This window comes from Melopsittacus undulatus, chromosome 1, assembly GCF_012275295.1.
Source record: "Melopsittacus undulatus isolate bMelUnd1 chromosome 1, bMelUnd1.mat.Z, whole genome shotgun sequence".
NCBI classification, from domain to species: domain Eukaryota; kingdom Metazoa; phylum Chordata; class Aves; order Psittaciformes; family Psittaculidae; genus Melopsittacus; species Melopsittacus undulatus.
Genome location: NC_047527.1, coordinates 4479870 through 5467759, shown reverse-complemented (window position 1 = coordinate 5467759; position 987890 = coordinate 4479870). Strand labels below are relative to the sequence as shown.

General features: G+C 41.5%; 7 protein-coding genes across 7 annotated transcripts; 3 read left to right on the top strand and 4 right to left on the bottom strand.

Annotated features, from left to right (window-relative positions):
• Positions 1–21146: 21146 nt before the first annotated feature.
• Positions 21147–521885, bottom strand: TRAPPC9 (trafficking protein particle complex subunit 9). The gene is made up of 23 exons (XM_013128134.3): positions 521860–521885; positions 519592–520192; positions 510332–510477; positions 508738–508866; positions 504992–505018; positions 503515–503636; positions 500231–500356; positions 497174–497390; positions 494135–494278; positions 479405–479531; positions 472773–472915; positions 468424–468509; positions 463450–463576; positions 461145–461277; positions 454971–455134; positions 444443–444595; positions 432731–432855; positions 364404–364546; positions 350491–350601; positions 298619–298772; positions 287786–287876; positions 32041–32264; positions 21147–24168 (listed from the first exon to the last, which is right to left on the bottom strand). The coding sequence occupies exons 2-23, from the start codon at positions 520173–520175 to the stop codon at positions 24001–24003; spliced, it is 3444 nt and encodes a 1147-aa protein (XP_012983588.3). The 5' UTR covers positions 520176–520192; positions 521860–521885; the 3' UTR covers positions 21147–24000.
• A 6091-nt stretch (positions 521886–527976) lies between these two features.
• On the top strand, positions 527977–530840 carry CHRAC1 (chromatin accessibility complex subunit 1). Its single transcript, XM_005145494.3, has 3 exons — positions 527977–528462; positions 529043–529169; positions 530349–530840. Exons 1-3 carry the CDS (start codon positions 528328–528330, stop codon positions 530489–530491), a joined length of 405 nt encoding a protein of 134 aa, XP_005145551.1. The 5' UTR covers positions 527977–528327; the 3' UTR covers positions 530492–530840.
• A 20329-nt stretch (positions 530841–551169) lies between these two features.
• On the bottom strand, positions 551170–604727 carry AGO2 (argonaute RISC catalytic component 2). The gene is made up of 19 exons (XM_034062641.1): positions 604690–604727; positions 582102–582297; positions 578165–578285; positions 572979–573160; positions 571575–571711; positions 571309–571443; positions 568098–568185; positions 566557–566704; positions 566114–566233; positions 565642–565764; positions 563547–563680; positions 562043–562227; positions 559389–559548; positions 557235–557325; positions 556299–556493; positions 554712–554846; positions 553232–553333; positions 552208–552407; positions 551170–551868 (listed from the first exon to the last, which is right to left on the bottom strand). Exons 1-19 carry the CDS (start codon positions 604718–604720, stop codon positions 551760–551762), a joined length of 2592 nt encoding a protein of 863 aa, XP_033918532.1. The 5' UTR covers positions 604721–604727; the 3' UTR covers positions 551170–551759.
• Positions 604728–616512: 11785 nt separating this feature from the next.
• RPLP1 (ribosomal protein lateral stalk subunit P1) lies at positions 616513–618392 on the top strand. Its single transcript, XM_005145491.3, has 4 exons — positions 616513–616680; positions 616767–616841; positions 617094–617214; positions 618270–618392. The coding sequence occupies exons 1-4, from the start codon at positions 616609–616611 to the stop codon at positions 618347–618349; spliced, it is 348 nt and encodes a 115-aa protein (XP_005145548.1). The 5' UTR covers positions 616513–616608; the 3' UTR covers positions 618350–618392.
• Positions 618393–619614: 1222 nt separating this feature from the next.
• On the bottom strand, positions 619615–762757 carry PTK2 (protein tyrosine kinase 2). The gene is made up of 31 exons (XM_034068054.1): positions 762568–762757; positions 736309–736535; positions 725859–726025; positions 718842–718929; positions 702386–702465; positions 700593–700655; positions 695478–695532; positions 692188–692328; positions 691400–691477; positions 690311–690418; positions 688973–689090; positions 681532–681562; positions 679066–679118; positions 664601–664657; positions 662076–662173; positions 660479–660563; positions 656829–656929; positions 655149–655264; positions 652936–653036; positions 651894–651983; positions 650388–650592; positions 643929–644040; positions 640505–640591; positions 639176–639313; positions 638232–638363; positions 629719–629781; positions 627269–627308; positions 626551–626657; positions 622176–622331; positions 621684–621764; positions 619615–620846 (listed from the first exon to the last, which is right to left on the bottom strand). The coding sequence occupies exons 1-31, from the start codon at positions 762668–762670 to the stop codon at positions 620634–620636; spliced, it is 3294 nt and encodes a 1097-aa protein (XP_033923945.1). The 5' UTR covers positions 762671–762757; the 3' UTR covers positions 619615–620633.
• Positions 762758–899025: 136268 nt separating this feature from the next.
• Positions 899026–937542, top strand: DENND3 (DENN domain containing 3). Its single transcript, XM_005145500.3, has 23 exons — positions 899026–899109; positions 906201–906474; positions 907195–907310; positions 907789–907928; positions 910195–910306; positions 912005–912124; positions 912745–912963; positions 914534–914655; positions 915711–915866; positions 918912–919008; positions 922391–922494; positions 923272–923453; positions 924656–925177; positions 926732–926994; positions 927376–927546; positions 928353–928482; positions 928912–929019; positions 930171–930310; positions 931736–931896; positions 933656–933789; positions 934625–934740; positions 934857–934994; positions 936104–937542. Exons 1-23 carry the CDS (start codon positions 899026–899028, stop codon positions 936302–936304), a joined length of 3810 nt encoding a protein of 1269 aa, XP_005145557.2. The 3' UTR covers positions 936305–937542.
• A 7886-nt stretch (positions 937543–945428) lies between these two features.
• On the bottom strand, positions 945429–980314 carry SLC45A4 (solute carrier family 45 member 4). Its single transcript, XM_005145488.3, has 7 exons — positions 980071–980314; positions 953401–953589; positions 950640–950819; positions 949477–950552; positions 949284–949383; positions 948120–948331; positions 945429–947008 (listed from the first exon to the last, which is right to left on the bottom strand). The coding sequence occupies exons 1-7, from the start codon at positions 980312–980314 to the stop codon at positions 946646–946648; spliced, it is 2364 nt and encodes a 787-aa protein (XP_005145545.2). The 3' UTR covers positions 945429–946645.
• Between the last annotated feature and the right edge of the window lie 7576 nt (positions 980315–987890).

Here is a 987890-nt window from a genome sequence, read left to right as displayed (position 1 = left end):
AAAAGAACAATTTGAGCATGCTGGCGAATGTCACCATCACCCCAGCTTTTCCCACAACATCCACTTCAGTCTAATACACCATTGCTGTAGGGTGGCTTTGTCCCAGTGTCATGGTTTAAGACAAAACCAAACCAAAGTAACTCTCTCTTAATTGTTATAGAATCATAGAATCATAGAATAGTTAGGATTGGAAAGGACCTAAAGATCATCCAGTTCCAAGCCCCCTGCTGTGAGCAGGAACACCTCACACTAAGCTATGTCACCCAAGGCTCTGTCCAAGATGGCCTTGAACATTGCCAGGGATGGAGCATTCACAGCTTCCTTGGGCAACCCATTCCAGTGCCTCACCACCCTTACAGTAAAGAACGTCCTCCTTATATCCAATCTAAACTTCCCCTGTTTAAGTTTTGACCCATTACCCTTTGTCCTATCACTACAGTCCCTAATGAATAGTCCCTCACCAGCATCCCTGTAAGCCCCTTTCAGATACTGGGAGCTGCTCTGAGGTCTCCAAACAGCCTTCTCTTCTCCAGCCTGAACAACTCCAACTTTCTCAGCCTGTCTCCATATGGGAGGTGCTCCAGTCCCCCGACCATCCTCGTGGCTTCCTCTGGACTTGTTCCAACAGTTCCATGTCCTTCTTATGTTAAGGACACCAGAACTGCACACAGTACTGCACGTGGGGGTTCATAACTACTCTATGATTCTATGAGAGAAGAATAGAGGGGCAGGATCACCTTTCCTATCATCCTACCCAGAGCAGAGGGGCAGCACCACCTATTATTGTACTTAGGTTGACCTACTCAGACACTCAAGACAATCCATTGTTTTTCTAGCATCTTTTCTCTTCGAAATGAAATCCTGTTTTGACCTGCTGCAGTGTATGGTATTGTCACACAGATGAGGTTCTTGGTGGTACCAGCAGCACTAGCACTGGAAGATGAATTCAGGTGGAGGCTAACACTTGTGAACAACTATCTGCAGTGAAGGATATACCTTCAAACCTTCTCATGCATCTAATCTCAAAGGTATTTATCCTTTACAGCAAGCCTGTTGGTGATGGAAGGAGCCAGTACATCCAGCATCCCCACACACATGGGCTCTTAGTCCAATCAATGTGCCAGTATTGGTGGGTGAGCCAGTAACACCCCTTTGCAAGACAGAAGAAGGATGAGGCTAATACTACCACCCCCCTCTGTGCAGAGGTTTCACATGTCCTTCATTCACAAGAAATGTGTTTCTCAGCCCCAGCTACAATGGTTGACTCCTGATCTCAGCCTGTACACATGACTCATGCTTTCAGCTCTAGAGGCTTTTAATTCAATCTCAGATATGCTTACCACCAGCCATCATCACCAATATATGTGAAATGGCTATATTAATCTAGTTACAACATACAAAGGTAGAACAGAATCATTTCTCAGTAATGAATCATAGTCATGGACATTTGAACATGGGGATTGGAAAGGAAATTTAAGTCGGGTTTCTTGTATGGCTCATTTTCCAACCCAGTGTAGACTCAGACAGGAGAAAGATTGCTTTTTGTTCATTAATAACAAGGGCAGATCAAGCACCCTTTCACATCAACCATAACCTGACTTGGGCCACACAACGCCATTCAGGATTGATGTTGGAAGTTCCCCAGATGCTGCTCTGCAGTGCCTACGGCATCGGTGTGTCTTTTGTCACACACATAAAGCACGTGCTACTAACTTCAGAAGTTTTTAGGCACAAATCTAAGGACTTTGGTGAACTAAAGGCTTGTTATAAAATAGTCAACTTTGAGAAGAAAGTTCATATCCTAAATTAAATACCATGGGGCCAACCTGACCATCACACAGATGGCTTTTCAGGAGCCCTGGTGCAGGAGGAATATGGACATACCCAAGCAGCTAGTTACCTTCATAAAAACGTAACAATTTATTGCTTTTTCTAGACCTCTGAATAATGAGCAACACAGTAATCTTATTAAAAAAGACTTGAAGGGCATGACCAGCTGCCTTCAGTGTCAAGCATGACAGCCTTTGGAAGTGCTTAGTCACACTTTAAGTCCCATTATTATTTTCCAAGCCTGTATTTAAGTCAGACAGAAATGTGGCTTTTCATCACCCAGTTGTATATGCCAGCATGTTTAACCATAACCATCCCACAACAACAGAAGGGCAGGTATTTCCTCTTCTTTCTTTAATGCAAAAGACACAGGCTGACAAAACTGTCTCAAGACTTAACAATATTGTTGCTTTCACAACATCTATTCCCAGTGCCAGCTTTTGCACTGATGTCCCTCTGATAGATTAGGTGAACTATCCTAAAAAGATTGCCTTTACTCCCCCAAGATCTCTCTGCTTTATTAGTCCCTACAGCTCCAGAGTCCTGTGGTAGTTAGTAAACACAAGGTGAAGTCAGAATAGAAAAGGGAGAAAAAGACTCTTGAACATGCCACAGAAGGATGACAATTCCTTTTGTAGATAGTGTCACTCAGTCCTAGCCAGGGGCTATTCTTTTGATATTACAAAGCTGAATGAAGCCAACAGATCTGGGAAATTATGGTCCAAGAAAGGGAGAGGAAGATATTAGAGGGTAAAGGTGGGGTAAGTATGAGAAGTGCTCATATTATATTCATAACAGGCAAAACTTTGGTGTCATTGTATATTTAGAGTGTGTACTGGGTAAATCCTCTCTGCTCTGAAGGTTTTTGTTGCTTTAGTAACTAAAGGGAGGGAGAGGGATAAAAAAGAAGGGGGAACAGAGGGAAAAGGAGGAAAGAGATAATTGATATGAAAATGCAGAAGGGGAAAAGTATACCGAAAAAACTACAGAGCTACTGAAGTTTAGGGATATATATATATAATATCTTTCAAATTAGTGTTTTCACAGCTGCAGACTACAGAGTTCATTGCTTGCAGGATGGAACCTAGTGATGTGATGAAAAAGAGGTAAATCTGAAATCTCTTCCACACAGCCCTAGACAGACTGACAACCCTAGAAATCAATGTCCATTATTAACTTGCTGATTTCATGCGCAGCAAGGCAGAGCATGAACTCTTCTGGCTCTCTTCAAATTTGGCTTAATTGGATCACCTACAGGATGAGAGGATAATTTAACATGCAGGTCCAGTCACATCTTCATTGCACCCCTGAGCCTAGAACAAAGGCTCTGGTAGGAGGATGTGGACATCTAAACAGTGAGATGCTCTATCTGTCCTTGTCTTGAAACCCTCTGATCACACAGGAGAGGGCAACCAACCCAGTCACTATTGATTGGAACTGTCTATAAGAATGTGGCTTAAAAGTGAAGTGCCTGTGTTAGAGACCCTTTTCAAAAGGAATCCTAACAAGACATCAAAGGGAAAGAATCACGTGGGCCAGATTTCTGCCTCCAAACAATTATTCTTAGGGATTTAATCTAACCCTACTGAAAGCAATGGGAATTTTCCATAATTTCAGTTGGCACAGCATCAAATTGATGTGGTGGAATCAGAGACCACAGGTGATGCATTCCTTCCCATGGTCACCAATTAGAAATATCGCCTTTACACAGACACATTCTGCAGCAAAATCTCTTCATGAAATTTCCCTCTAGAAAATTAGCAATGGGCTTGATTTTCTTAACAAACTGGGCTTTAAGAAGATTTTAAGCCATTGTATGAAAACCCACAGTATTGAGTTCATTAAAGGAACTAGAAGAGCTATGAAGAGTTTAAACCATAATTTGGAGGGGATAACACTATTAATGGTTTATAAATCTGTTCCTCAAAGGAAGAAAGCAGCAGCTCATTCACCTCAGTAATGAGAAGGCCAAGGTTACTTATACCCTTTAACTGCAACACCACTCACCCCAGCCATGGTTTTAGTCTCTGGTTCCCAAACAGAACTGCTAGCAGAAGCCTCCAGCCTGAGACCCCCAGCTTTGTCTAAGTGGCCTCTGAGCATCACTCAGTCCCTGCAGACCCCTTTGGTCCCATCTCCAGCAGCTCCCTGTTGGAATCTATTGAGCACAGTGATGGAGTAATGAGGCAGGAGTTGTCCGCATTACTGACGACTTCGTTATCTCACACAATACCAGGAGTGAAAAAAATGGCTGCTGGGTTTTTCAATAGCCTGGCAGAAGCCTTGTTGATAGGGACTCTTTATTTGGGTGTGCTGCAAATTACAGCCATCTCCTCTGTTCAACTCCATTTTTCAGCCTCTTGCAATTCTGCTGGAAATGGTTTTGAAACAGCTTCTCTGGCTTTAGGAAAAAAGGAATAATGAAAAAAAGCACAAATTTGTCAGTGTTGAACATGCCTTTCTCTCTCTTCAGCAGCAGTAAATGAGACTCTCGGGTTTCTTATCTCTCACTCCCCTGAGTTAATATTTAGGAGTCGGCACTAGCAAGACCATCTCTGCCTCTCAGTTACAGCTTTGGATTTATTCAACTGATCCCAGCGCACTTCTGGATCCCTGACAGCAGCTCACTTATATCTCATCAGCACCCTGAGACATGGGGTAATCTCAAAGAGATGAGTAGCTGAAATCCTGCTTCTATCATGTTTCCACTAAGCCAAAGTCAGCCCAGCAGCAGCATGTCCTATTCCCTGCAGTGCTTTCCCCAGGTCCCACACTGGGCCACGCAATGCCCCAGAAGGCTTTTGATCTCACCTAAGAGGCAATAATTGCTTAAAATCCCCTTCTGTAGCTGAGCCTGTGCTGGGCTCCTTCCCTGCTGCAAGAGCTTTTTGTGCCACAGTTGGCAGCTTTTTCCCCTGTTATTTTTTGGAAGGAGGAGGAGAAAAAACCCAACCAAAAAAAACCCCAACCCAAAAGACTAGAGACCATAGCTATGAAGTGCTGGCTTCTCTAGTACAAAATCAGTCTCAGCTGAAGCCTATATGAAGTCTGTCAGGGACCAGAGACTCCGCTGGTTTGAATTCAAGCTCTTCCTTTGACTTAAGTGGACTTAGGCCACATTACACTAAATGCAGCTCTGGTTTGGGGTATTTAAGTCATTTGTCATCTAGATGCTGCTGTTTCCTGAGAAGAGGTTTTTCTTGCAAGATATCTCTTACTTTGTGCTTCAGGGAGAAATAACCTTTACTCTCTATTGTTTTAATGGCATCTAAAGCTGCTGTAGCACCTCCTACCATAAATAGAAAGAGCTGGACTCTCTCACACACCTTAAGAGCTTCAAGCAGGTAGATAAAGCACTTCAAGCAGTGCATTATTGTGGCAGCCTGGTCATTTGGCAAGGGCAGGGATCTGGGCAGAAGGGATGGACAAACTCAAATGTGGCACCTGTGCTGTAGGTTTAACTGCTGTGAAGAACAGAGCTGCTTTAGACCTGGCAGAGAGAAGATAAGAAGCCCTGCATCACCCATCTCAGTCAATGGTGCAGCATGAGATAGGCTGATTGAGAAGATGTGAATCAGGAGAAGCAGTCTGAGAACAGAATGCCTATGAAATGCCTACCTAGAAATGTAAGTGCTATGCAAAGGATCCACTATTGCACATAGTGTGAGAAGAGGATGGATTTCTGTGCAGCTCCTGTGAAAAAAGTGGAAAAGGATGAAATGCATGGTGGTGGGATGGCTAGGAAAGGCAGGAGAAGACTGGGAGAGCAGTATTTTGAGGATTTCCTGGAGGCAAGGAGTATGTGGCACATAAGGAAAGCTACTTGGAGCGAGACACTGCATTGCAAAGATTCTTAGCTGATGCTGTGTATCTGCCACAGCAGGGAGAATCATTTGAAAGGTGTCAAGCAGTGGAGGTAGGAATGGGATCCTAGGTGAGGGCAAGTGAACAGTGGTGAGAAGAGATTCAGCATGGAAAGCACAGACAAGAAAATCTCAGCCGATGCTTAGGAAGCAGAGGAACCACTTCCAGGAGAAATACACTGTAGAAAACAACAAAATAGCTGCCTCCAAATCAAACAGCTTTTGGAGAGACTGTGAATGACAGGGCTCAACAAAAGGTTGATTTTTGTATAAGTTCACCTCATTTCAAGTTCTCAAGGCTTAACTACCAGCTGCTTTCAAGGCCTTGTCAAACCCTATCAGGCTGAACACAACATGTTTGAATGTCACCTCAGCCCATGCAAAGCCAAAAAGTGCCAAAGACCATTTAATGTCTGTGGACCTCTGAATATGAACCATTGTTTTAGCTTGACACAGTCTCTCTAACTTTTCAAACTAGTTGCCACACAGCAGATGGAAGTTGAGAACTTTCTGCATATCTTTATTGTTCCTTCCTGAGTTGCTTCCTCAGACAGGGACAGACACCTTGTGGGTGAAGTGTCCCAGTAACTTCAGGCATCATGGCCTGGATCCCAGCTCTGCTCTTAACAGGGTTAAACTCAAGCCATTATTAGGCAAACTGAATCCAACCCGCACATGTTGCCAGTCAAACTGAATTTGCTTTCACTCAGTTAATTAGGATAAGCTTCCATTCTCACATCAGCTCTTTTGCATTCATATGCAAGCATGATCTCCTTTTCTGCTTCCTGCAATTGCCAGCATAAGGCTTTTCTGTGGCCTATTTAGACCCAGCTCCTGGTTCTGACAAGACTCCTTTTGGACTTTGATGTCTAACACCTGATGGAGGGGGTATTTCAGTTGTCATATCTCAGCTCTTCAAAAGAAAAGGAAAAGCCACACCCAAAACAAACAAACAAAGCCCACAGATAGTTGTGGAAGACGGAGGCATCTTCCTGTTCTCACTATATCCCAAACAGATAGCTTTGACTCTCTTGTAGGCCAGCACAGATTAGCTCAGAAAATTGGAAACAAGCAGTGGGCTAGAGAATATCATATCCATCCCATGACTTGGTGCTGTGCTTGCTGGCTAATCAAGAGAGTGATTTGTCTGCACTTGTACCCCCATGTCAGTAGCAGGGATAGTCACACATACCTGTCTTTCAATGTTCTTCGTTATATGCTAATGCAAAGATCCACATAACCATTATTTACCCAAAGGTTCCTGTTTCCTGGATCCTAAAGCCAAGCCTGAAGAGTGGCTGTTCAAAGAGGGAAGCCCAACTCAGACTGAACACCTTTCTCTTTCAAGTTTTAAACATCATGTCAGCTCTTCACCTTTTCTCCCCTATATGCTCTTTTAGAACTGAAACACAATAATACTCCTTTTAGCTGTGTAAAGGAATGCAGAATTAGGCCATATTCCCTCATCTGCCATCATCAACTTAGCCCACTTCTTTTAAGATAGATGCAAACATGCAGAAGCCTAAAGTGCTGTAAAAGCTGAACCTTAATCAGAGATATTTGGTTATAACAAGGTGCTGAGAACAGCCTTACCTAGTGGCAACCTTTGTCTTTCAACTCCTCTTCCACATGTTTTCCTTTGAATCTGCTAAGTCTGTACAGCTTCTTAATCAAATCACCAAAAATGTGTTGAACAAAATAATCAGCTTGTGATTACATTTTAAGGGATAAATAGCACATGACCAGCATTAATCACTCAGTGCACCCTGGGTGGGTGGCTGGTTCTCAATAAAACCTAGACAGTGCTAGATTTTTCCTTGCACATAGTAGCCTTCAACCAAATCAAATGGATTTTTTTCCTTACACCTAATTGGTTGACACTGCAGATCTCTCAATAGGACTGACAGTGCTACTAATAACAACATTTTAAAGTTATTACCCTCACTACGGTCCTATAGGGTTTTATTAGAGCTACTGCAATTCCCCCAGACACTGACAATAAAAGCACACTTTTCAAATCATCTTAGAGGCGTATCATTGCTGTTGCTGTACTTACTGGTTTGCTTAAGTACCCAAATATATTGAGAAGAAGAAAGAGATTGTTTTAGCAGTTCCATTTCCCATGGAACATTGTATTAACCATGCTCTAGCATACCTCTAAGACTAATGGATTTAAATCTGGGGAAACAAAAGCAGGAAAGGTTGGGGGGTGGGTTATTGCAAACTAGTTGGTGATCAATCCTGACTGAAGACATGACTTTTCAGTTCACATACTACAGAAAATCCCAGCCCCCACTGCATTTGGTTGTGTTATGCTCACCACTTGTCCCATTATGCAATGTAGTTTTAAGAGGTGCACCCTGCAGATTGTGACTGCTTTACTAATACTCTCATCAAGCCAAAGTGTTCAGTTATTGCAGCACAGTGGGTGGAGGGGGAGGGGTTAATCTTTAAAAATAGATCTTCAAGTCTTTTCTTAGATTGCAAAAAATTCAAAAAAAAAAGAAAAGAAAAGAAATCCAAGCTACCACACACTCCCCCGTTTGTCTGAAAGTGATTTGTTGGCAAGAATAGAAGTTTGGTTTCCAAGGTACAGTGAAGGAGCATAGAAACGGCCTGAGGTATGGGATAAATATTCCCTATTTCTCAGTTACACAAAGTGCTGTAGCAAAGGGGAGATGCAGAGGGGGGTACCAGGATGAAGCTGCTTGCCAAAATCATCTGAGAGCATGTGTATGTAGTGACTTGTGTTTGAAAGTGGAGTAGAGGTGTGACTCACCCTGCCGAGACACGCGTGCCAGCCACTCTGCAGCATATGGGCAACATGCTGCAAGGCTCAGAAACCCTTTACAGCTTGCTCAGACAAAACTCCATGTGCCAGCTGACCCTTGCATGGGAACAGGTTTCCTCCAGGTGTCACAGGGGGATCCAGTGGCACTTGGGTTGCTTGTGAACCTTCAGTGGACCCAAAGCCTGAAGGAATGTCTTGTAGCACTGGGTTTTCTGCTGCAAATATCAGCATGTAGAGAGCTGCACCCTGCAGGGCTCTCTTATACGATGTTGTTTCTTATTCCATGCAGAAATGCAGCCAAAGCTGCTCAATGTACCAAGGAACAGCCCTCAGCAGCGAATGGTGCTACATGCACTTGGACTAGGGGAGGGATGGTGAAAAGTTGGGTAAATGAAACTCAGAGCTTTGGGGTGGGCCCTATAGAGCCCCTTGCAAGAGAAGGTGGATTTAATTCTGCTTTGCAGAGATCAAACCTGGTGTCACTGAGGTTCCTGCTGAGCCTGGGGTAAAACATTAGAGGTTAAGAGAGAAGGGTCTGCATGAGCAGCCATTTCCCATACTTAGATGCTTTGCAGGGGTCACAGCCCATAATGGGTTGAGTTTCACAAAGACAAGAAACTTCTCAGAGCTGTTTTCCATTGAGGTCCCCATTGTCCTTCTGAACCTGCAGACCAGAGGCTCATGAATGACAATCCACTTCAGGTGGTTCAGAGATGGGCTAACCAGAGAAGACCTAAGCCAGATGCTTCCCTGTTGGACTGGGGCATGCATCCCAGCTGCAGACAGCATCTTCATTGACTAATAGGAGCTTAGCTGTCAGCATCCTAGGGTGACATCTACTCATTCAGATGTCTCAGTCTGTAACTGAATACACCCAAATGTCTGTAGAGTGGATGTCCTCATCTGAGTCAGCCGTTCTACACAAGGACTCATCCAATCAAATGCAGAATGAGGTAATCCCAGAATTATATAATAGTTTAGATTGAAAGGGACCTTAAAGCTCATCATGGGCAGGGACACCTTCCGCTAGAGCCGCTTGCTCCAAGCCCCTGTGTCCAACCTGGCCTTGAACACTATCAGGGATGGGGCAGCCACAGCTTCTCTGGGCACCCTGTGCCAGCACCTCAGCACCCTCACAGGGAAGAACTTCTTCCTAATACCTAAATTAGACCTATCCCTTGAGCATGGACACTTCTCAAGGTTACTCCTTGATGTTGAGACACCCTTACCCAGCATTTAATATCTAGAATGAGGTAAGTGATGTTTTACATTGGGTCTAAAATGATATTGTACACTAGCAACATTTATCTATATCCAGCCATTGCCTAATTATTAGAAGTGTGATAAGTAGTACAGTGTTTGACCATTGTTTGAATCTGTCTAAATCACTGTCTAATCACGGTCTAAATTATCATTTAAGGCATTGTTAAATCATTGTCAGATCATTGTTTAATCACTGTTTAACTAGCATTCAATTATTTCTTAATCACCATTTGATTTTCATTTAATCATCTATTAATTACCTTCTGATCACCATTTGATCATTAATAAAACCCTTTTAGTTCTCCCCATTAGGATGACTTCTCTTCATAATTCAGCTGTGACAGAAGTCTCAGCTGCAAGGTGAGGGGACACGTTAAGCAAAGCATCTATGACACATTTAGCCCTAAGCCCCCCCCCCGACTGTCCCCAAAGGTCACCATGCTGCTACACCACACTCCCCATTCAGCAGAGTCCTTCACTGAAGCTGGGCTGGGAATGTATGTGATTCACAACACAGATAGCATCTAACAGCTGAGTTATTTTCCTTTAATAAACCTTTCCTGAACCAAACTATTTTTCCTTTCTGTGTCCCCACCTCTCATCCTGCTTCCGCAAATAAAGGCATTTCCTATTGCAGCCATGGGAATACTCCATTACTGCACCAAAACAGCCTTTCAGCATTTGTCCTCTAAATGCCCCAGTCTGCATGAAGGTTTTCGTACAGCCCAATTGCTCACAGTAAACTAGGAGCAGAGCTCAGCAAGATGCTGAAATGTCATCCAACAGTTGGGTCAGCTTTTCTCCTTGTTCAGGGTAACCTCTGCAGGGTGGAGAGTGGGGAATGGAGGAGTAATATTGTGTTGAAGCAATGGTCTGTCTCCCCCTTGCCCCTCCCCCCCCCACCTCAGAAATGACATTTCAAAAACTACGGGCTTTTCTTTGAAATCCCTTATTTCTGTAACTTGTTTATTGATTTGTGCAGATCATGTATTGAGTAGGCCAAATAGTTTATTAGCATTCATGAGAGTTGTATCACATCCTGATTCTATAATTTAGAGTTTTGTCACAGAACTATACTAGCTTTATTTATTAAACCATCTATTTTCTTCTTTCTTTCCCTGGTAGGTATGAACATGGGTTACTCTTCTTGCTGCAAACCTGGACTGTGCTCACTGTCTCACCCGGAGCATGGGGTAAAGCTGCACCTCTGGTGATGGATAGGTGATATCACTTGTATTTTGCTCACTGCAAACAGAACCACAGAATCATTAGGGTTGGAAGGGACTGCTGGAGATGATGCAGTCCAACCCTCCTGCCAAGGCAGGGCCACCCACAGCAGGTTACACAGGGACATGGTAATGTTTGAATGTCTCTAGAGAGGGAGATTTGCAACCCCCCTGGGCAGCCTGTTCCAGTGCTCTGCCACCCTCAGAGTAAAGAAGTTCTTCCTTATGTTGAGGTGAAACTAGTTGTGCTTTAGTTTATGGCCATTGCTCCTTGTCCTATCACTGAGCACCACTGAAAAGAGTCTGGCATTATCCTCCTGGCACAAGCCTTTGAGATACTGATCTGCATTGATGAGATCCCCTCTCAAGTCTGCTTTTCTCTAGACTCAACAGGCCCAGCTCCCCCAGTCTCTCCTCATAAGGGAGATGCTCAAGATCCTCTGAGCATCCTTGTGGTCTCCATTGGACCCCCTCCAGTAGCTCCTTGTCTTTCTTGTACTGAGGTCCTACCCAAGCTCCATTTGTATGCAGGCAGCACTGGTCCCTGCTGTAAAGAGATAAGGGGGGGTAATAAGGTGACACTGGCTGTGCCTACCTGACCCTTCAAAGAGCAAGACCTGTGTGGATGGATTACTCAGATGGATTTCAGACTGTGCTGTACAGCTCTTGCACTTCAGCAGGAACTTTTTTTATATTGGATCAGACTTTTTCTTGCCTGTAAAAGATTGCTGCAAACACTGAGCTTTTAAATTAAAGGGAGTTAATGAAAGTGTACCTGTGATGACTATTACCGGATCCCTTGTACATTCAACAGTCACATTAAGATGATTTCTTATTATCTCTAAATCCATTTCAGAGGCATGTTCTTGCTGTTACAACCCTCCTGTGTACCATTGCAGGTGCAGGTTTGCTGCCCAGCAGATAAAGAAAAGGCCAACTATGGTGTTACAGCCCTGACTTGGTCTTCTACACTTTTTATTCCAAAACAGATGAGCTGGGGCTTACCAGGAACCCTGCTCAACAATTCCCTCAGATAAAGTGTTTTTGTATATCCACATCCCCTGGGCATTCTTAATGCAAATGGAGACTTCACCTAAACCGAGAGGAGATCTTTCTTTTGTTATAAGAATAGCAATGCAGCTTTCAGCTGAGAGCGTGCCGCCTTGTATGAAACAGTATCAAATGAGACAAAAATGGAATAGTGTGTTGGTGTAGCCAAGGCTGTTGCAACCACTTCAATCCCTGGAGTCGATTAGGCAGAGTTTACTAGCAAGGCACACTACCCAAAAATATATTTGGTGCATTGTCAGTCACAGGTAGCCCATGAAATATGCATTTTCATACAGCAGTCACTTCATCTCGATTGAACCAGGCATTCATCCCTGAGCATTTCTCTCGGATACAGATGAGGGATTTTCTCGCTGTTTTGGTCTCGGTTTATTTATCTCACACATCCAGTTACCAACTAAAACGTGGGTCACAAGCCACAGGTCAGACCTGCTTTTCCCAGCTTCTCTTTGTCAGAGTGACAAACGAGCAGCTGCTAATTGTTCCTACCAGTGAGGAGACATTGAGGAGGCACAGAAAACCCTCTCCACTTCTCACTGCCATCATCTGCTATGGTGGTCAATGCCCCAGTCCTGTTTCAGAAGCATTTGGATAATGGCCTTAATAACATGCTCTAACTTCTGGTAAGCCATGAAGGGGTCAGGCAGTCAGACTAGGTGTTCAGTGTGGTCCCTTCCAATGGAAACAGTCTATTCTGTTCTGTTCAATAAAAATTATTCTATTCTATTATAGTCTATTCTACTTAATTCTAATATATTCTGCTCTGATTCTGCTCTGTTCTATTTGAAATATATTCTAAATATATACTGTTCTAAATCTATTATCCTCTGTTCTGTCTGTTCTGTTCTATATTGCTTTTGTTGAACCCACAAGCACAAGGTGCACAAGGTTCACATGGTAAGGGAAAGTGTATGGCTGGGCAGTGTGTTGCCTTGCTCGAGTCTTTGAGGTTGGTACACACCATGGCTGTTACAGCAGAATTGAACTGACTGTAGCTCCTGTTCCTCTTTTATAATGCGAATTATAGCAACATCAAGATGGAGGCTTGAAAACGGTTACGAGTTACCTTTATATCTTTAGGTGAAAGTAAAAACTAGAGCTGCTGAAGTGTTTCCTCCTGGGAAAGACGGGAGTGAAAATAAGCTTTGGGTCAAGCTAAGCAAGGCCATATCTACACATCTGATCTACACATAGAATCATAGAATTATAGAATAGTTAGGGTTGGAAAGAACCTTAAGCTCATCTAGTTCCAACCCCCCTGCCATGCTCAAGGACACCTCACACTAAACCATATCACTCAAGGCTTCATCCAACCTGGCCTTGAACACTGCCAGGGATGGAGCATTCGCAACCTCCCTGGGCAACCCATTCCAGTACCTCATCACCCTCACAGTAAAGAATTTCTTCCTTAGATCAAATCTAAGCATCTGCTGTTTAACTTTCAACCCGTTACCCCTTGTCCTATCACTACAGTCCGTAATGAATAGTCCCTCCTCAGCATCCCTGTAGGCCCCCTTCAAATACTGGAAGGCTGCTATGAGGTCTCCATGCAGCTTTCTCTTCTCCAGGCTGAACAGCCCCAGCTTTCTCAGCCTGTCTCCATACAGGAGGTGCTCCAGTCCCTTCATCATCCTCGTGGCCTCCTCTGGACTTGTTCCAACAGTTCCATGTCCTTTTTATGTTGAGGACACCAGAACTGAGCACAATACTCCAAGTGAGGTCTCATGAGAGCAGAGTAGAGGGGCAGGGTCACCTCCTTTGACCTGCTGGTCACGCTCCTCTTGATGCAGCCCAGGATACGGTTGCTTTCTGGGCTGTGAGTGCACACTGCTGGCTCATGTTCATTTTCTCATTGACTAACACCCCCAAGTCCTTCTCTGCAGGGCTGCTCTGAATTTCCTTTTTGGCCAACCTGTAGCTGTGCCTGGGATTGCTCCGACCCAGGTGTAGGACCTTGCACTTGTCATGGTTAAACTTCATGAGGTTGTCATCAGCCCACCTCACAAGCGTGTCAAGGTCCATGCTCTTCTCCTAGGAGGACAGTGTTACTCATATCTGGCACTCTTGGGTTCTGCAGGGTGATCTGAAGAACACTGTCCTCTGGCAGTCTAAACCTGCCCCCAGATCCCACCCACTTGTACACCAGCAATATCTGGGATGTCCCAAATAATATCAGAGAGACTGAAATCACCACCACTACTTTGGCTGAGCACCATGCTGCCATGGAGCTGGGGAGGGGGGGCAGGGGCCCTGTGCCAATCTGCAGTGCTGGGAGCTTATGTACCCTTAAGTGTTTGAAAGAGGAGCCAGGAACTGCATCACCAGGGACAAGTAGGAGACATGGTATTTAGTGAAGCTTAACTTCCTGCTGCACATCAGCACTTTGCAGTCAGTATTTTGCATGTAGCCTTGGGACTGCATGTAAATATGTTGTCACTAAGCAATAAAACAAGACTTTTGCAGGAGATGGTAAGGTGATACTAAATCTCCTTTCCTCCTCTCCAATACACCAAGGTGACCAGAACCACAGTCTTACCTGTATGATGGAGTCAGTAGGAGGACAGAGAGGACCACAGTACTATGGGCTAGTCCAAACCAGATATGCCAGGTGTGAAGAGAGAGCCCAGCCAAGCCATGGTCTTATTCTTCTCCCAGTACCTCACCTTGAAATAAGGCAGGCAGCAGAGCAGGCCAGGAGGTGGACAAGACTTGAGTAGTTAAGGATGCACTTGAAAACAGAGAGAACTTCATCTGTGGCACAGATACCAGGAGTCTCTCTGACCCAGAGGGTTAGGTCAAACAGACAAAACAGTATGGTCTAAGCTGCATAGAAGTGACACAAAGAAGACTGAGGGATTAGAAGTTAAATACATCTGATGTCAGAAAAAAATACTGAAATTGAAAATCTGAAGAGGCAGAGGGGAAAAGAGGTTTAGAGCTGAGCCTTAGAGCAGAGCAGTAAGGGAAGCTGATGCAGGAGCTTTCCAGTTGTCAGTGCAGACATCTGCCTGGTCTGTGATGTGCCCAGTATCATTGCTGTTTGCATTGCCACCAAAAGAACCAGCCAGTGTCTCCAGTGGGATGAGCACACTAAACCCACCTAATGGTGATGGGTGGCACATTTCCATTAGCATCCTGATGTGTGCAAGCAGATGTATCATCACCTCCCAGCTGCCAAAACACTGCTGCCTTATCTACAGTGCAGCAAAGGGGTCCAGGGAGAAGAGAGAGGGAAAATATGACCGTGCTCATCTGGGAACAGCTCAAAGCACCTCTCAGACAAGGATCTCATCAGAGCAGGTTTGCACAAAGCTCAGATAAAGCTGCAGCAGGTTTCCCTCTTCCCCTGGATATTTAACATTGGTGGTCCCCAGGAGACTCTATTTCCCCATCATGTGGCTCCTTGCTGACACACCGCGTGATGCCCTGCTCGCCCAGAAGGTCACTGTGCAGCTGGCTGATGGTGTGCAGAGCAAAGAGGAAAAGTACTGGGAATGAGCTGCAGTCCTCTTAGCTGTAGCACAGCAGCACTGAAGAGCCCGTGTACAAACCTGGCCCCATGCAACCGCATTCTGGACGGGTTTTGTTGAGCCTACCTTCAAAGAAATGATGCTCCTGTGCTCATGCTGCTTGTGTGCAGAGGTGTCCCCCTGCATACTTTGAAACTGTTAAACTCATCAGCTAACTTCATCCGTGTTTGATGGGACAGGGTAGGGGGATTTGTCTCACCCAAATGCACTGGTCTGGTAAGTGGCTGTCACCATCTCAACTAGTCACCTTGGCCTCTCTTTATAGCCACTTTATAGGCAACAAAAAAAGGCATTTCAGGTTGGAAACATGACTGTTCTGTTGCAGGGTGGATGATTCTTCACAGAGCCCCTTTCTCCTTGGGAAGTACAGATGACTGCCCTGTATATCACATCATATGGCTCCTGTGTGATACGTAGTGGTTTTAAATAAAGAAGCTTGTGTTAATAACATCACAGATCCCTCCTGTTGTTTCTCCCAGCAGACATTGTGCGACCCTAATATGGACTGACCACAAGATTTAGAGGCCTTAATTTTATATTGAAATCAACAGCAGCAACAAAAGGGCAATCTGGTGGGTTTACCCAATATTTTTACTGAAAATATTATCCCAAAGCATTAGCACATACTTTCTTATTTTTCTGTGCTAAATTTAAATATATATTACCCAAGGGCTTTGTTCTGACACCACATAGAAGTGGCTAATATCAATATACAATTCAAATACTACAGACGTGGGCCACGAATTCAAATACTACAGACCTGGGCCAGGCCCCTGCAATGCCCTCCTCAAGTGACTCTTAAAGACACAGCTCTGACCAGGACGTCAGCCAAGTGTGGAAAGACAGAAGCATCTTGTATCTCTTTCACTAGTAAATCTTGTGATGCTCAGCTCTCCAAAGGAGTGGGAACTGGGATGGGGTGAGCTTTACATCTTTACACCTTCTTCCAGGTTTCTGTTTAGATTGCAGATGCCATGGTAGGGAAGCAGAAACCTCTTACCTGGTCTGCTTTCTGCTGAGGTGGCATATCCTCTTCCAGGTAAGCAAATACCCACAGAGGGCTGAAGGGTTTATATTAATGAGTTAAATTATCCTGTTCATTTCATGGTTCTCCTGCTCTGCTCTTTACTCACTTTACGCTCATGTTACCTTTGCTCTTGTGCTTCCTCCAGGGATCTGGAGACAGCCAGGCTGGCAAGGTGACATCCTCCTGGGGTGACACCCTTCTGCATCCCTGGAGCCCATATCCACAACAGACATGAAACAGATTTGCAGGCAGAGGGGAGCACATCCAAACCTTTTTAATTCTCAGGAGCCTGTAGCCTCTCAAGCCAGAGGTGAGGGAAAGTACAATCATTATTAAACTGTATTGAGAGAGGTATCTTAATTCTTTCCTTTTTAGGAATAAAAGAGAAGATGAAAGGGGAAAGGTTCCCTGTTCCACACTTTTTAAGGCCACAGTTCATATTTAAGGTTCCATTTATGAAGAACACATAAATGTTTAATACATGTTTAAGTGATTGATGAATCAATTATTGTATATTGCTATTGAACTGTTGGTCTCTATAGCTTTGACTTAACCATCTGTAATACCTGCAGCTACCACATGTAGAGCCATCGATAATGCTGGAACACAAAGTATTCATGTGCGTAACGTGCCTAGTATATCTAACATTCATGACTGTTTTATAAATAGTTTATAAATGAAATCTTAATATGCAGTGTAACCTATTTTTAATGCTGTGGCAGTTACATAACCCATCATTTGGCCTTGATTCATCTCAGTTCACTTGAGGCACCTTGCAGAGGTGTCTCTGCTTGCAGCCCTGTATCATTTGTCTCTGCATTTTAACCCTCCCTTTTTCCCACTGCTTATTTGCCCCTGTGCTGTGTAAATGTGTCCACGAGGGCTTCAAGAATCTGTGCAATGACTGAGCTGAACATCAATAACCCCCTCACGCATGTGTACACACACTAAAGGAAAACACTTCCCTGCCTTTTCTTTCCTCTTTTCAACCCAAACCCATTGCATGAGTTCAGTCTGGTGTGGCCACACAAAGAGGTAAATCAGACAAAGGAATAGGGAGGGAATGGGATCTCTGCTCTGGATCCGAGCTGTAGGGAAAGGAGGTGCCTAGTAGGGAGATGCCTAAACTAGACCATGGGCAGACTTTGGAGAGCAGAAGGGCTCTGTTTCTGACACAGATTAGTGTTGACATCCTCATAGCTATTAACAAGATACTCATTGTTAAACTATTTCAATAGTTGGCCTGATTTCTTTCTGGCAGCATCCGCACTTATTTTCTTCAGACTGAATATATGCTGAAAAGGAGCTGAAATCGCCCTTCTTCAGTCATGGTATCAGACTACACTGGGCCAAAATGAATTCTTCTCTTCAGAGAATCCAGTGCTCCTTCGTCACCAAAAGTGGTGCTGTTTTCTCATTGTTAACATATGTCTTCCCTTATGCCAAAGTAACTCCTGAGCAGTTCCTGGAGATGTGAAGATGGGGAGGCTACAAGGATGCTGAGGCAGCCTGTGCTGGTACCAGCCCTTTGAAGAGAAGCACTTCGAAAAGCAACTGCAGGCAGGAGGTGGTTGAGCACTGCCTCACTTTGGAGTATAGTGTCCTTTCCCAAGCAAGACTACGCATGTGATTTATGCCTTCAAGTTTCATTGCTATAGTTTGTAAAGACATACACTGAGCCTGGAAGGACCTTTTGCACTCCAGACTTGTGTATATTTATCCCTCACATACTAAAATGACGGTGCTGGATTTTGGTGAGATGTCTTCTTGTACCAGGGGTCCTGGGAGCCAGTGGTGATGGTCCATGCAATGTAATGGGGCAGGGGCCTCGATCTCAGATTTGTGGGTTCTGCTGCAGATTGTGCATCTGGACACAGGTTTACAAGTTCCTCAAGCACATGTGTGACTGAATTAGCAGTAATCAGTGGACCTAGTGATGTGCTTAGCATTAAGCACATGCTTAGATATCTTGCCAGATCAGGAACACAGGGAGAATAAGTAATCAATATATGTTAAATGATGCCATCTACCTACACAAATGCTATTGGTGTTACGGAATTGGTGCATCATGAATGTAGTAGCCTAAGAGTCACTGTCCTGGGTTCAACAGTAGCAGTCATTTTTCTCCTTCTTAGTAACTGGTGCAGTGCTGTGGTTTTGACTTTCAGCCTGGGAACAGCGCTGATAACACCGATGTTTTTAGTTGTTGCTCAGTAATGTTTACTCTGACCAAGGACTTTGTGAGTCTCATGCTCTGCCAGGGAGGAAGGGAAGCTGGGACGAAGCAGAGACAGGACACCTGACCCAAACTAACCAAAGAGGTATTCCATACCTCAGCATGTCATGCCCACTATATAAACTGGGGGCAGTTACCCGGAAGGGTTAGATCATTGCTCGGGTTGGGCTGGGTATTGGTCGGGCGGTGCTGAGTGGCTGTATTCTCTTCCCTTGTTATTTCCCTTATCATTATTATTATTGGTGGTAGCAGAAGTGATTTGTGTTATACCTTAGTTACTGGACTGCTCTTATTTCAACCCATGGGAGTTACATGCTTCCAATTCTCCTCCCCATCCCTCTGGGACTAGGGGCAGGAAGGGGGGTAGCATGCGAGTGGCTGCATGGTTCTGGGTTGCTGGCTGTACTTAAACCATGACAGTCACTAAAACAAGCAACAACAGATAGTAATAAAGTCAACAAGGTCCCATTCAACTGAAATATCACAAGATGCTTTTAAAAGAGGAATGAGAAACAAGTTTAACAACTTCAGGTTTGAAGCATTTTTTTTCCCCAGTAGATGACCAAAGTGTTCGTTAGGAGGGCTCAGATGCTGAGATGAAGAGGAAGGAGAGAGAAAAAGAAAGGCATAGGTTGATGCTTTCTATTGGGACCAACCAAACAAAAGCAGAAATGCAGCAAGTGGAAGTGCTGATGGGAAGGATGAGATGAGAAAGAGATGAAAAAACAAGAGCTAAAAAGATGCTGGAAAACCCAAGGATGCTGATGTAAGCCCCAGCATGATCTGCAAAAGCAAACAAACATGTAGCATTGAACACTGGGCATGAAATCTGTGTGTTTTCTGTATTAAGAAAAGAGCATTTGCGTTTAAAACCTCTGTAAAGCATGTACCTGCAGGAAAGGCTTCAAATGCAACCTGTGTCCAAAGAGCTCAGCTGCAAGCCCAGAACTCTAGAAGGCATGCTTAACATTCCATGTTGCTGGCAGACACTTCTAGTGTGCACAGTGAAAGTGGGATGGATGGATAGTCCCATTTCAGTGAGAGACAAACTGCCCACACCCAGGAAGTGAGACAGAGGATCCAAGGAAGGAAAGCTTAAAATCTTCTAGACTGGGAACCCAAATAGAGAAGCCTCAGGAGTTTTTGACAGAAGGAGCTCAAACAAGTCTGGACATCAGATGGTGCACAGAAAACAAGTGCTTTCTGTCAGTCTTCCCAGATATACCACCTCCATAAGTGGTCCTTCTTTCAGCCTTTGAGCTGTTTTTGTAGAGGATGGAGGGATAATAAAATTTACAGAATCAAAGAATACTTTTGGTTGGAAAGAACTATTAAAGGTTATCTAGTCCAACACCCCAGCAATAGGCAGGGACATCTTACAGAATCATAGAATAGTTATGGTTGGAAAGAACCTTAAGCTCATCTAGTTCCAACCCCCCTGCCATGCTCAAGGACACCTCACACTAAACCATATCACTCAAGGCTTCATCCAACCTGGCCTTGAACACTGCCAGGGATGGAGCATTCGCAACCTCCCTGGGCAACCCATTCCAGTACCTCACCACCCTCACAGTAAAAAATTTCGCCCTTAGATCAAATCTAAGCATCTGCTGTTTAACTTTCAACCCGTTACCCCTTGTCCTATCACTACAGTCCCTAACGAATAGTCCCTCACCAGCATCCCTGTAGGACCCCTTCAAATACTGGAAGGCTGCTATGAGGTCTCCACATAGCCTTCTCCAGGCTGAACAGCCCCAACTTTCTCAGCCTGTCTTCATACAGGAGGTGCTCCAGTCCCCTGATCATCCCCGTGGCCTCTTCTGGACTTGTTCCAACAGTTCCATGTCCTTTTTATGTTGAGGGCACCAGAACTGCACACAATACTCCAAGTGGGGTCACACAAGAGCAGAGTAGAGGGGCAGGATCACCTCCTTCGACCTGCTGGTCCTCAGAGCCCCATCCAGCCTGGCCTTGAATGTTTCCAGGGATGGGGCATCCACCACCTCTCTGAGCAACCTGTGCCAGTGTTTCACCACCCTCCTTATCAATATTAGGCTACTGAAGCATAAGTAACCTTTCACGTGAGCGCATCTCTCTCCCCTCACCTGACAGTTAATGGACACTGACACAGGGGTCACACATCCTTTATGCGCTTTGACTTCATCTAGGAAGAGAAAGTGTGAGTAAGGCTGAAATTTCATTTCCAGTGTCAAATACATCCTTTCAGAGACAGAATGTAGCATCAAGAGATATGTTATTATTCCTAGTAAAACTACAGAACACTATCAAGAATTACAGACAGGAGGCAGGCAGAAGTGTAAATAACACAGAATGGTATTTATTCAGACATTTCAATTTACACAACTTACGCTTCTCCAATGCATATATTGGACCAACATCTGCTCTCAGCAATAGTGATTTAAATTAGGAATGATTTAATTCAACCAAGTTAGATCGTATCAGATTTACATCTGTGTAACAATGCACGGTTTGGCTCATCGTGTTCAAAATAATAGCTGGGAAGTTTGGAGAGATAAAAGCAAGTTTTCAGTTCCAGGAAAGGAGAGCAGATCAAAAGAAGTATCATCCCTTTTTCAGGCACTGCAAGGACCAATCCTGACAGCAACCCCAGTGACATGGTATTCTCACTTCAAGTACCTTCCCCTCACTCTTCTCCAAATTACGCTGACACTTAAAATATTCCCCTTCTGGAAAAGTCACAAATGATCCCCAGAAGAAAGAATCTCTTGTGTTTCATCTCTCTCACCAAGACAAGTGGAAGTGCGAGAAAACTGGGAAAGATATCATAAATGCCAAAAGCAACTAAGCATCAAAGTTGACAAGGGACAGAGTGGCCTACTAGATAATGAACAGATAGACCATTAAGGGTCAGCTCACATATAAAAACTTGTATTTATGAGCACATATGGCAGATTTATGCACAGGAAATAGGCAGCTTACTTTTGTTACAATGAAACCTGATCCCATTCCAACAGCTTCAGCAGGCTGTGTATCAGGATGCCTTATAAGTAAACAGCAAAGGAGTGTTGCATCCCAGTATAAGCTTCACAGAACAGTATCTTCTCAGAGAAACTAACCTAAGGAAATGATCCCTTAGACGGGTAAGCAGAAGCATCCTGACTGCAACAGCATCTGCTTTGCAATGTGTTTGTTTCAAATGCAAGTGGTCCTTACAAAGCTTTAGCTGTATTCCTAGCATCTGCAGATTACCTGCTGGGAATACTGAATAAAACCCAATCTGGATTTTGCTGTAACAGTGTTGTGTAACACAGTACAGACACACATGTCAAAAGCAAGCTCCTATAGAGATTAACTGGTTTAATTCCTGCTCTCCTGTGATCTTACCTGTCAGTGTGTACCCCGTATCTAGTGACAGAGAATTTAGCCTTACGGCATAACCTGCTCAGCCAAGCTCCACCAATGCTAAAATCATGCCTAACTTGGCTGATTGGACTTCTTTCCATGGATGTCTCTATCCAGAGCCACTGTTCAAGTCTAAGGAACAGTTTTCTTACTGGACATTGCGTGCTGGCACCTGACAGAGCAGTACATCATTGCAAGTAAATCTTCAGCTGGCCTCAGTTTTCCATCAGTTTAAGACAGAAGACTTTCACTCTGGCATTCAAAGCTGTGTACAGAGCCACAGCTCAAGAGCAAACACTGGTAACGTTGCCAAAATACAGGTTTTTAGAGATAATACCCTGCATACAGTGGAAATACAGCTATCATGCTGTAGCTGTAGTTCCCTCAAATCAGAAATACATTTCTGATGAATACATCACAGTCATTTGCAAACATGCAATGAATTGTGTTCTGAGCACTGTCATTCCTACAGAAAACACTAGACACGTATGGGCATGGTGCAGAGAGCCAGAATGCACTAGTTGAGCTAATGCACCACATGAGCAGGATGGACCAGGTCAGGCATGAAGTGGCGTGCCTACATGTGGATGAAGCCTAAACAAACAGAAAGTCTACAAAGAGGTTGTGCATGTAGATTCAGCACCTACAGAGCTACTTGGAGTGCCCCTGTCACATCTACCACCAATTTTAAGGGCTGCAAGCTCTCAGTTTAAGAAAAGATTGAGACAGTTCAGAAACATATGGTCCAACAAATAATATATTAATCATACAGCTAAGACATCTCCTTGCTTTACATGGGGTAAAGGCGGGTCTCTATACAAAAACACAACCACATAACCAACCAGTCTCAAGCCCAGTCTATTAGCATGAAAAATCTGATCAGAAAAGTTATGACAACTCACACAAAGTTATATTAATGACCAGCTGATTAATTCTGGTGGCTCTTTGTCTTCAGTCATTTCAAGTGGCTGTATTAAACAGAACTGTGAAAGCCCAAATTCACAGGCAAGCACTGGGCAACCCAAAACTTGGCTCATTTCCTTTCTGAAGGACATAACTCTTCAACTCTTTAGCTGTGCATTGCCTTTCTTCCCTTGTTCACAGATCTACCAGACTAAAGGGAGTGACTTTACCAGGAGCAAGTGGCACTGAGCTCAGGGGAGGAACTGAATAGCTGGAGACACATTTGCTATTCTTATTTTCAGTAGCACAGGAAGAAGCATCACCACTGCTATTTCTGACCAAAGATACCAAATACTCAGCAAACAAGTGAACAAGAACAAGCCTGTGAACAAACCTAAGAGAGACCTGCACCTCAAGGGTACATGTCACAGGTCCAGTGTAAGCCAGAGTAAGTTCATACAGATACACAGTTCTTGTTGAAAAATGCTAAACTGGGATTATTCAATTTGGAATTGGGACCTTCAAACACATGGTTAAACTCAGCCCTCTTAAATTCAGCCTTCGAGACTCTTTCAAACCCACAGATATCAATAGAGTTTGTGGAAGTAAAATGCATATATTAGCAGTTTCAAAGGCTTTTTTGAAGCAGAGAAAAACTCTAGCATAGCTATAATCTGTCTCTCTGTCTCTCTCTGAAATTAGCTAAAGCAGCTGCCCAAATGACTATCAGCCAATTCAGAAAGTGTTCAGCTGTTCCTCCAAAGGAGGGACTGTGGCCTGGGGTTGGACAGAAACAAGCTGGGGTCAAGCAGAGGATGTGCCAAGCATTTCTGTGCGCTGTGGTTAATCAAACAGCACACAGCGTATTTACAGCTTAGTTTAGACCACAGGCTCCGTAGCACGGATGTGGACGCTAGGAAGGCAGAACCAGGAGAGAGGCAGCTCTCTGCTGCAGTTGTCTTCATGGAATTTGATGTTCAGGTAGAAATCGCCTGTGTAGAGAAAGAGAAGTGCTCCGAAGTACACAGAGTCTTCAGTCGGCTTCACCTGGAAAAGAGAATGTGAAACTCAGTATAATTAAACCAACAATAATTTCATTTTGCAATTCAGTAGCTCCTTCAGATGATTTCAAAGCACTGGAGATTCACATCTCAATATTGCCTTCACATGCAGAGGAATAGAGATCTTGTCCCTTTTCTTGCAGTGCTAAAACTGGAGCACTGAAAAATAAATCCTGCCTTATTCTCTTGTACAGAAAAGCTGTGGCACAGCTCAAACCACACCTAAATCATATCTCTGAACTCATGTCAAACATATGGTTAAACACCATTTAACAACTTAGTAATAACTAAATTCATGCCCACTTATTATTCAGACACAATCTGCCTGCAGACTCTGAACAGGAATCTTTAATATACACCATCACTGAAATAATTAAGTTTAGCAAGAAAAAACCCACAGAAAGTAGCCACCCTGATTTAACTTGTCCAAATTAAATACAGAGTTCACACTGTTCCTACATTTATGTATCTCTCTTCATCACAAAACCACTTACGATCCATATCTTTACAACAAATAATGTATCTCAGTCCATCGTTTCAGCAAGACACTTAAGTCATTCCCAACTTTCACACTCCCACGACTGTTCAGCATGTGATAATGTCTGAATTAATATCTGCTTCCACAAGATGTTAAAGCCAGTTTCTGGGTGCCTAGAATTGGGTCAAAGTTGTTGCAGACGCAAAATATGGAATCAGCACAAAGTCATTCAACTGAATGGAATTTATTCACATCAATTGGGAAAGGTAACTTCATCCCAGCAGAAAAGAACCAATAAAGGGCTCCTGATGCTCCTCAGTAATGGTCTTCCCTCAGCCAAGCCATCTTACCAGTTTCTTTCTGCTCTATGGACCCTGAAACCATCAACTCAAGATAAACTCATGGGATCATCCCTACTCTCATGGGTAGGCCTGTGTCTATATATATTATTTTTTACTCATCGGTAATGAGACTTTCTTTGATCGTCTGCAAAAGCTTCAGTGCTCATCATCTTACAGAGTCCAGTGTTGTTTCCAAATGATAGCATGACGTACCACTGCTCAGCTAAGCCAAAACCCAAACCCAACCACAGCAGAAACTCTGGTGTTGGATGCTGAAGCACAGAGCTCTCTACATGTGCTGGACCTGACTGGACTCAGGGGGAGAAAAGAAAGAGACATCACTGGGAATTGAAGGGACACTGCCACCAGGAACAGTCAAGGGATAAAGCTAAGGCTCTGAGACAGGTTATAAGGATTCTTGCACACCACAAAAAAACTGGTCATATGGAAAACTGGGATATCAACAATAGGGTATTAACTGGGAAAGTGTCTACGGATACCCCTTGCTGAAGGACGTCTTGCCATTGCATAGGAAGATCAGAACAAGGATGATGACTAGACCATCATCCTTCTTCTATGGATGAACAACTAGAGAAGGGGGAGATGAACCACTAGAAAAAGTTTCCAGGGGCACCTCAGAAATATGCCTGAGAGTTGAAAGTTGCCTTTCACTACTTCCAGTGAGGAACGTTATCTGTAGCTTTCAGTTATGAGGGAAATGAGCTGTTTGTTTCCATTTTATCCTATTCTAGATGTTTTTTGACCTTTATTGCTGGGTCCTTTATCCAGCAGACATGCACCATGTATAGACCTCTGGGCCATTAGGCTTCTTTGTTGAACCTCCCTAAATTGCTTCTCCGGCACAGGGGCCTGTCATAAGCAACACAACATCATCAGAGCTGGCAGAGCCCAGGCTCCCTTTGGCTATGATGCTGAGCAATTTTGCTGACCTACAGCAAACTCATATGGGCATCCTATAATTCATGTGAATGATCAAAGGAGCCACAGCTGTTCTCCTGACCCTGTCCTTGCATCTCCCCTCCTCGTTGGGTACAAGTTCTTGCCCTCTGGCACTGCGTCTGGACATGCAGAACAACATCAAGCTGTCTCCCCTCTTGTTTCCCTCCCCTCCTGCCTTATTTCTGCCTCACTGGAACTAATGTGGACTTGCATCAGGGGCAGACACTAATGCCAGCAATGGGTGGAGGCAAACAACAAATGGAGCCTCCTCAGGACCTGTACCTGTTTCCAGCTCCCAGCCTATTTTTCCTAATCTAGCTGCACCATGAGGAAGGATCTGTAACAGCATTCATCAGAGCCCTTGACAAGCAGGAAGGTGGCTTCAGGCATCGATGCAACCTTTTCACTCATTTGAAGTTCTGCCTATGTGGTTGCTCATTCTTCCTGCTCTTATAGCACAAGTCTCTGCCCCAGGCATAGAATCATAGAATCACAAAATCATAGAATGGTTTGGTTTGGAAAGAACATCCAGTTCCAAGCCCCTGCCATGGGCAGGGACACCTTACACTAGACCATGTTGCCGAAGGCTCTGCCAGGGATGGAGCATTTATTGCTTCTTTGGGCATCCTGTTCCAGTGCCTCACCACCCCCACAGTAAAGAACTTCTTCCTTATATCTAACCTGAACTTCCCCTGTTTAAGTTTAAACCCATTACTTCTTGTCAATGAGAAGAGCCAATGAGGCAGGTGGTGGTATGTGTCCTGTTCTGCCTGCACCCCATCTCTCTGTGTGCAGTATGCGCATACCAGGCAACAATGTTCATGGTTTGGGGACTATCCAATCTGTATGGCCATTTGTACATCACTACTCTAATCAATACCCGTGGTTTGGGAAGAAACAGAGAAGCAAAAGTAGCCTGAAACCTCTACACTGTTGGGATGCAAGTGGCTCTGCAGAAGTTACAAGAAGTTTCTTCCAAAATAGTAACTATGAAAAGTAAGACTGCCTCTCTAGTGGGGCTGCTTACGAACATTCCCAGAAGACCATAGGTACATCAGCAGCAGGCAGGTCAGCAGAGGGCTAGATCCAACCCAGATGGTGTACCAGGCACAGCACTGATTTTGAAGTTAATCCACCTACATTTAGCTGTCTCTCTGTACATCAGGTATCCAAGCTCCTATTACAGTAAGAAGACATCTAGTCAATGGAGCCACTGGAGCAAATACAGAATAGTCTACCTAGCCAGACTAGAGTTAGGATACAGTTGCCTAAATACAGGCATCTCATCACATTTGGATGATCTAAGACATTGAGACATGTGCCCAGCACTGGCAAGATTTAAATGATGATTTACAGGATTTCTGGCAGGAGGTGGAGGCCAGATGGGATAACCACAGCACCTAAAGGATGGTAGAGACCTACTTTTAGGCAACTGAATCTCACTCATAGTGTCTATGTAAGTGTAAATCAGGTTCTACTAGCTGCAGACTACATCCTCATTGACTAATGGGAGCTTAGCTGGCCAGCATCCCATGGTGACACCTACTCATTCAGCTGTCTCACTCTGGAACTGAATCCACCCAAATGTCTGTAGAGTGGATGTCCACATCTGAGTCAGCCGTTCTACACAAGGATTCATCTGATCAAATGTAGAATGAGGTAATCCCAGAGTTATATAATGGTTTCGGTTAGAAGGGACCTTAAAGCTCATCCAGTTCCAGCCCCCTGCCATGGGCAGGGACACCTTCCACTAGAGCACCTTGCTCCAAGCCCCTGTGTCCAATCTCACCTTGAACACTGTCAGGGATGGGGCAGCCACAGCTTCTCTGGGCACCCTGTGCCAGCGCCTCAGCACCCTCACAAGGAAGAACTTCTGCCAAAGAGCTCATCTCAGTCTGCCCTCTGGCAGGTTAAAGACATTCCCCTTGTCCTGTCCCTACAGGCCCTTGTAAAAAGCTCCTCTCCAGCTTTCCTGTAGGCTCCCTTTAGGTTCCGGGAGCTGCTCTAAGGTCTCCCCAGAGCCTTCTGTTCTCCAGGCTGACCCAGCCCAGCTCTCTCAGCCTGGCTCCAGAGCAGAGCTGCTCCAGCCCTCGCAGCATCTCTGTGGCTTCCTCTGGACTCGCTCCATCAGCCCTGATGACTTGCTCTCCACTCCCTGTGAAGGGAGCTCAGGTGACTTTTTTTGATGTGTACACAAGTTACATGTTTCTACCACTGATTGCAATGCATGATCCATCTACCCAACAAGAAACCTGAAGATCACACACTCGTGCCTGATTCAACCAAATTTGTATTATCAACCAATCCAGCAGCACACAGCTCTTACAGTGTCACTGCCTAGATATGTGCCTATATGTTGTGCTGATCTGGGATGATGTTGTATACATGCTTGCTGAGTTGAACCAGAGCTGAAACAGCTTTACGAAAATTCTACCAAACCATGGAAAGCAAAGACGGGAAACTTCTACCTCAGAAAAGAATGACTGAAGAATCGAGAAAGTGATGCCCACATCACCCCTCTGTTCCACTGAGATAGAAGAAAAATTCTGTTTCTACCTCTAATCCTTCCCTGCTACCATGTGGGACTGCGATTGCATGCTAATTATTCCTTATTTTTCCTGCTGTAGTATTCGGGGAGCTCAGTTGGAGATTAGGGCTAGTGCCAGCTACTGTTCGCTGCCCCAAAGAGTTTACAGTGTGAGGAAGACGGTGCCAAGAAAACTAGCTTGTTCCAGATGGGCCACAGAGGACTTGCCAGAAGGGAGCAAATGTTCATTATAGTTCCTGAGATCATGCAAAATGACCATCTACTAATGATTTTCTCCTCATCTCCCACTGCCAATCACTTGAGCTAGTGCATGATAACACATGAAGTTAAGAAAGCTGCTTGAGAATGGTAATGGCAAAAGCAGGAGCAACAAGGAAGGATGAAGGACGAAGACAGTAATCTCCACAGAAGATACAGTTTTTGGTTTTAATTTGGAAAGAATGAAATCTGATAAACTAATTAGTAAAAAAAAAAACAACAAACCACCATTGGTAACAACTAAGAATTTTTTATAATATGGCTAAAGCCAAACTTCAGGCTGTGAATATAAAGATATAAACCAATGCAATGCATTTTAATGGATGTGGGGAGCACCAGGTTATCTTATGTTTCAAAACCCCACTCAGAACAAAGATATCTGCTATCTAAATGATAACTGATGAAGCCTCTTTTTCTGTTAAATACAGGCATAGAAAAGTAAGGTTAACCAAATTAGAAGCTGTGCTTCAAAATAAAGATTCTACTTAATTTAAAATGCATGGAAATATCTCAATATCCTTTAAATCTTTCAGTAAAAAGAATCTGCTTTTTGAAGTAGTATATCCCAGCAGAGACCTTGTGACGCAAACCCAGGCTGCTGCATTGAATTGAAGTAAGGGCACAAAAAGGTGAATAACCACTCACTACGTTACTTCCAAGATAAATCATCTAACCTGGACTTCAAGCTGCAAGAAAGAGAAATATGAAATTGTATGACTTTTACCCTTTAAACAATTTATATTCATGCTGTGAAGCAGCATGTGAGTGCTGAAAATGCCTGTGTATATCCCCTGCCTCCCAGGTAGCAGCAGAAACCAATCTGAAACTTTTTAGTCTAGAAATAAAAATAACTGTGATTTGCTGAGCATGAGGCTTAAGATTAGGAAACTAACATTAGGAAGGCAGAGCATGTTTGGGTTCTGTTTTTTTCCCCAGAGAAATCACATTCAGCTGAGCACCAATAATGAAGTTTCTGCAGCAGAATAACTACAGACCAAATTTTCAAGATGTGAGAAGTATCATTGTCCTGCTGTAATACCTGATTGCTCCTACTTGGTTCTTGACCACCCACTACTGACACGCCAAACCATATGCTAGCTCTCCATCCTTCCTCACCCCCAGCTCAGCAGAGCAATAAATCATGTCGCCACCTCCTTGCCAGTGTCAGTGTAAAGTCAGCCCAATTAGCTTAAACTGCTGACAAACGTAGCTTGTGCTAAACTAGCCAACTTTGCAAGAAGACAAATGCTCAAACTGTCTCTCTTGATGGGTGCTGGGAGGAAGGGAGCATCTTTCCTGCAGAGAGGCAGAAACAAGCAGCTGGGAAAAAGCAGCATCCCAATTCACCTCTATTTAACAAGTGAAATAATTGTGGCACCACGAGGTCAGTTTATAAGAATAATGGGCACATGTTTAATAGCACTGAGTTACATCAGCAGGGAATCTGGCTCAGTGTCTCAGCTTTCACATAGATAAGAGGAACTCTGAATCTCTTTCATGTCACCCAAACATAAGATTCTTCGGTTTCTTAACCAGTATCTGTCTGAGTTTCTGCCACACTCAGACCACAAACACAACTGTTGGTATGTTCATTCTTCCCTGAAGCATCAAATGCACAAACTAGTGCTTTCTTGTTGCCTCCAAACCAGGTGTGGCTTTCTGAACTCTTTTTTCCATTACTGAATTAGTTATTAAGGAGAATGAAAAGCCCTCTGACAGCATTAGATACACTGTCCAAAGAATTTTCTTCCATGAGCAGCGCTCTATGCCTTAAAGAAATATGACTAAGCATTTTCTCCACGATCCTCTATAGCACAAGTAACCAATCCTATGTACCCCAAAATGTAACATTTCTCGCCCAAGAGCCGACATTGTCTTCATTTCACCTTTTTGGATGAAAAGGAGAACAAACAGCAGAAAACAAGTCTATTTTTAACTTATTTGGGACTTTGTTTACAGGAGAAATACTCAACAATGGAGCAAAAGCAGGGTCTATAAGGTAGGAGAAGGCTGCCTGGGCAGACACAAGAGATATGACCTCTTGACTTCTTGCTCAGTAGGAGTCTCAATCAGAAGGTAAGAATAGATCAGGCTGACACCTCCTTCTCCCCTCATTAGCCTGGAGAGTCAGGCCCTTTGGCATCCAAACACTGCCAGGGTGATTGAAAAGCCCACATTGTCAGAGTCAAAGAAAGCCATTTCTTGATTATTTCTGTAGACATATTTAAAGTATTCAGCTAAGAATACAGCTGGCCCCCATTAAAACTCAAGTTGATAGTGAATTCCATGATCATTAGATTTTTGAAATGTTTTCTTCCCATGATGTGTAACTAAAGAATATGCATGGCAACTATCACTGTGGTTAACCTTTAATTCTTCTTTACTGAGGTTCACTTATATATTCAGTTTTGACAGGCACATTTTATTAGCAATCTGAGGAGCTGACCTAAGCAAAGGTCCTAAGCACTACCCCAAACACCCTCTTCTTCATGTTTATTTTATAAGTTACCAGAAACACTGTTTATTCCTCTCTGCAGTGCTGTCTGCATGTTCTTCATTCCTTTTTTTATCTTTTGTAGCAGTTTTTTTGGGAAGGATGTGGGAGAAAGTAGTTTGGTATCTTCAGTTTCTTGCCTTAGGAGCAAAAAGCTGCCAGACTTGAATTGTCCAAAGAAGAAATTAAGAGAAAAAAAATCAAAATCTCAATTGTTCTACACAGAGGACTTATTTTTTCTCTCATTTTAAGCATGTTTTCTATTTTTCTTTATAGTTTTACAACAGAATTCTAAGCAACAAGAAAATGAACCAGCTCCTCATATTGGTCATTAACGTTTGCATTTTCTTTCTGCAGTCTGTTGCAATTCTTCAGGACCTGACTAAAACTGATTTGCTGAGTTCCTTGCCTCAGCCTGGGGAGTATTTCTTAGGACTAGAGAGGAAAAGTTACTTAAAATCTATTCCTGCAGTTGCACTTGGTGGCTCAAGGGACTGGCAATATGGTACTAAACATTTTAACTAGGTTATCCACTCACATTTATTCAGATCTGGAGTGACCAAAGGTTACTGGCTCTGATAGTTTACATGATAGGAAATCATTCATAAACCATCTCAGGAAGATGAATCTATATCCCCAAACTTAGCAGCATCTTTAGCAATAGTTGGCATAATCATGGCGCTTTCTAATACTTAATCTGCTTTAAAACAGCTGAATAATGAAGCCCTTGACAAACACACATCATCCAGAATCATGATACACATGATAGAAAGACTTACAGAATCAATGTAGAAGGTGTTGGATCCCACAAAGGTGATAGCGTCTTGCAGCTCATAGTTGTGTACGCCATTCTGGTAATCTTGGTAGGGCATCATGGTGAGAGCAAAGGGCCCCACACTGCGTTTGCTCCAGTTGGTCAGCTTCACCTGCAGTGGGACAGGGTCTCCCACTTTGCAGTTCACCACTATATCACAGTCACAAAGCTGGCCATCAACAAGGATATCTGCAAATCAAGAAAACAATCCCTCAAAATGTTGGCTTCTTGGTTTAGAAAACAAATTAATCTTGATAGGAAACTGAATAAGACAAAGCAACCTCAATGAAACCAAGAATGATTAGATTAACCTAATAACCAGTACATAATGGTTAACATTAGGAAAGGAAACCCAACGCTGCAGTGCTGTGCAGGGCTGTGTTGCAGGGCAACTACTTCCTAAAACCAGTTAAGTCTGATACATGTCCACAGCTGTTAAAATTGCTAATGAAAAGTCCCAATTCCAATCTATACACAGGCACCAGAAGATACTTTTTTAGCCTCTTCACTTGAAAGCCAAAGCCACAGACAACTTCTCACCCTTCTCCTTCAGATCAACAGCACCAAATGAAGGGAAATACAAACAGGAACCATGAATACAAATGGTAGCTAGATAGATCCATGTTCACATGTAACAGGCAGAGTAAATCCTCCTGTATGGAGGTGACCTTTTGGAGCAGGACACTGACAGAATCTGCAATGTAATACATATATTAAAGCCCAGCTTATAATGAAGCAAGGGATTTAAAAATTACACAGCAGTATCATAATCATAGAATAGTTAGGATTGGAAAGGACCTCAAGATCATCTAGTTCCAACACCTCTGCCATGGGCAGGGACAACACACACTAAACCATATCACTCAAGGCTTCATCCAACCTGGTCTTGAACACTGCCAGGGATGGAGCATTCACTACCTCCCTGGGCAACCCATTCCAGTACCCCACCACCCTAACAGTAAAGAATTTCTTCCTTATATCCAGTCTAAACCCTACTGTTTGAGTTTCAACCCATTACCCCTTGTCCTATCACTACAGTCCCTAATGAATAGTCCCTCCTCAGCATCCCTGTAGGCCCCCTTCAGATACTGGAAGGCTGCTCTGAGGTCTCCATGCAGCCTTCTCTTCTCCAGGCTGAACAGCTCCAACTTTCTCAGCCTGTCTTCATATGGGAGGCGCTCCAGTCCCCTGATCATCCTTGTGGCCCTCCTCTGGACTTGTTCTAACAGTTCCATGTCCTTTCCATGTTGAGGACACCAGAACTGCACACAGTATCATGAGCTTGTTCACTCCTTGCACTTTAATTCAGTGTGGGATTTCTATTTTTAACTTTCTACTTTTCCTTCCCTTACTGGGATAGCAGAAAATATAAAGCCTCTAAATTGGTTACTGCTGGGACAATGACAGCCAGAGTAATGTTGTCGACTAACCTTCCCCATTTGCTTACACAGAACCAAAATGTTTCATTACCACCACACTATGAAATAGCCAGTCCAATTCCCCACTCTGAAAGGGCTCCCAGTTGTGCAGTACTGCTGCATTTTTCACGTGAGGTTATCTCCGATGCACTATTAATACAGGAACATTTCCATTTCACTATGGTTCATGTTCAGAGATAAGAGAAAGCCCTTGGCACATGTAAGAAAGCATCCTCAGTGTGAATACCTATCCCCACAATCTCATATGCCCATGAGGCATTTTGATCACTACAGTTCCTCCTCAGTTGCTTGCCTTATGACATACAGAATATTACTCTCTGCCAACAGCATCAGATTTACATTAGTAATATCCCCTCTTCAAGAACAGACCCTAATTTTTTATGCTTCAGGAGCTTTTGCAGAAAAGAATACAAAAACCAAAAAAAACAAGCAACATTTTACACCAAAGTGGGTTTTTTTACTTCTTTTTCTCTGTTGCCTTAGACAAAAAACTTACAAAATTATGCATGTTCTTCTGATGCCCTTTAGCCTGGCAAACAGTGCAACAACTGGAAAAAAACCCTGTAAAGTTAGTGCCAAAGACAAAACAAGCTCAGAAAGGGACATGTATTCCTGAGATCAGGTTGGCAAAGCTCAGCTATCCAGATGAAAATCCCTCCTTGACCAAAGATGTCCAAGTGCAGACCCAAGTCCCAGACACAAGAGGCAGAGCAAGCACAAAGCAACCCTGCACTGCTCAAGCTGCAGCTATCCAAAACCTGTGCCAGTGTCCCAGTTGGAACAACCCTTGTGCCACAGCCTTTTCTTTCCAAACGAGATGCCCAGTTTTTTACAAGAGCACTGGTGAGGCCACATCTGGAGCACTGTGCCCAGTTCTGGGCTCTTTGGTACAAGACAGACATGGACATAATGGAGAGAGTCTGGTGAAGGGCCATGATGATGATGAAGGGCCTGGAGCATCTCCCCTCTGAGGAAAGGCTGAGAGAGGTGGGACTCTTCAGACCTGAGAAGGCTCAATGGGAGACATCATCAGTGTATATAAACACCTAAAGGGAGGGTGCAAGGAGGACAGAGCCAGGCTCTTTTTGGTGGTGTACAGTGACAGGGCCAGAGGCAATGGACGCAAACTGAAACACAGGAGCTTCCTTTTGAACATCAGGAAATATATTTTCGCTGCGAGGGTGACCGAGCACTGGCACAAGTTGCCCAGGAAGGTCATGGTGTCTCCATCCTTGAAGATATGCAAAAGCCATCTGGACACAGTCTTTGGCAAATGGCTCTAGGTGGCCCAGTTTGTGCAGGGGGCTGGACCAGATGAACTCTAGAGGTGGCTGCCAATCTCAACCGTTCTGTGATTCTGTGAAAGAAGTTAGAATCCCCACTGCATTATAGGAAAGGGCTAGATAAACTGCTTGGCACTGCACACGTTGCAATAGCACACTAATTTGTTATGGGCTCTCCTGCCTAAGATGATCCAGTTGCTTCTTGCAGGACTGCCCTAAGACCATGGAGGTAAAGTAGTGGTTATAATGGTATTGCACTACGTGGGAAAACACAACAATGCATGTGTGTATAATCACAGACTCATAGAACAGTTCAGGTTGCAAACGACCTCAACATCATCTAGTTCCAATATCCCACCACAGAAGTGAAGTCCAGTTGCTTGTATTAATTCATTACTTTATATCAGTTTATGTTTTTATCCTTCTCCCTGCAAGGTAAGTGCTTTCATTAAAAAAATCCCAAGCATATCCCCAGATCAGCAGGAACTTTCAAAAATACTCAGTACGTCAAATGGACAAATCTTCATTTTCAAGCTGCTCATCAACTTGCCTTTTAGCTCTAAATTCAACGCTCTGCTGTAGGAATTGTAAATGAACCCTTTGCCCTCTGTCTCCACCTTTTTATCTAGTAATAGGTCAGAGCATTGCTGCCTAATATCTTCATGTGAAAATAGAAAATCCAAACAAAAGGGAAGCAATTAAGTCTGGCTCAACCAGATTAATTTTCTTTCTTATTCCCCCCCCAAAAAAAATCAATTAATTTAAGATAGATTTAAGAGTGTGTGTGTGCGCACGTGCTCGTGTACATATTGAGAGACTATTTCCTTCCCTCCCAGCACACCCTTCCCTCCTGCAGTACTGAAGCCAAGGATGTCAATGAGATATCAGATGAGAAAACACACATGGCTGGCGTGCAAAATACTATGGAAGGGAGTGTTTAAAAACAGTCCCCTTTCATCAGAGAGAACAGCTTGGTTTGACAGGCAGCTTTACTCCCTTCCTGACACAGAAAACATCTCATGGACCATACGGATTTGCTTTAATATTTTCATTCATGAACAGAGGAAAAGCCATGTGTACGGGGTCCCGTTTCTGCAGATTCAGCTCACTCACACAGATGGCGTATAAAAACTGAGACTGCTCACACCACTGCTGTGAGAGTGAATCATTATTGGATTCGGTATACAGGAGCTCTGAATCAGAAGATACAGTCGCTAGCACAGAAGATAGTGGTGGCCGTACCTCTGTCCTTCAAAGATTCAGATGCAAGAGAAAGAGAAGGACCAAGTATACTGCAAGCAGCATATATAAACTACATTAAAAATGTGGAAGTGTAAACTCTGGCTGTCAGGGCAAAAAAAAAAAAAGAATAAAGACCGGTCAACCTCCTTCTAATTAAAAGTTAAATCCTTGTAAGTACTTTAATAATCTAACAGAAGGCTGCTTTTTTATACCCCGCTCCTTTCCTCCTCATTTACATACACATCCACTATGTTGGCATCCTCGGTGCCAACATTACCCTGCAATGCTTGATAGCCATGAAAAAAGAAAGACACAGTTTGTGCCATGCACCCATGAACAGGCATCAGACCACTATACGATGTTTTCTAAGTGTTTATTGTACCAAGGCAAAAAATGTTGTCTAACACATTTGGAAGGCAGACAATGAAGATTATACAAGCCACTAAGAAAGGTGATTGGAAAGCCTTGGTTTTTCACTGATGGCTAAGCCTTTGAGGATCTCTATGAATTAATCTTTTGTCTGGAAAAACTAGTTCATGGCCCAGCTGATAAGTGATGCTTACTGACATCACAGGAAGTCTGGGAGACCATGAGCATAATACTTCAGAATTCTTTTAGCATCTTTCTTTTCAAGAAAAGGGAATAAATGTTAATAACAAGAAGACAACTACTGCTGCACAAGAAAACCCTCATTTACCATCACCTGTCAGGTGCGCTTCTGTCTACATCATCCAAAGAAGAACCTTGGAAATGAATACCAAATATTATCAGCATTTTGTGCTATTTATTCTGCTCATATTAACACATAGTAAGTTGTTCTTGTGACTTTGTCAAGTTTACCTGTGAGTGCTCCCAACTCATGGGCCCACTTGTATGTCAACAGTCCTGAGCCATGGCTAATTCCATTTCCACACCCAACTCCCTGTTTGCCACCATGAAAGTTTAAATTTGGAAAGCTGCATACAAATACATTTTTAATCTCAATGGAAATGCATATTCCAGCAATGTTTACTCACTCAAGTTTGGGTTGATTTGCAAAAACAGGCTGCAGAGGAAGGCAGGCATGGTGTTTGTGCTCATATCTGCAGTGTGGGATGGAGAAATTTCCATTGGATATTTGCTTTTAAATGGGATGTTGAATTCCTAGCTGATACAGATGCACTGGCCCCTGCCATTCAGTGCAGCTGGGAACCCAGCTCAAGACTTCAAGCAAACAGCTCAGAGAGGCATGGCTTTGCACAAACAAGTAGGTCAATAAAACTCAAGGCAAGAGATGTGCAAATGAGTAAACACTTCTCACATGAAAGGCAAAAGAGATCTTCGAGCCCAGAAATGTAAGCCTTGCCCAGATGTACTCTGTACTGTGATAAATTTTAGTCAATCAACCATTTTTTATGCTGTTAGAACTGTTCCTAAATACAAGTTTTACTCATCTGTGAAACTGGGGGAGCTGTGATTTGAGCAGGGGAGAGGAGCAGCAACAATGCTGATGTTTCTAGATAATGTTCATCAGGTACTTCAATGGAGGAAAGCCAAAGACCAAGAGCCCAAGGCAGAGATGCTGCAGTGAAAATCTCAACAGAATGATTCACTTTTCCTGTGTTCACCAAATCTAAAGTGCTGATTAAAATGTCTGCCCAGGCCAGCTTTACTTCTAATTGCCCTAAAAGAGCAAGGAAAAGGCCATGCTGTCTGGAACAAAGCTGGTTTTTATGTTTTTTTTTTCCTCCTGGCCTCTTCTGCAAGAATGTTTGCTCAGGATTTTGCGAGGGACTTAAAAAGCAAAGAGGATTTTATGTATTTATTTTTTGAATGATTCATTTAGAAATAGCCTGAACATTTCTGTCTGTTTCTGATCTTACATATTTAGCAGATGGGAGAGAGATCAGAATGGAGAAAAAAGCCCTGTAGTACAGGGAAATGCTCGATGTACAGAGCAAGCTGATCCAGCCTGTCTCCAAATGAGAGTTCCCCATCCCTCTGACCATGCTGCCTGTCAGGTCAGCAAGAGTTCAGTTGACTGCTTAGAGGAGCTGGCATGTAATGTGACATTCTATTGAGACAAAAGATTCCTTGATTTTTCCTATGTACCTACCTCTATCATTTTATGAACTTAAACATTGCTTCTGCTTCCCCTCTTCCCACTTGTTCTCCCTCACACAGACCAGCTCCCTTTCATTTTCCAAACTGTCCATGCTAACTATCTACATACAGAGATACAGCTTTGGTTACATTTGTCCATTACAAGTTCTTGCAATATTTTCAAAGCTGAATACATCCATTCAAAAGATATTTCTAGGAATATAAAAACTGGGTTCCCTGTCACTCTCATCATGAAAATGCTGAACGGTTATTTTATAACACAAGAGCCTGAAAGCAATTTGCATAAAACATTCTGTATGTGGTTTCAATACACTCCTCACACCAGACCTGAGCATCTTAACTCATAAAAACATCCTCATGTTCATTCATTGTTCTACTGACACGACACAGCCAAATCCACCCCCTGCATAATTTTACTTCAGTCAATAGTAACAGAGGTATACAGATGCTTGTACTATAACGGGCTCAACTTACATGAATATCTCACCTTGTCAACCACTGCTAGTCTTGTCCTAGAAAGTGCCCTTATACTCAGAGCCTGCTGATCCAAAACCCCTACAGACCTGAAGAGTTCAGCTCCTCTTTGGGTCAAGGCCCTTGGACAGGGATGAATAAAATATACAGGAAAAGATATGAACAAACTAGTACAGCTTCCTGCAAGTACCAGTAACCCAGAGACCTTCAGCTAACATAGGGGCACGAACCTGAAAACAGGAAAGCTGGCAGAGGATGGGAGAGCTGAACATGAATATATGCTAGTGAAAGAGGCAATTGCTTTCACAGGACCTCTGAGCTGCCTGACTCCTGGAAGACTTCCCATCCCCAAACATTTTACAATTGAAAAGCAATTAAAAAGAAAAAAAAACACATTTAAAATATAGTTCTAGCAACAATAAGCAATTAGTCTTTGATAATTGTCTGTGTCTTCCTGTTTAATCACTCTTCTGCAGTGGCCAGTATGCTGATGATAGATCCTGACTGGTCCAATTCCAGTTTTTGCCAAATGGCTTTGAGTTTGTTTCTGTTCTTAACTCTGTGATGACAACAGACTGAGGATGCTGCAGCACCCCTGAAAGACTCGCTTGCAAAAGGACTTTTCAACCTTGTTCATTTGTACCGAGGAAGCTTTCTTCCAAATCAGTACAATGTTTATATCCAATTTTAATCTCCAAATCTATCCTTGGCAGACAAGTGATGAGCGTTCAATTTCAGTGCTACTTGATCTCGGCTGTAAACATTTAGATGTAGTACAATCTTCTTCAATCAATTCTAAATACCTGGGTCACGCTAGCTCAAAAGAGAAGCATGAACATGACTAGTGCTTTGGGGTTTGATTGCCTCCAACTTCTATTTGGGATCTTAAAACAACAAACCTGAATCCACATTAACCACAGGTTTAGTTAAGAGATGAGTAGTTCAGTTTAACCCCTCTGGTTTGGATGGGAGCTATTTTCTTTTGTATGTGTCTTTTACAACAGGCATCTCTTCTTTCCTGTGAAATTGCTGGCACATGGATGGCACCTGCCTCTCTCATTTCTCCTCTGCCAGTCAAGATAATCTGTCATTTGGTAATGTGCCCAATTTGCTATCAAAGTGAAAATCACTTCAGAGTTTGTGCTGCTTGTGTCCAGCCCTTATTGAAATGCTCAAAGGCAGACCTCTAAAACTTTAAAATTCCCAAAGCTCTATGTTTCCTTTTGACTTATCTTTATCTTGAAATACTCCATGACATAGCCCCAGCTTGCTTAAATAGCCTCATTTCCAAATGTGGGCTAACCCCTTTTTATCTATTCATCACAAGCAGGTTTGCAGAAGACTTCTTTTTATTATCTGCTACACAGGCAGGCTGGCACACAATGGATGCCTGTGTTTTGAAATTTCACAGGATTTGCGTGTTATTTTAAGCTATTGAAAACTTTCTGTCTATAGCTTCTCTTGGCAGGGCTACTTTCAAGAGCATTCTTACTCCACCCTGTTAAAAAAAAAAGAAAGGAAAAAAAGGGGGAAAAAAGGCCCTACATTACATTTAAACAAAACTATGCTTTAGTGGTGGTCTTGACAGTGTTGGGTTAACAGGTGGATTTGATGATCTTCAATCAACTTTTCCAATCTAGTTGATTCTATGATTCTAATCCATACTAGGATATATCATAGAATACTGTTGGTTTTTATATTCTGGCAGCTTTGTGCAAAAGCAGTGCAGGTCATGAATAATGTGGCTTAACATAGAGCTTACTGAAAGAAAAATCACCTTATTCCTCAGTGGTTCCTTGACACGATTTTCTCCTTCTTTCTGCCATTCTGCAGTGATCGATGTGAGACAAGCCTGCCCCTCACAGAGGACATTTTTAAAGGTCTCATACAAACTTTGTGAGACTTTCTGACTTGTGAAAGTTAATGGTAAAAAGAGTCTGTAGCCCTTATGTGCTGGTTTGGGAGTCTGATCACAAAGCAGGTTTAGTCTAGACACTAAATAAGATTGAAGACCTCCAGGGAGTGTTACTTGCTCTAGAAATCAGTGATAAGGATGGTGATTGTGGTACATTCCCTATGGAGATACTAGTGAGCTAGCACAGGGTCACGAAAGAAGTAATGCCCACTAAATGGCAGAGATACCAAACCAGGCTCCTGTACTCAATTCTGTGCATGCAAAGTCAGACATGTGTATTTGACCACTCAACCTACTTACCTAAACTCTCACTGAATATGTGAATATGGAAGTGGAAACTATTTTTCTGAGTTTTTTACTGTTTCAAGTGGAAACAGTATGCTCTGCATTATCCATTCAACAGACACAGTGCAACTCTGGACTCTTACATAGGTAAAGAATCATATTTAACACGTAGCTGGTTTTTAAGTTGCTAATTAAATTAATTCTATGTGTAGTATAACTGTCATATTTGAGACCTGCATGATGAAATATGTGATGTCGAAAGAAGGAGAAATAAAAACACAGATGAGAAGAGAGATGAGACAGCACGTATCTCCATTTTCAGATGTATATAGATGCAGGATGTTTTAAGAAAGTAAAAAAAAAAAAGATACTGATTATTAAAAAAAAAAATGATGGGTACATGACCCATCTTCCATGCTTGTCTTAAAAAGGAACAGTGAAATATGGCATGAGATGTCCAGGCTATAAGAATTTTTGTGTCCTTGTAGAGCAGCCAAAGCCTGGTGCAAGGTAATATATAACCCCCTATTAACAGGCAGGTAGATGATTTACCGCATCTCAGTAACTGTGTAAATATGAGCGCTAGGACACTGAACCTCATAAGCCTCATTTAGGCCAACCATGACTGAAATGCAATGAGCTGAGCTAAATGAGAGATATTAAACAACTCCAGGTACAAATGCTGTATTGCAGCACTTTGTGTACAGGGAAGGTGTGACGTGTGGTTACTAGACTACACGTGCCTAAGGTCTACAGACCAGAGTTGCTCAAAAGCTGAGTTGCACATTAAAATGAACATATTCTTAATGAAGTTTCTTTGAATTTCAGTCACAGCTTATTTCAGTTGAATTTGCTTAACTTAGCAGTGGATTGATTTTTTTTTACTAGAAAAAATGATAAATAAATAGGAAAAATGTTTTACTGTTTTTCCTATATATGGTTAGTCCATTCTGACACTTTTTCATTAAGACATGAGACAGTAATCCAGACAGATGTGACTTGGAAACTATCAAGCCCTACTATGGTGCTATGACATCTTTATTCTGATTGCATCCTTCTTCTACATCATGATCTGTCTCAAAATCCAATCTGAATCCACAAAAGAACTGCAGTACTAGATACATGTAGATGAGGTTTTTGGTCATCCTCTGTGGCACAAATCCGTACTCTTGCTGGTTAGACAGGACATGAACAAACAAATAACAATCAAACTTACTGAAAACAAAAAATCTTGAAGCCTGGAGTGATCAAACCAAACAACTTTTGGCCTGTCTCTGAGTTCTTTCTGTTAATAATTTACTGCTTTCTAAAACTGAACATGCTCAAAACCCAGCTTCTAAATTTTTCATTAAGTCCTTTCCGTATGTGTCTTAATTTCAGAAATAAAATCAGACTTTTCCTGCCAATCTTCACTTTCTTTTTGACTTGATTTCCTCTCATGACTCACATCTCCTGCCTGTGATTAAATCCTGATGCCACTTTCTACAAAACTTCTCCAGATTTGACCTTTTCACTCTGCCTACATTGCCAAGCCCTTGTCTAAGACCTGACAGGATTATAAACTTTAACAATTAAAATCTCTTCACCTCTGTTTTTGACACCTCCAAACTAGTTCCCTTCTATTTTACTGAAGACCTTGCTGCAAAGATTGTCCTGAAGGTCTAGAACCTGGTTAGGTACACATGGCACCTTACATAGACATCATTCCCAGCTTGTCTACTTTCTAACTATAGCAGTAGAGCTCAGACCAGGCTAAATCCACACATAATGTCCCAACTTTTCCTGTGCAAGCTGAAACCTGTTACTGAGGTCACACAGTAAAACTCAAAGAAACCAGCTCTCTGATTGCTCCAGAGGTGGCAAGTTGTGTTCACTGCTACCTATGGTCTACAAATTGAGTGCAAAACTACTTCTCTCCTATTACTCTATTACACTATTTTCCCTATTTCTCTTTCCTGTTAGACTTTTTCTTTATTCCATATAACAAAAATATACACTTTTATAGCATATATATATGCTATATATATATGCATATGTGTATATATATAACAGACTCAACACTTTTAGGGACAATAGTACTGACATTCCTAAAAGCTTAGCAGAACAATTTGTATGGCACTTAGAAATATGCAGACCTATTTTCCTGCGATGCCCAGCAAACACTGCTAAAAATTAGAAACAATAAAATAAATAACTTTAAATAAATTAAAAATATCTCAATCTGTGCATCTCAAGTCTCAGGCTATCTGGTGAGGCAAGAAGTGAGAACATTACCATTTTTCAAAATGGAGACAAAGACATTTTAGGAAGGAGTTAACCTGTCCTGTGAAGAGCAGTCAGGAGGCTTCACTGAGAGGAAATGAATGCATAAGATACCCAACAGAATTGAGAGGGAAAGGTGACTTTCAGAAGATAGAGAAAGAACAGAGTTTTAGAACCACGGGATAGTTTGGAGAGGACCTTAAAAATCATCCAGTTCAGCACCCTGCCATGGGCAGGGATACCTTCCACTAGACCAGCTGCTCATCTTGATTATAAGCTTTCAAAATCCCCGTGCTGGCTCACTGAGGTTCCAAATCCTTACAGGAATAAATCTTACACTAAACTTAAGGTAAAACCTGAGGATTTATAGGACATGAAGGAAGGGAGAGAGAGGATAAAAGGAAACCCAACTGTTAGCAAAAGTAAATTGAAATAAAATTGCTGTTTAATTATTTGATAGAAGAAATAAAGTAAGAGCACAGAAACCCTTTCTTCCCCATCACTGCATTCTGAAGAAACTGAGACCTCACATACCCGCACAGTGAAGTGTAGAGGATGAAAATTTTGTGTTTAACCAAAACTACACATTAAATACTTGGGGAAGGGGTAAAGAAAAAAAAAAAGAAAAGAGACAATAAGTTCAGCAAGAGAGAATAAAACATTCAGTCCTTTCCATACCCAAGGCTGTGAACCATGCCTTAGGCTTCACCTGTCAAGTGCTGCAAAGCATTCCTGCAAACCCTCTCCTTTAATTGGCCATCCGGGTGGCAAAACCTTTCCTGGCTCATACCCCGCAGGCCCTGCTCCAGCCCGTGGAACTGATGAAAAAATGAGCCATGAGCAGGTGTCAAATTCAGTCCTTTTATCTCTGGCTTTGAGAAGACAGATACTATTATGTGCAAATCAGTGTAGTGCAGTGGCTGATTAGGTCTCTCTTCTAAGAACTGTTTTCACAGGGCTCTGTGTGCAGACCGAGGCCAGAGCTATCAGCACAGCTTCAGGACCAGTAATGTGTCTGCTCTACCTTTAGACACCCACAGAGACATAAGCAGAGAAATTATTAACTGCTCACCTCCATAGCAGGCACACCAACACCATGCAGTCTGACCAGCTTCCACTGGTGAAATCTTTCAATGGCTTATGTATTTTGAGGTTATGTGTGTATTAGGCCAGGTTGGACAGATCCTTGGGTGATCTAGTGTGATGCATCCCTGCCCATGGCAGGGGATTGGAACTTGATGATCTTAAAGTCCTTTCCAACCATAACTATTCCATGATTCTATGTTTGATGTGCATTGGTGGAATATCTAAGGAATGAAGAGAGGTTGTAAAGCACAGGAAGTTGACAATGTCGACAATATTGAAGTGAAAAGTCTTCACAACTCAATGTATGGGGAAAGACTTGATGGCTTCTTCAGTAGTACCTCTGAAGTCATGTATCATTTTGTGGATTTATATGTGACGTGATACTGACAGCAGCTTGCTTCCTCCTACAAAACATCCTGTCAAACCCCATCATCCCTGTACCTGCAGGGACCTGTTTTTTAACTTTATAAAAATCCATGGATTTACATTATCTACTGATCTGGCAAAAGGTATTTAATGGAATTTTTATTTGGTGGTGCAGGAAAATAGAGTTGTTTTCATTTTTAAAACATAAAAAAAGGGGGGAAAGGAGAAAACCAGCTTTTGCTATTTTGAATTGGTCCAAGAAATGAAGCTTCCCATTTTACATGAAAAGGCAACTTTTCTTGCAGTCTTACTACAAAACTGAGAATGCATGTCAAGAGGTCTTGCTTGCCACCCCAGTCCCAGAAGCTCTGCTGCCAAAGCAATAGTGCTGGGAGGGCAGTATTAAAACTTGAAATGTAGATGCCATCTACATCAATATTTCTATTTGGGTGAGTATAGTCTCCAAACTGTAGATATGAGATATGCCCCTTCATGGTAACTTACCACCTTTGCATCAAAACCAAGAGAGGTTTTATATGTATCCTCATTATTTAAAACAGGAGAGGATAACTTTCTCCTGATAATTTCTAAACTCTTAAAAGAAGTGAAAGCTTTCAGTGCAAGGAGATCTTTTTTTTTGCCTGAATTTTTCAGGTCTCTGTCAAGCATTTGGGCTATGCTTTTCCTTAAGTATTTTTGACGTAAGAGACTGAATAAAAGCTTGAGTTGGTTGGAAAGTACATAAAGCAAACAGTGACATATAATGGAAACTGTTCCCAAGAGCATTTGCGATTTCGGCAAGTACAGGGCATAGGGAGTTAACCACTCTATTATGTGGTTTGTATTTTCCAGTATTAATTTGTGAAAAGGTCTTTTATGCACTTGCAATCCAAACAAAAGAACAAATCAAAAGAACTAAGCACACAAACCATGCTGGGCAATACAGCATCACAGCCAAATGCTGCCAGTAATCTACATTCACATTGTATTACATGAACTGACCCAGAATTAACTATGGCTGCCCTCTCCTGGAAAATTTTCTGAAACAAATGAAGTTCCCTCTCATCCATTTTCATTAATGGCATTAGCATGCTTAGTGGCAAGAGCACAGCAGAATATGACAACTGGATAAACAGCTATGAGGAAGCAGTAGCAGGCAACAATATAACTGAATTACTTTTCCACAAAGATCCTGAGTAGATCACAGAATCATAGAGTGCTTTGGGTTGGAAAGGACCTTAAGATCATCCAGTTCCAACCCCCTGCCATGGGCAGGGATGCCTCCCACTAAACCATCTCACCCAAGGCTCTGTCCAGACTGGCCTTGAACACTGCCAGGGATGGATCATTTATCATTTCTTTGGGCAACCCATTCCAGTGCCTCACCACCCTCACAGTAAAGAACTTCCTTATATCTAACCTAAACTTCCCGTGTTTCAGTGTGAGCTCATCACCCCTTGGCCTATTGCTCCAGTCCCTAATGAAGAGTCCCTCTCCAGCATCCTTATATCCCCCTTCAGGCACTGAAAGCTTCTCTGAGGTCTCCACGCAGCTTCGCTTCCCTGAACAGCCCCAACTTTCTCAGTCTGTTTTATACCCTTGTAAACCAGGGTATAAACAGAGCTCAGTCAGAGGATACAGCCTGTGCCATTACTGGCTTAGTGTTTCAGAGTGGAAGTAAAACAGCAGGAGGGGAGCAGGAAATAAAAAGCCTGCAGTTACTGCCTACGAGATAGTCACATTCAGAGACTTCACTACAAGCTTTAGGAAACTTCAGTTGGGAATCTTAGTTCCCTTGTGGTTCACTGATCGAACACCTGCAGCATGAGCCCATGTGCTCCAGAGAGGGGCCTCGGTACTTGCACCACACTCAGCAGACCATAACGCAAGAGCCTGCTGGTATATGTGCACATCCAGAGAACTCCTACTTCACTTTTCAGACGAAGATGCCATTCACAGGGGATCCAAGAACATAGGAGGATTGGGCAAGGAGGAGGTAGCCTCTTGCATTACACGCATGGGGAGAAGCAGGTGGACCCTGACCTGACATAGGTGACTGGAAGAAGATATGCTTTCAAGGAAGGCAAAAACTACATCCAGTCTTCATAGATGTTACTATGAGACAACAAAATGTCCTCACCCATAGTCTCAGATGTTATTGCTGGAATACATCATCAGTACAGGTGGCTTCAGCCTCCTTTCCATAGCTATATAATCACCTATTAGTACACCATTCATGGATGCTTTCTTTGAACCTGTTTCTTGCTTGAGTCAACTCAATAAGAATCTCTTAATTTTTTTTCCTTAGAAATGAGAGCATCAAATGGTAATTTGGGAAGATCACTGGCCAAATCCAAGCTATTTCTTCTTCCATAAAGGTATCACTGAGTCATATCTAGCAATAAGAGCCCAGTTACATGCTAATATTGTAGAAACACGATGAGATTTCCTGAGATTTAGATACAAAATTGATCAAAAGAGTATGATCAAAGCAAATGGAACAAAAATCAGAGGTGAAAAATTACTCACCTGCATGAGAGGTTTGACTTTGAGATGGTTCTAAAAATACCATCAGTATTAAACAGCTATCACAGTAGGAGAACGTGTTAAGCAAAGCATCGCATCCAAAACTACAAAAAGCATTCAAAATCTTTAGTTATGTTTGAGCATTTTAGAAGTTCAGTAGTAAATACCTACAGATATACAACTTTGCTATCTTTTCGTTACTTGTTTTCCTCTCTCATCACATTGTTCCTGATCATTTCTTAACATGTCTTGCATTTGCCTCTGACAGCAACTAGTGTACCAGGCACTGTATGAAAACATGCAAAGTCTGTGTCCTTAAATAATCACTTTGTCACGTAATGACCAGTGAAATCTCCATGTATGCCAAGAGCCCTTTCAGATGCCACATTTGATTTGCCTCAGAGAAAAGTAGCTGTAATAGAAAGCAGATGCTCCAGAAGGGGCTTGCCAGCTGTTGAAGTGAAATGCAGATGTTGTGTACACTAAACTCCAAACCATGAACCTTTCAGTATAAAGCGAACAAACACTCCTTATCTTAAAAACACTGAGACAAGAGTTTTGTTACCAAAAAGTGCAATAAGGTAAAACTACTTTTAGGTTTCTTACACAAGTACAGAAGCAACAAACCCACAGAACACTGAAAAACTTATAAAAAGTACTGGAGAATTGCCTTTGACAGGAAAGATCAATTCCAGTAGTCTTTAATGATCTGACTCATTCAAAACCCAACCATAGCATCCACCCTCTCTTTTTACCCATTTAATTTGTGTCTCAGCTCCATTTTTACATTCTGAAGCATGGCAGCCTCAAGTAAAAAATGCTTTGTAAGAGCAAAGGTCCATTTCCTCTGACAGTCTTGAGATCTAATGTAGATGAGTATCACTCTCTTCTCTCTAAAAACTATACAAAAACCTAAAAATGTTCTTAATTAACTGAAAATCAGGCAAGCTCGATCTTCTCTTATTTATTTGTCTAAGAGAAGAAACCAGTAACACCACAGTGTGCCAACGCCAGTTATTAACAACAATCTGAAAATCGCCTTCTTGAAGGGGAACACTAGCCAGAACTGAGTATTCTCTCACATCAAAGATCAACTACCAGTGAAGATCAGTGGGAGATCTATTGATGCTTATAAAGCTTTGTTTTTTAACATCTCAATGTCATTCAGCAGAATGGACTGCTGTCTTTACCATACCCAAACACCTCATTAAATGAGTTAATCAAGTATATCCTGCTAATGAGAAAACATGATTCACAAAGTTCAGAGAAGTGGGAATAAGGAAAAAAAAATAAGAGCAACCAACCTAGGAACATCCTGTGGTTCATGAAATATAAGCTGTAGTTCAGTTAGAAAAGATGAGCTGCAGTTATGTCTTCTATGAGCAGAGAGCAACGAACCTGGTAAAAACAGAGATCCACAGGGATAATTTCTGTCCTCCCTACAGTTTGATAGTCTAAAAAGGAAGGGTCTTGCAGCTTTATAGAATGGTAAGGGTTGGAAAAGACCTCAAGATCATCTAGTTCCAACTGCCCTGCTACGAGCAGGGACACCTTCCACTCAGCTATGACACATAAGATACTGCAATTAATATACATACCTGTAGACCCTGTATGGCTTTGGCATTTGGACATCCTGCATTTATTTGAATTTGGTATTAGGATCTTGCTGAACTTATATGTGAAATTATCCATGCATATATCCACAAGGTTTATACAGAAATACATAGAATGCATGTAATCACTCCAGTTACCAGGTTCATCATTAACATAATTAATTATTATTTTCTGGTAGCTATCTAAACATACAGCTACATCATACACTTTTTACCATGTCAGCTTCTTTTGCCCATTGACCCATACATTTAAGAGTCACTGTAGCATTTCAAATCTTAGGCATTTTCATATATCTCTTGACCATCCATATCTAACAGCTCACTAAGCATAGAATTTTCTTCCAAATTATGCCTGTCGAGAAGGATTCCATCCTGTACCAGTAACAGCATTTCTATGCCTAAGAGTATGAGGTCTAGATGTATCTGGAATATTTCTGCTTGACAGTGAGATGGAAGAAAGGCAGTGTTTGATCAGTCAGTCTTTCCTTTACAAAGGAAGAAGTATTTCATGCACATATTTTCTCACGCAGTGTGAATCCATGGGATCACAATAACCTCAACAAGAAATATAAATATTTGAAAGAAATCATGGCAAAATCACTTTGGAAAATCCAGCTGAGATCAGCACGACTTAATTTTCTGGCAGTCTGCTGATGTATTTACACCAATCTTTGTTCTGTGATCTGGTTTGCCTGTTAACAACACTGAGCAACAATTTACCTTACCCAAACTTAGCATCCTATCAAAGCAGTTCTTAATACTTGAACCCTCTCTGAGAATCTGCACTGTCTGGGGCAGGGAACTGTAATGTTCTCTTGGATCATCTGCAAGCATGGCTTTTTATGGCTTGGCTGTAGTGTGAACTGCCATCAAAGGCAGCAAACACCATTTCCTTGACTGCCCACTCGCTGCACCCAGGGTAGAATGGAAATATGACATAGACTGTATTGAGGGCCCTGGGAAACAACCTGCTAATCTCTGGCTCTGAGAGCTGAGCCATTTCTGCTAGGCACTCATAAGAATAGCCTTTCTGTTGAGATTTCCAAGGGAGAGCAATACAGCTGTTAATTAATAAAATAGAATAAGTTTTTCTCTGCAGGTTGTTTATACTAATAAGCAGAGCTGGTATTATGATTACTGCTTTTCAAGTTACCACAGTGCCTTCTGAAAGAGACCTGTAACAATGGCGATACCAACGATTAAATGAGTCCTAATGCTTCAGAAATGGTTATTATTCAAAAAGTTAGGAGGACAACAATTCCCTCCTTCTCCAAAGACTAAAAATTTGTTTGTTTGGTTGGTTTCTCTTCTATTTCTCTCCATCTTCACATCACTGTCATAGGTCTGTTAAATTGGCAGGACCCAAACAGATGCCACAGAGATGGCTCCCTACTTAGAGCTGGTATCACATACCTAACACCAAAAAACAGTAATCACTGCACATCAGGCAGTTAATGGGCTCAAAGAAAGCCTCAAAAGAGTTTAATCAAAGTGGCAAAGTAACCTAGCTTTATTTCATGGGCTATCATTCTGGGCATATTACACTTTCTTTGGATCATGTCAACAAACGCCTATTCTCCACTGCACCACTGCAAAAAAAAAAAAAAAACCAACAACAACAACAACAAAAAAAAACCTGTGGTTGCTTTCTGATGGTTCTTAGAGCTGTGCCCCCATCTCCATCCATGACCAAAACCTTGTTCTTCCTCACACTCTGCCCTGCCACTGAGGTTGGTCTCAAATGCTCTTTCCCCTCCAGCCTTCTCCTAAAATGTGACGGACTCTCTACATGAGACTATTAGGTAGCCATGTGACCTTCCTTCCCACAGCATACCACTTCTGGGGACACTACTAAACGATAATAGTTTGGGAAGTGACCAGAAGAAATGGCCACTATTTCTTTTTCTGGCTATTGCATACACTTTCTTAGAAGAATAATTCCAGACCTTGTCTCCCTAGGCTTGTAGACTGAGCGTATTTCTCACCTCTTGTAGCACCTCAGCTTCACTGGGGCAGTGGAGATCTCTGCCATATGCACATGGTTTAGTGGTGGACTTGGCAGTCTTAGGGTAAAGGTTGGACTTGATGATCTTAAGGGTCTTTTCCGACCTAGTTGATTCTGTGATTCTATGTAGTGTTGACAGTCACAGGGGCTAGATCCCACCACATCTAGGTGCTACCACACCTCACTTTCATCATCAGAACACTAGCTCCCACAGAGAATCAAACTCAGCACTTCAGAAAGGCACATTTCTCAAATTAGCTATTAAAATTGACTTTTACCATAGTATTGATGCCATCCTAGCCATTCAAGGAAGAGATCTCTTATTCTGCATTTTTTGTCTCAAAAAATTCTATGAGCAATGAAAACACATAGTTTTATTAATTCATTGGGTAGCAAGGCAGGGAACAGTCCCATCATTCCTCTCCCCAGCAGTCAGCAATGGAGGAAAATCAGAGCTCTGGTGGTTTCTTGGCTCCATCAGGAAATGGTACAGATATCTCTTGCAGTACAGCTTACTCAGGTAATCCTATATACAAATACAGCATACTTTTTTCTCCATGAATTCTGTCCAGTCCTGCTGAAGGGGCTGGATAGAGCAAAAGAGGAGAAATAGCCAAAACTGAGACTGAAAAGAGAGCTAATCTCCAATAATACGTGTCTGACTGTTCCACATATAGTAATTCTTCTAATATATTCAGTGTCATTGCAACTTCAAATTCATGAGACTTTCACCATATTCTGTAGGAAACACCTTCACAGTTCAATGGATCTTACTGACAAGGCTACTTAAGTGTCAGTCTAAATGCTCCCATCCGCATCTTACCCCGTTACTCTTAGCTGTAGCCCATATTCTAGCCTCAAAATAATTCTCCTCCCACATGGTGTTGATATCCTTCTAACATTTCAAGGCCCCACTGCCCTCTGGCACAGGAAGACACTAGAAAAATATACTAGACTAAATTAAAATGGCCAGAAAAAACAATGAATGCCAGATAATGTAAAAATAAATACAATTAAAGCAGTTTAAAATGGTGAAGGCCTACTAGATTGCTGAATGCATCCCTGAATGCAGGATGTCTTAAATTAATCTGATATTAAAAGTGATCTAAGCCAAAAAGGTCAAGAAGAATCTTGCGGATCTTTAAACCAGAATTCCTTGACCTTTATACTCTGTATCTCAAAATGCTAATACAGCAGCACCTGAAGGTGTGTTAATTTATTTCTCAAAAATTGAATTAATTTCCCTTTTTTTTTTTTAATAGAATGATGTGCTTTGTCTTACAGCAAATGTCTAGATCTTGGACAGGACTCAAATAAAGTTACCTGTCAAGCCTGTGCCTTCTTCAAACCGAGTGCAAAGAGAAATATAGCTGTGCCTGTCTGCAGTCAGGTAGAACTGCTGCATCCAACCTCATTTGAGCTGCAATTTCAACAAACACACATGGGAATGAAGTACTGGAAGAATATTTGACTGTGTCTGTTTACCAACAGTGTTGATGCCAAGCAGCTTTGCCTGGCAAAAGAAGGATGAAATTTGATTTTTAATAATACCACGGCTCTGATAGGAACTGTGTTACAAGAAATACCGTTTCAGGGTATCAGAAGAAAGATGATCCAAATGATGCAGCAATACATCAAAATATCAGTTTTGTGAAAGTTATTTTAAAGGGAACATAAATACATAATCCCAAAGTCAGACCATGTAGCATGACTGTGATCACCAGCAGCCCCACTTCAGTTAGGGGTATTTTTAAGTATTCTTTGTGGTTATACCTGAATTAGCTCAAAATACACGTAATTTCCTTTTATCAACAGAGGACTCTCAAGGAAGAAGAGCATAATTTTTCCTAAACTTTTTAAACTAATAAACCACAGTTGATCTCCAAAATATTTAATAAGCTTCATTTAATATTTAATAGCCTTGGGCGACATGGTTTAGTGGGAGGTGTCCCTGCCCATGGCAGGAGGGTTGGAATGAGGTGATCTTAAGGGCCTTTCCAAACCTAACTCTTCTATGATTCTATGATTCAGTCTGCAAAAGTCTGTATTTACTACTAAACACGCGTCTTAAGGACTGAAGAGCTGCTTTAAAAATATCAGATGCCTCAGTCTAGAATGAACTCTGTTTCTTTGAATGAGCTTGATTCACGAACCCAGACTTAAGAAAGCATTTTCTTGGACTGAAACTCTTCATTGATGGGTCAATTAAAAATAGATTCAAGAGCAAATAATGTTCCTTAGCAACTTAAACAGAGCAGGAAAAACCACACTCACTGCTAACCACTAGGAGAAAACCAAAGTGACACATCTCTTTGCTAAATTACCTTGCTAAATTACCAGTGTCTTCAGGCCTTTTATATGAGAGACATTTGCTGACATGTAAATGACTTTAGTGAGGATGCTCACATTCTGCTCACAAAGCACAAAGGAAGCAAGGCTGAGTTCAGGTCTTCCCATTTGCCTTGTTCCTAGAAAATCTGAGGTACGATGGGCTTCTAGTGTGGAGTTGGACCTTCTGTCTTCCCTTTTGTATAAGCAGTACATGAAAAGATATTTCAGTTTAATTGCTAAATATTCAAGACGTGTAATGCAATGACTTCGCCTGTCTGGAAAGATTAGAGGACATCACACATCTAACTCATAATACTGTCTTGACAATCTACTGAATGTATCATGTTTTGCTTTGTGCTTCTTCAGCACCTGGTTTAAGATGGTCATTGCTTTGGCATTTTGGTTTTAAGACATGACGAACAGCAAGCACATAACAATACTCTGCTTTCTTAAAGAAAAACTAATGTCTACTGCAACAATTATGACAGCTTTTATTTGGAGACTGCAATGAAAGACATCTGATGGATTCTGAATAAAGAAAAAATCCCTTTATTCATGAGGATAAAAGCCTGTAGTGCTCAGAATATCTTTTAAAGAAAGAAAAGTTCTTTTTCTCAAGATACACCTGTCAGGCTGTAGCTGGAACCATATGCCCTGAACATGAGTTCAGATGCTCACCAATCTTTGCAAAGTCAAAGGGATCAATTCAGATTTTCTGTATTTTAATGCATGGCCAATTATTTTTTAAACCATCCCTTAAAACAGGCCTGACTAGCTCAATTCTGATATCAATTCCAAGTCTTTTGATTCTGATTTTGCAAACAGCATCGCTACAGAATTGATCACTAAGTCATTGTAATCTTCATGTCAAGTTGAGACCTTAAAAGTCTCAAACATGTGTATGACCTTACACACTTTGTGGAGAATCTAATTTGACAAAACAAGATAGGAATGGCAAAGAGACAATAAAACACTGGGAAAAATCCAGCCACAAATCTCTTTTATGACAATGTATTTTAGAATCTTGCAAATACTTAGCTTCCCTTCTGCTGGATAGCCAGGTTGAATCAGGTTTTGTATTTTTTCAAATTATTTATGTGATTTCTACCTGGAAAAAGGAGAAAGATTAAGCCCTGCTTATATGCAGCAGCTCTGCCATCCTGTATATCACAGTGGTGTCTGTCTGTGAGAAGTAGTGTGTTTCTTGTTCTTAATCTTTCTTAAGAGAGAAAGCTGACTGAATCCCATTGCCAACAGACGAAAGCGGAACTGTGCTGCTGATACGTGTCTCTTATTCATGTAGTGTGCAACAGCTTTCCTCCATTATTATCCTGTATACACAGCATCAGCAGGCTGAAATGTTGGTGAACAGAATGAATTCACTAAGTCCTGGAAATTACAACAATGCTTTCCATTTCCTGCTGGATATAGAAAAGGTTACTTTGCTTTGGTGTCCTTCAGTAGCATTTCCTATCATTAAATGTTAGACCACAAAGACTGACAGGAGAGATGCTGACAGTTCATGTCTTTCTCCTATCTTTTTGCCTGTTTTCCAGGGGATGGTTGCCTTTTCATCCTTCTCCTTAGCAAAATAACTAGCTGTCTGTGGCTCAAGCTTCAGAATAATTTTTAGATGTTACATGAAGGGACTTACACTAAGTACCTCATCAAATGAAGGGTTTAGTAACAAGTATGAACAGGGTATCTATCACTCTAGACTTAGAAGGCCAGCCTTTGGTTTTTTTTAATCATCATTCCAGAAAAGTATAATCTGGTGTAATTAATATTATTATTATTAAACATGGCTATTGACATAAAACTATATTATCTTCTTTTCCTGACTAACCCATGGCTTTCTTTTCTCCAGTGTTTTACCTCCCAACACATACATACCCCCACACACTTCACGGTCCTGTTTTAAGTGATGCTTTTATTTTTAACCATTTCTTTTAGGGATTAAATTAATTTTTAGCCCTGTAGAATTGACAGCTCAAGAAGTGTCACAAGTCAAGCTGCACAGGGTCTGAGTGTCATGCAATGGGGAGAGCTCAAGGAGACATTGTGCAGCAGAAAGGTGGCCATTTTCCTAAAAATGCCTGAGCACAGTGTTGCTGCCTGTTTGACATGGAAGTCAAGAATACAAAAAGCTGATCAGATGCAATTGTTCTCAAGAATCTACAATGAAAAGAAAAATTTTAAAGGGAAACATGGAGTTGAGGGGTGGTAGATAACCTTTGGCCTACCTCAACTTAGAGACGGATAAAAGAAGCTTCACTCTCCCTCCTAATCTGCTTTGTAATGATGCTTGCACAGTCCAGAGAACTATTTAATCCTGCTCCAGCAGACAGTGTGCTGAAATGGCATAGGAAACCCACAGCAGTAGCCAAAGGGAGGATCAGATCCCCATTACCCCCAGGTGCTCTGTCGGTTTATCTCTCGATAAGCATCCCATTCTTATCCATGAAGCAAAAAAGGTGGAAGGGAGGTGTTCTGAACACAAACAGCAGGGCAAAAAGAATATTCCCCCACCACCATAAAGTTAGGTAAAGGACAACTTTCCCATTTCTCCCATCACTTTTGACATGCGCCATGAACGTTAATCCTGTCAGTGGAACATCCTCACTCTCAGGGCTCTCAAATGCTGACCACCCTGTTGTCCATTTTGACTAACAAAAATCAAATCAAGCAGCACACCGAATGTACCCAGCAATTCTATGTTGCTCACAAATTCCTCCAAATTAACACCTCATCTACAGCACAATGACCTATATATTTCACAGCCCTCTAGCAGCAAAATAAGGCACTATTTAGAACATTTTGTAAGGCTATTTCACATCAAAATAACAGTACATTCGCAAACGGGTTTTAAATCCCTGGATAAATTTTATACATCTGCCCCAGAAATTCATCTAAGTCTTCCATTTCCTTTAGCTGATCCACAGCTATAGAGAATATAATAAGCTCCAATTTGCCCTTTGTAACAGAAGACCACAATGAGACACAACCTAGCAGATTTGTAGCCGTGGCATATTTAAAGAGGGGCGGGGGGAAATCCCATTACTTCACTTCCCCAGTTAAGCTTTTTTCCCCTTTCTCTTTAAATACTATAATTCCCAAGCCCCTGGTGTGCTTCAAGAGTTGCAGAGAGAAACTTGGGTTGCTCAAGCACAGGCTGTACAACTCAATTACCAAGATCTGAAGGAAACTTGTGTCCTCAGACAGCATCTCTGAGGTTTCGCCATGAACGCTGCCTGATCTAATCAGGAAACACTCAGCATCTTCGTGGCAATTACTAAGGAAAATAATTATGACATGACCACTGTCTTCTTTCAGATGGAAAACCAGCAGAAAATGACAGGAAATGGAAGTTGGCTGGGAGTTAATCAAACAGCCTTTGGCAAGAGAGAAGAGAAATGCCGATTCCATGAGAAGCTACAATTTTCTCAACTGGAAAATGAGGAAAAGGTAACACATTGCAAGCTAACGACCAACAGGGAAAAAGAGTCCATTCAGTCATAAATGAGCCACAGACACCATAATAATGCGCAGCTCATGCTTGCAGACAGCTACCTCTCACAGTTTATTACAGGAAAAGAGCCTTTAACAAGGCCATGGTATGGTTTGTAGCTGCCCTATTGCCACACATTTGCCCTCAAGAGTGAGGTGACAATGCATTAACCATGTAATGAATGATATTCTTTCAGCACCGAAACTAATCTGAATCATTGAAAAGTTCCCATAGGAGTTTGTCTGGCGGCTACAATAGGGAATGGGAAAGAGAAACTCTAATTGCAGCCCCAACCTTAATCATTGATTCGCTGCAGGAATTTAATCATGCAACTTAACCGCTCTGCCTCAGTTTACTGATGTGTGTCATATTAACAAGTAGTTCTGGAGTAATCAAAATATGGCAGACACTATAAAAGAATAAAGGTGATCAGTAGAGAATCATAGGAATCATAGAATAGTTAGAGTTGGAAAGGACCTTAAGATCATCCAGTTCCAACCCCCTGCCATGGGCAAGGATACCTTGCACTAAATCATGTCACCAAGATTCCGTCCAACCTGGCCTTGAACACCAACAGGGATGAAGGATTCACAGCTTCCTTGGGTAACCCATTCCAGTGCCTCACCACCCTCAGAGTAAAGAACTTCTTCCGTATATCCAACAAGAACTTCCCCTGATGGGTTCAAACTTAAGTTTGAAAACTTTAGCTTAACCCATCACCCCTTGTCCTATCACTACAGTCCCTGACGAAGAGTCCCTCTCCAGCATTCTTGTAGGCCCCCTATGGCACCAACGCAACACAGAGATGTGAGTCTTAATTAATGTTTATAAAGTGCCTGAAGAACCTGGGAGAACTGGCACTGAGGGAATACAAAAGTATAATTCACATTTATTTTGCAAGGAGGTATTATTACCCATGCAGATTTATATGGAGGGTTTCAGCACAAAGGAAGTTAAAGTTTCTGACACTTTCTCTGAAGCGCGGGTTCAGTATCAGAGCAGTGTATCAAATGTAAGGGATTTAATAACCTGCATTTAAGATCAACTATGAAATCACACCCAAATCTTGTCTATCTTCAAGAAATGTATAAGCAAAATACTGTCTGCAAAATGGTGTTTTAAATGTTATTTTTCTAGCGTGGATGTTAGCACACAATCTGAGTACTTTCAGAGCATTTATTTACTGTAGCAGCCGTAATTTCCCCTCTATTTTGATTATCTTGACATTTTCTAATCGTAAGAGTTATAAATTTTAAAATTATATGGAAGGCTTGATAGGCTGCAGGTTAACTTCCCAAGTGAAGTAACTTTCTTTATTAGATATTAAATTACTTTTCTACAAAAGGAGAATTTTATTTTGGTCAATTTTTGCTTTTTTAATTCTTCCGCAGATTTCATCTGATAATACAGTTGTCTGAGTGACAGCAAAGATTTTTGTTTTCAATAATCCTGGATAAATATTGACTAAAGATGCCAGTTCTGTCTTTCACCACTGAGATGAACTAGTTCGGGTGGAATTACAGCAGGGTTTTTTTTTAGTATAGCATCTAGTATGACTTAAAAGTTTCTAAGCTGAGTTTAGAATTTTCACAGATCTTCTTCCTGAGCAGCTCTAGCATTTGCAGACATCATAACTAAGGTCTGAAATTTGGCTGGGGAGCTACAGTTGCCTGCATGTTAAACATGATATTCAGCTCAACCCAAATTCCTGTAAATTAGAAATAATTATAAAGAATATATTCTGTACTCATAGTCAAGACTTTTTATCCAAATAACCTCCATGTTCCCTGTCTTGAGTAATAACATTTCCAGCACCACAAGATATGGAAGGTTTCCCTCCTAAGTTCCATGTGAAGCCTATTATAGCTATGAGTGCCCAAGGTCTCAACAGCCTGGTTCCTCAGGACTCCCACAGCTACACCTAAAGCCACATGAGAAACTTCGAATTACGTGACTTAAACACTCAGGAATGGTATGGTTATGGAAAACCATGGACAACTTCTCATGTCACTTAATTTGTGGGGGATAAAAGCCAAGAGGGGTTTTCAATAACTTTGATAGAGAGATTTTCTGTCTCAGACCTTTGGTCAGATCAGCGTACGTATGACCAAACCCTTCTCTCTTAGGAGATATACTTTATACTAACAATCAAAAGTCAGAAGGAGCTATGTCATTCCTAACTCACTGTCTAGCAGCATTACAGTCCATAAACAAGATAAGTGATATGTTTTTCAGTGCAGCTTTCCCTAATTCAGAAGCTTCAACATGCAAGTTCTGATGGACTTCTGACTATTGTATCCTTTCTAAGCTGCAGAAACACTCTCTGCTGGAGTAACTCAAGGAATGAGCTCAGCAGATATGTCCAAATCAAGACAAGAAGAACAACTGACACTAGCACTTCTGAGTTTTACACTGACATGTGGACAAACTCTCTCCAGCTATTATATCTCATCTAATAGCTGTGAACAAACTTAAGAGGCAACCTTACAGCTTCTTTGCTTTCTGACATATTTATGGCACAAATGAAAGCAATTAATTGGCACGACCAGCCTACATTATGTCCTGACCTTCATTCTCTTTCAGAAACTAGTTGACTAATAATAATGGTTTCATTATGAATTTTAAGTTTTAACTTTTGAAGACAGATTTGGAGAGCATCAATCCTTGCTTTCTTACAGGCATCCTTTGAAATAATTTACTTATTTTTCTCATAATTATTTCATTGCTTAATACATAGACATAAAGGAGAAAAAAGAAAACAGAACTGCATGGACTGGCAAAGTGGGCATAGGACTTCTCTGTTTTGACAGATATAAATTAAAGATGAAAACATATCTCAAAGCAGAAGGATTTGTAGCTTTTCAAATTATAAATGAGTTTTGTCTTTGAATCCCCTAACATCATAGGGAGGAATGTGACCACTATTAGCTCTAATACCATGACATGACTTCGTATTTGAAGCTCATTTTCTCTCACAAGGGTGTGCTTGTGCACACTGAAGTCTTATTCTCTCTCTTAAAATGGCATGATAACCAGGATTGAGATCTTCAACCATTATTCAGAAGTCAATGCTTAGCAAATCTGTACCGAATACCAGCTGATAAGCAAAGTTTAACACACTGATTTCAATGCTGAGAATCACGGAGGCCCTTTCAGCAAAAAGATCTGAAATATTATTCCTTAGCCATCTTTCTTAAGAGGTCCCAGGTTTAGTCAGGCCGACCAATAACCCCTCCAGAAAGTAAACACACTGAGAAGAGTATTACTTCTACACATCGATGTATCTCTCCGAGGATCTTCTCAAAAAAAGAGGTCACATTGCAAAGTTTTCCTTGTTTGTGGAATTCATTCTTCATGCATATATTTACAGTGACCAAGCACTTTGTTTAGAAACACACAGAGTTTCTCTCAAAATATACCATTTCAGAAAGCAAACAGCAAGGCAGAGAGGAAAACAGATTGTCAATGCTGTCGCTGCAGCAGAGCTGCTCTGAATACCCTAAAATATTTAACCCATAGATAAAAGCTCTAATGGCAACATCATTATCCAAGACCTTCAGAGAGACTAACATGTGATGACCACACAGTTATACACACAAGGAGCTCAAAGTTAGATTGTTTTTGAAGTAATCAGATCACAACACTCTGGACTGTAACACAAATAGGGTGCCTTGAGGAAATAAAAGACGACTATTTTCAGTATTTTTTTTGGCAGATGCTATAGCATCCTAGTAACAGAACCATACCCTTAAACTAACTGCAAAGCTCATGGTGCTGAGGCCTCTCAAAGCCACTGCAACTGCACACACTTTATGGCATAGCGGAAATAACCCCCTCATTTTAAATTCTGAAAGAAGGGGAAGGTGGCTTAGAAATACATCAATTTATGCAGTCAGTTCTATTCTTGGCAACTAAAAAAGCTCTATACAGTGAAAAGAGGATGGTGGGTAATACAAGAAATATCCTCTTACACAAGTGAACAAACAGCAACATAAAGCATAAAAATGTGCACTGGGCACCGACTCTAGTTTATTTTGATTCCTAGGTCTTAATATTACGGCCATTATGCTTCATACTGAGTCTGGATATATGTGCATGTGTCCTCTCCTAAATTTTTAGAGAAGCTTTCAAGTCATTTTGCTGTGTAATAACAGCAAGGATACACACTTTTCATAGCCTGGTTCTCAGTTAGACTGAAAAAGCTTTGCAAAAGAAGGAAGCATCATTAGCCCTTCTTACTAATAACAGGCACAGAGAGGTGAAACAATTTGCTTAAAATTACACCATACACCAGATATATAGGTGGAAATAGGACCCCCAAACTCCTCAGCCCTTTCCACTGGGATTCAGTCTCTAGCAACAAATTCATTTCCAACACATATAAGACATAGCTGTTTCCAAATTTCACAAAAGCAAAACAACAAGTTTACCTGCAGTTGAGCAAAACAATTCAATTCAGTTTTCTGCAGAACAATGTCACCTTTTGAGGTTTGTTTTCATTTAATTCACAGTTTATTCCCTTTCAGCAGAGCACCCAACAGACTCATCATTTCTTTGAAGTTTCCTTCTTTTTCCACCACTGGCATTAGCTATATAGGCAATTCTTCTTTCCCCTTCAATAGGGAAGAAGAACACCTGTTTGGCATAGGTTTATGATATTATTTGTTCTGTCTCCCTAAATAACTGAAGTTCCATACTTTACCTATTTTTATAGCCAATTTTGAAAGCAACAAAATAATAAATATTAGTGGATTTTCTAGGAATCAACAAAGTGGAGACAAAGCAGACTTCAGAAGTGAGGCTGACAAGAAGAAAAAGAGAAGAAATCTTCACATCAAGGAGAAGAGAAGGAACAGAGAGGGGGCAAGAGTGGAGACCCTGAAATTTTCTTGCAAATGAAGGCCAAAGAGGCAGGAACTAGAGGGAAAGAGGAAGTGTACGTCTGTCAGTGACAAAATAGTGGAAGAACAGAAAATAAGCAAGCAAAAAAGGAGACCTTGCTGGTCTTTGCATCAACACTGGCTACATCTTGCAACTGGAGAAACAAGAGGAGGAAGGCTGTAAGGATGAGTGACTATTTACACATCAGCACCTTGCACTACATGCAAGAACAGGGAACAGACCGGGCACATTGTTCAGTGAATGGCTACAGCTCTTCTGTGAACTGTCAGGATGCAAATGGCACCCACCAGAACTGCAATACACAATGTCACATCACGTCATCACTAGTGATCCCCTGCCCCAGAGGCAGTAGAGGGGAATGAACACAGCACAAAAGAACCGATCCTATTTATCTGTAAGGCAGCTCTGACACAATTTACAACTACTTTTTTTGTATTAGATCTGCTCTGGTCAAGTCTTCGCCATCTAATCTACTACTCAACATGCTTCTGACTACAGGTAAGTTGGGTTAATTTCTGAATCTAATGATCCAGATAAGTCTTCAGTCCAAAACATGCATTTCTGAACCAAGTTTAGTATATGACACTGACTTTCCCTTTGTTACCATTTCTGATTAAACCAAACATCTTTTCCTATGTTTCTTGAATGTACTCTAAACCATTCCTCTATGTGCTTAACTACCTGTCCCAAACTATGCAGAATCACATACAATGTATGAATTACTGGAATGGAGCACTCAGCAACTTACCTATATCAAATATAATTTGATATTGAAATATATTAGTTATTCATTTTATGCTGCTCTTTTCAAAAGAGATGTTTAAGATTTCTGCAAAGTATCACTTTAAGAGTAACACCAGCTATTCTCTGACTATAAGCCTGCGAAATCTTTTCTTTTGTCCAGTCTGAGCTGAAAGCAAGACATTTGACATTCAGCATCTTCCTCCACATTCCCTTTTTGTTTTCCTTCCTCCACCCACAAGGACATCACAACACATCACTCCTACCCAACTGTACTAAAATCCTGTGGCCTTGTTTTTGGAAGATTTCCAATTTTTTCAGGAGGAAGACTGCAGTGAACCACTAATTGCAGTTAGAAAGAGTAGATAGCTCCAACAGCTGTTATTTATTCATTTGACATTCTTAAACATACACCTGGAATACCTACAGAGTTTCAACAAAGCTTCAGTGAAGCCTAAACCTGTACTTAGATTTTTATCCCTGTAATTTGTAGGTCAGCCTTGTGGTTTATTTTATTGCCAATAATTAAGCAATTCAAGGTAGATTATTTCACTCACAAAAAGCAAATATGCTTCGGGAAAGCTGTGCTGCAAATCATTCCCGCTTTTTGTCTCCACATAAACTCCATGCACATCACCAGAAATCAGGTACCTTGTTCCTCACTGATGTAAAGGAAAAGAAGGACTGTGGCTTCCCACAGAGCTGCAGGATCACTGATGCTGGTAGGTACCTCTGAGGATCACCTAGTTCAACCTCAGCTCAAAGCAGGGTCAGCTAGAGCATGCTGCCCAGTACCATGTCCAGCAAGATGTGAATAGCTGCAAGGATGGAGAGGCCACAAACTCTCTGGGAAGTCAGTGCCAGTTTTCACACACCCACATTGTGAAAAGCTGTGCATTTTGGGGGTTTTATTAATGGCATTTCCTAAATTTCAATTTCTGCCCATATCCTCTTGCCCTTCCACTGGATACCACAAAGAAGTCTGGTTCTGTCTCTGTATCCTCCCATCAGATATTTATACACATGGATAAAATCCCCTGAGCCTTGTCTCCTCTGGGATGACTTCTTCCCAGTCTGAAGAAAGAGTCATCTCCTTCTTTCTGATCTGGTGGTCTCTGGTGAACACCCACCACAGCATCACCTCCATTGGTCTGCTCTCTGAGTATGACCTAGCAGCTCCCAGCTGCCTCACTGTGTGGTCCCAAGGCAAAGTTCCCTCACATAATGTGCAAAACCTGCTGCAGTTCCTCACTGCCCTCCCCTGTCATTCCTGTGATGGTTTTGGCCCACTTGATCAAGAAGATCACCTTGCTTTGTAGGCACCTTTGACCCCCAAAGAAGATCCTATAGTCATAAAAGCCCAACCTTTGCTGTTGACACCAAATATGCAAACAGTTGCAGACCTACAGGGTCTGTCCACTCCTTCTCTAGCCCTGCCCCATAAATGAGAAAGCCACCTGGGCCACATGTCCTCAGCCATGACCTCTGAAAACTTATAGCCATAACGCATATGCTCCGGGTGCTGAGGGAGAAGGGGGCTCCGCACCACAGAGCTCTGGCCTGTGCTGCAAACTCACCCGTGTCTCTCTTCTGCCTCAGAGGTAGCAGAGGAGCATTTGGAGAAGAAGCCCCCAGCGCTGCTGGGACAGGGACTCTCCAAACACCCACCACCTGTGATGTCTGACATGTCCGCAAGGAGGTGGAGGACCCCCGGTACGATGGAGCCAAGTGAGAGCAAAGTCCCCCCTCCTACAGCATGGCAGAGGGACTCCAGAGGCTGTTGGCGTGGACTGGGAACGTTGGCAGGGGGAGGCAGGAGCTCCAAAGACACCCTGGGGGAGGGCTGCTCCTCTGCTTGGCAAGCAGGACCAGGGCTGGGCAGTGCGCACCCTCTGGGACACACATGCCTACAGTGCCCTTTCCTCTCCAAGGCTCCAGCATTGCTCAGCAGACAGCTAGGCAGGGACAGAGCAGCCCTTGGGGGCAATCCGTCAGGGACGCATCCCTGACCCCACAGAGCTGCTCATTTTCAGTGGCATTTGCTCTCTCCCCTCCAGCATGCACGCTGTGTCGCCGCACAGAGGCAGACATGGATATCTGTGGAAGAAAGGAGAATTATCTAGGGATCTATATCCATTACTTTTGCCTGGTGAGTTCCTCTGGGGCTGCTTTCATCTTTGCAACGCACCTGTCCTGCCACATGCCCCTCATCTGCTCCTTGTCTCTGCTCTTCTGCAGAGTTTCGCCAGTGACATTCAGCCACAAGGGACCGAAGAGGAAGACGAGATGGAATTTATTTTTTTCGGATATTCATCGTACAGTCGCGGAGGCAGACCAGATGGTGAGGATCTGAGATGATCAGGGTGATTTGTGCCAGGAGAGGCTTGCGGGAGCTTAGTGCAGATGCCAAGAACAGAATCCCAGCATTTCCATCCAGCTCTGGGACAGAAGTCTTGCTCCCAGCAGCTCCACAGAGGCTCCAGCACAGGAGCCTGCTCTGTGGCCTGTGATCCAGCTGCGGCTACATCCTGCACCCTGCCCCGAGGTGTGGGTCTGGCCGTGGAGACCGTGAGGCTGCCGCTGATGGTGGCTGCTCTGCGCTTTCCAGGTCTGCTTTCTGTGTGGCGAAAGGGGGGCCAGCCTCACCTGCCAGGGGATAGGCTGCGACCGCAGGTTCCATCTCCCCTGTGCCATGGAGGGTGGATGCGTCACCTGTTACCTCCTGCCATACGGGTACCCCCTCTACCCTTCTCCCCATCACCAGGGAAGGACTCAGCGCTTCCCATCTCACCCATCCCTTCCTTCTTCCCATAGTTCCTTCTGCTGGGAGCACCGCCCACAGCAACAAGAGCTGGAGGCTCCAGAGGACACCAAATGCCTCATCTGCATGGACCCAGTTGAAGGCAGAGCGACCTACGGGACCATGGTGTGCCTGGTGTGCAAACATGCCTGGTTCCACAGGGCCTGCATTCAGGTAGGAGCTGTTCTGTTGCTCCGGGCACAGCAAGCTCTCAGCAGCACCAGAGCCTCACTCACACTCTTTGTTTCTCCTGCAGGGACAGGCTATGCATGCTGGCAAGTTTTGCTTCCGGTGCCCTCTGTGTAAAAATAGGAAACTCTTCCTAACAGAAATGCTCCTCATGGGGATCCGAATCCCTGCAAAGTTGGTGTCCTCCCAGCCAGCACTGTGCCATGCCTGGACCTGCCCCAGCACTTGTGGCCCTCCGCTCAGCCCCAAGTCTAGGCTTTAGCTCCATGCAGGAGTTGGAAACAGGGTGTCGGGGGAAGAGCGGGGAGGCCCTGCATATGCCTTATGCTGTGGCAGCAGGGGCTCATCAATTTTCCTTTCTCCATCAGACGAGCGTCATGGGAAGACAACAATGCATATGCAGACCTGTACCAGAGGCATGGGAGCTGCAATGCCAGGGAATGCCTTTGTCCAGAAGGAGGCAGAGCCAGACGGGTAAGTTGCCACAGACGCACCCTGGGGCTCGGCAGGGGATCTCTGTCTCAGCAAGGGCTCCAAGCAGAAGGGCTGAGAACAAGAGCTCTGCTGGACAATCCTGTGCTGTGGGCACTTTATCCTTAGAGACACGAACCCATTTCTTTCCCTAGGCCCTGGGAGCTGTTCCTGTGCCACTCCTGTGCTGCTGTGGGCACTCACAGACGCTGCTCCAACCTGGAGTACAGCCATGAGGCCACATGGGAATGTGACAGCTGTGCTGGCCTAGTCACCTGTAAGTGTCAAAGCACCCAGCTGCTCCTGGGCTGGGGCCAGGGGCCAGGCAAGGCCTGGCAGTAGGTGCCTGGTGTGGGCTTGGCAGAGCCTGAATGCTCCAGGAGGGCTGGGGCACCGCTCTGGCCTACCCTGCCCTAGGCCTGGGAGCCAAGCCCTTAATGTTCCTGCCTTCCCTTGTAGCCTCCAGTGCCAGGTCAGAGCTTCCTGCTCACACCACTGCCAGCCCAGCAGCATTGGAGCAGTCTCTTGGATCTCTGGAGCTGGAGTTTAGCAGCCCCAGCCCCAGCAGCCAGGCACCATCGGGGCAGACACCTGGAGGTGCAGCAGAGGAGACCAGCAGCCCCAGCACTTCCAGCACAGCAGCATCGGGGCAGGCTCTCGAGCCCCAAGCACAGGATTCCAGCAGCCCCAGCAGCAGCACACAGATGCCATCAGCACCATGGCACGGTTGCCCGGTCTGTGAGGGCAGCAGCCGCTTCAGCCACCCTGGACCTGACCGACGGCGACACCAAACCCGGCGCACCCATCAGACCCAGACACCCTACACGTGGCCTGGAAGACTGCAAGACAGAAGCCGACCGCCAGCCACACGCGCTGCGAGCAATACCCACAGCCAGGTGGTGCCAAGGCTGTCACAATGCTCCACACCACGTGACACCCGCAGGCGCAGCACCACCAGGAAGCAACCATCGGCGGCATCCCATGGCTCTGCACCACTGCAAAGGAGCAGGAGCAACAGAGCTGGTGGCCCCATGTGGGTGCGAGACTGCTACCACCTGCAGCGTCGAGCCTAAGCTCCCTATTCACGGCCCCGAAGACACTCCCAGAGCAGCCGCACAGCAGCAGCTCGAGCTGGGAGGAGCCCCCGCAGACAGGCTGTGCCCAGGCTGTCCCAGGGCTCTCCAGCACGAGCGAGCCACAGCTGCAGCACCACAAGACAGCAGCCATCACCATCACCCTTTGGCTCCAGAGCATGACAAAGATGCAGTGCCTGAAGATCAGCTGGGCCCGTGTGGGTGTGAGACCGCTCCCGCTCGCAACGCCGGGCCCAAACTCCCAACAAGCGGCGCAAAAGATGCCCTTAGAGCAGCCACACGCCAGCACCATGGGCAAAGAGGAGCACACGCAGACAGGCTGTATTGCGGCTATCCCAGCGCTCCCCAGCACGTGCTAGCAGCTGCTGCAGCAGTAACAGTCAGGAGTCATCAGGGAGCAGCAGCTCCAGAACTGACAGTCAGGAGGCTTTATAGCCATGCCACAGTTCCCTCGCACCAGACACTGCACTGCAACAATCCGGCCATGCCACGGCTCCCTGGCGTGCTCCCAGTTGAACTGTCACACCCAAACTGCCTACACGCAGCCCAGAAGACAGCAGGAGAGAAGCCAACCACCAGCACCACGTGGTGAAAGGAGCACCCACAGCCAGGCAGTGAAAGGCTGTCCCAGTGCTCATCCAATACCTGAGACCAGGAGCCCCAGAACCAGCCGCCATCGGCCACTGGCAGCATCCTCTGACTCCGCAGCACTGGAAAGTGGCAGCAGCTCCATCCCCACTAGGCCCGCATGGGCGCGAGACAACTCCCACTTTCAACATCGGGCCTGAACTCCCAAAACACGGCCTGGACATCTCAGTGGGACCGTGTTTCATCTCTGAGTAACCACTGTGATCCCCCTCTACTGGCACAATAAAGGTGGCCCTTCTTCTCTGGACTGGGAGATTCCAGGCTTCTTGGTTGCCTTTCTCCTCCTTTCTCAAGGGGTAGCATCAGGGACTGGGCCCAAAGCATTGTCATTTCCCTAGAGGTCAGGAGCTCCTCCTGCAGACCGACCTCCTGCACCCACCCACCCAGCTGGCCTGGCCCTCACAGCTCACTCCCCAGAACCATGCACCCCAGTGCCAGTGACTTCTGACATGCTGCAGCTCTGTTTCCCTCTGGATAAGGCTATAAGCAATATCCTATCCTCATCACCTAGGTTAGTGAGCATGGTGGCAGCGGAGCAAAGCTGATGTTCACAACTGTTCAAAGTACTAATTAGGTTAAATGCTGCTGTTCTTCTTGTGTAAATTTAACTATCACAACATCAAATCTCTTCACTGAACAGGTCTGTGGAGTTTCCTAATCCCAAAGAACTCTCCCTGCTGTTATGCCCAGCTTTCAGCTACATGAGAATGGCGTTTTGCCTCTCTCCCTCCTTGCCTCCTGCCATCCCTCCCTCTCCCATGCCCCCACAAATTGCTTTGTTATGAATCCTTGTTTGTAGACAAGCCTAACTACACAGATCTGGTTAGATTTTCTCAACAGGCTGCTGAGACGCTTGGCTGAGGAACAGTAGTAAATATTGCACAGTATGTTCCGTAACTCTTCTAAATTTCCTGAACTTTGTCAGCACTTCCATTTATTTAAAAAGAAAACAAAACACCCTTTCTGAAGGTGCTGAAAGTCCTGCTTTACATGAACTGATCCTGTTTATGTACTCTGGACGGCAACAGTACTGACTTGCTTTTACAGCCCAGGCAGAGTGACTGCTGTTGTGGTGTCATACAGAAAGTCTTAGGCTCCAGGACAAAAGCTGCAAAGCACAGGGACTGTTGGCACTTTTTGTGGAGTGACTGACACTGCCAGCGAGGGAGGGACAAGGAGGGGACTGGAATTCTCAACACTGAAAGATGAGGCCAAGTTTTCCCCTCTTATGCTTACATGGCTCTTTTTGAGGCACTGAGTTTATATGAGGATTACAACAGCATGTAGTGACAGGACAAGGGGAATGTCTTTAGGCTGAAAGAGGGTAGATTTAGATTAGACATTAGGCAGAAGTTCTTCCCTCTGAGCATGGTGAGGCACTGGCACAGGATGCCCAGAGAAGTTGTGGCTGCCCCATCCCTGGCAGTGTTCAAGGACAGGTTGGACGGGGCTTGAAGCAACTTGCTCTAGTGGAAGGTGTCCCTGCCCATGGCAGTGGGTTGGAGCTGGCTGAGCTTTAAGCTCCCTTCCAACCCAAACTCTTCTGCAATTCTATGGATGCAGGTGTGTAGATGGTGTCTCAAGAGCTATTAATTCCAAGGTACAAGCTTCTATTTGGTGCATTACTGCTGCAGATGTGCAATGTTTGCTCTCTTTTAGTTTTCCCTCCCATATTTAGTCCCCACACCAGCCTGACACCTCCATCCTTGCATCCCATCCTCTTTTTATTTCACCTTCACTCATATTAGTGCAGTGGCTGCCTCATCTCTAGGAGTCCTCAGGCTTCCCAGATTGTACCAGAATATTTCCTATGGATGCTACAAACTGCATGACTGCTGCTCCTGCCCATGTGGCACTGGGGCTGTGGAGGTTTCTGTACTATAGCCTTGCACTGTAAAGTTTTAAGACATTTTAAGCAGGAGTGGGGGAAAAGATGAAAAAAACCCCAGAACTTCATTTTTATATGTGGCATGTGTTCTGGGAATGCCTTCCCTTGCTCTGGGCTGGGGGTGACCCCAGTGGGTTGCTGCTGCCCCTCGCTTTCCTCCACAGGCACTGGAAAGGGGCAGGAAAACCACCCAGGAGACTTTTTGCTGGCAGTGTGCTCACGGTTTATTTGAAATAAATCGTGATTTCTAACTCCAGAGGTGTCCTGGCTCAGGATGGGATGGGAGGACTTCTGCAGTAGAGGTCACATCTGGCTGACCACTACTTCTCCTTTTAAATGGGAATAAGACCTTCACTTAAAAAAAGGTGAAAAAAAAGTGCACAAAAGTGGCTTTGATGACTGGTTCCTTCCACAATTTCAAAATAGTTTTTAAGTTTTCCTCCTAGTGGATTTGAGAGCCAGAGACCATCTAGAAACAGAGGAGCATCACATTAAAAATGAACAGCATAAAATGTTTTTAATAAGAACAGGATTGTCAAAAGACCAATCTTTGCAGAATTACTAATGTCTTGAAATAAAACTAATTTGTTCATTTCACAGAAGACCCTATAATTGCAGTTTTGAAAGGGTAGGCAATTTAAGGACATTCTCTTCTCATAACACATCCACAAGACAATCTACCACAAATACCTGTGGCTACTACACTTCAGGCCGTGGCTACTTTACGGAAGCATATGAAAAGGTAGAGTTGGATTTAGCTTGGGAACCCACATGCTCAAACTTTCATAGATTCTATTAAATAACAACCATGGTCTTTTAACCATATTCTCAAAGAAGAATTCTCTGTTTCTTGGGCTACAGGAGCCTTCTCTGAGGGTTAACCTACCTGCAGCTGCTTTGACAACTTCTCTCCAGAGTCAACCCATATGGTAAAAATTACTGTTTTCAGTTCTTAGGTTGCAATGAGGTAAAGTTACTAAATCCTTGCCCATTGCTGGCCCAAACTGTGTAAATTGACACTTAATGTGAAATATTGCAAGTTTCTAGATTTCTTTTCCATTATCCAGTTTTCTTGATGCCTTGATTTTTCTGTGCAGTAACTGCTGTGACAAATCTTAATGAAATAATAAAATGGAAATAGAGTAATGCAGAAATAGCAAAACAATAAGAAGTTTTCAATTCTGAAGTTATTTAAAACCCAGGTCTGGAAAGCAAACTCAACTCGCAAACATTAAGGGAGCACTGTGGTAGATCAACAATGTATTACATGAACCTTGCGAATGAGGTACTCGCTTAAAGCTGCACTAGAGAGCATCTGAAATTCTCATGAAACATAATGCTGGCAGAGAGATGACTGATTTCTGTTCTTTAATCCTGATATAAGCTAAGATACTTCATCATTTGTTTGGAAAGAAAGCAGTTGTAGTTGTTCTTGTAGTAATAGTTGTTACTCTTCAAGAAGAAAGTAGAGATCAGTGCATTGCAGTGCTGTATTTATACATTTTTGTATGAAGTGCAGAAATATCTAATTCTCATCCCTCTCTCTTCCCATTTATAAAAAAGTAATTCTGAGGATACTAGTTGCTTACAGCTCTTTTCTTGTTGACTAGCTCAACAACAGATTGTTCTGCGAAGAGGAGGCTGAGGGGCCTCAAATTCTGGGCTAACACTACCCCAATGTGAGCTGTAAAAATGACGGTAAAGTTGTAAAGACAAATGCTTCCCAATCATGGGCAAATTGCCCCAGGATGGAAGTTCAGCTTGGATGTCAAGAAAAGATTCTTCATTCGCAGAAGAGTGCTCATCTGGGGCAGCTGTCAAATCTCCAGCCTTAGCAATAGTTGAGACTCAGCCCAGGCAAAGCTGAGTCTAATATAGTTTGGTGCTTTGAGTAGAGACAGGACTAGAGACCTCCAGTAGTGACTTCCAAAGGACATCTTTACCTTGATGTGGGCTTCGTGGTGCCTGCAAAAGGTTTTGCCCAGACTGCAGTCTGCTTGTTAGTGCCTATGAAGTCTTTCTCCTCTCCCTTAATTTCATGGATCTGCAGGAATTTCATTGTCACTGAGCTCTCTACCTCTTTACCAAATTGCATGCAAAATCAGTGAACAAATTCAGAAGACCCTGGGGAAGACAGAGGGAAGAAAGAGATGGAAAGACAAAAAATGCAAGCACATTTACTCTTTCTTTCTTTCCAGAGAGGAAAGATCACACACTTTCATTTTTGTTTTGCTCCCACAAAGTTATGCTACAGGGCAGATTGCCACAGGCTAGTCCATGTGTGAATTCTTGTCCTTTTCAGTATGTCCTTAACACAGCGATATGAAGGCACAAAATTGCGATTCATCTTGCTCTCCAGTACACTCCTTTTCCTGAGGCCCATGGTGCCAACTCTGCCAGACATAAGCCTAGATGAAGCAGACAACTGTTCTGACCTGGTACTGTAATTCCTTCCTTCTGTCCCCCCTGTAACATTTATGTCCATGACCTGATTTGCAAATCCAGCTGATGATATAGGGCAGGACAGAGAAGATGGAACAGCATGTTATGACCTCCGAGTGGTATTTCTCTTCACGTATTGACTGAGTTGAGAAAGTGAGTTACAGTGTCATGTTCTCCATGATACTAAAGCAGAAATGAAAGCTAGCATAGGAAAATGCCGAGTGAAAAATGTGTTTGTGCATTGCAAATAGCAGCATCGTCAGCCAGTGAGTTCAGTGGGAAACATCTAGCTGCCCATGTTGGGAAGTTGTTGAAGACAGAATCTGGAAGTCTTACTTAATACTGCACATATTCAATTGGTCTTTTCTACACTTAAGGATGAACACAATGTGCACCCACACAGTGCACGAACTGATGTCTGAAATACCAGTCATTACATCCACTGGGTTGACAAAAGATATTTTGGCATTTGCTTGGAAGATATTAGCTGTCCACTTTACACTCCCAGGCAGGGATGCTGGCCCAGTCAGGAAGGAAAAGAAGACACACAGGACTCCAGTGAGACTTTTGAGCTCTGACCCCACAAATCATTAAACGTATTTTACTTGCCACCATCTTTCACCAAACTCCCAAAACCTTCCATGTAAAATGAATACCAAAAGTCCTTAGGGTTTCTTGACAGCAACCTCTGTCTTGATAACAACCCCAAATGAGAAAGAGCTTTTTTGATCTTTCTTTGTTTCACTGTCTGACAAGGTTGGCTTTTTTTTTCTGCCTGGAAAGTGAGAGCAGCGTTGTAAATGCCATTCATTCATTTCCCCTTTTGAAAAAAGTTCAGCACTATTTCTTAACAGTGGTCAAGGCTTGGGTACACACCATTTGCCTGCAGGCTCATTCCAGAACCATCTCTGTGGTCACAATTCCTTGCTCTCAGCTGAATGAAACCTTCTGATCTACCTTATTCCTTCCATTTACAGTGGTGGAAATCAGAAGAAACATAGGATAGTTAGGGTTGGAAAGACTCTTAAGCTCATCCAGTTCCAACCCCCTGTCATGGGCAGGGACACCTTCCTCTAGACCATGTCATCCAGGGCTCTGTCCAGCCTGGTCTTGAACACTGCCAGGGATGGAGCATTTACCACTTCTTTGGGCAACCTGTGCCAGTGCCACACCACCCTCACAGTAAAGAACTTCTTTCTTATATCTAACTTAACTTCCCCTGTTGAAGTTTGACCCCATTACCCCTTGTCCTGTCACTACAATAGAATCGTAGAGTAGTTGGGGTTGGAAGAAGTCTCATTACGTTACAACGTTTAAAACCAGGCACATATTCTGTGCCTATCTGAAGCAATCTGAGACAGAGAGATTGACAGCATTCACTTTCATGACCTCAGGGACCTCACTCCAGAGGGGAAAAAAAAATCTGATGAGGTTTCCCATAGGTTTTGCCTAAGCTCAGATATAGCCACCCAACATCCAGCTGAGTTCCACCCTAAACATTGCTTAATTCTTGGGCAGAGCAATCATGTCATCCCTGACATATAACAACAGTACTTTGCTCATACTCTTTAAAGTCAGAGTATTAGTCAGCCAAAACCCACTGAGCCATTAGAAAAGCCACCCACTAACTTCCAAATTTTATTTTATTTTTCCTAAATCAAGAAGCTAAAATCATCTTTGTCAGAGATATGCAGAGAATTGTGTAATACAGCTTTTCTTCTATAATTTTCCTAGCTTTTCCTACATTTTTGAGATGAGGCATCCTCATTTTCTCCCTTTTCTTTATTGTTTGCCTCCTCTCTTATTTGCACATCTTCACCCATTAAATTCATTAGGCATTATTGTATGCAATTCTAAGCACAACATACCAGACACAGAAGGTGAAAAAAACCCAAACAAGGAAGAGTAAGTCTAATAGATCCACATGGGACAACTAAAATCTGTCTGTAATTATTATTAACACTAAAATTTTATAGCATGAAAATGAGTTAAGAACAAAATACAGCTACAAAAAGGCAAAACAATACAAAAGAACCTCAATAACAAGCAAACATATTAAAAAGAGCAACAGTGAACACGTGATTCCTGATAAATTGGTTGGCTGGCATTACCACATCAGCTAAACACAATCCTTCTTGCAATTACATGGACTTTTTGCTGCAGTGCTGCCCTGTTCTGCACTTCTGTTTTAAGGTTCCCCACTGAATTCCTATAATTTTCCCACTGTCCATGACTTCATACCCTCGCCCAAAAATATGCAGGGGCACTGGAGAAATCACCAATAGTTTCTGTATTCTCCTTTTATTTTTTTTTTCCTTTAAATTTTACCTTAAATCAGATTTTCACATTCCTCTGTAGTTATTAAATTAGGCAACAAGAGCCAAGCAGTATGCACACTTCCATGCTTTTGGGTCCCCAGCTGTTTCACCACCTTTCTTGAGTTAAACACTGCAAGAACTTACTTCCATTCCTAAATTCAGAGCTGTATACAGATTAATCTGCTCCCAGTAGCTAATTCAGGTATCATGACTGCTCTTCTCCACTGACAGTGCAGACAGCCTGGTCTGGCAGCGCTGGATTGTAGGTGGCCTGAATCACTGATCACTTTCTCAAATTCAGATGCTAAAGATAGTCTTCTGGAGAAAAACAGTCTGAATACGGCCTCGTGTCTCTGCCAATTCTTCTCTTGTGATTTGTGTTTGCCCAGCTCTGAACCTCTCAAAATCTCATCAAGGATGTTGCAAGAAACACACAGCACTTCAGTGTCTCTTTCCTGGAGTGTGTACCATAACCGTGTGTCTGCTTCATGATTTCTATCCCTCCTTAGTAGTATCTCCCTTAGTTTGCATTACAGAATCCCTATTTGGAACTCATTTGAAGATCCTGTTTATATTCTGTTTAATACCACAGAACCACATCATGCTTTAGGATGGAAGGGACTTCAAAGATCATCTAGTTCCAATCCCCATGCCATGGGCAATACAATGTAATACTGCTTAGGACAGGGCTGGTGTTGCACTAAGTATTACTGACCATATAACTCAAGTGCCCTCCAACATGGCAAATGCACTCTCTCATTCAGACCTAAAACCTTTTTTTTTGCCTTTCAGCATCACTTTAAACTTTCCTGTTTGAGTTGAGCTCACTAATAATTTATTTGCTTCCTATTTACCAGGCTTCACTGCAGTCACATATAGTCAGCTGACTACGTATTTGGTCTGAAATACAAATATCTGAAAATTTTAGCCCTTGATAACTGCCTGCCTCTATTCTAAGAAGTAATCATCATTTATAAAAAGCCCCCTTTGAATGAGCAGTCACAACACTGATAAGAATCTGCAGGACTGAACCTTATAAATGTATTTTTGTGTAGGTTATTTAGAGAGAAAAAAAACCAAGCAGATGATCAGATTTAGACATCTGTTTTAAAAGCAACTCTGCAAATTGTCTTGAGACCAAAATAGATTATTAGCAGGAAATAGAGTTTTCTTAATATTGAATCTGATCCTGCCCTACTGAAAATCAAGGTGATTTTGTCCCAGAATTTCATGGGAGAGGGACTTAACACATTTACGCTCCCCAAAACCTGGCAGCATATACAAAAGCAGAGCTATAGCAACTGTCAAGGAAAGAGCTCAATTTGGATAAATCTTAAATTTCAGTGTAAAAGCATTCACACTGGAGGAAGAAACAGAAACATGGGAAGATGACACAGCTGTCAGATACGTGTGGCACTGCTGCATGCACCAACAGAAACATCCAGCTTTCTGCATGATCCATGAAGTATAAAAACTAAGGGATACCAAAGAAAAGGCAAGATATTTAGGTCCACAAGAGTGTGGTTCCATACAGAAATGTTCACACAGAAAGAGCTGGTGCTTCCCCTAGTGTTACTATTTTCATTTTAATGTCTTCAAACAAAAATACCAATACTTTTGCCAATGTCAATTAAAGCTCAGAAGGCTTCTGGGACACACATCCTTACTACACTCATTCTTACAGACTACAATGACACAGAGTTTGACTCATTAAAGGCCAGAAAATGAGTCACCAAAGAAAAAGAACCCAAAAGCCCCAATCATCCCCCGTCTGTGATAACCACTGAATAACCTCTCTCTCCTCCGTCATTAGTCAGCCTTGGGAATAAAGTCACTTATCTGAAACATAAAACTATTCCATACTTGATGTTTGCCTTTTTTTGTATGTTTGTTTTTCACTGTGATTGCCTCCTAACATTTCCCAGACTCGCACACAGACTGATGCACTTAATTTTGACAGACACAAAATCCCTCTTAAATCTGCTGCAGTGTTTATACTGGGATGTATAAAAATGACTTTGTGAAACAGTCTCAAAATAGAAAAAGAGATTAAAAATACTTCGCACATGAAGACTTCTCTAGGCAATGAGAGAAAGAAAAGAGTATCACAAACCTTACTCACTTTCTCCTGGTCGCCTAAAGGGGCCCCTACAGCAGAACTACTATCTTTAATCCTACGTTCCCTTTTCAGCATGTATTTTATTTTCTTCTCTCTGCTAACAATACCTTAATAGCTCCTGAGTTCACCTCCTAAAAAGATATTCTAGGGTAAGACTTCTCTGTATTAGATTTGCAAAGGTTTAGAAACAGCTTGGGCTCTTTCTGTGCTAACAAACACTTAGTGGTAAATGCCTTCTCAAAGAGAGTACTGCAGCAGTGATTTGGTCAGTGTATGAGCCAGTTTACTTAACAAGCATGAACCCCCCTGGCCTGCCAGTATACCACAAAATAGAATAATTTTCCTAAATGGTTTCATTAAAGGGACATTGTGAGGCTGAATAGGAGATGTTGAGTGCAAATGGACAGAGTGAATTTTTAGTCCTGCCAAACCAGTCTGTGGCATCAGGCACAAAGGTTTCACTGGAAAAAAAAATGCTTCTGTCACTTGATTTGGAGATGAACACATCTGAAATGATTCTGAAAGATTTGCTGCCACAGCCACTGTGGCTATACAGCGTTCCTCAGCCACGATCAAGCCAATTTATCAGAATAACTTAGGATGAGTTATTCTCTGTCAATGCCAAGACTTACAATCACTGTGGAAAATCATAATCATCCATTGCTTCAAGCAATTCCAGTTGAACTGCCTCCCCAACTTCTTCATCCCATACAAAGCCATGATAGGCATATCAAGAAGGAAGAGCAAGCTGGAAAGAGTAACCACAGACTCTCCTTGAAGGGTTATCACATCGAGCGACTTGAAAGGCAACAGTAAATTCTGCATTTTAACAAAAAACAGGAAGGGCCAGGAGAGCATAATTTGAGACAACTGTCACTATTTTTAATGTACAACGATGCTGCGGCACAGACTGAGCCTCCCATCCTTTGGGAGTTTTTAACTTTCTTTGGAAGATGAGAGAATAGGGTCTTCTGAGAGAACTACATAGCAATTTGACATGGGCCATGTGCACTAGGATTTTTCTTGCCTCCTTTGCTGCCTGAAGTGCCCATTTGAATTTCTGAAAGATTGAAACATATATCCCTTATGTCTTCAGATTGGTGATAGTGTAGTTGAGTGACACTTAGTGGCCTGCGACAAAAAGAGTTGATGACCTGTCCTTCATTTCTAATGCATCTATATGCACATTTTGACACAGAAGAGTTCTTCAGTAAGGTACAATATGCTTCTTCCTCAGACCTGCCCCATTAAATAAGTGCTATTACAATGTCTTCCACATATAAGGCATGATGCAGTACTAATATAATCATTCACATCAATACAATTCATTTCCTCAAACTGCAGCCATGTAAGAATAAGATTCTCTCTAACTTCATGGAGATAAATAACCTTCTAAATGTGTCTCTGTTCCACCTGACTTGGACAGTTCTTATAGGATAGGAAGAATTACTCTGGGACTACTAATCTGAGTCTACTGACAGTAAACAGAGCCTGGCCTTTCAGGCAATTCTAATTAAGGGAGATAAGTATCACCTATAGTACAGAAGAGATAATTATGCACAAACTCCTACAGGCACAACATTACTGTAATTCAGTGGGATACCTTTTTATTGTTATCAGTATTTTGAAGGCACATTTCTGATGCCAAATCCATTTTCAGATAACATGGGCATAAAAGCAGTTGAGAAGCATGTAGGTGTTAAAAGGGTAGGTGGGGTTTCTGCAATTCATCTTGTTTCCACTGTAAAGATAAATATCAATGCATGGCAATACTACTGGAAGTTGTTTATCTTGCTGCTGACTTATGGCTTATTGGTCATTAAGAGAAATTGATGACACAGAGTAAGAGTTCCATACACATAGTAACCAACGCAAAAAATATACTGAGGACAAACACATAAAAACTTTAAATGGCCTAAGGAAGAACAGTTCAGCAAATAGAATCATAGAACAGAGTTGGAAAGGACCTTAAGATCATCTAGTTCCAACCCCCCTGCCATGGGTAGGGACACCTCATACTAAACCATGTCACCCAAGGCTCTGTCCAGCCAGGACTTGAACGCCGCCACAGATGGAGCGTTCACAACCTCCCTGGGCAACCCATTCCAGTGCCTCACCACCCTAACAGTAAAGAACTTCTTCCTTATATCCAATCTAAACTTCCCCTGTTTAAGTTTTAACCCATCACCCCTTGTCCTATCACTACAGTCCTTAATGAAGAGTCCCTCCCCAGCATCCTTATAGGCCCCCTTCAGATACTGGAAGGCTGCTATGAGGTCTTCACGCAGCCTTCTCTTCTCCAGACTGAACAGCCCCAACTTTCTCAGCCTGTCTTCATAGATGTTATGAACAAACTCCATTTAAAAAAAAAGGATAAAAGAAAGAAAAGTGCAATATAGAAAGGAAAAAAAAAAGGCTCCCTTATTTCCTTGAACTCTTCAACACCTTCCAGCTTTCTCTACATTATAGATCCAACATGCATCTCTGTCAAGGCAGACTACGTGGCTGCACTGTAAGCTACTGTCCTCCAAGCTGGAACCTGAAACAAAACTGAGAGACCACTAAATCATGCTACAAAAAGGAATCTCAAAAAACACAGAGTGGGCTTTTTTTTTTCCTTCCTCTTTTGATTTCTTAGTGCCTTTTTGATTTCCTTGGCCTTATGTGATGCTTCTTGCAATAGCATTTGGCAGATCAAAAAGCCTCATCCACAAAGACGATTAATCCTCATCTTCCTTAGTGCAACTTGTACTAACTAATTGAATTTTAAACAATTTTCTTAATGAAACAGGATTAAGATTAGAAAGTGACTGAACTTTCAAGAAGTTCACACACAATGAACTTTCCCGCTATTAAGAGTTTCAGGATATGACCTTAAGTATCTATTGATGGACTCTGATCATTCTACACATGGATTGAACCTTCCAATTACTGTGGTAGGGTTTGCTTTTCTGTAGGCTTGACTCTGGACTTGCAATAGTAATATATTTGTGCAACTTCTTTACATCTGTGTAGTTAATGAATTAACAGAGCTGAACCAGGCCAGTCATTCATTCTGTCTGCCTATTTAAAGACCAAATTTGGTAACAGTGTGCTCTTACCAATGGGATGAGTGTTCTGAAGTGGATATACTATGGAGGAAAAAACCCAAATGAGCTGAGAAATGACTACAGCATAGTCAGGGATGGAAGAGGGACCAATTGTTGGAAAGAATTTGAACTGAGCTAGGCAGGAAGCTTTAGTTACACACAGAGCATGTTAAGAAGGTATAGAAAAAAATAATACCTTGTGAAAACAGAAACAAATTGGCATATCCTACACAACATTTCACTGCTGTTCTTAAAACATAATGATCAATACTAAAAATACATCAGAAAAAAGGGCACTCCTGGTACCCAAAAGTTTCTTCCTTTCTCACTTCCATAGAAAATTCCTCAGTGGAGTCTCTTTGCTGTGATGATAATCACATCTATAGAGGATTTAGATCTCCAGGGTTTTCGAGACAACAATCTTAACCAAGACTCAGCTTCTTTCTGCCATGCAGATCATTGCCACTATGGCAAAACCCCAAATTTGCCTGTGGGCAAATATTCAAAACTTTCTGCTGTGACATTTTTTTTCTGTATCTCAAATGAGTTGTTGAGAAGCTGCTTGTCAGAGTAGACAGTACCATAAAATCATAGAATCACAGAACAGTTAGACTTGGAAAGGATCTTAAGATCATCCGTTCCAGCCCCCTGCCATGAGCAGGGATGCCTCACACTAAACCATGCTGCCCAAGGCTCTGTCCAACCTGGCCTTAATCTCAGAGCTGTGCTCCCAGATTTTAGACGCAATTATTCCAGTCTGCACTCTGGAAGTGAGAAGAGAGTTGGACAGAAAATCTCTGTAAAAACAAACTCAAAAGGAGTCTGAGGCAATTTCTCACATTAATTTCCAGGCGCCAAGGGGTCTCTGTACCATGTTATATGCAAATGTAGTGTGAATTGCCCTTTATAATTCAAATGAGTTAGTTTGTCTCCTATACCAATACCTGCCAATGTTTTAGCATAAAAAAAAAGATATTAGGGCTTCTGGTGACCTCAACATAAGAAGGATGTGGAGCTATCGGAGCAAGTCCAGAAGAGGCCATGAGGATGACCAGGGGCTGGAGCACCACCCATATGAAGATAGGCTGAGAACACTGGGGCTGTTCAGCCTGGAGAAGAGAAGGCTGCATGGAGATCTCAGAGCAGCCTTCCAGTGTCTGAAGGGTGCTACAAGGATGCTGGGACTGTAGTGACAGGACAAGGGGTATGGGTTAAAACTTAAACAGGGGAAGTTCAGATTGAATATAAGGAAGAAGTTCTTTACTGTTAGGGTTGTGAGGCACAGGAATGGGTTGCCCAAAGAAGTGGTGAATGCTCTATCCCTGGCAGTGTTCAAGGCCAAGTTGAACAAAGCCTTGGGCAAAATGGTCTAGTGTGAGGCATCTCTACCCATGGCAGGAGGTTGGAACTGGATGATCTTAAGCTCCTTTCTGACCCAAACCATTCTGTGATTCTATGCTTCTAGGATTCTTTTCTTTTTCAGATGGCATCTGGTTAGCTATTGTGAAAATACTACAGCAGTTGCTCACACTCATTTTACATTTAGTCAAAATTAGCCTTTAGATTTCCAAATAATCTACATTTCTCCCATCTATCATTTTCTTCTTTGATACTCTTTCTAAGCTGATGGAAATTTCAAATAGAATGCTGTTAACCTCCAAAAAATCAAGTATTGGGAAAGTATATTAAGCAGAACACAGAAACTAAATAGATTTTAGAAGAGTTGTAAAAGGCAAGAAGCAAACTGGATTAAAAGATAGTTGGAAGAAAAAAATAAGACTGAGTTGTAAAAATGAAATCTGATTTAGGTCCAGCACTTGCTGAAAAAGAGTGCAGGATCTAGACCTTGTTGCATGACAAAAAGTAAAGACAATGCATAACATTAAAATAATAGTTTCCATTTCAATTTGTGTGGGTATAAGTAAATTTAAAACACGTTATGCCTTCATAGTGCACTTTGCCCATACAAATCTCTTTTAAAAGAAGACAAAGTGATCCAGAACACAATTCGCCTTCTGCAACACCGAGTCACTGAGCCAGGTGTAAAGCTTGAGGGCTCTGGATTCTCAGGTCTATGTTTAGGCCCCAGAATTAAATGACATCATCTCTTTTTTTTCATGTTCTTAAATCCAACTTTAAAAATACCTGCTACCTCAGGGTGCTCTGTTTCATATTGTCACAGATAGAAAAATTTTGTAGGTTATCTGCTTTTAACTCCTTGCTCTGAAGTCAAAGGCTGGCTGAGGCAGGACTGCAAAATAGCACAGAACCAGAAAATAACTACTGATAATCAGAAAGTTTCCTGATTCCAGCTGGGACAGAAGAACAGCAATGACAGCCTTTTCCATGGCACTTCACTATCTAACTTTCCATTTGTGGTCTGGATCTGTATGTGACACACCTGATTTAAAGATAATTGAAAATCTGTATTCAAAGAGAGAGTACTGAAAATCTGGTACCTTTTGCCAAAAATATTTCAGAATATTTCAAAGAGGTGAAACTCAGAACGTGTAGCCAATATTTTCATTGGCAATTTAACTTTGGGGAGGGCAGGAGGTATAAAAAATAAAGGAAAACTGATTTAAACTAGAAGGTGCTAGTGTTAGTTTGGAGCACATGAAATAAAATTCAAAGGGATTTTGATAACTCATCCCCCAAATCAGTAAAATGCAATTTACTGAAGAAGACGATAGAATACTAATCTTCAGCAAGAGAAAGCAAATTTAAATAGTTAGTGACTAAAAAAACCCAAACTAAACCAAAAACCCTGCCATAGGGACCAGTAGGTCTCTGTTAGCAGATTGGCCAACCAGGCACAAGAGGCTTGTATATCCAAATACCCACACATCCCTCTCAGCTGTACTGACATATGCAGGGCAGTCCACAAGGGCATCGCTCCATTACACGCAGCATTGCTGGCATTATAACACAAACATCAGGTTTGGGTTTGGCCAACACATTGAGATTCAGCACTGGTCAGATGATGGTAATAAGATAGGTCAAAGGCTTTCACCTTGCCAAGGGAAAATATGGAGGGAGTGTGCTTACTTACACTAGAAAACAGAAAAAGGCTGTGAGTGGGAAGGGTAACCAGCAAAAAGGTAACACAGAAAGGCTCTGAAACAGGATGGGATTGAAGACCTTACCGGGGCTCAAACATTCAATGTGAATCTTGTGTTTATTACATCTTGAATGTCTGTTTCAGGTAGACTGTATTTAAATCAAAGTTCCCAGAGAGTTGCAAATTCCCATTTCTCATATCAATTTTTAATGCCCTTCCATTATTAAACCAAATTTTATTCTAAGGAGCTTTGCCTCTAAAACTAATCAAAAGATTTTTGTCATATTCCAGATGAAGCAAACACAGAATTCCAGGAGCCTAACACAGAAACCAGACTTCTAAAAATAGACTGTACAGAGCCTGATTTGCTGCAGTTTGTGTGGGTAGGTCACATATTACATCTCTCTTGGCTGATCAGCATCGGTCAGGTGTTGCTTGAAAGGCAGCCCAAGAGGGAAGGCAAATAGATTGATTCAGCAGAGAGCTCAGAAACATGCATGGGTATGATGAGAAATACCAGAAACTCCACAAAATAGTGATATCTCTATACATCTGAAAACAGTTGGAGGTTGCTTTTATTTCCCTGTTTACCACTCTGCATCCAAATGCTAAAAATAGAGCTTGATAGTTATGAACAGGTGGGAGTCAGATCTCCATCCAAAACAAAAATAAACCCTAAAACATCTCTTTTGGTCTTCTCAATTTGGGCAAATTAATTCCTGTCAACAGCACAGATATTTTGCATGAGCAAAAATAACAGGAGGTACAGCTGGGAACATAGAAACTAATGGCCTGTGCCCAAGGTCTCCACTCTGTGCTAGAGGCAAAGCTCAGCAGAAGACCATAGAAGGGGCTTTCTGGTTCTGGAGAACCAGCACAGAGGCATAAATAATCAGCACAGCAGCACACAGATGCTTTGGCACAAGTCAGTGAAGGGATAATGATGTAGGAGAGGCAACAGCAGGGCACAAAAGGTGTTTGCAGATACAGAGCAGTTGTTTGCCTGTGCCTCCTGATTGTTTGTGGACTTACACAGAGCTGCTGCACATATTTGAGAGACTCATGCTATGGATTTTGTTGAAAACAGGTTTAAATATGCCATCCCAACCCCCTTTTGCAATGCCTGTTTCCGTATGTGACAAAGAGCGCAGAAATAACTAAACGAAGAGCACAATACCTTTAGTGAGATCATCTCTCTCCCTGAGAGATGAATTTGGTCCAAAAATCAATCTTCTCATTAATTATTTGTATTAACAGAAATGGTGACACATCAAAGAATTTACTTGGGTTTCTTACGTGTCACCCTCAGGGGACAGCCTTCAGCACAGTACCCAACAGAACACTGTGAAGCTTTTAAAGTCAGAGGCTGCTTTTGGGGGCCTTCCTCCAAGGCTACAGGGATGCAGCAGCTCCAAGCACCTGACATGCAATCACTGTGCTTCACTTGCTGCTCCCACATCCTTTTCCATCAACCATGCACTCAAAAAGGACAGTCATCCTCCAGTGCGCTACTTCAGAAATAGAGGGAAAAAAGAACATTCATAACCTTCACACAGAAAGTTTTTTCCAGAAATGTTCTTTTGTGAGACTGTGAATAAAAAGGAGAGGAAAAATGTCCATGGATGTTACTTTAATCTTACATAAGGAACACATAACACCCTCTGTCTGTCTTCATTTTGGCTAGACGAGACTATCTTTCCTCAATGTATGAGACAGTATAGGAGTTAGATCACATGCCTGGATCAGCTCCAGCTTCAATCCAAAGTTGTTCTTGACACAAAACCAGACAAAACCTGGCAGTGTTATCTCCCAAACTTGGGTTCAGTCCCAAGCAAAATTCTAAATGAAACACAGGGTCCCAAATCCGCATGGAGCAAACCAAAGAAAATGCTGGCACCAATGCCAGTGAAACAAGCAGCCAAGTTTTGCTGATATCCACATAGCACTTCTCTTTCAGCTACCCACAAAGACCTAATACTGCCTTGTGTGGGCTTTTTGCCCTCTAATAGTGCCTAAAACCAGTGACAGAGACGTCAAGGAAAGGAAAACTGATGTTAATTCTCATGGCACATGTGTCCATCAGCCACCGCACACAGAAGTTAGAGCAAACCCACACTGGGCAGTGGTGAAAATCACAAGAATGAGAAGCAAAAGGAAGATTTGAAGCATAACTAAATAGTTGATCACATCAAAAGAAACAGATGAATTTTAGCTTGTGAGGATGGGAATGAGCACTTCTCGCATTGTCTCTACTTAGGACATAGGATTGGGGCTTAATCTTTACTGAACATTTCCTGCATGATTAGGCTAAAATCACTTAAATCACGACACCTTTGCTCACATCAAGTAGGATTGTTTATGCACAGGGCAGCTATGCAGAGGCTGAAACAATGCTCTGAATGAATAAGGATGCCAGAATTGCCTCTTGATTCTCTCCATGATTCAGCCTTCGCTCCTCCCAGAAACATAAGGCACGATTGGTTCCCACCAAAGTCAAGACATCATCTTGCATGTGTAAGTGCCGTGAAATCACTGCATGGATGATGTGATATGGACACTAAATAATCCTTTGACAAGCTTTTTCCTCAAATACACATGCATTTACATTAGTCTAAACTAAATGGTGACCAGAGGATGAAGTCAGACCTCTGTGGACAAGCAGTCAGGCGGAGGATGCTGTCAGTGCACTGGTTTACAGACTGGGAGGAAATTTTTCATTCCCTGGAAGTGGTCAGAGAATCAATAACTCATTTTTCATGTTGTGGTTATTATGCCCAGTGCTCCACGGGTATTGTGTTATATAAAGCCTCTAAAGCAATGGCTTAGATGCCTCACTCCTGTTTGCTCTGTCAGTGGCAATAATTGCAAAGATCCCCAGGGCTTTGGAGTGTTCAGATCTGAATGGGAAATACAATAATGGACCCAGTAAAAGTAAAATAATAGCCAAAGAGAGCACCAAATAAATATGAAAACAACAGTATCATGACACCCTTCCAGTTCCATAAGAGTGATTACCCCAGTGGCAACCAGGATCCTCGAAAAAGCATGATTTGGTTCTTATTAAAAGTAACTTCCACCATCCACAGGAATTGCTCCTGAGCACTGCAGCAACATCACAACACTGCACAAACCACTGAGGCTTTGCTTGTAGGTAGCCCGTGAGCAGCAGGTTTGGAAAAGCTGATGAGGACTTGGGACACGACTCTTCCCTTCCAGGGACAGGAAAACCTCATCTCTATATCACAGTTTTCAACTGCTGTAAACGTATGAGCTCTAAATGGACATAGGATGGGTATAGATCTGAGGGCTGAGGGGAGAAAATAGGCTGGGATAATTTGATGACACACTCAAACTTAAACACATTTCTGTCTACCTGAAGTAAAGCTTGCACTTCACTCAGAGTCCACCTGACAAATACAGCATTAGCATACACATTCAAAATAATAGTAATACTAATGAGGAATACAGAGCTATAGTGAAAAGCACATCTGAAGGATGGTGTCTACAACAACAAATATTGTCTGGTGATATACACCAACCTATGGATCCTTCAGACCACAGTACGTAATAGAAAATTCATTCTTTTGGTTTGCAAAAAGCCAGAGCCTCAGAACCGATGGCTAAGAGAAGCAAACAACAACAGCAGAGCTGAAAGCACGCAGACAAATACGCCCTGCAATGGGTTTGTATTTCAGGTAAGTTAAACAGGATGTTGAATGAAAAATGGCTTTTTGGTGGCAAAGTCCTCAAGACAGGTTGTGAATCACAGAATCATAATAGCATCATAGAACAGTTCAGGTTGGAAGGGACCTTTAAAGGTCATCTAATCCAACCCTTCTGCAATAAGCAGGGACATCTCCAACTAGACCAAATGGTTCAATGGAACCTTGAATGCTTCCAGGGTTGGAGCATCTACCACCTCTCTGAGCAACCTGTAAAAGAATTCATTACACAAGCTTGTGTCAAGGGCTGATTCCCAATAGGTCACAGCAAGGAAGCTGCTCTGCTACATACAAAACCTTGACTCAGAATCAGGTCATCTATGATTTAGGACCAAGTGGCTCATGGTTATGTGCTATGCAACAGTGGAGATGTGGTGATGCATCTGCCTACCCCTTTGGTTGAACCATCAGTGGTGCTCTGCATAGGGCTTGCCTCCTGCAGGGCATGTAGCAGGCTATCACAACCCCAGTGAGGTACAGCCAGCACTGTAGTATTGCTACATGAAGATGAGATTCTGACTTAGAGTTTCAGCCAAAAGCCCACAGATGGTAGCCTCATGCCAGGGGCTCCTCAATCAAGCACACACTGGGGGTCTGAACCTGCAGTTCCTCTTTTACTGAGCAGGATTGCTATTGCAAACACACATCATCAGAAGGGTAAAATCTGTCTCATGACAGTTTAATCCCATCTCACATTCACTAGTAGCAGGTGAACAACCCTGTGCTTGGTGAACTGTGCTTCACGGTGATGGGAAGAGACAACACTGAAGGATCAAAAAACAACATTGCTGTGAACACTTGGATGCCACAAGGCAGTTATCCTCATAGTAACTTTTTTGGACACCTCCTGCTTAAAACCCCAAAAGCAAGACGTGAAGCCCTATTTTATGGTCTGCATACAGACATAACGTATTCCCCTTTACCTTCCATTTCTAATGTCTATAAAAGCTCCTCTGAGAGCTTGTGCACTAAATGTAAGTTATTTGCTACACCTTAAATTAGCAACTCTAAAATTCCCAAATCTCTTATCTCTACAAAACATACATATTCCTATATACTGTGATATATATCCATAGGTGTAAAGAAAACATGACCTGACAAACCTTTGCAGCCTAAATGAAATTTGCCTGGTTGTGTTTGCAGGAACGTAGACAACTGTTTCACCCAATCCCTTCTGGAGGAGGAATGAAAAAACACTGATGACTGAACAGCAGACAAAGAATGAGAAAACTGGTTGAACTCTCAAGTTCATTTTCTCCTGACTATGCAATCGAAAGATCTACCAATAAAACTGAAAGATAAAAATTGATACGATAAAGCAGCACAACAGATTCTAATTCAATTAACCTGTAGAACTCCCTGCCAACAGTTTCAAATCAGGTCAGATTTTCATGTGAATTAGTACAGTATTCACCATATCACTCATTAAATTTGAAATGTCAGAGTAGTTTATAGCATCAGAGAGTAAACTGATGGTTGTCTTTGGTCAAAATAACTGCAGCAATGTTCTACCAATATTAAACAGTAATTCCCTTATACATGTTTTTCCTCCGCTACAAATATTGCTGGAGCAACACCAATTTGATCCTGAAAAGATGGCCTGCTTTATACACAGTGACTTAAAAAGGGGTATGTATATATATAGAAGAATCTAAGAGGAAAGGTTTGCAGGCTCAGGAGTGGCCAGATCTACCCCCAGCCTGTGCTGAAGTAGCAATGTATGCTCAACCAGGTTGTGCTGCTGCACTGTACATGGCAAGCAGTGAAGGGGGCTGAAATGCCAAATTTCATTAAGATTCTCCAGAAGCTGCTGTAAAAGGAATTAGCATGAGAAGCAAAACACAAAGCTATCAGGAGAACGCTCCACAAGTGAATAGAAATTGAAGAAAAATGAGCTCCTTGTGAAATATTGCAATCACTTCTTTAAGCAATAAAGAGACAGTTTGTTAAATAATAGACTAGAACAACTCCAATAAAATAAAAACTGTCAAAGTACCCTTTTTAAAGTTGCTACATAATCTTCCAATTTTGCTTTCATTAGTAAACAGTAACAGATGATCAGATTTTATCATCATCTTGTCTGGACAATGTCTTACCAGCATTTGAATACACTAGAAAATGAAAGAATACCGGAAGAAGAAAATTTAATATAATTACCACTTTCTGAAAATAGCTTGTGCACAACATTCACTTTATATAGCTCAGATAAAGTGAGAAAGAAATCAAGGATGGAGAGACTGTTTCCTATTTAAGACCAGATCCAAACAGCTTGTCCTAATCATCCCTTTGGCACCCACTTCCCTTCCCTGTGTGTTGAATCAAATGAGCAAAAATAAACGTGCCAAAAAGCTGACACATTATTGCCTGACCAGGAGCCTTAATTAGCCCAAGGATGATCTGCATTCACCAGCTACAAACCTTGAGCTAAGATGATGCCTTTCCCACAAGCGCCTTTTCCTGCACAGAGAGAATGAAAGGACGGAAACAGATTTGCACTAAATTGTGTCCACTGCCACACAGGCTTAAATTTGGTTCCCCCACTCTCTCCAGCCAAAAGGTTGGCCCCTGTGTCTTCATGGTCAAGAAATTCATCCTTCTCACCCCTTCCAAAGTGGCCCCAATGCAATATACAGCAGAAGCCATTCCCTTGCACTACGCTCTCCCATACATACACAGAGAATACATTTTCCTGCCAGCAGTAAGATTAAGAATTGCTGAGTTTCCTGAAAAAAGCTATGCTCACTGTCCCATGTCCTGCACCATTGCTCCTTCAATCATCTTGGCTCCCACCCACCCTCTTGTGAACCCCTCAGCGACACAAAACTCCATCTTTGGCCTATAGAGATCTTCACCTGTGCCAACTTGTAGGAACATAATTACTTTTTGAGAATTCTGTCCTATTTCAAACACTGTTGAAATCAACCACTGTGTTGAAAAATTACTGGGGACAGGCACAAAGACAGCATTGCAAATACTAATTTCCTTAGGAAATAAAGCTAAACCCCAGCTTCCTGCCTATATTGCTAGGCAGAAGCCCCTCTTCCTTAACCCCATGTGTCTCTAGCTCTATCTACAGCAATACTAACTTACACTAATGTAGTTATACTAGCATCCTAATTTGTGGCTGCCCCATCCCTGGCAGTGCTCAAGGCCAGGCTGGATGGGGCTTGGAGAAAGCTGCTCTGGTGGAAGGTGTCCCTGCCTGTGGCAGGGGGCTGGAACTGGATGAGCTTTAAGGTCCCTTCTCTGGGTCACCATCTCTGCACAGGGAACTTTCATTTATTCAGTATTGGAAAGGTTCTCCACTCTAGCGAAGGCACAATGAAATCCAGTAGCAGAGGTTAAGCCTTGAGAAATTAGAATAGGAAATGAAAAATTAATCATCGGGGTGGTTGAATTTTGAAGGGTGTGGAAAATTTGAAGCAAAATCTGGTATCCTTCTGAAAATCCTGCAGTCCATCAACCAGAATTTACTGGCCACAGCAGTTCTCCTTCAGACCTTTCAGTCACCAGATCTGTGAAAAGAGAGAGTGAGGAGCAGCAGGATGCCTTAAAGGAGAATACTGCTCTGGTGAATGAATCTGCAAAGATAGTTCACATGCAGTATTTTCTTATGTTTCTTGAAAATAGGATATGGCCAATGGCAGACCCTCCTGTGCCTCAGCACATGATGCCAGTGATACTATTGAGCACATAGTGCCACAGCAGAACCCTGAAAACCTGCATTAGGTTTAGAGCCATGCCACTGGCATGCGGGCCAAATGGTGGCTCACTCTATGCTTTGGTTTCACTACTCATCATGTGGTGAAGGATGACCCTGATGTCTTCTGTTCAGTACTTCAATATCAATTTTGCTGACAAATATTCTTATAAAGTGATGCTACTGTTAACCCATGAAACATTTTCATCGGTTAATTGTAAATCTTCAGTACAAAAGGTAACGCTCTGTCACCTTTAAAATAACAGGCTCACACTGTAACAGGTATCTGCTTTAGAAATGAAACACCTTACTCGAGTGAAAGCAAATCCCTTTAAAATGAGAACAAAAAGCTTTTTTCTTTTTTTTGACTGCCAATTTGTTTCAATGCTTTCTTTTATTATTTCTCTGCTGAAATCCAGAATTAAAAAATTTCTAAATTATGTATCTCCAGTTTTATCAATGGGCGCTTTAGATTTCTTTTTGAAAGGTTGCTTACTTGCCACCCCCTGTTCCAAAGAGGATATAAAAGACTCCTGCTACATTGATAATCTACATGTCAATTGTTAAGAACAAATTTCAGGGAAGATTAGATGGCACATAACTTACTGGGAACCACTCTGCAGGATTGCAGGCAAGGTTAAAGTAATGTCCTTTCAACAAGACAAATAGCATATCCATTCACTACGAGTCAATCCTGTCATGTTACTTCATTTTAATCAGCCCTTTGATGATATAATATTCATGTGGAAATTGGGCTAAAAATACCCCCTGCCAAGGTGACTGGAGACATAAAATTGAAAACTTTATTTTGCATGTTTTAAGATCAGGTTTTGTCCAGAAATAATAGAGCATATTAATTGAGCTTCATGTGGGGAAAAGAGAATGAAAACAAGCGGAGGGAAGAAGGAGACTGGCCAGGAGCTATCGCCTCTCCATCAAGACTAACCAGGCCAGGCTAAAGCTAATGTGATCTTCCTGCACTCCTCAGAAGCAGAGCGCTGTCATTTAGCAACTTCAGCTGCATTAAAACAATAAAAATTAAACAGTAAAATGTTGGATATTAGAGCAACCACAAAAATACAGGCAGCCAAGTCAGTTCTTGAACTGGGTCTCAGGTAGGGAGGTGGACAAATGTGTCACACACACATTTGCCCAAGAGAAGACAATACTGCCTGTGGGCATGGGTAAGGGCAGAAGGATTTTCTCTACCTGTAACCCCATCCACACAGCAAAAGTCAGCTGTCTAGGGAGATGCCATTAGGAAGGACAAAAAGTAATCTTGGTCTCTGAAAAAGATCTTTATTGACTTTGTGTATTGAAGCCATACACAGCCATGGGATTATGTGGTCTCAGAGCTATTCCCCAACAGGTCTTGTTGTCGGCTTCCTTGGTTTACAAATCAAAACAGGGTATTCCATGTTGTTCAGCCTACAACCACAGAAAGATCAGCTGCCAACCTTCCCCCACCAGCAGACCATCCTCATCCCTGCACTAAGGAGTTTAGAGATACAACTGAGCTGGCAACCGTGCTGCTGATACGGGAAGTGGAGCAGGCACACAGCTTGATCTTTCGCTCCCATATTGGCTGTGCTGTGCTGCCAGTAATAAAAATTTGTATCTGTCAGGTTATTAAATTGATCTAAGTTAAAAGAATCACAGGGGACTGGGGCTGTGATAAGGACAGAGCAGTTCTCCAGACTGCAGCTGCATGCTGGAGGACATCCCCCTTCTTTTTCCCCAAATCCTTCAAACTAAATGCACATCACCTTTTGACAATCAAACTCATCTAAGGCTCAGCACGCTCATCTTCCACAGGCATATGGATACATCAGTATTATGCAGACCAGGGCCAGTATTGGCAGTTCCATATCGGTGGTTATGTGAAGTTTTAAGCCACTTTTCAAAAGGGCATTTTGTCAAGAATAACTGCAGCAGTACTTTGGACTTTTTGCAGCTGAACTAAAATAGATGAGGGGCAATAGCCAGCCTATTAGAACAAAACTGAACATCACACTGCATACAAAAAAAATACAAGAATGATCTTTTTCTGCTTTTCTATGCAATAATTCTAGTCTACTAAATTACCATAAAAGCCAGCAAAGAACATTCTCATTCAGAAAAAACAATCCTGAAAGAATTTAATTTTCTCATTTCCAGGGGAAAAGAGCCCCTACTCACACTAGCCATTTTCATTTTACATGGGTGAAAAGAAACTATCTGACCATAGCCAGAGTGCTGTTAATGAGCTTGAACTTTTCACAAATGTTACAAGCGATGCTTCAAGGGGTCTGTACAGGAGCTGATATCATTTCCCAACTTCACCTGGCTGATAAGATGCAATGCCCATGGCAGGAGGGTTGGAACTAGATTATCTCAAGGCCCTTTCCAACCCTAACTATTCTATGATTCTATGTGAAATTTTCAAGTTCAAAAACTGGGGACGGAGATGTGTCAGGATGCCGGAGGACTTTGCCATTCAGAGGGACATCCAAAAGTTGAAAGAATGGACTGCCAGAAACTGCACAAGCAAAGTCCTGCATTCGGGAAGGAACAACCTCAGACAGATACCCAGGCAGCACCGGCAGCTAAATGCATGCTGGATTGCCCCTTCCAACCAAACATTTTGCCTGATGCTCCATATCTAGGTTTGAACTCATGCACAAGGCAGGCAAATGGGTCAGGTTTCCATCATGATTTTTCAAGGAGAAAGAGATAGGCATATAACTTATAATTGGCATGACTTATCCACATCTTTCAGAACTCCAGAAGTGGAAGGATAGGAGGAAACAAAAAAACATTAAAGAAGAGCTTTAAAGAAGTTCATTAAAGAAGAGATGAGGTGGCCTCCCTGTTTCTTCTGGATTTAAGAGAAAGAGCATCATCAGTTCCTCTGAAGGAGACCTCAGTATGACTAAAAGCAGCTGGTTCGTTGTGACTCAGTTCCCAGTTTTCCCTCTGGGGGAACTGAGAAATAAAATATTGAGGTCAATAGCAAGCACATAGAGAATTACAGACCCACTCTTCATGACAGCAACTGCATTTCTATTTCACTGTCATGCTTAGATCACTTCGAAAACTAGCACCTCTGCTATGCATCCCGCTACACACCATAAGCTCACTGTGCAGCAGGATCACTTTAGTAGCCAAATGATGTTAGAATAACACTCCTACTTTTCAAGTTGAAAAAACAGAGATCGAAGAACTGAGGAGTTTCAAGGTAAGGGTGACAGATTCCAGATCTCATGGTTAGCAATGGAAGGCTTTATGAAGAACAGCACATAGACACAAACCTGAGAACAATTACAAAGCAGTATGGTAGTTTTATTTAGTTAGCTCAGGTAATCATTTCACTACAGGCTAGGCTGGGGAGCAACACCTCTAACTGTGCTGCAAGTGAGACTTCTTCTATTGTACTTTTAAATGGAAGTAATTAGGCATCTCCATGCTTTGCTAAGTCAACGACCTTTAGACAAAAAGAAATATTTGCTCTAAAAGCAATAAAGCATGAAAAAGTTTTTGTGATAGTATTTTATTTCCAGTATTTTGCCTCAATAATACTCATGTCATAATGACCTCAATAAAGGCTTAACAGAGAATTTACATACAGTAAAACCATAAAGCTTCCCTGAACTTAGACTATCTACAGTTAGATTAATTCCTTTAAAATACTCAAAAGAAAAGCAAAATTGTGGAAATAGTCACTGATAATGTATGGAGAGGAACTGCAATATGGAAATCAGAAGAGGAAAGGTAGCTCTTCAAGTGAATTAAAAGTTTGTCATTTATTTGCAGTATTTTTCTTACTTGGATGACAACCTTGTCTCTAAACTGGACAGACAAGGATTTAATGGATGGACCACTCAGTGAATAAAGAATTGTCTGGATGGTCACATTCAGAGTTGTGGTCAAGGGCTCAGTGTCTAAGTGGAGAACAATGATGGGCAGCAACACGGTCTAGTGTGAGGCATCCCTGCTCATGGCAGGGGTTTGTAACTAGATGATCCTAAGGTCCTTTCTAACCCTAACTATTCCATGATTCTATATGTGGCATTCCTCAGGTGCTGGAATCAGGACCAGCACTGTTCAACATCTTTGTTGGCAACATGGACGCTGGGGTTGAGTACACTCTCAGCAAGTTTGCTGATGACACTAAGCTGCATGGTGACATCAACATGGTGTAAGGAAGGGATGCCATCCAGAGGGACCTTGACAGGCTTGAAAGATAGGCTTGTGCAAACCTCATGAAGTTCAGCAAGGCCAATTGCAAGGTCCTGCACCTGTGTCAGAGCATCCCAACCACAAATATGGGCTATGTAGAGACTGGAAAGAAGGAGGAGAAGGACTTGGGGATGAGTGGTTGACAAGAAGCTCAACATGAGCTGGCAGTGTGTGCTCATGGCTCAGAAAGCCAGCACTATCCTGGCTGCATCAAAAGGAGCATGACAGCAGGTTGAAGGAGGTAACTCTCTGCTCTCATGAGAGACCCCACCTGGAGTATTGTGTTCAGCTCTGGAGTCCTCAACATAAGAAGGAGGACACGAACCTTTGGAGTGACTCCACAGGAGGCTATGAAGATGCTCCTAGAGCTGGAGCAGCTCTGCTCTGGAGCCAGGCTGAGAGCTGGGCTGGTTCAGCCTGAAAAAGATAAGGTTCCTTAAGGGGAGATCTTACAGCAGCTTTCCAATACCTACAAGAAATCTGAAGAAGGACTTTTACAAGGACATGTGGTGATAGGACAAGGGGTTATGGGTTTAATCTGGAAGTGGGTAGATTTAGATTAGGTATTAGGCAGTTCTTTACTGTGAGGGTGCTGAGGCGCTGGCACAGGGTGCCCACAGAGGAGCTGTGACTGCCCCATCCCTGGCAGTGTTCAAGGCTAGGTTGGACACAGGGGCTTGCAGCAACCTGCTCTAGTGGAAAGTGTCCCTGCCCGTGGCAGGGGGCTGGAACTGGATGAGCTTTAAGGTGTCTTCCGACCCAAAAATTCTCCAATTCTATGATCATGGAACATGTTTCATTTTTATGAAAAATATGTCATAAAAAGAAAGAGACAAAACTAAATGTCTTTCTTTTGATCCAAATTAACAACTGGAATTTTCACACACTATATGATGCTATAAAACACCACATACACAGGTCTTCCATACAGGGATCTCTAGTCAAAAGCTCCTAAAAAGCCAGTCTGAAAACAATAACAAGGAAACAAACACAACTTCTTTGTAATGAAAGAGCACCTGAAGAGCACCCAAAGGAATGTTATTTCTATATTGGCAGCAGAAAACTGAAAGAAATATAAAAGTAAAAAAACAAAATGAAAGTTTTTCTTTTTTTTTATTGCATGCACGCAATCCATCATAACTCCTCTACTAATTTTAACTGGTGAGTCAGAGAAGTGTCATTGCGCTATTGACTAATCCATTTGGACCATCAAAACAGCCTTAGTTCCATTATTCACTTATTTTGTTAAGTGATTAATTAGTTCGGTTATTGCATTTCTCTCCCCTTCTCACCCTTATGTTCTTAAAGGTGTCCAGGCACTCTAAATTTTCAGTCAAACAAGAGAAATTCTTTGGTTTTTCATCTGTGGAAAGACATTTCCTATAACTCATCTCCTTGACAGTAATGTCAAAGTGAGCTGGAAATTTAGGAAGAAAAGTAACATGAACATTTTCAATGACCTGCTCTAAAACTTTGAGAGTAAAATTAGACATACAGTTCTGAACAACTGATGCTGTAGCACCAATAATGTCTTTAAATTGCTTGTGTGACCTGAAACAATTAAAACAGGGCAAAGCTGTCAGTGCAATTCCTCCTCCTGTGCACTACTTCCTTTACTGTACTCATATGCAAAGAAGCATGATGATTTTAATTTGAATTAAAGGATTAACAACACCATGGAACAAGAACTGGTTACTAAGAAAGAAGGACTTGTGAAGGCAAATCAGCCACCATCCATCTTAAAACTCTAGCCAACCCCAGCAAATCATGCAGTCCTTGTTGTCACTTCTTTATTAGAAGGACTCATCCTCTTGCTAACATGATCAGACAGGGAAGTTCATATCAAAGCTATAAAAAGTAATGACATTTTAAGAAAACTGAGGCCTATTAATTTTTCCACAAGCTAAAATAGGCCTTTGAAGCACAACCCAAAATTAGATGCACTCGGCACAACTTTCATCTGTAGCACTCTGGGTCCCTACAATTTATACAGAATAGTACGAAAAAGTATCCTAAAATTTTAAAAGTAGGGCAGTTGTTATCTGTGCAGGGGGGAAAGTGGCAATGCTGGGTTCAAAAAAGGAGGGGAAAAGAAGAAAACCTTCTTAGTCCTGAAAGTTTAGACAGCAAATTCTTCTCTATTTCCTGCACAATTATCTCTTCAAAGGCCATCTTCTTGCTCTTTGGGTGACCTTTCTGCTGTTACATTTCAGTGCCTGCCCTGAAGGATATCTTTTTAATATCTTGTTAAACAGGAAGGGAAACATGCAATGAGCAAAACACCCCAAAATGGAGGCACTTCTGCTTCAGTAAATACTTTGAGGATATAAAAAGTGCAAAAAAGGGTCTCTTTCTTCCAAAGGCCAAAGACATTTATAGAGTACCTTTTATCAGTGCATCAGGAAACTGCTTTAATACAGCAAAAGAAAACAAGAGATGTTTCATTGATTGCTGCACATGTTTTCAAAGAGAACATCTTTATTAATACAACTAATACCACTATTTTAAACTAAACAAATAGTGGCCAATCCCTTAAAGTCTTTGAACACAGACTGACATTTAATTAGGGATTCCAGAATGTGGTAGGAAAGACTCCCCAATCAAGTATTAAATTAGATGACCAGTTAGTATCGCTATGAAATAATACGCTGATCCCATCCACCTGTAATGAACAGAAAAACAACTCTTCCAATAACATATAGACGATGTTCTTTCTTATCCTCATTTTTGCTGCAGTGAGAATTTGGATATGATGCTTCTCATCTAATAATGGTTCCTGCGGTTCTTCCCCTTCTGTGGGACACAGCAAACTTGAAAGTCTCTTTTGTCTAAAAATTTTGTGCTGTATTTCCTGCAGGAGCCATCATATTAATTGTATTCAGTTAGGCTGCGTTTCTTGGGTATCTTTTCATTTGAAGAAGATGAGGGCTAAGATTAACAGGCAAGCAGAACACTGCTTACTATTTTAAAGGCTTTTTTAATGAGAAAAAAGTCAGGTTTTGACATTGGAACAGTGCTGTAGTGAGAAAGTTTATTTTAAAACTATATAATCAGGAAAAACAACAATGCAAGGTCTTTAACACACAAGATTTCTAACGCCCCACTTTCATCTTTTCTGATCTGTTCACTAGCAGCAAGCACCTTGTGTAGTCCCTTCTGCTCAGGTGTGCTTGACAGGAAGACCGTCAGGTTAAAAATGGTTTTTAAATATAACTTTAAAAATAATTCTTCATTCCCATAGATCACTGGGACAGCCAGGGAAGAGAAGCAGAAAAGGGAAGGGGAAGAATTTACCACCCTGCATATAACTGATACTTAGAAATAGCAGGATGGTAAATCTCTCCAATTTCTCCACTCATGTGGTTCTGCAGCATGACAGCATCATGAGATTCTTGTGAAGCAAACCAGTGTTATGAACCCCTAGACCTCTGCAGCTCCCCCAGCACAGCTTACCCGGCAACATGGCTCCTCTAATTCAAGACACTCAGCAATGTGCTGCACCAGGCATTCCTAGATAGTATGCTGATCCAAACCTCTATTCCTTTTGAAATTGTCAAAGAGATGGCTGAGGTGAGGCAATACTGATAGAAAAAACTCATCTTCCTCTTTGTCATGCTGCTGCACACTTGATGACCATTCACTGAAGAACTTTCACTAGAAATTTTACCGGCAATCCTTTTGGCTTGAAATGACATTTCTTGCCCTCTTTTTAGATATGTCTATCAAGTAAAGCTTTATATTCCATGCAATGCCTTCATTCACTTGGACATTATCAGTTTAAGCTTTAGCTCTCAACCTTTTGACCAGACTGTAAAATAAACTTGTAAAAGATTATTTCAGTATCCTCTAAATCAGTGCTAGAATAAGAGCTGGGCAAACGCGGCTTCTGACAAGAACTGCTCATGACAGCTTGTCAGGTAATCCCTGAAAAAGTTACTTACCAACTTATGAAATTAATATGATTGTATTTATTAGTTATTGCTCTAGAATTTGTGAATGTAGCTGAGAATAGTTCACTGAAGGACATTAAAATCCAAAATACATGATCCTATTGAGCAACATGCCCATCCTGCATAACATCTTAAGGTTAACTTTGTCACTGAACCTATACATCCTTTTCAAAATAAAACTATCGTATATCTTTAAGTCATAGCTGCCTTCACCTGTATGATTTAATGCACAATATTCAATAGTTTGAACTTAGGCTACAGAGTTTAGGGTTTTCAGATGCATGGTCACTGAGGCAGTGGTAAGCAAAAGCAAGGTTTTCAGTACTTGGGAGAATATACTACTGGCACTAAGAGACATTTGCTTGCATTAAGAAATGAACTAAAGTAAATTAAATGGCTTATAAAGAGTCGCACAGTTTAGATTTCTAACAAAGCATAAGGCGCAGGTTTGCTCTCTGTGACAGAAATGCTGTTCTACCAGAGTTTGCTGCTGTATCATATTTTGACGGGAATGTCACCCTGCACCCACAATAGGAACTGTGTAACCTGCAGGCCCAGTGCTTTGGATGTACATCTTGCTTACGTCCTGGCTGATGGACATAGGTGCTCTGCTCCAGAGTCCTGGTCTCCCAAAACCTAAACCACCATCCTGTTGGGAGTGCCTTAGTGCACTCCAACTCCCTCTCCTTCTGCTCCCTCTCTCTGCAAACTGACTGCTGAGAAACACAGAATACAAATATTTGACAATCATGAGATTCTACTTCTTTATTGGTCAGGAAGCACTTTAAAAGGTGACATCTTAAGCTTCTATTTAAAGGTTAAATACAGATATTGTTGGAACAGAGTTGGGCATTTGGAGGGTTAATAATGACAATATGCTGACTTCAATCCTTAAATGGCCAACTTAAAATCACTACTAAGCAATTCTAAGACACAGTATCAAAATGCTGAGATGTTTCCATGCAGCTCTATGTGAATCATCACAGAAACTATTCTTACATGCTAAGATGTGAAGATGAAATGACTCAAGAAAGGGATCATAGTGATTTCTTGGCTATCTGGATTGAAGGTCCTGTCTATGCCCTGTGCTGACAAGTGTCCTTTACCTGCACCCTTCTCATCGTCCTGGATTTGTTTAAAAAGAAAGCAATGATGATGATGGTGAAAAAGGGATTTCTGTTGTACTTGGCTTCCAAGGTAGAAAAGAACCACAAGGAAAGTGCACTTCACTTATAACACTGCAGGACTATCAGAAACCATTCACAGTGTGTGCTGCTTGTACATCTCCCCAGCCCATATCTTTAAAGCCCAATCTGGACAGTTTATTTTATCTCCATTTTTAGTGCTGTATAAAACCCTGTAAAAATCAGTCCCTAGAATGGGGACCCTGAGGAAGCAACAAAACCACCTGTGGACAAAAAGACTTATTGTTTAGACTACAGAGAAAGGACAGAAATGGAAAACCATAAAAGTGATCTATGAGATTAAGTCTCTAAAAACAACGTATTCCTACAGGAAATCAAGCTTTCTTCACACACAGTACTTCAATACGTGCAATACCGTCCTGAAAAATGAAATTGGCTAAGCTACTGAGCGACCACAAATGATTTTCTGGGGGGTCCAGCTGCACAACATTCCTGTTCATCATACAGATGTTGGAAGCACAAGCAGAGCCTACTGAATTTTTCAAAGCACCAGCTTTACCCTGGTAATCATTCCCATTAAATACACGAGTACCACACAAATACACCTCACAAGGTCATGAGTCCTGAATAGTGAATACTGAGTTTCTACAAAGCTCTCACCAACATGAGCAACTTGATCTAGTTCAGAGATGTCCCTGGTCATTGCAGGAGTGGACTAGATGATCTCTGAAGGTCCCTTCCAACCCAAACTATTCTACGATTCTGTGATGTTAAGGACCATTCCTCTCCCCAAAGGACCAGTCTTCTACCACAGACAAGAGACCTGACAATTAGGACATAGCCAAAGAAACAAAAATTCTTACTTGTTTTTATTATTTATGACCCTCAGCTTAACTTTGCTATATTATGGGAAATGCAACACACTGGAGGCACTAACTGTACATGCAAAATAAGCTGCCATGATGCCCTGTAAAAATTTTGCCTTCCTTACACCAAAACAGTACACATTATTAAGAAAATAATTATAATTTTAGGAAGGAGTATGTCATTTTACTTGGGGATAGCCCAAAACTCAATTAAATTAATGGAGTTATGTGCAGAAAGCCAGAATGCACAGGAGTTTGCAGAGACTAGTTCAGAGAAGAAGGAGGACGATTGCTTCAGTCTTCATCAATACACTATATTTTAGTTAATGTCTTTCTCTTCAGGTAGGCACAGGCATGGCATTTTCTTTCTTCTGACCTGATTAAATTTTGCTGCTACCATTTTTCCATTACTTTCCTCTCAGACATACTCTTAAAACCAACCAATATGGTCACATTGTAGTAAAACTAGACCAACACCAAAGAAGTCCATATTTATGCTATATAGTCCACACAATCCAAACTTACCCTTCCAGTGACAGTACCGAAACATCACACAGAAATAGGAGTTTGTTGGGAGGACAGGATGTCACAGGAGGATTTTAATTAGCCCACTGGAAGAGCCATTCTTAAGAGATTACAGAAAAGTTGAAAGGTGATAGATATGAGACACTGGAGACAGAATATATCAACTTTTTATGATATTCATTCATATTTCAGTTCCTGCTCGCATCAAAAAGAAACAGTCTTGCAAACCTTTACTATGACAGCTGTCCCCATTCACAGCAGTAGTTTCAGAGATGTCTCACACAAATACTCATGTTAGGCCATGAACACACAGAAATACGGACTGATTATGCTCATCTTCGTCATTTCCCCTCTTCTCTATTGTCAAGAACTGGAGTCTTTTTTTTGGTGATTAGATGATGGGTTCATTACATCTTCTCTGTTACAGAACTGTACAGTAATAGTACACCAGAAAAATGTGTTCAAATGGGGCATCCTGATTAAGACTTAAAGCATTGTGCTATAACCCACTAATTATTGCTAGCTTAGATCTTTTGACTATACAAAGCCAACTTTATACAATGAGGCACAAGGTTACCAAAATCATCTACAAATGGTAGATGTTTGTTAGATATATACTCTTCCACTGTGTATTTTGACTAAGTCAGGACAGGGATAGGAGGGCATTCAAAGTGAGAAACAAGTATTTACATAACTGATTCCATTTAGAAGGAAAGATATTCACAGAGCACTGCACAGAAGTTAGCTCATCCCCTGGCTGAATGGATAGACGACTTCAGTTTCCTGACCTGTGTATATAATTGCCTTTATTTGCCACTATAAAAAATTTTATTAAGATTCCATTTAAACTTCCATTAAAATTCAAGCAATCATGACATCAAACACCACACTCTGAATTTATACAGATGCCTAAAGGAACAGATAAAGGCAAAAAAGCCTTATCTCCTCCAGTGTTAGACAACAACAGTCTGTCAGAGTCAGTGCACAAGTTTATCTCATAAAAAGTTCATCCCCTTGAAAAGGGCAGTCTACTATGTGAAAGGACCAGAGGGAGAGAAACAACTCAATGTAGGAGGACACAGTAATTGACTGGGAACTTCTAATGAGGGAAACAAGCAGGATTCTTCTTGTTCCCTCCACTGACTGACAGCTTACAGAAATAGCATCAGAAATCACTGGTGCAACAGGGATTTACAGCATGAGGAAACCTTCCAGGTCAGACAAAATCCCTGCAGAAGTGTAGAATAGACAGCAAAGTCTATCAGGGTTCCATACATACACACACATATTACCGTATCTCCTCCTTCAAAACTTCTTATCTTTTATAGGACCATGAAAAAAAGAAAACTGTAGGTTTTCTGGAAAGACAAGAATTTATTTTCTCCTCCAAGGAGAATTTATGTAGTTTCCCTATGATATATTATAGATTATATTAGATCACACAGTTCTCCCTGTCCCTCCACAAGCCATCATCCCAAATCTATCTGCCCTTTATGGCTACTGTTTCTTGAACGTCATGATGAAGACAGAAGTTTAACATAAGGTGTTGCAGAGGAAATAGAGTGGTATCAGGGAAAAAAGGCTGTCTCTTTTTTCAGCCTCTCAGAACACTGTTATAGTAGAGTTAAAGACAGCAAGGTCAATGGCTTCAGCTGTACAGAGAAATTACTATGTATTTGCAAATTGAAATAGACTTCTGATTAGTAAGGAAAGGAAGACAAGGCTAAAAATGCTGCCCTACTGCCAGCTTCTGAGGGATGGTAATGAAGAGCTGGTCTCTGAGCATGCTGAGACACACAACACCTTGTACAAAGTCCATCATTTGGAAACATGCACCCATCAAACCTCCAGCACTGTGGAGCAGATCATACTGTTTCTCTCAAAGCTGCCTTTGACATGCAGCATCCCATAAGCAGAAAAGAGCTGATAACATCATCAGTTCTCTACAACTTCCAGACTTCCAGCACAAGAACAATTCTTCTGGGACTTTTAACTATTGTCTCAGCATTTTCCATTATAGAAGCTTGTGGCCAATTGCCCAAGTAATATCCACAGAGAACAACCAGCAGCTCCCAGGAGATGGAGAGATTGGAGGACTTAAGAAGATAAGGAGAGTAAGTCATGGCCATATGTCTGGAACTTGGACCCAAACATGGAATGAAAGACTTAGGAGGAGCCTGCTCCTGGGAAGGATCAACCACAACATACAAGTATCATATTATTAACTTGTGCCTAAACTGAAAGTAAGGAGCATATGAAAATGGGAAGAAACAGAGTGCTGAAGCTCCCTGAGAAACATGTCAACACCATCTTACTCTGCTGAAGGCATGAAAGCCTGAGACACAGTACAGCTCTCCAAGTGCCCTTTTTATCATTCCTGTAAGTCTTTCAAAGTATAGACTACCTGGATGGTGACAGAAGGAGAGAGGCGGCATAAGGAATGCCAAATGAGCTCCTGGATGGATAGAATTGCTATGCAAACCCAAATCCTGCTGCTCCTTTGCTGTCAGGAGGCCCAAAGTGAGAGGAGAACTCCTTTAGCTTGGACATCTAGTCAGACAGAAGATATTACAGAGCCAGATCGATGTACCTACACAGCAGTATCACCATGCAGCCAGATCTGGGCCTTTTTCTCCATTCCAGTTGACTGTGATGTGAGAAGCCCAGAGGTGAAAGCAAACAACAGACTGGATAAAACTCTGAAGCCAGCTTGGCCATGGAGAGAAAATGCATCCTGGCAGAAAAAAAACCTGAAGAACCAATGGCTTGCCCTACCGCCCTGGAAGCGACAGCATGCGAAAGTGGAGATCATAAAAGCAAATAAGAACTGAAAGGTCACTCCCTACATCTTGTTTCCTCAGCTGGATACCTTTCCACAGAGTACCTGAAGCTTATTTGGTCTTACTGCTGAAAGCTTCTACCTCTTCAACAGCCTGTTCACACACTGGCAAGCAGGCAGCGACCGAGCTGCAGGTGCAGACTCCTCCCGTTACGGATTATTAGGTTTCCTCCTGTTTGTTTTCCATCTCAGCACTTTGTAATGGTACCAATTACGGCCTAAATTTACAACGGGCACATTTCTGTAAAAGGAATTTTACTCGGCACTTCTCACTTCTGATGTGATTATTTTTGTTTTTCCTTACAGTGTCCTAAAGTGTTTCACAGAATTCAAAATTACAGCCAGCTCCAAGACAGGAATGAAATATTGAAACCTATTCTAAGCAGCATAGCATCAACCACCAATTACTGTAAAGAACTATTGAATATGTCAAGGCTAATTGTGGTAGCCCATCCAGCACCTCCAAGTAAATAATTAAGAGCTGAATTTAGGAGCATGAGGTAATCAAATTATCTGCTCCTTATGAAACGTTAAAAAAATATATATTGGTTTTATTTCAAAGAGGGGAGCCTTTGCATAAAGAGCATGCAATTTCTGAGTATGCATGTATGTGCATGTGATAGGAGAGGGAAAAGCTGGAGAAAAGAGTAATTCATCTACTTTCAGACCTAATTTATAGGGATTTAGACAGAGAGCTTATACAAGTTTTCAACCTTCCCCCTCCCCTTGGGAAAACAGAAATTAGGGACCTAAGAGAAAAGTGGAAAAGCAAGTCTGAATTCGTGTTACTATGCTGATATGCATTTAGTTGTACCGAGGAAATTTTAAACCAGTCCCTGTGTGGTTTTATGCTGCGAATACTTAAGTGTGAATTTAATTCTCACAGCATCTGCTTTCTCTGTAGAGCAACACACAGGGTCTACTCTCACTTCCGAACTGGCTTATGATTTTGGAGCAACGGGCCAATTGGTGAGTCCAACAACTCAGATCTGATATATATATATACATATACTTTATAAAGTACAGAAAATACAGCTCTGCAGATCCTGTGAGGTGTGCGAGTAAGTAATGAGAGCTGTGAGAATGGCTGTTGAAATGCTGAGCTTCGTGATTTCACTCACAACAGCTCTACAAGTCAAGCTTCCATTTTACCATCTTTGCTAGTACTGGTAAACTTCTGTTTCTCCCAGATATCAGCTACAGGTATCAGAAAGACTCATCCTCTCTCTTCCCTCTGGCGGTGAGTTATGGTCAGGCTCTAGACACATTTTTCAGCATATTGGAGGGATTGTTCCAAGTTTCTATGTAAGTTATTCCAGTTGTCATTACAGACATATACTCTGATTTGTATCAGGATTCTAACAAGAGGCAAACATAACACAGAGCCTGCATCACTCTTTGATAACATCCTCATTCTCCCACTTCCATGTATTGGAGTCAAAAGTCTGTTTAAGTGCTTCTTCAGCGCTTCTGGATACTGCAAATCCTGAGCGTGTCCCAGAAAGCACTGAGTTAACCAGTTGCTTTCTCAATCCAATCTGATTGAGAAGAGATATAATTCTTCCCAACTGCACTATTTTGAGACACGAAATTCTCAGAATCATGAATCACATCATAATTCAATTAATAAATTCCATTAGAAGCAGCTGGGAAAAGAAGTTAATTCTGAGTAACTTTTATGATTATCTGAAAAGATACCTGAACTACTTTTAACATTCATTCCTTTCACTCCTTCCTTTCCTTTTTTCTTTCCCCCTCCCTGCCCCTGAATTGTCACTACCAGATTAGGAATAAAAGCAAAAACCTGCTTTTCTCCAAATCTTTTCCCTAATTTCCTTATATCATTTCTTGGGAAAGCGCATTCAGCATTATACTCTGAACACTTTTAAGAGACCAGCACCCAGCAATTACCCATTATGGCCTGATGATCCCATTTTAATCAGATGTTGTTGTTGTTGTTGTTGTAGTATAATACAGAACTGAAATAATCTGTTTTTCACCGTAAGACTCTTTTTAGAGCTAGAAAATACTCTGCAGGTTGGTTTCTTTCAAATTATCACCAGCATCATGTTAAAAAGCACACCCGTGCCCAAACCCTTTTATGAAACATTGTTGGCTTAACAGAGCAAGCCTATGGAACAGGTTACTCATTCAGGAGGTGTTTTTGTGCCAGTGCATGACACAGGTAAGAAGAGACAAGATTTGCTTTTATTTATTTTCTAACCAGAAGTTTGTACCTATCTTCTCCACACAAGTCAGTATTTGCAGAGCTGCTCTTACCAGGTTAAAGTGAACCCCTGATATTTTATATGGATAGGAATGTATTTTAAATATGCAAAATAATATCTACAGCAACAAATATATCAGGGGGTTAAGTTCACCTGGAGTTATGGATTTACACTGAAGACTTCCTAATCTGCCTCCCTAAAAGAGGAGAATCAAAAGAGTTTTTTGTAAGTATTAGTTACAACAATCCTTTACATTAAAAAATTTGTCAGAAAGGTCATGTCAAAAAGATCATAAATGAATCAGTGTTATTTGGCTAATGCTGTTTAAGTATCTAAGATTGCAAGCTGGACTTAATTGCGACATTACTGTTACTGAGCTGTGGTGACTGTCAACCTGTCTGGGAGAAGAAGTATAGAAAAGACCAAACGTCACAGTTTTAAAAAGAAAGAAAATACTGCACAGAAATAATATTACAGCCCTTTTGTTTTTTGGCAAGCCCAGAGATGATAATAAATAACGAGGACAGAGGAAGTGCTAAGGAAAACACAGGCCACTCAGAGAGCTGGGTTAATTCAAAAAGCATTATTGTGATACAAACACATACAAATGAATACATCCGAACTTCTTCAAGTTACAAAGGTTATTCTTAGAGAGTGGAAGACATGCCATGAAAATCAGTAGTTTTTAAACTGTCATAGAAGGGTTATGATACAGATCCATAAACATGAGGGACATGGAGCAGGTGAGAAGGGAATGACAGTTCACAGTCTCCCATCAGAAGCGGCAGAGGAAGTCAAACAGAAGTAGCAGATGGCACATTGAAAACAATTAAAGGACATGCCTTGCCACACAAACCGCAGTTAAACTGTAGAGTCTCTTGCTAACGTAAGTTATCAACATAAAAGGTTTCCTTGGGTTCAAAAAAAGTGGGTGGACAAAAGAACTGGAACAGTAACTTTTGCTTCTAATGCTATCCTCCATTAAAAAATATGGTGAAATGCATCAATAGACAACAAGCAGAAAGAAATAATTTACGTTTGTATCTGCCATTGGGAAGATTAACCCCATAACCACAATGCTGTGCTGGTGTCCCATTTGGAGAGGGAATGCAGAACAATAGGGAGGCAAAAAAGAGAAAAAAACAACCAAAAATAACTGAGGGTTGGAGAAAGTATTTTTTTCAGTGACAGAATTAAAAAAATTAATCTGTTTATCTTAACCAAAACATTGAAATAATTACTTATTAGTGTGTAAGTAACCCTAAAAAGAGCAATGAAGAGCGATAAAGGACTCTTTGACTTAGTGGAGAAACACATTTTGAAAAGTACTGGCTAGAAGCTGAAGCAGGAAGAATTCAGATTAAGCAGGAAACTAGGGCATTAATCCTATCCTGTCCTCTTCATACAAAGACCAGTGGCTTTCCACAATTAAACACATGTTGTTGAGCACAATGTATTAGCAAGGAGTGGAAGATATGCTCCCAGAACAGGCAGGGGAGAGCAGACTGAACAGTGTCTTTTCATTGAAGATGCTTATAAATCCAGTGGAGTCATTTTGCAGTGGTTAGTGGGAGAGAAAGACAGCAGTGAGCTGGGGCTTACTATGGAATAAAAGAGAGAAAGTCTGTTGTTAAAATTGGGAATATCATCTGACAAAAAGGAGCACCTAGCAGATATGAAGGGTGATGCTGGACAGCCTGGGTGGGAGGATCAAGAGTGATGGATGTAAAGGGTAAATGCAAATAACTCCAACTAAAGCAACCACTGACAAGACCCAAGCAGTGAATGACAGCAGCTTTAGCTGGGGTGGCTTGTGTAAGTCAGGGAACATGGCAAACAACCCCCTCGCCTGGGATAGACATTCAGTCCCTTGTGGTTTTCAGTATGTCCCTACTTCTTAGTCACCTTCTGAAGATAAACAGCAGGGGAGGACAGGAGTCTGGGGTACACATCCTCATAATGTCCATGAAAGGCAGAGAAGACAAAGAATTAAGACTAAAATAAGAGCCAAAAACAGCTTTTCTAGATACCATAGATATAAAATAGTTGGTTTGGAAAAGCAGGAAACCTTTGGCAGGGGTTTAATTTTATTGGGTCAAAATAGCCATTAACAAAGAGTTGTCTACAGAAAATGAGATTATTTCCCAAAGATTTTCCTTAAATGTAACACTTGATAAAGAGACATCAGATCTATATTGGCTTGTTTTGAAAGTAAAAGAGAGGAGGAATCCAACCAGAGGTCCGCAGGAACCAGGAGATTTTCCATCTTCTTGGACTTGGAGCTTTTCATAAATCTGATTCACTGCTCACTCCCTCACATATTTAATCATTTGGCAGACTAGTTTCCCCAGAAGGCGATTTCAATTCAACAACGGCTGTACAGCAGAGACAAAAGCTGGTAAACAGGGAATGATGGATGTTCGCTAATGTAAGCCAGTGTGAGAATGGAATGGCAAACACCTCATCAACAAATAGAAGAGCATAAGAATACTCATTACCAAGAACGAAGATGATATTGAAAAACAAATGGGAATTAAAGAAAGCCAAGGAGAGCAGTCTGAAGACAGAGGTGATATAGAAGCAGGGATGGGTATGTCTGAGCTTGTGCTACCACACAGATGCTGTCCTTCAGAAGCCAAAAGAGGCATGTTCATCTCTGTAGCATGCAAGAGGCAGAAGTCGAAAACAGTCTGCAGCCCTTGTGAGCAGAGCATGGGCCTGAAGGCATTGCTGCTGCCTCTGCTAAATGAAACTTAAATTACATCCTCTTATTCTGCTACTGTGTTGTGTTTCCTATATTGGTTTATGTCATTTTAAATACACCCAATAGGTCTCCCAGCAGACCTGTCTTTGGACCAAGAGATTTCTTTTGTTTTTCTTTTCCAAATATAATCATATCGCATGGAGTTATAGTTCCATATGTAACTTTGAAGAGTTTTGAACTGGATAAGATGCAAGGCTTTTTTTTTTTTTTTCTTCACACCAGGAGAGAGGACCATTAGGCTTTCTGAAGCTTTTTTGTGTGAACTGGAGACTGTCAGATCCACATCCCAGTCTACTTGGCTACGCATTCCTCTACTCCGTACTTCATCACTTTGCCCATGAGAATGATACAGTGTCTAAAGCTGGTCTTTACCAGAGCAAGTCCAAAAGAGGGTCATGACAATTATCAGAGGGCTGGAGCACCTCTCCTATGAAGAAAGGCTGAAAAAGCTGGGCTTGTTTGGAAAAGAAGGCTCCCAGGAGACCTTAGAGCAGCTTCCAGTGCCTAAGATAGGGCTACAAGAAATCTGGAGAGGGACTTTTTACAAGGGCACACGGAGACAGGACAAGGAATATTTGCTTTAAACTAGAAAGGCATTAAACTAACTCCACAATCCCACAGCCACTGCAGCCAAGGCTGACCCTGACTTCCATATCCCTGACCAGTTCTTGTTTAAAGTATCAGGTCCACGCAGATCATGTTCACCCACTGGCTCCATTAACCTGTATCTACAAGCTCACCAATGTACTCCAGAAGCCTCTTGAATTGATTGCACCCTGCTCTATTGCCCCTTCACTAGCTTTTAGGGTGGTTAAGGTCCCCCACAAGTGCCAATGCCTGTCCATGTGAGGCTTCTTCCACTCATCTGAGGAAGGTCTCACCTCCTTCTCCCTGCACATTCTGTCTGTTGTGGGGCGTTCAGCACAGCACTGCCTGCATTGCTCTGCCCCCTGAACCTAACCCATCAGCTCCCAGCTGGCTTATCGTCAGCTTATGTTGACATCCTTCTGTCTAAACATTTTGCAAAAACACAAGTGCACAACACTTGCACTTAGGGGTTTGTTTAATGTTTGGTATTAAAACAAGAGAGTGACAAAGTGCTCTGGTTTATGTCCCCTATTCAGCTACACTCTGCTGCTTCATAACCATGCTTGCAGGGACCACACTCAACCTATGACAGCTTCCAATAGCAAATACAAACAAAAACAGACAAGAATTAAGAAAATATGCATTAAGAAAATACTATGAAAATCCTTAGCAAGGAGCCACAGCTGGAAATGTTTGTTGTCCATTGGTATTTTGGAGTTTCTCTGATGCTACTAAAGTTCCTTTCTTTCTCTCCGGGCCATTCACTGTGAAATCAGCACATTTTAGATCTGCATTTCTGTAGCCAAAAGCCTGCTCATGAGCTTCTTTATTTTCCATTGCTTTAGGAAATTGTGCAAATAAAGTGTTGATTTAACAGTTTGCATGAAAACATTGCAGTGACTAAGATCCATTACACTCTATTTCAAGTCCAGACACCTAGAGAATTAGCTAGATGTGCACAATTTACCTCCTACATAAATGAAGATTATAGCTAACTCCACTGAAATCAGTGGTGTTAAGTCAGTGCTAGCTAAGATAAACTGAAGTAAGTCTAAAGCATTCATTTTTAAAAGTAGGAAATATATAGAATAGAAGCAAACAGACTACAGGCTTTCTGCTACTGAGCACTAACAACCACCTACATGAAGAAAATTGGAGTAGGTGTGTGCTGGTTATTATTGATATAATTAAGATCTAGTTTAAAAAATACATTTATAAATATATGAAAAGGTACAAAGTAAAAATATGTATCAGCAAGATATGTTATTTTAATTATATAATTGAAAGTTAAGGTTATACACCTGACATTTTCCCTATAGATAAATCTTACAGGACACAGAAGTTGAACGTTACACAAGTTAATGCTGCCTTTAAAGCTATAATTTCAGTATTTAATATCTCAAAAGTTGCAAAGTATCAGAGGTTCATTGGAAACAAGAGGCTGCTGGACCTTACTTACCTTTTCTGAGGTTTTTTGACCTAAACAAGACAAACTGAACAAAACAAGCCATTTCTTTCTCAGATATCAGCACACATGAAAAAGGCTAAGATGAGAGCTGAAAGTCTTGCACTGACAAGACAGCAGAGCTGGTAGGATGTAATGGAAAGGTCTGAAGGAGGGAAAGGTGGGGATCAGTGGAAGTTAAGGGATGAGCTCAGGGAGCAGTGGAGAGCCAGCACTGAATTGGAGATGGTAAAATATGACAAGAGTGGTCTGTGACAAGTGCCAATTAAAAGAGATTAAAAACTGCTGGAAAAAGAATCAGGCATTCATTTAGGAAGCCTGACTGTGAAGCAAACATATTCCAAGCCTAGGAATGGAACTATGTCTGTGGGTAATAGAATACACTGTAAATCTTATTAAGGAGGAAGTCTAAAGAGGCTTTTCTCTCGTTTCGTACCTAAGAGTCTGAAAATCATTGCATTATTAGATTAGCTTTCAGAAAGGTAGTGATTCAATATCCCAGTCTTATCCATGGGGAAAAAAATGTTGGAAAAGAAGATTAATAAAACCCACCACTGCCAAGGCCTACAGTTGGAGAAAAAAAAATGGTTTAGCCTAGAATTGGGCTAACAAATGCTAGCCCAGGGAACTCAGGCATTGAGTTCAATGGGGATTATGAAGCTTAAGAAAAAGCAGTACTAGTCAGCCATAGCTCAGGTTTTTCCATCACTGAGACAAGAAGTAGTTGCAACTGCTGGCTGCAATTGTTCATACTCACCATACGCTTTCTGTCTGCCCTTAATCAGAGTCAAGGAGTAAGTGTTCATACCTAAAATCAGTTCTCACTCCTTAGTCCAAGTGGGACTGAGCAGCTGCATGAAAAGAAATGAATCAAGAAGGAAGTTCACATGTTCAAGATTTAGTGACATCGCTGTAATGAAGGACTGGGGAGACCCACACTTCATTCCCTGCTCTGCCACAGTACTCTTGCACAACTTGAGGCATGCAATGAATTCTCTCCCCTTGCTTCTCAGCTGCACAGCAGAGAGAGATAAATGCCCCTCCCTAATTTAGGAGAGAGCCATCAGCCAAAAAATTGGGGGTGCTCAGACATAACCACATCCTCTAAAGTCAAATCTTAAAATTCAAGATTCAGGAAAGGACTTGTTTTCAAAACAATACTTAAACACAAGCTGAATTTACAGGTTTATTTAAACCACTATGGAATAATCAACATTGACTTCAATTCACTTCAATAACAGCACACTCTCATACACCATCCTAATCACAGACAGAATCATAAAATCACAGAAAGGCTTGGGTTAGACCTTAGAACATCCAGTTCCAACACCCTGCCATGGGCAGGGGTGCCTCACACTAGACTATGTCACCAAAGGCTCTGTCCAACCTGGTCTTGAATAATGCCAGGGGTGGAGCATTCACATCTTGAAGCACATTCATCAATTCCTGAAGATGCTGTCAAAAGAAGTATTAGCTGAAAGGGGGCCAGGAACTGAACTTCCAAGCTAGTCTGATTTCGTTAGCACAGCAGAAACAGGAACTACCAGAGGGTGAATATAACTTCTGATTTCATACAATTTTGGTACCAAACTTCACATTGTTTGCTAAACTATAAATCAATTTACCACCTAAGTGCAATGCAAGCTAGCTAAGTATTTCATACTTACAGCAGACCAAGCATAGTCTCAACTACTGTGTGACTCACTCAGATGTGACAGAAAAAAAAAAGATCATAAAGTTAGATTAAGTTTTCTAAACCATCAACATATCATAACCAATTGGGGGGTTCAGTGCTTGAAGGATACCCTCAGCAACCAGGCACCAAAATGGAAGGATGCTTGGATGTTTTTTCTTTGCTCTTCACTGCTTAAATTTAATCTCATATGCTACATGCCAGCTGTGAAGATATTAGAGAGCTTCATGTCCATCACTTTTTAATCGTATTCCTGTTGGACTTCTCTTGTAGTAAGACAAAAATCAATTGAATTTATCTTTGCAGTATTCTGGAGGTATTTTTAGCTATTTCTTGTATCTATCTGCAAACATCCACTGCCAGGTTGCTTGTCTGATAGTCTCAATATCTTCACAGTTGTTATATTATTTTCAGTGTTATGCTTTGCTTTTGGTTAGCAATGCTGTTTTCTGAAGCTCTCTATAGTACACCAACAAAATGGGGAAAAACACATGGACTTACAACGATAAGCTTGCAATGAAGCCTTAACCAAATTGTTAGGCTGCTTGAATATGAAGGGTTCACAGCTTATCATAGCATAAGCTCTGCCCAATAGGCAGGTAGTAACTACTTGCAGAGACATAAAATTTTACACTGCATGTACAGTACGATATTCTTAAGTGATGCAAAAATGCCAGTTTCAAGTGCAGGATGTCTGCAACAGTTTCCATGAGGTTTTCTCTTGAGGACATCAGTACAAGCCACTGATAAAAGTTAAACAGCACCTCTGTATTCCCATTTATGCTGTTACATCATTGGTACTTGCTAAACAATCTCCTGTAGTGTTAAGATATGGAACAATGTTGTATTCAAAACAACCTTCTTTATCTACATACAAGATAGGAAAGAAAGGCAAAAATGTAGTTTCCTTCTGGTAATAACACCCTTTCTAAGAAAAAATAATATATTCTTAGTTGAGAAGTAGGAACTAGTTTTTGTTGTCTACAGTCCTTCAAGTTCCTCTTATTTCTCATTACCTAGTCTTTGATGATATACTTACTATGATTGATACAATTTAATAGGTTTTCTGGCAGCTCTGGCGAATTACCAACACACATGCACAGTTGCTCTATACCATTAATGTCACAGATACTCCATTACAATTATTATTATATTTTAAGAAAGGCATGATAAGCTGTTGGACAAAGTATCCATACACTGCCTAACTTCATGTTGTAGAAAACATTGAGGGTTTTTCCCCAAGTACTTTCTATATCCTGTAAGAGGCTGATTTCCCCCTGCTGTCATTCCCACTGTTTCCATGACTAATAAAAGGTCTAAATCACCTGAATAGTCTTCAACCATCAGTGTCCCCACAAAAGAGAGTTTGTGAAGATCCATCCCAGCTCTATTCCTAAAACCACAGGGTTTTGAAGATTTTTTTTCCAGAGGCACTAATGCCAGTTATGAAACGGGTTTCAATGTGCTATCTTAGGATAAGTGGGAAAGCTTCTGGTACCCCCTAAAAAGTATATCTGTGAATTAAGAATGGTAATGTTCTGGTAACAGCAGTTTGAGAACATTTTCCCACACAAATCTCCAAAATTACTAGTCTTCCTTCTGCTGTCATTTCTGTCTTTGTAGTGCCTATGTTGCATTATTTATTATGTTTATCTTCCTTGTAGACATAGACAGAGACCATAACTATTTAAGGAATGAAGGGAGGAGTCATTTTCCTTGAAGATCAATCATAAGGTAGAGGAAAACTTGGAGGAAGAAAGAAAAAAGTGCCACGTTTGTACATTCATTTAGAAAAACAAAAATAAAACAACAGCAAAAAGCCATGACTTCTTCATTCATAATACATGTTTGGGTTTTTTTCTCTAACACTGTTACAGCATCTCTTACCATGCCAGCTAAGCACACAAAGAGAAACATCACTAAGCATGTTGTCTGTATAAGAGCAGGTGTACCCCATGAACAGAAGAAATTATTTTAATTCACTGCCCAATTTCACACATTTGCCTGATCACACTGAACTACTGGTTTCCCTATCAACTTCTGCAACTTAAGAAGTTCATATACAAAATGCTGCCTTGCACAGAGGCAATGGCTGTTAACAACGTTGTGTCCCTTTCTGTCCCCAGTGGTTCTTGGTTTTGTACTTTTTGTTTCAAAAGCATACCTTAACACCTAACCCGAAACTCATCAGAAATGTAAATCAACATATTCTTCTGAAATTCACTGAAAGCCACAAAATTCTTCATTCAAAGTTGGAGAAAAATACCCTAGCACTGATTGCAAGTAACTCCACAGAGTGGTCAATTGGCCCATTGGCGCATCCAAGGCAGAACCACATCATACCAAGAATATATTTCTTTCATAACTTTATTTCCATGACTACCAAGTCTGCTCCAAGCTGCTCCAACTGATTAGCTAGCACTCATTTTCACTTTCTTAATAATAAGTTGACAGCATGCTGCAGATAAATTGATTCACACAACTACACAATTGATTAATTCCAACTGGAAGGAGACCACTGTTGCCATGCAAGTCAGCAGGAGTCTTGATTTTGCTTGCTTTCCTCCTTTCTTTTTCACAAGCTCAGGCAGAAAGGAAGTATGATGGTTTTGTCAAGATAACTTTGGAAGGCATGAAAACAATCAGCAGATGCACAAAGTGCTTTCACAGAATGAATAACTAGACCAACCTCGTGTGTATACACAGGGAAGTGAAGAGATTTAAGATCTAAGCTTCAAGATCTCAAGGACCGTATCTGTAGCATGGCCATTCCAGGGAAAAGGACACTTGTCACAAGGTCTCAGCAATGTCAGAAGAGTGGAAAGAAAGCAGGATGACTAACAAGCATGTCCAAACCTCCCTTCTGTCTTACCCCATACATGTATGCACACAATTAGTTTCAGGTAAGGAAGCCCAAGAGCCTTTGTCAGCTTTACAGCAATGTGGGTTTCAACATAAATTCTATGTCTGAGGAAGTGAAAGAAAAGTAAGGAAACCTTAAACAAAATGTTGGGGCCTATGAAAAACTTGCACGTCCATCAAGAGTCAAAGTCACAGAAGAAGCCTTAATTTTTACATTTCCTAACCCCTTGAAGATTTGACTTTGCAATTCAGTCTTTCCCAACTTAACATTCTTCCAGTGTCATTTTCAGATATGATAGAGCTGCAAGTTGACTCCAGCAACAAACTGGCTTTTGAGTGTCTGACCACCAAAACATTTTAACAACGCATCAAAGGAAAGCTGACCAAGAATCTGATTGATGCGATTTACAGTGACAGAAATCATGGCCTCACCTTGAAAGTGTCTTGAATGTAAGAAACTGAAATTTTCCTTCCATCTGCAGAAACTGCTGTAGTCACATTATAGCTGAGGATACTGTGCCCCACTTTGGAGAATAAAGGCTTCTTAGCTGTGCTTAAGTAAAATGCAGCACTCGACTGCTGTGGTATTTTTAATGACTAAGAAAAACTACCAGAGGGAGCTCCCAAGTAGTAATGCAATTTAGTAGACTAATATTCACTTGTACTTTTGAAAGAAAGCCATTAAATTATGTCAAAATAAAATATGTTGAAGAAATATTTGTAATGTACGTACACAAATTGACACAAACACATTTAACCAAGACTGACAACAGAATTCAGGTTTTAATTTCATACAAAATCTACTGTAGGTGCTTGATGTGTCTGTACAAAGCCTTTTGGTGGTGGGAACAGAATCCAAAATGTGTAATGGCCACAGGGCCAAAACATTCATCAGTATTTTGTGACAGTCACTCTCAAAGGTGTGATGTTTCTAATGCAGGACTCCTTATTTCCTAATACTTCATTCACCTCTCAGATTTACAGTGGTGTAAATTTTTCTTAACTGCTTTCTAATTAAATCAGGATGTTATTTTTTTCTACATTTGCTCTGATTTAAATATTTGGTTAAATAGTTTTTAATTAAGCCAGCATGTTATTCATATGAGAAGTCTGATATTTCATTACTGATGCAAAGCAGAAAGCTCTTTTGCTTTCCTAAAGAACAGTCTCAGATCACAAGATTTTCAAAATTACAACCTAAAATCTGAAAGTCTGAGATTTATTCCCTCCCTGCTGACCTTAATGAATAAAAAATTAAGAATTAACTTTAAAATTTGGTGGCTGGGATGAAGAAACCTTCATTCTTCCAAATGCTGTCTCTAAAGATTACTTTTTCATAGCAAAGCTGTAAGATTTCTGAAACTGTGATGTATAAATTTTCCAGCAATCAAGCTGCACTGAAAATAGCAATGAAAATTGACATTTGACAACGATATCAACATTACATTATTTAGTGCTGACATTAAACAAGTAATACATTTTGCAGTCACTGCAAAGCCTTATATTGCATCTATCCAACACTTTTCAGGTTCCCTATGCAGTCAAAATGCTAATCAAGTTAAATAGTTACTGGGCACATCCTGATATAATGTTTGATTTGATTTCAGGACCTGCAAACTCCACATCCAGTTCTAGAACTGAAGTTCAAAGTACTAAATGATGTCAAAGGAGAGGAGAGCAGAGCAGAGGCCATGAGAACCCAACTGTTATAAAAATGAAAGTGTACAGTTCTGGTATCCTCAACATAAGAAGGACATGGAGCTGTTGGAACAAGTCCAGAGTAGGCCACGAGGATGATCAGGGGACTGGAGCACCTCCCATATGAAGACAGGCTGAGAAAGTTGGGATTGCTCAGCCTGGAGAAGAGAAGGCTGCGTGGAGACCTCAGAGAGGCTTCCAGTGTCTGAAGGGGGCCTATAAGGATGTTGGGGATGGACTCTTCATCAGGGACTGCCGTGATAGGGCAAAGGGTGATGGGTTCAAACCAAAACAGGTGAAGTTCAGGTTAGATATAAGGAAGAAGTTCTCTACTGTGAGGGTGGTTAGGCACTGGAATGGGTTGCTCAAAGAAATGGTGAATGCTCCATCACTGACAGTATTCAAGGCTGGGTTAGACAGAGCCTGGGGCTACATGGTCTAGTGCAAGGCATTCCTGAGGTTAGAATGCCAAAGGCAGGGGGGTTAGAACTGGATGATCTTAAGGTCCTTTCAAACCCAAAGTGTCCTATGATTCTGTGATTCTACAATTTGGACCCAAGTTAAACAAAAATCCCAGGGAAGGATTGCTCCCTGGGACACCTTATAATAGCAGATAAACACAAATAGGCCTACACTGGTGAAAGTACAAAAGTCAAGTTCAAATTACTAAACCATTTGCCCCAGGCTATTCAAAAGTCCCACAACATCTGGATGTCCATCCAGAGTCCTTCATCAAAAGTCAAACTCCGCATGGGAGACTCCTCATTAGGCTGTCACACATGGTCTGGAAGATCAATGAAGTAACAAATTTATTTTCTGATTCTCATCCAGATCATCACACATCCAAGAGGACAACTCTCCCTATGAAAGGACTGATATCTTGGTTTGTATTTCTTGCAGCTGATCTGCACTGATCATCTTACTTTCTCTTCACTAGGAAAAAGGCAGCAATTAAAGGAGAATGCAAAGAACTTATAAGACTGGTTCCATCAATTTTTCTATTCCTTTCACCTAGATGAAGACTTTATCCAGGACCCAATTCCTAAATATTATAGTCTAGATAAGCTTGAAATTTTGAATGGACTATGCAGGGTCATACTGTCCTCTTAATAATTATGGAATAAAATGCATCAAATGCAAGAACAAATAAAAAAAAAAACCCTCTTTTTTATCACATCCACTCTCATCTTTCACAGATATAAATAAAGTGGAGATGGGCATTTTCTCCAACAGAAGTAAAGAATACAGGATCTATCTTTTTCTATTTTATCTATTTCATCTGACAAATCAGTGGCTCTTCTTTTTAATGGTACAGTCACATGGCATTCTTCATTTTCCTGGTATTTTCAAAACGCATTAGCTCAGCAGTATCTGTAGTTCACAGTAGCAATTAGCATCCTGGGGAGCCACAGCCACAAATAACAAATTCATAAACAAAGTAGAATTAATCAAGTGTAAAATTAAAATAAGGAGGAGCTTGCATAATCTTCAAATGACAGGGCAGCGAAGAGAAGCCCTTGCTCTAGGCAAGGATTAGGCTGTCAAAACTATGGTCAAATATTTAACCACACTTCTTTTTCCTCAATGGCTTATGAAAGGAATGGAAGTTAATGATATAATTAAATAATAACGGTATTATGGCCTGCCTAACAATTAAATTGGAACCATAATCACCTCATGAAATTTCAAGATGTCCTTACAAGTTTTGCACTGCAGTAAGTGAAGGTATGAGACGCTATTAACCATAAATGCACAGGCAGACAAAATAGCAGACAACAGTGTACAGTTTCTGTGAATGAAATCACTAAGAACAACTGTTCCTAAATGTAAAGATATGGTAGGAAGGTCTTCTGTCATTACACCACTAGATTATTAAATTAACAGCAAGAAAAAGATTGGCCCATCTATTATTTTATACACACAAAATAGAAGAGGGAGATGTGAGGGAACACAGCAGAGCTGCAATCTTATCCCCTGCTTACTGAAACCTGCACTTAATTAAATGAAACACCAGGATAACTTTAGTTTAACCAGGCTTTTCTCAAGATAGTGCCCCAGTGTCACACCTCATTAGCACGTGCTGGGTATCAGGCTACAGCAACTGAGCCTAGTCCTACAAGGACTTTCTGAACTGCAGTGGGGGAAGAGGATGAAGAGTAGAAGACAAGGAGGTCACTTGTCTCATTTACCTTTTCCTACAGCTCACAGCAGAAATCAGAAATATATTTCTGAAATGTCAGTCATGCTGTTATGCTAAGTGACAACACACTTCATAGTCTGCTATGATTACATAGTAAACCGGGCCAAAACCATTGGCTATCCCTCTACCTGGCTCCACACCACAATCTCGGACTGGAAGGCAACCATAGTGCATTTCCACTGATTCCTCTATTCCAACTATTCATATTATCATGACTATAATTTCATTTGCTATAGCTTTATTTATTGTTCAGTCTATGACAATCAGGAAGGAGACGTCCTTAGGGAGGCTATTTTTAACAGAGCTCAGCATGAAACACAGCAGAACCAGGCCTACAATACCTCTGACCAATGGATTGGCTTCCCCAGGAACATCAAGCTGAGAAATGTTTTATTATCAGGAGGACAACTTGTAGGATTTGGGGATTTTTTGGTGAAGCATACTTTATTTAACAGTACTTTAATGAGCAAGATCTGTAAGGAGAAAGTCACTTGGAAGAAGAGTCCATGAAGTGTACTGGGAGGTTTGCTGTGATGAGTCTAATTTACCTAGGAAGTGCTGAAATACTGACATAGAGAGAAACCTTTAAAAAAAAAAAAAAAACGACCAAAAAAGAACAAAGACAGATCAGAGACAGAATCATCTAAGCTTGTCAAAAAGGCAGGTAACACTGTCTGTCTTGGAAACACTTCTACTCAAGTAGAGCTTGCAAACTTACAGGGAGAAGTGAAAAGTTACTTACCTCCTTACACAGTGGCAAGATGAGGCTTTTATTGAAGTGCTACGATTTGCTTTGCATTCGTATTTAAAAGTTTCCCTTTAGTAAACCCTACTGAAAGGAAGAGAAGGGCTCTGAAGCATTATTTTCCTTACATTTGTGAGAAAAAAACCTTTGTACTTAAGGCTGGTCAAGACCCGCAACATTTCAGGATGGCAAAGCCCTCTTAGATGACCAATCTTATACATGAAAGCACCGCAAACAAGACCACAATAGCAGATTTAATAGGTGCAGTCTTAAAAGAGAAAAATCAAAGCATTTGTACATCCTTATTTTTTTTTCACCCATGAACACTAGAACATTCACTAATTGGACTTCATAACACTTCTTCTGGCTAGGTAACAATTATCACTACCATTTTGCAGGTTGCTAACTGAGGAGATTTGCCCAATTAGAAGTGAAAGGATCAGTATTAGGTCACACCATGACTCAAAAGGACAGATGCCACTGCAAACTGAAGTGCCTCAATCCACTGGATGACAAGACAAGCTACAATTAGTTATGCATTTACTCTGATCAAAGAGAGACATTCCTAATGGACTGCCCTGCTACGGGTCAGTGTGCCACTATCTTTCCTCTTTGTATCAGCAAAATTGCAGTGAAAAGAAAGAATTTTCTACTAAGCAAGTCCTAAACACAACAGTGCAGAAGCTATTTTTTTGCAGCTAATGCTCAATGTTTCATGCTGCCTCTCTATTCTTAAGGCAAAGGGTCCATATTTCATCAACTGCATCAACTGAGAAGTGGATCTACATGCAAAATGAAGAGATCTCATGCCTTAACATATAGGAAAGCGGATGAGTCACTTCAAATTATAATCAATGGTAACAATAAACCTGCAGCTAAGTCTTGAAAACTAGATATCTCGAAAGCACTTCCATAAATTTCCAGAAGGGGCATGTTTACCACTTAAACTAATTTAAAGCAAAGGATCAATATTACAAGAGTTTCTGCTTTTGACAGGGGAGATTTGAAAACTTTCCAGTTGCTTCTGCATTCCAGCTGAACCTATTTAAATTCTCTCTGTTCCCACTGTCCTTCAGCCACCTACAGTAATTAAATAAAGAAGCTTTAATTTATCTATATATTTGCATTATTTTATCAGTTGTGCAATTTTATGCAAGGTATGCATCTCAATAAGGGTATTTAAAGGATATTTATGAGCTAAAACAGAATTGATGGAGAGTTATAAATCTGTGTCAGTCATAAGGAGGTATTTTAATTTCCCAAAGCCTTCTACTGACCAGGCCTAGCTTGCCAGAAAAACTCAGTACTGGGCTTCAGTTCTTGGCTACAAAAACACCTCATCTTCCATTTCTCTCAGTCTCCAGCCTTCATTTGAAATCTCTGCAAAGTTTTCAGAAAGCAAAGTTGAGCTGATGATCAAACCAAAACCCTGCAAGACTCTGGAGTATCCCGTCATTGGCAACAGCATAAAATACCCCATACATTGTTAAAATAACAACCTTTCATCACAGACTATTCCACTCAGAGAATGTGCTTTGCATGCCATTTGGGACATGACCCAGGAAGGCAGCTGGACCATCCTGGCTGTGGCAGGGAGCTCACCAGTACAAAGCACGAATTTATGCTTTCAGCTCAAGCGTTTGTGCTTCAGTCCATCATCTGGCAAAGACTGTGGCAGTCTTATAAACAAGGAGACAGATTATTAGTTAACTTGAAATACTGTAGTGATGGAAATGACACACATGGAAACATATTTTTTCTCTTTTGGCTACGTCTTCTGATTTCTCTTCCTCCCCACTACCATGTGTGTTTTTCTATTTATTCTATTCCATATGTTTCTATATAATAGAGAAAGTACAAATAAACTAAGAAGTACAAAAATGAGAAGAGACATCTCTCTATAATTATAAATCTTGCTGTGCAGTGCTTTCTTTCTGGTAAGCATTTGGGAAAGCAGATTTTATGAACAGGTTCCATTAACAATAATGGGACAAGTTTCAAAAGTAATACAAGCTGCTGTACTTCAGAAGTGCAAAGGCTTCAATTACAGGCTTCAGGCAGTTTTTTCTTTGCTCTGCAATAACTAAACCCACTAATCTAAAGAGTGAAATCTGCAGCCTTCTTCCAGCCTGCTTCGTGGTGTAAGATAGTGGTCTTTGCCTACTTCCACAGTGACAAATGCCTACACCGTAAATCTATGAGCAGGCACGCTGATGACATAGCATTGCAGGGAAATAATATCCCGCACCACTTCTGAAGCAGTGTCAATTTTTTGGTCTCTAGCACTGCTGGCTCATTACCTCTGTATGGTGCTTGCTAAAGTGCTCCAAGTAGACAAAACTACTCAAGACAAGTTAACCAATGTCAAAAAGCACATTTCATTTGGCATAAGAAACACAGCAGGGGAGCATGCAAGCTATCAGCACATCCAGCTTTGTCATTTCCACAGTATGAAACAAGGGATTGACATTAAAAGGTTTAGCTTGCTTCTTTAAGGCAATTATTTTTGACACCAGGAATGTCTCACAAAGTCATAGGTAGACACCTACATGCATGGGATTTCCTCAAGCCAAAGGAAAAGATACCCCAGCGGTGTTCACAACCCTTGGATGCCCCAAGGATGCTGCAAGCAGCTCCTCAGTGTATCACTTATAAAAAGTGTATGTTAGCAACCCCAAATTATAATGTCATGGGTTTTATTTAAAACATGAGGTCTGTAGAACTTGTCTCCAAAACACCATCTGAGAAGAGAAAGGAATTAATAGTTTTTAGCTAATAGTATTAAAGAAACCATTCTAATCCTGATTTGCAGTACAAGAAGATTAACAAGATGTGCTTTTATCTGTAACTGAACATCTCTGATTTCCACTGGACTTGCTCCATTAGAGATCTAAGCAAGAGGAGTTAAAGGCTGCACCCAGATGACTGCCTGATGAACCCTCATCATCCCTGGGGCTTGGTAACATCCCTATGTATGAATTTCACATCAAACTGCTATCAATATTGTAGATTTTCCTATAATTTGGAGAGGAGGGTTTTGACGCAGAAGTCACGGACAACGCGGAGACGATCAATGTGATCAAGTGATTACCAAAGTTTATTCAGATACAGTGCTCCTTTTATACCCTTACACCCTTAGGTTTCTTATGTAACAGCCTTGGATACTGAGCTCTAATTGGTTAGTCTAGAGGTTACTACCGTTTACAAAGCTAATGTTTATAACTTGTTATAATTGCAATTAAATACCTTACTCTAAAAATACAGTGGGAAACTACCACCTTGGCAGAGATCATTCTCTGCACGTTTTCAGTGGAAAATTACAGAGGCCTAACAAGACAATTGACCTTGCTTATGCCTGTCAAAAATCTTCTTACTTTACAGTAATAAGGCTCAGGGTATCGGGATCGCTCACTACGTGGCCTTGGCTCTTTAAGAATTCCCACAGGGGGGGCAAGGTCCTTGTTATTTAACATCTACTTACATGAAGGAATGGGAGAGAGAACAAGAAGTCAGTTTGTGCTGGGCAAAAACAAGCCAACCTACTGCAAATAAAGCACATCAAAGCTGCCTCCCTGTCAGACAGCCATGACAACTACAGCAAGTTACTTTTACCTCAGACTTGCTCAAAAATCTGAGACTGGATTTCTCTTTCCCTGCCTGCTTTAGACTTGACAATACAGAAAAGCAAGCACTGATTAAAGACATCTTTATTGTATTCAGCTGTGCACTTTAGAAGCTCCCTCTGTGCCCGGTCTACTCTTATCAAGAGTTACTGATGGACTTCTAAGAAAACTCTCCATTTTCTTGGCACACCAAAGTGCAGAGGTATGAGAGCTCTTTCTCCACCTCTGCAGGGTGTCAACATATGTTGTCTGTGACCTCCTCAGTGTCACAACCACTTCCCAACCTTGCCCTTGAAACCCATTGTACCAAGCTCCCTTCTCCCTTCAAGGTATCCAAAATGGGAACTCTGGTCTACACCCCTTTATTCCACATCATCCCACCTCTTTTATACAGTGTGCACTGATTTTGTGCAAAACATTTACCTACATCCATTCAGACTCATCTTGTCCAGTATTTTTTCCCCCTCTATCCAATTAGCCAGATGATCATTTTCATGTGAGAATTTGCAACCAGGCCCTACTTCAAATAAACAGGGTTACACAAAACATGTAGTTGTGATAACTTAGCTAGATAGATTTCTAGCTATATGCATGCAAATCTACTGAATTTTGTAGTAGGTGGTATACGATACCGCTGCTTTACCAGCATACATCTCCAATGCTCTTTTTTATATATTTATATTTATATATTTATATATTTATATATTTATTTTATATATATTATTTTATATATTTATTCTATATATATTTATTTTATATATTTATATATATATTTATATATTTTATTCTTTAAAGAATTTAACATATGAAATTGGAAGGTGCTGATTAGTTTTTTACTCTTAGAACCTTTACAAGAACCTCAAACATACTCTGATGAACTGAACAAAAGAGGTAGAAGTGTGCCAGCAACAAGCACCACTGTAGCGCTCTCTTAGTAGGCACAGAGAAGTTTTCAGCTAAGAACTGAAGATGAAGTAGATGCTCCTTTTGAAAAGAAAAGGCTTTGCTTTAAGTCTGCTCAGTAAATTTCAGATATGCTATGATTAAAAATTAAAATCAGCTTTCAGTTGCTTGGGCTCTATATTTCAAGTGTTTTTAAATGCAGTGGTCTGCTTTACATAAAAATTCAAAATATTTGCTTAAGGATGTTTCTGTACGATTGCCAAGTCTTCCTTTAAACTAATGTCTCCTCCTTTCCCTTCCACTATTGGATTTATCATTACTACACTGATTTATTTTTAAAGGCTGCACTTCTTCAGAAGAGCTAAATAGAAAGAAACAGAAAGGTGGAGCCATGGCAGGTAACACGGATTTGGCAAACAATTTTCTTCTCCATCTGTACCTGCCAAAACTCAAAATACACTCCCTCTTTATGACTTCATGTGCTGCTGGGGATTTACATATGAAGTAATAATTCATTCACTTGTATTTTATCAAGCACGAGGAATGGCACATTGGCGTGGATGCTTCTTTTTGGTAGCAATCACCAGGCATCTCGGCTGTCCAAATATGCTTTTTCCTCCTTCTGTGAAGACAGAGAATCCTCCTTTCTGGCCCCTTTTCTACAGAGCAAAGCAATACAAATCAAGATGAATCCTGTAACTTCCAAGCATTTTGTCAATTCTGAGCATCCTGCCAGTGACTAAAACCAAACGTTTTCCTATGAGAAGTATCAGCTGCTGCACTGAGCTAAGTACCTGCCCCAGTTCTTTTCCAGAAAAATATTGTTGCATTTATTGCTATGACATTTAACAAACCAAATTCCTGTACCAAGCCTTCCTCTGTGGTCCCCTATGGTACTACTTTGATACAGGTAAGACAGGCTGAACAGTCTCAACAGAAATAACAGGCTGGGTTGTTTCTACAAACTATTGTCTTCCAGATCATGTTGTGGGCTACAGAACTCATGGTGCCATTGTTCGATATGAAGCGATCACTAAACTGCTAAAGTTTTACCCTAAAGCCTTTTTTCTTTCAAATGCAGTCACATTTTAAATAATAGAGTTAAAAAACCCCTATATGCTTTCTCTTTAGACATCGGCAAACTTTCTTTAAAGAAACTGCCAAAGATAAATCAACAAGAAACTACTGTAGGACCATAAACAAATTCTGCTTAACCCTTTTAAGAGCTGAATTATCCCTTAAAGACTATAAAAATATTCAAGCTATGAATGCTGGCACACTATATAATCAAGGATATAACCTGAGCTGCAAGACCTATTTGCCTGTGCTTATTTAATAATAAGAAAAATAATATTTTTGCCTAGCATTCTGTTCACAGACAGATGAACAACTTTTATTCCAGGTTGAAAAAACATGTATTAGTCTTCAGGTAGAAATTCGGATGGAAAAACAACTCCTCAGGAGGAAAATGAAGACAGGTTTAATGCTGAAGTCAATAAATTAGAATGAAAACATTCATGCAACCCTAAACGTGAAGATTTCTGTAATCAGCGTGGATGTATTTAGGTAAAATCTAATTTTCCAAGGAAATCATAAATGCCTCATTTTCATGAGAAAATGAATACCAGAGATAATACAGAGATTATATCAGGGACAGAACGCAATATCTTTGGATATAAATAACATGAGGAAGTGCAAATGCAATTTCATCAAGTATTACCTCCCTAGACTACAGACAAGACCTCACCTCCTTCTTAATATATGTCGAGCATCTTTCTGGTACATTTAGAGGGTCCCCATTACAGCAGAATGCAAAACTGTCCAGTCTGCCATGTTTTATAACATGTTCCTCACTCGCAAGGTGATAATGCATTTCCTCTGGCCGAGCTTGAATAGTGCTATGAATTGCTTTGCAAAATAGTACAGTGTGCTGGCAGGTTATAAAGTGCTTTACAGCACAGCTTTGTATCCACAGTTTATAGCTCAGTTCACCTCTGTGGCTATGAGGCTGAATGCTTTAGTGCTTGGCTAGGAAGAACCATGACTACCTGCAGCTTCTCTTAATGTGGTTTATTTCTCCTAGGAGAGGACCAGAAAAAAAGCTTTGCAGCAACTGGAGCACCATTGTCAAATGCTGTTTGGCCCAAAGTTTACACAAATCACAGGAGAAATCTAAGCATTTTCATGTTTTACAAATATTAAAATGCACAGTCATTAACTGAGTACAAATACGTATATTTTATCCACCATTAATAGGGACACTTTACATTATTTCATGCAAAATATTGATGTTTCCTCACTCTCCCCTTTCAGACAAAAGCAATAGCCCGGTAAAAACACTCTCTGCTTTTTCAGAACCTCTATGATTACCTTTGAAATTGTAGCTATAACCTGAAGTAAGGATGTGGAAGAACAGGAAAGGTTTAAGTACTGTTTCAGGTCTTGGCAAACATATCTTGGAAATAATGGATCAGCCTCCAAACCACCAACTGAGGGAGTGATAGAAATCCCATTGCTAGATGTCAAGAGTGCATTAAAAATAAACCCTAAGAAAGAAGTCAGCTTTTCATGGAGGGCCTGGAATAGGCCAGGTTTTGTTTCAGAGACTCACCATTTCAGACTTGAAATACATCTCTGCAAGGTCCCACTCACAGTAGCACATTATACAGAGCACTCTGTACATGCAGGTACATGACCACCAGAAGCACTAGGGCACTTATCCAGGAAAGGAAATCCATATTTAATCCCATGTGCCACTAAGTATTTCTTTAACACACAGGCAAGTCTTGCTTTCACCTCCACAGCATTTTACAAGCCAAACTTTCTTTTTATTGTTCTTTTGAAGAACATGCAAATTGGACGAACAATTTTGGTCTTCTTTGGAATTTTTCCTCTTGAAAAATCAGTTTTTCACATGAGACCACCCCAACCTTAGTGTTTGGTATGCCTGGCTCCTCCACTACATTTAGAAATGGAGATAAGATAGAATACTGAGATTAATATTGAAAAGAGATCAATTTTGTCATCACAGAGTGATCAGCCAATACAGCATTCAGAAGACATAAAGATATTAGAACTGGTTTATCTTTTAATTTTGGCCCTTGCAAGTACTTAACTGGAGACAAAGACGCTTAGTCATGCTGGTTTGCAGCAGTAATTCCTACCTGTTTCCAACCACAAATTCACTTCTCGGTGCAATAAAATCACTTTTCATTTACACTGCCATGCTCTTTCTCCAGTTCTGAGAACAACTGGTTTAACAAGGATAAACAGCATAGCCCATCACACAACTCGTCTCTGGGACTGAGCTACCCTGCAGGTTCCTAGCAGGCATAGGAAGATTCCTTTAAGTTTGACCTCTCTTCTGTGGAGGAGAAAATTCTGTAAACTGATGGAAAGGGCAGAAAACATACATGCGTGAGGGAGGGCTGCACAAATAGTCACTGGTACCTGGTTTCTCTTTCTGTATAGCTTTTTAATGAATTCTTCCTTCCCCACAACTTCTCACTTGCCTTTAAATATACTCCAATATTACCAGGACTGTATCCCCTGCCTAAAAATTAAGGCCTGAATTATTTGCAGGGCAATGTTAGAGTAATCAAAAAAAGAGCAGTGTACACCACCCTCTGCCTTTCCTGCAGCCATTTCACAGCTGTCTGCTTTCAAAAGAACTTCCAAATACAAATTTTGCACACATGAAAACACCCCATGTTGATACCAATTGGCTGATTAGTATTTTAGATGTAGTAAAATAAAAAGACAACTTCATGTATGCATTTTAAAGTCATTTCTCAAGGTATGAGGAAAACCAGTGGCTGAGTTAGACCGTATAAACTTTCATTTCTCCACCAAATGAACAGATTTTACTGAATTTACTAAAAAAGACATGGAAGATATGCACATTTTCATCTTCAGGGCAACAGATGAGACTCTGGGAAGGTTATGAAGCCATTTTGACTCTTGCAAGCATTTCCAGAAATGCCTGCTCTCAGCTATGTTCCTCTTTACTCAGAAGACCTGTGAGAGCCTGGCCCTGGAAAAGGGACAGTGAGTGGCAAGGATCACCTGAGCTCCTATTTTTTTTTCCATCTACTGTCAAACAAGTCTGCTAATAAGAAGACAGAACAAACCAGGAGACAACCACCAATTTTATGCCTAAGTATTACTTTTGACTTTTGTACTAGCGAACAATACAATAATGGGGTGTCTTTATTTATGGAAGGGAGACTGTGCTCAGTTCAGCACTACAGTAAACTGAGAGTCACTGAAGTGATAAATCAGGAAGGCTTGGTAGAAACTAAAATTAAAAGTAAGCCTCACTAAATCTTAAAAATGGGATGGCTACATAAATAACTTGATATATAGTTTCTATTGTTGTTTATGGGTAATAGAGTTATCTATTTTCTCTAACTATGAAGTGTTTTCTGTATTACAGCACAACTGCCATCATAAAACACTTGTGAAAATTAAAAGCCAAATTCTCTTCTACACTGAATATTAATTACTATATGAACATGTCTTGCCACACAGCTTTCAAAACATCCTCTCTCCCAGGATATTTAATTTCATGCAGAAAGCAATTTTTTATCAACCTACACAAATTAGTGAATGTAGAGGACACGGTGCATTTAACTGCCTGTCTGAACTCCATGAAAGCACTTCCCACTGTGAGTTACTGGATTTGAAATGAAAAATTAAGTTTTATATTTATAAACGGAAGTTGGTTAAAGGATAGATAAGAAATGGTAATAGTAGATGGCAGTGGGATGCTTAATAAAAGCTAGAGCTATGACACAAAAGCTGGACTTGGATTTGGCTAAAATGAAGTTGTTTCATAAAGTTATTGGATTAAGTAATGCCAATACTGTCAGGATGGAAAAGGTTAAAATGCAGGAATATAGAGTGATCAAAATTAAGAGTCAGAGCAAGAATTACATGTGAGGGAGGAAAACGATATTCAGAGAAAAACCTTGAAAGCAGCAACACCAGAGTCCCCAGAGAAAAGACAGACAGTAATTCAGACAGTCTTAAAACTGGCCAAGACAGCAAGGTCAACAGATTACTTACAGAATACATATATTAGATCAGTCCAGACACACGTTACTTATTCGTGTTGGGCGCAGTGGACTTCACATCAAAACTAGTTCTGACTGTTCAACACGACTCAGGGCTGGAAAGGTTCAACATGAGTTTTGAAAACAGTCAACATTAATTATTCAAAAGCTGAAGTGCCTGAATTAGTATGAAAGATACTGCAGTGAGTGCAGCTTGGCCAAATAATAATTAAATGACTACTGGAGAAAAAAAATAAAAAATAAAAAAGAACACAAAAAAGACTGCACTGAGCAATTGCTTCATTTGAGGAAGGGGGGCAGGAACCAGCAGAAGTGCCTCTAGCTACTGTCTCTTCTGCTGAACATTGCTATATTGGTAACAGAGTGAACTAAAAACTCTGCTACTTATTTTCTTCTTCTAAGCCATAGCCCGAGAAACATTTATAAACAGCACTAAGTCTTTGCTTCTGCACATCCAAGTTAAGGTTTGTGCAAAAATGCTTCCAGGATCTTAACTGTGATTTCTCCATCTTTGCTGAAACTATACAAGGGTTATACAAAGCTACCCATGAAAAACAACCTGAAAGCTCATACCTTATTTTCCCAGCAAAAACAACTGGAATGATGCTTCATGCTATAAATTAGCCCAGTTGCTGGTTCCTTTCACTTGAGTCAAATACTCAAACCTCTGTTACATTATTCTCATAGCCTTCCCACTTTGAACTGACATCAGACAGTCCACATAAAACATTTTGAACAAAATCATACTGGTCAAAACCTGTAATCAAGTAAAAGGAAGAAGTTAGCAGATTTCTAATGCTATCTGTAAAGCCCGTCTTATTCTTGATAATATGCTTATAAGTAATTAAAATATATGAACAGCAATAATAGCAAAATACTTTCCTTATTAGGCTCAAATTCAGCTTTCTATGTATATTATCACTATGATGACCCTCTATTTATTTTGCCTGTGGTAGTACTTTATAGTAGTTACATAAAGAAGTCTATTTTAGGAAGCTTATATCCTTAATCTTTTTTTATATACATGGAAATCATTTGCAACTGACAGATCCATTACACTTGCACATGATATCCTTCATCTGCAAATAAATTACTCTATATAAACAACTTAAAAGAATCATTTTTGTTTCCTTTAGAAAAGGGCATCCCTGCTTCTCTCAGCACATATAAACTGAATCCATACTGTGAAAATCAAAGAGGGTATTGATTCCTGATGCAAGCATGTAGAATTCATCATACAGTAAGGTTTTTATTTGGATTATTTGTTTTTTAATCAACTTCCACATAAACACATCTATTTATGTCCTGGCTGCAAACGAGGCATTTCTAAGGCAGGTAGAGTTTTTGTGAGTTGTCCAGAAAGCGGAGAACTTGAACAAGATGAAGGAGGCTTTTTTTTCTGCTGACCTCATGGAGCAAGCACACAGTCAAGCACTTTGAAGCAGAAGACTTAGTTCAAAGTACCACTGTGAATAAATTTCTACATACTCTTCCCTAAATGTCTTCAGTAAATGTCATAAATAGCTTGAGTTCATTACATGCTTCACCTGACTGTAGTTACAATGGTAGTTACCAGCCTATAAGGAAAATCTATGGGATCAAAGCAAAGATGCTGTCTTCTATGCAAATTGACCAGTATACCTCCAAAGGAAGAAAGAGGACAAGAGCACTGGGGAAAGCAGTGCTTAATAGTCCTGCCAGGATGAATTTAACAGAGGCAGCGTCTCATGAACAAACTTCCACCAGTTTCTGTGTGCCAAAGGATGCTGGGGAGGGACTCTTCATTAGGACTCTTCATTAGTGATAGGCCAGGAGGTGATGGGTTCAAACCGAAACAGGGGAAGTTTAGACTGGATATAAGGAAGAAGCTCTTTACTGTGAGGGTGGTCAGGCACTGGAATGGGTTGCTCAGGGAAGCTGTGAATGTTCCACCCCTGGCAGTGTTCAAGGCCAGGTTGGACAGAGCCTTGGGTGACATGGTTTAGTGTGAGGTGTCCCTGCCCATGGCAGGGGGGTTGGAACTAGATGATCTTAAGGTCCTTTCCAACACTAACTATTCTGTGATTCTATGAAATTGGAAAAATAGGGTGAATAAAAATGAGAAGGGGAAGGAAAAATTATTCCAAAGTGAGAAAAAGAAATACAGTTCTCAAAGGGAACTATGCATGGCATTAGCCAGCTTTACATTCTTTTGATTCTCCTCCCCATCCCACCTTGGATGGGGGAAGAGGGGAGTGAGTGAGCATCTGCATGATACTTAGTTACCAGCTGGGTTTAAACCATAACAAGGGCCTATATACTTCTTTGGGTTTGGATTGCCATGAGCTTTGACTCCTGAATGAGACAACTCTTACTGGTTTCTCAGTGTCTCAAAGGGAAATCTTGGGATTGCTATCTTATTTTTATTCATGCCACACAAAAGACATCCCCTGATTTAAGTCAGAATGTGTGACTTCATCCAATATAAGCTCTAAACCCAGGAGATAGGGAAAATATAGTTCTGCTCCCCACTGGGGTACACTGTCTCTGCTGTAGTGTGACTAAATCTACTCTACTGGCAGACTGGATTTAATAATGTTCTCCTTCCCAAGAATGTTATAAACCTGCATTAACATCCTCAGGCAAAAGTCTCCACACAAATGAAAAGGAATATTGTTTCTATTTTAGAGATGTGATAAAACCCCTAGCCAACCACCTACGTAGTGTTTCCACTCATCCTGGTTGCTGAAGAAAACAACATTCAGATCACCTCTAAGTTTGGAATAAAGTAGTATGAAAAGTTAAACACTTGAGCAAATTCATGATTGCAATTACCTTAGTTAAAAGTACAATTGTGTTTTATCACCTGATTCTTACTGGAAAACTGTTATCTTCCCGGAATGGGTACACATGACCACACAGAAGGTTCGAGGTGTATAGCAAATATTATGGATTATATAGATTTTGGAGAAGAGATCCTTTCATATACCAAATACCAGCTCACTGAGAGAAAATGCATAACCAGTAGCATGGAAAACAAACACCAGAAAAAGAAATGTAGAAAATCCCTGCAGTGCTCACTGCACAAGCACCAGGAGTCAAATCAGCAGACCCAAACAGCACTTCCCCAAATCCTTTACATTCATCTTCCTGTTTTGCATCTCTTTGTTCAACAACCAGAAAAACAGACCCCTGAGCTAATTCAAAAACTTCAGGCAAAGGTCTGGTTTTATTGCAAATGTGGAACATGAAACAATAGCTCATTGCTGATGCCTAAATACCACAAACATGAGCAAATTTACAATAGGCTAAGCACTGGTATCTACAACAGCAGTAGTCAGGTACGTTACCAGCCCTTGCTGTACAAGTTTCTGACTTATAATTTTACTAATAGGCTTAATTCTTACCTATTTCACTTCTATTTCCAAAGCACAAGTGTAAAACAATACCAAATGCAGTGTAAGAACACAGTAATTCCCAGTCACCTTATTATATCATTGGCAAGGTTGTGGTAAAATATGCTGGAAAGGTAGCTTTGCAATATTATATATTACCATGTGGTAGAAGGCCACCTTATGTAGAAAGGGAAGATTCATTGAGATGATATCTTCATACCTCTTGTTACTGACTACCTGCTCAAAGAAGAAATAGATTCACAGAATCACAGAATCCCAAGGGCTGGAAGGGACCTCAAAAGATCATCTAGTCCAACCCCCCTGCAAGAGCAGGGTAACCTAGAGTACATCACACAGGAACTTGTCCAGGCGGGCCTTGAATATCTCCAACGTAGGAGACTCCACAACACCCCTGGGCAACCTGTTCCAGTGCTCTGTCACTCTTACAGTAAAGAAGTTCTTCCTGATGTTAACGTGGAACCTCCTATGCTCCAGTTTACACCCATTGCCCCTTGTCCTACCACTGGATATCACTGAAAAAAGCCTAGCTCCATCATCCTGACACACACCCTTTAAATATTTGTAAACACTGATGAGGTCACCCCTCAGTCTCCTCCAAGCTAAAGAGACCCAGCTCCCTCAGCCTCTCCTCATAAGGGAGGTGTTTCACTCCCTTAATCATCTCTGTGGCTCTGCACTGGACTCTTTCAAGCAATTCCCTGTCCTTGTTGAACTGAGGGGCCCAGAACTGGATGCAATATTCCAGATGCGGCCTCACCAAGGCAGAGTAGAGGGGGAGGAGAACCTCTCTTGCCCTGCTAACCACACCCTTTCTAATGCATCCTAGGATGCCATTTGCCTTCTTGGCCACAAGGGCACATTGCTGGCTCATGGTCATCCTCCTGTCCACCAGGACCCTCAGCTCCCTTTCCCCTTCACTACTTTCCAGCAGGTTAACCCCCAACCTGTACTGGTACATGGGGTTGTTCTTCCCCAGATGCAAGACTCTACACTTGCCCTTGTTGAATTTCATCAAGTTTCTCCCTGCCCAACTCTCCAGCCTGTTCAGGTCTCGCTGAATGGCAACACAGCCTTCTGGTGTGTCAGCCACACCTCCCAATTTAGTGTCATCAGCGAACTTGCTGAGGGTACACTCAGTTCCCTCATCCAGGTCATTGATGAAAATATTAAGCAGCACTGGTCCCAGCACCGACCCCTGAGGGACTCCACTAGTCACAGACCTCCAGCTAGATTCTGTGCCACTGACCACAACTCTCTGCCTTCTTCCTTTCAACCAGTTCTTGATCCACCTCACTACCTGATTGTCAAGCCCGCACTTTCTTAGCTTATCTATGACAATGCTGTGGGAGACAGTATCAAATGCCTTACTGAAATCAAGAAAAAACACATCTACCGCTCTACCATCATCCTTCCACCTAGTCACGTCCTCATAGAAGGCTATAAGGCTGGTCAAACATGACTTCCCCTTCATAAAACCATGTTGGCTGTTCTTAATAACCCCCTCTTCCTTGATATGCCTAGAGATGGAGTCAAGGATAAGTTGTTCCATCACCTTTCCAGGGACAGAGGTAAGGCTGACCGGTCTATAATTACACGGGTCCTCCTTCTTGCCTTTCTTATAGACTCGTGTGACATTTGCCATCTTCCAATCCTCAGGCACCTCTCCCGTTTCCCACGATTTACCAAAGGTTATGGAGAGTGGCCCAGCAATGACCTCTGCCAGCTCCCTCAGCACCCGTGGGTGCATTCCGTCCAGACCCATTGATTTATAGATGTCCAGACTGCATAGCTGATCTCTAACCCAATCCTCATCTACCAAAGCAAACTCCTCCTTTGTCCTGACTCCTTCTGGGGCTACAGGAATCTGGGGCCCCTGGAGAGAGTCTGCAGGAGTAAAGACAAGAGGCAAAGAAAGCATTCAGCACTTCTGCCTTCTTTGTATCCTCTGCCTCCAGGGCACCCACCTCGTTCAACAGTGGGCCTATATTGCCTCTTGTGTTCATTTTATTTGCTATGTATTTGAAGAAGCCCTTTCTATTGTCCTTAATCCGACTAGCAAGATTAATTTCCAAGGAGGCCTTAGCTGTCCTAATTGCCTCCCTACATCCTCTAACAACTGTCCTATATTCCTCCCAAGTGCCCAGCCCCTCTTTCCGTAATACATAGATTCTCCTTTTCCACTTGAGTTTGCCCAGCAGCTCCTTGTTTAACCACGCTGGTCTCCTAGATCCCTTACTTGATTTCCTACCCTTTGGGATGCTCTGATCCTGAGCTAGGAAGAAGTGGTCCTTGAATGCTGACCAACTATCATGAGCCCCTTTACCGCCTAGTACCCTTTCCCATGGGACTTCCCTTAGCAGTTGACTGAACAGGTCAAAATTGTCCCTTCGGAAATCCAGAACTGTGGCCTTGCTAGGTATTCTATTCCTCCCACACAGGATCCTAAACTCCGCCATCTCATGGTCACTGCAGCCAAGGCTGCCATTGACCATCACCACTTCAACCAAACCTCAAAAACTTCAACCAGAATCATAGAATAGTTAGGATTGGAAAGGACCTTAAGATCATCTAGTTCCAACCCCCCTGCCATGGGCAGGGACACCTCACACTAAACCATGTCACCCAAGGCTTCATCCAATCTGGCCTTGAACACTGCCAGGATGGAACATTCACAGCTTCCCTGGGCAACCCATTCTAGTACCTCACCACCCTAACACCACCCTTCCTTATATCCAATCTAAACCTCCTCTGCTTAAGTTTCAACCTGTTACCCCTTGTCCTGTCACTACAGTCTCTAATGAATAGTCCCTCACCAGCATCCCTGTAGGCCCCCTTCAGATACTGGAAGGCTGCTATGAGGTCTCCACGCAGCCTTCTCTTCTCCAGGCTGAACAGCCCCAACAGCCCTTTTATCCACCAAGTGGTCCACCTATCAAACTGATGCCTCTCCAGTTTAGAGACAAGGATGTCGTGGCACATACATGCTTAGCAAATAAATCCTTATCTCCTGCATTTCCCTTCGAGATCCAAACCTGATGCCTGGGCTTCCTGGGTTGATGCTGGAACTCTCTCATGGCTATGGTTTTACTGGGCTCTGTGAGACACTGAGCAGTGTCTCTGGACTGAATCCTGACTCGCTGTCCTGCATCCTGGCTCAGCACTCCTGTGTGTCTCACTGTCAGGGTGGCCGGTGAAGCCATCTCCATCACTGCATCCTTTGGCCTTTGGAGTGTACCTGCTCTCAGTGCTCCTCAAGAGGCATCTGAAATTCTTACAGATCTTCCTGAAATACTGCTCCTGAGAACAAGGCAAACACGGGGAAGGCCTATCAGGATCATGATGCAACACAGTGCTTATTGCCTTGCTACACAACTAAGGGCTGACAGATGTAGTCTGTTCCTTCAAAGTGAGATTGAAAACCTCAGGAGCTAACATTAAAACCTATCTGTACCTGTTCTTGGAACAAAGACTTATCATCTTGAATTTCTGCCCTTACTAAGAACAGCATGATTGCTAACATGAAAAGAATGGTAGGAATGAAAAGGTCCACAGTGCTAGTGATCCTCTGATTTGAGAGAGGTAAATAACACCATTTCTCAAAACAAAGACATTTACAGCGATAGAAAACTGAGATCATACAAATTAAAAAGGCTTTTATCATAACAGACAATCTTCTCACTTGTTTAACTCTTCAGACAAATTTAGAAGCCAAGTAAGTTCTTCTGTTAAGACCTGTTTTTTTCTTCTGGCATTATGATCTACCTTAGCCCAACCAGCTTTCCAGGAAAAAAAAACAACAACACAACATACAATGGGGACATAATTTCCATAAGAACCAAATGGGCAGAAACATTAAACCACTAAGCTTTTTTAAAGGTGCACGAACATGAGCACATATTATCAACCTATCAGTATGCCAATAATATAAATCCACTGAGTAGATCTCTTTATTTTACACATGGTACCTGGTAACAAAGATGGAGATCCTACTGTAAACTTAAATTCCAATATGTATTTTGAGTTGCAAATTGCATCTGGACAGTTCTATTTCTGCTTCTAACACAAGTGTTTAGCCTTTTACTTTAACCCCAAGTGGCAGGAGATATCTCTTGCCCAGACAAACACAAGCATAGTTACAGAACATGGAAAATTCAGACATTAGGAACTTGAGATAACATTAAATCCATAAACTTCTTTTAAAACTAGATTCTTTATTCAAAGGATAATTCATAAATGCCTTGAAGAGTAATGAATGCTACGCACATGGAATTAACAGTACAACTCTTCTCGCTTACTTGTGGCAATTTCATGGTGAACAGAGATTAATGTCTGTCTACACTAAAGAGGGGATTTTTCTAAGATTTAAAGTAATAGATAGCTTTAAGTGGGTTAATATTTATGTTAGACTGAAGTAGCAAATCTAAATACATAGAGAAATGTAACCCAAGCTTTGGAGAAAACTGCAATTAAAAAATGAATTAAAATCAAATTAATCTTTGCCCTGTCCCAGTGTAATGCTAAAATTGCTATTATGAAATCTGTAACAGGAAAAAATAATAATAAATTACACATGCAGCTGAACAAAAGCAGTGAAAGCTAAAGAAGCAATGCGGCAACTCAACAATGAAAGTTCTCCGCTTGAGGTCAAAGCTTATTATTTGCACTAGAGTTATTTGGACTCATCTGCATATCTGAAGACAACTGTTCTACAGCACACTTGCAAAGTTTTGAATGAAGTAGACTGACATTTGGGAAAAGATATTTCCATAAACAAATGTTGACACATGACAGATGGATACAAGGGCTATTTAAGGACTACTGTACGTATTCATGTTATTCATACAACATTTCTCTTTAGAAGCTTCCTAGCAACAGAATTTCTAAGTAAATCCATAAGAAGCCACATGGTCTCTGAAGGACTCAGTGCCCTCCCTCCAGAAAAGCATTTGTGGGTGGAATTCAAGATCATTCAAGAAAAGCATTAAACAAATGCTTCTCCTGACTAGCAGGGAAAGCACATGAGGGATCTAAAGTAGTTCAGTTGAAATTTGTTTTAATCTGTTTTCCAGACAGGATTGTTTCAATTGTGCAATATTTTGTTTTACTAAAGCTGAACCTTGAAAACATTGTAAGAGGACAAAACCACGCCTGCTGAAAGTGTGCTTCCTGAGAGGTTTTGCAGGGAAAATTCAAGATCTTTGGGCATAAACCAGGTAACCATCCTTCACTGGCCACAGGCATTAGTAATGCTGAAGACTACAAGCCTTTTTATTAGTGGTGAGGCACTGGAACAGGCTGCCCAAAGAAGTGGTGAATGCTCCATCCCTGGCAGTGTTCAAGGCCAGATTGGACCGAGCCTTGGGCAACATGGTCTAGGTGTGATGTGTCCCTGCCCATGGCAGGGGGTTGGAAGTAGATGATCTCAAGGTCCTTTCGAACCCAAACTATTCTCTGATTCTATGAATACTCTTTGCTGGCCTCTGTTTCAGCTTTTTAATTTCCTGCGCCCATCAGCGATTCTGGAGACGTTATCTGTGATCAGTGGCTTAGACATCATGAGGTTCAAGACCCAAGATCTAAATGGAGCCACCCTGGCTACAGGATGAGAGAGAATGCCCAGAGAGTTGAATTTGGAGACCTGAACTGAAAATAATCAAATCACACAAGGTCTTTAATGCATTAGACGATGCATTCTCCCAGATGACCAATACATACATTTTTCTGCAATTTAAAAAGGAAGATCCTGTAGAAAAATCACTGGGAGATGACAGTAACTTCCTATATTTGCCAAAGGAATAGTAAAAAATAAGAAGCCAAAACATTCTGCTACAATCTGGTATTTCTGGGACCTTCTTCTAGATACTGTAATTGCACTGCAGATGGTCCTACTAAGCTTTCACCCCAATTCCTTCTCACATCTTTAACACCCTGCAGCAGACACACCACTTGAAGCCATGAATTCAACACAGTAAAAAGATTTTGAGGGTATCCAGGACGTTGAAAACGTGTTAGGAAAAAAGAGAGGATTATTGCTAAATGTGTTTATATTGGTAGCAATGAATATACTTGGTTGTTGCCTTGTTTTTTTGTGTCGGTTTTCCTCTTTTGATCCTTGAAGCCAACTAGGTTTTTATGGCTCTTCAACATACACAGCTCAAGTAAGTGGATTCTGGGTGTGAAACACACCTAAGTTAAAACCATGTTCTGCCACTGAATCACTAACAGAGTGATAAGCTATTTCTGAGAGATCAAAGCATGAATTTTCAAGCCATTGAGTGTGAATTTATTAGCAATTATTCTTAATTCACAGATATATCATGAGGATCACTTAATGGCTTAACCGTCCATCGCATATGTGAAACTGCTTAAGAGCCATATACTACTATTACAACAGTGTATACTTAAAAATCTTGAAGACACAGAGATGTTCCTCATCTCCCCACATGCGTTTCGGTCACCAAACCTTCTAAGACACATGCATTCACAGTCCTCTAGCAACATTCTTCAATTTTGAACTGGCCCCATGCAACCCTCCATTTCACAAAGGCATTATTTTATAATGCTCAAATGCATTAATTTTGACTGTCCAGTCTGGACTGAAAATTTGCTATTTGCCAAACAGCAATCTGCCTGGAGACCAAAATCTTCGAATAGCTAATTCATGCTGTATTTGTTCGCACTTCTACCATGGACATCCTTTCTACAGAGCTGTGACAATGCTTCATTCCAATGCCGGTTCCAAAGGCCTCCGCATGTTCCTGTTACATTAATACATATAGCAGGAACCCACGGGCTTTTAGTTTATCTCAGAAGATCCAGGGATCAAAAAGCTTTACTTTTTCTTCTAATCAAAACTAACACATAGAAAATAATTATGCTAAGATCTACAATACACTCATAAAATCTAGGAAAAAAAAAGATTTCTGCTAGGTAGACTGTAGTCTTTTCAGGCACTGTCAGCAAAAAGTCGAAATACATATCACTGGAGGCAGAGTGGATGCAGATGGATGTGGCAGAGCAGCACAGCTTTCCCTTGGATCAATCATTTACCTAAGTTCTTGCTATTACCTCAAATACCCAATTAATTTACTTAGAGCCAGCTCAGTTTTTATGCTCTAGTTTTGATAATTCATGTACTCTTTTGGATATATTACTGGGCATGTTTTCATGATTGGTGTTTTTTTTTTCTTTTGCCATGGATTTGGCTGTCTTCCTTTATTGCCATGGGGGTTTTTGTCATATATTCATTATGATATGGGTCATAATTTTTAAGGAGAGAATCTATTACTCTGTAGTTCGATGAGATATTTCTTAACCCCCGACACAAGCTTTCATATTTAAAAGAGGCAAAAAGCCTCACAAAATTCTGGAATAAATTATTGGATTTATGCCACTTTATGCTTTTTAATCACAATGCCAGTGATGGATGCATTCATCTCCTGAATGCTGACTGAGCTCATGACAAAGTGCTATTTCATCTTAGACTTCTAACATCATAGCATTTATAAAGTTAAAGACATCTATCCATCTCTGGTCAGCCACAGTAGCAGACACCCCAAGCTATGTCAAGTAAGTCTCCCTGCAGTAATGTTTGGCTTTTACTTGTTTCTATTATATAAAAACAACTTTTAGTGAAGAGGTATTTGGCTACTTCACCACTGGGAAAGGAAAGCAATAAGGAATGGTGCATTCTTGACTGCTGCATACCATCAGGGATCAGATTAATAAGAACAATGAATTAAATGGAATAAAGAAATGAAAATCCACCTGCTGTTGGGAAGATCAAGCCTCATGGCCTTGAATCACCCAAAAGAAACTGTATGAATTTGTCTTCAGAATTAACATCAACGGCTGTGGGAAAAAGATATAAAATCAAAGTCTGTACCTATCTCTGACTTTACCATGGTGTTTACCTTGTAAAGCGTCTGAGGAAAAGAGCTGTGAATTCTTTTCATAGAATCATAGAATAGTTAGGGTTGGAAAGGACCTTAAGATATCTAGTGCCAACCCCCCTGCCATGGACAGGGACACCTCACACTAAACCATATCACCCAAGGCTTTTGCAGAAGAGTGGGGAATACAGCAGGCTCAAATGTCCAAAATGTCCCCAAGGAGAACTCCAAAGACATGAAATCAAACTGCACATAGTTTAAGTTTTGAGTGCTTAAAGGAGGATGATGTTGATTTAATGTACTACTAATAACAGCCACAATTTTCTGGATGGTTAAATTCAGCTTACTGGCAAATATGTCTGAAGAACTATTCAAATGCACTCACCTATGTTAATCAAAAGACTCTGAAGCAAAACGTCAATCCCTGATTTAATTCTGATGATGAAGAAATTAAGGTCCAGTTCAATGGCCTGGAAAGATATTACTGACAATCTCCTACCAGTGGGTAACTTGTCTCCTTAGTACAGAGCTCAGTAAAGTGCTTCTATCTCACAGCTTTTAAATCTCTTTCTTATTGGAAATATCAGAAATGGAAACTTGCCTTTTTTTTTGTGCTCCAGACTGAGACCAGGCCTTTTATTTTTCCTCCCTCTGAGAGAAAAATCCTAATTATTCCTGACATCAAACATAAAATTGCATCTTCTTACTGCACTCCTTATTAGCTTCCTTCAAGCTGAACTTAGAGTTTACAGCTTGGCTGTGAAAGATGTAACTGGAATAATTTCTTCTTAAGGTGACAATTAGAAAAGAAAAAAAAAAGGAATTAAAGAAGACCATGCAGACTTTTAATTTACTATCATGACAATTATATTATCCCAGAGATATTAATTTGAAGAAAGGGTCCTTGCAGTGGGACATTAAAATAAGTATATTTTCTATGTCCTGGGTATCTTTTATCAGTTCTTAGTTGCAACTATAGTAATTCATTAATTATATTGTAAGAACCCCCAGTGTCATCAAGCAATTGCTGCTTATCTCCCCTCAGTAAACCCCAAATCAGGGACAGGGACAGATAATTTTTAGGAAGATTTTGAATCTGTCCTTCCTAACCAGCATTACTTTTATAAACAGATTAATTTTCCTAGGTGGGCATTTGAGATACTTATGAGTTCTGTGTCAAACAGATGGAGATGTGAAGTGTGAGCTGGTGCATACAAATGATGTGAATGCTACTCAGAGCCAATGTCAGTGCAAAAAAGTAAATCAGAGAAGTCCCAAGGCAAATTCTAATCCTCCCTACTTCATAAAATGAACAACAGTGGCATGTTCCAGATTTCCTTCACAAGGAAAGTTGCAGTAATGGTTAAAACTCATAATTCCATCCATTTACACAACAGGTTACATTTTTATTTGCATTTTTGGCTAGCATGAGTAACACTTTCCTTAAGCAGCTGTTCATGGTTCTCATCCGTTTTGGCCTGGGAAGCAAACCTGTCATAGTATCTGCCAGTAGCTTTAATGTCCATTTCTAGTGGGATCAGAATGGACTTAATGACACCAATGATACAAATCCCTGCCTCCTTCAAACAAACCAAGGGCATGAATTCTCCTTCTGCCTTTTACCATTCCACTTTGCAAAGTATTTTAGATACAGTCTGTATGCTGGACTCTATAAAAAATAAGCGCTGTTATTAGAACTAAAGATGTAGAATTTCTTATTCAGTTTGTTTTAAATATCCAGGAATTCTGAAGCTGGCATAAAAGTCCCACGGTTTAAATAAGAACATACTTATTTCAGTTTTACTTCAGTTAACTACTGCAGTTGACCTGTGCCAGAAATCAGAAGTAAAGAGACAGAAGAGGCCGCTGCCTTGACCAAAGAAGGCATTTTAAACTTCTCCTGAACAAGCAGAAATATTTCTTTGGGCCAGATAAGTACTATAAATGCATTATAGATAAGTACTATAAATGCAGTATAGAGAAGTGGGTTGTACATAATGTAATAGCCTTTTCAGTTCAAGAAGTTGAGGTTTGTATCTACATAGGACAGAAGCAAAATTAATTTGATGGCCTCAGCATAGACCTATTGGACCTAATTAACATTCCAAACTTCTTTTAGAAACAGTACTTGAATAATTTCTTAAATGAGAACCAAATCACAGTAACACTGTAAAGCCTGAGGTGACAAAGCTCAAAGCGAACAGTCATTTTTAGTAATGGACATCCATTTAGAAATGGACATTAACACTGTAAAGCCTGAGGTGACAAAGCTCAAAGCGAACAGTTTTCTATAGTCAAGAGAACAGGAATGCACGTTAATGACAATGAAGGGTTTGTAGAGAAAAGTAATAGACGACCTCTTCTTGCAAACTTTATCTCATTTATATCCTTACAGACTACCATGGCTACAATAAGGTTACTGTGAACAGTTTTTTTTCATGTGAGTAAATGAAGCCAAATAATGGAGATTTCTAATCAAACCTGGCTATAGAATTTAGGAGTCAAGAACTCATCATAGTTGTTGCCTTTGAAAGCTTGTAAAATATTACTGAATTTAGCATAACTGAAGTCCTATTTTGCAAACAATCTGTAGAGTTGGCAGTTCTTACAGCTGCCTATTAACAGAAACTCATCAAAAGGTGAAAAGACTCAGGCCACCCGTTATGTACTGCTGTTGTCCTGTTTGCTCCAACTTTTCACCTCCTACTTCCAGAAAATAATGAAGCTTTTGTTTCATCTTAGGTGTTTTGAAGGATACTGTGGATGAAGATGTTTTACCAGCATTAAGCAATGCATGACCAGAAACTAAGTGCCATAAGCATCATCCAACAGCAAGCTCCAAAGCAGATCTAAAACTATCGGTACAACTACAATTCCTTCCACTGCCATGAGAAAACCGGTAGTAAAGTGGCTACAGAAAACACCAGTGCTCTAAGGAGCAGTGCTGGAGATCCCTGTCCCTCAGGTGTCATTTCTTTGGCTCTTTCTCAGAATGTCAGCTTTTCATCTCAAGATTTGGTTGCCTAATGTCCTCATCTTCAATGCTCAGGCACTGAAACTGGACATTTTAGCAGCTCAACTCTCTCACCTGCTACATTGCAATGTGATTTTTTCTAGAAAGATGTGGTTCTCTGTTACAATAACAGGTGAAAAAAAAGGACCACTAACATGCCACAGCACACACTGTCTGCAAAGCAAGACTAGGTCAGCATACAGCTAAATCACCTAAAACAGAGTTGAAGCATCAAATAATCTGATTCACCAACATTCAGTTGAGTTATTTACAGATAAAAGCATCACCTTGTCACAGAGGGCACGAGATTGGTCAACTGAGTGAAATCTTACAAAAGGCATTTCCTTTTCTCTATTTCAATTTGTTATCTGCAAATTGGTGTTAATGCCACCTGGCTTTTTATGGAGCCCTCTGAATGGTAAAGATAAAAAAAAAAAACCCGACAAACTATAACTATAAACCATGCTACTACTCTCAGCGTGCGCTAGAAAATTTTAATCAAAGTAAAATATTAAATTGTGGAGGCAATTTCCCTTGTTTTAGGCTAAGGGAAATTATGGTCAGGGTATAAGTGAGACATACATAATGAAAATGAACTTTCTGAGGGAAAACAGACAAATCTAAACAAATCCCATGTTAATTATAATTCTCCCCACAGTTTTAAAAGAGGACATCTGAGAAATTTCACTTGTGTAACTTTGATGCCAAGCAATCCATCTGCTATGCAATAAACAGCTCAAAAGTGATAACTTAGCAGAGCCCGAGTGAATCAGCATGGTCATCCTGACTTACACTTAAGCCTTAAGTAGCCACTTGGCACACACATAGGCCAAGTTGTACTTGTATTTTGTGTGTATATATATATATGTGTGTGTGCGTTATAGAGAGAGTAATTCTACAATAGAATTGCCTTGTATCAGCAGAAATGGAGATTTCTCCATTCTTCATGCCTCTCTATTCTGTACAAGGATAGTATGAACTCCAACAGAAAGACAACAACAATCTTTGCTGTTGCAAAATAAACAGCAGGGAGCTTTCTAGTTTTTCACATTCAACAGCAACAAATTTATTTTAGTCCAGCAGACCAAAGACACACTTCTGCTAAAGTGACACTCACCCAGTGAAATACCAAAACCATTTTCAACACTGTTGAATCCTATTTTAAGTTCCATTGCATTGAACTGCATTATTTGGGAAAACAGTCTACAAAAACCATGATAACAAGGTGGTCTCTAGGGCATCAAGTGGACCTCTCTACTGAGCAGTGTGGGAACGTATGTGAAGGCAGCATAAGAATTCACTGCGTTAACAGAGGCTTGCTGTGATAAAGACATCTGAGCTACTTGAAAGTCCCAGCAAGTCTTTGAGAAAACAAGTAAATAGCTCTTTTTATTGGAATAATTGATGTTGCTATAGAGAATACAGTTATAAATTCGATCATCATTCTCTCAGAAAAACCAAAATAATCTCTCTAAAGAACAGTGTGAAAACAAGTACAATAATTTACCAGACAGATTTAATGCAGTCATAAGTGCAGAGCAAATTTACCCTGTAAATTAAGAACCACCATATATAAATCTATACATTTAAAGGGAAGCACAATGTTACCTTTGCTCAAAGGCAGTTCCAAATATCAGGCAAAAACAGAGTTCAGATGTCAATGCTTCAAACATTGACTTTTGACAGTTTGTATTTACGTAGGAGAAAATCATCCCAAAGAACTGAGGTTCCAATTGGACCTCCAACTGAGAATCTGGAGGTCAAAACAACTCACTCAGCTATGCATAGAGAAACAGAAGGGATTCAGGGTATATTTTTCCTACCCAATATAATTTCCAGCAGATTTTCACAAAACTGTCTTGTTATCTATCCTTTTGAGCACATATGGTAGTTAGATTCCAAGGACAGGAGTTGGGTAAGAACCCTGATACACACTTCTTCCCCTTGTCTGCTTGAGTTCTGGCTTGGGAATTGCTTGCTACTCTCTCAGTGGTGGACTAAGCTCACAACTTAGACAAAGGCAGGTTGCTCAAGGCAATCTCACACTACTTTTTCCTCCTGATAGCACTTCAGTTCAAAACAATTAAGAGTCTCTAAGCTGCAAGTCAGATGTGAACCCTTCATTATCCACACAAAACCACATCAACTGGTGCTTTCAGCTGGTTCTTTAAAATGTCTTCTGTCAAGATGGGAAAATGTAACAATCTCCCTACCAAAATGTCTTAGAAAACTGAAATTTCACTTGTCTTTCTATCCTCTGTCAAAAGCAATCTATTGTTTCAGTATATGGATAGAGAGTGCTATTGTCAATGCTCTCTATTACAACCAAAATGGCATGTACTTTAATCACGGGAGGAATCTCAAAGGCTCAAAACGCTGGACAGGTTTGGTAAGCAATATTGATGCTGTGATATCTATCTTCATTCTTTCATGGATTCCTTCCTAAGGCCTGTAACCTCCAGTTGCTGACCCAGATCCACTACATTCTAGTGTTTTAGAGTGGAAGGAATTCTGCTTGCTCCTTCCTCCCACTTGCTGTAACAGGAGTAGCCAACAGTCCCGAGTTTAAACAACACATGTTAAGGATATTATGCTTTTTTAAAGCATCATAAGGATAGGATGCTTTCGCAGAAGCTATTCATACAGATCAGTAAGGCAATTTCATGGTAGCTTGTGGAAATCACTGTGCTGAACTGCACAGAAGACTCATTGAGTCCAACACTATCTATGCACCAAATACTTCAGAAATAAAAGAGCTTCATCTACTGGTAATGGGAGAGAACAATAAATGAGCAACACACCTTTTTAATTCTTTTGTCTTGATGTCAAGAAATCTGGCATTTAAGAAAACCTGAATTTTCTAACAGAAGGATAGGTGGACCACTCGGTGGATAAAGAACCGGCTGGATGGGCGCACACAAAGAGTCATGCTCAATGGTTTAAAGTCCGGCTGGAGACCAGTAACGAGTGGTGTCCCTCAGGTATCGGTGTTGGGACCAGTCTTGTTTAACATCTTTGTCGCTGGCATGGACACTGGACAGCAAGTTTGCTGATGACACCAAGCTGTGTGGTTCAGTTGATACGCTAGAGGGAAGGAATGCCATTCAGAGGGACCTTGACAAACTTGTGAGGTGGGCTGATGACAAACTCATGAAGTTTAACCATGACAAGTGCAAGGGCCTACACCTGGGTCGGAGCAATCCCAGGCACAGATACAGGTTGGGAAAAAGGAAATTGAATGCAGCCCTACAGAGAAGGACTTGGGGTGTTGATCAATAAGAAAATGAACATGAGCCAGCAGTGTGCGCTTACAGCCCAGAAAGCCAACCGTATCCTGGGCTGCATCAAAAGGAGCGTGACCAGCAGGTCAAAGGAGGTGATCCTGCCCCTCTACTCTGCTCTTGTGAGACCTCACTTGGAGTTTTGTGTGCAGTTCTGGTGTCCTCAACATAAAATTGACATGGAACTGCTGGAACAAGTCCAGAGGAGGGCCACAAGAATGATCAGGGGACTGGAGCACCTCCCATATGAAGAGAGGCTGAGAAAGTTTGGGCTGTTCAGCCTGGAGAAGAGAAGGCTGCATGGAGACCTCAGGGCAGCTTCCAGTATCTGAAGGGGGCCTGCGGTGTAGTCCTGCAACAGCTACTATACTCAAACTCAGTTTCAGTTATTTTCTGTAAGTTATAATTACCACCAGTGCTTTAATTACTGCATTTGCAGATGACCTGTACAAAAACCACTGAAAAAAGTCATTAAAGCTCATGAAAAATTCAATTCCAGTGACTCCTCTGGACTGGCTTCTAAATTCAGCTTTTAGAGTCCTGGAAGAAAACACTTTTGACAGTTTACATCATTAAATAATTGAATGTCATATAAATGTCCTCTTTTAGTCACCATTCATTTAATTGTCTCTACTGTTGAAATAATGTAATATAACCATGTTGATCAGTAAGATTTAGGACACAGAATCCCAGATCTAAGAATACAAAAAACACAGTTATTTTTCCTCCAGCAAGTTCAATTACACTTCTGTGTGTATCTTCTAATATACATGAGTATTAGGTCTTACTGTTGGGTTCACCATTCTACTTGGACTATAAGGCAAATAAATGTATTACAGAGAAAAACTGGATTTCCAAGAGGGTAAAAACTGCTGAAACTAATTAGGGATTCAGAAAGATAAGCAGTTCAAAACTACATGGAATTTTTATCTCTTTTCTCTACATCTTCGCAGAGTGATTATTTTCCTTTCTTCAGTAACTCTGGAAGCCAGTCACTACTTGCCATCTTTTGTCTCTGGAGTGTAGTTGGGTTTCTTGTTTAACACTCCATGGTAGCAAGTCGATCATGGTTAGCCTAGATGTGGGATTTGAAGGTAGAAATACTGCTATAACTTTTCTTTTTTTAAATGTAAAGTTAGTAAAAGTCAATATTGGAGTTTGTAACACAGCAGTATACAAGATATTTTTAGAATGGACAACATGATATACAGGAAACACAGCATTTTAAATACCACTGATTAGTAAAAAATAATAAATATGTATTTTATTATCACTCAAAGGTCAGTAATTATTTTCACATTTAGTATGATTTTAAATAGCAGTATTAAATCCGTATACCAAAACATTTTAAACTACATTTTATAATGTAGTTTAACTTGCAAATATAGATATATTTATATGTGTGTGGCACCGATACAGGTTTCTGTTTGCAAAACAGAGGTCCCATATGTGAATCACAAGTCTTGTTTCTCAAGGCTGTAAAGTCACTTTTATTCACATTGAAAAATATCATGTACACCAATATCTATCAAGAAGAATAAAGTTTGTTATATTCAAAAGGGATATTTCTGCTTCTGATTGTTTGTCCTCTTGTACCACCAGAAAACCATGACTTAATGTCCCATTATTTAATTTTAAATATTTAATATTCCAAATGTATTAAACCCAGTATCTGGATTGTTTTCAGCAACTAATGCAAAGTAAATACAGCGTAGCAACAAAGTTTTAAAGAAAGTAGGATCAGGGTAGCTTAGAATAAATAACTGAATGATTGAAATCTTATAAAGTTCTTCCAATACTGTAATAAATCCAATGAGATGTAAAAAAAAAATGGAAAGAAATGGGGAAAAAATGAAGGAATCCTACATCCTTTCTTTGATCACTGCAAATCTGGATAAGAGAAGATCTCAACTGAGAAAGAAAATAAAACAAAATGAATAAATCAAAGGTCTTAACATACAATAGGCACAGTTCTTACCATCGGTAAAAAGTGGATTTTTTAACGTCCTCTGGAAAACTTAGCCTACTGTATTAAGCTTGCACTGGGAAAAAAAATGTGAACTGTACAATGCTTATTTTCAAAGAAATGCAATGGGACGAATCGTGTACCTGATAATGGAGCAAAAAAGCTTGTCACTCTGAAAGATGATTACCCATGTATGTTGGCTACAATCATTTCATACCAATAGTATTACTTAGCAATGAAAAGGAGAACAGGAACACACATTTCATTGTCTCTAAATTGGAGAGACATCAGTTTGATAGGTGGACCACTCAGTGGATAAAGAACTTGCTGGATGGCCGCACTCAGAGAGCTGTGCTCAACGGCTCAATGTCCGGCTGGAGACCAGTAATGAGTAGCGTCCCTCAGGGATCAGTGTTGGGACCAGTCTTGTTTAACATCTTTGTTGCTGGCATGGACAGTGGGATTGAGTGCGCCCTCAGCAAGTTTGCCGATGACACCAAGCTGTGTGGTTCAGTTGATACGCTGGAGGGAAGGAATGTCATTCAGAGGGACCTTGACACACTTGTGAGGTGGGCTGATGCCAACCTCATGAAGTTTAACTGTGCCAAGAGTAAGGTCCTACACCTGGGTTGGAGCAATCCCAGGCACAGCTACAGGTTGGGCAGAGAAGAGATTCAGAGCAGCCCTGGGGAAAAGGACATGGGGGTGTTGGTCGATGAGAAAATGAACATGAGCCAGCAGTGTGCACTTGCAGCTCAGAAAGCCAACCGTATCCTGGGCTGCATCAAAAGGAGCGTGACCAGCAGGTCAAAGGAGGTGATCCTGCCCCTCTACTCTGCTCTCGTGAGACCTCACTTGGAGTTTTGTGTGCAGTTCTGGTGTCCTCAACATAAAAAGGACATGGAACTGTTGGAACAAGTCCAGAGGAGGCCACGAGGATGATCAGGAGACTGGAGCACCTCCCATATGAAGACAGGCTGAGAAAGTTTGGACTGTTCAGCCTGGAGAAGAGAAGGCTACATGGAGACCTCAGGGCAGCTTCCAGTATCTGAACGGGGCCTACAAGGATGCTGGGGAGGGACTGTTCATTAGGGACTATAGTGACAGGACAAGGGGTAAAGGGTTAAAACAGGGGAAGCTTAGATTGGATATAAGGAAGAAATTCTTTACTGTTAGGGTGGTGAGGCACTGGCATGGGATGCCCAGGGAGGTAGTGAATGCTCCATCCCTGGTGGTGTTCAAGGCCAGGTTGGACAGAGCCTTGGGTGATATGGTTTAGAGTGAGGTGTCCCTGCCTGTGGCAGGCAGGTTGGAACTGGATGATGTTAAGGTCCTTTCCAACTCTAACTGTTCTATGATTCTATGATTTCATGCCTCTAACTGAACTTCATCTTCTTATGATGTAGGCAGTGACTGCTCCTGTCCTAGCCTACTACATATAAAAGAATCAGGGCATTCGGAATATTAGCAAACCATTTAAGTTCAGAGAGCATCACACCCCTGAGGAGACCTGACACCAGATCATCCACAGGTCACACTGTCACTTCTATAGGTTGCACCATCTCTAACATCTCCACCCACATTAGCCATAACTTAAGAGAGAAAACAGCTTTTCTCAGAACTTGCAGAGTGACCTCTACAACACACACCACCAGACTCCTCCAACTCATCTGTGTTCACACTGGAATGACTTCTGGGAAAACGTCAATCAGGTGCTGAGCAATGGTAAATCCAACACTCTTCACATGAGTGCTCCTGTGCTTAGTGAGTTGATATTCAGAAAAGCTATCAGATTCAAGTCTAAACATACCTAGCTTCAGTCTCCAGCTGCTGGCTTTTTCTTTGCCATCACCACTTTTTCCTTCCATCAGCAGTTTCCTATTCCTCAAAGCAAATGCATAGATTGTAATCAACATGTCATAACCTTGTATTCTTAAATATACTGAGCTCCTCCCAATCAATGTAATACGTATTTCTAGTCATCTGGGCATTCCTGAATTTCATTCAGTTTTTCAGAACTACAGCTCTTTATAACAACAGGATTGGTGTAGCCAAGATGATCTAAAGATGCAAGTACATTGAAGTCTATCCATATGTTGGGAACCTGTGTAGTTTTAACATCTAAAAATCTTTAGTATAAAAGTATCACTTTACAAAAAAAACCCATGAAAATAACTCACAACTGATAATGTGCAAAGGGAATATATAAAATACATCTCTATATTTGGATTACCATATTCAGATTTCATCAAGATTTCCATATTGTTTTTACATAAGTTAACGGGAAAATGACTGTCATCGTTTAAACCAAGTTCACACGGCTCGTTCACTCACTCTCCCCTCTTGCTCCCCCAACTACTGGAGAGTTAGGAAGGAGAATCCAAAGAATGTAGCCCCCATGGGTTGAGATAAGCACAGTTTAATAGCTAAGGCATAACACAAATCACTACTGCTACTACTACTACAAATAATAATGATAAAGCCAATGACAAGTGAAGAGAATACAACACCTCACCAGCCACCGACCCATAAGTCACCCCACCCTGCCCGACCAAGCACTGACTGATACCTCCTCCATCCCCCCAGAGCTCCAGCCCTTCTCGGTCTCTCCCGGTTACCTCCTGGGTATGACGTGCTATGGTATGGAATACCTCTTTGGCTAGCCTGGGTCAGGTGTCCTGTCTCTCCTTCCTCCCGGCCTCCCTCCTTCCCCTGCAGAGCATGAGGCTCAGTCCTTGGAGAAACCAAACATTTGAGCAGTAACTCAAAACATACTTACTATCAGCAACGGTTCTCAGCCCGAAAGTCAAAACACAGCACTGCACCAGCTACCAAGAATGAGAAAAATGACTGCTACTGCTCAAACCAGGACAATGACTGAATTTAATGTGTGCATTATGTGTGCTGTCTCTGAACAACGAAATTTTGCTCGTCAATATTTTCCCACAGGCTTATTTGTAAGGAACATAGGCCAGCTCAGAGAAGAGAAATCACAGAATCACAGTGGCTGAGGTCAGAGGAGACCATGGAAAGATCTTACAGTCTTTTTCAGTGCTAAACATTCTATGATTCCATAATTCTATGACCTCTAAGATTATTGAGAGTGGCCTAGCAATGATGGTCACCACCTCTCTCAGTACTCATGGGTGCTGCATCCCAACAGGGCCAAGGACTTTTGGATGTCAAGTTTGTCTAAGTGCCCTCTAACCCAAGCCTCCTCAACCAAGGGAAAGGCTTTCTTTTTCAGGACCTTCGTCACTGGTCTCTTAGGTCACGGATTCTTGAGGGCTGGCCTTTTCCACTGAAGACGGTATTCAATATCTCTGACTTCTTTGTGTCTTCTGTCTTGAGGATCAGCAGGTGGCCCACAGTTTCTCTAGTTTTCCTCTTAACATTGATGTATTTGAAGAAGCCCTTCTTGTGTCTTTGATATCCTTAGCCAGATACAATTCCAAATGGGCCTTGGCTCTCATTGCATTTCTGCATACTCTGATAACATCCCTATATTCATGCCAAGTGGCCTGTCTCTGCTTCCACCTCCTGTATATCTCCTGATTATGTTTGTGTTTTGATAGCAGTTCCTTTTTCATCCATGCAAGTCTCCTGCCAGCTTTGCTCAATCTCTCACTCATGATGATGCACCATTCTTGAGCCTGGAGGAAGTGATCCTTGAATACAAATGAGCTCTCTTGGACCTCTCTTTCCTCTGGGGCTCATTCCCTCAGGATTCTTCCAAGAAGAACCTTGAAGAGGCCAAAGTTAGCTCTTCTGAAATCCAGCGCTGTGATCTTACTTACTGCTCTGCTTTGTCCTTGCATGATACTGAACTCCATGACTTTATGGTCACTGGAGTCCAGGCTGTCCTGGATTCAAACCAGGACATCCTTCTTTATTAGCATAAGGTTCAGCAACATATCTTTATGTATTTGCTTGTACGATTTCATTTTAGATTTGCTGCTGCCATCTAAACAATTAGAAGAACTAGAATAAAATGTAGCTAATTGTAAAACATAATAATCTTTGAGAGGCATAAAGGAGCATTAATTCTTCTAAGTGCTCAAATAAACATAAATGTGTTTCTCAGATACTCCCTAAGTAGGCAAGTAAAAGAGAAAACTGGAATATTAAAATGAAAGAGGAGAGTATCACAAATCAGGCAAACAAAATGTAAAAGTTTCATCAGGGAATCATTAACAACCTTCAAGTCATAAAATGTATTAGTGTTGTTCTTATTTTTGTGATTAATACCACCTTGGATGTTACTAGTGCTCAATACTGCTTCTACATTAAATGTATCAAGCTTGACTGATGTATTTTATCTTCCCTGATGTAACTGAAAATAGAGACAGTAACTTGTTGGTTCAAGTATGAATTCTTGAAGTTTATGCACAGAGGAAAGGTGCAATGACATGGAGCATATCATGAAGGATGGGCATCGACAACTTCAGACATGCAAATTGGAAATAGACACTGGGGTAAATCTCTATTCCAAATGAAAAAGTCTTCCTCAGCACGCAATCATTTAAGAAAGAAATAAAAACATCCACAGTTTAGCATAACTAATCTATTAATTCTTATTCTGGACTGACAAGGGATAGCTAATTAAAAGGTACACATCAAACACATCTGACATACGTGTGAACCTTACCATATGGGTGTAGACAGCCAACAAAACCTGCATCTCTCTTTGATGTGAAATTCTTTTGAATCTTAGAACATTCCTGACATCAAGGTATTTGTCCTGTCTTTATGGAAGTTTCAAGCGATGAATTTATTTTGTGACATGTCTACAACAGTAGAGTAGGAACCAACAGGAATCTTTTAAGTTTACATTTACCAGGAGTAATGCAAATCAAGCAACTCTAATTATCAGTGTTATAAAAGCACCTCTAAGTTCACTGATATCACAAAAATGCTTCAGATAATCAACAACCCAAGCAAAAATTATTCTGTTTTATAGAGTTAGTAATGCAGTTGCTTCCAGATTTGAAAATGAGCATTTGGGTGCAGTGAAATGAAAGGCAACTGGAAATCAATTAGCTGAACTGAAAAAGGAAATGGTTTCAGCCCCAGATCTGCAATCTGCACCAAGATTTGCATTCTTATTTTATCTTATGCTTTGAAATGGGCTTCAGATGAGGAAGAACTGCAAACACTGCCTGGCTTGGTGGAGTTAGAGTATTTTGATATTTATCAACAATGACAATGGCAGCAACAAAAGAACCACTGATGTCTTGATTATTTCAATTCCTAAGTTTATAGCTGTTTAGACAGATTTTTTTGTCTGTTTAGAGATATTAAATTCAGACTGGCAGTCTTCCCCCAACATTGCTCCTCCACGCTGTAAGTTCTGTTCAGACTGAAGAGGTTAATTCACTAACGGAATTTACCACATCTAACGGAGCCAGTGTGACAACAATCTACAAAGCCTTCCTCTCCTTCTTGACTCCCTGGAATGGGTGTTAGGAAAGGGGATGTTTTGAGATGAGGATGGAAGTGGCTATTTCCCGCAGGTCACGCCTTACATGCTGTAAAATACATGTATTTTTCAAAGTTGCAGAGGTCTGTTAATATGAAAGCAGCAATATGTCCTGCTTGCTCTCACTTAGCAAACAATCTTTACTGAAGGAGCCTGCTATCACATACTGAAAAAGTATTTAGGACAATCAGAAAGAAAACTCATTCAGTAGCTTAGAAGTGTGCTGCTCAGTAGCGTCTCCTCCAATTAGAGTAATTAGAAGCTCTCATATTCATACCTCTATAGATAAAGTACATGTGAGGGGATTCTGACCATGTCTTGTGAAATACTCCATGTTCCCACGGGTAAAGGTGGGGGTAGAAAATCCTGTATTCTGTGTCATTCTTATTTAGAGACATAGCAGCAATGTCCCATTATGGAATATGTGGATATAATTGGGACCTTTTAGACATCCCCCTGTATGAGATATTTATGCTCAGTGCTGGACCCAACTGAGCCCCTCAGCCAAGCGGGAGGTGCTGGGGGGAAAACAGGTTCCAGGCAGGGCCAAAGGCAGCGCAGGCAGAGGAGGAGGAAGCCAAGGAGGGAGCAGCAGCAGTGGGACCCCGAGGGAGGGCGGGGGAGGAGGAGGGCAGGAGGTGCTGCAGGCCTGGAGCAGGGATCCCCTCAGCCCTGCAAAGACCCCAAGGGAGCAGAGACCCCCCCCTGCAGCCCAGGGAGGGCCCCACACAGCAGCAGGGGGAGATTTCCTGCAGACACGCAGAGCCCTGGAGGGAGTGGGGGGTCTCTGAAGGATGCAAGGGGATGCACTAGATATTAGCTGGCTACTAGAGAAGTTTAGGTCTGTGTGCATATCCACACATGCATATAGATTTTCAGTCTCAGTCTACTGAATGCACATGACATTCTTCAAAGACTATCGTGTGGCCGTGGCCAGACAGAAGTATTCCATATGGTGTTGCTACTGTGCCTATAAAAAGGCTTTAATGAATTCTGACTTCATACCATTACATTAGCAGTATAGAAATGTAATGCGTGCCACATTTCTTTGCTCTCAACCTCTCCCGCAGTCTGTCCTTTGTGTCTTCTCCTCTCTCTTTCTGCACTGGATGACTGTACTCACCTCTAGCAGGCATGTGAGAACATCCATCACCCATCTGTTTGATCTGAAATCAAGATTTTCTCCAAGCTGTAGCTTATGCTGCCCATTAGCTCTTGGAAGAGTTATGTTACTTTATGCTCTTTAAAGCACTTCCCCAGTGTGATGCCCACAAAGGTTTCACAGGGGTAATGCTGTTGACATGCTAGAGATCACTGCCTATCATGGTGAACCACAGCATCTCCTTGTTTTCTTGAATCCTCCCCAGTTCATTCAGTTATTTTCTTCCATCTTTTACACAGATGGTTATTTCTGGACACAGTCGCCTGTTTTCTCCCATTGCTTGCAATGAATGCACCAGTTAGTCAGCAGAATTAAAGAGATGTATACGTTCTATGCTAGTAAAAATAGTAATAATAAACTATTACAAGTTTGAGAAAATAAATAAGCAATTTTGCAATTTTCCGTGCATATTTTCTAATTTCCTTTCTGACATTTGTACTCCTTCAAAAATCAGATACTGTATTTCAATTTTCTCCTTATTTTTCTTCTCTCTTTTAAAGGAAAAAATAACAATTTCCTAATACTAAAGCGATAATTATTTCAATGTGGTAGAGAGAGACACAGGGAAATACAGTCTATCTTCAAGCTATACAGCTTGAGATTCCAATGGGATTTTCACTGTCAAATTTAGGTCTATGCCTAGTGGCTGAGTTTTCAAAATCCTCACCAGGATTCAGGACAGAAAAAGCAATGCTATTTTAGGATGCTGGAAGGAGGCCATTAGTCACCATGAGCACTTTAGAACTGGTATATATTGCAGGGGCTGCTGACCATATGAACTTTTAAGGGAGAGCAATTTTAAGCCCACTAAAACTCAGACACATGCCAACTTCTGAGGAGGAAAAAAAACATCTTAGGACTTAATGAAAAAACAATATTACAACCCACGTCTCCTTGCAAGTGTAAAGTTAGATTAGACAAGTTCTTCTACGAGAGTGGTAAGACAATGGAACAGGATGCACAAAGAAGCTGTGGCTATCCCATCCCTGACAGTGTTCAAGGCCAGGTTAGAAACATGGGCTTGCAGTAACCTGCTCTAGTGGAATGTGACCCTGCCCGTGGCAGGGTTTGGAACCAGATGAACTTCAAGGAGTTTCCAACTGAAACAAGCCTATGATGATGATGATGGCAATAAGCACCACCACCACTGTTGCAAGAAGGACTACTGCATACTAAGTCGTAACTGAAGAGTTTTCCCAACAGGAAACACTTTCAGTTTCCTTTTGCTCTTAATTACATTCCTTTGCATGACATAAAAATGCATGACATGCAGTGCAGGAAAGCAAAGTTGCAACAATGGAAAGTAGGTATTACAGAGGAACCAAAAGCAAAATTGTTACTGAATTTATAGAAATTTAATATCATCTATTACAGCTTCCTTTTGTAGTGCTCTAGAAAAAGCCCTACAGACCCATCGACTCAGGAGACCTCATTTGTTTTGTAAATTACCTCTCTTTCTCTGAGTGGCATCTAATTTCTGGGACACAGTTTACTCAGCTAACAACGACACCTCCAAAGAGCAAACTTCATGGGAATAAACAAAAGCAAACAAACACCAACAGTTTAGCAGCCAGTTTCATTTACTTTCACATTTTCAGCAAACAACTAACTGTTTTAATATTCCCTGGGTGAACTACAGTAGTTGTACTGTCACATTTCAAGACACACTCGTAATCTTTTCCTCCACTCAATTTTCTGTATTAAATAACCCATCTGCTTTGGGTCTGATCATATAAAACTAACCTGCATCCTTCAAATATCCATTAGGTGCAACATGGTGCAGTTTGAACAGTAAATTTATGAAAGCAATGCTATTCCTACTCACAAAATTGTGGATCAAGAACTTATTCACATTTAAGTATCTGGCAGTCTAACTGCATGTACCTTAATTCCTGCCCACAGATACATTAGGTAATTTTACAGTGTTGAATGGTTTGGGTTGGAAGGGACCTTTAGATCATCCGGTTCCAACTGTCTGCCTCAGGCACAGACACCCTCCACTAGACCAGGCTGCTCCAAGCCACATCCAACCTGGCCTTGAACACCGCCAGGAATGGAACAATCCTTGGGAAGACTCTTCCAGTGCCTCACCACTCTCACAGTAAAGAAGCTAAGTCCATTGTGAAATTTTATCTGTGACAATAACCCTTCTCCAAATTAGTTTAATTGACAAAGCAACTATTTAAATAAATTTCTCCAAATGATATTGCCTTTTTTGCATTACCAATCTCATCTCATTTATAGCTTACATCACAGTGCTTCCATATTTCCTTCAAAATTTAAATACTTATATATTAGTACTGCTCTGGTCTGGCATATGTGCCAGTGACTGTTAGTGGGATGTAAAGCAACATTTGGATTGGTAGTTAGCACAAACCCTCCTTGACTTCTTAGTAACTATAAAGATTTCATCATTATGTCATACTATAGCACACTGTATGTTTGGAGCTGTTCCAAGGTTGTATTCCATAATTCAAACTGCTAGGAAAAAACTTAGTTCCTTAATACAGGAAATAATTAAGGCAGAATTCAGCTGAGCAAATGTAGCTCTTTTTCACCAGTTTTACATGTCCCTGTGCTCCCTTTAAGGTCAATGGTAGACACAAGTATTCTCTGATCCTGACCCAGACAACTATATAAGCCAAGCAACTCAAACCCCACAACTGCTTCTTACTATTCTTTCAGGACAAAGGTAGCCTAATACAACAGGATTAGATACAGACATCTGCATCAAGTAACACGAATCTTGTCCTTGCCATTAGAATGCATCCTCCTTCACACAATATTAGCCTAGATAATTAAAAAAAAAATATCAGTTTTCTTTGTTGCTTAGACAAACAAATGAGAAGTCTCTCATATGAATGCAAGGTTATTATTTACTTTCTTCTTAACTACTCAAATCAAAATGCTGTTTTGAATGCAGCAAATTTGTTGATTTGTTTCTTCATTTCTACAGTCTATAGCAGTGATATGCTTTTTATCCCATCACCCTTCTTTGAGCCTCTTTGATGCCAAACGCTGGATTGGTTTTGAGGGGCTTTAAGGTTTTTGTTATTAAGTAGAAAGAGACAGGGAAAAAGCAGCCTGCCACAATAACAGTACAATATGATGTTAACCTGCCTTGCAAGCTTCAGACAGGTCAGGAAGCAAGGAATTATATGCAAAGACTTTATTCTTTCATGCCTTTCCTGTAGCCATGCAGAACAGTGGAAAAATATGCAGCAGAAACATACGTAAGTTCTGCAAAGATGATGTAAGATTTCAGGTGCCTATATATCAAGTGAAGAGAAGGGCTTTTGCTGCTATTTGTAACACAAAGACACCAACCACCAATCCATCAGTTTGGCTAAAATAAACTGAGCAGGGCAACTAGTTCAGATTTATTAATGTTTCCTTTGAGGGTTTGTCCCTGATCCACAGGCATTACAACCAACAGGTAACGTTATATCTTCTTCTTCTCTGACCTCTTCTACTTCCCAGGGTATATAATTGCATTAATTTCTCCTACTGAAATTCTAGTCCTTTGTGTTTGGCCATGAATCTCCCCACCAGGGAGTCTGGAAATTAAGTTTATGGTCTTCCCTTTCCAAGAGGTCACAAATGAATCTCCTGGAAGATGCTGGAGATTCAACTACCTAAAGGAGCTCTAACAGCCTCAAACACTAAATCAATATAAAAAGTTGAGCAGGCAGGTATGAGCCATGGCAAGTCTCACACATGGTTGAACTCATTTCCCCCCAGATCAGTATAGCCTCATCCATAGCGTCATTGCAAGCAGTTCCTAGTTACTCCACTCTCTAGACTGACACTGTGTATGGCAAGTTACAGATGGCCAGCCATGCCTAGGAGAATTGCTGGTAAAATCTTCACATATATAGATACTATCTTACATATTGTCCTTCTCATTTTCTTTTGAAGGAAATGGAAGGGAAGGACAGAAGAGGTGATTCCTCAGCAGGAGTCAGGAATTATTTGCCTCTTTTATCAGCCAAAAAGCTAAAATAACCCATTGTAACACAGGGCTAACAGGCTCATAATGGACATAGTGACTGATGTCTTTGATTTTCTGGCTTTCCTTCCTGAAATATCTGCTGGTAAAAACAATTTTCTGAGAGAGCTCAGCAAAAAGATGGTCATCCCCCCAAGTAAATGCAATTGCAGATATAATTCAAAAGTGGAAAAACACATTATGGAGCCAAATAACTATCCAGAAATAATTATTTTACAGTTACAAATATAGCTAGGAATGTCCCTCTAAATTAGAAAAACTAGTAGCCAAGAGTACTATGAGAAATAATGGAAGCTCAATAAACCCAACATCAAACTGTAGAATCAAAATAACTTGCTCCAATACAGTTCCTAAAGAAGCTGATATACCTTTTTAGGGACCTATGAACCTAAGCGTGATGTAGAAGGCTATGAACAAAGTAACTTGCTGCAGTTAACAGCATTAATAATAGATAATACAACATAATAAATACTTCAGTATACTATAATAAATAAAGGACAAATCCAAGAGGGTGGGAAACCCTTAGACAGACTGCATATTATCCCTGCTTGGTTCAGAGCAATGTGAGGAACGATCATATTGTGGTCACTTCCACAGGTAAATTTCTTGCATGGCAAAATACAATGCAGTCTGCAATGTGAATGCCAGTTCCAAGATCTTGTGGGAGCAGGAGAAAAGACTAGAATCTTTACCTCTATGTTAAATATTTCTTATTTTTCTTCCCCCTCCATCCTAATGCTGTTTTTACGCAGCTATTTGCATTTATTAAACTATAACTGATTTCACATAGCTCAAAAGGAAAATAAACATCTGAATTCCTTGTACTACTGAAAGTGAAAACCAATATGACAACAAAATTGCTACTATGATAAAAAAATATACCCAAGCAAGGCAGAATATCAATCCTGGTGTTTCTGGCTAACTATCAATCTTATGAATAGACAGAATGAAGTTTGTTATAGATTTATAAATAATACACTAGCACAATCCAATTAGAAGAAAAGTTTATTTTCCCAGGAACAAGAAAGTATCACCAGGGATTCACACAAGGAAGAGTCCCAGTGCTCTCATATATTTACTCCTAATGGGAATAAAGAGGAAGAATCTCCCCATTGCACAAGGTCTTTTAATGATAGATAAAGCAGTGGGCATAAGCTGTGTTGGGAGAGCATTTCTGCCACTACAGGTGCTGCACAAATCTGCTCTACAAATGCCTTCCTATGTGCTCCCAATTGCCATCCCTGCTAAAAAACAGCAGGATGTCAAGGCAAAGGATGCCAAGTAAAAACTCACTCTGAAATATCTGCAGATACAGGAAGGACAAGTGGAGTAAATGTTAACTTTTCCCCCATCTATTTCCACAAATAAAAAGTATTAATGGATAAAGAGGAGTCAAGAATAAAAAGTGCTTGGGCATCCATGACTCCATGATACATTTACTGCATTTGCAGCCAGCGACACTTAGGTGTCTTAACTTTGTCTAATGATGACCTGCAAATGGTCACAACCAGCTGACAAGAAAAGCAGAGAGAAAGCCAGGAAAAATCTTTTCCTCCCCAGATAAAAGTGCTTCCAGAATCACTTCCATCAGTTAACATCACTGATTTTACTTGCTGATGTTCACAGCTCATCTACGAGCACACTAGCACAGTTGCAGGCAAGAAACAAGCACTGTTCTTCATTCCCAGAGGCAGCTATGCAGTATGTACAGTACTTCCAGGGCAATTATGTTACATGATGCTCTAAAATAAATTCAGTTATTAAACAACACCATATGTCATTCCCTCCAGCTGAAAACACAGCATACGGCTACTCTGCTGAAAAATCAAAACCTACCGAAGTAAACAGGATTAGATATCACTAAAAAGCTTCCTTCTTTGCTGCAGTACAGGGTGATAGTGTAATTGTAAGTTGTTAAAGTAAGTTGTTAAGGGGTTAAAGTTAACCTCCCCTTTGAGCACTTGTCCAGTATCTCTCTCTCCCACCAGCAAAGTGTGCGTGTGTATCAAGTTCTCACCTCCACATTTCTTCCCTTGCCTACAAGTGCACTCATTCATGAGCTAGTAGCAACTGCATTATAGCTAATGTGAAGATTCAACACCACCGTTGCTGCATGGTCTCCAGTGCACCAGCCAGACCTCACAGACAGGAGGGCACATCACACACCAGCAATGAGTGAGTTCTTTTCCTTCCAACATCCCTCTCCTTTTCCCAAGTCTGGGAACACCATTCCCAACCCTATGCTCAAGCAGCCTTGCAATACCGCCATCCACTCTGCTGCTCACTTTGCCCTCAGTGCAGCATCTGGATGCTCAGCAGGACACATCACTTCCCTGCTTTGCAATTTACTAAATATCAAACACTCTCCCTACCAGTCCAGCTAAATCATTCATCCTTGCCCTGCTCATCATCTCCTGCCTCAATTACCGTAACTCCTTCCTATCTGTCATCCAATTCCCATGTTTTCTTCCTTCCAGCCTGTTCAAATCACAGCTGCTTAAAATTATCCTCCTACTCTGATACTCTAGAAGCATCTTTCCTCCCAAGATACATAAGCTTTTATCTATGGAGTCGTCCTCTTCTACCCCAAATGTCACATCTAACAACAGCACGTGGATGTTCTCAGCTCTTGACCCTTGAATTATATATTGGATTTCATTTCTTATTGTGGCCCTTTGTTCTTCTTTCAGCCTCCAAACCCACAGCCTTTATTTTTTCTTTGTTTTAGCTTTTATTCCTCCTCTGTTATCCCCCCTCCATCTTCCACAGATAAAACTGCAGAGTGTCTCTTATTGCTAGGTATTCCATTGTAAGACTTTTCATTATAGGAAAAGCTCAAGAATTTCCAGACAAATTGGTTTTTATCAAAAAAGTAGAAACAACATCTTAGAATCTTAAACTCAGTGCTTGGTAACAAGAACAATTTTTTTTTTTTTAAACTCTTCCTATTTTTCTCTTTTGTAGAAATCATTACCTGGATAACTTTTACTACTTCCTTTGGGGCTTATAAGGATACATATTTTGATATTGAGGAACCGCGGTAAAATGACTTGGCAATTGAAAAGCAAGTTCAGATAGTTTTAAATCTGTAAGACATCTTCTTTGGTAGTGCCCTTTTACAATTGTCTGTTAGTTCCATCCAAACATTTCTTAATTTCTGAATTCACCTTTATGCTAAACTTGCAAATATTATAAGAAGAAAAATAAAATCTAAGAGACCAGGAACCTGCAGCGCCACTCCTTGGTGCTGGAGTTTCAAGGGCAAGATTTCCAAATCTCCCAAAACCACCAATCTCTGTTCACCCCCTACACCTTTACTCCTCTGGTTATGAAAAAGATACTCTACGGGAAGGAGCTATTACAAGTGCTATTTTCCAAAAGAAATTCCCAGGGAGGATCACAGCTCTGGATACCACATGGAATTTGCCAAATAAAATATGGCTTTCCAAGTGGGAAACAGAATATGCGGAAGGCAAGAGACATGAAACAGCCTCTGTGAGGAGAGAGGTCCCCAGTGAGCTGGGATCAGAAATGGTACCTCCAAAACTGAATCGAGGAGTCAGGAGGAATTGAAAGTACAGTCTCTAAGCTAGAGATAAATACATTTTTAAAGCTAAGACTAAGACAAGACCAGTAAAATAAAGATCACTGTTGTAAAATTAAAAGAAAAAGAAAAAAATTAAATAAGTGCCCTACAGAGAACACGAAGGATAAGAAAAGCATGAAATAATAACATACAGTTGTAAGGCTTCCAGAGGAGAGATCCTATTAAATATTGAAGCAGGCCCATTATTCCCTTCTGGCTACTAAGAAAAACACTGTAGATACAAGATCACCCACCAATTTAGGGTAAAAAAGACTAGAAATAAAAAACAAGTGATATTCATAAAGATTCAGCACAGCTTTATTTGGTGACCCTTAAAAATTATGAACGAGTTTTTCAGCACTAAGAGAAAAAGATAAAGAAGAAACAATAAAACCCAGAAACGGGTATCAGTGGCTGTAACGAAATGCGTCCTTAACTGATAAACCTTCCCATCCTAAAACCCAAGGACTGACTGCTATCTGACAAAAATCTCATTAGCCCTGGAACAAAACCACAATCAGATCTAAAACTTTTTAAAGAAAAAAGTGTGAGAGAAACCACATTTCTTTAACAGCAGAAGACAATGTAGAGAAAATGATAGGATGCTAAGCTTAAGAAAGGGACAATGAGGCCAGTTAATTCAATTAGAACAGCAAGAAACATCTGACATCTAGTTCAGAATAAACAGTAAAAGTTTTTGGACATGTTCTACATTTCCTTTACACGAAAGACAACCAAACATCCTAGGGTTTGACACCAGCTTCAGTAAGAAAAAGAAGATGGGAGAATGAGGCTGGATAATCTAATTATATGTCAGTTTATATGTGAATTTTACATGCTTTAAAAGAGCTTTAAATCTTTATCAGTAGATTTATTTTATGAAATTTGTCAAAGTAAAAAAATTTCCTTCTCCAACAGCTAAAAAAGGACAGTTGTACTTAGAAACTGGAATAATGGCTTGTTATATTAACCTGTTGATAAAAATGCTGATGCAGAGACGTTTACCAAAACGTCAACAGATAGAATAAAAGCTCTATTAATTGGATTTATGCACTTAGAAATGGATTTTTGCTAGACACACACACAAAAAAGTAGGTAATTGTAGGAGGTCCTTTAAGCTGCTATAAACCATGCATAAAAATTTACTCACTGTAATATATGCACTGAAAAGTACAATTGTTTTCAAAGACTAATTAGATAAATCAATCAAAGAAAGTTCAGCGTGATCTATGAAACACAGAGGTGTGGCTACAAACTCTGTCTCAAAAAGTGCCTGAGATATCATCTTCCAAAACTAGAAGAGCACACATTTGGGAAAGTGTTATTTTAGATTTGACATTTTATTCCCTAAAATATACTCCCTACTGGCCACAGTCAGAAATAAAAGATACTGTGTTAGGGTAGGAGCTCTGGCTTCACCTAAACCAAATCTTGTACGGTTACTTTTTCTAGACTCCAAAAAGCTGAAGAGCAAAGATATACTTAAATGTTCTATGAGAACATTTGTTTATTAAGTCATTAACTTATTGTCGTGGTTTAAGCTGGCAACCCAGAACCACACAGCCCCTCACTCACTACCCCCCTTCCTGCCCCTGCTCCTGGAGAGATGGGAGTGAAAATACAAAGAATGTAACTCCCACAGGTTGAGATAAGAACAGTCCAATAACTAAGGTATAACACAAAAACACTGCTGCTGCCACCAATAATGATAATAATGATAAGGGAAATAACAAAGGAAGAGAACACAACTGCTCATCACCCACTGACCGATACCCAGCCCAACCCCAGCAGTGATCTAACCCTTCCAGCTAACTGCCCCCAGTTTACATAATGGGCATGACGTGCTGTGGTATGGAATACCTCTTTGGCTCGTTTGGGTCAGGTGTCCTGTCGCTGCTTCCTCCTGCCTTCCCCTCCTCCCTGGCAGATCATGAGACTCACAAAGTCATTGGTCAGACCAAACATTACTAAGCAGCTACTAAAAACATCGGTGTTATCAGCGCTATTCCCAGGCTGAAAGTCAAAACCACAGCACTGCACCAGCTACTAAGAAGGAGAAAAATGACTGCTACTGCTGAACCCAGGACAACCTATGGGAACCTATTTCTGATTTGTACAAAGGCCTTAGACATTCTGGATGGAAACAAAGGAGGGCAAGTGTGAGACTTTCTTAGATGTGACATCCCACTGGCTCTGACATCAGGAATACACTGAGGTCAGCAGGAAAATGTAACAAATAGCATGATATCCATAAGGACCAGACAGAGAACAAAAGTGGCAGAAGGGCATCTCAACTCTGAATTTTTCTGGTCACTGACAGGAAAATGAAGGAAAACCCCCTTTCTTTTCAACATGCCTTCATATCCTTGCCTAATATGAGAAGTTATTATCTTCTCCTATTCCCTAATAACTGCTGTAGGGGAGGTATGACCTGATTTCTTGTGGGCCAAACCTTCCCAGGGAAGTACATGAAATCTTAGTAAGAAAAATATACAATAACCCAAATTGGATAAAACCTTTTCTTTTGCAGTGTCTCCCATGGACAAATGAAAAATTAATATGGAAGAGATCTCTATGGACTCCCTTTTGAAGGACTGAAGTGCACAGACCAACAGTTGTTCTTGTTTGCGCTAGACTAGGTACTTTCTAGAAGTAAAAGGGATGATCTACTTCCCTTACTGAAAACTTTTTCTGCTATACATTATAAGAAATCCTCAGAGCTAAGAGTGTATCTCATTGGCAACTGTCACAGTAGCCAACTTTCTGGACTATCTGTTGCAAAGACAGAAATGCAGCCCAACTCTGTGTTTAAAGGCACTTCGGAAAAGATCCAAACATGCTCGAAATTTAAATACATTTCCTAACAACACAAAAAGTATCATCAGTAAAACAATGCATAAAAGCTATCATTTGTCATCCCACACAAATGTTCGTCTCTTACCAATTACCTTGCAATCTCCCCTCTTCAGCCTATAAATGTCTACACTGGAAAACAGGCAAGTTTTCTATTTCTCCCCCAAAATGCAGTAAATTACATTAAACATTATCTACGGATTAAGAACTCTGTATTTTGCCTTATTTTTTCACCCACTGAAATCTTAGCATGAGATGATGGCTTCCAGTAATAGCTGGGCCTCTCAACCATAACAATAAATAATTTCTTTGAGGTAGGCAAATTTCCTGGAAGAGGTAATCACTTTGGTTCGACCCACTACTGTAAGCTAAGACAAGCATCTAAAGCTCTTCCTCAGATCCTTACGTAAACCAGAAGAACAGTAATAATGGCCCCAAGTTTGTCCTCATATTGAAAGACAGTGAGGAAGCAGCTTCTACCGAGGTTCCAGAAGGTGATATATATTCTGTAAGAATGTCCACCATCTGGACTGGCAAGGGCTTAATGAAGCTAATGATGTGCTCCTATATAGGCTGTAAGTCAATGTTTTAGTAAACTAGTGGTCTTCATACAATAGTTACGGTTAGAAAGGACTTTACGATCACCTAGTTCCAACCCCCCTGCCATGGGCAGGGACAACACACACTAAACCATATCACCCAAGGCTTCATCCAACCTGGTCTTGAACACTGTCAGGGATAGAGCATTCACTACCTCCCTGGGCAACCCATTCCAGTACCTCACCAACTTCACACAAAAGTATTTCATCCTTATATCCAATCTAAACCTCTGCTGTTTAAGTTTCAACCCATTACCCCTTGTCCTATCACTACAGTCCCTAATGAATAGTCACTCCCCAGCATCCCTGTAGGCCCCGTTCAGATACTGGAAGGCTGCTATGAGGTCTCCACGCAGCCTTCTCTTCTCCAGGCTGGACAGTTCCAACTTTCTCAACCTGTCTTCATATGGGAGGTGCTCCAGTCTCCTGATCATCCTTGTGGCCCTCCTCTGGACTTGTTCCAGAAGTTCCATGTCCTTTTTATGTTGAGGACACCAGAACTGCACACAAAACTCCAAGTGAGGTCTCATGAGAGCAGAGTAGAGGGGCAGGATCACCTCCTTTGACCTGCTGGTCACGCTTCTTTTGATGCAGCCCAGGATACGGTTGCCTTTCTGGGCTGCAAGCGCACACTGCCGGCTCATGTTCATTTTCTCGTCGACCAACACCCCCTGGTTCTTTTCCACAGGGCTGCTCTGAATCTCTTCTCTGCCCAACCCGTAGCTGTGTCTGGGATTGCTCCGACCCAGATGTAGGACCTTGCACTTGGCATGGTTAAACTTCATGAGGTTGGCATCAGCCCACCTCATAAGCATGTCAAGGTCCCTCTGAATGGCATTCCTTCCCTCCAGCGTATCAACTGAACCACACAGCTTGGTGTCATCGGCAAACTTGCTGAGGGCACACTCAATCCCACTGTCCATGCCAGCAACAAAGATGTTAAACAAGACTGGTCCCAAAACCGATCCCTGAGGGACACCACTCATTACTGGTCTCCAGCTAGACATTCAGACATCCAGCCAGTTCTTCATTCACTGAGTGGTCCACTCCTCAAATTGATGCCTCTCCAATTTAGAGACAAGAATATAATGTGGGACAGTGTTGAACACTTTGCACAAGTCCAGAGAGATGACATCAACTGCACCACCTCTGTCCATCATTTCCCTGTAATCTGCAGGTTAGCCTTGTGGTTTATTTTATTGCCAATAATTAAGCAATTCAAGGTAGATTATTTCACTCACAAAAAGCAAATATGCTTCGGGAAAGCTGCGCTGCAAATCATTCCTGCTTTTTGTCTCCACATAAACTCCATGCACATCACCAGAAATCAGGTACCTTGTTCCTCACTGATGTAAAGGAAAAGAAGGACTGTGGCTTCCCACAGAGTTGCAGGATCACTGATGCTGGTAGGTACCTCTGAGGATCACCTAGTCCAACCTCAGCTCAAAGCAGGGTCAGCTAGAGCATGCTGCCCAGTACCATGTCCAGCAAGATGTGAATAGCTGCAAGGATGGAGAGGCCACAAACTCTTTGGGAAGTCAGTGCCAGTTTTCACACACCCACATTGTGAAAAGCTGTGCATTTTGGGGGTTTTATTAATGGCATTTCCTAAATTTCAATTTCTGCCCATATCCTCTTGCCCTTCTACTGGATACCACAAAGAAGTCTGGTTCTGTCTCTGTATCCTCCCATCAGATATTTATACACATGGATAAAATCCCGTGAGCCTTGTCTCCTCTGGGATGACTTCTTCCCAGTCTGAAGAAAGAGTCATCTCCTTCTTTCTGATCTGGTGGTCTCTGGTGAACACCCACCACAGCATCACCTCCATTGGTCTGCTCTCTGAGTATGACCTAGCAGCTCCCAGCTGCCTCACTGTGTGGTCCCAAGGCAAAGTTCCCTCACATAATGTGCAAAACCTGCTGCGGTTCCTCACTGCCCTCCCTTGTCATTCCGGTGATGGTTTTGGCCCACTTGATCAGGAAGATCACCTTGCTTTGTGGCAGCAGCTCCATCCCCACTAGGCCCGCGTGGGCGTGAGACAACTCCCACTTGCAACATCGGGCCCAAACTCTCAAAACACGGCTTGGACATCTCAGTGGGACCAACCGTGTTTCATCTCTGAGAGACCACTGCGATCCCCCTCTACCGGCACAATAAAGGTGGCCCTTCTTCTCTGGACTGGGAGATTCCAGGCTCCTTGGTTGCCTTCCTCCTCCTCTGCCTTTCTCAAGGGGCAGCATCAGTGGTGGACTTGGCAGTCCTCTGGTAAAGGTTGGAATTGATGATCTTAAAGATCTAGTTGACTCTACTGATTCTACTTGATTCTGTGATTCTGTGTAGTGTTGACAGTCACAGGTGCTCAGATTCCACCACATCTAGATGCTACCACACCTCACTTTCATCATCAGAACACTAGTTCCCATGGAGAATCAAACTCAGCACTTCAGAAAGGCACATTTCTCAAATTAGCTATTAAAATTGACTTTTACCATAGTATTGATGCCATCCTAGCCATTCAAGGAAGAGATCCCTTATTCTGCAATTTTTGTCTCAAAAATTTTAAGAGCAATGAAAACACATAGTTTTATTGATTCATTAGGTAGCAAGACAGGGAACAGTCACACCATTCCCCAGCAGTTAGCAATGGAGAAAAATCAGAGCTCTGGTGGTTTCTTGGCTCCATCAGGAAATGGTACAGGTATCTCTTGCAGTATATCTTACTCAGGTAATCCTATATACAAATACAGCATACTTTTTTCTCTATGAATTCTGTCCAGTCCCACTGAAGAGGTTGGATAGAGCAAAAGAGGGGAAACAGACACAATTTAGATTGAAAAGAGAGGTAATCTCCAATTATAAGTAAGTCTGATTGCTCCACGTATAGTAATTCTTCTAATATGTGTCATTGCAACTTCAAATTCATGAGACTGACACCATATTCTGTAGGAAACACCTTCACAGTTCAATGGATCTTACTGACAAGGCTACTTAAGTGTCAGTCTAAATGCTCCCATCCTCATCCCATCCCGTTACTCTTAGTTATAGCCCATATTCTAGCCTCAAAATAATTCTGCTCCCACATGGTGTTGATATCCTTCTAAAATTTCAAGGCCCCACTACACTCTGGCACAGGAAGACATTAGAAAAATATACTAGACTAAATTAAAATTGTCAGAAAAGCCAACATATGGCAGATAATATAAAAACATAGAATCTTATAATCACAGAATCATAGAATAATTAGGATTGGAAAGGACCTTAAGATCATCCAGTTCCAACCCCCCTGCCATGGGCAGGGACACCTCACGCTAAACCATATCATCCAAGGCTTTGTCCAACCCGGCCTTGAACACTGCCAGGGATAGAGCATTCACAACCTCCCTGGGCAACCCATTCCAGTACCTCACCACCCTCACAGTAAAGTATTTCTTCCTTATATCCAATCTAAACCTCTGCTGTTTAAGTTTCAGCCCGCTACCCCTTGTCCTATCACTACAGTCCCTAATGGGCAGTTCTTCACCAGCATCATTCAGTACCTCTGCTGTGACAGCCACAATGTTGAACTTTATTGCACAGCCTATGGCAAAGCACAGCTCTCTGCTAATGCATCCAAGCAGTAATCTTGACCACATAAAAAAATACGTCCCCTCAAAAGAAACATTTTGACAAGCACCATTTTCACAGCACAAATATGGATGATTTTAAGGGTTACCTCTAGGCATTAGATGAGTCAGCTAACAGAGGAATTTTCTCTGGGAACTTAATTATGTTCTATGGCCTCTATATCACATATCACAGCCAATCTCTTCATGACCATGCACTTTAAGACTCTGGATGATGGTAAATACCCTGAAGAGAGCACGTGCATCTATACTTACATATAAAAATTTGCCTAAAGAGCTAATGATGATGAAAAAATAAACTGGCTGTTAATAAAGACAATGAAAAGAAGGCTAATTTTGTATGTAAATTTATGATTGGAAAGAGAACAAGGGGGAGGGGTTTTCTAAGTTTTCTAGTCATTACTGTTTATTTGGAATGACACAAAAAGCTTGTTTTCTACACCTGGATATTCAGGAAAGCAATTCAAGAAGCCACCAGCAGGGACTTCCTAATTCAAATGAGAATTTCTCAACCTGTAGAATAAAAAAGTCTGTATCAGATCTGCCCCTTGCCTTCTCCCAGTCTTACAGCTCCACTAATAATTCCACACTGTCAGACATTAACTTACTGTCACAGATGAATCAAGGTCTAAATGAACCTCATAATCTGGGTTTCCCCACGAATTCATATGCAATGATAAGGTCCCTTCCAACCTAAACCATTCTGTGATTCTATGATTCCATGATGGTGATAAACAGGCATTATTAGCTGGCTCTCTTTGATGACATGGCTTCCAGGAATAAGAAACTGGGATACACAAGTGGGAAAACTGATATAAAAGGAATAGCAACGATGAGACATCATTAAACAAGCTGTGACCTTCAAGACATGACACTGACACAAATGTCACTCCTAAAAACTGATGGTCATTTATGAGCAAAATATAGTACTCCATTTTTGGAAAAGGCACCTCTCAGTAGTATTTTACATTTACAATAGTTTGCAGCACATTCTAGAAGGACACACCAACCACCCAAGAAGTGAGGGCAGTTTTGGAAAGCTCAACTTGCTTGTCAGATTTGATAGTAAGGAGTTGAATCCCAGCATAAATACTCTCATCAGATGAGTTTCAAGAGTTTCTCTCTCTGACAGGTACAGCAATGCCTTACTTTCACACCAAATCCATAAAATCGTGTGAGTCTTGCAGTGCTCCTAGCTTATTTTGATCTAATTCAAAGGATCCAACAGAAAAGACTGCAGAGATTAAATGATACTAGTAATTTCAAACAATGTGTGAGATCTGGCAGTTGTTTAAGAATCTAAGCTAAATACCGATGACTGACACAAGAAATACAAGGAGACATCTTTCAAAGACTGGAATTTCAGAACATATTAAAATCAAAACCCTTTTTCTCCTACTTGTAAGTTGAAGACCTGGAGGTGACCTTTCAGAACAACATGCCGTACTTACAAAGAAGTAACACTTTGTATTTTTATATGAGGCTAAAACATATCTAAGACTGTAAACCTATTAAGTTCAAAGAAAACATATGGCTGTTTAAAACTGTTACTAGCCTAATTCGACTTCATCATTAGCCTAACTCAGAGGTTAACACATTTCATATTTCAAATTACCCAGTCATGTCTGCTACAGGCATGCTGAACAAGTAACATACAAATCATAGAGCCTGACAGGATTTAATAGATAAAGCTGCTAAATTGACCTATAAATATAACATATTACAATGAATCAGCTGGTGTTGCCACTTTCTTGGAAAGAGTGGAAGAAATTAGGATAGTTGCTGAACATCTTCTTTCTAGTTTTTTTACATGACCATGGGATGAATATGAAAAACTTAAACCCAGGGAACCAATCCCACATTCAGTTTTTTACATTTGAGTTATACTTCAATAACATGCTGAAATGTAGAGCAAGATTCCAACACCTTGCCATCTTCTAATCATCCCTCATCGGTTTGAAGCATCAGTTCACCTCTTTGACAAGTATACTTGTGATTATTTTAAAATCGCTTTTTTGAAACCCAGCACTTCTGCAAACCCAATTTACTTTGAATCTCATTCCCTCTTTGCTGGGGGAGGTAGAATTTAATATTTATGATCTCTACTCCTGGAAGGGAGTATTTGCAGTTCTTCTGATACATGTTACTGGGTTAATCATCTTTTCTTTCTCCAAATGCAAGTATCTTTTGTTCCTACTAGGTAATGAAGGAGAGTTACTCATCTCCATAATTAATCTTGAATTTTAATTAAACCTATTAACCGAACATGTCAAATGTTTGTCACTTTCACAGCAGCATAACAATTACACTTAATAATAAATGTTACTTATTCGCATATTGCCCTGGGTTACATTGCAGCCACACTATCTATAACAAGATACTTATGCTATTTTATTCTATATTAGTATTACTTATTATGTTATAATAAATGTATTTTATTCACTTCTCTGTACCACCAGCAGCACAAGGATAAATTTTGTTGTAGAACCTGCTGGTGTGCTCTGTGCAGTACACTATGAAATAAATGCGCTCACAATGACATATGCATGCTTTTCCTTATCTTCCTTAACTTTGCATAATAAACTCAGAATGCATCTCTTATTCTGCAACCAGACTAGTCAAATGAACTACTCACATGAATAAACATAAGGATATAAGAAAGTGTTTGAAAGATCGGAGACCAAATTAGCAGTGTACAGATATCCTTCCCCATGCTATTTGAATACCTAATAAAAGTACATGATATGAAGGACACTGGTGATGAGAAACAGACTCTGCTCTGAGATATATTCCTAGTAAAAACAGCCTTATGGCTTTCCATGTGAGGAATCCATAATGCCATACTTAATGCATCGGTTCTGCTTTCCCCTAAAAGCTAGTGCTTCATGATCAATCCAGGATCTAAAAGTCAACCTGCATTATCATAATCTCATACAGAATCTCCAATAGTGAAGATTGCACAAACCCAATTCTGAATCAGTTAAACCACACAGCCTTACAGTTCTTAATGCTGTCAAGTGATTTGCAGAAAAGACATGCAAAATATCACCAAATACCACCACTTTGGAGGGAAAAAATCCATTATTCAGATACAACAATGCAGCAAGAAAATTGCCCGAGTCAGAGGACTGATCCAAGACTGAAGAAAATGCCAGATGTCACTAGCCATGCCCACACATCCAAATACAGGTGAACTTCTACAGCTCTGCCTTTGCTAAAAAAACACCCATATCATGTTCATGAATTTTCACTTAAATAAATGCTCTATTCCCTTACACCAATATTTTCTTGGGAAGACAGCAAGAATACCAGCAGCATTCATAACACAAGATGAGGGATGCAATACAGGTAACTGCATCAAAAGGAACAAAAGTGCACATTTCCCAACAATCCCAGCACATTCCTTTCAGTCAGGTTATAACCCCTCAAGATTATAAACTGTGGAGACAGTGTTCTCACAGGAGAATGAGTATTTGGTACATGAGCTCTGAATAACTCTGAAAGATACCACAAGGCCGTGAGAGGCCCGAGGAAGCTTAAGGAAGCAAGATAAGAAGAAGCTGGAATTCACTGAGTGATGAGAACTGTGGACTGTTGGCAAGCGTTCGAGGTCAAGTTCTCACAGCTGTGCTTAACCAATTATAGTTAGTCACTCAGGGTCTTCAATGCAAATATCCGATCATGATATGCCAAATTGCTGTAGGTGTGTGTAAGCAACAGTATATAAGGAGTTAATGCTTTGCAATAAATAGCTTTTTGTCTGCTCATATTGATCTCTGACTGAGTCCATTCCGCGGCAATAAACACTTTAAAGGGAATGAGAATAGATTTAGATAAGATACAAAGAGTAAGTTCTTTACCATGAGGGTGGTGAGGAGCTGGCACAAGTTGCACAGAGAAGCTGTGCCACATCCCCGGCAGCATTCAAGGCCAGGTTGGATGCAGGGGCTTGGAACAACCTGCTCTAGTGGAAGGTGTCCCTGCCCATGGCAGTGGGATTGGAACTGGATGAGCTTTAAGGTCCCTTCCCACCCAACCTATTCTATGATTCCATGATGGTGATAATCAGGTATTAGCTGGCTCTCATGGCCTGGCTTCCAGGGTCCCGAGCAATAGGGAAAAACACTTTGCCACACAAGTCATCAGACGTAACTATGTGAAAAGAAGAGCTATGAGCAAGCTTTGAAGAGTGGCATAAAGTTCATTTCAAGGTGACTGGATGAAATTAGGTATTTACTTTTTCTTCTTATATCTGATAAGGTAACTCTAGCTAACTGAAATAGCAGCTCTATCTCTACACTACTATGTAGGCATCTCAATGTCACTTTAGTTTTCATTATCATTACTCTGTAGGGAAGGAGAACAAAAATATATTAACACTGTGATATTTGGCTATTAGAAATTTGTGGTTTCACTTGTGTTCTGATGAATTTTGTAGAATGTAAACATGGAAGCTCTAACAGCTCAATAGGAGAGAAAAATGGAGTACTCCCCCCCAGGTCTGAGATAAATTAAAAATAAACGGCTTACACAGTGGGCTTTAGACGTGTAAGTATAAAGCACTCTGGTTTACCCTGTGAAAAAGTGACATAAACATCAAACAGGTCTCTCCACTCAGGAATCCAGGTAAAGAAAAATTACAGGAACCAGCTCTTTTATGTCTTTTATATTTTTGTCAGTCAGCATCTTCCTAGCCTTATGAAATGCTAAAATCCAGAAACACCAACCAACCTCAGAGACCCCACCATAATTCACAATCTAAATGGATATATTCTTATACAATTACACAGATGTGGATTTGCTCTGTATTACAATAAATATTTCAGAAGCACTTTGACACTGATCAGCTTGCAAGTTAGTAATCAAGGAGAAGCAAGTATAACAACCAAATCTATAAAGAAGCATTTTTTACAACCAGATAAGTGCCAGAGCAAAGCATGATGATGACAAAGTCATGGCAATGAGAACAATCATACAACAGTATATACAAACAGTTCATATAGAAAGAAAAGTAATACAAAATTCATCTAGACCCCTTCTTCTATCAATTACCAATCGCTAAAGCCGAGTGGCCATATAGAAGCACTTCAATTTGCATGCTTCAGAATTTCTGCGATTGATAGAATTACAATCATATGCGTAACTAGCCCCTGGAAAGCTCCTGAAATAGAAGAAATTTGGGAAAAAAAAAATGCAAACAATATGCATTATATCTAAATGAGACAAAAGAAAAACAGAAGGACTGGCAAGTGTTTAACACTAAAACCAGATTAACATGTCTGTGGATAGAAATAGCAAGCTTAGGGCAAGAAGGGAATTAACCCTAGGCTGGCATAAGTAAGATTTCCTCTACATTTCCAATGCACTGTGAACTCTGATTCAGGCTCCTAGTAGTGGAAACGACAGAGCACAGACCTGCACTACTTCTGGCAGGACACAGTGAAGGAACCCCAATGGGAGACACTGCTGGAGACCAAGGGAGGTGTGAAGGAGATGAGGAAACAAGACATCTGCCAGATGCTTGGGTATACTTTCTCACTTACTCCAAGTGATAGTTACACATTCTCAGTTGAGTGCAGACACACATTACACATCTATTTGCATGGGACACAAAATATACAACTCAAACTTACATCCTTACACAAATACTTTGCCTCTTTTTTTCTTCTGCTTTGCTTCTCTTTTTTTCCAACATTTCCCAAACTTCCCTTTCAAGGTTGTGTGAGCTTGTCAGGAGACTCCTCAAATCCTTTTTGCTCAGTTATTTATTCCAGCTGATAGTGATCTTCTGTGACCACACCAGCACATGTATTATTTCACAGAATCACAGAATGGTTTGGGTTGGAAGGGACCTTATGGATCATCCAGTTCCAACCCCTTGCCACAGGCAGGGACACCTTCCACTAGGTTGCTCCAAGCCCCATCCAACCCAGCCTTGAACACTGCCAGGGATGAGGGAGCCACAGCCTCTCTGGGCACCCTGTGCCTCTGTCTCAATACCTTCACAGTAAAGAATTTCTTCCTAATGTCTTATCTAAATCTCCCCTCTTCCAGCTTAAAGCCATTCCCCTTTGCCTTATCCCTATATGCCCTTGTAAAAAGCCCCTCTACAGTTTTTTCTGGTCTCTTTAAGCACTGGGAGAAGCTCTAAGGTCTCCCCAGAGCCTTCTCTTCTCCAGGCTGAAAATCCCCAGCTCTCTCAGCCTGTCTCCATAGGATCGATGTTCCAGCCCTCTGAGGCCTCCTCTGAACTTGCTCCAAAAGGCCCACATCCTTCTTTTGCTGGGGGCCCCAGAGTTGAATGCAGTACTCCACATGGGGTCTACTGACCTACCCTGACTAGATACAAAACCTCTCTCCAGTCTTAATGACATACAAAAGCCTGTTCTTCATAATCATGTGGAAAAGTTTCTACTGACTATTGATGTCTTATGGACAATCTTAACACTTCCATAGTAGGAACAACCCAGGAGAGTGTTTGAGACACTCCATTTGGCTGTCAATCAACCCTGTCAGGCATAAGAATTGGACTAGGTACAGCAGGAGCTGCTGGGCAAAGTGCCCCTTTCACATCACTTAAGCTACAACCTGGCAAATACAACCTTGGAGCACAAACTTGTGCTGAACAAAATCAAGCACCCTCAAAAAAGGCTAAAAACAAGGTTACACTTTTGTTACAGCTGTCGCAACACCAACAGGACTACATATAAAGTGTTAATAGTTGTAACTTCTTGCAGTTTATAGTTGCAATTGGCCATTTAGTAACACAGAACAAGGACTGTTTTCATCATTTGTCTTCAATAATTATGTAAGAAATAAAAAAAAACAGAGACAGAAGAGGAAAAACACAGTAAAAATAGCATTTAATCTCAAAGCAACTGCAGATCAGTGAATGTAAAGCCATTTGTCTAAATGATTTTTATATAAGTGGAGGACAACAGTTTAAACTTGAAAATAGTTCAGAGCAACTTCCCAGGACTTGTTCTATGTGTCCAAATCTACACTGACTGGAAATCCGTCACGACATTTTGTGGCTACAGAACTGATTAAGGAAGTTCAGACCATTCTGAACACATGTTTGGAGAGAAAGTAGATAAAAAGATAAAATCTACACATGCAGCCAAAAAGGAAAGAATGATTTTCTGATCACTGTGCACAGAAAGCTATTTACTGAAATACACACAATTATATTAAATTGATTCATAGTTTCCCTAGAAAAATAAAGTATACAAACTAGAAAGCTTAGATGACTGGAGCCAATCACACAAGATATAAATTAAGAGTTACTTCAAATAATTAAGTCTACTTCAAGGGGCAGACATTTCCCCACATGCCCAGGCAAGCCAGAGTGTGGAGAAACACATTTGTTTCTGATACACCGATCCAAAGGACATAGAGATAATGCGACACATCATCCAGCCTTATAAAAATACTTCCCTGTATCACTTCACTTCTTTTTCTCCTCCTCTTCGATATTCATTTGGGATAAAGCAAACACTTTTAGGCTAAAAGAAGTTTGTTTCATTTTCCTCCTACTGAAGATATTGAGTAAGGATGCTGGAACGATGATTCACTTCAAGAGGAGCAGATGGATGTTTTTGGTCTGATTATCTGATGTTGCACCACATACCAATGCTGATGAACTATTACTACTTAGCATATGAAAAGATAAAGTCCAGAAGCACAGTTCATTCATTACTTTGCTAGTCCACATGTACTTAAATAAATAGCTTAAGAATGCTGCATCCTAGAGGTGATGGATATGAAAAAATAATCATCGATTTACAAGCCTAATTATGCTTACATTCTGTAAATGAGATGAGGGGTAGAATTAAGGAAACATTTTCCCTTCATGTACAAAGACATGCAGAAAGAATACAACACCCGATTGAAGATGCCTCAGACAGATCTAGCATGGGGAAACAACAGGTAATATATACTAGCAACACATATACATACATATATCCATTTCTATTTATCAAGAATGGTAGTGATAGAACAAGGGGTAATGGGTTCAAACTTAAACACGGGAGATTTAGATTTTGTATAAGGAAGAAATTCTTCCCTGTGAGGGTGCTGAGGCACAGGCATAGGGTGCCCAGAGAAGCTGTGGCAGTCCTATCCCCGGCAGCGCTCAAGGCCAGCTTGGATGGGGCTTGGAGCAACCTGCTCTAGTGGAATGTGTCCCTGCTTGTGGCAGGGGGTTGGAACTGGATGAGCTTTAAGATCCCTTCCAACCCAAACCATTCCACAATTATACGACTCTATATGTACCAAAAATTGCCCTAAAATCTTCTTCTCCTCTCCCTTTATCTGCCACAATGGAATTATTCTGTTCTATCAGAACATCTAACTGGTATGATAATATGTCCCCAAAATCCACAGAAAAACACATGTAGGTTATGCTGCTGAGCATGTACAGTGCACAACAAAGATGTGCAAACATGTGGGGCTGCTTCACTGGCCATGTCAGTCTGAATTTATGCAGCATGCACATGCATTCCACTAGTTGATATGAAACAGTATAAACATGGTGTGTGTACCTGCACATTCATGGGCATCTCCTTCAGGTAAGAAAGGCAGAGATGAGAGAGATGTGTGAAGTTATTATAAAATAATAATTCAAAAAAAGCCTTTAGAGGAGAATATTATCAGGTGAGCTATATTCCTCAAGAAGTTCTTAACCCTGAAGGATTAAATGTGTAACATATGCATTTATTTGGGAGGCAGAAAGGAGAAGAAAAAGTAGTAGAGCAATCAATATACATTTTGCCATAGCTGTAAATTGATTTACGGCCTCACTTTCAATTCAACCCATTCCACTCAGAGAAGCCTATGTTTATTTTGAGTTTCTGCTGGCACGGGGGACAGAAACAGCCATACAGAGTTATCATGATCTTTAAAAGAACACAAAGGAAAAGCCACATCAAGGAAATGTTACCTCTGTAAACGGAGTATTGTGATTAGTCACAACTAACATAATAAATCTGTGCCTTGTGGGTCAGAAGCCTGAAATGACACAGCTTCCACAGAGTTCCTCAAAAATACAGGATCAGCCCTGGGTGACCATCTGCTCCCCACTTCTTTTGTGACACTTACATCAATGACATTTTGAATACATCATTTCTTCCATAGCAAGAGGTGGGAAAGACGAGCATCTTCTGAAGATGACTAGCACTGACTTTCCAGGGAAAGGTTTTCTCATATTCTAGTAATGACAGGTATATAAAGTGTAGGCACAGAGGTATTCACATCATATATAAGGAAATAAAGAGAACCATCTAGAACAAGATTAAAAGAATAGGTAAGACAGACAGCAGAGTCTATTTTTAACGTTACAAAAATAACCACCTATGAGGAAACAAAACAATAGCACTTTGGGAGATCTGTTCAGTGTGCTCCTGAGCTTTAGGGATGCCCAGCAACATGGAACAAGGATTTAAAAGCCATTTTGGTCCCAGTTTCACATACTTGACACAATATAAATTGTCCATTGACAACATAACTGTTGTCATACACTGCCATACTTTCCTTACCATAAATTAGCATTTGCTTTATAGTTTTTAATTGATAACGCTAAAAAAGTTCCAGGACTACATCTGCCTTATTCAGGCTGGGTTTGCAATGCAAAGAGATACAGCAGTTTGATTAGGAAACCATACCAAAGGAAGAGATGTAATCACTAAGCACACAGCAGTTACTTCTTCGCATGGAACATCATTACAGATGTTACCCCACTGAGAGTGCAGTTTAACACATATATTTTACTACTTGTAGAGCCTGCAGAGTCTAAAGAAGGGGCAAAATAAATGAGAAAAAGAAAGATATCTTTCCGCCCTAACTGCCAAATTCTGAACTTCTCTTTCTGTTCCTTGGAGACAAGCAGCAGTATTTCTGGTTTTGCAGAAGCCGCTCAGAAATGTGTGAAATATAAGACATGACTGGACAACATCCATGCAGCTCCATGCTGTATTTTAGTCTGCTGCTTTTTCTGCACAGAACAGAAGAGCCTTTGCAGAGCTTAAGGGCAGGTGATCAATGCCAGGCAAAGTACAAACCTCTCCCATCCCATGACACAAGCCGAACAAATAATTAGCAGAACTACTGCCCCACACCGAGTGCCTCGTGAAGCTTTCTCCTTCTCTTCCAGATGGATTAAATTTTAAAGATAATTTGCTTTTCTTTTCCAGCAGGGAAAGAGTGGGGACAGACTTCCAAAAATAGGCTAGCCTGTCACAACTGCTAACTGTCACACAGTGCTGAGATTGGAGCTGATCCCTTGGGGAGGCGGCTGAGAACAGAGGGGAGTAAGGAAGTAAAGAGAAAAGAGTCATTTATCTTTCCATAGCCCAGCCAGAAAGAAAAGGAATAGGCAACCTGCAATCAAGCACAAATAATACATAAGCCCAAAATCAGTCATTCCGAGTAAAAATACATGAACATATCAGTTTACCAGCAGTTATTATCACAAGTGCTATATTCTACAGCACCAAGAATGAAGCCCAAATGTACTCCCTGTCCAAGGTCTTACCAGGACAAATACAAGATTACTGCCTATTTAAACAAATTGAGCCAACGAATTAAAGCAAAATGTTCTCTTTAAATTCAATTTTCATACGCTGTCATAAAAAGGCTCCTCTCTGTAGCCTCTGCAGTAAGAAGACACACTGAAGTCACAACCTGACTAGAAAGTATGTTTAGCCTGTTGTGAGATGAGATATTCAGATTACATAAATTTAAAGCTTATTTAGGGAAAAAAAAATTAAATAAACACATTTACACACAAGCAAAATTTGCCCAGCACTAAATATTTAAAGTTATAAGAGAAGGTAGGGAAAAAACCTACAACTGCATCATTATTAAATGGATGAAAACATAATCTCATTCAACAGTGATCTTAGGTCGGTTCATTCATTTTACTAAAGAGGTCTGAAGCGGAATATTTGAAAACAGAAATCTTATTAAGAAAGTCTTCATCATCCTCGCTGGCATTTTTCCTTCCCGCTGCAAGAAGGAAATGTATTTTGTCTGTATAATCTCTGCCAATAATGGACTGATCTTTTTTTTCCATTGCCTGCCTTAGTCACATGTTGTTGTGGAACATTAAATATTCACTTTGCTAAGCTGCAGCACCAGGTGCTTTCTGATGCATCTGTGTAAGGTGTTCATGAGCCAATCTCAGCATCAGGGCAAAGAAAAGGAGAAAAAACACCATAAAAGTGGATATCATCACTAATTCATGAATTTAATTTCCCTTCTTAGGTCCAAAATGCAGCCCACTTGTCCACAGACAACAATAGGTTTTTGTTGTGTAGTCATGAATCATGGATTTAATAACACTGAGATACTGACCAGCAAAGGTTATTTGATTTCTTTTTTGAATGGTGACCGTACCTAGAAAACCCACTAATGACACAGATGTGATTTTAGGTGCTGGGTACAAACAGTACCAGCGTGGGCTCTGCCTCACAGTCATCTCCTCCGCTTTCTTCAGTGTCCTTACTTCTTTATTTATAATTCTGCATAACACTATGATGAAACAAACATGGTAGCTAAATCTTATTATTATAATATTTCTTGAAGCCAACATATAGCGTTGCTTTGCTCAAGACCTGAACGTGCAGTACAAACACTATTTATTATCACCTTCCATGTGTAAATACTCCGGTGCTGCTCCAGCATTGCATATCAAGCAGAGGCAGCTATCCCATCCAGATTCCAGGAAGGGCGAAGAGAGCAACCGCTTCAGTTCCTCTTTCTCAAAAACTGAGTCAAAGCACATTCTTCTGCTAAAAGTCTATGATAAACCATTAAAATTAGGCTGGTTTTATAGGGAACAGTGATGGTGTCCTCAACATAAAAAGGACATGGTACTGTTAGAACAAGTCTAGAGGAGGGCCACGAGGATGATCAGGGGACTGGAGCACCTCCCATATGAAGACAGGCTGAGAAAGTTGGGGCTGTTCAGCCTGGAGAAGAGAAGGCTGCATGGAGACCTCAGAGCAGCCTTCCAGTATCTGAAGGGGGCCTACAGGGATGCTGGGGTGCGACTATTCATTAGGGACTGTAGTGATAGGACAAGGGGTAATGGGTTGAAACTTAAACAGCAGAGGTTTAGGCTGGATATAAGGAAGAAATTCTTTACTGTTAGGGTGGTGAGGTACTGGAATGGGTTGCCCAGGGAGGTAGTGAATGCTTCATCTCTGGCAGTGTTCAAGACCAGGTTGGGTGAAGCCCTGGGTGATACGGTTTAGTGTGAGGTGTCCCTGCTCATGGCAGGGGGGTTGGAACTAGATGATCTTGAGGTCCTTTCCAATCCTAACTATTCTATGATTCTATTCTATGAGTAAGGACTGTGTCAGTGTATACCAGCATTATCATTACCACAGGAACTGTAGTGGTAAGACATTGTTCATTAGAGACTGTAGTGGTAGGACAAGAGGTAACAGGTTCAAACTTAAACAGAGGAAGTTTAGATTGGATATAAGGAAGAAGTTCTTTACTGTTAGGATGGTGAGGCACTGGAATGGGTTGCCCAGGGAAGTTGTGAATGCACCATCCCTGGGGGTGTTCAAGGCCTGGCTGGACGCAGCCTTGGGTGACATGGTTTAGTGTGAGGTGTCCCTGCCCATGGCAGGGGGGTTGGAACTGGATGATCTTAAGGTCCTTTCCAATCCTAACTATTCTATGATTCTGTAGGTAACTGAGGGCTCTAACACAGCTTTTTCCTCCCCTCCAACCTTAAATTATTGAAATCATAGAATGGTCTAGGTTGGAAAGGGCCTTAAAGCTCATCCAGTTCGAACCCCTCCCATAGGCAGTGACACCTTCCACTACAGCACACTGTTCCAAGCCCCTGTGTCCAACCTGCCCTTGAACACTGCCAGGGATGGGGCAGCCACAGTTCTTTTGGGCACCCTGCGCCAGCGCCTCAGCACCCTCACAGGGAAGAATTTCTTCCTAATGTTTAATATAAATCTACTCCCTGTCAGTTTAAAGCCATCCCCCCTTTGTCCTGTCCCTACAGGCCCTTGTAAAAAATCCCTCTCCAAGGGACTTTTAAAGCAGAATCACCAATGGCAATTTTTTGTTAATAACAGATATATAATAATTCCAGTAAACCACTCCTGAACTGAGAGTCTGCAAAGCAGCACATGAGAAATACAGCACCCCTTTTAAACAAGCTCTTGCCTGGAGCCCTTTACACTCACATAGTAAGTGCTTACGAGAGCTTTTATGAGAGCTACTGTTGGGCTCATCTGTATCATAACAGATACAGAGATTACTGTCGCTGAGAGTTCACTAATAACAGAGAGGGCAACTTGCTATAAGCCAAAAGACTGCGGAAAAAGAAGTCACACAGATCACAAAACAGCTGAGTTACGAACAATGTAAAAGTTTCCTCTGTGAATAGCAAAATAAATTCATCTCTGAAGGGAAAATGGAGTCCTAAGGCAATTATTTTGTTATCTAAAAGTGGCTTTGAAAGTCAGACATTTTCCCTCAAAGCCCAGGCAAAAGCAGTGTTTAGATGGCTGTGTGTAGGTATGCTGTAACAATATTCAGATACTAACTCTTCTCTAATACAAGTAGCTTGGGGAGAACCAACACATTTTGTGTATATCACTAGCTCTCTGATGGTCTCCTAATGAAAAATTAAACCTAACTTTAAATAATTCTGATTTAATGTTAAGAATACCCATTAAACATTGGTGTGGTAATAAAAACGGGGGGGGGGGAAGCCAAACATCATTAGTAGAAGACCATATCTTTAAAGCAACTGATTAAGCACAAAATGGGCATTTGGAAACAATTACTGCAATTTCTTCCCTGATTTGAATCAACTTAAAGGTACTTTTTTCAGGCAGATGGCAAAGAATAAATATTGAATGTACAACACGGCCACTTCTTCTCCTGAAACATCTTGGCAGCCTCAAAAACTGGCATATCCTGTAACCTCAGCTCAAAGACCTATCCTCACGGAGAATGTCCATTTCATATAGTCATCCTAATGAAAGAGACAGAGCCAACAAACTTACTTCTTGGCACTGGCAGGGAACAAGCTCTCAATTCCACATTTCTGGGTGGAAGGGCAGGATGGGAAAGATGACTCTAGGTTACAGAAGGTGGGAACACACAAAAAGCTCTCTTCTAGTTATTTTCTTGGGTCAAATCTAAAGGGTTGCCAAACTGCTTGGATACCAACATGCATTTACCAAAGCAAATTATCGATTCAGTGCCCTCACTGGAACACACTGCTGGCTAATACTATTTGCCAGCTATTTGTTCCTGTTACTGAGATATCAGTGCATGCATCACAAAGGCTTTTGAGTGTGTGACAAAGAGTTTTGGCTACTGAAAAAACTTCTGGACAATTTACAAAACTAGAAGGTTATTTCAAGACAAAACTGCCATGAAACACTGTTACTTAAATAATGAATGGCTATGCTTTCTTGCTTGATTTCTTTCTCCTAAAATAATTTTTCTTGCTTTCTGTCAGTTGACAATAAATACATCTTAACATTTGCATTTCGAGCAAGACGAGAAATCCAGTTGCTGCAAAAAGACTGGAAAATGTACTGTGAACTCTGCAAACCTACCAATGCCATCCAAGCAATGGCAATGTAGACGTACATTAGCAGTTTGTCAGAAGTTGCGGAGGAACCCCAATTTGCTTAGAGGATTTGGAAATTGCTCTTCTCTTCCATTTCAAAACCCTGTTCATAGAATCATAGTTTGGGTTGGAAAGGACCTTAAGATCATCCAGTTCCAACCCTTGCCATGGGCAGGGACACCACACACTAAGCCAGCCTTGCCCCAGCCTGCACCATCCATTCAAACAGATCACACATTGGAGCAGCTGGTTCTGCTCACTCCCCATAATCAACAGCAAGAAACACAAATTGGCCTTTGAACAATTCATGACAAAAATGGCCCAAATGAGGCCCAATTTTCTTGTTGTTCATTTGGGTTCTTTTCAGGGGTGGTGGTGGTGGGTTTATCACCAGCAGTCACTGTGGAAATCACAGTCAAGTATTCAAACCAAAAATGCTCATCCAGGCATCAAGTTAAGTCTAACTCCCATTATTATTCAGTGTTAATACAAAAATTAAAAACTGGCCCAACTGCTGCTAGAGTTTATGTTTGCAAACACTTAATACCTATCTGTGACTTAAGCAAAATGGAGGCATGGCAAGAAATTCTATTTCAGTTGCTTATACCATTACAGGGAATGGGCAAATTCTCAGCAATAGATATGAGCCCTGTTAGTAAGAATACCAAACTAATGTTTGGGCAAAAGAAAAAAATATAATTAAAAAAAGACAGGTTTCATACAAATATTTGGTACGAGATGCCTATGAGCCAACTAGTCAAGCATTTTGTCTGATAATTTGTCTGAGATTGCTGCCTCATGGACTCAAAGCATGTAATTTCGAAAACATATCACTCCATTTCTTTGTGCACTGTGGGCATTTGTCAGAGCGGTCCCAGGTTGAAAGGCTGCAGCTGTGGCATGCTCTGCTTCCTTCCCAAATGGAAAGGAGCACAGAGCAAGTCTCCTCAATGATAAAATCTACCCCAAAGGCAGCTTCATCACCCCAAGGTCTTACCAAGCTAACAACAAAACACAATAGCCCTGCTCAGGAATACTCTTGTAGTTTTACAATCTAAGACAACAGATGATGTTAAATGTAGTTGCTCCACTGATTTGCTACCACAACATCAGAGATCACTATATATAACTTACAGTGTATGTAGGCATTTAAATAACGGTGTGTGATAAATAATAAATGCAAAGCATAGGATAAGAAAATAGACTGGGAAAGTTGACACATGAATTATACAACTACAAATACACATACACGTGTGTATACATATATATACAAAGAGACAGTATAGGTCTTCACACATGTTTCTTCTGTTGACTCTCAGCTTAGATACAGTCTTGTTTGGGTGGGATGCTTTTAATACTGTATCATTTTGCCTTTGCTTCTAAGACAATATCATTGTGCAAAGAGAGGAAATATTCAAAGGGTTTAATTACTTTTTTATTCTCTTTTTCTCTGAGCATTCAGCAATCCCTCAGTGAATTATTTTCACTGTATTCAAATGAGCAAAATAAATCCACTACAGACTAACTCCTAAGATCCTTCCACCCACAAATTAATCCTAACTGATGTCCATTTCCAAGCACAAAAGAATATTAAAACAGCAAAACCACAGACTTTAAGGTTATGATGAAATGAACAGAGAAGTAACCTTCAAAACTATTTTAACGCATGGGCAATATTAGAACCGTAGAATGCCACAAGGTACAGAGACACTCATTGAAAAATACTTCATTATGAACTTCTAGGGAAAACAAAATTGAGGAAATACAGATGTAAGAAAACAAAAATTTATATATATATACACTCATATATATATTTATATATTAGTTGGCACAATACTTTTATTGTGTTTCAATATATATATAAGGATTGGTGAATTTATACAGCAAAGGGTGAATGAGAGGACCCCCGAAAATCCTCTTCTTTCTAATTGATATTATTCCATGGAAAGGAAGCAAGTACATTACAGAATGAAGTGAGGGTGGTAAATCCCTGTGGTGAAAACATCTTCCTAGGCCCTTGAATAACTTACAGCAGTTGATGCAACGGTCACCCCAGGAAAAAAATCTGCCATACTCAAAAATTCTACGAATTCAGAAGCTTTAATCATTTTACACATTAAGTTCATTTATCTGCATTAATGCAACCTTTCAGAATTAAAAAAAAAAGATTTTAGAGTATCATATCAAATGGATTATTTTAATGGTCTTTCAAACATGGTGCCAGGCAGAGACTTGACATACATGGCTTTGAGGGAAGAAAATGAAGTTAGAGGCAGCTATTTATTTCTCTTCTGTATTCCACTTTATTCTAGAATACAACATTAAATCTAAGGGATTATAAATGCAAAGCTAATGCTTATTTTCAGGTCTGTAATAGAAGTGTCAGAAAAAGGCGATGCTACTAAACTGCACACCTTCTGCAGCCTCATACAGTTGTTCTTTGCATTCATGTCTGTGACGATGAGTTAATTCAGAATGGCTTTGGGTACATTTTTTTCTCAAAACCTAAAACACCAAGACAAACTGGTAAGATTCAAAACAATCCTCCCTGAGCTGTGATCCTACATCAATGCACAAAAATAACATCACCAAACAACAGTTATTAAAGAAAACAGGAAGAAAGCAGTCCTGTCATTAAAACTTGGGAGGACCAAAGCTATCACCACAGATAGGTTCAGTGCCCAGGAGATGATAAAGGTGTACATAAGAGCTCATACAACTCTGAGTGTAGCTAACACCTCAAATTTCCCCAAACCAAGCAGTACACAAACCAAACCTAGGTAATAAAACCCTGCCTTCAGGCACAAAATGTGGTGTATCTTTGTGTATGTTCATATTTATACATGCACTTACCATAAATTCTAGGCTAAAAATCTTACTTGGCAGAGAGGTTTCATTGCTAATGTTGCTGTGTTAAAATACTCACCTCTGCTATATTATAATATTTACAAGGATTATTATTAAGGTTGACTACTTGGTAAAGCAAACTTGGTACATTCAGCGAGGAGTTTATAAAGATCTTTAACCAAGTGATAGAAATTTATTCCTTGGTTTATTCTCTCACATACACTGCATACCTGAGTACATGAATGCCTTCAAATTCAGCAACAGAAAGACCCAAATTATGCACTACACTCCCCTGAGAAGCCACAGCATCTTTTTGTTTTCTGGTTCATAAAAACCCTGGTCCCACTGGCTTCAGAAGGGCAGTTCAGGCACAAACATTAAACATACCCTTCAGTACTTTGTGAGAATAGAGGCAGTGACCAAGACATTGCAGCATCGTAGCTCTTCCAGAGGCATTTTATTTTTCCTTATTTTGTTACCTTGAGAGTCAATCAGTGAATGCAGTGATTTTCCTCTCAGGATCTGGACTTATTTTTAAAACACGTTTAATGGGACTTAATGTAGTACCAGCTCTTACACTTGACAGAAAATAAAACTTCAACTGAACATGATCTACTTTAAAAAACGCATAAGGGTAACTAGAGCAAAAACAAAGCAGTTCTGCTCTACAATGTCATCTCAGGTCTGCTCTGAGAAAACATTAGCAAAGATATATTTAGTAAAAATTAAGGTGCCACTATTTGTCTGATTTATTCAAAACCTCATAGGAACTGAAAAAGAAAGACTTTTACGTTCATCCCTGCTTTTGTGCTTCCTGAAATGTTAGCAACCATGACTACCAGACGTCAGTAGGCTCTCATTTTCATCACCAAGACATATGAAAATGTAATATACTCCCATTAAACTTGCTCTTAGCAATTTTTCCTTCCTCCAAAGGAAGCTCCACATACTTTGGTATCAGCGGTAACAACAGAAAGGTGCTGCTGCATATCCTACCCATTTTACCTAAGAACTAGTGAAATCATCACTTAACGCACAGGGTAGAATAAAATCAGGAGTTTCAGTGGTAAAAAACTGGGCAGCATCAGTCTTACCTTAAGCCACTTATCTTAAGTAAAATTTGAGCCAACACAATCTATGATAAAAAAGATGAACCCCCTTTTCCTCAGTGCCCAATTTGCTCAGAGATTAATAAACAAACAAATGTAACCCCAGTGAGATTTAAAGGGTGGTTGTAAATCCTGGGAGTGAACCCTGATCACCCTCAAACACATTTCCCATATCAGGCTGTGTTTCTGGCATAACAGGCTGTCTCTCTCCTCTCCTCCCTTCTTCCAGAATAAGTGTCTGCAGCAGTTTAATTATCAAGTTACAAACAAACATAGCTTGGTGCATACATTCAATTACAGATAATGAGCTCTAGACAAAAGCTATTGAACTATAACTGATACTCTAAGAGCCGGTACACAACAAGCAATGATTAAATGATACAGACTATGGAGAAAACAAGACATTTTTTATTCTTCCTTTGAGAAGCATGCAAAACAAGGAGATTTTCTGGGGAAAATCTGACAAAGAGGTAATTGTCAATACCTGTTTTTTTCTTTAGTCTCATCCATTTTTCATAATGTTGCAGTGCAAGTTCAAGTAGTACTCTTAATTCTTCACTCAGTGTTGAATAACATGTTTGCAATTAAAAGCTTACAATTTTTGCTGAAAGTTTAAGCTTATATACCATAAGGTTGTACGATAATACACTACAAACTTGCAAATAAAAGCTAAGTCAAAGTGAAGCCTAAAGGCACAGTTTGGTAACCGGTAATTTGAAAAGTGATAAACCAAATGACTTCCAAATATTAGAAAGTCAGGAAATTCAGACTTACAGTTTACATTAAAGGAAATGAAAACATCTAAAGTACAGACAAGGGAGAAATGAAGTCAGTGGAAACTCTGACGTCTGTCCAATGCGTTGGGCACAGTCAGACATTGCACAGATTAATCTTCTCCAGCTTCAAGACAATTTACAAATTGCACATGTAGTGCTTTGAGCACATTATGGCTATGAAAATGGTTTGCTCTCTAAAGTTTGTGTCATAAAGAAGTGGTTTTTACATCACCTTTTTTCCTTATAAACTGAGCTTCCATTTGCAATGGCATAAGGATTCATGGGTTCTTTGTGCAAGCCTTATCAGAAATAGTTTCTTTATCTCCTCAAAAACCACCGTCGCAATGTTTTATCCAAAAGGTTTCCTGTAATCCTTCATCCTGGATTTAGTTTATTTAGATTCTAAATATAAAACAACCTGGAAATGTTAACAATTGCTTCTTTTTAGTACCTGCCCAGTGTCTGCAAGTTTATAATAATTTTTCATTTTGGTCACATCGGTTCAGACTGTGCTCTCCTGATAGCACAAAATTAAAATCTCAAGTTCTGCCTCCCACTTCCAGCACAGCAAAACCAGGAGCTCAGACAAGCAGAATGATTACAGATCACAGAGGGCTTTTGCAAGAGGTATTTCACTTTGTTACCTATTGCTAGAGGAAAATTGATTTCTCTAACCACAACCTGTGGGTAGCTTTCAAAAGACCAGTGCAATGACCTACAAGCATTCCAGTCAGCCCGTGGCTGGCCAGGGGGAGCACGTAGCACTGAACAATGGACAGAATTCAGCCTTCAAAGTATGTGTCTTCCGAATCAACAGGATGCTGATGACTTCCTAGAGTTAAAAGTGTGAAGTTTTCCGCCCTTTTAGGGTAAGTGCGAAAATGTGCAGTCCACCAACAGCCAAGGAAAGTTGAATGAATACAAACATAATTTGCTAGTAATCCTGGTGTATGTTACCCTGACAAAACCCAGCTGCTTTCTCATAAGTACAACCCAAATGGCAGACAGTCCCATACTGCTACTTGAAAATAACTGCTTCAATAACCAGTCCTCAGTACATCCATATACAACTGTGCTGCATCTCCTCTTGGAGACATCCCACTCTGCTTTCAAGGGGGTCAAGGCCAGACGTGACTTTCATTCCCATCCTGACTACTACAAGTGATTACTAAAGTTATACCTGGGAGTGGTTACAGCAGCAAGCCTGTCAAGAGTTCAAAAATCATCTGGACGGTGCTTTAAGTTATATGGTTTAGATTTAGGTAGTCCTGCTAGGAGAAGAGAGTTGGGCTTGAAGATCCTAATGGGTCCCTTCCAACTTGAGATATTCTCTGACATGACTTGAGATATTCTATGATTATTCTTGAGATATTTTCTGACATGGTTTAGTGGTGGACTTGGCAGTCTTGGGGTAAAAGTCGGATTTGATGATCTTAAAGGTCTTTTCCAACCTAGTTGATTCTATGATTCCATATAGCCCTTCTGTTATGGAAGACTAAAACTGGCAACTGACTGCCACTATCCAGGCCTTACTACACAGATGAGCAAATATTTCTCGGAAGATGCAGTCTGGATGGTTACTTACAGTGAGAAAAACAGGGCTAGAGAGCAAAATCAGGTCAAGAGAAAGTAGTTTTGTGTGAAAAGAAGTTAACTTTGCCTTATGCTAATGTACTAGCCATTGGTTACTGCATGGTGAGAAAAAAAAACAAAACCGGAGAGAATGTATTAAGAAGAAAATAAATCTCATATTTTAAATTATTTTTTAAAATGAGTGATAGACTACTTAAACTCCTTTTCCAATTTCATAGAATGGGCAGGGACACCTTCCACTAGAGCAGGTTGCTCCAAGTCCCTGTGTCCAGCCTGGCCTTGAACACTGCCAGGGATGGGGCAGCCACAGCTTCTCTGGGCACCCTGTGCCAGTGTCTTACCACCCCCATAGTGAAGAATTTCTTCTTTATTTCTCATCTAAATCTCCCCTCTGGCAGGTTAAAGCCATTCCCCTTGTCCTGTCACTACAGACCCTTGTCCAGAGCCCCTCTCCAAGTTTTCTGGAGCCCCTTTAGGCACTGGAGCTGCTCTAAGGTCTCACCTTAAGGAGCCTACTCTTCCCCAGGCTGCCCCAGCCCAGCTCTCTCAGCCTGGCTCCAGAGTGGAGCTGCTCCAGCCCTTGCAGCATCTCTGTGGCCTCCTCTGGACTCACTCCAACTGCTCCATATCCCTCTTGTGCTGCTGCTCCAGAGCTGCAGTGGGGGTCTTATGAGATCAGAGCAGAGGGGGAGAATCCCCTCCCTCGACCTGCTGCTCACATTTCATGTGATGCAGCCCAGGACACAGGTGGTTTCTGGGCTGTGAGTGCACACTGAAGCTGGGTCATGTATAACTTCTCATCGCCCAACACCTTCAAGAAGTCCTTCCCAGAGCTGCTCCATGCAGTGTCTGCCCAGCCTCTATTTGTGCTTGGGATTGCTGTGACCCAGGTGCAGGACCTTACACTTGGCTTTGTTAAACTTCAAGAGGTTCTCATGGGCCTGCCTCTCAAGTCTTTCAAGGTGTCTCTGGATGGCCTTTAATATGACTATCATTTGCAAAGATGAGCTTTAAATTTATTTTCTCAGTTCTTTTGTAACATAAGACCTGACTTGTTTCTTCAAATGATTGTGTTCTCTCTCTGCTATATCAGTTCCTTGCTAGTGCTCCAGTCTTGGCAGCAGAGACATTTAATGTTTATTACTTTGTGCCTGGTAGATACTGTATGGCCTTCCAAAAGCTGAAATGCTCAAATTCAAATAACACAGCTGGCCTCATACAGGCTGTCATTAAACTCAGCAATCAGTGGTTAGCAGTTGGAGAACAAATAATCCAACAACTCTTTAAAAGGATCAGAGTTTGGTATTTGGAAGGATGGAGATCAAGATATAGGAACTTCTGGGGAGGCTTTTAACACCCTGCTAGAAAAGTGAAATCTTAACTGATCTACTGTTGGCACCAACCTCTCTCTGAATAGAAGAATGGTGCCAGTGACCACCATAAGTCTACCAAAATGTCTACAGCTCTATGGAAGCTTTAATTGTATGAACATACAAATGTAAAACCCACCTAATATCCACAGCAAATATGTCTTCCAACAAAAGACTGCTCTAAACAGACAAACAGGCAACATGGAAGGTCAGGAAGACAGCGTGGTTGATAAATCTGCAGAGAAGATAAACCAGACGGTCTACTTTGGCTTTGTTACCTATACCAAAAATAGTTTTTCTCCTACATTCATGCTTAAATCTTATCTGAAAGTTTGATTTAAATTCATCCCTGTGGTCAGCCACACTTACACATGCTTTACACATAGAGTTAATTGTGATGTCTCCATCTCCATATAGTATATTTCTGAAAATTATTTTCTACTTATGCCTCTCCTGTTGGGATACTCTAAAGGAAAAAAGAAAGAAAAAACAAGCAAAAAACAACCACAAAGACACTACTCCTGTTAATGTGCAAGCACACAAAATAAAAATCACTATCTAATAGTGTCACTGCTCCATTAGAATTGGCATGTTCTTTTAAGTAAACTGCTATTATGACATGATTCTAAGGACATTTGTGCCTTTAAAAATCTCTGTTCCCAACAAGGTTGCAGAGCTTTTTCCTTCCTCAATTTTTTCATGTAACCTAAATAAGACAGAAAAGCAATATATCTGCTCAATGAAATTACAGGGTAAATTCCATTAACTCCCCCAAAAGCAAGACACGGACGAGCACAGGAAAGCTCTGAAGTATTAATGCATTTCCTGGGGCAGGCAGCGATGGGCAGAGATTGCAAAGATACTTGTTAAAATTATTTTTCTTGAGCTAAAATCTCCTCGTCACCAATGAATCAAATCACAGGAATGCTGAAATCTCTTCCCCTAGTCCCACTGTTTCCAATTCATTCTATTTATAAACTGCATTTATTTGTGCATTGCTTTTGATGTATGGAAGAGGAAGAAGTGGAAATTGAAGAAGCCAGAGATGCTGGAAACTATGGCAAACCCAGGTGGCATTTATTCCGCTATGAAGAATATGTGATGACAAACAGAGAAAATGAGCATCAAAGAACCCTATCTCTGTCAAGAACTGTATTTCCAGCTCCTGGTAATTGTTATATTTTCAGAATGCAATTTTAGAAAGAATTTGGGATCATGATTGTAAAGAGTGGGAGAAAAATCACATGCAGTGTATTTTAGACTTAATGCCTAGCAATAAGAGTACTATTTAACTAAAAAACAACCTATTAAATTACATCATCTGCTACTGGAACAAGACAATGTCTGATGCAAACACTATGAGGATGAAGCAAACTTATAAATGAGCTTTAAAACCTCTGGAGGTCTATGGAACCAATAGCAAAACAGAAATACGAAGCTGAGGGACAAGGCACCCAAAATGAAGTGAGGTGCAAGCAAATAAGGCTTGGTATAGGGTTTGCATGGAGTCACAGTCTGACTGACTGAGGTTTAGGAAAGGGAAAGAATCTTTTTACTCTCAATTTAAGCAAAATAGTTCTGATGAGGAACCTATGTGAACTTAAATGTGAGCCAAAGAGTACAAACAGTGTCAGCGGGGTCAATTAATAGCATTTATGAGCAGCTGAAGGATCCTACCATGAATCTCTGAACAATCTGAATTCTCTCATGTGTTTTGCATCCTACATCCAGTGCCTGGGCAATACACTGAAATCAGCTCATTGCAATGACTCAACATGGAATAAATATAACTGAGATACATTTCTATATCTGGTATCTGAGAAGGGTCAAGATCTTTGGCACTTCACTGTAGCATAGTCACAGCCCTTTGGAATGAGGAATGAAAGCTCTGTAACAGCCCCTGGGTAAAGTAACACAGTGGCGACTTTTAACAAAAACAAAGGCCAGAAGCAAAACGCATATGTGAAACAAACTAATGTTACTATCCTTGAACTGAATTTGGGGGACATTAGCACTGCTGTATGGAAGAAGTGTGCCCTGTACCACTCATGCTCATGAAGAGAGGAATTCAATCTGCCCAACTACTGCATCCACAGCTTCTGTCAGTAATAAAAAATGTCGAATTCTTAAATAAGGAAACTTAAATACATTTTCTGTCTTTTCCGTAAGAGTTACATGAATCAAAAAGAGGTAGAAGCAAATAAAACATAATAAAACCATACCTACAGCATATTAACTGATTTCAAGTGATTATTTGAGTATCCACATTTAATTCTAAAGAAGTCCAAACACTTGAAAAAACAAGACATGGGCCTGTTGTCTGATGTAGCACTAAAAGGCAACTATAGCTGGATCCACAAAGAGAAACTGATGTTACAGTATTCCCTCTTATCATTTAATTTCAGTCTAGCTGAAGTCACACACATGATCTGGGAAGTGTGAAGGACACTAGTGGATGAGTTGCTGCCACATGGACTCCACAGCTTCACAGGAGACATCAAGCTCAGATGGGAGGAAATGTTGAGGTGACAGGCACATCTTACATGTGGCCCCTCACTGAGAGTGAAATCATTCTGAACCGCAGGGAAACAGCTTTATTTCCCTGAAAGCCACAATCCTGATTTGTCTCCGAGTGAAAACCAAGTGCCAGCCTTCCTAAAGAGACAGTCACTGTGTGAATAACCAGTGCTATTATGCTTCCTCAAATTGCTTGAATACTCCCAAAATGTGGGAGTCTGCTTCCCTCTCCCACTGCCCCCAGCATGAAAACTCTATGTCAGGAACCCTCCACATCTCCTGTTGCATCTGGCTTGGGATCAATTACTCAAGAGAAAAGGGGAAGATAGTGAAGATGGTTGTGATGCACCGTATTACCTTCCAGATGAGTTCTTCAGAGCCAGGCAGGTTGAAGAATCTCTACATTGTAGGTCATGGTAACAATTTTGCCTGCAGATACATATGGCCTGTCTTCCAAAAATCATGCAGCTAGCATGGTTAACCACTTCCTATGATAAATCATTCCAAATCTCATTCAACAATTTTGTCCAATCTTCCTTTTATCATTTCTGCAATAATAGGAAATTCGCTGCATATTTCACTAGTAGCTTGGCCACAAAAATATCCACTTAAATAATCAGCAGTGAGATCTCTCCATTGGTGTGTATGCATTATTCATTACTACATAATCTCAACAGCTTGCTTAACATGCCAGGGGCTTCTCTAACTTCCCACAAAAAGGCTGACAGAGAACTTTTTTCCCATTTTTAAGCACACACAAATTAGGTTTAGTCCATATGCTAAAGCCTTCCTGCTTCCTCTTCCCCTAGCCCTTAAGCATATCAAATCATGGGAAAATCCATCAGATAAAAGCTCAACTAAGTGATTTCTCAGTTTATCACTGGGCCACAGTTTCAGACTATTGTTAGAAATGGATAAATCCAATGTGTTTGAACTTGTCTCTTTCTATGTGAATAAAAGACAAAGCAACTACAATGCAATTTTGACTTGCTCTCTGCATAGGAATTAAAAATCTATCATACACCACAGTAAACCCCCTCATTTTGTTTTAAGGGGCAGAAATAGAAAATGGACAAAATCCTTGTACAAGTATTTAGAACATGAGTACCATGACAGAGGAAGGGGAAGGAGAGAGAAACAGATGAGAAGTTTCAGGCTGTTATTTGGAGCCATCAACTAGGCACAGCCATCTTTTTCAAGGACATGTCTTTGGGTGAAAATGCATCAGTATTAGCCACACTAGATCCCACTCACCAGATGCCTTTTCTTTGCTGAACTTTGGAGCTCTCCAATGTAGCTTCAACAACAGTAATGAGAGCTGATGATCCCACAACAGCTGATTTCTATTTCCTACCCATTACTGCAACTGTTTCTTCTGAAGATGAACCCATCACATCAGCTACACTAAACCAACCAACCAGCCAACCAGAGTATCTTCCCTGAAGCTCTTTAGTAACTAATTTCTGCTATTGCCAGTGAAACCAGGCTTGGAAAACAAGGCTCTTTTTGAGAATGAAAGACAGCCATTTTTTCCCTCCTTTTCTTATTTTCATAGAATCATAGAATCAGCTGGGTTAGAAAAGACTTTTAAGATCAAGTCTGACCTTCAGATCATCAAATCCAGCCTTTAATATATCTTTGTCTTCCCCATCTAGAAGCATGGGAGTGATTGTCTTCAGCTCAACACCCTTGCAATGCCATGCTATTTTCCCTGGGAAAACATGCTTTCTCCTTAGCTACTAAGGGATAAAGGACTCTGGGGCACCCAGGAAAAAAATCTTTTCTTTCTCATCCCTTTTCAACACTGTTCTGTAGCTCAAAGGCCAAAACAATATTTCCGAGTAAGTTTGCACATGTTGACAATTTATCATATCCCAGTGTGGCTGAGCTGTACACAAGCATATGAAGAATGACACTGCACTTCCAGACTGCATTTAATGATCTATTACACCAGTCAATACACAAATCACAATCACATATTAAAATTATATCAAAACAATACATGGAATTGATTCAACAGCATCTGAACAGCTGATCATCAAGGTACCAGTTGTGTGTATCCCATGAGAAGCATGAAGTATCTTCTCAAAGGTGTAGGTCTGCATTCTACAGGCAGGTGGCTTTACAGGTGTTTTTCTTACCAATTTGTTTTACAGTTCAAAACAGCTATTTGTGATTATCTATCAATAATGCAGGATGCTTTGGAAATAACAGTTATTCTTTCCATTCCACTATAAAAAGTGACAAGAACAATTCTTCACAATTTTATGCTAAACTGAGTTATGGAAAAATTCTACTAACCTAAAGCATATTGCACTGCAGCTAACTAAATCACTGACTCTAGCAAAGAAGCCCTTCAATGACAGCTCAAAGTCGTATGGCCAAACAGGCAAGGAAAATTAAACACCTCTAAAATCCAAAGCCTGGATTTATGGTCCTTCAATTAACAGCTGACCACATTCTTAAAAGGGTGCAAAGAAAGGATTCTGATCTGCTGTTAAAAGTAGTTCTATTTTTAAAAGATTTCTTGCTGATTATATTTATGTCCTCCAGTATTAGATATTCAGGTTGGAATACCTTTTTACCACAAATGACAGTACAGGTCATACCCCAAAGAAACATGTTGTGAAGATCACATCAGTAGCAAAAATAATTGGGTCTGTAACACACCTTGAGAACTGCCAAAAAAATGTATGATTTTTATGGTGAAATTCAATCTTTTTAAGCCTGACTTCTGATGTCGTACAGCACTGCCCCATATGTCCAACCAAATGCCATTTTTAAACCCTGAGGATATATTTAGCACAACATACATCATCCTACAGTCGTCATTTCATTGAACAAAGCAAAACCACAGGATCATGTCAAATGATGCATCCTCAGCTTGTGTCAAAAGCGTAGCAGGGAAAGGACTGCAGTACCAATGAAGTTTAAATGTAGTCAAATAAGCTAAAGAAATAGGCAAAAGAGATCAATGAATTTGAATTCTGAAGTCAAGAATAAAGAACGGAAACATAAAATATGCTGACATACGAACTATATCTGTTCCTGACTAATCTCTGCATCCCTGCCATTCACATAAGTCACCATCTGATCTTTCAAGTTTCTGCATGCATGATGAGCACTTGGCTACAGCCTGGGCTGGTGCAGCCAAATCTTTGCAATTCCACCTGGGCAGGACAGAATGCAAGTTATCACTTCCAACTGGCACAATTTCCTATGCCCAGAGTGACCCTGCATGACAACTATATGCCCCATTACACCAGCCAAGAAATTAATGTACATCACCAGCCCAGTACAGCTTATTGCCATCTCAGTAGAAGCCTGAATTCAGTTACCGAAATTCAAAACAACTCAATAGGGTTTTGGAGTTTGTTTTTTTAAGGGCAACATTTAGCAAGGAATAAAATTTAACTGTTTTGGCTAAAACTGCAGGTATCTGTTGTTATTCTGTACTCGATGTCCATCACAACCAACCATTTGTTCATCTCACCTTCCTGCTAATGAACTACCTTTCTGAGCCTGTGCTCTTTGATGCATGGTCAATCATCTCATACAGGTTTGTAAAGGATGCAGTCTCCTTTTGCCAGTGATCTTGAGTACGCAATCCTTCTTCCAGCACAAAGGAGCACCAGAAAGCAAAGCCAACTAATTCATCCTGAACTGAAGGATAGTACCAAGTAGAACAGCTCTTGGTAGAACAGCTCTTGGCATGTACCCACATTATCACTGAAACTACACTGTTGTGGGTTTTACCCAACTGTTAAAGTAGGCTGTAGAATAGGAGGTTTACTAAGTTTTTAAGTAGAGTATAGAAGGCACTAAAAGACACACTTCAGGGAGCTACTTCACTATCTGATACTGCTGATCAAGCTGTAGGGGACAATTTTGTCCAGCACTTACCCGCAACAATAACTGGTCTTTATGTTGAACAATATAAGAAAAAATATAACCTAGTAAAACAACAACAGTGCAGTGAACTGGTTTTTAAAGTGAGAGTTTGAGTAGAAAGTACATTATAGCCAGAGGCTTGCTCACTCTGCTTGTGGGCAGGGTGAGGTGGTCCTTGGTGCACTCAAGGTGTCCACATCAGATGGTCTGTATTTCTTCCCACACTGATTTGTTAAGAGCTTGCTCTGAGACATCAAATAACTTGCTAAATCAATGCCAAAAATACCAGAGCAAACAGAACTGCTGAAGCCTGGTTCTCCACGGACATGTGTGCTCTGCTTTTGCACTCCTCTCCATGGTAAAGTCACTATGCAAAAGTGATTAAGTGCTGGGGTTCATTTTGACCTGTAAATTAGCTGCTGCCAAACACCACACAAATCCAGCCTCTTCCCAAGTCTGATAACATTTGTGGTCTCCAGGGTTTTGTAAAACTGGGAGATCTTTAAACTCCATTTGAGGAGTACTCCTCTCTTTTAAATTTAGTTTAGGTTGCCCAATAGGTTAGAAATGTAGTAGGGGGGTGAGAGAGATAAGCACAGGCACAGAAAGCCTCATTCTGCAGGAATCAGTCTAAAAATACAATTAAATGCATCAACTAGCAACTGAGTTCATAGCAAAGATATGCAAAAATGGGATTTTGCTCTCAGGTAACTGCCTAAGGACTTAACAATAAATGAAATCCCTTCTCCCATAAATCATCTTAATTAGAAAATACATGTCCCTATGAAAATATACCTGGAAAGAAAATTGTTGATTTTGGTTTATTCCTTGAATATCCCAATTAGTACATTTCTACTAAATAAGCAAGGCTTTTCTGTATTGATTTTAAGGATTACTGTTACCATTATCTTGATGCACAGTTCAAGTTCTTCCAATCTAACTTTATCAGGGAGATATTAAAAAAAATAAATCCATATGTAAAATTTTTTGAATTTTTACTGTATTAATAAGGGAAAATGGCTCTGTCATTTCTCTCCATGACAGGCATTTTATTTCCCTTGTGCGTTTTCAGAATACATATGCTGTGGCCTTTGTTTTCTTCTAGAGCTAATTAAAGCTTTAGTTTCATCTACAAAAAAAAAAAGGCAAAGAAGAGGCTATTTTCATAGAATTATCTATTTAAAACTTATCACATCCAAATCAAGCACTTTCCAACACAGCAAGAAGGACATTGTGCATACAAGCTCATTTTTGGAGTATGAATTCACTTCCAAAAGCTTCACAAAAGCTTTCCTTGTATTTTGCTATTATTACTACACCAGGTAGCAAAGGTTACTCTACATAGACTGTGCTGTGTCAATCTGGGACACCACTTCAGCTTTTAGTTAGGGGTTTTAGGCATATCAAGGTGCTTCAGATGATTCAAGGACCTTAGAAATTTCATGGGACAAAAACATTTCTGCAGTGAAATCCCCCCTGTTGGCTTTCCAAGCTGGTGGTTTCTCTTTACAGATTCTAGGCCTGCACTGATTTTTATAAAGATTTTGTAACTTCTCCAACTCTGCCATAGTTTGCTCAAAGTTCATGAATCTGGAAACTTTTGACACATACGGGAAATAACTGCTAAGGGGCAGGTTACCCATTGCCATTCTATTGGGCTCCCTCCTGCTGTACTTGAACAAAACCTCAATTCCTTCTTAGCAGCACTTGTTCTGCAGCATTTGCTGGGCAGCAGTGCTGCTGCGGTCTCCAGAGCTCCCATGCCTGCATATTTCCTGCCTATTTGAAATGCTGCTGATACACCCAAAGGGACTTTGAACTCTGCTCTTCTTGTAAGCAAGAGAAGTAAAACCCGAACTACCAGAACAACTTCATACACATATAGAAAAAAAAGCCAGAGTGTGGGGATATAGTTCAGGCTCTCATCCATGGAGGGAGAAGGCTGAGCATTGCTACAAGTGCCCACGTACTAGCGCACCTGAGGTTTAGATGAAAGACTCTCATCTCAATTCATCACCTCTCAACACCTTGACAATCTCTTTCCCAAGGTATCAAGGGAAGAAGAAGAAATGAAGACTTCAGGGGTGAAACCTCTGAATTTTAATCTGAAGAAGATCCATTGATTAAACAGAAGATGGCATCAAGGTCAAGAGCAGAAAATCCCTAATAGAAGGCAAGTGGGAATGGCAGCATTGTCTATTTAGAGATAGGCAATATCTGGTGGTACCAGGTGTACCACCAGAAAGACAGCCACTGATAGCAGCACTTGCTGCATATACTAATTATTTCTGCTACCAAACAATGTAAGACTGAAAAGTGAACTACCCAATCTAGGCACAGGAATTGTTATCTGGTTTTGACTGCCAGTTCTTTCAGATAACAAGGACTGAAAATTTCATGACACAAGAACAATATCCAGGGAGGCAGACTGATGCCCATGGCTTCAGATACAGAATATAATCATAGCAGGAAGGGCTGAAAGGCAGAGCTTGCTTGACAGCCTAAGGCACAATTTTTTTTTCCTGTAGCACAACTGCTCAGACTTGCTACCCAGAATGCCCAGATCTGCTACTCAGAAAAGGTTTTCTATAGTGTGGCTTGACTACTCTGAATCTAATGTTTTCTGTTGGCACATTATAAAACTGAATACTAAGAATACAAGAGCATCACAAGATAGGAGTGCAAGTACTGTATGTACTGTTTACCTTGCCTATATGCATTGACTATGTGTGTCACATAGCATCAAGATGACATACAGGTTTCCACCTTGTTCTGGGAAGTGTTAAATGCTTAAAGCATGGTCAACCCTTCTGTCCCAGCCACAGCAAACTGAGATTTCCCATTTAATGGACTTTCTCCTCCTCTTATTAGTTCTTTGTGATCCCTTCACTTGAAGAAAACTCCAAGTCATTAATGTTATCCTTTAACATTTATCTCCTGTTTGGAGGAACACCAGGATGCACACAGCATCCTACAAACAGATGACACCACTGCTTTGAGAGTCATGTGAAGTGAAACACCTCACCTTTGTTTAAGTAATACTCCCCTTATCTAATCACAGTAATTCAGAGCTATGCATGCCACAGTAGCATGAAACGTATCGGACCATTAATCCCTATTTTTAACTATGACAATCCAGTTAGGGTTTTTGTTTTCTGTACTGCATAACCACCTTGATTCCAAGAAAAGTTATCGTAGATGTAGATTTTCTCAGGTTAGCTTCTCCACAGTGCAAATAAATCACTTAGATGAGCAGCCAGGCTTCGCAAGAACATAACACTGTACCTACACATACCATTCTTCTTGCTTTGTTTTACATGTATCTACTAATTCTATCTAAAATAAGATTTTGCTGACTTCCAGGTCTTGTTTCCAATAGATAATATTCAGTTTGTCCTCGTGGCCCCGCAGATAAGTACTCTTCTTTACCATCATCTCAGGCTATTGATAAAGCCATTAATGCCAAAATTCTCATATTTTATGAGGGCTTTTACTGGAAAAGGTTCTGAAGCACTTTATAAACACTTCAAACTGACTGCAGAAACCATAAAACAAATTCTGCCTTTCCCTTCATACTTACAAAGTTCTGACTCTAAAAGAATCAGCTCATAAGCCATGGTGACATGCTTGATCTCAAGGCTTGCATGCAACATGCAGAGGACAGCTAGATGTCCATGCAGGAAAGATACCATCATTTTCTCTTGGGAGTCCCCTTGGGTGCACAGGGGATTTAAAGCAAAGCTTCTTCACTTCTTCAATTGTTGCTATAAAATGGTGATTGTAGAAGAAGAAGAGGTTATTGGATGAACTTTTAAGAGAAAGTCCCATTCCTCTGGACACTGAAGGAGCTTTTAACTAATTTGGTTGGGGTTCCTGGCTCTAATGTTCATAAAATCCCAAGTCTTCCAACAAAAATCAAAGGAAAATAAAAAGGCTTTGGTGTTATGTTTAAGCATCCAGATAAATTGCCTGATATTCTGACATCTGGAACATCCACCAAGCTCAAAATACTGTTTGGCACTGTATCAGTCATAATTTCTATATGAATCTAGGAAAAGAACTCTTGCCTGACCAAGGGTTTGTGATGTAGTCCTGCTGTGCAAGTCTCATCTTCCCTTAGCTTCCACAAGATAACATGCTCATTGGTAGAAATGCATAGGAGGGGATACACATTTACCAGACTCATTTCATGGTTCTGCAGACGGCACTCACTGATGATCGTTGTTAAGAAGTATCAGCAAGCTGTAGTCTGTCCTTAATTTTTGGCACTGACATGAAGTTTCCATTTGGTAATGCATCTGCCAGTGCCAGAAGGTGTTTGAGAGGTGGGAGAGAGGGTAATTTCCCTCTTCCAGCATATGCTGCAATTACTTAGTGATTTCAATATAGATTCCAATGTAGGGCTGCGTGCAGTCTCTAGCTATGGTTAACGGAGCCTTCTGCTTTATGGTGTGCTGTATTTCTGTGTGTACTGCAGTGGCTCCTTCAAAATACAGCCAAGTTCCCTGGAGGAACATTGTTGGTAGGTACAAGTTGTGTTCAGGTATGCAGAGTTATGCAAAATATGCATTTTGTGTCATTCACGGCACCTACGAATTTGTTAGATTTACAACATACTATAGACACTTCTTTCTACCATTTAAGTATTCTATAGGCCAACTACTAGGGAATGCATAACATTTATAGATCAGAAAAAAATAGCTTAACTTCTAAAAATCTTTAGTCCAAGTCTGCTTTAGATGTTTTTGCTTCACTTTATTTCTAAAGAGACAAAAATAAATTTTTTTTTTCCTGGAAATACTGGCAGAAACTTCATCTTCCTTCCTTTTGAACTGAAAACTGTAGATAAATAGCCTAAGAACAAATGAAAAAAAAAACAAGAAAAGAAATAATTCAACCCATGATCCTGGCTTCTGCTGACACCAAACTTCTAAGAATATGCATTTCCTATTCACAGTCCTGTTAATTCCAGCAGCACACTTATGTTCATTAACTTCCTTTTAACACTAGTGTAGCTTATGTCCCTGCAGCCAGAAAAGAAAGGTGTAAATGCATCAGAAAACAGAGCAGGGACTACGGAAGTTTGTTAGTTTAACAATGAAGCTCCAGGAGCAATAGCAAACAAATACAACACAAAATCCTCCTGCACTGCAGTGTAACAATCAATTTGGTTGCCTAGAAAACATCTAAAGCTCTTGGAAGGGAAGAAAAAAGTAAGACAGAAACTCAACAATATCAGGAGATAGAAATTCTAAGCAAAAACTCCCTACAGCAAATAGTTGGCAAAAACAAAAAAAAGGAAAAAAAAAAAAGAAAGTTTCCAGTGAACAGACCACATCTTCAACTAAAATAATCAGCATTCCTGTCCTTACTGCAGCAACACTGACTCCTTTTGCATGAGTTTTTATGCAGGAAATTATCAAAGGAAATACCAAAGTTAGGTTTTTTTTCAAGAACTGTATCAATGAGAAGACTTTCTGATAAAAACTGGACAGCCACAGGAATTTGGAATGCTCCAATGGTACTTTACTTCAGAAGCAATCAACTTAATCTCACCTCCAATGTATTAACCGCATGGTAAAACTACGATTAAGACAACAATAAATGAGAACATACACATGTGAGAGAAAGAGAGAGGAGTTGACAGGCATACAGAAATCAAGTCATGAAGAGTGAACATATCACCTCTGATACAAGAACCTGTGTCCTTGTTTCCCTAATATAAGCATCTGCAAAGATGTATTTCACTCTAAATGTTAGAAGTTTAAAATAAATAGCTTTCCCAAAAAAGAAATCTTTATTAAAGACAGATGCTCTGCAGATGCATCACTGCCTGTTCATTTTTCTCCCTTCTAATTAAAAGACCATTCTAGCTTCTGGTTTAATTTTTTCATGTCCAAGTGCAGTATATTCCAGAGGGTTGCAATGGCATGACTTTGCACATGCATTCAAACAGGATATCACATCTGCGTAACGGTAACTTCGCATCGGATTCCAATTTACTCTGTAATGTATTACACGGCAGAGATTCATTCAGCTGATTTCCATAATGAAAATAGTAGCTGAAAAAAAGTACTCGTCTACTAAATTGAAATGTGACATCCGTATCAAGGTAAACATTCGAGCCCTCTGAATACTTTATTGGCAGCCACACTATTTTAGCTTCAAAATAAATTTCCCCAATAGCAGCTTTTATTTCATTTCAAATCCATCAGCTCTTCCAGCTTCTAATTCCCAGAGCTGCCTCTTCGAGTTTTTAATCTTATCTTCGCAGTGTGAAAGTGCTGCAGACCAGCACTTTTAAACACAATAACGCAACAGTTTTTGAAAGCTATATAAATCGTGTGAAAGATTGTCCTATTAATTCCCTTTCTCATTACCAATTTTTCTCTTTTATTTACAGGGCTTGGGGACGTTAAAATTCAGTTACTATGGGGGAAGGAAGAACTTCAGTTTCTCTGGGACCTCCCCTCTAGCTCTTGACATTTTCAGAATCCTGTTGAACAATAACATTTGGGTCAGCCCAGACACAGAAATTATGCTAAGCCTAAACCAGATCAATTCGAGTTTGTAGCCCTCAGATAATGACTTTGTGCTCAGGGCACTTTATAGATACACTAGCAGAAAAAAGATCTCTATCTTCAGAGTATCAGACTGGTAGTACTAAGAAAACCCTGGCTGGAAAACAGGATGGTAAACAGATTAAAGAGCACCAGAGGGTAAAAACACAACTGGTTGTTTTATTCGGCTTACAAAGAGCAATATCTCTTTGGCAGGTAGGAAAGAAATTATTCTGTGAGCTGTAAATAGACAGCTTTCCTGGTTTAGATGCAAACTTCTACAAGAAAGAGAGATAGAGGAACTGAATGCCAATATTTATTAAGATGCCATTGTTGAATTCAGCTAATTAACTGAGTGCAAACCTGATGTTTCATGGTACTTCTGATTTTTAAAAATGAATTCTCAGAGGAGGAAAACGATTAAGATGAAGCCACATACCATTACTGAGCCACTGCTGAACTGCTTTATCTTCCACTCTGAGTTAGAAGGACTGATCTAAGCTATTTGGAAGTTATGAACATTAAAGGTAACTAAGAAACTTGGCTCTAAGGCAGCAAGTTCTTCTGCACCATTCTGATCTGGGCCATGAAACTCCTCCAACCATCTGGATAAGCATTTCCCTAGACCAGCCTCCTGTTCCCTCTAGTGGTGCAGTGGCAGCTGGAAACCCTCTTGCATGTCTCCAAGCCCCCTAAAAAGATATGTCACACATAAAAGCCCCGTGCTTGCCTACTCAGCATACAAATACGATTTTGCTAGATTATATGATCTTACAAACACTAACATCTTCAAGGGTGGTCAACACCAGCATGAAGTAGGATGCCCACCCAATCTCTTGGATTGCTACTTGTGTCCCCATGTCAAGCAACTCCCTGATTTCAGACACCTCTGACATTCAGTGTCTTTGTGACTACCTAGACACTTATGAAATTTCACAGGCTCAAAAGTTTCCTGCTTGCAACCCATCCAAAAATAAACCTTCAAAGATACGAGTACCCTTGGGCTGTGCTCAATTCCTCCTTTGTCACACATTCTGGTTTGCTGAGAGAATTAATTGACTTTGCAGAGCATGAAGAAACCAAAATGGCAATATGTACCTCAATTAGACTCTATTTTTAAAATCATTTTTAAACTTCAGAAATTATGAGACTTTCAGGACTTTAACAAATTTTCTTGATTCACTTCCATCAAACAAAGTTAGGGACTCATTATATTGTACATGTTGCAGTTTAACAATGTTAAAATATAACATCAGATATAAGCAGATCTAAAAAGCCCTGTAATTTGCATCTGGCAGTCATCACTCTGGTAACACTGTAAGAGGCTTTCTTAATTCCACTAGTGTTTAAATCCATGAGTAAAACACATCATAAGTTGTCTTTTATTGCTGTCAAGAATAACGATACAGAGTCTGTGATTTAGCCTTTTGAAACATATTGGGAACCTCTGAGTATCTGATAAAAAATATTTGCTTTCACTAAACAGTTGATTGAGACTCTCCCACTTTTATGTTAGAAAGACACAGCACATGCAGTAACAACCTTAAAGCCACTAGCTCTTTATAAGCAAACTTCCATCAGTTCTTGGTAATTAGACATTTTTAGCATGGCAATGATAGAGAGTGAATGCTCCAACTCAAAAAGAAAATGCCACTTTTCTGACAGAAAACTGGCCATGCTGTGCCAGTGCCTAAAGGGAATATAAATGGACTGAGGAGGAAACACATGCTGCATCACTGATAAAATAATCTGGCATCACAAAAGGACCTGTACCTATAGCTTCACCAAAAGATCAATACAAGTACAAATAGCGGCCTCTTTAGAAATCATTGCTTTCACTCCAATATGTGGTGACAAACTCTGTGACAGCATTTACTTCATACCACCAGCTTCATTAAATAAATCAGACTATTTCATCCACCCACAAAGCCAACTCCAGAAGTCTATGGAAAATATTGATTTTTCTTGACCATGTTGAGGTCAAAGATGCAATGCAATAAAATAGCTTAAGAAAACTGTTCCCTTTCCAGCTTGTAATTAGAGACTTGAAACTGTGTTCATAGGTCTTGGTTTGGGATCTGTTGTCAATTCACTTTGACCTTAGGCAAGCAAATTTCAACACTGAGGAACTTGCTTCTTGCTGTAAAACAAGCACAGTTAATTTATATCATAAAGCTGGTTGTTCAGCTTTGAGATTTTTTGCTTTTTTAAGTTTTAATGACTGAATAAAATCCATTTCAGTTTGAGTTTGTTAGATAAAATGCATCCACAAGTAAAATCATTATATGAGAAAGATTACACATCTGAGGATCTACACTAGGAGTTGAGTCTCCCTCTGTGTCATAGACCCACAGAATCATGAAATGGTTTGAATTGAAGGGACCTTAAAGCTCATCCAGTTCCAACCCCTGCCATGGGCAGGGACACCTTCCACTAGACCAGGTTGCTCCAAGCCCCCTGTTTAAGTTTGCTCCCAATCCTGTTCACAAAGCTCACCTGTACAGACACCAATCCAGAAGAACTGGGTGGAGGGAGCTGCAGACTCCTGTTCATGGCTATTCACTTTGGTACTGGTAGCCTCCTCTCAGCCCCGTATTATCTCTTTATCACTCTGTTTTATAGTTTACATATTAGTAGTTATCTTACTTTAACTAAAAATATAAACAAGTGTTTAGATGTAAACATATCTAAGACCATTAAACGCTTAGCAACCTTTTGTACTGTCATCTGTTACTCATATGCAAGCTTCCAGAGAGATGGGGTTATGCTCTCAGCAAGTCTTAAGCCACTATTTGAAGCAACATTTAAAACTCCTTCAGCCTTTAGAAAATCTCTTGGGTTGCTAAATTCCAACATGACCAGGCTTAGGAGTGCTTTATTTTCCTGTTCTCTCATTTATCCCCAGATACTTTTCTGTAACCTCAGCATGTGTTTTCTGAAGAAAGGGTCGAAATAAAGACTTTCAACTGCTCCTTCTCCAATCTTCTGCAGATCCTGAAACATAACTTCACCACTTTCAAATTAGATGTTAAATCTGTACGGTTTACTACACATCCTGCTTCCACTCTTAATTAACAGCTCAAAATGAAGACATTCATGTTTTGCAACTCTGCTGGAACACAATTATAAAACACAAAAGCTGTAGAAAAGCCAAAGGTACTGAGATACTTTCTATTACACACTGCCAGATGGGGTGTTACTAAAACACAATACCAAAATAAGAAGGAAAGCAACCAGGATTTCCTGTTGCTGATGTCAGCACATCGATGAATAACATATCTACTGGGTAACTGAACCTTAGGAGATGTTTTGGTGACCAATCTAAGGACATCTATTTGAATGAAATTAAAAAAAGAAAAGGAAAATGAGTCAAAGCAAAGGAACAGCTCTTAAAACCTTGTACTTTATTCCTATCGTACATAGCAACTACAAAAGGCAGGCTGAATATTTATCATTGAACTGGAACAACAGCTGCTTTCTTGTGTCTCTTCCACTTAAAATCATGGTTCAAGAATTGGCTCAAGGATGGAAGAAGTCGTATGAGACAACCTAATATCTTGAGAAGAAATGAATCAATTTGATCATTCTGATGGACAATGGAAAAACCAACAACTTTCCGGCTGGTATTTCTGCCAAATATTTTTTCTCTGCATTAACACAAAAGCCACATCCCTTTCTGCATGCAGCAGACATGTTGTTAACATCTGCATGTTTTTCAAATCACCTGAAGAAGCTGGAAAAGACAGTTATTTCCTAATAAGATGGTATTCTCTCAGGAATGCTGTAATGAGAATTTTCATAATCATGTGACAATATTCAAAAGTAATAATTCTTTTTCATTCTGTAAAAAAGGTACCGTGAGTACTCTTGATTTATATCTTCACATTTCAGTAATTCAATCAGATACATGTCTTGTTTTTTCTTGAATAAAGAATAAATAAAAGTATGGGAAGTTAAAAAAAATCCCATTTTGATTTCAGCATCCAGAAAGTTATTAAATAAATTTATCATTGCAGACTCCATTTAGCAGTGATTATTTCTAATCCCAAAAGAGCAGGAACTGACTTACACATCACAAGGGGAGTTGAAAGCCAAACAGCAGCTGAGTTTTCTTGAGCTGCAGCTCACCAAGATGCAGACATAAAATTCTGCACAATTTGATGGCTCCATTGTGTACAATATGTCCATCTAAGGAAAAGCCTAAATAAGGTATCATTCAGAAAGGATATTTGTGTTGAAATCAATGAAAATAACTTTTTCATAATGGTTTATATGCAAGGAAGGAATCCAAGGGAAGGCCTGTCTGTGGTACTACTAATTGGTCAGTTTTGACTGCATAATAATTTACTCAAAAATATGTTCTCCCTGTATTTTGGGGGCTTGAATTTTCAGTTTCCTGCTATAGTAAACTACAGCATTACCTCATGTGCTGCTTTTAGACCTTTCTGCATCTTTGCTCTCCAAGGTTACAAGAAATAAATCTCAACTTTCCCACTATCATCTATGAAGAAGCTGTCCTTCAGGCAAAGGCACTGCACACACTGATGTTCAGCCTCCCACCAGATGCCTTCCTTCTCCACTCCCAGTTGTGCTTTTCTACCAGAAGAAATAAGGAATTTGTGGCACAAAACATTTATCTAAACAAGAACTATTTGGCAAACCTTTCTCTACAGATTCTTAACAGTGAATTGAACTGTACTTGATACTTTATTAGAAGCAAACTTTTGTAACAAAATACAAGGCACAGTTCAGACTGGCCATTAACTAACCATCACTTTCTGCATTTTCATTTATAAACTTTATAGCATCAGAACTTGGGTGCTGTAGACATGCAGAAGAAGAATGAAAATGTGAGGGGGGTAAGACCCTGGCACAGGTTGCCCAGAGAGGCTGCAGTGGACCCACCCCTGGAAGTGTTCAAGGCCAAGCTGGACAGGGGTTGGAGCAACCTGGTCTAGTGGAAGGTGTTCCTACCCGTTACAAGGGTCTCTTCCAACCAAAACCATTCTATGATTCTATGAAAAGCACGAAAATGACTTCTAAAAAGTCAACATGTGGCAGTCATATTCTTACTTTGAAAATTTTCCATTATTTTATTATATCCAGGCCTTTTATAAATCCTGTTACAGTAATCACACATGTCAAAGAGAGATGTGCTTTTCAGGCCGTTTATGACTGGAAAACATTGTCTATTATAACACTGTCTGTTATATATTACTGTATAAAAGAATTCAGGATTTTGTCTGTTGAGATGTCTTGTTTGCCACTTGCCTCCTTATTGTGAATCACAGAACAAATGGAAACTGAGAAAGTTATTTCACAGTCCTGTGTCAGTAGAATGTAGAAGCAGGTAGGAAGACACAATTGCCCTGATGCTCTCACCATTCCCTGCTCCCACAGATCCTCCTGATTTCAACTGTACCTTCCCAGAGCCCCTCACTTCCTAAACTTAAACACTAAGAGACTGCTCAAGGCAACAGACCGAAAGCTATTCAGTTGGAGGTTGAGGAACAGAACTTCGACTGGATTTTAAATCACTGCAGTGGAGCACCAGCTCTATATTTAACAATGAACATTTCTCGGTCAAAGATTCAATATCTGAAATGCTCTTTTATCCATGTGTTTACCCAGATAATCTTGGTATGTGCTTGCCACATATAAACAAGGCCAGATTAAAGGTCCACATTTGGATTAATTCAAGCAAGGTGCCCCCAGAATAATGTTTTGAGCTAAAAGATCAGAATTAATTAGCCTAAATTTATTTTAAAATGTGAGGAGAACAAGATCATGTTTCTGATCCTCCCAAACTCATTTCAGTCCCTTCACATGTGCGTCAACTTGTTAGTTGGCACTCACTGACTTTGGGACATGGTATTACATTCAAGGTTTTGCTAAGGACTAAGTCAATGATTCAGATCAAATACAACACCTGGGAGCCCATGACATTGCTGAAGTGAGAAGGCTGCCTCAGACAGTGGAAAAAGCTGTTGCTACCATGCACAGATTCTGATTTGTCAGTTAACAGGACAATAATTAGATGGCCAAATATTACCATCAAGGGGAAATGAAACTTTAGCAAAATGCTTTGAATAGTAGAAGTATTTAAGAAGCAAATCTATTGCTGAATTTATCTTTTTCCTTTCCCCATTAAAAGCATCCTCACTCAGCCCTTCTGTCCTACATAATTTCCCAACTTTTTCCCCAATTCCTTGACAGGCATATTTCTTGGCAAAATCTGTTATTTATAGGAAAGATCCATGAGGATAGAAGTCTGGGATGCATCAATGAGATATAGCACAGGGAGAGATAGACCCCGCTTGTGCTGCCAGCACTTTCTGCAGCTTAGACAGTTACTGCCAAAAAGCAGAAGGAGCAAAACCCAACTGCTGCTCATTGTGGCATTCAGTTTTACTACATGCTTTATTTCATCTTTTTCAGCAACACAAGCAAAGTTCTCAGAAACACTACTTAGGCATTGCTACAGTTATCCAGCAACACTCCATGTCCTTCTGGAGCCCCTCAGTTATAAATAAACCTATGAAAACTGGGGAGCTCAGAGTTAGGATTGATGCTGCCTCAAAGGACCAACTTTGCTATGGTTTCTGCGGCTCCCACTTGACAATGCAAAAGACAAAGGGAAGCAGATTTCTCCATTTCTTGAAGCTCAAGTCAGGACCAAGTGTAACCTTAGAACCTTTTTAATCAAATACAATATTATATCTCAAATACTGTGTTCAGTTCTGGGCCCCTCACTACAAGAGAGACACTGAGGTGCTGGAGTGGGTTGAGAGAAGGACAATGGAGTTAGTGGAGGGTCTGGAGCACAAGTGTGATGGCGAATAGCTGAGGGACCTGGTGGCAGGGGTTGGGGGTGGGTTAGTCTGGAGAAGAGAAGGCTCAGAGGACACCTTATCTCTCTTGATAATTACGTGAAAGGAAGATGGAGCCAGGAGGCAGCTGGTCGCTTCTTCCACATAACAAGTAATAGGACAAGAGGAAACGGCCTCATGCTGCACCAGGGGAGGCTTAGACTGGATATTAGGAACAATTTCTTCACTGAAAGGGAAGTGGTGGAATCACTGTCCCTAGAAGTGTTCAAAAACCCTTAGAGGCACAGTTTAGTGGTGGATTTGGCAGTTCTGAGCTAAAGGTTAGACTTGATGATCTTAAAGTTCTTTTCCAACCTAGCTGATTCTATGTTTCTATGACCTCAGATGGAAATGACCTGGAAGACACCTATTCTGAGTTCTCGTATTATACAGATGAACATGCTTTTCTGCAGACTGCTCAAACCACAAGTCTACCAAAATATTACAATTAAGAGGTAGCTTCAGAATATTTGGTTTATTTCACAGGCTTGAAACCCAACTACCTCCTCTACCATACAAATGAGCAGCTAAGCTTTCACAGCAATGAAAAGGCAAGTGTTTATTTTGGTAATTAATGCTTTACACAAGATCTGAACAAAATAAACCCTCTAAGACCAAGCTTAATGTTTCAATATATGTGGTTTGGGAGATGGTTAACTTTAGCTGATGTGAAAGCTCATGTGAGGAAGGGTAATGGTGATGCTATTAGGTACAGACGTCTCCCTAATTTCTGGAAAGCTTTACGACACCACTGGGCTACTTTAAATCAAACTCAAAGAAAAAGTTGAGTCATTTTTCTGAAAGTATTGAGGCACATACACTGAAAAATAATTTGCTGTTCAGCTTTCTACATAAATTAAATTATAACAGCTGAATAATTTCTACCTGATACATTAAAACACTCTATTGTCTTCCAAGGGAGTATTGTAAAATGACTGAGTATTATTAAATGTCTCATCACCTGCTTTTTTCCTTTTCAAAAGCAAGCTGCCGGTAATGCTTTGTTCCTATGTCAGAAAGTTCTATGTGTTGTTTTATAATTAAGCAAAATTTAATACTGGGTACTTAAAATATTAAGTTGTTGAACACTGAGCTTCTCCCAGAATCTTACTTTCACATAAATTGAAAATCTAAATAAATTCTATATTGAAGACAAAGCAACAAAGCAAGCCAATTTTCCTAACTTGCAGTTATGTTTCCAAAGTTTTGCTAAAACAATGACAAGCTAATGCTGTTCTATTATAAATACTGCATCCTCCCTTACAACTTTCAAACGTTAGCAAGTACATGTAATCATTAAAAACCAGACTACTGAAGCTGAGGTACAACACAAACCCATGACAAATCAATGGTTGCTGGTGTTCTGCCTCCATCCTTTTTGTCAACCGTAACTACTCTGTCACACAGAGTAATGTGCATAATCCTGCCGAAACAGGGAGGTTTCTTTTACATATTTCCTATGTTCATAACCTCTTGCTACTAGTAGAAAGTAAACACCTAAAAAAAGAGTCCATTGAGGATTCAACACCTTTGTGTACATGTGAAGCCAATGTTTCAGATGTTCTTATTTGACATACTGTCTCCCAACTCTGTTCATGAAACCAACAGCAAGATGCTATCATTATGAAAGATTTTTAAACAACTGAGTGATGACATTTTTGTATGGGAATCTTCTATATTTAAGAAAGAAAACTAAAGAAAATTAATACTAAATTTTAATTTGAATACATTATTATGAAAGCTAATTTAAATTTGAGAGTCAGCTACTAAACATATAAAAAACTTTAGAAGAAGCTTTAGTTTAAAAATATTATAAGAAATAACCATGTAATCCTCTGAACAACACTGGAATAATGTTCTCTCAGCAGTAAATAAAACAGGAACTCTGAAATGTATGGGCTTCTGCTTGCACAGCTTGAGTTAGACACAGAAATCAAGGTGTGGCCTGAATTTCACTGAATCAGTGGATTTATATACTGACATAAAAATGCAATGAGACAGAGCTGAATGGGAACTATACTCCTGCAGGCTCAGCAATTTCACCTTCTCTAGTAATTCCTATAGACCACTGAGCTGTTGCTGTATTTTTTCTCAATATTAAGAAATACTGTCAATAGGCATATATGCATATATTTCTGGATGATGAAAATTTTAATTTATCCAACCTATATCACTTACATTTTTCATTCTGATTGTACCTCTTTTCAAACTAATTTTTTATAATGGCATATCTCCAATGTGAATACTGTTAGGGTTTGGGTCCATCGAGTTATCTAACTTTAATGCTTAATTTTAATTGTATTACTAGCCTCCCTGAAATGCAATACTTAGATATACTTAATGCTGATCATAGTTATTAACAGTTTTTGTATAAGGCACTGTCTGGAAATATTAAGAGTAAAGCTTCTTTCTTCAGAGATACATATAGGACTAAGAAATGATCCATATTTTGCAGCACACTCATTAAGTCCCAGACTAATTAAAGTAGCATCAGAGGACTAGCAACAGCCTCATTTTTTGTTTTTCATTATTATTCACTACATGTTCAGGGAATCCAATTGTTTCAGACTCTTTATGAATTAGATTCAATATATTGTAAAACAGCTCAGAAAAAACCTCTAGTTAATCTGCCTAAGGTAAACAAAGAAAAGCAAACTACTTTAAATTCTTCACCTCCACACTTGCAGTAGGTTGTGCATATTGCCTAGTGTCTTTTCATGGCAAGTTTTCATGATAATCAGTTCCAAAGAAATTGAAGATAAAAAGATTAGCAGACTTCTGCATCCACTCCCTGGAAATATTAACAACTTCTGTGTGTACTCCAATGTTTTCCATTGGAGGAGCAAATCCCATACATTCGGGCATGGAGACCACTGTTAAAGGTGGCTCTTCACAGACCAGCTGGTCTTGGTAAGCCTTCTTACCAAAGTGCCTAAGCCAGAATACTTGGGGGTAAGATTCAGCTCAAGATTAAGGCAACTAAATTTAGTCTCCTTCATGTTGCTGTGTACACGTGCAGTTTATGTTTGCAGTCAATGCTAGTGAATGGTGATTGCACTGCTACAGTCAATGGTATGCAGGAGGAGGAAAAGCTGGGCAGCCAGAACAGTATTGCTTCTAAGATCCAAGGAATTGCTCTACCAGCTCCAGCCTTTTACTGTCTGATAAGGTTTAGCAGACACATACTTATGCTAAACAGTCTTTTTAAGATCTTACATATCATGCCTACTGTTAACTTTTAAATACATAACAGAATATATAACCGTAATCATACCATGTATTTGAAAATTTTAGTTGATAACACAGTTTTTATACATTTTCATCTGCTCCAAAAGTACTACATTTCTGGCAACCACTCTCACTATTAATCTGTAGATTGATGAACACAGAATCACAGAACAGTTAAGGGTTGGTGTCGTGGTTTAAAACCAAGTCCGCAGAGCTCGTTCACTCACTCCCCCCTCTTGCTCCCCCAACTCCCGGAGAGTTAGGAAGGAGAATCCAAAGAATGTAGCCCCCATGGGTTGAGATAAGAACAGTTTTAATAACTAAGGTATAACACAAATAACCACTGCTACTACTACTACAAATAATAATGATAAAGCCAATAACAAATGAAGAGAATACAACACCTCACCAGCCATCGACCCATAACTCACCCCACCCTGCCCGACCGAGCACCGACCGATACCTCCTCCATCCCCCCAGAGCTCCAGCCCATCTGGGTCTCTCCCAGTTACATCCTGGGTATGACATGCTATGGTATGGAATACCTCTTTGGCTAGCCTGGGTCAGGTGTCCTGTCTCTCCTTCCTCCCGGCCTCCCTCCTTCCCCTGCAGAGCATGAGGCTCAGTCCTTGGACAAACCAAACATCTGAGCAGTAACTCAAAACATACTTGCTATCAGCAACGGTTCTCAGTCCAAAAGTCAAAACACAGCACTGCACCAGCTACCAAGAATGAGAAAAATGACTGCTACTGCTCAAACCAGGACAGCTGGAAAGGACCTTAAGATCATCTAGTTCCAACCCCCAACACCAGACAATAAATTAGGTTAGCATCCAACATATGCATGAGCAAGTCCAACCTATTTGAATTCTGACCCGGTTATTCTCTTGCTATTACATGTAACACTCAACTTAGCAACCTCTTTCAAAGACATAAATGTACCCTCCCATGTTTCACATTGCTTGCTTGATAAAGGCATTTCGTTACTCACACTTCCACTTGTATAGAAGCCACAATTAAATACCTTCAAAGGCAGCTGACACCTTGTGGAAAACTTAAAAACCAAACCATTCCATTTTGAAGGAGTTTTCATAATATTGGGTATGTTTTCTGATGGCTTATTTGTGATATATAACACCAAATACTTTTTAAGGCAACACCTCTTTCAAAGGCCTTGTCCCCAAAGAGAACAGCAGTTTCTACAGCAACCAGTTGTGAAATCTTAGGTCCAGGATTAGCACATAAATAAAGCAAAGTGTGAAGAGAAAGGTTCTTTTCTACTAAAATTCTTCTGTAGTGAAAAGCCAGAGAAAAACAGCTTCAACAACTAAGTCTAGTGGAAGAGCTTTACATAAATATGAAGTTTTGGGAACTTTATCAGCTACACCAACTTACCACAAAGGTCTTCAGTAGTTGTATTGCATCTGAAACATCCTCACCCTGTATTCCATAAAAATGCATAATTCACAAAGTCTTTTCTTGTATCACCCTTACCTTATGTATTACCATTCCTCGGTACTTTAATTCTTCCTGATTCTGCCCTTTTCATTTTGGCATAATTAGAGCAGAGTTGAATCTCTCTTGAGGTTCCAGTGTATGAGCAGTGTGTCACATAGACATTTGGAGGAAGAGATATAAGGAGCATCACTGGGGTTATAGAGATGCCTTCACTGAAGGGATGGATACATGTAAACCCAAAAATTCCATGTGTGCCTGGATGGAAAATTGAGCATCCAGATACAGACAGCATTGAATAGGAAGGGTGCTAGAGCATTTGCAAGGCAGTCATAGGGTTATACTTTCAAGCAGAGATTAAGCAGCTAATTAATTGATTAATCAAAACAATTAACTAGATGTCAAATCACCACAGCAACAATTTAAACAGTCAATTAATTCATATATTCAAAAGAACAGTAAATAATTAATAAGGAATTAAAGAGTTTGTTAATTATGTGGCAGTAGATTAGTGATGTAGAAAACTAAGTGAGAAGCAATTATATAATTATGCAGAGAATCAAATGAGCCACAAAATATTTATGCAAATAATCCATACAAACGGGCAGTTTAAAAGCAGATGGGTGGCAAAAAATGCTGAGATACGCAAAAAAATGTTTAATAAGGATCAATTATACTGGCAGCTGTAGTTAGCTAAGCTATTAAGAAAGCCATTTGAATCAAGAATGAAAGTCAGGTCAGAAATCAATCGAGTGAAGAGAATTAGGTTTTCAAATAGATTCTAAAATAAAGACTCATCCAGACATTGGCAGTTATTGACAGTTCCAAGGGGCAGGTCTGACTTAGAAACACAGGTCAGTGAAATTGAAACAGACTCTGAAAATACACCTTTGCTGCAGCATTTGACTATGCTAACCTTGCCATCCACCTTGCCACCTCTCTTTGCTTACAGCCTGCATTGTATTTAGTTTAGATTATAAATCAAATAGGATTCAATATGTCTACAAGTTGCCATACATACAGTTGAAACACTGTTAATTCCCAGCTAAAATCACCTGGGAAAACTCTTTTCTAGAGATGGTTCAGATTTCCATATACAACAGAAATGCTTTCCATTCTTCAGGCTCTGCTGAGTTCATTGCCCATTACTGTGCTGCAGTGTAGGAAGGACAGTCTCAACTTGTAATAATTAGTATTGAAACTAATATTCTTTAAACAAACTGCTAAGATTTCAGTCATACCAGCAGTAAATCCCTCACTTCATAAGTAAGGGCTGTTGTATTTTTGTCCCCAGGGAAGATTCATATTGCACCATTCCCTTGGAAATTCATGCATTCACCTCACTACTGCTTCAAATTATGGAGACCTGGGTCCAAGGTCAGGATCCAGTCAGGATTTAAGCTCAAGATCATCAGTCTCCATGGAGGAAAAAAGTCAAGTGAAAAATGTGAGTGCCCATGCACCCCATGGAAGGGTTTCCAAACATTCTCCAAACTCCCTTTCCTGCTTTCCTAGGCAGAAAGGAAATTCAGTTTAAGTAGATGAATTGCTTCTCTTTTTACCCTTTTCAATCAGCAAGATACACGCTCTCCTAATGGAAAAAAAGAACTGTTGTATTTCTGCATAATTATGGAATTTCTCTGACAATTTTTGTTCATAACTTTTAAATAATCTTTTCCCGAAAAAACAGTTAACCTTTTCCCCTGGCACACACACACACAGAGCTTCAGACACCATAACAGCCTGACCTGAGGTCTGAACCATTCCTCTGAAATGAAACACTTCAACAGTTGAGCGAAATTTGGGATAGAAGCGCTATTTATTAAAGAAACATTTCATTGTCAGAAACAACTCAGAGCTTTGAGAATCTCTACAGACCAAAAATGAAACAAATAAACAGTGACAATAAACCACCATATTAACCTCTTTTCATTTAAAAACTAACCTCCCAGTATTATTTCAAGGAAAGTCTCAACAGAAACAAACAATTACCATAGCTGAAAAGGCCATTGTGCTCCCTTAACAGCTGTAATGAAAACCACTGTTGGAAACCACAGCTTTATCACTCAGCTATTCTCTGTACCTTAAACTCCTCAGCATGGCTTGCTGCTTAGCACAGGCTTCCAACTCAGGATAAAACCACAAGAACAAGGCTCTAAGATGCAGGAACAAATTCTTTAGCATTAGAAGGGACCTGCACTTCAGAGCAAATCTTTATTCCCCCCCAGTGAAGAGCAACCTTCCTTTCCATAATAGCTTCCTAGGCCACACAATGACTATTGAGCAAGTCCTTTTTAGTAGATGGATCCACATTTTATCCTGAAGTGAAAACCACCTAAATTCATGTATTTATTGTGAAAGATATCAGAAACGGATAGGCGTTCTTGTGCCATCTTGATGGCACTTGGAGCTCCAGGAAGGATGTTTTGTGGAACTTAATTTGTCAAAACACCCACCTGATAGGTTACTTACATTACAGTGAAAAGCAAAAAAAATTTTATTTCACTGGGATAAATATGCACACCTACTGTTTAATGATATCGTAAGAATACAGTGTGCAGACTCATCTAGCTGCTATATAAAGGCAGTTAGCACTAGAATTGGAAACTATACTCTTATGAACATCCTCTCTCTCGGGACTTCTCTCCAGGCACTGAGATGGCCCCTGGCTCTTCACGATGCCAAGTCATAAATAAGAAAGAAAATAAAACCAGTAAATGATACTTAAAATAGAATCAGAGACAGAGTAGAATAAAATGCTTGCCAAGTGAGAAAAAAGAAATCAATATTATTTAACACATTTCTAGATTGCCAACCACCACAGCACACAGGAGCTTACAACAATAAAAATAAAACTGCAATACAATACCAACAGTGAGCAGCAACAAAATCGATCAAAAGATAAGTGAAATGCATGAAGCTACGTTTTTAGGTAAGAAAGTTCTCCTGTCCTCTCAGAGCAGACTGCAAAAACCAAGAGTGGGCTTTTGCTACAAGTCTCAATGGTCACAGCAAAAACTAAGGAAAGCAAGCTTAGAGCCAAGGTTTCATACCCATTGCTAATACTGAGGAGAAGAAATGTTATTAACTTGAAGAAAAAAGAATTAAAGGCACAGTATTTCAAAGTGATTTAAAGGTAACAAGAGATCTGTTACATACAAATACTCCATAGTATTATTTTTCAAAGGCCTCTCTGAATTCCTCATTAGCAGCTAGAAATATACACAAGAGTCAGGGGCAGTCATGGGAAGGTAAACCTAAAGCAAACGTAATGAAAAGGCCTGTTGCCATCAAAGATCTTATATATCACCTTGCACTGCCTAAGGATTTACTTGGAAAAATGAGCATTTTCCACATTTACAACTGAAAGAAGTTTGCTACATGAATTTTGAGTGAAGATTTTTTTTTTTGCAAGTCTTCATTAATTAGTAAATGGGAAATAAGGCAAAAAATTCCTGGATGCCTTTCCATACAGTACACTTTATCTCACTGGGAAATCAATTTCGTTTTCAGAGTAAATATAGCTTTTCACACATACACTTAGTATCCCCAACAAAAAATGTATGTCTACATTGGTGTGACTCTTAGCAGCTCTGAGCATGTGAGAAAAAGGGGCAGGCAATCTTAACCTTCTGATTTAAATGAGGGCTGACCAGGTTTCCCCAGGTACCTCTGTTAGGAAATGATGTTCACACAAATTCTAAGGACTTCTGGTATTTTTCCAGCTGGTTCAGAAGCAAGTCTGAGCTACTGACTCGATGTGGCTGTCCAGGCATTCAGTGTGTGTGCACACCAACTACATGGGCAGCAATTCCAAAGCACCTGCCAAGCACATACAAATAGCATTCAAATGTGTGTGTTGATATTCCGATGAGTCCAGAGCACATGTGTGTCAGCAAGCAAATGCTTCATAATGTGCAGTCACTCCTCTCCAAAAAAATCCTGGATAGGAATATGTAGACGTGTGCTATATATGATATATATATTCCAGCTGCTTCCTCTCTTCTGTGTTGCCAGAGACTCTGCTGCTCTCCTGCCTCTGGCAGTTACAGTAGTGAGAGAAAATGCAGGACAAACAGATCTACCAAAGGGCATAGATCCATATGGTGCAAAGAAATACAGGAGTGCATCAGCATCACCACAAAACAACAAAACAAAGAATTGCAGAAGACCGATATCTCCAGAGAGGGTAAGGAGACACAGGAGGAAGGTTTGCAGCCAGGGAAATCTGCAAGTGAAGGCTCAGACACCAGATAATTGAAACCCAGGCAAACGGGTCACTAATCCTGTTTTACCTAGTCATAGCATTGTTTTAATCAAATTTAAGCTGCTCAGCTCAGTAACTGTTTCACTGGATAAAATGTAATGCTTTCAGCCCTTAAGCTAAATGAATCTGTGAAAAATAATGAATTTTAATATTGGACCTGGCAGCGTGACACCACTCATGGCAACATCGTCTTCTCGAAACCAAAACTTGACTTTGTAATGTACAGAAGCAGAACACCCAACACCCCAGAACTCCAACCAGCCTCAAGACTTTCCCAGTTCGGAAGTCTTTATTAATCCAAAAGAACATAGAATCATAGAATGGTTTGGGTTTGAAAGGACCTTAAGATCATCCAGTTCCAACCCTCCACAGGCAGGGACACCTCACAATAGACGATTTTACCCAAAGCTCTGTCCAACCTGGCTTTGAACACTGCCAGGGATGGAGCATTCACCACTTCTCTGGGCAACCCATTCCAGTGTCTCATCACCCCTACAACGAAGAGCTTCTTCCTTATATTCAACTTGAACTTCCCCTGTTTCAGTTTGAACCCATTACCCCTTGTCCTATCACTACAGTCCCTGACAACGAGTCCCTCCCCAGCATATGAGCCATATATTTCCATTGCTTTACTAATCCCTTTTATTGATATTTGCATGAAACCTGACTATTATCTGACTCCATCTGTTCCTGCTGCTCATTTATAATGTGAACTCTTAATTCTGTCTTGTTAGAACTGGTTCACATAGAGGTAATTATGTCAGCAAAAACAAAGGATCATGATTTCTAATGGAGAATGGGAAGCAGAAGCTACTAGATTTGCTATTAGTGTCATTTCTAATAATACTTAAATAGAATTGCTTGTACATACAGACCTTTTCAGGATGTATCGACTGCATTATAAAGTCAAGTAAATGTTATGTTAAACTAAAAAGCAGACCTTTTAAAGAAAGAGTAAAAATATTATCTGTTCTAGCCTTTCTTGAATGCAACCAGAGCAGTAAGTAATGATTGCATGTGTTTAGAAGACTCCATGCTAGTTTCACTACTTATGTATTCACTTCACAAGAGTCACAGAGACATTAGGCAACTCCTCAGCCACGTACTTAAGACACAAATACAGTAACCAGAGCTCTTCACAGATATTATCTCTGCAGATCTACAATAGAGTCCCTCACTGATGTTATTTATAAACTGACAAACAGGCACAAACAAAAGGTCCCATTCCTCTGGTGGGGATCAGAGGACACATCCATGAGGTAACATAAATGGAGCACAAGATTTGGATTTCCCCGAACTTTAATGATGAATAGCATTTGAGAAAGGAAACCTGAAAGCTCTGAATACCTAAACCCAGACTATGTCACTTTAAGATGGTTAAAATAGCACCGGCTGGAGAAACCACAGTATCAGTTGTCCAGGTTTCATGCACTTCTACTTATCCAGATTCTGTCTCAACAGAATTTCCTCTCTCTGGAAGCTGAGATGATCATATTATAACTCTGTTAAATAAACTATTACATAAACTGCAGTTTGTTTTTCACTGGAAAAATAAAATGGTATTTGTGAGACATTCACTACTTCATGGGTAACTTGCACATATGTCTAATGTGAAATTCACTTCAGTTTGCAAAGATTAATGCTTTGATTTTTCCTTTTTTGCTTAGTAACAGCACACAGGGCAATACAAGCTGGGGAAGTCGGCATTTTTTCTTTGAGCAAAATTCTACCCAGAAGGATCCAAATCCTTAACTGGAGAAAATCAGCATAATTCCTCGAACATTAAATGCCCAAGAAACACAGAGAGTCTCACATTCCTGCGAAGTTCTGAAAAAAAAAAACACCACCTTTTTTTATTATATTAGCCTGCAGAAAGTTAAATTTGATTCGGGAAATCAATATTGCTTGGAAATCATGATACATAATACCAAAGTCGCTCTTTCCTAGAAAACTGAGAATGGAATGAATGAATGAGGCATAACCGCAATGCAGTGCTTCTTCCAACAGCAAGACCTGCAAACTTCCCTACCAGTTCTCTAAATAGCAGCTGTGATTTCTTTTTCTAATTACAGTTCACTCTCTCGCCCCTCCTCCAACCCCAAACTAATTTTAACATAGCTTCTTGTTAATTAACTATGTTAACTGGTAACGCTTCTTGGTAAATTTAGCAGGTTTCTGGCTCCGATATCTATGTCTAAATGCAGAGTCATCCTGATAAAATTCATGAAAAATCCCTCCCTCCACACTTTACATCTCCTAGTTCAAAAATCTATCTTATTCTCCTACCTACAGTCTGGCTGTGAAGTCTCAGAGAATTCTGAGAAAACCACTACTGAAGACACTGTAAGCCAGAAATTAAATAAGCGCATCCTATGCTACAAAACTGTTTCTCAGGATGCTTTCTCTTGAGGGTCTTTGGATATGTCATAGTTACTAATTTCTGAATTTATTAGAAAAGAAAAAGTAACATGCAAGTGAAAACTAATTTCATCCAGCCCTGCAAATATATTAAGTGCTGAATCTTCTCTGGGGTTTGGAATTTAATACATTAAGGATTACAAGTCATCTGTAATGGCACGAAGCTCTGCTACATGCAGCTGCATTTAGCCACAACCATTACTGAGTCAATGAAAGCCATTGGGATTTAACTTCATTGAAAACTGTTGCTTATTTATTTAGGAACTCAAATATCAGTTTATAAAGGCACTAAGCTAACTGCAGATTTCAAAACTGTGGTTTTAGTTATTTCAAATTTTTTTTTAAAACACTTAGAATCATAGAATGGTTTGGGTTGGAAAGAACCTTAAGCTCATCTAGCTCAAAACCCTTTCCAACACCTTCCACTCGAGCAGGATGCTCCAAGCCCTGCCCAACCTGGCCTTGAACAATGCCAGAGGTGAAGAAGCATTTACCACTTCTCTGGGCAACCTATTCCAGTGCCTGATCACCCTCACAGTAAAGAACTTCTTCCTTATGTCTAAGCTAAATCTCCTCTGTTTAAGTTTGGTCCCATCATTCATTATCCTAATACAACAGTCCCTGATGAAGAGTCCCAACTATGTCATGACTGTTGTTTTTACCAGAACTTTAGAGAAAGGAATCTTGCATCACCACCCCTTTGATTAGCCAGCATCTCATATTCCAAGAGCCCAACATCTTGCACTGAGAAAGCACTATGGACCAAACAACTGCATAATTATACTGCCTCATTGCTGTTCTTGGTACAAGATTACTTCCAGTGTGTTCTGCAAAGAGATGTGTTGACTGTAGCTCTGCAACAAGACTGGTGAGAAAAAAAGGGGACTTAAAAGCATTTCAAAGTCATTCTAAAAGAAATTCAGCAGCCACATAATACTGCACTGGGTCCTGGGAAGCAAGAGCTGCCAACTTAGCTAACAGTAACTGAGTAAACAGCAGAGGGAAACTGCAGGAAAATAGAGCAGGAAGAAAAGTGCCAACTGCATCTGTAATAGGAATTACATCCACAGCAACACATCTGCCTGATCTGCGGCATAATAAGAAGTTCACAAGTGTTGGTCTATAGAGTAATGAATAACTCTAAAAGCTATAAATTTTTCAATCATTCATTACAAGTGACAACTGTTACCATGCCAGAAAGGTGTCATCTCTAATTTGTCTCTGCACCTAATAAGACGCTTATGTCTTGATTTTAATGTATGCCTAGAAAATAAACCATGTTTTCACTCTCTTCCAATTTAATCTTTAAAAAGAGTTTTCCTGATTTTGCGTACCTTCAAAATTTTCCTTAGTGAAGTTTAAAAGTACCATTGAAGCATCTGCTCCTCAAAACCAGGATGGACTTTTCTTTCAAAAGCTCTTCAGAGCCGAGAGCTCACAATTTCCAGAAGCGAAAGGACTAAACTAGCATCAGTACAAGAAGCAACTGGCAAATACAACCCACCCTGACTCAAGATTGCATTCTACAAAATGTTCTCAGCTCATCAGTCCAAAAAGCCTGCCAAGCTTATTCAACCTGTGAAGATCCTGACCTAAAGCACTGGGAAGAGTAGCCAAATACATCAGCAGACATAACTTAAGTGTTAGTGAAAGTAACAAGTATACAGAAGAAGCTAACAGAATGCATCCTCAACACAAACACAAATAGCAGTTGTGATTGGCCAGAACTGTGTCATGATGGCACCTGACTCCTACCAGACTTCCCAAACAATTTCAGTGTATAATCATTAAATATTCCATGACATTTCACATTACATAAAAGCTCTCCAACTTTAGGTGTGACATTATATAAACTTAATAAGCTTCAAAATTTCCACACTGGAGTTCCTCTGTGCCAAAATGCAAAGAAATGTACCAGTCTTCAAAATTAAGGTAGGTTTCTCTAAGGAGCAGTTATACAAAACAACTTTTTCCATAAACAGTATTTCACACCTTCAGTTTTTGTTATTTTTGCTTTTAGCTGCTGCTAAGAAGACATAAATTCAACCCTGAACACTAATAAGCAAGGCCTCCAGGGGCTCCGCTTAAATCCTCCTAGCAGGAAAAGCAGGTAATGAAAGAAAAGCCAGAGTGCACATCAAAACTCCACCTATTCAGTGAGATTCCTTGAATTTAACTACATACAGTTAAGTATGTGGCATATACTACTATATCTTAGTTTGCAAATAACACGCTGAGTTAATACTATCCTGTGCCTGATTTATTTGCAGGAATACCACAACAACTTGTATTCAGGGATTTTGTATTGTGACTAGGAAGGGTAACAGCAGCAGCAAAGGCAGGACCATTTTTAAAGGGTAGTTATAGGAAAGATGGAGAATCCCTTTTTACATGGAGTAATATGGAAAAGACATGAGGTGATGGGCACAAATTACTTCTGGGGAGATTCTGGCTGGATACAAGAGGAAAATTATCACAATGAGAGTAATCGACCATGGGAATAATCTCCCCAGGGACGAAGTGGATTCCCCAGTGTTGGACACTTTAAAGATGTGGCTGGATAAGGTGCTGGGACATGCAGTCTAAGTCATGCATTTGCTAAGAAATGTTGGACCAGATGATCCTTGAGGTCCCTTCCAACCTGGTGTTCTATGATTCCATGATTCTATGACCAGCAAAGCCTCTGACTCCAGCTCTGCAGCACATCTGAGTGCTAATGCATTGGACAGCCTATATGGTAACTGGATCTTCTTTGCCTGTCGTTATCCAGCAACACTTGATAGAAATAAATGCAATTAAACCTACAAGACTACAAACACCTCTGTGTGATCGGGTCTACTTGGTGACAGAGAAATGTTCTTCACAATTAGTTTTTAATTTCTTGTCATGGGTTCAGCCGTGGCAGTCATTTTTCTCCTTCTTGTAGCTGGTGCAGTGCTGTGTTTTGACTTCTGGGCTGGGAATAGTTGCTTGGTGGTGAGCATGTTTTGAGGGTGTTTTTGTTCAAGGCCTTTGTTTTTGTTCAAGTGCCTTTTGTTCAAGGCACGTGTTCTGCCGGGGAGGAGGGGAGTCCGGGATGAAGGAGAGACAGGACACCTGACCCAGGCTAGCCAATGAAGTATTCCATACCATAGCACATGATGCCCAGGATGCATACTGGGAGAGAGAGAGCTGGAGGGGTAGAGCTCTAGAGGAAAATGGAGGAAGGAGCACGCGGTGCTCGGCCGGGCAGGGTGGAGTGAGTTATGGGTCGGTGGCTGGTGGGATGTTGTATTCTTTTTGCTTGTTATTGGCTGTATCATTATTATTGTGTTATGCCTTAGCTATTAAACTGTTCTTATCTCAATCCGTGGGGGCTACATTCTTTGGATTTTCCTTCCTAACTCTCCGGGAGTTGGGGGACTTGGTTTAAACCACGACATTTCTGCAGAAATACTAGGAGGTGTTTAATTTAAAATGTACGTGGGCAGCTTAACTACTACAATGACACAGCAGTCACACTTACAAAGCAGCAGTGCTCAAGGCACAGCACACTGCCTCCCTGCCTGCCATGGTTTCTGTAGGAACTTTCCTCAAATTGACAGAATCCTGCTTTCTCTTAACCAATAAAACCCCCCAAAGCCAACATCAGCAATCTAAATATGTTGATGCATCTAGCAAACAGTTCACATGATGATCATTAAAACCCACTCTGGAATACTACCAAAAAACAGTTCAATATAAACATTTGATATGTTATGTTTTCTAGAGTTTTATTCTACCACAGAAGCATACACTACCACACAACTTAGGGAAATACAGCAAAGAACATTAAATACAGCAACACTGATCAGACAAACTTTTGGCCTGCCAAAAAAGGATCATAAAACTGAAATATGTCAACCTTACTTCATTCTGACGGCCAGACTACAGCCATAGAGCAAACCCACAAAGGGAAATTGCATTTATGTGCATCTAAATATGGGGAATATCAGGTGATCAATAGTTATTTGCTTGCTAGTTTTCTGTCTAATGATTGATAACACCGTAATGTCTGCAGCAAAAAATCACTGCACAGCTTCATAAACTTCCCTAAAAAAAATATGGCATTTTGAATTTATAGAATCACAGAATAGTTAGGGTTGGAAAGGACCTTAAGATCATATAGTTCCAACACCCCTGCCATGGGTATTTATCAACAATACCTCAAGGCTGATGGCAACTCATCCTTAAATCCCCATTTAATCCATAATAGGGGGCTGTATAGGCCATGGCCATGCAAACATCTCACAATCTACAGATGCAACAAGCCTCTATCCTAACCAAGACGAACCACAGAGGAAGTGAATGGAGGTTCAACAACATCTTCCTTCCAACATCTACTTCCCTGCTCAATCTTGGTTGTAACATGACAGTGCTGAGAGCAATGGGCAGATCAAAGAGAAGACCATTGAATTCTTTACATAGAGATCACTGAAAAGCTTCTAAAAGAGAAAGATGTTTAGATATCACAGGAAAAAAATCTGTAAGTATGCTAAAAATATAGCTCACTTACCAGGTTTCCACAGCAGGGAAACACACAGGGGAACTGCAGTTGAAAAGATTTACACATGATCTAGAAAATTATCAACCAGCATGGGGATGAATTTTGCTGATAAAATGGTTCAGAATAATCAAAATAAAAAGCTTGCTGTGAAAAATTGTAGAGTTGGATAAACCACCTAAGTGTTGGGGTGATAAAATGGCAGCTGAGCTGCAAAGGAAGGCAGATAGAGGCTACAGGGTTGGTTTGTGTAAGAAGCTGCTAGAAGCTTTCCTCATTTCCAATGGTGCCAATGCCAATCGAACCCACCACTGGTCAACACCAAGCCCATCAACAGAAGTGGTAGCACATCCAGCATAAAGTATTTAAGAAGAGGGAAAAAATGTTGTGCATCAGCAGGCAGAAGTGAGAAGTGAGACCCTGTGAAAGAAAAAGTCCTGCAGACCCCAAGGTCAGTGAGGAAGGAGGGCAGGAGGTACTCCAGGTGCTAGAGCAGTGATTCCCCTGCAGCCCGTGATGCAAATCATGCTGAGGCAGGCTGTGCCCCTGCAGCCCAGTTAACACTGAGGTTAATCCACCAGTTTCTTTGCAGAAGCTGGGAATGTAAATCCCAGACATGTATATACTTTACAGGAAGGATCACCTTGTATTGTCCCTGCTCCTTACACTCCCTTCTGAGCCATCAGCCACTGGCTGGGATTAGAAGACAATGGAGCCATTAGAAGACAATTCATGGGGCAGAAAAATCTCTGTCCTCTGCCTGAATGGATGCTCCCACAGATTATCTGGGCAGGTGAACAAACGCCTCCTGAAGGGACCAACCACTCAGAAGGTGAACTAGAGCTTCCCAAAGAGAATGCAATTTAACTGGAAAATTTAAAGGACACATTACACAACCCCACATCCTCTTTCTCCCTCCTTTTGTCTTTAAAGGAGAATGTGACTTGATCTTCTAAACAGTTACCGCACAATTCCTCCTAGTTTAAGTACTCAAGCGCTATGTGATTCTTTTACTTTCCTATTCAATTTACTGAACTTCAGATAGCACAGATATATCTTCCTGCTCCTGGAGAACCTCAGATTGTCACTACTTCTTTCCCAACAGAATATTTACGGGCAGAAATATAGTTTATGATACCAAATTGTCCAGTGCTTACAATATTTTTCTGTGCGAAGGGGATCATTTTTTCCATGGAAAATTAGAGGAGAAATATAACAAATAGCAGGCGCTGGATAAATAGTCTCCTTTCCCAATTTAAAATCTACCACATTTTACACTGAAGTGATTTTAACTGAAAGGAAAATTTAAGTGGTCATTCATCACTGGGAAGAAATGCTGTTACTCGCCTCCAAGTCTAATAGTTGAAGTCTGTAAGAGACCATCACTACTTCCAATGAGTCAAAAATACTTTTTTAAGGTATTGATATAAAATTCAGGTGCTTTCTACTTCCATTGTGACAACTTCCAAGAACATTTTAAACTTGTGAGACATATTTAATAACACGGCATCATTAAGCTTCATTAACTTCTGTTGACACTTTCTCTTTTCCCCTCTTTTCCTTTAATAATATTTTTATTACAGAGGCTGATTTCTGAAGTATCATTCTTCAAATCTTAGAGTACTGCTAATGCCTAATAGGTCAGCAAACACTTTTCTAAGGATGATTTTGGGTTCTATTTCTAGTATTGCTGTTGAGCTTAGGCACTTCAACGATTTGTAGGTAACTTGTAGGCACCTACTTCAGAATTACGACAATTAAAAGACAGTTACATGGAGACTCCTCAAATCCCAGTTTTTTGCCTTTTCTGTAAATAAATAAAACAGGCAGTGTGGGTATTCCTCTAATAGATGCCTTTAAGGTTAATAAATGCCTTTAACTTGCACCATTATAACTTGTCTGTAGTTTTGTTGTCATCGTAATGGAAATATGTCTTCTGAGAGGATCTGAATATCCCAAGGAAAGCAGGCATTGGCCTGGCTAGAGGACAAATAAGGACAAAAGCAGATTGAAAAAGGCAAGAAGCTGGATACAACAATGCTGACTGACACTGCCAAAAAGCTGGAAATAAAGGGACTATGAAGATATCGAAATATATGTACATATAGTACATATAGTCTGTACTGTACATATAGTGTACATATAGTGTACATATAGTAAATATAGTCTGTTTTAGACTATAAGACAAAGTTTTTACAGCCAAAGAAATATAAATTATAAGCTGATAAAATGAAGAGTAGGAACCCTCAGAGGCACATCCAAAGCCTCTTATCAGATGATTCAAGTTGACATCATCTTTGAAAGTCTAAGTTCACTATGAAAGAATTCCAGCAAGTGTTTGAAAGAGTAAAATTTTAAATATTTTTATCTAGCAACACAGAAATCTTGTTTTTATTCATAAAAATCATACTATCATTGAACACATCCAATATCAGCTTATTTATATATGGTAAGATAAGGTCAAGCAATTTATAATGTGGAAAAAGTCCCTTTTGAAGTAAATGTTATGCATTAATACAACAATTCTGAGTATAGTCTCCAACATTAACAGATACTCATTTCAACACTGTTCATCATATAATTACAGAGTTCATTTTGCCAGCAGTCTGTCTTTAATAAAAGAACTTCAACCAAGATAAAAACTTCTCTACAACCACTAATATGGACTAGAGAAAGAGGCACTCAGATATACCAGAAAATGTCTGTCAGACTTAAAATTACCTAAAAGTCTATAATAAAATTAAGATTTTGTATTACTAAAAGATTTTAAACCACATGCCTTTAAGTTTTATGCATTCATTTGATAGCAGAAGGTTAAATGTAGTTCCAAATTCTGATGGTTTTATACTCCCCAAAATGCAAAACAGCCAGCTATGGAGAGACTGCTCTGAAGGATCAATATCCAACATCTATGTCCTAACAAAAAAGGAGAAGGACTCATATATGTGATTATCATAAGTGATGAGCTAAAAAAAATAAAAAATAAAAAAAATAGGCTGCCAAATTACCTCTAGCTGCAGTTTTTTCAAACTGCTTATCTGAGTTAGCATAAGGACCAAGTCAGTCAGTTAGGAGGATGAAGAAAAGCCCTGTTGGAACAAGTCCAGAGGATGCCATGATGATGCTGAGAGGCCTGAAGCACCTCTGCTATGAAAGCAGGCTGAGGGATAAGGGCTTGTTCAGCCTGAAGAAGAGAAGGATCCAGGGAGACCTTACAGCAACTTCTAGTGCCCAAAGGTGGAAAGCTGGAGAGGGACCTTTTACACAGGCATGTAGGCATATGACTACTTGGCTTTAATCTGACAGAGGGGAGTATTAGACATTAGGAAAGAAAATTTTTCTGTGCGGGCACTGAAGCACTGGCACAGGGTGCCCAGAGAAGCTGTGGCTGCCACATCCCTGGCAGTGTTCAAGCCCAGGCTGAACAGAGCTTGGAGCTATCTGCTCTAGCAGAAGGCGTCCCTGCCCATGGCAGGGAGTTGGAATCCCCTTTAATGTCCCTTCCAACTCAAATCATTCTGTGATCCTGTTATTCTATAAAAAGATAGATGGATTGATTGATTCATTGGTTGATTGGAGTTTATGCTGTTCAAATAAGAAATGTTCATAAGTAATGTCCATGCCACTTGGAAAATGTTGAAGTTCAAATTCTCCATTTCAAAGCAGCTGTAAAGAGGCATATTTCAGAAGTCAAATCTTATCTCCAGAGAGACTGTACACAGAGATGTTTTAAACATTCATGCAGAGAGCAGAGCTTTCCACAGCAATCAAATTCTGCCTATTAATGAAGAAATCCTCAAAATCCCAAACATTATCTGAAAAGCAACTATAGTTTTCAGAAGAATCAGGCTACTGCCTGTAGTCATGTTAGTCAATATTTATGTATGACTTCTGAATTTCATAAACAACAATGTCAGAGACATATGTTGAATTATATATAGTTCAGTGACAGTATAGTTGAATTATACTGTCAGTATAGTTCAGAGCAATTCCAACATTATAAGAATAAACAAGTTTTACATGTTTTCTGTATAGTACTTTTCAACAGTGTAACACTAATTATTTCAGTGTCAATTAAGAAAATATACTGATGATATCTTATTCACTAAATCCAGGAACCATCATTGAACACATGAACTGATGGTTAAGCCATCTTAACGTAAGACATTAAAGGTGAAATCCTTGCTGTTACCAGTCCCATAATCAAATTCTTACCAACTGAAGTAAAGCCAGGATTTCATCTGAGAAGATCAAACCACACCATATGATGGATGACATGCTCCAGCACATGGAAACATCCAACACTTGAGGAAGTACTTAAGAAATATACTGTTGAACATTCAAAAAGATTTAAGTTATTTCAGGAATATAATTCCTGGGGCTTGTTCACATGAGGGATGGTGAACTGAAAGCTCAGCAGAGTGTCAGTTGCTGCATTTTTCCAAAGATAATTAAAAATGGAGCAGCAGGGTGAAGGTCTCCTTCACCACAGCTACAGCTGAGTGTCTCCCAGGAGTACAAATACACAGTAATTAAAAGGGCTTAATCAGCTCCCAGGGCCCACCTCACCATTTCATTTTCTTAAATTGCCAATAAAGATGCCAATTACAGCTAAATATAACAGAACAAGATATGCTCTTCTGAAGTACAAAGAAAGATCACAGTTGACTTCAAACTGGTCATCAAATAGCTAATAAACTGTAAAGGGCTTTCACTGCTTTGATTTTTAATACAAGAGTAAACTGCATAAAAAAGCTTGCAGGACAATTCTTCCACCACTCAGCCAACTCTGCAAAGTTTGGAAATGTGATAAGTATATTATTTATTCAAAAAAGTGAAAGATAATCTTATAAGTTACGTGTAGTGATTTTCTTAATTCTCCCTAGAATATCGATGGTGGAATTGCTAATCAGTACCATCCTAAATGAAATTGTGAAAATTGAGATGAGATGACAACCACAGCATTTCACTTTGTCTTCTCCAATCAGCCTGCTCTGTTCTGAAAAATAAACCCCATGTCTTACCTGCTCTACTTAATGCCAAAAGTAATCTGTCTTTACATACGGGGCAATTAAATATTGAAAATAAAAGGTACTGACACTATTAGAGCTTCATCCCCCTGGCGAAGTAGCTGTACAAGTAATGTGCAGAGCCTGCAATTTTGCTTTTACAGAAGGAAGTTGTATACCCCTTAAGGCTGCCACAGCACAGCTGCTAATTTTGAACACCTCTCTTACAACTGGATCAGTAAACTCCAAGTGGGGATGAATAAATAATGTAGGTGGTGGATTTTATAAGGCAAGTGGAACAAAAATAGAAGGATCTTTTTATAGTAAGAAAAGCCTGGGGGAGATCTAACCACCCCTTTTCCCTGCTGAAAAAATGCTATTTGCTTTTTAATTAAAGCCTTTTCGGTTTCTTTTTGCAGACCAATTTTCTCTGAGCAACAGCACGTCTGTGGAGATGAAAAATGCACAGAGTAATGAATTTTAGATTTGGAAGAAGTCAGCTCTAGAAATAAAAAAGGCTTCCACACATAGCCAAGATTTGAAGGTGAAATGATTTAATGGCTGGCTCGACTCATTATAATTATCATTATTCATATTCTTGGTGCCACCCAGAGGCTCTGTATTAGGCACCGTACTAATAATATACTATCAACAATAAATCTGTTTGCAAAACTATGCAAGGATTTAAGACACCAGGCAGGCTTTAAGCAAGAGGAAGAACAGATGCATGGCAAGAAGATGAGAAATGAAGACTCAGTAGACAATTACCAACACATTGACCAACATGGCTTTGCTTGTTTAAAGAGGAAAGTAAACTCTTTAAGGGAAAATAATCTGGCATAAGTCACTGTCCCAGGGAGCAAGGGAGAGAAAACACCAAGAGTGGCACATCCCTCCAATATTGCAGCAAGGCACCCAAAATAGTATGGGATGAACTGACCTCTTACTCTCATGTTTGGTACTTTAACATTTAAGCAGATATGGTAGAAAAAGCACAAAAAGAAGGAAATACAGTATATACCAATAAGTTGAGGAGAGGTGGGAAGTTCAAGGATAACTAATTAGGAGCAAGTATCAAAGAATACCCAAGGAGGGCACGATGAAAGGTACCTGGAGCAAGTAACCCTTCTTATCCAAGAAAATACACTCTTTACGTAACTCTCTAAATTAATGATTAAAAATACTTAACTTTCCAATTAGAGATACCCAAACAAGATACGAGCATGACAGTAGTAGCATGGGGCATAGCTGAGAAATGTGTATAGAGGAGGAGGAAGTGTCAAGTTACTGTTAGCATGAAGTGGGTTTTGCGATGTCTCAAATTTTCTAGGTCATATCCTTCACTATGTCAATCAGAGAGCTCATGTAATCTTCTCACCAAAATTTAGCTGCAATACAACCAATGTGCAACTCAGTTTTGTTAAACTGACAGAAATCTGACCCTAATTGCAACAGAAAAAGCCAGTAACTGGCTCTGATGCTGTGGTTATGCCCCTGGGAACCACACAAGGCTTACTTATGCTTAGTAGCTACACTTGGAGTCTCTTCAAAGGATATTCACATCTGTGATGTAAATGACAGAATTACGCATTATAACTGTTGTGGTAATCAGATCCAACTTAAGGAAGCAACAGTTACATGAAAATAATTCAAATTATTACACCAAAAAGCATGCTGTTTCACAAGCACCTTGGGACTCCGTTGCAGGACAATAAAGCACAACAGTCTGTACTTGCCATGAGAACCTAAACTCAACAGTAGTTCTATTAATCTGTCTCTTCTGCTTCATTTCCTTGAATTTATTTCTGCTCATCATTCACAAGGTGTTTTCAGTCAGTATTTGTGCAATCAGAAGCTACCAAGTATCAAAATCTTTAAGAGAACATTTAACCAGACCATCCTCTATGCTTATCAAAGACACACAACGATTTACTCTCCGTGGCATAGCATTACATGTTAAATAAAACATAAGTGCAGTCAGTAATTCCTCATCAGCCCTGTAAGTATACAACGTCGATTACTTCATCCTTGTAAATTAAAGGCTGGAACCAGCATACCAAATAACTAAAAGCCTAACAACAGACAGGCTGTTTTCATTACACTTCATATCAATAATGGTTGTTAAAATGAAAAGAACTGAATTCAAGCTTCATTTGCTTCCTACAACCCATTAGTAAACGTGTAAGTTTCTGTTTTGATAGGCAAGGGAAGCCTTTATAGTCTCATAAATGTAAAAATAAAAGATCAAATTTATTCACCCATCAACAATGGAGGCTACAGCTTGACAAGTTTATATGCGTGAGTACACACCCACCAATTAAAATGGTGTGGATGGATGATCACATAAATTCCTGGTGTACCATGCATGGCAACCTTGTGAGAATGTCATGAAAATTAGAAGATCTTGATCCTGAAGAAGACATCTGCTCCATCTCCTTTTCCCACAAGATCTTGTTCCACCTAATCATTTGTGAGACGTTTCTATCTAGTTGGATCTCAAAGGTTTCCATAGTAAAGCCACCATGGCCCCCCAAGAAAATCTCTTCCATAACTTTGCTATAAATTCTAAATCTCTTTTCCTGCAACTTTATTCCAACATTTGTTTTAGCCAGAATCCCAGCAGGCAGCTAAACCCCATACAACCGCTCATTCACTCCTCAGTTGGAACAGAGAAGAATTGGAAGGGTGAAAGTGAGGAAACTTGTTGGTTGAGACAAAGAGTATAATAGGCAAAGCAAAAGCCATGTGTAACCAAAGCAAAATCCATGTGTAACCAGAGCAAAATAAGGAATTAATTCATTACTTCCCATCAGCAGGCAGGTATTCAGCCTTCTCAGTTGGGGTCAGCTCTTCTGGCTGTGTCCCCTCCCAGCTCCTTGCTCACCCCCAGCCTGCTTCCTGTCACCAGCAGAGATAAAGATGTCATTGTCCTACTCAGAGGTTGTCAGGCCATACCTTGAATACTGTCTTCAAATCTGGTTCCTGCCATACAAAAAAGATGTGGACAGGATGGAGAGGGGCCAGAGAAGGGCCACAGAGATGACCCAAGGACTAAGCAGATGTGTCAGGAAAGGTTGAGAGAGCTGGGTTTGTTCAAGCTTGAGAAAACAAGGGTCATGTCATCCCTATGTTCCAGTATTTAAAGTTGGACACTTTTAGGATTTGACTGGACATGGTGCTGGGCCATTCAGTCTAGGTCATACTTTGCCATGGTTGGAGCACATGTTCCTTGAGGTCCCTTCCAACCTGGTATTCTATGATTGTATGATTCAGTGTGAGAGCCAGATAAGGTCTTGACTCTGTCTAAGCACTGCTCAGTGTTAACTAGAACACCTGTTTTCAGCACAAATCTAAAGCATAGCTCCGTGGTAGCTATTATGAAGAAAATTAACTTTCCCCCAGCCAAAATCAGTTATGTATCAGCTGTTATGTACCTCCTGATCTTCTGCTGAGTTAAATTACCCAAATTCTCTCATTCCTCCCTCAGATCATGCTGTGTAGATGTCTAATCGTAACCATGACTATACTCTGAATTCGCTATAATTAGTTTGTACCCTACTGGAAAGGCACACCTGAGAATCCAAAGTGCTTCCACCTAAACTTAGTAGATTGTCCTTGTTCCTATAAGAATTCTTCTATTTTTGAGTCCAGTTCTTCAAGTACTTTTGAACTTTAATTCTGTATTCTGACACACCTGCACTCTCTCCCAGCTTTCCTGCATTCGCAAACTTAACAAGAATTATTTCTAGTGCACCTAGGTTGCTAATGGTAATATTAATCAGAAAGTCTTTGCTGAGCTCCATTCAGCGTATCCATCCAGTCTCAGAACAAACCTCTCAAACTGCTGTGCTCTACAGGTAGTTTTCCAACTAGTTTTTCATTCACTATATACGAGAGTAATCTAAACCACGTTTCCTCACCTTAAAGTTTAATAAGAACAAATGCAAAACTTTACTAAACCTCCAAAATACATCATACTTCTGTCTCTATAAGGCTTACCACTTCCCCTGAAAAACTGGAAGATCTCCTTCTGACTGCTTCTTGCTCATTGATCTTTATTCCCTCATTTGAAGGCATTAATGCCTTTGATTATTCTTTTTTAATTCAAAAGAGTAAAAAAGGTTTTACTCTGTATAATAGTTCCGATTGATGAAGGTGGATATACTAACATATCAGAACCCGTATTACTACCAGATTGATGAGTAGCACACATACAAAATTCACTAGAAGTGCCAAACAACAATTCCACCCCTAAAAGGCAGCTGTTTGCTTGAAATAGCATAAAAATGATACACGTTATAGTCTTACAATCCAATCATGGGAAATAGGTCGTGGACCACATTAAAGTACAAGTGTAGTGCTCATTCTCAGTGGGCTTTTTGTTTATGTCTCCTTTTGTACAGTACATTTTGGCCCTGCCATACAAGACTATTTTAAAGACAGGAAAAAAAATGGCTTTGTAGGAACATTGATATTTTTGTGAGTCAATGTTTCTTGTCTGCCAATGTCTGTAGATCAAACCTGCTGAGTGTACAATTAACAGCCTACTTTTCCAATTATGTACCCTCGCAAAATCTCAAGTTGATATAGCTGTCATAAAGAACGAACATACACCACACCTAAACACCAGACTATAGAAAAAGATACAGATTTGTAACTTCTAAACAAACTACAATAAAATACAGCTACCTTCTCTGGAAGAAAACATGCACCAGGGCAGCTACTAAGTATTCTTGAGATACTATTTCTTTTTAATGTCATATCTTAACCAGATCCTTAGTAAAAAGTACCAACTGTCGTTTAGCTGCTTGGTATGAAACAGAAAATCGAAGAGAATGAGAAGCAGGAGTATAGCAAACGGGTAGTCATATCCTAGTTCAAAAACTGGGATTTCCCAGGTGAGTCCAGCTCTACATTCACTGTAGAGAAAAACTGTCATGAGAATATTAAGGAGAAATGAGGAATGTTGCAGAATTATCTAAGAATTTCAAACTTCCTTCTTCCTGCTTGTACACACATCATCCCTATGAGTAGAGCTTTATGAAAGCGCAGGGATTTTAGAAAGCGCAGACTCCCTCCTGAGACAGAAATTCAGAAGAAAGTGAAGAAAAGGAAAAACATTTTTTCCTGCTTTTGTAAAACACAATTTCACACATTTAAGAACTGAGCAATAAGGAATTCTTATGGTTTCATGCCAAAGGAAAGGAAACATTAGCTTTTTGTTAGTGAATACTAAGCAAGATGCTAAGAAAGTGTATTATCAAGGCAAGAGGTTTTGATGGAAGGTTGTTCAGCATCATGCTTCCCACTGCACAGGCAGGTCAGAGGAAGTCTATGAAGAGCAGTGAGCATTGGTCCCCAGTTGTATTTCTCTACACTTATTCCAGAATGCTCAAGAACATAGCAGAAGTTCTTAACATCTTCACCTTTCAACAGTGAAAAATAACAAATATTGAAGTAAAATGTCAAGAAGATCAGTATATTTCCCTGTAGTAATAAGAAAATGCCAAATACTGTACTTGGAATTTCAGAGGTTAAAACTTCAGCAGGGAAATGACATTTCTGAAAGAAAAAAAAATCAGAAGTCAACCAGAACAGCCCATCTTAAGACATCTTTCTTTCTGCTCCTAATTCTTTCCTTTGCCCAAACAAAAATTGCAGCAAAATAGGAGTAACAGCAGTGTAACATACTGCAAGACCATTAAAACCCTAACAACAATCCTTCCTTGGATTAGCAAGAAATACAAAGAATGTTATCACTTGATACTTGCTTCAAATGACCCGTGATAGTGATTTGCTTCTCTTACATGATGGCGATATCTCATCACGATGGGTGGGAAACAAGATATTACTGATAACCAGTTGTATTATTCATTAAATGTTTTGTGATGAAAGAAAGCAGGCCCAAAGAAAATAAATGATATCCCATCTGTTTAAAAGCATACGGTTATTATCCTACTGTAACAAATCTTGTTCAGATCCAAAAAATTGCACCATTCAGTACTTCTCCCTGTGCTATAAAAATTAGTTCTAGGGGAAAAACAACTGACACAAAGTAATTTTATAGCAGTGTGACATTTATAAAAAATTAATGCTTCTGCTAATTGATTGGCTGGGGGAAAATATGGAGACAATCCAGCTAAGTTTGAGTTTGATGACAATGTAAGCAGAGAAGGCAAAAATCCCTGTGTATCTGGCTCAGATTTGCTCCTGTGTATCAGGTTTCATAATAAAACAAAATTAATTCAATAACACATTCTGCAAATTAAATTTTCCTTTTCTAGTAATTTTTTAAAATACCTTTTTATTATTTCACCCTGGTGTGACACAACAAGTAGAAGTCTTAAAAGTATAATGTCCTGAACAGTTTCTTGAAAAATGAATGCTACAGAGCAAAGGAACTCCACCAGTTCTCACACAAAGTTAAAGGCAAGAAGAAAGCAGCCATCTTCCAGCTACTAAATCCAACACATAGCTGTTAGAAAGACAAGATTTGATTTAAAGTATCTCTTTCCATTCCTGCCTACCATTTAAAAATATCAATCAGTATCTCTGCATCTCCAAAATGCTACCTCCTATACTTGGGCAAATCTGGTTGACATGTTTCCCTCCCAGAAAAAAAGGAGCCATCTTAACAGAAAAAGTTAAAACTATCTCTTAGATCAATCTTCCTTTTTCTTGAATCTATTTCTCTCTTTCAATTTAAGCTCACCAAATTCAGTAGCAGACCATGTTTCCTATCTTGTCATGGCCCTAGTGGTTGTAATATGACAAAAATGTACATAATGAAAATGTGGGGTTAGACTCTACACTAGACAGAAGAGGCATAATATTTAGGGAGAAATTTAGCAAGGCTGCAGGAGGCTATAGGCAGGGAAAAACATATCCCCTTGTCTCTTTTGCTCTCCTTGCCTTTTCTTCATGCCTGATTAAGAAGAAAGCATGAAGCAATCTTCCTACCAGAATCGTTGATCTGAGTGAATCATAAGTCATGAACTTGGGAGGCAAAAAGTGGCCAAAGAAGCTGGTTTATGTGTGTGTCTACAGAATTCCAATAAAATATATACTGTAGTTTTGGCATGTTAAGTGTACTTTAATAATAAAATACTTTAAATTCCATACATTAAATAAAACTTTTAATTTGGCTCACACATCTATGTCTAACGATAAGAGGTTTGCTTCTCACAGTACCCAAAATACCCAAAGGATACCCAGTATCCCCTTAGTGCTGAGATCAACAGTCTTACTACATCTACAGCTTCACCCAACTACACAATTTGGTTTCCCCATGATGTTACAGTATAGACCAGGGCACACATCTCAGCATCATTTGTGCAGAGCACCTTGGCATACTTAGATAAAGCAAAGACGACACTACATGAATGTAAATAAAAGTTCTTAATGGGCTTTTTGTTTTGTTTTCTAAAGTGTCTGAAACCAAAATGGGAGATATTGGAGTTGGTTCAGATCTGAAACTGCCTGAAAGTCCAGCTTATAGGTCTTTTAAAACAATCAATATGTCATCATCATAAATAATAATTTTCTAAACCTATGTTGAAGCTTCTACTTTATAACCAACAGGAAAATTAGAGACAAGATGTGGGACTTTCAGCCAGCCGTCTGCTCCTGTGATGAAATTAGCACTAACTAGATACCTTCTGTTAGTTATCAATGATACATCTTGCATATTCATTTGAGGATTCTTTTTAAAGTATTTATTATCAATGTATTTTACTGCAATCATATCCCTCTCTAATTTTTTTAAAGATCTAATTTGCATTTCACTTGTCTTTTCATCATGACAAAATCCCATTTATTTAGACCCATTTTGCCATAAACTATGATAAATAGTTCAAAATAAATTCACTTAGCTAAGGTATTTTACTAAATGAATGCAATCTGGACATTTTTTAGAGCAATATTAAAGATGTTACAACTGTGCATTAAAGCATCTACAATAAGTAGGCAAATTTCCCTGAAAGCAGAGCTTCAGTGTGAGGTTGTGTTTGCCAATATTCTGCTTGAAGCTGGGAAAGAAACTTTACACAACTTTCTATTGATAATTTCTCTTCCACGATGATTGATGGTGACCTTTATGCCAGTGTATGAGATACCACTTGCAGACCAGAGATCTCTTCCCTCAATATCCTTAACAGTAGGTTAGCAGTATTTTCATATGCACTAAACTCAAAGTATCCATCTGCAGCATCCAGTTTTATTTCACATTTCTAGCTACAAACTGTTATTCCACTTTATGACATATTCTCAATTCAATATTTTCTGTTTTCCCTTTTCCTTTCCCCCCAAGGGGAATTCATGATGCTAATGAACACTTGCAAAATAAAAGACACAGATTAAGTGTTCTCTCATCCTACCAGTGAATGACAGCTTCAAGTCACTGGTTCAACATCATACAAATCACCAAGGGATTACTCCAACTGAGACTACGTGCGTATGTTACAAGTTATAAGACTTTGTACAATACAAATAATAGATCATCAAATTTGAACATAAGAGAACGTCATCTTTAACCTTTGTTGCGTCCACATAAGCCAGTTGACCCAAGATAACTGATGACTTGCAAATCTGTAGAGCAGACAAGCATACTCCTTATTTTAAGAGCTGAGATTACCAAATGACTTGAAAACATTCCAGAACTATGTGTTTCCCCAGAAAAATTGTATTGCCAGGGGCAGTACCCACCAGCATTGTTAGACTGTGAAAGACTGACACCTGAAACTCACCATAATAAAAAATATCCTTACAGGTTGACATTAAGCTCTCTTCTTCCAGGTCTCATTAAATTGATTTTTAAATACAAAAGTAAATCTAGATTTCTCTAAGCCATCTCACCCTTTCCCACAAATGCCACCATTTACAACAGGTCTGCATGGCTGGAGCACTGGAATAAAATTCCTCTGAGCCTTTATTGTGTATTTGGGGTTTATTAGAAGTGTTAAGAACCAGAATGCTTCACAATAAAAGTATGATTTCTTTATCTTGTCCCTTCCTGACAATTCAGGATACAAAGAACATACAGTATTTTGCAATAACCCCCTTTTCTGAGCTATGCAAACTTCCCAACACATATGCAGATTCAATGTTTTTCCCTTTTACTGATATGCCATACTGATAAATGGATATGGTATTTTTTTCCTTTCAATTACTATTTTTACAACATTGTATTTGACATATGCTTCAAAGGCAGGAGCACTCACAGCCACCCTTTTCCATCTTACCTTATCACATAGCCCTGAACTGAAGGAGTTGACATGTAGCCTAGGAAAGACTGAATTAATGCATGCAAGAACCACCTGCTTTGTGTCTCCAGATCTTTCTAGTTAATCAGAGCCCCCGGCAATGTTGCTCAACTTCAAATCTATTCCCTTTGCTACCAAAATCCTCAGTAAAATACATTGGTGGTCTGAAGCCAGCGAATAAAACTATTTTCATTATTAATGTGTATCTCATCCATTTCAATTGGCATCAACATTAGAAAACTTTTTCTTTCTTTTTTATACCTTTTTCCCCTTGCAAGAACATGTGTTTTCCAGGAGTGCAAACACTGACAAATGTAAGGTACAAATAATAAAAAATAGATGAATGCATAATATAATGAAACACTCACAGGGACAAGTAGAAAAATATATTTATAAATTATTTACATTTGATGAGCAAGAATATTTCATTATTTGCTTTGGGAACCAGGACAAGCACTTTACTTGGTGCCTCTTAAAACCAGCACGCATGAAACAGAATGATACTGAACCAGCTCCTGCACTCGTACTCCATTTCTTAATTTCTAGGACCATTGTTTTTACTTGCTTTTACTCTAGGTAATATCATCTTAAGTTTCTAAACCAAAATTCTGGAAACTAAGATTTCCCTTAATTTCTTGGAATTCAGATGCGCAGAAGTCTCAGTTTAGGTTTCTTATACGGCAATCCCGCAGGAAAAGTTTGCTCAGTCATCTCCCTAACTCATAATGACATTAGAATGAGTCATAGGATCATAGAATAGTTAGGGTTGGAAAGGACCTTAAGATCATCTAGTTCCAACGCCCTGCCATGGGCAGGGACACCTCACACTAAACCATATCACCCAAGGCTTTGTCCAACCTGGCCTTGAACACTCTCAGGGATGGAGCATTCACAACCTCCCTGGGCAACCCACTCCAGTACCTCACCACCCTAACAGTAAAGAATTTCTTCCTTATATCCAATCTAAACCTCCCCTGTTTAAGTTTTAACCAGTGCTATTTTAAATCTGGAAAGAATCATAGATACTTTTTTAAATGGCAGGGGGTTGGAACTGGATGACCTTAAAGTCCTTTCCAACCCAAATCATTCTATGATTCTGTTTGAAGCCCCCTATTTTTCACACTGCCTATCAGAGAAGGGCCAGACTTTGTGCCAAGCTTTCTGAGCAAGGTATAAGAGTAAACTGCAGGTGTAGAGGTATAATCAGCACTCAAGTGATCAATCTCACAGCTGAGAAACGCCCTGATGAGAAACAATTGGTTGAAGATGAACCCATTAAAGATACCACTAGACAGACCAAATTTCAAAGCACACATTCATGACACAGCTTCACACAGTGGCTATTAACCTTCAATTTTGAAGAAAAACTGCTGAGATAACCATCCTGTTTGTCCACGCTGTCAAGCAGCCACACAGAATACACATAAGCTGTTTAAAATACTGTCAGTTTTATACAGGTTTGCAGCATGTTAAGATCTTTTTCTGAGTACAGAATCACTACAGGTTTGCAGCATGTTAAGATCTTTTTCTGAGTACAGAATCACTAATAATCAGCCAGAAAAGGATGATTACTTGACACCAAAATAAAACTATCTCTGTGGACCTTTGCATGTTGCACTGCACAGCACTACAAGCAGCAACAACTAATGACTACGAAAAAAACTAAGCATTATGCACCAAACATTCTGATCAAGAAAAACTGACTTCAGCCACTACCAAAGAGATCTTTGAAAGAAGTTTAAAAATAACTTAGAAACAATTGATGGAAGGTTGCGTAGAAAAACTTACCATGATACTTAAACCAGTATTGATCTGACTCCATTTTTTTTCTCTTAAGTAAGCTTTGTACATGGGAATGGACTGAACACTGACCCTAAGGCTATAATAGAAGAATCTTTCCCCCCCCCCCCCCAAAAGCATCTTCAGTGTAAATTCCTTGTCTCGGATGAAATATTACGATAGCAAATTGTAAACCTGCAAGAATAAGTCATTTTTATAAAAATCCAATTTGGTGAAAGAGCTGGTAGGGAAAGCAAGAATGAATACAATTGCAAATGCAGACATAAAGTGAGACAGAACAGAGCCCTCAATTTCTGGTGGAATTGCCACAAATACTACATTTTCCTACAATATGAACTAGAAATTTACTTTAAATTGAGTTCACTCAGAACAACCAGATGAGAAAGAAAATCAAAATATCTCCCTTTCATATCCCCTGAGTGGCAGCAGACTCAGTCCACTCCCATCCAAGCTACAAGGGACAGCTGAGTTAATGCTCCCTCTCTCAGCAGTCTCTGCTTCAAAAAGGCGCCATCTGCCTGTCCCCCCTTTGCAGGATGAAAGTCTCCAACTTGAACCCCTTCCTCATTCAGAGAGGAGCAAACTTTCTCTGCCCCTTAAAGGACTCCTCATTTCTGCCCAGTGCCCAGGTAAATTTCATTAACCAATACTGAACAAATAATTTCTTATTAGAGCTACCTCACAGAGCTGCTTTAAGATCTCCTGAACCCATAGCAAAACCAGCTACCCTCAACCAGCTCTCTGCTACTGGTTAATTCACTGCAGTACTGGCCTCTGCTAACAGTTGTCCTGAAGTTTGGTTTTGAATCTGCAAACTGCACTTTGAAATCTTAGATTTGGGCAACACCAGTTTCTATCTGTGGAATGCACAAACAAGCTTGTGATACGAATGCAATACAATAGTGCATTTTATTGCAATGCATTTTTGCATTTAGAAATATGTTATAAAGACTCAATGAGTTCTTCGCATTTCCTTAATCTATGTTAAAATCTGCAACTAATACACTTCATCTCTCACACTTCACTCCCAAGCACCATGAGCACATGGCACTGCAGTGTTCATGCAAATGTCACATGAGTGTCTGAACACTGGACTTGGCTGCAGATACAGGTGATCTAAGGAGGAAGCACTAATCATACGGTCACTCAATAAGGTTCTGAGTGAGAATACGGTATTTCCAAACAATTTTATCTGAGGCCAAGATGTGGTAAGAAGTTGGTTTAACATCAGGATGTTCTGACTGTGAAACAGCTGCATTTATCTTAACTTAAAAATTGCAGGGGAAAAAACGAATGTTAAACTGATGTAACCTCTTGCCAGTGAACAATTTATACAATAGATGATTTTGTTGTTCCCAGTTTCCTATACTTAGGCAGGTATCTATAGTTTCCTATACTTAGGCTTAGATTTCAGCTCTGGTCTAAAGCACCAGTTTGAATTTCATTTGATAAATTTATCAAATTTGGTGAGTTTGATGACAAAAACTAAAGCAGAAAACATGCTGACGGAGGTGAGGGTGAACTAAAAGCTAAGGTCTGGACATAGTTACCTGCTGTTTTGCTCCCATAGGCAGTACAAAGTATTGTACAGCAGTACCACTTCATGCCCTTTTCACCCATATATCCCCTATAACCAAGAAGTCATGTATGGTTTCTAACCTATTTTAGGAAGAACTGTTTCTTGAAATTATGCATATTTCTACTGTTGGTTTCTGTCAACTCGCTTCCTGTAAGAGGAAGAATAGGCAAAAAAATGTAGACACAGAAATCGTTTTTACTGTGGACACAGAAAGCAACAGTGCACAGAAAATAAGCTCTCCTCATGTCATGAAAGTTTGGTACAGACAGAAACAGTAAAACGAACAGTTTAAAGCAAAGCTTTTGTGACAGTTTTGCTGCAGAGTTACAGACTGTATACAGCCACCAGAAAAGCTCAAGATAACTCAAGTCATAGTGCAGCTCAGTGTGCACCATGATAAGATGTCTGAATGAGCATCCCTAAGAAAGAAGAATGCGCTCAAGCATGAGACTGTCTCTGGTTTGAATTCTGATTTTATTACAGGTCTCCTTCAGAATCTGTCCCTACAGATCTGTTTCATTTACACACAGGATAGAAAGAACAACGCTGTCAAATAGTGATTTATAAATTGGGGAAGCAGTGAGAGACTTCCTAAAGGTCAATTTTTCTGCAAGAAATATAAGGGCAGAAACAATTTTTTTCCAATAAAACAAGAGAAGGGCTGGTTTTGCAGGATAAGGCACAGAATGAGTTGCTGGCAGCTGGCAGGTAAGGATGTCATTGCTCAGCTGCTGATTTCTTGGAACAGAATTTGGGAAGTTTCTGACAAAACTGTCTCTTACAAACACCAGCAGAACCCATAAAGGACTCAAGGTCTGGATTTCAATTAAATTAATTGGATTTAAATTAAATCCTTAGTTTATTTAGGGCTATCAAATCACTGTGCAACCTAACAATATTCTGATAATAATAGACTGATGTTATGCTACTATTAAATAGTTCTTATCACAAATAATGCTGCATAGTTAAGACTTCTACGTCCAAGTGCATTCACTTTTGCTGAGAAGACTTCCACTGCATTTCTCCCAGAGAAAAAAGTCAGGTTTATTTCTTAACAGACAGTCAGAAGTCAAAAGTGCTACACAAGGTCTAGAGCTAAAAAAACAGAACCTGTGAATTTATGAAGGTGAAAACAAAATTATAAGAATTTGGCAACTTACTCAAAGCAGGGTGGTAGCAGAGCTACTTACTGCCTGGAGCACTTACATTAGCTTACAAACATAATTACTTACTAACGTAAGTGCTCCAGGTCTCTGAAAGGTACATACTAATGTGAACAATCCACGGAGTTCAATATGAATACTTCTAGGTGTAAAATTACTCAATGCCCAAGTATTTAGAGAATTAAAGTTTAACAGATAAGACAGTCCATTAAGAAGCATTCTGTAATTACGCCTTTAATAAACTTTCCACACTACGACTTTCACTTGTATCTACCATGTATGCTTTAGTGTCGAAGGAACTGAAATCTGGTAAAATACAGCTAACCTATCTTGGGGTATGTTTCAAAGGGAAATAGCCTTGTTTCTCTTGCTTTCTTAGGCAGAACAGGAACTACAGAGAATTAGAGGGCAAAGGCTGTACCTTTGCTTTACCTTGTTGTAAAAGTTAAAAGGTTTTACAACCTTTACCTTGTTGTAAAATTAAGGGAACTTTGACTCAGTATGCGTATCACCCTCTGTTACCACTGTTTCACAAAAAATTGTTTTGCTTGAGAATCACTTTGCTGAATTTAGTTTTACATTTCTTACTTTCCTGTACCCACACAACAAACCACAACAAATACCACTGCCTACTCACTCAGCCAGAATTAGTGGAAAGTACATACTGAGAGTTAGTCTTTTCTAAAAGAAGGCTCAACGATACTAAACTGGAATGTATAAGCAAAGGCAGTAGAATAAAAAAAAGTTTAGAAAATAATCAAAATAGTAAGTCATAACCGCATTAGGTCTTCAAAGAGAAGCTCTGCCTTAAAAAAAGTCTGGACAAAAAACATTATGAAAGAAGTAAATCTCATCATTTAAAACAATTTTGGAAATGGGTTATACACTACTTAAACTCCTTTTCCAATACTATAGAATTATCAAATAGTTTGGGTTGGAAGGGACCTTAAAGATCCTCCAGCTCCAACCCCTGCCATGGGCAGGGACACCTCCCACTAGAGCAGGTTGCTCCAAGGTCCAACCCGGCCTTGAACACTGCCAGGGATGGGGCAGCCACAGCTTCTCTGGGCACCCTGTGCCAGCGCCTCAGCACCCTCACAGGGAAGAGCTTCTGCCTAAGAGCTCATCTCAGTTTCCCTTCGGGCAGGTTCAAGCCATTCCCCTTGGCCTGTCCCTACAGGCCCTTGTCCCAAGCCCCTCTCCAGGTTTCCTGTAGCCCTTTTAGGCACTGGAGCTGTTCTAAGGTCTCCCCTTAAGGAGCCTTCTGTTCTCCAGGCTGAACCAGGCCAGCTCTCTCAGCCTGGCTCCAGAGCAGAGCTGCTCCAGCCCTCGCAGCATCTCCATGGCCTCCTCTGGACTCATTTCAACAGTTCCATGTTCTTCTTGTGCTGGGGAACCCAGAGCTAAACAGAGCGCTCTAGGCAGGATCTCATGAGATTAGAGTAGAGGGGTAGGATCACCTCCTTCGACCTGCTGATCACACTTCTTTTGGTGCAGCCCAGGATACAGATGGCCTTCTAGGCTGCAAGTGCCAAAATTTCACATTCCAATGGATATTTTCAGTTTCTTTTGTATATGCAACATCAGGTATTTTAACTTTTGTAAAAAAAAAATCAAATTATTTTCTTATTTTATTTGAACAAAACCATGCACATTTCTTTTAAAGAGAACAATTGCAAAAATAGTGAAAGCTATTACTACTGGGGAAAAAGGTCTTCGAGAAAAAGATCTCCCTTGGATTAAATGCTTGTTAATCAATTTGATTTGTGTTTTAAAAAACACTTGCTAGCCATCACGCACAGATGAACTGCCAAATTGGAATAAAAGGTCAGTTAAATCCAAATGGATTTTTGCAATTAACACCAAAGAAAATTAATCATTCCAATGCATATCATCTTCAACACTGCTCCAAGATGTGGAGAGAGTCGTATTAAATCTCCACATTCTTCTCTTACTGATGTTTTTTACTCAGGAAACTGCAATGCACAATTCAATGTGGCCCATGAGGGAAAAAGTGTCGACACATGAATATAAGTTTTCCATAATCACATCTGCTGGCAAATACCATGGCATCTAAAATTAAGAGTAACCTGACATTTCTGAACTGAAATCAGATCACTGCTTGTTTTCCAGATGACTGGACTTGCCACACTGCTTTCCCTATCTGCTGTATGCTGAGCTCATGTACTGAAGTGCATCACTAAATTCCTGAGCAGGTGAGATGCGCTATGTAGGGTATTCTGCAAGCATTGCAGGAAGTTAAAATCAATTTGAAAGGTTACAGTCAGGAAAGCATGCATGTCTCAATAGGCTCAAACTTCTTTTTAAGGTTCTGTGCATCACAGAATAAAACTGAAAGCAAAGTTTGTAGCTAAAGCCACGCTCTGAATATCTTAAAACTTATGATTTGAAATTGGTAGGTGTTCTTATGGCAGGATTTTAGTTAGGTTGATAAGTACAGTTAAAACACCTTCTTATATGTCTAAAAGGTCTTGAACATTCCACTGCCAAGTGATCAAATGTCTGGACAAACATTATCAGCTTCTGAAGATTTTTACATTTCTCTTGCAATAAGCAATTACTCTGTTCTCCTTGGGTTAAAAGAAATCTCTTAGAAATCTGTATCATAACTCTTGTATTTCCAAGTTCACATACATCTGTGGTGGGTCATACTTTAGCTCAAAAGTTGAAGCTTTTAGAACTGAATTTGGAGATTAAGGCTACACCAGGACTAGTTGGTGCTTCTAAGAGCCTTTGTCATTGAAGAGAATGGCAGAAATTTTCACCTCAGGGTAATCTGGAAAATGGAATTAAAGACCTACAAAATAATTTTAAGGACACAGGTCAGCATAAATGCCAGTATTATGAATGGCCAAGTAAATAGGTTGGAGAGGAGATGAGGAAAGAGTGGGTATTTAATTATGGATTGTAATGAAACATTAAAATTCTTTCTGACGTGAAGAGTGATCCTGTTTGTTCACTGTGACTGATGAATGCCACTGATTTTGGTTCTGTTTCACTTTGCTCAAGGGCTTTGAGAAAATTCAGCAACAAAGCTCACAGCAATAATGTCATTATGGCCCTTTCCTATTTCTGAGTTGGAAAAACAGTAGGGTGTATAATAAAACTCAGCAAAGAAAGAGGTAAGAAGGGTACTGCAGTTGACCTAGATATGATCATTCAAGAAACAGGTTCTCAAAAAAAATTGTATTAACAAGCTTTTGCACCACATGTGTTACTTAGACAAACTTATTTTATTTAAGACATGATTATAATCTCTAATTATTATGCAATTCATGTATTCAGCAGGAGAATTTATAAGCTAATTTGATGACTATTTGTGTTTCTACTTAGAGAATCACATTAGTTTGCTCACCCATAGCTTCACAATTAGGGAAGAAAGCCTTTATTTCATGGTGAACCTGTTCAAGGTTTTCAAGAAAAGAAAGTAAAATTATCCTAACTCTTCTTTTTTAAAATATTAAACTAAATCAAACAGAAATCCCTTTAACAATTTGTTGCCAGTTTAGAACTCAACTTCCATATTTCTGCCCTCTTTTCTGCACTGCTTTCCCATTCATCCTTTGTCACATATCTCCAGGATGCTTAAGAATATGCGAAATAACCACATATAGAAGGCAATTCTAAGCAAGTCCTGGCACTGGCCAAGGTCTCAGTAATACAAGGACCTTTTTCTTTGTGGTGTTTCTAACTTCCTATTGGGTTTTGAGCAATTTTTTTCATTCTCAATACTACATACATCAGATTTTGACAGAGGATAGGATTTATGAACTACTCTTTATGAACTGTTTGTAGAACTCAGTAGAAAGCTCAAGTAAGCAATACATAAGTTTTAATCAAACACATAATGAATTTCATACATTTGCAAAGCAGCTACTTAGAGCATATTTTCATCCCTTAAGGGTTTGCTTATCACAGAGTAACCAAAATATTCATGATACTTAATTACTTTCTTAAAAAATAAAAATAAAATCTTTCTTTGAAATTTTCATTCATTTCAATATTTCTTTAGGGCTTTCTTACATTTTCTGATACTCCAGATTGTTCCATTTAGTGAAAAGCCAACACCATCATGCTGTAGGTTGTAGGAAAGAGGGAAACCAGTTATAAGCTATTAAAGTATTAAAGCCATTAAACTATTACTAGGCTATATTCTCTATATTCCTTCTGGATGCTCACATTGACTTTATGTTGGAGCATTTACACTAAAACACACAAGATCTGAGATAAGAGAGTTAGTGCCTCCTCAAACACAACTCAGAACCTTTACTGTCCAGCCAAGTCTCCAAAGGTACTGAGAACTTGAGGCTGTGGGCCCCACCAGAGACCTTGGGGTGCTTTACAAGCTCAACACCAGCAAGTTGTAACTACAATGAATCCCTTTTTTCCTGTTTTAATATATAGCTTTAATATAAGTAAATTAGAACTTTAATTTTGTATGCATGAAATGGTAAATAACAATACATCAATTGTTATTATGAAGAATAAGTTGCCCCTAATCTGTGTAATAGAACCACTCTCTTGCTAATCCATCAAGCACTTTGCCAAGGACACTGCAGGGACACTAAAGGCACAGGTTTCGCTATGGTAGTATTTCTAGTCAGCATGTATGCACTTGTTGGTATAAGAATATAGTTTGTTGTGATGAACAGCATTCGTTTTCAGAAAGAAAATATGACTGCACAGCAAAGTTCTTTTCGATTGATCAATTTTTATAACACCCTTAGTGTATGAAAGCTCTAAGGTTTGCAGCGATCCAGAGCTGCTATCTAAACTTCAGTTCTTGACAGGCACATCAAGAATGGAGAATTTGACTGCAACATGACACAGGTCAGAGCAGAAGCAACAGAATGATATGGTCCATTGAAACTACACATTGTCGATCAGGTTGTCGGATTATTTTTTATATCTTTTTTATTAGCCAACATTAAATTCTTTCAGAAATTCATTGAGATCATGTTTTTTCTCTTTGAACTCTGGGAATCATCTTCAAGCAATAAAATCACATCACCTGCCAGAAAGGAATAAAAAAAGTACACTTTCACACTGCTCATGGCATTGCAATATTTATGAACCAGCAGGTTTTAGTTTGAAAGCTGCAGCATTCAGCTTTTTCATGGAGCATGATGAGTTTTCCATAAATTGCAGCCATGTCTCTCCTAGAGGGATATGAATAAAGTCTATTTATGGAATATTTAGCAAGTGGATGCAGGGCGAAAATATCACTTGTGTCTTCAAAGACTAAATTAGCAAGTTTCTGTATTCTGGATTCCAGAATCTTGTCGATAAGCTTTTTTTATCCTTCAAATTTTGCATTTTTCGCACAATCACACACTAATCATGTAAAGGAAACTGACCTGCAGGCAGCCTCAGTGAATTTTTTGTACATGCACATAACCACACATGCAACTGGAACACTATAAATAGAAACACATAAAAGTGTGTCTAGAAATAGAAACAGCAACAAAAAAAAAACATTTTAGAGAAAAATTAAACAACTGAGACAAAACTTATGAGCATCCTCAAGTGAGTACCAAGATGATTTTGGGTAAAGTAACAAAAAGCACTAAATCTTGGAAATACTCAATTGAATTCTTTTTCCCTTGGTCACTTTGATTTATCTGGCTGGAACAGAAATCTGTGCAGCTATGTGGCAACCACAGGTAATACTAATAGCAGTAATAATTGTTCATGCAGAACTCATTACATGGTAAAATCCTATTATTCCAGTGAAATCAGATATCTAGCCATCTCATGCTTTGCTTTTACTTGACATACACTGAAGAAGTATGATCCTGGACAAAAATAATTTTTGCAGAAAAACATAAAAGAACATACAAGATTGGGAGCCAAACGCCCTTTTCCTGCAAGTTCATGCACTTGAACCTAGCTAACAGCTAAGAGGCTGAGTGTACATTGGTTCAGCATATAGTTAGCAATGTGTTTAAGGCAGTGATCCAAATACTGTTAATGCTGAAACAAGTGAACTACTGTCTTCAATAGAAAATGGCAATTTTAGAAGTTGCCTGTTTTGACAGGTCTGAGGCTGTTAAAATTCCATGTACGTTTCTCTCCTGAAATGATACTTGAAATCTTCAGTTGATAGAATGTTCTAGCATAGGTTCTATTATTAAGCCATGCAAAGAGAAACTGGTAATTGTTACCAGTTTTATTTTGGGCATCAGTACAGAAAAGTAGCTGAAAGAAGTTCTCTCAGTCTTTTCAGACTCAGGTCATACAGATAAAATATAAACCTCTTCCCAAAGAAAATGTGTGGGTTTCCAATACCACGGAAGGTCAACCACTCTCACAAAATTAAGTTCTTGGAAGTTCTGATGTTCTTTGGTGAAAAAAAAACAACCCACTAAATAATAATAGCATAATGAAGTTAGCTTGGCAACAAGCTTCTAGAAAAGAACTGACTCTCTAAAGAAAATGTTAGAGAAAAATCATTAAAATCTCTGAGATGGAGATGCTGATAGGGAACATTGTCAGGGTGCCCAGGAAAAAGGTGAATTCAAATACATAAAAGGCTATTATATTTTGGCAAAGTTCAGATAAAAAATTAGGAATCCTGGGACTTAGTACTGGAAAGATTGAGCATAGCAAAATAGCTTATTTAATAGTTTATTTAATAACTGCAAATAATTCTAGATCTTTCAACCCACAGGATCAGATTTATGGTTGAAGTAAGAACTGAGCAGAAAGCAGCTTTCTTGCAATGTCTTTAAGGCAAACTGTTCTGGTTCTAGAATTTCCACAAGAGAAACAGCTAAGACATATTGGTCTCTGTGTCCAGTAAAGCCAGACACAAGCCCCATCAAAGAAATACAAAACATGCTCCAAATCTGATTCCACAAAGGCCATGCACACACAGAGTGGGAGGCAGGCAAATAGCATCACATATCTGTAGTTGCCTGCACATCCTTACGTGTCTGTTGCAATTCTGTACATCATCAGTCCAAGACAAGATCTTATGAGAGAGAGCAGAGCTAGGCAGCCCACCGCTAGCTCCCTTCCGTTGCATTGCATGATTTATTTATGTATATTAATAAACTCTATTTGGAACAGAACACATCCTGAAATTCAGAGACAAGAAGCAAAATACAAACATGTAACTGTAAATACAACTTCTCTCACTGTGCTCAAGTAAATCTGGATTATTTTCACATAAATATGCTGATCAGCAGGATAAGCACTGAATTCAGATGCATGCTGATCTGGGTTTGGGTTTGTTGAGGTTTTTCACAAGAAAAACTCATGCTACCACATTTCAAACAAAGACGATGCCATAGACTTTAAACCTGATTAAACAAAATGGTGAGAAGCTAAACCACTAGTCAAAATTTTTAATACATATACTTTTATGAGAAAAGATCACGTTCTCTAGCAATGAGGTCTCCTGCTTTACTCTTGCACCTTGTTAACATCTAAACTAAGGCAGCAGATTGAGGACTCCCATTCTAATAAAGCTATTTAACTTTCACAGCTTGTTTTCCCGTTCTTTTTCATAACCCTATATAATTTATACCACCTTAAATTCTAAATACAAATAGTGTAATTACTGAAGAAAAATCACAGTGCATGTAAGAGGCCTTTGAAGGTAATTATTAGCAAGTTAACTAGAAGACAGTGCTGGGATGGATTCCAGCAGTCAAACCTGCCTCTGAACTCATGGGTTGACCTTGGGAAGTCAAAAAAGTGATGATGCCCCTCACACCAGGCCTGACTTGGCATTTCTTTTTATATTAAGATTGGTCCTGCTCTGAGGGGGGCCCAAACCAGATGATGGCACAGGTCCAGTCCAGCTACACTGTACTGATTCTATACTGCACTGGTTAGTTCTATTCAAGTTTAAAACTTTCATACCTCACAACCATCCTTTCAACCAAAGCAAACAAAACCAACTTATCCAGAGTATGATAATAAATTTACGATAAAAGTGCAGGATGAAATCAGGTGTTCTGAGAGCTTTTGCCAGAAATATATTTCTTCCTTCAAACTCCACCTTACTTCAGCACCTCCACCTGTAATCTAAATGTTGTATTCTGAAACTCCGGGTTTGTGGTATTTAAGTGCATTTGCAAAGCACTTCAAAAGTGAAATGTAATTACTATAAGTGATTTCATAATTTAAAAATATCTAGTAAAATCTTAATACATGGCATTTTTCATTTGTATTTTTTTTCTGTAAATATTTCTTCTAAAATATGCAGCAATAGTCCTAAATGAAAGATGTTACAGTGCAGTCTCTGTACAACATACAGAAGAAACTAGGAACAGTACAAATAATGAAAAAAGTGATTCCATCTGTTCACTGAAAACAAACTTCCTACGCAAATAACAACTATACAGACCTCCACACCCTCCAGATCATTAAGTGGATATCAAATTTGACTCAAATCTTGTATTTCCAGCCATGTGAGACAAAGAAAAAACATCTGCCTTTACTTCAGCTGCCAGCCTAACAGTATGTTTTAAGATAAATCACCCTCTATGAATAATTAAAACCACTTTCTCAGATAGATTTGTGATTATTAAGTCATTATTTGTTTATTTTCTCTGATGAGTACTCTGTTTTGCCTACTTGTGTTTAGTCATACCACTCTGGAGGAAAATGAAACTTCATCAGATAATTTGCAAATTCTGGGTACAATTGAGCAGTCAATTCCTAAGAGTCTTGCATTTTAAGACACCTAGCTGAATAGGTATAAAGATGTAATGATATCCTGTGATGGGATTTAATACACTCAGACCCAGCCTTGCATTATAAAGTACTCCAGCAGTGAAAGGTCTTAAGGTTGGTACACTGAAGCCCGAAGAATGCCATTGGTCATAAGACACAAGTTTTAATGAGGATCACATACAGAAGGTTCGGAATAGGGATGAAGGAGATTCCTCTTCCTTAGCAAACTATTTCCTCTCTCTTTTTGGGAACAGAGTATCTGAGCCTGCCATTCTCAAAGCAACCAAGGCAATCTTCCAACCAGCCATTCAAATCACTGCCGCTATAGAAAACTATCTGCCTTTCTCACTGGGTTTGTCATCTGTTGGACTGGTGTTTTAAATCTGTGCAGGGATGTCTCACAACAGGCAAAGCTGGAACAAACCAGGTAGTACAAGTGTGCAAAGTAATTGAGGAAATATTCTGGAGGAAGACTCAGCAGTGAGGGGAGAAAACTGTTTTCAGAGAGATAAACTCCTTAAGCTGACTTTTCTGGCAGCTATACAAACACTAGAGCCAAAACCCAGTACCTGACCAGGAAGCAGAATGCACATATACTTCCTCATAGCAGCCCTCATCTTTGGTCAATTAAAAGTCTTCCTTAAACTACACCTGAGGAAGGAGAAGGAAAGCACAGAGTTACAGGATGTGGAGGACACTAGGAATTTAGCATCCCACCTAAAGTTCCTTTGAGTCTTGATACTGAACTGGACTTGGAATAAATTTAGCATGGGATTGCTGATAGTCCGTCTATCTGTAATAAAGAAATTAAACCTCTTCCCAGAGGTGATTTCTTGCAATTCCAGGATCAGTAACATCTTTGGACAGAAATATTGCTGTCATGCTGAGATGGATATTTCAAAGTCTTCATGTGCAGAGGGACATAAGCCTAATGCCACCTCATTGCCAAGCCAGTGGCAGCTAAAGGGAATAACAAAAACAGATTTGCTAAACAGCCAAATTACAAGTGAAAGGACTACTGTGACACACTGATGTGTAAATAAAGACACTGGAATCAATTCCATGTAGAAAAATATTTGCTTTGCTTATTAATCAGGAATATTGCCAGAAGCAAAATATAGTTCCATAGTTTTAGTTTAATTTCAAAACTGGTGTGAAAGTCACACGTTATTAAACCCTGAATAGGCTACATTGTTCTGACCGATCATTTTCTAAGCCTTATTTACCATTATTCATTCCTACTGCATTGTAAGCCACTTTCATGAGTCATTCACTAGTTAAACCAGGAGACTACGAGACTGAGCTTCCCACTATATTACTGTCTTATTCCATAGCCTGAGGCAAAGTAATGATCTTTTTTTCAGTCTGTCTATATGTAATATGCACATTATGCTTCTCACAGGGATACGATTCCCTCACTGATGAGAAAAAAAAAACATTTCAGTGTTCTCAGGAAAATAGCATCATAAATTCACAAGAGGTAAGGACCAGTGCGAAAACAACTGTCTTCACATACTAGTGCACTTGGATGCTTTCAACGTTACAACAAACTTTTTACCTGGAGATACACCATTCTGCAGTATCCAGCTCTCCAAGGCTTTATGGTTCAAAAATAAATACATAAAATCAGCTTCTCAAGTCAGCTTCCAGCATCATTAACATAATGTTGGCCAAGAAAGGAAAGCCAGAAGTTCACCCTGCCCTCAGAGAAAGATACCCATTTGACTGTTTAAGTACTTCTGGAGCCAGAAGGGATGAGATCTTCATTCCATGAACCCTGAGAGAGAACAGGAACTGCAAGACTTGACTTCTGACAGCTCAGGAGGACAACACAAGCCAAGAAAAATGAAGGAGATGACAGAGGTCGTATTAGCGTGAGCTGAGTTGGAAAGCTGACATGGGAAAAGGAGATCAGAGAAGGAACCAGATGAAATGTTGAAGATAGGGTTTGCTTCTGCAGTAAAACAAACTTGCTCATTTACGTTATTAAAATGACACTGGAGCCTCGGACAGCGATGCAGTTGCAGAGACCAATAATGATGTTTCTTCAGATATATACAGTATGAAAGAAGAGCTCTAGCAGTTCTGCAAGAGAATCTTGCAATACCTTCTGGGAACTAGTTAGAAACTCAAGGTATCAAAGAGGCTATTTGCTTACATACTCATGCTTCTAGCTCATATGTCATTATGTTCTTAGATACAATACATGATGTCCCACATTAGACATCTTCACAGGCTTTGGCTCCTTCACATCATACCATGAATTTAAAAATCAGTTTGTATTATTCACTACACATTTCCTAGACTCAAAGTTATTGAGTGAAAAGGCAAAATTATTTTGTCGTCTTCAATTTTTACCTCATAGGAATAGATTGATTGTTTTAGAAGTCACATGCACTGACTGAGGTGGTCCCTTCAGAATTGGCTAAGAATCTTTTGGAAGGAATGTTTCTGGCCTACCATAATATAAATTGGCAGAAACATAGTTTTCCCTGATGAAGTCTTGGCTTATTTATCTATGTTTATGTTGAATATAGCACAGAAAAACTGTGTGAATTAACAAAGCAAATACATGTTTCTATGTAGTTACTTAGACCTCTGTAGGGAACAAGCCTGTAGGTGTATTTATGCAGCAAACAAATTATATACGTGGGCAGACAATAGCAACAGTGCCTTTTATCACACCTTATCTGTATTTCTGGCTTGTCAACCACACACAAGTCAGAATCTTGAACAAAGAAGATTTTACACTGAGACCTACTCATTTAATTGACAACAAGAACAACAAAGTTTATTTCCAGAAATGTTTTACCCTTAAGGGTATCCCAATTTAGCTTTTGTTAACATAAATTACACTGGATTCCAAATGCTGAAATGCTATATAGAAAGAGACACAGACAAGGCTACTTGTAGCTCTTAGCTCACAGACTCATAGAACAGTTCAGGTTGGAAAGGACCGTTAAGATCATCAAGTCCAATCTTTAATTCCTTACAAATCTTGAATGGCACCCCATCACAAGTACGAAACTGCAGCAAAAATGTGTCTAAGATTCTTTCAGAGATTCATGAGAACTTTAAACAGACAGTGAAACAAATCAGTGGTTACACTTACCATTTACTAGCAGCAAGTCACTAGTTACACATAAAATACATCCACTTAACAAAGACGACTGGAATCACAAGCCATCATAGGCATTACAGAGATATTATCAGCATTGACAAGACTCCCAAAATGAGGTAAACCTAGTACTTAATTTTCATTTGAACTGGATCTACAGCATAGGATCTGTTTATACAATAAAGTCACAGATTAGCTCAAGCAGATAAACTGAAATGTCCAGATACTGCTCTGTACCAGACAGAAAAGTGCAGCTGAAATGAATAGATTCTCCTACGTACGTACAGTTTTACACACCTCTCATAGCGACTCAATCTTTCTCTAATAACAACCCTTGATATTTCAGTTGTTGTGAGGAGATTTAAACAGAGCTTCCAAAACAAAACCTTCAGATGTGTCAGGAATCGTTAATCCTTTTATATAGTAACCAGGAGCCAAATACATTTTGGGAAGACAGACTGCAAATAAAAGGACTTGCAGGGCCATCACACATGCTTGGGGCATTGCTACAAAATGCACTATAGGTATATGAGGGCAGAACTAGGTCACAGTTCCAGATTTCATAAAATTGGTCAGGTTTCAAATTAGAGGCAATCACACAATAAACCTCCAACCCTGACAAGTAAAGAGATAAAAATTCCTCTTGGTTAACAAACAAATCAAGAGAAGAATACACAAGTCTTAGATACAGCATAAAGGAGAACAAACCCTCTCTAACAAAAAAAAAAACCTTTTCAGAGATCAGCAATTACAGGCAAGTATTTTTGTCTTCACTACAGATACAGCTTTGACATTTCCACTCTCACAGAAACTGTGTATTTAAAGTATGAAACCAGTACAAGGCTGCTGCACATTCACAGAATCTATGTTAATAAAGGGTGTCACATCTACTATGTAATTATTTTTAACCTATTTCTGTTATTTCTGTCTAAGGACACCATGGAAGAGATCCAGGGGAGAATTTCATGAAAACAATGTGTTTCAGTCACTGACTTGCACTGAATTTTAGAAGTTGAATGTCAGTAGATACCAAAATTTACCAGCCTTCAACTTCATGCCAAGACACCACCAAGCAGGAGCATTAGCCTATCAGACTCCAAATAAGTTGCCTTTGGGTTTAGCAACCAAAGCCACCAATGGTAAAAAAGAAAAAAAGAAAAAAACCTTTGTCTTTCCCAAGAATGTCTGGTTAATAAAGCAACTTAGGTAGCATGTGAACAGCTCACTGTAAAAAAAGCAGCTACACAATGTCGTAGTGACTGCAAAATTGCAACCACCATTAAAGTAATTAAAGCTGGTCTAAGCCCAAATAAGAATTAGTCTAAGAAAGTAAGTGAGAACGCAGCACAGACAACCTACATGGGATTTCACAGGATTAGCAAGTATTAAAAGCATCAAGATTAACTAGGGAAGCTGAGAAAAACTAGGGAAGTTGAGAAAAATCCAAATTTACATCTGGATTTCCACAACACTCTAGTAGCTAGAACAGCAAAATTATATCTGTTTTCATACAAAATAAGCAACAATCAATTTAAAAACTGTTTATCAATCTGGAACCTAGAACTTCCTTTTTTCTCCCACAAACACCATAACTACTTCTACAGGCTATGAAAAAATAACTTATTAATTTGAAGTGAAAGCCATAGAATCACAGAATAGTTAGGGTTGGAAAGGACTTTAAGATCACCCAGTTCCAAACCCACTGCCAAGGGCAGGGACAGCTCACACTAAACCATGTCTCCCAAGGCTGTGTTCAACCTGGCCTTGAACACCGCAAGGGACGGAGCATTCACAGCTTCCTTGGGCAACCCATTCCAGTGATTATGGATTTTATGTATTTTTATCATATTCTCTGCTGATTCCTTCTGTTCTAGCGGTTATAGAAAGAAAAACATATCCTGATTTTTTTGAGAGAAATCTATGTGCTACCATCATAATTGCAGGAATTTCCAGTTCTCCCAGCATCTTAAATTCATCACGTATGTTTATAAAGTATGTCTTTCATTAAGAAAACATCATACATACACATCATGAAGCCAAGCAGTCAGAATACATTTCTCCACTCCATATGCTATGTGAGTATCTCACATATAAGCAACAACCTCCCAAGACAGTGATAAGGCCCAGGTACTGTTCTATGTCCAGTCATGTGTATTTGATGATAACAAAGCAATAAAACAAAAAAAATTATCCTGGCATCACAGGACCTGAAGTTCTGAGGAGCTGATATCAATGTAGCCTTAAAGGGTTAAAGCAAGGATGGACCAAGCCCATTGAATGGAATCAGGAGAGCTTTTGACAGCCCCTTCTTAGGTCATTCTCTTCCAGATGACAACTGCCTGTTCATGCAGGTTTCCTCCTATATAACAGAGTATGTCTCCACATATCATCCCTGTTCCTCATAGCCTTCCTCAGACTTGATTTTGTGTTTCATATATTGGGAAGCTAAATGAAGAGCTCATCACCTCAGCTGGAAGGAGGAGAAACTCCTATTCCTCCTATTCTGCCCACCCATGGCTCCTCATAGCATTAACCAAGCTGCTCCTTTGCCTCAGCACTCAGCACCCTGTTACAGGTATTGTGTGTACATATATATACAGGCATTCTGATCAACCTCCTAACCTGACCACCCCCCAAAGTAAAAACAAACACAAGAGAAACTACTCTTGTAGTAGAACTGACAGAGCCAGAAACATACGGACTTCTTTCATGCAAGACTGACAGATGAGAGATAATGGGACTAAGTAATATGTTTGGGGTTTTATAGGAACAAGGCATTAATGTCTTTCCTTAAAGCCATACCCTCCCTTTCCCTGTCATTCCCCTCAGCCAATGCCAATTTACCTAAATCTCACTCAATTACAAAATAAAATAATTGTAGAATCTCTTCAGTTTCTCCAGTTCTTTTCTGACAATCTTTCAATTTTAGGTTTAGTTATGTATGAGATCCTAAGGACAGGAGCTGCCTATTAATGCGTGTTAATTCCATGTTGCTGCCTGGCAGGATTTTAGAAGACAGAGCAACTAAGTTATATTCACATGGCCCTAGTCAAACACTGCCTATAGAAAAAACTTGGAAAAGTCAGTGTTAAAAACTGGTTTTGGTATGCAGAAAGAGTAAAATTAGAATAATTTCCTGAAGTGAAGGAACCTTTTTCCAAAGGTATTGTGATAATGGACTCCATGTGTCAAAAAAGAAGAACAACCTCCAGCAGCAAGACCTTGAAGAAATTCTTAGAGGAGAAGTACAGTTAATTTCCCTTTAGCCTGAGAAGAAAGTGTAGCTAACAGTGTATTATTTTACTCATACTTTTTCTATGATACATAATGTTTGGTAAGTAAAATGGGTTACATAGCAGCTTATTATTATTAAAACATGATGACAGTGCCTCTGTCTCCCCAAGCAGCACGAAACTCCAGACTCATATCCTCTGAAAAATCTTTTCATTTTTATAAGCCACCTGTCAACAGGCCATTCCTTCTCTGTCTTTCCTTTGATCATAGAGCTCTAATTTTCTCAATGTGGCAATTAATCTTTTTTCCCCAGTTTTTTGTATAAAGATATTAGAAAACCCTCTGAAGCTTTCACATTGTACACTCAGCTAATATATGCAGCCTTGTACTCCTATAATTATCTCTTTTTACCCCTTCCTTTCTCCCTTCTCCCTTTCACATATCATCTATCATATCCTGTTTTAAAAAGACCACATGATCTTTTTGTGCTTGCTGAGTACCTATCCAGTGTGCTACAAGCTGTCTTATAGCAGATATAATCACCACCACCCACAATTCTGTTCCTCAAATTATCAATAGAAATCTCCATGCTCTTTTTTCTTCCTTGGCAAACTACACGTTGATATTATGTCTCCCGTTCATGCAGTACGCTGCTAAGAAAATGAATGGTGTAGATGTCAGGCAGAACAGCGTGTACTTAAAATTCTTTGCTATTTCAGCAGATTGCCTTTTGCTTGCATTGGGTCTTATCCTCTTTAATATTAAAAAAAAAATAAAAATCTTTCCTGGAATGACTCTTTTGATGAATAGGGATTGAGATAGTCTTTGGGAAAATAAAATCATTCACTTAAGGAGAAGTAGAACATTTAATTTGATTGGATACATCATCCTACCCCAAGTATTCATTTAATGCACAAAATCCTTTTGATGCTTTATACCTTTAGTGTCACAATAAAGAATCTTCTTATTACTGAAGAATGATAAGAGAGTAAACAGCAGCTGTGTGATAGCACTGATGTAGCAGAACATATACCCGCGAGTATTCTTGACCTTTCAGCCTCGGTTTTCAATGCTGCAGCTAAAAATATCTTTTCTCCACTGACAAACATTACAGCTACATGCTGCAGAATAGCAATGAGGAGCTTTATGCTCTAATGGCTTTCCTATAAATAGAATCTTTTCAATGCTAAAAGCTCTTCATTAAAAGGATTAGTGACTACAGCAGACAACAAGAAGAACCGATACCAAACCCCAGGCTTTGTAGCACAAGCCGATTTTAAATTTACTAGATTCAAGATTTCCAAAGTAACTGTGTAATTTGGAGAGTAAAACAGAATGAAAAAGAACTCCTTCCTCCCCCATGCAAGGTTTTGGAGAGCTGTCTTTGATGTAAAATTAATAGTTTGAAGAATCGGCTCCCTCATATTCTCATTTTCTCCAGTTCAATGCCAAATTGACTGTATAATGCAATGTCAAGATGAAGTACAAAGTCACAACAAAACTGATGTCAGTACTTGAGCATAATAAATGATCAGTTATCTGCAAGAGCAGAAAAATCATCTTTCCTGCCCAGGTTAAGATAGAGAAGCAAATTCTCACAAGGCTGGGCTATGGCTCTGCCATGCTCAGCTCTACTGCTCAATGCCTCAAGTAGGAGGGTGACAAAGTCAGGGACGACAAGGAGACAAGAAGAATGGGAATCCTACTTACCATTTCAGGATAAACACTTAATAAAGCCAGTGTCAGGAGGTTACTTTGGCAAATATAACATTAGATTTGATGTCTCACAAATACTGTGCCATGGGAAAAAAACTGGAGAGAAGATGTAAATTAAAGCAGAAATAAGGCACATTTTTAAAGTGATGAGTTATCCTGATAGTGAAGGATGGACTAGGAATTCAGAAACTTTGAGGAAGAAGATAAATATTACCTGCTGCACATGAGATAAATTGATCATCTACAAATAACAGAAATAATAAGCTCGTTGACTGCCCTGTTAACAAAAAGCATTCAAAGCTTTTTGAACTTCACCGATAAAAATTGCAGTGGATGTGCAGTGAATAAATGAAATGCAACACCCTCCAAGACTAATCGTATTTGGAGACACACAGTAACCCACAGCCACTGTGAAAATAAACTACTTCTTTCTCAGATGCAGTTTAGCTGCTCCCATTCTAGCCTAGACTACCAAACCGTAATTCAATGAATGCCTACAACTAGCAGTGCTTACAATTAGCCTTATAAATGGCCTACTACATATTCTAAGTACTAGTCATCCCTGGGCACATACAAGCAAGACTTCAGCCTCTAACAGAGGGTATTTCTTGCAGCACCTTGGTACCCGTGTGGAAATATTATTTCAAAATGCCCCAAAACATGCTACTAAAACAAAAATGTGATCAGAGAATATAAACAGAAAGACTGGAGGGTATAGGATCATAGAATCCTAGCACACCAGGTTGGAAGGGACCTCAAGGATCACCTACTCCAACCCTTCTTTGCTAAAACACAGTCTAGACAAGATAGTCCTGCATCCTGTTCAGTATATGAAGCCTCTAGACCACTGAGGTTATTAAAGAAAGGAACATCTGTCTATGGATGCATTCTATGTTTTTAATTGACAAAGCAGAGCACCCTCTGACTGCCTGTCAATGAATTACACTCATGGTCCTCTGACTTTTTTGACCTGTGCTTCTGCTATTGTGTTTTTGCTTCAGCATTTTAAAACTTGCAGAAGGCATAGTTTTGATTAGTTGGAGCTAATGGCTCATTTAACTATAGTATGGGTTTTCCTCTTTTATATTTGTTTATTGTTAAGAGAGCAGAAATTTTATCAAACCAACTCAATTTAGATTACCAAAATAACCAAGGATGGCTTTTTCCCCTCTGACATTTTAATAAATGGAAAATTTTGATTCCCTGCAAAATTTGCTAATATGCAGAACTACCTTTTTTTTTTTCATTTTAAATTAGAGGATTTGCTACTAACATGCCATATGCTGTGTGATATGTTTAACAGAATGTTACACTTCTAATTGCATACCAATCAAGGGCTCATATTTTCCAACAATTAGCAGGGTAAAGTATAAATTTTCTAGTGTTGTCGGTGCTTTCAGGCATGCAACAGAGCCTACAATATTTTAATCCACACATCTTTAAAATCACAAACATGATTTGGCTTCGGGAAGAGACACACAGGAGACTAAAAAGGAGAGGATGGAAAGAGAGGAGAATGAAAGATGCACTTCTACTAACAGCACCATCCTCTCAACTTCCCAGGATTTCCCATAAAAGCTGTAAGATACTGAACCCCAGAAATGGGATAGAGATCTCAGGTGGGATTTTATAAGGTGGGCTGGGGTTTGGGTTTTGTGGGGTCATGGTGGTAATCGATGTATATCTATTTCTAATGCCTCGACCTTCCATAGTGAGGTTTCTCTGCTAACAGGAGCTGAAAGGAAGAAGTATGCAGCTATTTCTGACATCCTTAGGATCTTACAGAAGGAGCTCATATGAACATCTGAAAATCACCCAGTTTCATGGGCAAGCCTATGAAAATTAATATTCGATATTCTTGCCAATTATAGCAGTTTGAATGACAGATGGAAATGGAAAAATCACGAACAGCTCTATAAGTAGATCTTGATAACTTCCACTTTGTTACGCAGTAGAAGGTATCCAATCCTGATCTTCTCCATACAACTTTAGAAAGTTTCAAAGACATTTTATGCTGACATTAGCTTACTTTTTATTTGTATCTATTAACTTACTTGCTGATATTCAAATTTCACTAACAAGTGATGAGTCTTCCTATCACATCATTTATTATTTATGATTGAGCAGGAGTGAGCTACTTAATGAAGAGCAAGATGACTCAGATTCATTTTAATCCCTGTTTTGAAATAGAAAGAATCCCAGATGACTTTTCACCCAGACTGTATTGCACAGGAATAAAATTTTACTGAGCAAAATATTTCCTTGTGTTTACTTCAGTGTTTGCAAACTTTAATAAATTCACTTTGCTGTCAGAATATGAATTAATGACAATTAAAGACTGTCTAATCACTGCTTATAAAGACAGTTTTAATTTGCTATTAATTGCTAGATACCGTGTGCTCAAATTTAATTTATAGTGAAATGCTCAAGGCAATTCCACTTTAGCTCTGAAAATAGTTGAACCTGCACTTCCATCTCCTGCTTCTTCTGTGTTATCTCAGAGCTCAGAAAAGCCCTTTATATAGCATCCTCTCTAGATCTTAGCATGTCAGGAAAAGCACAGGAGTCAACACTACAGTATTTCAGTTTAAAGTTTCTTCCCAGAGGCAGTTCAAAGACTTTATTACTTCAAGTTTCTGTATAAACAGCACTATTCAGCAGTACTACCCAATGGTATCCAAAAGACTGGCATACTGGGATTACGCATATTGTTAGCTTGAACTTTAATGAAAAACAAAAATAACTGATCAAGGGTCACATTTGGAATCAGTGCAACTGAGAAACATTCGCTATCCCATACGGAATACAATGAGTTTCTAATTAGAAGAGCAAACTATAGTGTGAGTTAACTAAGTCACAGACAATCTGCTTCAAAAATCCAAAAAGCAACACTTTAGCCAGTATCTACAGACAAAAAAAAAGTGAATAAAATGTAGTTCCCGGGCTGAATCAAATCTCTGGATTTCTGTAATGCTTTGGTCCTTTCATCATTAAATTTAGACCTCTAACAACTTTCTGCTGAGTTCATACCACTGAACTCATGACTGAAGGTTTGCTGATTATTATGGCACGCTCTATGACAAACGAACAGCTCCACAGACTGAAACTCCAAATGAAAGATAGAGGTAAATGCCATCTGTGGTGTTTTACATAAATTAGGTATTAGGACTGGATTACTACCAAGTTGCCAGCACTGATGCAATACAAACAATACTTTAAAAGGGAACAAGAAGGATTAAGAATGATGCTATACAGTATGTCAGAGCTGTTCTTAATCTCAAACAATGCATTGCCTAAGAAACAATTTATTACAAGAACAGAAAGAAATCCATGAAGGTTAGCTCTGCATGACGATCAAGTAGTCAGATTTTTTCACTTTCTCAAAATAACAGACAAATTTCATTGTCTGCCACTGCATCTTTTGAAGAACAGCTTCCAGATTATCATCACCAACCTCTATTACAAGCTGCCTCTCCTATCAGGCATGCATCACTACATGTCACAGTCCTCGTTTCCTCTGCTCGTTTTCACTTGACTGAATTATGTACAGCTTTCTGAGCAGACCTCCTGTACCAGAACTATGTACTGTGACAGCCAGAAAGCCAAAACAATTTCTCACAAGCAAACAATCTTATATCGTCTCACTTTCATTCTTTGTTTCCTGTGATTCTAGACTATTTTTTACCTTTGTGCAGTATCTCCTGCTTTTGCAGAGATTTCTGAATATTACTGGCTCCCAGGAAAACTGTGAACTGCACAAAAACCTCCCAAAAAGACAGTAAGTGAGAGAGAATATGCACATCCTCAAGAAGCATTTTGTGATGGGTCCGCTGTGCTCAGCAGCCATGTACCACACAGCTATTCACTTACTTATCCTCCATAACTGGACAGGGGGAAGAAGATGGGATGAGAAAGCTCATGGGCAGAGGTAAAGATAGGGAGATCATTTACCAGGTACTGTCACAATCAAACAGACTCAACTGGAAGAAAATGAAATGTATTGCCAATTAAAATAGATGTAGATGTTAAAAACCTAAACCAGAAGCTAAAACACCCTGTCCCTTTCCCAAGCCCGTGGTCCCCACTTCTCTCCCAACCCCTCTCCTCGAGACACAGAGGTGTGCATGGGGTTGCGCTCAGCCCAGCACAGCCCTTCTTGCCCGCTGCTCCCTCCTCACCCGTTCCCCCGCTCCAGCAGGTGCCCTTCACAGCCTGCACCCTTCAGGGACTCCCCACTCCCACCGGGGTTCTGCAGGGCCACAGCTCCTTCAGGAAATCCCCCCCTGCTGTTGTGTGGGGCCCTCCCTGGGCTGCAGGGGGGGTCTCTGCTCAACATATTGACATGGACATCCCATATGCTTTGATCCCCAAGTTTTTGTGTTTGCATGTGGTGAAAACTGTTATTATTGTGTAATGAAAACTAACCTAAACTGGGAATTTTAGGGTTTCCTAAAAACTGTTGAATTTCCAGCTAGGAACACCAAAGGATACTATGAGAAACACGTTGACTCTACCACATTCATAGTACAATACAAGTCACCTGGATGGACAAATGTCACTTTGTCAGTCAGAATATAAGCCTAGATAATAGGAAAAAAAGCTGTTATATATCTGACCATTTAGTGATTGAGCTGCAGGCATCAATCCAGTTCTCACTAGACAGCTACCCAGGTGCAGGGTTTACAGCCACAAATGGATGTTTTTCTCAGCATCACGGCAAATGACAGCAGGAAGTAGCCTTTTCTTCAGAAAATATCTTCTATAGCAACATCCACACGGCCAGGGGAATGTCACAGGCCTGACTAATATGACAACATTCCAGCTGCTCAGAGAAATTACTCCCAAAGTCATGTGGAGCATCCTTCTTACTGTTTGTTAAGAAAGACTTTAAGCAATGAAAGAAACCTAACAACACAGGAATTATCAGTCATGGTGTTGAGTACCTGAAGTTTGAAATTTAATCAAAATTTACTTAAAGTTTTAATGGTTTAATTATTTTGTATTTACTCAGAGCGATTACTTTATTTTCAACCCTAAACACTCAAGATCTTCCTAGAGATAAATGACAGATACAGCAGCAACTTGCTAAACAGTATGTGGTGGCCAGACACCAACCAAATTCATATTGGTCTTAATACGTTAACATTGATATGAGCCAGAAAGTTTCATAAGCTGTATTTATTCCATCATTGCCTGCTTCAAACTAGTGCCTGTGAGAAAGACAATGTTGGTTTCAATGAATCAACAAAATTATAGTGAATATTTAGCATTTCACTAAATAGTTGATTCATAAAGGACTTGAAAGACTTGAAAATGAACACACAGATTTATTTTATTCAGGTAGAGACCATTAAGGATCCATGTCAGAAGTAATGCTATGGAAGATCTAAGCATGTCATGCAGATCAAAGAAAACAGAAAACACTTTACAACAGACACAGACAAAAGCTACTGAGATAATTGTGGGGTGGATAATAAAATAGCCTTATGCTATCAAGAACACTTTGAGAGGTAGTCCTGACTGTGGTGCACAAAAGAAAGAGCAAGAGTAAAAAAACGGCAAACATCAGAGACTGAGAGAAGCTATTTAAACTAAAGAACAACATTGACATGAGAACAAAAGGGCTGGAAATGAGTCACAAATAAATTTAATCTTGAAATTCCTATCTGCAGCAAGCTTCTCGGATGGAGCTCTGGAAGTTTACAAAAGGCTTTCCAAAGAAAATTACATTGAGACACCTCCTGCAGTCTACTTCTGAATTAAATAACATAAAGATGGGTATTTCATGTTATGAGATTAATTTGAACCAATATGTAGACAATACAAACCACTAACAATTAAGTACCCATAAACAGAAATAACTTCCTTCAAATGCAGCCTTTTAACACAAAAAGTTCATAAGTAGCAAAAAGTGAGCACATTGCTGATTAATACCTTCATTAGGAACAGATGTTCAAAAACTCACTGGTCGCTCCAGCAAGTTATACAAAATTATATTTGTTAGGAAAACAGAAGTCATTTTACCTCTTTAACAGGCAAAGTTCAGGATGTTCACTCCAACCAACAACTGCTCACTGAGCTTATTTTCACCCAGATCTCAAACCTTAGATTGTTTCTCACTCATTTTTAACTTTCTTTGCCTCATTATCACAATTTGGCTATTTTGTTAGTGAGAGAAACCTGCAAGTGCTCTTTCTAGAATTGAAGCATATATGAGAAAAAGTTTGATAGCAAATCAAGAGGCAATGCAGTTACTGGGAGTTAAAGGCCATGAAGAAGTCCACTAGGCAAGGCGGTGTGGACACCCCTTCCCACGGAGTCAAGTCCCATTTTGGGGGTTTACACATAGGCCCAATTTCCTGAGCAGAATGAAGGCAATACAAATATATCTCATTACAAACAAGGGCTCTGACTCCAAGCAGCCTACCTTATAGGTGAAAAGTCATATTTTACTCAGTCTACTGGTGTGAGCTATGAGTAAGACAAAGCCCAGATCTGAGCTGCTGATCCCTCAACTCAGCAGTGCTGTAGCTGGAGTCTGGAACTTGTGTGTAGCGTAAAACCAACTCTGAGACTTCATTTTCTACTAAAACCAATTTACTAAATGCTCCTACAGCTGGGAGCCCTGTTGGAAGACTCCCAAACAGAATCATTCAGGGCTGGAGGCACCCATTTCTGCTCTGAAATCTCTGATTTACGATCTCCAAAAATTTTAGTAGCTGGGTTTTTTCTCCTGCTCGAACAACCCAATACCACCATTCACTCAGATAACTGACACTTGACCATTCATCAAAGTACAGAAATGTAATTATCCCTTAACACTTCTTTTAGTTATTGAGGATTGCTACTGCTGCCCTTTTTTGCTTTCCTGAAGTTTTCACATGAGGCAACCAATTATTTCTCTCTGTGTAATTCCAGACTGCTGGGATGTTTTACACTTTCTATATACTACTAATTTTTTTAATTAAAATTCTTCCTTATTTCATCTCTTGTGTTTGACCTCAGTATAAAAGTTCTGTAACAGCTGTCCATATCTGATATCATTAAGGCATAACTCTATATGCTATACAAAATGTAATGAGTAACAGAAGACAACTTGAGCATCTTTTGATAAAAGCCCTTTTGCACAAAGCCATCCTACAAATCCCATGTGTTCTGATACTCTTTTATATCTTATGATGAAAACCAAAATGTCTTCCTTCTATAACTTTTTCTAGTGTACCCATAGGTAATCAGAAGTGATAGTAAAGAATTTCTGCTTAACAAGGAAAATGATGCTAAAATAAAAAGTCTAAGTTCACTACTGAGTGTACAGGATCGATAAACACACGCAATTGCAGCTTAGAAACAATTTTCTGTGTGACTGGCTTCCTTTGTAATCAAATCATGCTTCAAATCACTCAAATGAAATTAACTTCCTGCTGGCCTAAAACTGTACAACCTTCCTTTTAAAAACATAGTTTATGATTGCTTAATACAGAGGTCTGAGGTACAAAATAAAAACACAAGTAAAATCAAGTTCTGACGTTGTTTTCCCGAAGGGACAATGGGGAGAAGAAAAAGCCTAAGAAAAATCACTGAATGGAAAGAAAAAAATCATGCTAAAAATTAGATTATTAGCTGACAATTTTGAGAGAGAGAGACTAAAAAGGAAAAAATAACACGAAAGACGGTACTTCAGTCCAAGCTTATGTTTCTTCATGCAAACCTTTTTGTTCTGGTCTGTGCTTGTATTGTTGAGGTTTTGATCATTGGAAGCTATAAATTTTAGTATTACATGGCTTACTGAGGTGGATTTATGTCATTAATTCACTTTTGCTTCCTGGATAAAATAAAGGATTACTTCAGAATGAACACTGAAAATTAAACCATCATCCCTCCCCTCAAAATGTCTTTGCTAGATAACTTCATAGAATTATAGAATAGTTAGGATTGGAAAGGACCTCAAGATCATCTAGTTCCAACTCCCCTGCCATGGGCAGGGACACCTCACACTAAACCATATCACCCAAGGCTTCACCCAACCTGGTCTTGAACACTGCCAGGGATGGAGCATTCACTACCTCCCTGGCCAGCCCATTCCAGTACCTCACTACCCTAACAGGAAAGAATTTCTTCCTTATATCCAGTCTAAACCTCTACTGTTTAACTTTCAACCTGTTACCCCTTGTCCTATCACTACAGTCCCTAATGAATAGTCCCTCCCCAGCATCCCTGTAGGCCCCCTTCACATACTGGAAGGCTGCTATGAGGTTTCAATGCAGCCTTCTCTTCTCCAGGCTGAACAGCTCCAACTTTCTCAGCCTGTCTTCATATGGGAGGTGCTCCAGTCCCCTGATCATCCTCGTGGCCCTCTCCTGGACTTGTTCTAACAGTTCTTCTGTTCTAACGCTCTTCTCACTGTCCTGAGGACCTCGAATTCGACCATCTCGTGATCACTGCATCCAAGACTTCCCTGGAGAGTCACATTTCCAATGAGCCCTTCCCTGTTGGTGAGCACGAGGTCAAGCAGGGCACCTCTCGTCAGCTCCTCTATTGCTTGCAGAAGGAAGTTGTCTTCCACACAATCGAGAAACCTCCTGGATTGCTTGTGCCAGGCCGTACTGTTGCCCCAACAGATGTCAGGGTGGTTGAAGGCCCTCATGAGAACAAGGGCCTGTGAGCGTGAGGCTTTTCCTATTTGTCTGTAGAGTTCTTCATCCACAGGTTCCTTCTACTGATGATAGGTCACATTGACCTTAACTGACAAGTCAAAACACAGGGTGTAGTGGGAGAACACATTCCAAGAACACTTGGAAGATCTTGCTTTTAGTAAAATACACAATTGAATGGAAAAGTTTCCATTTAACTTGATTAACTACCACCTTTAAATTACCACAGAATACATTTGCACTCCTACAGAGAAGATGTAAAGGCACAGTCAAATGACACCCTTTATTAGTGAAAAACAGTATGATCCAAAGTACAACATAGTCAGTGAAAAGACTGCTTTCATTTACAACATTCATGGCATTCATTTCCAAGCAAATGCATGATTTTTCCAAGTGAAACAAAACAAAAGCTGAAAAATGTCAGAAGCCAGATAAGAAAGGCTCGGTGCATACATTCTGGAATAATGCCTCTCTTCTCACTTACTGCCCGCAACCAATTACACATTGACCCTGTCCTACATAGGCTATTCAGAATATTCCTCCACTACAATTAGCATATTTTCCATTTCTCATTCTCTACACACTTAAGTATACAATTCGTTTAATTGCTGGGCAATTAAAATCCTGCCTGATCAAAGCATCCTTCTTTCCTCTCTTGTTAATACATACATTTCCTGATCTTTATTCCTCCTTTCTTTTTTTTTTAATTGTCCACAAGCTGCATCATATTTTTCAAAATTTTTATTCGAATGCTATCTTCAGTGTCCATCAAAGGAACAGAAATCTATTTCTCTGCAGATTCAGAGATATTTTTCACCAACTGCCTTACAAGACAGCCTTTTTGTCTTTTCAATCTTCTTCCTTACAATTATCTCCACAGCTCTTTCTGAACATGTTACCCATTTTCATAATAATTTGGATGTTCAGTTAATCTATTATTCAATTTACTTCTAACAATACCTACAAAATTAAGTACCTTGTGCAACAATTTATCATCATTAGGGTGATCTTCAATCTCCTGCTAAGACCCAACTGAAATGTCACAAGCAACATCCCTATAAAGCAGAAAACTATGCATAGCTTTTTTCCTTTTTTTATCATTATTTAAAAAAAAAACAATGGGTTTGTAAATAAGTTATTAAAAACAAGGTCACTTACTCAACATAACAAAATGCATTAGGCACATGTTCCTGAATCAAGGTTGAAAGAGTAAATTTTTCTGCTACCAGCGTCCTGTTTTTCTCCTTTCTGTATCGGGTTAGACACCATTATTTGGTACCTTCCTCTCCATCAGTATTTTTGATGTAATTTTGTGTTGAAAACTTTAATAGTCTTTAAAAAAATATCACAGAATCATAGAATAGTTAGGATTGGAAAGGACCTCAAGATCACCTAGTTCCAACCCCCCTGCCATGGGCAGGGATAACTCACACTAAAACAATCACTCAAGGCTTCACCCAACCTGGTCTTGAACACTGCCAGGGATGGAGCATTCACTACCTCCCTGGGCAACCCATTCCAGTACCTCACCACCCTCACACCAAAGAATTTCTTCCTTAGATCCGATCTAAGCCTCTGCTGTTTGAGTTTCAACCCGTTACCCCTTGTCCTATCACTATACTCCCTAAAGAAGAGTCCCTCCCCAGCATCCCTGTAGGCCCTCTTCAGATACTGGAAGGCTGCTATGAGGTCTCCACGCAGCTTTCTCTTCTCCAGGCTGAACAGCCCCAACTTTCTCAGGCTGTCTTTATATGGGAGGTGCTCCAGTCCCCTGATCATCCTCGTGGCCCTCCTCTGGACTTCTTCTAACAGTACCATGTCCTTTCTATGCTGAGGACACCAGAAATGCACACAGTACTCCAAGTGAGGTCTCACGAGAGCAGAGTAGAGGGGCAGGATCACCTCCTTCGACCTGCTGGTCACGCTCCTCTTGATGCAGCACAGGATACGGTTGCTTTCTGGGCTGTCAGTGCACACTGCTGGCTCATATTCATTTTCTCATTGACTAACACACCCAAGTCCTTCTGCGCAGAACTACCATGAATTTCCTTTTTGCCCAACCTGTAGCTGTGCCTGGGATTGCTCCCACCCAGGTGTAGGACCTTTCACTTGGCATGGTTAAACTTCATGAAGTGGGCATCAGCCCACCTCACAAGCGTGTCAAGGTTCCTCTGAATGGCATTCCTTCCCTCTAGTGTATCAACAGAACCACACAGCTTGGTGTCATCGGCAAACTTGCAGAGGGTGCACTCAATCCCACTGTCCATGTCAGCGACAAAGATGTTAAAGAAGAGCGGTCCCAACACCAATCCCTGAGGGACACCAGTCCTTACTGATCTCCAGTTGGACATTGAACCATTGACCACAACTCTTTGAGTGCGACCATCCAGCCAGTTCTTTATCCACAGAGTGGGCCACCTATCAAATTGATGACACTCCAATTTAGAGACAAGGATGTCATGTGGGACAGTGTCAAACGCTTTGCACAAGTCCAGGTAGATGACATCAACTGCTCCACCCCTCTCCATCACTTTTGTAGCCCTGTCATAGAAGGCCACCAAATTGGTCAGGCAGGATTTTCCCCTAGTAAAGCCATGCTGGCTGTCACCAAGCACCTTGCTCTTTTTCATGTGCCCTAGCATGCCTTTCAAGAGAATCTGCTCCCAGATTTTGCCAGGCACAGAGGTGAGACTGACTGGTCTGTAATTCCTTGGGTCATCCATTTTCCCCTTCTTGAAAATGGGGGTTATATTTCCCTTTTTCCAGTCATCAGGAACTTCACGTGACTGCCATGATTTTTCAAATATGATGGCCATTGGCTTTGCAACTTCATTCGCCAACTCCTTCAGGACCCGCGGATGGATTATATCAGGTCCCATGGACTTGTGTACGTTCAGGTTCTTAAGATGGTCTCGAACCAGATCCTCTCCTACAGTGGACCCCAGGTCTAGATTTTAACCGTCCCTCTGTCCGCCTTCCAAGACTAGGGTGCTGTGGTCAGAGCCTTTGCCAGTGAAGACCGAGGCAAAGAAGCCATTCAGAACCTCAGCCTTCTTCAAGTCATGTGTAGCCAGTTCTCCGGGAAGCTTCTGGAGAGGGCCTACATTGTCCCGAGTCTGTTTCTTAGCCGTTATGTACCCATAAAATCCCTTCCTGTTATCTTTAACATCCCTACCCAAGTTTAGCTCTAACTGGGCCTTAGCTTTCCTAACTTGGTCCCTAACTACCCGGACAACATCCCTGCGTTCATCCCAGGCCACCTGTCCTTGCTTCCACCTTTTATAAGCCTCTTTTTTCCTGTGAATTTTTCTCAGCAGCTCCTTATCCATCCAGGGGGCACTCCTGGCCTTCCTGCTGCACTTCCTTCTAATCGGGATGCAACACTCCTGAGCTTGTAGCCGGTGATCCTTGAATATTAACCAAGAGTCTTGGGCCCCCTTGCCCTCTAGGGCTATATCCCATGGAACCTTGCTAAGCAGGTTCCTGAAGAGCCCAAAGTCTGCTCTCTTGAAGTCCAGGGCAGTGAGCTTGCTGCACGCTCTTCTCACTGTCCTGAGGACCTCGAATTCGACCATCTCGTGATCACTGCATCCAAGACTTCCCTGGAGAGTCACATTTCCAACGAGCCCTTCCCTGTTGGTGAGCACGAGGTCAAGCAGGGCACCTCTCATCAGCTCCTTTATTGCTTGCAGAAGGAAGTTGTCTTCTACACAATCGAGAAACCTCCTGGATTGCTCACCTGTCCACAGACAGAGTTCCATACTCTCCAGCCTATCCCTAACATAAAGGGCAACTCCCCCTCCCCTTTTACCAGGCCTGTCTTTTCTAAAAAGCCTGTAACCTTCCATTCCAGCACTCCAGTCAAAGGAGCCATCCCACCATGTTTCTGTGATGCCTATTATATCATAGCCCCGTAGATCTGCCCACATCTCTAATTCCTCTTGTTTGTTCCCCATACTATGGACATTTGTATAGAGGCACCTGATCCGAGCTCCAAATGAAGCCGGCTCATTGGCTGGAGCAGCTAGAATATCACTACATTGCTCCGAGTATTTATTATAGGTGCTGGCAACTGACTGGATCTGTTGGGATGGAGTGATGCCCCCCTCCTCCACCACATCTAGTTTAAAGCATCCTTGACAAATTTGGCAAGCCTCCCAGCAAAGCCACTCTTCCCTTTCTTTATCAGAGCAGTTCCACCAGCCCCCAGTAGGCCTGGCCTACAAATGTGGGCCCCATGTTCAAGACACCCAAACCCTTGACTATGACTCCACTTTTTTAACCTTTTATTAACCTGTCCAATCCTCCTTGCCTTTGGAAGCTCCTCCCCTTTGTCTTGGAGAATTGTCGAAAAGACTATCTGAGCTCCAGAATCCGTGACCACCTCTCCCAGAGCTCTATCTATTATAGCTACATCTATATATCTAGACTATTTATTAACAGACAGTTTCTATTTAGTATGTTCTTATGCCAAAAGTTGCCATACTTCAGGAAATTTTTCCCCCTTCTTGAGACCGAGTCCTCTTATGGATTTCTGGAGATCATGCAACTCTTGATTTTGCTAAATTAAGGAAATGTACCTCAGAGATACTGTGACTTAACACAAGCAAGACTGTAGATGTTTATGTATTAAGCACAGAAATTACATATTTACTCAGCTTTTGAGAATTCAAGGTCAGGTTAGGCGGGGCTTTGTGCAACCTAACCTAATGTCCTAGATGTCCCTGCCCATGGCAGGGGTTTGGACTAGATGATTTCTGAAACTGTCTTCCACCCCAAATCATTTTGTGACTTTATCTAGTATACTACTTGATCTCTTTTTGGAGAGATGGTGGTGCTCATCTTTGAGGCATCACCATATTTCATCAGTTTATTTTTCCTTCTCATATTTGCTTTTCCTTTTTTTTTACTTTTTAAGCAAAAATCAGTAATTATTTCCATTCATGAAACTGGTACTAGACCAATACTTAGACAGTTCCATTCGTATTTATCACTCTGTTCTCACTGCTTTATTAGATATGCAGGACCTGCAGCTTCAACTACCAGTTCTTTCAGAAACCTGCTAAGTAACCACTGGCACACTACCCAACCTGTCTCAAGCTCTCTGCCTTCTCAGAAGAGGTTTTGTTAATTTATTTTCACTTTAGCATGCTTTCTGTATTCTTAGCATCTTTTCTTTGAAACCACTACTGGTCTGGTTATATCTAAAACCTTTTCTCCACAAGATTTTTTTTTTCCTTTCAGTTTAGAGTAACCAAGGCTTTTGTAGGAATTAGAAACAACAGCTGATTCAAAATATATCACACAATAGCATGTTTTGACATACAAGAACATTATTCATGTGCCAGATGCCCTAGTTTTATCAAGTTAGTCCATTTTTTCAATGTACTACCCCAGTCACTTAACACTTCCCAGTAAGTAAAGCATGTTGCTTGTTTGACATTGCCAAAATATCCTCCAAAACAGCCTGCACACAAGCTGTTGAGATATTAAAGTGTTCCCACCTCTCTTGCATCTTAAAAATCAAAATGAAAAACCTTAAGATATTTCTCAGTGGACAGGAAAGATTGGTTACCTAGTAAAATCCATTTACCACCACACTGCTCCTTGATTTCAGTCTTCCCATGAATCAGACTGTGGCTCTCTACCTTATGAACAGCTTACTCTTCAGATTTTCTGGCTAATATCTTTGGTTTCATCTTTCTAATGATGATAATAGCCAGACTACTGTAACTCTAAAATAGCAATTAAAGAATATTTAATTTTCATGAATGAACATAATAACATTCAACATTTTTCTGCAGGGAAGACCTTCATACACCCTGCTGATCTCTCCACATTTCCAAGTTTCTCTCTATATAATCCACATGGTCCTTGGATGGCCTATGAGGGATTTCTTTATGAAAAGAGAAAGTAAAACTATTTCCTTACACTTCCCTATTAAAACTACTCTTTGACCAAACAGCCAAGACAGCCTTGGAATTTAAAATCTGGGGCAAGAGCAACACTCCAGGACTGTCCCAGACTAAAGCAAAACTGTTACTAGTGATCATGTCTGCAGATGTCTGGCTTTTTTTAACTAGGTCCTTGAGGAGAAACAAGCTGTCAGGGTGTCAAGGCAGCATCCAAAACACAGGTTTAGAGATGTATCATTTCCTCATCTGCTTACCCACAGGTACTTTAAAATATTTTCCTCTGTGTTCAGGATGTGGTGATTTGACACTGCTGCAATCCCTAACAGTTAATCACATAAACTGTGGAGGGAAAAATTAATTATGGTCTAAGGTCAGACTGGAAAATGCAAAATAAAATGGGTGAGTAGTTTCAGTAATTTTAAGATCCATGAAAAATACAAGCTATGAAAAATTGATTCTGATTTGATGCTAAAACATACGATGGATTATTGTCAGTTGCTGAGGTGAGCAGCTTGAGAGAGGACGCCTGCAACACCGGAGCAGAGCAGGGAGAGATCAGCGTCCAGAAGACTCACCTCAGAGCGACAAGAGCCACCAAGGAGGGAGCCTCAGGTCCTCGACAGGACTTGCCCAGGAGCCGGCTGCTCAGTTCACGCGAGGAGGTGACCAAGGGTGGAGCCAGGAGGAGCGGCACCAACTGTGAGTGGTTAAAAACCTTCTCAGGGAGCACGGCGAACAGAGCAGGCAAACAGAGCAGGCAAACAGAGCGGGACGAGGCAGTTTGAGTGGGCAAATAGCAAGTCGAGGCAGAACGGGCAAACAGAGAGGGTTGAGGCAGTTTGCGCGGCAGTTCATGAGGGCAGGCGAGTGGGATGGTGAGCACTCGCTGTATGAGAAGGGCCTGGTCTGGGAGCTCTGTCCTGGCTGCCCCGATGGTGGCCAGCGTAAGCACCCAGACAGAGCTGGTAAGAGGGGAGGCTGCAGTGCAGAGCTCGGAGTGTGGAGAGTGCCTGCACTGGTCTTGTGAGGGAAAGGTGCAGAATGGGCAGGGCTGCGCTCGCTGCTCCCTGATGGAGGTCCTCCTCTAGCAGGTGGCTGAGCTGCAGGATGCTATCAATAAGCTGAAAGGTGTCAGGGAAGCTGAGAGGAAGCAGGACTGCTTGCTCCAGGCTAAAACAGTGCGGGGGCCTCAAGCTTACCCTCTAACTCATGGAGGAAAGAAGGAGGCTGTTGACCAGGGAAGCTGGGAATTAGTAACAAAAAAAAAATACAAAAGGAGGAAGAGAGCAATTAAAAGCAAGGGGCTTTCTCCTAAATCTACTGTACTCACCCAGAACCGCTTTGCTGTCCTGCAGAGGGCTGATGAGGAAATGCACTTGCACCAGAAACAGCCGGCTGGTGCACTGGTACAGAAGATCTCTACTGGTGCCGCCAGGAAAAAGTGGTGGATCGTAGTAGTAGGGGACTCTGCATTGAAAGGGACAGAAGCGCTCATCTGTCGGCCTGACCCGGTCACATTGCCTACCTGGGGCACGGATCAGGGATGTTGCAGAGAGGCTGCCTGCTACAGTAAGTCCCACGGACTATTACCCACTTCTAGTGATATATGTGGGTGCTAGGGACATAGATAGTAGTAGCCTGAAGAGTATAAAGAAGGTCTACAGAGGCCTGGGAGAGGTGGTTAGGGGCTCTGGAGCTCAGATAGTCTTTTCGACAATTCTCCAAGACACAGGGGAGGACCTTCCAAAGGCAAGGAGGATTGGACAGGTTAATAAATGGTTAAAAAAGTGGAGTCATAGTCAAGGGTTTGGGTGTCTTCAACATGGGGCCCACATTTGTAGGCCAGGCCTACTGGGGGCTGGAGAAGCTGCACTGATAAAGAAAGGGAAGAGTTGCTTTGCTGGGAGGCTTGCCAAATTTGTCAAGGATGCTTTAAACTAGTTGTGTTGGGGGAGGGAGGCATCACTCCATCCCAACAGATCCAGTCATTTGCCAGCACCTATAATAAATACTCGGAGCAATGTAGTGATATTCTAGCCGCTCCAGCCAATGAGCTGGCTTCATTTGGAGCTCGGATCAGGTGCCTCTATACAAATGTCCATAGCATGGGGAAGAAACAAGAGGAATTAGAGATGTGGGCAGATCTACGGGGCTATGATATAATAGGCATCACAGAAACATGGTGGGATGGCTCCTTTGACTGGAGTGCTGGAGTGGAAGGTTACAGGCTTTTTAGAAAAGACAGGCCTAGTAAAAGGGGAGGGGGAGTTGCCCTTTATGTTAGGGATAGGCTGGAGAGTATGGAACTCTGTCTGGGGACAGGTGATCAGTTAACAGAAAGTTTGTGGGTCAGGGTTAAGGGGAAAACAGTGATGGGACACATTACTGTGGGGATCTGTTACAGACCGCCTGATCAAGAGGAACCTGTGGATGAAGAACTCTACAGACAAATAGGAAAAGCCTCACGCTCACAGGCCCTTGTTCTCATGAATGACTTCAACCATCCCGACACCTGTTGGAGTGACAGTACGGCCTGGCACAAGCAATCCAGGAGGTTTCTCGATTGTGTAGAAGACAACTTCCTTCTGCAAGCAATAAAGGAGCTGACGAGAGGTGCCTTGCTTGACCTCGTGCTCACCAACAGGGAAGGGCTCGTTGGAAATGTGACTCTCCAGGGATGTCTTGGATGCAGTGATCACGAGATGGTCGTATTCGAGGTCCTCAGGACAGTGAGAAGAGCATGCAGCAAGCTCACTGCCCTGGACTTCAAGAGAGCAGACTTTGGGCTCTTCAGGAACCTGCTTAGCAAGGTTCCATGGGATATAGCCCTGGAGGGCAAGGGGGCCCAAGACTCTTGGTTAATATTCAAGGATCACCGGCTACAAGCTCAGGAGTGTTGCATCCCAACTAGAAGGAAGTGCAGCAGGAAGGCCAGGAGACCTCCTTGGATGGATAAGGAGCTGCTGAGAAAAATTCACAAGAAAAAAGAGGCTTATAAAAGGTGGAAGCAAGGACAGGTGGCCTGGGATGAACACAGGGATGTTGTCCGGGTAGTTAGGGACCAAGTTAGGAAAGCTAAGGCCCAGTTAGAGCTAAACTTGGGTAGGGATGTTAAAGATAACAGGAAGGGATTTTATGGGTACATAACGGCTAAAAAACAGACTCGGGACAACGTAGGCCCTCTCCAGAAGCTTTCCGGAGAACTGGCTACACATGACTTGGAGAAGGCTGAGGTTCTGAATGGCTTCTTTGCCTCGGTCTTCACTGGCAAAGGCTCTGACCACAGCACCCTAGTTTTGGAAGGCGGACGCAGGGACAGTTAAAATCTAGACCTTGGGTCCACTGTAGGAGAGGCTCTGGTTCGAGACCATCTTAAGAACGTGAATGTACACAATTCCATGGGACCTGATGAAATCCATCCGCGGGTCCTGAAGGAGCTGGCAAATGAAGTTGCAAAGCCACTGGCCATCATATCTGAAAAATCATGGCAGTCACGTGAAGTTCCTGATGACTGGCAAAAGGGAAATATAACCCCCATTTTCAAGAAGGGGAAAATGGATGACCCGAGGAATTACAGACCAGTCAGTCTCACCTCTGTGCCTGGCAAAATCTGGGAGCAGGTTCTCTTGGAAGGCATGCTAGGGCACATGAAAAAGAGCAAGGTGCTTGGTGACAGCCAGCATGGCTTTACTAGGGGAAAATCCTGCCTGACCAATTTGGTGGCCTTCTATGACAGGGGTACAAAACTGATGGACGGGGTGGAGCAGTTGATGTCATCTACCTGGACTTGTGCAAAGTGTTCAGCACTGTCCTACATGACATCCTTGTCTCTAAATTGGAGTGTCATCAATTTGACAGGTGGACCACTCGGTGGATAAAGAACTGGCTGGATGGCCGCACGCAAAGAGTTGTGGTCAATGGTTCAATGTCCAACTGGAGATCAGTAACGGGTGGTGTCCCTCAGGGATCGGTGTTGGGATCTACTTTAACATCTTTGTCGCTGACATGCACAATGGAATTGAGTGCGCCCTCAGCAAGTTTGCCGATGACACGAAGCTGTGTGGTTCAGTTGATACGCTGGAGGGAAGGAATGCCATTCAGAGGGACCTTGACACACTTGTGAGGTGGGCTGATGCCAGCTTCATGAAGTTTAACCATGCCAAGTGCAAGGTCCTACACCTGAGTAGGAGAAATCCCAGGCACAGCTACAGGTTGGGCAGAGAAGAGATTCAGTGCAGCCCTGGGGAGAAGGACTTGGGGGTGTTGGTCGATGAGAAAATGAACATGTGCTGGCTTCAGTGTGCGCTTGCAGCCCAGAAAGCCAACTGTATCCTGGGCTGCATCAAAAGGAGCGTGATCAGCAGGTCAAAGGAGGTGATCCTGCCCCTCTACTCTGCTCTTATGAGACCTCACTTGGAGTACTGTGTGCAGTTCTGGTGTCCTCAACATAAAAAGGACATGGAACTGTTAGAACAAGTCCAGGAAAGGGCCACGAGGATGATCAGGGGACTGGAGCACCTCCCATATGAAGACAGGCTGAGAAAGTTGGAACTGTCCAGCCTGGAGAAGAGAAGGCTGTGTGGAGACCTCATAGCAGCCTTCCAGTATGTGAAGGGGGCCTACAGGGATGCTGGTGAGGTACTATTCATTAGGGACTGTAGTGATAGGACAAGGGGTAATGGGTTGAAACTCAAACAGCAGAGGTTTAGATTGGATCTGAGGAAGAAATTCTTTCCTGTTAGGGTGGTGAGGTACTGGAATGGGTTGCCCAGGGAGGTAGTGAATGATCTATCCCTGACAGTGTCCAAGACCAGGTTGGACGAAGCCTTGAGTGATATGGTTTAGTGTGAGGTGTCCCTACCCATGGCACGGGGGTTGAAACCGGATGATCTTAAGATCCTTTCCAACCCTAACTATTCTATGATTTTATGATTAAGATTATTCAAATTAATGCTTCCATAGGTTCTGTGGTGAACCTTATCCAGACAGAATTTCAAAAGAAGCTGTCTTGAACCACATGCACATAAAACCCTTCGAAATTCCTCTTCTATTGATTCCAATTACCTTTGAGGGACAATTTAAAACCACCTTTCAAATACAAGTTCTGAGTTTTTCCTAAGTACAATATGCCTACATGATGCAGGCAGACACACAATACAGTGTGAACCCTTATAATCCAGACAGCATGCAGCAGCAGTTTTCCCTTTAATCACATACTAGGAAAAGAAATGGACTGCATAGTGAAAAGGTATCCATCGTTAATTTAAACATTACAAACTGTCTTGAAATTCGTCTTTTTTATAAAGGAAGAAGAGGAGAATGAAAGAAATGAGTGAATGAAATAGAAGAATGAAGCCTAAAACCTTTTGGGGGACTTTTCCCATGGCGAAGCTTGACAAATACATGATTCTTAGAATATTACAGCAAATGCCACCCTTAGAGTTTATGTATAATCATTGATTTTCAGTTATTCAAATAGTTTCTATAAAGAAAGAAAAGCATTTTCCTGTTATATTAAAACATTTAGCACTTTTAGGTGGCTATAGTTCTGAATTTGTGTGTCAAATTTCTCTAATATATCATCACTCATATATATGACAATCGTTAAGAAAAGCTGTTTGTACTTTGTGGCTGCACACAGTGAAAGAAGTTAAACATGCAGTGTTGGGAACCTCTTGCTCAAGAGGTGCTTCTTATTTGAATGTAAGAACATCCTGAGTCCAGCCTACTCCAGGTTAAATCAACAGCTCATTCAAACTCGGTATATTTCAAGTTCAATAGCCTCATTTTGTGCACAGAATTTACACCTACGATAGCTTTGCTATGAAATGCAGAAGAGTACCATCAAACTGTTAAGTGTTCAGCCTCAGAATTCTGCTTGCTTGCAAAACCTAGCAACATAAATCAAATAGCAACTGAGAAAATACTACACTGCCAGCAACTACAAATACTTCCATCTGATCGTTTTCAAATCTAACCACGGAACTTGCATGACAGATGCCTTTGAAGAATCTTGGTTCTCCTCACTAAACTTTGCAGGCAATGTTTTCTTCATTTGATGATATTAATATATTCATCTTAAAACCGCATTTATTCCTACACTTGGTTTGTTGTCCAGCAGTAAAAAGAAAATATGTCATAACTTGTAAAGAACATTGAACTTGGTGATGTTGAGCAAGATTATGTTTTTCAACTATGTGTGATTTACTAATGGACATTATAGACAACTTCATTTTACAGAGATGTCCTAAATCTTAAAATCACTTGTAACAACGTATTAAGAACTCTCCCCCTAGACTTTGACATATTTTCTTTTTTATGATTCCTCATGTTTTAAATACTTTCCCCTTCCCCAGTCATTTAATTATATGAAATCACAACCAACAGTGTTCACTAAGAGCCAGTTTTTTCCCTCTGACAACTTTCAGAGCTGACTTGTTACCCTCAGACCAAAACTTCAATGCCACTTTTAATTCTACTCTTTGCCTTGCATTTCATGAATAAAAAACAGGATTGTCAAATTCACATGAAAAACTATTTCAATATGCTTTCATAATTTTAGAAATGCAATATTAAATATAATATGAATTAAATATGCCATATTTAAAAGGAATTTTGAAGTCCAGCTTTTATAAATTTGAAGAAGAGCCAGTAATTTTTTTTAATCGAAACCCTGTTAAATATTCATGTGTTTCACTGTGAGCACTTATAATACAGTAAACCTTTCAATGTAACCATCAGTATAGCAAAAATCCTGAATAATCATAGAATCAATTTTATTGCATAAAACTACGGCAAAATTTTCATCCAATATATGCAAGGATTATATTACTGTGATGGCTAGTAGTAAAGGGTTCACATTAAGATGCAAGCTACTCTTAACATACAGAAAAAACAAAACTCAAAGCAAAGCAAGGCTGTGACTACAAACAGTGTGATGACTAAGAGAAAAAAAATATCTAGCTGACACTACAATATTATGGCATTTTTGAAGTACATTCTTATCAGTGACATGAAAATACTGGATGAGGCAGGATGCAAAAATAAAATCTGTAGACTATTGCCTTATCAATTATAATTTGTTTGTAAGTTTACAGATCTCTTTTAGTAGAAATATTAACAGTCAAAGAACTTTTAAGATAGCTTGCATATGTTTATGTCATTATTGGTACTTGGGATAGATCACTACCACTGAAAGAGCTTATTCTTACAAGACAGTTCAGGTCAATCACATCAAAATATCAAGAAAAAAAGCCATAGAAAAAATAGGACTCAGATGATTAGAAACACATAACACTTTTCCATGCCATAAGAACTGAATAGGAAATATATACTAGCACCAAAAGACAATTTAAACTACAAAAAGGTAGTATGTCACATTGTCTAAATACATGTGTACACAAACAAGACACTCTTGATTAGCCAGACGTTCCAACAACTCCTTATTACTCCCACGTACCAAACTGAAAAAAACAACCTTTTAATTCCTCCTCCATCCCACACATTAATAAAACCAAAATTAGTCTGTATTGCCATGGTACCACTTTCTGGAGGGACTGCAGTAGCTCTTCACATGATGAGTGCAGATAGGGCTACCTGGCTACAACACTGTGAAAACAACTTCCAAAGATTTAGCTGCTGAATATTTGAAATTGTGGCTCATTAAAAGAAACTAAAATTTCTCCAATTTTTTTTTCTGTTTTCAAATTGAATAAGGCATTTCATCAAAATGTCCTCTTCAATAATCGCTGTAGTCCTACATCTTCTACACTAACATATTTTTTGGGTTATACAAAACAGACACTATATTAACAGCATTTTCAGATAGAGAAAATATTAGACATAAAAAATACAGAAAATTTTGTCAAAACCAGTGTTTTCTGCCACCAGAACATTCCAAAAAAGAAAATATACATAAGTTGTTGAAAACCAAGTATTTGATATCCCATAGGATCGCACTTTCTCTTTATTTAATACAGAAAATTAACATTTAAGACACAATCAGCCAAGAGATTGTGCTTCAAAAGATTCCAAAGTTACAAGGCAGAGAATATCGCAGTGTTGGTAGTGTGAACACTACTTTAGTGGTGTTTATTTAATACAGAAAATTAACATTTAAGACACAATCAGCCAAGAGATTGTGCTTCAAAAGATTCTGAAGTTATGAGGCAGAGAATATCGCAGTGCTGGTAGTGTGAACACTAAAGTAACCAGAATCCTTTAACTGAATTAAGCAACAGCCTGAGAAATTACCAACTCCATGAATAATCAGATTTTATTGTGAATCAGCTCTACGTACACGTTTTTCAACTAGCACATCAGAGTACCTATGAATATTGTCATCTAGACAAGAATACTGCATACAATCTTATGATTCTAAAAGCCTCTTTTACTAAGAAAATAGTGGAATTTGGTATGAAAAAGAAAATTAAAATAAAGAAGAAACCCAAAGAAACTGAAGAAGAACAAAACTACAGTTTTCATCCTTAATGCTATCTACCACGCAGAAGTGCCAAGGGAAGACTTTCAAACACAGAGCCCAGGTTACAAACCTGTTGAAAGTCAACACTACTCTGCAGAACACAAATAACTCTCAAGTGACCTGTCTGAGCTCAAAAACACACATTTGACACAAACCGCTTGTTTCACTGATGAAGACCGGGGCAATTGCAGCCAAGGCCAGTCATACAAGCAAATGCTACCAAATCCTTGAATCCTCTGAGGAACAGAGGCCAAATAAGCACAATTTCAGAGGCAGTTTCACATGTTTACAACAAGCAACTTCAAACCATTACGAGTTTTATCTTCTCACCTATAAACACAGTGCTTATAAATTTTAACATATGAGTTGAGGATGGTCCATTTTGTTGAAGAAACCTCAAGCATTTAAAAGTACACAAATACAAGAGTTTGGGGTCATTTTAGTTTTACCAGCTAATGAAGACAACAGTGATTGTTCCTTAAAATTGGCCTTCCCCTCAGTCATCAAATTAATTAAAATATGAGTATAAATTGATGAACTGGGGACTTTTTTCTGAAACTTGTAACTGACATAGAAGTGTTAGAGATAAAACATCCCATGTTCTAAAGGCTCTGAATAGCCTTGATAAGAACCTCAAGAGAAGTCACATTGTTGCAACTCTTCAAAATCAAATTTATTCAATATTTCATTATTGGAACATCATTCTAAATGTGAAACTGTTCTTCTCCACTACATAGCTTATCAACCTTTTCTGTACCTTAAAATTTGCAAATGCAAATGGATCATAGTAAGAAATACACCAAAACATATATTATAATTCCATATGAAAATATTTTAAAGAAATTACTTCAAGAACGCACACTGTCAGGGAAAGAAAAGATGTAAGTAGCGGCCATCTCTCATACAGCACAAGGACCGCAAATCACAGGAAGAAGTGTGTAGTCAGGTTTCAGATTTACTCTCACTGAACAGTGATGCTTATAATAAAATAGATATCAATTTTAGGTTTATCTTCAGCTAAGTAACATATCCCAAGGAAATTACAATTCCCAGCAAAATCTCCTGTATCGTAGATTGTCATTAAATGAAAGCATTATTATTCTCATCATGCAAAAATTACAAGCCAGCATCTCCTCTAAAAAGATTATCAATAGATTTTGACACTACTCACCCCACTGGAGAGGAGCCAACTGTAGATTCTCCAGGACCACTTGATTAAGGACGCCTTCCACACTTGCTTCCCCTTCACGCTTCAAGGAAGGGTAAATTGGAATTAAGGAAAACTTTGTTTCAGAGAGAAAAAGAGCATGTAATACACACAACTTTTATTATTGCATATCAAAACTGCAAGCTAGCAATTTCGCAAAGGTTTATATTACAGATTTGGTTTATTAACCCACGAACTGACTAACAATAAGAATTAGAAAAACTGGCATCTTCAGAATATAAAATTTAATTCAACTGAGCACCATTAAATATGAAAATGCAAAAGTAAAATGTACTTGAACCACAATAAAACACAAGGGGATAAAAGTCTGGAAGCTGTAAAAATGCAGAACCTGTCACGCAGTGCAAGATCAGAGTTCAAAATGACATAGTAAGAGCAATCTCAAAATGAAAGGATAAAATTTAATAGGGCAATAGGAAAAAAGAACAGTTGGGGCAAGGATAACTTTGAATATTGGCTCAGTGCCAGTTTTGTGGAGGTACAGGGACATTAGACAATGCAGCAACAATGTCGATATTGAGGGCAAACGTCACACCAGAATCACACATGCACATAACATGCAAGCTTCCCTTTCTACTCACTCCTCTATGAGGTCAGAAACCAGATCAGACTGAAATGAGGGAAGAATTAGGAATTTGTTCTTACTCTAAGGACAGTGAAGCACTGAAATAAACAGTTGGGAAAAGAAGAATCTGTTTCTGAAGGACTTCAAAACAGGTTACACAAGTGTTAAAAGAAAAGTATAGGCAATGTCCAATGGAACACGAAATTAGTATTATCCATTTAAACAAATAAATAATAATTTCATGTGATGCACCAATGAAGATAGCATGTATTTGTAACAGGATTCCTAATTCCCGTACTTAAGAGAGGCACTGAATGCAAAACGGCTTTGAAGCACATGCAAATGCCAGCAGCATCTTCTATTTGGCCAAAGTTGCATTCAGTGGCTTGGCACAATTTTGTACCACAAGAAGCCCTTCTCTCAGCCAGGCTGAGAGGAAGGAGTGGAGGTGGAGCAAGCACAGCTCCTCCATGGACACATATACAGCATGCGAGCTTCGGTGTGCTTACACTAGAACATCCCTGGCAAAATCTTTGTTGTCTTTATGGCTCGACTCATGCTTTCCTAGAACAGGAGCATCACACAGGAACAAAGCTCAAGGGAAAGGCAGGATCCTATCTGAGACTTGAAAGCACTCCTTTCCCAACATCACAGTCTTCAAATGAAACAACTGTAAGTGAAGTGGTGCCCCGACCTAAGGTCCTAACAAGCTTGATCAAGGTATCAACCAACAACTCCAAAAGGACTGGAACTGTGTTCCTCAAAAACACATTTAAAAAAATAGAAGAATATCTATCATAAACAGCTCCTAAATGTGATTTTTTTTTCTGCACAACTGTGGAAAGAGAGGCACATCATCTGACTGACAAAGTATGTTCCCGTCTGTGTCATTTAAAAGAAAATTAACAAGTACTGCAGATAACTAATTCCTATCACAGGATATAATTTTACAGGCTCTTCATGAGATGTAAAAGAAAAACCCTGAGATCTAACAATTAATGATTGAGATTCAAGAGCTCAAGGAGAAGACAGAAGAGGAAAATCGATATATTGCAGAGCATTCTCACAAGGTTTTTAAGATTCTCATTATGCACTGAAAAATGTCTTAACTAGCTTTTTTTCCCTTTTTTTCCCTTAAATGGACTACAAATGAAGAATTCACAAACCCTATATAGTCTGAAAGCTGTAAACACCATTAAATAAAAGCACTGGAAAACCAAAGGCAGCAGAATGCCACTTCCAAAACGCACTGCTGCGGAAAAATACGACCCAGGACACCAGCACAACAGAATAATTTCCATAAACCAAACTATAGAACAGAGAATACATAATTTGGATTACTCCATAGAAAGAAAAGATAAATAATCCTGTTATCACATCCTCAATGTAAGGAATAGGAGTGAGAGAAAACACTAATAAAAAGGCAGTATTTAAAAGACATTTTAAAACAGAGTGGCTGCCATTAACTGTAATGTTAAACTAACTTAACTTGCTCACATTGGTGCCTGGAATATTGCAAATTTTTACTGCTTAAAGCTCCATGGAAAACTTAATGTCTCAGATACCACTATAAGATGACTATAAAGTAGGTGATTCTCCATCCTTTATGGTTGGTAAATGCTATCAAAGTAGATCCATGTATTCTAGAGGGATCTAGACAGACTGGATTGATGGGCTGAGGCCAACTGGATGAGGTTCAACAAGGCTCAGTGCTGGGACCTACATCTGGGTCACAACAACCCCATGCAATGCTACAGGATTGGGAAAGAGTGGCTGGAAAGCTCTCAGAAGAAAAGGACCTGGGGGTGTTGATCAACAGCCACTTGAACATAAGCCAGCTTGTACCTGGGTGACCAGTAAGGCCTGTATCAGCAATAAGTGTGGTCAGCAGGAGTAGAGAAGTGATTGTCCCCCTGCATGGATGAGGCTGCACCTCGAGTCCTGTGTTTGGTTTTGGGTCCCTCACTCCAGGAAAGACATTGAGATGCTGGAGCATGTCCACAGAAGCACTGTCCACTGGCAATGAAGCCAGTAAATGGTAAAGCACAAGTCTCATCAGGAACAGCTGAGAAAAATGGGTTGGTTTAGCCTGGAGAAAAGAATGTGGCTCCGGGGGACCTTATTGCTCTCTACAACTACTTGAAAGGAGGTTGTAGTGAGGTGGGGATTGGTCTCTTCTCCCAAATAATAAGCAATAGGGCAAGAGGAAATGGCCTCAAGCTGAGTCAGGGGAGGTTTAGATTGGATATTAGGAACAATTTCTTCCCTGAAAAGGTTGTCAAGCATTGGAACAGGCTGCCCAATGAATTGGTGGAGTCACCATCCCTGGAGGTATTTAAAAGACTTGTAGTGTGGTGGTTTAGTGGAGGATTTGGCAGTGCTAGGTTAACATCGGGACTTGATTAGTTGAAAGGTATTTTCCAACATGAATAATTATATAATTCTATAATTCACAAGGAAAACACGTTTTACATTTCAAATTCAATACAGCTACCAATGATTTCTGAAACCAACTGCTTCTTGGAGTAAGTGCAAAAAGTATCCAAAGCTATACCTCAACTAATAAAAAATGACATATCTACAATCCTTATATTCTCTGTCCAGTCTGACTTCCCCAGTTCAGGACACTGAAATATGGGATAAAATTCCCTGGAGGTTTACCAAGATGATTAGAGAGCTGGAGCATGTAACACATTAAACCTGAGAGAACAGGGTTGATTTGGTCTTAAGAAGAGAAGTAAGGCTATAGAGCCAGATTTCCCTTGGAGGAGCGAAGTAATACAAAGAGGGGCAACAGACGCAAGTTGCAGGACAGGGTGTTAATAACAGACCTGAGAAGGCTCCTTCCAACCTAAATTATTCTGCGATCAGTGCAACCTTGCTCTCTTCATATTAGTCACCAGGAAGACCTGGCAGTCCTAGCGGCATTCAGTGCAGTATTCAGGCTGCCCCATAGCTATGGCAAAAGAGGCTTAGACATAAGGTAAATGCCCAACTTGCATCAAGTGATTCAGAAAAGGTGCTTTAAAAATATCTCCCAAAACACAGGTTTTTAATGAGTATCAAAAGTTTTGCCCACAGAGTTCACTAAGCATCTAATTCAGCTGACACTCTGCTGCCAAAGAGTCTCAAAGCAAAAAATCAATTAAGCTGACATTGAAACTAGTCTAGTTGGTATGGCCTAACCATTCCTAATAAATAGCATGGAATTTTGTATCATTGTTCTTTGTCACCCAACTATATATGAGGCAATTATATAAAATTGCTCATTATAGCGCAAACACAAACTGAACATTGTAGCAAACTCATCACCTTGGAGAGGAAAAGCAACTGAAATGTGTATTAATAAAATTTTAGAGGAAGAAGAGAAAAGCTTAACTCAAGAGTTTGCCTATTTCCTAAGACAAGCCTTTAGAAGTTAATGAAAGCAAAACAGTTGGAACAGGGATTGCCAGTATATCCTTTCATTCTTACCTCAAAGTCGAACCTGATAAAGACAAAAGTGTAAGATCCAGAATTTAAGATTTGTTGAAAAAATGCACAGACAAATGGAAGTTTAGACTGACAAAGTTAAATGTGACCTTGTAGAATTTATCTACTTAATGAAACCTCCAAATATTTCGCTATCATCTCACTGGGTTTATAAACCCTCTCTTCCATCAGAGTGAGACTGTTAAATTGTTAACCCAGGCCTCATTTCCAACAGTCAAATCTTTGTTATTAACAACACGTGAATCAGCCAGGACTGAAACAGTTGACTTCCAGTTTCCAGTGGAACTGTTCACGTTTGGCAGCTCAAGACATTTTCATCTGCACAATGAAATAAGTTTCAATGGGGACCTCAGAGCCAAAGAACACACAACTAACAAGTGTTGTTTAAAAAAACCTTAAAATCAAACCCTAATTTTTCATTTAGGCATCTTTATTTAACATTTCCTTAGCAACAGATTGTATATGATATAAAATGTTTCATAGTGAAAACCTGAATGACAGTCGAATGAACTTGTTACTTCCCCAAGGAAAACTTTGCTCTTTTATACTAATTCTGATTGTCTAGCATGTATCTGGGTACCCACGATAATAACATAGCATGTTTTCTAAAACCTACTGCTTAAAAAGACAATCCATTTTTAAAAATGCTTTATATCTTAAAGTTAGCCATGTTTTTTCTCTCTGCAACATTACACATCTTGCATTGCTCTAAAGCGATTTATTTGCAATAACATATTTCCCAGTTCCTCTGCAAATAAATAGAGGTGAAAGCATATACATACCATAAGCAAATTAGCAACTGTTCATAAAGAGAAATTATACTAATGAAAAAGAAATTTAAATGATTTATGGCCACAATTTACTTATATAGCAGTAGCCTTAGTCATATTTTAAGCTTTCTGCTTCATTATTACTGTGGTGCTTTACTACTTAAACTAATTACATACAGTTATTGAAGTTCTTAAATAATAGTTACTTTTGCAAATGATTGTTGATGCTAAGCCAAACTCAGCATGGAAATGTAAAGCTCCATCCAACTAAAGTATTTCTAAGGAAACCTTTACAGATGTACAAAAGTTTCATAACATGCCATATTTTCATAACTTATGATTCATAATTATGATGAAGTCATCAAAAAGCTGAACAGACAAACAGAAAAGTAAATTTTCATAAGTTGTCACTGGTTTGCTGTCAAGCCTAGATAGCATGGAATCACAGAATAGTTAGGGTTGGAAAGGATCTTAAGATCATCCAGTTCCAACCCCCCTGTCATGGGCAGAGACACCACGCACTAAACCATGTCACCCAAGACTCCGTCTAACCAGGCCTTGAACACCTCCAGGGATGGAAGATTTGCAGCTTCCTCGGGCAACCCATTCCAGTGCTTCACCACCTTCACAGTAAAGAACTTATCAAATGAAATGACTCAAGGTTCTGTCTGATACATATTAATTTCAACATTCCCACTGGCTACTTAAATGGTGAACTAGAAAAACATTCATAAAATGTATGTATTTGGAAAGGATGTCAGCATTCACCAACCTAATAAATGAATGGAACGTATGAAAATCACTTGGATGAAATTCAATGAAGAAAAGTTCCAAGTATCACCTGGAAGGAATCAACAAGTCTATAAATGGAAGTTGGGAATAATTATTCAGTTATACTGGGCCACATAAAACAATATATCACTCAGACATAGGAAACTTGCCAAAGAAGTCAAGAACAGTACTCAGAGTAACCACTGTACCTGAAACATGGAAAGTAAAGCTTTTGTTCTATGAGAAATCTCACCTGAAGCATTGCTTACAGCTTTGGATCCCACACAGTGAGAAAAATATAGCTATACTGCAGAACATCAGCAATATGACTGAAAGCAAATGGGCTTTGAAAAAATGTTGGCAATTAGGTTTAAATATAGAAAAGAGGAAACAGAAGAAAGGCACACAATACAATTTCAGAACTGTAAGAAAACTTTGCAAATAGGACAGGCATCAGCTAAATCACAGAAATTAATGTTGAAGTAAGAAAAAATTGCTTAACTATTAGAAAAGTTAAGACTGAAACATGATTTTTAAGGTGGTGCTGGAAGTCTCATGTTTTCAAGGCTGTTAGGGCCAGGTTTAGGATATTTTCAAGAAAATTACTCCAAAATGTTATAGTCTCATTTCACTGAAATAGCAATTCTTTCACAGTACATTAGAAAAATTCTCTGGCTGCAAACAAACCTGGGGACAGCAGGAGACAGGAGGAGGAAAAGGAGTTTGGTTTTCAACAGTCATTCTCTGCCCCAGCCTTCTGCATGGCTGCACAAATCACAGAATAACTGATATTGAAATGCCAGAGTCACTGCCCAAACCTGTGCTCAAAGCACAGAAATACCGAAATTGCACCAAGTTGTTCAAGGTCTTGTCCAGAATGTTTCAATATCTTCAAAGACATCGATTTTACAGAACTTTTGGATAACTTGATCCACCGTTTGACGAATCCTTGTTGTAAAAAGGATTTCTCCTACTGCTTAACCAGAATTTACCTGGCTGCAATTTATTACAGTTAAGTTGTGATATACTTTGCTTGAAGAGCCAGATGTACTTTGTTGACTGCTACAACTCTTAGATTTTGAGAAGGTTGCTCCTGGAAGCCCTAAGCCCAAAAGCTTATGCAATCCTGCCTACCAGTTCCCCAAAGCCTCCTCTCCTACAGTCTAGAGTCATTATCCTTCTACTTGTCCTCCTAACTTCTCTCAGGATATTGAACTCCACCATCTCAGGGCAACTGTAATCAAGGCTGCTGTCAAACCACACCCCTCCAACTCGATCTTCATTATTTTCAAGTAGCAGATCCTGTACAGCACATGCCAATCAAGCCATCCAGCAGCTGCACACATAAAGTGTCCTTTAAGTACTCCAAAAATCTAATCCACAATTGGAAGACTTCTTCCAGTTGTTGAAGGAATAGCTCATCCTTCAAGTACTCCAGAAATCAAACCTGCAATTGGAAGACTTCTTCCAGGAATACTTCATCCTTCAAGCTTCAATTCTTGATTGGGTAGTCTGTAACAAATGCACACTGTATCTCTCTGCTGGACTCCTCTGTCCTTGATTCAAAAGCTTTTTCCCTCATTTCCTAACAATTCCCTATGCACTTCAGCCATCCTTTATGCAGAACACAACAATCCTTCCTCATCAGCTCTGCACAACCTTCCTAAATAAACCATACCCACTTGTCAGTGCACCATGTTCATGCAAACTACTACTTTCTGAAACCCTCCTGAGACCAGAGTGTGAAACTCCACACTGACCTCTAATTCCTCCTCCACATGCTTTTGCAAGCCCTTTTGTAAGCATCTGACATGGGCTTGATGAAACCCATCACTTTCCCCTGACTATGCTTCCCCCTTCTTGCACTGTTCTACAGGCTTTGGGGTCCATCCTGCAAGGCACCAAGTTTAAAGATAGACTCACTAGACTTAGCAAGTCTGCTGGCAAAGATGTTCTTAACTCACTTCATCAGCACAGTGACAAGAGACACCCAGAGCTAGAACACAGGGAAAGACTGCTCATTAGGCAGCAGCAAGATTTATGACAAACTAAAATAGATATGAAACTGAAACATAAATAATATCTTGATGCTGTTCCTATCCAAACCTTCCTATATTTCCTGTGAAGAACTCCTTCCACCATCTAAACATCAAGAAATCTTTGCCTGTGCTTCTAAAACTGAGGACCACCTGCATTGTAACCAAATTCTCTGGAATAATCCTGAATATATTTGAATTTCTGAAGTCAAAATGTAGATGGCAGAAATTGATGGAATACTTTGAAGAGTAATAATCTAACACAGAACTTGTAAAGACCACAAAGAGAAGTTTAACCTGCCCTTCATCTTCCACATGGGGAACATGACATTTCGTAAGATTTTGAAGAATTCAGGTACAGGAGTAAAATTTCAGTATACTCAGCAAGACACACAGCACTCTAGAAACTTCAAAGAACACTTTGTACAGATGCCTGATCAGTGAGTCAGAATGATTAGAAAGTCCCTGATGAAAATATAAATTTTGTTTAAAAATATTTAGAAAATATGAAAAGAAGCATAATTTGAAAATATTAGCCACCTGAATACTACTTGTGCTCCATCTGTTCAAATCCTGTGTTAAAACAAACTCCAGTTGTTGCACTGATACCAGATGCCATCTAACAGATGCTAAAAAGCAAGACAGCATGGTCTTAATTTTAATGATCTCAATACAAGTATAATATCAAAGATACACTAAATTACATTACTACACAATGTTTCTTAATTGGAATGGCATGGCAGTAAGCTTTTTCATAAGAAGACCTATTTTCCTAATTATTTTAATTCTATCAAAAATGTACAAAAATTAAATGAAGTAATACGCTACGTTGTCTTTACCTTCTGCCTTCAGCCCTCCAAAAGTATATGAAAATCGATCAAGTTTTACCATACTTCCACAAATGAAGCACTGAAAAATTTTCTCACTTCAAACTCTGAATATTTGAATGGATAAAACATGGAAAAATGAACAATTTCCATACTGGAAAATACTTCTGGTGCTCCTAAAGATATACAAATACAACCTGAAATCCTCATCCTTGTGAGCTATTCATGGCCCTCACAGGAGCTCCATATAACTAACTTTTTATTGCAGTCAATGTAATCCACAGACATAAAATTTTAAGCCTTCTTTATGTGATGGTTTCATAGGGTATCAATAAATACAGTTAAGAATTTAAGTAATTACAAGCTAAATAGTATAGTCCCCTCCCATGTAAACAATATAAGATTATTTACAACAACATTATCTCAGCTGTGCTCTCTAAAATATACCTTCCTCTTCTCATGCACACACTTAGCAGAGAAAGTATTTCAAAGACAGTAGACACCAAAGAGATCTCATTGGCTTACCATTCAAAAGGCTTTTTTTCAAAAATGCCTTCCCTAGGAAGAAATATAAGTCACTATATCCCTTTGTATTTCCGCAAATACTTCTTATCTTCTCACTGCATTTAGGCTGGCTTCTGAAGGAAAACAAGGCTTATACAGTTATCCATCCCTTTCTCCATGTTATCCGTCTGTCAGTATGTCGGAAATAAACCCTCTTGGTCAGTGTCAAATTATTCTGATTAGAGGACAGATGTCTCAGAAATGAAGTTTCTCAAACTCAGCAGACCTGAGAAGGAGAATTCTTGGGTTTACTAGCTCTCATCTAAATGTTGCTGTAATAAACAAAAGAATGAGAAAACCTGATTCTAATCAGAACATGTAATCTGAAAAACAACTTACCTCTTTCTTGAACAGTTTTTAAACACGTTATTTCCTTGCATTAGAACAGTTTTAGTTCTAAGAACAGAGAGAACATTCATGACAAATCTTAAAAACACAGAAACTAATTCTTCCACTGAATTTAACACACAGAATTCATGACTTGTCCTGTTGTCTTGCTGAGGTACTGACTTAAATGTCAACCACGATAGTTTTGGTATCAAAACTGGGTTTAAACACAGAACATGGAATGGATGTAAACAGTGTTGCTCAGCAACAGAAATGAATGTATTTTCACATTCTGAAAAAAATATTACGATAACGTGTTCAATTCCAAGTGTAGGAATTCAAGCATGGCAGCAAAGAGTATCCTTCCATAATACAGGAATTTTCTGAGTGATTTCTGGTTAAATATTGACATATTCTGAATAAACAGAACTCTCTGCAATGTTGCTTAGGGAGCCTGGACAGAACAAGGCACTGGGAATCTCATTTATGTCTTGTGTCTTGCCTTTGACAACCCCTGAGCAGCTAATTTAATAATTAGTAATGAAAAATCGTATCAGATCACGAGATAAAAGTACAATTAAAAGAACAAAAAGATAAAGCATTATTTGATTGTCACTCTTCTCCCATTTCCTGCCACCCACTATCACATGAATTTGAGGATGATCTGAGTGAAAATAAAAATCTCATGGAACATACTGAGTATCAACACATGGCTTGGGGCTGTTGGCTGAACGGAACATTTTGCTGATGAAAACTATGAAAAAGTGAATTTTTGACAAGCCAAGCAGAAGATTTTTTTATGGAAATCATTAAATTTACTGCAACATCATTGGTTTATTTTAACTCAAAACCAAATGTAGTTTCTCATTAATAATATTAAGGCAATATTTTACTGCATTTAGAATTATTATAGGGATTTTATGTTTAGAATGATTAAGTCATCATGCAAGCCCTTTCTAAACCTTAAAACTAGATCTGTAAAGAGGACTCAGAAATAAATTATTCTAATATATTCTGATTTGCTCAAATTTAATTAATTATATGAAAACTGTTCGAATCCAGCTTCATGTATTTCTTCAAGATTCAGTTACTCAGTGTGGGGGATAATAGACAAAATTGACCCTATAAAATTACTACTTATCAATCCTAACTGTACTTCCTCAGTTGCCTAAAAGTTGGGAAAAACACACAGGGTTTATGGCAGGCTCAATGACTCAAGAAAAGCCATTATAGTAAGATCCAAGCATTAGCCAAATAATATACAGCACAATTAACCTTAAAGAGTCTATAATTATGACAAGCTTCATAGTTCTAATTACATTTCTTTTCAGTAACACTGCTATAAAGTGAGCTGAATTACAAAATATAATGTGTCATAGGGCACTATTTATGTATTTTTAAAGCAAGTATTTATGAAAGGATATAATTTTCCAGCAAATATCCAGCTTGCTGTTAATCTCCAATCCTTTTGCTTGTTGCCTTTCTTCTTCCAGCTGCTTTGCATTCGCAAACTGAGTCCCATCGGCAGGGGTTTCTGGGAAGCTCTCAAAATTGAACTTATCGACTTGGATAGCCATACTGTAGCAAAAGGAAAAGAAAGAGGGAAAAAAATGGGATTGTTACTATAACAATTTTACAGATATTACTCCTGCAGAAAATGCAGACCACTGTGAAACCAAGCATTATAATAGATTAGTCTCAGTGGCATCTAGTCTTTGTACTAACGATACATAACCCAGATGATTTATGCTACTGAAAATAGAAGTCTAACCCTATTGAAGACAGTTTGAATTTTCATAAATCATCAATCAACATCTTAATGCTTTTGTGAGTGGTACACAAGTCATCTGTTCTGCAGTTGCAACTAGTTTCTGTTTTTTGTTGTTCTGCCAAGGTTCACTTGCCATCACTCTTGGTATGTAAAAGCTCCTTGTGTGCTTAAGACTTAAGATAAAAGTGCTTCTTGAAGTGAACAGTAACACACTTGGAAAACCATGTATACTTCATTAGTTTTACAAGTCAAATTCCTAAATTTTCCTCTAAAAAATTCCATATAAAACCCAGGAAGGAAAGACAAAATCACCACAGTACTAGGGCCTAAATGTGGCCCCTGTCTTCTTCTGTAAGAAGATACTTCCATCTTGCTTAATACATCTTCATGAATTACAGACAATATTAATTTCAATATCATACTATAATTCATTGGTAGTAAATGGTTAAATCATTGCTTTATTAAATGTACGGTAAGGCATAAAAGCAAATTAAATTAAATATATTAGGCTGTAATGCATACTAAATATTTATATGTTAAATTAGAATCACTAATCTAATATAAAAGGGAATTTAGACCAGCTCACATCACATGAAATCTGGTTACAGCAGATCTAATACACTGTGCTGCCAAACCAGCTTTAATTTCCTGAATCGTCTAAAATAGAAAAATAATTAGGGAAGAATTAAAATATATTGTTCTTGAGATGACTTTGCACTTAAGGAAAACAGAAGATCAAGCAACAGTTTTGGAAACCATTCACAATGAAATGCAACTACAGCCTAACAAGGGGTACGGGAAAGGCATTTCATGAAAACACAGGATTACTCCTGTTCCTTTACCTATTTCTACATATAAAGAGACAAACATGTTCTACAAATGCTGCAACGGGAATACACTAGGAACAAAAGTCAACAAGAAAGAACTCTGAAATCCCCCCAGACCAGAAGAGATTTTCTATAATTAGTATTCATTTCAGAGAATTTTGACCCTAAAAGAAACTGGGAGAAAGTACAAGGCAATTAAAATAACAAGGAATATTCTAGAGCTTATGAAGTTTACTGTGGAAAGCTGAATTCAAACAGGCCCATCATGTTTCACCCTGAGCAAAAACTGACATCTAAAGAGAAGCTGTTAATTTTTCAAGACTACCTTCATCATTAAAAAGTACAAATATATCACTGAGACAACAGTGGCACAATTACTATTTCTATAAACTCCTTCTCCTGCAGTCCACATCTTTGCTGATCTTCACATTTAAAAGATCAAGAAAGGCAGAGGAAGGAATCTGTTCCTCTCTAAGTGGGTGTTTCTGGTCTGGCTATTTTTCTACAGTGAGAGATCATTAAGAGTTCTTCATTTGCATGCAAAGACCACCAAGCGCTGGGCATATAAAAAAGCTAATACTGAACTAACAGAAGTGTATCACAGAAATGGCCAGGATCAAGCCAGAAAGAATGCAATGAAAAACACCCAGATAAAATCTGCAGAGTGGGTTTTTAAAAATCAGGCCTGAAACCACAACTAACAACATCAAGTCTTACTGGCACTGAAGTATGATTTGATTCTGAAAATGCAGGTTGACTTTCCTGGATTTTGCCTGGGCAATGCATGTGGAAGACAGAGACAACTGGAACATTCCAAAATCATTTTTGCCTTTGTTTCCAAACTTCCTTCATTACTCTTTGGTACACGAGCAGATGCAAACCCAGTACTTTATTTTAATTATCTACACAATACTGATTAAATTCTCACATAAGTACTCACAGCCAGTTACCTGCAGTCATATTCTGACAACAAATTATATCGGTTTCTGAACAGTCAAAAATACCTAGAATCCATCTCCCAGTGGACCTGGAAAATAGCTCTCACCTCATTATGGAGCCACTCTTTTCTAAGTGAATGATATATTAGAAAAGCGTTCCTGCCTAACAATATTTAATATGTAACTGAGGGCGTTCCGAACACATTCCTGTTAATGGATCATTACTGGCAACATGGTGATATTTTTTCTGGAAATTAAAAATGCATGTAAGCACTTTTTTTCCCCAACAGTCCATAATAAACCCACATCAGCTTCAGAAATACAGCCTAGATTACTCTTTACATCGCCTCATTGTACAACTCTATTTGAAGCAATTTTTATTAAGCTCTAAGGAATGGAAAACTTTAGTAAATAGGGCTCCTACTACTCAGAACCTCTACTATTTTTCAAGTTCTTTTAACCATGTTTTTAGTTGTACCGTGTATACCGTATTTAGCACAGTGACACCATGTGTCACATGAGAAGATACAAAACCACCCCCAACAACACACTTGGCAGCTAGAAAGTGAAGAGGTCTGAGTAAAAGAGAACTGTGGAGAGAAAAATATCACACAAAACAGTATTATGAATACAAATGTAGTCAGAATGTAAGAAAGCAACAGAGATAAAGCGAAGTTTTTTGATACTGTAGTTACACTCAAAGTAAAGCATGACAAAAATTAAATCCTAGCTCTTTTTCTTAGAAGTATATGCCTTTCATCATCAGTATTCTTCTTCCACTTGTGCTAAAAATATCCATATTGAGTTTTGTCTCTGCATTTTTTATCAATAACATTGCTTCAGTGTTTATTCCACAGCCTATGGAATGTGTAGTAAATTGGAAAGCTTTACACAAAAATCAAACAAAAAAATAAATACCATAACCTAAATCAGTCATTCACACTTAGAAATGTACCCCTACACAAGCACAGCTTCTTCGCTGCAATTTTCATGTGATGATTTCTCCCAAAAGATGCATTTCACCACAGAGGTATTAACAAATGAACAAACAATTCCCAAAGCCAGTTGACTGAAGCAGAAAACAGATAAGCTGGACCTTGGGTTACAATCACCAACTAGAAAACCACATATTTCAATCACACCACCTTTACCCTAAAAGAAGCAGAAAGCAGTGAAGACCTCTTGAACATTTCCCAACTTTCTCACTATACTATGCCTCAAAATCATTAAACTGAAATGCATTTTAGCTGTAGAAGTCTTCCTCCACTTCTGCCTACAGTTACTTTACAACTTGCTTCTTGTCAAGAGTTTTCTGCGCTTCTTTTCTCTCCAAATTTGTCCTTGTTTGTTGTGATACACAAGAATCTATAGGATCTATACAGAAAGAAGAAAAAAAAAGACAAATCTGACTGAAAAAGGCATTCGCTTTATTACACCCCTGGGATAATGAATGGCTCATGTTGACCAACGGTACCTGTATGAATAGCACTTGCTCTTCAAAGCAATTGCGTATCAGGGCAAATAGGAAGGATTTTAAAACTCAAGTTCAAACATATACTGCTGTAGGAAAAGGGATGAGAAATTCAGTTTAACCTTCTTTGCCTCATGGGTAGCTATCCAAATTTCCTACAGGAAGAGTTTTCAATAAATCATGAGGTATTTGTATAAGAACTCTGCATCATGTAAAAACATTAAATAGCCAATCCTGCAAACGCGAATCACGTTTTGATTCTCTCTTGCTAACCTTGCTTGTGCAGGAAAAGGGATAAAGGAACAACAGCTTTCATGAATAATGAAACAACCACATTTTGAAACTACTGGGTTTTGTCATGAAACGAGTCCAAGCCATTGTGACAGCTACTCAGACAGTCAAGCATCATTACAGGGATGCAAATTATTCAAATACAAATTAAGTGAATGAAGAGGAAAAGGTCAGCTCATTGCCAATGCTGATGATATGCCTGTGCGGTATCATTTCACGTCTCCTGTCAGGATGACTTAGAGGCAAAAAAAAAAGACAAACCTTGCAATGGTCCAGCAGACATTTCAGTGACAGTTATCTGAAGTCCTATTAAAGTAACAGTACAGAATTGTTAAAGACACTGGACAGTTCATTTCACCACTTCTCATAAAATGAGTTTCAACTTTACTGGAAATCTTACTCCGTCCTGACAATGAAATGCACAACAGAAAGGGCTTTCTATCGAGAAAAATCACTTCCTGTAACTGGCATCATGACAATTCCTAAGCCAGTGACTTGCACATCCCTCTTTGCTAAAGAAAAGCTATTAAAACTAAGCAACACAAACAGCTTCACAGAAGTGGCAAGTAGCACATATAACTAATAGGGGGAAAATTCAGTAAAGGACTACTGCTTGTAGGGCTACAAACTCCCGCCCTTGCTCACAGCAAGACAGCAGGCAGGTCCCAGGCATACACTATTCCCAGGGATGCATCTTAGCTCTGTAGATGTCCTCATCTCTTGTAAGAAAATGTATCTATAAAGCAAAATGAAATATGTGACACTTTCCAAACAAAACAGAGTTAAAAGCAGGCATGGTGTTAAAAGAAAAGTAGCAATCTGGTCAACATAGCTAAATTTCATCTTTCATTAAGTAAATAAAAAAAATGCTGCTTAGGTTGGACGAATAAAATCTAGAGATGGTCTTTATTCAATTATCTTTAGAAAGAAACAATATAAGAGGAACCCAAAAACTCTTCCTCATGGTTAACTACCTATTTAAATACTATCATCCAGAGATGAGTTTGCAACCTGTTTTCATAATGAAGCTGAAAGGAGGAAGTTGCAGACTTTATTCAATACGATGCTTACTGCTCATCCTCCTTTCTTATATAAAGCAGACAGTAGAGACACTGAAGAGCCAGACCACATTACTGCTTGTGCAAAATGCTTATGTATACGAATAGTCCTCGTAGACTCAATGACTTGAAATTTCAGGAAAAGATGGAAGTGAGGATGACACTATTCTCACTTTCATCAGGAAAAATAAATGCATAAAGACAAGTCTACTTTAAGAAAATTCCACTGAGCAATCTCATCAGTAAGGGTTTTACAACATGAAATTTCAAGTACATATAACTCCACCCTAAATACAAGTTCAGGGGCTGATATAAAAAATGGGAGTGACAAACCTGTATCCTGGGCTGCATCAAAAGGAGCGTGACTAGAAGGTAGAAGGAGGTGATCCTGCCTCTCTACTCTGCTCTCGTGAGACCTCACTTGGAGTACTGTGTGCAGTTATGGTGTCCTCAACATAAAAAGGACATGGAACTTTTGGAAGAAGTCCAGAGGAGGCCATGAGGATGATCAGGGACTGGAGCACCTCCTGTATGAAGACAGGCTGAGAAAATTGGGGCTGTTCAGCCTGGAGAAGAGAAGGCTGCGTGGAGATCTCGTAGCAGCTTTCCAGTATCTGAAGGGGGCCTATAAGAATGCTGGGGAGGGACTCTTCTTTAGGGAGTGTAGTGATAGGACAAGGGGTAACGGGTGAGAACTTGAACAGGGGAAGTTTAGACTGGATCTAAGGAAGAAATTCTTTACTGTAAGGGTGGTGAGGCACTGGAATGGGTTGCCCAGGAAAGTTGTGAATGCTCCATCCCTGGCAGTGTTCAAGGCCAGGTTGAATAGAGCCTTGGGTGACATGGTTTAGTGTGAGGTGTCCCTGCCCATGGCAGGGGAGTTGGAACTAGATGACCTTAAGGTCTTTTCCAACCCTAACTATTCTGTGATTCTATGATTTATAGGCAAAGAGGGACCTCTAGAATCAAATCTCTTCTGAGATGAATACATATGTATCCCTAGATGAAAATCAGAATGTCAAGTAATTCAAATTAACATACAACTTGTTTTTACTTCTAATTATTTCACTGCTTTAGAACCGCAATCTGTATTTCATTCACTACTATAAACTACAGCTGTAAAAATAAGTAGCTCGAGTGACCTGCAAGTAATGATCTCTCCTCCTGGCCTAAAACTGACTTCATAAAGAAAAACAATTGCTTCAATATCAGACCTATGCAGAGCAAAAGATAATTTTTTCCATTAATCTTGGAACAGTCAATTAAATTAAAAAAATTTGCATTTAGAACTTAATTATTTATTTAAAGTAATTGAAGAGGAGATAAAATTCAAACTATAATGTGAAGTCTGCAAAATTCAGCAGCTTACACTTATCTGATCCACAACATTTCAGATGACAAAAAATTAACTAGGAAAGAATAGTTCTACTCTATATAATGTAATATTTGAAAATTGAACAGTGTTAAGAGATAGTTAGCTACATAAATCTTCTGTTTAAATAAGGTTGTACTATGCATACTGAGAATCTAGCTCTTTATCTCCTAACTCCAAACCTGAAACCCATAAACTAAAAATGAAGAGGCACCAACTCTTCAACTTCCACCTTTTTTTACTTGCCAATTTCAGTAATTTTGAATTCTATGGCAATCACTATGCAGCAAAACAGAAATAAGAAATGTAAAGTAACAGAGGTAATAGCCTGCTCTATAGATGCAGCAATTTCTATAGGGGCACAAGAGACTATCAATAGTCATTTATATCTTTAGGAAATCTAGAAAAGAGTAAGCACAATAATACTTGAAGATTGAGTTGAATATCCTCCCTTTATCACAGCTAAACTATGCAAGGATTAGCAATCCTCTCATTATCCAAAATAATACCATACTGAACCTCCTACCTCTCAGTAGAATATTAATAATCGGAGATATGAATTTCAAAAGATACATATTCATATTAACTTGCTCATTTGTATAATTCAATATTGCCTTCATGTGGCAGAAAGTTAAAAAGAAAAAATAAGTAAACTAAAAATATTTAGTATCAGGTACAACAAATAAGACCAAAAGAACCCATTTTACAGTCATGCCTAGCTAACATTCCAGCTTTCTCCACCTTCTCAGGAAAAAATTAAGAAGACTGCCCTTTGATCATCTTCATGGCCTCCTCTGGACTCTCCCCAACAGGTCTACATTGTTCTGTTGTTGTGGCCTCTAGAGCTGGATGCAGTTCTCCAGGTGGGGTCTCACCAGAGCAGAGTAGAGGTGGAGAATCACCTCCCTCAACCTGCAGCCTTTCTGGCTGCAAGCACACATTGATGGGTCAAACCAAGCTTCTCATCAACTACCTCTTCACAGAAAAGGCTTAAAAATCCCCAGTCCATCATGCAATCGAAGACAATGCTCCTCTTTTCAAGGAAGATGGCTACAACATGTGCCACACACCTGAAAGCTTATCTTCAGAGAAGACACTGAGGTCCTAGTCAAAAAAAACACATGCTCAGAACACCAGAACAGCCTATACGGGTGAAAAATCATGACATGAAGCAGTCCATCTCACTGACTATATAAGAGGAAATTAAGTGATGCAGAGCTTTACATGTAACTTCTTCATAAAAGAAGTTTTTCATAAAGAAAGTGATTCAAATATGGTTTGGTAAAATTATAATATACACGTCTCTTAGTGTGCAAGTGTAGATGTTTCACCATGGACTGTCACTTTGAGATACAACTAGACTTTACATTCATACTGAATTATTAATTCACAATCTACTTGCTTGTCTTCTATTTTTATATACAAAGATAACATCTGCCCATTCCCCAGAGCACGGCAGTAGAAGTTCGCCTTGAGATAATTCAATGTGATAACCAAATTCTTTCCCAAGTAACTGTTTTCTCAAACAATTTCCCTTCCTAGATCCATAACCCATACACTTCTATCACAAATCACCGTCACATTTTCCAGATTTCTTAACAACAGTTGTTTAGAGCAATCCTTGGTTAGTTCCTTAAAGAGTCTTGCACTCCAGTTAGACCAAGGACTTGAAAATATTTATTTTGCCATAGACTCATTGATTCTTTTGGTATATACAGTTATATAGGCTTCACTAAAGATTCTTGGGTCCCAGAAGCAAGTTTTGGGAACAATGCCATACTTAAAACTAGCCTGCCAAAGAGCAAAGTTGGGGGACAGTCAGGACATGGAATCATAGAATAGTTAGGACTGGAAAGGACCTCAAGATCATCCAGTTCCAACCCCCCTGCCATGGGCAGGGACACCTCACACTAAACCATGTCACCCAAGGCTCTGTCTAACCTGGCCTTGAAAATTGCCAGGGATGGAGCATTCACTACCTCCCTGGGCAACCCATTCCAGTACCTCACCACCCTCACACCAGAGAATTTCTTCCTTAGATCCAATCTAAACCTCTGCTGTTTAAGTTTCAACCCGTTACCCCTTGTCCTATCACTACAGTCCCTAATGAATAGTCCCTCCCCAGCACCCCTGTAGGCCCCCTTCAGATACTGGAAGGCTGCTCTGAGGTCTCCACGCAGCCTTCTCTTCTCCAGGCTGAACAGCCCCAACTCTCTCAGCTTATCATCATACAGGAGGTGCTCCAGTCCCCTGATCAGTGTAAGAAAGCAAAGCACCAGTACAGCAGTGAATACCTCCCACTATCGCAACATGGTCTGAGTTTTGACCTGCAGAGCTTATTTTGTGACTGGCATTAGGAATAATATTCACAAACATGAGCCGGGGCACAAGAAGCTTTAATCATGCTCCCAAAATCTTCAGTCCCGATGAGCAAGCTTCACCGGAGGAGGCGTACAGGTCCCATAGCAGTCAACTGCTCAACATTATTAATAGAAATGATACACACCTCACCACACACAAACAAAATCATCACCTAAACAGTATTTTTTCTCTAAAAATATAAGTTTATTTAATGCTTCCTCTACCAATAACACATAAACACGTATTTAGAAGCATACTCAGAAACAATCTTCCAAAACCAAACTCTCCCACTGTGGAGCGCAGCAGCCTGAAAGACCACACTGGTCTTAGCAATTCTCAAGAGCAGTTAGAGCCTTCATAAATGTCAATGTGACAGCCTCAAAGCACTTTCCCTCCGCACCTTTGCATAGGAAATAATGGTTAATAAGACAAGGCATTGCTTTTATTGTTAATTATACTCAGCCTTTGGCAGCCCTGGATCCAACTTCAGCAATATGCAGGGCTAGGATTGTCTTGTTTTTTATCTCATCATGTTTATATTGATTTACCTGTACAGACTCTGCCCCACATACTGCTGCGCTGCATCTGATTTGCCTTATTAGTACATTAGAAAATAATCATAGACCTAAAATACTTTGTTATTTTAGCCAAAACATCCCATTTGGAAGTCACCATTTCTCATTAAATGACTCCCCTGCCAGTTGCTCTGTTATTCAGCAAGCTATGAGCTTGAGCTCCCATGGGAAAGGGCAGTGAAACTGAATAGCAACCGGCCTTAGAGCTGAACACTAGATCTAGAAATGCAGCATTTATTTAATTATTCACATGGAAAAATACTCATTTTGGAGCAGTTCCCTGCCATATTAACCTATCTCAGCTAACTAGGGTGGTATGGACTACACACTATATACGAACGATCGATTGCACGGCCCTGCTTGCATGCCTGCCTAATGTTCGGGTAGCATCTTCAAAGAACTAAAGCAAATTAAAAACCCCTCTTAAAATCAAACTAGATCATAAGGCTCTTGATTCCTATGATTCAAAAACAGTTTGAACACAGCAGCTGGAATTTTAGAAAGGAAAACTTCACCTGTGAGCAAAGTCGTGCTTGGGAAGCTTTCACAGAATGGGCATCTAGCATAAACGAACTCCCAAGTAAAACCAGGATTTTTTGATGCCACTAATAAAACATTTCTCTTCATTTTGGGTCCCCAAAAAGGACATGCAGAGAGCAGCACCCCACAGCTCTCAGCAGAGATGGAACAGCTTGTATTCAGAGTGGTCCAGAAAGTTATGTTAAGAGTGGGTGAAAACTAGTGAGCTGCCAGCTGAGGTCCCTTGTCCACCTCCGGAGTCTTAGAAAATGAGTCTGCTCAGGGATACAGTGAACACGTATCAGGAGGCTCACCATCTTTCCCATAAAAATGACTGCAATGGCTGAGCAGCCTGGTCTAGTGGAAGGTGTCCCTGCCCGTAGCAGGGGGGTTGAAACAGGATGAGCTTTACAGCTCCTGCCAACCCAAAGCATTCTGCCTAATTCTGTGATTTTCATATACACAAATTTCTTCTATGAGAACACATTTATTAACTACATTGGAGGAAGTGGAGGGAATGGGTATTATAAATACTTCAGCTTATGAGCAGTCAACTAATGATGTCTGAGATGACACTTTGATGGACTTCCAGAGCTCTCTTTCTTCTCACAGTCAGCACAAAGCCTCCAGATGAGGAACAATTTAAATCAAAACACACAAAATTTGAACTTTTAATTAAAAGATGACACTGAAGGTATCATGTAAAGTCTGCTACTAATGCTTTGCAAAATTGTCATTAGAGAAGCAGTATTCTTAAAATACAGAGTACTCAAACAGGATTAAGGAATTATATAATTTTTCATTTAAGTATTTCACTCATGGCTAGTTTAAATAATGCTTTAAAAATACCTGGCTGTCCTGGGTTCAGCAGTAGCACTCATTTTACTCAGTCTTAGTAGACTAAAAATATATCAAAAAAACTTATTTTAAAAACATATTTATTTCTATATATATTTATAAATTTTATATATATAATAGCATGTACTATTTATTTTAAATAAATAATTTATTTTACTATAATTTTATTTATTTATTAGTAGACTATAGATATATAGAATATATTTAAAATACATTTTTTAGATTAATCTGCTCAGTGCTTCTGAAACTGAGGAATAATTTTTTCAAGTAATAAAGCCTGACATTATTTGAAGATTCGGTAATGTTTAAAACATGTAAATGTTGAAGGTGGGTTTTTTTTCTGCATTTCTCTTTAACCTAAGAACTTACTAATTCTTTTCATTCATCTGTTCACTGTAGCAATAGGACCAGTGGTAACTGGTTAAAACTTAAACAGGGGAAGTTTAGATTGGATATAGGAGGAAGTTCTTTACTGTTAGGGTGGTGAGGCACTGGAATGGGTTGCCCAAAGAAGCTGAGAATGTTCCATCCCTGGCAGTGTTCAAGGCCAGGCTGAATAGAGTCTTGGGTGACATGGTTTAGTGTGAGGTGCTCCTGCCCATGGCTGGGGAGTTGGAACTGGATGATCTTAAGGTCCATTCCAACCCTAACTATTCTAAGATTCTATCTAAACCTTAATTTTATGGACTAAGAAAGAATTCTAGCAAAAATTCATGGAATCTCTGCTTCTTTGTAGTATTTCTTTGTAGATAAAAGCTCCACAGATGATGGTATCTAATTTTCTGGAAGGCAATTTTTCCCTTTAAAAAATGCAAACTGCAAGGTAAAATCCATAGCTACTAAAACAGAAAACAATGATCTGAGATCTTTTTCATGAAATTACATATACTTTCCACTCACTGACTAGATATTTCTGACTATAATAAAAACATATGTTATTTTATTATAGCCATATCTAGATTTAGGCATCCACATCAAACTGAATCCAGTTTAGGAATCAATCTTATTGCCTATTTTTAAAAGGGGGAGAAATCAATATATTTTCACTTCCAGCTTATGAGACAGTTGAAATTGACTTATACTGAGATCATCAGTATTTTCTTCTTTAAAACCATCCCATCCCATCTGGTTCCCAGTTCCTGCAAAGAAGCCAAAGTCTCCAAATGCAATGAGGGACAACATTCAGCCACAAACAGTGTTAGGCTAATTTGACAGTTTACAATAAAAATCAAATCTTTCCCATCTAAAGAACAAATTCACATGGCAAATCCCTGTCAGATTATCCCAAAATGACAGGCTACTACCACCAGATAAATTTTACCACAGAACTGTGTAGTAGCTTTCTAAACTTTCCCATCCACAACTAAGAAACTGCTGTGCTCCTGATGTGCTGATTTGCTGAGTTATTCAACTAGACAGGTATAAATAGATTATAGGGTTGATATTAAAACTAGAAGCAGAGATAATTAGAATTGGGTTTATATATCCTAAATTAAGCAAATAATACTCTAAATATACTAAGCAAAGATTACACAATCTGCTTTGTTCTGAAACTAAGCATTTTATACAAAAGACTTCCTTTTATATTGCTTACTATTCTCCATTTCTCTTCATCCACACAACTAAAAGAAGAGACACCACCAAGCAGTAAATCGAGAAATAAAGCTGCAGAGATTTTTTTGCTCCCATTTATTCCCATTGAGCTTCCCTCAGGGATACACAAATTGGAAATTGCTAAATTATCATCTAATAGGCAGAAACATCGTAGGCGAGACCAATTAAGTAAAAGGCAGAAAGTTGTATTACACATGTAATTAAATAGACATCTTTGACTAGACTACATTAGAATCATTTCCCAAAAAGGACAAACCTTGACTTTAATCAGCACATGACACACTGTATGACATGTCACTAAAATAGTACATTAAGAGCTTTCATATTACTAGAAAGAACAGTTTTCTTAATTGTAAATCAAGTTACTTCCAGGTGGTAGGGCTAAATAGCAGCACTCTTCCTAAATATATAAGACTCTAATGATGCAAAATTGAGGACAAAGGAATAAAATAGTAGTTTTCTCTCTTTTTTAGCTGTAATATCCTTTAAATAGGTTCCTACACACATTTCTGTCAGTTGGACTGTTCTCTTAAGGAAATCCAGAGGCTACCACGGAATGCAGGAAACTACTAAATCAAATCACTACATTAACTGCAAACTGTATGTGAGTGACAATATGTAGTGATAATTTTGGGTTATAATCCTGAATATCATCAAAAAGAATACTGCAATGGGGAAAAAAACTGCAGTGAAACAATTCTAATTGACAGGCTTTTGGGGATCTTAATTTCTAGCCATTGAGGCTAACTATTGCTCGCTGCAAGCACCAGCTCAGCAGTGCCCAGAGCCCTGTTCTCATGCCACTGCACAGGTGCTTTGGTCCAGCCCTTGGCAGCTAGTTCAGCACATGGAATGCAAGGATGAAAGCATACTCTCATACTCCAAAACGTAGATACAAGGGACTTTCCTAGGCTACAGAAGCTAGGGGAACAGGAGAAGCAACACTTAGCTGTCCCCATGTGCTTTTCTACACTTTCCTGAATATTGTCAAAACCAGGTAAAAATGAAGTAATTTTCACACCATTTTGAGAAAAATGCAATATGATTTAGTCAAACCAATAATTTTCCATTCATATCAGATATGGATAAGCAGCTCTATGCACAAATTGCATTTGGAACTAAATTAATTCTGCACTTGTTCAGCTAACACGGAGACAAACCTGGGACAGCCTGTATATTCTAAGCCAAATTGGTATTCTCCTCCAAATAATTCCCAGTAGCTTATTTTCTCTCTTTTTATTGTCGTATTTCTTTTAGATAATACCAAATCAACAGCAAATCTGTGACCTCCTGTTTCGAGAAAGTTCCTATCCTACTGCAATACATGCTAAGCACGTTTAGAAATCCTGGTTACATCATTATCATCATTTCATTATTGGAAGTCATGGTTTATTGTTTATTTCACACTCAGTTCCTGTGCACACGGGATCAAAAATAAGTGAGTCGGTGTAGTTGACAGAAGCACAGAGAATAGCAAGAGAACATGTGAAAGACAAAAAACAGGGTTTGTTTTGGTGAGTGTGTTTTCAGGAGAAATAGTGCAGACAAAACCAACTACCTAATGTCACTGTGTGCTTGAACATATCATTGTACAGGAGTCCAGTCTGCAGAGCCTCTCAGGTAAAGCCAGATAAATGACAAAGAACTCTCCTTCAAAATTACAAATGCCTGTCTCTTTCCAGAAAAGGAAACATAACAGCAAAATACAGGAGAAGTTACAAGAAAGAAGCTGACTTGAACCCACTTAGAACAGCCTGGGAAGCAAACAATAAGTACTGACATAAGAATGCTCCTCATCTAGATTAAAATACCATGATTAAAGTCTGGGTATATGTACTTACTGCTTGTTGTTACCATTTTATCAGCACTCACTAATCACTCCATAACTTACTTTCATGAAATTCTCTTACTTCATATTAAAGGTCATGACTGAATATTTTTAATTAAGTCCCATCCCACTCAAGTCCTTGTGCATTCAGAGGGAAAGTGAGAGCTGAAATAATCAGAATAAACTGAAATACTTATTTTGATAAACTGAAATAAGTGATGCCCATCTTAAATATGCTTTCCACCAATATATCAAGCGAAAAAAAGGAATATTGGTAGGATGTCTCTACTGTGCCTGATGCTGTCGGGCATGGCAGTGTTGCTGTAGGATGAGATGGGATAAAGGCTTCTCATGAGTAATGTAAAATATGTTAAGAACCAGTTTAGAGCACTATTTACAGAACACAGCACTGAATATTATTTAAGATTATGGTTATTTTAAAAAACACCTCATTGACTTAACACAAACTTCACTTTCTATGTCTACTTTAGTACTTAACAAGTCTAAATTGAAATGAAAAACAAGACCTCAGCTCACGACTTCAAGCACGATGCATACACTTTCCTATCTTTAAATGCATGTTCCTGAATTTCTGAACTTTCACCTTTCATTCTGCATGTATATTTTGCTTTTCCATCCAGTGAACAATGAATAGTATAGAATAAATAGAGTGCAATGACTATGAACAAACCTAAACTGAATTTAGCAGGGAAAATGCAACTAAATTGTTACATTCGTGTCGGGATTCAAAACAGTAAGATCTGATCAAGTAGCTAAAAAGATAACACATAACAATAATGGTTACCAAATACATAAGCAAGTGCATGGAATTAATAATGATTCTTTTACTTCCATTTCCTCCAAAGTTCAGGAGATTTAATAATGGAGTTTCTTTTCCAAGGGCAGAAACTTCGATTCCTTCATGAGTCTTATTGTCATGAGCCTTTCCAGGAAAATAAATTACAGTTTCTTGTGACAGAGTTAGCAGATGTAGCTTTACTGATCTCAGGGTACAAAAATACTTTGTTTTGATGTACCCTGTTCATTTCAGTGAACACATCATCTACTCTCAGTTCTATTAATAATTAAAATGATTTTTCAGAACACAAAAGTCTTCTCAAAAATACAGATAAATCTGTAGACAAAACTTCAGCCTTACTCATAAATTGCTTAAACTAAGTTAAGTTACTATCTGATGGTTTAATGGGTCAGCGACTCCAAATCAAATTTCTTTTGGTTATCATTTTAATTCCTCCCTTCCAGTCATCTAATCCCCACACTCAGATTATTAATGTTTACGATCTTCTTTCCATTCATCACTATCAATACCCAACTTTTACAAAGTCTCTGCTATGCCAAGAAGAGAAGAAAGTGCAAAGGCAGGTCAGAATTTGGCCAGGCAGCTAGAATTCAGTTATTATTCCTGTAGCTTAAACATGGGCCAGGCTATAATGAAATCCTTCATAATGTTTTTCCACTCCTGTAGCTAGAAAGACTTTGGTATTTATAAACATGGAAAAGGAAGGTCGTTCATCAAACATTGGAAGTTCTTTTAAGATGTCCTGGTCCATTTGGGTGTTTATGTTTTGGTTACATTCACATAAGGTACTTTCCCCTTAGCCTTATCACCTCATGTAACACCTCATTCAAGCCTTGACCAATCCACATGCTGTTGGAAAATGACCCAGAAAAGGTTAGTGTGCTTCCCTCATAGCCTTCAACTTCTCTCAATGTCCAAACTAAATTCAATATAAAAAATTAGACTGATAAAAGGAAAAAGTCAACTGACTTTTTCTACTACAGGTCTTACAGGGTTTGCAATCAGCTCAATGTTAAATTACTCTCTGGCCTTTCTACCACAATTAAGAGACAAGTCACATCTTTTCCTCCTGCCAACAGAAGTATGTCTAGGTGATCTGATGTATATTTGTTGTAGCTCTGTGAGCAGCTCAGTTAAGTGCAGAGATGCTCCCCACGCAGTGCACTTCTGATCTGAGCGTTGGGCCAATTTTATAACTCAAAAGACCAAGAAGCTGTTGGAAACTTACTCATTAAAATACAAATATAATTACTATAGCACCTCCTTCCTAAGGTATTTTCAGCAGGGGCTGGAACTGAAGAAAACCACCCATCATTGGTTACAGCCAGTAAATCAGGAACACAAATCAAGGAACTAGAAACGCATCTGATCTGTGCCAATACAGAACTCGCAGCAGAGTCAAATCTTTAGATGGTATCAAACACAAATGAAACTCTGGGATATTTCAGTGCTTAAGATTAAGTCAAGGAGATTATCTTGGAAGTGAGAAATTACTCAAGACAAATCAAAAGGTTTTGTGCTTCATTTTACACTAGTTTCTTGACTACACACCTTACAGTCCTATTAACACCTACCAGGACCTGCAACATGATCACTGCTGATATAAAAGGAGCCCAAAGCTCCAGTGCTCTTAAATGCATCAGAGATTTTGTGTCCTAACCAGGGAAAAACCGTAACAGGGTAAAAGCTGAAGATGAAAGGCTCCTCTTTGCAGATGCTGGCCATGTCTCATCATCAGAGGAAAATCATGGCTCAAATTAGTTTGAGTGAGATGGCCGCACAGTCATCTCTAGGAATCCTTGTACCTGTTTGAAGTAATGATGTAAAATAACTCCACTTAACTTGCCATGTACATAGCTATTGATGAAGAGACCTCCATGAACAGCCTAAGAGGTACAGAGAATTCAAACTACATGTCCTTGTACCAACAGTGGTCTTGACATATGAGAAACTGATTCTGTTTACAGTAGAACATGCAAAATACGAAACGCACACAACCCAGAAGATGGGAAGAAACAAGCTAGTTTTCCTGATGAAGTCAGAGAAGTGTGTTTCAACCACAGTTACCATACTTGAACCACAAAAACTGTTCACCATTTTCTGAAATTCAGAATAAGTCTCTGTCCTTTTTTTCTCTTTGTTAAGGGAAAAGAGCTGCTGTAAAGCTCCATTCTTATCAAATGAGAGGAAACCTGGTGGGGAAGACATTTAGTACTGTTTCTAAGCAGGATTTCATGAGGAATGTTCCTGAAACAAAGAAAAGCCCATGGACAAATTAAGAGGGATCTAACAGATTTACTTCAAGAACTGCAGTCTACAAAGGCGTTCAAACACCCATTAAACTCAAGGAAGGAAACAAAGAGGATGGTCCCTTGGAGGTCTGGGATGCCATGAGGATGACCATCACTGGTGAATCAACAACTGCAGTCAGAGCAGGTAAGGGAGATTGACAATGCCTGTGTAAAGCTACAGATCATTGCTAGAGCCCGATTAGGGGGTCAGAAGACAAATGGCAGCTTTTTTAAAGTTACCGCAAGCTCCAGAGGCACACATTGTGCACAACGAACTAACTGCATCTCTCTCTTCTCCAGCACTCCCACAATACAATTTCTTGTTGGCAGAGTACTTTGCCTCTTATGATACTGAGAAAATAGTATATAAGCTGCAGGATGTGCCTATTGCATCAACTTGTGACACGGTAACAACACAGGTTTGCCTTAGTTCAGCACATCAACAGTAACAATAGGTATGTTGTAAATAATATGTTATGGATGGGAATTTTTCCAGGTATCTCAAGGACACAGATAAATGATATATTTTTATTAAGGTAATTGCATTACCATGGAAAAGTTTCCAAAATGTTCCTGGGAAGTCCTGGAAGTTTTAATGCTGTGGAAGCTTCCGGGAAAGACTGAGATTTCCCTGGAACTGTGGGGCTCACTGAAGAGCTCTGTGACCTGACACAGGGCTGCAGCAAGGTGTTGAAGACAGAAACCCACAATCATAAACACCCACCAGAGCAGATGAAGACTACTTTTCTCCTTCAGTTGCACCTGATAGAGGCTGCTTGACTGAGGTCTACTCCACACCACACTGTAAATACCCATACAGCAATAAGGCAATAGAGAAGGTAATTCTGCAATTCACAAGAGAGCACTAACCAGTGACCTTCCTGAAGACTGACTATTCTGAAACTTTTTGTCTTTTTCATTTGAAAAGAGGAAAACAGGAATGGAAAATCTATGTGCTTTGGCATCAAACATCAAAAGTTAAGATTGAGAGGTAGAAACAGACTGAAACAAGTGAGACCCTCAAAGCCCAAAAGCTTTGAAGTTGACATCCAAAAGTGCAAACTATCTATATATATTTTTGTCTAAGCATTCAGAACACAAGCAAGGCAATATTCTAAAGGGGACAGCGAGGAAACTACAAGAACACAGCTGCAATGCCATGCTAAGAATGACACAGGTAGATGAAGCCTCCTTTGGGAGATACCCACATATTTTAAGGGTATTCAGTAAAGTACTTGATGGCAAGCAGTTGGATTTGCACACATCCATGTCAGAAAGTGTGCATGGGGCAATCACTCAAAGGAAAAAGAAAACCATCCCACAACTATTTATTTTAATAACAGAAAAAGTGCATCAAAAGCAAACTTCACAAAGAGAACAGATGTGCTTGCTATAAAGCATTATTTCCACAGCCAGTTTTCATTAACAGAAAAATACCTGGATATCCCAGACTTTGATAAAATAATGTATGCAGAAGCAGCAAGCTATTTTATGAGATTCCAAGACAAGCTCCTCTCAATTCCATCAGGGGAAAAAAGAAAAATCAGACAGACAAAGTGCAACTCACTGCATGGTGAAACTGCCCCTTTTCCAGTACCCCACACATCAGTCTTTCTCTGGTCTAAGTTTTACTCATGAATGCAGTGATTAATATGAGGCTAGGGTATCTCTCAGTTTTCCCCCTAGTTTAAATTGCTGATTGATACACTCAAACCTTAATTCTATTTTAGGTATAACTGGGGCTTTGGTTTTATCCTCGAGTTGCATTATTTTTCAAAAATATCCAGATTGTCAGAAATGAATAACCATTAAAACACGAAAGGATAGCAAAAAGATGATACACAGTGCAAACGATACCTTGTATTTTTAAGGGGAAAATGCACACAAACAGAGCAAAGCAGCCAGAAACCATTTCCCAGCAAACACAGTTGTATTGAACCATTAAGCCAGTGCAGGGCTTAAAAGGATAAATCTCAGCTTTTAAGTGTAAAATAGAATTCAATTTTAACTACTGAGCCATGACCACTGCCTCTTTAACAATGTTATAAAAAGCTTCTTGGCTTTTCAAATTTAAAAGAGTCAGTGTCACATAAATACACTCACAAATGGTCTAAAAATAACTTTAAGCTGCCTATCCACAAGGTCAGAAGCAGCAGACACAAAGAGCTGAAGCTCTATGGAGAGCTTCCAATGAGGAAAATACCGTTGACAAAAGTGAAGGTGTTGCCACTGGTTCACAGCTATTTCTACATGGTTCTTCAGTGTCAATTATGCTGAGTTATACTCAAGCTAAAATGGCTTGAGATGTAGGAGTAATCTCGAATATGCAGATCTCATCAGTGAAACATTTTCCTGGTGTTCACAGCACACTTATTTGAACTTATTAACTGAAATTAAACTTTGGTACATGTCCTTTCCACTACTTACTAGTGATGTACTAAAGGAGAATAAAGGTAAACGTATTTGAGATGCATTAAGGCAGAAACCACTAATTTTTAACAATCCAGTGTAGTCCAGCATACCTTGTTACTATGAACGCAGAGAACATACACAGCGTTGATCACACTACATGAGAAACCTTGTCTATGTGTATCTTCTAATGTATTTTTCTCCATCTCCTGATGGAAACTAAATCAGCCATTACTTTAACATACTTCATGCTTCTTTGAGTTAAAAAATATAGAGGAACTTCTTTCTTTTTTTGGCTGTGGCAGGACTATGCTTGGTAGAATATTGTGATAGGGAGCTCGTCTCTATAGATCTTGAAAAGCAAGCTAACAAGACCATTTAAAAGTGAAGCAGGGACTTCAATGATTCTGCAAGTTAGAATCATAGAATCATAGAATAGTCAGGGTTGGAAAGGACTTTAAGATCATCTAGTTCCAACCCCCCTGCCATGGGCAGGGTGAGTTTATCTAGCTTGCAAAAGATGAAGGACTACATCAATCCTCCTGGGATTAAACCTCTGATTTAAGGTGTTTAAATATTTCAAACATGGTGTTTCAGGCATTCTCCCTTCCCTTCCAGCTATACTTTTCTTCTTACTATGCTTTTTTTAAACTTTAATGTTTTCTCCAGAGGTAGGCACAGAGAGCACTTGATTACCAAAGTAAGAAGTCATGGGCTGAAACAAAGCCATAAGAAATACTGCAGCCTGTCAAACGTGATAAGTGCCTCTGATTATCCTTGACTGCATTCCCTGGGCTCAGCATTTCATTAAATAGCAATGCTCTCTTTTAAAAATAGGTTTACCACCATCGTGTCCTGAAGTTCTTTCATGTTTCCAGCTAAAGATCTGTACAGAAATGCTCCTTTCCTCAGTAATTATATTTGATTCTCAGTTTCAATGTTACTGATAAGATTTGTCAAGTTTGGGTAATATGACCTCAAACAAGTCATGAACATTAAAAGAGCTTTTTCTGCCTAAGAATCTCTCTTCAACTGGATGAATTAGTAACTTCCAGGGAGAAATCACAAACCGCCTTAAGAATTATGTATTAAATTAAATGAGGTGAATTTGGCTGTTATATCCTTGAAGAAGGACAGTACAGTCAAACACTGGTGCATGTCAAAATAAATTAGGGGGTTTGCTGTATATTAACAAAGTTCTTCTAGTTCTATCTATTTCAGGATAGAAAGTGTCTGCAGCACCACTTAATAATCATAGAATCATAGAATAGTTAGGGTTGGAAAGGGCCTCAAGATCATCTAGTTCCAACCCCCTGCCATGCCCAGGGACACCTCACACTAAACCATTATCACCCAAGGCTTCATTCAAGCTGGTCTTGAACACTGCCAGGGATGGAGCATTCACAACCTCCCTGGGCAACCCATTCCAGTACCTCACCACCCTCACACCAAAGAATTTCTTCCTTAGATCCAATCTAAACCTCTGCTGTTTAAGTTTCAACCCGTTACCCCTTGTCCTATCACTACAGTACATAATGAACAGTCCCTCGCCAGCATCCCTGTAGGCCCCCTTCAGATACTGGAAGGCTGCTATGAGGTCTCCACGCAGCCTTCTCTTCTCCAGGCTCAACAGCCCAAACTTTCTCAGCCTGTCTTCATATGGGAGGTGCTCCAGTCTCCTGATCATCCTCGTGGCCTCCTCTGGACTTGTTCCAACAGTTCCATGTCCTTTTTATGTTGAGGACACCAGAACTGCACACAGTACTCCAAGTGGGGTCTCACAAGAGCAGAGTAAAGGGACAGGATCACCTCCTTCGACCTGCTGGTCACGTTCCTCTTGATGCAGCCCAGAATACGGTTGCCTTTCTGGGCTGCAAGCTCACACTGAAGCCAGCTCATGTTCATTTTCTCATCAACCAACACCTCCAAGTCCTTCTCCCCAGGGCTGCTCTGAATCTCTTTTCTGCCCAACCTGTAGCTGTGCCTGGGATTGCTCCAACCCAGGTGTAGGACCTTGCACTTGGCATGGTTAAACTTCATGAGGTTGGCATCAGCCCATCTCACAAGCGTGTCAAGGTCCCTCTGGATGCCATTCCTTCCCTCCAGCGTATCAACCGAACCACACAGCTTGGTGTCATCAGCAAACTTGCTGAGGGCGCACTCAATTCCATTATGCATGTCACCAACAAAGATTTTAAACAAGACCGGTCCCAACATCAATCCCTGAGGGACACCACTCGTTACTGGTCTCCAGCCGGACAGTGAACAGTTGACAACAACTCTGTGTGCAGCCATCCAGCCAGTTCTTTATCCACCGAGTGATCCACCTATCAAATAATGCCTGATCAAAACCTGTACTGATTATGATAGTGTGTCAAGTAAAATTACTGACCATGTATTAAAACCAAGAAATACATATATTTACGTGGGTGGAAATCTTAACAAAATATTGACAAAACCCAATATATTTTCAAATATTTTTTTTCTTGCTCTAACAGATAGAAAGGGCTTTGCTCTGTAGAATACTTATGCAATTGGGGATGACATTACAAAAAAGATAAAAAGATTTTACTGTTAAGTGAAGCTCAAGAAAACAACTCTTTCCACGAGATGTCAAATTTCCATTTCCTTTCATTGGTAGAGGACTCACCAGACATCAGATGAGGTTAATTCACCACTACCAGAAGTCAGGACAGAGAGAAAAATTAAAACACAATAATATCTCTGAGAAGAAAATATAAGCTACAGCATCCCACAGATAAGCTTTAGAGTACTCCCCAACTAGAGGTTAATTACATATGGGGAAATCATATTCAGAATTATCTAGTGCTTCCTGCAAGAGAACCTGTGGTAAATTGGAAACTCTAATTCAAATATTGATTACTTTTGTAATGGTTTAATATTGTACTCATGATCAGGAAACACACAGTCATGTTCTAATGAAAGACTTTTAAAATTACATACCTGTGTCCTACCCTGGTAGATCAAAATTATAAGGTATATATTGAAGACTAAGAACTATAACTGAAGAAGATGGAGAGAAGAAAGGAATGAAGTTTGAGCTGAAATCCCAACTCAACAACTGACTGAATTTTCATTGAAAATAAAGCTAAGACAACAAATAAAAGTAAACTAAACAGCAAAAATATGCAGTGTTTTGTATCCCCTTTTTAAAGTAAATACAGCAGCATTTTGAAATAAAGACCACTGCATCCTGTATCAATGGAAAAAAAAATACTTAAGCTATAGGCTGAATTTAAACCCTCAGGGAAAAAATAGAGAAGGTATGCTCATTATTCTTCTCCTTAGTCTCATTAAAACCTATTGCTGGAAAGATTCTCCAGGGTCACAAAGTGCAGCTTCCAGCTGCAACAAGCAATGTTATCATGTAATGCAAAGTCTTGTCCCAGAAGAGCGATAACCCCAGCACCAGTAGAGGCTGGGGTTGACTGGCTGGAAAGCAGCTTTGCTGAAAAGGCCCTGGGGTCCTGGTGGGCAAGATGCACATGTATCAGTGATGTGTTCTTCTAGCAAAGGTGGCCAACGGCATCCTGAGCTGCATTAAGTAGAGCACTGCAGCAGCTTGAGAGAGGGGATTGTTCCTCCCTCCTCAGCACCGGTGATATACATCAGATGTTCAACACTGAGCTCCACAATACAAGTGAGACACTGACATACTGGAGCAAGTCCAGCACAGGGTGATGAAGATGATTAAGGGATGAGAATATCTGTCATATGAGGAAAGACTGAGCAAGCTGGGACTGTTCAACCCAGAGAGGAGAACACTCAGAACAATCTTCTCCATGTGAATAAATACTTGTTGGGGGCAAGGAGTAAAGAGGATGGATCCAAGCTCTTCTCAGTGGTGCTCAATGACAGGACAAGAGGCAGTGGGACAAACCAAAATAGTGGCAATTCCATCTAGACATAGTAGACGGTGGTCAAATGCTGAAACAGGTTGTTCAGAGAGTGTGTGCAATCCCTATGTGGTCTGTGATTGTGTATGTGATTCTGTAACCTTACTCATCAACAATTCTGTCTTCAAACAATTCAGGAAGACTGGAAGGGCAAAAAAACAGTCTGAAGGTTATTCCAGATGTCTATCCTCAAACAGTTCCAGACTTCAGTTTATGTTTACTAATTAGAAAGCAATGGAGAAAAAAATCTTCCATTGATAATAAATAAAACATTCCCAAACATTAAAGGGGCTGAAAAACACAGAACAAAACGTTTAGGGGATTGGTCTACAGGAATAAATATTCATGCCATTTGCAAAAGGAGAGCATTTCTGTTTACCAGGTGAAGTTGTGCAGAGCTGGGTTTGCATTCAAGCATTTGAAAGATTGCTTGAATAAGGCATAGTTAGCCCAGAAAACATAGAATCATATCATAGAATCATAGAATAGTTAGGGTTGGAAAGGACCTAAGATCAACTAGTTCCAACTCCCTGCCGTGGACAGGGACACCTCACACCAAACCATATCACCCAAGGCTTCATCCAACCTGGCCTTGAACACTTCCACAGAAACCTGTGGGATCATCTCCTGCTCATTATCTCTGCCCTCACAAAACCCAAAAGTTTTCTACATTCATTTCATACTGTTGTTTCAATTAATTTCACAAAAATGAATTCTCTGTAAGGAAATCTCCAACCTTGGGTTAATCCCAACATCTACACAAAATATTACTGGAAGGGAGAGGGGGAAAAAAAGGAAAGTCTTTTGTTGCAGAAATATGTTCAAGACGGGGAGCAGCTTAAGGTGAAGGGGTAAGAGAAAAGCAGGGGTTAAACTGGGGAATAACTGAGAGAAGGGGAGCAAGACACAAAAGGGAAGCCCTAAGCAATTTTATAATGCTGAGTTTTATACAGAATTGATACAAGACAGATGTAATGCGTAGATCAGCATCTGAGAACAATGTGGTTGGTACATCATCTGGTGAACACATCTGGTGAACTTAGCACTTCAGCACCCAGGTAACACGAAATAAATACACAACATGAAGACAAGGGAACCCATACATACATACTGCTCCGAACCACCAAGCAGCTTTCAAAGTGAGCTCTGAACTTAAATCTAATGAGAGTTTTATCAGTAAAGCCCCATCATCACAATGATTGTGAAACTGCATTTTACTATGACTTTTAATTTCTACAGTTTTTAAGGTTACTCAGCAACATCCTCTATCAATAAAGCATGTTATTTGTAAAAAATTAATTAATAGGGACCAGGGTTCTTATGGGAATCTCCTGAAGAGTAAAGTTCTATCACATGAGGAGACGGCTGCTGGTTCAAAGAGTCGTAAGTAAAACTAACCATAATACACCAAGATAGCTCAGACGAAACATGCATCATTAAACTTCAGATAGATGAAGAATTTGCTGTAACAGTAAAAGTTCTATTCTCTTTTAATTTGACAAGGTCATAGAAGTTGGAGCATCTAAGCTCAGTACTATTCTGGCAGCATCCTGGATCACTGACTTAGGATGCAGCATAGTCCTTCCCAAACGAGTTCAGGAGTGACTTTCTTCTGCATTCAGAAAAAAAGAAAAAACCTCTTTGACTATTCTCTCAGACTGTTGAATATCATGTAACGGATCAATATGCAGTGCTTATAAAACAGTTACATGACCTTGAAATAGGATGTTCAGTATGTGGTATCAACTCATCCTCTCCACCACCAAAATGGTAAAGCTTTTTATTCTCATGTTCTCTTTCTGAGCACGTATCTGATTCTAGTATCACAAACACATTGACAGCAATCACTTCAGTATCAGACACTACTTAAAGAACATCAAATCTGTATTTTCCCTCTACTATGGTTTCATAGGGATTTTTGGTGAAATTCAAGATCTCAAGCTTTATTCCTCAAAATGCTCTATGTTACAGCAGCAACTATGTGCAACATTTTTATTTTGTAAATGAAGTGAATTTCAGGATGATGTTAGACAGTTGTCCATACTTCTCTTTAAGAACTGAAGCATTTCTCATTTTCAACACTTGTTTCCATTAAATTTATTTTCTTTTGCATAACTGTCCACAATTTGAAACATTTCAAAGACTAGACATAAAAGCAGATTTTTCTTTAGTGCTCCCTTTTCTTTATTGCTCATCTCAGCCCTTAAGCCAGATTTTGAAACATGCATGTTAATCGATTCTTCAACTCCTACATCCAAGCATATCAATGCCCTACTGCTCCTTCAACAGCAGCAGCTCTTGTTGGCTGCCTTCATTAACGCTCTCCTGACCAACCAGGAGGACACTTAAGAGACTTCATAACAAGACACTTGAAAGAGTTTATATTGGTTTGAAAAGGCTTGAAGAGTATAAATAATGTTATAGTAGTCAATGTGTCCACTCTGTATAATGGCTACCAAGTCCTTGACAAGTCTTACTATTACTTTTATCTAGAAATCACTGCATCATGTAATAACAAGTGTTCTCCCATGTAAAAGGCTAAAATAACAAAGGGAGCAAATTAACAAAACAATTAAAACAATTTTCTGAAGTTATGCCAGTATGTTCAAAACAAGTTATTTTAAATCAATTACCTCTGATGAGTGCAAGCGGAAAAGAGAACTAATGGCAAGGTCTGCACCTCAAACATTAAAGCACAGTAATTCAGCTAATTTGGGTATTTCTTTTTATTTACTTTCTGTAACTTTTCTGCACTTTCATTTCACTAGCTAGCAAAAAGGTAGAAAACTGTAATACAACTCTCCATCATTATCAGGCCTTATCTGACTTATGACCATTTAATTTCTTATGGATTCTTTTTTTTAATCATATGCAAAATGAAACTGATTCTTTGCCCGCTGAAGACAAATACTCAAATTTGCTGAGCAGCATAATAAAGACTATGTCTTATAGACAGTGCTCTCTGTAGAGCCAAACCTTTCCTCTACCTTGACAGATGCAATTCAAAATGGGGCATGGTGTGAAATCAAAATATTGAAACTGTCAAATATAATCGCTCTTCTGGCACACCATGCAAAATTGAACCTTTATTTTATAGACAAGAAGGATGTTTTATTGCTTTAGCAGACCAACATCTCAAAGATGACTCAGTATTACCCCAAGGAACAGAAGAGTCTCTAAGGCAGCAGACAAACACGAACCACACAGACAAAGCCTAGTCTTCTGCCGTATGTCAGAAGGGAGTCTTGCAGCTGAATGAGGGTAAATGTTGGTTGAGAACTGGAGAGTTTATAAGCCTAATTCTCCTCTTGTTTTCCTCCTTATTAACACGCACAAAGAAGCAAGGTTGTTGTGTTTTTAAGCACACACTAAGAATAACTCTTTGTCCTGAGTTCAGCAGTAGCAGTCTTTTTTTCTTCTTCTTGGTAGCTGGCGCAGCGCTGTGTTTTTGACTTTCGGGTTGGGAACGTTGTGATAGCATGTATGTTTTGAGTTACTGCTCAAATGTTTTGGTTTGTCCAAGGACTTTGTGAGACTCATGCTCTGCCATGGAAGGAGGGGAAACCGGAAGGAAGCAGAGATAGGTCACCCAATCCAAGCTGGCCAAGTAGGTATTCCATGCCACAGCACGTCATGCTCGGGGAGGTAACTGCGAGTTGGCCGGAAGGGGCTGGAGCTAGGTCTTCTGGGTTGGGCTCATTTTGGCAGATGGTATCATATTCTCTCTCCTTGCTTATTTCCTCTATCATTGCTTTTATTAGTGGTAGCAGTAGTGATTTGTGTTATACCTTAGTTACTGGACTGTTTCTATCTCAACCCATGGGAGTTACGTTCCTTCGGTTCTCTTCCCCATCCCTCCGGAAGCAGGGGAGGGAGTGGGGGGGGGGGGGGGGGGGGGGGGGGGGGGGGTAGGGATGCGTGGTGCTGCGGGAGACTGAGGTGGGGTTTTAAACCACGCAAGCTGTGAAGATTGGTTTAAACCACAACATTCTTCTTTCCTGAATCCTTCTCTGATGTTTCTTTGCTATTTCAGCAACACTAACCTCCCTGTCGCCCAGGAATGTAGGTTCCTACATTCTCATTTCTTTCACTTATTTTTCTTTCTACATTTCCATTTTATTAGATTGCTTCCTTATAATGCAAGTTTCCAATCTAAGAAATCCCAGCTCCTCATCCTTGCCGTCTCTGAATGCAATCTCTGTGCCTGAATCTGAAATGACTGTGTTATCCAAACTTTCAAATTCATTTCTTTATATCAGTTTTTGATGCTCTCTACTTAATCCCTGATCCTTCCATTTCACAATCTTGACAAGGATTACAAACATCTCATCAAGACCAAAACTGAACAGCTGCATCATTATCATACATACCATTTGTGCTGTTTGACACAGCTGACTCTTGCTGCACTTTACTGCAATGGACAGAACAACACTTTATACCTACTAGAAAATGTCTAATTTGTGGCACCTTGCTTTTTTTCTGCTGTGTTTTATGTCTTGCTTCAGTGGTCTCCAGTTTCAGTTTTCACTTCTGGTCCAAACACCCAACCTAGCCAAAGCTCTGCCCTTGCTCTTGTCACACCACAGCAGTTTTTGGCATTACTCTCCTGGTCTCCTGCCTTCAGCCTCACTTCTGTCCATGGACACACCTTATGCCTAAGCTTGTAGACCGCCTAGGTTCTCTGACCTTCTAAGCTTCAGGCAAAGTCAGTCCCAAACACATTTTTTTGATCAAACACTTGCTTAATTACAACATTTTCCTATGAGAAAAATTGTGTTTACACCAACATTAATCCACAGGCCAGACACAACACCCCAAAGATCACATTGTCTGCTCTAAAAATAGGACATGATTCATTTGCTGACCAAAGGAGTTTTGTACCCTCTTTGCTTATCTGGATGGTATAAAACCAGTTTAATAACAACAGAGACCCCAGTGTTCCTTGCAAGAGAACTCTGGCTGCACATATTACTGCTTTGTTGATCTTCTGAATGTTGGTACTGTTTTTTACGGTGGTTTCTGAAAAGTGCAGTATTGTTTCCCCTAGGTTATAAAATTTATTTTTTATCAACATATTCTGCACATTATTCAAGATGTTTGACAAGAATTGGTTTTGCTTTCAACACTAAGAGAACAAGATTGGGTTCACAAGATACTCAGACATCTCTGAACTGAAACAAGGCAAAACATCTTAAAAACAAATGAAGTGTGTGTGTAACAGTAAACCACAGAATCACACAATAGTTTGGTTTGGGAAGGACCTTAAGATCATCCAGTTCCAACCCTCGGCCATGGGCAGGGAAGCCTCACACTAGACCATGTTACCCAAGCCTCTGTCTAACCTGGCCTTGAACACTGCCACAAATGGAGGATTTACCACTTCTTTAGGCAACCTGTGCCAGTGCCTCACCATCCTTACAGTAAAGAACTTCTTCCTTATATCTAACCTGAACTTCCCCTGTTGCAGTTTAAATCCATTAGCACTTCATCATGTGTATTTTATGCATTTATTATACACAACATATAACCAGAATCTGCATTCTGCTGTAGACAAAGCATCAGTGTCCCACCTCTACTACTGTAACCTGACACTAACGATTGTAAGTAAATTCAATAATATAGTGATATACTATATAATAATATATATAATAATATATAATAATAAGCAGTTTTAATTACATACTAGTAACATTGATGTAATTACTCAGGTATTAATAACAATCAGTTGCAAAACCACTACATACTAGTTTAATGAATTGAACTGTATAAATGTGTGACTGATTCTGTGATTCACCTACTCAGAGACCGTCAAAGAAGGAGATAGGCCATGCATGACTGAAATGCGCTGAGGTTGTCAGGAAGCCACATCTAGAAAACAGCGATTATCAGGATACTGTATCTTGGCAGATGTTGAAAAGCAGTGATGCCTCCTGCTGGAAAGCAGCTAACCAACCATTATATATTGATCGTGCAAAATTGGGAAAAGCCTGTTGTAGCTGCCCATTGACTCAGAGAACAGACATGGAGTCATTTTTAGACTGTATGTAGGATGGCAATAAAGCAAATTAGCCACATGGATGCCTCTGCTTCAGAAACAGTCAATGCAGAACTGATCACTCCGGTACTCTGTAATGCTGTACCTGTAGGTATTATCTCACCCACACTAACAGAAAATACCTCTGTAATGCTTGTGCTACCTCTAGAATCCTCCCAGTAAGACAGCTGTAATCTGGATGCAAAAAAAATATATTCTAGTAAATACAGTAATTTTGGAAACCTGTTAACTTCTTTTAGATCAACGTACTTTATTCTTGATCTGCATCTTTCGGTTCTGATGCACAGACAGACATAAGCTATTTGTAATTTACTTTCAGTAAGACAAAGAAAAATATTTTACCTGAAAAGAGGGTAAAAAACAACTTAAACAAAACCCAAGTTTTAACAATACCAAGGCAGCAAAGATAGCTCTTAGAATATAAAAAGAGCTAAAACCCTAATAATCTTTAGTCTTAAGAGATTAGACATCAATCACAAGCACAGCCATCATTTGAAAATTACAAACCTATTCACACTTAATAAATTAGCCTTTTAGTTATGAACCTCTAATTAGCTTCTAATTGCCATATACCACTAAAAGAAAACTGTGAACTGAATAATTAACTTCTGATTTTCTAATATACTTCCAACATTCCTAAAATATATGCTAGGAAAGTAAAGGGATACACAAGATGGAAAAATTGAAAAGCCTCCAACGTGAAAAATACAACCATGGAAAAAAAAGCCAAAATATACATATATACGTATATAATCTACAAGAAAGTGAGGCACCAATTTCTGACACAGGTCAGATTTGAACAGGCAATTGCAGAAAATACACAGACAAAAATGGAGATGCGAACAGAGATTTTGAGATCTGATCATGAAAATTTCCCATGAGATACTTAAAACCAGTAATTTGCTAATGCAAATAAACCCCATGAAAGAGATACAGAAAATGACACCATGAAAGCAAGTGAAGAATATTCAGCTTTTCTGGATCGAGGCAAAGAAAGACTGGGTAGATTTCCACATGTCCAGTGAGCATCATCAATAAAGCCATCTTTAAAAACAATAATGAACAGTTGAAAGAAACTGGATATAACACTGGAACCCTCTAATCTTTGAAAGGAAGGAAAAAAATAAGAAATCCATCAAACAAAACAAATTCTAAAAAAAAAAAAAAAAAAAGAAAGAGATTTGAAAAATAAAGGGCAAAAAGCCATCAGGATGGACCCCAGAAGGACAAATTTTTATTGGGCACCATAGTTTCTGGATCACTCTCAGTTAAGAGAGGACTTTTAGCATCCTACACAACTCACTCATCAGGTGCTCTGTGCAGAACCTTCCTACTCCTTTCATTGTTCAGGACTGAGTCCTAGCAGAAGTAGAGATAAGTGCCTGGACTTCCAGAACTGCTTTTCAAAGACATGGGAGCAGAAGGCACACAGCAGCCTAAAAGAATCATGTCCTAGAAAACTCAGTCAGTCCTTAACAGAAAGAGTACACTTGATACTAGGATTCTCTTCTTTGTCCAGTCATTATATTCCTTAAAGACAATATAGCAAGTTATCTCGTGGAGATAAAAACTCAGATTTTTTTATAACAAAAGTAAAACAGAAGCACAGAAAGTATTTGGTGAAAATCCTTCCCTCTGAGAACACTACTTTTAGTCAAAGAAGTTATTTCATAAGCAGAAAGAATAACAAAGTCTGTTTCATAAGGATTTGTGTTATTTGACTCTTCTTTATCCTCTAACCTCACATTTGATTTCTGCATGTTCTCTGCCAAACAACCAAAAAGCTCCAGGTGTCAAATCAAATATACATTCACTAACTTCTGTCTTTCTCAGAATAGCAGCAGTGATTTTTCTCTTTCCTCTCTACCCCACAATGATTTTGCCAAAACTTTTAGCAATTAAATCTATCTTTGAGACCTCCAGTCTTCAATTTTCTGGTGAATTCAAAACATAGCAGCAACAGAACAGAAAAAGCAATCACATCAAATTTCTTAGATTAGATTCAGAAAGGGAGCTTGGCAAGGTTGGGCAGAGCTCTAATCCTTACCATAACCGCTAGCTTCCAGGTTGATAATGAAAGCAAAATCACAATATTTAAATCACATGCATGTGGCTTCACAGCACATTCAGTTACTTACCTTTGAAAGGATTTAAGCAATTTTTTTACAAAATAATCAGATTTAACCAGAGCTAAGCCTTGAGCCTTAGTTTCTATCAGTTTGTAAAACAGAAAATACCTGGGAGGTACTCAGAATCAAGAATGGTCTTCTCATGACTTTGGTCCCTTGGACAGCTGTGCTCCACTCTCCATCGAGGGAGCTCTCTGTCTGGTGGTCTGGTATTTTTACCAGGTCTGGCACCCAGTAGTAATAGCTGTCAAACCAATTCTTCTAGATCAAAGATGCACTCAGGAATCTTAAAGTATCTACAGTACATCTTAGTATCATACAGAAATAATGTGTTTACAAAGACAAAATGCATGGCACACAGTATATTATAAGGACCTAGTTACATTTTTTACTAAAGGACAGTCATCTTTACTTCAATCCTGGGAAAGTGATAGAAAAAAAAACCAACCAGGATTCCATCAAATAAATCCATCAAAGAAACCATTTCCAAAAACATCTAGAATGAGAAGATGATCAGGAGTAGTTTGCACGGATTTATGAAGGGGAAACCATGCTTTAACCTCACAATGAGGTGACTAGCTCAGTGGGGGAAAGCAACATACGTTGTTCCTACCTCAAATTTAGTAAAGCCTTTGCCACTGTTTCCCGTAACATCGTTATAGACAAACTGACAAAGAACAAGACAGATAAGCAGACAGTGAGGTGGACAGAAACTAGCTGAATTACTGAGCCAACAGGGTTGTGATCACAATACAAGGTTCAACTGGAAGTCAATCACTAGCACTGTATTCCACAGGTTAGTACTGTGTCCAGTGCTGTTTAGCATCTTCACTGATGACCTGGTTATGGAGCAGAACGCATCCTTAGCAAGTTCATAGATAATGTGAAACTGAAGGGAGTTTCTGATAAACCTGAGGGTCATACTGCCATTCAGAGGGACCTTGACAGCGTGAAGAAATGGACCAAGTAGAATCTCGCAGAATCATAGAATAGTTAGGGTTGGAAAGGACCTTAAGATCACCAAGTTCCAACCCCCCTGCACAACAGGAAATGTAAAGTCCTGCAGCTGGGAAGGAATAACCACAGGCATCACTATATAGTGGAGACCAAACAGCTGAAACGGAGAGAAGGACCTTGTTTTCCTAGGGGACTACGAGCTGACCACAAGGCAGTAATGTGTCCATACTGCAAAAAAAAAAAAGTCAACAGCATCCTGGACTGTATTAGGCAGTGTTGCCCACAGACCAGTGGAGGTGATCCTTCCCATCCTCTCAACTGCTGAGACATGTCTGGAGTGCTGGGTCTGGTGCTGGGCTACCCACTGAATGATATGAACTTAGTGGAATGAGTCCAGCATGGAGCCACTGAGATTAAGGAACTGGAGCATCTTCTATATGAGGAAAGGCTGAGAGAGTTGGGACCCATTCAGGCTGCAGAAAGGAAGGCTCAGGATGGATCTCATCAATGTGTGTAAATATGTGATATAAAATGAAGCAAGCCAGACTCTTCTCAATAGGGCCCAGTAACAAAACAAGACGCACTGGACACAATAAAACACATGAAACTCTATCCGAATGTGAGACCAGAAAGAAACTACCATGAGGATGGTAGAACAGTGAAAGAGGTTATCCAGAGAATCCACAAAATCTTCATCCACAGAGACATTCAAAAGCTGCCTAGACATGATCCTGGGTACCTGAGCTAGGTGACCCCGCATGAGTACAGGGTGGGACTACCTGACCTCAAGAGGTCCCTTCCAACCTAAATGATTCTATGAAAGATTCTATGAAAACATATTTCATTAATATCTTTGATGGAGCATTCACTTTAAAACCAAAATGGTCTTAAATAAATTCCATTTAAACCATAGCTGTTGTTAACAACACAAAGAAAAAACTCTGAATGGCTCAAGCTGTCAAGAGCTTACGATTTACATTTTAATGCATGAATCCAAAATTTTATGTCAGTTTAAACAAATTAAATTTTGTTGCAAATTTTATTAGATCATTACCCTCCATGAGCTTTGACAAACCTCTTACAGTGAGTCATTCATAAACTGGATTCACGTGGCAAGAAAACACAGAAATGTGTTAACTGCATGAGTACTCCATTCAGTTGGTAAGTCTGCTTAGTCATCTGGAATTATCTAGATGCAGAATTCAATACAGACTGCAAAGCAGATTCTGAAAGAACACACTCCATGATTATTATATTCCAACTTAAATTCTTTCAAAACCAGGTATATGACTAACTTCAACTGAAACTCATTGTTACCTTAGACTTTTCTGAACAGGCTGTATTGATGGGCTGAGTCCAATTGCATTATGTTCAACAAGGCTCAGTGCCAGGTCCTGCACTTGGGTCACAACAACCTCATGCAATGCTACAGGCGTGGGGAAGAGTGGCTGGAAAGCTGCTCAGTGGAAAAGGACATGAGGGTGCTGGTCTACAGCTGCCTGCATATAAATTAGCTTGTATCCAGGTAGCCAAGAGCATCCTGGCATCAGCAATGTTGTGCCCAGCAAGACACCAGGGCAGTGATTGTACCCCTGTATTGGGCACTGGTGAGGCTGCACCTTGAGTCCTGCATTCAGTGGGCCCCTCACTACAAGAGAGACATTGAGGTGCTGGAGCAGGGCCAGAGAAGGGCAATGGAGTTGGTGAAGGGCTTGGAAAATAATTCTCATGAGGAGCAGCTGAAGGAACTGTTTAGCCTGAAAGAAAGGAGGCTCAGAGAGGACCTTATCACTCTCTACAACTGCCTGAAAGGAGATTGAGGCAAGATGGGCACCAGGGGAGGTTTAGATTGGATATTAGGAAAAAACTTTTCCCCAGAAGGGTTGTTCAGCACTGGACCAGGCTGCCCAGGGCAGTCGTGGAGCCACCATCCCTGGAGGGATTTAAAAGACGTGTAGACATGGCAGTTAGGGACATGGCTTAGTGGTGGACTTTGCAGTTCAAGGTTAATGGTTGGACTCGATCTTAAAAGTCTTTTCCAACCTAAAGAATTCTATGATTCTATGAATGTCATGCCCTTAGCACAGAAGAGTGTTTTATGAAGAATAAAACATGGAGCTCATAATTCAGTAAAATGTATTATATTCTATCATAGTATAAAATATAATTTTTATAGTTTCTTCAACAACAATAAAATTGCGATGATGTCTTAAGATACATTTGATTTGTCTAAGTGAAAGATCTGTGAACACATTTTCTGCTGCAACTTAAGCTGATATTTTCTTCTTTTAGCATAACTTTTTTTACCTTCTTTCACCATAACTTTTTTACCTTCTTTCACCATAACTTCTTTTACCATAACATTCCTTAATCTTTGTCATTTCTGCAGCAGCAAGTATAAAACCTAAGTACTGATCAGAACCACTTTGTGTCAGGGAGAACACACACAGAGGAAAAAGACATCCCATTGTCAGTGGATTTATAAACAAAAAGACATAAAATTGCTGAAAACAAAAATTATAGTTAATGGTCAACACAACAGAAAAGTCAACACAAGAAAAACTCTTTAGTAGGTGTTCAGCCAGAACATCTTTTATGCAGCAAATGAGCATAAATTGCTATGTAAAACTTAAGTGCTTTAAAAGCTTGAAAAATTACAATGGCACATGAATGTTGTCTTAGAATCACAGAATCAGAATAGTTAGGATTGGAAAGGACCTTCAGATCATCCAGTTCCAAACCCCTGCCATGGGCAGGGACACCTCACACTAAACCGTGTCACCTAAGGCTCTGTCCAGCCTGGCCTTGAACACTGCCAGGGATGGAGCATTCACAGCTTCTTTTGGGCAACCCGTTCCAATGCCTCATCACCCTCACAGTAAAGAACTTCTTCCTTATATCCAATCTAAACTTCCCCTGTTTAACTTTTAACCCATTACCCCTTGTCCTATCACTACAGTTCCTAACAAAAAGTCCATCCCCAGCATCCCTATAGTCCCCCTTCAGATACTGGAAGGCTGCTCTGAGGTCTCCACGCAGCCTTCTCTTCTCCAGGCTGAACAGCACCACTCTCTCAGCCTAAAGACTTCGTAAGTCTTCTTCAATCCATACTGAAGTATAGATTTCCAACAGAGCTCTGGTATTTCCAGGACTGACCACGGGAAGAAACAATTTGTCTGGACCAATGCACTGAATTCTCTACATGACTGTAAATCATCACTTCTATTTCAGACCACTATTGCCAGTGTATTTAAAGTTAAAACTTCTGGCAATTTTCAAACTACTCTTTACACATCCCAGGTCTTAGGATCACTGCACATATATCCTATGGCCACATACAGGTACATGGTACATGCTCAGCTGCTGCCAGAGCAGTGAATTCAGCACTCAATAGCAAAGGCTATACCAAACCCAAAAAGGCAGACTGTGTTTCTGCTCCTGGCACTTTCCTGTGAGTGACAGCTAGAAAATCACTTACCATTTTGTCTCTGAGGCCCCAAATCACAACCTACACCTCTGTTGAAAGTACTTAAGCATACAGATGAAAAAACACGTGATGGACTTAGCTATGCCAGTTCGCTACCTCTTACATGAAATGAGTGAAGTTCCCCAATAACGGGCAAGTATCAGGTCTGAATTCTGTCCTGAGCAGACACACCAAATGAAAAATACAGGAAAACCTAGAAAGCTTGACTGTGTTAGGAATTGTAGCATCAAATACAGAAGGAAAGAGAATGAGATTTCTACAGAAGAACGTTGAACTGGCTTCACAGTGACAAAATACCAATTTTGCATCTTATAAAGCTCTGCTATTTTAAATTATATGAAAGGCAGACTTACTGTAAACAAGATATAAGTCCTGTCCACCTATTTAGGATAAAGCTGTCCCCATCTTATCCTTCAAGCTGAAGGAGGAGAATTAAAAATGCTGGAAGCCCATTACAATCTTCTGGAGCTGTCCATTTTGGTTTCGTATTGAAAAAGTGGCTTCTGGTCAAAGTTTTGCACCAGAAAAAATAATGCTGAATGAAACATACATCTGCATAGCCCTTGAGGAGATGTACAATTCCCAAATCTCCTTCACCCTGCCAAAGAAAATTTCCATGTGGATCTTTCTATCTTTGCAGCAAACTTCCATCCCCAGACATGAATCACAATCCTTGTAAATTCCTTCTTACAAGGAGTGAAAATGAAATTGTTCTAAGTTCTAGTGAATGTATTATTGGGCTTCAAACCAACTGAATCCCTCAGCCTTAATGCTTCAGAAGAAGCCAACTGTGAAAAAAACACTTCTGACATCTTTAAGTTTGCTGTTCCCTAAACATCTACATCAGGACTGAAGATACTAAACTGAGGAAGTTCAGTGTTTAAAGGTTGTGAAGCGTTAAGAGGTTTTTCTCATGTATCTCAATAGAAAGGTCAAATGAATGCTGGCTGCGCCTCTGGGTGAACTCTGCCATGCAGAAACTGGCTGAGTGCAAAACAGTGGCTTGAATGTGCATCAGTATCTTCCACCTTACTAAAAGTTGAAAATCCTCTGCCGCTTTTCTTCCTCTAATCGTATGGTTTGATTTACTCCTACCGTGTTGTGCTCTTCATCACTGCATTTTGTAACAATTACACTTCTTGCTATTCATCAAAACTGAACTATTCCCTCCACACTATGAGAAGTTACAGTGCTTGACAGCCCCCCCCCCCCATTCTACTTGTAACTTTCTCTGCTGCTCTGTACCCCAAGAAATTAACTCTCTGGGAGTGCTCATCAAGTTACGGCTTTGCTGTCTCAGTCCTGAGCCTGAAAAACATAACTGAAGTCAATCAAGCAATTGAATTTGAGACTTCTTGGGCACTAGAACTGTTGTAGCAATAGTCCCCTAAAACACCTACAGGAAATTAAACAATGATATCATCAGGCTATGAATAACTTTTTAATTTAACCTGCTGGACCAGCAGAAGCCACGTGAGCGTATTTGTACCAATACAGCACCTGTCCCAGGTGCTAATATAGCACCAGGCTAACTCTCTTTATTGTGCAATCTTCTATTTATTAGAGACTTGCTTTAAATTAGCTTTTCAGGTCTTCAGGATATGGCTTATTTCCTTGTATCTCTGCTGGTAGCAATACCTTGTAATAAACACATGACTAATGCTTGGGAATAAACAATACTAGGAGCCTGAATGAACCAAACAGTGTATCAAGAGCATTTATACTATTTCATATTAAAAAATTTGAAGGACAAATCAGGTAATTTAGTTACCGCTGAAAGTTATGGTTTAGACTTTTTTGACCAAGCACTGAAGAAGAAAACAGATTTTAGCTGCCGATTTGTCCTGCTCTGTAAAGCATTTTTTCACCCACTACCATTCTGCCAATTCATTCTATTAGGATCTGTAACTTAAATAGAGGAGAAGATGTAATAAAAATAGCAGCAGCAAAAAAAAAAGTGCCAATTAGTAGGAATTGCCACAATAACCTTTGTCAGGATAAATTTAAGGTATAAAACTCAGAGATAGTTCCTATGGCAACCACAGGCACTTGCGAGGTACCATTAATGAGAAATGCAGTATCTGTCACCTAAGAAAGTTGATGCAACAGCAGCCTGACAGTCTATTTAAAGACCCTGTTTTCTTCCTTGCCCCCTTTTTCAAAGAGCAGCGGGTAAGTGAACTGCTACATAAGTAGCTTTAATACATGTATTTTTCTAATTCTATATTCTCTTTCCACTTCCTCAGTCACTGAACTGTTAAGACCTCAGTGTAAGCTTTATTTAAATGGAGCAGGTTAGATTTACAGATGTTACCCATGGTTTGCCTACTCTTTGCAAAACAAATATAGCTCACAACTCAAGCCAAAACTCCAAGTAGTAAATGATTAAATGTTTCACCAAAGGGCACAAATATGTACAGCCACAGGACTTGGAGTAAAATAACAGCTTTACTGTATTGTGAAACAAGACATTCTGAAACTAAAACAGGTATTCGTAAAAAAATAAAGTGTAGAAATTCTCTTATTTGCCAATACAATGTGCAACTCTTTAAAACATGTAATTGTCAGCTGGAAATTATATAAGATAATTACTACTTTTTCCAAAGACCACAAGCAAGTATTCAGTGTTGATACCTTTAAGAAACAAGGTTTCTCCTTTTTCTACACAAAGTCCATTTCCATTTCTAGCATTTACAAAGAAAAAGCCAATTTCAAACCTGCCCCATCACTGGATAGTGATAGGATTTTGAGCAACATGGTCTAGTGGAAGGTGTCCCTGCCCATGGAAGGGGGACTGGAACTGGATGAGCTTTAAAAAGATCCCTTCCAACTCAAACCTTTCCATGGTTCTAGGATTTCAAAGTACACATGTGGATCCATGTCAATGGATTTTTCCACATTCTAAAAACCTGGTCCGGGTGAAAGTGTTAATTCAACTATGCCAGAACCACAGGGATACACCTGGTTTATACACAGTGTCAGTCACTGTTCCTACCCTCACTATTAATGCAGATACTGTTCACTAAAACTTTCTCTGCATACCACTTGAAGCTCCTTTCTTATCAAGTCTGGTTTTCTTCTTACAGAACTAAATCTTCATGTAGTAGAAGGACCCTACTAGAAGGGTCTTCTTTATGAGCTCAGAAATTATTATCAGTAAATTATTACTAAACTCTATTTTGTTACCTTTTTTAGTCCCAAGGAGGCAGCTTCTCCCCTTTTAAATACTGCAAATTAAATACTAAAATACTTGTCTAAATAATTCATCTCCTAAAACCAAATCACTTGAGAACACGCTGCAAAAACCAGATCAATGGTAGCTTGTTATTTTCAAATCAGTTAAATGTGGTCTTGGCAGCTCAGAAGCCAAGCTTCTGCACTGGTATTAGCAGGTGTTAGATTACCTTGAAGCTGAGCAAGCTCTTCCAACTCCCTGAGAGATGTACAACTCATTAGCACCCTTTGGATATAAAAGATAGGACTGAGAACAAAGATTCCTTGATGAGTTAAACCTGGAAGGAAACTCTGGTGATCAGTGTGTATAATTGACATTTTAGGCCCTCATTTGTCAAAAAGGAAGATTTGGCTGAGATACATCCACGGCTGGGATTTTACCACACACGTTTCACAGCAACTATTAACAGAATTAATGTTCTGCCATGGGTTTTGTGGAGCTGACACATATTTCAGTTTGAACTGACAAAAAAAATAAAGGCAACAAATAAACCCTTCAAGAAAAATACAGATGACCTAGTAAAGTGTTATAGCAGGAGTAATTTAGAGAGAAAAATTTCCTCATGCAAGCAATGACTCAGTAGGTCCTTTCCAAAACAAGCTTAGTTTCTGGAGGCTTATACGGCAAAGAAGAAACATCATTCTAACTCTATTTAAGGCATGCAGCTACACTAAACCACTGGCCAAGCTTTCTTCTGTTATACTGAATTTATCCAGTTTCAATACAAACCTGAATTTATCCAGATTATAACTTTTAATTTTGTCATGGAACTTACAATGCTTTCAGCTGACTTTAAAAATAGTAAAGCAGATTGCTGTTGATGCTTGTCCACTGTCTTCCCCTCTTAGTCAAAGGTCAGACCTACAACTAGCTGACTGACATCCACACAGTTGATGGGAAAGCAGACCATGAAAGGAGGAGGAAAATAAACAACCAGGGAATAGAGAAACAAGAGTATTAAAAGAATCTGAAAGAGCACCTGCCACTGTGAGGAAGACCACTATTCCAACCCCATATTATCTAGTACAAACAGGCTCCAACCCATTACTAGCTCCTTTCCTTAAAGCTGTGCTTCAGCAGTGCAAATCCTGCATCAGCTGCACGTGTGGAAATACCCCAGAAACCTTCAGGTCATTCAGAAGTCAAGAAGAGATCTGCAGACAGTAGCAGAACTTTCACCAAGAAGTAAATAATTTAGTTTGTGAAGATAAGAATCAATAAACCAGTTTCCATTTAACCACATTTCCAATAGTTAATCAGACAGCAAAACTTTAATCTCATAATTGAAAGCAGGAAAAAAGATAGTACCAATCATCTTGGGCTATTAAACATGAAGAAGTTTTATAATTCATTCTTCCATTTATATGTGCTTGTTTTTATTATCTTCCCCTCATGTGTAACAGTATCTACAGTCACCTCTCATATTAGGTTCCCTTTTGCAAGTGTTTTCTTCTTACCACTTCCTTTCAAATTAAATATTTTTCATGTATCACCTTCTCATTTGGTGAGGTTGTACCAAAGAGGAAACATCCTACCCCATGCTGATCACACCTGCTCAAGAAGATGGTGCTTTTCTAGTCAACTTCTATTGAGACATATGCAGCGTTTTCACAGACTTATTAAAACCTGTATCCAATTCCTAAGAGATAAAACACAGCTCTGAGCTCATTCACTATTTAAAGTTCAGATTCTTTTTTCACCCTGTTCATCACTGTGCTTTTATTAAGGCTGAAGTTCACCTGCCAATTCATCAGCTTGCCCTTCTGCAATCCCTCACAGTCAGATCCCTCTTTATGGTCCAGAGTTTACTATCAATTTACTGGGACCTTCCCAGCCCTCTGCTCACTCCTTCTCCCACCCAGTTTCCAAGAAGGCTGAGCAGCTCCTGACTTAGTCCAAACCCTAGAAGGGCTCCAGTGACAATGTGATCTCTACAAGTGGTTATTCGCTCACATCACTTCACCCACATCACCTTCCTCCTACCCAATTAATAACTTCCCCTTCATATCCCACAACAGCTTGGATTCTCGATCAGCCTTTGGTGGGAAGCTCTGTCACGTGTCAATAATTATATTACCCTGAAGCTTGCCAGCTCCTTAACAGAACTTCACTGGATTTATAAGATACATCTTTCCCTGCATAAAACCATGATCAATCTTTTCCAATTCAGCCCATTTAAACAATGCAGATGTACATAAAAAATACTGAAAAAAAGCTGTAATTAACCTTCTCTATTACAAGTTACTCTATTTCCTGAGGGTTCCCACTTACGATTCAGAATAATAAATCTGGAATGTTTCCATAATCTCAGGATCTTTCATAGCCTGAAATCACTGTATAAGACAAGGAGTAACTTTAAAAGTGTACATGGAAATATATATAGAACTTTCATATATTAAAAGTATATATGAAAGTTTTAAACACTATGCAGAAATCAAAGTACTACCGGATTCGGATTTAGAGTTCCTCTCCCTCAAGCAACAATACTTCTGAAAGGCAGAAAATGAAACAGCTCCACAGATCTTGGTTGAGAACTGTCTATTATTCTTTAAAAACCCAGAATTAGAGCAGAATTCTTCATTTTCATTACAGATGTCAACCGTAAGATAACAAAATAGAAGCAGTATGCATTTTCAATAACTGAATATCTTTCTTCAAATGCTGCATTGTGAACTACAAGCATACCAAGATAACATGGGTAAAGCTCTCCCTGGGGAAGATCCAGCCTTCAAGAGAGTGGGCTGGAATGAAGGGATAAAGTGAAGGAAGAGGGAAGATTATAGACTTAACATCACCCCACTCCCTGACCAGATTATGCGCTTCTATAGGGCTAATCATACCTTGCATTCAAACTTAGCAGAACTTAGCAGTTTGGGGTGTTTTTTTTTAATGTAGAATATATAAATCCTTGCATTACTCCAAAGAAGGCATCAATGTTTTGCCTACAATCCCAGTTAGTACGGTAGCATCAGCAGAACAAAGAGAAACAAAGACTCCAGCTTCTAGGGACACCTTTGTAACTGTAAAATGAAAATGTCATAAAAAGACAGGTTTCTATACTAGAGCCTTTCCACAACATCTTTCAGTGATCTTTTCAGATCACTGTTGGTTTAGCTTTTGTTTCCAGTTAATGAAGGAAGAAGTAAATGGATGTCAAGATGAAGAATAAATTCAAGCTGCTGAAGCGCTGATTTCAAATGACTGTTCTCCTTGAAGGAAAGACTCATAAACCAGCTATTTTAATTACACTTTTGATCATCTAAGATAAATTAATAGGAATTGGGTATTTTCATTTCCAACTTCAGAAAAACTATGCTGTGCCATCATGATCTTTTACAGAACATCAGTGAGCAGGCAGGAAGCCAAATCAGTGCAACACCAGAGTGCAACTTTAATAAATTCTTTGGACATTAAAGCAGACATAACTGGCAGCCACTCGAGACAATCTCCTTTCATCCCATTAATGCAGTCAGCATGTCACCACAGCCACAAAACAGCAAGTGCTTCTAAATACAGATAGTGCTACAGGCTAAATGAATCTATTTATCTAAGGATATTGATCAAACTGGGTGTGACCCAAAGCTTTACCTACACCCAAATGATCACTCTTTTAGTGGCAGCATGAACAAAAATGTCCTGAAAAGTGTTAGGTGGCTTTTTCCCTGAAAATAAAGATGATGGTTAATTAGGAAATGGACTAAAACTATTCAGTTATCTTCACTATTTGAACCTACAACCTCTAAAGGTTGTGCTCATCCAGATATCCTTCACTTCTTATTTCCAATCTCCAATACAACATTAGATCAATTCACCAGGAAAATCAGTTCCACATCATTTTTTGGTCTGTTACAAGGCACCAGGTTTTACGTGTGAGTAAAAAGAAAGAGTAACACATCTAACTGGGCCTGACAGAGAATTGTGCAAACACAGTCTTCTCCCAGTAACCCACTACTCAAAGTAATTTATGAATCTGAAGGCCATGAGCCTTACCATAAACTGGCACTATGCCATCTGTAACAGCAGAAAAATACAGGAAGAAAGGCTAAGGGAAGGAATTTGTGCTCTGGAAAAAGAGACAGAATAGGACAAACGCCGCAAAGACAGAAAGTTGTAGAGGACAAAAGAAAGTAATGGATGAACCAATTCATATGGGCATGTGCCCATAACACTGTTGGCTTTGGGAAGAATGAGCCATGCCAACTCTATTAATAGAGCTGCAGATAAGAGCTGGCACCTCTTTTTCTGTTGCGGTTGTCTATCATTTGACTTTATGTTCCCAGGTTTCTAACTTGGAAACTTTCTAACTTTACTAAAAGAGGAGAGACAGCAACAGCCTGTGTCAGGGGTGCAGACCACAGAGGCCAGGACGAAACAGATATTTTGACTGACTTTCCATCTCACACAAATACTGAAAAACACCAGTAGAAAAAAACAATGTTGGTTAATACTATTTACCTGTCTCCTTGAACATTCAGAAAATCCACTAAAAAGAATAGATGAACCCCAAATTTCCATTGAATCATTTATTCCTGTGAATACCAGTATTTCTTATTTAATGAGGAGGCTAATGTCCAGTGAAAAGCTGATAACGTTCAGCTTCTTTCTTCACTATTTTTTCATCTTCCACCTATGTTGAAACGTGGATTTTCTATAAACCACAATATGAATCTACTGGCTTGAATAGGTGTGAATTGAGGGCAAGCACAAGCCACTTCAACTATGACTACGTTCAGGAAGCAGTATTTTTTCCTCTTTAGCTTGTGATTTCATTGTTCTCTAACAAAAGAAAATAATACAAATATTCTTACATTCTTATTTTTTCTTCCACAAATATTGTACAAAAATGAACCCTCAATAAAAGAGCATTGTATTCAGCCAGTGTTTATTGGGTCTGCACTTCATCAAATGCTCCAATATGCCGAGCACCCAAAACTTTCAGTTGTCTCCCAAGTACTGAAAAAATGAAGGAAGAAAAAAGTTTTGTTTCTTCTTTTAAAAAAGGAAGGAAAAACAAAACCCCCAAACCTTATTTTTGTTAATAATTGCTAAATCTGAATTCTGAAACCAATTATTTTAACTTTTTCAAAGACAAAGATTTTCAACCCTCCACTTCCTACAACCTGTGATCTACTTCTGATTCAAGGGGAAAACAAAGATGATTTTGGAATCTGAGTGATTTATAGATCATCTAAAACCAGGACAGCAAAATTATGCTGAATCTGTATGATATTTTGTATACCCACCAACCTATTTAGCCATGTTTATGCCATACCCCATTAAACTTTAAATAAATTCTGCCAGAGACAAACTTGACCTGCATTCACAAACCTCCTGTTTTCCTAACTGCATACACAAAATACTTGAAATAGCACAAATTGGGTCTCCTGAAGTCAAATCCATGTTCAAAGAGGTCAGAAAAATTGCCATGCAGGCTAAATGCAGCAAGTTAGTCACCCCTGATTTAGGAAAACGGTCAATTCACTCAGACCTACTTTTGAAGAAGTGGGAAGAGAAGAATCATCTTATGAGAAGTCATAATACCAAAACAGGTGCCTTCCCAACGTAGCATCCTCCAACTGATATAATCAATACACTGAGCTGGGGAAGGAGAGTGGAGAAACAACTAATAAGACAAACCTGAGAAGCCTACCCAAGGGGAAGGCTCCGTATCACCAACTAGAAAAGGGATGTTTATCTGTGTTTCAAATATGTATGGTTTTGACAAAACCAGAAATGCTAAATTCAAATGCAAATCATAGGAAAGACATTCTCTTGCACATTCAGTCTTCCCAGGGAAGTGGTGGATTCCCCAACACTGGACATTTTTAAGATTTGGCTGCACTGGGTGCTGGACCACCTAGTCTAAGTCATGCTTTCCCAAAATAGGCTGGACCACATGATCCTTTAGGTCCCTTCCAACCTGGGATTCCATGATTCGATGATTGCCTATGGAAATATACCATAAGTATGTATTGAGAAAAAACGAATGATATTGTCTAGGGTAATGGTTGGGCTTGATGATCTTAACAGTCTTTTCCAACCTAGTTGATTCTATTATTCTACAACTCCATTGCACTGGGGAGGAAATGGAAGGAGGAACAGGCATCTATTCATGTATTTGTTGCTGTGAAAGCTACAAGGGTATTTGTTTTCTCATCATCAATTACAGCAACAGAACACTGGAAAAGGTCTTGCTGTCGAAAAGTGCAGCAACTGCAGGCAGGTCTTTGCCAAATTTCATTGAGGACACCTTGGAAGCAATCAGCTTCTTTGCTCTGATTTCTCTGTAAGGGAGACTGCTGAACACTCTGATGATGCCTGAGGCTTGGAAACCTCTTCATTTCTATCTGTATTCATAGACAGCTGAAACCTCAATTTTTCTTGGTGTCCTCACCTCCCTTAGCCATTAAAGAGAGTCCTTGTATCCACCCAACTTTACAGAATACTTTAATAATCCCTTTCAAATTTTAATGTGCTTATCAAACTGAATTCAACATCCATGTTATTTTCATCAATTATGTGTGTCTTCTACCACTTGATCTCCTCTTATAGCAGTGTGCGCAGAATGGACTTTCATAATTCTTACTTCTTATTCTCTTTGCCTATCCTGTTTTGGGTTTCTGCAGTACACCCACACTGAAGACTTCCAACCACAAGCAATCACATTCCTTTACACTTCACCAAAGAATCAGAATCAAAGAAGAGCTAAGTTTGGAAGTGACCTCAAAAGAGCATCCGGACTAAATTCTCACTGCAAGCATGACCCTTTTCTTCAAAGAAATTTCTTGAGTGGTCTAACTATAAAGCAGTCCCAAACTGACATTTCTCTTCATTATTCCTTCTATTGATTTTTATCTTTATTTTACATTGTTTATTACTTTGCCAGTGCAGATTTCTTGCATATTCCTTCTGTAACTTCCCCAATATTTTCGTAGTGCTTTGTAATGTATATGAACATTAGAACTGGACCATACTGTGGATCTGACCAGTGCTAGATAAATCACCTTTCCCTACCCAAACATATCCTTTCCAATTTCTTTGCTAAAAATAACTAATTATTCAGTCAAAATTATGTAGTATATATTTAAAAACTGATTTGGTTATTAGTAAAAAATGGCAAGCCTTAAAAAAATTAGATGTGTATTTAAAAAATTAGGACAAAACAAAGACAATTACCCTGAAAACAGCAGGTGATTTTCATGTTTTAGTTAATACAACTTTTAGTACTACTTGTTTGACTTGAAGGTATCTCAGAAGCTTTCAGCTTGCCATGGATTTAACATGAAGACCCAGAGAAATTGCTGTGAAATTTTATTTTCTCTCAATGACAGCACATAAAGCCTTAGTCAGAGCAGCTTTGTCTTTAAAGCATAAACTGTAACAGCAGTGTAAGGAAAAAATCATTAATCTCTCATACAGACAACATAACATGCCTTGTCATAAACAAACACACAAATTAGGCACTGACTTGGCAGCTATGAGAAATCACAATCGTGATTTACTTACATAGGGACAATAAATTTATTAAGGGAACTTCGGTTTAAAAAGGGGCAGTGTTTATAATTGTCATACCCTTTGGAAGAGGACTTCTTGCAAAATGTTTTCAATATGTATAGGCAGTGTTAACTAATACCGCAGATACTGCAGTACACCAGGTCTGTACCAGTGATGCACCTGCCTGGAACTTTGGGGCTACTTATTATTCTCAAGGAAACACAGCTCTCAGAATATTTTAGATGGTATTCCAGCATCTAGTGGAGAAGCTCTTTTTGTCATGGGGAAGATGTCTGAATCATTAAGAAATACTTTACAATCCTCATGACTGACACTGCTTGACCCTGTTCTTACCCAGGTCCTGTTTGCTCTTGATTTCTTAACTCCTCACTCCAGCCTCAAGCTTTAATCCCTCTGATTCTCACACCAAGGTCAAAAGAGTCTGAAAACTTTAAACTGTAACAGTTTTACATCTACGGCCACCAACTCTGGAGTCTCATCGACAAGGAAGACATTCACAACTCAGTTGTGTGGTACCACAAGGATAGATGAGAGGATTGATCTACTCAGACCATCACCATGATAAATCTTCCAGTGATGATGATGTTTGCCACTCATGAACGCCAGACACACCGTGCACAGAATGGAAATGTAAAGGCAGTGCAGGGTATGTTTTACAAAATAAGATATCCTGGGGCACATAATGAGATAATATCTATTACCATAAATTATGAAGTGATTTACGCATAAATGAGGGTTGTCATGAAAATAAATTTTAATGATTTGATAATCAAGTAAGAAACACAATAATTACCATATCTAAGATTTTCAATAAATTAAAATCACTGCTAGTGGCAACACTTTTTTGTTAACATCCCTTTCAGAACAACATGTTGAATGCCACATCACTGTGATAAGTTTAGTTTCTCTGCTGATTTCATTCAAAACATTCCTACGTTCACAGCAAAGAAACTTCAACAGCATGTAATATGACTGCTTCAAGAAACAGCTTTGGAGGCAAGTGACCTCACTAATCTAGAAAAATATCTGAAGGCTGAACTTTCTCATGACGTGTATCACCGAACCTTATCACCACAGAATCTTGGAATGGTTTGGGTTGGAAAGGACCTTAAAACTCATCTAGTTCCAAACCCCTGCAATGGGACACCTTCCCTCAGACCAGGTTGCTCCAAGCTCCTGTGTCCAGCCTGGCCTTGAACTGCCAGGGATGGGGCAGCCACAGCTCTCTGGGCACCCTGCACCAGTGCCTCCGCACCCTCACAGTACTTGCTTCCCTCATCATCATGTGAATTATATTCACCTGCACAGATTAACAACACTTGTTGACATCACAGTGTGGTATATCAAACGTATTTGTAACTAACTGAAGGCATTACCAACATCTCGGCATCACTCACAGCAGACGCAATTCAGCAGAGTAACTTCTCTGACAACCTTTTGTCAGGACAACAGCTGTCCAATGTATTTTCTCGTGTAAATCAAAGCTTAAAAAAAAAGACTACTGCAGATGTAAAGCAGCAAAAACTAACTTGATTTTTAGCCTAGCTTTGTAATGAACTTTCTTGCACCACTCTTTTATTCAACATTCAACCTCACAGGAGAGGGAGAGCAAATTGCCTTTCTTCTCTCCTCCAAATGAGTCTTAGTTCTCTCTTCTCCACCCAATCTTCTGAAAAGAGCTCAAAGCAAAATGTATCACTACTTCTCCCACAAAGGAACATTTCAAAGCATATGGAAAACAAAAAGGGCAGTATGAAGATCAATTCATAGTTAATTAACATCTTAGGATACAGGGAAAAAATGAAAGGCTGATCCTTTCCATTTGTATGTCTGCAGAACATAGAACAATAAAAGACAGAAAAATTAATGAACAAAATGATTTCTAAACCCAAATTATCATTTCTTACCCTAAAACAACAGGGAGCCAAGCATGTGTTCCTGTATTCTAAAAATAGAGGAAAAATAGCATTGCTTCTGAGAACAGTTATAATGCACCCATGAAACATTCCCAATCAATAGCTTTAAAATTACAGTAAATTGTAAGCTAAAGGTTTTCTGAGAGCTAAAATTATAATCTTCACTAGTCAGTGGAATAATCTGACTGTACAAAAAGAGGCATATATTTTCCAGTTAGCATTTTAACAACCTAGAGAATGTCACTTTTCCTTAATTGTATAATGCCATTTTTTCATACTGCATGCAGTTTTACTGTAGCAGCTATTATTATCCTATCTTTCAATTAACTGAAGCAAACTGAAGTCCTTCATGTAAAAAAAGGGTGTGCAGTGTTCTACACATTTGATCCATTTTACATAAATACAAATAAACTGGAGAAAAGGAGGGGCCTGGAACATACCAAATAAGACTGATACTAGGGACTGCCCTGCACAGACTCAGCAAGATTTGACAATGCCAGTACTGATCTGCTGATGATCCTAGACTTTTCTTGGCATTTCTCATTCCATGTCCTCCTCTTTTCCAGCACCATGGCCAATTGTATACCTTCGTTATAAATCAAGTATGCTATGGAGAATGCTTTAATAAGTGTAGCATCCAGAGCCTTCCATCACTATCTTACATAAAAGCAATGGAAGAATCCCCTGCAAATTCCCTTTCACCAGGCACAAGAGAGCAAAACTCGTATTCTACAGTGACGGCTCCATAATATAGAAAAGAGAAGCAACATATCAGAGATTTCCAAGTTACTTCACTTTCTAAACATACAAAGTAGGAAGCAAAGAGGCAAGCATAAGCAGGATGCAGAATTATCCCTCTTCGTAGGTCTGTAGGCAGAGAATATGAAAACACATCTAGTCTGCAGCAATAAACACAGAAATGAAGAAAACAATTTCCTGCTATCTACACTTTGTCAGGACAGGAGATTTCAAAATGATGGTGATGAATGGAAGGAGTGTAAATTACAAAAGGAAGCCAGCGCGACCAAAGCTGGCAAAAAAAGTGGAATGAGAAAAACATTAAGAACAAGGATGGAATCCAGAAGGTACAGGGAAGGGGGAAAAAGCCTGAACTTCAGAGTCTTTCTTTAAATATTAATCAGATATTAAGAAAAATCGATCCCCAAGGGAAAAAATATGATAAAAGGAGAATCTATGAGTAGGCCTTGTGGACAAGCACTGTGTATTTGGACTGAAAACAAAAGCAAGCTGCTGAGAATGACTGTACTATGTTAAAAAGGAAAAGTCTGGAACCATTGCTCAAAAAAGGGGAAGATTTCTGATTTTTAATTTCTTTTTTCTTTTGGTAAAATAATCCAAAGCCCTTCGCTAGAAGAGGAAAGCTCATTTTTAAGGCCCAGTGTAAGTTCCCGCTATGTTTCTGTAGCAGATCCATCAGAATCAAAACTCAATTTCTGATCAAAATCAGAATAAAAACTCTAGTATACACAGAAGCTATATATACACCACTACAATTAAAAACACTCATTTAAGAAGTACGTAACAAAAGTGTTTAGAACTGATAAGAAATCCCATGCAATTTCTAACCAAGAGTCAAACAATGAAACAATTTGCACTAAGAATAAAAATCACTAACTTTAAAAGGTTTAAATGATTGCAACAAATACACAATCAGCCTTGATAAATGACTGTTTCAAAAAACTTATTGAAAGGGTTTATATCCATTGCAATATAATGATTTAAGGATATTAAAACTGAAATTCTTAAAACCACAGGAAAATAAAAGTAATTCAATCCAGGAGACGCAAAGTAATCTTATAACCTTACTGTAGCGTTACTTCTATTCGTTACACATTGTCCAAAAAACTCAGAGTGAAAAATTTCAGAGTTTATCAACTACAAAAAATGATGTGAAATACCAAGAGGCATAAAACCAAAAGTGCAAACCAATTTTAACTGCAAAACAGGTAAGAGCATGAACATTCGGGTGAGTATATAGACTGCTTTATAAAAAAAAAAAAAAAGAGAGAAAAAGGCAATTCTTTCTAACTAAAAGGAACAAGCACTGTATGTTACTCATATTTTTGTTCATTCCTTGATAAAGGAAAATTGAGAATATTCAGCTTTGCTTTGAGTCAATGTATTTGTCGTGGTTGTGCTTTTCGAGTGACTAAAGCAAAAAGCTTTCCAAATGCGCTGCTATCATTGCCTATTCTGTATTTCTTTTTGACAAGTGCATTCCCTGCAATTGATAGGTGTTTACTTTGAATTTACTATTCAGACTAAGATTTGAAGACTTAAAAGTATTTCCCGTTAAATAAGCTCATCAATTTCATCATTTAACTGCAGCAGAACTCTCCCAAAGAAGTGAACTGTGCAGAGATAGCCGATGAGCAAATGGAAATGTTTCCTTTGTCACAGTTTCACCTTTTTAAGATCAAAATGGTGTTATCGAGATGTAATGGTCATTGAAGGAGATAACCCAAGCAACCTAGGGTACAGCCAGCAGCAGGAGACCTAAGTAGATATATCGTGCAAATAATGGTTATACTTAGCTACAAAATGACCTTTACCATCACCATAGCACATTTATAAAAACCAATAGAGAAAACAGCCTACTTAATGTAAAATATTTTTTCCACTGAAATTGTGATTGCTTTTTCAATTCTGTTTTTCTTTCCTGCGATTTTCTTTCTACAAAAAGTAATGAAACAGCTGGGGAACCACATACTGACTATTTAATACTGGGAAAGGATAATAAACCAGTGAGAGCAGGTTTTAACTACATCCAGAGCACATGAAAAATATATTAAAACATTCTATAAAGACAAGTTGTGCAGTATACCTCAGAACAAACTATTCTATATTTTGTTATTCTCAGTTCTACTGGATTCATAGTCAGAATAAATTCATTTGAAATACTGCTGGAATTCATTGATGCACCCTTAGAGAAAGTAAAAATCTTTGTAATATTCTTTGACAAGTGTACAATGTTTAAAAAACAGGTCCCAAACATCATCAATTATGGATAAATAAACAATCATGTTAAAACAAGGACTGTTTTAATATGGAAAGCACTTACCGCTGACACTCCCCAGCATGCAGAATTAAATCTTCGTTATTCCTAGCACTGATAGTCAACTCATGTTCTGTAGAATTGAAGACATCTAGAAGTAGATGGCATTGCCGAGTGCTGTTCAGATGGGGGGAAAGAAGAATAGCACAATTTCAGTAACACAACACAAAATTATTATACATATATCAGAATTAGTATTTATACATAAATAAAAATATGCATCACACAATCATAGAATGGTTTGGGTTGGAAGGGTTAGGGTAAGAACACCTCCCACTAGACCACGTATACAGAATCATAGAATTGTAAAATAGTTGGAGTTGGAAAGGACCTCAAGATCAAGTTCCAACCCCCCCTTTAATGGACAAGGCCACCTCACACTAAACCATGTCACCCAAGGCTCTGTCCAACATGGCCTTGAACACTTCCAGGAATGGAGCATTCACAGCTTCCCTGGGCAACCCATTCCAGTGCCTCACCACCCTTACAGTAAAGAACTTCTTCCTTATATCCAGTCTAAACTTACCCTGTTTAAGTTTGTACCCGTTACCCCTTGTCCTATCACTACAGTCCCTAACGAAGAGTCCCTCCCCAGCATCCTTATAGGCCCCCTTCAGATACTGGAAGCTACCCTGAGGTCTCCACACAGCCTTCTCTTCTCCAGCCTAAACAGCCCCAACTTTCTCAGCCTATCTTCATACGGGAGGTGCTCCAGTCCCTCATGGCCTCCTCTGGACTTGTTCCAACAGTTCCATGTCCTTTTTATGTTTAGGAAATCAGAACTCAATGTGAGGTCTCACGAGAGCAGAGTAGAGGGGCAGGATCACCTCCTTTGACATATGCAGAAACATCCATACATTCACACACATATTTTATATGCTTCTCCAATTAAAAGTATTTTACTCTTTCACTGAATAAAATAGCATTTTTAGTAAATAATAATTCTAGTGAAAAATAATATCTTTTCTAATAACTGGATATTATTTTTACTAATACTAGACAGAAGTGTATAGCCTAAAGAGAAGTTCTATGACAATTACAACCTCCCCAATATTAAGTCCCATAGCATCTGAATTCTCATTCATTTCTATCAAAAAGCTACAGATTTTTTCAGTTCTCTGAGCATTCACATGAAAGAGATTTATTATTTCAAATGATCTTGACAATATCTTTTTAAGAATAAATTTACAAGCAAAAATTTAAACCCTTGCCCTGTGTCAGGGAGAAATTCTATTTACTACAATTGCTGGTTTCTCTACAGACCAAAACAAGCTGCCAGTTCGAGTACTTTTCCATTATAGCAACTATTCTGAGACAACTCTGTCTCTTCTGTATGAAAGAGGCAAACACAGGCACCTCTCACAGTGTTTATTTTGCAGCTACTATTCTTCACATACAAATTTCCTTAGAAACATTCCAAATTAATAAAACAACCACATTTCTGATCACCTTAGGAAATAACAAACTGATAAAGCCACAGAGAAAAAACCTTGTGGTACATTTTTATTCTTATTTCTAAACCTCTCTTTATGGAAGTATGCACAAATAACAACGGAACCAGAAAGTGAAATGTTAAATACAATCACAGAGCTGCAATAAAATCATAGAATAGTTTGTGTTGGAAGGGATCCTTGAAAAGTCACCTAGTCCAAATCCCCTGCAATGAATAAGGGCATATTCAACCAGATCAGGTTGACCAGAACCACATCCAGACTGGACTTGAATGTCACCAGATTGCTTCATCAGTCTACTCTGAAATTCAAAACTCCCTAAGAAGCTACTTAAGTGTTCAAGGTTGGATGGAGTTTTGACTGAGGAATCTGGTCTAGTGGAAGATGTCCCTGTGAATGGCGGAATGGTTGGAACTAAATGATCTTTAAAGATCCCTTCCAACACAAGCCAGTCTATGATTCTACGGCTAACAACAAATATTCCAGCCTTAAGCATCACTACAAATTAGCTTTAGCTATAAATGTCTCTGACGTTTAAATGCACATATAACAAAATTATGTGACATTGTGAATTATAGTATAAAATAATACAGCCATTGTACAATGATTATGGATCATCTCATCCCATATAATTGCTATCAGAATCAGTAAGTAGAGAAAAGTATCTTGTAGTTGGTGTCAGAAGCAGAACTCACAAGCAGCATTAATTTGAGAGAGTTCATTGGGAACCAGAAGTTTCCATAAAGGGAAGAAAGAGGAGTATGTTGGTAAGCTGAGTCATCAGAGCCATCCTTCCAAAAATATGCATATTCAAACTAAGTAAGCTACAGTTTTGTGCCTGAGGCAACCAAGTATATTTATCCTCTTGCATAATAATTTACAATCAAACACCAGCCATTCCTAAGACAATTACACTGAAGAGGAGCAAGAGTTTAAGAACTGCTCTCCTATTTTAGAAACAGGTTCTCTGGTTCATAATACAACTCTTTTCCAAAAAAAACCTCAAGAGACATCCTTTTCAGAGCATATACAGGAGGACCTATGCTACCAGCTTGCATACCCTTGAGACTGGAACACTCATAGGACAAGTATGGGAGTTTAAGGTTCAGGTCACAACAGTGATAGCAATGACACATGCAGTCAGGCACTAAACAACAAGCAAGCACTCCTTGGAAGCAGTGGCACGTCTCTTGGCAAAAGTAAGAAGCAGAAGTGGGGATGGAGGCTTTTTTATATACATTTCAGGATTTTCATTCTCTTTGAGTAAAACCCCAAAGAATACTGAATAGAGAGAAAGCAGCATGAGGGTAGCTGAGTACCTGAAGCACGTGTCAAAACTCAAAAATTTAGAAAATATAGGGAGTCATAGCTAGTATTAGAAACTCCCATCCTCAACAGTTCACATGAAAGAAGCAACCGGAAGAGCAGTATCTGAGTCTGTAGCTATCCTGTTACCAGTAAGGAATGAAAAAGAAAGGGAGAAAAAAAAACCTCTGGCTTCTATCTCATCACTGGGGGAGTGGGATAAAGCCTGTAAAAGAAATTCTGCTCCCCCAATAGATACAAATTTATGAGAGAATCACAGAATGGATTGGGTTGGATCTTAAAGCTCATCCAGTTCTAATCCCCTGCCTTAGGTAGGGACACATTCCACTAGACCAGGTTGCTCCAAGCCCCTTTGTCCAGCCTGGCCTTGAACACTGCCAGGGATGGGGCAGCCACAGATTCTCTGAGCAACCTGTGCCAGTGCCTCAGAACCCTCACAGGGAAGAATTTCTTCCTTATATCTAATCTAAATCTATCCTCTCTCAGTTCATAATCTGCAAGAGCAGCTTCTGCTACGACTATGTTTACAAAATTCCATATGGAAGGAATTCCTTATTTATGCCATAGCAAAATCCAAAAATTGCCTAAAATAACACTCGAGCCTTGTGCAGTATCTTCTGGCAGCAGAATCAAAGTTTTGTCAATAAAACAATTCATGCCATAAATATAGAGGACCTATAAAAGCAGCAGCTCCTTAGGACTAAACACCATTGCTAATACTAAAAAGTCCCAAGTATGAACTCCTGGACTATGCAGTGAGAATTATTAATCAGAATGACATTTATTTCATCCTCTTCAAGCACTACACAAAATAGACACGTTTGGAAAATCATTCTTTCCTTTTCAAAGTTTAGTTCATTCTCCAGGAAAATCTCTAAGTAAAAAAATAAAAATCGAAGTCTGAGAATTATTACAGGACCTTGAAAATTTAGAAGAGTAAGATATAAAATGGTTGAAGGTAACATAAAGAGTGTAGAAAAAGATAGTATTGGACATTCAGAGTAAGTACAAGATAGTATCAAAGACACAATTAGAGCAATGAAAACCAAAGACAATTAAAGGTTACAAGAATCTTTGAATTAAAACTGCAGTTGAATTAAAATTCCCAATACTGGAAGCCGCAGCCAAGTTAGGAAACCAAGACAAAGCAGAAGCTCTGGAAAAATTAGAGGAAACACTACAATAAAGTTAAAAAGGAAACAAGAAACCCTCAAGTTCTAGAAGAGGAATGTGCTGAAGATCTGAAAAGCAGCATGATTTTTTTTGTGGGTTTTTTTAACATAGAATCATAGAATGATTAAATGGTTAGGGTTGGAAAGGACCTTAGAAATGCTAAAATCAATTGGACTGTGTATGCTGAGTTACAAGCTGTGTGAAAGTGAATATTCAAGGAAAAGAAAGAATGAGCAAGAAAGCCAGATTAACGATTTATATAAATTTTCACTACAGCTGAACTTACAGAAGGTGAGATAGTAATTAAAGAACCTATCTCAAAGTGGCAGTAAATGGGATTTGAGAGGCAAATTTATACTCACACACGTGATAAAGGAAATCCAGCATGATTTTGCTGAATTTCTATATATAAGTCCAGTCAGCAATGTGTTACTTACTTAAACTAAGCTTTTTACCATAGACAAACATCTCTTTTCTTTTAAGGATTTGAAGGTAATTAAGTACATATCAGACCATTAAACCTGTCCTCCATAATACATAATTAATTAAAACAAAGTGTAAGCTTATAAAAAACTTAACACATTCAAAATAATAAATGTATCTAAAGATGATTAATTTATAGCCCATAATGGCTTACTGACATTTTTGTCTGAAAAATACAGTGGGACAGTGGGATTGAGTGCACCCTCAGCAAGTCTGCTGATGACACCAAGCTGTGTGGTTCAGGATAGGCTGAGAAAGTCATGCCTGTTCAGCCTAGAGAAGAGAAGCTACATGGAGACCTCAGAGACTATCTAAAGGGAGACTATAGGGATGCTGGGGATGGACTCTTTATTAGAAACTGTACTGACAGGACAAGGGGTAATGGGTTCAAACTTAAACAGGTGAAGTTTAGATTGGATATAAAGAAAAAGTTCTTTACTGTGAGGGTGGTGAGGCACTAGAATGGGTTGCCCAGGGAAGTTGTGAATGCTCCATCCCTGGCAGTGTTCAAGGCCAGGTTGAACAGAGCCCTGAGTGACATGGTTTAGTGTGAGGTGTCCCTGCTCATGGCAGGGTGTTGGAACTGGATGATCCTAAGGTCCTTTCCAACTCAAACCATTCTATGATACTATGATTCTAAGTACCAGTCATAAGCCACAGATTCCTGGAACTGGGAAAGACTTTCCCACATTTATAAAATTTCTTCCTTTTCCAGCCTTTCTACAACCATGTAATGGTTTATACTAAATATTTAGTGGGCTAGGGAGAAAGGTAAAGGGTGAATTACTGGGAAAAAAATCCATTTTGAGAGGATTTTGAGTTCTCTAAGACTACTTAAGTAGATGTTACCATCCATCTCAGAGAAGGTGGCAAACTCAATGTTTCACACACTGTGCAGGGTAATCAGTGGCTTCCCAGTCTTTTTAGAGGTTGTGGATCATTTTGCTATTACTAAGCAACTGTTTAAAGTAAAGTTTGGGTCAAACACATCTAAAAGAAGTCAGTTTGTATTTGGTGTTTTGGTTTTGTGGCTGTTATTTTTTCTCCAAAGTATCTATTGAGATAGCATGGTATCATCACACATTTAGACACACAAAATTAAGCCATCATTTAGTTTAATTCCATACACTTAGGACTTAAAAGCATTTAAGAGAACAGTATCAATTACTACAAGGTTTCCCATTTCTGCAAAACCCAAATAACCCACTCTGCTGATTCTTCTGGACTATACAGAAAAATACTATTGCACCACAAAGGGCTCAATTCCCATATATCCACATTCCTGCTCCTCATCCTACACCCACCCAAACTTTGCTGCCTATCCAGCAACCACAGAGGATAGCACAATGCTTTTGGCTGGCCCTGAGCTCAACCCTGCCAACTGGCACAGAGAATAGAGCAGGTAATTGCTGAGCTCCTGCTTCTGCCTTTCCTCACTGAGACATAAATTAGGGTATCTCTTCTCTGTCCAGTTACCAGTCTGCAGGAATAGATTTAACTTTTCCCTAAATCTGTCTGAAATTAGTCAAAATGTACCATAGGGGGAGGGAGAAACAGAGTGATCATGTAAATTTCATTTCCCTAGGAAATACAATATAAAATTAACCAGAAAAATACAGCAGACACAACTAAGACAATATCTGTCTTGTCCGAATGGCATGATATACAAATGATTGCATTATGTTAAAGTCCAAATTAAATGAAGATGCAGTGGTCTGTGTATAGACACTAGGATAAAGAATAAAAGTTCTTCAAAGGCTTTTACACTTCTTTACATCTGTCATTTTGACTGCTAATGGGAAGGAAATAAGCCTGGGTCAAACAAAGAGTTTCAGAGCCTAAATGGAAGAACATAAAAAACACAGTGTGCAAACATGTTCCATTTCCTCAATCTTCCTTATTTGTTCATGATGCTTTCAAAAAATCTAGCATAAATTCCATATGTAAGATATTCTTTTACAAATAACAAAAGCATCTTTGCACCAAGCAAAAACTAAAATGACACAGAAACTTTCTCAGTTGATTGATTTACAATGTGAAGGTCTCAATAACATGCAAATTTAAGTCAATGCTCATTTCAAACAATAAAAAAATAAGAATCCCTATCTTTTTTACTGAAAATTCTGTTAATTCAACAGCATCTTGAAGATTTTTTGTATAAATTAATTTCTGTTCTCCTCCACTGCAGAATTCTGGATATAGAACAACCAAGTTAGTGACAGGATGAATCATACTGTAGCTTGAAAAATCTTACAATGTCAGAATTCCAGAAATAGTCAAAAAATTTGGGCTAAGGGAACTTAAGGCAAAAGACAATTACACTGTGATACAGAAATTTCTGTCAGAGCTATTGCAACTACTGTTTCTATACACTCTGATATGGCAGCAGGTATTCTTCAGTAACATTTAACACAGTATTAAAGACCAGATGCAGCTGCAACACTGTAATGACAACTCACTTCAGTGAATAACCTTATTGCAGTTCTCTTTCTAGTAGTTTTAAACTCAGTTTAAATAAGAAACACTCAGGGGAGTTTCGAAAGTTATCTGCATCCTGATTCAGCTCAGTTTCCCCATCCACTGAAATCATGGAGTTTTCACATCCATGCTTTTCCTTTGCTTCTTTTCTGTTCTCCTGTAACAGGTATCCCTACTCCAAGTGAGACATCAGAAAGTGAAGATGCACTGGCCATGGTGTGCTAGGTTACAACCCTAGTCTCCAAAATTCACTGACAAACACAAAGAGCAACATAGCAAAATGACAAACTAAAGCATTTTTGTTGGTGCTATTGTTATTTTCAATAGGTTTTCTTTAATTCCATTTATTTTTTATTAAATCCTCTGAAAATGAAGGTTTGAGAGTAGCTGTGGCTGATTAAATCAGATTATCCATCTTACTGTTAAAAGGTCTATTCACATATTCCAAGAACTGTCCTCGTCTGACTTCTCCCAGTTGTAAACCTTTTCAATTATGCCAAATGTTCCCAGCACATCTATAAATATTTGCAGATTTATGTTCTCACGCCTTATGTGCCAAACCATACATATTTAACATTTTGATCTCAAAAATCAATTTTCTTAATCTTTAAAGCTGCTTTTTTGCTGCTCTTCCATGAACCCTCTTCAACCTTATACCATTAGCTGAGTTTAAGGTTAGCAAGATGATTTAACTATTGGATGTAACCTCCCAGTGTGTCATGGGTTCCAGCTCGGTAGAGTCTATATTGAGCTCAATGGTGTGCGTATCAATAAAGAATATATACTAGAAAGAGAACATTAAAAAATTGTTATTAAATCCATTGTTTAACAGATTTCTCTAATAGTTTATCAGTCTCATTGACCAAAATGAGAGCTTTATTTGCAGTCGACTTTCCCTAGTTTCCATTCTGTTTTTTATTACTATTTTTCATTAACAAAACAGTGATTTTAATACTAATTATTTTCTCCATCCGTTCATTTTACACAGATCTTATGTCTGCTTTCCTCCAAACTAAACAGATTGCTCTTCAAGCACCCAAACAAGAGTTTCTCTCCACCATTCAAAGCTCTATGACATCTGAACACTGAAATCCTGAGAGCTAGCCAGCTGCCTGTCAGCAGGTTGATTCTCACTCTGCATGTAGCAAATGTGACAATTTAATTTATAAATTCAGCTACATAAAAACAAGAAACTGCTTCAGCAAATGCTACAGAACTTTTTTATTTTATAGCAAAAAATGCCTATTCAAGCACAGGCAAAGAAACACTCTTTCTCTTGTATTATTTATAATTATCAGGTTTTCTTCCCTGATCCTGACCGCTGAAAAAGCTTTGCTGCAATTTATTATAGTGAAAATGGGGGCAACCCTGGAAACTGGAATGGAAATTCTGACAATTATGCCTGATTTAATTAAGACCCGAAGTTCTCTGCACCAATATGAGGATCTCCTGAGAACCCTCAACATAGTCAAACTGTTCTTTTGCAGTCTCCATGTACTCTTCTGAAACCAAGTTGGAAAAAACTGGCTTAAATACTTTAGCTTTAAATAAAAAACAATAAAAAGTCTTAGACTAAGGAAGCACGTTGCAGGCTTTATTACAAACTGACACATTCAACACCAGACAATTAAATGATTTACGTAAATGGTACAAAGGAATATTAACCTGAACTCACAGAAATGACATTTTGAATTTAACGGTGGCAGACCTGCTGCAGCTCATTTTGTCTGTTTTCTGACTCAATTACAAGAACAGACTCTAATCCTCTGCACTTGCCAACAGAGATGCGCAGCTGATGCCTCATCAGCTGTGCAGTGGTTTTAAGACAGGAAGAAAACTTCTCTGTCTCATAAAATGTACCTCACTCACCACCTAGAATTTGTACAATTTACAGTTAAGAATCCTCTTAAACATCTGGCTTCTGAACTTTGTCCAAGTGAAGGCAGCTTCCCTGTGTTATTGTGGATTGACTCCATCTACAAATTCAGACACTTTCACCATCTTTGTAATAAGGAAGACCTTGATTTTCTGACCTTTGTAGATGAACACTTTAACTCTTATTTAAGACACTTTTGAACTGATGGCATAATGGCAAAGGACACAAGGAGACCGACTGGTACTTCACAGCGTGCAGAGCGCTCCCTCACTTGGGAATTCTTACCAAACATGGGGAGAGAAGCAGTATTTTTTCTGGCTTTTTTTCAAGTTTTCTGCTCTCTGATAAAGGCAATAATGAAGGATGTTCAGTGCCCACAAAATTGGCAGATAATGCCTTAGAAATACTTTAATGTGTGAGTGGTGAGGCACTGGAATAGGTTGCCCAAGGAAGTGGTGAATGCCCTACCCTGCCAGTGCTCAAGATCAGGCTGGACAGGGCCTTGAGCAACCTGGACTATTGGAACGTGTCCCTACCCATGGCAGGGGGTTGGAACTGGATGACCTTAAGATCCTTTCCAACCCAAACCATGTTGTGATTCTATGATTCACCCAGTTACAGAAGACAAGGAATATAATTTTACTCCATAGTTATATCTGCATCTTATGGTAAATAAATGGTTAAGCAAGTAGATCCTTGAAGCCCTTTAAAACTTCGGTGAGTTGTGGGGCAAATTGGGAAAACTTTACAACATTAACTCATTATCGCTTATACCGTATTTCAGGATTGCTTCAAACTTGTGCATTGTTGATTATGCATCATGGGACAATCCTCTCCCTGGAAGCATAAATAAGCAGAATTCAAGGATTACAGGGAACATGGTGAGAGGCTAGCAATTCCCCAGCACAAAGCTGTTCTGCCACTCTTTTCAGATGTAGTGAGCTGAGTGAACATAGGTTGACAGATCCAGAGAAAAACCTGGCAGGAAATTATGGCTGTTTACTGACAGAACACCAACTCTTTCAATAGAAGAGCTGATAACTGAATCAGAATTAGGCAATGGATTAGGCCCTGCAGCATGTTTAAGGGCTGCATCAAGCTAACCATGGATGACTCTAGAGACTAGCCCGATTAAACAGGACAACCACATCCTAAGATATACAGAAGATGCACTTAATGAAAACTCTCCCTATAAAGCAGAAATCTGTGAATGGAGGAAAGACATAACAAGTCCAGAGGAGGGTCACGAGGATAATCAGGAGACTGGAGCACCTCCCATATGAAGACAGGCTGAGAAAGTTGGGGCTGTTCAGGCTGGAGAAGAAAAGGCTGCGTGGAGACCTCAGAGCAGCCTTCCAGGATCTGAAGGGGGCCTACAGGGATGCTGAGGAGGGACTATTCATTAGGGACTGTAGTGATAGGACAAGGGGTAACGGGTTGAACCTTAAACAGCAGAGGTTTAGATCGGATCTAAGGAAGAAATTCTTTGGTGTGAGGGTGGTGAGGTACTGGAATGGGTTGACTAGGGAGGTAGTGAATGCTCCATCCCTGGCAGTGTTCAAGGCCAGGTTGGATGAAGCCTTGGGTGATATGGTTTAGTGTGAGGTGTTCCTGCCCATGGCAGGGGGGTTGGAACTAGATGATCTTGAGGTCCTTTCCAATCCTAACTATTCTATGATTGTATAAGTTTGGTTGGATATTTAGAAACACAAAAAACAAACCAAAATCCCCAGTTGTTTGAGATGGGGGGGGAGTTATTTCAGTAAAGTTTTTCCTGGATTTCACAGTAAAAGCCTAAGAGAAAAATCAGTGTTCAAAGTTTTTTATTTTGCTTTGACTTTTTAAGCCCAGCAGCTGTTAAGTTTTTGTTTTCTACTTTTGCTGAGGTACAATGTAAAATAAAGACTGCGAAACAATAAAAGAGGGAAAAATTGAATCCAGAGAATGAAAGCAAACAGATCTTTCATTCTGAAATAACAGCTGAGAAAGGCGAATTACAAGATACAGTTTCCTACCATGACTAAACCAATACAGCTCAGACAGAATTTAAACAACGAAATCTCAGCTGTAAATCAAAAGAAAATCAGATTCAAGATTTTAACAGGCCAGGTAAAAATACAAAATCTGACTTATAATTTGTTGTCACTGAGTCTCAGGTATGGGCAGAAAAGCAAACTTTGTTTCATTTCATGATAAATAGTTACACATAGCAGATTGGAAGACAAGATATTCCACCTATTTTTCATTCTAAAACATAATATTGAATGACACATGAATGATTCTAATGGAGAATCAACACAGGGAAGCACAAGAGTAAAGGAATGGTGCTCCTGATCCCTAAAGCTCAAAATATGGAACAAAACAGCAATAGATAATAAGCACTTAAAATCTAAATACATTCATGACGTAGTAGACAATATATACCAAATATAACAACAAAAAACCCAAACCTGCCTTTTGACGGGGCTTCAATGAAAGATTTCTGAAAGAAATTCCAATATCACACTATTTTCCCCCAACTCAGCAAAGCTTTAGGCACCCTAATTAAAAGCAGTCACATCTTTAACTACATCTCCAATCAGCAAATTACTTAAAAAAAGTTTCCACTGACTTAAATGCTGATCAGTATGATGAACAGGCAAAGTATGAAGCGAATGCATATGATATGAGCTGAAGCACTTGGCTGAATTGGAACCACTATATATAGCTTCTGCTGCTACCAGACTTGTGAAAGTGTACACAGCTGAACAACACAGAAACCCTACCTTTGAATTATAGCACCTCAATCTATTTTTAAACATTTCAGGATTAAATAGTTTCCTCACATAGTGAATTCCTGGGAACAGATTGACAAGGCAGGGGTAGGATAATGCTCTCTCACACAAAACACAGCTGGGTAAAACTAGCACACAAAAAAACCCAAGCTTCACACCCAGTCTAGTCTGTGACTACAGGAAAGGAATTGCAGTGAACCAAAGAGAAGTCCATTTAAAAGCAGATAGAACACAAAGAACTTTTTTGATGCTGAAAGGAAAGGACTATGCACACAAATAACAAATGCATCTCAGTAGTTTAACTTGCACAATGAAACTTCTTGAAAGCTATTTAGAGGCAATGCTGTGGTGCTTCCAGGTCAATAAAGGGAGATCGCTTATTAAACCTTGAAAGGCCTGAAAATGTGCCACTGCAGAGATGAAACTCTGAAGGTTCCTGGGATTTTGCATACAGCTGCTCCGGATACTGTGCTCTGACTTTGCAAGTAGCATTAGATTTACTTTACTAGAGCAGTTCCTAAAAGAATAAAATGATGCCTATAATGCCGCACTTTCAAGCAGCAAAATGCATGACAAATTTGCTTATCAATAAAGCCACACAGTTTTAGGTCTCTTTTATAAGAGCTGGACACAATCTGCTCCTAAAAGCAAAATATTATTTGTCTCATTTTTAATCATTTTGTACAAAAACTACTTTGGTGTTTCATTATCTTTGCCTAACCTAAAATTCCATTATTATATGCAAAGGTCATTATTTACTGTATTAGCTACTGTGAAAAACAGATACACAGCCTCTTGGCAATACTTTTTATGTAATTACAAATTAAAGTCCCCTGTCAGTCTTCTCCTCTGCTTCAGCAAGACCAAGAGTTTCTTTAAACTTGCACATTAGTATAAGGTACATTTCATCACTCTTCTTGCTCTAGACTTTCACCAACTTGTCCACTTTTTATCATGTTTCTCAAAGATCAAGCCCCAGAATTTTCTTGAGGCTTTACTACTTTTATTCACAGGAAGAAAAGAAACACTTCATGTTTTACAAGCTGTGCTGCTGTCCATCCACCCTCTGACATTTCTGCGGGGGTATGCAACTCGGGACTCGTTTCTTTCCTTTATAAATGAAATATGTTCCCAATATCTCCTAGATGTGTATTTCCTTCCTGCCTAGTCTGTCATGAAAAAGATCCTAGGATCAGAAGAAATGCTTTGGACCAATTCAGTTGACTCTCAATTATTTTTAGTAGTAGTATCACATAATTGCAGTGAAATTATTCCAGAATTTAAACCAAAAGATGCTTGCTCCCACTATACATATTGTCTTTCTTTTCAATAATCCTGCTACTTGATAGCTGGGTGGCACTGGCACTAATTTCATTCTTCATCTAAAAGAGTATTTCCTCTTCCTCAGTATTTATAACTCAGAACTTTTGCACTGTAACAAAGCCCATTCTCAATCTTCTTTCTTCCCAACAATCCCAAGCCAGTCTATTCATGCTTTGAATGACAGCTATTGAAAGGCCACCTCTGGAACTGCCAGAGTTTGAATACATCCCACATATTTAAAGATTGTGGAGCATTTAACTACTAACATAAGTGAATTTACATTAGCAAAAAAATTGTTAAGGATCAGTAAAATCACTAACTTACAGAATTCATTTCTGCAAAAGCTGCTTTGCTTAAGCAGTATATAAAGCAATAGAAAATTAATAAAAACATACAAAATAGAAACTGTGCATTAAGCAGCAAATAAAGACAATTTTATAAAAAAAACCCAACACAACATTAGAACTGATTGCACTCTGTGGCTGATGAATTTCAGGCAATCAGATTTTCATGATTATGGCATTTGACCATCGACACATGTTATCGTGATTTTTGAAACTCAGTAGAATATGTGTAACCACCCTGTGGCTTACAAAAGAAACCAGGCATCACAGGAGAGAATGCTTACAATCTATTCCTCACACTCAGAGATGATCATTTACACATGAACTTTGGTTAAGACTGTTAGACAAAACACAAGCCAATGTAATGCGCAACACACTGTAACAGCCAAAAGATACAGAAAGCAATCATGAAATTTGACAATAAACAGGAGCTATCCTGTCCCTGGTAAAATAAACCATCATGAAAAAATGTGTGAACTTCAGAACCTGTCCAATACAGATGGATTGCTTTAATCAGACTCTGTAGTTAAAGGAGGCCAAAATCCTAAATGAGGAGTTTTTAAAGTTTGTTCACATAATTCTTTACCTCTATGTTGCTGTTGATATTGAAAATCTCCAACATGACCTTGAAGTTACAGCCAATATAACAGAGACAAGGAGTCAAATATACAACAGGCAAAACAAGGCTTACCTTGTTGCTGGAAGGGTACTAACACGTGTAAAGAAAACAGAGGGTTCCACTTCCACATGAAGGCCTAGTGCAAGGGTCCGGTAATATCCTTCAACATGTCCTGGTCCACCAGAGTACTTAAAATTCAAAATAGCTTCCAGTGTCTAGAGAAATAAAAGTAAATTACTTATCAGCCATGTTTCACTACTGTGCATTTCGCAAGTTCAATTAAATTAAACCATAGAAGTGATTTACCAACAAAGTTTCCAGGCCCTCAAGAATTTGCTTTCCTAATCCATCCAGTCTATTATCTCCAGAAAAAAAGGCAATCTAACAAATTAGGTAAGCATCTTAGGTAAACAGTTGCTTTTTTTCCTAATCCTTTCAAAAACTAAAGAGTACAGAACAAAGCCAGCTGGATGTCCCTTTACATAATTCCTCTCCATACCACATTTAACATAGAAAAAACAAAGAGCTTATTTTTGCTTACCAGAGATTAGGGTTTATTAAATGAGATGCTCTTTCATATTCTTGAAAAATAACCACTAATCCATTACCTTCATAATCAAATGGAAAACCTTTAAAGTTTTTGAGTGTGGACACATAAAGATTATGCAGAACTTTTAGCATCTGGTGTCTCAACAAGTCACTGTAAACATATGCTCATCTTCGATGCTCATTTCATAGAACATGATTTGTTAGCAAATATTGAAAATGAGGATGATTAGTATTACACTCTCATTACCCTCAGTAGTACCAAGCCTTTACTTCTGTGATGAAATTTTGGGCTTTGTGTCTTCTTCCTTAACAAACAGCACGTGGAAAGCATCCCAGCATACAAATCCCCAGGTTATCATCAGTGTTCAAGCTCAGAACAAACCTTTGATTCAACCAGACTCTACACTACCTCTTCTTTCATTATGTTCCTGAAACAGAATCTGCTAGAAGCAAGGCAAGAATTTGTGAAGTGTCACTGGATTTTATTTATTCAGCCTTTATTCTGCTACCCAAGCAGCTGCTATTGCCACATCTCAGAGCATGGACAGATGGCAGCACTGGCACAGGGTGACCAGAGAAGCTGTTGCTGCCCCAGTACCTGGCAGTGTTCAAGGCCAGGTTGGATGGGGTGGAAGGTGTCCCTGCCCATGGCAGGGGGTTGGAATTAGACGGCCTGTAAGTTCCCTTCCAACCCAAACCCTTCTACAATTCTATGACTCTATGGATTACTGACAGCCCTCTACCCTAACACAAACTTTGCTATACTATGCTGAAGTCTAGAAGGAGAGCTGTTTCTAATAAAGATTTAGAAACAATGCCAAACTCCTTTTTAAGGAACTACCTAAGGATTTTCTACCTTACAACAAAACCCATTTCTGTTTCATACCACCCTGTTTCTTAGCCCTGCTGAAGGAAGAGAAACAGGGATACAATCATTTTCTTAAAACAACCATAATCCAATGATTTAAAGCATACCAAAATCAAGAGCTGGACATTTTACTGCATGTGCACACTTAAAAGTTTTGCCTATATCCCATTTGCTTTTAAGTAAAGTGGGCTAACTCAAATTCCTAACTTTCTTTCATTAAAATTCAAGAGAGTGACCTTACAATAGAAATAAAAACTTCCCTGGGCAGTCTGGACATATCATCTACTCAGTTTATGTCAATTCCTAATTCATAGTTAATGAACTGAAATTTATGTCATGTCAGGAGAGCTAATCAATATTAAATACAATAATAAAAAAATGCAAACCCATTCAAAACACACTTCATTCTAATGAAGCAGCTGGACCATTTAATAAAACTGAGACCCAGACTATGAGTGCAGGGATCTAGCACTGCTCACATCATGTTGTGAAAATGGACTTCAATTTCAATCAGGAAATCGTGAAAACTCCAGCTATAGAATCACAGAATGGTTTCAGTTGGAAGGACCTTAACATCATCCAGTCCCAAAACCCCACCATGTGAAGGGACACCTCACACTAAACCATGTCACCCAAGACTCTGTTCAACCTGGCCTTGAACACTGCAAGGGATGGAGCATTCAAAACTTCCTTGGGCAACCTGCTTGTTCTGTATTACTGCTGTAATAGACAGAGTATCCTGCTTGGGAAAGCTACTGTGGTATGGATTCATGATTTGTTCTACACAAGACCACGGCACAAAGCCGCTTTATTAAGCCCCGTCCCATATAAATACAGGTAAACACGTAATAAATGTTAGTTTAAGAGGTCACAGAGCATTAGCATTCCAGATACAAAAGCCTTCATAACGTCCTATACCAAACGAAAAGCCTCCAGAAAGAGAGACTGAAAAATACAACCATTATGTGCCACTGAGGAGCAGGACAGTTTAAGGGCATCATCATAATCTTGATCCCTGTCAAAGTGAGGAATCTGTCAAAGAAAACCTGCTGATGACCCTACACGTGTCCCATAGAAAAAAAGAACAGGATAAATAAAAACCTAATGGCCTTCTAGTAATCTAGACAACAGGAGGACATTTCTTCTCACCCAAAATGTAAGATTTAACTGGGAATATTTAATACAGAGGACAAGAGAGTTTTAATATCTCTGAGAACCACAGAACATCCCAACCTATATTCTTTCTCTGACCATGTTAATTTGCAAGGTTCGTAGAAACACACACACAGGCACAAAGAAAAAACATCAGGCAGGCTTGTCATGGTTTAAGCCCAGCCATAAATCACGCAGTCATTCTCTTACTCCCCTCCTTTCTTTCCCCCACTCCCGGAGGGATGGGGAGAAGAATCAAAAGAATGTAACTCCCACAGGTTGAGATAAGAGCAGTCCAGTAACTGGTGCTACCACCAATAATAATAATGATAAGGGAAATAACAAGGGAAGAGAATACAACCGACCGATACCTAGCCCAACCCAGCAGTGAACTAGCCCTTCTGGATATCTCCCAGCTTACATCCTAGGCATGACATGCTGTGGCATGGAATACCTCTTTGGCTAGTTTGGGTCAGGTGTCCTGTCTCTGCTTCCTCCCAGCTTCTTCTCCTTCCTTGCAGAGCATGAGTCTCACAAAGTCCTTGGTCAGAGTAAACATTTGAGCAGTAACTAAAAACATTGGTGTTATCAGCGCTGTTCCCAGGCTGAAACTCAAAACCACAGCACTGCACCAGCTTACTAGGAAGGAGAAAAATGACTGCTACTGCTGAACCCAGGACAAGGCTTTGTATCAGGACTGTAAATGTACGTGGAGCTGGGGGGGGAGCAGGAGACGTCAAGAGATCAGAGAAAGTTCTATTGTTTTGGATTAGTATCATATGAACAAAATGTTAACAAATAATAATCCATCTCCTTTAAACCCCTCTCTGCACATGCACCTTGGATTCCACATACAGTATGAAAGATTCATTTTCTATGTCTAGGATAGAAACAAAATCCTACTTTCATAAACTTACAAAGCTCCAATTTAAAACGATTTACCACTCACTTCTGCAGCACCTGCACAGAAGAATGGTCCAACTGCTACAGTCCCCAATATAATTAATGCTGTATACATACTCCAGTGGCCTTGTCAAACCTACTCTCATAACAGACTGACCTGCAGATTCTACTCATCTTTAGAAATACCAATAGATATTACTAGATTTCCCCAAAGTGTGTTAATAAACAGAAACAACAGGGTGTCACCACGAACAGAACTTTGCCTGTGGATGATCCATACAAAAGATAAGGAAGGATGGAGTATACTGGTCTCTTGGGACAGGAAAAGAAGGCCTCTCCAGGCAGCCAGGAAAAGAAGCTGAACATATCTAGAATTCAGAATGCTTTTTGATAAGGCAGATGGGAGTCTCGTTTTTAAGCAGAATTGCATTCTGGTAACTCAGTAGTAAAAATAAGGATAAATTGTTTAACCTTATCTGATTGTTCAACGTTTTATGATGTCTTTGGCTTGATACGTTTTTTACAACTTCATTGGTTCTTCCTTCTGTTAGTGAAGAAAGAGTTTCTGGCTTAAGTTCCAGATGACAAGACACTTGACCAATGGCACCATATGTTAGTATTACTATACTGGCTACCTTCCAGTATCTAAAGGGGCCTACACGTAATCTGGAGAGGGACTTTTTACAAGGGCCTGTAGGGACAGGACAAGGGGAATGGCTTTAACTTGCCAGAGGGGAGATTGAGATGAGCTCTTAGGCAGAAGCTCTTCCCTGTGAGGGTGCTGAGGCGCTGGCACAGGGTGCCCAGAGAAGCTGTGGCTGCCCCATCCCTGGCAGTGTTCAAGGTCAGGTTGGACACAGGGGCTTGGAGCAACCTGCTCTAGTGGAAGGTGTCCCTGCCCATGGCACGGGGGTTACAACTGGATGAACTTTAAGGTCGCTTCCAACACAAATCAGTCTGGGATCCTATGACAAGAAATATTTTACAGATAAACCATTAAAAAACTGCCATTTTGGTTTCTCTCATGCATTTTGACCTCAGTCATATTTTCTGTGTAGATGAGGTACCAGTTTAAAAAACAAACAAACAATTATTCTCTCCAGCCTGTTCATGGAAATCTTTCCCATATACACTTCCATGCTGGAATTCAAAGCAAAATTAGAAAATAATTTAAGTAACACTAATGCATCTAAATTTTTTATTTTGTAAATACCAAGGTAGACAAAGTCCAGGTCATAAGCTCCTGGGTTTAACTGGTCCCTTGTCTATTTTGCTTAGTCAATGTATTTATTTATTCTTTGTTTTTTTCTTCCTGAACAATTTTACTAGCAGTAGCTCTGATTTTATCCCTGTGCATATCTTCTACGGGAAGAACCAGAAGATTCTGGTTTATAACATTTCTACTCATGGTACCACACCACTGCATATGCGTTTTGTGTTTCAGATACCAAAGCAAGATCTTATCCTCAAATATTTTTCCAAACTGGAACATTAATTTTTGAGACATTTATTATCAGTATTGTCCATAATTAAATTAACAAACCATACTTTGTAAGAAAAGCTCACAAGCTGCATTTTCAGTCTTTTCTAAATTCCTTTAGTATAGTAAAAATGACACTGAGTAGATCTCAACATTTAGTACACGATGAAATGCCAGTACTTAGCTACAGGCAGTTTGCTCCTGAGACTCTGCAGATCCTGACTGCAATAACTGTAAAGAAATACCAGAATGTACCATTGCAAGCTCCCCATTAAGATGCAACCTTTAAAGAAAGAAAAAAAAAAGACCTTGAAGACCTAAACTAAAAATATATAAATTCAGAATATGATCTTCCCATTTTAGTTCCTGAACTGCTTATAGAAAACAATTCTTACTAATGAGCATCATATATCATGGAAATAAGACTTGAAATTTGAAAGAAGAATTTATTCTCGGTGTGGAATCATCAAATATGCCCTCCTTTAGAAAAACAGAAGTAAAAATTATTTGCCCATGAGCAAACACATTTTCTTCCCAAATTTCATCATGCTCCTGATCTGCTGCTCATGCAAATTAACATAAGCAGGACATGCTACATCCATTCATGAGTGTTTAGCCATTCTTTCTGACTTTTAGGCCCTTTTCCCATTGGATGCCTTGTGTTTTCTGGTTTCTTTAGGTGTATTTTTTTCCTTAAACAGAATATAAAACCCAATTTTGATAGACTGTCTCTCCCTCTCTCCCTCTTTCCTCTCCTTCTCTGACCATTTCACTCCCATATTCAACTCTGATGGGCAATAATGGATATTCATCAGTAATAAAGAGAAATAAAAATGTATTGTTTCATCAGTTCCATCTTGCAAACGACACAAGAGAATCTCTACAAAATTAATTTCTCTGTTTCTTCTATTGGGTGCCATACTTAAATTCTTTTAAGAGCTTTGAGGATTAGGTGAGTAAATCACAGATCAGGAATTTCAGCCGCCTGGCTGTAACAAATTATCTGGCAGTAACAACAAGAAAGTGAGTTTCTCACATCAACCACACTCTTTACAACAGCAGCAGGTAACCCTGGCAATAAATGTTAGTAGAAATAGCAAAGAGATAGCCAGCCAAAAAGCATGCTTGGAGTGTCAATGTTGCTGGCACAGACAGTGTCCCACAGCTGCAGTGATGCAGAGCTAGTGGCATCACCAAGCCTCTGCGCTTCCATAGCTTTCTCGCTGCTGCTGGAACATGAGGCTGGAAAGGGTCCAGAGAAGGGCCACAAAGATGATCTAAGGACTGGGAAGCCACATGAGAAAAGGCTGAGAGCTGGGCTTGTTCAGCCTAGAGAAAAGAAGGCTCAGGGGAGACCCTCTCACCGTGCTCCAGTATTTAAAGTGTGGCTACAAAGTGGATGGAGATTCCCTTTTTTACAAGGAGTCACATAGAAAAGGCTTGGGGTAATGGACATAAATTATTCCCGTGGAGATTCTGATTGGACACAAGAGGAAAATTTTTCCCAATGGGAACAATGAGCCATTGGAATAATCTCCCCAGGGAAGTGGTGGACTCCCCAGTGTTGGACACTTAAGATTTGGCAGGACAGGGTGCTGGAATATCTAGTCTAGGTCATGTTCTGCCTAGAAAGTTTGGACCTGATGATCCTTAAGTCCCTTCCAACCTGGAATCCTGTGATTCCTCAGGGCTGTTGCACATTCACAGCCCCACGTGGCCTCCATGATGCTTCAGGCTGCAGACCATGGCTCCAAAGCATGCATTCATTCAAGCCCTCTTCTGCTCCTCACTGCCTCAGGCCAGTCCTACATGCTCATCTCCATTCACACTGAGAAGATGCAGAAGAAGATACCATGCAAACTTCCAAAAAAAGGTCTACTCCTTGTTCTTTCTCACTGAAGAACATTAGTCTTTTCACTTACTGCTAATCTGATTTTCTGATGCACAAAACATACTTTAGGTTTTATGTATTTTTAGAAGTGACACAACTCTTTCTTATTTAGCTCAAAAATATATCCTGTACTTTTAAGCAGACATTAAACAGCCAAGAAAGGACAGGAAGTACCCACTGATTTCTCTGAATGCAGATCATAAAGCGAATCTAAATCAACTGGAATACTTAATCAATCAAGGCAAAATTCCTGTTTTTCCCCAAATAGTAAAAGAGGACTCTCCCAGTAGATATCATTCCTTAAAGCACCAAATAGTATAGTAAGTGATGGCAAGAGCCCTGATACATGCATTATAAAATGGATATGCATATGTAATCAGGTTGTAGCGCATATGTAATCATCCTCTAGGACTGAACTGCAGCAAGCATTCTCCATACTAATTTTTCTCCTCTGTATTCTATTAAAAGGATACGTGGCGACCACAAAAGCTATGACAAAATTCTTAATAACTGATTAAGCAATGAAATAAATTGTGCCACTGCAGTGAGTCAGACCTTTCTATGTACAAATACAAACAAAGCCTATATTGCTATTCCTGTTAAACTGCTTTGTTAGTCTAAAACAAAATTACATCTAATTTTTAGCATGTGTGTTAATCAGATGAATTTACAGTCTATCAAACAAGGTGCCTGCTGTGCTCTAACAGTTTTGCTCAAGCACACCTTCTGCACACACTGACTTTCTGTAGCAATTCTTGCAGTACACCAATGTTGATCTAGCTCATCCATCCACATTAATGTCTCGTTAAGTCCCTGAACAATGAAACTGCTGCATCCCTTTGTAAAAATAGCACAATGGCAATGACAAGTAGCTGAAGCTAAATATAGCTCCTGCAGGCATATGCCGGGGATTAAACAGCACATTTTACCCCTCCCCAGTCCTAAATCAGTAAGCTTCAACTAGGAATCTCTAGTGAATACACACAGGAGCTCAATAAATCCCCCTTAAGCTTGCCAGGCATATTCTGAATCTGTGCTAGCTAAAAATAGCCATGTTTATAATGAGAGCAGGGATGTGAGCAGAATAATATAAAGTTTACAGGCAAGCTGCTATAGTCGTTCTGCATTAACAAATAGGGTGAATCAAAGGTCATTCTAGCACGCACACAGACAGACTGACAGATAAAATACAATATGCAGTAATTTTTTACTAAAGAGTATTCATCTCACATTAAACTGCATTTTTTCACTGGCTACTGTAGCCACACATTCTTAAGTTATTCTGAGCGTTTAGCTAGACCACAAGCTGTTACTTCCAAAAGGCAGGGAAAGGATAGGAATACACAGCATTACTCCTCTGGACAGAATTCTCTTCTAGAGTTCAATTCCCCTCTGAAAATATTCAGGAAATATAATACTATATTAATCACAGAATTCTACTTTCATTACTTAAAGGCAAATTGCATCCAAGTCTCCAGGGCAGTACTATTGCATCAGAACATTCATGTTCTTAACTGCCTCAAAGGTTTTATCTCCATCAACCTAGCACTACTGACCACAGCTACCACAGAATCCCATTCTTGGCTGAGATACAGATGAGAGGTTTAGTTTAGACTCAAGTAACTTTTATGTGGATGAATCCCATTGAGAGTTTTGTGTCTACTGCAGAAACTAAACTGCAGAACCTCTTTGAGAAACATGTGCTAGGAAATTAGGCAGCCCTGCTTGCTGTTCCTGGGGGACTTGAAGGAACGGGAGAGAAAGTCATCACATGTGTTCCTCAGTAAACCTCTCTTATTCTGAAATCATGCCCTGATTCTGAAGCACAAAAGGAGAGTAAATGCAAGGGTAGATACTGAAGAACAAATCACACACACACATAAACACCCTTCAAATGTGAAATTTCTCTGTGTGGAGACCAGCAGCTCAGCCTGGTTCCCCCAGCAATGGCAATGTAAGATGGTGGTTGCCGTAACGAAGCATCACTGAATGTATTTCTTCACTGAAAGCTGCTCCTTACACCCTGCAGGCAGAGTTCTCAAAAGTAAAGGCACAAGATGCTGGCAGCTACGTTCTTACTAAAAGAACACACCTGTGAGAAGTGAATAAAACCAACTCTAGGCCATAACAGTGCAAAGAACATGCTATGTGTCAAGCATAAATGCCCTACATGTCATGAAATTATAAAGGAAATAACAACACAGTATAGAATCAGTCACAATCCTAAGAAAAGGGTTGTGAAAACAGACTCAGCAAGCCAGTATATATTTTGAGTTTAGCAAAGGAGTATTTTAGAAAGCTGTATGACAATGTTTGCAAGTGTGAGTGACAGTTTTCTTCTCCAACCCTCCCACCCAGGAGGGGAATCAAAGCAACACCACCAAGCCTTAACAGGTTCATATGCAACACCCTGAAGTTTCTGGGTAACACAAAGAAGTTCTTCAGTTTTTCTTTCTTCATGCCAAACACTTCCACACTGTTTCACACTTCCTCAACCCTAACCCATCCATCCCGTTTCTTCTGCCATGTCCTTTGTGAGAAACAGGGATTGCACACAAAGTGGGGCAAACATAGAAGAAACTTTCTGGTTGGCTCCTTATTCCTTTACTTTCTTTTATTCTAATAATCTATTTACCTTTTGCATTGCTACTACAAAGTAATTTCATAGACTTCTAAAATTAAACCTCATAGAACGTCATATACCTCCAAGATCTCTACCCTGAATGACAACAGTTAATTAGGAGCCCATCACTGTATTTTGATACACTTTTCTTCGCTGCATGACTTAACAACTCATATGTGGATCAATGCCGATCTTCGTTTCCCATTTTAACAACTCACCTCTACCACATTATAAGCCTGCAGTCCTTCAACATGGTTTCCATGTATGCTACCCTCAATAAACTTTGACACAATCCTATTCACCCTAATAACCAGATCCTTTATGAGCAAGCACAAACACAACACAGATCTAGATGAATTAGGCTAGAGACCACCTTTCACTGAGCAAATGGGCCATTTATCCTACCTTAAACCAGCTCTTGACTCATGATGGGACTTCCACTTTCATTTCACAGCATATTTGTATCTCTCAAAAAGCCTTTTATGACAGTCTTTTTGGAAGTGTTTTAGGAATCAGGTAAGCAGTGTCAATGATTTTCCCTTTGTTCATGAGCTCAGCATATGCTTTAAAGAATTCTGACAGATTTACTTACCACAAGTGCCCTTCCTTAAAAAACCCTTTCAACAGTGTATCCCAACTTACGTACCTGATTATTACTAACTCTGCTGTTACACTTCTGGTTTTACTGTATTTACTACTAATAAAAGTAACTGTATTAGTTACTCTGCTGTCCCAATAGCAATATAAAACTTCCCTTTTCAAAATTCCAAAGTTTCAAACCACAAGGGAATAAAAAGATTATATCCCAGACAAAGAGTGAAGAGTCCAAAACACCTCCTATGGATGTATGGCCTGACACTGGTGCAAGGCCATTACCATTACACACATAGACAAAATAAGTCTTCTATTTTACAAGACAAATCTACCCCATACAAAGGGCACATAGAAAGTACAAATGCTTTCCTGAAGATCTCAAACCCATTCATTGTTCTTCTGAAGAAACCAGCTCCATTCACTATTTGCATACTTTTTATTCATAATATTGCTGTACTCTAAATGAAAATGATACATCCTCAAAAGGTAAAGCAAATCTTCCTCTGCAGTAACTAAAATACCTTAAAAAAAGTCAGGAAAGAGCTTTTCTGTATTCTTGTGTTAAACAATCCTCATATTTTTCAGGAATTCCTGTGATTGGGGGGGGACAAGCCCAATTAAGTAATTGTACAAAAGTAGGAGTAAGTGAAGAATGAGATTTTAAAACAGGAATGCTTGAACAACTTAATCAATGGATCTGTTTATTCAGCACAGCCATTAACATATAAATATGAAAGACTGAGTACTTCAGATTTATCAGCTGCTACTTGGGTTGGAAATAGAGGCTCTAGTAGCACAATCATTTTCAAAATCAGTAAAGTTATTGAGCTAAATTTATCACTGATTTAATGAGGTTTATATGGAATTAATATTGTAAATTCTTACTCCTTTTTATGATGATAAAAACTAATAGAAGGAAAAAACAGTTAAATTAGTTTTCAGGGACTAACACTTCAGAAATTAAATTTGTCCTCTAGTTTAGCTAGAAATCAGGTCCTACCTAGAGCTACAGAACAGCAACTTTCTAATGTATCTTCTTTCTTTCACTGGGTATGCTACACAAAAGCTAATATGCCAAGCAGCCAAGCATCCACTTACATTATTAAAACATACATGTCTCGTAATAAGCCCTGTGTATGTGATTTCCTCAAATGTTTTTCCTCTATATAGGAAATTTGGATGTATCTCTTCAGTAAACACAAGAAGATAATTGCAGATACAAATCACAAGTAGAGATGACACTAAAACTCATTTCCTTACTTCACTGATCCCATTTTGCCTTAATTTAGCCAGGTAAATACAATCTATGCCAGCAGGCTCCAGCAACACTGCCTGTTCCATGTCCCACCTGCACTAAAGACTCCTGAAGGCTGAAAATACACTTCGAATTCTGTGATGTTCCAACAAAAACAGACAAACTTTTCAAAGGCAAAGGTCTTAAAACAGGTGAAAGGCATCACAAAATGTGTTCTCAGAAACATAGGTTTATAAAGGGCCAGACAGTGACAATTCGAACAGCACATGTCACACTAGTCTGCAGTACGCATTCATCATTGATTCCTGAGCATGATCTTGCAATTCCGGAAAAGCCTGGACCACTACTGGTATTGAGTTGAAACTACTCACACATCTGTATTCTTCATGTAGATCAATTATGTTCTAAAAGTAACAGGAGATCCTTAAAAATAACCTTAAAAAGGAGGCTTAATGTATGTTGTCACTTTTGTTTTTTCCTGTCTCAAACAAAAGAGATTCTCAGAAGTCAACTGGAGGTCATTACCGTGAGGTCCAGTAACACACCATTAACAAGAGAATTAATCAGCAGGTTCAGAGATCTTTTCCTGAAGGAAACATGACAAACTCCAGAATCTCTGTTGTAAAACCACCTAAAACCACCATATGCTAATACATCAAAACTCTCCACTTTCAAAAAGAAGGAGGAGAAAATTTTCTCTGTGAACAGGAAACAGTCCCTGATTCTTTCCTTTTCTTTCTGAGATACTCAAGAACATTAAACATACTCCCCCCTCTTCCAACAACTGCTTATACACAAAAAATACAGCAAAAACTCTTTGTCATGTGATTACTCTCCAGAGATCCCCACTGGTGAACTGACCTATGCAAATTCTTAAATTTAAAAGTATTTTGCAAAATAAGTACATGCACATTATATATACAAATATCTACACATTCAAGAATCATCTGGACAATGCTCTGAGCAATATGATTTAATTTTAGGTAATCCTGCAAGAAGCAGGGAGTTGGACTCAAGGATCCATAGAAGTCCCTTCCATCTTGAGATATTCTGTGGTGTGGCACTGGAATGGGCTGCCCAAAGAAGTTATGAATGCTCCATCCCTGGCAGTGATCATAGGCAGGTTGGATAGAGTGTAGGGTGACATGGTTTAGTGTGAGGTGTCCCTGCCCATGGCAGGGGGCTTGGAACTGGATGATCTTAAGGTTCTTCCTAACCCTAAATATTCTATGATTCCACGTAATACTATAGATGGATGGATGGACGAATGGATGGATAGATGGATGGATGGATGGATGGATAGATGGATGGATGGACAGATGGATAGATAGGTGGATAGGCAGACAGATAGACAGATAGATAGATAGATAGACAAAGATAGGTAGGTAGGTAGGTAGATAGATAGACAGACAGACAGACAGTACTGGTACCTAGTGTTTAAATCACTATTTTGATTTTATCAGGGATGCTAACTTGATTCCCTATCTAAGTGGTTAACACACATTTAAAAGGATTACAAATGCTTATTTTAAAAACACACTGAGTCAGCTCACTCAACTTCATAAATATGCAGCAGGAAACTCCCAAACAGTGACTCATAACTTTAGAGGTTTAAAACAGACACATAATCATGAATTCTCCAACTGTTACTCATAGTCGATTAAATCCTAAGCCAAAACCATCCTGCTTCTGTGAATTCTACTTGACCATCCATTAAGTTCCACAGAAATAAAAGCATTAGGGAAAAAACAACCAAAAAGGTAACTGGGAAGAGTGCTAATCCCTCACAGCTTACGTGAAAAAAAACCTATTTCACATAAACATACACTGAGCAATAATTCTTTCCTTTACAACTGATGTGTAGGTGGATTTTGTCTTCACCTTCTTTAAGAATGAACAATTCAGGAAAATAAAGAAACAAAACCAAACATTGACAACATTTTTCACCTAAAGAAAAATGAGAACATGCAACAATCCTGGCACATTCTTGATTAGACAATGTACTGATACCCTGTTCTTATGGAACTTATAATACTTACAATATGTTTAATGGGTTACTGCTAAATACCATCATGATGCTCCTATTTTGTCTTGCAATTAAGAAGACGTGTTTAGTGAGTTACAGCTAAATATCATCATGCTCTATTTTGTCTTGAAATAAAGTATATTTTTAAATTTCAACATTATTAAAAATGTATGTCATTACTTTAAATGTAGTGATTTCTGTACAGCCAACAGGAAGAATGCCTCATTTTTGCAAATCTTAGTAAAATACTGCAGAGTTTTGTAGACATTTTAGTAATCATTTCGCCAAAAGGCAAGCTAATGTACACACAATGGGAAAACCATAAACAAGCAGATTAATCTAATCACAGAAAAACAAGAATCAAAACATCTATCCATTCCATTTTTCATTTCAATGACAAATCTACTGCATGAGATGCAATGAAACCCATAGGAATTAATTTTAAGGAAAAGGGTTAGTCAACTATCTGTAAGTCTGAAAATGTACCAACTATAAGCAACAGCTTATCATATTATTATGCCTAAAAAAGGATATTCTAGCAATCACTAAGGACTATTTTGAGCAGTTCAGTGAAAGCAAATTAACTCTACAGGGCTCAAAGAATGTGATATATGTAGAATCGTAGTGTCAGCCAGGTTGGAAAAGACCTTTAAGTTCATCAAGTCCAACCTTTACCCCAGCACTGCAAAGTCTGTCTCTAAACCATGTCACTAAGGTCCCCATTTACACAGTTTCTGAACACTTCCAGGGACAGTGATTCCACCACTGCCCTGGGAAGCCTGTTCCTGAATAGAGCCCTGAAATTCTACATACCCACTTCACACAGCAGGTCAGGACACTGCACTTGCATGCAACAGGCCAAATACTTCCCAGTTACTGCAGCAATAACTGGGATAATTCCTGGCTAAAATTCAGGAATAATTTCTGGTATGATCCCATTCAATTACACAAGAGTCTTGACAACAGTCAAGAGTCAGAAGAAGTTCAGTATCCTATTGGAAAAATGCATGGAACACAAAGTTTTGAGACAAAATAGGGATGAAAAAAAAATCAAAATAATAATGATTGTCTGGTTATTTTGATTTTATTTTTTTTAATTCAAACTGATTTAATTTGAATGATGGTGCTTTGCGTCAATGAAAACCAAATCAAGTTTATTCTCTTTAGTTTGTTGAGGGGGTTTGATTTTTGTTTTGTTTGAAAATAGAAGTGATGATGTGACAATTAGATTTGGTTATTTCAAGTATCATAATACATCATTTTAGCCATTCAGAAGTCCTCATTTGCTTGCTCCAGTTTTTAAAGCTAAATGATTAAATTCAGGTAAGGACTTGATGATACCTTATGTGCTAAAAAATGTGCTCCCTTCCTATTCACACATTCATTGCTTTTCTTCCTTACCAAGAAGAATTATGAACACTGAGTATTACATAGCCGTGTTCTGCTACACAGGCTTTCACCTAATATAGTCTGGAGCTATAACATTTAAAAGTCAAGAACTGTTTACCAGTAAATTTGTACTATCATCTCTTTAAAATAAGTAAATAATAGACAAAGCTTGCCTTCAAAGTCAAGCAACACTGAATAGTTGACTATATTTACTGCACTTAGATGACAAGTGTCACACCCTGCTTTAAAAAAATACTAAGATTATAAAGAATCAAGTTGTTCTTGTCCATCTCTACCATTTTAATTTTATCACACCAAATGGTAAACAATCTGTTTAGCAAATTATGATCTATTTTTATCAGATAACATGAAGGGAGCTTTTTCCTACTGAAATAAAGACATCTAAGAACTCAGATAAAATATGTAAGCTTTGAAGCTTTAATATATGGAATGCGTAAATTACACCCAAAGATGCTGCTTAACAGTTGATTTGTAATTGTTTGCCTAATGCAACCTATCTGGATTCAACCTGTATCAGAGAAAAAATGGAGCTCTACAGATTTAAAAAAACAAATTAACTCTTCCAAAGCAGACAAGTAAACCAAGTGAGTTCTGAAAAATGTGAGTTATTAGAGTTATATGTAATAACTCTAAATATTGGTTCTAAAAGTGTGCAAAGGTAATTGCAGTAGGCATCAAATGTTAAAAAGAAAATAGCCAGGTTTAAAATACCACAGGATAAAATCAAACACAAAATCATGATGGGACCTCAAGTCAGTCAAAACTTCTCTCTCTCAAAAGCCTCTTTCCCTCACCTTAGAAGTTACAATCTTCACAGAACAGATACCATTTAAAGAAGAAAACCAAAATAAGAGAGAAGATCATTTTAAAAGCTTTCTAAATAGGTGTTCCCTGCCTACTGCACAGTTTCTATCAGTGCACCTTGGTGACTTTGTGGGAACTCTGCACAATCCATTCTTGGGCTTTATTGGGTGTGTTTTCAGGATTTGGTTTGTCTGGATGAGGAAGATCCTTTTGTGGTCAATCCCCTACTTGTTCTAACTTACTAAGGTTTTGTTCACATTGTGGAGTGGTCTTGAAGCATGCAAACTTGGTTATTTCACAGAGAACCTGAAGGACTGCATTAGAATGTATTGCCAGGAGGTCAAGGGAGGTGATCTTTCACCTCTACTGCTCAGACCCAATAGGAGTGCTTGGGTCCCCAGTAGAGATACAGGCATACTGGAGTAAGTCTAGCCCAGGTTCATGAAGATGACTGACAAATTTGAGCATCCATCATACAAAGAAAGAGAGAGAGCTTGGAGTGCTCTTCCTGGGGAATGGAAGGCTCAGGGAGATGTTGTCAATGAATACCCAGTGGGAGGGACCAAAGAAGATAGAGCCAGGCTCTTCTCAGTGCCTTGAAGATGATGAAGGATGAGGGGCAACCACTAGATGAATGGAAGGATGAGAGGCAATAGGTACAAATGAAATACAGAAAATTCCCTTTAATCACAAGGAAGGGCTTTATTATTATTAGCATAATCAAGTGTTGTAACAGGTTGGCCAAAGTGCCTGTGAAGTGTCCACCCATTTTGAGATACTCAAAATCTGACTGGATATAGCCTTGAATAACTTGCTCTAGCTGACCATAGTTTCATCAGGTGTGTTGGACTATATTAGAGATTCATTCTCTCCAGAGCACTCCAGAGATTCCTTCCAACAGAAATGATTCTGCAATAGTAAACTGGAAGAGGTACTCCATCCAGTACTAGGCGTTCAAGTCCATAGCATCAGATTAGAGACAGTCTAAATTAATATTCCCCTCTATTAGCATAGACATCCTAACCTTAGAAGCAACTGTTATTTAAAAAAAAAAAACATATTTTTTGGCCACATCACTTACTAATGACAATTTATTCTGTCACCAGAGAGAGCTGACGATCCAATTCTTCCTATTCCCATGAGTCTCCCTGGCTGCTGAGGTCTCGGCTTCCTGATGACAGAGCTCCCATCCTTCCAGCCATCCCATTTTCCCCCTTTCTTACCCCTCACTTGCATAATTCCTTCTCTCTCAAGCCTTTCAACCTTCTTCCCCAGGAGGAAAAACATTCAGAAGGTTGAGAACAACTCAAAACACCGCTATCAGGACACAGCAAGCAGGGACCTTCTACCTTTCTTCTCCACTACCCAGCTAAACCCTTGCAAAACAACACATTTGTCCTTGAAATACATTTGTGATGGGCTGTACAACACCACTGAATGACTGTGCATTTTTAAGTATTAAAATCAACATGTGCTAACACTTCACCACTTTAAGAAAGTGCTGTGGACAACAGTTTGCACCGTTCTAAATATATGCTCAATTAAAAAAAATAAAACATCATGTCCTCAGGCACTGAAATGTAGCATTTGTGATTTATGGTCTCCATGTCCATCACAGCCTTGGCTTCTCTGCTCTATTTCAACCTGCTTCATTAGAGCACCTGTTTAAGTAGAAAAACTCACAAGCCTTTGTCAGCATACAGCAGTCTGCAGGTCAGGCCTCAGCCATCTGTTTCAATGACCACAAACTTCTAATGATTTCAGGAAAAAATACAAGGAAAAGACTATTTTCAAGTTTATTTCATAATTAACTTTCTTTGCTCTACTTTCATTCTTTCCAATTAAATAAGGTAAAGGAAGAAATCCAAGGACAAGAGAAGAAAGTGCTCATGCAAGATCCATCGCTGGCAGTGTTCAAGGCCAGGCTGGACAGAGCCTTGGGTGACATGGTTTAGTGTGAGGTGTCCCTGCCCATGGCAGGGGGGTTGGAACTGGATGATCTTAACGCCCTTTCCAACCCTAACTGTTCTATGATTCTAAGATTATAAAAAAGCATAGAGCCAGACAGTATTTCAGTGTGTTTTTTTTTCATTTTAGTATTTCAAATTCCAAAGACAGAAAAACAAGAAGGAAAAATAAGGCAACTCTCAGAAATATAAATAAAAATGGGGCTGCTTTCGACAGATATAAATGCCACCTTTTACATTTACAGGTCTGCCACTTGTCTCAGACTTTGTCACAGGACACTTCCAATTTTGACAAGGGTACACAATTCCTGTTGTGCCCTACCAAACAAGCTTGCAAGATACTACAAAATTTTACAGAGAAGTATCTTTCTATTGTGGTGTGGGTACAACAACTTTAGGAATGATGTCAAGGAAAACTGTTGTTCTACAGAGCAAATATATGGCAAGTTATACACTTCTCACCCTCTGCCCACATCACTCAAAGGTTTTATGCCTTGGTCTCCCTTCCTCCTGCTTCACATAAATTCAATTATTTTACTTTTACCTACACTAGTTTAAAAAGATAAAGGATCATAGAATCAAATAGGCTGGAAAAGACCTTTAAGATCATTAAGTCCAACCATTACCCCAGGACTGCCAAGTCCACAACTAAACCTTATCAGTAAGGACCTCATCTAAACAGTTGTTGAATGCTTCCAGGAATAGTGATTCTACCTATCACTGCCCTGGGCAGCCTGTTCTGATGCCTTACAACCCTCTCTGTGAATAAACTTTTCCTAATATCCAATCTAAACCTCTCCTGGCACAGCCTGAGGCCATTTCCTCTTCTCCTATAGCTTGTTAATTGGGAGAAGAAACTGACTCCACCTCACTACAATCTCCTTTCAGGTTGTGAAAAAGGCTGATACAATATACAGCTTAAGCTTAGTAATTGGGGAAAGAATAATTAGGGGTTTTAGCCATTTTCCATATAATGAAAGGTTATAATACAACCTTAAACAACTAAATGTGCTAGAAGTGCCTGCAGGTTTGCATTGATTTTCTCAAAATCATCACACCATGTTATATGGACTGTCACATTTTGAACCGCTGCTCTGAAATGTTTTATGCAAGAATCAATACATGAGCACAGAAATATAAACCAAAAAGAAATCCTGGTTTGCACTAAGGGTTCTAATACAAAACCATGCCTTAAAAAATCAACAAGCAGTTCAATAATGTAAAAAAACAGATGTTTCTTACTTCAGATCTTTTGTATTAGAAGATCCAGCTCCCAGCTGTCTCTCAGTATTTGCTAGGATGCATCTTAGAATCCTTGAATGGTTTGGGCTGAAAGCAATAATCTAGATCGTCTTAAAGCTCATCCAGTTCCAACCCCCTGCCATGGGCAGGGACACCTTCCACTAGAGCAGGTTGCTCCAAGCCTGTGTCCAACCTGGCCTTGAACACCACCAGGGATGGGATATTCTCTTCAAAAATAATTCAGACAGCGTGTTTTTAATACTCATTTACTGTTCTTTCTCCCAGTAAAACTAGATCACTATGCACCACATTCCATCCATTCTGTAGGTGGATACCTGCTCCCCTAAATCTAGTGAGATTCACTACATAATCTAAAAGCAGAGTCTTCTATCATAACTAAGATAAAATTTAACTGATGGCACAGTCTGCAGAAAGACAATTATTCTATGTATTATTATTATGCAGTTACTGTAAATTGTATTACATAAGAATTATAATCTTTTACAGTTCATACTGGCCATTAGAGTGGCCACACAGAGTACTCAAAACAGGATGCCTAGAGACCAAAGAAAGAAAACAAAATACTTCCCAACCCACTCTCACAGTCACAAATAGAATCATGTAATGGTTTGGGTTGGAAAGGAACTTAAGATCATCCAGTTCCAAACCACCTCCCATGAGCAACAACACACATTACTCTAGACCATGTCACCCAAGGCTCTGTCCAAACTGGCCTTCAACACTACCAGCGATGGAGCATTCACCACTTCTCTGGGCAACCTGTTCCAGTGCCTCAGCACCCTCACAGTAAAGAATTTGTTCCTTATATCTAACCTGAACTTCCCATTTCAGTTTTAACCCATTACCCCTTTTCCTACCACTACATTGAGATTGCTTAAAACAAAGGTGACTTCTAAGTATTTAGTAATCCCCACCCAGCATCTCAGATCCTTTTCAATGTTTCTCTGAATCCAGAAAAAACTTTCACTATGTCCTTCCTTCAAGTGTTTCTTCACATGTTCAAAGAACATATGGACTGTGAAGCACTGACTTCAAACAAAATAAACAAAAAAAGCCTTGTCCCCAGTATAATGGACACACTCATGTGTCCACTCATTCCATATTACAAATTCTATTGAAGTGTCCAATAGAGACATCAGGCTTAGCAGCATGCAGTGCCCCAGATCTGGAATTCTCAGAAAGTATTGGCATCATGTTTGACATCTATCAATCAATCAATCCTCAAGCTCAAACATGGCTGAAAGCAGGAGGTGCAAAACTACAGTTGACAACCATTACAATACTTCACAGTTCAGAGGTGCTCTTGCTGACAGGAATATTAGTTTTCTTCAGTCATACCACATTATTTTCCATATAAATTTGGGTCCTAAGAAAAATGTTTTCAGGGCACTTTTGAAAGATCCTGTTTTTAATGTGTTCTTTTGCCTTACTCTTTGGACATGCCTATTTCTCTTAACCTCTTCTCAAATCACTCTTCATAGGCAAAAGGCTTTTCCTATGGAAATACCTCTGTGCTTCTGACAGGGTGCCCTCTAGAAGTTTCCATGCTACCTATCAAGATTTAGCTATCAGCTACTGCTTCCTTTCTTTTAAGCAGCTCTTCTTGGGTTTATGGATATTTGCTTTAAGTAGCTTTAAGAAGCTGTGTGCTACTTGTTGTTATCCAAACATTCCAAAATCACTATTACAAGGTAGAACTTCAGCCTCTCATTTTGAACCAGGCCCTACATGTTCCCTGGGAAAATCATAGAATCACAGAATCATAGAATAGTTAGGGCTGGAAAGAACCTTAAGACAATCTAGTTCCAACCCCTAATATCCGAAACTGACTTTCTCTCATTGGCAAAAAACAAACATGTCTACAAATTTAGCCTGATTCGTGTCCCAGTGCAGCCCTGATCCATATTACAAGAGAATGATTGGAGTAATCTCCTACCACTGTATCAAAAACTCACAACCTCTCTAATTTCTCCTAAGGTCCTACAATCAGGACCATCATGCCGTCTAGGCTGTAGACAGCACTTGGAATTCTGTGGTTTCTTAGGCAAAAAAAATCAGTGTTATTCAATGATGCGGTTAGTTTTTCATCTGATTTACGTAAAATTTTCCCTCAATCACTGTGCTACCATAAAAACCTACTGGGCATTCACCAAAATGCTCACCATTGTAATGCAGAGTAAATAATATAATCATGGAATGGTTTGGTTTGGAAGAGACTTTAAAGCTCATCCAGTTCCAACCCCCTGCCACAGGCAGGGACACCTTCCACTGGAGCAGCTTGCTCCAAGCCCCTGTGTCCAACCTGGCCTTGAACACTGCCAGGGATGGGGCAGCCACAGCTTCTCTGGTGATTCGGAGAAAACTCCAGGAACAAACTTGCCAACAAAGTTTTCAAGCTGACAAGCAGGTATTCTTTCTTACGGCGCCGGGAGACACGGGGGATTACAGCTCCTGACGTGTGCCTCTCTCTTGCTCCACAAGCCATCCTTATATAGTCCCTGGGCATACATACGTCTTCATAAGGCTACATAGGATTACATCACTTTCCAGAAAGCTCCCCGCATGCGTACAGAATTGTGGTGGTGGTCTCTGAGGGTCGTTTACTTCTTCCAACAATCTTCATCACTTCTGGCAGCCTTTGAAGCACGTGCAGTAGATGCTTATAACCAGTTTAACTGGTTCCTTAGCACCAGTGACATAATAACCCTCCTATCCTCCTACTTATCAGTTAGTCTAACTGTAGCCTATCCTGGACACCTGCTATTCCCAGATACTCCTTATCCCTGTGTCCCTTTTTTCTAGACTGTTTTTCTTAAGACTACATCAACTGTAACGATTTATCTTGTGCCAGTATGTTCTCTAGCTGTACTCTATATTTTTTTCTATGTATTATGCACCTCAGTAATTTTCCACTGCTACTGTTACAAAGCCATCGAACTTAACATTGCTTAAAACTAATTCTAAAGGTTTATATATTCCATTTTGTGATTTTGTGTTCCCCTTGTTTCACTGGGCACCCTGTGCCAGTGCCTCACCACCCTCATAGGGAAGAATTTCATGCTAATATCTAAAGTAAATCTGTATTTAGAAACTTTAAGGTTTTTTAACAAAATCTGTGAAGGGATGTTCTGTGATTTATAGTTAATGCTAAAGAGAATGGTCTGGTACAGTATGGAACAGGACTTCAAAGCTCAAATACCTGCAGACCTGTCTGTAAGACTTCCTTCTCCCACCACATAGTGCATGTTCCTCACTTCTGGAATACCCATCCTGCACTCACCTGCACACGTGGAATTACCTATGTGATTTATTACCTATGTGAGAGGTAAAAAACTCAGATTTAACCTACTACATTTTAAGTCCTTATTAATGGAACCCACCAATCTGCCCGAAGTTTTTAAGTGCTATTATATGAGTCAAAACATAAGAGATGTGACAGACAATCCATGCATGCAAAGTTCTGGGTTGCCGATATATTTATTGATGTGTAATGTTTTCTTCTACTTCAGTCATACTAAGAAGCTGATGTCACATGTTTCAATGTATAGGAAAACTACTCACCAAAATTCAGCTTTGTACTGCTGTAGATACACAGCACCACACGGAGGAGAGCTCAGGAAACAGGAGAAAGGACTGTAGTTTGATTTTGCATGCGATTCCTAACAATCATATCCTTGAAAGATAAAACCCCCTTCTTGTAAAAAGCCCAATAATGAAAGCATGAACTGCAAATGTTCATCCTTTAAATTTTCCAAATATATTAACAGCAAATTGCTCATTAAATTCACTGACACCCAAAGTAAAATAGCAGTTCCTTTGAATGATCGTGATGGATGGTGTAATAACTGTTTTACGTAGCATTATTTTCATGTTTTAATTGCACCCATATTCATTACAGCTACTGGATATTTTTTACTGGAAGGATCTGTTTTTTTCACCATTACTGTATGTTCAACCTGAGAGCATATGGAATTTTATCAGGAAGACCTGACAAGAAAACAGTCAAGAATGGGGGAAAAAGGAGCACCCCATTTTGGGGTGGAAGTTACCTCCTCCTGACTGAAGGTTTTCCACATTATTTTCCGATATGAACTGGGTGTCAGTGAGCAGATGCTGGCTGTGGGGTTGCAGGGCAGCCTCTCTTCCCTCACTGCTTTACAACAAGGATTATCCCACTCTTTGGCAATGCCCAGCCTGAGTTTTGGCTGTTACCTCTCCCAGTTACCATCTTTTTTGCCAATCATGAGCTTCGACATCAAATTCTTTCCCCACCTTATTGTGGAGGGGGAGCAGCTGCAAAGCACCCAAGAAGCCAGCCAAGGTCATTCCACAACACTGGAATTTTCTATAAAAGCATAATTATCTTAAACTTTCCTTCTTATTAGACCCCAAACAAATAATTTGCTTTTCTCTTACAATCATCATAGAAAAAGCTGAATTCAGACAGTCAATAGCATTCTAATGTGAACTCCCTTCTTCCCTAAGTTGTTCATTTTTATTAATTCATTCACTGGCATGATTTTCATTCTCAAATCTAGTTGTACTTGTCAATAATGAAGTGTATACTGGAAATAAACAGAAAAACAAGCACAGAAGACCTGACTGATGATCATTAATAGGAACTCAAAAAGGTTAATAAATGAAATATAGCATGTAGAATCTTAACTTTTCACTAAAACTAGATATTCTTGTGCTTGTAAAGACCATAACAAACTAAACCTTTTTGGGTCTTTGATACTACTGCTCATTCCAGTTATTACACACACATGTGTAATAGAAAAAAATGAAGCATTCAGCACTTCACAGGTGTCAAAATGACTGATTAGAATTAACAATATTCCTTTCAATATTTATTTATATCATCTTTCCTAACATCTCACCATTGGATCCTCTTTTTTCTGTCCTTTTCAGATGATTTGTTCTCCTGTCCCAGCCCATGTGTCATGACTGAGAACTGCTGACTTGTCTGAATGCAAGCAGCTTGTCAGAAATATCATCAAATCCGAGTTAAATATAGGTGGTGGAACCATAATAAATGTGCCACTTACATTGTACTCACCCTTACCAGTTCCAAGAACTAAAGAAACCACTCACATTCACTATTTTTATTAAGAATGAAGGCTTTGCAGATTGCAAGTAGTGGAAGTCTGAGGGAAGTAGAAAACAAACTGTAAAGGGGGACACATTACAGAAAGATTTTAGGCTTGCATTTGAGTTGTGGAAAAAATTAATACATAGTTTAAAATCTTACAATACAGTCTAAAAAATGGAAATCCTTCATCTTTCAGAATGTGTACTCTTCCTTTAGGATTAGGCGCTGACTTTATAAACTAGTATAGTATTTACAGCCCAGAAAGCCAACTGTGCCGTGGGCTGCATCCAGGAGGTTGAGGGAGAGGATTCTCCCCCTCTACTCTGCTCTGGTGGGACCCCACCTGAAGCACTGCATTCAGTTGTGGGGCCCTCAACATAAGGAAGTTGATGTATTGGAGCAAGTACAGAGAAGGAAACAAAGATGCTAACTAAAGGCTGGAGCACCTCTGTTATGGAGACAGGCGAAAGCAGGTGGGTTCAGCCTGGAAAAGGCTCCAAGGAGACTTTAGAGCAGCTTCCAGTGCCTAAAGGGGCAACAAAGAAAACTGGAGAGGGGCTTTTCACGAGGGCGTAGAGGGACAAGACAAGGGGGAATGGTTTTACAGTGAAAGAAGGTAGATTTAGATCAGATGTAAGTAAAATGTTCTTCCCTATGAGGGTGCTGAGGCGCTGGCACCGGATGCCTGGAGAAGCTGTGGCTGCCCCATCCCTGGCAGTGTTCAAGGCCAGGCTGAACGAGGCTTCTAGTGGAAGGTGTCCCTGCCAGTGGCAGGCGGTTGGAACTGGATGAGCTTTAAGGTCCTTTCCAACCCAAACCATTCCATGATTAAATACGTTGCTGAAAGCATTATCCTCCTGATGAGACACAAGACTGCAACTCTGGCCTCCATTCTTTAAACCTGTTTTTCCAAACAGAAGTGTTAACCTTCCTGTTCTGGCCAATTTTAATTTGGATAATTATATTCCAACTAACTACTCCTGTAATTTCAAATGTCTACGGGTCATCAAAAAAAATTACACTACCCCTTAGTTCTCAGACCAGAATATAAGGAACTAGTTCATTGAGATAAAGAGCAGCAGATTGGCAGACAGTTTTAAATGTCAACTAAGCAGTTTTGTGTGGGATATAAAATGCAGTGGAGAGCTAAGGCAACATTTGTGAAAATCATGCTGATATATATGGGATCTTTGGTAACATTTCTATGTACAGGCTTGTGGACTGCATTCATTAACCCATGAAACCTGAGTTTTAGTTTAGACAGTGACTCCTTTTACAGCCTAAACAAAAGCTATCCTCCTGTTAAGCGCAGTTGCCCTCTGCACATTGGCCAAAGAGAGCCCTATTATACGTGCATAATATTTGTTTTCACAGAGGAGAATAAGGATAATTCTTTAATGTTCCTTAAAATACTAGGAATAACTCAAGCACAGGAGAAATACTACACCAGAGGGGAACAAGTAAACAGGATAAGTAGTAAAAAAATGAATAACTTTAATGACTAATCAGGTGCAAGAATGAAAAAACCTAAAGCATCCTTGAAAATGGGTGAAGTCAAAGCAACATACTGCTTTACTTATAAGGTAAAATCAAATAATACAACAGATTTGTTCAACTTGTTAGAAGAGTTAAGACTATAATATCAAAGGTAAAATGCACATACTAGAAAAGCTTGAGAAGGGACAAAACAAAGTGATATTTTCATATCACTGACTTTCATGTGAAGGAATTGCTAAGTTCAAATCAACTGCAAACACTAAGACATTGAAATAGAACAAGGATGTTTTCATTGTTTCAAAAATAGGGCAAGCCAAGGATTTTGGAGTAAGGAAAGACAATGACAAGACAAAAAGCAAACGAACAAAAATGCCTTTTTGAAATATAACAGAAAAATTTAGCCCGTACGCTACAGTTCTGAAGATATCAGCCATTTGATTTACTACATCTGAAAAAGAAATCTAGGAAGTAACCAGAAAAATACGATGATATTTTCTTAGTGAAGTTGTTCACTTGAGATCACTTTTGAACAGCCACTGGCAATAAAAGTATCCTACCAAAACAGCCTAGCACTCATCTGAAAAATACATGTAACCAGTGAAACAGTGCTATACCACTTGACATCCAACTACACCCATTATTCAAACCATAATCATTTTGCTGAAAAAGCTTCTAAGGCCTCTCAAAGAAGTGTTTATCCTTAGCCCAGAGTATATATATAGATGTATTGTACATTTTGAAACACTAAAAGTGTATCATGTTAATGTAATAATCCAAAATATTTGTTTCCTTTAGTAGGGAAAAGATCATCACTGTTTTTTTGACTAATATTCTATTCTTGATGGACCTCAGACTTATACTCTACCGCTTCCATTTGATATCACATACATAAAAGACATCCTCTCAAGGACTCATGAAAATTGCTCTACTCTTTAACTCTGCTAAGCTCACTCTTCCTCAAACATGACATTTACCTTTCCCCTTACCTATATTTTCCATATGTAATACCTTACCCTGTCAAACATTTCAGTGCTATGTAAATAAAGGAACAAACAACAGATTTTAATCCTGGCATACAAAAGTGACTTGCAAAAACAAGCTAAAGAGAAACCCTAAAACCAAATTCTGAATATATTTGTTAGCTCCTTCTTAACACTTCTAACATGTTATATTAAACATCTGCAGCAAGACAGCAAAACAGATTGCTCTGCAGTGTGATATCTCCTCATCTAGGCATTTTACACTTTTATCGTAGCCATTTTGAAGAGTCATGTTAATGCTTTATTTGTTGTGAATGCAATTCATTCATCTGAGACTTATAAAACACACCTATGCACCACTTAGGAAAGATAGTGCTTTCTTTAACTCCTCACAGGAGTTCTTCCCCAATACAGCATGTTTACAACAAAGCACAATGATAGTGTTTGAGGTGCTCACCTTGATAACAAAAGGTATGACCTCAGAATCAAATACTCCAGACTCACAGAACTGCACACTCTGAAACAGATTTGTGTTTGTCGGTGAGCTTTGATAATAGCGCAAGTGAACTCAAGAACCACATTTTCTTCTGTCTATATGCACTTTCATGAAGACTTTCTGACTGATTCCCCTAGTCCCACATGGCTACAAAATTAAAAATCCATGCAATTAAAATTATACCTGGAATATTATTAATGTAATAATCAGTTAATAAGGGCTAACAGGTGAACAAGCTACTAAAAAAAATCTCATTCCATCGCTCATCTCATGCGATCTTCTCATGCCATCATGCTATTTAAGAAGTACTTGTCTTCCAAGCAACAGTTTGGTTAGCTTTTCCACAGCCAATCTGCACTTTAGACCTGGTGCTTGCTTAACCTTTCACATTTACAGAAAATCTACAGTCTTGGAGTAAATGGAGTTCCAAACCTAATTAGGTTTGCTGAATTGTGACATGGTACATTACATTGCAGAAATCACAACCAAAAGCAACATTGGCCAGGCCAAACCCGAGCAATACTGTGCAACCTTGCACTGAAAGCAGTAAGTTAACATGCAGTCTCAAAAAACCAAAACAACCCAGCAGAAAAGAAAGAAGGTTCAATGAATTGGCCAGAATATTAGTTTTGATGCATTATACCTGTCTCCTCTAGACAGATATTGTACTACTATGGATGTCAAAGTCAATGTGCATCTTAAAGGATTAAGAAACATAATGCAATATTGAGTCAAAAACAGGATCTGGAAACAGGGGTTTTATGCCTTTGTTAAGCAAGCTCATAGCCAATAAGAATTGCTTCCAAAAACTGTAATGACTGTAATATAATTTAGCATCTGTTAAACTTCCAGTTAGTCCTCTCCAAATAAAACCCCCTAACACAACCTGTCAAAGGGACAACAGAACTGAACAAAAAATCAAGTAAAAGGCCTTAAGACAATTCACAGAAAGGAAATTTCTTGGCCCAGAGACAAAGACCACATTAAAGAAATGGACAGCCGTGAGCTAAGACCAAAGGAAAGAACAATAAATAAATGAAAGAACTCAAGCTCCAGTGAAAAATCATATTCAGACAGCCAAAGCAAACAGGCTTTTTGCAGATGTTCAACTGAATGCTCCCTCCCAAGTCAACGGAATCTCAAGAGAGCCTCAATCTGTTATATGTGCAAGTAATTTAAACACTTTTTACTTCTTTATGGTAATAATTATATACCCCATTATTTCAGCAGCCAGGAGAAAAAAAAATCTCACTAGTTATGTCAATTGTGAGCACAATATTACTCCTAAGCCCACTAAGCCCAACTAGATATGTTCTTAGAAACGAAGAAGCTACCACCATTTTCCATCTGAAAACCTAATGAAGGTTACATTAATATTACTGCTTACATCATGCAAATGTAGCTATACTGGAAAAAGTTATCTGTTTTTCTAGGTTGTCTTGTGTAATTATGTACAAGAACATCAGGAACTGACAAGCAAACCAGATGACCACTGAAGTCTGGCACAAGAACCTCAAACAACCCTAAAGACTTTACAGGACACCATATGCCTTCATAGAAACTCAGACTAAGTTAGAAACATTTAACAACATGCAAAAGGACTAACACCTACACTAAAATATATATCTTAGCCTCAAAACTCTGCAGAAACACTAATCTCATTGGCTACACCTGGAGAAGTTTGATTATTGTTGAAAGTTATACTAAATGAAAGATGAATTAATCTTTCCTTCCTACAAGAAAACAACGAAAAGGCAAAACCACGAAAAAATTAAAGACTTTGTTCACATATTATCAAATGCATCGAGAGATTTCAAGCTTAAGAATGTTTTATTCTACATTCCATCCTCAATAAAAGAAAAATCTGCTGCTGATATAAAATGTTTGTGACTTACTAATTATTTACTTATAAAGGCACTTCTTGGTGCAGTGTGTTTGGGTTATAATGTCTTCTAAAATGCTTATAACTTTAATAGTAATTATGAAACAATGTTTTCATTTGTCATAAACCATTTAATGTATTCTGTCCAAGGTGATAGCTTAATAGATAACCGCTGAGGCAAACCGAATAACCAGCTCTATGTACAGCACTCTGCTACTTCAAATTTGAAAAGAATCTTTCTTTAAATTAAAAGTTGTCTCTATCAATAGGCCAACTTGCATCAGATTTAACAGAACTAGAGCTCAGTGCATTCAATCTCTCACAGGTAGTAAAAACAAATTTTATAAGCATATATACCATGTATACATAAAATAAACCCTGCATCTTCACACACTTTCAGTGTACACTGCTAACTTGCCTTGCTCAGAGTACCAGCAGTTGATGCATATAGGCAATCAATATATTCATGTCAGCCACCTTTATCTCTGCAAGGAACCACTGTATGTAATTATCAAAAGCACTCAACATTTCAGTAAACATTACCTAGGATCTTCAGAAAGAAATGAAGGAAAACACAAGTGGTAGAAGGTATTGTCCAATTCCATATCCCTGATCTGTTGTGAAGCTTTACAAACTGTAATTGATTAACGCAATTAAAACTGATCATGGAATTTTATTAAACAACACTGAGTGAAATGGAATTTATGAATAACTAATCCATATAGTAAAAGCTAAACTATTTATTTAAAGAACTCTATGTTGAACTGAGGTTGCAAATACAGTTACTGGCCTTCTCAGTTCAAGCATACATACTGCGTTTCTTGTCAAGCACTGTGTATTGCCAGCATTACATACTACCCTGGCAGGTGATGAACAAAGTCTATCGTATTTTTTAATGCTGAGTATTCCATCTGTTTCCTATCTCTTGGAGCTTGGTGAAGCAACTTTAAAAAATGTAAGAGGAGAAGAAAATGGATTTTTTTTCCTAAGCTCCAATCAAGTATCACATTTTGTTTTCTCAATTCTTTTATTGCTTTGTGACCCTAGTGCCATAAGCTACTTACAGTCTATAAAAGCCTAAACATAACAAATGCATGCCATTCTGAATAAAGCCTTAAAATAAACTACAACTACCTAGTATCCACCTAAGTAAAAGTGTTGTAAACTCTGTATCAGAGCTAATTGCCCACACTATCTCAAACTGTATGCTAATAGTGCTCACTAACCTTTTTCCTTACTCTGACTACTGCTCAGAAGCCTTGCTAAAAGAAATATCATAATTGTAGAAATTTTAAGGAGAATTCTACTGTTAAACTCAGTTTCTCACAGTTTCACAAATTAGTTGATTATACCTGACAGTTGAGAGCAGAAAAAGCACACAATTCCATGGTGTTATCCAATTTATAACAGAAGTCATTCTGACATTAAAAATTTGCCAAATCAGTCATGCACAGCCAGAACACCAGAAGAGAACTGAAGTTTCTTAATGTGTCAAAGTAGCCTGGGTCTGCTTCTTACATGGACCACATCTTTCAGTTATAGCATTGTTTTGCAGAATTCAGTTTTGTCTTCCATCTGAAACAGCTTGGTGATTGTAACGGAAACACTCCAGGAAATTAATCTAGCTCTGCTCAACCAGATGTAGCAGATCTTCAACTTGAATTGAATTTTCCCTGAAATGACTGTGTTAGATGTCTCTCCCAAAGCCAACAAATGAACAAGTGATTCAGTTTTGAATTAAAACTGTATTTCCTATTTAGCGTCCTTTCTCCTAATCTACAAGATTAAAAGAGGTCTTAAAGAAAAGATCAAACAACAGCTTTTTAAGTAATTTAAAGTCTGATGTGGAAGGTGTCCTTGCCCACGGCAGAGGGTTGGAACCAGATGGTCTTTAGGGTCCCTTCCAACCCAAACCATTCTACGATTGTGTGATGAGCAGAGGATGGTTTTTCACTGAAGACAGGAAAACCATAAAAAAGAAGAGCTAGCACAAGAAAAAGAAAAGAAGAAAAGCTTTCTATAGCTTTCTGCAATAGCAAAGACTAAAGATAATTAAATACAGATTGTGGAATTTCCATGCTTCTTCCAGAATGGCCTAGGTATCGCTTCTTGGTAACTGGACCTTAGAGGCAGCAAGATAGAGACTGGGTGTTCGCTTAAAGTCCCTTCCAGCTCTACTTCCTGTGATTTATTCAGCATCTCTTGTACAAACACAGACAGGAAAATTTATTAACTGCAGCTGGAATAACTGTTTAAGAAGTCAGTAATGAAAGTGAGTACAAGCCCAATGAAATCCTACTTTCTCTTCAGGCAGAATATGAAGGTTTTTTAAAAGGTTCTGATAAAAAACCTTATCGTACAGCCGTATTATTAACCGAAGCTATTTTATTTTAATGGCACACACATAAAAGAACATCACATTTCACTTTTTGTTAAGCAGGAATTTTAAAATAATTTAGGTTTTACTGACTTTCAGATATCAGCTGCAAAAAGAACGTCAATGTGTTCAGCGGCTACAGAACAGATAACCTTGCCTCTTAACAAGGAAGAAGACAGTCAGAGGAAAGTATAATGAGAAACATTTGTAGGAATGAGTAATCTCCAGTTTGTAAGGAAATCTGCAAGTTTTTCAAATTCTAACCTTTGAAAATATTACTATGCTGAACATTTGTAAGATCAAGGCAACATCAAGTAGTGGGAAGCATCTCATGAATCTAAAACTTAAATAGAAAAACCCAATGTTACTCGTAATGTTAACTATCAATTCTATAACTTTCAGTCAGTGAATGACTGATGCAACCACTATAGCAAACATGCACATTTTTCTCAACAAATATAATAAAATTACTACTATTTTAACCTTTAGAGGGTAATGAATTATCACTCTGAATAGTCTGAAAATACAAATGCTCATCTGGAGCTGAGACACTGTCTTTTCTTACCTGTTATTCTTTTATTACCAGAATCTATACACTGGAAAAATAATGACCAAATTTTCAAGATGACACAATATAATAATGCTTACAGAGATGTAACTGGTATTTTTCTCATCATTCCTACACAGAAAGTTCCCAGGTATGAGACAAAAGATGTTACTCTGCAAAAGACACCAAAGCTTTTCAAACATAGCCCTGTTCTCTTACACATTCTGAGCCTAGAAAACCGCTTTTCACTATTTCCTGCACCAGTTAAGGTCAGCTCTGATCCTGCTTTGAAGTCAGTCTCCATGGTGCGTTCATCTGTGCTTTCAGCTATTTTGTGAATCACAAAGTAATTAACCTTTATTCGATGCTTCCATCATTCACTGACAAGCATGGCATTTCTCCCTCAAGCCCTTCTTGAAGAAAAAAAAGTTCTAGTATTATAACAGTTACCAACATCATATGCAAACAAATGCTGCTAAAAGGTAGAGCAATAAACACAGATGTAAGAGTAGAGCAAAAAGTAATTTTACTAACTCCCTGTGATCCCCTTATTTGTAATTAGGTCCTAAAAAAACCCTTCTGTACAGATAACTGAGCATAAAATCACTGTAGGGCTTTTTTGGTCTCTTCATTAGGGATTGTAGCAACAGAACAAGGGGGAAGGGCTTAAACTTAAACAATGTAAGTTCAGGATAAATATAAGGAACAAGTTCTTTACTGTGAGGGTGGTGAGGCACTGGAACGGGCTGCCCAAATAAGTGGTGAATGCTCCATCCCTGGCAGTGTTCAAGGCAAGGCTGGACAGAGCCTTGGAGGACATGGTTTAGTGTGAGGTGTCCCTGCCCATGGCAGGGGGTTGAACTGGCTGATCTTAGGGCCCTTTCCAACCCTATTCTATGATTCTAAGTTTTTTACATTTTAAGAACATTCCTCTCTTCACTTTTTTCACTGCCTAAGCAGAGGAGAGTCACGTTTCCAATTTCTAATCTCAAGTTTCAAGCCAGCTTCCAATCAAAAAGGGTTTGAGCATTTCCAGTACATACCATTCTAAATGTTACTAAATGGCATTTCTCTGGTTATTAATATTCATAGACATAAATAGGAAGAAAGATTGTCAATACAAATGTATTGTAATTCTCCGGCAAACCTCTCAGTGCCTATCTACCACTCAGTATTTTTTTCTTTTTCTATGTATTAGACTACATAAAACTTCATTTATATACAATGAGTATTTAGAATTACCTTCAAAGTGGAAAGCCTGTAAATTTCAGAATAAGGAAAGAATACCAAATAGGAGCCACAGAAACAAACCAAGGCCCGGAACACCTCTCCTGTGAGGAAAGGCTGAGAGAGTTGGGCTTGAAAAGCCTGGAGAAGATTCTAAGGAGACCTTAGAGTAGCTTCCAGAGCCTAAGGGGGGCCTACAATAAATCTGGAGAGACTTTCTACAAGGGCATGTAACAACTGGACAAGAGACAGTAGTTTTTACTGAAATAGAACCATTTAAGTTGGAAAAGAACCTTAAAATCATCAAGTCCCACTGTTAACTGAGCACTGCCAAGTCCATCTCTAAACCATGTCCCTCAGCACCACATCTACATGCCTTTTAAATACCTCCAGCGGTGGTGTCTCAACCAATTCCCCGGACAGCCTGTCCAAATGCTTGACAACCCTTTCAGGGAAGAAATGTTTATGAAATGATCTTTCAAGGTCTCTTCCAACACAAACCATTCTCTGATTCCAAATTGCCACAGTTGTATTCATATTAGAGACCTTCATGAACTCACATACTAAACTGGCAAATTCTTTGTATAAACTATCTGCAAAGTAGGAGTAAAGTACAAAACAAAACAATGCCCAATGTGCTTTTCTTCCTTTTTAAAGGAAGGAGATTCTCAGCAAATGATAAAAGAATTTATGGATCCATAAATTACAGGGTAATGGGAAGGAACCTTAAAAGAAAACAGCATTAGTGGACAAATGGATGGAAGTGATACATCCGAAGTGCTCGAATGTTTTTTAAGGTCAGAAACAACATCTGCCAAATCCATTTTCCAAGGAAATCACTGTCAACATGAGTAAGGATCTATGTGCAAATTTTCCAAAAGCTTCCTAAAAAGCATTTAAGGAACCAAGGTACATGGGGTAAGAGAAGAGGTTTTCGTCACAGAAAACTGGCTCAACAGACAGTAAACAGCACAGAGGTGCAAACAGAGAGTTCTGAAACAGTGCAGGGAAATACTGCCATCGGAGTCAAGATGGTGCTGGCTCATTGCATGCTGTGGAATATAATAACACAATGAGAAAACAAAGCTGATGATAAGTGGTGAAATTTACTAATAATATGTTAATATAATGATATGCTAAGTTTATAAATACAATCACTGATTATAAATTACAGCTTGATCATTGTGGACAGCTAGTAGTTATCAAGTCCCAAAAAGAGAGGTTTAATAGACTGAGGCTCTTCAGATAGAGACTAATGCAAAGCAATATGAATACAATCTATCAAATAATAAACTCTCTGCAGAGAATCAATACAGAATGATTAAGCTACCACAGGGTGGAGGTGGGGGAAAAGAGAGGCTAATTGATATCTTTATTTCTTAAAATCATAGAATACTTAGGGTTGGAAAGGACCTTACCATCATCCAGTTCCTATCCCCTGCCACAGCCAGGGACACCTCACACTAGACCAGGTCACCCAAGGCTCTGTCCAGCCTGGCCTTGAACACTGCCAGTGATGGAGCATTCACAACTTCCCTGGGCAACCCATTCCAGTGCCTCAGCACCCTCACAGTAAAGAACTTCTTCCTTATATCTACCCTGATATCCTTATATCTAACCTGAATGTCTGCCTTATTTGGCAGACAACAAATTCTACATAAAAAATAAAACAGCAAGAGAACGTTATGGTGGGCATATTAACACAGTCTGACTGACCAAGAAGTGGAGAAAGCCTTATTTAAAGCAAACAGACTTTTCCCAATTGCAGCCCTCCTTTTAATGAAGGGCAACGTTCAGCAAACACTAGGAAGGAATAACATGACAGGACACAAGAAATCCAAGGGATTCCTGAGTGTGAAATGAGCTATTTTCGTCCCAGATGACAGACATGCTTACTTTCTCTAACCTTTTGAAAACTTTTGTCTGCTTGAAAAAGTAATGTTGCTGTATGGCAAGTAAATTGCTTTTACCTTGGTAAAACAAATACTTTTTGCACTGATCTGCTTACACAGCACTTTTGAACAGATAGAGTATTCTTGGCTGCTCTTTTATCAAGAAAAAAAGATAGATGTCCTTACGTTAAGGCTATAAAAATTGGTTCTTTGTGCTTATGACTCAGAGCTTTCTGAAGAAGCTTAGTCCTTTTTCTCATAATGGAGCATTCAGCTTTCATCAGCAGTGCTACCACTAATGATCCTAAAACTGACAGTCTAAGAAACATGATGAGTCCTTACAAGGAGTCTAGTAGCAATTATCTTCTCTTAAATATCAATAGAGCAGATAGATGCTGAGCTGGCCACAAATTTTCAGACAAACGAGAACTTGCTAATGATGGATTCTTGAAACTATGGGAATGAGACAGTGGGATAACCAATCACTTGCAGGTTTTCTCTTGCAATATAGCAGTGCCAAGTTCTGCTAGAATAAAAAGTAGCAGGGAATTCAAGGCTTCTGGAAGAGAGGATGTCAAAATCGAAATGTCACTGTCAGAGGATGGACAGAAAGAGGTTTTGAGAAAGCCATTAAGTTAACTTGGAACCTCAGAGAAATCTGATCTAATAGTCCATCAATCTACTTTAGCAGACCTGAACAAAGAGAAAGGCCTTCATGACATTAGGCACAGCCCATTTCTGCAAGGTGAGAATTATGTTCCTCCTTACACTGCTCCAAAGTCTGGGTAGTAGAGGTCTTAACTTGCCCCACAGCATTGAGGAATTAGAGGACTTGATCCCCTGGAAGAAGAGTGATGTTGGAGATATAAAGCCAGGGTCATGATAAATACAATTACTAGCCAATGAGTCTTTGGATTATAGAATAACAATACGTTCTTTAAAAATTTCTCTAAAGATACTTTGAAAAAGACACAAAAAGGAAAGAAAGAAATTAAGAACAGGTGGCAAATAAGACTATTGGAACTATACTTTTCACAAAGGGAAGATTTCCAAATTCATGTATGTTATTCATATTTGCCACTAGATATCAACACCAGTTATAGTTAGAATCAAAACCAAATCCAACTGTTGTTATTCTTATGTCAAACTACACAGTACTACAAACCCCTCCTACTATAACCAAAAATAACAGAGAAAAGGTCAAGGCAACTTCAGCCCATCACAGGATACATCTTTCATCCGAAGGACACCTACTCTATTTCTTTCATACTTGATGGAAACATGAAATAGAAGCTGAGCAGGCAAACTACAACTGCTTAGCACTTCATGGCTGTCCATGTCACACAAGGTAAATGCTCCATCCCTGGCAGTGTTCAAGGCCAGGCTGGACAAAGCCTTGGGTGACATGGTTTAGTGTGAGGTGTCCCTGCCCATGGCAGGGGGGTTGGAACTGGATGATCTTAAGGGCCTTTCCAACCCAAACCATTCTATGATTCTCTTCAACCCCTCTGTGCAGCTGTATTGCTCCTTTTCAGCTTCCCAAAGCACTCTCCAGTTTCCATTCAGTGCTAAAATACAGTGATCGTTTCTCAGTGTTGTATTTTTGGAGGGTATGGGACATCTCTCTAAAAAAACAAGACCAGGCAACTATCAACTCTGAACTGGAAAGAATTTCCTTCGAAGTTAATATTGTGTCCAGTATTCTACTTGCCATATACCAGTTTTTAAACAGATCACAAAAGCATCACCACAGAAACCAGACAAGGAATATTTTGCAAATTAAGCTTCTACTTTCTCTACATCCATATAAAACAAATTTAATTGAGAGCTGCATAGAAATGCACGGTTTCTATGCACACATGGGTGGAATTCTTGATGTGCAGCTTCAGTAAATGGAATTGGATACTGCTTTATGAATGTAATGTTTTCAAAGACTAAACAATATTTTAGGCTTACAGATATTTTTAGATAACTTTATCTCTCTTTTCAATTTGCATGCAAATGCAGGGGCTGTCCCAGGTATTTGCTTGAGACTTGTAAGCATTTAACTGTGTAAGTGCTACAAAAAAATACATCTAACAGACCATCTCAGTATAATGTGGGTATGAACACTGCTATCTGCCACACATATTTGTTGTTAAGTGAGCTATGAAAAGTATTATTTCTTAAAAGGAAATAAACTAATATGGCAAGTAAAAGATGAATGACAGCAACTCAATCTACAAAGAAGTCTGTCTATTCTCAGTCAAGAGAACAGGAAACCAAGATACACAGATGCAAAGGAAGTTGGGTTTAGAACTCCAAATAGAAATAAAAACCATTCTGGAAAGCAGTGCTCATTCATAAGGCAGAATGCTGAACAGAACAAAGTAGATTTTGTATCATAGATACACTCTTGGTAACGGGAATTCAATAGACCTGAAGACAAAGCCACAAAAATGACATCTGACATCATCAGCTAAAGCCAGTAAAAGTAGAAAATGACATTTTAAATGAACATTAGAAAATATCATTGGATGCCTCTTCTTTCTTTATATCAAAAAGCAAAAGCAATGATCTAAGCCAAGTACCATGTGTCCTGACAACTAAATGCAGCTACACCTTCTTGAAGAAACAAATCATTACCTTCCCATCTTTTCCCCTTTGTCAACCAGTGTCATCTGCTTTAGTAAGGAGGACTTTGAGCCAACAAGCTCTTAGCCAAAACCCAATTTCAGTCACACACTAATCATCTAAAAAACCTGACCATCTGTGTTTTATGAAAGGGAGATGTAAAAATGAATATTAGCAGCATATTGATGAAACTGCAAACCAATCTGTCACAACCTCCTTTGCAGCCTCACATAAAAGGCAAGGTTGGCAGGAATCTAAAAACAATTCCATGGGAAAACTTCTGGAAGAGAAGAAACAACCGGTTAAACAACTCTGTTGTTTGGGAAAGAATAGAAGGGGAGTGATTAAAGCATGGTTCTGCCAAGCACTAAGATAACATGGAGACCTGGCAACCATCTCTTATGGCCAGTGAAACTGCGTGCTGCTCTCATGCTTGAGACAATTCTAGCTGGATACATGCATCACGTGTAGTCACAATTGGTCACATCACAATTCCAAGAATAAATTAGAAAGACAAATTGCAGAATCATTCATGTTTCTGGAAGAAATTTAAGCAAACCTATGAAAAGAGTTTGCATTTGGATGCATTCATTCCTCATCACATTCACAATTAGAAGACACTGACTACTTGCCTACACTGATTACAACTAAAGTTACGGTCAAGACTGCTAAGTGAAAGTAGTAACTGCTCTAACATCTACATGAAAACATGAGCCAGTACATTATCCTTTTTTTTAAACTGTTCAAGAAATTCCTTAGATTTGACAAAACCCGCTTAATAGACCAGTAAAAGTATGAAAAACTTTGAAAATACAAAATTTCCTCTGAGCAGCCAAAGCAACAAACTTGGCTTTTGCATTTTAGTTACACCAGTAAGATGCTTTCTGATATCACTGGGTGACTTGTGGACATTTCTTTTTCTTGTAACAAAATGCTTTGGCTGCATGAAACCCTGCTGCTCCTTTTCTTAATACAGAACTTATCTCACTAGAGCAAACCAGGTGTCCCTGTAGCTCTCCATCCTACAATGGACAGCAGTATCTGTTTAAGGAGGAATATGACAAACAAGGCAACAAAATGATCATCACTCTCCTTTATTCTCAGTATCCAGCAACAGAATTATTTAGCACAGATCTAACCTAAAACAACAGTGCTTTTCTGATCTGTACCTAATGAATGTAAAGGCAAAGAAAAATTAACTGCTGCTGGCCATGACTCACAGAAGCCCTTTCCCCAACTCCATAGAAGCAACAAGGTAAAACTAGGCTAGGTGATCTCTTTCCTAGCATGGTGGATGATAGCACATCATCCCAAGACCTGCATCAGCATTATTCAGAGCCTTCTACTGATGCTTATGGCTCTACATTCCAATTTCCTGCACACCTAATAGCAAAACCAGATCAAAAATAGACATAAAAACTCCAAAGACCTGGCCCAATCCCTTCTATGCAGGTTTACACTCTCTTTTCTACTCTTTTTCCTAGTCTCTGCTGCAGCACTGTGCAGCCACTAGAAATACAGCTTATTCAAACATGGGACCTAATGTCCTCACTCCACTCACACCTATTTAAAGCCTCCTCAGTGCTTCAACAAAGGAAGTAAAGCAGCTGAGTGCCAGACTCTGCCTTGTCACTTAGCAAATATTTAGCCAAGAATCAGAGACTAAAAAAGCTTCAGGACTTTGGATCACTTGGGGTTTAGGTCCAAATGAAGAAGTATCTGTGGCTTCCACATAAAACCCGGCCTCAGGATAGACTCAGGTGCTTGCTGTGATGCCAGGCACTCAACTAAAGCCACTGCTGGGGGCTTCGAATGGAAAAGCAGCTCATGAGCCCATGCTTAGAGCACAACACAAGAATGTAAATGCACGTGAAATGTTTTGTATTAAATTTCACCTTTGAGGAGAATCTCCAATTTAGTAAAATTCTGAATTTCTTAGAAGGCACAATACCCATCTTACCAGCATAATGACTTCTTACAGCACTGACAGCATGTCTACACACACTTAGATTGTCTATACAATGGCAATCACACATGAAAGGAACGACAGTAAAGCTGAACTGCCTACATTAAAAATAAATGCCAGTAAAATGCAGTTAAATCCCCCCATGCAGCTTCTTTCACACCAACATCAGAATAAGCAATACTAAAGAAATTCTATTTTCTTAAACAAGTAAATACACCAATTTTAATTATTTCATGTGCTTTTTTGCATACATTATTTCTTTTAATATCGCGTCTAGCTTCGTTCTCCCTTGCAGTGTACAAACGTGTTGGCATATTAAAACGTTACTAAGTGTGTACAGATGTATAGCTTCTATTTGAGCAGCTCGGGGAATGGTAACCATGGCACTGCTTCCAAGAATAGAATTATCATCTGTAACAGCACTCACGCTGTGGCAGTTGACAGAATGGTTATAAATATATCTATTAGCAGCCTGAGCTGAATCTTTAAACGGCACTACAGGGACAGCAGCTGGCTAAAAATAGCTTGACAATATTGCATTTGAACACTTGTCCTCACAAACACTTTGTCACATACACAGAGCGAATTTCAATTTCTTTCTGCACGAGGCTGGAAATGAACATCTGTGGCACACAGGAGACAGACAGAGTGACATTTGTTGACCTCCCTCCTCCCTGTAACACTACAAATAAAAGCACAACAGTAAAAAAAACCTTGCAAAGGCTGCTATAAAACATGAAGTAATGCCTAGAATTTGAAGTACGTGAAGCAAGGGCAGCATCAAAAATCATTTTATGAAGGGAGGGGGAAGAACACGTGGCAATCAACAGCACACAAATCATCTGAGCTGCTGGAGCTCGGCTTCTTTCTAACATACATCCATAGAACTGAAACCAAGGACATGATGGTTACACTGTTTTTACTAACTAGTGTATGAGCTACTGTTCGATATGAATAAAGGAAAACAGCCTGAAAACAGATTTCTAAATTCAGTCATTCCCAATAAAACTTATAAATATCACTTGCTGCTTTTAGTGTTTTCATCTTAAGTCAAAATCTTTGCGATCACAGTTGATGAAAAGCAAACAAGTTTCTTTTCTTATTCAGGGAAATGTTTCTATTTCGTTAGTAAATAAAAATACAGCCTGCTGATTTTTAATAAGCAATTGTACACTGGAAACTGTGGCCATTAAAAAACTGAGGATATGAATAATGAAGATCTTTACAAAGAAAGACATGCTTGCAGAGTAAATAATGTCATATGTTACCGAATATTTTAGTTGAGAAGAACTCAGATCTGAAGGTTATCTACTGCAACCCTCTGCTCAAAGCAGGGCTAAGCTACAGTGGGTGGTTTTAGGGGTTTGTTGAGTCAAATTCTGAACGCATCTGTTAAGATGGAGATTCTGCAACATCTCTGAGCAACCATTTGGTGTTTGAGTGTCCTCCTTGTGAACAAGAATCTGCCCAATATCTGACTGCAATGTCTTATGTTCCAGCTTGTGCTTATTGTTTATTACTTGTGTGGTACCCAGGGACAGGAGTAGTGGTGATGGGCACAAACTTAATGGACAGGACCAGAGGCAATAAGCACAGCCTGAAACACAGAAGCTTTGCTCTGAATATCTGGAACACTTTTTTTACTGTGAGGTTGACTGAGCACTGATACAGGTTGCACAGTGAGGCTATAGAGTCTCCCTCCCTAAAGATGTTCAAAACTCATCTAGACATGAAACTGGTCAACTGACTTTAGGTGGCCCTGCTTGAGCAGGAACTTGAACAAGATGGCCTCCTGGTGTGCTTTCCAATCTCTGCCATTCTGTGATTATTAGTTTTTCACTGTACACCCTTAATACAAGCCTGGCTCCATTCTCTCTACACTCTCCCATCATATAATGCTCTTTGACATCACCGCCTAAGACTGCAGAAGCCCAACTCTCTCAACTTTCTGCATACACCATGGAATCCCATGCCCTACCCAGCATTGCAGTCCTCCACAGGATTCATTCCAGCATGTCCATGTATATTGCATACAGAGGAACCCAAAAGTGTGCACGGAACTCCAGATGTGGTTTCACAAGAATCTCTTCCCTAAGCCTATTGACTGATAGCCTATCAGTCTTTTGCTGACACATCCAAGTATATCAGTCTTTTGCTGATACATCCAAGAATGGAGTAGGCCTTCATGGAAAAAGGCCAACACATAGAATCACAGCACAGTTAGGGTTGGAAAGGACCTTAAGATCATCTAGTTCTACCCTCCCTTGCCATGGGTAGGGACACCTCACACTACACCATTGCTGACTCCTGTTGTATCTGTCCTCTACCCAGCCGTTTTCTGTAAAGCTACTCTCTAGCCAGTCAGCATCCAGCCTATACTGCTGCCATGAGTCATATAGTGTAAGCCAGGTCTTTAATTTTATTTTAGAAGTGTATAGGTGTGTAGCAAGTTTTTGTAATAGGGTTTAAAAACGGTATTACCTGCATTAAAACTAAGACATTAAACAAAGTTTAAAGTGCACTGAATTTCTGTTTTTCCATCAGTGAAGGCAAGATCTTTGATGTATACTTCCAAATGCAAGTGAAAACCACAGACTGAGAAAGAAAAAGTATTGCTCATTTAAGCTCCTTGGGTATTAAGCTCTTGGGATAATTAGAATTGCTGTTTTCATAAAGTAAATGGATCAACTTGATCATGACAGTGAATTTAGGCTGCAAGGCAAAACGAATTAACACTTCTACTCAGATTTGTCCATTATCAACTACACATGGGCTCTTCGAAGTTTAAACACTTTCAATCTTTTTCCTAGATCTATCACGCAGGAATTAGAACACAGAGAGTACACTACAGCTCTGAACTCCTGAAAATTCAGATAGTGACAGTACTACCCCATTTCTCTCTAAGATTTTTGCATCTCTGCCAAGTGATATTACTACCACTAAGATTTTTTACTTGACCAGTCAAAATGTGATGCTAAGGACTAAAGGAAAGTTATGTCAGATCTAGTTATGTATTTTTTCAAACAGAAAAATTCACGACAAAATAAGCCTTCTGAGCAGGAACCTGAAAGATTTCTTCTAAAACATCTTTTAATTAACTGATTTTTACAAATAAAACAAAAATTAGGTAAACCCTCTGTGCAAAATGTCTACTACACAACTGCTTCCAGTTAAACTCATGTCACAGATTTAAACCAAATACTCTATTATATGCCTCTGTTTCAATATAAATCTTTGGTCAAGTAGCATTTGACTCTTATCCAACTGTGCTCCTCAAATAATTTGTTGCATAACCATGCCAAGCGCAAGGTCCTACACCTGGGTCGGAGCAATCCCAGTCACAGCTACAGGTTGGGCAAAAAGGAAATTCAGAGCAGCCCTGCGGAGAAGGACTTGGGGGTGTTGGTCAATGTGAAAATGAACATGAGCCAGCAGTGTGCGCTTACAGCCCAGAAAGCCAACCATATCCTGGGCTGCATCAAAAGAAGAGTGACCAGCAGGTCAAAGGAGGTGATCCTGCCCCTTTACTCTGCTCTTGTGAGACCTCACTTGGAGTATTGTGTGCAGTTCTGGTGTCCTCAACATAAAAAGGACATGGAACTGTTAGAACAAGTCCAGAGGAGGACACGAAGATGATCAGGGGACTGGAGCATTTCCCGTATGAAGACAGGCTGAGAAAGTCGGGTCTGCTCAGCCTGGAGGAGAGAAGGCTGTGTGGAGACCTCATAGCAGCTTCCAGTATTTGAAGGGGGCCTACAGGGATGCTGGGGAGGGACTATTCATTAGGGACTGTAGTGATAGCACAAGGGGTAGTGGGTTGAAACGTAAACAGCAGAGGTTTAGATTGGATCTAAGGAAGAAATTCTTTACTGTGAGGATGGTGAGGCACTGGAATGGGTTGCCCAGGGAGGTGGTGAATGCTCCATCCCTGGCAGTGTTCAAGGCCAGGTTGGATGAAGCCTTGGGTGACATGGTTTATAGTGTGTGTTGTCCCTGGCCATGGCAGGGGGGTTGGAACTATATGATCTTAAGGTCCTTTCCAACCCTAACTATTCTATGACTCTATGTATTCCCTTAGAAGTAGAATATCAAAAGTTGCCTGAGTTCATTATAATTTAATCAGATGGTCTAAAATTAATCGCTAGCAAGTTTCAGTTGGAAGGCTCAATTTACATATATGTTTTGCTTGGATAAATGAGCAATTCCTGAGCACTAGCTACTGAAGCTAAGAAAAGGTACAGTTAAAGTTCAACACAGGGAAAAAAGGGGGGAAAAAACCCAAAACACTGTTTGATGTAACAACTTCAGAGAAAACTACCATTTATTCCAAGATCTATCTGCCTCTATTTATGGTTGCCTTGTTGAAATTTCAGTCACAGTGCCATCTGGTGACTTTTTATACTCTTACACATTTTGAATGGATGCTATGTTTTAGGCTCATCCAACTGCCTCATGTCATCCATTCCCCTGCCTTAAACTCCTCTCCTTGTCTTCAGTTTTATCTGAAGGTGAGGACAATAACAATTCTCTATGAACCAGAATGGTTCAAGATTTCCCATTTGCACATTCTTCCTTCAAACTCCAAAGTGCACTAGGAACATGGTGGACTTTAACCACTATGCCACCTGAATATTGCTATAAAATGTTAAAGTTCCTATTGATGGAAATGAACTGTATGATCTCAAGAATGAGAGAAATGAAAGGGTATGCTTTCTGTTCGCTTGTCCCTGGATTTTGACCTCTAAAAGCCAGCTCTGCAAGGGCAAACATTGCTGAACTTTATTTTTCAAGTTCTGTTGCTAAAATTACCGTAGCTTTCATTTAAAAAGTAGTGGCAGAGAAACAAACTCACTGAAGATAAATCAGAATATCAAGAATAAAATTCATCAATCAGCTTACTCTGTTCACATCTGAAAATTTCAAATAGTCTTCCCAGGCTCATTGTATATATTCTCTCTTTTAACAATTCACAGAAGCGAAGAGACAAGTTCTGACACTTTGATGAAGACAGTAGCATGGGAGAAAGATTCCTCAAATTGATGTTGACCTTTAGTTTCTCTCTTTCCCTAAAGTCACAACAAATATTCCCATCATTACTCACCCTTCACCCCTTCCCACAACAAAATAAGTGACAAGACTATAATATATTGCATATCTATAAAAAAGGACCATCAGGGGAAATACTGTATTTTATTTGGCAATGTTCGCCCTTAATACAGACATACCATAGGAATAATATCTGCCTGGAAGTTAGGACAGAGCAAACAATTAAGCCAGAAAGTGTTACATTAAATGGACAGCTACTGCACAAAAATTACAAGTAGACTTCTGTCTCTCCTTCCTTCTTGACTAAATAAGTAATACTACACTGAAGTTTTCCAATAGGAGTAATCACATCTCAACTTCAGATGAAACAAACTGTGTAAACCTGATGAACTGGGGGGTTGGAACTAGATGATCTTAAGGTCCTTTCCAACCCTAACTATTCTATGATTCTACGATTCTATAATTGATATCATTGCTGCCTATGGTCATTAACACAACCTCAATTTCCAGTCCAGTATCTCTTCTGTTATTAAATATATTATCAAAGAACCACATGTGTAAAGCATCAAGTATTACCTCATATGATACCATTTTCCTTCAAAGTAGTAACAAAATGCTTCAACTATTCCTTAAGAAAAACAACTGAGATGCTCAAAGAGAACAACTATTGCCTGTTTCCCTGTGGAAGACATTTTTACATTGCTCTTCAGGTAAGACATTTCAGCAGGGATGCTATTCACAGTACAAAATGGGAAAGGCTATTGCCAAAACCCAAAATCCACTGCTTCTGGTAGCTTCACTGGAAGAAACTGCTCTGATTTCACACTCAGAAAATAGATTTATTCATAGAATCACAGAATGGTTTGGGTTGGAACTCTATTTTCCAGAAAGCAGTTAATACCCGGAGATAGCAGTTTTGTTTTTCAATGTTAATATAAACTATTCCTGACAACAATAAGCATACACAATTATGTGATAAATTGGGCAGAAGAAAAACCCCAGTCTTTCTGAAGGAACAGTAATTCAATTCACCTATTTTTTCAAAACTTAGCATTCTATCGTGCCATCAAATCTCTTTGTATTTACCTGAATGAATATTCATTACATAAGTGACTGGAACCCATGTTTACCTCCCTCATGTACTGATCATCTAAATCAAACTTTGTCCCACCTAACTGGGCTGTCCTGTAACACCGTATTGCCCTATCTAGTAACAGGCCACTTTGAGAGATGGCTGCAGCACAGAGGAATATAGGCATGGCATGACAAGAGACAGGATACACGCTTCACACTGGAAATCCCTAAGGCTATAAATAACTCACAATCAGATGAAGAAATGTAGACACAGAGCTGGACAAAAACACAAAGAGAACAAATAACAGCTAACAGATGTAAAAGGTACCATATATAGTGATTTTGGATGTAACATGGAGCTGCAGACCAATGGAGAAAAAGCAAGGTGTAAAAACACATTAGCAAACATACTGAAAGTATCCCAAGTGTATCCTAGAGAAGAAACCATATATGTCATATTCTTCCCAGTGAAGGACACCAGTAGCTGACAGTTCACCAGCACTCAGGTCAACCTTGCACCCAGAGGAGCAGTGGGATTGTCAGCACAGTTTCTACCCATTCTCCTAGCGTGAAGTCAGTGTGCAACAACCCAAACTGCATTATTATTCTTTCTATAATGGTATGTGGACTAAAAATGATTATTAGCATATAAAGAGCACAGATCCAGGTTCTTTCCAATCATGCCCACCACCAGACCAGAGACAATGGGCACAAAATGAAACACAGGAGATTCAAACTGAGTATCAGGAAACACCTTGCTGTGAGGGTGACCAAGCACTGGCTCAGGTAGCACAGAGAGGTTGTAGAGTCTTTATCCTTGGAGATACTCAGAAGTCATCTGGACATGGCCCTGAGCAACTGGCTTGAGGTGGCCCTGCCTGAGCAAGGAGCTGGACCAGATGAACTCCAGAGGTCCTTGCCAACCTCAATCATTCTGTGAGTCTGATGCTCTGAATGATGCCTTATAAATAACTATCTACGTAAATAAACAGGTATCATTGGTATGTTCTCTTGTACTTCCTGAATTGTCTGTGTTCTGCCTTGTCTGAGACAGCACTGTATTTTAGGCAGATACTATTCTTGCTTGACCTGTGCAGCTCCTAGTCAGTGAACATGACTCAGTAATGCAAATACTGATGTTCCTTAATGAATTAAAACCTGAAAATTAAAATAATTTCATATTTTTATTTATGTTTTCCACTCTGACAGTGATGATTATGATGTAGAATACAGCCAGCATCATACAGCCTCCAGACTTTTTCATGTACTGGTGAAAAATGCTGCAGGAATGCTGCAGATCTCTTCAGAGAAATGCATAAAAAAGATAGCAAAAGTACAAGAACATACTGCTTGAATCTGAAAAATGTCTTTCCATTTTTTTCCTCTTCAGCACTTTGACCTTGAAGTTCTTGGGTGAAATACGGCATGGAGCAACCCACACTAAAACGGAAAAGCGGTCTCCTAAGAGATTACACTGCCCCGACTTGGGCTGAGTTCTTCCATTCCCAAACAATTGTGTTAAGCCAATGGATCTTCTAGTGCCCCCAGCAATATTTATGCAAAGAAAGAAGAGTTAACAGCAGATACCAGCCAAGCCAATCCCTAAAGTGCACTTCTATAATAACAGAAAAATCTATTCAAAATCCCTCGACTGCTTGATTTGAGCTGAACCACTCCAAGCAATTACCCTTATTACCAGCCTATTTGTGTGCCAAAGCACACAAAAAAAAATCTCTCTTGAAAAGAGAAATTTACCACAAAGCTTCATTCAAACGGCCACATCCCAACCACTACATATTCTGTAAGCTTCCAGAATTAAACCATTCAGCACAAAAATGCAGGGTAAAAAGTCAGCGTTTAACAGTGTAAGGATTTCTACAGCTTCTCAGGACTTCTCGGCAGAAAGTAAGAAGAATCTTTCTACAACTGTATATAACTATATGTATAGAACTTCATGTATTAGATTCCTCAGTAGAAACAAACTAGTTCCCAAAATCATCTTAAACAAATAATGGTGGTTGGTTTTTCATTCCACCTTCAAGTTAAGTAAGAATATAGGAACACGGGTGAGCTAGTTGGGCAGACAATCGAAACAGACTTCCGAAAGTAAACACATTCCAATGCTTGACTTCAGCTTTCACCTAAATAAGCATCTTCAAAAGTAGCACATTTTCAAGCATGTGTTAAACAGAAACAGTAGCAGCCATTTTTCCATTTTAAATGAACAAATTTGTAAACTTGTTTAGAAAGAAGTAAATTAAGAACTGACAAAAATGACAGCTGAAAGTAGAACAGACACTGGGTTTTTTACTAAATATAAATCAAGTAAGACTGAAATATCTTCAGTTTCATTTATAAAAGCAAGTTATTTTTCTCTTCTTTTGTACCTGCCTACTCACATGCAATCTTAAGGGCAATAATCAGCTTAAACTGTTTTTCATAATGCTGAATTGATTTTATCCTGCAATTTCCAAGCTTGCGTGGCTCGGAACCTTGGCTATTGATTAAGAACACTAAAAGCATCGATGCATATATTTAATGCAAGTAGAATAAATTTTCAGGGAATATACCATACAATTATATGACAAAAATAAAAGGATGCAGCAAGAGAACATGAAGCAACAACCTCAGATCACAAACCAGGTAGCCTTCACTAATACCCATAAAAAAATCAGCAGATCCAAATATCTCTGCTTCATACCTTAACATTGTACTTACTCAAATATATCTACTACTTGTTCCTAAAGCCTTGATTACTTTCTTCCACTGCAAACTGTATTGTTGCATTTTTAGGCAATCAGTATTATAAACATCTGAATCACTAAGGGAAAGTGTAAGCCAATGTAGACTATTCAGGCTTACAGGTGTTCCCTGGGTACTAAATAAATTGAGGTATTTTTCTTCTGTAATGGAATCTAAGGAAAATAATCTTTCTGAAAACTTTTCCATATTATATAGTCCAACTACTCCTAAATTGGTTTGGTATATTATTTTCTTCAGGGGCTTTTTGTATGCTCTGTAGAAGTCCTAAGAAATGTAGGAACTCATAGGAATCTCAGTCCTTTCTATTGCAATTATTTAACATCTTATGCATCAATTACTTCCAATAGAAGTGTAAATTTCTCTGCTAAAGAAGATGTCTCTTCTCTATTATTTCTGAATTTTCCCCACTATTTCACCTCCCATACATATGCATATGCCATTTGACTTAAATTAATTATTCTTGTATGGAATATATGAAAAATAAACTTTCAACAGACTATGAGCTCATCATCCAGATGAAACATTTGTATGTTGTCCTGGGTTAAGCAGCAGCAGTACATTTTTCTCCTTCCTAGTAGCTGGTGCAGTGCTGTGGTTTTGACTTTCAGCCTGGGAACAGTGCTGATAACACCAATGTTTTTAGTTACTGCTCAAATGTTTACACTGACCAAGGACTTTGTGAGTCTCATGCTCTGCAAAGGAGGAGAGGAATCCGGGAGGAAGCAGAGACAGGACACCTGGCCCAAACTAACCAAAGAGGTATTCCATACCACAGTGCATCATGCCCAGTATAGAAATTGGGTACAGTTACCCGGAAGGGTGAGATCACTGCTCAGGTCAGGCCGGGTATCAGTCAGAGGGTGGTCAACGGTTGTATTCTCTTCCCTTGTTATTTCCCTTATCATTATTATTATTGGTGGTAGCAGCAGTGGTTTGTGTTTTACCTTAGTTACTGGACTGTTCTTATCTCAACCCATGGGAGTTGCATACTTTCAATTCTCCTCCCCATCTCTCCAGGAGCAGGGCAGGAAGTAGGGGGGAGTGAGCAAGAGGCTGCATGGTTCTGCGTTGCTGGCTGGGCTTAAACCATGACATACATATTTAGGACAGAAGCTTGCCATTCACAATTCAATCCAGCTTGTGATATTAAATTAATATTAGGGATTCATGTTAAGATCACACCTAAATTCCTTCCTTCCAATATTAAATTCATATCACAAATTCCTGCTGAAATTTTACATACATTTCTTAAATAAAAACTTCAGTTACAATTCCATCTTTTCCATTCCAAGCGGGCATTTTTCTGGAGTCACCTCTCCAAAATCTGTCACAAGATAGTGGTAGGACAAGTAACCTCCACATTTCAAAGCACAGTGAATTGCAGTATTCTTTAACGTATCTTTTCTTTTAAATAGCATGAACTCTCCATTGTGGCTACTGTGAAGCCCAAAAGGTGAGTTACTTTATGCATGCCTTCTCTGCGTATCATTAGGGGTTTTAGTAACTTGGCCTCAGCTTTATCTTAAACCATATATTGCTGGAAAACAGAAAGCTATTAAAAATGCATCTATTATCTTTATGGGGAAATTTAATTTTGGTGACATATTAAGAGGCTTGACTTTCAACCAGATTTCTTTAAAGGAAGATTCAGATTCCAGCTAAAAAAACAAAAAGGAGGAAAAAAAAAGGCACCAGAAGTAGCTGGGATGCTGTGAGAATTTAAGCTGAATTTTATCCAAATAGTATGCACGTTTTGGTAGGACATAAGGACTAAAGCATTTAACACTTGCCAAGCCTGCCACAACATTGAAATAGCGTCTTGAATTCATTTCAGAACAGGTGCATCGCTACATTTTCAAGAATAAGCACTGACACACACATCAATTCTAAGAAGATTGCTTTCAAAAGGCCAGTGACATAAATAGACACTTCTCTATGGGTGTATAGACACTGCTGACATTTTTAACATGACACTGTTATCACAACACTGCTACGGAACTAGGTATGTTTCCAAGGCATAACTTCTTCTAAGTTCCTAAGTGAAAAAGTAAAGAAAAAGCGAAAACCTGCCCAGGAGCATGCAAACAAAACTATGCAATTAGGGGGGTGAAATGTTGACAATTCCCTTGTGGTTATTTGCAGTTAAATCATTTTGTTTATAGCACACATTAAAACCTCTAGCTGCAGAAGAAAAATCTTAGTTCCTTCCATGAGGTCATACATTACTTTTCACTCTGTGCCCTGAATATTTATTAAAGATGCAGGGTAGCAATTTGCCATAGATTATATCATCATAAAGCCACAGAAAGAGCTCAAGAAGTGGCAGTGTCAGACAATTAAGGGAATTCCTGAAAGAGAAAAACACCCAGTAGCAATCACGGTTATTTTCAGGAACTTGGGCATTAGCATGAGCTTTAGAGGAAAAAAGCAAGTAATGACCAAATTTCAGTGTTTTTCCTGTTCATTTTCTTTGTAGCTGCAGTAATTGACACTACAATTAACTGTTACCGAGTTAATGTAGCTAAAGCAGGAAGCACACAGTAAAAAAGTACCTGAATTGAATAGAGTGAGTAGATGACGATTATCTTCCTAACCAGTTACTTCAAGGGGAAAGGAGGACCCTTGCCTCATCATATAAAAAGCATTATTCAAATTATGAACTGTGTATGCAGTGATGTCAAATATGGAGCAAACCTTAAGCTATGACCAAATTTATATGACAACGATCAAAAAACCCTTTCTTATTTGTGCTTTGTTAATTTTGATCCCTGGTTTTCATGCCAAAAAAAAAAAGGAGAAAGTATTATAGAAATGCTTCAACTGAAAGGGGGGAGATTTATCAATTTAATAGATTTATAAAAAAAATAGAGAGATTTTATAGATTTATAGAAAAATTATAGATTCTTTTAAGCTGAAAGAGGGGAGATTCAGATTAGATATTAGGAAGAAATTCTCCACTGTGAGGGTGCTGAGGTGCTGGCACAGGGTGCCCAGGGAAGCTGTCGTTGCCCCATCTCTGGCAGTGTTCAAGGCCAGGTTGGACACAGGGGCTTGGAGCAACCTGCTCTAGTGGAAGGTGTCCCTGCCCATGGCAGGGGGTTGGAACTGGATGAGATTTAAGGTCCCTTCCAACCAAAACCAAGCTGGGATTCTATGAAATATATATTATAAAAAAATGTTATTCCTTAAGGATGCACAGATACCTCTCACCTCTTCAACTTAAAATTCCCTTAACAGTAGACTTACTCAATCCCATATTCCTTTCACCTCAGAATTCCCCAGTTACGCCTCATCTCCCAGGACCTCAGTGTTTCTCATGCCCTATACTAACAATCCACATTTGATACTCCCCACAACTACTGTCAGCCACTCCAGATATGATCCTATTCCCCAAGTATAAATCCTGCAGAGAAATTTGCAGAGTAACTCTAAAGCTGTAGTGCCTATATTCCATTTAATTGCTTTCAAATCAAACAGAGCCCTGAACAAAACCCACAGACAAAACTGCAAGGAACTGCATTTCCAGTTATATAGAGGAGGATATGGAAATCTCTTTTCAAGTCTGTTTCTATTCGCCAAGATTTTCCCAATTCATAAACAACAATAAAATGCAAACCAGCAATCCAGTCACACAGACAGAGCAGTGTGAACAAACTCTGTTTATGCTGTACGATGAGCTAGAATTCAAGGCTTATTTAATGGCTGGAAAAATAACAGGCCCACCATAACTCCAAAGAGGTTGCCACACAAATGTGATGAATTGTTTTTAAAAGCACAGGAACTAAATGACTGAGATAATGTGTACCTTCCTTCAAAGCAGGAATACAGCAGGGGGAAAAAAGAGGAGAGACGTAAGAGAAGCTGTAAAATCGTGTTGCTATGTAGCATTGCAAGATGCCGTGTGCCAATCCATCACATTTGTTTAGGTTAGTCCGAGGCCAACACTTCAGTGTGGCTGACAACATTTTAATGAAGCATTTTGGTGTCGTGGAGGCTTTCACCAGTTCCTCATTTTGCAGCATTCTGAATTTTTCTTTGCAACAACTTCAAAAAAGCTTTTCTTGTCTCAGAGAACAAGCTCACAAAGGGCATTTTCCATTGGTTTCCTAATCCCCTGACCCAAAGTCTTGGATTTCGAAAAGCAAGTGCCACTTTCATAAATTCCAGATTGTCTGCAGGGAGGGAAAGCATACTGAACAGTAACGGAGATACACAGACTTTCTAACTCTTCTGAACGCAATTAAATCTGGATTCACTGAGAAGACTGCAGTAAGTTTTTACTTTTTGGTTGGTTTTTGCAGGCACATAAGCCTGGTAACACAACATTCACCAGATCTTGCACTTTATAACAGTGTCAAAACAACTTAAAGGGGGGAAAAGTCTTCTGATAAAGTTTTGGAGAGGGACTTTGATAAGCATATGTAGTGATAGGACAAGGGGGAATGGCTTTAAACAGAAAGAGGGGAGACTGGACATTAGGAAGAAATTCTTTACTGTGAGGGTGGTGAGACACCAACACAGGTTGCTCAAAGAAGTTGTGGATGTCTTATCCCTGGAAGTGTTCAAGACCAGGTTGGACAGGGCTTGGAGCAAGCTGCTCTATTGGAAGGTGTCTCTGCCCATGGCAAGGACTTGGAACTACATGATCTATAATGTTCCTTCCAACCCAAACCATTCTGTGAATCTATGACAAGGAAAATATTCAGTACTAAAGGTACTATATATCTGTTTGAATTCTTAAAAGTAGTTAACTAATTTTGTATTATTTCTTTTTAATAGGGATGTTGAAAACTTCTAACAGTAAATTTAAGCGCACCCACCATTATGGTGGTTCTCAACCAACTCACATTTGAGTATATTCAAATACATCAGAAAAACTGAATTGTGAACCCAAAACCATATGGCCTCATGATGCTATCATCTAGAACATACACACCATAAGTATTTTGAAACAGAGATCTTGCTTAACTGAGAAAGCAAAGTAAAAATTAAGATGCAAAATGAAAATGCACTACAGCCCTAGCTATAGACTGACTTTTATTCCCATTTGCTATTCTTCTACATATCCTTAAAAAGCTTACTGTTCATACAGTTTGAATTTCACTCTGAGTAAGATGGTAAGCCTGTAGGCTGAACAAATGAGGAAAAGAGAACATGAACTAAGTCTTACTAACTTTCACACATTAGGCTAGTACAAGGTACTCAACAGATGGCAAGATTCCTGAAAAAGAAAGCCAGGGTTTTGTACACGGCAAAGCACTTCAGTGAGTACAAAATACTATGAGAAAAGAGAAGCGACAACAAAAGGCAGAAAAACTTCAAGCAGCTTATTATAAAAATAATAACCTACCCAGCAAAGACCTTTCTAGAAATAGGTAGACACATACAAGAGTTACAAGGGAGGACAACACTAAGTGAAAGGATAAGGCAGCAGTGTACATGTCTGAAATTACAACAGAAACATGTAGATATAGACATGGAAGAAGACGCTTCTACACCAGCGACATGGCCCTTCCTCTTCCATATGTTCCCTGTACATGGGAGACACTCTCCAGATATCAGAACTAATCTGGGCCTTTCTTCTATCACTGGACAGGAGCAATTGTGATATCTCTTCCCTGTTATGACAGATAAACAGAGCTATTTCACAGAATCACAGAATCTCAAGGGTTGGAAGGGACCTCGAAAGATCATCTAGTCCAACCCCCCTGCAAGAGCAGGGTAACCTAGAGTACACCACACAGGAACTTGTCCAGGCAGGCCTTGAATATCTCCAACATAGGAGACTCCACAACCCCCCTGGGCAACCTGTCCCAGTGCTCTGAAGGTTACTGCTGTCAAGTTGTCCTTCTAGCTTCATGTCCCATACATTCCCCACTGGAAAGAGCTGGATATCATAGTAACAGAGATTAGAGAAGCATCTATAAATTTTGTCCAGAATACAGAAGGTGGTTTTCTCACTAAGCAAAATTATTAAGTTGATGCCTGGATTCCTCCTCCCTTTCTCTTTCAGCCAGCCTGTTCCCGGATTACTCACTTGGAGTAAAGTGTGTGGTTCTGGTGTCCTCAACATAAAAAGGACATGGAACTGTTGGAACAAGTCCAGAGGAGGCCACGAGCACCTCCTGTATGGAGACAGGCTGAGAAAGTTGGGGCTGTTCAGCCTGGAGAAGAGAAGGCTGCCTGGAGACCTCAGAGCAGCTTCCAGTGTCTGAAGGGGGCCTATAAGGATTCTGGAGAAGGACTCTTCATTAGAGACTAGTGGTAGGACAAGGGGTGACAGGTTAAAACTTAAACAGGGGAAGTTTAGATTAGATATAAAGGAGAATTTCTTTACTGTTAGGGTGGTGAGGAACTGGAATGGGTTGCCCAGTGAAGTTGTGAATACTCCATTTCTGGTGATGTTCAAGGCCAGGTTGAACAAAGCCTTGGGTGACATGGTTTAGTGTGAGGTGTCCCTGCCCATGGGAGGGGGGAATGGAACTGGATGATCTTAAGGTCCTTCCCAACCCTAACTATGCTTTGATTCTGTGATTCTATGATTACAAATACCCTATCTTATTCCTTACTGCTACAGGGCAGATTGAACATTCACATTTAGGCAAGCCCAGTGTGATATACCTGGAATCCAACAGGACTTGGCAGTACACTGTGCAGAGATGCCATGTCTTGTTTCACACATAGTTATGTCATCATCTCTAATTTTCCAGAGGAAACAAGGCCTTTAGATACAGTATATAAAGAGACAATATTCTCATATAGTCATTGTCATGATTTTAAATTCACGTGCCAAGTGCCTCAAGAAAATATGCAATGAAAAAGTGCTGCTAGGTTGGAAACGGCCCCCACTGGTTCTGCCACTTCCAGTCTTCTCTGTGACTCATATATCCACAGCAGTTACCTTTTGCACTGGGGACTTCTCAAAGCGAGTGACTTCCCCAGAAGAAGTAAGGTAAGCAGAGCTGCCACTACACTAACATCTGAAGGTTACATGTTCTGATTTGTGTGGGTTTGGGTTTTTCCCTCCACAGAAACCTTAGTCAGAGTTATTATTCAGTTAAATACAGTAACTTATCAAATCTGGGGACAGCTTTTTTTCTGAATAACATTCTGACTTTTTGTATTTCAACTCCTTTGCTTGCCATCTTTAGCTATTCTACACTGGAGTGGGAGCTAACAATACAGTCTACAGGCGGCTACCAAGCTGTCATATAAACTCAGGGAGAGGGTTTGGATGGATGACAGCAATTGTCCCACCAAGCAAGAGGCAGAAAAAAAAACATTAAGGTGCAACAGAAATTAACATGGAAGAATTAAATCATGCAGACATCAACAATTACCTATAGCATGGGGCAAGGGGCAAATTCCAGAAACAGCTTCTGGAAAAAGGATCAAGATGATGAGCAGAGAAAAGCTCATACTGAAGTTCTACAGCAGTGAAAAATGTGGCATTTTGGACCTTTCTTTTTCTTATGCTCTTAAGAAACAGGATTATATCACTTGTTTCTCACACTAGTCCCAGTGAGGACCACATTTAGTGGTTGTATCAAAAATATTCCTAACTATATAACCTGTGTGATCTTCGGCAAGTCATTTACCCATTGTTCTGGACTGTCAGCCACTATATTAAGTTAAAACTTAAAACAGGGGAAGTTTTGATTAGATATAAGGAAGTTTCTTACTGTGAGGGTAAGGCACTGGAATGGGCTGGCCAAGGAAGCTGTGAATGCTCCATCCCTGGTGGTGTTCAAGGCCAGGCTGGACAGAGCCTTGGGTAACATGGCCTAGTAGCAGTGGTAACAAAATTGTCTATTACTTACATCTGCATCATGTCTAACAAAAGAATGAGTGGAATTTTATGGAATGACTTAATTCTACTGAAGTTACTTGTACCGTACTTGAAATGTACTGCTCAGTTGGCTAGTCAGTTTGTACAAAGATAGAACAGAACTGAAAGAAAAGTTAATAAAATTTATATAAACTAGCTACCACCACAAAGTGATCTAGAAGCCTCCTTGCTCCTGAGGATCACTTTATTAAAAAAAAACATGGATTTTAACTGCTTTATATCATTTGTCTTTTCCTTCTGCCCAGACCTACTTCAGGTAAATCAATATGTTTTAATAGTCTCAGGTTTAAAATCACTTAGTCATTATGAGTTCTACACTTTTACAAATACAATTGCATAGGATGACATATTATGTTTACTGTATTTAATGGCTACAGACACTTGATGCCCATCCAAGTCACTTAGTAATATTTATATTAATACACCATCAAACTACAGATCTCTAAGGCAAGGGGCATAACAAGTATTCAAGGCATAAACAACATGATCCAGTGCAAACGATTAATTTTTCCACAGTAGCAGTCATAGTACTTTTCTCTACATCTTCTACCACCAGAGAACAAGATTTTTATTCCATTCAAACACAGTAACATTAGAAATTTAATTTACCATGAGCTTACTCCCACAAAAAATCAAGTCTAAAGCAATCCATAGAGAAAAATCTAATAAATTACGCTCTACTTGATCAGCATCTCCAAATTCCTTCACTTTTCTTCTTTATATAAGAATTCTTTTCATCAACTGTTTTTTCCTTTCTCACATCATCAGTCACTGCCATACACAGCAAGAACAGCAGGCTAATGACAATGCATAGAAACCAGTTTCCTAAAACGGCCAACAAATTCTGAGTTACAACTTGGATCTATTCCATGCCACACAATATAAAAACTAGCATTTCTTTATTTAAGTATCATTTTTTCCCCTCATGTGCTACAATTTTCCTCTCCCTTAATTTTGACGATTTTAGATCATTTAAGGCTTTTAAGGTCAAACTTCTCAAACTCAGCCCAAGAAAGAGTCAGCCTTTAACACTGATCAATGATAAAGTCTGCACAACATTATTCTTAATACTACAGTTACACAAAACCTGCATTAAAATTTGGAATTCATTCCTATTTTCACTGACAGCAGCTGAAAGCCCTAAAACTGAAGTTCTCTTAAGCAACCCCTCAATGAGAACATGAGTCCAAACAATTTTACTAAGAACTTGCAAACTATGACATTTAAAGCCTGTTTTACCCCATAAACATTAAACGTGGAGCTTGCTGCGATGATTATCCAGTCATTTCCCCGGATGAAACCAAGTTAGTAAAGCAGATTTTGATGTGCCCTTTCAAAAATGGCTTGGCACCAATTACAGCTATCACACTCTGCATTTCCCATTTCTTCTGAGGAAATCTACCACACTTGACCTACTCTTTAGAAGTCCCCACAGTGATAAATTACTAAACTACATTCTCTCTCGCATACTCCTGGGTAAGGCACCTATTAAGAATGCCACATTTAGCTAAAATGAAGACCTGCAGTCTAAAGATTCTACTTTATCAAGATGCTCTTTATCTCCTTTGGGTAGTTACAAAAACACTAGAACAAACCTCTAAGAGTAACTATGAACTGTGCCAGTGATAGAGAAAACAAGAATAAGTCAAGAAAGTTATCTGAAAGTTATTAAGAAACCAAACTTGAAGATTTATTTGTTCTCAAGCTGAAAAAGAACTTACCTATGTACTTTAAAAACCAACAGACTAAAACCTGAGCCATTTTAAACTAATCAAGCATATGCTGCTGAGAAAGTCCTGTCTATGGTACACTGTGTTTATCTCAGCCTTCAGAAAAGTTATTCTTCATTAGTCACTAGTGCAATAGGTCCTGGTGGTTAAAAGACCACAGAAAAAGATTAAACGGATAAAATCTATGGAATTTCACAAAAGTTCCATCAAGCATTTGTCAAGAAGAGATTATCATATGCAGCATGACCAATATTTAAGCAAAAATGTAACATGAGGCTGAAACCAACTTCAGCAGCAAATTTTTAGATCATTACATTTTGAACCTGACCATTTCATAATGCAAGAACTAAATTTTAGTGTTCAGAATGCTCCAAAGAGGAAAAATAACCTAAATCACCATTTCTTATCCATGTCTTTTCCACATATTCAGAGAAGTTATTGGTAATAGGCTCTAGGCAAGAAGTATAAATAAAAAGTGCTAATAAGCAGGAGCTACATAAATGAATACAATAAAGATGGAGACATTGTGTGTTACCACTACCTAGCAATGAAATTAAAGCCTGAACAGGCAGTTTGGGATGTGAAGGAAGATTATCAGGATGTAATTCCTGCACAGCATCCAAAGTGGTATCACATTTATGGAATAAGTGTTCCTGTTACCCTAATTTGGAGATCATGCATCCTTTCTCACAAACTGATCATCTGAAGAACGCATTGTTTTTATCCTAAATGACTGTTCATAAGCTCATGTGGTTAAGTCTGTCACATCAGAACGATTTTGTGAGGCAGGTCATTTGTTATTGTTTCAGGGGAAGATTTATAACAGTAATACAGCATCATTATTAGGGTCTAAGTCAAAGGAAATATAATGTACACTCACAATGCTGCATGTAAACTTTTATTACTAAATCACTCAGAAAAGTTATTTTCTCCAGGTATCAGTTTTCCAGATCTATAACAAAGCAGTCTCCCGTATTTTCAGGGTCAAAACATGAAGCAGAGATACTAAAAAAGTGCCTTGTTAGGCATGAGTAAGACTTATTTGCTATGTGTTTTGCTATGTGATTCATGTTATCTGAATCTATATATGTTATCTATAGGCTCTGAAGTTATAAACTAAAAGCTATGAGGATGAAGGTGAATAGATCTTAGCACGGAGTTTCAAGTTAAAACCTATCAGGTGAAAAGAGAAAGTGGAGAAACAAAAGGCTGAATTAACCAGATGAAAGGCAAGCTGAAGAATTGCAGCTGGAAGGCCCTTAGCATTACTAAGGCACCAACAGAACTGCACAAGTTCAATTATGGAAGACAAAAATTGTTCAAGCAAGTTTTTAGAATATGGCTCATATTACAGTACATTTAAAAGGATTAAGGTTTAAATGTCTAGCTAAAAATAAAAGTGCTGCCAAGAATTTTAGGAAACTTACATGGAAAACTGACAAATGCAAAGCTACTAAATGAAATGTGCAGATACTCACGGAGGACAACTGTGTGTCATACTATGTAGTACCAGGATTTTGAAATAGATAAAATAAAACAGTAATTTCGGAATGAAATAAAAAGTGTGATTCCATCTATTCCTTATATTCAGAATTCTTCTTTACAGAAAAGAATAATCCAAATTATAAAATTTCTTCTAATAAACCTCCAGCTTTTCTCAGTTGTTTAATACAAGATAAACTTTACAATCAAAACTCTAATGTGATATAGTGCAACATTTTCTTCTATGCCCAGATCTGAACATTTGAGTAAAATTCTCTCTGATACTGATCATTAAATGGCTACTTTGTTGTGTCGGGAACAATAACTTAATGTAGGTTACAGTTAACTGTATGACAGTCTCTGCATGTAATTTCACACTCACAAGGGTTGAAATAAAATCTTGATTATAGTTTCAAAAGCATAGATGTTAACTTCACTGGATGAATTTATGCAGGCACTAGATAATCCTCCAGCTGATCAGAGCTGCCCTCTCATTTGTTCTCCCCAGTTCTGCTTTCTCGTGCATTTCAGGTTCTGACACCATGTTTTCGCATCAGAGCACCTGCCTTCTCCTAGCCAATTGCACACTGACGATTAAGCTAAAATCTTAGAAATTATCACCACGAGTCCAGTATAAGTGAGCATGCCAAAATTCCATGTTTATAAATGCACATAAATGGAGAAGCACTGGAATAGACTGCCCAAGGAAGATGCAAATGCCCCATCCCTGGAAATGTTCAATGTCAGGTTGGACAGAGCTTTGAGCAAGCTCGCCTAGTGTGAGGCATCCCTGCCAACGGCAGGGGTCTGGAACTGGATGTTCTTAAGGTCCTTTCCAATCCAAACCATTCTATGATTCTATGAAATCTTTGTAAGGATGAAGCATGTAAATACATTTGTCCATAAAGTTAACCAGAATATCCAAAATTTTTGTTATGAATGAAATCTAAATGTCAGGTGCTTGAAAGAGTCTCTATTTGGAACAGAACACAAGCCTCTCCCACATCTTCAGGTAAATCATTCTGGAAGAATTCTTGTGTTTCAGACTAAGATTTTTTTGCATTTAGGAATAAAAAAGATCTTTAGATCTTACCTACTGCTTTTTTTTCATAAACATACTTGAGCTCACTTAGTCCAGAACCTGATATGACTGAACATGAGTCTGTTAAGAACTAGAAGACATGTAGTCAAAGTATAGCACTATGAATAAAATAAGCAGGGTTTTAAAGAAAGGGTTTATTAGCTGAAGCATAACATGATACCCAATATGCTACAGAGCTTCTGATTCAGACATGGATGGTAACACTCTCTTTTAGGAGTACATACAATGAATCAAAATCCACCTGCAGGAGAGACAAAAAATGCTTTAGACATTCAGACCAAATCCAAAGTGTAAGCAGGGAGGCTGAGTACCAACAAAAGGCAGTTCATTGTTATGAACTAAGTCTACTAAGTGGAGTAGGTCTTCAGAGGGGTCTGATCAGCTGTACTCTTAATTCTTGGTGCTGAAACATTCTCCATTGGGCAGAAGCAATCTTAAGGACTACTGCAATGTTTCTTTATTACCAGAGGATCCACAACACGAGCAGTACACAGACTGAGGAACATGTATATAAGCCATCTGAAATAAAGAGTAGTCTTTGGTCCAAACCCCCTGCCTGACCTAGCTGATCTGTTCTTATTAAGAGAGGAAAACTAAACACGCAAGAACTCTCAAGAGCAAAACTGAGGTATGCATCTACAGAGGTATTCTGTACTTGTGATGTCTGACCATGTGACACACAGCACCTTACATTCTGAAAGCTCCATCTAGGCTACAGATGATCTCTGTCCTGTGGAAGAGCTGTGAGGAAACGTAGCATCCAATGCAAGTAGAGCATTCAAACATCTCAATTTCTAATAATTCTTTAAATTTCTTACAGAGCTGACTGGATTTTCAGCACCCTATTCTAAACATTTGTTCCAACCTTCTCCCCACTTCAAGTTTCCACCTTAGCAAGTCTTCACATAAGCTCATCTTTACCTTTTCTCCATTACTTTAACCCAGTCACCTTCCCCTCCATTTCTGACTTCACTTTACATAGAGCTGATGCCCTTCTATACAGGAGGGCATCATGTAGTGGACATAAAGCTTACTTTAATGTTAAGCATTTCTGCTTTCTCACTGTGATGTCATTATGAAAATAACCACTTACTGATGTTCTATTTGTAGACAGCACTTCTTAGGCACTACCATGATCCAAAGTACAACAATCCAAAGTAATCTTTGAACTTCACAGTTATCTCAGGGTATCCCCATCCCAAATGGGTTCTTCCAACATTACCTTCCAAATGACTATAGCTGCTCAGAAGGAACTCCTTTGGTCAAAAATATTTCCAGTGTGACAGCACTGGAACATGCTGAACACAGGTAACATCTATACAAATGATGTCTGTTGCTGACTGATGAGAAAATGAACGTGAGCCAGCAGTGTGCACTTGCAGCCCAGAAAGCCAAACATATTCTGGGCTGCATCAAAAGAAGAGTGACCAGCAGGTCAAAGGAGCTGATCCTGTCCCTTTACTCTGCTCTTGTGAGACCTCAGTTGGAGCATTGTGTGCAGTTCTGGTGTCCTCAACATGAAAAGGACATGGAACTGTTGGAACAAGTCCAGAAGAGGCCACGAAGATGGTCAGGGGACTGGAGCATCTCCCGTATGAAGACAGGCTGAGAAAGTTGCCTGGAGAAGGCTGTGTGGAGACCTCAGAGCAGCCTTCCACTGTCTGAAGGGGGCCTACAGGGATGCTGGGGAGGGACTATTCATTAGGGACTGTAGTGATAGGACAAGGGGTAACGGGTTGAAACTTAAACAGCAGACGTTTAGACTGGATATAAGGAAGAAATTCTTTACTGTTAGGGTACTGAGGTACTGGAATGGGTTGCCCAGGGAGGTAGTGAATGCTCCATCCCTGGCAGTGTTCAAGACCAGGTTGGGTGAATCCTTGCGTGGCATGGTTTAGTGTGAGGTGTCCCTGCCCATGGCAGGGGGGTTGGAACTAGATGATTTTAAGGTCCTTTCCAACCCTAAGTATTCTATGATCCTATGATGTTCCCTGACTATATTAATGACTCAAATGTAGTCTGGCAAGCTGATGAAAGACTACCAGAAATTGTCCATCTCATGTAATACTGACACACCCTAATTACAGCAATAGGATTTTACTGTCCTTGAGTAAAAAGGCCAATGATGGCTTCTCAGTAAAGAAACTCTCATGACTGCAGAGTCTCTTACTGCTGACATAAACTCTGTTTATCGTGTTGATGTCAACATTAATTTTTCTTAGTTCGTCTTTACACAAGACAGACAGATAGATGAAGTGTGGTTTATATAGTACATTGTACCTGCTGTAACTAGCCTTGATGAAACATTTGTTTGGGTATAAGCAGACCATCAACTCTTGTTTATTATTGAGTGACAATGAGAAAAGTCCAGAGAAATCAGTGCTTTTGACAAGCAGACAGTGAATCTATACACATTTTTCTACTAGCACTACACAAAATTTTTAATGCTTCTTTCATGTCAAATAAAATGGCAAAAATAAGTACTTCAAATTGTAAAATGTGTTGGATTGAATTCGCAGGTACTACAGTGGTAATACTGAAAGTAAAATACCAGATGAGATAAATGAATTGAATTTACTCAAATCCAGGGGGGAGCAGCAAATATTTTTTCCCATCGCTCTAGAGAATAGCTTTAATACAATATTTTCTTAGTGTTCTGAAAAACAACCCTCTCTAGGGCACAGCAGAGTGTTCATTTCTTCATGGAACAATTCACAGAGGAGGAACAGGGCTGGTGAGCAGACATAGTGCTGAATACTCAACTAACTACTTCTAGAATCCAAAAGCACCTAAAGGAATACCAACAATGTCAACCTGGGCAGGGAAGGAAAGTTAGGAGCGTTGAGACCCAGACTACTCAAAAACTTCAGGCTTTCATCCAAATCCAGATGACATATTTTGCCAGACAGTTACCAACCACCAAGAATTCAGCTCACTCCACTTTTCACAGAACAACTCTTATTATCCACTCTACCTCAAAGGAAACTGCAATTCTTGGCCAGGAAGGAAACAAAAACCACCTTCCATAGCTGGCAAAGACTGATTTTGCTCAGGGGTCCAATCTAAGCAGACTTCAGGAAATGTGAATGTCTTTCCAGCACATATCTCACAAATGGCAATTAATTATAAAAAAAATAGATATTATTTTACTAAAAAATCCACTTGGGAAATGAAAGAACTTTGGAGGTTTTATCTTCTTCTTCAAAGGCTTGAAAGTTGTTAGGGAAACACAGAGACTTGTGTCTTCCCTTTATTTTTCTTCATAAGACTTGACGTGTTTAATACTGAAGGAAAACTCAGGGCCACAGAATTTCCAAGCATAGTCTTGAATTCCAAAATAAGACAGTGTGGAAGCAGAACATCTAAACCTGGTTTGTACATTTGTGCCTAAGATCACATTCAGACAAGCAGCAAGAAGGAATCTCTATTTCAATTCTGCAGATTCAACATCCCCACTAACTTCATCAGGATCCAGAATTATTTAAAAGCTAAAAATAAACCCAACTTATTTTGTGTAAGAGCTTAAATTTAGAATATATTTAAGGATTATGGATTAAAGGAGTTCGAGCCAAAAACATTAACAATATAAAATTTAGCTCAGTCAACAGCTTACTTCCATATCAGAAGAGCAGAGCTTGAAAACTACATAGAAAAAAAAACACCTCAAATTAAGGCCTATAACTCATTTTTATACACTTCTAAGACAGAAAAGATACACTAAAGAGAGTGTATTAAATTATATTAACTCTACATACCATATTTTAACACTTCCTACCATTTACTGAGAGTGCCGGAACAGAGTAGGTCCATGAGATAACTCAAACCTCTCCCATTTCTACAGCTGAATCTCTGGAATTACAACTCATGTTCAGAATGCAGAGGCAAATTCTCCTGAACATCCAAGTTTCAAAACAGATGTCATGTAGTATTTCTTAATCCCAGAAGATTTATTCCAAAGAAACCATGGACATTACGTTGATCCTTGAATAATTCTCCTTTTCACCTTGTGACAAAACCAGAGAACCAATGAATTGCCACTACATGATGGTAATCACTGGGACTTTAAGGACCAAATTTCTGTGGATCAGAATATCTCTAAGCCTCTTGGCCATAATATGTGACATGGAGTAACAACATCTTTCTTCCATCACTAAGAACTAGACTAAGCCAAGCAATTTCAGCTTCTAAGCATGAAAACCAGTACAGACTTCCCTAGGTTAAGAATAACATTGTTTGCTGAAAGATTATGAGATTTGTTTGAATTCCTCTCTGCAGCTTCTGCATTAAGACACAGAACAGCTGTATATCTAAACACACTCCAGTGGTACTCAAAAAGTAAGACTCAGCCTCCAAACAGGATATTTCACACACCAGTATAACCACAGCAATGCGGAGCTAAGCAAGGGCTAACTCACTCTGCTTTATAGATGAGAGGTTTTTAGACAATGCTGACGACAACTAATCCATAGCAAACAGTAGGAAAGAGTACATCTGAACTCTTGGTATTACACCATGGTATTACATTGTGATATTCTATTCAGCTTGAGGGTATAAGCAAGCTTTATGATGAGGTCGTAAAGCAATTTTTATGCTGAATTTATGAGATCATTGTAACAGTCATTTCCAGAAGCCAGTGACTGGCTTATTAGAAGACAGCCTGTAGCAAAACTGAAACTGTAGATTGCAGGGAAATTCAACTGCAATACTGTCAATATTCAAGACTGAAGCACCAAAATTGTAAGGCAAACTAGTAGGGATGGAAGGTTTAAGCATTTAGACTTATAAAGACCCAAACAAAGACATTTCAGAGCCAGCAACAAGAGAAGCACTAGTGTACATTAAGTTTCATTTGCAAAAAAAATACCTTTATATGAAGACTACTTCTGCACAGTATGCAGGACTGAAAAAAAACTACTATTCCTGAATATTCACAACAGACACATAGTGCTAAATCATGAATAAATGACAGCAGGGCATTTCCACCACATATACAAATTGTTTAAAATCAATCTCATTTCTTAACTTAAGAACTCCCACTTGCTTCTCACATTAGTCCTTGTCAGATCACTGTAAATGGATTGACTATTGCAAGATAAACCTTAAAACATAATCAAGCAATCATCAGCAAGTTGCACTGAGCAGGACACAGGCAGTAGACCACAAGCACCAAATTGTTTTGCACCAACAGAGAAACTGAAGTATCTTTTAAGGAGGGTCTAGGGAACTCTGAAAGATTCATAAATATCAAATTGTGAATGAAATTCAAAGGAAACCACGGATCACCTGTATATATCCCAGTTTGCTACATTTTGGATAACAACGTTCTGATTGAGCAAAAAATGTCTGCATTTGAAGACAAACACTTACCTGCATGCTCTGAAAGATACCCAGTCTAAACCCAAGAAAGTTAAACCCAAAAATACAGCAAATTCCTCAAAACCCAGCCAAAAGAACTGGACCAGAACACATTCTAATTCTATCTTTGAATGCTTATCTGACTCAATTATTTACAATAACTGCCTGATAGTTTATTTGGAATTTGCCTAGTTTTTAAACTACTGGTGGTACATCTGTGTCTTCCCATTAGAGAGGACTGTCAAAGTAGAGAGAAGGCATTAACAGAAATAGCCAGCATTAAACAGAAGTAGTAGACAGCAGAGGAAAAAACCTGGATGTAATGAAGCCATCTGAGTAGACAAATGTAATCTCTTCCATTATGAAAGGTAATTTCTTCCGCTCATTTGCCCAGTACCAGCTATGTATGTCCATGTACACAGAGACCTAATTATGTGAATAGTCTGGTGAAAAAATACTTCTTTCTAAATAGTTCTAAACTTCATAAGCATTTTTAATCTAGGTAGAGCAAATGATTGGTTTCTAATAGTTTAGCTGGGAAAAACTGAGATAAGATTATTACTTATATTAATGTTGTAAACAGAAATGGAAATTACAGAAATGGACATTAGTTAGAATGCAATGAGCGGTAACAGTAAATCACCCCATAGATGGTGCCACCTTACTGTGGTTTTCTCTCTCATCTACAACAGACAAATCACACAAATATTGGAAAACTAATTCATATTTCTCCTACCATAAATGTTTTCTGTAAATACATGATCAGAATGATAACACTTCAGTAATTAGAGATATAATTTTATAAATACGCCCCGGAGCTTTGTCCTGTTGACATTTTTATTGTCCTGATTTTTATTCCCACCTGCTTTATAAATCACCTCTTCTAAACATTACAAAAAGAGCAAGGGTAGTGATTAAGCCTGGTTTAGAGTAGATATTAACATGGTAAATTGTTAGTTTGGGGTGGGCTATGGGAATTTTACAGCAGTCATAATAGTTGGGTTCAAAACACAGTCAACTTTACAGAGAAAGGAACCCCTTAATGCTATTGGAATGTATATTTTCTGTTGAACATAGATCTTATCACCTGCAAGATCCTTCCACCACAAAATGCTAATTGAGTAAATCAGAATTCATTCCAGATACCCAAAAGCTGAATCAAGCACATGCGTTCCCGCCAGACTGCTTCACTGTACACCATTAAAAACTAAGTTCTTGATTTACAGCTCTTCAACACTCTTGTAACACAATCACACAGATCACTGTGAACCAGCAACTTCTTGGCTGCCAGGACAACTGGCTGACAAGGAAAAATGTGAACCAAAATGTTTTGGGTTTTTTTTTCCATGTATTTAGTGCAAAGAAGTTCTGCATTTCTGGAGTTTTAGTCCTATTTCGACATAACATTCCCCTTGCTTCCCTTAGTCAGACATGTCTATAGATCAGACATTCTACACAAACCTCTAAGCTTAAAAATTAATGATGGACGATTTACTCACTGAAGTATTAAATTGTTTCCTCAGTCATGCTGATTTATATTTATGAGCAATTGGGAAATACCTTGCTACATCATAAAATACAAAGAAAGGCTTTCCTAATTTTTTATCACCCATCACATGCTGTCATCATCCTTCCTGTACTGCAGCATCAAGTGATGATGAATTAGCAGTGCTAATGGTCTAAAAGAAATACGCTTAAAAATTAACAGCTTCACCTGTTTATTGACCAAACAGAATTGTAAAAAATCTCACCAAAAAGAATGCAAATTCACATGCAAACCAAGTTACTGAGAAAAGCAAGGCTGATGTTTGCTTCTCAGCCCAAAACAGACTAGGCCACGTACTGCACTGTACAAAACACAATCTAAATTCTATCTGAATGGACAGAGAATACAGACCCATGCAGGAAATGTATCAAGTACTGCAAGCATGCAAAACATCCGCCAAAGCCATGGAAGAGACCAGTGAAGTTCTACAGTATTATTTTGTACAATCTTTGTTATCATCACTTTAAATTATACCTTCTGCAACTCTGCCCAGTACGAAGCTGTTCTTATTGCGCTGCTCAGAATAGGAAGTTCACATGCCCAACAGGCAAGATCAAAAACAAACAGCAGCTTACCCCAGGGAAAAGTCTCTCTCAGTAAGCACAGTGCAGCTTCTACCTACACGATTGTTCTTTCATCCTGATACTTCTATTTATTTTCCTTTTGGCTTTCACAACTATTCTATTACTTATAAGAACACCTCTGAAAGGCTTTCTTCCAGAAGTATGATGGTAAGACTTTGATTCCAAACTGCTTAGAAGGTACAACATCCTTCCATACATTTTAAAACAACAAAACCAAGAATTCACTCAGAAGCACCTTCCTACAGAATACACAGCATAAGAAAGCAACATGAGGTGAACTGATAGTTCCTTGAGTATACCATACTGATAACCAACTCTACAATTCCTCGTTAGACCCTCTTGTTTGTTTGTTCTAATGGAGGAATCCAAACACAGAACATCAAGATGTTCTTAAAAAAAAATCCAAAGGGAAATATTTATGAAGCAAAGAAACCCTTATTTTTAATCACAGAACAAACCATAACATAGACAATGAACACCACATTTATTGCTTATTCTGATGTTGCTCACTTACCTTCACATGACTGAAGTCACCAGATTTGCTGCTTTCTTGGGGATTAATAGGTTTAGTCTCTACTCTTGGTTTGACAACCTGCCGAAAAGGACTGGAGAGCGGAAGTCCACTAACACTGATTCCATCTAGGAACAGAATAAATGAAATTACTTTTGCTTGTCTAATGTTCTGTTTTATTGGAAAAAAATTTATCACCAAAGGGAGAGAAAATACACAAAAAAATATTCAGACTTTATGCAAAAAGGCAAAACAAAAAGATTATTCTGACACATTTTCCTCCAGAAGCCAAATATACTCAAACAGTAATAGAACAAAAACTCACTGAAGGTCACTGCAATTGGAATATTGCAACAGAGATGTCTTACCTGAGTAATAATATCAAATTAGGTTTAATGTTTACAATATCAAAAGATAACAAGGATAAATGTTTGTTTTCCATGATAGTGGCCCTATCAGTTGCTTAGTATCTTTTAAACTAAATTCCAATGAGTCCTTAGGATAACTTTTTCAAGTATATACTGTGGAAAATAATCCTGCATCATCTACTGATGTAGTATATAAACTATTTCTCATGTATAATCTCATGTATAAGAAAAGCAGAATGGAAACTGAGTTTTACATTTTAATAACCAAGAAAAAGCTTAACAGAAATTAGATCCTTAGAGCAATGCCCTCCGTTTGGTATTTACTACCAGCCTGTGTACTGGCATAAGGCAGAGCAATAAAAGACAATATGACAACTTAGTAGCAACTTTTATTGCTGACAAGCTTGTGTAACTTGAAGTTAAATAAATACACTGTGGCATATTTACGTTTCTCATCCTACCAAAGCTATATTCTAAGCACAAACCATTAAATTGTGTAAAAATATAATCCAAAACAGCTAGAAGAACAAAAAAATTAAAATACTAAGCTTTAGCATACATTAAACCTAGACTCACAATTTGTTATTTAGATTTAGACATAGTCCAAAGAGCAGGATTTTGTTCCTTTATGCTGTGTACAGCAACAGCAACCCACAAACACCACCAAAATACAAGCAAAATCTCACACATCAGAGCTATCTAAACATGTGGGAAACACTAAATTACTACACAAAACCCAAAGATACTTCCTGGTTTGAAACTGCTCCGATCAAATTATATTTGCTAATATCACATTCCATTCCCATTGCTACACGTCATGTCTTGGTGGTTTCATTTTAAAGCAAATATCATCATCATCATCCCCACGTACTTGGGTATGAAGAGCAGTTTCAGTGTGTACAAATTAGATTCTTCTTGGAGTAAAGAAAACAAAATCAAAGACTTCAATCCCACAGTACATACAGGTCACATACTCCAACCCCTAATGGGGCATAATAGTCTGCACCAACAAGCAGCCCTCCAGACAAATTTGGGTCACAGATAGAGGAGATCCTTTATACAGAGAGCCAGAGCAAGTACGGACACAGGTAAATTTCCCCAGAGTAATGTAAGAGCTTTAGCACCAAGTGCTTCTACATATCAGTCCATTCCTACTGCCTCATCTTAATGTAGACAGAGCCTTTAGTCATTACATCCAGCAATTCTAAATCAGGAATTATAATGAGATCACCAGGCAGTATAAGAATAGAAAAAAAGCTCTGTATGAGCAGACATTATGTACTATACATTAAGACCAGACATATAGAGTTTTGTTAGATGTAAGATGCAGATACAACAAAGCCCCTAATGAATTTACAGGACCACAAAACTTGCAGTCTTCCTAAATTAATCCGTGTGGCCAACCATCTGATGGAAGCACTCAGATTAATTCCAGGCAGATTAATCACTCTTTTAATTAACTGAATTTTTAATTAAATAAGTTTTTGCCAGTCAGATTAATTTCCTGCCAACTTCAGCCAGCCAGCACAAATCAAGCCCTCCTCAGTGGACAGTCTGAAAGGATTTCGAAGTGGAAGACTTATACTCTAGTTTTTAGTGTTGTACCTTTGGCCACACATATTGCCAATGTCTTGAATATCCTGTTGTATCAACTACTGGAAGAAAGCAGGACAGGCAAGGGAGAACATCCTGCTCATGCAACACAGATTTACTAAGAATTAATCAAAACTTTACATGCATAAATTTGCTTATGCATCTGCAAATATTGCTTTAAACACTTCAGTAGCAAATTTATTAATAGCTTACTGTTAAGGGGCAGAAATTGAAGTGACTGGCATAGATTTATCAAAGTAAGAGACATAGATGATGTAATAACTGTTCCATGTTCTAGACAGCCTTATAGATAAAAACAAGATAAGGCATCATGATGTCTCAGATTCAATCAACAGTAGTTCCAGTTACACATTCAAAGGTTTATATTTTAATTATTAGCCTGTGTGATAACCCATGCATTTCATAGAATGGTTTTGGTTAAAAGGAAGCTTTGGAGATCATGTAGGCAAAACCCCAGTTCACCTTCTATTTCCACCATCACTGTTTCTTTTCCACTTTAAGTGGTTATTGACTTACACTTTAGAGCAAAACCAAACACAAACCCAAACCAACACAAACAAAAGAGAGCAACCAGAGCATGAGAGGAACAAGTCCACACTGTACTATTTTGAAACATATGAAGCATTAGCGTGGTTTTCCTCACTGTTAGAATTATTCTTTTAAATTCTATGAACACTGAAACTAAGAGTGTTCACTAATATTAAATATTAAAACATATTTGTTCCATGTGGGTCCACTGCAGAAAAATCAATCAGCAGCACCTAACTGATACAAAAATCAGAAGGGGTAAGTCTGAACAGGATAGCTACATATGGGAAGACAATCATATCTCTCTTGGAAAACTGGACAGCATATCAGCTAAACTTAGTTTTTATGAATGTTCAACTAAAATTAGGAGTCTTTTATATCGATATAAAATCATACGCTGATTTAACCTATAAAGACCAGAGAAAACGAAGGGAAATGAGAGCATGAAAGAATTCTCCACAGGCTAATAGGTATTTTATTTCTGACTCGCATGAGAAATAACAGCTGTCAAGCCACTCCTAGACCAGCTCTTAGAATCTCTTAAAAGCCAACTGATACTGATGCAAACATACTTATTAGTCTAAGATTTGAGGCAATAATATTCTAATAAGTTCAAGACAGCTTGCCAACACAACTCAGCATAAATCTATTTGATACACTATTTGAATAAAAATAAAAAGTTTTACCTGAGTAAAAATATTTCTTTCAAATTGATGAATGATTCTGGCCAGTTCTAAAGTCTGTTTTATTGTCTAAAAACCCATTCTATTTTCATTTTCACAGGGAAAAGGTTAACTTAAACATTTTATCTGGGGAAGAAGCAAGAAGGTATTTTCTAATCCCTACATTGTACCTGCAAAAGGAGGTGTTATAGTAAACGAAGCATCTATCCTGCTCCAGGAAAAAACAAATGTCTAAGGTAATCACTGTAGTGATCAGCCTTTCTTTTTGAAGTTTGTGGAGCTCCAATATGGCATACAACACAGAGCCTGGTGCAAGGCACTGTGCTATACTTCAAATAACTCACTCTTCACATCTTTGCCTGTTCAAAGGACTTCTCCACAGAGAACAAAAAACAATGTTCTGCTGCTAGCAATGTTTCTGTTTAATTATTTAATGTTTTCTGTTTTTTAAGCAAGCAGCAAAGGTGGTTAAACCTTCTCCAGCTCCTCTGGAAGACACTAAGCAGCCACCACAGACCGGGGAAACACATTCTGTTAAAAGTCCTGGTAGGTTACAAACTCTGGTGTAAGAAAAGAGGTGACTGAGATAATCAATTAGAGCATCAATGAAGCAGTTCACCACAAGTTTTAGATCACTTGGTACTTATAATTTTTGAGATTTTATATGTTTTATTTTCTCACACAAAGTTCAGAGGTATGAAGATGCTAAATCCTCCACAGTTTCCTTTCATCAATTCATGCTGTCAAACAGCCTGAGCAGCCTTTTACTATAAAAAGAATAATTGCCTTTCTACTCTGTCCAGAAACCTTCCTAATTTCTAGAATCCACATTGAATATTTCCATGGTAACAGCACATGACCAACAGTTTTTCCATGGTAACTGCAAAAATACAGCTCGCCTTTCCAACATTGCAATCACTGCTGTCACAACAGAGCAAAATCTCTTACCAGCATTTCCTATCCCCTTTCAAATGTTAAGTAAATTGTCAATTTAACTTCATTAGCCACTTTCACAGCACACTGCACAGGAATACAGGTTTTGTGGTTGAATGAGGGAGAGTTTACTAAGGGAGCTAAACCTGTACATCTACAACCTGATGACTAAGCACTGCAGAAATTGCCGACACGGGACATTCTAATCATAGAATCATAGAATAGTTTGGGTTGGAAAGGACCTCAAGATCATTATTTTCCAACCCCTGCATGCCCAAGGACACCTCACACTAAACCACGGCACCCAAGGCTCTGTCCAACCTGGACCTGAACATCACTAGGGACGGATCATTCACAACTTCCCTGGCAACCCATTCCAGTACCTCACCACCCTAACAGTAAAGAAATTCCTCCTTCTATCCAATCAAAACTTCCCCTGTTTAAGTCTGAACCCATCACCCCTTGTCCTATCACTACAGTCCCTAATGAAGAGCTCCTCTCCAGCATCCTTGTAGGCTCCCTTCAGATACTGGAAGCTGCTCTGAGGTCTCCATGCAGCCTTCTCTTCTCCAGGCTGAACAACCCCAACTTTCTCAGCCTGTCTTCATACAGGAGGTGCTCCAGCCCCTGATCATCCTTGTGGCCTCCTCTGGACTTGTTCCAACAGTTCCATGTACTTTTTATGTGGAGGACACCAGAACTGCACACAATGCTCCAACTGAGGTCTTACGAGAGCAGAGTAGAGGGGCAGGATCACCTCCTTTGACCTGCTGGTCACGTTCCTTTTGATGCAGCCCAGAATACCGTTGGCTTTCTGGGCTGCAAGTGCGCACTGCTAGCTCATGTTCATTTTCTCATCGACCAAAATCCACAGCTCCCTTGTACTGTTGTGTTGAACAGCAATCACTGGCCTCATCAAAGTGACCAAAAAAAACAATCATTTTTCAATAGGTGCACCACAACTACTGCAGGCTCAAACTCTGTGGCAAGTAAACCCTTAAATAACCTTGCTATTGAAGCCAGGAACCAGACTGTTTGCATTTCAATGCAGTCTACAGGTAAATGGCAACATGATGCTAAACAGTGTAAGATTTTAGGTCGAACTGCTCCTCCTTTACAGAAGAAATACTTAAAATCCAATAGCAGCACAGACCTGCATATTGCTGTCTTCTAAAGACACATGAAATGTACCTAATATTAAACAGGGGTGAAGGTGGGACCAGGAAAGGGGCAGGAAGGCATCTGAAAAATCAATCTTTTTGTTCCTCACCACACAGTTCTATCTAATTTGGCAGTAAATCATATAATTTTCCACAAGTCAAGTCTGTTTAGCCCATGACAGTGGATGGTAACTGATCTCTCTGTCTTCGCCCTAGCCCATGAGCTGTTTCATCCCATTTTCTCCCCCAAGTCCTGTTTAACATAGCAGCCTTCCAGTATCTTAAGGGGGCCTATAAGGATGCTGGGGAGGGACTCGTCATCAGGGGCTGTAGTGATAGGACAAGGGGTAACGGGTTCAAACTTGAACAGGGGAAGTTTAGACTGGATATATGGAAGAAGTTCTTTACTGTGAGGGTGGTGAGGCAGTAGAATGGGTTGCCCAAGGAAATTGTGAATGCTCCATCCCTGGCAGTGTTAAAGTCCAGGTTGGATGAAGCCTTGGGTGATATGGTTTAGTGTGAGGTGTCCCTGCCCATGGCAGGGGGTTGGAACTGGATGATCTTTAGGTCCTTCCCAACCCTAACTATTCTATGATTCTAAGATGGGGTGTGAACAAGCGGCTGGGGGGTCACTGAGTCAAGGCTAACCACCACATATTAGAGAGCATAAATCCACTGTAGTTACTGATTCTTTACATGAATGTTTTAACAGTCTGAAATAATAACCCAAGAGATACGATAAGTTTGGGAAAGTACATTACTTGAGCATAAAATATGAAAACTAAATGGTCCCTCAGCCCATTTGTTTCTTTTGTCAATCCACTGCCTGATGGAAACTTTAAAACAAAAAGCCAAATTCTCCTAAGAGTACTGGAAAAGTTTTAGCGCACATTCAGCATGCACAAATAAAGAACTTCAGACAGGAGACTGAGTATTCTTGCCAAATGCTAAACCAGAATAGGCCTTTTTTCTTTCCTAGAAAAAAAAGATCCATCTTGTATACTGCTGAAAGTAGGCAGAATTTTAGCAACTTGCTGTCTGCAACAAGGAGGGGAATAACACACAAAGGGATAGAATTCCAAGGCAATATATTCCACGTCACCCTTCCAAGTACAGGTAGACATTAAGATGCAGTTCCTTCCCTCTCTTGAAAATACACCAAAGACTGTCACACGAGAGACCACAGGCAGCAGCACTCCAGGCAGAGCTACTGGGAATGCATCAACACTCTGGCTCCAAGGAGCAGGGCAGAGACGATAGATAGCACAGTAAGTGCTTCTTTGAGACACCATTACATTTGAAGATGGTAATAATCATTAACAATAGCAAACACAGTGTAAGTAAGGATTGCTTTTTTGAGGTTTGAGCTAACTAAACTGGAGTTGGAAGTTAAATTTAGAATAAGGGTGAATGCAACAAAAGAAACAAATGAAGTGTAAAGAAATTCACATTCAAAGACTAGAGATTATTTATGCACACTGCATTAGATGCTAAAATAAAGTGCCTTAGCAAAGAAACAGCGTAACAGGATGGCAGGTCAATTAGCCTGTATGTGCCAGTAGCAAAATTTATTATTATTTGCATCATGTCTGTCTTAGCTATTTACATTGTAAAGATTTGGGGCCTGAAACATCTCTTATTACATATTTGTATACTGGCTGGTACTACTGATTATAAAATCAATCACAGAATCACAGAATGGTTTGGGTTGGAAGGGGCCTTCAATCTCATCTACTTCCAAACCCCTGCCACGGGCACAGACATCTTCTGCTGGAGCAGCTTGCTCCAAGCCCCTGTGTCCAACCTGGCCTTGAACACTGCCAGGGATGGGGCAGCCACAGCTTCTCTGGGCACCCTGTGCCAGGGCCTCAGTACCCCCACAGGGAAGAACTTGTTCCTCTATCTACCCTTTTTCAGTTTAAAGTCATTAATCCTTGTCCTCTCCCTTCATGCCCTTGTAAAACATCCCCTTCTAGCTTTCTTTTTTGGCCCCCTTAGGTACTGGATGGCTGCTATACAGGCTGAGGTCCCAAGGCACTTGTATACTGTTAAAAAAAACCCACCTTCTAACAGTCAAATTATTAGACAAGATGATTTATCTTCAAACTACAGAGATAAAAACTTCTTAGAGATTAACATCACTTTGAAAGAATATTCTGAACAATCAAATGTAATACAGCAACCAAGCACAGTAACATGTAAAGGATGTAAAAGATCTCGGAGGACCTCCATCATCATCATCAGTTATACCATTATTCTCAGAGTCCTCTAGGCTACTTAGTTTTTCAGAAGACCTGTCAAGACTTCATTTAAATTCAAAACCAGGTATCTTTCTTCCAAAGAAATCTGTTTTCTACATGCTATATAAGAGCAGCTATACTTTTTAGTAGATAAAATCTAGCCTTTTAAAGAGAACAGCAACAAAGTGGGTATGAAACATATAATGGTCTTGCATACCAATGTTAAAATAAATATTCAAAATTACTGCTTTTAGACATATGCTATTATTTCTCTGCTACCTTTTCTCCAGAGAAGGGAAGGAGTGACTTCAGGAATAGATTTGCTTCTTAGTGTGTAATTTATTAGTTCCTTTGATGAGCTTATGAATTCGAATATTCTCACACCTGCCTCTGTTCCCTATACACAGAATGAATGAACACTAGCATTTTACGTAACAAAGTACTCATTGTAGATTAATTCATTTAGTTGGAAAGCACTAGCCCTATATAACAAGTTTTTTTAAGACTGCTTCCTACTAACAAGTTACATGTATAATGCAATCCAGACAGAGCAGCTACTACTCTTTTCTCATTCAGCATCCTGGAGCTGTGGTTCACAGATTCATGAATCTATCAACTCAACGTTCAGCAACAGCCAAAAAAGCAAATGACAAATAGTGCATTACTGCATTATTCTAAGGAAAATAATATAAAACAAAATACAGAGCATCATTACATCACTACAGAAATACATAGATCACCTCTCAAATAGTGTGTGCCGCCCACCTCAAACATACAGAACTGGAAGAGTTCAAAAGGCACAAGGTTGATCAAAGTATGGAACTGTTCCCATGACAAAAACAACTAAGCCAGTTAGAAACCTTCAGTCTGCTAAAGAGACCACTGCGTCAATGACATGAGGAAATGTATTCAGCCTGGAGAAGACTGCGTGGAGACCTCAGAGCAGCCTTCCAGTATTTGAAGGGGGCCTATAAGGATGCTGGGGAGGGACTCTTCATCAGGGACTGTAGTGATAGGACAAGGGGTAATGGGTTGAAACTTAAACAGCAGAGGTTTAGATTGGATATAAGGAAGAAATTCTTTACTGTTAGGGTGGTGACGTACTGGAATGGGTTGCCCAGGGAGGTGGTGAATGCTCCATCCCTGGCTGTGTTCAAGGCCAGGTTGGATGAAGCCTTGGGTGATATGGTTTAGTGTGAGGTGTCCCTGCCCACGGCAGGGGGGTTGGAACTAGATGGTCTTTAGGTCCTTTCCAACCCTAACTATTCTATGATTTTACGATTGTAGGTATGATATTTAGAAGAACAGATAACTTTATGAAAGAGAATCCCACTAACTATGCCTAAAACCAGAAAAAACATATCAGGCTTTGGTAGTTCCTAAGTTAACATTAGTTGGAGCCCAAGAGCCTAAAGGAAAGTAGTAGCATGTATGTTCATGATTTTCCCTATATTCTCCCAGACTTCTGTTCTTAGCCACTATCACAGCCAGGATATTGGAGTAGATGGTCACTGATCTGATCCTGTACAGCCACTCATGTGTTTTTACTTCTTTTAATCTACAAGAACATCTAACATTTTTCTTTACGAGATGGTATACCATCAACACACAAGAATTAGATCAGCAATTCTGATTGATAACTTAGTTTATTTTCCAATTGGATAAGTGTCTCATCAGAAACAAATGTAATTTATCCTTTCTGTGCTATGTCCTGATTACAAACAGCATAAAAGGAAACAATTTCAGCAGCAAATGAAAACAGATCAAAGTAACAGATGCCCTGCTAAGGGCATTACTTTTAAAAGATAAAAGTATTTTGATCATTATTACAAATCTGGTCTTCAAAAGAAAAAGATACCACAGCTACCATAGGATTAAAAGTCACGTCACAGTTGCCATCGATTTTTCTAGCTCTTTACTGCTCTTCACGTCAGGCTCTTGCCTGCCCCTAATAATACCTTCAGATTGCACACAGTAAACAGCACTTAAATATAACTGAAGTACTAAAGAAACATTAATGGATTCCATTCCTTTATCATCACTGAATGAGAAAAGGTTGAATCGCTCCCAGGCTTCAGTCCCACAGCCAAAGAAGCCATAGGCAGACATAATAAGGTAAAAATTATTTTCAAAGAACTTATTCATATGCTGTCCCACAGAAGTTACATATAGGTAAGAAGGAGAGGCCTAAATCCAAATCCCACAACTGTCTGATGTCAAAACTGACAAGTGAATTATCTTCTCCTTCTAGAAAATATTCTGTTTGTATGTGATTTCATCTGAAAAACTGCTGGGCAAATGCAGCTTCAGAGCTCCTTGAAAGCTTTTTGGAGACAGAGCAAGTGAAGGAAACTCTATAGATATAAAAATATTTGGAAGTAGCAAAACTAAAATCAAGAGAACTGGCACTAGAGACAGTAATGTCTAGACTTTAAAATACTGACTTTGATACATGTTACATTGATTGTGTCGATCAATTTCCTTCTCATTTAGAATCACAGAATCATTTAGGTCAGAAAAGACCTTTAGGATCCTTGAGTCCAACTGTAAACCAATGCTTGTCTTGAAACTAAAGGACTGTGCCAGACATCTTACTGTGGAGAGAAAAGAAAGCAAGGAGAAGAAAAAGTCTGGAATCCTATGGCCATGGGTTGAATTACACTTATTTCTTTCCTATTAACGTTAACCTGTCAACATATAAAAGCTAAGCTTCCTAAGTTCTCTTTAAATTTTGAATCAACTGACTTATACCCTTTTCCACACAATGTAATAAATCATGAATTTAATTATGAACTAATAAAAGCTTGTGTAAAATAAGGAAGCAATACACCATTAGAATTTCCATGGAAAAGAGGTCATCTACAGAGTACGTGAGGGCCAAAAGTTCAGTGATCTGTAAGTAATGTGGCATCATCTGCTCCTGAAAGAGTAAAATCATCCTAGAGTCAGCATCAGATCTGCTCCCCCAACCCCTGGGTCTCAGTTTGTAGCAGAAATAGTGCTGCATGGAATTACATTTTCTAACAAGGGCATTTCTCAAAGCCTTAATTCCTTGGCAGCTCTGTTTGCACACTGGTATCTCAGTATGAACTTCCTCCACCATCAGCTTTTCCAGTAAGCTCTAAAGTAAATCTTAGTGCAGCAACACTGGGGTTTGTGCTACTAAATCCACAAATATTTTATCTATTTTCTGCATTTTACACCAGGGAGGTTTAAAAAACAAAGTCTTTTAATATTTACTAACAATTAATACAATTTCTGTCTAAATGCATTTACAAGATGACTCACAGAAATCAGTCCTATTCCACTTCAGCAAGCTATGCAAAGAATTTTGTTATATTTTTTTCTACAGTGAAAACATTTATTTTCAAGGATTAATGATAGTGATAAGCATAACTGCAAGTGGATCCTGGGAAACAAGCCAAATAATAATGATTTTTTTAAATACAGGAATATCTTGTTTTGTCAAGTTAATCCAATCAATGTAAATAAACCGTGCAATTGAAAAAATACAGAGTATAGCAATTATTCCAGTGAGACTGTGTTTGTTATAAAAAGGAAATCTTCATTACAAGTATCTGGCACTTGTAATTCCAGATAATTCTAATACACGCAAACATTGTGGGGGGTTTTATCAAAAGAAACAATGACTTTAAGCAGATGAAACTTTCTTTCAGTACAGATATTATGACATTTTGCTCTACAAACACAGGCTCCTAGAATAGCTTGGGTTGGAAGGGACCTTAAAGCTGATCCAATACCATGTCCCTGTCACGGGCAGGGACACATTCAACTAGAGCAGATTGCTCCAAACCTCATGCAGCCCAGCCTTGAACTTCATATTGCTGCTCTTTAATGCTCACTGATGTTTGCAAACTATTTTCATCTTCATAAGATAAGGATACAAAAAAACACATCAAAAGCACTCTCCATCAAGAAAGATTTAAGAAGATACCAGGGCAAGGTCTCATCATGGGTCTGTTTGGTCAAACTGTCATGCACAGAGTTGTCACAAAAATTCAGTCTTCAACCCCTACAGCTCACTGAGGAACTGTCTTTGGGTTATAAGGCAAAAATATGAAAACACACAGCCACATCAATACCGTATTTTAAACCAAATGACACAATTGGGCAAGGCTTTCTTATGAGTACATACAACTCTTGCAGCAAGAAGAAATTACAAACTTACCATCACTGAGATCTTGCAGAAGGTTTTCTTGGCATGAAAAGTCCAGCTTCACTTTAATGTTTACAGTGAGTGTTGCAGTCTTTCCAGGTTTTAGAGGAAACTGGGAAAGCGTATCTTCTAGGTTCCAAGTCAAGAAGTCTCCATACAGCTTCTCTGCATTAAAAGAAGTAATTATGTCAAAAGCATAACCTGTGTTAAGGCAGTTTAAGTTTATAACTGTTGTAGAGTATTAACTTCTGTGGCATTTGCTCTTTAACTGTAAAATGTTTAAATTAGGGCATTAAAAATGAATGCAACACTAGAAAGATAACAGAGAAGTTCCTGATACTGACCTGGAAGTATAGAAATCACTAAGCTTAAAACACAAATTTAAATGAAGATGATCACTACCAGAAAAAAGAAATATTGCACAATAGGCAACATTAAATATACATTTTAAAGACAATCAGAAAGGGACCTAAAAGTTCATATAGTTTTGAATCATACAGACTTCAACACAGGAAATGTCACATGAATGCAAAACAAGTTTCATCAAAATACTACACCAAAATCAATCAGTTCAAATTCTGAAGCACCTTTAACACCATTAGTTACATAATGAGCAAAGAGAAGGCTGGAAAGACCACTGGCTCTTTCATTTTTTTAATAACATGAAGTCCTCTCTCCAAGAGTTGTGGTCAATGGCTCAATGTCCGGCTGGAAACCAGTAATGAGTGGTGTCCCTCAGGGATCAGTGTTGGCACTGATCTTGTCCAGCATCTTTGTCAATGACATGGACAGTGGGATTGAGAGTGCCCTCAGCAAGTTTGCCGATGACACCAAGCTGTGTGGTTCTGTTGATACGCTAGAGGGAAGGAATGCCATTCAGAGGGACCTTGACACACTTGTGAGGTGGGCTGATGCCAACCTCATGAAGTTTAACCATGCCAAGTGCAAGGTCCTACACCTGGGTCGGAGCAATCCCAGGCACAGCTACAGGTTGGGAAGAGAAGAGATTCAGTGCAGCCCTGTGGAGAAGGACTTGGGGGTGTTAGTCAATGAGAAAATGAACATGAGCCGGCTTCAGTGTGCGCTTACAGCCCAGAAAGCCAACCGTATTCTGGGCTGCATCAAAAGAAGCGTGACCAGCAGGTCAAAGGAGGTGATCCTGATCCTCTGTTCTGCTCTCGGGAGACCTCACTTGGAGTATTGTGTGCAGTTCTGGTGTCCTCAACATAAAAAGGACATGGAACTGTTGGAACAAGTCCAGAGGAGGCCACGAGGATGATCAGGAACTGGAGCACCTCCTGTATGAAGACAGGGTGAGAAAGCTGGGGCTGTTCACCCTGGAGAAGAGAAGGCTGCGTGGAGACCTCAGAGCAGCCTTCCAGTATCTGAAGGGGGCCTACAGGGATGCTGGGGATGGACTATTCATTAGGGACTGTAGTGATAGGACAAGGGGTAATGGGTTAAAGCTTAAACAAAGGAAGTTTAGGTTGGATCTAAGAAAGAAATTCTTTCCTGTTAGGGTGGTGAGGCACTGGAATGGGTTGCCCAGGGAGGTTGTAAATGCTCCGTCCCTGGCAGTGCTCAAGGCCAGGCTGCACAGAGCCTTGGGTGACATGGTTTAGTGTGAGGTGTCCCTGCTCATGGCAGGGGGTTGGAAGTTAATGATCTTAAGGTCCTTTCCAACCCAAACTATTCTATGATTCTATGAAAACTGAGAAGCAAAAAGTATACAAGACCAAACAGGATTAGTCTGTGTTAAAAGATACTTGTTTGATAAACTATTTATCATTGGTCCGTACGAGATAAGGCACCTATATTAACTAACCTGTCTCCTAAGCCTAACATGCCAGGAGATAACTTGAGGGAAATAACCCTAATATTTACTGTCCATCAAAGCACTGAGATAATTTATTCAGTTATTTAGTCTCCTTAGTGCTCCAGTAACACTGAAAGATCCATTTTGAAATAAAGAAGAGCAAAAGGTTATGTCTGCTTCAGGAAGAAGAGCAAATTAGTTATGTCTTATATCAAATTATGAAGCATGCAAAAAGCTAGAGGCACAGAAATTTCAGTATCCTTCAGCAAAAGCAATCAGTGATATTCCGTGAACTTTATATACAAGAAAAATCTTTCCTTTTTAGAATAACAGAAAAGTTTTTTACAGATTAGAATGATGCAAGCACACTGTGACTTCTTCCTGGATTCACCTTACTTCTGATGCTAAATAGACAAAAGAAGTATCTGCTAATGTCTTATTTCTTTTCTATACTTTGTGAATAATCCTGGGGTAGGAAATCCACTGTAGAGTTTCTGGATGAGATGGGGTTAATTTTCTTCATAGCAGCCTGCCCAGTGCTGTGTTTTGGATTTGTGACTAGCACATTGTTGATATTTCACCAGCTTTCTGGCTATTCCTGTAGCACCTGCATGGCATTGAGGCTTTCTCTATTCCCACTTACCTTGCGCTGTGAGTTGGCTCAGAGTGCCCAGAGAAGCTGTGGCTGCCCCATCTCTGGCAGTGTTCAAGGCCAGGTTGGACACAGGGGCTTGGAGCAAGCTGCTCTAGTGGAAGGTGTGCCTGCCTATGGGAGGGGTTGGAACTGGATGAGCTTTTAATGTCTCTTCCAACACAAACCAGGCTGGGATTCTATGATTTCATGCCATAAAATGTCATTTTGTTTTGTTTTTGCTTCCTCTTTCCTTTGCTTCTAAACAATCTTTACCTCTAGCTGTGAGTTCTGGCACTTTTGTCTTTCTCATTCACTTCCCTCCCATGCTGTGGGCAGCATGAATGAGCAACTGATTTTGGGCTTTTTTTCCCAGCTACGTCCATAAATTCATTATCATCTGTAGCACCAATACAATGCTAAACACTGAAGAAAAGCCTGTAATACACGAAATAAACATGATGGTTTGACTGTGAGAATCCTAATACTATATTCGTTCACATGAATAGCAATGCATACCACTCCAAAGTACATTGAAGAATTCTTCTAGAGGCTCAATGAAACACCATTTGAGCTCTGCTTTCTGTAACACAGCAACCACTGAAAGTCACACAGCTCATCTCCACTTCACACCAGGCTACTGTATGTAAGAGTGAGTTTGTGTATCAGCATTTCACAGGCTTTCCAAGGCCTCATCTATGATCTCTGTGTGTGAAAACAGGGAGGGAATATTGCCTCAACAACCACCATCTAGAATTAAGGGTCTCTAAAACCAGATAATTAGAATTCCAGTTAAAACTTGGGTTGTTTGGCACAGAAACAACCGCATCTAAAGAAGGGGAAAACAGTGAATATTTTTCCATTAACTTCTACCTAAGAAAGAATAACTCCTTTGTGTCTAAGACAACTTTTTCTCACAGACCATCAATTGTTGTCTTGTGCTTTTTCACATCAAATCAATATTATAGACATCTTCATAACAAAGGTGAGGCAAGAATAAAATATCACCCTAGCAATTGTTTTCTCAAAGTCATCTCGACCTCCTCTAATAATTTAGCTGTAACCGTATCAGTGTTCTGAGTTTCTTCTGTTTTCAGGAAAATAAGTAGCTTAGCAAGAATGCCAATCTCTATCCCCTTTTCCTGGTATATAAAAACATATTATGCCAAAGGGATGTTTTTCTTCAGTGTAAGCAAAGAAGAATGGCATCTCCCAGGCACTAGAGAGCATCTTCAGTTTAACAAACAAATTGTTTCCAAAATGTACTTTCATTAACTAGGGGATTTATTTGAAGGTATTATAACTAAGAAGACTTCCCATGTGAGAATAGCTCTTGCAGATGACCTCAAATTTAACACCTACAATTACAAGACAAGGTCTAAATATTTGAGCTATAAGTTAAGCTGTAGAGAATAAACTAATTTACATTTATCAGAGATTGGTTTGTAGTTTAATAATGTTTACTTCAACTTGTTCAGTAATCATCATCAGAGTGAATTACAGAGTCATGGAATCAGAATAGTCACGGTTGGAAGGGCCCTTAAAGCTCATCCAGTTCCAACCCCCTGCCACAGGCAGGGACCCCTTCCACTAGAGCAGCTTGCTCCAAGCCCCTGTGTCCAACCTGGCCTTGAACACTGCCAGAGATGGGGCAGCCACAGCTTCTCTGGGCATCCTGTGTCAGTGTCTACCACCCTCACAGGGAAGAGTTTCTGTACTATGGCATGGGGCTTCAAACATTTCAGTTCAGTGGGAAACAGTCTTACTTGAGGCATGCTTGCATGCAGTGGTTTCTACAGTCCCAAAATTCGTGTTTAGCAAATAAGTTACAATAGCCTGTTAGTGAAGAGTTTAAATTATTAACCTTTTTTATTATTTTACTTGATATTAAATCGCTATATTTGTAACAAATAGAAGAGCTTACCCAGAATCTAACTTTGGGTAACCCTCAACCCTAAATTTGGGTTAACAGATTTTAAGGTCTGCCAAAAAAAAGAAAAACACCAGAAAATGCTATCAGCATTAAACTGGTCTGTAAATTACATCCAACACTTGATCAGATGAATTTCCAGAAAGTCTACTTTGCGTAGATTTCAAAGTCACTTAGGGAAATAGTACTGTCCTGAACAGGAAACTCAAAAGGACCTCATGAAATCGAGTGAGTAGGCAAAAATACAGGACTCCAGCATATATAAAGGTAAAATAATACAACTTGGGGGGACGGGGAAGAACAAGCTGTGCCCAGTATGTTGAACTTGGATCTGGCAACTGCAGCTCCACAAAGAAACTGAAGTCATCACTGACTCATTGAAAGACCACAAATCATCAGCTTAGTGAACAGCAACAGAAAACACCAAACCAATCCAAGCAAGAAAAAATCCCAGGTCATCCTCAGGAAGGATAATGAGAGCAAGTCAAAGGGGGAAGTAGTTCCCCACTGTATAAAACCTTTGTGTGCTCACATCCTAAACACTTGCAGATTTGATCTCTGTACTGCATGGAGGATATACTAGAATTAGAGGCAGTCCAGAGAATGGTAATTGAAATGATAAAGGTGTGGAGCAGCTGTCATGTGAGCACAGACCCTTCAGCTGGAAAGGCTAAGCAGAAGATGGCTGCAGATTATAAACATTACAAAGATGGCAGATAAAGTGAATGCAGAACTGCTGGTCACTAAATTCCCTGGTATGAGAACTGGCAACACTTGGTAGCACTAGGAGGAAATCAGATTACAACAGATACAGCACTTTCCTACCCATCTGGTAGTGAACTTCTGGAATCTGTTGTTACAAGAGGCTGCAGAGGTGAGCAGTACCAGCAGCTTCAGAATGGGATAGACAAATTCATGGGCAAGTCCAAAGAGGATAATTAAAATAGTATGTATACATATATCTACATCCTCAGCAAGTACAATAGAAACAACAGTGGCAAGATTTGCATGCTCTCCCTAAGCAGCATCCCCTAGTGAGTATTGAGCTAGATGGACCATTAGCTCTAGAATCACATTTAAATTCTTATGTCTTTGTCTTTCTGTGGGTGAACACAAAGGATAGGACTGATTCCTCTGTTAACCACAGCATTATGAGCTGCAGATAGCCTCAAATTGCTAACTAAAAGCATCCAAGAAACTCCGTATATGCAGAACAGTGTTATGAGCATATTTGTAGATTCCTGACAAACACAAACCTGCATAAAAGACCACAGGAGGATAAAAAGATGCAGTTAAGCCTGCAGATGCACTCGGAAAACTGTGGGAGAAGAGTTTAAAAGTAAGGACAAAAAAGAAACTGTGTGGAAAGAAAAACCTAACGACTACAGCTGAAAGGTGAAGTTTGGGTGGAACAACCAGAACAACTGCTGTTTCTCAAGCCAAGCAGCTAAAAAAGAAATATAAATGCAAGAACAGCTTCCATCTAGTAGCACGGAAGGATGAGACCAGCATACTCCACATCTCGGAATTCAATATGCACAAAGTACACTAAATGTAATTATGATCAGACACCTGAAGACAGAAATCTGACGTGCTTCATGGTAATAAAGCTCTTCAGACTTCTGTGGTCATCCGTGCATCTGATTCTCGATGCCTCACCAACTGAAATCGATATTCCTAGCACAGAACACAGGACCTCAAAATAACTACGAGTTCTGAATGCAAAGGCACTGCCATTCATACCTCTTAACTTCCCCAAGTGTATGAAATTCTAGTAAATATTAACATTGTGCATTTAGCACTGCAGAGTATCTGCTACCTTTTGTTTCTAATCAGAAACTGTGGAGTGTGCACACTAGAATTACAAGGTTAAAAGCACTAAGAATTTCATTGGCTCATAGACAGCATACCAATATTGTTATTAATTTTACTTTTATACTGGGGAAATACAACATCTTTTGAATTGAAGAGACAATCCAGAGTATTGAGAATTCAGACCTGATAGATAGAAATGAACTTGCTAGATTTGTTATGTACTTTACAAAGTAAACGTATCTAGCAGAGTTCCCTCTAGGCAATTAGCGAGTATCCCTAAAAAGATGGGAAAGCCAGCTCTAAAATAATGAACCATTTGATATTTATGAGTGGAAAAAAATAGCAAGAATCACACAAAATCATGATCTCAGTCAGCCAGTGTGGGCAGAGAAGAGACTTGAGCTGAGAAACCCAGATAGTAAATCTACAGCAGCTAGACTGGGGCTGAAATACTAATACTTCTTCTTGTCCTACCTTCACAAGGATGTTTGGACTAACTGGAGAAAAGCCTGCCTGCATTCACAACTCTCTATGGAACATTCCCAATTTGAAAGACTTGACAGTTTTGTTTGGCAAAAAAGAAGATAAACAGATCTATTCCAGGGTATCCACAGTTCCTAAAATGGGTTACCTGGACCTCAGAGTAGGTTTTTATTTGTGGTCTGGCACAGTTAAACAGCTGAGGCCACAAGCAGATGTGTTCCAAGACCATGGGAAGAATACAGTGAGACAGGTAAATTTATTTCTCTATGTTGAAATTCCAGAGGTCAACCACTTCTAAGAAAGATCACTGAGGTTTTTCTTCATCCAGGTTCACTCAGCCTGTGCAGCTGGTGCTCACTGCTAAAGCCTAACAACCTGTGCGGCTGTAAGAATGCCTGGCACGCCTCTTAGTGCTGCAAGTTTGAAAACATCCATGTAGTACTTGCCTGAGGGGATCAAACAGTTGGGTTATCAAAGCTTTTAGAGTGCACCCCATAACTGAGATCTAGCAAGCCTCTGACAAGAGCTGACTGGAAACAAAGGATGGGATTTTTTTACAAGGGCATGTAGTGATAGGACAAGAGAAACAGCTTTAAACTGACAGAAGATTTAGACTACATACAAGGAAGTTCTTCCCTGTGAGGGTGCTGTGGCACTGGCACAGGGTGCGCAGAGAAGCTGTGGCTGCCCCATCCCTGGCAGTGCTCAAGGTCAGGTTGGACGGGGCTTGGAGCAACCTGCTCTAGTGGAAGGAGGCTGAAACTGGATAAGCTTTAAGGTCCCTTCCAACCCAAACCATTCTATGAGTCTTATGAAAGGCATTCAGCTTTGCACGTCATCATTCTACATAAAGTATTAGACTATCCAATCTAGTGAAGGACAATGCGAGGTGACAAGAGTTGAGAGACCTTGACAGTATACATGTGATGTCCAACCTACAGACACCACAACCTTGGTAGACAGGGTCATGCAACGAGACATTAAAAGATATGACAGATGTATTTATTGTGCCCACATGACAAGTCCTTTTTGCTGATTTGCCTCAGGATCTGTTCCATAACACATAGCTACTGAAGGACTCAAAAACCCTGTGATGTCCTTTATGAGCCACACAGGGTGAGCTGCAATTTCTGGTCATTTATCTGAGGGCCTGAGTGGAAAAAGCACTAAAGAGGTGCACCTGAAAGAGAAAGGAAGTAAGGAAGGGCAAGTTTCAAAGTCTGGTCTCCAGAGGCTCTCATTCACAAGACACCATTGAAAACAATGCCAGAGAAGTGGGCTTCCTTAAGAGAAGTCACTGGCTATAACTAACATAATGAAGGTCACTGCACTGCAACAGTTAATCCCATCCAGAGAATGTTTTCCATTTACAGCATTCATCTTTGTGCTAAAAGATGGCCCCAGAAACACAAGGAAAGGAAATGGAAGTCAGATAGGCAGCTACGCAGCAGGTACAAAAGATTTACAAGCAACTGCCAAGACTGAAAAACCCAAAGCAAATCAGGTGACAGAAAGGATAACTGAAAACTCTGCATTTGGCTGAAACTAGACAACAGCTTCCCGTGGGCTCCCAAGTTGACAGGCAAGCTGTGGTCATGGCAGATGAAGATGCCGAACGGCTTTCAAGGAGGCCCTGATCAGCTTAAATCACAGGCACACTGCAGCTGAGAAGCAGTAAAGAATATCCAATAGAACTTTTTAATGTACTGCAGACAAGTTCGTAAGTGTCTGCATATGCTCTCAACTTGATATATAGTATCAAGTTAAGAGTCTGTATTACTATTAATTACTATTTAATATTGTAAGCACATTATTTCCATGCACATAGTACTCACTGACTAAACTAAGCTGGTGACATTACAAATCTTTAGTGCCCCATTCATCACCAGAATCTCATGTCATATGTCACATACATCATGAGTCCATCCTTATGCATTTGTATCAATTTACAGTAATAACTAAAATGGAAGAGAGGACATTTGCCAAGAAGGCAAAGGTCCATCCTTTGCAAGGCCTACATGCAATCCCATTTGAAATCACACGCTTAATGTAGCTCTTTTGCCACAGTATTTCAGTGCTTTACATCATGCCCACAGCCCACAGAGATGTAAAAAGTCATACTTAAGTATGTATTTTCCTCTGATAACAGGGTTCATCTCAATCATACACTTCCAAATATAGGGGTGCATTTTGCTTTTGTGAAACAATACAAGAAGCTGAAGATTCTACTGGACAGGACTCCGGTAGCCCGATACCTTCTCAAGGACAAGATTTAAAACTATTTTTAGAGGTCCTTGCCCACATAGACTTCTATTATTCTATGGATTTAATGGCAAGGTTCTCACACTCAGGACAAAAATCATGTGGCACCTCTCTTTGCTGGTTTTCCAAAATGGCTATTTAAGAAATACGCATGATTAGAAAAACTCAAGTCATCATTAGTTTTCCTTTTTCTGATAAAGAGAATTATCACAGTTAATATCTAAGAGTCTGTCAAATACTCAAACAGGCTTCACTGTAAACATTTTCTACAGTGAAAGAAAATGAAGGATTAAGTAAAGTTAAGGTTTTACTGAACTCATAGCTGTGTGTATTGACTTCTCTTTCCCCATTGTTTTTGACAAAAGTTGTAACTGAGTGATGATGGGTTCCAAGTTGACAAGTAATTTTTTCAAAACCCTGAACCAATTAATTGTGTTATATTACATACTAAGAATCTGATGAACATCTGATTCAGAGGCCCATGTACACCACCACTCAATACATTTTATTTCATCAAATTCACTATTCAATGTTTGTGTTGTATTTGGTCTGTTAGATACATACAGCACCAAGCACAGTAGGAGCATGCTGATTTACTGAAATAACAGTAAGTCATCATACATTTCAGCTTCTAAAATCATTCCTGGTAACAAGTCTCAGGCAGAAAAATCTATTCTTAAATGATTGGCAACTCTGATTCTCTCAGGTTACAGAGAAGAGAATACTCTTAAAAAAAGTCATGAGCTCAAACACTGAAATGAACAAAAATCACCAGGTATCACACTGCATTTTAATACTCTGTCACTGAGAGAACAAAACCTGCAATAAAATAAGTCATTTCTATTGTCAATAAAGACTATCTTGCTTGTCATCTGCAGTGCTTCTGTTTATAATCATTTTCATAACGATGCCCCAGAGGACAAACCAAAACCGATAAAACAGACCACAAAACAAAAGCAAGATTCACCCATCAGACTACTTTTTAATACTAACATATACAGAGCATTTCAGGAGAAATAAGTGGGAGCAAGAGATACACTATATTTCTTCCATACCTGCAATTAATCATTTAACTCACTATAGCTGATTTCATTCATTGCCTTGGTTTTTAAAGTCTTTTACCCAATTCTTTTCTTATTGTTCACTGAGTGACAGAGAAGTATGCTTATTTACTTCAGCTCCCTCAAATAAGACATAACTGCTAATGGTAGTTTATTTAATTAACTAATCAGTATATTTAGACATAAGGAGTATATTTATGTATATTAAATATATTTAGACCTAAGATTGCTGCCTTTGGCTAGTTAATGTCTCAGGATTCTATTTTCCTAAGTAACATTAAAATGAAATCCAGATTTTCAAAAGCAGGTGATACCCTTTGACACACAGATGATTCTACAGCTTCTTTCATTTCCATTCTATTTTTTTACATTCTCTTTCATTTCTATATTCCTGAAATCAAATAAAACTAAATGATTCCAGTCCCATAACACAAATTACAATATGTATTCCAAACTGACCTAAAAAGTATAACTTAATTAGCCCCTCTTTTACCAGAGAAAAAGTGATTATTATTATTTAGAAGCATAATCAGCATACACACCCTTGGTGTTGACTGTTTTTGCTGTGACCTCTAGTTGCTCCAGTGGTTCTGTTCCAATATTTTCTAACTTAATGATAAGCTGTTGGGACTCTCCATTATACAGCTGGACAGACACATTAGTAAAGATTTCATCCCCTGTAGAAGGCTGAAGTGCATGAGCAGACCTATAAAATATGACACAACAACAAAATATTATGATTAGAACGTTAAAAGCCTGTCCAAGTTACTATTTATTATATATATTACCATATATTTACAATATATATATATGAAATTACCGTATGTATTCTATTAACTATTCCTTGAAGACTCAGAAACTACTGCTCTCCAATCTTGAAGATATTAGATATAATTTCCCATTCTCATTTTAGCTAGGATCATTTTTATACCCATTGAGAACAAATGTTGATAATGGATGTGTAAGAAAAGTCAAATTTCAAACAATATAAAATACGTATTCCTGGCTGTGAAAGCTAGTTTAAAATTGCTGAAAACAGAAGAAAAGTAAGAAAGGGAAAAGAGAAGAAAACCAGTTCATTAGAATAAACAAACGTGACAGAAGTATCTGATCTAGTGACTGAACACTAGTGTTGAGTAACAATGAGCATCCATGAGGAGAATATGAAGTTGAGTGCTACACTGGAGAAACCATAGAATCATAGAATAGTTATGGTTGGAAAGGACCTGAAGATCATCCAGTTCCAACCCCCCTGCCATGGGCAGGGACACCTCACACTTAATCATATCACCCAAGGATCTGTTCAGCCTGGCCTTGAAGACTGCCAGGGATGGAGCATTCACAACTCCCCTGGGCAACGCTTTCCAGTGCCTCACCACCCTCACAGTAAAGAACTTCTTCCTTATAGCCAATATAAACTTCCCCTGCTTAAGTTTTAACCTGTGTTTACGTTTTCACCTGTGAAAAGTTTTATGTTAAGTTCAAGTTAAGTTTCAAACCAGGTGGAAAGTCCTCTGCAAGACCCTCAAAGCAAGTACTGTGCTCCGATCAGCCCATAAAAACTACAAAAGTAAGAATTCAGTCAGCTGGCAGAGAAACCTCAGAAGATGAAACATTTGTACTCACAAATGAGGATACGTAAGCTTACATTGTTAGGCATTCCCAAACTCCACCAACATATGGTGATTTTGGGACTTCTTAATAAGAGAATGTAGGAACAGGACAAGGGGAATGGCTTTAACCTGCTAGAACAGGGGAGACTGAGATGAGCGCTTAGGCAGCAGTTCTTCCCTGTGAGGGTGCTGAGGCACTGGCACAGGGTGCTCAGAGAAGCTGTGGCTGCCCCATCCCTGGCAGTGTTCAAGGCCAGGTTGGACACAGGGCCTTGGAGCAAGCTGCTCTAGTGGAAGGTGTCCCTGCCCGTGTCAGGGGGTTGGAAGTGGATGAGCTTTAAGGCCCCTTCCAACCCAAACCAGTCTGGGATTCTCTAGTGACAGATACAAAACACTGTCTCATACAGCTGTTCACTCAAACTTTTCTGAAGGAATGGTAACAGTACTAGATACATGAGGGAAGACATACTTAGTAGAGCAATATATTGTAAAGAAAAACATTATTATATAAGTTGCACATGCTAGAGAAAATGCATGGGTATGTAAAAGTTCAGAAACATGAGAATTTATTTAAATGAGTATGAACGATTTAATTTTAATGTAACAAATGTATCAAGTCAATTATTGAAAGAGCAGATATACACAGCGCTATGAAAAACACATCATGGATAAAGCAGAATCGAGCAGTAACCTTGACCTTTGCTAGAATTAATGTGGGAGTTGGGAGAATGCAGTTTAGTGGACAGAAGAGGGCAGAAACCTTATGGGAATGGATCATGGAAGGAATTCACAGTGTGAAAGGTGAAAGAGTGAATATAAATGAACTCAACAGAACACGAATGAGGGAAAGAAGGGTTGCAGAACAAGACAGATGGGCAGAGGTTCAGTTTCAGACTGTATTTTTCATGCTTATGCAATGTGGTCAGAAGGCATCAAGGATACAAGGGCAAAAGCTACTGAGATTAATGACCAATAAATCCCAGGTTCAGCTACTTCTTTCAGCAGGTATTTCTGCTATTCTTCCTTTCGATCCTACCTTTCCTTAGCACAATGTAAGCAGCATCCACAAACAAGAGCAGATTTTAGTCTTTTAGAATGAACCTGTAACAAGTACATAAACCAACTACTTTTTGATCATTAAAAATTTACTGTCATGTAGCATTATCACTGGAGCACTCCGAAGTTGGGGCATTTGGAATTTCTTTTCTCCCTTTAGGTTTAGACAAAAGCATCAAGGAATTTCAGACTAACAAACCAAATACATGGTACCTTCAGTTACTTTATACATGTACATGTGAAATGTGAGCCCAAGCAAATTCAGCTTCTGCATCCTTTTCTGTAATGCAGCTTCTTAAAATTAAAAAGACATCCTAATTCTTGTATACCTTATTTCAGCTTCACTCTGGACTTGCAAGACCTCAGGACTGAGACTTGTCACAGGTATACTAGTAGATGAAGAACCAGGTATTAGCCAGCAATGCACACTTGCAGCCCGGAAAGCCAACCATATCCTGGGCTGCATCCATAAGAAGTGTGACCAGGAGGGTGCAGGAGATGATTCTCCCCCTCCATTTGGCTCTCATGAGACCCCACCTGGAGTACTGTGTACAGCTCTGGTATCCCCGACACAAGAGGGACATGGAGCTGTTAGAGCAAGTCCAGAGTAGGCCACGGAGATGCTGCGAGGGCTGGAGCAGCTCTGCTTTGCAGCCAGGCTGAGAGAGCTGGGCCGGGTCAGCCTGGAGAAGGGAAGGCTCCAGTGAGACCTTACTGAAGCCTTTCAATATTTAAAGGGGGTTTATAAGAATCACAGAAACTTTTTAATAGAGGTTTGTAGTGACAGGACAAGGGGGAATGGCTTTAAACTGACAGAGAGGAGACTTAGACTGGATGTTAAGAAGAAATTTTTCCCTGTGAGTGTGGTGAGACACTGTCCAGAGAACCTGTGGCTGCCTCATCCATGGCAGTGTTCAACGTCAGGTTGGAAGGGACCTGGAGCAATGTACTCTAGTGAAAAATGGTCCCTGCTGTGCAGATGATCTTTAGATGATCCTTAAATATCCTTTCCAATCCAAACTAGTCTTATTCTATGACTGCTCTGAACTTGTCCTGACCCACCTGCAACTTTGCTTCGACTTTACCATAGCTGTAGCAGCAGTTTTTTCTCTTAACCTGGTAGCTACACCTATTGCTTTATTTCTGTTACCTCTGTTTGGCACAACCATAGCTTTATATAGTAGTAACAAGCAGGTGTACTAAATGAGATATTTATGATTAACATAGTGAGAGAAACATAGGACTGGTGTGATAGCTGAGGCATTATGAAGGGAAGACAGGATCCAGTGGAGAGGACTACTGGTATTTAATGGTAAGCTATGGGGCACACAGTATTGCACCATTATTTCAGTATATTAGAAAGGACTCATCAAGAAAGCAACCTATAACACCTGGCACACTTGCTGAAAACCTTCAGGTCCTTGTGAAAATGAATATTTGTCTAAGCTCATCCATATTAGAACTACTTCATTAATTTATAGTTTTGCATTTTCTTCCCTCAATTTTCTTACTTTATAGGCTTTTCCATCAAGACTGTTTTACTAAGCAGTGTCCTATTTTTATGTACTATATGTATATGATACATATAAATTTATGCGTAAGTAGAACGATGAAAATATACACTAACAAAATCTCAACCCACAGCAAGCTTCATTACAGTTTCTGCTAAATTAAGCATATTAAATTGACCTTCCATAGCACAGATCAATAAAAAAAAGATTTTACAGTTCTAACAAGACATTATGGTATGCTTAGAAAGGCCTGGAATTATTCTTGCCAATATGGCTATACCCCAGAATTGCTATTAGATCAATCAACTGTTGAAGAAATTACGAACAGATATCCATCTCTGACCTTTCAAACAAACTTTTCCTACTTATGAGCAGTTTTACCCACAAAGAAACAAGACAATAAATACATGAACAAAATTATCTCAAATACTTAAAAAAATAAACTTGGTGAAAAGGCAGCTCAGCTTCAGATGAAGGTTCCAAAGACCATCAGCTCTAAAACCTAATGTGCTGTGTCAGGAAAAAACACTCTCCCAAGAACAGAGGTCAACATCAAATGTTGGCAAGATGGATGTCAATGCAAATGTAAATGTAAAGTAAACCAGCAAGATCATAGGATCACAGGATAGTCTGGGTTGAAGAGACCTTCAAAGTTCATCTAGTCCAACCCCCCTGCAATGAGCAGGGACATCTTCAACTAGGTCAGACGGCTAAGAACCACATCCAGCCTGGCCTTGAATGTCTCCAGGTCTGGTGCATCTACCACCTCTCTGGGCAGATGCAAGAAATCAGATTCAGATTTTATCCTGCTGTCTGCAAATGGAGAATGTTCTTTGTTTCATTTCTTTACCATGTCTTTTAGAAGTGCAACAAGGTCCCCTGGAGAGCCCAAAAGATAAAACACTGTTGACAGGAGCTGTATGAGGCAATTTCCTGGTATTGCAGAGGCTGGGAGTGATGGTAAACAGAGACCCCTCTGGCATACTGCAAGGTAGCTAGGAGTGCCCCTGAATTCCAAGGACATCACAGCAACTGAGATTGGGCTCTGAAGCAAATATTAACTCCTAGTTTCTTCAGATGCTTAACACCAAGATGCAAAGAAATCTTGTTAATGTTCCATGTTATCAGCTGAACATATACCCACAAACAGCAGCTACTATGCTCATTCAAGAACACTTGCAATTCCCTCTGTATTTCAAACCTATGATGTTCTTTAATATATTCATAATTCAGCTATCCAATATTAATTTTTATTACTGTTAAACCACACAGACTCTAGGTCTAGCAGAATTTTTATAGGGAATTTATCAACATGTAACTTAATTGCACTGTTTTATTATTTTGCTGTCTTCATCAGGGTACTACTTTTATATCTCTGTAGTACAATGCCATCAACACAGGCCATTCACCAGCAGCAAAGTAGAATTCAGTATGGAAAAATGAGTACCAAACTGGCTCCTTTGCTCTACTGAGTAAAACATACATAAAAGGAATATTATAAATATATGAAAAAATAAAAACCTCAAACGAACAACCCTGAAAGCCTGTATTTTTAAAACACTTTCTAAAATTGTAGTTGGATGGCAAGACTCAGATACAGTCATCAGCGTGCAGCCTAACATATGAATGCTCTGCAAGTTTGAACAGTTTCAAAACGTGAACTAAATCAGTGTCTTACCAGCTCCTTCTAAAATCCTGGAATGAGTCAGCCACATTCTTCAAAATAACCTCCATGAAACCTCACTCTACTTCTGTGTCCTTTTTGATGAGTGTATAGGCCTGTACCTCTTAAAGATATTGTGTCTGTAGTATGGTATCAAGTCCAGGCCCCTTCCAAACAATGGAAATATTGATATATAGGAGCAAGTCAAAAAGAGGGTTATCAATATGATTAGGAGGCAAGAGCACATGACACCAAGGGCAGGTTCACAGTGCTGGGTTGGTTCAATTTGAAGAAGAGAAGAGGGAGGTGATTTTTACTCTTCTGAATGTGGTCAGACATAGGAACTGATTTCTTACAGAGGTGAGGGGAAACCCCATCCATGGAAAGAATAAAAACTTAACTACTGATTGAGCACTGGGCAACCTGATCTAACATTTAAGTTATAGCACTTCTGAATGCCATCCCTGCTTTGAGCAAGATCCCAGACCAGATGACCTCCAGAGGCACCCTTTCCAACCTACACTACTCCATGGATTACCTCTTTGCTTCAAGATTTTCTGACTGTTTCACCTTTAAAAGATTCATTCCTTTAGAAGTATGATTTTAACAATGAATGACCATTACACAGTTTTACAACATAGTTTAATCACCCCTCAGTTGATTAAATCTCAAAATATTTTCTCTGAAATCACAAGGTTTAACCAGTAAAACAAAAAACTCAGATTTATATCCTAAAGTAAATAGCAGGGATACAGTCTGTGTCTTATTTTACTAAAGCACTGATTATATACTCAGACAAAAGAGGTTTTATTCAGTATGTGACTAACGCTTAAAAACGACCAGATAAAATCAACCTTCAATTCAATTTCTCACCTTGGAAGGGAGGTACTGATCTGCAGCCTTGGCAAAGCTGGAATTACTTCAACAGTACAGCCATTGGTCTTGACACCTGGCAGATTGTCCAGAAGGCAGTCACTGAAGACACCAAAAACTGAAGTGTGGTAACCTGATTTTTAGAAGAAAACACCAGTGTGCTGTGAGTATTTCTGTATTCTGAAAGGTCTGAAAGTACTGAACTTACCAGTCAGATCTTGCCAATATTTCTGCTATTCAAATCACCACCTTCTCTACAGGAAAACCTTTTCAGGACACAAAGTATGTAAAAGGTTTTCAAACCTCCTAAACAACATTTATAATTACATGACAACATACAAACAACAATCATGTATGGCTTTGTATCTGTGAGATGCAAGATAAAAAACAAACAACACCTTAAAACTCCATTATTTCTACCATACATTATAGTAAGTTCTGTGGAATCCTTTTCTCGTTCAATATGACAAGACAGGGTATAGAGATGAAGATTCTATACGACATCACCTAGTCCATGGGTGCACTTAAAACTTGTTAGCCTTCAAGGATGCAGTTCCCTACATCCTCCAAAAATTGTTTACAGGAAAGAGTCTCAACTGTATCCAGAAACTAAAAGAATGCTAAAGGAAATTATTTAGTTAAGAAAAAGAAGTATGCATGCATACATATATGCACACCCACATACAGACACCAGCCCAGAAAGAGTGGGCTGCCCAGTATCCAGGGCTGTATCAAAAGAAGCTGGACCAGCAGGTCCAAGGAGGTGATTCACCCCCTCTGTTCTGCTCTCTTGAGACCACCCTGCATCCCTGCATCCAGTTCTGGGACCCCCAACATAAGAGGGATGTGGAGCTGTTGGAGCAAGTCCAGAGGAGGCCATGGGGCTGCTGTGAGAGCTGGAGCAGCTCTGCTCTGGAGCCAAGCTGAGAGAGCTGGGCTGGTTCAGCCTGGAGAAGGCTCTGAGGAAACCTCAGAGCAGCTTCCAGTAACTTGGGAGGCCAAAAGAAAGCTGGAAAGGGACTTTTTACTAGAGCACATGAATATAGGACAAAGGGGAATGGCTTTAAACTGAAAAAGAGAAGATTTAGATTAGATAATAGAAAGTTCTTTACTGTGAGGGTGCTGAGGTGCTGGTACAGGGTTCCCCAGAGAAGCTGTGGCTGTCCCATCCCTGGCCGTGTTCAAAGCCAGGTTGAACAGGGCTTGCACCACCCTGGTGTAGTAGAACCCAAACCATTCTATAATTCTACACACCTGCCATAAAAGACCACTGTTTATCCTCTAAAACATTAAGTTTAGAAGGAAAGCACCTGTACTCCAGTTCCTTACCAGACAATATATACAAGCTCTATCTGTAGGAAACTTTGATACATTGACATACAAACAGCCACCAAGTACAGGAATCAACTCTTCTACTTGCAATATATTTTTAGTAGGTGGGACTAAAAGCAGACAAGTAAAGCACAAATGTTCTGAATGCTTTGATTCTATTCTGTATTTACTGAAAAAGTTTCTGGAAAAAGAAAAGAAATTATATGAAGAATCTTTTTACGAGTAGACAGAAAAGCACTTAAGTAAAAATCTGTGAGCACAGTGTTTCCTCAAGCTCAAACCCATCTTCTTTTGGTGTTTAGCTTTATCAAAATGCTTTTTTTCCCTGTAACTCTTTATTCCAGGAACAGGTACCTAAAATTGCATGTTGTTAAGATGATTCAGTCCTAGTACATGTTGAATCTATCATCTTCACATATACCTCCTTTTCAAGGAGACTGATCAGCTCATCTTCTACAAAAGCTCTTTAATTCTCTTTACTTACTACAAATACCATTTTATTTAGGCTTATTAATGACACGCTATCACAACCGCAGCACACTGCACACATCAGCTAAATTGTTTCTACAGAAACAATCTGCAAAAATTTCTGTCATCTTGCATGAACACAGTTAAAGAAAAAACAACTGCAAGATTATCTTCTGCTTTCTTATGAAAAGGTTTAAGTAATCCTCCTCAGAAGCTTTCCAAATGAAAGTGTTAATAAAGGGGAGTTTGTGTTCGTTAGCCTTTTCTTCTCATACATGAGATATTGTAAGTATGTGTTCATTACTGCTGTTGCAAGCAAGCATCTTATCAGGCTGTGTTTTTAATGAAGTCTCATATACAAAACATGTCTTTTTTGTTTTTGCTTTAACTTAGTGCGGAGAACTTAGAGTGATAAATATATATGTGGCATACTAATTTATGTAATCCACAGAGATGTAAAACACACAGTTGTTTTGATAGAAAAAGAACTGAAGACACTCCTTACCATTGACAGTGATCTGCCCAGTAGTTTGAGGAACACCAACAAGAGTAACCGGGTAGAGACCAGATTCTGCAGGTAAAGAAAGAGCTGCAGGAAGAGGTTCGAATTCTACTCCTGTTGTCAGGAGACCCTGGAAAAGGTCATATTACACAGATTAATCCATATATGATGTACACTTATCTTTTTATGAGATATACTTCTATTTTAATCCCTTCCATTACATCATCCAAACTTTTACAATTTATTCCCATTTGCTCGTAGCAGTTACTTTGGGTTTTAAGTTCCAGTGACTGAAGCATGAATATAGAATCAGGGCAAGATTTGTATTCAACTGTGGAATCTGTTTCAGGATCTGAGGTGGGAATGAAGTATGAAAAACTAATAACTATTTATATCCCAGCACAGTAAAAAGAATGAATGATATAATCTGCATGGTAACGGTTTGTACCTGTGCTTAACTGTACCTGTGACCTTACTTACATATTTGCTTATATTTTGGACAGTGGAAATCAAACTCAATACTGGCTGAATTAATTCACAATAAGGAAGTTAAAATAATTATTGTAATAGCTAGCCAATACAAACTAATACTGGATATGATGAAACTAAATTGATAGTATGTGACTGAACATGAATCCTTCCATGAGATTCACCCCACAGAAATGGGGTGAATATTCACGCTAATACTGACTTAGCCACAGTCTTCTTCATAATCATTCTGCTTTTGCTGTGGCTGAAGCAAATCTCAGAACATAAACAAAGGTGACCCTATACACTCTCCAAAACTCACTGTGAAAACAGATACAGAAGGCTTTGTGAGAATATGTCAGCCCCAAAAGCACTGAGCTGTCACTTGGCCAAATATCCAAATATATTCAAATCATTCAGGATTCACCTCAACTAAATACTTCCATACAACTACTTAAAAGAAATCAATGACAAAAAAACCCTCCAATATCTCGTTCAGTATCAGCTATAGCAAATGTAAATATGATAAACTGATAGAGACCTCTGAATATTATCTAATCCACCTACCTACTCTGAAGTAGAGCCAACTCCACATTAAACATTCCCAGTATGTTTATCTAGGGACTTTTAGAGTGTCCCTCAGTGGTAGTGTCTAAGGGAGGATTAGGTAATTCAATGCAGTATTTAAACTGGAAAGCCCTTCCAGTTCAAACTTTCTCCTAATACTGCATTGGACTTATCTTGAAACAAGCAACACATATCATTATTTTTCCGTTACTAGCTAATTCCCCAGATTAGCCGGTCTATCAAGTGCCTACAAACATATACAAAACACTACTTACAATGCCATTGTGAAACCATAGTCAGGTTACTTCTCTGGAATATGGGAAACTCCTCATTAAGACATGGTCCTAATTAGCCCAGTTTTCCTTCAAGCAAGGGGGACAGGGAAGCAGTGAGGGAGATTTCTCCCACGTCCTTACTCCTCTGCTTCACATTTCCAATCAAGCTGGATGGCAGGACATACATTTATATATAACCATTTCACTTCTTGCAGTATAATAAATCTTGTGCTCTTACTTAGTAAGAATTAGGCCCCCATTCTCCACTATCAAACTGAACTGAGGGGGTGTATGGGAGGACATTGCCCTGAAAGCCCTTTAGGGTCCTGTAAAGTCAAAAATAACTTGAAGGGTGGCCATAAACCAGCACAGCCTCAGGAAATGCATCTAAAGTAGCCATGTTTGCACATACACAGGCTGCCATCCGACCCCAAAGGTGCCAGTCAAAACCTTACTGCCCAGCTAAGAGTTTTGAGCTATGACACCTATGAGCTCCCTTACTGCAGGGTATTGAGGCTTGGAATGGATCAGAAAAACTGGAGAAACTAAAGATCACAACCATGAAGGGAAATAACACAGGGAAATGACCTGAGAAAAATTAAATCAATGGTAATATTTTTAAAGGGTAATGGTCAAGGCTCAGGAGAATCAGTGATTGCAACCCACATGACAGAGAAAGCACCTTCATTGCCAAAGCGTTTAAAAAGAGTGTACTAACAGCAGACAAAATCCAGACAAAAATCAAGATAAATAGAGACAGTAATAGACAAAAAGGCACGTGAATGCATCTGGAGTACAATCACACAAAACATGCATGTGCTTATGGACAAGAAGAAAGAGTTACTATTAAGAGTATTAAAATTGATGGTATTAAAATGATTTAGTAATAGTCAAGGAAAAAGAAAATGCTACCTTCAGTGTACATAGTTCCCTAACCCCTGAAATGACACCTCTGGATCATACTGATCGCAGGAACAGCATGTTGATCACAGATAACTGCTAAAGCAAAATAAGCCCTCAGCACAAGGTATTTTTCTCACAATGCATTAAGAATGCATTCTCAGTCTATTCTTTAACAACAAAACCCATGAAAACGAAGAGATTTTCTAGGGGACAAATGCAATGCAAATGCCAAAACACCTACACTAAGTACAAACTATGCCTGGACTAGAAATAAAAGAGCTTCAAACCTATTATCCCATGAAAGAGAATAGAACATTAATTTCTCTCATCGTAAGAGTTTTAGTATTCAGTAGAACTTCAAGTTTTTAAAGTACAGGTATTAAGAAAATATAAAAACTCAGTGAAATGGACAAAATCCAATATAAACCTCAATTAGGTTTCTGAGTTCCAGATATAAACTGAAATCAAGATACTCACCCTTAAAACTTAACCCACACAAATAAGTTTGAAAAGACAATGACAGATCTACAATGACTGAAAGACATTTTCAAGATCGTTTGCCACGGAATGGACTCAGTTTGCTGAACAGGAATCAGCAATATTTGCCCAACATTGCCCTCTGGTGCCTAAAAATTGTTTAGATTAACAGTGAAAATCAAATCAAGGCTGAAGTACTGTCATATCCTTTAGCCAAACATAGCAGACACACAAAAGAAGGGAAATAAGTGTTAGATTTCTTTGCCCTAGAGTCTTATTCCTTATTTCAAGTAATATTTATTAATTGCTTGGTCCAACTCTGACTCTTACACTGGGCACCTTTAGTAACAGTCTGATTCCATTTTCACTACACTTTCCCATTTTGGGATCAAGGAAAGCAATAGGAATTACTCCAGTATTCTTCTCCTCTACAAACTCAGCAGATGGAGCTCTTGAACCTGACCTCATGTGTCATACATTCCAGTCTGCCAATCATCTTGGTAACACTGCTGGACTGACACAAGTATGTCAGTATTTCTATCATACAGGGAGCTCAAAACTGGCATTGGTTCTAAAGACGTTGTCTTTCACGTGCCAAATTGAGGGGAATAATTACTTTCCTCAACTTGCTGGCTACAGTCTTGCTACCACAGACAAATCAAGCAAAATCAACTCATTTCTACCAATGAGCTGACACAAGCGCACAGCACAATTTCGCAAAGCACTCTATTTATGGAGCACTGACTAAAGAGTTACGTTAATCACTTCAATTATTTGTATCTAGTTTGCATGCCTGCTTCCTCCTCTGCTTACCAATGAAACTAGAATTCAATATTAATTCAAAGACAGAACTTGATCATGCTAACAGTAAGAAGAAGTATTGACGCTACTACAATTAATTCGCTCAGGGAATGGATGGAATGCACAACTATGCAAATAATTATTCTCAGTTCTTAAGTGTGTGTAAGCACTCATAAGAAATTTCCTCATTAAGAAATTAAGAAATTACCCAAACACAAAGTTTTTTAAATATATAATTACATTATTAGTTACACAATAGAAATTAGACCAGAAATCAAAATGTTCTTAAATAAATTCATTGCTATAGAGTCCTTTCTGATGCAGAGCTTTAAAACTCCTTTTTCTATTCACTCCTAATAATTTGTAATGCCTCTGTGAGGATTAGAGAAAATGCTGCTGAAGAAACCAGCGTATCAGCTTCCAAGAATGAACTGTATTATGCTGCAAGTAGAACCTTTGTGCATGTTCGTTTCCCATAGAAAAACACTTTATTATATGTGCCATATTACTAGTAATTTAAGTCAAATTGTCTGACTAGCCACTGCAGTAGACCTATCAATAAAGCAAACAAACAAAAATGCTGAGCAAACAAGTACATGCTGATTCACTGAGAGAAACATAGAATCAGCTAAGCTGGAAAAGACCTTTAAGATTATCAAATCCAGTATTTACTTTCAGCACTGTCAAGGCCACCACTAACCCATGTCACTGAGGGACTCGTCCTACAAGGTTTGTGAACAGTTCCAAGGACAGTGATTCCACCATTGCCCTGGGCAGCCTGTTCCAATGCCTGAGCACCCTCTCGCTGAAGATATTTTTCCTAATATCCAATCTAAACCTCCCCTGGCATAGCTTAAGGTCATTTTGCCTTGTCCTGTCACTTGTTACTTGGGAGAAGAGACCGACCCCATCTCTCTCCATCCCCAGTCAGGCAGTTGTGGAGAGTGATAAGGTCCCCGCTGAGCCTTCTCTTCTCTGACCTAGCAATAGGCTCTAAGAGATAGGGTTTATTTTTTAAAGTAATATTAAAGGTAAATGTTAACTTAAAGGACAACACTCGATTAGGAGTGAGTGAAAATTAAGTTGCTTTGGTAGTTGGAGGACTTTTGGCCTTTAAATTAGTTGGCATAAAGAGGAATGGAGATTTTCAAGCTATAGTGGCAAATACACACTAATTATTAGGTTTGGGAATACAATTATTACTTGAAAACCAGTATATATAAATTATGTAGCATGAGTTCTAGTCAGTACAGAAAGGTAGAGAATTGATTTATGGGTCTGTAACAGTAAAGCATTTAAACACTGAGTGGCAGAGATTTTTGTTTCAATACCTCATCACCAAGAAATATGAGAAAATTGACAGTACTCACTGTTGAACTTAGGTTATACTGAGTTAAACGGCTCTTTTAAACTATTTTAGAAAACTCCATATGAGAATTATTTTCCAGAAAAATAACAGAAAGTGGAGACTTGGAAAGATACTTACCATGTTTTCTACTCGAAGCTCAAAAGGCATAGGGTTGTACACCATCAACTGAACTTCACATACATCTCCCTGGACCCACTGGAACTCTATATGGAATGATTATAAAATTAACTTAATTTTTAGGAATTAACCTAATCACAGTGTCATAAAAAAGTCATCAGCTGAGCTGTCAGATTGCTGTATTATCCTATGTTTTAAATTAGCATCTCTATATAATCTTCACAGTCCAAATCCTGTTCAAGTGCACTGTGAAATACAAGCTACAAATCACAGGCAAGGCAATAGGGTAAATAATAGTAATAGTGGTCCAAAACTCCAACATTAAATTGGCGAAATTAACTCAGGCATCCATTCAAAGCAATACTTACACATATCCTTAATGTTAAACACTTAAAGTCTTATGTACTTGGAGTTAGGTACATTTGGATATTTAATTCAGATAAGCAGCAACAACAGGAGGAATGAACACAACAGGAAGAAGGAAACTGAAAATAATTGGAACAAATCTTCATCTAGACACAGGTGATGATATGGAATAAATAAAAGATCCTTCTAAATTTAGATGGAAACAACTGCTCACCAGCAAGATGCTACCTTAGTTTTCTCCTGTTAATTTTTTTGGGGGGAAATACTCAATAGATGCTGTGGGAGGAGAAGATGAAACTAGGATCTATGGATACAGATTTTCTGAGGTTGACAAAATGGGAGACTTAAGCAATAAGAAATCAAGTAACTTGTGAAAATACTTAGGAAAGACAATGAACAAAAATAGATCAGGTAATAAGATCAACTGAAAGTACTATTTCACAACAAGAGACAGAGGTTCTACTTTAAACACACTTCATCCTGCCAAGTTCCAAATTTGGGTGTTTTTTTGATTTAAAGAGGCAAGAAGTTTACGGAAGTGCTGGCAGCAGCAGGGATGCAAGTTCTAAGGAACTGTTCAATGCAGACAGATTATGTTACATCAGCACTTCATAACCTTTTCAGCCCACAAGGTCTTATCCACCTTCAATATTTCTCACAGCTAACCACATGCACCTGACATTCAGATTTAAACCTGAACATGATGAGATCCTCCATACAAGCTGAGGACCTGCAGTCCAAATAAACAAAGGTAGTTTAACTGGTTCGGTTAAATAAATCATGACTATAAGCTAATCTATAACATTTGTGGGTTAACCTTTACTAGTTTACTCAATTTTAACATATGTTACTCTTTTTTACTAGGATATTTGAAAGTGTCCAGTAAAAAACACATATATATATTACTAAGACTGTAATTCACAGTTGAAACCATCTGTACTCTAATTGTACATTCAGAACCATTTACTACCTGATTACATTTTGCAAGCAATATTAGAGAGCTCAAGGGAGACGTACTTAATGCAAATGTTTAACTGCAATTAATGCTAGTGGAAATTAAAAACATACATACTGAGCTGTTAACAGGTTCTATTACTATGAAAGCTGAAAAGCAAAACTGGTGATTAAAACAAAACGTTCAAAAGCACAATTCTAAGGGATGTTCTGTAAACTTCTTTTTATTTAACTGCTTATTCGTGTCCACAATGTCCTACGCATTCTGCAGTCCCCAAAAGAATCATTTACTCCTCAAAAGAGGTATAGTACAGAGCTTTAAAGGGATCTAAGCACCAAAGCCCTATTATGCTTGACTGAATCAACATAAGCACTTGTAGCAGCCAAAGTAGGCACTTCAGTCCTTCTAAATCAATTTCTACACTGTAAGAACTACCACAAGATTGGAATGTTTTTCCTGAAAATGCTTTCATCAATATAACTGTGTAAAAAGCGATTCTGGAAAATGAGAAGAACATGTTGGAAACTATTGATTTCACTGAAGTATTAAACACAAACCACTGATCTGTCTGGTACTTTAATCTGCCTTTCCTTCCAAAAAGAAAAGATTCTAAGATCATTTAAATTTTACAGGTATGATCCCTGGAATATACTCCCTGGCATCACAAGTGATTTTCTTTTCTGCCTTGCCAGTCAGAATAGGGGTGCAGGCAGAAGTCAATCCATCATGTAGATCAATACCTGGCTTCAGGGCTTGTATTGTCACTGGGACCTTGGTTTCTGTGATTGTGGCAAGTCCTTCAACAAATACCACCTAATGGGGAGAGAAATGATTCACTACCAAGAAGAGCAGGAGAACCTTCACTAGGGGCTTGGCTGACTTGACAGTCTTGATTTAAACTAATGAACTTTGGAGGGTAGTGTCCAAAGATGTGACAAGTGCAATGCCCTGCACCTGCAATGACATAACCAAAGAGCACAGTACATGCCAGGAGGTGGCTGAGGAGCAACTCTGTTGAAAGGACCTGGGGGTCCTGGTGGACAACAAGCTGAATAGGAGCCATCAGCACACCACTGCAGCAACAAAGGTGAATTGAATACTGTGCTGCATTTGCAGAGGCATTGCTAGCAGAGATGCAATCTTCCTACTCAGCCATTGTCAGGCCACACCTGGAGTACTGCACCCAGTTCTGGTCCCCACAGTGAAAGACAGATGTGGACAGAACCCAGGGGAGTGCCACAAAGATGATGGAGAGGATGCTGAAACAATCCCATGAGGAAAGACTGAAGGAGTTAGGTCTCTATTCCCTAGAGAAGAGAATGCTCAGGGGGAACTTGTCAATATCCCAGTACTTACAGGCTTGCTACAAAGAGGATAGAGTCTCTCTTCACAAGGAAACAGATGGAGAAGGCAAGGGGCAATGAGCACAAGCTGCACCAAGAGAGGTTTCATCTAATAAGAGAAATTTTCTACAGTGAGAATGATCACTCACTGGAACAACCTCCCCAGAGATGTGCTAAGAGTCCACATTATTAGAGATTTTCAAGATGCAGCTAGACAGGGTGCTAGATTATCATGCCTGGGCTTCCTTTTCCATGAAATGTTGAGATCTCACTAGTTCCCTCTGGTCTCTTTTCCAGAAGATGTAGCTATCCCATGCAAATGACACCAGGGCAATGTTACAGAATTGCTTCCCTGGGGGGAAAGCTTTCAAAAGGAAAGGTAAAACCAGGTTATGCGGTCCTAGGTAAACAGCTACATTTATAGCATCTAACACAGGTATGACATTAGTTGCCAGGTTTACTAATGGAACTACATTATGCATTCTTTCTGCTTTAGACTATCAGCACTTTAAAAGAACAAAGAAAAATTTAGAGCAAAATCAGCAGGTTTGTTTCTTATAACAAGCATACAATTAAAGTAATTTAACCAGAAAATAATTATCCCATTTATTGTTTTCAAACAGAAAAGCTTTTCAAGCTGAAAGCATTTCCTCAAGACTTCCTAAAGAATTTTGTTTTGCTTTGGTTTGTCAGCAGTACTTGATTTCTTTTGCTCTAACAATAATCTAACCAAAATATGGCTTACATACTTCTGTGTAAGAAAAACACTGTTCATTTGTTAATGCCATTGCTTTTCATTAAATACATGCAATTAAAATATTCTCATTAGTTTCAAAGTCCATTAAATTTCCCATCTCCTTTCAAAGGAAGCATCTGATTCTATTTTGTACATTCCTTTGTTTTCAAAACTTTGAACAAAACATTAAAGGCTTTTAAAAGCGAACACATTGTGTATGTACTTCAAAAGACAAAATGCTTTATGGGAACACAAACAGTTCAGACATCTCCTTAGGCTAAATAAAAACGTAAAAAGAGCTGCTGCCCTGTAGAATATAAAACTCCTATGGTACACATAGCACATACACAAATCTTAACTTGAACCATTTCACAAAACGCAGGTTAAATCATAAGATATCAGCTAGATGCATTTTTTCTCCTGAAAGAGATAAACTAAAAACCAATTTTAAAATCCAAGCGGTCTAACACTAGGATTCCACAGATGGTGAATGACCTCAGTCCAGTTTCCTATGGATTTGCATCTTTCGTCCAAGAAACTGCAGGTTCTTCATCCTTATTTCTTCACGTTCATCATGAAACCCTTATCAGAAAAGGAGAAACCCCAAGCAATGCATCTATCTCAGGGCACCACATATGATAACTGGCTAAGCTGGCTACTGCTGAACAGAATGTGTCAGAACTAAGTTTTCACTTCTTTCTCTTTTGTGTGAGATAAAAATAAAATGAGTTTATCTCCTCTGAAGATCAATTTGATCATCTCTGAGACTTCATTCCTCTTTTGAATGTGAAACTGTCTCACAGAAAACAAAACTTTGCTCCTTCAGAACTGTAGGCTAAGAAGATGATTATTTCCAACACAAGAAAGCAATGTACATATTTGCTTTCTTTGACCAAGGAAGATTTTCTCATTTAATAAAAAAATGGAAAATGATGAAAAATATTCTTACCTATTTTCTTACTTTTTTCTTCCCGACTGTGTGCAATAATTGGAGAATATATGAAGGGGCTTTTGGTTGACACACTCTGACCAAGCAGACTTTTCACTTTGTGAGGTCGGAGACTGGCTGGGAGGTTCAAGAGCTTCACCGATCTGTTGAGTAAAAATCATTTAATGAAGTTCTATTTTATAACAATATAAAATAATAACAATAATGATAAAAACTAAATGCCACTCTGAGCACTGATTAATACACATGAAATAGAAAACATGAAGTAAACACCTGCAGTACAAAAGAAAGGAATACCAACCCAAGGAAACTGAAGACAAGGTTTCTGAAAGCTCTCAGAAAACAAATCCCAAAGGAAAAGCATCTTCTGTAGAAACCAGCAAAACCAAACCTCACCAGAGAGGTGATTCAGAGCCCACATGAATAAGTCTAGCTAAAACCCAAGGAGACTTCTAAAAACAATTAAGAGGCCAAGTGCAAGAATGCCAGAAAACCCCAACATACTTTAACATAGATTAATCCCCTTCTTCCCCCCTTTCCTACATCCACCTCCCACTGGAAAACTTAGCTCCCTGGAATTCCTTGATAATGCCATAAAAAAGAGAGATTATAAATGTTACAGTACATGATTAAGTTCTCATGTTTTATGAAGTGCTTCAAATACTGTGATAAGCACTGGAGCACTGTGAAAGAAACCTGTCTTTTTCCATTGTAAAGGTCATAGAAAAAACTTACTTAGAAAACTATAATATAAAATAAAATCACCTAGAAACAGGTTGCCCAGAGAAGCTGCCCCATCCCTGTAACTGTTCTAGGCCAGGCTGGATGGGGTTGGAGCAACCTGCTCTAGTGGAAGATGTCTCTGCCTGTGGCAGAGGGTGGAAACTGGATGAGCTTTAAGGTCTCTTCAAACACAAACCTTACCATGATACTATGATTCTGTAAGTACCTTCATGTTGAAAAGCAGATAAGTATTCTTTATTAAAACAATTTTGTATCATTTACAGGATAGCTCTGAAGTCATTCACTTGCCAACGCACAGTCATAGCTTACTTCAAAACAATGAGCTGTTACTCAGAGCATGAAAGTCTTCAGCACAGTTATAAAAAGTACATGCATACAAGAACCAAGATAATGAGCTACTGCTGAAAAATAACAAAGCTGCAAGAGTAGCACTACACAGACATGTTATCTCTCCAATATTAAACACCTGAGAAGTTATTAGATAACACTAAAAATCTTGGAACACGAAATAAATTACATTCATAACATTCATGCTGGTGATAGTGTCTGCATCATAATCAAATGCAAAATAACAGACAGGAGCCTGAAGAATGAAGAGCAACTGTGACAGATCCCCAAATATTTCATATTTTAAAACCTCTTCTGATAGAATTCTGCTAGAAATTAGAATGCAACTTAAAGCCAAACAAATTAATGATACTTATTTGAGGAAGCAAACACTGAATTTGATAAAGTGTTAATAAAAAGCAATCTTAATTTATGGAGAGAGAACTGTTTCAGCTCATCCATCATTATATAAATACTGATTGTATAAATCAGTATTTATATAAGTATTAATAAGCATCATCTTAATGCATGACAGTGGAAGGAAAATTCTTGAACCACATCAGCTGTACCCTCAAAGGTCATACATAGAACATGGCAAATCATTTAATTTCTTTCTCTGAAGAACTTCAATAATACATGTTTTCTAGTCCCTGTCCCAGCCAGATTGAATCCAAATGAGTGACAATTAGGAATTATACATAATTTCACTAGCTACCCCAAAAGATCAAAATCTTGTATCTGGAAAAAGCTGTGTTAACTAAAAATATATTTGCTTAGAGGGGAAACAGAGATAAATAAAAACACCAGTCTATGAAGTTGACAAGAAGATAAAAAATTGCCCCAAGTAAATTTAAAGTAGTAACAAAAGTGTGTAAATTTTTTTCTTCATTTAAGTATATCAGCAAGAAAATGAGTTTTAATAACAGGTAAGTTATGAAAATAGGAAGAGCGAATTCTTATCTATTAGAACAGAAAGACAATAAATTATTCTGGGTTTTGAGAAAATACCAGATGATGATTTCACACTATGCTATAATGGAATACTTCCCAATTCAACAGGCTTTTAATTTATGAAGCTTCATTGAAGGAAATAAAAATTCATCAAGGGACTGTAGTGATAGGACAAGGGGTGATGGGTTCAAAATGAAACAGGGAAAGTTCAGGTTAGATATAAGGACAAAGTTCTTTACTGTGAGGGTGATGAGGCACCGGAATGGGTTGCCCAAAAAAAATTATGATATCTATCCCCAGAAGTGTTTAAGGCCAGCCTGGACAGAGCCTTTGGCAACACAGTCTACTGTGAGGCATCCCTGCCCATGGCAAGGGGTTGGAACTGGATGATCTTAAGGTCTTTTCCAACTCAAAGCATCCTGTGATATGACCAAGCACCTAGTTAAAAAACATGATGCACACCAAAAAATGAAAGACTGTAAGGAACACTATACTTAAATAAAGGACAGGTAGACATTACATACTAGGTTAACATGAGTAATGGAATACAAAAGTTTTGCCAAGCCATATCTCTTCTATTGCTTTATAGGCAAGCGGGGAGAAAAAGGTAACAGTGTGACTATGTTCCAATTTCACTGTTGCATTTCAGTGTTTGACAGTATTTTGATTAAAAAATCTGCATTCAAATTAAGTACTCCTATTAAATGGATTAAAAACTAGTAGACCATGAAATGTCAACATTAAACAAAAGACATCATTGTCAGTAAGACTGTGGATGTTTCTAAAGGGCTCTAGCGTGGATTGAATCATAAACTTAGATCATCCAACAATGACCAAAACCACCTTTCCACACACTTATAATTTTTGCCTCAAATATTAGCATGGTTTAGCTGAAAGAGCCCTGCACTCCTGCACCATGGCTATTTTCCAACTAGCTGGACAACCCTACAGCACGCTCCATCTGCTGTGTAGATGTAAACAGACACTTTATATATAGACACAACTAGCAATTTGTTGGATTACCAATTTGTATCACTATGGCTTTTCTAGAACTTTCACAAGACAAGAAAAGGGAGAAGAGGAGAAGAGCACAAACAGAAACTCTTCACTGTTAAATACTGCTGATGTTGGGCTCCTCACCCCATGGCAAAACAGCAGCAACTGTGTTCAGTGCTCTGAGTGCAGCTAGGTGTAAATGAAGCACCTGGATAGTGAGTAATTTGTTAAAACTATGCCTAGGAATAACAAAGATAATGTGCCTGTCCCTTTCTCTCAGCATACAAACATAAATGCCTCTATGCAAATGTGCGTAGCATGGGGAATAACCAACAAGTTAGAGACATATGCAAGCCCTGCAGAGCTATGATCTTATTGGCATGTTTGGATCCCTTCTATGACTGGAGTGCTGGAAGGAAGGATATGGACTCTACAGGAAGGGAAGGCAGAAGAGATGAGGAGTGTTGCCCTCTATGTCAGTGACCACCTAGAGTGCATGGAGCTGTGCTTTGGGATGGAAAAGGTGCCAACCAAAAGCTTATGGATCAGGGTTAAAAGGAGGGCAAAGACAGACGATGTTATATGGGGGTCTGCTACAGGCCACCCAACCAAAAAGCCAATGGAAAATGGAACAATACAGTCCACACAGGCCATTAATTCAACTCATCCTAAACAAGACACCTAAATTATGGTAGAAAAACCTGGAAACAACTACTTATGTGCCTTGACTGCAAATATGATCTAGGGTGGTCAAATATGATTAGCTTAGCTCTATACATAGATTTTTTTCTGAAACTAAATCAGCTCCAAGGTCAGCTGATAATAAATTAGTCAACTAACATTTCCACTGTAATACACAGCTTTAGTTCTAACAGTTAGGATTTTGGGACCATATGTCCACATTGCATGGTTTCCAACCAAGAAGCCAAAACCAGGTGCAACTCCAAAGTACGTACTGCACCACTGAAACACAGTGGAGGCAATGCAAAGCAGGTATCTGTAAAGTCATCCCAGATGCCCTGTCAGCACTAACTGAATACACTGAGGGGATAATGCTGGAAGACATCAAGGAAGACATACTCTGTGAGTATGTATTAAAAGAGGGGTGACGCAGATGGTCAGTCAGCGCACAGCTTTGTACTTGCTCCAACCAGGATATAAAACACTCTTTTCCAGGACACTAGAAGTGGTGTGACCATTCCTATTCCAGATACAATTCCATCTGCCCACAGCCAGCTATATGTTCTGGTCAAACCTGCACCTTAAGTGAACACCTCAAGCGAGCACCTCCCACTCAACATGGTTAGCGTGAACAGACCTATCATATTAAGTGCACTACAGATAGTTAGACAAGGTCTCTTTCTTCAGTAAAAAGAAATTATTAAGTTAGAACATAGTAACAGAAAGTGGCCATAGGATAAAATATGCATTTTCATGGATGACCCGGGGAATTACAGACCAGTCAGTCTCACCTCTGTGCCTGGCAAAATCCTGGAGCAGATTCTCCTGGAAGGCATGCTAGGGAACATGAAAAACAACAAGGTGCTTGGTGACAGCCAGCATGGCCTTACTAAGGGGAAATCCTGCCTGACCAACTTGGTGGCCTTCTATGACGGGGCTACAAAAGTGATGGACAGGGGTGGAGCAGTTGATGTCATCTACCTGGACTTGTGCAAAGTGTTCGACACTGTCCCACATGACATCCTTGTCTCTAAATTGGAGTGTCATCAATTTGATAGGTGGACCACTCAGTGGATAAAGAACTGGCTGGATGGTCGCACTCAAAGAGTTGTGGTCAACGGTTCAATGTTCAGCTGGAGATCAGTAACGAGTGGTGTCCTCAGGGATCAGTGTTGGGACCGGTCTTGTTTAATCTCTTTGTCAATGACATGGACACTGGAATTGAGTGTGCCCTCAGCAAGCTTGCCGATGACACCAAGCTGTGTGGTTCTGTTGATATGCTAGAGGGAAGGAATGCCATCCAGAGGGACCCTGACACACTTGTGAGGTGGGCTGATGCCAACCTCATGAAGTTTAACCATGCCAAGTGCAAGGTCCTACACCTGGATCGGAGCAATTCCAGGCACAGCTACAGGTTGGGCAAAAAGGAAATTCATGGTAGTCCTGCGGAGAAGGACTTGGGGGTGTTGGTCTATGAGAAAATGAACATGAGCCAGCTTCAGTGTGCGCTTACAGCCCAGAAAGCCAACCGTATCCTGGGCTGCATCAAAAGGAGCGTGACCAGCAGGTCAAAAGCTGTGATCCTGCCCCTCTACTCTGCTCTGCTCTTGTGAGACCTCACTTGGAGTATTGTGTGCAATTCTGGTGTCCTCACATAAAAAGGACATGGAACTGTTAGAACAAGTCCAGAGGAGGCCACGAGGATGATCAGGGGAGCCACCGGAGCACCTCCTGTATGAAGACAGGCTGAAAAAGTTGGGGCTGTTCAGCCTGGAGAAGAGAAGGCTCCGTGGAGACCTCATAGGAGCCTTCCAGTATCTGAGGGGGCTACAAGGATGCTGGGGAGGGACGATTCATTAGGGACTGTAGTGATAGGACAAGGGGTAGTGGGTTGAAACTTAAACAGCAGAGATTTAGACTGGATATAAGGAAGAAATTCCTTACTGTTAGGGTGGTGAGGTACTGGAATGGGTTGCCCAGGGAGGTTGTGAAAGCTCCATCCCTGGCAGTGTTCAAGAGCAGGTTGGATGAAGCCTTGGGTGATATGGTTTAGTGTGAGCTGTCCCTGCCCATGGCAGGGGGGTTGGAACTAGATGATTTTAAGGTCCTTTCCAACCCTAACTATTCTATGATTCTATGGTTTCAAGAACTAAGATCTGAAAAATCAATATAATTTTCAGTATTTGGTTATGCACCTTATTATCTCCTATGTTCTCTGATATTAGAACTTTTGCTTCATAGAATGTTTGAGGACATCCCTCTGTGAACTTCAAACTGTATAAGAACTCTTTTCAGTAACTTCTACCATATCTTTTATGAATAGAAAAAATCTCTTCTTCAAGAAAGCCACTTATTGACAAAGATTTTTTTAGCCTTTTATCATTGATGCCCAATAGCTGTTTTCTTTCTCTGACCCTAACACTTCATGCTAGGCTTTAACCTAAACACAGTATTATTCATAGGACTGACTGCATGATGTGCTTTGGCACTCAGGCCCTAAAGAGAACACAGATGTAGAACTGGCCTGTGAAGGTGCCAGCTTCAAAATGCAGCATCTGGAAAGGAACAGCTACAAAAAGCATCGGTTCCAGCTGAGTTCCAAGCTCAACAGATAGAGACAGCATTCAACTTGTGGACTTTCAGTATGATCGGTATCTAACTTAAATCTCAGTTGCAGATCTCAGCTGTATCAGAAACTCTTGAATGACAACTTAAAACAAAAAAAACCTACTCTCCTCTGAAACTAAAGGCCACAGAAAGTATTTTTTACTCAAAGGCTCTATTTTTGCCTAGTAACTTCTCAAAACAAGCTGACATTTTGACATTTTGCCATGTTACTGTGAGCAACTGTTACTGAAGTCTATATCCTTCCAGGATATTTAAAATGTGACAAGTACTGTGCAAAAGTTAGAGAATGTATTTTGGAGTCTTACCTCACAATAGGCAATTTGGTGAATGGAACAGGAGGCAACTTCAAACCGTCTGGAAGAGTGATGTATTCCATTGTACCAGGGCATTTTGCTGTGTAGCTCTCCAAGCTCTGTGTTACATCTTTCTTTTCTAGAAAATTAATTTGTTGAAAATAAAGTTAAAAACCAATTTCTAATATACATGCAACAAAAGTTTAAGATCAAGTTATGACCAAAAGTTCTATTTGGGATTTTTTTTTATTAATACAAAGTAACTCTAATGGAATGCCAACTAATGTTTATATACAATGCTCCAGACGTTTTAATGAATGGATCAAATACAATTAAACAACCTTAAGCAAGAAAGTTTTCTGGCCTTGTCAGGATTTTTCAAGTCTGTTTATATCTACTTTTTGTTAGTTTTCATTGTCAAAAGAAAAATTCTTACAATTTATACAGTAAATATAAATACCCAACACAACTGGCCTCAAGCATATTATGGCTAATAGAAACAGCACTGTTATGTGAACAAGCCCTGCTAAGAAGAGAAACAAATTACTTGATGTCAGCTTCTGTTAGAATTATAGAATTACAGAATAAGTAGGGTTGGAAAGGACCTTAAGATCATCCAGTTCCAACCCCCCTGCCATGGGCAGGGAAACCTCACACTAAACCATGTCACCCAAGGCTTCATTCAATCCAGCCTTGAACACTGCCACGGATGGAGCATTCACTACCTCCCTGGGCAACCCATTCCAGTGCCTCACCACACTTACAGTAAAGAACTTCTTCCTTATATCCAATCTAAACTTCCCCTGTTTAAGCTTGAACCCATTACCCCTTGTCCTATCACTACAGTCCCTGATGAAGAGTCCCTCTCCAGCATCCTTGTAGCCCCCTTCAGATACTGGAAGGCTGCTCCAAGGTCTCCACGCAGCCTTCTCTTCTCCAGGCTGAACAGCCCCAACTTTCTCAGCCTGTCTTCATACAGGAGGTGCTCCAGTCCCCTGACCATCTTCATGGCCTCCTCTGGACTTGCTCTAAACAGTTCCATGTCCTTTTTATGTTGAGGACACCAGAACTGCACACAATACTCCAAGTGAGGTCTCACAAGAGCAGAGCAGAGGGGCAGGATCGCAGCCTTTGACCTGCTGGTCACACTTCTTTTGATGCAGCCCAGAATATGGTTGGCTTTCTGGGCTGCATGTATTTACACTCTGAAGTACAGTGAACATTCCTCCACATGATCCTATGTGCTACCAATGAAAAGTAACTATGCAATAACTGAACTGTTTCTAGAAAACACTTCAGAGAGCAAAATACTAAAGGATAAAATAGAAAAGGGAAGGGTGCTAGCAAATACTGCTTTCCAAAATACTACTTAGACAAGTGTAGTCGGTTTATGCAGCAAGGTTTTAGTAATGAGGGGTGCTGCAGGGGTGGTATCTGAGAGAAGACACCAGGGGTAGCTCCATGTCAGAAAGAACCAGCTCCAGCCAACCCCAAACCAGACTCATCACTGCCCAAAGCTGAGCCCATCAGCTATGCTTGTGGCATGGCTGGGTTAACATTTAAGAATCATGGAACCATGGAATGGTTCAGGTTGGAAAGGACCTTAAAGCTCATCCAGTTCCAACCCCCTGCCACCGGCAGGGACACCTTCCACTAGAGCAGGTTGCTCCAAGCCCCATCCAACATGGCCTGGAACATTGCTAGGGATGGGGCAGCCACAGCTTCTCTGGGCATCCCATGCTCGGGTCTCACCACCCTAAGAATGGGTAAAACCTAACTATTCTATGATTCTATGAAAAAGACCTGCACAGCAGCTGTGAGGGGAAGGACTGACAAAAATGTGAGAGAAACGTATCCAGTAAACCATGTCACTGCCCCAAACACCTGGAAAGGCACAAACATCCATCAATTTTAGTGCTGCCCACATCAATCCAGCGTAGCCTGTACACTTCTAAGGCCATGAGTACTCTTTCAAAGTAAATACACATTGATTGTAATTGCCTTCACTATGAAATTAATGCCACATATCTAACAAATTTCTTCTATGCTTCACTGAACTGTCTCTTGAGCCACTCACCACATTCTATTTGTGTGTAGGAAATGTTCCCAAAAAAAAACACTACCAGACATAGACATACATTCAAATCAGTGTAGCACAGACAGAAACTGTGGTTCAACACTGAGTGTTTTAACAAGATTTTTAGGCTACAGCATTTAGGTTGCTATTTTCCATGTTAGGTGAGCAAGGGCATAAAGTACAAGTAAAATACACTGAAATGAAAAGCTCACAGCTACCAAGAAAGATGAAGACAACACTACAGTATGAGCTTAATTCTGCATCAAACTAGAGGTCTGTCATTCTGGAGAACTGGCTTTCATTTCCTAGTGTTAAACACTGTCAATTATTGTGTTCAAAGAAAGAATGCTGCCACCTGCAAAACTAATTTGTTTATAGATTTGAGTCACATTTCTATTTCACAGAAGCTCAGCATGTTTTCTGCAAGGACAAGCCTAAAACAAGACATTTTCCTATACTGATACTTTGTGAAATGCCATTTAGCACATGCTGCTACCAAGCCAGCAGTTCCATTACTTTTTATTTTGCACCTCATGTCAGCTAAGATGCTAACGGAACCTACATCAATAGGACATATCTAGATGCATTCATGATACAGAAGAGGAAGAGCTGCATGAGCTTGTTCGAGAGCCACTTCTAAAAGTAAATCTTTATAGAATCACAGAACAGGTTAGATAGAAAGGGACCTTAAAGATCATCCAGTTCCAACACCCTGACATGGGCAGGGACACCTTCCACTACAGCAAATTGCTCCAAGCCCCATCCAACCTGACCTTGAACACTGTCAGGGATGGGGCAGCCACAGCTTCCCTGGATAACCTGTTCCATTGTCTCACCACCCTCACAGTGGAGAATTCCTTCCTTACATCTGATCTATAACTCCTCTCTTTCAGGTTAAAGTCATTATCCCTTATCCTATCATTACATGCCTTTGTATAAAGTCCCTCTCCAGCCTTTCTCCATTCAGCACCTCTGCTACCCGACCTCTGTGATATGAAAGTATGATTCAAACTTCCTTACTAAGTCAAATTTGAAAAGCCTAATAGCTGCCAAAAACCTGCTACAGACTGCTACCTTCTAACAGCTCTGAATTCTTCTAGCATCTGCCTGGCTGTCATCGTATTTGACACAATCAGATACTGCACAAACCTCCCAAGAGAATCTATTCTACTACCAAGTCTTCCTGACCTCTTGTTTAGATTACTATCTATGACTGAACAGTTATCACCAGTACTTATCCTTCTCTTTGTGAAGGAGAAAGAGAAAACAGCTACTCTTGGAGGTTTTCACCCACCTAGTGTCTTCATGGGTGTATATGTCAGCAGTAAAGCAATTATCACTTGATCCTTTCACCTGTGAATTCACAGCTTTAAAAGCCTGCTCTGCAGCTGGGAACACTACTGGATACTCACCTGTGTATATTACAGGGAGTCATATACTGAGTAACAAATGATGGGTTATTTTCTCATCAGAAATAACTACGTTCAGCATTTTATTTCTTCCAGTTTTTCTCCTGACTCAATCAAAGATCCAACCGAGTCAAGTCAAAGCCAGTGCTGCCACTCGAGCACATACTTATGTTTGTTCAGTATAACCTAGCACAATTTCCCCATTTTATACCAAACTGGTTTCATTACCTTTTTTTTGGCTGCTTCTAACAACTTAGTATTCCAACAATATTCTTAATAATTTTTTGCTTAACCACTTCATGGCAACACAATGAACATTGGTTTTGGCCCAGAGCTTTTCTGGACCTTCTTCTAATGTGAGAATACAAAAATCTGAACGCAGAGTTAGCGCACATTTGTGACTGAAAGCTTCTAAATGTGAAAAAGAAGAGATTTTCTGCTAGTTTCACAATAACATGAAGCAGTATGTCACAATAATGGAGCCATGGAAAAAACACACAAGGAAGGAAGGTCAGTTACAGACTAGTATTTTTATGCACTTCAGTAACTGATTTAACAGTATCACACAAAGAGCATTTCATGACTTGGCAGGTAACAGCTAAAATCAGATGAACGCAATTGCTGTAACTGTACGTTTTAGCTCTTTAATATTTTAACAGATTTTAAATACTCAGACTGAGTTTCAGTCATTACCCATTAAAAACTAAGTCAAATATTAAGAATGGGTTTGTTCTCTGGCAAATAACTGGTTGACCTTGTTTCGATCAAGTCACTGTGTGCCCTACAGAACAACCTACAGCAAGGTAGAATGAAGGAAGGGAACATTTTAAGTCTGACCTGCCAGTTACTCTGGAAGACAAACAACTTTGTTTCCTTATGGAACTCATTAAAACACTGAAAACGAAACTCAGGAAACTAAGAGCTCAAAGCCATCTGAATTCCATTCTTCCCCTGGTGATAAGCCCAGAATCAATGTTCTAACAAATAAAGCTAGTACCCAGAGTTTTTGGTGCTGGCTGAGCTTTTCCTTCCCCCTTGAAAACAGCAAATAATATTCACAAAGGAGAAGTCCAAGAACACCTGGAGCAGTCAGTCCCAGCTGGCCCACCCAAATCTCTGGGGAAGAAAAACACCAACATCTCCTTGATAAACTACTAGTAACATGTAACAAGACAGAAAAGTCAGTCTGACAGCATTAAAAGCAATAGAAACAGTAGCTTCTGCACCCAAAACCGTATCTATTTTCCTTTACAAAAGAAGAAAATGGTTTGGTGACCCCTCAGACAGTGAGAGAAGAAAAACAAGGTCAGTGTGTGTCTGCTGCCAGCAGTATCTTCAGCATCACCCTACCTTCTTCAGCATCACCCTGACATCAACATGCAGTATATTCTTTACAGCAAAAACTAATATCAGAAGGCCACAGAATACAATAAGACCCTCACAAAAGCTGAAGTAGAAATTGAGTATTCATAGACAGGAGCCACTACAAACTTTTTAGCTTGACTGGATTATAGCACATACGCACGTCTTCATGACCTTTCAGGCAGTCCCTCAACTCCAGTTTCACATAGATGCAGATGGACAGAAAGCATCCTACTTGTATACTCAGCACATTTCCCACCACAGGCAAGATAATGTGGAGAGTGAAGTGCCTTAGCAAGACTTGCATGAGCAAGCCTCTAATTCAGTATTATAGTGGTTTAATTCAGCAGAAAAGAGTAGGTCTTTTCCGCAGGCAAGCATCACCTGGTTTTCCATGACATTAAGTCTGATGGGTATTAGATGACGGTATTTTCTACACTTTTAGCAAATAAACAGCATCTCTGATGTTCTTCTGAAAAATACATGGAGCAAGTAAGCGTAACTTCAAACTACTGAGAGATGTGATACTTGAACAAGTTGTTTTGAAAGCAACACAAGGAGTGCTAGGTTCTCATTCCAGTATACCCTCCTGCCATAAATCTCATCATTTACCTATGTTTTTATACTGCCCCGAATAGTCACAGACTCCTACCTGTAGACATTAGGTAACCAGTTAGAAAGGCCAGTTGCACATGCAAGCCGACAGGCCAACTGGACCTGAAAATCACCAAGGTGAGTGAGAACTCACAGAATCACAGAATGGTTTGGGTTGGAAAATACCTTAAAGCTCATCCACTTCCAAACCCCTACCACTGACAGGGCACCTTCCGCTAGAGCAGGTTGCTTCAAGCCCCTCTGTCCAACCTGGCCTTGAACACGGCCAGGGATGGGGCAGCCACAGCTTCGCTGGGCACCCTGTGCCAGCGCCTCAGCACCCTCACAGGGAAGAAGTTCTTCCTTATATCTAATCTCCCCTCTGGCAGGCTAAAGCCATTCCCCCTTGTCTTGTCACCACACGCCCTTGTCCAAAGCCCCTCTCCAGCTTTCTTGTAGCCCCTTCAGGCACTGAGAGCTGCTCTAAGTTCTCCCTGAAGCCTTCTGTTCTCCAGGCTGAACAAACACAGCTCTCTCAGCCTGTCTCCATTGCAGAGGTGTGCCAGCCTCCTGATCATCTTCATTACCTCCTCTGGACTTTCTCCAACAGGTCCATGTCCTTCTTATGTTGGAGGCCCCAGACCACAGACTACAGGTAAGGTCTCAACAAGAGCAGAGGGGGAAAAGTACCTCCCTGAACCTGCTGGCCACGCTTATTTTGAGGCAGCCCAGGATACAGCTGTACTTCTTTCAGTACCAAAATAGTATCTCCTAAAAACATAGCACAAATTCTTCATGTCTTCCTACTATCAATTAAAGTTTGTCTTTCCCAAAGTAATCTTTTCTTCTGGAACAAAAACTTTGCCACTTGTCTTCACTTCAACACCTGTATCTTTTCCCTCAATTTATCAAATCAGGCTTCTTTAAGAGTCAGAGTTGTCTACATGAAGAGAGGAATTTTGAAACTTTTCTTTTCATTAATGACTTTAACCAACTTAATAAGAAACTTTAGTCATAAAGAAAAGCATTATTTTATTGTAATGATGGATATTCTGTTTCACCTATGAATTGGGATATGGTATTGACTGGATTTTTTTGTCTGCAGCTCATCAACACACGAGTCTAAACAAAGGTAAATCACGTGTGAAAGACTGTGGGCTTTATCTATAATGCTGGACCAGTTGGAGGAGTCTTCGTTTTCTTTCATGTAACATGACTTAAACTTTTGGTCTTTATAATATAATCAATAATTTTTTGCTTAACCACTTCATGGCAACACAATGAACATTGGTTTTGGCCCAGAGCTTTTCTGGACCTTCTTCTAATGTGCGAATACATGAATTTAAACATTAGCACTGTTGCTAGTTTAGTGTGCCTCGGTTATTTATTCTACTCCAAGAAAAATAAATCCACTGAACTGAGATCTGAATCAGAGTTTCTCAAGGAACCCTGGAATAAGCAGATTATTATTTGAAACACAAACGTATAGATATTGTGGGCTTTTACTTTCTACATAGTCTAAAAGACATGCATTCCAGGAAAAAATGAAGTTCACCTTCTTAATATAAAAGGTTGAGTGAAGTTATTTAATAAGCCAGTTTGTCTCTAGATAACACCAATTCCAGAGAGAGATACAGAAGAATAAAGCAAGCACAGAGAGTTTTACTCTGCTGCTACTGCCTTGAATTTAAAAAGGAAATAAAGGAGGGGTTAAAAAGGCAGGAAAAAGTGCTGCAGATTAATAACTCTCAGGAACAAGAGTACAAAACAGTCCTTAAGTTTCATAGTACACAACTGAAGAAAACACAGAACTAGATGAAAAGAAGCTAAAGTCATAGTACCATGATAAATAAGAGTTAAGTGGCTTCTAAGAGGCTTCCTCCTACTTCATGTACAATCTCCAAGCCTTTTATTATAATATGTCAGAAAGCATTTCCATTCAAGCTTTAATATATTCATTCTTACTTCATATTGTACCACTGCTATACATCAAACACACAGGAGGTGACACCTCTCTTCAATTACACTATATACACACACAAATATGTATTTTTTCATAGATATGCACACAGATAATATATAGCACTATGCTGAAGCTGTGGAAAAGATTTCCAATTAATGGCAAAGAAACTACCATGCTGCTATAAATATTCCCTGGTAATTATATTGAACATTTCACTCTCCATCCTGAAATCAGTTCATTTTAATAACATAAGACCAAGCAAACTAGCTCACTTTTGAAACATGCCCAGGGAGGCTGTGATTGCTCCATCCCTGGCAGCGTTCAAGGCCAGGTTGGACGAAGCCTTGGGTGACATGGTTTAGTGTGAGGTGTCCCTGCCCATGGCAGGAGGGTTGGAACTAGATGATCTTAAGGTCCTTTCCAATCCTAATGATCTTAAGATCCTTTCCAATCCTAACTATTCTATGATTCTATGTATTGGTGAGGCAAAACCAATTTGCAGGTACTTCATCAATTAAAATACAACACAGTGCATTAAAACCAGTTCATGAGTGTCAGTTAAGGAAACCTCACTTCAGCTCAGAAGGTTACATCAAGTTTTAATTTGCATTACATTCTCTCTTCAGTCTGATTAAAACTTCATTCATTTCAGCACTTTTTTACCTTTCTAAAAATGACTTTACACACTGTAGAGGATCCCAGGGGAAATGCTGCCCTAAATTGAATGCAGTACTTGGGAATAATGTTCCTTATGATTAAACATTGTGAGGTACTGACAAGCTATGTCTCTATTCAAGTATTGCAGCACAAAAGGAAAGCAACTGTAGAGCAAAGCAGTTGGTGCCTACATTACGCACACTTCAGGCAATTTCCTTACAATGGTCAGCGTAAGCAGAGCTTAAAAGAGAAGGTTTCCACACAGAATCTCTTACTTCCCACTCTGAAGAAACAATATCACAACCAAGTCTACTCTGGAAACTCTTCTAAACAACCCTGGTCTCTTTCCTCAACACCATAATCTCCTTCACTTATTGATTCTTTCTCTCTCTTCTAATCATTAATTAATGTACCAAAAGGTTTTTTGGTTTGCTGGTTGGGTTTGTTTAATTTAGGAACATTGTATTAACTAAATCACACTTATTTAAATGCTCCATTATTCCTTGGGAAGATGTCATGCTTCAAAGATGTTGTAATCGCTTCCCACAGATCCCAATTATCCATGTGCCTACTGTTATTTACTATAATTTATGACACAAGAGGGAAATTTTTCACAATTAGAACAATCACCCATTGGAATAACCTCTACAGAGAAGAGATTCCACAACACTGGACTCTTTCAAGATTTGCCTGGATAAGGTGCTGGGACATCTAATTTAGGTCATGTTTTGCCTAGTGAGGTTGGACCAGATGATCCTTGAGATCCCTTCCAACCTGGGAATCTGTGAAGAGAAGCACTGATGACTAAGTTCGGGTGCAGACACCTAGTCAATACTGAGATAGCTGTGTATGTGTAAAGGGAGTCATGAATCCTATCAAAAGAGTCACTGGGATGGCCAGGATCATTAGGATGATGGTGACGCAGACAACTACACTGCAGCCACATCAACCTCAGAAGACCTTCCATCCATCTCTGAGCTCTTAAAAGGAATGCAAAGATGTAGTTGCCATTTGTCATTTTAAAGTGAGAACAAAGAGAACGCAAATGTTAACAGTTCAATTGTTTAATTTCACCATTCTTTTAACATCTTTAAACCTCATCTGGTACCTGAATTTGTTACTAATCATTTTGCAGTTCAGAGTACCCTGCACCATAAACCATTTCTAACTACACTTTGGAAGAATTCCACAGATTTATTCTCTGAAGAAGGACCAAACCTCAGAATCTTTCTTCCTAAACAGTGAATCTTGATCAAAATTTTCTGATAAGCTCAATCTTCCCTGAGCATCTCTTTTTATACTTCGATTATGTTTAAGTTCTGGCATGCTTCCTACTTCTAATATGTTTGAAGAAGTTATTAGCTTTCGTAAGTTCAGCCAGTTATGCCTCAAAATCTTTTCTGGGCTTATGTTCCTCCCCCATCTAATTTAATTTAGCAGGATTGACATTCCCTTCTCCTTTCTATGTTTGGACACAACATTCACTTTAATACAGTAAACGTTTTTCTCCTTTAACTGCTTTTATTCTGTTGTTTAACTACCCTTGTGTTTTCATTCTCATTTATTCTAATGGTGAAGGAGAATACACTCACTGAGAATCTACTATGACATCTTTAAGCAGTCTCCATGCTACCAGCAAACATACTCCCTTCCTTTAATTTCTTCCAATTACCTTCTTTACTTTTATGTATCTCTTCTTTCATACTACTGTCAAGGTTTTAGTCTAATATTAGGAATTCATATTTGTTTATCCTATATTTTATTTCTAATACTTGTAATCTTGTTTCCTGGGACCTAAATATTAACAACAGGAGAAATGAAAGGAAAGTAAGGTGGGAAGAAGAACAAACACAGGACAGGAATGGCAAGCAACCAGCTCAATGAACCCTTGCTATGGCATTCCAAACAGGGAAAAAAGGAGAAAGTCATAGCAAGACATAGACAAGGGAACAGGATATGGCTACGTGAATATACAGCAAGAAACTGCTTCAGCTGTCCCTCAAATCAAGAGGCAGTTTTAGATTCTTCCATGTTCTACAGTTGCAGCAGTTTATAGAATATTCTTACCCCTTTCTCCAGTGAAACACTACTTAGTACAGCTCACCAAGTGCCCATGCTGCTTCATTTCATTTTCTCAAGTGTTTGGGTGGAAATTCAAGACAGTGTTTGAATTAAAGATCCTCAGAAACTGAGTTTGGTCTTTACTGCTACCAATATGCTCAGCAGAAGGGTTACATTTAAAGGCATTTACACGTTCACTTTTGATCTAGCTGTCAATTTTTATGAGCTCAGTTTAATATTCTTCCTTATTTCCCATATTGCTACAGAGGAATTTGAAATTTAAATCTCACCAAGTGAATGCATACCCAATCCCTTCTATAAATACAAATGCCTGTAAAATACTGCATAGTTTCCTCTTTCAAGCTGTGAGATAGAAACGCGTATTTTAAGAGTTGTCAGACACTGTCTGACATAATCAAATTACGATCAGTTCAGGCTTAACCATAACTTCTGAAGATAAAGAAGATTTACGAGTTTTTTTTCCTTAGATAAAGCTCATCATTTCTCTGCACAAGGCACAGACCTCACAGGTGACATATCAGCCATCACCTGAGCGCTGCAATCTTGAAAAGAGGATGGAAGGGTTCGGAAAGCGATCTCAGATTATTGGTGTGCAGTCCCTGGTCTTCCAGCTACCAACAGCTCCAAGCTGTCAAGGCATCAAAGTGGTCTGCTCGGCCAACACTGACAAGTCTATCACAACTGATGTAGAGGCTGAGGGGAACTGAAATAGCATTCAGCAGAAATTTTGGCAGAAATACTTCACTGGGGAGGATGATCTCAGCACAGGCTGAGAATAAGCATCTTCTACATGGTGAGAGGTTGTTTTCATGAGGAAAAAGCTTAGAGCCAAACTTATAAACTTCTACAGTTTGCATGGTGTGGATCAACATGTCAGATGAAGTTCCAGTAAGAGTCAGTACTGCAATAAGGGATGGAATCCTGCCATCATTGAGTTCAGAATCAGATCAGTGAAATTCAGACAACAAGGGTTATGTCTGAAAACTCAACTCTGGACCTCTGAAAGCAACAAAAACCTTTTCCTGAGGCAGAGCTATGTTTTTATCCTCCCACTGACCAGGCATAGCATAGCATGCAGTCGCTATCTGAGACAAACTCTATAAACAACTCCTGATCAAGTAATGAGCTCAGCCACTCTCTGGTGTCTTCTGTGCAATGCCAGTATGGAGATACATAGAGTAGGTATACTGAATGTCAGAATCCACACAGAGAAACCCTTCGTTATGGAGTCTGATACGGTTTGCTTCTCAAGACAAAACATCCAGTTACAACTAAGAAACCCCTAAGTCCTTCATCACATGCAGGACCTCATCTGCCCTCTGGCTGAAGTGTTATAATAAGACTTTCACTGAAGATTTCATGTCTTCCAGCAGAATCAGTGTGTGGCCAAAGTGATGAACATCCACTGCTGGGAGAGCATGCTTCTATCTCAGTATCATAAGCCTTGGAAAGGACCTTAAGACCATATCAAAGGTGCATTTCTAATGAAGCTCTGGGTTTAGAATCATAGCTGAGCTAGCTCAGAATAGTCTACACAATACTCATCACAGTCCTTTTAAGTCATATCAATAAAGATCCACAATAAAGAAAATCAGATTTTTGCAAAGTATCTGACCTTACCCAAATTGAATGCAGTGTGATCTCTACACAGTGTTATGGTTCAAAAAGCACTATGCAAAAGAGAGAGTTTTAATGCCAAGCAACTTTGCAATTGCACATTTTAATTCTTATTTAAAGAAGAGTGATTCTCAAGGGCTTGTTAACGTTAAAACATAATGGCTTGAGATTAGAGCTTTTATGCAAAATTTGGTACCTCTTTTTTCCTAAGCAGAAGACGGAATTTTACATATTTATGTAACTAAATAGCTTAATTTTAAATCGAATTCTTAGCTTCCATGTTATTAAAATAGTGACTGACATCTCACATTTCCTTGATGGTATTTTTATTCAGATTTGCTGGGCTGGATAGCTGGAAATTGTAATTCAAGTAAACGTCTACAAAAGTTGTATTTTAAACTAATTCTCAAGTATCATTCAATTAAAATACAATAAAGTTTTGCTTTAAAGACAAACCAGTTTTGAACATGCATTTGTGTTCTGGGAGTAGAAGCAAGAGCTGCTAACTAATTGATCTTTCACATAACTACTACATTTCACCTTCTAAATTGCTTGAAGAAGAAATCAATTTTTTCTGTTTTCTGAAGTCTCAGTATCTCAGCATCAACTCAACTAGTAAATGAACAGAATTAGATTCACAAACCAGAATGAATGCTCTTTTTCCTGTGTCTAGAGGCAGCTAATCCTGAAGACATACAGGGTTAGGAGATTAAGTTCGAATGCCAAATTTTTAAGCTGAAAGTTACCAGCTAGAGTTTTCACTTCTATTCGCTCTGGTTTTAATTATGACCTCCAAACTACCTGATTTTTAAATACAAGTGTAGAATTTGACATATATTATCAATTACAGGTTTTAAAACACGCTTATTTGATTCAAGAAAAAACACGTTCAGGTGAAAACTTAAGTTTTAAAAGACTGAGTCTTCCTCTCCTTAGGAGCTAGTAATTTAGCAAACTTTCTGTGCAGCACAGAAAAATAAGGAGATCTCAGCATTCTTGAACACCAATGCTACTGTATTACTTCAGTTTTCTAATTCAACCTTTAATTGGTTAAGAAAACCTGAAGGTTTCAGTCATGATATTATCAGAGACAAATACTAACTACAACACTTTCTAAATATTCATATTATAGGGGAAACTGTCCACAGACTTAAAACAGTTAGTAGCATAAACCTTAGCATTCAAAACATCTTGTTTTTGTCCTTTTATCACAATCCAAGGTTGAAGGAGTTTTGTTGGTTCATTTTTCCCTAATATTCTGACATCTTAGAAAGAACGATAAACATTAAGTCATTTTCTATGCTAAACAGACCCTTGCATAACATCACACAATACCAATCTCATAAATACATTTCTGGCACTGTCATCCACGCTCCAACTAGTCTGGAACACCACTAACCGTGTCTGAGCAACATGCCATCAATAAAAAGCTTCAAACACAACAGTAAGTTCTATTTTGGATGTCTTCAGGAGAGAAAGATGAAAAGATTCAGCTACTTTCCAAACACACTTGAGAACATTGAGTTTGATCTTTCAAAGACACTAAATATCCCTGTTATCATAGATTACTGAGGCGTATAATGTCTGAAGACAAGAAACACAAAAGATGCCTCACTTTAAGATTTCAAACCCTTTTAGGATTAGGGACTAGCAGCGCCAGATGTAAACAAGCACAGCAGAGGAGCTTAGAACCTTGTCTTCAGCCAAGCTTTCCAATACATCCATCAACTAAGCTTCATTAAAAGCCCTGGAATATCTAAGGACCTTTTGCCTGCAAGTAAGATCTACAGACAGAAAGATACTTTATAATAGTTTCAGTTCTTCTCAGCTACTCTCCTTCCTCCACCACTGATTTGTGCCACTAAACAGAGGGAATTCATCGGCAGCCAAAAGCTCAGAAGTAAACTTCTTTGCTGCAGGAGCCAATTTGGCCATAACTAAGGAGAAAAGGGAAAAGAAACTATAACATTTTTCTCCTTATTATTCTCTTATATTATCTCCTTATATTCTCTTTATCATAAAACAAGGGAATACTGAAAAATTGAACTTTTAACCTTGCTTACTGTGAATCAAAAGCAATTCTTAAAACCCCTTTCATCACTAGTTCAACCATTTTATCCCAGGTGATGAACAAACCTGCTCGACAAATGGCTTGCTTGTATTATATTTCTTAGGAAGGATATTTCACCTTTTGCTTTTCCAGCTGACTTTGTAAATGCTGCATGGCTCTCACCCACAAAGGGGTCCTCAAGCACACCATTACCGCTTCTAAAAGTCATACAGACACATTTATTTCATTGCATCCACTGACAAGTCTAATAAATCCCACTGAAATTTATTGCTGGATTAAAAAGTACTTTTTGAAAGAAACCACCAAGCCTTAAGCCTTTTGCTCATGTTAAACATGGTTTAATTCAATTCCATCACGTTCAGATTCTACAAAGTCATTGTCTCAAACACAGAGACAAGGATTGTGCCTACTCAGATGAATTCTGGTTCCACACAATCAATGTTTCCTCAGAAAACATCTTTCATCAGAAAAATCATGGTACATACAGTCTGAACTACCATACTCTTCTGCAGTTACTTTTCAACCTCAGCTCCTCTCAATCTCTTCATTAAAAGCACTTATGAAAGCTGGTAGCATTTTTAAATAATACTTCTTTTTTTAATCCATGCATAAATTAAGCCCTGTGATCATAGTCTCAATTCTTACAGAGGAAACAGCATTAGGCTTGAGGGAGTCAATCTACAGATGGAAAATATTACAGGAATTTCTATTTCAGATGCTACATATCAAGGTCGGAACAGTAATATTTAAAGTAATTGAATACCATCAATAAGCTACCTCCAGCATACACAGAATTCCACCACTTCTGTGCTTTCCATTTCTTCTCAAATTAAGTATATTTCATATAAAAGTCACATTGTTTGACTGTAAGCAGAAGAAAGTATAAACATCTTACTTTTAAAAAACATACCTTGATCAGAAAGAAAATCCAGCATGGTCTGGAGAAGGAAAGACAGATGTCTGACACACAAAGCAGGGTTGCCCATTCTTCTGGAAGCATAGACTAGTTCATGAAGCAAACGCATCTGCACTGCAGCCCATCCTTTGTGAGTTCCTGTAAAGAAAACAGCCATTGAATACTTTAGAAAGAAATCATCATAGATGAAAATCATCATAAAGTTATGTTTCCTTTATACATCAAGCAATAATTTAATTATACTTTTAAGAATCACCCAGTGGAATCAATAATTACAAAATCCAATTTTTGTACTTAAGATTAGGATCTTTGCATTTACTGGAAAATTTAAATGTGAAAGCAATTTTTGTTATACACGCTTGTCTATACTTGTCTATACTAAATATATGCCTGTCTATACTAAATTTATCCTTAGAAACCAGAAAATGAAGTTATATTTTCCATGAAGTAAAAACAAAATGATACACAAAACCTTTAATGTGCCGTATTTTTTAAATTTTCTGAACAAGAAATTCACAAGATTTAGACTCATCAAATGCTTTGGTTTGGAAGGGACCTTAAAGCTCATTTGGTTCCAATCCCGTGCCACGGGCAGGGACACACAACCACGAGCAGGTTGTTCCAAGCCCCTTTGTCCAACCTGGCCTTGAACACTGCTAAGGATGGGGCAGCCACGGCTTCCCTGGGCACCCTATGTCCGCGCCTCACCACACACAGTTTCATACAAAAACTTTGTTTTTATCCAAATCAAGTATTTCTTAAGTCCTCTTTAAATATCAAGCAAAAGGTATTTTCTCTAAATTCTCTCCTGGCCATTAAAAGCCAATTAGAAGCAATAAAACTGCAGGACATGAAGCACATTTGCTCATTTTCAGTCTTTAAAAACTAAGGTTCAGACTATAAATTATTTCATATTTCCAAAGTATCTACAGTAACAAGAAAAAAATAATCACAATATAAGTTCTCTTTCAAAGCAGTAATAGACAGTACCCTTCATCAAACTTAACATGCTTTTAGTAGCAAGCAAGAGCAGTAATCTCTAAGTAACAGCTACTCCAAGGCATGCAATACTTCATAAACTTCTACAGAGCCTTCTTTCTAGTATCACCCTTCAGCATTCAGCGAACTTTTCTAGCCATATTTACTCCAACCAAACCTTAAGAGTTACGATTCTGCACATAAGTCTTGTTATTTTACATGTGTGAAATGTTGTTCTTATCAAGTGATCTTTCCTTATGTCATTGAAACAGCCATTTTAGGGGTAAAAATCAGATAAAGCACTTCAGTGTAACATGAAGTCAAGTTAAATAAGAAAGATAAACACCAAACATGTCATCACTTTATTGCAGAACTTCTACAACTTCTTCTCCCAACGCAGTCCCACTCCAGTCTTCTCCTCTCCCTCACAGGCCACAGCATAACGGGGTTGGAAGGGACCTTAAAGATCACCGAGTTCCAACCTCTGTGATTGGGGCCAATGTTATTTGTTCCTCTAAGGTGTACAGATGTCCTGTCCCAGAGGGTGTGCTCACTCTGGACTGGGGAAGCAGGAGGTGGTTCAGGGTGAGCTGTATCCAGGCACAATTCCAGCACATCCCCTCTTCCTAGATCCTTGGTATCTTTTTGTCTAGTCCAGTTAGCATTTTCTGCCTCCTCTCACAAATCATTTCTTTCAATGACTGCTAAAATCACATCAGTTTTAAAAGTAACTAACTATACATACACACAGCGGGTTTCTACATGCCTGTTTCAGTGGAGCTGAAGAGCTTGGAAGGTATCAGCTAGCGGCTAGTCATACGGGTTTTTCCATGTCCTTCCTTGACTGAATCGACTGGATAGCTCCATTATTTCAATGGCTAACTGACCTAGCACATACAGAAACAACTAAACTGACAACTGAACTTCCAACATCAAACTGGAATCTCAGAAATTGTCAATGCACTCTCACAAAAGGAAGAAGAATACCCCAGCTGCTGTTCATTCATATTTAAAACAGTTCAGAGGTTCTATACTACACCTCTTTTCCACCAGTACATGCACAGTCCATTGCTTGCTGCTCCTTTCCTGCAGCAGCAACATTTACTGAATGCTCCCCAACAACTCCACTGTACAAAAGAATACAAGCTTTGGGCAACAAAGGTTTACTCAAAAGGAGTTCCCAAGCAGCATATTAGCTGTGTCTTCCCTTAGAGGAAAAATGCAGCACTATATATTAAAAACAAGACAACTTCTTTAATTATTACCTTATATACAGCTTTGGATAACATTGATAAGACTGTTGAAATATACCTTATCTAAATGGGGAAGGAAATAGCACTTAACATGAAGAACGTGAACACAGCATTAAACAGCTACAGGAATTGGCATATGTTCTTATGGACTATTCTTTCCTTTGGTTTTTAAGAGATGCAACAAAATAGTAATTCAAAGGGTATCTAGCCTCTAAATACTGTTAAAGTGGCTTAGCCAAATGCTGGGCTTACAGATAACACCACTCTGATCTAATTTCTGGAAAAATGTGATGTATTTGACACCTACAGATAGGGTCAAATATATATAGATGTATAATTACATTATACATATGTGTGTCTATATATATATACACTAAAAATACGTGTAAAAGACTCTTTCATTCTTACATTATAAGATCAAACAGCACCAAATACCAAAAGAAATACAATTGTGGATACAGAAGTTGAAGGAACTTCATGGAAAAAAATACTTGAAAATAAAATTTGGCCTTTTTTGTACTGTACAGTCAAACATAACGTCATTTTGAAAAAGCTCTCATAAATAAAACAGTTATTTGCTGCAAGAGGAGGAATACAGCATTACATTCATTTAAACAATTAAAACTTTGTCTTTGAAAGTAACACTAAGAAAAAGTGATGGTACAGTGTTAAACAACTGCTATTTGCCGCAGCTCGTTTGGGTAGGTAAATGACATTAGCTTCATTTGATATCTCTCAAGAAAATGAGTTCCAGAAAGCCAGTTGACTGAAGTCTTCTGCTAATACTTTTGCAGACACTTACCTTGGCTGAAATCGTTAGGATCCAATGATAAGCTATAGCCAGGGAGGGTTTCCAAAAGCAGTTTGTAGCAGGCCCTCCAGCCAGGCTCTGGGATGCTGGGGGCTGCACACTGCATCGCTGCTATGCGCTTGAAGAAAGCAGACTTGCGGTGGAAGCCGATCCGCTCATACAGCTCAGACAAAATGCTGTAGCGCTGGATTTTTTCTTCTTCTGAAAGCTGAAATGTAATGCAAAAAGAGAAAAGGATTGGCTTTAAGCAATATTTTAAAGCATATAGCTGAGTTTAAAAAAAAAATAGCAGCAGGGGGAAAAATGTAGTAGAGACTTCTCCAACACTAAGAAGGCCAGGGAATTTGCATATAGTCAGTCATGACAGCTTTTACTGACAGGAGAACTTAAGCTTGGTTCAAGTTCAGCAGCTAACAAAAGCAGCAAAGACAGAGTTCTTTACCAGCTTTATTTCTCAGTAGTACTAAGGAGTAAATACTCCGAACACTCACTAACAGCTCCATAATTCATGGAAGATGTTTATCATGATCACAGAATCACAGAGTGGTTTGGATTAAAGGGATCTTAAAGCTCATCCACGTCCAACTCACCTGCCATAGGTGAGGACACCCTCCACTAGAGCAGGTTGCTCCAAGCCCCTGTGTCCAACCTGGCCTTGAACACTGTCAGGGATGAGGCAGCCACAGCTTCTCTGGGCACCCTGTGCCAGTGCCTCAGCACCCTCACAGGGAAGAACTTCTGCCTAAGAGCTCATCTCAATCTCCCCTCTGTCAAGTTAAAGCCATTCCCCCTTGTCCTGTCCCTACAGGCCCTTGTAAAAAGCTCCTCTCCATCTCTCCTGTAGAATGAAAAAAAAAAAACAAGCAAAAACACCATTTCCAAACTCTACTGATTAACCAAGTTAAATATTTTCATCCTTGTAAGATTGCATCTAATTATTAATCTTGAAATCCCTGGCTATGAAAGCAAGAAAAATACTAACTCAAGTAGAAGATCAATACCACTGTCTATCTTGTATGTCTCTGATCTTTTAAGCCACAAAATTTTCATTCCATGATATGCAGACTGCCAATCAGTGAGGAAGAATTTACTGAAAGCCCCGTTAGGCTTAAAGTTCAAACAAACTTGGCAAGGAACTACCAATATGTGCTTCTTTAGCTTATCAATATATATCCACAAGTCTCAAGCAACCACTGGTTTTCCCTCTGGCATGAATGACTACCTTGCTTTGAAACCAGGGAGCCAAGAAGAAACTGCTGCAAAACTCTGGAAGCTACCAACTACTTCAAGCCTACATCTCACTAACAAGCAGTATCAAGTTCTGACGATGAACCGATGCTGACACCTAGTGCACAGTACCTAGCATGCACAACCAAAAACAATATAAAATACTTTAAATGACTCTTAACACGTTTTGCAAAGGCGTTTAAAATGACAAACTTCATGCAAAAATAGCACTAAAGGACAGAAACAGTGTTTCTGCAACTCATTCTTCAAACCTGAAGATATCAATCAGTGGATTCTGTGCATTTCACTTCAGATACTTAAAATGCTCAAAAGCAAAAGATGATGCCATATTGGTTTAATTGTACAGAAATAATTAGGTCTTATAAATGAAGCTTTAAAACATCTTTTAGTTACTTAAATCCTAATATAACTACCAAAAACCAGTCTGTTTTCAAAAGTCACTTCTAGACATAGGGATAGGAGAGACCTCAAAGCAGCCTGACTTTTCACAGAAGGCATAATGATCTTACCTAGTAGTTCAGACCTTAGTACTTCGGGATATAAAGAGACACGGGCAGGTAAGACTTGTAAATCATTATAGAAAGTTTCAGACAATCTTTGAAGCTCCAGTTCCTATTTCCCTCAGCACTGAAACCTCAAGATGAGGTCCAGTGCAAAAATACCACCCATCCATACAAAAGACCAATCCCTGTAACAAAAGTTGTAAAAAGGCAATTGCACCAAGCTGAAAACCATCATGAATCAATGCAGCTGTCAAGAACACAAGGCACAAAAGTAAACTACAGAACAACTTTAAAACAGTTTATTAGAATCCCCAGAGGCTGTTATCCAGAAAGAACATGAAGTGCCAGATTAACATTACATACTCCAGCAGGAAGAAAGCTACTCCAGTCTTCATTCCTCCACCTGATGCAGCAACCTCCCCACCCAGTTTGGTATCATCATCAATCCCATCATGCGGATATTTTGAAGGTGTTGAACAGCATGGGGCCCTCTATCAAACCCTCAGAAACCACACCTGTGACAAGCTACCAGCCCAAGTAAAAACCTTTCATCATGACCCTCTGAGAGGGGCTGGCTAGCCAACTTCCTCCCATTTGCAGACCACTCACCCACTGTGTAGCTTGTCAGTTTGCTCAGGAGAAAGCTGTAGAAAACTGTCAAACACTCTGCTGCATTAACCCCCTAAATTCCAACTGAACTACAACAAAATACATAGAATCAAAGAATCACAGAATGGTTTGTGTCGGAAGGAACCTTAAAGCTCATCCGCTTCTAACCTCCTGGCACAGGAAGGGACACCTTCCACTAGAGCAGGTTGCTCCAAGCATCATCCAACCTGGCCCTGAACACTGCCACGGATGGGGCAGCCACAGCTTCTCTGGACACCCTGTGCCAAGATCATTCATTCTCATTCCCAAGATCACTTGCAGCAGTGATCGTTTCTGATTTGCTCACAGTTTCATTGAACAAGATACAAACAAAAATCCATTGCAAGTCTGTCCCAAGCAGCTATTTTTCTCCAGTAAAACATCACAACAGAACAACAATTGGATTTTTTCCTTCACAAGGGAGAAAAACCAATAGTCTTTAATCTGAGGCTAAGTCCTCATGTTTTTAGATGAGCTCTGAATACCTTTTAAACCAGACTCACATACGTGAAAAATCCTTAGAAGTCCTAGTGAAAAGAAAGGTAACGATACAGAAAATGAACTGAAGTTTCCTGAGTCTAAGTAACTTTCACACACTTCAGTATAATCTCTCAGAAAAGAAAAGAATAACTGGACTTTCCACACTGACCTGACGAAGGTTGATATAAACTGCATTCTGAAGAAACTCAGAGGCTTCCATGCTCCTTTTTTGTATTGCAAGGACTTTCACTGCCTTCACGCAGGCTTCCAGTTCAATCACCCCAGCATTCTTGTACTTGAAGAGGGAGAAAATTAAAATTATATTGAAGTATTTCACCTGCTAGATTTGATAAGTATTTCTGCTCAACACATAAATTAGCTGTCACATCTTCCAACCCCAGCTATTCCTTAATGCCAGTGACTATACCGTTAAATTATCAGCATATATCCAACTGAAAATTAAGGTGTCATCTAAAATGTTATTATGCAAAACAATGGCTTTCAGCCTCTTCATTCACTTTCCTTATTTTGAGACACAACACAACTTCAGACTGAGAGTTCAGACAAGTAGAAAATTTGGAAATATCAGGATCATTCTGAGTAATGTCATATATATATGGGTGTGGGTGAGGTGTCTGCAACAAAGAAATAAATTCACAGCGTAAGAGGTATATAAGCAAAAGGGTCAGTTTGACAAGAATTCATCATCCCCTGAAACTGTTCTATCATGATAAATGAGGAATTAATCTTACCTTTTCTACTTATTATGAAATACTTTATACAGGACAGGATGCTGTAGCAACAACTTTAATTTTACTGCATCCATTTTCTCTTTAGTTAAAATATTCTCATTGATGACAAGTGAATTACAAACCATGCTGAGTTTTCTAGTATCTATTTACAAAATATTTTCTGTAAATGACTGCTTCAGCTATCCAGCTTGCTTAAGAAAGGCAAAAGACAAAGTAGATGGGCATTGATCTGTTCCAGCTTGGCAACAAACATAGGCAGTTTTCTAGATAATACAATCAAGTTATTTCCTCAATGCCAATATTGGATATTTCAGTCAGCCAATCTCCTGCTGAAGTTAAACTCTGAGTATTTATCATGTTTGAAATCTAATGGAGGAAGTAAAGCTCAGAACAAAAGGCAAGAGTTACTTCACCAAAGCAGTTATGTATTCCTCTCATAGAACCATAGAATCAACTAGTTTAGAAAAGGCCTTTAAGATCATCAAGCCCAACCTTTATCCCAGGACTGCCAAGACCACCACTAAACAGTGTCACTGAGGGCTTTGTCCATATTGGTTTTGAACACTCCCAAGGACTTCCATCACTGCCCTGGGCAGCCTGTTCCAATCCCTGACCACTGTCTCACTGAAGGTATTTTCCCTAATATCCAATCTAAACCTTCCCTGGTGCAGCAAGTCCTATCACTTGTTGCTTTGGAAAAGAGCCAAACCCCACCTCACTACAACCTCCTTTCAGGTTGTTATAGAGAGTGATATGGTCCCTCTGAGCCTTCTCCAGCCTAAACCCCCCCAGGTCCCTCAGCCATTCCCCATCACACTTGTGCTCCAGGCCCTGTGCCAGCTCCATTGCCCTTCTCTGGACCTGCTCCAGCGCCTCAATGTCTCTCTTATAGTGAGGGGCTCAGAGCTGAACACAGGATTTGAGGTGTGGCCTCACCAGTGCCCAGTACAGGGGCATAATCCCTGCTGCCACACTGGTGCTGATACAAGTCAGGATGCTGGTGACCTTCTTGGCTGCCTGGGCACAAGCTGCTCATGTTCAGCAGCCCCCATGTCCTTTATCATGAGCAGCTTTCCACACTCATCCCCAAGCCTCTTATGCATTTACATCAGCAAAAAACAAACCATTGGAGACTGGACCCATTTTAGAAAATGCTACAAAAGTTTCTTAAAGTGATAACAAAAAATACATCAAAAGTGCTGCTTCCTCAGCACTAGAATTAGGAGTTATTCTACCTTTAGTCCTTGAACAGACAAAAGCTAACTACAGTTGTCCTGAACAGTTACAGGTCAGTCTCAATACAAAGATCTTTGTTACTTGCAAGTGGGCTGTTAAGAAACGTAGTTATTACTTCCTGAGACCAGAATGTACGTTATTACAGTCAAAATATAAATATTCTGCCCCAATTTTATACTTCTACAGCAATCTCATTCTTGTTAGGTAAGAGCAACTTACCCTTAAGGTAACAAAAAACTGAATGCATACTTGAAAATTACTGTTATACTGTGGACTCAAAATTATGGGAAAACATAGCCAAAGCTATCACCTTTCATTGCTCCTGATCACAAATTAATTCACACATACAATTTATCTCGTTTCGTTTGGAGAGTCTCCCTTCAACACAGACGTGGATACGCCACATAGAATCATAGAATAGTTAGGGTTGGAAAGGACCTTAAGATCATCTAGTTCCAACCCCCCTGCCATGGGCAGGGACACCTCACACTTAACCATATCACCCAAGGCTTCATCCCACCTGGACTTGAACACTGCCAGGGATGAAGCATTCACAACCTCCCTGGGCAACCCATTCCAGTACCTCACCACCCTCACCATAAATAATTTCTTCCTTAGATCCAATCTAAACCTCTGCTGTCACATCGTATTTACATAGCTTAGTTTAAAGATACTTTCAATATCACAGAGAGAGATACCTGAAATTAAACAGTGATTAAAGCATAAATAACTACACTGCAATACAATTAAACTTATCTCTACTGTTAAGATAATGCAACACTATTGTCACAGTATAATTTCTTCCTCTTCGTGTTATGAATGCAAACATTAAGCTACCTTATCACCTTTATATTATACGTTGAGCATTTGCACAGAGATCTAAAGAAATGCTCCAGTAGAGCTGAGAACTGTTTAGTTTTTCTAAATCCTCTTTTAAAACTGTTTGTCCTTCATCTTTCCTCCATGACCCACATGCTCTAAATCCCAGCCTCTCTGAACAAGACCCTAAATCATATCCATCACCAGCAACCTCTTCATAAACTCTTGGAATTCCCCAGAGAACTTTCCAGTAGGTACAATAAATAAGCATTCAGCTTACACAATACATAAAAGCATCACTGGAGTTGACGATGTACGTATTAAGGACCATGACATTCGTAACAGTTACCAAACCTTCAAGTATCTAATACTTCTGCTTAGAGTGCTTTAAAAATACAAGAAAATTAATCCAAAACCTCCAGGTACCAGAAGGCACAGTAAATAGCAGCACATTGCTGTTGTCTTTGACCTAGGTTCTGACATTCCCAGGCTAAAATAAGCACTTAATTCAACAGTATCAATTATTTTTGTTTCTTCCATTATCACAAGGTTTACAAACTCCACTGCATGTGCTTCAGAAGAACCTCTGAAACCAAAACCACAGCAATAAATTCCATTGAACTTTCTCAAAATGAAGTAGGATTACCTTGCCATAGTAAGAAATGGCTTCTTTATATTTATCTATGATGTCTTCAGGACTAAGGCAATTCTTGGCACGTCCTATCTCTGCACTGGTATCTGCATTAATACCATTTGAAGTCAGAGCACCTGGAACAGAACAGGGTAAAAAATGAGCAGAAGGACTTTCAGCAAACACTACGTATGTAAGAAGAAAACAAGGATATGCTGTAGGTTTGACCAAAACATACACAAATATCATGCCCTACCTAGAAAACACTAGTTCTGGTTTACTACACTACAGAGTACAAATGAAAAATGGATTCAATCATAAAGCAGCAAACAGGAAATAATCTTTCACTTAGTAAAAACAAAATATATTCATCATCTTTTGCACTTATCTGAACGTTTGGACTGCATAAAATATCAGATTGCTAAAGCTAGATTAATGCCTGAACATATGATTTTAATCTTTCAATTATTCCTTGTTCTACTTAAAAACTGTATTTTTAAAGCACACCTAACAAACAAAAAGTATATTTTTTATGAACTGGTTATTAGAACAGTGACCTCCTCCAATCATTTAAAACATACTTCTCTTCCCTATGCCTAATCACAGAAAACCAAGTGTTGTGTTGTAACAAAGGGCACCAAATCTGAGCCTTCCATGTTTAAAAGGAAGTTCAGCAAGAAATTACTTTTCTTATATGAGAAAGAAGGTGAGAGACAGAAAAAGTCTTTACATACATAACAGGTAAGAATCTGAAGTAGAAGCCAAGGAAATCTGGGGTATTACAAAGACCACAAACATTTTATGTCTAGAACTTAATTTGATTGCAGAGTTAACATCAGAAAGTTGAAAATGTAAACCCAAGGTTTAGCAAGGCTCTGTAGCTTTTCACATGCTCATCTGTGGGTTTATATGGCAATTTATTTTTCCAAAAGGTTTCCCTATTGAGGTGGAATCTCTGTGTTTCAGAGCTATTCTAACTCTCAAGTGGACAGAGAGTTAAAGTATCTGTTAAACATACTTTCTACTTCATGTATATATTCAGAAACACATTATGCTCAAATGCTGAAACAACTATTTTATATGTTCATCAACCTATAAAGAATCCTACCAAGCACATGTGTAGGTTAAACCTTAGGGTTTTCATGGAAATTAAGTGTAAAATCTTCGTTATTGATGAATGAGAGAGCCCCACAGCACTACTAGACTACATGGGACCATTTAGGTTTGTCAGTTTAAAAAATGTATATCCTCCCTACTCATAAGAAGAAACAATCTTGGTTAAAATTTACAGGGACACAATCATGGAACTACATAATTTATTTTGTGCCAGTTACCCTTCAGGCGCTTTTCTTCCTCAAGATTTATAGCCAAAACCTGAAAAATCAGGAATCAGTCCTAGTTTTGGCCAATAGGAGTAACTGTCTATACAAATGCAAAGCATATGCAAATAATGAAAGAAAATACTTTGGAAACATGCATGAAAATAATGTACCTGGATCAATGAGAACTTCTTGTGCCCCTAAAAGGAGGAACAAAAATGATTTTGTTTTCAGCCTTAAATATAGCCAACACAATAAGCTTGAACAAAATTATAAGATTTATCAGGATCATCATTGCTCTTTTGCAGGACTACCATTTATATTTCAAGGAGTCACCACATGTTAAATCTCATTTTGTTAAAAGAATAAATGTAAAGATCCCACAAACTTGCAAGGAATTCTAAACACATCAAGAACTGAAGAATTTTCAGTGTGTAAGTTAAAGCCATATCCTTTTTCTTTCTTCTTGTTTTAGTTGGCAAGCTTCCATCACAATTCACTTACTGTAGTTTAACATCAGCTCCTATAGCACTTTAATCTCCTTGTGGGAGCTCATTTCATCTACACAATACACATAAATAACATTTCCAAGCAATTGTATCCCTTTCAATTGCCATTAATTTCACTCCACCAAATTTTCTGAATAATTGAGTCATGCCAACACAACGAGCCAGGATATTCACATAAAATAGTTGCCAAGAGCATTGCAAAGTAGGATTATTAATTATATAATACCTTGTTGCCCTAAACTTTGATTAAACATGGGAGTAAAATTATTAAGCAGTCAAAAGCCATTGCTTTCTGAGCAAGGCAGGATCTCCCTTCAGTTGATTTGCTCAGACTTCAGGCTGGTGAAGCAGAGATTTAGAGCTAGATCAGTAAGATTTTCCAACATTTCATTCAGGTGTCCTACTTATGCTTGGGGAAAGAGGAAGGTCTGGTGACAAAAATAAGAGCTTAGAAACTCAAAACTGCTAGTAAGGGATACATAAAGCAATCTAAACTCAGGTTATTCAATACACAAATCACACAGCCAATTGAATATGGCCAGGTTCCTGGCCAACAGGAACTAAGCAACTCAAAATCATCTTTTACACCGAAAGCTACAGACAGGAATCCATCCCCTCAAGGGGATACAGCCTAAAGCTCTTCCCCTAATAAACAGAAGGGTTTAGGAGCATGAGAAGTCCTTGATTAAAGATTTGAAAAATCGAAGTTCCATTGTCACGGAATCACAGATCGATTTATGTTGGAAGGGACCTCAAAGCTCATCCAGTTCCAACCCCATTACCATAGGCAGGGACACCTTCCACTAGAACAAGTTGCTCCAAGCCCCATCCAGCCTGTCCTTGAGCTCTGTCAGGGATGAGGCAGCCACAGCTTCTCTGGGCACCCTGTGCCAGCACCTCAGCACCCTCATATGGAAGAGCTTCTGCCTAAGATCCCACCTCAATCTCCCCTCTGGCAGGTTAAAGCCATTCCCCCTTGTCCTATCCCTACAGGTCTTTGTCCAAAGCCCCTCTCCAGGTTTCTTGCAGCCCCTTTAGGCACTGGAAGCTGCTCTAAGGTCTACCCAGAGCTTTCTCCAGACAGAACAAGCCCAGATCTCTCAAACTCTCTCATAGGAGAGGTTCTCCAGCCCTCGGAGCATCTTAACTGCGTCCTCTGGACTCCTCCAACAGGTCCATGTCATGTCTTTTCATAATCAATCAGCTAAACACTGCAGCTCGCTCATGGCAATGACCACGGAAGAAACCTGTCCTCCTTGGAACAGGCAAGATTCCATGCCTCATTCCATCAGACAAGTACTTTAAACACTATGTTATCAACCAACTCCCTTCTGACTGAACTAGTCCTATCCAAAATGTTTCAGAAAAAGCTGAAGGGTACACCAATAAACCCTTAAATGCTGTCTTCCTAAGCTTGTGCTCTGTATCATACAAAGAGAGATGATATTAATGCTTCTCTTTCCCAAGATGTTTCTATATAAAGCAGGCACCACCACACTTTTTCAGCAGCCAGGTCCTGCGCAATAGCCTCAACATGCCAAATGGTGGAAATCACAGGAGATTCAAGAGAAAGATGTTTCTCTTAACTGGGTCTGGGCACAAAAACAGTACCAAGAAACCCCGTCTTGTCAAGGCTGAAGTACAGGCACAAGAAGAGGTGCAATTCCAGGCACATCAGGAAGCAGTAATGCCTCAAAAGCGAGCATGAATTGAATGTCAGTTCCAAGTGCAGTTTTTCTTGATTTGCAAAGAATTTGGGAACCCCTTTTGTTTCTGGCCTTATCCTACAGAAAGATACATTGGAATTTGTTCCCCAGATTAAATACTGTCCCCAAATATTAATTATAATAATGTGGATTATAAACAAAGGTGCAGTTTGAAAAGATTTTAAATGAAAGGCACTGCAGAGTAAAAAAAAAGGTACTGAAAAGAAACTTCCAGAAAACCTTGTAGGAAAAAGACATCACACCAATAGCTGTTTGGCTAAACAGAGCTCAGCAGTTCAGGTCTGAAAGCATCAAGAGATCATAAGTAGAGTTAGGGAAGAATATCTACTGAAGTAACATTTTCATCTGGAAGCAATGACAAAAAACCTAGAACCAGCTTTTCTTCACACAAAAATCCTCTGAAAATCTTATATGAAACTAAGTATGACAAAACTAACAAGTTTGCAAACAGGACTTCGAATTATGAGTTAATTTCTAGAGAGAAGCAGTAATAATATACCCATAACATATTTTATTTAATTATTTTGATAGCTATGACTTAGTTATTACCTTCTTTAGTAACAAGGAATACCTATCACAAACAGGTTGTAACATCTACTGTTAAATATTCATTGAAAAGTGGATGAAGTTCAATAACTGTGTGAAATTATACTGTAACAGACAACATAAAATGCCCTCATAGGTAATGGGATTATAAGTACAGATCTTAATGACTAGTTATTATATGAAAAATAAGTATTCTCTCCAGAAATAAGGTAATTTTACTGTATCAACTACCTGGTGTCAACATACACAGTTTGTTGACAAAGCCTTAACACTGTGCAGCGTTACATTATGTGATTAAAGCCTCTTTGCCACAAACACAAAGGAGCAGAGGAACAGTGACAAGCAGCTGAACCCCAAGAACCTAAAGAGACCCAACAGAGCTGTCCAGGGGTGAAACCCGTCCAAACCAGTTAACATGACCACTCTGAATCAATTTACAGACTGGGGGTGGGGAGGTTACTACCTACAGGTATATGGGGCTTACTATAGGGAAAGAACATCTTGGATGGTACAAGATTCCTTATGGGAGAAGGCATACAATATTCCAGATGCAGGTGAACAGCAGAGTTAATGGTATTTTTATTCTGTGCTACTCTCCTAGTGATTTCTAAAATACTTTAAGCAGACCATTTCTCAAAGAATGTCTATCACATCAATGTTAATCCTTGTATTAGTTACTCAATCTGAGAGCTTAGAAAAAGTATGCTAAACCTTAAAAATTATGTTGGTTTATCAGTATTTAGTTGACCAAATCCATTTATTAAATATTGACTTCAGAATAGCAAAACACCTCTGAATAAATGTACCTAACTTCTTGTGATGTGGCAGAGCTGCACATATTCTGTACTTTAGGAAAGCTGTTTGCATCTCCTCCAGCAAAATTCAAACTAATGCAGCCACTACTAACAATCAGATGGAGATCAAAACCTTTGCAACTCTATGCAAAGTACATGTTGACATTAAGACCAAAACAGTAAAATCATTGATGTAATAATCTTCAAAAGAAATATGTTCTTCCCTTCCCACCCCCTTCCTCCATCCTGTCATTGGTGTAGTTTTATAGAGTTAGAACTCACTCAAGGAGGAAAATTCCAGATGTTCAGTGGTGGCAGAGTAAAAACAAAATCCCATTCTTACCTGGCCTGTGCCTGTTGCCTGCCTCAGCAGAAAGAGAACCTCCTTGTGCCCTGCGAGATCCAACTTTACCTCCGGTACCACCCGGGTAATGATAAATGACTGATGCTGAGCATAACCCCTCAAGAGCAGCTGTAAAGAAAAAGACAACAGATTAGAAGAGAAGCAGCAAAATATTATGTAGTAAAGTCCATTTACACAAACATGAAGTACACCTTAAATAGGAGGCCTCCGGTGACAAAGGTCATGGAAAAGCCTGAGATACTCAATATCCTTTTTGTCTCTTTTCACTGGCAAGGTTTACCATCAGACCTTCCCAACCAGAATCTGTACTAGCCACAACAGAGGAAGACAGACACACAAAACATTTAATCCAAATGGACACAAACCCACAAAACCACAGAAGAGGTGCAGTGACTGGATTAGAGCTAACACAAGTTGACACAAGAAATTCTGCTTTAACGCAGTGAAATTTGTGCTTTGTTGCTGGGTTTTTTTAAACTAGGAGCAGCAAAAAGTTAGAATAGGTTGCTCGGAGACTGCAGAGCTTCCATCCTTAAATATACCTCAATCTCAACTGGACAGGTCCCAGATCACCCTGATATAACTGGATGTGATACGAGCAGGAGATGAGACTTGGGGACCACCAGAAGTTACTTCCAACCCAAATTATTCTAGTAAGTCTGTAAGGATAATTTAATTGTCCAACAGATGGGCCTTAAAATATTTTCATGTTCTACACAAGATCTCATTTCCTGATTGAAGAATTCTGAGCCATTAGCATTTTAGAAAAGTAAAAGGGAGTAAGTAGAAGGTCAGAAGGTGTTACGGTTTTCATAATATGTAACCTACAGAGATAAATGTAACATCATAATGTAATAAATAATATAAACATATAAATATTAATACTATGATTGATAGTAATAAATATTATTTATTCATAATTAGATAATTCTAATTAAATGTAAGATAAATATGCAACCTTAGGAAGCTAAATGGATTTTCAAGTAGAATGAGATAGCTAAAAGCAGAACTGGAGACAGCAATTGTCATGAAAGGGTAAGAATTTGAGAAGCAGAAATCGTGCTCAAAGATCACTTATATATATATCCAATAAACAGAAAAAAGCAGGAATGAGAAAAGGATGATGGAAAAGGCAGGAAAAAAGTGAAGGCTAGGACCTAATGTGAATGGAAGGAATATATGCCAGTGAAAGTTAAATAGTTGTGATCTTGGTAGATGGGAAACAATTTCTGCCTTTACAACAGTCCATAATATATACCTACAGGAACAATTTTTAAAACACCTGTACAATCCACTGACAAAACAAACCAAATACTTTCCAAAGAATCATTTTTTTCACAGTACGCACTTCACTACAGTGACACATTTTATGTTGCAGGTTCTCTCAAACACCATCCTTTTTCACTTCTCGTTTTTATTTCAAATTCATCCTTAATCACACCTGATATTCAGATGTTGGTCACTAAAATCATCCCTACTTTATACGGAATAATACAGAAGGAAAGCTAGAGAAGACAGTTTCATTTACTTGGGTTTAGCAGCTCTTTGAATCACCATCATCACTTGATCCTACCTCCAAGCCAGAGAAAGTCATTCACAGAGCGCAGAAGTTCCACTGCCATGTGATAATGGACCAAGGAATCTTGTAACATTCCAGCTTGTAAACACAGGTCACCAACATGTTTCCTCATCCTGCCCTGACAACGCTTCTTATAGTGCCTGCAAAATAAAATATAGCATTTACAGTTAGTTACAGGAAATGCTTATTTAAGGTATTAAACTCTTAAAGTCAATTTTCTTTCCTCCTTAATAGTAGATCGACATTCATTTACTGTCTCTGAGCAAATGAGCAAATTCTAACCAGCACAATATGCAAAACACTCAATAATTTGAGGATAGATTGAAAAAAAACCCTAATAAATCATGTATTTTGGCCACATAGCATTTACACAGATAGTCAAAGGTAAAAGACTGCATTTCAGAGCACTTTAATAGCTTTGTCACAAGTGAAATAAAACAGAACCATAGAATATCCCATTTGGAAGGGACCTCAGAAGTTCCTCTGGTCCAGCTTTTCATGGGAAGGGAGCCTAGATCAGATTGTTTAGCACCCTGTCCAGTTACATCTTTAAAACCTCCAAACCAAGGTCCTCCTAGTCCTCAATGGGTATTTGGCTGCCTTTCCATAGTTGGTATGCTTCTTTTTTTGCTTTTAAACATACCCAAAAGCTCATTGCTAAGCCAGGGCAATCTCTTGTTCTACCTTCCCCTTAGTAGGAAATGGATCCTTCTTGTGCATCCAAGAGGCTGTTCTTGAATAAGCCCCAGCACTCACAAGCTCCTTTGCCTTCCATGGATGCTTCCCATGGAATCCCTTGCATCTGGCCTCTAAGCATATCCTTACTTGCTCTTCTAAAATCCAAGGTCTTTGTGCTGCTACTGGTCTTCAGTGTGCTTAGCAGGATCTTAAACTACAAAACGTTGTTGTCACTGTATCTAAGGCTACCATTGGAACCTATGTTGCCAAGCAAATCTTCTTGGTTTGTGTGCAGTAACCTAGCACTGCTCCTAAGTGGCAGATCAGCACCTATAGCAGGAAGCATCCCAGGAAACTGATGGACAACTTGTACACCACTGTTGCTTCCCAAGAAATGTCCATGTAATTGAAGTCACCCATGAGAAGCAGCTTCTATTGGCCCATGTCTTCCTTAAGCAGCTGAAGGTTTCATCAGCCTTGCTGTCCTGACTCATGTCTTCCAGTCATGAGTATTTCCACATTTCTGGAGTTCCTGACATAACCCTCAGACTGAGCATGGAGTACCAGTTCCTCCTTTTTGTTGCCCATATTACCTGGCTGAACCAAGGAGTCTTGCCTTTGGAGAGGGTTGGGGAGCATTCCTAACTACTCTCATAGGTGCACTCATTCACCCTGTTCTTTATGAATATGCAGGTGTCACACAATTTTGGACACTACCTTCCTAATTCCATTAATTAAAGCAGTATTGGCAAAGTTAGCCTATCTGCTACGGAAGATTCTCCTGCATGGGTAGGTGGATCCTGTCTCTCCCAGACTGGCTGTATTTGTTGAAAGACTCCCCATGATCACAGAAACCAAAGTCCTAATGACACCACCAGCCACAAAGCCAGGTATTGATCTTTCATGATAGACTGACTTCCATCTGACTATCTCTGTCTGACAAAACATAGCAGAAAACTACTTGCACCCCTGCCTCTTTCACTTGTATCCCCAAGGCCCTGAACTCCTGCTTGATCTTACCCGAGTTTTGCTTTACCATGCCACTGGTGCCCACATGGAAAAGAAGGATGGGACCCCCGCTCATCTCCACTGGTGGGACCTGCCCAGAAACCCTCTCAGACACTCACTGGGGACCTCACAGGCCTCTCACTCCTCTTACCACATAGCAAATGCTGCTGCTGCCAGCACCAGCTTCTCACTGTTTGTAGAGATGCTTATTATTGTAGAGAAATACTGTGGTTTTATAAATGTCATGGTCCTGAAACAATCACAGAAGACCAGGTTGGAAGGGACCTCAAGGATCAGCTGGTCCAACCTTTCCAGGCAAAGCAAAACCCAGAGTAGATGTCCCAGAACCCTGTCCAGCCTAATCTTAAACGTGTCCAACATTGAACAGAATCATAGAATAGTTAGGGTTGGAAAGGGCCTTAAGATCATCTAGCTCCAACCCCCCTGCCATGGGCAGGGACCCTCCCACTAAACCATGCCACCCAAAAAGGAGATCCACCATTTCCCTGGAGAGAATATTCCAATGGCTGATTGTAAAAAATTACAAATAACTCCTATATAAATGTTCCCACTTTTCTGATCTATCACATCATATTCACAACTGACTGAAGATGACATTAAATGAAGCTAAATATGACCCTCGGCCTTTACGTTTCAGATATGTCAAAAAAAATTGCACTATTTCTTTAATTTTTCAACAGGCATGTACTTTACAAATATTCTTAAGGAACAAAAGGCAAGAAAATTCTAAGTGCAAACTAAAGCTGCTCTACACAAACCATGGAGAGGCACCAAAGGTCATCAGGATTTCAGTATGAGCTTTGGGTTAGAAAGAAATACCTGCATCAAAAAGATATTCTGTACTCACGAATTAGCATTGTACAGGAGAGTGCAAGCTATTTACAAGTCAGGTTTTACTAATCTCTGCATTTCAGAGTGAAATTAAAAGTGCTACAGAATAAATAGGGGAATTGGAGAATCATTGCTTCCTTACACAGCTCTAATTCCTTTCAAAAATGATAACACTTCATATTTCCTCTCTCTACACTTTCAAGTGAGCTCTCTGTTTATGGACAAATCACACTTCTTATTCTCTCAAAACTAGTTTTTAAGTGGGTTTCCAGAACGCATACGATTAAGCTGATAAATATGAGTCATACAGCCAAAGGAAAAAAGATGGTGGCAGACTCCTAAATCAGAACCTAAAACCAAGTTCCTTTCAATCATACAGCTTCACCAACAGCTCTTCCTAACCAACACCTGATTTTGCTGCAGATTTATGCATATGTCAATATATGCAAAGTTCGGATGCATTATTCACTCAGACATCAATAAACATTGTTCATATAAAACACATCTCTCTTAGAAACTCTCCTATTTATAAACAAATAATTTATCCCTGGTGCTGAAGAAATTTACTATGAATTATTCAAAGACTGAATTCATTCCACCTACTTTAAGGCTTTTCAGTGTAGTACCAAGATAGGACCTATCTCCTACAGTCCCTGCAAGCCTTTACCATCCTCCTGGAAAACATTTTCTCACTACTCATAGAGTAAGTTTGCACCATATGTATAAACTGTTTCTTAATTTAACACTCACAATTAAGTACAATGAATTCAGGCTTCTTTCCACTGCCCCAATTACTGCAAGTATGTCCAAAAAGACAAAAGGCAAAGATTCCAACCCTAACTATTCTACGATTCTATTGAAGCGAACCCGCTCTCCACAAACAACAAAACTTCATTTACTTGGTATTTGGGAAGCCTGTTTTGAAGAAAATCTAATACTAATTTATAAGATCAGGTCATTACAAGTATGTCTAAGTGACTGATGGCTTCTTCAGAGCATACTGAGGTACAAATCTAATGGAAAAATCATGCGTGTGTATATATATCATCACAATCATCATCAATCATTCTGTGATTCTGTGATAAAGTTATGACTATTCATTTTAATACCCTGCTAGTTTTGCTTCACAGCTTTACCTAAAGAATCTTGCTGCAAAGCTGAAAGTAAGAAGCTTACAGATAACATCTGATTTATTTTTTTTTATTAAAACACTGTTTAGTTATTTTGGCTCTCTACTGCTTAATCTATTTGGTGGCAGAAAGTCCATGTAAATTAACTGCTACCTCTTCCAGGATAAGATGACAACCTTTCTAGGTCAGCTCCTTGTAGGACCATATTGCTAAGACCCATTTCTCTTTATTTTTCCTCTACAAGATCATTTAAGACACTAAGTTTCAAAGATATACCCAAGTCTCATCCAAAGATACCACCCCTTCAGAAGTGTGATGCACATGGAAACACCCTCAAAGAAAGCAGTGACACAATGCAGGGTCACATGTGGAATACTCCAGAGCATTAGTCATCCAAACTCCAGAAGATCCTCTCCTCAATACATTTACACATACAGTTGACTACAAAACTTGTTTCAAATCTTATTCTCTAAGGATAATTTGGTACCTAACACACTTTCTATGTTCTCTTCAGAATAATAACCACAATCATAACTATCAGTGACTACTACTACTACTTAAAACTGGAGAACAAACCTGTTCCAGGAACCAAAAAGCATCACTCAACACCATTTCCATTTCTATCTTATAAAGGGCACATGCTTTACCCCTTTATCCCCAACTCTTTCCTAGGATCCCAGCATAATTTTATGGAAAATTCAGAGAAGCAATATTATATTTCAAGACAGGATTTATTTTCACTACAAACCATCCAGCAATAGTTTGAAGCCTCATTTTTTTTCAAAGTGGCCAAATTTAAAAACGAGAAACATGCAAAATGAATTTGCAAAAGTATTCATGCAAAATGCTTCAACAAAAAAACGCCCATCAAATCCTGCTAATTCCAGTTAGCATGCACAACTAGAGAGGTATTACCAATCATTACATTAACCCGACTGAGAAGACACAGCTACAGCATGTGATCAACTGCCAGAATTTTTGAATTTGGAAACCAAACACAGGCAGCAACAGCTTCATAGCTTTGGAGTTTCAAAAATAAAGCAAATTCCAGAGGCCAGCAGCCACCTAAGCAAATTATGTGTGTCCTACAACAGAACTCAGCCTTGCTACCAAATATAGTTGCCAAACGCGCCAAAAAGGGGTCAACCACAGTTGTAAGGCTCCAGGCAGCAATTATTTTTGTGTGTACTGAAAAAGAAAGAGAAAAAGCCACACTAAAATATGCAATGAAGGCGGAGTGGAAAGGCAGTAGATGAAGAAAGCTAACTACTTTTAAAGAGACGCAATCACAGCCTACCTTTTTAGACCCAACAACAAACTCACAGGGCAGTATGAGAGAAGAAGGGAGGAAAAAAAAACAAGGAACAAACCAAAAATTAGAAAGACAGAGAACAGAAAGAAAATTAACAGCCACATACACATACTGAGGTATCATCAACTTCAATAAATCAGCAAACAAATCCCATCTACGATATTGTCTAGAGAAAGACACATCTATAAATACAGCTCTACTATCTCATCACTCACTAATATTAAATGGATGCCTTACCAGTATTAAAAAAAGAAGTTAAGACACAAACTGATGTAAACAACATTAAAATGAGCTTATCCAAGTAGATTTATAATCATACATGGGTACGTTTCTTTTTTTAAGCTGAAAACATAAATAAAATAGACAAATTAAACAAATGGGATTGCTGGTATTTCTGGCAATTATGTTTCCTAGTTTCACATTTGTAGGACCTCTGTATCATCATGAGAAGATGCATTTTCATTCTTTTCAGTCAGTCTCCTGGCCTCTACAAATAACTAGCAGGTACAACTGATTTCAGAAACATTTTCTATTATCCTCAGCAGCCCTATGACCACATCAATATTTCACCTAATTTACAGCTGAAGAAACAAAAATTAACATGTTTACCAGAATCACCTATTGGCTCCTTGCTCTACGAATTAAACCAAGGTCAGATTCCCAGTCCTACAACTTTTATTTAACAGAACAATCTTTCCTCAAAACTTCTTAGGACTTAAGCCCACTATTTTTCATACATTCATTTTTCTATCAACTAAAAAATCTACACAAATAATACAGGGGGGTTGTGCACACCATCATCTCAGTATGAGCTCTGTGAATGTTGTCTCTTCTGCTCAGTACCCAAGTAACTTGTAAAAGACAAAGATCAGCTCCACTTTTTCCAAGAATTATCTTACTTGAAATGCAGCATAATCTATCTTCCTAAGTTCTTTTCCAACCTAGCTGATACTATGATTCTATGAACTCTGCATCTTACAAGAAGCCCATCATGTTGCAGTTACTATGCAGCCAAATTCATGCTCATCTTACTAACTGGGTGAGAGAGAAGCTCAGTTCTGTGTATCTGGTCCTGCTCATGACACAAGTACTAACCTTAATATTTTACAATAAATTGCTTGGGGAAAAGTCTCTTTTAAGATGCAAAACCAAAGTTCAGTACTTTTCATTTAGTCTTTAAATCACATGATCATAATTACTATGTCCCATGTAATTTCTTAACATTTTTTAACCCAATCTATCAACCCCGTTCATTAGCTCGAGGTTACAGCTCCACTCTACAGCTAATGAGATCTTTGCTACACACTCTGAAATTTAGTTTCACTTTGGGAAGTTGCAGGAAGAGATATTCTTATTTAGCCTAAGCAGTTACCTGCAACTACAGCAGCAAAGACATACTCTCTGTTACAAGCATTCTTTTCCATCTCTTCTCACTGCCTTCTGTTCCATCTATTTAATATAGATTATTTGTGTTTTCTAGCCAGTTAGTTGCACATTGACTGAGAGGTCAGGATACATTATATTAATAAATTTAAAGGAACATAGGGTATGTAAAAAAAAAGAGTATGGGGATATTCTTTGCCTTTAAGCCTTTAGAAATTTCCAGCTAATCCAGAACAAGCTGTCTCATTTGCCTCAGTATCTCAGTAACATCCTTCTTTTTAATTCATTCTTCAGATTCATCATGCTGACAGACTCAAAACCAACAAAGCAGCTAAAGTTACTCTACTAAATGCTCTTACATGTGCATTCAGGCAACCTTTACCCCTCCCTAAACAGCATTATGCAACACCATATCTTGCAAAAACAGACACCAGACACTAGAACCTTGAAGAAGGTTCTTTCAAGGCCTGTATCTCCCTGTTAGGACCCTGAAACGCAATGGTTTCCCCTTAGTTAGGTAATCTGTTGCTGTAAAACAGAACACACTAAAATAAAAACCTCATCGCAATCCAAATAATGATGCAATGTACTACTATTTCACATCTCAAGACTTTGGCTTGAAAGTGTAGGCTAGTTTAATAAACTCATCATATTTCGACTGCATTTCATAGTCCTGAATTTCTGTGAACTAGAACACATAAGCAGAGATGCATCATGTTCCATGAAAGGTGCCCAGGTCCCTGTGCAGTGAATCTCAGGTACACTGTGCATAGGGACAGAACAACTCCTTTTGGGATGCTTACTTGAGATTACATAAACTTCTCCTTTCTGTTACAAAATTCAAAGATATTAAAAATCTCCAGGCAGTCAGACTATTTTCTTCCACATCCATGCAAAATACTAAATTGAATATAAAGATTTATATCTATTGAATATAAAGATCTTATATATTCATATATAAATCCTAAGTTTTAAAGCAATCAAAAGTTCCAACTCCATAGCAAAATAAAGCTGAAAAACTTTCTTACTCCTGAACTGAAAGAGGGAAGATGACAGTATTTAATACCTCCTTTTCTTTGGGCAGTTAAGTGCAGCAACATGGTATACCCACTGATCTAGACTTACTGGAAAAACTGTTGTATTCAAACCAATCAGCAATACTGTATGTCTGTCTGAACCAGGGGTTAACTCTGTATAAACCCATACATTTACAAAATTGGGGGTTTTTGCTAAGAATTCAAGCATCACACTAACTCTGTTTCAATTCTTCAGGGCAACAGCATAAAATATCTTCTTGGATACATGTGGATAAACACACTGCCTGTTATTTTAGGCCCCCACCAGTTCAGAGCTTCCCAGGAACTATTTAGCCACTAGCTAAGACACAGACACTGCTTATAAATAAGCAGCTTAATGTAAGCAACTGACTTCCAAAGTACAATTTGGAAGCATGTTAATTAGAAGGCACAACTGAACAGCATAATTGATTCTGATTTGGAGATTTTTGGCCAAAACTCAGTTTTCTTACATCATTGTAAAAGGAAATCTCTGTGATTACATTTAAGGTAACCATCCAAACTGCGTAATTAAAGCCAGTATTTTAAAAGGGCCTGTTTAGTCTACACAACTTTACCACCCATGCAGAGTACAAAAACTAATAACCTAGTAACTTATGCAGCTATTTAGAGTTGAATAGTGCAGGGACTAAGCAGAACACTGAAAGAGTACCTCAAGTAGGGAAAAACACTGAGTAAAGCAAATCAGAGCAAGTTCAACTGCCCACCAGCAAAGAGGATCAGGAGAAGGGCAGAAAGGTACTGTTGGTCCTTCATCAATCAGAGACAACTTAATCGAGGGCTTCAAACCGATTAGAAACTAATTAGTATATCATATTCTTACATTGAGATTCTAAGGCTAAGACTAACTATGCAGGCAGACCTGATTAACATGATCAGAAGCTTCACAAGCCTGCCTGGAGAGCTCTGGACAACCTTGTCCAGATACCTCTGAGTTCTTCTTCCACACAATATCCCCTGCTACATCCTTAGAAGTACAGGACAGACATGAAAAATACTATTCCCATACATACTATGGATTTTAATAGGGCTTCCACACCCCTGTCTTTTCCTAGAAAAAAGGGAAGATAGTTGCATCCACCCTTTGGATTTGACTGTGAACAATGAAGTCAAACAGATCTTGCACCTGCCTGTAGCTAGCAAGCCAGAATTACTAATCCCTCACACAAGAACTATGTAACACTCAGATCTGAAAGCTGAGCATGCAGATGATTAGGAAGGGAAGAAGACGAGGAAAAATAAGATATATATCATAGACAAAACCAAAGAAAACACTTGTGCGAAAAATAGCAAAACAAGATGGGTCAAGATCAAACACTTAAATAAAAACAAAGACAGGGGAAGATGCTGGACTTAGTCACCAAAACAAATGGTCACTGATAAAAAAGTAGACAGAGGCTTAGGGAGAAAAAACAATGGTAAGTAGGATTAGTCAGATACTACTCAACATAATAAACAATTATTTTTCATCAATGTTAATTGAATTTCTTTATTAATACTGTATTATCTGTAAACCATTTGAAGCTTTCCAGCAAAAAAGTCTTTTTATAGCAGAATCTGACAAACATTTCCTGTGACTTCATCCTCCTATCTGATTAGCCCCATAAATTAAATATATCTAAACTCAAAACATCAAATATAGCCAGACTACAAATTAGATTCTCTTAAATTGCAGCAGACATACACAATAAGAACAGGGCATGACCTTTCTTGCAACAAAGTGTGCTTTGTCCTCTCTAATAGGCTTATTTAAAGGCTAGCAAGTGCCACACATGTTTTCTCAAGACCTACAAGCTGACAAAAATAGCTGCTTACCTACTATCAGTGTCCAGACCTACAAAATCCTTCTTCTCAAAGGGAACACAGAGGAGCGGTATCTTGTCTCCAGACTTATCAGTGGCTCTATCAAGTCGCTTAGACTCCAACACTATGAAGAGGGATTCGATAAAATCTTCTATTCTCTTCTCCACAGTTTCACATTCATCATAACTGGGATAAAATGCCACATCTGTGCGGGGCTGCTCTGCAATCTCTCCTTGAAGCCCAAAGACAAACAAGCGGGAATCATAGAGAGTAGCACTGTACAGTTCCTTGTGAAGATGGAACTTCTCAAACGTCTGAGGCCAGTCCTTTGCAGAAGAACAGTCTGTAATAGTTATCAGCCCTACAACCTTCCGGTGTGTCTGAAAATCCCCCCATTCGTTGTTTTCTGGGGGGTAATGGTGCCTGTAACGGATGTATAGCACCCGCTGAGAGTCACGCACATTAACTTGACTCACTGCTGAGATGCGCTTGTAGATCCTGAAAAAGCTCTCTTCAGGTACAATGCCAATAGGCTGAACCACAACCAGGAGAGTCTGATGGTCCTCAGCACACTGCATGTAGTCAGGAACGCTCATTTTGCACCAGCTGCACACTAGTAAGAGAAAAATGCATATTATTTTTTAACACCCACATGTATACATGCCTGCTGAATCAAACCAGGACTTCCATGCTGAACACTTCTGCATCCAGTACATATCATAGCATGGTTTCGGTTGGGAGGGACCTTAAAAGCTCATCCAGTTCCAACCCCATTGCCACGGGCAGGGTCACCTTCCACTAGAGCAGGTTGCTCCAAGCCCGTGTCCAACCTGTCCTTGAACACTGCCAGAGATGGGGCAGCCACAGCTTCTCTGGGCACCCTGTGCCAGCGCCTCAACACCGTCACAGGAAAGTATCTCTTCTTGTGTATGTCTTACAATACTAATACTTCTTGCAGTACTTTACTGAATCTTCAGTTATACAACTGCTGACAAAGCTGTACCATGCTCAAGGAGCATTCTCAGTCATGTATCAGTAAGGCCACAAACAGAAATCCATACCTTAATTTTTTCCAACCAAATCACTTTCCTATTCACTGCACAGCCACACAAGCCAACCTAACACGTGGGGAAACAGAGACTCTACCAGAGCCACAAAGTGCTTGCCACTGAGGAAGCGACTCCTCTGGGACTCAGGCTCTTCAGTCTGTCCCTACAATAAACCATGGTTTGTTTCGGAAGGGACCTTAAATACTCATCCAGTTCCAACTGCATGCATGGACAGGGACACCTTCTATCAGAGCAGGCTGCTCCAAGCCCCATCCATACCTTGGGGAAATATGGGAAACTGTGAGGTGGGATGTAAACCAACACCAAATCGAAACGGCCAAACTTCACACAGCTGTCAATGCTTGCACATGGCCAGGCAGAGGAAAATCAAGTCCAAAACACTTATTTTTGAGGTGAAGTGAAATCATTCTTGCTTCAAAACACATGCAGAATCATCAGAAGGAGTAATGTTTTCTGCTTTTATAATTAAGCATTTAGAGTTCCTTATCCCCTGAGTTATCTAAAACTGGTTTCTGTGCTGCAGCTCCGTCTTAAATGAACCGGCACATAGCAAAGCCCTCACATCCCCTCTGAGACCTCCAGACCACATAGACCCTTGGTAAATTTCAGTTTTAAAGCACCCTCTGACACGTACACACAACCAAAGAGAAACAAACAAGAAACCAACAACAATAACAAACCCGCAGCACAGCTTCACACCGACACTACCGATTTGACCAAACAGAGCCAAAGAGTTCTAAACCTATGAGCACAGGCGGTGGGAAAGCAGCGCTCTAAGGGGCTCGCATCACTACCGACAGTGCAAGACCAGGTACTAGAAAGCCCCTTCCCCAGCCCCGCAGGCAGCGGAGCAACACCCGGCCCCGACCGCGTTCCGCCGCAGCGGGCAGGAAGAGAGGAAGAGAGAAGACGGGAGAGGGGTCTCACCCCACTCCGATGGAGCACCGCCACGGCTCCGCTTCCCCACAACCCTCCAGACCCCTGCTTTGGGCGCAACGAAGTTTAGGAGGGGAAAAGAAACGCACGTTAACACAAGCGGCAAGCCTAGCGGCAGGCACACACCCCCCGCGCCTCGCAAGGGAGCAGTCTGAAGGGGAGCGGGAGAAGAACGGGTCCTGAGGAACCGCTATGGGGCTGAGTCCCTCGCGTATAGGGGGAGCGGCCACCCCGGGTGGACTAAGGAGGGAGGGAGATGTGGGGGGGCACTCACAGCCGGGACAGGAACCGGCCCCGCCTGCTCCTGCTGCCTGACGAGTGGAGCGAGCAGGGCTGGGGTGCGGCGGAACTGACGGCAATGGGGGACCGCGGGCATGCGCACAGGGCGGGCGGGAGGCGGGAGCCGTGAGGGGAGAGGAGCCGTGAGGGGAGAGGAGCCGTGAGGGGAGAGGAGCCGTGAGGGGAGAGGTGCCGTGAGGAAGCGGTGCCAGCGGGTCCCTATGTAGGGAGTGGTGCCGTGTGGGAGCGGTGCCGGCGGGTCCCTATGTAGGGAGTGGTGCCGTGTGGAAGCGGTGCCGGCGGGTCCGTGTGTGGGGAGTGGTGCCGTGTGGAAGCGGTGCCGGCAGGTCCCTGTGTGGGGAGTGGTGCCGTGTGGAAGCGGTGCCGGCGGGTCCGTGTGTGGGGAGTGGGGCCGTGTGGAAGCGGTGGTGCGAGTGGGTCGCCATGTGGAGAGCGGAGCGGTCGCCTTCAGTCCGCTGCCCTTGGTGCTTCTCCCGTCGCTGCCCCAGTTTCTGTCTATAAACACGAGATACTCCTCAAAGAACAGGAGTTCATTGAAAGCAATGAGCATGAGTGGCAGGTGGATCCCAGCTGCCACTGTCACCACTGTGTAACTGAAAACTTCAGTAGCGGCCATAGGTGAGCCTTCCCAGCGCTTCCAAATCCTCAAATCAGCCTTTTGTGCCTTGTGGCTTAAATGGCAAAAAAATTCTGAAGACTGGGAAGCATGAGATTTATGTCAGAGTTAGTGAGCTTTTCTAGTGGAGGATGTGGGAATGTCATGAAGCTCTGCAAGGGCAAGGTCCTGCACATGGGTGAGGGCATCCCCAAATCAGAATGGTTTGGGTTGAAGGCACCTTAAAGCTCATTTAGTTCCAGCCCTCTGAAAATGAGCAGGGACGTCTTCCACTAGACCAAGTTGCTGGCCTTGAGAACCTGCAGGTGTGGATCATACTGGCACCAGACCTGATTGCCTCAGTGATCCAACTTTGGACTTCCCATTCTCAGTGGGATCCTTGAGTCAGACACAGTTATTCCTAAATCTGCTCCCTACTATTGGTTGGAGAGGGATTTAGAAAGAGTGTTTGACATAGTTTATGTCAGCAGGTTATTCCCTTTGTTGAATAAAGAAGTTTACCTACAAGACAAAAGGGTAATGACAAATTATGGCTTCAATTAAGATAGTTATTACTAAATGTACATTGTAGTATAGTTATTACTAAATGTACATTGTAGTATAGTTATTACTATACTGTTATTACTGTAAATTGTAGTATGTAATATTTTATTATCTCAAGAAGATGATTTAGACTGTGGCCCTGCAAATGCTGTGTTTAAGAGCTCCTTATTGCCATTAAGCTACTCAGTCTCCTAAGATCTCCAGGATGGAAGTATTGAATGTTCTGAATAATTCCACATGGTAGAACAACTCCAAAGAGAAGTTGCCTAAATGTGTATCTATCAAAAACAGAAATGGAAGATTACACACGGTATTGTCTGCCTAAAAGCTTGATTAGTTTACTTTTCTTTTGATAATCTTCATTGCTCCAGCTATGCTTATGGAGGAACTGCTACACTGAGAGCCTTACCTGAGACTTCCAAATGTTTACATACATTGAAGTGACTGTTGTCAGTTCCGTTATTTTCTATTTGCATTTGTGCAGTAACATATAATTTACCAACTGCTCAGATCCTTGAGGTAATTTTCAACCTCTTACTCTATGATTGATTATCTTATATTTTGAATATGATGCAACCTTATCTGCACTAACACTTTGCCAGATCCCCACAGAACAGCTTTTCTTTGCACTGTGCAAGAAATACTTCTGCTTCATCATGAACTTGTCTGTTTGGTTTATAAATGCTGCTTTTATATGGCTCTACTGCAAATGTAAATTGTAAAGAATGCTGCTGCAGCAGTGAATTTCTTCTGTTACAGTATACATCTTGTGCCAGACACCTCTTTCTTTAAATATAACCTTACGTTTCTTACTGTCTGTGCCAACTGCTTATGCACATACTGCATTTATATTTTGCCAGATCAACTCTTTCCCTTGTCTGCTGACACCAGCAGATTTTTCCCTAGTCCAGCACTTATCCACTGTTCTTTATATAATAATTGTCTATTTCTTTTTTTGTGTGATTGCAGATCATTAATTACATCTCTAATTAGTCTATTAGCTTATTTAAGGTGTATGAATTTGTTTTAAAACATCACTCAGCAACATAGTGGCAAATCTTTTTAGCTATGCTCTGGTTTTATGTAAAGAAAATTAATTCTTCAGGACGTTTTTGTCTCATATTCTGGCAATATTCTCTCTAGAATAAATGCAAGATCTTCAGTGCAGCTAGAATTGCCTTATGCACTTTCTGTAATAGAATGTCAGCAACAAGAAACAATTCTTCACTAAAGAATAAGAATAGCATCTCTGGCCACTCTATTTTGAGAGCTTAAAAATAACCTGCACTGAGCAGTTTCTTATTCAGGTCTGCAAAGCACAGCAAAAAGAACTCAAGCATTGACTGGTGAGTCAAGTAAGATGAGAAAAGGGAAGACTGAGATGTGATGCTGCTCTGCAGTTTGTAATTAGTATAAACAGTCCATACTGAATAGGGTGTATTAGTTTTTAGGCAAACTGTTCTGAATTCTCCAGAGCAGAGATAAATTTCACCTGTTCCCAGTCAGGCTTAACAAAGAATTTTTAATAACAAACCCAATTCAGTTTTGATTCAGGAGAAATAATTTACTATGAACTACTCTACGGGTTTGTTTTAATTAGGAACAGGTTCCATTCCATTACTGGTACAACATTAATTGTGCTGTTTCAAAGTATACTAAAAAAGTTAAATGATTAAACATCAGTGACATTGCAATATCATGGTATTCTCAGAGTGTGAGCACCCCCACCCTATGCTGCACAGCTACATCATTATTGTGTCTCCCACAGACTAAAGCTGCGTTAGCAGCATGGAAAGATGCCTTTAAGTTTGCTGTGCTCGTGTTCCTATTATCTGTCAGGTGGAAGCCTTCATCCACCCATCACAGTACTGAAGAACACAGACTTGTCCCCGTGTGGCCTTTCAGGGAGCACTGCACAGAAAAAGAGGAAATACCTAATGATGACATCATCTACCTGGACTTGTGCAAAGCATTCAACACTGCCCCACATGACATCCTTGTCTCTAAATTGAAGTGTCATCAAAGTTCCACTCAGTGGAAAAAGAACTGGCTGGATGGTCGCACTCAAAGAGTTGTGGTCAACGGTTCGATGTCCAACTGGAGATCAGTAATGAGTGGGGTCCCTCAGGGATCGGTGTTGGGACCGGTCTTGTTTAATATCTTTATCACTGACATGAACAATGGAATTGAGTGTGCCCTCAGCAAATTTGCCGATGACACCAAGCTGTGTGGTTTGGTTGATATGCTAGAGGGAAGGAATGCCATTCAGAGGGACCTTGACACGCTTGTGAGGTGGGCTGATGCCAACCTCATGAAGTTTAACCATGCCAAGTGCAAGGTCCTACACCTGGGTGGGAGCAATCCCAGGCACAGCTACAGGTTGGGCAAAAAGGAAATTCATGGTAGTCCTGCGGAGAAGGACTTGGAGGTGTTAGTCAATGAGAAAATGTCGACGCAGGAGTCACGGACAACGCGGAGACGATCAATGTGATCAAGCAATTGGCAAACTTTATTAGATACAGTGCTCTTCTTATACCTTTACTCCCTTATGTAACAGCCTTGGATACTGAGCTCTAATTGGTTAGTCTAGAGGTTACTATCGTTTACAGAGCTATTGTTTACAACTTGTTATAATTGCGATTAAATACCTTACTCTAAAAATACAGTGGGAAACTACAACCTTGGCAGAGATCATTCTCTGCACGTTTTCAGAGGAAAATTACAGAGGCCTAACAAGACAATTGACCTTATGCCTGCCAAGAATCTTCTTACTTTACAGTAACAAGGCTCAGGGTATCAGGACCGCACACTACGTGGCCTTGGCTCTTTAAGAATTCCCACAAGAAAATGAACATGAGCCAGCAGTGTGCGCTTACAGCCCAGAAAGCCAAACGTATTCTGGGCTGCATCCAAAGGAGTGTGACCAGCAGGTCAAAGGAGGTGATCCTGCCCCTCTACTCTGCTCTTGTGAGACCTCACCTGGAGTATTGTGTGCAGTTCTGGTGTCCTCAGCATAAAAAGGACATGGAACTGTTAGAACAAGTCCGGAGGAGGCCACAGGGATGATCAGGGGACTGGAGCACCTCTTGTATGGAGACAGCCTGAGAAAGTTGGGGCTGTTCAGCCTGGAGAAGGCTGCGTGGAGACCTCATAGCATTAGGGACAGTCCCTCATTAGGGACTGTAGTGATAGGACAAGGGGTAATGTTTGAAACATAAACAGCAGAGGTTTAGATTGGATATAAGGAAGAAATTCTTTACTGTTAGAGTGGTGAGGTACTGGAATGGGTTGCCCAGGGAGGTAGTGAATGCTCCATCCCTGGCAGTGTTCAAGGCCAGGTTGGATGAAGCCTTGGGTGATATGGTTTAGTGTGAGGTGTCCCTGCCCATGGCAGGGGGGTTGGAACTAGATGATCTTGAGGTCCTTTCCAACCCTAACTATTCTATGATTCTATGAGATAGGACCTAGAAAAGGAGAAAGAGTTTTTCCAGACCACCTTAAACTGCATTGTCCACAGATGAGTAAAATGACTGCAGGCCCATGATCCCTTGAGCCCATGGGATCTATACCTATCCTAAACCGGTATCCAAATAGCTCGACCTCCTCAGAAATCTTGGTAGTTTGAGGGGTTTATATGTATGTTGAAATCATGGAAGGGATTCACTGTCATAGTAATGTCAACTGTGTCCACAAGATGTCGCAAGATGATAAGGAGAAAGGAAGAAACCGACATCAGCCAGCTAAGTATCCACAAGGTATTAGAGGGTACTGTGCTTCACTTCAGCTATAATTTCCGCAGAACGGCCTCACAGAAGTTGTAACCTCAAGGGAATTATGCAGTCTAAGAGATGTAGGCTACCTGTAATAGCTGACTGAAAAAGATGTCTCCAAATACAGTAATGTTAGAACCGATGCAAGTGAACACATCACAGTACTATCCTTGCACTAAGGTGCTTACAACTGCTTAAGGGTCTATCATCTGTTAATACATCAGTATCATCTGTAGGAAAGCCTTGTCCTTATCTACTGTACAAATTCTATATAAGCTAGTAATATTCAGTTAACAAAGTACCTGTATTTTCCATTTAATATGATCTTTACGGGTACATCCCTTTCCGCCCTAAATTCTATGGGAACTAGCATTGTGTACTATGGAAAAGCCTGTGTTCTGAAGAGCCTTCCTTGTGCAGGTGCTGAGGCGCTGGCACAGGGTGACCAGAGAAGCTGTGGCTGCCCCATCCCTGGCAGTGTTCAAGGCCAGGTTGGACACAAGGGCTTGGTGCAACCTGCTCTAGTGGAAGGTGTCCCTGCCCATGGCAGGGCATTGGAACTGGATGAGCTTTAAGGTCCCTTCCAACCCAAACCTGTCTGTGGCTCTTGGATTCTTCCCTCTTATGCTAGTTAGTGGTCTTGGCAGACTTCTTACCAACACAATTCATCAGGCATATTGTTTGTAAAGCATATTGGAAACTGTGTATTCGACCCATTAATGAAATGCAAATTATGCATCATCATTTCTGGAAGAGCTGACTCACTGTCAGTGCAAGTACAGTAGCTCCTATCCAAATGGCCACAGTTGAAGCTCTGGACCCAACACTATCAGTAGAAAAACACCCATTGCCTTCAGCTGTCTGAGGCTGACATGTAACCATGGAACCAGGTACCTGCACAGCAGACACACAGGAATGTGTTAATAATAAAGACAAAACCCTATAATCACTTAATAGTTTCCATGTGCCCTCCACACCTCAACATACCACAGACAAATGTCAGGAGTACCAGGCAGCATTTCCTTAGTGTACTACAGCAGCAAAAGAGGTATTTAGCAGCCTGTAATTACAGTTTGAGTTAACAATTTTGTAGCCACTGGCCTGTAATTGGAATATGTACATATAGGATGTGCCTATTTGCCATTAAAAACGAGTTTCCAAACCTCAGGGGCTAAGGCACAATGACGAGGGGCTGAGGAAGGGACGCCCCGCGGCCCGTCCTGCCTCTCTCCTCTGGAAACCCACCTTCCCCGGGGACCGGAGCAGGGACCGACCTCCGGAACACCGGGAGGGACCGCGGGCCCCGCCGCCAGGAGAAGGCTGCAGCGGGCGGGGATGGGACTTGTAGTTCTCGCTCCGGTCGGCGGCGGCCGAGAGGTCCGCCGGGAGTTGTAGTCCCGCCGCCGGCAGCGCGGGGCCCCCCGTGGCGGCCGCAGACTACAGCTCCCAGCGCGCCGCGGAGGCCGCGCTGCCTCGCCGAGCGGCGGAGGGAAGGAGCCGGTCGGGGGGAAAGATGGCGGCGAGGTTGAGCGGCGGGGAGAACCGGTTGGTGTCGCTGCCCCTGTCGCGTATCCGTGTGATCATGAAGAGCTCGCCGGAGGTCTCCAGCATCAACCAGGACGCGCTGTTCCTCACCGCCAAAGCCACGGTACCGGTTTCCTCTTCCCTTCTCTCTGCGCCGACCCTGCTCCTTCCCCGCCGTGCTGGGCCTGTGCCTCCCTGAGGTGCCGCTGCCTCCGGGCAGCGCGGCCGCGCTGTGTCAGCGCCCGCCTCCTCCCCAAGGAGCGCCTCTTGCCTCCTGCCTGTGTCTGTCACTCGGCCATGGAGCATCACGCTCCGGGCTCCCGCTGTGCGAAAGCGGCTTTCGCCGTCCGGCTGAGCTCCGAGAGTCTGGAGCGATCGCGACGTTCTTATTTCCACCGCTGGCAATCAGTATAAATTAGCCCGTATGGAAATGATGCTACTGCTGTCTGATCCCGAATGGCATTTGCTGCACTGTGGAAGGTGTTCGAAGTTATGTCCGAGAAGCCAAGCCTACTGTCTGTGCTCCAGAGAGATGCAACCATAACCTGACCTTAAGCTTCTCTGAAATGAGTCCCTGCACAGTGTCCAGTATATGTAGAGTTAAATATGGTGCTTGTGCCTTTAAGTAAGGATTGAGGAAAACTGCTGCCAACTATATATGTGCATTCCTAGTTTGACAATTTGCTTTTGTTTTCATTTTCTAGGAGCTTTTTGTTCAGTATTTGGCTGCATACTCCTACAAACATGGCAAAGGCAAGGAGAAGAACGCTTTAACTTACAGTGACCTGTCCCATACTGCAGAAGAGTGCGAGACCTTTCAGTTCCTTGCAGGTATCTACAGCATGATGGTAAAGCCAGTATGTAATACTCAAAATGAAATCTTGCTGTTGCTGAATTATTCTCCTACTGGTCATCAATATTCTGTATACCATTGGACTGGAACCTGTAAACTACATTGATGAACACATTTCAGAGAACCACAGAATGGTTTGGGTTGAAGGGACCCCAAAGCTCATCCAGTTGTAACCCCTGCCACGGGCAGGGACACCTTCCACTAGAGCAGGTTGCTCCAAGCCCCTGTGTCCAACCTGGCCTTGAACACTGCCAGGGATGGGGCAGCCACAGCTTCTCTGGGCAGTGTCTCACCACTCTCAGAGGGAAGAATTTCTTCCTGATACCTGATTTAAATCTCTTTGTGAATGGGAATTTTCCTGGCGCTTCAAAATTACACAAGGCTAAGGAGATCTCAGCATATTGCCTTGAGCATTTCTTGAATTATAGCACCTCCATCTGAAAGCTTTCAGCTTATAAAACAAGATCACAGCACATCTTTGTGTGAGAAATTATGTGGCCCCAAAATCCCACATTTAAATCTGTAAATCTTGTTTCTCAAACTGAGTCATCGTATGGTTCCTCTTTCTTTAGATATACATATAGACATGTGTACGCAAATGTGTGTGTGCACACCTTTTGCTGATACTGCATTTTTGTTGTAATACTTGAGACCTCAAGGATATAGGTGGAGAATAAGATAGTTCCAGCCCAGTCATTCTCTGGGTTCCCCATGGACATACTTCCAGAGCACACAGTCCTGCTTTGTCTCAGGTCTGTCGCTACTGCCCTGAACAAGTATCTTACCTTAACACAGAAAACTGTTTCTGCAGGACACAAATGGGGTAGCTGGCTTGTTGAATCTCAAGCAGTTGAGTAGTTGAGCACTTTGTTTTACATTAAATAAATAATGTGCATGAGCAGACAGCAAAGGCAGTTGTCAGTAATCCATCATAAAATATGTTTCTTCCTCTTGGTTACTAGTACTGCAAGTGGGTGATTCCCTCTTGTTCTTATAGCTGTATAGGTCAGACTAACTCGTGGTTATTCACTTAAATAATAGTGGGTTTAACAAAGCCTAGTTTTGACTTTTTTTCATTGGTGGTAATGATGCAAGAGTATTAATGAGGCAATATAAGTATTCAAACTGACTATAAAAGAAACAATTCTACCTTCCAGATATCCTGCCAAAGAAGATCCTAGCTAGCAAATATCTAAAAATGCTTGAAAAAGAGAAGCAAGATGGAGACGTGGGTGAAGGTGAGGAAGAGGATGAGGAGGAAGAGGATGAAGATGAAGCTGCTGAAGATGTTGGATCTTAAGTCTATGGAGAATTGCTTCATAGTTGATCCATTTTCTGTTTTGTAAAAGATGTTATTTTTGTGACTGAGAATCCAGATGCTGGATATATTTATATACTGAGCCATCTGCTTTTGCTTTAAGAAGTTGAGAAATTGAACTTTACACTTGTTGAAGAATGTAATTCTTCTCTCTGAAACACGGTGGGGTAAGAAGAGCTAATGTAGATTATAAAAGCCATAGAATGGATTGGATTGGATTGGAAGGGGTCTTAAAGATCATCCAGTTCCAACTCACCTGCCATAGGCAGGGACACCTTCCACTAAAGCAGATTGCCCCACGCCCTGTCCAGCTTGGCCTTGAATACTGTGAGGGATGGGGCAGCCACAGCTTCTCTGGGCACCCTGTGCCAGCACCTCAGCACTCTCATAGTGAAGAATATTTTCCTAATACCTAATGTTAGTCTCCCCTCTGTCAGCTTAAAGCCATTTCCCCTTGTCTTGTCACCATATGTCCTTGTCCAAAGTCTCTCTCCTGGTTCCTTGTAGCTGCTTTAGGTGTTGGAAGCTGCTCTAAGGTCTCCCCAGAGCCTCCTCCAAGCTGAACCAGCTCTTTCAGCCTGGCTCCAAAGCAGAGCTGCTCCAGCCCTCACAGCATCTCCATGGCCTCCTCTGGGCTCGCTCCAGCAGTTCCACATCCCTATTGTGCTGTTGCCCCAGAACTGGATCAGGACTGCAGGAGGGGTCTCAGCAGAGTGCTGCAGAGGGGCAGAGTCCCCTCCCTCAACCTACTGCTCACGCTCATTTTGATGCAGCCAAGCACATGGGTGTTTTCTGGGCTCAAGCACACACTGCCAACTCATGCTGAGGTTTTCATCAACCAGAACCCCCAAGTCCTTCTTCTGAGGGGCTGCTCTCAATCCATTCTCTGCCCAGCCTGTGTTTGTGCTTGGCATTTGTGCTGTGACCCAGGTGCAGGACCTTGCATTGGCCTTGTCCAATCTGACAGCAGGATTTGCTCAGGTCATTTAAAATTATTTCTTCAGACAACCATTATCCAAATGCAAAATTTCCTAAGGGCAGCTTTCAGTTCAAAAGCTCTTTCACCCTCTGACTAGAACAGGTTCCTTCCCCAGTTCGTATTTCTCCTTAGAGCAGACTATGAGGTAAGGGGAAGTGTTTTACACAGTGTTTATGATCCTCAGCCTTCTCCTCAGGGAGCAAATAACCAATTGAACTCTCACTTTTCTGGGACTGTGCTGGGGCATTAGTATAGACCAAACCAATTAAAAGAGTCTTCTGTAAAAACTTCCCCTTCTGTAATGCAACCCAAATAGCCATGTCAGCACAGAAATGGAATAGAGGATGAGATGTGTTCCAAGAGCTAATGTGGTTCTGCAGCTGTGGTGGTATATAGTCCATGTGTTTGCTAGATAATGATGTAAATATGTACATCTAGAACCCTTAACTGTACATGTAGAACCTTTAGTGAACTCTGCTTCTTGAATTTGTCTCAAGTGTTCTACCAAAATGCACACTGAAGTCTGTTAGATGTGGATTGGTGAGAATGAGCAGCCCTTTTCCCTATTGAGTGACAGAGTTGGATTTATCATTTAGGTTTGTTTTGTTGGGTTTTTTTTACTATAGAATGGTAACTGTCCTGTGTAGACCTTTATATGCAACTTATTAAAAATAAATGTTTTGTATGAAAAGTGAAGAGTTGATGCAGCGACTTTCCACAGTTCTGTCCAGCTTCAGTCACAACATGATCAGTGTACAAGCCTGGCACTCTCACTGTTCATCCTTCCAGGAAGGAAGCAGGGACAGAAGGTTTGTGCTGCTTTGAGTAGGCCCTGTCAGCAGTACTAACTAGATCCAATCAGCCTCTGATGATACACAACACACAGTGTTGTCATCAGAATGAGAGCAGTGACCAGAGCCTCTCCTTGTGTGTGAAGAATGCCTCAAGTAAGCATGGGAACATACCTAAGGAATAAAACCTCTCACTCCAGAAAGCTGGGCAGCAAAATGCCTTAAATTAGTTAGGAAGGGAGATGTCACAAGCAATACTTTCATTTGGATGGTATGGTAAAGACTTACTTTGTCCTCCCAGTCAAGGAAATCACAGAATGGTTTGGGTTGGAAGGGACCTTAAGGATCATCCAGTTCCAGCCCCCTGGCACAGGCAGGGATACCTTCCACTAGAGCAGGTTGTTCAAAGTCCCATCCCATATGGCCTAAATAGTAACACTTCTCTTAGGCAGAAGACACAAAGATGCTCAACTGCTCCTAAAACACAACACAGCTTTGGCAACTCCATAATCCAGCACATTCCAGGTTCTAAGAAAGCAATAAATGGGCTTTAGGCAGGTAAGATCAGACACTAGCAGAGGAGTAAAGCTACTGAGCTAGTGGGTACACAGAGCTGTGCTATTGAAAGGGTTGGTTTGCCTTTTTTTTTAATACTATTATTAAAAATGCATAGAAATCTGTGGGAAAACTGAGGGCTGAATGCTGTCTGTCAGGAGGGAGGGGGTGTCTGCAGTAGGGCATGTAAATTATGTGGCATCACCAAACATTTCATGGGTCACCTTTTTTTGCAGAAAAAGGTACTCATACTCCAGCACAAACTTCAGTCATGATTCTGAAGTGTAAAACAGGGTAGGGATAAATCAGATAAATAAAAACATGGGGGCTGTCCTGGGTTCAGCAGCAGCAGTCATTTTTCTCCTGCTTAGTAGCTGGTGCAGTGCTGTGGTTTTGACTTTGCAGCCTGGGAACAGTGCTGATAACACCAATGTTTTTAGTTGCTGCTCACTAATGTTTAGTCTAACCAAGGACTTTCTGAGCCTCATGCTCTGCCAGGGAGGAGGGGAAGCCAGGAGGAAGCAGAGACAGGACACTTGACCCAAACTAACCAAAGAGGTATTCCATACCACAGCACATCATGCCCACTGTATAAACTGGGGGAGTTAACCAGAAGGGTAGATCACTGCTCGGTCAGGCTTGGTATCAGTCAGCAGATGGCGAGTGGCTGTTTTCTCTTCCTTTGTAATTTCCCTTCTCATTATTATTATTGGTGGTAGCAGCAGTGGTTTGTGTTATACCTTAGTTAGTGGACTGTTCTTATCTCAACCTTATCTCAACTCAAGGGAGTTACATTCTTTCGATTCTCCTCCCCATCCCTTCGGTAGCTGAGGGAGGCAGAGGAGGGAGTGAGCGAGCAGCTGCGTGGCTGAGTTGCCGACTGGGCTTAACCACGACAGGGGTATAAACCACTGGCTGGCACCCCAGTTATGTTGAAGAGTCACAGAGGACCATCCTGATCACAGAGATGGTATCAATGTTGTTCAGCTCACTGGTACTAATGACGAAGCCAAACATCACCTGACCCACAGTTATGTTAGGTGGGCACAACTGAAGACTGCAGCAACCTCAAACAGCCCTGGCAAAGCTGTCTTTATGCTGGGCACAGGTATTTTGAGGTAAAGGTGTTAGGGCTGGTAAGTTTCCTGGTGCATTTATGGGAATTCCAGTTCTGATTAATTTCAGAGTCAGTGTTTTCTGTTCTCAATCTGTCTGAGCAGCTGATCCACTTGTCCATTATGCAGCATCCTCTGAAATGTGGTGAGTTATTTAACACCAATCTTGATGCCAGGTATAGCTTATGAAGAACAATATTGGTGACTGGGTGAAAGGTGCTAAAATAGGTGCCAGCCCCAAGTATCTCCCACCATCCATCATCTGCAGGGGCTGATCATGCCTGGTAACTCAGCAGATGGTTACCACTGATAGGCTGAGAAAGTTGGGGCTGTTCAGCCTGGAGAAGAGAAGCTGCATGGAGACCTCAGAGCAGCTTTCAGTATCTGAAGGGGAGCTATAGGAATGCTGGGGAGGGACTCTTCACTAGGGATTGTGGTGATAGGACAAGGGGTAACGGGTTCAAACTTAAACAGGGGAAGTTTAGATTGGATATAAGGAAGAAGTTCTTTACTGTTAGGGTGCTGAGGCACTGGAATGGGTTGCCCAGGGATGTTGTGAATGCTCCATCCCTGGCAGTGTTCAAGGCCAGGTTGGACAGAGCCTTGGGTGACATGGTTTAGTGTGAGGTGTCCCTGCCCATGGCAAAGGAGTTGGAACTAGATGATCTTAAGGCCCTTTCCAACCCTGGCTATTCTATGCTTCTATGATACATGGTAGGCAACACCAATACTCTGCTTTTAGATACCCCCAAAAAGAGAAAACCAAAATCCCCAGCACATTCCTCAGTCATTACAAACTCATGAGGCTAGGGAGGAGCGTGTCTCTGTGTGATCTCAGCCAACGTGTCCGGGACACGATGTGACACCATGACACAACTGGGAGTACTGGGGCTGCAGACAAAATGCTTTCCTTGGGACAGGACAGATCATGGCCAGACCTCTGAGGGTCAACTGAAGGAGGAAATTCTGCTGCTGTGGTAAAAGGCCACTGCTTGACCCTATCATCACGTACCTGGTCACAGGTAGCACACACCAGCAGTCAGCTGTGCTTCGCTGTCCTGCAACCCAGGTTGGTCACAGCAGAGGGGAATGTGTCCTTTCCCTCTCAGATCCATAGCCCAAGCAGTGGCTACACAGCCTGAGCAGAGCCAAACTGCTTGGGAAGAGACCTGGTGTGCACCATGTCCTCACGCTGGCCCTGGCAGTCACCTTCTCCTTGAGGCCAGGCTGCAGGACGCCATGGTGTGCGCCTGGGAGAAGGAGCAAGCACAATGAGTTCCAAGGCCCTTGCTCAGCACAACCGGTATCTTTCAATATCAGACCAAATTTGTGATCAGGAGGGGAAGTGTGAGAAGGAACAGTCCAGCTGGAGGTGGTTGGGTGGAGCAGCCGTGCACCCTAAGGACGGACACACACTGAAAACCAGGCACATGAATCACTCAAGTGGTTCTCCTTGTGGCTCCTTGGTGACCCCCGTTCATGCAGCGCCTACCCTGGTTTCCTTCCACACACACCCGATTGTGCTTTATTTCCTCACAGCTTCCCCTTCCTGCCACGCTATAGTTTATCTACAGCAACAGGGGTGCAGAGGCACACCGGTGTGCGGGGTGTCCGTGCCCAGCCACCGGCCATGGGGCTGCTCCCCTCCGTGAGGTGAAGCCGGGGCTGCTCTGTGCCGGACACAGCAGGTCCCAGCCGGCTCCAGCGCAGGACCCAGCTGAGCCCCTCAGACAAGGGGGGAAAAGAGGTTCCAGGCAGGGCCAAAGGCGGCGCAGGCAGAGGAGGAAGAAGCCAAGGAGGGAGCAGCAGCAGCAGCGGGACCCCGAGGGAGGGCGCAGGAGGACGAGGGCAGGAGGTGCTGCAGGCCTGGAGCAGGGATCCCCTCAGCCCTGCAGAGACCCCCCCTGCAGCCCGGGGAGGGCCCCACGCAGCAGCAGGAGCTGCGGCCCTGCAGAGCCCCGGAGGGAGCGGGGGGTCCCTGAAGGGTGCAGGAGGGGAAGGGCTGGAGCAGGGGGACGGGTGAGGAGGGAGCAGCGGGAGGCAGGGGCTGTGCTGGGCTGAGCGCGACTCCATCCGCACCCCTGAGCCTCTGGGAGAGGGATCGGGGTGAAGATAGGAATGGGAAGGAAGGGGTGAGGGGCAGGTGAGGTCTGATTTACCTGTGGCAGTCACTGGTACGTGGTCTCCCCATCGTTACCTCAGCCCTTGAGCCTTCTCATCCCGTTTTCTCCCTCTGTCCTGGTCAGGAGGAGGACTGAGCAGCTGTGGGGGCTTCTGGCCCCATCAGCCCTTCACAAGGAGAAATACCAAACCAGCCTGTTAACACTGGGTTACACACTGAAGGAAATGCATTTCAGGTGAGATCAGATGTGCAAATAGACAAACCAATACAGTGGGATACAAAGGTAAGATTTCAAGTGACACATCCCAGTCCCCTCACAGCACACCTTTATCCCTTGCAGTACATCAAGAGACACATTCACAAGCTATTATAAAACTCCAGCTACAAATCACCATCATTTAACACTGGTCCAAAAGGGACTGAGGAGCGTTGGAACAAAGAAATCACACAGCCTATGTGTAACTCTGCAGCTGAAACAACTGGGAAGGCAAGAAAAGGGATTGTCTCTGACTTGTACCGTTACAGCTCAGGGGTTTCTTCCCCCCTGCCAGCACCAAGCCCTCCATTGCTGTTGGTCTCAAACAGAAGGCACAAAGCCTCTGTGATACCTCAGCTTGGCCACAGCTGCCCCTGCTGACTTTGAAGACCTTCGTCTCCTGCCGGCTTGTCAGATGAGGAGGAACTTACTGTTCATGGATCAAAACCGTGAGTGCTTCAGCGACCATGGCCCAGGCAGATCTTCCTACACCCAGAGGAACAGGAAAGTCCATGATGCCAATGACAACCTTTCAGGTACTGCAATCAGGTCTCTGGCCATATTTCATAAGGGAAACATAGCAATAAACAGCTGAATCTCAACAAAATAGCACACATCCTGAGCAGGGTTATAGTGGGAAGGCACCAGCTTTGCTTATGAGGAACTTTTTGGAGTGTTCAGAGCTTGCAGTTGCTGAACATTCCTGCACTGCAGGGGGGCAGCTGCGAGGGGGAAGCTGTTGGTGTTTCCTTGGGGTATCCTGGCCTGTTTAAGGTGTTCAGGGACTTTAGACAGCGGAACAAAGGCCAGGAGACACTTTCCAGGGTGACCCTATCATTATATATGTATCGCTGTGTATTCCCCTACAGTACTAACTTGTGAGATCTTCCCCCTCATCCAAAGCTACTCAAAGAGATGAAACTTCTTAAGCTTGCAAAAATGACAAAGGAACTGTGTTACTATGTACAAATAACTGTATTTCACCCCCTTTAGAAGTTTCCTGTGGGATGCTGAACATATTCTGTTAATTAGTGAGACCACAAGATCTTGAACTCCCCTCTGTATCCATTCAGCCAGAATCCTCAATGGGGACTCGGAGCTGCCAGCGTTTGCCACAGCCATCTCCAAGGCCTTGCATCCACCAAGGCTCATTGCCATCAAACCCAGTAAATGGTATTTGTTTTCCCCTAGAGCTTGACACAGAGCAAAACCACATCCAATTCAAAGCAGCATTTCAAAAACAAGGGGAAAGTTAAAGCTCTGCCTGAAATGGAAGACTGCTGTGACATTATTTCATGTTACTGGGTAAAACTAATCTGTGCTAGCAGGGCTGGGCTCCCAACAGGAGCTCCTCAGCATACTTGAAGTTCTTTTTGATATCCCCTTCCCCTTGATGTCTTATAGTAAACACCAAGTGGCTACTTCTTTGTATTTAATCACTCAGAAAGCAATAAGTAAGATTCCAAGCAAGCATTTTCCAAAATGCTGACCTTCCATAAATAATTGGAGATTTATAACTTTTAAGATGGTTAAAAGCAGCACATACTGCCTCTGAAGTCTGAAGTGCTCATCAAACCACCTGAAATACATCCAAGAAGTATAATGCAAGGGCTGGAATTAGGACAAGGAGAACTTTTTGGCTGTCTCTTGTCACAAAATGCGTCCAGACCAGTAAACTTCAATTTGGATTATGATTTGACAGAGCAAAAAGTGATACAATGTAAGGATCTCTGCTCCAAGGATCTCCAATCTGCCACTAGGACTCTAACAAGTTTCTGAGCTACCAAGCAATCAACCTCTGGCAGCAAGAAAAACACAGCACCAATGCTGTACTGTAACTGCTATTTGGATATTACAGAGGGACTTCTTACCCATGTCCTTGGTTTCTCCATTTAGTGGCACTCAGCAGCTTCCCATTCATGAGATGCCCTCCTCCTGCTCTTCTACAGACATGGAGGTGCAATGGAGCTGGTGCAGGGACTGCAGCACAAATGTGATGGGGAACAGCTGAGGGACTTGGGGGGGGTTTAGGCTGGATAAGAGGAGGCTCAGGGGGGAACTTATCACTCTACAACTGCCTGAGAGGAGGATGGAGGTGGGGTTGGTCTCTTCTCCCCAGAACAAGCAATGAAATGAAATGGCCTCAAGTTGTGCCATGGGAGGTTTAAACTGGATATTAGGAACAATTTCTTCCCTGTAAGCGTTGTCAAGCATTGGAACAGGCTGCCCAGGGCAGTGGTGGAGTCACCATCCCCAGAGATACTTAAAAGACATATAGATGTGATGCTTAGGGACATGGTTTAGTGGTGGACTTGGCAGTACCAGGTTAATGGTTGCTCTCAATCTTAAAGGTCTTTTCTAACCTATGTGATCCTGCAATTCTATGATCCTCTGCTCACTATGGAAAATTTCTTAGGCCATGGATACATCCCCTGTGTGCTCACAAAGTCTCCCAGTGCAGAAAATGGCCAAATTAAAGACATCAGACAACAACTTGTAAAGATGAGGAATTTTATTTTATTGACATACTATGAGGCAAAACAAAATTGACACCATACAAAATAACTTTATAAAATATCATTCACATCATTATTTTGTCAGGAATTACAGCATTCTGAGCTTGTTACAAGTCTTATGTTTTGAGGTGAAAAACACTATGCTAAATCTTTAGTATTAGTTGTATATATACAGTAAGAAACCAAAACAGAAACTGTTAGGTTTTTCATGAGTTTATTGCAAAAGTAGTGCAAACTATTTTACCTTGAAAGCTGTAAAACAAACTTGGAAAAGGACCCACCTAAGCTTAAAAACATGACAATAAATGCTCAATTTCACAGCCTTTGAAGCTTCCTTCAACAGTTCTCAACAAAGAAATTCCCCATCTCTGCACATTTGTAGGTTTTTACTGACTCGGAAACGAAGTAGACAACACACCCACACCAGCAAGCGGCCAGAGAGCAGAATGGGTCCTGCTCAGAGATGGGGCACAGCTCTTAAACATCATTTGGCACACAGCGTGGCCAAGCCCATGTCCTGCTGCTTCTCCATCACCCTCAAAACATGGACCAGGAAGGGTGAGTTTGGTCAGTTTGGGATTCCTCCATTACAAGCTGCCCCTCTCCACACTCATATTTGAGAAAAGAATCAAGAAAGCAGTACAAGCAAACCAAAAACTAATAATTAAGAAGTAGGAACATGTATTGTCTGTTTAGGAATATAGTATCCTTTTCCTGATGTCTACATAAAGCATATTTCCTCGTGGTCCCCCTCCCCTTGTGTACATAAACCAGGGCAAATCCCATCCCAAACTACTGCATGAAACCAAGGAAGGATACTACATTCTACGAGATCAATAGAAAACAACGGTCTAAAATGCTATCAGGGTCCCCCAAAGCAAAACAGGTAGCTAGTTATCTAATAAAATAAAATCAAAGCGAACAACTGCTACATGAAAAATGTTAAAGGAACAAAATGCAGCATTTTCAGGCTCTTTTTTATTTTTTCTTGAGGTACCTATATAAATATTACCTTCTGCCCAAAGTACTATTGGTTTTGTTAAAAAACTAAAGTCCTTATCCATGAGCCAATTGCAGGGCGTACATTATTCTTGAGAAAGTGCAACCATGCTGATCATTTATATGCAGCATATTAAAAGGATGATTAGGCTTTAGAAAATATAGCTTAAGTACAGACCTGATGGAGCAGTTTTATAAAACACATTGAACAGAGGCATCTTCCTATTGTTCACGTCTTCTCTGCAGCAGAAAGCCTGTAGGAAACAGCTTTGAAGTCCTGCCACGATGGAATGTCAGCACTTTTATATAGTTCCATAGATAGACTTTTCTTTACGAGTTAAATTAAATACAATTCTACAGAAGTGAATCCCCCCCCTCTGTATTAGGTACTGGTAAAAAGAAATAGTTTTTATCTCTTTTAAACTTCAAAAAATGATAGTTTATCACAACTGAAAATTTTCCAAAAAGGAATTTTTTTTTGAAGTAAAAAAGGTTTCACATAGTAGAAAAACTTACACATAGTTGTAAAGTGTTACATACAAAACGGTGGAAAAGTCAATAACGTTTTATACCCTCACCCATGTATCTATTTTATATATGCATGCACACACATAGCCACACAACAAACTGTGCTCTATATGTGTGTATATGCATATATGCACAGAGATGTATATAGCCAGGGTTGGGATTACATGCTTCCAAAACTTTAGTGGATACTTCTCATTGCTTAGGTCTGCTGTGACACTACATTTTATGACTTGAGACATAAATACTTTAAACCTTGCAAAAATGGCATTTTCTGGCTTTTATTCTTTCCCTAAACTCTATGGTTAAAATTCAATTACTGTTTCTCATTAAGATGATGACTTTTGATTGTTATGCACTGGGAAAAGAAAAGAACAACAAAACAGAAAGGCACAAAGAATCAAACTCAAACACAATATTGTCTCTGAACAATGAATGCAGAGGGTTTTGGTTCGCAAATGCTGCCTCCGAAGAGGTCGGTCAGCACATGCAGTTTGGTCTCTTTTGCCAATCTCCTCAACAATTTGAGTCAATAGCACCCAACTGTTTCAATGAGGTAGATCCAAATCAGACAAAAAAAATAAAGGAAGCTGCATCCCCAGTGCTTTCTTTGCCTCTATTTCAAATGTTTGAAGGATTCTATGTCAGTCATTAAGAAGTGGAAACGATGGCACTATCTGAAAGCAAGCACAGAACTCAAGAAACAGCTTTTTCACGCTGTAAGTTTAAGTGTTAAATCACAATCCTCATTCAGGCAGAGATTTCCTAGCAAGGGAGGGAGGAGAATACGTTCAACAACAACCACCAAGAAGCTGAGGTTTAAGCAAGCCTGGTTTTGGAAGGCTGCGGAGAGATGCCCGCGAGCCTGGTTTCTGCAGAGCAACAGTGACAGCCAGTGCCTCAAGAGGTCAGTCACAGTATACACAGATCGACAAGTTTCCCTCTCTTCCTCTGGTGAGATTCCTACTGGTTGAGCTTTATAGGAACATCCTGCTCTGCTAAACAGTATTCTTGCATACTCAGAGGAGAAGAAAATCTGACAGATTTCTCATTTTGTTAAGGCTTAATTTAAAGTGGCATCGCCACACAGCATCATGCAAATGTTCAACTACACTAGCAAGATACACAGCATGTATTTCAACTACACACACCTACATGAAGCCTCGGCTGAGTAACATAAAGCGATGCTTACAACCTACGTGGTATATTCTACAATGCTGCTGATGCATTTCAAAGTCAATCGAGGGTACTTCTCTGGCTGCTTTTTGTATTACAAGTGCTACTCTTAGCCAGACAGAACTACATGATAGCTATGCTGCAAGCGCAAGACATCTGATTACAGATGCAACACACACACTACTCAACATACATTTAGTACCACTTGAAATGAGGCCCTTAACATCGTATTTATTTTCTTCTTTCAAAAAAATAGCAAACTTTAACTGGTCATAAAAACATTTGGATCCAAGGGAAAACATTTACAATATTAAATTTCTGAATGGATTTTTGGTTCTTTTTCAGTTATTTTATAAAAAATAATTTAAAAAACATTTTGACAACTACTAAACAGAAGATTAAAACCTTCACAGATGTCAGTGAAATCTGCAATGTACCAAAGAACAGAAATACAGATTTAATCAATACATTCTGGGTTCCATCTCGCCCTCCCAAGATCAAGTTAACCACTTTGCTGCACAGAAATCTGGGCCTGAATCTTTACTCCTGAAGTGCCCTAAACTGAGGGATTTTTGTAATGCAAAAACCAGGGAAATTGTGCTTATTATTTCCAGCAAGATACCACCTTTGAAGCTTTTCTAAACAGTCTATAAACATCCCTGCTCTCCTTTCACCAACACATGTGTGTGGATACACATACACACATGGATACTCACATACATGCATCCATATAAAGAATCTACTAAGCTTTGTTACAGAAAACAAGTGGTAACCTTCTTCAGGATAGCACAGAACGTTGCCAGATTGCACATAATTAATAATTGGATTTCCCAAAAAATATGTAATTCTAAAACTTAATATTTGTTGTTTCTTGGGGTTTTGTTTTCTTTCCTTCCCCTCTGTGAACAAATGCCTCACTTCCCCAAGCAGTCTACTGGGAATTATTCCTTAAGTAAACCTAATTTAGGAAAGCACATAATATCTAACCCCATATCTCCCCAGATTATTTCTACTGCTTAAAACGAGGTAATAAGTGGGTAATAATATAATGCAACAATCTCTCGGTGGGAAACATGCAGGGGACTCAACACTGACAGACAACTGAGCATCAGTTAAAGATTCAAGTTTAGAACCAAGAGGTCAGGGAAACAGAGATGTTATTTAAAATACAACTACAAAGTTGTTGCCTGGAAATGAGATGAGCAATTTAAGGGCTCAGCCTTATGAAGTTCTATGAGAAAACGTATCAGGAATAACAAAATTCATGTCAGAATACCTTATGTTTTTATAGCACAGGAACAGTGGGATCTGAACACCTCACAGCTGACAGAGAATTAACTTTGGTGAAATCTAGAAACAAACTTGTATGTTTTGCTCATACACAACAGATTTCATCCTACCCACAGCACAGTCAAGCAGCAGAGATTTTGGGGTGCCCAGAAAGCACAGGCCAGATCTGCTGCAAGTTAAGTATGTGGCAAGCAATAATGTGCAATTTTACCTATACTGGCGCAAGTGAAGCCTCCTCTGTTCATGGACTGCAAGACAAGAAAAGCTGAGAAATACTGAATAGAGTCAACATTAAATGTATTTCTGTTTTCTGACAGGAAATCTAACCTAACAAAGCAAATACAAAGAGCACAAGCCAGGGGATTAGTGACTCCCAAGCTTGCTTGCTGACCTTTGCACTATTCATGCTTGCCAAACACAGTCAGAAAACCATAAAATGGCCAGAAAAATTTATATTTCAGGGACAATTCTAAGGCTTGCTTCTAGGTTAGTCAATATCTGTAATCCCTGCTGATGATTTCCAGCAGGTATTTCAGTTATGCTTAAAGAAAGGGGGTGGGGAATAACAAAACTAAAGCAACTTGGTAAAACAGCACATCAAAAGGTTGGGATTAAAAAACCACAACAGGCTAAAATCTGTACACTCATCAGAGCCACATAAAAATGAATATGCCCTTTAAGACAGATTTGCAATGCAAATACCAGGCTTTTCAAAAGAACATAGGTAGGTTGGCGGTTGAGGAGTAGCCACAGGTAGTTTTAAGATGCATCTGTTGACGCAGTGCATGGACAAATTCAAAGCAATTCCTCTTCTGAGGATATTCAGATGGGAGGGAGTAGCCAGCCTTCATCTCGTGCTGTGGATCTACTTCCTTAGTGCTGCCATGTGCAAAGCTCCCAAGACTGGCTTTTGCCATCCTCTCACACCTCCAAATCCAGCAAACACCCCTGTCTTTGTGCCACCCAAGTCCAATGCCCTTCAATACAGAGGGCTGAAATCAGAAGGCAACTCCAGGGGACTGCCTGCTCCCCACCTGCAAGGGGCTGTACCCCAGCTACGCCTGCACTCAGGGGCCGCTCACAGGGAAGCCAGAAGGAAAACCAAGAGTGTAATGTAACTGTCACCTTCACAAATGCTTCATTAGTGGCTCTGCAATAAAACGGTTCCTCTTATCTCCTTATCTCATTTCCACAAGGGATGGGGTAGCTGGCATAGCACAGATGGCATTTCTCTTCTAAAAAGGCATGACAAGCCCCTAGCACAGGGCTCCTTCCTTCCCAATACTCCTTTGGATTTGCAGACCTGGTCTAGCAAGCACAGCCCATCACTCTTATTGTTTCCCCAGAATATGCTCATAGGAAAGTGGTACAGCATACCTGCACCATGAACCCCCTTCCAGGCCACAGCAACATCAGTAGTGTCTATGGATCTGTAATACAAGATGTAGTGACATACTGTCTGAAAAGCAGCCACTTACCCTACAGCAAAGCCTGTATTCATGCTTTTGGGAGGAGCTTTGTTAAATTATAAGTGAGAACTGAACAAAACTTCCAGGATTTTACCCCATTCAGCTATTACTGAGCTGATTTATTCAGTTCCTCACCACTGCTCAACAGGAACTGGCCTGCAGAAAGTCAGAGCATCAATCATTGATGCCATCAACAAGCTTCATTAGTGTCTACACCCAAAGATGAAGATGATGAAATTGCAGGTAGCATATAATCCCAGCAAACTCACGTCTGAGATGCCAATGTCTGGAGCATAAAGCCCAGTTACTTTTAAATAAGAAATAAGAATAAGCTCTAACACTGCTATTAGACTACACCAGTGCATTGTGCTTCAACAGGTAGTATTTCTGTCAGCAGAGTGGTTAATTTGTGACATGAGGAACTTGTCCGGATTCATTGTAAACAAGTATGATGTGTTAACACAGTTTTGTACAGTTTCATTTCAGGTCAGGTAAAGCACCTTTAGTCTGTGTGCACTTATTTCAAGGTTGAGTTACAGCCAAGGCTTTGCATATAACTGACACTCAATAGTCACCATATGAACATACTCGAGTTTGGGGTGGTTTTTTGGTGGTTTGGTTTGGTTTCCCCATTTTAAAGGTTACCATGATCTGAGCAGGGAATGATGCAATATCTTCATTGTTACAGTCTTGTGTCAACTTAGCTAAATAATACCTTAAAAAAATATTTCAATACATAATTTTTGCCTCAGATTCAAAATAGATTTCAAGCACCTGCATATCATTTTCAGCAAAAACATGACATTTTGGGGCCAACAGCTACAATACAAAAGCATTTCTCATTTGGACACAACAGTTACAAACTCAGCGAGTGAAGGGAGATTGAAGAGGGAGTTGTTGCTGTCAAATAACCCTGACCAAAAGCGACCGTGCCACATGTCTAATTTGCCACTTCTGATACCTTCTTAACACCTAACAAGCCACATCTACACCTTAGGAACACAGAAGGAGCAAGGAGCAGCCACCCAATATCACAGTATGGCACTGCTAATTCACCAGCAAGAAACAAAACAGTACAAATAGTTGGTTTGGGAACATTTTGGCTGCTTAGCAGTAGGTTCACTTTAAAAAGGAATTCATCTGTAGAAGAATACAGGAGGTAGCCTTTAACTGCATCTGCTTGATACTAGAGAGTATCACAAAACCACCTTTTGTAGTGATTTGGCTAAGCCATTACATTCATATTAACACTTCAGGCAAAGAAACAACACAGAAAAAGCAACTAAAACACACTAAATGAGATAAAACTGATTAGGTGCCACACCAAGCACACACAACGCCCCCCTCCCCAACCTTCAGATTATAACCATCTCAGTTGAATGCACCTTTCCAGTCATTAACCCTCAGAAACAGGAGGCAAAACTTGCTGTTCTGCATCCTAATGCTAAACAATGGGGCTGGAGTTTGGGTCTCTTCTGTTTCCAAGGGTTACAGAAGCAAAAGGCAACTAACTGATGGAGATCGATGGCTTTCTCATGCAGGCAATCAGAGAGACAACCCTATTTTTTAGTTCAGAGCACTGAAACAACCACTGCACTCAACAATCTCACACCCATGGAGGGACAGAGAGCAAGACATTGCAACTTGCATCCCAAATTCCTAATATTCCACTAATTCTGCCACACAGACCAGTTCTTCATATGACACAAGAATCAGATGTTGGAAGAAGCACGGAACATGTGTGACAGCTACAGTTGATAGTATGGATATTACATTAATGCTATAAGTTATCTAACAGTGATATCAAAGATTGGCATTTAAACATTGCACAGATAACAAGCACATTGATGGCTTAAAACCTGTCCTTGTATCTTTACAGTGTGGGAGAAATGTGCATAAAGAAGGAAGAAATACTTTATAAACTCAGATGAACCCTAAATATTTCCACTGTAATAAAGCAACTGTGCCCTTGGATTCATTCTATGATGCAAACAGAAAGTATAACAACATTTAAAACCCAAAGCTCATATCTCAATACTGGCAAATATGGCAGTATTCCAAAAAGCAAGAACAAGGAATGGTATCCACAGCATTTCAGTATTTGCTATACATAGCACTATTTACAGTATGTCAAACAGCTACAGCAGATGCAAAAAAGAAGTCTTACAGTAAAAAGGGAGTTTAAAAACAAAATAATCAGTGCAATTACCTTCTACTTGAAGTTTTCCTTAGAAAAGACTGCATGTATGCATCCAGAAGCATGTTACCAAATGTAATAGAAAAGTAATAAAACAATGTACTGCCCTGCATTAGAAATTGAGAAAGCCACACTGGCAGGATCAATACACAAGAGATAATACTGTAAGAGAAAAGTATTAAAAAACTAGGAAAAGAATGTGATTTTATTACATTTGTCTCAAGTGTGAAAAATACTGACCCAGAACTTTCCTTACATTCCTTTAGTTAATGTGGAAAAGAGTTCTTCAAAAAGAAAGAAGTCCCTTTGGGCTATTTATGTCACCAGATGCTCAGCTTGGTTACACCAAGAGGCAAGTGTGTCCATCTCAATCTCCAAAGGTCCCAGTGCTGCATTTCTAGTACTTGTGGCCTTGAATAAACATGAAACAACCTGTTTTCACTTCAAATACCAACATTCTTCCTCAAAAAGAAACAATCTGCAGGTACAGTAAAAACACCCTAAAACGATCCACTCTGGTTGGTTGGGGGATGTTAACAGAGACCTTCCTCCTGCCCTTGCTTTCAGTTAAATTCCAGAGATTCGCTGGCATAAGAAATACTGGGGGTTCTACAGGGAAGATGCAGATGACCACTGTGTTTGAGGAACCTACTGCTGCAGTAAGGCCAGCAGCAATAGCAGCAAGGTGCAAAGCCCTCCTGATCTGTTGAACAGAAAGCCTTTGTGCATGTGCGTCTGACTTGAGCTAAAAGCTTCAGAAGCCTCTTAACTCAATTGGAAACTTCAGTCTTTTCAGAAGGTAACTGGGCACACAAGAACCTTCAGGGGCTGAAATGTAAAAATCCTTTTGGAAACACGATCTCTTTGTCTTACTTAAAAAAGTGATCCACTAAGATGTGAACAAAACAAGTTAAACATGGACAAGGGCCACAGGAGTTACTGAGAGAGTCAGAATTGAAGTTAAACCTTCACAATCTTTTTACTTTTACAATCAGGACACATTGCCTGGGGGCCTGCATGAAGTATTTGTTATGGATTATTGAAGTATTTATTAGGATTTCTTGTTTTAAGCATAAATTGCCTGTAAATTCTAGCTCCAGCAGATCAAGATACACCTTTCCCTAACAACTGCAGCAAACAGCAAACTCACCCAAACCCCAACAGATCTAGAAAGGAAGAAGTTCATGTGCCAAAGCTTCTGTAAGATGGAAGATCATTGACTGGGATTCAGCAAGCCAAATATGACTGCTGAAACAGTCTAAACCAAATCAAGCCAAAATGAGGAGTTCTAACAAAAACAGGTGATCTCACGCCACACATCAATGCATAGACACACACTAAAAGTGTTAAGATTGCATAGGGCTATCTTGAATGCCAAACTCATACAAACACAGAGGCAAATCCACCTACTTTCAGCATTTCACAAGACATCTCCTCCTAAGGATCAACTCAGCTGTTCCCCGGTGCTAGAAGAGGTGAAGTGAACATATTATTCTATTCAGCCACAGGAGCAGAAAGTTCCAAGCCCAAGCAAGCAATTATTGTGTAACGTTTTGTACATAATATAAAAACATAATAAAAAGGGGCAATTTTAAAGTATATTTTAGTTGTTGATACTATTTTTCACCTACCAAAAAGGAGCTGCTGTTGCCACAGAACTCCATACTTCAGAAAGGCTCTTTGGAGATGTCTGGTCCAGCCCTGTGAACAAAGCAGGTCCAGCGAACTAAGACTGTGCCAGGACCCATCCAGCCAAGTCTGAGCCTCTCTGAAGACAGAGATGCCACAACCAACTTGGAATATGTTTTGTTTCAACAGTATTACCATTTCCATAAAAACCAAAATCAAGAGAAAACTAAATCCATAGCAGGCACTCAGTTCATCTCTCAAGCACATTCCTTTAAAACTAAAGAAATGGCACAGTGCTGGCAATGATCAGTTTATCCATCACACTGCTCACGCCTGCATGGAAAATAAGGTGTTTTTGTCACTTCTAAGCACCAGGACAACCTGCACCAATAGCTGAATTCAATGACAAGGTCATTGCCAGTAACAAAGAGCAGGAGGAAGGCAAGGGATGAGGTCCTGCTCAGCACTCTCTTACAATGGAAGTCATGCAAGGGATGATTAAAACCCCAACGGCCAGAGGGTAACGCACATTTGGTTATTGCTGCCCTGAGCTGCATAGTGACTTAGTGGTTATAACTACCTCAGCTGCGACTTCAACAGCAGGAATGTGTGTGAGATAAAGACATCTTGAGCTTTGTGTTTACCTGAGATATTGCCATTCTTGCAAGAGACATGAGAGGTAAGAAAGAAAAAGACCCGAAGAGTATGGGTTTAGGTGTTCTGGTAGGGTTTTCTGGCAGGAGACACTTTAGAATATGTAATTTAGACTAAAAGCATTCCCAAAAAGGTAGCTGCTGGACTTAGAGCACATTGATAAAGTTTACACTTTGGAAAATACAATGTTTTCTTAGAAAAAGGCTTTAGATTATCCACTAATTCACCACTTGCAGGGGAAGGAGGAGAGGGGAAAGGAGGGAGAAATCAAGCCATAAAGAATTACTAGTATTAGAGGATTAAAACAATTGTAAAAGGTAAAACTGTGCTTAGCCTGAAATGCATAGAACCATCCCAAGTTCTTCATGCTCAGGGAATGAAAGCTACATAAAATTCCTTGTTTCCAAGAGCAAACACAGACAACAGCTACTCTCAGACTACGTGTCTGCCTAATGCTTCTTTTCTAACAACAAGGAGCTGCAACAACTATTCCAGCCCAAAGATGGCATCCTGAAGAGGATGCAGTGAAGTCCACAGTCTGCTTGAGAGATAAGATCTGAGGTCAAGACAGATTCTGCCCTCCTCACCCCATCTGACCACCTGCATAAGACATTTATTACTCCAGATCTGCACAGAGAGGGCAGAGGAGAAGGAATTTCACATCCAAGAGGTCTCTGCATAATGAACATCAAATAAACTAAATGGAGTCTTAAAAGGGTTGATTTTCTCCTATTTGTTAAGAATAATTCATATAAAAAATAATTCTTATATAAAACTCTGCCAAATTAAAATCTTCACTGAAGTATGAAACCTCAAGCAAGCGCATAGAGAAGTGCAATGCATCTGCCATGGAAAGGCTGGAACACAGAAAGACAGACAATGTGACCTGGAATTTGCTTTCTGTTATACCAGCATTTAAACTCTGGATTTACATTTAAAACCTAGATTTATATAACTACAACCAAGAAGAAAACCTGACCCAGCAGCCTAATCACCAAGTTAGAATAATACAATGAACCTATTAATAGGTTTTACAATGTTATTTCACCTAAACAACACTGACAACCAACGCACAAGGTGAAGATCTGATCTTGCACAGAGTTAGGTACCTAAAACTCTTTATGCAGCAAAGGTTGGGCATCTGCTAGCTTATTTAACAGCAACTGGTTAGAGTTTATCTGCTGTATGGCACAGACCTCCGTACTGGATAAAGCTACTCGCCCATTTGAGTGGCTAGAGGTAAATGTATTCAAAACAGTGACCGAGCATCTGCTGAGAGAGAAGGGAAAAGCTGAAGCAAAATGGATCAGTGGAAGAGAATGACATGTAAAACCTGCCTCATAGCATGTTACTTCAGTTATCTTAAGAAAACAAACAAAATCAAGTCAGCATAAACAAGTTCCTTGGGTTTCCTCCATTTTCTGCTTGTGGCTTCATCATTAGTGCAATGATTTATATATGTATTATGGTTTGTTATGAATCCAGTGTGCAAACTAACAGAAGCGTTTGTCTAACAATGATCAGTTTTAATGAATGCTTCTCCTAAGAGAATGGCAAAACTCTCACATTTACTATTGACCTTATGCATAACGAAGAGAGTTTCACCTCCCTTCATAAGTAAACTTCAGTTTCCTAAGATTTCTCTTTACTGCATAGATACTGACTTCTGTCTCGATCACAGTGAGCCAACTCTCTTCTACCAGAGCTCCTACCTCACCAATACTCAACATATAAATAAAATACAACTGGTTTGTGCTTGAATGAATGTAGAATGTTGGTCTTGTGTGCGTCTCTGAACTGCACAGGTACAACCTGCTATGTCGTGTGCACGCTTAAAAAGCCTTCCTACAAGTTACAAGCTACACAATATACACTGCCTGGATCTCTGAACTCTCCCAAAGTCGATTGCATATTTTTGCATTTGAAGAGTAATGTCCCCATGATAACATTTTCATTTCTAAATCCAAAGCATTCTTGATATGTTAACAGAAGTATAATGAGCACTCCTTAGTAAATAAAAATAAATAATAGCATCTAGTCTATCACATTAATACTGTGAAACATATATAAAATTTACATTAACTCAAACAACAGTGAAAAAGGATTGTACTGTATTTCTCACCACAGACCCGTATTCTTTAGAGACTTTGGAAAGGGTAAGTGTCACAGTCCTGGATGACAAACCCTAAAGTTAGCTGTCAGTGTGATTCTAAAAAACTCTTTACAAATCAGGTTTTCAATGGCACATTGTCTTTTGCCAATCCAAGTGGACCTATGAAAAGCTTAGGTACGAGTTCAGTCTTTGCTTTAAAATTCTTCTTTAAGTCTATGAAAAACATTTTCAAATGCAGCACAATAAAAAACATTCAAGAACAAGCTTCAGAAAATACATTTGCCCTTAGACACACAGAGCAGGATCTTTGTAAGACAGTGGAAAACCAGGATTTTGTCACTCTTTCCTTTTGAAAAATAACAATTTTGTAAATGCATCCAGAATAATAAAGGCTTCATCAAGAGTCCAAAAAAATGCTTTGCTTTCCTTTGTATTAAAAGCTAATTCATGGTATTTTAGCCCAAACTTGAGTATGAATTAGATCTTTCCAAATTATTAAAAGTGATTCAATGAACAGCAAACTGAATGAGGTTTGGGGGTTGTTTTTTGTTTTTTTTCCCTAAGCCCTGAGATCACAGCTCTTGATTCAATTATAAAATAAGGGTCTGTTTTATAGCAAGCAGCTTAGAGACTTTTGGCAAACCACATTTCTAACAATAGTGGGGTCTGGTACAAGAATGCAGTTCATAATTGAGTCTGAAATTCTGGACGGAAGGTTTGCTTGTAAATGGGAAAGGAAAAGAATTCAGATGCATCACTCATTGCTGGCTGTCACTGTAGCTTGGGCAACTGTTGGTCTAAGTGCAGCTGGTCTCATGTGAATCCAACTCTGTATTGTACTGAGTCGCTAAACATTAAAACATGTCAAGCAAAGTACATAGTGCGCAACGTGTCCTGATGAACTTGAACTGCTTTAGCAAGTGCTTGATGATCTCTGCCATTACTCTGACCGGAGGTGTGGCTTCCTTCAGCACTGCAAGAGAACGGGGGGGGGGGGGGGGGGGAACAAAAAGGTTGGAGGGGAAGAGAAACCCTATTTAATCGGCCTGTCCTTGCATGTGGTGGTGTTTCATTCGTTCTGAATAGAATGGTCAGAAGTTAAGGACCCTTAAAACACCACTGAGGTTCTGAAAGCAAAAGAAGCACAGAAGCAAATGGCTCATTTGCCTTTTTCCACAGTTATCATTCAGTGGTAAGACCAAATCTACCCTCGAACTGCTAACCGAGGATACTACTGATGCCAGGATTAACAAGCCCACCTCCTTCCTGCTTCCTTTCCAATTCTGTTATAATTCAAAACTATGCAACTTACCTATCATGTTCTTTATCCACCAGATGATAACGGGCTCTGAAGGCAACCAGATGAGCATAATATGCTGGTGCAGGGATGGAAACAGAACGGGTACAACGTACATACGTGTGACACAGCTGATAGGTGAGAATCTGCAGTTCATCTGAAGAGAAACGATTGTCATCCCAGAGGACATGGTAATGAGAAGGTCTGCTTGTTCCCTGAAGGCAGATCACACACAGGATGTCAGCATTTCAAACACAGTTCTTTACATTCCCACCTCTGCAGAACATCTGCAGTAAAACCAGACCCTTCCTCAAAAATCATGTGTAAGCAATCCCACATCGTTCAGCAAAGTTTTGCTTTAAAAAGGCAAACCATCTCCCTCCTTGCACCCCACAGAACTCATCCCTTTGCATTTCTAGATAGGACTGCATTTTCAAGGATTTCATCCTTGTTATGAAATTAAAGTGATATTATGGAACAGAGCATTCATCTTGTCAATTCAACTTTGACAAAAAAACATCATATAAAGTATCTTTAGGCAAAACATTAACAGCTCACAGCAATCTAACCTGTGACCCTGTTGCCAGTCAAATTTGAATACTCTGGATAAAAGCATATTCAGTACTGCTGCTGTTTAATAGCTTTTGTTTCTGACTGGGAAGAAGAAATCACAAGAAAACGTGAAACTACAATGGTGCTATCTAAATGTAGTTGTTTCCTAGGAACTGAGTGCACATTTCAAGTGATTTTAATGCAAGAGACAGCTATGCAAGATAGTCCAACTACCTCCGACCATTCAAAGCAGTACACAGGCAGGAGAGAAGCACAATAAACTAACTGCACAGGGTATGCTTTGTAACTGCTCGATCTCATTGTTTCTGTTAGACTTTAATCATGACAGAAGAGCACTGTGGATAGCACAGAAGAAAAGCTGAAACACACACATGGAAGTTGTATACCCTTTGTCTCCTGTGCAGAGAACACAGAAAATACCAACAACCAGTGTTTGGAAGTTACCATCGCACACAAAACACTGTACCTGAATACCAGCGTGACTACACAGGTAAAAGTCAAACTCGGATGGATGGGTGATTTTTGTGTCCACTGTGGTACCAGCCGGAATGTTTCCACTTTTTCCAACCTATGTGAACAAAAAATGCCAAGACAATAAGGCACACACAGAGTTTGCCCTTTGCAGTTACACAGTAAGGAAAAAACACAAGAAAACAAAAATAGTGAAAAGCAAAATGAAAAAATGAGCAAAACTGAAATAACTGAAGTTTTGCTCAACTGAAAACCTGGAGTCTTTAATATGGAGGGGAAAAAAGAGCTGCAAAACCCTCTTAGAAGTTACCCACAGATTAGCTTTTCTGATTAAGGTGAAAAGAATTTCCTGCAACTCATTTGTCAATTTCTTTTCATCTTCCTACCCCAGGACAGGTTATTCCCCTCTAACTTTTCTTGTTTATACCTGAAAGAGGACAATCTGCAGTTATAAAATAAGCCTCTTCCCTCAAAACCACTTTACTTAAAAACAGAACTTTAAAATACTCTTTAAATCAATTTAACAACTATTTAACATAGTATGTTATCAATATAAAAACCACCTTCATGGCAGCATTTAGAGTTAATGCCTTAAATCCTACTGGGCTTCAAATGCTCACAGAGAAGCCTGACAGAAGAAAGAATAACACGAAAAACTCATCTGTGAAAAGAGGCTTGCTACTGGGAACTCTACACTTACAGCAATGACTCCACCCTAGACTTGAGGAATCTCCTCTCCACCCAGAAAGGTGGAATCAAGTAATTCTACATGTACTTCACACAGATACAATAACAGCTAAGAAACACTCATTAAACTATTTGAGAGTCTCAATACCACAAATAATGTATTGGTACCAAAGGTGATACCAAAACAAACTCCACATGTCTGACATTAGTCACCCACGATACCTTAAAGATAGCAATTATGGAAAAGAAAGTATCCTCAAAGTGTAGGGTTCACCTTACCTAACAATTTGTCTACTGTGCAGGTGCCTACACCTGCTGGTAACCCAAGAGTAACTCTCTAGTCAATGGCAACCAAACCAGTGAACTTACTAGTGCTAGAATCACAAGAAATGTGCCTTGAAGCATGTTGGAAATACTACACAGATCTCCGTTTGCAACCAAGAGTGCCTACAACTCCAGATGTAGACATCTGCATTATAAACCCTTCACTACTCAGATTAATCTCAACCCTTGAGGATCTTCAGACAGTAAAACAAAGGAAAAGAAGCCTGAAAACTGATAAAGGCTGAATAGACCTGTTGAAAGGCAAATCCTGATGATGGTTCATAAAAGCTTCTTACCAGTTTATTATATGGGACACAAAATGAAGGTTTTCCTTTCCAGGTAAAAAGATCTCACCCACTGCAATAGGTAGTTCTTCAAACAAGTCTCTTACTACCTAAACAAGGAGTGAGTAACAGGGAACTTGGCTGCCTGCTAGATACTTGCTAGTTCTAATTAGAACATACCCGTTCATTTTTATCTGTACAGAAGAGTCTGGTGTGATGCCTTTTCTGCACAACTATGAATGTAATTCCAGGCTGGTAATCCTTTTCTAGTTTAATGCATGCTTCTCTGATAGCCAGCAACTCATGATGGAGGACCTGAATCATAAATACAAACATGTATGATAAATATGACAGTTATCTTATAGCTTACTCCTATTTATCTACAGATCTCTCTTATTTATCATGTTCCTTTCTCATTGTCACTCAGAATAATGAGATGTCAAAGCACGCAGGATCAAACCTTCATCTCTTCACTTAAAGAGAACAAATTAAATCACCAGTTTCCTGAGTCAGGCAAAAAGCCGGTCCTGTATTTGTTCAGCTCCAAGCACAAGGCTTGGATTAATAAACTGCATGTCAAAATCTTCTTAACTGCCAAATACAAATGAACATTTAATTAGGCTGGTGAATATACAACAGCCTCATTATTTTTCAAGCTAGCATAAGGGATACAATCCAGAATTGCTCAACTGTGTGCTCTTTCCCAGCTTTGTGAAGTCTCCTGCAGGACTGCAGGCATCAGTAAGAATGGAGAAGGGAAAGGCAATAGAACAAAAGGCAGTTATTTGGGATTTGGGTTAATTATAAAGTAATGACTGAAAAACAGGGGGAAAAAAAGTTCATACTAAGATTATTTTATAAATTCAAGTTTACCAAGTGATCTTTACTTCCTTCCCCTTGAATTCTAAGAAACTGACTAAATTCTGTATCTTTAAATTTACACATAAAAATACAGGAAAGTGTATATAAATACCTTTAAAATTTACAGAATCACAAAGAATAGTTAGGGTTGGAAAGGGTTCCAGTTCCAACCCCCTGCCATGGGCAGGGACATCTCACACTAAACCATGGCACACAAGGCTCTGTCCAACCTGGCCTTGAACACTGAAGGGATGGAGCATTCACCACTTTTTTGGGTACCCTGTTCCAGTGCCTCAACACCCTCACAGTAAAGAATTTCTTCCTTATATCCAATCTAAACTTCCTCTGTTTCAGTTTGAACCCATATAGGAAAATATTTCATAAAATATGGTACTTGTAAGCAAACAAAAGATTTACAAGAAAGTATTTGTTGAATTTCATCAGGAAGGAATTAAAAGTGACAACGTGAAAATACAGCATTTATTAATCCTGGCTAAAAAAATAGGAAAAGTAGCTTATACTTTTCATTTTAAAGTACTCCAATTTCAATGGGATACAGTTGGACTAATGTACCTTGGACAGGTCACAGATACTGAATATAACTTGAGTGCTAGAAGTGTACTTGACCATTTGTAATTTTGCAAAGGGAAGAATTTCATAGGGAAAATACTCCAAAGGGAAACAATGCAAACTGAAATATCATTTTATAATTCCATGACTAGAAAGGAGGAAAGTATTAAGCACAAAGCTCATGAAAGATGTGAAAGCAGTTTCCCTGCTCTACTCAGTTAGAATGCAATGAATCTGTAGAGGGTATACTTTTCTTAACTCCAATTACATAAAGCTACATAACTACCAGAAATCTACATGATTCTATAATCAAAAACTCAACAAGAAAAATCTAACCTGTTGAAACTGCCCCTCAGAAACACCATCTCTGTAAAAGATGATACGAGTTGGTTTAAATCGAGTTGATTTGTAGAACTGAATAAGCAGCTCCCTGACCATGGCAGCCAGATCTTGGATGATTTCTTGGCGGTGCTGCTGGACCCGAACAGTGGCACAGTATCGGTTAGGATGAGCATCCATGCTTCCTACAACCTGTTGGAGAACATGCTTAGTATCAAACCATTCAAAGCAGTTTATTAAAGGTATTTCACAAAGGTAAGTGCACTCGCTTTCTAACAGTATCTTGTAAACTAAGTGGTTGACCTAGAAAAGATGTAGTCAAAGTCACACTCTGCAAGTCAGTTAAAACAGACACTGCTTGCCAATGGAAGGCTTTTAAAACAGTTATTTGTGTATTTAGCACCACAGGTAAGTTACTGCACATACTGTCACCAAACATCTTCATTATTCAGTAAGCCAGAGCAGGTGTTTTAACATCATGCAGTCAAAGGCAATTCCCCAGAGATTTTCACTCCCAGCATTTCCAAGAGATTACTGTACATTTTGTGTTATGAGGAAGCTTGAATCACCCAAAACTACACCTAAGCCAAACCAGTTCCCCAGCAGTAATGGATAAAGTCTTAACATTTTTAACTGCGGGATAAGCAGACTTAAACATGCACCAACTCATTACTGTTGCTAATAAATAGCAGCTAACAGAAAAGCTTCTCTGTGTAGTAGCAGCCCAGGCATTTTACAAGCTTCTATACACATGTAAGGAATAAGTATTGGAGCAAGTTCTCTGAAGTTCATTAGATTCCTGCAGAAAAGCCATTTATAACACTATAATTGGAGAGAAGAAATGGACCACAAAAGAATCGAAACCAATAAAATGCATTGGAGATGAACAGCAGGACAGAGCACAGGTTAAAGATCATTATACAATTTACTCACTGCAGCAATGGAAGGCTTTTTTCCATCTCCAGCTGGAGGATGAGTTACATCTGCACCAAGGAATATGACGGGCTGTTGAAACACTGGTGGTCTGATCAAAGAGAAAGGAAACTTGTAAAAGCAGCAAAGCTTATGTTTAATAAAGCACATTATAAATAGGTAAATTGCACTTTATACCCTTGCAGTGAATTAATCAACAATTTGCACATCCAAACTGGCCTTGATATCGCAGCTATTACTTTAAAAGTAGATTATTCTGAAGAAAACCATGCTTTGCCCAGAGGAGCTGTGGCTGCTCCATCCTTGCCAGTGTTCAAGGTCAGGCTGGAAACAGGGGCTTGGAGCAACCTGGTCTAGTGAAAGGTGTCCCTGCCCGTGGCAGGGGTTGGAATTGGATGAGCTTAAGGTCCTTTCCAACCCAAACCTACGATTCTATGACGGTTTTAAGCAAACCTTTAAGATATCAATCACTGCATCAGGGGTAGAACACCAAAAGACTACACAGGAAGTTTTAAACTTCGACTCTATTGCTTAATAAAACTATTTTAAACAAGAAATCTTAGGCCAGCAGAATCTGTGTACGTGGGTGTGTGGGGAATGGTGGTGGAGATTCAGCTGTTTTCAGACCTTCTCTAAAAAGGCATTTAAGGTAATTATAGCACTGGAACTCACAATGCAGTTATACAAATAAAAAGCTGTTCTGCTCCCATCCCCTCAAGCAACAGAAAATAACAGAGTTCTGGTTTAAATACCCCAATCCTGCAGTTTTCCAGAATGCCCAGGTGTGGTGTGTAGTGAAGCCATTTTTCCCCCCTTAACTCCATTTTCACAAATGCAGTTTCTCGGTATAATGAACAGAAATCACCTTTCTGGCCATATTATTGTTGTCATCACACACCACTTAACAGAGGCCTTATACTTATGAAAAAGGAGCATAAAAGCCCTTATATGATATGTATTTCTATTTTGTTTCCACACAATATCTTTAACTCCCTTCTGAGAAACAAAACTAAAACCAAAGACCCAAACACCCCACTGTCCCTTTCTCTAAGTCATGCTCTGCAATATGAGGATTTTATTTAATAGGAGCCTGCAGCAAGCACACAACCCAGGCTGAGTATATTTAGCCCAAGAAACAGGATTTAACAAACAATATATATATCCCTCCTAATAACATGTTCTTTTTCCTCCCTGAGTTCTTAATTTCACCTTCTGGTGAGCTTAAGTATATTGAAGTGAAAATTTGCTTATCTGGGCCAAATAGAACACTGATTTCTTAAAACAGGCTCCCAAGAATGACACAGCTGTTTCTACCCTGAGCTCCCCCTACTTACTGAAATGCAGTGATTGTAAAATGCCATCTTTTTCTGATGTAAAACCTAGTTGTTTGCTTTGATTCAAGTGACTTTATATCTCTATACACAGCTCCTCTAGCCTGCATAGCCAAAAGCTGTTATTTTGTTCATTCTTCCATTAGAATTTCTTGCCACTGATTTTTCAGTAAAGCTTTTCATTAGTTTCAGTTTAAGAACATTTGATTTCAGACAACACACAAACCAGATTTAGTTTTTAACAGCAAGGTCCCTTCTTTTTTTCACAAGAATATATATATTTCACTCCCACTCAACTATATGCAGGACTTCAGTGACACGTCAGATATGCAATTCAATAGTATCAAAGCAACTTCGTAGAACATAGTAACTGTATAACTAAGACTTATCAATACAATACTAAGATATTGCAAGGTAAACTGGACCTGGAAACGAGTTAAGGAGTTTTCTGCTCCCAGCTTTTGGTTTTTAAATGTCTATGTAAGTGAAGACATACAATAAAAGAAAGAATCTTGACCACAAACTAGGAAGTAAAAGGCACTTCTATTCAAGATGGTCTCCATTTGTTCCTGAAAACTCAAGGCAAGTGAAACACCACAAGCATTTCATTCAAGTGGAAGCTGTACACTTCAATAGTCAGACTGAAATAACAACACTGTTACTACAAATGTCAACTGGAACACATATTCCTCTCCAGTCTCTGTAACCCAAGAATCAGGTAAACGACAGTGCTATGACTACAGATGAAACACGCAGTTATCCTAGTATGACCTATGTTCTCTTTACACTACAATTCCCCCTTCCTCTCTGAGAGCCAGCTTACCTTCCCTGTGGCAGTAAAATGTTATTCACGCCTCCTAACTTAACATTGATTTTCAAGCAAAGGTTGGAGAGAGTTTGTGGTGTTGTTCTTTGCACGTTTTTCATCTGGACGCACTGCGTAGCCATTCCCAGCACGGTGTCACCAACACGCTTCACCTCCGCTGCAGAACAAATTACAACCAGTAAGTATTTGCATATGGCAAGACAAACAACACAAGAGACCTTCAGTGACAGTGAACTACACACAGATTTAGCAAAGTGGTCTTTAAGCTTAAAGGAACAAGGAGAAACATAACCCCCAAACCCAGCATTCAATAAACCTCTGGCCTGCTCCACCTGCCAACTGCACAGTCACTGGGTCCTAAATGTAATTCAAAGGCACCACTGGCTTATTTTAACTATGATTTTTCTTTAAATGACACTAATTGTAACTTCAGAATAACAGAATTCTATTATCAGCATGGAAAAGCCTTGGGCCAATGGAGCTGGTAATGTGAGAAGTATTAGGATGATAAGCACTTGTTTCACTCTTAAGAGCACCGGACCAGTAACACAAACTTCACATTAATGGGCTCAGTAACATTCAGCCAACAAGCTTATCAGTTCACCACTTGAGTAAAAATTGGCCAGTTTAGTAAGGGATGGCCCATAAAAACTCCAAAAGGAACGTATTAAGAACTGTATTGTTCAAAAGGTCAAAACAAATCCTATTGTTAACAACAAAATTAAGGCTTAAAGGCTTTAAAAGAGCCATACCCAGAAGACATTTAGGCTCCAAGAAAGGCTTAGAAAAGATGCATCCCCTCCTCTGGCAACAGGAGATGGAAAGAGGCTTTCTGAGGAACAGGGTGAGGAGAGGAGAAAATACAAGATTGTGGATATAGGAAGAGCAAGAGTATGGAAGAACACAGGCAGAAAACAGATGATTAGAGGGGGCAGGAAGAACTGTAATTAAAGATAATGACAAGGAAAGCAGATGTGAGTGGTACCACATACTCTTAGTGGTTAAGAGTCCTCTTTGAATGCCAAGCAGGAAAAGTGAAAATGTCATTTTGCACTGAATTTCTTTTGAACAAACTAGAGATGAGCCACATGCTTTGCAAGGAAGCTTCCTTCTTAAATCTCTCTTTTCATCTTAGATGAGATAATCTTGGGAAAAGAAAGGTAGGAAATTATTTTCTATTGTATTAACTTGGTGAGGGATTGGATAAAGCAAATCTGCAGCTGCTTGGTCGATGAGAAAATGAACATGAGCCAGCAGTGTGCCCTTGCAGCCCAGAAAGCCAAACGTATTCTGGGCTGCATCAAAAGAAGTGTGACCAGCAGGTCGAAGGAAGTGATCCTGCCCCTCTACTCTGCTCTCGTGAGACCTCACTTGGAGTATTGTGTGCAGTTCTGGTGTCCTCAACATAAAAAGGACATAGAACTGCTAGAACAAGTCCAGAGGAGGCCACAAGGATGATCAGGGGCTGGAGCACCTCCTGTATGGAGACAGGCTGAGAAAGTTGGGGCTGTTCAGCCTGGAGAAGGCTCCATAGAGACCTCAGAGCAGCTTCCAGTATCTGAAGGGGCCTACAGGGATGCTGGTGATGGACTATTCAATAGGGACCGTAGTGATACGACAAGGGGTAATGGCTTAAAACTTAAACAGCAGAGGTTTAGATTGGATCTAAGGATGAAATTCTTTACCCTGAGGGTGGTGAGGCACTGGAATGGGTTGCCCAGAGATGTTGTGAATGCTCCATCCCTGGCAGTGTTCAAGACCAGGTTGGATGAAGCCTTGGGTGATATGGTTTAGTGTGAGGTGTCCCTGCCCATGGCAGGGGGTTGGAACGGGATGATCTTAAGGTCCTTTCCAACCCTAACTATTCTATGATTCTATGATCTGAGCCATAAAAGAGACAGTCCATGAAGCTACAGGAGAAAATAGTGGATGGTGCTGCAATTGGGCAAGCTAAGTGAAAGGAGGAAGAAGGCAGGATAGGAAACCAACCAATCTTGCTGTAGTAAAAATTAGCTGAAAACCAAAATGCATCGTTTATCTAAATCATATTAAGACCTATGTGTAGACGCTATGTAAAGTGTCAATTTGCCTCCACAAAGACCAGTTGAAGTTGCTGAGTTTTCACCATCTGATACTCACAACCCAAGAGTTAAAAAACTGAAACAATAGGAAAAGGAAGTGCTCGGCACAAATCTTCTCTTTCACTCAACTTTGTCTGCCAAAGGGTGATGGCATGAGTAAGCAAAGATGTTCTAAAGGCTACATGATTCTTGAGGTCATTACTTCTTCAATCACTTGGAAGTTTTAAAACACAAGTTATAGAAAGGCTATTTTAATCCACGACGTATCAATTTAATCCATTTCACAAAAGCCCTGGTTTCGCTTTCCCCCTCACAAACTGCATCTCAAATGCAGTCAACAGGAAGAATGTGGAAGAGCAAATTAAAAGCGCAGACAAAACTAATGAAAAGAATTAAGGACTTCATATAAAACATCACACAGCACAAGGAGAATAAAAATCATTTGTAGCCCATTCCCTAAATGGAATTTATGTAGTTAAAATAGAGTAAAACTTCTCTCATTCAAATACTTCACAAAAATACACACGAAGTTGTGTCTGAAGCACATACACAGGATTCGCACTTACTGACCATAAACTGGTGTTTTTCCTGGCAAAATTACTACCACGAGCTGCAACCCAGTGTAAGTGTTCTTGAGGTGTCTGAACATGGGCTCCACACTGTCAGCTCCCTGAGCATATTTACAGAAGCACGGCTGCCCCTGGATTGGCATTCCTGCATCTCTGGAAATCTTCCTCAGTTGTTCTGTGAAGGACCTAAGGGATGGAAATGAACACATTAGATTCTCAGGTAGCAAAACTCACCTTGATTTTTTGTTCTTATTTTTAATGGAACAGCCCTGTTAAACTGGCAGAGATGAGCTCTCCAAAAAGCTGGGAATTTCCCCCAATGCACCTTTAATTGACTATCCCTATGTAGTCCCTGAAGGAAAGACGGGAAGATGTGAAAATACAGAGTATAAATAACACCATTACTAAAAACTTCATTTCCAAAGCAAATTCCACCTTATTTGATCTTTCTGTGGGAGGTAAGCTACTTTTTGCCAAAACACTGCAATGATGATCCTTTGGACAGCCTGCTCTACCATATTCCATATGGTACCACCACTATCCAAATGTCTGGAGTTCCTCCTTTATTTTGTTGAGGAAAGTTACCAGCAGTCGTGTCTCAGTGAATTTGATCTAACATCAGTCATAATGCACTAGAAAACCCTGCTGGATATCACAGAAAGGGTGTACTCTGGACATAAAGATGAACCCTTTCCAAGGATGGTGCAAATATAAGTTCTGATGGAACTGGTCAGAAACAGAGACAACCTGATTTTCATAGACTCACCGAATAGTTTTGGTTGGAGGGGATATAGAGATCATTCAGTTTCAACCCCCTGCCACGCACAGGGACACACTCCACTAGACCAGGTTGCTCCAGAATGTCACTTTTAACATTCATGTATTTCATGGATGTCACATGGAATGTGTTTTAATGAATGAAAGAATTTGGTTTTCATGTTCCATCCAAAATAGATGAAACCAAATCTGGAAGTTTCATTCAACTATTCAAAGTCAACCAAACAACGAATCCTACTCATCTTGCAGATGCAGCAACTTGCACATTACAGGTACTTTACCAGGTAGAAAGTTGTAGGCAACAATCAGATTGCTTTTTAAAGCTTTCCTTTTAAGTTCTGCATGAATACATCTACACCGTACAAGTAGGAAAAGAATCCAAGACAACACATGTGTCAGCTTTCACACTTGACAAATACTCAGTGATAAACACCTATCACTACATCATTTCTCTAATCTTAAACTCTGCCCTAAGGCCTCACTGTCAGAAAACCTGCCACATAGTATAAACTGCTTTTGGTAAGTCTGATATGGGGGATTTCATGATGCTAGCACTGAAATCATAGTGGCATCATTCAAGGCAATAAGACAGAACTTCAGAAGCACTGTTAAAGATTGATTGCCATCCATTAAACAATTTAACAACATACACGTTCTAAATAAAGTGAGATTATGGTATTTCCATACATAATAAATAAGAAAATCACCATCTTATGAAAAACACTTACTTAAGATGAACTTCAGTGCACTGGCGCTGAGGAGCAAAGCATGCGATTGCCCAAACCTTTATTTCAATTCCAGTGTGAAACTGTTTATTCCTCATGTCCCAGACTCCTTGAACTGGTGTAGCAATTGCTTTATTCTGGAAGTGCAAGGAAAAAGAAAACAAAACATTATGGCAAAAATTGATTCAAGCTAACAAAAACCAGTCCTGCTTCTACTTTCATTCTCAAGTCTTTGTCTCCACTTCTCAAGCATCTATCCTATCTTATAAAGTTCATTCTATCACTGTAGCAATAATACTGCTGAAAAATAAAGCTCACATTATTCATTTTTATTGCTGATGGTTTCATTTGGTCACATAAATCAGCAGCAGGTAGAAATTACATACAAGACAGCAAGTCAGATTCACGCTTGGTATGTAATGTTAACAAGAATGTACATTTCCACAGTGACTTTACAACCACTCAGTGAACTTTCCATGAGACAATTTTAAGTATTATCAATATTTTACACATCATTAAGTAGAGGCAAATAGTTGCTCAATGCCATTCACCAAGCTCTATAACAAAAATGTGAACAAGCTCACAAAAGATGATCAGTTATTCAGCTTTGACCTGCACAACACTTTTCCTCTGTCCCATCAAGCAGACATTAGTATGATGGGTTATCTCAAGAACAAGGGATATAATAAGACAACTGAAGTAACTCTGGTGATGTTAACTGCCTTACAAGGCAGCAGCATCCTGTAGATGTTTCACACGAGTTCCCGTGACATCTGACTTCTCATTTGGCAGCAACAGCTAAAAGTTATGGGTATTTTTAAGGTTACCCACACAAATTTCATAATTCATTTTGCAAAAGAGTTGTGTCTCTTGAAGACATTACCTCCCCCATCACTCATTTCCATCATTCATCTGCCATTAAGCTCTTGTTCCCCTGGTGCCAGAATAGCTCATGAGAGCACTCTCTATAATGCAGCTCATGCAAAGACTGCTGGGTTATCTTCACGTGTCTGTAAAGGAAGGTTTGAGCTAATATGCCCAATTTTGTCTGAAGAACTTTAGGTAGAAGACACAAGATCCTCTCCCACTCGGGGTTTACAGAGGTAACAATCTGATTTGTGCATCACAGAATGGGTTGGGTTAGAAAGCACCTTAAGATCATTCAGTTCCAACCCCCTGCCATGCCCAGGGACACCTCACACTAAACCATGGCACCCAAGGCTCTCTCCAACCTGGTCTTGAACACTGCCAGGGATGGAGCATTCACCACTTCCTTGGGCAACCTGTGCCAGTGCCTCACCATCCTCACAGTAAAGAATTTCTTCCTTATATCCAATCTAAATTTCCTTTGTTTAAGTTTAAACCCATTGCCCCTTGTTCTATTGCTAAAGTCCCTTATAGGTCCCTCTTCAGGAGGGCTATAAGGATGCTGGGGAGGGACTCTTATCCCAGCTATCAACCTTTCATCTTGCATAAAACCAAGACATGTTATAGAATTGATAGAAACTTCTGTTTCCCAATGTTTTTTTTGAAGGATACCACAATAGGAAGATCATATCAGAAAGGACACCTCAAAAGCCACTATAAATAACAAAACCTGTGAGCAAATACTCCAACAGGAAGAGATGGCCCAAGAAAAAACATGCTGACACAGAAGATACTTGAAGATAGTTGTCCTAAACACAGCTGCCCACCCAGAACACTCAAAACCAATCAGAAGTCCAGGAAGATTTCAGAGTTAAGAGAGGAAAATGGGAACGGTTATAATTGAAGTTGTCTCTGTTCTTCTCATACACATTGACTTGAACCATTATTCACAGGTTTCTTTTTGCAACACACAATAGAACAGTGTGTGAAGGAAAAATACATACCTTTTCCTCTGAACTTTACCTTAAGGATTTTTAGCGTTTCAGAAATAAAGGAGCAATTGAGGGAGATGCAAAACAGCCATTACATTTAAGGACCTTCAAAGCTTACACTTAAATTGTAAACATTACAATGACTTTGTATTCATTATCTCATTATAGTCAACATAATTAATGTGAAACCACCATATTACAGAACTTATCACAGATTGCACACTATGTGTTCAACGTACCCTGCCTCCATAGAGGATGGAAGGAGGCTGTAGGACTCTACCAGTCACATCTGTCATTTCATCTTTGACCATGATTCCAAACTCACGAACATAAGGGTCAGTATTGAAACTCGCGCTCCGCATCTGAAATTACAAAAAGTTACATATCTCTTGCACAAAAAGAAGTTCTTTTTATGATCTAAGTCTGAGATAACCTGCGTTTGAGCAAGTATTCCTTACACATGGGTGATGCCATGCATCCAGAACCTCTGTTAACTCCACTTGGATACATGGATGCCTCAAAATTTGAAATAACCCAAAAAAGCCCACTTAAAAATGTTTTGTGAGAATGTATTTCTCTCATATTAATGGGCAAAGGCTTATAAAAACAAGCTCACAACCTGTGCATAGTGCACAAAGCTTTCAGTATCTGCTAATGGTAGTAAAATGAAAGCCATTACTGGGTTTGACTCATTTTCAACAGACCACTCACCAATTTGCTAATCTCTTCTTGACGGTCAGGTGCTGATCTGGCAGTTGCTCGAATCATAGTGGAAGTTTGATTGTCAGTGAGTTTCTTTATGCATCTTTGTCCTGCCACTATGTTGCACACCTGAAATATCCCCCCCCACAAAGGAAGTTAAAAAGCACAGCGTAATGGGGCTTTGATTTGTTGTATTCTTTTCATTGCTACACTAGAGAATTTGGGAAGTTGCTACTCAAAAAACAGCTTGTCAATATTTGAGCCCTTTTCCCTCTGACCCCCCATTTTCCCAATACCAGTATTAACCAGAACAGTTCATGAGATCACTCTGTAAAGTGTGACCATGCAAAGACTGATGGATTATCTTCACCTGCCAGTGAAGGAAGGTTTGAGCTAATATGCCTCTGACACCCCATTCTCCCAATACCAGTATTAACCAGAAGTTCACTTGCCTCAAGAGGGAGGTATGTGTGTTTCTGCTCCTGTCCAACTTGTAAACATGGAAGGTGAGGATAGCGTAAAACTAATTTGTGCCTGTCCTTAAAATACTGAGCTACAGTGCATTCAACTGTTTGTCCGTTCTCCTGCTGAAGTGGAAATCTGTTGGAAAACAAGTATTAAAGTAAGACATCATGTGGAATAATTTCCCACACTTGTGCTGATAAATGTATTAAGCAAGTGAAGCTTACTGGAGATCAGACCTAATTAGTTGAAATCACAGAATGGTTTGGGTTGGAAGTGACTTTAAAGCTCATCCAGTTCTAAGCCCCCTGCCATGGGCAGGGACACCTCACACTAAACCATGTCACCCAAGGCTCTCTCCAGCCTGGCCTTGAACACTGCCAGGGATGGAGCATTCACAACTTCCTTAGGCAACCCATTCCAGTGCCTCACCACCCTCATAGTAAAGAACTTCTTCCTTATATCTTAACCTGAATCTCCCCTGTTTCAACTTGAATCCATTCCCCCATGTCCTATCACTACAGTGTACTTCTAGAATTTAGATTCCATCATTGCCACTACTGTGTCTTCTAACAGTACAACAGCAGGCTATTTCTCTAACATTCTTGATACCTAAAGCTATGAATTAAGTTTCCTTAGAGCATGTGCCCTAGTGACAATGATTAATGTTTCCTGCTTAGATGGAATACGTGTAGTACTACATTCTATGATACACCATGCACAGAAAACATCAAATCTACTGTGAGAGTTGCAAAACCAATTTCTGCTTCAGAAATACACTACTCTCTTTCTGTGCATCACAAATACTTCTGTATGTGCACACACATTTGCATATACATGCATCAAAGGGGCACACAAATACTGTTTTTTCACTGACAGCACGAAACAAAGCCTAGACAATTAAATACCAGAACTATATACTGATTACTTATTTTCTTGTTACCCAGCTGTTATCCAACCCTAACCATTCCATGAGTCTGATTAGCTTTGCTCCTTACACCACTGGCTTAAAAACACAAATAAATACCTCCATATACAAGTTATCTGTAAATCTCTGGTTAGTGACTGAAAACAAACATTATTTCCAGAGGAAAAACTGATGGGTAATATCAAGATTAGAAAGCTTATCCCAGCTGCCACTGTTTTTCTACTCAACAGATCTGGAAAACATCAGGTTACCAATAGTGCAACCCTGTTCTTCCAACATTGAAGAAATCCATACAGAAACAAGAGTAATTAAAAAACCCCAAACACCAAAAAACCAACCCCAAAGCACCACAGATTAAAACAAAGAGATTGCCTCAAACACCAAAGCATTTGTTATACAATAAAACTAGAACAAAACCAGCAGCAACACTGAGTAAATACTTCGAGGTGTATTGTAAATATATTGACCAAAGGAAGTATCATTTCTCAAGACAGCTTTTCCTATGTCAGTAAGGAACAGATACTTCTCTATTTTAATAGATACCACAAATACTTTTCTGGCCTGAGATTGACCATATGCTTACAAAGCAGCAAAATACTTTACGTTTGGTGACTTGCTGGACGCCTGGTGACATTGCACACTCTGTACTTTCTTTTCATCTGTCCACAGTGAGTTATCTCCACCTTCAGACCTAGACATTGGAAAACAAGTGTCACCATTTCTTCAAAATCAAGGTGTTAGTCCCCCTAAACTGCAACACAAGACCACCTAAACTCTGCAGTACAGCTGTTCACTATTTAGCACATTGGGCACCAAATGATATCCCAGACAGAACTCAAAACCCTAATTTATAGCTTTAACATTCAAAGCCCCTGAGCTTCAGCTGAAGTTCAACAAAGAATTTTAGAGACAAAGAAGACAAAACCCCAAAGCTCCAAGAGCTCACAGACAAAGTAAAGTACATTCTGTTAATCCCAACTCTGTACCTCTAAGGAAGTCCAGGATGGTGAAAGGACAAAAAGGGGCACACAATCTCCTTGAAGCATAAAGCTTGTTTATACTTTCTGTCTAAACACATGGCATCTGTGAGACCTCCAACTACTGCAACCGACCGTGAACTAATGAGTCAGAGGGGGTGGAAATACCTATACAGCCTCTAGGAGCCCAAAGGAATGAGGCTTTACTCTTCATGAAGACAAACATCTGCTGCACATCCCACTAACACAAAAGCCAAGCTCACCTGAAGGCAAATAACTTCTAGAGGAATAAATTATGCACCCCAAACCAGCACAACACAGCTCCCCATGAAGAAGTGTTTCCAATTTACCACAACCCACAAGTATAAGCTTGAATGCAGTGCTTTCATTTCTATTACTTTCATGCTCAGGCAGAAACAGATGTACAGGGGCTGGATTAGAGCTAGGATGTTGCCATGTGTGGGAATAGGAAAGAGGGGACTGTAGATTGGAATTCCTTATACATCTGCACGTGTATATAAACTCAGGCTGCTGCTGAATTTACCCTATCTGTCATAGGCACTGATAACTTGCAAAACAGAGTAATCTTTAAGTGTAATTTGTTAGGGCTATGTCCTGGGTTCAGCAGTAGCAGTCATTTTTCTCCTGCTTAGCAGCTGGTGCAGTGCTGTGGTTCTGACTTTCAGCCTGGGAACAGCTCTGATAACACCAATGATTTTAGCTGCTGCTCAGTAATATTTGGTCTGACCAAGGACTTCGTGAGTCTCATGCTCTGCCAGGGAGGAGGGGAAGCCAGGAGGAAGCAGAGACAGGACACCTGACCCAAACTAACCAAAGAGGTATTCCATACCACAGCACGTCATGCCCACTATATAAACTGGGGGCAGTTATGCAGAAGGGCTAGATCGCTGTTCCGGTCAGGCTGGGTATCAGTCAGCACGTGGTGAGCGGTTATATTTTCTTCCCTTGTTATTTCCCTTATCATTATTATTATTGGTGTTAGCAGCAGTGATCTGTGTTATACCTTAGTTACCGGACTGCTCTTGTCTCAACCCATGGGAACCGCATTCTTCCAGTTTTCCTCCCCATCCCTCCGGGAGCAGGGTGGGGAAGAAGGGGGAGTGTGAGTAAGTGGCTGTGTGGCCTGAAACCTTCAATAATTTAATGCTTTTATTAATATCTCCAAATTCTGTAGCCCAGTATTTCATTAAAAGATAAACTGTGACCTCAGCTTACACTGAGCTCTGCTGCACATTGGAAATGGCTACTTCCACCTGAAGAATGGAAATCCTCATGGAAAAAACAACAGCTGGCAATTCAGTGCCTGATTACTTTGGAAAACATTTACAACCTGTACAAACTCAGGATGTATTTATAGTTTTCTTGCTAACTTCTGATTGGGCAAACATGATTTTGAGGACATTTTATGGCAATAAGGAAGCTGCAGAATAGAGTTAGAGCTTGGTTTTCTTTTTTAACTTCATTTCTATCAAGCACATAATGAAGGAAAGACTTGGATTTTTCAGAAGAAACCTTTAGTGAACAAAACCAGACAGATTCTTTCCTCCTACTCTTTGATTAAGTCATTACGTATTAGAATAACTTACTTTTAGAATTAACATTACAATTAGCATAATTTACTTGCAGGAGAGTGTACGTATGAAACAGCTCAGTGTGCAAAACCACATTGCTAAATTACAGTTTAATCTAGAATATGAAAATCTTGGCATCAGTAATTGGAAAAATCTAAGATTGGGTAATCTAAAAAACAAACCAAACCCCACATAAAATCCAGGTCTTAATACATGTTTTGATAGCATCAGATCAGGAACTGGAATGTCTTTATCATGGAACTGGAACTGGCACTTCCAAAAGATTTCAAAGGTGAAAAATACAGATTTTGTTGTTGTTTTGTTTACTCTAGAGATGGAGATACTTTATAAAGAGTAAAACAGTACAGTAAATATAGAATCATAGAATAGTTAGGGTTGGAAAGGACCTTAATATCATCCAGTTCCAACCCCTTGCCATGGGCAGGGACACCTCACACTAAACCATGTCACCCAAGGCTCTGTCCAGCCTTACAATATTAATTTGGGAAGATCAAATGTTTTTAAGGAGACAGACATAATACAGGATGCTGTTCTCCATACTGGAAAGAACTCAGCAGTATCTCTGCATTGAGATGTTCTCCGATCCTAACACATGCCATTAACTTTGACATGACACTTGATCAAGTGGTGGTGAGGCACAAAAATGTAATAAATGAAGGTATGTCAAGAGAACCTACACTTGAATGAGGAAAAGCTTGCATAAGTCACAAGCCAGTAACTAATGTCACTAAAATAGTCATCTGCTAGAAAGTTCAGTTCAGCCCATCATTTCGAGTAAAACATAATCTTAATGGTTGCACTAAAACACAGATTCTTGAATGTGATAATTTACTTATGTGCATATCTGAGCCCTAAATATGGATGGTTGAATAAATAAATATGCTTACTTTTTGCACTAGTGCTGCATCAAACCTGAAGCCACATACTTATCTGAACTGACTCAACTTACCTTATATCCACAAAGTGGCAAACTATAGAGACTAACTAATGTAGTAAGAAAAAAAGGAGAAGTAGATTGAAACATAACACTGATCGGTAGACTTTTGAAAGTCCCAAAATACATGTAAGTGATGGAACAATTCCTGCCTCTTAGTTTTGCTCAAAACGTGCATGTGTTATGATAATCTGTCTCCCAGCAAGATGACCTCTATAGAATGCATTTTGAACCTGTAGTGGTAACATCATCAGACAGAACAAAGCAGTTTTATGTAATTTAATTATTACCTTTTATTTCTTTGGTAAACTTTACCCTTTGGGAATCTGTCAGAGGTTTTTGTTGTTCTTCAATACTCTTGAAGTCCAAAACTTCACATACAAACTCAATTACTGGCTGTGCTTTGTAAAATGCAGTTGCAGACACTGTAGACAAAAACATTAATGTTGTATTACAGCAACACGGAGGAAACTTTGAAGAAATCAAGCACATGGAACTCAATTTTTGCCTTTCCATTGAAAGAGAAAGAAGAAGAAAAGGTTTTTGCAGGACCTACCATCAATATTTAACATCATTTTCCATAATGAAGGTCTGACTGATTGATGGAAGCCAAACCAAACTTCTCTGCCACCACCCAATGGATTGGAGCACCCTTCTGATGCTGTAAAAAAAGATCGCCCCACAGGAGTATATCTGCAACAGAGGGAAGAAATTCAGATGATAAAACTAAAGCAAGAAAAAGGTAATAAATCCATAACTAATGCGAATTCCTATGCACAGAAGCACAGAAATGTCACTGTTTCAGATTACCAACAATCTGAGATTCCTGTCGGGACACCTCTTAAAATCCAGGTAAGTTACAGTAAGGAACTGGCTACTACTCATAATTGTTTCAATCTATTTTCAGTATACTCATTATATGTACCAATTCAAACAAAAAGCACTAAAAACATCTCTTGTACTCTTATTAAAAATTCAGCTACACTTTCATTTGGTACTTAGAAAAATCAGTTATGGTTTAGTGAGAAAATAATTAAACATCTCTGCTACTGAAGCAACACTACAATAACCTCTCCCCTTCCTTATGCACTGCTTCCTCTGAAATCTACGGAAAACAACTGATTTAACAGATATTTTTAATGCATCTTTCTCCATGGATATGGTTCTCTGAACAAAGATGTGTGACTAACAAATCTGGGCTGTTTTGTGTGTTACAAAACTTGACTAAAGTCTTTTTTTTTAAAATCCCTAATGTGCAGATAAAGTCAATGTACTATAAGGCTATTTAAAGATCTTTACATAAATTTAACTCATTTTCCCTGTTTAGCCCTTCAAAATGGGAAGGTTCAGCTCTATTTTGTTCTTTACTTTCCAACTGAATGCAGTTTGAACAGTGGTCTTCAGCAACTTGTTTCATGGCAGCTGAATTAAATTCAGTACCTCTTGGGTTTGGCTGCAAATGCTGCAGATTCCACTTGCTTGGAAAGAAAAAAACCCAATTATTTTCCTTTCTATAAAAAATAGCTTAATGAGTGACATTTATGTTCCCCTATAGCACAGTGTCCTGTATACAAAACTGACGGTAACATCTGCCCAAGGACACACAGAATAGGGTAACAAGTTTTAAAGCCACCTTCACACATCCACCACTCTCCAACTACTTTCCACTCAGGGAGGGCTTCCCTCTCTGAGGTGTACAGAGAAGTGGGTATGAGTGAGATGGCAGGGCACCCCTCACCTGAGAGCACACAGACTGAACACCAGTGGGAAAGTGTCTTGTGTCCAAGGCTGGAAGCTACTAATTCCACTGGATGGAAATCACTGCACTGCCTCTTGCCTGGGGATGCCATCTGCTAGGTATCTACTGTTTTGGTTGAGCTATGAAAGCACATCCTACCCAAAAAGCCACTAAAGCAATAACAAAACCACCAACTAAACAAAGTCAAGGTCTTCCCCTCACCTCATGGAAGGCAAGTGCCTCATCACTACATCCAGTGCCTGGATGGTTTCAAATGGGACACCCGGCAGCCGACCAGAAAGAGCATCATGTAATGCCTGCAAACTCACACAGGACATCCACTTTATAGCCACCTTAAATATTCTGTCCTTTCCTTCTCCTGGCAGCGTGACCTCCAGCTCCACCTGCAACAATGCCAAACAACAAACCAAGATGATTCTTTCCATTTAAAGGGGAAAATGGAAGAGATGATGGATTCCTCTGAACTGTGCTATAAGGCATGGGAAGAGACAAAAAGCAATGATAAAGAAACAACATAAAACATGTACAGCCTCTTCTTACAGCTAGCTCTTTCCAAAGGTGTATTTCAGAGAGCTGGCATGCTTCCCAGCTGGCATCTACCTCCTCTTTTGAGTCAACATTATAATTTGGAAGTGCTTGCATATCACCTGGGAGGTCTCTGAAGATCCGATAACCTGATTTCAGACACCTAACACATTGTAATGCATCACTGCTCAAGCCAGCTCCTGCATGTCTAGAGTAAAACATGGTCTCTCACTACCTGCCAAGATTCATGTATTTCTGATATTCACTCTAGAGCACCAGAGGGCTTTAAATACTATTACAGTAGACATAGTTCAAACAGGAGAAAATACAATTCAACAGGACCTTTCAAAGAGAAAAAGCCAGATACCACCCCGAAACAAAACAAACCCCCCACAAACCCATTGACCCCAAACCCTCTCATTTTTAAGTACCAAAGAAAGAATAAATGATGGCCCCCAAGTAGTAGCGATGCAGTGATGCTATCAGGCAGCAAACAGGGGCATTCCTTTGACATGTCATGCTCTGCTTGTGTCTAAAAACCACTGGCAAACTGTATGTTGGTAAAATACTTCAGCCACTGACTTGTAATTAGTTGTAATGCTCATTTCTCCTCTTTATAAAACAAAGAAAGCCTGAGCACCACAAAGTTCTTAAACTGACTAAAATTAAGGCTTGTCTGAAGCTATGAGCAGTGCTGGGAGTGACTACAAGGAGTAACAAGATCACAGTATCCTTTGTGCTGGATATAAACAAAACCAGTGCATTTTCCTGTCCTAGGGAGCTCACAATTTACATATAGAAGGCATACACTTAACAGACAAACTGCAATTAGTAGGCTAGAAAATATAATACACGGGTAACGGCAAGCTAATACATGCAATCATCTGGTGTTCGGCGACATTTAGCTTCCCCAGTCACACAACAGGAAGGAAAGATAAAACACGAATAACAAGCGTTCCTGTATGCAAAAAGACAAGTTCACAGTTTAGAGTGGGCACACAAAATTAGTATTACAGCCACATCCCTCCTCCTGTACAAACATCATTCACCAGGAGACTTGAGCAGAGGAAGGAGCTGTATGGCTGTGGGAAGGCAATGAGAATTGGAGGCTCTAATTGTGGGGTCACTGGTCTGAATCTGGCTCAGAAGGCTCACTCTGCTGGAAAGCTGTGCAAATAGAGGTACAGGTTTTCAGCTGGCAAAGGCTGGAAGCCTGCTGTGAAGTATTCATTTCCCATCACACCATCGAAGATCTTCAACTTGCATCTTATTTAGAGCAGATGGAAGACATCTGTCACACCTGAACTGCATTTTCCTCTGAACTTACCTCCTCCTCCAAATCAAATTTCATATTTTCTATTACTCCTGATACAGTTAATGCAAAACTGTTCTGATTATTAACAGCTTTGGTACCCTTAGTCTGAAAAAAGGTTTATTTTTTCCCCCCTCCTGGTTTCAATTTACAGAACTCCTTCATTGCAATGGCATGAAAAAAGATGTAGAGCAGGACTACCTGTGTTGCAGTACCCATGTCCCTGGAGGAAATAAAAGACCCAAGACTGGAGAATTTCTGTTCCAGTTCCTAGACTGAAAATACTCCTTAAAATCTAAGAAAATATTCTGTTACTATTTACATATTCCATATTTGTTTCCAAAGGTCTAAAGAAATGAAGGAATTAAAGACTGAAAATAAGGTACGATACAGAAGGAATGAAAACAGAGATGATAACCATGAAGGCCAGGCAGAGAATATGTAACAAAAGAAGTTGTAAAAGAAGCAGGGTTGTCAGCAAGGACAAAAGAACCAAACTAACACCAGAACAACCACTACTGACAAGAGATGAGGACAGAGTTCATTAATTAAGTTAAAGAGCAACAGGAGGGAAACATGTTGGCAATTTGGTGTCAGCATTCTGTTTAGCATCAATTCTTCCACTAGTGATGTACACTGCAAGTACATCAAGGTCTTCTGCCACTGAGATCAAGGATCATCTATTAATCACTGTAGAGTCATGAATCTTCAATATGATCCTAAATATAATCAGATGTGCAGTAAAGTTGCTACATTTGTTATGTACAGAACAGTCAGAAAACCCCACCAACAAAACTTAATCTAATTGTGCCAGAGGAAAGTTCTAATACCTAAAAGCTTGACACTGGTTTAAACCATGCTTAAACCAATTTAGCCCCATTTAAAAAATTCTCTCATTAAGCTACATTTCCCTACATCCTATTTAAACCAGCTGAAGATTTACTTCCATTAGCTCTTTGCTCCAGAGTAATAACATCAATACATGTATCCTGGGCTGCATCAAAAGAAGCGTGAGCAGCAGGTCAAAGGAGCTGATCCTGCCCCTCTACTCTGCTCTCATAAGACCTCACTTGGAGTATTGTGTGCAGTTCTGGTGTCCTCAACATAAAAAGGACATGGAACTGTTAGAACAAGTCCAGAGGAGGCCACGAGGATGATCAGGGGCTGAAGCACTTCCTGTATGGAGACAGGCTGAGAAAGTTGGGGCTGTTCAGCCTGGGGAAGAGAAGGCTGCATGGAGACCTCAGAGCAGACTTCCAGTATCTGAAGGGGCCTACAGGGATGCTGGTGATGGACTCTTCATTAAGGACTGTAGTGACAGGACAAGGGGTAACAGATTCAAACTGAAACAGGGGAGTTTAGATTGGATATAAGGAAGAAGTTCTTTACTGTAAGGGTGTTGAGACACTGGAATGGGTTGCCCACAGAAGTTGTGAATGCTCCATCCCTGGTGGTGTTCAAGGCATTGGGTGATACGGTTTACTGTGAGGCGTCCCTTCCTATAGCAGGGGGTTGGAACTGGATGATCTTAAGGTCCTTTCCAACCCAAACTTTTCTATATATGGCTGAACAACCAAAGTCCTACATCCCACAGGCAACAGGGAAAAGTTTATTAAGCCTAGAAATGAGCTACAGATGAAACTCTCTGAACTATCTTTTGCTAACCTCCGCTATAAAGACTTCTCTGTGACCATCTCTTGCCAGTTATCATCTCTCTGGCTGGATAATTCTGTCCCACCGAAAATGGTGAACAGAAACATTCAAGTCAGCCTCTTCCCAGGTACAAGTTACCCTGCACCATTCACTTGCACGGACACAAAGGTATTGAGGCATCAAAAGGATTTCATGCTGACACCTGTCATTCGACTTCATTTTAACCATGTATGATTTAGTAGATCTGGGCTTTAAAATCCAAAGCATCAAGAATCAAGTCCTGTTTGATGAGGAACATTCAGGCACAGAAGGAACAGGAGAAGGAAGAAGGCATCTTATGAGGTTTCTAATCAAAATAGGGTCACACTTTCATCAGATCCAAGGATTATTCTGATCTCAGTTTGTTTATCCTCCATAAACAATTCTTCTATTTGCCTTTACTTACTTAATGCAAACTTCCAACTTGTTGTAAAATATATGGGCAGTCAATCACAGCTTGGAAAGTATTACAGTTACAAGGTTATTGTGTGCATCCAGAGGACTTGTGTAAACCCTTAGGAGACATCCCTTTGGCAAATACTGTGCAGCTTTTATGTGGCAGATTGGTAGGAACTGGAATATAGTATGTGGAAGTGTGTGTGTGGGGGGGAATAATCTCTAATACTTTTAATGATTCCTTTAGTTTTCCCAGATGTCACCTTATTTGCTAATGAAAAATAATGAAGACTGGAATAGAGACTGACCTTTGCTGCATGACATTCACTTAAATATATTTGGGGGAAATTAAATTTACACATATGAGATCAAAAGCTTGATATAGGTAGAACTATGTCAAACACTGCACAGGGACACAACATGAGATAGTAAAGGATATCAAAGCTATTTCATAGCACACTGCTACTGAATTTTGGGTGACCTAAGCTCTTTTCACAGGTTTGATCACATAAGTAAGTTTCCACATTGCTATTTACCTTTCTCTCTTACTTTTCACTTTTTGCTACCTACGTGGTAGTCAAATTCTATGGGATAGGACAGTCTTCCATTGTAACTGTGCAGGCCTCACCTCATACCCACAGCAGAAGGGTGAAATGGGAATTACTGTGCTACGAACACTTAACAAGGACTATCCTCAACTGTTCATCTGAATGAACAAGGCCACAGAAAATCCAACCTGATACTAGACCACAGATGTGCAGGCTTAATTATTTTATAGGGTTTGTGTGTCAGCACGTTCCAACACAGCCCCTTCTAATTCACCAGTCAGTGGGCACAGATGGGGGTACACTTCACTGCTACAACCAGAGTGACCAGAGAAGCCACTGCCCCACATACAGAGCTGGGAAACAGAACACACGAGTCCTCTTCAACTGCCCCAGGGCTAAGGTAGCCGGTCCCAACCTGTGCAGTTTAAATTAATGCAGCTTTTACATAATAAAGGATTAGGGAGGAGGTTCCATACAGGCAATGAAGGGATGGAGGAGTTTCTCCCAGCTAGTGGAGAGCAAGAATCAGCTTACAGTGGGCTTTAATGAGATTAAGGAGCTGACACAACAGCTTCTGCTCCCCTCTCCCAAACCCAACTGTGCTTTCACTTTCTCTGCAGTGCCAGTATGGAGCTTGTCCACTGCCTTGGGCAGTTGATCCAGCTCACCAAACCAGGAGAAACCATGCAAGTGGGGAGAAAGAGAGGCAGGAAAGAAGGATATGGAAAGGGGAGTGACCGCCTTTGACTGCAACAAGCTCACACTTCCCGTCCTGGCAAACCACACTCTGAGCAAAGCAGCAGCAGGATATATCTATTCCAGAAATAGAAAACCAGTTTTTATCAGCTGTTGGAAAGGCTCTGCAAATATTACCTTAAAATCTCCAATTGGAAACTTTTCTATTTAAAACTTACTTTATCTCTCCCAATGGGAAGCGGCATAGCGGTATAAAGGTTTTTTCTTCCATCAAACACTGGTTTGCGATCCCCAAAAATCTGGGTTTTAAAGTGCTGAACCATATGCTCCACTATTTCTCTGAAAATACAAAAAGGAAACGTTAATTCAGCTTTTGACTTCTAACGTTAAGCAGCAGATGAACACTAACACTAATATTTATGAATAGAGGCATTAGGTAAATGAAAGGGTTGTCCACTGTGGGGTATTAAAGGCAAGATTTGTTTGACTGATCTGAATCAAAGCAACCTTTTAACAGACTAAACTGTTTTCTTAAAGCAACTATTTTTAGCTGTTTCAGATTGAAACTTTCCTTCCTCTTTTTTGTGATCTACTGAAAGTGGTAAAGCGAAAGCTTGTGCTCTCTCAAACTCAAAATGAGAGATGCTTGGTATTCTCCTGGGGCTTTTGCTCCCCATCTTACAGCCCTTTCTGCAGAGGATCATGGACCAAAAGCTCAGCAGCTGGAGAAGCTTTCAAATCCAAGCTTACAGCCTTAAGTGTAAGGATGATAATTATATGATGAGTGATACGCAAACTTTTTGCATTGCACTCAGAAAGATCACTTTTAAATGCAATATTTTCATGTACACAGCAAAACTGGGCTCCATCCAACAAAACTGGTTATATGCAGTCACTGGGACATGTGCATATTAAAAACACACATTCATTTAAGCGTAGTAAAGTTAGGTTGTGCGTTTGTATGAATGAGGTAACCACTCAAAGTCACTGTGAAACCACAGTGTTTACACACTGGTCATGCAAAGCAGCTCACCAGCTGATGAGAGGGCTGTTGGTAAAACAACACCCTTTGATGCCAAAGGTCCTTGGTCAAAATGTCTCAGAGAGACATCCTTCAGGCTGTAAAATCTGAAAGCCATCAGCAGTCTGCAAAATGCTGCCTACAAGATCCTTAACACACAGCTTGGGGCAAAAGGGCAGTAAGTAGTTAAAGTGACACAGAAAGGAAACCACTGTTTCTTCAGTCCTGCTGTCAAATAGCAGCTCAGAGATGCTGCAGGTGACTATTTCATATGCCTTGAGTTGGAAAGGTCATTAACCCAGCATCCAGTTAGACATTACAGCAAAATTCTGAGATGAAACGCTGAATTCATTCAAGAAAATAAGGCTTTTTCAATTGCCAATGTCCTTGCTGTGTCCCAAGGTTTTAAGACAAGATGTGACCGCTGAGAGAAACCTGCCTGACCTCCAGAGAAGTACAAGTAAAACCTGACCCAGTAATACCTGCCTCAGGTCTGCAATATCTGACTGAACAAGTACCTAAACGGGAGGGTGGGAGGAAGGAGGTATTTTTCAAGCTCGAGTTAAGGACTGAGCAATGGAAAACCCATTCTCTCACTGAGCAAGTTCTTCCGATTGTGAATTACTTCATATAAAAATGAACACTTCTGCTTAAGCTTTTCAAGGTTTAAGCCACATTTAGCAATGGTGGTTTTCAGCTGTGGGTGGAGAAAGTGTAATAAAAACTAAGTTATTTTCTCTATGTGAAGTTAAAAGGAGATTGATTTACCAATTCACTAACTTCAGCCCTTTGGGACTTACTATTCTACCGAGATCATGCAAACACAGCGAGAACCTGGGGCCAGCGACTGCAGAGTTCATCTTGCACCTTGGATGAGCCCTCACTGTCCTCCTGAATTAAACCAAAGGCATCCACAGGGCAGAACCAAACTGACACTGCCCACTCTATCTAACTATGCAAACAGATCTGGCCTTTCTGCAAGACATGAAGAACTGTCCCAGACTGTATTAATCTGGCACAACACCACGTTGTCTCAGCCGTGTGTTTTCCAGTCCTGCTCCAGCTCCTGTCTCATCAATGAGGAACTTCCATGTACATATTCCTGCAGCAGGTCTGCCGGGCCATAGCCCAAGCTGTAGTAAGATATAGAATAAAACTGAAGGACAAAGCTGGGACAGATGAGGGAGCAGTGTAAATGAACATAAAATCTCCCTCCATCCTTTCTAGAGGCTACAACATATGAAGTAATGACAAGAACTATTTACTATAAATATACATCTGAATTATATAACCAAAAATACTAGAAAAACATAAGCCTGATGAATAAATAGAATTTAGAACTGCACTGCATGTGCATCCTGCATAATCCTATATACATACGTATAAGTGCACATAAAAATATAGGTATACATGTAGAATTGAAAGATCACAGCTCACAAACACAGGCACAGGTGAGTACACGTACATCTACAGGACACATAGAGGCATAAGCACTTAAAAGAAATAAAACATCATTAAGTGAATCCAATTTGTATTCTTCCCACATTGCACTGAGAAATATGCACCATACCACTGACAAATGCATTCATGACATCTCTGTCTACTGCAAAAGGCATTTAATATATGTAGATTTATACTTGCTCCTGTTACCACAACAGAGGGAGTGATTAACCTGACAAAGCAGAGCAGGTCAGAAGCTGTCAGTTGAGAGAGAACTTGCTACTGAATATAATCTGCCTCTTCAGTGAGAAAAAATGCTTTATGATTTAATAATTAAGCTCTCTGCCATTGGTGAGCAAGTACCCACATGCTGGACCATCATGGGGGTGACCATACTGAGCTACAACACACAAGAGCCGTGCAGTACTCAGCTCCCAGAGAAGCTACATAACATTGGCAATCTGCACCAGACAGCAGCAATTGCCAGGGCTGGAGCTGGTGGCAGGGGTATCAGTTAATGAAAGCAAAGCTCTCATGGCTCCCACTATGAAAAAACTGACTGCTGCAAAACACTCTTCAGTACTCCAATGTGGTAACAGTAGCTCAGTGTAATTAGCAGAGTTGCCCTTGAGCAAAGAGAGAGTTTGGCTTAATACACTTACAAGTGGTTGCCTTTAAAATTTGATTCACTTCTCAACTGGCTTAAAAATTAAATTGATAATAGAGCAAAAAAGGACAGCAAAGAGCAGTGGTGCTGCTTTATGAAAATGTATCATTACTGCTTCTTTAGTATCGCAATTGATAATGTACTCCAGTTTCTTAACTCACATTAAGAAAACCTTGGCATTTGAGTGGCTCCACACTTTGCTCAGGTTCCTGACTGCATATCCCACCCATGTGCTCTTTTTCTAATAAGGAAGGATTTTGCTCTTAAATACAGAAACACACCATTCAGATCCTCCACAGTCAAGATGTAGGTAGCTAAGATGATGACACTTGTGGTTTCTAGTTATTGCCAAGTCTTGTTTTCAAGTTTCACTTCTGGCAACACCACTCTTTCAAGTCAATGAGGTTACCACACTGACTAATAGGGTACATATGCAAAATGCAACACCTAATTGCTTGTTTCCTTCACCAACTGATCCATGTTTTCACCTTGCTATCTGTTTTAAGACGCATATCTTTTTCTTATATAGAATCCACTAATGAAGTATAATTTCTTACCTAATTTAGTCCCTCCAATCTTACTGCAGCAGCACAAACAAGTGGGGTTTGCCTCCCCTTGTCAACAGGGGAAGTTAGAAAACAAGCTGGTAACACCAGCTCCCTGCTGAAGGACTTGTCAGCCAACTGCACTCAATATTTAACCAAGCAATACAAAGAACAGTATTTATCAAGTTGGCTTATACTGACCTCGCTCCACTAGAGTTAGTACACTTTATCCATCTGTCACAGTGGCTCTGATCAGCAACATCTTAAGATGCTGACAAGTTCAATCAAAATAAGGGATGATTAACACTCAAATCTTGAATTGATACAGAAAGACTTGAAGCCTGCTGATGGATATGCCAAGTTGGAAGCTATCAGCACAGACAGCGACTGAAGACAGACACATCCTGCAAGCCATCAATGAAGACAACACACTCTCCAGCATTTCAAAGGAAAACTGAGGAAAATGAAAGCAGAGTTATTACCTGTTAACTCTTCTAGGGCATTTTTCTGGCTTTATATCCAATTCATAATGGTAGATATCTATTTTAGGAATGTCCATTTCAAAGAAGTTGGCCTGCAGTTTGATTGTTCTCCCAGAAGTGCCAAAATCTGGTCGAGGAGGGGGTTTAAAGGCATATCCCTGTACTGGTGGTGGCAACGGTGGAGGAGGTGCAAGCACTGAAAATAAAGCAAGCACAAATTAGCTATCAGTTATACCAAACTGGCAATTAAACACATTTACAGGCTACGTGAATAATGAAGCACAGCACATTTAAACCAGTAACTTTTATTAAACAATGTAAAAACTGGGGGGAAAACATGACTCAAAAGAACCCACTGCTATCAGGAGTCCATGAATTCTGTCTTCTTCCTATGGTAGCTCACCAAGCCCTCATTACTGAGCAAAACCATAAAAATCAGTTGCAGTTTCCTATACTACAAGTATAGGAAGAGGTGGGAATTTTATAGACCAAGTGGGCATTGGCAAAGTGAGAACCAGATCTCTGTTGCAGGGAAGAACCTCAGTTTCAAACCACACACCAAAGCCATTCACCTAACCACATTTATTTGAGCAAACACCTATAAGAATGGAGTTCCTACCACTTAAACCACCTCTGCAATCACATCTGGATGAGTTGCATGCATCTAAAGCAACTACAATGCATGCATATATAACATGCTCTATATATTTTGCCCTAATGAGCATACTGCACAGCCCGTCAAGGAGGGGAATACAGCACAGGAGCTGTTCTGACACATTGCAGCTCTCTGGAAAACAATATGCATTAGAATTAAACTGTACCCTACTGCTTTCTTTAAACAGAAAAGAAATAGAGCAAATAGTCTGTTGTACAATGTTCTTGAGCTCCAACATCAGCCATAGATTAGACAATGTGAAGCAGAAGCAAAATAGCTGCTTATGGTTGCTTCAGTCCAGGAAATTCCACTAAAAATTCACAGAGAAGCACATAAAGTACCAACTTGAGTACCCAAAACTCTACAGCATCGATACTCAGGATTTCCACCCTCTAGAACAATAACAACTTGCAGCAAAATCTTCACATGTGAAATAACGCAGGACGCTTCTCATTCCTTATGTAAGACTCGAGGTGTGGTTTCCTGGGTTTATCCCATTCAGTCGTCTGCTAGCACCAGAAATAATACACATCCCTTCATTAGCATATCAGTCACCACTTTTCCACCCTTGCTTTCCCTACTGGAAAGCTGCTCCAAGACTGTGGTGCTCTCATGCTCAGAAACATCCTTCCATTTTTATTTACTCACTGACATTAAGATTAAACATTCCTTATTGTATTTTAAGATATTAAACAAATTCTCCATTCTTCATTCTAGTCTATACTACTTCTACCAGTGTCTTCTAATAAGGCTTTGTTCTCATCCTTCCAGTTCCTTTTAAAGCTCACCCTTCCTGAACAAGAGCAACTGTTATACTCTACATGAGGTCTCATCAAGGTCCTGCACAACCACACTGAGACTTTCATATCTGAATTGGAAATGAAGTTAATAAGCCCTAAACTGCATTTACCTGTTGTACCACTCATTGCCTTGTTCACAGCAGCTTCTGGCTGTCAGTGACCAGTCAGACACATGCCCATCTCCCAGTTCACTACTAACTCCAAACTACATGAGCTTTAATAGATCTTTCTTCAACCCACCACCTATTATCCTGCTTTATTCTGTACGATGCTCAGGTCCTGCTTGTGTGGATGAGGCCTCATATGCCCCATGATGAAATTTCAGGTACTTACTCCTAACATTTATGTGAAGATCATTAATGAAATAATGAACAAGACAATTCAAATCTCAGTAGCATCATTTCCCATTTTATCCTTCAACATCCCCCACATACAGTTGCCTACTCATGACAGAATCATGGAATGGTTTAGGTTGGGGGGACCTCAAAAGCTCATCCAGTTCCAACCCCTGCCACAGGCAGAGACACCTTCCACTGGAGCAGGGTGCTTCAAGCCCCTGTGTCCAACCTGGCCTTGAACACTGCCAGGGATGGGGCAGCCACAGCTTCTCTGGGCACCCTGTGCCAGCGCCTCAGCACCCTCACAGGGAAGAGCTTCTGCCTAAGAGCTCAGCTCAGTCTCCCCTCTGGCAGGTTCAAGCCATTCCCCTTGGCCTGTCCCTACAGGCTCTTGTCCCAAGCTCATCTCCAGCTTTCCTGCAGCCCCTTTAGGCACTGGAGCTGCTCTCAGGTCTCCCCTTCAGGAGCCTTCTCTTGTCCAGGCTGCCCCAGCCCAGCTCTCTCAGCCTGGCTCCAGAGCAGAGCTGCTCCAGCCCTCGCAGCATCTCCATGGCCTCCTCTGCCCTCGCTCCAACAGCTCCAGGTCCCTCTTGTGTTCGGGGCCTCAACCTCCTCATTTATTTTTACCATTCTACTAACCTGACTTTGAGCACCAATTTCCTCATATACAGGTACTTCATCAGGATCCAGTTTGGTTTGACACTGGGGATACGACTTGGAGGGGGTTGTTAGCTATTCTATTTTAAAAGTTCTCGGGTTTTCTCATTTATTTTACTTTTGGGACACTTGTTTCAGAACTTCCAAATGCATTCTGAGGCATACACCCTTCTGATGTCACATTACAAAGGTTCAAGTTGGGGATTTTTTCCCCTCCCCTTCTTTAGCATTACCATTTAAGTCTGTTATCCTCCAACACTATCTCAATCATTATGTACAAGATGTTTGTTGCCAAATACTTGTAATTTCTATGACCTAAAATGTCACATTTCTGTGATAAAGGTTTTTTCCACCTCCCCAGCTTAAGTTCACCAACTCCTTTAGTTCTGCTTTCAATGCAATTCTCATTTTAGTATTATTCTTACAAGTTACCCATCTTCCCTTTGCAGTGTCAACATCTGTACTGAAAAACGAGGCAAAACAGTTTTCCAACAAAAGTTCCTACCTATAACTCAATGCTCACCGCAAGCAGCCCAGCTGCATCTGACCTTTCCCATTCATATCCCTGAAGGCAAGCTGAAACACTCTGCTGACTCTAATCATACAATAGGGTTGGAAAGGACCTTAAGATCATCCAGTTCCAACCCCCTGCCATGCCCAGGGACACCTCACACTAAACCATGTCACCCAACGCTCTGTCCAACCTGGCCTTGAACACTGCCAGGGATGGAGCATTCACAACTTCCCTGGACAACCCATTCCAGTGCCTTATCACCCCTAAAGTAAAGAACTTCTTCCTCATATCCAATATGAACTTCCCCTGTTTAAGTTTGAACCTGTTACCCCTTGTCCGGTCACTACAGTCCCTAATGAAGAGTCCCTCCCCAGCATCCCTATAGCCCCCCATCAGATACGGGAAGGCTGCTATGAGGTCTCCACGCAGCCTTCTCTTCTCCAGGCTGAACAGCCCCAACTTTCTCAGCCTGTCTTCCTATCTTCATAATTCAGCTCAACCTTTAAGAGTTTTTATTTTCAGGAGTTCCTGCACATCCTGACTTCCAAGACACAGATTTCTCATCATTTCCCAACACTTACAGGACCTTTGCTTACTTCACATATTATTCTGAAGGTGACTGACTCCGTCAGGGGGCCCCCACAGTCACCACATCCCTCTGCTTGGCATGACAAATTCACAGAGTTTCTATGTCATTAAGTGGAAAGAACCTTCTGCTCTGGATCTGACAAGTAACCAAGTTATTTACAGCATTATCAGCTGGAAAGTAACATAAAAATACTCCCACAAATACTGATACTTGCAATATCACAAAAGGTTTCTATTACCCACCTCCAAATCAGATTAGGGGATGTACAACAAGCACTCACTTCTACTAAGCCAGATTCTTTTTTACCATCATTTTTACCATGATTTACCATCAAAAGGGGCTCCCACCAATGATTCTGGCCATTCTCCTGCTTTATCCTTTGCAGTTCAGCACTACATTTATACTTCCATCTTTCATCTTTCCATCGTTCCCATTTGAAAGCCACATCCTAGTTATTAACATTATTCTAGGATTTTTGGTGATCCATGGATTTGATGATTCCATGATCCTCATATTTCAGGCTCCTGGCATTTGTATATTAACATTTCATTTTCTGCACACACTGCACTCTAGCTGCATTACCACCATTACCTGGTCAACTATCATCAGTAGTAAGCATTTCCCTTCTCTTTGCTATTTCTGTGCCTTCTAACACACCCATATCTACCGCCACATCCCAGTTCCACTTCCTTTTTCTGTGCCAAATTTGGAATATCATGACTAGTTTTCAGAAATACAGGAAAAAAACCCCAAAAAACAAAGGTTATAGGATTTGGAAGTATAAGGAAGAGCATCACTGAATGGGGACACCCCCCCCCCCCAGCCTATTTATGCTGCAAAATTAAGTAGTTTCGTAATTAAGCAACACATCCTCCTCTCTATATATTAAAACAGGATTGATTAGTACTTCTCACAGGGGTGTAATGAAGCTCCTCTATCTGTAAGCATTCAGGGATCAACGCAAATACACATTGCTCAACAACATGATTACATTCCACCACTGGAGTTTAGTGACAAACAGTAAACATAAATGAGGGCATATATTCACTTTTGAGAATAACAAGAAATGCTGGGAGCAGCAGACTCCTGGGGCAAGATGAAATCACACAGTCCTTCAACCTGTACATGTGAGGGAGAAAAACCCAACATCCAAGCTGTTCCGAACGCAGGACAACCACCACCCTCTAGTTTCATGCTAAATATCCTCTTCTCCAATGATTTCTTTTTTACCATCCAATAAAAACCAAGAAGCTATTTCTGGCTCAACTCCCCAGACAAACTTATTTAGGCCAGCATGTTGTTTCAAAGAGATAAGTGCTGTTTATTAAGAAGCAGCACTGACCCGATAAGCAGTCAACCTGTATTTTTGCCGCATAAAAGAGACACTTATGTGTTAACTACAGAACTGAGGGATGTGAATTGAACCTCAAGAGGAAAAAACTAAGTATTATAACTGCTGATCTGAATTCACTTTTTGGACTACTGCATCAAATTAAGAATGGAAAATCAAACTATCTTGTATAAGAAGTATTACAGCACCCAAGCGTGAAGCGTAGAGTCACAAAATACTGAATTTGGCATGGAAAGGAGAGGACAGAGCGTTATTACTCTTTTCTATTGAAGAAAAAAGCATGAGTCACAATCATAAAACACAACTGCTGTGTTCAGAGTGATTGAGCTGCTCCAGCTCCTTGTTCAAGCACTGCATAACACCCATCACTCACTTTTAAATGTGACAGAAGACACCCAGATACAAGAAGGCTTCTCTTAGCACTAAAGTTCCTACTAGGGAGGTTTTACAGTGGTGAGGAGTGTTACAGAGGATACTGCAGGACACTGGAGCTTGGGGTGATGCCCTGCCCAAGGAAACCTGCCAAAATTCATACCCCGACACATGTTATTTGCTCCATTCCTGTTTTTCAGAGACTCCCTTCATGAACACAGATGATGCTTTCAGTGTTTCAAAGCATTGGAAAATGCATACCTGGATTTTACTTTTAAAGCTCTCGAGGGAAGAATGAACTAAAACATGAAGACTAATAGACCAGAACATCCAAATGATAAATATCAGAAGCTCCTCACCCATTTGCTAGATGTTAACTTGAATTATGAAAATGTTCCAGCCCTGATATGATGACTGGGACCATCAGGAGCTCCATTTTAAAGGTGTGCATTAAGGTAAGCTGGGTATTGAATAATGAGGTGCCAGTATACTGTCTTAAGGCTTATTTTTATCATGAAAAAAAAGACTTTCTATTATAGTCCATACAATTTACATTAACTAAACATTCAGAGTTATCAATCTTAAAAACCCTGTAATTCAAGGATGGTGGAGAGGGACTCTTCATCAGGGACAGTAGTGACAGGACAAGGGGTAACGGGTTCAAACTGAAACAGAGGAAGTTCAGGTTAGATCTAAGGAAGAAGTTCTTTACTGTGAGGGTGGTGAGGCACTAGAATGGGCTGCCCAAGGAAGTTGTGAATGCTCCATCCCTGGCAGTGTTCAAGGCCAGGTTGGACAGAGCCTTGGGTGACATGGTTTAGTGTGAGGTGTCCCTGCCCATGGCAGGGGGTTGGAACTGGATGATGTTAAGGCCCTTTCCAACCCAAACCATTCTGTGATTCTACGATTTCTTTTCTCCTTCATTCTCCATCATTTCTTATAGCTTACCTGCTGCTCTGCTCAGCACCCAGCAGCGCTGCCAGTCAGCACTAAACTTGCAAACGGACATTTTCTTTTAGCAAAGAATTATGCAATTTTAATGTGCAGTCAGAGGCCCAATGAGTTACTAAATAAGGGGCCAAACTAGTTGCATCTAAGGGCTTGTTGACACAGGAAATCATCAGAGCATAATTATACCAGCGTAATTATATCACTAAGTTTCCCTGTGTAGCAAGTCCTAACACGTATTTAATAATCAAGTGATGTTTTCACAACTGAAGGTATACTTTAGCACTGGGCTAATGCAACCTGTGTTGGTAGACTGGTTTTAGAGAGACATCCTGTCTTCTAAAACTATATAATCTTTAAATGAAACTAAGGTAAAGGAAGGAAAGATGGAAGAAAACCTTACTTGGAAGCTCCACTTTTAGGTAAGGTTTCTAGTATCAGACAACAGGGCAGCTCTCTTGGATCATCATTACAAGTGTTTTCAGATACTGCTACACAGTAAGAGATGTGTGTTTCAAAGTATTTTAGGCACACTGATGACTTGATACCCAAGTATTGAAGAAAATGCCAAATTTCATGTTTGCATACAGAATGTCAATGCAATTCAATGTCATTCAGCTCCCCTCCAGCACTTGATGTGATCTACCTTGCTTTGCCAACCTCAGTCTTGCAGACAGCACCAACTATACAACCATAGCGCACACTCATCAGCTACATCACACAGACACAGAAAGGAGGCATTGCCCCATAGGAAAAATGGGGTTTAGTAACTTGCCCTCAACCAGGAATCAGTTATTTTGCCTGCAAAACTGCAGGAAGCAAAGAAAATGACAAACATGTTCATCATGATCAAGTTAAGAAGAATCAAGACTGGAAAATAAAGAGACACATCTGCTAGAAAAGGCTTTCCAGGAGCTGCTGTAGAGGTGCTAAGTATCACCAGCATAGAATAACAGGCAGGGACTGGGTTGACTTGTCCAGTCAAGTTTGGAGTATCTTCAAAGACACAATTTCCAGAACATTTCTTAACCTGTTTCAGTGTTTGATCACCCCTGTAGTAAAACAAGTTTGCCTTTTACTCAACTGGGAAGCTCCAGCTTCTGCCCACTGCCCTATTCTGGTGCACCTGCCAGAAGTCTGGCTCTGTTTTCTCCATAGCTTCCCCTCTGGTGACTGTAGACAGCCAGAACACCAGCCTTCTCTTCAAAACAAACCTGATTCTTTTAGCATCTCTAGGAATGCCACGGTCTCCTTCCCCACAGCCACCTCAGTGGCCTGTCACTAGGCATGCAAATGGGTCACGTTCCCTTTTGGGACTGCAAGCTGAAGTGGGAGGATGGGAGACTTGCAGAAGGGACACCCCATGGTGCAGGAAACAGGATGTCCACAAATAGCTATTCAAATACCAATAATAGAAGGAATTCAGAGAGAGAATGTAGAAAACATCCAATACAAATCATTGACAGGATCTCCACAGAATGTAAGTATTTTATTTACATATATATATATTATCACAGCAAGAAAAGGAACACAGGGTTTTGAGCCTTTTCTTTTTAGGACCTAACTAACCAGATAAACTCCAAAAAACAGAACACAAAACCAAAAGGAACCCACATCTTCAGGCTGTCTGCAGGCTGGGTTTCATAAAGAAGTTCAACATTCACACTGGCTTTCTGTTAAGAACCGTTAGAGCAAGATAGGAGAAAGGCTGGTAGTGTTTTCTAGGAGATAAGGAAGACTCAAAGCTGCAGCTCCTAGTCTCTTGATATTATGGAGGTAGAGAAGTCTATATATTTGGAACCTCTACGTCTGTCCCAGCTGCTCATTAAACATGTTTTGGGGTATGGAAGCTGAAAGTTCGACAGTCAAGCTAGAGCACTGTTGAATTAGATGATGCACAACAAATAAAGGTAAGACTCACTGGGCATCCCCAAAAACTCAGCAAACCATGAGGAAAGCAACAGAAGGAAGAAGAACTGAGGGAAGCAGAACTTCAGTTACATGTAATGCCTGTTCCAGCATTATCTTAAATATCAACTGCTAAAAGGTCTTTACTCAACTGTGTCGGATTTAATGAAGTTTCCTGCTAATAATGCAGCCTCTAGAAAAACCATATTTGGTAGAACCCAGTAAATAACCCGAGAAGCAATTGGAAGGAATGGACATAGGTGAAGGCAAATGGGAAAAACAATTCTTACTTTTTTTATGCAAAGAAAGTATATATAAGACTACTCAGGACAACTCATTAACCACTTGCTGGACTCCCTGCACTACAGTAAAGTTGTACAGCAAAGGGGTCACTGGACACATTAAAATCGATTTTAGGGTGCTTCTCTTTTAACTTGGTAGCAAAGTAGACAGGTAGCGCTGTTAATGATGCTTTATTTGTCCAGAGCCTCATTTCTGCTTTGAAACAGGTTGCACCTCTAGCTGTACACACCTATGCATGCTCCAGCAAGTGCACTTAGGTTTTCACATATATCCATCCACTGGGATCACTGGATCTGCAGATCACCATTTCCTTTTCTTAAAGCTCAACCTCACTTATTTCTTGCTTACCTCTATACCCGCAAGCTGGATTTGTACCAGCTTCATGCACAAGACCACTTGGATCACCTCACAGGTAAATTGTTGTTTTCCTAGAATGGCCCCTAAAACACTGTCCACAGATCACTTCATGGGGGAGTCTCTGCTCCCCATCACATTCTGCCTGTTCCTGCACTCTCTCAAGCACCTCATCTCAGGCCATCCCAGATCTCTTACACTTGGAAGCCAATGCTAAAAGACAATTATAGAATCCCAGACTGGTTTGGGTTGGAAGGCACCTTAAAGCTCATCCAGTCCCAACCCCCTGCCAGAGGCAGAGACACCTTCCACTTAGAGCAGGTTGCTCCAAGCCCCTGTGTCCAACCTGGCCTTCAACACTGCCAGGAATGGGGCAGCCACAGCCTCTCTGGGCACCCTGTGCAAGAGTCTCACCACTCTCACGGGAACTATTTTCTTGCATTCCTAATTTGTTCTGCATATATTCCATTTCTGTTTTTTTCTCTCACTCTGACCATATATAAACTGTGCCCACATATTGTCAAGGATTCAAATATGACACCTTTCACACAATTTTGGATGCAGCCCCTCTCTGAAGGGTCTCCTGGTCTCTCAGGGAGCAGCCTCCACACATTCTACCCACAGCATGCTGCATATACCAAGGTGGGCTATCAGAGCTAGGGCTGCTTCAATACAGATGAGCAAAAATAAGGGAGCAGTCCTCATATTTGGTCATATTTTAAGTCCCGTATATGATGATTCAGATGCTTTAGGGATCTCACTGTACCAGATTGCTTCTTAATGCTGAAGTATGAAATCAAATACTTTACCAAGGAGTCAGTGTTAGATAAACAGCACTGCTTCAAACTGTAATCTCATTATGTTCAGCAGACCTAATCTAGACATGGTTTTTATTGACTAATTGCCACTTACTGCAAAAGAATTCAAGCAATGTTAATTCTCAAGTCAACCCGTTTACCTAGTGGAGGCTGTCCCTGCCTGTTGGGGTTTGGAACTAGGTGAGCTTTAAAGGTTCCTTCCAACCCCAACCAGTGTATGATTATTTTGCCTGGAATAAATGATCAGTTACAGATCTACAGCCCTCTTGGTTATCTTGGCTACTTTTTGACCTCTGCAAAATAAGAGACATGATCTCTTCATGGTGCCAAAGGTGATATGATCCACAGAGACCAGAATGACTCCCAGATACCAATGGTGTGAGCAGGTGTTGCAATCAAGAGATGAGAAACAAGACATAAATGTATCTTGCTTTGTACATTATGACCATGTTTCAAATACGAATATGTGAAAAACTAAGAACAAAATACCAGAAAACCAGAGGAAGAGATCAATGCTTCAACAGAGAGCAGCAGGCAATAAATAAAGAATTGTTCTTTCTAGCCCACAGGCTTCTTCTGGACAACGTCAACTAGCAAAAGACACCAAGTGTCAGTACATTCTCCCTGTGGCCTACATCTTCAGAGCAATCCTCCAAGGTTTTGAATACTAACAAGCTGGTTCTTCCCATTCTACCAGCCACCTACAAGCAGGACAAGGGTTAGAAGAGCACACCTATCCCCACTTTTAGCAAGCCGGGAGCCTTAACTGATGCCTAAGCTCAGAACTGCAAAGTAAAACTGAAATCCTTCTTAAGGGATGCAGACAAAAGCTTTTAATTACAAACTGCAGTGGTGAATTAAGTGATCCAAATAGTAAGCCTCATGCAAACAATGGAGGGGATGCTTCTGGCTTACCCACAAGTCAGCAACCCAGTTGAATTAGAACTACAAAGAAACTCCCATCTTCAGGCAAACCTCTACTCGATGAAGGGGGAAATAGAGAACATTCTTAGTGCTATTTATCACACTTAACCAGAATGATTCATTCACTTTTCCATGCCTTAGAAAATGATGTTGAACTAACTCCAGATGCCTTTTCTGGCAATTTGAAATAAAGAATACAATAGTAATGTCTTCATTTGTAAGGAGCAATGCCTCCATTCTATACAATCTGTTCCCTGCCACTCCAAAAGGCCTATGGAGTGCACATACACATCTTCTAAGCGAAGAAAACCCCCACCCACTAGCACTTATTCCTCCCTATGTGCTGATTCTCCCCTAAGAAGGTAAGACAAAAAATTCTGTATTCATCATCCCACATTTCCCTTCCCTTAGCTTGTTTGATGAAATGTTACATTTTGGTTAGGAAAGAAACTTGGCTCCCCCTCCTTCTGATTAGCTGACACTTGGAACTGCCTAAGTGTATAGGAAACAGCATAACCCACCTCCACTGTCTTGTTTTTAATTATTTCCTGTTTAAGACATTACAAGGCTGGTAAACCACAAGTTCTTTATATGTCAGCATTGACTCTGCCAGTAATATTTACTTCGATACACAGACTGGGATTTCCAAACTGCTTGGTGTGAGTATCAAACAAGTGCTTGCATTCAGTCCCAAGGGGAGTACTCATTCCAGTCTATGCCAGATGCAGAACTGAGCTCAGTGAGGGGTACTGATGTCTATATCTCCTGCATTAAGTACTTCAACACCTTCTGAATACACAAACTGACACCAAACGACACCATCCGTATGTACACCTGTGACACTTCTATACCTTGAGGTCTCTGTGTTTCATAGATTTTCCTTTTCGCCCATTAGGAATGGTGAGAAATGGTCTCTATAACAGCTCACAAGCAGACACACTGGATAGATGGTGCCCTCAACATAAGCACATGGAGCTATTGGAGCAAGTCCAGAGGAGGCCACAAGGATGATCAGAGACTGGAGCACCTCCTGTATGCAGACAGGCTGAGAACATTAGGGCTGTTCAGCCTGGAAAAGAGAAGCTCCATGGAGACCTCAGAGCAGCTTCCAGTATCTAAAGGGATTACAAAGATGCTGGACAGAGACTCTTCATCAGGGACTGTAGCAACAGGACAAGGGGTAATGGGTTCAAACTGAAACAGGGGAAGTTCAGGTTAGATACAAGGAAGAAGTTCTTTACTGTGATAGTGCTGAGGCACTGGAACAGGCTGCCCAAAGAAGTTGTGAATGCTCCATCCCTGGCAGTGTTCAAGGCCAGGCTGCACAGAGCCTTGGGTGACATGGTCTAGTGTGAGGTGTCTCTGCCTGTGGCAGAGGGTTGGAACTGGATGTCTTAAGGTCCTTTCCAACCCAAACTGTTTTGTGATTCTATGATTAAGTCATCCAAACGAGAGCTGTAGTTCTCAGCACAACCATCCTGCCAACACTTTTCCCTTTTCCTCCTTCTCCTTCCAACTCCCTTGCCACTCCATCCCATGCCTCTCCTCTGGATTAGAGACACCCTTGCCCACATGCACACAAGCTCCACCAAGCTTAACAAGGTCTAATGGTTTGGGCTTTACTCCATTGCCATTGGTATGTCTTTCTAGTGTGCTGGAAACTGGTACCATACAGGCCCCAAATCCATGTTTCCTGTGGTAGTCACATTATATATAATGAGATGAAACACAGAAATTATTTAGCCTCAGCTTATTAAAGCAGGAAGCTAGGATGGCTGTATTTTGTGCTGTACCTCTGTGAGAACATTCCTACCCCACAGGCTTTGCCTAGGAGTATTTTTATGGAAAAATCTAAAAATAAAATTGTTGTTTTCATACCTAAAATATTTTCTTATTTCCAAAACTCAAGTGCTGAGCTGCAACTCAGTCATGCTGTCCTTGAAAAAGAAATCTTTTCCCATACCCACACTGGATTAAGCTACAAAAACATGACCGTTCCATGGCTTAGGTTCAAAACAGTCACAGTTAAGAGCTGAGGTTATGCTTTATTTTACTATTTTAGATAGTGAGAGCAGCTGGAGGAGCATCTTCAACATGCAGGAGATCCAATAGCATCTAATGTCATTTCAAGAGACAGGGCTGTGGTTTTTAGCATCACTGAAAAGAGGGGTAAAATGCAGGTTCGTAGTCATGGAATAAGTGAGATATGATGGGAGTGGAGGCTTTCAGCACAACTCCCCTGTGAGAACTGGGTTTTTCCTATTACATCTGGGGTTTTTTCCTTCATCTGCTTCTTGTAGGGAACTTAAGTCCTTTTATTAGTTGATACAAACCAAAACTCAGCTGTGGCACTGTGCCCCCACAGCTGTGAGAAGCAACATGGGAGAAGACTACAAATAATGGCATCTTACTATGGAGGTCCAAATCCCCACTGGTTTTTTTTTCCCTGGATATAGTTTTCTCCTACCAAAAGCTTACTCCGTGTCACATCTTGTCCTGGAAATTCCCTCTTCTGGGCTCTGCATTACTTTAATGATTCTGTGAAAGGTAAGTTTGAAGAGAAAAGGCACATACAAGTTTTCTACAGAGAGGCCTAAACCTCTACTGTAATTTTACATTAAAGGGGATTTGCAAGTCAGAAACAATTAGGAAAGCACCACTACTGCTGTATTCTCATCACACAGCAAGACCCGAACAATAAAGCTTCACTTCCTTGCCCTGGTGGGAAGTTTCCTCCTTCTGAATGAGGCTCTCACTTTTTAAACAACACACCCTTATGCAAACATTCTGAACCCATGTGAATTATTCCTAAGCATTCCTTCATTTAGTGCTCTTCCCAAAAAAGAAATGCTCTGATTCACCAAGACCTTCATTCTTCTGCACTGTCATTTCTACCTGAACTTGGGTTTCACTATGCATTTTATTTGCTTGTGGTTTGAAAGGTTGGTGGTTTTGGGGGTTTTCTTTTTAAACCTATGTCTGTCACTAGGTTTCTCAACAGAAATAAGCCAGTCAGACACAGCGCTGAAGGTAACACGCATTCTTCCTTGAGAAACCTTCCCTTTCACCAACACCTAAAAACCTCCTGGTCTCCCGAAGTCTTGTTCTCCACATGAGGAAGATTACAGAAATGATGGAGGAGTACGATGGGCAAGAGAGCACAACCAAGAGAGTGATAAAAACCAACAGAAAGGGAGCATTCACTGCAAACCACAAGTCGTATGAAAGGACAATGGAGTAAGTTCAGTATCAAAGGAGAAGCAAAGCCAAGAACCCAGCAACATTTAGATAGGAATTTACCCTCTGCATGAATAGATGTCTGTCCTTTAATAGTAAACACTGGCTAAACAAGTTTCAGAAGGTATATAATAAGGCCCCAGGAATAATTATGCTTTAAAGCCTTATTCATCTACATGACAAGTTTAGCTTCAAACAATTTTTACATTGATCTAGCTAAGCCAGTGAAACTTCCCCTCTTGGGAATTCATCTAAAATTGGCTTATTTAAAATAAATCTACATTAGCACATCCACACACACTTCCTACTACTAAATTACCATTTAAATTTCATTATTTTCTCACATTAATACGCTCTACCACAGGTTTCATGACTGAACTAAGAACAAACAAAAAAGCACCACGAAGACAAAAATCTCTAAAGCTCCAATCTGTGACATTAGCAGCTTGAACAGAGCCACCCACAGTATTTAACACTGCCTGCCAAGGGTGCCCAGAAAAGAATTACAACTTTCTTTTTCTCTAGACTACATAAGAAATCATCAACTTGACCACCTGGATGCAGATCTGAGCTGTAAAACTAGGAGAGTTATAAAGATGCATTTCCAAGCTCCCCAGGATGACAACGAAATCTAGAATGGTTTGGGTTAGAAAGGACCTTAAAGCTCATCCAGCTTCAGTCCCTGCCACGGGCAGGGGCACCTCACACTAAACCATGGCACCCAGGGCTCTGTCCAGCCTGGCCTTGAACACTGTCAGGGATGGAACATTCACAACTTCCCTGGGCAACCCATTCCAGTGCCTCAACGCCTGCACAGTAAGGAACTTCTTCCTTATATCTAACCTGAACTTTCCCTGTTTCAGTCTGAACCCATCAACCCCTGTCCTATCGCCACAGCCCCTGATGAAAAGTCCCTCTCCAGCATCCTTGTAGCCCCCTTCAGGTAATGGAAGGCTGCTATGAGGTCTCCACGCAGCTTTCTCCAGACAGAACAGCCCCAATGTTCTCAGCTTGTCTTCATACCTGCTGAAATTTGCTGCTTCCACAAAAGCCTAAAGACTTAATTTTCGCTCTGCAGCCCCTTTGCTTCAGTCACACCCAGACACAGGTTGGAATGAGACACAGAGATACATAAAATTCACGTATTGCTTAAACACATGGTTTGATTTATACGTGTTTGATGGAATTATGTGCTATGCGATTTAACACTTCCCGCAGGTGAAACAGTTAACATTAAGCGTATTTTCCACCTTCTGATTATAAAGCGACTTGTACAAGGGAATGCAATCAGGTTGTTGCCAGAAAAGCTGTTTGGAAAGCCATGTGGAGCTCAAAACACTGCAGATGCATGTAATGATTCTGTATTAACTGAGAAGTTAAATATTTTAACACTTCTCTCAAAGATAGAGACTTTCATGACTCCAGAGCTATCATGGCATATATTAACACTGGGACCTGGGCCATAACAACTTCACTGCAGGCAGTAATAAGCCCACATACAACTTAAGCTAGTGTAAGACAGAACTAGCACTGAAAGATAAGTCCTGCCTTCACGCAGCTGTTCAGTCTGCCCTGTGATCCCCAAACCTGTGTTACCATGAGCATTTCTGCGGAGAAGCAAAGCAGCTAGAACTAAATAGGAGGGGGCATGAACTACAGAATGGTTTGGGTTGGAAGGGACCTTAAAGCCTATCCAGTCCTAACCCCTGCCACGGGCAAGGACACCTTCCACTGGTCCAGGTTGCTCCAAGCCCCGTCCAACCTGGCCTTGAACACTGCCAGGGATGGGGCAGCCACAGCTTTCTCTTGCCAACCCATGCCAGTGTCTCACTGCCCTCACAGGGAAGGATTTCTTCCTAATACCTAATCTAAATCTCCCCTTTTTCAGTTTAAAGCCATTCCCCCTTGACCCACCACTACTTGCTCTTAGGAAAAGTCCCTCTCCAATCCTCTCCATTCAATCTTCATTAAATAGGCAACTGAAAAATAAAAACTCTTCTTTGATGAAAGTAGATTTCAAAGCTGTCCATGTGCCAGCCTGTAGTTTTACATTCATCTTGAACCAGCCTAATTCAGCCTGGCAGCAGAGAGACATGGTCATGCAGGCATAAGTGTGGGAGGCTGCCTTGTGCACTGTTGGGCAGACAAGTCCCTTTCATTCTTTGCCTTCAGAGAGACTTTTTATAAGAGCGTAGTGATAGAACAAGGTGGGAATGGCTTTAAAATCACAAAGGAGAGAGTGAGATGAGATCTTAGGCAGAAGTTTTTCCCTGTGAGGGTGGTGAGGCAGGGGTTGGAACTGGATGAGCTTTAAGGTCCCTTTCAACACAAACCACTCCATGATTAAAACCTACAGCAAAACAAGATACAACAGAGCAGCACTGGCAAAAAACAGAAGAGGACACATTACAGCAGGAGAGAATGAACTACTCTTAATGTATCTGTGACTAAAAAATAAATGAATACCTGTTTCACAACCCAAATACAAACAGAATTTGGCAGCACTGTGGAGAGCTCAATGAGAACCTAATTCAAAACACATCACTGATGGCAGCAAGAGGGAAAAACATCAAAGCAAGCTTTGGACTGACTTGATTATTTCATTATCAACAGTGCTTTCCCATCTAAATCACTGCTTTGCTTCTACCTTGACTGTGTCCAGGTTTTTGAGGTCACACAGTTTAAAAGCTACCCTTTGTAGAAAGCCTGGTCACCAGGTACCACATGGCTCCACAACTGCAGCAATGCTGTAAAAAAGGGTCTTTAGAAGAAGAGTTCTTCCCTAATAGAAAATGCAAAGAAAAACCAGAGAAAGAGATGAAATAACACTCACACTGAAACCTTTTCTTTAACAGCATTAAGTTTACTCTGAAAAAAGGAATAGTAAAAGCAAAACAAATTAAAATGGAATAGTTAAAAAGAATTGCACTAACCTATGGTGCTCACTAAACACACGGAAAGACCTATTAAAACAGTCATGAGCATACAAAACTATGGGCATTACCTCAGTCTGAGGATTTAAAAACCCACTTCCTGGACAGTACTAAAAAGTCTCTTTGAAGCACTGTTTCCTAGAAATGGCTACCAAAGAGAGCTGTGTACTAACAAATTACTACTCTGGTGTAAGACAGGAGGTAAGACTGAGCTTGCCTAGTGTATCTGGGGATGATGTCTTTTGCTTTTCCCAAGTTTGATAGTATAAAGCATGTAAAGAAATGTTTAAGTTCAACTCCGGGTATTACAGTAAGTGTGGAAAGAAATCAAAAAGCCCCTGCACTGAGCTGGAAAGTGCTGCCCTTCCCTAGTCAATAGGACAGGAGATATTTCACATTCTAGAGGGCTGCTTTTGTGTGCACATCAGAAAGGATGCACGACACTAAAGCAAAGTAATTGGACAATGCATGGAACAGATCCCTACCCACAGTCACTACGCTTAAAGCTACGTAATATTTTCCACCAGCTATTTTTTTCCTAGTTCATAACTTACCAAAAATAAGATACTGGAGGTGGACTTTTCTTCATTTTCAAATGCAGTGATATTTTCTGGTAGGCTGAGTATTAGAAATTCCAGCACTAAAAACATCAACAAGTATTCTGCTAAAACGTGAAATGAGGCAATATACAACAAAACTGTGACAAGTCTTACAAGTTTTGTACAGCTGTTGTCAGCAAATGCTCAGCCAACACAAAACACACTCATTAGGCATGTAAAGTTCCTAATTAGTTTGAATTGTGTATGTTTGCAAAGCCAATTCAGCAGTTAGAAGTTTACTGCGTTCATCAACCTGATGCCTGCAATTTCTGGAAGGCAAAAAGTATTTGGAAGGCTTGTTTCTTTTGAATGGAAAACTCTTTCCCTCCTGTACTGTTTTAAGTGGGCAGAAAAAAGTCAGGGCTGTTCAGCCTGGATGAGAAAAGCTGTGTCAAGACCTCAGAGCAGTATCTGAAGGGGGCTACAAGGATGCTGGAGAGGGACTCTTCATCAGGGACCATAGCATTAAGGGGTGATGGGTTTAAATAATCAGGGGAAGTTCAGGTTAGATACAAAGAAAAAGTTCTTTACTATGAGGGTGCTGAGGCACTGGCACAGGGTGCTCAGAGAAGTGGTGAATGCTCCGTCCCTGGCAGTGTTTAAGGCCAGGCTGGACAGAGCCTTGGGTGATATGGTTTACTGTGAGGTGTCCCTGCCCATGGCAGGAGAATGAGAACTGGACGAGCTTAAGGTCCTTTCCAACCCAAACCATCCTATGATTCTAAGAACAGACCACGATAATCTAAGACATCTTCTCTTACAGAGTTAAAGCACTGAACTCCATTTCCCTCTGTGAAATAGAGGAAGAGTGGCAGTGACAGCAGTGCAGAAGGGGGTGTACAAATTGTCAAAGTTGTACTTCCCTGGAAGTCAGTACGGTTTGGCTGTTCCTCTGTACTCTTTCTATATCCATTACAACACACCACTGAGTATGTATGAGTACCTGACAATCCTGCAAAAGTGAGTAACTTCAAGACAAGGGAAAACTAAGTGTACACAATCCCGTGTAACTGCAGCCAGTGAGAGAATCACTGCTGAAAAACAAAGTTTCACTTTTCACATAGCAAATAATACACTTCAGGAAGCAAAGGAGAAAGTTTGGTTAACATGTATGACAACATCAATTATCTTTTCATCAAATGACTACCTCATCTTTAAGCTACCTTAAGCCTACCCAGCTAACTGAAACAACAATACACAATCTTTCTCTTCCTTAGGAAAATACACTGGCCACAACAGCAATACACGTGAAAAAGTTAACACTGTTTTTTGTAGGTTATAATGTTGCCAAACTCAATTCAAATTTAAGGAAGAATTCTCAGGCAAAAATGAAGAGAGCTGAAGCTGTACATTAAGTTCTCATTTCCTCTTCTACGTGTGGCAGCTTACAATGAATTTCAACACAATCTGCTAAAATTAAGGCAAAGAAACTGGGCAGCTCTGTGATACCTGCAGAGCTGGCACAGTAAGAGCAGGTCCAGAACCATCCCAAAAGACTACAAGAACCCTTTCTAACAAAAAAGGACAGACCCTTGACAGGAGGTACACAGGAGTTCTTGCTGCTACTGGTATGTGAGCTAAGAGGATGCTGGTGAAGTTAAATTCCATAAGGTCCCAGGATGCCAGTCCTACTACCCCAAGGAAGGCATGAGCACACCCTTCATGGCACCACGTTTTAGGACTAGGGAGTCCTAAAGAGAATCAACATCCACCCATCACGTACCTTCAATATATAGGAGTTAAAAACAAGTACACACGCTGAAAAACGAGAGACTTAAAAGCTACAACAGCCTATTAACAATTCTGAAGAGGTAATTTCCAACTAAATGACAAGTGAGAAAATAACCTCAATTTCACTAGTTTGATAGAGGGCTCAAAATCATTTCTTGCACTAGAAAAAGGTTCTATTTTACATGCAAAGCCAAAACGCCCTTCACAAAGACACTCTTCTTCAGACTACTGCTGCTTCTACAATAAACCAAGGCCTTGAGGAGTAGACAAAAATCAAATATCCTTTCACAGAATGAAAAGAGAATCTATAGCAAGCAAATTCAGAATCTGCAACTACATGCACACCAAGCAATGCAAGCTACAGAAATTTAGACAAGTGTTAATCAATGCTTTAAAGTGCCAGGATTTTTATTACATTGCTTTGACATTTTTCTGTCCTTCGCCAAAAATGTATAACAAAACACAGCAGTATCAAACTTCTTAATTAAAGAATATCATTTTCAGATTACTTTTCAGTGTCTTGAAGGCAAAACTAAAGCACATGTATGTAATGTTTCAGCTAATTCAACACCAAGTCAGGAACTCAAACAGTGTTTGGGAAAAGGGAGCAAGGATCATAGGTTTTCTAACCAGAAACCCAGTGATTTCAGGATGTCCCCTTTTGGATTAAATAAGCTCTTACTCCCAGAGCAATAGCATGTTAGAACAAAGTTTCCACGCTCGGCAGCAATCTTCTGAACTTAGTCAGATACAGCCTCCTAACTTGCTTTATACTGTGTCCAGAAAAAGAATGAAGATGAAAACAGCAAACCCTGCAGCAAATTGAGTGAATACACTGGCAGGAGGCCACCACCACAGGCACCCTCAGAATGGGGCTGGCTGCAGTGTCCAGTTTGGTGACAGGAGCTGGAAGAGCAAAGTAGCAGCAACGTGCAGAGAAGCAAACGGCGGCAAGATCTAAGTTGGAGGAGATATGAATGGAGCATTTATGCGGTGTCAAGGATGTGCTGACAGACATGTAGAGGCCAAGTTCTCGTGCATTCATGGCAGCTGCAGCTCAGTGAATGGCTGCAAACCACACTTCTTGCTCCCTCCTCTGAGCAGGATTTCAGCACACTTTGATTTTATAGGTATCAGATTCACACATGGAAGGGAACTTGCCCTGGCAGCTCACAGGCCACACGTAGCCTCACACAAGGGCACTAAGCATACTGCTGACAGTCCCTGTTTCCAGACTGGTTCACACCACAGGCCAGCTCTCTTAAAATACTCAAATTTGGTGTGGAACAGGAAGCTGTCTGGACTGCTAGAAGCCACTGAGCAAAGGCTCTCTATGGATGATTTCACAGGAAGGAAGCAGAGAGCCTCATGATGTAGAGAGCAACTTGCAGCTCATACCCCAGAACAGACACCATCACTGCCCAGCTCTGTGCAGGGGGAAAGGGCTGAGACACAGAGATAAACTAGGAAGTAAACAAGAGGGAAGATGAGCTTGGCTGGAGGGAAGGGAATAATAGCAGGAGGCTGAGACACACACCACTAACATGTAGCAGTGTAGGATTCTGTGTAAGTATAGTGGTTATTCTATGAAGAGCCTGAGGTTAAGAGAGAGCTGTTCCAGTAAGAGGAAAATTCCCTTACACACTGAACATGGGCCCCTGATGGTAAACAGCAGGAACCAATGCTGGTGTGTGTGTGTGTGTGTAAGTAAGATCATTCCAAGTGAAAGGGATAGTGGCAGGGTCAGGTCCAAAGCAAATAAAAGCAGATAAAGAGACTCCCACACATAAACGCACTCTCGGTCCATGCACTGGTGATATTTTCAGTTATTTGCCTCCTTATGTACAACTTCAGCACGGATGTACTGACAGGAGGTGAACATCACAGCCTCAGCAACAGCATAATCTGAGCACTGTGAATACCTGGAAACTCAAAGTATACCTGTCCCGAGCAAGAGAGCCTGACATTATAAGTCACCAAATGATTACATCGATAGTGAATACCCACTTATTAGTGCTGAAATGTGCACATGTTGTTAGACATGAGAGCAAAGTCTTGAACATGGGTCTGGATACACACACAGACCTATCTCCTGGTGTGTCTAAAGTCTTCATGCACTGTAGAAAGCAGGAAAGGAAAAGCCAGAGGAGCTGTACTCTAAGAGGAAAGCAATAACCCTGATTGTCTGTCTTGATTCTTCAATCAGAGAAAAAAAGAAGCCAGCACCTAAGATCTTCAGATAGGAATGCTCTCACAGTAGAAACATGTGTAAGAGAAGCAGTGAGACACCTCAGTTACAGGTCCTGTACTTCACTACACTGTTCTTTGATAGATTATGCCTCTAAGGGAAAAGATTTCATGCAAAACTGTTGAGAACAGTAATATAACACAAAGTTCCACTTATTGTGAAACTTTTCGAGCAGAAAGCTAGGTATCAGTCACCCAAACATCATAGTTCTTACACAGGAATTCTCACCACAGTAACAGCCTAACACCGAATGGAACAAATGCCTCACAAACTCTACAGTCTCCCTAAATAATGTTAGATGTCCCTCAATGAGTTGGTAACCTTTCTTCTTGTCCTCTGCTCACAGATTTCATTACACCACAGAGCCTGAAGACATCTAAGGAAGCCCATAACCTCTTCCAACCCTACCTGACATCTGGATACGGCTTTACCTACACCTAAACGCGGTTTACCTACACCCAAACACCACACACTGGCACAGCACACTGGCTGCAAACACCGCCACAGCGGCCTGAACTTGTGTGCGCCTTGAGACGAGTACCGCGGGCTACCCCCGGAGGATGCAGCCGCTACGAGGCTCAGTGAGGGAGGAAATGGAGACCCCGGTCCGCTCCACGCTGCCAGCAGGAGGCTGAGCTGGCAGGAACAGCGAGCGCTGGCCTGGGGAAGGCAGCACGTAGCGCACAGCCGAGGGGACACCCCGGGGACGGACCGAGGGGTGGGGGGATCTCCGCCGTCTCCTCCCACCTCCAGCAGCGGCTTCCAGAGCCCCTTGAGGGGACCCCCCGGGGGGCGAAGGGCGCAGCGCCCCCGCCTCGGCCCCCTCACAGCCCCAGTCCCCCTCAGGCCGGGGCCAGCCTCCCGCCGCGGCAGAGGGAGGGGAGAGGAGGGCAGGGGAAGGCGACCCTCCCCTAAAAGGGGCCTCCGGACACGCAGGCTCCGCTCACCGCCCTCCCCGAGGTGGCGGCTGTGGCCTGACCCCTCCTTCCCCGGCGAGCGCGGCCGGCCGCGGCCTCAGCCAGGCCCGAGCACGGCGAGGGGACAAGGGGGGGATCTCTAAGGGTCCTTCTCCCCCCACACCGCCGGCCCTGGGCGCTTCGCTCGCTGAAGGGAAGGGGAGAAGGGGCCGCTGAGGGGGCTCATGCCCGCGCTGACAGACGCCTCGTGCGCCAAGGGTCCCCGCTCCTCACAGCACACACAAACGGCCGCCGAGCGTAAACCCCGCGGCCCCTCGGAAGGCAACGAGCAAAGTGCTCGGGGAGAAGGGGGGAAGCCGGGAAGAGGGAAGGGAAAGCGGCCGAAGCCTCACCGGGTCCGGCGGAGGTGGCTCCCGGGTACATGTCTCCGTGTGCGGCGGCGGAGGCGGCGCCTCTCTCCAGGTCCCTACCGCGGCGGCAGCTCGAGGGGAGGGAAAAGGGGGGGCGAAGGAGGCGAGCCCGAGCCCCGGCTGCGCTGCCGGGGGAAGGGGGAGGAGAAGAAGGAAGGGGAGGGAAAGGGGAGGAAAAGAAAAGGGGAAAGGAGGGAAAAACGAAAAGAAAGAGAAGAGGGAGGAGGGAGGCGCCGGCGCCGCAGAGCCCGGGTCCTCGGCGGCGCTGAGGTGGGTGGGGAGCAGGAGGAGCCGCGGGGTCACGGGGAAGGGGCGCTCCGCCCGCTGCCGGCTTCACCGCCCTCCTGCCGGCGGGAAGCGGAGCGGGCGGCCCGGAGAAGGGGCCCTGCTCCCTGGCCAGGCGGCCATGGCCTCCGGTCCGGCTGCTTCTGCCGCCCCGGCACCAGTTCCACCGGCTTCATACGTCCCCAGCCCTGCCTCTACTCAGGCACGTTGGGGTTGGCTCCTGCAGCGTGCCAGTGTGGCTAACCAGGCACCGGCCATGGGTAGCAGGAGCCTTTGTAGGCCCTGGAGTCACCCACCAGAGTGAAGCATGGCTTCTTTTAACCAGGCCTTTGCCTTAGGCAGGTGCAACATCAAACTAAACGTGTTAGTTAGTAGACTGCGAGAGACTTGATCTTTCAGATAAGAAACCTTGCAAAACAGCCGTGTGCCTCTAGCTCTCTCCGCCTCTCCTTCAAGGCAGTTTGCCTAGCTATGCATGCTTAAAGAGGATGCTGGAATGGGATCAGTTTTCCATGTACTGCTTGATCTTCAATGCCCTGTTCGCTTGAGAATTAGATTAGATGTGATTGTTTCATTTTGGATAGGGCCCTGGGCAGCATGGTCTAGTGGGATGTGTCCCTGCCCATGGCAGGGGGTAGGAACTGGATGAGCTTTAAGGTACCATCCAACCCAAAGCATTCTATGAGTTCTTTTATTGCACCCTATGAGACAAAATCAACACTGCTGTGAAAACCTCGGATCAGTCACCATGTGGATCTCACACCTCTACACCACATCCACTTCTCATTGTATCTATGAAACTCAGCTGTGGTGTGGTACCTTGCTGCTGTACAACCTCCAACTAGCTATAATGTTAAAGAGGTATTGATCAATATGATGCACTGAGACACAGGAGATGTCAGATGATGATTCCTGTGGGAACTGTCATCCTTTTGTAATCTCCTCATTGGCACCTCTTCCTTTCAGGAGGAGAAATAGGAAAACAAAATCAAACCTGCTAAGGAGGCAAAGAGCAAGTTAATGATGGTTGCTTCCACCAGAAGGTATTACCTACACAATTACAGGACAGCAACTGCGATCCAAACTTCCATTCACCAGCTCCATTTTGATGTGGAAGCCTTTAGAAACAAATAACACAGTTTTCTCCTCCCAAAACAGTCAAACTCTGTCAAAGTCAACTAAATTCCTTCAATAAATGTTATCTGCCAAAGGCTGAGGCAAACACATGGTTTGTATAGTTCATTGATCAGTTAATATCCTCCTTCATCAGTTCATAGAATCAAAGAATGGTTTGGGTTGGAAAGGACCTAAAGATCATCCAGTTCCAACCCCCTGCCATGGGCAGGGACACCTCACACTAAACTATGTCACCCATAGCTCTGTCCAGCCTGGCCTTGAACACTGCCAGGGATGGAGCATTCACAGTTTCCCTGGGCAACCCATTCCAGTACCTCTCCACCCTCACAGTAAAGAACTTCTTCCTTATATCCAGTCTAAACTTCCCCTGTTTCAGTTTGAACCCGTTACCCCTTGTCCTATTACTACAGTCCCTAATGAAGAGTTCCATCTCAGCATCCTTGTAGCCCCCTTCAGATACTGGAGGTACTCTGAGGTCTCCACACAGCTTCTCTTCTCCAGGCTGAACAGCCCCTGCAAGCACACACTGAAGCTGGCTCATGTTCATTTCCTCATTGACCAACACCCCCAAGTCCTTCTCCGCAGGGCTGCTCTGAATCCCTTCTCTGCCCAACCTGTAGCTGTGCCTGGGATTGGTCCCACCCAGGTGTAAGAGGGATTTGAAGGGATATAGACGCATCTCTGTTTCAGTTACATCAGTTTATGTTTACTCTTCCCTTTGGCTCATACTTGCAGATGTCCAAGGGTTGCTATTAACAGCTCAGCTTTCACTTCAAGTGCACTGTTCCTGCAACCATTGTCACCACTAGAGTTTCCACTGGAGTGATTTTGGATTTGTCTGCATTCCAGGTTCCTCAAGTTGCTGGAAAGTAAAGACTTACCAGTAACTATAAACAAAGGACCAGATCATGGGTCAGCTTCAGTTCTAGAGTAAAGCCAAGCAGCTCTAGCAAAATCAGAAGCAAGGGGGCTGGCAAAGGGATTGCTGTTTTCCTCTCTGTGAGGAGTTGGGCAACATTTTTGCTCAACCACCAATAGTTTCTGGTTTGTGCTCTGTAACTTACTGGAGGCTGAAAATGGGGGTGGAGAAATCCCCCCAGAAAAGCCAGAAGAGAGTTATCTGTGGCAAATTTGGCCTTTCTGCTGTATTAGATATTAGTAAATGCTGAGGTGACAGGAAACCACGCAATCCCTGTGTCAACATCTGGTTTTTTATATTACATTTAAATCAATCTTCTGATCTGATTAGGAAGATAACTCCCTCTAACATTATGCATACTGTCATGCCTGTTAGAGCCTGTACGAGAGAGAATAAATATACACTGTAGGGTTCTAGAAAAATCCACTTGACTAATGTGGTTCCTGACTAGCAGCACTGAGCTAACCTCCATCAGATTCTGTTTGGAGGCATGTGAAAATGAGCTTATGCAGTCTTCCAGGGAAATGGCCATCTCGGACAAACCCCAGATTGTCCCTCTGTTGGACATATAAACACAAATAATTCTGTCTCACCTTAGAATCATAGAATTGTTTGGGTTAGAAAGGACCTTAAGCTCATCCAGTTCCACCCCCTGCCATGCCCAGGGACACCTCACACTAAACCATGGCACCCAAGGCTCTCTCCAACCTGGCCTTGAACACTGCCAGGGATGGAGCATTCACAACTTCCTTGGAAAACCCATTCCAGTGCCTCACCACCCTCACAGTAAAGAACTTCTTCCTTATACCCAATCTAAATTTCCTGTTTAAGTTTTGATCCGTTACCCATTGTCCTATCATTGTAGCTCCTAATGAAGAGTCCCTCCCCAGCATCCTTATAGGCCCCCTTCAGACACTGGAAGCTGCTCCAAGGTCTCCACGCAGCCTTTTCTTCTCCAGGCTGAACAGCCCCAACTTTCTCAACCTATCTTTATACAGGATGTGCTCCATCCTCATGGCCTCCTCTGGACTTGTTCCAACAGTTCCATGTCCTTTTTATGTTGAGGACACCAGAACTGCACATAATACTGAAGCGAGGTCTCACAAGAGCAGAGTAGCGGGGCAGGATAGACCTTTTTATATCATTCTTGTGAAATCCTGTCCTGAAAGCAGGAATCAATGAAGCTCACATGCTGAAGGGATGCACCCACATGGAACTTCATCTGACACCTGACTTAGTTGCAAAAGAAAAGAACAAGATGGTACTCTGCTACCAGTTTGACAATAACAACCCAACAAGCAACAGAAGATAGGTGAAATATCGGGAGAGGTTTCCCAAAACACTAAATGCATATCCCACATTTCATTCAGGCTCCACAGGATACTCTGCAATTGATTACAGAAACACTCTGGAAAAGGAGAGATCCCAAACCCAGCAATTAATACCTGGAACATCTTCGAGTGCAATATACTTGGATTGATTTAAAGCTGATTTTTCTGTATTTAGAACAAGGACAAGGGCTTATGACTGTTTATACAGGACTGCAGACGTGTACAGTTAAATACTGGGTTATTTAAGCCCAGTTTTCTCCTGCAGAAGTCCTGCTGTGCCTTCAGGCTGTTTTCATGCTACTACACACTTCCAGCAGCATTTCTGTGTTACTGGGGAGAGTTCCAGCTCTCCTCCACCTCCGATCACACACTCACTTTGGGCCATGTCACTTGCTTTATTTCTAATGCTTTCTGTGATTGACAGTTGTAGTTTTGGAGCACAGTGAAACCTGATTATGTCTTAGTGGGCAATTCCACCCAAAAATGACCTCAGTTCTTTAAAACGTTTGGGTTGAAAGAGCAGTTTGAAAGCTCTATAAAAGCATTCTTTTATACATGCTATTTATATATGATACTAACAATTATAGAGTGGGATAAGAACAACTGGTTAAACATTTAAATCAGGTTTTTTTAGAGGAAAGAAAGAAAGCAGTGACTGTTGGACACAATACCCATCAGAAGTGCTGGATTTCAAGCTGATATTTCCCAGAACTGATCTCTCTCAAAGAATGAATTATCAGTTTTGGAAAACCAGAGCATTTTCTAACCATTTTGGAAGCAAAGTTTAGTATGTGGGACCAGCTCTTCAAATAATTTATAGTAGCAATGGCAATCTGGGGTAAATACTTTATCTACAAATAGGCTAGTGACAAATGATACATCTTTTCATGAGAAGAGATACATTTGTAAACTAAATTAATTAATCCCCCTAGTTTATAAATGGCTTTTAGTCATTGATAACAATGGGACAGTGGCAGAAAATTGTACTCAGAGCAGAAAGAGCGGTATTTTATTCTTAACTCAGATGGGATTTAAGCTCCCACTTTCCAGCTCTCAACTGGCCTGGCTTTTAAGATGTTATCCCAAAGTGTCTGTGTTAGACTTCTCACATATTCTGTGTTCTGCTTAGCCTATGAAATCAGACCACAAGTGAAGCAGACCACGACTCTGTGATCTGATGTGTTCACACAGTTACAAAGACATTGAGGGTTCTGGTGCCCTCCTCACGGACTATTCATTACTTTACAGTTACTGATTTAATCCAAATTAATGCTTGACAGAGGGACCAAAACCTGGTTTTTGTCCTTTTACTGTTGTAATTACTAAGCTACAAAGCCACATTTGATTCCTTTTGCAAATCAATTGCAATACTTATTTATAACCCCCCCAAACTATTTATTTGATTACATTGTTAACTTCAGTTCACTCAAGAAAGTTTTCTGAGTGATGAGGACCGAAGATACAAACACTATGAAAAAGATACAGCACCACCTATTGGGGATATGTTATGTATGCTGATTATTACAGTTCTAAGTAGTAACAGAGTTTTGTTCTTTGTTGTAATAATAAAATCACAGACTCCACGAAGTTGGAAAAGAACTAAGATTATCAGGGCCAAACTTTACCCCAGCACCACCAAGGCCACCACTAAATCATGTCACTGAGGGCCTTATATATATGGTTTTTGAACACTTCTATGTATAGTGATTCCACCACTGCCCTGGGCAGCCTGCTCCAATGCCTGAGCACCCTCACAGTGAAGAAATTGTTCCTAATCTCCAACATAAACCTCCCCTGGTGCAGCTTGAGGCTGTTTCCTCTTGTCCCATCCCTTGTTCCTTGGGAGCAGAGACCAGCCCCTCCTGCCTCCATTCTCCTGTCAGGCAGTTGTAGAGAGCAATAACATCTCTCCTGAGCCTTCTCCAGACTGAACTCCCCAGGTCCCTCAGCCATTCCCCATCACACTTGTGCTCCAGGCCCTGCACCAGCTCCGTTGACCTTCTCTGGCCCTGCTCCAGCACCTCAATGTCTCTCTTGTAGTGAGGGGCCCACAGCTGAACACAAGATTCCAGGTGCAGCCTCACCAGTGCCCAGTACAGGGGGGCAGTCACTGCCCTGGCCCTGCTGGACACACCACTGCTGATACAGGCCAGGATACCATTGGCTTTCTTGGCTGCCTGGGCACAAGCTGCTCATGTTCAGGCAGCAACATCCCCAGGTCCTTTTCCACCAAGCAGCTTTCCAGCCGCTCTTCCCCAAGCCTGGAGCGTTGCACGCGGTTGTTGTACCCCAAGTGCAGGACCCTGCACTATGTGTTGTTGAACCTCATTCAATTTGCTATAGCCCATTGATCCAGCCTGTCTAGAACCTTCCAACCCCCTACCCTGTTGATGATGATCAACAACCTGAAGTTCGTTAGAACTGCTAAAAGCAGGAGATAGAGGCTTGTATAGAAATTCGGATCCCAGTGCCAATGAAATATAGACCATTTGAACAATTTAAACAAGAAAAGAAAGTGCAACCTTGAGTGCTGGGAAAAGGCTGGTTTAAGAAAGGAAGAATCACCTCAGGAAGGTTAAAAGCAACAAAAAAGTAAATCAAGGGCAGGGAAATAGAAAGAAAATATCACCTGGTGAACATCTCTTGAGTTGGACCACTTTGGTGACTACCAATGACCTTAGTCATGTTGTAACAATAAGGCATCAGCTCTGTAGTATGATATACTCACAGCTCATTTAGGATGAAGTGTTAAGGGCTGATTGCTTTGCATATGTAGTGCTAATGACTGATAATGTGCAAGAGTGACTGACAATGACTGAGAACTGATTATTAGTATGGAGTGCTTTCCTAATAAATATTAATGAATAGTAAGATTTTGCTTTACATTTTGAAACTGGCACTCCCAGCACAGCGAACTCGAATTCTTTAAATGGTGCACATACACACACACACAATCCCTCCCCACTTACATACCACTGTAACAGTGCTTTGAAACAAGCTCATCTGCACATTGCTGATGTTTTCCTCTCTTGGCTGGTGAGTAATGCACAGGCACATCCAGCAAATCTCTGCCACAACTCCTGACCATCCTCTAAGTGTAAAATACCCACTTTAGGAATGTTTCAGACCCAAGTTACTTGTTTTGTTTATCACAAACACTCCTGTGCTATCATATGATACCTTGGTAGCAACAGAACTGTGTTGTCATCCTAAACCAGAATATTGATTTTCCTGGATCCAATGCCAGGAAATCATCACCGTGGAAATAACTCGCTACTCTGGAACTGTAGAATACATAGAAGCATTTTTAGGGTTCATTTTAAGCCCCCATCTATTTGCTGTAGATTCCCAGAATAGAGACTGTTCTGCTGCAAAAGGATAGTGCCGTGTTAAATACATACTACAGTTACAGGATCAGAGGTGAAAAGCACGTACCACTGCAGACTTCTAGACTTTAAGCCTTGGTCTACCTTGGAATTGAGCTTTGTCAATCAGCAATTCTGACTGGATATGGGATAGTAGGATTCAAAAAGCTTTGGGAAGCAGCAAAACTGGTTTAATTTTTAGTTTTCTTACTACATAGTGATTTGGTTTCATTAACATTTATTGTGAGCCCCTACAGAGCAGCCTTATAAATGTCACTCAATAGATGCAGCAAGACAGCCATGAAACAAGGATTTAGACAAATCTCATTTAATGAATGTCTTTACCAACCAAAGCCTAAGCTTATATAAATGTTACATTTAAATTGTAGGGCTTCATACTTCATATTTTAACAGTGCATCAGTATTTCAAACCATTTTTAGCTTAAGGACTGTTCTATCAGAACTATTATCAGTGTTCTTCCTCACTCTGTTAGAGCCCATGCAAGTTTCCATTCCTACTTTCACCACTAAAGCAGAGTATGAAAAGCTGGCCTCAGCACTCACCTTTCTTCAGAGCCACAAGCAAAACAACTGCTTGTGTACTGTCCCCATATATAGGGACTACAACAGAAGCTCTGGTTTCTGCTTCCTGACAGCTGCAATGTAGTTATATGCTATATATAACCTTATTTCACAAGCAAATTATGACTGGTCTCTATTAAGCCTCCAGTTTTGTTGTTTGTTTGCACACCACCACTACTGACCTCCCAGGCCACCTTTATTGGTAAGCTCATTCGATTGAAAAGGCAACTTCTCTTTCCATGTTGTTAGTTTTCAGGGGGGTCACCCCTTGGACCTATTGGCACAGCTCTGAGTTCACAGCAAGACAGGCTGTGGCAACACTGGAGTGAGGGACAGACAAGAGAGGCTCCTGCAAGTCATTTGGGAAAACCCATCCTCAAGCACCTAACAATGACAGAGGCTCCAGGTTACTAAAAATGTAGACATTTGTGCTGTGCCTTGTTTAAAACATTTAAATGCTTAAATTCAGAGCTGGTGACCCCACTAAGAGGGTTAAGCACCCAAAAGTTAAGTGCTGCAGCACTCTGCATTTATCGTCTACAGCAATAAGCAGTCACATTTTCATTCAGTGAAACTTTGTTTCCAATTGCAAGGAAGGGATGGATACAAGAGGTCAAGTCCCTTTTGCCTACCTCAGTTTTTACTTGTAATGGTCTAATAAAGCCTCAGATTTTACTGAAGGAGCAGTACAGCAGTAGGCTGTTGTACACACCGTGCTGGTAATGGCAATTCCGTGTTTGAGAATTCTGAGCTTTCAGGCTTTGTTTTGCAAATTCTTCCCTAATTTTGCTCAGCTTGTTCTTCAAAGTTTGAATTATTTATCATAAAGAATGGTTTGGGTTGGAGGTCATCTAGTCCAGTCCCCCCTGCAACGAGCAGGGACATCTTCAACTAGATCGCATTGCCTAGAGCCCCCTCTAACCTGACCTTGAACGTTTCCAGGGATGGGACATCCACCATCTCTCTGGGTAACCTGTTCCAGTGTTTCACCACACTCATCATAAACTATGTTTTCCTTGTATCTAGTGTGAATCTTGCCCCTTTCAGTTTAAAATCATCACCCCTTGTCCTATCACAACAGGCCCTAAAAAGTCTGTGCCCACGTTTCTTAAAACCCCCTTTAGGTACTGAAAGGCCAAAATAAGGCCTCCTGACCCTATTCCAGCTACCCCAGGATGCCTGTCCCTGCTTCCATTGCCTGAGCATTTCCTTCTTGCCCTTTGGTTTAACCAGCAGGTCTCAACTCAGCCATGCTGGTATCTTGCCTTCCTTCCCTGATTTCTTATACATGGGGATCAAGAGCTCTTATGCTCTATGGAAAATGTCCTTAAAGATCTGCTAGGTTTGATCTGCTCCCTTGTCCATGCTGGCAGTTTCCTGGGGGATCCTACTGACTAACTCCTTGAACAGCTGGAAGTTTACTTTCCTAAAGTTCAGGGTCCTGACATTACTCTTCAGCTGACCCATATCCCTCAGGACTGTGAGCTCCACCACTGCATGATCACTGCAGGCCAGGCTGCCTCCAATCCTGATGCTTCTGATGGGCTCACTTGCATTGGTGACCGACAGGTCCAGTAAGACCTCCCTTCTGGTAGGGCTCTGGCATTTCAGACCCTCTGTTCCTCTCAGAAGAGAGTCACCTACAGCTATAATTCATTCCTGATGTATCTGTCACAATACAGGTAAGCCTTTCTGATCTTGGCAACACCTCTGGTGTAGATGGACCATCATCCACATTAACAATTGACTTACCTTCCACATCTAGAGCCTCTTACCTGTTGTAGAGAGGCACCTGGGAAGGAGAGGTGTGCAAGGACAAGTTTTGCCTGCAATGCTGAGCATGGACTTGCCTCTATTCCTTCATATCCTTTAAGCTACTGCCCAGTGGGGAGAAGATACAGAACCACCTTGATCTTGGTTGATTTTTCCTGGTGACTATCCCCATCTCAGGGAGGGCATAGCATGGTTCCACAGCCAGTCACTTCCTCCAAGTCCCTGATGCTTCTTAACCTTTCTGTTTCCTCCCATAGCTCTACCAACAGGCATAGCAGAATGTCTTGGTCACACCTCACATGGCTGTTCTCACTAACGCCACCAGTTACTAATGTAAGACCTGACTGGGTCCATGTTTCTGTGAGAGCTCTGGCTTGGTTGCCACTGGTGAGTGGAAATGGCTTTCTGCTGGTGGATACCCCCTGCAGCCTGGGCCAGCTCCAGCGCAGCATCACCAACACTGAACAAATGCTCTTTAAGTAACTTGTCTGGAAGTCGGTTGACTGCACATAAATAACAAATAGAGCTGTCTTGGTGGGGAAGATGTTTTGATGGAGGGAAGTGCCCACTTCTCACTCAAAATAACCATTTTCTCCTGCTCCTTTTGACAACATAATTTCAAAGCAAGCACCCATGTTTCTAAAGGAATGACAAGCACACCAATCCTGCCATTCACCATCTGCACAGTCCTGACTCACTCAGATGCATCAGACTCAGCTGATTCTGCTGTTACCTGGACACAGCTGGAAGGAGACTGCATTTACTGGAAGAGCAACAGATAGACCACAGCTTAGAGGTGCCTTCTCCAAGGTCTAAATCCACTGTGTCCCAGGACTCTAAGCAAGCCCTGCAGCACATGAACTGTGCTCTGAGCAATGTCCATCACATGCACTTCTGTCAAGAACACAAGATCAGAAAGCATTTATTTGACACCCTTAAATAACAGCACTTGTTAAATGCAGAGCATGGCACATAGTGATGGCTTGTTTTGGAGACCATTACAAAAATTGGCCATTCTGCACTCCGAGGTAAATGGAATTCCTCTGTGACAGCTCTGGGGACACTGCCCAACACAGAACAAGCAGATCCCAGCCTCTCCTGTTCACTGTGTTAACATCCTGCTCCATCATCAGGCTTGTGCTGTTTGCTCTGATGAGTCTTCCCTACTGCATTTTCCTTTTGTTTTCATGGAATCCCAGACTGGTTTGCATTGGAAGGGACCTTAAAGCTCATCCAGCTCCAACCCCTGCCACTGGCAGGGACACCTTCCACTAGAGCAGGTTGCTCCAAGCCCCTGTGTCCATCCTGGCCTTGAACACTGCCAGGGATGGGGCAGCCACAGCTTCTCTGGGCACCCTGTGCCAGTGCCTCAGCACCCTCACAGGGAAGAGCTTCTGCCTAAGAGCTCAGCTCAGTCTCCCCTCTGGCAGGTTCAAGCCATTCCCCTTGGCCTGTCCCCGCAGGCCCTTGTCCCAAGCCCCTCTCCATGTTTCCTGCAGCCCCTTTAGGCACTGGAGCTGCTCTCGGGTCTCCCCTTCAGGAGCCTTCTCTTGTCCAGGCTGCCCCAGCCCAGCTCTCTCAGCCTGGCTCCAGAGCAGAGCTGCTCCAGCCCTCGCAGCATCTCCATGGCCTCCTCTGGCCTCGCTCCAACAGCTCCAGGTCCCTCTTGTGCTGCTGCCCCAGAGCTGGATCAGGACTGCAGGGGGGTCTCCCCAGAGCACAGCAGAGGGGCAGGATCCCCTCCCTGAGCTGCTGCTCACACTCTGGGGGTGCAGCCCAGCACAGGGGTGGTTCTAGGCTCAAGCGCACACTAAAGCTGGGTCATGGGGAGCTTCTCATTGACCAACACCCCCAAGTCCTTCTCCTGAGGGCTGCTCTCAACCCAGTCTCTGCCCACCTTGTGCTTGTGCTGGGATTGCCCCTCCCCAGGCACAAGCAATTCACAGCCCTCACTCCCTCTATAACGATACCACATCTCGAGTCCGTTTTCACTCTGACGCCCTGAGGTTCACGCAGACCCCTGTGCTCACACCAGTGTTTAACGGGGAGCACTGCGGGGCGCACAGCCGCGGAGCTGCCGGCTCTGGGCCCGCCTGCCCGCATAGGAAGGGCCGGTCCCATGGGCCGGGCGGGGCCGCTCTGCGCCGGGACACGGGTGGGACCGGACGGGGCTGGGAGAGGCAGAGCCGGAGCTCCATCCCCACCCAGGCCAACACCGCCATGGCTGCTGCGGCGCCTCTCAGCCCACAGCGCCCTCCCCCCCATGCCGCCGGTCCTTTCTACGCTGCGATTGGCGGAGCTCTCCGGTCAGCGCCGCCGCGCCGGTCTCTGATTGGACAACGCTGCTGACGACTGTGGTGCGTATTAGTCCTCCGGGGTTGCAATTGGCTCAGGGCGCCATTATAAAGTTGCCTCAGGAAAGCGCGTCCCCTTTCCTCCTCGGCGGCCCAAGGTGCTGTGTCCTTCAGCTGAAGCTAAGGCCGTCCCCGGCGACTGGCACCGAGCCCCCATGGCCTCCGTCTCCGAACTCGCCTGCATTTACTCCGCCCTCATCCTCCACGATGACGAAGTCACCGTCACGGTGAGTGCGGGCCCGGCCGCGCCGGCACAAGATGGCGGCGGCCGCGGCGTGGCCGGGCCGGGTGCTGAGCGGCGGTCTCGTTGCAGGAGGACAAGATCAACGCGCTCATCAAGGCGGCCGGAGTGAACGTGGAGCCCTTCTGGCCGGGACTGTTCGCCAAGGTGGGCGGCAGGGCCGGTGGGAGCCTGCGGCGGGGAGGAGGGAGGGTGGCGGTGGGGCTGCCGGGGGCCATAGACCCGACACGGGTACCTCGGAAATGCCGCCTTTAACGGTGTGGAAAGCGCCGGTTACGCAGCCCTGCTGCGGGGCGAGGTGCGCTGCTGGTTCGTCGGGGTTCACGGTGTGACCTGGCAGCGCTGCCCTCCATGTTGAGCCCCCGTTAACGAGGCCTTCTTGATGCCGCTTGTCCCCAGGCTCTCGCCAACATCGACATCGGGAGCCTGATCTGTAACGTAGGAGCCGGTGGGGGGGGCGGTGCTCCAGCCGCGGCTGCCCCCGCGGGCGGCGCTGCGCCTGCGGGCGGTGCTGCCCCTGGTAAGTGCGCTGCTGTCATCGCTCGGTTGAAAAGCGCTTTGCTGCCAGCTTGGGTCTGCTTGGCTCCTCTTGGAGATGCAGTGTGGTTTGTGCTCTGGAGCGTGCCCGTGGGTGTTAATAACGGCCTCAACTTTGGAAGGGCTGGAATTGGAATCATCGAACCATAGAATAGTTTGGGTTGGAAAGGACCTTAGGATCATCCGGTTCCAACCCCCCTGCTATGGGCAGGGACACCTCACACTAAACCATGTCACCCAAGGCTCTCTCCAACCTGGCCTTGAACACTGCCAGGGATGGAGCATTCACAGCTTCCCTGGGCAACCCATTCCAGTGCCTCACCACCCTCACAGTAAAGAACTTCTTCCTTATATCCAATCTGAGCTTCCCCTGTTTAAGTTTGAACCCGTTACCCCTTGTCCTATCACTACAGTCCCTAATGAATAGTCCCTCCCCAGCATCCCTGTAGGCCCCCTTCAGACACTGGAAGCTGCTCTGAGTTTTCCACGCAGCTTCTCTTCTCCAGGCTGAGCAGTCCCAACTTTCTCAGCCTGTCTTCATACAGGAGGTGCTCCAGCACCGGATCATCCTTGTGGCCTCCTCTGGACTTGTTCCAACAGTTCCATGTCCTTTTTATGTTGAGGACACCAGAACTGCACACAATGCTCCAAGTGAGGTCTCGTAAGAGCAGAGGGGCAGGATCACCTCCTTTGACCTGCTGGTCACACTCCTTTAGATGCAGCCCAGGATACGGTTGCTTTCTGGGCTGTGAGTGCACACTGCTTTCCACTTAGTGTACAGGATAACCTCAGAATCAAGGCTAATAATCCTGTTTATCATCATGAGCTTCTCTAAAGCTTTTCAGTTATGATAGACATTAATGTTGAAAGCACAAACCCACTTTCCTAGTAGGGGAAACACTTCCTCAGTTGTTAGCTTTGTTCGGGCTGCTTGGGCTTTGCTTCTTGATGCTACAGTCATCTTATGTGAAGTCTTTATGCATGTGATGTGTGTGAGCTGATCACATTGAAAATGCTGATTCTGTTCTCTTTTTCTAGCTGAGGAAAAGAAAGAAGAGGAAAAGAAAGAAGAATCAGAGGAATCTGATGATGACATGGGCTTTGGTCTTTTTGACTAATTAGTTTTGTACCTGTCCATAATAAAGAACATTGAGAATTGTACTCTTGTCTCTTGAAGTGGATGCATGTGAAGGGGAGTGGATGAGGGAGCCAGGTTCCCTGCAGGTACCAAAATTGCCATAGGCACATGTTCATCATGGGGTTTACAATTTTACTTGTCTTTGTACCTAGTGCAGGCATGGCACAGTGAGGAGTAAGGCAGTGTGGAATGTCACAGGGAACGTGGGAGCTCGGCAGCTACAGGATGAGATCATGTTTAGCAGCAGTGCTGTCACTTGGTGCTGCAGCCTCTCAGTGAAGCTGTGACATGTCCAGTTAATGCTTAAGCAGCAGTGCAGCTTCCACCTTGTACCAGGTAATGTAACCTAGAGAGGGGCGGTAAGGGCTGTGGACAGCAGGGATTATATGAGTTTCACAGTGGAAGGCACCTGTTGAATAAGTAGCAATAGCTGTGATCTTCAGGTAAAGATCCTCATTGGCAACTAGAGCTAGGAGGCTGTGCATGAGTAGGTACAGTTAAAGCAGATGGATCCTTGCAGTGCCAGGCACTGAGTCTATGCTGTTGTGTGTCATTTTTTGTCTTGCCAGAAGAAAAGCATTTGTTTTGAAGGGTGGGTGTGGAAGATTGTGTAACTTTACACAGGAAAAGTACCTCAGTTTGTATTTAACTTCTGAACAGGACTTTCCAGAGTGATTTAACAAGGTAAGGGCTGACTTCCATAGGTGCACTGAAGTGAAAACTGCATTAGGAGAATATCCCTGGTGTGTACCAAGGTCTCCAGAGTAGTGTTATGTAGGAAGATGGTTCCACATCTGGACCAACCTTGATGTACCCTGTGGTGTCCCATCTCCCTGCAAAGCTGCAGCTCATTGCTGTTCTGCAAGATGCAGGCACCCATTGGAAGAATTTAAGTCCCCTGCTGCTGCTGGAACCCCACTGAGCTTCCAAACAGTCCTGCAAACACTCCCCAGCCCTCCTAAAGAAGCCTCCCCATAGGACAATTGATCTTAGAAGTCTAAAGGAGTACCACCAAGTCATTACAAGTCACTTACATAGATGCTAACACTGACTTGTGCCTGTGCTCCACAGCTGGAAGAAAAGCTGCTTTCAGGAAAACACTTAAGTGTGGATTTCCTCCTCAAAAACTCATTGTTGGTCTTCAGGTCCTGCACATGTGAATTCTGAAATGCTTGTGGATTAGGGTGGGGAATGAATTGCAAGGACAGGGTTTCTTACAGTGTGCACACACAGAATCACACGATGTCACTGGTAACACCTTTTTAATAGGTCAAAGTAACTGTACAGTTCATTATATTCTTCCTGAGAATAATTTATATCCCTCAACAGCAAGAAGGGAGTGTGGGTTTTATTTTAACAGAACAGATGGCATAACTGGAAAAACCAAGGAAAATCTAATTACACTGCTCTACTGTAACTCCTCCCAGGCAAGATAGACAAAAGGATGGGTTAGTTTAACTACAGTGGGTTTAAAAGAGTCAACATGGCTTTAATCTGTCTTTTATAAATTATATCAAAATGGGGGACATGGATGGTTACAGAACTCCTCTAAATGCAGCTCTGAATTGCTCTGGTACAAAGCAGCATTTCCACTTCCAAGGAAAACACCATTGCTACAAAAGAACTGGCACGTTATTCCGGTGAAAAAAGAGTTCTCAGTCGTGTTCTACAGCTATTCCAACCGAAGGCTTCACACGTTCACATCAAAGTAAAAGGCAGGAAGATGAAGAGAGGGCTTTTAGTTTCGTCTTGAAATGACTGAAGTCTTGAAAATATAGCTTTTAACTCTTTTCTCTGTAAATTGTGATTAGCATATTGCGACGTAAGTGTTCTAATACAAAAATTCCAGTCTGGATAGTTCATATACTGTGGGCAAGAATTCTCAGCCCTGAGGTTTCCCCGAATTCTTCACAATATCTCTCCCGTCTGCTGCTCTGAGGCCACAACAACCCTGTGGCAGCTTTAGGCTAAGCGTGGCCCACGCGATGGGTGCAGAGCTGCTTTGTGCTCTGCAGCTCGAGGACTTCTCTGTACAAACTTCATCTCTGATAATGCCACTTCCCAAATCCCAGCCTGGCTTGGTGAGGAAAACATGGTTAAAAACTTGTCATGAGAGAGAGAACCAGCAGCAGGCAGTCAGGGCTGCTTGAAGCAAGAGGCGCTGGAAAGCCAGGACAACGCTGGGTTAATCCTCACTGCTGGTGGAAGGCCAACACCATCCTTTCGCAAGCAGAATTCCTGGATGGAGCTCTCCCCTTGGTGCCTTAGTGCGGTCTGGACTGACTGATCATCTTCAGTTTGGCTTGATCAATAACATCCAGCAGGTTTTTGGCATCCACAGCCAGAGCGTGAGCAGCTGTCAGCATCTGCTTCTTGTACTCCTGCTGCAGGCTGGTCATGACGTACTGCTGCGCCAGCTTCATCTTGTTGATGAGCTCGGCCAAGTCCGAGTTCAGTAGCTTCTGAGCCATCTCGATCTGGAATGAGAAGAGGCAGTCGAGTGCAAGTTGTCATCAGCATCTCACATGCAGCAACGACCCTCCCTCCACAGCCCCTGACACTGCAGCTGAGGCTGCTTCTGTGGCACCATGTGGAGCAGCAGATGGAATACTGGCACCTGCTGCTCTAAAGCACGAGCACTGAGTGCTCCCAGCCCAGGCACCAGCTGTATCCTGGGCTGCATCCAAAGGAGCGTGACCAGCAGGTCAAAGGAGGTGATCCTAACCCCCTACTCTGCTCTCGTGAGACCTCACTTGGAGCACTGTGTGCAGTTCTGGTGTCCTCAACATAAAAAGGACCTGGAACTGTTGGAACAAGTCCAGAGGAGGCCACGAGGATGATCAGGGGACTGGAGCACCTCCTGTATGGAGACAGGCTGAGAAAGTTGGGGCTGTTCAGCCTGGAGAAGAGAAGCTGCGTGGAGACCTCAGAGCAGCTTCCAGTATCTGATGGGGGGCTATAGGGATGCTGGGGAGGGACTCTTCATCAGGGACTGTAGTGATAGGACAAGGGGTAATGGGTTCAAACTTAAACAGGGAAGTTTAGATTGGATATAAAGAAGCTCTTCCCTGTGAGGGTGCTGAGGTGCTGGCACAGGCTGCCCAAGGAAGCTGTGGCTGCTCCATCCCTGGCAGTGTTCAAAGCCAGGTTGGATGGGGCTTGAAGGAACCTGCTCTACTGTGGGGTGTCCCTGACAAAGTTCGATGATCCACAGTGTGTGTGCAGGCATGAAGAGGGAGCCAGACCACATCCAGATAACTCCTGGCTGAGGCTCTCTTGCAGTGTATTGACTGAGCAGCAGGAGCCCCACGTACCTCTCTGTGGGTGCTTGCAGGGAGCGCTGGGAGGGTCTCATCCACTGTTGCCAGTAAAGTCCTTAGTGCCAAACCCACCTCCTATGGAAAGAAAACCAAGGAAATGAACTTTAAAAACTGGGAAGGAAGGGATGAGAGAATATTAGAAGTGCAGGAAACAACTGAATTCCTCATCTGGATAAGAAGGGAGTTAGAACCTGGATGGAAGACTTTCAAATCCTACTCTCAAATCTGTGTTTTGCCATTAAACAGACACCAAAGGGTCAATTAGAAATGCACAGAAGATGATGCACAACTCACAGCCCCTGGATAAGCACAGGCAAGGTGGGGAATGAAAGCACCATTGCCCACAGTACCATTAACACTAAAAGCTCCAGCCCCATAAGCACACAGAGGTCTTTTACTTCCAGCTTTCAGGAAGTTTCTCCTAAATCACTGGAGGACCTCATCCAGGAAAGAACAAACCACAGATTCCAGGGATTGCCTCCATACCTTCACCATGGGCACATACTCCTCCGGTGGTGCGGGCTGGATCTTACTGGACATCTCTATGACAGCCTTCACCAGCCCAGTCACGTTCTCATACACTTTGTCATTGGAGCGGTCCAGGTTGGCGGTGGGAGGAGGGCTGATCTCCTGCGGCTGGATCTGGAAGCACAGAGGGGTTGTTCAACCGCCTGTGCCCAGCAGATGGGGCTCAGCAACTTCCCAACCGGCAAAGTCTCACATTCCCAACAGCCCCCACCCGATCCCGCTGGGCTCCTGCAGTGGATGAGTGCTCTCGACCCGGGTCCGAAGGAAGATTCCTTTAGTTCTGACTGAACTTGATCTATGGACTGACACTGGGGGACTTCAACCAGGATTTCCCTGAGCAATCAAGTCATTTGAGGAACAAAGAGCTCAAAGCACTTGAGCTGTTTAAGGGCTTCACCAGGCTGCCCAAGGAAGCTGTGGCTGCCCCATCCCTGGCAGTGTTCAAGGTTTGACACAGGGGCCTGGAACTGGATGAGCTTTAAGGTCCCTTCCAACCCAAACCATGCTATGATTCATTACTGACGGACAGTTCCACTGCTAAGGCAACAGGTATGAGGCTCCTTGCTCCAGGATGTTGTTTTGTGCTCCAAAACAACATCAGGGTACACAGTTAACATAATGATATACAGTAAAGAGAGAATATTGCAGTGTGTATGATTGTTCTCTTAGTGAAAATTCACAGCAGGTTAACAAACCTGGTGTCACCAGCACAGGTGGGAAACACCAAATGGTTTCAGACAGTTTGTTTCCAATAGATCAGAAAAACACCTCAACAGGTGAAAAATGCTGTAGTTCTTATGCAGAGCTCCCACTGAGTCAGATCTGTCTGGAGTTAAATCCAACACAGACCAAAATAATCCTGGGCCACAAAAGAGATGGAAAACTTCCCTTATAAAACCATGAGCACCCCAGTTCCCTTCAGCTCTTCACCACTTGGAGCTTCCCAAGCAAGTGCTTGGTGGTAGCAGTAGGTTAAAGAATTGCTTCTTTTACTGGTCCCACAGTGCCCATCCACCCTGTTGGTGTGAGATCCACCCCACTGGGTTACTGCTGGTCCTTACAAGTGGCCCTAACTACTGAGCTGTTCCATTGGAAGCACTTGAGATGCTACCCTGATGTAGAAACTATAACATACATGGATGAAACTGCCTAAGGCAGGAGTGCAGGATTTAGTGCATGGTGGTTCCATGTTGTGGCATTTACAAAGCGGGTACTGACAATTATTACAGAGGTTCAATCTTAGTGTATTATTGATCCCAATATACCTTAGGAAGAAGAGCCCTGTAATGGCCTCAATCACCAGTGAAAGGCTGTGATTGTCATTGGTTTCAGCAATCGAGGAGTTAAAACAGTCATTGGCAAAGTCACATGCAGAGACACTTTGGGATAGGGCACGTACACACACGCTCGCGCGCTGCTTACCCTCCATGGCTATGGTTGAGCAGAATGTGGGGGGAGGTTAAAGAAATTTACCAAAAGAAGGGAAAAAAGAAAAACAATATTAATAAAATTCAGCAGGAAAAAAAAAACCACCAACCAAACCAAAACCAACCAAACCAAACCCAAACCATGTGTAGCAATCAGAGACCAGTTAAAAAGCCTGCAACAGAAACGCATCCTCAACGCTATCGCTCATGTTAGCTCTTGGTCCATTTGTTACGGAAGCACTGTGTGCTCGTGACCTCTGCTGTGCACCCGCGTTGGAAGTGGAAGGAGTTGCCATGCACCCATGCTGGCTTCGCACTGAACACGTGGGGAAGAGATCATGCAAAGCTTGACAGGAGCAAGCCAGTCTGGTGAGCAGCAAAGTGGTGAATGGAGTAGAGGGCCTTGGCAGCGGGGGGAACAACACGTCCTGTGCAACCCTGGTCCCAGTCCTCAACAGGTATCAGAAAATGTTGTATTCATCTTCTTTGGTCCTGTAGTATGAGAAATGCTGCACTATGAGGGTGCTGAGGCGCTGGCACAGGGTGCCCAGAGAAGCTGTGACTGCCCCATCCCTGGCAGTGTTCAAGGCCAGATTGGACACAGGGGCTTGGAGCATCCTGTTCTAGTGGAAGGTGTCCCTGGCCGTGGCAGGGGTTGGAACTGGATGAGCTTTAAGGTCCCTTTTGACCCAAACCGGTCAATGGTTCTAGGATCTTTCCAAACCTTTTCTTTTTCCTTCAGAAAAGCCATGATAGGAGCCACGTGGGCATCTCACTGTGCAGCTCTTGTTCGCGATGATGACCAGTTATGGTTAAAAACTACCAAGAACCCATTCTACATGTATTACACCAACTACAATTCCCACAGCCAAGCCCCAACAATCCAAGACTATGGACATTTGTGTTTCTTAACACTCCATTTTCTTCATTGTTCATACCCTATACAACACCATTGCTCTGCAGACTGAAGTCAGGGGTTCCCTTGTGTGGACTTGGGTGACTTTGCCTCAGCAAATAACATAAACCCAGGTATTCCCTGTACATGCCCTAAAGGCTACTGAGGACAAGAGGTTCCAATCCTCTTATATGTACTCTGCAGAAAAAGGGGGCTGGAGTGGGAGTCAGCAATGGCTGTAACAAAACAGGGAGTCTGAAATGAGCCCCTGAAGCACGTTTAGGACTGCAGGCATCAACAAAGCTATAACACCATCAAAAATAATGGGCTCTTTGATTAAAGGGGCAATAAAGAAATCCCATTTGAGGAATCTCTCAATAGAATCAGCCCTTGTTCCCTACCGCAGCAGCTATGCAGCACACACATCTCATCACTTGTTATCACTGATGGCTTTGGCTGCTCAGGTTTGTTTGCTGTCAAAGTGATGCCTTTCAGAGAACATTTTGCATGCTCTGGTATCAGCATTTAGGAAGGCAACTTGAGAGACACCAAGTTCAGTGACACCTCTCTTACTGACTGGGGACGTTTTCTGAGGCTTGGCGCCTTGAAAAGCACTGGCAGCAAGTGGTAATAAGTAATCCTGCTCAAAGCAACCATTGCTGATCCCTAAATATATTCCTGCTCTTTACTACAGGCTTGCAGGGTTTAGATTAGCCACAGGTTCTCCTTCCATGAGGAGCTGTACTATTACAGCAGGGATTGCCCCGGCCTACCTGCAAAAGCCTGTGCTCTAATGCAGACCCCATCTCTCTCCCCTTGGGCAATAGCTGGGACACAAATACGTCACCTCCCTGGGTGCTGCTGATGGCATCAGCTGAATGAATGGGAGCAGCATCAGGAGTGAACCTGCCTGGATGCTCTGGCCACTAACAATGCTGTCAGACAACAGCCTTTGTGGAGGCACAAGGCTCCAGCTGCATTGTGTTGATCAACTGCATTTCTGTTACACTGACAATTCCCAACCACTATTATAACTGGCTGCTGGGAACTGCCAGCATCAGAAATAGCTCCACTGGATCCTCCTGGGAGGTCCTGAGATCACTCACATTTGTTTCCTCTGGATGAGGAAGGTAACAGAGTCCCAAAGGATGGAACAGCACCTTGAGGTATGACTTTAAAAGCGACGGACATGATAAGGAGCAGTTCCATTGACACCAACTGCAACAATGGGGCTGATGGGACACTGGCACAGGGTGCCCAGAGAAGCTGTGGCTGCCCCATCCCTGGCAGTGTTCAAGGACAGGTTGGACACAGGGGCTTGGAGCAAGCTGCTCCAGTGGAAGGTGTCCCTGCCCATGGCAGGGGGCTGGGACTGGATGAGCTTTAAGGTCCCTTCACACCCAAACCAGGCTGGGATTCTATGATTCTATGAACAGAGGGCAGCATCTCTCTGCTAGAAAACTGTGAAGTTTCATTTCTGGCTTTATTGCCCATTCAGTGGAGATGAAATAGTGCATTAGAAAACATCTCCATCACAGGTCAGAGAACCCGTTTCCCCTCTGCCCCTGTTCCCCAAAGCTGACAGGGTTTTAGGAGCCCTGGTGCTGCAGCAGGAGCACCAGCACTCAGACATGTCTCACTTCTCTGTGACCAAGGACAGAAGACTTTGGTACAACCAAGTAATTGGGAACCCTTGGTTGTGCTCCTTCCTGCTTAACAAAGCTGCTGAGCAGGGAAGCCGAGTCCATATGGGAAGTCCCCTAAGCTCATAAGCTAACCTGGGAAAAGTTCTAGTGAGGAAGATGCTGAATCACAGCACAGGAGGATATGACCCTACCAGTCCCTCCCCACCTCCCTGGAGAGCGGCCAGTGCATGTTTGCCCCATGACAACATTTATGGGGTGGGTTTAGTCACTTCAGTCCCAGCCTCTACTTCAGGAGCACTGAGCTGCTTCACAGGGACAATGTTTGCCCTCCTGAAGTGTGTCTCATGTGGCACCAAGGGACCTACCTTCACCCCTTCGTTGTAGCTGTCCACGGGGCTGTTGAGGCTGGCGAGGCTGCCCAAGTGCCCGGGGGCTCCAGGGCGAGGAGGTTTCTTTGGCGGAGCTGCGTGATCTGGTTAATGCAACAAGAGGCATTTTAGAGGAGCAACGTATCAGATGTACCTGCAGGACTCTGGTCTGTCAGCACTACAAAGGCTGCTTGTGCCTTACTGCACTAGCAGAGGAGGTGCACATCTTTATGGGTCTTACAGGTATCAAAAAGGACACTTCAGAACTCCCTGTGTGGGGTGACTGCTGCTCATCTCAGTACAACTCCCCCAGAGCTGACTGGTACTCACCCCTTCATACCACACATGTCTATGTCTGGGAAAATCAGACCTTTTCGTGGCAGGAATCCTGGCTGTGATTCATTCTGACACTGAGAAACCCAAATGTAGGTGTCTCCTTTTGTTTGACATGTCTGAACTCCCCACATGGTGGAGTCCTACACAGTGATTCAGCTTCCTCTAGACACTGCCCGCCTGTTGATCTAAACACTTCTTGGCTTTGCTGAGTGCATCTCTGGAGACCAAACACCTTGTGTATCGAAACACCTATGTGCAGTTACCTGGAAATGAATCCACCCCTAGTATGAAGATACTGGAGTAAACCTTTGCTCACTGCTGCTGCTACAAGGCTTGTGATCAAGGATTCAAGATGACAGTGTATGAACTTACTGCTTACCTGGTTTACCCACGGGCTGATATATGTGCTGGTTACCAGCCTGTAAAGTAAAAATACACATTTAGATCAGTTATTGCAGTGCTCCTAACTTTCATCAGCACAATCTCAAACGCTGCAAGTAGCCCATTTCCCAGTCCCTATCTGGAAAGACCTTAGAGCAGCTTCCAGTACCTAAAGAGGGCTTTAAGAACAAGACTTAGTGGAGGGGCTGAGTTCACTTGGTGTGCTCAGCTTGGAGAAGAGAATGCTGAGGGGTAGATCAGGTTCTATCAACTTAAAGCTTTAGAGCAGATATGTTATAACCAGAAATGAAGCAGCATCTCCCTCCTGCCTAGTGCAGGTCTGTAACTGCAGACTTCAGATTAGATTTCACTTTCAGGAACTAGGGGTAGAAATCAAAGATCCAAAGCCCTGAAACTCTTCTGCTGTCACCAAGAACCTCTGAAACCCACATCCACACTGTCCTACACCTGCTCTCTATAGCTTAAAAATCCATCTGCTTCCAGCCAACACCATCAGTAGTGTCATTAACTCTGATTCGTGTTGTTAACCTGAGCATTTCCAACCTGATAACCCTGGGGAACAGAAAGGAAGGAGAGAGGAAGGAGAGTAAGATTCCTCTAAACGAATTCCTGAATCTTTGCTTTCAGAAAGTGGCACCTTTGAAGTGAATGTCAATGTGCACACAGTTATACAGCCACGTGCACAGCAGTTAGGGACTAATAAAACGTGTGTGGCAACTTAGCATTTGTATCATCACATCCAAGAACAGGCTCACGTGTTATTGCATCTCCCTTCCAGTGTCCCTGAACTGCAAGCACTTACTCCAAGCAGGAATCAGGGCTGCTGTGCTTTTGGCTTTACACACTTCCAAGTACCACAACTACTCAATCATAAAGTCACTTTGTGGGAAGATGTAAATGACCTCAGGGCACTGGATTCTGTCCTCGCCATTGTCACAGAAATCTGTGTGCAACACTGGGCAGTTATTTAATCCCAGTTCTCCTCGAAATAACCACTATTTCTCATCCTCTCAATGAGCACTCCAGATTGACTCACAGAAGCACAAGACATTTCCCACTGCAAATGAAATCAGTCAGAAGGAGGTTCTGAATGTATTAAGAGCTACAGAAATGCAAAGTCAAATTCTGGAACTAGAAATGCAGGTGTCACAGATTAGAAGTCTCTTTTATAACACATTTTGTCAATCATCAGTAAGTGTTCTCTTCACACTCTTGCAAATGGGGTTTGATGCTGAACTACCTCCTCCTGGAAGACAGGACTTCCCCTACAAGCAGGTTGGCATCTGGGTGCTGGAACCTTAATTCTGACCCCAGGCAGTCCTGCTGAAATCCAGCAGCAGCCAGAGAAAGCAGCTGGCTGCAAGCAGTACTTTAAACCCAGCACCACTGACCTGCACCCTATCAAACCTCTGACACAACTTCAAAACCTCAGGTTACCTCAAAGCATCCTCATGCGCAGCACTAATGCAGTGGTACTTTCCTTGCTCTTATATAAAGATGCAACAATAGCAAAGACAGAACAATAACTAACATGGTTCTGCCTCCAAAAAAGCCTCTTAGCAGCTTCCAGGTATGGATGTCTCTGGAGACCACACTGCAGTGTGTCATTAACACACTCATTCATGACTGTGCTTTGGCTGCAAGCGCAGGAAGAGTCCCTAAATTCTTCAGTAGTGAAGTACTGAAGCCAGACCAGGAGTTTACAATCACACCCCAGCTGAAGCAGGGAAGTGAATTTAACTATTACACTATTTAAAGGTGACCCCTGAAGACAAACAGCGGATGAAGCATCAGGTTTCTATCAGTAACAGTCCCACGCTTAATCTCCCCCTTTCCATCTGTGGGATGCAGAGATTCCAATGGCAGTTTAACAACTGGAGAGATGGTTTTAGTTAGACAGGAGTGAAGCCAGTCAAAAGGAATTCCACAGCTGTTGTCTGGCAATAAATGAATGGCTATGGGGGTTATTCCATTTGTTTCATAGTGGATCATCTACCCCAAACAGACTCCTGGGTAATACAACAGCAACATTTACATTCCTTGTAAGAAAACCCTTTGGATAGTTAAACAACTGCAGAAGTTATTTTATTCCTGCTTCCTGCTGACAAAACTTCCAGAAAACTATCCCCATTTTTAAGGAAAAGGCTCAGTTCTGCAGCATATGAACATTTACAAACCCATTTAATATTGGTTTCAATAGCAGCTTTGAGGGGAAAAAACCCCAACAAACCCCAAATTGCCCAAACTCCTGCATGTACAAGTTTGCTCCCACAGAAACAGCCTCCTGGAATACTGCAGAACCATGTAATGATAGCAGAAACACCGAGCACGAGCTTTAAATCATCCCCCACCATCCAGACAGGGTACATGTTCCACCAGGAAACTGGAGAAGGATGTGGGAGATGAGAGGATCCCACACATACTTACTGGGCCCTGGAGACCTCCATCCTCTCGGTCGATGCTGCTTCTGGAGAGCCGCACATCAGGTTTCTAAAACAAAGGATCAAGGTTTCATTCTCTGCTTTCATGTAATTGAGACTCCAAATCATTGTAAGGACAGGGAAACACTGCTCAAAACTGATGCTGACAAATACAGATGTTATTTCATCCCCGTCTATGCATCCCCACTGCTGCAACTGCAGCTACTGAAGCTCCTGGCAGCCTCCTCGGCTGCTCCTCAATCACCCATCCTCAGTGCCTGTGTGGAAGTGCTGGTTAGAAATAGTGACAGTACCATTTCCCTGCCACAACATGGGAAAACCTGCATTTGGATTCTCTCAAACACAGCAAAAAGTGGGTTTAAAACCAAGTTATCTTCTTCCCAACAGCGGAATTTCAACCACGGGATGAGAAACACTGCACATTAATTCCTACTTCCTGACTGAGGATGGCTTATATGGACTTAGCTCCCTCGTCAAGCTGCAAATGGGGCCAATTACTGGAGCTCTTTAAACACTGCATTTGGATACAGAAAGCTAATGAAGACATCCAAATGCAGTGTCCTCCTGATACAAGGAGCAAATGAATTTTTCTTTGATGTGTTTTAAGTGAGACACACAGAACCTGGTTGTTTTTCTCCTCCTCCCAGCAAATCATAGACTCATAGAATCACAGAATGGTTTGGGTTGGAAAGGACCTTAAGATCATCCAGTTCCAACCCCCTGCCATGGGCAGGGACACCTCCCACTAAACCATGTCACCCAAGGCTCTGTCCAACCTGGCCTTGAATCCAGGTGTATCTATTTTCTGAGGACAACACTGATTACATGGAAAGACAAAGGAAAAGTGGATGTGAAACAAAGGTTAGTGATGATCTGAAGACCCAGGTTTTCTAAGCACACCAATTCTGGCACATAAACACAATGAGGTTTTATCTGAGTCTTTAAGTCGCTATTCTATGAGACTGGATGAGGAGTTAATGAGAATGGGTTCATTCCATATCTACATCAGTGTAAATACAACTTCCCTCATATGTCCATATGAGGACATAAAATGGACACACACAGCATGAGAAGGAACATTTTCTATGTAGAGAAATGTCGATGTGTGAATGCTGACCGTGACTAGACTGACCCCATGTTCTTTCTTTCTGGGGGACAAATGTATCTGTTTCTTATTTACACCTACTCTAAATCCCTCTTCTTTCCTTCTAGAAGCACTAAATGCACGACCTGCTAAATGAATCTAAATAGCCATCAGGGCAGATGGCACTCACAAAGATGCACTAAAATCACTCATCATTAAAACCAGTCCAGTTGTGCTGTGGTCTGTCAGAAGGGTTTATACTTGGGATTTTCATTCAGCCCTCCACTGACTGAGGCACAGCCAGAGACAGTCACTGCCTGAAAGAACCTGCAGCTGAAAACCAGACAAATCATAGGAGACAGGGAAATACTGAACCCCATCTTGAACAGGGAGAACTGAAGCAGACACAAGCAGGAGCTTTCCCAATGTTTTGCCAGGAATTTGTGACAAATCTTATGATGAAACCTATCACTGATTCATTTCCATTGGATTTCCTTTATCATGATGGATTTTTCACATTTAAAGCTTTACTTGATAAAGGTTTATGAGATATTTCATTGGATAGATATCCAGTGTATGTCATGATTCTTATGTTTTTAAACTGAAACAAATGGCTATCCTTGTTCATCTAAGCATACAGCTAACTCAATTTCTGTTACACTGATGTTCACAATTTGCCTTTGTTTCATGTTCACTTCTGGTTGGGTCAGTGCCCAAAATCTCTGGAAACACATGGGGTCTGAATCCTCTCTACACTTTTAATAACTCATTACTCCAGAAATGCATCCTAAACCAGGCTCCAAAGATAATGAAATGTTGAGCATTGTAAAGATTCCAAAGCACAAGACCATGCACTAGTCCAAATCACAGACTGTTTTCCTGTATTATAAGGCAGGAGTTAAATTAACAGGCATGATATCCATCTCCTGCCCTCCCTGTCTTACTAACAAGGACCTCCCTTTCAGCATCTAAACTCTCTAAATAGTAAATTCTACAACCTCAGATCACAACTACTCAACTCATCAACAGCAGCAACTGTGCAGCATAGGAGTAGACGTCAGGACATCCCATACAGGATACAAGCATCCAGCTACAGTCTAAGCATCGTCTCACGGAAGGGTTGTAAATACACATAAAACATGACTAAAAAAGAGCATTATTAGCTTTACACACACTGCAAACCAACACAAGAAGCCCTGTTGATCACCCCCAGGCAAAGGAAGCCATGGACGGTGATGGTGCTGCCCAGGTTCTCCAAGAACCTGACCTGAAAACAAAGACACCAAGTGCCAATGGGTAATGGCAAACCAGAGGGTCCACAAGCAGCCTGCACAGCTGCACAACCCACCTGCATCTTGGTGATCTGCATATTGGCATCTTAAAAGTAAGGAGATCTAGGATCAAACTCCCAGTGTATTTTAAAGTCTTACATAGCAGCAATTCTTACGCTTCTAAGGGGGAGAGCTTGAACTGCAGCCCCTCATGCTGACGTTACATACCAACAGAGTGCTGAACTTTTAGTAGTGAGATCCTTCAGATGTGTATAATGCAACACTGTCTAGATCAAACCACAAAAGACTGTTCTGACCTCTTCTGTACTTTACATACTATTTCACAGCATATTCCCAGAGTTGCCTCTTGTCCAGGCTGAAGCTAAACAGTGGCCAACTGATGACAAAGCATCTCCAAATGAATTTCATACTCCTAATACCGTGGGTCTTCTCAAGCATAAAACTAAAGCATGTTTATTGTGGAAGTGACAACTGTATTAAACTAATATCAAAGTTTAAACAAAGTCTTTTCTACTTCATACAATCACAGAATGGTTTGGGTTGGAAAGGACCTTGAGAACATCCAGTTCCAACCCTCTGCCCATGGACAGGGACATGTCACACTAGACTATGCAGCCCAAGACTGTCCAACTTGGCTTGCTATATTCATTACAGATACATACTTAAGGGAGGAACTATATCTTGTTATATCTTGCAGAAAATCAAACTCCTTCAAAGGTAAATGGATTTTTCCCTAGTAAAAAGTCTTCCATCTGAAATCTCTGGAACCATGTAGAGGACTTTTCAGACAGGATGCCTATGTTGACAAACTGGAACATCATCTACTTTAGTTCCAGTATTTCTAGTTACTCACTAAGAAAAGAACATGTAAGACTCAGCATTCCCAGGCCACACCAGATTATAATGTCCTGGTGGGATTTTCTCAGGCTAAAAAATGAAACCCTATTTTAGCAGCAGTTCACATCCATTCCATTTGAATTGCAGTTCTCAGGGTCAGAAGAGGGCAAAACCACAACTATGTGGGAAATTCAGTAAAAAACCCAGTCCCAAACCCGATAAGGAAACTATGTGAGTTATTTCTTCTTAACCTATCCCAGGAAAGGACTATCCATTTCTCAGGACAACACTGTTTGGTCTGCTAAGGAGTTACTATATATATTACATATATCTCTTTATTCTATGTGATTAAAAATCATGCCACATAAGTGCAATAAGGCTACAAAAAAAAGGTTCAAACTGGAAGCTAAATATGAATGAGGAAGCAGGTAATTAAACAGAAGAGTTCTGCAGTGTTCAGAGCTATTTAGTGACAGTGCTAAAAGTCATAGCATAAAGTCACTCACTTCACTCTAGAGCTGAACTTCAAAGGTCCCCCTGAAGAGATACAGGATGATAGTTTCTATCCTTACAACTTCTGCAAAGCAAACTAACTCGCTACTGGTCCAGGAGGCTCCCGTGGCATCACCACCCCTGGTTTCCTGTCTGCGCTTACAGGTGATTCTGTCCAAACCCACAACCGAAAGCATCCATAGGAAGGCATTTAAAATTGTTTTAACTCAATGAATTGAGATATTTGCTTTAAAATTAATTCTGTACACAAATAGTCAGGGCTGCAAGACTGAGAGACACACACTGTGGCTCTAATGAAGTTATTTGGTTTTTATGGGCTGTCTGTGAACAAAGACTACAGAGGAAAGCTAGTGCTGGACATAAATGCAAGTACCTCAGTATGCACACCAGACTGCAGGGTAATGGGCTGAATCATGGAATGGTTTGGGTTGGAAGGGACCTGACGGCTCATCCAATTCCAACCCCTGCCACAGGCAGGGACACCTTCTACTAGAGCAGCTTGCTCCAAGCCCCTGTGTCCAGCCTGGCCCTGAACACTGCCAGGGATGGGGCAGCCACAGCTTCTCTGGGCACCCTGTGCCAGCACCTCAGCACCCTCACAGGGAAGAGCTTCTGCCTAAGAGCTCATCTCTACCTCCCCTCTGTCAGTTTAAAGTCATTCTCCAACTTGTACTATCCCTGCATGTCCTCGTAAAAAGCCTATTTCAGTTTTCTTGTCATCCTGTTTAGATTCAGGAAGGCTCCTGTAAGGGCTCCCTGAAGCCTTCTCTTCTCCAGGCTGAACAACTCCATCTCTCTCAGCCTGTCTTTTAGTTGCAGTGAGCTGCAGATGCTAGCAGTAGAGGCCATTCATGGCTGTGGAGCTCTGCCTCTGGTGATGGAGGTTGTTCATTCTGCTTCTATATGCCATTATGAACAAGTAAAATTTTGATTAACCTTCATCAATTTTATTTTTTAGGATAGGATCAAAAAATAACTCATGAGAAAGTGCAGAATGAGACATCAGGAGTTTCTTGTGCTACTGCCTGTGTGTAATAGTGCAAGAAGGTATCCAAATGTCTTAGGATATAAATGAGTGAAAACCTCAGCCCAGGAGACTGCAGCAGATAACAACCCAGACAGTAAGACTGCTTACACAGAAGGCCAATCAGACTTCCACTTGTTTGATGTGACATGTTTGTACTGGAACCATCGCACCCCTCCACCTGCATAAGCCTGAACAAAGTCCATCTTCTCCAGTGACCTGAATCAAGCCTTAAGCTCAGTGTTTCCTGCTTTCAGCTTTAGCTTCCTCAGAATTCAGCTATTTCTGCCCTCCTGTGTGAAACACCCCCTGTCCTGGGGAAAACGTGCCCGCCCCCCATTTCTCCTGATGGATTTAGTTGGTACAATTTAAAATTAAGCACTTCTTTACACTTCAGTTTTTCCACAACAGATTTATTTTCATTCAGGAGTTTCCCATGAAGAGGATTCTGTTTGTTTTCTCCTTTTTACAGCAGAATTCCAGCATTCAGGATTCTCTAAAGGCTGCAGCTTGCAAACCAAATTCCTCCTTTCAAGTATCAAGCCACGTGTTCTCAAAGGACCAGATTCAGGCAAACTGCTTACACAGATAACAACCTCCCCAAAGACTGGCCAATTTCCATTTCAATGCCACTGCAATTTAATTCTTCATCTGGGGTGTCTCTTCTAGCACACAGCATCAGTTGCTGTTTATACAAGTACTAACAGGCTTTGAGTTGTATTTTTCTCCCTGTAGAAGCAGCAACCAAGCCATGAGCAAGCTGGCGTTACTCTGGGGAAACAAGAACTGTACTAACAGAAACCCCACTGAGGATTTTTCTTCTTGTTGCAGTGTCTGACATTACACGATTTGTAGTTGCTCTCCTGTGAGTTCAATTCTTAAATGGCAGAAGTGAGATGCACTGCAGGGGTACTGTGTCAATAGAGCTGCTTTTGCAAGCAGCCAGCTCTAACTGAGAACACTCCATGGTATGGTCACAGAAGTTAGAAATTAAAGCCTGGCTCTTCCCTCTCCATTGTTCTTTGTGTTCCAAAGGAAAAATATGCTGAAACCTGCCTATAGCAGGCAAGGGAGAAGCAGAATGGAGCAAACCATTTAATCACAAGCTAAGGGTTAGTGCAGGAAGCTATCCTCAAAGCAACAGACACGACATTGATGCTTCTCTTCCCTACATCACCTGCAGTGAAATTAGGGAAGATCCTTCTCCCAAAAGAAGAAATGTCACTTGTTACTCATTACAGGGCAGGGTAAGGAGTGTGTGCATGTAAGGTGTGGATTATTTCTATACTGGACCCGTGTCTGCACTCTCAGGTATAGGCTGTGGATATCCTTCAGGAGATCTGCAAGTCCTCCCACAAGGACTTTCCCACCATCTTGATTTCTTCAGGGCTAAACCCAGAAAACCACATTCCTTCTCCAAGGAACACCCATCTATAAACTGAAGATTCCTCTGACATACATCCTGCTATGGGCTCAAACAGACCCTGTGGCTCTCATTAGCTTGTTTAGCTTTTGCCACGGTATAATCTGTAACAGGCCTCAAAGTATAAACCCTGAAGTCAAAACGTTAGCACAGAAAGAAAAAGAACTGAAGTCTCTTATGGATTCCAATTCCACGTTTTGGCCATTGAAGTTCATGCTTATTTCCACTCAAACTTACCCCATTTCTTGCCTTTCTAACCCTTTAAGGGTTTACATCAACCAAATCCAGCTCTGTCAAAGCTGTACAGCTACTCATGCGTTCATCAGTGCTACTTCTCCTTTGAGCAGGGGGTGGCAATAGGGCTGATGCCTCCTCACAATACAAACTTAGACATAACAAAAACACAGTAATTCTTTCCCAAAAATATGCTCGGACTGAATCAAAGGGAAAATGATGAAGTCCCTCCTCAAAGAGCCATCTGGGGGATGGTAAACATCCTAATGGTCCAGAGACTGAATCAAAGTACAATAACAAACACTCCAGACAATCACTATCTATTCTGCAGAAGAAAGCCAGAAAGCTTTCTGCAGCAAGTTCCCACACAATCTCCTGCCACCTGCAATCACAATGCCTTGTTCTCAGTAAGAGATGCATTCCTCAAAGAGCTCCTGACCATCTCCACTGACAATGGGATCAATCTGACCTTCTGGGCTTGTGAAAATCGCAAGCAAGTAGTGCCACTTGAGACTGGAAAAGTTAATGCCTAAATTAGGGAAGAAATTCTCTTCTCTCCTCCCCCTTGTCATAAACTGGACAAAGCAATCTGGGTACTGTGGTTTCTTCACTAGAATCCAATGGTAAACCACAAATTCCCAAGCGCACTCACAAGGAAACCAGCCAAAATTAAGCTCTACATCTTCAATCAAAAGTAACAACTCCACAATGTGGACCTTGGCTTGAACATGTACTGGATGTGGGGGCATCTATCACTACCTCCCAAGAGCTAGTAGTGCTTTATCCTACCTTGGCTGTCTTCACAGCTATTGGCTGTTCTGAGCAGTTCTGAATACCACACATAACTAAACCCCTGAGAGACTAAGATAATCCAGTTGGCAAGGAATAAGGTCTTGGTAACAGCATCTACGTACAAGATCTGCTCTCCATTCTCACCCACTGGCTTCCTGCAGAGTAAAGTATGAATTCTTATACTCAAGGAACTCAACATCCTAGCATAAGATCCCTTAAAAACTGTTTCAAGTTACAAGAGACAATCAGGACCAGCAGCTTTGGTGTCTAAAATATAAAGTAATTCATCTGTACAACTAAGATTTTCCCTAAGAGCAGCTCCAGATGGTGCAGAGAACTCCTACAGAATCCACAGATCATTATCATCATCTGATGCAGTGGAAGATGTCCCTGCCCATGGCAGCGGAGTTGGAGCTAGATGAGTTTTAAGGTCACTTTCAACCCGAACTGTTCTATGATCTGCTTTAAACGGAGAGCATATTTATGCTTCCAAACTGTAGCGATCCTAAAATACTTAGAATTCCTTGAAAGCTTAAGACCAAACATGTGCCTGATGTTTGTCACAGCCCATAGCACACCACTGGATATTATCGACCTGTGACCCACAGGCTCCTCAGCATGAACCTATAAAGAACAATATGCTACCACCATCTTCTGCATCTGCAGCCAGCAGTCTCAAGTAAGAGAACTTTAACACAGAACTTGAATTCTGATAACTGGGAAGCCAGAGTTGAATTAAAACCATACACCAGTGGCACTGACAAGAAAACATGGAATTGCAGAGAAACAGCAACTGGAAACCCCATTACTGATGCATTTCTTCTTCCTCCTCTTGGTGAGGGCTTTCTCCTTACCTCACAGAGCTCTCAAAATGTTTCTTCCCACTAACATGTCATTCATTACTCCTCTAGTGCAAATCTGCTTGCAACTCTTACTACAGTCTTAGATGGCTGATAGTTGTCCCTTTTTTAGGGGTGGAGTATGCACAGATCTATCTCCTTAAAAACAGAGGCAATCTCCAGATTGGCACAGAATTGTACTCACAACTTCCCACACATAAATAAATACTCAGCTGGGTAAAATGAGATTCATTAAACTGCTGAGATATTCCAGGTATTGGAAATACAGGACTCTCTGTTCAACACTTAGTGTAAAAACTGTTTCCAAACATACATTTTGGTAGGCACCCCTGTGTTCTTGACACATATTCTCATTTCACATAAGTGAGCAGTGTTAGCAAGCTGCAATAGAGAAGGAAACATCAGAAAGAATTCGGAAGCACTACAGAATGATGTGTTACCAGGAATCGTTCCTCCTTTTCGAGCCAGCGCTGATCTTCTTCCATCTCTTGTTGCTGTCGTATCAACCTCTCCTCCATAAGATGTGTGGGTAGAACCTGGCTCATTCCTCGTATGTCCAAAGTGCCCGAATCCTACAAACCAGAGGGAGTTTATTCAGTCTCACAACTTAGAAAACAGCTGCAAGAATTTAAAGAGATTATAAAAGAACACAGTTTAAAAGGCCAAATGCACAACAGCCGTGGAGCAGAGCTCCTTCAACCCCTTATAAACTGAAGCAGATCATCAGAGGAAACCCTTTCCCACTAGGAACATTTTATCTTGCTCCTCATCACTGGAACCAGAAAGATTTGTAGAATTCTGTGTTTCAGTGATGTTGTCACTTCACACATTGCACTTCATTTAAGCTGGACAACAAAACCAGATTGGGTAGAGAGGAAGCACTTAAGACAGAAGCTGCACAAAGTGAATCTTTGTGGGAGGTTAAAATGGAATGAGAAAGTATAAAATACTGGAGGAGAACAGGAAAAAATGATGGAAAGTTAAAGGGGGAATTCATTTGATGCTCTTTGCAGCAGCTTCATGCAGTCATAACAGGCTGAAAAGCATCTAACAGGATCCAACACCAGAACAGTTTTGAGACCAGATCATTGTCTGTTCTGGAAACAGTTACCGAGAAGCCTCCCATCCTTTAGCTCTGCTGGGTATCTCCCACGAGAGGTATTTTTAGACAGTAATGATATTGCATATTCTTACATGACTCTTCCCATCTCTGTTAACAGCAATAAGTTCCAGTAAAGCCTTCTTTTAACAAACACGAAATACTTGCTATCACTCAGTTAAGATATAAGTAATATCTTCATCACGATTTTGTATAAAGAGCACACTTATACAAAATCCTATTTACTGTACAGAGTGCAACAAGAGATGTGTCACTTCACAATACCTCCATGTTTGGTTGCCACACTGATATTTCCTGAGGCCGATGGTTCCAGGAATCTGTCTGATCCAAGAGAGCAGCCTGCCCTGGATAAATGCTGCCTGCCATGGCTGGTATTCCATGAGAACCAGGGTAGCCAGACACCTTTGGAGGGGGGTGAAAAACCAAAAGATAAAGTTATATTAATAAGACCTATCCTTTCCCATAATTAATAGCTTTCACCACCCAAGGAAGCAATATGAGAGTGCAGAAATGACACAGTTCAAGCAGACACTGAGAGGGAGGAGGGGAAGCAACAGCAGAAGAAGGAAGCTGAGCCAAAATATGAGACAAGAACCCCTTTTTTTGTCTTTAAGGATGCCTATTGTAAGTTAACAGCAACTGTTTGAGAATAACTATAAGGGTATATATGCATACCTATATATATAACTTCGGAGGATAACTAGAACTATCTGAGGATGCCTATCACAACAGCAGCATTATAAAGTGTGTTTTAACCTCTGCTGTCAACCAGATCAAAGTCTTCTGACGACCAAAGATAAATCTACTGATACATTGAAAAGAGCTACACATGCACAGCTCATACTCAAGTTACCAGAAGCCTGAAAACATCACCCTACAGAGCCATATAAAAACATACCCCCTGCTGCATGTTACAAGCTTAAGCCTCAAGTGACAGCATGTAATTAAGTGTGCTCAGCTGTGTGGCCTGAGAACTTCTCCATAGGAAAATCAAAGTAGGCTTAATAGTCTGAAGTCCTCATTAAAACAATGAAAGCCTCCCCCCCCCATGGAATAAAGGAAGTCTCAACTGAGACTGCTCTATGTGGCTTTAGCATTGACCAAACCTGAGAATGCTTAAAGTACTTTCGTGACAACCTTTTGGTTTAAATGTCTTCAGCAGGGTTAGGAAGAAAAGCAAAACCTCTGAGTGTGTGATGTGGTAGATCTAAAGGCAGCTATCAGCCAACAGAAAACACAAATGGGTCACAGAAACATCAGGGAGAAGAGGATCAATAAGCCAAAGAAAAGCCCAGTCAAAGCCAGTTTGTGGCATAGCACAAACGTTAACACGAACACCACATTCCTTTGATAAATATGGAAATGTCTGATGTGTTTCGCTGCAGTCTCAGGAATCTGAGATGAAAATATTGGCCATCTGGAGTAAACCTGCCAGGCTCACTTTGGGATTTGTTCCGATGTAAAACAAAACCCATTTAACATCCAACGGAGTGACCATAAACTGCGTAAGGAGCGAATCAATGCCACCAACTGCAACTGAGTTATAAACCCCACACAGGAAAAGATACATGCATGGTGTTATAAATATAATACCTGGTAATGATTTGGCTGTACCATGTGCTGTGGACTTGGATAAAACCCTTCACTGGATCTTGGACTGGGGTAGCCAGGCCTACTGGGCTGTAAATGTAAAGGAATTGTTAGTCTTCAGAAACAGGAAACCAGAACCAGAACATTTACAGGTGATGCATCACAACAGCAAACTCAAAAGAAACCCTCAAATAAACACACTAATATTTCTTTCAAACAACTAAAAGGAAGTTTTCCTTCATTTTTGCTTGGAAATGGCAGGATTGTTTGCAGGTATGTCAATAAACAACACTTGCTCCGTCAGTTCTTTGTGTATATTTAATTGCTTGCACTAAGTGACCTGCTCTGCGCTGTTTAGAGACAGCATCAGCTAAGAACATAACTCTTCAATCAAGCTTCCAGGTGCAAGCAGAGCAGTGTTTCTAAGTTCACAATGTGCAGCACATAAAGGTTTGCTATTAATTTGTTGCTTTTGTGCCTGTTCCCAAAAGTAAATTCTTTTGCTTCAGCTGAACACAAACTGGTTTAGTAGTTTGTGTAGCATGATTATTTCCATGTGTTAGCTTGAGGGTTAAAGTTAGTTCTAAGCATTCACTTCTGTGTAACCAATTGGCTCAACATGGAAGGTGCTTTTGATCATATTCTGGACCCCATGGGCACTTCAGTATCCACACTTTGGTTCTGCAACCCATTCCTAGCCAAGAAAAAACAGGATAGAACCAGCTCCTATTAGAAACAATAGCTAAAGAACAGCTGTCATGAGTCTTTAACTGATTGTCTTGATTTACCCCTTCAGGAGAAAGGCAACACTTTACACATAATCAAACAAGATGTATAATCACAGGAAACCAGGAGGAAAGACAAGCAGGAATTCCAACAGCACTATTACAGGAGCCTGGTTTTCCATGCATGTTGAATAGATCATCCTTTTGCTAGGACATGTATAGGAATCTCACACCACCAAAAGAAGTAACGTTGGGAAATGTTGCTCTGAACAACAGACCTTCATCTTCCAAGCAGAACTGCTCTGTTATTTTGGTTGATAGTCACCTCTAAAGGTGTACATATCACAGAATCACAGAATCCCAAGGGTTGGAAGGGACCTCGAAAGATCATCTAGTCCAACCCCCCTGCAAGAGCAGGATAACCTGGAGTACATCACACAGGAACTTGTCCAGGCGGGCCTCGAGTATCTCCAATGTAGGAGACTCCACAACCCCCCTGGGCAACCTGTTCCAGTGCTCTGTCACTCTTACAGTAAAGAAGTTCTTCCTGATGTTAATATGTTTATAGATGTATTTTTTTCCTGAGTAAAAGTGCTGCTGTGTGTTTCAGGAGGAGCAAAACCATCCAAAGAGGGAAACCAGCCTCCAAACCTCACCATTCTGCAAATGGGCTCCTTCAGTCATTCTGATGACCAACACATTGCTTTGAGATTGCAGTTTTATCATCACTTCATGAAAAATGTCAGCATTCTGTACTTGGATATTTCCTGTCTTAGGTTTCTAATGGAAAGCACCATGAATACAGGCAATATCACTGTACAAACTGTGATACCTGTGAATCATTTGAGAATGCGTAGTTTAAAGCTATGAATTAACTGGTATTTAAGACCTGTAACAATCTGAAAATTGTGTAATGAATTGCTGGATTTAAAAATCAGTTGTCACCATTAGAAAATTAGATAATAACTTAAGAGATACTCAAAATCTCCTATCCATGAAACTCAGCTTGTTCAAATGACATTCGTATGTACATCCAGGTTGGACGGGGCTTGGAGCAACCTGCTCTAGTGGAAGGTGTCCTTGCCCATGGCAGGGGCTGGAAGTGGATGAGCTTTAAGTCCCTTTCAATCCAAACCATTCAGTGATGCATATTTTACACAAAAAAATATTGTATAAAAAACCTAACCAACAACTGCATTGCTCAGACAGTGAGAACATAGAAGCATAGAATAGTTAGGGTTGGAAAGGATCATCCAGTTCCAACCCCCTGCCATGGGCAGGGACACCTCACACTAAACCATGTCACTCAAGGCTCTGTCCAGCCAGGCCTTGAACACTGCCAGGGATGGAGCATTCACAACCTCCCTGGGCAACCCATTCCAGTGCCTCACCACATGTTGACCCCCTCAAAAAGATACAGTGGTAGAATTAATGTCAATCTTAACACACTGAGTTAATGTCAGTCTTAACACATCTTAACACATTGTCAAATGTCTGAATTTATACATCACACCTAAAGCTCTAAAGATAATTTCTAATATGGTATAGCTCATATATTTTATTAGTAAAAGGAGCTTATTCTTATACATATTCATATATTACGTTAGCAAAAGGTACTTACACTTATTCATATATTACATTAGTAAAAGGTACTTATTCTGTTTGGATTAGCCCCAAAGCTTCAAGAGTAAAAAAATTCTTCAAATAAGGTTGTAATAATGAAGCAGCACATTGTTTTAGTTTATGCAGTTTATCTGCTTCTGTAACTGGGAACATTATCCATTCATATATACACCAGATCGTGCTGGTTGATTCCAAATGAATAAAGAGGTTGATAGATTGCTTGCTGCTTTTAACTGAAATGAAATCAGCAATTCCACTGCCTATATTTCTTGATTGCCATAAAGCTATCAAAACACAGAACCACACTCAGAAACCTATCAGGCAACAACCTGCGGATGGGGAAACAGGGCAAAAGAAGTTGCCTTCCATAACGGTTGGGGATGTGTGCAACAGAAGATGCTACATGAGCACTACTGAAACCATTACTGGTGATCAGGATGCAGATAATATTCCACATTGCAGTGGTGACTGCATAAAATGAAATGCTTCAAAATACAGGCTCAATCCTTTAAAGTGCTAAATAATTCAGATGAGGAGACAAGTTCCTGAGAGATGAGAGCGCTCAGCAACTGGTGAGGTTAAGATTACCACAGCTGCAGAACACATCAGCGACACACAAACAGGACAGACATGTAATGAAGCAAAATTAAGTGGAAACTAAACCACAGAAGGTCTTTGGAAGCAACCCCCTAATTTTCTGCCCAGAATAAGGAAAATGAAGTTAGTTCATTTCTATTCTCTCACAGATGTGTTACAAATAAACTTCACGCTGCTCTGGAACTCGCTGCTAATGTTTCGTGAGTGCTACAAGAATGAAGAAGACAAAGCCAGGAAACAATTTTGCAGCAACTATGGTAGGCTTTTACAAGTTAAACAACAAGAAACAGACATTATATGATAATACAATATTATCACATAATATGATATCATAGCATGGATCAGTTCTAGTAACAGTTCCAGGTAGAGCTGGGTCAGTGCAGGCAAGTATTAGCAGATGATGACAAAATTTGCCATTGTTTGAATGAACCCATCAAAGGAAGCTTTGAAGGAACACACACATAACTTGCAGGCTTAGCTACCTTGGGAGGAGCTTCATCTGATCCTCCTGAGTCCCAGGATACTGTGACTTGTCGCCTGGATTCCATTCTCATTCGTTCTTCTTGCTGCAGCTTCTCTTCCTCCAGTATTGTACTAAGAAAAATGTATTACAGTTAAGTAAAACTCCAGTTCCACGTCTAAGAAACCTCTCCCCAGAGCTCTCCCATTTTCAGACTGATGAACACCATCCACCAAAGCGACTGAGCACTGAAACACAAACTTCTTTACTTGTTAACAGCTCTTTTGATGTGTAATTACAGAGAGAAACCCTCAGAGACAGTAAACCGAGCGCTCACTTGCATGAAAAGTTATTTTACACAGAAAAATGGTTCTACTGAATTGCTGCAAAGGTCCAAACCTGAAAAAGTCCTTTCCTGACACTCAAACAGAGCTTCAGATCACTGGGGTTTTGTTCTCTTTTAAGCAAAGCAGTCAACAGACCCCCCCCCCACCCCGTTTTAAATACGATGTTCTCAGCTCTTACATTTTAGCCTTAGGAACACATTCAGCACACTCATTTAGCAGAACAGAAATAGCTGACAGTATTCACTCCGCTTCTCAACATTCAGGTCAAAAGGCTCCATTTTCAACAAAGCAGAAGACAGCAGTAAAACTCGTTTGCTACTTACCACTGTTCTGACTATTAAAAAGACTGTTTGAAGTCCAACGTGATACGGCTGCCCCCACAGCCAGCCTCCTCCCAGCTCTGCTATGTGGATTATTAATGTTGGATATTTGCCATTTGAAAACTACTCAGAATGAAGCTTTGAAAAGAGGGAGCTGCAAGTCCGCTGGAGCTGCACGCTACAGGGGTAGTCTGGAGATGGGAGCAGGGAGGATTACTTACACATCGCTATCCCCCAGTGTAAAGATAATCCCAGGAAGGAGCTATTCCAGCTTCTTTATCGCTCCAGAGTTTCCAGAAACAAAGCTAGGTTCTCAGTTTATAATCTCCTGCTCAGTCTGCTAAATAACCACCCAGAATTACTCATGCAGGGGGATGAGATCAACTACAGCAATCTATTCTAATCTTGGAACTTTACTGCTTACTTCAAGAATAAATTCCTGCTTGGTTGGAGACAGGAACTTTGCTTTCCCTTACTCAGCCAAAACACCAAACTATCTATGCCACTTCTGAAAAGCAGAGAAGTCATCTTGTCTCATTGCAGCTAGAGCAAGTTTACAAGTATTGCTGCAACTTCAATCCATCATTGCTAAAGGAACACAAGAATGTGAAAGAAAAACAAAACCAGACGAGTTATTTGCAAAAGTCATCTTGATAAAACTACCAAAGAAACAAAGCTACAGGGAACTAAAGGGAGAAAATCCTCCTATTTTACCTCTTTCTTCCTCCAGAGTAAGGAAAATGCAGTTTCCTACTTGAACCCATGAAGAACTAGCAAAAAAAACACTGTTTCAAAGCTACGTCACCCTTTAGCCATCCAGCATCCATTTTTACATAGCACAAGAAATCAGTCAACGCGCATCCATAGCTATGAACCATGATTATGATCTTTCAAGGAATACCATGAGATTTAAAGAAACCCACAATAAAAGACCTCCATCCAGACACTGCAGGAATCAATCCCAGATTTCTAACAAAGCTGTTGATACAGCAGTTGCTCTCATCCGAGCAAAGGAGTGGAACAGCATTCAGCTAAAAGCAGCCAACTGTATTTAAAGATGGCTTATTGACAATCTGGGGCCATGGGTCTAACTTGCCACACTGCAGTCCTGCTTTTCCATTAAAAGGAATGTAATCTCAGTATATATCTGCCTTGCTATTGAAGCTATTTTATCTATGGTGTCAAGGTATTCAATATAACGCCATTAACTTAAATCACATCATTGGAAATGACATTTTTCTATTGAAATAACTTCTTTTTCATATTACAGGCTCAGCTTTCTGCCTTACAACTCTAATTCATCCCATCCTGCCTGTGCCACCGGGAGATCCTTTCCCCAGCAAGGAGCCTGGTCAAAGGCTCATCAGCTGCAGCCAAATTTGTACTTGGATGCCCTTGAGTACTGCTGACAAGGATACAAAATAGAAATGCCTCAGAGAAGCATTACTTGAAAAAAACACAAGGAATATAAATGACTCACAGAAACGGCTTTGTTTTTCCAAAGGGAAGACCAATCCATAGAGGCAGGAAAAGCATGCCAAGAGATATTTCTGACCTTTTCTCAGCGCAGCTGCTCCAAGTACTCTGAACAGTTTATTAGGATTTGCAGAAGGTCGGGGAAGTCAGATCTAGGCATATTTTCCCAAACTGAACATATTTTTAGCAGCAAAGAGGAGCAAGCAGATTCTATTCATGTAATGTCTCTAGTAAATCCTGCGGTAGAACAAACTTAACTCATCCTCTTGGCTTGGTTATGTCTGATGCAAAATCTCAGCTATCAGAAGTTTGTGTAAGTGATAAACTGCTTTAATTTACAAAGAATCTTTGCACTGAAATTGTCACTGAGAAGGAAACTTTTACTGAGATATTCAGGAATAGCTGAAGTACTAAAATGTACCCTTACATTTCAAAAGGCACAGCAAGACCAGTGTTTGCTGCTGGGGTGGTGCAGGAACCCACAGGAAGCACTGACCCCAAACAAGCAGCTCATTCTCTTCTCTCTGTAGTCTTCAGCCATCAGAAATGCAAAGCTGGATGCAGAGGAACAGATTTTTGAGGACTGCTTCAATTTAAAAGCACTTTCATATGGATTAGGGATTATTCCTAAAGGTCACTGGCACAGAGCAAGAGGCTAATGAAGCATTTTACAGCCTCCAACACACAGTTCAAGTATGTTGAAGTATCTTCTGACAGGATGCCATGAAAGGAGAGGACTCAAACTGCCCCCACTTTAATCAGTTTTGTTTCTTTTATTTATAAGAACATTTGAGGACCTATATCAAATGCAGTCACACAAAGGCTCAAGTCCAGTTCTCAGTTAAGTATCTGCTGTCACAAAAACAGACTTGAAAAATATGAATAGGTCTTTTTCCCCCCTTTTTATTCTTTTTAGAGCTGCATTTAATGTGATCCACAGCACTGGGATGCTCCTGTTAAAACCTGTGCTTCTTCATCAGTGACCAAGGAGCACAGTCTCAGCACAGCAATGATACCACTGCTGCTCATCTTGCTATTTTTAGGAAGATGGGTTAGTGACAGGTACCTTGAGCAAAATCCATTCAATGATGCTGTGAAAGTGTCATGCAATTCCATTAATTTGAAAGCTCAAAGTAACTTCCAATGCAAGAAAACCACAGTTTTAACAGAATCACCAACCAAAGGCACATTCAGGGCATCACAAAACAAGCACAAATCTGGGAGCTGAATTTAAAGGGAGCCAGTGAGTACATTGCTGCTACCTTAGCACACTTGCAGCATATTGAATGTAGCAAAGAATATATTACATTTAATAATACAATGATTTATGGAAAGTGTATGGTTACAGCAAGTGCATGATTATAGTATAGTGAGTGTATGATTATAGTATAGTAAGTGTATGGTCACAGTAAGTGCCAGGGAGTTATTCTGAAGGAGAATGCTGCAAAAGTGACACTGCATGACCTGGGTACACTCAATACTTTGCAAAGGGCCTTTCATATTATTTACCATGCAGTGCAAGGCTAAAAATCTCTTCCACACCACATCAAGGCAATACATGCTTCCTGATGAAAATACCCCAGATGCTAACCCTGGCCCAGTCAGTGATGGAATCACAGGAGTAGCAGAGTAACACCTCATTTAATGATCCTTTCACCCCCACAAAAAAGAAGGGTCCTAGGATAAGAGGAATCAATTTTGGAAGTCCACAATCCCCTCATTTGTTTCTGTGTTTGCTGTGAAGATTCACCCCTATCTACTCTGGACAGATTAAATGCTGTAAGATATGAGGGCTTATTACCACTCTGATAACACTATATAAATTTAACAGAAATCAGCATCTTTGCATTGCATAATCAGCTGCAAATAATGTTTGTGCAAAGCAAATGTTACCGTGGAATGGGAAAAGCAACAAATAACAAAGCACATGAAATGCTTATGTTCACATCAGTGCTACTGCAGATGCAGCAAAGAAGTTGTTTCCCAAAGCCATGGACTTTTCCTCATTAAGACAGAGGTGCTGTATCACTGGCTTCAAACAAACAACTCAAGTCTGCTCTCAGCTTGGAAAGAGTGCCCTGGATAGGATCCAGAATGAGCAGCAGCAGCAACATCACACAGACAAGGCCACCAGGGAAATGACTTGTTTTTGCAAGTTCATGGGAATTGGGAGTTTTGAAACACAATCTTTCCTGGCTGCCTCAGATTGCCTCATCATAAGGGAATTGGCAACCTTTCCAACCAGAGGCTGGCTGTTTGTGAGCAGAGCAAAGAAGCCCTAAGGACAAGCCTGCTGCCTAGCTTCCAGGATAGAAATGTCACCAGTTTGAAGTGGCAGAAAATGCTCTGCTCTGGTGAGAAGAGAGGAAAAACTGGATTTTAGGGTTGCTGTGGCCCCAGGAGAGAGGCTCTCCTCCAAATGATGCTTCAAATCTCTTAGAATGACTAGAAGAGCAAAATCCCCATTGCTGTGGTCCTTTTTTCATCTGGACTCAGAGCACAGTTTACGTTGGAAGGGATTCCTGGAGGTCTCCAGTCTCTGATCTCCTGGTCCGGTTGCTCAGAGCCTTTTCTAGTCAAGATTGGAGAGCCTGCCAGCATGGAAATTCCAGAGCCTTTCTGGGTGACCTGTATTAGAGCTTATCCACACACTGGGAAACGTTTAGGTTTGTAACCAGGCTCTGTTTGCCTTGCTGCATGTCCTGAGTGTTGGTTCTCACTCTTGGGCTGTGCATTCTGAGGAAAGCCAGGCTTTTGGGCACTAATCTGTCCAGTTTATCTGGAGACATCTTTCCAACATATTTCACCTTTTTCTTTCTCTCCCCCTCCAAGTGTTGCTACCTTTGCTCTAAGTACAGCCTACATTTATTTCACTCCCTAAACACAGTTACTTTTAGTCTGGATTTACTCATCACCTTCCCTTGCTGGTGAGATGTTTTCCCTGCCCGGGTTTACACAGCATCTTCCTAATCACACTTTTAAGGCTTCATTCTCCTCCACGCCATTCAGCTGTAAATTATCAGGTACAATCCAACTGCAAATAAAGACTCCTGTTCTTCCAGAGCCAAAGAAAACCCCAAATGAATTGTCAGTTTCCACCTATGACCCAAATCACACAACTGTGTCGTACCTTTTCCTTGCATTCCTACCCAGCCCTACCATTCCTTCCTTTGTGGTCAGCTCCACACAGGCAACAGGATATGTTATTTACCAGTAGAACTATGTCCTCCTCTAGCTATGTAATTTATTAGTCTACACAGGAGGGACAGATGGTGGAACCATATGAAACTTTAAGAAAGAGGAACAAAATGAAAGGTAGCCAAGTTATCCATCCAGCAACTCAGAAACAGCATCACAATTACATTACAATTGTCCCTTATTTTAACCACTTATGGATTATCTTGTACCATGAACATCCAGTGACAGCACAAAATGGCACTACAACAATGCCACAAAGCACAACTTTGAAACAAGATGTAAGACAGACCCAAAGAATTTAGCAATGAATTGCAACAAATCCAAGGATTTACAGTGTACAACACCTACATATTGTTTGAAGCTTATATTGACTTAGGCAAAATAGATACTGAGCACTCATATGATACCAAAAATGGTTACAAATATCAAATGTGTCTGCACATTATCTCAGTCATGTTTCAAAGTTCAAATATCACTCCCATTCTGTGGCTGGTGAAATACAGATATGGAGACGCGAATAAATCATTGCAGAATAAAGTAGGGTGTGAATTTAGACTGGCCTCAGATGTGTGTGCTCACAGTTATTCCAAGATAAACATAAGGTAGGCTATATCCTGGTTTACTAAGGACAAAAGAATTCCTAGTCAATGATGCTGCCTTTATTGCAGGCTCCACAACTGCGCAGACAGAGTTGCCACAGGGCAACCAGTGTGCTACATATGGGCTTAAAGTAACTTTCAACAGCACTTACTTGATGGTTCATTTATTTAAGAAACAATATGTTTCTCTCCCAAAATTGTCCATTGCAGGTTTGACAAGGTAGGGAATGCCTCTGAATCCTTTCTATCCCCTTCCCCAAGGACTGTAGCACACGTAGCTACTAGCATTGTAATTGCTAGCAGAATCGGGAGTTTTTCTTGGGATAGAAAGGTGATTCCTATTTCCAGTTATCTGAATTTATTGCCTAACCTAATCTCCAACAGATAAGGTCTAGATTTCCAAGAGAGTAGCAACAACCTGGCCTTCTGAAGAGAAAACTCAGTATATTATGTCTTGCATTTCCCACAGGAAGAAAGTAACAGAAGATAGAAAAGAAATACTTCTGAACAAAGAAACGACCTTTCCGAAGTATAACCCTACCTGAGTTGTGCTTTAAGTTCAGTAAACCTGGGTCGTCTGCTAGGGTCGTATGCCCAGCACTTGGTCATAAGGCTGTAGAGGGTAGGAGGGCAGTTTGGAGGCATTGGGAGCCGCTCACCGTTCTCAATTCGCCCAATCACATCATTGTTCTTCACTCCCTGGAAGGGCTTTACCCCATGCATTAGGATCTCCCACATACACACACCTGAGAAACACAACAAAAAAACACATTTTCCCCAGTATGAGCAAACAACAAAACCTGTTGCAAAGACACAAACCCCACTTTTGTACAGCCTGACAGTGGCGTTTCTACTGAAACACCTAACTGGGGAAGCAATTTGGACTTACCGGTTGGCAGCAGAGAGGAGCAATGTGCAGTGGGATTACACCCACAGCATCAACCTCAACTATTTATGAGGAAGCATGACCCACAGCTGGCTCACAGCAGGCTGGCTTCACATTTAACTACCTTCTGCCTATTGTAAATCAGAAGGGTTGCTCATATTCAAATCTACTTTTTTATGAGGTAGTAGGAGCTCTGTTTGCTTTTCCCTTTGACTAGGCTTGTTTCGACACGTAGAGCCTATTTTCCCTTTGAGGCTGTTTTAACACTGGCACTGATCCCATTTTTTTTGGTGCTGAAACTATGTAATAAACCAGTTTCTGCTGAAACTATGCTAAAAGCACAAAGGGAAACATGGTCTGCCAGCTCAGGACTGGCCAGAATGTTCCACAGGCTTCCTTCTTCCAACTCTGACTGTATGAGAGTTTTCTTCAAACTAAAATAAACTTGAAAAGTTCATTTACTGCATTAAAATTTCACTTTGTAAGAGGGTGAACTCTTACTTGACTGCCCTGCTCTTATTTAAAGTCTCCTCATCTTTGTTCCTTTACGCAGCCTGTCTCCGTTCTGTCTGTCCGGACCATCAGTCTCAACCAGTTTGAGCACAGGTGATCAGATCCATTAAAAAGCTTGCACAGTTGGGAGAAAAGATCAAAGCTTCAGGATATTCCCATTTACCCTGATTTTTATTCAGCTTCTGGTCCTATTTTGTAAGCTAGTAGGAGCTATTAAGTAGGAATCTAGCATTAAAGATCTGGGAACAGGCAGGCTGATCTATGCTTTAAGCAAGAAAGACAGGATAATCACCATGGAAGTGAAAACATAAAATAGAAACAGCACAGAACAATGGGGTAACAGAAAGAAATCAGAGGGAAAAACAGTGAAACACTCATGTCCGTTATGACTATGATCTAATTTCCTTGTACCTTCATTTCTGTCAGCTTATTACACGAGGCAAAAAGGCACATGAAACTTTATGCTTACTGAGTAGAAAAAGGAAAGAAAAACACAGAAGAGCTGGAAAATGTGCTGGAAGAACCTGGATTTTCGGAACATATGGTAAAACCAGTGCCAAGTATCTGGAAATGATTCATTTACAGCAGTTAAAATGAAACACCAAACTTCAACAGGACATGCAGGAATCCCCGCTGGTGTTCACTTACCAAACATCCACACATCGCTAGCTGAGGTAAACCGTCGGAAGTTGATTGACTCTGGAGCCATCCATTTGATAGGCAATTTTCCTTTGGAAGCTGCAGGGAAGGCAAGATAAGGCAGGTTGTTATTGCTAACAGATTTTGTTCTCAGTGCAATAATTCATAGGCAAACCCCATCTCCAATGAAGCACTTCAGCTACCAGATTTTGGACAAGAGATTTCTGCACTCTCTGACCTGCTGGTAGTCCTTGATCTAGAGCGAAGAGCAGCCTAAATATTCAGGCTGAGTTCCTTCAAGCTTTAACTTAACTCTTATTTCAACATGCAGCTACTGCAGTTAAGAAGGTGCTGGCACCAAATCTGAAGCCATCACAATATCTCATTGAGGGAACAGGTTTAAAATGACTCATAAAGGGCAGGTGGTTTGGCCTATATCAAATGATGAGGAAGCAACAAAACCTAAAATACATCCCAAACCTCCCAATGAAGCCCCCAACAATAAACCACAAAAGCACAAGTAATGATCATGTCAAAAGCATTCCCCCTGTTAGCAATTAAACCAATACAGAGCTCACAGTGATACAAGAGAAATGAAATGAGGACACGCATGGAACTGTAAAAGGACAGATACAGGATTTTTTTATGACCAAAACTAGAAACGAATTCAAGATCAGATTTATGAATACATGGTTTCATAATATATACACCATAATATACACACCATACTATACATCTCAAACAGGCTTCAAATGAGGATAAACTTCTAAAACTCATGAAGAAAGTACTGGAAGCTTAACGTTGGAAGTGGACTCTTACCTACACATGAATTTCCTACTTTTACAACTTAATCAGACCTTGTGATTCTTCTTCTTAAGCATGTATTTAGGACTTTACTGTCATCTAGTAAACTGTAGACTTCCCTTTCTATAAAAAGACAGCAGCTACACCAAGAAAATCTGGTTAATTCCTTTTGACAACAGCCTCAGTATTGTGAGAAACAATTGTGTTCCAACTGCCTGGAACAGAAGGGTCCAAAGCATCAACTTACCTTTGTAGTAAGTACTGTCTTCCATATATCTGGATAAGCCAAAGTCACCTAATTTCACACAGTCAGTGGCAGATACCAGCACATTTCTAGCAGCAATATCCCTGCCAACCAGAGGAGACATTATTTCTAGTCATTTAAAAACACAAAGTGGTGAGATATCATTTTAAATACTAAACACCAGAAGTATCAAACTCCTTTGAGAGGAGCTTATGATTTTTCTATTTATAGCGTGGGTCCACATCTATAGGAAAAGACTACAACATCCTTGCCTATTGATCCTGAGAAGACTCCAGAAATGCTGCAGTACATTCAATCCATATAAGTAGTAACTATAACCATCAGTGTCAACATCAGAAGAAGAAGTTTTATTCTTTATCTACTGAAATATCAAGAGAACAATTCTTGCAATTAGAAATGATGGACAGCAGAAAATTTGCCTCCTGACCCTGCAAAGCTAAGGACTTGGTTTAAGATCTCAATGCAGTAAGAGGCTTGCTAATATGAGGCTTAGTTTTTAGTGATGCCACAGGGATTATGAAGACAGGCACATTCCCAGGTGAGACAACCTGCCTTGTATGTGTCTGTTGAGTCTGGATTTCAGCAGGCTTGACTAAATCTTGACAGCCTTAGCTGTGAGCAGTGAAGGAAGTACAGCCAGCTGAGCAGTGGAACTGCCATTTCAGTGTGCTATGAACAAGTTGTATTTTGGAAATTTATTGCAGGAATTAAAATAAACAGCTTAGGTTGGAAAAGATCTTTAAGAACATCGAGTCCTACCATTAACCCAGCACTGACAGGTCCACCATGAAACCATGTCCCTAAGCACCACATCCACACATCTTTTTAATACCACCAGGGATGATGTCTTTACCACTGCCCTGGTCAGCCTGTTCCAACACACTTGCCTAATTTGGTGCCATCTGCAAACTGACTGATCCCCTCATCCACATCACTGATAAAGACATTAAACAGAACTGGCCCCAGTTCTGAACCCTGGGGAACACCACTTGTAACTGGGCACCACCTGGATTTAACTCCATTCACCACCACTCTTTGGGCTCAGCCATCCAGTCAGCTTTTTACCCAGTGAAGAGTACACCCATGAGCAGCCAGTTGAAATCCAAGTATCAATAACAACCTAAGAGTCTGTTATTTACAGTGTTTTAATATATATATCTATAAATACATACCTAATACATATGTGTTTGTATGTACAATATATACAACACATCTACAGACTTTGAATATAAGTATTTAAACAAAAACCAAATGCTTAAGTTCAAAATTAAACAATTCATGATAAATGGAGTGCTGTGAACTTTCAATTGCACACAGCAAGAGGCTAAAGCCAGCCTCTTCTCCATAGCAAGCTCACGTTCAAATGCAAGGGAATAAAATTCCTAGAAGGAAATTGAGGTTCAATTTTCAGTTAAGCAAGATCTTGTATTTAACAAGTATTTTGTTTTCCCTGTCCTTTACTCAGGGAACCATATGCCCCCTTTTTGCTTTGCTATACTGGGAAGGTTTCAGCTGACTCACAAAGCAACAAGTCAGCTCAAATCTGTTCTAATACCCAATCTCATCTCCGAGTCACTCCAGGAGTGGGCCAGCAGGTGTCACTCTTGAAAAGGGTGTGATTTTGGTGGCAGCATCTGAAAGAATGGCATTCCAACATGGAGACTGCCATAAACCAGGTTAAACAGACTTTAGGAGTTTCCAAGTAATGCTGCTGCACATTCATCAGTCAAAATCCAGTATCTTGGATACCATGTATTCATAGAATCATAGAATAGTTAGGGTTGGAAAGGACTTTGAGATCATCCAGTTCCAACCCCCCTGCCATGCCCAGGGACAACTCACACTAAACCATGCCACCCAAGGTTCTGTCCAACCTGCCCAGGGATGGAGCATTCACAACTTCCTTGGGAAACCCATTCCAGTGCCTCACCACCCTCATCACAGTAAAGTTTCTTCCTTATATCCATTCTAAATTTCCCCTGCTTAAGTTTGAACCCGTTACCCCTTGTCCTATCACTACAGTCCCTAACAAAGAGTCCCTCCCCAGCATCCTTATAAGCCCCCTTCACATACTGGAAGGCTGCTCTGAGGTCTCCATGCAGCATTCTCTTCTTCAGGCTGAACAGCCCCAGCTGTATTCCCTAAAATCCCAATCAATTCCATACACACATACATATATAAGTATGAAATCTTACCTATGTACAAATCTTTTGCTCTCTAAGTAGGCAAGTGCTGTGCTAAGCTGGTACGCGTAGAGTATCAGAGAGGCCAGATCCAAGCTGTATTTTCTTACTTGCAAAAACGATCTCAACTTTTTGCACAAAGAAGGAAGAAAGAGAAAGAAATTAGGACAAAAAAAACAACCAACCCATGGATTTGAACGAGGCATATCTCAAACTGTAAAGTTTACATGAGCATCAGTGGCAATGCCTTCCCTTAAGACTGGATAAGAAACAAAATCCCTTGGCATGAAGCAATTTGCCTCTGGGTGAAACTCAAGCAGATTCTTCTACGTGAAAATTGTTAGCCAAACCAAACAATACCATTGTGCACTGCCTTCAGGCTCCTTCTGAGAGTAAAATGCTGCTGCTGCCCTTCCACAGAGTAAAGCTCTGCTGGACCTTTTATGCACTCTTTCCTTGGGAACTGTGCATGCTTCTGGCTGAAATGATTTCAGACCAGACCAGTACATTGCCAATCTGAATACTGATTCATAGAATCACAGAATGGTTTGGGTTGTAAAGGACCTTAAGATCATTCAGTTCCAACACCTCACACTAAATCACTGGATTTAGCTCAGAGATAGCCAATATCAATGCAGAATATTTATAAGCTGTATTCCCAGTATAAGGTAGGCAGGACCTAACGGAAGGTGGCATTAGAGTCTATAAATTAAAACAAGGCTTTAAAAAGTGATTTGGGCACTGGAAAGGAAAGGATTTCTTGAAAGGAAATGACTTCAAAACAGGTTTTTCTGCCCAGGTTGGGTTTTTTTTTGGGCAATGCAGTTTGATAACTGCAATGACTAATGTATAATGCAGTAAGAAATGTCACTTCAGATCATGTTTTCAGAAACACGTGGCTCAAAGAAAACAAAACAGGTGTCAAAACTGAGACCCAGCTTTGTTTAAGCCATTCATCCAAACGACAATAATTATAGAATCATAGAATGGTTTGGGTTGGAAAGGACCTTAAGATCATCCAGTTCCAACCCCCTGCCATGGGCAGGGACACCTCACACCAGACCATGTCACCCAAGGCTTTGTCCAACCTGGCCTTGAACACTGCCAGGGATGAAGCATTTACTACTTCTCTGGGCTGTCTGTGCCAGTGCCTCATCACCCTCACAGTAAAGAACTTCTTCCTTATATCTAACCTGAACTTCCCCTGTTTCGGTTTAAATCCATTGCCCCTTGTCCTATCACTATCTTGTCTAGGGCCTCTGCTGCAGAAATTGTACAGGAAAAAAAAGCAGCAAGAAATTCAGTGTTCCAAGGTAAAAAGCATTGTTACTCAGGAAGAATAAAGGATGCAGCATAATTTCTCTTCTAGAAGGTATGTTTAAAAATGCTGTTTAAACGATACTGCATTATCATCATCTTGACACAGGTCATGCTCTCACTGTGGAACAGCAACTGAGTTCTCTGAAAACCATGAGTATATCACTTTGGTATGAGCTGATGCAGTTCTCTCAGTGGAGGAGTTGGGTCAAATGCTGCCACTCCTGTTTCTGAGTCTGTAAGTCTACAAACAAGTACGATATCATGTTTGAGGAGAGTGCCTTTGTGTTAGTGCCTTGAAGTGATCCTCTCGGTCTCTGGTAAAAGTATCTGTGAGCTAAAAGAAGACTGAAGTTGCACAAGGACTTTTCATACCTCTCCAAGTGTACAGAGCTCCATGATTATCCACACTGGGTTTTCTGTAATAACTCCAATGAGCTTCACAATGTGAGGATGATCAAACTGACGCATTGTTACTAAAGGAAAAAGAAGTAAGTTAGTATGTTACAGAAAACCTCTTTTTTTCCCTTAAACAAAAATAATCAGTTAAGAAGCATTTAGTTTATCACCAGAAAATACAGCCACAGTTCTGCAAAACTGCTGCAAGCAATAATATCTGGTCTGTGGGCAGCAGAAAACACTGCCTGCTTTAGCAGTACTGTCCTCCTGCTGTGGAAGGTGCAAGTCAAGTTAGGCTCTCGTTCTGCCCTGCTATTAATCCAGTGTATGATCAATTAACCTGTGCCCTTTCTACTGAATCATACAATAGAACATAGAATAGTTTGTGTTGGAAGGGTCATAGAATCACAGAATAGTTTGGGTCAGAAAGGACCTTGAGATTGCCCAGTTCCAATCCCCTGCCATGGGCAGGGACACCTCACACTAAACCATTGCACCCAAGGCTTCATCCAACCTGGCCTTGAACACTGCCAGGAATGGAGCATTCACAACCTCCCTGGGCAACCCATTCCAGTGCCTCACCACCCTCACAGTAAAGAATTTCTTCCTTATATCCAATCTAAACTTCCCCTGTTTAAGCTTTAAGCTGCTACCCCTTGTCCTATCATTACAAACCCGAATGAAGAGTCCCTTCCCAGCATCCTTACATGTCCTTCAAAACTCATCTAGTCCAACCCTCTGCCATGAGCAGGGGCATCTTCAACTAGATCAGATGGCCCAGATCCACATCCAGCCTGGCCCTGAATGTCTCCAGGGATGGTGCACCCACCACATGTCAGAGCAACATGAATCAGTATTTTACCACCCTCATTGGAAAGAATTTCTTCCTCATGCCCTTGATAAACATCCTTAATTTAATCTTGAAGTAGGACCTCTTTTACATTTACAGCTCAGAGTATCAACAGAAATACGTAACTGGAATGTCTGCTCCAGTTCACCTAAAATTAGGCAAGAATAGAAAATCTTCTGGCTTTTAATTAGCCACAAGCTAAAACCATCAGGTGCTTCTGGATTCCTATTCCAATGAGCTCTGAATTCTACTTCTGTACACTGGTACACAGCAGCTGGATAACCAACACATCTTGTGACACCACAAATCCCAAGGAAAACCCTTTGACAATGCTGTTTGTAAGACCTAATGCTATAAAAATTTTATAACATTTTCCTGCAAAGAAATGTATATGGATAAACTTGACATATTCTTTAAAATATTAATGGGTTATGAATAATGCAGAAAAAACCACAGTAAAACAAACATCCCTATCAATAGCATAGCTTAATGCATTAATAAAAAGGAATAAATAATGTGAGATGTCAAACAGGCAGTAACAACTGCTGAAATACTACACAGAATGGAAGCTAGATACCTAAATTGTTCAATTCCCCTCTTCCCCTTGGAAGTCAATGGAGTTTCAGGGAAGGAAGCTATTTCACACCTCAGAAAAAGTATGCATTGCTAAACTAGTTCATATAAACCCAATGTTAGTATTCAAATCTCAGGAAATAAAGTACACATTCCAAACATTCTAATTATTCAGTTTTAGGATTCTCTTATGCTAAATTCAATCTGCTTTATAATGTTTTATAACATGCAAATGTTGCTTTATTGATGTAAAAATGAAGCAGAATTAGAGTTTTAATGATTAAAGCAATGGAAAGGCAAATAGCATGAACAGTTTTATATCATATTGTTTTGCCAGTTCTAAATATGAAACACTCCACTGTTGCAACGTACTTCCTAGAAATGAATTTAATCCATGTTAACTAACAAACTCACACATTCAGAAAGGCAGTCATTGTATCATTTTCCCATCTAGTTTCTAGAGGAAAGCAGAATGAACTACTTATAGAAAGGAGTAGAAAGGAATTTACCAAAAAGCCAGTGAAGATCAATACAGATCTCCCCAAACTAGGTGGATTGTATTTTAGCATATACAAATGTATTAATAGTCACACACTGCTACATAAAAGCAGAGAGGAATGAAAAGACAGGTAATGCATGTAAAAACATCTTTCACCTACTGTTCACTCTGAGGTACTCCTCCTTGCAAGAATCAATATTACATATTTTCAGCACTGCAAACTTCACCATAAGCAAAAAACAAAACTCCCAAAATAGTATTTTAATATTAAAATATTAGGAAATAAATTTCTTAATTCAGTGAAATAACAAAATCTGCCTCTCTGGATAATGGGATTTGGGCCTTTTGAGGTGTACTCTTAAAACCGAGGAGGCAGCATTCTTTTGAGAGGCTGCAGTGTGAACACAAACAAGAGGAAGGTAACAGAGGGGAATTAGAATTAAAAACAGGAAAGAAGTGGCAAAACTATTTAATCAGAATTGAAAAGCCCCATTTATCTGTCTACTACGTTGCCATTTCCTAATCTGTCAAGCTCAAAGCATAATAAAGGAGCGTTCAATGAGCAATTATTTTCTACATTGTGAAGAGACAGCAGCCTACCTTTGGCTGCTGAGTTATTACTATAAGCAATGGTATTTACTTTTCCAACAGCCAGAAACATAATGGGAAAAATTATAGTAATTTAAAGAAAAATCTGACATCCAAAAATAAGAAGCTGTTAGGTAGGAACACAGATTTTCTGAACAATTAGGAAAACATCCTGGAACAAAGGAACAGTGAATAGAAGTATATTGTAATATCTGGCCATAACAAAGTAATTTATGGATATAATATAATCATAGAACAGTTAGGGTTGGAAAGGACCTTAAGGTCATCCAGTTCCAACCCCCCTGCCATGCCCAGGGACACCTCACACTAAACCATGGCACCCAATGCTCTGTCCAACCTGGCCTTGAACACTGCCAGGGATGGAGCATTCACAGCTTCCCTGGGCAACCCATTCCAGTGCCTCACCACCCTCACAGTAAAGAACTTCTTCCTTATATTCAGTCTAAAATAGTTCTACAAGGTTTATAGCAACACAACAGCAGAGGATAACAGGCGAGAATTAAGACCTGAATTTGTATCTCAATTTGCTTGCAAGACCAAACAGTAGAGAACAGTGAACTACAACACTTACAGAAGTTTTCTGTTAGTATTCATCGCCACAAAAAGCCTCCCTCCCTGTATGACATGTATCACTGGGGGAATGCAGTATTTGTGGGCAATGATTTAGAAAATGGGTTTATTCAATCATAATTGTTCATTCTGAATTTTCAAAACTCTTTCAAACTCTTAAACATAACAATTTTAGCAACTTTGTTAACAAAGACAACCACCTGACCTTTGCAAGTCAGACACTGGGAAAGGTGCTATGTGAATTCAAGAAGGAAGAAAATGGAAGATCAGAGCTCTAATATTCCCACACTGGATCTGAAGCCTTACAGGAGTCTGACATCACTGTTAAGGCAGAAAATCAAACCCCATATAATTGCCTACATGGGCAAAGCAAGGCTGTACTGCACATACCGCAGGAGAGGAAAAGGTCACGCTATGTAGTAATGAAAGATTTATGTCACTATCAGAAGTTTCTGGCAGAGATACTGTGGTCTTTGCAATGGCCAGTTCTAGAAGCTACCCCAGAAGCAGTACTTTAATACTCACAGGCTTCTTGTAAGAACTTTTCTCTAACGCTGTCTGAGGTGCAGTTTTTACATGTTTTGATTGCAACGGCCATGGCAGGATTCTCCTGAAAGACACAGGTGAGCAACATGTGAAATAAACTCCACAACACACAGCCCTCCAAAAGCCAAGTCCTTTAAAATCCTAAACTGCTCAGAGAAAGGTACTATTGATGAAAACATTTTTAGTTCAGAAATAACATTTTCAAGGCTTCAATGTTAAATTATTGTTATAAACAAGACATCCACTGTGTAACATTTAAACCTAACATGCCTAGAATCAATGAATGGTTTGGGCTGGAAGGGACCTTATAGCTCTTCAAGTCCCAACCCCTGCCATGGGCAGGGACACCATTCACTAGAGCAGCTTGCTCAAAGCCCCTGTGTCCAACCTGGCCTTGAACACTGCCAGGGATGGGGCAGCCACAGCTCCTCTGGGCACCCTGTGCCAGTGCCTCAGCACCCTCACAGGGAAGAATTTCTTCCTTAATAAAAAACTTCCTTAGTAAAGGCTTTCTTTTTAAAATAAAGCTTTAAACTACGTTAAATAATTCAAAACTTATGACAAAAGAAGGGAGTTTAGCTGAACAGTATTACTGAGGATGGTAAACTCTTGATGGTATTTATCAAAAGCAGAGATGCCTAAACCCCACACTTTACTTACGCAACCAAGCAACCTGAAAAGCCAAATAAAGGACTTTTTGTGTCTCTTGCAGAGCAAAGACTAACTCTGATTTTGAAGTCAAACTACAAAGGAAAGTAAACCAAAGATTTTATGTATTAGCTTCGAAATCAGTGACATCAAAGGCTTAAACCCAAGTTAAACAGAGCACACATAGTCACAATCAGGAACAGATTTTGCCATCTGACTGTTTACTCTCTGAACACTGAAAAATGAATACACTAAGGCAGCCCAAAGGAGGACTCTCAGCTCAGGCAGCATCTTTCATCTTCTCTTGCTTTGGTGTGTTTTTCAGATACCGTTTTCCATAAGTTACACACAGCCCAGAGAAGCTTCAAGAGGTTTTCTTCCGGTAAGATCCTTTAGGTCTCTAAGTCATGCTTTGCACAGACAAGTTGGACCAGATGACCCTTGAAGTGCTTTCCAACCTGGGATTCTGTCATTCGGCACCAAATGCCAAACCTAGACCCAAGTCAGGCTCAGCACTGAACGTTCAATACGTGATTATGGCCAAAGGGACACACGCTCAGGCACACTCAAAATGAAGATGAGAGTGTAAGCTTAGGGTTAAAATGAATGACTTCCAATTCTGATTGAGGCAGTGACTTTAGTAAGGTCCTGAATAATTTACTTGGCTCTTGTGGTCCCTTTCCCTATATATAAAAAATGGGAGTATAGGAGTAGAGAAACTACTCTAGAGCTAGTTTTCTACTTATCTGAAGCATGGGAAGTATTCTCTACATGCTGATTATTCTGAAAAATAAATGACAAAATCAGTTTTTATTTGTTCTGGAATACTCAGACCAAGGCATCTGAGGAATACATTTAGTTTTTGTGTTAGTTTTTAACTAGAAAGGTTTTACAGTGGTTTCTCTTTTATTTCAGAAGGGAGGCTTACCGGGCTCATGTAAACTCCTTGGTGTACATCTCCAAATTGTCCTTCGCCAATGCAGCGCCCCAGCTCAATTCTCTCCCTTTGAATTTCATAATCTCTGGCTATAGGAATATAATGCACTTCAGATATTAAATTTCTGATGAAGGGCAAAGAAATAACCCACAAGACACAAAACGCAAAGTCAGGCACTCCAAAGTCTCACATATGAATGACTAAGATTAACAGTTGCTGCACACCAACCTATACAAATGCTGTATACACAGTGGAAACCTCTTAAACCAATGTTTGAATCAAAGCAATGAGGCAGGAATTGTGAAATCTAATTTGCTAAATGAACTACTATGCATTATTTATTTCAATGCAATGGAGGTAATTGAACCCTTCTTAATTATAGCCAGTAAATGACAAAGAGGACAGCCTAGGGCAACAGCAATGATATCAAATACAGCCTTAGCACACATGGCTTGAGATGTTTAAGAGGACTCCACTATGTGGTATTTTAGATCTTGGAACCATCAAATGAGCCTAGAGAACTTTTAAAGAGGTAACTGCATGAAAATAGAGAAACAAGAGCATGGCAAATAAAGATCAAATGAAAGAGCAGAATTTTGAGTGCATCAGTGTGTAACAGAAGTAAAATTGATGCGTTTGGTAGATTTAAGCAATTTTGTTAACTCTGTGGTTTAACAGACTGAGAACATTAATGATAAAAATGGCTCAGTGCTTCAGCAAAACATTGAATCAATTGCAATTGAATTACTTCAGTTGCAATTTCATTTCTAGCAGACATGGAAAACTAGGTCAGGACTGGCAGAAAAGCACATACAGGATATGTTTTCACCTCTCCTTGTAGTAGTCAGAGACAAAAAACACAACCAACCAGCTTAGGACTTTGTGACTGATAATTTGGCTTCATTTACACCAAAGAAATAACGTTATCTAGAGCTGGGTAACAAACAAATGCCCTTTTCACTTCTTTTTTTAAGTACTGCATTTTCCTCTTTAAAATCCCAAAGCTAACTGGTTTAACTATAAAACAGGTTTACTAAATGAAAGTGAAGAGTAAACTTAAAAATCCACATCATTCCAAACTGCAAGCATACAGGAATGGGTAAAGGGGCTCCTGTTACCTTCATCTATTCCATAGCTTTCTGCAGTGCAATTAAGAGAAAAATCAAACGCTTACTTAAATATAGCTTCTTGTAATCAAGACAAGGACAAACAGTTTTCAACAATATTAGTTTTAAATGAAGAAATATACTGATGCAATTTTAAGTTTACATTAGCAGAAGTCACAGGTCTTGTGATCATCACTGACTCAGGCCTTTGAGAGCTGAACACTTGAGTCCACTTCAGTCCAGCAAAGCACTTAATGAATTTCACTTCAACAGCCCATCTCATGGGTTTTGAATTGAAGGCAAACTTAAGTGGTCAGCATCATCCAGGGCTGGGCCCACAAGTAATTACTCCCATGAGGATTCAAATGAGTAGGAAAAACCCACCCAAGCCCACACTAAGTTAAAACGCTAACAAAAAACAAAGGATATAATTTAACACAATACTTTTGGATCTTGCAATTACTTTAGTAGACCCATGTAGTGACTTACTGCAAGGCATTCAGAACATATTGCTTACTTCTGGAAAACATATATCCTTGCTTTTCAAATCTTTATGTTCAAATATATATGTTTTTCTAAACATATATCCTTACTTTTCAAGCATTTGCCACAGTAGTGGAAACGATGCTGCAAACACTGGTGTGATCATGAAACACTCCTGCCACATGGTGAACTCCAGAAACCCTCTCAGACACCCATGGCTCTTCAGCAGAACAGGGTACCAGTTTAGCACCATCCTTCCCTCTTAACTAAGCAAACCCAGCGTTTCTGAGGGTCTGGGTATCAAGGGATTGTCTACTTCTAGAGCAATCCTTGGTTGCCAAAACATAGCTGCATTTTCACATATACAACTTTGAAACCACAATACTACATTGAATGAGTTAGCTGTGACAGTTTGAGTTGATTTAATTCAAATATGCCACAAGACAAAGTCCTTGTGGTGGCTAAAGCCTCATTGTTGTGGCTTCAAAGATGAAGACAGAAGAACTCTGAATTGTTACTTTTCTTCCTCAAGTCTTCCATCTTTAACATGTGGTACAGTTGACTTTACCACGGAGCAGCAAGTCTGTCACAGAGCAAGGGTGACAGATGCTTAGACAGCAACACACAGAAGCTCTCCAAATTGTTTGCTCTTACCCCAGAAACCTCATCCATTCTTTTTTAAGTGTTTTGTTTGCCATCACAATAAAATAAAAATCTACATTTTGAGAAACAAAAGTCACCAACAGCAGCAAACCAGAAGTTGGTTTTCTTCGCTTCAAAACCTGAACTTGAAAAACACCAAATCTGAGCTTTCAAAACATCATAAGGAACATTTTCTTTACACATGTATGAAATATAAGATTCAGTCCCTGCTAAAGCAAAGAAGCTTTTGGATAGAGAAGTTCCCAAGGGGAGCACCATACTTACTTGACGGCATTGTATAAGTATCTTCTTCATCTATAATCTCTGCATAGTCATCTGTCTCTGTAAAGGGAGGAATTGAAGAGTTTCGGGAAAAGCAGATGAAAACACCTCCAGAACAACATTTCCCATTTATCAATAGGTCACAACCCCCAATTTCACATTGCTGGGACGCATTTACAATAGCATGAATAAAACTGGCTCATGCATAATTTATGGTATGATAATGACCTCGGTGCCAATTATACAACATCACATTGATGCATTCAGCAAGGAATAAAAGGAAGAGGCATTTGTATTCAAAAAAGTTCAGGTTTGCAACTGAAAATTGTCTAAACGTTGACTTCAAATCTTTATAAAAGCAAATTCCATTGCAGGAAGGACAAAACATTATTAATGCATTAAATTGCTTTACCTTCATTCAGTAAAAGTGTGACTCAGAGTTTGCTAGGATTATTATGTCAAACAGGCAGAAAACAGAGAGTAAAGATGTTCCAGGGCAGCATCTACCTCCTGGCAGTGTGGCAAGGTGAGTTATTTTCCACAGAGACTTTTAGAACCTACAGATCTTATAAGTCACATTCTCCCCTTACATCCATTTCTCTTGCATTAGCCTCAATTGTTGCTGTTTAGTGGAAATTCAGCACCGGTTCTGTCATCAAGAATCAACATCTCCTGCATGCTGTTTGAAAACAACCAGGTCCCAAAACTGGCAGAAAACCAGCAGTGTAATTTCTTCTTCTGTTTAAAACTTAACCTGGTCTCAAAAGGGTTTCAAATGGTGTCAAGTCACTTCAGAAAGTCCTTCTCTTGCTCTAAACAACTTGCAGTGCGTACAGGTCATTCCCTAATGGTCAGATAAATCCCTCTGGAGGTCAGAAAACCGCAAGAGTGAGATAACTTTTCACATCAGGGCTGATAAATTCTACTCATAAACTTCAAATGCATAAAGAGGTTCTCAAAATCAATTGATTTCCAATCCAACATGCGGTTTCTGTGGCTGGTTTTAGGTGACCAGATACTGGGCAACCTCTCAAAGACATGATTTACTCCCCTTTTTTCCCAATCTACCCTGGAGCATACGTATATCCCTACACCTCCCTGGTGTCATTTCTAGAGGTATGGGACAAAGCCACAGTGAGAGTGGAAAGAAGGATGGGATGATCCTTTCTGCAGCAGCCCTCAGGTCAAGCAATTTAAGGCAGCTCTGAAACCAGAGCAAGGCTCATCAATATTACACATGTACATAAACAAGAGGCTTAATTTCCTGGCAAACTGAATATTCCACTATTAGGAACCTACAGATTGCCTCTAACCTCTGACATTCACCACTTCAGTGAGTAAATGTACTTTCATGACCCCTACTTCTTACTACTTAAATAAAATGAAAGCTATTTTTCTTTCCAGCTCCTGTAGGAATTTACCATGTCTTGTACAAACAGAACCAGGAAATTCTATGGAAACTCTATGCCATTTAAGTTGTTGATAGGAAATTTCTATTTAGGACACAGCAAAGCAGTCACCTAAGGAAAACCCAGTTAAGTATGAAGACAGTGAACGATTCTAAACAGGCAGCAAATTCCACCAACCTCTTCTTTGGTTTTCTCCTCACTACATTATAAAGTGATGGTTTTGTAGAAAACAAACCCCAGTTTGATCTAAACCTCAAGCATCTGTTTGAAAGAAACCATCAGTGTGAGCCCAATGTGATGGGGATAAATCACTCAGTTTCCTTGCCATATTATGGTAAGATGGTTTTAACTTCTAAATGTGGTATACCTCAATGACTGTTACAAGCTGGTATTAAAGGCTACCAGAAAGTTCTTAATCTGTGTAAAAAAACTGAACTGAATGATATCATAAACATATTTGAGAAGAATTTAAAGTCTGGAAACTAGAACTGGTGCCACACTGGTCTTTGAAAAACCCAGAGCATTTGTCACTGTAGGTTATGGACCAGTGCTTACAAAATGTGATAAACAGCTTGGTTTGCCCACCTCTCTCTTAAATGAATTAAGCCATAATAAATCCATTATCAGAACATCACACTGTTTTGATACACTGCCCCAAACCACCCTGAAACTAAAATGGTCTTCAGTAGCCTTAAATAAATGTATGTCATTAACTAAACAAATATTTCTTGTTATGTGTTTAAGAGAGGAATCTATAGGAAGAATTCAGAATATAATGTCCATAGATGCCTGGCATTGCTTCTGGGAATTAGAGGTAAATTCATCAAGGCATTAACAGTGATGTGCTCAAAGTGTTCTGTGCCACAGATAACTGACCTCCCTCACTTGTGGACTTCACCCTACTATTAGTCATATACTATGGAGGCTATTACCAAGTCTGCTAAGATATTCCAGAACTTAAATGAAGCCTAAAGCAAAACTCACCAAGGCAAATCTCTCCAGGCTGCTTTAACAAGAAGAAGGTGTTAAAGCAGTCTCAAGAGCTAAACACAACAAAGCAGGGATTTCAGGTGATAGCCTATCTTCAAGATCCTTATCAGTCTAGAAAAACTAAGACTTAAAAATAGGGTTCATAGATGCTGTTTTCTTGCCCATTGTACAACCACCACTGAGCCTTTTCACTTGTTGGTCAAGCCAAGATTCTTCTAAGATGGAAAACTAAACAGGTGTCTTTTGGACAGAGTTGGTGGCAGAGGTAAAGGAGCCAACCTGAGCTTTACTAAATCAGAGTGTATTTATTAAACTGTAGAAAAAACATCCTTGGATATTAAATCCGTAACAGCTAATCCATGACCTTTACCACCTGCTTGGAATTTCCCTTTCCATGATTTTTTCCTATTTATCAGAGGCTGTAATTCATAGAAGAGAAGCACCAATAAAAAGCTATGTAGGGGCAGTATCTGCAATACAATTTCTGCATTTGTGACAGAAAAAATGTCCTTTGAGGTTTTAATGTTTACGAAAACTGGGGTACTATTAACTTTGATTTAAATGTGAAGGAAAGGAGATGAACAGTTACACACCCCCTTTACATTTTACTGAAAGGCCACAAGATGTTATCTCTATTTTTTATGACCTTCCTTTGCATACTGCTTTTTATGACCTTTTAGTACCTCTTATTTCTAAGACTAAAGATACACACACTACCAGGAGTAGCAGTTTGATTTTTTTCCAACATCAGATGGAATCCTTTGGAAAAATAGCTAAAAATCTCCTTTAAAACCCCATAAACAAAACTCAGCTTGTTCCCAGAGGACAGCAAGTCAGTATTTTCTAGAAGTAAAGATTTAGAGTCTGGAAAAGTTGAATTTTTGTAATAATGTTCAAAGTTTTGAAGAAAAACATTAAAATGTCTTAAAACTTAGCAGATTGAGCAGCTGATAGTTGATTAATTGTATTCCATCTACATTAATCTATCTTGTACATCTTCTTTGTATGCAAGGAGTAGTAGCGGAATACACAGCACTTGGATGCTACTATGTCTTTAAAGTATCACTCAGTAGATTCATTTCTCACGTGTTACACCCATTAATCTCACTCACTGACCAAAACCTATCTGTGATAAAATCAAACTGAATGGACACTCTTGCAAACCCCTAAACCTCCTCTGCAACATGCCAGAAGTCTCATTGCAAACACATGCAATAACCCAGCCCTGGGTGTCTGAAATAAGTTTTTCCTTTTCCCATTCCAGTTGAGCAGCAAGTGTTAGTTGCACAGCCTGTACAGTACAATATTTATTGGCTAATGTCCAAAGCAGACTGCTTTTTAATATGAAAAGCTGTATAAAAGTCATTACTGAAATGTGCATTAAGTGGTTTATGGATATAAGAGTTGCATATTGCACGTTAGTAACACACAGACTAGAAAACATATTACCGTCCCCACTAATTTCATCTGCAGATCCAGGTGGCATGCAAGGAGAGAGAAAAACAGAGGGGGAGAGAGAGGGGACAGAGAAGGGGGAGGGGAAAATACACTATTAAATTCATGAGTAATCCAAAAGTATTCAGACTGTAGTTATCTTATATACCTGACTCAAGAGAAACCAGAAAAGTAGCAGAATTTAAGACTTCTCACCTAAAAACCCAAGGGACAAAGATACATTCTAAGAAGCTTATATGATGCAACAGAGTTAATGACTTCCAAACATAAATTTACACACAACTTAAATTTGGGAGTGGAAGTAGTTATTTTAAAGCATTGTTAAAAACCACCAAGTTCTAGGTTTATTCAATACTTCACTATAGATCTACAGCCAGATGAGTCAGATCAGCACATACACTTATGGCTTTGTGTAAGTAGAGTTGGTGTTGACCCTTTCAAAGGAAACACATTCCAGAGTGTGCTATCATGAAGACATGAGTAGGAAATGAAGCCAACTAAGTATTAATAATACAGAGCATATTGCAGTCATAAAAAGCTGAAATTCAAACCAGTGGCAAATGGAGCAACTCTACTGGGAAGATGTTCAAATGAGCACCGTATCCCGCATGTACTGCAGCGGCCCATCAATCCCCACAGCACAAGCTGATGCACTTCAGACATTACTTATAAATGACAGGAAAATGCACATTAATGTTGTAAAAGTAATGCACTTATTACTCCAATTCTTCTTTCCCCTAACAAAGCCAAACTGGTCCAGAGCAAGTGGTGAACCACTATGCAGCCAAAAGCCATATTCAATATTTAACTCAAAATGATCTCAGCTGATGCTTATTGTTGCTATTCTATCTCATTCATAAGCATGCTGTATCAGGGGTCCAAGAATGAAGTCAAATTCTATTAACAAAAAATCCATGGTAGATGGTGTCGCATAGCTATACAAGTGAAATTACTGATACATTTGTTGTTGTAGCATATGATGCTTAAAAACAAGTCCCCCCATAAAAATGGGGACCAGCCAACTTGTCACACTGCATGAAAATCCAATTCAATAGGAAGTAAGGGAACAGAAAGGTAACGAAATTATTCTTGGAACTCTGTTTACCTGAGGCTAAAGTAGCTTAAAAACAGTAACTGAGTTAGTATATTCAGCTTTTGGGTTAATAAGGCAGCCTATACAAAGAGCAGTGCAGTACCCTTAGGCGGCGACTCATGGGAACAGAAGACGAAAGGGAGAAAGCGTCTAGCTTTCTTTACTTTATGCTGACAGTGATTGACTCCTTTACACAGAGGCAAGAAAAGGAAAGAGAAAAACAGAAACAAATTATTTGGAAATAAAAGAAAAGAGACCGGAGAAAACATCTACAATGAACGAAGGTAAAGGTTTACATTGCAATTCCGTATACGCCAATGGATATCCGAATGTTGAGAAACTCTAAAGCACGTTTGGTGTTTTCCTTCAGATTTCTTTCTACAGCAAAGTTATTCTTAAATGTAAGTTCTGATCTATTAAAAAGTCATCTTTTGTCAGCTATATCCACCATCCATTGACTAGGCAAAGAATACTGTCTATCCCAGAAGTGCAATCCGCTTTTGCAAGCTCCCCATCTCAGTTCTGCCAGACTGTGCTATCGCTAAGTTCTGATTTCCTCGCAGTCACCAGACTTCAACATGGATGTATTGACTCTCTGGACCCTTAATCTAACACAAAACAAGCGTTTCACATAGCAGGGTTACATAGAACAAGGAAAACCACAGTTGCTCTGTCCCACTGAAATACAGCACTGACACATTTTATGGTCTGGAATCCACCATGGGTGTTTTATCCCAAGTGCAGTCCTGTCATGCCAATTGCTATTGTAGCTCTGCAAGGACCTCTGGGTGACAATCCCTAGATACTGGCCTCACTGCCCCCTTTCCTAGCTGCCCTGCTGTGTTTAATTAGCAAAGTACTTATCAGAAAGAGACAGATTTTTGAGTGGGAGAAAATACAAAGAAGTCCCAGCTGATTTCACAAGGTGAGAAAGGAGGACACAGGTTGACACTAAGCACCTGAGGATAGCTGCTCCTTTTATTTCCCTTGTTATCTGTTTGCTCCTCTCTCCTCTCCTCCTTTTCTCTCTCTCCTCTATCTCAGGAAATGTGAAAGGGGCTTTAAAAAGCCAATCAACTGAAAACCTGCATCTTGTGCCTGGGAGTCCTCCACAGTCACAACTCGGGTCCAGTCACCCTGAGTTAATGCAGCCTGGAGGTCCAGGTACTAGCAGAGAAGCCCACAGGCACAGCACACGCATTGGTGGTGGGAGGACTGGAGGAAGGGTGGGAAAAGAGAATTAGCTTGGGATAACTGCACATTTTTCATAGATGCTGGAAACCTATGAACCATCAAAGCAGCCCATACTGACACAAAGCACCATCTTTTACACAGCTCTGCAGATTTGGAGGGATAATGTGCAGATCTTCTGAAGGTATATATATTACGTTCAATCACTGTCCAGTCTGGAGGCTGCATGTTGAATGTCACACATGCAAATCTAACAAGGAACAGACTTCTATGTACAACCCATTCTTTGCTAATACGGAGATTTAAATCCCAAGTTGAAACAGGTGGGTGAGATTGATCACTGTATCCTAAGCAACAAAAATTACCATTGGAAAAGCTGCTGGGGCGATTAAACAGACAAATCATTTGCTATCTGGGGAAATGTCATTGAAAATGACTGAACATTAATCAGATTCAAAGCTAAAACTAAAAAAGGTGTAAGTTGAGGGCAAAATTATGGAGTAGTTGGAGTATCAATATTTCCATGTAAATGACATTAATGCAATCCTAGGGACTTACCTTCCTAACATCACACAGCAATTTTCAGTGCTGTTTCATTCTAACAGAAACCTGAGGTAACTTTCATCAAAAGCTTCAGAGGATGAAAGAAAAGACAAGAATACCACAGCTATTCTAAGAGACTGCTGAAAAGGTACTGAAAGGAGAATAAAGGAATCCAATACTCTGCTGAAACAGAAGAACAGGTATAGAGTCACTGGAAGCAATGCAAGCTGTCTAAAAAGGATGAGATGTTTCAACTCTTGACCTGTCTGCTCAGGCTACAAAGCTAATTTAAGCTTGAAATACTCTTCCATCTCCCACTGACACATGGGTAGCAGAAGCTGACTGAAACCTGACTAACCTATTTCGTATGAACAACACATGGTGATGACAAAGGTGGTTTTAATTCATCACATAGATGCCCTGTGATAGTCAGTCCAACCCATCTTCTGCATTAAAACTTTGTCGTTATGATGTATTGGCTAAAGTTTGTTCAACTCTTCTGCCACACTAAGACTGCTTTGTCTTAAAAATGTCCAAATCCTTCAGTAGAGATGCAAAAGATCAATTTAGGTGAAGAGCTAGTTTTAAGTTAAAAAACCCAAGAAGTTACAAAACCTTTTCAGCAGCTCAGAGACTACCTGCTTGAAATGAATACTACTTAAAGGATTTCCACCACTGCACACTGGCTTCCAGCCAGGATATCACTGGTGTCTTCCTAAGTGCCTATAAACCTCAGAAATGCTGCTGAAAACTGGCCTGGGCTGTATTTATTTATTTCCTCTTCTTAATACAAAGTATTCACTGAAACCATTGTGTAAAATAAAAGCAAAATCACTGTTATGCAACAGACTCTGTAGGAAAGGATGTGGCGAGGCCAGAGAGTAGTCACTACTGGAGCACCCAGTTGGGATTGTGTGAGTAGAAAACCAATATCGAAAGGCTGAGACGGATGAAGTCCCATTCTATTTTAATCACACACTCCTGAACTGGTTTGAGGAAAACCCTAGAAAAGTCTGTACAACAGGGGAAGTTTAGATTGGATAAAAGGAACAAGTTCTTTAATGTGAGGGTGGTGAGGCACTGAAACACGGTGCCCAGGGAAGCTGTGAATGCTCCATCCCTGGCAGTGTTCAAGGCCAGGTTGGACAGAGCCTTGGGTGACATGGTTTAGTGTGAGGTGTCCCTGCCCATGGCAGGGTTGGAACTGGATGATCTTAAGGTCCTTTCCAACCCAAACCATTCTGTGATTCTAAATGAATCTATTTGCTTTCAAGCTTCTGAAATTAAATGAGCTCCAAGTGTTGCATGTTTAGACATAAAACAACAAAACCCCCAAACCTGTTAATGCATGGAACACTTCTTTAGTCATACCACAGTGTTATTGCTGGCAGAGCAAAACTGGCTGCTCAGAGCAAATGAATGGATCACAAAGGAGGAGTGTAGGAGGATAGGACTCTTTAATGAACAACACAGATGGATGAAATCAAAGCAGTAACTTCCTGAGCACTGTATGGAGGAGATATGTTTAAACTGTCACCACAGTTCATTCCGGTGGTCTTACGCTTGACAAGAAGCATTTTAGTCAGTCTAATATACAGAAAGATAACACCACCAGACTATTCAACTGTGAGGGAGTCTGAATTAGTGTGATTTATTAGCGCTAAGGGTATTTTAGCTATATTATCTTATCAATCAGTGGAACAGCTGGATGAGTTAAGAAGCAAGGAACTCCCTTTGTGAACCTGGAAGTTACAACTTCCTCAAGGTTTGTATAATCACTGTAGTAAAACTTAGGCTTGAACACCTCCCAGTCCTGAGTTCAAGTACACAGCTATAAGCACCCAAGGTACAATTCTTTCTCTTAAAGCTTTGCAGCACTGTCTTTTTGGAGTGACTGGATAAAATGAACATGAAAGAAAACTCCAGCTTTACAACCTCAAGCAAAGAACACCTTTTCCCCTACCAACTAATTCAAACAGAACCAGGAAATACAAGTCCTATACAAGGAACTCTTTCAGAGCTGAGCACAGGAAAGGCCTTCATCATGAGCTCAGGAATCACAGAACAGAGCATGAACTGTGCTTTTCAAGGGGAAGTGGTTCAGTAAAACGGTATTTGTCTTTCCATCCTTGCTCATAGCTTTGCTTGTTCTTAGCCCACATCACTCACCCATGAATTCAGGTCCTTCCATAGGCCAACATCTCCTTCATTAAGAACATCTTAAAGAGTTGTAATACTGAAATTAGCACAGATTACCCAGAGAAGCTGTGGCTGCCCCATCCCTGGCAGTGTTCAAGGCCAGGTTGGACACAGGGGCTTGGAGCAAGCCGCTCTAGTGGAAGGTGTCCCTGCCCATGGCACACGGTTGGAACTGGATGAGCTTTAAGGTTCCTTCCAACCCAAACCTGTCTGGTATTCTATGGAATCAGGTGAATAGGTATACTGTTTCTCCTCTGTTGCATTTTGACATCTGGCTCCTGCTTCATTTCAGCCTGTTCTAGGTAACCTGCTGAAAGTTTCTCTCACAGATGAACTATACCATAGGATTTTTTTCTGCATGCCAAAATCCCACTTAAATCAGGTTTCTCTTGCTCAACAGATGGATTTTTTTTCATTCAAACTGAAATTTCAGCTACTTGGTACAACTCAATTGGCAACTACTTCAAATAGAATCTGCTCAGCACCCTAGAGAAGAACTCTCATGACTCTTCACTGCCATGACCAGGAGTTAACCACAATATGTAAGTGCAATGATGTTATACTATAAATCCATGATTCTAAGGCAGAACCTGGAAGCTCACTGAGAAGCCCCTCTTTCAGGATGCTAAAATCCTTCAGTTCCTATAAGGAAGCTCTCTCCCAAGAGATCTGATTTCTTCTTCGCAAGGCATGTTACTGGATATATCCAAACCATGGGATGCAGCTATAATTTCTTAGAGTCCCTATAAGCAAGCACATTCTTTTTATTCTTCTTTAGAGAGGCAATGGCATTATTATGCATTCTAGCAAGGCACCAGCATTATTAGAAACTTCTGCCATCATACCACAAGGCACTTGAGCTACACTGCTCCTGATGTTAAAATGCTCTTTGTGTTAGTAACAGGGAACAAACAAACTTCTTTTTATGAAACCTATTTCCTATTAAAGGTATATGTCCTGGGGTTTATTACTTACACGACTTAAACTGGCTGCTTTAACATCTCAAACAGTGACCATCTTTTTAATCACCTTTTAATTCCCTTCACTAAATAAGCACCTGCTAAAGCTGCTTTGAACCAGAACAGCTTCATCTTCTTGCTTACTGTCATGCCCACTCCACTTGGCTCTTGTTCCCACTCTACTCAGCACTTGTCAGGCCACAGGTGGAATACTGTGTTCAGTTTGGTCCCTGCTATACAAAATTGATGTGGGCAGGGTCCTGAGAAGAGCCACAAAAATGAGCCAAGGACTGGGAAGCTATGTGAAGAAAGGCTGAGAGAGCTGGGCCTGTTCATCCTGGAGAAGAGAAGGCTCAGGGAAGACCTTATCACCACGTTCCAGTACTCAAAGGGCGGCTATAAAGAAGATTGAGCCTCCCTTTTTACAACCAGTCACATGGAAAAGAGGAGGGGTGATGGGCACAAGTTATTCCTGCGGAGATCCCGACTGGACACAAGAGGGAAATTTTTCCCAATGAGAACAATCAGCCATTGCAATCATATCCCCAAGGAAGCACTGGACTCCCCAGCAATGGACACTTTTAAGTCAGCTGGACAGGGCACTGGGCCATGCAATCTAGGTCATGCTTTGCCTAGAAAGGTTGGCTCAGATGATCCTTGAGGTCCCTTCCAACCTGGATTCTGTGATTGATTCTCTCCAGTTACAGCTCCCTCCCCACAAACACCTAATTCTATTGAGCAGTACCTGAACATCCAAATGCCACAAGTGGCTGCTTAGAACCACAGAATCATTTAGGTTGGGTAAGACCATTAAGATCCTTGAGTCCAACCATGTACCCAACACTGCCAAGAACCCTACAGTGCCAAGACTTGTTCAATCCTCTGCTTGTTCAATACTGGCTGAAACGAATGGGCCTGAAAAGTCACATTCTCTAGCACTGAATGCAAAGTAACATTGAGCTGTGAGTAATGAAACTTATTTCCACTGAATTCTCTAGTGCAAAGGAGGCAAATCATATTTATTCCTCCTAGTTGTATTTATATAAGCAAGCATAGGGCAGAAGAAACCAAAGACCTCTGTGTCAGAGTTTATGTTAAAAGAGAGCAAGCAAACTTACTGGTTTTACTTCATGAAGAACTTCTTACAATCTATGATTGGGTAAAATACTAGTTTTGGAAGCACATCTATCAGCAAATATATGCTTCCCTTTATTAATTTAGGGTAAGGTTTGCTGTTTCAAAACAAACTGCTGGCCAAAACAAGCTCCTGTAGACTAGAGAAGAACGTTTTAATATGAGGAGTTCAAGCAAAACAGCAGGAAATCTACTCCATAAAATCACAGTAAAACTGGCATGCTGCTTCTTACACATTTGACGTACTATTTGCACAGAGCAAACAGTTTGGCCTTACTGTTTCCTGACTATGCTCTTGGCTAAGTACAGAGAATTCCTTCTTAATGTAAAGACAGAAGTTGAGGGAGAAGGCAAAAGTTGGAACTATCTCTTTGAGGGATAAAAATATCACTCTTCTTCAGAAAAGGAGGAAAATGTGGTAGGCACCTTACTTGAACATAGTGAAAGACAATCCCCCTGCAAGGCACATGGAATTTGAAGAAGCAATGCAAACAAGTATCACCAGAAGAAACAGAAACAGAAGCATGTAATAAGAGGTGTGTGGTGAAACCTGGTGCAGTGATACACAGCTTGGCTCCCAGGTCCAGCAATCTGCTGCTCTGGACTCCTGAACCAACTTCACACTATTCACCAAAGTTTGAAAGGGCCTTTATTGAGAGTGAAAAAACAAGTAAGAAAATTAAACCCCTTCTATCTTTGTATGCTTTGGAATAGTGAAACACTTGGAAAGAACAAGTTTTCATTTCACTAGCCCAGAAATATGTCAAGGTAGGTTAATAACCATTTCCAAAAGACAGACAAGGAGTCTTTCAGTAACAGGATCATTTTCAATCCTACACAACTTCAGACAAATACTTTCAGAGCACCAAATCATGTTCCACACTGGGTTTTTGCTACTGGTCATTCCCCCACCTTCTGGTGGGGAATTCACTGTGAAACTTCCCTTGCAACTAAGGGTGTAAGTACTATAAATACATCTGACTGCTTAATTTTCCTGCTGAATGCCTGTCTCAGCTTTTGCTCTTTAGCTTTAGCATCAGGAGAGGTCTAAACAAAGGGGAGCAATCTCAGAGAGAACAACAGGCAGAATTAATTCATGATTTCAGCTATCACAGGCATGAAGGATGTTACAGCTGTCACTAAGTTATAAAAGCTCATTTTATTTGAAGGCCTTTGCTCTAAGTCATTTAAATGTCACCAGAGAAAAGCTCTTATTCTGCAAACCCAGATAGCATCACCCACAGCTGGCTCTGCACTGGATGCTGTCACTCTGCTGACCTGCAGCTCTTGGGTTAAGCCAACATAATGTACATCTGTTGCCTCCGTTGTTCCATACTGATGGATCCAGTTACATGTGACAACAGGAGTGACACTTCTTCCTGTCTGCAACAAGTAATACTTCAGTTACAGCAAGCTGATTCCTTTGGGAACTCAAGAGATTCTTGGGATGAGGAAAAAACCTCATCGTGCAACTTCATCTCCACAATCTGTGGTTTAAATGTAATATACTGACATCACGTCACACTTGCTGCATTTCAAATCATGTTGGGGGCAAAACCCTGCAACAACAAAACAAGTATGTCTGTGTTTTATGTACTCTTCTTATAATACAGGAAGAACAAACCCTTAAGACTGAATAATAGATGCAGTGGCTTGAATCATTCCAGTATTATGTCAGTGTTTCCAGTGGTTTGTAATATGGTATAAGAAACAAGCACAATGATTTCATTGTGGAAAGATAGACAACCTTCATACAAGAAGAACACCTAATTGGTTTTGATTTTGGTACTGGCAAGAAAGAAAAAGGCATTTTCTGGTTTAATTTTCTTGCTTTGTTTATGGCATTAGGAGCCAGCTTTGTGCATTAAAGCTTCCTTGCCATTCACTTGAGCAACCAGCTCATCTCCTGCACTGCTGCTTTTGTGGTGCTACAGCAAAGCTCTCATTTGCCCATCATTCACCTTTATGTGATGCCCTAACAGCCAGAGTTAAGTGGTATTATAACTAACTTCCCTATGTTCATGCCAAATCACTACTTTACAGAGTAGTGAGTTTGAGCTCTGAGACACAAGAGTACTTCAGACATAATGCATTAAGCAAAAGATACCTACATTTGTAAAGTCAAAGTGACAGCAATGAAGGATCATGAAGTAAGCAGTTATCTCTGCTTCTAACAGTAAAAGTGTATCAGCAGAAAAATCCAAAGATCAGAAAATCCTGAGGTGGCAGAGGAGTAGGAGGTTTAAGATCAGTGATGAACAAGCACAGTACTCATCACTTAAGAAACTTCAACTTCTAGCAGCCAAAATGAGCCACACAGGTATGAATCAAGAGAGAACATGCTGACCATGCTTCATGCTCATCTGCCTTACCTAGCATGCTTGCTTGATAGGGACTGAAGGGAGAAGAGCTGCTCTTGGAGAGGTAACAGTAACTGAGGAAACTCTATCATACCTCTGCAACTTGATACACGTTTTAATCCCAGATCCTGCCACCTATTTTCTTGCACAAAGGTCTGTTTACTTGGGCTTCCTATGCTGAGGGTTGAATCTCAAACATCTTTAAAAAGAGGTTAAGGGTGGGGAAAGGAATCCGAGAAGTAGGAAACTGAATAAACATCTACAGGTATTTCCCCCTTCTTCTATGGAATATGTTGGGGTTTTGAATATATGCCACTAAGTGCTCACATTACTGTTAAAGTGGGGCTGTAGCCTCCCTGTGAGTCAAGGGTGGACACTGGACCGAGTCCCAGTGCTGGTTCCTGAGGTTCACAGACAGATACTAGAAATCTATAGGAAAACATAATATTAATAGGGGTTGGCATTGAATATCTCTTTAATATTACGCATAAGGATTACAAAATGTACTTTCTACTACAGCACTGAATCAATCCCTCAAAAGTATTTAAGATTCTGGAAAAGAAAATGTCCTCTCTCAAATATAAAGACTTTAAAAGCCCACAGTAACTAAGAGAAATCTTAGCAGTCTCTAAGCTATAAGGAACAACCTGGATCACCTCCCATGCTCATCCTTCAATTAACTTGGGATTTTCAACAGCGAAAATTAAGTGCTTTGATCTAAACAGCAGTAACAAAGAAATACTCGCTATTAAGTTTCTTCTTTCCCAAAAGCAACCATTAATATTTAATTGCCTATTTTCACTTTTCAAAGCTTCATAATTAACACACACTCAGGTAATTTAAGTTCTAACCCCCAATATTCTACTTCATCACAAAGCGCAGTGAAAATACTGACACGCAGCTTTGCTTTGAAGCATCCTGGCCCTGCGTTCCCACATGGAAATGAGTGTTCTCACAAGTGACACTACGTAGGAGAGCTCAAATAAGTTTCTCTTTAGAAACTACACTACAAAGGCAGCAGAATCCTGGCAAAGTCAACTGCCACATAGGAAGAAGTGAAACAAATCAGCGACAAGGCTGCCTAAACGCCTGCTAGCTTTATAAATAAACTTGCATTTGATTTTATGAGCCTTACCTGACACAGAGACTGTGTGTGACCTTACTCCTTGCTTCTCGTTGTTGGCCAGCCTGTAAAAGAGAGGTTGGAAGCGCTGAATGCTGTACATTCTTCCCGGTCACATACACTGGGAATTCCTCCTAACAGGGCACCTACTGTAATTAGCAGGGCCAATCCATTCCCCACAGTGACAGCTTTGGAGGGGGAGAAAAGTCAGAAAGGAATCTACCATTTGAAACCCATCTGGGGGAGGGAGGGCAGAGGGAATGCGTTCCCTTTTCCATCAGCACATCGATGCACAGTGACAGAGCAAATAGAAAGGAGAAACCAAAACCCAGGTTTAACAAGCTTTCAAGATTAAGCTGTGCACTTCTGAACACGGTCAATGTGTGGAATCTGATGGTGCTTCTACTTTCTGTATCATCTACTGGTAATAGAGTATGAATAGTTTTTGTCTCCAAGACGACTTATCCTGCAGTTTAAAATCAATTTAGATGTCAAGCAAATAAAACCAGCAACATTTAAATATAATTAGGGATAATTGTTCATTAGCATCAGAAATTCCAATGAATTCTTCTATTTCTTTTCCACAGAAACACAGTTTTAACTGTGTGAGAGTACTGCACATCATGCTTTCAGGAATCTGGAATTTCAGCTGGCAAAGGCACATCTTTCCAGATGCAAGATGCTGTTGGCTACCAGTTTTATGTATCTGAAAACAGCTCATTCCTCTGCTGGCAGATGAAGAGCATAGGCAGTGCCCTTCTTTAAACAGACTCAAGCATACAAATTCGGTTTTGATAAACTGCCCCCAAAACAGGAAGAAGCCTTTTCTTTCAAATCCTATTTTATCCCAGAAAGCCCTATAAATAAAAAGGATAAACTTTATGTAGTTAGTGAGTTATTGTGTTCCTCAGTTGTATGCATTTCAAAAAAACCTATTTTTTCTCTTCCATTTGAGTGCACACTAAGTTTATCAATTTTACTGCTTCCAGCCTCAACTTCATTTCCTTTTCCTGCCTTCATTTTCACTCCTCTCTGCACTGTGAGAAAGCCACTTGGCTAGCAGAGGACTGCAGCAGGACCTGTGTAGGAAGAACAAGCACTGGTATCTGAAGTGGCTGGTTTCTTGAAGATTCAGGAAAAAATTGTGTCCCATACTCCATACAATAATACCGCTGGATTCCTTCCAGGAATCAAGGAAGAAACAGAATAAGGTGGATGGGCCAAAGGAGGCAGAGTCCATGTGTCCCAAAAGGAAGAGAGAAGACACTATAAACTGCTAAATTTCATTTGGTGTTTTAGCAGTTATCTCCTGCTACTGGATCCTGGTGATGCTGCCTGCTAAGGGTCAAGGAGACAATGTCATGATACGTGACTTTAAACCAGGTCTGAGTGTGGCTATTGAGAAAGCAGCCAGATTAAAAACAAGCAGAAAGAACCCAAGTGGCTTGGTTAAAGGACTGAAGTTTAGGAGGCCACAATATGGAACCACCCATGGAAAGGGGAGGCACCCATCCCAGCTTATTAGATAGGATGGAAACCTATCCACTGGCACCAGGAGTGTGAAGAATCAAGAGGAATTAATGGGCTTGCCTACCACTGTGTTATGGATTACCAACTTCAACTACGTAAGAAGTATTCTTAGTTCAAACAGACTTTAAATTAGAAATCTTTTCTTATTCACCTTAAAGCCTGGGAGGAGAAGAAGGCAGAGGTATCTAAGCATACTATATATCAATCTAATATATAGATCTAATGATAAGAACTATTAGATGCAGATAGCATCTCCAGCACACCTTGGGTATAGTATCACCATAAAGCTAGCCAGAGGAAAAAATGCAAGATCAGAATTTTCTACAAATCCACAATTACTATTGGAGAAGAATGTTCTACATTATTATATTTAAAACAATAGATTAAGCAGTGTTTGCTGTGTGAATCATCATTCTTTCTTACACTGAACCCTGAGATCCAAACTTCAACTGGCCCCAGTATGGAAGCTTTATTAACAAAAAGTGACATGGCAGAATCATGATAGAAAGAGAAATACTTTCTGTGTTTCACATAAGAAGAAAAGGGGACAAATAGGAAAACAAGAGCATGGACTCACTGAGACTGGAACCACAATTCAAAGCTGTCTAGCATCACTCCTATAATTAAATTTATCCATGGACACAAACTAAATCACCTGAATCCCAGTCAAGTGTTTTCAAATTCCTTTTTTGTTACTGTCAAATATTATGGATGCATTATGGACTTCTCCCCCCAGATTTCATTTCTGGTATCTTTAAAAGTTTAATACTGCTGTCAGTCATTTATGCCCCCGTGGTCCCAAATCACCACCTGCTATTTATCCTAGCACCCAAAAGCAACAATAAAAATGAAGCATGTATGAAAAAGTCCTAAAGCATCATTTAAGCAAAACTATATTTAAATTTTTTTTGTTTTTAAATATATAAGAAAACAAAGCACAACACTTACTTTGGTATTGATGGCAAAGCTCTTTCACCTTCTGTGTAAACAAGAAGAAAACAGAATTAAGACATTTTCAGGTTTCCAAATAAGCTCTCTCAATGTGCAGTGTAACATACATGCCTGAAACAACCATCTTTCAGAGCAACCTCTGTTGATTCAAAAGACTGTTCTATACACATATCAAGAACAGTGTCGCAACACAACTCCTGAGTAGCGATACAGACCTTTTGGCAAACTCTTATCTGAGAGAACAAACTAGCATATGTAAGTTCTTATTCATTCTTAACAAATAACTCCAATAAATCACCTGCAGAAGGTACGACAGTATCTCATCTCTAGAAATGCTTCTATCTCCAAGATGTGCTAAGTCCTAGCATATAAATAAAACAATAAAACTTCCAAGTAAGACAACTGAAATAAATCATTAAAACACATAACTTATCATATGGGTTGAGATTAGATGATAGTAATGCTGAGTAGGCAGAGATGAAATTAGCTTTCTATAATCTATTTTCAAATCTTTGCCAGTCTTTCTATGATAACGGTACCACTGCAGGAAGGGCAGAGAAGAGATTCAGAGCAGCCCTGCGGAGAACTTGCAGGTGTTGGTCGATGAGAAAATGAACATGAGCCAGCAGTGTGGGCTTACAGCCCAGAAAGCCAACTGTATCCTGGGCTGCATCAAAAGGAGCGTGACCAGCAGGTCGTAGGAGGTGATCCTGCCCCTCTACTCTGCTCTTGTGAGACCTCACTTGGAGTATTGTGTTCAGTTCTGGTGTCCTCAACATAAAAAGGACATGGAACTGTTAGAACAAGTCCAGAAGAGGCCACGAGGATGATCAGGGTCTGGAGCACCTCCTGTATGAAGACAGGCTGAGAAAGTTGGGGCTGTTCAGCCTGGAGAAGAGAAGGCTGCATGGACACCTCAGAGCAGCCTTCCAGGATCTGAAGGGAGCCTACAGGGATGCTGGGGAGGGACTATTCATTAGGGACTGTAGTGATAGGACAACGGGTAAAGGGTTCAAGCTGAAACAGGAAGTTTAGATTGGATATAAGGAAGAAACTCTTTACTGTAAGGGTTGTGAGGCACTGGAATGGGTTGCCCAGGGAAGTTATGAATGCTCCATCCCTGGCAGTGTTCAAGGCCAGGCTGGACAGAGCCTTGGGTGACACAGTTTAGTGTGAGGTGTCCCTGCCCATGGCAAGGAGGTTGGAACTGGATGATCTTAAGGTCCTTTCCAATCCTAACTATTCCACAATTCTATAAAAGCTTGGGTGTACATATTCAAGGGTTTTTTTTCCCTATTGGATTTCAGGAGACACTTGTTATCCATGTGGGGAACCATGATGGGGAAGTTATTAATCCTTCAGTAAAACACCAGTGAATGAGAGTAGATGGAAGTATGCAGGAAAGAAGAGGAGACAGGCAATGAAAATGAGTTTCACTCTCTAAATCACTGTAGCACTGAAAAAGTGACCTGAAAGAACATGAAAAAGAATACTTTTAGGAAACAGTGATACAGGCTCTGTAGAGAAATCACATAAATTCTAATTTATTTTGATCTTATGTTAAAATTTCTCAATTTTCCAGACATTACAGAAGCAAACTACAGTCTTGCCTTTCTGTATTATGGGACTGAGTAGAGAAATGCATGAAGAAGACATGCCCAACAGGGCAAACTACAGTGTTATGCCATAATTCCTTTGCTGTCTAAAGGCATAGGGACACTGTTTGGCTCTTCAGCCTAGGTCTGTTTTGATCTGTCTGACAGGGGGTGTTGAAAAGGAAGATGCAGAAAAGAAGAGGAACAAGTAGCTGTTCCATGGAAGATGACCTAGAACACCTCAGCAAAGTGACCAGAGAAAGCACCTGACACTGAAGGGCAGAGGAAGGGCAGCAAGATTACACAAGAAGCAAGAGGTAGGAGATGAAGGTAGTGTTGCATGTTAGGGTAAAAGGTATCTTTTGGGGTAGCAAATGAAAGACAAAGATCCTTAGAAGTAGCGTGGAGTGACAAGGATGAGATTATAAAGGCATGAAAGTGACAGCTTAGCAATGCAAGACTGAGGGGTAGGTACACAGAAAAGAGACTGTGATGGACACTACAGATTCCCACTGTATGGAACTGGGCAAAAGAGAAGAGTCCTGCCCAGTGCTATGCAGGCCTCCCCTAGGGCTCTGAACAACACTCAAAAGAGCCTTAAATCCCACCTGTTAAAGAATCACAGAATGGTTTGGGGTGGAAGGGACCTTAAAGCTCATCCAGTTCCAACCCCTGCCATAGACAGGGACACCTCCCACTAGAGCAGGGTGTTCCAAGCCCCTGTGTTCAATCTGGCCTTGAACACTGCCAGGGATGGGGCAGCCACAGCTTCTCTGGCCACCCTGTGCCAGCGCCTCAGCTCCCTCACAGGGAAGAGCTTCTGCCTAATGTCTAATCAATCATTCCTCATGGAATTTGGCAAAGGACGGTGAAAAGGAAGATTGGATATAATAGGGGTTTAGTTATGGTGGACCCATGCATGCAGCCTGTTTTTTCCATGGCAGACGGTTGGAACTGGATAAGCTTTAAGGTCCCTTCCAACCCAGTCCATTCTGTAACAATGACGATCAGTCTGTCCTAATTAGTATCAGAGCAACACACTGTCATGCACTGAACAGAACTGGGCCCTTCTCTGTGTTAATGGGAGTAGGAGAGGTGGACAACACAGGTTCAGCCCTAAGCACATGGCAATGGTTGAGAGCCATAATCTGATGTATGCAGTGACTGGCTACATGGACAACATCCCCGTTTTGGCTGCTGGAGACATGCATCACATGGAGGACAGATATGGACAGAGGGAACTGGAAAAGAAAGCATATGTTAAAGAAACCAAAAGGGGCAGCCAGAAATAAATCCACTATTAAGTAGTATTAGAGACAACTTCCCTTTCACTGGAGAGAATTCAAGAGAAAGAGAAATACAAAGGCTGAGAAAGTTGGGGCTGTTCAGCCTGGAGAAGAGAAGCTGCGTGGAGACCTCAGAGCAGCTTCCAGTACCTGAAGGGGGGCTATAGGGATGCTGTGGAGGGACTCTTCATCAGGGACTGTAGTGATAGGACAAGGTTCAAAGTGAAAAAAGGGAAGTTTAGATTGGATATAAGGAAGAAGTTCTTTACTTGTTAGGGTGCTGAGGTGCTGGAATGGGCTGCTCAGGAAAGTTGTGAATGCTCCATCAAGGCCAGGTTGGACAGAGCATTAGGTGACATGGTTTAGTGTGAGGTGTCCCTGCCCTTGGCAGGGGGTTGGAACTGGATGATCTTAAGGTGCTTTCCAACCCAAACCATTCTATGATTCTAAATCCATCCTCATGGAAATGCTGCAGAAATGGAAGATCAAAGCTGGTCTTACAGACGCCTACATGGTTTCTGGGTACAAACTGCTCACTTTGGGCAGTGTTTCCAAGTTGATGCTCATCTTATATCTATTTGGGATATAAGTTTACAGCTTATATCCCAAACAGACTATGAGACATTCATTAGTACCCTTGTAGGTCTGAAGTCAAAATTTGTTACCAACAGCATCAGAATAAAAGCATATGTTGTTTTTCACAGGTTGAAACCCACAACATTTTGCCCAATTCTATTTTCAGTTAAAAACATGGGATATGCCTGATGGTGCTGGGATGTCTGTGCCCAAATGTTGGCTGTGGGGCTGCAGGGCAGCCCCAGTGCAGGACCCAGCTGAGCCCCTCAGCCAAGTGGGAGGCATGGGGGCAAAACAGGTTCCAGGCAGGTGCAAAAGTGGCACAGGCAGAGGAGGAGGAAGCCAAGGAGGGAGCAGCAGCAGCAGCAGCGGGACCCCGAGAGAGGGTGCAGGAGGAGGAGGGCAGGAGGTGCTGCAGGCCTGGAGCAGGGATCCCCTCAGCCCTGCAGAGACTCTGTGGGAGCAGAGACTCCCCCCTGCAGCCCAGGGAGGGCCCCATGCAGCAGCTGGGGGGGATTTAGGCCGTGCAGAGGCAAAGAGGGAGCAGGAGCAGGGGGACGGGTGTGGAGGGAGCAGCGGGCTGGAGGGGCTGTGCTGGGTTGAGTGCGACCCCATCCACACCCCTGAGCCTCTGGGAGAGGGGTCGGGAGCAGAGTGGTGAAGGTGGGGATGGGAGGGGAGTGTAATAGGGGAAGATGCTCAAACTTTGCTTCTCACAGCCCAAATAGATTTCAATTGGTAACAAAGTCATTTATCTCCAGCCACGTCTGCTTTGCCCCTGACAGTAACAGGTAAATGATCTCTCTGCCTGTATCTCACCCATGAAGTTTCTCACCTTGTTTTCTCCCTCTGCCCTACTGAGGAGGGGCATGAGAAGTGGCTGAGGTTGTTGCTGGTCCTAATCCACCATTCTGGTGCCCAGCGTGGAGCTTCAGGAGCTCAAGGCAGTAACAGAAAGAGGTACTGGCCAAAAAGGCTCCCTGGAGAGTATCAGGAATGCAGTGATGTGGGGAGCCTGGATGCTGCTGTTGGGAATGTGCTGTTCTAAGTGATGATGGGACAAGGAGAGTTTTACTGTGTATAAACTACTCTGTTTCTAAGAGTTTCGCAATGATGACAGGGCTGTCAAGCATTGGAACAGGCTGCCCATAGAAGTGGTGGAGTCACCATCCCTGGAGGTATGTGAAAGAGGTGTAGATGTGGTGCTTTGGGCCACGGTTTAGTGGTGGACTTGGCAGTGTTTGGTTAACTCCTAGACTCGATGATCTAAAGGGTCTTTTCCAGCCCAAATGATTCTATGATGATACTTTAGATTCTGATGTTGGGAACTTTTGTTGATGTAAGTCATAAAGAATGCATGATGAAGGTGTGTTTTAATGATAACTATCAAGTGTGTGTGTCAGAGACAAGGGTGGAATGGTGTGGAGGCAGCTGTGACAGGCACAGGGCAGCCCCATCTCTGTTCCCACAGCAGCCAACCCTGCAGCTACCAAAGCCTTGGCACAGACACCCAGTACCTTCCAGCACTCCTATAAACCCAGCTCCAGATCCCAGATTCAAAGGGAATGTTTCAATGTAAAGGTGAGTTCTCCATAAAGGAATTACAATCAGACAACTATTTAAGTTGCTCAGGTGTTTCTTTACCCCAATTTTTCTAGCCTTTCATAAACACTTTGATAACTCTGCATTACCTATGAAACTTGTTTCAAGTGATTAATGGACACAAAATTCAGCCACTAGAATTAAGACCACAGCAAAGCTGCTGAGTGCACAGTCCCATCAGTAAAGAGCCATTTAATATCAGTTTCAACCTAAATCAGTTGCTTCAGTTGTGCTCTTTGCCTGTAAAGGGTTAAGTGTGATCATGGATACACAAATGCTAAGTTTAAAGCCTCTGTGTTGGTTTAAGCAGACCCATGTACCAAAACATTTATGGAAAATACAACAAACTGACTGGACATATGCCCAATACAGCCCAGGTCTTAAACATTACCAAGTCCTCTCCCCAAAATAAGAGAAACTGGATTATTAATGGATAACAAAACAGATAAGATCAAAATCTAAAGGTTCTTTTAGTAATCAAGAGGGATAATTTATGAGGAGACTTGCAATAAACATGTACTTTTACAACAACTAGTGGAGGGGAAAGCTCAAAGAGAGGAGCAAACACATCTCTTGGATGAAGCATGGTACATAATTTGTTTCTGATGTGCTTTATACAATCAAAGCTCCCTGTGAGAGGGATCTGGGAATGCAGCTCCTGGTGGGTACAGCTCTCCTATGAGATGTTTAATTAACATGTTGAGTATTGCTGTGAGACTTCACAGGAAGGAACCTCAGACAAAAGAGCCCCGTGACTGGTTTTAACTGGAGGCAGTCTCTTCATGTTTGCACAAAGAGGAGGGTTCCCAAAGTGCTGTATAATGTTCTTTTAACTCCCTCACTGCTCTTTCGCTCGATGTTAAAGTACACCAATGAGAGTATCACACAAATAAACACACTCCATTAAATGCATTGATGTATTTTGCAATCAAGCCTATCACAAACCACAGTGCAAGGCACAGTTGTGCAACAAAATAAAAACAGAGATCTTGCTCTTCACAGGGTTTAGTGGGTGTAGATATAACAGCAAAGTCATCTGTTATATCTGAAGATATAACAGCAAAACAGTAAGTCATGTCAGAGAAGAACAAGAAATGGAAAAGAAAACGTGCAAATAGAGTGGGTTGATTTTCTGTCACCTACAGCAGCAGTAAGTCAGGACTCATGCAGATCTGCTAACCTTAGATGGCAGCTGCTTGCAAGCATCATGGAAAGTATTGAAGAGGACACAGTAAATTCTGTATAGATTTTGCCAGGGAGGTGCTCTTACAGTGGGCAAGAAGAAGAGAGGACAGCGACACCTTCCACTGGAGCAGGGTGCTCCAAGCCCCTGTGTCCAACCTGGCCTTGAACACTGCCAAGGATGGGGCAGTCACAGCTTCTCTGGGCACCCTGTGCCAGCGCCTCAGCACCCTCACAGGTAAGAACTTCTTCCTAATATCTAATCTAAATTGCCCCCCTCTGGCAGGTTAAAGCCATTCGCCTTGTTCTGTCCCTACAAGCCCTTGTCCAAAGCCTGTCTCCAGCTTTCTTGTCACCCCTTTAGGCACTGGAAGCTGCTCTAAGGTCTCCTCAGAGGCTTCTCCAGGTTGAACATCCCCAGTTTGACATTATGATGTCATAGAATCACAGAACGGTTTGGGCTGGAAAGGACCTAATATCATCTAACTCCAGACTAGAAGAGCTTCTGGGATTCTTCTTGTGTTATAAATAGGGAAGAAGTTTATTCACTGTTTCAGAAACCAAAGAAGTTGTATGAGTTTCCACAAGTAAAGATCAGCACAGGAGGACAGGAATTTCTGTCTTAAGCAGCTTTGCTTGGATGTTTCTCACTAATTCTAATGAAATTTAATTTAAATTCTCTCTTTCAAGTTAAATGTACCTGCACCTTGTGAGACCCTTGTTTCACTGCTTCCAGCTTGTGGATTGCTACAAAAACAACTGATAAATAGTACAAAAAGCATCTCTGCTTCAGTTCTATTTTATGAGGAAACCTCATGATACTTCTCATGACAAGTCAAATGAGTCAAAACAATACCCAGATGCATTCTAACCAACCTCCAAATCTCCACTTGTGTATTAGGAATCACGCTTCAAGATAACACATACTTGTTAGGAGTGCCTTTAATTACAATTTACTTCTGCTAGTTCAGTTTAGTGTAAAGCAGTGACTACTGAAAACCAGTCTGAATTAAGTCATTTTGGATAGAGTGACTTTTACTATCAGTGTTTCTCATAACAGAAGTGCCTCATGGTTCCTCTCTCTGAAAGAGCCTCCAAGTGGGGATTTTGCTGCTACCTTGTGTCTTTAATTCAAGTGCAAAGCAATCTCTTAGTAGATACAACTATAGCAACTACAAGAACGAAACATCCCCTTACCTTTCTGTGGCCTGATGATAAAAGATTGTGTAGCTCCATTCACCAGCCGGCAATATCCATCTATCAAGTCAGCCATATTCTCTGCAATGGTTAAGGATGGTGCTGTCACTGTCAGAGGCTGAAGAAGGAAAAAAACAAGGCACCAACAAAGAGGTATTATTGTAGTTGCAAACACTGAGTAGAACAGCTGTGTCATTGCATCAGAACTCCGCTCACACACATTTTGCTGTTTACAGTTTGCAAGTGTGTGTAAAGAACCACCAGATTCTTGTTTTACCTTTTATGCAGCAAATGTAAAACACAAGGTTCAGAAAACACAACCAATAAAGCCCTAAACCCAAATGCAATATTAATCTGGGCTTATTAAGTGCCTTGCTAGCTACATTTCCAGTCAAGCACTGTTCATTCACCACATCTGCTGTGGCTTTACATCTAGAATTATGATAGCTCTGAAGATGCTTATTCCTTAAAGCTCTTACAGGTGGTATCATTTTTCCACTCTCTGGCAGCAGATTATTCTTTGCCCTAAAAAATAACCTTCCCAATTGCAAAAAATACATAAAATGACAGACAGTGGAAAAAGAGATGAGACACGGAGACATGCTATTGATTTTAATACCACCATCATCCATCATCCTCTGCACAGATTTGCCCACTTGCCCTCAATCCTTCCCTACCACAGTGATTGTTTTCCAGTGCACTGGACCAAGGAAGAGATTTGATTTCACTTCCAGCTCTGCCTCCATGTAACAAGAGGGAACAAATTTTCTCTCTTTCATACTTCCCCTTTTCACAACAGTGAAATTGCTCATTTTCCTCTTTTAGAAGTAGCATCATACACATAAGTGGGTTACTATTAAGTTGGATTTAAGAGTTAGTATTTTTACATTAGGCTTCTTTTACACATACGGAAGTCTACAAACCACATATGCCAAACCTAAAGCATGTAATGAGCTCTATTTTAACACCAAAAATGTCTGACTAGGATAACGACAACTGCTCACACTCAACTTCCCTTTCCCCTTTAAGAACATGAAAAACTAAACAACCACAGAATGGCCAGAATGCAGAACGTTAAAACCTAAAGTATTGTCTTTAACTGCAGAAGGAGCAGTTTAACAACTGAACTCACAGAACACATACACAGATGGGCAATCCCCAGCTTAAACCTGCACATGCAAAAGTGAAGCATACATTTAGTAAACCATCCTTATGCTGACAATATGGACCAGAACAAAAGTACAATATACAGAATATCTTCATTAAGAATATACTCATCTTCACCCCTTCCCAGGGAAACCAAAACTAGCAAGTTTATCACAAATATCACCATCATACCTCAGGGGCACCTGCTATCTTGAGTTGCAACATCCCTTTTCTGTCCTTGTCTTCACTGTTTGAATACTGAATAGTTTGCACTTGATTGAAGTCTGCTAGATGAGTTGGCTGCAGAAAGGCAATGGAGAAAGTGAGGAAAATGGCAAAACTACAGCAAAATCCTTTGCCTTTATTCCCAATGCTGTAAAAGCACAGGTAGACTTTGACCTCCAAATGACACCTGTAGAAATCTGTTCCTCTGTTTCTTTCCACAGTTTCTTTAGGCTCTGACCAACAACACATACACAGAGTATTGCAGAATGAAACCAAGCACCAAGCTTGCCTACAGAGGTCACTGTTAAGTAAGTCCAGCCGCATGCTGAAATACATGAAGTACACAGTAGGAACAACCTCTTGGAGGTCAAGAATGGAATCTCAACAGGTTACCCACACGGAACCTGCACTCACTGCATACCTACCATATGTAGTGCTGTAAGGTACGTTCTTGGCTAGGCACAGATTCCTGATCTCCAAACCTTTTCACTACCTTAATTACAACAGAAACTGGACATGGGCTCAACTTAAATCATGACTGTAAAGGTCCCAAATGTTTTGCTAGAAGGACCTGTTTGAACATAACTTCCTTGCACCATGGAGGGGTACAGGAAACACTGCAATACAGTCAAGATCAGGTAATAAAAAGGCTATTAGGGGTAAAAAGTAAAGCAAATGAGCCAGCAATAACTGCACAAATGACAGACACTGATTCAACAAGCCCTTCTTTACACATTCCTAAGAAAAAGAATAATTTAGAATAAGCTGCATGTTTTGTTAATAGAAAGTCACTACTAATGCTTTACATTCTGCAAGTGAGCACTTCACTGGGTACAAGAGCCATCAAATTCAGTGCTAAGGCTGACACAGTTTCCCTACTTAACCCAACTGCATTTTCTCTGATCCCAAATCAAGATCTACTATCTGAGTAACAGCTGTAGATGCTCTTCTGTGTTTAACTCAGAGATAAGACTTGCCATTTCCCTCTTTAAGTTCAGTTCACAACAGGTCATGGCTGTTAAAAGGGAGTAACTAAGAAACCAGAAGCAGACTTACATTTGCCCCCTTGTCTGTAAGGTAACTGATTCCTTCTTCCGGACCGATGGCCAGTTCCACTGAAATAATCCAGCTTGACTTGAGAATCAAAGGAGAAAGGGCAGAATTTCAGTAGTAAGACAAGACCCTGCTATGGAGCTATCCCCCAGCTTCAGAATGGCACTTTTTAGTAATTCATCTCTAGAAGCTTTTAAACTCTTCAAATGATTTAAGATGTATTAAAATCAAGCAGGTTTGTAAGTGGTAAAACTCCTCCTGACTTGCTTCCTGGGGATCCCTGCTACTCACAGTGCATTTCCCTGTGCTTTATCTTAGGTCTATATGAGCACTATGTATTTCCTGTATTTCCTCTTCTCATGGACACTGATGTTCCTGTTGTAATTTCTACTTGAGTATCTCTTCACAAAGCTTGCAGAGTTAAGGCTGTCTCTCAAAACTGGCATGAAATTGGTAGATTGAAAGGCATTGGGGAAAAATGACAAGCAGCAGCAGCTGAGAGGTCTCATTTCCTCACAAAACCAGCTTCCAATCTGCTTGACTTTCACACCCGAAGCACCAATAATAGTATTTAATAACACCCAATTCTCACCCTACTAACAAATGGTGCTTTTTTAACAGGCAACTGAGACAGTTTTAAGTGAAATCGATAAATACACTTTGTTGTTAATGAAATCCAACTGTCTCGTCATCAAACCAGGAACTAAGCAAGCAATGAGCTGCAGGACTAAGCAAACCTATTAGTCATAACGACAGGATGTGTTCTGGTGACTGGCCCATTGCTTACTTACACCAAGAGCACACTTGAAGCATTCCTTGTCAAATCGGTACACTGGAGAGAGGATCTCAAAGAACTTCAGGATACTTTCTTCTCTGTTGAGGTTGGCAAACTGTCGAAACGTTTGTTGGATTAATTTTCGTAGTGTTTTGGCCTGGGTATTAAAATGTTTAAAGATCAGTTATTTCAGATCTAATCACTGTTCAGAGTACCCCTGACAGGTTCTTTATCACTGAGATGCAGACTATTCTCAAGAAAAGAGGCTTCAGAATGTAAGCATCAATTCTGCCTTCTAACTTCTGCTTGGAAGAACATTATCTCTCCTACACATTAGAAACATAGAATAGCTAGGGCTGAAGGGATTATAGAGGGACTATCTAACTAATCATCTTTTGAACAAATGATAATAAAAGACAACATGTTAACCTTTACAGGAACAGTTTTTCCAAGATTCCTCATTTCTCCCAACTCAACCATGCACCAATACAAAACCACAGCACCTTTCTACTAACTCAAATCAACCTCATTTTACCTGGTAGTAACGACACAGCAGTAGCTGTAAAGCTTGGACTAGGGTGAATGGCTTTAAACTGACAGGGAGGAGATTTACATTAGATATTGGAAAGAAGCTATTCCCTATGAGGGTGCTGAGGTGCTGGCACAGGGTGCCCAGAGAAGCTGTGGCTGCCCCATCCCTGGCAGTGTTCAAGGCCAGGCTGGACACAGGGGCTTGGAGCAAGCTGCTCTAGTGGAAGGTGTCCCTGCCCATGGCAGGGGTTGGAACTGGAAGAGCTTTAAGGTCCCTTCCAACCCAAACTGTTCTATGAATCTATGATACAGAGAGCATGGCTTAGCAGTAGTGTCGTCTTTAAGGCATCGTTTATTAAGCTAAACATGGGAAGGTTTCTTCTTCTCTACTGAAGTAACGAAAATGGAATGACTGTTGACTCAATAACATTTCCTCTGTAGCTGAATTAGACTGACTCTTACTTGAACACAGACAAAAAGAACTATTTGCCGCATGCACGAGCTACAGTGCACTGTCCAATGACTAATGTTTCCTCCTGGAGAAATCTCCCTAGACACTTCCTAGGACAGCACTTACTTTGTTTTACATTATGTCCTACACTGTGATCAGCTAATACACAGATGTGTTTAAATTTCCAACTTCTTCTTTAATGAGCAACCTAAACAAGCTGAATTTTCTATTTTTGAACCCTTGTAAATCACCTCATACTTTGCATGGTTAAATCATTTTGATTTTCATTTTTCCAGCCTTCTGCTCTTCCTATACATAAAGTGATATCCTCTGTTTAGCTGCCATTACTTAATGTGTAACATTAGTGTGATTACCAGTGCACTACACTTTTAAGCTTTACCTCACAAAGAGAGAAACTGAACATGAGCTGGTTTCAGTGGGTGCTCGCAGCCCAGAAACCAACCGTATTCTGGGCTGCATCAAAGAAGCATGACCAGCAGGTCAAAGGAAGTGATCCTGCCCCTCTACTCTGCTCTTGTGAGACCTCACTTGCAGCACTGGGTGCAGTTCTGGTGTCCTCAACATAAAAAAGACATGGAACTGCAGGAACAAGTCCAGAAGGGGCCACAAGGATGATCAGGGGACTGGAGCACCTCCTGTATGGAGACAGGCTGAGAAAGTTGGGGCTGTTCAGCCTGGAGAAGAGAAGGTTGAGTGGAGACCTCAGAGCAGCTTCAAGTATCTGAAGGGGGCCTATAAGGATGCTGCGGAGGACTCTTCATTAGGGACTGTAGTGATAGGACAAGGGGTAATGGGTTGAAATTTAAACAGGGGAAGTTCAGATTGGATATAAGGAAGAAATTCTTTACTGTGAGGGTGGTGAGGGACTGGAATGGGTTGCCCAGGGAGGTTGTGAATGCTCCATCCCTAGCAGTGTTCAAGGCCAGGTCGGATGAAGCCTTTGGTGCTATGGTTTAGTGTGAGGTGTCCCTGCCATTGCAAAGGGTGGAACTGGATGATCTTAAGGTCCTTTCCAACCCTAACTATTCTATGATTCTTAGTTTTCTATTTCATGGCCATGAGGAGCCCTCCTTTGCCTGCCAGTCCAAAATCACTGGTCTTCACAAAGCAAGTCAGTTATTCATTTGAACCAATCCAAGAATATTTTTCACAGGGATTTCATTTCCATTAAAAGCAGACCTGTTCTTCCTTCCCCTGTTTTTCCACTTCAAATGTCCAACATTTTTATCATGGCTTTGCAAGGCTCTGGTCAGTTTCCCCTTCTGACAGTTCCTGCTTCTTCTTTCTGCTATTCTCTCATTTCATGATTTCTAAAGAGCAGTTTCCTTTGTTGGTCAGTTTTCTGGCTCCGTAATATCATTTTTGAGACAGTCATTCATTCTTTTACGTCTGCAGCCTTTCACCACCATTTCTCCCGTTAGCAGAGAGTACAGTTGCAGATAATTGCTTGAATTAAAATGCAGAGGGATTACTTAAATCCACTTGACTTCATTAGCTGCTGATTTTCAGGAGTCTTTTGAAACAAAAGCCCTTCACAACAGACCTTTTCTGTTTATCCACTTAAATGACAGCTTAAAAACTTCCTAAACCTGAAGTTGAATTCTGCTATCCCTGCTTACCAAAACCAGCACTAAAATGCCAGTTTATGGTTTATACCTTTCACATAGGAATGGTGAAGAGAGATTTTACCAAGACAATCGCATCAGACAGCTATAGCTGTAAAAGTACTTGGTGACCATCCTTAATCCCCCTTTTCAAAGCATGCTGAGAAAAATCTGTGTTCTTTATTCTGGGAACATATGGACTTCAATGGAAGCGACACTCAACTAACATTTATAGTCTTAGCTAGGATTAACCTAAGTAGAAATTACTGGCAATCTTCCTTGAGACAGATACTTGAGCAATGGAGGCAGAATACGGCTTACTGAGTTGCCCCTAAAATAATGCTGTTTTCCTTCATGTCCCCTTCCTCTTTCTCCAGAAGTCTTATTTCCTTTTTAAGAGGAAAACAAAACATGTATTTGATACGAAAGGATTTGAGGCCTTGTTCTGAACTTCTGTGCACAAGGTTTGAGAGGCTGAGGTGTACCTGTTCTCAGTGAAGCACGTAAATCACTACCACCTTAGTTCTGCCAACTGCACACCTCTGCTACTGGGATTTATACTCTGCCTACCAATCTGATAGCTTTGGTACCACGACAGTGCATCTCCACAGCAATTCCATTCTGACTCTATGGTGAAAATGACAGTAATTTTCAGGTTTCTTATGTAAGTGGTCCACAACTGGCTGGAATTGTAATTACCTTTACTGAATCTAGCAAACTCTTCGGGAAAAACCTTCTTAAACCAACATCTTTCCTGAAACAGAAACACACAGAGCATTAATATAACAACCACTGGACAGTATTACAGTGCTCATTCTCAGGGGTTGGTCTGGGTCTGGGTTTGGTTTGTGTTTTTAACTAGCAGATGCAATATAGTCAATGATGTTTATAGTAAGGACCTTTACCATCTCAGAGTAACACAGTACTACTAAAATGGTAACCAGAGCCACACCATAGCACATGCATGACAGTGGTATCTTATACTTTAAATTCAAAAGGATATTGCATTTACAACAGGTACCTGGTGTGAAATGTTGACTTGGGCACAGAGAAGTCTTCAAATTAAATCTGGTACATGTTTTAATAATTTAAAGAACACTGGAAAAGTATTCTTACAGTCAGGTGAGAAGGGAACAATACGAAAACTTCTATTAGAATAGACCAGAAGATACAACATAAAGGAAAGGACTTCTGTGGCATCACCTCAGTAAGTGCATTGACTGCAGTTCCACTACTCCTTTACCCTTTGCAGCACTATAAGTGAAGTGTTTTTTTAATCCCTATTCTCACTCTTTTCTCATTTGGAGTATTTAACATTAAATCTTTTCTTGCAAGAAACCTCACTTTTTTGCCTCTGTAAATCAGGATCTTCATTCTGTCCATGAGCTTGGATTCTGCAAACTGATCTACATCAAGCTCACTCTCACACTTACAGACAGGGCTGCAGCCCTGGTTTGAAACCCAGAGCTGCAAGGATTACATATTCTCACATGTGCTGCACCCAGCTTATGTCTGACGTGTGGATCACTACAACTAAAGACTGGCTTCAAGGAAGACACCTGAGAGATGTTAGAGCAGAAGATCATTGTAGAACCAGGTGTAACGAATGCTGTGTGACTGTGATACTGCTTGTACAGTATCAGCAGAAAATCTGCAGGAGCAAAAGGAAAAACTAGCAGAAAAATGTAAGTAAGAAAAGGACTTGGAGCTTCCTGCCCCTCAAAGGTGTTCCTGACCTTTTCTCTTTACATATAAGACATTACAATCTCTTTTAAGCATGCTTATCTGCTTCTGAAACAAGTATGAAAGCAAGCTTTCCATGACTGCATGCTTTGAGCAGACACAGAGACATGTGGAATTTCTACACTTGGCAAAGGGAAGAAAAGCCACCGTATGTATTTACTGCTACCTAATGGCACGAGAAGAAAGCCAACATTAAAGTCAATATAAAAAGCCTACTCAATAAAATAACCCAGGGTATTTTTGAAGACAAGTAATATCCCATTTCACAAAACATACTAAACCCATCCTCATTAAAAGGAGAATGTTCATACGCAGCAGCACACGCTGGCATCTGTGCAATGACAGTGAGCTGGAAGATTATAGAACTTTCATAAATGCTAATTCCTTTGATGCATTTCTTCTCAAATGCAAATGCTCTGAGGTTTATCATCCCACATGGTTAAATAAATCTAACACACTATTACCATCTCAATAACATGCAAAGACATTTTGACAAGGGATGTATTAGTTTAACATTAAGCATTTCAGAGAGAAATGGGGTGTTCGAAGACGAAGCACCCTGCATCACTCCAGTATTACTCATCTTAACTACCAAAGCACAAGGCTGCAACAAGCTGACCTGTTATTACGGAGAGTTGTAGAGCAGCCCTTGGTACAGGTCCATATGTAACAAATTCAGCAGAAATACTTATGCAGAGCACAACAAAGCAACTCTTAATAAAATAATTATTAAGAATAAATACTAATAATGTTAATAAAGCTTATCCTGTCCTTAACTGTGACAACAGATTTCTTTACTGGAGGAGAATTTAACACAAGAAGCATACAGATTTCATGTCATGGGCAACAAGCAGCTCTGGATACCTATAAATAAGAGAATTAACCATTGGAAATTGGAACATACAAAGAGTTTTAAACACAAAACCCTTCAAACTTGCTGTTTTCCCACTTTTCAACTGCACTGCGTGGGGTGGAATGGCCAGCTCGGGACACACACCAACTCAGTCCTCCACATTAAGAACTCAGACATCTGTTTTCTGATGGCCAGCAAGAGATAATCAGCAGCAAGATCCTGGTTCATGCAGTTCTATGACAGCTTTGTTTTTAACCTCATCTACTCCATCCCACTTGTGGGCTTACATGCAAACGTATTTTTTAATGTATAAACTTCAAGAGGATTAACAAAACACCAACTACACACAGATACCGCTTGTCATAGAAGGATAAGCAGCTTTAGGCAACATATAGCTTTATTTCTGTTTTTCATCCCAATTGAAGTTACAACAAAAAAGTAACGTTAGATTAACATAATAGACTTTAACATGCTTTTGACAAAATTGTGGCTGCAGCTGTTCCTTCATGTAGCTCCCATTTTTGCACTTGTAATTACCCCTGTTCTGTGCTAACAGGCTTCACATTTATCATGAAGAAATTCTTCTTTCATTACATGAAGGCCCAACTATTAAAGGCTACTTAACAGTTTGATTCTATCTAGCATTTCCCATCCAGATTGGGGCTTGTATGAAAATGTGATCAAAGACAAATATCCATCAAATAGCTGTGTGACAAAGCCAGGCAAGGAGCAATCACAGCAGATGCAAAAAGTGCCATTTAAAAATTGCACTCAGCTGCTGAAGTGCCTCAAGATGGACTAAAACAAGTGAAAAAGCTCAAACAAACAAAAAACCTCACTTGAGAAATAAATAAGACCTGTGTAGATAAACCTTTAGAAGCTCTTCAGGTGGTAAGATTGAATAAGAACATTTTGGGCATCGCTGGCACTTCTGCAGACTCTAACTGGCTTGTAATTAGCTACAGCCACTTGAAAGTGCTTTTATCCTTCATCTCTCCCAGCTAAATCCCATAAATCCCATCTTGCCTCTCAAGAATATATAAACTATAACATCTTGAAGTGCACAACTGTACATTTCCAATTATACACGGCATGTTACGCTGTTATCAGGAGTTTGCTTCACTTTGTCTTTCACAGCAGCAATTACGTTGTTTCCTACCAAAACTGCTCAGAAAATACAGTGGAAAACAGTTGGAAAGAAACACGTCACTGTTCAACTGGAAGCAGCCCCATGCTGAGTCCTCCAGGAACTCTCACCTGTTATAACTATTAATTAATACTTGGTGGCATCTGTTATAGAATCCCAGACTGGTTTGGGTTGGAAGGGACCTTAAAGATCATCCAGTTCCAACCCCTGCCATGGGCAGCGATTCCTCCATCTCAGTTTTTCCAAAGCTGTTAACCTAAGTGCTCCTGTTTGTAGCTTTTGAGTTGCCAAATACATAAAAACACCTTTCTCAAGTTGTTACTGGAACAGAAGCAAACGGCAACCACTGTAACTCACAGGACATTCAGATCTCTGTTATATCACCTCTCAGCCGTGTCTATCTGCTCTTCCCATACGTCTTTGTAAGTCCTTTCTCATTTTGTTTCCTGCATTTTCTCAACCAGGGCATTTTTACTACTGACAGGAAACAGAAGCCCTTAAAAAACCCCTTAATTCAAACAAAACCAAAGTGTTAAAAACGCTGCACAGAAAGAGGAGCACCATATAAATAGCAGGAATTATATAAATGAGCGGACAATTCATAACAGGTATCTTTACCTATTAAAATCCTAATTTTCTTCAAAAATCCTTGTGAAGTTATTCATAGTAGTGAAAAATCTTATCCTTCCAGCTCCACATTCTCTGATTTCACAACTCGAAAAGTTAGGTTTATTAAGCATAAAATGGAAAAGAGACGTCACTCCTACATCAACCTACATCAACTGTGCAGCATCTTTTCACAGAGATAATCAGGAGTGAAGAGCAGATCCTCGGTGTTTGTGTGAAATCTGTTCCACTAAATTTATATAAGTAAGATCAAGTTTTCTATGCCTGAAGTGTCTAAAGGACCTTGTCTTTTGGATTGTTTGGACTAAAGCCATCTATTGTACAACATGCCTAAGTAACCGTGCTGATTGTTGCTGGGGTAGAGTTCATAGTATTATTCATAGTAGCTGGTATGGGGCAATGATTTGGATTTGTGCTGAAAACAGTGGTGATAACACAGGGATGTTTTAGTTGTGGCTGAGCAGAGCTTACACACAGTCAAGCACTGAGCTTTTTCTGCTCCTCACTCCATCAGCGAGTAGGCTGTGGTGCACAAGCAGTTGGGAGGGGACACAGCTGGGACAGCTGAACCCAAGGGATATTCCAGACCACAGGATGTCATGCTTAGGATATAAAGGTGGGGGAAAAAGAAGGAGAGGACATTCAGAGTGATGACGTTTGTCTTCCTGTCACTGTTATACGTGATGGAGCCTTTCCTGGGGTTGGCTGAGCACCTGCCTGACCATAGGAAGTGGTGAATGAACTCCTTGCTTTGCTTTGCTAGTGTGTGTGGCTTGTGCTTTACCCATTAACCTGTCTTTATCTCAACCCACAAGTTTTCTCACTTCTACTCTTCTGCTTCTCTCCTCCATCCCACTTGGAAGAGTGTGCAAGTGGCTGTATGGGGGCTTAAATGACAGCTGGGGTTAAACCACAGCAGTAACCAAAATGCTTTCAGGGTGAGGATGCTTCTTGCTCTTCTTCAAATTTGGGATACATAACCAGTAAACTTGCTAACTGCAAGGTCACACTTCAGGAAATACACATCCTGAGCAAACAGAAGTAAAACCAACTATAAAACTCATCCCACAAACGTATTCAAGGGACTCAAACTTTACCATAGGTGAGCTGCAAGTGAAGAATGCACAGAAAAACATTTAGAAACAAAACCACCTCAGAATTAGACTTGATGAACCCATAAACACTACCAACATTGCAATGAATTGTGATAAGCTTGATCCAGTGTGAATAACTCCAACCCTGCTTCTCTGGACTGGAATTAAAGGTGTTCTTCTTACTTACATACCTTGATCAGCTTCATCATCCTTTTCTTATAATAAAGTACTGGAAGATCTCAACAAACTTCACGGAATTCAAAGTTACAATGGAATTTTTTGTTATCAATTGAATTGAATGGTCTTCATGAAGAAACAGTTCAAACCTCAAGCTAGAACATCATACTTACTCTAACACTTCATAGTTGGACTTCTTTTCTAATGCATTGCCTCTCATCTCTCCGTAGGATCTCCTGAAATCAGGAAAAATATTTGAAAGCAACCATTATTGGATGATCCAGCTTAAAACTACAGCATCAACACAGTCAAATCTTTAAGAGACCATTGGAAACCACTGGCAGAATTAATTCAAATATAAATATGAGTACATTATTCTCCTACCTCAACAGATCAGAACTTTATTGTACAAGACATGACTACAGCAGTTCTGCATTTACAGAAGCACTTTAAACCAGCTTAACTATGCTGCTACCAAAGTCATCTAACCTGCCCCTCAGCAGCTCCTTTCAACCTCCAACAGCATCTGCTTCCTTTGTATCAGCACTTCTGCCTGTGCATGTAACAGGAAGAACCAGAGGCAGCAGGGAATAGTGAAACCAGTGTCAATTCAGACATGTTCACATTAAAAATCTAAGAGATATATCAAGAATGAGTAGCTGCTGGGAGAAGGCTGGGATCATTGGTTTCACTGAGAAGGTGGGCCAGTACTTACAGAACAGTTTAGGTTGGAAGGGACCTTAAAGCTCATCTAGTTCCAACCCCCTGCCATGGGCAGGGACACCTTCCACTAGAGCAGCTTGCTACAAGCCCCTGTGTCCAACCTGGCCTTGAACACTGCCAGGGATGGGGCAGCCACAGCTTCTCTGGGCACCCTGTGCCAGTGCCTCAGCATCCTCACAGGGAAGAACTTCATCCTTCTAACTACTTTACAGCATAGAACATTTCTTACTTATCCATAATCCAGATCAACCTATCTTAGTAGTCATCTACAAGAAATATCTCATGAAAACACTCTGAAGAGCCCCAGCATGAGACTTTGGCTGACAAAATAACCATGCATTATTATACTTGTGTTCTGAAAGAAAGCACCAACAACAGTGTAAGTGCATAAAGAGTTTGCAGTTACATTAAAAGAAGGTTTGTTTTCTCTGGGGCTACCAGCAGTACTTCCAGCAGACAGCAGGCTCTCCTGCGATACCCAGGCAGTTTTGTAAGCCTAAATTGTGTTTTAGTTTGGGAAGAACTGTTCAAAGGACACTTTTACTCTCTGGCAATAAGTTTACATTAACTTCTTATCAATTTTACTTCTTTCATCCCTAATCTCCCTGTGTGAGACAACAGCAGAACTAAAGCAAACGTTCCAGGCTGGAAATCCTCCAGAAATTAGCAAAAACCCCAAACACGCATTTCAGAAGCTGCGCTGGGAACCAGCTCAAGGATCTCTTCATCTGATAACTACATCTTTATTTTCCAGCTGTCTACACTGTTGACAGCAGTACCAAAACCACCACAAAGCATCCTTTAAGATGTAATCATTTGAAAACAACACAGTAACACTTAAGGAAACACAGAGAGGAAAGGTAGCAGCATTTCTCTTTAATTACATTCTTTAGCAGGCACAATGACAAGACTATTTGTCAAATAACACCAGAGATTTCTTATTCCTTTAAATATACTTCCCTTTAAATATACTGGAATTATTCCAATGAAGAATTCAGGCAAAAGGCAGTATGAAGATGTAATGAATTAACATGTCAGCATTAATGTCAATTTATATATCATCACAAAACGGTTACAACACAGTCAGTTCCGTTTTGATTCAAGCTACTTTGTCACAAAAGGAGTCTTACGACATTTTATTCAACTGTATTGGTCAGATATTGATCAACTCTAAGCAGTTCCAAAATTAATGTGTATATTCAGTCAGAAACATGTTAAATAATAAATGAAAGGATGAGCTTACCGGATTTCAAGGCAACCTAGTTTCAAAGCAATTTCCTGGTCCACTTGATCTGCTATTTCTAACATATAGTCATTTTTCACCTACAGCAAAAGAAGTAGGTACATGTCACAGAGAGATCAATGCCGATACAGACTGAAACACTGCCCAAACAACTTCAGAACACACACATCTTCTGATTAGTTCTTTGGATTCACTCTTTACAGTGCATGAAGAGAAAACACAAGTTATGTTCATATTCTACACAAATGACCTGAGCTTCTCCAAGAAATCCATTTTGACTGCAAAGAAACTGATTAAAAAACTTCCTTATCTGCAACAGTATTATCTATGTTTTATTAAGTATAATCAAAACCATCACAGGAGGCTGAGCAGGTGGTTGCATCTGCAGTCAAGATACAGGACTGTATGATGTGGTTTTGAACCACCTTGGTCAGGAGCTTTTTATTTTGTAGGTACATCTAAAATCATGCAGATAAAATGGACAACTGTCCATGCACGCCCATCCATAGTGTGAAAATAGAAATAGGAAGTAAAAAGAGTTGCATGTGAAAATCATAATATATAATGACTTAAAATAGTGTTTGAATGAGCAAGAAGAAAGGAGTGAAACTAGATGGTGACCCTCTGCAGTAGGAAATAAAACAGGCCAAGGAGTGTGCTCTGACCAAGAGGAAGCCAAATGGTCATCCCTCCTGCAGAGGATGGTTGGGTCAAACAGGCATACTTGGACCATGGCTGCCATGCATTGTCCCCCAGCTGTGCCACAGAGCATGCCAAGCATTCAACAAGACGGATTATGGTGGGTCAAAGCTTCATCCTGAACTTGTTTCATTCAGTAACATTGATAGAAGCAGAAATCCTACTTTTTACATAATACTTTGACCACTGAGAGTAAAGTGAAGTGATTGATACAGTTACTAACCAAAAGAGACAAGAGAACAGAATGAGTGCTGAAGAACTTAACTCTGCAAATCCTGTCTTCTGAGCAACAGGCATTTACCAGTGACGTATCTCTATAGAAGTACACCTTTTCTTTTAATGCCTCGTGTTATCTTATCCTCTATTATATGGAATCATAAACTTGCTATTGAGATCCTAAGATCCTGAAGCTGCAGAAAATCCTGAAGCATCACAAAACCCCACATGACCGACTGGAGATCAAAGAAGAGATTATATGACATGAAGGCAATACACCTCACAAAACGGGCTTTTGGAGTGATGACAAGTTGTAAGGAAAACTGTTTCAAACTGCTACTGCTATGAAATCTGTAACTGAAAAGATAAGGAGGTGCAGCAGCAGATTCAGCAGCTGGAGGTCCTCTCCAGTCAGCATCCTCCCAGGAACACATGAGTGCGCACCACAGGATTCCCTCATCAATGTGCCAGCTGGATCCAGCAACAAACACAGAGTCCCTCCTAGCTATGAAGTGGATGTAAAAAATGAATGTGTTATTGAAAGATGTGAAAGAAAAATGTGATAAACTGTGAAAGAGTGAAAATATTAATTATTACATAGCTGCAACATCAGGACAAAGCTTCTTGGATTTGAACTCATTCAACGAGCTTTTAACACTTCCCAATTCAACTCCTACCAGCACTAATGAGAGAGAGGAGAAGAAATAATTGCCCTTCGCCATCATGTGGTTTGCTATCTGTATACACTATGGAAATAGTAATTTAGTGTTCCCATGATAGTAACACACAAAATACAGAGAATTAGTGATTTTCTTCATTATGCTCACAATAGAAGACATAAAAAACCCAACCAAAACCAGCTTCTCGTGTTGAAACACCATTCTAGTTGAGTTTTTCTGGTAACAGGTACGAGGTTTGAGCTAATCAAAGGTTAATAAAAAAGCTCCCCACCCAACCCCAGACTCTTTATCTGGTGAATATAAAGGGTGTAAATGATATAAACTGAAATGCATCTCCCAGCAAGACACGGTTTTGACTCTGTATCTTCATTCAAAACCATGAAAGCCCCTAAGTGCAGAGTCTTCTGTGCTAGCCAGGTAAAGTCATTGCTCTAATGGACAAAGCAGCTCATGTATGAAATAATTTATGAACAACCATGCACAGATTAGACAGAACTGTCAGTTGTATGGCCACACATATTGCGCATCCACAGTACCTATCATGGAGATGGATCAATGGGCTGAGACCAATAGCATGAGGTACAGCAATGCTCAGTGCTGGGTCTTGCATTCGGGTCACAACTCCATGCAATGCTCCAGGCTTGGGGCAGAGTGCCTGGAAAGCTGCTCAGTGGAAAAGGCCCTGGAGGCTGCTGAACATGAGCAGCTTGTGCCCAGACAGCCAAGAAGCCACCAGCATCCTGGCTGGTGTCAGCACCAGTGTGGCAGCAGGACCAGGGCAGGGACTGTGCCCCTGCACAAGGCACTGGTGAGGCCGCACCTTAAATCCTGTGTTCAGTTCTGAGCCCCTCACTACCAGAGAGACATTGAGGCGCTGGAGTGGGTCCAGAGAAGGGCAATGGAGCTGGTGCAGGGTCTGGAGCACAAGTGTGATGGGGACCAGCTGAGGGACCTGGGGGGTTCAGACTGGAGAAGAGAAGGCTCTGGGGGGTACCTTATTGCTCCCTACAACTGCCTGACAGGAGGCTGTAGCATTAGCTAGCCTGCCTCATGTTATCCACCTATTCCTTGAGGTAATCAGACATGAAAAAGAACTGAGTATATTGAAGTGGTTTTCCAATCTTCACATATAAAACCTTCCCTTGCAGAACCTACACTAATTTGAGGCCACCAGACTATCATGATCAAATCCAGCATCACAGAATATGACATACATATGTATTCATTTCTCTTTACAGCTCATTGCCTTGTAGATCCCAGTACTGAAGTACTTCATTCCTTAAGCTGAACAGCTGAAGAACATCTTCAGTTTCATGCAAACAAGTTTCAAAATGCTGCTAGCCTCAAGTAACTACTTACCCATAAATAAATAAGCATCATTACCCAAACATTTACAGACTGGGGCTGCTTTCCTCTTGCCCTCTGGCTTGTGAACGTTCACAGATTGCAGTCACGTGTGCCCAGTTTGACTCTGCAACTACAGGCACCAGAACTCGGCTTAAACTGAGAGTTTAAAACATTCCCCACTCCAATGACTTGGGAGAAGAAATAAGTGTGAAAAATCTCAGCTTCTTTGCAAGACAAGAGTGAGGTATTTTTACCACAACGCTGCAAGCAGACAGCTGCCGACTCGAGTGCACAACTTGGGTAGTGTCACAAGCACAAAAAAGGATGGGTTTTGCTCATCCCAGTCCAAAAGACATGGACAAACACAGATACCTCATAAAGGTGGAGTAAAGGACACATACATGACACATTTCAATCAACAGAGACTCTCCCTTTTGTGCATATCTGAAGTTCATTGGTACTGGGATGGGATGGGGAGTTTTAGGTCTTTCTGATTCACTGTTACTCAGCCTGAGGAGTGGGATAAAAATGATTTTATCCACCTAAGAAATAAAATCAGAAGAAAACATGGAAAAAATATCCTCCATCCCATGTCCACAAGTAACTAATAGCAGTGTTCACAAAATCAGTCCTGATACCCTCTCATCAAAACCAGCTGCACTGGGTTTTCATAAAGCACTGCAGGTACACTATATACACCTATTTCTTATTGTGTTTAAATACTGGAAGGTATACAAAGAGATTATAAGCATGAGGAAGCCTCTGGCCATAATCTTGTGGTTTAACTAGGTTGAGCAGCACCCTATTATAGATGGCAAAGGTAACGAATTGATGGAACTAATGCATTTTATCTTCCTTCTCTCAGAAACCTGTCTGCACACATTCTTCTTTACATTTCATTTAAGTCTATGGGGGGGGGGGGGAAAGCAGATTCAATTTCTGCTCCCAGAATACTAATGCGAACTTCTCTTATCACCTTTAATTTTTCTTGACTATTCTCTTTGAGATGGCATTAGATCAATGTGTGAAGTGAAATCTCATGCAAAGATGAGATAAGAGTTTTGCAAGAGGTTCAGCACAAGCTGCAAAACCTCCTTAGGAAAAAGCCCGAGCAGATCTTAAATGGAAGAGACACAAGAGATAATTTCATGGTAATTAAATGCATTGCCACAAGCTAGTGAATAGTTTTCCTCCACGTCTTTTGTGTTTGCTCAATTATTACTTTCATTATTATTATTGTTAATAGTTAAATGAGAGAAATGAGGCTAATTTTTGTCTAGGAGACAGAAGGCCCTCTCTGTAAGAGTCTAAAGCCTATATACATACAAAGACATGAAAATGAATTCTAAAGAATTCCTCCAGGTATTTCCATACACTGTGGAATTAGAAGAAGGAAAAGATTCTTTACTATGAGGGTGCTGAGGCGCTGGCACAGGGTGCCCAGAGAAGCTGTGGCTGCCCTATCCCTGGCAGTGTTCAAGGCCAGGCTGGACACAGGGGCTTGGAGCAAGCTGCTCTAGTGGAAGGTGTCCCTGCTTGTGGCAGAGGGCTGGAACTGGGTGAGCTTTAAGGTCCCTTCCAATCCAAACCAGTCTGGGATTCTTATGTCAAAAGGGAGGATGAATCCTGTTCTATGTGTGTTGGAGATACTGTTACCTGGGAGCTCATGTTATAGCACAGAACTGTCCTCCTTGGGGGAACATTCAGACATTTACCTACGGCTTGGAAGTTCAGTTTAACAGTCTGGAATGCCTGGAAGAAGGCTGAAGAGTACAGCACCAAGATATACATATATCAATATATATATTTATATACTCTTCATGCAGGTGAAATGCCACTACTTTTATTCTGCTCCCCATTTTAATTGTTCAGAATGGGATCTCTCCAAAAGCTAAACCAAACTACTGCAGAATGTTATTCAATATACCTTAATGTTACCTAGGTTGTAAGAGCACATTGCATCGACTTGCCACACAAACCTAGCTTTGAAAAAGCCACCCCAAAAAACCCAACCAGCCAAAGAAGAAACCTGATTTCCACCAACCAAAAAAGCCTTCCAGGCATTCCTACTATTACTTCACTTACACCATGTATTAGAGACCAGATGCTCTTCAATGATGAAGCCTTCAGTCATCTCGTACTTCATGGTTACAATGGTTTAGCAATAAAAATGCATAAAGATTAATAGGGCAACACTCAAGATTTACATCAGGATTATGAGTTCAAGTGGTTTACTGCTGAAAGCCTTCATACTTTTTATTTGGTAACAACTAAACCCCCTGACTATTGCATCTGAAGTGAATCACTTTGGTTTATGTTGCTTACAACACTCTTGCTTCCACTTATCCAATTTGGCACTCTAGCAGAATGTACTTATCTGCACTTGAACAAAAAAATACACTGGAAAACAGCTTAAGGGAAGACAAAGGCAAAAATTTCTCCTACGAACTGTGGTGATTTTAGGTTCCCCCTCAGATTTGCTCTGGTAAATGTTCTTATGAGCTGAAATCAGATCTACAGTTGTGGCAGGGAAACAACCCCTGACCAAAGCCTGAGGGAAGCTTCCCCCCCGTATACCAACGTGCTCTAAGCCCCTGTGTCCAACCTGGCCTTGAACACTGCCAGGGATGGGGAAGACACAGCTTCTCTGGGCACCCTGTGCCAGCGCCTCAGCACCCTCACAGGGAAGAGCTTCTGCCTAAGAGCTCAGCTCAGTCTCTCCTCGGGCAGGTTCAAGCCATTCCCCTTGGCCTGTCCCTACAGGCCCTTGTCCCAAGCCCCTCTCCAGGTTTCCTGCAGCCCCTTTAGGCACTGGAGCTGCTCTCAGGTCTCCCCTTCAGGAGCCTTCTCTTGTCCAGGCTGCCCCAGCCCAGCTCTCTCAGCCTGGCTCCAGAGCAGAGCTGCTCCAGCAGCTCCATGTCCTCCTCTGCCCTCGCTCCAACAGCTCCAGGTCCCTCTTGTGCTGCTGCCCCAGAGCTGGATCAGGGCTGCAGGGGGGGTCTCCCCAGAGCACAGCAGAGGGGCAGGATCCCCTCCCTGAGCTGCCAGTGATGCAGCCCAGCACAGTTGGCTTTCTGTGCTGCAAGTGTGCATTTCTTGGTCATACCGAGCTTCCCATCACCAAACACCCCCAGGTCCCTTTCCTCAGGGCTGCTCTCAATCCAGTCTCTGCCCAGCCTGTGCTTGTGCTTGGGAGACTGCCCCAGCCCAGGACTGGTACTTGCATTTGCTTGTTCACAGGCTGGCAAAGAAGAATCCAAGTGTGACCTGGGCTTCACATTTGAGGTTAACTTCTTGGTCACAACAACTTCAGGGATGCACTGTGTGGAAAACATGAATGCCGACCATAACTGCACCCCTCAGAGGTAGGAAAAAGGAGTCTTTTCCATGCTCTGATAAAATGAAAAGTGAAACAAAACTGTCAGTCCTCCCCAACAGACACTGCCTGTGTGCACTGAATCCATGTTTAGAAAGGGCAGTAGTACTTAAAGCCAACAAGAATTTAAGTGCCCAGCATAATTCCATGCCATAACAGATTCGTTGGTATATAAATGTCCTGATACTCAGTGAGAATTCACTGCAGTCATTTACTTTGTATTCTCACCAATAGGTTTCATTGATTTTTTGGTCACTATTCACCAAGTAGAACAAAAATCTCTGCTATGTCTCTGGCCTTTGGAGCACCAAAAGTTCCAAAATACTCTTAAATCACAGCAAAAGAAAGGAGGTGAACACTGAGCCTTGAACCAAGCTTTTTCCACCAGGAAGAGAGGCACCAAAACAAAAGCACACTTTCCTTTCTGATGTCAGACTTTTAGCATATTTGGTTTTCTGCTTGAACGGGTAAATGACTGATGGTGAAACCTTGAACTTCCCCAAATTCACTGGGAAATAATGGGCCCTTTATAAATGGCCAGCAAATCCCAGCCTGTATAATATAAAACAAGTACTGGAGACAGAGGCAAGCCTGTGTTTGCGAGGCTGCAGAAAGCACAGACAAGCCCTGCCCTAGCACACATGATTTAAGAAGAAATCTATCACAGCCTTTGGATTTCATGTACCAGCTGCTGCTTTCAGGAGCCATCTGCTGCAGTTTCCTGCACACGAGCTTTCCCTGCAGCTGCAGTATTCCAGGAACAGGCTCTCTCAGGCTGACAAGTGCCTTGCAGTGCATAAAGCCACCACGCTGCAGGGGGATTTCTTTACTAAGAACAAGAGTAAAACAATCCTGAGCTTCACACTGAGCGTTTTCCGGGAGTTTGGGGCTTTAAGAGCTAAACCCACTTTGATATGTCTTAAAATATGTATTTTAGGGTTAATTTTGAGTATATCCATAGAAATTCTGACATAAAATCATCAAACTTTCCACTGAGTTTTGGTTTAAAGTGTAACTACGGTGTAAACTCTTTAGCAATGGTAGAATCAAATGATGTCTCAAACAGGGTATCAATAACCAGCCACTGCACTGGCTTTCCTGGCTCATTTCATGTTACCCAGCCATTTCCCATAGGATAATCCCCAATTTGGCAGGAGGACATGTAAAAATAAGCCATCTATTTTTCTCACTTCACTTTCAATGTCTATGACCTACTTACACAACTGAGTCCTTCCTGATTTTGGTTTCCAAGTGGCATTGCTCTGAAAGATGCATTTAAACAGCGCTTTGGTGATGAAATACCCCCTAAAGAGTTAAGTGCAGAACCAAAAGAAATCACAAGATATTTAGATAAGCAAACAAAGAAAGAAAATGCCTTTTGTCCTCCATTTACTAAGTAGCATAAGAATTGTAATTATAATAGTTTAACGAAGCATGGACAACAAAGACTCATGTTACATCATTTTCTCCTTGTCCATTTCTTCTATCCAGATATTTTAGGTGGTTTTTATATTCAGAAATGTTGTATTTCTGCTCAGTTAGTGGCATTTATAGTTACAAACACAACCTTTCTCTTAACCTTCCTGTGCCTGCAATAATAATTCACTTACTGTCCATTAAAGTCCAGAAATCCTAAATGTATCTATTGGAAAAACTGCTCTTCAACAACTACTTATATGATCAAGACAATGACTGAAGCATAGACCACATCTGTTTTCCCCACAATTCCACATTCAAAATGAACATTGTTGCTCTGTGTTCAGGGTACTCTGCAGTTCAGACTGCATTTGGTTCACAGAATCATAGAATCCCAGGTTGGAAGGGACCTCAAGGATCATCTGGGCCAGCCTTTCTAGGCAAAGCATGACCCGGATTAGATGTCCCAGCACCCTGTGCAGCTCAGTCTTAATTGTCCAGCATCAGGGAATCACCACTTCCCTGTAGAGATCATTCCAGTGGCTGATTCTTCTCACTGTGAAAACTCTTCTGTTCCACACTTGGAGCAGGTACCACATGAAGCTCACCACAATCCATGGCACAGCTCTTGCATGGTACCCTACAGACATCATCTCAAATATTCTGTGGTTTCTGCTGTAATTGTTCTTGTAGCATTAAATGCACCACAGAAACACTGTAGTGTACCCTGGACAGACACATCATTCAATTAATGAGGAACAGTCATGGAATGGTTTGGAAAGGACTGTAAAGATCATCCAGTTCCAATCCCCCTGCTATGAGCAGGGACACCTTTCATACGCCACCCAATATAACTGCTTATATCTGTATCACCAAACTCCAAAAGGAGATAGCTCCTCCAACTCTACAGAGCAGAGCCCACCCTCGTTTACCACAGCAAGTTCCTGTAGGACACTGAGTTTTCCCCATTACAGAATCAGAATAATCAGCTTAAAAGAACAGGGTTCCAACCTACATCATTGCAGCTTCACAAATCCTATACAAAATTAGCCCTCAGATCTGTGCCTTGAATGAACTACCAGATGCACAAAAGCCCAAAGCATGCTTCTAATGTCATCAATAATTTTAGGAGCCACCTTAATGACCATAATGGTGGCTTTTTTAAACATGCACAGGAGGGAAACAGGTTTGTGTTCCCTCCCCTATTTACTCATCTGATAATATCAGACAATGTAGAAGATAGGTCTACATTAGGGAAAATTAAGGCTTGGGCCTCTTTTAGCTGAGTTAAAAGCACAGATTCAGTATCAGGATAACATTCATTTGCCATCTGCCCTCAGTTGCTCCTCCCTTTCATCATCCAAGGTCACAGTCTCTGTATTATCTAGAGGTGATCTTTGACATCTCTAACTAATTTTGGAAGCTTTTCTGTTAATAATAAGGGCATTAGGGATGGGGTGGGGGAAAATCAACTTCTGACGAGGCATTGTTAGGGACAGAATGACTAAAAATGATCCCTTCTGTCCGAGTGGGCTGATCTCCAGATGTCACTGCAATAGACACTGCTGCCTCTCAGATCTTCCCTAAAGTAGGACTATCCTCTTGGGAGCCATAGAATACTCAACCTACTAAGCATGCCTTACTAACTGCTAATTTTATACTTCTCCTCTCCGACACAGTTTTGCTTTTCCAGGACAAATGAGGCCAAGCACCAACGTGAGCCTACTTTATTTTAGGCCTGATGCATGTGATTTACGACCTAAGATAGTGATTAGAATAACATTTTGTTCAAGATTACTAACAAAGCCATATCCATGCATCCATGCATGGAAACCTGTCCTGAGCATTTTACATTTCTCATGTTGAATGAAAATCAATTCATAGATGACTGCAAAAAAGCCCCCACACACTATTCTCACTACCCCAATTGACAGGTGGCAGCTCTAAATCAAAGCAGCCAGCTTTTGCTTTGGCCTGAGCTTGGCTGACTCTTTCAGAGGTATTTAGGAACAGGAGTATTCTTTACATTCCTATCATAAAGCCCTGCTAGCAGGAAGCAGGCATTTCACACAGAACACTTGGAAGATATCAGAGGCACTGCACAACTACACAAACAGCAAGACCGACAACAAGAATGTCAGCATGGTTTTAAGAGTGTTAACCCTGTAGTCCAACAATGAGTACCTTATGAGGTGGTGTGATTTCAGCAAGAAACCAAACTCCATAGAGGATATCCCACTTCTGTTAACTTCTGCAAGCTGTAAGGAGCAGGTGACCTTCACTTTGATTTATAAACTGATCACTTTTTAAATACATATGTAGATACCTTTATAAGCAGCTGCAATTCCTACATGTGTCACAGCTTCCCTGCAGGACACAGTTCACGAGTCAATCATGAACTCTTCCTTGGTTCACTTTCTGTTTGCAACAGGCTGCTGCTATCAGGAAGGATGCCAACTGCTCTCCCTGTGCCCTTGATTCCCTTCAAAGCTCTTGCTGTCAAAGTCATTTGCTTTAGGTCTCCTATTTTTATTAGGGTAGAAGAGGTGTTGTTATTTAATTAGGCTAAGGAGCCTAATTCCCAACCTGACTTCAAATTATAGCTCATACACCGAAGCCTTAGAAAACTTTACTCATTAAGTTACTACAGTAATTGCCTGGACTTAAAATCTCCTACGTGTTAGGGACAGTGTTATAAAAATAAATGCATTTATCTGCCACAATATAAGAGAGAATTTTCATATCAGAAAATGCTTTTAAAGTGTTGACATTATCTTTACAGACATCACTGAGACAGAGCAGAAAAGTGCCATTTGTCCACAGAAACAAGTTCTCTATCCTTAGAGCACTTCCTTGTTATTTTCCCTATTTTAGATGAAAACCAGGATCACCTTTTTCCTCTTTTCCTACTAAAAACAGTGTTCTTATGAAAATGAACCTGTCTGGAGAAACACAGAACCCTGTGGCACACAATTCAGCTCAGTTTGTGTGGAGCATCATTGATCTGCCCTAACTTTGAGACCATCCTCTCCCTGCTTGCAATTCTTTCTGTTGTGCATTACACAAACTTTGACTGGTTTTAAATAGCAAATCCAAAACATGGTCCAGTCCTATGTTCTCCTTTATTATATATGTGTATATATATGTGTGTGTATATATATACACATACATGTTTATATACATACATGTTTATACACATACACATATATGTATATATATATGGGCACATCCAGGACAGCTCCAGATTGCAGGCTAAATGAGGCAGCGTAAAGAATTTCACACTGATAAAACCACCCTTTTCTTGCTCTTTGGTATCCAATCAAACCCCCAAAATTACTTTAAGAGTCCCTGTTTGAAGCACAAGGACAGTGACAATGGAACAGCTGATGCCCAAGAGCTGGGTTCCCCCTCTCCACCCCCTATACAGATGCTTACTCCCTTTTCATCAAGGGATAAACCATCTCCAATTACTGGAGGCTAACATGTTATTGAAGGATAAATGTGTGCGGGCTCTTGTCCCACGATAAAAGGAAGGCAATTCAAGTAGCTTACGTCTGATTCTCATTATATGAGTGTTTTTCAAAGCTCTGTCTTGATGTGAGATATGGCTTTCCTTCCTCACTCAGCCATTAAGGCAAAAGAGAGAAGCCTGCCACCTTTATTTCCACCTCCCAACGGCCATATCAATGAAACACAGGGAAAGGAAGACACCCTCAATGAATTTCACCAAAGCTTATTAAAAGCAACTGGAAATCTGCCCCCAAAGTACAAGAGAAACGTGAAGTCTGATTTTCATTACTTGAAAACTCTGATTCTTTAATTCTCCTATTGTACCTCTATGCTTGTCTCTTCTTTTCTTCAGAAATGAACAAAATTCATGGAGAAGACACAGATCTGCATTCTATTGAGACATACAAAACAGTCCACAAGGACAAACATAAAAGGTTAATGATAAACATTAACTCACAGTGGTTTTAACTCAGGAATCCTGTGTACTTCACAGTTAAGGTTTTGGGGAGGGGATTAGAGTTCACTTTGGTTCAGATCTGGCCATACAATACATCAGGACACAGCTGAAGGCTGGGACATAAAACCCATGCCGTGAGCATCTGCCAACTGTGCAGGCAGCCATAAATCTGGGGTTCCCTGATTTGTGAATACTTGAACCTCCCAGCACTGGGTGGGATCCAATCTGCCTGATATGGCTCAAATTGTAAGCGCTTGGGCCCAAGGGAATAATAAAGACAGTGCTGCATCATCACCTAAATGCTCCATTGAATGAAAGACACCTCATAGTCACCTACTGCCTTTGACACCTTCCAAACAGAGCAGTAAAAGGTAAGACACAATTCTAGCATTGGGCTGTTGATCAGAGCTCCCAACGGGAATGTAAAATGACATGTCCTGAACACACATCTCCTCCAGTCAAAAGGAATGGCCTAAGTGTCAGCCTCTCTACCCCATCTCAAAGCTGCAGCAGTCTGAAACACGAGATGCATATGAGGAAAGGCTGAGAGAGCTGGGTCTGTTCAGCCCTGAAAAGACTCAGGTGAGACCTCATCACTATGTTCCCGTGTTTTAAGGATGGCTTCAAAGAATGTGGAGACTCCCTTTCTGCAGGGAGTCACATGGAAAAGATGAGGGGTGATGGGCACATGTTATTCCTGGGGACATTCCAACTGGACAAAAGAGGGAAATTTTTCCCAATGAGGACAATCAGCCACTGGAATCATCTCCTCAGGCAAGTGCTGGACTCCCCAACACTGGACACTTTCAACAGTCATCTGGACAGGGTACTAGGCCATGTAATCTAGGTCATGCTTTGCCTAGAAAGGGTGGCCCAGATGATCCTTGAGGTTCCTTCCAACCTGGATTCTGTGATTCTCTTCTTTGACGAACCACACAGTACCAGTATTAGTACAACTAACCCTGATGTTACACACAAGTTGTGTGGTTCCCCCTCACACACACTAATCCTTTGCTGTACAGATTGCAAGCCAGGGGCACTCTTATGAAAAGCCTCATTAAGAGCCCTGCTTTTATACTTGCAATTAGACCAGCTTACACCCACTGCAGATGGCAGAACGACAGCCACCGATGACAAACGGCTGCACCTGCAGTCCTGCTCACAGGTTCTTCACTTGTTCTGGAGTCTTGGAAATCAAGACTATCTAAACCAACACCAACTCACAGCATCCCTAAAATAGTGAAAATCAAGAGGAAAATGAAACACAAGATTTCACATATTAAGTCCAAGCTGAGAAGACTGAGATGCTTGCACCAGTTTATCTGGGAGGATGCACTCAGTGGAGTGAATGGGAGTAGTCATGCATGCAAAGGGAGAAACCTGCCAGTTTTCAGTTTAACAGCCTGGTAACTGTGGTTGGGGTTAATTGTATGAATAAACCACGTCTGTTCACAGTGATTAAGGTAACACTTTGCTATCTTTACAAACGTTCTGTGCTCTTCTGGAAGATGAAGATCACTTAAGGATTTAGTCTCTTACTCAAAGCTGCCTTCTCTTCCAACAACATCACTGCTCTGCAGCTCACATTCAATAGAATAATCTCAGTTTCTAAACCCCACAGACCATTCAGGGTGACAGAGGTCACCAGATTTCTTTTCCTCCTCATGAACTTTTAATCTGATGCTATACATTTTTAATAAGCCAGACAACATGTGTTTAGATGTTATCAAGCTAGAAATAGGTTCTCAGCCTCATCTCGAAAGACTTAGCTAAGGGCAGCATCTGGTCCTCTAAATCTCCTATTTTCTCTCTTATAATACATGACACAGCAATGTATTAGACTTTTACTTATATCTACAAATACCAATTTGATTACAGAATGTTATTCTGTCAGATTTCTGTAAGTCCTATGTTCATTATCTCTAATGTGGTTATTTCTGTGCAGAAAGCTTGTGATATCCATGTGTGCACATATGATCATAGAATAGTTACGGTTGGGAAGGACCTTAAGATCATCTAGTTCCAACCCCCCCGTACATTCTGCTGTTCTTGCCTCTGTACAACACAATGTGTCTGAGAGCTGTGGGTAGCAAAAGAGGATGTTAAAATGTTGCTGGAATGACAATGAGACAGAATGGGAAAAATCATCTTTCCCTGGTTTTCCACATCCCCCCCGTTGTTGCTCTGCTTCATAATGCAGTGTTACTGCTCAAATTCATTTCCTGACGCCTTCTCTTGAGTCAGTGGTGTTGCCTTAACACTGCACCAGAGAAAAGTCATTTTCCTAATGTATTCAAGAGGCCAAGTGAGACTTCTGGAGCAAAACGAAGACTGACAGCTCTGGAAGTGTGTGTGCCTCATTTCCATGACAATGGAGACCCAAATACTTCCCAGCACAAAGCACAGTGACTTCTGAAGAACTGCATTTAGAAATACTTCAGGGTAAGGTGGAGAAGAAAGAGGAAGTGAAACAAAAACGGTGTGCAACGAGACCAGAACCTCTGATTTTCCTTTTGTAACAGAAGCAGGATTCAGGGCATCATCACATACTCTGAGCTCTCTTCATTGCATGTCAGTTCCTGAGCACCTTCTAAACCTTCCTGCTATTCTGAGCCATTTGGATCCACTTCTAATCATTTCCCCCAGTTTAATAAAAACGTGTTTCTCACAAAATGTTAAAAAACATCCCTCTGGCAATTTAAATTCTTTGCTTAAAAAAGTAGTTCTCTGAGGCACAAATGAGAGGATGCTGCAGGAAACTTCCCAGTTACTGAGTAACAACGGAGTGCAGGAAGCCATTCTGTAAGTCATCACCCACTTTTCTATCATGGGAAACACAAATCACAGAACCCCAGACTGGTTTGGGTTGGAAAGGACCTTAAAGCTCATCCAGTTCCAAGTCCCTATCATGGGCAGGGACACCTTCCACTAGAGCAGGTTGCTCCAAGCCCCGGTGTCCAACCTGGGCTTGAACACTGCTAGGGAAGGGGCAGCCACAGCTTCTCTGGGCACCCTGTTTCAGCAGCTCAGCACCCTCACAGGGAAGAGCTGCTGCCTAATACCTAACTTAAATCTCCCCTCCTTCAGCACAAAGCCATTCCCCCTTGTTCTAACACTATAAAACCTATGTTTAAAGCCAGCATGAAGAAAGACCTTTGCTGCTAAAGTGAAAGGGAACAGGATTTGTGGTTTCTACAAGAACCCCTGGCAGTACTAAAAAGTTGCCAAAATCCAGACATTTTTAGGTTGAAACAGTGTATCACCCAGATCAGTTAAACTGAGATACTACCTACATCCAGCGAATCACTGCACTGCAATTGTCTCCTCAGAAGTCAACTCCATCATACATACAAAACATTCAAGAAATCAAGTCATTTACTTAAAGCAGGTGGGTCTGTGTACAGTAAGGGGTGGAAGACATTAAAGAAATGAGTATGAGCATGTTAGTGGATATATTCTGCTTTCAGATGAAGTACTGGACAGAGGGGAGGGTTGGGTTTTCCTCTTTCATCGGGAATATTAGTTCCTCATCTGCAAATGTTGTCTGTTCACAAGGGCAGAAGAGTGCCACACTTTGGACCAGCTCCAGTTACAGCCTAACTTTAGTGGGTGCTGCTCAAGAATCATGGTTTATTCACCCCAAACAAGCAATCCAAGATCAGGATACTTTTTGCATGAGGCAGAGACACAACAAAAAGGAATCATGGGGATAGTTTTCCTTGGTGGAAGCCTCTGGGATCTGAGTAGCGTTATCACCATGTCATTTGTTGTTCTTCTGACACAACAAAATGCATCAGGTATTACAAAAACAGAAACTAAATCCTATTTCAAACCCAAACTCCAGAGCTTTCCTGGTGTAGCTCATGAGCTCTGCCATTTAAGCTGACAGTGCTCCCCTGCTTTTCATTCCTACCTTATTCCATCATTCCTACCTTATTCCATCTCTACCATGACAATACTCTAGAAAATGACTCCTTTAAATAATCCAGATTAAAAACCAATCCTCCATATAGTGAGTTTTGCTTAAAACTATGACAAAAAACCTCTATCGGGTTCAACTTGTCTCCATTAGGAACACAAACCATTTCTTAACAACACTGCAGCATCTGAACATTAACAACATAACACACAGAGCAGGAAAGACCCACCTAACAAGTAGGAAATAAGTAACAGTTGGAATTTTCACAGATGCATGGATTCTTAGTCTATTCTTATGGGGTACTACAACCATCCTAGTCCAGACTCCCCTAAAAGATACCTGCATGAAGCCGTACTCTGAGCTTCCCAGTCTAAAAGCAGATTTGAAGTATTTAAATTAACAAAAGTATGATTTAGGTGCTTAATATACAGAAATTTTTATTATTATGTAGTTTTACTAATCAGTAACAGATACTCAAAGCATGAAAGTAACCTAAAGAGTGGAAAAAACATTCCTTTTCACTGTAATTCCATGAATTTTATTATCACGCTGGTGATAATAAAGTGTGAAATAACTGTAAGAAATCAGATGAACAACAGTAACTTTTATCTGAGTAAAGAAGACAACTGCAGAATTAGCTTGGCTTTGGGAAACATTCCTCATCACTTCTGAAGAAGGATGCCATGGGCTTCCTGCCCTTTCTGCTTCATATATGCAACCCTGAATCTATTCTGTCTCTGCAGTTATGTTATCTGCATAAACAAATCCAGAACTTGCCCAATCCAGCAAAATCATCCCCAAACCACCAAATTCAGGAACAGCAGAACTGAACCTACCTGCTGATAGAAAAAATTTAGAGTTGGTTTGTCCTCAGTGAACTGGTTTAGAAATCCTTTTGGCAAGTATCGAATCCTCAATTCATATCTGGAAAGCAAGAAAAAGAGAATTAAACAGGGGAGACAAAAAGAATAATGGAGATTTTCTCACACATAAAGCACTTCTTCAAACACCCGTAAAAATAAGGATCAAATGAAAACAAAGCCAGAAAACAAAAGGAAAATACCTCTTTTGACTACTCAGAGAACTCAACTGGAATGTAGTATCTGACATTTCATAAAGATGCCTGCAAAGGACCTCTGTCATCACCTTCTCAAAGGTTCAGGGAGGACTGAAGAATCAAGTCTTGGAGCAGATAACAGCCAGGTGCAGATCCATGGGAAGAGACACGTCAATCAGGCAGTGACAGCAGACAAGCTGCCATAACCACTGATGTGACCCCATACCATAGCTTTTTTCCTTGGTTATGACAAGCATTGTACTTAACAACACAAATCCTACAGCTGCGAGTAGCAATCAGTGTTATCCACCAGGAGCCACATCCTACAGACAAAACCAGGGCTTACTCAAGGAACACAGAATCCCAGACTGGTTTGTGTTGGAAAGGCTCATCCAGTCCCAACCTGCTTAAGAGCTCATCTCAGTCTCCCCTCTTGCAGGTTCAAGCCATTCCCCTTGGCCTGTCCCTACAGGCCCTTGTCCCAAGCCCCTCTCCAGCTTTCCTGCAGCCCCTTTAGGCACTGGAGCTGCTCTCAGGTCTCCCCTTCAGGAGCCTTCTCTTGTCCAGGCTGCCCCAGCCCAGCTCTCTCAGCCTGGCTCCAGAGCAGAGCTGCTCCAGCCCTCACAGCATCTCCATAGCCCTCTTATGTTGGGGACAACATGACCGTGGCTCCTTCTCAGACCAAGTGTTGTAATATTCACCTCTGAATTGTTCCAGAAGGAATTTCTCTGTAGGAAGTTTCCCTACTTCCTTATTCACCACCAGGATGCATACAAAGGGCGAATGAACCAGTTTTTGACATGACAATCCTATTTTTCAAGTTAACAGTACACCATAGAGTGAAGGAGATTCAGAATTGGCCTTGATCCATGACCTATTCCAAACCTCAAGTGCTTCTCAAACCCTAAACTTCTGCTTCTAATACTTAAATTTATTATTATTGCTTACTCCGTGGTAACAGCCCACAATGTTTGACATACACTGCACGTTTCCTCCTCTAACACATTCCTGCTATGAAGCACTGATAACCAATGTCCTCCTCATCCCTTTGGGTGTGCCAGTACAGTGTATCAGAAGCATGAAACTCTTTACATCCCTTCCCAAAAATAAGTCTATTTAACAATCTCCTCATGATGGTAAGAACAAATATTACAACATTTCAATCTGTTGGTTTTAGCAGGCCTTCAGCAAGTGGTTTGGCTGCCTGTAATCAAAGACTTATATGGGGATTTGATAGGAAGTTACTAGGAGTTATTGCTGCTTAAAATTCCACTGCAACAGGAGCTGCAGTATCCTCTGCTTTGAAACCACTGGAAATATACTGGATCGATAGAAAACACTGGAAAAAGGGAATTTATAAACTGCAAACAGAGACACACACACTGTGCACAAGCCAGGGAACATTATTCCATGTATGGCAAGCTTATTTCATCAAGAAAACTGTGCATTCAGTCTTCTCGTGCACAGAAAACATGTTCTTAAACTAAAGCCTTTGGACGGTAGGAGGTACGAGAGAGGTGGAGAACACCCGAAAGGAGAGATTGAGATTGGACATAAGGAAGAAATTTGTTATTGTGAGGGTGCTGAGGCGCTGGCACAGGGTGCCCAGCAAAGCTGTGGCTGCCCCATCCCTGGCAGTGTTCAAGGCAAGGTTGGACACAGGGGCTTGGAGCAAGCTGCTCCAGTGGAAGGTGTCCCTGCCCGTGGCAGGGGTTGGAACTGGATGAGCTTACATAGAGCACACAGACTGTCTCAGTCACCCTGATCTAGTCCAGGATACCTGAATCCTGTGTTCACCTCTGGTCCCCTCACTACAAGACAGACATCAAGGTGCTGGAGCGGGGCCAGAGAAGGGCAATGGAGCTGGTGCAGGGCCTGGAGCACAAGTGTGATGGGGAATGGCTGAGGGACCTGGGGCGTTCAGTCTGGAGAAGGCTCAGGGGGGACCTTATTGCTCCCTACAACTGCCTGACAAGAGGATGGAGAGAGGCAGAGTCAGTCTCTGCTCCCAGGGAACAAGGGATGGGACAGGAGGAAAGGGCCTCAAGCTGCACCAGGGCAGGTTTAGATTGGAGATGAGGTAAAGTTTCTTCCCCAGAAGGGCTGTCAGGCATTGGAACAGGCTGCCCGGGACTATGGTGGAGTCACCATCCCTGGTGGTATTTAAGACATGCAGATGTGATGCCAAAGAACAGACATGGTTTAGCGGTGGACTTGGCAGTGCTGGGTTAACAGTGGGACTTGTTCTCAAGGATCTCTTCCAACCTAAATGATTCTATGATCCTAGGATGTCAAATGCCTTTTCTCTTGGGAATAAAGAAAACATGGGAAAAGCACTCTTCCTCCTTTACAGGGACTTGTCTTCTTAACTGAGGAGCCATAAGAAGCACTGCTTTCTGCAACAGGATCTCCTGAGAAATGAGGTAAGGCCAAGCAGTCTGGCTGTTGGCTGAGAGTCACCGAGAGTGACCTTCATTACCCATTAATAACCTAAGCTCTGTCTATGCCTATGGGAATGAAGGAGCTGACTTCCAAAGGTCAGCTCCAGGATGGGCTTGATTTTAGTTCTCCTCTCTGAAATGCAGGCAAGTGATGAGGATGACAAGTCCCTTTCTCACAGACCAGGTCTGCCTTCTGAGCAAGTATCCCAGCTGATGATCCTTTATGGTTGAGAGAACTATGACTGGAAGATCACTATGGTACTTACTGCTCTGCATCTGCACCAGACCACGTAAGCCATCAGATACACACTTAGTTATTACAGCCAGAAGGATTATCCAACTATAGAGCGCTGCTGCCTATAGGATCCCCACTGAAAGTCCTCTGGAGACCTGGGATCTGTACTCTGCTGCAGTTAAACCATGACACAGTCCCTTCTCATTCCCCCTGGAGCTGAGACCCCACTATTCCATGGTCACTACAACCCAGGCTCACACTGCAAGAACTGGATTCAGGTGAGCATCACCTTTGTAGGCCTTCTTTACACCTATGCAAACAATTGTTCCAAGAGACCCAGGAACATGCTGGAGAGCACGCATCCTGCTGTGCTTCCTTTCCAGTGTCAGGGTCATTAAAGCCCAGTAAGACCTGGAATCACTGATGTGGAGACTTCCTTGAGTTGCTAAAAGAACACCTGGTCCACTTGCTTACCCTGGTTACAGGTTCTTCATCTCCCACCTACACCTCTGTCCTCTGACCATCACCCATAAAGGCTCACCCAACCTGCTGCATATCCCATAGAGGAACTCCATCCATACAAAAACCTTCTGAAAGGCACTGAGAGAAATTATCTCACCAGTCCCAAGCACACAGGTTGCTTCCAGCAGGTTCCAATTCAATTCACATCAACAGTTAAATAATGAGAAAGGAGAAAATGGGAACAAAAAGGGCAGACAAAGAGCCTTGTGTGAGTGTAATGAACTGAATCAGCTTGCTGAAGGATTAGATGAGCGTTAAGGCTCAAAAGAAGAAAAGGAAAAGGACTGGATAACTGGAAGCAAAAGAGGGGAGAAGGCACACTGTGGAGGAAAAGAGGTACAGAGCTGTGAGATCAGCTTAACTCACTGAACCATCCTGCAGGTGGTCTGGGCTTTGTGCCAGTGTCAAAGCATTCGTATTGCAGCTATTGAAACTTACAGGAGGGGACTGCTAAGGATTGGGACAGGGCACCTGCTACCTGTTAGAGCCAAAGCATCAATGTCACCTGCTTACGAGGACCTGCTTTGTCTACAAACCTAACAGAAGGTGTCTACTCCTTGGGGAACAGAGTGTTCTAACACATATGTGTTACTTGAACATCTTGGAATTTCCATGGGATAAAGATGACCAGCAAACAGAATGGTGCTTTGGGCACACACCATCTTTAGAGACACCCGTGACTGCTGTTTAAGGCTCTGTACTATAAAAAATGATGAGAGTTGATGCTATCTCAGATTTAAGAGTCCCACATCTTGCTACCCCTGGTTCACCTACCAGTACAGAGGTGAAGATGAAGGGATGAAGGCTCTTTCCCATTCCCCCCACCAATGCCCTTGAAAGCACCCAATCATTAAAACAGTAATACTATTACAAGTGAAGAGGAAGCTTTTCATCAAAAAGTGACTTTAACACATGCCTTGCAAGCATAAACACAAAGAGGAAACCTGAAGCAACCAAATCCACTCCATTTATTGCCTTAAATGAAATTTAAAATGAAATTAAGAAAGCCCTGGGATTTTGTTTGTATTTCACTTGGTCATCTGGGATCACCTCTCATGCACAGGTATCACTACAGGCAAATGCTTAAGGAACATTTAACAGTTTATTCTACCACAAGAAAACGAAACAGCAGCGCTGTTGCTGGACTTCAGTAATGAAGATGGCATTGGGAAGACCACGGTTATTCTAAAGCAGTTCCATGGAATTACACTCAAATTCTTCTGGAGTGCTAAATCCTGCTTAACTCAAAGGAGTAAGACAGTATTACCCAACATGACACAAACCACAGCAGACTCCAGAATACTTATTTCCTGAGCAAATCATTGCAAACAAATAAGCAAGAAGTTCCAATAAGTGTAACTCTGATCATTTTTTCCACCACAATTCAGATGCATTTGGAACCTTCTGATGTTGGATGGAATTATCTTCATTGCAAGGGTATAAAATAAAATGGAAGAAGGATATTTGGTTTAATCCAGTTAAGAAGCACAAACATCCTTGAAGTAAATGTACAGTGAAGAGGCAGGCACAGTCAATGAAAGGTTTCTGTCTGACCTTTAGTGTCAATCTTTCTTCTTGGTAGGAAAAGGTAATATTAGTATTACTGATTTTGATTTAAAACAAACCAAAAGGCACCACGGAATAGTTCAGCCCTTTGCTACCTCATGCAAAACACTGGTCTTTTAATAGCAAGAAGGTCAGAGTGCTATGTAAAAGCAAATGTGAGGATGGGGATAAAAAAGACTTCCCATAAGCAGTGATTTCCTGTTCGTCTTTTGCAATGTAACTGAGGTTACCGCTGGCAAAGATGAATCCTGTGTGCTCCTCAAACTGAACTGTTTGTCATAGGCAGTGAAGTGACAGAATTTGGGGTGATCTTGCCCTCAAGTCACAGAATCCCAGACTGGTTTGTGTTGGAAGGGACCTTAAAGCTTATCCAGTTCCAAAGGACAGGGAGGGACACCTTCCACTAGAGCAGGTTGCTCCAAGCCCCTGTGTCCAACCTGGCCTTGAGCACTGCCAGGGATGGGGCAGCCACAGCTTCTCTGGGTGACCTGTTCACTGTTATTTAACCTTCCTAAACTCTAACTACAGCCATGTGATTTGAAGCAGAGTCATATCCTGTATCTCCCCTTCACTAGCTCATCCTTGGCAGGGCATAAACCGTACAGCCCCAAAGGCTGCCTATAGAGGAGATTGCTTTTACTCTGGTGACTTTTTACATACAACCTACTGACAATCAGTGTAACTTCCAGTATCTGGATGAGTGCAGGAGAAGGGCTGAGATCCGAGTTCTGAACACTGGGAATATTCAGCCCTTAAAAAAACCCCAAACAAATCACATGAGAGGCAGTTACTGCTTTATTAACACTATAGGAAGCTTTTAATGTAAGAACCATTCCAAGACTTCTCCCCCTTTACTAATCTAAATATTTTTACAAGGACTGTCATATGATCTTAAACACTCTGTGTTACGGTATTACAAATATGACAGCGGCGTTTTGATTATGCACAGCAAATCTCTATGGGTTTAAAAGGTATGTCAGGCTGCGTACATGTGATAAAACATTAAATGACACCCTGGAAAGGTACTGAATAATTTACAGTTTATCATAGCTTTTTCCTGAGTATTTATATGATTCCTTTGCACAAACTTCAAAACAATAGCAAACTCTGCATGTAAAACTGATTAACTTTGTTCTGTAATGTGCATAATGCAAGTTGTAATGCTACATATAAATGGAACTGACACTTGTACACTATGGAACAAATGTCCACAGCATAAATTATTTATACCTTATATGCAGCACTACTATCACGGAAAGGATTCCTGGATTCTCTAATTCCCAAGCTCTGATCTCACTGTATTATCAATGAAAACTTTCTTGTGAGGTACAGAAGGGAAAATATTGAGGCACATGCCACAGCCAATAAAATGGAGCATGGACAGGAGAGAATGTGCAACATGAAGATGACTCAGAAGGCTGCATGGAGACCTCAGAGCAGCTTCCAGTGTTTGAAGGGGGCTACAAGAATGCTGGAGAGGGACTCTTTATTAGGGACTGCAGTGATAGGACAAGGGGTGATGGGTTCAAACTGAAACAGGGGAAGTTCAGGTTGGACATAAGGAAGAAGTTCCTTACTGAGAGGGTGCTGAGGTGCTGGCACAGTTTGTTCAAAGTGGTAAATACCCCATCCCTGGCAGTGTTCAAGGCCAGGTTGGACAGAGCCTTGGGTAACATGGTTTAGTGTGAGGTGTCCCTGCCCATGGCAGGGGGTTGGAACAAGATGACCTTAAGCTCCTTTCTAACGCAAACCATTCTATGATTCCATGATTTCTGTTCTTACTTTATGCCTCCTCTAAACCCCAAGTTACCCTTACCTGTTCTCTTCAGTTTGCAGGAAGTTCCTTTCAACAACAAAAACCCCTTAAAAGCAACACATCACCATTTACACCTTTGTGGTAAGTTTGGTGGTTTTCTTTTTTCCCCCTATTCCACCACAAAAGGATTTTTCTTTGTGAAGCAATTACAGTTTTACTATAAGGAAAAAGACCTCAAGGACTCCATGTTGACACTGAACAGGTTTGTAGCCTTACTTCCATTCCTCTGAAGGGTGGGCTAGTTCAAACTTCTCTCTCACATTGGATACCCCCATGTCCAAGTGTAGCCAGTGAACCTCCTCAGACTGCAGGTGACTGAGCCGTAACCCATAGCAGGCGACGTTTTTCACTTTGTGACTGTCCACGATCTTCTGAATTATGCCCTAAAACAGAGAAACACACACTTTTACCATGTGAAATATTACCTACCATGGAATAACCCATACAAAACCCTAAGTAATAAATCAGGTATCAGCCTGAGTAAGAACACCGAACATGTGCAATTGTAAGCTCCTATTTCAGACAAGCATTTACAACCTCTGATGTTTTCCCAGCGTGGCTCCACAAAGCAGCAGTAAATACATTTCCATTCATCTTAAAAGTATTAAGCCACTAATTCCTCTATGTAAAATAGAATAACATAAAAGCCAATATATAAAAAGCACATTTGAGGAAGAAAGCAAGATGTATTTGTTCAGAAAACCCCACATCCAGCCTTTTTAGGAATTCCCTATCTACAAATGGAAAATCATCTCAGACTTTCATCCTATTTAATGCCCCAGCAGAAAGATTTGGTCGGTCACATCACAGCCCTTTGGTTTCCTCCCTCCTAATTCCCCCATCTCATTTTCTCCTGAGATTCAGCACAGATCCCTTATAAAAGGAGGCAAGCAACAATTATTTGGGCTGATTCTCAAACAAAACCGATGTTTTACTTGTTTGCCCTGCAATAAATCTCAGCATTTGAGGCTCTCTGCTCAAGAAAGGAACCTTTAGAATGAATGACAACACTTTGCTGTTTCCCGTCCCTGTCAGAAAGCTCTAACACGCAGTAACTAATATTGAGATGAGTTACTGGATCATGGATTAGTAAGGTGCAGCCTGCCAGGCTGTGCTCCTTTTATCCACATTAGAAAGCCAGCAGGTGATCCGAGGCGCTGCCTACAGCCCCAAGGAGACAAGGCTTGTCTCTGCAAGGCAGCACATCCCCATCACCACACAGTTCAGAGCTCAGCAGGAGCACGGCTATCGCTGCTCCCAGACACTGCTTCCTTCAGCAGTTCAGAGTCCTTTGCTTCTGATCGTGTAATGGCCTGGAAAAGCTCATGTGGGAGTGTATAAGGTTGGACTTGACGATCTGAAAGGTCTTTTCCAACTGAGTTGATTCTGTGTATAAGCATACATATAATACACAAGCACACATATACACAGATGCACGAGCTGATGATTGTTGCACTGAATTTCAGGCCACGTCAACATGGAGCCAGTGTAAGTACTAAGGAGCCAGATTTGGGCCTCTGGAGTGAGCGAGGAAAAAGGTTTCTTACAGCATGAAACTGTTTCCCCAAGTTCATGATTTCATATCCCAAAGGAATTGTTTCAGACCCCAGCTCTGCAAAAGAAGCAAGCAGAAAACCACGAAAGAGACTAAGGAAGCACTAAATCTGACTAGAGGGGGAAGATGACAAATGTAGGAGTGGAATCGTGCTTCTGGTGAGGCAAGAGCAAGCTGTTAGATCAGCTCACACGTCTTCTCCAACTGCAACCTTTAAATAACCTTGCAGAAGCAATACAGTGAAATGTACAGAGCCAATAAGGCTCTCCAGAAGAAGGGAACACAACCTGTGCTCAGTAAGTTCACAGAGTCTGAATCCAAAGAGGTTGCATCAAGCCCAGCACCCTGCCTCCAACAGCAGTGGCCTGAGCATCCTCAGAAGCATCATTTGTGTGGGTATCACTGTGTCTCCCAACACTCTGTCCAGGAGTTGGACATCCACTACCAAGCGATGGTGAGCCCAAACTTGGAAGATGGACACAAACAGCAAAGCACATAGGATGCATGTGGAAGACTATGTCTGTTGTGTGGCAGGGAGACTTAAGATAGCATAGACTGGGCTGGAAGGGACCTTAAAGCTCATCCAGTTCCAACCCCTGCCACGGGCAGAGACACCTTCCACTAGAGCAGGTTGCTCCAAGCCCCTGTGTCCAGCCTGGCCTTGAACACTGCCAGGGATGGGGCAGCCACAGCTTCTCTGGGCACCCTGTGCCAGCGCCTCAGCACCCTCACAGGGAAGAGCTTCTGCCTAAGAGCTCATGTCAGTCTCCTCTCTGGCAGGTTCAAGCCATTCCCCTTGTCCTGTCCCTATAGGCCATTGTCCAAAGCTCCTCTCCAAGTTTCTTGTAGCCCCTTTAGGCACTGGGGCTGCTTTGAGGTCTCCCCAAGAGCCTTTTTGTGGAACAAACACCCTAAGTGGCTTCTCTTTTTCACTTAAGAACTCATTCCAGATAGCAACAGACCACAAGCAGAACCTTAAACATGATGGAATAAGCCAATGTGGGGGTTAATACACTCAGAACGGCTGCTCTGCAGGGGAAGCCTCTCAAGTGAAACATCTATTCACTTATTTCCTTTTTAGTGAACAAACCAGAGAATTTGGGTGTCAGAAGTTTTGGAGCCACACCTTCTATCAGCATCAAGCAGCACCACACCAGTGGAGTGGGTTCCTTCAGCAACAGGAACTCACCGCAGAGGAAGCGCAGCTTACGAACAGTTCCCATGCAGCAGGACAGGGTTTGTTTTATCTGGCGGCTATTCCCAAACAGCACAAGATTAATGTCCAAAACCTGCACTGGCACCACAGGCACAATCAGGTCAGTGTAACTCCAATGGGGTAGTGAACAACACATTGAGTCTCCACGTGTTCTGGACAGGCTCCACAGAGTAAGCAGAGTGCGTCAAACAAAGCCACTGCCATCCCTCCAGGATGGGTGACAGCTTCTCTTGTCTTGCATGGCCACAACATGAGGAGCCCTGCCAGAAGCACGCCTGATGTTCCTTGGGGTAGTGATTAGAATGCTTAATCAGCTGTTTCCAGATAGCTGAACTGCTTAACCACTGCACAACAGTGCTTAAGATCCTGCCGGGATGTGCCATGACAATCCTTTCACTGGAAGCACAGCTAAAGAAACCTGCAGTCTCTGCAGACTCCACTACAACCAGCCCTGTAGCTCAGGAAGCTCCTCAGATGCATTTGAGCAGGGAAAAAGCAGGCAGGGAACACCAAAGCTTCAACCTGGATTATAAACTTAACTCCAGCAGAAACCTCCTCCAGAGATCACTTTGGGTATATGCAAGATACCCACATAAACATCAGTTTCCATGAGGAGTTTTCACGTGTCTATTGTCATAAACACCCTCCAACTGTAAGGAAGTCGCACCACCATCTGCCCATTGAGTGCTGTTGTCTGTAATCGCATTGACTTTCATTAGGTTTCCAGAGCTACCATTTACATCCTGACCATAAAACAGGCTTTACAGCTGAGCAGAAGAGAATGGGAAGTCCTCAGAGACTCTTCCATCACTAATAGGGAAGTGATGGGTCACCTTTCCCTCCCTTTAACCCCAAAAAAGCTTTTCAGTAGCTAGAAACCTGGTTAACACTCATTCCTCCCCATTTGTCTGAAGAACTCACATATATTCAATGCAGCTCATTTTAAAACCAGATTAGTATTTGTCCTCAATTAGGAGAATGTGCCCCAAAATAGAATTTCCAGCACAGTTTGTTCAGGAGGCTGCTGACAAACCAAGACAAGAGAAAGGCTGAAAGGCACTGAATCCCCTATGCTCTGCCTGCATGTATTAGCAATACCTTGTGCTTCTGTAATGGAGGGGAAATGAATTGCTTGCCTGTAAATTAACAAAACTGATGTGCTACACTGAGTGAAGCTGGAATATATAATCCCAGTGTGACTGCAAACCTCATTGCCCTATTTAGTAGGAAGGAGGAAGTGTCTTGCACTAGGAAAAGTCTCTAAGTAGCACCTCTGACACAAGACACTGTGTTAAAGTTTGTCAAGCACTTCAAATATAGCAAATGCTATTTATATATCAAGTATACAATCCTGGGTGTTATTATATGGGGAGCTTAAATGAAAAGCTGGACACAAGTAACCTACAAAGCTCTGATGCAAATGGATTTACAATTCCCATAAAGGAAAGCTCTCGCATTCCCTCACAGCACTAAAAGGCAGGTTGTCCTCTGATGAGCCCATGTCTGACATTCAAAGAGAAAAGCCCACATCCCTCCTCTTCTCATTCTTGTGCTACTTTCTCTCTCCTGTACTGATCCAGCAAACACATTTGTACACATTGATCTTACCTTCTGGGTCACTGCCCCCAGTTTCTATACTGGGCATGACGTGCTGTGATACGGAATACCTCTTTGGCTAGCTTGGGTCAGGTGTCCTGTCTCTGCTTCCTCCTGGCTTCCCTCCTCCCTGGCAGAGCATGAGACTCAGAAAGTCCTTGGTCAGAGTAAACATCACTGAGCAGCAACTAAAACCATTGGTGTTATCAGCGCTGTTCCCAGGCTGAAAGTCAAAACCACAGCACTGCACCACCTACTGAGAAGGAATAAAATGACTGCTACTGCTGAACCCAGGACACTCATACAATAACCAAGACTGGAGAACTGATCTAGCTGAACAAGAACTCTGCCACTGAAACCCCGCAACAAGTATATACTGGAACTACAGCCTGAAAACACCTTATTCTGGTGCCTGGGATTTTGTCACCATGCAACATCATCAACTCAAGCAACACATCCACAGAAGTGTTTCAGTGTCCCTGTCACTTAAGCCATACACAGATCTGTCACCCAAAGCACCTCTCTCCACACCCACTGATGAAGCAGAGCTGGAGCAGTGTTCCAGCCTTCTCAGGTGAATCAGCACTTTTGTGATCTGACTGCACACTTCCCAAATAACAGCATTTTAAATGTTGACAATTCCAGAAGCTTAACATCAAGAACCGACTAGAAATTGATAGAATTCCAGACTGGTTTGTGTTGGAAGGGACCTTAATGCCCATCCAGTTCCAACCTGCCACGGGCAGGGACCCGTTCCACTAGAGCAGGTTGCTCCAAGCCCCTGTGTCCAACCTGGCCTTGAACACTGCCAAGGATGGGGCAGCCACAACTTCTCTGGGCACCGTGTGCCAGCGCCTCAGCACCCTCACAGGGAAGAGCTTCTGCTTAAGATCTAATCTAAATCTGCCCTCTTTCAGCTTAATGCCATTTCCCCTTGCCCTGTCACTACATTGGCTTGTAAAAAGTTCCCTGTCCTTGCAAAGTCTAAGAGCTTCCCTGGATCCAGCATTTGCATTAAACGCTAATGCAGGACTTGCTGTTAACTTGAAGCCATCCACACATCCAGGTGTTACATTATTTCAGATGTGTGTCTCATCCGAGGATATCAAGAGTATTTTGTACAAGCACTCTAAAGACCAAAAGTGGTTTTTGTCTGTTAGAATTAGATTAATTATCACAAGACCACATACCTTCTGGTTTGATACTGATTACAGTTGTAGGTCCATAGGTTTGAGTTCTTGGTACTCAGAAATTCTCACAAGGGAGGCACATACTTAACAATACAGTGACTGAGGTCAGACTGACAAACCTCCTGCCCTTTTTCAATACAGGCATACCCTTCTCGAGCAATGTCTGGAAAGCAGGAATGCTGCAGTGGATGCTGAGGGATGCTCACAAATCAGGCTTTAATACCTTATTCCCTCAGCAGCACTGCAGTGCCAGCAGGAACAGGTATTTCCTTTCTTCCTGCAGTGTTCTCAACTGTGTCAGCCTGCAAGAGGATGCAGGTAACAAGATTGCAGAATTGATCTGGATTAAAAGCAATGCTAAGACAATCATTCATTTTACATGGGACTGAGGTTGCCAAACAGTCACACCACCTATGCCAGCACAGCTAAGGTCACAGCATGAGCAAACAAACAGCAAGAAGCTGGCACGGGTGCCAGAAGAAAGGCTTGTCTAATAGGGCATCATTTGAACTGTGGAGCCTGTTTCCATTCCTCTGCCACAAACTGGATCTCGAGCCAAATACTCAGGTTTTCTGTATTGCTGGGTAAAAGTACAGCAACGTGATGGGGCTTGAAGAGAGGTGAACAGGAAAGAACAACAAATCCTAACACAGTCATGCAGCTCAATAAACTGCTTTAGTGACGTCTTGGCTGAATATGATTCAGCCTTTTGCATAGAATTAGTTGGAATTCCATGAAAAGGGCTGAAGCACATTCAGGATTCTGGGTGCTCCAAGCCCCTGTGTCAACCTGGCCTTGAACACTGCCAGGGATGGGGCAGCCACAGCTTCTCTGGGCACCCTGTGCCCATGTTCTCATTATAAGGAGGACAATTTCTCAAGGAGTGATTCCCTCACAAGGAAGAGTTCTCTCCCTCATAATTTCTCCTCCTCCTACAAAGTTCCAGTTTGGAATACACAATATTGCAACCCCACATCCATGCCTTCTACCTATGAAAAATAAGACTGTGGGTGAGTAGGGAAGCTGATAAAAGTGCTCTGGTCTCTGCCCAGAATGCAGAGATGGGACACAGGCCACTCAACTTCAAAGTTAAATTAGATATATCCCTAGCTAAGGATGTTCTTTTTCCTTCTGCTTTTCGAGTTCTTATTCTGTCAGTATTCAAGAAGCCAACGTGTCAGGGTGCTACTGCACAGAAAGGGAGGAAAAGACATTGGAAGGATGAACAGGTTAAGAGGGCACTGGACACTGTATGTGTCAAAGGCTTCTGACCACGCTTCTCTCCACTTCCAGAAGTAAGGCCAAGGCTGACAGCTGAAGTTCTAATGCCCTCTCTATCCATTTATGTTTTAGACAGAACTGGAAGAAAACCAACCTGTGTGTGATTCAAGGTATGACACATGTCTGGTAATAGCCTCATTTGAGAAGTCTGGTTGTTATTTCCACATAAATAATGTCACCTTCTCCCAACTACTACTCAAGACTCAAGAATAAGCTTTTAAGGACTAGATGTTTAAAAGAAGGTGTAATGCATGCAAGCTGGGCACCTCTGGGGTGGGAATGCAGCTTCCACTTAAAGCCACCTAGAAGGGCTCACATGTTTCCAGTGGCTGTTTTCTAAGCCCTCAATCTAAATGCACTGCATTCACATATCAGATACCGAATATATTTGATATGGAATATCCAATTCTGCTTCAACCCCCCCTTCCTGAAAGCAGAAAGGTGATTTACTCCTAACTGCTGATCCAGATGTGGTGCCAGTGTTTGCTTTCAGGGTGCACTGGAGACTAAAGACATTCCATCTCAGCAACACCCACCCTCTTGCATGCCACACCTGAGGCTGTGAACAGGGCAGAGCATGCCCTGCATCCTCTCCAGCCCCAAAGCTGCAAATCCCTCTCTGTGAGCATGCACGTAGACAACACATCCAAACAAGCCATGCCAAGATAAATAGGGAAGATAAACAGCCTTTCTTCCTCCAGCAAATGCACAGCTATCTATACACACAGTTGTGGTAGGAGACCACTGTTTGCACATTCCTAAAAGCCTTATTTTCCCTTCTTCTTCTCTTGGAAATGAAGCATGTCTTCAGTATAATGCCAAGGAGAAAAACAGGGTAAGGAAAGCATGCCAGCTCTTTGAAATCCAAGAAAGCATTTCCAAGAATTTAAAAGCTTCCCTTGAATCCACTGCAGAAAACAGACTCATCCCTCTGAGGAAACAGCTGTCTCTGAGGGACTAAATCCATCCTGAATAAGCAGAGGGCCACAGCCAGAAGTTCTCAAAGCAAGGCCCATGTACAGCCACACTGTTCTCTTGGTTAAAGGTATTTCACGTCAAACAGCAACGAAATCAGACCTTCAGCCTAGCTGCTTATGGAAAGCTAAGCCTCGTTCATCTGAGCTTAACATGAATTTTGTAATGAAAAGGGTTTCCCTACATGATCAAAGATTAAGGTATAGAAGGTATTTGCTGTTTGCAGTCTAAGAAAGCCATAAAAGACATACAAAACAGCCTTTCATCTTTTGCTGCCAAGCACATCCTTTCCATTGACAAACTTGACTTTGTTAGAAACAGAAGATGTCAGAAATCACAGCTCAGCAAAGTTCCACCCTTATTTCCCCTGGTATCAGTACATTCCCCAAAGTCCTCTGCTTCACCTTGACTTGGCTCCCCTGGAAACTCCAGACCAAGTCTGACTTCCTTTGGACACTGGAAGGGTTCCTGGGCTGCCATCCCGGAGGAGCTGTGCTAACCTGGGAGTAGCCTTAAAAACCCTTCTTACATTTCCTTTGCACTGCAGAGCTGTTTCCAAAGACATTCACCTCTGAATATCCTTCCAGAGCTCCTTGGGAACGAGCCAAAGGCCAAACCCAGCACCAGCCTCCTCCTCGGTCTGTAATTCTATGTGGTTCTATTGCAGACCAGCTCCTCCACAAAAGGAAGGGGGATGATAAAACTAAGGCATAAAACCCCTTAAAGGTTATTTTAACCTTAAATTATTCAGCTTGCTGGAACAGCAGTCTTTCCAATGGAATGTAGGCTTCTCCTCCAACAAGGGTTTACTGTTTCTAGGATAAATGTCAGGACATGGTGATACATCAGTGCTGGATCTTTACTATGGAGTACCTGCACATTCAACAGTCACTGTCCCAGTTTAGCAAAGTAAAGAACTACACTGAATGAAACAAAGAAGTTTAAAAGCAACTCATCACATTCTCTATGAGGAAAGAAGAATACAAAACCCCATTACTTTTAGAAACAACAATCCCATTTAATGTGCACATAAGAAAGTTAAAATCTAAGGCAAGTCCCCAGTAACTGCTCCTTGCCTGTTCTTCTGATCCTGCTTTTATACAAAGCTATGGCACATTTTTGCTTAAAACAAGGATTTGTAACTCTGCAGCTTGAACTCAGCACTGAATCTGTTGCAGGGAGTGTAAGTTTTGGATCCCTAAAGCCTATAACCACAGGTATTTCTGAGCTGGAGGAACCACAGATGCAATCTCGGCTTTTGTTTTTTAAGTTTCTATGTACTTCTTTGGAAAGATAACCTGGATTTCAAGTCCCATGTAAGGATCCATAGACATTCATCCACAGTAGAGGCTTGTAAGGTTAAAAACATACTGAGACATACTTTTTCTTCCCTTGTACTACGTACTACACTTCATGAAATGCACCAACTGCATTAGGTGTCTCAAACCATCACACTCGAGTCAGAGTGCGAAGATGTTTCAAGTGGTACCCAAAACTCCCTATTCCCTATAAAACTAAGTGTGTGCTATTGATGACAATGATTCTTCTTGTTGTAGCCCTGTCTGCTCACCAAGTCCCTACACACAGATCTGAGCTCACTGAACTGACAAGAGAGAGCTCTTCTTATCATCACCAGTGCAAATCCTTGAATTCCAAAGGTCAGGGTCACAAGATCTACTTGTGAGGAAAGCTTCTTTGGTGTCTTCATATGCAGCCATGCTAGGAAATAAACAGGAGGAAGAGAAAACATTCAACACCTCAGTCTGTTTTACTTGGTTTTCTCTTGCACAAGGGAAATGGTGCACAGGAGACAACAGAGTTCCTTAACTCCCGAGAGCTTCCTTCAGTAGCTTGGAACCAGGGTTTTGTTGTGGAATTCAATGTACATGCAGAGAATACAAACACTGGCAGCAGTGAGCAGATGGGAACCTGCTCCGACAGTAAGAACCTCAGAGAAGGAAACAACCCTCCAGACCACCTACCACCATGCAAGAGTCTGCTCTTGGAGAATCATTAAAAGCCAACCAAACCATGAAGCTTTAAAAGCATTTGACATGTTAAAGTAAGCTTCATTTCAGCTTAAATACCTCAACACCTCAAAAATTCAAGGGATCAGTGTAGCAGAGGCCTCAACATTAGAGTGAACTCATGCTTCAGAATAACCACTGGGTTTCATGCACACCTAACAGCTCCACACACCTCTCAGATTACAGATACTTCAAGTTATTCTTAAAACTCCCCCAGCTTTGAGTTCTGCCCAAGGACCAACATGGTAAAAACACAAGCAGCTGGTGACTGAGAGGGAGAAGTGAACAAAGGGACTTACTGGGGGTAGAATGGACTCTTCAGCTCCATTTTCCCACACCATGGGGGAATGAGTGTTCAAGCAAGGCTATCTTGTAACATACACATTTTAAATGTGCAAATACATACAACCTACATTTAAATATGCTAAATTATTATTTAGTTCATATGAAATGTGTCACCTTCATTCCAGCTCTCACTCCTGCCATAAGGGGTCACACAAGCTTTTGGGGAGCACGAAGTGCTAGAAGTCAACTGACACACATCAGCAGTGCTACCCAGACTGACAATCACTGGTGTAAATGCCAAGTTTCTATTGTGCAGAAATGGGAAGAGTACTCATTTAAGATAATACACAATCACACATCAGGTTTTGTTTGTTCTCAAGGAAAGCTGGTACCACATAAAGCTTTTCCTGAACTTACCCTTTACAACAGGTAAAGAGTCTTTTACAATGAACTGCAAACCTTCTGTTTGCTTTAACCTCCCATTTCTTGAGTGTTAACACTTAAGCTAAAGATGGCCTGTGAATGCTCACAGCAGACTTACTCGGACATCAGTAGCGTCTCCGTGCCGGATGATGCTGGCCCACGTCGTCGGTTCACTGCTGTTTTCAAAGTAGTGGAAAACCTTTAAGACTCGTTCCATGGACCCTGGGGAACGCTCCATCCCAGTACTGAGATGAGTCTTTGCACTTGAACTTGGTGTATGATTCAAGTTGGGATCAAGGTAAGCCGCTGCCATGGTTTTGCTAGATGCTAGGTATCTGTCATATTCTGGGAAACAAGAAAGAGATTAATTGTAGTTATACCTGGATCTTATACTGATTCATACAAAGCATTTACCAGAAATCCATACAGACTCGTTTTTAAAGGAGAGTTTTGGAGTCCACTCCTAAAATAAGTTATAGATTTACAAACATACAAACTACCCAGATAATACAAGAGCAAGAGAACTGTATTTGAACACATCATTAACAGAAGTGGTATCTTTAGCAAGACTTCTTCCTTTAGTTACTCAATGGGGTCCATCCCTGGCAGTGTTCAAGGCCAGGTTGGATGAAGCCTTGGGTGCCATGGTTTAGTGTGAGGTGTCCCTGCCCATGGCAGGGGCGTTGGAACTGGATGATCTTAAGGTCCTTTCCAACCCTAACTATGAGTCTATGACTTAACCAGGCCCCTGCCAAAGCCTTCAAGACCAAATAGCACCTCCCAGTTTTAACAGGAGTTCCCATCCTTAAAATCTACCAAGTCTGGTCTTGGAACAAGCCTCTAAAGATCAGTATAAGGAAACCCTGACAGCCCAAACTGGAGGCTCTCCACTAAGAAGCTGCACACCATCACCAGGCTCTCCTGTCTAAGGCTAAGACACTGCCACATCAACTTGTTTTGTGTTATTTTGGGAACTCAAAACCACCCAGAGATAGATTCATTATTCACTGAGGAGCCAGTAACACCACCAATGTCCATTCTCTCATCAATGAGCGAGTAAGTGGCTAAGTTCTACCACCAACTAGTTCAGTTTCCAAATAATTCCCAGTCTGGTAGCAAAGGCACAGACCATAGTATGAGTCTGCATCTCTAAGGAAAAAAAGGAGAAAGCTGCCTCTTGGCTACTGCTGCACATTAGTCAGGCACAAGCAGATGGTGTCTGAGAAATGAATGCAGTACAAGAGAAAAAGAGCAAACAAAACCTCCTCCCTCGCCTGCCACAGTCAGCAGCATTCCAGTCTGCTGGCTGGAAACAGTAAAGAACTGCAGGGCTTTGCTCCAGGCCTTGGACAAGTGCATGGAGCTTTCTGTACCCTCCTCCTCCTCCTCACAGCGAGCAGCCAGCGGGGAGGCAGTGTTGGAGATGTTAAAAATAAACTAAACTTGCTCTTTTTGGCACACACGGTGCTCCAAACGCCTTGCTGGTTGTAAAGCTGGCCTGTGAAAGGGGCTGGAGGAGAGGGAGACTGCTCCAGGCCTGCTGCTGGGAGCCTGAGCCTTCATTTACTTTCCTCTGAGGAAGAAGAGAGGCTGATGCTTCCAGATGAGCTCCTGTAATGCCTGGTTTCAACAGAGCTGAAGCCACCAGCATGCCACCCTCCCTGAAAATGGGGTTCAGGAAGCTATCAGGAACAAAGTGAAGGTGATTTGGGTTCTAGGACTGGCTTAGTTTTATACCACAGCTGCCTGAAGTTGCTATGGGTGTTAGAGAAGCACAGAGGAGGAGCAGCAGAAGCAGCCTGTGGTCAGGGACCGGAGGGGAGACGTCTCCCCATGCAGTCATTACCCCAGTTCAGCAGTCATGTCAAACCACACCATGAGCTCAGCTAACAGGCATCTAGCACCAGCAATATCAAGGCTTGAAATCTTCAGACTGTAGAAAACAACCTTTGCCAGAGGCTAAACCAGGACTTGAAGTCTAAAACAAGGAGTTTACCTAACTCAGACCTGGGAGACAAAGAGGCAACAAAGAGCCCATCCGAGCAGGGTGCCCTGAAGAAATGCTTGAATTGCATTCATCCAACAGAACTGAAAGAACTTGAAATGGGCACTGAGTGGGTCAGACAAAAGGCCTCTGATGTCCTGCCCTGAGGGAAGATGGTAAGAACAGGCCAAGCAGACCTTTATCCTCAGTATTATCCCAGTGTCTGACCCCTGAGGGACTTCCCCACTTCCCGAGCCCCAGCTTAGCTCCATATCCCTGTTGCCTCTATTGAAACCATCAAAGCTTTGGTACTTTGCTTTTTTGTTCTCTTTTCTGGCAATCAGTACCCATGTCTTAAGCCAACCTCAGGCCCACCTTAAAACCCTTCCTCCCATCCACCCTCTAGCACCAGATACAGATCCCTCAGCAACACTACTCTTGACTTGTCCTCACCAAAAGGCCTTGCAAGCTGTTTTCATACAAACCCTGACCTGAAAGCTGAAGCAGGTATAAGAATCTCCCCTGTGGCAAAGTAATATTGAGGAGACATGACCCTACATGCTCCTCACTGCAGGCTCCTCTCCTGTGTGGTTAAAATAGCCACAGGGCAGAGAGTTTCATCAGGACAAATTCACATAGATGGAGCCCTTCCATAGTGCAACAGCATTTTCAGGCTTAGACATGGGCCATTTCTGCTTTATGCTCTTCCTCCTTCAGAACAAGCTGCCTACCCTCAAAGTCACGAGTAAAAGCATTAAGCTTTTCTCGTGAGACTTCACTTGGAGTATTGTGTGCAGTTCTGGTGTCCTCAGCATAAAAAGGACATGGAACTGTTGGAACAAGTCCAGAGGAGGCCACGAGGATGAGCAGGGGCTGGAGCACCTCCTGTATGGAGACAGGGTGAGAAAGTTGGGGCTGTTCAGCCTGGAGAAGTTGCGTGGAGACCTCAGAGCAGCTTCCAGTATCTGAAGGGCGGCTATAGGGATGCTGGTGAGGGACTCTTCATTACGGACTGTAGGGATAGGACAAGGGGTAATGGCTTAAAACTTAAACAGCGGAAGTTTAGACTGGATCTAAGGAAGAAGTTCTTTATCATGAGGATAGTGAGGCACTGGAATGGGTTGCCCAGGGAAGTTGTGAATGTTCCATCCCTGGCAGTGTTCAAGGCCAGGTTGAACAGAGCCTTGGGTGCCATGGTTTAGTGTGAGGGGTCCCTGCCTACGGCAGGGGGGTTGGAACTGAATTATTTTAAGGTCCTTTCCATCCCAAACCATTCTGTGATTCTATGATTCTAAGCTTTAGCTCAAGCTTAAACAAGGAAGATTTGCTACAAACCAAACCAAGACGAGTATCCATTTTCACAAATGAGAACTAAAAGGAAGCCTGCTTTAATACTAATTCACTGTATTCCATCCACTTAACATACACATTCATCAGATTTTACTTGGCAGAAGGAGAATAGGGGGAAAAGCTACAGGAAAATCCCGAAACAAGCATTTAGATGTTTGACCACAGACTTAAATACGGACAATCTGCATCCCTTGGGAGCAGCAAACAGGAAAGTGATGGAAGACATCAGTTTCTACATGCAAAATTGCTCTTAGGTGATGGAATTTCAATGGACAAACAAAACACTATTAAAATCATTTAGCTATTCATCACACCGAGGGGAACATGTTGAATCAAACATCACACTGCCCATACTTGGTACAGGGCATTGCCAGTTTTCACCACGTTCTATGGGATGAAGGTTTTAAAAGGTGAAACCACCCCTACACAAAATCAGAAGAGCAGTTTTCCTTCAGGATTTGATCATCATTGGGTTCCTTACAACTTCTGTTAAAAATCCCAGTGCTTGCTTTACGAGGTACCAAAAGGGCAATAAATCGCATAGCTCAAGGTACAGAAACACATGTGTACCCTCTGGTTATGGACCTATTAACATTGCCATTAAAACCAGCCCCTGGGTTTCAGTTTGTAATGTGACTGTAAAACTCTGCCCCAGGCCAAAGCTTTGTAAAGCAGAGCTGCTCTCCAGTCAGGAGAGTTAAACAAGCAGTTTACAACATTCAGGTTGCTTTACAATGCAAAGAAAGCTGAGATTCCAGGGCTATGATGCTTATTTGGGCTCTTTGGAAATTCAAACCAACCTGGTTTGCAATCCTGCCCTTACAGATGTCAGTTTAAAAGAGCACCTTTAGTAATCCTGGTATTAACAGACAAGTACTATGCTGTTATGGAGCAGAAACAAACTACAGGCAACTAAAAAAGTAGACTTAGATTAGCTAAAAGTGAGAAGTTTGGATATAAGGAAGTTGGACATAAGGCACAAGCTGTTCCCTGTGAGGGTGCTGAGGCGCTGGCACAGGGTGCCCAGAGAAGCTGTGGCTGCCCCATCCCTGGCAGTGTTCAAGGCCAGGTTGGACACAGGGGCTTGGATCAACCTGCTCCAGTGGAAGGTGTCCCTGCCTGTGGCAGGGGTTGGAACTGAATGATCCTTTCCAATCCAAACCATTCCATGACTCTATTAGCAGCTGGATAATGCATTAAAACATAAACAGAACTGTTCCTCATAGTAGCTCTGGCAGATGGCCAACACCACAGCCTTCCCCAGCTCATGCCACATGGAACCAAGCTGTAATCCCTCACACTACGACTTCACCTTGTCCTTTGTAGATATGACATGTTATAATATTGTTCAAGCTTCTCATCTCAGGCTTGAAGGCATCAACATCTGTGAGCTAAAGGTCACATTTCTGCAAAATAACTTAGTCCATCTCAATTCAAACCTATAAAAACCTGAGAGAATCTATAAAATCTCTTAAAAATGTAAGAATCTATAAAAAAGACAATAAAAATTCAGAGCTCATTTCTTCTCTGGTCCTGGCATAATAATTCTACAAGACTTAAAATAGTAATGCTATTAAATAGAAATAAAAGCCTTTAAGTTACACTTGTATCCATGAACAAAGCTACTTTAGTAGACTGACCACAGAGTCATAGAATGCTTTGGGTTGGAAGAGACCTTAAAGATCATCCAGTTCCAACGTGGAAACCACCTTCACAGAGAAACATCTGGATGTCCTGGTGGAAAACAAACCAGCCATGAGCCACTGCAGCAAAGGCGGCCACCAGCTCTTTCACCAATGCAGGTAGAGCATTGCCAGCCGGTTGAGAGGGGTGATCCTTCCTTTATTCAGTACTGGTGAGGGGTATTGGGAACGCTGTACCCAGTGCTGTGCTCTCCAGTAAAAGACATGGACATAATAGAGATGCTTCAGTGAAGAACCACAAGGATAATCTGGGGGTTTGAGCAGCTGTTATACAAGAAGAAGATACAAGAGAATGGTTTGGCCTTGAGAAGGCTCAGGGGAATCTTACCAATGTGTGTAAATGCCAGTTAAGAGGAAGCCAGGTTGTTCCCAGTGATACTCAGTGAGGATGCAAGGCAACAGGCAAAAAAGTGACAGGAATTGCCATTTAAATAGAAGAGAAAGGTTTGCACTACACATGAGTTAGTGGTGGACTTGGCAGTCCTGAGGCAAAGGTTAGGTTTGATGATCTGAAAGGTCTTTTCCAAGGCAGCCGATCCTGTGATTCTACACAGGGTAGGTGAACACTTCAACAGGCTGCCCAAAGAGATTGTGGAGTCGCCACTCACGAAGACATTCAAACCATCACTGGACACAGCCCTGACCAAGCTCTGAGCAGGGCGCTTGGACCAAATGATCTCCACAGGTCCCTTCCAACATCAGCAATTTGGCAATTAAGAAGAAATTCTTATTTCACACTCTAAATTCCTTGGAATTCTCCATAATCCATCTCACATCACACAGTAAACGTCTCCTGAATTTCAAGCTCAATCCATTTTCACAGCTAGTATTAAATCCTGCTCTAGCTCACCTTGCAAATATTAACTGGACTATCTCAACCTCACAGAAAGGAAGGATGCTGAGTACAAGTTTAACTATGCTCCCCATGACAAAGTTTGTATTTTCAAGAGCCTGTGTTAGAAGTCAGCACATGGCTCACTTTCGATATGCCATCTGAGATGGTATTCATCTCATGTGGCATTCATTTCATACGGCTTTAAACAGAAGGAGGGTAGACTGAGATGAGATGTAAGGAAGAGAATATCCTCCTTACAATGAGAACACTGGCACAGGGTGCCCAGAGAAGCTGTGGCTGCCCCATCCCTGGCAGTGTTCAAGGCCAGGTTGGACACAGGGGCTTGGAGCAAGCTGCTCAAGTGGAAGGTGTCCCTGCCCATGGCAGGGGTTGGAATGGATGAGCTTTAAGGTCCCTTCCAACCCTCTGTGGTTCTATAATCTCCTTACATATTTATTGTAAGCTCTGGTCCCAGCACCTGTTGGACATGATGTGTGTCACTTGCTAAAATCCTTCTTGGCAGCACTTAAAAGATATGTTTCTTCTAAGAAAACAGTCACAGCAAATGCAACTAGATGTTCCCGTGGCAAGGGTACACACTTGGAGTGCCTGGTTATGGCAACAGTCCCATTCCCAGAAGATCAGGCAAATGGAACAGTGGAAAAAGCTCAAAGCAGCACCCCCAGAACATGTACATGCCACAGGCCAGAAGCAGCAAACGTGCTTGGTGTACACAAGGGGTTCTGCATTTACCTGATGTTAACATCTTCTTACACATTTAAAGATAATGATTTAAGGTGAAACTTAGAAGTTCTTTACTGTGAGGGTGGTGAGGCACTGGAATGGGTTGCCCAAGGAAGTTGTCAATTCTCCATCCCTGGTGGTGTTCAAGGCCAGGTTGGACAGAGCCTTGGGTGACATGGTCTAGTGTGAGGTGTCCCTGCCCATGGCAGGAAGGTTGGAACTGGATGATCTTATGGTCCTTTCCAACCCAAACCATTCTGTGATTGCATGAAAACCATTAGATGTGATTTCAAATTAGGGACAAACACAAAAAGAAAGGCGAAAGGGTAATTTTTTTTCTATTAACATCACTTTTGCCTCCAGAAACAGTGAATAATTTCAGCTATTTCCATAAGTCACATTGGGAAGACCCAGTTTGTTTCCTACACAGTTTATTTTTCTTGGTCTCTTTCAGCTAATGCTGATGTTCAAAAGCAGAAGATAAAAGCAGCAATCCTTTTTTCCACCTTAGACATCTTTCAGCTGTACTCACTCTTCTTGGCAGTATCTGCTATGGCTGCATCCAAAAATGCATTTATTTCCCCTGCTGCCTCTTCTCTGATCCCCTCCTGGCCACTGCTCTTGCCCTGCTCCTCCATATATATATATATATATCTCTATATATATATAGATATATGCAAAGAATGTACTTAAAGATGTGTGTGTATATATATATACATATATATATATACATTTTTAAGTACATTCTTTGCAGTCAAAAGCACTGATCAAGGCCCTCAGGTCAAAGTATAGAACAGCCTGGGTAGCCACATTACAACCATTTCAAAATTGAGTTTTTAGTATCTATTTTAGTCTTAAATTGACACACCAACTGTTTCACTACATCCACGTTCCTCTGAACACCGTTTCCCCCATGGAACAGTTCCTAAACAGTAACTCTGCATCTCAATATGGTTCTTCTTTCTTTGCAGAGTTAAACATTTCAGAAATACACTAGAAAACAGGAAAAGATAATAGAGATCAAAGTCAAAACACGCTTAACAATGCAGGTTGTAGACACACACCCATGTTTTAGGAGATGAAACATTCAGGGTTGCATGAAGGAGGAATTCAGCAGAAGCATGGACTAAAAGATCCGTATGAATCAAAGCAACCTTACAACCTTCAACCTGTTACAAGTGTATCACAGCAATAATCAATTAATAAATGATACATATCATCTAAACTAATTGAAACAAGTGCATACTCCACGTACAGGCTGTCTTAAGGACCTGTACATTGCTATTGCCCACTGCTGCAGATGCCTGGGCCTTGGGTAGCACTGAACCTTGGGGTGAAGAGACAGGAAAGGTTCAGGGTGCTAATAATCAGCTGAACTTTCAGTGTTGCAAAGCAGCAGCTCACATTTACCAAGATGTGACCCCAAGGATGCTGGGTTATATCAAAGGGCACCACCAGCAGAGATAAAGTCAATGTCGCACTCAGTACTTGTCAGGCCACATCTGGAATCCTGTGCTCAGTTTTGGTCTCCACTATACAGAAAAGATGTGGACAGGCTGGAGAAGAGCCCCTGCAAGGATCCAAAGACTGGGAAGCCACTGAGGAAAAGCAGAGAGCTGGGACTGTTCAGCCCTCAAGGCTGAGAAGGGTCAGGGGTGACTTATCCTCATGTTCCAGTAGTTAAAGGGTGGCTATAGAGAAGACAGACTCCCTTTTTTACAAGGAGTCACATGGAAAAGATGAAGGGTGATGGGCACAAGTCACTGCTGGGGAGATTCCAACTGGACACAAGAGGGAAATTTTTTCCCAGTGAGGACAATCAGCCATTGGAATCATCTCCCCAAGGAAGTGGTGATCCCAAGTGTTGGACACTTTCAAGATTCAGCTTGACAGGGCACTGAGCCATGCAATCTACATCCTGCTTTGCCTATAAAGGTTGGACCAGATGACCCTTGAGCTCCCTTCCAACCTGGGATTCTATGATTCTATGAAGATGTCTTGCCCTCTTGTCACCCTACAACATTCAGAACGGTACCCATCCTTCTCAGCACTGATCCCACAGGATTAAGTCCCAACATACCTCACACAAACAGTTTAACCCAATTTTAATTGTACTATTGCATAACCTGTGCTATCAACAATTCCCTCTGGAGTTGGCACCAATTCCTATTTTTAATATTTAAGAATTTAATAGTGAGGCAACATCAGTTCTGTTGGGAATACAAAGAAAATCAGTGTCTGTATATCCTTTAATTAGACTGAAGGATCCAGCTGGATACTCTGCTAAGTTCTCAACAGTGCTCTGAACCTGCTCTGTGGTCCCTTGGCACCACTGAAAGACAAGCAAACACTCATCTACCCTTAAATAGATTCATAGAATAGTTAGGGTTGGAAATGACCTGAAGATCACCCAGTTCCAACCCCCTACCATGCCCAGAGCCACCTCACACTAAACCATAGCACCCAAGGCTTCATCCAACCTGGTCTTGAACACTGCCAGGGATGGAGCATTCACAACTTCCCTGGGCAACCCATTCCAGTGCCTCAGCACCCTAACAGTAAAGAATTTCCTCTTTATATCCAATCTAAACCTCTGCTGTTTCAGTTTGAACCCGTTACCCCTTGTCCTATCACTACAGTCCCTAATGAATAGTCAATCCCCAGCATCCCTGTAGGCTCCCTTCAGACACTGGAAGCTGCTCTGAGGTCTCCACGCAGCTTCTCTTCTCCAGGCTGAACAGCCCCAACTTTCTCACCCTGTCTCCATACAGGAGATGCTCCAGTCCCCCGATCATCCTCGTGGCCTCCTCTGGACTTGTTCTATCAGTTCCATGTCCTTTTTATGTTGAGGACACCAGAACTGCACACAATGCTCCAGGTGAGGTCTCTGGAGAGCAGAGTAGAGGGGCAAGATCACCTCCTTTGACCTGCTGGTCATGTTCCTTCTATCTTCTCTTGCTATTCTATCTTCTGTTGCTGGTCTTGAATTCCTCTAGCAAGTTGCAGAGAAGAGTGGTGCAAGTTTTAGAGAGATGAGCAAGTAAAGAAGTTCTTTACTGTGAGGGTGCTGAGGCGCTGGCACAGGGTGCCCACAGAAGTGGTAAATGCTCCATCCCTGGCACTGTTCAAGGCCAGGTTAGACAGAGCCTTGGGTGCTATGGTTTAGTGTGAGGTGTCCCTGCCCATAGCAAGGGGTTGAAACTGCATGATCTCAAGGTCATTTCCAACACAAACCACTCTGTGATTGTATGGAGCAAAGAATTCAGTTAAATGTCTCTGTTTTGAAGCTGCACTTCTGGTTGGCAGCAGCCCTTCCTGTGAACATCAAAACACGAGAGTGAAGAAGTATGAATTCAAGTGATCTTTACTACAATATTGCCCTATGGAGGCCTTACATAACACAAGCTCTTCCTCTCAGCAACTTTGTAAGTAAATGGAAGCAGTGGATTTTACAGTCTTTCTAAAATAGTAAAAACTAATTAGAATTAGTGATAATTCAAGTGTAGGGCTCAGATACTAAAAAACAGAAGTACCTGAAGCCAGAGGCAGCTAAAGAAAGCAGTGAGGTATTCTGGCTATGCACTATCACAGATTCACACTCTGGATTTGGCTATGGGTTCCCTGCTCATGGCAGGCAATGTTGGAACTGGATGATCTTCAGGTCCTTTCCAACCCAAATCATTCTATGACTGCACAGGTTTGACTTTAAACCTGCCTTTCCTAGTTGTACGTGAGTAACCAGCATCCCAGTCCTACACCTGAAAACATTCCTCTGTATAGGCTTTTCCATTTTAACCTCCCCTAATGCAGTTGTAAGCAGAAGCACACATCACATAAAGGCACTTGAGTGCTGGAGAGGAACAGAGCAGGACAACAGCCATGTTGTTGTGTTGCATGACAATGGCCTTGACAGAACTCCATGACCTGTAAAGCTTTACTTCACTGTACTCTGGCTCAAGTGTTCCTCACAGTAACTGCAGGAATGAAGAACAAACTGATTCTTATTCAGATATTTCAATGGAAGTTCAAAGTACACCGACCATAATAATTCTCCACATTACAAGCTTTTTGGTATCACACTTCAGTGTATCTCTACATACACACAGCAAAGAAGTGATTTTCACAGTTGGGGTTGCTGAAACTGGTCATGTACTAAGCTCTTGAACAATGTGATATTGCTTTGGATCCCCATAAGAATCAAAGCTTGCTCTGAGGACCCAAACAGCAGCCACATCATTCTGCAGCTAAGCATTTGTTTCTCCGTAAGTCTCCATCTACTGCACCCAAAGACAGGAGAGAAAGCAGAAGCAGCCTTCTCAAAGGTGGCGTTTGACTTGACAGTGTAATGCCTGGTGGCTTCCAGGATTCATACAGTGACACAATCATGACACAGACACAAGGCCAAATCTCAGCTAAGTTTCAATACTCTTGGTTAAGTCAAGTTAGAATAGACAGATACTCCCTGCCCATGGCAGGGGCTTGGAACTGGGTGATCTTAAGGTCCTTTCCAACCCAAACCATTCTATGATTCTATGGCCTGTTTCAGGAATTTAACTTAAAACACAAAATAAAACTTGACATAGCCTTAAAAGGGCAACTTAAAACACACCATTCAAAACTCTTTGTCAAGGCTCTCTCCAGACTTCTGGAATCAACAGCAATGATTCCATATTGCTCTGCAGCACAGTAAGATTTATTGGTTCTCTACCAGTGCTTTCATTCTGAGTGGATCTCCTGGACATGCTGTGTAGGGGCTGAATCCAAACCCAAGACCTCCACTCTTTCACTTGCAGAATGATTTGGTTTGGAAGGGACTCCTCTGCCACGGGCAGGGACACCTCACACCAGAGCAGGTTGCTCCAAGCCCCTGTGTCCAACCTGGCCTTGAACACTGCCAGGGATGGGGCAGCCACAGCTTCTCTGGGCACCCTGTGCCAGCGCCTCAGCACCCTCACAGGGAACAGCTTCTGCCTAAGAGCTCATCTCAGTCTCCTCTCTGGCAGGTTAAAGCCATTCTCCTTGTCCTATATTATATGCCCTTGTTCTCCAAAGGGTAAGATACCTGGGTTCAATGCTCTAAAGCAAGAGAAGTTCTGTTACAATTAAGCTTCATTGGTTTAAGTAATTTCAAATTGTTGCAGAAATCATGCAGGAACACCTCAGGAACACTCCACAACATTATGTGTGGCACTGCTTTCCTCTCTCCTCTGGTCACATCAAGCATCCCCCATCAGAAATACACCATGCTTCACACTGCATGGGCAACCAATACAACACAGCCTTTGCCACCACAAGCTCCAGGCTGTTCCTTTAAAGCAGCTGTGTGTGTGGCTCATGCCATCCATCTCAGGATGCCTGAACAAATCCAGATATGAGAATCAGTTAATCCCAAACAACTTGGAGTGGGTTCAGAAGCTGCATGTTTTGAGGAAAGCTCACTAGTAAAATTCACTTCCCACATTCTCTGGCAGCCCCCCCACTGAGCACAACCATAATAACAGATCTACCAGCAACCTGCTTAAGTACAGAACCACCAGTGCATGCTGTCCCCATCAGGTGAGGACAGAGGACACAAGGGATGATGGTGCCACACCTTCATGGTCAAGAAACGAGGGCAACCCTGAAGAAATTGAGTAAGGTTTCTCTATTTCCAGATGAATTTATTGCATCTGCTTATATCTGATCACAGAGAGGCATTAAGAACACTCCTAAAGATGAAACTGTTGCTTTGTAGAGCATTTTTAGTCTATTCCATTATTTCCCTGGAAACAATACACCAATTCCCCACCACATCCTAATGATGAAATATGCAATTTGTGCCCCATAATCCAACCATCTGCAGAACCAGTAGGTGGTGAGAAATGAAGCTGGTGTTCCACAAACCAGAGCTTTCCACCCCATCTTCCTGCAGTCCCCATCAGAACACACAGAAATAGTCATCTGGGGGGAGTTAAACATATGCAGGTTTCCAAATGCTGAATTATCCTTGGCCCCAAAATCTCTTTCTAAAGGATCCACCTTTCCTTCAGGAGGCAAAAAGGGGTTGTATATTTGCAATCTGTGCTCTTCATATGTTTAAATTCATTTTAAAAGAACTATTTAACAGTAGCTAGAGAGAAAAGAGGAAACCAACCTTGCAACATGGAGAATGTCTGCTTTAATATGTATGAAACCATCCATTTCTGCACCAAACCAGTGTTGGTGTTACAATACACCCTCCCCACTACAAACAATGCATTTTTTTACCCAAGCAGCAATATTTCACAGGTGCCTCCTGTCACTCAAACCTCCATCAAACTGATCCAGCAGGTAGCTTTAGGGGAGATGACACAGACATCATTAACTATTCCAACTGAAGGATATGCTATTTCATTGCATTATTCATTTTAGCCTGAAATTAGGATCTTTATAACTTGGAAGAAGTTTTGTCAGTGCTTATTAAAGCAAGGGATGGATGGTTTGTATCTTCAGCATCATACAACCCTTTGCTAACAGAGAACTGTGGATTAACTTCATTCTATTTTAACCCCAAGGTACAACCAGAGTAGAAGAGTCACTGGGATTTCCACTGCATTTTGAGCACTGTCCAGAGAAGTGCTTTAAAAGGATTAAGGAGCAGAGCAGAGAACGTGAAAAAGCTGGAGTGACTTGGTCCATGATGATGGATAAACTGGACCCTAAACAGGAGGTATTGGACAACAGATGGAGATGGCAGCAGCAAATTCAGAAAGGTTTGGGCAACAGGCACCTGAGTGGGTATTAAAAGGTTCTCTAGCAGAGTCTAATGCAGTGGATACTGAAGAAACCCAACTGTACAAATCATTTGCCATTCAAATGTGACAGCTCTGAGCCTCCAACACTGAACTATTGAATAGCATCTACTGATTTGCAATACCTGGTCAAAAAAGGGGTGAAGAGAAGGAGGGAGGGCAGAGCACTGGTACAAGAGGAAGAGGAACTTCTCCACTGTAGTTATGGAGAAGCCTGGAGAAGAGAAGCTGCATGGAGACCTCGGAGCAGCTTCCAGTATCTGAAGGGGGCCACAGGGGACAGTAGCGACGGGACAAGGGGTGATGGGTTCAAACTGAAACAGGGGAAGTTCAGGTTAGATATAAGGAAGAAGTTCTTTACTATGAGGGTGACGAAGCACTAGCACAGGGTGCCCAAAGAAGTGCGGAATGCTCTGTGCTTGGCAGTGTTCAAGGCCAGGTTGGACAGAGCCTTGGGTGCCATGGTTTAGTGTGAGGTGTCCCTGCCCACAGCAGGGGGTTGGGACTGGATGATCTTAAGGTCCTTCCTAACCCAAACCATTCTATGATGAATCTGAAAGGGAAGAAATAGTATAATTACCTAATTTACTCAAAAGAATTACAATTTCCCTTTGTTTAGTAGCAGAGTGTTCACTGACACATTACAGTAGTTCTAGTACTGGTATCATTTGATACTTTCTTATCAATCAAATTCTTAATTCCAGTAATTTGGACATGGGCAGAAGTTGATGGCATTCCTAGGGAACAGGATAGAGCAGTAGCGCTTGTTTGCTTCTGATACAGGCAGACAGTGATGAGCACATGTAATCTGCACCAAAATCAACAAAGCATCTCACAGTTTACTATCACGGCACCATCATCAGCCAGGGATCTGAATTGGAAGAGGTGGCAGAAGTACCACATTACCTTTTACATGGATGTCTTTGGCCAGAGACCATCTGAACACACAAGTAACTACAATGAAGTTTAAAGGAAAAGGTTAATTTGAACATACCTGGCACAGTCTGTGGCACCACAAGCACCCCAATCCCTCATTATTTCCCAAGAGTTTGCAAATGTCAAAGGATGGGTTTTAAAGATACTCAGCATTTGCATGAGACATTAAACAGGGGAAGTTTATATTGGATATAAGGAAGAAGTTCTTTACTGTAAAGGTGGTGAGGCTCTGGAATGGGTTGCCCAAGGAAGCTGTGCATGCTCCATCCCTGGCAGTGTTCAAGGCCAGGTTGGATGAAACCTTGGGTGATATGGTTTAGTGTGAGGTGTCCCTGCCCATGGCAGGTGTTGGAACTGGATAATCTTAAGATCCTTTCCAACCCAAACCATTCTGTGATTCTATAACTACTCTATGATTCCATCCCATTTTAATCAGGTGCAGAGTGTTTCACTGTGCAGTGAGTTGCACAGATGACAGGCGTTCAAAGAGAAAAGCTCCCTTACAATGCAGCTTGATTCCTCTGTCAAAGCCAAAGCTACTCACAAAATGATGGTCACCAAAAAGAGGTGAGGAGAGCAGCAGAGAGCAAAAAGCAGAGCTGGTCACCCTTCAAGAACAGTTTTGTTCCACCTGAACAACAAGGAACTGTCCCTGTGGGACATCATGCACCTACTGCTCTGCTGCTGGTGTTTGTAGAGACAATGCTTCTTTTACATCAATGGAGGTTTGAGACATGACGAGTTAATATGATTTACTCCAAATAAATAAGCTGCAAATTGCTTTCACACTCCAGAAGGAAATGAGTTTTCCCACTTGAAGGAGTGAATAGAAGAATAAAGAGGAATACAGAGCAGCATACTCGATGAGACTTCATGGTAAACTCTACGCCTCAGGTAAAAACCAAAACCAAACCCCAATCCCCTTACCAAAGACTCCGCCCACCCAAGCCACCATCTTCCATTTAATTCAACACAGAGTGTTAGAAAGGTTTAAGAAAGAGCAAATTCCAATTAATGTGCAACACTAATTCCTCATTTAAGACACCAGTTGATGAAGGGACTGGAAACATCCCTGCTCCACTCTTCTGGTGAAAACAGGCTTTTTCCCAGCAGGAACTTCAGCTGCACAGACTGTTTCACTGCTGGACTTGGTAGCAGAAGGGAGACACACACACAAGGGTGTTGCTGTAAGAAAAATAACGTTTTGGGAACAGATGGGGGCAGGTTTCTTCCCTGCCAAAGCAGCAGCACAGCCTATCCCCATTTCCTTGTTTTAACTAGTCCCTATCACCCCTTTGCTGAAGATTGGAGAGCAGCATCTTCATTAGGGACTGTAGAGACAGGACAAGGAATAACGGGTTCAAACTGAAACAGGGGAAGTTTAGGTTGGATATAAGTAAAAATCCTTTACTGTGAGGGTGATGAGGCACTGGCACAAGGTGCCCAAAGAAGTGCGGAATGCTCCATCCCTGGTGGTGTTCAAGGCCAGGTTGGACAGAGCCTTGGGTGACATGGTCTAGTGTGAGGTGTCCCTGCTCATGGCAGGGGGTTGGAACTGGATGATCTTAAGGTCCTTTCCAACCCAAACCATTCTGTGATTCTATGATTCTATTACTTGTGGGATCTCCAGAGTTGAGGTCTCTCTGGCCAACTTGAACTGCTGAAGACCCTCCCTACCCCAACGTATGCTCAGTGTTACCTAAAGCAGTCAACTGAAGAGTCTTCATTTCCTTCATTAATCAAAAGAAACAGCTGAAAGATTTCAGAGTTGAAGAAAACTGATACTGAACCTAAACACAGAACTTGTTTCACTTTCTATTTACTTCACCTTTATGATGTACTAAGTTATCCATTAAAAAACATCTCCTCCCATTTCCCCTTGCATACAGCAATTGTGTCATTATAACCATATTTAAAAGGAGAGGGCTTTAAGAAAAGTTTTTAACTATTTCAGTGCTGCATCTGCCATCAATAGTTCATTTCCTCTCACCTCCAAAATACTTTATATATATACATATATATATATATATATATATAAGAAAGCTGAAATTAAAGCTGTTGCTTTTATAAATCAGATAAATGTCCAAGAAAACAAACTACCAAATACATGTTTCTCATTTTCCAGGTGTAAGATGGGATTTTAGAACTGGGTTTGTTCTTTAGCATAGAATCACAGAATGGTTTGGGTTGGAAAGGACCTTAAGATCGCCCAGTTCCACCCCCTGCCATTGGCAGGGGCACCTCACACTAGACCATGGCACCCAAGGCTCTGTCCAAGAGAATTAGGTTGCTGCACAGCACAGATTTTGACTTACAGATTTACCCTGATGTTGTCTTTTGTTCTATTAGGCATTTAACAAATGTGTCTATCAATATATACCTTTTTGATAGGGTTTGTCAAGTCTTCCAGGACTTCCTACAGGAGAGGCTTCAACTCCTTGTTTGTTTGTTAAGGTTGAAGAGAGATAGAACAAATCACGTTGGGAATATTCCTAAGAACACGTTGTTTTGACAGAGAGCTCTGAACTTCTACATCAAGTTGCTGGAACATTTATGTAATCTGCTCTTACAGGTTCAACAAAACAGTTCCCAGGGGTAAAACAAACAGCAGCTCTGCGGCTTGCAAGGAGAAGAGAAAAGGGAAATGAACACAAGAGAAGTAGTGATCAAAGCCATGAATAACAGTCCATCAAAAATCCAGTGCCAAATTCCACCATAGCACCAATGAACTGACAAACCAACAACCCAGAGTGCTCAGGATCCACCTTCTCCTGCATGGCCTCGATTTTACGAAGCAATGAGCACACCTATGGACCTCCTGCAGAACAGCAGGTTTCAACATACAAGTGAATTTGTGCCCAGGTGATAAGCACTAAAATACATATGAGCACATGGATAAGGAGGAAACAAGTCAACACCTGAAAGGACCAGACCCTACAAACCTGTAATACCTGCCGTCAGGCACAAAGGACACATTTTATGAGCAGCTTTATGGCGTTACAGCAGGCTGACTGTCCCTGCATGCACAGAAGGGCAATTGCCTACATCCTATCTACAGCCTCATCTGAGAAGTGGAGGAAAGGAACAAGGCAGCATTTTCATTTCCAAGAGAACTGCTCCAATTCTGTTGGAACTGAGCACCGATTGGATATAAAGAGCAAAGCCTAATAAAGAGAAGGAAAACTATTCCATGCCAGAATTTTACGGTAATAAGTTAGAAGGTTATAGATGAGTTCCTGCTTCGTACAAATTTTCTAGGGCTGAAACATCACATATACCTCAGATGGAAGCAAAACTTTCCTATAAGAGTATATAATGTACATATATATATGTATATAACATAATCACAGAGTCACCCTCACAGGGAAGAACTTCTGCCTAAAATCTCATCTCAGGTTAAAGCCATTCCCCTTGTGCTGTCCCTACAGGCCCTCGTAAACAGCTCCTCACCATCCTTCTTGTTGGTCCCTTCAGCTACTGGAAGGCTGCTAAATACAAACTACCATCAATTTGTTTGTGAACCATCAAAACAAAATCATCACAATCTCATCTCTATATAAAATATTGCATATTTTACATTATAGAATCTATATACTGCATATATTAAAAAAAATAGAATTAAAAGCAATGTGGCTGATGGCATTTAGTAACAAAAGTACAAAGGTGCAAGCGCTTCACTACAAGGGCAGAACAGCAGCAGGACAATGCCATTTTCCTACCTCTGTGTAAGAAAACCCCAGGCATTAAATCCTCCCATTATAATTAGGGGAAAAATAACCCTTAGTATTCGAAAGCACAGATTTAAGACATAGAGCAGAGCCTCCCTGGTGCTAATACCTACAGTGAGTTGATCACATATTAACCTGGTGAACTGACAGGCACCACCTCTATCTGCTCACACCACCCCTGTGCCAGAGCTCACCCTGCTAGGAACAGCTCAGGGTGCACATCATGGATTCCTTTGGCACTCGCATGATAAAAGCAGCACACTGCACTGCAACACCACTGCCTGAAGGGCAGACACACAACTCCCATGGAGCCATCTGGGCTGTACATTTACCCTCTGGAAAAGGGATGGGATGGATACAGAGAGAACATGAATGCTTCCATGTGGAGAGGCACGGCTATCGACAACCATAAACCAGAGACCTTTAAATTGGGCCTTCTGATTTCTACCAGTGTGAGGCAAGACCACTGCAATCAAATACCTGAATGGACAAAAAGCTGCTGCTGAAGTCGCCTGGCAATGCAAGCTGCTGTGTGGGAATCAGCCCTTAGCATCACATTGAAAAGCCTGCTCTAAAGTATCTTTGTTGCAATTCTTCAGTTTATCTGGAGCAATCATCATGTCACAGACCACACAAAACCCCCTTTGAGCTGCACACACTAGGATTTCAGGAATATGATTCCCACTGGAATCTCCCCACAAAAGCAACAACAATGGATCATTGCTGAGTTGCGAATGTAATAGTAGAAGGCCTCCAAGAAGAGCTTCAATCTTATTGCCCCTTATCTTCAGAAGCCAGCTGAGAGGCTGCAGGAATACATCTAGATCCTTCCCATTCCTTCTTCCTAGAAAGAGATATTTAATAGGACTGCAGAGCATTACTCACCTTGCAACTACTTGTGACCATAAAGTTCTCTGCTACAGTCACTTTTATACACTTCTAAAAGGAGAAAACTCCAGCAGCATGGGTATCTTTGACTGGCAATAAAGCTACCAGCCCTCCTTCATGGGCAAGTACTGATCCAGATGGACCTGGACAGGCAGAGAGGTGGGCCCGGGAGAACATCCTGAAGTTCAAGAAGTACAAAGTCCTGCACCTGGGTAGGGGCAATCCCAGCACAAGCACAAGCTGGGCACAGACTGGATTGAGAGCAGCCCTCAGGAGAAGTACTTGGGATGTTGGTCAATGAGAAGCTCCCCATGACCTGGCTTCAGTGTGTGCTTGAGCCCAGAACCCCCCTGTGCTGGGCTGCACCCCCAGAGTGTGAGCAGCAGCTCAGGGAGGGGATCCTGCCCCTCTGCTGTGTGAAGGGGACACCCCCCCTGCAGCCCTGATCCAGCTCTGGGGCAGCAGCACAAGAGGGACCTGGAGCTGTTGGAGCGAGGGCAGAGGAGGCCATGGAGATGCTGCGAGGGCTGGAGCAGCTCTGCTCTGGAGCCAGGCTGAGAGAGCTGGGCTGGGGCAGCCTGGACAAGAGAAGGCTCCTGAAGGGGAGACCTGAGAGCAGCTCCAGTGCCTAAAGGGGCTGCAGGAAACCTGGAGAGGGGCTTTGGACAAGGGCCTGTAGGGACAGGCCAAGGGGAATGGCTTGAACCTGCCTGAGGGGAGACTGAGATGAGCTCTTAGGCAGAAGCTCTTCCCTGTGAGGGTGCTGAGGCGCTGGCACAGGGTGCCCAGAGAAGCTGTGGCTGCCCCATCCCTGGCAGTGTTCAAGGCCAGGTTGGACACAGGGGCTTGGAGCAAGCTGCTCTAGTGGAAGGTGTCCCTGCCCATAGCAGGGTTTGGAACTGGATGAGCTTTAAGGTCCCTTCCAACCCAAACCAGTCCAGGATGCAAGTAAAGTCTGGTTTTACTGACAATTTTAAGCAGAATTGGCTTTGTCAGACACTCACAGTAACTCACACAAAGACTGCAGTGACTGGAAGGCACCACCATTCTTTAATCATGAGTCAGGCAGCCCCAGGTTATCACATACTATAAGGAACAGGACAGTGAAGATGATCTACATCATCTACAAGGCTGAGAAGCAAAAGCTTTCCATCGGTGTTTTGGACATGTATCCATAACCTCTTCCAACCTGAAATGGAACTGGCACATCACTGAGGCTCTGTTCAACTCATGATGAACCAAACACTGAATGTAGAGGGGGAGTTAAGACTATTCAATTCCCTCCAACAAAATGGGTCTTTCAGTTCTACAGCACATCAAACTGAAGTTTAAAGATTAGCTTTCAGTCTCAAAATACCACACTCATTTATTATGCTCTTCATGTGTTGATATGACACTCTCTAAAGCTCTTCACTCAAGTGCTTTGTTGCTGTGAGCAGTTGTACCAAATGATGGCTACTGAAGGTCACACACTGATTTTCTTCCTGTACTTGAGATGAGGAGACTCAGGCCATGGAAAAAGCTGGTTTTCCTTACGGATTTCCTCAGTAAAGCAAAGTGAGTCCAATTTAAACACAAAAAATAAGACAAACCAAACCTTAGTTTTATGGATGTGAAATCACTGGCAGGAGAAACACTGTTTTGGGAAGCAGTCACAGTGCTTGGGAAAAGCAGTAAGCAACATCTCCTCTGGCAAAGGAACGAGCCTTGGTTATCATACATAAGAACAGAGTTTGTTTACAGGTTGCTGTCAATGAAATGACTCAGCAGGATTGAATTCCACCCAGAAATACTTCTCATTCAATACCAGAAGTGGAAAATCCAACCCTCTTCCTGTGTGTCAGTAAACGAGCATCACATCAGTGCTGGACAACCATAAGTTACCTCCCTAACCCCAGCAATCCCCATCCCTTACAACCTGTCAGGAAGAAGGGGCATCACCCATGCTCAACACGGATTCAACAGTAGCTATTGCAGTGATCTCATTTATTCTGCAAGATGATGACATCTCCCTAAATGCCACTGTACTTTTGTAGATGCTTTAATCAAATACATTTATGAGGTGCTGTACTTGAGCTTGGTTTAATTTCACATTCACAAACGCATTTCCTTGTGCCTGTTCTGTGTTTCCTGTGCTGCTTTACACAAGCCAGTAGCTTGTATGGGCTTGCCTACTGCAAAGTGACAGTGTGTATTAATTTAAGATGTCTCAGGGGTTTATTCCCATGAACAAATCCCCATCAGGTCATGAATTTAAGGATACAGTGAGGTGCTTTTTCCAGATTCACAGTAAGGGAAACTACAACCTTGTTGCTGTCAAACTGAAACTTTACCAAGCCATGAATTTGCAACTGCTTCATTTAAGCCACACTTCAGCAAGTGGAAAGACTGAGACAAGCTGATATACTGCTTACAAACACCAGCCATTGCTATTGTATATAATAAAATACATAATAATATACGTAATGTATATGCATATAATGTATAGTATTATAACAGCCCTTGCAATAAAAGATGAAGATCAGAAGCCCAATGAGCTGCATCCACTAAAACAGCAAAACCAGGTAAGAAATCACCTTCAGTAGCTAAGGATGCTGATTTTGAACTACCTCTTTTCCCTGGGTATGGAAAATGATGCTGGGTCCATGCATGCGCACACACACATCTGTGTATATATGTGCCATATAGGAAATAAACATATATACTTACACACAGTGCAACCTGTGATCAAAACTGTCAAATATAAACTGAACAAAAAAGCTGTGCAGGCCACAAACTCCTGTTTAACTTCCCAGCAAAAAAGCAAAGGATCCTTCAATGCATCCTCTTAAATGCTGACTTCCAGACTTTGCTCTTCAGCCTTTTCCTAGTGCATCTTCCAAAGGGTATTTAAAACATTCTGTTTTCCTGCCTCCAGTTTTAAGCTTTTCCCAGGCAGCTCAGAATTCCATGTGACACTGGTTGGATGGTTCATTACCAGGTGCTAGAGCTGATAACATCATACATCTCCATTACAGAGGGAACACCCCAGCGCTAAAACACTGCTTTCCTTTATTGTAAGGACATCTCAAGTTCCATTTTCTATTCCAGTAGTCTTTGAATAAGAAACAAATCACCCTGGTGGGAATCCATCAGTACTCTCATAGCTGCATCCTTCCTATACATATTGAAGAATATCAATGCTGTAACACTGAAGGGAAGAACCCCCCTTGGCTTTTCCAGACTATCTGAAATAGACACCGGTATCTCAGGAATGGTTTGAAACCACCTTTGAAAAGCAGTGGTTGGATGAGATTAACACTGGCTTTCTTTTTTCTACACACAAATCAAGAGATGCTTTGACACTTTACAACTCTTACACATTAAGAAGCCACTGAGTGAATAAAGTTTAACACAAGTTCAGGCAGATTTATGCTTTGGAAGGAAACAGTTGATGTAGACAATGTAGTGAATCTTAACAACAGACTGTCAAATGACAGACTGAACTCTTTTCCCAGTCCTTAGGCCCTTGGAAAACAAGGAAAAGCACTTCATGACATTCCCAAACTACACTACAGACCCACAAGAGCAGGAGTGGGTGCTTCCCTCCACTCACCTCAGCTGAAGCTCCCTGTGAAGATGCTGCAGAACACTCATGCTAACAGAGGGGTTTTCTTCTTTCCCAATACACAATAACTGTTATATTTCTATGGTTTATATAAAATCTGTGTAAAAAAAAAGTTAAGAAATCCTGATTCAGAGACTATTTTCCTGTCCACCTTCACAGTAACAGCGATTTTCTTTACTCTGTTTTTATCACTCTGTCCCTTTTAGTGTTACCTATCACCTAAAAATGTAACAGACTCAAAGTTATCACCCGAGTATTCTCTTAGCAAAAAAGAGTAGCGACTGAGCTGAAGGAGAAGCAGCACTGAACTTTCCTGTATCCAACTATCTTGCTTATACTCAGCAGATCAGGTTCCATCTGAGCACAGCTCCCAGAACAGCAGGGTTCACCAGGAAAAAATCCAAACACTTGGAATTGCTTATCACTTTAACCATATTGCAACATCAAGAGATTGCAATAAACAGGGTAAAACTGCTTCCCACATGATTAAATATATTTCACAACACGACTAGCTTCAATTTCCAGTTATGTCTCCTAATCAAGGGTTTGGACTGAGCTAGGTTTGATTCTCTTCAGCCAGTACAGAGCTTTTCATGTCAGGCTGAAGGGTTGAATTCAAGGGCTGTGATCACCCTTCACCAGCTACTCACAGGCCATTAACAACATCACGTCCATTTATTGTTCATGAATTATTGAACAGAGCTCTTCCCATGGAAGTTATTCATGAAACTTCCTCCTTCTTCGGGGGATAATTCCGATCATTCCCTGCTATTCAGCAGAGCCATCCCCAGCTATCCTTGACTGTTACATTTACATTTCTTTCACCGAGCTATTCTGTAAGCTTAAAGTGATACTGCCACAGGCAGCACAGGAATAAAGGTCACTGGCAAAAGTATCGAAACCAAAGTGCAATAGATTGTACCGTTAATAGAATTACCAAAGATTAGAGGTGTTCAATGATCCAGGACTACTTTTCCAGTCTACTGTTGCAGTCAGGAATAAAGCAGCCCTGTGTGATACTGGCAGGAATTATCAGCACTGAGATGGAAAACAAGAACTGCCTCCTCAGGGACCAAGACACTCACTTCAGCATCCCCCAGAGCTGTAACCCAGCTTGAAAGCTGTTTATTCCACAAGACCGGAGATTTTAAGTCTCAAATTACTTGGGAAAGGGGGGGGAGAAGCAGCCAAACGTGTTTAACTCCTATCACTACTGAAGTGAAGCAATATAGACTCACTTGCTGAGAACAAATGTGCCAGTAACCAAAATCCACACTTTTCTCTAGGTTTGCCAATCAAACTGTTCTTAAATCTGGAGTATAACAGATCCAGACTTCATCACTGAATTCAACACTGCTGAGACTGGACTTTAGCATAAAGAGGAGGCAAAAGCTGCAACACAGATTACAGGAATACTTTCTAAAGCAAGTTACCTTATTCTTTCGTGCAGTCCTACAGACACAGCATCAGCTGCAATTAGGTCATCACACATATCACTATGAAGATATTAGATTTAAGAACGCTTAGAACCAAAGTAGAAGCACACTCATGAACAAAGACTCACTCAAACACTTCCAAGGCAAACACTGGCTACAAGATCACACCTAATACACCAAAAGCTTAAACTGTTGCATTCAAAAGGAGAACAGACCATTCAGACACAAGTTATGCATAAGAAAACACATTCTACACATCACAATCACATTTTAAGACATTATAAAATACTTGTAAAAGTTTTACCCATTTTTTTACTGCAGGTAACCTGAAGCTTTAACAGAAAAGCCAAAGAGCTGGAATAAAGCTATCCACACTAAATTACATTACCTTTCTTTGACTGTAGATATCTCACAGCCCTTATCAAAGTAGGCCAGATCCGATTCATTTCCCTAAGGTTAAGCTCGTGAGCAGCACACAGAGTATTCATCAACTAAGGAATGGTCACCATTCAATGACAAATATAGCACGAGCTACTTCTCATCTGTCCTATTTCTTTGGGGAGGCTGAAATGTGGCTTTTTCTAGAAACCATCACCAGAACTGGCAGCTGGGAGATGCTGGTGCCTTTGTCCTCTTATGCAACTCCTGGTGCCCCCCTTCTCTCCCCCCCCCCCCCCCCCCCCCAGCAGGAATAATAAGACCATGGCTGGTCTCCATTTCGGGGCAGAGGAGGCTGGAGATGCAATCTGCCCTCAAGTTGTGTGTTCTGACAACACTTCACTGGCGACCAGGGCAAGAGGGAGGGATCGGTTTTCATTCATTTTAGTTGCTGGAGTGGGGGGGGGATCAATACCTTTTATCAAGGCCCAGTACAACCATCTTCTGTGAGAAGCAGCATCCCTGCTGCAGTCATCCTCCGGTACTGGAGCAGGAGGGAGACACTGATACCCTCAGTTGTAACCAGCCTTAACAGATGGTGACAACTTGTTTTTTCATTGGAAAGATTTTTCCTCCCTACTTTTGGAAGTTACGCTCTGGGAAATACCTTATTTATGACTCTCACAAGGAGAAAATCCCAAATTCACCTAAAACTTCTCATTTACAACACGCAGGGGTAAGCATGGCTCTTACCCCTTCATGGTAAACAAGTTTTGTTAAAAGCAAAGCACAACCGGTTTTAGCTTTGTTTCCAGCTACTGTTGCTCACTCTTTCACTACTGACAGATTCTGTATTTCATGGGACATCACCAGGATGTGGTGGTCAAGTTCTGTAACTTCTTCTCTTTAAGTTATTTCTACTACCTGTGCTACTATCATGTCAGTGTGTGGCAAATGCCAGTTCAGAAAGCATCCAAAAGCAGTGTTAAACACTCCTTTTGTGCCTCCTCCACATAACAAGGCAGTAAAAGCTCCCAGTAAATGTATTGCTGTTTCTTTCCAAGACAACTCATCGTGAGCTACGCCAACCAAAGCCTGGGTGCAGATCGGTTTCCCCTGAACTTGTGCAGTAACTGCCTCTGTCTGTGACCCAAGGTTACGGTGACGCAATACTTCACTGCCAGCTCCTCTTCCAAAAAAGAAAGCACATTGAAATGAACGTGAACACGAGGGAAGTTATGCTTATAACCAGCAGCACACAACCTTTTAGTTGCTTGCCATCTAAGGAAGATTGGACTCTCTGGCTACTAAGAGAATTGCGAGCTTAATCCCTGTACGCTCCCACCCACAACACAAACATACAAATACCTTTCAGATTATAACAGAGTAAATAGTCATGTCCTGGGATGCAAGTTAAGATAATCATGGGAATGAGTTTCATGTGTCCATCTAATTAAGCTTCAGTTTCAACCTAAACGATTCTGTGATTCCACGGTTCAAGTCAAACCCCTCTCATTGTAATAAATGCATGCTTTGTGGCTGGGTATTGTCTCTCTTTTGGGGAGGTGGGCAGGGGTCACAGTTTCTAAGCCAGCAAGTAAAAAGACGCCAGTCTTCCGCTGCAAACGCTACCTGCGATCAGGCGCTTCACAACTACTCCATCCCTCAGGTAAGCAAAGCAGAATCCCGCTCGCAGGGGTTTCAAACATACAAAGATCAAACACAAAGCAAATCCGTCAGATCCTCACAAACCAAACACAGCTCAAGCGCTCCTCAATTTCATACGTTCTGAAAAGCAAAGGGAGAAAAACCCAGGGCATTACGGCTGTCAGGTGAAGGAGAGGATCCTGCGGGCTGCTTCGCCTACGAGCACATGACCAGCATGGAAATAGCTTATTTTATAGCTTTAGAGGAAAAAAACCCCTCTAGACCCACAGGTGGTAAAACATTAAATTAACGGGGGGAAGGGTTAAACACATAAAACATATATATATACACATATGTAAAGGTCCGTGTACCTTTAGCCCAGCACATCGGGAATGGGCTGCAGCCGCTCTTCTCCATACAGATGGCACCTGTTCGCTCCGGGGCCTGCTGGCCGGCGACTTCCAGCCACCACATACACCCAGCGGGCGGGGCCGGCGCCGAGCTCCGGGATACCGCGTCCCGGCTCGGGGCTGCTGCGGCGGGGCCGGGCTGGGTCCCCAGGCGAGGAGGAGGCAGCACCGCGGCCCCTCAGCGCGGCCGGGCGCGGGGCGGCCGCTGCTTCATCTCCGCATGCCTCGGTGAGTGCAAGCGCGGAGCATCCTCTCCCGGCGGCGAGGTACCGAGGAGGGGGGAACGCGGGCAGCGGAGCGAGCGTGCTCCGGCCTCCATTCAGCGAGGGAGGCGGGGAGGAAGGAGGGGAGGCGAGCAGCGAGCGCCGCATTAATATGCTAATCTGCCCCTTCTGTTCTATGCGCCCGCAGCCGCGGAGCTGCGGCTCGGAGCCGGCCCGCTCCGCACAGCCGCGGAGCCCCGGCCATTTTCTGCGCCGTTGCGGGCTCGGGTCCCACCACATCGCATCGTGCCCCACAAGGACCGGCGTTTTGGCATCGCTCTCAGGCGGTCTGTACCGGTACCTGGTGATGGGGAAAGCAGCCGGCACCCTAAAGATGCGGAACTGCCACAAGCTCCGTAAGGAAGTGGGGTGAGAGCCTGCCTCACTGCCTGCCTCACCTCACAGCCACAACGTTACTGAAATGACTGATTATCATTGATTAAATGATTGAAATTATTATGGAAGTTACCGAAAGCATTGATTAATATTGATGAAAGAACCCTGGTAGCATTCATTTGCCTTAAATAAAGCCCAAATATCACAGCCCATGCCAGTAATCCCACAGCACCACATCCAGCCCTCCTCTAAAACCAGGGCTTCCTTATACACTTCTATACATATAATACACTTCCTTACACTTTATATACCCAGAAGGCAAAGGTCACCCCAAGCACACACTGCACACTCCGTGGCATTTGTTCCTTCTCAACTTGCAGCACCTCACATCAAAACTGCTCACAGTAATCTATTTTCCCTTTTAAAATGCAAGTACAAGCATTGCAAAAGCGCATGTTTATAAACAGGCATTCACACAGCATATGGATAGGGGAAAAAATACCCATTTTACTCCTAGCAAAAGATGTCACGACAATCAGAAACTACTGAATCAGCTAAAATACGTATTTAAAAACTCAACAGGACTCACACTGATCATTAAAGCTCTTTACATATCCCATGGTAATCTTTTCTCACTCAGCAGTAAGGCAAAAGGCTTATCCAAGACTGTAACCAAATGGGAATTAATCTAAAGCCAGCAGCCTTCAACTTAACCTATCTGCATACTTGGAGCAGCACACACCTAACAGCATGTGTTTAATTATGGTTCTTCACCTAAAACACTACCATCATGCTTGCTCCATACATGGGCTATGCAGAACTGCACTGGTGTGTGTCAGGACTCCTGATAAATACAGATGCTGCTTTTAATACTGTTTTCTAATCTGTTTAAAGGAGAAAAATAGAGGAGGGTGAAAAAAAAGAGGGGAGGAAAGGGGGAGAGGAGAGAGATTAGGCCACAACCAGGCCCATCAGATGTTCTGCATCACTGCGCAGGCACAAAGCTCTTTCTGGGGCTGAAGAAAACCAAAGGGAACTGAAGACATGCCTGGATGGCTTCCTCCCCCAGCCATAAAGTTTGCAAAGCCCCTAAGTGCTGCACAGCCAGCCAACAGTTGCTGCAACAAGGTCGATTCTATTTACCTTCAATAATAAAGCAAAACGTGGAAATGGCTGCATTTGTGTGCCTGCAGAAGATGCACAGATACAGCAGCACCAGTGGTGCCTTTCTGGTTCAAGCTGCAGCTCACGGTGCAGGAAAGCTGCTTTTACACAGCCAGCTCTGCCACAGGCTTCTCTGATGACCTTGAGCACAAGTGATTCGTGTTTCATTACAAAACAGAAGGCTGTAGTTTTCTTCAGTTGCTTTGGTCTGTGCTCTGGGGTGTAATGTACAAACCCCTGTGTTCCTTCCATTAAGTGCTTTGCAGAACCAAGCTAAAAAAAAAGCTCAGGAGGTAAAAATGGTTGGTCTTAAATTCAGTTTTATCCCTGAAAACAAACCCCTTTAAATAGCAACTGGTAAGTGCATTACCAAGGAGAATTTTAATAAACAGAATGTGGGGACTTGCCTTTTTCTTTATACTTTTAACAGATGAGACTACTCCACATTATCAATCCAGGTGTCAAGAGATGCTGTCAGCTGGTTACAGCTACCCTTTCTATGACATGAGTATTATAATCATTCTCCTCAAGGACATACTTCCCTGTTGTAATATGAGGCTACAAGATGAAGGTGAAGACAACGTACTGCATAGCATGAGATTGTTTTAATTCCATTTTGGAAGTTACCCCATATTTTACACTCTGAGTATGTATGTTTCAAAATACACCAAGTGTTTCCTTGATGCTTTTTAGTGCTTATGCATTACTTCAGTTCTATTTGTTATTGTAAGCAGTAACCAGTAGACATACACTCACTCTCCTATTTCAAACAACAGAATCAGTTTGGTCTGCATAAAAAAAACCAACCCAAAAGCATAAATCTGTGTTCTAAAGAAAATAAGAACCCTCCAAATTTCAGCTGGAAGGGCAGGGATAGAGCAGAAAACAAGGCACAAAGGAAAAACAAAACCCAAAAAAGCCTGGAGAAGTTAAATAGTTCTTTATACTTAATACCAGATCCTTGCAACATTTTATACTCATTAAGTAGGTATCTGAGTACCACTTATGTAAAATGATTTGTTTTAAGTAATGCCAATCAGATTACAGCATTTACTGAGGTAAGGAACATCTGTCAGAAATCAGGAGTGTGGAACAGGAATGTTCCTTCTTGTTGTGGAAAATGCACATGCTGACACACAGTGATAGTATCTGCACAGTACTCACCGTGTAAGCAGTGATGCTAACAGCTATCACAGACCATATAAACCAACATTGATTTTTAAGACGAAAGCATCAGTTGCTATTAAGAACATATAGAAGCACTGCCTATCTTCCTAAAGTACACATTCTAACCAGGAAAAACCCAGACTTCCCCAATAGCAACAGACAAGCCAAGACCCTCGGCTAAGAAATGGCATTTTGCCTCCCAGGAAATTCAAGTCCTTTCTACTGTATGACTTTGGCTGCTCAATTTCAGCCTGGTTTGAACGACAACTGAATATCAGCATCGGCTTTGTAAAAGCAAGAGAAGGAAAAAAGGTCAGAAGCTTTTGGATTGTATCAAGGCATTTAGTTCTTGCTTTCACTGTGCCTGCAGGGCTGAGCCTGTCTCCTAGTGAAGTCGACTGCAAGAATCACAAAGCCTGGTGGAATAAAGAGTTAAGCAACAGTTCTGTACAACGGGGAGGCACATAAAAGCCTGAGTAATTTTTTCCACTCAAGCTTATCCAAACAAAAATAAAGATGTAAACTGCCTACAAGACGAAGTGTCAAAGCCTGGCTTTCTGTAGGGTTGTATATAGAGACTGAGCTCCTGCGGGTGTCTCGGGTATCTGCTCAGCAGAGAGCAGCTCACCACAGCTTCTCCCTCGGTGAATGGCAGCTTTAGGAGCTCTCTGCTATTCAACCAATTATTTTCACATCAGTTAATAACTCTATTCATCAAATGTTCATCAGACTGGCTGGCAAGTTCAAGCACTGTTGAATTGGGAACCGAACATAACCAAATAGAGAATACTTGCCTGAGGTTCATTGCCCTGACAAACCAAACTCAACTCGGTATTCAAAAACTGCGAAGAAAGCAGATCTGTATCAAGGCAGAGTCTGACTGTGGAATCATAGAATGGTTTGGGTTGGAAAGGACCTTAAAATCATCCAGTTCCAACCCCCCTGCCATGGGCAGGGACACCTCACACTAAACCATGGCACCCAAGGCTCTGTCCAACCTGGCCTTGAACACTGCCAGGGATGGATCATTCACAACCTCCCTGATGTCACGGTTTAAACCACGACACCTGAGCAACCCATTCCAGTGCCTCAGTACCCTCACGATAAAGAACTTCTTCCTTAGATCCAGTCTAAACCTCTGCTGTTTAAGTTTCAACCCGTTACCCCTTGTCCTATCACTACAGTCCCTAATGAATAGTCCCTCCCCAGCATCCCTGTAGGCCCCCTTCAGACACTGGAAGCTGCCATGAGGTCTCCCCACAGCTTCTCTTCTCCAGGCTGAACAGCCCCAACTTTCTCAGCCTGTCTCCATACAGGAGGTGCTCCAGCCCCTGATCATCCTCGTGGCCTCCTCTGGACTTGTTCTAACAGTTCCATGTCCTTATTATGTTGAGGACACCAGAACTGCACACAATACTCCAAGTGAGGTCTCACAAGAGCAGAGTAGAGGGGCAGGATCACCTCCTTTGACCTGCTGGTCACACTTCTTTTGATGCAGCCCAGGATACAGTTAGCTTTCTGGGCTGCAAACGCACACTGCTGGCTCATGTTCATTTTCTCACCCACCAATACCAAAAGTTGGTTTTTTTTTCAATTCCTCTTCTGCAACCTCTCAGCTACCAGATGAACACCCCAGCACCAGACATCCCCTTCCAGCAGAGAGAAGAGAGCAGCCCATTTGCTTCTTAAGACAAAAAGAATGAAGAGCCACAGCCTGAAGTGTAGCAATCACATCACAACCACCATTGTGATTCTGCACTTGCTCATTTGGAGTTTTAGCCACTTCATGGCTACTGTTTACTCCTCTGGTAGTTACTAAAGCTGAAGCACACACACATTTAGTTCTAGAAGATCTCCATCTTGATGTAAGAGATGGAAGAAGATTTCCTCACAGCATTATTTTTGCTAATACAATAATGATGAGAGCTCCCAAACCAAGTCTGCCCTCAGGAAAAGGGGAAGATTTTTTCTCTATAAAGCCACAAATGCTTTTTACTGAGACAAATGCAGACCAGCCTGTAAAGCTGTGGTGTGCCCAGTGACTGTTCTTAAGCGGAAAACATGCTTATTGCTCATGTGACAATCTTCTACATCCTCATCCCTTTGGCTTCCCCATGGTTGCATCAAGCAAACATGCTCTCCAAACACTGACACTGTGCTGTAATCTTCATCCATCTTCATCCTCTCAAGCTTGTTCCTTTTGTGTTTGGGGTATTTTTAATTACTGTAATTATTTTGTGTGTGTAATACTGCAGAGAGGAAAAGCTTATTTGCCCAAAGTTTCCTCTTTAGTCAAACATCTCCTTTGTTCACAGGAACTGCTGAACAATGGTGCATCACCTTTACATCACATCTGGAATTATGGCTCCTGAAGTCTACCTTACACTAAGCTCACGTTTGCTAAAGCTGTCTTGGAAATCTAACTGGTCTCTAAATCTTTGCAATATGGACAAACTCCAATTCCATGCTCCATTAAATCAGGCCACTTTTCTCCTGAAGTTAAAAGGGTAAAGAGCAGACTTAGTAAAGTTTAGGGAAGCGACAGAATCATGCAATGGTTTGGGTTGGAAAGGACCTTAAAGATCACCTAGTTCCAACCCCCGTGCAAAGCAAACCAGTAGCATCCATAGCCTGTAAAGCCAAGAGCTCTTTTGTGAGGTTGCCACCAATGAAATTACAAACTGGGATCTGTGAGTTTAGTCTTCACGTTGAACTTGTACCTGCTTGAAGATTTCTTGCTCAGCGAATGTTTGAGATATGAAGGAGTACAACAGAGTGAAGCTCAAACTTCCCAGCTTCAACTCGGGATAGTCGATGGCCCAGAAGAGAACACTGCAGGATTCACACTGGAGTGCTTCAATTGAGCAGTAGAAGATTCCACTACCCCAACAAAATCATTCTAGCATATGAACTGCTGGATGTCTTCTTAAGACCTTCTTTTGCCATAAATGTAACCCAATACTAAATTTATCGTTACCTTCCTCGATTGGTGAGCTTTACAGTACAATATATAGGGTGTTTCTGAAAAGTCCAGAGTACCAAAGCAACACTTCATCACCTTCTGGCCCATGCTCACCAAATTCACCATACTATCCTCTGAACTACATCTTAAAATAGTAGTTGACAGAATTCCCTGCTTTTATTTTCAAATCCCAACTGATAGCAGAGAGGTAGGGACAGGAAACAAAGCAGGATGCTGGGAAAAGGCCGGAGGAACATAGCATTACTGAAGTTACCCATACGTCCCCTTCCCAAAGGATCCTCCCTAGCCCATGCTGTTAAGACAACACATGTTAGAAGGATCATTAGGTGTATGTTTATTAGTTCCTAAATAAAGACTGTCCACTTTTAAATCCATATGGGTTGGGTTCATTTCCAGGCATCAGAGTTGTAGGAGACTTCCTTGTGGGTGGATGTCACAACCCACTTGTGTTCTCCCACTTCCTTCCATTTACTTTGTGAAGGTTCACTGTAGAGAAGTATAAAGTCAGCACCATGAAAGCTCAGAATGATTTAAAATTACTCCCTTCTTTAGGCCACTGATTCCAAACTTCCTCCTCTTCATGTTCTAGGCTATTCATCAAAAAACCCAACCAACTAAACCATTGCTATCCTCAAGACATCCTTCATAGAATCATAGAATGGTTTGCATTGAAAAGGACCTTAAGATCATCCAGTTTCAATTTCGAGGAGTTCCTTCACAATTCAATGCTTAAAACCAAAAACCTGCTTCATGGAGACCTGGAAAACTTAAGAGGAGAAAAAGTGAACCCTACACATCCTGCTCCTTGTTACACTGCAAAATCAGGTCTCATAACTCATAATCAGTTCACACTCCTTTTCAGCCCTCTCAGATAGGGAGAAAGAAGAAGGGTGACAGGCACAGTGAGACAAAGCAATCCAGAATGGGCACCAAAACCATTCTGGCCTTATAAAGCTTCCTCTTTATAAGGAAAGCCTTTATTGATGAGGCAAATAGAACAGAAGGTATCTCAAGGGGAGGATTCCAACCCTTGGATGCTGTTTAAAGGAAGCACATTTGTGAGGATTACTTCTGTTCTGTGGAAGGGACCTCTGAGCAGATCAGTTGACCTTCCATATGCATCTTAAACCCCCTCTTCGTTAATTCAAGGGTAACCTAGAAACAATCAGTCACATCTAAGGGGAGGGATATAGGAGAATAAAGTTGCTTATGGGTCAGCAAGTCTGTTCAGGGTCTGCTTGTGTTGGGGATTTCTCTCTCATCTATCTAATAACACAAAAGAAAGAGGTGCAGCCACAGAGGGTCCAATTAGTTTACATGAAATGGCCTTGTCTGGACACGTGTCCCTTGTCCTGATTCTCCTCCATATGCTAAGCACAAAGTTAGAACAAGAACAAGTTAACTGTAAATGTATTTTTAGCACAGAATTGCACCTGATTGCTGTATCACTGCATCTCCAAATGTCTGATGTTCAAAGGCTCACAGTGTTACATAAACCACAAACACAATCAGAGCAACTCCTCACACTTCCGTACCACTACATGCAATGGCAAGATGAATAAAAAACAAGCCATGAGCACACAATAATGCAACATACTCCCATCTGTGTTTTAAAACACACTTGAGGAACAGTTCCTACTGTATTCCTTAGTGAAGGATAAGCAGAGCATAAAGCCCTGATGCATAAACAAACACTTGCAGGCTTAAGACAAACAGGTCTGGAACTTTAAAGTTCCAGTGTTACAGAATGAATCAACCACCAGCGCTGACACCCTTTAACCAAACAGAAAACTGGTAATTCATTTTTACATAGCATCTTCATAAAGTTTCCTATCATCAGCACTAAGATGGTGTTTAACCAACCATATCCTGGGGTGCATCAAAAGGAGCGTAACCAGATGGTTGAAGGAGGTGATGCTGCCCCTCTACTCTGCTCTTGTGAGACCTCACTTGGAGCATTGTGTGCAGTTCTGGTGTCCTCAACATAAAAAGGACATGGAACTGTTGGAACAAGTCCAGAGGAGGCCACGAGGATGATCAGGGACTGGAGCACCTCCTGTATGGAGACAGGCTGAGAAAGGTGGGGCTGTTCAGCCTGGAGAAGAGAAGCTGCATGGAGACCTCAGCTTCCAGTGTCTGAAGGGAGCCTATAAGGGTGCTGGGGAGGGATTCTTCATTAGGGACTGTAGTGATAGGACAAGGGGTAATGGGTTGAAACTGAAACAGGGGAAGTTTGGATTGGATATGGCTGCCCCATCCCTGGCAGTGCTCAAGGCCAGGCTGGACACAGGGGCTTGGAGCAAGCTGCTCTAGTGGAAGGTGCCCCTGCCTGTGACAAGGGTTGGGACTGGATGAGCTTTAAGGTCCCTTCCAACCCAGACCAGTCTAAGAGTCTATGAAAATATTGTTAAAGAGATCCAAATCCACCCCCCCCTCCAGTGAACACAATCAGGATTCAAAACTGCTGTATGAGAAACTCCAGCAGTGTTCAAGGAGTTGTTTAGGAGAACCTCTAGGAGAGCCCAGTATAGCTCAGCCTTAACCACAGAAGTCCAATCCCTATTCACTTTCATCAACCTCTCTCCCAATTTAATACCAAGGAGAGACATTCACTTCACAAGAACATTCACCTCTATCGCTGCTTCATGGAACAGCAATGAACTTTCTAGGAGCAGCTCCTCAGGCAGTCATTTTAGGCTGTGTTATGGGGAACCAAAGGTCATCTTCAACTAAAACAAACCCTTGTAATGGATGCAGAAACCCATCACCTCAGCCTCATTTGTTGCTCCAGTTCCACAAGACAGGCTGTCATCAGCACAGCTTTGTAGATCAGTTCTGTCTGCCTACAGAAATAGCTGCAGAGGTATCACACTGGTCAGAAACACAAGAACATGTTGCTTGCATTTAAGAAGGCTCCCAGGAGCTCACCACCAAATAAAGCTCAAATTAGGCTAGCGAGCCAGCTCTGAAACCAGATGAAACTGCACTCAGGATTCCAAAGACAGCAAACAGCCCCAGTCTGCATCTCTGTAATACACAAACACACGAGCAGACCAATACAACCTCTTCTCCGTAGCTCCAAATGCCACTCATCTATTAAGTGCACTAAACTGTTTCTGTTGACTTGAGGACAACTTCAGGAAGAAATACAGTGTTTTGGTGCAGCTGAAAGCACGCTCAAGAATGCTGTTATAAAAACTAAACTAAGCAAGACCAACATCTACCAACTGATACAGCTGGAAAAGAGCTGAATTTTGGGGACAGCCCTTCTGATCTAGGGGAAGAGGTGTTCAGTATCTGATGGCTTCAAATGGTAGAGAAGATAGAATCACAAAACCACAGAATGGTTTGGGTTGCAAAGGACCTTAAGATCATCCAGTTCCAACCCCCTGCCATGGGCAGGGACACCTCACACTAAACCATCTCACCCAGGGCTCTGTCCAACCTGGCCTTGAACACTGCCAGGGATGGAGCATTCACAGCTTCCCTGGGCAACCCATTCCAGTGCCTCACCACCCTCACAGTAAAGAACTTCCTCCTTATATCCAACCTAAACTTCCCCTGTTTCAGTTTGAACCCGTTACCCCTTGTCCTATCACTAATCCCTCTCCAGCATCCCTATACCCTCCCTTCAGATACTGGAAGCTGCTCTGAGGTCTCCATGCAGCTTCTCTTCTCCAGGCTGAACAGCCCCAACTTTCTCACCCTGTCTCCATACAGGAGGTGCTCCAGCCCCTGATCATCCTCGTGGCCTCCTCTGGACTTGTTCCAACAGTTCCATGTCATTTTTATGTTGAGGGCACCAGAACTGCACACAATGCTCCAGGTGAGGTCTGACGAGAGCAGAGGGGCAGGATCACCTCCTTCGACCTGCTGGTCATGCTCCAGATGTGAAAACAAAGCCTTTTCTGATGGCAGCCAGAATGACCCACATTACAAACACCACAGAACAAGGTAACAGCATCTGACAGGCCAAGAGCTCATCTCTTGTGTAGTACTGAGCTGCTGAACACCACTTCCAAAAGCCCTGTGCTGTTGCTCTCCACAATCCTATTTAATACATTTCAACCACGACACTAAAGCTGTCAACCAAGAACTAAAGCCATTAAGAGAACAAGAGACCGGGACAAAAATCAGTGAATGCAGAAACACAGGAAGATTGTAAGCCTTGTCCTGCTGCCAGGACATGGAGAACAAAGCACAGTTCACTTAAACTGGTAGCAGAGATGCTCAAGCAGCCTGAAATGAAAGCACAGGAAGAATCTTTAAACTTCTATCTTAATAGGTTAAATATCTTTAAGGAATGACTTAATGCTCCTCAATTCTGCTCTGGGTAGAAGGATAGGCTTCCTTTTCCCCCTTAAGCTTTGAGAGATGCAGGTCATTAAACAAAGCCTCATTAGTGTCCTTCACATTTATAAAGAAGTTCTACATTAAAGGTCTCAGTAATTCAGATGTTAACAGAATCTCAATGATCATGACTACCCCTAAGATCTCACTGGGTCATTTGGCTCCTCCACCTTTATCACAAGGCCTCAAGTTTCAACAAAACCTCTTACTACTCCTCTTGGAGGATGCATAGCAGACCAGGGAACAGTCAGCAGCAATTTCAATGCTAATCAATGATGTGTTACTGGGACTAAAAGCCTTACTTGCAGTCTGTTATCATTAGCAGCTCAGCTGCTCTTTGAGCCCATGGATGTTTGCTCCACTAAGACACTGAACCATTTTGCTAGATGTGGGTGTAAAGTGCCTGCAAGGTAAAGCAGAAAACCATCCCCAGTGATGTGTGCATACACCTCAGCCCAGCCTTCATAGATTGAAGTAAAAAGCAGGTAAATCAGAAGCACAATGTCAATTCTACTACTCTTGAAAACAGAGTTCTCTGCATTAAACCCCTCAGAGAAAGAGCAGCTGTGAAAAAACTAAACCTAAAGCCTAAACATTTAAACCATGTGAAGCCATTCCAGCAGTTAACCCAAATGGAGACTAACACAGAGTTTTAAAGGGACAGAATAACAGTATCACAGAATGCTGTCTGTTGGAGAGGACTTTAAGACCATCCAGTTGCAACCCCAACCACTGAATGAAGATAGAACCTGGAAAACATTTTAGTGCCAGCATTGAACAGTTTCTCAGGAGTTTCTTCAGAAGTTTCACATCACCTCCAGTGTAATTCCAACCCACCAACACAGGCACAGGCATTTAACAACCCACTCCTGTTACTCTGACCCTTGTCAGAATGAACACCTGAGGAAACACGTGCTTGCTACAAGAACAGATTTGTGGTGGTGTTTTTCTGTTTGACCCTTCCACATGAAAACCTGAAGAGCTTCAGCTCTAAACCTCACAAAACACCTTCTGAAGTGTTTTGTATTAAAACCAAAAAACATCACAGCTATGAAAAGCTGTTTGGATATTATCTTAAACATGTTCTTAACCTTCTGAAAAGCACAAGCACAGGCTGGGCACAGGCTGGATTGAGAGCAGCCCTCAGGAGAAGGACTTCGGGGTGCTGGTCAATGAGAAGCTCCCCATGACGCAGCTTCATCGTGCGCTTGAGCCCAAAACCCCCCATGTGCTGGGCTGCACCCCCAGAGCATGAGCAGCAGCTCAGGGAGGGGATCCTGCCCCTCTGCTGTGCTCTGGGGAGACCCCCCCTGCAGCCCTGATCCAGCTCTGGGGCAGCAGCACAAGAGGGACCTGGAGCTGTTGGAGCGAGGCCAGAGGAGGCCACGGAGATGCTGCAAGGGCTGGAGCAGCTCTGCTCTGGAGCCAGGCTGAGAGAGGTGGGCTGGGGCAGCCTGGACAAGAGAAGGCTCCTGAAGGGGAGACCTGAGAGCAGCTCCAGTGCCTAAAGGGGCTGCAGGAAACCTGGAGAGGGGCTTGGGACAAGGGCCTGTAGGGACAGGCCAAGGGGAATGGCTTGAACCTGCCCGAGGGGAGACTGAGATGAGCTCTTAGGCACAAGCTCTACCCTGTGAGGGTGCTGAGGCGCTGGCACAGGGTGCCCAGAGAAAGCTGCGACTGCCCCATCCCTGGCAGTGTTCAAGGCCAGGTTGGACACAGGGGCTTGGAGCACGTGCTCCAGTGGAAAGTGTCCCTGCCCATGGCAGGGGTTGGAACTGGATGAGCTTTAAGGTCCCTTCCAAACCAAATCATTCTGCAAGCTATGAAATCAGAAAAGGAAGGAGGGGAGATGTCACAGTACAGTATCTACAATTCTCCCAGTTTTCTGCTGAGCAAAGAAACCTTGAGATAAAAAAGTTATCTGCAGGCTACAAAAGCCAAGCAGTAGAACATTAAGAGCTGTCAGGGATGCAAAAACAAACTAGAGGGAAGCTCACAGAGTCCTTTATTCATGGTCATTTTACCTACAACAAAGGAGCTGATAAAAGTTCAGCCAGGCAATGTTTTTCCTCTTGCTTCAGCCCGTGCTGTTCTGCTTCAAACAAGCTCCTGTGTATTTTGGGAGCAGATCCCACACCACTCCCAACCCAGGTCTCACAGAACAAAACCACACTCGAACAACTTAGATTTTACATAAACCAACTCTACAAGATCCAGCTTGATTTGCAGAACCTTGCTTTCAGTGACGCTGTCATCCCCACCCTTCCTTTACTTTACACTTGGTGCTATGAAACCCTTAGGTCCTAACACACTCTGATGCTACAGGAAGCGTCACCAATGCAGTCGCCCAAGAAAGCTTCAGGTCTTGTGCTCATGTACCATAATTATTCATTTTCTCCCCACTTTTTACACATTTCATGTTTTCCTTCACTAATTCTCGATCAGAACAAGACAGTAAGGTACCCACTGAAATGAGTGCACCAGCTCCACCTCTCCACTGCAAGCCAACAGCAACCTCCACTTGTGACATGAGCATTCCTTACGCTGCTGCTCCCTAAGGCCAAAGAATTAAGGGCTCAAGGCCAGGCTGGAGAGGGGCTTGGAGCAAGCTGCTCTGGTGGAAGGTGTCCCTGCAAGTGGCAGGGGTTGGACTGGATGAGCTTTAAGCTCCCTTCCAACCCAAACCATTTCTCTGATTCTATGAATTAGAATTTCTTCTGCAGAAATCTGCTAAATGCCACATTTCTTGGTAGAGTCTAGAGAAGATCCAACTCCAGATCCAGATCAAGCACACTGCTTGAATAACCTTTATCAATGGTTCTTCAGCTTTCTCTGCACTACCATCACCAGCCAGTTTGTCATCAAGAACACAGGTCTGGGTGAACAGCATGCAACGAACTCTCTTCACCTCACTTACAAGGCTGCTTCAGTTGCAGCTGAGCTGCCAGTGCAGTCCTACACACCCCTTTTGTTTCAAACAGAATGGAAGAGAGTATTTAATGGCACACAACCCACAAATGAGCATCTCCAGTCTGTATTCCTTTGACTCCAGAACAGCTAAACATCTTATCATAGCAAATAAGCATCCTCATCTAAGCAGAATATTACAAGTTACTTACCTTTTGACACCACGTAGTACAGAGTTCTACGTCCTCCTGCAATTCCTCTGCTATTATTACTGACAAAACCCCATAAAGTTCTATAGCTTCTATCCCAGGTGTTTCTCTCTTCAAAAAAAATACCTTTTCCTGTCACTTTCAAGAAAAAGTTGAACATTTTCCCCCAGAAGAGCATCCTTATCCTCCCAAACAGCAAAACTCCCATTCTAAAGACATAACCCATAGTGTTAATTTCAAAGGAAGCAGATAAAATTCCAGTTTGTCCTACAACAGCAATGAAACAGAACACAGAAGGAGAAAACCTTACACAATACATATTTAACTGACACAGTGATGCCCCCTTGACCACTGGAATTCTTCTACGCCGAGATGATTGCATAGGAGTAAATAAGAGCAATCTTCACTGGAGTATGTCCCCCAAAACCTTGGGAGCCAGAGCTACAGGCAGGAAATGATACAGGAATGTGCTAAACTGCTGTGGATTTTGTTTGTTCTTCACCTTTACCAACTTCTTCACCTTTATAGGAACACCAGACACAGGACTCAAAGGACCTTTCACATCATTGACTCCTATTCCCTACACTTCCTCATGTATCGTGTCATAGTCCCATTAAGCAATACATACACCAAATTTTACCTTCTTTGAGCATCTACACAGCCTAAAGCAGTCACTGGGGTGCCACATCATTCCCAATTACTCCTGATGTGTGTCCTGAGTTTCTGTTTAAATCCTACTCTGAATACTTTACATTAAAACTTCTTTCCTTCTACCCCATTTGCTCCTTTTTCCTCAATCCCTATGTATATTCCTAGAAAACCAATAGTCTGCTTCCAGGGCAAGTTTCTCATCCATAAACCATTTCATGGACTCATGGAAAAGGGGTGAGGTTCCAGAGAGCTGGAAGAAAGCAAATGGAACTCCTGTCTTCAGGAAGGACAAGGAGGGAGGGTCAGGGTAACTACAGGCTATTGAGGTACAGGTACCTCCATTCCTGACAGGGTGATGGAGCAAATCACCCCAGAAGCCATTTCTAAATGTACGAGGACAAGAAGGTGACCAGAAGTAGTCAGCATGGATATCTGAAGGGAAAGTCATGCCTCACCAACCTAACGGAGTTCTATGATGAAAGTGCTACCCGGATGGAGGAGGAGATGTGCTTTCTCTTTACTTTAGCAAGGCCTTTCAACACTGTTTCTCATGACAACACCTTAATAGACAAACTGATGAAGTTTGGACTAAATAAATGGGCAGTCCTGAAAGTGTCTGGACTGTCAGGCTCGAAGGGCTGTGACCAGGAGCTTAAAGTCCAGAAGAAGGCTGACTTCTAGAAGTAATAGACTGATAAGAACACCAATTTCCATTTTTAACTGAAACCCCAGTAGATGCTACTTTCTTCTATTGTCTTTACTGTCCTGTACCCATCTGGTGCAGCTCTTCAGTAAAGCTTCTTGATTCTTTCCTGTTTCTTCATTCTGAATGAATACTTATTTGCACCACAGGATGAAGAACAAAGGACCAAGTCTAAAGAAAAGTCACCTGAAGCACACAGATGCTAAAGACTAAGTTCAGAGAGTGACAGAAACCAGGAGGGATTGGTTTTAATGCTAACAGTGCCAAAAGACAAAGTTTCACTGCATTTACCAAAGGAAACTAGACTTTAATCTATCCAGGCATACTGGAAACACACTCTTGTTCTGAGACAACTCCACATAGAGACACAAGTACAATGTCCTCTGTCCATCTCTGAAATGATAATAGATTATGATGTTGCACTCCAAGCCCTTACTGGTTCATATTCCAAAACTCCATGGCCTCAATTCACAATGCAGTAAAAAAACCAAGTTACCCATAGACTGCAAAGCAGTGATGGATTAATGTGGGATAGCTCTCCTGATCAAGGAGTTAACTGATGCATTCCACAGCACATCAATCCTTCTTCACAAACTCTTGCTAGGAAATCAAAGCAAAAAGGAAGCGTTCTGGGTGACCCTGGTATACCACTGACCATAACAAGTGTACATGGAATACGAGTAGTCCCCTCACTGCAAAATCTTCAAGCCCTGCAAAACCCCCAATATCAGGATGCGAATCTAGAGCACTAAAACCAGGTGACAGGAGAGCATTTCTAGTGACATCTATTGTTCATTGCTAAAAGTGGCACCCAGAATAGAGACAAAGTTCTTCAAAACCTGAAATGAGAAAATGCCATTATTTATTGCAGATACAAGTTCTGATGATTAAAACTTCCCCTCTGGTTTCAGAACCTCATCTTTATCCAATGCACTCTATCTTTCATCCTGGATATTTCTCCAATTTGTCAAATTTCCTCTGAATTTTAATTCCATCATTCAATGTACTCCTAATTCTGTACTGGTGTTACTGGCAGATGAAACAGGCACATAAAGTCCATCATAGAATCATGGAATGGTTTGTGTTGGAAGGGACCTTAAAGCTCATCCAACTCCAACCCCTGCCATGGACAGGGATGCCTTCCACTGGAGCAGCTTGCTCCAAGCCCCTGTGTCCAACCTGGCCTTGAACACTGCCAGGGATGAGGCAGCCACAGCTTCTCTGGGCACCCTGTGCCAGCGCCTCAGCACCCTCACTGGGAAGAGCTTCTGCCTAATACCTATTTATTACATACTCTTATAAACCAAAGCTCTCCACAAGCACTTCTGTCTGAGAACTGCTCCCAACACTCAAAGTCATTTTAAAGATGCCTTCCTTAAAGCAAACTTCTGCCACATTTGGAGATGTTCTGACTGCTTCAGACATGATTTTTTTCCCAGCACAGCCACTCTGGGCTTCTTATGGAAAGATTACAAGAGATCAGCTGTGAGGCTTTTAATTGCAGTTGCCATTTGATGCAAATGGGAAAGAGCAACTGTCTCTGGAGCAGATTCCTGTTGACCCAGTACCATTGTGCTTCAGATACTTGCTTGTGAAAAGCTATTTTGTGGATAGATACTGAGCACATCTTAGTGAGAAGAAATAAAAGAATGGATACATAAGCAAAATTGCCAACACAGACCAAGGAAAAGGCAGAGGGCTTGATAATGAGCATCCAACCCCTTGCTCAACCAGGAGCAAAAGCACACTGCAGTCATGCACTACAACAAAATTCACATTACAAACAGTGAATAGACAGACAAATCCCATCTCATAGGGAAAAGAAGACATCCTTGTTCTGAGCGCTACATCACAAGTTGAGCCCCCAGCACAACTCAATTTATAAAGCTTAATACTTGGCTAATAACCAAATTAGACCAAAATCAGGTTGTTGGGGTTGGGGTTTTGGTAGGGTTGAGGGTTTTTGGTGGGTTTGTTGTCATTGTTGAGGGGTTTCCCTTTTAAACACCACTGACAGGAGACACAGGGTCCAATAGAGCAGAGGGATCCTTCCAACTCCAACAGAAGTCACCTTTGACCAACAGCCAAGTGAATGTGCCTGTCACTTTCCCTGCTACCACCTAAGGAGACTCCTTTTATCCCTGTTTCCTTGTACACTGTCCCTGTGATTCACCCACTAACACTATTTGTGGCTGCTCCTGATCTGGTTTTCTGACAGCTGGATCACACGCTGTGCTGAGCCACTGCAAGCATTAACTATACCCCACACATATTTAACAACTGCACATAAACACATCTCAGTTACCTCCTCCCCTTGTCAAAATACACTATTTAAATAGGACAAAAATCCGTACCTCAACAGCTTTTGTTTAGACTTCAGCTCCCCACATGACTAAGCATCATGACAGTGCCAGTAAGAACCTATACTCTGATGCTATAAAAGCATGCCTACATTGCAAGCAAGCCCCTAAAAGCTGCTTGCTGCCACATCAAGACATACATGAAAGAAGAGAACTTACCTGCTGGCAAGGGAAGTCTTGAAATATCTGTAACAATAAAGGAATACAATTAGAAACAGAAGGGAAAATAGCTCTGAAATTGCATTGGCCTCATTTTGCAAGGCTGTACTTGTTTAATAAAGCACACTATTAATCCCAAGCAATTTGCCAGCTCGCAGGCATGCCACATGCAAATCATCAGTGGTTTTCCTTGTCTCACCCTGTTCATTAACAAGATTAGGTTTTGCCCACCTAAATGAAGGGCAAAGATCCTACTGGTAGGCAATGAGTGTCATTACTGCAGCAGAATACAGGTCACTAGGCTCAAATGAAGTGTTGCATATGGATTTCACCATTATCACCTACATCAGCTCGGAGATGAAAGCATCAGGGTTAGGCTTTGCATACAAAGAGGACATTATTATGTGTTTTATTTATTCTTAAACCTTTAGAGAAAAACAGTCAAGCTTACAAATGGGTAAGTATGGAACACAAGAAATCACGTTAAAAGAGAGGGATTTTTGCCACTGGGGCATGAGACACTGCTGAATATCTTTATAGTAAACCAAGGCTATCTTTAAGCTGCCATGAGCTTCACAAGAACCACTGTTCTAGAGTCTAAATAGCTCATATTAAGAAAGAACCATGACTATAAATGCACACACATTAAATTTTCCTAAATAGGCAATTATATAAATTATAACTCATTATATTCCTCCTGCCTGCTTTTCATACATCTGCTTGTCATCTCAGCACACAGGATTGTAAATAACCGGGACTTGGAGGTGCTGACCAGCATTCAGAACAGGAACTAGAACCCATAAAGAACCAGAAGGCAAGAATTGTTCAGTCTGTGAGGACAAGGACTGGGGACACACACCAAGGGATTCAAAAGCTGAGATAAATACAAGTGTGAGGGGATGAGAAAGGGAAGCTAGTCAAAAACAAGAGGAAAACTGAACTGAACCAAAGAAAAAGGTCTGCACAGTTTGTGGCTAAAAAGAGACAGCAATGTCAAGTGATAACAGTAGCATATTGGGTACAAAATCCATGTGTAAACTGAACTTTAACCATAGGTGTAGAAACTGGAACAGATTCAGAGATTATCAGGGCAGATGGCCACTGTTTTGCTACCTATCAGAAGAAGTAGGAAGGCTTAATATTAGCTCTGCTATCACAGATTCTTATGCTTGCTTTCATTTACAATCCATGTCTGCGACTGTAGACCATGCTAAAATACAAACACCAAAGAGAATTACACCTACTAAAAGTATCAAAAAGGAACTATGGTACTTTGAGGAGACAATGAAATGACAACATGAAACTGAAACACTTAAAGCTTAACATGGAAACAGCAGTAAGGCACTACAAAAGACAGAAAATAGTAAATGATGTGTTGTGGTAGAACATACAGCACTTAAAAGGTAAGCAGGTACATTTAGAAGATGCTCATCCTGCTGTCTGCTTATGAACAAAACCATCTTATGCAGTAAGAAAAGCCTGGAGACAAGAGACACCCACATGGGAAGCAACTGCATAAACTGCAGGAAGGAAAAGCCTGGAGTCTCCTGCAACAGCTCCTGCCCAGAACCCAGCTCAGCACATACACTGAGTGGAGCTTTTCCCAGCAGGAAAATACACAGCAATGACACTTAATGTGGAAAGTGAAATGAGGAGAAATGTTGCACCTTTTGGTGCATTCATAGATATTTAACTCTTTCCATGCACTTTTCTAGTCACAAGACCACTCCTGCTTCTCACTAGGCCATAAGATTGTCACATAGGCCACAAACAACTGTGGCCACCAGAGGAAAGCAAGTGAAAAAGCAGAGTAGAAAATGCCATATTGGATTTTAATTTTTCTACAGGAATGGAAACCAACCTCTAAATTCTGTTTATAATTAAAATTACATCGAAAAATGTGAGTTACTACAGTAAATTATAAGCAACATTACAATGTCCTCCTAATTCTTGATGCACTGGAAATGTTTTAATCAAAGCATTTAGCACTCACAAAGCAAACTATTTGGTCACGTGTGTTTCCAGAACAGATTTCAAGCAAATAACAGCAAACATCTCCACCAGACAAATACATTATCATATACACACAGAGAAGCAGAAAACACTCATTTACATTCCAGGAACTTAGCCATGCAATTTCAAACACCTCCAGGGACTGCTCTGCAGCTCAAGCTTGCACTGATTGCTAACTTAAGACTCATGTTCTATCGGATCATATTCTCATGTTTGTCCCTAATACCTGAGCTGCTGCTTCTGCTGTCACCTCCCCCTGCAGAGGCACCAGCATTCAAGTAGACCCCAGTACCGCACAGAGACCTAAACCAAATGGGGCACCCACAGGATCAGCACTGGATACATGAGCTGGCTTCAGTGTGCACTTGCAGCCCAGAAAGCCAACCGTATCCTGGGCTGCATCAAAAGGAGCGTGACTAGTAGGGTGAAGGAAGTGATCCTGCCCCTTTACTCTGCTCTCGTGAGACCTCACTTAGAGCACTGTGTGCAGTTCTGGTGTCCTCAACATAAAAAGGACATGGAACTGTTGGAACAAGTCCAGAGGAGGCCACGAGGATGATCAGGGGCTGGAGCACCTTCTGTATGGAGACAGGCTGAGAAAGTTGGGGCTGTTCAATCTGGAGAAGCTGTGTGCAGACCTCAGAGCAGCCTTCGAGTATGTGAAGGGGGCCTACAGGGATGCTGGGGATGGACTCTTCATTACAGACTGTAGTGATAGGACAAGGGGTAATGGGTTAGAACTTAAACAGGGGAAGTTTAGAGTGGATATAAGGAAGAAATTCTTTACTTCTTACAGTGGTGAGGCACTGGAATGGGTTGCCAAAGGAAGTTGTGAATGCTCCATCCCTGGCAGTGTTCAAGGCCAGGTTGGATGAAGCCTTGGGTGACATGGTTTAGTGTGAAGTGTCCCTGCCCATGGCAGGGGGGTTGGAATTGGATGAGCTTTAAGGTCCTTTCCAACCCAAAACCATTCTATGATTCTATGATGACCGTGTTTACAAACCTGCCACCTTTGCTGTGCAAAACCTTCCCCTTTCTGAAGCACACTGTAGCACTCAGGTCTCTGTAGAGGAGATGGTGATTCAATACAGACATGTGAACAGAAAAACAAGAGCTGGGCTCCTGTCTGGTTTGTCACTATAAGGAGAGCCTTAAGAGCATTTAGGGGAGCTGTCCTGTTGGCTGATGAAGCTCTGGACTGACTTTCCTCCTACAACTGATTTCTTGAACGCATGAGAATGCTGTCACACAAAGCACACTTCCAGCTGTATGACACGAGAGGATGGAGCAGATGTCCTCATGCGGTCCATTCCAACCAAGACTACCACAGACCGATGACAACAGCAGGACAGGAAAGAAGCCATAATGACAGCAGAGGTCCTACAAAATAAAGCCAAAGAAACCTTGCCAAGTAAAGCAAACATCCATATGAACTCACTGAGAACAACCACCCAAACAATGACTATACTTTAGAGAAAGGCTGCTACCAGTTACTCTATCAGCACTAAGGTGGTTTGGGGCAGTGGTGTCCTCAAACAGGCTTTGCGGGTCCTGTCACAAAGAGGTTTCTCTATGATTGATGGATGCTTTGTGTACTGGATCTCTCCACCACTGTGTTTGTTTCTATGAAACTATGCATTTTATATGGCAAAGCTTCCTCAAATGTTTTCTTGGAAATGAAGCCACAACTTTCAGTCTTCTTTCCAAGAGTAACATCTAATCATCAAAACCAGGACTATTCTGTGAGCTTCATATTCCTACCTCAGGTAAATTGAGACTACAGCTCCATGGACAAGCACAGAAGCTCAGACTCTCATCCTTCTGCAGCACTGGTCTCTTTCCAGGGCTGTGGTAAGCAGCAGGCCACAAGAAATGTAATCCTGTTCCCCTGTAGCAGGCACTGACTGATTCCACCCTACCAGCATTCCCTTGAAATGAACTGAGATACTCAGTTCATGGACCGATTTCTCCCTCCAGCAAAGAGTAAAGGCTCAGAGCACATGAGGAACCACAGACCACAGTCACCAGGAAGCTGAGGAGCACATGTCATTCAACAACAATCCTTCCCAATGAATGAGGAACAGCACAGACTCAACACAAGATGTAATTTTTCAGTACCAAAATCATGCAAGAATACACACGTGCACTCAGCTTTGTATGACTGATGCTGAAGGATGTTGGCTTAGAGGCTGGATTCAAAAGCCTGGAGGTCTCCCTTCCTATTACTCTCTGGCAGGTTAAAAAGGCAGCTGGATGTTCCCCAGATATTTTATGGTATCTCAGTTTCATTAAAATTATTCTTTATTCAAAAGAGTAACCAGGAAACAAGTCATGTTACAAACACTGCTTCGCAAAACTCCACTTCATAGAGTCACAGAACGGTTTGGGTTGGAAAGGACCTTAAGATCATCCAGTTCCAACCCCCTGCCATGCCCAGGGACACATCACACTAAACCAGGTCACCAAAGGCTCTGTTCAACCTGGCCTTGAACACTGCCAGAGATGGAGCATTCACCACTTCTTTGAGCAAGCCGTGCCAGCTCCTCACCACCCTCACAGTAAAGAACTTCTTCCTTATATCCAACCTGAACTTCCCCTGTTTCAGTTTGAACCCATTGCATTTGCTGAGAAACTCAAGGATTTATCCATGATCACCCGATCTCTCACGTGAAGACCTTGGAGAAGGATGAATTCATTCTGACAGCAGCCACTACGGAAGAGCTGTTGAGAAGTCTGACAACATGATTAAGAGATGGCACAAAGCACTCATTAGGCTGCCCCAGATATGCATTTTTTTATTGCCCTCCTCATTGGAAGTGCCTCCCTTATCTCTAACCGGAACCTAACCTACTTCCAATTCAGCAATCTGCAGAACTGAATCTTAACAGCCCTTTATTATACTACTTCCCATTAAGGGAATTTTCAGGCAATTTTAAAGCAGGACTCAAAGTCTTTTCTTGTATTAGCTATATTAGAATGAGAGGCACAAGTAGCTCACTATAATGGCCCATTTCCCTAAACCTTTGATCATCTTCACATGTCTTTAAATGCTCAAACTGTTTCTGGTTTTAGCTGTTTCCCCACTTTGCACACACCAGTACATGACACCGCATTCATAAATCAATCATAACTGCACTAAACCTAACCATTTGCTTACTTAGGCGGAGTTTTCCCCCTCTTTGTGCACTTACTGCATTTCCTTAGGCAGAGCTGAACATCCAGCACTAAGTGCACACGTTAGTGTGGGCAGAGCTGGAATGGGACAGTTAGAACTGCTCTCCATCCACAACACTTGCCAGTGTATTTTTGGTACTTTGGTCAGATCACAAGAAATCCAATGCACAAACCCACACATCTTCGGTTTATAACCCTGCTCCACAGGAGATCTATGCTGCATGGTGGTCCTTTATTACCTTTGTTTTAATCTTTGCTGCAGCTGTGAGCAACAGTGATGATTTAATGCTTTCACTCCTGTTGAAAAGGTTAAGTAGCAAGGAGCCAGGAATGAACCACTGAGAGACCCTCTTCAGGACACACACAGCCTGGGGGAGACTTGAGCAGTTCTGTTTAACCAGTTATTAGTTTTATGTGTATGTAACTGCTGCCATTGAAATATAAAAGTAATACAAAATGAAGGCTAGCAAAAATTAAGAGGACCAAGTGAAGCACTGCACAGAACAGTAAGAAGGGGGGGGTGGTTGTCTCAGATTATACATGTGGTTATTCCAGCTCTTGGAGCATCTTTGTTGCCTCCTCTGCCCTCGCTCCAACAGCTCCAGGTCCCTCTTGTGCTGCTGCCCCAGAGCTGGATCAGGGCTGCAGGGGGATCTCCCCAGAGCACAGCAGAGGGGCAGGAGCTGCTGCTCACGCTCTGGGGGTGCAGCTCAACACATGGGGAGGTTCTGGGCTCAAGCGCTCACTGAAGCCTGGTCATGGGGAGCTTCTCATTGACCAACACCCCCAGGTCCTTCTCCTCAGGGCTGCTCTCAATCCAGCCTATTCTCAAAATACTGCATCTCTGATTAAGATGCTCTGAGTAATCTGCATGACTTTCCCTTCATCCCAGCTGAAGCCTGCTCTTAATTAAAAGGGAGAGCACCTGGAAACTTCAAATTCATTTGTACCACATCATTGAGCATGTCCACAGTTATCTATCCAGCCACCAGTATTTTAAACCATGTATACTGAACAGTAAAATACTAAATCCCAGACCGGTTTGACTTGGAAGGGACCTTACAGCTCATCCAGTCCCAACCCTTGCCATGGGCAGGGACACCTTCCACTGGAGCAGCTTGCTCTGAGCCCCGTCCAACCTGGCCTTGAAGTGTTCAAGGGATGGGGCAGCCACAGCTTCTCTGGGCACCCTGTGCCAGCGCCTCAGCACCCTCACAAGGAAGAGCTTCTGCCTTAGATCTAATGAAATGAAATACATTCAAGGTTACGAAAATCAAGAGAAATTACTCAATCAGTGCTCAGGGCAGGTGGGATCAATCTCATTACACACTGAGTTACACAACATGAAGTATCTTAGTGACTCAGATAAACAATTTATTGTCAATAGCTACACAAGTACTACACAGACTTTCTGACTATGGGGATGAGAGGTATGGGTAGAGAAGAGACTGGAGTAAAGTCCCCAAGAATTGGTTTTACTCAGCATCTCAGTATGAGTAAGTGAAATCTTCAAGTCTATAGGTGATATTTAAATTCTTATGGGTAGATGAAAGCCATAACAATGAGCAAAATCCAGAACGATCCCAATGAAGCAAACTGCTAAAACAACGTACTGATGTGATGGATGCATCTAGGGGAAAAACATTGCAAGCAATACCTCTTGAACCACTTAACACTTGCACTTTGTCCAGTTCCAACTGCAGGAGGAAGGTTGAGTCACTGTTTCCTCTGAAATCATCAGCTCAGAGTGCAGTGGTTGACCAAAAAAAGGCAGTAAGACCTTGTGTACCATTAGGAATGGTACTGAAAACATGGCACTTAAACACATTACTGTACAAAACAACACAGCATCCGCATCTCATGTTCAGTTCTTATCCTTGCAACAAAAGGTATATGAAGTAGAGACTGTCTAAAGCAGAACATCTGAGTTGACCAAGGGATGGAGTGGCTGCCATGTAAAGCCAGACTACAAAACCTGGGACCCCTCAGCTGGGAGGACATGAAGCTCACCATGAGCATGACCAAGACAAGAAGATAAAGCAGATCAATTCAGCACCATTCCACCAGATCCTACCAGTAACTAATGGACATCAGCATCAAACCAATAAGAGTGCCTCTCTTCACATCTGGCAAGGAACACACAAGCAGTTCCTGTGAGAGAAGGGTCTAGAAGCAGGTTCAAAGGCAGCTGTCAGATTCACAGCAGGCTGACGAGGAAAGATAAGGACTTATCAGGGATGCACCCGACCCTGGCATCCCTGATGCAATGGGGATGCTGAGGAAATAGAAGCCCAGGCATGCAAACACTACCTCCTGCTTGCACTGAGGCAGTGATCCAAGGGCAAGACCACTGGTCTCATCCAGCATCCTGGCCTGAGTCAGCAATAGTGTGGCCAGCAGGACCAGGGCAGTGACCATCCACTGTTTTCAAAAGGTGACAGGATGTTATAGCTTCTGTACGCGAACACCCAGTAAAAATGTATCAGCACAAGCATGCAGGTTGAAGGAGGTGATCCTGCCCCTCTAATCTGCTCTCATGAGACCTCACTTGGAGCATTGTGTGCAGTTCTGGTGTCCTCAACATAAAAAGGACATGGAACTGTTGGAACAAGTCCAGAGGAGGCCACGAGGATGATCAGGGGCTGGAGCACCTCCTGTATGGAGCCAGGCTGAGAAAGTTGGAGCTGTTCAGCCTGGAGAAGAGAAGGCTGCGTGGAGACCTCAGAGCAGCTTCCAGTATCTGAAGGGGGCCTATAAGGATGTTGGGGAGGGACTATTCATTAAGGACTGTAGTGACAGGACAAGGGGTAATGGGTTCATATTGAAACAGAAGTTTAGATTGGATATAAGGAAGAATTTTCATACTGTAAGGGTGGTGAGGCACTGGGATGGGTTGCTCAGGGAAGTTGGAAGTTGTGAATGCTCCATTCCTGGCAGTGTTCAAGGCCAGGTTGGATGAAGCCTTGGGTGATATGGTTTAGTGTGAGGTGTCCCTGGGCATGGCAGGGGGTTGGAACTGGATGATCTCAAGGTCATTTCCAACCTTAACCATTCTATAATTCTACCCAAGTTTTTCCAGGTACAGAAATTAAAACCACGGACACAACCAGGAATAGGAGTGAATGAGGAGAAACTGCTTCAGGCAAAGTACTGAAAAATAACTCAAGGGGAGCTACACATCCCAGACCCAGATGTCCAAGAAAACACCCCTGGGTTTGGGGTTTTTTAGAGGCATATTTAAAAGGGTAACTTGTCAATAAGATTAACAGACTAAGAGTGTAAGAAAACAACCAAGGATTTTTTTTTTCTCAATACCAGAATCTTATTTCTCACCTTTGGGGGCATTTGGGTTTTTTTTAGGGAGAGTTCTCTTTTTTTAATACAAATCCTTAGAAAGCTGGGAAAGTCACTTCCCTTCATCTTCCAGCCCTGTAAAATTACACAGTTTCTATAGCTGTGGCCCACACACAGATCCCATTGTTACAGCAGGTTTTCAGGAGCTGCAATTCAAGTTTTCAGGGGGGGTTTCATTTGAAGCTACAGAACATTCAAGATGAGTGAAAGAAGGATGAAGATGATCAATGCAGCCAGCACAGAGGGAGGGAGGATAGGTTTAAAGCACAGCTTTCCAATAACGAACACACAAAGTGGGCTGTCCAAGGTTTAACAGCAGATGAGCACCTCTGTACTTGCACTGTACTTATCCATAGCAAGAAAAAAGGGTTGGTACTGGTCAATACTTGTAGGTGTGAAATGACTAACTTAGTGCATTAAAAAAACACCTTTTATTGCTCTCAATGGGATTAGTGCAAGGCACCCAAAGCAGCTTGACAGCAGCTGCTCAAGTATTGTTCTGTACAGAAATCCACCCCAATAAACAAGACTGAACCTATTTTTACCAGGAATACTGGTGTTTCCTTAGTCTCATCATGATCCTATGGATGGGGAAGAATTTTGCTGCAGTTAGAGCTTGTTCTCAAAGTGAAGCAAAGCATCCCAAGACAAACAGGCGCAAGGTTTGCCAAGGACAAACCAGGACTGGTTGGATGGGGCTTGGAGCAACCTGCTCCAGTAGGAGATGTCCCTGCTCATGGCAGAGGGTTGGAACTGGATGAACTTTAAGGCCCCTTCCAACCCAAATCTATGATTTACAATTCCATCATTTACAAGCACATGGCTTAGGGCACTTGCAGGCAGAGCTACAGCAAATCTGGAATCAGTTCTCCAGTGAGACACAAGTTTGGGATGAAAGAAATACTAAAGCACTGAGGACAGCATGCTCAGTGTGCCTGACAAACTTCCACTGAGCTCACCACCACAGGCACAGGGATAACTCCTTTAATGTAATCCTGTTGTTTCAGCAACTCTTACATGCCTTACCAGGGACACAGATTACAAGGCTCCCAACGACTGCACTGCTTGGAGACACAACAAATGCTGCTAAGTGCGATTCTGGTGGGTTTGGGGTTCTTTTGGAAGTCAGAAAGCTTTCCAAACCATGGGTCATAAAGGTAACTTATCTAAATTAAGTTATTTGTCTAAGAACAGAGCAAGCACAGGACAAGGAGAATCAATAAGGAAATAAAGCCAGACATTATTATTTCTATCTTTACATAAGGATATGTAAGATTTTTAAGCCGAGAGGACACAGAGCCTAATGCAGGGTCTTAAACAGGAATTTAGGGACAGCAAATATAGACAACAAATCAGGAAAGGGCAAGAAAAGGGAGGTTTAAACTGGATATGAGGAAAAATTCTTCCCTGAAGGCTGATCAGGCATTGGAAGTGATGGAATTGCCATCCCTGGAAGTGTTCAAAACCATGCTGATGCCCTTAGTGCCATGGGTTAGTGGTGGCCTTGGCAGTGCTGGGATAAATGTTGGACTTAATCTTAAAGGATTTTTCCAACCTGGCTGATTCTATGTTTCTATGAAGAGAATTGTTATAGAGCTGTACATTATACAGTTGTCTAAATAGACATAATTTTTCTTCCTATGTTTCATGATAGCATCACTTGTGTTAGGTCAGTTCCCTCCTCCCCACCCTGAGGCAGATGCACCAGCAGAAAGAGAGAAAACTCTTTTCCTAGCTTCTTCTCTGCTTCTCTGTCTGCTTTAATGCAGGTTTCCAGATGGCAAAGATACAGAGGGTGAATTAAGACAGCAAAAAAGATGACAAGTGAGGTGGGGGAAGAACCACAAGCAGAAAAACCAGCAGCATAAAACCACAAGCATCCAATAGGACACAGAAACCAGGAGACAACTGACAAAAACTGGATTGCAAAGGGGGAAAGGGGGCAGTGGGGGAACAAGAATGCAGACAGGAGAGCTCCAATAGGCAACACGAGGCTTTCTCCTCCTAATTGCTTCTGTCATGTAGCCGTCAGAGCACGACTCTCAGCAGACAGTGGAGCTGTGTAAAAGGAAAACCCCCAACATGTCTGTTCTCTGCAAGAACATGATCAAACAGGAGACCCAATTGGCTTGACAGAGCACAACACACAGGCAGCCTCCACGTTCTGTCTGCTGCGACTTCCAAGAACCACCATTACTCGCTTGAGCAAAGTGAGCAAGTCAAATAGTGTGTTTCTAATGCAGTAGCGTTGGGATGTATGATTAATAGATTCTCAGATCACTGAAAAACCTCAGCGTGGCATCATTAAGATCCTATCAGCCCTGAATTGCAATTTAAGACAGTATTTTTTGCCTTAATCTGCTGCTCTACTTAACCAATTTAATGCACAGTAAAAAGCTAATTTGACAACACTGAAAGCATTATTTCTCTCTGCCTCTGGCATGAAAGAGATTAAGACCACCAGAAACACTTACAGAAAGATTTAAGATTCATGACATGCAAGGTGGCAGATAAACATTAGATGTGCTTTATAAACTGCACACTCTGTAGACTCAATACTGTGTCGAAGCACTGTGGTTTTTAGTTAACACTGCAATTGCCTCCTCATCAGCTAACCCAAGTTGTGCTTCCTACGCCAACCATGACTGCAGCATTTAAAGTCAAATCTCATCAAATATGGAGTACTGTGTGCAGCTCTGGTATCCTCAACATAAAAAGGACATGGAACTGTTGGAACAAGTCCAGAGGAGGCCACAAGGATGATCAGGGGCTGGAGCACCTCCTGTATGGAGACAGGCTGAGAAAGTTGGGGCTGTTCAGCCTGGAGAAGAGAAGGCTGTGTGGAGACCTCAGAGCAGCTTCCCATGTCCAAAGGGGGCCTATAGGGATGCTGGGGAGAGACTCTTCATTAGGGACTGTAGTGACAGGACAAGGGGTAATGGGTTAAAACTTAAAACAGGGGAAGTTTAGATTGGATATAAGGAAGAAGTTCTTTACCATGAGGGTGCTGAGGCACTGGAATGGGTTGCCCAGGGAAGTTGTGAATGCTCCATCCCTGGCAGTGTTCAAGACCAAGTTGAACAGAGCCTTGAGTGCCATGGTTTAGCGTGAGGTGTCCCTGGGCATAGCAGGGGGGTTGGAACTGGATGATCTTCAGGTCCTTTCCAACCCTAACAATTCTATGATTCTATGAAATATCCTTTCATACAACACTGACACACTCCACAGACACCAGGGAGAAAGAACAAAGAGAGCAAAGACAACTCTCAGTTTGAGTCTGGCTAAAACCAGGTTGGATAGGCACTGGTTGGATCCAAATGCATTTCAGGTTCAGGTCCTTGCTTTCCAAGACAAGGTAAGAAGCAGTTTACAACCCTACCCAAATTGGTATCAAGGTTTGATTCAAACTACTTAGATTATCCACACAACACCCAAGGCACTGATGGGACACTGCTGTGTTTGAAGGTCCATACAGAGTGGTTTGAAGCCAGAAGCTAACACACATTACAGGAGACATGTCTATTAGTCAGCCCAAACAGTCCTGGTGTGAGACTGGAGCTGGTGCTCCAAGAAGCATCTCCTGTCAGCCCAGGGCTGAGGCTGTGGCATGACAGCACTATTTGTACGTGCAATGAACGCTTCTGCCTTCAGGGCTGTCAAACCCATTTTCCTCACAAATAATGAACCAGCCAATTTAAAGGGCAGCAGCAGGAAAGGAATCCTGAGGGAGTGCTGCTCACAAACGTGCTCAGGTCTTTCTTAGCTAAAAACTACTGTTCCTTAGTAACTCAGACTTACGTTATATTGATAACTATTTAGGTACTACAGACTGTTAAAGCTCTAATAAAAGCTTCTCAGCAGAAAAGGACCTGGGGGTGCTGAACAATGGCTGCTGAACATGAGCTTGAGCCCAGATGGCCAAGAAGCCACCAGCATCCCAGCCTGTATAAGCACCAGTGCAGCAGCAGGACAGGGCCGTGACTGTGTCCCTGCACTGGGCACTGCTGAGGCTGCACCTTGAATCCTGTGTTCAGCTACCAGAGAGACATTGAGGTGCTGGAGCAGGGCCAGGCTGGACAGAGCCTTGGGTGCCATGGTCTAGTGTGAGGTGTCTCTGCCCATGGCAGGGGGTTGGAACTGGATGATCTTAAGGTCCCTTCCAACCCAAACCATTCTATGATTTTATGATTAGCAACAGCTGGACTGACAGCTGTTTCACAGTCTCAACCTCAGTAACATGAAGATAGTGAGGGTTTTCTTAATTACTCTGTGATGTAGTTTTCAATGTATTAACTATGAAGTGTCAGACACCCACAACACACTAAGTTACACAGAGGATGATGTAATAATATCTTCTATCACCCATGCAGACTACATATACAATGCTCATTGAAAGTTCAAATTGATCAATACATTGAAACAACAGTATTCATCAAGATCCCTTTCTTCCCGCTCCAAATTGCTGATGAATGTATCCTAAAACTCACCCTCAAACCAATCATTAGAGTTCAAGCATGAATAAGTAAATGGCCTGAGGCTCAAATGAAAAACCTTATTCAGTTTTCCAACATCAAATGTCAAAGGAATTCTTTAACAAAAGTCTCCAGCTACTGCACAGGGTGCTGGTATCTCAGGGACTTCTGACCACAGAGATCCTTGCTGATCTGCAGCAAGAGATCACATTAAAGCACTTGAGTGTGTGCTTGTTCCAGTGGCAGCTCTGGTACAGCTCAGATTTGTCATTGTGCAACCTAAGCGTTTGTGACAGTCCAAAGGAATTTCAGACAGCTTATGCTAACAATGTGTCATAGCATGGCAGTACAAGTAATTCCTACTTTGTATTTGACTGCTGCAGGCCCGCAGAACGAGAAATGCCCAAGTTCTTAATAACAGGATGCTAAAAGCACAGAGCAACCCAGAGGAAGAATTCTTTTCAGCCTAAATGACAGGATGTTAACGCTGCTACCACATGAACACCATTTAAGTTGATTTACCTCCTTTTTCCCAGTTCCTGACTCACAGAGCAGTGACAAAAGGCACAAGGCAGGAAGGAAACCTTCGGAGCGTGGCTCCATTTCTGTAGTTAAGAACATCCACAGGACTCCTCTAGAAGAACATGGGGTAAATGGGGCAACTCCGACCTCCAGAAAGGCAGAGCACTGACTTTTCATATCTGGATTAGGTCTGTCCATGGCTAAAAGCATTCCTCAGTAACCCAGCAAGGCTGGAAGCACTGACTCTGGGAACGGTTTTGTGTTGGAAGGGACCTTAAAGCTCATCCAGCTCCAACCCCTGCCACAGGCAGGGACACCTTCCACTGGAGCAGCTTGCTCCAAGCCCCTGTGTCCAACCTGGCCTTGAGCACTGCCAGGGATGGGGCAGCTACAGCTTCTCTGGGCACCCTGTGCCAGTGCCTCAGCACCCTCACAGGGAACACGATCCAATTTCTTCCTTAGATCTAATCTGAATCTACCCTCCAAGTCTAAAACCATTGCCTCTGCTCCAACACTACAAGCCCTAGCAAAAAGTCTCTTCCTGCCTTTCATTTCAGCCCTGAGCTGTAAGACTCAGAGCAGAATTAAGCCCTCATAATCCAAAGGAAAACAGTGAGCAACCTGCTACACCCACTGAGACACACACAGGTCCAAGAAGCCAGATGGGATCTATGCAAGGGTGTTGAGGGAGCTGATGAAAGTGTTCATGGAGCTACTTCCCACCACTTACCAGCAGTCCTGGTTGACTGGAGGTTAGCAAAGGTGAGGAAGGAGGAAGGATCTGTGGAGCCTGACCTCAGCACAGGGAAGCTGATGGAGCTGGTCATCTTGAGTGCCATCATGTGGCATTCATCAGACAACCAACACCCTTCAAAGATGGGTACATCATTCAAATGAAACACAATCAATTTTAACATGAAGAACTAAATGAACACCCACCCTAATGCTTTCAAGCAGCATGAAGCACTCAAAGATAACTCACACAGCCCCATACAACAGCCACAACTATTTATGTTTTGGGACAAAATCCTCTCACTCAAGAAATACAGCCAAATACTGACATTTGGGACCAAAGGCTCCAAAGAAATTGAGGTGTGACTTTGGGGTTTTTGGGAAACAATGCCATGAGATGGACAGTGCGAATGGGGAGTGTGGAATTGCCAAGTATCTTACATGCAAGCAAGATTACTTTTACACTGGGCAACTTAACAGTGGTGGCTTATTCCTTATTGTTTTCTATTCTTATTTCCCTTCATATTTACAACCATGTCAGAGTAACCTGAACAGCAAACACAGCAAGTCTCAAGATCATGAAATTGGATAAATATGTGAACCACACATATAAAACATGCACTAATTTGTAATCCAGACTTGCTTTCAGAACCCCCATGTGCTCACAATCATGTACAAGATCAGTCTATCACAACTCACATGTGTCTTGAAGCTTCACAACTCAGCATTTCATTTGCAGTCAGTGTAGGAGCTCAAAATGGCACTGAAGTTATGGGCAAAGAGCACAGATTATGAACCACAAAGTGAAATAAATACCAAGAGCCTCAGCAATTACATACTATGAATATTTTAATGTAGCTCTTATTAATATCTCTTGCTTTTAACAAAATTCAGGAACAACTGCCCCATTTAAGCGACAAATGTCAAGTATGTCCCATGATTCACACAATCTAAACTGAAATTTTCCCACATATTTCTTTCTAAAACAGGGAATACTGTAGGCTTGGAGAGCTTTCCTTGTCCTAGTGCTGCTCACAGCTCTCTCTGCTGCTTCCCTCCTTCCAGTTCCTGCAGTCTTCAGAAATCTGAGTTGTGGTGGACAAACCAAGACAAGTCCTTGCTTCAAAACACACTTGAGGCGATTTTAAACACACAAGAGAACAGCGAGGTCAGAAAACACAAAGGTACCAGGATTTCCTCAGCAGACCACGTATGACCTCCATCACTCAGACCAGCTATAGAGAAAACATATTAACTGAAATAATATTAACTGAAATGTGATAATCTGCAGAAATCCTGCATTGGTGCCACTTAAAAAGGACTGAGAAAAATAATAGGTCTATATCCCCAAAGGCAACAAGACTTTTGTTCAGTTTCTATAATCTTCTATAGTTATAACTGGTTTTAGAACCCCAGACTGGTCTAGGTTGGAAAGGATCTCAAAGCTCACCCAGTTCCATGTCCCTGTCATGGGCAGGGACACCTTCCACTAGAGCAGGTTGCTCCAAGCCCCTGTGTCCAACCTGGCCTTGAACACTGCCAGGGATGGGGCAGCCACAGCTTCTCTGGGCACCCTGTGCCAGCACCTCAACACCCTCACAGGGAAGAGCTTCTGCCTAAGAGCTCATCTCAGTCTCCCCTATGGCAGGTTCAAGCCATTCCCTTTTACCCTGTACCTATAAAAAGTCCATCTCCAGTTTTCTTGTAGGTGTCCTTTAGGGACTTGAAGGCTGCTCTGAAGTCTCCCCTTCTACTACAGCAAGAACTCTACTCAACCCACCCAAAGACACAATCTTTTTCCTGACTAAAATATTCTACAGGTTCAGGTCCAAATTTAGGGATAAAATATTTCCTTTAAATATATAAACCAGGTGAGGAATTTGAAGGAAGGGATTACTTAGTCTGGTACTTCGAAACAGATGAGCCTTCTGATTGAAGGCAACTCTCCCTCCCCTCCTTAGTACACACACTTTGCCCACCAAGAATTAGGGGATGCACAAGTTGCTTTCCTTAGAAAAGCATTAGATGCTAAAGGAAGAATTAACTTTGCAGTGAATTTCAGCTACTTCTCAAAGCTGTGATGCTCTGCCCACCACAGATATTCTCTGCATGAAGATACCTTCAAGAAGTTTAAGTTCAAAAAGCTAAACTAGCATTTTCTGACCCATATTACTCATACGGCCTTTACAGTTAGCACAGTGCTGCATTCTGTGTAGGTTTCCTGCTGGCATCACTATGGATACAGAGACTATCAGTGTACTAAGCAGTGTAACTTACTCTTTTCCTTATGTCATTTTTCCTCCTTTCCAAGTGGAGAGCTGTATTTTTCACCAAAGCTAAGGGTTTGTTACCAAAAGCAACATCAAAAATACTATTTCCTTGTGTTAGTAACAGCATCCCATAATTTTTGTGTCACTTGACACCTGGATTTAGTGAAGCTGTAACTCTTGTTCTTCTCCATTAAAAAGTAGAAGAGTAACTGGTGGAAGTTTCACACCACATACAGATGCTTGTACACACATCTTCCAGGTAGCTTTGGTTTGGCTTCTCTTCAAGCCTCATGAACAGGAAAGCTCCTATCTGAAGCCTACATTTCACCACCATCACCAAATGTCCTATTCATCAACTGCTTCCATCCATCTAAGATTAAAAGCCAAAATAACCCAACATCAACTCACTCCCAAATGATGCAGAGGTTCATTGTTTAACCGCCACCTTCATTTAGGGTCAGATCTGTTTGGGATTTAGCACAGGGACAGAAGCACAAGGCTCAGGCTGGTAACAAATACATCCTGTGCTTGGGAATGTTTAAGGTATCAAAGAAGGATTTATTATTCACCATCATAAACCAATTCCAACTCAAATTTAGATGTAAAGTGATTTGTAGGAGTCAGCATAGATTAAGGGCAGAGGAGTACAACCTGAATGGTTCTGCTTAAAACACAATATGGATACAGTATGTATCAGACTCCCAGAAATATTACAACTGGCAAAGCAACAGGAAAATACTTCCAAAACCAGGTGAAAATTAAAATATACTGAGCATTATCCTATTAAAAACCCTATCATTTCTTTCAGATATTGCTCTTGTAGAGAGCATCTAGAATCAAGTAAGAATTCCATGATTACAGCTGCCCCAATTCCTTTGGGCCTTAATACCCACCACATTTTTGCCAAGCTTTTATAGCCCTATCCTGAAAGCTCAGCTGAGTAGACTGATCCTCAAAGAGACAACACAACCACCTGCTTACAGTGCATACAAAAATAACCTGGAATGCCCAACTTGGAGCCCTGTTAACATCCATGACTTTGTAAGTGCCCTTTATTCTTTCCACATTCTAAATACTATTTTACTAAAATAAGAAATGACCTTCTATTTAATGGGAATCTTAATTTAAAGACTGCACCTTCCACAATACAGCTGAGAGCTGGGTTACAATATACATCCCATGGATTCCAGTGGTACCTGGAACAGCTATTAATAACTTCTGCTGGGCAATCAGGCTCCCTCCTGCTACAGAGCATTATATCTCAGTTAATGCATTCATTTATGGGTGCAGTTAGAGGCTCTTAATGCCTTCTCATGTCCTCTTAATCCTCCTTATGAAGGAGACACTGTTCAAGCTGCATGTGTCCAGAATCTTATTCAGGGAAATCAAGTTGCCTGCTTTACTTATTGCCACAGGAAAGAAAAGCGGAACTGGTTCATCTGGTTCATCACTACCAGAAACAACAGAACCCATCACTTCTGATAGCACCTACTCCACAGCAGCAAGCCTGGGCTGTACAGAACATGATAAAAAGAATAAACCACTAGTTCTGCCACTTCCTGATGCCACAAATGGATTTAATGCAATTCCCAAAGAAGTAAACCAATAAGCAAATGAAGCTCTCTACAAGCATCTACACATAATGTAGGTATTAATTCTTAGTGGACAAAGTGTAAGTATTAAGGTGCAGTAGTAGAGTCCAGCTGACTTGAAAGAACTTATACTGGTTGTTTACATATAAATGTATATATACGTAGCAGCACATACACATAACGCTTTATAAACGTACAATATAGAGATCCATGGAATCATAGAATAGTTAGGGTTGGAAAGGACCTTAAGACCAACTAGCTCCAACCCCCTGCCATGAGCAGGGACACCTCACACTAAACCATGCCACCCAAGGCTCTGTTCAGCCTCACCTTGAACACTGCCAGGGATGGAGAATTCACAACTTCCTTGGGCAATCCATTCCAGTGCCTCACTACCAGAGGCACCAGATATAAATCAAAGTTATATAAATTATAGTTTATAAGTTATTTAAGTGTATTACATATGTAATAATAAGCACATGAGAAGGAAAGATGTTACAGCAGAGGCTTCTAATAACGTATCACACGATTTTCCACCAGCTAGGTCAGGATAACCAACCCTGCAGACACAATATGAGATTCCCAGCAAGATAATACCACCACAGAAATTCCAGGTTTTAGTGAATCCAAAGTGAACAAGAACCATTGAGGGTACTGAGAGAACAGGAAAAGTAAATGAAAACCTGATTATGCAGGGATTGGGAACTGGGAGTGCCAAGCATAAGGGAGACAAGTAATTTGTCACTTCATACAATGCTGGTAAGGGTTAAACTAGAAGATCAGGCCCTGTTTTTGGCACAGCACAGTATTTATAAGCCCTGAATTTCCTGAGAAGTGAGATTCCTGCATCACAGGCCCTGCTTATTAAAACACATTTCAGGAAGCACACTCTCAAGCCTGCTTCTCCTCAGAGGAAGCTCTCCATGAATGTCTGCCAGCAAATAACCCACATCTTCCTTTTACACACAGACCAACCTCAGCAGCCCTTGGGTGGTCACTTGTGCTCCTGCTGCTTATCAAACCAGGCAATACCCTTCCACCATGTTTACTCATTGGTACATGTATCCACTGATATTCTTTTTCTTACAAGGACACCCATTACAACCTGATCTACAACCACAACTCAAAATGCTGCCCCAATAAGCACTACCACAAAGGATAACAGGAAGCCTAACAGGGAAAAACTGACCTTTCCAAGCCTTGAAAAGGTTATGGGCTGGTTTCAATGTTGGTCTCTTTGATGCTCTCAGAAGATTCTCTTCAAGTTCTCTTTTTACAAGCAGAAGGTAACACACCTGCCAAGGTGCAAGGCTGATGTGGAGTTGATTCAGTAAGTGTTTTAAGTCTGGACATACTATAGTGTTCAGAAGTCTACCAACTAGCACTGAAAAGCACATTATCACTGATTATTGTATATAAAACCCATCTTGGTGAATGATTCAGAACATCCTGCTGCGTTTAGATGCTTTCCTAGGCCTGTGTTATAAAGTCCTCTGCATCTCCTGCAGCAAACAACAAGCAGTAGAGATATTAACCCACTAACCAAAGTACAGGATCAAAGAATGATTGTATATGACCACTGAATAAGTGTTCTCACTGAAATAGAGCCACAGCAAAAGCTTCACTGCAGATACAGCCCTGCACTCCCAAAAGCTCTGGGTCTATTTTTAGAGAAGTGATAAACACACGAGTGGGATGGAACAGAACATCCACAGGGAGACAGAGTTAGCTTTGCTTTTCAGACCAATAAAATGGGTTGCATCCACCTTCATTATGACTATAAATACAAGCCTACCACCATAACAGCTAAAAAAAAACATGCCTAGGCATGCTTGACTTGAGAGATGAGATTTACTCTGATCTGAACATGTCAACCTGGTTGCACAAACCTGAACAGGTTTTTGTCTGCAGGGCTGTGGTGAAGGAAAGAATGAGTTGCCCCAAGACAAGAAGAATGGGTTATACGAAAAGGTCTCTGTGTTTCCAAGCTGAAACAAAGCTGCAACGTAAAAGCTGATGCCCTGACAACAGGGAAAAGCTTCATGGGTATTTAACCAAGTCAATGATTCAGAAATCTGCAAGTTAAACAGCTTGGAAAGTAGCAGCAGCATCACAAGGCTACTCCTGGCACAAGCAGAATGTGCTAGCACAGATCCATCCAAGGCATATTACAAAAGGGTACTATTTACAGGGTCAAACTTGGTTTTCTGCTTTCTATTTCCCTATTCATATTTAGCAGAAGGGCTGGAAACCAAAACAAATAACTTGTTTTGTGTACAGAAGACCTTTGGCACCTCCAGGGGGAAGATTAAAACCCTCCTTCATTCTACACCTCTGTAACAGATTCCAACACAATCCAGACAGGCTGAGGTTTCATTGAACTCCACTGAAGGATGAGCCAGTATCATAAACACCAGAACCGACTTCCTTGGCCCACTTAGTTCTGTGTAAAAGACAACAGTTGCTCAGGGGACAGGCTGAGGAGCAACAGCTTAGCTGGGCAAAGGCCAGGCCAGAGTTCAGACAAGCCTTAGCACCACATGGCACAGTTTGTGTTCATTCAGCACACTGAAGCTCAGTGCTTTCAGAGCCTGGCAATCCTGCCAGCACAGATGGAGAACAGAGCCCTTTGCAGCAAGACCCTGGCAGAGAGAAGAGAATCATGTTCTGCATGAGCCACTGGTGAACTCACACTTGTGGCCCCAATCTACTAAAGAGAAGTTGAACTTTACCATAACCTTGGTGCAAAAGTAAATCTTCCTCCAGGGCCCAGAAGTCCACCATAATAAACCAGATAAACCCAGAATTCCCCTTTCAGAAGCCAGGAGGAGCTGTAAGCACAGAGGTGTCAGTGGCAAGAAGCAACACATTCATCATCCTGACACTTCAGAGTGCTTTCCCTGATAGTTTTAAGTGCAAAGTGAAACCTTTTGAGAGAGATTTACGAGCAAGAAAGGAAAACTTATCAAAACAAGATTAAACACACAACAACCAACACATACAGAAAACATGAAATGTTAATGTTTCAATAGGGAAAAGTTTCTTCCTGTAGGAGATAAAAAGAACATTAATTCATGGATTTGCCATCCTTTTAAGAGTGCCATGCTGGATACAAGCTTGCTCATCAAATACCAGCTCAATTTCAACCGAAATAAAGCCATGAAGTTGGAAGGCAGCTGATGTCCCCTGCAATCAGGAGAACATCTTTTGGAAGCTGCTCTGTGGGTGGAAGTGTTGGCACCGCCTACTGCCACCGGCAGGTTGGCATCTCTCAAACCACACCATGAACACCCACTCAATTACATGTGCTCTTACCTACAGAAGCCCTGCACCAACTCAGTGCATAAGGACTGGCCTGAGGAATAAATCAGAATTACATAGCTAAAGAGGGTGTTGCTCATAATCCCTCCCTATGGATACACCTTCTACATTAATTAATAAAGAACCACAGGATTGTTTAGGTTGGAAAAGACCTTTAAGATCATTGAGTCCAACTGTTAACCCAGCACTACCAAGTCCACCACTAAACCATGCCCTTAAGTGCCACATCTACACATCTTTGAAATGCCTCCAGGAATGGTGACTCCAGCATTGCCCTGGGCAGCCTGTTCCAATGCCTGAGCACCCTCTCAGTGAAGGAACTGTTCCCAATATCCAATCTAAACCTCCCCTGGCACAGCTTGAGGCTGTTTCCTCTTGCCTTATCACTTGTTACTTGGGAGCAGACTGACCCCAACTCTCTCCATCCTCCTTGCAGGTAGCTGTAGAGAGCAGTAAGGTCCCCTCTGAGCCTTCTCTTCTCCAGAATGAACCCCCCAGGTCCCTCAGCCATTTCCCATCACACTTGTGCTCCAGGCCCTGCACCAGCTCCATTGCCCTTCTCTGGCCCTGCTCCAGCACCTCAATGTTTCTCTTGTAGTGAGGGGCCCAGAGCTGAACAATGGATTCAAGGTGAAGCCTCACCAGTGCCCAGTGCAGGAGGATGATCACTGCCCTGGACCTGCTGCCACACTGGTGCTGATACACACGGATCTAGCCTGTCCAAATCCCTTTGCAGAGCCTTCCTACCCTCAAGCAGATCAACTCCCCAACCCAACTTGATGTCATAATGATATACTCAATCCCCTCCCCCAGACCACTGATAAATACATTGAAACTGGCCCAATACTAGCACTGTAGAACACGATTTATGACCAGGTAATGAAAGCAAATAACTACCATTAGTAAGTAGATTTTATGAGCTGAATCAGTTAAGTGTCGTCTACACATCCTGTGTTTCTGGATGATGTTGGCAGAGTCTTTTAGTCATGTCTGCCACAGTCACCATGTTTTCCTCTTTCACATGTATTTACCTGGGGGTTTAAATACACAACTGCCAAGTATTTTCAGGTCTATTCAAATCACAGAGATCTGCTCTGAGTGCAAATTTTAAGTGTTGCAAGAAGAAAAAAGGCATCTCTGTGCAGGGACCTAAAACTGAAACCTCTGATCCTAAGTTCTGTGACTCCATCCAGTACAAACACTAAAACTAGCATAATGTGAATAGGTAAAGCCAGAATGACTGTGGCAAACTGAACAGGAAACATTCATCCTGCAAGAGAAGGCACAGTGAACAGAAAGTGCATTTTTGGTACCAAACAAGGTGTTGGTTCTGTGGAACAAAGTAAGTGATCGTGTAATGAAAACACTATTATAGAATCATAGAATAGTTAGGGTTGGAAAGGACCTTAAGATCATCCAGTTACAACCCCCTGCCATGCCCAGGGACACCTCACACTAAACCATGTCACCCAAGGCTCTGTCCAACCTGGCCTTGAACACTGCCAGGAATGGAGCATTCACAACTTCCTGGGCAACCCATTCCAGTGCTGCACCACCTTTACAGTAAAGAATTTCTTCCTTATAGCCAATCTAAACTTGTCCTGTTACGGTTTTAACCCATTACCCCTTGTTCTATGAAGAGTCCCTCCCCAGCATCCCTATAGGCCCCCTCTGGACATGGGAAGCTGCTCTGAGGTCTCCACACCAGCCTTCTCTTCTCCAGGCTGAACAGCCCCAACTTTCTCAGCCTGTCTCCATACAGGAGGTGCTCCAGCCCCTGATCATCCTCGTGGCCTCCTCTGGACTTGTTCCAACAGTTCCATGTCCTTTTTACGTTGAGGACACCAGAACTGTACACAATACTCCAAGTGAGGCCTCACAAGAGCATGAGCTTATATATTTGCAATATGAACACAAGACTTCCAGTAACAGCTTCGAAACAAGGTGGTAAGCAAGAGATTCAGCACATTGTTCTGTCTTTTCCACTGGAACCACCATTCCAGTATTCACATATATAATAGGAAAATAGAAGAGTAAATGGCATTAATCTCCTCCTTCCACCGAATCCCCAGTCAAAAAACACACACACTTCAAAGTAAACCTGACAAGTCAGAAGTATTCACAATTTACATGTACCACTTTTGCTGTTTCTTACTTGCCACTATTATTCTCCAGCCTGGATGTTCACAAGGCTGGGTTTCCAGTAAGTCTTATCTCGGAAGGTTCTGCAAGATATTTACCTAACAAACTAATACATACTTCGTTGTCATGGTTTTACCAGGATATGACTCACTTCTGCCTGTTCCAAACCATGTATCCCAAAGAACAAACTGCTGCAGTTCACACCACATACAACATGTGCTTTTTAGCCATGACATCACAAGTCAGAGCTGTTCCTTCGGAAAGGTCAAGCAAAATGAAAGGAAGTGTAAAAATCATCCTGAAATCAGAGGTCTGATTTGTAGACCTCTGTATACAATAAACAGAGTTCCCATTTGGAGCACTGTGTGCAGTTCTGGTGTCCCCAGCATAAAAAGGACATGGAACTGTTGGAACAAGTCCAGAGGAGGCCACGAGGATGATCAGGGACTGGAGCACCTCCTGTATGAAGACAGGCTGAGAAAGGTGGGGCTGTTCAGCCTGCAGAAGAGAAGCTGTGTGGAGACCTCAGAGCAGCCTTGCAATATCTGAAGGGGGCCTACAGGGATGCTGGGGAGGGACTATTCATTAGGGACTGTAGTGATAGGACAAGGAGTGATGGGTTCAAACTGAAAAAAGGGAATTTTAAGTTAGATATAAGGAAGAAGTTCTTTACTGTGATAGTGCTGAGGCACTGGAATGGGTTGCCCAAAGAATTTGCGAATGCTCCATCCCTGGCAGTGTTCAAGGCCAGGCTGGACAGAGCCTTGGGTGACATGGTTTAGTGTGAGGTGTCCCTGCCCATGGCAGGGGGTTGGAACTGGATGATCTTAAGGTTCTTCCTAACCCAAACCAGTCTACAATTCTATAAATAAGGGGAGCCCTGGTTTGTGTCTCCCTCCTGTTCTCTGTTTCCCACACTACTAGTCTTCCATGTTCAGAAAATACCTTTGAAATTTCTGTGTTTCCATGACTCAATTCAGAATTTACACGATACTAAAGGCGATGTATTTTAGTCTTGATAAAAATTGGTGCTTTTTATTCACTTTGAGGTACTTTGGTTATTTTCCATTTGAAGTGACAACACTGAAATCTACTATTTTTTAAACTGCTCCACTGGTTCCTCAGAGTGGTGAAAGTAGTCGGAATATCTTGGGAAAAGAGAAATACAAACAAACATCATCCAATACCGGAAAAGGAGAAATGAGAAAGGAGAAGCAATTAGTCACCATAAACATGAAATGTGAAGTTGATGAAAGGCTGACTAAGATCCAGAGCACTCCTGAAGTAAGCCAAAAAGCTACTGAAGAATCTACCCCTGCAAACAGAGATAGTCAGGAGACACCAAGTGACCCTCTGCTATTTCCTTTAGCTGAAAACATGGAGAGATCCTGGAGAGGCAATACTCTGAAGCTGAGATGCAAGGTAACAGCCTGAAATCTCACTAGTGGTCCTGTCCATATGAAATGCAGAGCAGCCACAGCTCCTCTGTTCTCAAGTACATTCCTGAAAGGAGTGATACGGTTCTAGATCTAGATGCAAAAGCACTTCTGAAGTAGCACAAAATAAGTATTATTACCTGCCAAAGCTTAAGCAATAATAATACAATACAGGCTCCCAACCCACCAACTACAAGGAAGGCTGTAGGGAAACTCACACACAAACCAGAAAAGGGGGAAGGGGGGAAGATCCAACAAAGTACTTTGGCCACACACAAATGAAAGAATATTCCAAACATCCATGTATGTCAGCAGCAATAAAAGCAGAAGTCAGAAATACCAAGTATAGTGAAATAGAGAACTCAAGTTTGCAAACATAACCATTCACCCTGAGGAAGGGAGGGTCACAGGGAATCAAAACCAGAACAGAAGCAGATTCCTGTAATACTGTGGTTACTCAGCTTCTCTACTCCTGCTAATAGCTGAGCTACTTAAGATTAGGCAAAGCATCCCTAAAGCAAAGATATTGCTTAAGACAAACCTTTATGTACTGCAGAAAACAGAACATGATGATAATCACTGACATCTCACTCCAAAGCCAGCACATCAGCCTGGTCAGACAATTTCCAGCCAGGTAGTATTGATAGGTAAGAAAACACCTCACAAATTCCCCCCATACACAGCAAGTTCCTTCCTGCACAGGTCTACCCATGTCTGTACCCTTCGGGCTGAACAGAAGTGCCATGAACCATTGAACAGTTTGGGTTGGAAGGGACCTTAAAGCTCATCCAGTTCCAACCCCTGCCATAGGCAGGGACACTTTCCACTGCAGCAAGTTCCTGCAAGCCCCTGTGTCCAACCTGACCTTGAGCACGGCCAGGGATGGGGCAGCCACAGCTTCTCTGGGCACCCTGTGCCAGCACCTCAGCACCCTCAAAGAGAAGAACTTCTTCCCTATATCTAATCTAAGTGTCCCCTCTTTCAGTTTAAAGCCTTTATCCTATCCCTATCTTCTCTTATGAAAAGTCCCCATCAGTGAATGGGCAGTCAGAGCCAGACCAGCTCTAGGAAGCTCAAGGAAAAAGACAAAACGAAGTCTGGTTCAACACCCACTGTTTAAAAATGAGGCTTCTCAACAATAATTACAAGGGAAGAACAAGCAAAACATATCAATCAGAACCATTCTACCCAGAATAAAACCCTGTGTGAAAGTGAGATCTTAGCTCTTCCACATACCTTAAGTTGCCTTTCCAGCTCTCAGCAGCAGGTGCTCAACACAGGGTGAAACATGAAATCTGAAATGAAACATTTAGACTTGATTAGGACATTTTCCTGACCAAGGTAGTCAAATACACATCAGACTTACAAGCAAATAACTGATACTCTTCATATGCAGACCAGATAACCTCCCAAAGCAATGAGCTGCAGCACGTCACCTGCTTTACAAGGGAAGATGATTTAGCTGGAAGTCCTTAGGGCTAAAACCAACAAAAGCAGATAAACAGAATAAAAACCCATGAATGAAGCCAGAAGCTTACTTTGAACTCCAGCAGATACCCCACAAACCCTGCAAGTCCCATCACAGTAAACCAACAATTCCACGGGCTGTACTGGTTTGGGATTTTGAAGAATAGGGAGGGTTAAAGGAGGATTCTAAAGTAGACCTTTAATATAGTTCACATACATTTAATGGCAAGAACAATTCAGCAAGTGCTGAAAACCCTGATGCACGATTCAAAACATGAGCAGCATCCAGGGCCAGAATTAGAAAGTGCTTCCCTGGAGGAAAACAAAAGGCATGTGGGAGGAACCAGTGAAAAGCATTTATTTCCTCAGGGTACGTGCATCAGAGGACAGCCAAGCCAGCTCTTAGCTGAAGTAACAAATACGGACAGATGTAGCTCTGCACACACACACAGAGCACACTGTCCACAGTGAGTTGTGGGGCTGTTCTTAAAGGAACTGATGAACCTGAAAGAACTCCAGTGCTGAGTTACCTACAGAGGCAGGTTGGCTCCTTCACTGGCTACATTTGCTTTTGCCTCTCTAACAAAGATATACCACAGGGACAAAGGCAAAACCAGCAGAAAGCTCAAGCTTATGTGTTAAGCGCTTAGAAATCAATGTCTAAGAGCTGTTTCTGAAGCTTCATTCACTTCAGCTACTTCAGGTTTTACCATAAAGGCCATCTGTAGATTTCCACATGGGAATGTGATGAGATAAAGTACATGGAAAAGTTTAAATAAACCATGGAGATCTTTTTAAAGGCTGTAACAAACTGACAAACATTTGCACATGAATGGCACAGAAAGGAGCCAAGATACCTGAAACACCCATCCACACCACAGGGAAAACTATCATTGAGAACCTGAAGTGCTTTTTGGTGGCACACAGGAAGCCTGGCACTGCCTTGGAATACTGCTGCTGAAGTTAACACGGTATCTGTTGAGCCAGCCAACTGTCCCATTACCTCTGGAGTGAGGGGCCAACAACAGCCCTCCCCAGAATCATGCCTGCTCTGAATATTTTTTATGGCATTATCAATCATAATTTGGAACAATTTGTTCACCATTGGTGCTTTCACACAACGGGAATGACACCAGGAAGAGCCCTTTAGGAAAATCCTCAGCGAGTCAGCTGATGACACTGAGCTTTGTGGTGTGCTTGAGACACTTGAGAGGTGGCCAATACCAGCCTAATGCAGTTCAACAGTGCCAAATGCAAGATACTCAACATGGGTCAAGGCAGTCCCAAGCACAAGCACAGGCTCGGCACAGGCTGCATCAAAAGCAACCCTGAGGAGAACGACTTGGGGGTGTTGGTCAATGAGAAGCTCCCCATGACTCGGCTTCAGTGTGCGCTTGAGCCCAAAACCCCCCCATGTGCTGGGCTGCACTCCCAGAGCGTGAGCAGCAGCTCAGGGAGGGGATCCTGCCCCTCTGCTGTGCTCTGGGGAGACCCCCCTGCAACCCTGATCCAGCTCTGGGGCAGCAGCACAAGAGGGACCTGGAGTTGTTGGAGCGAGGGCAGAGGAGGACACGGAGATGCTGCGAGGGCTGGAGCAGCTCTGCTCTGGAGCCAGGCTGAGAGAGCTGGGCTGGGGCAGCCTGGGGAAGAGAAGGCTCCTGAAGGGGAGGCCTGAGAGCAGCTCCAGTGCCTAAAGGGGCTGCAGGAAACCTGGAGAGGGGCTTGGGACAAGGGCCTATAGGGACAGGCCAAGGGGAATGGCTTGAACCTGCCATAGGGGAGACTGAGATGAGCTCTTAGGCAGAAGCTCTTCCCTGTGAGGTTACTGAGGCGCTGGCACAGGGTGCCCAGAGAAGCTGTGGCTGCCCCATCCCTGGCAGTGTTCAAGGCCAGGTTGGACACAGGGGCTTGGAGAAACCTGCTCTAGTGGAAAGTGTCCCTGCCCATGGCAGGGGTTGGAGCTGGATGAGCTTTGAGGTCCCTTCCAACCCAAACCATTCTATGAAAATGGAAATCACTCATGAGATCACTTCTCACATGTAGAAACATGAGCAGTTATTGATTCAATCAAATGTTTTCTGATACAGAAAAAGTTGTCTTTAATTCCCAAGGCCAATAGTAATGACCTTTCCCTCCTATGGGAAGTTACATCAATAGCACCCTTAAAGCATTTGTTAAAGTAATTGTGTGATACCATGGGCCTTATATCCAACATCCAAAATTAACCATATACTAGAAAACTATTATCCAAATGCTTAAGCATCAATAATGTTATATTTTCCACACAAGTTACTCTATTGCTTTTCAACAGAACTATCCATGTGTGTAAACTCAGTGTACAAACACACAGTACTGTGATGTGATGTTGGATGGCAATCCTGAAGTACTGATAAAGGGCTACTCTTTTGATCATTAACTACACAAGTAATCCAGAGACAATCAGAGCACAGCATCCCCCCATCTCCCCTACACTGACAGCCATTTCCAGGCCTGTCTGCCCAACATTCACTTGCACAGGTTATTCACTGATCCATTTCATTCCTCAGCTACTGAGGAAGCAGTGACAAGGACTCTCCTACACTTCAGTCTGACCAGCTGTAACACCTCTTAAAGCATCAGTTAGTCTCACTCTAATAGGGACAAATGCTGAAAGCTCCCGAAGCAGTCAAAAGGAACATCAACATAAGAAGCGGTTTGGGTTAGGTAAAATATTGTGCTTTTATTTCCATTTTCTGCAGGAAAAGAAATTGATCTCTTGCAAATTAGTTTCACCACAACACATACGTATATATATACATGTGCACCCTGGGAGAAATGCCCTACAACCTTTCATAGGTTTTGAAATCTCGGCCTTTCTCCACAAGGAAAAGGTTTTCAGTAAATTGAAAACATTACATGTTAAGTTTAACACATTTTTGGTAGTGGAAAACTATTCTTTTTCAACTCTGCCCACCTGGCTGCAAGTCACTCATGTGGTCCAGTTTTGTTTCTGTAGCTTCTGTTAACTCACTTTTATCACTCTCTTATTTTCCTCTTAAAAAGCATGTATAATCCTACCTGGTTTTCAATTAGAAGATGGAGCATCTTCCTTGTAGATCTAAACCTCCACAGAAGGTGTCTGAAATTTGAAGTCTCCCAGTACAATCCCACTTCCTCTCCAGTCTGACTTCTTCACCCACCACACCACTGAAGACACAAGCCAAGTATCCAAGATAAAACTATTATAATACCTTCTAGGTATGGAGCTTGCTCCTCAGCTTCACTGGTTTCAGCTTCGTTTAACTAACACCTCCTGGATTATGTTCAAGAGCATTCCTCCTCTCTGCTCTTATCACTCCATTCATTTACTCCTCACCTATTCCCCTCCTAACCATCTCCCAGATCCTCCATTTCAATTCTTGTTTCACTTCCGTCTCCTACTTCTGATCTGCAGCAGCAAAGCAGATTTGGTGCAATGCAACACTTGTATCCTTAAAAAGCATTTAACATTATCAGATCTGATCTCTAATGATGCTCCTCTGGCACCACGGTAAGTCACAGGAAAGCTCCACAGAGGATCACAGTAGACAGGAAAGACTTCCAAGAGCTCTGCCAATGCAGGGAAGGAACAGCAATTCCTAGACACAAGTACTGTTTTCTTGGGCTTAAGCCACGACAGTCAGAGATGAGACAGAATTATAACTGAGTTACCTGCCTTGTTATTGCTGCTGCTACTTGTACACACAGGGTTTTAGATGCTCTACTGCACCTTGTGTGAACAACTGTCACACACAGCTGCTCACCTTGAACAATGAGAAGGACCTGCCTGGAACACTTCCAGCAGCAACACCAGGAATAAACCCATAAAGAAGAATATACACAGTCCTGAGAACAACTGACCCATGGCCTTCAGCAGAAGCCCCAGAACAGTCAAGTTAACAACTCCAAGGCACTATTGGAAGAGACACAATGCTATGAAGATTCAGTAGCCTTGAAACCATTAGTGTTTTGGAGTAACTGGTTTACAAGCACTGACTTCATCTTAACATTGCTTAGTGACTTGGATACCAGAAGAACATGGAACAGAAAGCAGAATTTGGAAGATACTCACTAGACACAACACAACCTAAGCACATCACCACAAACATACCCACATGGCCACCATCAGCCCCACCACCAGTCATACAGAAACTTTTAACCACATTGTTATAACCTAAGTGTGGAAAAGAGGGGCAAACCTCAATAAGATTTCAAATCCACACAGTATTAGAAACACAAACTGAAGGAGTCCACACATATTATCACCTCCTATTTGTGAAAGCCACTGGACAAAATCAGCTATAAAGAAAGATTTAACAACAAAAGTCCAACATAAAACTGCTGTAACCCAGACTCAGTCTAAGACCCTATTATATGTCAAGTGACAGCTGTGCATTAAGTACTCACTTTATATGCACATGGGCACCTCCTGACTTCACCTTGACTGTGTTTCAAATCCTTTTCAAGACTCACTACTTTCATCTTGCCTTTCTAACACCAACCTTGACTCAGCATCCACAAGGTCTTGCTTTATTTTACTCCTTCTATCAACTTCAGGAGTCAGGTACTAAAGCAAATATGGTTCATGTACCTTTATTTTCACAACTCGCTGCAGTTCAGTTCCATAGTTCCAGTCTGCTCTGCTGCTTGCTATAATATGACCAATGTTCCCACTCCCCCTAGGAATACTGTAGTTCAGAATCTATTTCAATAGAACAAAAGAAAAAACTTCAATGCAAACCCCATTTATCTCCAAAAGGCCATACAAACAAATGCATTAAACTCCAAAACCTGTTTCCTAGCGAGGGAAACTCCTGTGTTTCTGACTATGAAACAGTTTAAAGGTTCTGTCTGCCTTTAAGAGAAGAAAAAGCTGACTCAGTTGTAAAACGAAGCCAATGATACACACTCTGCCTTTAAGAATTCCCTCTCCTCTTTTGCTGAAAGGAGAACAAGGCACAGAAGTAGCTGTTGAAAGAACTGAACCAGCATGAGACAAGCACACAAAGAAACTCACACCCTTCTACAGAGGCTGAAGAACCAGGGGCTTGTAGCATGTAACAACTAAACTTTCACTTCATTTAAAGCCCCATTCTGGGAATTTAACATCTATGTATGCTGCACACCACCTTCTAAAGGTGCCTAATCTAAAGAAAACCACATGGTGGTTTAGTATTTCATAAAGGTAACATATCTTCATAAATAAGGAAATGAAATCCTAAGTACTAAAGGTAGATTTAGTTCTAAAAGGGGGTTGGAACTAAATGATCTTAAGTTCTTTTCAACCCAAACCGTTCTATGGTTTCTTACAATGATTAAATATTGGCATGCATTCTAGGCAGACAGTGGAACAGGAATGCATTGGTGTTATACCCTGCTCCTACTTTTGACTCCATCCTTCAACTAGGTTTCACAGGAGCTTTTTGTTCTTTGTATTTCCATCCACAGCCTGAGAAATACAAGTAATCAACTCAATCTAATCCAGAATATTCCCACAGGAGAAGCACATGCCATATACTTTTTGTTCCCCCCATTTCTCTTCTAAAATTGAATCTTTACACAGTGCCATCAAATACATGGGCAAAATGAAAGGAGTATTATTCACTTCTGGAAATGGACTGATTTTTCCTGACAACCACAGATATTGAATATGTCCTAAACAATTTACACACACTAAGGTGTATAACAACAGTGCCATCCCCTCCTTGGAGGGGATACCCTCACTACTGGATGAAGACCCACAGTTTACAAAGTCAACACAGAAGAATATTCCACATAAAGCTGAAATTATTCCATCATCTTGACAATGAAGATTTCCTGTCCAGTCCAACCAGCTACATTTATAACTGATTAAACAGAGCTTAATACAAATGACATGAGGCTTCCCCTTGCCTCCATACGGCTGGGGAGGGTGGGGGGTTAAATGACTTAGTTTCCCAGACCACAGCAAGCAGCTTACAGAAGTTCACATACATTGCACAGATGAACACTTAGCTTCACCTTTTAGCTTGAAGGCTCCCTGGAAGCTCAGATGTAGCACTAATTCCAGCAGCTTCTGCCTCTCAATTTCAGCAGCGTTTAAGAAGCTCTCAGATCTAGGAGTTTATTCACTTTCAACATCCCAAACGCAGGGTGCGTCATTACACCGGCTTCCAGCAGAGGCTGTACTGAGCACAGCCCCGCACACCATTCCATACCCACTGTCACTGAAGATTACTTAATTCCCTTTCCCAGTCTCAGGAGTGACTTACTCCTTCCATGACAAAACACTCTGACTTGCTTTAAAACGGATTCACTGGATTTACAATTACGAGGAAGCTACTGGTGCAACACCAAAACACAAACTATTGTTATCAAAGAGTGAAAGACATAAAAACACTGATTCACCAGAAGTTCCTATTACTCTGAAAACAAAGCTCACTTTATTAATAGATAATAAAATATAGCCACTAGTTAAAGGGTGGTACCAAAAGGAATAAGAAAAGCCATCACCTAAGGCCACTTTCTTGCACAGGAAGTTAATATACATCTTGCATGGTTCCTTCCATTAAATTTGTAGGTGTATATATTGTTCTTTATCATAAACTGTTTTTCAAGCCACATCCAGGTAGCATCTGATTCCAAACAAGCGCATGACCCTTTCATTTACCGCAAATGATCATCTCTCCATGACCTTTACAGCCATAACTGAGAACAGCATTCCAAAGAAAATACAAGCTGCTTCGCCTGCAACAGATTCACATCAAAGCTGCACAGTCCCAGGCAAAAGCTAGGAAGAGAACAGAGAGGAATTGCTTACAAGAGCTCAGAGAAAACAGTTGCTGGAGTTGCTGTCAACTACTTCTTGACTATTGGTATACACCTGAAAATAACAACCCCACATTCTCTTACCTGTTCACATCACTAAAATCACTGCCACAGAGGTCTCAAGAGGCCATACTGTCAGTGTGCCACCCCTGAGGCAGGGATCAACAGCGTTTCTTTTCTGACACATCTGATTTGTTCTTAAAGACCATCAGTGACAAAGTCCCTCTCCCTAATGTATTCCAATGGGTTGTTGTTCTCAGCATTATAAGTCTTCCTCCCAAACAAGTAATCCAAGTCTTCAGTCCTATTAAGTGAACTATTGCTTGGTTTAGCTCCTATAAGCCTTTTTCTTCATTCTTGCAGTAGCCTGATATATTTGAGTAACTGAAGACTACAAGGAGATAAAAAGTTAATATCTTCATGTTTTCTGTTCTTGTGCATTACATTCTTAGGTATCCTCTGCTACTAAAAGTATGCAAAAGAGGAAACCCCCTTCTCCATGTAGAGTGCCCAAAACTTAAATGCCAACTAAATCCTAACAGTACTGAACAGAACATGTACTCCAAGTATTCACCCCCTTGCTACAGCACAGTTCTGCACCAGCAGAACAAGATTAATCACAAACTGAGCACCAATGAATCAATAACCTATACATCCTAGTTTCACACTTGTAGGACTTGAGAAGTTTGTTTTGAGCAAGTATTTGAACACCACAATTCAAAATGCACTAAACACAATAGGAAGAGAGGCTGCAGAGTTGAGAGGCACCAGAACTAGCACAGAAAACAGCCAGCTTTGTGATTTATACAAACTCTAGTGAAAATTAAAAGAATTAATAAACCAACTGGAACATGGAAGCATCTATTTCAGTGCTTAAGCCTCAAATAGAATATGAGCCCCAATAAGAACTCATAATTCCATTTGTAGCCATTAATTAACAGCATTCCCATAATGGTGTTGTTACCACCAGCCAGAACAGAAACTGCCATTTGTAATGAGCTTCACTGCAAGCGAGAGCCCCTTCCACGTCTGCAACACGTAAAGGTCTCCTGAGTGAAGGCTGGCGATGGAAAACAACTTCAAGACATCATAAAATTCAAGTCTTCAATGCAATTAAAACTGGAATTTAAGAGATTAAAACCCTCCAACTTGTGGATTGGATGTGTATTTTTATATACTTATTCTCAACCAGCTTTTTTTCCCTACTCATAAAACTGAGTGCATTTATTTAGTAAATGCAAATGCAGTTCTGAGTCAGGCATCATGAAAGGTTAATGAATACACTGACAAAGGGGAATTAACTGCAACAGCCATGCCAAGGCTCATCCCAAGCAGAAAGACAGCATCTTAAATGAAGAACTTAGATCCCACATCATGGTTTCTCCTTCTCCTCATGAGGGGTACTTCAAACCTCTACAGAAAAACACTTAAGGATGAAACCTGAGCAAAGCACTGTCATTTTATAGAGGAATAAACAACAGCACAGCAGTTAAATTACTTCAGTCATCAAAAGGAAAAGAAGCAGCCAGAAGAGGCAGAAATACAGTTCTTGCCTCTTGACTTCCTACACTGCAGTTGTATCAATGTTTCCCATCTCTTCCCACCACTGGTTAACAAAACCAGTGGTATCAGGCACAAGAGGTCTGAGGCACTGGCACAAATACAACACCTCCATCAAGTTCTTGAACTTGCTGGGGAAAACAGTGAAGAAAAGGAGATAGGGACTAATAAAGACTTAAAGTAGGAAGTTTACAGATAGTTCAAACAACTGAGCTATGAAGGTACCTGTTATATGCTCCTTTGGTGTGCTACTGCCTGGAGTGTAAAATCGATTATGAAGAAGCATCTCTGCCTTTAAACAGCTTCTACTGCAGAAGAGCAGCAGTGAAGAAGCAAAGGGGATGAAGGAGCAACCTCCTAAAACCTAAGGTATAAGGAGGCTGAAAAGAACCACAAGAGCATTCAGCCACTAGCAAAAGGAATTTCTGCTTGAAGAGTATTAGGAATAGCAAAGGAAAAAAACTGGTAAACAGCTTGGGGAATTAACCAACAATGAAAGGAACGGTGCTCTTTTAAACACCGACTTTGTTTTTCTCCTTTCTGGATTAACCTTTACTTGGAAAAGGTGGGCAATAAAAATTCCAGTCTTCCAAACCAGAACACAACTCTTCCCCCTCAAAGGAAATATTACAACTGCCTAGTCCAGAAAAGGTAATCAGGAACAGATAACTACATCAAAACAAGAAAATACCACCACACTTTATGCTTTCATGGTATCTTTCATAGAAAAAAAAAGATATTTAAAGATAGCCTAAAATCGGTAAGAATGAATTATCCTTCCAACATCACAGAATTTCTGGACCTCAATGCTACAGAGTATTACCGAGGACAAATTTGCCCCAGTGTTCACAACGAACATACAACCTAGAGCAGACAGGATGAAACAGGCATTGACTGATATAAATCACCACTGGGTCTTACTCAGACACTGAGATTTAAAAGTCTCACTAGTACCTTCAGTAGCAGGAATGCTGAAGGCAGTTCTAGGAAATGCAGTATCAAATGTTGATGCACTGGAGACTTCCTGGCTATGTTACATCCCATGGATTGTATCAGTAAATACTCCTGGCAGCATTAAGAAAGGCCTGGGGAGAAGAGCCAAGTACCTGGTTAAAAAGGTGCCTTCGGACCTGTCAAACATCATCATTTAGCTCATCCTGAGCTTTTGCTGAACTAAACATCTCTTATTCCCTGCAAGCAAATTGTTTGCTATCCCAGCAGCAAGGAAACAGGAAAAAGCACAGCTCCTTCTTCCCATATGAAAATAAGTAAATAAAAAAATCAGCTGCTGCTTCAAATCCTTCCCAGGAACTTCAATGGGACTAAAGGAAAAATTGTCTCTGCTTTCCAAAGATACTTCCCAGCCCCAGATGGTCCCTTGCCGCTCCCCTCCCCCAACCCCAAATCAAACAAAAGCAGGAATTGCACATTTTCATGTGGGTAAACAATGAGAACCCCATGCCTGGCAGCAGGAAGCAGGAACAGTTCACAGGCACTGGAGCCCTCTGACCTCCTTCTTACTGTCCCCAACAGTGCAAATGGCTTCAGCTCTATCCCTACATCTGCAAAGGCAACAGAAATGCCTCATTTCACATATACACTGTCTAAATGCTTCTAAATTTATTGTTCAGCAACGTATCTACAACAATAGCAGCAAGAAAGACGTAATCTCCTACTATGGTCTCCAGGACAACTGATGCACATGTTTGGTTATACACATTTGCTCAGAAGAAAGGCCATTAGTTCAGGGTCTTAAAATGAGTTAAATTACAGCTCCACGGGCAGGGAAAGGGTCAAGATTAATCTTATGGATTAAACTCTAAACTGACCTATATTAAACTCTATGAAGTTGGAAGCCTGCAGCAAAATTAAACCAAGTTGAGTGCTTCTCAGTTCCCCTTCCCAGTGGGAAAGAAAGCACTTTGGTGCACTGGGAAGCTAACAAAAACTACTGAAACTTTTCTACATGTCCTTTCCGCACTGAGCATGATAAAAAAAGGCAGAGCACCAGTGTGGAGAGTGGAAAAAATAGTCTTGAAATCACAGGGAATGAAGGAAATCCAATACAGAAGAGCACTACCAGTTCAACCGTGGACTGCTGCAGATCTGAAGACAACTTAGCTCTACCCATAGTCAACACCTACGTAAGGGAATCATCAGCTGCTCTCTACCAAAGCCTGGTGCCATCAGCTTTTGTTATTTACCTCTTCCATGCTGATTTCTACTTGACACAAGTTGTAGTCAAATGTTGTAAACCAGATTTCAGAAGCTATTTTCCAATTCCTTCTTCATTTACTGACACCACCAGTGATGTGCTCCTCCGGATTTCAAGTACTGTTAGAGCCAGGGAGCATTTGATTTCTGTGGTTCTGCCATCTCTGAAACTATTTCTTTCCTCTACACAATTCCCTGTGTCAACTCCCTCCAACAGCCACTAATTTAGCTTTCAGAACATCCCTTTGCAAGTTTTCGTAGTTTACACCTTTCAGCAGGAAACATCACAACTGTCTCACGTGTCTGCTTTAACAGAGGAAATCAGATCAAGCCACATCTGAAGTATTTTGGGGTTTTGGTTCTTTGATGATTTTTATTTGTGAGATTGGGTTTTTTTTAAATCATTTTCTGTTCATGAAAACCTAACACTCAGGAGTTCCTCAACTGCAAGACTCACATCCCACTGTCAGGAACACTAACTGCTGAGCAAGCACCAAACTCCCACCTTCAGAAGCTTCTGCAGTAGAAAGAACATGAAGTCGCAAAGGAACAGGATAGGGAAAATAATCATTTAAGCCTAAAGCATAAAACCTGAAGGTTTTTAAACAGTTCAGCTCCCAAATAGCCACTTTCCTCAACAGCTCATCTGATCAGCCTGAATATGGGGAACAGGACATAAAATGAGAGCTTTTACATATATCTGCTAGATCATCTCCACGGAAGTTCTTGTTCTCCCACCCCAAGGAGACTACGTAAAGCCAGAAATCTATCTGGATATCATGTTCTCCATTTAATTTCACATTCTTTCAACTTCCTGCCCTTCTAACAGACACAATAAAACACATTCATTGAATGCTGTGGTAAAACACACAGGGCTTCAGAGGTTCCTAAGTGGCAGTCACATAAAGACCAAGAGACTCACTTGAACTTGCTACCAGTTCACAAACTCCGATCTTGCATTCATTTGCATTAAGTTCTAGGGATTCTTCAAACGATTCAAAACAAAACAGACAGCTTTTAAATACACAATAACTATCATGTAGCAGTTACCATTCAGAGAGACAATCATCACTGTTGTTCAGGTGCTAAATACATACATCAAAATTAAGAGGTTAGAGTGTTCCTAAATCATTTCTGCTGTTGTTCCATACAAGAGCTGAAAGTAATACAGTAAAAAATGCTTGCTGCAGTTTTTAACATCCTGACCTCTAATTCAAACCTTTCTAACAAATTCAGTCGATATGTTCATGTTTTCATGTTACTCAGCAATGGCACTTAAAACTTGAGATTTACATTAACAAGAGATGAGAGGAAACCCAGATTCAGCCTGGAAACCACATCCAATGGAGCTAAATCAGTGTCACATTTGAAGTTTCAGTGACAGCTGTCTGAATTGAAGACTCAAATGTACATAAACCCCAGGTTTTCACTGCTTGTATCCCAGAGTGGCAGCTGTTACACAAGGGAAAAAAAGAGCTAGAGCACAAATACTACCATAAGAGTGTCCTTTTTACATACTTTCTACCAACGTATTGAAATTCATGCAGAACATGAGTAGAGAGGCACCTTCTGCAATAATCTACAGCAAATGTAAAGCTACAAATGTTCAATTTCAGATGAAAAGTCTAAAAACATTTGAGCTTTGAATAAGCAGATTTTACAGCAAATTACAACCTACTTATAGGTACCAATATTCCCCAAAACGTGACTATTGTTTAAACACCAGTGCAGGCAGCTGGTAAAAACCTGTGAGTGAACAGACACATGTGTATTTAAGAACATCCAGCAACACAACCTGGAAACTGCACTTTGAGAACACAAGGTTCTCTGTCATAGTGAAAAAGATTTTTCCACAAATCCTGAGAGATAAACAGGGATGGGAATAACAGAATAGCCTGTATTGTTAGTGCAAGTGTTACATCACACGAAAGTACTACTACGTGTGGACATGCCTACTACCAAGGGAAGAAAACACACACACATTTTGTTCTGCAAATGGCAAGAAGCAACTTCTTGTTTCTCGGGTTACTCTTCCTGAGAACAACCACATTTACAGATGCATTAAAACTCAGAAGACAATCTCCTAAACCATCAAAACCACCTCTTTTGCTACTTCAGCTCCAAAAAGCACTCCTGCCTTTCTCCCCTTCAAGCAACCCCCCAGAATTTATTAGCTTGGGGGAGGAACTTACAAAACCAAGATTCCCCCATTCAAGTATGAGTCATCCTGTGGTAAACCATTATAATCCAAAAAGCCCATTCAACAGCATGTAACATACTTTGAAGCAAAGTTACATCGCTGGATATATAGAAGTTGAAACCATTTTAAAGCTATTTCAACAAATTATGTGTTCAAGACACACTGAATAGTCTAAGGATACTCCCTTCTGGATGATGAAGTACCAGACACTACTAGTTATTATTACACACACAGAGTACTTTTACTAATACCTAAGGCTGAGGACAAATAAAGACTAGAGATTCTGGCAAGTACATACTATGCCACCTGCCTTTCATGTGGACATTTCAACTTCCCCACCAAATAAAAAGTCAACCAATACAAACATTGAGCCACATTCTACAGAAAAAATGGATTTGAGACATAACAGCACAAAAGACAAATTAATTCCACAACTGTTTCTCTTGTTGAACAAAACTGAGTTACAGCCCTGTGAGAGAACAGTTATGCCCCAGCAACTGGTTCCCTCTTTTGGGTGTTTTGTTAACAGTACCTCAGAGTTTAGGTCCATTGAATGTATTTCATGGACTCCAATCTCTGCATTCCTTACAGAATCTCCACCATAAAGCCAAAGGCTGTGGCGCCCATCCACAAACCACACCAACACAGGCAAAGGTGTTCCAACAAAGATAGGAGGTAGGATAACAGCCTGATTCCAGAGGTAACAAAAAAGGAGCCGGGTGGAGAAAGGAAGTGGTGGAATTCTGGACATGGGCAGCCTAGGTAAGATAACAAACTGTTCCAAATAACTACGTAACAGTTAATATTTTCTGGCCCAAATCCAGTTACGCTCTTGACCTTAGCCAGGTTTAACAGAAGCAGAAATGATAAAGGCAGATTAGCTCTGAGGAATGTGGGGCTTTTCCAGTTAACACGGGAAGGGGAAAGAAAAGATATTAAAGAACCAAATGAGTCTGACTGCTTTAAGGGACACCACAATACCACGCCACTTCTAAGCTACCATTTCCATTAAATACTTCAATATGGATCCCCGAGTGTTCCTCCTTTCGAGTGAACTTTCTGTTCACCCCATTTACTACGACACTGCTATTATCCTACTCAAAGTGCCAAAATCTGAGTTTCAGGCTGATGTTGCAGAGTGCCAGGGCCTACCGAATACACTTGAATGAGAGTGACTGAGAGTCAGCTAACACAGAAACAATACAGAGAACAGCCTTCCAGCCAGGAAAAAAGGGGGGGGAAATCAAAGAGAAAGAGTACCCCCTCTTACAAAAGAGCACCATCCGAGTGAAGGAAGCTTGGGAAGAGAATGGATGTGAGAACTGGTGTTATACAGCACATGGTTCAAAATTAGTCCCAGGGATTAAGGGGAAAGATCCTCTGCTCCAGCTGCAGAGGTACAATCCTCACTATGCTCCAAAATCGGGTTTACAACCGGAAAGGAAAATATATCGGATTTCTTCAAGAAGTGCAAAGGCTCCTCTGTGTAACCCAACCTCTGTGGGCCCACCAGCAGCCACGCTGGGAACACTTGCTCCGGGTTAAACCGTGTCTGGGAGCATAAAGCATACTTTGGGCCACACGATCCCGCTCCCCAGCGAGCCCAGTAACAGAACAAACCCCGCTAAACAGAAACCCAAACCCACACACACAAAACCCTAAATGCCAAAACCACCCAACACACAGGGAAAGAACAAACCTCAGCACTTCCCCCGCGCCTCTATGAGGCCACCGCAGATCCAGCAGCGCCTGGGGACAGGCGGAGGCAAAGGCAGGCAGCCCGGCTCCGGAGGGAGCGGACACCCCCCTCCGTCTCCTCCTCCCTTCCCGTTCCCTTTGTTTACTCTACGGACCGTCCCGCTCCGCCTCACCGAGCCGCCTCCCGGCACATCCGGTGGGACCGACCGAGGCAGCCGAGCCTCCGGGCCGGGCGGGGAGCGAGGGAGCGGCGGGGCTCGCCTCGGGGCCCGGCGGTGCAGCGCTGCTCTGCCCGCAGCCTCCGCTTCTCCCGTTCCCTTCCCACCCTGCCCGTCCCCACAGCACCGCCCAGCGAGGCGCCGCTGGGGAGAAGGAGGGAGGCAAGGACGGAGGGAAGCGGCTCTGCCAGGACCCCAGCCCACACCCCCGGAGCCCTCCGCTCGCACCTCAGCCGCGGGCACCGTACGTGTGCGGACACACGGGTGGAGGGTCCCCGCTGCCCACTGCAGCCCCTCCCGAAGGACACAGCCGTAACGGGCGGCTCGTCCCTGAGGAGAGAGAAGGCGAACCCGCTCCCCGCCGACCCCTTGCCCCCTCCCCGTTATGTAAGTTGGTGCCGCCGCGCCCCCCGCCTGCCCTCAGCACTCACCGCGCCGCGGGCAGCCGCCTCCGGCCGGCGGAGGGGCTGTGGCGAAGGGGCGGGGAAGCAGCGGACCCGTCCCGCCGGTGGAGGGGGGGACTGAGGCGGCCCCGCTGCCGCTGGGCGTGCGCTCTGTGCCCGCCCGGCCCGGCCGCCTCAGGCCGCTCCCCGCCCTCCCGGCGCGCTGCACCATGGGATGCGCGGCTGCCCTCTCCGCTCGCTCCCCACACTAACATGGCTGCGGGCGGGGGGGGGGTCACGCTGCCGCCCCTCGCACCGGGGGGCGCCGCCCCGCCCCGCGCAGGCGCGGAGAGCTCGCCTCAGGTGCGGCGGGCGCGGGGGGTGATGGTGGAGGGGAGCGTCCCGTACCTGAGCGTCCTCAAGGGCTCTTCCATCGCTCCCTCATTCCCTGAGGAAAGGCAGAGCCTGAAGGGCCGGTGGAGGAGAGGGGGTAGCTCGGGAGGAGGCAGGTTTAACCCCATGTCCTCCGTCCGGTTGTCAGAGCGGCTCTGAAGCCCCGTCCTCGGTGTCTACATTGGAGGCGTGAAAATGCCTCAGACAAACCGGCTCTGAGGCCTTTCCTGAGGGCTCTGACCTTGCTTCATTGCCAGTAGCACAGTTCATAGAATCACAGACTGGTTTGGGTTGGAAGGGACCTTGAAGCTCATCCAGCTCCAATTCCTGCCCCGGGCAGGGGCACCTTCCACTAGAGCAGGGTGCTCCAAGCTCCTGGATCCAACCTGGCCTTAGAGGGGATGTAGTTAACATCTGCCTACCGCCTAATCTAAATCTCCCCTCTGGCAGGTTCAAGCCATTCCCCTTGGCCTGTCCCTACAGGCCCTTGTCCCAAGCCCCTCTCCAGGTTTCCTGCAGCCCCTTTAGGCACTGGAGCTGCCCTCAGGTCTCTCCTTCAGGAGCCTTCTCTTGTCCAGGCTGCCCCAGCCCAGCTCTCTCAGCCTGGCTCCAGAGCAGAGCTGCTCCAGCCCTTGCAGCATCTCCATGGCCTCCTCTGGACTCCAACAGCTCCAGGTCCCTCTTATGGTGGGCTTTAAACTGCCCGAGGGGAGACTTGAGATGAGCTCTTAGGCAGAAACTCTTCCCTGTGAGGGTGGTAGACACTGACACAGGGTGCCCAGAGAAGCTGTGGCTGCCCCATCCCTGGCAGTGTTCAAGGCCAGGTTGGACACAGGGGCTTGGAGCAGCTGCTCCAGTGGAAGGTGTCCCTGCCTGTGATGCTATCTATGATTCATCTGAGCAAACATGGGTAGCTGACTTTCGGGTAAGACAGTTCACGCTCTTTAGCTTATCTGTGTTTATCAGTTTTCCAGGCACTACAGGGAAACTCAAGGGAGACAAACAAGTAGGCATCTAGACTGTATGTACAATTTCTCTGATGAATCCCACCTAAAATGCCCCAAGCCCCTATGGAAGCCAGTCCATCCGGTGAGCTCTGAACATGATACAAAGGCATTGAGCACCATATGAAAAGTTCAAGGGAAGGAAAGAAGGAAGGAAGGAAGAGCAGTAAAGAGGATGTTCATAGTAACACACATGAAAAATTGGATGCTCTTGAGGACTGGGATACATAAAACAAAAACTGGAATGAAATGCATGAGTAAAACAGGAGTATATTTTCTGGTTAATATAAAGTGAAGGGGCAATATAAATACTGGAAAGAGAAAATGAAAGAGAAAATGGAGCTTCATAAATGTTTATGATATGGTTGTTAGCAATAGCGGGAAATTGCTTTAAATGACCCTTCCAAGCATTTGATCACTATTATTAGTCATTTCTCATTTGTCTCAGCCTCCATCCAAAGATGTCAAAGTGCTCTACCCTCTGAGCAAACTAGTGGAGAAGATTCCTGGGTTTCACACTGGATAGCTGAGACAGTGTTGGAGTTGTCAAATTCACACATTATTCACTGTATGAACAGACCTAGAAGGCAGATTGCTCCTCTCCAGAGCTATATCCTATACATACAGGATAGCAGCAATACCTGCTTTATCCTACCCTTCTGCAGCTCAGGCTCACACTCATTGTTAACTTAAGACTCATGTTCTATCTGATCATATTCTCATGTTTGTCCCTAATACCTGAGCTGCTGCTTCTGCTGTCACCTCCCCCTGCAGAGGCACCAGCATTCAAGTAGACCCCAGTACCGCACAGAGACCTACCCAAATGGGGCACCCACAGGATCAGCACTGAACACGTGAGCTGGCTTCAGTGTGCACTTACAGCTCAGAAACCAACTGTATCCTGGGCTGCATCCAGAGGAGTGTGACCAGCAGGCCAAAGGAGGTGATCCTGCCCCTTTACTCTGCTCTTGTGAGACCCCACCTGGAGCATTGTGTGCAGTTCTGGTGTCCTCAACATAAAAAGGACATGGAATTGTTGGAACAAGTCCAGAGGAGGCCACGAGGATGATCAGGGACTGGAGCACCTCCTGTATGGAGACAGGCTGAGAAAGTCGGGGATGTTCAACCTGGAGAAGAGAAGGCTGCGTGGAGACCTCAGAGCAGCTTCCAGTATCTGAAGGGGGCCTATAGGGATGCTGGGGAAGGACTATTAATTAAGGACTGTAGTGATAGGACAAGGGGTAACGGGTTCAAACTGAAACAGGAGAAGTTTGGATAGGATATAAGGAAGAAGTTCTTTACCTGTGAGGGTGCTGAGGTACTGGAATGGGTTGCCCAGGGAAGTTGTGAATGCTCCATCCCTGGCAGTGTTCAAGGCTGGGTTGAACAGAGCCTTGGATGCCATGGTTTAGTGTGAGGTGTCCCTGCCCATGGGAGGGGGGTTTGAACTGGGTGCTCTTAAGGTCCTTTCCAACCCTAACTATTCTATGATTCTATTCTGTGATTCTATTGATTTTATGTGCAGCTTTAATAAACAATCTTCCTTTAGGTATCTTTCCAACTGCCTTTGCTTACTAAATAAGCACTATCCCTGTGTTTTTATAACTTTATCCTCTATAGGTTCTCTGGGCAACATAATTCTATCCATTTTCTTAATTTTACAGGTGGAAAAAAATGAAGAGATGTGTGGGTGATTTATGGAGGAGACAGAGTGAAGCTGGAGCAGTGGTAAAACTGTGAATCTGAACCTTCTATTTCTGCTCCATCTTTTAATAGTTACCCTCTTTCATATGAAAAAGTTCTTTGGAGCTTTCCCATTGGTTTTAATGGGATGAAGGCAAGCCCAAAATAATAGATCAAGTTGAGGGTTTGTGGCAATTCCAGTTTCTGTTTCAGGTCATTGTAATGATTTTTATCTTGGTTTCTTGTTGCTTTCTTTCATCAGCAAAATGCTTGTAAAACCACACTGATTTTGGTGAAACACTTGATAGGAAACCTTCCTTATGTTACACAATGTAATTTTTAGTCAAATGTCGAGGAAGTTCCATCCAAGCCGAGGATCCAGGCTCTCAGCGGGCAGAGAGGAGCTGTGCTCATGTCCAGTGACTGAGAAGTTATGTGATAGTTTCAGCAGAAGCTCGTGGGACATGAGCAGGATGATAGTCATGGCTTCTGGATGGACTACAAGACATCCAAATTCAAATCTCTGCCATTTCCCCCCTCTATCTTCAGACCCTCATCCAAACTATTACAGGTGCTTCCAGAAGCTTCCTTCCTATAGAGAGGACAATTAATTGCTCTCTGATTACCCCTATTTTCTCAGTTGATAACAGGAGAGCCCAGGTAATTCACCTGAATCTTTACATAGCTAAACCTTTATAAGCTCGGACTTACACCTTTGCCTTTGAAGATGCTTCTTTTCTCCTGATTCTTAAGATCTTGCAGAAGAGTAAAATGATTTTCTTGCCCTGTCTACATAGAGGTTGTTGGCAGGTAGGAAAAAGCCCCCCTATAATTTATTATCGAATGATTAACACTGAGGCAAGACATTCAGTTCAATGCTAATGGTGTTATTTGTCCAGTCCATGCCATTATCTCATTTAATTTACAGTGATTATTAAACCTGTGCTGCATTGGGATAAACAAAAAGGTAGGAAACTTCATTACAGTGCAGCATGTATTGTCTTTCCTTTTATGAAGTGATGGAGCTGGGGATAATGGCTCTAAAGAGAACTAGTTCTTTCCAGTGTTTCTGCAGTGAGGCATTCCAGCTTTTCTGCAGGATGGTAAATATTCATTAAAGCAACCAGAGAGAGCAGGCTTGTGAGAGACAGGTAGCTCTGAACTGCAGGGCTGCTTCAAGCTGTGATGATGAAATGCAGGGGGATTTGGAGAAAAAAAGGAGAAAATGGTAAGATGTTAAATATTTCACAAAACACACAGTAATGTTCTTCATCAGCAAAGGAATGTTACTCCTTTTAAATCCTCTAAATCAACCTCAGATGAAGAAGTGTTCAACTGCATACATGAGTCTACATAGAGCTGGCACCAGTGAAGGGTAAGTAGATAGTGAATACCTAATTTATAAGTAGATACAAATAAAACAACAATGTCTGTATCATTAGTTCCAATCTGCTGCTGTCCTGATGCTGCAGGTTGTTCCCATGGGAGAGTTCTCATGTTTAAGCAGTAGAGGCAGTGGCATGAGTAACCCTGAGGGATCAGGTCCTACTTTACCAGTGAACAATGCCACCCAGATGGAGCATTACAGCAGTCAGGGGCACAGTGGGATGTGCAGCCTCATTGTTAGAGGGTGCAGACTTGATCAAATAAAGACACAAAAACATTAATAATGTGAATGTGCACATCACAGAATGATAGAGTCATAGAATCATAGAATGGTTTGAGTTGGAAGGAACCTTACAGCTCATCCAGTTCCAACCCCCTGCCATGGGCAGGGGCACCTTCCACTAGAGCAGGTTGATCCAAGCCCCTGTGTCCAACCCAGCCTGGAACACTGCCAGGGATGGGGCAGCCACAGCTTCTCTGAGCACCCTGTGCCAGCGCCTCAACACCCTCACAGGGAAGAGCTTCGGCCTGAGTTCTGATCTAAATCTCCCACAGTCACCAATCCACGATCCCTATAATTTCACTTAGTTAACCTGGTATTGCAAAATCTATTTTTGTCCTATTTCGTCCATACACAGTTCTGGTTCTTTGTCATCAGTCAGACCGAGTCAGCTCTTTGCAGGAGCTGTGACATTAGCATCATCACGCTGTTCTCTGTCAAATCCCTCCCCAGATCCCTTCAGCTGCTTTGGTGAGCTCACACTTGTGCTGTAGAGCCCCTTGATGTGTAAAATGTATGAGGTGTTTTGATCAAAGGAGTTCTTGTACTTCATGCAAATTTCAACACATTCATAGCAGTCAGATGTGAATGTATAGATCTAACCCTCCTCATCTCCACTGGGCCCCTGGGACATTGATCCAGCCAGCAAGGGCAGGGGGGATTGGTGAAGAATGACTTCTTTATTTCATTTTAAGACTGTGTTAAGCTTTATCCATTTACAGTAAGATTAACTAATGTGCTGAACACCTACCACCTAAAAGGTTACAATGACCATGTCTGGGGAAAATGTTCTTTTTCCTTTTATCATTTTTCAACATCTGAGCAAATGGCAGGAAATCTTCCTGCAATCCTTCCAGCCGCTTCAAATGGCATTTTAGATATCAGAGAATAGTGTTCTGTAGATTTCTTTTCAAACACAGAACAGAATACATTAAATAAGGAGACTGTTTTTCTGTGGGTAGTAGTGGTCATTGCTGACTAATCCTATTTGCAATGAATGATTTTGAATGTATGTGAATATTGTATCTTCCAGTGTTTTATTTTCCAGTCTCTGTTCATTCAATTCTAGTATCTATGAATTTGTTATCAACCTAAGTTTCATGTCTAGGTAGAAGGAGTTCTGACGAGACAGGGTGGCCAGTCATCCTGAAATCTGTCCCAGAATCATGAAGACTTTGATAATACCTCAATTCAGATTTTAGAAGTAGGATACAGGACTAGTACTTGCTCTGTATGCCTTTACTCTGAGTTATAGGGTTCTCCTCACCTTCCTTAAAGTTGTGGCCTTGGAAATGTACTTTTTCCCTGCTCTTTAACAACATAGTGGGAGATAGGGGCTCTAACTGCCAGGTCATTGGCTTTGAGAGCTGTGTTGAGCTGTGGGACATAGTGAAGAGGACATGTTCTACCACTTATTTCAGGGGTGGAGTGGATCTTCTGCATCCTGTCTCAGAGGCAATCCTCTTGCATTACATTTTCCTCTTGTTATAAAGAGTTACTTTAAGTTACAGGCAAGATACTGCTGACTTGTATAAATTCATTGTACGATGGCTGCATTGAGTCCCTGCTGCCTACATGAAGTCATTACTGGGAACCACTGGATGAGTGACCTCATAAATTTAAGTCAGCCAGGAGGGAGAAGGCTTCTGTCATTCCTCTCATTTGTTCATCTTGTGCTGCTCTGGGAGCTGGAATAAAGCTCAAATAAAAGAGGCTTATGATTTTCTTGAGTTCAGGTCCTTGCTCTCAGTTGCCTAATGAACAGTTGTATTCTCATTTAGGACTCTGCAGAGAAAGGATTCCACTCTTGTGCACAGTGTTTGAAAAGAGCCTCTGCAATGGATGAAATATGGAGCTCATTCTCATAGCAGATATGTTCAGAAGAAAATGATGCACTGGAAAATACTTTCTTTGTGGGACTGTTGAACTCATGAATATCCTGTTCTTTATCCCTTGGCTGGCATGCATTGGTGCATGTGTATTTGCAGTATAGAAAATGAGAGATTTTCTGTATTGTCTTCTTTACCATGTTACATACACAGTTCTGCCCACTACTTTTCTCAGTGCAGGCACAACTTTGTGTCCTTTGGAGGTGTTCCGTGAAGTGCCTTTGTTTCTGACTACCTCAAAATCCCGTTTGACTTTATGAACTTTGTAGGAAGAAAACTGCAGACAAAAAAAGGTAAGATGAAGACCTGGGATTTGACTTAAATCACTGTGTTTTGCTTTGCAGCACTGAGCTGAATATGGCACAAGTTCATACTTTACAATAACCTCTGTGGAATAGACCACATTCCTTAACAATTGTGTTCTTGTATATCCTCATGTTGTCTGCCATCCCACTTTGTTATAGGAAGCACTGGAAACAAATATTTCTCTTGGGTTCCTTTATTCTAAAAACAATTGCTATAACAGAAAGGGGCAGCCAGATGCATTTCAGTTTGCACAGAGATTATTGTTCGGTGTGGCCATCTAATATCCTTGCCTCCAAGTCACATTAACTATAGAAAAGTGACTTGACAGCAGCTGAATCATCTAGAACACAGCTTTTAATCAGAATTTGTTCTTGGAAATGTTGCTCTCCTCCCCAAAAGAAAACTGCAGTAGTTCTACTTTTCATTGAATCAGTTTTAAATGTATGACTGTTCTGCTTTATAAAAGAATTATTGCATTGAAGAAAGGCTGCTTCAGGAACAGCAAAAAGGAGTATACCAAATTACAGATTACAGATTCTCTTTCCAAAAGAGTCAAACATTCCTTTCTTATGTATGTCTGCCTCTAGAAAGCTATCTGACTTCTTTGCTATGCAGGAAGGGGAAAGCCTTGTAAATAAGAGGGGGATTATTTCTTCTTGTTTAGTTAAAAACACATATTTTTGTACATTGCAATATCAACTTTGTAAGAATATTACTTTTCAGCATAATAACAGGATATTTAACTATCAGATAGCTTCAAAGTTAGAAGAAGCAGGGCAGTGTTAGGTCTGTTGTTCCCTGCTATGAACTTGTGCTGGGTTCAGCAGTAGCAGTCATTTTTCTCCTTCTTAGTAGCTGGTGCAGTGCTGTGGTTTTGACTTTCAGCCTGGGAACAGCGCTGATAACACCAATGGTTTTAGCTGCTGCTCAGTGATGTTTACTCTGACCAAGGACTTTGTGAGTCTCATGCTCTGCCAGGGAGGAGGGGAAACCAGGAGGAAGCAGACAGGACACCTGACCCAAACTAACCAAAGAGGTATTCCATACCACAGCACGTCATGCCCAATATAGAACCTGGTGGCAGTTACTGAGATATTATTGCTCGGGTCGGGCTGGGTATCAGTTGGCGGGTGGTGAGTGGCAGTATTCTCTTCCCTTGTTGTTATTATTGGTGGTAGCAGCAGTGGTTTGTGTTATACCTTAGTTACTGGACTGTTCTTATCTCAACCTGTGGGAGTTACATTCTTTCACTTCTCCTCACCATCCCTCTGGGAGCAGGTTGGAAGGAAAGAGGGGGGACTTAGTTGCCAACTGGGCTTAAACCACGACAAAACTTCATGTGAGGATTAATGTCATTTACTGTTTTGATGCTTCCTGTTCTAGCCTGTAAAACAGACACAGTGATTACAGAGCAATGGGAAGATATGGGGAGCTACAGCCAGAAGAGGTTCAGAAGAGGTTGAAGCTGCCTGAACAGTGAAGGCAAAGTGTGTGAGCCAGGCTTTTTTCTCCTTCATACAATTCTTGTTTTCCCAACACTCATATCTGTATCTTAGGAAAAACTCCTCCAGTTTCAGTGAAGGACTGGGGTTGTGTGGAACAGAGAAGCAAAGATTTCCTTAATGGTTTGATATTGCTTGATCAGTTCCTGCTTCAGACTTTTACCTTTTAACCTATTTGTGTTAAGCTAGATCCAGTCTGAGCTGCTTTGCTTCTTTACCAGGCAGGTGCAACAAGGGTAGAGATTTTTCAAGTTGCTGTTAGTTATCCCAATGCTTCTTTCACTGTGATTTAAATTAGATTAATGCAGCCAAAATGTACTAAAATTAGCTAACAAATATGTAATAAATGTGTAATAAAACTGTAAAGACATTCCACACTTCAAAAGCAAATTCTTGTCTGTAGAGGTACATTTTGTTTGCCCTTTAAGTAAGGAGGGAGCCCTGCAATTTGTCCAAAACCCAAAACTCACAGATGTTGATATCAGGAATAGTGCCCTTTACTTCAAACCTGATGCCAAGGAAAATATTCTTATCTGCAGCTAATATTGTTATCCTGAATTTCACATTGAAATAATATGTAAATATTCTGGGAAACACATGATATTTAGGGAATATTTGTGTATTTTGCCATTATTATGATTTAGTAAGGGAAAAAAGGCTTCTTGAGCACATCCAGGTATTCCAGTGACTTGGAAGCAGCTGCAAAGGCACCAGCTTCAGTGCCTGGGTAGGCAAACAAAGAGCTGTGTGCTGTTTGCAGCACTTCCTCCAGATAATAGCATCTGGGCTGCTTGGCACGTGTACCTCCTACCCTCCCTACAGCAAGAGACCACTTGTATGCTCCAGGTTTATTTTATAGGGTTATCTGTATACTTGGAAGAGTGTCAGTCTCAGGTGATCTTCATCCTGTTTCAGAAGTGAGAGCTGAAGAATAATGAGAAGCTTTCTGGTATGCTGAAAAGCAATTGGTTTTGTTAAGGACCAGGCTATACCAAATGCCACAAGATTATATGCTTTGTGCACACATACGTGTTCAGCTCTGGATCCCCAATATAAGAGGGGTGTGTAACTGTTGGAGTGAGTCCAGAGGAGGCCGTGGAGATGCTGCGAGGGCTGGAGCAGCTCTGCTCTGGAGCCAGGCTGAGAGAGCTGGGATGGGGCAGCCTGGACAAGAGAAGGCTCCTGAATGGGAGACCTGAGAGCAGCTCCAGTGCCTAAAGGGGCTGCAGGAAACCTGGAGAGGGGCTTGGGACAGGGGCCTGTAGCCACAGGACAAGGGGAATGGCTTGAACCTGCCAGAGGAGACTGGAGACTGAGCTGGGCTCTTAGGCAGAAGCTCTTCCCTGTGAGGGTGCTGAGGCGCTGGCACAGGGTGCCCAGAGAAGCTGTGGCTGCCCCATCCCTGGCAGTGTTCAAGGCCAGGTTGGATACAGGGACTTGGAACACCCTGCCCCAGTGGAAGGTGTCCCTGCCCATGGCAGGGGTTGGAACTGGAGGAGCTTTCAGGTTCCTTCCAACCCAAACCATTTTGTGATTCTATAGTTTGAAGCTGTAGTTTTAATATGGATAGATCCAGTCCCTGCACCACTTTCTGTCAGTCTCTGCCTGGGTAGTGCTCCACAGGAAACATGAAAAAACAACTGAAAAGACCAAATTCAATAGCAATAGTTGTGTTATTTTTAAGCTACTGCCTTGAACAATGTTCCTTCAATAAATATAATACAAATATGAAGCTATTGAACACAAGAACTGAGGTTTAGAGCCCATCAGGCTTCTGTTGTCTTTCTTACTCTGCAGCTGCAGTGTCAAGTATTGAAATTCCCGGAAAGTCACCTGTGGGATATTTGATGTCCCTAAATACAGGCCTTGTGGTGGGTATTTTTAGGTACATACATCAACAATCCTTCATTATTTTGCCTTTTCACTCAAAATTAAAGTATTTGTCTTGAATTTCAAGAGACACACTCGATATATTCATTCATGAGCTAAAATAAATGGAAGGGAGTTCGTAGAGGAAGAGATTACTATAGGAGAATGGCTTTTACTACTGTTAAACTGGCCAAATATTTGCAGCTTTGCAATGATTCATCCTTTTTCCTCTCTTGTTCAGCAGGATTTTGGAAGAACAGACTGAGGAAGGAGCTAATGACACTCCAAAAGAGGATCAAGTCCTTCTTTGGTGATTAATTTGATCTGAACCAAATCCTTTGTTGCCATAATGTGGCCACAGAAGTGAGCAGAACTTCCCATGCTCACCCCAAGGGAAGAGCAAGCTCTTTATCTGACATATTTTATTCATCTTTATTGTCTGTTTTAAAATAAATGCTGCTATTTAACATTCATTATTATCTTTATGAAAGGAAATGCTTAAGCTTGGGGATCTATGATGGTTTGGGACCATCCTGTCAAGAGAGAGGTTGGGACCAAGAGGAAGCTCTTGAGTCATCACTGTGGTGCTCTGCTATCACCCACTACCTTGTGGCATAGACCTCATCCTGAATTGATCAAATTCAATAACAAACCAGGTAAGGTCTCTATTCTTCTCAAGGGTGTGTAGTAAGGGTGTGTAGTAAACCAGCCATGAATGAGAAACCAACTCTCAGTCTCCACCTCACATTTTCTGTGCTGTGATTTGTGTTTGCATTTTCCCCTAGGTTGTACCTCAGGCTAAACAGTTCTTTCCCTTCACATCTCCTCTTCTGTATCTATAGGCAGCAGCCAGTTCCCTTCTTTCCCTTTAAGATGCCTCCATCCTCTTAAATAACTTCCCACTCTTGGGTCTTCTCCCTTAAGCACCACAATGCAAAAGCGTCAATTCAGTCCCAGCTGTCTTTGGGAATGGCTCAGGTACTTCCCTCTGAAATAAGACCTAGCGGCAGTGTTTGGGTTTGTTCACTTCAAAGACCCTTCCAGGGGATTACAAAAGCAATTCTATAGATTTATCTCCCTTTGTCCTATACATCCTCCAACACCATCAAAAAATGGATTCACTTAGGCCTGCACATATGAAAGAGTCTAGCAGATAGCTTTACATAGGACAAAAGCTTTATGGAGACATGAATCAAGGATGGAGAGGAAAAGCATCACCACTTTCAGTGCTTACTAATTGTTGCCTGCATTACAGTTGCAACAGGTTGGCATTTTACAGCTCCCTTCTCTGAAGAGCTGCTGGAAGGTTTGGGTGGATGTGTGATTTTTTGGTGATTCATTTTACCTAAGCCAAAACCTTTGCTGCCATAATGTGGCCACAGAGGTGAGCACAACTTCCTGTGCTCACCCCAAGTGACTTTGAGTAGGGTATTTTGTGTGTTTTATATCTGGTGTGCCTGCAGATGGGAATTCTTCTTACCTTCCCAAGACCATTATCAATTGAGCTAAACCTGTACCTAGAGAGTGCTTTGAGCTCTTTAGAGGAAACATCACACAAGTGCAGGTATTATTTAAACACACAGGTAGAAGCCATGTATAAGAGCCTTTCTGGAAGGCACTCTCATGGTCTCATGTGAGCAGTATTTGTCCTCAGCACATTCTGGACACAAAGATCTGAATGTGTTTTTCTGTTAGACCTAAAGAAGTGGCTCAGCAATGAGATTACTCCTCTGTTAGAAACCAGTGTTTCTATTGAACCCTGAGTCAACGTCACTCTACTATAGGGGTATCTCTACTACAGTTGGCAGTGTACCCATTCCAGCAGTCATTTCTGTGCACGTATTCTGATCACGGAGTGGTTCAGCCTGAAAACCTTTTTTTTAGATTCAGTGTTCCAGGAGCTTCCCATTTTGGCATGCAAGTCTTGTTCCTGGAAGCAGAAGCACCAGCTTATACCTCAGTCCCTAGGGGCAGAAAAGGGGAGTGTATAGCTTCAACACCTGCAGTGAAATTGCTGTGCCATTAGAGGCAAGGTGCACGCTTGGCCTAAAGGTAAATTAAACACCAGTGACTTAAAAAACTTTGCATAATATCTTTAACATATATATATATATAATTATGTCTCCAGTGAAGCCAGGCTGAGAGAGCTGAGCTGGTTCAGCCTGGAGAAGAGAAGGCTTCTGAAGGGGAGACCTTAGAGCAGCTCCAGTGCCTAAAGCGGCTGCAGGAAACCTGGAGAGGGGCTTTGGACAAGGGCCTGTAGGGACAGGACAAGGGGAATGGCTTGAACCTGCCAGAGGGAAGACTGAGATGAGCTCTTAGGTATAAGCTCTTCCCTGTGAGGGTGCTGAGGCGCTGGCACAGGGTGCCCAGAGAAGCTGTGGCTGCCCCATCCCTGGCAGTGTTCAAGGCCAGGTTGGACACAGGGGCTTGGAGCAAGCTGCTCTAGTGGAAGGTGTCCCTGCCGGTGGCAGGGGTTGGGACTGGATGAGCTTTCAGGTCCCTTTCAACCCAAACCAATTTGTGATTCTAATGTATGCTTTATCTTATGGACATCCCTAAGATAGTCAAGCAGTTGGACTAGATGATCATTGTAGGTTCCTTTCAACTGAAACACTCCTATCCTATCCTACCCTTATCCAAAAAAGAAAAAAAGAAATCCGAAAGCCCAAGGGATGGAGAGAAAAGTATAAATCCATACCCTTTGCTACTGTCCATCTCTTCCCATTTGTTATATTCCCTTTCCTGTTGTATTAGCAATAAAGGGAGAATAAAAACTTCTACAGGGTGCCTTGGACATCTTTGCTTTCCCAGTACTACATTAACTGTCTGCTGGTGAATGAGAAGGACTTGGGGGAGAAGGACTTGGGGGTGTTGGTCGATGAGAAAATGAACATGAGCCAGCAGTGTGCACTCACAGCCCAGAAAGCAACCGTATTCTGGGCTGCATTCAAAGAAGCGTGACCAGCAGGTCAAAGGAGGTGATCCTGCCCCTCTACTCTGCTCTCATAAGACCTCACCTGGAGCATTGTGTGCAGTTCTGGTGTCCTCAACATATAAAGGTCATGGAACTGTTAGAACAAGTCCAGAGGAGGCCACGAGGATGATCAGGGGACTGGAGCAGCTCCTGTATGGAGACAGGCTGAGAAAGTTGGGGCTGTTCAGCCTGGAGAAGAGAAGCTGCGTGGAGACCTCAGAGCAGCTTCCAGTATCTGAAGGGGGCCTACAGGGATGCTGGTGAGGGACTCTTCATTAGGGACTGTAGTGATAGGACAAGGGGTAATGGGTTAAAACTTAAACAGGGGAAGTTCAGATTGGATATAAGGAAGAAATTCTTTACTTGTTAGGGTGCTGAGGCACTGGAATGGGTTGCTCAGGGAAGTTGTGAATGCTCCATCCCTGGCAGTGTTCAAGGCCTGTTCAGAGCCTTGGTTGCTATGGTTTAGTGTGAGGTGTCCCCGGGCATGGCAGGGGGTTGGAACTGGATGGTCTTAAGGTCCTTTCCAACCCCAACTATTCTATGATTCTGTGATTCTATGGTAGCACTCAAAAGAGATAACAGGAGAAGATCATAACTTCCATCCCAGATGGGTGATTATAGAACAATCACAGCAATGGGTACATGATATTTCATCTGTCCACTGCCAGCTATAGTAGAGATAACTCATTCTTCTCCAACTATAGGTGATGGATGCCTCTTCTTGGCAGACCCAGCAAAACCCATCCTACCTTGAGGTCCTATAGAGTAATGGATCATAATGAGTAGATCATTAAGTCTGCTAAAATCCTTAAGAAATTGAAAACATATTTCCCCATGGATGGTCCTTGATTTTATGTGATCTTGAAAAGCCTTTTTCTTTCATCCCTTCTTACAGAAGATCACAAATAGCTTTGTCTCCCCTGCAGGGACCTGGACATATTAAAAGGTCAGTGCTGTATCAAAACAAATATGCTTTAAAAAAGAAGTATTTCCCTCCGTTGCCCATCATGCCATATTAAAGCTGCAATGAGAGCCATGCACAGTTTACCTGCATGGTTTCTGTTTATCATTTCTCTCAGCAGACTGAGAGCAATCATTCTGCTCCCATCGAGTCACTTGTTCTCGCTAGTTGAATGCTCACTGAAGCAGTCACGGTGCCAAAGCTTGCAAGGAAATATTCAGACACTAATTAACTTCTTCATTCTGTGTGTGGGCAGGGCCTGGGTTTCCTCTGGAGCACAACTGGTGCTCAAGATACTTGTTTGGGGTTTCAGGGTGTTTGCACACTGTGTATGGCTCCCTGTGTCTCTGTTGGTATGTGTGTGGGACGCCGCTGGCTGTATTTGCCCGCAGCTGATCCTGCACGACATTCCCCTTGGAACACGCAAGTTTTCCTATATGGAAGTTTAAAAACCAGCCCCTTCTCCTATTTTATTTCAGTTGCTAGATAAAAGGTAGCAAATCTCATGGCTGCTCCATCAAACCATCCCAATAAATGCACGTGTGGCTGTAGGGTGGGAGGGGAGATTGATTTCAGCATCTGTCCAACACAAGTTCAGCCTGGAGCATTAACCCTCTCCAGAGGTTTTCCTTTTTGATTTTCCCAATAAACAGATGTGCCTGGTGTTACTGCTAATGCTGATTAGATCTTCTCTGGGAGGTGGTTCAGCATGTGGCTAGAATTGGCATTAGAGGTTACTAAAGTGGTTTGTATTCCTGTGCTCAGCTTCTCCTTTACCAGTCACCTCTGCTGCGGCACATAAGGAATGGCTAAAGAACAATATGAGACTCCACACTGGAACCCCATATAAAACGTGTCCAGGCTGTGTGTTTCTGCACGTGGCATGAGAAGCCTTCATAGGAAGAAGGTTCTTGATGCAAAATTCAGCCCTCAAAGCATTAAGAAATACTGGCATTATGAAGAGGTTTTAAAATGGCTTGGTTTGAATGACTGTGGAAATGGCTTTGACTCAATAATCCCGTTTGTAAGGTAGCCTTTTGTTGTGGTTTAAACATGGTTGAAAACACGACACCCTTTCTACTCTGAAGCTGCCTGGATGGAGCAGGGGTGAGACAAGCCTTGTGCACACCCATTTGTAGCTGTTTCTTCTCATCATTAAAGGCCAGGGCACTTCCAAGGGAAGAAACAGGCCACTGCTTTGTAGCTAGAACTCATGGAGAAGCCAGGACCGCTCATGTGCAGTCCATGTGGGAACTGCTGTCACCAGCCTTCAGGTGTGCTACTCTTATTCCTTAGTATTTGAAGAAAAGATGCAGGTTCTATAAGGATAAGAAGACTGTGGGAGGCACTTAATGATGCAGACAGAGCTGGAAAGATGAGTCCCATCCTGTGGGACTAAACTTGTTTCCTATCCCAAGGAATGCTGAGGCACCATTGAAGAACTTGTTGATTCACGCTTGCCCGATGGCTGGAGGCCTATGAGAATAGATGAAATAGCCCAGCTGGTGTTATTTGCTGCGTGTGTTCCCCTCAGAGCAAGAGCAAGGTGCTGCATGGACCCTCCCAATCTGCTGCTGCAACAACACACAGGCTCCTACAGAGATGTCTGCTCACCCAGATGTTTCAAAGTACAGATGTGCCCTTCTACAGGGGAAAACCCCCACCCATCACTTTTAAATCAGTTCTCCCTTGGATTTGCTTAGTTCTGTGTGATTTGGCATAACACTTCCAAAAGAACCACCTATGTAACAGATTTCCAGCAATGATAAGGGTAAAGCTGAACATTAACCTTTAATGTTTTCTCTCCTTGTTATGTTGCACTTATCAGCACACAGTTATACTCCCTGTGTGTTGAGAGAACAGGAAATTACACAGTAAATGTTAGCAGAAGCTGACGTTTAGGCTTTATTATCACTTGACAAAGCCATGTAAATCCCATTAGTGCTGAGAGGAGTTGTATGTGTCTGTTGGAGGGGAGAAAGAGACCATTTGCTCTCAAGTGCATGTAACTAATTAAAAATTTAAGAGCATATAGTACATAATTATATTGGGCTGTAGGTTAATGCTGCTGAATGAACACTGCCAGAGCTGAAATGGTTACACAGAACAAGGGAAGTTCTGGCTGGCTCTATGCAAAGAATAGTCTCTGTCTGTGAATAGTCCTGGTGTTCACTCTCTCTGTGGCTGGGGAAATGGGTATATCGCGGCTGTGACCTTGGTCAGGAGCTGCAGGCCACAAAACAATGCAGGGAAAGGCAAGAGGACAAGATCTGGCACCTCCAGGCTGGTTTCACATCCTCTGTCAAGCTGATTTCTGGCAGTGCTTTACTTGCCAATGCAAGCAGCAGGCAACGTCTTCATCCGCACCTTGCTCACTGTAGGATACCCTGTCACAAGCATCAGAGCAGCTCAGGTTTAGGTAGGGCAGGCAGCTCTCCTGGGTGGAGGGCAGTGCCAGCATCCTCTCATTGCCTGTTGATGCCCAGCCTCCAGAGTGATTGGAGAAGTGTGTGCCTGCAGGAAGGGTGTCACCTTCCTATAAGCAAGAAGCCACCAGCCACTGCTATGGTCCTGTGATTGCTAATCTGGAGTAGAAACCACAAATCCATACCTTCTGCTTCCTATATAATTATGTTTTATTTCACAGGACTCTCTTAAAGCCATATAATTGTGAGTAACCAGTAATCTTCGTTGAAGACATAGATAATTGAAATAACAGCAACAGTTACACAAAACATTTGTCTATTGCTGCCCAAAGAAAGGCATGTACAGAACACATGCATGGAGAAGAGCATCCATGCAGCTGAAAAAGAAGCCCCAGCCCCTGGCACAAAGGTGAGAAACACGATCCTAAGGAAAAGGAGCATGAAAGACATTTGTCATTATTTTATTCCTTTTGGGGTTAAGGAAAACAGACTTCATAGAATCACAGAATGGTTTGGGCTGGAAAGGACCTTAAGATAATCCAGTTCCAACCCCTTGCCATGCCCAGGGACACCTCACACTAAACCATGGCACCCAAGACTCTGTCCAACCTGGCCTTGAACACTGCCAGGGATGGAGCATTCACCACTTCTTTGTGCACCCTGTGCCAGTGCCTCAGCACCCTCACAGTAAAGAACTTCCTCCTCAGATCTAACCTGAACTTCCCCTGTTTCAGTTGGAGCCCATCACCCCTTGTCCTGTCTCTACAGTCTCTGATGGAGAAACTTCCAAGGAACAAACTTCCAAGTTCTTTGTAAATAAAGAGCATGGGACCAAAGAAACCCCCAGCTCTGCTACAGGATTCACATCCATCTAGAAAAGCCTCTAGGTGATAAACATGATGATAAAGCCTCTAGATAAATATGATGACATTAAAACATCATATTTAAGTTAATAAATGTTCTTGATGATCATTACGTTTTATGGCAAGATGAAATTGCTCAGACTAAGCCCATGGGCAGGTGCAACTCTCAGCTTATTCCCATTTCCTTATAATGCTTCTATGGTTTCAGAAGGCCCCATCAAAACAGAACCCAACCTTTAAAGTTTCTTGCATGTGCTTTACACTTTCAGAGTTGCTGCTGGTTTGAGTTTCACATCCAGGGAAAGTTGAGCTGATCTCTTTATTCAATGATAAAAGAGCAACCACTGGATGAAAGGCAGGTCAGGATCACATGTATTAGAGCGTGGTTTGGCATTTATGTTGAGAATCTCCTGTCATCTTCACCACCACCCACAAATGCCATAGCAACCACATTGCAGAGGGGCTAAAATGCAGCCACAGTTTAACGTGCTGCGGAATGAATGCACCTCTTGTTTCACCATTGTGCTGCTGAATTCATGTCAGCTGCAGGCAGTGATCAGTAGAACGCTCAGTTCCCACTGAAGAGAAGATAAATAAACAGCCCTGGCTTTGCCTTTGTGGAATGTGGCACTTATGGGGAATTCAGCTGTGTGGGCAACTAACTCCAAGGACCTCAAATTATACGTTGCATTTGCACTTGCACATCAGCTTCGAGAAGAGCCATAAGAAAGTCTTTGCAGTGAACACAAGGTCCAAGCAGAAGAAGCAACTGTTTGTTGAGGACTTCATACAGAACAATACCTGTTCAGTCCCTATGTTTGACTTTCAGCAGCTGATACAATTCTTCCCCAGTACAATGGCCTGAGTTCCAGCAATGGTTTGTAAAGCTTGTGCAAGTCAGTGATTTGCTGCAATTAAAACTATGCAGCCAGCATTGTGTTTGCTGGCAAAGCACAGGAACATTCTTCTTCTTTACAGTGTGTTAAAGACACTTTAAAAGTGTGCTAAAGCATCCAGCATGTTCCTCATTGTGTGATCTTTCTTCACAGCTTGTTCCCCCATGGAAGCTACCTCCAATGGGGTGGGCTGTTCTCAAATACCGTCATGATCCTATTCTGTTACACCCACTTCCAACTTCCCCATATCCCTGTGTATCACTTCCAGGCATTAACTATTCCATACTCCTTGTAGGGATCATTAGTCAAATACTTCACTCAAAACACTACGTACATACTGTCCATAGACCACTCTGAATCCAAGAACAAGTTGTTCCTGTTACGTATCCACCGGTTATTTTTCCCTCTTTGTGCTTCCAGCCATCTCCCAGCAGAGCTGGAGCAGAAATCCCACACACATGAGAAGGGAGGGACTGCACTCGAGGCAGTTTCTGCAGCCAGATGGAGTCAGGCTGATGTTACCCACCCCTTTGTGACCTTTGCTTAACTGTCATGTTTGGCTACTGGCCTTTGAAGTGATGGGATATGAGGTCTCCAAAAAGGGCAGGTAGGGTGATGGAAATGCTGCTGAGATATGGGCCCAGTAAATAACTGATGCTTTTAATGTCTCTCCCATGAGCAGCATTCCAAAGTGTTGTTGCTCTCCAGCCTTTCCATTTTAATCTTGCTCAGACTGGTCAATGCATAATCCTTCCTTCATTTGGGGAGACAGCAGTTTCCTTGCTTGACCCTGCTCTCTTTGTCTCTTGGGTTAGTGGAGAGCTTTCAAAGTGCTTGTTCTGAGACAGGCAGTGCCACTGGATTCACATCTCTAAAACAATGCAGCGCTCCTTTGGCACCAGGATCAGAACAGAGACAGAACCCACGGAATGCAGAGCTGAAGGATCCTGCTCCCAAGTTGTTTGGCCATATTGGCACTCAAAATCAACCAGCTCCCAGTCCCTGGCTTGTCTAGATAGAAGGACATGTCAGAGCATGCTGTACCCCTTGGCTGGACCAAGCACCTGGGTCTCTCTTTGAGAGAAGAGTTGGTGTGTTTCCATCTATGGTGGCAGGACATGGCCAAGGTATGCAGCTGGTATGGGGATTTAGACCACATCTTGGGACGTTTCTGTTGGCTGCACTGAAGACAACTTCTGATATTGGATTTCTCTCTGGAAGTTCTTTGATCTGGGTCCAGTCACCCCTCAGCTCTCTTTTGACAAGCTCCTTAAATCTCACCCTGTAAGTCATTGTTCCCAAGCTCGTGTACATTCTTGTGCCTCATCAATTGTCTTCAGCTTTTCAACCTCCCACTTGCTTTGTGGACAAGGGCAGGGCACAATGTGCCAGCAGTTCTGGGAGAGGGGGAATACTCAGACAACATCCTCTTCTCCCTGGATTTCCTCTGCTTAGAGATATACAGACTGGATCCTTTCGTGGATAGCTGCTAACTCCTGTTTCCGTCATGGCTTTCCAGTGTAGAACCACTCCAGCCCCACCAGGCAAATATCTTTCTCCATTCTTGCTTGCCTTCAGATCATTGGAATCAGTGACTGCTGTTCCTTCTTTTTACCATTTTCCCAGCCTTTTTCATCTGAAAAACTTGTTGATAATGACTTAAAGGGGTTTTTTTTCCTAGGTTGTTGATAAAATCCAATAGTGCAGAGCCAAGCCCTGGTCCTGTGGGATCTCTCCAAACACACACCCAGTCAAAGAAAATTTCTCTGGTTATACTTATATTTGAGACCTGAAGTTGGCCAATTCTTAATTCATTTAGTGTGTTTTACAGTGGGTTTGGACTGGTTTAGTTACTTCATCAGCTCTTAAAAGGCACATTTCTTACAGAAGCCCAACAACAATTCCCTCATCAGCCAAACTTGTAACTAGCACAAACCTCCCTGAGCTGCCTTAAAAAAAGGGGATAATGGGAGGTATTGGTCCCACTGCACTGCAGTGTGGTGCAGGGAGACCCATAACAGCATTGAGGTGCCTCCTTTGAGTCCCAGCAGTAGACACAGCAGTACGGTGCAGAAATGCTCTTTGCTCCCTGCTCCCCCTGCAGCCTTGCTCTTGGCAAGGTGAAAAGCTGCTTGCAGACAGTTCAGGCTCTCTCTTTGGAAGCCGGTTACATGATCCATTGAGCAATGTCCTGGAGGAGAGTCAGCTTTCCCAGGTCTAACACCACCCCTTTGTAACCAGAGATTCCCTTGTTTGTAATTCCATAAAGGATTTGTAAGATGAAGGTGTTTAAAACTCTTTCTGGCATGTTGGAGGTAACCTCAGCCTTCCGGTGGGCTGTCAGCTAAGCACAGCACCTCTCTGGTCAAGCATTGCAGGGCAACATGGGCAGAATGAAACTGGAGGCAGGATGTTTATCCTCTTCTCCCAGAGTGTTTGACGTGGTATTTATCAGGGAATGAGGTTGATCAGGATGTCTTTTTTCCAGCTGTAGCAGCATCTTCCATGATATGCTCCTAACATATATGCTGTGCTGGAGATGAACAGAATAGGGTTAGGTCATGGTACGTATCTTTAGTTACCTTTAAGTGGTGTGATCAGGACAAGTTTAGTCATTTCCTTGGGTGCAAAGAGTTGTCCTATTCAAAGACACTTTCTGGATTCAGAGAAGGGACCTGTGGAATACACTAGTCTCCTGTGGGAATGGAAGTTCACTTATCTGCAGTAGCCTTGGGTCTCTTGAGTTCTCCAAAAGACAGACAAGCCACAAATTATATACACACACAAATCTAAACAGCTGTTATCTGGGTTTAGGTTTGGGAATGAACAGGATGTTAATGAGATAATGTCTAGGCATGATATGGTCTCACTTGGCATGGGAAGGCATAATAATGTCTTCTACATTGTCTGTTTAAAAGGACAGATTCTAGTGATGCCTTTTCAGTATTACAGACCTATTTATTTCTATGTTTTAGTAATAGATTGTTGATAATGCCAATGTTTCTCAGTGCACATAAATTCTGATTTAATGCTTGTGACTTAAATATAGAGATTAAAGGACAATGAGAAAACAGGAAACACTGGAGCAGGGGGAGGTTAACCCATCAAGGGCAATGCTCTTCCACTCTCTCTGCTGATTACGGTGGCCTTGTTTGAGCTGAAGCCCAAGAACACTTTCAGGTTCAGTTTGATTGCCAAAGCCAGAACAAAATCCATTATAGGAACAGAATAGGAAGCAAGATCTCTGCAACCAGCCTTTAATTCATGCTAATGTGCACGAGGATGTAACTGGGGGAGGCTCTGAATGGCAGGAATACATGGACACAACGTTCAAACCCCATCTCACCAGGGGCAGACTCCCAACGTGAGGTGGTTAATGGATTATCCCACTTCTTATCACACAGCAAACTCTCTGGAGTTCATGAGTATAAATAAAGGAAGAGGAACAATCAGCTCTGGAAGGATGAGGGTGGGTCAGTTCTGACATGGAGCAAATCCTCTCCTGCTATTACCCTCGCTGCACTCACCTGTAGCTGCCATTGCTGTTGGGAGAATCCAGCCATGCCAGGAGCAGGGAGCACAGGGAAGGAATTCTGCTTGAGCTGCAGGTTTTGCCTCCCATGGTCTACAGAAGGGGTTGAGACAAATGGCTGCTGCTGCTAAACATTAATCACTGAAAGCAAACCTGGCCTGGCAGAGCTAATTGTGCACAGGGGAGGTTGGGGAGAGGAAGAAAGGTCTCACATGGGTTCTAGATGCTCTGATGTCTCTAATTTGGGGTTTCCTATATTTGATGTGTGTGATTATTTTGTAGTCTCATAAAAGACACTGTTGAAAAGCTTTTATTTTTGCAGGATCTGCTTTTTTCTTTGGGCAATTACATAAAAATACTTCAATTGATTATTTCCTGCTCACTTCTGACTGCAATGGTGTCTTATTGCCCCCATCTATCTGCTGATTCAGTCTGCTCAAGCCAAGAATGAATGAACATGCATTTTCCTACATAACACAGGAGAGGAATCCTGGTTGTAAAGCCTCTGTGCTCAACCAGCACTGAAGCCTCTTAATCTTCACTGGCACAGGCAGGGAGCACTGTTACAAGCAGGAAGTCCCAGTATAAACTGGTGAATGCAAATTAAAGGATGCCAGTTACACATTCAAGTTCCCCTTTGGACCATCACCTTCTTACACACTTTGTACCCTGCGATTCCTCTGTAAAAGTGTCATGTAATTGGACCATAAAGCTTGCAGATCCCTATTTATGGATGGATGGGAAAACATCCAGGTGGTTACTGATGCTGGGATATGTCCATGATGCAACTTGCCTATGGCATGGTCCTGTTCTGGTTTCTCCTTTGGGTCTTTGCACTAGTGTGGTGCTGCAGGATTGTTGGTTGCAAGGAAGGGGTGGCTGACACAAGCATGTGTGAAGGAAATAGAGAGGAATACTTGTTCAGAGAGAAAATCAAGCTGAACAATCACACAGACCTTGCAAACACATTGAAACACAATAAACCAGAGATGGTTTCAACTCTTGGAAGCAAGGGAGTAATGTTTAAACATGGACACTCGAAGACCATCCAGAGAACCTCCAGAGAGGAGAACGCTGATCCTGTGGTCTGCTTTGCAGCTTGGACATGCTTTGAGCCTAGCAGCAACCCCTCCTTTGTGTGCAGGACTGCCTCACCTTTGGTATGTGTCAGATGAATTGCTCCCTGCAATGGGCTGTGTATGGGATTTTCCCAGCTGGAACTCCAAAGTTGGCTGCTTTGCCCATCCTGTGATGTGGTGGTGTATGGTTATGGTTTGGGAAGCACCTCAGGGTGAAAGGCCTTCTGTAAATGCTGTTCTTCACCATAAAATAACCTTTAAATGTGAGCTGGCACCATTTCCAAACACACACCCCACACCCCACCCCCAGTCTGTGTTTATTGTCTTTACTTACAGCATCACCCAAGGACAAAATCAGAGTGGGGGTCCCTGGTGCTCAGTGCTGTGAGAATGTGAATGTCATCTCCTCAACTACAGGAAAGGAAGAGGCTGTGGGAAGGGAAGTGTTTAATAGGCTGTGTCTGAGATCCTTTCTTTCCCAGCTCAGCAAGGAGGGCTGGAGGGCAGAAGCTCTCCCCAGTTGAACACAGACCTAACCTAAAAGCTGACTCCCTTGAGAACAGCCCTATCTGAGTGTTTGGACTCTTCTTTGTGCTGATGAGGGCAAAGAGTCATCCTAGGGACTGGTTCAGAAACCTGATTTGAGATGAGCTGCATCCTTCATGAACCTGCTTCTCCCCACTGATTACAAGAGCAAGTCTGTCATGGTGTAAGCCCAGTCGTAAATCAGGGCCACACAGCTGCTCCCTCACTCCCCCCCTTCCTCCCAACCCACTCCCTGAGGTATGGTGAGGAGAAGCGAAAGAATGCAACTCCCATGGGTTGAGATAAGAACAGTCCAGTAACTAAGGTATAACACAAACCACTGCTGCTGCCACCAATAATAATAATGATAAGGGAAATAACAAGGGAAGAGAATACAACCACTCACCACCTGCGGACTGATACCCAGCCTGACCCGAGCAGTGATCTAGCCCTTCTGGGTAACTGCCACCAGCTTCTATACTGGGCATGATGTGCTGTGGTATGGAATACCTCTTTGGTTAGTTTGGGCCAGGTGTCCTGTCTCTGCATCCTCCTGGCTTCTCCTCCTCCCTGGCAGAGCATGAGACTCACAAAGTCCTTGGTCAGAGTAAACATCACTGAGCAGCAACTAAAAACATCAGTTTTATCAGCGCTGTTCCCAGGCTGAAAGTTAAAACCACAGCACTGCACCAGCTACTAAGAAGGAGAAGTGACTGCTACTGCTGAACCCAGGACAAAGTCATAAACCAAATCCATATGTAGACACTTAGAGGTGAGGTGAATTTGGTTGGGATAAGAGGAGCATCCAGGGAGAGAAACTGGGTGGGCAAAACCCACGATGTAAGTGTATAGAAATGGAAAGGTCCCTTGAGGTACGTTGCCTTGACCTTGGGGCTGAGCCACACACTGATCTCCCCATCCCTTTTCCCTTTGCTTTACGGGAGATAAAGCAATCAAAGAGGATGTGAACCCCCTCAGCTGAAAGTAGTAGCTTCATGGTGGGAGTATGTGTATCCAACCAGAGTGGGACAAGTAGAAATCCTGTAGTGAATTAGATGTTGTGTGTCTCACAAGAGACCAGTCAAAGCTGCAACAAGCCTCCATTTATCCCCACAGGAATGTAGATGTCTTATAGCACGCCAAGGGCAGTATTCAAGTAAAACAAGGTCTTCAGTGTGAAGTTCCTACTGGTAGTGCCTTGCATGGGGATTTGGGCTCTCTCAGTGTTATTTCCAGGGCAGTTACTACCCTTGGTAAACGTGCACCTGCTCCCAAGCCATGACAGACCATTATGGGCTTCATTCAGAGGATCAGTGAAAATCCAGCTTCCGGAGCCAGCAATTTGGGGCTGGAACCTGTGCATGAACTGAAGTGCCTGTGGCTTTCCTGCTCCTGATTCCTACTGCCTCAGAAAGGCTCTGGCAGAGCCTCTTCTCCTTGTGGCACTTTAACATCCCGTTTGGGCAGGACTCCACCATATCAGCAGCGTATAGAGATGTGGAATAAACCAAACATAACACAAGGAAGTCGTTTTGTACTGAACACAAGCCCCTGCTGAGGAAAACACTAGGATAGTCTGTTTAAAGCTCATCTCCCATCCTCTGATCTGTATCTGCTGCCCCTTCATTTGGGTTTTGCATGTGTAAACCTCTTCTGTTGAGATCAGTTTCTTTTGAGCTGGGCTCAGGCTCCTAGCAGCTGGTTGGGAAAAAGTGAGGCATTCTTCCTGCTTACATTGGGGTTTACTATGGGGAGTTAGGCAGACTCCACAGTCCAAAAGATCCTGGAACCATCTACTCTAGAATAACCCCAGGTTGTGATGGTTGGAGGGTGTTCTGTGTCCCTGTCAGCATCTGATGGTTCTGAGTTTCATGGCTTGATATGAAATAATTTATTGTCTTTAGGTCTGGGCTAAATACTCCTGTAAAGACAGGCTGAGAGGGTTGGGGATGTTCAGCCTGGAGAAGGCTCCAGGAGACCTTAGAGCAGCTTCAGTGCCTAAAGGGGCCAACAAGAAAGGTGGGAGCAGACTTTTTAGTAGTGCCTGTAGCGATAGAACAAGGGGTGATGGTTGTAAATGAAAAGAGGGTTGATTCAGGTTAGATACAAGGAAGTTCTTCCCTGTAAGGGTGGTGAAGCACTGGCACAGGTTGCCCAAAGAGGTGGTGGATGCCCCATTGCTGAAGGCATTCAAGGCCATGTGGATGTGGTTCTGAGGAACCTGATCTCATTGAGGATGTCCTTGCTCTTGCAGGAAGGGTGGACTGAACCTTTAAAGGTCCCTTCCAACCCAAAGTCTTCTATGATTCTATGAACTGCAGTGAGATTTTAACTCTCATTGGACTGGCTGAGTTTTGCTCTGCCAAGGGGGAGCTGCTTCCCAACAGAGAGAGCAATCCCAGTGCATGGTGCTTTGCTGGTTTAAATTGGTCCCATTTTCCTCTTGGTCTGGTTATGAAGAGTGTTTTAGGAGACTTTGAGGGATATTTGACTAGTTCAGGAATTGTTATCTCCTACTCCTGGAGCAATTACTGCTACACCTCCTCGCTGCCTGGTTCTGTATGCCTGGACCAGGAAGCTACCATCAGTATAGTGGTGGTTTGTACCACCGTGTGTGCCTTTCTGTCTCGAAACCCCCTGAACCTGCCAGTGCTCAGCTTTGTGAGCAAACACCGCTGCAGATGCACTGCACCAGGTATATCCATGAGGCAGACTTGCCCTCCTACCCTTTGGCTTCGCAGCACTACAATTTGTCACAGCAGTGGAAGTGACGTTACCTGATTTTCCTGCTATAGGGATTTATGTGTGGAGACCTCATAGCAGCTTCCAGTATCTGAAGGGGGCTACAGGGATTCCGGAGAGGAACTCTTCATTGGGGACTGTAGTGATAGGACAAGGGGTAATGGGTTAAAACTTAAACAGGGGAAGTTTGGGTTGGATGTAAGGAAGAAATTCTTTCCTGTTAGGGTGATGAGGCACTGGAATGGGTTGCTCAGGGAAGTTGTGAGTGCTCCATCCCTGGCAGTGTTCAAGGCCAGGTGGGACAGAGCCTTGGGTACCATGGTTTAGCGTGAGGTGTCCCTGGGCATGGCAGGGGGGTTGGAACTGGATGATCTTAGGGTCCTTTCCAACCCTAACTATTCTATGATTCTATGGTCTTTGGACTTTGTGCTGATCCTGAAAACACCCAAACCCCAAATGTAAACACAGCCTCTGACTTGGGCAGGGTGTACTTTAAAAGACACAACCTATAAACATCCTTTCCTGCTCAGGTCTAAACAAAGGCAAAGGGCCTTCCTCTGAGGCAGGCTGACCTTGAACCTCTTCTGCAGATGCTACAGAGTCCCCTGCAACTCTCTCCCTTTATCCTGTTTCTCCTATGGATGTTATTTATCATTCCCCAGCTGACTGACAATGTTTAATAGCATTCCTCCATCTTGCTGCCTGGCACAGCACAAGAGGGGCAGCTATTTGCCTAAAAGCACCTACCAAAATGTGACTGACAGATTTGTTTCATCCATCAAGGCAGATCCTGTGCCCCAGCAAATGGACTGATTTCCATTATTGAGGTTTGGAATTTGATGGCTGCGTGAACACCTTCCTCTTCATTCTTCATGTTTCTGAGGCATGTGGGCAATGATAGGAATTGAAATGCTTGCAATTAAAAGAACCTGATACAATTGCCCAAATGGAGTGAGAGGATGCTGAGTTATGGCTGGAGCATTGAAACTTCTGACTACAACCTGGTGGTGTGTGCCCGAGAGAAAAGGCTGAGTGGGAAGGAGACCATGACCCATTTAGCTGTTAAATACAGAGATATTAAAGCTCCAACTAAAGAAGTTAGTGGGTGTAGTGAGGGGTGAGCGTGCTTATGCCTGTAAAGGGGATTACAGACCATGGGCTTCCATTAAGAGGTGAGTTGCTCCTGGAGCTTTACTCTGTAATAAATGGAAAGAAATAGTGGGTAATGGGAGATTTCAATCATAAAGATGTATGCTGGAAGTCTCATATAACCAGAAATAAATCTCCTTGAAGTTTCTCGAATGATGTGTGATCATTTCCTAGCCCAGAAGATATTACACCCAACATGAGATAACAGTATTTCAGCTTTCATTCTGACAGATTGGTCTGTGCACTGGAAGCTGATGGTATCTTAGGAACACATGGCTCGGTTGCAATAGAGGCAGAGGATGGACCAGTGCAGTAATGAATATACTGGGGAGTTCAAACGGGATAATTCCCCAGTACTGAAGCAGAATATGAAAGAATGGGGCTTTCTGTAAGAGGATTTTACCAGCTGACCAACCACCTTGATTAAAACCCCATCTGCTATAAAGGGGGAAGGAATGTCACACAGTAGGAGCAAATAACTTAGGAAGCTATTGGGACAAATAAAATCCACCTTAAAGTGAACAGCTACATATGCCCGTGCTGCCAGGGCAGGGCAGGGCTGAGCTTTTGCCTTTGATGGCTGAAATGCTGCATCCAGTTTGCATGTTCTGATTTAGGAGATGCTGAAGGCTGGGCTGAGCTGGTGTTGGTGGGAGGGAGAAGCTAGAGACAGCCTGAGGCTCACCAAAGTGCTTCGTAGCCAGATATAGGAGTTCCATCTGTTTAGTTGATGCAAAAGAAGACCAGAAGATGACTTGGTGTCTGTGCTTAGGTACCAAGTGGGGGAAGCATCATGTCACTGAAGGATCTTTGGGCAGAAAGGCATCATCACAGCAGCCAGTGCTGGGGGGTTAAACTGGTCAAACTGAAGTGAGAAATAAGAGTTTCATTAAACACAGGGACACAGTGGCTGCTCAGTGGTGGGCTCTCCATCTCTTGATAGCTTTAGATGAAGATCCAGCACCATTCTGCACAGTGGTGAATGGAAGAACTCCTGGGCTGAAAACAGGGCTGGATGAGCATCCTGGGCTGTGTGCTCTTGGCAAGTGAGCCAGTTCTTCCTGTCTTTAGGAACACTCTGAATCTGTGAGGAGCTGGTCAGGACACTGGTGATATTCTATTACACAAAGTCTATTGAATGTCCCATGCAGCTTTCTGGAATGATCAGCATTGTCTTCCCCAGGCAGCAGGCTCCATAGGGTGCTGAGAGACTGGTTCCAGCAAGATTCTCTTGGAGAACACTGTTCAGAGGCTGTCTGCACTTCTGTTGAGCCTCAGGTCTATCAAACCCCAGGATGGAGCCAGAAGATGGGAATGTTGGGTCCTGGAGTCCTGTCATGCTGCTAGGAAAAGAGACATGATGTAATGAGGATGCTGGGTGGAGAAAGCATTGCTTTGGTTCTTCTTGTTTCCTGATTGCTGCTTTCTAGATAGATGGGGACCACGTGTTGACTGCTCCTGGGAGCTCCTGCTCTGCTTTCCTGCTCTGCCTGCAGAGCACAAAGTGTCCTTGCAGGGGGTAATACAACGACCAAAAGTCCCCCAGGCACCTGAGGGCAAAGAGGAGCACATTTGGATCTACCCCAACACATGGCATGAAGTGGGTGTAAATGTCTTGTTCTTCGTGGGGATAGTGAAGAAACTACTTGCCAAACGAGTGACAGGGGAGGAAGACAGGAGGAGAAGGCCAGGAGAATGGGATAAAGTAAGCTCAAAATCAGAAATACAGTGAAATGGCAAAAATAGTGTGGAGGAGGTTTGATGTGAAGCTGACTTCAGCTATGCCACTACATCCCCCCCAGGGAACCCCTGTCCTCAGCTCAGCTGTGTTGAATGGCAACAGGCAAGTTGCCACCCATAGCTTCTATTGATGCTCTGTTTCCACCCTCCCATGTCTCCACTGCCTGTGAAGCAATCTTTCATAGAGGATATTGGCATCTCTTCTGTTGAGCAGCTTTTTAAGTGCTTACTGTTATGAGGATATTATTATTCCAAAGCAGGAGAAAGGAGTTGCTTTCCCTTTGCACCACCAACCCAACTTATCTAAGAATGACACATCGGTGGGCTCTGGAGATGTCTAAACTGGCCTGAAATTCAGTGAACGGCTTGTAGCATCTCTGGGAAGCTTCTGAGTGCTTATTACTCCATGTTCTGTCTATGAAATGGTGTGGGAAATCACAGAGAGAATCTGGGAAGCTTTTGCAAATGGCCACATGAGTTTATTTCTTAGGAGTTCTCAGGTAACCAAAGTCTTCTTATCTATTTTTCCCTAAATTGCAGCCCTTTCCTTGTTCTCACACATAATACTGCAGAGTCTGCCTCTTATTACAGCGCTCTCCTGGGGACAGAAGGGATAAAAAGACATTTAGGACCTATCTAGATTTTCAGGAGGCCCCTTTCCAACTGGCTCGATAGGTTTATTCCAACAGAAAATGGAAGGAAGAACCTCGATCTTGCTGAAACCCCATATGTGCACAGCTCTATTGCTGTGGGTGTGGAAATCAGACCCAGAGCAAGCCCTTGTGTGCTCACAGATCCCTCATGGCCATTGTGCAGAACTGCTGTGGTGAGGGGTAGTAAAGTAGTTGTTACAAGTTACTCTGCAGCTGCGCTGGGTTTGAGGGAGAAAAGAGGCCCAAAAGACTGAGACCACCATAAAGTGAAGCATGGAGAGAGCTTGCACAGAAAGCTGCATGAATTAGTCCATTTGAACAGCCAGGCATGCCCAAAGGCACTTCCTCTGGGTTATATTCCTAACATGGGAAGGGCACCGGTGCTCTTTGTGTGCAGTATTACCAAAGTCAAAAGAAAAAGGGAAAGAAATCCCCCTTCATCTCCCCATAGCTAATCAGGTATTCACCTTGAGTGAGCACTGCTGAAACCAGCACCACATCAAAGCAGAAACTGGCTCCAGGTGAGAAGGGTATTAAAATTGAACAGTACCAGATGCCCCCAACCGCAGTAAGTGGCTGCATTTCACATTCTGTTTTGTACAAAGAAATGAAGCCTTGTGCTTGTCTGCTCAGCTGCCACCTGCTTTGGGGTATCGCAATCAGAAAGAGGCTTTGGGGAAGGCATCCTGGCAGCAAGGATGATGTTTTATGTTCATTGACTCAGTATTTCCCTTCCTCTCTTCACACAGTCAAGCTACCAGCATGTACTATGCCAAAGTCACCAGGTGCTGACTTACTGTTGGATGTGATGGCAATAGCTAACTCCTTTCTGTCATCAGAGTGAAAAGATGTGAAATATTCTGAATCAGGAAAAGATCCCAAACATCCTGCTTATGAACATAGGGGAAGGAAAATAAGCATGGGTTTGTGGCAGCAATTCACTGGGAATGGGATACACAGTTTGGGTTCCAGCTGCATGCAGGTTAAAAGGAGAGGAGGGAGTCTCAAGCTGGGATGGAGCCACTCCTATGCTTGGCGATGGCTTCTGCTTCCACAACGTGGGTACTTCAGTAGTGCTGTAGGTGAGGACAGTGACATCCCCATCTCCCTCCCAGCCTGAACTGCAGGATGATGCTGCAGGGATGCTCTTTGTAATGACAAGTGCACTTGGTGCATCAGTATGAGAGTCCTTATTACTGCCATCACTGGGGGATTTTCCACCAGACTTTGACAGCACCAGAGCATACCTGCATGCTTGCACATGTGGTGACTGAGGAGATAATTCTTCTCATATTGAAGTCTTAAAATCCTTCATTTTCTACCATTTTAGACTTCTATTGTCTCTCATGAATCCCTTTGAGTGCAAGCTGAAAGTATTGAGGGTTTATCCACATATAATGGCACAGACACCCAAATCAAAGTGGTGCGTAACTGTAGGGCCATTCCTTTAGCTAAAGCCTCCTCTGTAGGCCATCAGAATCCAGATTTCAGTGTAAGCCGATCCCAAATGAATCCATAAGAACCTGTTCCATTTACACCCAAATCACTGGATCTTACAACATGACAGAACTGAAGCAGCCAAATCTCTCTCAGCTCCTAAACAAACCCTCTTACACTGCTGGCTTAGAGGTGCAAATTGATTGTAAAAGAATACACAGAGGGGAGTGGAAACTGCGTATTTTATCTCAAGAAACCCAGAAACTCAACAGCAAAAAGCCACATTCATTAGTAAGCTGCCATTGGGGAATACATGTGTGGCCATATGAGTTCAGAATGGCAGTTTTACTGATAACAGGTCTTAGATGTGGAAATGTCCTTGACAAACCTTCACGCAAGGCTGCACCATGGATAAGCTGCTAATAGGGTCTGGTGTCAACAGCCAGATGCTGCGTGGTGCAAGTGTGAGGGCTGTATTACTTGAGAGGGCTGGAGACGTGCAAAAAGGGGTTAAAAGAACATGGCAAGAAAAAGAAAGTGGGAGCAAATACAGGGACAAAGAGAAATGCCTTTTGCAATGCCCTTTGCAAAGAGAAATGCATTTGGCTCTTGAATTCCCACATGTGAGATTCCAGGGACTGATATAATAGACCTGAGAGTGTAATTAGTAAATTCACACCTTTTCTGCTATATCCTGTTTCTGCCATTAGTGCCTTAAAATGCTGGGGTAGACAGAGCAGGGGCCATGTGAAAGGGCATCTTCTTGCTCAGTGTGTCTGCTCTTATCAAAAGGGTGTTTCACCATACAAGGAAACATCAGGAGGATCCTGCTGGGGGCTGGACCATGAATCTGGCTGTTTGCAGTAGAATACAGGGGTTTTGCTGCTGGGGATGATGTGGGGAGCATAAGGAACAGCTGGATCCCTTAGTTTTGAGGCTGACCTTACATTGCTCATAGGGAAGAGAAGTACCTTTTGATTTGGAAGTGTTACAACAGTCAAAAGTGCTTAAGGTCAGGTTGGATGGGGCTTGGAGCAAGCTGCTCTAGTGCAAGGTGTCCCTGCCTGTGCAGGGGGTTGGAACTGGATGAGCTTTAAGGTCCCTTCTAACTCAAACCATTCTGTGCTTTAATGCTCATATCTGCAAGTCAGAGTCCCACCATGTCAGTGGCTCAGTGTGGTCTGTAATGGCATTAAAAGATCCTCTGTAATGAATTCAAACTCATTCACATCTCTCTTGGTTTCATGAATGCACATCGCTGCTGAAAGTGAAGGCAAAGCACACAGGATGGGAAGCTGTGGTCAGTGTGAATCAGCCTTGGTGGCAAGGTTTGCAGAAGGGAAACTCCACACTTACACATTACAAGGCAGAAGGAGATGGCTCTGCTTGTGATGGCTGGTTTGGGGGGTTTTGCTCACTACTGTGTTATGAAAGTGCCTGTGCCTGTGAAATGGAGGTAGAAAGGCACCGGAGCAGCAGGAAGAAGCAGCAGATGGGATGGACAAGACAAGATTTCCAACAACAAAAGGCATTTTGGCACTGAGTGGAAGGGAGGAAATAAAAGCAGAGAGAGCAAATATTGTCTGTGCCACTTGTGTCTGGCCTTACCAGGGGAAAAGGATGGACTTGATGATCTTAAAGGTCCTTTCCAACCTAACTGATTCTATGAAAACAGGAGTTGAACTACACAAACACCCTGATTGTGCCAATTTACCTGGTTCTGTCATCAATTCCTTTTCCATCCTGAGCACTGGATAACCACGTGCTTTGTATGAACTGAGCATTAGCTCAGCTCAGTCTCCCCAGGGTGCTGTGGTTTACACGGTTCACCAGGTTTCCATCTACCTGTGGTGCAGAGCTCTTGATGGCCTGACCGGGATAAAAGCAGGACAGTGTGCTTCAAATTATGGAATGTATTTATCCACTCAGCATCCAGAGAGGCAGACAAATGGGTTTTCCATGTCACAGAGGGGTACGGGGTCCAAAGGGAGGGTGGAAAACCCCAGTGGCATTAAGTGGTACAGAGCTGCACCCAAAATACATGCCTGTGTGTTCCCTCTGTGTGTGTTTTCCTAAATGGATGGAATGGGTTTAGAAAACGCTAAAAGCCCCACAGCCAGGAAGTCTCAAATTGTGGCTTTAAAATGACTGCAGCTGACAAAAATCATCCTTTTAAATAGAGGAGTCAGAATAGAGCAATGGAGGGAGCCCTTCAGCCTAAGATTAGCATGGACCTTGGTGGAGACAACCTCTGTGCAGCGCAAAGGGCTGAACCCTAAAGGTCTATGAGCACTGTCAACCCCATCTTGCAGGAGACCTTCAGCTCCTGGGCTTAGGGAAGCAGCTCCCACAGGCTGTGGTGAGGAAAGCGGGATCAGCACAACCCATCTTGGTGACCTTACTGAGGTTAAGGAAGGAGCCCTGACCTCAAGCATCCTTTCTCCAGCTGTGTGACCCTCCTTTGTTTGAGACCTTTATTGTTCAGTCCTGGAGAAGAATAGGCTGTCGCTGGGAGCAGAGCTCAAGAAGAACATTGCCACACAGGCGAAAACTGTCCTCGTATCCTGTTTCCAATAGAACTGCATGGTTTTGACTGCCTGGTTTCAATAAAGAGCCCAGAAAGACAGAACTGGAAGCACTTTGCTTTTCATGGAATGCCAGCAAATAACTGCAAAGAGATGCTTGTTTATAAAGACTTGCATGACTGGGGACAGCGCGGGGTGCTCGGAGCTGCACAGACGTGCCAGGTTCGGCACCAGATCCGGATGGAATTCTGCTTCTTACTCTTCTACTTGAAAATGTCTGGTCTGGGCATTTATCTCCATCTTAGAGTCATAGAATAGAATCAGCTGGGTTGGAAAAGACCTTTAATATCATCAAGTCCAGCTTTTATCCCAGCACTGCCAAGGCCACCACTAACCCATGGCACTCAGGGCCTTGTCTACACGGTGTGTGAACACTCCCAGGGATGGTGACTGCAGCCCTGCCCTGGGCAGCCTGTTCCAAAGCCTGAGCACCCTTTGGGAAGGAATTGTTCCTCAGCTCCATCTAAACCTCCCCTGGTGCAGCTTGAGGCTGTTTCCTCTTGTCCCATCCCTTGTTCCTTGGGATAAAAGCCTGATCCCCACCTCCCTCCATCCTCCTGTCAGGCACTTGTAGGGAGTGATCAGGTCCCCCCAGAGCCTTCTCTTCTCCAGACTGAACCCCCCAGGTCCCTCAGCCATTCCCCATCACACTTGTGCTCCAGGCCCTGCACCAGCTCCATTGCCCTTCTCTTGCCCCACTCCAGCACCTCAATGTCTCTCTTGTAGTGAGTGGCCCAGAACTGAACAGGATTCAAGGTGAAGCCTCCTGATGCTATAGCAAGGACAGAGCGAGTGGAAGGATTTGCTACATCTCAGCTGCTTGACCGGAGTGCTCAGTCACAGTGGTATTCATGAGGATATTGATGCTGGCACTTGCTAGACCACACACAGGCGCTGGGGCTGGTGCTGTTTCCCTTTGGCTTCTGCAAGGTGATGGTGTGGTCAGGCTGGAATTGCACCAGCAACTCTGCATCCTCTGCTTCAAATGCCACTGGAGCTGGGCATGCTCTGTCTCCTCTGACAGCCCCAAAATAACCCCAAGACAAAACACTGCCAGGGCAGTACAGAAGTCTTACAGGATTGATGACTGGGAAAACACTGAGCATACAGAACTATGCTATATATAAATCACATTGGTTTATTTTTCCTCATCATTTACCCTTTTCTCCAGTGAAAGCTGTTTGCTTTGTATCTAACTGGTGTATTTGTACAAAGTTAAGGCACTCCTGGGGTTTGTACTCACCATCACTAACACAGGGAGGCCCTCAAACGTTTCTGCTTTGCATGCTATGGTAGCTCCTGTCAAACTGCTTGCGCACCTCTCTTCATGCCACAGAAAGCATCACACTTGTATCCACAGCATGTTCATCATGGGGTCAACAAGCTTAGACTACAGAGAATCACAGAATGGTTTGGGTTGGAAAGGACCTGAAGATCATCCAGTTCCAACCCCCTGCCATGCCCAGGGACACCTCACACTAAACCATGTCACCCAAGGCTCTGTCCAGCCTGGCCTTGAACACTGCCAGGGATGGAGCATTCACAACATCCCTGGGCAACCCATTCCAGTGCCTCACCACCCTCACTGTAAAGAATTTCTTCCTTATATCCAATCTAAACTTCCCCTGTTTAAGTTTTAACCCATTACCCCTTGTCCTATCACTACAGTCCCTAATGAAGAGTTCCTCCTCAGCATCCTTACAGGCCCCCCTTCAGACACTGGAAGCTGCTCTGAGGTCTCCCTGCAGCCTTCTCTTCTCCATCATGTTGGAGTTCTTTGCATTTCAAATGCCACTCTTATTTGGAACTTCTAGCCCAGACTTTAAGAGCTGTTGACAGTGGACTGACACCACAAGAATAGGTGGGGAGATGTTTTGCTTCTATTGAGAAGCCAGGAGGCTCTTGTGGTAAATGCATTATCCCTGCTGGCTCCCTTAAAGGCTCAGACAGTGCGGGGACAAGCCAGGATGTTGTATCCTATATCCTATCATATGTCCTGCAGGATGCTTTTCCTCCATCTATACATATAGCAGCTCTTTTTATAGAATCATAGAATGGTTTGGGTTGGAAGGGACCTTCAAAGCTCATCCACTGCAACGAGCAGGGACATCTTCAATTAGATCAGGATGCTCAGAACCACCTCCAGCCTGACCTTGAATGCCTCCAGGGATGGAGCATCCAGCACCTCTCTGGGCAACCTGTGCCAGTGTTTTACCACCCTCATTGTAAGGAATTCATCCAGCCTGAATCCTCCTCTTTTAGCTCAAAGCCATCACTCCTCCTCCTATCCTTGTGCTCTTCTGCCCATTTTCCATAGTGGCCTGGCTGTGGAGTGACTGCCAGAGCAGCCTTCTGTGTTACAAGCACAGGACAATGCAGTTTGTCATCTGTGGGATCAGTTGGGAGCCTCCTGAGGGCAATGACAAGGGAGGCTCTAAATACTACAGGCATTCGCCCCAGTTTGGAGCCAGATGGGGTAATGTGATCCCCTGGTGCCAGTGTGGCTCTTGCCCCTCTGAGTTCAAAAAGCCTTGCAAAAACCCCTGGAACTACTGTGCAGAAGCAGGACAGAGCAGAGGGATTGCTGCTGAGGGCTGCAAACCCATTGTCTCAGTATGGGGAATTGCAGCAAAACATCCCAAAGTCGGTTGTTTTGAGCTGTAGGTGCCACTTGGTCTTTTCAATCCCTTGGCTCACGGTTTTTCATCCTCCTCCAGCCCATCTTGAACCACCACATGAAACATGCTTTCCCTTTACTGTGTTGAACAGCATGGAGGGAGTGGGAGGAAGACTGCTGCTGCATACCCTGCACCACAGATAAACAGAGATGATAACAACAGTGATAAATAGTGATCATCACAGTGGTAAACAGCAAAGAAACAGGGCCATGGGTAGGTGGTAAAAGGCAGTAGACGCTAACTCTGCGCTTGGCCTTTCTCTGAGCGATGTGGAGAGCCCCAGAGGCAGCATTGCTTCATACACCATTAACAATGAGCAGCCTCGGGATGTTTTTAACCTCCCTGGTCATGAAGAGGAGGCAGTGTGGGAGCTTGGATGAACTATTCAGGATGGCAACTGGCTGAACTTGGAGGCAATTGTAAGCCTTAGGGATGGGGAGGCTCTTAGAGGAAGAGAAGATGCACAAGGGAGGTCGGGATTGGCTGGACATCATCTTGCTGAGCTCCCATAAATTCCAGCTTTAGGGCATGGCGTGGGAAGGTGTCCTGCCAATAATGGGAGAAATAAGACAGCTCTGCCTTGAAATGTCTGGGCAAAGATTAAACACTGCTTGCTGGTAAAACCCAAACCCTGCTGTGATATTGTGCCAACAGGCCCCAGAGCTGTGTGGGTTAGGATTAATTCTTTGCTCTGTAAATGCCACGGGGCCCTGAGCCTGGCAATGAGGAAGCTTGGGGAATGCCTCTCCCCTCCTGCAGCAATGCAGGCTCTTGCTGTGCCCCTGCTTGGGCTGGAGCATGGTCTGCTCTTGGAGAGGCTGAGAACTCATCACTTCAGGTTTCTTCCTTGCCCTGATTCTCTCAGTTCAAAGGGAGCAGTGCTTGTTTTAATTAATGAATATGTTTCTCTTCTCTTGCCTCTTGGCTCCCTGCCTGGTGCTGCGTTTTCATGCCTCCAGAAGAAAATGTTTCATTCCAAACAGAATCCTCTTTGTCCCTGTGTGGCCGCTGCTTGGGAGAGGTGAAGGAACTGGGGAGGAGGCAGTGGGTTCGATTTGGGACTGGAGGAGGAAGGAAGGAGGGGGGAAAGCGCAGGATTACAGAGAACTGCAAAGGAAAGGCCATTCCGTAGCACTCATCACGCTCAACTCTTCCAGTTTGCCTTGGTAAATCCTATTTATGCAAATCCTCACCTTAGCAGTTCTCTAATATTCTTAGAGCCACTGGTGTGAAGAGGAGATTGGCAGGTACATAATCCCAGCAAGATGCCTGTAGAGCTTGCTGCAGAGTTTATGAGTAATGATGTGGCACATTTACCTCGTCTTTGCTGACCACTAACCCTCAGCATCTGTTGGTTTCACAGTTCTGCCTTAGCTTATCAGCCCTCCTTGGTATTGGGCCACATTCCAAATCAAGCAAGGGAATCAGCTGGCAATTCATTTGATGCGTTACATCTTTCCCCTCCACACTTAATTGAGCATTACACTTGGAATAATCCTCAGCATTAGATTAAATCTCGACTGATCTCACTTTAATGAGCTCACCACTGTGACCAACAGCCCTTTCTCCCACAGCAGATGGAGATGTGGCCATCTGAATGTGCAGTAGAAATACTTGGGTTTAAGAGGACTGACACCTTCTCCTCTGTACAGTCATCCTTGGCACCCCATTACCTCTGAGCCTGCAGACCCAAAGCCAGCAGATATGTCCTGGTTTTTGCACCATACCTTTATAAGGTTGCCATTGCAGTGGGTTTCTGTTTAAACCACAGCCTCACAGAATGGGTTGGGTTGGAAAGGACCTAAAGATCATCCAATTCCAACCCCCTACCATGGCCAGGGACATCTTTCACTAGACCATATTACACAAGGCTCCATCCAGCCTGGCCTTTCACACTGCCAGGGGTGGAACATTCACAACTTCTCTGGGCACCCTGTGCCAGCGCCTCAGCACCCTCACAGTAAAGAACTGCCTTGTATCTAACCTGAACTTCCCCTGTTTCAATTTGAACTCATTACCCCTTGTCCTATCACTGCAGTCCCTGATGAAGAGTCCCTCTCCAGCATCCTTATAGGCCCCCTTCAGACACTGGAAGCTGCTATGAGGTCTCTCTTCTCCAGGCTGAACAGCCCCAGTGTTCTCAGCCTGTTTTCATATGGGAAGTGCTCCAGTCCCTGATCAGCCTCCTGCTTGAACGTTTCATCTCTGAGCAGGTAATGTCCACATTCACCAGTCTGAAGGCAAGGAGATGAAAGCTGTGTGTGGGCCCTCTCCTGTGCCACAGGAATCCAGGCTCCCAGCTGCCTGCTTAAGGAGAAGGACTACAAATTCATGTCTGGGGCAGATCAATTTTGAGAGCTACAGAATTGATTCATTCTTGCATTTCACCTTCAGACACCGGCATTTCCATTTCCACTTGAGTTTAAAATGCAAACCAAAGGAAATCTTGTTTTCCTTCCTTATGAGTTAAAAATGGTGATTAATGAGTGTTTAATGACAACCAAATCCTAATAAGCCAGCACTCCTGATGTCAAACTATTCGCTGCATCATAGCATTTTGTAGACTTCATGGATCTTTAGGGTCAGCTAATGGCACGTTCTGCCTAACAAAGGTTGTGGGCATTTTCTTCTTGAAGCCTAGCAGCTTGTATCTGAACTGAACAGTTTAACTCTTTATGAAAGACCTTAATGTAAAGAGAGTAGCATGAGGGTGTCCTGGGGGAAAGCAGGGTAGGGCTATGGAAGAGGCAATTAGTTTAATTGAAATCTCATTTATAGAATCACAGAATGGTTTGGGTTGGAAAGGATCTTAAGATCATCCAGTTCCAACCCCCTTGCCATGGGCAGGGACACCTCACACTAGAACATGTCACCCAAGGCTCTGTTCAACCTGGCCTTGAACACTGACAGGAATGGAGCATTCACAACCTCCCTGGGCAACCCATTCCAGTACCTCACCACCCTAACAGTAAAGAACTTCTTCCTCTTATCCAACCTGAACTTCCCCTGTTTAAGTTTAAATCCTTTACCCCTTCCCACATAGTAGAGAGCTTGTATCATCCAAAGATGTTATATACTGCATAGCATTTGAAAGCTGTATGCCCAGTTTGGTGGTGTGTGGCTTTGTGACAAGTGTAATGCCTAGAACATAACTGAGGTGCAGCCACTGAGGCAGGGACATTCCTTTTAGCATGAAGTCTGTGATGTGAATTTGGAGACGTTGCCCATCGTAATTTTCAAGTGTGGATATTGCTTTGCTTGCTTTTTTCCTCTTTCTTATCTACCAGAGACAACATGTCTTGCATCAGCAGATTATGATTAATAGTCATGATGTGTAATGACACTAATTAGCAATAGCTTATGATTAATAACAGCAAGTGAATCCTTGGCTGCAATGATTTATTTCAGTACCTTTATTGAGCTGTGCATCTGGCAATATTGTGATGCTCTAATGTAAGGAGGGAGGAATGTCTGTGTGAGGAAACGAGGAGCTGAGAAATGCTTTGAGAGAAGCAGGTCTGTGAACTTGTCCCTTATTGCCACACACAGGAAGCCCCCAGGAAATCTGGTTGTGTCAGAGGGATGGAAGATGGAAACTCGGCATGGAATAGGCCATGTGGCTGCAGCATTGACCATGAGCTCCACAAGGATATAGGGAGAAAGCTGCAATTACTCATGTTGGAATGAGATGTGGGATCATAGAACCACAGAATGGTTTGGGTTGGAAAGGACCTGAAGATCATCCAGTTCCAAACCCCCTGCTATGAGCAGGGACACCTCACACTAAACCATGGCACCCAAGGCTCTGTCCCACCTGGCCCTGACGACTGCCAGGGATGGAGCATTCCCCACTTCTTTGGGCACCCTGTGTCAGCGCCTCAGCACTCTCACAGTACAGAACTTCTGCCTTATCTCCAACCTGAACTTCCCTTGTTTCATTTTGAACCCATCACCCCTTGTCCTATTTTATATCTTCTGACATTGAGAACACCAGAAGTGCACACAACACTCCAGTATTGCGTCTCACGAGAGCAGAGTAGAGGGGCAGGATCACCTCCTTCGACCTGCTGCTCACGCTCCTTTTGATGCAGCCCAGGATACGGTTGCTTTTTTGGGCTGCGAGTGCACACTGAAGCTGGTTCATGTTCATTTTCTCATTGACCAACACCCCCAAGTCCTTCTCCTTGGGCTGCTCTGAATCCCTTCTCTGCCCAACCTGTAGCTGTGCCTGGGATTGCTCCGACCCAGGTGTAGGACCTTGCACTTGGCATGGTTAAACTTCATGAGGCTGGCATCAGCCCACCTCACAAGTGTGTCAAGGTCCCTCTGAATGGCATTCCTTCCCTCTAGTATTGACTGCACTACACAGCTTGGTGTCATAAAGCCCCTCTTGTGAGGTGTCGCAGGGTTTGTAACACACAGAAACTGTCTGCAGTGTAGGAGCTGTTGTCCTTGTGCTTAATCTCAGTGTGAGGCCTCATTTTAGAGCTGGTGAACTGAAGCTGTGTTGGTTACCAATGAAGTCCTGCCTCAGAGGACAACATTTAAGTTGTGTTGCACAGGTTTTATATAGGTCCTTCGCAAGGGAATGCTGTTTGAGTGCCTGTAATGTGTTTTGACATTGGATGGGAGACAAGCCAAAAGCACAAGGCAATAATCTCCAACGTTGCTAGGAAGGACCTGAAACAAATTTTGTCTTTGAATGTCCCCATCCTTTGGTTAAACTCATCTCAAATTGGAAATGAAAAATTGCAGTATGGGCATAGAATTGGTCATTATTACCCAGCTGAAAGAAGCAGAAAGGGCCCCTCTTTAGCATGGCCTTAGTGCTGGTTTCACCTTCTGGGAGAACTGAACTTGCATTTAAAGTACAATTATTCCTTTTTCCTCTGGCTTCCTATTAATTCTCTGCAGTTTACTCTGAAAAGATCTGTTCCTGTGCTAATCTTAGCCATCACCATACTGCAGCGAAAGCACTGCCCAACACTCTGCTTCTGTAAATGCTTCCAGAGATGAAATTCCATATTAAAAAGCAGCAACAAAAATATCCTGCACTGCTTTTACAATTTCCCTGCATGGAACAAAGGTTTCTAAGAGAAACATTTTCCTTTCCTTATTTATAGTCACTTCTCCTACCACTGCAGTTGGTCTTGTGGTCCATTCTGTCTAATTTAAGTTGCAGGCAGCATGAGGTAGCATCCAGCTATTTGATTTGTCTTGAATGAGCCAAGCAAACGAATGATGCAGGGTGTAGTAACAGTCAACTTGTGTTGAACAAGGACTTACAGTCTGGTTTATACAGAAATGGCCAAGTAGCTTGAAGGAAGTGTTGGTCAACAGAAAGCTGAGTGGTTGGAAACCTTTCCTGCGGTTAAAGTGCAACTCCAGGTAGTTGTGATGGAAAACACTGGGACATCCTGTAGGGTTTTACATGGTACAGATGCAACAATGAGTACATGAGGAGATGTAAAGAGGTGAAAAGCACAAACAGCACCACTGACATGAGTTAGAAGTCACTCTTGCACCACTGGCTGTGTTTCTCTGCAGGCTTTGTTGAAGCTCACAGACAAGGTTGTGAGAAGGAGCCCTGGCCTCCTGTGCCTCACAACATAGGGTTCTGAGGGAACTGGGCTGGCAGCAGTCAGTTAACAACCACCAACAGTCATAAAGGGCCAAGATGACCCTCTCCACTGACATCCAAGGAGTAAAGGCCTCAGAGTGTCCTACTCTGGGCCCAGTAACATGCAAACCAGTTCAGTCAAATTACTTTAGCCCAAGCACTGTCTTTTTGGTGATGTTTGTCAAGATGAATCATATCCCAGTTGTCATTGTCTGATCTGAGAAGTCTCCCTCAAAATCCTTCTGCATGTCCATTACTGAAGACCAGAGGGCATCTAGGTTGACAAACCACCCAAGGATGGGTTTAGTGAATACCACACTCCTGCCCACAGTGCTGAGCCCCAGAAGACCTTGAAAGCCAGGCTCATTGAGGGGCCCATTTTGCATCCCATAGGCTGCACAGGGGGGAAATGTTCCACTTTTGATGCAGTCTGGTGTGCAGTATTCGGTCGGGTTATTATAACCGCAGATAGACCCCTGCAGGATTTATTAGGCAGTCCATGGAAAGCTGCACTGGCACAACTGAGTGGGCAACATGAGGACACGTTGGGATTGTTCAAATCAGCGTAGTAGGTAGAAAAAGTGTTTGTCACCTATGGCACAAAGGGAAAGTACTCCTTTAAAGTGAAACCCAGTGGAGTAACCTATCTCCTCATTGATGCATCTGCTCATTAAGTTATCTACTCATTGACTTACCTACTACTGATGTATCCTACTGACTGATCCTATTACTGCATTCCCAGTGTAGTAGAAAAAGACAAAATGTAGTAGAAGGCCAGGTCTTTTTTAGGTTTTGTTGAAAAGAGGATGATACACGCAGAAGATGTTCATGGAAATGTGTGCAAGGCTTTCTGGTAGATGTATGGCCAACTGTTAGGAAAATACTCAGCATAATTCTTGTGGATGGAGCCAGAAAATGACAGCTAGAAAAGAAAGTGAGCAAAGCAAGAGAAATCTAAATACCTTACTGGTTACTAAAGCTTCAGCAGCAGAAAAGTATTGTGGTCTTAAAGATAGTGACTGATAAAGTAACAGCTTTAATCTGAATGTCCAGGAAATGTATTTTCTGTGCATTCTGTATGTGTGGTTTATTAGATTCTCACCCTAAGATCATTATGTGAGCCTGATTTTTAGAGAGCATAGTTAGACTTCACTTGTCAGAACTGAGCCCTTTCACACCCAGTGCTTCTCCACCACTGGGGACTTGTGGAAACCTTGGAGTTCATGGCTGTGGCTCTCAAATGAACTACGGTAGCTTGGCATCTCCTGTGCCACTGAGCAAAGTGCTGAATCCCACTGGCTGCCTTTAAAACCTCTGCCTGTGTTTCTTGTTACCTCTATATATGGAGTCTAGCCCCAGTTTAAGTGTAATACATGGAGCTTATTACCCTCATTTTCCAGCACAGCAGAACTGAATGTAATTATAAGCCTCTTAGAGGTGATTTGCCTATGCAGACACTCCACAGCCTGCTGATTTTTCAGCCACATTTAGCGCCTGTTGAACAACAGAAATCCTTCTAGGCTGATATTGGAGCCATCTGGAGGTGTCTTTTTCAGTCCAGTAAACACTTCTGTGTTCAGTTTAGAGGCTGTCAGTATAGAGCAGCTTGTTTAAGAGCCAAGATGGATGAACATAGGGTGGGTGGCTATGAAAAACACATACACCTTTGGAACGGTGTATAAGTGGAGAGATGCAAGTGTGAAACAAGGATTATTCCCAGCACTAAACCCTAATGGTAGACAGGAGAAACCTGGATAGTTTGTCTTTGAGCATAGGTTGTGGGGTTTAATAGAGTGTCAGTGACATATCTAGGAATGACAGCAAGCCTCCTGTTTCGTGGGATGATGGGAATATAAAAGTGTTTCTGCATTGAGTGGTGTCCTGCTGCACTGCTTGGAGCAGAATAACACCATTGATCCAGCAGGCAGCTGAGGGAGATGCAGCATTTAAAGGATGCACAATGTCTGTTATATATATGATCAGGCCGTGCTGCAGCCCCAGAGATGTTCTTTACCACCACACAAAGCCCCTGGCACAGCACTATGTCACCAAAGCACCTTCATCCTGCACCCTGGCTTCTCTTTTCCTATCCATGATGGGACCACCTAACCCTGTGAGACTGGCAGCCTCTGCTGAGCTCATACCTGTGGCTGGCTTTGCTGTTGGCTGCACCTGAACTCTCTGCCTCAGGCCAAGCTAATTGATGGGAACAATATGACTCAGTGTGGGCAGTGATTAGAAACAACCCTTTCCTCCCAGTATTTCTAAAGAACAGAAAAGGGTTTTTTTTTGCTATTGACTTTTCTCTTAACTGAAGTGCCTCTCCGTAACTTGGATTGACACCGTGTGTAACTCTAACAGCTCCAGGAGACAGTTCACTAATCAATAGGATATGTGCTCACATCTCCAGCTGCCCACATCCCTCCAGGTCAGTTTTGCAGGCAGCAGATGTGCCCCTGTCACCCTCTGCACACTAATTTGGCCTGCCTGCTTTCTGCATCAAAGCCTACAGCACTGCAAGGCCATGCAGAGAGTGAGGAGTGTGCTGCAGCCCGTTTGCCTTCAGATTCCTCACTAACAACTGCCCTTTCCCCACAGATCTCCATGGGGTGAAGCAACAGGAAACAACTCCAGAAGACTTTAAACCAGCATCTTCCCGATAATCTCCCTTCACTGCCAGACTTTGGAGGCTCTAACTCCTCCCTGTCTAGCAAAGCACTGCACTGTACCTGTGACTAAGCCACACGCTGGTACTTGCTGCAGTCAGGAGCTTCACCTTGTGTCCTTCCATTTCTTTTGGTGGTGGTGGCCCTCGTGTTATCAAATGTCCATTAGACTGCTGTGTCCCCTGGTCTGCAGCCCTGCCCCTTGACCTGTGCTGTGAGGTGTTTGTGTGCTTTCAGGTGATGTTAAGCCATAACTAGTGCTACTAAAATGAGCTACTACAGGGCAAGGCTTTGAGGTGCTTCTCAGACATTTCCTACTATGAGCAATATTTTATGGCAGACATGAATTCTCACAGTCATTCCTGACTGCATGTTTCTTCCCCTTACAGCCCTTTGATTCTTCCCTGGCATCCACTGTTGTTCTCTGCATGCCACAGTGGTCTCAGGAAGCTGAGAATGAGATTTGATCTTATTTTTGATCCTAATTAAAAGGGAGCTGTTAGAAAGGATGGTCAGGCTCACCAGGCTGCTCGTTTCCACCTCATTTCTTGTGCTGATCCTGCTGTGTGCTGGTGCTGGGAGATACACATCAAAAAACCTTCTGTGGCATAAAAACTGGAGGGCTCTGTGCTGGTTTAGCTCCCTGCACTGGCCCAGTGTGGGTCAGGGATGTAGTGGTGGGGTGAAATGGAAGTTGCAGGATGAGTGCTGGGCTCAGAGTCGGCATCAGGGAGCCGGACGTCCTTCTTGGCACTGGTTAAAAGTAGGCTGGCTCCAGTGTGTAATAAAATCACAGTTACCCAGACCCCTGTGGAGCTGTGTATCCTGTAACGGCTGCACTTCAGTACCAGTGTGAGAAGTAATGTATTGAGGTTTGTTCAACAAATGCAATCTCTTTTCTTCTTCAGAAGCTCATGTGAATCAGATGGGATTTGGATACCTCTGCAGCAAAGTGGCCCTGAGGTTCATCTTCCCTCACAGAAGGTGAACTCAGGAGTCTTCTGAGCCAAACCAGAGGCTTCTTGATTTGGTAGCCTGAGAGCATCCTAGGGATGCAGGGAGAGAGCAGGGGGCATGGCAGGCAGCATGCCACACTGCCCTTAGTGCAGGCAAGTGGAAGCTCATCTGCATGACAGGGGACAGTGTGGTTCACACTCAAGGGACTGTGAGGGTGGTGAGACACTGGAACAGGCTGCCCAAAGAAGTAATAAATGCTCCATCCCTGGCAGTGTTCAAGGCCAGGTGGGACAGAGCCTTGGGTGACATGGTTTAGTGTGAGGTGTCCCTGCCCATGGCAGGGGGCTGGAACTGGATGATCTTAAGGTCCTTGCTAACTCAAACCATTCTATGATTCTATGATTCTATGACTAGGAAGCTATAATATAGACCCCTTAGGTGATCTATTAGGGACAGACTGTGTTACACGGTTATGCATCACCCTCACTGTGTATGTGCCTTCAGGTGTCACGCTTGTGCTCACCTGAATTACTCAGCCTGACGGAGCTTTGCTTCCCGCACATCCGTGTTCCTGTCTCTGTATCATGAGTCACTGCAGTGTGACAACTGGCTCCTATGGGTGTCTGTGGAAGCCTTTACACCTCTTCCAGGTTCCCAGAGAGGTCAGCTTTGTGCTGTGAGCCCAGTGCAATACATGGGAATGGGTGTTGTGAAAGGAGTCAAAGCAGTACATTCATCAGGGACTGTAGTGATAGAACAAGGGGTGATGGGTTCAAACTGAAACAGGGGAAGTTCAGGTTAGGTCTAAGGAAGAAGTTCTTTATTGTGAGGGTGTTGAGGCACTGGAATGGGTTCCCCAGGGAAGCTGTGGCTGCCCCATCCCTGGCAGTGTTCAAGGCCAGGTTGGATGGGGTTTGGATCAACCTGCTCTAGTGGAAGGTGTCCTTGCCTGTGGTTGGAACTGGATAAGCTTTAAGGTCCTTTCCAACCCAAACCATTCGATGATTCCTTGGTGTAGCTCAGGGCTCCAGGAAGAGCTCTGCAGCCAATGCAAGTCTCAGAAGTGCTGGTGTTTCTCTTCATTCACAAGTTGTTAAACCTAGGAAGGGACAAGATGTACTCCTCGTGAGAGGGAAGCATGCAAAAATAAACCACCAAAAGCAGATCTTTTGGTGGTTTATTTTGGAGGAAATGACCACGAGGCTTCTCTCAAGCTCTTCAGCAGCTGCTCTTTTTCCAGCATTTATTTTGCTTTCACTCTTTTCCAGAATTTAAAGCAAGAGTCATAACCCCACCACCCAAAACACAAGAGCATGACACTGATCCTATCTTTCCCAGGCACTCAGTGCAGATAAACTGATAGAATCTGCACTCTCAAACCGCAAATCATCATTAAGATGATCAGGGAATAATTCATGTTGGCTGATGAAGGCAGATTGTCACTTGTGTGAACTTCCCTCATAAAGGGAGGGGAGGTTTGGCTGTCTGGGAGCTATAAACCTGTCCCTGATTCACTGCACAGAATCATTCCAGCTAAATAACTGCTTTCCCTTAGGGATTGACTGCAACTGGCAGCACCTTAACATGTCTGATGCTTCCTCCCCTCATTTGGCAGCACTCCTATTCTCAGGTTTTTAGGGAATGTGGTGAGAAAGAGGCATTTCCTGCCCCTTGGAGATGGAACTGAAGGGACGTGAGTGCTCACCTTGCAGTTCTGACACTGCAGAGAGTACTGCCTGCAGCAGGGAATTTTGCCTGTAGCATTCTGGAGTAGGTAGAGGAATCCTGACAGTGGGAATGTTGCTCTCTGAGTGCTGGGCATGCTGTATACCTGTCTGAAAACAATAAACACCAAGAGGAAATTCAGGGGAAAATATCCCAACTCCTGCTCTTCCTGCACCTGAAAGCTGCAGTCTGGAAAATACACATGCAGTGGGAATGCCTTTGTCCTAGCCTTTCAGGTGAATGTGAGGTCTCAACTCTTCCAGCAGTGGAAATGAAGTGCAGATTGGTTTTGTACTGCTGCTTTGGAGAAACTAGTGTTAAAGAATGAATGAGTGGACACATGGTAAATGTGATGTGCCTTGGGAGGGTCAGCATGGCCTTTAGAAAGGGAAGTCCTGCCATACGATCCCACTGGAGTTCTCTGAAGGTGTCAACAAGCCTTTGGATGAAGGATATCCTGTTGATATAACCAGCTTTTATTTCCTGAGAGCTGCAGACAGAATCTCTCACCAGAGGCTTTTAAGGAAAGTCAAGGCATGAATGGGAAGGTCCCTGGATGAATAAAAAGGGAATGAATAAAAATAGGATACAGAGAGGGGAAGCACATGGTCAGGTCTTGTGTTAGAGGTTGATGAGCAGTGGTGTCCCCTGGAGATACGTGCTGTTTGCTCAGCAAACCCATCCATGAGCTGGAAAGGGGTGAACAGTGAATGAGACAGTTTAGTCATGATACAATGATATCCTGGATGTTAAAGATGAGGATAGATTGTAAAGAGTTGCCAAGTCTCAGTGACTGGACAGTGAAGTGATGCACAAGGGGAAAAGCAGCTCTCAGCTAACATGTGGCCATTATTGGCCAGGACTGACAACTTGGGGCTAGAATAGATAGCTCCAAGCATTTAGTAACAGGTCATAGAGTAAATCAAATGTTAGGAATCACCTGGAAAGGGACAGAGAACAAAGCAGGGAATGTTGTTACACAACTGCATAAAATCTATGGCTCTTCCAGCTTGAATTCTATGTGCAGCTCTGGGCCTCTCACTTCAAAAGGAAACATGAGAGCTAAACAGGTTCAGATGAGAATAGCAAGGATGGCAGGAGTACAGAACTACTCGATATAAGGAAGAACTAAATAGGTCACTTCTTCAGGCTAAGAGATGACCAGAGTCAATCTATATCATCATGGAGAAGGTGAAGAGATTGATTTTTCATTGCATTTTCCAATAAAAGAATAAGGAAGCAGCAATTTTAAGTGGGAGAGGGCAAGCTCAAAGCCAACGGAAGGAAGTGACTCTTTATGCCTATAGTTAAACTTTGGAACTTCCTGCCACAATGTGTTGTGGGAACTAAAAGCTGATGTGGCTTCAAAAGCATCCCTTCCAGCAGCCTCTTCAAGGAAGAGAAATTGAAGGTTATTAATACACCAAGCCTGCCTTCTCAGGAAGTCCTGAACTGCAAATGATTGCACACTGGGAGTCAGCTTTGTCCATTTCTTGCCCTCTTCCTGGCTGATGTCAGAGAAGGATTCTTGGAGACAACAGAGATTGCTCTTTGTGCTGCTCTAAATCAGGGAATAAGCTCGTGTACAGACCATCAGCACCTTCACAGTGGTTACAGTATTGCACATGTAAGACCTTATTGTGGTTTAACCCCAGCCAGCAACTAAGCCCCACACAGCTGCTCACTCCCTCCCTCGTGGTGGGATTAGGGAGAGAATCAGAAGGGTGAAAGGGGGAAAACTTGTGGGTTGAGATAAACACACTTTAATGGGAAAAGCAAAAGCCGTGCACACAAGTAAAGCAAAGCAAGGAATTCATTCAGCTCTTGCCATGGTCAGGCAGGTGCTCAGCCACTGACAGGGCAGCAGGGCTGTCTGTGTGATGGTGACTTGGGAACAAACACCATCACTCTGAATGTCCCTCCTCTTCCTTCTTCTTCCCCCAACTTTATATACTGACCATTATATCATAAAGTATGGAATACCCCTTGGGTCAGTTGGGGTCAGCTGGCCTGGCTGTGTCTCCTCCCAACTCCTTGTGCATCCCTAACCTGCTCACTGGTGGAGTGAGTAGCAGAAAAGGCCTTACACGGAGTGTGTAGTTAACACTGGTATTGTTATATATCCCTAACACAGCCCCTGCTAGGAAGAACATTAACTCTACCCCAGCCAAAACCAGCACAATGCTCAAGAAGCTGGCCTAGGATGCAGACAAATCCATGATCTTAGACATTTGGGTGCTTCTTTCCTAGAGCCTGTGCTCACCTCACTGTCCTTTGGCCTGGTATCTCCAAATTTCCTTCTATTACAGGAACACCATTTGCAGGCATTAGATTGGAGGATTTTGCTACTACCCACTGCATAAAAAAGGTAGAATGACCACAAAAGATGTGAATTCTTAGTATATTATTACAAGTGCTATATTTAACTAAATTAGCCCTCTTTTGGAATTGTTTGTTATTCCTTGGGTGATAGAACAGCATCCTGTTTGCCTGCACACATTGCAGCTGCAGTGAAATCCTCATGGGTTTCTTGAAATAGCTTTATAACTGGAACCTCCCAAGCGCTTCACTGTGCTTTGAATTCATTTAACCAGATGCTAGTATGAACCAAGACTGTTCCTATCACACTGTTGTTCTTCAGAACCATGACCATAGGGTGTAGCAAATAAAAATACCCCTGAATTATGCTGCTTTACCAAACTATGTGACTCAATTGGGTGAATTCCAGAAGGTGTTTGCTTCCATAACCTTAACTCAATTATGCTGCACATCCTATGTGAATAATCCATTGTCAACCACAGGAAATGTGGATCTCATTGAACTGCCACAACCTGATTACAGACAATGATCCATAGTTCAGGAAAATTAATCATTTTCCTGAGCATTTCGCTTTAGATCCACCACTAATAAATGTGGAGAGTTTGGAAGAGTGAAGCTGTGCTGCTTTTCTGGCCAACAGCTACGTGTTCTGGTGTTATTCCTTGCTTTCTATGTTCTACAAGTATATGCCTACCTCAGAAGGAGAGACTGGGGACTAGGATCGTTTCCTGCTTTCCAAAGAGGTGATCTTTACATTGAGGTTTTAGTTTGTTAACACAGAACAGGACTGGGTCCAACCTAAAGAGGGCTCCTGGATGAAGTATGTTAATTATACCTAATTAACACCTAATTACATATATATATAAAATTATATATGAATATTATAATATTCATTACACTTGACCCACCCCAAGGGACATGGAGGCAGTTTATACTTTACATTTCCATATCTTTGCCCACTGTCTTATAAGGTTCTCTGAGGAACTCTGGGCATGAGAACCTGACTTCCTCATAAAAAGAGAAATGAGGATGAAGATGTCTGCAATGGACTGATTTTGCAGCATGTTACATGCAGTGACAGCTTGTTGCTCTTAGGTTAATGGTGTAAGCCTAAAATGAAAAGCACCAGTGTGGTGTATCTGCAATCCAGACTGTTCTCCTCACCCGAGATGATGTTTCTCAAAGGCATCTGGATACTAGGATCATCTTCATGCTGAGGCTCAAAAATGAAATAGCAACATTATCTGTCTGCAGTCCAAAGTAATGAAGAGGGGCACTGTAATTCTGAAAGGTACCAAAGAAGAGCTCGCTCCATACTAACACCACCATGTGCAAGCCAACATGCTGGGATAAGTGACAGTGAATTGCATCCAGGAGAGCAGAAGGACTTCTTAGAAACAGAGCTAATGATGATGCCTTCTGCATGACAGACGAGCTCACATATGGAACCCATTTGGCCACAGGCAGAACCACCCATGGAGCTGATTACAACGATCCTCAGCTCTGCGGCTTTGCGCAGCCCCAGCCACGCTGCCAGGACAGATGGATTTACACCTCGGAGTAAAATATTCATTACTTCCATCCAGCAGATTAAAGAAATAAGAAGAGCAAATTGTAGTGATACAAGACTCTAAAAGCAAGCAGCAGCTGATAATATAGGAGAATAGCTTCCAGTATCTGAAGGGGGTCTACAAGGATACCAGAGAGGGACTCTGCATGAGGAACTGTAGCAATAGGACAAGGGGTGACAGGTTCAAACTGAAACAGGGGAAGTTCAGGTTAGATCTAAGGCAGAAGTTCTTTACTGTGAGGGTGCTGAGGCACTGGCACAGGGTGCCCAGAGAAGAATGCTCCATCCCTGGCAGAGTTCAAGGCCAGGTTGGACAGAGCCTTGGGTGATATGGGTTAATGTGAGGTGTCCCTGCCCATGGCAGGGGGGTTTGGAACTGGATGATCTTAAGGTCCTTTCCAACCCTAACTATTCTATGTACTCCAGGTTATCCTGCTCTTGCAGGGGGGTTGGACTAGATGATCTTTTGAGGTCCCTTCCAACCCTTGGGATTCTGTGATTCTACAATTCCATGATTAATGTTTAAAATACTCAAATACATTGCTCATCCATCTCCACTTTTCTTTCCCAGCCCAGCTGCAGGATTGGGTGGGGGATCCATGCTCTAGGGCAGAGGGGCACAGTCCTGGGTCTTCAGGCCTCCTGGCACTGAACAGTTTACAGCTCAGAGAGAAGTGAAGCACCAAAAATCATCACCTTCTGGAGCTGCATCTGAATGACTGTGAAACAAGGGAGTGGGGACTCAGTCTGGCAACCTGCAACCCAGCGGCAACTGATGTGCATCCTCAGTGCTCACTTGTCTTGTCCCTGCCTCATCTTATCCTGCCCCTTGTGTTGTGTTTTACTTTATGCTTTTTGTGCAGCTCATACTTGGCTTTTCTCCTCCCCTCATTTGATGGTTATCACCCCTGCCACAGGAGCTGCAGAGCAAGAAACCCCATTGAGTGCTGCCTGATCAGGATTAGGTGGCACCTGTAAGTGGCTGGCAGAGATAAGGCTCAGCCCAAACACATTTGCTCAACACTTCATCCTGCACATAAGTGCTGCCCTTGCCCCTGACGGCACTCCTAATGAACTGCAAATTGCAAACAAGGTTACCAGCAGCTTATCACTTGCTTGAAGTGCTGAGGATAAAGAAAGGTTGTGAGGAGCTGCTAAAAAATACAGGAAGAGGCAGGAAAAGCATTCCATTAAAACAAATTAAGGGCAAGGAGAGACTGGTGGTTTCCAGGGTAGGACTAAAGGGCTTTGATGAACAGCAGCTCCCGAAGAGTGATACCAATTATCTACTTCCAGCCTGGGCAAACTGGTTGCTGTGTCAGCATCAATTCACAGGCAGTTTTCCTGCTGTCATCCTAATCCACAGTAGAACAGTCATCTTCTCCTCTCTTTCTCCTCCCCTCCTCTCACCAGCATAAGGCTTTATTCACACTCTGGTTTTCTTCCTCATCTTTGACATTTCTCACTTTTCTAACCCTTCCCTCCCATTACCTCTTGTACTCTCTCTCCTTGCAACCATCTTTCTCTTGTCCTCTTTTGGTTGTGCTGTCCCAGGAACCCTTCCTCTATCATAGACAAGATCACAGCTATCCAGGATCTCTCTGCTGGTACTCCCATCTTGTATCAGAAACAAAAACATTGACCTTTCCTCTACCTTTAACCCTATCCCATCTCTTCTTTCTCCACTTTCCTCTTTAGAGCAGTTCCTTTATCTGATACTCTTCTCCCCTCCCCTACCCCTGCTACTGCTTATATGTAAATGCCACCTCCCCTCCATCACCCTTGTTTGATTTCAGTTTCTTGCCTTTGTTTCTTTCTCTGCAACCTCCCTACTTGGCTCCCAATGATTATGTTAATCTAGGTGGGAACTGGCCACTCACCTCACTTTTAGGCCCAGACTTTCCAGGGATGCCAAAACCAGGACAGCCACAACCTCCTTTAACTTCTCCTTACTGTTTGTAGAATAGATGCTCAGTTCCCTATTTCCTCCTATTGATTCCCTTGGCAGCTATTCACAAGGTTTATTCTGTGAATGGATTCAACATTAGGGCTGTGTGATTGCAACCTAGATGAAGAAGTAATGTGATGCTGTTTCCATTCCCTCTATATTCAAGGGCATGAAAGATCAGGCCTGAATGTTTGTCTGCAAATCAGACTGGTTTTAGCCATTCATTCTGAATGTGAAATGTGCTCCCTATCAAAGCTTTTACCTGAAAATGACTTCATCATTTGCAGTTATGAGCTTAGACATGAAATGTAAAGCTAACTTTTCCACTGTTATAGTCAATGTTGATTCAAATTGGAAGGGAATATTCAGAAGCAGTTCTTCTTCACACCATTCCCTTAACTGCAATTGCTTATTTCTCTACCCAGACAACAAATCCATAGCAGAGCTGATTGACAGTTTCATGATCTCTAGTTCACAGACACTTCCTCCCATGTATGTAAAAGAATGAATAGAAATGGAGGAAATTCTGTTGCTTTCTTCCCTAAATCAGGGAGAGATGATGCAATGTTTGAACCTGGTTTAATCTTGACCTGTTTACCTCATACATACATATCTTAAATATATTCCTGACAAATGGGCTGGTTACTAAGGAAACAACTGTGAAGCCCATTTTGGGTTGGGTAGCTGGAGAAAACAAGAATCTAAACCAGAGCTTGTGCTTAGTTCTAATGGCTACTTACCCTGAATGCATTTACCAGAAACATACCTGTGGAGACCTTGCCCATAGCCAAACCCCACATCCACTTTGACTCCAGCTGGTGTGCCGCTGGTATGGTCTGATAGCAAGTGTGAAGAGACCTAAGTTTCTCTTAGTACCTTCCTCTACCTGTTTCCTCCATCACTCTCTTTACTTCGATACTTAGTTGAAGATGTCTCTGTTCACTGCAGGGGGGTTGGAACTAGATGACCTTTGAAGGTCCCTTCCAACCTAAACTATTCCATAATTCTATGAATCTAAGTTGAACATCCCATAATCTTGAATAGTGTCATCTGCCAGTGGGACAGGATGCTCTCATTAACCTCATTCTATTCATGTGGAAGTTAAACAGCTGCTAAGAGACTTGCCCGTGGTCATAGATATCATAGAACAGGCCAGCAATTAAATCAGTGCAGAAAAAGCTTGTGCAGGTTCTTCAGTGAAAGGCACTCCAGAGAGAACAGTATTTACTGCAGTTACTTATGGCAGTCACTAACTACTTGCTTCTGTTAGAAAACAAGCAGAGGGGCTCTGAGAGGGAGACAGATAACAAGGACAATGGTTCATCTGGCTTGGAGGTGCTGCCAAGGTTAAGTTGGCCAATGCTCTGCATCAAAACCACTTCCACAAAGGAAAAAGTTGGGTCATTGCCATAGGAGACTCACTTCTGAGGGGAACAGAAGGACTAATATGCCAACTGGACCCACTTCTTCAGGAAGTCTGCTGCCTCCCTGAGCCCTGGGTTAAAGATCTGGTGAGAAAACACACTACTGTGGTAGAACCCTCAAATTATTATTCATTACTTTCTTGCAATAAGACATCCAAGGGCAATCAAGAGACAGTTCAGAACCTTGGGATGACTTGTAAAGGAAGGGAGGCAGCCAAGAAGAGCCGTGGAAATCTGGTAACAGGGCTGGGAATAGTCAGTCTGGCTCCATCTCACAATGCAACTGGAGAACTGCTGTGTGTTTGGTAGCACGATACGGAGGCCAGAATCTACTCACGGTTCACTTTCAGTTCTAGGATGTGTTTGAACAGCCTGAGCTCCCTCTGCCGCTTTGTCAGGGCAAGTAAGAAACACGGTGTCTGCACCCACCTGGGGAAATGAGTAACTCAGGCAGGAGCAGCTGCCATAGGGCACAGATGTGCATTTGAACTAAGAAAACCCAGCTCAAAAGGTCTGGATGTGGACCAATATTAATTCCAGGAAGGAGCAATTTGACCTGTTCTGCAGTTGCTGAATGAAACTGATGCTCTTGTAGGTGTCTTGGGATGTGCTGCAGCAGCCAAGGCTCCTGGTACAGAGCAAAGCCCTCAGACAGAGCTGCCCCACGATGAGGTGGCTTCATCATCCCAGTATCCCCAGAGCAACCAGAGCTGGAATTCAGATCTGATGAAAGTTCACCAAATCAGAGCTCTTTCACACATAATATTTTTCATTGGCTGAACTGGCATCTTTGGAAGTTGTTTCTGAGCAGTGGCTCTAGTGTGAGCAGCCATGCTCAGCATCAGCAAGGGCACAATAGGCAGATGTTCCATATTTCTGGAAATGAGAGGCAGCTCCTTTCCCTTCAGTGCTGTTATTGTTCCTTAGGAGCACAGACATCAGTGTCCTATTGGATGCATGGCTGTTTGGTAGGATAGCTTGTTTCTGAGAAGGTTTAGTGATGGAGATATCGGTAGAGGGTGGAAACCAACCCTGATGGCATCGTATCAGTCCCCTACATATAACAGATATCAAAACATTTAGCACCCTTCTGGGGGGTTTTAGCTTTCAGTGTTGCAACTGTGTATGTTCCACATGAAGATTTCTCATGTTTTGGGGTTTAGATACATTCCTGAGCTCTGTGCTTTGTACTTATTTGGAGCTAGCGCTTCTGCTGTAAAATTGTAATTTCCTATTTCTCATCTCTTTGAATGACACTTTGCTCTTTCATTCTATGAAAAGGAAAACAGACATTCTTAATCCACAGGTCTGAGGCTGTTCATTATTTTATTTATCACATCTTATTCTTCCTGATAAATGGCTCCAATCTTCCTTCTCGTTCTTTTGTTCATTGCTTAAGAACACTGCTTGTCCCTGAACTCCCCAGTCGTGTTATTTGTTTCTGAAGCAGAGTAAAAGCACTGAAGTGTTCTGATGACAGCAATCACATACATTGTGTAACTGCATTATACAATCCATCCCATCCTTTATATAGCCTCCTATATGTTTGCTTTTTGGATGCAGCCACACAGTGAATGCAGTTCTTAAGTGACCTTTCTCCAGTAATAGCCAAGGACTTCTGAGTTAGTGCTTGCAGTAATTTATTGTGGCACAAAGGCACAATGAACTATGACAGCTCAGGGGAATAACTCCTGTGTATATGTATGCTGCAATCTTTCCACAGAGAGGGGTTATCCCAAAATCTCTGGAAAAGTCCCTTATGTTGATAAATCCCAATTTAGGGCCACATTCCAGCCTCAAGAATCAGTCTGGAAATGTGTGAAAGGAAAAAGAAATGTAGGAGCCATGAAGATTGCCAAGGATAGTGGAACAGGGGGTACACAGGGCTGGTGTGACAGGGTGGTTCAATAAAGTGGAAGTGACACAGTCAAAGACCTTGAAACATAGAGCCCAAAATAAAATATTGCCCCAAAAGACAGATCACTCAATTAGAAAAAAGAAAGAAGCCCCATTTCTAGGCAGGATGAGCTGTAAATCTCTGTCAGAACAGAGACAGCAATGTTACACTGAAGGGGAATAAATCTGCTGGTAATTCTCAGAGCAACCATTCAGCACGATGATGGACAAAGGTCTGCAGGGCTCTGCAGCGTGGCTTCTCCTGCTTGTAGCATGGAGATGCTAGCTTGGAGAGGTACACACCATGTGAGGCTACTGGGCTTGCTTTTGGCTACCGCATGCTAAAGGCTGTTACCTTGGAGATGGGACCTGGGACCCGAAGATACAGATGATGACAAGTGTATGAGGCCTGCCAGTCCTTATGAGATAATGGAAGAACTGAAGATTTCAGCTGAAGCAGCTCTGGTGAAACTCAAGACCATTGACAAACTCTGGTTGCTTTCATATGGAAGAAATTCTTTACTGTGAGGGTGGTGAGGAGCTGGCACAGGGTGCCCAGAGAAGTTGTGAATGCTCCATCCCTGGCAGTGTTCAAGGCCAGGTTGGACAGAGCCTTGGGTGCCATGGTTTAGTGTGAGGTGTCCCTGCCTATGGCAGGGGGTTGGAACTGGATGATCTTAAATTCCTTTCCAACCCAAACCATTCTGTGATTCTATAATACATTTCATTATCTGACATCATTTAAATGGCCGGGGAGCTGCTGCTGGAAGGGGAGTCAGTGAACTTCAGGCAGACAAAGGGGTGTTACACACTTGGGAGCTCCTCAGGACTGATTTTCTTTCAGCAGTGTTGCTAAACATGCCCAGGACTGCTGGAATTCTGTCTATGACCATGCTCCTTTGTGCTGCCCTCAGACTGACAGCAGCACAAGTCCTCCTTTCAGCTGCAATCAGGAGCCTGAAGTGTGGAAACTTACTCCTCTAGGATGATGTGAATGGTGGGGCTGCTCCCTTACTCCCTTACACTGCTGTAAACCAGCAGTGGTCTGTGTGGTTGGGGAAACTCCTGCCTACTGCTTCTGAGTCCAGAGGCCATGCCAAAGAGGGAGGAGAGGAACTGATGAGACTGGAGGGTTTCTTTATGTGATCTCTATCACATTGCTCTTTGGGAAGCTTTGGATAAAGCAGCACTTCCTTTAGCAGCTGCAGCAATCCCATCCCAGCCCATATCTTCAACACAATCTGATCCTAAAATAGCCTGTTCCTCTGCACAGAAGTAGGAGATCTCATTTTCAAAGCATTTCCTCTGCTGGTAGCCTCCCAGCTTTTACTCACGGTGCTGGTATCCAGCACTGCTGCAGTGAATGGGCAGTGACGTCCATGCACAGGGAGGGAGGAAGGGACCTGAGAGAGGGAAAAATCACCCCCCACCATAGTGCAGGGAGAAGCCATGTGCCAAAGGGCCAACACACAAAAGAGAAGAGATCCAGTGCTGCCTGAGGAAGGATGGGAGGTGAGGCAGGAGGTCTGCTCAGCACAGCCCATATGAGGTGCATCTGCACATCACGTGTCAGTTCACAACCAGAAACATTGAGGGCTGCATCTCCCAGGGCCTGGCTGAAAGCCATGTGAGAGGTGACGCAGGGTGTTACCAGCAGGGAATTGTTCATGCTGGGTGGAAAGAGGCATATTTGCAAACCAGGAATTACAGCAACAGCTGAGGTAGGAGATGGCCATGTCAGCTGCAATAGAAAGGATAGTCATGCCCTGGAGGAAGGGAATCTCCCAGCTCTGGTCCTGTTTCAGCGTCTTTTCAGGATCTCTAGGTCAAATTCTTACTTTTGGTTGTCTTACCCAGATGCTCTGGTCCAGAGTCATTCATCCTTGTCCTGCCTATTTCCCTCACCTATTTTCAGTCTACTTCACTATGAAGTTTAAGAAATATAAAGCTATTACAGACATTGCCACTTCTCCAAAGTATAAAATGTTGTAGCTGTAGATTCCTGTATGTATGACCACAGACTTTCTGATTTCAGCCCTGAATTTCAGGAGCAGATTCCCCAGCATTGCACAGGACTCAGGTAAATGCACCCCAAATGTTATTTCTCTCAAGTACCTAAAAAGCACACACACACACACATTAATATTCATTACTGAATTAATATTCATGCTTTTCCTGTGTGGTAATTTATCTTCCTAGGACTGGTTTTGGTACCATCCATTTCCTTCACTCTGGGATCTGTCCCTTGGTCTCCTCCTGATTAATGTGTTGAAATGAAGCTTCAGATAAATGGCCAAATTTTAATTTCTCTGTCCTTTAAGCTAACTGTTTCTTCATGGCTAATCAGCTCTGTCTTTATTATGAAAATCTGGTGGTGTTTTGTGCTGATGGGACATTACTGAATATCATGTTCAGCTCTGGGCCACCACCATAAGGAGGATGTGGAGCTGTTGGAGTGAGTCCAGAGGAGGCCACAGAGATGCTGCAAGGGCTGGAGCAGCTCTGCTCTGGAGCCAGGCTGAGAGAGCTGGGCTGGGGCAGCCTGGACAAGAGAAGGCTCCTGAAGGGGAGACCTGAGAGAACCTCCACTGCCTAAAGGGGCTGCAGGAAACCTGGAGAGGGGCTTTGGACAAGGGTCTGTAGGCACAGGCCAAGGGGAATGGCTTGAACCTGACAGAGGAGGGATTTAGACTAAATGTAAGGAAGAAGTTCTTCACTATAAGGGTGGTGGGATACTGAAACAGATTGGCCAGAGGAGCTATGGCTGCTCCATCCCTGGCAGTGTTCAAGGCCAGGTTGGATGGGGCTTGGAGCAACCTGATCTAGTGGAAGGTGTCCCTGTCGGTGGCAGGGGCTGGAACCGGATGAGCTTTAAGGTCCCTTCCAATCCAAACTATTCCATGATTTTATACTGCTGGCTAAGTATTGCCTCTGTACACCATAACTCCAAAGAATGTGCCACCTTCCTTCCAAGTCTGAACTCTCGTGTCCTGTGTCACTTACCTCCTCCTTTCCCATACACCTGCACAGTGTATGATAGACAGTGATGGATTATTCTCCTTGGGGAACACAAAGTGACCCTCTGAGCTTACATTCTTTCTCACTTTCTCTGCTAGAATGATAATGTGAAATATTTATATAAAATCCAGTCTATTTCCCTGGTGAGTTTGGTTTTTTTGTAGCAGAAATCACTTTGTAGCAAAATGTATCTTTAAAACTCTGGTAAGTTTGCCAGGCTGTTTAAATGCAGTCCAGCTGCCAGAAAACAAACTTCTACCTTTAAAAGCAAACCAAATCCACCACTTCCTTCAGAACCCCTCTCTGGGCAACATGTGGAAACAGCCCAGTTTCTGGTCTTGAACATAACCTGTTGAAGTCCTTCCTTAGCAGGACCATAAACTAAAGGTCCTCTGATGTCCTTGTAGCAGGCAGATCCTTCCTCACCCCATAGATGCTGCTGCCTGGGCAAGGCTGATACAGATACCCAGCACCCTTTGCTGTGACTTGCTCCCTGTAGAACGTGGGAGCAGCCTCAGCGGTGAGGGAGCAGCTGCTGATGGTATAGGAGAGGGATGAGGAATTGCTTAGGAAGTGGTGGGACTTTCACACCATACCAGAGCCATACAAGGGGAAATCCCACCAGGGATGAGGAGGGGACTTCCTTCCTGGCAAAATATCCTGCTCCAGCTGCACCAGTGGTGAGAGGTGGACACTCTTGTGCATCCTTTTGACCTCCATTTTGGCTGTGCCTTGGCTTACAACCTGATGAAGGGACATTTCCCTTCATGTTTCCTTCTCTATTGTACCTCAGAGGGTGAGAGTTTCATAGCAAGGACTTTACTGCAGACCTACACAGCAGGACAACATGTGTGGTGATACACAAATCAACTGATTATAACAGAATATACCTCAGATTCTTGAAGCTTTTCTATATTAGAGATAGACATGGGCATAGAAGAGAAGTGCTTAGTACAGAAATCACAAAAACAACGGGTTGGAAGCACTCAAGAGCTCCTGGTGGAATGGAATATCCAGCAACTGTGGCTCTCCAAATGGAAATAGGAAACAGTCACAAAATCTTATCTGTATTTTGCAGCTAATGAAAACATTAGTCTCTCCTGGGAGCAAGTCTTTGCTCTAATTTTAATGCCTTTTCTTAGGTTTTCCTTAGCTGTGACTAAATTGCACTGTCAGATGTGCCTTTTTTGAAGTTAAAAAGCATAGCTAAAGTGCTACAACCTCTAGCCAGAATATTGCAATTAGAGAACACACTGAAACCCCATCTCAAAGCCTGTCAAGTAAGGGAACAGCACTCAGACCCCCTCATGCTCTGCTGAGCAATGGGTACAAGCTATCTCTGCTCTCATAGGAGCCTGGAGGCAATTCTTCCTGGGTGAGGTGCTCTTTGCTCTGCTGGCCCCTTGCACTACGTGGGCTGTGCAATAACAACGTTTTGATTAACAAGCATAAGACATTTCAAAGACAGCCTTCCCTTCCCTGAACCCCAGAATGCTGGCAATTGTACGGAGAGCTTGGAAAACACACTGAATCATATTTACATTGATCTACATATATATATATAATTACATGGAGCAAGTAGTGACAGGACAAGGGGGAATGGCTTTAAACTGACAGAGGGGAGATTGAGATGAGAGATTAGGAAGAAATTGTTCCTTGTGAGGGTGCTGAGGCACTGGCATAGGGTGCCCAGAGAAGCTGTGGCTGCCCCATCCCTGGCAGTGGTCAAGGCCAGGTTGGACAGGGCTTGGAGCAACCTGCTCCAGTGGAAGGTGTCCCTGCCCATGGCAGAGGGCTGGAACTGGATGAGCTTTAAGGTCCCTTCCAAACCATTCTATGATTCTGTGATATTTAATTATAATTTTATGATAATATATAACTTTAAAGGCTTCACCCACCTACTTACTGTGGCTGTGTTCACATCAAGTATTAAACCCGGGCCTGCTGACCGCACTGTAAAACCTCTATTCCCACAGTGCCTTTTAGACAAGGGTCAAAGTCAACTGATCCCTGAGCTCAGCTCTGTTCAGTGATCAGGAGACAGAGAAATGAGAGGCTAGGGGAGCTCACAAATAGGCACCAGCCTCAGCTGGGCTGCTCAGTCTGCATGGCAGGTTTGATATATAGGGTGGACATACCTTATGGTGCTTGTGACAGATGGAAGAACATGGCATACTGAGTTCATGAGAGCAATTCAGGCCACATGTTACCCATGACTGTTAGGCCATGGGGGCCAGGGTCTGCCCAGCTTGGTAGGAGGTTTCTGAACTACTGCTAGAAGTCATATAAGATGCTGTAATAATGTAGTAAGATTCTTAAGTGTCTATGTTCTGCATGTAATCTGGGACCAAGATGACTGTTCCTACCTGTGTGCTGGCAAAGACCAAAAGGAGCTGCAGTTTGTAACTTCAGTCAAACAAAGGAGAGGTTTGATTTAGGTATTCAGTGCCATCTAATGTTATATATTTGCACATGGGAGGGTGTTCTATATTCACACAGGGATTTGGACAAGGGCCAGAGATGAGTTTGCACATGACTTGCACTTAATGTTAGGCATGTGACTTGCTGCCTACAAGGCGAGGTGTTGTTTGCACATAACCGGGTCTGTATTGTCCATGCAGCTGAGCAGAAACAAATGATTGTGCATTTGTTTGCAAACATTAACCCTGCAGAGCAGGGAGGCTCCTTCCACCAGAGCTGGATCAGTGGCAGCAACTACAGACTCCCTGAAAAGCACAAGGTTCAGATGTGTGTGACATAATTAGCATCATGATAATGAATGTTTTCCAACTGGGAATACAGCCAAAGGATGTTTCTTGCTGTCTCCAGAGAGCTGTCAGCTCTTCTCTCTGTGCCCCCTCCACAGATTTTGTTTTCTTTAAGCAGGGAAATAAAATGCATCTTATCCTTGTTTTTTATCATAGGCATCACATAAAGACTGATGTGCTTCCTGAGTACAGCAACAACACAGAAGCATAGAATCATAGAATGGTGTGGGTTAGAAAGGTTCCAAGCCCCTTTATGAGTCTATGACTCTATGAGAAGATCTGGATTTGTTTTTTTTGCATTAAGCTCCTCATATTTGGAAGCCTGTTTGAGAAAGCAGGCAGTGGATAGACAGATTCCAGCCTTCCTGCATACTTTCCTAAAGGCATTTATGATAATATGAGCTTTGAAATGGTGAATATCAAAGGAGTGCAAGAAGAGACACTTCAAGCTTTGAAAGAATGAGTACCTTAAATAACCCAATGTCCTCAGGTTTTCAGGGAAACTGAAGACAGAAAAGTGTATTAACACATAGGAATACACAACCCCAACTTGTGTTTCTCCCCTTTCCAGACCTTTGTGGAAGGTCTTAGAGGAAGGCAAGTCATTAATGGGTATGGGCCCTTTGACTAAAGTGACTTCCCAAGGAAGCAGGAGTTATAGCTACAAACTCCTCTGGAATCAGAGCTACAACCCTCTCTTTGCATGTTTTGCCTAAAGTTCTTGTGTAAGATTCAGTAGAACCACTTCCCTCCCTTCCAGCTTTGTCTGGCTGTGCTGGGTGTGATGGGATCTCTAGGGAATGGTGAGGAAATCTACACTGGAAGTAGGTACCTCTTTAAAAGTTAGTGTTATCATGGAGCTTGTATCAGCTCAGGTTGCGACATCTCGAGAATTCCTGGCACCCTGGGAGCTTAGCTATTCCAAACACAAGGATGGATGAGGTGAGGCGACTGCTGCATCTGGTAGCTTTGGACGATAGATCTGAACCATTCCTGACCTGAACGCTAGAATTCGCCAGGTCCGTTATAGGCAGGAGATGGTCTCAATACGGCTCCTAGTGGTTAAAAGCACCCATGACACGTTCTATAGGAAGTTTGCTGGCGTTCTTGGAGTACTGGATGAGCAACTGCTCCTCTCCCTGGAGCTACCCACTGTAATCTTCTTTCCTTTTTTAGATTTGACTTTTCATCCTTGTTTGGAATTTCACTGTAATGAGAAGGATGACAACTGTGAGGAAGAGGACGCAAACACAGAAAGGATGGATAGTGCCCTCACTCCTATCCATCACAGGGTATTTTAGGCAAACTATTTTGCCTTTTCCTATCTGTCTCCCCATTTGTTCACTACTGTGCATGTTGCATGTCGGGATTTCAGCCACAGAACATGATCTCATTGTGAGTGAAGCAATTAAAATAGGAAATGAAAAGGTAACCCTGTCCCAGACTCCTTTGGAGATGTAGGACAAGAAACAACAGATGGATACAGTCACAGAGGGGAATTTCAGGCAGCAGTGAAGTGATGCAGCTCAATGTGATAGGCAGGCAGTGCAGGGCATAGGCTGTTACCAAGGCTTCTGTATTGTAGCAAGAAATATTAATGACAGATTTGAGAAAAGCTAATGAGAGAGTTGTGTAAATATTGTTGTAAGCCCAAAGCATCAAATTGGGTGTCTGAACATCTAACAGTAGCTAATGTCTGTAGTAAGCATGACACTCATGAATTTGTAATGGAGGTTATGAAGGTTAATGCCTAAGTGTGTTTAAACACCACTGAAGAGTACTGATAAATTAATGATTTCAGGGAAAAGTCTTGGAATCATTTTAAATAAAGGCAGCATGATTTAAAAGTTAGGGACTTTTCATCAGGGACTGTAGTGATAGGACAAGGGGCAATGGTTCAAATTGAATCAGGGGAAGTTGAGGTTAGATACAAGGCAGTTCTTTACTGTGAGGGTGCTGAGGCGCTGGCACAGGGTGCACAGAGAAGCTGTGGCTGCCTCATCCCTGGCAGTGTTCAAGGCCAGGTTGGATAGAGCCTTGGGTGACACGGCTTAGTGTGAGGTATTCCTGCCCATGGCAGAGGGTTGGAACTGGATGATCTTAAGGTCCTTTCCAACCCAAACCATTCCATGATTCTATGATTCTATGATTTTAGACAGCAATGTGTGAAGGAATTATAAGCCACGAGGTCATGACTTTCTCATATGAGCAGATGCATATGAAAATTGCCAAGATGATTTTTTTAGTAGTTGCAGACTCTGCCATATCAGATTTGGGGTTATTTTCATTTGCAGTGGCTAAAATACTTCACTACATGTGTGTGTGTTAATTTCAACAAGATATTTTACTGTGGGTGCACTGTGGCACAAAAAGAAGTGTGTGTTGGCACAAAAGAACTAAAATACACAGCAAGACTTAGAGCCAGCATGTTACTGTCACAGCAGTTCACCTATCTCAGCACTAGTGAGGTAACTATCACAGAATCCCAGACTGGTTTGGATTGGAAGCGACCTTAAATCTCATCCAGTTCCAACCCCCTGCCACGGGAAGTCACCTTCCACTAGAGCAGGTTGCTCCAAGCCCCTGTGTCCAACCTGGACTTGAACACTGCCAGGGATGGGGCAGCCACAGCTTCTCTGGGTACCCTGTTTCGGTGTCTACCACCCTCATAGTGAAGAACTTCTTCCTTAGATCTAATATAATCTCCCCTCTGTCATGTGAAAGCCATTGCCCCTTGTCCTGTCACCACATCCCCTTGTAAGAAATCCCTCCCCAGATATTTTGTAGGCCCCCTTTAGGTACTGGATGACTGTTATGAAGTCTCCTCTGAGCTATAATGAAGGGAGTGTCATATCTAAAATCTAACATTTTGCTTAAACACGTCTCAGTGCCGCCTAATATTTGATTTTGTAACCATTATTGGAACAGAAAATAACTTTTAAAGGAACTCCCAACTTTTAATCTCACAAAGCTCCTCAGGGCCAGTTCCTGACACAGACCACTGTCTGCCTGCACTGTCTGCAGTGAAGACAACTGGAAGGACCACTGTGAAAAAGGCTTTGTATGAACGTACAGTTATCTGTGACATGCAGCAGCAGCTAAAGCACATTTCCTGACAAACAGACCTTCTGGTTTTGTATCCTTTTGAATTACTGCAAAGATTTGTTGTTCTGTTTCAAACTTAGGAGATTTTCTCTGCCCTGGTTTCAAGAGTTGAATTGGAGGTTGTCAAATCTGATCTTTTTCAAGAAGCCTTTAGTAACATCCTTCTAATGTGATTTGTGCCAGATGATTCAGGTCTGAGCAAATGTGACCCCTCCATGCCCTATTTCTGCCCAGACAAAAGCAGTCGCCTGCAGCTGTGTCCATCCTGCCCTCAAAGGATTCTTAAGATGCCACTTGACATGCTGAGTGTATTTGAATGAGTATTTTCTGTCATTACCAACTGAAATAAGTCCTGTCTTCTCCTTATGACCTTCGGGGCTGGAGCCTTGCAGAACAGCATTCTTCCTCTTTCAGACAAGTAAAAGTCTGATCACCCTGTATTGAAAAGGAAGTTGATGACATGGGAAGCATTTCATTGTTCTGTGAGGAGAGGTGGTGGGTTAGATGATCTTAGATCATAGGGAACTGATTTAACAAGTCAGAAGCTCTAGTCTCAGACCAGCTCAGACATGAGCTCACTCTGTGACTGTGGACAAGTTTTGGGGTATTTTACTGAGTCCAAATTCTTTACGTCTCTGTGAAACCTAAACCAGGACTGTTGAGTCTCAGGGAAAATCAGGTTTTCCAGAGGATCTGCAACACACCTTACCAACAGTGAAGTGGTGCTGGACAGAAAGAGCTGGGGCTTTCTCAGCTGGAAGGTGCTGCACATAAAAGGAAGTTAAAACGTGGACTTTGTGGTTGGGAAACCCCCAGTCTCAGTTATAGGAAACAGTTTGCTCCAATTAGGCCCTTCAAAGAAGACAGGACTTTGATTCAGTCTGTATAGATGCTGGCAATGATTACAGCTTTCTCTCCTCTGTTAGCAGTATTGGGGAAGTCCACAGTTCAGCAGCATTTTATCTGACTTCTAGTTTCAGAGAAAGGGTCAATAATTTCCCCCAAGCTTCCTTAAAGATGTCTTTAGCTGCCAAGAAGCCATGATGGACGTACACCTCCAGTTTATATTGCATGCAACTGTAGGCAGAGAAACAGCACTTCTGAAAATTACTCTTAGGCTACTTCAAATTCAACATATAAAAACATAGTAAAATCAGTAGCTACTTCTGAAATGCATTGCCTGCATTTAGGATGTGCTTCCATTTCAAAGGAAGATTGAAAGAACTCTTCATTTGTGCTAAAGTAAAGTCAGCTGGGTTTTAATAGAGGGAAGGGGATTGGTTTTATCCTCAGGTTTCCCTTTTAAGTATTCATTTACTACTAACCCAGAATAAAACCTCAGTTGCCATACTCATGGCAGTTTATTGTCCAGCCCAAGTGAAAAATCCACTTACACCTCTTGCCTTCCAACTGAACTGAGTATTTTTTTAATTGCCTTTTTTGTGAAATGGCTGCTTCTCACCTGTTCCTTCATGGGTATATTTATGAATGATGAATTAATGTTTGCACAGAGCTTGAAATAAGTCCTTATTAGATTCGAAGATCAGGAGTTGCATGAAAGGGAACTGTATATCTAGCCCAGCCTCTTACCTGTCCTGTCCACAATGTTTGCTTTGAACAGATGGAGCAAGATAAATAAGCTGGTTAAAGATAAATCCTGTAGAGCTCCTATACCTGCTTTTCTGCACAGAAGGTGAAACAAAGAAGCAGATAGCTTGGGTTCTGAATGTCAAGGCATGATGGCAGCTAACACTGTTTGCCTGATAGAGAAGATGGAGCAGTGCTCTGATCTCTGCCATGTTATCCTACAGAGATGAGTCATGGCAAAAAGAGGTGCAGATACAAGTAACCTCATTACAGTGCATCACAGGGACAATGCTGCTGGTTCTATTCAATGGGGTGGACAGGAAGGGAAATCCAGCCTGTTACATATGTTGTTCATCTGAAATATGAACTTTGGACTCATCTTTCAGGCACAGTAATTTGCCCATCTTATTACTTGATGTTCAAAGTCAAAACCAGGTGAAAAATGCCCCTAGACAATGTAGCATCTGCTCAAGCATACCAGTGTGAGTCTGAACAGTGACTGTGAAGATCAAGAGTGGGATATTTTATCTCCTCAGTTGTAACCGGAAAGATGCAGATGTGCAAATGCTCCTATTAACTTATTAGTTAACTCGTGTCTTCGTGCTTACTAGAACAATTAAGATCAAGTTAATCCTACTGGTCTTTAGGAACCAGCTGAAGTCCCTAAACTGAAATCTGCTCTAAGCTCCTTCTGTTCTCAGTGGTGTCTTCATCTCACTGTCTGAATCCTGGTCTAAGTTGCTCCACAGTTGTTACGAGCAAGAAGTACACTTTCAAAACCAGCTGTCATCTTTAGATGTTGCTGTGTATAAGCAGTATCTACAAGCTTGAAACACAACAGGCTGGAGGGAAAAGACTTGCTTTGGTCTGCTAATACATAAAATTAGTGGCTAATACATAAAATTAGTGGCAATGATGCTGAGGAATTCAAATGCTTGTGGAACATGTTTAACTGTCATCAGCTTCTGCAGAGCTGGTTCCCTGTGGGTAGTCTTGGAACTTCTGGTTACAGAACTACAATTATTTTCTCATACCACATTTGGCTTTCTTAACTATGCTTACCCAGAGGTGCCACCAGTGTAGCTGATTGTCTCAGCTGTGTCCTGTGGTGGGTCTACATCTCTGTGATGGACGGGGAGTCTTTTCTCACAGAGACTACTCCTAAAGCCCCTCTGCTGTCACCATCTGGACATAGACACCCAATAGACCTGCTTTTATAAACTGTAGAATCAAAAAAAATCCAAATTGGAAGAGATCTCTTAAGGTGTCTAGTGTAATCCCCTGCTCAAAGCAGGGCTAACATGGAAATTTGGTTAGGTCACCCAGGAATAGGAATTTCTCTACATCTCTTTGTCAATTTAAAGGAGTAAAAAGTGGTTGGGTAGATGATCGCAAGAGTGGAGACTAGAGCCTACTTTGTAATTCAGACTCAGTCATTACTGAGGGTGGCTGAATGCCATGAAATCTGTACTGTGTTTAAAGAGAAATCAGTACTGGCTTTAAAGAGAAATCAGTACTGGCATCCACAGTTTGCAGTATAAAGTGTTCATGTAATAGCAGTAATCATTACAGGCCACCATGAACTGCTTCCATTCTGCCTTGGGGCAGAATATGCAATGAAGGTGTGGAAAGATGGAGAGTGAATGATCCTTAGGGCAAAGCCTATGAGCTTATACCCCACTTAGCAAAGTCTGGATCCTGATGGCTTTAGGTACTACTGGAGTACAAGTACTAATGACTTCTATAGGAACCATTTTGAGCTCCAATGCCAAAGGTAAGGATAGTCTGTAGAGAAAATTATGTATATCTGCAAAACTTGATGGCCTCAGCCTCCTGCCTTTCACAGAAGCCTTACACAGGCCCTTTACTTTCACAGAAACCTTGCAGTGCTCCCCTGCAGAAAACATCTTGTAACATAACATAAGGAAAACAATTCACTGGGTATTTCCATGATCTATTTGAGTGGCACTATAGCTACAGGGTGAAAACAACACTAACACATGCCAAGCTCTGAAACCAGAGGATACCTATAACCCTCATCTTTTTCAGGTACAGAGAGTTCAGGGTTATCATCACTGCAAGCAGTCTGAGTACCGTCATCCTAAGGAGTGAGGACAGATGCCTGGCTGAGACTAAGTGCTTCCTGGCATGGGAAATGGGATTAATAGGTAAAAACCTAGGCTGGAAAAATGCTGGGAAAGCTGTGAAGAGCTGGGCATGATCCTTCTGCCTTGAACAGAATGGAAAAGTAGAAGTCAGTAGCTGTTACTTATGGCAACCTTATGCCAACTTATGTTGGCAACCTCTAAATCTTCTTCTCACACATCTTCTCCCTTTTCCCTGCTCGCAGCTGGAGGGGTAAGCACAGCTTTTCAGAGCTCTGTTATAGATTCCAGAGGTAGCAATGGATGTTTTGTTATCATAGAGTTGGCATGTGTTGGGACCTGGCTGGAATGAGACTGGTAGTGAAAGATAATAAAGGGAAAACATTGCTGATGATGGGAGTGAGATGCGGTTAGAAGGAATATGAAAGCAAGGATGCAAATTCTGCGTATTCATGCAAGCACTGTCTGGAAGATGTAGCTGTTAGATTTAAGTCCTGATATTTATTTTAACTTAGCAGAACTGAACACCATCTGTACTCGGAAAATGAAGACAAAACAAGCCCATGTTGCTTGGCTGTTGGCTCTGTTCATCTCTTCAGAGTAAAGACTATGCCATGGGTCCATCAATGGTGTTTCAAACTCTATCCAGGTGTTAGGAAAAAATAATCAGAATACAAAGATATTGCATGGGAATTCAATAGCTGGCTCAGTGCTGAATTACAGCACTGCTTTTGTGCTATTTATGTTTCAGGTTTGCTTTTTGCTGAGCTGAAAACCAGACTTGGCTGCTATTTCACAGGATTTTCAGAAACTTGAGTTGAGGATTGCTTTGTCCCAGACAAAATGTGCTGCTTTTTAGAGGTGTTATATTTGACATATAGGCAGTCTTTATAACATATTGCAAATATATTGCAGCACTGCACCTTGTAGCACTTCTCTCAGCACTGCTTTAACAGCCCCTTGGATTCCTTCCTGGTTAACTCAGATTGGTCTTGTTGCAGTAACTCTAAAGATTTCCATATTGAGGTTCAGGTTTGCTCCACATCAAAAGACTGAATTAGTCTCTTGAATTAGACTGAATTAGGGTGGTGAGGCACTGGAACAGGCTGCCATCCCTGGCAGTGTTCAAGGCCAGTCTCGACAGCGTGTTGGATATAACAGTCTAGGGTGAGGTGTCCCTGCCCACAGCAGGGAGATTGGAACTGGATGATCTTAAGGTCTTTTCCAACCCAAACCATTCTATAATTCTATGAATGTTTCTGGCCAGTACATAAATAAATCACCTTCTTTCCATTGAAATCTTTATTATAATTTCATGATTTGCAGAGGTAACCATGCAGGTCATTATGAAAAGATGACTGCATCCTGTTCATCAGCTCTCTACTGGCAGCAAATCACGGTAAGAAATCTCACATGAAAAATCTTATTAAATCCAGGAGAAAATACATGGAAACATGAATTAAAGAATAGAATTGGCAGGAAAAACTGTTCATGGCTTAATTTAGGAACTCCACCAATGTGCTTTCTTAATTAAACAACGCTGCTTTCTTGTAACTGTAGCCAAGGAAAGACACAACAGATTTTTGTTGAAGGAGCTTTTACTAGAAGCATGTTTTGTGGTCAGTAAAGGCACATGGATCACATCAGTGCACTAGCAACTTTATGACCTATGAGCAACTTGCAGTGCCTGAAGAAAGGCCTGAGAGGGAATGCCTCACATGGTTGTGTTAAATTACACATTCCAGTCATGCTTGAAAAATTACCTCTCTTTTGGTGCAAGATGGAACAGTGCAGAATGACATATTTCACAATTCGTATCAATGTCACTCCCAGCCATGTTTGAAGAGGCCAAAATGGAATCTGCTGAAATATGTAAACCATTTTCCTTTCAAACACTGGCAGAACAAAGAAATATCAGGACACAGTTCTTGTTGTACTGTTATCCACATCCTTGGATCAGTGCCCTGCTCTGCAGTATAAGTGTACTCCCACTCAGAGAAACACCTCTTGCCCTGAGGCATTCACAGTCTGAGGTTGCAATGCAATAGTGAGCTGTGTGGGCTTGATCCTGAAGGATAAAATGAGGGCTGAAGAAAAGAAGCAGTAAGCTAACTTGACAATACATAAAATGTAGATAAGAACAGAACTAATAAGAAAACATTGTTTAAAGCCTTCAGTCTGGACAATATGAGAACTCACAAGAAGTCTCTTTGCCAGGACTTCAAAATAAATCCTGTCTTCTGTGGAAGTACTACTAGATGTGTCCAGCTCTAGCTTGGGATGTATCTATTTTGAGCTTTTAATACAAAAGTATTTAGCGCATTTGTATATATAATATGACAAGGGGTGATGGGTTTAAACTGAAACAGGGGAAGTTCAGGTCGGATATAAGGAAGAAGTTCTTTCCTGTGAGGCGGTGGCACAGGCTGCCCAAAAGAAGTGGTGAATGCTCCATCCCTGGCAGTGTTCAAGGCCAGGCTGGACAGAGCCTTGGGTGACAGGGTCTAGCATGAGGTGTCCCTGCCCATGGGAGGGAGCTGGAACTGGGCGATTGTAAGGTCCTTTCCAACCCAAACTGTCTCCTGTGGTTCTATGATAATACAAGCTCTGAAAAGATGATATATTTTTACATGACACAATTTACCCTCAGTAAGTGAACAGCTTTGCTGAGGATATTACAGTAGCTATGAGCAGTGTCTTCTGAGTCACTGCTTCTCTCAGAGGAAGCTTTCCCAAAACACACAACAAACTCCTTTTCCACTCTGGAATTCAACAATTGCCTTTTGCCACAGCAACTCTTAATAAAATAAAAACCTCTTTCTTTTCACAGTCACAGTAAGCCCTCCTGGAACATATTATATATAATAGTGCCTGGCACTGACCAAACTGGCTCTTGATATATGTGTGCTCTAAAACACAAAAACCCCACAGCCACCCCTCAGAGGATTATTTTACGCTAGGAAAGTCAGAGTTGCTCTTTCTGACACTTCAGAACTTGACACAAGGTTAATCCTTGTGGAAAATGAACCTACTTTTATAGAATTATCTGTCATTTCCATTTATGTCAGGTTGTGTTACTTTGCCAATGAAACGTATTTTGGTGGTTTTCTCCTACTTAGAAGATCAAGTACGAGAAGACTGAGGTAAATCAACTCTGAACAATTCTCCAGACATCAGAGAAAGATAAATTGAGATAAGGGAAGACAGCATCAGGTTCAGCTGTGCCAGAAAAGAAAATCTAAATTGTCCTAAACCTGATTTCCTAAAATACCTTTGATGAACAGTTCACCTTTCTAGATGAGAGATTCTCTCTGCACTTCAACTAACCCAATACCCCCTTGAAAACTGTAGTAATCATTATGAGGAATAAACAAGAGCCATAGAAAACAAAACAGTGGGGACACAGCATGAGTTAAGTTTTTCAACCCCAAATTTGGCAAATCTGTTTCTTTACATTAGAAGTGCAACATAGAAAACAAGCACAGGTTGCTGGGTGGTGTTTGAAAGACACTGAGGTGCTGGAGTGAGGCCAGAGAAGGGCAATGGAGCTGGGGAAGGGTCTGGAGCACAAGTGGGTGATGGGGAACAGCTGAGTGCCCTGGTGGGGGGGGGGGGGGGAAGAGTGGTTAGTCTGGAAAAGAGAAGGCTCAGGGGGCTATTATCACTGTCTATAACTGCCTGAAAGGAGGTTGTAGTGAGGTGGGGTTGGTTTGTTCTCCCAAGTAACGAGTGACAGGACAGGGGGAAATGGCCTCAAATTGTGCCAGGTAAGGTTTAGATTGAATATTAGGAACAACTCCTTTCCTAGAGGGTGCTCAGGCACTGGAACAAGCTGCCCAGGGCAGTGGTGGAATGATCATTCCTGGAAGCATTCACAAACCATGGAGATGAGGCCCTCAGTGACATGGGTTAGTGGTGGCCTAGGCAGTGCTGGGGAACGGCTGTATTTGATGATGTTAAAGGTCTTTTCCAACCCAGCTGATTCTATGATTCTATGATACTTGCTGTATGATGCCTTATTGCAGTTCTTGATGCAGCTTTTAGCTGGGGATAAACTGAGGTCACTTGAAAGCTATTTATTTTACATGGAAAATATAACTGTTGCTATTCTGGTTGGATCCAAGCCTGGATTAATCTTCGTCACCAACCTTGTAATGTGAACATTTAAAAATGAACAACCTTGTAATGTTTAAACAGTTCCCAAGCTTAGAGAAGTTTGGGGTTTATATAACAAAGTTAATTTCATTTATCATAAAGAGAAAGAGAAGCAAAGACAAATCTTTCTAAAGAGAGAGATGATGTAGGGGCAGCTACAAAAACATCAAAAAGGAAAGTGTTTGACTTTTTTATGTGTTTCACTAACCTAAATTAATTATTATTGACGTTTACAACATTGGGCTTTTGCTGAGCTATGAACTCCTGATAGACCTTTCCTGAACCCAGTGGAGCACCCCAAGAGATTCTTCCAATTCCAGTGACTGAATCAAGTTTATTTTATCTTTAAAACTAATAAATAAATTCATAGTTATGAATTATCATATCTGTGCTTATTTATTTTAAGGTTTCTTACAGTGATGCCTACAAGAAGCTGCTATACAAAAACTGTTCTTGGCTTTCTGTATCTATCTTTGTGCACTGACCTCTCCTTTCTCTTGTCCCACCACTTCAGTAGTCCTGAATCTGCACTTCTTTTACAGCACTGCACTGAAAGGACAAATGTTATGAAAACTTAATGTCACTAAAAAAGCATCTTCAAAATCTCTTTGGCTGCCTGAGACTGTGCCAGATGGTAAAGAACTAGAAGTATAATAAATATCATGTTAAGCAGATTTGAGGGACATGTTCTGCAGCCCACATAAATAAAACACTGCTAAAACAAACCCTGGGGCGATGAGATTCAGGAATAAGCTCTTCTGTAGCTTCAGGAAAATCTCACATTATCTACAATGCAAAGTGTTTCTAATATTCAGAGCACTCCCATTAGTCTGGTTCTCTGCCAAGACCTGACAGCTTGAAGTTGCTGCATTTCTCTAGATGCAGGAGCTGTGATAAAGCTCAGGGGAGTTTTTTCCCTTTCCCAAGACTTTCAAGATTTCTTTTTTCACAGAAAAATAAAGCTACAGCTAGCCTCCCTATCATTGAAACACAGAAGAAATTTATCTGTATCACAGAAACACAGAGATAATGAGTAAGTACTGCACTGATACCCGAAGCTCTTTCCTTGGGCCTCAGTTATCCCATCACACACACACAGAATGGTGTTAAATTTAAAGGTCATTTACTGTCCTTCATATGAAAATGTTTAACCCTCTTGCTGTATTTGTATACAGCATCCCTGAGAACGACAGAATGGTCCAGGTCAGAAAGGACCTCAGGAAATCTCTAGTCAAGCCTCCTGCTCAAAACAGGGTCAGCTCTCAGGTCAGACCAGTTCACACATGACTGAAAGTTTGCTCCTCAAAATTCAGGGTCCCGAGTCTCCTTTTCACCTGGCCCATATTCATCAAGATTGGGGTGTTCACAGTATAGATGTCTACAACTCAACCCCTCTCTCAGAGGTTCCATCAGGGTTTATGGAAAACAACTCAACCACTTCCATGCAGTCTCAGTATGATTGCCAAACAAATCCCATTTACACTTCCTAATTTGGAAGAGGTGAGGGTAGAAGTCTGGAGATGATTTGGAAGGCATTCTAAATGTACAGGCTGAACACAGAAGGCTGTATCGTATCACCTAAGAGTATGTGAGGGTGGTCTTGTTAAAGCCAGACCAGCTCAAGGTTTCTCATCTCATAGGGTAGGTTATATTTTATATGCAAAATCACATCAAAGAAACATGTGTCTTGTAAAATTATTTTCTCCTCTGTCTAGCTAAACCAAAAACACTGTCTTTGGAAGCTGAATTAAGATTTCTATGTCAAGGGAATCTTTAATTATTCAGCTATGGCCCTCAGGTCTGATAAAGCCTTACCTATGGTGAGGATATATCAAGATCAGGTTTTTTTCTGCATACGGCTCTAAGCAGCCAAGTCTCACATCAGAAAGTTAACAAACAAACATTCCTTGTGTTTGTGAGCTTACAGAAAGAAAACACATCATGGAAGCTGGCAATTCTTCCTCAGCTGACAATTTTTCTTAGGAAAAACTACAGGAATCTATTTGTAGCATTGAGGGATTCTTCTCTATATGAGTTATTTCATCTCTTCCCAGTGGCCTCATACAGCAGGTTTCCTACTTCCAGAGTACTTGAGATTTTATCAGTACCTTTCATCTTGTAGTTCTGTTTTGATAAGAACTTCACCATCTCCTTGCTTTGAGGGCTATATTAATTATGAACAACAACCATCCAGTATCTATCACTGCAGAGAGCAATCAGAACCTAATCATGATACAGATTAATCAGCTACAGTGTGACCCGGATTTCTTAGTGCCCTCAGTTCATTTGCCATTTTCTTTTAATGTGGTCAAATATTAGGTCATGGTCACAGGTCAATGAATGGAAGATGTAGGACTGTCATGTTGGAAGTAATGACCCTAAGACAATAGTCTTAGGTGGTACAGTGGATAACCAGTTAAAAATTGCACCCTTACCGAATGATTCATCTATGTCTTTCTCTGGTTTAATTAGGTGGGGATATCAGTTACAAATAGGAATGTGACTTCCCACTCCATATTCAGCAATAGTAAAGCTTAGTTTTAATGTTCATAATTCAAAAAAAATCTTGGAAAAATGGAAAAGGTTGAGAAAAGATGCACATGAGTGTTGAGGAAAGAAACTTGAAAAGGATGAGTTGTGTAATCTCTTAAAGATAAATTGATCATCTTGAACTGTGCAAGGAGAAATCTTATTGTAGTAAAGAATCTGTTTAAGCAGCAGGCAAACTGTAATATGTTGCAGTGGCAAAAAGCTAAGCTAAACAGTGAAAACACAAATGAGGTGCCTAACTTTGAACAGGGACTCTTAGTAACCCATGTTTGTTGCAGGAGCTCATCATAAATAGAACACAGGGATCACTGATTGTGTGGCCTGAACAAGATGGTTTTAACAATCTCTCCTGACCTTCAAGTTAACTGACATAAATTGAACCCATGATCTTCTAGCACTTAGAAGAAGTGAGCTCTGAACTTCCAGGTTTTCAAGAATTTCCTTCTTTTTGCGCTGTATAAACCAAGTTTCCCCTATTCTGCACGTGTGACTTCCCCTAACTTTGAAAGCACCTGAGGCCAAATACTCCTGAGCTTTAATCCCACACAGATTCAGAGGGTGAAATCCCCATGAAGACTGCACCTCGTGTTTGTGACGTTCTCTGTGCTTTTTGGAGAAGTCTGTTCTGAACCCCAGACTCGTGACCACAAACCCATGAAAGCCTGAAGCGGTTCACACTGGGACTTTTCTGAGTTTAAAAGATACACACATTTAAAAACTGTGATGTGATGAAACTATGTCTCTTACCTTCAGTTTCAGAGAAACTGCTCTCTAGTTTCAGGCACCAGTCCCAGAGGAAACACGTTTTCTCTCAGTGAAGATGTACACTGAGCCAATATATACAAACTGAGTCATTGTCTATTGAAATTAAACAGCTCAAAAAGGAATCAGAGTCTTGGATGTTGTTTCTCTGCTGTGCAGCTCCAGAGAACCCTCCGAAGGTGAGATACCACACAGCCTGCCATCAGCTCCATGCTTCCTGTTCATTCACACTGCGACCCGTAATCTATATTAGTGGCAACTACACACCGCTGCTGAGTTACCTGCAACAAACATGAGGTAATGGCACAGCTTATCAAAGCGCCAGGCCATTACTTCATCCACGTCTCTGACACATCACAGCCCTGAGGCACGTCAGGCCCTATGGAACAACAGCCCCAGTGAGAAATCAGCTGGCCGGGAGAAAAACGAACTCCCCTTTGGGTCAGGAAGCTTCTTCCCCCTTCCTCGGGGGCGTCTCCCAGTAGACGAAGGGAGAAAAGGGGGAGCGAAATGAACCTTGAAAGACCAAGAGGTCCATAAAGCACAAGCGCACCATCAACGGCAGAACCGGCATTACCTCAGCCCTCAGATAAACTCACCCTCCGCCCCGCCCCCCAGGCGCTTGCTGTCTTCTGATTGGTCACAGTCCTCAGAGCGACGGGACATGTAGCCAATCAAAGAGCTAATTACCGTCAGGGGCGGGACGAGCTGCTGGGCGGGTGGGCGTCTGCGTGTGTGAGGGAGCGGGCGCGGGGCGGGGCCGGGCCGAGCGGCCCCGAGAAGGAGCCGCTGTGGCTGGCGCTGGCACCCGGTGTCCGGCCCGTCCCGGCCCCGTTGTGCCATGGAGGACGTGCTGCCTTCGGGTCTGCTGGAGATCTGTCTGCTGGTCGGTGTGCCCAGGGAGCGGGTGCGGGCGCTCCTCCAGGTGAGAGGGGTGCGGTGCTGTGAGGGAGCGCGGAGCGGGCCGGTGCCGCGGCTGGGCTGTGGGGCGGCTTCAGTCAGGAGCCCGGTCAGCTCCTCCCTGTCCTGGCCTCCCTGACTAAAACAACCCAGTAGTAGGGCTAGTAAAACTACTGCGTTGTTTTGGTGGTGGTATCAGTGGATAGAGCTAAAATACTGTAGAGAAAGATTGTTTCGACAGGCGATGGTCGGTAAAGTAGCAGTAGTTTGGTAGTTGTGTTAAGGAATTAAAGCTTTTTCAAAGATCAGAGCTGAGTAAAGAATGCAGGGTAGCTTTATCTAAGCAGGCACAGCAAAATGCTGGAACAATGCTGGATGATCTCCCATTTCCCGTCTTCCGTTGGAGATAAGAGCTGAAGATAGGGGAATAAAGCCTGGAAACTTGTATCCTTAGGACAGTCTCAGTGAGCTTAGTGCTCTTGGCACAACATGAGCAATTCAGATATATTAACAGAAGTTAATGGGTTGGCTTCTGCTTTGCATATGTGGTTTATAATTCGTTTATAGCCACTTAACGTGTGAGTTTACAAAGTCCTCTTCCTGAATCTGCTGTGTTAATGTGTGCCGAGGGTTTTATTAGCGACCCATGAGCAGCCCCGCTGTGGTGTTGGCACGCGCTAGAAAGCCAAGTTGCTCCATTGCCTTGCTTGAACTTGGGTTTGATGGTGTGTTCTAATAGCATTAGATAAAGAAGTCTTTGTTGAACTTACTGCTGCTTACTCACTCAGGCGACAGCTTTTGCTGATGTCAGCTCCTCAGGTGCTATCAGCTAAGCAGAGGCTTGAATTCCAGGATCTCATTCATGCGTATGTTCACGATGGGGAAATAAATGCCACAAATGTCACCACGAGGCTTTTGAAATCAGTGTTGTTTTGGCATCTGTGTGAGAAGTAAACCCAAAGGAGGGGGAATTTATTTTTCAGTCCAGTCTGCCCAGTTTGATCTCACTGCTTCCAAATAACCTGTGGAACAAGACATAAGGAATTGACTATAAAAAATAGAAACCATTCCAGTATTCTGATCCCACTACAGGTTTGGATTGTTTCTTTGCTCAAGGTATAAAATGGAGTGTCAGGAAGGAAAGCAGCCCCTGTGCTTGTCAGTACTAACTGCAGTAACATCCCTGCAAGCTGTGACACCACAGGGGTTTCAATCACTGTCTTAGGGTAAGTTATAGATTTACTTCACTTTTCCTTCTGCACCACTATCTACAGGAGGAAATGGAATATGTCTTGTGTCTAATTTTAGTGAATGTAGACAGAAGAGACATTATTGACAGAAAATAAGAACATTTCAATGGACAGTAATGGACCTCTGATGCTATTTACAGATGAAACAGCAGGGTAAAAATCTTGATAATGCTTCAGATCTTGGTTTTGAAAGTGTGTTTGTGCATTCTTAACTTTATTGCAGTACAGAGCAATAAAGTCAATGAAGTCAGAGGGAACATGATATTAACCCACTTCCAAAGCAAGAAAAATCTTATATGACTGACCTGTTGTTGACAGGAATTCCAGGAAAGAGGTACAGTTTTGCACTGAAACGCATGAAACTGAAGCTTCTGGGCTGTCATGCATCAAATTTCCTTAGTCCAGGATAGTTGTCACTCTAAGATTTCAATTTGAAGAAATCACAGGCCACTGTTTTCAGCTAGAGATTACTAGTGGTTTCAAACCTGCCCCAGTGGGGGCTTCTCTTCATTGTGCCACAGGTCATAGAATCACAGAATGGTTTGGGTTGGAAAGCACCTTAAGATCATCCAGTTCCAATCCCCTGCCATAGGCAGGGACACCTCACACAAAACCATGACACCCAAGGCTCTGTCCAGCCTGGCCTTGAACACTGCCAGGGGTGGAGCATTCATAACTTCCTTGGGCAGCCCCTTCCAGTGCTTCACCACCTTTATGGTAAAGAACTTCTTCCTTATATCCAACCTAAACTTCCCCTGTTTAAGTTTTAACCCATTACCCCTTGTCCTATCACTACGGTCCCTAATGAATAGTCCCTCCCGAGCATCCCCATAGCCCCCCTTCAGATACTGGAAGCTGCTCTGAGGTCTCCACACAGCTTTCTCTTCTCCAGGCTGAACAGCCCCAACTTTCTCAGTCTGTCTCCATACAGGAGGTGCTCCAGTCCCCTGATCATTCTCGTGGCCTCCTCTGGACTTGTTCCAACAGTTCCATGTCCTTTTTATGTTGAGGACACCAGAACTGCACACAATGCTCCAGGTGAGGTCTCATGAGAGCAGACATGAGACGCTCCTTTTGATGCAGTCCTGGATACGGTTGCTTTCTAGGCTGCGAGCACACACTGAAGCTGGTTCATGTTCAGTTTCTCATCGACCAGCACACCAAAGTCCTTCTCCGCAGGGCTGCTCTGAATCTCTTCTCTGGCCAACCTGTAGCTCTGCCTGGGATTGCTCCAACCCAGGTGTCCTGCCAGGAGTCTGCTCCAACGCAGGCTTCCCATGGGGTCACCAGCCACCTTTGGGCATCCTCCTGCTCTGGCATGGGGTCCACCATGGGCTGTAGGTGGATATCTCCTCCACCATGGACCTCTGTGGGCTCTAGGTGGATCTCTGTTCCACTGTGGACCTCTGCGGCTGCAGAGCACAGCCTGCCTCAGTGTGGTCTGTACCACATGCTGCAGGGGAATCTGCTCCAGGTTCTGGAGCACCTCCTAACCTTCTGCACTGACCTTGGTGTCTGCAGGGCTGTTTCTCTTGCATCCTCTCACTCCTGTCTCTCTTTTGCTCCTGCACAGTAACTTTTTCCCCTTCTTAAATACATTATCTCAGAGATGCTACCATTACTGATGGGATTGGCCTTGGCCAGTGATAAATGCATCTTGGAGCTGTCTGGCACTGGCTCCAATGGACACAGGAGAAGCTTCTAGCATCTTCTTACAGAAAATACCCCTGTAGCCTTCCCTGCTACCAAACCCCACACCTCATGTACCACCAAACCAATTTTTACCTTCTTCTGTAATACCCCCCTGGGTGTCAAGTTGTGCAGAAGAATTGAGGTGGGATCAAGTTGAGCATTAGTAACAGTGTGTGTAACTATGTAATGGCCTACTTCAGCAGGACCATCACTGTTGGAACTAAATGATCTTTAAGGTCCCTGCCAACCCAAGCTATTCTATGACTACCTTACAGGAGAAGGGAAGGGATTATTACTGTTATTCCTCAACACTCTTGAGGTTACATCTGGAATACTGTCCCTTGTTTTGTTACCTTCATACCAGAGAATTGCTGGCAAACAGGAGCAAGATCAGAAGAAGCTAAGCTATATGAAGGCTTAGATTCTGCAACTTGACTGTATGAGACCCAGAGCAACCTCATCTAACTTCAGTCACCATTGTTTTGTGCAAGGGATTGCACTAGAACCTCCAGAGATCTCTTCCAACATAATTTTTCTAAGGCTTCATCCTTTTCCCTCCCCAGTTACTTCCTAAAGAAGCCAGTTCTTTCATGCCATTCAAAATGAAATTCACTTTTTCAGTGATGGAAAGAGGAGAATGAGATCAAGGAAGCACTGAACAGCTGAGCTCACACTCAGAGCTGTGGTTTCAACATGCTAATTCTTGTGTCTAAAATAGTGTGGTCATTGTAAAAACCCTGTCTCTTATCAGTGTTCTGTACAGCATCATTGTTACAGGAACATAACCGGTAAGTGGGGACAGAATAAAATCCCTGACTTCTGGAATCTTGCAGGGTTACAGGAAAGAAAAGGCATTAGCATTTCTAAGAAGCAATGGGTGATGCAGGACATTTGATAATGAAAAGCAACAGAGGAGAAACATTTCAAAATGAAGAAGTAACAGTAGAAGTAGAGAATAGAAAATGGTCAAAGAATAGTAGAAACAAGTGAATATTGTTCTGTTGCTGCCTATTCACTACCGCTGAACTGAAAGAGTAAGAAAATATGACTTTGGCTGTAGACATTGATACGAGCTGACTTGAAAGCTGACGAGGGAGTCTCTGGGTCAGTGGCAGCACTGACAGTGCTGTTCTGGGAAGAAAAGAATTGGTGTTTAGTGCCTCTGTTGTAGTTTCAGACATCAAGGACTTGCCATTTCAGAAGCTGTTACCCTTTGAGGCTATTAAACTGCTGCTGTCATACAGTACTTGGGGTCACAGAGATGCCTTCAATGGAACTTGGGGATTGCCCTGTCAAAGCAGCTCTGTATGAAAACCTCTGCAGGGCCAAGCTGCCAAGTTAAGATCACTGCTGTTTGAGTAGGGCTCTGTTTTTCCTGCATAACAGCCTCAGGGCTGAGTCATAATTCTTCATTTCCTTCTGAAACGTATAGCTGCATGTTATTGTGAGAGTGGTCAGGTTTGGATTTAGCTGTGTTTCCAGTTGCTTCACTGGAAATGCATGTCAGCTGCCAGCTAAGGAAAATGACACTGGAAGTTTTTAGCATGGCAGGATATGGCACTCAATACCCCAGTTTGTAACCTGTTTTTTAGATTCATTTGAATCTTTTTAAAGTCTTTTGAATCAAGGAATGGTTTGGGTGGGAAAGGACCTTGAGATCATCCAGTTCCAACCTCCCTCCTATGGACAGGGATGACTCACACCAGACCATGTTGCCCAAGGTTGTGTCTAGCCTGACCTTGAACACTGGGAGGGATGAAGAATTCACCACTTCTCTGGGCAGTCTGTTCCAGTGCTTCAGCACCCTCACAGTAAAAAACTTCTTCCTTATATCTAACCTGAACTTCCCCTGTTGAAGCTTAAACCCACCACCCCATGTCCTGTTGCTGCAGTTCCTGATGGAGAGTCCCTCTGCAGCATGCTTGTAGGCCCCTTCAGGCACTGGAAGCTGCTCTGAGGTCTCCATGCAGCTTCTCCAGGCTGACCGTTTCAATGTCATGAAGATAGGTATTCCTTCTCATTTGGTTGCTCAGCTGTGAAGAATACTCCTCTATTAGGACAAATAAGCTGAGAATTTCTGTTCTAAAACTGATGGTGCAACATTGGCCTCAGTGAAGAAACAGAGTTTTGTATGTTGTAACTTTAAAAAGTAGGGAAATCATGAGCATTGGTTCTCAGGGAATATCTTAAATAAAAGCACTACTGACGCATTGTGCCTGAAGGAAAAAGCAGCATGTGTGCTTCATCTCTCTTGGAATCAGTTAGCAAGAAGTTAAAAATGAAACAGCTTTTCAGCCACAGTGAGACTCGCCTTTCCTGTTTCCAAATATCCGTTGACTAAACAAAGCTTTGAGTGCTGCTGTTTTGACCATGCAGGAGGAGTTAAAATTGCAGTGAAGTAATTCAAAATGCAGCTACTTCTCTGCACTGTGTGGTCAAGAATACAAAAAGTGCTCTCAAGTACAAGGAAATCTTCTCTTCTGATTACTTCCTCCACTGGTGTTTCATAGCAATGCCTTGCTATGAAGGGGCTTTCAGTGCAGTAGTGCTTTACACAGCTGCCTAGTGAAAAATGTGGTCACTTTTACATGCGCTTGGGGTGTCTGCTCCGCTCAGTCATCAGTGGAGCTCTTGTGAGTGCTCTTGTGAGACCTCACTTGCAGCACTGTGTGCAGTCCTGGTGTCCTCAACATAAAAAGCACATGGAACTGTTGGAACAAGTCCAGAGGAGGCCACGAGGGTGATCAGGGGCTGGAGCACCTCCTGTATGGAGACAGGCTGAGAAAGTTGGGACTGTTCAGCCTGGAGAAGAGAAGGCTGCTTGGAGACCTCAGAGCAGCTTCCAGTATCTGAAGGGGGCCATTAGGGACTGCAGTGATAGGACAAGGGGTAACGAGTTAAAACTTAAAGAGAGGAAGTTTAGATTGGATACAAGGAAGAAATTCTTTCCTGTTAGGGCAGTGAGGTACTGGAATGGGTTGCCCAGGGAGGTTGTGAATGCTCCACCCTTGGCAGTGTTCAAGCCTAGGTTAGATGAAGCCTTGGGTGTCATGGTTTTGTGTGAGGTGTCCCTGCCCATGGCAGGAGGGTTGGAACTAGATGATCTTAAGGTCCTTTGCAACCCTAACTATTCTATGATTTTATTCTATGATTCTAATTATCATGGCTTCATGTTGCACAGTGTTTCAGCATTGTTTATGGTGACAGTGGCTGTAATTTTTAATTGTACTTTCTGAATTGCCTTATGAGTTAAAGCCTGGTTTGTGAAAGCTTGAGTGGTGGGGGTTGATTCTGTTTCTTCCTGTATTGGTTATCCTAAGTTAAAAGCTTTTCCAGATGTTGAACAAAGATTTATCTAGAGAGTGCAGCTTTTTTCCTTTTGTTTTCATTTATTTGTTGCCTGGTTTCTCTTACTACCAGTGTTGATTTTAAGTACAGCTTAAGGATGATATATCCTAAGACTTCAAAGGAGGAAATACCACATTTGATATTTGTTAGTTTCCTTAAAGCCAAAGGCATAATTCCCAATTTAAGAAGGACATGGAGCTCTTGCAGCAAGTCTAGAGGTGCCCACGAGGGTGATCAGGGGCTGGAGCACCTCCTGTATGGAGCCAAGCTGAGAATATTGGGGCTGTTCAGCCTGGAGAAACAGAAGCTGCATGGAGACCTCAGATCAGCTTCCAGTATCTGAAGAGGGCCTGTAGGGACTCTTCATCAGGGACTGTAGTGATAGGACAAGGGGTGATGGGTTCAGACTTAAACAGGGGAAGTTCAGATTAGATATAAGGAAGTTCTTTACTGTGAGGGTACTGAGGTGCTGTCACAGGCTGCCCAGAGAAGTGGTGAATGCTCCACCCCTGGCAGTGTTCAAGGCCAGGCTGGACAGAGCCTTGGGTGACATGGTTTAGTGTGAGGTGTCCCTGCCCATGGCAGGGGGGTTGGAACTGGATGATCTTAAGGTCCTTTTCAGCCCAAACCATTCTGTGATTCTGTAGCTAAACCAAGAAATTAGAAGGAAAAAAATAATTATTTAGGAGGAAGAAGAAACATGTTCTAAACCTATAATTTTAGGGGTTGAGAGAAAACAGTAAAAGTAGTTTCAGCAAAGCCTTATCAGGATGAGTGTCAAATTAGTGGTTGTTTGTAATTCTTGTTTTGTTTTTTTCTTTAATAGGGTACTCAGAGGAAACCCAGAAGTCTTCCTCCCCTTGATCCCGAAGTGCTTTCTGTATTTGTGCCTCCATTTATCAGCAGAGATGACACTCAGGTGATGAATGGTGGTAATAACTTGAATAAAAGTAAACGCCGGTCTTTCCGAAAGAAGAAAGAAAGACCAAAGGTTGAAAATGTCAAGAGCCTCAATGTGGAGCAGAAAGCACCTGACACTGAGGATATTACAGTTCCAAAGGACATTGATCTTCTTGGTTTGCCTCAGTTGTGCTTCCCAGGTAGGGCAGGGTTCATGCTTTTTAGCAAGACCTGGTTTAAGATGTAGTTGTTGCCCCATAGTACAACCAATTTTATTGCTTTTAATGATCTCTCTTTGCATTTCACCATATAAAAACTGTGTCTGTGAGTAGGTCAGTGGTGAAAGCAGCTGTCAGCTAACTAGAGGCCCCTTTACTCTGCCTATGCCATGTGAAACAGAGCCATTAGCAATAGTAGCTGCAACACCTGCAAGAGAGGGAAGATGAAAGTCACTTTGACCCTTATTGGTAGATCTTGGTTTGAGTGAAGCATGCACATGCACATGCTTTTAAAATCTATTTTTCCACCCAAAATGACTGAGTGCTCCTTCACTTTTCATTTAGTATTAAAGAGATACCTGAAGTAGTGACTATTTCCTCCAGGTTAATGCAGAAACTCTGTTACACGTGTCACTATTGTAGACCTTGTCAGTACCTTGAAAGAAAACTGAGTACAACGCATCCATTGTATTTTGCCACTTAAAATGCAGGATAATTGTATCATACCTTTGCTTCTTCAGTAATGTACGGCTTACAGCCTTTGTAACAACCCTTAGATCAAACGGAGTGTATGTGTGCATTTTAACCCCTTAAAATTAGACTTTTCTCTTGAAGTGCAAATGTGCTGTATTTGTCATGAATTACTTTTCAAGCAGCTGAAGTTAAATATGTAGTTAAAATAAGTTTCTGCCTTCATTGCAGGAGGACTTTATATAACTTCTGAATCAAAAGAGGACCACATTCATTTCCTGGTCTTCACAGATGTCTGTGGTAACAGAACATATGGTGTTGTTGCACAGTACTACCAGCCTCTGCAAGTATGTTGTTTCACTCATGCTTTTATTAAGACATATTAAAAGATACAAAATAAAACAAACCCCTTTGAGAATGATACCAGATTTCATTTAGGAAATTAATTAGCAGAGATGGTTTTATGTTAGTAGGAACACAGAACAAGTCATACTTTATATTGCCATTGTGCAATTGGAAGAGCCTTGCATTAGGAAAAACTATTATGGATTTCAATGTAAAGTTTTGAATATTCAAGAGCAGACTTTGTCCCTTGATCTTCTTTTTTGGGTGAAGATTGTGCCCTGTGTTCTTTCTGAATATCTTTTGAATACATATGTCTAAATCTTTTTGGCTGACATTCATCTGAAGAGTTTAAGAGAGATGGACATCCAAATCCCTTGAGATTTAGAGGAAATTGGGTGTCATATCTCTAGAATTCTCAAGAAAATATGAGCCATAAATTCATGCTCAGTGTAACCACATTAATCTGTAGTTTCCTTGCAGGATGGCTGCATCTCCTCAAATGGACAGGCCCATTGGGAATCTGCACAGCCTGGGAAGATGCCTGTCTGTTTTGTACCATTTGCTGTTTGTGTTATATCCAGATATCCCTATTTTAATGCCCTCAAGGATTGTCTCTCTTGGTAAGGTTTGCTATGCTGTGTATTTCTCCTAGAAACAGATTTTAATACATGCATTTGCATGACGTGGCCAGAATAGCTGCTTAATGCTAAAACAGGCCTTAGTTTTAGCTTATGATAGTGGGAGATGTGTGGGAGAGGAAAAGAAGAAATGGAATGTGAATGTTGCCCAGACAGCAAGCACAAGGTCTAAGTATCAAGGAAATTAGATAATATGTCTTCATTTTCTTTGGTGTTTTTGGCAAGTCTAGAAAATACTGACTTTCAGGGCACAGATTTCTTGAGAATTTTGGATGTGTTTTTGGGAGAGGGTTAACTCTGAGCTTGTCGTTCTGGGCAGCCTGTTCCAATACCTGACAGCCCTTTTGGGGAAGAAATTTTCCCTAATATCCAATCTAAACTTCCCCTGGTGCAGCTTGAGGCTGTTTCCTCTTGTTCTATCCCTTGTTCCTTGGGAGAAGAGACCGTCCCCACCTCACTACAACCTCCTGTCAGGCAACTGTAGAGAGCAATAACGTCCCCCCTGAGCCTTCTCTTCTTCAGGCTGACCCCCCTCAGGTCCCTCAGCTGCTCCCCATCACACTTGTGCTCCAGACCCTGCACCAGCTCCCTTGCTCTTCTCTGGCCCCTCTCCAGCACCTCAATGTCTGTCTTGTAGTGAGTGGCCTAGAACTGAACACAGGATTTGAGATGCGGCCCCACCAGTGCCTGGCACAGGGGGACAGTCACTGCCATACTGGTGCTGACACAGGTCAGGACCCTGTTGGCCTTCTTGGCTGCCTGGGTACAAGCTGCACATGTTCAGTTGCTGTTGACCGACACCCACAGGTCCTTTTCTGCTCAGCAGCTTTCCAGCCAGTCCTCCTCAAGAGTATCATGGTAACGAAGATCTTTATAGTCCATGTGATTCATAATTCACATATTACTGGCATACAGTGTTTCCAAAACCTGGAACAGTTTGAATGGAGTGTGTCTGCCTCTCTCCAAAACAAGCAGATGTGCATCTAAGCTGTTTTGCCACACTGTGACTGTTGGCTTTTTCTACATTATGTGAGAAGGTTCAGTTTTAAATTGAGAGGTTTTGGCACATTGCACAGGTAGTTTTACCTCAATCTGTTGACACTACATGAAAAGTGAAATACTCCTGGCAGTAATCTCCTCCTGGATGAACTCCTGTCTTGAATGGATGAATAGGCTCCATTCAAACAGTAAATCTTCCAACCTATGCATTAGTCCTTTTAGCTGCCTTGAGAAAAGGAGGAAGTATACAAATAGCTCCTAGCACTGGGGCACTACAAAGGACCTATTCTTAGAGGTTTTTGCCTTCTGAAACATCTGTGTGTGGACAGTTAATAGAATAATGGAAGTTTCATAAACTCTTCAGCTCTTCACTTTAATGTTTCAGAGATTATTTCATTCATTTCGGCAGACATTTGCTGTCAGCTGCTATTACTTGGCATTAATGGACACAGTGTTTGTTTAGGGAGCTCTTATCATCCTTTCTGTACATCTGTTGCTTTTTCAGCGCTGGGGTTAGCTCATTCTTGTTATAACGTTTACTCGATGTGTTAATTTGTGCTTTTTGTCTCAAAAAAGAGGCAGAAAAAGCAAGTCTGCCTATGTTCTTAGGCATCATCTAAGGCATTACCAAGTGTGACAGCATTTGTTGAAACTGATGGCTCTGCTGTCTGGTTTTCATTGATAATGCTTAAATTCCCCTCCCTCTGCCTCATTTTCACCATGAATAAATGGTGGGCTTTTAGGGGATATGTCCAACAGCCTGGGGCAGTTCCCAGATGTGAGTTTAGTGAACTTTAAATATTTCATTAACCCAAATAAAAGCGCAGTAATATATGTCAGAATACTTTTATTATGGAATTGAAACACCATACACAAGATATATCCTAGATTCTGGTAGATCTCTTGACTGATTCAATTGCTTTCTAGGCCACTTTCTTCTTGAAGAGCAAGTGTTCTTCTGCAGGAAACCGGTAAAACTGCAAATTGAGATAAAACCCCTGATATTTGTGATGCAGCAGTATTCCATGCATGGAAGTAAAAATCCAAACCCAAGCTGCTTCTGACTCAGCATCATCATTAAAATGAAGTGGAGCTGCTGAAGTAGCTAATAAATTAGCAATTAATGAGGTGGAATAATAGCTTCATTGCTCCTAATAATTCTTGTTTTTAGCTCCAGGTTATCAGCAAAAAGGCCTTTTTCTGTTTGCATGTTGCTATTTGTAAGTCATTTTCTATCACTTAATTTCAGCTTGCTCGTGCAGCTGCGGCCTCTCAAGGAGTTAGATGTTGAGGAGCACATCAAAGAATTTGCAGCAAAGTTGTTTTTAATCCCCAGCCCACCACCAGGACCACTCCACTTGGTAACTACTCATGCTGAATTTCATGATTACTTTAACATTAATGTCTTACAAAGCTCTAAGATGTTGTTTTCTATAAATTAATGGACATTCTTCACTCTCAGGTCAGAGATTGTACTTGCTGATATAAAGCTGATGGGATTATCTGTGCTTAGAAAGGAAACCTATGCATTATTAGTACATAAATACCAGTATGACCACGGTGCAGACTGGAGCACCTCTGCTCTGGAGACAGGCTGAGAGAGCTGGGTTTGTTTGGCCTGGAGAAGTCTCTTGGGAGACCTTAAAGCAGATTCCAGTGCATGAAGGGACCCACAAGAAAGCTGGAGAGGGACTTTGGTCCATGTTTGGTCCATATACTAGTTGGTCATGCTGTTTAATTTTTAATACTCTTCTGGGAAGGATTTGGCTCATGCCACTATTAACTGCCTGAGGTGATGCCTGGGTAGGTCTGGGGACAGCATAACCCAGCATTTGGATCCTAGAGGAGCAGCCCACCTAATCTCTACAAGTGGTTGCAAGCTCCAGCCTGTAGCTAAGCTATGAGAATGGAAGCTGCCTTTCACCTGAACACTATGGCATTGCCATCTCAATGAATGCACATGTATAAACCTCAGTAAATCATGTAACTGTCCCTCAACCAAGATGTGTTAGTTCTCTGCCTTGTGTCTGGTATTGAGATGACACATGTATGCTCATGACTGTCATCCTGCTTGTGTAATGGGTGGACATACAGCTGTGTGACTGAGCAGTAGTGCAGTCCCTGTGTGAGAAAAGACACCATGGAAATCAGCTGCTGGAACAACGTGTACAGCTCTGGGTTTGTCCTTTTCTTGTGTCTAAATGACTCTGAAGCAGAACAGTGTGTGAGAGGATTAAATGTTCTGAACTGGCTGCTGCCTGATGAAGACCATGCTGAGAGGAGAAGCTCCCATAAGCATTTGTATTCAGTGCAGAAACTGAGATGTGTGAGCTGCATTTTCTTCTTATAACCCTTTCCAGGTTGAGTTGAATGGTGGCTGAGTTAGTGATTTCAGAGCACTCTCTCCTTTGGCTAGTGAGATGGCTTCTAGGGAAGAGTGCTCCAGCCATGGACTTCTCCTTAGCTGCTTTCCCTAACCCTGGAATGCGAGGTTAGAAGCAGAAGAAATAATAGCATAGCTGGAAAATTGTCTTAATGACTGGTTAAACCATCTGCTAAGTACTGAAATCACATGCAGGATGTGGCCCCCAGAGATTTGAGTTGGAGTATTTAAAACACTGAATGAGTTCATTTGTTTTGGCTTGTTCTACCTTCATCTTATCATCAATGCTCAGTTATTTTGTTCATATTCCTAAAATTTCCTGTCTGAATTTTATCAATACTTTGGATTTCTCAGCTGGATCTACAAAAATAATTCCATTCTTTTATTATACTTATACCAAAGCAAGTTTCTGTTCAAAGAATGTGTGTATATATTTGTAAAGTTTTATTGCAAAGGAAAATGAAAGGATACAAACTCCATGTTAATCTTTCAAACTAGTTACTATGTCCTTTACTGTTTCCCTCTTTTCCTATTTCAGTTTTCTGCAGTATGCAAGTATCTGTCTTCTTGTTCTCAATTCATGTTAATATTTTGTAGTTGGAACTAAAATCCTGAATTAAATGTGTTGTGGGAAGGTTTTCATTCAGAAGTTGATGGAAAACATCTCTTATTACAGGTATTTAACATGAAGCCACTTCAGGTAATAATTCCTTCACGAGAGGATCCAGAAAGTCCAATTATTGACCTGGATCTTCATCTTCCATTGCTGTGTTTCAGGCCAGAGCAGGTGCTGCAGGTAAAACTGATACTCCAAATGTGTTAGAGATTGACAGTACTGGTAATTTCTGATTTAGAAGAAATCAAGATGCTTAGTTACCCCCCAAAAGGATAAACCCAGGAACTCAGAACAGTGTTAGTTCTGCAGATTAGAGATATGTTACAATAAAATATACTTCTTCTTAAGATATTTTGCTATTAGAGCAGATAAGATTAAGGCATATTGGATTTCTTTCTCTTGTGGTTTAGCAATAGAAGACTATGTTTTACAATGTAGGTTTCCTGATGCAGTTCCCTGCTCAAAAGCCTCCTGTGAAGTGAAATGAGGTTGCTTAAAGTCATTAGTATTATTTGTGCCAGTTCCTCTAAAAAGAGCAGGTTGGAAGCCTCTTTCTAGGGATAATACTTTGGTGGTAAAACTCTCATTGATTTCCACTGTCACTTAAGTTTTCTCCCTTTTTCTGGTCTCTTCTTAGTTTTGTAAGAATCCTTATGTGGATGTTACTTCAATTTATAAATATGTATATTACATGTATGTAACTATTAAAAAAACAGATCTCATAAGGCAAGCAGATAAACTATTTGTGCATTTCTAGATACAACTCTTTGTAAACATGTAGCAGTTTGGTTTTCTTCCAGATTATGACCTGTATTTTGACTGAACAGAGGATAGTTTTCTTCTCCTCCGACTGGTCTCTGCTGACACTCATTGCTGAATGCTTCATGTTGTACCTTCACCCTCTTCAGTGGCAACACACTTTTGTGCCTCTTCTGTCTCGACAAATGCTGGATTTTGTCATGGCCCCGACATCCTTTCTTATGGGATGTCATATTGACCATTTTGAAGAAGTCAGCATGGTATGTTTTGGGCTATTACTACTCTTGCTCTTCACCTGCAGTCTGTTTGTCCCCTTCAGATGCATCTCGAAACTTGCTTTTGTTATTTAGGTGTGTGAGAAGTGAAGAAGTTAAAAGTAATGGAACCACACTGATGTGACCACTGGTTTCCTGGAAGAAGCTTATTATTGTATCCCTTCCCTTTCTTTTCTTTGCAGGATAACATGATTTTTGTGAGTTCAGGTTTCAGTCCGGGAAAAATTCTACTTACAAGTAGTTTGTACAGTATAAGTAGATTCATAGAAGACTGATGAGGTTCTTTTTGGCTCTGAATTGCATGGGATGAATTAGATGCCTTTTCCAGGCATCTGATTTAAGAATTGAGCATGCACTCGAAAATACTCTGATGCTGCTGCTGTTCCCTACAGTGGCATTAAATATGTAATAAAATAAGATGATTATAAGATAAATGTAATAAAGTATAGTTTTTCTGAGGGGTTTTTGGTCTTCCCTTATCAGAATCCTGCTTAAGCCTCTTTCAATGGGTAACATAAATCTTGGTTACCCCAAAAGACTTAAGAAAAACTCATCTTCCTAGTGGAGGGCTGATACAAATCTGCTTTTTTGAGGGTGTCCCATAGGGTTCCTATGAGTGCTCCAAATTGAATACAGAAAAACTGTGCACATTTATAGTAGATGAATCCTTCTGATTCTAAGCCAAAGGGAAACTGGTCCAAAATCAACAAAGAATTAAGTTAAAATGAAGGAGATAACTATTTATTTTAATTAGGAGTAAGATGTCACTGTAAGAAATGAATGTAAGAAATTAGAGAACACACTTTTCTTTGGTATTATTAGAAAGATTTTATGTTTGCTTATATCACAGCATCAGAGAATGGCTTGAATTAGAAGGGACCTTAAAGATCATCTAGTTCCAACCCTTCTGCATCTTCTTTAGTGACACGGTTTAGTAGTGGTCTTGGCAGTCCTGAGGTAACAATTGGACTTGATCTTAAAGGTCTTTTCCAGGCCAGCTGATTCAATGATTGTGTGATTGTTCAGGCTGAACAACCCCATATATAGCCTTCAGCAGACTGATCTTTCATGTTGTTAAAACTGCAGCCTGAGAGATCTTTGTGAGCTTTACTTCTGTGTGACTTTCTGTGGTTGAGGCTAGTACATAAACCTTCCCTCTCCTTGTCATGCCATGGGGCATGTACAGGAGTAAATGCTGAATGGAACAAACTTTCCAAGAGCTTCTTTGTGTACGTGTATTTGGTCTTATACATATCCCCACAATGTAGAGCTTTTTGAGGATGGGCTTAGAGAGCTAGTATTAATTTAATACTACAGGAAGAGCATGGTAGTTTCCTAAATGGTTATGTTCTTAGGTTAAAATCCATTAATTTAATGACATTTCTTTTCTTAAATGTAATCGTTATTTATCCATAGAATCTTTTAGCTGAGGGAAGATCCTTTTGTGATTTACCTCCTAGCTAAAAAATAAATTAATGATTAATAGAGGAGTACATAAAGGAGAACTAAGTGTTGTTAAAATATATTTAGTTATTCTATTTTCTTTTGTTGAAAGGAAATTGAAGATTTAGTGCTAATTAATATAGATAATGGAGATATTACACATTCCAAACTGGCTGAAGAGGAACCTGAAATTCCAGATGTTCCAGCACAAGCAGCGGAAACTTTCATAAAGAGGTGAAAAGATGTTGGAGTTGTGTTTGTCTTAGTGTATAAATCACGCTTGACACCCTAAGTGTTTCTTTTTTATTGCTTATTAGTATGTTTTTCTTACATATAAAACTCACTGCATTTGATAAGGGCAAACTGAAAAATTCAGTTAACATACAGGTAACTTTAAACAGTCATGATCAGAACCTTATTATTTTGTAATACCTGGAATACTTGTTTCCTTTTTAGTACTGTTACAGATTGTCTAAATCATAGAATCAGCCAGGTGCAGATAGATTGGAATCTCTCTATCCCCTGCCTGCTTTACCAAACAGGCTTCAAAATGAGGAGCTTAATGCAAAAAAATTGTATCTTTTCATAGAATCACAGAATGGTTTGGGTTGGAAAAGACCTTAAGATCATCCAGTTCCAACCCCCTGCCATGGGCAGGGATACCTTCCACTAGAGAGATTGCTCCAAGCTCCTGTGTCCAACCTGGCCTTGAACACTGCCAGGAATGGAGCATTCACAGCTTCTCTGGGCACCCTGTGCCAGTGCCTCAGCACCCTCACAGTAAAGAACTTCTTCCTTATATCCAACCTGAACTCTTCCCCTGTTAAAGATTAAACCCATCGCCCCTTGTCCTTCACTACAGTCCCTGATGAGCAGTCACTGTCCAGCATCCTTGTAGCCCCCTTCAGACACTGGAAGCTGCTCTGAGGTCTCCACACAACCTTCTCTTCTCAGGCTGAACAGCCCCAACTTTCTCAGCCTGTCTCCATATGGGAGGTGCTCCAATCCCCTGATCATCCTCGTGGCCTTCTCTGGACTTGCTGCAAGAGCTCCATGTCTTTATGTCCTTATGTTGAAGAACTTTACTGTTCTTTGCAAGGAGACTGAGTGCACTGTGATTTACATGTGCCTGTGGGACTTCCAGGAATCTTCTTAGCTTGTCAAAACTTGCAAATCAATCTGGCACTTTCTCTAGTGGCAGTATGTGTGAGGCCTAAATGACCTTTTTTCTTTAAAAAGTGTAAAAAATGGCGTTAGGATGTAACTTAATATCTTTCCTCTCTGTGTAGAGTGGAGAGTCTCCAGCTGCATTATGATCTAGAGCTCTGCCACCTCCGAGCCAGCACAGACCTTGGTGAGCTCCAAACACGTAGAAGAGCTTGGCAACAGAAACTGAACACAGAGGTTCAGCAAACAGCTTTACAATTAATTGTTAACATCTTCAGGTGAGTGGATGTAGTATTTTTAATTATAAAAGCATATGGTACTTAGAATCATAGAGTGGTTTTGGTTGGAAAGGTCCCTTTCCAGCATCTCTGTAGGCCCCCTTCAGGTACTGGAAGCTGCCACTCTTATTTTGTCTTACTTTAGAGATATTTCTTGAATCTCTTAAGTTTTGTGAGGGAATTTGAGAAGGAGGTCCTGTAGCCTACTGGAATATCACTAATTCATTATTTGGGTACATATGTATTTCTAGGACATCTTAGTTAAAACTGCTGTGATTGAACTTCTATGTCTTTTGTATGAAGATTCCAGTAAAAGAAGTGAAGTCCTTATATTTTGTAATTGGGAAAAGCTTAAGGGCCAGCAGGGATGTCAGTTTGCAGCTGGACATAATCTTTGTCACTGTTGTTAGATGAATTCAAACGAGGACAGAGTGGGAGAGGTGAAAGCAGGACGTGAGGTTCAGAACCCCTGGGTGTATTTTGGCTGACTGAATAAAGGATAAGATATCTGGAGAGTGCCAGCACATGAGAATGAGAGGAGCTGTTTCAGATCAAGAACAGTGTTGGTACAAGGAATGCTAGGTATTGGGTTTGGTTGGGACTGACATTATAACAATGATGTAAAGTTGGATTTGTTTTTAATTTGCTCTAGAAAAAAATCCAGTCATGATAATTTTCCTTGTTCTTAATCTAATGTAATGTGTTGATCTCTCCAGCTGGTTTATCTTATCAGTCTGTTGTAATTCCTGCTATAATTTGTATTTGGAGAGACAATTGAAATGTGTTCAGTGATTTGTAGAAAACAAGTGCAGAAAATGAATAGCTGGTTTGCAGATTCTTCTTTTTTTTCACATAGATACTGACATAACCATGAAAATTAAACTGTCTACTGGGCACTTAAAGAATGTGATTGTATGGACAGAGGTCTGCAAATAGCTGTGCAGATAACCATGCACAGCTATTTCTTGCTGCCTCTTGCTGGAGATGGTGTTCTCGTTTGGATCAGCTACTAAAGATGCTGTGAGGGCTGGAGCAGCTCTGTTCTAGAGCCAGGCTGAGAGAGCTGGGCTGGGGCAGCCTGGACAAGAGAAGGCTCCTGAAGGGGAGACCCAAGAGCAGCTCCAGTGCCTAAAGGGGCTGCAGGAAACCTGGAGAGGGGCTTGGGACAAGGGCCTGTAGGGACAGGGCAAGGGGAATGGCTTGAACCTGCCAGAGGGGAGACTGAGATGAGCTCTTAGGCAGAAGCTCTTCCCTGTGAGGAGTGCTCAAGGGCAGGTTTGACAGGGCTTGGAGCAGCCTGCTCTAGTAGAGCAACCCCATGGCAGGGGTTGGAACTGGATGAGCTTTAAGGTCCCTTCCAACCCATTCTGTGAATGCTCTCTAATGCTTGCTGTCTGTAGTTTCTGGGTTAATTCATATAGTCCAAATACCAGATCTCTGTTCACCTGCTTGGGTTTGTTGGATCTGCTTATGGAGTGTTCATACAAGTGGCTGAGCATAGCTGCTGAGTGTGAAGGCTAGAACAGACCTTACAGCTGGTACAGTATGGAAATGGAAATGTGTTTATAACCTGATGTGCTACCGCTGTGGGTTTGGTGGATTTGAGTGTTTGGAAACAGTATGTTTCAGATAAAGATGAGGATAAATGCATTTTGCTGCTAGCAGCTTGAACTCTAATGCACTAAACTCTTGACTACAAGAAATGAACAGATGCTTTGCTTTCTAAGAGACAGCATGTTTTGCAAAGGGATTGATTCTTCTCTTGCTTTCTCCTTTCCTTCAAACTGTTTTTCTTTGTTCTTCTTTTCAGCCTTGTTCTTCTGTCTTCTAATGCTCTATCTACCAACGTCCAGGAGTGAAGAAAAGTAAAGATTTGATGCAGTTGTGCTGCCAGTTGTTGCTGCCCTCAGTGAACACTGTAGTATTTATGTGTGCATGGTGGTTCCATGTTTAAAGCAAGCACTGATAAATTATGTACAATTGTACAGAACTATGTATTTTACTATCTTTTTTCTGACCCCATATGGCTTGATAAACTGTTAATGCTCTTTTATCACTAATTATGAAAGTCAAGCAATGTATAGAGCTGTTAGTTGTCTGCATGGGCATGAGATTCCCCTTTTATGCTTACATCCAAACTTTAGCTCACCAGCTTACATTGTTCATTCATGTATCTTCATAGTAATGTCTATAATACATGGTACAAGCTGTATATACTAAAAGCGCCCTGATTTTAGCCACTTGCACATATCCAGCTTAGGTAACTTCTCATTTCTTACTCACAGACTTTAGAGAAGAGCTTTTTTTCTGAAGAACTCCCACTTTCTGCTCCTGAAACAACCTTTTCCAGCTCAACTTTAGGGCACAGAAGTTACTATTGGTGTCTGATAGCTCTGGGCCTCTGCTGCCGGCTGTGACCATGCAGATACTAAAATATGCATCATTGCTTTATCTCGCTTTTTCTTTTATTTCAATAGTTCTGTCTCTTCAGTGTAACACAATTCCCAGTTCTCGCTGGTTTATGAGCAGAATGTGGGAGAACAGCAAAAAATGATGTAGTCTATAATATTTCACATGCCTTTTACAGATGGAACATAATGGGAGAGTGTGAGGTCAGGTCACATCTTTCAAATTGCCTATGTGGATAGAACCCTTGTCTTTTTAGTGCTACAAATGGCTTGTACATGATTCAGGAATGTATGTAAATGTAATTCCAGGATTGGAGCTTAAATCATGACTTGAATATATAAATTCTCCTCCATGGTTTGCTAAAACTGATCCCACAGCCTCTAAGTAAATGTGCTGGTTTGAAATGGCAGTGCCAGAAGGGAGCCTCCTTAGAAGGGTTTGCATTCCTCTGTAATCCAGGAGCTCACTCTTGTTCATTACAACTGAGTTTGTGTTCTGATACTGCAGCATGTTTCTGTTTTGCCTTGTGATGCAGTGTATTTCTAGTTGTACCAGTGAGCTGCTGCTACAGCAAAAGTGACTTGCTTACAAATCTCCAAGCATATTTATCACCTACTCATTATTTTTTGTCTCCAGGGAGGTCAAAGACCATCTAAATTATGAACACAGAGTGTTCAACAGTGAAGAATTCCTGAAAACAAGGGCAACTGGAGACCAGCCTTTTTACAGAAAGGTAAATGGTTAAATATGTTGTGTATCTCTGGTTAAGCTGTATTTTAGAATGAATGCCAAGCAACAATAGGATGGTCACAGTTTGGCATGTGTGGTGGTGTTGAACCACCAACTTTCACAGAATGCTTTCCAAAACTTCTTCTATTTACTATAAACAGATAAAATAGTAGCCAGCTTTTGGAGAGCAAGGTACTATGTAACTCCAGAGCAAATTACATGTAATTCCTCAGGGATGAGATTAACCTATGGCAGATGGTCAGTTAAGCTACATCTAAATTGTATTTGAAGCACAGGCACTTGTTCTAGTTGTTTGGACCAAATCCCATACATAGACATGAGTTTTCTCAAGTCTGTGAGCACAGTAGAGGGAAACTCAATTTGAAGGGGTCTCTACAGGCCACCTGACCAGAAAGATTTATGTTCACAAGCCCTGCTCTTCATGGGGGACATTACCACCCTGATATCTGTTGGAGGGACAACACAGCAGGGCATAAGTAATTCATGAGGTACCTGGAATGTGTTTATAACTTCCTTTTCCAAGTGATAGAGGAGCCAGTGAGGGGAGGTGCTGGACCTTGTTCTCACCAACAGGAAGGGACTCGGGGGGAATGTGAAGCTCAAGGGCAGTGTTGGCTTCAATGACCATGAAATGGTGGAGTTTGAGATACTCAGAGCAGTAAGGAGGGTGCACAGCAAGCTCGTTGCCCTGGACATTGGGAAAGCAGTCTTTGGCCTCTTCAGGGATCTGCTTGGTCGAGTACCATGGGATAAAGCCCTGGAGGGAAGAGAGGCCCAAGAAAGCTGGTTAATATTCAGGGATTGCCTCTGGACTGATGAGTCCTGACAAGGATGAAATCAGGCAAGAACACCAGGAGGCCTGTGTGGATGAACACGGAGCTCCTGGACAAACCCAACACAGAAAGGAAACCTACAGAGAGCTGTAGCAAGGACAGGCAGCCTGGGAGGAATACAGAGAAATTGTCTTGAGCAGCCAGGGATCAGGTTAGGATTGGATCTTGATGTTCTTTAAGGATTCTTCCAACCCAAACCATTCTGGATTCTGTGAAGTACCTGCTTTATCTGCAGCCTGAGCAGCAGCACATGGAGTTCTCAATGTCTGCTTTCAGCATGTGATTTTTTAAGTGTCGCTATTATTAGCCAAATAAAAAGCTTACTTAAATGAAAAAAATGATTGTTTGGAAGACTGTAACCCTGAACTGGAGGTGTTTGGTCAATACCTGGTTTCTGAAGGGGTTCAGGGCATCTTTCTCAGCTTCTTGCACCCTTTGATGTCATTTACGTAGTAGTTTTTAACAGATACTTCATTAAATAGCTTCTTAGTCTAACCAACTGTAAGCCAGATGCTGTTATTTAAGCTTCTGAAAAGTAAAGTGTTATTGAGTGTGTCTTCACTTCTTTTTTGGAGACACTATGGCTTGTTTGACAAACCCGTGAGGCACAGCAAAGGTTTAACAAGGAACGTGAGTACTGCATTTTCCATTTCACGTTTGCTTTTAATTACATTCCATGGCTGCATCTGAAAGATGCAGAGGTTTCATCTGCCACTAGAATTTGGCAGCTGGCTCTCAGGAGTAACTGTTTTACACCTGGCAAGCAGAGCTGTGCATTAACATCAACACCTTTGTTGTTTCCTGGTTTGTTCCCAGCCTCAAACATATGATAAGAAACATTTCTGAACATCTGTTCAAAGGAGATGTCAGCATGTGAAGGAAACAGAAGCATCTCATGTTACTGAAGCAGTAGCTGCCAAACTTGACAGAATATCTGGCAAGTCAAAGATAAGCTGATGAATCTTAAATAGGAAACAGTGTTTGTTGGATAAAGCTTCCAACACAAGCAAACATTCTGGAAAGCAAACAGGAAGAACTAAAAAGAACCTATTAATATGTCATCAGTAGAGAAATTAATGGGAAACGTTCTGATTTCAAATGGGTGGAAATAATGAAACTCTTTTGAGTAGCAGTTCCTAATGCTGTAAATGCAATAGGCAATTTTAGGGATTTAAATTTGAAGTTTAAAATTGAGATGTGCACATTTAAGAAGCACTTTGAGCAGCTGACTGGCTGAAATAGTAAGTAACATGGTGGCAGGTTTGCTTTCGAGGAAATCTTTAAAGAGAACACAGTATGGAATAGTTACTAGTGGTATCTAGAATTGTATTAGAACCCCAAAGACCACTGGAAAAGACTCAGTTCCTTCAGGTTGTCAGCTCCTGTACATACAATTGCCACCAGAATATGCCATCTGCTGGAGAAATCCTTAAAAGCACAAATCTGAATGCTCTTTTACAGGGTATGTTGCAAATGGATTGTTAAGAGGCATCTTGAGTAAGAATGACCTATTTACTAGTGGAATATTTCCATTCATTTCAGAGGACCTCCGGTACTTATGAATCTTTCTTATTTGCTGTTTAAACACATGAGAGCAATACACTGATGTCTGATCAGTGGGTTTTGGGGGTGGTTTTGTGCTTTTCCAAGACTAACAAAGGTACTTTAGGAAAACTTCTGGGATACATCATTAATCAAAGTAAGTTTTGCATGGTAGCATTCAAAGGTACAGCTGTCTGTGAGTTTGTAGATGCTGGAGGTTGTATAAGCACAAAGACAGGGTTCCTGATTAGAATAACATTGTCTCCTGATGAAGTTTCCATTTGATTTGCTGAACAGATTAGTTTTCAGAATAGCTTATTACAAATGAAACTAAAAACCCCTGTGCTATTACTGACATTTACATAGTATCCATGCTGTATTGCCTCAGATCCTAGCTTTCATCTTGTTTCATTTGCAGTAGTAAGAGATGGTGGCTTTCAACTTTCTCTTTACACTTGGCATTTTTTATGATGTCCTTTATCTTAAAAGTAGCAATTTGACCTTTTAGGAATGATCTCTGGATGACACCACAACAATTATCTCAGCAGGGAACAACTTTGGGGTTTACCAGAAGAAAAGATGAGTCACTTCTCTTTTCAGTTTGATGGTATTATGTGGGTTTAGAGTGCCACAAACTTCTTATTCCAAACCACAGGCAATATTAGCAGTTACTTAGTTAAATACACTGTTAAACCTTTCTGTTTGCTCAGTAGTCTTCATTTTTGTTTGGTTTCATCTTTTGGAGAGCAGTCTGAGATTCCTATTTGCCAGTAAGCATATATCCTGAGAGTACAGAAAGTGAATGGAAGCTGAGTTAGTGTTCTGTTGTTGAAGCTATCAAATCCTTTTGGGTTTGTGCTTGTGACATTGGAAGTTCTCAGCTTTGCTTGCGTAAAGGTAATAAAAATGAGCAGAAGATGGCAATAAAACTGTGATGTGTAATAAAAGATGTCATTAATGATCAGCAGTTAACCAGTTTGTGTCTCACAGGTCTTAGAGACCTACATGTTTCACTCTTTTCTTAAAGCTCGTTTGAATAGAAAGATGGATGCTTTTGCTCGAATGGACTTGAGTACCCAGACTGAAGAGGACAGGTAAAGTTTTCCCATTCCTTATTCTTGTTTTGAATCTTCTGTTGATATCAGTAATAAAAAATCCTTTGACTACTGGTGTGAGATCAGGTCATCTGTGACTGGAATCATGACTACTTGATAGGCTGGTGGCCTCAACATACAAAGGACATGGAACTGTTGGAACAAGTCCAGAGGAGGCCATGAGGATGTTGCTGGAGCAACTCCCGTATGAAGACAGGCTGAGAACATTGGGGCTGTTCAGCCTGGAGAAGAGAAGCTGCATGGAGACCTCAGAGCAGCTTCCAGTATCTGAAGGGGGCTACAGGGATGGTGGAGAGGGACTCTTCATCAGGGACTGTAGTGATAGGACAAGGGGTGATGGGTTAAAACTGAAACAGGGGAAGTTCAGGTAAGATATAAGGAGGAAGTTCTTTACTGTAAGGGTGGTGAGGCACTGGAATGGGTTGCCCAGAGAAGTGGTGAATGCTCCATCCCTGGCAGTGTTCAAGGCCAGGTTGGACAGAGCCTTGGGTGCCATGGTTTAGTGTGAGGTGTCCCTGCCCATGGCAAGGGGTTGGAACTGGATGATGTTAAGGTCCTTTCCAACCCAAACCATTCTATAATTCTGTGATAATTAAGATGTAAAAGGGTGATATGAACATGTCCAGGCATGGCTGCTGGAACTGTAAATTGGTGCTAGAATTATAAATGAATACTGTTATTAAAAAAAAGTAATAATATACTGTGTGAGCATACTGAGTTTTAAACCTGCTTATATATTATTTTTGTTTCTCTCAGATTTAACTTGATGTTTCATACCCCAAGAAGACTGACTATGGAGAAAATGGCTTCGAAACGATTCAGCCCCCAGTACGTGGTGAGCAGGCGGATGGTGATCAGTATGCCTGATCTGCAGGAGATCAAGCTGCCAGAGTTCCCTACCAGAAAATCCTCCCTTCGAAAACTAGAAACAGGAGTTGGTAAGGGAAGAATGAACAAATATGGGGTCTTTCCTGTTGTCTCTATGGGTGACATCACTGAACCATTTGCACAGGAGCAGTGTCAGATGGTGGAAGGAACTGGTCAGCTGAGGCATTTTGAGCTGGGACCCCTCCATGCCTGTGGAATCAGTCTGTAGCCTGCTGGAAGTTTTGCTGTAGCACAAAAGACTGATTGGTCACAGTAGGATTGATACTGGAGAATTGCTTCCTGAGGCCATAACTATGTTCAGTCTTCACCCACCGTATGTCCAATTCTCTGCTACCTTTAAATATAAGCTTAGGACTTTTTAACAAAGCAGGGCCTATAGAAACTGCATGGTGGGTATTTTTCCTTTTTGCATAGAATTATAGAATGATAGAAACATAAAATACCAGGCTGGAAGGGGCTTCAAGGATCATCTAGTCCCACCTCTATTAAGCAAAGCATGAATTAGACTAGATATCTTAGTATCGTGTCCAGCCCAATCTTGAAAGTGTCCAACACTGGGGAATCACCACTTCCCTGGGGAGATGATTCCAATGGCTGATAGTTTTCCTTGTGAAAAAATTTCCCTCTTGTGTCCAGTTGGGATCTCCACAGGAGTAACTTGTGCCCATCACCCCATATCTTTTCCATGTGACTCCTTGTAAAGAGGGAGCCTGTTTTCTTTGTAGCCACTCTTTAAATACTGGACTATGGTGATAAGGTCTCCCCTGAGCCTTCTTTAGGCTGAACAGACCCAGCTCTCTCAGCCGTTCCTCACACAGCTTCCCAGTCCTTGGATTGTCTTTGTGGCCCTTCTCTGGACTCTGCAGCCTGTCTACATCTGGTTTGTAAAGCAGGGAACAAAACTGAACACAGTATTCCGAGTGTGGTCTGGCAAGCTGAGTAGAGTGGGATAATGGCATCTTCATCTCTGCTGGTGGTGCCCTTATTGATGGAACCCAACATCTTTTCTTATTATTTTCTTTTCCTTTTTTAACTTCCCCAAAGTTGCTATTACCAGATCAGGGAACACTCTAATGGATATATTTGTGTCCCTAGCACAACTGTAATCTTACTTGAATTTAATGTGATGTGATTGCTTGTTGCTGTGATGGGGATTGGTTTTGTTGTACATAGTAGTCTTCACTGATTGTGAAGACATTTGCACTTTAACTCACTGCTTACACTGACCAGTGTACCGTTTGTTTGCTTTCAGCTGTGAGAATGCCCTCCAAATCAATCAGTACATTCAAAATCCCAGAAATCCACTTTCCTCTGATCTTCCAGTGTGTTCACTCCTACTACACAGACTTCTATAACCACCTCAGCAAAGCTATAAACACCTTACCACCTGATAACTCCGCACTGCTAGCACGGTACTTCTACCTCCGTGGACTTATAAGCCTGATGCAAGGGAAACTGCTAAATGCACTTTCTGACTTTCAAAACTTAGATAAAACAGACTTGAGAATTTTCCCTACTGATCTTGTAAGGAAAATAGTGGAAACCATGGCTCCTGCTGAGCGCTTGCAAGCAGACCGCAAGCCTGAGCTGAAGAAGCTGATAAATCGAGTGATGGAAAACCAAAGAGAAGTTATGAAAATAGATGACCATGTAAAAAACTTTGAGTTGCCAAAAACTCACATGCAGCTGGATGACTTTGTGAAGCGGATCCAGGAATCTGGGATTGTCAAAGACATAGACACTATCCATCGGTTGTTTGATGCCCTAACAGTAGGTGAGTGTAAGATACGTTTTTAGTGACCATTTATCTTGGTGCAATGACAATTTCAAACCTTTCTTTTTAGGAACCAGAATATTTTTTTGTCTCCATTTTTTAATTTTTACTCAGATTTTATGGAACTCTTAAAAATTCACAATTTGTGAGAGTTATGGACAATTTTATTTAAATACCAAAATTATGGAGGGTAGATTTCATGTATACAAAAATACTTGAATCCAAGACAAAGAATCAAGAGCACACATTTTACCATTTTTCATGTTGTGAGGGTGAGGTAGTTTTGTTATCTGATGGTGTGTAGTTCTGCTTTGGCTTAGATTACAAGTAAAGTGAATACAGGACTGTCCTGATTGCTAATGAAAAATACCTCTGTGTTTGAATCATAGAATCATAGACTGGTTTGGGTTGGAGTGGACCTTCAAAAGTCATCTGCTCCAACCCCCCTGCAATGCGAAGGACATCATCAGCTAAAGCAGGTTGCCCAGAGCCACCCATTGTAAATGCAGTAGGTATGTTACCTACCTTACTACCACTGTGGCAAGGTGGCAATCTGTTAAAAATAAACTAACAGAAGAGGGTGCCCAGAGAAGCTGTGGCTGCCCCATCCCTGGCAGTGCTCAAGGCCAGGTTGGATGCAGGGGCTTGGAGCAAGCTGCTCTAGTGGAAGGTGTCCCTGCTCATGGCAGGGGGTTGGAGCTGGATGAGTTTTAAGGTCTCTTCCAACCTAAACCATTGTGTCATTCTGTTGAAATCCAGAACTCCAGTAGCTACTGTTAAATTCCTCTTGGATGGTCATCCTAGCGAAAGGGAAGTTATAACTGAGAGCTTTCTTCTCTCCTGAATGAGATCTGAACCTTGTGATTAGTTTTGAGGAACATAATCTGAGAGTGCTTTTATGAAATACTATTCAGTTCTCTTTCTGTGCCTGGTTTCTCTGGTACCTCTTGCACTTTGTGGCCACAAAGGATTATGCATTGGTCGAAATAGGAGGGCTTTCTGAAGCCAGAGGTAGCACACAGCTCACAAGAATTTATATGTATTTGAGATTCTGCTGTCCAGACACTTGAATTCTTAGAACAATTGATGACTTTGAATTCCTATTACTGAAGTCTTTAACTGTTACAACTTCATGTTTTATCCCAAGTTGGTAGGCATGGGATATAGTAGCATTCAATAAAGAACTGGGAAGTCATAATGAAAAGTATTCAGTTCAGTAGGGAAGCACAAATCCTTTCCCTTTGGCTGACTGAATTTTGGGTGTGATTTAATATAGCAAGATTGGCACAGCACTTGCTCTCTCCCTCCACAGAGTAGGGTGGAAGGGAGGCATCCTCCCTTCCACCCTACTCTGGCATATACTTATTGCAAAGGAATCTTGCTTTGTCTCTTTTAACTGTTTTCCAGGCCTGTTTTTTGATAGTTTTTGTGCCTTGCTTACTCATTTTGCTTTTAGAGGCATGTTTTGGAAGTTGTTAACTTTTTAAAGCTATCTTCCTGTGCAAATCTCTGTAATAGTTTCTTACAGTAAATGGGTTTTGATGTATCCTTTAGGCCATCAGAAACAAATCGACCCTGAAACATTCAGAGATTTCTACAACTACTGGAAAGAAACTGAAGCAGAAGCTCAAGAGGTGAATCTGCCACCGACAGTAACAGAGCATCTAGATAAAAATGAATGTGTCTATAAGTTATCCTCCTCAGTTAAAACTAACTATGGTGTAGGAAAAATAGCTCTGACCCAGAAGCGCTTGTTCCTTCTGACTGAGGGAGGACGTCCTGGCTATGTCCAGATTGCTGCTTTCAGGGATATTGAGGTGAGTACCAAGTAAGTTCTTGTTCTTTTTCATGCCTATGGCCGTAAGCCATGTTCTGTTCGACAAAATAACCCATCTCTCAACTTAAAGTTTCAGTAAGGAGTGTAGGAAACACCTCTGGAGTCAGTAACATAAAGTGATAAGACAAAATCCTGGGTCTGTGGACCAAAAACTTCTGTAATATTGTTTGCTGCATGATGTTTGGAACTTAGATTTTCACAAAACCATCTCTGCTTAACAGTGGGTATGGACAATTGAAATAATTCTCTATACACAATTACAGCTGTAGTTAAAAACAGAGGAAGTTGCGCTGTAGTGCTGCACCTTACCTTTGATTGCATGGTACATCCTTCAAGTTTTCTGTTTTCCATACCTTTCTAGGATGTTAAAAGCACAACTGTGGCTTTCCTTCTTTTGAGAATACCCACTCTGAGGATTAAAACTTTATCTAAAAAAGAAGTCTTTGAAGCTAACCTGAAAACTGAGTGTGATCTCTGGTACCTGATAGTGAAAGAGATGTGGGCTGGAAAGAAAATGGCTGATGATCACAAGGTATAAATATGGGAGTTTCTAACTAAATATGTGCTTTCTGTCTCTGTTCTGAATAATTCATGCATCAATCCGAACTTCTAGGTTTCAGCCAACAATAGCTAAGTAATAAACTTACAGAATCATAGAATGGTTTAGGCTGGAAGGGGCCTTAAAGCTCATCCAGTTCCAACCCCCTGCCACAGGCAGGGACACCTTCCACTAGAGCAGCTTGCTCCAAGCCCCATCTGACCTGGCCTTTGAACGCTGCCAGGGATGGGGCAGCCATCTGGACATAATACTTCTGGAATAATTAAAAAGAAATAAAAAAGATACTACATTTAACAATATAGCATTGTTTTTCTCATCCGTTGGCATGGAACTTTTAATTTACTCACTAGTTCTGTGACTGTGTTTCTGAAGTTCACAATGTGGGAGTAGTGGTCTCACCTTGCTTCAAAATATAATGTATCGAAAGAGTTTTGTCATGCTGGAGCCCTGATGACTGTAGATCCTTTCAACACATAGAGCAAAAATGCCTGCTTCTGCCACAGAAACCTGCAGAAAATGGATGATACAAGGAGGGTTTCTGTTTAAACCACATAATTCTTCATGACTGATGAATTGACTAGTGAAAATGTAGTAATTCAGAGTAATGAATTAACACTGGCTCCTAGCACCCTGCTCCATGACCTTGCCTGGGGATGGAACATGTGATGTTTGACTGAAGTAGCATGAATTATGCTGCATGCTGAGCATGACGTGTGTGACATGGAGACTTGTGAGATTGAAGAGCAGCAGATAAACTACAGTAAGACTTTTGTCTTTAGGATCCTCAGTACATTCAGCAAGCACTGACAAACGTTCTCCTGATGGATGCTGTGGTTGGCGCCCTGCAGTCCTCCAAAACCATATATGCAGCCTCTAAACTGTCTTACTTTGACAGGATGAAGAATGAAGGTCAGTCACATGGCAGGGCTACAAAGCCTGCTGTGTTTGCATCATCTGTCTCAGCTCTTTCTGTTTATGTTCTGGTTTTCAAACTAGCAATCTAAAAAGTTGTGTGACTGCACTTTCCCAGATGTAGTTTAGTAAATAGCATTAATAGAAAGCTTAGGGATTTGTTTCTATTCTTCCTTCTGTGCATCTGAACCTTCTGTCTCCATGTTGGATGCTGTGGTTTTGTTTTGGCTGTTTGGACTGCTCGTGTGTTGCATACTTCTGCTACCACGATGCATACAAATGCTGTTTGGGCTCTCTTGGTCAGCTAATAGAGGGAAAGAAAAGTGAGAGATGTGAATAAATGGTGCAAAATTATTACTTCCTAAGAATTATAGATCGATTTCAAGCTCCAAGTGTACTTTGTGACCCTTTAAACCTCTATTGTAGTGCCTATGATGGTCCCCAAAACAACTTCAGAGACATTAAAGCACAAGATCAATCCCTCAGCTGGTGAGACATTTCCACAGGCAATTGATGTCTTGCTTTATACACCAGGTACAGTGATATATTACTTGCTTTATGTCAGCCAGCTTTAATTAGCCTCTAAAACACGTTATCTCCTAACACCTGCTATTGTGACTGCCTTATTTTGTTACATCCTGACATTCTTGTGTTGTGTGTTGCATACTAAACCAGAAAATCATTAAGAAAGAGCAGTAATGTTGTATATTAAGATAGTCCAAGGCTTAGCTTTTGCAGTCTTAATTTGTCTTCCTGTGTGTATATGCCTTACAATAGACTGCAGTTACGTTTTAATGTGCCAGTTTCCCATTAAGACTTCAGCCACATTTACTGAGCAGGACAGATGAATGATGTTCCACTTTTGATCAGTATTCAGTGTTATTTCTGATCTTTTTGGGGGGGGTGTTTGATTGAAACACCAAATCAGACCCTTGAAATCCCACCCAGACCTGCATGCCTGTACCTCTCATTGTTTATAGTGTGTGATCTGATGTGCTGGTCATTGTATGTAACTTAAGTCCACCCCTGAGAAAACATTCTCAATTTCCTTGTGAGCTTTTCTATGATACTTGGCACATTTATATCTGAGTAATTCAAAAAGCATTGGAAGAAGCAATAGAAGAAAAGTTAGGAACTGTGTTCAATGGGTGTGAATTTAGGTAGCAACTATGATAGCTCTGGATGGTCCTAACTTAACTTCATAACCTTACAGGTTCTCTGATGTAACTTTGTATGGAATTCCTAATATTTGGGCAAGTTAAGACAAAAAGGGGAAGGTTAGTGGAATTCCAAAGATAAAATGGGCAGGAGCAACAGTGTGTGAGTGGTGGGGGTTCAGTAGTGCTTGTCTTCCTTTGTAGTATGGAGGATTCTAAATGGAATGGAGTAGATAAAATTAGTGGATTTATTAGCTGCATTTCAGGACTTAAAAGCCTCTCTGCATTCCCAGTTAGCCAAGTACTTGGTCAGCAATGAAAGAGAGTATCTCTGCTCTGAAAAATGTGGAGATGTGAGATGAAATGATGAGGTGAAGAAATAGTTGAGAACATGCACAAATTCATTGTGAAAACTGGGTCATTCGTGAACTGGTGATGCAAGTTCCAGAACACAGATGGTTTTCATCCCACATTGTCTCTAAAAGTGGTTTCTTTTCTTTTGCCTCATCTCCTCTGCTTCATTTCTAGGGCATCTTGACCCTTCAGAAAGACCTGGCAATGCTCATCCAAAACTGTGGTGTGCTTTAAGTGAGGGGAAGGTGGTGGTCTTTGATGCATCTACCTGGTCTATTCAACAGCATTGTTTCAAAATGGGACGCTCGAAACTGGTAAGACCAGCTCACATGTTGCACTTGCTGCCTTAGCTTGGTGCTTTTGTGCTTAAGCCTGTATGACCCTGAAACACTGGTATTCCTTCAAAGCTATAGAAAGATACTTGAGTTATTTGGGCTTCAGTTAAGGTGGGGGAAATGGCCATTTTTGAGAAGAAGGGAAAGGAGAGAAAATGGATTCATAATGAAGCATCACTGGTGGGAAGTGGTGGATTGGATATTGGGAGGGCCTGCTGGCCTAATGGTAGGAGTGGGTTTTTGGGGCAGGAAGGCAGATTTGAAACAGTTGAGGACAAATCACAGAATCATAGAATGATTTAGGTTGAAGGGACCTTAGAGTTCATCCAGTTCCAGCCCCTGCCATGGACAGGGACATCTTCCATTAGGCCAGGTTGCTCCAAACCCAGTCCAACCTGGCCTTGAACAGTTCCAGGGATGGGGCAGCCACAGCTTCTCTGGGCACCCTGTGCCAGCGCCTCAGCACCCTCACAGGGAAGAATTTATTCCTTACATCTTACCTAAATCACTAAGAATAAGACAATGTAAAGAGAAGGTGAGAAAAGCAGTCCTAAGAATAGATGAAAAATCATCTTTGCTGAAGAACTGGATACTGGGACAAGGTGTAAGGAAACCAGGTGGGTGATACTGCATGAGAGAATGTGCTCTAAAAGAAGGTGACTCAACCAGCAGGTTAAACAGCGTTGCTTATGAAAGACCATTAAAAAGATAACTCTTGATGAAAAGGGAAGCAGAGCTGCAGATGAATGAAAAACATGCAGGAAAAGGGATTGGATCAGTCACTGGTGTGAAAGCTGAGGAATGATGCTGTGGATGAGTGTGGGCTAGAGTCAAAAAGGGAGAGGTAAAGCTGACGATGAAGAGCTGGATGGAGGAAAGGTGGAACTCCAGGAGAAGAGTCAGGTACTGACCTATTCTAAAGAAGAGAAACAAAAGGGAAGGAAAGTTTGGAACTGATGGGACTCAGACAGGAAAGAAAGGACATTCCAGAGACAACAAAGGAAAAAACAGTATTTTCTTAGACACTGCTTGTAACCGAAGTAGGAGCTGTGTTTGTATCAGTTAGGGTGGCTTCTAATCGAGAGGACAGAAACACAACTTCTGTGGTTTCCCCTGATGCTCTTTGGAACTTCTTTGTTTGGGCCAGGAAACCCAGCTTTGAGTCAGTTACCAGGATAAAGCATTAATCCTGTTTACTGAAGGATAAAGTCAGCAGAGATCATTCCTTTCTCTTTACTTATAGAGCAGAGCAAAGGATGGAATACTGAGCCTTTGAGGCTCTGAGCCTTTATCTCTTACTGTAATCACCAGAAAACTCTAACATCTTAATGTAGCCCTTTTCCATGTTACATTAAAGAGTGATTTATTTTCCAGATTTCATTGAATGCTGCTTTTTCTCCTCAGACTTGTATGATCATGGTGGAACAGAGTCAAGTGTGGATTGGTTCTCAAGACTCCAATATTTACATCATCAACACCCACAGTATGTCCTGTAATAAGCAACTAAATGATCATCGTTCTGATGTTACAGACATCATTGTGGACAAGAAGAATGGAGTACCCAGGTATGCTTAGTTACAGTGTTTTCCCCTTAAATATATATATATACATACACACATACATACACAGGCAAATGTGAAGGATGTCTCTACCACCAGAGGAGTCATGGACATGTGGAGAATTGTCCTGTGGTTAAGTAGAAGCCACTTTATGTAGCTAGAACAGCCAGCCTAGAGAATTTGGGAATCAGTGAACAAAGGACTAGTCAAAGATCCAAATGATACAGTCAATCAATTCAGTTGTGCTTTCATTGACTGAAACAAAGGCAAAAAGTTAATTTGTGCTTGAAGAAAAGGAGCCCATAGAGGAAATCAGTGACTGTTTTTCCTAGATGTTAGAAAGAATGTATTGTTTGGAACAGGGAGGCTTATCCTGCTAACATCAGCCTTCATTTAGCCTGGTTTTGTAGCTCCCATATTGTAGTTGGTAAACTAAGAATTTCCTTTTGGAAGAAAGAGCATTATGTACTTTGGAACAAAGAGGATAAAGGAATGCTTTTCTGGCCAAGGATGAGAGTAGCCAGGAATTGGCAGCATCCAGTGATGAATCAATACAGATGCAGTTTAAAGTCACTTCACTTCTGCTTTGAGCACATCATCAACTGGATGTTTGCAGCATGCTTCTGGATTTATCCTGCCTCTTCGTAACAAATAATACGTTTGTTGTTTTGTACAGGCAAAATGCTTTTGCTCTTTTGATAGCACTGGGAAGAGTGTTGGCTGGAGGCCTTAACCTGCAGTCTACCCATGGGAGCAGCAACTCCAGGCCAGGCCAGACCAGACAGCAGCCATAGCTCTGCCATTGGGGCAGTGGGTGAAACTGGGTTTAGGGAGATTTGCTTAGGGGTTGGAACCTTCTGAAACAGAAGGAAATGGAGCTGTTGGAGCAAGTCCAGAGGAGGCCACGAGGATGATCAGGGACTGGAGCACCTCTTGTATGAAGACAGGCTGAGAGAGTTGGGGCTGTTCAGCCTGGAGAAGAGAAGCTGTGTGGAGACCTCGTAGCAGCTTCCAGTGTCTGAAGGGAGCTACAAGGATGCTGGGGAGGGACTCTTCATCAGGAACTGCAGCCATAGGACAAAGGGTGATGGGTTCAAACTGAAACAGGGGAAATTCAGGTTGGATATATAAGGAAGAAATTCTTTACTGTGAGGGTGCTGAGGCACTGGAACAGGTTGCCCAGAGAAGTGGTGAATGCCCCATGCCTGGCAGTGTTCAAGGCCAGGTTGGACAAAGCCTTCGGCTACGTTGTTTAGTGTGAGGAGTCCCTGGCCATGGCAGGGGGCTGGAACTAGATGATCTTAAGGTCCTTTCCAACCCAAACCATTCTGTGATTCTGTGACCCAGAGCTGTTGTTTGCTTAAATGAACATTCAGCTGTCTAGAACCAGCTACTCAGAAGAAAGGGAGGGAAGAAGAGAAATGTAGATCCTTCCTAGGCACTTGGGAAGACCACTTGGTGCCACTTGGTGGCAGAGGATGGACATGCTCCTTCCACTCAAGACTGGTCACCTTATTTGAAAGAATTAAACCCATCTAATAGTTTACTATTGAAATAATGTCAGCATCTGGCCTTGAACCTGTCTGGACTTCAGTTTCTGTTAGAAATCATTCCTGTGCTTTACTCTTCCAGTGTCTGAAATGAAGAACATTCATTTGGCTTACTATAAGATTGGTTATTTTGCAAGTAACTCTTCTGTGCATGCCCTCTGTTCTGAACACAAATGGGCACTGTACTATTGTTATTCTTTAATCTGTGCCAACAGTGAAGCATACTCAAGCAGCTTAGATGGAACAGTGATTGCTTGGAACATCAGCACTCTGAAAGTTAACCGTGTCTTCCAGCTGCCCTGCCAAAATCTCACTTCTATCAAGCTTCATAATGACCAACTGTGGTGCTGTAAGTACATTCCTCAAATAGTAAAAAACATAAAGTGCATCTTCTCATAACACACTGTTTTACTGGACAGAACAGTGCATTAATCTCAAACTCATGTGTGCATGATGTTCCTCCCCCATTCTCTGCTTCATCTGTTTAAGTAGCATTCTGTAGGTAAGGTTTCCAAAACACACAGATGGCAACTTCGGGTTGCCCAGATAAGCTGTGGCTGCCCCATCCCTGGCAGTGTTCAAGGCCAGGTTGGACACAGGGGCTTGGAGCAACCTGCTCTAGTGGAAGGTGTCCCTGCCCGTGCCAGGAGTTGGAACTGGATGAGCTTTAAGTCCTCTTCCAACCCAAACCATTCTGTGATTCTCAGTTACTGCCATACACAGGAACCTGGATCCAAACACCTTAACAGAGCAGGAGCCTTGCAAAATGCCTGGTCCTGCTATGGGCAGCAGTGATGCTGCTGTTGCTGTGCTGGGTTTAACTTCAGCCCTGTTAACTTCGTAGCACAGACACTCGGTCTCAGTTCTATAGGTAAAAATAATAGTGTACTTGAGAACCCAAGTATGAGATGTCCCAATTTTAAGGAGTTTATTTCTTCACCTCTCATCATTTTTGGGCTCTTAAGCTGACAGAACCACGGAACAGCAGCATTTGGAGAAAGAACAGACCTAAAATGTAGGTGCTGGTGAAAACCAGGCAGAAGTACCTCGAAGATTTCACTGTTGATTAAGAAACAGGACAGTTGTTAGATGCATCCATTCTAGTTTGTCTTTTTTCTCAATGGTTTATAGAGATGGAGGAAACAGACACTTCTGTTACTAATTCTTTGTCTCTAATATTGAAGGTACTGGAAGTTGCATACTGGTAGTGTCAACGCATGAATTTCAACTACAGCTGAAAATTGAGCATCACTTGAAGGATGTGTGCTCCTCCTTCCTCTGCTTCCAGCTCTTTCCTGAGGTATTCTATTTAAACTGTTAGTAGAGTTTAAGGGAAGCATGACAAGGCATAGTTACTTACTACAGTATACTTCCTGTCAGCTGTGCTAATGTTAAATGTCTCTTTCCTTGCTTTAGAAAGATGAAGTGTGGGCATCTTACTCAGGGAGTAGTGACCTGTATATTTGGAATACCAAAGACTTCTCAAGTCCACCTCAAAAGATTCATCTTCAGGATTGCTCTGAGATCACTTGTATGATAAGAGTTAAAAGTCAGGTGAGAGACATTTGGGCTGGTTTAAATGTTGTGGGATTCTTTACTAAAGACCAGGTTGGATGGGGTTGGAGCAGCCTGCTCTAGTGGAAGGTGCCCCTGCCCGTGGCAGGGGTTGGAACTGAATGAACTTTAAGGTCCTTTCCAACCCAAACCATTCTGTGATTGTATAATACTTAAGAACTGTGTTCCTTTTCCACTTACTCCTCCCTCTGCTCCACTTAACTAACACTGAAGTCCAGCTCGTAGATACAAAAGGAACAAGTGGACAATCTCCCTGTGTGATCCATCTTCTGAGCCTGAGGGTTCATCTTTCAGTTCAGCAGCTTCAGTTGTCCAAGGGGGAGCCTGAAGCCTGTGGTACTAGGAGCACCCATGCTCCTCTTCTACACAGCATTGCAGTTACTGAGATCGAGCTTGCAGCCTGGTAAAGAGCAAAAGCATTGCTGGGATTGTCTGCTACAGGCTTGGTTTGAAGTGCTTGAAGTGCACCTCTGCCTCAGGTTTCTTATTTGAACTTGCTGGTGCCATGGTTCCCTATAGCAGCAGATTCCAGAAGTTCATTGCCAGCCATGTTACAGAGAAGGACTTTAACTGAAGCTGGACTCTTGCTGGTTTCCCTCACTTCTCTCTTGTGTTAAACAATGGTTCTACATTTGCTTCTCTGCCCTTCTGTGGTTTTGTAGACCTCACTGTGATCCTCCTTAGCTGCCTTCCCTCCAGCCTATGGAATCCTGGTGTTTCCATCTCTGCTCATAGCATAGCTGTTCCTTTCTTGATGGCTTTAGTTACTCTTCCCTGGGTTTCCTCTGCTCTTGCAACACCCAGCAGTCGAGGTACAGGCTCACTGTGGTTTGTACAGTGGGAAAGTGACACATTCTGCCTTATTCTGTGCACTGGATGTGTAGAACTAGAGGCAAAATGAGTTACCAAGGCAAAATTGGGCAGGGGGTCTGACAGACGTAGGCATCACCATGTACATAGGAACTTCCCAGTGTTCCCTTTTCCAGCCCTCACTGTACCAATGTGGCACACAAAACTCCTCCACGTGTCCTAGACTGAAAAGTAAAGCAGTACAAGTGACTGTGGTCTGGTTTCTGTTTCTCCTCCAGATGTGGGTTGGCAGCAGTGCAAGGCTGCAGGGCAAAAGCAAAGGGAAGATCTATGTGGTCAATGCTGAGAAGAAGACTGTGGAGAAGGAGCTGGTTGGGCATGCAGACACGGTGAGGGCCCTGTGCTCGGCAGAGGACAGATACGTCCTCAGTGGCTCTGGAAGGGAAGAAGGGAAGATTGCCATTTGGAAAGCTGAGTAGTTAAGCTATCCCAGCTCCATCTGCCTGTCTGGAAGAAGGGAAGACCTCAGGCTGTGTTGACTCCAGCATTTTGCATGTATTTCAACCCATTGTCAGTGTTACTCTGTATTTATTGAGTTATTTTAGTCCCTGTGTTGCTTAGGGAATGGCAATAGAATCTCTCCTCACACCTTGTGCTGCTCCTGCACATTGGATAAGAAAGGGAAATGTGAAAAGAGGGATGTTTGGCTTTAAACTTGGCCTGTGGTGCTGGAAAGGGTCGGGGTTAGAGGCCAAACTGAAGCCAGCTCAGTAATTCCACTGGAGCTCTTTGTGGGCAGTACATGGAATGCCTAAAAACTGGGATTCAATACTCTCTATAGCCTGGGATAGCTGGAAATGGTCACTGAAAAGACAAAAACCAGGTGTGTTTGCTGGATTTATGGAGTTATTGTAAATACTGAGCATCCTGAACCAACAGCTGGATGCAGCTGGGAAGAGTGTCCATGACCCCTGTGTGTATGTGTATGGTGATGTATTTGAGGTGTAGACACTGACAGGCTCTCCCTGACAGCACTGCAAGCTCCCTGCTGCTGAAACAAGACCCTGGGATGCTCCTAATGCTGTTTTACCTTTTAAACTTGATTCTCCTTTAAAAACAGCACAGAGCACTTGGCATTTGTAAGTTTGTGCGACTGAGCTTTAGGGATGTTTCATCTGAAGCACTTATTTATTTCAGTTCTATAGATATTATGTATTATACTTGCTTTTGGAAGCAACCAAGAAACCTCTGCCACTACTCCCTTCAGTTCCTGTTATCAGAGGAACTGCTGCTACTTCGTGTAGAGCCCACAGAGTCCTCAAATTACTCCTTAGTTACAAAAACAAGCATCATCTCATTGCAGCCTTGAGGATTCCGAGCAGCATTCCTGAATCACTTCCTGCTGTACATTGTTTTCTCCATTCATGACATTACCTACAAGTAAACCAATGCAGCAGAGTTGTATGTGTATTATCAGTGCTGACTAAAGTGAGATACAATATTTAAGATCCTGTAAATAGAAGGAACAAATGGGCTACTCCTGTTAGCAGAGACGGACCAGTGCAGACCCAATGTAAGCTACTGGAACTACTCTGTGTGAAGTTTTAACACTTCCAATGTACTAATGAAAGGTTTTATCACAGGATGATAACTGAAATTTTACATCTTCAGTTGTTTTATTGTCAATGTAAGAACATTAAACACTACATTGACTCTGTCTTCTCTGTCCTCTGTTCCTTTTCCTTTGTCACTCAATACACGATCCAGGAATGATGATTTTTAGCACTAATCCCATCCTCTCTGTTGCCTGTTTCCTTTCTCTCTACACATTCTCCTTTCTAAACCAGCTTCTGCTGATGATTTACCCTCCTGTCTGTGGCTTCCAGGCTCCTGATTTCCTCCCTGCTGCCATGGAATCGTTCAGTGAAGGAAGGGATTCTCAGCACACACACAAGCACTGTGCAGGAGTGTCACTTGCTGAAGGTGACCCCAGTGCCACCAACCTGCCACTGCATGGTGTGGCCTTCATTCCTGACAGCCTTTAAACCCGGGTTTGCTTCTCAATGGGTTTGTACTCAGCTGGTGCAAATGGGAGGTGACAGAGCTGGCAAATGGCCATTTTTATGCCTGTGAATTCTTTCATTAACAGACTCGAAAGGAATGTATTGAATAGCAATATGATACTGGGCACAAGCCTTTCCCTGTGAGGGTGCTGAGGTGCTGGCACGGGGTGCCCAGAGAAGCTGTGACTGCCCCATCCCTGGCAGTGTTCAAGGCCAGGTTGGACACAGAGGCTTGGAGCACCCTGCTCTAGTGGAAGGTGTCCCTCTGGCAGTGGGGTTGGAACTGGATGAGCTTTAAGGTCCCTTCCAACCCAACCTGTTCTATGAGTCCATCATTCATTGACTGTTGCCTCCTTTATAAATGCTGCTTTCTTTAGCAGCAGCTGTTGAATAGCAGGGTATAGGGGAAGACTTTAACCACATCAGAGCAGACCATGAGATACAGGCATCCCTCAACACTACCCCAGCCCTGGGGCAGGAGGACCAGGAATTCCAGCCCAGCTGGTCTGAGGAGCATGCTGACACATTGGTTTGTCCCTCCTGGAGCCTCAGGTACGTGCTCACATCATTGCTTCAGGTTAGAGCTTTGGATACAAACCTGCAGGAACAGCGCACTGGGGTTTGGCTCAGTTTCCAGGTCCACCTTGATGATGGGAAGGGGAAGGGATGCACAGATTCCCTGTGGTCCTCATTGCTCCTCTGCTCCAAGCTCCTCTGAGATCTGATCCTGCTGATACTTTTGACCTCTATGGACTCATCTCTCTGTTTCACCCTGGGGTGAGCTCTTTGAGACCATTGTGGTTGTGCCCATGCAGTGCTTTGCATGAGGCTGTGCTGGCCCATAGGAAGCTCTCCTGCAGCTCAGAACGCTGGAAACTGGCATTTGATGGATGGGGTAAACCTAGTGAGGCCTTTTGTTACAAAGCAGCTTGGCTGGGGCTCAAACCAGGCTGCAAGGGGGAAGGTTTGGGCTCTGATGGTTTGTGCTTGCAGCCCAGAAACCAACCATGTCCTGGGCTGCATCAAGAGGAGCGTGACCAGCAGGTCAAAGGAGGTGATCCTGCCCCTCTATTCTGCTCTTGTGAGACCTCACCTGGAGCATTGTGTGCAGTTCTGGTGTCCTCAACATAAAAAGGACATGGAGCTGTTGGAGCAAGTCCAGAGGAGGCCACGAGGATGATCAGGGACTGGAGCACCTCCTGTATGGAGACAGGTTGAGAAAGTTGGGGCTGTTCAGCCTGGAGAAGAGAAGGCTGCGTGGAGACCTCATAGCAGCCTTCCTGTATCTGAAGGGGTCCTATAGGGATGCTGGGGAAGGACTATTCATTAGGATGAAGCTGGAACAGGGGAAGTGCAGATGGAACATCAGGAAAAGGTTCTTCATGGAGGGGGTTGATCCCTGGCACAGGCTCCCAAGGACATGGTCACAGCACTGGGTCAGAGGTTGTATGGTTCAGTTTTAGGCAGCCCTGTGAGGAGCAGGGGATTTGAGCTCCATGGTCCTTATGGGTCCCTTCCCACTGGAGCTGTTCTGTGCTTCAGACCAGGGGATGGCAGCGTCTGTTTGATGCTAGGAATAACCCGGCTGCAGCCAGGAGCTGCTCAGTGCCAAGGCCATGCAGGGAGGTAGGAAACAGCCCCTTCCTCTGCCTCCACCCGGCCCCAATGGGCTGCTGTGGGTGTGCTCACAGGCCAAGGCCCCTTCTTGTCCAGCACATGTTGAATCATCAGAGGGGATGAAGCAAACCCCATCCTCACTCCTCCAGGAATCACTTCCCTCTGTTGTTTCTCCATCAATTTCCAGCTGTGTGGTACTGATGTGGGTCCCAGCTGCTGCCTGGGGGCAGAAGACAGAGCAGGATGTGACCTATGGATTGCCCCCATGTCTGCCTTCTCCCTCCATGGTGCTTTACCCCAGTGCCTCAGCACAGGTCCCCTTTGGGCCACCCTGGGTGCCAGGGCCAATCAATGCTGCTTGGCACCACTGCCCTTGGCCCCAGGATTCAGCCCCTGTCCTGCTACTCCATCGCTGTGTCCCTCCAGGGCTGGCTCCCTGTGGTGTGGCTGCTCCCTACCCCTTTTTGGGGTGTGAAGAGCTGCCCAGTGCATGGGACCCTGGTTCGATGGTGTTTGTGCTGTCACCATCGTTCAGGTGATGGACAAGGGATGGACATGGAGATGAGCCAGGGATGGACATGGATGAAAGCCCCTGCAGGCACATCCCATGTCCTCGGTGAGCTCTGAGATCCTGTGTGTGCTGTGCAGCCAGGCTGGAGCTGCTGGGGAGCAGGGCTGGGAGGGCAGGAGGTCTGAACCCTGCCTGCTGCCTGCATGGGTACAGCCATACAGGGTGTGCAGTGGGTCTGATCCTGCAGGACACAGCCCATTGGGGTGCTCAGCAGAGCAGCAGCAGCCACACAGAGGTGGGGACAAGGAGCCATTGGGTTTCCTCTGTAAACACCTCACAGCAGCCCTTGGCAACAGGCGCTGTTACAGCCCCTTCTGGTGCTGAGGGCTCGTGGTGTCCATGGGCACCAAATGCCAGCCATGCCCTCAGGATGGGAGCGATGCCCCCGGGGCTGCTGCAGACCCCGAGGGGTGCAGGGACTGCCCCATCCCTGGCAGTGCTCGAGGCCAGGTTGGACACGGGATTGGAGCAACCTGCTCTAGCGGAAGGGGTCCCTGCCCAACTGGATGAGCTTTACAGTCCCTTCCAACCTAAACTTGTGCCAGGAGAACCCAGGCACATCAGGACCATGTCCATCCCTTAACTCCCTCTTTGCTCCCCACTTCATTCCACCCAAACCCCACGTTGGGGTGAGCATCTCCAGAGTCTGTGAATGCAACACTCGCATCCCTCCTCACCACCAGCACAGGGCCAGGAGCCACCAGCTCTTACTGAAATGTTTATTAAGATCAAACTCCAGAACAAGGGAGCGAACACAATGCGTGTGGAGCAGAACAGTTCTACATCGATTCCTCCTCTCTACGCAGACACGAACAAACCAAGTCGAGAGTATACAAAAAAACCCAAAGAACAGAAAGTGCAGAACACGATAACCCAGTTCTCATGCAACAAATCGCCTTCCTTTCTTCACTTCCAAACAGAAAATAAGCTCAACAGTGTCGAAAGCAACATCACCCATACATTGATGCCCTCAACGCACTCAAACATTCATCTGTGACATTACTTTGCTTTATCCCTTTTTCCTCGGAAAACAACAGTATGTGTTTAACACATGCTTATAAACATTGCTAAACTCAGCAAGAGCTAGTATAGTGCCCCAACTTAATAAGTTGATAAAACAGTAGTTGTCATATGGCCAGTTCTCAAAGGAACTAAATATTCTCTTCTTTTTTTATGTTTTTTTAAGCCTTTTTTTAGGTTCATTTCCCCGCTATGAGATGCCTAAAATGCAGCTTGCTATGAACAGGAGGCATTTCAAAGGAGCTGGTCACTGGGCTACCCAAAGGGTTTGGTGTCTGTGTTACAACAGGAGCGATGATCAATCAGATTTGGAGCTGCCAATTGGTTGAGTAAGAAGTCTTGGGTTTTTTTGGAGCTGTCTATGGCAATTTGGGTACCACTGAGGACTGAGCAGGTGCACATAAGGTGATGCCTCGTTGGGCTGAAGCATCCCAGTGGATGCTGAAGTCTGGATTTCAGCTTAAGTAACAAATGCATCAGAGCATGGCAAATGGAGCCATGTCCCCAGTCTAGAGGGCATCAGAAGCCTTTTCAGTGTAGCAGATGCTCTTTGATAGGGGATGCTGTTTGTCCCTCTGGGTACCACTCGAGGCCCATTGTGCTCCCTGGGCTGAGGGAAGGTGATGTTGAACCTATGAGAGCCGCAGGGGTGAGGAACCAAAGAGAACTGGTTCTGTAGGACATGGTCTCAATTGAACTTACAGGGAGACCTGGAGCACCCCACGAGCAGATCACACATGAAAAGGCAACTGAGCCTTTTTGTTGTCATCTAATTCCATTCCCTAAGTGACCAAGCTCCAGCTGAGGTTCTGCAGCTCATCCCAATGGCTCCTTCTGGCTGCAACAAGAGACACAGAGACCTTTGGGTAGCGCCACAAAATGACCAGTTTGGACTTTACAAACGTTCAGCTTTGTCGTTTAAGGAAGAACAAAAGAGGCAGAGGAGGCTCTGGCCCCATAAAGACTCTGCAAAGAAAAACACAATTTGGTTATTTCTCCTACGCAGTCACCGCTAACGTTTTCCTGTGCAACATTTGGTGTTCGTTACATTTATTTGGCCTTTTACAAAGGAAACAAGGACAAACCAGCTGCAAAGAAACTCTTCCACAAATAGACAGTCCAGGTGCTGAAGCTGCTACATGTGCTTGGATACCATGCAGGAGTTGAGTTGCTTACATAGGATACGTATTTAGAGCTGAGCTCGTCTCGTATTGGAATGGGATGAGGGAAACCTGGAGAACTCAGTTGAGAACATGGTGAGGACAGTGATGAGCACACGAGCACTGAAGGTATTTTGGCCAGAGTAGTGTGTATGTAAAGGTACCTACACACAGATACACCTTAAAACCCCAACTCACAGTGGCTGAACTGCAACTCGTTGCAGGGACGGAGCAGTGGAGTGGCAGCAACCTGGTTACATCATTGAGACCATGAGTGACCACCAGAGATGAATGAATCCTCAGCCCTGAACTCCCCTCCTGCCCAGGAACATCCCGCATTCCTCCCCACCTTACTCATAAATGGGACCTCAACCCACACGGCCGAAACATCCCACTGCTGTAATGGTGGATGCTGGAGGAGGACCCAGCTCAGCACCAGTTGATGATGGATGGATGTGTCTAATGATGGAACTGAGGTTTTAATGAGGTACCTGGCACCAATCACTGTTTCTGCTGCTGTCGTTACACGTGCTGAGAGGTTCAGATCAGAGGGGAGAGGAATGAGGAAGCCTCAGCCTTCACTTCCATGCTTCTGTGGAAAACCTCACACATCATCACAGGGTTTGTGTTCCAGCATCAGCACTGGTTACAAACCCCAGAGGCTGAACCTGCAGCTACCTCCTTCCCAGCCCACCACACTGGGAATATCTTGGTCCATAAATGCTCCAAGTGAAAGGGGAAAGGACAGGGTGGGTTTCAAGAAGCACGAACCTCCATTGGATTTACTGCCTTCCTCCCTTCTGATGACGAACAACCCACATCCTTCCATAAATGCTCACTCCAGCACTAGCAAATGACCAGATCCATGTTATTAAAAGGCTATTCAGGTAATAAATCTCTTTGAAAACCACCTAACCAGCAGGAAGAGAAACATTCCTAAGAAATTATTGCTCTGGAGCCTGAAATTGCATCCACAAGCAGCACAGATCCCACTGGATTCCTGCAATAACCCAAATCCATGCTATGCCTTGCTGAGGGGTTGAAGTTTGAGCTTCTCTGCTCTCATGTGAAGTATCTACCTCTGATGTGCAGCTTAGTGCTCCCAGCACTTGAGAATTCAGGCTCATGTCTGAGGTTGTGCATCACCAGCACTGCAGCACTGTGTGTTAAAGCTGTTGACAGCACAGAGCAACACAGACTGAAGCTACCAAACCTTGAGCCTACTGCAGTAAAGGGATGGAGCACGTGGTATCAATGTGATTCTACAGTAATACAAACTAAAAGTGATGCTTACTGTCACCAGGAACAAATAAAAGCCACTTCAGATCTCTCTTCCCACAACTTCTGCAACAAACAGATAAAATCCTACCTTATACCTTTTGATCATGACCAACAAATGAATGATTTTGGTATCAAAAGACGAGGTAAGGGACACAGGAAGAACTAAATCATGGCCCACTCTACCTGAGAAGTGCTGGGGTTAGGAAGAGAACTCAAATTCAAGCAGAGCATTGCTATGGGGGCTCTCTGGAGGCCTTCCTGGCAAGCACAGTGCAGGCAGTGTGGTGGTTCCATGGCTATGGGACAGGAGGAGACACTTTGGCTCCTTCTTCTGGCAATACAAGTGCTTCAGCACGTTTACAATGACTAATGATTTCCTTCAGGGGGGTGAAGCAGAGCTTCAGAGAGACAGCGTGTACATCCATGTGTTCTGTTACAAACAGCAACTAAACTGCCCCAGAAACAACCCTAAACATGGATTTTAACATCCACTTCTTAGCCATGAGGCAATGCCCAATGTTGGCTGGGACAAAGCTGGCCCTGCCTTGGATTGAGAACCTCTGGGTTGGAAACATCCTTCCCCCGGCTGAGACAGCTGAATGAACATGTGTGAGCTCACCCCCAAAGGGTTTCACCTTCCCTCTGCTGGGTGTGGAATGAGAGGGAGCTTCAGCTTCCCCTCTGCAGCAAGACCTTGGTCAGCTCAATGGTGCTGGGAAAGAAATCTTGGCTGAGGAAGGTGCCATGCGGAGTAAATGGTGATTGGAAAGCACGCTGCTCTGTGAAACTCACTGGGGAAAAGGGTAAGGCTGGCACTGGTCAGAAGATGCAGAGATTTAAACTGGAGAAGAACCAGAAACAGAGGTTAAAACAGGGAGGATTTGACAGCGCTCACTGCAACAAAAGCAGAATCGTCAAGGAGCTTCTAATATAAAGTATTAAAGCCACTTTAAGATGTCTAACTCACTGTGTGTTTTACACTAATGCCAGTTATAGGGTGAATCACAACCTGTTCTATATGAACATCACCAGGATATCTATTAAATGCAACTGAGATGATCAAGTTCACGGCAGAAGTTCAGTTCAAGTGTTTCTCACAACTGATTCCTCCCAGGTCTCATGTTCTTCAGTAGTATCACTCCCCTGTCTGAACACAGGTCACAGTATGTGTTCTACATAGAAAACAGTCGCCTTAAAGACAAAAAAGACTTCCTCAAGACACTTGGAAAACCAAACAACCCCTAAATTCTGGGGGATTATGTGTACTTCAGTGCTGGGTGACTGCACCAGCCTACAAGCAACATTGTCCACTGGGACAGAACAGGACAGCAGCACTGAAAGCCTTCAGCTAAGAAAGCCATGGATGCTACCAGGCATCCATGACAATGATGTTGGCCAAGGCTGAGCTCTAACTTCAACCACACCAAACCACACGGCTCTTCAATCCACTGACAGTTCAAGTAATCTGTTAAAAACTGCTTTTCTGTGTGAAACAGATATTCTCCCATTGGATGACTCTACTGCAGCATCACCTACACATTCTCCCATTGGATGACTCTACTGCAGCATCACCTACACATGCCTTTAGAAGCAGTGTAGTATGAGAAGTCTGAGGCAACAGAAAGCTTACAACAAGCTGTGATTTGTCTGTTTAGCACATGGATTAAGTGCAGCCCATGTGGGAATGGGTAAAAACAGCATCACAAACACTGCTCAGAAGACAACAAATGCAAGTTTGGTTTCTGAAGTTGCTTTTAGATGGCTGCTGGATCACTGAGCTGCAGCTGCCCATGGGCTGGGGCACGCTGCTGGCGATCCAAGAGCTCTTTTAAACCAGATCTACACAACTCTTTCAAGCTCTTCACAGAACTAAGGTCTTTGCACTGCAGCCATGTCCTGAATCAAGGAAGGGGAGGCAGAGGTTGCGTTGATGACACTGGGACAGCAGCTCTGAAGAGCCTACGATTCCTCCAACACAGGGATGGGAACAGCAACACATGGATTGAATTTTAAGGCCTAAAAGCTGCTTCTTACCCAGACTATGCTATAACATGACAGAGGTAGGCCTTGGGTTTACCTTGTACTGACACTGTGCCTTTACCTTGGCTGCTGTGCTCCCAGCCAGGAGGTTAAAGGATCAAAGTGCAATTAAGCAACGACTTCCTTTCCCTATGAAAGAGAATCCACATGCCCTCTACCATTAAACTGACCCCAGAGATTCCCTTTCTCCGTGGCAGCTTCCTCCAGAGATGATCAGGTTTAAACACCAAGTTCACCGGCACACAACCCCCCAGCTAAACATTGTCACAGCATATTCCAATGACATTCATAATATGCAGCACTTGTGGTAAGAACCTGTGAGTGCTGATCACCTCTCCCCACTGCTGCTCCTTCCGTCTACAGCTGACATCAAGCACCCAGTATCACCCTCTCTTGACAAGCAGCAGACCTGGGAGCTGTTGTCAACAGTGTGACTAAAGGATTCACAGCAGTTTCTTAGAAACTGCAGTAATTGCTTTTGTTTTGCTTGAAAATAACAGCAAAGAAACCCATTCTTTGTCATTGCACTAATAAACCCCCTGAAGTCTAAAATGAACATTAAACAACTGTCGCTGTCAGACCGATACTATCATGCTCATGGAAAGAAATGGATCGAGATGTCAAAGCGTTTCGATTGAGCTGTTACACGAGTGAAACCTGAAATGGTCAGACAAAAAAAGGTAGCAAGAGACTAAGTTGAGAGAGCTTCCATTTTCAGTCAAAAACAGCTGAAAACTTCATTTGTTTCTAACAGCTAACTGTATACACTGTGAGTCTCATGCAGGTTAATAAAACTTACTCGAAATCTAAATGTATCCTTAATAAAAAAGTGTTCAGAGATGACGTTTCTAAGCTGGAGAGAAAGCAATCGGCGCCACAGCTACGGCTTCAAACCTAGATGAAGGACTACAGGATTTCATTTACATGTTTGCACAAAACTGCCTTTTCGTTTTCAGCTACAAGTAGTGAAGATCCCAATTTGTTCTCCTGGAAAAGAAAAACCCGACCCCAAGTCCTCGATCCTGCACCTGCAACTCCCTGGAATGTGGTGAAGGAGCAGCGGTGGCCTCACACGGCTGACTCGCCCTCCAGCCCTGCTGCAGACTCCCCTTTGCGTGTGAGCTTCAGCACGGGCGGCTTCTCGGTGCTCGTGCCGTTGGCCTCGGTTGCCTTTGGAGGATCAAGTCCCTTCTGCTCTTCCTTCGGCTCCTCATTGACTTCAGGGTAAATCACCAAGAAGGTGGCTGTCAAAAACCCCAGGAAGGATCCCACCGAAGCCACCACGGGAATGACCCTGACGGTGCCGACCGCGTCCACCACGCCACCGAGAGCAGAGGCCACGAGGATCTGGGAGATGTAAACCTGACAGGACAGAATGGCGCAGTCTATGCCGAAGCCGCGCTTGGAATTCCCGGGGCTGTGGTGGATGTACTGGAAAGAGACAAGAAACGTGTTCAGGAGGGAAGACAATGGATGAGATTAAACCAAGTATCTAAACATCTTTGTGCCATCCTTGTGCAACATCCACAGCAACAACATCCTGATCTACTTAGCATTGGCCTCCTCATCTCGCACCAAGAGGCAGATATTTACTGTGGCACAACTAGTATGAACCGGCTTCAAGATTCGGTTTTGTAAAAAGAATTTACATTGAAGAGTTGGTAGAAATTGGTTTTATCATTATAAAAAGGAATCCCCATCCAAATGCAGAAACAAGTTAAAACAAATGCTCCTCCTGCAATCTGTAATCCAAATGGAACTGTGCTAAAGAGCAGTAAATAAATGTGTTCTTGTTTCCAGCAGAATCAGTTTGTCTTCCATCTCCTCAAGCTTACAGCTGCACTTCCAGATTCACCTCAGCATCTAAGACTGTGAAAAACCTGAGTGATGCTAACATAACACATCAGAAACGGTAGTAACATCTGGGTATATAACACATACTCCAGCAGCTATTTAATCTCTCTTCATCTATCATATGCACTCAGATCTTGTTATACCTCAGCACAGGGTTCAGCAATCATGAGCCCACTGAGCCAGCTTGATGCTAATAGCATTAATAGCATTAATAGCACCTGATTTAAGTAGCTACTCTTGTTTGGTTGAAGGTGATTCTATCCCCTCTACTCTGCTCTTGTGAGACCCTTCTGAAGCACATAAGAAGGACATGGAGCTGTTGGAGCAAGTCCAGAGGAGGCCATGAGGATGATCAGGGACTGAAGCACCTCTCATATGAAGACAGACTGAGGACACTGGGGCTTTTCAGCCTGGAGAAGCTGCATGGAGACCTCAGAGCAGCTTCCAGTGTCTGAAGGGGGCTACAAGGATGCTGGAGAGGGACTCTTCATTAGGGACTGTAGGGATAGGACAAAGGGTGATGGGTTTAAAGTGAAACAGGGGAAGTTCAAGTTAGATATAAGGAAGAAGTTCTTTACTGTGAGGGTGATGAGGCACTGGAATGGGTTGCCCAAAGAAGCTGTGAATGCTTCATCCCTGGCAGTGTTCAAGGCCAGGTTGGACAGAACCTTGAAAATATTCCACTTACCTGTTTAATATCATGGTATTGTCCCAGAAGTGCATAGGGGCAGTAGGAGATGCTCATGGAGACTATTCCCATAGTGCTGATCATTATCATGGTGACGTACACATTGGGGAATATAGCCATCACTGCAGTGCCAACACAGAAACCCAGCGTGCCCAGGTTGTAGATCACTTTTATACTAAGGTCGTAGTTGTCCAAGTATTTCTGCAACAAGGCTGTGGAGATGAAGAATGAAACATAAAAATCAGTTTACTCAGAGAAGTTCTATGGTACTGATGTGGCCAGGACAGGTCAATGTGCTATTCAGGACTTGGATGCTCACTGCATATTTGGCCTGTCTTAGCAGCATAGCTCAACTCTCACTTGGATAAAGGATGTCTTGCTCCTTCAGAAACTAAGGAATAAATGAGCTCAGAGACTCGCCTTCAAGTCTGAGGCAGAACAAAATGCTTTGAGATTCAAACATACCATGGGGTCCACTCAGTCCATGCAGTAATTTTACCTGTTTATGAACTTTTAGTGCAAATACATCCTGAGCACAGATTCTGTTTCTAATGCAAACACTTCTAAGCAAAGCAATCAGGTAATTGAAGTTTATAGCCATACATTTCAGTTTGTGCTCAGAAACAAGCTGCCCACCTTCAGGTCTCAACATGGAGGCAGTCCCAACCATGCTGATCTGTGGGGGGACGTGCCTGCATATGTGCTGCAAAAGGCAGAATGTGTCAAAGCTCTCAGGTTCAGAGCCTGTATTCCAAGCCCAAACTGTCTGTAGCTGGTTTATGTTACTCGAGAGCATGAAAGACTTGCCAAAATAGGTATTTATAACTTGGATTTTAAAACCAGGCTTTGCAAACCCCCTCTCACATATGCTTGAATCTCCTCACAGGCATCATTTTAGTTTCCTGATGACTAGCTAAATGCCATCCAACATCCTTTGATAGCATTTTGTGCTTTATGCCACTTAACCCATCTGTTCCTATTTCCACTTCTACATTTGGGGGGATTTTAAAATACTGATTCTTAAAGAAGCCCCCCCCATATGACCATGTGTTTTCTAAAATATCCTTCATCCCTAAGGAGGCTGATGGTAACTGAAGTAAAACTCTTTTTCCTTTGTGCATGGAAATGAGGTGAATTTCACTGTCTGATTGTGTAGCCTCTTACCTGAACATACAGCAGCAGTAGCAGCATAAATGACCAGTCCCCAGCACCCCATCTGAACTCCAGCATTGTAGGCGTGTAACTCAGTTGAGTTAGAAGGGGCCTGCAGCAAACACAAGCACAAACCCATTGTGATGAGAACATCTCAGAAATGAGTAGCCAAAAGCAGTTTTGCCACTGGTAAACGTTCCCTTACCTTTGGATCCCCCTGAAAGATGACCTGTCCCATGAAGTCTGTATAGAACACAGCTTCAGCAATGATGGAAAACCAAGTTAAGAGGTGACAGACGCACAGTCTCAGCAGCTCCTTTGGCATCTTTAGCATGGACAACCACAAGAGCCTGACAGTGGTTTCGGTCTCCCCCTCCTCACTCTCTGTGTCTCCACTTGAATTTGTCGTCCCGCTCTGATTCCTGTGTCTGCACCTCTGTCGCTGCCACTTCTGCATGTCATAGATATCATTCATGCTGCGTGAGGACTTGATCAACACGATGGCGTTGGCGCGACGGAAGCGATAGCGGTGGGAGCCTATCTTGCCATAGTAGGAGAAGGTGTATGATGGCTGACGGTAGAACATGTGCCGCCGCCGCCGCATGGAGTTGGAGGTGCTGGATTGCTTCATGCCTATCCTAGCGTGTCCATTGAGGAACTCTTTTGGTAGGGAGCCATTGATGTTTGGGACTTTATCTTCGTTCAAGCGATTATCAAGCAACATGTCCTCCTCTTTCTCATTGTCCCTGAGGAAAGCAGAGAGGTGGTTGAGTTTGGACTTCATGGTCTCTTGGCTTGTGTTGTGGGGAGTGTTTGGATAGGAACCATCCTGAAAAATGGAGGGTTCGATGTCATGCAGAAAAAGCAGCTCTGATTCAATTTCCAACGTAGCATCGGGCATGTGTAGAACCGAGTCACTCTTGCTTCTCACAATGTTCACCTCGAGGAACTCCATACTGAGATCATGCTCTGACTGAACCTCATCGTGGAACATGGAGGTCCCATACGGCTCTTCCTCACTAATTACATTCAGTCGGTTCACAGGGGGAAGACTACCGCTGAGTTTGACACTGGAAAGGGTGTCTCCTTCTTCATCAATCCTGTCCTGCTGAGGGCTATATTGCTCTTCTTCAATGCTAAAAAGGTGGAGAGCAACGGAGACAGAGAAAATAATGGCTGCGAAGAAGAAAAGGACTTGCTCTTGAGACTTAAAAATATCACCAAAGAAGGTCTGTGTCCAGTCCAGCCCTCCTAACATATAACCAATTGCTCCTCCAAGACCTGTGGAAGAGAAAACAATCAACTCAGTCACACTGGATCATCAGGAAGACTTGACAGCTGCAAAAACCACATTGACTAACTCCATACCAGCGGAAAACGCATGGATGTTAAGGGCCATGTCTTGTTCTTCGCTGTCCACCACATCCAACAGGTAGGCCCGAATTGGCCCTTCTGTTGCATCGGCACAGAAGTCCAACACCACAACACCAAGCACTGTGAGAACGATTCCAATGGGCTGCTTATCCGGGACATCGCCAATAGCCAGACCTAAGGAGAAACAGAAGAGGGATCTGAGCATGTTGTCCCAAAAGTGAAAACTACTAAGAGCAAGCTTAACTCCTTAAGAAAAAGGTGGCCAACATGCTCACTGGAAACATTCCTTTACAGAGTAAAAGGGCAATTTCAACTCTTTGGCAGAGCTTCATGGAAGGTGTGGGACAAAGATTATATTCTTACATTTATAATACATAAGAAATATGTTTTGCAATGTGTTGTTTAAAAAGTATCTCTCAAACCTTTCAGAGCATTGGCTATTGACAGCCTTCTTGCCATGGTGCCCAATAAGCAATGGTCGCAGTACACCAGGATAAATGTATTTTAACCCCTTCATCCCTCTCTTTGCTTACTGATGTTTTCCTGATCACCTTTATAAGCTGAAGCAATATGAAGGGATTTTACACTGCAAAAAGCATCAGTTGGCTTCCTTTGATAGCAGGGGATGAAATGCTTTTTGTCTGCTGAGTAGAAAGGCAGCATTAGTGTATAGCTGGGGAATTTGTCATGAAATAAACCACTGACAAGAGCATGAATTACTTGGATCAGGGAGATTTAGAAGTTACACATGCAACAGTGATAAAACCATTAGTGTAACTGATGAAAATGACTGTGGAAAGAGATGAAGTGGCTGAGCCACCAAAAATCAGCTAAATCTCAAGAGCTGATTCCTTCATATTCAATCTTCATTTATACCAAGGCCTCTGAATGCTGAAGAAGTTCATATGTGTTCCACACTGTTGAATATTACAAAGGAAACAGCAATGGTGTCGGTGCTTTAGATTTATTGGAAACCTGAACAGTGCATATAGTGGAGAGAACAAGAGCTGAATAAGATCTACCCACTGGTGTTCTCCTGGGACATGGTTGTACTATTATTAGGATTAGCAAACCTCTTTTATTGCTTTATCGTATTGCACATCTGCCCTAAACAGTAGCTCAGGTGCTGTCTTACACTGACATCAAGTGCTGTCTTATGCTGATGTAAATGCTGGTCTAATGGAAGTGTCCCTGCCCATGGCAGGGGGTTGGAACTGAATGATCTTTAAGGTCCCTTCCAACCCAAACCATTCTGTGATTCTATGATGCTGAATGTTAGTGGCAAACCTTGATCTTCTAGTATGGAAGAGATCTAAAGAAGAACACAGAACAGCTATCACTTCAGTTCAGTTCACTCCAGGCTCCCTTGGGAGAGGCACAGCAGTGTTTAAAGTGCTTTTCAGAACAGGGTTTTCCTTCAGAATCTACCACAACCAGTTCCAGGAAAGGATGCATAAAGCACTCAGCTCACTTCTGCAGTGCATTGCAACATCCCCTGCGTTTAAAAGAAGTTTCATGGCACAAGAGTACCACTGGAGTACCTGGAAAGCATGCACAGACTCGATTACTGTGCAACCAAAAAGTAGAGAGAAAACACAGACTGTATTTTTGTAACCTTATTACAAGGTGAGATACTTTAAAATAAGCCCATAAAGTGTGTATGAGGTTTGCTTGCCAGCATCAATGGCTACTGACCTAAATTACTGTTGTGGAAGTAAGAGCTTCCCATCAATTAAAATCTCATAATGCAGTCTAATATCCTGCATACATCTGGAGGAGGAGGAGTAAGTCTTGGAGAGCCATCACCACAATACAACTGATACCATATGAGAGCAATTCAAATAATTAACATCTATTACTTGGGGAGATTAAACCAGAATAAGTTAAATGTCATTCATCTGAACACTTTGTCCATTGCAGAGAACTAAACCCCATTATATGTCATCCAAACTCTGGCTTTAAAAAGGAAACATGCTGAGCCAAGGTAATGTTGCACTCATTTCCCTCCATTAGTAAAACTTTCTGACAATGGAGCTGCATCAAACTCCCGAAAAGAGAGAGCCAAGAGGATATTATTAGGTGCTAAGTTCCTTTCATTTGCATCGGTCCAACCGGGATGTAAACAGTTCCCCAAATGTACTTGCTGTCACCCCTCCTATCCTAAATTTACAAAGACATTGGAGATTAAGGTCTGTAGTAAACTATGTTCAAGGGAAACTATTTTTACCAGCTTTGATGGGGGCTCAGGAAAAATGATTTTCCCACATGGCTTTTTGATAAACAAATATTAACTGTGCTCTGGACTCTTTCAATACCAGCTCTAAGAAAAGCACCAGAAAAAGTGAAAAGATAATTTCTGAAATAATGCTGGAAACAGGATGTGTTGCCAGATATGCATTAAAGGGAAAATGGATCACAACAGGAAACATTTCCCTGTGAACAGGTTGCTACAGTTTTCCCATGTCAAAGATCGACCAAATTCGTCTCAGCCACTGCAAACATTGTGCTGGCAACCATTGTATTAACAACACTGTATTACTAGTTACAGCCACGACTGCACAATCCTCAGCACAGCACCCTAACGTTAGAGTAAGGATAAAACCATGCAAGGTGCATAGCCCAGATGCAGTGATTCCTAATGATTTTAACACTAAACACAAGTTAAATTGATTGTGCATCGTTATCTTCCTACATCAAAGTCTGACAGCAGGGATGTTAGCAGCAGATACATGCAGGTGATTTCCTCATTATTTACCTATAACAGAACCATTAAGGAAAAGTGCAACTCCAAAGAGGACACCAATGCAGAGAGCAAGAATGAAAGGCCGCCGGCGGCCCCAGCTCAGCGTGCAGCGGTCACTGGCAGAACCTATAAGCGGAGTGAAGATCAAGCCCAGGATGGGGCTAAGGAACCATGTGAGGCTGTAGTATTGTTCAGGAAGACCTAAAACAAAGACAAAAAGGGATTTTAAGGTTATGTGGTACACATCAAATGTTCTATTTGTTATACCTTTAAAACTGTAGATTGATCAGTCATTTACCTGCAGTAAGTTCTCTCCCAAACGAACCACTCCATAGAGATTTCTTATCAATAGGTACAAAATAACAGCTAAGGAAAGCACAGACCATCTAGTTCTCAAGTACCTGAGCGATAAGAATGTAACAATCGCTATATTTAAGCTACTGAAATACAACAATCAGGGATATATACAACAGTGGAACCGTAAGTCTACATTAGCTACTACTGACCAAAATCTGCTGAATTGTACTCAGTGTGCTGCATTTCTTTTGATTAGGGCAGGTAGGGGTGGCTTCTGTGAAGTACCAGCAGCCAAGGTTGGCTGTATTAGAAGCCAAACAGCTTTGTTGCATCCTCTATCCACTTGTGGACTATAAACCCCACAATCTTTGGGATGCTCAGAAAGCCTTCAGTACTTGGTAGTCATATACACATATCCCATTGTCAACACAACTTCTAACATTCAACAGGAGTTGAATATTACAGTAGTACTGTTCATCAAGACCACCACCATAAAGATTAACGGACTGAGAATGATGGACAGAATTTGGCTGTCAGATGAAATGTGACTTTCTAAAGGGGACAAAAATATTTACTTATAGAATTGAACAACAGATGATAAAAGAAAAGCACATTCTTAACCTCTAGAGAAATCTATGAAGGCTTATATATCTCTGATATCCTTGGGTTATTTCTCTTATCAGGTGACTGTTTCTAGGATCAGATGGAGACAAACTGGATTTATTACGCGATATTTACCCAGAAAAAGCACTTTGTAACAAGTTGCTTTTGAATATCTATTTTAACAACAACAATTTAACGTTTTTACAAGCATATTTTCATAAGAACTTCTGGAGAAGCAAGCCCCAAAGCCTGCTCCACACCGCTCCAGCATGGAGAGCAGTGGCCTGCAGATGGCAGCCTGGCCCAAAAGAGCAGCTCCACTCGTGTCCTTTGAGATCTGGTTTATCAGCGCAGGTCAGGTAACCATCCTCAGTTGTTTCTTTGCTAAGCATTAAACACAAAACAATCCATTTCTTGCAGCCCAACTGATGCCAAGGCTGAAAATCTCAGCGTCTTCACCCCAGAAAGGAAAACCACTTCTTATTCAAACCCGTATTTGGTGAGTGTGAGTAGGATTCGACCTTTGCTGGCGAGATTAACCTGTACCTTGTGCTCCCTGTTCGGCACATGGAAGCATCCATTACCAAGCAGGATTATACCAATCCCTGCCCAAAATAGCCTCTGCTGCAAATTTGGAAGTCTAATCTCCTGCTGTTTAAAGTATCATCAAATCTTGACTAATAACACTGATAAAAAAGATTTTCCTGAGACTGTTGTGTCTCTGCAGTGATGCACAGATCATGTTATAGGAAAATAACCTGGTTTTGTGCCATAAATAACAAATCTCATCATCAGGATTCAAAATCCAGGTATAAAGCCAAGGTCTGTGTGATGTGACTCAATGGAACTAGATTATCTTTAAGGTGCTTCCCAACCCAATTCATTCTTACGAACAAGCTAATAGCAACAACTGCCTTGATGAGTACAGAGTTAGTGAAGGGATTTGCCTCTTCTGAACCTGCCCAACCTGTGGTTTTGGACTAAATTTGCCCATGAACACCCTGCCCATGGAGGAAGAGGATGGTACCACACTTAGGCCACCTTTGCTTGTTAGAGGCAGCTGAAGGCCTGTGCCAGAGGCCAACATAATACATTGGCACTTACCACGTAACTACTGACTCACTCCCTTTGTGGTAGATTGTAGATTTCTAGGAAAGGGCTGTTCACATCATGGTTCAAACCACTACCTCCTGCTTAGTTTCTCCAACTGTTAGATGATGTCTTGGCTGTCATGGAAGTTACAGTGAACATACTTAATAGTGGGGACTATTAGGTTTAAAGCCCTTGTTGAAGTAGCCATGGTTGTTCACACCATTCCTCCAGACCCCAACACCCATCTTCTTTAACAAGCACTATCCTAACCATAGGTACAACCAACAAGCCAGTAATCCAAATAACAGTGCAGGAAAACCTCCATCTCCCTGTGTTTTAACACAAACTTCACCAAGCTCAACAGCCCTCCCAAGCCCACAAGCAGGGTTGGGCACTGCATTTAACTGGCACCTCACCTGCTCCAGGATGCTAACACTGAGCTGACATATGAATAGTGGGAGCTTCTTAAAAGAAATTGATGGGAAAGGGAAATACTTAGTTCAAGAGAAGCAAAACCAAACGGTTGCCATATTCTGATGCTTTTAGAAGCAATGATTTTTCTGCAGGACACATAAGAAATGGCAACATGGAAATACTCATCCCATTTTGCCTCCACAAAGCTGTCCTGTTGAGCAGCAGCTACACACTGGAGGTTGCTATTGTGTGATGCCAAATCACCGCAGCCAATCTGTCCTAAACAAAGGTGGAAGCTAGAGCTTAACCAACATCCCTGATCGTTACTTACTGTAGTGATCACCAACATCTGAAATAACTTGGTGTCACCCCACTGCAAGAGGGCTGTACGCTAAGACATCTCTTTGCTGAATTATGTTGTGACTTGTGAATTATGAGCTGGGACATTTGAGTTGAGCTCATCCATCAGCAAACACTTGTGAGGCATTGAGAAGGCTCTGCAATAAATCACAGTCCTTTTCTGTTACTAGCATTACAAGCACCATCCTCTCTTAGATGAATAAACAACCATAGACAGACAGATGTAAGTAAAATGGGCCCAGTTAAGACACTCTCTTCTAATATTGCAACTTCCATTGAGACAAATTGTTTTAATGGAGACTATGAATAGAAACAATGAGAAAGCACTTGTACAAGAGGCACACTCAGAGTGTACATCCAGGGACATGGGGCTTGCACAACTCACTGTCCCTCTGTCCTTCAGAAGGGCGTCTACAACAGCATTTCTTGGTGGTGTCCACAGATTTTAACCAAAAAAAGTTCTGGAAACACTTGATCCATTTAAAATGATGATTCAAAATGAGTTCTGCAGAGAATGAAACCCTGTTTACAAATGGTTTAACTGTAAAACCTGCCTAGTTCTAAATCAGAAAGATGGGGTTTTTTATGCTTTAGAGCCTCAGTTCATCAACTCTCATTAAAAATGTTCTAAGATAATTAAAAGATTGAGTGACATTTACAGCCAGCATTATTCTGACTTCAATACTTGGAGGATCAACTTTGCAACTCAAAATCAGACACCAGCCTTCATTCTAGTTCTGATTTTACAGGCCAGTAAAAGAAAGGAAATAGGGTTTTTACCCAACCTCTGTCCCATGCCTACAACCAGTGAGTCTTAAATCTTTATCTTTCCATGTATGAGTCAGAGGAGAGAGATGGAGATGCTTTCTTGAGAAGGTTTTATTTTTCCTGATTGCAAAGAGTGATCTTCCTATCATCTAAATACTATAAATAAAAGCCTAAATCCAAATATTTACCCTGAAAATGGCTTATTTTACAGAAGACACAAATCTCAGTGATTTCAGAATGGAGCTTTTGGGATGGAGCTTTTATGGAAGGGCAAAAAGGACACTTATAAACCCAAGAACATTATGTTTGGAGATCCTTCTTTCGACAAACCACTTTGGTATCTAATGCTCTTCAGCAACCCAAGCTTCTATCTTTAGAAAAAGAGGCCATGATAAAAATCTATAAAGATATTAACAGCCCAATGCCAAAAGAAATGGAAGAATCTCTAAAAAGCTTTCAGTGCTCCTCCAAGTAAACAGGAAAGGGATAACTTTCAAGTGAGACACAAGCAATTCCCACAGACTTACTTGTGTTTGGTAGGAGCCATCATCCTAAGCACAACTTGCTCTTTCTCTTGCTGCAGAGGTCATGCTATAGACTACTTTCATAACCTAAGTGGCAGGGATCTTACAAATTGCATTCCAAGTGTAAGCTAGCAGCTTATAAGATCATCATCTGTGTTTTATATACAGCTATGCAGAATTCAAACTAGCTATCATTTATTAAATGAAGTGTATGACTTTTCTGTAAACTGTGATATCGTCACATTAGCTGGTTACTCGAGTGGAAAACTGAGTGGGGTTAAGAGGAGATCCCTGGTGGGAAGCGGGTACACGTACAAGCTAAAGTAAAAGAGCACAGGAGAAGTTGATTTGCCAGCAAAATTCCCTCCTGATCCTGTCTGACAGACAGCAGACTCCTCACCTGAAGAGTATGGGCAGGCAAACATGGCAATTGTTATAGACATGGGTAGTCAAGTTAGTTACTCGAAGTTTCCTTTTACATTTGCTTTCTATGTCTTATTTCTTATCTATTGATAAGCCATAACCTATTAACTCTGTGAGATAACAGTTCTGGTCCCTAGAAGAGCCTCCTCTCTCTATACAGACTCAGTTGTCACCTCTCATGTTGCTAAAAGTCAGACGTTTGGAAAGCTCACAGCCACATTCTACAATGGGCCTTCCAGGAGAGAGCTTTCCAAGGCACTGTGCACTACCTCCACATCCCAGGAAGCAAGACCAAAACATCCTTGCAGATGTTCTTCATAAAATTCATGCTTTGTAAAGGTGCTGTGAGGGCTGGAGCAGCTCTGCTCTGGAGCCAGGCTGAGAGAGCTGGGCTGGGGCAGCCTGGACAAGAGAAGGCTCCTGAAGGGGAGACCTGAGAGCAGCTCCAGTGCCTAAAGGGGCTGCAGGAAACCTGGAGAGGGGCTTGGGACAAGGGCCTGTAGGGACAGGACAAGGGGAATGGCTTGAACCTGCCAGAGGGGAGACTGAGCTGAGCTCTTAGGCAGAAGCTGTTCCCTGTGAGGGTGCTGAGGTGCTGGCACAGGGTGCCCAGAGAAGCTGTGGCTGCCCCATCCCTGGCAGTGTTCAAGGCCAGGTTGGACACAGGGGCTTGGAGCAGCTGCTCCAGTGGAAGGTGTCCCTGCCTGTGACAGGGGTTGGAACTGGATGAGCTTTAAGGTCCCTTCCAACGCAGACCAGTCTATTATTCCGTGATTCATACTGGCAGTGTCTACAGGACCTTCATCATTGCAACAGCAGGTTTGCTTTAGCACTAGACATTTCACATAAATGGGAAAGTTCCAGGCAGACAGAGGAGAACTCCAACCTCAAAATACTTTTTTCCCTTAAAAGAGGCTGTTCTGGTTTTAGTATCTTGAATGTCTGCATATGTGATATGCGTATTTGGGCTGGCTTGTAGGATTTGGCAGTAGAAGCAAAATAAATAAGCAGACTGAAAACTGAAATACTTAAACAGATTGTGTGTATATGCGTGTGTGCAGGTATATATATATATATATATAAACAACACAAACACCCCAAGTCTTTGCTGTCTCACGAGACTGAGCTCCAGTAATGAAGCTTCAAGGAAATGTTTCTGCACTAGGCAGTTGGGGAGAGTAATCACATATCCTAACTGTTCCTTTCTCTCTATAGATATATGCTGCTATTCCTACAGAGCTTCACCATTTCATACAATATATTAAAACAGAAACACACGTAAGAAGGTATCCAAGCCAGGACAAGATGGCAATGAGCAGAAATGAAGAGATAAATGGAATATCTGGACACCAAGAAGCTCCTTTTTAATGCTCCTATCTAGTGGCAAGGAGTCAAGAGGCAGTGTGCCTTGGCTACAGTGATGTGCCCAGCCCGCAGCCCTGCAGCATCCAGTCTCTGACGTGCGCAACAGATGCAGGGATGCTGGTTGTGACTGGATTTCAAGGCAGCACTGCACAGCAAGCTTGCCTCATCCATATGACTGCCTCACCACAGCCTCTTAACAGCCAAATGTGAAACATCCCAACCGCTGAGAGCTGCTATACCCACCTGGAACAGGCTATAACTAGGCAGGGACTGATTTGGGATGGCCAAGGGAAATATACACAGCATACGCCTTTCCTAAAGGCCTCACTCACAGGCTCCAAGGCCAATGCAGCTGCATCCCATTACCAGTTTAATGCTGCTCCTTGATTTTGCCTGTAATTTTCCACCCTCACTGGGTAGCAGCAGCTCCAACAGCGAGCCCCCATCCGCCAACTTGGACAAGTAACCTGGTGGCCTCCTGGGAGAGGAATAATAACTGGAGGATTATTATTTAGCCTTTCAGTGACAGCTAATCTGAGGAAACACCGAGGAGGGGGTAAGAAACAGCCCCATACTGGATAAACAAGGTTAGCATTTGTGCTGTGAACTGAATGCAGAGCAGGTCACAAGGCAGGCTCCGAAGTCTCATACAAATCAGTGAGAAAAAGAGCAAAACACAACAACAGCTCCTGTGAGCAGCAGCGACTTGCCACTGAGACCCTTGGAATATGGCATTTCCCAGCCAGCTACAAACAAACAGGACACTGGCTTCTAGTAAATAAGGGTTTGTTTTTTCCCAGACAAAAAAAAAAGGGCCCAACAATAGTGGGACCAGCAGTGCTCACGGTTCACAGGAAATGCTCACTGTGTCACCATCAGTCTAAGGGCTGCGTGAGGTCACGAGTTACATGGAAGAAAGATTAAGTCACATGCGGCAGTTTCTATTCAAAACCTCTTTTTGATAAGTTCTATTGGGGGAAAAATAGTTCTTTATAAGCTTAACAATAAGATCTGATATGGGAATAGGATGCTAAGCTCCTATTTTCATTCGGCAGAAATCATCACCTAGAGGCTTGTTTATGCACTTGGAAGTAAACACCATACACATTTCGGAACCAACAGAAGAAGCTGTCGTGCCCTGCGAACAGTTTCTATTCCACAGTTTCATCCCTGTGTGTTGTTAAAAATATCCCCCATTGATCTGTTTAAAAATGCACTGCTTATACAAGCTGCTTTGTTTAGACTGTGATTTGAAAGAGCGTGGCAAGCTAAAGTGATGCTTGTCAAAAAGCTGTGAAAAGTTAGAACCCCACTATCTGCTCTACCACAAGGAACCACCATAAACTCAAGCGTTTTAGCTATAGAGGAATGGGGATTTCAGACTGCAGCTGCAGTCATTTCACAAATACATCTTGATATCCACTCCCCTATATTTAAAACTCTATTTGAGTAGCCAAACATTTGGGCCACCCAGAGAAACTGTAGTCAAGCTGCATGTTAGTATCAGCATGAAACTTTAACCGCAAATCCTTTTGCTTCTTGCTGTCTCCCTTCAGGTTTTAGGACTTCCAATGGCTAAGAGCTCGTGTGGGACTCTGAGCTGCCAAAAAACCCATAGCTGAGCCAACGTAAGTTGAAGCAATGCACTGGAACTGGCGTGACTGGTGGTCCAAGCACTACTGCAGTGCAGTGAGCAATTGTATGTTGAGTTTATTGCACCTGTGAGAAACCAGTTTCTAACTTCTGGATTGAAGTAAGAAGCCTGACTAACAAAGAAAGGATATGAAAAAGCGCAGTAATTTCTCCTGGTGCCCATCACCATGATTTGAGCAGCTTCCAAATGTGGGAGTATGAGCTTTTAAGAGGCAATGATTTTGAGTATTGCTTGAAAATTACAAGAGTCTGATATCATATGAGATGAGAGAGCCTCTAATTTACACCCCTAATGCTACAGTCTCTTACAGTTGCTGGTGTGAGAAGACACTGAGATGCTGGAGCTGGGCCAGAGAAGGGCAATGGAGCTGGTGCAGGGTCTGGAGCACAAGTGTGATGGGGAATGGCTGAGGGACCTGGGGGGTTCAGTCTGGGGAAGAGAAGGCTCAGGGGGGACCTGATGGCTCCCTCCAAGTGCCTGGCAGGAGGATGGAGCCAGGAGGGGCTGGGCTCTGCTCCCAAGGAACAAGGGATGGAACAAGAGGAAATGGCCTCAAGCTGCACCAGGGCAGGTTTAGATGGAGATGAGGAACAATTCCTGCCCCACAGGGTGCTCAGGCATTGGAACAGGCTGCCCAGGGCAGGGCTGGAGTCATTGTCCCTGGAGGTGTTCACACACTGTAAATGAGGCCCTCAGTGCCATGGGTTAGTGATGGCCTTAGCAGTGCTGGGGAATGGTTGGACTTGATCTTAAAAGGCTTTTCCAACCTCATTGATCCTATTATTCTAAGACAAGAAGCCCTACAGCTGGGCTGCATTTTATGTCAGTTTTACCTTCATTACATACACCTGCCCAGCCTGTATGATAAGGGAACACTTGCTCAAGCCATGGGCTTGTTCAGAAGTGACTCTGAGCAAGCCACAAGGCTCAGTGTAGTTGCAAAAGCACAGGTGGAAGAACTCAAAACTGAATCAATACTATGAGGGCTTTAATTGCTGCTTTCTATGTACAGATGACAGCCTGTCAAGTTGTCAGGCATCTTTACTCACTCAGTGTCTCAGAAATGACCTACTGCAATCAACACCACATAAAATAGGAGCAGTATCTAAAAAATATGCTCTCAGTGGTAAAATTCACATCCTGACATTCTTCTTGTGCCTGTCAAAGAAGAGCTCTTCTGCTTAGCCAGCAACACTCACAAGCTGTCAGCACACAGATACATCTGACAGTTCAGACTCTGCAGTCTGAACACACTTTTCTGGAGCACAAACTATTACCCATTTGCAAGAAGTTTGTTCTCTCCTCTCCCCTCCTGTTTCTCTCTCGGCAGCAGGGTTGTGTGCACAATGCAGTACTGCTCCAGAGGATGGGAAGTGAGGATGTGGCTGTGTCCTCGGTGCAAAAGAGGAATTAAGCTGTGGGATACGAGAGTGGAGGGATAAAGAAGGATTCCTCCATTTGGATGGGGTTATTAGCACTGAGGGGAACAATAATCAAGAGAAAAAATAATTAACAGGAATATTACAAGGACATAGAAAGCAGCACTGTGCATTTCTGGTGTACCCAGCATAAGAAGGACATGGAGCTGCTGGAGCAAGTCCACAGGAGGCCACAAGGATGATCAAGGGCTGGAGCACCTCCTGTATGGAGACAGGCAGAGAAAGTTGGGGCCGTTCAGCCTGGAGAAGAGAAGGCTGCATGGAGACCTCAGAGCAGCCTTCCAGTATGTGAAGGGGGCCTATAAGGATGCTGGGGAGGGACTGTTCATTAGGGACTGTAGTGATAGGACAAGGGGTGATGGGTTCAAACTGAAACAGGGGAAGTTCAGGTTAGATATAAGGAAGAAGTTCTTTCCTGTGAGGGTGCTGAGGCACTGGAATGGGTTGCCCAAAGAATTTGTGAATGCTCCATCCCTGGCAGTGTTCAAGCCCAGGTTGGACACGGTCTAGCGTGAGGTGTCCCTGCCCATGGGTGGCTGGAACTGGATGCTCTTAAGGTCCTTTCCAACCCAAATGATTTGTTGATTCTCTGGCACTTTGAAAGGACTCACATCCAGGAGCAAAAGGCAAAAACTCCTTTCCAAAGCTAAGAGCAGAAATCAGCTGCAGCCCAGCCTGAATGCATCAGGCAAAAGCCACTGGATCAAAGAGACCCTTTGCAAGGAAGAGGGCTGGAGCACTCTCTGTCTTTGTATTCCAGGATGGGGATCCACTACTTCTGCATTGCTGTGACACCCAAAACTTCTACAGCAGCTTCATGCCTTCATAATGCACCTACATGTCTGCTTTGGTCACTCCCTGTCACATAGACAAGATTTTAGATGAAAACTGGATCTAGACTTGAGATACACGAACAAAACATTAATAAACATTAAAAGGTTAGAGATGCTGCAAAGCATTTAGGTTAGAGATGCTAAAGATTTAGGTTAGAGATGCTGCAAAAACTGCCCAGCATTTCCCTCAAACTTGTATCCACATTTTAAATTTCCTGAGTAGTTGGATGCCAATCCTTACAGCAGAAACAACTTCCAGATATTTGGAAATGATTACAGCTGGTACATGCCTTGCCTATAAACCAGACTAGAACAACTAAACTGGTACTAAAATGGTGCTTGTGCTCTTCAACAGCATCAGCACAGAAATATCAATGTGGTGTTTCACCTACAGAGTCCTGGAGGTGTTTTTAAGCTGTAGGAGAGTAATATCCCCTCCTGGCAAAGCCATTCTGCCTTTGAGTAGCTTTTGAAATGACCCATGTGATAGCAGACCAGCAGTCACCATGTTGGGTTAAATGACACTTGTGAGAAATGGAATTAAGGGAGGAAGTGACAGGCCTCTTGAAGGATTTCATCATCCAGTTTCCCCATTTGCTGTCTCTGCTCAATTATTACTTTTCAGCCTCCTACAACTGTCCTCCCCTTCTCACAGTTGGCAACCGTGGGAGTCATCGGGGTTTCATTAAGCGCTGCTGCTCTACTGCCATTCTGCCAAAGTTGTAGAAAGGTTTATGTGGCTTCCTTGACAATTCCTGCTTTATAACCCGGTTTTATGGTGCTGTGTCAGGAAAGAGAAGCATATGTGAAGAGAGGCGAGCCAGAGGTATGTGTGGAAGAGAGAGAAGGAAAGCAAAAGCCTGAGAACAGCTGAGTCTGAGGCATCGAAGAAAGAACACATGCACCCATCTGCAGGCAGCAAAGATGGGCTTGCTTTTAGCAGGAGCACAAATGCTGTCAAGTAAGGCTTGTAAAGCTTTAATTATTTAAAGTTTCTTACCCTCCTACTAACCTACTTCCACAAGAGTAACCTGTTGTAATTCAGGTAGAAGCTTATTTTTAGCCATTATAACAATCCAGTTTTGTACTGCTTTATCAAGTAACCGTATATAGACATATATGCAATACTCACTCTTCCTGCTGCTGAAGAGGAATCAAAGGCAACACATATGACAAAATCCTAGAATGGTTTAGGTTGGAAGGGACCTTAAAGATCATCCGGTTCCAACCTCCCTCCTATGCCCTGCTCAAGGAAAGACCAAAGAATCAACTGCTGTTGTAGATTCTTTACCATTTAGCAATTCCTATAGGTTGCACAGGATTCTATCCTTACCAATACTATATGAGGGCACATACAAACCAGTACTAAGTGTCAGGTTTAATAAGCCAGAAGCTGAACTGTTCATACTCAAACACTGAGAGTGCCCAACAAGCTTTCTTCAGGCTGCAGCAGGTAGTAAAGCTCTAGAGAGGGCAAGAAACCACAGTATTGCCAAGAGCTGCTATGGAATGCTGAAACCCATTCACCAGCATTCTCCAGATTACCTGTGCTGTGCTTGTTGGCTCTTGGGAAATCTGGTTCTAACTTTTCTTCTTCTCTTGCACATTAACCAATGTTTAGAAATACATCACTTTGACACGAAGAAGAAATTTGCATCACAGTGCTTAATGAGAGAAATCTGAATATAGATTAAATCTGATGCAACTTCCACTGTGCTGAACCAGCAGTAATAACAAAATGTCCTTTTAACCTCCACTGAGGAGCAATTTTAGGGATATAACAAAGATATTTACATCAAATCAAAAGCTGAGAACTTTGTTCATGATCCCAGAAGAACACAGGTTGCAGTCACCTATACACACACACCAGTGTAACCATCCGAGGCTGACTCAGAGCTCCATGTCCCTCTTGTGCTGCTGCCCCAGAGCTGGATCAGGGCTGCAGGGGGATCTCCCCAGAGCACAGCAGAGGGGCAGGATCCCCTCCCTGAGCTGCTGCTCACGCTCTGGGGGTGCAGCCCAGCACATGGGGGATTCTGGGATCAAGAGCACACTGAAGCCGGGTCATGGGGATCTTCTCATTGACCAACACCCCCAAGTCGTTCTCCTCAGGGCTGCTCTCAATCCAGTCTGTGCCCAGCCTGTGCTTGTGCTGGGGATTGCCCCGACCCAGTGTCACAATCACAGTATCAGTGTATTTACTGCCAGCTTGAAAATGCTGTCTCCTCTTGCTGGCCTGTAAAGCAAGCTGCAGATACAGAAGGACTTGGAGTTCACACACAACTCTAGCATCCATTTGCCATTACTCTCAAGTGCCTAAATGTACACAGACATATATATGAGTGCAGCAATCAATACATTGCCTTGCTACACTAATCCTGCCCTTGCCTTTACGGGATGTAATTAAAAGCATCATGTGGCCGCAATGCCCCACTTCGCCTCGGTGCTCATTACACAACACTGCAGCACTTCATTGCTCTGTCTCGCTGCAAGATTACACATCAATTCCAGTGACATGTGTTGCCTGGAGATATGCAGCATCCCACTTTATCCAAAGCTCAATAGGGTTTTTCGTCACTGCTTCCAGAGTATTGGCTAATGTAGGAAGAAAAGCACTTGGGCTTTAAAATTCCCAAACTGAAGAGACTTACATACACAATAGCAAATCTTTCAGTACCAACTTACAAGCCTCTTGTGTTAATCAACAGTGGAGCTTTTGTTGCAGCAATACATTAATAGCTTGGAATATGACCATCTACTTACACAGCAGAATCAAATCCTAACCAAAACCTGCTGTTAACACCTATTTGTGCCTGTAAGCACAGCAAAACCTGAACTGGTAACTCTGTGTGTTCAACCCCAACTGAGCAGACCTTCTGCCACCCCCTAAAAATCTTATGTAAATATATGCAAATGTAACTGAACAACTTTTCTCTTTAAGTTTTCAATTAAAATCTTACTTGCTTCATAGAGACATACTCAACACGGATGATAAGGGGGTCTCGTGAGACCCGAGCTGGAGTACTGCATCCAGCTCTGGGGTCACCAATATAAGAAGGACATGGAGCAAGTCCAGGGGAGGCCACGAGGATGATCAGGGGCTGGAGCACCTCCTGTATGGAGACAGGCTGAGAAAGTTGGGGCTGTTGAGCCTGCAGAAGATAAGGCTGCATGGAGACCTCATAGCAGCCTTCCAGTATTTGAAGGGGGCCTACAGGGATGCTGGTGAGGGACTATTCATTAGGGACTGTAGTGACAGGACAAGGGTGATGGGTTCAAAGTCAAACAGGGGAAGTTCAGGTTAGATATCAGGAAGAAGTTCTTTACTGTGAGGGTACTGAGGCACTGGAACAGGTTGCCCAGAGAAGTGGTGAATGCCCCATGCCTGGCAGTGTTCAAGGCCAGGTTGAACAGGACATTGAATGACATGGTCTATTGGAAGTTGTCCCTGTCCATGGCTCAATGGGTCATCCCAAAGCTTATGAGACTTGCTCAAGGTTAAGACTTTTAAAATACCATTCTAGCAAAAGCTGGGCTAGAAGGCATCAGTCAGATATTAAACTTCCATTCACTTAAACAGAAGCTTGCTCCTGTCGTATCTGTTCTACCCCACCAAGGAAAATGATGACGGCTCTGGTTCAAGCTGCCAAACAAATGACTGGCATATACATAGCTCAGCATGGCATCTGCGCAGGGTATCCAGGAACAGAACTTGGAAAAGGAAGGCAGACAGACTTGAAGGGAGCCAAAGAAGTATTCTTTTGTTAAGCAGGGTATGGTCAGCACAACATTTGCGCCCCTGAATTGCAAGCAGCAAAAAAATCAGTTCATTTCCAGCCTCAAGTTGTATGTATTAGAAAATACAGTCAGGATACAGCCAAGTAAACCACAAGGAGCTTGGTTTTGCACATGAATATATATCATCCCCTTCCTCACCCACTTTTAGGCTTGGCTACACACTTGGAAGCCATGTGAAAACTGACTCAAGAAGGTGTTTTTGGCCTATGTAGCCCTGCAGATGCCATCTGAGAACCTTCATCTTCCCAGGGATTACTGACCAGACAGTTGATCTTTAGCTTTCAGCCAGGATCACATTTGCATTGTCCTTTTAAGGGTCAGGAAATGGTGCGGGCAGCTCCTTCTATAATTACCCTGGCTGACCTAATGCAAAGAAATAATAGCTAATAAACATTATAGGTACCTTATATAAACTTCACATGCTAAAGCCATTTTGTTTCCAGCCATTAATGCCCAAATTAGTCGGGGGGGGGGGGGGGGGAAGCTGAATTGATCCTACCTACACTCCTTGGGCCATTCATGTCATGCTTTACTCCCCTTTTCAATACTCAAAGCCTTTCCATAATCAGCTTACAGAAAGTGTATTGTTAATTGTTACTGCACTGCAGAATGAACCTTTTGGCCTTTCTAAAGGCTTTAGCACTATAGGTTTGTTTATGATAGGAATAAACACTGCCTGGGATCAGCTCTGTCACAGTGCACTGCTGGGAAGCCCTACCAACTATAAGTCAGCAATGAATAGTAACAATGTGTTCACTATGGAATTATTTGCTGGTTTAAAAGTGTTGCTGATTTATAAAGAAATGCACTGATTCTTCTACCTCATTATTCATTGTATACTTCAAAACCAGAGAGGAATTTTGAACATAACCCATACTAAGCTCCTAACGAGAAACTGCGTTCCTCTGTGTAGTTGCCTTTATGAGGTTAATTCCTCATGTGGCTGTATCAAGTGAAACAGAAATCCTATTAGTGCTTTCCCTGTTTGCTTCAACAAATGAACTGCAGGTTGCAGTTTGTAGGCTTGCAACAAGGAAAGGATCATTGGATCACTGGTCCAGGAAAAGCACTGCAGTTCACCAGTTATTGTAACAACCTCTATGCATACAAATACAGGTTACAGGACTATAGAATCATAGCATCAACTGGGTTGGAAAAGAACTTTAAGATCAAGTCCATACCCCCAGGACTGCCAAATCCATCCCTAACCCATGTCACTAAGGGCCTCTTCTACCATACAGGGAGTTTTAATCAGCTGAGGGTTTCCCCCAGCAAAAAAAGGGGTGCTCCTCTATAACTATTCACGCCACCAACTGCCTGCCTTGTGGGTAAAGCATTATAGAAAACCATCATCTCAGATGAAATCATGGGGACCAACTAAAAAGATGGGTGTTGGAACCTGCCTCAAGCTTCTAAACTTTCTTACATGCTTTCTTCTACCATAGAATCCCAGACTGGTTTGGGTTGGAAGGGACCTGAAAGCTCATCCAGTTCCAACCCCTGTCACAGGCAGGGACACCTTCCACTGGAGCAGCTGCTCCAAGCCCCTGTGTCCAACCTGGCCTTGAACACTGCCAGGGATGGGGCAGCCACAGCTCCTCTGGGCACCCTGTGCCAGTGACTCAGCACCCTCACAGGGAAGAAGTTCTTCCTTACAGTTAATCTAAATCTACCTAAACCTACCTAATTGTATAAACTTGTGTGTTTTGGCTTGAACATTAACTTGCATGAAACACATTCTACACATGTACTGGAGAGATTTAAAAGCAGAGCTGCTTTCACATTGAGGTCTTTTAAACCATTAGCTACATAAAAATCTCAATCTTAGTATTTTGAACTTGATAACTAGAGCAGAACTTAACCCCCAGTATCAGGCAGCATTCCAAATAGCAATCTTAGTGCATCCCAGAGGAAAGGAAGGATAAAGTCATCAATACAATCTCAAGTTAAACAAGTGGAGCACACCTGCAAGTAAAGACAGCAAACATTTCCTTTCCAAATGTGCAAATGTAGAAAACTAGGCCCTGAAGGGGACAAAGCAGAACAGAGCCCTTTCCCAAACAATCAGACAAGTGTTTTTACCACATCGTGAAAAGCAGTTTTACTTTACAACACTCTGCTTATAACCTTTTTCTTGTCATTTGAACTTACAAAGAACGGAGTGAGTTATATATATGAGTTACAGGTGGAGTCCGTAGCATTATCCAGTCATCCAACCAAGGAAACCTAAATAATACTCAAGATTGATCTTGGCAATCCTTTTCCAGCTGACAGAAAGTTGTACCAAACCCTTCTCCTGAAGCTTAACAGCCTAAAAAGGTTTGATAACTTACTTTAAACACATTTGCTATATATCAACAGGGTAGGAATCCATAAGGCAGAAAAATAACCTTCCCCTTCATTTATCTTCTTAACCTCTCACACGTGCTGACTGCTGTCCACACTGATGGGGTCCCTGGCACCAGATTTATGACCCATAGCCATGAGTACCTCAGAGATGGGGGAGCATTTGTTAAACTGCTTTTTCATTAAATCACAGAGAAAAAGCCACCCTCCATTTTTTCATGGCTTACATCATCTTATTTTCTCATTCCATCCCTGCACTTCAGCTTCTCCACTGTTATTCAGTGTCTGTATCTGAGGGGATGCAGCAAATCACAAGAGAAGGGATGTCAGCTCTTCTCCCAGATCACTAGCGATGACCTCTGAGATGTTGCCCATTCAGGTTTGAAATGTGTATTTCTTGCATCCTGCTGTTTGTTGAGCCAAAAAGAACAAACCTTAAATTCAATTTTCATTTCCGACAGATGACAGCATTTCCTTCTGCTCTTATTTGAAGTCACTGTAAAGTAAGCACAGCTCAATTTATGCTGCAAAGGTGTTAACAGTAGGAATACAGCCCTCAGTGAGAAATCCCAAACCCTTTCAATAAGCAGCTCTTCTGCAGATCCAGTGCAGAACCACTACAGAGATGTTGAACTGACACTGGTCAAGCAACTAGAAACCTATTTCTGTGCAGTCTGATGGAAAAAGACTTAAGGGGACAAAGAAGGAGCAGAGCACAATGTGTCTGTTCTTCATTTCTGTTGTAGCTTGGAGCAAAACACCAGCTCAGATGGTTCTGCGGCTGCCGCAGCATCCCACTGCTACACAAGTTGTTTAATAGCATCTGAGAATGATAAACAGTCATTTTAAAGCCACCTGATGTAGTCCATGTAAGACAGCAGGTATGCCTGTAATGACCCTTCCTTGCCAGGAAATGCCTGGCTTGGTCAGACACTGCCTGACTTCCCAAATCAGGCAAGGAAAACACAGGGAATGCTGACACTGAACCCACTACAACTAATTAAATCTGGCAAACAAGCATTTAGCTGGATACCTGAGGCATGTTTTGGGGTTTAGATTTGAGAAGATTTCTCCTACAGTGTCAAAGTTTAATACTCATTTTAGAACATGTAATTTCATAGTAATTTTCCTGCCACCTACACGAACTCTGAAGTGTGTAAATCGATCTCCACTCTTTAAAGAAGTACTTGAACATGCAGAAGTATCCAGATACAAGAGGTATTAAACCACCCCTAAGTGAAAGACTAATTTAAAGCCAGCAGGATATTGTTGGAATGTGCAGATTATCCTGGGGGGGGAGACTTCAATTCTGATAGAGTGAATTATTGAAAGACCATTGTTTACGGAGCAGCACAACTGATAAAAGGAGGAAATTCATGTTTTGAAACAGTCTGTACATGAGAACACATAGAAAATGATCCGGCTCAGGTTATCACTTGAGCCAGAAAGGCCGTAAATCAGGATCCTGAGGGGGATAGAAAGTCAAGGTTAAGATGATCTGAGCAGAAGCTATGCAAAATGTATTGGCATATTGAAACAGACCGGGACATGTGCCAAAGACAAAAGTGATGCCGAGGACAGAACCAGGCCACTGCAGGGACTGAACTTTTCATTCTCTGTATCAGCACTTCCATGGGGAAAAGGAGTCTTCATGGGGTAGTGTTGAAGCTTCTCAAGCTGAGTGTGGAAGCTGCTTCTGAAGAATGCCCATCACAGTAACGTCTGTTTTGACATTAATTTATGGTGCAGTTTTGGCTTCCAGGTCATCCAGTGCCTAAAGGGGCTACAAGAAACCTGGAGAGGGGCTTTGGACAAGGGGCTGTAGGGACAGAACAAAGGGAATGCCTTTAACTTGACAGAGGAGAGACTGAGATGAGCTCTTAGGCAGAAGCTCTTCCCTGTGAGGATGCTGAGGCGCTGGCACAGGGTGCCCAGAGAAGCTGTGGCTGCCCCATCCCTGGCAGTGTTCAAGGCCAGGTTGGACACAGGGGCTTGGAGCAACCTGCTCTGGTGGAAAGTGCTTGGAACTGGAGGAGCTTTAAGGTCCCTTCCAACCCAAACCATTCTGGGATTCTATCATTTAGAAGAGCTGCTCTCATGAACTTCTATGCTATTTTACACAAAGTGGACCAGTTTCCAGTAACAGCGACTGGAAGGGAAACCTTGTTTGGTAGAACATCCTCCCCTGCAGTAGCAATGTGGATGACATGTTTTTCCCCAGATGAGGAGTGACAATAAATAAAGCACTTGAATCTTGTCTCAGTTTCAAGACATGAGTGGAGTCACCTACCAGGTCTAGCAGTACTTGCTACATACTTCAGTGCTCTCACTAGCCACTACCTGCCCAACACTCCCAGCAGCTAAAAGTCTTCCCCTCCCCTTCACCACCTACTCATCTTATTCTCTGCAGATGAGGTCAGGCTTTCAGGTCATTCTGATTCTGATGAAGCCCTTTTCAATCCCATTTATTTCTGTAGAAAATCAGGTCACATTCAATGTACAGGGTCTGCACCTACTACTGCAAGAAATCCACTGTGAGTAATTCAACTGAAGAACACCAAATGTTAATGCAGAGTAACCATGTGTAGTTATGGAAAAAACCTGTGCCCACAGTTACTCAGGACCTCAGAGGGATGACTGGGTTTATGCAGTGATATGGCCTATTGAGGATTTATCCATACCAAAGCAAATAACATCTATGACCTGCTTTTTTTTTCCTGCTTAAACAGGCTTCAAATGGATTTTAGCATTAAGCTGAATGAGCAGCTCCAAACTTTTCCAATCTCTTCTTGCAGAACAGCCTGCAGGAAGCACATCTGAAACCTTCTCGAGTGTTGCTTGGTTAAAAGAGGAGGATTAAACTGGAGTCCCAGAGGGTGCATCACAACAAATACTGTTGCAACAAGCAACTCAGGAGACTCAAAGGAGAACAGAGCTTAAGGGGCTGCAGCTTTGACAGTCCTCTTGAAGCAAGCTTTATTAAAGCATTACATGCTTTGGCAAGAGGCTGTCGACATTCTTTTAATTTCAAAAGTGGCCTTAATTTTATTTCCTTCAGCAGTAAGACTCCTGTTCACTGAGCTCTCAGCCATTCCTTTCCATAACCTGTTTTACAATCATGTTCAATAGGAAACCACCAATTTGAGTCCTGGGGTTCAAGCTGGGTGCCTGCATCTTGACTCTGCATCTCCAAGTCCCCACCAGCATAATCCCATCTAAAGAACTGAAAGGTTTCTTTTTACAGTAAAGAGCAGGTAATTTCCTGCTGGAAAATGGTCCTGGTGGCAATTACTTCATCAGGAAGAGCATGGAAGCACTGCTGTGTTTTGTCTGTTCTTGCTGTAGCAAAGGTACCTCTTGGCTGCTGTGCATGCACATACATTCAAAGGCTCACCTGATACTCTGCTCTCCTAGAGGGTGTTTAGACAGAAGAAGATGTGGGCTTTGTAAACTTGGCTGAGAATGAATGTGGGTGGAAAGCAGATGAAGAGGAAGGGCTCAGGCTAGGAAAGAGGTTGTTTAAAGGTGTGTGGTTTAAAGCACTCAATTTAAGCACATTTTCAGGAGGCCAAAGGCTGCCCTTGTCTCTCCCATCCTTCCCCCACTGCCAGCAGGGAATCTTAGGAAGGGAACACTAAAAATACAGGGATGCTGCAGTTCCCTGAGTCCTACATGTGCCTCTCTACTTCAGAGCTGCCTATGGAAGCAGAAGAAAACCTGCAGGCTTTCTTTGGCTATAGCAACAAGGTGGGTCTAGTATGTGTAAGAGGGAAGAACTGCAAGACAATTCAGTGACCCAATGTTAAAAAAGAAGTAAAAAGCACATTTACAATAGATTGGAAGAAAATTTAAAAGCTACTGCTAATACGCAAATTAACATACCCCCATCTGCTTATTATTTAATATAGTCCAATAACCACTTCATCACTATTGGCCTGTAGCACTGTTATTACCTGGTCCTTAATTCTTCTGCTTGACTACATCTCCTGGGGGCAGGAGAGAACGTGAGGTTTTGGAAGAACAGGAACACAGATGCCAAAATACTCCTAAGTCATTCCAAGTAGTTTAGTCTCTCTTAAGTCCTGGCTGCTCAAGATAGAAAGGCAGCATGCTGGACAGGAAAGATTTACTGGTAGAAAGAAGCATCCACACAAGGACAGAGATGTCCATTTCTTTCTTAGGGAGTGATTATTTTTGGAGGCCTCAAGCTCGTCCCACAAATCACAGACTGAGATGTCTGCTGCTGCAGAACGAAAAAGGGTTTGAGGAGCAGAGATGACTTAATCAAAACCTGCTTTTAAACCTTTTAAATAAGAGCTGACAGTGCATTTGTGCTGTTTGCTGTGTCTTGCAGCGTGCTGCTGCTTCTGCTCCACAGTCCTCATCCCTGTTAAGGGTTTCTTGTGCCATAGACAGGCACTCACACTAACCTCAGATCACTCAAGCTCTCTAAAGGAAAACTGAGAATCAAACCATTCTCATGCAATTTTTACTGCGAACAGTCTTTGTGCTGAGGAGGGAAGTATTAACATTCCCATAGGACACAATTAGAGGATCAAGGACTTAAAGATTTGGAATGGAAGAAAACAGCACCAGAGCAACTCTGACACTTGTTTTAGAAGTAGTTACTTTTGCAGACCTTATTTAGCCAAAAAGAAAGAACAGAAAGTTACCTACTGCTAAGTAATAAGAAACACATTTCATGGTATAGGACAAGCTCTTCGCACTCAGCTTCCCTTTCCTAGTAAGGCTGCTCACCCGAAGTCACACAGTATGTACAACCCTAGAGCCAGCATCCTCATGTCACCCCAGCTGAAAACCTGCCATGTGTTATCAGTTGTGCCCCTGAAGGCCAGATTCAGTGTTGCTTAAAGAAAAACAGAACGTTGCTATAAAAAAATGCTCTGTATGCAACAGTTATTGCTCAACTTCCAGCCCGTGTGGTGTTTGCCTTGGTATCAAAACAAAGCATGGGCTCCTATTGCCCTCAGGATTAAAAAGCTTTATGGCTGCATTTAAAGGTGCCTTAAACAGACCCTGAACCACACCTTCCACTAAGGACATGTTCAAAAACTGGGCTGCTACTGATCTAAGGTCAACATGTACTTTATGTAAGGCAACAGTGATACATATGAAAGCATCACTGACTTGCCTGTTGGTTAAAGAGTAAGTACAGTAAAATTAGTGTTACACAACCCCTTAGTGGGCATAAAATTAGCCAACGAGTAAAAAATGATGGGTGGGGAGGTTTTATAGGGCAATTAACATGTGCCTCAGGCACAATATTTGCAGTTTTATACATTCCACCACTTCAGATCTGAATACAAAGTTGATGTGATCTCAAAGATTAACTTCAAAGCTAACAAGGATGAAAAATGTATCTAGTGAACTGTTTACTGCTCTAGGTTTTGCGTATCTGCTGTGCAATCAATTCTTGTCCTTAGGTTAGCCATGTTACAGTCCCCTCTTGGGACAGGCCAGCTCTCAAGCCATTAATTCTCCCAAGGAGGAATTCAGATCCTGCAATTCAATCTCAGCATCAAACAAGGTACACACGAGAGCCCAGATGCAGCTGGATCATACAGGAATTTAACTCAAAGAGCAGGTTACAGCAACTCAGTTTCTTTCTGGTAAGACATGGTAAGGTAAGGCAAGGCACAGCTCCAATGGTAAGATATAGCTTGTAGAAAAACAGTTCTAAATACACATAACCTTAACATAAATGTAACTTCTGGCAGAGATGAGGAACAAACTTGACTACTTGAGCTGAAATAGACTCAGTGCTGCTTTATCCTGAAGAGCTTCCTCCATCTGCAAGGGTTTTTTCCAGGCAGTCAGCCTTTTTTAACTTGAGTTATAGGCAGCCTCCAAAAGCTCATCCCATCCCTTTGTTCCCTTCTCCCTCACCAGGTCTTTAAGGCTTTCAGACTTCCTTTGATCCCAGGCTTAGCCTTAGGAAGACCCCTTCCACACTGAATTGAGTCAGCAATTGATACCTTAATTCCTTTGAAGAAACATACCTAGAAGCTAACTTCTCTGTAACATTTCATGCTTGGTTGCTAAATACATCTCCATAATCCCCCCTTTACCTCCATGCGTTCTTCTCAGACCCTAAATTTCAATGTGAAGATTCACTACTTCCTACTCAAAGTTCACTTTGGAATATTAAATCTCTTCAGCATAATGACTTGTCAGCTTCCACTCGGAGATTTCTCAGCATCAGCAGTTTTAATTCTTGCTTAATGTGCTTTTCACACACTGGCAGTTGCACGTGACCTAGATATAGTAGACTACACTTAAAGGGTCTTGAATGTCAGATAATAGCTTTTTTCCTGATTTATGTCTAAATGACAGCCCAAACCCCTAAACAGCTTTAGTACATGTACAAGACAGGTTTCCTACAAGGCATAAGGGACTACAGTATTTTGCTGATGCAAAAGCATGTAATGAGAGAAACAACTTCTTCTCCAAACAAAAATAACATGTGGTATTCTGCTTTGCTTAGCTCAGCCTTTCTCTTTATTAAAATCTAATCAGAACTGAAACACGCAGTTTCCAACAGTGCTATTCCTTGGTGTTATTGCCTAAAAAGAACACCATGCTCAGGGTTAAAAGGCCCAAATTTGGTACTTAATGCTGCACTGGCTAATGTTTAATGTAAGAGCACATTAACGCTCACAGCAAATCAAAGCAACGTCATCACACATCAGCACTCAGATACACAATGTAAATCAAGGCTATTCAAGTATCGTATCAGAGAAACATCCCTAAGTTTCAGTGACAATAGAAAAACAAGCAGCACATGTAAACTGTTCATGGTTTTCCTTATGTAAATGTCCATGGTTTCTTTTTAAAAGCACTAGTGTGATATAATTAATTTATGCTGTGGAACAAGGAACAGTTCTGGTGCTGACAGTTGCTTCTGTGGCTGTTAACTATTCATAAATCATTAAATAGCATTGGAAAGAGCCTTTGAAGCAACAGGAAAAGCTTGGCAAAGCTTTTATCCTATTAAATATAACTAGTGAAACTTCATCTGTACAGCTCCCACCACTCACTCAGACAGCAAGTTTTTCATGCTGGAAGCAGCAGCCACCCCAAGTCACACAACACTGTTTTCTTCCATAGCCCTAATGAAAGAGGCACCATTTGGATCCATTTTAGTTCTGAAAGGTGGGATTTATCAGTAGCAGTACAACCCAAATTGTACTTGAGTTACACCTGAAATAACCTGAAATTACCAAATTGTTATTTAATAATGGTTTAAACTGGTGTTACTTGAAGACGTGATTTCAATGAATCAGTTGCTTCAAAAAGAACTTTATATTTTACCAGTTTCTCCTTACTTTTATTCCCTACAAATCCTTTGTAAAATCCTTTAAAAAATGCATCCAATTTTTCCACGAACTGGAAGTTGTTTTAGAGATTTCAACCTTCGAAGCCAAGTTTAATGAGGGAAGAAAAGACATTGTCATCTATAAACAACAGCAGGGATTCTAATTCACTCTCACAGATAAGCAGCATGAAGTACCAGATGTTTAAAAAAAACAAAGGCCTCCTCCTGCTGCTATGGAGTTTTTAATGCATGGCTGAAATGTGACAAAGCAAGTATTAGTGTTAATGCACAGAACATATTCAAGACTAAGATGCAATCACTCGGTTCCTCAACAACCTCAGACGGAGGAACAAGTAAACCCAGAGTGCTGAAGGCACTGACAGTTTCTAGTAACGTTTTAATGCTGAGTGAATGGGTCTCTAAAAAAGGTTAATGAAGATTTCTAGAGATGCAAACTTGTGAAGGTGCCAGCTAATGCTATTTCACCTCAAGTCAGGCAGCAACTTCTCATATTTGGCATATTTTTATATCCTCTCAATCCTTTTGAACAATTTAGCTGCTTCAGTTTGAATTGTTAAGCTGCAGACAGTGAGACATCAAAGAGCAAGTTAGAATAAAACCCCATGTAATATATATTTGGCTTGTTCTTGTTGCTAAGCTACTAAAGCCCAGTTATGACTACAAAGCTGTTAAAGATTTGTAGCTGCATTTCTGACAAGGCAATGCGACATCAATCTAAGCATAGCAAAAAAGACAACAATGAAAGTCACAAATCATGTTTTTTTGGTGAGGGTACAGCAACTCAGGCACCTCCAGACCTTCCCAATTCACAGTATCCATTGATCCAAGCAGCTCTTGTTGCTGCCTTTAGGGTTTTTTGTTAGGAATTCAAAACTTGAGGACATTTAAACACAGAAATTGAATTGGAAAGGTACTATCCAAAGGACTATCTCCAGCTGCTGAAACCTCATGGCTTACTGAACAAGTAGGACAGGTTGCTCATCTGCCAGATCATACCACCACCTCTGATCCAAGCTACACAAACAGTTAGGAAAGTCAAATACCTGCAAGCAGACAGTGTGTAACATCTTACTAATATACTAATGTGCCTAAGGTTTTAATGGTGGTACCTGATAGGAATCTCAGATGAGTTCAGTGAACAAAGTTCTCTGAGATACAGAACACAAGCACATACTGTAAAGCTTAATTGTTAAGATTCAACATAAGCCTGTAAGGAAGCCTTTTTGTGCACCCAAAAGACTTCTGATTCTTCAATTTGTTATAAGCAAAGTCAGCTGGTTTAGTGACCACACTTCCCCAGGTGCCACTTCTTGCAGAGAGTTTCTTGAACCCCTTAAATCTCCTGTAAAACAAACTGAATGTGGCTTTTCTCAGATGAATCAGCAAAGGGAATATTCCAGCAATTCCACAGCTTCATGCAATCCCCTCCAGTAAGGCATAAATATAGCTCATGTTGAGGCAAACAGATGTTGAGGCTGATAAAGGTAAACAGAACCATGTAAGAGGCAATTACCAAACAGGTTAGATAAGTCACCCGTGAATAACTTAACCCTTCAGTGAATCCAGCATTGTGTAGCCCCCGCTGAAGGAACATGAACCAGAGCATGAAAGATTCCAATTAGTTCCCAAAGCCCTAAACACGTTTGTAACCAACTCCCTCCATTTCTTATCTCTATGGCATGGAACACCATCATTGCATCACCTTTGTACTGCTTCACTGATCTGCCAGCTTTTCTCCAAGCTAAAGTGCTTTTACTCCCTTCCCCCAAATCCCACTGTTATTCTGATCACTGGGGTAGGGAAGGAAGGGAAGAGATATTTCTCAATTATCTGGAGGAAACAGATCTGCTAGAAGAGCTCACAAAAGAAATAGAAATGACTGGTCAGTCATTAAGAGGATGGTTTATTTATGCTGTCTGACCTTACTCTATGGTCAGGTGAAGTCAGCTTAGGCAGCTACACATCTGAAACAGCTGAGTGCCAGCACAAACAAGAAAGCAAACAGAGAAGTACAGGTCACTTACAGGACTGGGGGTCTTCTCCATGCAAAGCCGGATGCAAGGGTTTGCATTCACAGTAGTTGCTGAACCAACACCACTAGTACAAATCACTGATGTCTCTAAATCTCAACTTGCCCAAAAGATAAAACCTCAAAACAAGTTATGAGCATGATAAATGGTCCTAGATGAAGTTGCAACTGTTTTACTCAGCAAGTCAGGATCAACAGAAAGCTCCTGTTTAGAGAACATCTATAACATTTTAATTATGCCACCAATAGATCAAAAAATGACATTTGATGAGCTCTGAACATGAACATGTTTGTGAAAACCTGAAGGCAGAAGTCACCAGTGTCTCTCATGGCACTGACTGCACTGATTATTGACCCCTCTATGGATTCAAGTATTGACTAGTAACTTCATATGTAAACACATTTTTAACTGCAGGAAGACTGCACAAAAGAATTTATGCATTCCATGCATGCAGCTTCAATCTCTGATGCCCTTTTATCATATAGATATAAAAATACAGACTTTGCATTTGAGATGCAAATCCTTAAACAATGCTTTAAATAGCATTTAATGAACATCATTTTAGAGAGTTGGTTGAGTAGTTCTGTTTCACCACAACTGAGCATGCTATGAAGCACAACTGCATGTATAAGCTAAAGCAAACATTAGCAAACATAGAATATGCATGTATTATATATACACTTATACCATACACACACATCATTGATTTATTCTCTCATAGAAGCATGCTCAGTCTGGTACTTCCATTCAGCTTCATGTAATGTTTTCTGGTATCTGACAGAGCATACGATTTTCTGGAGTTGATAAATACTAGATAACACCGTAGGCAGTTTATTGTAAACCTAATCATAGCACTCACCCTGAATTCAACACTGTCTACTCCTATTCTAAACCCCATTACCACCCCATTATTAGCTAAAACTATCGGTATCATAGTTTATTCATCTGGTATAAACTCGGCAGATCACATAAAACAAGACTCACTAGTGGTTTGAAATAAATGCAGTAATTTACTAGGAGTTGGAAAAGCCAATGTATCTAACTTTAAAGTACTGTAACCTGAAGCATTTCTCCATACATAAAAAAAAGCTTCAATGCAATCCTTTATCGTCTAACATTGTTTCTAGGACACTTACCTTTTAGTAAAGAACTTTAGACTTAAATCAGGTCAACATTTTCACAGAGGGAAGCGATATCAGACAGAAGATGCACATAAAAATCCTTAAAAAGGGTCACACAACTGAGTCTATGGCACAGCCAGTAACAAAAAGACAAATCCTTTTTTACCTGATGTACTTTTAGTTGGCCAACCCTTCTTCCCCTGCCTTCAATGAATGCAAAAAATACAGTTTCAGCTAACAGAAATGAGGATTACTTACCAATATGTAACAATACAGGTGTTACCAAAGCTGTCTCCATGGCATAACAGAATTCCCTGCCAAACATTACTGCACCGTGCATCACCCACAGGCGTATCGGTATCCGGTCTATGGAGCCTTCACTAATGGTCTCCTCCCTACTTTCATTCTCCTTGCTTTCTGGTTTCTGAAGCTGTGCCACAGGTAGATCTTGAACTTGCATAGATTCCGAGTCAGCATTCTGGGGAGCCATATTCATTACCATAAAAATATATATATATTTGTTATATCTATATAAATAATACTACCATAACTCCACGAACAAGTTAGGGTGTCTTCTCTTTCAGCCTCTGTTCCTCAGGCAAGTAACACTTATATTCCTCTTGTACAAACAGGTATCTTGCAACTTCTTGTATAGATATGAGACCTCAAGAATGAAAAGCTATTTGGTAGGAATTTCAACATATGGCTTTGCTGGTTTACTGAGAGTTAGAGTTAAAAATCCATAATTGCCATTCAGTTAATACCAGTTTCATAATTATTATTGAAGAAGTGCTGAAGGTGTTAGTCTTGCTACACAGAGGTGGAAAGGCGACACAAAGAGGTGCTCCACTGTTAATCCCCATCGAGTGGCTGATTAATCTGCAACAAAAAGCAAGCATTTCAACATTTCAATAGCATTTCTCAGGATATTGTGCCCCCCCTCCCACCCCACCTCCCCCATTAACCATATACCCTATTTCCTGCTTAATGCTTTCCATTGTCCTTGCCTACCGTAGGGTCTTTTATTCCACATTCCCTCCTACCTCTGGACTTTCCATTGAAATGAAGTTACTCCTTGGATTTAAACACTGCTTAATTGTACTCGTAAGTTCCTCCAGACTGTGGTGCTGCACAAAGCCACAGATCAGTGTGATTGCCTGAGATCCTCAGAGCACTGAGCACAAGACTAACAGATTCTGGGAAATTTACTGCAGGTTCCATTTCAGACACAGCATAGGATATTCCAGTACTATGCCAGGAAGATGATTCATCCATTACCATTTACTCACTGGCCACACAGACATCAACGTCTGTCAACTTTTGGAAGTTGCCAGTTTCTTTGCAGTATCCATCACACCATCTTATGATGAAGCTATCCCTCAAGCATGAGCAAAAATAAGCCATTAGAAAGATAACTTTAAAGACTGCTATCTCAATTTCTAATGAAGATATAGACAGCATAGGCATCAATCTTCACTTACTCCCACATCCTATGAGGTTTCTTAAGCCCATGAAAGTAGAATGATGACTATCTTCTACCATACATTTAATTATTAAAATGTATTCCAACCAAGATAAGCTTCTACATTCCCCCCTCCTTTGTGCATAGACAAAGTCTAAACTGACAGACATACTGTACTATGTCAAACAAAATGTGTTTAAGCACTTGAGAAGAAAGCACTTTATTAAAAGTCAGATTACATCATGTTTGTACTAATGTTTGTACTTGAAGGATGCACATTAACATCTCTGCACACCGTGTGACTGCATATTGAGGGGAATGGTTCCTTGAGGTGCTGGCTTTGTCAGCAGAGCTTGCCTAGGAAGTCCCCACACTGCAGTTCCTGCCTGTTCAGCAGTGGCAACAAAAAGCCCTGTGTGGGCCAGAGCATAAACCAGATCATGAAGTGGTGAACCTAAAAATGTACATTAAGAAGATAACAACGCATCTGGGGTTTAAAGCACATCCCAACAGCAACTCCTTCAACGTGACCTGACACACTGTTCTACTAGAAGAGCAGCACAGGAACATCATCATCTTCTGTGCTCCCTCCTGCTGTACCCCCAGGCAGGTTACCAAGTGCATTTTGTTCTTCACTTTACAGAATCCCAGACTGGTTGGAGTTGGAAGGGACCTTAAAGCTCATCCAGTTCCAACCCCCCTGCCATGGGCAGGGACACCTACCAGTAGAGCAGGGTGCTCCAAACCCCTCTGTCCAACCTGACCTTGAACACTGGCAGGGATGGGGCAGCCACAGCTTCTCTGGGCACCCTGGGCCAGTGCCTCAGCACTCTCACAGGGAAGAAGTTCCCCCTAAGAGCTCATCCCAATCTCCCCTCTGTCAGGTTAAAGCCATTCCCCTTGTCTTATCCCTGTACATCCCTGTAGAGTCCTCCAGATTTCTTGTAGGCCCTCTTTAGAATCTTCTTCTGTTTGGGTTTTTTCTCCTCCCATGCTCCCCAAGATTACTGGAGTGCTCCAATTTGATCCCCTCAAGAACAACTTAATACTATAATTTGCTTTGGAGGTACTCAAACCCTGAAATCACATGAGAGAAGTTAGAATAACTTACTGAACACAAGTGCTACAAGCACAGTTCTAAGCTCCAACTTTTAATCTGTAAGCATTAAATAGCTCAGAACAAAAAGACTCAGGAAACCATTTCTCCATCAACTCAACAGGAGTTGAGATGCACGACCTGGGGCCACTGTATTATGGCACAAACAGGCATCTATTCAACTTAGAATCATAGAATAGTTAGGGTCAGAAAGGACCTTAAGATCATCTGTTTCCAACCCCCTGCCATGGGCAGGGACCATCCAGCCTGGCCTTGAACACTGCCAGGGATGGAGCATTCACAACCTCCCTGGGCAACCCATTCCAGTACCTCACCACCCTAATAGTAAAGAATTTCTTCCTTGTATCATCCAACACCTTGTTTTCATAAAGGTTTTTATTTCCACCAGTCAGGGTTTGGATTTGCTGAGCTCCTGCATGCAGCAGAGTCCATTTGCCTCCTTCCAGTAGTGAGTACAGTGTTGAACTTGCATCAGGAGGTGAAGGGATGTAATTCTCTTACTTTGCTTTTGTGCCTGAGGTTCCAACTTAAGCCTTGAAGGGCTATTAAAGTTACCATAAATAGGAACTTAAGTAGCATGTGTATTAAAAGAAACACACTTCCACTTCTCATAACACAAGTTCTGGGTGAGGAAAACTTAGGAAATCCAGGTTCCAGAGAAGGAGCAATTACTTTAATTACACACTAGTCATAAAACATTTCATTGCTGGCAGAGTCAGACAAAGTTACATGCAGTAGAATGTAAAAGTTTAAATATCAGCTCTTGTTACTCAGAAATCACTCAGAACATGTGTGCTGTATTCCAGACTATGGGTCACGGATAGCACTCCTGCACAAGATGGCTTTAAAGACTCTAATGTTTTCTTACACTTATTTTCCCCTCCTGTCACTGTGTATGAAGGATTTAACTCAATTTCCCTCCACACCTCATTTAATGCACAATTCCAGGGTAGCAGAACAGAGAGGAAGGCAGTTCATCATAGCAGAATGTTTTATGATGCCTGCAGACGCAAGCAGGATGACACGAGGCTGGGAGCATTTGTCATTGGGAAGGATAAAGAGACAGGACAAAAGAGGGTATCTGAGATTAAGCTCATTTGAGCCTGACTGTTAAGGGATGACTGAAAGTGTTATTCTGGAAGTGGAAGATGATGGGGAGAGATGAGATAATGTAAGACACAGGAATAAAGGATGATAGATGGAGGTAGACTTTGAAACTGTAATTAACACAGATAAGAACAACAGGAGATTTTAAACATGCCAGAAACAGCAGTTACAGTATTCAAGTGCAACAGCAAGAGGCTCAATGGACAGGTTTTATCTGAAGGAACAGAGAATTACTGTTCCATTATGTCAATTCTGTGGGAATTGTTCTTCCTGCAGCACTTTCATCTGCCTCCAAGTGCATATCTAATACAAGAGCTAGAGAATAACAAGAGCCTCTCAGAAAGGTCTTTCAGCTCTTCCATAAGCTCTGCTAGGTTGTGTTCATACTCATTTCAGACTGATCCAGATTGTGCTGCTGCTCCTTCCAAGTTCATTTTGAATTTGGCAACTATGAATAGTGGCATTCTTCCTTATCAAAATGGGAGATAAAGTCATTTACCTGCTGGAACTGTCACAGAAACTTCTCTGCAGCAAAGAACTTCAAAGTAAATGGCATCTAAAGAGGAGCTGGATTGAAGGAAGGTATTTTTTTCATGTTTGTTGGCTATTAAAACCAAACCTGAATTGATAGTATATTCTTTTGACCTCAAGTATTGAACATCCATGGTAATTTCCAATAGTCCCTTTACTCCTGTGGTTCAAATGTTTTATTGTGCAGAGTCCGCCTCAGAAACAGGCCAGCATTAGTACCATAAACATGATGAATTAGGCTTACATTTTACCTGTCATTCAAGCAGACTGAGTACTAAGAGAGCACAGGAGCAAGAGGCATAATAGTAAAAAGTGTAGAAACTTTTCATCCATCCCTTTCCGACCATGTAGCACCTAAAGATAATCATTTTAAAAGGTAAACTGACCCATGAGATAGCATTTATCCCAGGAGTGTGAGACCGCATTCCCATTCTGGCATGCATTCTCACCATACTTTCCATAAAGCTTCAAAAGGCATCTTACTGTGAGGGTGCTGAGGCGCTGGCACAAGGTGCCCACAGAAGCTGTGGCTGCCCCATTCCTGGAAGTGTTCAAGGTCAGGTTGGACGGGGCTTGGAGAAACCTGCCCTAGTGGAAGATACTCACTTGGAGCATTGTGTAAAGTTCTGGGGTCCTCAACATAAAAAGGACATGGAACTGTTGGAACAAGTCCAGAGGAGGCCACGAGGATGATCAGGGGCTGGAGCACCTCCTGTATGAAGACAGGCTAAGAAGAACATTGGGGCTAAGAACATTGGGGCTGTTCAGCCTGGAGAAGAGAAGCTGTGTGGAGACCTCAGAGCAGTTTCCAGTGTCTGAAGGGGGCCTACAGAGATGCTGGAGAGGGACTCTTCATCAGGGGCTGTAGTGACAGGACAAGGGGTAATGGGTTTGAACTTAAACAGGGGAGGTTTAGATTGGATATAAGGAGGAAATTCTTTACTGTTAGGGTGGTGAGGTACTGGAATGGGTTGCTCAGAGAAGTGATAAATATTCCATCCCTGACAAGTGTTCAAGGTCAGACTGGACAGAGCCTTGGGTGCCATGGTTTAGTGTGAGGTGTCCCTGGTCATGGCAGAGGGTTGGAACTGGATGATCTTAAGGTCCTTTCCAACCCCAACTACTCTATGATTCTATGTTGCTGCCCATGGCAGGGGTTGGAACTGGGTGAGCTTTAAGGTCCCTTCACACCCAAACCGCTCTGGGATTTTATGATTTTCATGACTAACAAGGAAGTAGAATGAAGAATTTCAGCCATGAGAATAGGTTTGTGTAGGCATTGTACAGCAGTTGGGTATGGAGAGAAGTGCAGCCACAGCAATACTCCTGATCATGCAAAATGCTAACGGGAGGAGGGCACTGATGACACCAGCTCTTCAATCTAATTGCACGTTTTACTTTGACCTTTGGCCACATTGCAACAATGACAAAACCTATAAAGGGGTAGTTAGTATTTCAACAACACATGTAAGTAATATATCCTGAGAACTGATTTGTAAGCAAGACATCACAAAACCTGCTCAAACTGCTTGTGGTCTGTTATACTTTTACACTGGACACCAGATTCAACTGCACAGGGTGCTGGGCCATCTTGGCTATACCAAGCTTTGCCAAGAAAGGTTGGGCTAAATGATCCATGAGGTCCCTTCCAACCTGGGATTCTATGATTCCATCTAGACACAAGTCATGACATGACTGTAAAGCATTGAAACAAGTTATAGCATAGTAATCCTGTGTCTCAAATAGGCAGCATTTACAGACAAAGAACATGACCCATCAGAGAACCAAAGGAAAATTTCTGCTTTTCTTTAGGGTTTTCCAAAAGAGGATGAATTATATAAGGTCATATTTGTGGCCCACAAAGTTCAGTGGTTTTCTTTTCCCTAGAGAGCACTAAGATGCTAGAGATGCACAAAAAGCCCCCACTAGACCATTATGCAACACAAAGCCTTGGGCAAGTGACTTATCACACTTCTCGGTGTGTTTTGTTAGGCTAGGACTGAAGAGGTTGACAAGCAGTGTTTTTCCATTTGTGATCCAATCTTCTGACCTCCAGATGATGCTGAGTGCACCCAGCAATACCCAAATAAACAGGGTTAACAGTGATCCTGCCCAAATCTTTGAAGACTGAACTATATTTAATGCATGTTTCCAGATATCTCTTGCTAACAAGGAATAAGAATGTTCTGTTTGACAAGCAGCTCCGTTTTCTGAACCAGTGCCAAAGTATATGACTCTAAATCACACATGTGCTTTATTAAGCAGTAACAGAGCTTGGCAAGTGGATAAAGAGTTAAATGGGCCCAACATGGATACCATAAGAAAACTTCCAGTCTTTTAGAGGGCTTTCTTCCTCTGAAGCCATTAGGCAATCCTGAAGGCATTTACTGGTGTAAGAAACATTTCAGCAGGGTAGATGTGCACTAGATACTGAATCCTAAACCCTAAAGGAAAAAGAAGCATAGACAAAGAAAAACTGGAAGGAACAAAGTGAAATGGATGGAAACAGTTCTGTCCAAACACCACGGAATTCCTAAGGAAACAAGGAGGGGATTGAGCAGAAACAAACTACCCCCTTCTCTCATCCTGGACTTAAAGTTTATTGCATTAACTTCAAGCCCTTACCTAGCAATCTCTTGTTTTCAAGACATGCCTACAACATGAATATTACATTCTTTTACATGCAAGTATACAGCTTGATCAAAGTCTCCTCAAATCACGGTGAAGAGCTGCATTCAGGTTTGCTCCACAGGGATTGCTTTCTAGTGACGCAGGAAATACTCCAGCTCAAACAAAGATTCTACAGTTGAAAAGAATTCCACCTTCCTGGCTTTGAAAGGATGAAGAGATACCTTGAACCATCACTGCATATAAAGGTCATTGTTTACCACTAATTTCATAAGGGAAAAATAATCCTATCAGTCTATGAAAAGAGCTAAGAACCAGTTCTTACAGGATTTAATCAGGCTTTAATGATTCCAATCACAGTTGCCATTGGATCACTAACAGATCCTGATGCTACATTTTGCAGCACACATTAAGAAAGCCATAAACAACAAGAAAACAAGGTTGGTGTATTCCTATTTCATGAAATATTCAAATGTTTGACTGGCAAACACAACTTTCAGAGTTCAGAAGCTGAAATCTAATAGGACAAGATTCCTTTTCTTCTCAGTCTCTTACACATCACCTTCCTTCAGTTCTCCAATGAGGACATCCCACAGACATACACACTGGTAACCATGCTGTAGGTTGCCCAGAGAAGCTGTGGCTGCCCCATCCCTGGCAGTGTTCAAGGCCAGGTTGGATGGGGCTTGAAGCAACCTGGTCTGATGTGAGGTGTCCCTGTCCGTGGCAAGGACTTGAAACCAGATGAGCTTTAAGATCTCTTCCAGCCCAACCCATTCTATGATTCTATTTCACCTGTGCATCACTGAGAGTGACAAGCCTATGACTTCCCAGTCATTTCATTTATTTGGCAGATACTTATCCTGCCAAGTTGGTTTCTGGTAAGGTTTGCAAGTAATCTGACCATCTCTTGAAAAGCTATCAAGGCTGATTTAAGAATAGCTTTAATATTAGCATTGGAAAGAAAGACATTCTGAGTTTATCTGGCTTTTACTCAGACTAAACAAAATGTTTGGCTGAACACTTGTACCCCTATGCTGCAGACAAGCATCGCTTCTTATTCCTTCCACGATTAAATGCAAAATGGACATTGGGTTCTGCTTCAGCATCTGACTGGCTTGCAAAATGATACTTGGACTTTTGCCTTTTCAAGAGGAAAATGGCATTTATCCAAGGATAATTACTAATGTTTTGAGTTCAAGTCCTCTGGTGCTCCACCATGCCAATAGACAA

Excerpts from the sequence above, each read along its gene's own strand:
- TRAPPC9 (XM_013128134.3), bottom strand. The coding sequence starts at position 520,175 with ATGAGCGTTCCTGACTACATGCAGTGTGCTGAGGACCATCAGACTCTC. Across the intron at positions 503,637-504,991 it reads AGAAGTTCTCATTGATCCAG|GTGCTCTGACTTCAAATGGT; the intron begins GTACATTATTTT and ends GTTCTGTTCCAG. Across the intron at positions 455,135-461,144 it reads ATCAGTACCTCCCTTCCAAG|GTCTGCTCATGCACTTCAGC; the intron begins GTGAGAAATTGA and ends CATATTTTATAG.
- CHRAC1 (XM_005145494.3), top strand. The coding sequence starts at position 528,328 with ATGGCGGCGAGGTTGAGCGGCGGGGAGAACCGGTTGGTGTCGCTGCCC. Across the intron at positions 528,463-529,042 it reads TCCTCACCGCCAAAGCCACG|GAGCTTTTTGTTCAGTATTT; the intron begins GTACCGGTTTCC and ends TTCATTTTCTAG. Across the intron at positions 529,170-530,348 it reads GACCTTTCAGTTCCTTGCAG|ATATCCTGCCAAAGAAGATC; the intron begins GTATCTACAGCA and ends TCTACCTTCCAG.
- AGO2 (XM_034062641.1), bottom strand. The coding sequence starts at position 604,720 with ATGTACCCGGGAGCCACCTCCGCCGGACCCG. Across the intron at positions 582,298-604,689 it reads AGCCACCTCCGCCGGACCCG|TGCTTGCACCTCCTCCACCG; the intron begins GTGAGGCTTCGG and ends CTTTATTTTCAG. Across the intron at positions 573,161-578,164 it reads TTCCCATTGGGAGAGATAAA|GTGGAGCTGGAGGTCACGCT; the intron begins GTAAGTTTTAAA and ends GCATTGTTGCAG.
- RPLP1 (XM_005145491.3), top strand. The coding sequence starts at position 616,609 with ATGGCCTCCGTCTCCGAACTCGCCTGCATTTACTCCGCCCTCATCCTC. Across the intron at positions 616,842-617,093 it reads GGCCGGGACTGTTCGCCAAG|GCTCTCGCCAACATCGACAT; the intron begins GTGGGCGGCAGG and ends GCTTGTCCCCAG. Across the intron at positions 617,215-618,269 it reads TGCGGGCGGTGCTGCCCCTG|CTGAGGAAAAGAAAGAAGAG; the intron begins GTAAGTGCGCTG and ends CTCTTTTTCTAG.
- PTK2 (XM_034068054.1), bottom strand. The coding sequence starts at position 762,670 with ATGTGGTGGCTGGAAGTCGCCGGCCAGCAGGCCCCGGAGCGAACAGGT. Across the intron at positions 621,765-622,175 it reads AGTATGTGCCCATGGTGAAG|GAGGTGGGTTTGGCACTAAG; the intron begins GTATGGAGGCAA and ends TTCTTTCCATAG. Across the intron at positions 620,847-621,683 it reads CTGCAAGCACCCACAGAGAG|ATCGAGATGGCTCAGAAGCT; the intron begins GTACGTGGGGCT and ends TTCTCATTCCAG.
- DENND3 (XM_005145500.3), top strand. The coding sequence starts at position 899,026 with ATGGAGGACGTGCTGCCTTCGGGTCTGCTGGAGATCTGTCTGCTGGTC. Across the intron at positions 915,867-918,911 it reads TTAATTGTTAACATCTTCAG|GGAGGTCAAAGACCATCTAA; the intron begins GTGAGTGGATGT and ends TTTTGTCTCCAG. Across the intron at positions 926,995-927,375 it reads CTGCTTTCAGGGATATTGAG|GATGTTAAAAGCACAACTGT; the intron begins GTGAGTACCAAG and ends ATACCTTTCTAG.
- SLC45A4 (XM_005145488.3), bottom strand. The coding sequence starts at position 980,314 with ATGGTAATGAATATGGCTCCCCAGAATGCTGACTCGGAATCTATGCAA. Across the intron at positions 949,384-949,476 it reads TCTTTCAGGGGGATCCAAAG|GCCCCTTCTAACTCAACTGA; the intron begins GTAAGGGAACGT and ends TGTTTGCTGCAG. Across the intron at positions 948,332-949,283 it reads TACTGCTGCTGTATGTTCAG|CCTTGTTGCAGAAATACTTG; the intron begins GTAAGAGGCTAC and ends TCATCTCCACAG.